The sequence below is a fragment of the Anoplolepis gracilipes genome, chromosome 15 (genome assembly GCF_047496725.1).
Source record: "Anoplolepis gracilipes chromosome 15, ASM4749672v1, whole genome shotgun sequence".
Lineage (NCBI taxonomy): Eukaryota > Metazoa > Arthropoda > Insecta > Hymenoptera > Formicidae > Anoplolepis > Anoplolepis gracilipes.
In genome coordinates, this window is record NC_132984.1 from 1,429,262 (window position 1) to 2,524,629 (window position 1,095,368).

A 1,095,368-nucleotide genomic window follows, 5' to 3' on the forward strand; every position below is an offset into this window, starting at 1 on the left:
GTCTCTTATAAAAAAAAAAAAATGCGTTTTATAAAATATTTATTTACTTATACATGTTTTTATTACGACTTTTGATTCAATAATCGACAAACTTTATCGCGCGGTTTTTTTTTTTTTTACGCAGTTTACATTAAAATGTCTCCTACACGTCCCGAAAGTTTGAACTGTAGAAACATCTCTCGCGTGGATATCTATCTATCGGTCTGGCCGTACTTCGATAAAACTTTTCTTCGAAATTCGTTTTTCCGCACACGTGGAGACGGGACATGCGAAACAATTTCTATGCGATTGGAAACAAGCGAGTGAGATTCGCCTGATCGGGCGATACGAACGAGATGAAATTACACGTGAGGAGAACGGATTTTACAATTGCAAATTGTCAATCCGCATGGCAATTCGCGTCTTAATTAACAATTAGCCCCGCGCCGAACTAGTCTCGTTCCGTACGCGAGTTCGCCTTTTATGGAATACAACTGAATAAAAAACCGCGTATATCTGCCCTTACGTTTCTTTCTTTTTTTTTCTTTTTTTCTTTCTCCTGCAAAAAGTGCGCGATGAGCACGATTCGCGAGCGAATTTCGTTATCTCGGCGCCGAGGGTACACGCAATAAAATCGCAATCGAAGGGACGAAAGTCAAAAATGCGATTACATGCCCTCTCTGCGAACATTTAATCCCTTAGACTGTGCTTGTCTCTTCGGTTTCGGACGAAAATACATATTTCCCCAACGAGCTTCGATTATTTAAGCACACAATTCTTTGGCGAATTTTTTCAACTATTTTTCGCTCTATTTAGTTTAAAAGCTTGAAACTTTTTTCTATACATTTGTATTCGTTATAGTCGTTGATTAAAAAAAATTAAAACCAGCTTTTTTTTTTTTTTTAATACGAGGATACGTATATTTTAAAAATATAAAATATTTAAGTAGTTAAAAATTACATAAATAAATATTTCTTTTTGTTTTATAATAAATGCTGGTATAAGGATAGGAGATAAGAAAGATTGGAACGTAAAGAGATGTATACACAGTCAGTGTCAGCGCAATTTAATTTTTTAATTGTTGTCAGTCGGATTTGAAATACACTAGTCGATTTTTTTATTATAATTATTATTGTATATACGTGAAACTCTTTTGAGAGGTATAAATAATACAACGACAAAAGAATGACAATATATGCTGCCTTTTCTTTTCACACAATCGCGTCTCTTAAAAATTATACATATTACAATCCGTGACAATCCGTTTGAGTTACTGCATACTCAATCGAATCGCGTGTGAAACACATGAATAAAATTATAGCGATAATTTTTATCTCTGGCGAATTTTTCCGGGGGATGAGACGAGGGAGAGGTTTGTTTTCCCTTTCTTTTTTTCTTTAAATCTTTTGCGATTTTCTTTGCTTCCGTTATTAGAAGTATGAAACTGTGTTGATAATAATAATGATCGATCGATGACACGTGAGATTAATTCTGACGTTTAATTAAAACACATCAACAATCAGGACATAATATCCTATAATAACGATTCTTTACGATATCTACTACTATACAAGGGCGTTACTATAAAACACATAACTGTACATTTACGTCAATTAAAATGCTCGAAATCATCGTCGAATCTAATGCATTACAAAAAGTTCATGTTGTACTGTTATCTTACTAAAAATACGTAAATCTTGAAATTTTTTAATTCTTTGGTCTATGATTTTTGGAATCCTTGATTTGTTTTCTAATCTTGTACCTTATATTAAATTTTTTAATCTAAAAGCTTTTAAATTTACACACTTGTCCATTAGATTTTCGAATCTAATGGACTATTTAAAACTTGAGATCGCATTTAGAGAGTTATAAATATTCTAAGAGCTTGGGGTTTTTGTTTTTTTTTTTGGATTTATAAGTTTTTAATCCATATCTTTGTATTTTTGATCCGTTTTTAATCTTAAAAATTAATGAGATCTCGAGCATTTTAATTATTGAATTCTTCATATTTTCCATTCTACTTTTATAACATAATTTATGATGATAATTTGCGTCGCAAGAAGATATTTCGAGATTTTCTTGAACAACGATAATATAAATATAACGTACAATCTATGACTATGGAAGATGAATGATCCTGATCATTGTGTGTGTATCCTACGCCTTTTGAATTCGCGTACAATTAATCCTCTCCCTCCGCATCCCTACGCATCGTCGCCTGTTTTAATAATTAATACTAAACGCGTGGTGGGAAGGGGGAGGGTGAAGGTTTTTCTAATACATCTAAGATGCACACCCATGCTTATTTAATGCTCCGTTAATTTAAATACGTATGCAGCACAGTAGACTATCATTTCTTCTATTCGTTAATGCGCGTGTTACATGTGTGTAATGGTATGTGTGTCGGTACGATTTTTTTTATCTCTTCGCCCCTTTCCTCCTTCCTTCTGTTTTTTTTTCCTTCTCGCTTTCTTTTGAGCTTAAATGACCCCGGATCGGATCGTGTGTCGAGCTATTTAAAAATCATTCCTCTCATGTCGCAATTTTTTTATCTTAAATCGACAATGCATTGATCGAGGCCGGCAGCCTTTTTACGCATCGCGTACAAGAATTCTTACAAGATACGAGACGAGATATATTCGGTCCTTCGTCCTGTCTGTCCACGTTTAGTGTCTAAAATAGTGATCGAAATCGGTATAATCTCCGCAAGATCATATTTTCTCGTAATAGAAAATGATCTCTGCGATTATTCGAAACGGTGGTAAATCTATCCGTTATTTATAACGTTGGAAATTGTGTCAACTCTTCGAGATTACGACGATCGCGATTTCTCTAACGTTTAATTCCGATCCAGGCTACAAGGAAAAATAATAATGATCGCTCAGGATTTTTTCTTTTTTTTTTTTCTTTTCTTTTAATGCTATCAGTCTTTCAAACCGCCAGCGATCGTAATCGGTAGGTGTGTGGAATGAGTCGATCGAAAAAAAAAAAAAAAAAAAAAACGCAATGTTAGACGCGTTATTTTGTAAAAAATATGCAGATAAAAAATGTAGGAAAAAATTGTTTGAATAAAAAAACATAGATAATTTTCCCGTTTGAGAAATTTCTGCGAACGCTTATCAAATGTTTCTTTTTTTTTATTTTTTTTATTTTTACTTTTTAGGCCGATTTTTTGAGCGGAATTGATCAGAGTTCCGCGCGATCTTTGATGCAATTATATTTAAATAAAAAGTAATTCTAATTATTTGCTATAAACGGCTGCGCGTGTTTGGAAACGCGCGCGCGCGCTATCGAAACTCGAAGTGACAGATAATTGCGACAGACGATCGCGGCTTAATTAATTAGGTCGTTATTTCGAGAAATGTCAGAAATCGACATCGCACGGAACTCAACTTTGATCCTCCCCGCGCGACTAAAGTTCGCTGAAATAACAAGAATGTACGAATCAGGCAATCGAATCGATACGTATGGTTGAACAATCTCGAGAAATAGATGGATGAAAGAATAGATACCGATATTCCAAATCGGTCAAAATCGATGGACGAATTTGAAAACAATTTAAACAATATTATGTGAATCATAAAAAAATTTATATCTCATCTTTGTGTTAGAAATAACATTCGATAAACATTATTTTTAACTGACAATTATTATTGAGAATTAATTTGATAATGAAATTTCCAAATTAAATAATTTCTAAACTTTTGAAAATATTTCTTTTAATAACATTATTGCTATAAGTTACATAATCGTTTAAAAAATATTTTCAAAATAATAATAATAAATAAAAAAGTTTTTTTAATTAAGATTGAAAGAAAAATATATGAGATTCTGCATGCATCGACTCTATTTCTTCACTAAAAAATTGATATTAAAATTTAATCGCACCGAGAAACGAGCGTAGAAAAGTGGACTATTTTGCTTATAAAGTCCCATAACAGTTACAGGCTCTGACTCGCAATATTTACAATCAATGGCATTATCGAAGGATAGAGCGATTATGCGTATACAATTTGGATGAATGAAACGTGTATCGTCGTGATAATAATTTTTCCATTCGAAGATGATGACAGATGATGACGAAACAGTTTGTCTGTTAAGCACTATAGGTGTTTGAAACGTATAAAAAAATTGTGTATACCTATGCTAAAAATGTACAACATATATATTTTAACAAGATATATATATATATATATCTTGTTAAAAATTTATACAAGACAAGTTTCTTGAAGATAATTTAAAAATAATACAGCCAAAATGATACGACTTATCCGAGACGTTCTGCATAAGCACAATGGGAAATGCAAGATAATTAAAAAATTCTTACGTTGCATAAAACTCGAACGATTATCGCCCTGTATTGTGAATGAACACCATGTCGTTTTTCGTAAATGGTTTATACAAACGTGAATGACTTTATGTGCTAAATGAGCACTTAGTAGTCGGAAGGCCCAACAATCGGATTCTTTTCGGACGAGACGTAGCAGTGAGATAAATAAGCGATTGTTAAATCCACTTTTGCCCGTGGATATTCAATAGGCGGTCGATACAGCTTCCGGCTGTATCTACTGATAGTTGTGCGACGATGAAACGATATGTTTCGGGTTGTAACAGGAATTTTTATACATGTAAGAGCAATCATTAATTTTATTATTAAATCCCATTTTCTCTCTTCAGTTTTTTATGCCAAGTTTTTAGAAGAGATTCGAAAGTAGGCAATGAAACAATACTCTTCCGGTTGCCCGAATGTTTTCAAACGCCCAATCATCTCTTTCATTAATCTTTTAATGCCCATTGACTATGCTCGCGGTTACTATCCATTTTTTATCCAAAATTTTGGAATTTATTTATTTATTTTTTTTTTTTATATAATTTTGGGCATTAAAATCTGGTCAACAAGTTTTTTTTCTTTTCTTCAACCGTTTTCTATATAAATAATATAATAATGTAATTGTCTATTAATTATTATTGCCACGGGTTCGGCGAAGTACATATTTGATAGCTTGTATATATGTATAACATATGTGTGTATAACATATATATGTATGTGTGCGGTTCTCAACAACTCAATATAATATACATATTAAAGTATATAATACGTACTTAATAACACCCGTTGACTTCTTAAAGATCTCAATATACTATATTTGATAATAATATCAACTTTTTCCCTAGCATTGCGTGTGCAATGTAATGTTAAGTATATATTATTATTTCATAATTACAGCCGACTGTCAGTTTAAAACATCCGATTGTTAGGTCTTTTCGCGATTGAATGCGTATAATATAATAATACGAGGGTGCCAAAACATGCGCTAGTGTTGTTGTCTTCACCCTTTTTTTTTTTTTGAGGCCTGCCTTTCCAAATCGAAAGAATTGCCCCTATTTAAATACTAGAGATTTAATCCGACAGTGGTATCGTATCGTGGAAAATTAGGTCGACTTTTTTTCTCAATTTCTGCGCGATATATGATTAAAAATAGAAAGTATTATTCATGAAATAAGTTTAATTCAATAATAGAATTACGTATAATTAATTAGATATAAATTAAAAATATATACGAGGCATTAATATATACATATAAAAAGAAAACTGAATTAAATATAATAAAAATAGGTAAATATATAAAGATAGCAAACTTTTAAATGATTGTATTTGTTTTTCAAAGCGTGTTTATCTTTATTTTTATTTTTTTTTTTTTTTTTTTTTTTTTTTTGTGAACTGCCTAATTATGATTCACAAAATTTAATTGTAATTTATAAATATATTATGAAAAATCAAATAATTAAGAAAATTGTATACACTATTTGTAGAGAGAAAGATATAAGATAGAAATGAACCCATTGATACCATTGTCGGTTTAAAAGTGATAAATTATCGTGTTATTCATCACATATTCGTATAAATTCTACATTTTTTATGTCGCTTCCTATCCAATCCTGTAGAGCTGTCTTTTTTTATCTCTCTCTTTGTCATTATTTGTTAAACATTTCACTCGGAACACGCGACGTTTATATTCTTATAAAATCGTCCGAACATTGTTTTCTATAACATTATGTCCTCATACGTTGTCTACGTCTCTTCTCTTTTCGTCCTTTTCTTTCTATCTTCATTTCTCTGTATTTCGTAGAAAATTATAAACACCGGAGAGTTACACGGAATACAGTAGTATACACACAAAGAATGAAAAGCGGATATCAAAACCTTGGTGTAGCCATTGATCAATCGATCGGTCGGTAAATCTCGATTGCTGTAATCTTACTGACACTAGCGGTGCTCGAGGGGAAAAACAAAATCTCACAGTGCTTTCGAGTTCGAAAATTGAATTTTAAAAATTCTTGAAGCACATTTAGATCCAAGAGATGTTCAAGAGTCTTTTATATATAATATAAAAATATTTATTAACACGTATTATTTTTGCTAATAAATAAATATAGTAAATAAGTGAAAAATTATTAACATTATTAATATTATAATAATTATTAATATATTAAATATAAAAATAAAGTAATTTGAATAATTGTTAAGAAAATTTAGTTACTGTTTTGAAATTTATGATTTAATCTATGAAAGAAAGTGATGTAAAATGCAATATTTATAACATTGCAATTATTTATCACGAGTGCACAAATATCGCGTTGAATTGAAGCATATATCTATTCGTCGAATATCCCGGCATCAATTAATCTCCTCGATGGCGATGACGGGCGCTATTGAGACGTCTAGAACGCGACTCGCGCACGTGGACTTTGCAGCACGATGTAGTATCAAAATTCATAGAAACGACGAGATCCGTTCGTCGCATGCATCTTTTATCGCAAGTATGCAGTATAAAATTCTACAATTCTATAAAACATGAGGTCCAAAAATTGCGCACGACCGAGGAGACAAATATATGCGAGACACATTAACGCTTAATTTCCTGCCATCATACACACACACATATATATATGTTTTTATTTTATTCTTTTTTTTCGACACTCGAATGCACATGAAATTTCTTACCAGTTGTTAGGATCGTCATAGCTTCAATCATATCTCAACAATATACGCCAATTTATATCTATAATTATAAATTAATATTGACTTTTAATAATATATATGATAATATTCTGCGATATATATTTTGTGTGTAAGAAAATTTCTGTAATAGTAATCTTTTAAGATTAGATTCTTGCGTGTAAATTTTTGTTTAAAAATTCACAACTTTTTAATTAAAAACAATTGCGATTATTATTTAAACGCGAGAATTTATAATTATAAAAAAAAAAAAGTTTTTTTAAAGTAGCATTTATAAATTTGCTTGATTTTTTTCATATTAAAATTCCCGGTGATTTTTAAAATAATCAAATTTAAACACGCGCTCGAAGGCTTTAAAATTTGATTAAAAATCTTAGAAAAATAGAAAAGTTTCGTAAAGAATGTTTGTTTTTTTTTTTTTTTGGATTTAATTATCTCAAAGAGAAAAAGGAGCGATTCGAGTAAAGATACGCGAGCAATGAGCGCCGATGCGATCGATCGACCTCGAGACTGCATCGTGTCTCGCTGCCAAATGGTCCAAAATCTTCTAAGGATCGCCAAGTATTGGTAATACAATACGTGGCACTTGCTAAAAATCACGCTGTGTTATCACGAGCGCAACGGATCTGCTAGCCAGTCCGAGCGAGCGATAAGCTCGAAGGTTCCTTTTCTCTCTCTCATCTAACCGGAGAGAGACGTCAGTCGGCTCGTTCGAGAGTATGATTTCATGATTTTTTTTTTTTTTTTACTTGCGCATAACATGTAACATCCGCTCGTTGTCCGAGATGGAAATGATCGTATGGAGTTGCCTCGTGATGTTACTGGATATTGCTTTCCAGAGTATGTCCAGATTGTTTGTTCGGCAACTAATTTAGTCGAACGAAAAAATCGGAAAAATCAAAGCAAAGAGAGATACGAGATGATGAATCATGTAAAAGGATTGCATAAAAGAAAATAATCGTAGCGTAATAGTTGTTTGGAAGTTGCTAAAATCAATTTTTTAGCTCAAAATAAGGGAAATATATTTCAAGATAATATCTTACAACTAAAATGTACAAGAGTTTTCTAATAAAGAATACGCGGTAAATATAAGAATAATAAATTAAACAGTTTACTCCCTTCGTAAAATTTAATTCGTTTTTTCTAAATTCTAAAAAAATATTATAATTTTTTTCTAGATAATAACGCGTTTAAAAAAATTATATATAAATGCCTATATTATATCAAATAATTATAATAATTATCGAATTATTTTCGCGAATAATACGTGTACATATATATATATATATATATATATATATATATATTTTTTTTTTCTAAAAATTTTTTATATGTACTATAGATGCCATCAGATAAAATTTTCGTAGAAAATTTGTTGTGCGATAATATAAAAAATACTGTACAAAAATTAAATTAGGAAATAAATTTCATTTCTCCACAAGCTCACACCAGCATTTCCATTTCTCTACGTTACGGATGGTCCGGTTGAAATTTCTTTGCGCTCAATTCCCCTCGAGAACATCGCCACGGAATAAAGTGCGTAGTATGTGATAGAATAACGCTTTTTTTATACAGTCGTCCTGACGTCAATCGTCCTTCTTAACAAAATCAATTAATCTTGTCGTGTGACATTTATTAACTTAACATTTACGATTAATGATAATAATCAAAACTGAAATTTGCATCGTATTATCAAGAATTTCCTCTTTCTCTATTTTTATATTACAGTATAAGTCAGAATATATACACATAGATTAATATAATTATTACATCTAAATTAAAGTGTAATGTAAAAATTTTTTGAATTTTCTTTCCTATTTATTATATTATTATATATTATATATATAATAATATAAAATAATAATTTTTTAAAAATAGTAACTTATACTCTGACGTCACGTTTTTTTAATCATTCGATTTTTTTTGCACAGACGAAAACGTGATTTCGTGAAATCAATATTAATAATAGTTTTGAATAATCTACGCGACAAGAAAAGTTGATCACGAGTGGACGATCATCGTCTGGCATGATTTTTACAGAGAGAAGCTATTGTTCCATGTCTGTGTTTCTCTCTCTGATCAACTGTCGTAATATTATTTTAAGAAATAGAGAACAGAGATATATTTTATATCTATAATATGTATATCGACTAATTAATATGCCACCTCTCGTAACCATCGAATAACGTTAACGTAATCTCTCTCTCTCTGTCATTCTCTCTCTCGTTCTCTCTATCTCTCTCCCTCTCTCTCTCTCATTATACTCGCATGCGATATTGTGGCTGCCGCACGTGTTCATGGGCTCGACGTACATTGGTCTCGCGCTTGCTCGCTAATTATACCTACGGTAATTGTGTCATTAGCAATAGTAATGGCTCTCGGGCGCCACTGATCGATCGCGGATTGCGTTCCAGGACAAAATGTCAAGATTCACAATTATCACGTCACATGAGCTCGCGTCCTCTCATATTACATAGTACATTAAAGTAATTATAATAAAATATCCATAAAGCATTAATAGTACTGATAATTATTAATTAATTAGTGTTACTATATTTGTTGAGCTCTATTCCGATTTATATTTTCACATTTTACACTTTGACAATTTCTATATATATATATTTTGTTGATTATTTAGATAATTTATTTATCTAGAGCAATGTTATGTGGAATTTCCGAATTATCAGAAAAAGCAGAAAGTACAATATCTTTTCTACTAATGCCTCTGTGTGATCACAGTACTACATTTTTATAAAATAAAATATATAAAAAATAAAAAAAAAAACGTATAAAAAATAAATATATAAAATGTACAAAAAATATATATTTTTTTCTCTCTAATATAAAATATATCATTTAAATCTCTATGTCAAATAATTTAAATTACATGTTTGCCTATGTATATATATATATATATATATATATATATATATAAAATTCTTCTTTATTTATTTTTTTTTCTTTAATATAAGCGAGATTAAATTAAACACATGTAATCTATTCGACGATATAACATGACTTGATGAGACATGAGCTCGCGTATACGCGATAACAATGTACCTCTTTACCTTGACACGCACTTTCATACGCAACTTTTACGCGCACGAACATAATTCATACGCACTTTAGTTAAAATTGTATTCCCTAAAGTCACACGCGTTGCAAAAGTGCAGCAGCTTGTAATAAATCAGCATCCTTGTGCCACACCCACAGCCTCAAAGTTCACATAATACAGTCATATACTAAACTCTATACCAGTGTGTCGCCAGTATATATATATGTCTCGTATATTTTATAATAGGCGCACGCATACGCACGACGATTGGTGGGCATTCAAGTATTACAAAGAAGCAAGTGCAAATGCAATCTTTCTTACAATGGTAACGGGATTAATTATTTATCGATTTTACGATATTTTTTCATAATTACGCTAACAGAGGTATATACATTTTTTTTTCTTGGAATTAAATGCCATTCTCTTTCGTGGGAATTGTGTAAGAACCTTTTTAGACAAATTCAAATCCACCGAATAATTACAATTGCTATTGAATAATTTATCTTCATCATGATTGTAATGATTATTGAATAATTTATCTAGTGAGACTGTAATAATCACCGAACACGGTGTCCTGTGCGATCGCGTCATTCAATTTAATAGTCCTTCGGGCACGTTATATGTTCTACGAAAAGGAATATATATCCCCATAAACTATCAAGTTGCATAAAAAATCACGAGTGATTCTTCTTTCAAGTCGCGTCTCTCTCTCTCTCTCTCTCTCTCTCTCTCTCTCTCTCTCTCTCTCTCTCTCTCTCTCTCTCTCTCTCTCTCTCTCTCTCTGTCTCTGTCTCTATCTCTTCTTTTATTATTATTTTTTTTTATAATGCTTACATAGACATGCCTATTCTTAGCACCTTAGCCTGTACTTGACGATGATCGGTATACGCCCTTCTTTTTATCGCTTCTAATACCATCTTAAAATATACACTTATACGATTCTGGTGTTTGTGTGCATGTGTATATATACGTGTGCCGTATGTATAATATATTTACGCAGTTATATATATTAATTTAGAATTGTGCAATGAAGGTATTTAGAGCCATTAGTGCGACTACTGCTGCGGATGTGGTTGGACGATGTCGTTCTCTCTCTCTCTCTCTCTCTCTTTTTTTCTCACACACACTCGCTCTCAATCTCTCTCTCTCTTTTTTCTTTTGCTTTCTCTCTCTCTCTCTCTATAGCTCTCGTTAATATCGTATATCGAGATTGCGGATGCATCTACAGATGCATTCTCGCGTTTGCCGAGTCGGTATTCGGTGGGCACGACTCGCTCGTTCTTTGTTCCGTTTCGATTTTCATATATGCTGACGAAAAACTTTCTCGCAGAAAAATGCGTTACCACAGTATGCGCTATTCCAAGGTCAACCGAAGCTTTCAAGCTCTCGCAATTCAAGTATACTTAATCAAAGTGTATTCGAGGTGTGTCAATTTATTTCAGGCACGAGCCTTTTTAATCTCAACCCCCTCCTCCTTTCTCAGCTATTTAAAGTCTGTCCCGTATATAAGACGATGTGAGAGATGTGTAGAGAAAGGGTAGTTTCTGCGTCCTTGAAAACAAGACAGAACGATCGTTTTACGTATTAGCGATTCGAACTTTCAGATCAATCCCTTCCGTTTCTCTATCCGAGTAGACTAGCTTCCAATCTACTCGTATTCCGGATTTTCGAGTCATAAAAAAGATACTAAAGCATAAAAATTTTTTTTACAGCGCGATATACCTTTTCGTTTTTTGCAATATCGATATTCGCTCGTTTGTTCATCATCGATCAATTAAATCTCATCAGCTGCAACTTTGTATATACATCCCTGTTCGTAAATAATCTTGAATTTCGGAAATGAATATACCATGTACACTTCACTTCCAATCTAATTCGAAAGTTGCCTGTCATCCTAGTTTAGCTGCCATTCGTCATCTCTCGTTAACTAAATAAAACCTTGTTAATTCCGCGTCATCCTCGAGATCCTTCCTAATTGTAACATGGACGTTTATTTCCAACGACAAAGCGTAATATCTTCTCGACGTTTTCTTCTCCCTTCCTTCGGAAACGCTTCTTCAACACACTTAAGATTACTTTCGCATTCAATAACACTCGCTCTCATTCCAAACAAACGTACTTTCATTTTATTATTTCCGATCCTGCAAGTTACTCGGTCCTTCTATCTGAACATCTGAACTGGTGCATTGAATATTTTCTCCAATATCTCTCTCGCAACATCTTTCTCGAATAAATATATAATCCCCACGTTGTTCTTCGAGTCTACGCCAGAGAGTCCGTGTCCCTGTTATACATATACATATATATTCCGGAAAAAAACGCGATCGTCCTCCAAGTTTAAAGCTTCCGGATTTCGTTCGGACCTTCGACCGTCCCGTTGATCCGCTACATAGATAGATTCAGAGACGGCGGCGGCGGCGACGGCAGCAGCGGCGGCTCGAGGTTCCTGGCGAGATCCTCCTGGCGGTCCCGCGTAGGACCCGCTCGTAGGGCGCGTTATACCCAGGAATCGCCGGCGGCAGCGGCGGTCGAACTCGGCGGAGGCACTTGATTAGCTACCGTAGCCGCTACCGACGGGGTGCCGGTGCCATCCGGTATCGCCAATCCAACCCCATCCGGCACCCATTGACCGCCGCCGCCTCCGGGTATCGCGACGCCACCACTACCGCCGGCCACTTGACCCACCTGGCCACCCTGGCCCACCCCCAGCTCGTACTGCCGCTTCTTTTTCTTCTCCAAGTTAACTTGCGCGTAGAGCGGCTCACCGGGTTTCGGCTGCTGCAACACACACAAGCCAACGGTTAGCCAACTGCCGGTCGCGAGGGGGTGGGCGAAGGTGGGGGAGAGAACCGCGCGGCGCCTCGAATCTTCGGACGCTGAAAGAAGCTTAGACATTTTGGGGGATATTTTATACACAGTGTACTCTCGATATCGATTAAATATTCTCATATCAATGATTTTATACCAGAGTCATTTTCGAGGGAGTAAATTGTCTGGCAAATTGAAAGAAAAAATTACGAATAAATGATTTTTTTTTTTTTTTTGGTCATAATTTTTCTCTCGATTATATATCTTGCATTTCTTGATCTTCGCATCGAGAGTACACTGTAATGTCTAGGCAAAATTACGTAAAAATGTGATATGTGGCCTTTATTTGGGTATATATAGAAGCTAGCTAATATACATATTTTCAAGTAATTGATTTTTTATTACACTGCGCTCTAGTATTCAGCTAAATACAGAATATAAATGTTCCGACGTGAGTAATGTATAGATGAGATACACATGATATAAAGACACATATGAAGACGTGTTGTGTGTCTACTATGAAAATTATATTATAACAATAGAATATAATGTGCGTGGTTTCTTTCTTTTATATATTATATGTGTGATAAAATATAAATAAAATTTTATATTAATATTATCTTTTGTTGTAAATCTTCAAATTTTATTCAATAATATTCTTATATTATTAATAAATTAAAAAATTTAAAAAAAAACTTGAAATGTTATACTATAATATTATTATTAAAAAAATTTCATAAAATACAGAGTTAAAAAAAAAAGAATAAGTAGTAAGCCTAAAAAAATACTAATCTATCTAATTCTATATGGCATTGCATATATAGCATGTTGTTTAGTGTTCCATATCAATTATAAATCTGCATATTTTAACTTACATACATCAGTAATTTTCTAGACTTATATACAAAATCGAGTATACAATAAAAAATCCATAGATTACATAATAATTTAGTTGTAAATACGTGTTATATTTCGCTAATAAAATAAACAGTAGGACACTAAAAATTGATCTGGATTCGCTTTCTAATTCTCTAGAACGAGACATAATACTTGTATATAGTATTATAAAATTAATTAATATATGAAATCACTTTTGTGTATATTGTTCGCTAAAAATTAAAATAATTCCTATTGATGTGTGAAGGTGTTCGTTTAGGCAGTGATTTCATTAGTACTTTTTTGTCATTAGTATTTATATAATATTGTGCGTTCCTTCGGAGACAGAAGAGTGTACAAAATGATGCGAATACATTGAATACCTTCGCGCTTTAGACCTATAACCGTTAATAGTAACATTGCGCGGTACATTTCTAAGATTATATGCGAGATATCTTCTTCTCTCTTTTGTAACTAACTTAATTAATAGTTGCAAAAACTGCTATTAAAATCGTGCAAAAAGTTTCAGCATTTAGAAAGTGACTACGCGACGTTATTAAAAAGGGAGTTTGGTCCAGTTTTTCATGCGGTGATTTGTGTAAATGTTGCATAAACATTATGTAAATTCTCGTACAACCAGATTCTCATTCTACTAAATATTGAACGCGTTTTATATATGGTGACTATTTTAATTTTTGAATGTATATATTAACGTTTATTATATCGGAAAGTGTTTACACGCACACTTTGGTGTATAATTTGTCGTTTCTTTTTTTTTTTTGCACTTATCCTTCAATAAAAATCTTACAAGATGTAAAATATCAATGAAATATCAAAAGTATCAATAAAAAAAGAAGACGGTTATTGACACAAATTATTCAATTAAATTGCACACACGATGGTATCTTTAACAAAATACAATTACAAATTAATACATATTTAGGTAAAAATTGTATAGTGACATTCATTCGTTTTGGCACAATCAATTGCGCCAAAAATTACAATCTCATTTTACGTCGATCTCTAACTGTTTCTTATCACGTCTGCATAATACTTTACAAATCTAAGCAGAGTTCAATGCGATATTTTATCAATATATGATATATCCTGCATCTTTAAGGAAGTGATAAAAGATGTTGGATTTAAATCGTATTCCGCATGGAAAATGTAAAAAACTTTGATGGCAAAGAATAATCGAGATGAATAGAAGAAAATTTCATCATCTGACGCAATATTTTTCAAAGTAATAATAATCAAATTTACAATTCTTTGAAAGTAATAATAAATAATGTGTAGTACGTAAAACACTTAAAATGCAAATAAATTTCCGTAAGATTCGCGAATATTATATCAACATGAAATTTAATTAGTTTAAAAACTGAATAGCTATAAATCAGCTATAAATTTTTTAAACGAGTGCCTTTTACTATTTATTAAATATCAGTCGATGTAAACTTTTCTTTAAGACCGGCGATTTAACTTGCATATTACGTGCACGTGTATGCTTTTGTCGATAATTCTATACTACATTCTTTCTGTACGTGACGTGTGTTTGTAGTTTAGTGATGCTGTTAGTTATTATTACTTACTGATTGATATATAGTAGGTCGACCGACATTATTCGAATTCATATTTGCTCGCTGGATTGTTCGATCCTCGTATCTTGTGCTTCCCTGGCTCGCCATTGGTCGATTCAGAGTGCTGCAATCGTAGCTGTATTTTAACGTAGAATCGAGATGGTCGAAGAAATTTTAAAGAGACTCCACATAATGAAAAATTACGAAATAAATTTGGCGAAATAGGAAATCATAAACGAAAAATAAGAAAAGAGCGGAGTCTCAGAAATAAAAAAACTACCAACAAATTTACACGAAAAGAAATCAAACGAATTTAAAAATGATTATATAATGAGATTTTTAATTAATATATACGATAGGATATTTAACGTGGTATACTAAATTGTTGACATTGTCAAGGCAACATTAAATGTAATATGTAATATAAATAAAACTCGTAGAAAATAAAGTTTAGAAAAATTACAAAATATAAATAATAAAATATATTTAAAATTAACTAAAAGTTTCATTTTGTCATCTATTTACTCGCGAGTCTAATTTAACTTTTAAAGTCGACAATTTTATTATTTTCAGATCTAATTATTCATAGATAGATTTAATTAGGCTTTGTTTATTTTATATCTAATTTTATTTATTTTTTTTATTTATAGACGATAATTACCTGTTAGCGTTATTGGGTGAATTAGGCCCTGAATTTCTGGCGGCGACGGTTTTCGTGACGAAATCTTGCTCCTTCCAACCATGCTTTTTATACACATCTCGCAGCTCTTGATGTTGCCACATGGTAAAGAGGACTTGTCCTAAAAGTACATATAAATTGAATAATTTTAATTAATATGAATTAATATCAAATTATAATCATAATTAACGAAATCGGAAATTTAGTTTGATATTTCGGTTATATATTTCGGTTACATATTACCATCTAAATTCATGCCCTTACCTGCAAATTTAAGAACACGCGGTGTATATTTCTGGCGTTGTCTAGTGATGTTCATTAATCTGTCGACACCGCCAGCATCGAGCAATGACCGGGAGAACTCGGCGTTCTTCTTGATGACCTCGTTTAGAGTGGCGAGCACCGCGGCGATCGTGTCGTCGCTCGTGCCCTGATCGTGCTGATTATTTCCAGACGGTAGTTTCTGAATAAGATCCCTCATCGCGTACTTGCCTATTAGTTCCTTGTTGCGCTGGTCTATCGCCAAATTTCTGAGCGCTGTCGCGACCGCGCATACTACTCGGTCCACCTGGTCGCAGAAATCATTTATGACACTTATAAGTGACAAGTTTAAATTTATTTTGAGAGACAAGAAAATGTATAGTTATATTTGGAATAATTATTATTTAATAATAATAATATTTTAATTTAAAAAAAATTAATATTTTTATCAATATTCTCATAGTACGAATATAATTAAAATATAAAGAAATAAAGCATAATAAATATTTAGAAATTTTAATAAACATTTGTATGTAAAGTGGTAAATATTAATTTAGTGGCGCTTCTCCCTTACATTTGATGTAATAATAATAATGGAATAATTAAAATAATATTTAATAATTTTATGGAAAGCTTTTTGAGTTGAATTTTAATTATTAATTTAATTTACAATTTAAAATTTGATATGTTTATATATATTGTATTTTTTAATCATTTATTTCCTATATATTTTAATATTAATATTCAGTAATACATTTATACCTCCATTCTTAAGAGTTCCACTAATATAGGGAGACCTTTCTCTTTGCGAACAGCTGCGCGAATTTCGATACTCGGCTGCCAGTAACAGGCGGCGAGATTTTGCAAGGCCCCGGCTGCAGCCTCTAGTGTTTCTGGATTCGAACATGTTTGCAAAAGACTAAGATACGACTGAACCACTTCCGGTTGCCAGAGCAATTCCATTCCTCTGACTGGTTCGGTTCGTGGATTTGTCGTACGTGACGTGGTGGTTTCCTTTTGGACCGGTTGACCGTCTTTCTTTTTCTTGCTACCGCCAAAACAACCCAAATTCTCACCTAAAGCAGAGAATGACAGAAAATTCGTATTAATAAAATTTTATAGAGAAATATATATATATATATATATATATATATTAAAAAAATTATATAAAATCAAAAGTCTCATATATCTTATTGATTTACATTTCTGATTTTGAATCATATTTATTTGTATTTAATTATTGAATTTTGTTTGTTTTTTTGTTTGGCAAGATTTCTTTTATTTATTTTTTATTTTATGATATTGCAACAATGTTAGAGCAATATTGAGAAAAGTTCAACTTATGTATTCCTAATGCCGAAATTATATTTTTATATTTCTATCTAGCTAACCTACTAAATTAAATAAACTATTTATCTACTTAATAAAAGAAATGAGAAACGAAACTGTAAACTATCTGCCATACTTTGCAACAAGCTTGTTTAATTTATTCATTAACTTTCAATTGAATTTTAGCGCAAAATAGACAGTGTATGCAGAAATATATATAAATTATTGCTTGATAATATAATTACTCTTTCAAACTTCAAATTAAAAAAAAGTTACAGGAAAAATATAAATTTAGCTAATGATTTAACGCAAACGATCTAAAGCAAAGCATGCAACAATGATACCTTTCAATGAAAACTAATTATCGATGGAAGAGGGGGCTTACCTTGACATAAACTGTATGCTAAAAAGATTGAAACACAGTTTAATTCATGCTGAACTAGGATTCGTAAAAAAATGATAAGATTCACAAATTAAATTTTAAAAAATAATCTTCTATAGGATTCGTATATAATGAACTACAATGTTATCTAAAAAATTAAAAAGTAAAAAATAAAAAGTGTAAACAAAGATATACAAAAGATGGAATTATCTTTGTGTATATATATTTCTAGATACACTGTTATATATATTTATCCATTTTAAAAACAGTATAAAATACAAATTAATTGATGGAAATCTAAAATAATGTGATAATAAATTAATTGTCAAAGATATCTGTTTGAAATATAAAATTATCTCCACATAAACTATCTACTACTCTTGATTGCAACGTTTTACTATTATCACTTTTCTAAGTACGTTATTTACAGTTTCCAGAGTAAATTTCGTCCTCACGCCACTTGAAAACTTCCGGTAAATCGATCAGGAAGTTTTAATCAAATTTAATACGCTATGTAAACTAACTATATACAACAATTGTACTGTAAAATATTAGACTTAGAGTGTCCGTGAAATATGAAGGTGTGATAAGATTAATTATAATCTCATCAAAAGCAATGCTGATTATCTAAAAGAGTAGTCATAAATGTTTAATGACTTGCATACATAAATATTTTAGATGAAAATTGTGGATATATTTTAGAATTGTAAAGAGAGGAATGTTAAAGAGAGAAAAAATTCTGAAAAACTTCAGAATTATATTATAAAACAATTTTATAAACGTGCGTTAATGAAATTTAAAAAAAAATATTTCGTCTAATATAATTGTATAAAACTTAGTGTAAGATAATTAACTGTGTCTAAAAGCTACATATTTACATGATAGTTTCGCGCAATAGCTAGAAAAGTGTCTGCAGCAGAGAAGCTGCATGTCCCCTGTGATCTAATTTCATGGTTCGTTTAAGGGGTGAATCATTTGCCTCCTCTTGGTCTTTACCCAACACACATACACATACGTATAATCTGCATCTACATGCATACCGAGGGAGACTCGTGCATGTTGCGGAAAATATATTCGTTCCAAAAGCGATATTCTCTTGAGATATATATATATATATTTTTTTTTCTCTCTATCTCCGTAATTTATTTAAAGTAGTATGTTCATAATTGACTATGCAAATTTCACAATTTGCAGTGGATTTGCATGTGTCAGTATTTACACGTGTCACTCTCAATATGAAGCGGTCTAACACGATTCTTCAAAAATTTTAGAGAATAATTTCTAATTTAATTATAATAATTACGCTTTTATATTTGGACTTAATTTAATTGATTTATAAAAATTAAATTATGAGAGATATATTACATTCTCTTTTTGATTTTTTGTAATAAAATTTATAAAATCTCGCGTACATGATAATTTTTGTCCACATTTTTTATATGGTAATATAATTATCAATTATTTTTTTGGAAAGAGAGAAAAAAATAAAATTAATTGAATGAACTTTAAACCGTTGTAAAAATTTTACTGATATACATATTGTCCAATTAGAATAAATTTAAATGAACTTAAATTAAATTCAGATTAATTTTCTCAGATTTTTAAAAAGAAAATTTAGACTACTGTTGTGTATCTTAAATCTTTCATGGAATGTCATGGAAACTGACTACATAGATTAACACAGATTAAAATTTCCCCCGCAATCTCACCTTTCGCGGGTGCAGCGACCCTGTTCTGTATCGTAGACTGTATCGGGTGTTTGTCATAATTTGGGTCCTCCACCTCCTGGCAGCGATAGCTCAGGTTCCTCAAGATACACACGCAGTTTTCAACGATCTTGTTACCGATGTTAGATTTCTCGATCGCCGAACGTACTACGTAGAGCAATGCGTCCACTAGACCGTCGCATTCGCGTAGATTCTTACGCGCGTATTCGCCGGCGCTGGACACGTTCCTTAGTACGCCCGATGCGTTTCTGAAGACGGTAGACCAGCAGGTTTCGCCGCTCGACGAGCTCGACGAGTCCCAGCCGCTATGAGGTATTATTATGTTGTTTACCACCATTGTAACACCATCGTCGATGATTGATCTCTTCAGGTCCTGCAATCGTGGATCCAAATTAACGTTGTTCCTTCATCAATAAAAATATCTTAATTTACTTAGAATTATATAATTAAATAATTAAATAGAACAATCTCAAGTCTAATTAAATTAATAAGATCTTATTCTTGACGTATAGATATGACTAATAATAGAACAAGGGTAGATGATACATTTAAACATCAGAAACGTCAATTTCCGTACTAAACGGTTTCGCGTGCGAAAAAAAGGATCACTCACTTCGCACGAGGAGAGATTCCACAGTACTCCCGTGACCAGTTCCTTGATATCCGCATCGGACGTTCTTCGCAGCAGATTGATAAGAGCCGGTACGCCACCGGCGTTCTTGATGGCGCGCTTGTTCTCGTCGTTCTGACGTCCGTACGATAGGTTTCTAAGGGCGCCGCACGCGTTTCTGTAAACGTCCAGAGTGTCGTGATCCAGCAACTGCACCAGAGGCGGTATGCCACCCAGGCTGCGCGTCTTCTGTTTATTCGGGTCGTCCATATAGCACAGGTGTTGCAGATAGGCTGCCGCGTTTGCCTTGATTATACTGTTGGGATTGCTGAGGAAGCCGATCACCTCGGACAGGTTCGGGTCCCGCCAGCGCATAGATTTCTGATCGTCGTCGAGAGGGCTTGCCATGCCGGGCACCACTGGATGACGTGATTGCAGTCGTTGCAGGTGCACCTCGTCCTCGAAGATTCCGGGTGGCATGCCCGACGTGAGGGGCACCCCCGGATGGCCCTCCTCGTAACCGGGTACGTCGCTCGGTACTGGTCCGACTCCAACGGCGGGTCCGTACCCCACCGGCCCGTATGGCGACGGTGACACGTATCCGTAGGCCACTTTGCTCTCGTCTGAAATGAAACACGCGCACGCAATCGGTTATATGCGTTATATGCGATTTTATCGTTCGATTACGGTCTCAGAAACGCATCACGTTTATTATCAGCGATAACTGTTTATCTTTATACAATATTTCATAATTTGTAAAGATTATAACGCGGTGTAAGGAATATTTTCCCTTTAAAAAATGTAGTACATATTTATATATAATATTATTAATTACTAATTTGTGTAGATTCTCTCTCGCTTTCTCTTTTATTTTGTTTAGTTATATTCTTATTAATTATCTTTTATAATTAACAATTATTTATAATGATTATTATTATGTTTAATTATACGGATATACATATATTATGAATATATTGTCTTTCATTAGATAATTACTTTTCTATTTAAATTTGGAAAGGGACATTAAAACGTTATCACGAGTCAGAATAAAAAAATAATTTTATATCATAATATATGATAGATTAAATGGTGTCTTTTATAATATCTATCAGATTTTACGTAACGACTCTGAAAAATGGGAATGTTAAATTAATCACGCGTTTAATGAAACATGGATAATTTTATAATAAGGCATTAATAATAATATTACAGCTAATGAAGATTCGGGAGGATTTATATATCATTATTAATCCGTATTTCAATATTTAAGGAAATACGTTTAATAAACTTAGTAGAGAGAGAGAGAGAGAGAGAGAGAGAGAGAGGGGGGGAGGGGGAGAGAGAGAGAGAGAGAGAGAGAGAGAGAGAGAGAGAGAGAGAGAGAGAGAGAGAGAGAGAGAGACGAGTTAGATAAATGATGGATGTAATTCCACCATGGGAATATTGAGAGGGTTTGCCTAAGTCTACGTATTGCTAATTCGATCTATATAGAGTGATCATAATAACAAGGAACAGAGAGTCAGATCAGCGAGAGATAATCAAAGTGAATTATGCGATATTATCTTGGGACGAAACAACGCGATAACGAGGCATGTTTTCTCGTACTCTTTTACACATCCTATGAATCTAGTTGCGATCGTAATAGCACCAGCGATGGTTTGCTAAAATTGAATTTGTTGGCCATCATCGTGAAACATTTTGGACCGTATGTATTGCAATCTTTACGTACCATACTGATCCCCGGGACCACCTGGACTCGGAGTAATGCGATAATGATCCTGTAAAGCGGGGTTTAAGCCGGGGTCGATATCATTATAGCTACCCTCCACATAGGGCGCACCCTTGCGCATATATGCATCTGCAGAAAAAAGCCATCATTTATTATATTATGTTACCATTTTAGATACATAAGGCATAAGATACGAGTTTTGTAATTTTATAAGCAAAATCGAGAGAAAGCGAGAAAATTTTCTATTATAAATAAATAAGTAAATAAACATATTGTATATATATATATATATATATATATATATATATATATATATATATATTATTTAATTAGTTCTCTCATAAGAATATTAAAAAAGTCATTTTTACAAAATTTTATTTCTTTTATTTATCTCTTTTTTTTCTTTCTCATTAAGGTTAATTGTTTTTGCATAAGAGGATTATTATATAAGGATATTAAAACATTGTAATATTTTAAATAATTATCACATACATTTAAAATAAAAATGTCTAATATTTCTTTAAAAACTATTGTTTGAATTAATAATTTGAGTCATTGAGCTTTAAATAAATATCTCTTATTCTCCTTGTTATTTTATTCTCACGTGGAAAAAAATAATAAAACAATATGTTATTTTTAAACGAAACACACTATTTAGAAATTTATTTTCGATATTCTGTATTTAAGGTTCACTCGTGTCGAATATTCATCGACCTAACAAATTAAAAAATAAGCTTGATTGCTTATTTCGCTTACAAATTAATTCATTAATGAGCATAAAATTAATATTGCACGATCATACGTGTTATGAGGGAGAAAAATGACAAGAACGGATTTGCAAGGTAAATATGTATATAAATTTTTGCGGTTACATACCGTGTGGCGGGGAAGCACGACTGTGCTCCGATGGGCTATGGGGGCTGTGCGGGGAATGCGAGCGCGGCATGTAGATGCCATGGGGCCCCGGATAACCTGGCTGCGGCGGATAACCCAGGTACGGGTCGTAATGATCGAAACTGACCATGTACGGGTCCGCGGGGTAGCGCGGGTCCGCGTGTTGATAGTCTTGTGACATTAACGGCACCGACATGTAACTGACCGCGCCCGGATCCGGCTCCATGTGGGAAACTTCACGCACGACTTTCGTCACAGTCGTCACCTGAGGAAGCGCACCGTGTATATCATGTAATCTCTCTTTCTGTTCAACGGGAATTTTTCCCGCGGGGAAAAAAAGACACCGTGTACTATACGCTTTCGCGTATCGATGTACATACGCGAAACGTTCCAAAATGCAGCGATATAAATCTCGCCGAATAAAATTAATCCTGTATAAATCCAGCTTTATCAATATGTATTTTTAAAAACGAATATTTTAATGTCATTGAATTAAATATAATTAAAAAATGTACAAGTCTGAATATAATAAAAAAAATTAGCCGCGTAAGGTAGCTGCCCCAGTCATAAGTCATTTAAGGTTGTTGACTACAATTTTTTTATGTTTAAAAAAAAAAAGAGTATAAAAAATTGAATATACATTTTACATAACGATTCTCTGAACTTTTAGCTATCATATTTAATTAAAATAAAATGACTTTTAGTCATGTATGAAATAATTATTTTAATTTTAACGAACATATGTACACTGATGGCCCCCAATTGTAGGTCATTTTTTATGTTATATCATTTAAAAATAAAATTATATATTTTTCTGTTACTTAACATATTACATATAAATGCAATATAAAACAGTATCTTTTGTTTTACAGAGAAATACAAACTTATTCATTTACAAAATTCTTTCTTATTGTTTCATTTACGCTGAAGATTAAAAACAAGAAACATCGCCAGTTATTTTTTTTCCATTTTCTTAAAATATTATAATTGAATAAAAAGATGTGATACTGCACTAATAAATGGCGCAATAGTATATAATGATATTTCTTTTTAAATATGTTTAATAATTAATTGTTCAATTTAATCAAATAAATTGAAAAGCGAAAATAACTTAGTATTGGGACTTACAACATTGGGACAGCTCGACACAGGTAATTCAAATATTTTAATAACGTACGTAAATTTAATTACGATTCGCGGAAAAAATTCATGAGATCTTACTTGCTGAGATGTTTGTTGCTTATGAGTCCGAATGAGCAGCGGATCTTCCTGGACGGACAGATGAGACGAGTGCAACGAATGGGTGTCCGCCTGTCCGTTACTCCCATGGTAATCCGTGTCGCCCTGTCCGCTACGGCAGACAAATCAGAAAAATGAGAGATCGACGGAAGTGCGGACATAACGTTGCATGATATCGAAAATTACTATAGTTAGAGTAGAACGCTTACGTGTATTGTGGCATGTCGGGGGCTTTCTCCTGTAGGACGCGTCTGAAAACGAGTATTTCTCTTTGAGACTCTCTATATGTCTGTTTAGTTTAAAAAAAAAATATATATATATATATACCAAATACACTACACAAATTTTATGAAATTTTAGGAGATATTATTTTTGAGATAATAGTGTCACTCTAACTTGATATAATATATCATTAATATTTGGAATAAAAACTAGTGGTATTAAAATAACACTACATATATACATGGGTGAACAAAACTTTACAATCATATTTCTTTAATCTATTCCAGATTGATTTTTCATTAACGAAAAAAAAAAAACCTTTTTTTTAAAGTTTCTTTTAAATATTAATTTTAATTAAATATATGAAGAATAAGATTCTGCTGCGTCTCTTTTATAATTCTATTGAGATTTTTTTATTTTTCGCTAAAGAAAAATCGATTTTACACCATATATAAATTATATGAAAATAATACAATAATGACAGAAGAATAGAGCAAGCATATAGGAGGAACATTTCGTGATTGATAATGATTGTAAAAAGCAAACTATACAAACGAAAACAAACGACATATACACGACATCAACTAACTAAGCACGATAATAATCTCAAGGAGAATGCCACTAATTGCACTAAAGCATCCTTCTCGCTGTCGCGTCATCGCGGCATGCTAATGACTACGCAAACATGCGTCGATGATGGCGAAGTTACTCACTCTGAAAGCGTCACGTTACGTCTTATGGTTTTAGCGAGTTATTAGAAATTACGCGACAATGTTGGGTCAATTAGTACTAATTAGAATCGCAATTTAGAACGCGTTGTCCGTAACGGTTTATGCACGCGATAAAATCGCATTATTGCACGTCGTGGAGAGTGATCATCAATGATAATACGGTAGCAATTTTATTACAATCAAATTGAATTTATAGAATTGTATTATATGAATATTTATTTTATTTTATTATGTTATCATTTTATTATGTGAAAATTAACATAACAAAATTATACATTTGTGTGTGATACATGTGCGTGTGTGTAAATTATCATTTACATTTATGTGGAATAAATCAATTTGAGAAAATTCGTTTTATCGTAATTAATCCGATGAAATTAATCGTATGTTCAGTTTCAGCGTGAGTAACTACGTGATTAATGCATGTTAGTCACCTCTGCGTGATCTCAGTGCGAGTTATGTTGTGCTCCTGTCTCTGCTCGATCCGGCGATTCACCAGCCTAATGTTGATTATTTGCACAATTAAAAAAATTCAATTCGTTTCTACTCGCTACCTAATGTCATTGTAACTGTCTTTTTCGCCAGACACGTCATCGTAATCGAATTTTACAATTTTTCAACATTAAACATTTCGTTAAGAGAGTCTTTCAAATTAAGATTCTATTATAAAGTTTACCGGAAATCCACGAAGAAATGAGGCTTTGTTGTCTATTTGTAGTCTCGAATCTTATCGCGCCAAAACCTTTTTAATCTCCCATGTTAAGCAACTTCGTAATTATGTCTGAATTATCGCAAAGGAAAGTTGACGTCAAAGTCGTCAGAGAGTAAAACTGGAATTTACTGTAGAAAATGCTCTGCTCTGCGAATTACGCAAAGCTTACAGTGAAATAGGAAACAAATTATCCGAGAGATTTATAGAAAGAAAGCATAAAGTATTGTAAATAAAAAAAAAATATATAACAATTGCGAAGAAAAGATTATTGCGATTGATGAATGATTTTATCGAAAGTCGAGCAACACTATATATGAGATGAGATATGATATATACGATAAAGTTAATTTTTTTTTTTTATCGAGGAAGCATGTGAAAAATTTCACGATCTACCATCGATTTACTTAGCATAGAGAAAGACACTTACAGACAGGAGTCAACCAGCTGATTATTTGACATACCAGCCGATTTGTGTCTCTTGCTCCCGAGCAGTGGATGATGTTTTCTGAAAGCAAAAAATTCATAATTTTAGTTTACGTGGAAAATTTAAATCTCATCTATTATATCTAATATTTTTCTTAGACTAAAGTGATAAAAAAAAAAAAAAAAAAAAAAAAAAAAAAAAAAAAAACATTCTTTGTCTTTTTTATCTGTCTTATATCTATTTATGCATAAGTCGGAATTTCTTATCGGTTTAATGTTTAAGGATGAATCATAAGTTACTACGTTATAAGCTTATCTTAAAGACACATGTCGATATCAGTAAAAAACGCTTCATTGAAAGAGAGAGAGAGAGAGAGAGAGAGAGAGAGAGAGAGAGAGAGAGAGAGAGCGGCGAGGGGTGGGAGGGGGAAATATAATTTTTCTATATAGATTGATTTTCAAAATCAAAACCGAGGCATTTTTTTAAGATTAAATTTTTAACACCATATTAAATAGATATAAAAATATTGGTTGTAATTCTTTCTTTATCCACTTATCGCAATAATATATCCTTCATTTATCCTTAGCTCTTGAAAGCTTTAAATTGATTCAAATGCTATAATCCTTAATTAGTTATTGACGTATCGTATAATAATATATTTCTCTCATCGACAGAGAAATCCTTTTAATTCGCCACTTAACACGTTCGTGCGTCCATTCCGAACTCGATTAATTTCTCGCCCGGGCGCTCCTTTATCACGCTTCTCGATTTACCGCGGATTTTCCAGGCTGGCTAGGAAAATTAGCGTTCATTGAGAGAGAAAGGTCGTTTTGGGAATCTCGTGTCGCTCGAGATAATTCGATTGCTAGATGGAAAAAGGAATCGGGAAAATCATGAAAATGATAGAGGGCGATATCGTTTTCGGGAGGCATTGCTGTTGACTTTGAAAACGAGAATGGAGCGGCTGATTTTCGGAAATAATCGAGCGAGTTGTGGGACGCGGAGAGAATGAGTAAAATCATATTCCGCGGGGAGAGGTAATAGAAACAGGAAAATGGGGGTGAGGCCGCGTGGGGAGCACGCAGAAACGATAATTAATTTATGCCCCAAATGCTTTATTAATGAGAGTACTTGATTGCTAGCAGCGAAAATGAACATCGCTTGCAACCGGTGAAAAAATAACAGATCCCATTCCGGTTATCGTTTGAGCAAATGTACATTAGTAAGTAGACTACTCTGCATGAATTTGCGATTATGATGCGTTAATTTATAAACATACGCGGTGCTTCGAAAGTTCGTTTGCATGATGGTTGCGATTACAAATTTTTCGAGTAATTAAACCGAATTGTATTTATAATTTATGATAAGCGTAATAATTTCTTAATATATGTATATCGTCGCTTATTCTATTTTTTTATCGCGTGTCGTTGATATTTATATTATATCAGATTGCAGATAATAAAAAATACTCTTAAGATAAATTTTGCTTGCATTATGTATATACAGATGTATTTTACAAATATTTATTTCGCGCGATATTTTCTCGTATGAGCCTTTTATTATTTATTTTTAATTGTTATGGATTATTTTTTTCTTATTAATAATTTTACAAATTTCTGTGTAAAATACTATAATTTTCGCGGCTCAATGTGCTCGTACGAGCGCATAATTGCTTAAAGATTCATTTCGTCGTTACTATAAGGGATCACAGGATATGTGAGGATTATAAAAGCGTATACAAACGTAGTCAAAGCGAGCGGCGACAATTCTCGTGAATTGATAAAACGACTCGGTATATTAACAATCGTGCGCGGATATACCGGAAGCGGAAACGGAAAGGGACACGCGAGGAGCAAGAAGAGAATAGACAATCCTCGTTTATCTCTGCATTCCCCCATGGCAAGAGGGAATGGGAGTGGGGGGAGGGGGGGGAGAGGGAAGAAAAATCGTCGCTAATCGACGCGGTTCGGTAACTGCGTAAAGCAAAGCCGTAACGCAGAAATTTTCTATGTACATCCGAAAAGATATTAATTACATGAATGAATGACATACGGATTATCCCATTTACAATGCCCATCTTCTGTAATATTGCCTGGTTTACTTCGTGAAACAGTTTAACTGTTAATTACGTCAAATATCCATTTGGCATTAATAATTTAAAATTACCATTAATGCCCGTATACATCATTACAATGATAGGAAACCAATTATTGTCACATTCGGAAGATAATTGAAAATAACGTGGAGGAGACGAAGAAGAATAGAAATTAATTGTCTAATAACTTAGTCATTTTGTATCAATAAATGCATTCCTTCATGTTGATATGAATAAGAGCGACTGATATTTTAATTTGAATGTATTGAATGTATTTGAATTTATTAAGATTTTGCACGATTTAAAAGTTTCATATAATATTAAAGAAATAATATAAGATGTTACAAAAAACATAAATTAGAAAAAAAAAAAAAAACACTAAAATCTTGCGATAATTTTCATCGCGTTTGATAATCTGTTTTAGACCAATTTTTTTATTGCATTCGATAATTTGTTTCGAATTAATAATATCCACGCTAGTGTGTAATGTTTGGTGCGATTCTTGCTTTTTCAAATTCATAGTTGTAAAATTTAACAATCAATTTTCTTTTATTTTTTTTTTTATTTTATTCAACAGTCCGATCTATTTTATTGCGTTTAAATAATCCATTCTGAAAGTTAATAATATTCGCCGAATATATTTTGACAGCTCGTTTCATATGAATCGAGAGAAATTGTTTAAATCACATTTAGTAATCCACTTTGAACTATCGATTTTTATTCCGTTCAATAGAGTCCACTCCGGATCAAGATGAGTTTTCGTTTCTCCACGATCTGCATGCGATTAACTATTCTGCGCTGCAATCAAAAATAGGAGCAACGAGGTCGTCTTCCGGACAGATTTATACCGTAACGGTATATCTGATACGTAATGGATTTTTTTAGAAACAAATTTTTTTTTTTTTTTTCGAATAGCACATCTTTTCGCGAACGAAAATCATTACTTTGCTGTTGATCTGGTCGTCCGAAACGACGAAGATTTCTTTCCATGGAAAATTTCATGATCAATTGCCTAATCGAGAATTTTTAATTTGACGTACATTGGAATATGTGCATTGCAAATGGGATTAATTAAATTCATATCGACTCGTCTCGGGATGAAAATATCAAGCTCCAAATTAGGTTTTCATTCGTGTTCCAGAAAATTTCTCAACTATCTGCATTAAAAATTAAAAAAAAAATATCCTTAATTTGCAAATAAAAATTAAAAAGAAAGCTAAAATTATATTTATCTTATTGTGAATATTTTTACTTTAATATGTATTTCCAACTATAATTTACGCTTGAAACTTGTTTTAAAATTAAAGATCGATTTTCTATATTTTATATAGAATGCATTGACCGATGGAATAATTTGGTAATTCTAGGTCACACCTTGCATTTTTCCCGGGTCTGTCTCACAGACAGAAAGAAGCGCTTTCGCTTCTTTATTCAATTTTTTTCTTTTTCTCATTGCAGTCGACAATAACAATTAAGTCGCACGCGTTACGATGTACAGATTAAAATTTCGTATTTTTCCGGCCTTTGTGCGATCTCGCATGTGGCCGATTGTGTCCTTAACTAGTGCGCGAAAATGAGAGTGCTCGAATGCAAAATAAAGATCTCTCCGGGGCGATAATGACCGCAGGACGCACGTATGTAAATACAATTGCGTAATTACACATGATGATGAGGGGAGGGGGGCGGCAGGGGGAAGGAAGAAAGGGACGAAGGGATGCAATATTCACGACGGACCGCCATATTCTACCGTGTAATTTATCCCTCGACTTCTTAGATCTTATTTGCGAAATAGTCCGCTGATCTGTGTTCGCATATAAACTCGCGTAATCGCGTCTTTATTTCGCGGCTGTCGACAGCGAAAAAATCTTAAATGGCCGAGGAAGGCCAGATACATACCATTGTAATTACTCTCTCTCTCTCTCTCTCTCTCTCTCAGCGTTTTTCTTCGCATGATTTTTTTTTCTCCGCGTAATCGTTAAATTCTCGTGACAACCTTTGGTTGAGAGCCTTTTTTTTATTCATTTCCATTTTATGCGCGCAACATAAAACCGCGCGAAGAAAAAGAAATAAAATAAAATTGTCTTTTTTTTTTTTTTTTTTTTTTTTTTAAGAAAAAAATTTTTATTTAAATAATAAATTTTATAAATATTATTTTTTAAAAAAAATTTAATCTTAAATATGATTTAAAACTAATGAATGAAGAGGACGTTTCGCATAAACCTTGACGTCTATTGAATTACTCAACACTGCTTTACACATTGAATAGACACCTTTTAGTATTTTTCCTCGGAGCACCCGATCATTAATCGATGACAGTGAATGTCTATCTTCACCGTGCTGGAGGTATATAAAGACTATAGACTGTAGAGAAAATAAGGATGCCGTGGACATTTCTTTTCAAATTTTTTCGTCAACTTTCTCATTTTGCCTCTCCTTTCTTTTCATTCTACTAAAAAAATTGAGACTTCATTTTAATTATAATATTTTTACCGACACATATAATAAATTATATTTATAAATATAATAAAAATTTAATTACTTTCTTTTTTTTCTCGAGAAATTTTAATTTATACATGTCAAAAAATATCTTGTTCTGAACTTTGTGTGCTCTTAAAAGTTAAGTACACTTATAGATGTAAGTATAAATGTAAAGTACACTTGTAGATTTTTTCTTTTATCAACTTTTTGTTAGAACAAAATACATGTCGATTAATTGGCAGTTCGAAAGACATGTAACGGATTTGGATTGCGTGTTTTAGGATTGCTGGGCAAATTGTACAGAAAAATACGGGAAAATCTCAGTTTTCCTCCATCGGAGAGTCAACTCGAAAAAGAAGAAAAAAAAAAAAAAAATATACCGACACGCATTATATCGGTGATCGATGTAGCGCATGAGAGCTTGCTTGATAAGAGCAATCTGTTTCGTTTCGAGCTGTCTGTTACATAGGTAGTGGCCGGGGAGGGGGATGAGGAGGGGAGGGGGCGTAACTCGAAAATCCTCTCGCGGTTCTGTCAAATTCGTGCATGTCTCACGATTTGTATTCGCTCTTTTCCATAAATTTCCCTGCAAATTATGATGCTTACGAAAAATCACAACGAAAAATGATACACATTTTTGCATATATACATTGTTTTATATCGCAATTATTTATCATTACGCGTGAATATATATCAATATATACGTTGAAAATACGCAAACAAGTAAATATTTTTCCGGACGCGATGTTGCTTGCGGCATAAATGTTTCTCTTTAGTTTTCTATTATCATCCCTGACAAAATTAAATTTGCCATAATCGACATAATTAAGAAACCCGAACAAATTAATTAACTTATTGAGAGGAGAAGACTCAGAGCCTAATAAACATTGTTATAAATATACATATATAATATACATTATAAATATACATATTATTGGAAACAAAGTAGATAACGTTTCGGTCCAATAATTCATCAATTTTCAGAATTAATTAATTAATTAATTTTACTGATGGGAGAAACATTTTATTGTACAGAAAAATTTAGAAACGTAATAGACATTTTTGTGCGATTCGTCAGATTCCGAAAATGGATGATCCATCTGCTTATAATTATCGGTAAAATCGCTTTTTTTCCGCTGGAAAAATGTCGGAAAAGGGTTTTTCATCCAGGATTTCTTCCTGTGGCGCGATTGAGTTCGCACGGCGCGGACGAGGGGTACCATCAATCAATCGCACGTTCCAGGAACTATCTCGCGATCGATGCTGGCACTGTCGAAGTCCGGTTCTCTTCTCTTCCCTCTTTCCCCCCCCCCCTCTCTCTCTCTCTCTCATTCCCTCGCGTTCCTCGACAGCAGCGTCGACGTCGACGTCTATCCATGTCGAGGGAGGGGGGGGGGGAGGGGCGTTGTACGGTTTCGATATATCCCCCCTTCACAACGTAAAATTGACACTTCCTACTCGCCGGTATTTAAATCCCAGCATTGATGCGATGTCCAAATATTTATTTGCCTTTGAGAGATCCTTTTATTCGAGGAATTTCGACATGTATAAATTTGAAGAGAAACGAATAAATTGAGAATTTCACGTTACGCGCGTGTTTTACGAGATTTATTTTATTTCCAGTTACTCGTGTTAAAAAAAAAAAAAAAAAAAAAAAAAAAAGTATATCTGAAAATGAAGAAATGTTAATACCAGGATTTTCTTATGATTTTACGGCAAGTCTTAACCTGTCCTTTTGAGCTTTGTATACTATATAAGCTTTTTATACATACACGTTTACTTTAAGCGTGCTGTTCCAACAAACTCTCTCTGACGCGTTTATCTTCGAATGAAAGATTGTTGACTCAAATAACTCTTATCTAAAATTACACGAAAAACAAGATTTTCTTCTTTATAAAAATCTCAACGTTTCCAACTCACGGATTAAAAATTATCGATGCATGAGATTTCATAATCCATTCATCTTGCTGTCAAGCCTGATTCATGAAGATCTATAGTAAATTTAAGCTGTTTTTAATATTTTTAATAAAAATGAAATCGATATTTATTTAATGAAAAATATGTTAAGCATAAGAGGTAGAGAGGTCTTTTTCCTCGTAATATCTTCGCGTGAAGCTTTATTTCGCTGATATGAACGGGCGGTGTTCTCTTGTGAGAGGGAAAAGCTGGGAAAAGGGACCAGAGTGCATCGTAAGCGTACGCGCGCGCAGGAAGTACGAGAGTAAAGGGTGACGAAGAATACCACGGGGAGAAGAGGTCTCGAAGAGAAGGAGAAGGAGGAGGGGAGGAGAGAAGAAAGAGCAAGAGGATATGATATCACGGGGAATGAGAACTCCGTCCGCAACCTCGTTTTCCATTCCGCGACGCATTGTTGAAAAGCTGCTCCCGCCTTTTCTGATCTTTTCTCTCTCTCTCTCTCTCTCTTTTTCGTTCTTGCTTTCTCTTTCGTTGTCAGAAAAATGGGACGATCGTGACATGGTGCACCGATGCTCAAAAAAATTTACACGATCTTTACAATTTTACAGTTAATTGCTCTTAAATTATTTAAATGTAGCTTTTATAACAGAAGGTAATCGTACTTTTTCACCGTTTTTATTTCGCAGTATAATTTTTCAGATTTGTTTAAGAAAATAAAAAAAAAAGTGAAAGAATTTATGTCAACAATATCTCATATATATAATATAAAATAAAAGTTTCACATATAAATTTGATCGGTCTAATAATTTTAGGATATTAGATCTACTGCGTTGCTTCAATTCGAGCTGTTTTTATGATTAAAATGCAATAAAATTTTACGAATATCGTTTTCGTAATATGTTTAAATTTTATGTATCACATTTTACATTTTTAAATGGATATTTAAAAACGTAAAATATATTCAAAAAAAGCGGGCGCATGGATAGATATTAATTGAAAACTCTACGTAATATATATTGTGTGGATGAGAAGGGGGAGCAGATTTGAATAGAAAAGAGGAGCAATAACGTGTATTAATAACCAAATATATTATTGTTAATTCATGTGATTACCTCTTTATTATCTTTATTAATGTGCCATTATAATTAATCAGTACACAAATGATGATAATGGCGACATAATAGAAATAAAAAAAAGGATTAATAACATTATAATATACATATAACGACACCATTGAGCGAGTGTTTTATACGTTGGGTCATCGGTCATCAAATGATCGATACAGCTGCGTGAAATATTTGAGTTACCATATATACGACGAGCCGCTCATCTATAAATTCGCTCGCGAAAAAAAAAAAAAAAAAAAACGACCCTCTGCATCCAGTCGGAGAAAAATGACGGGGGGGAGGAGGGGGAGAGAATCGGTGCAACGCGCGGTCCCCTCTTTCTCTTGTTGATTCCTCTCTTTCTCGAGCGAGAGCCCCCTGTCTCTTTGCTCCCCTTCGCTAATCTTTCCGACTCCCGGCTCCCCTCCCCCATCTTTCAAACAGCGCGTTGTCGCGTCACCCCCTCCTGCTCCCCCTTCCCACGTTCTAGCTATGCCGTACAACGAGGTCGATGTGTGTTTGAATGAATGAACGTAGGGACACGGGAACGTGGGCATGTGCGTGGCCCCGACCAAACGCACGTACTCTCTCCGTATATCGGGTGCTCTGGAAACACCGAGTGTCTTTTTTTTTTTTTGTTATATTTTTTGTGCGAATTACCCGTGGAAATTCTCAGTCGTATATCTTTATACTTAGAGCTAAGAGAACAAATTTTTATTACAACGTAATTTATTTGAGAATATGATTTTGTCATTTATTCTAAAATAAAAAATAAATAAATAAATCCGTCGCGCCAGAAGCCTTCAATGATTTAGCATTTGAAAATTACAAGTATACACAGTTCTCGTTGAAAAGAACAGAAGAATAAAAAGGATAGTCGTTGAATACTCTGTACATGCGTTTTTACACATAAAGTATTCGAGGCAAAGGACCAGATGGTTAAGGAAGAAAATCGCAGAGTCCTGCATTAATGGTGTGTCATGATGACATAGTTGAAATGACGGTGAAATATAAAAGAATTAGAAAAAATAATAAGGATCGGATAACCTCTGAGGTAACAAATGTGATCATACATAAATTTTTTAATAAAACACATAAACCCTTTTATGTTCTTGTAGATAAAAAATTGATCAATGCAATATATATTTTTATACAATATAATTATTTTTTAATTATCTAATCATATTTTACATGTTAAAATTTTAATATTTAAAAATTTTTTTTATATTTCAAATATTTTAAAATGTATGTGTGTAACATGACACTACTATAAGAAATATAATTTGCTACTTTTATTAATCTATAATTTACATAATGACAAATATGCGCAATATCTGCTGTAGAAAGAATCTCATCGGAAATCGCGATTAAAAACGTAAAGTGTTGCAATTTCTGCTATACATTTATTACATTTATATTTTAATTACAATAATTTTTCTCATATATCTTTAATAAAATAATTCTGGCAATGCAGTTTATAGAAGACAGTTATACGACATTCTCGAATTCATTTTCTCCCAGTTTTTTCTCCATTTTCCTATAAATCTCATCGCGTCTACATTCATCAATCTTCATCTTTCATCGTTGGTAAAAAATGTCGAACCACTTATCTTGCCTTCGATTGACGCTCGTAATCGCGAATGAATCCCTCGCTCGAACAACGCATTTAGCACGCATATTAATATCGAAAGCCGCGTGTGAAAGACGCGCATTTTTCTTTCCTTCCTTTGCATTTTATAAAATCCAGCTGTACCTGTGTACGTCTCGAGTGCGTCGCGAATAAAAGTGAAAAGGGGAGGAGCGGTAGAGCTTTCTTTCTTTTTTTCCCTTCTGCAGACAGGAAGCCATCGAAGATGAAAGCCATTTCCTAAGCCTTAGCAGAAGTTCCGGTGACATACAGAATTTTCCGCTCTTTTTTCTGCAGGCAGCTCGCCCGAGGACGCCATCAAGGCGCTGGATGAGACAACCGTCCGGTAAAAATGGACAGACATTTCGTTCGTGAGATATTAAGCGAATTACACGGGGAACAAAAGTGCTGAACGAGCGTGGGAGGGGCGTCGTGCTTAAATTAACGATCGCGCGAATGTCATTCATTTTTCGTGATTTGTTAACTCTTTATCTCCGATTATTAAAGTAATCTTTAAATTTGGAAAAGTTCTCACAAAATAATTGCATAATTTCGATTTTTATTTTTCGCTCGCGGTAAAATATTATTATAATTTCTACATAATTCGATTTATTCTAGATTGTGATCTCTTGTATATAATAATTTTTTGATTACAAGTATTTTCTAATCATCTTTAAATAATAAACTTGCATAATTTTGTTAAAAATAATTTTCCGAATAATCTTTTTTATGTGCGAGTATTTTCTAGATTATAATTTTTTTTTGCTTATGCTTTTCTCCGATATTTAAATTTACAAAGTACGATAATTTCTTACGAAATTAATTTGTTTAATTGTTTGTATGTAAAATACAGTATAACGTGCTTTTCTTTCCGTTGCAATTATACCGCGGCCGCAATTGCAACGGAATGCAAGTATTGCACAATAATGCTTGGCGAAGTAGGGCATTAAAAAGTCGTCCTGATCCAATAATACTCGCCCGAGTGAAAGTGGCGCATCATTTAATCGCACGTCGTGTCGCAATGAATGTGTATATTTTCGGGGAAACACCACTTTATTTGGTGAATGAAAAAACTGGGACTCGCGAGTATTTGTAAAATAAGATAAAATAAAAAGACGCTAAACATACGCGAGTTCTCGCTATTTTATCTACTTCACACAAAATTGTTGATTATTAATTTTTATTACATTAGAAATAACAACAGTCTGGTCAATTCGAGACTTTTATACTGACAAAGAATCTTTTAATACTTAATACAAATATCAACTAAATTTCTTTCCCTGAAATTAACTGAAAATTATTATTTTCAAATTAATGATTCGGACAAAAATTTGATACGCGAGGAGGATAATAAAAAAAAAAAAAAAAAAAAAATGCATTCTCTTGTCCCGCCGTTGCCATTGATAAATTCATTCAGGTCAGTCAGGTACAACTCCGGCAGCTACTATTCGCTATCACGTTGAATCAGCGCTAATGGGGGGGGGGGGGCAGAGGAGGGGCACTGCAATCTTGGACTGAATTTCAGCGACGCAGCTCAGGTATTTTCGATTACTCGCTACTTGAGAATTCCGCTAGATCGTCCTAATCGGCGGCTGCGTGTCGATTTCCTGTTGGCTGTGTACTGATTTACTGGTCTCTTCGTTTTATTGCGGAGTTTTTGCGGCATCCCGAGTACGATAAAAAAGAAAAAAGTCAAAGTCTTCCACGTCTCTTGGGACATGTAATGATATTTCGCCGATTATTTAAAATTTAATTTGAAACGTGTGTACATACATACTTTATATTGAAACAACTGTCTGGCAACATTTTTCTTAAAGGGAGGGAGAAAGACCATTACCGTGTTATCGTTTGCCATTAATTTTACACTCAAGTACGCAAGATATTAGTGTGTTTAGTATTAATATTGAATTACATTATCGACAAAAAGCTGTGTTATACTTAAAAATATTTCACATCTTTTTATCTCAGAAATTAGAAGTGTAAACTTTTAAATGTGCAATTTCAATTTATCTATACGTATAATTATATATATATATGTGTGTGCGTGTGTGTGTGTGTGTGTGTGTAAATAAATTATAAATTAATTTTACACACGACGTGTAATTCATAAATGTGTCTGCAATTTATATAATTATATATCTTTTTTATATAAATTATAATTTATATTATTTTTTCGTGCTATTTTCTTGTACAGGATAAAATGTCGACTTTTTCGTTTGTTCCCTTTGTTTATCCCAGTGGAAGTCTGATTGAATTATAGATTCGGCCATTGCCATCGAAGAAAGAGCAAGACGTTGAAGATTGCGCGATCGAGACCTAATCATGTGAATGATTAAAGACATCGCGAGGGATGTAGAGTGGCACGAACCTTTTGCGCAAAGTGCTCCGACTCTTTATCGAAGTGGCTTTCCTTCATTATTAATCTTAAACACACCATCTAACTGCAACGTAAAAGTATATTAGAAAAAAAAAAAATGAAAAATTTAAGAAAAAATTTGAAAACCTCTCAAGAATCTTGGCATTTATTATTACGCGCAAATTAATTAAGAAAAGTATTATTAAATTTACATAATTACGCCCTCCCATTATTATTTTGGCTGCAACTTGATTTTTAATTATGTATTTTGTATATATTATAGGTACTAAAGAAAAATTTCATCATTTGTAATAATTCAAGACTTCAAGCAAGAATATAATAGAAAATAAACATTCAGCAAACTAATGTAACGTAAGATTGGTGTAATGCAACAACTCTCTTAAGCTTGCATGAGTTAACAGCGTAAGTTAATAATAACATTAAGTTCCGATCTATTATACGGAAACGTGGAAGCTGAGGAGATCTAAACGGGATAATGATAATAAACGACGGCGTATCTCCTTTATATCGCGGTACTGTTTAATCTACCAAATTGCCCGTACAATTTTTGCGATAGACACAAAGACGGATGGACGATAACGTTCGCATAAATGCGAGAATGCGTCACGTCACACAGCTGCACTTTTCTGAGAAATTGGCGCGCGATGTACTTTAACGTCGCCGACAAACCGTTCCTTTACGAGATAAAAATGATAACCGATATTATACACCGTCTCCCTCCCCCTCTCCTCGCCTCCTCCCACGAAGACGGACGTGTGCGATAAAATAGTTTGCTAAAACTGTTGTGCTTTTCTTGTTATATCCTAGGTATGTCTAAAAAAAAATCTCATTATTATTAATAAATTTGTAATGTAAATTCTATCATCATAATTTTTATAACATTTTTTTTATCAGTTTCTATCAGTTTGGATAGAATTGACGCTGATTAATCAATTAATTAGGATTACTATTCTTTTTCATTTATTTTATTCCTATATTTTACTTGCTTACGAAAACTCCATTCTAAAATATTAGTTGAATTTAAATAATATTTTTTGATAAAATAATTTTTTGAGCCCAAGTAATTTAATTTACTTTCTGAGCATCAAAAAACTGCATTAAACAGAGAAACTCTTGTAGAAATATTCAAAGCGACATATACAATACATACACGTATGGGATAAAATAATATACGCACAGGCTCTTTTAATAATCTAATAAATAGTCAAAAAGAAAATGAGATACGGCTCGAAAAAATGATTAAAGAGAGAAATTCGTATAGCCCGAGGAGGTATACGTGTAGCGGCAATTGCCGCGTGGCACGTGACACTGACAGCGCCATTTCCGCGGTTAGCAATCGCTGCGGTCGTCGGCATCCCAGTCATTATGAACGTTAAATATGTCGGTTCAATAAAGTCAGTTGCAATGGAACGTTGAATGTCACTCCAGTTATTAGACAGACTTCATGCAGCTGCATCCCGCGAAAGTCAAAACGCAAAAACGAAAATTATATTTTGTGAGATTAATATAGTAAATATTGCAGAATTAAAATTATTATATGTTTTCTCTTTATAAATTGTGAATTACATATATATATATATATATATATATATATATAAATATTTTTTTCTTTTTTTCTTATATATAAAACCTTTAATATTTTATTAAAAATATAATTTGAAGAGGTACATTTTACACAAGAGAAACTAAAAATTATATGAATTTCATTTACTTGCACGATGTACACATATGAAAGAAACGAAATGCGGGGGAAATTAATTACTTAATGGAACTTGGCTATTAGAGAAAGTTTACGAGTAAAAACGGAAGAAAATTCTTTCCCAGAGCGGTCGTCGCGGACAAGAAAGTTACGTCACGTTAATAAAAAATTTTCCTCAAGATTGATACACAAAATTTGAGCGAACTTTCGGAATATTGTCGAGAAAGTAATAGGAAATAAAAGCGTGTGAGTCTCGAGAGCGACTAATTGCGTCCATTAGCAATCGGGCGAGAGACACACGTACGCTACTTGCAATTTCGAATTACATCCCTCTCGCGGGATGCAATTCGACCCGAAAAAGGTTGGATGCAATGCTACTCGTGTCTGGCATTTACAAACTTTATTCTTCACGCGAAGTATCAAAGTGATAACCTTCGACGAGACTATAAGTCACACCAAGATTCATTCAAAATTACAGCAGTCGCGATATTGAAAGGAATGTTTATTGAAAGAGATATACAATATCATTACCTCGGGACGACAACAGCAAGCAGACACTGGAAATCGAGAAAAGTCGGGGAAATTGAAAACAAGACGAAAGGAAACTGCAACAAACTTCCATCTCGATAGGCAAGAATACGATAAAGAGATGTTTGACCGGTGACACAATTATCAATGTTTGAATATTACTGAGTTCTTGGATCTCGCGTATAAAATATTGTGAAAAGAATAATCAAATAAGTATAATTATAAAATTAAATGTTACCATTTTTTTTTAAAAGAATATGCCTAGAAAAAAATAATACATCTACAAAACAAAATATGTAACAATTATAAAAATATATAAAAGATAAAATATATAATATATTGAAAAGTATGACAAAATAAAAACTGTGCACAAGAGAAACAATATTTATATTCCAGTTGTTATTGTATGTGTAATTTATAGGAAACGCGATATTTCAAATTACACATGTATATAATATATTACAATGTATTACATTGTAACTAGTTTTATATCGTGGAGAATCGTAAGAACTCCTTGAAAAATTTCAGGTATGGTCTTGAAGAATTTTAGATACGGCCTTTATCTTAATTTTTTCTTTATCAAATTCTAAAACTGATATAAAAAATGTATATTACATATTCCCTTTTTTAGTTAAATCAATAATTACATATTTCTGGGATATTAAATTTTACACTGAATTCTACATAGTAAGAGCTAAATCTTTTTGGGCGAATTTTTGTCCTATGGAAAGAGGCAGGGGGAGAAAGGTGTTCGGATTATTATCAATGGAACTCAAATCCCACATGGCGCGGCACCGTCGCGTCGGTGCGCTCTAATTTTCTATTTCCGGCTTGTACTTCTCCCGGCGAGACCGCAACTTAATTAGAGACACGAAAAGTGGAAAGTCGGAGGAAAGGGGAAGTCGAAGGGGTCCCTAGCGCGCGCGCCTCTCCTCTTCCCAGAGATAAAAGATACTAACTTCCGAGCTTTATCGCGGCATGCCGGGCCCCTGGACTTAGTCTCGAGAATAAATACGCCTGGCTTCGTTATCGATCCTCAAGGCGACGCGCCGTGTGATAAGAGCGAAAGACGAACTTTGTTTACTGGATTCCTTCATTTATGCAACACCCTATATTACATAGTCATTCAGCACTAGGGAACGCTGTTTTTTTTAATGCTTGTTTAATTTTATTATAAATATTATATGTGTTTTAATTAAATCAAATATAAAACTTAATCAATCATGTAATAAATAATTGGTAAATTATTTATTATAATTTACCTTATAATTAAATATATAATTTGTAAACTGATTGTCACGGGACGATTTATTATATCGATCACAATTAAAATTGTGTAAAAATGACTAGATTATTATTCAGAATTTTATATAAATTTAATAATACAATAATAATTGCGTATCATGGAATTAAAATATTGAGAGAAATTTATTTACTATTGTTTGTTTTATTTATGTGCATTTTTGGCATGTAAATAAAATAAAATTTATTTTATTTTATTTTGTAATTTACTGTGCCGTCGCAAAAAGTATGGAAAAGCAAGTGTTGAAAAGTGATATTACATTATAACAAATATAAAACATAATCAATCACGGAATAAATAATTTGTAAATTATGTGTTTTATAATTAAATATATAATTTGTAAATTGATTGTCATGGGACGATTTGTTATATCGATCACAATTAAAATTGTGTAAAATTCAGAATTTTATATAAATTTAATAATAAAATAATAATTGCGTATTATGGAATTAAAATATTTGGAGAAATTTATTTATTACTGTTTCTTTTATTTGTGTGTATTTTTTGCATGTAAATACAATAAAATTTATTTTATTTTATTTTGTAATTTACTGTGCCGTCGCAAAAAGTATGGAAAAGCAAGCGTTCAAAATTACACTTCAAAAATGATATAACATTTATATTTTGTTTTGTAAATTATTTTATAAAAATATCTTTAAATTCGAATAGAGACAGATAGATTTATATTTATTGTTTATTCATAATTATTATTATATAATTTTAGAGAGATGCTCTGTATAAATATATATCTTCATGTATTAATCGATATATGATCGTATAATGTGGTATAGCTCGTTTGCTTTTTTTTGTGTGCACAAAGTCGATTATTCGTATAAGAACATGTCGCTCGCGTAGATCTAATTCGAGAATGATAACGCAAGTTCAAAGAACTCCTTCCGTAATCGTTCGTTTTGTCGGTCGGGAACAACGATAAATAAATAATATAACATAATTAACTAGACCAACGATTAGTTAACAACTCAAATAAATTTTAGTACAAATAATATTTTTATATAACGAAGTTTTACTGGCTATCATTTATGGAGTTGTAAGCGATAAAATCCACGTGAATTATTAATCGACGACAAATATAACTATTTTTGAGCACTTACACGCTTCGATTTTCGTTTTATAAGATGGGATCGAAGACGACCGAGTAAAAGATATTATAAAAGCACATGCTACGTATGCCTGCATTTTCGCAAATAAGTGAACTGCAAATAGCAGATTAAGTGTCGGATGATAGATCTTTATTTAATTCGGCAGGATTCAAAGGCCAAAGATCGAACGATCAAAGCGCTTATAGACCTGAATATCTAAAGAAGTAAGGATGAAAAAGAGAGACATAAGAGACGAACGGATTTAAGATTTTAAACATATGCAGGAATTTAAAAATCTTAAAATATAATATAATATTTAAGACTTAAAAATTTTTTTTAAATTAAAAAAGACTGTGTAATAGATTCTTATTAAAAGTATTTTAATTTTAATTATAATTTAAGTTATAATTTTGTACTTAATGTAATTATAAAAATTTCATTTACTGGAATTCAATGACTGAAATTACACTAAATATACACAAGTTCTGGGTTAATTAAAGTTTATAAAAAAAAAATTTTATTATAGATGTAACTTTAATTAGAATTTTACTTATTAAAAATAAATTTCATATTTATCAAATTGTAACAAAATCTTTTATTAAAGTTCAATGAAATTTGAAATTAATCTTTCTTTAAATAGAAAAATCTGATGTAGAATCTAAATCTATATATTAAATATTTATTATAGAAAATTTGTGTTAATTAAAGCTTGTGATTAAAGTCCGTATGTATTAAAATCTTATTAAAATAAAGACACGAATAATGCTCGAGGGAAAGACCGAGCGTGCAATTCAAAGAGAATACGTTAGCAAACGGGACACTCGGATATGTATCCGCGAGTAATCTCAAAGGACCTGGAATTGGAGCGTTCGGCCAATCGGATTCCACTTCGAACACTACTCGTACGATATTCCAGCGTGTACTCGACATCTCGACATTTATATATATATATATATATATATATATATATATATATATATATATATATATATATATATATATATATATATATAATATGTGTAATATCCGTTTGTATAAACTTACCTTTTCTACGACTCACTACTCCACGAGCGACGTCTCCCGTCACATTCCACGAATCGGCCGTGACACCCGTTACAGCCGCAGGAAATACGATCCACCTCGTGACCGCCGTCGTTGTTGTTGTTGAATAGCCCGACGGTATCATCCACGCCTTTGTCCGAACCGAGTATCACACACAGGCCGAGAGGACCGAGGGTCGAAGAAACGCGCGAGGGTAGTAGGAGGAATGAAGGAAAAAGGGATCGAAAGGAATTCCTCGGATCCCTTAAAATCCCTTCGGACCGGCGGCGTCGCGGCGCTCCCTGTCAAACCACGCGCCCTCCTTAGGATCTCGATGCGCACATGGAGGCGTGCCGGCTCGGTTTCCAGTTCCTTTCCGCGGATGTAATAACAGAGAGAATAATAATAATAATAATAATAATAATAATCAATTGGAAATAATACGCACGGGTTAATGCTGCCAATACTACTACTATTATTTAACGTGCGTTATTTTCTCGTCACGGATTCGGAGAACCGTCAGGATCGCACTCTCACTCTCGCGATCAGGGCCAGAGGGGAGGAGGGAGCGGAAGATGCAGCAAAATGCACCGCGACTAGCCGCCCGCTTCGCCGGTCGGATCTCCCTTCAGGACGCCGAACATGTCTCGCTCCGGTTGGCCTTTCTTTCTTTCTTTTTTTTTTTTTCTCCCTTCTTCAGCGTCCTCTCGACCGGAACATCCCGCGGTCTATAATCCCTTCGTCTTGATTCTGCCAAAAATTTCTTTCAAATCCTCTCGCTTTTTACTCTCCCCACAGGGGATTCCGGAGTAAACCTTGGTCGAAGGATGATGAACTCTTGGAACGGAATGATACACTGCCAAGGACAACGCGCGCGGAATGTCCCCAATTCCAGGTGCCGAGGTAAAGAAACGTGAGCGAGCGCCACGAGGACTGGGTGTGCAACACCCCCCCGGGTCCGCTGCTCCTGGCTCGTCACGACGAGGAACGCGGTCAGCACACCTTTCTCGCGATACTCTCCTCTCTCTCCTTTCTCTCCGGAAGTCACGACCTCTACGCCAGCAAATGAGAGAAAGAGAGAGAGAGCGATGTTCTCAACAAGGACGGACCTATCTCCGAAACGTCGTTACAACTGCGAAACGACGTAGCGTAGAACGATGCTGCTGCGGTCGGGGAGGACGGGCGTCGTTCACGCCCCCGTACGTTCGTTCCTTCGTCCGTCCTGTCTTTCTTCTACGACGCGCGACACGGGAACGCCGTCGCGGGACACGGCGACGAAAGGCGTCGGCGGCGATCTTCCCCGATGAAGCACTTACCCGCGAAATAGTAACAATAATAATAACGATCACTCGCGCTTACCAGGACGCGGAGACGTGGCTCCGCCGTCGTGGACAAGGCTTGGACAGCGCTCTAGAGGCACAATGTATGATAAAGAGAGAAAGAGAGAGACGACTGGGGCGGCTGGTGGGGGGGTGGGAAGGGGAAGAGGGGAGAAGAGAGCAGAGAGATACGACGAACGCTTTCGAGTGAGGATTCCTCGCGAAATGAAACGCACATGTGAAACACGCACACCGGCCACCCCCGGCTTCTTCTCGTGCACGCGCTGTCTTTTTTCTTTTTTCTTTTTTCCTCTCTTTTCCCTCTCACGGACGACACATTTTCCGAAAGAGCGAGTGGCGGCGGCGGTCGCGGCTCTCTCGCCTCCTTCCTCTCGCCAACGCCTACACGATACACATTGCACGCAGTAGCAACGACGCCCCTACACGCCGAACGTCAGTGGTGCTCAACGCGACGGTGCGGACCGAGATGCTGAGAGCCCCGTTTCCGAACGACGCCGGGATCCAATTTTATCGGGGTGATTTTTTTTTTTCTCTCTCTCAAAGCGGGGAGAATGTTTCAAGACTTATCGCGATGTGTATTAAGCGTTTTGATTTTTATGACAACGTCTCGTTTTATAAAGTTGCAATTATCACAACCGCTAAATGATACCTAGGGATATTTTGAACGTCGTGCTTGTAAAGATGGTTGGCGTGAAATCTCCAAGTGTTTTAGTAAACTTTGGCGCTGATGTTGCGTCTCTTTAGTTAGGGACGTATGTATGTACATACAGCGACTTCTAGACGAAAGATCATTTCTACTAGTCGAGTTTGATATTCCCTAAGTAATTCCTGTCTAGTTATAAATATTATTGTCTCTAGGGCGTTCTAAAATTCATTTTATAATCACTTTTTTTATCGTTAAAATCGACAAAATTGCTAAAATTGTGAAAGGCAAATTGCACGAACAATTTGTTAAAAATGTATAAAAACTCTCTACTTACACAATATATCTATAAATATAAATATAAATCTTTATATATTATGTAGAAACACATTTTTATAATTTTTTTCATAATTTCCATGCTACTAAGATGGTAGAAAATACGTTTAAAAGCTGTAAATATTCGTCACTTCTTTCCGTTAATTTATAATCGCATTCCTGGAACAGAGAAAAAATTTATCGCATTCATTAATTATTTATTTATTAATTTTTTCATGTGTATGTAAAGAAAATCTCTTACCCCGAGCACATCGCCAATCATCACTTTTTGTTTGTCATTAAGTTCATCAGAGAAAATTACTTTCTCGTTTAATTGTTCAATTACCTAACAAATATAATTACATTAAATCAACCAATTTGATATAGATAACCAACATTTGTATAATAAGAATTAATATTTTATGTATTATTCTTTCAAGATTAAGTAATTTACTCTTAAGTTTTTCAATAACTCAACAGCCACATTCAACAATAATTCAGCAATAATTAAAGCAGTACCTTTGAACCCGGGTATCCTTCCAACAATAAATTTTCGAGCAATTTTTCGACATTATTATAATTTCCCTTTTTACAGGCCTCCCACAGGGTATTAATTTTTTCATCGGGAATCAGCTATTAAGACAAAAACATATCAAATTTTCAAATTACTCGAAATTATTCACAAATTACTCAACTTATTAATAATAAGAAATTTTTATATTTCCAGTTGAAAGCTAAACTTACTCCGATGACATCGAGAGCATCGTCCACTGTGATCTCATAGTCCTTGCCCTTCAACCGTGTGATTGACTGCAGACACATGACAGCCTGTCTTAAATCGCCGCTCGATGCTTCAACGATTTTTTCTAGAACGCTTCTATCGGCCTTTAAATTCTCCTCATTGCATATATATTCGAGTCTTGTGATACTTTTCTCATCACTCAGTGGCTTGAACCGAAATTTGGTGCAGCGTGACGCTATCGGCTTAATAATTCGCGACAGGTAATTGCATACTAGACAAAAGCGCGTGCTATGCGCCTCTTTTTCCATAATTCGACGAAGTGCTGTTTGCGCAGCGCTGGTCATACTGTCTGCCTCGTCCAATATAATGATCTTGAATGGCGGACATTTTTTTCCGCTGAAAAATAAATATTAAAAATTTGAAATAGTTTTGAAAAAAATTGATTTTATTTTATCTGATTTACTTAATATTAAAACAATATTATAAAATGTCTCAGATTATGCCATTTGATCATAAATCGCAATACAATCCACAGGATATCCAAAAAAGATGGTTGATCCTCAAGTACACGCGTTAAGTCAATGTGGATCAAATAATTTTTCTTTCAATTATATCCTTCATATGTAATAATAGTTAGTTAAAGAAAGTTAAAATTATAAAAAATATATCAAAGATTTTAATTACTTAAATATTTAATAATTATTATTGAAATTTAACATCTGTCCAAAAAATTTAAAAAAATAAATAAATAAATAAAACCAATAACATTAATATGCATCTACATGGACTACGTGAGTACTTGAAGATTAACTGTTTGCTTGTGCTTTTCAGAAGTTCACTAATCTTACAGTTCTTCTGCATGTCCAAGCATATTTTCTATCTAGTTGCTAATAAGAGATTTAAAATATTTTATTAGATCTCCTTGATGACAACTATAATGTGCCTTTTGATGAATAATCTTGTGCACTGAGATTCTGCGATCATCAGACCTTTTACTGGATCATCATTGACATTGATTATATATAAATAAAATTTATCATTTTTTTAAAATTAAGAAATAGATAATATTATTTTTCTAAACAACTTTGTGCGTGTTGAAACTCTTATTATTAATGAAAATTCTAATTATCAAAATTATAATCATTAGTAGCAATATTATTAAAAACAGTTGTCGACAAGAAATCAATACACTTACTCTGGTCCGATAGGATTAGCCCTACGTAATGCAAAGGATTTAATCTTTTCCCTCACAACCTGGATACCTCGATCATCAGAGGCATTCAGTTCTAGTATCCTATCCTTATACATGCTACCAAACATCTGTCTCGCAGCTGCATGTATAATGCTGGTTTTGCCAGTACCCGGTGGTCCATAAAACAGCATATTAGGAAAATCTCCATGCTGCATGGCTTGCCTTATCACATTCACCACCTCCGTCTGCTCCACGATATCATCTACATTCTTTGGGCGACTGTAAACCAAAAAAAAAATAAAAACGTATACAATCTTAATCTCATTTTTAAAATAAATAATAATAGTAAAATTATGACTACCGTTACAAAAGTCGAAAAGTGAAGAGTAACGATTAATAGTTGAAAAAAAAAAAGGATATATTTCCAGGTAAAGTTGTTTTAACATTTTGACTTTTTATAATGGTGAAGAAGGTTAATGTCTTGAAATAGTAGTGGAGATACCTACTATTTTTCCACCCATGGTGTCAAGTCCTTCTTGTCGTCCTTAGGGCGAGACGTCGACGGTTTTTTCACATCTGTTGGGACGCCCAGTTTACCAGTTTTCAGGAAAGCGTGCATTTTTTTTCAATTTATGTAATTATCCGCACACCAGAAGCCCTTTACACATTTTCCCGCCTATTTGTCACCATTTGCGTTTCAAGAGGCTTTGCGGACCGCGTTCAGAAATCTATTCATCGGACTGGATAGTATTTGATTGGCCGATCAGGATGAAAGATTTTCGAACGCGTGACGTTTCACATCCAATAGAAAACTCTCGTTTGTAGATTCCAGAATTATTGCTAGTTAAAATGACTAAAGAACGAGCTCTTCTATTGGCTATCGGACGCAGTGTGAATCCTGCATGATTTGCAAAGTAACGTGAGCGGAGAAACGAAGAGAATGCCGTACACTTCTTGTTCTATCTTGCTCTCGCTTCCATTATTCGCAGACGTCACGTGCATCTCTGTTCTTCTAAGGCTTTAGTGACGTCACGCTCCGTCTATTTATTATATGTCGATGGGCGCGTTCGGGGAGACACTATTAGCGCTAACAGCGTCGTTCTATCTTTGTTCAACTTTTAATGAGTAACAAAGATAGAATGACACTGTTAGCGCTAATAGTGTCTCCCCGAACGCGTCCTATGAGCGCAACTCTGGTAATTTCAATGTACCTAAAAATGAACTGTACATGCGCGGACTTGGTAGGTAACCAATCATGATAAAGTGATTTTCTGTCTTAGTTCCTCTCCATTTACGCTCTCTCTCTCTCTCTCTCTCTCTCTCTCAATCTTATGGATATGTCCATATAATTGTATCCAATTTATCTTTAAATAATCTTATAAAATGAATAGAAAATGCGTCATAGAAATAGCCAATCAGAGCTTAAGTAGACACTGCGGCAAAGTTCTGATTGGCTGTTTCTATGGCGCATTTTTTATTCCGTACTTCTATTCCGCACCATGTGATTTCAGCCTAAAGTGAGACAGAGACACTAGCTATGATTGGTTACCTACCAAGTCCGCGCATGCGCAGTTCATTTTTAGATACGCTGACATCAAAGATGCCGACAGAGAGTTATTTGCACTACTGTATATACTGTGGTTACAGGTTACAGGTAGACGTAGAATTGTGTACGGTGTCTGTGTCAGTTTCGCTTGCGATATATATTTGATAGAAACGCGATCATGACTTCGCTTCTCGCACCAGAAATTTCATCGGCAGGCTTTTCGTTTGATCTTTGCCAAAGGTAAAATTTTATTCTGCTTTATAAATTAAATGTGCTTATTTCTCATAGTAGTCAGAAACTAACCTATATGTCGATATTGCTGTGTCACACAAGTCAATTAATTTTCTTTAATAATATATAATAAATTTTTAGATAATATTGAAATATATTTATAAACGATTTTATTTGTATAAAAAAAATGAGTAAAATTTTGATGATAAAATTTTAAAATAAACACAAAAAATTAATTTCTTATTATTGCTGTGTCATATTATCATTACTCGATTACAGTAATATGAATAATGTTAATTTTTATAGTTTCTAATTAACTGTTCATTAATATTTGTTACATAAAGTAATGAATGGTAAATTCAGCAATTTTTTTTATATAAAACAATTTTATATGTGTGTTAAAATATCTTAATAAAACGATACATTTTTAGAAGCTAAAATTTTAATATCATTAATAAAAATATTTATTTTTGTGTATATATAACCAAAAGTAATATATATTTTTTAATTAATAGTAGAGACAATTTCTCCTTTTAATATCTTTTTATTTTGTACAGGAACAATGCCTTGATCAAAAAAGGCTTTGCTGCTCCGAAAGCAGTTAAGACAGGTACTACTATTGCTGGTATAGTATACAAGGATGGCGTTATTCTTGGTGGTGATACGCGAGCTACGGAAGACACCATTGTTGCAGACAAATACAGTTTGAAAATTCACTATCTTGCTCCCAATATGTAGTGAGTGTCGCAGAATCCTCTTTGTAACCAATTAATGTCATTAATTGCTTTTATTTAAACCATTCGTATTTCTTATTAACGGTTGAAATTTTTTATAGTTGCTGCGGAGCCGGCACAGCAGCCGATACCGAGATGACCACTGAAATGATAGCCAGTCAACTGGAGTTGCATCGCCTGAATACCGGCCGTATCGTACCTGTGTGCACTGCAAACACTCTGATTAAACAAATGTTGTTTCGTTATCAGGGCCATATTGGTGCCGCACTCATTTTGGGTGGTTACGATCTGGACGGACCACAGTTGTATTGCATTTATCCACATGGTTCCACAGAAAAACTGAAATATACTACCATGGGATCCGGCTCATTGGCAGCAATGGCAGTCTTCGAAAGCAGATGGAGGCCTGATTTACCGGTAACGAATTAATCATGTAATCTAGAATGATTTAAATCTAGCATGTAAACATTGTTATAAATTTTCAATTGGAAAAAACCAGGATTAATGAATTTAGAGTCTAAAATATTTATTTATAACTTTACATTATAAATGATACATAATTTTATTATTATATTTATTATATTAAATCTATTGTGATTCATATTAAATATTTATATAACTTTTTTATAACTTTTTTTTATATGTTTCCTCTATTTTTATATTAAATAGTGCATTACAATTATTCTTTATTAAAAATGCTATTTTTTATCGAATTAAAAATAATGATTGTCATCATTTTTTAGGAGGAAGAGGCAAAGCAATTGGTGGCGGATGCAATTCGCGCAGGCGTGTTCAACGATCTAGCATCAGGATCCAATGTGGATCTCTGCATCATTCGCAAGACTGGCGTTGAGTATTTGCGACCATATGATACCGCCAGCGTAAAAGGCCAGCGGCAAATCAGTTATCGTTATAAGCCTGGTACTACCGCTGTGCTTACTAAAACAGTGAAGCCGATTATCGTAGAGGAGGAGACGGTGCGCCCGATTCAACATGGCGAGGCGATGGATACGTCTGCGTGAAACTATTAATTAGTTCAGCTTAAACTTAAGTTATAGTAAATTTTTTCCAAACATATGTTGATTAAAATCTAATCTTTAAATATTTCTAATAAAAATATTACTGCGTGTGCGCAAACAAAGCATACAATTTCTAAATGGTGACTAAAAAAAAGAAAAAAATACTTGAATTTTTTCTTAAGTGGGCTCATGTATATCTCGCGACACCAGCAGGTTAATAAAATATATGTCATCTATAAAAAGTTAACGTTGAGGAGTAAAGTAACATAAAATATTTAAGATTGCCTGCAAATTTATCATGTGATCGGAAAAGCAATGGTTAGTAATATAAAATTTAGAATATGTCATGTACATGAAAAGCGAAACCGATTTATAAACGTTAGAAGAGTCCAGCGGCCTGCTTCAGCCGCTGCCTCTTCCAGGCGGGCAATTTTTCGAATTCCGCGGGTTCCATTTTAAAGATCGCGATGAAATTGTCATAAGTCAGATGCATCTCTTTGCGTCTGACATCGACGCCGGCTGGCAGGTTCTCTGGCTCGCTCTTCAGCGTTGCTGGCGGATACTTGATGTAATTATCGAAGTCTGTGGTAGCTTTAGAGACCATCTGCGTTCTCGTCGATTGATCTTTGTCCTCTAGCAGACCGCAGAAGATCTCAAACGGCTTATAGTCCCTTAGCAGATTGTGGTTCCAATTCTCAAACAGTCCGATAAAGATGGCCGGTTCTAAACCTGAAGAGTGACAAAGATAAAATTTAAAATCAAATAATCTAAGAAAAATTTTAAAAAAGAATAATTAAAAGAAGATAACTCTAAAGAGAAAAAGTTTTTTTTTTTATTTTTTTTTATTTTATATTCGAGACTCACCTTGTCTGATTACCGAAATGGTCGTATTGCGATTTCGACCTGCGGGATGTGTGTAAAGATATATAGTAGCGTCTTCGACACATTCTTGCAGTGTCTTTGGAACGGAAAATTTGCCTATCCACACCCAGATCACATTACCAGCGTCCAGTAGCCAGACGGCTTCCGGTATCAAAGAATTCTGCCGGAACCCGAGAACTTGCTCGCCCACGAAGAGACCGTTCTCGGTGCGGCACTGAAAGAGGTGCTTGTCTAGTTCCTCACCGATTTCCTCGGTTTCTGTGCCGTAAGTACCTCTTCCTGAAGAAAACAAAATATCCTGAATAATTTTAGAAACATTGAAGAGCGTTAAACTTCTCTCCTTAAAATCCTCTCTCTCTTTTTATAATTTACCTCCAAGTTCGTTCCAGAAATCATCACCCTCCTTATCCTCAGCGACGAGAGGTGCATTTCTAGGGGCGAGGCGTCGCGACGCCTGTCGAGCGTCACCCGTGCTCTTGCTGCCGCACCAGACGATCGGTGTGTTGGAGAAGAGGATGAACACCGCGCTGGAATCTAAACTGCTAGCTCGCAACGGACGTTCCACCGCCTTCGAAGTGTATGGCGTCGAGCCGAACACTCTGACCAGATATTTCTTTGGCGCTACAAATCAAGAAGCTTTGTTATAAAAAATGAAAAGATGCATCCTACAAACTTTATTTTTCTAAAACAAGTAAACTTCAAGATATGTTTTATATTCATGTATAAATTAAAATTTGTTTTTATTTTTTTTTAATTTTCTGTCAATTCGAATGATAGATATTATCTGTCTTTTATATATTTTTTATAGTTCTTTGTTATTTTTGTAAACTTTTGTTTAAATAATAATTTAAGCAAATAGGAACTTACGCGAATCACGGTGACGTCCAGCAAGTATCTTCAGCTTGCCATTGTAAATCTGCAATAAATGAGGTGGTTCTCTGCCTTGAGATGCCTTCACCAATTGTGCGTTCGTCTCTTCAGATAAATGGCAAGCTGCCGTCAATGCTGCATCACGATCCACCTTGATAGAATGGACACCTTCCCAACAATAAATCTGAAAAAAATATTTCATAATTGCCTTCAGAATTTTTTACAGTTATTATTGTTTCAATTTTTAGACATCTCTGCCTCTCGCATACATAAGACTGGATAAATTAAAATTAAAATGAAGATTCCAATTTCTCTCATCATCTAACTTTTTTACAAGATTATGATATAGTTTAGAAGAAAAATTATAAACGATATACAAAAAAAATTAATAATATTCTAATTCAAAGTATGAAACACACAAGAGATATTTAGGGAAAGCTTTTTTAGAAAAAATTAATACCTCTAAATAATTCGATATAGATATCTACGTACAATACTTCGACATCTTCGTCCCTGTCCGTATTTGTATAGCATCACGTAGCAGGCTTCTGCATAATAGATCCCTCTGTCTTCTACCTGGAGCATGCCCTCCTTCTGCTCGACCCTCCACAAAGTCCGCTCGCCGGATCCGTCGTCCACTAGTTGACACTCAGCCGCCATTCTCGGTCTTTCATTCATGTAATCGGATTCGAAACTCACCGGCAACGTCAGTGGTCTAGTCTTAGAAGGTTCCCAGCCTCTCAATAACGCTTTCATCTCCACCGGTTCATGACCTTGTGTTTCGTTTCATTTTATTTTTATTTATTAATTATTACGCATCATTAGTCTAATCTTTGAAAAAAATAATTTTTGAAACTTAATTTTATATCTAATTTAATATTTTTTTTTATTTAAGGGAGACTGATTTTTTTTTTATTTTCATGTGAAATGCATCCGTCTTGTATACCTTCTGTCGCCCTGGCCACTGGCATGCCGTCGCTGTAATTCTTCTTCTTGACGAATCCACGCGCATTTCTAACAGCTTCCAGTCTCTCCCTGGCGTTGACGTCGCGACCAACCCAGGCCCAGACCCCTGCCTCGCCCCGATCCACCAGGTATACGGAATTGGAAGTTAAATCGCTGCAAAGAATCGGCCCGGACTTCAGTTCGGCAACCTTGTACTTGCCCGATTGCTCGCTGCACTTGTATAATTTAATAGGACTCGGGGGGTTGATGCGGTGCTGACGATCAGGCGCCACCACCCTCATTGAGGGGTCCAGCACGCTGCTGAAGAGTTGCTTGTCGTCCTCGGGCAACGTTTGTTCGTAGCCATCCTCGACCACCACTACACGGCCATTATTATTCTCTTTTCGGGACTCTAGGAGACTAGCAGCGTGACGTTTGTGCAGTGGATCTGATAGGGATCCTAGCCACAGGAAGATGACTCCTCTAACAAAACCAAAAAGAATTTCTTATTTAATTGTAGATTTTTATGATCATTTGAAGAATCATTTTGCAAAATTTTTCTGAATGCATATAAAACTTCGAACGGCGTACTTTGCGCGAATATCCACCAGGATGACATCGCGACAACTAAAATGCTCCCAGTGGACTCTCGCCAGCTCCGTTAGAATCGGCACAGCCACCCCGGAGACTCGATGAAGAGTGCAAACGGGCGGATCGAAGTGCAAGTTCTCGATGACCAACTGCTGCCGGAAGTAAGCGAGGAACCGGGGGCTCTCGCGACCCTGCGCTTCCCGCATCAGGATCATCGCCGAGGTCTGCGAGTCGAGCTCGGCGGCACGAAGTGCTGCGGCACCGGACACTGTTGAATCGCAATTGACGCCAATCCAGAAGTGGATGGCACGCACCACCGAGGTATCCTTCAGGTCCTTGATCTGTCAATCAGTCGTGTTTTAAGAATCTTATATGAATATATATTATCTCAATTGTTATGTAAACATTAATTAATTATTGAGATAAGGAATAAAAAAAAAGTTATTACTTACAATTAGATTTAAATTAATCACTTTTTAATAATTAAATAATTATTAATAATAATAATTTAATAATTTTAATTAATTAAAAGTTAATAATTTAATATTAAAATTTTTTTTTTTTTTTATATTAAAAACTTGGAAATAATATTTTATTTAATTTTGAAAATTTTATATAAAATTCAAATACCGAATTATTATTATTTTTTAATTAAATCACTAGGCATTAATTTTTCTTTTGCTTCTAACAAGTTTAATAGGAGCAATCTAGAAGAGAGTTAAATTTAACGAAGAAAATTGCATCAGAAGAGTCGGAAACAGATTTCGTATGTGAGGCAATGTTCGTGTTTGCGGTTTCTTTTGCGACGATGCAACACAATGGAAGTAAAAGTACCGGCATGGTCGGGTAAGGAAGAGCACCGTCCTTCGCGGATACAGCATAGACGATGTATGCTGATTCGGAGAGGAAGAGGCCCATGTTGCTGTTGGTTACGGCCGTTGCGCGCAGACCCTGTCCGACAGATATATAAATATGAAAGTGTCAAATAAATATTTGAAATAATTGAGAAAAAAATTAATTATAACATGATGGATAAAAGAAGTAATTTTATAGTATTTTAAGTAAGTATATTTTAATATAACAAACTTTCAATAATCATTCTATGAATTCTTTCAAAGTATAATAATCATCATAAATAATTGAATAATTATTATAAAACTGTTAAAGTGACAATTTTACTTATATATATATTTTTTTAGTTTAAATTATATTTTTCATATTTTATTTATATAGATATTTATATAGTTATCATATACACATATTAGAATTTTTTATTTTAGAAAATATTAAGTAAATATTTTTGATAACAGAGAGCTTACTTCGATTTTCCAGACGCGAAAAGTGCTGCTGTTCTTCGGGATGTTCCTGAAGACCTCGCCGCCGGAATCATCACTGCGGTAGCTCCTGTCATCCTGCGAGATGATATTTAAATCTTCAGGATAAAGCACGTTCGTCATGTTTATCGCTAACAATTCTTTCAAAGATTTCTCTCTTTCCAAAACTTTTCTATAATCTTGCAATTTATTTCTCGTGCAAAATTCTATATTACATCATAAACTAGCGATGAATCGATTCGACTTTTAATTAGTAATCCTGTATCAAGAATAAAGCCCGACTACTAGACTACTCGAGACCAGTTCTCGAAACTGCTGTCGGAGAAATGTTAGAAAAGTGGAAACTCGAAACGAGAATTTTTCAGGATCAAACGTCGAACGCACGCAATGAAGTAATTAAAAAAGATAACTAATTCCGGCACGATAACATTGTTTCGCGCGGGTGAGTTCACAGGCAAACGAGGCAAGAGTTTTGCAACAGAGAAACTGCGCTCGCGCGCTTCGCGAGCGGACTGAAAACTGAGTTACCAGAGCTCGCGAGGATCTCTACCTTGCAGGGGCACACCTGAATGCGTGTTCGACGCACTTGTGTGCCGTATGTACTGAAAACTGTTTATCATCTTAAGTACAATTATCTAATCTAATTTAGTTCAGGGAGGAGATCCTCCGTATGATTTTTTTTTTCTTTAATATGTAATCAATTTTAATATTTACATTTATTATAATTAAATTTAAAATTAAAATAATTATTTGTTTATTATTTTAATTAATTATTTAATAATTAAAAAATATGCAGGGAAATAATTTAAATTTACTTTTCAACGTTTTTTTCTTTACATGTCTGTAAAAAATTTTTATCGTATATAGAAACTTTACTCTTGAAAGTAATACAGGAACCTAAGGTAAAAGAGATTTCAAAGTATAATTTTTTTGCGATAGTTATAAATATTTGTATATAAATTAAACACAGAGGATAAATTTTAAATTAAACATACATGAATTAAGGACACATTTTTGAAATATTTTTTTTATATCGTGAATTATAATTTATTCCAAGTGACAGTAATTATAATTGGCGATTTCCAAATCTAATTCTGTTTAAATAAGAAACTTTATGTTGTTTGCTATTGTCTCGAGTTGATTGACCTGTAACCACATCGGATCTCGGTAAGATGGGGCCCATTACGTCGCGGCATTGTGCCGGTTTTGTTCTCTACATTGTGTGTGTGCGCGCCTGTGTGCCTGTGTGTGTATGTACGTGTGTACGCGCGCGTCTCATTTATATACACACTTTTACGCACGTACGCACGTACACATGTGGCTTAAGCATCATCCGCGACGATTACCGTCACTGCGAGACAGGAAGTCGCAACTACCGCCCGCATGCGCATTTTTGTGCGAGAATTGCGTCAAAAGGTGAAAACTCACTGTCGTTTGACCGCAAACAACAGTTGCGAGACCTTTTCATAAGAAGAATGGATTTTTTCGAATAATTTATTTTTATTCAATAATATATAATAGATAAAGAAAATGGTAGCATTGGAATAAAATTTTAGGGGATACTAAAATGTAATTTTTGTTTTTAAAAACAAATGTCTAAATATACTTTTTATTAGATATTTAAATACATGTAAAAGAGTAAATTTAATTTAATTAAATTTAATTCTCCAGAAAAAATATTAAAATTTGTATTTTAATTTATATTTATATTTATCGGAAAATTGCTCTATTTTGTATAAATATATATGTTTTATATATTTTAATCATTTTACTGACCTTAATTTAATACAGTTAAGTAATTATTTTTAATATTTGTAATTTTGTTGTAACATTATCCACATATTTTTGCTTTCTTTATCTAATTATTTCCATCAATTTTCCATCTTTTTTTTTGTCTTCTTTTTGCCTCTTTCACGTAATGATATTTGAGCCTGAATCTAGTTTCCTACTTAGTTAAATCATTATGCGAGCATTAAACAGAGCAGAAATATATGGTAAGAGAAAAAAAAAATGTTTAATTAAGATAAGGCAAAAAAAAAATAAAATGAAGAAAAACATTCCTCAATTAAAAATCTTTTTAAGAAAGGAATAAAAGACAATTTTCTAAAAATGGAAAAGTTTTCAAAAAGTTCAGAATACAAGTAATATATTTTCCACTACAAATATATCCTTCAAAAAAATTCTTCCAACATCTCTTGTAACATCTATTTGCAGCTGATAGAAATTCAACGTAAGCGGAAGAGACTTATCCTTCATCATCGGAAAAACTTTCCGAAAGCTTCGCACTCACGTTTCTCTCATGAATCTTTCACGATCATCAAACTCCGTACTCTCCTTGGATGATCACTCACCCGCCTGGGGAAATCCATTGTTCTCGCTATCGCGGACATCAGCAATCGGGGTCCATTTAAGCGCCGCCTCTACCTCGCGAGGGACACGCGCCAAGGAGCAAGGATACACTCTCAAGTTCTTCGTGTACGATGTGTGTACGGCGGCTAACTGTATATGCGAACAACTGATACCTACTTCTTCCCGGCTGAAAAGGAGACCGTACCGGTGCTGTCCGGAAGTGGGCCCCGGAACTCCGGCCGGCCAGCCGTGACCGGCAACAGCAGCCGCAGCGGGTATACGCGCGCGCTTCGGGGCCCCGCCGGGGCCCCGCCGATCTCACCTGAGCACGCAACACGGACGCACACCTGTTCTCGAGCTCCCCCCGCTGCCTTTCCAACGTTACTTCGCCACGGATAGATAGAGCACAAGCAGTTATTACACGTCCTAGAACATGTAATGAGCCCCTCGCTCGCGCGTTTCGTTCCGCTCGTTCCGTCGTCTGTTAAATGCGTTTTTTTTATGTAAAAAAAAAAAAACGCGAAAAATTAAATAAATTCCAGATGAGCGGAAATCAGATAAGGGGTTACTGTGCAAATTCAAAATTTTGCATTTGCAACATCAAGCTGATTATAAATATGAATCTAGAGCACGAAATTGAAATTGAAATAAAGGTGGAATAATTAAAATATATATACTTATTAACATTGTTTCTCAATCGAGATACAATATTATTGTCTTTATATATGTTTTTTGTTTAATTTATATATTTTAACTAACACACAAAATATTAATAATGAAGCGTTAAATAAAAGAAAATAATTGTTTTTTTTTTTTTTTTTTTTGTAAAAAGAAAGAACAAAAATTATATAGACATTATTATTATTTTTTAATAAAAATATCAGTATCTTTTAAATTTTCTAAGAGAACAAAAACGTATAGTTTTCACACACACACTTAAATATATAAAAATACTTTAAAATAAATAATTATATGAAGGATTTCTTTAATAAAATTAGTATTTTTTTCCATACAATTATATTCGATAGAACTAAAGATTTTTTTTTAATTAAACGTCGAAATTATTAAAGGCATATCAATACGATTCGATTTGATTTTTCGAAACAAAGAGCGCTCGCCACACATTTTTCCATGACAGGAGACGGCGACGAAGGGATGAGGGCTTCGTCGACAAATGTCAGAGAGGTGTCTCCGTCTTACCATCCCTCGACGGCGCGGAGATCCTTCGATGGATTGGCAAAACGAGGAGTCAGATCAGTCGAGCGGTATATCGAGGTAGAAAGATGCTTCTTGCGAGAACTCCCTTTATAACGTACATCGTACACTTTCTTTCTGGGTAGTCGAGAATCTGAAATGGGATGAGAACGATCATCCTGCGGCCAGGACGAAGGATGCTGCGGCCGCCGTTGATCTGGACCGCAACGTTTGCTCTCGAGGAGTTCAGGTAAAATTACGAAAAAAAATTATGATCCAAATAAACTTCCAAATTACACATAATTGGAAGTTAAACAAATACTTCGCATAAATAAATTTTTAATTGATTGATATAAAATGAGCAAGTAAAAAATCGAGATTTTAAAATAATTATGTGTTTTTAATGGATTTATTTCTTTTTTCATAGGTTGAAATTGGAATTTGCAACAACATTAAAAAGTTTACGTCGGCTTTGAAAAATCTGGAGCTTGAGACGAACGACGGAGATTCTCCAGAATTTAGAACGAGCGACGTGCAAACCGATTACTTTAATGATTCTGAACAAGAAGAGAACGTCCCCGTTTTCAAGACAAGGGAAATATCAACCTTTCAATTGGTGATTCAGGGAATGGAAATTTTAAATTTCCAGGTATTTTAAATTTCCTCATTTATCTACGATTAACTGAACCTTTGAAAGAGTGATCAATTAATTTTTTTTTTCAAAAATTAATTTTTTTAAATCCAAAACTTGAAACAGAAATACAAAATTTTAATTAACTATCAAGAATGTTTAATTTCACAGCACACAGATTTGTATGCACTTTATTTATGCAATTTAATCATGCCATATAAAAAGATCGTACAAAAAAGAATTTATGCAGGGTACGAGGCATTCCCCCGCGGAAATTGCGCCCTATTGGAAGAAAGATTCTCGGATGTGGTTATGGAAGTCAGTAAGGCTTGCGAGAAGAATAAGAAAAACCAAAACAAAGGCTATTCCTGCGAGCACTTTGTATCGTGAAGATCTTTCGTAGCGTATTTTTTTTATTCGATGATGTACATATAAATTTTCAGATGTTTTTTGTTTTTTTTTATACGAATATATTCGAATATTTTTATGAAAATAATTTCGTAACACGCCAATCAATAAAATAATACAAAATAAAAAAAATACAGGTATTTAATATAATATTTAAACTATATTAAACTATATGAAAATTCTGTATGAAAATTTAGAAATTGTACTAAACGTTATTTTAATATAAAGCAAGAGGTGAGATACAATAATAATAATAATTTAAATTTACGTACGCTAAGATATTATCAATTTTATTATACATGATACATTGTACATAGCAATAAGATTTGACATTTCAATCTATTCTTCCTTTTTACACTTGTTCTCTACGGCAAAATTATTTCAAAATAATTAAGCGAGTTGCTTTTCATACAATAGTCATTCCTTTTCGATTGTTTTTTTATAACAAAAATATAAACTATTATCATCATGTATCGTAAAAATTATCATTAATGGAAAATGTGACATATAATCGAAACGATGATGATACTTCATAAATATTGAAATTGATTTCAGCCGCACGTTTGAATACTCTCTACTGTTGGCTCTTCGTCGAGATTTTCACCAACTTCGAAGCGTGCAAAATCGATGATCTCAGTTTTTGTATCTTCTAACAATTGTTGTACGAAGACAGAGGGATCAAGTAGGAATTCCTGATAGATCATGCAAGGCTCCTCATCCACATTGTTATGCGGCTCGTCCACTCGGGGATTTCCAATCTTCTGCGGATCCATACCTATCAAGAGAAACAATTATAAGAGTATTATTTCCTTTTCTTTCTTTCTATCCAACTCCTTTGTTGATTATTACTTTGATTTGCGATAGATAAACTTAACTTACCAATGATATGCTGACAAAGTTGCATGCCTAGTATATTGTCTCTATTCTGGCATTTGACAGCGATAAGGGCACCGTACTTGCCAAAGGACACAGGTATGGGATTCATGGGTGTTGGATGTGTACAGCCAAATAACGTCACGTTCGGTGATTGCACACTGATGGCAAGAGCGCGTCTTAACTTGATATTCTCGCCCACGTCGCCAATGGTTAGAGCGGAATGATCGTTCAGATTCTTGCCATCTACGTCTGACAAGGTTTTGAGATTGTCCGCATGAAAGACAGTTCGCTGCACTTCGTTCTGAATTTCCTGAGACTTTGCATAATTCAGTACAGCGGCGGCTACTCTTTCTGCGAGACCATGAAATTTCTTGTTTTGCGCCACAAAATCAGTTTCACAGTTAATCTCTGCCAAGGCAGCGTATTGTCCATCGATGGTCACTGCAATAAGGCCTTGACTGGTATTGCGACCTTGCAATTTGGCTGCCTGAGTCCATCCATGCTGTTGTGCCTGTTCTTTCAGCCATTTCTCAGCCTGGAGCAAGAAAGGACTAAGAGATTCCATCATTTAGTTAATTAGAGCCATAATATGCTTAAATGGATCTAGTATATATACTTTTTACCTTCTCTAGATTATTCTCGTGCAATTGCAGGGCTTTCTTGCAGTTTTCTAAAGTATAACCAGTCTTTTTGCGCAGCTTCTGTAGCGGGGATTTCTTCGTTGCCTGCCACAGCAAGCTATTTGTGTGAATCAAGCGAAATATCTGGGCTGGAATCATCTAGAATATATTATTAACATTAATTATTAGCAATAAGTTATTTCAAGAAATAAAAATTTATTTATGCAACTACACCTTTTGACAATTGTCAAAAATGAAAAAAATTTTAATTTAACTTTTAGTAAGACTGTGAAATTAAATAGTCCATGTAATTTTTAAAAGTTGCAAAATTACATGGGGATTATCTAATTTCAGGACGCAGTGATAATCAGGTTGCAGACGATTTCTTCAGCTAAAACATAACCTAAAAAATCGCACGCAAGATTCAGAATGCTTTTTGTCGCGAAGAAAGAAAGGGCGAAAGCAAAATGATTTTCTCGTTAATCGGGAGATTCATAGGACTCATTAATTATACTACATCGATCAATCACGTTGCCTAGAAACTGCAATCGAAGAGATGCAGTTTGCAATTACCGCAGATTCCAGAGCGCGATTGACAAGCGGAGACACGTGTATAGCAGCGTAAACTAAAGTCGATTCGGAAATTAATTTTGCGAGATGCAAATGGGCTATTAATTGGCGAAAGGTTGCGTTCATTTGTCAATTTTAAATATACATCGCGACCACTTATCGATGCAAACACTCACCATGCATGAAGGTTAGAGCATATACTATCCTATAGAAAATCGAGGCTAGAAAAAGAGACAGGTATATTTCTGGTTGGAGTTCCGTCTCTCTTTTATATTCTATCATCTGAACTAAAAACATTTCTCGTCAGATATTTAGCAATAAATGTGATACAGGAAATGTTTCGGTTTTATTTATACGAGTTTAAATAGTGAAACTAGGAGAGGACAGATAATTGTTAATTATTAATTTTTTTTTAATTCGCGAAGTGCATATGAAGAGTCAATTTTTTTTATTATAATCTAATAAGTAGTGAACCAACCAATCAGTGAATTTCTGACAAGGATAGCGATCCATCCAGTATATATGTATCCTTTTTTATGAATTGCGTCATTTTTCCATCATAGGTTTTTAAAGCTCAATGGAGGATTTAAATGACAATTTATTGTTTCCTCTCTTTCTATCGTTTACTACAAATTTACTATTTATTTTATATAGTAAAATATCAAAATATTCTTAAAACTAATTGTTATAATAATATATTCAAATATATAAAATACTTCAAAAAATAATATTGTTTATTAAAAAATAAAATTGAGAATGATTTAAGCTCAAGATGATTAAAGATTATATATTTTTTAATATAAACAATTATAATATTATTATAATTTTAATATGAAACAATTAATAACAAACTTATTATAAAATTTTATTATATATATTCTCTCTTATTATATTTTATAAATATTGTATATCAAATAAATATATTCTCATATTTTACATCTGTGTAGATTTCTTTGTAATAATATTTGTATAGATGTGATATGATATATTTTATACAAAAATAATTAATATTTATTGTAATTCAAATATCCTAATATCTTGTAAAAATAAGAATGAGCATAAATAAAATTGCCCACGTTTTCATACTATAATATTATTCATATTTTCCAGAAATATTAAAAGACTATTAAGTGTCGTTTCGTGACTTTAATTGTCCTAATTACAATTGAATATGGAAAGTTCTCACACGAAGGGAACAAAAATACGAAAATGCCAATCTGATGAGGATACGATTCGAATACCAAAGATCCTTGACACGAAAGTGGAACCATTATTTTCCTTGCCGTCGGATTTGATGAGTCCTAAAAGATGTAAGAGAAAGAGAGAAGAATTAATCAGAATGAAAGGAAAGGTGCAAAAATTCCACGAGGGTTCTTACACTGCGAAACGTCTTCGTGAAGAGAAATTTCGCAGGTACAAAAAGAGGAAAAAATATTCTTATATAATAAATTTGTATTTTCAAATAACTCTAAAAATTTTTATTTCAATTAAAGTTAATAATTAAAATAAATATATTCAAGTACAATGATTAAAATTTATATTTGACATTATATGTAAATATTTATTTCAAGTACTACTATATTAATTATTCCTATCATAAATTTTTGAACGTTTTATTTATTTGTATTATTTTAGGATAAATATATTAACTTAATGAAATTATAGTTGGACAACACATTTGCAAAAAGCGATTTGAATATATATATATATATATATATATATATATATATATATATATATATATATATATATATATATTTATTTATTTATTTTTATTAATCTATTTATTAAATAATGTGAATTTTTTCTGAAAAAGGATTTGACATTTAAACGAATCCGCTTTATTAGATTTATGGTAGGTTTGATAGTGAAACCAGAGTTGCCGGCAAAGGACATAGATCTGAGCGATGATAGAGACGTCAATAGATATTATTATTACATTTGCAACGGAGTTGATACGATTCATACAACCAGCATCGAACAGGTCTTCATCGAAGCGATACTCGACCTGGTTCCCAGCAACTTGCGTGATCAGTTCCCCGATTCTGCCAATAATTTAATGGTCGAAATAAAAGAAGATTTTATAAAAAACATCAAGAGGGCTATCGTCGAATTTGCACTCATTGATCCTTCCAAAGAATCTTTAGAGGTCATTATAAAAATCGAAAAATCTATTAAAAATAAAGGATTTAGAGTTGTTTATTTCAAATTATATAAAAAATAAATTTAATATTTTATTAATAATAATAATTATATTTTATTAAGAAAAATAAAATAGTAAATATAATTTAAAATATAAATAAAATATTAAGTTAATATAATATAAAATATTAAGCTCTCTTTGTATGCAAAATTTTTGATTTCATTTTACTTTTGACGAAATTCTTTTATATTCCAGAATCTAATTTAAGCAATTTTAACGCACGGCAAAGTATTATATTAATTATTTCATTAGTTTAACAACGTGGAATGCCGATTGAGTATCATCAAAATTTCATTTTGCAAAATTTTTGCAATCAAATTTACAGTTTTATGCGATCGGGGAAGATCAGCGACGTGTTCACCCGGATTTTCGGAGGCACATAGAACATTGTCGCGAAATTTTACGCGATTTGTATTTAATAAATCCGTGCATGCGAATGACTTTGGATTACTGGGTTCGCGATTACAGGTATTGAATTATGTACGCAATTCTCTTTTTGCTATCTGCATCTCTGTTTTAGCGAGAGGTATCAAATTTTTCAGCAAATTCCGACTGATCGATTTAGAGTATATCGCCGCGCACAGAGAAAGCTGGGATTTAATAAATTTTCACACCTTAATTACACATCAGATCATTGCCAATAGACGGATTCTGCGGAAAGACTGGTATAGTGGAATTCAAGAGATATTTCTCGTGGTAAGATCGACGTTAAAAAATAAAAAAAAATTATTCCATACTAAAAAAAGTAATTGAAAGAAATTATCAATTTATTTTCTCCGCGATTCTTATTTTTTATTTTTTTTTATTGTGTATATGTAATGCAAATAAATATTTATTTATTTAAATAATTATTAATCTGTTAACTTGATTCGAAAGTTGAAAGCGCTGAAAATTATTAAAGAAAACAAATTAATAATTTATCTTAATTAACTCTAACATGTGTGTGTGTTGTACATTCTCTATTTATGTATAAATTTTATCTGACCAAATTAATACGACCAATAAATCCATTTAAAGGCGAGATATATTAAGGACGAGATTTTTTTTCATCCGATTTTCTTTTCTTTATCTTAATCCTATTGCTTTGCAGAATAATAGGAAGAAACTGGTGCCTAGCCCGTTACGTCGCAAGCAATTCAAACGGTTCTTCGATTGCGCCGGCAAGTTGATGGAGTCGCATCTTTTAAAAGCTTGCAAGCACTCTCTGCGGGATTTCATTAATTATGTCATAGACGGCAAGGTGAATATACATATCTACCGCGATCGATCGATGCGAAATCAGTGCCTGATGAGAAAAGCGGCACATTCGCATTTCCTTCATCCGTTTATCCTGTCGCACGCTATAACATTCCGCTATTGGACACAACTTCCATCAATTTCTGCTTATCGATGCTTTTCGAGGTTCTCTCGTCCGTTCTTCCTTTGAGTTTCATTCACTTGTCGTGCATGTAACGACCAAATGTTATGGCAAATAATTAAAGATAAAAAAGTATTGATGTTACGTAGGAAAATAATTCGTCCTAAAATTTATAGATATTTTTATGTACTTTTATTTTTATTTTCATTAAGAGGCTAAATATTTTTGAGAAATTTTAATTCTTTTTCTTTTATTTCAAATTTTATGTAAAGTCTTTAAGATTGATGATCCTAAAATTTATAGACATTTTTATATACTTTTATTTTTATTTTTGCAGATAAATAGCAAGTTATTTAACAGGCTAAATATTTTTTTGAGAAATTTTAATTTTTTTTCTTTTATTTCAAATTATATGTAAAGTCTTTAAGATTGATGATCTTAAAATTTATAGACATTTTTAAATATTTTATTTTGATTTTTGCAGAGATACAGAGGCTAAATACTTTTTAAGAAATTAAAAATTCTTTTCTTTTATTTCAAATTTTATGTAAAGTCTTTAAGATTGATGATCCTAAATGTTATAGACATTTTTATATACTTTTATTTTTATTTTTGCAGATAAATAGCAAGTTATTTAACAGGCTAAATATTTTTTGAGAAATTTTAATTCTTTTTCTTTTATTTTAAATTTTATGTAAAGTCTTTAAGATTGGTGATCCTAAAATTCATAGACATTTTTATGTACTTTTACTTTTGCAGATAAACAAGCAAGTTATTTAAGAGGCTAAATATTTTTTGAGAAATTTTAATTTTGTTTTAATTTAAATTTTATTTTATCTGTTTTAAAATCTTTAAGATTGATATTTTTCCACAGCCTACAGCTTGCCGTTTTAAGGTGAGCATTGCCATCGTCTCCAATAACCTCGTCTTCGAGCCGTCCTTCGATAAATTTAAGGAATCGCTTTGCGACATTCTCAGAGCGATATGCAATGCCGTGAGGAATTTCGAAAGATTGGAGACGCAACTCTACCTCGACTGGGCGGGACCTCAAGAATTCCTCAAGGTTTTATATTATTAAATATGTACAAAACTATTCTTCATTTTGAAATGTTTGATTGTAGAAAATAAAAATTATAGAATAAAATATTACGTCTATCTATATATTATAAAATAATTATTGTAAAATGATTGAAAATTTAATTTAAAACACAACGATGCAATCTTCAATATATGATAATTTGTAAAGTCATAAAGTATGATCATCGTTCGTAAAACTTTTATTATAAACAGTTATACGCTTTACACAGCCGCAGATATCGCAGTACATCGTTGAGCAGCTCAAGAGACAAATCAATCAGCTGATTGATCGCGAAAGAATAATCCCGGAGCAGAAGATGGCAGAATTGAAAAAGTGCTTATCGAGATATTTATTGCCGTAAATGATTACAATGCAACATATTTAATAACATAATTATTGCTTTTTTTTACAGATATATGTATCTATACAACAACGAAGAATTTGATCGGGTAGAAGCTTTTCTTCGGGATGAGACCAAAAAACTGAAGGAATACGAGATAAAAATTAAAAATTATCACGATCTCGCCGGAACAATTCCAATCGAAGTCGAAAGAACGGTCTTCGCGGGATTCTTCGAAGTTTCTCGCGCTCCTTTCGTCAAGACTGTCGTGGAGAACGTTGAACGTTACAAAGGACTTTTAATTTCCTATCTTGTCGATAAATATCAAAATACGGTGAAGAAGTAAATATTTCAAAATAAATATTAATAATATTAGCTAATGCTTATCTTTTTTTATTATACATATATTTTATGTTGTAGAAATTTATATATGTATTTTATTAATTTTTAAAAATTATTGAAAGATTGACTAATATATTTTTGTAATAATTATGTCTTTTGCTACCTTCCCGAGATGAAATTGAAACAATTCAGATTGTATTTGTATCTAGTATCATAACGGAATATGAAGCCATCTCCGAACGAGCTCTGACCCCACCCCCCAACACCGCGGCTTTGATGGAACTCATCAAGTACGTCCGAATTACTAGTGATGTTACTATAAAAAGTCTGGAGCTCAAGCTGCTGAACGTGACTGAGCATATCGCGTTTCTGTCGGATTACTGGCTACTCACGGAAAACGAAATAAGAAATAATAATGTTGCCTTTCAGTGGTATCACAAGGTACCCCAGATCTTTGAGGATAACCGGGTAATCGTCGAGAACAAGACGCAGGAGTATCAAAATGCGTTGAAAGGTTGGCAGTCAACGATTATTTTTCATCATTATTATTTTAAATTTTATATAAAACCTTTAAGATTGATGATCCTAAAATTTGTAGACATTTTTATATACTTTTATTTTTATTTTTGCAGATAAATAAGCAAGTTATTTAACAGGCTAAATATTTTTTGAAAAATTTTAATTTTTTTTCTTTTATTTCAAATTTTATGCAAAGTCTTTAAGATATGATCATTATTTTTATTGACATTTAATTTTATTTTAATATCTTAATTAATAAAATCATTTTTATCATTAACATTTTATCTCTTCTTAACGATATTAATCACGAAAAATGTTCAAGAAATTTTTGCAGAATAATAAATTAAATAAATATATATAAATCTCACAAAATTATATTTTCTTTGTTTCCATTTATGTTTGTGCAACTTTGTAAAATTGTATAATGCTATTATATCTGTACTATTACTATATAATAAATATTTGTTTTTTTTTCACAGTTAGGTATCAAAAATTCGAAGAGGAGTTGGATTCCTACGCGAAACAAGTGGAAGAAGTGCAATATTGGGCCGACATCGAGGAGATATATCGATATCAGCGTAAGGCACAACATTTGGAAAACCGGCTGATCATGGCGATGGAAAAGATCGACAAGTTCAACGAGGAAGAGGCTTCCTTTGGCTGGGATATCACGCAGTATCCTCTGCGAAAACGAATCGCCGACCGTCTGCAACCATTCAAGAAGCTTTTCGATACCGTCTGCGAATTTTTAACCAAATACGATAAGTGGATAAACAGCACAATTGGCATCTACAATCCTGAAGATATCGACAACGACGTAGGAACGTATTATAGGTCAATATGTTAAAAAATGTTATAAAGAATAGTATAATGATATATTACAAAAAGAAGTAAATTATATTAATTAAAAATTATAATTAAAGATTTGATTTATATAATAACAAAGAGGATAAAATATGATATGAGAAAAATTATTGCAACACGAAATGTTATTATTATGCTGTACGTCTCTTTGAATTTTCGATAATAAAATCAGACTCATCTTTTAGGACGATTTACAAGCTGGAGAAGGCGTTCCAGGAACCGGACGTGCGCGAATTGGCGGCTACGGTTCGCGAGAGGATCGAGGACTTCAAAGATCGAATGCCGGTGGTGATGACCCTTGGCAATCCGGGAATGAAGGCACGACATTGGGAACAAATCTCGGCGATCGTGGGCATTCCCATCAAGTTTGATCCTGATCTGACCTTGGGCAAAGTTTTGGCAATGGGATTGGACGCTTATATCGAGAAGTTCGAAGGCATCTCCGAGGCCGCCACGAAGGAGAACACTCTGGAGATGAGCATGGATAAGATGCAACACGACTGGACCGATCTGGCTTTCACGGTAAATCCTTACAAGGATACCGGCACTTACGTTATCGCCGGCGTCGACGAGATACAACTTCTGCTTGACGATCACATCACGAAGGCCGTCACCATCAAGAACTCGCCATACATCAAGCCTTTCGAGATACGAATAATGCAAGTTTACAAAAATGTCTTATGTTAAAAATAATGCATTAACTCAAAAATTTTATGTAATTAATTTTATTTTATTTTATTTTGTTACAATTTAATTTTTTATATATTTGTATTATATGTAGTTTTTAATATATAATATTTTATTTATAATATATTTTTAATTAGCATTAATTTACTTCTTATTTATTTATTATTTTTTATTATAAATTATTATAATTTATTATTTATATATAAATTATTTAGTTATTTTGTAAATTATTATTATAAATTACTATAAATTATTATTTAATTATTTTATATTTACATTTATGTAAGCAAAGTATAATATTATATTGTGAGCAATATATAAAAAAAGAAAAGTAATAGAATTCGTAATTTATAATAAGAATTTAATATTTGATTGCAGCAAATGGGAAAAAACGTTGCATCTGCTGGAGGATATTCTGGATCAATGGTTAAAAGTACAAGGTACATGGATGTATCTGGAACCAATTTTTACTTCGCCAGACATTCAACAACAAATGCCGGAAGAAGGAAGAAAATTCGCTCAGGTCGACAAGATATGGCGGGACATCATGAAGAATGTCTATAGCGACTCCCATTGCCTTGTCGTTGTCGAGATCGACAAAATGTTGGAGCGACTGAAGAAAAGTTTCGGATTATTGGAGCTTATTCAGAAAGGACTGAATGAATACTTGGAAAAGAAGAGACTATTTTTCCCCAGATTTTTCTTCCTCTCCAACGACGAGCTGTTGGAAATTCTTTCCGAGACAAAGGATCCCACGCGGTAATTTATTTATAACTATAAATAAATAGAGTAAATATAGTAATTTAGTAGCAATTATAAAATTAATAAACAACTTTTTAATTTCTCTTTTTATATACTTTTATAATTATTTATATATCTTATATACATTTATAATAGATAACGATTTACATTTTGTGTAAAATAAAATAACATCTTATCTTTGTTTTATTTCTTTTTAAATTTCTATTTCAATTTAATTTCAATTTTAAATTTAATAACAATAGAGATGGAAAGATTGCGTTTTCTCTTTACTTTTTTAATGCAATTTTAATTTAAATAAAATATTTATCTAAGTTTGATATTTAATTTCACTGATTTCGACAATATATGTGTATTATATGAAAACATTATATATTATTATGTTATTCTTCAGGGTGCAGCCACATTTGAAGAAGTGCTTCGAGGGTATAGCTCGATTAAAGTTCAACGAGGACCTCGAGATACTTGCGATGCGATCCGCGGAAGACGAGGAGGTCGAGATTCTGATAATAATATCCACCTCCGCTGCCAGAGGACAAGTCGAGAAATGGTTGATCGAGCTAGAGGCGGAGATGCGGAAGAGCGTCTGTCATATGGTGCATCAAGCGATTCTGGCGTATCATATCAAGAAGAGGACGGCCTGGGTTCTCGAATGGCCTGGTCAGACCGTTCTCTGCGTAGGTCAGACATATTGGACGCAACAAGTCGAGGAGGCTATGTTGAAAGGAGTGGACGGCTTGAAAAGATATTTGAACCAGTGCCAGGAAGAACTGAACGACATCATCCTGCTGATCAGAGGCACCCTTTCCAAGCAGAATCGCATTACATTAGGTGTTAGAAATTTGCTAAAAATTTGAGAAAAAAATATGTCGAATAATATTTTTTTAATGAAAAAAGAAGAAAGAATCTTTTAATATTATGAATGCTAATGTTTTCTAGAGGCTCTGGTTACTCTGGATGTTCACAGCAAGGATGTACTCGCGGAACTGTACAAGGAGCAAGTGATAAAAAATACCGACTTCAGGTGGTTGTGTCAACTTAGATATTACTGGCTGGTATAAACACTTAATAATATAAAATAAATAATCATCGCGTCTTTTATAAAATATATTTCACTAATTAATGTCCAATTGTAGGAAGATCACATGTGGGCGTATATGATCAACTCGTACATACGTTATGGCTGCGAGTATCTCGGTAACACGTCTCGTCTGGTGATCACTCCCTTGACGGATCGATGCTATCGCACTCTGTTCGGCGCCCTGAGCCTTCATCTGGGTGGCGCGCCTGAAGGACCGGCCGGTACCGGCAAGACGGAGACCACGAAGGACCTAGCAAAGGCGGTGGCAAAGCAGTGCGTGGTCTTCAACTGCTCCGAGGGTCTTGACTACATCGCACTGGGCAAGTTCTTTAAGGGTCTCGCCTCGTGCGGTGCCTGGTCCTGTTTCGACGAGTTCAATCGCATCGACCTGGAGGTCCTGTCAGTCGTGGCGCAACAGATCCTGACGATCCAGTGTGCCATCAACGCCGGTGCCGAGAAGATGATCTTTGAGGGTACCGAGATCTACCTCGACCCTACCTGCGCCATCTTCATCACCATGAATCCCGGCTATGCTGGCAGAACTGAGCTACCCGACAATCTAAAGGCTCTCTTCCGGCCCGTTGCCATGATGGTGCCCGATTATGCTCTTATCGCGGAAAACACTCTATATTCTTATGGTTTCTATAACGGCCGACCCTTGGCCGTGAAGATCGTTACCGCTTATAAACTTTGCTCGGAGCAGCTCAGCAGTCAGCATCACTACGATTACGGTATGAGAGCTGTCAAGTCTGTGCTGATCGCCGCTGGCAACCTGAAACTTCGTTATCCTGAAGAGTCTGAGGACATTTTAATGCTAAGAAGTATCTTGGATGTTAATCTACCAAAGTTTCTGATCCATGATTTGCCGCTCTTCGAAGGTAAGAAGCTTTCGTTTGCTAGAAATTTTCGATAAAAATATATCATAAAAATTAAATTTAGTTTGAACAGCTATATATATCATGTAAAGTTAAATTCAAGTTTTTATTAAAAATCAGATTATATTATTTTTATGTAGAGACTAATATATAGAATTTTATTTTAGAAATATAGTAATAATTATATTTATTGTGTCTTAATAAAATTCCTTAATGTTATTAATTTATAAATAATAAATACATATTAAAATTTTGATATTAAAAAATTTTTCATGTTCCACTATAACACATATATAATTTTACTTTCAATAAAAAATGTACTTTCAGAAAAAATTATTTCTCAATAATTAAGATAAAAAAGAAATAAAATATTTTATAAATGAATTTGATATCTTTAACATAAAATTAATTTTTTACCGTACCGCAGGAATAGCCTCTGACCTGTTTCCGGGTGTCGTGCTACCAACGCCAGATTACACGCACATAAACGCGTGCACGCGTGACGCTTGTGCCGCGGCCAATCTACAATGCACGGATTATTTCCTCGAGAAGATCCATCAGATTTACGAAATGATGATCGTGCGTCATGGCTTCATGATCGTCGGGTTACCATTCGGAGGCAAGACCTCGGCCTATCGGATGCTGGCCGATTGTCTCGGTCTCCTGGAGGACAGGGGGTTGATGAACGAGCATCGCGTGGAAATTACCGTTATCAATCCCAAAGCCATTACGATGGGCCAGCTGTATGGACAGTTCGATCCTGCCTCGCACGAATGGAGCGACGGGGTCCTGGCGGTGTCCTATCGCGCCTTTGCCACTTCCGTTAATCTCAACAGAAAGTGGCTGGTGTTTGACGGGCCGGTGGACGCTCTCTGGATCGAGAACATGAACACCGTGCTAGACGACAATAAGAAACTCTGCCTCACTTCCGGGGAAATCATCATGCTCGCACCCACGACAAACCTGATTTTCGAACCTATGGATTTGGAGGTTCCATAATAATCATATGTTGTTTATTAAATAAGTCTCTGTGTGAGAAATCATTGTTATTAATATCTGGTTTGCTAAGAGAGTATAATACAAATTCGAAAACTTGATAATAAAACATTTTACTTCTTAGAACTATGAATTGTTTTTTTTTTTTTTTTTTTTTTTCATATAACACTCATATAACACTCTTCTTATCAGGTTGCATCGCCTGCCACGGTTTCCCGATGCGGCATGATTTACATGGAGCCGGTGAGTCTGGGCTGGACGCCGCTTTTGATCTCGTGGCTTAACACCTTACCGCCATGTTTCTCCGAGCATATTGAAAGTTATTTGAAGGATTTGTATCTACGTTTTTGCCCGCCCCTATTGCATTTGATTCGACGTTGCGGCGCAAAAGTAAGTGTCATTCAAATTTTTTTAATAATACTTCAAACAGTCAATTTTTTCCAACTACACTAGTGTCTTTAGAGATTTTACACATGTAACGATGCACCTCTCGTTGATCACTGTAATTATTAATTACCCGATCGCTCTTTGTATACTCTGATGATACATATTCGCATCTGTTTCATACATACTTGTATGTTGACTTGCACTCGAGAGAGGCTTCCGTTACACAAAAGAGAAAAATATATTTATTTTTATTATTAAAAAAATATATAAAATTTGCACAATTAAACTTCTTGAAGAAATTTATCTTGGTTCCGTCGAAAGTTAAGATATTATATAATATTTCTGCCCGTAGGAAATGATAACGATGCCAGATGCTAATTTAACGCGTTCGGTTATGTATATGTACGATTGTTTCCTCGACGATTTTCAAAACGAGAAATACGTAAGCATGCTTTCGGACTTAGACATGAGAGCGCAAATAGAGGTAAATATAAATTATATTATTTCTCCTAAAATTATTGCATGTACTTTTTAATTGTTTAATACAAGATTTTTCTTGATTCTGCTTTAAATCGATGCTTAAAAAATTAAAGAATGCTATATTTATAAAAATATATTTGAAAAAATGCAATTTATGTTAATTTTTATTTGATTAATCACAATTATAGTATATGAAGATTTTATTTATATTAAAAAAGTAACAAAATAATAAATACTATTTAATTACATAATTAATATTAATTTTTTATTCAAGTAATAATCAACATTCATTGATTTTAATTTTATTATTTATATTTATATTAATATATTTTTAACGTGACATTAAATTACCATTTGTAAAAAATATATATTTAGTTTGTTGGAAAAAATATTGTAAGACAAATTATTTGACAGGGTATCTTTTTCTTCTCGTGCATCTGGGCGATAGGGGTGACGTTGATGGTCAACTATCGCGAGTGGTTCGACGTGCTCTTCAGGGCATTAGTGGATGCCGAATTCCCGAAGGAAGTGCGACAACGCTTCGGCATCTCGCCGGAAATTGGCAATCCCAAGGAAGCCTACTTAGTGCCCTTACCGATCAACGGCTCGGTCTTTGATTATAAATACATCAAGGAAGGTAGGGGTAGGTGGGAACCATGGCTGGAGGATCTGCAAGACGTTCCGCCGATTCCCAGAGACATGCCGGTTAATCAGATTATCATTTCAACGGTGGAAACCGTCCGTTACTTTTATCTCTTTTATTATCTCGTTTGCCATCACAAGCCAGTTCTTCTGGTCGGACCGACCGGTACTGGAAAATCTGTCTACATTATGGAGTTCCTGCTAAAGAGAAACAACCCAGAAATTTTCAAGCCGCTCTTTGTGATATTTTCGGCACAAACGACAGCAAATCAGACGCAGGATATTATTATGAGCAAGCTGGATCGGAGAAGAAAAGGTTTGTGTCGATCGATTTGAAATTGATTTATTGAAATTTAGATTTTGAGATACAGAAATATAGTTTTTTTATTATTATTACAAATTATTTAAAAATATTTTTTATTTCATTATTGGAATTGTGTGATTGATATTTTAATATAAATAGTAAATAAGATAACAATTATTATAATATATAATTCTTAGAGAAAGGAATATTAAAAGAATTATTATAATTCTTTTTTTAGCTATTATCTAATAATTATTATTTAATTATAGGTTTGTATGGTGCACCCCCCGGTCAGTACTGGGTGGTTTTCGTGGACGACGTGTCGATGCCGCAAAGGGAGGAATTTGGGGCCCAGCCGCCCATCGAGCTCCTACGTCAATGGCTGGACCACTGGACTTGGTACGACCGGAAGGAGGTAGTGCCCATCAAACTCGTGGATGTCCAGCTGATGTGTGCGATGGGACCGCCAGCGGGCGGGCGTGACGTCACGCCAAGATTTAAGCGGCATTTTGTCACCTTGGCGATTCCCGAGTTCGATGACGATGTCTTGATTACCATTTTCGGCAGAATCACCTCCTGGCATTTCGCCACTCGAGGTTTCCCAGCGTTCTTCGAGCCGTGCGTCGACTACATAGTCCTCGGTACTCTTGACATATACAAGGAGACCAGACAGAACCTTCTGCCGACCCCTGCCAAGTCGCATTATCTGTTTAATTTGCGTGATTTCTCGCGCGTTATCCAAGGCGTGTTGCTCTCCGATCCCGATGTCATCACCGATGTGGTACGAGATAAAAAAATTATTTTGGGGAATAAAAATAATATTTTATATCACGCAAAAATATTTTTTTTTTAATTCGTCTCTTATTTCAAAACAAAAAAAAATTATAATGTAATTTCTATTATTACTTTTTTAAATATTCAACCTATTTTTACACATTATTTGTTTATATTTCAGAATTAAATTATATATAAGATGCTTTTTTTTTAAGGTCTCCATGAAGCGTTTATGGGTGCACGAGGTGCTACGAGTTTATGGAGATCGTTTGGTGGACGAGGCCGACAGTAAATGGCTAGTGGAACAAATTCGGAAGACTATAAATATGTACATGTATGACAATATAGATCAGTTGTTCGAAGATTTAGTGGACGATCCTTACGCCCAGGTGACGGAAGTGCATCTGCGCAATCTCGTTTACTGTGACTTTCACAATCCGGTCGCCGAACGGAAGTTGTACATAGAAATCCAAGATTGGAATTCGCTCGCCGAAGCGGTGGAAGAATATCTCGCCGAGTATAACGATATCTCGAAAACTCCCATGGATTTGGTGCTCTTCAGGTAATGTCCTCAGTCAAGGAATGGAATCTAATAATAATTATCTAATAGAAATCAAGTAGTTTCATAAAAAATATAGGAGGTAGAAATATTTAATTTAAAATTTATAAACATATTTAATTTAATTTCCAGAATTATTAATACGACTGAAAATTATATCGATTATTGGAAATAATTTAAAATATAAGGTGTAGCGATTATATATTAATCTGTGATTTCTATATATAATAATGGTTTCAACAGCGTCGAGAAAGGCCGATTTTAATAAATAATAATGTAATGGATAAATTAATATAATTTTTAGATTCGCGATAGAACATCTCTCGAAAGTCTGTCGGGTGATGATGCAGCCGCGTAGTCACGCACTTTTGGTCGGCATGGGCGGTTCCGGTCGACAATCCCTGACGAAGCTCGCAGCTCATATATCCGATTATGAGCTCTTCCAAGTGCAGATAACTCAGCAGTACGGCATGATGGAATGGCACGAGGACTTGAAGAATATCTTGCGGAAGAGCGCTGCGAGCGACCTGCACACAGTCTTCCTCTTTATGGACACACAGATCAAGGAGGAAACCTTTCTAGAAGATATCAGCAATCTCCTTAATTCCGGTGAGGTGCCCAATCTCTTCGCGGCTGATGAAAAGTCCGAGATCTGCGAGAAAATGCGCATCATTGATCGTCAAAGAGACAGGTATTATTTCTCTCTCGCGAAATATCAAATATTCCGTTGATGAAATAATTTAAACTTCTGATTAAATATATACGTATAGTAATAATAATGTGTCTCTTGGATATTTTAAATGCAATTTGCATATTCATTAAATTTAGGAAAATTACATTATTTGAGTAATTAATGATTACACAGAGTCCTTGCTCTTTGGAAAATAATAAAAAGAATATGAAGAAAAGAATTTTTTATTATCATTATTGAAATATTAAATCAAATGATATTTCTAGTGCTATGATGCATTTGGAGAATTGGATAAATTTTATCGATGAACTTGTAGGGCCGTACAGACAGACGGCAGTCCGGTGGCGCTCTTCAACTTCTTCGTGCAGACGGTGCGCGAGAATTTGCACGTGGTGGTGACGATGTCGCCGATCGGTGACAGCTTTCGCACGCGGATCCGCAAGTTCCCCGCCCTGGTAAATTGTTGCACCATCGATTGGCTGCAACCATGGCCCAAGGATGCTTTGCTGGCGGTCGCGACGCAATTCCTCAGCGAAATCGACATGCCACAGGACGAACGTCACGCTTGTATCGAGATGTGTCAATACTTCCATACGTCTACGCAAGACTTGACAAGGGACTACTTGAGACAAGTGAATCGTCACAATTACGTCACGCCGACGTCCTATCTCGAACTCATCAACACGTTCAAAGACCTGCTGGATCGGAAGAGGAAAGAAGTGTTAGAGGGCAAGAGACGATACGAAGCCGGTCTTGGCAGGCTGGACAGCACACGCAAGGAGGTCAGCAAGATGCAACAGATTCTGGTGGCTCTGCGGCCGAAGCTACTAGTGGCTGCCAAGGACGTGGAAGGTATGTTCCTGGATGTGCAACAGCAGAACAAGGAGGCTAGTGCGATGGAGCAGGTTGTTCAAAAGGATGAGAAAGCTGCTATGGTGAGAGCAGATCTCATATAAGTACAATATAATCTTGGTATTATAATTTGTTTATTTTAATTATTTTTTTTTTATTAATATTTCACGATTATTTCATAATCACTTTATTAATTTTTAATATCTTGAACATACATTTTAGATTCTTTACAGATAATGTAAATAAATAAATAAATAAAATATAAATATGATCAAAATTTTTGTGTTTGAAATTTAGTGTATCTCATTTTCCTGGTGTGATCTGTTGATTTGCACTTTATATGGAAGTAACTATTTAATTACATTTTATTTTATATTTTGAGAAAATGACTAATTATATAATTTGCGTGCAATTTTGTTTATCAGATCGTTGCCGCAGAAGCTAAAGAGATTCGTGCCGAATGCGACGCAAATCTACAGGAAGTGATGCCGATCCTAGATGCGGCAAATGCAGCTTTAAATACTCTGACTCCGCAGGACATCCAGATCGTCAAATCCATGAAGCGACCACCGGCCGGCGTGCGATTGGTCATGGAAGCAGTTTGCATACTGAAGGTAAATTAAATGACTATAAGACAAATAATACGTTTATAAAATAAATAATGTGTTTTTCCCCAAAAAATTAGAAAATTAATTATTAAACAAAATATTGCTTTTGTCTCTTTTGATGTTTAATTTTTATATGCATGTATAACATATATAATACACTGACAGAATAACTATCTTAAAACAAAAAAATTTTACCTAATTCAAGAAAACTATTTCTTTGATGTGTCCTAATGACGTATTTACTCGTACTCAAAACGTCTATTTGCTAAGTATATTATAAAAAGTAAATAATAAATGAAAAAATTATTTCTTTCTTGAGTAAGTACATTTACTTATTATAAAATATATACCATTTTTATTTTAATTTTATAAAATATTTATTAAAATGCATTTTTAGTTAGAAAAAAACTTTAATTTTTTAATTTAAAAAAACAGTACACTTCAATTAATAAATAATATTATATATTTTATAAAAGTGGTATTTAAACGTAGAAAATATATAGATAGAAAATAATATACTCAATATAATATGCGAATTTACTTAAAATTATATATTTATTTAAATAAAATAAATAATTCCTTTCATCAAAAGCAAAGGTTTCAAGAAAATACATTTACTTGATTTAAAAGAACTTTGTCCTCAGTATAGAGAATAATATATTATTATATTTCTAATTAAAAATATAATTAAAATATACAAATATATATTAAAAAATATATAGTAATAATGTTATAACTGTACATGCTTATCTGTCAGAGTTTGATTTATTTGTCCAATTTTTCCTCACAAATCTGCTTCAAACTTGCAGGACGTGAAACCAGAAAAAGTACAAGGCCCGGAGGGTCCGATCGATGACTATTGGAAACCGTCACTTCGCATTCTGGGCGATATACGGTTTCTGGAATCCCTACTAAATTATGATAAGGACAACATCCCGGAGCGGATAATGACAAAGATTCGCACGACAATCTTGACAAATCCCAACTTCGATCCGGAACGAATCAGACAGGTGTCGACCGCTTGCGAGGGTCTTTGTCGCTGGGTATTTGCGCTTTCGGAGTATGACAAGGTCGCCAAGGTAGTAGCGCCGAAGAAACAGGCTCTAGCTAAAGCTGAAGCCGACTATTCCGCGGCGATGGAACAGCTGAAGCTGAAGAGGAGCCAGCTGCAAGAAGTGCGAGATCGACTAGCCAGGCTGGAGACTCTGCTGGCTCAACGAAAAGCCGAATATCAAACGATGACCGATGAAGTGAAAGATTGCGAGGAAAAACTGAGGAGGGCCGAAGAGCTCATCGGGGGCCTTGGTGGCGAGTACACCAGATGGTCCGAGACTGCCAAGTAATAATTTTAAATTATTCGAGCCACTTTCTTTCCATATATCTTACAAATATCTTAAAATGATTTTTTTCTTTATTAAATATAGGCATTAAATATAGATAAGCTTTATTCTTTGTGGTTAATAATATATATATATATATAGCATTTTTTAGCTTATATATATTTCTTTTAATAAAAAAAAATAAAGATTAGAGCAGTTTTTAGTCTAGTTAAATTAAATTATTAAAATCTTGTAAAAATTTTAAGTGGATATAAAATATTTTTTATTTATGTTTCTACCTTGAATAATAATACTTTAATTGGTTTAAAACTTTTCTTCAGATCGCTTGGAGAACGTTATCACAAACTAACGGGCGATATTCTGATCGGTTCCGGGATAGTAGCTTATCTAGGTGTCTTCACGATGCAGTATCGGCAACGACAGATAGAGAACTGGGTAAAGTTCTGCACCGACCTGAAGATTGTCTGCACGCAAGACTTTCAACTCACGCAGGTGTTGGGCGACCCGGTGCTAATCCGCGCCTGGAATATATTCGGTCTACCGAATGATCTGTTCTCCATCGACAACGCCATAATTGTCACGAATTCGCGCCGCTGGCCGCTGATGATCGATCCGCAGGGCCAGGCGAACAAATGGGTGAAGAATATGGAGAAGGCGTCCAATTTGCATGTCGTAAGACTCATACAACCGGATTATATGAGAATCCTGGAGAATGCCGTACAATTCGGACAACCTGTGTTATTGGAGAACATAGAAGAGGAATTGGACCCGGTCCTGGAACCGTTACTGATGAAGCAGACCTTTAGGTCCGGCGGTGCTTTATGCATCAAGATCGGCGACAGCATCATCGAATATTCCGAGAAATTTCGGCAAGTTTACCAATCCGCTTAATTTTACATCTTTTCTTTTTCTCGGAATCACATGTACATATAAATGAGATTCCTAACTTTTGTGTTAATAATTATATATTAATATATTATGTTAATAATTATATTTAATTATATTTTATGTTAACAATTATTTTGTCTTCTTTATTTTTAACAATGTTTAATAATTCATTAAAGTTATAAAAAAATATGAAAAAATACATTATTCATATTCTATATTTTTTAACTTTGTTCTTTGTTCTGTATTAACTTTCTAATTAATTTTTTGAAATTTTCCCTTAAAAGAAATTCATGTAAAAATGTATTTCATCAAAATCTGCGTAGATTTTACATCACTACGAAATTACGGAATCCACATTACTTACCAGAAGTAGTGGTGAAGGTAACTTTGTTGAACTTTATGATCACTCCAGTTGGCTTGGACGATCAACTTCTAGGTATAGTTGTTGCAAAAGAAAGACCCGAGCTAGAATCCGAGAAGAATCAGCTGATAGTTCAAGGAGCAGCTAATAAAAAGTAAATATTCTTTTACACTTTATTTTCTATAAAATAATTAACTTTGCACAATTGTCAAATTATTTTCTTAAACGCGCGTGATTATTAAATATATTTACTATATTAAAAAATATTTATATTGAGTAGGAGAGAGAACACAATTTAATTATGAAAAATTATTTAGTTTAAGCTTTATCATAATTATTATTAATTAATAAAATTAGATTACATAATTGCCTCGTGGTAATAAATAAATATGAATTAACAAAATATATCCTATATACGTATACGAGTAAATATTAATTTTGTAGAAATGTTTTATAGAATTTTGTTGTTCTGCAATTTAGAATTAACGTTGCTCCTCGATCGGTGATATTTCGTAATGTTTTTCCGCAGAATGTTAAAGGAGATAGAGAATAAGATTCTGGAGGTACTATCCGCGTCCAAGGAGAATATCCTCGAGGATGAAACGGCAATCGGTGTGTTGAGTTCATCGAAGAATCTAGCCAACGAGATTCAAACTAAACAAACTGCCGCCGAGATAACCGAGAAGTCCATTGACGCGGCGAGATTGCAGTACACGCCGATTGCAGTCTACAGTACCGTTCTCTTCTTCACGATTGGTGAGCAAAAATACAAACAAAGTAACTAAACGAATTTGCAGCAAGATTACACGCTTGATTTTATTAGATTTATGATTCCCACTTTCTCTATTTATCTCATCTATGTGTGTTTATTAAAATATGCGTTTATTTATTTATTTAAAAGCTAAGCTTTTAATTACTTTAATTTTAATAAATACATATTATATTATATTTAAAATATAAAATATAATATTTTTTCTTTTAACTATATAATTATAATATTCTCTTTATATTTATTGTATATATTTTTTTTAAATATATAATTATAATATTTTTTTCTTTTAAAATAATATATAAATTTTTTCTTATTTTTTTTATCTAGATTAATTTTTTTTTTTTTTTTTTTTTTTAATAATACGAATAAATAAGGCTCCAATATTTAACAAACACGTAACTATCAACTTGGCAATGAGAGCCGCGAAATTTGAATCGTGCACAGGGCACACATATTTTACTTGGTGTATTTTACCGAGAAATAGATTCTCATTTTTGAACCCCCTCTTTCCCCCCCCCCCCCTCCTCTGAAGAGACGTAGACGAGAATAATTTTTTTTTATTTTGGATTTTCCTAAAAAATTTGGTGAGATATTTATTTTTGCAAAATCTCTTCATTAGTTATGTTGGCGAACATCGACCCGATGTATCAGTACTCCCTCGTCTGGTTCGTCAATATCTTCAAGAACACGATCGACAACACACCATCGGTGGAGAACATACAACAACGTCTTAAGGACCTTACCAGATGCTTCACCTATTCTCTGTATGTCAACATATGCCGCTCTCTCTTCGAGAAAGACAAGCTGCTCTTCTCGCTTTTGCTATCCGTGAATTTGCTGAACAAGCAGGGCCAGCTTTCGATAGCCCAATGGATGTTCTTGCTCACCGGTGGCGTCGGCCTCGAGAATCCTTTTGTTAATCCTACCGAGTGGTTACCTGCGAGGTCCTGGGATGAACTCTGTCGACTGAATGATGTGCCCGGATTCGCGGTAATTCTTTTTTAAATTGTATAAAGCTACTCTATAACATTAAAACAAGAAAACTCTTTTTATTAGCTATCTAATAAGAAATTAAATTATTAAAATAAATTAATAAACAAATAAATTAATAATAATTAATATTAGTAAATTAGTAATCATTAATAATAATTAATAAAATAGTAATTTTAATTAATTAATTAAAATAAATATTCTCTATTTAATACAGAAGCATTGGAAATTAATATTTTTATTAATTAGTTTTCAATTATTTATTAGAATTTTGTTTAGAAATTTAATTGGGAGAATTTATTATAAAATATAAGAGAGATTTTAATTATTAAAATCTGACTGCCCTTTTTCTTATGTATTTTATCGTTTAGGGAATAAAAGATTCGTATACACAAAATATCGACGAGTGGAAAAAGGTGTTTGATCACAAGGAACCTCATACGGTGCCCTTTCCTGCTCCTTGGAACAAACTGAGTAGCTTTGAAAAAATGCTGGTGCTTCGTTGCATTCGGCCTGACAAAGTCGTACCGGCGGCGCAATTATTTGTCGAAGGTAAAGTAGTTTAAAGAGAAGAGACAAGAAAGTAGCGGATATTCAAATCCAAAAGAATAAGTTGACTTGGATGAAAAAAAAAAAGGACAAAAAATTTAAGACACTCTGTATATCTCGAGCGAAATTAAATTCTATTATATACATGTAACGCGCTTTCCTTCTTCCCCTTTCTTTTTATATCCCTAATATTTAAGAGAAATTCAATATGTCAATGTAATCTGCGATTTAATAGGAAAAGCGTCAGAGTAAAATCCCTTCATCCACTAATTTATTCGTTTGAATTCTTCCGATAGAGCAATTAGGACATCAGTACATCGTGCCGCCGCCTTTTGACCTGGCAGCCTCTTTCGCCGACTCTCACTCTTGCATCCCATTAATATTTGTTTTGACACCCGGTGCGGATCCTATGGCGATTCTGTTAAAGTTCGCCGACGATCAGGGATTCGGTGCCAGCAGACTGTTCTCATTATCGCTGGGCCAAGGGCAAGAGATTATTGCTGAAAGTCTCATCGACGAAGGCGTGAAAAATGGCACTTGGGTAGTGCTGCAAAATTGCCATGTTACTAAGACCTTCATGCCTATCTTAGAAAAAGTAATTCTTCAATCGTAAATTAAATTTTTTATTATATAATTGAAAAAGATTTAATAGAAAATATAAAAGTTTAATTTAAGTCTGATCATAAAAGATTGATTCCATTTCAAATTTAAAATTATGTGTGTGTAAAAGATTTATCAGCTTTTAATTGAAATTAATTTATGTGTAATTTATGTTAAATAAACATTTTAGGGAAGAAACTATATCAACATATCTTTATTAGATTAAAAAGATTTAAATTTACACAACAAATATTTTCCAAATTATATTTTCAATAAAACAATATTTTTAAGTTTTTAAAAATTTCTGATTTCCTTCTTTTTTATATTATTTTTATTTTATCATATTCAGATATGCGAGAGCTTTACGAGGGAAACCGTGCATCCTGATTTCCGACTGTGGCTGACGAGTTACCCGGTCGGACATTTTCCGATCAGCGTCCTCCAGAACGGCGTGAAAATGACGAACGAACCTCCCAAGGGATTACGCGCGAATATTTTACGATCTCTTCATCAGGTAGGGAGAATTTTCTTCATCTCACGAAGGAAATGACCGATTAATGCTAAGAGATTCGATTAAATGTTGCGGTAGGACCCTATTTGCGATCCCGAGTTTTTTGACAAGTCAAAGCAACGGGAGATCTTCAAACGGCTGCTTTTCTCGCTTTGCTTCTTTCACGCCATCGTACAGGAACGGCGAAAATTCGGACCGATCGGTTGGAACAATCAATACGAATTCAACGAGACAGATTTGCGTATCAGTGTTCTACAGCTCAAGATCTTGCTCGACCAATATGATGACGTTCAATTCACCGCATTGAAGTATCTGACGGGTATTCAAATAATATTTCTTTTTATCTTTTTTTTATATCTTCATTAAATTGCATTTATCGATCAAAATTAAGATTAAAAAAATAATAGCTATTCAGAGTTGAATTATATTTAGAATTGGACGAAAATTAATTATCTACTTTCAAGGCGAATGCAATTACGGTGGTCGTGTAACCGATGAGTGGGACCGACGGACCTTGAAGACGATCCTGGAGCGATTCTACTGCGAGGACGTGATCGTGGTCGACCGGAAATATCTGTTCGATCCCAGCGGCCTTTATTACGTACCTCCAGTCAGTGAGTATAGTCAGTTCCTCGACTACGTGAGAGAATTCCCGATGACTACCGCGCCCAGTGTCTTTGGCATGCACGAGAACGCCGACATCATCAAAGATCAACAAGAGACCTACTTGATGATGTTCTCAATTGTGACCACTCAGGTACGCCGAGCACATATCGCGACTCTTATATTAATTCACTTTATATAAAGACATCTATGTATTTTGGTTTTCTCCATAAAAACTTTAATATTCTGCTTTGAATCTATGAACCGAAAAATTTAGATCTTATTTCTTTTTCCCATATATTATGAGATTCTTATGTATTTATATAATTAATTATCTTAAATATGTATATGTACGATGGAATAATGAAAATTCTTGTTGTTTTTTCATCTTTGCACAGAATGACGAGCAATTCAAAGTAAGTAATGCATTTACTTAAGAAAATTGTACATGTGTTATTTCCGATGAATTAACTGAAATAAAGGTATCGTTTATTTTTTAATGCAATTAACTAAAAAATAAAAAACAAGATATAATTATTTTTATCTATTATTACAAATAAAAAAATCTTTAAAAATGCAACATTAAGATAGAATTAATCGAGAAAAATCCAATCTTAGAAAAAATTTATTTTTAACTCTTTGCGAAGGAATATTATATTATTGTTTGATTCTAAAATGATAATTGAAATCTAATGCACGAAACGAATGCACAAAAGAAAGTCTTTAAAAGTCGCGACATTAAGTACATGAACGTATTAAATTTTCGATTGAATTTATTTTTCAATTTAAGTTCAGCAAAGTTTAATTGATAATGGTTATAAAGCCTTTTTAATAGAATTAAATAAATTAGTGCGGTCCAGAGATCTCTCATCAAAAGTTTGCGAGCAATTTTGTGTTAAGAAAGTCCTCTGATTCTTGTCAGGACACCGGCGAAGCGAAAATAGATGCTGAGAAATCGCCGGACGAGATCGTTCACGGTGTCGCGTCCGACATTCTGTCGAAGTTGCCGCGGGATTTCGACCTGGTGACTGCTCTTGACAGATATCCCACGCTATATGAACAAAGTATGAATACTGTATTGGTTCAAGAGATGGGTAGATTTAATAAACTCCTACAGACCATCAGGAGCAGTCTTATAAATATCCAAAAAGCAATCAAAGGTAAAAATTGATCTCGAAGATAATCTAAGTTAAGTTAAGTTTTTTCCGCAGATATTTTACGGTTTCTTGTCGTGCGTCTTAATAATATCTTGTCTTTTCAGGCCTTATAATTATGGATCCCGATCTTGAAGAAGTTTACTCGTCGATTATTATTGGCAGGATACCCAAAATGTGGATGATGAACTCTTATCCTTCTTTGAAACCGCTTGGCAGTTATGTACACGATTTTCTCAAAAGGCTGAACTTTCTGCAGGTGAATTTAAGAGAAAATAGTGTGGATTATTATATATCTTACAGGTCTTTCATTTTGTTTTTTATTCTGTCGTTGAAAATTTATTTAAAATAATTTTTTTAATCACCTCAGGTTTTTAACTGAAAAAAACAATGGTTTTAAAATTTTATTAATTTATTAAAATTTGCAGAGATGTTTACACACATATGATAATATAAGATAATTATGTTTTTGTTGTTTAGTTACTTAAAAAATTACATATAATAATTATTTAATCGATTATTATCAATAATCACAGGACTTAAGTTAGATATATTTATATTGAAAGGTTCTCTTAATTGTCAAATGTTATATTTTAACTACATTATCAGATTAAATTGATAAATTGTGTGTTATTCCAGACTTGGTATGTGGAAGGTGCTCCAATATCCTTTTGGATTTCTGGTTTCTACTTCACGCAAGCGTTTCTGACCGGAGCCCGTCAGAATTACGCAAGAAAGTATTCCATACCCATTGATCTACTGATTTATGATTTTTTTCCTTTGAAAGAGACCGTATTCGAAACTCCACCAGACGATGGAGTGTACATTTATGGATTATTTCTCGATGGAGCTCGTTTCGATATGACAACGATGAAGCTGGACGAATCCTTTCCGAAAATACTTTACGATATTGTGCCACACGTAAGCAAACCTATGGAAAATTTAATTCTTTTATTATCCTTTTCGAATAATTTACAAACCATACAGCTTTTGACGAAAAACATTCTGAAAAATTTTGAATCATTTTAAAAAATATATATATATATGTATAAATATAATAAATGTAATGAATTAAATATAAATAAATGAGAATGGAATCAATATATAAATATAATTAATAAAATATATAAAAATGAGAAAATTTAAAAAGATATGAAGTAGAAACCAAATATATATATATATATATATATATATATTTTTTTTCTTATACTGCAGGAAATTTAGTATCTATCTATCTAAATTTTTAATTAAACAAAGATTTAAAATCTATTCTCGAAAATGATTTAATCTCGCGTTTTCAGATCTGGCTGATGCCGGTAAAGAAGGACCAGGTTCAGGATACGCACACGTACACGTGTCCTGTTTATAAGACCAGTGAAAGGAAAGGTGTTCTGTCAACCACCGGTCATTCTACCAATTTCGTCATTGCGATTTGGCTGCCGACATCGCATCCGCCGGAACACTGGATTCTGCGAGGTACCGCCATGCTGTGCCAATTGTCGGAATAATTTTAGGATTGATCCTGCTTATTATTTGCAAGAGAAAGTTATTAAAAGATTAAAAAGTTTAATGAACTCTCTTGTCTTAAAAAATTTGCACCATAATTAATCTTTCTCTTTAATAATCTTAACGTCGAATTTAATTATTTTTAGAGACAAATGTTTGCTTCGATAAATTTGAGATATAATTAATTCTCTTTCATCGTTAAATTTCTTATACTCGTGCGCTTGAAAAAAAATGTATAAATTTCTTCTTAAGCTTTTGATAAAACGCTATTCATGTCATAGTATATAAATGATGCACTACATAAAATAAGATGAATAAATAAATAATAAATATATATAAATAAATAACAAATGATAAGTAAATAAAATAATATATGCAGAATAGAAAGAAAGACATTTCCTTTTTTTAATAGATAAAAATAATTATCATACAACATGCAATAAAAATTTTAAATTAGCATTTACACACAAATCAGTATTTTTATTTACTTATAGCATATATATATTTTATATAAAATTTATATAAAGATTACAATTTTTCCTTTAAAATTTCATATGCATGAAAGAAATAAATTTACCCAATAAATCCATAAATACCCAAATAATCCATAAATAGCATAAATTATAATAATTCTTTTAATAAACAATATCAATACGTAGGAATATGTATTTTAAAATATTTACGACAGTGTATATAATTTTTTACGACAGCTCTAAGATTCGAAAATGTCGATCATTTTTCGCGTTAATTAAACCCGCCAGGAATTCTCGTCGAACTCTCATTGATCTCATTTTGCCTTGGCATCGTCGTCGTCGTCGTCGTCGTCGTCGTCGTCGTCGTCGTCATGAACAGCATTTTCGCGGGTGCTTCTCTTCGCGTTACCCCCGCGCGCCGCGTTGCACAGTTGCCGGTATTTATTATGTGGGATGTGGCGCTTTCTCGCGAGGGGGTGGTGGTGTAGAGAGGAGGAGGAGATGGGGGGGTGGCGGCTTGGTTGGCGGCACCCTGTCTACCCGGACCGAGATCGCCGGAGGCTCGTTGCCTAGCGACCCCGTATTGATCTCACCCCGTATCTCGCCACTACCCCTGTCCCGTGCGAGCTCTCACGGAGAAGGGGGTGAAAGTAGGGGTACTTTCCCCTTACCCCTTTGCCATCCTCCTTCATCTATGTTGCTCTTTCTCTTTCTCTCACTCTCTCTCTTTCTCTCACTCTCTCTCTCTCTTTCTCTCTCTCTCTCTCTCTCTCTCCCCCTTTCTGCTTCTCTCTCTTTTTCTCGATTATTATATACGCGAATTTTTCTTCCTCTATTTCGTTGTGTAATTTTACATTTCGCATGTTCCTCGCGCTTGTTCCGGGAACTTAGGGGAGGGTCTTCCTTTGCAAAGAAGCGAATGACTATCTCTCCCTGTCTATCCGTTCTCTCTATCTTCTTCTTGCGTTTTTTTTTTCTTTTTTGCTTTAACCTGGGACATCTCTTTCTTCAGCTTCTACTTTTTGACTAGCTATTTTTACAAATAAATTTATTAATTTGCAGTTGTGTCACGTGTTTATAATTTACAACTGTCACACAGATTTTTTTTAAAATTTCTATCAATCAATATTGTATGAAATTACGTATCTCATGATTATATCACAATTTCCTTTCCATTTATTCTTGATTGTCCTTTTTCTAATTCCTGTTTTTACTTTATTTTGCTTTTATCTTACTATTTTGTTTCTTTATATTTTTTTCCTTACTTTTTCCTTTTTTCTATTTATCTATTTATCTTATTTATCCTTACAGCTTTACATTTTTAACGCAAAATACGATAGCGTTCGAATTAAACTACGATTTGACTCATGAAAAAAATATGTGATTACATTCGTTGCAATTGGATAAAGTGCTTTCCATTCCCCTTCAATCCTCTTACTCCTTATCCGATGTTGAATTTCTTTCACTTCCAAATATCTTGTAAATACGAAGCCCATTTAAGTTAACTGAGATTAAAGACGAACTATTTCCTTTGAAAAAGGTTCAATTATAATTGCGATTATATTCGCATATATTATGGATTTTATGATCTTTATCTACTTATAACTGTCGAATATAAAACGTGAAGATAACACACGTAGTTTAATTTTAAATTTCTGTTTGATATGTATTTGATATAATTTTTATATAATTTTATCCCAGGTATAAAATTAAATAATCAACAAGGTTTGCAAAATATTAAAAAAATGTTATAAAATGATAATTAAAGCAGATATTTACAGTTTTAATGGAAAATATAAAAAATACTAATATTTAATGCAGTTCTTGTAAAGAGAAAGTTTACATGTTTATCTTAAAATGTAAACATATGTATCTTAAATCTCGTTACTTATATAAATATTTTTGTTGAGCATATATTAAATCTTTTTTTATATATACATGCATATTATTTCAAAAAAATAGCGTTTGCAATTTCTCGTCTCTGCCCTCTTGCTGTTGGGACGATCAAAGAGTTGATAATCGCGTTAACATGCAATCAGCGCGATTGAGATCGGTTGCGGTGGCCTAAGAACACATCGCTTGAATGAAACTCAGGCTCCCGATACAGAGAGAGGGTCGCGGAGGGTGAAAACTCACGAGGGCGAACTCTCCCTCCCTGCATTTCGCGTGCGCTGATCCACCTCGCATCGTCCCTGCACTACCAAGCCCTCTTCCTATTGGCAAAGTGACCTTCATCCAAATTTCTTTGTTGCGCCTACACTTCGGAGGGTCGATGGAGCGAGGAGATTCGCGATGGCATGACTATAAGACGGGGAAGGGAAGATGAAATCAGAAATGGCGGTCTTCTTACTTTTACCTTTGATGTGAGAAACGAAAAGTACCAGACAAATGGCGATTTTACCCGAATTACAGTTCTCGAGATAAGATTGTTTGATAATTTTTGAGGCAACAGATAAAACAAATTACAATGAAATAATAAATATTTTTCTATAAAAATTTAATAGAATTCTTGTAAATGCAAAATTTTAATACATTTTTTGACATTTTCACTTATTTGTTAAAATTCACTTGTTTGTTAAAATTTATATGAATCGCTGTTAATTTTCTCGGATGATAAGTGAAATAATAATTGTTGGTACTAAAACTTAATTTAAGTAAAATTGTTTGTTGAAAGATATAAAAGATTTGTGCATTATTTTATATTGTCTGTATTTAATGTGATATTTTTATTGCTACATTTTTAAAATTATGTTTGACTTTAGTCGTCACTGTATGTGTGTGCGTGCCTGCGTGCGTGCGTGCGTGCGTGCGTGCGTGTGTGTGTGTGTGTGTGTGTGTGTGTGTGTGTGTGTGTGTGTGTGCGTGTTAGTGTGTGATTATGAGATTGCAACAGGTGGTAAAATAATTTTCAATATAGAAAATTTGTAAATACATTTCGTGCAAAAAGTTCAGAATATCTCATAACAGAAATTATAATTAATATTTCTTTGTTTATATTTTTGAAACAATTATGAAATCTCTGAAAGTGATAGCAGATGCATGATTTATGTTGATAAACATGCAAGGAAGTTTACACTTTTTTTGGCGCGTTCATATCGTTTGTCTTAAATAATGAGGAAATAATGTGAAAGAATAACGGGTCGTCATATTAATTTTTATGCAACGATTAATCTTTCTGCCGTAGCTACTACATTAAATGCTTTGTCGAAAAAAACTGGAGAAGAATGTAGAAAGAGATGAATATCTGGAGCGGCAACTTTTTATTAAGATAAATGAAATATGTGAACAAATGAAAGAAAATTCGTGATATCTCATAATTAAATTATGATATAATTAGGAATATTTTTGCTAGACTTTTAATAAGAATAATCACGTAAGTTTTTACTTTTGCTTTTAATTATGTGGGTTGTTTCATATACTACTAACAAATTTTTCGTCCGCGTGTAATATTTTTACAATCAATTATGATACATAAAAATGTTGTAAACTAAATTATGCCAAATTAATAGAATGTTAATAAAAGAAAAAATTGTTTTATTTTGTTGATAAATGTTTTTATGCAATTTTGCTCAAAAGAAATCTGTTTAGTTTTAAAATATTATTGGTAAATATTTGATTAGTATAATGCTAAAAAATCAAATATATTTGCAGGAATTATTAGGAAATTAAGACACGCAATAAATTAATCTTTTTATGCACACACTTTATTTTTCAATGTTGCGCTATATAACAATTTATAGGGTATTTATTAATATAAAAAAATTATATATAAATTATATATATGTATAAAACTTGTAGAGCAATCTTTCTTTAGTATTCCATTTTTCGTTGTAATATTTTATATATTATTATATACATATATTATATATACATATTTGCTTTAAAGATATTTTTTAAATATTACATATTGTATATTATCTTTGGAAATATAGAATTTAAAATCGAAATCTGAACTTTTTTTTCCTATTAAATGAATCAAACTATTTCCAAAATTTCTAGATCTAACAATTTTTGTCTTTAAAATCTTTTTAGTTACTTTTTTAAAATCCTTATCTTTGGAATGATTTTTGAAATTTTAAAACCTTTAAAGTCGAAAGAGAGAGATTTGGAAATTAAAAAAAAATTGTTCACTTCTAGAAAAGAAAAAGAGAGCTCATCAAAGTTATCTTTATTTTATATTTACAACTTTCACAATTTTGGCTGCTTTGATCGTACAGATTTCGATTTTGATCTACAGATTATCAGATAACTGTTGAAAAAAACAGAGACTCTTTCTGAAAAAACACACACACACACACACACATTCGCACATGTCGAAGGAAATCACGAATCGAGAGACCGAGACGTCGAGATGAGATATCGATCCTGAATAATGGCGGACGTGCAACAACGACGACAACAATGATCATAGAAGTCGTCGATGGCGGCGGTGGTCCAGGAGGGATGCTGCGGGAAGGTTGCCAGGCAACGTGCGTCCACCCTTAAACCGCGCAGCATCCCCACCGCCACCGGCATCTCTCCCTTCGCCGCCCTTTCGTTTCGGTCGATACAACCAACAGCCGCGTCCTCGTCTTCTACGCCCCGGGAATTCCCCGATTTCCATTTAGGAGCTTTTCAGCTTTAAACCCGACCTCGACTATCCCCATTCGTTCATCGGAGAGACGCTTGCTTTCCACCATTGGCCACTCCACCCACTCCTTTTCTCTTTCTGTTTTGATGCTTGATGGAGAAAGCATCAAGTACCGAGATTAAATTAATTCTTTATGCTTAATAGATTAATACTTTTTAATTAATTAATTAATTAATTAATAACCCAGAATATTATAAAAAATATTTATAGTAAAAGTTACAAATTTGTTTGTGTACGAAAAGAGATAGATTATTATTTTAATTTTATACTACTTTACATTTCAAGAGATAAAACATTATTTTTAATGCATCTCTTTATAGGCTCTTATAAAGTAGTTTCAGTAGATAAAGGCAGTGATGAAAGAGCAAAGCTGGAAAGCGCGTCTATGAAAAGGTAGGATTAATAAATTTAAATAATAATTATTATAGGCAATATCTTTCATCGATTTTTGATCAAAACAAAGACTTATAAATACTATGTTGATATATAATTTAATAATCACAAAATTATGAAACAATTTCCAAACATTTATAATAAATTATGTGTGTTAAGAATATCCTTAATTAATAAATTTAAAGGAGAAGCAGAGACATAATACAATAATTAATAACTAGATTTACATTCTCAAATTCCTAGAGAAATAGAAATGGAAAGGCTATGGCGTCGACCTTTGCTACTAATCTTGCGTAACAAAAAATCGATTTTGAGAGCTACTCGACGAATTTAAATCGATTACTCTCGACGAAGATCGTTGAATTTGGTCCGCTCTTGGCATTCACCGCGTGCCTTATGAATTTTGAAAAGTTGGCACATGGAAGCCCGCAGTGAACGCAAGGAGCACAGACTCACATTTCTTCTTTTCTGGTCAATTTTTCCCTCGGACATTATCCGGCGATACGTCTCGCTGAAATTCGTTACAGGTTCCAGTGACTATAATTCAGTGAGATCCTGGAAGGCACACTTCGTCATTCTTCACAAACGTTTCTATCTCTTTCATCGTTTCCATTCTGTACTAAAATATATTTTCGTTTCGCACATATACGGTAAAACTTTTTAATGTTATCACAGTAAATGATTATATTATCTCATTCACGTCTTTTTTTTTTTTTCACTTGCAATTAACGCACACTTATTTAAGCGAGGAAAAAAAACAATCCCGAGAGTTCTTGTATTTTTTACAAACTTAATGTTAATTCAATTCGACACACAATCACGAAACCAGAATCACGTGACGAGATATGCCGAGATGAACATTTTACATTGAGAGAATCCGCTTCACTAAATTATTATAGTTAACTAAAGAAGCCGATAATTTTTATTTCTTGAAACGTTTTCGCGTGCTCTATTTTTTTTAACGTAAAATTTGGTTTATTACACATTAAAGGAGCGTCCTTTTAATTTTAATGGCGGTTTGAATTACTTCTGAGACATGGAATACATCGCACAGACTCGAAGCGAGTATGATGAACGCCGAAACTGCACTATGGGACGTTCACCCTGCGCGGTGCCCTCGGTCAAGGGGGGGTCGGTGCCGTGAGGGAGATGGTGGAGGGGAGACAGTTCGTCACAGTACTAACGTAACTTATTGCTTATTTCGCGGGGGGTGCACGGCTCCGTGTCGATCGAGGGGTGACGGGATGATAGGAGCAGCTGACGTTGGGGTTCCATTGTGTCCGTAGATATTCGCATAATCGAAAAATCCACCCTCCTTGCCTCTCTCTTTATCCCTGTATGTGCTGCTGACCGATCCTTACGTACTTTTCACGCCGAACATATGGAATACTAACATCGACAGTGATCCTGATTGATAGTTTCACAGGATCACGGTTGCCATTCGAATTTCGTTCAATCACGTTTCTCTCGGTCGTTGAACCCGAGTGAATATAATGATGTCTCTAATATAAAAGTCTTTATCGTCTCGGTTTGTTTATATTTTTAACATAATCCGGTATTTATTTTGTCATTTAAAAATGCATTGTATATATTTATTTTTAAATAAAATATTTACAGTTGTATATTAATTAAGTGTTGAAAAATCAAGATGGGAAGTCGATCGAATCGTGATTAATAATATTTTATAATAATTTAAATATTAATATTACATTTGTATAATAAATTCTTAGTTATGCTGGAATTTATGTAGGAAGATAACAATTAAATTTAAAGGAAACAACTGTATTAAATTAAATATAGATTTAATTTAGCAATTAATATCAAAAAATAGAAGATTGTGGATAATAAAAAATACAAAAACATTCTGCGAGACAGTCATCTCATTAAATATTTTCTAGAATTTATTTAACGAAACTTTAAAAACCCGTGCAGACCCGAAAGCGTAATGTAAGAGTTTTTATTTAAGGATAAAATAAAAAAAGTTAAGGCACAAAAAGTCGTTGCGCTATTTTTTTCCATTTCGAGGGGTTTGCTAGGTTTAAAAGGCGCGTGCGTATCCTCGGAGGGTGAGACTGTGACAGCTACAGTTACTCGAAGCCCTGAAGGCTAATTCATATCTATAGAGAAATAGTGGGACATCGGTAGCAAGGGAAAGAGACAGAGGGGTGTTGCTTGGTCTCCGCGACACAATGGGGCATTCCCTCGAAAGACTGGGACTTGGTCGGCCGGAGCTGTGGGTCAGGGTTACCTTTGCACGCGCGCGCGCACGTGATAGGGAAAAAGAAGGAGAAAAAGGGGGTTTAAATGTAATTCTCTGAGCAAGGGGACGGGAATTTAATAGAAAGATATTTAAATGTCTCCGGTATGTAACATCTGCGCGACGTAGGGCGATGCCCTGTTATCGGCGAAAAAACTTTTCGGATGAGAAGAAGGACAAAGGGTGGCGAATACACGAACTAGAAATAATTCCGAAGTCAGTCGGTTCGAGATAAATCGATGCACGTGCCGAATAAAAATAAAACATTGATTTATTATTTTCTGAAATAACTGAAATAGAATAGAATTGTTGATATATTATTGATATTTTTGTTTCGTATGAATTATTATATATATATATATATATATATATATACAAAAAACGTTATGTACAAATATTATGCAAATATAAGTTTTAAAAAAAAAACATATATATGTATATATATATTTTTTTCTTTTAATATTATTTAGTAAAATAGTATTTTATATTAAACTTTTATATAAGAATAATTTAAAAGTTAGTTATTATTTACTGTGTGTGTGTGTGTTTTGTATACACACATACACACATACACACACACACACACACACGCACACACACAATTAATTGAAATTTTAAATAAATAATTGAATATAAAAAATCAATTTTTTTACGTGAAAGGGTTTTAATGTGACCGTTAATTTGTTGAAAATGATTTAATCATTCATGAAACTGTCGGTGATTGTTTCTGAAGTTCTCGAAGAGTAATAGAAGACGAGGGATGTAAAAGGGCAAGAGGGTGTGTAATCGGGCGTGGCAGTATAAAGCTAATTATAAGTGCTGTAAAGTCACAGGGGTAAGAACGACGCTGACACGATCGAGATATATCGACCTCGCCGAGATGTTCTTTCTTAACTTTTTACACGTAACTTTTCAATAGTTTTATCAAGATTAATAAAAGATAAAACGTAATAATAGCGATTATAAATATAAAACTTGTATTTATGTAAAAATCCGTCAATAATTCTCGTCTCTATTTTATATAAACTAATACATTTAATAATTTAATTTCTACATATTTGCAAATTGTTTTCAGCACCGCGTCATTATTAAAATTATTTTTTATTCTTTTATTTATAAAATATTTTTTGTAATAAATTTGTCACGCTGTAAAAGCGTATTTAATCGATCAAAAATTAGAAAACTAAAATTTCTCAGACTACTATATTAAAGTAGTAAAGAAAAATATCCTTTTTAATTGATAAATTAATCACCAATAGAAATAAATCTTGGAAATACGATTAAATAATTCGTGTCACCTTCAATCTTATAAAAATTTCATTCTTTCTTACCATCAAGTTTATCTCTCGCCCTTCCTCTATCAAGACTCGACAAATCGGCTCTAATTCCTTGATTTTTTCCAGTGATGATACCTGAATGGCTCGCGTCCTGCGACCGTTCGTCCTTGTGACGTAAGCAAGCACGTGCACGTCGCGGCACTTCTGCTCAGGTAGGGTTGGAAACGTCACGGATACACCAATCCTCCCTTGAAGGTAACACGCCTTCACGCCATCGATCCTGGCGAACCTACTTCCATTCATGAGAGGTTCGGTACCGGGCCGACGAACCGCATGGTCCTACCTGGTAACTGGAACAAATCAACGCATTCCTCGCGATGAAAAAGAGAGCAAGGATTAATATGCAAGTCATTTATCACAACTCTGTGTGTGTGATCCTAGGTCAGTATTTATTCTTCTTAATGACGGCTTTTTTGAACGCCTACGTCAACGTCGCACGAACCCGCTAGTACTCATTACCTCTAATTTAAATCCTTGTCCTTCATCATTCGAATCCAAATCTTTAGCTCTCAACTTTGAAAATCTCAACCAAATCAATTCAAAAGTTTCGACCGTCGATTATTAGCTTATTCAGTCTTGAATATTAAATATGAATTATAATATAAATATGTTCACTTTAAGCAATCTGTTAAGCGAATGATAACATTATTTACTACAAAGATTGTCGATAAAAAAAAACAGATTATATCTACTGATTAAATCACTCTTATCTAGGAAGAGTTTGCTTACAAAAATATCAAGAATAGAGTTTCACCGCATACCTCATTTTTTCTGCGCACGTATTTCAGCCTTAAAAGCAATGATAACGAAATTTTTTACAATCTCGTATTAATAATTTTAATTTTTTTCTCTTTAATTCAATATTTCTTTCAAGTGGCATTAGTTTTGACTTTTAAAAAAATGTACGATAACTTTTCATATCACACTTTATATTCAGAAATTTATACTTTTCTTTTTTCTATTGATTATTGACTATTGTTTAGATAATTTTTTTTTTTTTTGAATATACTCGTTCCGATACAACGATATGGCGGATGGAGACATTGCTTCAACCGTTTACGTCGATTATGGCACGACAATGTGTTCGCGGCGCGTGTAAAACGCTATAAATAGGAATCCGCCTGCGAGAACCTCGATCGAGCGCGTCAGCTGATCACATATTGACAGTTCGATAAGTTGGCGCGCGGGAGCATAGCTTCAACCGTCGAAACTGTTCCGTGCGCAATTAGTCGCGCCTCCGCTTTGCGAGGACAACGGAATCCTGCTTTCTTGAGGATCGATTAAACGTTTATCGATAAACGTCATCTCGGCGGAAATAAAGCGGCTGTCAGTTCTAGAAATGTTCGCGCGAGAAAATATTTTTTTTTTTTTTTTTCGCAAGGCAAACTTGTGTTCTGCTTTAGCTCTATGCGTTTGTTATAATTCAGATAATTACATATGTATGTAAATTCATAGATAAAGCGATAGTGAAATTAAAAATAGTGTCGACAAACTCTATTCTTAAAAGTAAAAGGAAAAATATAATTGTGATATAAATAACAAGGAGGAGTTTCCGTGAAAAGAATGTAACTAAACTGATAATTATTTAAAGTATTTCGAATATTTTCTGTTGTAATTGATTGTAATTAAATTGTACCGGACAGATATATAAATTGATAAGGTTACATAAACGAACCTGTTTGTCGAGTATCAATGAGGCTTAAAGCGGAAGTTGGAGAGCCAGGAGAGCGAAGAGTCCGGCGCGCGAGGACCGGCTCGCTGGAGTCAGTTTCGTGACAGAAAATTACGAAAATGGTAATTAGGCACAAGGTAGCGGCAGCGGCGACGTGTGTCGGCTACGGCTTATTCATACTTCGTAGCCATGGCGATCCTGCACTACTGATAAAACAACAGTACACACCATAATGTACTTACGCGGAATAGGGGGAACACCTTGCGTACCGGGTGTCACGAAAATCGCGCGCGTGAAAGAGAAGGAATCGTCCAAACCGACACCGACTTTTACAATTCTGCCAGATTCGAGGATCTGAAAGAGGATCCAAAGCATCTCAAATGTCAACGTACTCATCGTTAATTTGAACAATGCAAAGACACTCTATTTTTTTTTTTTTTTCAATATATAATTTTTATTTTGAATAAATATTTTACATAATTATTTCTCATTATTTTTCTTGATGCGCGCGTGCAAAAATGATTACTATTGGACGTAAAAAAATTTCTTTCATCTAATCTGTCTTTTGGAATGTATCAAGGGATGTTGTTCGAAGCAAAGGATATAATCACGTAAGAGGGCAATTTCTAGATGACTAATTTTCCGATTCGCAATAGTTTCAGCTTTATTACGACATATGGTGAATTGATGCGCGCAGTGCGCTTTTATCGAAATTCACAAGCCATATGTCGTCTCTTCTTGAATGAGCTCTAATTTAGAATTAACGAATTAGAATATCCTTGGATGTGTGTCTGTTTTGAAACAAGCAACAATTTAAATCATAGAAGGTTTGTTCTTCAAAAGCTTGCGACATTTTACTCGAGCTATTATTGTTAAAGTTATTTTGAGAAAAGAATTGGCGAATAATGAAGAAAATGATATTCACGTGCTTGCACTTGATGAGAAGCGATGACAGATCAAACACCCGGTGGATATCGCGGTCGAAAGTTTGGTCAGAAGTGGAAGATTGTTCGATTGATAGAAATCTGGAGTTACGAAATTATATAATTATAAGTTATTAATACACTATTGAAATTTCCGGCAAAAGAGAATACATAGTACATAGTACATAGAAAAGTTATTATAATTGATAAAATCGATAGGATTGAAATAATTCTCCAATTAAAAATAAAGAGACACGTAAAAAAAGACAAGTGAACAGAGATATATGATTATAAAGGAATTCTAATTTTAAGAGAATAAAAATCGATAAAATTATAAAACTTTTAAATGTTTTCTTCAATTTTGCCAAGTATATAAAATTTAATTATAATATATTAAACATAAGATGTTAAAAAAAATATTTAAAAAAGATCCTAAAAGTTCACTTTCTGTTTTCCAAATAATCCATCACAACACCAATTAATTAGCTATCATCGTTGATTAGTGTCTAAGCAATTTGAAAGGTCGAGGGAAAGTAATTCTATTATTGTCCCAACTATTTTAATTATATATAAATATATATAATCAAAATTTACATGCAACGGTATCTTAATTTTAGAAAAAAAAAAATTAAAAAAATGTAATGGACAAAAAATATTAAATACAAATAAAAAACGAGAAATAATTAAAAATTATAAATAATAACTAAAAAATGAATAATTAGTGAATAAAAATAATGACACTTTTAAAAGCACTTGATGGCAAAGAAACGCGAAATAAATTACTCGAGATTAAAGTAAACGATAAAAAAATCTCGCGATCGATAAACCAATTCTAGAAGCAGCGATCGATGTTAATTGAAGCGCTCGATCAAGCAATCGAAAGCGGGCTAATTAATCAAACGAACAGCCGGAGGGGTTGTAGACGCGAACGAGAAGCGCGAGGCTACGGCCGGCGAGGGAACTCGACGACGAAAGGACCTTCGGGATCAGGGTCGGATGTACGACTGGCATTACCTGGCGGCCACTCACTTCCTCTTCTTTGTCTCCCAATTTCTCTCTCTCTCTCTCTCTCTCTCTCTCTTTTTCTCTCTCTCTCTCTCTCTCTCTCTCTCTCTCTCTCTTTTATCTTTCTCTCTCGTTCTTTCTCTTCGGCTCTTGCTTTTCTACGGCTACAGAGCGATTCTGTTTGTAACGACGGCGACAGAATTGCGTGAGGATCCATCCATCGATCCAACTAAAGATCTATTCCGCAGGATAACGATGACAGAATATCGTTGCGTCACGAAATAGGCAGGACGATGACGATGACGATGACGATGGCAATGACAAGGACAACGACGCTTGTCGCCGCGTTGGCTTGAGAAGAAGAGCGACGTTGGCGGTGGCGACGGCGAAGAGAAGAGAAGAAGAAGAAGAGGAGGAAGAGAAGAAGGGGTCGTTTTCGCCGAACAACGATGACGGCGGCGGCGGCAGGACGGTGTTGTTGGTTTGATGGTCGCGGGACCACTGCGCCCTCTCCGTCTTCGCCCGCCTAGCCCTGCCCCTCGGTATCAACCCCTAATACCCGTCCCCTCGCCCCGGGCTGCCCCGGAAATCCCCGATCTCCCCGCCATCGTCCATCGCTGTCCCCACCCCCGTCGAGTTTCCACCCCTGCGCGCAATATTATGTATGTATACCCCCGGTTCCGGTACCGCCGCCAGAGGGTAGAAGGAGGCGACGAGCCTCCTGCCACCCCCGAAAAGCGTTTCTGCCGCCCCTGGTGCGCATTTTCCATCCTACGACGGGATAGACGGAGTACATCGCCGACTTCGAGGATCGTGAAACGGGAGGAAAAGGGTAAAGGAGGGTGGGAGGAATGAGAATGTGGTTCTTCAAGGCGCAAGCGTCACCCAGAAAATCAAGGCATCGTCGCCGTCGTCGTCGTCGTCGTCGTCGTCATCGCCATCGTCGCCGTAGAGGTGCTTTCCGAGAGTGGCGGCCGTCTGGTTTCACCTGGACAGCAGTAAGGGAGGGGAGGGGGCAATGGGAGCAACGGAAGGAACGTACGTCGTAGGGTCAGATTGCCCCATCTTCGTTCAAGGGCGTACGACCTCCCCCTTCTACGAGCAACCTTCAACAGAAAAGAGAGATCCTTCCTTCCTTCCTAATTCCTCCCTCCCCCCCTCTCTCTCTCTCTCTCTCTCTCTCTCTCTCTCTCTTTCCTTTTTTCTCTTCAATTCTGCCACTCATTTCTTCCTTGTTCTCTCGCAGCTCCGTTTCTACCGGTGGGGTAACATGTTTTTCTACGTAATCTACTATCTCGTTTTATCTTACTTCCTCTCTCATCCTTTCCGCTTCCTCTTCTTCCATTTCGCGTAACTAGGAAAACGAGATTCTCTGTGCGCAGTTTTTCTTCCCTTCGCTCATCTTTCGAACTCTACGCGCGCGCAAGTGTCTGCCACTGACAGTCACGAGGTCTCTTCCCTCGGAGAAGAGTTGTAGGAAAAATAGAGGAGTGGAGAAGGGACGAGACGAAAGAGAGAGAGAGAGAGAATAAATTTCGGACTATGGGAGTTTTGATGAATGAACGATTCAGATGACGATGATTTTTTTTTTTTTTTTTTTTTTTTTTTGATTATACGTATAATAATATCCAACTGAAATAACTTTAATTTCAGTGCACTATGATAATCATCTGTATTTATTTTTCTCAAATGCCTTCGAGAGTTTAAGTATTTCTTTCCTCCCTCCTGAAAACAAAGTGAAAAGTTCCACTCGGCGAGATTATAATTCCCGTCGAATGCCATGATGCAAAATATTCACGATTGTCTCGCGGGATTATTTTCCGTAAATTCCTTCAAATAACTCAACCAGTATTTTTGCATCGCGCACAAAAAAAAGAATAAAAAAACGCGCAATCGATAAACGTCGCTGCACAAGTATGAAAATATGAATTATTAAATTTAATCAAACATTTTTTTATTTATTACTCTAAACATTGTAACTAAACTTATAATTTGAAATATTAATACTTACATTAATATATATGCAAAAAAAGATTATTATTATATAAATATATTTTACGATAAAAAAAAGAGAAATAGAGAGACTCTTTTAAGACTTTCATGACGTTTAAAATTTTTATGACAAAACCAAGATCGTACAGAGGGTGTGAAAAATAATTTTAAATCTTTCAAGTACTAATCATAATACACAGGCTAATAAACACATCATCCTCTATGACTGTACTTTAGCCTGTCGATATTAGATGAACCACGATCAACGGGATTATCTTAATCTCATTGTGAGAAGAACGCCCCGACTTGAGAAAATCGAATCCCTGTAGTAAAACGACCTCGGGGACCATAAAAGTCCTCGGACGACGTGGACGAGGTCGCTCTAATAGCCACCTGCTGTTAGACGACCAGAATCCCCGTGGCTTCTGCGGAGAACCGATTTTAAGCCAACCGGATTTAAGAATTCTAAAGATGATGAAGAAAACAACAGCTTTCAATCATCGAAAAAGAATCATGTGTAATGATCGATATAGCAATAAGAAAAAGTTATATTACTTCTTAGGAAAGAAGAAACTAATCAGAAAAAGAGAAGAATAAATTATATGTAACATGTAAATATATTACATAAAATAAAAATCTATAGACAGAGAAAAATGCTAAAATATGCACGCATGAGAAATTGATGACGGCTGGATTTCTAATTGTAAGTATAAAATTCTAGTAAAATACAATGAAATCGTAAAATTAACACGGAATAAATTTAAGATATAGAAATAGATAACGTTATATAAATAAATTTCGTAAATAGCTGATAAAATAAATAATATAAAAGTATTCAAATTGAAAATAAATTAATTTTTAATAAATCTCAGCATCGAAATGTGTCGTCGCGTTTTCCCAATGTGTGGCTAAAAAGTATCCCGTATAATAAACCGGACTGATCTGAAACAGATTGAATCAAGATGATTTTCAAAGCACAAAAAAGTTCCGCGACATAAAGAAGTTTCCATGAATCCGATTGGCGGATTTCCAGAGCTCTCGCTCGCTAGAGAGTGCGAACGTCGTGAATCAAAGGGATTATTTTTTATATCTAAATTAAATTGTCGAAGCCGTTATCGAGCCGGCTCTCTCAGTGAACGACACGATGTGTGTGACGATAGTCCGTCTGGCTAGAAAGAATTGGCCCCCGGGATTTTCAGCCAATCTCATACCTCACCGTTAGCCGGTCCCTCTGCCGATTTTCATCGACAGTCGAATTTTTATACCCCGTCTGTCACGTAGGATTATTTATCTCTGTCTAAAATCGAAACTCGATGAAATCCCGATTGTCGAGTTATCGCTCGGAATACAGTGACTTCCTATTTTAAGCTCGCTGTACCATTGGTACTCATTTGACCCATTTTTGATTTTTAAATCGCGCTAATCCCATAGATAGACACATCTAACATTTCTCAATTTATCTTTTTTTAGTTAATTTTTAAATGGAAAATTTTATAAGATTTTTTTTAGACATAGGAAATGATATTTTTATACATAATAAAATTTTATATATAATAAAAAAATTTTAATGATGTAATGCAATTTGCATAATCTTATTATAAAAGAGATTTGATACATTTTATAATCACAACGTATATAAAATAGCAGAAATAATGAGAGAAGCTGCAGATGAAAAGAATGACTATTCTGTTTATGTTTCATACATTAGTAATTAATAAAATTTTTATTTCCTTTTTCAATGTCTTTATATTATATCATTTTATTTTTATTTCATTATCGTTATTTGATCACATTGGTGTTATTAATATGATTTTTACCGAAACATTTGTAGACAAACTTTTCAAAATGACAGATTAAGAACGACCGACGAAGAAGGCGTACATGAGGTCTGTTAATTTTTCCCATCCTTGTTTCGTTCGATTCGACAATGAAACTCGGCCAAGTTTCGGGGCCCGCAACACGTGCGTAGCAGCAATCTTTCGAGCGCGCGCCAGTCTTCCAAGGGGTGGTTGAATGAAGCTGAGGACTTTGTGTCTCTCTCTCTCTCTCTCTCTCTCTATTGATAGTGGCGTGTGGCGTGGCGTGGCATGCCACGGGTCGATAGAATTCGGGCCACGGCCTCCGAAGCTATACCCTTCCAACGGAGAGGAGGGGAAGCTACCGCGGGGAGGACGAGAGAACGGAGGATCGGAAGACTCGAATGCGAGGACTGAAAAGGTGCGGAAAGTGAGCGACGTTTGCCTCGAGAAGGAAGCGGATATATCCTCGCAAGCTACGTCGTGGCGGGGGATGAAGAAACGGGGAGAGGAGCGGTAGCTCCTAGTGGGATGAAAGCCCGGAGGCTCCTTCGGAGAAGAAGCGAAAGAGACGGCAGTACGAAAGCTAGGGGAAAGAGTAGGAGGGGAGGGGGACGTCGAGGGAAAAAGAGAGCATCGGTATCCCGTGGTATACAGATATACGCGCACGAAGAGCAGGGAAGAAGAGGAAGGAAGAAAAAAAGCGAAGTGGACGGCGAGATGCAGCGAGGAGAACGCTGGCGGTTAAACAGGAAGGGGATTGCGAAGGGATGAAAGCGGGAAGGAGCGAGCGAGAGGGAGAAGGGAAGACAGAGAGACAGAGAGAGGATGGGAAGGGGGGAGGGAACGGGATGCTGGGGTCGCTAGGCAACCCCCGTTAAGCGATAGAGGTGCACTCTCGGTACACCCTTATTGCCTTTCCAATTTCGGTAGTTCCCATGCACTATATACCCTCTCCCTCCCCCTTTGTATCCCCTCTCTCGCCGCTTCCCGATGCCGACTGTCAAGACTGCATTCGGGGCCCAACATTCGGCCGGAATCAATAAAAGAGTATATCGGCCGGTCCGCTCTTTTTCTGATTAACCTTCTCGCAACAAAGGGGTGACGTACGCGCGGGAGCTGTGCGTACACACAAACGAGGGCAGCGGGGGGGGGGGGGAAGAGGGGGATGCTGCCGCGATCAGAGGGAAAGATCGGGATCATCGTCTGGATTTTTATAATACTAAATAACATAATATGAAAATTAGAAAAAAAAAACATTTCTTATGCGCAATAATAAATTTTTTCATAAGAAATCATTTTTGTATATAAAACTATATATACATATAAAATGCAAAACATACGTTATACAAATATATTAAATAGAAATAAAAGCAATAAAATTTGCGATATGTACCATAAAAAAAGAAATTATACATAAAACTGTATTAAAGATATCATACATATATCGTACATGCAGATAAAATAATATTATAATTTATGTAATCTATAAAACTTTACACACACTTTTCGAGATCACCTTTAATGCGATCTCATTTACATCGAGATCGATGCTCGATCGTCAGGGCGCTCACCTTTTCTCTAACTCCCCCACATGGAATGCGAGGAGTCACGCGGGAGTTGACGGTAGCGTGCAACTCTCAAATGTGTTGTTCCGACGGTGAAAATCCACCCCGAGACTGCACGGCGTCACACAGTCTAGCTCCATCGGGACGCCGACCTCCCACCCCGCAATTGGTCCAGGAGGGAGAGATAAAATTCGGGATCAGCTGGAACTTGCCGGAGGCCAGCAACCCCTACGCCCGGATGGCATGAGGGGTGAAATGGTTAAGAAAGGTCTATCGTTGCCTCTATCGCCGCTCTAAAGGGAAAGAGAAACACTCGAGAAAATAACATTCTGTCACACTTCTGAAAAGGGGGTTTTTTTTTGGAATGTCCGTTTCTTACACCCTATCTAGCCTATCAAAATTCTTTCACGCCAAGAACGCAATCGCACTCTTGATAGACTCATTTAGACGTTTTCTTTATTATTAATCTCTATTTACAAAAGTTTCAATTCACACTCCCCTGAAAAGCATACCTCCCCTCCCTACCCCATTTTATTCGCGGTTTCCACGTGCTTCTCATTATCATTCCGTTGTTCTGTCTCGCACGAGCATGGCTGCTTCGGTGACCCGTGAAAAGAAGAGGAAGAAGCGCGCTTCTTGCAGTACCCTCATCCTTTTCATTATAAGAGGATTTAATTAAATAACGAAAACTGAGGAGAAGGAAGAGAAAAGAGAAAGAGAGAAAGGGAATTGAAAGAGGATAACGAGAAGGGGGCGAAAACACAGAAAGAGGAAAAAAGAGAGGGAGAGAGAGAGAGAGAAACAAAAAAAAAAAAAATAGAAACAGGGGAAACGGCGAGAAGGCCGCGAGGCGACGAGGGGGTACGAACGCTGGACGAGCCCTTTTCCCCTTTCCCACCCCACCTCATCCATCCATCGATCGATAATGCGATCCGGCAGCCGAAGGGTGCACCGGACGAAGAGTTGCAGAAATAAGGGCTGCTGCCATTTCTGATCCGGCGTATCTACCTTCTCTCTCTCTCTCTCTCTCTCTCTCTCTCTCTCTCTCTCTCTCTCTCTCTCTCTCTCTCTCTCTTTTCTTCGTTTTTCTTCCCCTCCAACTCTGATAATCCAGGGATGCAACTGATATTTTGAAACTCGAAATATCGAACAACTTAACATTGCTGATTCCGCTGATCCATCAAAATATCAATATAAAAATGTCGGTTTTCTTTCGTTAAATAATATTTTTGTAGATATCATTTGCTTTTATTATTTATATATTGTATTTATATAAAAGAAAATTGTATCTATATATTTTCTATTATATATATATATATATATATATGTGTGTATTTTTTATGCATCATTTATACATTTATTTAGTTATATATCTTCAGATTTTTTAATAATAATTATAGCATATTTCTTTTTTGCTTAATATTATTATTTAATACGCGTTAATAATTAATATTACTTTACAAGTACCATTGACTCTTGAATATCAAATAATATCGATAGCCTCGGGAAAAGAACACGTGTATCTTTAGGTATCGATCGATTCTTCCCTTGTCCTCCCTTTCACCTGGCCGTTGCTCCGGAGAGAAGATAGACCCGAAGGTGCCAGCATCCAGCATCCACCGGCCGGTCGGCCATCAACAAGGTTACTCACTTTCCTCGCGTGCATTTGTGCGTACGTGCGTGCGTACAAACCGCTCGCGTGAGTGCACGCGTGCCTCCGCTTCGAAGGGGGAAGAGTAATGGATTGCCGCGAGCGGAAGAGGAAGTGAGAGCAAGGGAAAGAGGGAGGAAATGCATTTATTTATATTTATGGAATCGCGGATGATACACCCAGAGAGAGAGAGAGAGAGAGAGAGAGAGAGAGAGAGAGAGAGAGAGAGAGAGAGACAGAGAGAGAGAGAGAGAGAGAGAGAGAGAGAGAGAAAGGGTGTGTGTACGTTTGCTTCGAAAAGCAACGGGGTAGATTAATTGAAAGTAAGATAAAAATGTGTTCGTGTAAACATTCGTAGCACCAGGAATATAAAATATAAAATGCAAAGCGAAAAAGGATTAAATGAAAGTGAGAAAAAAATCGTTAAAATGTAACATACATTAATGATAAAAGCAAATCTATTTAGAAACTATTTATACGCTTTTACAAGCTTATTGTTTGGGTAAAAATATAAGAACATATGTCACATATAAAAATATATGAAAGAAAGAAAGAAAGTAAAGAAGATATTATTACATAAGGTTCATTCAAATGAGAAAAGAAAACAATAAAAGTATTGTATAAAAAATAAAATATAACAATATGATATAAATTAAGCATGTGTTTGAAAGAAAGAATCTATAACAAACATACGTTTTATCTTGATACACGTGTACCTCATATATATATATATAAAAAATAAGTAATATTTCATAAAAGCGCAGACTACAATATTTTTAGACACTAATCTTTTTATTAATAATATATATAAATTTATACAAAAAAAAAAAAAAAAAAAAAAAGAAAAAAACAAAAAAAAAAACGAACACACCGAAGCTGCAAAATTAAGGGTTGAAACACCCATGAGGGAAAGAGATAGAGAGAAAGGGAACATTTATAGAAAGCGCTTTTAATCTCCAGCGGGATTTCCCGAGAAATAAGGCAGCATAGAAATAAAATATGTAAAAAGTCTCATAATTAGTTAAAAGTAATGAGCTAAAGAGAAGGGAAAAAAAAAATAGAGAAAGAGGAAAGGGATGTTATAGATACCAAGAAGGCGAGAGGGAGACGCCGGCGATGTGTGCGGCGGTGGCTGCGGGCTATGTCGGTGCTGGTGGCGATAACTATAGAGGGGTGCGCAGATCGATGGAGCAGTGACGTCACGGGATGCTGCGTCGCCATGGTGACCGCCAACGGACCCGGCCACCCTCTCTCTCTCTCCGTGAAAGTATATAACGTACTACTACGTTCGACCAGAGCGCGACCAGCGAGCTTGAAATTTTATTAAATTTCATTTGCGCGTCGCGCGTTCTCTGTCTCTCCCTCTTCCCTCCCTGACCCCCCCCTTCCCCCGCCCTCCCTTTCGCCTTTCCGCTCGTGGACCTCGCGGATGCAGCGAGGGGTGCTCGTTGTTTCTCGCTTGCGGTAAAGGAACGAACAAAATGGAAAGATTCGTGACGAAGAAAACGTACGATACCACGAGGAGAAATGAAAATTCACCGGAATATTCGCGTGTCGGGAAAATAGAAAAAGAGCTGTCAAAAAGTTGACGTTGAATAGATGCATGATGAGGAAGTGTACATATATGGCAAAAAGAGAGAGAGAGACAGAGAGAGGGAAAGGAAAACGCGAAAAGAAGGTGGGCAAAAACAGCAAACGTGAAAAATAACTGGATACGCAATGAGAAAATCTGCGATGAAAAACTTGTCAGGAAAAAGTACGCCGAGAGTAATGTAAAAACATGCGCGACGAGAAAATGCATGACGAAGAAAATTTATGCCCCGCGAGAATGCATAACGAGAAATTTGCGATGAGAAAATTCACGCTGAGGAAATATGTAATGAGGAACTGTACGTCGGAGGACACACGGCGAGGAAAAATACACGTCGTGACTGTGAAAATCAGAATTTCCAGCGAGATAAACACATTCTCTCTACGGGAAAGGAATGCCTGACGGAAAGATGCAGATTCAAAGATTATTAAAATCATTAAATTTGCGAAAATGTCGCGCATGAAAAAAGTTGTATTTCTTGCCTTCTTTGCGAAAAATTTAACACCACATGATTAACAATAATTTACTAATCATACACTCTATTACCGATCTCTTTTTAATTAATATAATGAATATATTTTTACATTATAAATATTTATATTTCTTTATTTTATTTATTATTTATTTTTTATATCTATATTTAGATTTATATAGGTTTTTATCATACACACAAGTAATTATCTATAATAAAATATTTATTTAATACAGACTTAAAGCCTACAATAAATTTGTATGTCACTAAACTTATCTACACCTATATTTATTTACTAATAATATCTATATATATTTAATATGTATCTAATACCTATATTAAATAAAAAATTTAATATAAATTCAGTTAAAAATCTATAAACTCTTCTCTCTCTTTTTTTTTTTTTTTTTTTTGTTATCTTTACGTAGCTATCTAAAAATTATATATTAAACTAGATCTGAGGAAACTAAAATACGCCACGATCAATGGTGTCTTGGCCGATATGTACCGTCCAATAATATCCAGGATCTATTTGGCGAACATGCCTTCGCTATAATATCTCATACGAAAATGTTCGGAACGCGCTCTCCCTATTCTCCCGCGTGTCCTTGAAAGAATAAAAAAAAGCTCACAATAAATTGTCCTTCGCAGAGAAGTGTTCTCATTATTTCTCGGCGTTTTTCAGAGCTGAAAATAACTGGCGATATCCAGGAGGATTCGGCGCGCGTCGTCCGACAGGACGACGAAGAACTCGATTAGCGTAATTCAAGATTCCGATCCTGCGTCCTTATTTTCCTCGGTAGAGCGGAGCGCTAGGAGAAACGTAGTAAGAACGAAGCTCATTCTCCACCCTCTCCTCTTGTCCCTCTTCTTCGTTAATCTCCCGTCAAGAAGCTTTTTTTTTTTACTCCTCCCCGCATGTCGTTGAATTTACGAGAAAAATGACGAAGCGAGTGTCTCCTTGCGTTCCCTCGACGCAGGATATCGCTCTCTAAAAGTTCCTTTCTCCCTGAATTAAATCCTTCATTCTTAAGAGTATAAAACTTTGAACGTTAATGTTACTTAATGAGATTTTTATTCGGAAAAAAATAAAGGCAATAATTTTAGTGTTTAATAATACGTTAAGAAAGATATTTCTTTTTCTTCCTTTTTTTTTTGTGAAAATAAAAAATTACGTCCGTTCGTTTTTCTTAAAACTTTACATCTGTAGTGTCTGCGTAGTTTCCCCGCTATTCTGTAGTATTTCCCCAGCGCAAAATTGATCGTACAATTGTCACGTAGCCGTGGTTTACGCAGTCCAGGATAATCCCGATCCGGGGTGGGAAAATTCTGTGGGAAAGTGAGCCTGCGAATCGATTGGCCACTTTCGAGCGACTCGGCATCATCAATTAACGTTGAAATTGAACGTTGGAAATGATTTTCCTTCGCCCTCGCCCTTTACCCTTTTCAGTTTAACAGCTTCCGCCATCCTGCCTATAGCATCATTTTAATTCGATGTTATTTCGATTCAGCTGTTTTTGATCGAAGATAAATATCGCTGACTCGACGAGAGTCTCATCGCGGTCCTTTCATTTTTCAAACCGGATCTTTCTACGATATTATAGCGTTGAAATACGGACGAGGAAACGCGAGCGGACGCGCTTCGCCTCTCCTTTCTCTGTCGGCCGTAAAATCATAAAGTGCAAGTAGTATTATTGATTTTTATATTTACGACGCGTCGAGAGATAATAAATCCTGATCTTTATTGATCTAATTATTTTGAAATCAGTTAGAGCCCTCGCACTTTTTTATAATCTCCCGTACAAGCTTTTCATCTTAAACACATTATAAATTATCATATTATAATTCATATAGAAAATCTTATTACAGGCGCGCTAATTTAATCCAAATTATTCTAATTTGCTTACTCTAACGTTAAGCTAATTTAATTAATTAATTTATTAAATCGTTAATTGTAAAAGAGAATAATCGCCGGGATGATTTTCGATTCTCAAAAACAAAATTCATCCCATTTTGCATAATGATTTTTGCATCGCGTGCAGCGATACACATTGCATCGCTTCGGTTACGGCGACACCCAATGTCGATGAGGGTTGGAAAGGGGGGAAAGGCTAGAGGGAGAAAGGGAAAGAGCGGGCGAGGGGAAAGGGAGAGGGAGAGGGGGAGGGGAGGGGGGAAATATTCTCCGGAACGGATACGATTGGGAAAACTGTCGATAGCGGACGGCAGGCAGCCTCGGTTTCGCTCGCTCGCGGGATGATCCGTGGACCAAATTCGAGCCGGGCCGGAGGCGACGACGACGACGACGACGACGACGACGACGACGACGACGACGACGACAACGACGAGATCCCGTGCCCGCCTTTGTTCCCCTTCCCCTCTACCGCGCCCCTTGCGACATCGCCCATCATCGTCCCCCCCTCGTCGCAATAAGTGGCCTCGCGGTCGGCTTTAACATGCAAAACGGGCCGCGTACCAAAATGCAATTAAAATGCAAAGCGCTAGAGAGAAGGAAAAAGGAAATGAAAGAGAGAGAGAGAGAGAGAGAGAAGGAAAGGGTGGAGGAAAGAGAGCTAGCAATACAAGCAAGAGGGAAATCCCAAATTTTATTTATTTGTTTCTCTGTCTTTTTATCTCTTCTCCCTTTAAATAAAAGCCGCGACAGTCTAATTAAAATTAATTGCGTCCTAGATCTTTTAGCGAGAATATCGCGAGGACTTGTGTTAATCGAATCGCTGGATTAATTATTTAACGTATGTCTCCTTCTCTCTTTCCCTTTTTCTCTCTCTCTCTCTCTCTCTCTCTCTCTCTTTCTCTCTCTTTCTCTCTCTCTTCCTTGATAAACGACCATTTATCGAGAGTTAATTTTGACAGTAAGGTTGAAAATGAGATAAGATTTTGAAAACGCTTCACTTATAAGCTGAGGTATTCTGCTAAAAATCTTAAAATATCTTACACGACACTGTTAATAATTAATTATCAAATTCTATATGAATAGTGCTATATGAATGGAAAATGTGTTAATCAATTATTTATTGCCATGCGAAATATAAGAAATAATATTTCGATATTTATCTCCTAATTTCTATGTGACTAAATTTTTTTTAGGTATATATAAAGTAATATGTACACATTTGTTCAGATATGTGTGTGATTACATTTATACATTATATTCTACAAACACATATTATGATAATATTATATCAAAAAGTTAAACTTGGAGAATTAAATGTTGCCTTGACTGACTCTTGTTACTAAATCAAAGTTAAAAAGTCGAGGTAAACAATAACAAAGCAATTCGTAAATAAACAAAATCAAAAGCATCATAAACACAAGGCTATAATATAAAATGAGATTTTTCAAGACAAATTCATCGGGAAAGATAAGGATAAGGGTGGAAAAATAAAGCCAGAGAGCAAGAACGAAGAAGAGAGATATCCGAAGATAAACGAAGAGGGAGGCAAGCGCGAGATGACGGAAGGCGAGGAAGAAAGGGAGGAAGGGAGGGATGAGGGGGGGGGAGGAAGACGCGAGAGGGTTGGTTTGTGATGGTCGACGGTAATGCGCACATGGAGAGGCACGTAAGGAGAAGAAGGAGCGGAGAAAGGTTCCGCGAGAAGCGCGGAGGGATGATGCGGCGGGACGGGCGGGCGAGCGGCGGGGGAGGGACGGGGGGGGGGGTGCGTTTGGTCCGGGAGCTCGCCGGGGGATGCTGTATTGATCGCGAGAGCGGGCTAAAGTAAGCCGAGGCTGGTTGGCACGGAGGGTTGCCTTGGCAACCCTCGTCGTCCCTCATCCCTCAGGACTCGGGACCGCCCGTCGGTCCGAAAACCACCCCCGAACGCCGACCACCACCCTCTCTCCTTCTCTCCTTCTCTCTCTCTCTCTCTCTATATCTCTCTCTCTCTCTCTTTCTCGCTCTCCTTCTCTGTCATCGGATTCGCGATCTATACGTGCCGAACGGTACGCTCGGTAGATACGCGTGTGTATGCGTAAGCGTATGCGAGAGAGATCCTTTTTCCCTCTCGGTTTTCCTTCAGCTTTCCTTCCGACCGCTCCTCGACACGCGTTCTTCCGCTCGGAAATAATCGGGACAGAACCTGTTTCCTGATAACGTTATCAAGCACGATAACAGCTGCGTTTAATTCTCTCTCTGCGTAATTTCTTTCGTTCTGCGTGAAATTTATGTGTTGCAAATGCGTAACATCAAGAGAAACAATGTAAATATACAAGAAAATAAGTAAACAATAATAAACGTTTGACTATTTTAAAACTATATCTCTCCGTGTTGCTTCAAGTTCATAAAGAGTAGAATGTAATTAAAATTTTAATAAATACATAATGCAATATTAAAAAGTGAATCAATCGTGAAAATAATTCTATTTTATAATAATGTGGTCAAAGATGATGACAACAGTACTTTATCTTTAAAATCTTTAATATATCTTGGAATATCTTGCGTTTAAAATAAATAAGCAATACGTTGTTATAAGATAAAGCTTCAAACTTATATGTAATTGTTTTATATTTGCTCGTTGAAAAAGATTTCGAAAACTATAAATATTTTTGGGAAAAGACGTATAAAGTTTTATGGAGAGAGAAAGAGAGATAACCCTCTGTGATCAATGAATCATTTGTAGTATTATTCTTTCTTAATTAATGGATTTGGATTGCTGAAGTCATCAATTTTGCACTGTATTTCGAAACAAATGCGCTTGCAATTATTTTCGAGCAACCTCGGGATATATCTCTCGGTGCGAAGGAAACGATAAATCTTCCGGCACTATGGATGCTGCTCGACCCAGAAAGATCTCGCGCGTATCTCGCGAGCGAACAAAGCACATTGACGCGTAATAATTTAACCCTTTCGCTCTCCGTCATGTTACAGGGGAAATTACGATACAAAAATCTAAGTCTATTCGATATATGTAAACACACATTTGTACGTGTTAAATTATTTATATTTTTGCGGTTGGAAAGAGAAAAAAAATGTTTACATTTTATTCTTCTTTCTCGCCCAATACTTATTAAATTAAATTAAATTTTACTAACTACAGTTTCGTTCATATTAGGTAAAACAAAGGAGGAGGAAGGTATAATTTACACGCAAAATAAAATGCAAGAGAATGATTGTCGCCGAATTGTCTCGGGATCCCCGCGATGCTCGTGGTATTTTTCCACGCGCTAACGCGTCTCCGTTAATCATATTCAACGACAACGTATGTACGGTTTGTAAACATGGCATATGATAAATCAAACGAAGCAAAGAGTACTGTGAAAAAAAACGAATATGAAATTTATTAAAATTGTGACAAGAGATTGATGGTAATTTTTTAAAGAAGAATTAGAAATTGAAAATCTCTTGCTTAATACAACAATAAATATGTAATACTTGACAATAAAATATAAAATAAAGAAACAAAAAAATATAGTGTGTGTGTGTGTGTGTGTGTGTGTGTGTGTGTGTGTGTGTTTAATATATATGACAGAATAAATATGTTTAATAAAATAATTATATAATAAGTGTTGTTAAGACTACTCCACTTGCATTATTAAATATTAATTGTATTAATAAATTTGTATTTACATAATTTTTAATTACATTTAGAATTATTATCATGTATGTACAATTAAATAGTTTAATTATTAATAATGATGATAATTGTTCCCTAAGCACGGTACGCATTTTCTTGTTAAAAATCATTTGGCAATTTTGGAGCAAAATTCTCCTCGACAAATTTAAATCGATAATTTATTTTATCTTGTTTATCTTAATTATTAATTTTATAATTATCTATTCTTCAACAGTTTTTTTAATTTAATAAAGCATTTCCTTTATCGTCGAGGAATTTTCATGCAAGATAATAATTTTTATTACAAATTAAGACAAAATACGCAGCATCTCTTTGCGTAAAATATATTTATATCCGGCAACTAGCGACTTCTCTTGCTTCTCTTAGACACGAGTTTCCTTTCCCGATGGTAACAAGATACGCTCGTAGAGGATCTTTAGCTGACCCGCCAGGGTACGCCAGCCGATGGGTCCAGCGCAGCATCCCTCGCTCGCAACGGGCGCACCCTTGTATACGGCGGCCGAACTAATTTAGGGGTTGCGCTCCCTCCTGCGCAGGACCTGCCAAACAACGAAGGAGACGCGTGTGTGCCCCCGATGTGCTTCGGTTCGGACGTGATAATTTTGTCAAGGGCGAATTTATCGACCACTATCGAAAGACGAGAGATCTTTAAGACGATCGGACACCCCGTAGAACAAAGGCTCTGCGGATGGAAAAAAATTTCCGAAGGGTCCGCGAGATTTTTCTCCATATTGGTCATCGAGGCTCGGATTTCTGCCGAATTAAAATGGCTGTGATCGGCTCTGAGTGATTTTGGTAACGGGATAATAAAAGGCTCAGGCAACCCCCTGCGATCGGGATTCCTCAAAATCCGACGGTTGTCCGTGACTGTCGTCGGAAAAGCACGGACGGAGGGATGATCATTTGGCGCTGCGCGCTGATGCGCGGAAAGCGTTGCTGATCGCCGCTATTCTGCACCCCGCGGGGAAACGCGCGGGGGCTGGGAAAAAAAATCGTCGTCGGTAAGTGTTCCACTTGCTATTGATTGCGTTAGACTGTCCGATGACGCCCCGCGAATGGCGTTGGTACTCGTTAATAAAATGCGAAAATGAGAAAATCAAAGTTTATTCGGAGAGATCGAGAACATGAATATGTAGATGAAATTTAGAACAAATTTCCACAAATTAAATTTATCGTGCGAAGCAAGAATTTACCTTGCAAAATGTGCAAAAATTTCGTAAAAAATTGCATTCGTATGAAATAGATTCGTGCGAGATTGAGAATTTATTTGCGAAAATGAAAATATGCGAAAAATTTGGGAATGGAAAAACTGCAATAATAAAATTAATTCCAGCGAGAAAGAGAGAGAAATTATTCTCGCGAGAAATGTGAAAATAAATAACTTCATCAAATAAAGCAACTTACGCGATGCAATCGACATTTTGAATTTATTTATAAAAGTGCGAGGAGTTACAAGATAAAAAAAATTTTGTCGATGAAAATAATTTCGCAATGCAGGATTTTATTTAAAAAAAAAAAAAATGCAAAACTGGAATTTGTAAATATAGGGCTTGAGTAGAAAGGAGGGGAAAAATTTGCCAGTTAAATCGAAAGACTGAAGGATGAGATCCTACGACGGCGAGAGCAGCTCAACAGAGGACGACGATCGCAGGGAAGGTCTGCCGGAGGCGCATCTGCAACAAGGATCCTGGCAACGCACAGCGTCGCACCCAACCTGGGCCTGGGAGCATCGTAACGTTGTAAGTAATAATTGTAAAACACATGAGAAATATATATATATATATATATATATATATATATATATATATATATATATATATTTAAAATTGTAACACAAGAAATGACAGAAAAATATCTGTTTCAGCATCCACTGCCTCCACAATCGGCAGCGGCCCTCGAATCCGTATATTCGACACCAGGGGCCTCACATCCGGGTGTCTCGGGTCCACCGGCGGCCTATTCATCGGAACACACCCAGAGTGCACCTGGACGAAGGACTCCGTTAGGTGCCGTGGGTCTCGGTGGCTTTTACTTTCAACAACAACCGCAACCGCACGCTTCCTCCAGCGCGTTGTCCGATGAAAATCGACCGGACGAGAGGTTTACTTTGAATCTAATTACGTTTTAAAATTTTTCAAGCTAAAGAAAAAAAATAAAGTCACTTGAGAATTTACATAAAGAAAATAACTTAAAAAAAATTCAATTCGAAATTGCATATATAAAACTGAAAAAAGATGTACATACATAATAAAATAATTGAATAAAATATACTTTTGTAAGAAACATCCAATAAAATGCGTATATAATTATTAATTCTGACGCATATAATTTTTTTTTCAGACCAACAGGCTCGCGATTAAACTGCCCACCGAAATCGAAGACGACTCGTCAAGGAAAGAGCGTAAGATTGAATATTAACGCGCGCGAACGTAGAAGGATGCACGATTTGAACGACGCCCTAGACGAACTTCGTTCTGTCATTCCTTACGCGCACAGTCCTTCAGTGAGGAAGCTATCGAAAATAGCCACCCTTCTCCTGGCAAAAAATTATATCCTTATGCAAGGTAATGAGGATGTTTAACGCGCGAGATATTACTATTTACAATTTTAATATATAAAATTTTTTAAATAATCTCTAGAAAGAAACAAAATTAAGTTACAGGTTTCAAGTATCTAATAAAGTATCCAAAATGTATCGTAAAATTTTTATAAAGTTTATCATAAGGTTTTAATTAATTAATGACAAATTAATCGTTTAGGCAACGCGCTGGACGAGCTCCGCAGAGTGATAGCCGTTCTGCAATCACCCCATGCACACACCACCGCCCTACCGCCCACCCCAGTCTCCTACGATCTTCTGCAGGGATTCCCCGGCAAGCTATTCCAGGGGGTACAGGAGATGCAAGGACTTCCTACGAACGATCCTCAAATCGTGACCGGTCCTCCGACCGATGGTACGGTCGCCAGCGGAGAGTCGAATTGAAGAATCAAATATTTCTTCCTACTTTTTTTCGCTCGTGAAAAAAAACGTAAATCGATCGTGGGAGAATACGAGCCACAGAATTAAATATGATAAAATGCGATAGAATAGCGAGAGGAGAAGATTTTAAGTATTTGCAAATCTTTCAGGCCTAAGTCTAAGATTGATAATCTAAGATGTACGAGAATCTCTTAAGGAGCACTTTTGAAAGTGGAAATGCCTTTGGCTATATGAAAGTATTAATTATTAGAGTACTATTGAAACGCAAATTAACTTTTCCAGAGGAAAAGGGATGGATTAACATCCCTTATTTAAATGGTAAATAATTTATATATTTATCTAAAAATCAAAACGCGAAAGAACGAATTACACATCATTTTATTTTTTTCCGTAACAAAATGCGTAATAAAGTCAAGTAAAGTAAACAGAAGAGATAATACTCAAAATAATTAAAGAAACAGTGAAAGATAAGAATTAATTAAAATACATAAAAAAGGAAGTTTTTTCAACGGAAAGAAGTAATATATATGATAATTTCCAGTGACATTTCGATTAAAAAAGTTAATTCAAATTTATCTTAAAGTCCAAATGAAGGACGAAGTTACTGCGAAAGTATTGCGAAAGTATTAGCGATTATAAGAAGCAATTGATACTGTCACGATCGTAAAGTCAATGATACAGCAATAAGACGATGGCGCGTTTTCGTCTCTCTGACAATCTCGCAGAGATAGCATTTCGATCGCGGAAGACCGATTATGTAATCACTTTAGCATTGAAAGATTCGAATAAACAAAGTTGTAAAATTTGCAAAGATAAAAATATACATACACGATTCAATCATCAGAATCCTCGGTTTTCGAAGTAGAAGGCCAGAAGGACGAAAACGTCGCCAGGACTTGGGACACGAAGAGTTCTCAAGTCTCGTCCAGAAACACGATAGTCAATATTAGTATGTGATACGTGTCGAGGAGTTCTAGTCTATATACAACATAAAGATATATTGAATATTCATATACACATATACAGTATATATATATATATACACATATACATATATATATTTAATAATCTAAACGAGGCATCGACTTACGACTTATTTATATACTTAAGAATCTACTATATACAATGTGCCACAGTAAGAATTTAGTTACTTCGAGGAGCGAATGGGCAAGCGAGCGCGATGGAAAAAGAGAAAGAGAAAGAACATGTGAGATTGGAAAAAAAAGAAAACTATTTACTGTGCTATTTGTGAGAAATATCGTGCGATCCTTTTTTTTCGCAACGCAGTCATTTCTCGAGACAAAAGTAAGAATGAGGTAGCGTCTCTCAAAAACGAAAGATATACTTGTTGTAGAGTGTAGATAATAATTGTTTAGTGCTCTCAAAATAAAATCTATTTAAAAGAATTCAATATCCGATGAGCGTGAGATTATCAGGATTATCATATTTTATAGTTTACTTTATTTTAATTGTCTCTGGATTTTATTTAAATTTGGTTTTATATTCTGCTTTATTTTTTTTTTTTTTAATTTTTATTTCCAATTAGGCGTCTATTTTTCATTGATATATTATCTTTCAATGGCAGTTGTTATCATTATCTATTTTTCTCTTTTCAAGACGCTACTTTAATTATCTTTAACTTGCTTTTCAAGCAAGTGCCACGCAAAATTTTTAATTAAGGACAGCGCTATCTCGCAATGTTCTTTATGAAGGATGATACATTCTATACATATGTACTTCATCTTTATGACTTCGATTAAAAGAAATTTTTTTGGTCAATTTATTTCCAAGCAAAATAACAACTTATCTCCAACTTCAAAAATTGCCGCCTCTGAAGTGGCGCTACTTGCCGCTTGTAGACGCAAGCTACTCTTCAAGGTCTCCGACTATCTATCTGCGTCATGATTGCTGTCAAAAATATCACTTGAAATCCCGTAAATGGACTTGGTCGACGTCGGGTGCTAGGCTGTTTCAGAAAGGGGTATGCAAAAAATTTATCAAACTCTTCTCGCAAGTGATAACCGTACGTTAAGTAGCAGTGTGGGGGAACGATCAGCAATCGTCTGGTGGCGCCATCAAGCCATGCTGGTCTACCATCATGCTGGTCTCTCATTCGGTCGCCTCCAGTGCTGGCAAGAGGACCTGATCGTCACGATCAGAAGTAGATCGTGCCGTTTGTGCGTGCGTGCCCCCATCAAGATGGCTTTGTCCATTGCGACGCTGTTGTGATATCATATCCAGACAACAGAGGGGGAATCTGATTAATCGGATTACTCCGAAGTGCGGAAGGGAATCGTCAGCACGACGACAATCACCATTACGACGAGAAGAAGAAAGGCGGCAACTAGCAACATCTTCAGCGACGCGGAGATGTGACGCTCGTCGGCGAACCGGTGAGTGCAAGTGAGTTCCTTAACTTTTCTGACCAGCCAGTGACCTGGTCGACCTTTTTCGAGAAATAGGTGACTCCTTCAAAACCGGAATCTCACGATGGCGTAGCTGCTGATGACGAGAGAGTAAAAGAGAGAAAGAGAGATAGATAGACAGAGAGAAAGAGAAGGAAAGAGAGAGAGAGAGAGAGAGAGAGAGAGTGAGAGAGATAGAGAGGAGCAATTCTTTGAAGAAGTGGGAGAAAGGCAGGGAAAGAGAGAGAGAGAGAGAGAGAGAGAGAGAAAGGTGTTGTTGGAGATATAATATTAATCGTATAGATGCTGTTACTTGCGAAACACAAAGTGGCTAAAGAGGTTTCTGATAGCTGTGCCACTTTGTCATCATCAGGACTCTGCAGGTGCAGTTGTACAAATGCGTGGATAGAGACACTCGGTTGGTAACAGTTTCTTGATTCTTTCTCGAGATAGGAAGCTTGTAGGAAAAAAAAAAATATTGTTTTATATATATTGTCGTAGGATCGGAGTGTGCTTGCGTTAATAACTGTTCTTAAAAAAAAAAAAAATACGTTTGTCTTTTTTTTTTTTTCTTTTCATGATTGCATTAGAAAACATTCTTTTATTATTATTAATTTTGGAGTAAACAAAATATTTCAGAGTGAGAGATTTTTTTTTTTTTTTCATTCATAATTTTGAATTAGGAAACTATTTTGAAGCAGAAAAGAAAATATTTCTTTATTAGCAACTAAAATAGCGAGATATTTTGGAGCAGAGGATAAAGTTTCGATATCAATAATTTTGGAGCGCAAAAATATATTGAAGCAGAGAGAAGAAAGTTTGTCCTTATCAGTAATATTGTAAAAAGTATCTCGAAAGGCTCTTTCACTAATAATTAAGGATTAGAAAAAGTATTATTATTATTATTAATGATTTTGAATCACGAGAAATATTTAATTATCTAGCGCCAGCTTTGTGCGCGTCGAATTTATTATACTCCGACTTTAAGTTTATAATGTCGAGTTTAGCTCGGTGTATAAAGTAAAATAAAGATATTGAAAGTGTCTTAAATATATCTAGCAATCGAGATAAACATGTAGTAAAGTTTGTACCTGGGTAAGTACGTCAAGAAAATTCCTGATAGTGTTTTTGCGTCTGTGTTTGCAATATTTTAAGCGTTACATAAGATGGCAGATTTAAATTAAACTTAAGTCTGCCTGGTTTTACGAGATTTCATCGTAAAAATTTCTGTCATTTAAGTAGAGAAGTACAGTCGATTGAAATATATTGACCAGAGTTCGAAGATATAATCCGATAAAGGATTTCCGTTCTTTAATTTTTCATCACAATTTCGGCAAGGTTTATTTACCTTCCACGTAGCTGTGCGAATAAAGATGTGAATGATGTATTTAGAATTTAGATTCGTATTTATTCAACAACATCGAACACAATAGGATAAACTTTTTGCTGAGTAACTGAATCGGAATACATAGTAAGACAGCATAAACCATACTATTACATGCAATTAGAAAGTAAACTATAAGCTGTCAGGAAAAATGAAAAGACGGGAAGAGAATAATGATTGACATGAGTGCTTTCCTTTTTTTATTAATATTATAATGTATTATAATATACATGTCTATCGTTTCTTTACTTTTTTCATTAGAATTTTTACTATGAAACAACTAAATTATTTATATCAAGCTATTGTGAATTTAAAAGTAACTTCAAAGTGATATTTTTTACGGCAAATGAGAAAGTTACTTTTACCTTTCCGATGAGATAAAAGACATAATTGCCATTAATAATTTCCTGTATACCTCGATCTTAATGATAAGAAACCCAAATTGACTTTCCCTCGTCCTTATTTCAGGGCTGTATCTCTATATCGTTTTGATAAAATAACTCCAAAAGCGAATAAAATTGTTTGTACAATAATTTTCAATTAATATAATAGAATTTGTGTGACTATCTAATTAGATAAGAAAATTGCGGTAATTTTATGAAATTTAGCAGTAAAATAATATCAACTATAATTTTCTTATAAAAGAAATTATTATTTTAAGGAAATCATTTTTTTACAGAAAATGAGATTACATTAAGATTATAATGATACTATTATAAATATTGCTATAACAGAACTGCTTTTAATTAATAGTTTTAAAATTTAAGTCTCTCTTTGTAAATTGATCTCTTTGTAGATTGACGCTTATTGTGTTTATCTTTTTAATTTTACGAATAAATAATAGGAGATGATATATATATATATATATATATATATATATATATATATATATATATATATATATATATCGTAATAAAAACTAAATAATAATAATGAGTATAAAAGATGTTTTAAAATTAATATAAACTGTAATTTCCTCGAATCGATGACATCACTACCCTGTACGTTGCATTCGTCTCTATCTATCTCATCACAATGCACGTGGACGATCATATTTATCGCATATGAAGTGAACACGTGAGTCATGAGAAATTCACATAGTAACGCCTGTGCATCACGATCGTAAATAATGAATGTAATTACGCGAGGCTTGTGGATTAACTGAACGCTTTAGCGCATAAAATTGTTGCATTGATATCAGAAAAGTCGATATCGGCCAGTTGCCATCTTACAAATTAATTAATTAATTCTTGTTTCTTTGTTACACGTTAAATCTGTCATCGCAATATCCGATGAAATTATCCGATAAAATTGGAAATTTAGTGTTCGCGAAAATTCTTAATAATCTTCACAATTTAAAAGTAAGACATTTTTCATTACATATTTGTGATTCATTATTCATATTATAATTTATATATTATTTATGTTGCGTAATAAAGAGAAAATAATATATTTTCCAATGTGCTTATTCGACATCTATAATTTTTATATATAAAAATGCTTGAATTCCATTTATACATTTTGAAAGTAATCCATTTCAATCTTGTGCAGAATAAATATTTGAAAAAATTGTCTGATTTATCGCACGACGTGTGACTTTAAGTATGAAACATAACGGTGTTGACGCACTTCCGGCGTGCTTATCTCGCAGGTAACAGTTGTGACGTATAGGTTGCAAAATCGGCCCGGTCCGTGCATAATTGAAAACACCTACGCAAAGCGCAATCTCTCAAGAATCTCGCATCATTGCGCAAGTAGGTACATAAGTAATTACATAATTTGTACTTGGAAAATTGTTCAGAGAAATATATGAAAATTAATACTTAATAAATTGTATTTTGAATCAAGGAAAAATCAATATTTAAAAAAATTAATTAATTTTATAAACATAATAAATTATCAAAGAAAAAAATACAAATAAAAATAAAAAAAGGAATTGAAATATTAATATAATTTATAAATATTATCTACACAAGAAAATTCGTAATGTCAAGACTAATTGGAAAAATAACAGTTTTGCAATTATCATTAATTGAGTTTTTAAATTCGAAATTAGAAGCGCTGGAAAAGAATAAATAATGCTTATCGCCATATTTTTAAATCGTCTTTATGCGACCTTTTAAAATGTTATTCTTTTGCTTTGCTTTTCATTAATTGAATAATAATTCAATTTTTTTACATTACATTCTTTTAATCGTAAACATACCTACAGTTACAGACCACGTGCAATTGTTCGATATCAATTAAGCTGATAAATTAAAGTTCAAGTGTTTGACTGATAAATTAAGTTCATTTAACGAAAGCTAAATACGAATTTAAGTTTGAACAGCGCTAAATTCCAGTGTATTTTTTTACGGCTAATAAAATCTTTCGGTTAATTTTTAATCGAGAGGGTTATCCCGGCGCGTACATAAGCGAATAAAATTATTGGCGTTACAGGTCAAGGTGCGTCGATTGATGAAATTATCGGTATAGCCGAGGGCGGCGTCGCGGATCACAGGATAATCAAATTGCGTGAATAAAGAATGTATTGTTCATCGTGTAGAGTAAAAGAAAATGATAAATAAAGTTAAATAATTCCGAATTTGATATCATATATTGCAAGCGTGCGCGAATACAGTATGCCATCGTCTTATCAGCAGAATTGGTGCTCGCTAAATGAAGACTTTGTTATCGATATTCTGGAACCATATCGTGTTATGTTTAAACAACGGAATTCAATAATTTTAACATTTATATAATAATTAAATATTTTCTTTTAATAATATAATATGAGTTAAGTATAAAATATTTTAAAGAGAATTAAGATATTTTTTATTAAGATTTTTATTTTAAAATTCTACATAAAATAACTTGGTTCTATTGTATTACTTTGTAAATGGCTGATCTTTTTTGTTATTAACTTCTTTGACATTTTCTTTGAGAGAAAATCAATGTTAGATTTAGACGGGATGAGGTGAGATTAAAAAATAATGTTAGCTTCATGGCATATGAATAATTTTTTGTTCACAATATGTGCGCAAGTTGTGGGATATGTGGGCGTGGAAATGAATGAAAAGAAATGTCAGCCTTTAACGTGGGAGGTAAAACTGGTTCGTCGAAGGAGCTGTTGCTTCTTCTCGACCGTCGTATTATCTCGTTATTGTAGATCGCTTTTCTGATCCAGAGAGGGAGAGGGAAAAAAAAGATTAATGAAAATAAAGAACTCGAGATAATTTCGTATTCAATCTCGAAAGGCCAACAATATAACAATTTTGTTAAAATTAACTATATTCTCTTTGAAAATTGCGCATTTATATATTTGATATTATTAATCTCTTATTTTTAATTCTGATTAGATTCATTGAGAAAATCTGTCACAAATTATTGTTTTGACTCTCTGTTTTTCATCTTTTCAAATTTATTTTACATATTATTTATATACATCTAATTCATTTACTACAATTATTGTGATTTTTTTCTTCGATTTTTCGATCTGTCTCAATCTTCTTTGAAATTGCATTTCATCGGGAATAAAATTACAAAAAATCGTAAAATATTTGACACTTTTATTCCTTTAGTTATTGGATTATTTTGCGGATTATTTACATCGAGATGAGGTGATGTAAAATATATTTCGAACGAACATACTTCTCGAGGAAAGCGTGGGCGCGGAAGTACTGAGCGCAATACATCGACAACAAGCTGTACACGCATGAGGAAGAGTAGGGAGATTGAGAGAGAGAGAGAGAGAGAGAGAGAGAGAGAGAGAGAGAGAGAGAGAGAGAAGGAGACGAAAAGGAAAAAGAGAAAGAGACGAAAACAAAGCAAACGCAGCCGCCGAGGCAACACAATGGCGCATCGACCCGCCAAAACTCGTGCCAGCCGACCGAATGCGCAGGAACACGCGCGCGTCGTGTCTCTTCGAAACATTGAATACTTTTTCCCCATCCTACCCCTCAACTTGTCACCCTCCGCCCCCGCGCCACCTGGTATATTGATCGTTTCCCTCGCGAAAATCGATCGATTTGCAGCAAATTTCCGAGAGAAAATTTCCGGCCCGCCCGGGAACGTCTCTCTCGCTTTCTCTCTTCCCTTTCGTTCGATATTTTTTCAATTTCAATTTTGATTTCAATGCTTGCTAAATTTTGAAAAGAGAAATCATCATCACTCGTGTAATTTTCTAATGAATATTTTTTATCGATTTTCTGACATATACTATATATATATGTTTCACTTGTATTAAATTTTATTTATTTTTCACAAAACTCTTGGTTCAACTTTTCCTCAATTTTGCCTCTAAAAATCTTACTTGATAGCTATCAATTTTGTATCCAATTTTCTAATAAATATTTTTTAATAAATTTTTGCTGATTTTATTAAATATTTTTTAACAAATTTTAATAAATATTTTCTAATGAAATTTTCTAATTCATATTTTTTATCAATTTTCTGACATACATGTGTGTTTTATACTTGCATTAAATTTTATTTATTTTTCACCAAACTCTTGGTTCAACTTTTCCTTACAATTTCGCTTCTAAAAATCTTACTTGATAGATACTATATCAATTTTCTTCTAAACTTCACTCAACTTCTACCTCAATTTTATAGCCTGGTTTTATACCCGGTTCCCTGCTAAATTCTCAATCAGAATCAATCGGTCCAGAATTGATCGGAAAATTTATCGACTGTGTGAATGGCACGCACGTAAATCCAACACTCGTACAATAATATCGACGACCTCTCGTTACGATCCTCGTTTCCAAAATCGCGAGCTGTCACTCGGCTAGTCGCTTTCTCTCCGCTCACGAGGGGGTTCTCTTCTCACGGGCCCCCCGATCCACGGTTCGCTCCCTTCTCTCTTACCTTCGAAGCACGCGCGGGGTCAGATCGAGCGAGAAGTACTCGCTCCAGGATGGATGGAAGGAAGATCAGGTACCGTGGTTGTCCTGGCAACCGGCATTGATCCTTCCCCTCTTGTTCTACCGCCACTGTACCCTCCTCTTCTCGCCTACCCGTTATTGCTGTACCCCCGTGCTTCACCCCCTTCCTCCATTTCTCTCCACTCCTTCGCCCCCCTCATTCACTAATGCACTCGAGCACACGTATAACGCAGTGTACGCACACACACACACACACACACATACATACATATACGAATACCGATCATTCCTCTCGCTCGTCCGCGTGCTCGGCACAACCCCTCGACTTCTTGTTTTGTTCTCTCCTTCTTTCTTGGACACTCGCAGTTTCCTTATTTTTCATCCTCTAATCTTGAATATTCAGATTCAGCGTATTAGCCGTACACCGAGTATAATTTCGTCGTGCTCATCCTTATTTATGTGTTTTTATGTGCCATACCTTTGCGCTACCAACTCCATTTGCATCTTTATTCTTTTTTGGATAGTTTCTGAAGAGAGAGAGAGAGAGAGAGAGAGAGAGCGAGTTGGTTCTTTTATTTATATAAAATTCCCTTTTCGAATCATATTCCTTTTTTTTTTTTAAATGTAACTATTGGCAGATAATGAGATTAGTGCAGAAGAACAAAATCGGCATAATTTAAAATTCAAATGAGGAAAGAATTTACGAGTGGCAAAATTAGATGATAATTAACTAATTCTTAGTTACGACACGCGAAAATGCTTTTCCGGTGATAAGATAAAAATGCATTATAATTATGACAAACAACTTTCTATTATACGCCATATACATATATGGTTGTTAATTATTAATTAGTAAGTAACGATGTCATAAATTAAGAGAGACAAGTCCGTGTCTTTCTCCCATTTATAATTTTATTCACTCTGTTACTATAATCATAATATTAATTCGTCGTTTCTAAATAAAGAATTAAATATGCAAGAGAATTACCTTGTGTATACATATTTCATTTTTCCAACTAAATTTTCGCGTGATTTATAATTCTGTTAAAATAAAATTTATCTAAACAGAAATCCAGAAGACCTATGTTAAAAATTACTCGCTACAAAAATTATTATTGTTAAAAAATTTGCTTTATCAACAAAAGTCTCCTCTTTTTTTGCCAACACATTTTTTTACCTGGAATTAACAGTGTTAATCGTCCCTCGGTCAATGAGATGCGAAAATGGAAGATTGGACCAAACGAGGCAAACAGACAGACAGAGTGAGCGAGTAGAGATGAAAAAAAGGGAAGGGAGAATGAGTTAGTTGTGACGGCAGGAAGGGAGAGAGGGAGGGGGAGGGGGGCGGGGGAGAGTGCTCGCTAAGGGTAGAACTGGTCGTGAACAGAGCGGTTGCCAAGCAACCGATATTGTTCCCATTGTTGCGGGCGTAGCGTAAATATTTGAGGCGAACTCGGGGATCACAAAATTCACCCACCCTCTCGCTTCCCCTCCCACTCTTTCCTCGCTCTTCTTTGGTTCTTCCTTCTTTTTCATTTTCCCGAAAGTTATCAAGGTGTGTCTCGTAAATCCTCGAAAGCTCCTAATGATACTCATCGCAGATTGTGGATCGGAGAATACGCTACTTTTTCATGTAGAATTCCCCTTAATGTCACCTCTGATGCTTTTATGTCAAATTAGTTGTCAAAATCCAACCGCTAGAATGACAAGAGAGAGAGAGAGAGAGAGATAAGAAAGCACAATTATTAGTTTGCATATTTATATGCCCCAAGACATTTATCTATATTAATTAGTATACTTTTTTCCTCATTGTTAGTTTAGAATAAAAACAAATGATAATTTTTTATCATTTTTATTAGATAGAAAAAATCCTTTTAAATTTAGATACATTAATAAGTTGACTGTACGCCTTATATAACAATATAGAATGTGCATTTATTTTAGAAGAATTTAATACTAATTACTTTGCATACAATGTAGTTTTTTTTAAATTAACTATTTTAATATTCTTCCTACTAAAAAAAAAAAAAAAAAAGGAAATAAAAAAATTATATTTTGCAGAAAAATCTTTTTAATTATTTCAAATAATAATGTTAATTTTGTACCAATTTTTTCCAATTACAATTCTCAAGCAAAGAATACAAGAAGAATATTTCTTTTGAATATTTCAATGTATGTCGCGCAATTCATTTTCGTAATCGGAGCGGAAATTCTTGAATGGATGTCCCGCGCGTTGTTTTGAGAACGTCACAGCGACGACCAGGGTAGTAACACATGGAAGAAGTGTTTGTTTACAGGCATTTATTTCGGCAGTCCCTTGCGGGAGCATATGAACGCATTGTACACACGTACCTTGTTGACTAACGCTGCTGACCCCGCGGCCGCAGGTCAACCTCCCTGCGGTTGCGAAAGATTATGGAATTGTCAACTTTCAAATCGAACAACAAGAGCGTTCTCTTGATTAACGGGATAGTTATTTTTTTTCTCTCGCTTTGACATCAAGTACTTGTTTAAAATTTATATAAATTTTGTAAAATTAATAGTAGCCTATACCCTATTTCATTCGAGAGATTTATAAATTGTTAACGCGTAATATTTTCTTTATATAAAGCATTTATTGGATAGTATAATTTAATTATCGCGATAGTTTAAAATTATTAATATAAGCGAGATTTTTCAGAAAGAAATCGAATAACAAATTAGATATAAAAAGCCTTTTCTATATTTGCTAGTTTTTACTAAATAATCTTGGATAATAATTTAAACCCTAGAAAAATTAAAAATTATTACAGAATATACAAGTAAAAATTGTCATTAATTAAAATGCTTATCTCTTTATACTTTAACTACATTATTATGAATAATATAAAACATTATAATTATATCGCATATCTTAATATAAATTAATAGTTTTATCTTTCGCTGCGTCAAGGCCTTTCTCTCCGGTACATCGCGATATCCTCTCGAGAGGACTTGAAATTAGGAATGGTCAGTTACACGGGAAATGGAGTCTGTCGCCTCTCGCCCCGCTTCTCGAGTTACCCCGGCGGCTTTACACGTGGTGACGTCCGCCTCTGGGACACGCTATTGACGCGCAACGTCGGGACGCCTCTTGAACCCTCGATCCATCCTCGCGTTCAACTCTCTATCAACCCCCTTTCCCGTTCCCGCTGTTCTCATCGCACTCAAAGCGCATCTATGCACCATATAATATCGATTTATTATCGAGAATTATCGAGGAAAAAAAAACCGCAAGCTGATAGGAGACTCTTTCCATTTTTTTTTTTTTTTTTATGAGATAATGAGAAATTTTCTCGAAAGATTTGAGATTTAAAGAGACGAATAACGGAAACGCGTAGCATTTCTTGTAATTACAGTATATTAAAAAATAGTGATCTGTTTTAAATTATTAGAATTAGCATGTAAGAATGATAATTACAATAAATGATAAATACTACATGACTTTCAGTAGTTACAGATACCTAATAGTCGGTCGGATTGAAAATGTTCGCAATCTAGGATTTTCAAGATCTAATTTCAATTTTCAGAGTTTTAGCTCGCTTTGATGTTCTAGAATGATTTCATTTTTAAACATTTTCCAATCACTAGTAAATTACATAAAATTTCGTATTATACTAGAATCATGTAATAAAATTTTAGCGTTAAATATGCAAATATCTGCGAAAGGTATTTTTTACTTTGAGTAATATTGGTAGGTAATATTTAATGTTATTTAAAAATAAATTAATCCACGTTTAAATTAATAACTTGCATCAAATAAAAGTTGAAAGTATGTATGCGCACACGCGTATACATACATACATACATACATATATACATTATTTCAATTAAATTAAATAGAATTAAATTTAAAAGCACAGAGAGAGAGAGAGAGAGAGTTTTTCTCTCCTATTGGCGAATAAGCTATATATATTCCTCGTTTTTATTTCTATAGAAAACAATCCATTTGCAGTTTATCGAATTTTCCCAGTTTCAAATTCAATATATTACAGAATTCTCATGTTTTTAGGATGATTGCAATTTCTTTGCAATTTTTTTCGAACATCAACTGACTGTCGCTGACAAATAGTCCTTTTGCGCTCTGGCCTCGTTGCCTCTAAAATTGATGCGGTTTCGACATCATTCTCTCTAACAATGGCCGTGTTGCGAAACTTTCGCAACTCGGCACGGCAAGTCCGAACCGAGCCGAGCCGAACCGAGCCGGCAATCTCAGGATGATTTTGTGCAACTGCCGATGCCGTTCGTTCTACTTGTATTCTACCTTACCGGTCGTCCTGGACTGCGAACTTTCACATTCGAGAAAATGCGCCGACAGCCATAGTCAACAGAGTTGATTCGTGATCGAAAAGCCGATCGAACAATATTTTAAAATCTGATCTCACGATTGTGTAGTTTTATTCTTCTTGCGCCGAAATTTAACTAATTATCGTCCAGAAATGTGACTTGCGGTAGAATTTAAATTTAATTTTTTTTTTTCTTTTAATTTTGTTTGGATCTCTTTCTCTAAAATTTTTTTTATTCGACACAATTATATTTTCCCATTAAAAAATTATTATTACAAAGAAAGACAAGTAGATAAAGTTATAGACGACAGCTTTAGCTCTTTGATTCATTCGATAGTTAGACAGCGAGGGTTGATATTTTTCTTTTAAGCTCGATATTGCACGCGAGACAAAGCAAGGAGATATTTTTCATTCAGAATTTCAAATCCTCGCGCATAAGACGGCCGAAGGATAATGCGGCCGTCGTGTCCGCTTATACCACCACCTACGGAGGTCGCTCGGTCGGCGGGAAATGTGGGTCAGCCCTCGTTCTCCTTGGGAATCTCGTACGTCATGAATAAATAGACATTTCGTGCGTCGACGAGCTCGATCTGCACTTTTGAATGTAACACAATATGAAAACTATCGCGAGAGAAAAAAAAAAAAAAGAGCGCAATGTGTGAAATAAAAAGAAAGTACGTACTTAATAAGAATGAGTCAAATCCGTTCAAGACCCTTTGAATTTCTTACCTTTAAAATATATGATAATTATTATTTTGAAATAATATTTGTTATCATTATTTTTAAAAAAATTTATTTTAATTAATTATTTTATTTATTATCTTGTATGTTATTTTGGTTACTTATTAAAAACTTTTTGGAGAAAAAGCTTAGGAAGATGAAAAAATATTTCAAAATGATAATATTGTTGAAAAGAAAATAAAAAATAAATTCAAAAATACATAAAATAAGTATGTTAATAATATAATTCATTCTCTATCTTTTGGATTTCTTTATCAAAACATGTATATAAATTGGAAAAAATTATACAAATATTTTAATATAAAGATATGTAAATATCCTTTTTATTAATTATTTGGAAATTAATGTTTTTAGTGATTAATTTTGCTTTCATCATAAGTAGCTGTAAAAGTGTTCAGAGTGTTAGATTCTTAAAAGAGTTGCTTCCATCCTTCCATATGACGCGTCGACGTCACGAGGTTCGCGTAACGTGTATAGTGTACGCGCATCGTACTACTCGTGTGCAGCTGCATGTGTGGGGGCGGTGCATGTGACGAAATGCAGCGAAATTTTCAAGCGACGTCATGCCGACGTCAAATACGCCTCCTGAAGCACAGTATATCTAACGAATGGTTGGTCAAGTTGCATTCATAAAGATTCCGCGCGTTGAAATACGAATTTTAAAATAATAATAGCGCCGAGAAAGTCAAGGGGTATTTTAAAAATCGATTTCTTCTTCGAGTATTTAATTTAATGTCTTTCAAACAAAAATGTATTAATAATTAAATTAAAACAGTGAAGTGGTCGATAATAATTTCGAATAAATTATTAAACAGTTTTAATTAAAGCTCGTAATAATGTACGTTCATACAAAAATGAATAAAGTATGCAGAAAATAATAAATATAAAATATTATTTTAAAACTTTAAAATAAAGAATAATTAAGTTTCAACGGAATAGTAATTATTTTAAATTTATTTGACGTTTCGTATTATTAGAAAAAATTATTTTACGTTTTCATTATATTTGGAGAGATTGTCAATTGTAACGACCGTTATCGTGAAGACGAAAGGAAGACAAGGTATATACATGGTGACCGTGGAAGTGAGGAGGCTCGTCTGACCTCGCTATTACAATCCCGTTAAGCAGGAGTTCGTCTCGTGCCCTGCCCGCACCTCGCTAGGATCTTTCGCCGCTTTCCTTTTCTCCTTAACCGTCTGACCACAACTACTTGGACTATTTTGAAGTAGAAGAGCGAGAAATTTTTTCATTCCAAAATTAAAGCTACCAAAAAATTCAACCTGCTTTCTCGTTTTCATTTTATAAATTTCACGTTGCTCGAAAAAGTTGAGAAATTGCGGATACGATAATGTGAAAAGTTTAAATTTCAAAATTCCAATAATTTAGACCATTTTCCTATTTTTTTTCTGAAATTTTGAGATAAAAATTTAAAATTTCGAACAATCTCGCAAATTTGAAAGTCATAAATTAAAAAATTTATAAATGTTTAACATGAAAAAAATTTTTTGATCTAAAAGAGAAAGATTAGTAAATATAAATACATATTAAATTCGAAAATTTATAAATCCTCAAATTGTCCGATTAAAAGCTTTAATTTTATGATATACATATATTAGATATATTAGATGAATTAAATATTTCTAATTAAATTTTCACTAGTCAGAGAGAGAGAGAGAGAGAGAGAGAAGAATCGAGCGAATCCCCGCAAAGGAATACGTTGTACTCTTGCGCGAACAAGCGAGTAGATTGTGGTACCGTGACACACGTAATAATACCTCCTCGCCCGTTATCTTCCCACATTTCTCTCTCCAGCTCCATTACTACACATCTCTTGCCCTGCACACCCCCGTGCAGCAGCATCGACGTCGTCGGTTGCATTCCACGCCTGGACCGCGAATTGAATGAGCGCGTCGGTAGTCCTCGTATTGGACATGCAATCAGTGCACGAGGATACCGTATGTCATTCGAATCCGACAACATCCGGCTGCTTGGTTCGAAAATTCAGCGAAACTCGGAAATCTCAAACTCGAGAAGTCTTCAAGCGTTTCCAAAACCGGAATTCCTCACTGCAAAGAAAATTTAAGGATTCTAAAATTATAAATTCAACCGCTTCAGATACGTTAAAGTCATTTCCTCGAAGAGGGTAAAATTAGAAAAAAAAAAAAAAAAAGAAAACCTAAAAATTCTATAATTCAAAAGCTTTGAATTTATAACAATTCTAGAGTTTTCTAAATTATTCAGTTCAACTATTCTTAAGCTAATAAACAATTTCAAAGCTACTAAATTATTTAAATTATAAAAGAGTTTAAAAAAGATTTTTATTTCAAGAACCTAAAAGTTGAAGAGATCGAAGAGACCCCAGATATCCGAGCTTGCAAATCTTAAGATCGCCGCTATAAATCACGGATTCTTAAAGCATCACTAAACGTCGATTCATGCGAACGGTGCGTTAAACAGCCCTTTAATAGAGTCCAGCTGACGTTACGTAATCATCGTCTTGGCGATTGTTACGGCACTGAAACCCTATAGCATTATGGAGGCAGAAGGCCCATAGTATGTATGCACGTGGGCTGCTATAGCGTTACTGCGGTGGGATCGATTCGGCCGGAGGTAGGTGGAACCACCCTCCCGAGCCGCCCATCCCCATTTACAAGACTCAATATACACCCCCGCGGCGCACCCCGTCCGTTTGTCTGTCTCCTTCGCACCCCACCGCGAAATATCCGCAGTTTGTCTCGAATAGTCCCGCGGTCTCTCCCTTTTCTTTTTTCCTCTCGTCATTTTTCCCCTGTTCTCTCATCTGCTCGCTGGTCGCTGTTACTTTCTTGTTAGCTGGTAGAAGAGCAGATTTCTCGCCACCCTTACCTACGGAATTTCTGATTTATTTTTCTTCCCCAAATGGAATTTTTTATTTGCGATAAATGTATAAGTGGATATCAAGAAAACGATTATTAAGCCTACCTTAAACTGATATATTAATTTTATATTTTTAAACTAATACAAATTATTTTTCATTAGGGTAGAAATAATTAAGAACAAAACAGAGATTAAATGTAAAAACTAAATCATTATTAATACAAATGGGGCAAAATTAATTAAAAAACAAAATAAGTTTATGAAAATAATGAGTATGTCAACCATTTCGCTTTTCTCGCCACGGAATTTTCTTACCTACGGAATTTCTGATTTATTTTTCTTCCCCAAATGGAATTTTTTATTTGCGATAAATGTATAAGTGGATATCAAGAAAACGATTATTAAGCCTATCTTAAACTGGTATATTAATTTTGTATTTTTAAAGTAATATAAATTATTTTCTATTAGGGTGGAAATAATTAAGGGCAAAACAGAGATTAAATGTAAAAATTAAATCATTATTAATAAAAATGGAGCAAAATTAATTAAAAAACAAAATAAGTTTATGAAAAAAATGAATGTGTCAACCATTTCGCTTTCAATGCAGCTACAAGTCTTCTTAAGCCGAGTTAAACTCTGTGAATATGCGAAAGTTAGAAAGGGTGAATATACTTTTTCAAATATATAGAATTCTCTTCCCTTTGTCGGATGCAATTTCGCATCGTCAATGCAACCGATCATACATACATAGTTGGATAAATCCCAATTAATATGTATCAATAATAAGATTAAGTCCCTGGCAACCGGGATTTTGTTACTAATTGCCCCATAACGTTATCTGTCACGAGATATCTCTTCTCAAACTACTTACCGCCAAATTAAAATTTCAATCAAATAAAAATTCACTTTATAAGTTTAACGAAGAAAAATCACTTTCAATTAACCGCAACTATAAAATTGAACGTTAGAAGCTTGAAAAACCTTATAGAATAGTATTAATTAATCTTTGAATTTATATCTTGCAATAAAAATTTTCTTAATTACTTTATGTATGTGTCAAATAAATATAATAATAAAAACAATATATAAAAATAATATAAAGTTTTCGCTCATAATTCGAAAAGTAGCTTGCATATTTTTTTTCAAAAAAAATATATTGACAACAAACTAAATATTCTTAAATAGAAAAACTCAGGAGAAGGCCATATTTGAAAATTCATGTAACTTAACACGCGTGAATCTTTATTTGCGCGCTTATTTTCGTGCGTCTCGTATTCATCGGCAGCTGCTTAGAAAACACCGACCACATGCAGCGACGATATTAAGGGCTGCCTCGTAACGCTCACCCCTTTCACCGGGCGAAACAGAGAGCGGAAAGGAGGTGGCGAAAGATATACGTACGAAGGCGGCGGTTTGATCGGAGCTTGATACGGATTTTCGTAGGAAAGAGAGGAGCTCCGGTTTTCGCAAAGCTGAGAAAAAAAGAGCGAAGATAGAAGCGAGAGGGGGAGGGAAAGAGTGGTTCGTACGTACGGAAAGGAGATAAAAATGCTACGGGTGGGTGAAAGAACGAGAGAGAAAGAGGGCTGACATCAAAGCGGTTTTACGACACTGGCAGACGGCGCGATATTACACACGGCGCTTTCTATGTATTGAGAAAGCTTTCTCCTCCCCCTCCTCCTCATCTCGTCCTTTTTAATTATGTTTCGCTCCTCCTCTTCCGCATGCGTTCTTAATGCATTATCTTTTTATATCCACCGTGGGTATATTTCCGTTTGCAAATTTTTTTCTAAGAGAACGGAATCTCCGTAAGAGACAGAGAGAGAGAGAGAGAGAGAGAGAGAGAGAGAGAGAGAGAGAGTGAGTTTTTAAATTTGCGAGTTTGAAATGTCACTCGAATGCTTTCAAGAGACCCTTCTTTTTAGAGCCTTTAAGAGTTGTCTCTTACAGAAATAGATATGTATATGTGTCATAGTTATAATGCATATTTATTTTCTAAATAACCTGTTAAATATCATTAAATAATTTCCTTTTTCGAAACATTCTTAAAGTTCTATCTTTCTATATTACTTTTTTAATGCTCTCTTATGTATGTCTTTTTTCACACAATTAACAAAAAATTTTTCTCTTTTTTTTTTTTGTTAGAAATTAAATAAGAGTAATACCTTATCAAATTAACATTCACTTGCTCTAATGTATAAAAATGGGAACCATTCTTCTCTGGGTTTCATCCATTAAGAAATTATTGAACTCTGCGTCAATTTATCTTTGAAAAAACATGGCGAATACAAATGGGTTTGTAAGCAAGAGAAAATTTTGCGAATAAAGTTAGGGAAGTGAAAAATAATTGGTACAATCTGTTCATTTCACCACTGGATTTCTTAGAATCCAGCAGATTTCTGGCCGAACACCCTGTAGTGGTGTACAATGTACCATACACGTCTATGAGAGACGTGCGCGCCGCGTGCCAGCCAGTCGGTGTGCACGATGAAGGAGAGTAACGAGCACCGGGCAATATGTGGGCCTTACCAACACACAGAGAGAGAAATACTATTCGCATACACACGCAAAACAGCGTGGATCGCTTTGGCACAATAAGAGCGAGGGAACGGGACATAATACGAAGCCACCTCCGCTCCCGATGGCCTCCCTGGAAGCTACGGAATGTACCACCCTTCTCGTCTTCGGCATCTCGGGACTGACCCTCTTCCCATCCCCGCTCCCTCTTGCTCTTGCGGAAGATTCCGGGAACAGGAGCGACGTAAACATGTTAGTATATATCATTAAATGATCGAACGTGGCTACCATCGAGTTTCTAAGAGTAGCAAAAATTCAAATTCCTCGGAAAAGTAAGGGCTTTCGCATGCTTTATTTACGTTTCGAGAGTGCAAATAAATAACTACATTTTTTTCGAGAGCAATTTTGAGAACAGCCTACCAATACCCTAAATTTGATATTCTAAGATTAAATTGAATCAAGTTCCTTGACCCTCCTTTTAATAAACTGTATTTTTAATTACGAGTTAATTTTTATTTAATAAAATAGTTCTTGTAATATCACATGTGTGTAATATCATTTAAATAAATTATTATATTTTATACATTTAATTAAATTATATATTTTAAATAAATTGTATATATTGAATTATATATTATATTAAATTGTAAAGAGAAAATTTGATCATATCTTGAAAGAATTTTATTTCGATTTTAAAATTAATATAATTATTTCGATTTTAAAATAGATTTATACGTTGCTATTAATAATATAATAATTAATTTTCAAATTAATTAATATAAGTTAATTAATTTACCAGCGCATCAATTCAGAATCGATACAATGTTGTAATATGTACATATGACAAGTGAAAAAAAGAGATGAAAAATCTCGGAAGATGGTATCGGGCAAGCGTGATTCTACGCGAGTGTAAATTGATGCGATACGTCAGAAGAAGGAGAAAGATCGCGATCGCGCACGATTTCAATTCTATGCTCTTGATTGTCTTTAAATAGAAAGCAATTAATATTGGGCAGCCAAGACGGCACTTTAAGATGGTGTGCGGGAGATAAACAGAAGCAGAGCCGAATAGCGTTCTACACCAAGTATACATCGTGACTGCTCGTCCTATTCAATTCAATTAGATGAAGCATCAAGTTACCGACGACTAGCCTCCTCAATGCGAATTATTTCTAAAACGCGGTTGCTCGAAGAATGAGCAAGAGTGAGCGAGAGGTTCCTTCATTCTTCTATAATTTTATAATTGCACAGACGTGTTTATCTTTGTGTTATCACTCTGTTTTTAAAATAACTGAAAATACGAAAATTTAAAAAAAAAAGGAGAAATTTTTCTCCTATTATTTAATTCTTGTCATTCTGTTTTTAAATTGAATACATTTTCATATATTCAGTAACCAAACTCAAAATTAGGTAATCACATTTAGCTTAAAATCTGTTGCAAAGCATTTATGGACGATCAATACTCATGCGAACGCCGATTAATAATAGCACTTCTCTCCACTACTTGTTACATATCATATATTAAAATTTATTATTGTTACAAAAATACATTGGGAATTTTTGCGAGACATTATTTTAAGATATGTTAAACCTGCAAAGAGAAAGGCTGTACTCAGGCCTTTTAATTCCGCAGCTGTTATTCGATTCTTATCCGTTTATACTTAAACGTATGAAATAATTAAATTCAGAATAAGATCGTAAAATAACTTCGTATTAACAAACGACATGTAACATAGTAATAATCTTTAAAAAAATTCTCTGCGTTATATTTGTGAAAATTTTTCGTTATCTTTACGAAGGGACAAGAAAGTACTGGACCAATTTATACCTCGAGATAGCGTATCTTCCAGCTTGGCTTAAAATTCCAAGAGAAAGCTTCGCCTTCTGCGTACTCTCCGATTTTCGTCATTTAAAACAAAGCATGCATATTTAATCAATTTAATATCGAGTGAAATTGAACGTCAGTAATTTCAACGTTTAAACAGTCACACGCATTTAGCATCGGAGTAACTTTGCAGCAACAGAGAACGGATCAATACCCGCGCGAACGCCGATCAATAATCCCGCTAACCTTTGACTAGGTGTTACACGAAAATTCTCTACCTCCGTCCAAGACGAGATATCGGGCTGTCGTATCTTTAGGAAGACCCTCTATCCTCTGTTAAAATTCCAAGAGAAGGAACTCGACTCGCCTTCTGGTATCGCACAGCGTATAGCGACAATTACGGCGCTCGTCGCGCGCAAGCGCTGCGCTCTCTCGTTCGTTGAACCGTTCGTGAGAGAACCGACTCAAACGTGTACATATGTGTGCACGCGGCCGTGCGTTGGACGAGAAGAGAAAAAAAAATATATAGATTAAAGAGAGAGAGAGAGAGAGAGAGAGAGAGAGAGAGAGAGAAGGAAAGAGAAAAAGCAATACAATATACCATGTCAATTCTGGCATTATCCTCGCAGATTTAGAACCGAGAGATACATTTTCAAGATTAACAGGGATAAAATAGTAATAATAATATCTATTTGTTCCCCAAGATGAAATGCTGTTCTTCGATTAATCCCGAATCAATTCTACAATGTCGAATCCTTCAATAAGGAAACATCATTCTGTTCCCCATACATTTATTACACGTTTTCTCTCTATCTTCTACTATTCTGTTTTGAAGAGAAGACTATTGTTATCAATGAAAAGTACACTAATCGATCGCGATCGAGTTGGCCCGGGACCAACCTTCTGCATGTTCTTCTCGAAGCTGAACCACGCAGGATGAACCTCGATGTCCCCGACTGATAGGTAACGAATATCATGTGTTTTGTTGCGGTAAAAAAATAGCATTGTCCCTGTACAACGTTGTATCATATGTCTCGCTTAGGTCAATCAATTTATTATTTGTGCGTCGTTTATTGTACACACTCGGTATAGTTTATATTTGCCTTCCTCTTTCTCGATGATCCCTTGTACAGGAAAAAATGTCATGATATTTTTTTTTAAGTTAATTAATTTATTCGAATTTTTAAGTTAAGTTTTAACAATCAAACTTTTCTGCGGTGTCTTTTGATTAAAACTATATTCATTAATTATTTTATATATATTATTTATATGGGAATTTATATACTATGTTTAATTATGCTAGTATTATTATTATTATTATTATATTAAATATATCAAAAGCAGAAAATTTTAGTCAAATATCTACGATATATTGGCAGAAAAATATATATTGATTTATAATATATATAATTATATTTATTCTATATATTATTATATATTATAATATATATTACAGTACATATAATTATATACATTACTGTAATTATTATATATATAAATATATGTGAGAATTTATATTATTTATTCATCTACAAATTATTTATTCTATAATAAAAATCATCAAACTGTTTATTTTTTGTTGATTATAAATTATTGTACATGATTATTTGCTTTAATTTAAATAATGTATTTCTGTTATCAAGTTTGTACATTGGTTCATTTTGTTAATACCAGATTATTGCAATTAATGGATTATAGATTATACATGCTGCGCACAACTTCTTCGTGAGTAAACTTTACTTCTCCTCCGTCGATGCATCACTGCCACATCATTGACATAATTAGAATGATCATCATCACTTTAGGACTGCCAATCTGCATCGTACATTCGAGATTGTAGTCGGGAAGAATACAGTTGGAATATATTTTATGTTAAAGAATAAAATGTTAATTAACTATAAAATGCAATGCAAAGTATTATTATTTTTTTTTTAAGAAAACACCATTTTATCTACGTTTCAAAAAAAAAAAAAAAAAAAAAAAAAATTATCGTTTGTTTCATCCTTGCTCGCACAATGCAAAAATTAAATTTAATTAAAATTAAAACGAAAAGCACAATTGGACGAAATTAAAATACATATGATAAAAAACATGGAAGAGATGTCTCCGCACCTCGATGACTAATCCGATGATCTACCGGGTGTGCTCTGAGAATCGCAGCATTCTTTTACTTGGCACATTGTGTGTGTGTGTGTGTGTGTGTGTGTGTGTGTGTGTGTGTGTGTGTGTGTGCATCGTTATATTATGGATTCACCAACACACGCGTCGGCGAGACGAGTCGAGCCGAGTCGAGTCGATTCGAGCGGATCCGAGATCGCGGCGTCGGCGTCGCTCGGCGTCATCGACGACGCCGCGCGACGCCGACGCCGCCTCCGTTCACTCTGCTCCGAGCTGTCAAACGCGCCGCACGCAACCTGGTCGACCTCCACTTACACTCACATTTACTATTCGGCTCCTCTGACATATACTCTTCGTCTAGTGTCTCCTCGTCATAGACCTCCTCGTCGTTTCCGGGCGAGAGCGTCAGTCGCTTCCCTAGCTCGTCAGCATAGACCCGAGGTCTCTTCTACTTCCGGATAGAAAGTTTGACTCGTTCACGTTTTCGTTTACCTCAAGTTAATTTCCTCTTCGGGCTCGACACCGAAGTCTCTGTATATTTTTAACTTCTCGTTTCTTTTTTTTTTCTTTTTTTTTTCGACGATCTATCAATCTCAGACTCCAGACTCAGCCGCATGCCGGACGAATCTCAGTTCTGTGCGTTTTCCACGGGAGAGCCGGTGCGCCGGTAGATCCCTCTCTCCTTCTCGGTCGGACGTGTCCTTGGGATCGCTCGCTTGCTTCTCGCGAATGTCGTCGAGCGACTCGTTGTCCTCCTCGCTCAAGGACACACCTGATCCCGCGATGAGAAATGCCTATCGCCGGCGTTTCGCGGCTCATCATCGCGAACAGGAGGATGGTAGCCGGAGTCGCGAGACGACTTAAGATCCCCTGAGACCGCAGCTCGGATCGGGGTCCTCGAAGATTGCGGCTTATCGAAGTCGTGAAGCGAGAACTGGACCAAGCTGAAGGAAAGATCGTCCAACTTCAAGGTAAAAGCTTCCCTCTGACAGGGGTCCATCGTGGGGTTATAGAGTATTGCTGTCCCCCTTCGTCTCCCCCTCTTTCTCCTCCACACCGGCCGGCTTTGAATCAATAATCTCCGACCAAGATTATATGTAGGCTCTCCTACTAGTATCTTGTACCTTTGAGGATGCAAAGAAAAAATGTATCGAGCAAAAAGGTTTTGGAAATTGATTTTTTTCTTTTCGCATCGATGTATCCTGTTCCTTTATCTTTCTGTTTCGCTCTCGTTCTCTTTTGGGTCTAGCAACGGTGCGCGATATCAGTGCGCGGATTATTGATTTCTCTCTCCATTCTCTCTCTCTCTCTCTCTCTCTCTCTCTCTCTCTCTCTCTCTCTCTCTCCGGCTTGCTTATATTATTTTCAAATGGAAATGGTAGAGCGCGATGATCGTTGATTATAATAACGGTGAAAGCACTTATCTTTCCGAAAAAAACATGAGGGCAAGAAGCCGTGGTTTCCGCGGTAAACGTAACGACCCAATTAATCTTTATTTCACGTGTGTTATTTTAGCGTCTCAATTTTATGTTGATGTTATTCATTTTATTTCGATATATATTAGTATTTTTATTTTATTATATTTTTTAACATTTGCAGTACTTTTCTCAAAAGTTTTTACTGTATTTATATAATTTATATTTTTTGTGTGTTTTTCATATTTTAATATTTTTAACATACTTAACATTTTCATATATTTTTGCATTTCGGTAATAGTAGAAATAATAATAATTTTTTTAAATTACATATAATGTATAAATATATATAAAAAGTTAAATTAGATTATTATTATTTTGCTTTTTATCATTTGATATTTACAGATTTTTACATTTTTATTTTATAAACCTTAGTAACCTTTTGATATTTATATGTGATAGGCCACTGCTATTTGTTTGAGGATTTAATTATCTTGGAGAGAAAGAGAGGGAGAGAGAGAGAGAGAGAGAGAGAGAGAGAGAGAAAGGGCTCTTTTTTTAAAGGAGATTATTCGTTACTTTTTCGTCGAAAAATGAACCCTTATAATTCTTGATTTAAACTTTTTATTTGCAGATGGAAGAGATACCCGAGATGGAATCGCCTTCGGCCCATCAGGACTGCCTCGTTGAGGCCCAAGAGGATTCCACCTCAGTGGAGCCTGAAGCGGAAAGCGTATCATCTTCAAGCAAGACGATGACGACAGCTACGACGCCAGCAGCAGAAGCTGAGGACGACGCGCGTGATTCTCGTGAAGATTCGGTGTGCGAGAGATTGAACAAAGGATCGGAAAACCAAGAGAAGCAATTGAGTGATTATCCTTGCCTCCAGAATTTGGAGGGAGAGAGAGACATGGACCTAAAGTTGGAAAAAGAAACTGACGAAAATGGGAAAAATTTAGACATTGATTTTGACGTGGAATCGATGAAAGAGTCTCTACAAGAGCCCGAAGAATCTTCGAAGATACCTGATTCTCAGAATTGGAACGTCGAGGACGAGGAGGATAAAATCGAAAAGAAGAGATCGACCGGGAGCGACTTTCTGCCGATCGGCGCGGAGATCAGGAGGGTTGGGGTCGAGATCTCAGAGGAGGAGGCGACCCAAATGAGAAACGACGTCAGAAGATTGTCGCCAGTATTAGTGAGTTTACGGGAGAGAACCTTGGGCGAGGTTTTCCTGTCTTCCCAGTCCTGTCTCTTCGGTGATGAGGTTGACAGCAAAACAGCGTCGCGGAGTAATAATGACATTTCGCAAGAATCATTTGTGAATAACGATTCCAGAAGTCAGAATGTCGATGAAAGCGGAAAGCGCGATGTCGACGAGGAGGAAACGGTCATCAAGATCGGCGCAGGTCTTCCAGAATGCGCAAACGAAAATCATGAAGAGGAAACGCTCGACGTCGACATAGCTTCTTCGGTTCCCTCTAGGTTCGATAATTCAGATGGAATGAATCAGGACGACATCAAGAACTCAGACGTGAATATTGCGAATACCAAGAGCCCATCCTGCACGCCGACCAAGCAAGAAGCGACGTCGAATCCTGCAGCGTCGAGTCCCATCTGTCGACGTTTATCAGTGGTGTTGAATCGCCTCGAGGAAGAAGACACGAAAAACGACAAAATGACAGATGAAAATGCCGATGAGAACATCTGTAACATCGAGGAAGGTCCTCCGTATTCTAAAAGAAAAAGAAATTCCGTCGAAGAAGAGTGCGATTCTTCCTCGGAGATATCGAAAGTCAAGGAGAGAAGCCCGAAGAAGCAACGGTGGCAAAATAATTCCTCCCCGATGACGAGGTCGAAAAAGCGACCTGACGAACTGGCAGAAGGTAGTCAAAGTCCAGATAGCAATCTGATACTGAAAAAGTGCAAAGTGGTGCTGGAGCGGATGAGGAACGAGATGGAACAATCTCAAGAGGAAGAATCCCACGTCGAGGAACTCGAAACGTTGAAAAGATCCGATAGAGAGGAACTTGCGCCCGTGGCGGTGATTGGCAAGCTGGAGGAAGATGAGGAGGTGGTACTGGCGAGCTCATCGCCCTTGGGCGAGGATAGACGCGCGTTTAACGGATTGGACTCGTTGGAGACGACGCCGAGCTCGTCGGACGAAGGAGAGACGACGCCGGAAGAAACATTGGTCGACGTCGGCGCCGAGGGTGTCGACACCGAAACGGAAACTGAGACCGGCTCCGACAGCTCGGAGGTGTCGCCCATGACAAACATTCGGGACGTCGACATGGCGCCCGATCAGTTGCCCTGCTCCGAGGAAGGGCCGCTATGTTGCGTGGAGGCGATGGCGCCGATCATGACGAGACTGGAGGCCGAACGACCGGAAGCCTATACGGAGGACTCTGCCGAGAGTCTGACATTGGCCACCGGTGCCAGAGACGAAGTCAGATCCGATGGGAGCGATTCTGGTCTAGGGAATGAGATTTCTGGTGATCCTGGGCCGGCACCCGCACCGGAAAGCGACTCGGAGACCTCTTTTCTTGACAGACTGCCGGATGATATCCTCTCTGACAAGGAGAAAGGTAAGAAATGTTTCTTCAAACATCTCTCTTTTGTTCGAATTTTTCATTTAATTTCAATAAATATATTTCAAATTTAATTATAATATAATAAAATTTAAATAACAAATTATTTGTTCTCTTCTGATTTCAATTTAATGAAAATTGCCAAGAATAATTCATGACAAATGTGAACTAATTATTTAGATAACAAATTGGATATTATTATAAAAATACAAATATATAAATTGAAAATTATTATATCGTCATTCTCTCATTAATTTTCAAACACTCTAAAAATTATTCAATTTTTATTATACATATATCCTTTTATTCTTTACTTTTTAAATTCGTTAATTAAGAGATGTTGTATATCAGATTTCGTTCTGCGTTTAATTTTAAAAGTATTATTCATTCTATTTTATTTATTTAGCGTACCTGTTATTCCGTATGTATGAATAATGTTTTATTATTTATTCTTTTTTTCAAAAGACTCTCTACTCTGTTTTACTCTATAATTATATTTAATTTTTAAACTGTTAACCAAAATTTTTCTTTATTCAATGTTTGCATGGTTATTCGCACGAAAAGAATGTTTTATTATTTATCCTTTCTCTTAATAATTATTAATGAAAGTGATACAACATGATTATTCTCATATTGTTAGTACACGATTATTTAATCATCATTTAATTTAAACAAGTTGAAAAGGTCATTATTAGATTGAAAATTTCGGAAAAAATCATTCTAAAAATTAAACCGTTTAAAAAAATCTTTCGAAAGCTTTTACGCTTGCAAAAGTATTAAATGTAACAAGAGAAACTTTTTGCTAGTCTAATCTCACAGTTGCGCCGGTCGAAGATATCCAGCGAGCGAGCGAGGAGCGCAACTCGATAAATCTTGCATCGATTGTCAACACACGACACACCGGGTGTTCCAAAAGCAACGAAATAAAATGTGAATTAATAAAAAAATTGGTGAATTTTCTTCTGTCAAAAATGCCAATTAATCGATTTATCTATAATTTTAAGTCTCAAATTAATATTTTTTTTACAATTTACTATATATAGATTTATTTTTTTGCTAAGGCGGCACCCGCAGTTGCGGGTAAAAAAAGCTATTTTGGGGAATTTTTTCTGTCGAAACGATTGTGTCACTTATTCTGAAATTTCTACGCGGTATCAAACAACATTAAAACTACATTTCAGAATTTTTTTGTGAAAGAATGTCCCATAGTGTCCAAGTAACGAGTAATCTCCGAAAGGCACTTTTAAAAAAATTTTTTACCGCATTCCTTTGCGGTGATCATTCCAGCTCCAAATAGGGTTATCTAAAATGAACAAACCAAAGAAATTTAGTTAGTATATTAGTTTATCTTGTGCTTAATCAAAGCTTTTTTGAATATTCAAAAAACTCTCCATTTTATAGACATTGATAGAACGATTTTTTCGGGATCAAAAAAATAATCGTTCGAATTTTGACTTTGGACCTCCGTCATTTTGTAAAAGATATGAATTTTCAAAAAAGCTTCGATTAAGCACTAGATAAACTAATATACTAATATAAATTAAATTTCTTTGATTTGTTCATATCACTGCAAACAAACTTTTTTTTAGAAGTGCCTCTCGGAGATTGCTCACTACTTGGACACTATGAGCCATTCTTCCACGAAAAAATTCTGAATTATAGTTTTAATGTTGTTTGATACCGCGTAGAAATTTCAGAATAAGTGACACAATAGTTTCGACGGAAAAAATTCCCTAAAAAAAAAGCTTTTCTCTTCCGATTCGCAACTGCCCCCTTAATAAATAAAAATATTATTGACGTCTTGAAGAAAGTTTTGACAAGAGTTTTGTTTTTAAAATTTTATACGGTATTATCGTAGACAGGATAATTACAATATTTTAATTTCTCTTAAGGAATATAGTGCAAAAATCATGTTGGCGACTGTGAGACAGAATTCCCTATACATGCCATTTTTCACGACGATATGTTTCTCTCAGGCGTTAATCAACTAGATGGCTTCGCGCCGTCTTCGGGTACGCCTGAGACTCCGGGCCAGGCGCCCCTGACAAGTTTCCGGACACTTCCGGCCAAGAGCAATTTGAAGCGCAGGCTGACCGACTGCATGGAGGGCGACGAGTCGCGAAGCAACCCCGATGAGCCCGTGAAAAAGAAGCGTAACATCCAGTTCGATGCAGTAACCGTTTATTACTTCCCCAGGACACAGGGCTTCACCTGTGTACCTTCCCAGGTGAGTCCTAAAACTGTTTCTCTTTTTTATTTAACTTTTAAGTAGCAATTTTATGTCCTCTTTTTATATCTCTATTTCAAATGTCTTGTTATATTTTTAATTGATTTACTAAACGTTCTAAATCTTTTGTATTTTTATACTAGTGCTCTGATAGAATAAAAAATCCTTGTTTATGTGTTTATTTTCAGCCTTGTTCTCTTTGTAATCGTATGCTTTGTGTATATATTGCCGGCTGTATTTTTCATGTTCAAGTTTCAGCGGGGATAATCTCCAACACATACTGTAATACATTGCTAGTTATTTATTCATTTCTTTTTATTTATTTATTTTTGACTTATCTTTTCCCTTGGTACATGAATATCTAATTAACAACTAAATAAATATCCCTATTTAATAAAAAAAGAAATTTCTTGATTAATTACACTACCGTACAAATATGAAAGTTTTATTTACATTCGGGAAATAAATAACAAATGCTTAAGTTTTTTAATAAGAAAACACACATAATAGTATTTGGAAATTTTGGGATACGGAAATGTTGGCCGTCAAATTTATATCATGTAAGAAAATTAATATCTCTTTTTTTCTTTAAATCGCTTTCACGCAAACCATCTCTTCTTTGGATTTCTCCCTTCTTTATCTCTAACATCACTTAAATAATACTATTTAATCATAACATGTGATAATGTTCGCCATTGAATTCGTAGCATTCACTCTCTTTTCTGTGCCATAACTTTACAATAAAATTTTACGGCATCGTGATATGATGTCTTTTATTGATTTCCGTCACATAAGAGGTTCCGTTAGCGGTGTACAAAAGTAAACAAACGAATTTTCTCATCGATATGACACAATGTCATGATACTATTCGTTTTATTGCTAATAGTATATTTATTTTTATTTATTATTACTTTTTTAGAAATATTAGTATTTTTTCCATTAAGATCGTGTCCTTTTACAATATGTGCGTTTATTATTATCCAAAGACAAAAAGATAAATCTCTTTAGAAAGACCTTTCCACAAAAAAAAGATAAAACCCACTCGCAAAGTATTATATAATACATAAAAAAAATATTTACCCCGATTCATCGATTTTTTTTCATTTCAGGGCGGCAGCACTCTGGGTATGAGCGCCACGCACACCCACGCCGAGAGGTTTTCGTTGTCGGAACACGCGGCTGAGCAGAGGCGAATCCATCGCGCGCATTTAGCGCAGCTGCGCTCGGAGCGCAACTGCGCGACCAGCTGCGTGACCGAGACGGCGTCGAGCTCGGAGGATCCTAGCGACGACACCGACGAGGAGCCCAGCGACACCGAGGAGCTGGACATCGACAGTTATTACTTCCTGCAACCGGTGCCGACGTGGCAGCGCCGGGTGATGCTGAGGAATGCCGGGGTGCGGAGGATAGATGCCGTCGAAAAGGACGAGTGTCGCGACATAAGGGCCAGCAGAGAGCACTGCGGATGCGGCTGCAAAGGATATTGCGATCCCGAAAGCTGCCCCTGCAGCAGGGCCAGCGTCAAGTGTCAAGTAAGTCGCGGGAAAGCAATTGGATATTCATATTTATTTTTTTATGCGATAATCATTCTCCATCTTCAATCATTTTACAAGGAAATTCCGTCGGATCTTTGTATAAGAAATTGTGATTTTGAGTGGATGTGAAGTGAAAAATTAAAGAGAGTATCTGACCTACTTTCTTCGAAACTCCAGAGGAGTGTAGATTTAATTTTCCTTGCGTTGAGATTAATATTTTATGTGTAATTTGGATTTAATCTTTTCAAGTTCTTATAAGAAACCACTGACTCCTCTAGTGATTTTAATCTTTCATCGCTAATTATTTATTAACACAGTCAGCTCAGATTAGTTTTACTGGCAATAAAAAAGCTGAAGATTAATAGATTAAATTGAAATTTTTTTCTCGGTATAAAAATTAACAGACGACATTATTTAAAAGAGCTTAAAAGTAAATTAAAAATAATCAAAGAATAAAAGATTTATTTATACCTAAAAAAAAGTTTTAAAATTATTATAAAAAGAAAAAAAGCATAGAAACAAAGAATTCATCTTGACGATTGTGCGATTTATTTATTGAGCCTTCTTAAGTAATGCACAATTTTTCACGAAATTTGACTTTTAGGTGGACCGACCGGGTTTCCCTTGCGGCTGTACGCGAGACGGTTGCGCGAACAGCTCTGGCAGAATCGAATTTAATCCGGTGCGTGTGCGAACGCACTTTATTCACACGCTAATGCGACTTGAGCTGGAGAAGAAGCAGCGCGAGGAGGAAGGCAACGGCGAGCACACGGATCAGCTTGCGGACAATCAGAGACAAAGGGGTAATACCGGTTCCCTCAGAGACATCGATTCCCTAGGGATAGAGATCGCCGGCAGGAGCGACGCGTGCGCGATTCCGGGTCCCGGGGGTGGTGGCGGATTCACGACCTTGCACTACGAGACGGGTCACGAGGGCGGCGTGGTGACGGCAGCCTGTCAGCCGGAAGTGCCCGGCACGAGGGAGGATAGCTTAGACCTGTACGCGATTAGAGACGATTGTTACGCCAGCGAGGACACGGTGGACGGCAGCCAATCGGTCGCGGTGCAGCGGAAGCTGCATCCGGAATTCGGCCAGGCCTTCCAGAGTTTCTCGAGCGGCGCGCAAAATGGCGGCGGAGGCGGCGCCGGAAGTGCCGGCATGAGCTTCCAACAGTCCTCGTATCAGGATTACGTGAGCTCGCCGTACGCCAATCTGCCGTCCACGTCGCGAGTCTCGCAATTCCAGCCGCCGCCGCCGCCGCAATTCCAATCCTCGCCCAATCCGGCCACGTTCGCGCATTACGGGCCCTACGCCGGCACCCAGGACGCCGCGAACGCCGCTCTTCAGGGTAATTGCACCGCGCAGCTCCATCAAGTGCCGGCACCACCGCCACCGGGTCAACAGCAGCAGCAGCAACAGCAGCAGCAGCAACAGCAGCAGCAGCAGCAGCAGCAGCAGCAGCAGCAGCAACAGCAACAACAACAACAACAACAACAGCAGCAGCAGCAGCAGCAGCAGCAACACTCGTCTTACGACGCGACGGTATTCGCGCAGGACGAAGCTGCCAATACGGCGCAGTACACGAATCTCACTAATTCGGTACAGCCGATGAACGCGACGACGGTGGTGCAGCAGATGCAGGGCAAGCTCGAGCCGTTCTCGGAGCTGCTAAGTGGCAGGTACTCGTACTACGGCGAGATGCACGAACCGCAGCAGCATCACGGTACTTATAGCGCTCACGGTAACCACGGAGGTGCAGCCGGCAAGATCGCGGAGATGGTCGTCGAACCCTGTCAGGTCGCCGGCGAGCAACAGTCCGAGAGCACGTCCGAGGATTGCGACGAGAACTTTGGCGAGATTATCAAAAAGTCTATGGTCGAGACTGTGTCCGCTTAAGATGGAGAAATGCTCTTTCTCGCGCGGAACCAGATCCATTTGAATTATAATGCGAATTACGCACCGGAAGTACGTAAAGAACTTTTTAGCGCTCGACAGAGTTTTATTTTCTTCGAGCCCTTTGTTCAGAAAGGAATTATCCGAATAACGGAGTTCGATAAGTATACTCCGGTACACCCCGACACACCCCGGGAGGGTCCAATCCGCCCGATTCCTTTGAAAGTTCAAGTCCTTGTCTAAGTTGGCGAAAAAAAAAAAAAAACGAAAACTTGGAGGACGATTTAAGCGGAGGGGGATTTTCGGAATTTATTAACGATTGCCCTCCGTGAGGAATAGAAAGGGGCCATAGAATCAGACTGACGAGGGGTTCCGAAAGGAAATCATTAGAGAATTTTGCGGCTACGACGTGTGCGTCCGCCCGGGATGGAGAGACTCGTAACCTCGTCATCGTCGACATCCTCGTCGATCTACAGATTCCGAGATATCGGCTGAACCGCTTGACTTCGCAAACTAAAGAGACTTTTACGATTTTTATTGCAATCGAGAATTGATCTTTTTTTTTTTTTTTTGCGGTAAAAGTTATAGAAATGTTTACAGATTGTGAAATTAAGTGATTCATATCAGGTATAGGTCGACGACGACGTGATCGAACGAGACGACGAAAATCTGAGCTCGAACAAGATTTCGAGAGATAATTTTTCGAGCTTCGAGTTCTCGTCGAGAATCTTCAAGAGTGATCCGTAAGCAATGATGGGAAAAGATTTCAACGAGGTTGTGACCAAGAAATAACATGGGATCAGCTTATAGGTTGCAGTTTATAATATCTAACTTTAATACTTTAAGCGTAGGACCGGAAGCGGGTCTTTTTAAACTAGCCTCGAATCAAGGACTGCGATTAATATCTGTCTAGAGCGAATCTGCTAGCTCTAATTCGAAAGAACCATTCTGGAATGTAGTTAAATTTTAATATTTAAATCATTTATTCGATCGTATTTTATATAGGAGGTTTAATATTTTTAATATAATATTTTTTAATTATATACAATTAATTCAATATTTTTATATATTAAAATTTATATTATAATATGCTTATATAAATATTTATATGTAGAAAAAAAAATATCTGTATAATTTATTCAATATATTTTATAAAACAAAATTTATCAAATAAAACTTTGATTAGATTAAGAAATTTAGTGTAGATTAATTATTCTCAATTTCTTATATCCAAACTATATATTAGCCTTGACAAATATTGTAAAAACTAAAATTCTGGAGTGTGGTATATCTCTTGTCGAAAACAACATTCCAGAATAAAAACTGCGGATCTTTCAATTCGTTAGAGCAGCAAAACGTATCGTTCTAGAGAGATATTTCGAGACGTAAACGTGACAAACAGCGTTTGGCTGAGATCGCCTCTCAAAAACGGCGAACAACAAAGTAAAAACGAAAAAAAAAAAAAAAAAACAAAAGCACACGTATATACATGATATATTCGTAGACGAGCGTGAATCGTGAGCGATTGTGATACTTGTGCATATGAAGAAAAAAAGAAAATATAAAGGCAAAAAAATGGTACACACACAGTAGTCCGCCATCAAGTTCGTAAATTCCGGTAACATAAATTATGCGAGACTTTTTTTACGCCGGTCAATGCAGAAACCGCGAATGGTGTTTTAATGATTATCTCGATTACAAAGCGCGGATTTTCGATTTTCTTTTCCCGCGAATATTCAACGTGAATGAACGCGCGAGAAAATCTGGAAAATATCAAACGCGTCGAGCGCCTGAAAAATATTTTTTTCGGATAAATGCATTTTTTACGCGCGCATGCGGTTTTCTTTATATTTATAATTAATATTATAATAATATTACACACATATATAATATATACAAAGAGAGACGGGGGATAGTATATATGAAGTATATAAAATAAAAATGTATATAATTGTTAACTCTTTATTTTTGTAAATTTTATTATTTCATCATCATGACTTAATCACCATGATTTAATCAAGAGTCTAAAAATTTGTTTGCTCTATGAATCAGAGCAAGTTAATTTTATATGCGTTGTCAATCTGTATCTAAAGAATTTTTCTATAATTACAATTGTAAAACTATACATACAGATTATGTAGTAATTATATTTGGCGCTCGATATATTTGAAATTTTTCATTTTAAATTGTTAATACACACATCACATGTACAATTGTAATTATTATTACAAGTGTATATGTAATATATATATATTAACATTTGTAATTAATTTTATGGTGCCTATGTGTAATTAAACTTTGATCACGCGATCTTTTCTCTATAAATAAAGAAGGCTTTTTCAAAAGTGTGAGCGAGTAAAATTTAACAAATATAACGATAAAGAAGAAGAAAAAGAAGGAAGAAAATTCGCGCTTGATAGCCTGGCTTCTCGCGAAGAAACCAACGCGTCGAAAGAGAAAAGCTCGCGAAGAGCACAACGCGACGTCACTACCATTATCACTACGCCGACTATTATCTTTTGCACGCCCATCATCCTCAATCAATTCAACCAATCAATCACCCCGTAGAAGATATTTCGAGAGAAACGGACCTCTCTTTAGCGCATCCCGGGACGTTGATCGCTGTGTCAACGATTAATTGAAGTACTATATATAATATATATATATATATATATATATATACATATATATATACATATATATATATATATATATATATATATATATATATATAAATATATATATATGCGATTGTAAACGATACGACGATAGTATTAAATTTATACACATTCACACATATACAAACGTATATACAGAGACGCGCATACAAAATATACGTACCCATATACACACACACAAACACACACACACACACACACACACATATACATATATTCGAAGCCGGACGTGTCAGCTTTCGCGAAACACTCTTTTTCTTCTTTTCTTCTTTGTTTTCTTTTTCCTTTTCGCTCCACAATCGCGCTGTCATACCTTACTGTGTTCATCATCGGTGATCGGTGCCTAATAAAATGAGCGAAAGGTAAAAATTGCTAAAGAATAAAATAGCGAAAAAAGAAGAAAAAGAGCGAGAGAGAGAGAGAGAGAGAGAGAGAGAGAGAGAAATAAGGGCGAAAGGGGCACAAGGGGCAAAGTGCGGGGGGTTTCGTACAAAATGTAAAAGAGATGACACGTCCGCGCGTATGGCATTGAAAAAAAAAAAAAAAGAATAAAACATATAAAAATTATACACGTATGTAAGTAACTTTTAGAGTATTTGAGTAAAAAAGAGGCATACATAGTTAATAGCGTTTTATTAAATGTTGTGAAAAACGTCTCTCATCTGTCTGTCGTCTAAATGTCTGTCGTTTAAGTGTTCTATTTTCATATTTCTTGTCGCGCGTTTAACATTGAAAGCTGCCGTTTCCAGACAAGCTATCTTTTCTCTTAGGAAAATTTGTGGATTAAAAAATTTAATTTAAAGACTAAAAAATTCTCTCTATTTAAAATCTTTAGACTTTAACGACGTAAGTTTTAAATTGAGCAGCCATCTTTAATGCTAAAAGTGTAACAAGAAAGCCTATGTGTCTTGCCGTCTTTTACTGACAGAAACCCCAACTTTTTTTTAAAAAGAAAGTTTCCTTCTTTCATCCATTCATCCCATCCATTCTCTTTTAAAATATTTATTAATAATTTTTCTAATATATGGTTTAGTTTTTATTTATTTTTAATAGTTAAATTATATATTGCATATTATCATATATTTTATAAAAAGAAATATTTGTTAATGCATATATTATTCTTTTAATATTTAATGCATATATTATTTTTTTAAATATTTAATCAATTTGAATTTATTATCATTATAATCAACTCGAAGAAAATTTTAGAAATCATTCATATAGAGAGAACGAATCAAATGCAAATTATAGAATATAAAATTCGTATGAGAAAGAAACAGGAGTAGAAAAAACTTTGATAGAAAAAGAATTTAAAGATCATCATGTAACAATGATACAAAATTTCGTGGTATATGTAAAGATTATATTCTTCTAATGAACGATTCCAAAAATGGAAAGGCTGTCATCAGCTCTATTCTCTTTAGAAATCAGTAACAAAAATGGCAAAACGATATAGCGATTCTAAACATGGCGCGTAAAGTCCCTCTCTCTTCGTGGCATCAACACAAACCTGAAGCCTTGAACAAACCTTCGGATATGACTAAACCGACGAGCTGGTAAGCCATCGCCATTTGCGATACAGTTAACATAAATTACACAAATATAAAAAGCAACTTTTTTATTGTTACTTAGAGTAATAATAAAGAAGAGATATTGTGAGTATTCATATAATTTTTATAAAAAAGCAAATTTTCGAAATTAGAAATTTGATTCATTTTTTCCAAGCATAAAGAATATTCCATTTTTATAAATATTATTAACTTATTCTGTCAAAAATTGTTACCTTCTCGCTGTTCTGTTTCCGACATCAAATAGGATTTTAATTATTCTCACAATCTTAATTATTTTATTAATTTTGCAACTTATAAGTCTATATTTTATTCAAATAAAATATTCGTTTAAATTAAAATCTTGCTCAGCTAAACAAAAATGTTTAGTTAAAAGAAAAGACTCAAAGTTTCTTTTTTTTTTAAACCTAGGCATCATCTTAGCTCTTAAGCGTCGGGCTTGGAGGTGCATCGATCCAGCGCTGAAAACACACTCTCCTCGAGTAAAACGAGGGGACCACCACCGTTACAACAAATGGCGGTACCGTCGTAACTTACCTCCTGCCCTCCCCCACCCTGCGTCTCGTCTGGTGGGAAAAAGTTCGTCACACACCTCCGGCACATCTCCGGCGTAACGACGGTTAATCATACAGTCGCACAGCGAGATCCGACTCGCGAGGGAACCTCGACTCCTTTCGGCTGGCGATTTTCCTGGCGCGTCGCGACTCGCGTGCCCCAGTCCCCCTTTGGTTTTTCTCTTTGCAAACTCAACCGTGGAGAGCCTGTGGGGCTTTCCCCCCCCCCCCTCTTGCCCCGGTCTGCGATCCCCCGTACCGTACCGTTGCGATCGTTCTCGGGGAACGGCACTCGTTGAAGAGGAAGAGAGAGAGAGAGACGTCGCCGCCTGTTCGTCCTCGCTTGCGCTTACGAGCGATCTGCCTCGATACAGCGATCATTCAACCAACGTATTTTCGAGTGAAATTCGGACCTCGAGGATTATTCGGTGTTGTGAAGTGAGTGAAGTTTCGAGGGAAAATTCGATATGTCAAGGAGAGAAGGAATAGGAGAGAGAGAGAAAGAAGAGCGACGACGTGCCCGAAGGTGTCGTTGACGTTTCATGTGTCAGTGTCCTCTCTTCGTCTCTCTCGCATTCGCGCTCGCAACGCTATTCTCCATCTCGTTCTCAAGCTCCAGCTTTCGTAGAGAGCTATCGAAGAAAGCATTTCGAGGAGGAAGACTCAAGTATCACGAAGATTTATTACGGAATGCAGTGCAAATTATATTCCTAAAATTCAACGAAACTATATAATCAATATTACAGTCCTAGTTATCCTTTTCTTCCCTGACATAGGATATCCCTATCCGCCCACTATAATCCTATATCCCTAGATCCCCCTGTATCTTTTTATCCAACTGCACAATCTCCACGTCTTTCTCTTTTCTAACACAATCAAAATCCACATATAAAGAATTACTCCATAATTGTTAATCGATCATCTCTCACCACACATCCTATACTTTTTTTCATTCTTATGTATAATATACCCGTTACATTGTCAATATTATTACCGCAGTTACTCCATTAAAATAATATTTTCATAATTCCTCTTTTCTATTTATTTCCCTCCCTTGAAATATCTCCACATTCCTCTATTCCTCTCGATATCTGTCATTTTTTTCTTCTCTTCATCATTTCTGCTCCGAAAAAATTTTCAAAGCCAACAACAATTTTTACAACAGTTCTTGGTTTGTTGACACTCTTTAAAAGACTTTAAAACAAGAAGAAGAAGAAGAAAAGTTATTCTTTTCAACATCATCCGGGTCGTGGCGCGATGCCGGATGACGGATTAGTAGACCAGGAGCGGCTGTCACTGGCGGAATCCCTCGGGAACCTTCCCGTCCGGGAGGCAGAGCTCGACGCAGAATGACGAGCTCGTGTTGCTGTTGCCGGAAGCGAAGCCGCGAAGAGGAGCGACGAGCAACCCGGCGACGAAGACGACGACGACGAGCGAGTTCGGAGTCCTCTAGTGCCAGCGGAGGGCTATGAGCGCTGACAATGGGGACGAATCCTTGGTAATTATCATACCTTTCTCTTTTCTTGTCACCGCACTCTCGTTCTATTCTCACGTTTAATGTCCTGTTTTCCAGACTTTTTGCATTATTTATCGCAGATATTTATGCTAAATTCTGTACAAGTCGAAAATATATATTGTAATACAAATCTATTTCATTTTATTTCTTCCTCTTCTATTTATTTTTTTCTTTTCGTTTTCACATTTGTTTGCCGTAATTATTATTTATAATGGTTCTTGTGTTTTCTTGATCGTGATCTTTTAAGATATGAAAATATATTCCAAGCCTATTCTGCTCCACTCACTCTCTTTCTCTCTCTTTCTGTTTCTCTTATTCCATCTCTCTTGCTATCGCATGGAAGGATTGCGGCTGGATTTGAAAGCCCGTTGCTGACGTAACGCGGTCACGAACCGTGGATTTTCGTGGCCGGAGGTGCGACGCCTCAAGACGCGATCGATAGAAACTACAGACTTTGAATTAGTTATCATTTCTTTCGGTACATTTGCTTACAATTTTATTAATAAAATTTACATACAGCTTTTTTAAATTTAGTAATTATAAACTTGCATGCACAAAAATTATTTACTTTAATGGAAAAATAATAACAATTATTATTCCTCTTTGCGTCCTTTAAAACAATTTTTTAATTACTTATAATTTTTTTTTTTTTATATTTCAAAAAAGATATAGTTTATTTTTTTTAAATACCACTCTGTTAAAAACCATGTTAGCAAAAAAAACATTCTAGAACTTTTGGTGTTTCAAAAATATTTATAAAACATTTTTAAAAAGCTAAAAATTCTAAAGTAAAACTTTTAAAACACAGAATTGATAAAAATGCTCTCTTGTAATATTTACACACTCTTCTCTGTAAATTTCCTTAAAAAATAATTACATAAGAAACTGCGAGTCAGGTTCAACTAATTAATAAATATAAATATAATAAATGGAAACTTTTTTTTAATATTTTCTAAATTCTTGATACAATTTATACGAATAATTGAAAATAAGGAAAACGGTTAGGTTGGTGAAGAATTTTAATCAATAAAAATTTCATCATTATAGTTTCGTAATTAAGTAGGCAGTTAAGCTAAACGAAGAATTTGACACTTGACTAGCTCCGCTGATCGATATCTACCTTCACTTCCGTCGTCGCTTTTCAACGACACTCGCCGAGCCTTTCTGCATCACACCTCGCACAACATTATCGCACAACTCGTATCTTTATTGCATCCGCCGACGCAGTTGCATAAAATGTCTTCTCATCCGTTTCGCGTTGCAACGTTTTGTAACTTTTCGCGCAATTTGTAGTCGAGATTGCGACAATTCCTAAATCACAATCCCAGTCACGTCGCACGACATTTTCCCTCCGTTTGTTATGGCGTTGCTCTTATCTTTACCTTAAATGTCAAGGTTCGCGAAGCTCAGCCGGATGGCTTCTCTATTGACGAAACACTTCCGCAAAACGATTCCGGTCGATACCCATAATGTCGTACTGAAAATTAAGAGTAATATATTACTCTTCTCGAGACAGCTTGACATTAGACCTTGACATGTCGCGCTTCCATAAATATCGACTTATCACGAATGCTTCGGCGCGCCCGTGAAACTTATCCGTAATGTGTATTCCATTTGCGTTTTACGACAGATGCCGATTCTGGATCAACGACGTCGTTTTGCCTCGTTATCGTCTCGGAAAGCGGAAAGCTGCGTAAATACCAGGTGCATTTCAGAATTTCCATCGATTGAGTGATTTCCTTTCAGCGCAAACGTTCACTTATACGGACTTATGTCAATTTTTAAGCGATTAAACACGAAGCAGTTTTTACGTAAATTGGGCCTTAAAAGTATAACATTATCTTTGAACGGTTTTACGTAAACTTTTTTCGTAAAATGAAAAATCGTGGAAAAATTCGACACCTAGATATTGATTAATACAATATAAAGATTTAAATACGTACATTAAATGTTTATAATTTTTTAACGTGTAATAATTGTTATATTATTATTATTATTATTTTATTATTTATTCTCTTAATCCTTGCCTTTCGGCTTAGGATGACTTTCAGCTTACTATGTTTTACGTATTTACATATAACCATTTCATATCTTGAATTCTATCAAATGTAATCCAAAATATATCCCATAAAATAAAATAAACTAGACTAAAATGGACCAAATAACTCTATAAAAATATAGAAAATATAATAAATATAATATATATATATATATATATATATATATAAACATCTAAATATAAATATATAAATATCTATATATACAAACATATACATACATAAACTATATAATTTATAATTTCTTGAAACAAAACCTGTCAATCTATTTTTATCCAGAATTTTAAGTTAAAATCAAAATCTAAATTAAAATTAGAAATTACAATTAAACTTAGATTAAATTTAAAATCAAAATCAAAATCAAAATTAAAATTAAAATTAAAATTAAAATTAAAATTAATATCACATTTAAAAGTAAAATTAAAATGTAATAATTATTATAATCACTATAATTCTCAAAATTTATTAACGATGTATTGCTAATTCTAAAATAAGAAATTAATTGTAATCAAAATAGATTTTGAATTGCGTTTTTAACGATAACCTAACCCAAGATGTGATTATATGTATAATATAGTCTAATATATCCTTTAAACGCTTCATTTCATTCCTACAAAATAGATAAATTTTTCACTTTTCGAAAATGTTTCGGAAAAGTGGTGTTCCAATTTGAAAATCACACGACAGGCCGGTTCATCCCCTCCGACAAACAGCGTTTTGCGCTCCGCAAGACGTTTACGGGAATGCAAAGTAATACGTGTCAAGTTTAACGAGGCGCGTCGCGGAATGTAACCAGAAGGCAAAGGAAAATGTGCAGGAAAAATTAAGGTCGAATCATATATGGTTCTGGAAAAGAACTTGACATTCCTCCGCGAATTGTCTCGCGTGAATTTTTTCGAGAAACGGATATAATATAACATATTTGTTTGACGACTTGATTAAAAGTGTTTAATTAAACGTGTTTGTATTTATAATTTTTTATATCAGAGATTATGTGCAGTCATATCCAAAAGTATTAGGTATTTTTCATTTTTTTTCTTACTTCTTAGTTAGTATATAAACACCGAAAAATATTTAAAAAAATTTTTTTAATTTATTAAACTATCGATAGCATTTTAAATTTTCTTACAATGACTTTTCGCCGAGTATCGACAACTTTTCTGAAAAATATAGGTTCAGTTTTAAAGTTTAATTCGGCCAAAAGAAATCGTAAGAACGTTTTAAGAAATGCATTTTCAAGCTTTAATTTGCTATCGATGTTTTTTAAAATTTTTTTTCAGTACTTTTTAAATAAGAAAAAAAATTAAGAGTACCTAATACTTGGACATGACTGTAATATATTATATTTTATGATATCTGAAAAAAATTTTATCAAATGTAGCGAAAAAATAGAGCAATATACAATGTTGGAAATATTCTCACGTACACGCCAGAGATACGGAGGTTTTAGAATGCAAGACTCTGAAAATTATGTTATAATTTTGAATAAAAAAAAAAAAATTTAATCCGCTAGTTTGATAAAACTCTATCGTTTATCGCGTGTTACACTTTTGCAGAGAAACCGCGATGACGCATGCCGCGCGATATCGGGGTACTTTCGCGATTCCGACATGCGAAAAGAATCGCGATGTATAGAGATGGAAGGGAGCGTGAGTCGCAGAAAGGAAAAGAGATTCCTCCCGTTTCGTGGCGCGAATTCAGAATGGATATCCGCCTTTCTCACGACGAGACGACGTGAGAAGATCGATTCGAGCGAGTATATAACTGGGACGTACACACATTTCTTTTACACCTTGTATCTTATCTCCAATTGGAGCAATCATTCTATTCGCGCCGAGATATATGTATTTCAAACTCAACGTGTCGGAGAAATGTCTTGTACTTAACTGAGATTGCCGAAGCGAGATCAACCGAATGAAACATAAAGGAGAATCCCCTTTACAGTCGCCTCGATAGAAAACTTAGCCCCGATCGGAGTATTAGGTCCACTTAAAGCGATTAACACGTTTTTCACATCTAAAGAAGGCCAAGTGATCCTCAATGATCGTGACAATTATTAGATGACTCAAGCTTCTCTTTTTGCTCGACTAATTTCATTTTAGACTTTACTTAAATTGGAGCTGGAAACCGGTTAGATAATTGATATTATTTTGCTTTAGATGTATCTATGTTTATTAAAAATGTATATATTATATAATTAGTTATGTAATTATAATTACAAAGAGAGAGAGAGAGAGAGAGAGAGAGAGAGAGAGAGATATTTTTATTTATATAACAGTATTATAAAAACAATATTTAAAAGTATATTTATATTTATATTTATTCTTAATTATAATTATGTATAATTCATATAATTCCTATTATAATTAAATGTATTGCATGTACGATAGAGAGAGAGAGAGAGAGAGAGAGAGAGAGAAATGTTTAAAATATGATTTTATCATATCATATGCTCACGATGTTTTTTATTATTTAAAGAAATACGGAAAATGTCGTGTACTGACTTAAACGGACGTGCTAAACGTATGCAGAACGAACTAATTGAAACTTGGTTCTTTATTCGTGTGAAGTATTGTTGATTCTCTTGGCTGGGACCATTATTATATACACAAGCCGATCGTTTATACAAATGTTTGACCGTCGACAGCTCTCGCCAGCATTCCGCGGAACCCAATTGCTTGTTTGAATGCAACATATGTGGCATACTTGTGCTTGAGGTTGCAACCCACGTAAAGAAACGTAACATACATTTCAAACACAATACGTATGTACGTACACTTGCGTACGTGAAATAAAGAAGCTAGGTAATTAAATTATCATAATAAAAAATATTTTTGAGATACAAGTCGGTCGCGTGAGTCGCGCAAAATTTAATAGAATTCTGATGTAAAATTAAAAATATTAATTATCTTTTCTTTGTATATAGTAATTTATTTTTTATCTTAATTTTATTTATACATATATTTTTTTAAATGTTAATAATTAATTAAGTAATATTTATAATTTCAAAATTTATTATTTATAATTTCAACAACCTCAAACATACATAATACATTTTTTCATAATTTTAGAATGGAACAATGCACAAATATAAGTTTATAAATTAAATCTTGCAGTAATTACATTTGCATTCTCTCTACAAATTACAAGTATATGTTATGCACATCCAGTATTACGAAACAGAATTTTACAGCGTAAAAAGTATGATACTATTTGACGTGACTCCGACCGATTAGCCGTGCGTTCAGCTTCATCCGGATTGAACTTTAACTCTGACTTGGTGTCGAGACCTGACCGACTTGAAACTCTTAACAAGTTCGACCTTGACTTCAATATATCGCTTCCGTCAGCGAGTCTCGAGGAAAAATAGCTTCGTAATCACAACAACAATATCATCCTGTCAAACTACGTGTCGCTTTAACCTCTAGCTGTCGATTTCGATTTCTTATCTCTGCCATTCTCATGCAGACCATATTTCATTCTTTGAAAAACTATACACATAAAGTATATTACAAAAGAATATTTTACAATCGAGTATATATACATATACATATATAAATAAGTTATAATTATATAATTCCGTTATATATATCGCGTACATATTCTTTTTTATTTTAATTTACGTAATACAAATTACGTGATATTAAAATAAAATTTTCAAAAATAAAACGATAAAAATGTTGATTAAAATGCAGATTATTAAGAATATTATTAAAAATTTTAAATAATCTCCTATGTTTTTATTAAAAAAAAAAACAGCTCGAAACGGACGTTCACGCGTGATTCTGAGTCACGTTCTCCCACGAAATGTTGCAATTCTTCAAGGTCTCTCGTTGGAAATAATCGCGATGATGATTTCGCGCATGGACGACGTATTAAAATGGGGCCTACGTGGGTTTCTTATGTAAATTCGCGGCTATTGTGTGTCGTCGAATTGGACCGCTCGACCGCGAGACTTAATTGCATTCGTCGAGCTTAATTATCGCGGCGATCGTGTGTCTTATTGTGAGAGGCGCGGACGAAAGTAAAACGACGAGAGCTCTCAAGTTCTCTCGAGTTTCTATACTTTCGCTAATCAAGCGATTTTCCTGCCGTCTTGAATTGAATGGAACGAGAAATTGAACATTGTGACGCCAGTTTAATAGACTGCATTCAATTAAATCTCTACTATTATTATTACGATCAGATTTATCCACACATCTGTATAAGCATATGATATCTTTGAATCATTTTATTATAATAACCAATAAATTTTACCGACCAAATGTTCCATAATGATTTATGGGCGCATCATATATTTGTTTTCACATGTTTTATACATCAATATTCATCTATCAAATTAAATTAATTTTGATTTTTAAATAACGGAGCTTATCAAAATCAACAGAATAACGCGTAGATAGATTGACTACCACTGATCGAGCACGTGTCTCCTGGCATTCGTTCCCATTTGAAAGCGGAGAGAATTCACTTCTATCTCTTATGGTTCTGTACACATACATGCGGAGTCTGGAATCTTTCTCTTTCTCTTTCTCTGTCTCTGTCTCCTTTTTCTCTCTTTCATAATATACGCTGTACATATATTAACATTATAAAATCTGAAAATGCTTCTATCGAGACATTTTATATACAACATGTTTTTCTTTGTACTCTCTCTCATATTTTTCTAATTAAACAAAATAATTAATTGCTAATATATTTAATATCACTTTTAAGTCGGAAAAAATCATTTTTTCTCCTTTATATATGTATTGAAAACAATTTTAATGCTTTACTCTTCTTTTACATTTTGCGAGTGTAAAATACGAAAAGAATATTCTGACAAAGCGAGTCATTTATAAATATGTTAATCTGTTCATTTCTGAATTTAGAATCTTTTTCGACTTGACGATAAAGGTTCTCGTTTGAGACAGCTTTCTTTCTTTCAAAAAGCGCAGAGTAAAGTAAGCGGTTTACCAATATCTCGAGGTGAACGAACGTCAATTCGCCGAGGGCAAAATTTGTACCAAAATCGCGACTTTCTTTCGGAGTTGTATTCGCAGGTGTAAATATATATAGTAATATATACACACGCGCGCACGAATCCACGGCAATGCGAAAGTAAACAATTTCATCGACCGACTGCTCAGGTGTGACATCTAGCAAGAGGTCAGTCGTTATTTTATAGATATATAAATTATTAAAATTATGAAAATAACAAGAAACAATTTAATCTAATAAAAATATATTTTTTTAAAAATTAAAATTATCTTTTAAAAAATATATATATATTTGTGTGTTACACAAATATTTTATTACAAATATTTAATTAAAATATTAATATTATATATTATATATTATAAATATTAAATTAATATCATTACATTAATATAAAAATCAATTTTTCTTTTTTTATTTCAAAGAAAAATAATGTATTTATTTTGCAATAATATCTTTGTATATTAGCAGTTTCGATCAAATTAAAAATTTACGAGGTTACCGAGTGCGCATATCGATTCGGTCACCTCATCCTACGAGATAACAATGACGTCGTAGTGACGCAACGACGGCGTAACGCCTTCTCTCCGACGTCACAAAAACGCGTCACGAGTAGCGTCACGAGTTTCATCAGATAACGAAAGAAATTAACTGCAATCGTTATTACCTGCTCGAATTCAGACCCGACAGTTTGGCGACTCGCAAAATTTATAACCGCCTTTAAAGACATTCATATTTTATATGACCGAGATATTTTGTCGCCACAATCAAAGGCATATGAATTACTTCCTCAAGAGCAAGTTGATGAGATTTGCAATTACTTACAATTAGTTTTTCCAAGATAGAACTACACTCGTCAAAAATTTTGCAAAAACATTTATCTAATATAATTTAAATATTCGAGAATCCAATAATATCTATTTAAATATTCAAAAATCCAATAATATCTATTTTACAATAAATTAGAATTAAATTATTAGATTATAAATTTTTACAGAAATTTAATTTACATCTATTAAATACAACTACGTATTAAAATTTTTTAATTCAAAATTTTAATTACTAAATACAATTATTACTAAAATTATTAGAATAAAAACTTGTATAATTATTTAAAATAATCTATTTTTTTATATATCCATAATCTTTATCAAAGGATACTGCAAAAAGCAGCTGTATAGATAGATAGCATCTGTGACATGATTATTTTCTACGTTTTAATTTCATGACGAGCGTCTGGGATTCGTTTCACTACCCTTACAATGTCGCTCTTTCTCCCTAAGAGATGAGAGTATAGACATATGGGGAAGATTTGATGACTCAGACCGTTGTTTTATGGGGATATGAGAGTCTGTTGTCACATGAAAGGAGATTCTTGCAGCCCCCATTGGTTTTTAGCAATTGATGAAAAATAACAGCATCTGGCATTATATTTTAACAAAGATTTAAACAAATTTTAATTTGCATAAAAATTTACGACAAAAATAATCATTGATTTTATTTATCAAGAAAAATCGCAATAAAAATATCTCGCACAATAATATAACATCAGTAAGTATTCGTATAATTTTGTTATTAATCCTTGGTATTTATATGACTAAATTGATGTCGACTGCGAGGAAAATTAAATTTCCACGCTCATCTTTAGATGAAGACGCAAAATCACGAAGGACTTCCGCGCCTCCAGAATTGTGTGTAGAAAGCGTAGAAGAGGCTCGTCAAAGACTCGCAAACGGTCATGCATGTGTGCGTCTGTCATGTGCCGCACATCCTGCAGCCGTCCCCGTTGGTCGAACAGAACTTCAGTTCTTGCACTTTATATCCTTCATCCGCATAGAATCCTTTAAACGGTTACTGACTGCGAATAATAAATTCATTCAAGTATGTCGAAATTGCGCCAGTTTATTTCCGACTCTCTAGAAATTATTCTAAAGAAATGCAATAAATAAATTTTATCTTGCAAATGAAAACAATTTATTCGCAATTACATTAAAATAAATAAATTTATAAATTCCATGTACCACGCTTCTGTTTATTCAACAAAATTGGTATCCATAAAAATCAAACTGTTTTGAAAATGTTAAATAAATAATTTAATTAAAATTTCCTCTAAGTGTAAAAAAAAATAAAAATAAATTTAAAATAAATAAAAAAAAAAATAAATTTAAAATAAATATTTAAATATAAATTGAAATTAAAAAAGATTTAGGTTTTGATTCTAGGAGTAATTCTAAGATTCCCTTAAATTCCTTTTCCCCCTCGTCGTTCTCCGTCTCCGGGATCTGGAATATCGATGATACGTTCCTGAGCGTAGCGTGGTCAGTGCATCCTCGATTGCACATTGCAACGCGCCGCGTCGAGCGTCGACGTTAGTTCAGTCGGCGTCGGGACGGCGAACGGGGCGGTCACTTCGCCTCCTCTCTCTTGAATCGCGGTTCGTACAGTTCTGATTCAGGTAATCACATACGCAGGCCTCGCACCTGGTCCGGATCACGAGCCGCAGGTAACGAAATTTGCAGCTGTTCTTTCGGTTCCGTGCGAGTCACTTCATCGTTAACGACGATTAAAAAACGAAGGTGATTAAGAGACGTTGAAGTCATCGGGCGTGTATGTAATTGAAAAGCAAAGAATTACTATTGTAATAATCGAAACAAAGGATATTTTTAATAAAATTTCTCTGCCGGAGAACTTTCTCAATCGGTGTGTTTTTGAATTTTTAGTTAAGTGACGTTTCATCATTTCGCGAATTTACAAAAATTGCTTTTTAAGAATTAATTTAATTTGTTTATTTCTTGAATGTGAAAAATTCTGTAAACTTTTTAAATATATTTTTAAAAAATTTTGTTAATATTATATTACAATTATTGAACAAAAAAGGTCTTCTTTTCTTTCAATTGTGGCTCGAGTCACGCTTTGGAGCACGTACAATGTTCGTGTTTATAATCGATCCAGCTATATAATGATTCATAAAATTCAGAGAAATAGAAAATTTATAATTCTGTTTTTCTGTGTAAAGAGACACAAATCGTTTTTCTTTGCAATCAGATCTGTTCCTGTGGAGCGATCGATACTCTACATGAATCAATGAAACATTGTTGTCGTTATTTATTTTTCACGTCACATAATGCCGTACTAGTATAAAATCTTCATTCATAACTTAAAAAATCTAAATATACGCTTTCCTTGAGGATTCAGAATTTATTAATAAGAAGACAGAGAGAGAGAGAGAGAGAGAGAGAGAAATTGATAGAAAGAAATAATATAATACTATTACAATATGTAATATTAATAATAATTATAGATTCATATCAATGAAATTAATAATAAAACAAAATTACGATAATTAATGATAAATGTAGAAATCATCGAAAACTTGATATATAAGAAAATTATACTTGTCAAAAATGAAAATTTTCTTAATTTTTTTCTCTAAAGATAATACTTTTATATTTTATAAAAATTTAAGAAGATTTTTTTTCGCTTTATTATATTAAATATTTAATAAAGAAACATCTAGAATTTTTTATAAAGTGCAATTGTCCTTGGAGACGCGCTTTAAACGTAAAAATAATTTTACGATTGTGATATATATTCATCTAGTATACAATTCTTTATAATATTAAATTAGAGTGCATTGTTTTACCCAGCCGATGTAATCATTTGGATATCATTTCCGCTGTCGATTTCGCTGCTATTTCGAGATCATGCATCACAGCTTCCTAATTTCAAACAGCAATCGATTCGTCCAACTTTGACTTTAACAATCTATTTTCTCAAATATACGCGCGTGCAGTTCGTATATTTCACGCTTTGATTTCGAAAAATTTTTACGCATCTTTGAAAATGGGATTAAAAAGATTGATAAATAATGTGTTGAAACAGATGAAATACACAGAATAGAAATATTTCTGTCCGAGTAACACATTAGGCTTGGTCGCAAAAACACCTTGAAAGACTCTAACCAGTTATTGTTGAGTCGTGCGAACATACGCATACACATGCACGTGCAAACGTCTCACGCATCAACGAATGACTAACCGAGTAACCGATTAGTTAGGTATTCGTTTTACAATTCACCGACCTTATCTTATTGTAGTGTTAATTGGACATAACTTTTGCATAATGTTTATTCAAAAAAAAGAAAGAAGAAACCATTTCGAATAATCTAAATAATGTAATGTAAATAATATTTATTTATATATACAATTATATATAAATTACGCGAAAGAAAAGAAATTTTTTTTTTATTTGTATTCAAATTTATTTCTGTAGCTGAAAAGGAATATAAATCGTAATTTTTTATTGCCGTGTATTTAATCTCACTGACAACGTTCATGCCTACAAAAGCAAATATGGACAGAAAGGCGTTCGTTGACATTTGTAAAATATTTTCACACCCCAATAAAGTCGATAGCTCGTAGCTAGAGAAAAATTTATAATCTGTGCGCTATGGATACATAGAGAGACGACGGAGACAGCGATTATTATTAATAGCGGATTTAGGGCCCGGTACGGCAACGAGAGCAATTAGGGTGCTACCCATCACGGATGAAGGGTTTTACATCGACGCCATTAAAGCTATTAAACAAGCGAGAGAGAGAGAGAGAGAGACAAGTGCGAAATGCTTAACATGGGATAAGCACTTCCTGCTGCTCGAAACGAGCTGCGCTCCCTTTATGGACAATATCTATGTTGCATAATGCATTTCAATTGCATGTGCTCTCCTCGAGAGATGAGCCCAGATAACAGTATGTCACATGTCGACATATGTCGTAGTGTGAGATCTGTCATAATTAAAATAAAATAAAATCCAACAATACCTCTCTCTTATTAAATATATATACTATGAAAAAGTTTGAAAAAGTTGATTTAAAATTCTTCTTGATCCAGTAATTTTGTTGTCTCATTATTTTTTAAAATGTTTCTTATGAATAAAATAAAGAAAAAAAAGAATTTTAATTATTATATTAAATAATGTCATTGTAATGCGAGAAAAACAAGTCGTAAGAGAGCCGTAATTTTTTTCTCAGAATTATTTACAGGAATGTAAAAGAGATGAATGATAAAAAAATTCTTATAAATATCAAGTTATTTAAAAAAAATTTCTTCCAAAAAAGTTAATGTAAAACTCAATTTTACTTTAAAGTAAACGTGACAAGGTTGACGTTAGAGAGAACGTGGGTGTTTTCGATTCAGAAATAATTACGACAAAATGAATGGGGCTTGAAGGCATTAGTATCACTATTTTTAACCGGAAAAATTGATACGTGATCAAATTGAAATATTTTTACTATTTGCGTCGCATTTTTGAAGAAAGGTAAAGGTCACGACAACCGGCCTGGTGCCTCGTGTCATGTCGCGACGCGACGCGACGGACGGGGCGTTTGTTTTATCGTTTGTCAGAACGAGGCGTCGACACATTTATCGTCGTTTGTATTCTACTTAATCGTATTGCGCCATAGGGCCAATCTATCGCTGTCATAGAACGTCTGTCTCATTCGTACCAGCCGGCGAAATCCAATCGCGAGCGATAATCAAATTTCGATGATCGAGTGAAAGAGGAGCTCAATCAGAGTTCGGCGCATGTTTTCCATCTCTCTCTCTCTCTCTCTCTCTCTCTCTCTCTCTCTCTCTCTCTCTCTCTCTCTCTCTCTTTCAATTTTCCTTTTCATCTCCACAAAGGTCGGCATTTATCTCGTTTGCATAATAAGAGAGAATTTTTCACGAAAGTTTTTTTCCGAAAATGAAGCTACATATATGTCATAAAGCTACAATCACGTGGGGAGGCTAATCAAAGTGTACCCTGAGCGATAATTCCAACTTGGTTTTTTTCTTTTTTGTGAGATAAAATATTTCTAGAGTACTCTGGAATGTCTATTTTCTGAGAGGATATTTCAAGAACAAGATATCTCTGGATACATTTTTCTAAAGATAGTCCAAGCATATTTCTGAAGTCATTTTACGCTCTTCAATGCATAATAATATGCTTTCTTTTAGATTATATTGTAAAAATATATTCCATGAATATAAAATATTTCTTTTACGTATCATACTGCTGTCAGTGTTATTTTGATTTTTCATTTCTGCTTTGAAATATCGATCTGTTACATGAAAATATCGTTCTTGACAGTCAATTCGCGGAATGAAGATTATCGCCTATTAGCGAACGAAACGCGACGGCGACCGACGTAACAAATTGACAATTGAGAAGACCAATGCGTCACATTTCGCATTGTAAGGTCTTAAATATATTTAACCCCTGATATTGAAATCATATCTCATGGGCAGAGCGGCAATTTCCATCTTACGAGAGAAAATAGTTTCATCATTAAACTAATCGATTTAAATGCAATAATTCAACAAGAATTTGTATTACAATTTATCAAAATAATTATACATTACGTATGAAACCTTTCATACAGTATTATATTATACATATAATATATAATATATTTTATTGCTAATACTATTCCATCTCATGATAATTTTAATTATAATCAAATGCTAATAACATATTAAGTGAAAAGCCAAGCATAGTCGCTTTGCGTTTCCGATAATACGATTTTCCTCGATTCCGAACAAAATATCATTTTATGCTCTATGCCCTTTAGCTTTTAACGACGTCTCGTATGTTGCCCTTTAACTGTAAAAAATAACGCACGCTCAAAAGGTCTTGTTAGTTCCTGCATATGATCACCCACGCGATACGCATATCGGAAGTACGTGTATGCATATTACCTTCAACCTTTTAGATTTAATTAATTACCAAGAGCTATTAACGAGCAAAAGTTGTGTCTTTCATTCGCAAATCATATGCTCTTTATAGATTTGTTTTCTTTACCCCTTTCACTCTCTCTCTCTTTCTCTCTCTCTCTCTCTCTCTCTCTCTCTCTCTCTCTCTCTCTCTCTCTCTCTCTCTTTGTAAGTCAACTGTAAGAATGATTAATCTCGATAAACATAAATGTATCACTTTGCTTCTGTTCCTCAGGGTCACAAGTGTTGTGCATATTTTAATCATCATTGATAACTAAATCAATTCATTTTAAAACACAAATGTTTAAACTACCTCCTTTAAATCTAAGAGTTTTCATTCATACACATATTTTCAATTTCTTCGAATATTCCGAATAAAAATTATTAATATATAATAGAACATATAAAATGTTTAAAATCAAAATTATATAAATTTTAAAGAATAAATAATTTAATTTTATTTCTAAATGTTTCAACAAGAATTTAGATACTTAAAATTATATATTTAGAATAAAAATAAAACGCAGATTTTTTTTCAAAGATAAAAATTAGCAAATGAGTATAAGGAGATTTAGAAACTTGTATTCATATCTTTATAAATGGATTAAAAAAATAGTAATATATATATATATATTTACATGCCAAAAGAAGAATCAATTGACCATTATGCTAATAAAATTATAATGACAAAATTATACTTTATTTTATACACGTATATTTTTGCGAAGTAACGATGAAGTGATTCCGCGAATCTCGGTTATCAAAGACGCGCTCGTGCTCAATCAATGGAAACTTTAAACTTCAGCTACAGCTCGGATATCGAAGACTCGCTTCTCCCCCGACACGATGATACGCTCCTGCATCCCGAGCGAGCGATCGCGCGCGAATGTCACCGTCGTCATCATCGACACCGAGGTGTGATGACGCGACGTCGATAGTCGATAGACGATTTAGTTCGCCGGCGACAGGCGTCACGAGAGCTCGCGTTGAATCGTATTATCTTCCGAAGAAAATCGCGTCCGAGGGAAGAGTATCGAGGGACGAAGAAAAAAAAAAAAAAAGAAAAAAGGGACATACACACAGAAAAAAAAAGATACCGAGACATCGAGGGCTAAGCTACTGAGCTAAGAGGGTGGAAGAAGAGAAAGAGCGGTGGCCAGAGGGTAAAACACGTGGATGCTGTGGCCGGTGTTGGGGGGGGATGACGGGCTGAGCCCGACAGCGTCGCCCGCACCGGCGGCTGTTCCCCCCGCCAAGGGGGTAAACAAGCTGGCTCCTCTGCTGCTCTGCGCACCCTGTAAACCCAGCGGTCACCGGAAGTGCCAGAGTTCCACCCAGTGGTACGTGCAACAGGTAAAGAAACGCCCGGACACGGATGGCTGTATCTCCCTTATATGACGTGTGGCTTCGTTCCGCTTCGTTTCATTGATCACTCGTGTTTGTCACGCGCGCTTTCTTGAAGAATCAAGTGGTCTTGTTTGTGGATCCCGATGAGATTACGAGTTACGAGATGATAACGTATCGAATGCGATAATCATTTCGTTCGTGTATGCGTGCTGAAAGAACGTGATTTTATATTCATAATTTATTTGATTTATTAAGCGCTTTTGTCGTTAAGTGTGCTTGATGTTTAATCATCATATGTTGTATTTTCTATAGAGTGTATTGTGTATTATGTTCTCTCGATGTAACGTGACAACTCGACAGACATTCGAGGAAAATAGATAAATAGAATTAATCGTAAAACTCTTTAATAGAAAAAAAAATGTAATCTGCAATATAATACTTCATTTAATACTCATTAATCAAATCTTGTATATTTTTATTATTACGATTAATTATTTATTTGTTAAAATTTACCTCTAAATAAAATTTCAATTTAATAACTTGGAGAGGATTGATGAAGTTAAACTTGAAGGCGGCGTAAAAGTTTGACATCTAGAGAATGTATTTTTTTCGTGATACACTCTGTATATCTCTGCATGTGACTTGCTGGAAATATTGTTTTTACAATAAAAGAATATTAAATAATATTAAGTTGCACGAAGAATAAAGTGAGTTTTTCCGTTGCTTTCATCATCGTCTTTAGATTAATGCATGATAAGCAGGATTACGTATTACGTTTATATATAGATTGCATTGTCGCAATTATATCAATCTCTATTCCCGAACCTTGGAAATAATGATCGTAGTGTTTTTGAATTACATCGCATACATGTATCAGTTCTCATACATACACATATTTGTCAGCTTTCACACACGCATGCCGACCGTTCAATCAGGGTCAGAGTGTCATCGGAACCGTATCGTCTACTGATGAATGGAAAAAAAAGTGACAACGCTTAATCTGCGCTTAATTTACGCTAAACGCAGTCGTCACTCAGTCGAGAAAACTTTTCTTTCGGAAAATAATTAAAAACGAATCTTTTTGTTAATTTTTTATATCGAATTTCTCAATTGTGACTTGTCTTGCATTATTATTATCAAGGCTCTATCATTATCTAAATATTATAATGTACATATATTATTTATTAGAAATGGCGTTTCGAAAAATTTTCAGGGAAAAGGTTTAATTTCGGATTTTATTACCAAAATAAAACAAAAAAATATAACAAAAAAAAAATAAGATAATAATTCTGCGTACATTTTTTACCGTCTCGATAGATAAAAGCTTACAAAGTCGATGCAGCTGGCGTCAAAGACGTTCGACCATCTGCGTTTCTGGTCTCGAATAGCACGTTTCGTGCCGATCTCATGGTGGTGGTGTTTCGCTAGAATTTGACGGGGAATAATGGGGTGTATTTTGGGATCGTGCGAGAGAAAGAGAGAGAGAAAGAGAGAGAGAGAGAGAGAGGGGGAGATGGATCGTTGACCCCGGCGAGACATTTTCGAGATTCCGCGACGCTGTCGGGAAACTAGATTCGCCATTTGCGCGACAAATGTTTCAGAAACGATGACCACAATCTAAGTATACCGCCAATTTACTTATGGACGGTGGTCGCGTGAATTTTGCATTCGTTCCGGACGATCGATTCCCCGCGTGCGCGAACCGCGTCTCTACATCCTTGTATATTTACGACGGCTCGCAATAAAATTCGGATATATTGTTATATGGAAGTCATTGCTCCCGATTGTTCATAGTCGCAAAATCTTTTCCTTATTTGTGAATTTGATTGTATATTTTTAATACACGTATTTTTTTTTTTTTTTTTTTTTAATAAATGTTACTCTATCGTCAATAAAATTTTCTATATCTCCCCCTCAAAATAAAGGATTATATTTTAGTTCAGTAGCCTTTCCTATGTGAGATAACTATTTTTTTCAATATTTACAAATAAAATTTTCTTATCAAGCAATTATTACTTACTTTAATTTGTCCCGTATCTTTTGTACATGTAATTTGTTTAAACACAAATAAAAGTTACATTTTTTTATTATACAATAAAATAATTTAATATATATATATAATTGATATTTAAAATTAAATAAAAATAAAAGAGAAAGAAAATATGTCGAGGAACAAAAACATTATCTTGAAATAAATGATGTAACCGATTAATAATATTACATAATTTTATAGAGTTTATATCACCGGAAATTCTTTTAATTATACAGTTTAGCGATCGGGCAATATTCCGTACATCTTTTTGCGTAAGAAACTGGCCTCGAGATCCGGCTCGTGCTGTTTATAGTGGAACAATGGTGAATCGACATTCGAGGGAAACAATTCCCAAGGACGAGCACAGGTACGAGGACCTCGAGTCACGCTCGGGTTCCTCCTGCAAGCGGATTTAATTGCTTGGCCGTTCCGGGGCGTGAGCGGGTGGACCCCCGGCTTCTCTTAAGTCTCGTTCGCATCGCGACGGAATCGACATTTCTTACTTTTTAAACTTTTGAAACTAGCTTTCCTATAAATAATATTTATATTGCACGAGAAATTCATCTAGATTAATTAGTTTAAGTAATAAATTTTTAAAAGAGAAATTTGTTTTGTTGAAATTTAATTGAAGATTATTAACGCGATAAATTTTTGTCACAATGACTAAATTGAGGGGAGAAGAAGGGATTACAGAGTAGAAATAATTTATAAATTGTAAATTGAAATTAAATTTTAATTTACACTTTATAAATAAAATGAAATTAAAAATTGTAAGACAAATTAATTAATTAATAATTAATAAATATAGAATTGTTTATTGTTTAATATATCAACGTCAAAAAATTTTATCAAGAAAAGATTATTTGATTGTTATAGCAAGAATATATATTTTGTGCATTTCAACTTCCTCATTTTTAACAAGAATTAACTATTAGGTACTTCATTTTATAATTTGACATTTATATTAACTTTACGCCTCTAGCACTAATTCGTTTTTATTTTCGAATTTAATCTACATAAAAAATTAAAATAATCTATAATTCTCTTAACTTTTTTTTAAATATCTGCAAGGAAGTTATATTTTTATAATGAATACGAGGGAAACAGGTAAAATGTAGCTCCATAGTTTGCAGTCGCAAAGTGATTTTCTTATTGTTAGAGATGTAAAGAAAAAAAAAGTGGCAATGACACGCTTTTCTTTCCGTCAGCCACTTCGATCATTACTTGGGATCGTGTGATTTAAGTGTACGGTTTCGTTGTAATCTTTTATGCCGACGCAAATTCACGTTTGTCACGCCCGATGCTGACATTAAGCTTCTTACAGCTTCTAACTGCTGCTTTATTTACGGAATTTCAATGCCAAGTAAATAAAAGCGAGATATAACTGTATCGCATTCCAAATCTATTTCATAATCAATCAAAACAAAGTCTCTTGAACGAAAGATTCCTATATTAAAATGTATTATAGAAATATTAATATAAATTTAATAATTTAATAATTTTCAATATTTTTCGTACACTCTATTGAGAATCAATTTGTTATCAAATGAATTAAATCCTCGATTAACTCTCTTAATAAATATATTGACATTTTAATCTACAATATTTCTGCATTTTTATTATAATCTTTTAATTTAATATTAAACTATTCAGAACCAATAACTATCATTTTTTGGCGATCGTTTCGAAAAACGTTTTATCTCTTTTAGCGAGTCATCTTAGCCAAAGAATAATTATCTTTACGTTTATCATACGTATTATGTCATTGTGTTATGAGTAAGCCCGTCTTTATCAAGTTGAAATTAGTTACGCAGACATAGACTGTCACTGTTAAAAATATTTGCACGTACGTATACATGTTAGTAAACACATATTAAGCATGAACATAATTCATTGATTTTATTTGATTTCTTTCATTAAATCAAAAGTCAAGGATTAATAAATAAATGTTCATGTTTTTAATAATTCTGATTTAATATGAATAGATATTAATCATTGACTTTTAATATTTTTCTCATTCTTCTCTTGTTCTTGCATCTTTATTTTTATTTTTGCATAATGATTCTATTTTAAAATATCTTTCGTGTTTAATAAACGAAAGATATAACTTAATAAGTCGAATGATTATAAAAAAAACTTGCTGGAAATGACAAAGCGCATCTCAAAAAAATTAATATTCAAAACCAGTCTCGCGAAGGGGCAGATGATTTATATTAATTAATATGTATATAAATATTACATTAATTAATATATTGACATAATTATTAATTTCATGAAAAATTTAATTATTACCGAATAACGGTGTAATCAACATTTCACAACAAAGTAAATAAAATAGTCAATTTCCGTTATTTGACACAATAAGTATAAATCAACTACATTATAAGAAAGAGAAACAGCTCTATCTATTCCAGATTATCCTCTTCAATCACTACTCTGTATCTATTATATTAATTCAAAGGAGATGGTTGGTGGCTTTGATCATGAAATTTGGAGCGTAGATCCTCCCTAGACGCGCTTCTTCATTATCGATTCTATTAGTACTAGCAACATCCATTAGTAGTACGGATTGTTCACGACGTAGTTCAATATTCCATCTTTTGCAGCCCACGTGGCGTTTATGGGGCGAGGAGAGGGGCGACGGCGTCATATACACGGTGTACCTGAAAAAGGTCCGATACCATCGGCCTACAAGAAGTCTCTCGGCATCGGTGAGCGTTTTTGGTATATTTTTATCTCAAACCAATTTCTATTTTTTCATTTTAAGAATTTTATTTCTTATTGCAAAAAAAAAAAAAAATACATATTTTTCCGCGATTCTTTAATTTTCTGATTGATTTCTGATAAATAAAAATTCCAAGCGATAGTATTCGCAAATTAAGCTCAATCATGCTTTTATTCAAAGAACTTTCGGAACAAAAACGTAGGTTTTTTTTTTCAACCCTTAAAGAACCTAAGAGTGCTTGCTCCGATATACAGGATTCTGACGACGAGATCTCGCACTTGGAATGGGAGACGGTGAGGGTGCGTTTCCTGAAAGCCGGCACGGTGCAGCGGCTGGTCGAGAGTTTGGCAAACGACGACGGCGAGTTGGAGTCCACCTACATAAACGTCTTCCTGGCGACTTATCGGGCCTTCACGACGCCGCGTGAGGTCCTCGAGCTGCTGCTCGCGCGATACGACGCCCTGGACGAGAACGCCGGCGGCTGCGAGCAGCATCGCAAGACGCTGGTCCAGGCCCTGCACGTTTGGCTGGACGCGTATCCGGGCGACTGGAAGTCGCCCCCGAACCACCCCCTCCTCACCAGGCTCCTCGACTTTACGCATCGGCGTCTGCTCGGCTCTGAACTCGAGCTGAAGGCCAGGCATCGTCTGCACCGCTTTCAGCGCGAGGATCAGATAGGTAACGTCCAACTTTTTTTTTTTTTTTTTTTTTTTCGACAATGAGTCACGAACAACGTCGTGAACTTTAAAGGCGGGAAAGAGTGATAAGGCACGGTGAGAAGTTCAAATACGAAGGGATTGGCGAATCAATAACCGCGGCACGATCTCTGTGATGTTACGGACCTTATCGCTTCAGTACATATATATAAAAGAGATTATATTCGAAAGTAAAATTCCTTCTACAATATCAAAGAATTTAGGATTTTTTTATCTCTCTATTTTCATGTTTAAACAAAAAGTTAAAATTAAATACAGTCATTGACAAAATTATTAGGCACTCTTAAATTTTCCATATTTCTTATTTTGTAAATACTAAAAAGATTAAAAAATTTTTTAAAACTATCGATAGCACTTTAAAGCTGAAATTTCAAGCTTTAAAATGTTTTTTTAATTTTTCGTTTACGATAATTTTTCGCCCAGTATCGACAACGTGAAAAATACAGATTTAGTTTCAAAATTATGTACCTCGGCCAAAAAATATTATAGGAAAGTTTAAAAAAAAAAGCATTTTGTAGGCAAAATGTTGTAGTTTATAGAAATTGATTTAAATTTTTCGAGAGAAATTTTTTTACCAAGTTACAGAGTCTCAAAAATACAATAAAATTTAAAAAGACAAAACAATGTTCTTTTTTAAAGCACAGAACAAGGAAAATACAAAAATTTTTTAAATTATCGATAACAACTTTAATGCGTTATCAGTACATTAAAAAATTTTTGTATTTTCCTTTCTATTCTGTGCTTTAAAAGAGAACATTGTTTCATGTTTTACAGACACGTTGTCGACATTGGGGGAAAAATTAAAAAAACATTTTAAAGCTTGAAATTTCAGCTTTAAAGTGCTATCGATAGTTTTTTAAAATTTGTCAGTCTTTTTAGTATTTACAAAATAAGAAATACGGAAAATTTAAGGGTGCCTAAATATTTTGTCAATGGCTGCAGTTGTACATAACCGATTTTTCATTTATAACAGGAATTTAGAATAATAAATTTTTACTTAAATAACATAGTGTAAAGTGGTATTTAAAGCACGTTACCTTGTATTTAAATGTATCTCAAAGCATGTATATCTCATATGTGACCTCGAATGGAAATTCTAACAACAGAATCGAGAAACCGCTTATGCAATAGAAACGTAATGACTCATATAGCGTTCGTTTTATTTACCGTGAATTCGCTGAATCGCGATAAGCGAGCAAAACATCCGCCAGAGTGTTACGTTACAGGTGTATCGTCGAGGAGAAAGATTGTATATTACGGACCATACAACCCCTTATTATGAAAGACTTTCTCTCCAGAAATTATCCAGGAAAGACGTACAAAAGTTATCGCTAACGATAAACTATGTACATCTACCGGAAATAACTTAACCATTCTTGTAAAGACTCTTACGATAATATATTTTCAGAAAATATTAGAAAATGGTGAATATTTATCGCGTTACGAAGGAATAAATCTATCGAATGCTTGGTAGAAAAAGTGAATGCTAGTGACAGTGAAAGGGCAATCAGGCAGCTGGCGTTCACACAAAGGCGTCTGCTTTCCACAATAAATTGAGGGTCCACCGTTCTGTTTGTACTGTCATAACCAGCAGGATTCACTATTCGTCTTCTATAGAATCCGATCCAGTCTCAAAAATTCTCAAAATAAAAGCGGATACCAAAGCATAAAAGCCAGAGAAAGTGCAGCAAAAAAATCTTCTCGAAAGAAAGTTTTGTTCGATTTACATAAAATTCATTTATAAAAATTTACTTGTGATTCGATAAACAAAGTTTCAATCTGGTTAAAATAATAAATGAAGCTTGTAAATTAATTTAAATTATTTTTTTGAATTAAATAAATATCAATTTTGCAACAGCTAATTTTAAAATAAATTCTGTATTTAAAAAAAAAACAAAAAATTATATTGATCTAAACTTTATCGTGTCTCTTTTATATGAATTTTTATTAAAATTTTGAAATTAATTTTTCCTTTTCTTTTCTCAGATTCCTGCATGGTATACGACAATGGTCGGCTGCCCATGCGCGGTTCTCCAGATCCAATGTCGGATCATTGGGGAAACTACATCTTCCCTGAGGTGCCCCACCGTCACTTTGCCGAGCAGCTGACACGAATGGACGCCGAGGTATTCAAGAAGCTGGTTGCCCATCAATGCCTCGGCGCTGTCTGGTCCAGAAAGGATCGTTCCAGGAGCCACGAGGCTGCCACGGTGGTGGCGACCGTGAATCAATTCAATGCCGTATCTCTACGCGTAATCTCGACCATCCTGACGGACACGTCGCTCAAGTCGCAGGAGCGCGCCAGGATCCTCGAGACGTGGATCGATATCGCGCAGGAATTGCGCATTCTGAAGAACTTTAGCAGCCTGAAGGCGATCGTCTCCGGCCTCCAAAGCAATTCCGTGTACCGGCTGGAAAAGTGCTGGCAATGCATGCCTAGGGAGAAGCATGAACTCTTTCGGGAACTCGAGAGGATATTCTCCGAGGAAAATAATGCTTGGACACAGAGAGAGCTACTCATCAAGGAGGGTACCGCCAAGTTTGCTGACACTGCCGGCAGAAGCGACAGGCATTTGCAAAAGCTCTTTCAGAAACAAAATACTCATGCGGGCGTAAGTGTCGTTCTTTTGTCTTTTTTTTTTTTTTTTTTTTTTTCATACACTTGCGAATTTTTTTTCAATTTTTTAATGACATTTTCGATGGAAATTTAATGTGTAATATTAAAGTTTTCTATTTAAAAAATTTTCAATTTTAGCTTTGCCAAATCGATGATATCTAAATTAATATAAAATTAATTCTAGGATTATTTAATAAAAAGAAAATAATATATTAAATTATGTTTAATATCGATTTAAAAATATTTTTCAAATAAACTAAAGTGTAAAAATTAATATTTAAATAGACTAATAAATTTAATTCTGTATTATATTTTTAATCGTGGAATTTTTCTCTCCTTCAGAATATTAGCTACGGCACGATACCATATCTGGGGACCTTCCTGACTGATCTAACGATGATCGATACGGCGATACCGGACACGATAGCGGACGGTCTCATCAATTTCGATAAGAGACGGAAAGAGTTCGAGGTGCTGGCGAGGATACGGCTTTTACAGGGCGCGGCAAACGCGTACAACTTCAGCACGGATCCCGCGTTCGATCGTTGGTTTCACTCAGTATTGGTCCTGGATGACCGGGAAGCTCACAAACTTAGCTGCCAGATCGAGTCACCACCACCGGGCAATACTCTCAACAATCGTGGCAAAAAGAAACAAGTTAGCATCTTTCGTTATATTTAATCAATTATTTTAATTTATTTGATTTTTAGGATACTAGTCATATGAATTTCTCAACATCATTTAATTTAATCACGTTGACTAAGAAAGTTTCTCTCTAAAATTATATATAAGATAAGATACAAATAAATTAAGCTACGAGCTTTGGATTATTTATATCTTGTTATCGAATTATTTCATTCACCAGCGATCTTATGGTAAACAAAAACTGAATTGTTTCGTTTCGCAGAATCATCAGGGTCATCGGAAAAATGACTCGATCGCGTCGACATCGAGCTCCAGCAGTTCCCAGTTCTACTGCGACCTCGACTCCCTGCCGAGTTCGCCTCACAATTCGTTGGACCGGCGAACCTCGCCCTCGCAAATGTCCAGTTCGTCCTCGAGTTCATCTCTACCTTCTCTCGACGTGTCTTTGAGCTCCGGCGGAGGTGGCAACCATCAAACCCGTCTGGCGCCTCCAGCGGGAGCTATGCCAGCCAACGGAAGCACCCCCAACCTCGCTGGACTGTCCAGTCCTAGCCACTCGCACAAAAGCTCGCCAGACTTTTACATCATCAAGGTCACTATGGAAACGGACAACGTGGAGACGGAAGGCGTGGTGCTTTACAAGTCCATCATGTTGTCCAACAATGAGCGGACGCCGCAGGTGATCCGAAACGCCATGCTGAAGCTCGGCATCGAGGGCAATCCCGATCAGTACACCCTGGCGCAGGTGCTACCTGATCGGGAGATGGTGCTGCCCACCTCGGCCAACGTTTACTACGCTGTAAATACCGCGCACAATCTTAATTTCATACTGAGACCGAGGAGGGAGTCCAACGACGTGGCCTCGGACAGCCCCCGGAGTAAGGGTAGCGGTCACAATCATAAACGATAATCGTGAAAAACGTGGCCTGAACGTCGTAAAGTAAAAAGACAATTTTTCAAAGCGAGAACAATTTTTGAAACTTTGAATGCGAGGCCAGAATAATTGGTAAAAGTAAAGTCGATCGAGGTAATTGTGATAGAAAATAAATGTGATATTCGAAACGCGCAATAACAAATACTAAGCTGTAATGTTATGCAACTGTTAATTATGATATTATTAATATTCAGAATTATCATATATATAGTAGAGAGGGTGTTAGTAGCATTTTAATTAACACTATCGATAATATTAATTAGTAGTTACTATTATTAATCAATATATTATCCTGCGTGGTTGATTAGTAATATTAACAATACTAATTATATGTATCATTAATAAAATACATATCATTATATAAAATAATATTACAACTCATTTGGTTTGCCATCGTGATTTAAAAACGATGGTAATTTAGTTAACAATTTTTAAAAACATAACGATTATTATTGGGCGTCACAATTACCTCGATCACGTCTTTTTTCAACGTCTATCAAAATTAATAAGCAAAAGAAGCGAATCTCACGATGAATTAGACTGTTTATTAAGATTTACCATGACAGCTCGGCTCTTTCGCTTCCAGATGCGATGCAAATGATCGAGCGACGCCGAAGTGTACGATTAAGCACGGTCATTCGTACGACCGGAAGTGCGTAAACGCATGCATGATTCAAACCGTACTCAGACACAACGCGAACACAATTGCGCAATCGAATACTCTAGCATTATTCTAGGCGTGCGCGGCTATTTAGCGTGAGTCACACACACGCGAGGTTCTTATCGCTGCCACGATGATGCAAACAAGCACAAGGGCCCCGTATTCTTGCCACTTTAACATCGCATTTATAATGTTAAGCGCGACTTCGACCTCGTTATTTATTTGAAATTTGTCGAAAAATCAAATGAAAGATAATTAGATATTAATAAGTGTCGCTTCATTTTTATTCTTTACTGTAATCACATTTAGCGCTAAATACTGATGTGATTCCGAGTGATATTTATCTGACATAAACACGATATTTATTTTGATATTATAAAAACATTATTATTATTGTATTTAAATAATCAGGACCTTCGTTATCTCTTTTTGTGTGTTTATTATTATTAAAAAGCCATATTTTACATTAAAATATGGTCTTTTACTCTTGCGACTGTTATTTGTCTGATATAATTAGTTGGACAAGACATTACGAAACGATAATTATGTCAGAATAATGCACAAAGAGTGTTTTCGTCACTGTAAGACAACCGTGTTTAGCATTAAATGTTTAATATATACATAAGAATATCGGGCGCTTAACGAACTTTGCTTATAGAACTTTGCGCGTGTGTGTATGTATATACACTATACGCATAACACGTGTGTTTTTCATGAACGAAAACGAGATTATAGATAATTAAAGCGGGACGAGTGCGAGCGACTCGTCGTTTCCGGCGACGGATCTTTGTGATCCTTGTGAATAATTGTAATTGCATAGAAGTAAACGGTAAACTCGACCAAGCAAGCAGGGGGGGGGGGGGGGAGGCCTCGTGTACTCTCATGTGAAAACTGTCAATTATTATATCGCTACTCTCTCGTGTATTTAAAAAAAGAAAAAAAAAAAAAAAGCCGCGAGATTTTACAACTGCCCTCATCGTATATTCTGTCCTTTTGTCTTTCTCGCAAATTTGTGAATTTCGCGAAGGCAAAAAAATTCTGTGATAAAAGAATCTCTCTTTCTTTCGACTTTCTGCGGCGAAATAGAGATAGAAGGTCGGCCGCCACTGATCAGACAAGTCCACTTTTTCTAATAATACTGGAAAGCTCGGGAAAAGTGTCCAAGAATAAAGAGAAATTTTATTTTATCAGTCGCGAGGCGAAATTGAAATAAATGACTGCTAGACAAGCCTGTATTTTCCCCATCGAAAAATTGTACGAGAAATATTTTTAACTATTTATAAGTATAACAAAATGCTGTCGCAAGAATCAGACAAATTCATTTTTTTCCATTGTCTTGGAAAAATTTGAAATTGAAATTTTAAAGAAATAATTTTGAGGAAATAATTAGTAGAAAGATAAAATTGATATTATCTCCTTATTTATATCTTTATTTTATGTGATTATTAATTTAATTTTTTTTAATTTTTTATACGAATTTATATAGCATAAGACGGCGGAAATATCAATATTTCAGTATTAAAAATTATCAAATTTCGTATTAAAATTGTAATATACATTTTTCTCTGAAAAAAAATTTATATTAAAGAAAAATTGGTTTTGTAAAAAATTGATTTTGTAAATAGTTGTATATAAAACAAAAATTAAATTAATATGCTTCATAAATTTGAAGTACAAACTATTTACAATTTGTGTTTTTTTAAATTCTTTAATCAATCAATAATTAAAAGTTTTAAAGAATATTTGAAATTTACAACTATACTGTGTAACTATAGTGTGTGATGAAGTAATAATAATAATAATAATATTTCATTATTGAATAATTAAATCCGTAGAGCACTGAAAGAAATCACATATAGGTATCTCCAACTAATTTTAGATTTAGAATAATTTCAAGCTAATTAAATTTTGAAACAGTAAATCTACCTTTTTTTACATCTCGTTCGTGGTATCAATCGATACGCCATTACTGAAACGAGCGTTAAATAATGAACGATTCAATTGGTGGAAAAAAGTGAACTTGCCTGGTTTTTGCCGGTAAAGCTCCGTTGAATCAAATGGAAATCCATGTGTTAATCAGTTAATCAAGAATCATTCCATTTCATGATATCGGCCGGTCGGTTTTTCACGTTGATACATTTTTTACGAAGCTGGGTGAAATGCGCAAAAAAAAAAAAAAAAAAAAAAAAAAAAAGAGGAAACGAAGAGAAACAAAACTAAAAAAAAGAAAGAAAAAAAACGAGAAAGAGCGAAAACACAAATGCGGTCGAGTATCCCGATGATACTTAGCTCGAATAAGGTTTCCCCGAGACGTAAAGTCTTACGCAATTTTTTGTACTTATTTTTTCTTCTTGTTCGTATCTGTTTGTCTAATATATTAGCTGTATGTGTTCTCACGTAGACGACTCCTCGAAAAAACAAAGAGAGGAGAGTGAGATAGCGGACGATGCGAAGCTGTATGTAGTAATGCGACCTGACAAAAGTGAGAATAGATGGCCTACACTTTTACACGTGTGTGCGTTTTTATCTCCCCCTTCCTCGACAACCCCTCTCGGTCGTAAAACTATCGTGACTCGACGACGCCCCGTCGATTTCTACTCCTACACTTTTTATCCCCCGTTAATCCGTTTACGATTGAGCGGAATCTCTCCTAGTTTTTCTCCCTTTTTCATTAATTTCACACCCCGCATATACTGGACACCCCTTTAATTTTAAATACGTAAATAAAAGCTGGTATCTTAAAATCACTCGCTCGTGGGAGGATTAAAGGGTCAATATCGTAATGTCGAAGAGATGGAAGAGATAAAGGATTGCTTCTCTTGCTCGGATCCTTCGCGGCTTTTTATCTTATTAAAAGATCGAACCGATCGGTATCGCGCGGAATGATTTCACGTAACCGACGAGTGGACTTCCGGCTTGTCGGCACATCCGACACGCGAACCTGTTGATCTCTCACTTACGGTGAGAATATTCGAAATTACAGGCTGATAAAAGGGCTCTAAGCTGAACGAAATTAATGGTTTCATCTACTGGTTCACGATTATTCAAACGCGTTGAAAGCTGCCGATTTTGCAGCTCCGTCTTGATAAGGAAGCTGTACCGATCGTTCTAATGGCTTTACGATACTTAAAAACGTGATTAAGTGAATTAAATGGAAGGCATACAGGGTGGCTATCATTTCAACCTGATGAGAAAGATTTATCAAGGTTTTTTTCAAGAGCCATAATATTTTTATTGAGTAAAGTAGGATAGCAGAAAAAATTCAAGTAAGTAATTTTAAAAAATTAACAATGTTATAAATACAATTATTAAATAAAAAGTGATGAAAATTAAAATGTATTTCTGTATACTTTTAATTAAAAAAAAATTTTTTGACTTATTAAAATTGTGCTCGTAATTTTATTCTAAACAATTATCATTGTATCTAACGTAAGATATAATTAAATCGTTATCGATCATTTTTTTTATCAAGATGTCTCCGATTGCGACATTTAAATTAGAACAATCTATCTTTATCCAAAGATAACTCGAAGCTGTTTCATTTCCGTCAAACATTATCTCGATACGTGTTGATCTAAACGTGGAAAGAGTCACCCAGATACCGAGATTGTTATCAGCGTGATTGGTTTTGCGCAAAGTGGTTCAAGGCCGAACCGACGACGTCAGAGAAGTAGTGAACCGGAGGAATTTGAATATATGCATTCTGGTAATGGGTTTAATTGATCGAAAATGAATTCCTTCTCGCCATGTGTGGCGAACGTTCTATGTATACATCCGCCAAATACCTGTCTACCTTACCGTAGCTGACACGCCATTACATCTGAAATTACATTCGCGTCTCATTATTTTTGCAAAAGGTCTTAACGTCTCATTTGACAAATTAATAGTATTGATTAATATTATTCATTATTTGTGTGAAATTTTAATATTTTTTTATCTCGTGCGATAAATGATTTTGATTAATAATAAATCACTAATGATTGGTGTAAAGAAAAAAGTTTGAAAAGAATAATTTATGATATAAAAGTGAATATAAAATATATTAAATATATTAAAGCAATTGAAAAAAAATATTAATATTAAAAAAGGAGGAAGACAGAATCTCTAAAAAATAATTTTATTTGAGAAATTACATAATAATATATTAGAATTGAAAAAATATATATGAATAATGGAAAAATTTAATAATAAAAAAATGAATAAAATGCAATAAATATATCGAATAGAGTTAACCAGAAGATTTGAATATATAGCGTTATTAAACATTACCGCTGCCCTTCTTTCCGCAGAGAAAACCACCAATAACCGTGCCGATACCGAAACAACAGTTCCGTCGCCACCCCGTCACCAGGAAGCCACCCTCCAATCGAGCATCGACAGCCCGCGCTTGCTCGGGGGGTGGTTTTCTCAAAACGCCGGCAGACGTCGCGACGTCCATACCTTCACCTCTTACCCTTTCCTATCGGACCTCTCCGGCCCTCTCTTTCCTCCCTGCCCACACACCCCCCCCCCCTTCCTGACAAGCCGGTGAACTCGAAGGCAACCCCCGGCGATGAGCCAGTCGTGAGCTTCGTGCCGTGGTTGTTGCTGGGGCGATGCGCCTGGCACATCGACCGACGTGCGCGTCCGCAGCAGCAGCAGCAAGTAGTGCATCGCGCGTCGCACTATTGCCTTCATTTCCGGTCGCCGTCGTCGTCGCCGTCATCGTCATCGTCGTCGTCATTGGTGCCGAACTCGCTGGAACGACGACGCTCGCACGCGAGCGCGTCGCCACGGCCTCGAGATGAGAGACGTGAGTGCCTTCGATCGGTCCACCTTCTCTCTCTCTCTCTCTCTCTCTCTCTCTCTTTCTTTCTCTCTCGTTCTCTCTCTCTCTCTCTCTCTCTGTCTGGCTTTCTGTCTACCTCTATCTTCGTCTCCACCTTCCCCGAGCTTCCGTATGTCGCGTGAAAGGAATAGACAACGTAGAATTAGCCATCTTTGAAAGCTTCCGTGCTGCTTTCCGTCGACTTGTGACTCTATAAGATGTCGTGCCGATCAAATACCGAAATGGCAATACCGTATATATTGCATGTTACTCTATCTCTCTCTTTCTCTTTCTCTTTTTAAATCGCGAGCGCTGCTCTCGCGGTCGTCTATTCGTTCGCGGGAACGAGATTTCGTGGATTACTTCGGAGTTATCATTTCGATTCCGCAAATATGATAATTCATTATTAACACATAGATGTTGTCGCGATTAGCAGCTCTGTTGTCTTGGAAAATATTGCCACCGATAATCAACTTACGAGGGTAACATCAATCCTGGAAAGATAACACTAGTGTCTAAAGTGTTTACAATATTAAACGACAATATTTTTATTTGAAAAACAGTCAGCCAACATTAATTGCAAATCAAGTTTGATAGTTGGGTTTCGCTAAAATCTTTCTAGCTGAAGCTTTTCTATGCGCTTAGAAGCTTCTATCGTCGAGATGTTCTGATTCTAAAAATATACTAGCAGTCGAGCTAGCTTATGTGGTAATTGGCTTGGAGGTTGTGGGGTAGCATCAAGTGTTGCCTTGAAAAATATTGCCACTGGTAACAATCGCCTCCAGAAGCTAAGCTCGTAACATGCCAGCATTTGCTGTCTCTCGATATCTCTCGACGATTTGAAGAATACCATTGATATATTTCAACGCAGCAAATATAAAATTTATGTAAATTTTTACAACGTAGATATAGATTGTAATATTCTTTCGTAACGAGATCAAAACTCGTATTCTTGAAAAAAAAAAAAAAAAAACTTTCATTATTACGATCGTCACTGAAACACATTGTGACGTCGCGTTCAACCTATTGTCATTACAAGTAATTCCCATTAATCTTAACGTTTAGATTCAGGATTAACGGATTTGTTTCCTTCGCATCACGCTGTTCATAACCTGTTCTAAAAACTGGAATAACATTCTTAGTTCCGAAAGACGTAATACTACTTATGCAAAAGCTCAGAAACAAATGAAAACAAACACAACCTGAGGGAAGTCTCAAGAACGTTCAAAGAGCAATCTACATTCATTAAACACCTGACATTTCGACCTTCTTTCCGACATATTTTAACCGCTTATTGTCTTTTTTATCGTTCTTCTTCACCATCGATCTTGCGACTATTCTTCGGGGAAACCGCTGACGCGGGTTCGCTAAAAATTTGATAGGTTTAAGGGCGGTTCCTCAGCTCGGCCTCGGCCAAGAAGAAGGCAGAGCCTGTGCACAACCTCCTCCCCCCCCTCTCTCTCTCTCTCTCTCTCTCTCCCTCTCGTAACACTTTTCAACCCTCGACCTCGTGGCCGAGGATCGATCCCCGTGACGTGCTGCGTGAGCACACCCTCGTGTAGATGGGAAAAAAGGCGGCCGCTCGCGGTCGCGTTAATAACTAATAACGGCCGTATGCATGTTACACATGTGTGTAGTTGGCAGACGTCGACACGCGACGCCTTCCTTCTCGCCCTTTTTCCAGAACGTCGCGACGCTCGTACTTGCTACTCGTGCGAGCACGTGTCACGTGAACGTAATCGAGTGACTCACCGAGAGAGCGAGCTATCCTCCCGGGGATATAGGGAAGGAGGATCTCTAGCAGGATGGAAAATGTTTGGTGGATTATGTGCCGTGGAGACAATATTCCTTGTGTGTGCTAGAAGCCACAAAAAAGCAACTTTTCCTTCGAGAAATATCAAGGTATGGATTTTCGATTTTTCGCGGCCGATTCAAGAACAAGAGAGGGCTCCCATTCATTAAATTCAAAGCGTTCAAGAATATAAAAAAGAAATCTTGTTTATAGCTGATTACAAATAAATTTTATCTTTGTAAAATTCTTGATTGAAAAGAACAATAACTTGAATTATTTTTAAATATTTAAAAAAAAAAAGACATGACGTGTGTAAAGTCATCTTTGTATAATTTTCCTCAAGGAATATTGTTGTTTTCTTTTGCTAACACACACATATGCTTTTTATGCACCTTATAAAAAAGTTTAAATGAGCTACGAATAGCTTAGAAGCTCTTTAATATCTGCAAACTATATATTGTAGTTGCAAAGCAGTTTATTTGTTACTTGATGGAGCGCACCTCGATCTATCGACGAGAGAATAAACTTAAAAAGCAAGGATCAATGATATTTTTTATATAGTGAAAAACTTAAAGAAAAAAAAAGTTCTACATCAATATTGAAAATACATTAGCTGTATGAATATTCTAATAAAAGAGGACAATCTTTTTTAATTAAACTTCACGGAACAGCTCGCTCTCTCAATGAATCATTCAAGTATCATAAACCATAAAATATATATCGACTAATGTAAATACGCATCTTTGCGTTAAAAGTAATTTAAGACTTTATATTGCCGTACGAAATAAAAATTGTCTGAGAAATTAATATTCGCAAACACATATAAAATTTATAATATTAGCGATATTTGATATGTTATTCGGAAAATTATTCCGAAACTTTGCGCCCGAAGTCGGCGAGAAAGAAACTTTTAATATCTACATATTTCACATTTTTTGTCTATGACAAGTGCAACAAACTCGACAAAGCTGTTTTTTTTTTTTTTTTTTTTTTTTTTTTTTTCTACCACACTTTGTTCACACACAGACAGTTTCGTTTTTCTCGTCTCCGAATATGTACATTAACGGCGCTCGAGTTTTATTTATTGAACTGAATGTCGAGTTTATGTGGCACACGTGGCACGCATAAACGCTACAAATGTAACTTGGACAGTTTCGATCCTATCCCTGTTTGATTGTCCGTGCGCGAACAGTAAATTCCGAATACACGCGCGTGACACAATCACGCTATATGTCACGGGAAATTGGATTCGATCCTCGTGGTATCCTTTCACTTGGGATGAAATATGTTCGGTAATTGCGTTTCCACAAAATTTTTTACAAAACGGTTATCTTTTTAGAAAAGGAATCAGTAATGACAGTATTTAATAAAATTCTTACCTTCCATTCTTTGTAAACATAATAGAAATTAGTGATTTTAAATAATTTTTTAATTTAAAAAATAATAATTGGAAAAGATTTTTGTCAGAGATATAAAAACCTAAACACATATCTAACAAAAATAAAAGTTGGATGTAAAATAAATAAAATATGTGTATGTATGTATAAAATGTCTTGGACACTATATAAACAGCTGATAAAAAATGCAATATCTCCAAAGTGTCTAAAATCTTCAAAAAAGGTAAAATCCAGAATATTGATAAATTTTTCATATCATTTTGAAACTTCAAAATTTATTATTGTAATCTCTACAAAATATAATGTTAAATAATGTAATAGCAAATTAGTATAATTAAACTTATTATCAATTAAATTTCAGTTTAATTCGGCCAGCGAAATTATAGAAAATCATTAAAAATTAATCCGTTCTTTATTCATTAAAACAGCATTTAGCCGCAACAAACGAACAGACTAGTAAGTTTGGTTCAGAATCCTCTAAATTTACGCAAAATTGCAAATTTTTTTTTTTTTTTTTATGTTTTATTGATTGCCAAACTCTCTATTTGTCAGCGCTGACGTTACACTTATCGCGCCATTTTTATCCCGCTTCCTGAAAGAATTCCTTCATCATATCTTTCTTAGATCCGCAAAGGGTCCCGATCACGGCGTGTGACGCAAAAATAAGTCATTGTGGACGACGCCATCATTGATCGAGTTGCTTATAAATGTCTCTCCCTGTATTATAAATAGATGGATTCGCCGGCCGTTTATACTCGCGATTATCGAATGTATCGTTCACTGGATTCCGCCGATAATTATGGATTTCTAATATGATTTTTAATATACCTCCTATACGCACATTCATCGTAATTGATGTTATTAATATATTCTCGAGGAATTGCATTCAAATGAATTATACTGTTGTCAAGCCAGTTGAATAAAATGGCATTAAACGCAGAATACTCGGAGCGCGGACTTTTATAATATATGTATATACGCCGTGTCGCGAATGTCTGAACCAACTGTGATACTCGCAGAGAATACTATGATAAATACGCTCTCGGTCGCGATATCGCGATATCGTGATCGAAATAAATTACACTATATGCTTTTGGGGCTAAGTGCATTTCAGAGGGAATTTACTTAGACCTGCGGACATACGTTTCGTTGAATATTCAACATTGCGACGTGCACTGCCACGCAATGCAGTGCTGGCAATTCGCGTTGGCGTAAGAAATAGCAAAGAAATAAGGAATAAAAAGAAAGATGAGGTAAGCTCGCGTGAAAAGATGCCGACTATTTTCCCTGAGTAACCTGCTCTAAAGCGTCGCTGTTTACGTGACGTTGGAAAAGTTAGCGATTGCCATGCTGATAGAGAAAATTGCATTTAGTTACAATGCCACTGGCAACGTACAGAAAATACTATTATTCGTCCAACAATTGTCGTTTCATAGCCTTGAGATATACCATCTTATTCTCTGAAGTCTTGAAAAAAATTAATAATTATTAGCTCAATAAGCAAGCTTGCATTTAGTTGAAATGTATGTGTGCAAAAAAATTATTCGTTATATATATATATATCATAAATTATAACAAGTTTAATGAGTTTGAGATCGCGTCTTATTATTGTTTTATACATACCTATTTATTATTATTATTATTATTATTTTCTTCTTAAAATTCCATTTATTTCGGTTGCATTTATTTTTTATATATTTATTTCTTTTATTTTCCAACAATTTACTGTATGTAATAATTGATAGAATGTAAACAACGTTATTTACTTGATTTTTAATTAAACAATTTTTCTATACATTTTTGCAAATCTGATTTTCTCCAACCCTAAGAGTTCGGCAAATTAAACTCATAGATCTGTCCGTCGGGATAACAGTGAGGCGAGAAAAAAAATTCAATTAACAAACCGACGAAAAACGGCGAGGCGTATCGAAACGTAGGTATTCATAAGCCGCCACGCGAATGCAATTTGTTTTCGCCGAGCAGAAACTCGCTCTTGCCCGCATCATTCGAGATACCGATCTCGGGTTCGTGACCAATTCACTTTTCACACTTCATCGAGCTCGTTATTTGACCCGCAGAATCTCGCCCGAGAGCCAGCCGAGAGGAAAAACGGACACTGTTTTCATCGAAACTTGTTTAAATTATATTATGCATTTATTGCAAAGACAGAAACAGGAAGAAGAATATTTTTAAATTTATAGTCTTTTTACGAACGATGACAAATTAGTTTTTTTTTTTTTTTTTCTTTTTTCTTTTTTCTACAAAACGTACACAGGTCTCGAGAGAAGATACCGACAACAAATCCCGCAAATCATCCTTCGAGTGGTGCCCTTGAGGGGGTCGCGTTCGTGACTAAATTAGCACGCACATGTGCGCGCGGCTATTGCACGAAACACGGAAGGTTGGGCAGGGGTTTAGGTTCGCCTCCTCGCTCGCTCGCTCGTTCGTGCAATGCACAATCGCGATGTCGGGGTGATTGGGTTTCGATAGGACGACCTAGTGTATTTATAGACGTATATATGCACAATACTGGCCATCGGGCGCCTCGCGCAATTTGCACATATTAAACCGATCACATGTTTCGGTCAAGTAATCCGCTAAATTCTATCCCGATCAAAATCTTCGATGCACTATTCAATTGGTTTCCGCGAACTGTATTTTATAATAGTATCAATTGGATTAGTAGAATTATTGTATTTTATCATCCGACGAAATTTGATATAAATAAAAAAAGAAAGTTAAAAATAAAAGGATATTTATTATTTAGAATACATTTTTATTATAATAATTTTTTGATTAATATGTTAATAAATATAATTTTTGTTAATATTAATATTGATAAATATAATCGTGAAGTCGACTGAAAATTAATCTTTTGCGAAACTGTTGAAAGATCTAAGCAAAGAATAAATTTGCAAATATGCATTTAAATTCCAGATTACACATTATGCACTTGACACTGCTGTGCAAGTAGTTGTAGAACGATTTATGATGCCTGTTAAACAAACAATTTCTCGGCGAATGATCATTAACAATGATATCGGTCAGTGTCGTCTCTCGTTGCAACATCGCGACGTCGCGACCGCAATCGCAATATTTCATACGGTATGTCCGACTTAACGACTGCACTCGTAGTATTATGCACCGACATAGGAGCGCGATGAAGACTCAGGTGTCCCGGAGTGCATCCGCCTGATCGCTCTTTAGCATCGCGTTCCGGTTTCCGCGGAAATTTCCGTGTGGAAAATTCATGTCGTTCCACATAGGACGCTCTCCGCCCCCCCCCCGCCCCCCTCAACCCCTTCCGTCCTCCCGTCGAATGCAATATCCGCCGAATGGCGTCTGAAATTACCCCCTTCGACGTGCATGCCCGAGTGTTACGTTTAATATTAGAGAAAATCGTGAAATACTTGCGGGAAGAATGCACGACTGCAGTTTAGGATGAGTCCAAAGTTCGATGAAATATCTTCGCTTTAATTAAATCCGATTTTTAACTCCTCTTTCACATATGCATCTCCTTGTCTTTATTTTTTCAAAGCACAGAGGCTTCTTTTAATAAAAAAAAAAAGTGTTTATGTATTGTAAACAATAATTAAAAATGTAAATCTTATAAGTAATTTATTACTAATTATTTATTGCATATATATATATATATAAAAATTACAGAAATATCGTATAATTATTATATTTAATTATTTATATAAGCATATCGAGATCTCCCTGCTTGATAAAGTGAAAAGTTCAATGAAAATTTTAATTGTCCAGTGCGACAATCATCTAATGTACTTTTTCGACATTTCGAGAAAATTAATTAAAATTTTATTATCTAAAAATTTAATCTTTCTCAGTTTTTAAGATTAATTACCTCAAGTTTCTAAAAAATTGAATTACATTGTATCGTACTGAGCTTAATAATAATTTCTTTATTGCTCCATGTGCTTTGGAAAATGTCTGGTCTTAAAATGCTTGAAGAGAGCTCTCGTAGCTGTCTTAATCGCGCATTTCTCAGATACAGCAGAATCAGCGTGCATTAATTCTGTGTTTCACGCTGTAATTAAGGCTGCGCAACCTTAATGCGCACAGTAGCTAGCATAGTATGCGATTTGCTCCTTTATCGGAGCGATGCCTATGAACCAGAATTATTTTTAGAATAACCGGTATATACGGTCAATAGAGCCGATGGCGGCAGATATCGGTTCGATATGACGTGATGGAGCGCGGATAAAAAAATCGTTAATTGACTCGAACAAATTCGAGACCCCGGCCGCGAAGTTACCGCAGCAGAATTCATTGCGCTTTATTCTTTGTACCGTTCAATCAATGAATGACGATGGATTTTTTTCAGAGAAAAATGTTTAAAAAATGTTGTGCACTATATACATACTATTTTTATTTTCTATAAATTATTTGAACAGAGTTATATATAGGTATTTCAATAATCGGGGATGAATTCATATTTTTATGGCATGCAAGTGATAATAACGCGGGATTTTATGATTTCTGCATTAGCGCCCAAAGAAAGAAATAATAAAAATCGCAAAAGACTTTTCGGTTAAACAGCTGGGAGGGCTTCAATGAGGATTGGAATTTTACAGATACATAGAATCAGCCTTTGACTTTCTTTTAACAAGAAAGATAGAGGGAGAGAGAGAGAGAGAATTCCGCGATCGCATTGCGGAATATTCCTCTGTCAAGAATCGACGTCCTTGTTTCGCTCCATCGCCTCGACATGCTCTTGAAAAAGCCGAGAGAATCGCGCGAAAGGAGATTAACTGCAATCACAACGCCGGCGATTGTGACGTGACGGGAATGTAATGCAATTACATTCGAGAGCAAGCGCGAGAATTTGAGATTCCGAAACCGCGTCGCAATTCACGTCCCGTTCTCCGCGTGCCTGCCTTTTCGTCGCTACAATGCAGCGTAATAAATAAATCTTTATATACCGTGAACATTTAACGAGATATATGTATATGAAAGTATACAGATATAGCGTGCAAGGCTCGGCGAATAATGGATATACGGAGCTATTCCCTGCAAAATTCAGAGTCCATTTTCGCTGACAAAAAACCGTTAGCCATGTGTTTAAGAGTAAATTTATGACATTTATGTAAATGTTTAAAAATTTAGTTTCTGCCAAATTTATAATTTGAAATAATATTATTTATAATTTAAGTATAAATATATTAAATATATTTTTTCAATAATTTGATATATTGTAAATTTGTAATTTAAAATTATTTAATCAACTAATATTATTCAAAGTTTTTTTCAAGTTCTATATTTCAAGATTAAAAGGAAAGAAAAAAAAAAAAAGTGAAACGATGACATGTATGACATTATTCTCGCGAATCGTGTTAAATGGGTTAATTTTATTCTAGTGTGTCGCAGAGATGTAACTTCATTTTCGTCGAGATTAGCATTTCTTTGGACACGCCCGACGGATACGTCTCGATTTGCATAAAAGCGCGCGACGCGCGCAAAAGTCTCCCCTTTATCAACGTTACAAATGGCACTCGTCAGAAATGTAAATTTTTACGATTTATCGACGAGGTAGGCAATATGGTCCGATGTCTTTTGCGCCGTGCGCGCTGCCGTGTAATCGATATATACACACACATATCGTATATTGGCCGCGGAAAAGGGATAAACACTGAAAAATCACCCTCTCGTGTCTTCCGCACGTGTGCGCATACATGGCCGCGCAGCACCTTTAAAAGGAAACATAGAATGGCAATCAAAATGTATCGCGCCACCTTTCACCTTTATCAGGTTTGTGTTCAACTTTTTATTGTTAGTTATCATTGGCCACCCGAATATTATATATCCCACGGCGACAGTATCTCGATAAATTCATCCCGCACGTTACTCGAATTCTAAACACGCGCGTCTCTCACGTAAGGCAAGTTATATGTATACCAACTGTATGTATAGCATTTTATATTATGATTTATGATGAGAGAATTACCGCTCCAATTTTAACCGCGTACTTCGGCACACGATTTTTAGTTCAGAATGTTTAATTTACTTCGGAAAAACTTGAGCAAAGCATATATTTCCCGTTTACTCAATAAATTGTACACATATGTTACAACGTACAGATTTGTTTTTGTTTTAAATTTCATGTAACTTTATTTTTCTTTATTATTTTTCTCCTTTAAATTTTTCGAGTAAAAATTTTAGCTTCACATTATATGTATATGTATGCTTGTATGTATCTGATATAGTTGTATCTTTTTTAATTGATTTATGTTAAAGATGATAAAAACGTACTATCATTTCGCTCTTCTTTACTATGCAAAATTTGTCTATAATATAAACGTGGTACAGAAAGATTTCAACATTATTTTTGTCTCTCGATGAAACCGAGTTCATTTTGGCATCATTAAACTAACGCGCGATGGACCTCGTTTATTATAACTACTCCATTTTAATGCGAGCTCTCTAATCGTGGCTGTTACGGGAACATGTACGTGCACTATAACCGAGTATAGTGGCAAAGTTATAGCGGTGGTATCGCGGATAGGGGATGGAGTAAGAAGGGGGAGGAGGAGGGTGGTACGTCGACTGAATGAAGTCGGCTTCAGGTGTTCAGCCGCAGTATTGATCGGTCCACCCTCGTACATGACGGGACACAACTGTCACACATCCCCAAAGCCACCCACCGCCACCCGCTTCTCTAGCGCAACCCCCCCAGGAATGTCCACCGGGGGCGACTTCCAACCTCGTCCTCCCCCACGTCGTACAAGTGGCGAACGGAGCCTTTCTCAGTGTCAAGGTTGAATCGAGCCGTCTCGCGATAGGCGAAACGATTGTCGGCGAAGGTGAAAAATTAGGGGATACATTGTGTAACACAAAGTATTAAGTCTGTCGAAGAAGATTGCGACCCTTTTTTTTTTAGAAAATGTCTCAATCTCGAGGTCTCGTTGTACAAATGGCAGTGGAGAGAGAGGACAGAAATTTAATTCCGAAGCAAATGGTTCAACAATGTTAACACCCTTGTTTCCAAATGTAATATTGATTGATAAAATATTTGATAAAATTTTTAGAGAGCTATTATAATATTATAATATTATAAAATTAAAATAAGATGAAATAAGTTTGTAAATAAAGTTTTAATTAAAATATTATAATATAAAAATACTGCTATCTTATTTTATAAAAATAATATAAATTAAAAATAATATAAAAAAGTGGAAAGTTGAATGTTTCGAAATACATACTTTATTGATATAATTAGTCTCATAAATTAATATAATAATTGCATTAGAATAACCAAAATAATTCTAATATTTTATTTATAATTTTATATTTTGCTTAATATTTACAGAAGTCAATATAAAACTAACTTTAACCCATTCAAGTTTTATCTAATCCTTGAAAAAAATTAATTTTATTATTTAGGATAATTGATCTATTCGATATCTATCGATAAGTATTTAATATTAAATTATTTATTATATATGTTGGAAGACTCTCTCAAAATTTTTCCAAAAATTTGTGAATTTGTGAAACATTGAATAAAACACTCAGGTTGTTTGTTTCGATTATCAGTGATGATCTGTGGGACTAACTTCTTCCGGTGATAAAGGAAGACTTCCTGAAGCCATTAAGAATGTTAGAATGGGTTTGTCCTAGAAAATAATGCTATTACTGCGATCACAACGCGACGGCAGGTCTCACGTTAAAGATGCTATCTAGAAGTGCTAGACGGTCACGACAAGGAAGTTTCTCCCCGCCATAGATTTAATTGTCTCGTTATTCCCGTCTCTTGTAGGAATCGATAACATAATCGGTTCGCGTCACGACAGCTCGATGATAATAGTGAAAAAAACACGATCGATCGCGGTGTAAAAATAAATCACGAATATTTGTATACTACTTTGGGGACACACAACGCGACGCCGGAAAACATTCAAGTAAATGTCCTCAAAATGTCTAGAAAAAGATTCTAGATCATATCAATGTCTCTCTTTTAGATTACAAACTTTTATTATAATTTTCTTTTAGATTAGAAATTTTTCATTATATATATATATATTATTATATATATATATATATAAATTATTTTAAATGCAGCGAAATCTTCAATTAACTATATATATATATATATATATATGTATATATATTTAAAAATAATTTCTAGATTGATAGTAATGTAGGCGTTAAGTAGTGTAGGTTGATTCAAGCTTTATTAATGTATTATTTCGCTCTGTTATATCATCATATTTATGGTAATCAATAAAAATCTAACAAGGAAATAATATGAAGATAATTATTGAGCTAGAATATTTAAATGTATATAGAGGAAAAATTGGAATTCAGTTTTACAGAAAATTATACTAAAAATGCAAACAGTATATCGATTTTCTCGAAAATAAATTCTTGCAGAAGCTTCTCTCGCAATTTTTAAGTAAATTGTGCTGGTAAAAGTGCGAATTTTTCTGGCATACCTATATTAACTTTTCTTATGCGAGAAAATTTCTTACTTTTGTAGACAAAACGTTCCTGACATATCAATTCGGCGAAAAACTCGCACGTTTTCGTTGACAAAGAGCGGCTTTCGCGAGGGAAACCTTCGTGATAAAATTTTCAATCGCTAATGTGGCATTTGAATGTCGAAACGGTTTCTTTGCTAACACGAAAATGTCTTCTTGAAGAGACCGCGGTGTCTCTTGACTTATTTACGAGAATTTCAATCGACCTGACTAGCATTTCTGAAATTCAGGCCGCGGCTTTTACATTTAAGCCGCTTCGAGCGTTCGAACCAAGAATTGTCATGCTTAACTTTATGATATATTAATGTAAAAGCATGTAAAGTTACTTGTCTTACAATTAGAGTTTAAAGAATCATCGGGTATTTTAAATTTAAAATAGAAAAGCTATTCTCTTCTAGAATAAACCGATTTAATTGGCAAAAGCTCTCTCTATTCAATGATTTTATATTTGGAAGTTTTTTTTTTTCAGCATCATTAATTTCTATAAAAATTTTTTCATTCTTTCGTACCTTTTATTTTAATACAAACCTTTAATAATTATATATTGAATAATTATATATTGAAGATTTAAACGAATGTAGTCTAAATATACTTTTCCCACTAAATTAATTTAATTAAAGTAGAATATAAAATCTACTCTGGACGTTACATCTAGAAACTATTTCCTCCATCCAATTAAAAGAAATCTCTCATGTAATAATTTTCGCCTAACAACAAAAAGTCGACTGTCATTAATTTCCATATCCCATTCCATTCCCTTCCCTTTAAATTTTCCCCAATTACTAAATACAGGCGTGGAGAGTGTTTTTCGAGCGATCAATTTCTCCGCACGATTAATTAATGATCGGAATCGCGCGTTGGCTGGACAGGTGTGACCGAAGGGGGACCGATCGCCAGCCGAGGAGGCATGGCTAGCAGCACGGAAGACTACGGTTCCGAGCTGCAGGAGTTGCAGTGGGGGGGCGGCGGTTCTCACTACCTGCGGAGCGGCACCGGCGGCTGCTTCGAGGCCGAGGACCTCGGATCGTCCAGCACTGCCAGCCGTCATCGTGGCGGGCAGCATCGCGGCTACTACAGTCCACCCGGCACCAGCTACACCATCGTCGAGAGGCCGCCCAGCGCGCCCCATCATCACTCGTCGCATGCCACCCCCTATAGATCCCGGGGTCACGGAACCGCCGGCGGTGGTGGCGGTGGCGGCGGCGGCGGCGGCGGCGGCGGAGGCGGTACTGGTGCCATCTCCCCGGAACAGGTGCTCAGGTATGATAAGTACTCAAATAAGTAGGCTTCCGTGATCGAGACCGAGTTCGATGGCGTATCGAAATTGAATTACGCCAAAATGACTTTCAAGCGTTTATGTGTATTTAGCACGATATAATGTTTCAAGGTTTATGTGTATTTAGCACGATATAATGTTGCTGCAATTTTAGATGTGCCATCCATTTTCTGCAGTTCTTGCAGCTTAGATATTTTCTTCAATTTTTTTTATGATATATATTTAATATATAATATAATAATATTTTTTTCTTAAAAGTAGGAGAGTTTCATTTCAATAATTTATGCATAATATTGAGGATATTTTAAAATAATATAAATAACATTTATAAAATTATTGTTTTATATATAATAAAAATAAGCTGTATATAAAAATGTAAATAATATCAATTTAATAATTTAATCTTTCATAGTCATTAAATCAACAATTTTAATTTTATGTTTACTTTTTTAACTAACACATTATTAATATAGCAAATAAATTCGTTAACGGGTTTTCATTTATCCAAACTATCAATGTATCAAATAATATAAATTGTTCATCTTTTGCAGATTGTTCGGCAACAGCGTCGCGGAACGACGTCAGGGCGATCGTAGGTCCCCGGCGTCCAGCCCGGCGAGCGTGACAACCGCACGTGGTACGCCAACCATTTCCGGTGGCTCGCAGCAACAGCAGCAGCAATCGCAGCAGTCGCAGCAGCAACAGCAGCAGCAAACGAACGCCGGGAATCCGCCCACGTCGCCCATCTCGCAGCCGCTCAGCCTGCAGGAGCTCACCGTAAGGACAATCACCATGACGAGAGATCCGCCGGACTCTCACCATGGCTTTGGCATCTGCGTGAAGGGTGGCAAGGACGCAGGTGAGATCCGAAGTACCTTCAGGCTACCCCCGTCGCCGTACTTCGTGCCTCGAGAACGAGGTACTTTCTCCCAGGAGCGGTTTAAACTCTCTATTCTCATTAGTTCTCGGCACTTATCAGATTTATATATATAAGTCAAGTCAAAAGCCTCACGTTTCAAGCAGTACCTCGCGTACATCGAATGCTGCTGTTATGCTACATACGAGTCGTCTGGTCGTCCCGCCGCGCGCGGTTCCTCTCCGGTCGTCTAACTGTAAATAAGTCAGACCGGCGTTTCCTCTCGGGATTACTTTTCCTTCCGCTCGGCACAAGTCCGTTTTACGCGGAATCGAAAATTTATCCGAGCGATATAATATTTACTGTCATATATATTCGAATTTACATCCACTTTGCGCGATAATACAGTATCTCTATAATTTTATAAAAATTTACAGTAACATAAAATGTTTAATATCATAAATTTTTATTTAATTTTTTTTAAATTAAAGGTCTTGATAAATACAAAATTTATAAATAAAAATCGCGAATAAAGATCTATAATATTTAAGATTCCCGTGAGAGAAGGAAGATGCGATATTCTAATTTTTAATTATATGTATATTTTTTATTGTGTTTAATTATATGTATATTTTTATGATGTTATAAATCTATCATTTTAATCTTTTGTGGTAGCATCTCCGTTATTATAAAAGTGGTACATCTTTCTAGAGGAAGGTTTTTTTTCGTAAGAAAATGATTAGGATTCCATTCATCGGTGATTGATAAAAAAAAAAAAAAACTCTTGATACCGTATATCCAAGAATAGAATAAAAATCAACGGTTTCTCAAATAATAATCCGGCTGTTAATTTAATCATTAGAATCTATATTTCCTTTTCTCATATTCAATATTTGATATTAAAGTTCCGTGAATCGAGCGGTACGCCAGATGACTCGCTTGTCACTTATCGCTGGCAACTTGTATCTTTGATTACTGTTTCTTTTTCGTGCTGCGTGCCTAAGTCACCGGTTGGCACCCATATCGTGTCTCGACACCTTGTGCTTGTACGTGCTTCAGCATAAATTGGCGAACCGTCCTTGTCCTCGCGACGGAATATAATTAGCATAAAAATATTATCTTACCATTCGTATTCGCGATAGCATCTTATATAGCGATTTATACAAATATAACGAAATAACAAAACGATATAAATATATTTACAGTATTTATATCTAAATTTTTTAAACACGTTTTTCTCTCTCTCTCTCTCTTTCTCTCTCTCAAAGAAACATTCATAAATTATACTGTCATAACTATTTTTATATTTAATTTATATCATATTAAATTTTATAGAAAAATAATTAGTTAATTTATTTCGCGCTGTTTTGTTACTCTAGACATTTAAATTTTTACATCATATATCATTGAATTTATGAAATAATAATTAAATTCAGAAATCGGTTATTTTAATTCGAGATAATTTTAATTATTTTACACAAATAAATTATATTTTTTTAATATTCATTCGTATTGATAATACATGCAAATTCAAATTCAAATTTATATGATTTATTAACGTCCACCGTAGAAAATGGGATTTTTCGTCGCGAGGACGAAACTCGAAAGTGGAGGAAAACATTTTCACGATCGTTAAGCATCGTTTTGTGACGATTGTTTGCACGCAAAACTCGGTAGAGAAGGAACAAACGCGTTTCGCACAGATCTCTTCCATTTCCTTATTTTTTTTTTCTCCCTTTGCAGAGGTGGAATTCCGGTCGGTTTGTCGTTCGATAGTCGATGTGATAACGAGCTATCGAAACGTGATTGTGCCGGAAATCCAATCACCGGAGTTTCGCGTAATCTTTCTGGAAAATTCAATTGCCAAAAAGATAAAAGTTCTGCACAGTAATTAATAACTGTTTTTTCATCACTGTAATTTATCAGTTAATTCTTCTTTATTCCATAACTTTTCATGTCACGTACATAATTTTAACAAATACAATAATATAAAGAAAGATGTATATATATATATATAATTAATTTAAAAAAAAGAACAAAATACTTTAAATTGTTATAACAAAATATAAAAAGCGGTTTTAACGTTAAAATTGTCATTTTTACACTCAGAAAAAAAGTTATTAACTTGACTAAATGCGTTTAGTTATTATCATTTTTTTTTTTTTAATAAAGTTCAATAACGACTTTTTTCTCAGTGTGCAAAAATGGCTCATGTTTTTCCGATTGTGCATTTTAAAAAATATATTCTCTCGAAAATTTTAATATTTTTGAAATATTAAAATGTTCCAAATTTTGTGAGTCATATGTGCTTGAATACGCGTTTTCTAGAAAGATTTCTAAATTGATAAATGAAAAGGGTCTACGTGAGACAAAAATGCACACGAGAGTGCCGCCTTAAAATCATTAAAACAACAAAAACGACAAGATCCGGTTTCACGGTCTAAAATCTTTTAATCCTCGCAGTCTCAAAAATGAATCAAACTGTCATACACACACATGCACACACAAACACAATGTACAATAATCTAAAAATATTAAACTAATTTATATACATATACGTACTTTTTGATCTTCTACAAAAAAAAAAAAAAATATTTCTTGAATATTAGAAATAATTCACATTTATCACTCTATATCGTAAACTTATGTAATACATATATTAAATTAAGATTATAGAGGAATATAATTTTTTATTATTTAAAAATTTTTAATAAATTTAAAGAAATTAGAAAATTATTGAGTTACAAAGATAAAGAAAATAAAATGTAATAAAGTTGTAACTCCGTTATATTAATGTTACTGGCGAGACTGTGAGTGTTAAATCTCATGCTTAATCACGCACGCAATGTTGCACAGATGCGCGCTGCGAAATCACCGCTTCACAAGCTTCATCATCGCCAAGAGATCGAGCGTGAAACCACAAATCCGAAAAGGCGGCTCTCTAGAGAGAGAGCGTTTTTGCCTCTTGCGTGGATCGCGATACTAAAATCCGTTTCAGACGATGCTGAAATTCCCAGAATATCATATCATCATTTCTTTTTTTTTCACATTATCGGATTTTATCGTTTCTAGATCTATCTATCAGTAAAAAATTTAAATATACTTTATGTATATATAATAATATTTCATAACTATTCCCTTCAACAAATTTATCTAGAATTTGTAATAGTTTTACTTGAAATATATAAAGACTGTTAAAATTAATTTTCAAATTAATTCACAACATTGCTTTGTTTTCAATATATATATATATATATGTTATACATAAAATTTAATACTCCCGAATAATTTATAATGAAGTTTATTACCATTTCTGCTACTATTAATAATATTATTAAAATCCTTCGTAAACTAGCGCAAGCTTTATAATTCGCGTCTAATTAAATTAATTCCGTAATAATGCTCTGTGAAAAGCTTATTGAACCCGACGCAAATCTTCTGGGGATTTCGCCATCGTCCGCGACCAAGCGGCTGAGATCGAGAATAAGCCAACTTGCGTTGTGTCATTCTTATTTTCTGTTTCGCTGTACCAGAAGCGCAGTCAGGTAATTCAACGGGAGAAAGGAGGGTTTATAACGCATCGCACTACACGAGTATCTATCAGAAAGCTACTTCCTCTCTCTAGACGTCTCTCTGGCACAATTCGTTGCATGAGTGTACAATGTATATGCGCATTGTGTATAAGTGCGTAGAGAAGAGCTTAATTGTTTGTATTAGTCACAAAGGTCTGCGTAGAGCGCAGCGTTGGAAATAATATAAAAAATATCCATTTTTTTTAATTTAAAGAAAAACATATATAATTAAATTACACAATAAGATTTTTTTCTGCAATTTTTAAACTTGAATATAATCGTACGATTTTTCCAAAAAAATAGTAAAGATATTTATAACCGAAAATATCTCTCGATTCTAAAAAATCCATCACAATTTTCTGTCAATTTTTGAAGATATTCCGTGTGATATGAAAAATAACTACACACACAAACTACTTTCGTCTCGATATTAAATTTGCTCTCTCATCGTTCAAAAAATTATGTCAATTTCGACGATAAGGATGAAGATGATAAATCTGCACATAAACACAATAAACGATGGCGCATGAACTGCATAATAAATGCAGTACGAGCGTGCTATTCAATGTATCATTACGTTTCCTAGTTCTTGCTTCGACACAAATTATATCACCACACACATACATAATATGTTTCACTGTAGTGTTGTAAAACCAGGAGCACATTTTCACAAAGTAACTTTAAATGATCGCAAGAATTCAAGAAAATAAAAATTCAATTGGTAGATTATTAAACTTTGCCGAAAAATGCTTTTTCAAAGGGAGCGTTTGCGATTATATTATTACAGGTTCACTTAAAATCATGTTATAAAGGGAGTTTTCATTTTTTCAAATTCGCTTGACCGGAAAAATGTCAGATTATTTCGAGTAACATTGAAGTTTCGAAAGATAAATCCTCGAGATTCGAATTCCAAATGAAGCTGGTCCGAATCATATTTTGAGAAACGTAGAAAAACGGTAAGATATTTCTCTTTATTTATGATTCAGATCGCAAAAGTAAGGCGGTCGTGAATTATTAGCGAACAGCTGCAAACTCCACCTTTGCACATTTTTCATTCGACTTTACGTGGTTATCGAATAAATATTACGCGCGGTACATTATTAAGAGTTATATTACACTTTAATTATACAGTTGTAAAGCAAAAATAAATTACATGGTTTCTAATATTAAAAATGTTACCGCAGAGTAATTATTCTGTAATTATTTTATGTGCCAAGAAAGCATATCCGAATCTAATACATTCCAGATTTGCAGCTACAAAAATTCAAAATTAGTCGAACTCGACAAAAAAATCTCGCTTTTGTTTTACGTCATAAAAGCATTTTTTATTTAATCGTTTATGAATTTTATTGTCCTAGCGCGCGGATCTTTAAAAATTCATGAAAAATCTACTTCGGCTTCCATCAATCGTTATCGATTATCATTTTTTCTTTTTTTTTTTTTTTTTTTTTTTTAATAAAGTACCAATGCATACATCAAACACACATATACGTGCATACATATTCGTATACATACATATATCGTAAATGCATAACGCAAGCATGATGCACATCATGCAATGCAATTAACGTTTTCTCTTCGAAAGATTTATGTGCATGTCTTTCTTTCTCTGTCAAGCGAATACACGTATACACGCGTGCATCGTGTCACACAGAGACGCACACCGTTTTCTCGTATTCACTTCACTCTGATGCATCCGCGTACTTTTTTCTTCTTCCTCTTATTTTCACAATATTTCTGCCCATGGCGTTTATCGTATCCGCTTCAACAAGTATATCGGGGAAGTTTGCCAGCTTTGTCAGAGAGTCAACTCTCTTACAAAGTAGTCAACAGGTCCTTTGATACCATATATTGCTAGATGCATTATCTTCTATTTTAATAAAAACAATACTCTATTGCTTTGAGAGAAATTATGTTTGTTGTATAAAAGAAAATTTTTATGTCAATATCTTTTTATACACAAATATAAAATATAATCTCTCTCTCTTTCCCTGATACATTTAAAAATATTTTATACTCGCCACAATAATTTAATTATTTATTATAATTTCATTTCTTTCAATACGAGAAACTTCATCTCTTAATAATACATTTTTTTATGAAATAAAATAATAGTTCTCAAAATTAAAGACACTGTCACATTGAAATTTAATTTGCGCATTGTTTGAAATACCCAGCATTTTTTTTTTCATTAAAAATAGGAAATCCCTTTCGTGTTACCTGAATTTATCCGCGAGATTTGCTCGGCCAATTTATTACGTCATGGGTAGAAGATTTTAATTGGCACCGATCGCCGGAACAGCGGCGAGGCAGCTTACCGGCCTGATGGAAAGTCTGCCAACTGTTCTCAGGGGTGGGTGTCTACATTTCGAGGGTGGAGGAGGGTTCGGTGGCCGAACGAGCTGGACTCAGGCCAGGAGACACAATCTTGGAGGTGAACGGCACACCCTTCCGCGCGGTAACCCATGAGGAGGCCCTCAAAGTGAGTCTACAACTTTTATTTCCACCACCATCATTTTCGATCGACATCTTGACCCATCTACCCCCCCCACCCCCCCTCCCTCCTGAAGGTTAAGAGACATCGCCCATTATCTCCTAATTCTAGCAATTTCTTTAACGTTTGCCACTTTTGAAGCCTTTGTTCACTCGAAGAGATTACGTATGAGAAGATAATGAGAATTTGTGATGTATCGTTACCTTTTTAATTTCCTTTTTTGTCTATATTCTATTAATGTTTATCTACTCTAAATTATACGCTCTTTCTATAAAATATATTTAAATATTGAAAATTATAAATTTACTTAAAGTCTGCATTTTAGAATCTCAATTCTCACAACATATAATTCAGGATTAATTTCCGAATTAATAATATTATTCCAAGTATCAGTTTAAAGTATCTTAATTCTTGGAATGTATAATTTAGAGAGTTTAATAAATAATTCCACTCCAAACACAAATTTAAATTAGCTCGAAGGACAGAATAAATTGTAGAAAATTTTTTTCTGAATCATCACATTTATATTCGCGAATGCTTCAACGTTTGCCATCTCAATGCGTGATAATTAAAGGCTTCTTGACGGAATAAAAAAAAAAAAAGAACAAAAAATGAGCGATTAGAGCCGGTCCAATTACGGATTTCTAAACCCGGTTTCCGTAATCGCATAAATGCAGCTTGTATTTATGACCGACCTTAAGAACCGTCTCATCGATCCTCGTTCTCTAAGTCCAGCTCTCAAACGGATTAGAGGAACTAGGGAGAAATGTCAAGCATCCCTAAATCCGCGTGCACAAATAACCGAAGAACGAACCGCTCTCGAAATCAACCCTTTCTTATTGTTACCCCTTTTGCTACCATCAGTGCTTCTCAATTCGTTCATCTTTTCAAGATTTATCTACTTTTGTAACGTCTATCCTTTATAGGCGTCGTTAATTGATTGAAATACGTCGAAAAGCTTTTTAATGAAGTCTTGCTAATAATCAAGTCTGAATTTTGTTCCGAAAGTTTCAATATTAAATTACGCCAATATTATTTTATAATAATTACGTAAAAAATGCTTTTATATGTCAAGTAAACGTGTTAAAAAGAAATAATTTTTTTTAAGTACTCTACGTCTCGTGTAAAGTGTGTGTTTCACACAAGTTTTAATATTTCGATTTTTCAAGTTTCGGCATGAGTTGTTGCGAACCTTTTCATACTGGAGCATCATCGAAGAACACCTTTGATCCGTAGGGTAAACGGCTCAAAGGAATATCATTGTTACCCTCGATTAAAACGCTCGACGTTCATAAGTAGCAAACACTAAGCGCATATAAAATTAAGCATCTCGTGCTAATAGATGATAAAATAGCTAAAGAAGCGAGAAACATTTCACATAAACCTTAATTCAAAATTAAGTAACTTTAAATTTTCTAGAGCTAATATTTGAAATTAAACTTTAAAATCGAGAAAGTTTCCAACTCTATTTAATGAGACGCGCGCAGATAAATTTTGCGTTGAATTTTTAGATCGATAGGAAATTTTGAACTACATCAAATATTGAAGAAACGCGAGAACGAAAGTTTAAACTTTATTAAAATGTTCGTGTAAATTCATGTAAAGACCAAATTCAAAATCTGGAAATTTTTAACGAGACATCACATTCAACATTTTAATATTGCTGGAAAATCTTCGGCGAATCTCACGCTTCTTTTGATTAACTAAATACCGACGACTATTATTCTCGGCAGTCTTTGTTTTAAGCCACAGCGCGAATAGCGGAATCATTTACACCGGAGAAATTACTCGCGGTAATTCCTTCCACTCGAATAACTCGCCTCGTAACGGTTCTCTTCAATCCTTCATGCAACATGCCAATAGATTGTTATACATTTGTACTCGTACCTGTATCATGTACCTGTATCAAACACCGGAAACGAGATAGTTCAGAGATTTTTAATTTTCAAGATTTTATATTTCAATTAATAAAATTTAATTTTATTTAATTTTTGCATTATTCACTTATCAAGTTTATTAATTTTTATTTCTACAGAAATATACTGGATATCAGGATAAATTTTTAAAAAATGGAAGAATTGTTATTTTACACAGGTGTAAAAAAATTAATTTTATAAAATTAATATCAATCTTATAAAAACGTTTGTAACGTCAAAGCTCTAAAAAGAGTTGTAACAAAAATTCTAAATTTTTTTTTATCTGACATAGTCTTATGTATTTTTGTCGAATTTTTATTTATATTTTATTATATATTTTTCTATTTAATTCTGTTTAATTAAATCTCTTTTACATTACTTTTCTTATTTACATAGAGCTTTGGAGTTTATTTGTCTTATTGTATCGCGATATGATTTTTTATATACGCAGCGGAAATCGATCGATACACGCATAAAACGAAAGCCAGAATATAGGTCGAGTTCTGAAGACTTAGGCCGAAGATATTCCGGAAAGATTGCTATTACGAGAGGGTGAGCAAATGGGGGTCGTGGTGATCTATATCCACTCTTGTGATTATTTTCCTGCCTCACATTTTTCTACGATCCATTTCAACAAAGTTCAATCGATCAACTGTATACCCTCGATTGTGATGTTAACTTTATATGTCACTTAAAAATAATTAGCAAGTTTGTTCCTAATTTCTTCCCCTCTTTCCTTTTCTCCTCTGTAACTTATTCCGCGTGACATGTATGCAATTTATCGAATTTTCATTATCCTCACACTGCTATTATCATAATTTCTAAAAAAAAACTTTTATTCAATTTTTTTATTATACCAGATCGTATTTATAATTATTTTGTATTTAGAAATAATAATGATATTATATAAATTTAAAACGCCAATTTTTTTAAAATATAGCACAACTATTAAAACAATAAAACTATATATGAAATATTATCTCAGTTTACAATATTTCGGAAAAAACTTTTCCTTCATTAATTATTATTCGAAATTAATTGGACAAATATTACTTTTTAAGTTAATCTCAATATAACTATTACAAATATATATGTATATGTCTGTGATGCATAAGATTTTATTAATAATTTCCTCGTTTATTTCAAAGATAAAATAGCGATCAAATAAATTATTTTAAGCTGTCAACATCTTTATCGGTTAATTTCACCGTTTTAAATTCAATTATATCAACCGTAAAGTTCAATAAATTTTCCAAAATGTCTACGTCATCTTTCATTCAATGAAATATTTCACACTTTCGCGACAGATGCATAATTAATATCCTCTTGATGCGCGAAAATGATCTCTATATTTCGCAGATTGATTCAGAGTTAAAGTATATTTTCTTGTATTTGCAATCAATAATATTTACTTACAGTTTATATTAGTCAGTTCCAAATTGTCAATTTCAAATATATCACGCTTATTTTCCGTAAACTTTCCTATCATTTCGATTTTCTCCGACGTTATTTTAATACACGCAAATTCGATTTACGGAAGCGAGACGCCGATCCTTTCGAGATATCGATCAACATAAACAGGATCAAATTACTGTGTATTCACCGTCGTGAGAGGCTGTAAAGGATAACGATGGCGGCAAGGCTCTCGTTATCTCGTAATGGCTCGTCGAGATGCTCGCAAGGAAATGCGTGTTAAGCAAACAACACATTCGAGGGAGGCTCTACGTTTTTTTTCTTTCGCCCCTTGCCCTTTCGAGCCACGATGACGACGACGATGACGACGACGAGAACGACGACATGGCGCCAAGCGTTCCGGCGCCCTTCGGCCAACTCCCCCGGCTCATTTATTCTCTTTACATAAAACTTTACATAGCAGCAGTAGCTTCCGCGAATGCTACTGCTGCTATTCTTTTTCAAAAGGGAAAAGAGGTCCGATAATTAAAGGCTTATTTACTTGCCCTGAAATTTTCAATTATGCAGAATCTTATTAAAGTGACAGTTCGCGCGCGCGCGCGCGCGCACGTGATATATGCATGCGCGTGTATTATTATCAATTAATATCAGTGTTTTCTGTTATCTTGTTGAAGTTATTTAATAAATAAATCGTTTAGATAAAGAAATTGCCTCATCTCATATTTATCTGTAATAAAGTGTGTATTATTCACATCTTTATTTTAGATAGAAAAATACGTCAGCTGCCTTAAATTATTTAAAATAATGGCTGCATTCAGCTGTCAGTAAGCACTTTATAATTCTTTAATATGTTTCACTCTTATATTTAGATCTAAAGAACTAAAGGTGAAATACAATCGTATTAAAGAATCAGTAAGCATTTATTAAACGTTGATGTGTTCTCCTGAATTATAATAATTATATGTATATGTATATAACAATCATAATGTTTTCATTTTCCATAATTATTTTTTTAAAGCAATATTATCTTAAAATCATCTAGATACGATGATTAATTTCAACTATTATCTAGATAAATTTAAAATAAATTATCTTTATATTAATAATTTCGTTTCTATGTGAACCACTGATTAATAAATATATTTTTCTTCATCAAATATAAATCAAATATAAGAAGAAACTTTCGCAGACTTTGTCTATAAAAGTTTACTCTAAAACGTCGGAAACTATAACTTTTATCATCATTGACTATGCGAAGAGACACGCAATCGAGGTCGATTCAATTGACCCAGAAAGCGATGTCGGAGAAAAACGATCAGGACGATTTCTGTCAAATAACTTATGGTCATAGATAGCTGCCGCCGGCTGAAAAAATGACTGTACGTGAACATGGGAAATTGCAAATGTGTCAAACTTTGAATACGATACTGATAGTTTCAAGTCTATCTCACCAAACGGCCTGTTTCTACTGCTTTTCTAATAAATTACGTAGTTTATCATTCCGGCCATGGCCAGAGATGGATACCAATTAACTCATCTATGTATGTTCTCTCTCGATAGTTTATCTAATATTAATTTCCCTTGTATATCTATTTAATATGCAATAGCATGCCGTGATAAGGGACTATCGTAAATCAAACTAATATGAAAATATAAAAATCCTTAAACTCGGCGATATTAAATGTTTTTAGTTAATATATTTATAATAAAAGTTAAATTGAAGAGAGATTCATAATAGATTACTTTAAGTTATTGGTAAAAGATAATTAAAAGTTTCTAGCAAATTAATTTGCATTCTTAAAATTAATCGATACATTAATTATTGTAGGTAGAAATTGCGATAATTGAGAATATTCTTTTCATTAAGAAAGAAAACTGTCAAATAAACAATTTTAAGGCATTTGTATATTAAGGACTTAATGTACTCAAGAATGTAATAAAAAATGATACTTATAATCAAGATGTAATAAAGATATAATTAAGATGTAGTAAAAAATGGATATAAAAAGACAAACAAATTCATAAATCAATATTATAAAATTATTAATAAAATAAACTATTTCGAGCTTAAAAATTGACGAAAAAAAGTCTAATTTTAGGAAAATTAATCAAATCTGCTATAAAAGAGACAAACAGAATTTTGGAAATTTCATTTCGGAACGTGTCTTTCGTATGGAAAATAGCATAGCTAATTTACATAATAATACAGATAGCAAAAAGCTAGACGGTGAAACAGAGAGAGAGACAGTTTATGACATTTCCAGAAATGCATCTATGGGATCGGGTTACGAGCGCATTTACGAAATGCGATTCCGCCATCGAGCGCATCGTCGCGGAAATGAAATGACATTTTTATATTTCCCCGGCATCCGGCATTGTATAATACTATGAGCGGAAAACAACGGGTTTTTCCGCGGAAGATACACGTCCGCGCTTCGCAGGAGGACGCCTCGCGAAAAGATGCTGCGAGAGATTCGCGTCTTGCGAATCGCGAGAGATCCTAAAGGACGTGATCCGGGCTGGGTCAAGGATAGGGTAGGATGTGACGTCACAGGCTCTGCCAGAAGGATCGATATCCTCCTGGCTGGCGTCATCGACGCGAAACGTGTCTGTCGTTCTCTTTTCTCGTTAATATTATTTACTTCACTTGTGTAAACGGCTCATTTTAAACATACCATCACGCCTGCCCCCCCCCCCCCCCCGCTCAACTCTTTCGTTGTGTATTTTCGTAAGAAACTGATTGTACAAAATGTCAAGCTTCTTTTTAGAAATATAATAACATAATATTATTGTAAAAAATACTTCACATTAAGTGCTGAATAAAATAAAAAGTACCTTGCACAATTTTAAAAATCACACGGTACATAAAACAATTTTTTAATTTTTTTATTCAAACTTCAAAATTAAAAATTTTAGATATTTTATTATTACATTTTATAATGATTTTATAAATATAATATTATTAAATTAAAAATTAATTCAACTGAAGAAACATATTCGATAAACTTTGACATCTAGCAGTTTGTCATTTGCAAAAAAAATATAAGATTTTGAAAAATATCGTTTCTTCTAAAAAAAATATATTTATTGTATTAGTATAATTAATAAAATTATTCAATATTATTATTATATTAATTCAATATTTTTATTAATTATACCAATATTTATTTAAAAAAACAAACAAGCTGCTGCAAATTCGACCTCTTAATCAAATCACAACCCCTATCTTTTTTTCATATATTTAGTAATGTACAGTTATCGCGATATTGTATATTATTTTTCACGTTTCAACAGATGTTAAAGTCCTGCAGGACTTTGAGCATGACGGTGAGAGGGCCCGCACTGGATCCCCGTTGCCGGGGCGGTCACCCCGTCTGGTCGTCGTCAGGTCGACAGCAGTCCTGCAGCTGGATGGACCGCCAAGGTCGTCCAGCGTCCCCGCCACCCCTTCATCCACCCCGCGATTCCCGCTACGGCCCAAGGACGCGAAAGGTCGAGTTATGCATCGAACCCGGCCAGTCCCTGGGCCTGATGATCCGGGGTGGCCTCGAATACGGCCTTGGAATTTACGTCACGGGCGTCGACAAGGACAGCGTCGCCGATCGCGCCGGTCTCCTCGTGAGAATCACGTTTTTTTCCACTAGATTTTAATCTTTCGTGATCCTGAGAGTCTTAAAAAACTTTAAATGATTTTTAAAAATTAATTTTTTAAAATTAATAATTATTTTTATATAATAATCTTCTCACATGATTTTCTCTCTATATATTAACTAGATTAAATAATAAAATTTTAAATAATATATTCTGTTAATACACAATATATAAATTACAAGTATTTACTTATTACTTTTTACTTAAAATTAAATGAACATTAATTATGAGTTATTTACTTTACTCATTTACACATTATTTTTTTTGTAGATTATATAATAATTATTAATCTTATGAAGATGTTAGCTTGTTTATGTAAGAATTTATTTCAATATTTTCTAGCTCGAGGTGATAATATGAGACGCTTTTGATTACTCAGGTGGGCGATCAAATTATCGAGGTAAACGGACAAAATTTCGAGGAGGCCACGCACGACGAAGCTGTCCAGATATTGAAGACTAACAAGAGGATGAGTCTATTGATACGCGATGTCGGCAAGGTTCCCCATTCCTGTACTACCAGTCAGCCTATAGTAATCCCGACCGCACGATATCCCGAGCACGATTCGTTGCTAGAGAGCCCCGGGAATCATCGACCACCTAGTCCCACGTAAGTCGCAAATGTATTTTTCATCAATTTTTATTCTTATTTTTTGAATAACTTAATTCTGTTATATAATATAAATAATAAAATAACTTTTTCTATATAATATATGTATATGTGTGATTTTTATATTATTTTATTATTTTCACACTTAATATTTAAATATTTTACTTCGAAAAATTTGATAATAATATTAGTAGGTCAAGTAATAAAAGTATAATTTAATCTGTTATAATAATAAAAGATTAACGTTGGCATCTTGTTCATTATATCATGGATCAATAAATCGTGAAATCTGTTTAATTAAAATCAACATATTATGTATTTTCCACAAATATCGCGCAAGTCGTTTTCAGTTTAAATTTTAACACACAATGTCTGACTAGAAAATAAAAAATTAAATAATCTGTAAGAGATAATTTTAAATGAACTAGATATTTTCCTTTTACACATACGCTTTTTTAAGATTATTCATTTTTATACAGCATTATATTCAATTAATTTTTCGATTAAAAACAAGGAGCAGCACAAACGAATGGAGACACCGAAGTGGCGTTCATACAGTTTCGGCGGCCACCGCTGCCATGGTGGAGGAGAAGGCGAGAGTCGTCCTTGCCAGGAGCGAGCGAGCCGCACTCTCTCAACTTCTGGCGGACTACAGAACGAGAAGATTGACGATAGAGGAACTGGTCGTCAGTCTGGCCGATTTGCTCAATACCCATGAGAAGCTGACACTACTGACAGAGCTTAGGGAACTCGTCGACAACAAGGACAGAGCGGCCTTCGACGATCTCGTCTATCGACCCCGAATAGCGATGGCCAGGGTGAGTTTTTAGATAAATTCTAAAATTATTTTTTAAGCCAAAAGTTTTAAGAACATCCAGACTAAACAAATTATTAGAGCTTACAAATTAGAGAGAACATATGTCAGAAATTTTACAGAATTTTGATATATATTAGTATCAAATTTAAGTCCTGTTTATTGTAAAAGTATCTTTTTTCTCTCTTTCTCTTCGATAAAATTTATTAAACCTTATAATACATTTATTTTTAAAATATATACACGCGCGTTTCAGAGATTTATACATTATTTAGGTTAACGCATATGAAAACACAATAATTTAAAATTATAATTATAATTCTGAGGTCCTTTAGCACTCTAAAATTAATAAATTAAACTTCGAATATATAGCGTGAAAAACTATTGAAAAAAAATATATTTCTAATAAATTTTTACCTGAGAGAAGGAGAGAAAAGGAGAGAAAAAGAGAGGGAAAGAGAGAGAAGGAATTTTAACTACTAATACACACATATACATACTTGCTTTCTAAATATAAATACATAAACTGTAGAATCATACAGTTCCTCAGTTTTAAAATATCAACCAACCCGGATTCTTTAACTAATTTGAGAATATTCTTTTAAGAGACTCTAATATTCGCGATGAATTTTCAACATTTTATAATCTAACGTTCATTTAATTGAAACGCGTCGCACGATGAAGGCGAAAAAAAAAAAAAAAAAAAAAAAAACATTTTTCAAAGAAATTCAAAAAGAAGACTCAAGACGATTTTTAAGACGGTGCCTTTTGTCTCTCTTTCTTTTATAGAGAAAAGGCGACCGCGCTCACTCGGATTTGATAGTGACTCCCTCGCTGCACGATCTTCCGGTAAGTTGAACTTATCCTTACGACACTCTATTCATATCCCCCGAGCTTACAGAAGACACTGACACATTTACACCATCTAAACCCTGCGGATCACACGCGCGTTTGCGCGCGTATTGTTATGCATACGAGCACAGAGAGACAACACGTTATATACGTTTTTATTATGTTCATCTCTCTACGATTACGATGACGTATGGAGTACCGACTTTTTCTCTCTCTTTTTCCCTCACTCACTGTTCTATGGATCTCTGTTCACCTTAATTGTTAAGACATTAAGAAAAAGAATCGCTTTGCATTCCCGCTCTTTTTGTCGATGGACTTTCACGGGGAAATATTCCCTGAAAGTTCCTCGTCACGCGCGCACGCGATCTTAATTAACAGACGCAGTTTAGAAAAATTATCGTCTCGCCGAGAACGAGCGAAATTGTGCGAAACAAAGAGAAGGCAATCTCAAGAGAAATATTTAACGTTAATTCATATAATTCATAATAAAAGCGCCGTAATTTATAACAGCCTGTAGAGAATAAATGATAACTCAGAATAATTGTTGCCTTTTTTTTTTTTAAATGAGAAATATGTTTAATTTATCTGAATATTATGAATTCATAATTTTTTTTCATTCTTTTTATTCTAGATGATAAATCTGTTAATAAAGCACAAGAGTTTGAAAAAAGTTTACATAAATTCAGTTCATAATAAAAATTAATAATTATTATAATGTATATATATATATATATATATATATATATATATATATATATATATATAAATTCATATTTTTCTCCGACATAGATTCTTCAAAATAATTTAATATTCTGATAAATTTCGAATAATAATTATTGTAATGTATATATATAATTCATATTTTTCTCCAACATAGATTCTGCAGAATAATTTAATATTTTGATAAATTTTAAATAATAATTATTCTTATGTGCAACAAATTACGGCGAAACAACGAGAAAGACTTTCAACGAAATATAAAGTAAATTAACGTAAAGCAGAAAAATAAATATTCGGCAACGAGTTATCGTTCGTTATCGGTGACCGATAGAAATGCGGCTGGTAGTTGGAGGAAAATGGAAATCCGCGATCGATTGGAGAGGTGCGAGGTAACGGAGAATACGCCACGCAAATACACAGGAAGAAGGCTCTCTCAGAGAGAATGGAAGATCTCTTGGCAGGGAATTCGTGATATAATCTCCTGGAGATTATTCGCAAAATAATCCTTCACATCGCTCTCGAACCAAAGAAAGAGAGAGAGCGCGCGCGCAGGCGTATCGATGGTTATCACGATCGATTCTAATTCCGCGTCTAGTTTGATCGTTCCGGTCTGTCGTTATCTTCTCGCCTGGACAAAGCATGACTCGTCTGTCAGGAAAATGACTTGCAATCCCTTCGTCTCTTTCTCACTATCTATTCTTTCCTTCTCTTTCTCTCCGAGGATAACAGCTGCTTGACGACAATGAATAAAAAACTCGCTCTTCTACAAGGAAATATCAAGTTTGTTCGATAAACGACATGGCGACAATCAACTTTGATTTCTATTATATATTTATGCCACACAATATAATCCTGATAAATCTCAAATATGTCGCATTTTATGAAAAAAAAAAAAGCTTAAATTAGATTTTTAAATGCCAGGTTTTTTTTACATCTTTTTTTTTTTTTTAACTAAACAAAAAACATACGAGCACTCTAATTGTTTAGCAGGCTCTAAATTTGATATAATAACACGAAAAATGCGGAGAAAAATCATACTTAATTAAATTGATATTGCATCCTTTCTTTTTCCATATCCTGTTTTTTTTTTTCTTCTTGTTTTATTTAATTTTTGAAAGGCAAACGCGCTTTGTTCATTTATTATCCATATTTTGTATAATTTCCTGCATTCTTAATAATAAAATAAGTTAGTAGTGAATCGAGATTAATAATTCGTTGCATTTTAATTAATTATACTATTTATTTAATCGGTGCGACATTTGTCCGAACGAATTTTGTTCGTCCAAGCGCAGCTTTTTTTCTCGGCTCATCTTTCTCTTCTTTTCTCTTTCTCTAGAATTATGCGCTTATTCTCTATACTTCTATTTTCTCTATACTTCACCTTTCTTCTTCTTTCACTCTTATTTACCGCTAGCGCTTTTTAATTATTTTTACAATCTGCTTATATACTGCGCTATTTTGCGATTAATCAGTGTTTGTCGGCAATTTGAAAATTATCGATTCTTTCGATGTTAATCTTAATTCACATTATCTATTTTCTTTTTCGTGCAATTGAAAAAAAAAATACATTTAATTAACTATATACCTTACAATCGGAGGAATCGATAGCGAATAATTGAATGAAAAACGTCAGGTTGCATAATTATAATTAGAAATAAAAATATAAGTAATACTATATATTGTACAATATGCTGTTATATTGCATAGCACGCACATTTAAATTATAATTATACTTTAATAATAATTTGACTATATTTTATACACTATTTGTCGTTCTCTCTTTGCTGCAATTAAAATTTTCTAATTAAGGTTTCTAATTAAAATATTTCATCATGACAAGCCGCTCTCTTGCACATGTATTCTTTCCCTTCTCATTGTTAGTCGGATACGATCTGTTAGATGCCTGCTGTTAAAAAAAAAAACCGGATAAGTAGAAAGCTGCTGTGCTCGCCATCTTCCTCCCTCCTTCTCTCACTAAAAGCAATACATCGAGCAAAATTGAGCCGAGCGATCACAAATTGCGAAGATAATGGCCGTTTTTTGGAAAAAAAAAATACGCTTCGCACGACATATTACGTACAACGTGACTGTTCGTTCGAGCGATCGACACTCGATTTACGACGCTACCGACCGGAAAAAAAAATCTGTAGGTCGTTTGTAGATTATTTCCTGGCAAGATTGGTAATGCCTTGGAAAGGCATAAACAGATCTCGATAAGAAAAGTGTCGTAAGTCAAGTGTCAACTGCACACACGGAGACAAATGTTACCGGGCGACGTGCGACACGTCGATCGATGATGGATTATTGTTCGATTGCTAATTTCGTCAGTAATTTCCTTGACTACCACTAAATAAATAATGTAAAACCAGATGGACATGATTTCGACTGATCGATGCCCGAGGTTTATGAACTTCTATACAGTTCTGATGTATTTTTTCTAAACAAATGAAATATTTGAAGTAAATAAACTTCGATTTGTACATCGCAATGCTTTTATTCAGTATATTATTATTAATAATAATTTATTACACGTTATCAGATTTATTCAGAAACTTATTTATTATTTCGATAATTTTAATTAATAATATGTTGCTTATGTTATTTTGTTTATTTCATTATACTATATATATATATATATATATATATATATATATATATTAATATAAAATAAAATAAACCAAATTATATATCATATATATAATTCATAATTTAATTGGTTTTTTGTTGTGTTCTTATTATTATAATAACTTTTAATTATTGTTATATCTATTTTATATGATAGAGATGATATATTTAATAACTTACAAATATTATATTTTATACTGATTTTATTTTGATTATTATATATTCTTATTTTTAATCAAACTCTCGCTTTATTTTCTTTTCTATCGTATTAACTAGTATTACAAAAATATACCAAGAATAAAAATGATATTCACCCACGTGTTGTCAACGAACGAATTCGTCGATAAAGATTGGACCTTGAAAGCCACGAAAACGTGACATCTCCCTATAACATTCATCTAGCGCGCCGATAAAATCATCGATCGGTCGGTCGCCCCTCGTTCGAAAAGAGAAAAAAGGGAAAGAAAAAAAGCATTATTCTCTTTTACGCGTAAGGGAAAGGGCACACGGCATGACAGGACATCTGATTTCTCACAGAGGGGTGTGCCCGGTGGTTGTTGCCGTCCGGGACGACTGGTGGACGTCGAGGGAGACCCCCTAGGAGTGACGGGCCCTCTTCTACCGCGGGATAACCAGGAGTATAGATCGCCCAGCGAGGACAGCGGTCTCGGGGCCGACATGCCCAGGACCAGGTCGACCGCATGATCTCTTTAATGCCGGAAGGACAGCGATCCGCCATTTCATTAATCGGCGTCATGATCTTTAGGTGATGTCAGAAAAGATCGTAATTCCAAACTTTTACAAGTCCGATTTCGGTAAGAACAAGTCTTCGCAACTGTCAAAAAAATTGTGGAAGAAATGACGAGATGCTGGCTGGAAAATGGCGGCAGCGGTCCTTCCAGCGTTAATTTCTATCAACCTTTCCGCTTTTAAATCTCGCGTTAAAATCGAACTGTTCTTTTTTTTTTTTTTTTTTTGGTCGTTTGTCGTGTACGCGAGCAGCTAATTAACAAAAGGCACACTCACTTCACCCAGCATTTTCATCCGAATAAATACGAGTTTACTGAATACAAATGCTTATGCGGGATGTCTGTCAAATCTGTCGCTTTTCAAACAACGATATTTATAAAAATTACTAAAACTTCGATATATGATAAAATAATGATGAAAATTAAATTTCAAACTTGTTTTCTAAATATTTAATAAAAAGTATTATAAACAACAAATTAGTGAACAAATTGCGTATGATTATAAGACATCCTGTATAACGAGCAATAATTCACTTTCGAGAAGGTCACGTGGCGTTTTTGCGTAGCGGCCAAAAGATTGACAAACAGCTGATTGCACTTTGTTTTATTTGGCGAGCAGTTACGCTTGCGAAAAACTTTTAGATTCGCGAAGTTCGAGTGAGAGGATCGCAGGTTGGCTAAAAAAAATCTCAAAGCGGTTTCCACTAGCAGGGAAGGATTAATATAATGGCGTTTCTCTGTAGGGGATTCGCGATACATTGATACTTCATTTCCTGTTCTACATCGTTCCTGTTTTCTCATCCCTCTGCCTCCCCGCATCCCGACCCCTGTCTTCAGCATTCTCGAATAAGTAGCTGAGAAGCCAGGTATGTAAACAGACAGACTGGATACGTACAGGGCACTTCAGCAACAGTTCGATGCACCTCACCTTCACTAGTTACCGATACGCTAAAATAACTGTCACTTTCGCTTTTGACAAAGCAATTTTGTCAGAAGCAATGCTAATCACTTTTCATTATTGCGTTATTAATTAATTTGTAATAATAAATTCGAAAAGAGCTTATTTCTAAAAAAAAAAAAAAAAAACTGTCTTAAATAGATGATATGCGTTACAGAAGAAATAAAAGTCACATAATTTTCACTTCTCAAGAATACGTTTCAAGATGAAGACTTGGAAGGAATTTCCATCGAAAATTAATTTTAATAACATTAGCTCACAACTTTAATTAATAATAATATTATTATGCAGTATTTAATTCTTTTACTTGGCGAGAGAGAAGAAGAAATTTACTGTCTCACTAAGAAAATCTCGTTTATTTTACGTTATTCCAAAGTTTATTTAAGAATTTATTGACGCATAAAATATATAAATATATGATTTCACTTTTAGTCTTGGTTCTAAGCTAACATAAAATAAATATCTATAGATTCAAGAAGGTTTATCAAATTAACATTTTGAGAGTGTCGCTTTGCTCAAATCTGTGAAATGAGCGCGAAGAGCGAGTCACTGTAAAGGTGATCTTTTCCACGTGGCGATGCGTGGGAAGGAAATCGATAATTGAGGTAGATTTAGTCGCGAGTACATACGCGACAGTTTTCACTTGTTCTCATTTCCTCTCGCGATACGCGCCCGACACGTTGCGTCGCAACGATGGTTGTGGGCTTTCGATTTCACGGTAAGAAGTATGGCTGTTGCGCCGACAAATGTGAAAACGTCCTACGATTATTATTAACAAGAAGAGAAGAAGAACATATTTATATCACTTCAGTTAACGCACAATCGCAGAAATGGAATATTAATTAATCTTAATGAAAGATCTATCAACAGAAAGGTGTTTGATATTTATTAGCAAATATTATTAGCAAGCGAAAATAAAATATTCTAATAATTTTTTCTATCCGATCAATTATTAATATAGACAAAGATGAAATAATTGGTCAAAGATAATTTTTTTATCACTATTTTCATGATCGTCAATGATAGAATATTCATCATCAAAATTACTGTTAACTAGATGACGTAAAATAAGAATGAAAAAAATTTGATAAAAGTTTCATTCTATATAAATCTTAGTTCTAAAATTATTGTGCTTAATATAATAAAAATATGGATAATTTTACAGACTCCTTCTCTATTTCTTTGTCGGGGGTAAATGAAAATCGAAACACACAAAAAATTTTTGTTCCTACATTATACTCGCTCTTGAATTTACATCGACTTCCTCCGTGAATTCTGCACGAAATCTACATTGAATTGTATGAAAGGAAATTTTGCGGGATCGATAGCGAACGTTGGCGGTCGGTGAGATATGGTTCCGAATGGCACGCGGAAGATGAAATTCCGTGTGCGAGCTTTCATAGCTTTCACGTTAGTTCACTCGCTCCGATAACGGACAAAACGGAAAGCGAGAACGTACTGCTTTTGATCCTGTGAGTCTCCCTGATTTCAATACATATATATGTCTTTGTGTCTGCCGATATAATCTTTCTTTCCACCTCAATTTCTGTTCCTTTTGTCGCGCGGACCGACGGACACTGAGAACTTTCATTTCGAGATAAAAACCACTTTCCTCGATTCTAAAAGAAACTTTGCATTTTACCACGTTATATTAAAAAACAGTTACATATTTTTACACATTTTGAGAAGATTCTGCGTTAGTTCAAAAAATTAATGAGAAAAAGTTTTATGATCGATGATAAATTTTTCATTAAAATTGTTATAAAATACAGCTTGATTTTTACTCGAATTTTTAAAAATAAATGCAATATTTATTTATCAAAATATATTAATTGGTATGATGTAATCGTATGATAAAAAATTTTTTATTTGCACGTTGTTGAAATTCAACTGGATTGATATCATTATTGTTTATTTATTGTATGTATATATTTGACGGAATAAACTATGACAAACTACTTTATGAGAGGAAATTGCATTGACAAGACACAAAAAGCACGAAAAGACATTTCTCAACTGACGTAATTCTTTTTCATAAATAAATAAATAAATAAATGGATTGTTTCATTGTAACGGATAAGTACCGCGGAAGAGTCGGTGAGTCATGAACGAGGTTTCCGTTTCTGATATTATAAAACATGTCTCGTACAGTACAATAGAATGTCTCAGGCGGAAGTCTAAAGGAAAAAGTCTAGGAAGTATAAAGGAATATAATTCTTTAAAATATTTCATCTCAGAAATCCCATCGTGTCTCTCCACATTTTTTTTATTTTTAAATTAAAATCTCAATTAATTCATGATCGAATGCATATCCATAACTAATTTGAATTAACTGTAACTAATTTGAATTTACAATCACTTATCTTTTATCGTTTATTAAACGAAATATACGTCATTTAATAGACTTATACGTCATGAAAGATATATAAGTGTTTATTAAAATATTAATTAAATAGTTTCTTTCCCATAACTTTTTTATTTAAAATTATGCACTGGAATTTATAAAAAAATTAAATATTGTATAGAAAATTAATTACTCTAATCAACAAATTTTCCATCATGAATATTCAGAATCAAATTGTTCATAAATATGAAGTTATATGAACGTTTGTAGAAAACGAAATAATTTTGCTAGCGCAAACATAAAATACATATTTATGTTTATATTTATTCGTATAAAATCCATATTTCGTAGTTGCTATTGTATTTCACTCACCGACTGAAGCACAACAACAAAGTTGACGCCATTGAAGCTACATTAATCTGTAACACACAAATAATATATCCAAATTATATAACAACGTCCAAATAATTAATATTCTAAAATATTATTATTATATTATTATTATTATTGTACGCATTAAATTATATGTCTAATGCGTATAATAATATAAGTCGATATATACATATGTATAAAAATGGAATGATTTTTATAAATTAAAAAAAAACTTTGTGTGAAAGTTTTACTCTCCAATACAAATATTTAATCGTAAAATTAATTAATCTTACAAGCTGATAACTGTTCGTAAAGAATAATCAAATTTCGAAGGACGGCATAGGGATTTCTCCTACTACTATTACTTGCCGTCCCAAGTTTTGGTACACGAATGACAGCACGAAGGACTTGCGTACGTAACTCGATAACAAACATCAAGGCGTAAACAAACGCCAAGGCCGTGTGCTAGTTGATTTGTTGTCACTCTAAAATAATTTAATTTTCTTCTGCCAAACATTTAAACGCGCACGTTTCGCCAATTTAATCGATAATACATAATTTAGCCCAAAATCGCTCTTCATGCACTTCGTATATGCTACAAAATTATTAATTAATTTTAAAAAATATAGAATAAAACATTTATGTGTATATATAAAGAAATGTAGGAACAATGCGTCAATCTTTTTTCTGTCGAGAAAATTACATGTCATAAAGCAAAAAAAAAAAATTAAATAACATAGTTGCATAGTTTATTGAAAATAAACAGTGCGTAAAAAAGTAATTGAAAAATCTATGCAACCTGCGATCTGAAGTCAATCGTGCTGAACAACTGCAATGAAACGTTTATATCGATTCAGAAACAAACTGTATTAAAAACGCGGCTACAAAAATTGTAGCTTGATGGTCGGTGCCTCGTAACCTTCATATGCTGCTTCCCTATCTTTTCTGGGTGAGAATTCGCCTGTACAATCTCTCATTTTAAGTCATCGTCGAAAGTGAATTAATGTTTGTCGTTGGCCAATCATCGACTGATTTCGACCATTCATCAAAAATTGTCTCGCTTCTCTCAAGTCATCTCGCAACTTAATTTTTCCATGACTTTGGGTATATTGAATAATAATCTCAATATATATCTGAATATATTTAAGTATATATATCTCTAAAAAAAAAAAAAAAATTGATCACTCAGATCGAAGCGGAAGCGCTCTTTAAGTAAATAGTGCGTTATATCTGATGCTCCGAAAATGGAACTAAGCGATCCTATGGAGCTGCGCTCGAAACTTTAGCGATATGTCATCTGCCAAAGTACTTGCTTTCGTTTATAGAATATGTAATACTCGAGACGAAGGGTTGGTTGGCTCGTGATGGAACTATCTAGGAACTATCAAGTTCGCTTTGCGACGACCCATCTCCTTGAATCAAAAATGATTCGAAATGACTTTCGAAATTAGCTGTCGACTTTCGACAAACCGCAAATCAGTTCCAAAATTCGCAAATTTTTCACCACTTCCATTCGCTCACCTCCCCTTTGTTTCCGATCGGGGCGATTAATCTTCGTCTTCCGAGGAATCGTCCCGATGATCGATAATAGATGAGGCGCGCGATTAATATCAGCGGTCGCGGGGCGGGCGGCTCTGAAATGAAAATTTTGCCAATTGCAGAGTGGGCTGCAGGAGGGCACAGCAGCACCAAGTGACGACCTCCGACCTCGCCCTCTCCAACGATGACGAGTGCGACAATCAGGTACTGCGGGCGTATTCTTTACGAACTATTGCGCTGCGGTGATTCTCAGCTAAAGAAAGAAAAACCGAAACCGTGCAAATGTAAAATTTGGAAATGAAATAAAAATGTGGCCCAAAAAAAGGAATGGAAATTACTTTAAATAGTTAAGAACACAGAAAAAAATCTGAAAGTGTTAAATCGAATTCTTTTTTAATTATTAATTAGAATAACATCAATTTTATTTAACTGTGTGTGTAATCTTAATATTTTATTCTCATTTTAATAGCTTAATATTTGGCTATATATTTCTATAGAGATAAAAATGATTTAAAAATAACGTTCCGTTATATAAAATTCTGAAAGGAACACCGTATAGATGAAAGAGTTCGAAGGGATACGCCTAGAAAGTCGGAAATCGCGATTTATTTTTGTCCCCGATGAAAAGTCATGTTACCGATGTGTTCGTAGAAAGAAAAAAAAAATGCTTTTTCAAATAATGTAAGAAAGAGACACGGTTGTCCCTTTTTCCAGGATTACGATGACGAGATCGAGAACGGACGTGGTCGCAGGCATAGCTCTCCAGGCGGATCGCGAGGTAATCCCAGGGATTACACCCATCACCTGCATCCAGACAATTTGGTGAGTCCACCAGCACAAACTCAATCATCGAACGTGACATCTCGAAACACCCCCTGTATTCTCCCCGTTGCCATTAAAAAATTCCGATCGTGCGCTGGAAAGCAAAGGAGTTTGCTAACGTCATAGTTTCATTTTATATTAAAATATTACACATTTTATATTAATTATATTCCCATAACTCTGCATTTTTAATAATTAAATAGTTTTGAGTTTTTTAGTCTCCGAATTATTTAAAATCTATTCGATTGCCATTTTGTTTCTTAAAACGATCGGAATATTTTTAGCGGCTGAAGATTTTCATTTCAAGATACATTTATCGTAGAATAATAGAGCCAAAAAACGAATTAGCTCATTTCCCCTTAAAATGTATAATATTATGCTAGAAGATAGAAGATTCTCTTTTATAGAAATAGATAAACGATCATACAGCGATGATTTCTCAGGGATAAAAACTCGAGAACAATTTAATAATTCAAATTGTGCCCTATTTACGTCCATTTGTATTTAATGCATCTTGTAAATTGATTTGGATTGCGTAAATAATTATATAAATGTAGATTAGTATTTACGGAGCAGTTAAAATATCGCGAGTTACAGGCAACAGGTAAATTTTATTGATGTTCGTATATTTAATACAAAATGCATAAACAAATGTTGATTCGAAAGTTCTGTATAAATATTAGATATAAAATCCTGTATAAAAATTAGATATAAAATACATCCTGCAAATTTTATACACATACAAGTTTCGTAATGAGTATTCAAAGTTTATTCAAAATAAATATATATATAAATAAAAAAAGCTATAATAAATAATATACAACAATAAGAAAAAATAGGCTAATGAGAGTCTAGCGTGGAAAACAAAGTGCGAATAAAAAATCAGAACCTTCATAAAATATCCTAAATTTTTTATTCGCGTTCCGTTTTCTGCGCTAGGCTCTCATTAACCCCATTTTTTTCTTCGTGTTGTATGCCAATTATTATATTTAGTAATTTCTAAAAATACAATATTTTTTATTTTTGAATCAAGAATTTCAAGTTCCGAGAAAGATTTATATATGTATTATTTTTTTATATAATTTTTTTTTTTAGTTTACTCGGCTAATTCAATATGTAGTTTAATTTCTGCCGTATGTGAATAGATAAACGAAATTCCGATGGCACACATACGAAATCGGATTTCCAACGACCTCAATTAAATTCGTATGCAACGCGCTCGCGTAACGTCCTGCAATACAGCGTTAATTTAAGCGTTTAATTTATGCACGTCGACTCGAGTACGATTATTTACGCGCGATGTAGGTATACAGAGTACATTATGATATTTTAGGGATGGATTTCTTAGGGGAGATTAAAGACAATTTTTTTCTCAAAAAGAATGTCGAAATAAATACGAGTTCTCCCAAATTTGAGTTTTAAGGATAATAAATAATGATACTTTATTCCTCTTACTTGATTTTAAATGAATCTTAACAGATTTCTATTTTATTATAAAGTCGTACATTACATGTAATAAAGATGAATTTTAATCAAATTTTTGCTATCGCAAAATTGATTTTAAAATTTATCAAATAATTATAAATTTATTTCTCAGGGTGGCTACTCAAATCTTGTAAAAAAATTCCCTGAAAATTTCCTGTATTCTATGTAATTTTCCAGGTATTTTCGTTCTAAATTCCAAGTAAAAAGAATATTTTCAAGACTTTTTAATCCAACTTTCGCTAAAATGAATTTTTTTATTACACGCAGTTTCTAATGTTTTTCATTCATACGAAGGAAAAACATAGAATCTCTTGTTTCAATATTAGATTTATAAATGTACTGAAAAAAACTGAATAACTTTCATAAGATAATTTTTCATTTATATAAAATTTCCATTTCTTTATTATTAAAAGTTACAAAGAGTATATAGTTCATATTCAATATTATGTTAAGACATTAAATATATAAACAAAAAAAAATATATATATATATATATATTTATACGGGACAAACTGAGTTGTCAAATTCACGTTGTCTCATTTTATCTCCTGATGATTTTTTAAGCATTTTTTGCCAGACTCTAAACGCTCAAGAGTTTCATAATAGTTATACAAAAAGTTCTATATATATGCATAAAAATTATTAGAATATTAATTAAACAAATTAAATTGTCAAATTAAACGCTGGTCATATTTCGATAATTGTATCGATTAATGAGACTTTGTGTTATTCTGCAATTACTTTTAATTTTCAGAGAGAAGGAAAGAGAGAGTTCTATATATCAAAATTATTAGAATATTTATTGAACAATTTACAAAATAGATCCCCTGGAACGCCAAACGTATAAATATCGAGACGAGACGTTAGAAGTATTTCGTAGTTTTATCGACTTTAATGAGATTTCATGTCAGTCGATAATCAATTTTAATTTCCAGAGAGGGTTCTATGCTTAAAAATTATTACAATATATTTATTAAATAAATTGGATTGATCGAAATGTCAAATGTGCAAGTACGGATGGTAAAATGAGACGCTGGTCATATTTCGAATGTTCTGTCGACTTTAAATGAGATTTTGTGTTATTTTTTGTTTAATAGTCAGAATTATTTGTGTGTTTAATCTTAGCAATAACTCTAGAACTATCAAAAATAGAGCCAAAACTCAACAATTAATGAGTTTCTATAAAATGAGTTCTACGCCAGTTTCACATATACGGCTAATTGTTTACAAGATGAAAAGCAAAATTATCAAAAAAAGAATTTTCGAAAAAATTCCCTAATAATATTTCATTAACCTTCTCTGATTTTTCCAAATACAAAAGAAATCCCTGAGTATTCCCGGTTTTCCATGTTTTTTCCAGGAAGTAGACACCCTGTTTGTGTAAAATCTTAAAATATATACATATAAATATATATATATATATATATTTTTTTTATCTTTATGTCTATGCGATAAATTTTTCGCAGTATTTGATCGATGAAAAATAGATCTCTCTGCATTTTACGCTAACGTGTTTGCGTTCCGATTTTCCGTAATCGCCTACAATTTTTATTTATAGATTATTTATTTTAACTTTTTACACAATCTTTGCATTTTGTTCTTATTTAAATGATCTATTTAAATACCATAAGAGTTATAAAGATACTTCGTGTTCGTATTTGTTTTGTGTCAACTGATGCAGCTGCAAATTTTCCACAATAAATCCCTGAGAGACAATCGCATGATCGCGCCAATATCGACGTAACGTCATTATAGGCGTATGTTCAAAGTGGTAGATTATTAACTCGCCTAATCGTGGTATTATAACGATCGTTATAGACACCCATCGTTATAGTAACCCATGTAGAACACAATTTGAGCCCATCGCGCAAAATCTATCTCGCGATTATTTCTTTGCGTCTTATTTCGACGATATAAATATTTAATTCCATGACAATGAGAGTAAAACAATTATATCTTTCATGAAAACAGATCATATTGTTCAAAAAAATTTTATATAAAAGATTAAAAACAAAAAAAAAAAAGACATATCTCATAAAAGCTTTAAAGTGCTCAGAAGCGTCGCACTTCAAAAGCCACCCCCCTCCCCCTGAGATTTAGCAAATCTCATTATTCAATTTTTTTTCCCATTTGACATATTCAATTAATTTTTGGAAGCTTGAAAAAAATTATTGTATTTTAAGACTCCTTAAAAGATGCAAAAGGAATGTCATGAAAGATTCACCGGCGATCTTTTATAAAGATCGATATCCATCAGATATATCCTTAGTGTGATGTTCCGAAGCCAATAACACGCAAGAGGGGGTCGCGGAGAGAATTATAGTGAATTCGCGACGTATGAGAAGGTTCGATCAGGTAGAAGAACGCACGATAATCGGAACAGCATTGATACAAAACAGACCAATGAAAGATCAGCTCGGTCAGCCACAGTATTATCACTGACGTGAGATAGCTTCACGTGAAAAGTACCCACAATCGTTTTATTCTCTCCGCGAGAATAACGTCTTGTACCGACTATTACGTCGTCTTGTGTTGGAAAAAAATACGGATTGCCTTCTCGAAGGCAGGTGCGTAAAACGCGATAATAAAGAAACCGCGACTCTCTTTATGAAGGGTTATAACTACATCTGCTCCGTTGAAATTTTTCAGCAAAACCGCGATTGAAAGGAAATGCCAATTATTGGAATTTCTTTTTCGAGTTTGAAAAAGGTTGCGCAATCAATCATATATTTTGTAGATTTTCTATCACTTGTTTTTAGTATATAATTAATAACACTCTCAGATTTAATTTGTTAATATTAATTTTGGACAATATTAATAGCTCTAATTGTGATTTTGTTGATTAATTTTAATCTCTGTTAATATGTTTATTTAATAATTAATCTTCTTGTTAATCTGTGCTCGTTATATTTTATACAATAAAAATATTATTTTTAAAATATATATTTTTTTTAAAACAATTTTTTCTTTAAATATTATTTTCAAAACAGTAAAAATATCAACATACATACACATTTTTATTTTTATCTTATACTTGTCAAGTTAGTCCATTATAATTAGGAAAAGTTTAATTTAGTTAATTTGAATTATCATTTTTTAAATCAAATATGTATTATATAATTAAAAATCTCTTTAGAGACTCTACTCGCATTATATAAATATATATATATATATATATTTCTCTCTCTCTCTCTCTCTCTCTCTCTCTCTCTCTCTCTCTCTCTCTCTCTCACAGAAAAATTGCAATTATCATTATTCTTCGATTCTCGGTTACAGTATCGTGCAGATAGAAAGAGAAAAAATGCAGACACGTTGCACGCGAGAAGTAAAGGCGATATGCAATTGAGATAATAGAGAGAATAGCTTGCAGTATGAGATGGACGATCGTGCTTGAAAAGAATCAGAACCCGATGCCGAGGTCGGCTCGATATAATTAAGATAATAGTGACGAGTTTCGTAGCCGTAATGCTGTACTCGAGGTCGTTATCCCGATTGGATGCCATCTTCGAGGATTTATATTTGCCGATATCTATATTTATTCGAACGTGGTCCATAATAACTGTCGGTCTATAATAACAAAGATATAATAGAAGATATAAATTTAGGAAATTTTTTTTATATTATTATAAAATCTTATAAATATATTTATTTTAAAAAGATTTCAAAAATAGATTTATTAATATTTTATGCAAAAATTTTTTTACATACTTTGCAATCAATTTTGTGTTAAGCCTTTCTCTATATTAAACAATAAAAATATATAAAAAACTACTAATTTAAAATCAAATTAATTATATACATTTAAAATAAGATTAGTTTTAAATTCAGATTTTAAGATTTATATCAAAATTGCAAAAATGCAAGTAATGTAAATCTATTTACATATTGTGTAATGTATACTTACGTATAGTAGCTTTAATTATTGCGTATCCATATACGTAGATAAAAGAAACTTAATAATTTCAAATACCGTACATCTTAATTATTTTTCAGTCTTAAAGAATTATTTGCAAAAATATTTAATGTAAAAGAATCATTTCAAAATAGTGTATAAGAAGGCCGTGCACGTCATATCAAAATAGCGTTCGATGAAATGCGGCTCTCGAGGAATCTAAAGACTTCAACATAGAACGAGCAACCGACCATCGCAAAAACCATCTCAAAGGGTTAATCAACATACCGCAGAGAAATTATAAATCGTTATCGGAAACTCTGTCAAAAAATCACATCCTAGAGTTAATCACAGTGCAACGCACGATATACAGGGTGTTTCAAAAACCTAACAGCTATTACATTTATCTTGTTTCGGCAGAAAAATAAAATTTTTTTCTCAACACGCAAAATTATTTTATGTATATATAGATATTTTTAAGTTTGTAATTTTAAATACATCGAATAATCAAGTTTCAGATTTTCCAATTTTTAATTTATCAAGTTAATGATACAGAAAATAAAATTACAATTAATTCTTAAATTTATTAACTTACATAAAAAAAAAAAAAAAAAAAAAAAAAAAAAATGTATTTACTAACTTATATAAGAAAGACTAGAAAATGTAAAGATTTTTTTTAATTGATAAAAAGATTCGTGGATAAAGATTAACTCAAGAACACCCTGTATATTTCGCAACCGTTCTCGATGCAGCTTGATTGTTTCCTTCCGTTTTTCTCTCCTTCATAATGCACCTGTACTCTTATAGAGAACAGAGAAGGAGGAAAACTCAATGAAGATTTCTCGAGACTGGAGCACAAATAGCACTAAAAGGAACTAGAAGCCGTGTTTTACGGTCTCACTATTCGTCTCGATGTTCATCCCTCCCGCCGATCGATATCATGATAGTCGTTCTACCTGAAAATCCCCTGCAGATTGTTCTCGTAATAGCAATGGATTAAAAGCGAGCCTATTCAGTCGCGCGCGCAATTTGCCACACAATTTCGATTTAAAAATCTTGCCGTATCAATAGAAAAAAAGTTATACTTTTAGAAAATATGATATGCAAAACTAAATGTAATTTTTTGCAGTGAAAAAAATTAAAACCCACATATTTTCACTTATATCTCGTAAAAAAATGCGAGTATCTCTTTCTATTTTTTTTACATTCAAAGCCTAATTATATTATTATTTCATATGATGTAATAACTAAAATAATCACATTGAAAATGATTACAATGCGAGCGCTAGAATTTTCCAATTATAGGACGTATATGTATTATAAGGCAATTTTCCCTACGTTATATGATATTTTATGACCAAATTAAATTTTACTTCGATAAATTCCGCAATTAATTAATAAATCGCTGTTATTAAATAAATTAACAGGTCTGTTTTCACACATCATAATACAGTCTAAAACTCGATGAATGTGAAAAACCCCTTATTTAAATTTATTCCGCATTGAAAAATCAAGCTTTATTTCATTTATATTTGTACCATTGCGCAAATTTTATTTATAAAACTTTCTGAAAGTTCTCTTCGGCCATTTAATACAATTCGCATTTAATATAACTACATGATTTACGTAGAAATGACGGCCATTCACAAAATGAAACGAGGGAAGGTGGGAGGACAGAAAACGTCGTCTCATTAGAATTGACTAACTAAGGCCGCTCATTTACATTAATTAAGTTCCGCTATTAGTCATTCGGCTTAAGGTGGCCTAAAAACGGCTTACATATCGATTACGTAAATCTATTTCTTTCGACAAAAGATAGAGAAGCTCCCGTTTTGAATAATTGTAATAGATATTGTAAAAAGAGATAGGGGAAAGGGAACATTATTCAATGGGATTTAGCTTGATAAAATCAATTAGAGATCGTAATTTTATGAAGCATATTTTCAGCTCATTTTTATTCATTGTCTTCGCAAAAATTAGATGAGTCTTTCATAGATGTTAATGAATAAGTGATATATATCGTAATTCAAAATGTATGATAATATAAGGTATAATAATTTATTACATAAATAAAAGATGATGTTAAAAGTCTATCCAATTAAAAAAAATGAATAATTAAGAATCTTAGGAACTATCCTTACATCTAGTAGCGATTACTCTTTCTTAATAATAATAATACACTCGCTGGTCCAGGAGGTTAATTAATTATACGCTAATTAAAAGGCTACCTAAAAGTATCCGGCCAAAGTTGACCCCGTCTTTAGCATCCGGATCGCCAAATAACAATCCGCGGTCTCATCATCGCGCTGTGGATAATCGGAAGCTGCGTGATAATTATTTCGTCTTTAAAGCGCTTTTTAAACGGCTCCTTTTTAGCGGTTTCATTCGCAAACAAAGGTTCACGAAAATCACGCCATAAGTCACGACTCTTGGCGAGGATGCTGCGCCAATTCGCCTCTCGACTAATTACACCTAACGACTGCGATCGATCAGAAACGCGGAGGACGTGTTTCTCGAAGTGTGTTGCCGACATACATATATCTTGCTGATCTTCGCAGTCGATGATTGCCGCCGTTCCGACGCCGAACTCACTCTTCCGCATGACCGACCAGCTCGCCAGATGTGCAAAGCGATAATATCTCTTATACATATCTCGAAATTAATATCTTCATACATAGACATCTTCATAGATCTTCGCTCAACGACGGAACGGCGATTGAATGTCGAGTCTATTTCTCCGAGTTATCAATTTCCATTGCGTTTTATTTTCCCTTTTATTTTAATTGTAAATAAAATTTTAATCCTATTACAATTAAATTATATATATATATATATATATATATATATATATATATATATATATATATATATGTATATTTAGTTATAATTATTAAGTTTAATTACAATATATAATTGTTAAATTAACTATTAGAAAATTAAAATATTTCAGCGATTTGAGATTAAAAAAGAATTATTAATCCTCTGTCAATTTGATGCAATTTTCAATAAAATTTAATTTTTAAATTTAGCTCAAAGTAAATTTTATCTCTTTTAGCGGAATTTAAATTAAATCATTATAAAATATATAATTAAAAAGATTTAAATATATTAAATATCTCTATAATAAAAAAATATTCAAATATATATTATTTGACAGAAAATTCCTTTTAAATCCCACGAAACTTTGAAAGATTCGCTCGACAAAGCGACAGAAAGTTCGATGATATTTCGAAGATTATTCGTCCTCGAGAGGGTTCTCTTCGTGGCAGACGAGTACAAAGGTGGCGAAAAAGATATACAGAAGTACTCCGCGCTTTCTCTTTCTCTCTCTCTCTCTCTCTCTCTCTCTCTCTTTTATATTTCTCTCTTTCTTTCTTTCTCGTCGAAACCCCGGAGCGGAATCAGTCAGAGCTTGTCCTGGATCGCCTGGCGCAGCTCCTCAGTGGCCTTGGCCACATCCTGACTCTGTCGATGTGAGTGCATCTCCGATCGCACCGAGTGCTGCACCGACGAGTTGGACCGTCGCACGGAATTGCCGCTGCCAAACTTAGGCCGCGGGATCCGCACGCGTTGAACGTCACTCAGCCACGACTCCATGGCTTCCCTTTCCTGGGAAGAAAACAATCACGGCGATCAGCGCGACTAGATGGTCGCGATTAGAATCGATTCGAGTCGAGAGGAGAATCTGAATTTGTGTTTGAGTTAAGGGGATCCAAAATTATCGACAGAACATGAATTACAGATTTTGAAAATCTCTTCTTTGGCTGACAAGGATTGATAAATCACGGGGGCTAATAATTTCATATAAAAATGATAAAAAATTAAAAGATGACACAATTTATATCATAACAATATTTATTTAATGTAAAAAGTTCTACGGTATGTTCGTGCAAGAAAATATAGCGTCCGCGTTTGGAATAACAGAATATTAGTAAACTTTTGAAAATGACTTTAGAAGCCTAGTAAAAAAGATTTCCAAAATCTATGAAAAAATTACTTTCGTGTATCTGTGAGTGTGCGAGATTGAAACACAAACTCACGTTAGACGTCATTTCTAAAAGTTCACAAATATTTCTTCATGCAATTCCTAGCAGAAACCTATCTAATTTTGTGTGTATAAATTGCAAAACTTTTATATTAAGCTTTTGAATTTTGATCGATAATATAGAACAGCTTTTGGATCCCCTTAAGCTAAGAAATGGAAGTGAGAATACACTAATGGCTTTTGCACATGTAAAGGATTTTTATAAATACATTCCAAGCGCTGCAAGTTGTTCGAAGTTTTAACATTTCCGTGAAGAAAGCAATGATGTTCGTATTGATTAGCAACGATTAGGAAATCGATTAGAACTTGTCGGAAATAGCTAAGGAATTGAAAAGAGGACAGGATTCTTTTGGAAGAAAGTATAATGATGGATTTATGAAATTTGCAGTAATTTAGGGAATCAATTAGAAGAATTGAAATTTGTTAAAACTAAATTGATAAGTGTTTAAAGTGAGATAGAGAACTGAGTTTTCGCTAAAAAGAAAGCAACGATGCGCGTTCGTTACGTTAATGATTGCAGTTTAGACTCTGTAAACTCTAGAGTATGTGTATCTTTTACAATTTATAAACTTTACGTGTGTATATTAAAATATAATATCTGTACATATATAATCAGTAAAATATGTTTGTAATCTCTTAGGATTTTTATACAAATATTAATTTAAATATTTAATATCATTCTAACTCTAATTTAAAATATAAAAAATTTATAAAATACAGAGAGAAAGAGAGAAGCATTTTTTTTCTCTTTATCAACAATCTTTCCCATAACTCTATATCAATCTATCTCCAATCTTGAACGATAAAGTTTTGCGAATACTATCCTATAGATAGATATCTAAAATTGAAGATTTTATAAATGTGTCTATGAAGATTGAAAAGACGTATAGCTTTATAAAGTAAGAAGAATAACTCGAGATCTAAGATTTTACAGTATTATGCATACATTTGATCGCGAAAATGACTTGAGAATAAGAAAAAACACAGTGCGATTCTGCAAAAAAAAATAGTCCGAATAAAATGATTTTTTTTTAGATATGTGATAACAAATATAATAATAATAATAATTTAAATATCCATACTTTGAAAAATAGTTATTATTATTAATTATTGACTTTCATTGATTTACTTCGACAAATAAAGTCTATTGTAATCTCTAAGCATATTTTCAATATTTCATACGTTAGAGAGAGAGAGAGAGAGAGAGAGAGAGAGAGTGCGGAAGTTTTCTACATCAACACGTTCTAAAATAGTAGAATTTATTTTTAAACGATTTCACGCTTCGAGAATTTATATTTCAGGATCACGCAATTAGAATATTTCTCGCAAAAGCAAATGTAGAATCTAACAGGTTTTACGACGAATCTCTATTATCGACTACCGTTCGCTGCGTGTATACACGTGCACCTGCGTATGTGCACACAGGATTATTATCGGCCCGCCTTCGCTCTGCTTAATGATCTCACCGCAGTTAGGTTTCATCAAGCGCGACGCGGTTTCCTAATCGAAACGGCGTAATTACACACGAAATGCGAACCAGAGCTTCTCGCCATTGTGCAACATTTTAGATAATAATTGAACATAATAAATATATAGAAAGAGTCCAATTGTCTGTCCAGTGCATTTTATAAGAAATGTTGAAAAAAATCTTTAAAAATACTCTTTTCTATATTTTCGATAATTTTATCGACATGTTATCGCGAAAATGTAAACAATTTTATAGCATTAATAATCATGTGTGTTTCAAATAATTCATTAAATTAATATTTAAATATTGGAAAATAAATAATTTTGTTTTTTTCTTGAAAAAGACAAAAAATTTAGAAATTAAAAATATTTCCAAGAAAATGAGATTCCGACTCTCTTGTCTCGCCTAGTAATTTTTCTTGCAACTAAAACCGGTAAATCCATGTTATTCCTTTAATAGCAGAAGTTATCTAGATGTGCCAGTTATCTTGTTTCAGTCGACGGGACACATTCACCGAGCACTAAGTGATAAATCAACCGATATGTCGACAAAACTGGATTTGCCCGGTGTTCATGGCTTGGTGAATTATCGCCATTATCATCCCACTTTCGAAATCTGCATTATTTAAACGCAGCGCATTTTTACGCAAGCGAGCCATGTTTTGCTCCGAAAAAATCACCGTGCCACGACAATGCTAGACGATTCGTTTGCATTTTCGAAGGCCGCGTAGAAAAACAAACGCGGAAACGTGATTTACATCACCGCAAATGTAACGTCACCATGAAATATCGATCGTTTAATTCATGCAGAACATTTTTCCGTAGGTGAAAAAAATATTTTTTACATATTTCTATCGGAGTTCTCTCGTTTAATACAAAGGATATTTGTAAAATATAAAATGTGAAAAATAGTGAAAGAAAAACACACACACGTAGAATTACGGACGCGATAAAAAAAAAAAGTATCGATAAATAACAAGTAACATGACAGTAGAGTTTAAGTATTTACAGAGGGAAAGTTGGGAAATGCAAAAAGTTTGAAGTGACTTAGGATTTGTTACAAATAAGAAAGTGTCGATTATAAGAGTGTTTATGAATATTTAGGTGGTTGTGTGTATTTTCTAACGAATCCAATCTTTCCAAAGTTCAATCAAATCCTGATAAATACCTGATAACGAACCGCTTCGGAAGATTAAGATTCAATCGCGATCCACGAGGACCACAGTTTCTAAATTGCGCTCGTGAAACAGGAGAACGAAGTAATCGTGATCGAAATGATCGCGATCGGGAGAAACGTTTGATTCGCTGGTGGTTGCACGACTGATTCAGGAATCGGACATGAAGCGGTCTGGCTAACGCAGGTTTACGTTTACCTGCTCGAGAGAGTGAGTCAGTCCCGGAGCGAGAGAGAGAGAGAGAGCGAGAGAACACGTGGAGGGAGCCAGAGAGAACGAAAGAAAGAGAGGGAGATGATGAGAACGACAAATAAAAGGAACGAAGAAGGAAGAGGAACCATGACGAGGCGAGCAAGAAAAGGAGGATCGAATCGAAGATGCCAGAGAAGGGGGTAGAACAGGTAACAACAGGTGAGAGAGGATCAGGAGCGTAGGTGGCAGGACAGCAACTGAAGGCAAAGCACACTTCCGGGCCCAGAAATAGAAGAGTGCACCGATTATATTAAAGACTTTATAATTTTGTACGTCACAATATTTTGCTGTACAAATGCAAGAAATGAAAAAAAAAAAAAAAAAAAAAAAAAATAGATAATTCCAGAAAAGATGTTATACCTGCAAATCTGTTGCTTTCGGGCTCAAAAATCGCGGTTACATCCCTAAGACCGGCTTCGGCACAACGTTGCCAGATTGGCGGGTCATTTCGCGAATGTTACAGACAAGTTACATGTACAGTTCTCTTGAAAGATGGTATCCTCTCTTCAGGATTGCGCTATTGAGAGTCTGATAACAGGCGCATATCAGAGTGATCCGGCGGCTTCAGCGCGCAATTATTTAATTATTTCATTATTTAATTATTCAATGTCAATTACGCGACTTGAAAAATCGAGAGCCATTGTGCGCGAAAGAAAGGAAAATGTGGTGATAAGAAATGCATATGCATTGACATACACGTAGCTGATGATATAACGAAGGGGATTGCGTGACACGATGTTTTTTAACCTTTCATGCCGGATGTGACGAGATAAGCAGCGGTAATTATAAATAATCGGAAACATTTCCTCTCTTTCTCTCTCTCTCTCTCTCTCTCTCTCTCTCTCTCTCTCTCTCTCTCTTTCTTTTTTCCTTTCTTTTTTTTCATAATATGCTTTAATCTTGAGAAAATTTTGGCATGAATTATTTTTTAGTTATATTAGTTGGAAATAATATAGGATTGCAATGTATTTTAATGTATTAGAAAGATGTAATAATTTTTTTGGCTGTGTGTAATTTTTACCAGAGTAGAATTTAATGTGCAGAGTTAACGTGAGAATTATAATATGTATATGAATGCGTTAGAAGTTCATCGAACCTCCACGCATTACGTCAGTCTTCAAACCAGTTCGTGAGTGACACCTACGCATGGAGATCGACATGATCCATGTGCGTTCGCTACAGTCAACAAGATCGATAGGTGTGACCAATGACTTTTCTTATCTTTGTTTAAATGAGATTACCGATAATCGCTTATCGGTTAGATATTTTTACCGCTGCCTTCGCCATAATTTTCGCTCCCAAGAAAATTGCATTAAAAGTAAAAAAATTCTATACCTTTGTGTGTGTGTGTTTTTTTTCATTACTCAAAAATGATTTTCAAATTTATAGGAGGAAAAACTATCGATGAGAAATCAAAAAATCTAATAGTAGAAATAGAAACAATAATTTATTACATCTCAATTCATTAGCGCATGCTAGTTTGTTAATATCATTAAATTAATATAATTTAAAAAAATACATAACTAGCATGCTAATCAATTAAGAATAAATTCTTTTTGCAACAGTTGAATTTTAAATAACTGGCATTATTTGCTACGATTCCCGCGGATGACGAGAGGAACAGGAACAACCGGTTGTTCGACTACTCCAATTTTTCCAGAAACGAAACTTCTTAACCGCAGAATCTCTTTGAACGACGCGACAATTGACCTACATTCGTAAAATCGTAAAATATCGGTCTTCCTTCTCAGGTTCCAGTTCGGGGCCCTCCCGACGCCCCCCTTCCCCCCTCCGTTTTATTCTACGTGATCCCCGTACATAACGGAACGTCGTCCCGAAACTTTCTCCGACGTCGGCGGCGGACCCATTAATAACCGACAATGATTATTATTTCCTGCTGTTGCCTCGCCGACCGAGGTTACTAGGTGACCACGAATACGCGATTTGAATTTAGAACAACATCGACTAAGGTCGAGCCCGTAAAACTTTTATGATGATTGCTGGTATGATGGCGATATTAATTCTCAAAATATTATCTATTTTTATTTGACCGTTGCTTTTCTGGATATTTAAAATTCACGTTTTCAGATGATTTTAAACTTGATGAAAATCAAACGAGGATACTTAACAATTTTTCCTTTCAATTGCAAATTGTTTAAAAATATTTGACAAGAGACATCAGTCTCTTTTCATGGCAAAGAAGCGACTTTAAAATTATAAAACTGTTAACGTTTAAAGTCTTACATCGAAATATGATTTTACTAATTTAAAAAAAAATTATATTTTTAATATATTTAAAACAATTTCCTTTCTTTGGATTACATCAGGTACAGAAAAATTTTGATTAATCGAAAACTAAAATACTTGACTTTTTAAGCAAAAAAAAAAAAGGTAATATAAATGTAATATAAATATTTGACATCAGTCTCTTTTCATGGCAAAGAAGCGACTTTAAAATTATAAAACTGTTAACGTTTAAAGTCTTACATCGAAATATGATTTTACTAATTTAAAAAAAAATTATATTTTTAATATATTTAAAACAATTTCCTTTCTTTGGATTATATCAGGTACAGAAAAATTTTGATTAATCGCAAACTAAAATACTTGACTTTTTAAGCAAAAAAAAAAGGTAATATAAATGTATACATCTTTCACAATTTTTTTAGACAAGTAGTCACGTTAATAATTATGTATAAAAAACTTTTCATCCTCTCTGTCTTGATTTCGTCTTTTGTTAATGTCAGATCGTCAGATGTAATAATTGTTTGCGGAAATTACAGATTGATGTAACTAACAATAAGACAACACTACGAAAGACGATTTTTGTATCATATAACTGGTTTCATACGATCTTGGGTAGTTAGACTGACGTGCTCCAGTTAAGATGGCAACAATCAGACCTACCTGCGCGCCGTTACGCGTCCTCGCGCAAAACCATCATAAACGCTAATATGTCGATCATGTAAGTCCCATAATCGCTCCCAAGAGCGAGACCGTCCGATATGGAGCTTTCTAAGTATCGTTTTTCTCGCATGGTCATAATTCTTTCGAGAGAACACTGGTAAACCGAGTGTTACAAGCTCGTTTTACTATAATGCGCGACGAAATAAATCTTTGAGAGAAATTTAAAAGCAGATACATTGCTCCAAATATATAGAAATATGACAGAAGTTGAAAAAAAAAAACACAACTTTATTGTGAACAATTACTGTGGCTGCCCGATAAAGACGGAAAGTTTGATCTTAGAACAAGAAATTAGCCCAACAATTAAGTAAAATTAAAGATAATGCAAGTAAGAAAGATTAAACTAGAAGCAGAAGTAATTCCTTTATAGTATTGTTCCTGATTATGTTATTACTTGTAATTTCAAAGAGCAAGAATATAACACAATCAAGCTTATTTAAGAATTAAAGATACAATATAGGGGTGTCGAAAAAGAAAAAAAAAAAACGTATCAACCTCACATTTCGATTAGAATAATAAAATATAATTTTAAAATTTTATTGCAAGCTAAAGGAAGGACAAAATATAATTCTATCACAGATTTAATTAATTAATTAATTAACTTGAACAACAATTCTGAAATTTGTATACAAAATCAATATTATGGCGCAGGAATGTTTCTTATATTTAAGGGGTTGGTACGTCTGATCTATGAAACCTTTTACACATCATTTTCCTGAAATACTCACCCTCATTTATCTCAATTCCGACGTTCGCACCTGCATCGTCCGCAATGTTCGCGTGCGCATGTAAATTAAGCAGCATATAAGGGGTGGTAGCGGGTGCTAACATGAAGCATTTCCGGTTGTGTTACGCGCGAACGTGCGGCGCAGGAAAGCGACGGGTGTTGCGAGGGTAGCGACGCCGAGATGATCGGTAACGGGAGACGGGGCGCCGGCGAGAGGGATCGCGATTTGGAGGAGGATGACGAGCTCGAAAGCAGGGAGGAGAGGAGCTCGGAGAGTGGAGGAGGAGGTGGTGGGGGTTTCGGTGGTTGGAGGTCCCACTTGCTCGGTGGGCTAACGCAACGCGTCAAATCCTGGTACTGGGGCGCCAGGCCCCTCGTAAGTTTTCCTATCCAGAGAACACAATTTCTTTCTTTCTTTCTCTCTCTCTCTCTCTCTCTCTCTCTCTCTCTCTCTCTCTCTCTTTTTCTTTTTCTCTCAGACACGCACGATTTTATTCTCTTGTTTCTTTCTTCTTCTTTTGTCGTTTCTTTTATCTTCATGCTCTCCGTCGCTATTTGACATTTTGCACTGTCTCGCGGAAGGATAAGAGGACAAGGGCATTTTTTTGGGGGAAATATATCAGAAGAGAAATCCAACTAGTCTGAATTCAAAATTAAGTTTGGCAAAGATCTTCTCAACTTCTTATTGTTATATCCTACATGACATACTATTTTAATTTTATTTCTTTTTAAATCTTATTTATTTAATATTCAACAGAATAGTCGGTTAATTTTTTAATTTAGATTGTTATAGTTTTAGTTTGATAATCTGTAATCATTTTGTCGTTATTCTAAATTATTATGAAACTTTACTGTTTTAATCCTTTTAGTCCTAAATTTATTTTTATTTTTACATAATATTTTATATTATATATATATATATATATAATATATATATATATATATATAATATATATATATATATATATATACAATTTTTATTTTATTCTTTCCAATTTAACTTTAACTTCTAATACTGATTATAATTTCCAATTTTACTTCAAGATTTATTTCTTTAGAAATATGTAATCCATTCTCTTTGTAGACATCCTTCAAAGGTCAAAAACATGAATGCGACATCAATTCGATAATCAAACATGCCTCGATCAAAAGAACAGGGTGTAATCAGTGCTACGAGTAGCGATTTTCATGTCGGGGCGAGGAAACGCGGAGAACTCGTTCCATCCGGATCTCGCCGGAAGCGTCGATAACATCTCGACGAAAAATTACAATGCAAGGCGAAATCGTAATCGAGTCCATCGCGCAATTGCTTAACGTATTCAATATGACATCATAATAGAAAGAGAAATTATTATCGTAACTTATTTCCGGATATTTTATTTTATTTAAATAAGAAATATATATATATATATATATATATATATATATATATTATATATATATATATATATATTACATGTTCCCTCTAATATTCTTTTATCATTTACGATCTCTAAAATATCAAAAAGGTTATTTTTTTATCATTTGATTTTTATCGACATTTGTTTGTTTATTTAGTTAAAATGAATTTTTATTTTTGAAAAAACTATCACTAAATTATGATCCGCGCATATATAGTGAAATTTCAAGTTTTCATTTTTATACGAACAATCGCGTCATATATATATATATATATATTTACAATCAAATTGTGAATTATAATGAGATATAATTGACAAAAAAAAAAGAGGAAAGAGAAAATGGAACTGCAGCGCACAGTAATAAAGTTTCACAATAAAACTCGCATTATTGAAGCAACGAGACATCGTAAACTTCCGGCGAGGTCGTGGTTGCATCTGTCGCGCTTGAAATATCCGGGTTGCAAAATGATATGGGAAAAATAATAATTCGCGAGCGACATAAAAACTTAAACGGATAAGAAATACAATTAATTGATAATTGAATATTTTAATCGTACGATAAACGAAAAATAATTAGAAAACCAAGCTTATCGATAGATTTATTCAACATCTTTCGTGGATAATCGTAATAATGACTAAAAAGAGAATTAAATTACGCAAAATAAATGACGTAGATAAACGCGATAAAGTGCGACGCGAAAATTAATGTTCGATTCGAGCGATTAGAAACATTCGCTCACTTAGGCATGAATTCTCTTTCCTAATTAAATTTTTCCTTCTCTTTTTCTCTCTCTTTTTCTTTCTCATATACATAAACACACACACATACACATCATACGATCAAGTGTCCTTGTGCTCCTAGAGCTAGCGAGATTAGTCGACATAGCGTTAGGTGTTGTACGTGTTTTTTATCTTAGATGTCTTGCACATGCTACTTTTTACGATTTGTCCTTAAGCACGATCACCATTTTATAATATTATACGTATATACAGAGCGTCTCACCTGCCTTATGTCTCGAATTATAATCATAGATTCGGACGAATTTCAAGCTAATTTTCCTCTCGTAGAAATTTCAAGAAAACTCCAATTAAAGTGTAAACTCAGCAAATGCAGAAATTAATAAGAGATTAAATGAAAGGAATTATCTCCGTAGCAAACGGTAAGAATAATAATATATAACCTGCTTCTTAAATCTAATAAATTTTACGCCTTTTTTCTTCTGCATAATTTCTGTTCCCTTTTAATAACACAGTTTTATTTAATTACTTAATTGCTACAAAATGGCGAGAATAGAAAATCGCGATGTGGAATAATAATGCCCCCTCTTACCATGAAATCTTTTGCTAAACAAAATAGTTATTCTCAACTTCAGCAGAGTCCGTGGTTGAAATTTGATTGGATGAGACTTTCTATATATACACATATATTATATTATACATACGGGCACGGGGATGTATATGCGCTATATATATTCACATAGATGTCTTGGCATGCACGATCACTTTACTCACATGAAAAACAGAGAAGAAATTTCATGATTTAATTAAACGGAAATCTTGCAAGATAGTTGTTGTTTTTAACGGTCTTAACTGCTTCAATAATTAATCGATAGAGATGCTGGAAAGATTCTTTAGCAGCTTATGGATATAAAAATAAACAATTTCTGCAATTCATGCGAAAGAACTTGATCTTAAATTAAAGAGAAACATTAAAAGAAAAAACAAAAAAACAAAAAAAGAAAAAGATAAAAATTAATTACATCAGACTACATCCGGTGAGAGGAATTCTATTTAACTCGTGATTAATCTATCTTAACGAACTTTTCTAGTTAATACATAATGTGATAAGATAAAAACTTTTGCAAAATAAGTTTCCTTGCGTAAATTCGAAAATCAAGGGTGGAACGCGTTAAAGGGAAAGAGAAACTTTCGGAAAAATCGTGCAAATCATCATGTGGCAAGAACAGGACTTATTTTGTCCCGATGTGTGTGCACGCGTGCGTGCGTACGTATTCGCACTGCGCTTGAGCATACTTTCACCATTTTCGCTTTACGTTTCTCTCGAGGAAACAAGACGATCTAATTAACTCGGTCTTTACATCCTTCGGCCGTGAACTCGACAAATTAGATAACTGATAAGAGATGTAAAGTTAGTTAATTATTTTTTTCCTACAATGTTGCTAATTATTATTACTACTAGTTATTATTATACACTTTGATTTAGCATAGAAATGTAATAATTTTAGTAATTGATTACTAGCATAATCAAAATTTGATTTTAGAGTAATTAAAATTTAATCAATTTTTTCTTTTTCATAGAACACACACATTAATCCAATAGGGAATTGAAGTTTAACTCCAATAGGAAAGGCTACCTTCTTATTATAATTTACTGAGTAACTTAATGAAAGATTAGGCGATTTTACTTATGTAGTGTAATAATTTTTTTAACCAAGAATCGATCATTATCGCTCCAACTGCATGAGTGTCGAGTGGTAGTTATATAAAAAAAAAAAAAAAAGTTCGATAAATGTAGCTTAAAAAAATGATTGAAATCTTTTCTATTACATCTTCTAATATGCTTTTTTATATCAATATGACATTAGCTATAAAATAAATTTATATTACGTACGTATAATATATAATAATATAATTTATTTTATATTTCTTAACAATATATATTTTCTATTATCACATCCATTTTTCTCCTGTCGATTTAAATTCTCCCGTCTGTAGTCGAGTAATCTTGAAGACGTACGATGATGAAATAGAAAAGATACATATATATATATATATATATATATATATATATTGTTCTTACAATTAGCGGAGTGACAGATTAGTCGTACACTGAGTCAGTCTATTAGTTAGCCAGTATCGTTGCTAAAAAGTGTCGCGATTGAAAATACATATCTCTGCTATCGATGTGTCGTTTATGCTGCGCAATCAAACGACGAAAGCCGGTCCGTACAGAATCAATCGGTGCCCCGATGGGCGAGGACAGGTATAGAGCGACAATTAGCCGTGTGATAACGACAACATCACCGCCACCACACCACAACTACCACTCTCTCTATCTCTCCGAGCACCACCAACACCCAACTGCTACCAGCCTGCCATCAGCAAGCATGACTCAATTTTTCGATATATACATATATACATACATACATGTATATATGTGTATATATATATATATATATATATACTTGTGTGATCTATATATACGTATACATATATTATATACATATTGATATGTATAGCAGTACACGCGTATGTGTACATTATATGTTTGCGCGTCAGTACATACATATAATTTCACATACATGCACATAGATGATGTAATATTGCACGCAAGGAAAAGCGAAACGGAACAATGGAGTCGAATAAAATGCAAGAAAAACGGATATAATTATGTCAAAAAGGACTTTTCAAACTATATATTATATTTTCCCATTTCTCTCGATTATTAAATTCCTTCCAATCGAATTCAAAAATTGCGAGAAAATTAAAACCTTCTCGCAATTTCAATCAATTGTTACTATTATAAAATATTATCTTCTTTGTTTTTTTTTTTTTTTTTTTTTTTTTTTAATTGAAATCTTACTATATTTAAATTATAGAATAAAAATAGATACTTTCACTATCACTGATTAAAATATCACTTTCCATTTCTTCACGATTGTTTTTTTTATTTAATGTCCACAGCACGCTAGATAAGGCATGCGAAATGAGAAAGTATCGAGAGGATAGAATTGGAATGCACCACGAATATATGCATCCCGTTTCAAATACACTTCTCTCTATCAGCTTCCGATCAACACTTTCGCATTTTACAATCGGAATTAGTGTTTCGCGGAGGAATGTGCTTTGAAACTACGAGTGTTCGAGAATTACGGCGCGTTTCGGGCGCCTTTACAGATATTTGTATATTTCGTACCGGAAGCTACGTGAGGACTACCAGAACGCTCTTCCATTGCAGCGTGCACGCGAATACGCTAGCATAAGCCTTTTTTTTAGCTCATATGTGCTATCATCGTGCGCGCGTGTGTATGTGTGCATTGAGATAATTTTTTCGGATACGCTGCAGCAGCCATGTGCGATTTATTTTAAATGGTCACATATAAATCTGTCTATTTTTAAGTAAAATTATCTAAATTATATACGATTAGACAATCTATAATCATTAATTATTATTATAATTTAAATCATTATAAAATTTAAAATTTAAAATAATTGTTTATAAATTATTTTATTTTTTCTTAAATATATTTAATATATATATATGATTACTTAAAAAAATTAATAATTTAAAAATTCAAAAAAAAAAAGAATTGAGCTTTTATTATCTTAGACTTACTTATGGAATTATAATTTGATAAAAAAATTTAGAAATTCGAGAGTCTACATAATTTCTATCATTTAGACCTTGAAAATGCAAGTGTCAATCAATCAATTAATTAATTAATTTCCGGTTGCTGACGCGAATCTGACGCGGAACGGTCCGGTGCTCGATTATCGCCGTTCGAATACAAACCATATCCGTTGCAGGAGCTCGCGCACAAGCTCTCGCGGAGCTTTGACATGCAGGAAGCACAGCTGCTGGAGGAGGGCGGTTCCGGCGGCGGGCCCGCCGGAAGTGGAACTGCGGGGGGCCCGCCGCGGCGGCATCATAGTGTGCAACGACTGACCCGCAGCGAGATGTCCGAACGACGGGAGGAGGACGGTGCCCTAGTAGTGCCCGATCATCAGGGCAACCTGCGCATCACCGTGAAAAAGACTAAATCGATTCTGGGCATCGCCATTGAAGGCGGCGCCAATACCAAGCACCCACTGCCCCGGATCATCAACATACACGTGAGTCTCTTTCGAAAAATTACCGGTTAAAAGTAGAAGAATATTAATTTGGAAGAAGATTCGAAGCAAAAGTGGAAAAGTGTTGAAATCTAGAGATGTTATATTAGAGAGGAATTAAGTCATTAGAAGGAGAGAGAGATTATTAGGTCAGAGATCAAGTTGGAGGAAAATTCAAGAAATATCGAGTTAGAAGAAGAAAGTTGGGGAATGTGTTGAGCTGATGGAAATTAAAACAACATTAAGGCTAGATATATTAACATAAAGCTAATAATAATCTGGATATTATCATTATTTCTGTTTCATCTAGATAAATGGATATGTATAAATGGATAGTACGTTTTATCTCTCTTTGAGTTTATTATAAATTTCAATTCTTAATTATTCAATGAGATTTAATAACGGAAATTTCAAATAATATTCTGCACAAAAAAATGTTATATACACTCTTGAGATTAAAAAAGTGCATGCCTTACAAATCGTGCATTCTATATAAATAATTATGCGTAGTACATTAATGATGTTAATAATAATGAATATTTCACAAATCTTTTTAATAAAATCAATTACGTTAAAATATTATCTCATATATTACGTTCATTATATCAGGTACACTCGATTTAAAGTGAAGTTCGGCTCCATCGAAACGCACGATTAATAATCTGCGTCGGGCAAATTTATTGCCGGCGCCATTTACGATGACATAAACAATATTATACCATAAATGTGACTAAGCATCCTGTGATAATTTGTTGCAGGACAATGGAGCAGCTTATGAGGCTGGCGGCCTCGAAGTCGGCCAACTTATCCTTGAAGTCGATGGTCAGAAAGTTGAAGGTAATATCAACAAGATGAATATTTTATATTTTTCATAGTTTGCTAATTTTCTATTATTTTTTATCATTATTTCTAAATATTCCAGGATTAAAGTTTCAAAGAAAAAATAATAAATTCGTTTTCCCCAACAATAATAATTAGCTAAACAATTAATAATTATAAAATTGAAGAACTTGTAGGGTAAACTAGGGTATGATGGCCATACGGAAAAGATGGCCGTACGGCTGTAATTTTTTCAATAATCGCTACATAGTGAGCTTTTTTAATCATTATCAAAGATAATCGATATTTACAGTAGTTTACGTGCGTACATTGTTCGAAGTAACGATATTATGAATCTTATATCATATTTTTACTTTTGACTACCTGCAAAGTTTTTCATTTGTTCACTAAAAACTGTTACAACGTCGAATAAATTACAGTTAAGCTATATCGTAATCGACGTTAGGCATATTATAAAGATATGTAAATTGTTATATAATTTTCGTTTTCACTATTTTTTTTATAAATATTATGGTCATCTTTTCCTTAAAAGTTTAGTAAGATGGCCAATGGCCTTATGTTGCACTATTTTGATAATATAAAATTTCTTAAATTTATTAAATATTTTTTGCTTTCAATTTCGATAATATTACGTAATGTAAGCTTCAGTGAAGATAATATGTCATTCATTATTAAAAAATAAAAATAAAAGTATATTTTTTGCATTTTAAAAAACTATCCAGCCATTCATCCGGCCATCTTGCCCGAGTTTACCCTACTAAATTTAATTTTGAGCAACGATTAATCGCGCATCATTTGCAGGACTCCATCACCAAGAGGTCGCGCGGCTGATCGCCGAATCGTTCGCCCGTCGCGATCGCAACGAGATTGAGTTTCTGGTGGTGGAGGCGAAGAAAAGCAACTTGGAGCCGAAGCCGACGGCGCTCATATTTCTGGAAGCGTAGCAGGAATCTCCCACCTCCGAGCCGGAACCACCGTAGCTCAGTCTGACCAAAGCTCGGCCAGCGGCGATCTAGACTCGAGACTTAAAATCGAATCGAGATCGAAAGACACTAGTCACAAGTGTCCCGAAGAGAGATTTAAGACCTTGAGAGGTCTCTTCAGACTCTCCATTCGGATTGCCGAGCTGTGTCGATTAGCTGCTAATTGATTAACCTGGCCCTGGTGGTGGGAATTCTACTTTAATTCACGAAGCGACATTTCGCGAGGAGAGAAGAGGGCGGAGGAGGTCTGGACCGGCGTTGCCAGATTCTGATGATGTCTCGATAATTCTTTGGAAGGCCGTTTGGAAAACCCGGAAGCAAGACGAGAAATCCTGGAAAGGTTCCTGGCCAGTCGTGTACTCGCTCGGACTTTTCTGCCCTCGCGATTGACGGAAGATCGCGCGAAGAAGAAGTTACCTTACCGTGTAAATACATACCGCTATTGTACATATTCTTACAACAGACAGTTCGATAGAAGAATAGTCATATACATCACGAGGGGAACTGGTGAACTCCGAGGATTCCCGGCAACGCCGGTCCCGATCTCGCGATCGGAAACTAATTCACCAATCAATTGCGCGATCATCGTCGCGATGCAGCTCGAAACGCGAGAGTGCATTGGTGATTTTTCGCAAGACGACCTCGAAGAGACGAAAGAAGAAAGGATGAAAGATCATATATATATATATATATATATATATTATTTTTCATGGTCATTTCGAGGATTAAAAATAGCGGAGGATCGTGCAATGTGCCAAACTAACTAACGCAAGCCGTATATTAATAAAGCTATATAATCGATAAGAGATTGATTTGGAGAAAAAGGAAGTGGGAGAAGAATAACTTTCGAAGAAACGCGTGAAGAGCAAAAATATACAAGAAAAATGCAACGAGGGAGAGTGCGGACCTACATGCTCATAGTGTAGTTGCGTGAACGATTACCTCACAGATACACTCATAGACAACATATACGTATACACATACACACACGCACACACATATACACAACATTCACTTTTAACACGAATATTATAATCGCGCGAGATCCGAGTTCCGACGACGCAAATTTCGTGTCGAACCGAGATCAATAATCGTGACGTTGATTATATATATAATTATGAGAGTTATGGCAGACAGTTGTATCCAAAAGATAGAAGGATGCAAGTCCTGTTTCGAGAAAAGTTTAAAATTATGTATATTATGTATAAACTTGAAATTTTATACTAAATAATACAATTAAGTATATAAGCTGAAAAAATTGAATTACGTTAAATTAAATATCAATAAAATAGATATAAAATTCGTGCTTTCAACTTGAAAAATCTTTTTCTTAAAAAAAAAAAAAAAAAAAAAAAAAAAAAGAAAAAAGAAAAAAAAAAGAAAGAAAGATATTGCATTAAGATTTTTTTAGCTCTCAACTTTGTATATATTATTTCTGATAATTCTGGACTCGCTTCTTTTTGCTTCTTGGATACAATTTAGTTAATCAAGATTCTCGTTAATTCGAGTGATTAGGTGTCATTCGGCTGGTTCTCGAAATCGCGCCTAATAACGCTTATTGTTACTAGTCTGTTAAATGTTACTGTATAGATTAACGTTGATGTAGTTGATAGACGTTGATTCGTCGCTAGGACGTTACGCGTTGTTCGTTTATTGCGTTGTCAGTTGTGTGTTAGAGAATCTCTCCCCTCTCGGGTGCGTGATATATTCGCGATGAACGAATATACAGTTTAATCGAATTATCTCGGCGTAATTTTTCACATTAAAATTGATTGAAATCGAATACAGAGCAAGACATATTCTCATCAAATAAATACAACTATTTGATGGGATTAACCTAGTTTTAATTTTCCTATTAAGATATCTATATTTTCAAATTACTATTCTCTCTAATTTGATTTTTAATATTGGTGACTAAAAAATTGAGTTGCTAATAAAAGTAAAAATTGAATTAATAATTAAGTAAAATGAAAGGAAAAAAGACAAGCCATTTTTGTACATCTTGTATACGCGAGACAGATATATCGCGATCCGAGAAAGGGTTAATAATAATAATAATATTTTTTTTGACTGTCGAGTACAGCCGAAATACGTCGATGATCGTCGATGATCGTCGATGATCGAAACGGAATTAACGACGATCTTGATCGAGATCGAAATGATTGTTACATTGCGGACGTTGTTAAGGCTTAAAAGAAATATATTACTCACGTACACACTATGTACACACATATTTATATACATGTACATATAAGTATTATGGTATGAAAACTACCGTAGTGGAATTGCAAATCGTACCTATCTACTAGGCGTCTCAAGCGTCTCGCGCCGAAAGGAAAATAATTTAAAGATAAAAAGAAAATTTTAAAAAATAATAAAAGCGTACGTACGCGCGGTATTTTCAAAGAGAAACTATAAGAAATTAGAGATGCATACAACATAGTAAAGGCCTGATCGAGTTCGAGTTCAAACCAAGAGAAATCGCGGACAATCCTGCGCAACGAAGAATCTCGGGAAAAGTTCCTCGACAATTTATTATATTTTTACGATCCTAGGAAAACTCTGCATTTAAAATGAAAAAAAAAAAAAATATCTTTTATATTTTATTTTTATATTTAAGCACGCATACTTTAAATACTTTCAACATTGTTATTATGGATTTTTGTGTGAATTTCACTTATTTATAATTGAGAAAACGAAAGAGATAAAATTACTAGAAAGAAATCCATTATATCTTTTTTTTTCTTTTATTACTATGAGTTATTAATAATACATACATGTGACAAATTAAAGTCTGCCTCTTTTTCCTGAAATCAGAAAAATGTATCCGAGCAACAAGATGCTATAAATGCATTTTATTGTCGCGAATGTGCATTAGTCTGAGGAAGTAGATATAAATCACGAAATAATACGAATAACTGAATCTCGAAGATATAAAAAAAACTTACAAGTATTATGTTCATATAGCAAATAGCGTAAATGATAAAGAGAAAATCCGTTGGTAATGAAATATGTATTTTAATACGATAATTGCTCATCTAACAGAAAACAACTCGATCGTCTGCGATTTCTCCGATTAAAACAAAAATAAAAATAAAAAGTTAAAACTGTAGATTATACGCGTGCGAGCAATTGTGCTGTTGTACGAATGCCAAATCGAGCCACGAGCAAAGCAAAGGGAAATACTTAATTACAGTATCTAGGCAATTAATCTCTTGACACATGACATACACACAATTACATGTATATTATACATATAAATTCTATACATTTTTTCGCAATCAAATTTGTTTATAAACTATAATTAGAGTTTTCATTATTTTTGTGTGTTTCATAAATATATATAATAAATATATATATAAATATATATAATCAATTAAAGATTTAAATTAAACTAAATACACAAAATTTGAGATAAAAGATTTGAAATTTTTTTATTATACATAATTAATTCAAGTCATCAATTTCGCATAAAAGCTTTTTTTGTTCTTATATTGTAATAAATTTTTTCTCCCGTAAAGAAAAAAAAACCCCATTTCCGATTTAATCGGTAAACCATCACACACATGTCGTAAGAGATTAATGATCAAAGATTTCAGCAAATGTGCCAAAAAGTTTGCGCTTAATTACACCGATCAACGATAATGGCGGTTTCAGCTGGTATCGTCATGTCGGAAAAGAAGAAGAAGAAAGGCAACAGCAAGTCGAAAAGGATTTCCCAGAGCATATTCAAATCTTTTCTTCGCTATCCTTTTGTAGCACGCACACGGGAGTATGAGTCGCTTTAATCACTATGTCGCAAATGAAAAGATGAGCGGGAAATATTGAGGAAGGAACTAAAAAAAAGGCAAGATGAGCTAGAAAACGAGAAAGCCGAGTTTGCGCTTCTCATTTCCTTTCGGACGAGAGAGAAAAAAATCATAATAACTTGTCTCGTTATAGATTAAGACGAGAATTATACGAAAGGATCCAAGCGCCAGACTCGAAAGACGAGAAAGGACGAGGGGTGGCTCGAGAATTTCGGAAAGCGACGGGGAAAAAAGCACTTTAAGAGGGGACTTGACAGATCAAATAAGATGAGATATTTTTGTAAAGCTTTCGATGTACCGCAATCCCAGAAAAAATGTTTCGAAGATCTCAGCTGACATATCCGATAATGCCTTATCGCTTTTAAAAATCGAAAACTATTAGGGAACGCGCTATGCGAGAAGGAAAACAAGAACCGGAATTATGAGACACACCTGACACACAACCCTAATCCATTTCCTGCCTTCCGAGAGAAAACAAACCGCGAGACACTCGGTAGCGCTTAAAATGATCATAATATATAACAATATAATGTGAAATAGAAAAATCTATCTTTTTTTCCAAGACTTTTTTTAAACCCTTCTTTATAAAGTTAGGAGAAGATTTAAGAAAAAACATGACGGTAGATATAATTAAAACAACGCAACAATGTAAAGAAAGAAAGATTAAATTGCGCAAAAAACACTAACGTTGCATTAAACTGACTATGAGTATTAATTAATTAGCATCGCGGATTTCTATGTAGCTAATATCTACTTATTTTCACATGCATGTAAGCACGAAATTTTCGATCCACGAAAATATACAACTTCGTTTACGCACTAATTAAACTGATGTGCTTTGAAATTTAGTCTCGATGCGCTCTTATATAATACTTTCTATAACCGATCATTTGATCGCATGAAAGTAGAGCGTTCAATTTTTCTGAATTTTCCTCGAAAATATCTTGTTTAGATAAAAAAAATATAGCGGTATATTTAAATTTAAAATTGTAGGAGCTACTTTCGCGATATAATATTTTCTAAAATTTATATATGATTTATATATGAAATTATTTGATTTTTTTAATGCGTTCCTGATGTCTTTTTTAATAAAATAACATACTAAAGTTTTTCGGACAAAATCCCTGATCCTAATGGCTTTAAACTGCGTAGTATAAAAAAGACAAATCCAAGGTATTTCCTAGTTATTATCACTCAAAGATTGGATCATGTGTTATGTGATAGTAACATTATATGTTATTATCATTCAAAGATTGAATTTCAAACCGATATTAAGCAGCAATTAAAAAGTCTCGCGTAATTCCCAGCTCTTATTTATTTTTATTGCAATTCAAAGAAAGAAAGAGAGAAAGAGAGAGAGAGAGGGGTAAAAGTGGAAGAAAAACTAAAAGAAATATACTGTTATCACGTCACACAACAAAGTTGTTCTTTTCTTATTGATTTATTCATACAATATGGAAATTTAAATAATTTTTTTGAATCCGAAAAATAACGATACTTTCTTCTTCAATGTTATCTATAATTCGACGTGATAAAAGTCATAAGAATTCATGTGACAAGGCAATAGCGCGTCCCGTCATTAAAACCGACACGTAAAAAAATCAGTATAATTGTAATCGTAATTTACTATTGTACATACATAAGATCTCATACGCGTTTCATAGATCATCTCTTTTGCAATCAAACTTATACATCTCTGTCATACGTACATGGTACATCCATCTACCCAACGTCTACGACGTACACAAACAGGCGGATACAAGATGTATGGATCAAACCAGCGCGTCGGATTGCGTTAATTAAATAATTCGTCACTTTATTGTACGCCTCGAGGAAAAATGTTGTTGCAAAAAAATAAATACGAGAAAATAAAATAAATCACCTCACATACACACACGACCATATAAAACCACGTGCCAGAAGGCGATTGTCACACGTGAAAGCGTAGCGCGTAGCTCATGACACGGCATGGCACGTGAGAGCGCGCGCTGCCATTATTATTATTGTTCTTATCATTATGATGATTATGGTGATTATTATTACTACGATGATGACGTTTATTATTACTATAATTGAATAAAACGTTCACCACGAAAATCAGACTTGTCTATCCTTCTTTAAAAATTCCCTCTCTCGTAATTTTTGTATTTCTTTCTAATTAAAATGCTAATATTTTTGTTCAAATGTCATCTAAGTAATATTTTATTTTTATTTAATGTTTATTAGAAAATTTATTATAAAATAAATTATGTAAACGTTTAGACATCTTTTACTTGACTCTACTTCCTAAATTAATAATTTTAATTTTTATGTAGTGAGTTTAATGTTAAATAATTTATGTTTTTTATCGAAAATACATTTCGTAAGAAGATGTCAAAATATTTATAATTATCATTTTCTCGCGCTTATTTACACAGTTTTGGGTTCACTTCCTCATTTTCTCTGAGTAAAAGCAAATAAAACGAAGATCTGTTTTATGTTGAAATTTTTTACATATGCGAATTTCGCGAAACCGAGCTGTTTACTTTTGCTTCGCAGACAAAAGCAGCTTTTTCACTTGCGTCATTCGCCCGCCGTGGGATCTAGAGACGTTTGACGTAAGGAAGAAGAAAGCCAAAGCTCCCTGTGTGCTATTAACGCACGCCGTTAAGACGCCGACCAGTAACTATCGATCGTACTAAAATTGTATATCAAGAGCCGAAATTACTCTGCCGATTTTCTCAACAAGTGGCCTCAACAAGTATCCTCTAGGTGCAAGATAAAATTTTTTATTTTCGACTTGTCGTCTTTTTTTATGCATTATTTAAAATTAATAAAGTATGCAAAAAAAAAAAAAAAAAAGAAGTAGTAAACATAAAAACAACAATAATGATTAATACAAAAGAGAATCATATCCAGTCATTTCTTAATAATTTTCGTAATTTTTGAAGTAGATTTATAACTTAATTATTTAATAATAATAATAGTAATCTCAAAGATACAAGAAGAAGATATAAAATTTTAAATAATACAGTTTTAAAAAATATAAAAAAAGAACATTTCTTGTATATGTACTTGCAAAGTATATATAGTGTTTAAAAAATAATATTCGTATGGTAAAAATAGAAATACGTTCTCTCATTGAGAATGATAAAAACGTAACGTGCGCGGAAACGCTAAAATTAGAAAAAGAAGAGAGAGAGAGAGAGAGAGAGGGGGGGGGGAGAGAGAGAGAGAGAGAAAGAGAGGGAGTCTTCACCTACACAAATTCCTCTTTACAGTTTACATGAAGCGCAATACGTAACTCTCAGCTGATCGATAAAGAGGAACAAGTCTCTTACGCAATAAAACGAACGCCCATAATCCTGTTAAGGATTGTACGAGGGTCGCAGATTGCCTCAAATTCATGAATTCATACAAAACTACTTCCGAAAATAAACCTGCTTTAATCGCAAATTAAACTCCATTTTAAGTAAAATTAGATTAAATAAAAAATAAATGAAATCGTAAGCGCGCTGAAGTAAAATTAAATAAAATTTTAATTAAATTAAATCTGCTTTTTTTAATTATCTATGTTACTTTAGAATGTTTTAATCAATTCATTTACGAGTATCATGGTTTATCAATTTATCGTTTAATGCAAAAAATGTAGAATGTGTGATCGTGTTTGATCGATAAAATCCTTTTGGTGAAACGGATAGAAGTATGGAAGCACCTTTCCTGAAGCGTGCAGCAAAAAATGAAACGGGGGGGGGGAATTAGAAATGCAATTTGACTAAGCTTCCATTGAGTTTGTGGATTAAACGAGCCGTGACCGGTCGCACATGTCGATCTAATTTTCAACAACACGTGCAAGCGAAAGTTTCTCAAGGGGTGGAATCCGTTCGCACGTTATTTCGCGGTTTGATGTCTATTGAAATTGCTACAAAAATATAATTCCACACTCAAAAAAATATTTTGCTAATGTAGATAGATTTCTAGCTGTCTCAATTAAAATTTATCGCTACTTTTTCTATCTGTTAGAATATCGTTTGTCCTTAACGATAGGCCTTAAAGATAGACATCACAGAAAAATATTCTGTCTAAATTACGCTAATAGTACAGATATAAATTTTATCTCTGTCATTTAAATTGATTAAGTGCAAAATATATGCAGTATCATAATATTTGCTAACAATTTATCTGTTTCAATGAATTTTTTACACCTAGAAAACTTTTGTTAAACTTGCAAGATCATTTTTTTGAGTGCAATAATTCACCATAGAAACTTGTTATACTTTTGCTGCATTTTACGTAATAATAATTGATTTCACACATACAAAAATATATTACCTAGCGATTTTACAATTTCCCTTAATAAATATTCGATTCAAAATTAGCTTTCCTTCACACTAATAAAGTTCTAGGTTTTTTTTAACATTCAATTTTTTCACTCTCAGGAAGAGAGTAAAAAATTCTCTAAACAAGATTTTAATTTATTTATTTATTAAAGTTTTTTGCTTGGGTTTTTTTAAATAAGCTTCAAATCTAATATATAAAAAAAACTTATTATAGTTGATCATCAATTAATTGTGAAAAGCACATCTTGATTCCTTCTAAAGGATGACACGATAATCACGTATTCGTGGCAGATGTGATTTCTCGCGTGTCACAATCCTCGATTGTTCTCCTTGCTGAGGAGAGATTTCAAGGCGCCTCGGAGCGTCTTTCATGATTTGCTTACAATAGGGTCGATGATAACCGGTGCGTAAACCTGAAACGGCAGACGGAGACCCGACTGTTTCCGTCACGGAGAAGACGCAGATGTGCGTTTGCCGGCACGCGCGTGCCGATCACAATGAATCGATTACGGATCTTCTCAAAGATGGAACAAAGCTTGGCTTACTGGACGGAAGAAGATACTAACCGGACAAAGGAAAAAGAGAGAGAGAGAGAGAGAGAGAGAGAGAGAAAGAGATTAATGCCCCGAAAAATAAACCATTTCTTTCAATAATCACATATATTCCGAGATACGGAAAAGATCTCCCGTAAAATTACCGGCTAACAACATAATGGATTTTTATTCAAGCTTTAATTAATTACATTCAGAGATGTGCGTTATTTGAAATAGATTTAGTATTTAAAATGGTAATAATACGTAAAAATGTAAAGTGTAATGTTTTGTAATTTACATTTAAAATACATGTTTTCAAAGGTCATTTTACATTTCCATATAAATGGCTTTCATTATCCATTTTCTATTTCAAATGCATTTTTTTAAACATTCAAAAGTTAATCGAGATGTAAAGAATAAGTCTAAGTATCAATAAATCAAGATATTTATGCAACACTGTACTTGTTTATTATAAAGTAAATTCTAGAAATGTTTAATAATTAATTATTGTGTAGCTAACCATTCGTAAAATGCAGATTATGCAGTGATATTAGAATGCAAATGCGATTTCACGTAAAAAAAAAATAAGAATAGATAGTAAAATCTAATTTAATAAATAAATAGTAAGAAATATAGTTAACAAGAAAAAATAAGAATTAATTTAAATATATAAATAAATAAACCATTTTAAAAAATACCTATTTTCCATTTTCTATTTTAAATAAATGTCTACAATTATTTTGCATCTTCCATTTTAAGTGAATTTGGACAGCTATTTTGCACATCTCCGATTAAACACATATACTTGCGAGGCCTACATATTTTATTTCTCGATTCCTTTATTCCTCATCGATCCTATATGTCATTCTTTATTCCGCGCGATCCTTGCGAAAACCCGAAAATCCTCAGCTGCCGGCTTCAGCTGTCCGGATCAACGATGAAGAAGAAAAGAGAATCAGCGTGGCGTTAGAAGTGCAGGGACGAGCGGATCGAACGAAGGGGGGCAGAACCGGCACGAACGGGGGGGGGGCACGAATCTACCCGCACGAGGGTACGCGAGACCCCGAGAAGAGGTGTGCCCCTGCACGCGTATAGCAGGGTAGTTTCCCCCCTCAGAAAACTAGCACCGGCCGCGGTGCTTCCGGGTGCGGAATTCACGGCTTTAGACTGCTGCTTGTCAATGCCTGCGGAGCCAGCAGCAGCAGCAGAAGCAGGCGTCATCGGGCGACCTGGTGCCGCACACGCCGGCGAATCGCCGACACGAGCGGTTGTTCCTTCCGTCACGTACGGCCGCGATTTATGGACTCGTTTAATCGCGCCGATGAACGTTAAATATCGAGATGGACTGTTCAAATGCAATATTGGAAAAAATACGGTCACCTGGTGTTAGCATAGTAATATCCCAACAGTGTTAAAAAGACAGTTTCGAGCCAAGTATATATCAATCACTGCGACGACTAGACAGTACTTCGTTAAAATATCTGGACGACATTAATTTATATTTTTTTTTTTTTTCATCTATCAAGTCAAGAAGACAGTGTCGTGTCGTTTACAATAACGTTCTTTATCTGTCGGAATTAATATCGTAAATAGTTGAAAAGTATTGGAAACTTTCTTGTACGTGCAAACTAAGTATAGTGTCAGTGCGATCAGTGTTCAAAATAATGTATTACATAATTTTGCTTTTACTATTCCAATTTGAAAATATTAATGTAGTGTCTTGACAAAAGTAATATTTCAAGATTTTTTAAAAGCATTTTTTTAAGACTCTTTAAGAAAATTGCCTGGAAAAGTACAAATGCAGCCAGTTTAAAACTGTGGTTTTTTTATATAGTGTTAAAATTTTTTTAAATCAAAAGAAAAAATAAAAACATTATTTTTGATACTAAATCATTATTATCGACATTATTATTATGATACTAAATAAATAATTGTGTATATTTTTATAAATTTTCTTTAAATATAACAAATCGACGAATAAATAAAAATATAATCATTAATCAAAAGAGAAATTTAAAAATTATCAATAATAATTAATATCTAATATTTAATTAATTGATCTAAATATAATCCTACTATCAATTAATCAAAAAGATACTTGATTTAAGACACTTACTGATTTATTTTTTAATTAAATTTGATTAAATGGCTGTGAATGTAATTAATACTAAATATAAAAAATTGACTAATATACTTAAAAAATACTCTATTGAACAGAATTAATTTATCATCATTTGATATCAATTAAGCATAATTAAATAATCTATAAAAATAATTAACCGTCCATCGATTAGAAATAATCGAGCAAAACTATGAATAATTAATCGCGCTCTATCAATTAATCCGCTATATTAGATAATATCTCCAATAGTGAATCGGGTACGCGTTTCGTCATCCGCGAGTGCCTAAATGCGAAAACATTTATCCAGACTATTCTAATCCCCGTCCTTGAGACGCCACTGGTTGTTGCTGCTACTGTTGTCTACTTAAAAACTTGGCCGTGGCCGATTGATCGCGACGGGGACTACTTGTTTTTACCAACAAACGCGCTATTACGGAAAAAGAATTAGAGATCTGGTGCGATCAAAAATAAAAGGAAACGCGAAAAGATAGGAAACAATACACGCCGCAGTCTCCAGAAGCGCGGTGGATCGAACATTAATTTTTGGCAATCTTCAACAATCAAAAGTGAGTCTCGATCGATTTACACAGATACATGTTAATTCCTTGACTTCAAACTTGTTGAGTTGTATCAATATTAATAAAAATTATAATTAAATAAAATTGTAATAAAAGATATAATTAGACATCTTATTTAAGAACTTAATTGTATTAATAATCTAATTATATATAAAGACTTATTCTATTAACATTATTATATTATCTAATTCAATTTTATTAATTAGAGGACTTAGTATAATTTTAATAAAATTTATATTACGATCAAATTATTCATCTGAATTTGATTAAAAATTTCAGTCTTCTATCGACTAAAGTTCTAAAATGTCGTGATCTTTGTTCGCGTCTTACATGTGAGACAAATATAATAACGAGCTATTACGTCATAAAGAAACGTGATACTTAATATTTTTGTGTTTCTGGCGCGGTTTCAGTCTCCTCTTTTTTTTTTTGAAATCGTTACGATTTTTTGCTCAATTTTTCTATCTATTCGTCCAATCTTAGTTCTTGACTTCGACCTATTTTAAACAATCAATGTACCTATTTTTCTTCAAATTTTAAGAAATGTCATTTGATAGCAGACAAAATAAAGTTCGATTGAATTCTCGGTAAGACACGCGGTCATCGACCTTTGGGTAGCAGAGATGCGACTCAAGTGGCCGTAAGAGAATTTAAAGAAGAGACCGAAGGCGAAAGTGCGCGGCTACTAAAGAGATTTCGCTTATCGGAGGACACTTGAGGCACTAATTTTAAGCCTTTTTTCCGAAGGCGAAGTTCGTGTGGACGACTTTTAAGTCACTGTAATGATCGGCCATCATGGCGTGGCCGGCAGCGACCGTGACGACCCTGACGAGTCTCCTGATGCTGCTGCTGATCACGCTTACAGCATGTTCCTCGTCCAGGATTATTGCCACCACCCAGGCGCCATTTGGCAGAATTCTAAAGGCCGTAAAATTGCACGGAGGATACATGGAAATGATCCAGGAGCAGAGGTGCTCGCACGGTCTGCTTCGATTGACGTGCAGGTTCGTCAGCAATCTTTATCGCGTGCCGCAGGAATAGTTTCTAAGAAAGTAATTTCTAACTTATACACTGAAAAAAAAAAGATCTTGCAACTTCAACAAAAATTTTCTATGTGTAAAAAATTCATTGAAACAGATAAATTATTAGCAAATACTGTGATACTGCATATATTTTGTACTTAATCAATTTAAATGACAGACACAGAATTTATATCTGTACTATTAGTGTAATTTAGACAGAAAATTTGTCTGTGATGCCTATCTTTAAAACCTATCGTCAAGGACAATTATATTTGTGATTAATATTTGGCAATGGGATCTAAATTTTCTAGAGATATTGCTAGAATATTGCTGCTATAAATTCTATACGTGACAAACAATATTCTAACAGATAGAAAAAGTAGCGATAAATTTTAATTGAGACATCTAGAAATCTATCTACGTTAGCAAAATATTTTTTTCAGTGTGATTACAAATTAATTTATTAATTTAATTATTATTTATTTATTTAGATAGCCTACTCCGCATGTCATTTATTTATCATACTAAAATATGTGTAAATTTCTTTTTTTTTAAATTTATACTTGAAAAATATTGCAGTTTTATTTTTTTATTTTATTCTCTTCATTATTATTTTATATCTTATTTATTAATGTACATTTTTCTCTTCCTACTAAATTATTATCAAATACAAGTAACTCTAAATTAGTAAGATATCAGAGTTTTCAAATTTAATTTCTCAGCTGATATTAAATTATTTAATTTCAAGTTTGACGAAACTTATTTCTGTATCTCACAATATATTATTGTTTGATAAAACAATTAATTATAGCTTGACACGGAAGGAAAGTTTCAAAACGACTATAAGAAATATTTAAAATTGAACATATATGTTATCGTTTAAAATGGTTTCGTTAATTAAATTTTCTTTTAATTTTTTGTTTACGCAATCGCATATAAAATAGCCTTGTATTTGCAGATCATTGAAAGCGTTCATATTCATCTTAGAAGCGGAATATCACGCGAATCACACAGAGCTGTGTTTGAAGGAATCGAAAAGCTTGGAAGAGCTCAGGATGTGGGAACACAAAGGTAGCACACGACGATGGGTAGACATGAGAGAACTTAAAGGAAATTATATCTTTGACGACGAGTACGACACAGTCGACGTCGTCGATATTCGATCATCTTTAAATAAGAGGTAAATCAATGGCATTCATTTCAATATAATATAATATATATATAATAATTTAAACGCGTTCAATGTGCAACAACACTCAAACTTATGTATTTTTTTATAATTTTAGAAAATTATTCTAAAGAGAATAAAAAAAATAATATTAAAAAGATCGGTTAAGTGAATAAAGTTGAAAAAAATTATATTTAAATTATTTTCCTCAAATTCTTAAAAAGATAAGTTGTACCACTATTGTATTAGCTTTTCCAATTGCAATTGCGGATTAAGAAGAATTTTATTGCTGATTTTTATTTACGATACGTTAGCTGAACAGAATTTTCATAGTTCTCGTCGACGATATCGGACTTCTGTTCATGACGAACATTCAACGATACAAGATAGCGTTTGGTTACGATCGTGGTCTACCGTGAGGTAAACCGCAGTTCTAGAAAACGACTCTTATTCCGTTTACTGTCGACTACAAGCATTGTAAGTCTCTTGCAGTAAAATTATAAGGCATCGAGCAATATGACACTAGATCAAACGATTAAATTCTCAACTGTTGAGTGAAAATTTCTTACGTAAGATGTATTATATAATATATTTTACACTATATAATATGAATATATTATATGCTTTCTATCTTTCTTTTTAACAAATAAAATAATACAACAAAAGTTTAGAAGAAATATATAATTTGTTATGTGTGTGTAACAAATTACGTATAAGTAAATTTTTTTATAAAAGACAAAATAGATCAAGAAAATGTTTTAATATAATTGAGATAATAAATGATGTGTTAATTATATTCAATTAAATATAAAATAAAAGTAAAAGATCAAACAACGCAAAAACTGTATTAACGTTTTATAAATATAATCACTAAAAAAAGTCACACGATTACTGCGTAACGTAGTATACAGCCACTTGATCGAGTCACCCCCTTCGCTCTTTCACCCGATACCCGTTTTTATCCGCTACTCGAGAGCCGTCGAGGGTCGAGAGTGAAATCTCGACGTTTGATGTGCGAGGATAAAAGCATTCCTAAAGCAATAATTGCCTCCCTCCCTTCTCTTCTCTCCGAAATGCGCGTCAGATGATCGCCGAAGGAGAAACAATCTCCGTTAAATGGTCCGCCTGCCTCCACCCCTAGGTTTACACAGCATCACGATCCGAGAATTCCACAAATGGGGATCGACAGGGATGCAAATTTTGCATTACTGAAATTGCACTAAATCCTTCGCGGCAAATTGAACATAGCTTTTATATCGAAATCTGGAATTTGCAAAAATGTATAATACATCAAATCATTTAAATTATATTATCAAATTAAAAGTAAAAAACTTATAAAGAAGTAACGAAAAATTTTAATTTAATAATAACAATAATAAAAAACTCTAATTCTTGCTAATTCTTGGATGAGCATATTTTTTTCATAATTAAAGTTATAATAATTTTATGTACACACACATATTTTCTCATTTTCTCTTCCATAATAATTTTCGACATCAGGAGGTACGCTCGTTGCTTGTTTGCCGTGTTTTCATTAAATTTTAATATAAAAAAAAAACTATTTTTTTTTTGTTTTAATTTCCTGTAGAAATAGTAAGTAATTGACAATAAGCTTTGTAAATTTTATCGACAAACAGAATGATTTATTTCTACATGGAAGAGGCAATCGCGTATAAAACCACAAGTTTCAATTTGAGAACGCCTGTGAGACTAAAAAATTCAATGAGATTCCTCGTGAGACGGCGTAGCGAGGGAAAGAGGGGGAGGAAAAGGGAATGAAATGTTATTTCCCTTTTATTTCCGTCCATAGACCGATAAAATCAACGAAAATGAACGTAACAGGCTGAGGCAGCGAGGCCTCTTAAAAGGGGTGAAAATCCACCCTCGTCTATTATTCACTCCTACTTTTAAGCAACAAGGATCGCGGCAACACAATCGCGACTCTTCCCCTAAATTCCATCCCCCTAGAAATGCCCAGGGCTGCTTTTGTCAGCGCATTTCGTAGCCCCTAATGACCGACGTTGCTTATTTAATTGGCGGCCGTCGAACAAAACGATAGTATTCGAAAGCGAAACTTTACATGAGTTTTTCTCTATTCATGTGTCCCAGGAGAATAATTAGAATTTTTAAAAGATAATTTAAAGAGAGAGTATAAAAGATAGAGAAATATATACAAGATATAAAGATATATTTATATTGCAAAATTTAATATTATTAATTATTTTTTTAATATTTTTAAATCTATTTATTCTGTTATGTGTTAATTTAATGCTTTTCAATATAATTTAGGTGTTCTGGCCAGAAACATTGTCGCTATAATGCGACCGTCGATCAACCAGGAGCGCATTCTTGGACTCCAGGTGAAATCTTGTTAAAATACGCCTGCATACCGGGTGAGTACATTCAATGACAATAAAAAACATTATTCACGTATTATAAATATCTAAATAAATGATTAATAATTTCATTAATATTTCCAAACTTTTTAAAATTATTTTGAATATCTTCCGAAATGAGAGATTCCAACTAATTTCTGAATATTTTCTAAATTATTCTTAATCTCCACTCAATTTTGAGCAATAAAAATCAAACAGATTTCCGTGTAAAATCTTCGCCGATATCTTTTAGTACACGCGGTACACGTATCTGGTATTAATAATCTGGCTTTATTTATCAACGGGAAAGCCCAGACTATTTCTCTGCGATCGATTTTCGGGCGTGCGCAATCAATGATCGACGAACTTGATAAAACGAGCGAGCGAGCCTGGATCTCCCTGAATCTCCTCCCACGCACGCGATGACGCGAAAATAAAATGCACGACACGTCACGTGCTGCATGTCCGACGAAATCGACCTCACCATTAGATTTCTATCACGGCCGTTGTCAGCCAGCTGTCGGCGATGCATGCTCGATCTTTATTGACCGTGGGATCGGTAGCATGTGCCTTGACATTTTCCCGAAAGCCGACAAACAAGAAACGATGCATCCAATGCATCTGGCGCGTACAATGCACGCCGCAAAATACACGTGTAATCCCGATGTTCCATGGGATTGCACGTAGCATGGAAGCTTCTTATGAGGGTTATATGACAGAAACGTGGCGTTTTTCTCAGAGTTGACTTATTTACTATTTGGTAGTTTGATTTTTCTAAAAGAGTATGCATCGCAAGTAAAAAATTAGAGGAATACGCGTTACGATTCATTGTTTCTTGCAGAAAAGCACGCTTTAGATATTGTAATTTTTTAAATCTATACGTTCTAAATTGCTTCATTTCACTCAAAAAAATATTTTGCTAATGTAGATAGATTTCTAGATGTCTCAATTAAAATTTATCGCTACTTTTTGTATCTGTTAGAATATTGTTTGCCACGTATAGAATTTATAGCAGCAATGTTCTAGAAAATTTAGATCCCATTGCCAAATATTAATCGCAAATATTATTGTCCTTGACGATAGGCCTTAAAGATAGGCATCACAGAAAAATGTTCTGTTTTAAATTACACTAATAATACAGATATAAATTCTGTCTCTGTCATTTAAATTGATTAAGTGCAAATTTTATGCAGTATCACAGTAGTTGCTAATAATTTATCTGTTTCAGTGAATTTTTTACACCTAAAAAATTTTTGTTCAAGTTGCAAGATCATTTTTTTGAGTGTATTATAATTCTTTCAAAATATAAATAATATTTATTTAACACGTATAATACATATAAATATATACATATATATGTATGTGTGCACGTAAGAGAAAGAAAGTTATTTAATAATTGTAATATAAAAATTTTACATTAATTTTTTAAATATTATTAAATTTTATAAAAAAAAAAAAAAAAAAAAAAAAAAAAACAAAAAACAATTTGATATATCGAGAATAATTCGAGACTTTCAAAGTTTTGAAAACGCAATGTTTTATTAGACGGAGACAGACGTTCATCTGACAATGAGTCAATAGATCCAACGAGAGCAATTCGCGATTCGACGAGACAAAACATTCCCTCGCGAAGGTCGCCATACTTGGATGAATATCGGAAACGGCACAGATACAATTGCACTCTACTCAGGAGTAAGAGAGAAGGATAGGTAGCAAGGGAGGGATGATAGGAGGGAAAGAGAGGGAAATAAGGAAAGAGAGGAAGAAGGAGAGATAGAGGACCAATTTCCCCTGCGCTGCCCTTATTACCACTACCGGCGTGAAATCATCTCCCACCAAAAGTCGCACCCCCTATCCGCGAATCTGGGGCAAGGACACCCTCACCTTTTGGCCTGGCGATATACTATAAAGGGGTCTCTCGCAATCGTAATGGCGACAAATGCATGGCGACAAATGGACCGCAACAGATGCAGTTGTTAATGGCGGCCTTATGGTTGCAGATATGCGTGACCCATTATTCCGCTTCCCCTCCCTGCTCCGAAAATAATTCTTTTCGAAAACGACCGAATTGTATCTGGTAGTGATGATTTATTACTGGGAGAGATTTAATTAGGAGGTGAACATCTGGACGATAGCATTAAATTGATAGGGTTTATAAGTGTATACGTGACATTTTCAAATAATTAAATGTCGTAATTCATCCAATCACGTTATATGTAATTATTTTAGACAATATTATAATGTAAATAATTTATATAGAGTTATTGAACATAAATTACGATAATTCTAATAACTCATCAATGTCCAAAATTATAATCAATAATATCTCATTAATGTATTCAAAATTACGATCAATTATTAATTTATTTCTTCGAGTATATAATTATTTCTTGTTTCAACAAATAATTATATACTCGATATTTTAACTGTATTTATTTCATCTTATATATATATATATAAATAAAATCATATTATAATTATACTACAATCATACTGTATAATAGAGTATTGTAGCGATAAAGTGCATAATTAATTAATCATTGATTGATTACAGAAGCTGCGGTTAAACGATATTGCAACCAAGAGGTGAAGGTGACCAGCGTGGAAGGAGGTTACATCAACACACCTGGCTACCCGTTATACTATCTTGGAGAAAACACGTGCGGGTGGACCTTCAGAACATTTCCGGATCAAAAAATAGTTCTGACCTTTCACGACTTAAACATTCGCGGTAAGCACGTGTTTTAACTCGACAAATAACACGACAAAGTAGATTGTCTTTATCGGCATACTCATTTGCATTGTACGCATACTACGCACTTTTATATGTTGTGATTAAATATTGAAATATCGAGTAGAGAAGAGAAAGAGAGAGAGAGAGAGAGAGAAATAATAAAAAAAATGCACGTAGATTCAAATCGACCTGATAAATAAATTTAAATATAACTGAACTCACAAAACACTAGACATATTTCTCTTTCTTTCTTCTTGAAAATCTATTTTTGTAGTTTATATGTGAGTGCACTTCTAAAGAAAACTCGATTTCTATAATACGAATAAATCCGGACTTCCACATAGATTCTTAAATCGATAAGATTTTTCTTTATTGTTTTGAAAAATGCTACGAGTAACAACGTCAATTTCGCTCAAATAAAAGCGTCTTCAATAAATTGAATTTGAAGAAAAGTTCCTTCTTGGAACTACACCGACGTTACAATCGCGTACGTCAGTAACTAAAATAAATGAAATAAATGTGTGAGTAGATTTGAGACATAAATTACTTGTACGCGATAAAAAAAGTCGATCTATGACAGATCGACATGTAAATAAATATATATTTCACGCCTTCGATGTGACATGCGACACAACATACCTACAACAGCTGGAAAAAAGTGTCGATACATTTTTTCTTAGTTTTTATCTTTTCACACCGAGTTTAGGGAAGCCAGGGGGTCTTTTTCGGAATTAGAGAAAAGATAGCACGAGAAAAATGCAATAAAGAAAGATATGAAAAGGAGAAGAAAATCCAGAACGCCAATAAGACGTCGAGATGTTCGACGAAATCCAAGTTTTCTATTGAATTTCGAAAATAGAACGACTATGATTATTGGCCATGACGGGGACTATTATATTTAGGTCAGGATCTGACCTAAATAATCCTAGGGAATCCATGACGTCATCGGTAAATCATAACAACCGAAAAAAATGTATTCTCGAGTAAAAGTATATTTTATATTCTCTCTTAATGGATATTCTTAATAAATAAGGATTTTTTCTTTCTTACGCAATATTTTTTAATATTTGTAAATTAAGTAAAAACTAAATATTTCACTTGTCAATTTGTTTGAATAAATAGCAAATATTTATTTATAAAATTGTTCTTTATTATCATTGGGATTAATAATTTCAAACATTAAATAAATAAATATTAAATAATATAATAATAAGAAAATATTTCATTCAGTACATTCTTATATGTTAGAATATCTAAACCTATTATACTCTTTAGAGGATTTCTCTCTTAAGCTAAGAGAATCCTTTCAGTGCTTATTTTAGAAAGATGTAAAAATGAGTGAAATATGCTTAAAATAAGGAGATAATTTTTTCAGTGAAAAGATGTGCCAGGCGAATTTTTTTATTAAACTACGATAAAACATCTAGATTATTAGCTATCGCTCGATGAGTCCACGTGAATTATTTAATACACATTAATATATATGTTAAATATTTCTGTTCGCTTTTTCGTAATCTCTATTTTTATTTCAAATAACGATTTTAATATTGGACACATGTGCTGCATGTGGCTGGGTCAAATTAAGAAACTGCATCGAAATAATAAACCGCCTAACGGACTGGCTCGATTTTATACGCGTTCGTGTGCGTAAACAAACTTTAGATAAACTGCAGATAAATTTCCGCAGGTCCGCAGACTGACGGAAGCTGTGTAGACATCGTGCGAGTGCGAGATCGTGGCAGCACTCTCCTCGAGTTCTGCGGCACCGCAGCGGGTATGCGGATCGTCTCGACTTCGAACGTGTTGACACTTGACTTTGTCGCTTCTAAAAGGCTCTATAGTGCCCGAGGCTTTTTGTTGCACTACCAAGGTAAACAAAAGGATTTCAAGAGAATCCCCCTCAATATTCATACCTATATAATATTCAAAAATAATTTCAGAACGTGAAAATTTTAAGTATTGTCTAGATGATATAATTTTAAATGTAATTTAATGAATATATCTAATATTAAAAAAGCTTCTTTAAATATAAATTTTATATTTATTGTTATTTCTAAGACATTGCATGAGAAATGTCAAATTTATATTTATATTAAATATAATAATAATAATATTTATATTATTTATATTGAATACTAAAGAAACTTCTTTAGTATTTAATAGTAAATTACATTTAAAATGAGACCGTCTAGAAAAAAAAGAAAAAAAAAATATATATATATATATATATATAAAATTCAATTATTATTATACATGTCACACACATAAAATTATTAGTCACATAAAATTTCAAAGAAGAGTTTAATCTAGTGATTTACTTTTAAATTTCTTATAAATACAATAGAATTCTATTTCAATAGAATTAAAAAATTCTAATAATTTACTAGAGTGTAAAATATAAAAATCCTATACGCAATGAAAATTCTAAACAGATAGTAACTTGCAAATGTAGCAAATTGTTAATGGTGGAGGCAAGGGCATGATAAAAATGAACTTGTGCTTACAGTGTTAGGTTGTCCAGAAGTCTTAGCACCGAACGGAAGTTACGTATCGAACGGTACATTGACTTCGCGGACATTCCTATGCAAGTCGGGCAGCGTGTTTCCCGACAGTATGGAAAGAAAAAGAACGCTCGAGTGCAAGAATGGCAAATGGAACGAGACTATCACCAAGTTGCCTGGCTGCGTGGGTAAGAATTTGCCTGATAAATCTGTTATATTATATTTTTTTGCTTATTTGCGTCGTATTTTATATATTTATTCATCGGCCATTTCGTTATATCGGATATAACCGGAAATTCACGCATGTATTTTATTACGTATTTTTCATATATTACAATTTTAATACATTCATTTTCGTGATAAAACATATAGTTTATTCTACTTTATTCTGTGCAAATTTACCACGAGCGTCACCAATTTGATTTAAATGTTTTTGTAAAAGCAAATCGCGCACGTAAAACAAAATCAATAACTGCTGATATATTTAAATTTAAATCTCCTTATTCCCTATAAATCTCACACATTACGTAATAAATTTGAATTCATAAATTATTGATACTATATTAATTTTTTTTTTAAACGACTGAAGAGAACGAGAGTCTGACTCACATGCAAGTCGGCGACAAAAGATTAATCGTAGATTCAAAATTTACAGCTTGTTTGCCATTCTTTCGAATTTTTCAATCATTACACTTTGAACCCTCGTCTGGTTCGATATTATCTATATTTTACAACCCTAAATTAACGGACATACAACGCGCGTCCTTTCCTGCGATTAATTCGAAATTCCCACGCGTGGGTTGGTCACGCGCAATCGCCGAATTCACGCAATAATCAGTGCGATTTACGCAGCAAGGCGCGCGAGATAATCGATACGGCCCTTACAGAAAACCTAATAGCTAGTGATGGCACAAAAACCCTATAAAAATTCAAACTTTGCAGTTTTTTGTGTCATAAATAACTATACATTAAAATCTTAACTTTTGCAAATTATTTATTTGTTTATTTAAAATAATCATAATCACTTGATATCTTGAGTAATAAAAATATTATAATTAATTTAATATTATTTAATATTGAAAATCTTAAAATGTCATCAAATTAAATTTAGCAAAAAATATATATAATTCTTTATGTTATTGAATTTAATTTAACTAATATTATTTAAAATTCTTTTTCAAATATAATTTAAAAATGAAGAAACTAAAGTTAAATATAGACGAAGAAAGTAAAAGCTAATCTTTTTTAAAGGCTCTTATCAAAGGCTCTTTCGAGTACTTTTATTTATCTTTAAGAGCTTTACATTCGCTTCTTACCTTTTAGAAAGAAAAATAAAAATTGAAGTTGAATAAAAATAAAATTAAAGCGAGATATAAAGATAGAAAGATAAACTCAAAGAATAAACTATACTGAGTGTTAAAATGTGCCATTATAATACATGAATCATCGCGTACTTCGAACAAAGTTTGGACACTTTTTGCAATAAAGGACATTATTCAGAGTTTTGTTCGTCAGTGGCAGAATCGGTCAGAATGCCATCGCTACCTATGGCTGCCCATCGAGGGGGCTTTCTTCCCTCTCAGGGAAAATGGTGGGGAACCCCACTTCGGAGAAGGGAGCAACGGTGATGTAGTTCTCTCGGTAGGGGAAGGAAAGACAAGGATAAATTCCGAGAGAAAGAGAGAGAATCTTATAGGGCAGAGAGGGTTCCCAAAGGCAACCATACATCGTCTTCATCGTCGTTGCCGCGCGATACCAGTCGTATGAACGTCACGTGTCTCTTTAGACGCGAGAAAAAATACGCGCTTTAAATTAGCTTTGAAATTCGTGAAAGTACATTCCCGTCACGTATATTCGGTACATTCGCGTTTTGGAAAAACATTGTTTGCACTAAAAACTCAAAGAATTCGCCATCCGTAACATCCACCAGGTAATTAATTAATCTATCTATATATAAAATCACATTTAATCGTATAACTTTATTTTTAGATTAAAATTGTTACACAAAAATGTGACAAATGACTAACAATAAAGTTTAAAAATTGAGTTTCTAATATTTATCTAATAAATATGAGGTCGAATAAAATATTGTCATTATCTATTAAATATTAAAGAATTATTTCTTATAATTAATAATTTTAAAGCAAAGTATACGATGATTCGATGAATGTAAATAACGAATGACATACAAAGTATTTTATTTCTTCTAACTAGATTAAAGCACAATCGATATCATGGGCGAAGTCAACGAAATGATCTTCTCGCTGAGCTTTCGCATTCATTACCATCTCTGAATTAATTAATATCGTGTATATGTATATATGTATTGCTTTGACTGCTTCGAGAAGAATTAATTAATTATCAACGAGTCATTAATTATTTATAAATGTGAAGCTAATAAGATTAAATTATTTTGAGCTTAGTTGTTTTATTTATTTATTGAATTTTAACCTAGTTTAATTATCATATTTTTTTCTGAATAGCTTAAAATCTGAAAAATATTATCATCTATATTATTAAAAGAAAAATCTTTATTCTTCATATTCTTTAGAACGTCTAAAACTCGTCACGAAATGTCACGAGAGCAAAGAGGTTAAATCTTTTGAAAGAGCCATTTAATATTATATGATAAATAATAGTGTAGAATAAATTTCCGATAATTATATAATACATAATAAAAACATTGGAAACTCTCTTAGAAAAATACAATTTTTCGTTACAATGCGAAACTAGAGAGGATAAACAATAATTAATTCATGTAAATTAATGAAAAAATATCAAAGCGAAATGCTTTTCAAGCGTGCTGCAGATGCTTTCTCGTTTCAATCATTTTCAGAGTAAAATCCGGATTTCATGGAATTTCGAAGAAATTCAATTCAACGCAAAACGGATTCCCAATTTCCCGATAAATAAAATCGGATTTTTCATTCATCATATCGAGAAAAGAATGTTTCGTGGAATATGCGTGGATGCATTCGAAGTAGATGCATACATAATTCGGAAATTGTATAGCTGCAACATTGTTTCTACTCTGTGTATTTTTGTGTGAAAAGCGCGAACGAGCAGGAAAGAGAGAGAAGAGAAACGGTTCCATTTGGTCTCTTGACTAGAATATAAAGAATGGTGGGGGTATTTCCGACCCCTCTACTGTCTTTCTCTCTTTCTCTTTCTATTTCTCTTTCTTTCTCTCTCTCTCTCTCTAGTCTCTCTCCTCGGGTGATAAATTTAGAGTTAGTAGAATAAAACAACGCGACACACAGCTGCACCGATCGAGCTGGCTTCGCGAAAGTTTAGCCTCGATCTGTTGCTGAAATGAAAACTTTGTTTAAGTGTATTAATGAAGCTACGAAGTGAATAGAATATTATAACATAATTTCTTTCACAATAATTACATTAAAAGATATATGTAATATAATAATTATATAATAGAGAATTAGATTTATATAAGATATCCCTTATCTATATTTACCTACAAATGTTCAATTTATTGACATTACATGATAATGAAAGACAGAATGTATTCAAATTTTATACTCAAGCCATCATTAACTATCAATATTTGAGAATATATTATATAGCTTAAAATAAAAAAAAATATATAAAATAATTCTGTAAATTACACAACGGAAAATATAAACGTAAAGTAAAAAATAAAAGCTCCGTCCTTTGTTAAATTTTTTAGTCCTATTTAATATTCCTCTACTACTCTTAATTATTGAATCTCGTTTTATATGTAGAAATATTAAATTTTAATATCTGCACACTATTTATATTATATGACTTCTTTAATATTAAAATCTAATAAAAAATTCTTAAATTCTGTTAAACAATTACTGAGTTTCAATATGCAGGTTATTAAACTTTGATGCGGAATTATCGTACTTTAATGTTCTATATATATTATCACAGTTTTGTTATTTTCTTATGTTGACTTATCAAGTTTCCTGCAGTTAATTATATTCCGATACAAAGTTAAAAAGAGTCAGATATCACACAGCTGTGCGTAATTATTCAGCTACTCGCCCGCCAAAACCACCGCGAAAACGATTGCTATTCTCTAGATTTTTCGCGAAACCGACACTTTACATCTGCATCGACCTATCGTACACCAAGAGAGTGGCCAACTTGTTTTTCGACAAACACGTCGATGGCGAGAGGAGGAGAGGTAAAGTGGGTTAGAAAGAGAGATACAATGCTTGGCCCTGTTTACTCCCACCCGTAGGTGAATATTTCCCTCTCTCTCTCTCGGTTGCCCTCACCACCAGGCAACCAGGGTTCCCCTCGCCGAGGTGGAGGAACAACGTGAGCCACCGATGCCAGGGGGAACCTCCTCCAGTCGCCATCGGCGTTCCTGGTATATACGGTGTTGCGTCTCTCTCATCACCAACCGCCCTTTGTTCATCAATGGAGAGCTCGTGTCCACGTTCACGCACGCACGCATATTCGCGATCACGCACCACCACCACCACGCACGCGCGGGGGTATCGCGAGGATCACGAAGAGGAGCTCTGCCCGCCATCGCGCCTCAGAACTCCCCGAGAGTGCATCGTCAAGGTCACTGCAGGATCGCGTCGCGGAATCGCTACAGAATAGATTCGCGAAAAATTGATTTACTTCGACCAAGAGGCGTCGAAGAGTCGATAGATCTGGAATAGAACAAAGCTGTCAAGAAACGAAACCGTTCTGACAAGATTGTCGCTTTACCTTCAAGAGGATGCTCTAGGAGTTTCATTCTATGGCAAAAGCGATTTTTTCTCCCACGAGAAATCCTTTCTTGAAAAAGAAAAGGAATTCTTGAAAGATTGAAGGGAGAAAAAAAAATAAAGAACTGCTATGTCGAAGAAATTTTTTCCTAAAACTTTAAATCTTAAAAAAAAAAGAGGGAGAAACGAAGAAAAAGAGTGAAAAGGAGAGAATTAAAAAACATGAGTCTCATTTTGCGAAAAGGCGGGATAAAGAAACACGTGCGCACGGACTGCCTTCGACATAATTTTTGAAAAGAGAGCCTTTTCAAGATTTCTATTTATTCAGAAAGAAGTAATTTTTCTTTGAAAAATCTGTGTTTAAGAAAAGAAACTTTTGAATAAATATTCTATAGATATCGCGAGATTAAAAATGAAAAAATGAACAGATGTTCTTGCAATAAAAATCAAATAAATTCTTAATAAAAAAAAAAAAAAAAAAAAAAAATCAGAACAGACTTTTTAAAAAGATTGTTCAGAAAGAAGATCTTTTGCCAAAAGAAATTCTGTAAAAAAGGACCGTCGAAGAGACAATGACATCTGGTAATTCTTGAAGAAAAGAGGATCTAACGAGAACAAAAATTGCGAAGGCAGGAATCCAGAGATTAAATCTTGTCGAGACTAAAAGAAGATCAGCGTTTCCAGAGAACGCGCTGATTCCAGGCAGGATTACACAAAAGAAAAGGATGCTGAAGCTGAAGCTGAAGCGGGTAGAGGAAGAATCATCAAGGTCGGCGGTAAAATTACAAATTCTGGAGAACACACGCGCTCGCTGCGTCCAGAGCAAAGTTCAGGCGCGGCAGGCGACAAACAATTGAGTTGTTAATTAATGCTTTAACGAGCCCTAACTACACGGTGCAAAGTCGCTCCGACCAAAGAAACCCGACGAGGAGAGAAAGGAGAGGAAAGAAAACGGGAAGTTGGAGATGAAGAGAAATGCAATCGGTGTCGCGAAATACATATCGATTAATGTTTGCGAAGAGGAATCTCTCGAGTCTTATTGTTAGGTAACCGAATTGACAAGTCGCGAGCCGAGACCGAAGAATAGCTCGAGGAGAAGGAAGAAAAAGAGGGGATAGTAGATGGACTTTGTACCCGGCTGCTACACGCTATAACGACTTATCGGTGAAGTTGAGAAAGGAGGAACGCGAAGGGTATGTGTGTGACGTGACAAAGATGAGGAGTGAGGGAATGCATTTTTTTTTTTTTTTTTACGAAAGACACGCAAGCGGCGACCAGGTATCTCCATTTGGCTGATTTTACAGCAAGGAATTTTATAGCAATTTTATAACGAAAATCATAATTAAACAAAATAAGTCAATTAAAATTTATATCACGCTGCTTGGAATATATATATATATATATCGCTTTAATTATCACAGTATCAATAATGTACGATATTTTCCATTTTTTTTTTTAATTTCAATCAAATGTGAATAATCGTTTTTTAATTAGATATATACTGTTTGTATACGAGTTTAATCAAAATTTGATCGATATATTATATTAAAATTGCAAAAATTCCATCGTACGGCTATTGTGTATCATAGTTTAATATACAAACATAATATAAATGTTTATTAAATGTTTATTTTTTATTAGTTTTTTGTGTGTTTTATAAAAACTAATGAATACTATTTAAATGATATATTGCGAAAAATTTTACTATTATTATAATTGCAAAAAGAGATTTTAATTGAGATAGGTCCGTTTGTAGAAAAGTGTTTTTGATGAGCGTTTTGTTCAGATAAAAAAATTTTTTTAATATCTGCACAGAGATAAATAAATTAATTGTTTTAATTCCACAAGACACAATTACGTTAAAAAGTGGAGATACACTAGTTTTCGCTTTATATCCTTCGTTTCTATAAAATGTAAATTTTTATTTGTGTGGATCTACTCTCTCTTTCTCTCTCATTTTCTTATCTTTTATCAAGAGAAATTTTTTATAATTCTCCATTTCTCTCTCTTGCTCTCGTTGCTATATATATATCCACTAAAAGGTTTAAAACTACTATAATCGCTCATAATATGCTTGTCATTCAACATAAAGGTCATGATATGAATACAAGTTGTTTCATCACAATTTCGAGTAGATATTTCGAGTATTCGAGATTTCGAGTAATAGCAAGATGTCCTAATTGAGGAGGGGAAGGGAAGTGAGATTTAGTGACACAAGCTAAAAATACATACAATAAACATATAAAAATACATTAAACACATATTGAAGACAATTATATACTTCTTAATACGGCATCATAATTAATAAAGATGACAACAAAATTATTGCATTAAATATAAAACAGTAACGTAAAATTAAGAGATAAGAGAACAGAAATAGAAATTCCGAAAAACGTATTTATAAAAAATATATCTCCGTTTTTCTCAGATATATTTTTGCATATACATGGAAAAGAAATTAAGAAATATATTGACATAGATTTTTTGCATTTAGCTTAATGAGCAACAAAAAATTCAGTTGAAAAAGGGAGTTGACCAGTTTTATTTTTATTTTCTTTATATATATTATATGTAAAAAATGCAGTGGCATAAGAGAACTGACAGTTTCTGTTTTTATTTTCTTTATATGTTATGTGTAAAGAGAAAATTTAAAATTTTAAAAATTAATAAATTATATAAACATATTTTACAAATATCTTTTAATGCAATGTAATTTATTTGCCATGTCATTTTCTCTCTCTCTCTCTCTCTCTCTCTCTCTCATGAATATGAAAAAATTAACCGATCAACAAAATTGCATAATTCGATTACGTGTGTTATGTCACTGCAGTGATTGCATCGCAATAAGAATATATTGCGATTAATATATGAGTATAATTAGAATCGCATTCAAATTTAATATAATTTATTTCCGTTTACATGATTTCTTTTTGACACAGTTGAGATATATATTTTTACACTTTACACAAATAGGAAAAAAACAATTAAAAAAAAAATCTTGTTATACAAAATTCGGTAGCCAATATAACTTTTAGAAATGTACGACCTTATCATGAGATTTGAGGAATTTTATTTGTAAACAGTGATAATTGAAGGATATATATACAGGGTGTCCGGTAATTGGTGAAAAACCTGTTAATGGCAGATTCTTGAGATTATTTGGAGACGACTTTTCCTCAGCGAAAATATCGAGAAACGTCATCACTTTTTGCAAGTTTCCAATTTTTATCATTACTTATATATCTTTGTAATTAAAATTCTATTAGACTAAACTTTATCTGAAATTAACTGAAGAATGTAGTTTAATAATTTTTTAACTCGGAAATTATTGATGCCTCGGCATTTTCGTTGAGGAAAAATCCTCTCCAAATGATCTCAAAAATCTGCCATTAGCAGGTTTTTTATTACACCAATTACCGGACACCCTGTATATCTCAAAATAAACACATTTATGTATTTATTATAATTTTTTTTCGAGATACAAAGATAAATGTGTGACACACTACAGAAATAAAAACTTTTTTCCTTTAAAAAAAAATTGACCCAGGTCATGCAGTCTAGAATTAATAATCATCCTACTGATAAATCTAGTTATCGGTAAAATGATTAAAATTCTAGACTATATAATCTAGGTCAATTGTTTTTTGGAAGGAGAGAAATCTTTATTTCTAGAGTGTGTTACACATTTATCTTTGTATCTCGAAATAAATATTTAAAATAAATACACATGCAATATGTAAACACTTACAAAAAGAATATCGATTAAAAAAAAAAAAAAAAAGAAGAAAACGTTTCACATGGTGGTACAAAGATACGAGAAGAATGAAGAGGGGAGATTGTGCGATGCATTCGAGGGAACCGATAAGAGATAACGCGGGGCTTCTTCCGTTTGACCCATCCCCTCCTTCCTCCTTCTCCATTTTCATCGGGGTCAAAGGGCACGAGGTGTCGTCATGCCACACGCTGTCGGCGGACAATAAAGCCGAATAGCGTCGGCCCGGCTCAGTCAGTCGGTACCTCGCGACGTCGTCGCGACGTCGGTGTCAGAGTACAGTTCGAAACGAGAAGCGTGGTGGAAACGAGCAGGCGCGCGACGATAATGACGATGACAGCACGAGCCACGGCAGAGTGTTCCCGACAGTGACGGCGTGCACGCGTGCACGTACTTTCCTCGCGAAGTAAATTCATCGGGAATCGAAGCCGAGCGAGGCACCTCCAACGTGATTTTTCGTTATTATCGCGCAAAAGTTCGACAACATTTTCAGAGATTTTATTTAAACTACGAAGGAGTGCCATATGATATATTTTTGACTTCTCTTCGTTGAAAAGAAGAATGACGAAAATTCCGGGCGTCTAACATAATCGAAGCTGTGATAGGAAACCTTTCTTCAAGAATAAACAGACTGTTTTTTTGATTGTTAGAGTGCAAGTTGTTTTTCTTGAAAAGACAGAAGAAAATTGAAATTTATTTAAAGATAAAAGTATTTGGAGTATCCTATATTCTCTGAATCAATGTTCTTCGCGAATACGAGAAATTGTGGAGTTTTCATGCGATGTTGCTAGATTATGAAAGACACTCTAGATTTCACATTATTTTCGTTGTAAAAAGTGTGTTTCAAGAAGACTGAGACATTTTCAACGTTAAAGACGCCAGAAAGAAATGTTAAATCTCCAATTTCCTGCTACGTCAAGAAAATTACACATTGCAGATGTTGAATTTTTTTTATTTTCTATCTCGACAACGCAGTGTATAACAGACTTCGAAATTTATTATTCTAATTACACAGGCGTTGCAGGAAGTCGACACAAAACCTATGTATAATCTTCAATCGGTGAATCGCGCAAATTACAGCTACGTTTTTCATCTCATTGTGAATTTTCCTTAGATAATTTATTTGCAAACTTTCCTCTCGCGAGATGAATCTCAATCGATATTCTTTTTTTTGTGTATTAATTCCTTCAGCAATCTCGTGTGTATAAAAAAAGAGAGAGAGAGAGAGAGAGAGAGAGAAAGACAAGAGAAAGAGAGAAAAAAGAGTGCAAAAAGGATTTCTAAGAATTTTAACACAAGACCCTCGGTCCCTTCAGTAGGATCTAGGGAAAGTAACAGAAGAGAGAAAAAGATAGACAATAGTATTAGCAACGAGCGGCAGAGTTCGTGTCATGTTGGTGGTGTACAACAGCAGCTGACAGACAGCCGGGGACGCTAGATAATAGATATTAGTCGGATCTTCGAGATAGACAGACTTCATGATGATTCGAATATTCACCGACACCTTCAGAAACCTGATCAGTGAGTGTCATACGTTTTTTACGCGATTTTACGTCAGTCGCTAAAATATTTAATATATAACTTGCATACTTATGCCAATGTGATTTTCAATTATCCCAATGTAATTAGGTCTAAAATGATTATTTATATTATACGCATATACAAATCTTATGATTAAATAATTTTGCAAATCAAAGAAAGCGAATTGAATTGCTACTTTTTTTTTTTTTTATAAATTATAAGTAGTGGCAATTTATTCTCTTGATACTATGTAATATTTTTCATTAGATAATTAATTTAGATAATTAACGGATACTGGTCTTAAATTAGAAAAGTAAGTTAATTAAATAGAAATGTTTTAATAACTAGATGAAAAATCGCATATTTCGTATTTAAAATTTATTTAAATATTAAACATATTACTGCAATACATATATATATATATATATATATATATATATATATATATATATATATATATATATTGCGAACGTAGCATTTTGCTATGAAATTTTTGATTTGTTATTTATTGTGATATATTTTGAAATTAATATTCTCGATATCATTTATCTTTATCCTCCCTCCCCGTTGTTTTCTATGCTAATTAATTTAAACTTCTTGCATCACAATGATAATGATAATTGTTTGTGCCTCGATTGCAACCGAGCCTACGACTAAATGCAAAATGCACAAATTGAAAAAATGCACAAAGGAAATTAGTTTTTTCGCGCGACAGCGGTAGAATTAAATTTCGCTATCGTGAGACGATGGCGTTGTTCGCCAATTGTTTGCGTGGCTGATATTAATAATTATATGTTGATTCAGCGAAGTAGAGCATCCAACCGCAAAGAATGGCTCTGCCTCGGGCTCTGCTTTTGCAAAACCACGTTCCTCGATGCACGAGATCATTTACTTTCAAAATTAAACATTGCATTTAATTGCATTCAAATTTAATTCAAATTCGATAAATTTAATGAATTAAATTTTAAGAAATTCATATAAATTATTCGGTATTTCCTGTCATATTACTTGTATATTTATAATAAATGAAAGTCTAATGAATCTAATAAATTAAATCTAAACAAAAAAAAATATATATAGCTCCGTCAGAAGGACGTAATTAATTGAAACTTTAGATGACAAAAGTAAGAGATTTGCAATTTGAAAGTAAGTGTTTATCGCTACAATTCTAGACAATTTTTTTTTTCTTAACAAAGATAACGAAAGCAACCTATTTCTCTCGACTTGACAATTGTTCAATATCTTTGTACATAGCCTGTTTTATGTTACAAATTGGCTCACTTTTTTTTTTCACGTAGCATACGTGACTCTTGTAACGTACGAAACAACTGCGTCTCTGTTCCAGGGATCCCTTCCCTTTTCTTTTATGTCGATACTGTTTTCCTTGTTTAATTTCACGACGTTCAATAAAACAATTTAACATTTATGTTATAATTCGTCGTGTTATATAATTATGTGAAAAGAAACACGTGTCTTCTAACATGTAATTTATTATTTATTCCAAATTGCTATTGTAAGGAAAGATATATTGTTATTCTAGTAATAATATATTCTTTCTTACAGTAACACAATTTGGAATAGATAATATTGTAAAAAAGAATATATTTATTTTTTATACAACACACAATATGTAACAATATATAACAATATATTCTTTTTCATAGTACCTTAAAGGTATGCTAATTATTAGTATATTTTGAAATTATTTTTATTACTGACTATCGTTATTACAATATTAATGATGATAAATATAATGACTACTCTTTATGTGATAAAATAGTTTCCATAATGGAAAATATGTTTTTGTATTTTATTTTTATATCTTTACATATTTTTTATAATTCGTCTTTTAAAAGGCTACTCTCTGGACATTTGTCATAATATTAATCATATTATTTGCGTTTTCAAAAGTTTACCACGTTTATTCTAAAATTAATTCTTCCCAAGGATGACGTAATTTCAGTGCGTGTATTGAAATTGCTCAGCTTATCCAACCATATATATTGAGAATTTGGACTTTGGACTCTCATGGAATAGTAGTAACAAATACGAATACAGTAGCTCACGAATTATGCTAATTTGAATAAGAAATGTAACAGATATTAATTAATATTCTAAACATTTTAAACTTGCATTTAACGTAACAATTTTAAATTTACACAAATTAACGCGTACCATGTATCCGTGTACATATCTGATTCTTCCGAATTGGTTTTCAATTTTAATATAACGTGCACCCAAAATAAATTATGGTTTAAATTTAATTTATAAATGAACATATGGATTAAAATATTCGAGTTTATATTCTCTCTCAATAAATCTTGTTCCAAATTTTAAATTTTAATGTTCCTATTTTATGCTTTGAAATGTACAAGTATATATGTACCTCTATGTATATTATATATCTCTATTATATCTAATGTATAAATATTCTTTTTCTTGACACATTATATAGACATATAAATATTCTTTATTGACACGTTATATATGTATATAGACATATTCGATATATTTATCATATTTATATTTTCTAAAGTTCTTCAATAATATTTTTTTATCGTTTTAGTTGGCTTTTTATGAACAAATATATATAAATTGTACCCACATATTTGGAAACAGTTTTATTACAAATTTTTACTAAACTACTGGATTTATATTTTTATTTTATTTTTTCCGACATTCGTAAAAAGTCAATTAAAATGAATAAAAATTATTACTATCTTCAGAGAAATATGAAAAATATTAAATGTGTCTCTATATAACGTGTCAATAAAGAATATTTACGTTTATCTATTTGTATGTTTACAATAATGTCAATACAATAAAAAGTATACTTTTACGCATACGTTAGACAACCATATTATTAAATATCTATACATACATATAATATATATAAAATATTAAAGAAATAAATGAGGATTATTAGACTCGAAAGAATGTGTTACACAACTTGAGCTGCAATATCGTATCGAAAATTCTTAACGCGTAGATTCTCTTTTTGCGGTCGTTCTACGAAACCACTCTGTATTAGAGACAAGGCTAGCTGGTCCCCTCATTTTGCCGACCGTTTGGGGATTAACTGCATTATGGGGCTGCCGACAATTGGTGATGATTTAGACGATTAGACGGGATAGCTCGCAGCAACAGAAAGTCTTTCAGTATCTTACGGTACGACGCGGTATTTGCACGAATTATTTCATCTTTCCGATATTTTAAGAGGCGGTATGTAATATTTTTAATAAAATAAGAGAAGAAAAAATTATTATTTACCACTTTAGCCAGTCAGCTTAAACTGACTGGCTAAAGTAACAGCTTATTATTCATATTTTTATTTAAAAATTTATGGAATGTGAACCAAGAAGAACGCATGCTTTTTTCTATAAAAATTGAAAACAAAATTTACTTTATTATTTATTTATTTATATTAAGAAATAAAAAAAAAATATTATATTATACGTATTTCCATCTTCATTTAAGAACTTATAAAATTTGGATAGCATATTTCCATGATAACTTAGTTTAAAGATCTAACAAGAGATAAGATTAAAATAAGTTAATATTTTATTAGAGAATTAAAAGTTAGTGTGTCCATAGTTTAATCGCTTGAATTATCTTACCCTATCAGAATTCTTATTAATTCTTATCCACCTCTATTATCTCGTAAGAAACAAATCTTTAAAACATGAGCCATTACGACTAAGTGTTAAGTCTATTTACTAAGTGATTAAATTTCGAGATGATAAGCGAGCACCTGAATGCTTCCGAATGCTTTATCTCGAGTTATCTCTTGGTTTTCTAAAGAAATCATTTGCATTCTCGCATTGTGACTGGTGCGTGCTACACACGTGAAACACGAAAAAACAAGGAGGAAAAAAGCAACGGTGACACAAGTACCACGAGGTCATTGATAATCGGGCTTGACCTGCGTGTAATCAGTAAATTTCATCGAAATCTTCCCATATTGAGCCGCGATAACGCATCGTACGATTCCCTTCCATCGCAAGCTTCTGCTGAGCAAACGCTTCTCAGAGATTATTGACATACATGGGTTGCTCCATATCGTCCCTCTCTGTGTAGCCTTTTTTTTCTCTATGATCGTACGATGGAAATTATTCATAGAAATCATTCAATTGTCGCGTGCACACTTGCATGTTTACGTACTCAGTTTGATGAATGAAAGAATCAATATCCGAGATATATATAATGATACTGATTACTTTCAAAGTGTTTCCAATAGACTGACCTTTAAGCACTTTTTTATCTCGTTGACATAATGTTTCGAACGTGTAAAGAAAAATGTATATATATATATATATATATATATATAAAGTTTACCGCGATATTTCATCTATAAATTCCATATAAAATTATCCGAATACGTATGTAGACATTTAATTTCTTATTTAGTTTGATTTTAATTCAAATATATTAAAAATAAACTATTACTATTTAATTAGATTTTTTTTCAAGTATTAGGACATCTTAAAAGCAACCCAAAGATTTTTAAATATCCATTTTATTGGTATTTTAGATATATTTAAAACGAAAAAGTTTTCTTAATTTTTAATTAAGAGCTCATTCAGCTTTTTTCAGGATATTGACAACTGATTGAATAATTTAGTTTCATTAGAAGCACTTTATAATTTCTTTGTTATTTTTTTAATTGAACAACTTGAATCTATATATAATACCCAAACAAACAAAAAATAATAAGTTATTTAAAAATACGACATTTAAAAGTACTTGTGCTATTTATAGATATTTTAACTTTTCAGAGTTGATATTTGATTAAAAATAATAAAACTATGATCAAATTTCCGCAGTGACTTAATATTAACTTTTGCGAATGTTCACGATTCTTAGAAATTATCTATTCTTATCAATGCACACCAGCTTCACTATAGATACTTCGCAATTCGGTGCAAAAGATTCTATGGAAATGTATAGAGTTTCCTTAAATTCCGAGTTTTTCCTTTTGTAGATTGTTTGCTGGAATTAAATAATATCCAAACACAGTAATTTTTTGATAATTAAGATTGGGAATAAAAATATCATGGCTTTATTAAATAAACTATACCTCACAAAAATAGGTGACGAAATCATTCTTTAATTAACTTGAAATTTTACTTTCATAGAATTTCAATTAAAATTTTAATTTAATTATAATAATATACAGTATTTATAATATGAAAAATGCGATTAATAATGATATTTCTCATTATTTTTGTTACCGAAATATAAAATCTTATAAATTAACTTAAAAATGTAGTCAAGAATACATATCCGATAATTCTGGGACACAGTGTAAATGCAGTATTTATAGTTATCGCGCCAGCATTTGCTCGTGAGTAACATGGTAGCCAAAGAAAGTGTCGGTTCTTCGTCGAGTGAAAATTAGTTCAAAGGAAGAAGCAAGAACAAGATTTCCCGAGAATGTTCTCTAGTAAATTCAATCGCGCCCCGGTAAATATTAGCATCATTCGTGGGAATCGTCAATTCTGTAATTAACAGTTTGTGCCAGCTACGTTGGAAAAGTTAGATTGAAAGCCAATGCTGTGCGATGAAAGCATTGCTTCTGTAAATTTTCTAACGAAGAAATGTTGAATAAAATATGTTAATTGCATTTTTTACGTAAATTGAAAGAAAGAGAAAAAAAAGTAAATCATAACATAAAGTTTGTGATTTAAATTGTAAAAATAATAAATTAGCAACTTTATATTATCCTATGTTTAGTTGAATAAATTTTTTTTTTTTATTACAAAAACTGATATTTGTTAAGCGACAAATTAGAATTATAACTAAAGAAGCTCTTTTTATAACCGCACACTACTTTATTACTCGTGTATTACATGCGTAACGCGTTTAAATTACTCTTATCGAAACGTAGTATTGCGTTTGCGATTCCGCTATGCGCCGAGGGAACGCGAATTTTTTTTTTTTTTCAACGTTAACAAGACTGGAAATTTTGCTTTTGCAATCGAGAAACGGAGAACGAATAAATCGCCGGGTACGTTTCATGGTAACGGTAACGCGACATGTTAAGTGGAAAAAGCGTTCCTACCGGGGAAATTTTGCAGCTCACCGGAATAACGACGAACACGCGTTACCGTAAATGTGTTTTATGACCGGTTGTCACGAATACGGATCTCGGCTTCTCTCGAGAGATCAGTAGAAAAAGTTGCGCTCTCCGGAATCAGAAGAGATATATAACGGTATATAACTCGCGAGTATCAGTTACCAACATGCCAATCTGTGAATTTCATCGAAATCATTCGAACCTACATTACTATTGTAGTCACGCTAGAGAAGCCGATGTTTACGCTTAATATTATTAGATTTAACAAATTGCTTAAGTCTTTTAGCAAACATGTTTCCGAGAAAATACCGAGATATTGCGTATAAACAATTTTAGAACGCACATTAATGTTTAATTTTCTTAACAAGATTTAATGTTTTGATAAAAGAAGTAAAACTATTTTAACTTTGTCTTTTTAGTAATATTTAATATTATTTTTCCAATTGTTATAGAATCGATTTTATTTCACATGAATAAAATAATTATATTATTAGTATGAAAATATGATACTATCTGATATATTTTATCTTATTTTTTTAGCCTGCACTTTTTAAAGTATTTACGTAAGCAAATTTAGACATCTATTTAAAAAAAAGAAACAAAAAAAAAGTTTTAGGATCATTTTTAAACAGATGTTATTTTCTCTCTATACATATGTATTTGTTTTTTTAAATTATATATTTTAGATATATATTTTGGATTAAATAAGATTAAAGTAAAATTTAATGCTTTTGGAGTAAAAAGGCAATATATATAGTAATTGTTGTTAAAGAGCAGAATACACGAGTCCAAAATACTTTAATCCGATGATGTGAGAGTGTGACAACGTGCACTACCCTCGTGGAACCTATTACTTTATCGATCCGAACAAAGTACCCTTACGCAGGCTATTTCCTCCCCTTGACCGCAGACAGGATTGTCAAGATCGATATACATGGAAGGTTACAGCGACGCGGGCGATTGTTCTTGTATCATTTCGAAATATCGATACCGTCGTCACGCGATTTGTTGACCTGTCCGCGCAAATCTGAATTACATTTAGATATATGACATTTATCCCGAACTTATCAGTCCCAAGAGCTATCCTCGATTGTGACTATACGTTACGAAATTTAGCATTGCATTAAAGAATTATTCGATAAAGTGCAATTTATTTACTATACACTGCATTATCTCTATATGCAAATATTAAAATAAAATACTAATAAAAAAAAGAGATAAAAATTGTTTTATATTATTTTATATTAAATTTTTAATCTATATAATTTTAGAGATATTTCAAAAACAACGTAGACTTTTTTTTATATATTGAAAGTACTCTTATATTTTAATTTTTTAAAGTTTGTATTAAGTATCGTATATAAAAATGCTTAATATTTTTAGCTCGTGTTAGTACAGCTTTATACTTTATGACGCAAGAAAAGTTGAAATATAAAAAAGATATTAATTTAAAAATTGCTATCAACGTATGAAACTTTAACAGTTTACATTTTTTTAAGTGAGAAATCAACTTATATAATTTTATTTTATCAACTTCGCGATTGCTAAATCGAAAGGGCCTAACTTTGTTCACAGCCACATCAGCGGTGATCCTAAAGACGGAGAACGAACATCATCATCTGTCAAGCCTGTCTGGGGACAATATTCTCGGGACGGGGGTAAGAATAGGACGTGGCGAGGACGCAGTCGCGAGTGGTAGCAGCAACCCCATTATGGATTCGGCGCAATCGGCCATGATGAAGCAAGCGGACTACGTCGTAGGTCAGTGAACTAAATTTATATTTTTACGTAGCATAACGTGATGACGGTTTCTACGTTCGCAAGATTACTATTTGATTCAATCTTGATTGACAGTTGTGATTGATTAATCTGATAATCGTTCCAAATTATTACTATGTTATCTGAATCTGATGTGTTATCAAAGTGACGCCAGTGTTTCGTGAATTTGTGACATATAAATGCTTGTTGTCACGTAAATTGAGAAACGTTTCACTCCTCTTATAATTTTAAATAATTTCATTAAAGCAAAATTGCAGTAAAATATTTTTTCGAAGCAAAGGCCAACTTCATGAAGTTATATGTTTTAATCTGTGTGAATATGTATAATCCAGCAAAAATATGAGACGATATTAAAATACAAGGAACTTCAAAGAATTTAATAATATGGTGAAATATGTAACTTTTATTACAAGAAATGCTTTAATAAAAATTGTTGAAAACTAAGTACAGATATTTTATAAAAAAAAAACTTAATTTAGGCAGATTCTCTTTTTTGACGATACTTTTATGCAATAATAATTGATCTTTACTTTAATGAAATTTGTTACCATTTTAAAAGGAAAATTAATATTTATAACTTTTAGAAAAAAAATTACAATTAATATATTTTTTATTTATAAAAAAAATTTTCAAAATTTTATGTATTTCTCCTATTAAATTAATATCAAGTTAAAAATCTTGGGGTAAAATTTTTATTTTATCTAATTTCAACTTTAGTCAACTATACAACAAAGTAATAAAGAATTATTGAAAAGAAACATTGCGATTAAATTTCTTACATAATTAATGATAAGATAAAGTAGAAAATTAAAAAGATCATTGATTGCGAGTGATAATATTTTTCAATACGAACTTCAAATAGATTCAATTATTCAAGAAATTTTAGCTTCAAAAAGTCCAAATAACGCGATAAAATACAGTCAAACATAATTATAAAATAGTTCTTGGTTATTTTTATTTATTGTTATTTGTACATTTTATCAATGGAAATTGCCTAGATACATTTATGTAGCGAAATCAAAATACTATTGCAGTCCGCAATTTCAATCCAAAGACCGCTTGCAAAAATAATTAATTTTTTGCATTATTGATTGCATATGCAAAACTTGTATTTACTGCGGTTTTTGCTCGAAGATAATGTCGAACGAATATAAATTTATACCAAGTTCGCTTGGTAATATAAATCGAGCTTCGTCATGTCTATATCGTCAATTTATGTACATAATATATAATACTCAATATTTCAATATGCTTCTGTAGGTACAAAGAGACTTTTTTTAAACATGAAGTATGCTTAGAAATTTGAATATGATAAACGAACGTTAAATTAAGAACGTAATCTGTGACTCAAAATAGCACAAAATATATTGTATAGTCAAAATATAAAAATAAAACAATTCTATTTTTTTATGTCACAAGATTTATTTCATAACTCATGTCAGGCTATTATAAGAAAAGAATTATTAAATATATTATTTATAATTGGCATTAAAATGTATTGTTTATAACTGATTTTAAGTATACCATTTGTAATTAATTCGCAGCTTTTATATCAAACATAGCATAAAAATTTTGATAGAAACAAACGGCGCTGAAAGATGACGACATGACGAAAGTGCACGAATTATAAATCAATAAACAGGCTTGTAAACTAAAAGAAACTTTGGTCAGTTACTCACCGTAGTGTCCAAAGTTCAGCTACAATTGATAATGGTCGGCGAGAGATGACGTGAGATCTAAATGATAAGCCTCTCGCAGAATTACTATCAGTATAATAGTTTTCATGTTTTCTATATATATATATATATATATATATCTTATACGAATTTTTATATCGAAGTAAACATCTCATTATTATATCGATATCTTATCAGATTTATTGTTAATGATACATTATTTTAATCCAATTATTTTTATCTTTAAAGATAAAGTATTTAAAAAAAATTAACATTTACCTAATATAATTAATAACATGTAACTAATTAAAAATTATTTTAAATATATATTGTTATGGCAAAATATATCAGTTTCTCTCATCAAAGGACACTTCTGTTAATGTTATGATTATATGTAAGATATATATAATTAATAATCAACTTAATATAAATAGAAATTTATCATATTTTTAATATAAATATATTCCAATGAAACATGTTTTATGTTATGCACGTGTAAAATGTGTTTGATATAAATATTTCATATTATCAAATTGACGGTTTTATTATCAGTATGAATATATCGCGCGTGAACATTAACTTTTTATATTATTAATCCACACACACATTAATATAAATGTCAAACAATCTCGATGATATTATTAGTATTTACATATAACAATAATACTGATAGTAATTCTTAAGAGGTTTTGAATGGACACGATCAAAGTATACAACTAAATTGAATCAACACGATGACAGCACGTAAACCAATCGATTTTAATCAAATCTTTATTACGTTACAGACGTTGTGCTGCCAACGGTTCTAATTGCTTTGCTGTTCGTCGGCAATGCAATCATTGTTTATATCATCTTCCAATTTAGAAAGAGGTAAGTGAACTCGTTTCATCTCATTGAACTTCTATCTCATTGAAATATTTGCTAAATATAGATTATACGAAATATAAATAGATGAAAAATAGCAATTGACAATGTGAATGTATTTGATACGACTAGACTCGATCGTTTTGTAAGAAAAATTAATCAATGACAATAATAATGAAAATAATTAAAAGAAATGTAATTTTAAATTTTAATTAAATTTTATTATTTAATTTTGAATATATTCCTCGTATAATAATTTTACTAATTTTATATTATAGCTCTTAAATAATTAAATTTCTTAGAAGACAAACGAATCAATTTTACTTTGTAAAATATACATACCTATACGTACTTATATTGGTTCAACTTTTGAAATATAATATATTACCATAAAATGTGACACAATGTCGCAGAAATGAACGAACAATCAATATCTAACAATTAACAAATGATAAATAAAAAAAAGTTATAATATTGTTTACTCACAGTTGCGCAGCCAATATTTGACGTCATCTTAGCCTTTCTCTCCTCTCCTGATCCTCCATTAAATTAAATTACTTCTTCTTTATGAGAGGCACGCGCGCGCACACACATTTATACGATAATTCGCCAACGACTTTAATTAAGAACATACGCGCACTAATTAATACGATACTGACACGCGCGACACTTTGAACGACAGTCCCGCCGCGTTTATTTTTTTTTACTATTCTACACACGCGATACAAAAATACGAATATTATCCTTACCACACTCGCGACGTCACTTGACTATTGCAACGGATAACGTATGAGTGGGCCCAACGCGTGACGTCACGTTACGTCATGTTACGTCACGTTAGTACTTGCTATAAACTTCACCCGTACATAAACTTTAACGCACGATGCTTTTGTTACATTTAAGTTTTAGAATTGGCAATACCGTGCAAAATCGAATCAATGACTAATAATAATAATAATAATAATGTATCGATCAAAATTATATATTTCATAATCGGCAATGCACAACGTATTTCCTACATTTATATAAATCCTGCAAATCACGTATTATTAATAAATCATGTAAATATACCAGCTCGTGTATGGCGGTTTTCCCAGCCAAAATGGCGAGCGAATGTATTTAAATTAATACGGAAGTTCAAATATCTGACGAAATATATCGAAAGAGAAAGAGAGAGAGAGAGAGCGCGTAAAACATTCTCTTTCTTTCTCTCTCTCTCTCTCTCTTCAAAAATGCAATAATTATTCAAATTGTATAATCTTATACTTGATGACACAAGAAAAGTTCAAATATAAAAGATACTAATTATGGATAAATAAGCCGTACGATGAGACGATAAATATTGATTCCCCGTTATAGTTTCAATTCCTACGTGACAAACGAATCAATGTACTTATGACGTATTTGGATATTTCGGACCGTAGCTAGCCGTGTCATTATTATGCTCACTTACAAGATATCGCTCACATTCGTTATGCGGGGATGATCATTCGTGGGAAAGTATCGTTCTCGCAGTTTTCTACGTACTTATCGCGGACGGAGGAGGTGATACATGCGCAGCGTCTCGTGTCTGACGCGTCAATGACACGGGACACAGCCGCTAGTCGAGGCTCGAGGCTCGAGGCTCGAGGCGCCGGCTGTAGGCGCGCGCGTCGCGCGAAAAAAAACGTAGGAATGTAAACACACTCACTCGGTACCGAGCACGATCGGAATGTATACACAATAAATATATATATAAAATAACTTTTGTAACGCTCGCGTGTTTTCAACATGATTTCGTCACGCGGATATATAATTTTACGGAATATGAGTAAGCGAATAAAATAAAATGTAACGAGTAGTTAGTTTCGTTCGAATTTTTGAACGTACATATTTTTTTTTTTTTTTTTTAAAGAGATTGCCTGAATTAATTACTGAATTGATTTACACTAATTAGAAGCATCTGATCTATGTTACAATTTGATTTTCATAATTACGCGAAATTGTACAAAGTATATAATGCGTTTTATATTTTTAAATAGCGACACGCGATGCACGCAGATTCGCAAATTCATGTGAAATAGTTTTCGATAAAAAAGACGAGAAATGTATCACGAGTTTTAATTTTTACTTTGATATACTATGTATATTAAAATGAAATTTTTACAGAAAAATCACATTAATTAAACGAGATATACGAGCGAGAGAAATATAATACTAAATCTTTTTTTTTTTTTTTTTTTCATTTCAGAAGACTTCCAGCCTCGACGCAAAACGAAGAAATGGCCCTTCGAGGTCCGGCGGATGTGCCCCAAGTGTGACTTCCAGGAACCCGGACTAATTGCATACCAGTGGCTACTGGTATCGGCGAGGAATCATCGAAGTCCACATGGAAGTTATTGCAAAAACGTCTCCTACAAAGTCGATTTTTGAAGACTTCAAAGTTATCGCGATGGTTCGACGCAATTAATACAAGTCACGCTCGATAAAGCAGAGAAAAAAAAATGTCTTTTCATAGCATTCAAGGACGATGTCGCACGTGATTTTACTGTGCATTTTAGTGCAAAAAGTGGCTGTCTAAATTCTGAAATTTTCTTTATATATTCGAGAAAAATTAAACAACATTGTGTTCATAATATTAAAAGTGCAGGAAAATTCAGAGAATAAATTAAAAATTCATTTTATAGCATGTTTTGAAGCAAACAACAAAGCATCTGCTACTCATTTTTCTCGCGTATTTAAATATATTCGATTCATGTCATGTGTAAAACAAATGCATCTTTAAACATACTTTTTAAAATTTCATTTAGAGAAATATTCAAGAATATAAACAGCTACTTTTAGAGCTAAAAAACAAGATCCAGTGTTCTCAGGTGCCGTTTTAAATATAAACGGACTATATTGGTTCGATACTGTATAACTTACGAGCCTACTACATCATGACTTTACGTACACACTTACTCTGTACTATAATATAAGGAAATAATATATATTCTATATTTCGTCCAATTTGTGGATAAGTTAAAAATAAATCAATGTTTTCTTAGTAATTGTTTGTGTATTTATGTTATCATTTTTGTCTTGGATTAAAATTTTTAATCAGCTGATTATGTAACCTGGTAATTAAAAGACATCACCTATTAATTTTTCAAAAACTAAAAAAATTTCTTTTGCTTATCAAATAATCATTCGCATACATTTGTTAACTTTTTATTTGTGACATCTTTTAATTATTTATTTTATACTCACGAAATATAATATAAATTTACTTTAATTTTAAATAAATTTCTATTACTTCATTTTAAGTAGATATAACCATTTTACAAATATCATAAACTGAAAAAGAAAATAATTATAAATTATATAATTATACGATTATAAATTTTTATGTTTATTTGAAAATAGAACTAATATATAATTAATATTTACACGTTTATATTTCTTTTTACATTTTTTATGTGAAATTTAAAAATATTTCTGTAAAGGCTCGCCTAGAATATCTTCCAAAGTACGAACAGCATTTTGCGCGCACTTTTCCGTAATCTCATCTTCATCTTCCAACAATTCCGCCAAGAATGGCACAGTTTCTGGCAACAGTGGCATAAAATCTTCCCCAAGCTTTCTCGCGATTTCCACCTATGTATATATATCATGATTTTTTATTATATTAATTATATTAAAATAATTTTTTAGTATTTATAACTAATTCTTTACACATTAAATTATCAAATTTACTTATTGTTAGTATGATACTAACGATCAATTGATATCTCGATAAATGTTAAAATAAACAACTGCCGCTCGCAATATGTAATTATGTTATCCAAATTATTCAAATAATAAAGAATTTAATCGTGATGTCCTGTCTTACCAATGCATTTAACGCAGTACTTCTAACATAAGGCTTTGCATGCCTAGTCTTTAGCAATATCTGATAAACCAGCTGTTTGTGCAACGAGTCGTCAGGGATAGCACTGGCAAAGGAGGCTATGCAAGGTACGATGAGCTGATTGGCTCGACTCTCGTATTCTTCTTTCGTGCCCATCGTGTTTTCTACTTGGTTCACTATTGGCTGCATGAGGATCTCGAATCGATCTTGACTAACGAAATTATGCGCGTCGTAATTGAAAACTCGGTGAAGCGTCAGCAAAATCGCCTCTACCAGTTCGATTCTGCTCGACTCGTCGGGAAGTGTCAGTTCCTGTGGACTGTCTGTGACGAATGTGTTGTTGCTATTCAACAACGACGCCGCGTGCTTCAGAAAGAGTCCGGCGAAGAGGACGAACAGAGATTTCAAGCATTCCGCTATATTCGCCGATAGTCTGAGAAATGAAAAGATCGCATTATCATATCTTATTAAAGTAATCATATATATGCTTGTCTGAAATTGATTTTTTATACCTGTAGAAAGTTATGTTTCGGTGCTTGTGTTGCGTATCATTCGCTGCCCATCCATAGAATTTATTGTATAACGGCTTGAAAGTTACTTCGCTCAATTTCAAAACCAACGCTACCAATGTTTTACTGGCGCTTTCTTCGACTGCAACGATATCTTTCAAAGTAATTTCGACATCCTCGTCCGTCTTCATTTTATCTTCGATGTTTTCGATATGTTCTCGAAATTGAAATACTTCCAGAAAGAAGGTGGCAAGATTGTCAATTTCTACCTTCAAGTCCGCCGGTTGCACGTTTTCAAACGACTCAGCTAGTACGCTCATCAACGATGGTATACACTGATAAGATTTTTTATGTAATAGGATCTGATAAGTCCTATTGACAGCTGGCAGCAACACTCGCAGAGGTATACAATTTGATAACTTTTGCGTCGTCAATTTCAGTCGTGAAACTATAACATCGATCTGCACAAACAATATAATATGTGAAACAATCACATTTCAAAAGGATTCGATTAAAATTTAACAAGACAAAATCTGTGAAACATTAGAAATATATTTTTACAAATAATAATAATTAATTGATTGTGATACAGAAAATGTCATTTTTTATAAAACACGATATTTAAGATTAATTTTGCTACATGAAAGATAAGACTAACTTTCTGTATCTTAAGACTCTTGATAGAAATGGAAATTATAAATACCTTTGGATGCTCTGTATCCGTGTACAGAGAACTTAACGTGGTCAATTCAGACAAGAGTTGATCCAAATAGAGTGACAGGAAATTTCCCAACGACTCCACTATTTTCTGCAAGGCACTTACGATGCTGATGACCATCACGTCTGGCACGTGATGGTCCTGATGACAATGAGTTTCCAGTAACTTTAAAATCGCTGGCACGAATTTATTCAGCGAGTATAGAGCATGCGTTCTCATAGAACTGCATAGTTCTGCGACGCATAACGCCGCGCTGGCTAATACTGGACCATCTTTCGATCGCAGTAATTCTGTCGTCATATCCAGAATCTGCGAATAATTATTAATAATGTTAAACATAATCAATCAGGCACGTAATATTGAAATAATTATTTTTATAAATTTTATAGAATTAGTTATACCGGTTTAAAAACAGCGGGATGATCAATAGCTAGCAGTTTCGCTAAATGTTTCAATGATATCAGCACCGTCTGTTGAACAATCTCTTGTTCTGGGCTCTCGGCCTTCACATCACTGTCCAAGAAGTTCATCAAAGATTTGATTAGGCTCAGAAGATCAATGTGATCTTCATCGTTAAATTTCCTTTGAGATAATCTCGCGTTCAACAGTTCCAGCGCCTTCTTATTAACAGACAATAGTTCATGTTCCAACAAGTTCTTGATACTCTTCAAGAACAGAGCGTTTGGCAGTAAATTATTTACTTTATCCAGCAAGTCATATAAATGATGCAGTAACACTTTCCAATATTTAGCGCTCGGTTTATTCTGATGTTGATCGGCGGTCTTTGAAATAATCTGAATAAACAAAATTATTTCGATCGTTAGACGATCATAGTATCCATTCATCTCGTTCGCCTCCTCCTGACTCAGCACGGCTACGCGATTAATGAAATTCTGAGATGATAAGAGGTTGCTGAGGAATTGCACGGCCGTTATCTTATAATGCCGAAGACTTTTCGGCATTGACTTTGTCACGTCATAAATGTATTTATATGGGAACTTTATCGCCGCCTTTCTCCCCTGTTCATCCTCGATATCAATTGGGAGAACCTTGATGAACTCGATGACCTTCACGCAAATCTAGAAAAGATTTCTATTTTATCTCTCAATACATAAAAATAATGCTCTTTTACTTATATATTATTTCTTAAAAAAAATTTATTCCTGTTATTAAAATTTCAAAAATTCAAAGATGTTTTTTATTCAACAAGATTAATCATTACTAATTAACTAATCATGACTAACCTCAAGCAATTGCTGCGGTAAAAACTCTTGGGACACCTGAAGAGCAAAATCTAATTGTTGCGCTGATTGTTCGGTCCTCTGATTCGCAAGCTTCATCACATGATTTTCGAATGTGAGCAGATAATATAAGTATAAATGGTTCTCGAGAAGTTGCAGCAGTTTGACGAAGAGTGGCGTCCGTCTATGCTCGGGGATATGCGGTAGAGAGACGACGAAGGTTCTTAGCAATTCGCAGGCGTGTATCTCGTTATCGGCTGCGTTCACAATCGGCACCACCGTTTCCAGGGTTTTGGAAATGATCTGAATAGAATAGGCGTCATCCTGGCGCACTACTGTACTGCCCATAAATGTGAAAATTGGCATAATGTTGAGAAGAGCGCGATGCACATGCACGCTTTTCAACAATTCAACTAATACGAGTAGCGCATGATGATGTGTCTGTGGATTACGCGATGTTCTAATGCATTTAGTGATGAGTGCGATTTGCGAATCAGCATCACGCACTGGTAGTCCTTTCGTCATCAGCCGATGGATTGTCGAGAGAATCAGTTGGTTCGTATACTCGACCGGGCTCTGCTCCTCCAAGCTCAAACAGATGTTGAGCAGATCGAACAGCACTTTGTAGAGTAATTCTTCGTGCTCGATGTTATCAGCGCATTGCATAAATTCCAGCAGAGCGACGCCGCGCTTCCATGCTCGACCATGCACCATCGCCGGATTCGCCAATTGAATCTGACTCTGCCGTTTCTTCCGCTTTCTCGCGCTCGCCGTCGCTTCCAGGTCGGTTGATTCCTCCTGGCTCTTCAGTTTCATCGTCTGCAATTCTGACGTTACGAGTGTCGCATCGATGCGAATTCGACGGATCGCTCTGCCAACGGCAGAGATTACGCTACTGATCTCGCAATCGGTCACCACGTCCAACATCTTCGACAAGATCTTTGCTTGAAAATCGCTAGATATTTTACCGGCCCTCTCAAAGAATATTTCGTCAATCTGCTTCAACAATACAATGCTCGGTGATTTTTGCTCACCGGATTCCGTGACCGCTCGAAGTTCGTGCGTCAAAATACTCGCTTCGAATAATGACCATACTTCTTGATTATTCAAAGCGCTGACTGTAATTGAATTGAAACGTTGTAATATATTTCGCAAAGCACTAGCAGCCGATTTATTTTTAGGATCCTCCGTTAATTTCTGTAGAAGTTGAAGACCTAACGGTGCTAGTTGTTGGAGAATTTCAGCACTGTTAACGTGTACTAACACGTCAAGCAATTGCGATCTACGGTACATAGGAATTTTTGATGCTTCGTCTTGCTGCATCACCATATTGAACAGCAATTTTTGAGCCTGCTGCAGCTTTTTACGTTGTTTCACTTGATAAGATACATCGGGATCAGGCGAGAGAAGAACATAGAGGCTCAGAGAGAGCTGGTCAGGGTCTTGAGAAAACTCAGTACTCCTTGTTGCTAGTTCTTGAAGCAATACGAAGAATGGTTCTGTGGTGAAGCTGAAAGTCTGCGTCAATTTCTTTAGAATTTCTAACGCCACCATTCTACAATCATTGTTGCGTCTTGCCAATGAGAGCAACAGATTAGTTACGAAGTCCTGATCTTGAAACGCCCATTGAACAGATTTGCACACGTTCAACAATAGCAAGGAGATTTGCAGACAGTGATAGGACGTCTGCACCTTAATGGGTTCTACATAGAGCTGTGCGAGGAAACAGATAAGATCCTTTACCGTAGAAAAGTGAAGTTGAAAGAAAATCTGCAGGCATCTGGAATAATGTTTCCGCCAATGACGATTGTTCATACCTTCGATGAACATCTCCAGAAGTCGCAAGATTAGATTACTTCTCTCTGCGTTGTTATCAAAATCAAGTTTCGAGTCAGACTTGATATTTAATCGTCTGTGAACCATTTCCAGAACATAAGTACCTACCTGCAACGGCAGGATACCCTCGGATGTAAGTGTTAATGCCATCAGGATGTTGTTACCAGTAATATTGTTGCAATCGCGCAATAATTTAACGCGCGAGTACGTCTTAATCATCTTTGCGGCGATCTCGATAACGTCGCGCGCAGTTTTGGCCGGCATTGAACCTACAGGTACTCTACAGACTGATCCTAATAGAATCATGTTAAAAAATAAAGATGCCGCGTCGCCGTGCGAGATCTGTTGCCGCATAGAATTCAATATGTCCTCCGTAGGTGGTAGTAACTCGTGATTCAAAATATTGTGAAAAGCAGTGGAAGTAATCGCTTCAGCATTCACTAATTTAGATTTGCGAATGTCCTCTAATATATGTTGCATATATGTATTATTTTTGGCAAAGTTCGAACGAAGTACCTCCATGGCGACCTCTACATCCTTATTCGTGGCAGGAAATAGATACGGCAAGGCCGTTATAAAGATACTGGTATCATCACTTTCTTCGCAAAGCTCCAAAAGTATCTTCAGTGCTGGTTTAGCCAGCATTTTCCTTGACGATGTGTGACATGTTGATAACAAGACCAACAATTCATCCACCAGGGTATCCGTGGGCAGTAAACTGATCAGTCTCTTCGTGGTAAAAGACAATAAGGTGTTCACGACATTAATGTCGCTGTCGTAGAATCTAGCTTGAAGCGTACTAGTCATCATTTCGCGAAAGCTCTCAGGTACATTCACGTTGTTCTTAGCAAGAATCTCGAGGGCGACCACTCGTTGCTCAGCGCTGATGTGCGTCAATTTATTTAGAATCTCAACGGAATCCTGTGCCTCTTTGGTACAAAAAGGCCAAGAAGTAAGAAAGTGCAACGTTTTCTTAGAGTCTTTGTCGCCCTGCTTCATCAGCTTTTTCAGATACTTGTCAAACCTTTCTGGATAATTGCTCTCAAGATTTTTATAAAACCTCGCTGAAAAGTCCTTTGCTGTCTTCGAAGTCTCATTCTTGAGAAACGTATGTATACTTGGCAAAATTGCATCCACTGCGTCATTGTCTAAATTGATGCGTAATAGCATGTCGCCGATCATATTCTGAACATCGACAGTATCCTCAGGATTTTCGATGACGACTTGGCAAGCTGCCTGAAGAAAACATACGATGAATTGTGATGTATTAACGCCCGACGAATGAATCTTGACAATTGTTTCCACAAACCAAGATAAATTCGATAGTTGAAGAACTAAACTTTGTGGTAAAACAGTCAATCGATTAATCGGAGATTGATAGAGATGAAGCAGAAGAACTGTAGCTTCCTCTTTTAGATGTGTCTTTTTGAAAATCTTCAGCAGCAATTTTTCTGTGGTATCGGTGTTAAATTTCACCTATAAATTTCATACACACGTAATTAATATTATATATATTTCAACAATATCAAAAAAATAAAATGATATAAAATTTATATTTTAATAATAAAAAAATAAAAGTAATAATGTAATAACGTTATATTTTAATTTTAGTAACGTTAATATTTGCGAAAAACTAATATAATTTTTTAAAGGCAAATATTATTTTTCTCTTTATAAACTTCCAAAAATTTATCATCATTTATAACATCTATAAATAATCTAAATTTGTAGAAATATTATATATTTTTGTAGAAATATTTATACTGTACTATAAAATCGATTTATTAACCAAGCAAATTTTTAAAATAAATATATATATATAAATAAAAAAACAAAAATTAAACCAGCACACACATAAAGAAAATTAAATTACCTTCATTGTCAGTCTTGCGATGATCATGTAGCTGCTAGAAGCAAGATCGGGAATGGGACTTTTCAGGCTGTACAGTAGAGTTGGCAACAAATGATTCACTTGAACCTCTGTAACAAATACTTGTTCAATCATGCCCAATATTACAGTGGTGTAAAAGGCGTACAAAGTGGTTAAACAGGACGCCTGAGTAGAATAAGTCTCCACAGCGGATATCACATGACTGCACAACATCTTCAGAAGTCCGTTGTCAGTGCTCACGCGATTAACAAGAGTACCCGAAGTTAATGGTACACCACGTTTCTGCAGAGGCGCCAGCCAATGCCATTTGTCACCTTCGTCTGACAAATCTATCAACTGCAGAGCTCTTAAAAAAAAAAATTGGCAAATTTAAGAAAAAAAACTTAATTGTTTTATAATTACAAATGTACAGTTATATTAAAAGAAGAATAATGCTTTCATAAAAAGTTAAGATTAAAATATAACATTTTCAACATAATATTTGTACATATATATATATGAAATAATAAATATACAATAAATAATATATATACAATTAATAAGATGAAAAAATTTAATTAAAATTTTGGATTTTTTATGTATAATTATTGCACAATATTATGAAATTAACATTTAAGAAAAAAATGAGAAATTAACAAATGATGCAAATTAAACATTATGTTTTTAAGTTGATTTCATTCTGATATCTTATTTCAATAATACATACCTGACAAATATTCGAGTTTCATGATATGGCAAAATCAAAAGTATAAACTGATCTTGATTGTATTGATGAATATAGTATCTGTATATCAGCCATTCCAGAGCTTTGTGTGATGCACTCAATAAAAAATAAGGAGAGAGTAACAACAGAAACTTTGCAATCTCTGCATCTAGTTTTTTGTTCACTGTAGCATCTTGAACAGCACGTTCAAAGTTTACAGTGCTCTGTGCAAATAATGTTGTGTTAAAGTCTTCAAAGAATACGGAGAGTTTTACTAATTCTTGCAGACCATGCTGACCTAAATAGATAGAAATATGTGATTAAATATATGTAATTAGAAATTTGTTTAGAGATTTATATTTTACAAGCATAAATATTCTCTTTTGCATAAAATTTCATGTTATTCAGAATTATTATTTAAATATAAAATAAATAAAAGTTAGATAAACATATTATATAAAGGTCCAAAAAAAAAATCTCTATAATTTAAAAAAATATCTTTTTAAACTTTTATATTGCTTTCAAATTCTATAATCCTTCAAAATTTGCTTATTAAAACGATTAAATATAAAACAGAATCTGATGTAAAAATTAATCGCCAAACAAAAAATGTATAATATTATTCATAAAAATGTGTATAAAATTTTGTCAGCAAGAAACTAACCTATACTCAATACAGTGTCTCTGTCAAAATTTGCAGCTTCCTTTGGATCAAACAGTAAACTTGGACGTTTCTTATCTTGCAGCAATAAATTCGTCTGCGGAGTTCTTAATTTTTTAAGTTGCGCCGCTAATGATGTAGCCATTTTTAATCTAAATAAATAAAAAGAATAAGTGGGTAACCTCTAACAAAATAATGTACTTTAAAGATTTCATTTATCATAAATTCAGACGCTTATAAAATTCTTTCTTCTATCACATTTAACTCATCGATGATTAATACAAGCGTTTAATACAACAGTAAAGTAGAGAGAACTTACGTATATATTTGTCAAATAAATGATTTGCATTGATGCAAGCACGTGCAAGCATGAGGTCCTAAGATTTTTCGCGCAAGGGTGCGTTTGAAAATCCACCAATGAGGTAAAGTGGCATTTAACTGACCAATCAGGAGAAAAGGAGGAAAAATTTCTAGTTTACCAAACGCTACTTTATTTTGACCTTTAATTATATAAGTTAAAGTCACTATATAAATCTAGTGACTTTAACAACCAACTTATAGTCAAAGACCAATCAAAAATTCACTCCAACGTCCTAAACTAAAACGTGCACTTGAGTTACCACTCTAGCTGTCACTTTGTCAAATGGAGGATTTATATACTCCATAATTCCATAATTCCATCCGTAGCAAAACGCAAAACGAGGAGGAAGGAGGAAGAAGTCTAAAGGATATTACTATTGCGCACCTTTGCAAGTAGCGTGACAATTGGTAAACGAAAATTAATCAAGGGCAAGATAATTTACGCATCGAAAATGACAGCAGTTTTGCGCGTGAAACGCAAAAATTCCGACAGTCCGCTCGACAAACTGGTGATCGCGTGTAAACGTGCGAGAACTGGGTCGCCCGTTTTGGACGAGAGCGAGCCCGCCATCCAAACGGTCGTTCAATTTGCTGGGACGCTCACAGATCCGGTGAGAATGATTTATATAATACAGTTAACGCGTATCGCTATCAGAAATATCCTCTGCGCACCCATAGATCGCGATTTCAACTTATAAATCTAGGTTAATTCCATAATTACAAAACATTAAAAAGGAAGCGTGTATATATATATATATGTGAATGAAAATGTGTATATATACATATAAAATGATATACATATATAATAAAGCATTGTATAAAGATCATTTCTCATCTTTTATATTTTGCAACTGAATTCTTGAAACTTGGACAAGGGGGAGGCCTTTTTAGAAGTATATTTTTAAAACAGTTATTTATCTTAAATTGTGTAAAAAATTTATAAACTAGACTACTCAAACTAATTTTTTAATTTTAATTAATATTTAACGAATGAAACACTACGAGTATTGATTCATTAAAAATATTGCAACATTTTGTGAAATATCTAATTTCAGACCGAAGATGTTGCGCAACATGTAGCCAAAGTTATGCCCCAAATTCATGCAGAATTAGTGAAAATTGGTGTCAAACGGACATGTGATGCCAGTTATTCTGCAAATATTTCAAACAAGAAATGGATAGGAGCAGATCCATTGGTAGAAAGGTACAAAGTTGTTAATTGTCAGCGTTCTCAGGATATGTTAAATGAAGAAAAGACAGAGGATAAATGGCTGACGCTCATAGATGTAGAGGATTCCTGGAGTGTTTCCGGTACAGCAAAGCAGAATGCACAACAAACAGAGGTGAGTCATATAAAAATTGCTGCAAAAATATTTACATTAATATTTGCAATCTGTATATTTTTAAATAAAGATTTAAATTAAAACATTAATTTTTTATTGCAAACAAAACAAGTAGCTCGATATGATAAGAAGTAAACATGAAACTAAATAAAAAAGTATACATATAATTCTTTAAATATAAAAATAAAAGAAAGAAATTATATGTATACATAAACTAATTTCTGGAAGAGAGCAAATATTTGAGTAAAATGTAAAATATATCTGTATGAGACACAAATAAAATGGATATATATGAAATTTTAGGATATTGAAGATTTTGTGTTTGATTTATACTGTGGACCAACTAATGATGAGGATGTATGGTTTGAGAACAATGAAATATTGGTACAGGAACCACCAGACTACCCATATTATGATGCTGACGATGTCAGTGAAGCCTCTTCAGAAGATTCAAATGCAGAATCCAATTGGAGAAATGATTATCCTGATACTGATTTCAGCGATGAAGATTATGATTCCGATTGTTCTAATGATGATGAAGATGAATATTCCTATATTGATCCTAGAGAAGAAGAAGATAAAGAGATATATGGACGCAGTTACGCTGAATATAGAAAAATAATACAGGCTGAATATAACGACGATTCCAATAGTAATTTGTCAGACGATGAAGGAAGGTCGTCAAATTATTCAAGTGATGAATCGATGGGAATATTATAAAAATCTGTTAATCCTTTAGTTGCGAGAGGCATATATATATATATATACACATACACATGTTAAAATAACCTCTTGTTCGATCTTGATTATCAGTTGTGGAAATTATGAATATGGCTATCATCCCACAAGAAATAATTTTCAGGTAAAGTACATCGCAACTAAAGGCTTAATATACTTAATAGATTAATTATAAAAGTATGTAATGATTTATAAAATTTGGTTGGAAGAATTAAATTAATTGTTTATCAGTTGAAAGTCCTATATGTTATGTCTAAGTAAGAAACTTAATATTAAAGTGTAGCTAAATATCTTTGCAAATATCTTTAGATAATTTTATAAATTTTACAAACCTCTTGTTGAAGTTTACAATAAGCATTCCTTTAGCAGGTACTTTAGTCTCAATTCTCCCAACAAAAAAAAGAAATAAATAAATTGTAAATAGCATATTTTATTTGTAATTTATTATAGACTTTTTTTTATTATATATCTTTGATAGATGTATATCTCGCGTGTGAAAAATAAGAACTGTTTATCAAAATAAAAACGGGCAAAAAAAAGCTAAGGCTAGAAATGAAGGAATTGATCACGCAAAATTATGGAAGCATATATTTATTTTTCAAATCGTAAATGAACTTAATCCTGTTTATTAAATCTCATCGTTTTGTGACTCTAAAAAAATTTTTAGACATTAGAAGAAAATTATTAAAGTTTAAAAATAGACTCTTAATTAGATTGTGTAAACATTTGCACTTGTTCAAGAGAGAGAATTAGGTGATCAATTCCAAAAAGGATGTTATAGGATATATGTATGTATCGTTGAAGAAAGAGCTGTTTTGTCATCATGGATATGGCATGTAATGTGATATACACCAGATTTATAGCATATTATAACAAGTTATTGGAAGTACCAGATGGGGATTTACAAATTTTTCCGTACACATGCGCGATTTCGCACCATCTGCGAAATCATTTCGGGCAGTATAAAGATCCGGGCAATTAATAACGTAACATTCGACAAGATATTTCATGGCTCGAAGAGAAAAATTAAATGTCTAATGATATCTGGAATATGGAAGAAAGAGAGTAAATCTCCGGACGATGTGATGGGATTACTTATCTTTGCAAAACATTCGTCGCGATATTTAGATATCTCTCGCCATGAAATTCGCTGTGCAGGCAATCGCTGCTAAAAGACAGATCGACGTCTTTTAATTATTAACGAGTTCGTCATATGATATGAGTAGTACATTGCGTATACACGTAACACTGGCCTTAATTCTAATTTATTTTACATTCACGCGCCCTGCAACGAGGGATACTTTGCGAACACGTACGATGCTTTTGATCGAATCTGAGTGCGTCGTACAAATTCAAATGTTGAACGGAGAAAATGTTATTTTGAGATCGTCATCCTTTCTGTTTACATTCACTGTAATGTATATACAAGGCCTGTCACAATAAGATTTTTCTAAATATTCTTTTTTAAATTAATCTTGTCTTGACAAAGTTATTTACTTGCAACTATTAAAAATACAATAAGTTTTAAGAACATATAATTAACAAAATCTTATACTTGTGATTTTATTTGTTAAACTTATTTTTCGTAATCAAAATATATTTGATGACAAATTTTTAAAAATGATGATGAATAAATGATGGTTATCAAGGGAAAAGGTTTAATGAGGAAACTTTAGATTCGTCAAGAATAGATTCTTACTATGGATTAACGATGCTAAATGAATTTTAAATTTCTTCGCATAATAAATGTTTACCGACGCATTCGCATTATTATTATCCGTAAATGTGGACGCAACAACATTATTATTTATATATTTATATATATAAATTATATGTTGTGCGTTATAGTTGCGCAATGTAACTTAGCAGATTCACAAGCTGAGATTGGTATCATTCGTATCAGAATCGCTTATTACTACAGCTCCACAATATTCTACTTGCCTACTGTACAACATTTTACACTCATTGTATTCGTTCTTAAGAATATAATGTCGATTATTAATGCTAAGGAGATTATTGGAGAGTCATGAGATTGCACACCTTCGCCCGGACCAATCAATCGATTGTGTTGGCGTCTAGCTCGGTCACATTTTCTCGCTCTTTTTTTTTCTGTTCGTCAATTTCTTTATATATATATATATGTATATATACAGGACGCTTCGATGTCTTGTCGATTCTTTTCGGTATGTTCTTTTTCTTCCGGATATTGAATCGACGTGACAATCATTGAGACGATCGTTTGCAAGCAGAGCCGTATACGTGTCATTAACATGATATATTCTTCAATTTTAAATATTATTTTATTTATATTTATGTGGATTTCTCTCCCCCTCTTTCTCTCTTTTGCTCTCTCTCTCTCTCTCTCTCTCTCTCTCTCTCTCTCTCTCTCTCTCTCTCTCTCTCTCTCTCTCTATTTATTTATTTGTACAATAATTTATTTATTCTCTTAAATAAATTCTCGAATAAAAAATAAATGGAAAAAAGACGCAAATGCGAAAAAAAAGGAATAAAAAATGAATAGAGATACAATATGTTAATATATTATTTCATATATTTTGGAACAATTAGAAAATAGTATCAAATATTAGTTTTTTATAGAGACCAAAATTAAAGCTTTTTTTTTATACAATTGCATTAAAGATTATTTCATTATCGCGTATACATATGTAGATTATATATTAATTTATATATAATTATCTAATTACGGCTCTGTTTGCGTTACCCTCTATTCCTGCGAGCTCACCCTCGCGTATACGCATATATTTATGTACATATAGATACCTTCAGCTTATAATAAGTACGAACGATTCCCTGGATCAACAAAAATCACACAACGTAGCAGTCGATTAAAAAGTTCGCGATAGTCCTTCATTATATATAAACTGGCAACAATTAACAGTCCCCGTGTTTAGTCGGTCATCGCATCTTTCTGTTTCACTTCTCTTTCTGAAAATTCTTTCCTCCCCTCAAAACAAAACAAAAAAAAAAAAAAAATGTGATGTTCACACTTAAATAAACTTCCTTAGAATTAGTTTGACCATTAATTTTTGAGAATATAATGTACTTTATCATTTACTTAACAAAATTGATTCTTTCGAGAAAAATTGTTTGTACTTGTCGAGAGAATCAATTTTTTTAAATATTGGCAAATATTTTAAAGCATACAATCTTTTTTTTTTCTCTCGGAGGAAAAACGAATGACGGAGAAATGATCTCGTCGCGTTCGATTACAAAATTTCACAGAAAATTTTACAGCACCGACGCCTCGGTCCTGCCAGTTGGCGGCGGTGTCGGATGACCGCTGGCATTATTGTTATTGTTGTTATTATTGTTATTGTTACTCGCCTCGCCGGCGTGACTCGAACAGTAAAACTTCTTATGAGCGATAAAGGTGCTCAGAAAATTGAAGCTGATGTCACAAGAGCGACAATAGCGAGGCCCGCTTTTGCTGGGATCCAAACTCTCCTCCGGCGGTGGCGTGTCTTCGCGTTCCTGCTTCACCTTGCTAGCGATTGCCGGCACCAGCGGTTGTGGTGGCGGTGGCGGCGGCGGCGGTTGCGGGCTCTTCCGTATCTCCGTTTTACCGTTCACCTGGATCTCTGCGGGAATCTCCTCCGGTGTCGTGACAGTTGCAGGTTCCGGTGTCGAAAGCGTCGCCTCGTCATCCAGTACGCACGTTATGTAATTCTCCTCCTGAAACAAATAGTTGATATTTTATTCAAATTCTGTCAAATATATATTTTTATTTTATTTTATAGAAACAAATTTATTTTGAAAGCGAACAATACGTTTGATCAGCAAGGCTGCGTTCCACTAAACGATCACGACCGAAAGTTAAATAAAGACAGACATAATGCTCGTAAGTGTCGTGATCGTTTAGTGGAACACAGCCTACATTTATTTTGTTAAAAATTTCCATGTATTTGTCCAAAGACTTATTATTATATAAAAATTCAAATATATGTGCTTTTCAGTTTAATAATACTCAAAAAGAAGAAGGGAAAGAGAAAGAGCAGGTACTTGTAGATCGGTGCCGCGCTTCTCAAAGTGCATTCTGATATGAGTCCTCATGCCGCGTAGAGTGTTGCCTTTGTAACGGCAGATCGTACACCGAAAGGCTTTGACTCCTTGGTGGGAATCCATGTGACGCTGGGCAGCACCGGCCGTCGGGCTGACGGCGCCACAGACTGGGCATCGCCAACCACCAGTCGTACCGCTAGCGCAGGTATGATTGCTGCCAGGTTCTATTATCGCCTGCGACAAGCATGCGTCTCGTCTCATTAAATTATTTAATATTTCGAAAGATCGATAAGAGAAAAAGAATTACCGGTCCTCAATAAAGATAAGATGGAAATTTCAGATAAGTTAAAAAAGTTGAGTATTTAAAAGGTACCCTAAATTTTTAGGGTTACACTTAGTGTGTTTAAAGGGTCTCTAAATTTTAATTTTACATTTTTTTATATTATCTAATCTTTTAGACATTTAACAAATCTTTTAGATATTTTTTTATATACCTCTTCAAATATTTGTTCTTTTTTACTGTTTAAATGTTACCTTGCACTTAGAACACCGCGTGTGATGTTCTTGCGGTTCAGGCCTCTTTGGACAATAAAACGCCTGGTGAGCGACTAGGTTGTCCATGGAAGCGAATTTGATGCCGCATGCGGCGCAGATGAGCTGGACACAGATGGGCGGCGGGGGCGTGCCAGGGGGTGGCGGACTGTTACTCACCGTCGTCTCCCTTGCCTGGCAGTAATGTTTTTTATGAGCAACAAAATTCTCGTGTCTACAAAACACGATATTGCATTCCTTGCACCTACAAAGATCAAAAGGAAGGATGTAATCTCATAAAGTTTAAAAATCGAAAGCTTACAATTCTCTTTATATAATTTTAAAGTTAAAAATTTTACAAATTTCGAAGGCCCAATTAAATTTCTAGAGAGACTCAAATTTACCTAGAAACACCCTGCTTCACAAGTACCCCCGGAACAGGAGGTGGCGGCAGCTCGGCGAGTCTTAGAGCGAGTTCCGTGGGCGCGGGTGGCGCGACAGTGACCGTCTGCACCGGGCCGATGGACCTTGTTCTAGGACTACCGCTGCCCCTGGATCTAGGACTGCCTGGAGGTGGTGGCAGGGATGACGACGTTGGCGACATTCTGTTCTCCTTCTCGTCCTGGTGCACCGGCGATCTACGTACGCTGAGATCGAGAGGCGCCGAGGCAGATGGTGACGTGGATGTTGTCACGACCACCGATCCCGGCGTCGAAGGCTTGTTCGCCGCTCTTAGGACAGCCGGTGGCTCCACTACCGCATTCTGAGTCGTGGAAGCGAGGCCCCTCGTCATTGGCTGAAGGGAACCTAAAAACGAAACGTTTAACTGACGTGTTTTATTTTTTATAAAGTATAAATGTATCGCGTTATCAATTATCTAATATGTCATATTGATTTCCAGAATATATATTTGCTCTTGCAATTCTTTTTATACTGTCAAACACATAACTTGAAGCTTCAAAATAAAAAAAAAAAAAAAAAAAATAATAATAACTAAATAAATAAATAAATTTCTAGGAAGCTTGAAAATTATTCTTCACAATTATTTGCAGAAGAGATGTATACGAACCATTTGGCAGAAGGAAGCACGCTGTGTCAGGGGCCGGAAGTGCCGGCGCGGCGAGGACGCTCGCGCCGCGAAACAACGAGTATGGTACGATAAGGATGGGGTTGGTGGGCAACGCCAGGCACGGCTGTGGAGGCGGCGAATCACCAGGACTCGAGCTGGTCGGCGGCGATGCTTTCACCGAGGATGTCGGCGTTGCCGTTGACGTCGGTAATGTGTCCTTCACCACGTGCCTGGTGCTGCAATAATGTGTCTTATGTGCCCTGTAATAGATCAAATTAAATTAAAAAAAAAAAAAAAAACATCTATATACGTTTTTCTAAGTTACATTTTGGATTATATTTTCTTTAATAGATTTCTTTTTATAAATTAAAACAAAGTGGGAACTTCTTAAACTATTATATTTTATAGAGCACCTGTACGTTTTCAAGGAGCTGAATCTAATGTCACAATTCCTGCAGTATTTTTCAGCCTCCTCGTTCAAAGAACCATTAGACGCGGCGGTTTGACTGGCGGGGTTGCTCGTCGAAGAGTTCGCCGACACTGTCGTTGGTATCGTCGGCGGTGCCGGCGAGGCTGCGTGCATCCGCATATGGCGATTCAGGGACACTTTTTTGTCGGCGCTGTACGAGCAGTGCGGGCACGCGTACGCCTTTCGCACCTCGAATTTGCCGGACTTGCCGTCGTCGTCCTCGTCATTCGTCGCGTCTTCGTCCGCACGCGGCCGATGGGCGCAGTAGAAGGTGCGATGAGCCTCGAGGGTGCTCGCCGAGCTGAATCGGATACCGCATGGCGGGCAGATCAGAGCGGTTGGCCTCGCTGGCTCCACCGTGATCGTCTCCTTGCCATCGGTTGGCAGAACGAACAGCCGACCCGATGCGATTGCTGATATGAAATTAATTTCATCGTCTTATTTTTTATTCTCATCGTCTTGTTTTAGATTTTGAGAAACCAGCTCATGTTCCTCATATATATTTAGGAATTTTCTTTTAGACCACATGATAGTTTTAAATTGTTGTCAATATTTAATTAGATAATTATTTTAATATAATATACTTCATTTTCTTATTAAATCAAGGGAAACATCATTGTGATCAATCTTTTAATAAAAATTGTAATAAAAGGTCAAGTTTCCAAAAAAGATAGTGAGAGAAAAAACGAATTTATAAGATATTAATTTTACAACAATGAATTGCATAAATATTGCAATAATGAAAATTAAATAAAAATAAATATTAAAATTTCTTACAAAATTAGAAATATTCTTATAAATATATATTTTCTAATTTTTGAAAAATTGGAAATCTCCAATATCTAACATTCCAATTTTAAATCTGAATTTAAAATTTTCTTCCTGTATTAAAAATGCCGAAAAAAAAGCTAGAAAATATTAATCGATCCGATCGGAACTATAATATCACCATTCTGAAGTCCAGCTGGAAGCGGTGGCGTCTGGTTCGGCGGCGACGTGTTCTCGGGCTTCACGGTAAGCGCGGCGACAGCGGCGGGTCGCAGTGCGGGATCCGTCGCTAGACTAGCATTGAGTCTCAGTCTTGGTGCTGCCTCGTCATCGAGTCTCATCCTCTTGGCCTCAGTGGCCATCGCGGTGACGGAGTCTTCCGAATCCCTGCGGCAGACAGAATCCCGTCTCCTGATGGCAGTGGACGATGACGACGAGGACGATGGCCTCGGCTGGCATTCGTCCTCTTTAACAGCCTGTTGATCCTCCTCGACGTCCTTGGGACTCGACTCTCGTGTTCGCACGTTTCTAGACAGCGGTGCATGGCGGTCTCGTATGCTCCTAGCGACCTGTATATCAAAAATATTCTTTTTTTTTATCAAAAATTAAGTTAAAAATCCAATTGAGACTATTTTTTACAATTTTTGGATCTTATTAAAATTATTCAAGTTTATTTAAAAAATAATTTCTCGATTCTAGCGAAATCAGAGAAACAACTATTAAAATTTTAGCACTTATATGAGAATAAGAAAAGCTTCTTTTAGGAAAAAGAATAATAAATTCATTTATATAAATATAATTTTTTTCAAATTTTTAGATCACATAATTATAAATATTTAATTAGATAATTATTTTAATATAATATATTTTAATATAACATACTTAATTTTAATAGTAATCAATCTTTTATTCAAAATTTTATTTTAGAAGGGTCAAGATTTTAAAAGAGTAAGAGAGAAAAAAATGAATTTATAAGATATTAATTTTACAACAATGAATATATATAATAACATATTATTGCATAAATATTATTTTAACACTTATATAAGAATTAGAAAAACTTCTTTTAAGAAAAAAAAAATAATAATTTCATTTATATAAATATAATTTTTTTTTCAAATTTTTAGACCACATGATTGTAAATATTTAGTTTAGATAATTATTTTAATATAACATACTTAATTTTAATTGTAATCAATCTTTTATTAAAAATTTTATTTTAGAAGGTTTAAGCTTTTAAGAGAGTGAGAGAGAAAAAATGAATTTATAAGATATTAATTTTACAACGATGAATATGTATATAATATAATAACATTGCATAAATATTAGAATAATATAAATGAAAATTAAATTAAAATCAGGCACAAGTGTATACCTCGATGTCCTCAGTAAGGCTGATTAGACGCTTCCTAGTATCCTCCGAAAGCACACTCAGGCGTTGTCTGATATCCTCGCTAGTGGAAGAACTAGTCGAGGATGATGGGGGGTTGAGTCTCGGAGGGGGTGGTAAACTCGAGTCTTCCTCAGCCACCGGCGGTGCGATTGGACTTGACACCGCGGATCCGCCACCGTCCACGCCGCTGCTCACCGACGGGGTTTTCTCTGAATCACTCCATTCCTCATCCTCCCCTGAAATTAAAAATTAGAAATCTTGGATAAAATAACAGAGATATAAGTTTGCAAAAATAATAATAAGATATTTTGATTCTTACGTTCCTTCAAGTGAGATTAGTTTCGACATTAACTTTAAAAGAGAGAGAGAGAGAGAGAGAGAATAATGATAAAAAAATAATAATATAATAAAAAAAATCAGTATAATTTATTATAAAATAAATTTAAAAATTTACCAAGATATTAAAAAAAAATTATCTTTGTAATTAAAATACAGAAGCATCAATTCTATCAACGCAACTGTACGTTTCGTCAAGAATCGCCGATGTCGATTAAAAGTAATCCGCGAGACAACCATAATCATTGTCCGAGCCGGAAGGAAGCTGCGCCGATCGAGATGAGAGAAAAATAGCAAAAAAGGGCGACGCGAACGATGCTATTCTCGGATGCTGTCCGGATCTTTAATGGATTCTTTACTAGCAGCTCTTCGCGTACTCTACGTTCTCTTCACTTCATCCGGTCTATCCTCCCGTTCGACACAACCACCAATTGTATCCTTCGCATGCCGCTTTTCATCCCCTACTTCGGGGGTCGCGCTCGGCTTGCTCACGCGCAAGCTATCTCTGAATAGTTTAGTGTCTGAGGGCTGGTCCCAGCGAATGTGCGTACCCTTAGATTGACGCGTTATCGCGACGAGGTTTAATCTTACAACGCGATTGTTTCGTCGAGAGAGCGAGATTAAACTGACAAACGAAGAAAAAAATTTGCGAGAGAATTGAACTTAACAAAAAGTTAAGTTCATAAGAAGAAATATTTGGAAAAAAATTAAGAAGATTTAGAAAAAAAAATTATAACAAAAATATATCTATTGTGTATTTTAATTATTAAATAATAAAATAATTTAAGAAATAGTAAATTTTTCATGAGAAAACAAGCTCAAGAATAAATTTCAATCAAACGTCTCAGAGATATCTTGCAACTCGAAACTATGCAGTTCTCGAAAACGATCGATTGTCAAGGATCTTTAGAATTTTCCGTGCAATTCTTAAGACATCTTTTCCTCGATAGATCGTCAAGGACCTTTAGAAGAGATCTGACGATCCAGGTGGCTCTCGTCGACACGAGAGATTGAGACTCGAGAATTACCCGGATGCTTTAATTGCCTCCTCGGGCGAGAAAGAGCAACAGAAGAGAGGTGGGGAGGGGGGGGGGCGAGGAGAAGGAGGAAGGAAGGGAGACGCGAGGGAGGACTTGAAGGAAGATGCCTGGGTAGATTGGGCAAAGGGTTGCAACGAGCTCGCTGGGCTATCCAACGCTCGCATCTACACTCCAGGTCGTGTTCCTTCCTCTCTCTGGCTTCTCTGTAAATAAGCGGTCATCGATGGATCTGTGGCGTGGCGTGGCATGGCGTGGCAGCGCACACAGCCTCCCTTTTTCCCTCCGGTTTATTTCCATCTCTGTCTCTCTCTCTCTCCCTCTCTCTCTCTCTCTCTCTCTCTCTCTCTCTGTCTCTCTTTCTCGGGACGGGACTGATCGCGAGCCTTAATTGCGCAGCCATGCATACGTTCGCTAGCGACGACGACGTCTGCAAGTTCATCCGCGACCCTCGTCCACTTCTTCTTCGTGATCTTAGATGTACGATTGGAGAAGAGGTGGAGGCCGTGGATAGATCTCTCTATCTCACGATTGAACAGAGAATAAGAGAGAAAGAGGGAGTTGTATGTATGATAGAGGTTGTAGATAAACTTCCCTTATCTCACGGTTAGTTTCTTTCCTCCAGGGTTCTATTATCGAACGAGAGATTATTTTCGAGATGATCTCCGAGAGCGTGGATTGGCTCGCGATCGGCCCGAAGATCTGAGGATCCGTGCGCTCGATAATCCGAGAACACAATGGCCCGAGGATTCGAAACTCAAAGTAGCCAGAATATTTCAAGGTATAAGGTTTTGTTTCGCATTGAAAGAACAGCAAGCAAGTGCTAAGAGATTTAAATGTTTACAATTTCAAACATGCTAAGTTTCGAAGAAGCATGCACATTTTATAGAGAACGTTTCGAAGAAAAATTCTTTATTTCAAAATTAAAAACGAATTATATACCATATATCTTATAAATTAAAATCCAAAGACAAAAGAACTAAAATTTAAAAATTCTATTTTTTTTTTAATTTAAAAAAGATTTTTAAAGTTTTATAGAAAAAGAAATCTGAGAAATAAAGAAAAAAATTGCCACGAAAATACACTCATATTCTAGATATATTTTAATATTAAAAACAAATTATATACCATATGTATATCTTATAAATTAAAATCCAAAGACAAAAGAACTAAAATTTAAAAATTCTATTTTTTTTAATTTGAAAAAGATTTTTAAAGTTTCATAGAAAAAGAAATCTGAGAAATAAAAGAAAAAAATTGCCACGAAAATACACTCATATTCTAAATATATGTATATTTTAACACTCAAAAAAAATTTTGCTAATGTAGATAGATTTCTAGATGTCTCAATGAAAATTTATCGCTACTTTTTGTGTCTGTTAGAATATTGTTTATCACGTATAGAATTTATAGCAGCAATATTCTATCAATATCTCTAGAGAATTTAGATCCCATTGCCAAATATTAATAGGCATCACAGGCAAATTTTCTGTCTAAATTACACTAATAGTACAGATATAAATTCTGTTTGTATCATTTAAATTGATTAAGTGCAAAATATATGCAGTATTTACTCATAATTTATCTGTTTCACTTAATTTTTTACACCTAGAAAATTTTTATTGAATTTGCAGGATCATTTTTTTGAGTGAACAATCTAAATTAGGAATTCTCGATTAACTTTCGCTCTTTAGATTTTTCCATCGTAAAGTCGAAGCAGTTTTAATCGCACATGCATATACAATACACACGTTGCCGATCGCGAGAGGGCTGTATCTACCAGCTCGCAACCACCAGCTTACGAGCGGCCAACCAACCACCTCCTCGATCGCGCGACGGTTGGGGTGCAATATATCTCGAAAAGGTGACGGTGGAGGAGAGAGAGAGAGAGAGAGCGGGGGAGGCACAACACGGCCTCCATTAACATATCCGCGGCCTGATAAGCCTTTCTTGGAACCGATACCGCCGCGTCCGTGTACCTTCGGCCCCGCTTTATGCAAGAAGCGAGCAATCGCAGCGACTCGGCGTCGCACTGAAGAACGGAGCCGGAAACTCGTACTTTCGATCCCCGTCCTCCTCCTCCTCTTTCACCCTACGATACGACCCCTTCTTCCGATACTCCATTCCGCTAATGAGCCTCAAATTCCGGTCGATTTACTGGCGCGGCGCGGCGCGTCCCGATATAATTGATGCATCACGCAACGCGTGATAAGCTCATAATTAAGTTCCTTCCTTCTTGCATTCTGATATTTTTCTATTTTATATTCAACATTTTGAATTAGAAATTCCTGACATCTTCTCAAGTTTTAAGAGTTTTGAATTCTTGAAACTTTTAATCTTTAAAGTAGATGATGTACACCTGCAGGGTGTTTTGCAAATCTTTCGCCTTTTGTTAATCGCAGTGTTGTGTGGAAAAAGAATTAAAGAAACTTTTCCACTCGCAGAGAAATTATATTTACTTTTCTGGGTTAACATTTTAATTACTCTTAAATAAACTAGCTTTTTAATGTATCAAAGGAATAGGCACGTATACATGTATATTTATTTGAAGATTGAGATAAACGTGTTTTGTGATCGCAAAAGGAGATGGCGAAATTAAATTATATGATAATAAATATATATATATATATATATATATATATATATATAAGGAAATAACCAGAGCGGGGCGAAGGCTCTGTTAATTTAATGACACAAAGATCGATAAACGATCAGAGATGCGTAGGTGAGACATATTTTTGACGAGTCGCGCAAACGCACGTGATGTCTCGGTAAATCATTGCACGTTCCGTGACCGAAAGTACGCGTGATGCAAAAAACGTTCGCTCGTTAAAGCAATAAGTAGGTATGCGAAGCATTTATTATACCGCTTATACCTTTCTTTCTCGCTCCTTCAGTCGACATCGACACTTCTCTCCCTCTTTCGGTTAAATCTTATAAATTTCTAGACTTCCGAAACTCTTAAAAAAACGTCACTGTTATTTCGATTAATCATCAATTGCAACAAAACACTTTGTTATTATTTGCAAAAAAATTTCTCTTTGAATCACTGAATATACAGAGATAACATTTCACCCTAAAAGAATTTATTTTCATTTTATTATCGTCATCACTTTGCGATTACTATAATTTCAGATACGCCCGAAGATAAAATCCTTGCGCTATATATTCTTCAAACTAGACTAACAAGTATGCGAATCCTTCAGGAACAAGAAAGCAGGACTGCGGTAGCAAACAGAAAAAAGTAAATGTCAAATCAACTTATATATTCGCGTTCATTGTATATCATATATACGTAACAATTTATAATCTTCTTAGAAAAATTTCTAAAATCTTCTAAATTTCAACAATATTATAGCCTTATTTCAATACTCTATAATTATCATCTCAAGAATACAATAATTATTTTGACTCTAAGAAAATTATAATCTTCCATTTGAACATGTGTTATTTTCTTTCCAACATTTTTTCCTCTCCGTTCAAGAAAATTATTCTTAAATAAAAAAAATACATTTTTCTTGAACTATATAAAATGTCTTTATTCAGGTAAATTTTCTTTGATTAGATATTGTCAAGATAAGAATGTTTTTTTCTTCTGTGCAGCTTCATCGGCGCTATGCAAATAGGATCCTGATCGTGACGCGGGTAGGCAAACACACGACGGATGTACACAGGTAACAGGCAGCGAGAGTGAGTCTTCTGTCCCCCTTTCCCCGTTTCCGAGCTCACCACCCTCTCCCCTTGACCCTTACCGATTCGCATTACGGATCGTGTGCGCCTTTTCGCGACCCACGAGGAAGAAATCGCGCCTATATCGTTTCGTGTCCATTCGCTTCCTCTCTTTCTTCTTCGCTCGCACCCCCCGTTCGCACCCCTTACACGCTGCATCGTGGAGATATGCTAATGTCGCCGAGGTCCCGATCGTGACAACGCGACCGCTAAGTGAGAGCTCAACTCGCGAAGCTTCTCCCTTGGATGGACTTGCCAGGGACACCGAGGGGAAGCTTGCGATCGACGTGTCGCCCTTCGTGGAATATCGCGGTGCAAGAGTCGCGTTTGATTTCCATTTAATTATGCAGGTGACAGAAATCGATTGCCATCAAATAAAATGCCAAAAAAATTTCGAGAGTTTTATTATATCGGAATTTGATTATTTTTCCGCAACTTATAATACCTACTCATAATAATTTTATTACTATTTTTCAAGAGTTTCCAATATATTATTTCAAAATTTAATTGAAAAATCAATTAACCAGGTTTAACAATTATAAAAAAAATATTTAAAAAATATTTGATATTTTATAAATACTTTATTAATAATAAATAGGATGGGATAATAATTTAATATCATAGAACTCGAATTTTTTTTAAATTTTGACACTTATGAAAAATCAATTAACCAGATTTAACAATTATAAATAAAATATTTAATATTTTATAAATATATTTTATTAATATTATTCAAATCTAATCTAAAATCTGCAACACACGCCCATAATACATCAGAGCCTTCAGTATTCCATAGTTTATCCTTAGATTCCTATCATTTCAGAATTTTCTCATTTATATGCTGTCAAATATGTCGGAACATTGAGAGCCTCTGATTCGCAATCTTTCGCGAGAGTCAGATACGTAACAGCTTTATTGTGTCGTCCAATACTTTGGATCGGTACTCGAGGTATCTCTCAGTCCGGCGACGGTCTTCTGGGAAGTTCGGATCACGTCGTGGAGCGCATTATTCATGCGGAGCGAGCCTCCATCGTCGCCACCTCCGCCTTCGTACTCTTGGCGTTTACGCCTTCTCCACCTCCTCCGTCGTAAGGACAACGATCATAGTAATTATCTTAAAGGACGACGATAAGCCTGATATCCAGCGTTGATAAAACGTCGACGTTCCGACTTTCGACCGTTACCACTTAATCACGATTAGCTCTCGTTGCGAAAAGCTGTAATAAGTGCTGCGATTCACGATGAGCGGCTATAGTGTGCCGGTAATTGTTATTAACCTTTAATAATAAAAGTATTAAAGAGCGATTGCCCTTCTCTCTTTTTTTTTCTCTCCCTCCCCCTCTCTCTCTCTCTCTCTCTCTCTTTTTATGCCTGGTGTGGTCGATTAAAATATTGGGATAATTGCAGTTTTGGAAAATGTCAGTCTCAATTGTGATGCGGATTAGAATTAAAAAAACCTTAAATAATTAAGATACAAACGATTATAATTAAGATAAAGTTGGTTGATTAATTATGATAAAACGATTCAATTAAGATCTAAAGAGATTGTTCACATATTAAAATTTTAAATTTCAAGAGAGAAGTTTTTTCGTCGCTCTCCTTTTTTAATTTATATTAATTATATCAATACAAATATTCTCCCTTTCCTTCTTTCTTAAAACAAACTTTTGTGTCTCTTAATCATTTTAATGTCAAAGATTTACAGTTTCTAAACGTCATCAATATTCTAATCGTACGATCGTAACGAGCCGACAGAGATGTAGCTTTTATCCGAAATTATCCGATACTAAAACATAACCAGTCTATTGATGGAAACATTTTCCCCTCTCCTCGATCTTATCTTTTCTATTTCACTAATTTGTTTGCCCATCATGAACAGCATTCGTCCAAAGATCCTCCCTCTTTCCTTCTCTCTGATCACTTTTTTTTTATTCTCTCTTCCCCTCCGATCGGTCTTTCTTATATCAACTGGTCAACTTAATCTCCTGCGACCTGATCGCAGAGCAGCGATTAGACTCGTCTAGGATTAAAATCCGAGGATTTGCCCTCCCCCTTACTAATTCCAATACCCCCCCCTCCATCTCTCGGACCGCTTCAGGAATGTGATTTCACTTAAGAATCAAAGTTCTATTAATATTACTATCGATAAATTTCTTCCACATCATATATAATCTTTTTTTGAATTCTTCGAATTTTTTAGATCCGTGGAATTAATTCCTCCAATCTTCTCAATGTTAAATTATTGTATTCTTTTTATATAAAAAATCCGAGGATTTAAACTTTCGAGATGCTAAAATCTTTCAGAGTTAAGAATAAAAAATAAAAAAAAAAAAAAAAAAAACTAAAATTCCCGGAATTAAAAAGGACCGAAAACTACCAGGATAAATAAAATTATCTCCAGTCGCGCTATCGAAATAAAAATCATCGAATCAAAGTATTCGAATTCGTGTATCGTTATCATGCACACGTTGCTCATTTATTTCCGCGCGATCGCGCTCGCGAGATGTCGAAAGAACGTCCTGGGCAGGAGAAGAGAGTGAGAGAGAGAGAGAGGAAGCGGGGGAGAAGGGAGAGACGGGTAGTGAGAGAAAGAGAGATCTTTGATCGGCGCCGAGACGCAGCTGTTTCGTTTATCTCGCGACAGGAACAGGATCCGGCGCGGGTCGTTTCGCCCGCGAACAGGACCTTCGAGAGACGTTATCGTCACGCGCCATCTGTCACCGTCCTCGGTTTCCTCCGCTACGCTGCGGGCCGGCGATTTTTTTCTGTTCCGCGTTAAAACCTTCAGTAACGAGAGAGGAAGAGGAGGACGAAGGGGGAGGAGAAGGTCGATTGTCGATAGGGGTGGCGACGAGGTAACGTCGCTGGCGCGATTTCACAAATTGGAAATGCCGGAGCACCAACGGTTTGTATAAGCGCTTTCCTTTTTGTTTCTCGCTTGTAATCCTGAATGGATGAAAGGTACTTCTTTTTTAAGAAATGAAAAAAAGTGTAATTTCGTCATATTATATAATCACGACGAATTAAAAGAAATTGGTATATTTTATATCTCCTAAAGAATTAAACCTTTCTTGTCCTTTTAAATATCGATGTATATAATTAGATTATTTTAGGAAAATTAATTGGAGTAATAATAAAATCAATTAATCTGAATATAAATTATATAAAAAACTAGATCATATTTGGAACAATAATTTTATATTAACTATAAATCAGTGGAATAAGTAAATAGTGATAGACGTTATTAGTCACGCAAAATAACAATCGAATCCACAGTTACCACATCCATAATAAATACAGAAATAGTAATAAACAAGGTAAAGTAATTATGGACGCGTAGACTGACGCGAAAGCCATCTGACTGATCTCTCTCTTTCCGGTTTTCCAGAGAGTTGATCGGGCTGTCGCTTCCCCTATGTCTATCCGGCGCGTCATCCCTCACAAAATTTCGAAAGTGTCGATCCATCGAAAACGAGGAACGGGAACGGGAACGGGAACGGGAACGGGAACGGGAACGAAGGGCCGAAAGGTAACGAGACCAGGAGATCGACCGGATCAGATAAGACCAGGCAGGACCGGCCGGTCCAGATCTCACGAGATAGGAGAATTTAATAACCTGCTACGCGGCAGGGGCGGCGGGGAAGGAGGACGAGGAAGAAGAGGAGGAACGGGAGAGGGAACGTGTGGGAAGGGGGAGGGGAGGGTGGCAATAATATCGGGTAGATATCGATCTTTAATTAGGCACGCAGCGCGCGGGAATGCGAGATTAGATCTAAGCTAGACGAGAGGCGAGTTGTCTGGTCTCCTCCTCCTCCTCCTCCTCCTCCTCCTCCTCCACCCCTTCTCCCAATTTATACTCCCCCTCCCCCTTCTCGGATCCATTCGACGGATGGATCCAGAGAGAGGGGGGCCTTGATCCAGATCCACTTTCGGTCGCCATTCAAATTGCCTACGGAAGAATAAAGGGACACACGATGCTATCGGAGAGGCACACAGTTGCCTCTCGCTCTCTCGAATATTCCGTAAGACTAATTGAAAATTTGAAGGACGCCGATTTCAGGGTCTAGATATCGCCTACGTTTTAATGGTTCACGTGGGTGGGTGGCTGGCTGATAGAATTGTCTCGTCGGGACGCGCGTTTATCCGAGATTGGCGTCGAGATCCGGAGCGAGAGTCTCGAAGAAGTTGCGCGAAGATCGCGACGGTTTCGGAGATGATGAACGATATCGCTCACGAAGATGACAAATTATCGCGGTTTTAATTATTATATTGAAATAAAGTGAACTATTTTTAAGAGAAAAGAAAAAAATACAAATCTATCGACGCGTAGATTTGAAATTATTTTCTCCCACGAAAAGAGCATTCGAAAAACTTGTAAGCGTTAAATGTAAATCAGAAGCAAGAAAGAATCAAAAACATATGGGATTACATTGAGAATATCTTTCAATGTTTCCTTAAATATATTAATTGAAGTTACATGAAATTTTTGATTGTAAAATCTGACTCCTTTACTCTATAAAATCATCTTAAATTATATTTATTTTTAACTTAATTTGTATATATAATAATAAATAATAATTAATTGAACTTAATTTCACTTTACTTTAAAGCCTCGCTATATTTTAAGCATGATTCGCGATACTTATATATCATCTGAAATCGCAGAGGTGTGTAAAAAAAAACTGATGCTTCGCAGCACGAGCACGAGCGCGTGCACGCACGCATGCATGCACTTTGAATATGCAGAAGCGGGATATGGTTTATGCGTGTCGACGATTAAACTCGTGGAGACCGTGCAATCATTAAGAAGTAGCGACGTTTCCTGGAGACAAGTCTACCGATAAACTGCCGTTCCACGCTTTACGTTCCAACTTTATTTCACATTACTTAATTAAACTCTGCATATCGCACATCCTCACCCTCGTCTATTCACATCATATTCGTGTATTTTTTTAAAATATTATTAAATATTACCAGAACCTGGATTTTTGATTGACAAACAACGTCTCGAAAGTCGCAGATATTCAACCATACCGGCATAAGTCTCCCGAGTGGCGAGTCATTAATGCGAAAACAGTCAACGTCGAGTGGTGAACGATCTCAGGCAGGCCGATAGGCCGAGTCCCGAGGAAGGGAGTCGACGGTGTCCAACGGGCGCGGAAAGGGGAGGAGGCAAAGGACGAGGTGGTGCGCATCGTCCATTGATAATTATTCATTCAGGCGAGTCGCGCGGCGCGGCCAGATATCGATCTTAAAACGTCGAGCACGGAGGAGAGGTAGGCGAGAGAAGTGTGTCCCGTCCCGAGAGATACGAAATCTCGGGTGTCGTTTCGCCGTTCGTCGTCGTCCCTCAGCTACTCCGCCGAGGGGGAGAGAGCGAGAGGAAAGGAGGAGGGGGGGGGACGGGAGGGAGGGCTTAATGTATGCACGTCGGGAGCTCCCGCCGAGCGATAATTGCCCGATGTGGGCCCCGTTCCCTCCTCGTGGCAACCAGCATTGGTCACGTCTCAATGTTTAAGCGACGTTCACAGGGCGCGAACCAAGACCGGAAATCCGCCGTTGATCCGCCACGGACCCTCTCGAACATCTTGTATCCCCCCCCCCCCCACCTTGGATCGTAAAGATATGAGAGAGAATTTTTTTGGACGAGACGGTGTTCTTTTAGGTTTTTAATTAAAATCGCTTGTTATTGTTAATCAAAGTTAAAGGGAACGATAGGAGAACCGTTTCATTTCTATCTTATCTGCCCATGTCATTTATGGACGAAGAAATGGAATATTATATATTTTCTGACAGTAGATTGTTATCTTGAGTACACAGAAAAAAAGAATATATTCTTATTTTGACGATACCTTTAGTTTGAAAATGTAAATGTTGAAGTGAGATTATATTGCGTTAAAGAAAGAAAATTTGCTTGGATGATATTTTATATAGTTCAAGCAAGAAAAATGTATTCTTGTTATTTAAGAACAATTTTCTTTGAATGGAGAGGAAAAAATGTTGGAGATAGAAAATAACACATGTTCAAATCAAAGAAGATTATAATTTTCTTCGAGTTAAAATAATATATTTTATTCTTGAAATGACAATTATAGTATTGAAATAAAATTAAAACATTATTGAAATTTAAGATTTTTAAATTCTTCTAAAATGATTATAAATTGTTGCGATGAACGCGTTCGTATGAGTATATAAGTTTTGATTTGACACTTACTTTTTTTTCTATGTATTCAAATTAAAATTTTAGCAGATCCTCGGCAAGAATTAAAGTTAATTGAAGAAGGAGGTTATAAGCGAAAGAATAAAGTTAATTAAAACATCTTGAAAATAATAATAAGTTTAAATTGTGAAAATCAAGGAGTGTTTTTTTCTTTATTGGAGGAGCTTTTTTCTTCGACATCTTCCCATTCGTCGTAACTTGAGACCTATCGATGTTTCGGCAAGTACAGCAGCACCACCTCCTCCTCAGAATCTCTCGAACAGCGTAATGGGGTGTTAAAGGCTGACGGGATTGCTGAGGGAGGAGCGGTTATTTACGAGCGTGTCCAGCAATCTTGCACGTCGCAACGATGCACGTCGTTGTTGCGATGTTGGCCGACGACGTTAGGATCGCGGGTTTAAGCGCTGTTGTATCTCAGTGTAACCAGGCGCCGTAATGTCGTAAGTACATGAAGCACGGATCTGGTCGGGACATAAAGCAACCGACACGTGGAACAAACAAGGAAGGACGGATTCGGAGCAAAGAGAAAAAAAAAAAAAAAATATAGAACGAGAGTCCTCATTTTTATTCCTTCTTGACATTAAATGTGTGTTATGGAAAAAGAAAATAAAATTTATACTTATTATTTATATTTATTATTTGATTAAAATTAATATGTTTAACAAGAGTAAATAAAAAGTCAGAATTACGAATATACTACTCGTCCTGTCATACTATAAAACTTCCGCGATTCCTTTTTACGATTAGAACTTCAGTCAGGAAGCGTGCGAGATCGCGGGTGTTCGTCAAGAGAGTGGTTTACCCTTTAGATTCGCGAAGTCATCACCCTCTCTGCGTAAAAGCCGCCATGCCAACGGCTTCAGCCACCGTTACATAAATCCTGTCTCGGGGTGTTATTCAATTTACAGCCGCTTACAGGGCACATCGCCATCGCGCGAAACCTGAAGTGCGGGAAAACGAGAGTGGGAAAAGGGAGTTGTACTCGTACCGGTGCACGTCGTAAAAATTATATCTTTGGCACACCTTGCAGATGTAGCGGCCGGCACGTACGTTCGTTTGCATTTGAGACCATAACCACGAGAGAACTGGGGAGAGGGAGAGGAGGAAAGAAGGAGTGTGGTGAGCAACTACCCTTAGAATCGCTCGATGTGAACCGAGGGTGCTGGCAAAATCGCTCAATTCCACAGAGTCGAAGAAAGATAAAAGAGATGAGAAAGTTTCATTCTCCATGTTTTTAATAAATTTAAAACGTTAAGAGGAAGCAATAAATTCCATAACCGTCTCTTGGAATAGTCATTCCTTTTTACACTTATTGTTAGTTATTATTTTACTGTCGTAAGTTTTATACACACACACACATACATATTTATATTTTATTTTATTATTTATATTTTGCGAGGAAACTTTAATTTAAAATTTACTACTTGAACAATCAAAATAAAATATTCAATAATAATTTTATATTCGTCATAATTACACTTTCAAAGACTAAATTACATCATGAAATGCTAAAAGTTTCTCTCTGCAAAATCGGACTTAATATTTTCACATTTGTTATTTCTTATTACATTATCCTTCTACACTTTGTAATTGAATTTGTATTAAATCATACGTTTGTCTATATCTCTAATCGTTTTATCAAACTTATTATTCCGTTATTAAACGTGCGTAAGGGCAGTTATAAAAATATATTTACTATATTTATTATAAAAATATATAATATATACTATGAGTATATAATAATAAATTCAAAATTGTATAAAATATATTATATAATTTAAGATGATCGCGATATGATTTTGTACAGCCATATTGCGGGGGCAGCGAGGTTCGGGCTCAAAAAGCCTTATTAAGAAAAATGGCGCACTTCTTAGTGACACGAGAGCGAGCGACGGCAGAGACGAGGGATAAGGTGGGCGACTCACCTTTATCTCGCACAACCCATTCGTGCGGGCTTATCTACCGTAAAAACTTCGACTTTAACCACCGGGGATCATAATCGAGCTTATCTGTTCCTCCCGCAAGCTCGCGCGCTCTCCCTCTCTCTCTCGCTTTCTCTCTTCTTCTTTTCGTTGCTGCACCAAAAGCTATCTCCCCTTTTGCTCATCTATCGCCCCCCTGACGCGCTATCGCGGATTTTATCGCGAAACTTTGAACCGACCCGGAGGAACGGAGATCGCAAGAAAGAAAAGAGTTTCGTGCAGAGGAAGAGAGATGCACTTTGTTTAACAGACTGAGAGATAGAGCAAGAGGATATGTGCGGTTGTGTATAAGAATAGAGAATGCAGGAAAGAGAGAGAAGAAAGGAGGAATTTATCTAATGTGTCGCAATTGAATTTTCCGCGTGGATTACAAATAATACACGCATAACTTTTATATAATCTAGAAATTGATTCATAAATTTCATTTACTTTTTGATTAAATCCTAGATTATATAAGAACACTACTTATGCGTGTTATTTGTAGCTCACGTCCCAGAAATTTCAATTTCGAAACATTAGATAATTCAGATTCCAAGACAATCTGCATTAAATATTATTAATAATATACGGATATTAAAAAAAAAAAAAAAAAAAACGTTACATTTTTTTCTTCCATGTCTCTTTAGTGTAATCCATCTTAAAAATGTAACAGATGGATGATGCTAAAGGTAGATGTTATAGAAAACTTTATATCGCGTCGAAATTATATTTTCTATAGACGATCAGAGATTATAACAAAGTGAGACATAGTTTACAGCTTAATACGACGATGAACGTGCAATTTTGATGGATTTAAGGAGAGACAAGGAGAGAAAATTTGTCGTTGACTATACAAGCACAAAGTATCGTGACGCGGATGAGAGCGCGCGTTGTAAAAATATTTTATAAGCGGCTCTCTCGAAGGCGAAGTTTAGTAGCGACGCCTGAAAAAGCACGATTACGTTTACGACTTCCTCGCTGCGTTCGTCGCCGTTACTCTTCCGGTCGTCTCCGCTATCAGCGGAAAATTCGACAATTTTCAATCGATCATCCCTGCCGCACCGCTGTCTCATACATTTACCCTCCGGATATATTTATTTCTTTTTTTTCTAAATCAAATTTTGTGTTTCTTTTTAATAATTAATATTTAAATTACTAGACACATTATTATATTATTTCAAATCTATTGAGTTAACTGTGTCTCTAAATTATATAAAATTAATTTTTTACAGAACTATAAAGATAGGTAGATAAATTATATATTTTTGCTTTGCAGATTTCTTATGATAAATTATTTAGATAATAATTGCTATATTAAAATATCTATATTGCAAATACACGACAATAAATACAAGTATTTAATAGTTTATATTTAATAGAGAAAATCATCAATTTTATTCAGTATTTTAATCATGTCTCTCCTCTGATATTTCTTTCTTTCTTTTGTTGATCAAATTTCTTGTCTTTAACAATTAATATTTAAATTACTAGACACATTATTATATTATTTCAAATCTATTGAGTTAACTGTGTCTCTAAATTATATAAAATTAATTTTTTATAGAACTATAAAGATAGGTAGGTAAATTATATATTTTTTCTTTGCAAATTTTTTATGATAATGAAATTATTTATAGATAATAATTGATATACATTTTCAAAATATCTATTGTGCAAACATGACAGTAAATACAAGTATTTAATGGATTATATTTAATAGAGAAAAAATCATGGATTTTATTCAGTATTTTAATCATGTCTCTCCTCTGATATTTCTTTCTTTCTTTTGTTGATCAAATTTCTTGTCTTTAACAATTAATATTTAAATTACTAGACACATTATTATATTATTTCAAATCTATTGAGTTAACTGTGTCTCTAAATTATATAAAATTAATTTTTTATAGAACTATAAAGATAGGTAGGTAAATTATATATTTTTTCTTTGCAAATTTTTTATGATAATGAAATTATTTATAGATAATAATTGATATACATTTTCAAAATATCTATTGTGTATTATCAAATATGACAGTGTACACAAGTATTTAATAGATTATATTTAATGCAGGAGATCGTCAATTTTTCATTCATTATTTTAATCACGTCTGACCGCCGATCTCGGAGACTGCGAAAAATCACGGAGCCTTTTAAGAGAGTTTACGATCCCCCGGGAAAGAGGCTGACGCGAGAAGGGGCGGGAAGAGGAGGACAAGTTCGCCAGAGAGATACGGAACTGTCGTCATATTGAAGACCATAATTCGTACGAGTGCGAGAAGCAGGCACCAGGGGCGTACCGTGACCGCTATCTCGATCGCGTCACAATAAATACTGATCCCTGGAAGGTGGCCCTGGGCATTATCTGGGGACCGTGCGGCAAAGTCACTTATACTTACTTATATCCCCTTTTGCCAATCTCCTCTGCCTCCCCTTCCCCCCTCCCCCCCGCCCGCCCGCCTCCCTTTTCGGTTTTTCGTCTTCTTTTCGTTCAAACGATACAGCGAAAGTAATTATTTCTGATACTCCGAATGATACCGGCGCTCGTTACCGTTTATACTTTATAATCTTTCGTCCTCCGTTCAGGAGAAGATATCAATTTCTTTCGTTGAAAGAGAGAGTAAAATAAAAAAAAAAAAAAAAAAAAAAAAATCAAAATGTTTGTTAATATTCTTCTCTCAGAAATTATTAAAATTGAAAAACACCATTATATCGCGTGTGAAATAAATTTGTCGCAATTTTTGATTATGCCAGATACGCGTAAAATTGTTGCGAAGAATATCTGATTTACGATTCGCGGGATTATAATAAACATTTCCTCTCGATGGATCTTTATATCCGCTGCTCTATCATTTCTCCTTTTTCTGCGCTCGGGCTCGGGCTGATGTGGTTTTTTAGCTCTTCGTGGCCGGCGCTCGTTCGTTATCCGTGAAAGCCTAATCGGGGACCATCCGTCAGTCTAATGGAGAACCAAAGGCGGCGGGGACTTGAGGGCTGACCCCTCGGATGGAGGTGTCGTTCAACTTTCCATGCACAAGGAAAGATCCTCGTCCATGTAAGAATCGTACAGACAACGCATGTGGACTACGCTCTTTGTTGTTGACACCAATCAAAAATTATGATTACTATTAATTAAATTTAAAGCCTTGAAAATCAAGGAAATTGGAGCTCGGAAAATTTTGACAAATTTGATAAACAAAATAATTGCAAGGAAATAAAAATAGAGATTATATTATATTAGGAAGACATGTCAGAAGGATATCTATAGAAAGAAATCTTAAAATAGGAACTTAAAAACGTATGGATATTAAATTCTTGATATTTATATGATAATCTTGATACTTATTATATTCAAGAATTTCAGTTTCCAAAAAAAATTGACAAACTCCAAGTTATTTGAAAATCATTTGGAATATTAAGAAATGAAAATATCTCAAAAATTCCACAATTCGGAAATTTAAAATTGTACGCGATTGAGAATCCTGACAAAGCCCGTTCGGAATACAGATATCTCGTGCGTGTTCAATGACACGCAATCGGAATCTGTGGAACGTAGACGTGGCATTAGTCGGATACGGCGTTTTATGCATCTCGGTCGCGCCTTCATCAAGGTTGTCCGGCGCAATTGCTTCTCTTTTTTTTTTTTTTCTCTCCGCTCTTATGATATGTATGTATTCCGCGCGCAATCGCATTTATTTTCGCGCTGAATCGAGGCTGCTCGAGTAGATATGCGACTCCATTATATGATGTATCGGCGCGATGAGCGCAATACGGAAAAACGCGATCGCCCAAGGCTTCTCGAATGCAAAAATAGAGCGATAAATCGGCCGATATGTACCGCCGAAGTGTCGGAGCCAAAAGAAGGATTCTAATCGTTTCTTGATTGAGAGCGAGAGATCTGAAATATATCGCGCACGCGGCTGAGGAATAACCGAGCGATGATTCATCTCGTGGAGCTCTCCTCCATCGGTTCTCAACGATAATCTGAGAATGCTCGAGAAGAAGGACCTTATTTCCACCGTGCACAACTGTCAAAGTACGCATCAAATCGTAAAAAAAAGAGTTGGAATTGTGTTGAGAAAAAGTAATAAATTATTATTAATTATCAAATTATTGTCCGAATTATATTCGACCGTACAAAATTTGATCGAAAAAATGATTTGAGGACAAACTAATAATGTTGCTGGTAAGATTTTTGTGGTTTGTAATCATTTAAATACAGCGAAAATGTTTAAGTTTGTTATTTTAAGAAGGATAAAACATTCAATAATGTTGCTTATCTCAATCTTTTTGCTTCGATAAATGCATCAAAATTTTAGCTTCATTTGAATTATGTGTTTGTTGATAACAATTATCGAATTAATGTGTTCAATGTGTAATTCAATAGTTGTTATCAGAATTGGATTAAATTGCAATACAGCTTATTCGCAAAAATTCTTTTAGAATAATCAAAATATATTTATCGAGCAAAAGATTTTTTTTACTAAATGTATTAGAACTTTATAGATAACAGATTTATTAACAGAGTTATATCTCTGTTGGCAAAGATTAAATCGTGAAAAATTATTTACATGATAAAATATCAGGCAAAGTGTATCCATAATGAGGTTACATTTTCGAGAGCAAAGCGATCGTTCGTCTTCATTAAACGAACAATCAATCTTCCCTTAATGAATGCATCGGTTTTCCAAATTCTTGATAATCCACGTTCTCGGCACAAGTCGAGTTTGCTTCGCCAAGTTTGCACTCCTCGTAACGTAATGTGGATACTTGATCGTTCCGCATTATCCGATCTAAACCGGAAGTCAGTATCTTTAGAAACTTGACGCGTCCCCCGGTGGTTACACGTCAAAAGGTTCTACGTTTGAGAAGACGTCCTCGCTCTGTCTTGGTTCAACTTTCAGCGAGTAACAAAGACGGAACGACGTTTTAGCGTGAACCCAAAGTTTCATGGCAATCATTCTCTGAACCGCCGAAAAAAGGAATGTCGGTCGGAGAACCCCCCTTTCTCAGGAGGCCGTTCGTATTCGCGGAAAGCATCGGCCGGATAATTATCGGCCGCATCTCATGACTCGTTTATATGAAATCTCGCACGAGCTGGACGCACAACGCACGCATTGTAACGGGCGGGCTTCTGATATCGCGCGGCGCGTCTCTTATCGACGGCGACGGCATCGGCGGCGGCGACGACGGTCCAGACACTCGAGAGTGAGATATATCTCTTCTCTCTTCCGAGAGAAACAGAGTTTACTGCCTCCGCCCCCCTCCCCCTCATCTGCGGCGATAAGCTTAACGACTGATTAGGCGGGCGGGAAAAAAAAATTTTTTCGGTCGACCGAATAAAATGCATCTTCGAGGATCGATAAATCATTAACCGAATCAAGTTTCACCTTTAGCAATTGTAATATTAGGTATTTTCTGAGTGTTTATTTTTATTTCATCAGTGTAGTATATAATATTAATTTTCATTGTCGGAGAATTTTATAAAGATCAATCTAGAATAATCGGTAGCCGATTGCAAGTATGCCTTAATTATGCTCGAACTATTTAGAATAAATTAATAAAAATCTTCAAAGGATTAAAATAATTTCTCCAATTTTAATGTTATTATTTGACAATTGATACTTTCGTAGGAAGCAAAGAAACTGGAACGACATGTAAAAAATTACCTTTAAAAGTATAATATTATCTTAAAGTTCACACGTTTAAGGGGAAACGATGATATAAAATAAGAAGAATTAATAATTAATTTTTCAAACTTTCGGATAAGACTTTCCAGAATGACAATCGCAATTATTATCACGAATTCGTCACGCTAATTTCCGCCGGAAGCTCTCGCAGGGGATTCGCGCGACGTTCGAGAAACAGGCAGAGAGCAACGCGCGACGAGGTCGCGGAGGGTACGCGGGAGGGGCGCAGGAACAGGGGCAAAGAGGGTTGGGGTTATACGTAGGACGAGAGCCTGGCCGGCTCGTTATCAGTCCAGGAGGTGTTATCAGCTGGATGCAGCTCCCTTCCAGCGCCCCAACCCCTTCTTCGGGCAACTCGCTGGAACGAGAGAGCGAACGTTGAGGGGGCGTTGTGGGAGGGAGGGGGGACGGGTGGAAGGGGGAGGAGGGGAAGGCGGGTGGTAGAAATGGGGGAAGAGGACAAGGTTCGAAGGTGCGCGCTATCTTCCACCCCTGGAGAGATGGCTATAGAGTGCATCTCGCGATAACGAGGCAAGTTAAACAATATCGAGCTATATGAGCGCCGCCGCCACCGTCGCAGCCGAAGATTAACCGCGTCTCTCCCGCCAAGAAGATACTTCATTATCGCGCAAGCATCGACTCGCTCGAGAGATGGCTCGAGAACCGATGATAATTCCCGTGCGCGATAATTTCCGTGCAACGTTATATCGTCGCAAGTGCAAGCGGCTTTTTTGGCTCCTCGAAACCGTCCCTTAAAGTTTTTACAATTTTTCATATTATTATATTATTATTATTATATATTATATTATACTATTTTAATATTATCTTATTATATTCCTTATAATTTTATAATATATTATTTTATTATTTTTCATTTTTATATACCTACTACTGCGTGTATATTTATTTATTCCTTTATTCTTTTAATTAATGGCTACATATGCAGTCACGTTTAATTATGATTATACAGTAATTTATGATTTTATCAATTATATTATATTATACAATTTATTTATGATGGAATAGGAAGAAGGTCTTTTTTTTCCTTTTTATTATTTTTATCGTCATATATGAATTAAATTTTGCAGCTCTCGAGCTTTACCGAGTACACTTGTGAGACTTACGAAACGGTTTCGTATGCGCGAATCCTTTCACAGGAGAATATATCGATCGATCTTCCGAAAGACTGTTCGGACGAGAATTCGAGCTCGGGGGCCCGGAGCGCGGTCCCCTCCCCCCCCCCCCCGCTCCCCCGTTGTCGATCGAATCTCAGAGTAGAGAGAGGTCCCCGCGATCGACGATCCAAATATTGCGACACCGGAACTCTTTCTCCGCGCTCCTTCTTCGGTGCCTTCTTCGCAGAACAGAAGAAAAAAACGGGAAGATCAAGATGGAGAAAGGAGAGAACTGCAGCTTGTTGCTCAACATCCCATAAAGATTCCTCCTTTCTTTTTCAATCCTTTTATTCTTCTCTCTCTCTGTCTTTTTTTTTTTTTTTTTTTCAATTTCTGCAATATTTTTCTAATTAAAACCTTTAAATTACTTCGAGTGCTTATAGCTCAAATATAAAAAATAAATATGTGTAATAGAAAAATTATTTTACATTATCAATATCAACATCTATTTGAGAGAAGCTAGCCTCAGCATTTTCTATTTTTTTTTTTTTTTCCAATGGCTTTTCTGTCTTCATCGACTTCTCAGATTATAGGATTACTTGAATCCTAGAGCATAAATAAACGCGCTCGTTTTCCCTTCCTTCTCTTTCGCGTCGCTTCGAGATAGCCCTCGAGGGGTACGGCCAGGTTGCGGCTGCGATATGGGAGCCGAAAGGGGGGGGGAGGGAGGGAGAGAGAGAGAGAGAGAGAGAGAGAGAGAGAGAGAGAGAGAGAGAGAGAGAGAGAGAGAGAGAGAAAGAGAGACTTTGCGAGACGGTGGGTCGTGGACGAGTGATTGATGAGCGGCCGAGCTAATGAGGAGCTGAGCTGCAGGACGGGGATCACGATAAAGAGGTCCCACCATCGTACAGTCCCCTTCTCGCGAGAGGCGCACACAGAAAACCCCTCGACACCTCCCCCCCTTTGCTCCTTCGACCCCTCTCCTCGCCTCTTACCAGAGTTCGTACTTCTCTCTGGGAGCGATCCTTTCTATCTGATCACCTTCTTCTCCTCCCGCAGTTTCTTCCTCCTTCTTTTCTGTCATTCTTTTCCCCGCAACGCGATTATTTTTTTTTTTTTTTTTTTTTTTTATCAAATCTGCCACGATCGATTCCGCTACAGGAAGAAGAATAGAATTTCCAAGAGAATCTCCAGCGTAATTTGAATGTCTGTCGATATTAAGTTGTTTCGAAAAATTTTGCAATTCAGAACAATTTCTCGCTCTCGTGTGTGTCGTTTCTCTTTCACCGTTAAAATCCTGACCCACGCAACGGGTCGCTCCACGAGGGCGCAAAATATCCCCCGGAAGCGGCTATAACTCTCGCGGTATATTTCTATCAACGGGATTAACGTTGGTATTTCGTGCCGGCGCGATTCGCTCGCAGGAAGGAGGCAGGACAGAGTTAACGGCAATGAAGAAGGCGGAAAAGGGAGAGAAGTGGGTAGACGACGTGGCCCGGTCGAGGGGTCAGGGGAGAGGGGGGGAGAGGGTCGGGGGTTTATAATAAAGCCTGCAGGCTCCAAGATACGTGGCCGAGCGGCCGTTATCAAACGGGTCCAGCAGCATTCGGAGTCTCGCCGCAAAATCCTCGCTCCGGAAAGCCGCGCTGCTTTGCGGTGTCGACGACGACGACGACGACGACGACGACGACGACGACGACGACGATGACGACGAGGACGACGACGACGACGAGGACTCGGTCAACATTTGTCGTTGAAATGCTCGCGACACTCTAGGCCATTCGTTTCGCGGCAATCCACGACAAATGAAAACCACCTACTTCGGATGCAACGCGAGAGAGGGAGAGGTAATTTGTTGAAAGGAAAATAAAGGATAATTTCGATATTTTTATAACGCTATTGCAAATGTTAATTAAAAAATATTTCTGTAATATATTGTAATTAAAAATATCATTATATTTATATAAAATTATATTTTTAATAAATATAAATATAATTATAAATATGTTATAAAATTAAAAAATTAATTTCGCTGATAATTTAATTGCTGTGAAATTTGTTTAATTTATAAAAATTTCAAATATTTAAAAAAGAGTGAGTCTCTAAAATTATAAAATTCCAATGTTCTCGAATGTCAGATCTTTCGGATTCTTCAAAATGATAGCATTTTGAAGAATCCGAAAGATCTGACATTCGAGAACATTGGAATTTTATAATATATATATATATATATAATTTTATAATATATATATATATTATATTTTATTTTTAATATCTCGATAATAAAAATACCAAGGCCAAGAAAACTTTTATTCACAATATAATCGCGCGTGATCGATTCCGATACTTTTCAATCACCTTATATCTCTCGTCTATTTTTTTCTCTCTCATCACCATCATCGCCATCAGCAACAGCAACAACAGCAACGACGGGTTCGTTCGTTCGAGGCGCTGTGTATTATAATGTAGAGTGTGAGTTATCACGACATCGGGACGTTATCGCGGTCTGGAATCGGCCTGGGTTCGCTGCTAAGCCTCCCCCCCACCGCCACCGCCTACTCCAACTCGCTCTATTCAACCCCTCCGCCCTACAACAGGACCCGATAACGAAAGGGTTATCACGCCACGCTGGCCGACTGCCGTTTTACTCGGGCGAGCCGCCTTTCTAGGAGGAGATTATTATTCTTTTTACTCGCTCGCTCGCGCGGCCGCTTTTTCGCGCCGGCCCCGATTACGATCCCTTTGACTCGGCCACTTTACTGCCCTCCACCCACCCCTGTGAAACGCGGCCCGATGCGCGTTGCATACAAAGACCGCATTGTTTTCTTTTCCACCCTTTTCTTCTCTTTCTCTTTCTATTTCTCTGTCTCAATTTCTTCCTTCCAATCTCTTTCACTTTCTTCGCTTTTCTATGTCATTAAATATTTATTTCTGCATAAAAATATTTATGAGTTAAGCAAAATTTTGGCATTTACGATGGTGCAATATGACCTTTTTCTTTTTACGTTCAATAATATATATATATATATATTCCATAGTAGTGCCATATTTTATATAAATGATTTATTCCTTATTATTTTATTTTATGCCCAATTTGTGAATTTTATATAATTTAATTCCTTTATTATATACATCATCATTGTTCATTTGAAATTGATTGTAACTTGATATCATCGTATTTAAATTCATTATGTACAGTACATAACTTTAGAGTCAATTAAAGAAAAAACGATCTTGATCTTATATTATTAATTATTAACGATCATATGAATGGGAGAAAGAAATGGAATTTTTGTAATCAACAACTCTGCAAAGGATATCAGTCAGCCGATTTCTCGTTGAAGCGAATGCTAAAGGCGAACGGTATGCAAGTAGGACGAAATGCCGAGAATCGTGCGATCGCGAAGGACACGTGACAGGGCCGTGTCAACGCGAACCGGCGCGGACGATCGCGGGATCGGTGTCGAGACCAGCGAACGATTAGCGCGAAAACGGGTTCGCACGTCGTGCGAATCGGACTCGAAGACCGTTCGATTCGCCCTGACTCGATAAATCCAGCGAAGGGAAAACGTCTCGTTAGTCTCGGCGAAGACGCGGGGACGAGAGATCTTTCGGAGATCCGCGCGCGATCCGAGGTTATCCCTCGACGCGTCCCGTCAGCACATCCTCCGACTCGTCAATCATCGATTAGATATCTGGTTAATTTTGAGGGCTTGCTATTTTATGTCTAAAAAAACAAGAAATTATTATAGAAAGGAACTTTCAAAAATTCAGATTCCAGAAGAAGATGCGAAATTTCTTTCAATGCAATTCCGAATAAAATTCAAAAATCAAAATTATTTTTATAAATATCGCTTATTGATAATACAGCTGCTACATTAAAATTAGAGTTCTCTTTTGATTAAATTAATATATATATATATAGAGTAACCAGTAAAAGAAACTGAAAAAACCTTAAGAAAATTTACTATACGAGAAAACAATTGTCGAAGGCAGCCTTGAGAGAGCAAAACGAGAGGAAAGTCGGTGGTGGTTTTTGCCACTAAATTTAATATCTTTCTCGTCCTTTATTTTCGCGCGGCTAATGGCAGCAAATTTACTGATAGCCTCGTTATCGTCCGCCTTCGCCTTCTTCGATCAGAGGAAGAAAAGGAAAGCCTCCACTCACAGCTTCATCAGAAAGAGAAAGAGAGAGAGAGAGAGAGAGAGAGAGAGAGAGAGAGAGAGAAAAAGAGACGGGAAGATGTGCGAGAAGACCCAGGTTAGCGAGAAGACTCTTCTGACCTAAAAAGTGCAGAGAGAAGACATTCGACTACAATATTTGTTTTTATATATAAAATTGAAATGTTACAAAAAAAGTTGCATTTAAATTTGAAACCAATCGATTTTTCCTTGAAATTTTCAAGATGCGATACTATGGAGAATTATTAGGAAAAGATTCAGAATTCTAAAAACACAAGGCTCGAAATTTTAAAATAATTTTAAGTTCTTCGAAATATTTTATTGTGAAATTCCCATCTAATCAACGTCTTTTGATGGCGGCTAAAGAAGTGCGTAAAATTGATGCGAGTGATATCCAGGAGGAACTCTCGCGTTCCAGCTCAAAGGAAACAAATTGCGTACAAGGGAAGGCGCGCGTGCGTGCAAGGCACGCAGAAGAAAAGGAAGAGGATCGGCGAAGACCAGAAAGGCTTGTGGAACGAGCAAAAATGATCAGAACGAGGGAGGAGGAGAAGGAGGAGAGTTGAAGCGTATATCGGCGGCGATCGCGACCGTCGCGGATTTCCAAACAATGCAGCGAGTGAACCAAACGATCGCGTTCCGCGAAGAGGATTCGTCGAGAGGGATCGAGATATCGAGGCAAGAGAAAGAAAAAGAGAAAAGAAAATAAAAGGATTAAACGCGCTAGAATCTGGAATTTTAATCTCGATTTAATTCTAATTTTGATTTAACTTTTTAATATTAATTTTTTTATGTATTTTTATATATTTGATTTAATATTATTGTTTTATGTATTTTTATTAATTTGTAATATTTTAACGTATTATATTACTGTTTAATTTTTTTTTTTTTTTACTTTATTTAATTACTTGTATTATTTTTGTATTTAATTTATATTTAATTTTACTTAATTTACATTTTTTTCTCTTTTAGATTTTATCTTCTTTATTTTTATCTCTTTTGTATTTTTACATTATATTTTTATATACACTTTTTTGTCTTCTTGAATCTTAAACATTTATATAGGATATTAATCTTCCAACTGTTAATAATGCTATTTAATAAAGAAGATGAAGAAGAAGCACTTACAACTAAATCACTCAATTTGTTCGCAACAATCGTCAGCGAATAATTGAAGAGAAGTAAATTTCACGGGGGTATAAACACAGGTAACGAAGGTCGAATGAGATAAAAGAAAGAAGAGGTAGCATAGCATCGAAATAAGAAGCCAAGCGAAGAAAAGAAAGAAGAGAAAAAGAGAGAAAGAAACGAAACGAGAGAGGAGAGACCAACGGACGATTGGTCCATCCGAGTACCAGAGTGGTACCAGGCTCCGCCAATCGGCACCGTTCACCACCTCCGGGATCCCATTCATAGATCAGGCTCCGGTCGTCGGACGAAGCCTTCGCGAGAGGATCGAGAGATCCTTATCGATCCCCTTTCTCTGCTCTCCCCTCTCTCTTCCTCCCTCCCTTCCTTTCCGTCAACGTCGTACGCAACGCCGGTCCATGGCGGATGCGAAACGATCGACCAATTACCTACGTGTGCCACCTGGAACCTGGAACCTGGAACCTGGAACCTGGAACCTGGAAGGACGCGCATTTCACTCAGAAGAGGCCGCGGACTTCTGGTTCCTCGGAAACTTGCCAGAAGCGAGTGCTGACAGATTAAGAGACATTTTTTTTTTTTTACAAATAAAAATTGCAAAGATTTAACAAGACATCTGAAATTTCATCCCGGTTAGGGTTATTTAATAAAGACCCTCGATCTATCTGAAAAGGATGAAATAAATTCAAGAGAACTGCTTTTCTTTCCGGATACATCGTACGTCAAAAAGCGATTCGATTGGCAATTGAATTCGATCGGACTTGGTCATCTCAGCAGTCTGTTCGACGTCGTCGATTGACTATTTATAAAGGCCTCGGTGCGTATCCCACGCACGCAAGCACGCACGCATCGTTTATCAGAATAAGAGGAGCTTCACCATGTTTGGAGGAGGAAGATTGCCCCGTTCAACGTTTCGTTTGCTCTCGATCCCGATCGATCGCGCACTCTCGGCGACGCGTCGCAAGGATGCCCCGCCGGTTTCTCCTTCCCCGGCAGGATTTCGTCCTGCTCCTCGTTCCTTTTGCTTCCCCTATCGGCCATTATTTATCGACGAGTTATTACAGCACGCGCGCTTTCCCGTGGCTCTCCCGGATCTATCCACACGATCGAGATGACCGTGCGAGCGCGGTTCGGGAAATTGAATATCTTCCTCCTGCAGGATGTACAGGGCAGGACATACGACGCGATCCTCATGAATTCTTCCTGTACGATCGCGATTTTTCACTCACTATATATAAATTATTGTTGTTAGAAAATTATTATACCGCTTCCGACTAATTAAAAGCAAGTCGTTTGCGATCGGAACTTGGTGATCTAAATCAGCGAAAAATCAAATTTTGTCGCGTAAATTGTTGATAGCTACTAAATGATATAAAAAATACTATTGACAAATACTAGTGACAAATTAGATAATATACAGTTATTTTGTTTAGCGAATATAATTAATGATGGTTTATTTAAATGGTAATTTTTTAAAAGTTGCAATTAAGGCTAATCTCATCTATGTTATTGCAATGTAAATATAATTGCAATAATTAAAAAAATGCAATTCGAATGAAAAATTATAGCAATGCTAATATATATACACTCTTATATCCCCCCATTATCTACAATCCTTATTTACCTTTTTATAATGTAAATTTTATTATCTCTGCATCCCTTTCTCTTTCCCTCATACACACACACAATATAATTTTTGTTTATCCTTATATTGTTTATTTCTTTCCGAATCTTTTCTCACTTCTTACAGTCTTTCCAATCTAAACACTTCCCCCCCCCCCTCATCGATAAACCCGATCGCGATAACAAGCTAATCATCACCATTTAGAAGTTTCCTATCCGTCGCCCTCGAGCGAATCAGCAAGCGCGGCAGGTGCGGCAAGATCAGTGGGTCGCCTTTCGTCTTTCATAAATCTCAATGAGGCCCACTACCGTATTACCCGGTCGGTCCCGCGGTTATATACCCGACGGTTCTTCTAATAACACACTGCGGCGCTACGCGCCCGGAGGGGTGGTGGCAAGAACCGCCGCCGCGGCCCCTTCGATTACAGGATATGCCACAGATGACGTGATATTAACGTAATGAATACCGATCGCATACCCGGTCATCGAGACACATGTTATATGTGCCGCCAGTAATACAGAATAATCACAATGAGACCAGAGTTACATTGAGATCGCCGCGTACTTTAGTGTCACTCGACGACTAATTCATTTTATTTAATCTATTATTTTTTTTTTAATTATTTGTTACACAAGTATTTATATAACTAGAGATTTAAATTCTTTAGAATATTATTTTAGTAATTTTTACTTGTTACAATCTACTCTAATATTGACATGAAATACCTCTACCAAGGTGAATATTAATAATTGTATTTGCTGATTAAATAAATGCAGAAATATGTAATATAATTTTAATACTTAGAAATATGATTCGAATTTTATGTAGATTTTTTGAGCTCGTTTAAATTCGTTTTGTGTAAATAATTTAATTTTATTTGTATCAACTGCATGCTCGCATTTTGACAAACGTGATGGATAATGTGATCTGTCAACGCCTAGCGTATTGTAATTAATAATAGTAGTGCCGAATTTGTTCTTAATCGCACAAGTCGACATTTACGAAGATAACTTCGGCGGAGAACGCAATTTAATTATCAATTTCGAAAGGCTGACGATGTAAATGCAAACCACGTCATGCATGTATGCATGAGCAAATTGTAGAAGATAGTATTTTAGATTCGATCTCATTCGATAATCACACGTCTCGCCATTATACCGATTTTAACGGCACTTATTGATGTCTTTTAAGATAAAAACGTATCAATTATTTTAATTTTATATTTTATTTATAGAAAAAATACTAACGCATTACTAACATTTTTCACACATAGATAAAAAATTTTCAAACTATACGCGACGGCTATTTATATTTTCTTTATTTAAAAATATTGCGATATTTTTAATGACAACCACTTTAATCGTTAATATGTTTCAAATTTGTTCCGGCAACTTGTTTTCTTTGAAAGAAATTCCTCGTTTATTACAGACGCCTTAATCGTCGTAAATTACAACGTCGCCGAATTTTAACGTACTAAATGTCGCCCGCAGCAACGACGATCAATTCCTGAGAATCTCGAGCATCTGTTTAAGAATGCGCATTAATTGCAGGATCAGTGGAATTCGCGTGATAACGCAAAATATTTCAAACTTTGTGATAGGCCGAAAATCATCGGAACAAAACATTAAAAAAATATTTCATTAATAATAATCATTAGTGAAAAAATAAAATACATAATTGCCATTATTTTTTTTTTATGATATATACTTTTATCTCTTGACTGCATCTAAGAATTTTCTATTTTTACTTCCTCTAAATAATTCATTGAAAAGCGTCTTTAGTTAACATTGGCTAACATCGATGGCATTGAAGTCACCGAGAGACGCTTTCGAGTACTCAAAGTACTCGTTCTCGAGTACTGTCCGGCAATCGACGGCCAATTAAACTTCTTCTCTTACTAGTGGACGAAACGCAAATACAAGCATTAAATCCGGGATTCTGCTGTTGGCTTTTACTATCGTTAAACCTTTACCGTCTCTTTAGAATCCCAAAGGACCAGTTTGAGCCAATTAAGTTGTAACCCCCCTTCCTACGCGCGCGAAAGCCCATTCGAATTTCAAATGGCTCCTTGTTAATTCTCAGTTTCAGCGGATAATAAATATTTCACGCAAATAATTCATAGAAATAAATCAGAAAAGAGAACCTTAGGAGAAATTTAAAGTATTATTTGCTTGTCAAATGAAGTTATGATACTCGAACATAACTATATTAAAAATACGTTCATTTAATATTGAATTTTTTAAAATTATCTTCATAAAAAAGCGTGAAAAGTAATATAATTGCAGTCCTTTCAAAAAAAATTATACCACTATTTTTTTAATCTAAATTAATAATGACATTTCTTCCAATTCTGTGTGGTACATCATTTTATACAATGACAAAAAAATCCGCAGAAATTTCCAATTTTATTCCTTCATTCGCCGATGAACGATCAACGATCGAGTCCTCGCGCGGGAACCCGGGGGACTCGCGAAAGCACAGAAATGCAGGACTTTGCGCGAGACAATAATCAACGTGGTGGCGGCGAGGTAGGAAGACGGCGATAATCCAATGGGTTTTAATCATCGGCCGATTCGTCGTCGGGATCGTCGTGGTGGTTCCCCTTCTCCTCCCCCATGTTCGAAAGAGATCTCGAAGCTACTCTCCTCCACGGGGGGATGCCGCGAGGTCGAATGAAGGAAGGGGAGAGGGAGGGGGAAGGAGAGAACCGTGGAGGGTTGCGAGCGACAGGCGGCGCTATGCGGATCGGGCTTATCTCGAACTCGCAGACGCGTCGCAATCGATATATCTCGCGAAGGTTCCTCTCGATAGGTGCCCTCCCGGCTCGCCGACACCCCCGCGATATCTATACCCCCAGAATGAGAGGAGGGTATGAGAGATCGTATGTAGACGAATGCGCGCGCGCGCGCGCGCTCGCTCGCACGAGGACACCTCTCGTCCTCTCGAACTGCTGCAGAAAAGATCAATTTTAGATTCGTAGCGATTTATAACTTCCTCTAATATGGCACCGATACCATCTCTCTCTTCCTGTCCTCCCGCGCCCTCGAGATCCCTTTCTCTCTGTCCAACCCTCTATTTCCCTCGCACTTTCTCCCCCCCCCCCCATCTCTCTCTCTCTCTCTCTCGCTTCCCGACAATCTCGCAGATATGCGAAGTCCTTAAAAGACTGCTCGATTATTCGTGGATTCGATTTATAAAAGAAATTGCCCGCTAACGACATAAAAAAAGTATTTCACCCCTAATTGCATTTTTAACAAAATAGCAACTGTAAAAGCATAATTTTTTAAAATCAAGATAACACCTGGTGTGAAAAATTTTAAATTTGAATAATTTGTTTTAAGAGTATAGCATTTTGTGAATGATAAAATATGAGGATTCTAAATTAAATTTTACGAAACATCCCCCCGCATGTTACTTCCACCCTTCCCCTTATATATGCAGACACATTTTTGAGATGGCGATGTTAAAGTAAAGATCTTCTTCGATTACCGATGACAGCAAACTTAAACACATGGATCGAGAAGTTTCCCGCGGGTGGATGGCACACCCACACGCGGGGGCCCGAACACGACCAGCGCACGCTTAACGAGGCGCGATCGCGGTAACGTGTCCGGGGCCCCGCAGCAAGATATGTTAATCAGTATACGCGCTCGCGCGATTCTCTTTCCGAGTGGACGGCGATATTTGTGTTGCGTGTCCGGAATCCGACGCGTACCTCTATAATTATAAATCAGCGTCCTCCCGTATGCTAATGTCCTTTCCACCCCTGCCCCTGGCTCAGATACTTTCGGCACGTGCGAGATCCTCAATTAACCTTTAACTGTGCATGCGGATAGCGAAAAGGAGTCACGCATCTGGTAGATCTCCGAGAATTGCACGATGATAAGAACACGCTTATGTAACTTTCGAGATTAATGACACGCAAGATAATTAATTATGCGAGTGTCACGGGAAATGCATCGTATAAATTCAATGATTCCTTGATTAAAAAGAAAAAAAAAAAAAAAAAAAAAAAAAAAATTTGCTTTTTGGAAAAAGATAGTTTTAATATAAATAAAAAATGTTTATAAGATTAATAAATGCAATTAATTTTTCGAATTCAAAAAATATTTTCAATTATCTCTCCATTCCTACAAAATATTACGAAATTAAACAAATTACAATACCCTTTTTATATAATTAAAAAATCACGCCTTATCTTATTCTTTCTTTTTTAATCTATAAAAAATTAATTTCCTTTTTTTCAAATTGTATGAATGCGTTTTCGGGCAAGTTAATAAATTGAGGGATTTAAGTATATAACTTGTGCCTAAGTATATAACAACACTTAACCATTTGAACACTAAACGGACCATTAAAATGGCTATCAGAGTTATTATTACTCGGCGGCCTCTTTTTTCTTTCTCCCTAATCTCTCCTTCCATTTTCCCTTCATTAAACGCGTTAACTTGCAACCTTATTTTTTCCGCACAAATCATTACTTTCTCTTAATTCATTACTCTATATTTTTTTTTCTCTTTCAATAAGATTTTATAGTTGAGCTTTTAGTTAATAATATTTTACAAGAGCTATTAAACCATATCAAAATGTTATCAGTTCAACAAGATAATAATATGTGCGAAAATATAGTAAGCATCAACGTCATAGAAAATATCGTTTTCCGGAACATCGCGTCGCCGGGAATCGTCGCTATCGATGGCCAATAATCGCGCACGGACACACATACCCACACACACAGCGATACGTATATAAGAGGGTGCAACCTTACATTACACCGGGTATACGTAAACAACGAGTGGGAGCGAGTTTCCGTTATCAGCGGCGCGCAGCATCGCGTTCTCGGCGTCGGGGGCGTCGTCGTCTTTATCGCGGCCCGCCGTCGTGTCTTGTTATCAGCGCGGTCATTAAAATATCTAAATACCACCCCCGCGTCCGAATTTCAACCCTCCTTTTGCAGGGCGATACTCGACAAGGTTATCAGAGATATCCAAGTTTTTATCTCATAAAGGCAAGAATTTGTCGATGGAATTTCAACATTATTCATTATTAATGCATCGAATGATAAACAGACATTTCTCGAAGCGGATGATAAAAAATCCCGCTTGCATTTTTTAATTATACATATACATACATACTATAATATAATATATAATGTTATTTGCTTAAAAATACATAAGCTATTGTTGCTTAAAAAAAATTGAAATTCGAACAATTATATTTCGAGGAGAAAAATTATTATGATTAATATTAGATTTATATTATTCAAAAGAATTAACATTACTAACATATTGTCTATTTATATATTACTAGGCTTTACTTAATAGTGAGATGGTATTGTAGATAAGCGATATGAGAGTACGTTTCGAAGGATTAGCATATGTATATGCTGAAATCTGCAGCAAAGATCCGGTAGAGAAATCCATCGAGATGCTGAAGGATGGTAGATGATGGGGAAAGAGGGTAGGGGGATAGCAAAGGTAATCTCTGTACCGAGCGTGCTGCCTTGGAAGGGTTAAGTTGTAGAACGTCGGCTGGCCGCCGAAGATAAGGACCGCTCTCCTCTCGTCGAGCCGCAGAATCCGCAGGACCCTTCAGCCGCGAAGGTTCTCCCGGGGGAGAAGATTTTGGGAAGCGCGCGCACGAGGACACGATTTCGCTCTCTCGTTTCGCGAGGCGGACCGATAAAATTACGACGATAAGAACGAGAGATTACGCGAACGAAGCGTTAATCCTGCAAAGAACATCGCCATTCGGAGATGCCATTTTTCGAAAGTCGATTGCTCGAAACATGGGAAAATTAAATATAGTTATCAAGCGCGATCGTAACTTTCATTCAATCTTAGAGAATCGTTCTTTACTTAACAAAGAGATGTCTGAGAATATTTTCAAAGAGAAATTAAACAAATATAATTAAATATTAACAAAAGTTTAAATTAATTGAAAAACTAATTTAAAAACTTTCGAGATTTGACGAGATGCTTAATATTAAATAAAAAAAAAACTTCAAAAAAATTTTGCAAGTTAATAGTGAAAATAAGAATAAGTGTATGTTGAAAAAAATTAAATGTTAAACATTAAAGGTATTATATTTAGAAAAGAATATTAGAGTTTTAAGTGCGCACAAAATTTATTTATTCATCTATTTAAAATAAAAGATTGCATGTATTTACGATACTCTATACTCAGTTGCCAAATCGCAAGCAACAAATTTTATTTTGCATATCGCAAAATTCACAACAATATGGATTCCATTTCGAGGAGACTGGCAATTTATTTATCGCAATTTATACCCGATATGCCTTAACTGACGATAATCTACGAGCGCGCGAGTCGATATTAGACTTGCCTGAAATTCGCATTCAGATTCTCCCTTCCTCCCTTCTTTTCGTCGCTCTATCGGGCGGCATAAATCAGCCTCGCGATCTTAATAAATGCGAGAGAGGACGACGACGGGAAGGAGGGGGAGAGGGCGCAAAAACGGAGGAAGGGAGGGGGTGGCGCGCGCGAGAGAGGACGGTATGAAACGTCGGGGCGGTTGGTAGGCAGCTAATATCCTCCTGGCCGCTATCCCTAGGCTCATCTCAATAAATTCAATATACTTGTGTAAATCGGAACCCCTTCTCACTCCCTTCCCTTCCCGCGACCGTTCTCCCCCCCCCCCCGCCTCCTCTTTCACCACCCTCTTTCCGCGGCACGGAGATGAGCTGCGGCCCTCTCGCATCCACCGCCGGCGTCGGTGGCGGCATCGCTTTCCAACCTGTCCCCCTTCAGCCTTCTCCCCCTTTCCCCCTCGCGCGTTTCTCCCCCCCGTTCCCCTCCCTCGACGCTCGCCGATAATGTATCGGTTATTGATTACCCGTAATGAGCTGCTCACTTCAATTTTTCCACCCGGTATACTCGACCCGGTGCTGCACAAGGATGTAAGGACGCTTAATGGCGCGGCAGCGGCGACGTTTTCACGCGATTTATATATGCAAACGGGGGTTGTTCGTTGCGAAAGGGTGGCGAGAGTTATCAACAGTTGTCATCGCATAGGAAAATTTCGGCAAGGAACATTGAATTGACTTACGTTTGTATGATTATAGTGAATAATTGAGCATTTTAGATAAAGGGAAAGTATAACATGCCAAAAAATCTCTGAGGCATATTTATTATATTAATTATAATAACTAATTATTCTTTTATATCTCTTCCACTCAATTTAAAAATACATTGTTTTTTTATCATGTTTTATTTTATATTATTTTTATTATCTATACTATTTTATAACACTTAGTTATATTACATTTATAATTATATATTTTACATTTATTTATATTTTATAATGTCCATATTTAATTTCTATTAAAAAAATATATAAATGCAATTTAAATCTTAAACTTTTTTTTTAATTCTACTATTCATACTCTCATAAAATTATGACAAATATAAATATAACATAAAAAAATACACACATATATATATATATATATATATATATATATATATATAACTTCCTTTATTTATAAACATATATAAATATTATATTATGTTAATTAAATGTTTTTATAGCTTCTGCGGCTTTTATTGGGCCAATGAAAATCTTAATAAAATAAACACATTGCACTCGTGTATACCACTCGCGACCGTGCATACGTAACGAGTTAGAGTTATCGATCTAACTAACGGGGAGCGGCATGTCGCCCATAGTTTTCCGGCCCGGCCCGGCTCAAAGTTACCGCCGTCGTTTCAACCCCTTCGACACTCTTTCGCATCCTCGCTAATGGCCGAGCCGGGGATTATTTCCTAACTGCAGGATAACAGGCACCGAGTATATTTTTGTTTTCGCCTTTTCATTACTAAATTTGTTCGTCAAAAATAAAAATACATCTCTACACATTTGTAGAATTTTTTCTTTACGAATTTATTAACCGCAAAAGTGAAAGAAAGATTTTCGAATTCTATATCTGGCAACCCTGATAATAGCAGCCAAGGGGTGATAATGGAGAACATTCGCGACTCGTATATTTCCAGGTAATTTCTTAGCGATCAGGCGGAGAATTTAGCGACGTACCCTACACATTAGGGATGGCTTTCCTCGTCCCTAATATCTGTCCCTATCTCGGGGACGACGAGCTTTTCATCGAGTCGTTAGTTAACGGCCGCGCGAGCACTGCTTTCTCCGAAAGGCCCATTCTCTTTTCTCGTGGAAAGAGTTATCGAAAAGTTATCGCTGCGAGTTGTCCTCTTTCGTCAGCCTAACACCGACGTGCGATTGCTCTTGAGCGTTATCCACAATTTTAATCGTTTCAAGACCTTTCGCGGGTCCGGTATTTCTAGCGTTTTTATGACGATCAGTGTGAATATTTCATTTCATGAAAAATGAAAACAAAAATTTTGCGATTTAAATAGAAATTTAATATTGCATTTAATTTAACGATAAGCAAGAATAAAAATGGAAATTTAATAAAAATTTATATAATTATTAAAAAATAAATCGAGATTCGTGTTATAATTTAATAATAAATATCAAATTTTATAAACCTAACTTAATTGCAATAATTGCAATAAATAAAATTGTGCAAATTTAATTTTATAATAAAATAGCTTGTTTATAATGGTGTCGTATTAAAAAAAAAATTTATCACACTTAAAGGAAATATTTCTTTAGGTATGAAATTCTTCCGCTTATTACAAACGCACCCTTATCTTTGAGAAATAATTGCTCCATTATTTCGTTTAAATCGGCCATCGAACGATAAATACTTCTTACAACCGTTACAAACGCAGGCAGCAGGGCAGTTTTACAATTTTCCTGCAATTTGGTATAAATTGTGCCGGCGAGTCCTTTCTTCCATTCCGACCGCAACGAGCTTTTCATCGAGTCGTAAGTTAACCGGGCGAGACTTCTCTCGCGCAGGCCATTCCTTTCCCCGGTTATCGACAACTTATCGCCTCTACTTCGTGTTCTAATGCGAAGATCGTATTTAACGGCTACCGCTTATTATGGCCAAGGACCTCTGCTTGCAATCGCAAGGACCTTCTTCTCCTTCTCTTCACCGAGAGACCTCGCCGACACATTTTACGTACTCCACATTACGGCACGTTCTCCTTTTTCTCTTTCTCTTTCTCTTTCTCTCTGACACTATAGTTGTATAACTATATCGTTTCTTTATACAAGATGTGATGGAAACCGAGCGATGCAAAATTATTTTAAAGCAACTGTTGTTGTCTTTTTAATTAGAAAAAATTATAAAATGTTTAATTATTTTTTTTTTTCAGTAATTATAATTTCCGCTAGATGTAAATGAAATATGAATTGCAATTTAATTAATTTCTTATTATCTAATTTCTTCGACAGTTCAAATATATTAATTTTGATCAATTTATAATTTACTACTTTTATTTATAAATTTTTGTTTTTTGTTTTTTTTATTTTTTCATTTTCATTTTTATTTCTATTCCATTTTATCAGACAGCAAGTATTTTCCTTTCCTATTTTATTTTGATAACGCTGCTGTATCGATTACGAGGTATCGCCTGTGCGATTCGGAACAGATTGGCGAAGGATCGTTTCATAAACGCACAGATTTTCCGCTGGCGTCGACGACAACGACGACAACCACATCCATACCATCGAGGAAAAGCGCAATCAGGGTGGCAACACGGGAATCTATCTGTTGCCGCTTGATCTATAGCCGAGAGGGATGCTCATTCGCGGGGGAAGATTTTGACTCCGTACCAGATGATAAGCCAGTCCAGTCCCTCCGCCAGGGATGCTGGGACATATCAAGCTGCGCGAGATACGCGACGCGTCGCGTCGCGCTGGAAATGCATTTCCAACAATTTTCGTTACGAAAGTATCCGACAGACGTCAAATTACGAGGGATGATCGACGGCCGAGAGAGATCTCGTCCCCTGATTATTAATAAAAACGAGAGCTGTCTCATCGAGACGTCGCCAATATTGCTCCAGTTTCTTTCAATACGTATGTGTATATTTTTTATCCAAGTTAAATAAGTTCAAAAAATTGCGCTGCCACTGGCCAGGTCGTCAAAAGTTATTTTTTTTTATAATGCTTAATTTAATTAACAAGACTTGTAATGGCATACATTATAAATTAATTATATAAGTTTTTTTATTTAATTAAAAATTTCATTATTAATAAAAGCGAGAGCTGTCTCGCAGGCATAAAAGGAACGTAACAATTTTTTCTCTCTATTAGATTTAAGTAAAAAACAGCGTTATTGTGTGTACGACATCATCGGAAATTATCTACATTAATATACATATATATATATGTATATAGAACTGCTAACTTATATGATAAATTATCAATTAAATTATCAATTAAAAAAAATAAAAGCATCTGATTCTAATTTTCATTCTCTTTCTTTCCCACTTATCGCAATGAGTTAAAGCAAGAAATATTGCTATAAAAAATTATTTTCGTTCTCTTCATCCACCTATCGATATCACTTTCACATATAAAAAAATGACGGCAAAATTATACTTGTAAAAGAAAGAATTCTGTTGAAATGCATCCTCGATTTGCGATTCTTTCACGTGCAATTTCCACGCGAGATTTATCTGCCTCTGTATGCGACGCGATATTAAGGCAGCCTCTGTAGCCAGGTGTCAAAAAATGATGCGAGGAACACAGCGTTTATCTGCAAACTCTCCGGCTCATCGCTTTCTCCGCCTTCATGCATCGATGTCCCTTATCGTCCCGTGTCCCGCATCGTGCAGCATTACGCGCGCCCGCTCTCTCCGTCTCTCTTTCTCTCGTTTGATTGATACGCAAAGTTGACAAAGTGCGCGGCGCGACGCGACGCGTCGCGAACGCTCGTCTTATATAAAGTAAAGGAGTAATGGCCCGGCAACGGTATCTCCACCCGTTGTGTACCTTCGACACGTCTCGCCGCTTCCGTATCTTTTTCCGAAGCGCCGGCGAACAGATGAACAGATAGAGCGATATATTTCATGTTCCCGGAGACCCACGCTTTTTCCTTCAGCCTTTAAATCCACACTATTCTATGTTAAACAATACGGCTTAATTCTCAATTTTTATATAAATACAGTAGGTAGTAAGTCTATTATATCGATATGTAAGAATTATAATAGCATGCAAGGGGTAGTTTTGATAGAAAATAATTCTGACATATCGTGTATAGAATCTGATTTAGAATCTGAATAGGGTAAACTAGGGTATGATAGCCAATGCTTATGTTGTACTATTTTGATAATATAAAAATTTCTATTAAATATTTTCCTTTTAATTTCGATAATATTACGTAATTTAAGCTTCAGTGATAATATATAATATGCCAAGCACTATTAAAAAATAACAAAAATAAAAGTATGTTTTGTGCATTTTAAAAAACTATGGCCATCTTACTCGAGTTTAGCCTATATCAGTGCTTCACGTAGATAACATTGAAGTCTATTTAGATAAAGATAAAACATATATATAATATTTTATCTCAAATAAGATAAAGATTTATTTCAAGTTTATCTATATAACAGATTCTATAAAATTATATAGCATCTTATCTAGACGATTTTAAGGGAACATTGTTTTAAAAAAATATAATTAAGGAAATAATGAAAACATAATCGTATAATACAAAATATTAGCAGCATGCTGCTAACATTTCGAGTCTAATCTCATCAATTAATTACTGTTTACTATATACTGAATGATCCAATGCTTTATGAAGCATTGATTGTGTTCAACAAATTTAGCATTTAGTAAATGTTTTGTGAATCTTTAATATATGATTGAATCTTAAGGGCTGAGTTTTGTTGATCGCAGAATTATTATATTTTAAATATTTTAAAAGACAGATAATTAAAGGTCTTTAAAGGTCTAGATAATATATATCTCATTCTTATCTAGATAAGATAAGGCATTGATTCATCCAAATAATCATTTAGATAACAGAAAACAATCTGCACATGTTATAGACTAACTACATATGTATAATATTGTAAATATTCAATCACTCCTACCGTGGAGGGAACAAAAGGAGCTTGTATGTCCGTACTTGATACACTACTCTTCTCCCTCCCCCCCCCTCCGCCTTTCTTTCCCTCGTACCTCCGAAAGTTTCTGGGCCTCGACGATGGCGACGATGTATTCGTAAGGGGTTGGTTGCGCTGTGATGGTGGTGGTGGTAGGGGTCGGCTTATCGCGAAGCGCACGCGGTCGCCACCGCCAGTCACCAGCCGCGGAATTCCGAGGAATTCGCGAGGGGGATGGCACGGGCGAAAGGGATGTATATCGTCGTTCGGCGGTGCCAGTTTTCTGATCGCGATGGATTTCTTTCCCGGTGGGAACCGAGCATCGCACCGGCCTCGATAGCGCCAGGGGGAAGGGGAGGGGTAGGGAGGGAAACGAAATGAATTTTCCTCCCCCCTGACGTAACCGCCCTCCGCTTTCTCCTCCTGATAGCGCGCTGGTAATTCGAGCTTCCGACGAATGTTGATCGTTTTGTGTTAGAATTTTCACGAGTATCTCCTTATTATTTCTCTGTTTTAATTAATTAATATAAAATTTCTTGCTTAGATATATATTATTCAGATTAAGAACTTTCTAAGATTATTTCTATTTTTTATAATTAATGTAAATATAGTACTAAATATTAAAACTTTGTTTCTTAATTACATACTTTACGAGTGATTAGAAAATTGACAAGAATTTAGAAATGCCTCAAAAATCAGGATGCTATCAACGCGATGCATCCTAAGATGCAATCATCGAAGAATCTTTCTTAATGAATGAAAATTCAACAATCCTTTTGAAAGACAGAACGGCGTTTACGAGAATATATACGGTTGTAAACGCAGTTACTACCGTCGGCCGACATTCGTTGGACAATCAGTACACATCCCGCAAGTTACGAGAGCGGCTCTGCGATGCATCCGGTGAAGCTTCGAGAGATTCGTGCACAGGGTGTCCGCAATTATTACATTCCTTTTTCGTCGAAGAGAGCTCACAGAGAAATTTTCTCTTTCGGTAAAAATAATTTCTTTGAAATAATCAAAGATAAAAAAAAAATCGATCTTTTACAAACATGTTCTAATGAGAAATTTAATCTTAATTATTATCAAAAGATATATTTAATTCATATTTAAATTAAATATATTATATTCATTTAACAATTTTGCAGCAGTAATTTTTAGTATAATCAATATAATTTTGTCAAATTGATTATAATAGGAAAAATTTTTCACTCTTCGGATCGGATATCGTGTAAAGGACTCAAAAAACGAATCGAAGGTGAATGACGATGATTCTGGCACACCCCGTACACATCCGAGTCCGGATCGCGCGTCCCGGATCGATTCCAAGCGATTCACAGTGGATTTTCAGGGCGTTTCAGCTCGTCCCGCCCGATGAGAAGGAGACGAGATGCGAGGCAGCGAGGGGAGACGAGAGGAGGCTGAGAGAGGATCAGCCCGGGGCTGCATCGAGATCGGGACGCGATGTACACCAGGTGCATTGAGAGAGACCGGACCACGAAGAGAGCTCGTTGCGATGCAACGCAGATACGAACTGCATCCACGGTTCACCTCCCCTCACCCTGCAACCTTTTCTCTTCCTCTCCCTCCCGCGTGTTAAGACGTATTGTCTTAATAAATATAAGGTGTCCCAATGCAAAAAATCTTCAAGATAACGCTTCCTTGTAAAAAGAGAAAACTGATCTGACATCGATTTTAAAAATAAAATAATTGTGTAAAATATATTATGGATTATTTTTATATTGTTAACAAATGACATTTAGTCTAGTTAAAAATAAAATTATTATTATTGAATGTATTATTGAAGGCTTTTTGAAAATGAAGGAAGAATATTAAGAATTGATTCAACAGATGATGACTTGATTCTTGAAAAATGTATTATCCTTCGCGAACAAAGATTTAGTCTGAAATTCGCCAAAAATCAATTGGTGATTTCAGAAAAGGACACATTATGAAATTGCATCAATTATCATTTTTACGGATGATTACCTTCTGTATATTTTACATTTAATCCTTTTTCTCTAAATAATGACATCTTTTTCATTCCGCATTCGCACACATTAGGTTACTTTATCAGCTCGAGTAAACCCTCTTCCTCTGCTGGCCCCCTCCCTCCTTTCAGGTCCTCTCGCGCGTTCCTTCATTGCTTACCCTCGTTTATCTCCCTCGATTCCTTCATCTTTCCTATACGACCCTCTCCGTCTCGCCCCGGTCGTTCTCGCTCGCCACAGTCGTATCTACCTCCCGCGAGGCCCCCTTCGTGTCGGTACTTCGCGGCGGATGGGAACCCGAGATGCCCTCCTACAGATACAAATGGATACCTATGCCAACGGCGTAACCTGTTATTATACATTCCCCTATACAAACAACGTGTTAATCGGGCCCACACCCTACGTGCACCGCGTACGGGGGGCCGGGCCTCCCTTGTTTCTCTCTCGCTCATTCTCCCCCGGCCCTTCGATACCGCAGAACAAGTGCACAGAGGATATGGATTTATCGATCGTTCTCCCGTAAGCTTTCCTGCCGATCATACTAAATTGGAATGCACCCTGAACGGACCCATTTTCACCACGAGGGAGAGAAAAAGCCATTTTTGAAAACGAATCGGACGAGAGATATCGTGAGAGACATCCCTTTATAAATCGATGAGTAGATTTGCATATTATTCTCTTTTATATTATTTAATTTTTATTTTAACGTGTCTTTTTTATTATTCTATTTCTGATTCTTATTAATTTTGTTTTTCAACTTAACTTTATATAAAATTATAAACAAAAGTACATTTACATTCTTTACGGTTTTTAAATAAAAAATAAAAGACAAAAAAAAAATAGAATCTTATATTTTCTAATAAATATTTATTTTTAATTATTCGTGTCTCTCTGTCAACGCAAAATTTAACATTTACGTGCAACAAGAAGAATGCAAACTTTAACAATATATAAGATATATAAAAAATACATTAAATAGCATAATTTAATAATTAATATATTTACGAAAAAAAAAAACATAAATGGAATTAATTTTTAATACTATTAATCCTAAAGAGACTCGACAAAAGATCCTTTCTCGCTCCTTATCGATATGATGTCGGACGATGACGCGGTCCGATCGGGAGGATCGTAACGAGCGGATTCGCGAGAAGAGGAGATCGCACGCTCGTTCCCGAGGAGGCCCGCCGATGATTTGTTTACTCCTCGGATCGCCCTCGATGCGAACCCGCCCATACGATGCGGCAACGAAGAACCCGGGTCAGCAACGAACCATGACCCTCGGCTAATTATTGTTGGCTCTAGATCGTCGATATGGGCGCGCGAGAGATTCTCTCTTTCTCTCGTGGCTATCGGTAGGACAGGATCATTGTAGCCTCTCGCAGGAATTTAATGTGAAATTTCAATTACGTCATAGACGACGCGAAGTATCGCAAATCTTTGCGCGAGCCTTCGGTTCGTCGTTTCTCCTTTTTTTAAATCTTATGATTTAGTTATTATTAAATATTATTATATTTACTTTATATATATATATATATATTAAAAATAATTTAATAATAATAATAATAATAAAATAATTGATTATAACGATAGAAAAATTACTTGGACTGGGCAAAGTCGCAAAATTTTTTCGACATTTTGAAAAGCTCACTTTTTCCATTGATTTTTTACTTTTTAATCTATCATAATAAAAAAGCAACCATTATTGCGATATCAATACATTTATATCTTAATTTTTAGTCTTCTATTATTTGTTTTTTTGGTTGACCGATTTCAACTTTTTGTTAAGATTCTGAGTGGAACATTTTTTTTCCTTTAATTATTGAGTCAAATTTACCAACATTAATTCTAAAAACATCATAGACTATTTTAAATCATAATATTGATAATATTCAACTATGAAATTTCTCGATTATTATTTATAAATTAATTTTTTATTTATTATGTCATTTTTTATAACAAAAATATAAATTCAACAAGAGTTGAATTCCCAATCTTATTTCATTTTATGAATAGAAATAATTTAATGAAATATATACCTATATAAAATAAAAAATATATTCAGTTAACGATTACATTAATTATTAAACTAATCATTCAACATTAAATTTATTTAAAATATATAAACATCTAAACATATATTAATGTTTTATCTTAAAAATCTCCAGCTGCTAATTTCAAAGTTTAAATCTCAAAAATGACATTTCAGTACTCAAATGTTATTTACATATTTATTTTATTTTGCTGAGTAAATTATATTAAATTTCGCTCTCGAGATACTTTTTCTCCTCCCTGCCGATTCCTCGATTCCTATTATTCCATTTCTCGATCTTTCTCGTCGTCAATGACACGTTCTCCACGCGAATCCACGGACCGCGAATAGATCACGATCGCGTTATCCAACAGAGAGTCCCGCGAAAGGGGACACAAGGAGAGGGAGAGGGGGACGAGAACGTGCAGGTGGATAAAAATACGGATGGAAAGGAGATAGACAGCCATGGCCGCAGCCATGGATCCGCTAGGGTATCTCGCGCGACTGAGGAGAAGGACTTATCTGCTGGGGCCCCCTCCGTCGGGCCCCCTCGGGTCCGCTCTGCGCGCGGTCGTTCCCGATATTAAAAATACGCTGCCGGTAGATAGTCGCGCTCTCGGCTATCGGATAGCTGCGCGCATAAGCTCTCGAAGGAACGCTCATTAAAAATAGCTATCTCTATCTACAAAGGGGAGGGGAGCGGGGGAAAGGGGGACAGCCGGTGCTTACAACGGGCGGCGCGGAATCCGCTCCGTTCTCGTCGAGTCTGCGCGAGTAGAACATAAGTTCGTCTCGCTCGACGAGGAACGAGAACAGGAAAGAAGAGAGAGAGAGAGAGAGAGAGAGAGAGAGAAGGAGTCGCGGTGGAGAGCATAAAAAGTATGCTTTCTCAGGCAGATACGGGATCTTATCGGCGGGGCCTTACGCGGCAAATGTTTGGCCCTGTTGGTTCTATCGGCCGACCTTATCGGTCTCCCGTTGTTTTTATTTCCGTTCTTTTTACTCCGACATGCTTTTTTCCCTTCTCTCGATCCCCTCCCCACCCTTCTGCTCGTCTCGCGAGTATTCGCTCAACACCCGAGTCACTTCTTGTCAAATTAACGCGTGTGCGTATGGAATGCACGCAATTCTTCTATCTAGCGTACAAAAGATAATTGGCATGCTATATTATAGTGATCGCCGATGATCAGCGACGGTCGAATTTATATTGGAGCGATCGGTGATGCGATTTAGAAAGAGGGATAGAGGCGAAAAGGGAGGCATACCTTCGAAAAAAGGAGGAAGCATACCGGGCGGGGGGGAGGGGGTTCCACGAAAGTCGAGAGAGCGAAATAAACGATAAGGTAAGGAGGAACGGCGGGTTAACCAACAAGCAAATTAACACGTGGGAGGGTCCGATCGGCAAATGAGATAATTGTGCAACGAGGGGCCCCCTCGGGCACTCTTTCTCTCCCTCCTTTCGTCCTTCGAACCCTTACGAGAGAGACTCACGAGCCACGAGGCGGGATCGGCAGAGGCGTGTTACCGATGGACGTATGTAACCATCATCGATGGATCGATCGGACAATCTCCATCGTGTTACATGCGTGTGTGCGTGTGTCGGTTGCATCGTGTACACACATCGCACGACCGTTCCTTCCCCGTCTTCCGTACCTCTCTCGTCGTTGCCATCGAGATTACACGGGGAGGGGGGGGGGGGACGAAGGGAGGGGGAGGGAGGGGGGCACCGAGAAACCGCCACGGGCTCCCTCACTGCTTGCAGTGGGTTTATATTCGCGTAATCCCGTTTGTATCTTTATTTATGAAATCGTGGGGCGAACGGGAGGAAGGGATCGGGATGGACGGAGATTGAGAGCCTTCGCGATTCTGTCGGACCGGGGAATTAATTAAGATGTTCAGGATCATGCGAGTAAATTCCTCGCCGGCAAAGAAAAGTCTCGCGATACCTGTTTCTCGATAAGCGAAGAATTATCGAGTAACGATGTGATAATTGAAAAAAAAAAAATATTGAAAATGAAAACAAAGAGCCTGGGAGATAATTTTTTTTGTCAATTGTTTAAAATTTTATGATTTGGTAATAATTTCTAACGTTGTAATCAATTATTATTTCATTATTATTAAAGCCTTATTATTAATTAATTATTAAAGGTATTTTTTTCTCTAAATGTAATAAATAATTTTCAAGAACAATTGTTTTAGATTAAAAAGTATAATTTTTATGAGATTTATAAATAGTATAAAATATAAAATATATTTTACGTATATATATATATAATAATAATAAATATATTTACGTAAATATATTTTATATTTTATAATATATATACGTAATTAAACGTTTCTACAAAACGCTATCTTTCACAGAAACAATATTCCATTTCTTCAGATTGTTCGAAAAATATTTTAAAAGATTAACAAGGGCGTAAAAAAAAGTACAAAGATATATAAGAGGTCATTGTTCTCGTTAAGAATGTTGCAGAGACATCATTGTTATCGTCAGGAATGTCTTCATTGTTAGGGATTCTAGACATCTTTGTTTGCATCAAACTGCCTTTACAGACGATCGATAATCCCAAGCGAGCGAAAGCAAGTTCATCCGGAGAAAGAGAGACAAAGATAGAAAGTAATGACTCCGAAGATATCGATCATCACAATCCACGATCTACCGATCGATTTGACGATCGATCGATGATCACGCGATATGGTCTACGATCAGTTTGCCCTTCTCGCTAATCATCGTCTGGTTGATTATCACGTTCTATCGCTCGATTTATTGATAACGGAAATGTCCTCGAGATGCTATCACTCTGATAAAGCTGTTACTTGTATAACGCTCTCTCGATCGTAATCTAATATAGAAATCTAGTAACTATAATGGAGATATAAATCTATATTATTACAAATTGTTTGCCATAACTGTCTCCCGAACGAGATTACATTTCGAGGGCAAAGCGTTATTTATTTTCATATGCGGTCTCTTAATCGATTACATAATTGAAAGAGCGAGATTTTTAAAAAATATCGAAACAAATACTTGTAATATATTTAATCCGAAATTTTAATCCACGATTTCTTACGAGATTTTCGCTGAGAAAAAAACAAAAAGTCATTTCAAAATTTCACGCGTTAATCACGAAACACGTTATACAAGTGACATCCTATTTAAAAATTTCTCAATATATATTCTGTGACACGATAAATCTCTCGTCGCGACCGATTCATCGAAAGAAGAAAGAATGAAATCCACGACACGGAAATTCAAAGAATAAAGCACGCACCCGGTAAAAAATCAAAAAAAAGAACGATCCGGAGGAACGAAAGAGAGAGGAAAAGAGAAGGAGGGGGAGAGGAAGTGACGTCACGCAAAAGTAACGAGCCTCGGTTAGCCGCGATAAGGCGCTCTAATCGTGCGATCTTAATGAACTCCTCCCATTAGCGCTCTACGAGGCCGCGACTCGCGTTCATCGAAACCCTTTCTTTCTTGCTTCTCTTCTAAAGAGAGAGAGAGAGAGAGAGAGAGAGAGAGAGAGAGAGAGAGAGAGAGAGAGAGAGAGAGAGAGAGAGAGAGGGAGGGAGGGAGGGACAGAGAGAGAAAGACAAGTTTTCGATCTCTCCGTAGAGAGAATCGCGAGAAAAAAAATTATCTCCATATAAAAATGTTATAAAATTTATAATGTATCGCGTATAATTTATTTCGACAAGCAAAGTGTAATTTTTTTTTCAATTTTTCTCACGTGACATGTCTTCCATTTATTTAATGGAATCAAAACTGATATTTTTGGAATCGTCATATCAAGATTTATTTAATATCCCGTTGATATATAATTAGTCTCTGTGTCATTATAATATTATTAATTATATAATGAATATATGCAGCTTATTGTTAAGTTGATAAAAATCCAAACATAATTTTTATTTGAAAACTAAATAATTTAAATGCTAAAAATAAAATTATATAATAAAATTATTACTTATATATTAAACCTATTATTACATGTATATTAAAGTTCAATTGTATATCAATAACTTTATCTAGAATAGTGAGATTTGAGGAAGCTGAATTACTTACTAGATAAAGAGAGAGAGGTAGTTTTAGCCCGCATCTGACTTGCTCTGCGTTGACGCCCCAAAAGTATGCTCATGTTGCGTGAAAAAAATAAATCCTCAAAGTAAAAAACCATCCGAGCTTTTCACACTTATTGTATTTCCTGGTATGCATATCCTAGTTTACATATCGCTCCCCATCAAAAACGATGAATCTTCAGAACAAGTTCACGCACATTTTGAAACATACATACATACATACATACATATAACAGAGTTTCGGACAATCAAATGTAATTTTCACTATATTTTAAATATTTCTTCCTTGAGTTTTAAAAATTTTTATTCTCTCTTTGTCTTTCTGAGTTTCTTGCATATAATAAGATATAAATCTTCCAACAAATATGGATTATTAAAAAAAAATAAGTTCTTCAATTATTCATAGGCTATATTGAAAGATCAAGCAAGTTAAAAGAACAATTTTTTATATCGAATTAATCATTGCATTAAATAACCTTGGCACGAACAATGTAGGAAACTTCCTTTCTTAACTTGTGTTTAATTCGTAGATATAAATTGGTTTGCTCGCCATCTGCCAAATCTTACGCGTTACATTACATGTGTGCGATATCTGCTCTTCGCACGTTGAAATTGAATCGACAATATCGAATACGTGCGAGCGACTAAATTGTCGACTTGTCGCGAATAGCCGAGCCGATAGTCGCGCTTGTCGGGGGACACGCTCGTCACGAATTTCACGATCCGGATCCGATATATCGTTAACGCGATGGGCCGTATCGCGACGTGAACAATCAGCTCGAAGAAGAGAAATCCTCCGCCATCTCGATTCTCCGCTCACGTTTGATTAAAATATATATTCCAGTATACATATATCGCGAGTCGCGCGAGAGCGGAGTTCAGGCGAGAATTCGAGACGGATTATCTGTTATACTGTTCTATCTATCTATTTATCGATCTCTCTCTCTCTCTATCTCTCTTTACACAAGAGCGCAGAGATCTTATCACGCGCACGTTGCCCGATAAGCCGCGCCAGCATAACCTTATCAATCAACATCTTATCGATCGTATTCGTGCACATCTATGCGTCGCATCTACGAGGCCTGGAAAACGCATCGATTCTACGCAGCGTAAATAAATAATTTATCCTCAAATTGTAAAACTCTTCCTTCGAATCTTGTATTCTTCTAAAAAAATTAAATACGTTCCGAAAAATTATATATATATATATATATATACAGTATTTTATTCAAAGTGCATGGATATTTATATTATCATAATATATGTTTTGATAGTAAATACAATACATACTTACCGAATAAAATATTTTTCATAAAATAATATAAAAACATAATTTTAATAATATAAAAAATTAATTTTATAAGTAAATTAAATTAAATTTATGCTCAAAAATCCTAAAGGTGATATATTTTTGGCCGGTACTGTATATATATATATGTATAAAACGTAGAAAAAAATCTGACATCTCTGAGAACGTATAAAGATAATATTTAAAAAAACTTGCCTTGTCGAAACGAGATGAAAAAGTTGAAAATTGACCAACCGTAATTAATATTTTTTACATTATAGCAGTAAACGCGCTATAGTTCCTTCTGCTTTTACCGTGCGTGCGTTTTTGTTGGGAGCGTCCTGGATTAATTATAACTTGTTTCTCCGCAAGTGCTAGAGGACCTCCACGTGCAAGTTTTAATTGACGCGTGCAGGGCTCGAGCGGTTTCGCCGCTCTTAATTATGCGATTTTACGTACACGCCCGCGTGAGTTGTTAATACTTTATATCGTTTCGGAATTCCCTACTCCATCTCACGAGCCTCTCGTTACACGTCGCGCTCTTCACAAGCGAGAGTTATTATATAGTCTGTACAATGATATAAATATTAAATATTATTGCATCGCTTGAAATAAAATTTTTAACGTTATTTAATAATGCACTCTGAAAATCCTCGGGCCGATAATATTACTATAACATTGGATTACAAATCCGTAAATGATTATAATCAAGTTTGACATTGTTTAAGGTTACAGAAAATGTTATGTAATAGTATCACCAATTATATAAAAAAAAAAAAAAAAAAAAAAAAAAATGAAATATATCCACCCCCAATTGTTAGATTATTGTTGGAGTTTAAAAATTTACACGCACTTCACGTATAATTTCTCCGATTTTGATCTTACAGTGTCGCGTTTTTTTTAATCACACTTTTTTTGATATTGATTCTTCTATATTTTCACATCAATTCTTTTACGTTTTCTTCTTTACTTTTCGAAATGTTTAAGAGACCTCGACGAGATGCTCGCTCTTGCGATGCAAGCACTATCACTGGTTTTCCAACGGCCCAGGAACCGACGGCTACCTGTTATCACTCACCTCTCTCTCTCTCTCTCTCTCTCTCTCTCTCTCTCTCTCTCTCTCTCTCTCTCTCTCTCTCTCTCTCTCTCTCTCTCTCACTCACATACACACATACATTCTCTCTTTCTATATCTCTTTTCACCTTTCCCTCTGCCCTCTTCGTCGATTTTCTCACTTTATGTCATCGCCGACCCCTCTCTTTCCGTCCTTGCATTCAGTTGCCACACGATAAGTCCCGAGCAAACATTCGACAGTCGTTCTTGTCTCTTTTTCTCTCTCTTCTCTCTGTGTCTCTCTTCTTTTTCTTGTTGCTTCTCCTTCTTCATTGTTGACCCACTAAGCAGACACACGGAAGATGGCAATTCCGAAATCCGTCAAACTGTTTCGAGAGAGCTGAATCACCAATTATTCCCAGAAATAATCGCTGACATCAGTTTAATTAAACACTTTTTTGTTTCGCGTGGATTATTCGATCGCTTTAATCAAGATACTCAAGTAAGAAAGAATGAGAGATTCGTGAAAAAGCCTGCCTTCTTTGCGATACAATTAATCAAATCTAACGAAAAACCACATACTATTTTATGTAATAATGTAATCAATAATTAAATGCATTTTTATTAGTTTTATTTTAATCATCGCACTGCGATTTGATCCACAATCAGCGACAATTTTTTTTCTCTTCGTCAGATGTTACGAAAAATTTCTCGAATCGCTTAGCTGAATTCGACTGCATGGCGGACCTTGGCAAAACCAACCGACGATATAACGCGTTAGTTTTCCGGCGATGGAAGCGGCACCCCTCCCCCGTCGCACACCCCGGTGCCAAGCTCCAACTTTACTGATAACGCGCGGCGATAACGGATAACGATAACCGCTGCGCCGCTCGCGAGATACTCCCGCGGCGGCGGCGGCAACGCGCGCTTCGTGAGTAACGGAACGATAACGATAAGGCCGGAGCGTAAGACACGTAGGGAACCATTTATATCTAATAAGCGTGCTCTTTGTCTCCGACACGTCGATGCGGTATCGCGGAGCTGCGCTTTTCTACGTTTCTTTTTTTTTTTTTTTTTTCCTACCTCTGACGAAGAATTTCTGATATTTATTCAGACATCTCTGATAATTGAATGTAAAAATTTCGTTAAATTGCCTTTTTAAATTCATTACATATTATTAAAAACTTATGTATTCAAAGATACAAAAAGCATTCATATATAATATCAAAATGTTAATTAAGACAATATTGGATGGCTTAATACATTTTTTTATTATGTAATATTATTATCAGAGATTACCAATACTATGAGTTATTAAATAAAATTTATTTCTGATAAAGTACGCTATACAGTTTGAAATAAAATTGGTTAACATTTTATAATAATACATTTTTTATTATGTAATATTATTAAAGATTGCCAATACTATGAATTATTAAATAAAATTTATTTTTGATAAAGTACGCTATACAGTTTGAAATAAAATTGGTTAACATTTTATAATAATACATTTTTTATTATGTAATATTATTAAAGATTGCCAATACTATGAGTTATTAAATAAAATTTATTTCCGAAAAAAATATGCTATACAATTTGAAAGAAAATCGATTAACATTTTATAATAATATTTACCTTATTCCTTGAGTTTTATAAGTTTATTCAATTTCAAATACAAAAAAAAATCATTACTTTCTATAATATACAATTTTTTAATTTCGTAATACAATATTTATGTAATATAATTATTATTCTATACAATAGTATCCTTCATTGTTGTTAATTATAGCGAACAGGTTGTACATTTACCGCTTCGTTATTTTAAGTCCGTCTATTATACGGTGAAGCGTTATTGTTTATATCGGTGCGAAAAATACGCGGAGGTGCAACGGCCGATGAGACGCGACGCATTCGACTTTATTCGCGCACCGAGTAGAATCGGTAAGAGAAAGAGAGAGAGAGAGAGAGAGAGAGAGAGAGAAAAAGAGAAAGAGAGTTTCATTCGTTCGATAAAAGCAGCGCGCCGCGAATCGAGGAACGGTGCTGACGGAAACGAGTGCTGACAGTGCCATAAATATTCACACGTCGTTAACTACTGAACTCCGACGTTGCGTGCGTTACGAATGCAAAGGTACACGTGCATTTGTATAATCCACTCGAACATTAATGCATCTATTCTTGCAGACAGCCTTTTTTTCAACGGAAGAGAAAGAAAGACCGCAGCCATTTGCAAGCTACAAGTATAGGCCTAAGAAATGTACGCTGTATAGAAATAATTGTTTGCCATTATGCTAAAACTTGACGAAAAAAAAAAATGCATAATTCTGACACAAGTGTATCAAAGATTTGAAAAAGTAATGATAATAAATTGTATGAGAGAAGCAGTAATAAAGATCTCTTAAATTATGAAAATGTTTAATATAATATTATTATATATTAATTATATGTAACAATTCACAGAAGAAAAGATAAATTATATTACATTCATTATAATAATAACGTTGGTAATAATTATTAACATCTATTCCTTTTCTGGAGCATTTCAATTGAATTAGGTTTCAAATAATTACGCATTTTATTTTGCATATTAACTAAATATGCATTCAGAAGTATAACATGATTTTAATAATAATTGATGATAATAATTTGCGCGATGATAATAAATGTTACTTCTAAATTAAATACTAAATTAAATAGTCAGCAAATTTAATTAAATCAAGACATATAATTATATGCTCCTCTAGTCTTATATATTCTGCATCAATTAAACACGTATGTAAAAGTATGCAACATTATAACCTTTCTCTGTTGTTGGAAATCCGCTTCCTCCCCCACGGTAGATTCGGCGGTTTCTTTGTAAAAAATTTGTCTAAAAAAAAAAAAAAAAAAAATCTACTTTCTCAAGTACTTTTCTGATCTCGCGGCGCGTTACGCTGCAGCGACGTCATCCGCAGTTTTCGCCGGTGTCCTCGACGCGCAAAACGCGGACATTAGTCACGGCATATTGCTCGCGCGCATTTATCACTCGGCGTGGATTTTTCGCAAGGTTTCGCAAGAGAAGCCGACTTGACTACCGCCGCCGATTCGCGCGTACAAATAACAACTTATTCGGCTGTCGGTTGCGTCACCGAGGAACCGTTGTGAAACGCGCTGCGGCCGCCGTTATCAGAGCCGCGATCGATAATTACTGGCTAATAAATTATTCGCATCGATCTTACGTGATATTTGACGAGGAAAAAGAGATGGAGGGGAAGAAAGAGGAAGAAAGAAAGAGAACCAGTTGAACTTGTATTTCTTCAACTGCTTATCAAAGATCCATCTAACCGTTATTCGATATCGACGTGCGTTTATTAATATGCGTAAATGAACGACGAGAATCATGTAAATGAGTTTTTACACGGTCGCAAAATCACCAGAAACCGTCCAGTCCATCGTTGTCTCTTGAAGACGGATAATTTTTTTTTTTTTTTTTTTTTTTTCGAAACAACAGTTGAAATAAAAAATTAAATTAATTATATACAAAATAATTATTAATAAATAATTTATTTAACGTGTATTATATTTATTAATTTCCGCCTGAGAATCTACCTGAAAAAAAAAAAAATATTGAAGTTTAAAAGTTACTAATTAAATAAGAAATGAGAGAGCTTAAATTGAAAATTGAATAAAAGTTTGGAAGGAAAGGTGAAGAGAGTTACTCCTTGCATCTCTTTAGTCTCTCACTCGCGCAAACTGACACTGGTTGTTCTCGCTTGTCGAAGAGCGACCGATTACGTGGAATCCTCCGAAGACGAGGAGAACGATCCCGTTGATACGGGGGATCAATAACCCTAAGCGCGAACGGTTTCAATTAGGATGTGTACACACAAAACAATTACGAGAGAAACGAGCGACTCTAACTTTCCTTTGTAATTCAATTTTCGATCAAATTATTCTTGAAAAATATTTTCTTATTATAGAATATAACAATTATAGAATAATCAGGCACTTTCTCTCCCATTTTTCAATTCTTTCCTTCGATTTAACGTTTCGAGTTGTAAATTAATCACGAGTGAATATGTCTTTAGATATAATTTAACCCTCGTCGAGAAAATGATTTCTTTTGTGAAATTTTAAATCATTCCATCATTTTGATAACAAGATGGACGTGATTTATTTTGCGAAGCGCCAAGTTCTTTCCTAGAAGGAGGTCGAACTAGTCGATCGTTCGTGAGATCCTCTGGCGAGAGGAGGCATGAAAAAGAAGGAGGAAAAACGTGAAGGAGAAGGGGAAGAGACGACGAGATTCCGCGTAATCGCGAGAAGAGATGTCGAGAGGACGGCCAGGATGGATCATCGCTGTAGTGTCGGTGACCGTTGGCCTCTTCGAGTACCTAATAGAGGGAAAGAAGAAGAAGAAGAGAGAAGAGAGGAACTCCCTGGCGCCGTGTTATCTTATTCGTTAAGATCCTCCGGCAATGCTGAGAAGGGGGAGAGAGAAGGGAAACAGATTCGACACAGTGGTTTCACTGTTTCGTCCAACTCTCTCTTTCTCTTTCTCTCTCTCTCTCTCTCTCTTTCTCTCTCTCCCTTCTTACGAACGCCGGGGTCCCGGGGGAGAGAATCCAGGAACGGCTTCTCGAGTCTAGACGACGCGAAAGATAGCCTTCTCTCCTCCTGCTCCCTCCTGCTCGCCATCCTTTATCGTCCCCCCCCCCTCCTCCCCCTCCTCTCTCTCTCTCTCATCTGTCCGAGAAGATGAACGGATAGCGAGGTTTGATGCTCGAAAGCCCTCCGCAGTGACCGATGCTGAATTTTGTAAGGCTCAATGCACAATAGAGAAAATATTAAGAATGGGAATCAATATTTTTTCAATCCCAATATATTCTGAATTATTAAAAATATGTAAAGGTCAAGAGATCGGAAACAATTATAATATTAAATGTGGTATGAATATTCAGATAAAAAAAAAAAAAAAAAAAAAAAAAATATTAACAGACTCTCCGTTAAAAACCTTACATATTTTCTGTTCCCTTTTTCTTACACGATGAGATAGGTGTGATGAGTTTTTAATTGAAGTAAATTACAAAACACAGGAGCTGTATATAAAGACGCTAAGAGCGCAGAGAGGGGGCCGGCATCTCAATTCCCAAGGTTCGAGAACAACGTTTCGTCGCGCGAAAAAAAATCCGAGGCGGAATCGTATGGTGGTTCCTGATGTTCGACGCGAACCTTACAACGACGTGATACGACGTTCGCCATGACTGTTGTGCGCGTTATCGAGAAAATAAATTATACGCACCGCGGCGGCGGTGAACGAGATACCAGCGTTATCGGCGGCGTATCTAAAAAGCTCGTGCCGCCGGAAGCTCCGCTCTTTTTCTTCTCTCTCCCTCTCCCTCCCTCCCTCTCTCTCTCTCTCTCTCTCTCTCTCTCTCTCTTTCTCTGTCTCTGTCTCTCGACGTCCGGCGTCGGTATGTATGTACATCCACGTCGCGCGCAGATGCCGCAAAACCCCGAGCAGGAGCAGCAACGGCACCAAAGTCCTCCACCGATAGCCTGATGGTCATTTCTCATTTGTGTAATCTGCGCCACCCCTCGAGAGCCGAGCTCTTTCTCTATCTCTCTTCCTCCCCCCTCCCTCCCCCCCCTGCTCCCGCTCCCTATTGCTCTCATGCTTTCAAGCTCCTCTCGCCGCGAGAGAACCGCTCCTGGGGGGATGATGCACCAGCAGCCACCGGAGGAGAAGGGTGGGAGAATAAGCGACCATTTGTTCCACGGGGCGGTTTTTGACGAGGCGCCCTAATCGCGCTGTTCCCTCATCCTGCCCCCCCTCCCCCTCTCAACGTCGACCTCCAGCGGGCTAATCGTAATTGCGAGCGACGATAAAAAGTGTCCGCCGCTTTTTCACCGTCCGGCAAAGGGGAGGAGAACGGGAGAGGGCGAGTTGGCCCTCTGAGAAAGAGAGGACAGCGATGAAGTGCAGCGCGAATGCATTCGCGCGTGCACGAGTCGCCATCCGGAAGCGGTCGCGTAATTGCGCGAGGGGTGAGGCCGGGTGTATGCGGAATATCGCCGCGAGACCTCCGAGGGTGGCTCTTCAATGTGGGGAGGGGGGAGGTGGCCTGTTTTCGGATGGTCTGTTTCCCGTGAACAAATCTCGCGCGCATTTATTAATGAGAATTTATGAGCGTTGGATCTTTTTATTAAAAGCTAATCTCTAATATAATTTTTGTATATAATAAAACTTGATCGTTTATTGTAATTTAAAGGTTGATTGTTTTAAAAGTAATTTTTTTCTTCTTCCAGAGAAGAGAGTTATTCATTATTGTATAATCCTTTAAGAAAAGCCCCATTAAATTTAATGAAAAAATTGTTAATTTTTTTAAAAAAGATTCAGAATTGTTTCATCGAAACTTATAATTTTCATATTTCTTTTTTAATTTTTATAACAGTTATTTATCAAACATTTCTTTAAGAAAATACTGAAATCATAGTATTAATAATGCAGTTATATTTATATTAATATTTAATGATTTAAATTTATAACTATTAAGTTTCTTCGACAAAAATTATATTAGAGATTTAGTTTTAATAAAAAAACTTTAAAACAAACATAATAAACAATACAATAATTAAAATTAAAGTGTGTCGAAATAAAAGTGACATACTTTTCTACATCCGGTAAAAATTGTGACATTTTAAGTTAATCATAGACAATTATATGCATTATCGTCATCGTTATTTCCTTTGACGTTATTTTTTTTATTATCGCGCGCAGTTTATGCAACATTAAAAAACCTGCTCGAGAAATACGCAGTAGAAATCGCGCAAGAAGTGATACGTTAGATAATTCGTAAGAACACACCTTTCCGGAAGTATTTATTACTCGCGGCGAGAGAGAAGGACGTGTCCTTTTTTGCGGGTCTGAGGATCCTTGGACACGAAAGCGATGCGGCGTCGCTCGGAGGAGAGGAAAGACTTTGACAAATCGTCGATCACCCCTCAAGAGCCGCCGCGTCCTATCTCCGGGGCTTTTCATCCCTGACAAGCCGGACAATGGTCTCCGACAAAACTTTGCCATCTCCTCCCTTCCGCCCCCTCCTCCCGAGCGTACATTTTTTTATCGCTCGATCTAACGATTTCGCCATTACGTCATCGTTAAACCGACAAGCATGCAGCCGCGAAAATCTTAGAATTCATCTTACTTTTTGTCTGAAATTTTATTTCAATATATTGAATCTAATCTAGAGCGTCCGTCTCGTAATCATCACGAAGATGGCGACGAGTGTAAAATATCGAGTTAACGTGATTTTTGTCAGTCTTGCTTTTGTCCTTGGCATTCGCGAATAAATGAGCGCTCTGTCCCTCCGAATCGTGTAAAGATGAGAACGAAGAAGGAGAAGAAGAAGACAATGAAAAAAGGAGGAGAGGGCGAGGGGAAACATTTCCGCGTGATAAGATAAGCGCTCTCTTATCGGCACCGTTCCACGATACTGGTCTGGGGGCTAGTCGAGGGAGCCTGTAATCGGCGCGTATTTGCGACACGACCAGCATTTGACCCGAACATCGATTCGCCATTAAGCCATTAACGCGGACAAGCTCGGCCGCTTCAGAGAATCCTCGTTTCACAGAGTTCGATCTACCTCCAAAAGTCATCAAACGATCAAAAAGTCCCACGAAAATGAAACAAATTATTTAATTTTTTTTATCGAACATTATTATTAATATTTTTCCGAGAAAAAATTATATGCAAAAATAGTTTTTCAAAAAATTTGTAAGAAATCATTAAATGCAAATATAAACTGTTATTTATTCTTTTTTAATCAATATTACTAAATTGTTTTATTCATGCAAATATGAATTAAAATAATATTTTTATTATTATATATAATAATAACTATGTAGACTACTTTTATTGTACGAGTCTGGAATAAAATTTTATTATCTGCCCGATATTTCCTTTTCGGAAAATTTTACAAGTAAAACTATTTCTTTTTTTCAGATAGTTTCAGCTAAAAAAAAAAAAAAGTTAAGCTGGGTGCGTAAGTCGATGAGCGCGACAGCCGGAAGTGCAACGGAACTCCGGTCGATCGATTGTGCATCCCGCCGCACACGTGTTAATGCGGGTTGCAACCCTCGCAGCACGTGTCTAGCGATCGTGACGACAGGTGCGAAGCCTGCATCGAAGCTACGCGCAAACGCATCCCTGCGTTTACGTATCACACGTGTGCGCCTTCCGGTCGCCTCTATCCCAAAGAGGATGTATAGCGCGTCAGGAGGGCTCCTCGAACACGTGGCAGGACGTCTTGAGGTCGTCCGAGACGGACCTTGAAAAGAATCCGACGGTGTCGTCTTGTGACATCGTGGATGATATATATCAATATCATCTCTCGCTCGAGATGACACGAACACGCTCGTGGATTCAATTACCACGTGGCGACGATACGCGCAGGGTCCCCTCCAATATATTACGTGTGCGCGTTGCTCTGTCATTATAATCAATTTTTAGAAAGCAAAGAGAATGCTTTTCGCATCGTAAATAAATATTACTATAGCAGTAATTATTTTATATTTTATTTAATTATTATAATTATATTTCTTATTATTATTATTTTTGTCATATCATTACTAAAACACATATATTATCACATAATATATAAATATAAATCATATTATATTATTTTTCAATCTGTATGTATATACGTGTGTAATTATTATAATAAGTATTGCGTAGCGTTAATTATGTTTACCCTTTGCAAATAAATCAACGTGCCAAAGTATCATCAAACTGCACAAATTTAATTTACTGGATTGTATTCTCCAATCGATAACATAGTCGTCATTTTATAAAATATTATTATACAAAGTCACTTTCTCTCGCCTTTATTATTATATCAACCATCGTAAATCAAGCAGAGAATTTTTATTTTCATCTCGAGAGCGCCACGTGTGGCACTTGTGCGTCAAAATCGAACGATTGACTTTCGAATGAACAGAGATAATGTATACGACGTATCAGAGAGAGAAAAAGAGAAAGAGAGACAGAGAGAGACAGAGAGAGAGAGAGAGAGAGAGAGAAAGACGCCTCTCTTTCGAGTTAGACGCCGATAAATTCGTGATCAATTACCGGGGCCGGCAAGCTCGATCTCGCAGCGAACCTCGCCTCGTCGCGTCGACTCAATCCGCGAGATATCGATCGGCCAATTGGCGGAAGGAGCCGCCGGTGCGTGGAAATAAAATCCCATTTCCATTCCTGACTGACAGTCGACTAATTTTTTTCAGTCTTATTGAAGGACCGTCCCGTGCGAAGTAGACATCGAGCATCGACAGACGCCGTCGAGATTCTCTGCCGTTTGGACATTTCGCGTTAAAGCCAATTCAAACCGTCGGCGATTGCGAACGAGTTGATCGAAAGAATATATAGCGGGACAATCGAGTTTTAACGATGAAAAATTAAACGAGAATAAAATTGTCATTATAATTACCTTCGTCGCTCAAGTAATTATTGATTGAAATAATAAATCTTGTGTGTTTTTAATCATATATTTTAATTTAAATCCGAAGATAACATAAAATCATGTTTTCTCAACATGATATATTTTTGTTTTTATATAAAGGGTTAAGTGTATCATATAAACTAAATCAAACGAAAAATTCATCCTGAATTTTTTTCACATCGACACGTTTGAGAAAAAGTATTTCATACAAATTGAATGTTTGCACAGAGAGTGAGTAATCGAAACCGATCGCGTAAATTCGTTTAGTCCGATTTGAGATTTTCCACGTAAGAAAACTTTGTCGACGAATCGAAAGTGCGAAAGGGATGAGCTTGACGGCTTGAGAATCGCTTTTAAATGAACTGTCGAACTGCAAGCAAGCAATCGGAGGTGGCGCGGGGCTGCGATCACAAATTGACTCGTCGCCGCCAATAAAAATTCAATAACCCTCCGGTTATTGTCGAAAAGTTCGGACGGACCTTTTAGTAGTGGCTTGCCCGCCCCCGATTCTATTTTTTTTTTTTTTTTTTTCTATTTGTTCGTTGACACTCGCTCTCTGGAAAAAAATACTCGACGATGCTATCGCCGCGAATTGGCTGCTGACGTTGGTTACCCAATCTTTCTCTCTTTTCCATCCACCTCGCTCTCTCGCTCTCCGGGGGTAACTGGTCCACCAAACCTTCCCCTTCCCCCTCCCCACCCATCCACGTTTGCGGTCGAACGCTGCGTGCTGCACATTTATATTCCCGCCCGACCGTTCAACACAGCTGTGTTTTTGTGTACAAATTAATCTCCGCCGCGTGAAAAATGGGAAGAGACAGTCGTTCAGACTTGATAGCAATTGTTTTGCCGCGTTTCAACCGGATACGTCATCGAATCTCGATAAGAGATCTGATTGACTCTTGATCTCTCTTGCACGATGCGGATCAATCAAGAGTTAATTACGTCAATTAATGCATTCGCTATAAAAATGAAGAAAAATAATCTCGCTTCGTTTATTAAGTAGGTATGCAAAAATTTTAACTTACTTAAAAAAAAAAAAAAAAAAAAAAAATATATAGTAACTATATTATTTTGTCTTATTTATAAATTTATTTTATTTTAATATCTTCATTATACTACTCTATCTGTATATATGTAGCAATAATATTTCTGCGAAAAATAAATAAAACAATTATTTTAATTAACATCTAATATATATCTATAAAAAAATAATCTCCCTCAAACGATATCACCGCATTAGAAATATAACGGACAAACTAGATCCGTTTGTTTTCATTTCTCTTTGAATCGAAATAAAAGCATCTGGTTGCCGAGAGTCCTGGTCGACCAGATAAGAATTAATCCGTCTTAGACCGGCGGGCTTCACGATCCCTAATGAGATACTGGGTGTCAAAACTCCGACACGGGCACAAAAACACGCTGGCCACGTATACATACATACAGTGGCCACCGAAATAACGGATCGACAAGATTAGATCGCGTCGATAAAGCCCTCCGAGGAGCCCAGGTATACATATACTTTCGTTCCTCCTTTGGTTTCCCCTGCCCTTCTCCTCCTCGCCGTCTTACGTATCCTCCGAAATGAGGATCAGAAGAGAGAACAGCGGATCTTTCGAGACGAGAAAGACAAGAGGTAGGAGGAGGAGGATAAGAAGAAGAGGGACGGGACGACGAGAGGAGACGCGGGCAGAAAAGATAAAGGGAGGACTAAAGAGCGGAGATTAGCGCTAATGCACCATCGGGGAACGAGATGACGGTGAGAAGGAGGCCGGGGGGGGGAGGGAAGAGAGCGAGAGAGAAAGAGAGAGAGACAAACTTCATCGTATCTCTCATATTTCAGAGCCCCGTGACGTCGCGGAGATACCGAATCATTCCCGACTAGAGTCGACTTTATTTTTAGTCTACCCTGTCTTGTCCCCATCCCCCCCTGCCAATGCCCCCGCCCCTCGTTCTCCTGCCCCCTGAGGCGCTCAATTCCTCGGACGCGATCTTCACGGAAAAATGCTGAGAAAATGTCAAACTTTCTTTTTTTCTGAGAGAAATTATGATTAATATACATTATATTAATAGTACACTAATAGTATATATACGTATACCACTTATTGTATTATGCGATAATCTCGCTATATATTATTGATTTTAACTTGAAATTAGAGATAAGCGCTTGTCGATAATATATACAATGACACAAAAGATAAAAGAAAAGAAAATAAAATCCGAGCGCCCACTGCTCAATCGTCGATCGAGAAGGATAATATTGCTTAATCAGCAATTATATATCTTTGCGTTAAAGCTAAATATCTTTCTTCCGGATATTTAAAAAAGAAATTTGTCTTTCAATCAAAGAAAAATAGGAGGAATCTTTCGCATTTTAATATTAAACAGCTCGACGAATTAAATTAAATACAGCATCCTTCTTTAAAATCTTTCAACAATATCTTGTATTAAAAATCTCTTTTAATTAAATAGAGAATAGAAAAAAATTCAACTCTTCAATGCCAGATAGCAATTAAGCTGGATGTATATTTTCTTCTTCAAATTTTTCTAAACAAAAGAGAATTGTCATTTTAGATCGGAGAAAAATACTAAAGTTTCTGCCACCGAGAGGTGGCTTCTTCTCTCAAATGTATCCGAGAAATGCCGCAAAAAAGAGAGAGAGAGAGAGAGAGAAAGAGAGAGAGAACGAGAAGGCAGATCATGGAAGAAAAGAGAGAGAAGGAGGAAATACAGCAGGAGTAGCGTACCAAGCCAGGAACCACCGACACCGCCCGCCCACTCGTGTGGAAAAATGATAGCAGCGTACTGACTGAGTGCCCGGACTCTCTCCATCCTCCCCCGCTCCCTCGCGGCAGGAAGAGCGACGCGGGGGGGGGAGGTTGAGGGTGGACGACGACGGGGTGTACTACGAGCGGGCTGCGGAAAAGAGGGAGAAACGGAGCGGGGGATGGCGAGATGCCTGCTCCCGATTCCCTTATCGCTGCGGCACAGTTGTGTGTGCCTTTATGAAGATCTGTCAAACTCACCCTCGACCCATCCTCCACCCACCCACCCCCCCTCAGCTCTTCCCCCCGTCCCACGACGAAGCCTTCGCCATCCTCCTGCTTCGTCTGTTCTACCCCTCCCTCCTTCCTTCGTTTCGTTCTCGCGCGGATACCGCGGACCTGTGTATAATGATCGTATTCGCGAATGATTCCTTCGTGGGAGAAGGAATCATCAAGTCTCACGATTGTCAAGTCTTCCTTCGATTTCCGATACATTATTATAGAACGCAATCCATCGCGAGGCAAAGAGAGGTCGAAGAGAGACCTTGGCGTTTAATTTTATATAAACTTTAATTCGATATCGCGTGATAATTTAAAATTCAAGAAAAAAATTTTTTTAAAGAGAGATAAATTTAAAAAGAACCCCCTGTTTTTTTTTTTGTTTTTTTGACGAAAATCAACAAAAGAAAGCTCGCAATTTGTAATTACATTTCCGAATTTAATATTTTAAATAAGATTAATAATCATTGATAATTATCTGCAGATTCTTCTTAATAAATTTCCCGTAAACCTCGATAAATGTCAGAAATAATTATCATTATGAAAATCCCTATTATCTTTACAATAATTTCAGACTCCCCCGAAAGACAAAAAGACAGACACAATCCATCCCCAAATCGAGGCAAGAATCAACGGATGAGAGGAAACATCCTGGGAAAACCGCACCCTGTATATCCACCCTTCCACCATCTCGAGAAGCCGATTAGTTGTCGACGACCCCGGCTGCTCTCGCCGGCAGAAGTTCGCATTATCATGTTCGAATTCATTGATTCCGGAGCACCTCAGAGGGGGGCGGGAAGAGGTGAAGATGAAGGAGATGGGCAGCAGGGGGAAGCAAGGAAACGCCGAAGGCGTAGAACTTGGCGTTATCGAGGCGTTTGTATGAAAGTGTCTACGAGGTGTGATATCGGCGAGTGCCGTTTGCCTTTTCGTCCGCCGGAAGTCATCGCGCGACGCGAGCACCATCCCCCCTCCCCTCGGAACCGCACCATGGCGCGAGAAATAAAAATCGAAAGGGGAGGAATTTTCTTAAATGGCCCGCTCGAAGATTTTTCACGAAAAATGTATTCGAGATTTCCTCGCAATTCTATTACGATTGATCCCCGGCTGCAATTCCTGGCGTCTATTTCTGCGTTCGAGAACATCAAACGAGATCGCGGCAATGAGAAATGTAACACGGATACGGGAGATGGATTCGTCGAGATATACCGGCGCTTTATGCAGATAATGGCGCTCTCGCGAGAGAACGATCCGGATCGACGGCGAAACTCGGCCGCGTCTCGCATCGACGCGACGCGACGCGAGTTCTGCCTTTCCGCTTGAAAAGCCGCGATACGGACGTATGCTTGCGTTAACCCATTTATTAAAATAGATCAGTCTGGAATCCAAAGTCCGATTCGACCTCCTCGCGAGAACGATCGCGTTGATATAATTAACAGACTGCCGGCAAAAAGCGACAAAAACAATCGATTAAAAAAAGTATTTTCAAATTAAAAAAATCCTTTTTTTCCTCTCAAATTTAAATTTGTAATATTAATAACAAGTTTTTTTCTTTCGATAGAGGCATAATAAAAAAGCGATACCTACGTCAGTGGAAAAATCATCAGAAATCAAACTGACAACAACATTCTTGAATAACTCGGACATTTTCTCAAGTCAAACGTTATTCATTTTTCATGAACATAAATTTAATAATAAAACTATAATAGAAGGTATATTGAAGCTGGTATTATTTTCGGGAAATCAAGTATCGGATTTCAATCTCTGCAGCACGCGTGCCTGATTCTGCGGTATCGCCGCGCGAAAGAGGTTGGAGGGCGACGGGAGAATCCGTCTTAAGAAATCGCCCGGTTCTTATCAACGTGGAGCAGGGAATCTCGCCGTTGCAGACGCGCTCGATCATCGGCGGGCGAGAACAGGCGGCGGACAGCTCGGGCGATCTGTTACGACGGCGAGGAAGGAAGAAGCGCGAAACCGCGTGAATGGCGGCGAACCGACGCCATAAATTCATCCGTCAGTCTCTATCACGCGGCCGTCTTGATAAAAAAAAAAAATAAAAAAAAAAAAAAAAAAAGATGAAAGAGAGAAGAGGGTATCGACGAAACGGGAGACGTTACGAGAGACAGAACGACGGAATCTCGAGATCGACATATTTACAATTTAATATAATATAATATACTATAGTAAATATATTGTACTATAATATAATATACTTTTCAGTTATTGTTTATTTATATGTGATAAATTAAAAATATTTTTATATTAATAATTATTAATTTATTACTGCGTATTATATATTTAACGTAAGTTTTTAATATATTATAAAGCAACGTGTTTATATAAATATATAATTATATATTCTATTGTAACATTTTCTAAATAATTTTATGCTTTCAGTAAAACAAGAATAAACAGAATATCGTGGGTGAATATTAATATAATTAATAAGAGAAAATAGAATATAATAATATTTATAAAAATATTTGTTATTTGTATAAAAAGTATAATTATTTGATTTAAAAAATGTATACTTACAGAAAGATGTAATGGGCGGAAGTTTAATTAGTAATGATGCAAAGCACGAAGGTTTAATAAATAATGACAGAATCTTCCACACTTACCTGTAACAAAAGAATACAAATTTGGTCAGTACAAATGACAATAAATTAAGTACAATTGTATTACATTTGCATTAAATACAACTAAATTATTCTTTACATAAAAATACGACATTCATAATGAATAATAGATAAGAATTCTTTATCTTTTGCATAAAAAATGTATTAAAGTTGACATTATCTTTACAATTAAAATATGAAATAGACATTACAAAATGTACTATTGTGTAATGTTTTATAATGTATTATTACTAAATTAATATTTGTAAAGTCAATATGTATATCGTTTTCGAGGAGGCAACGAACTGAATCGCATAGCCGATATAAAGGAAAGAAGCCATCCTTGACGAGAAGGATCGGGGAACACTCATTCGCCACCCCGTAACTTTAGAACCGCGCGCAAGGGGTGTAAGGGTTCTAATTTCCGATAGAGCGCGTGACTTGAATTCGCGAGATGGGACACGCATCGCTTTCAGAACATCGCTTTTCCCCTCTTCCTCATCCCCTCTGATTTTGATGGACCCTTAATAAAGCCTAACTTGGATGACATCAAGAATTCGGATTCTTTGAGAAATGCTCTTTCGTACTTGAAAGATTCGTATTGTCAACGCGCAAATTTAGCATCGCATAAATTTATATTTTATTATACATATATTTAAAATATAAAAATATATAATTTATAGAAAATATAAATAAAATAAATAGGTACGCGTAATTGAACTTCTTGATTGGGATTATCATTTTTTATTAAACATTTATTTTTCGAACGTTAATTAAAAATTGTTCAAATGCATTACTTTCGGGTGATGATTAATTTAATTTAATATATCGCTCTTTTTTTTTTTTTTTTTTTACCTTATTCTACGATCTTACTCTTATCTTTCGATTCCTTTCCTTTATATTTTTCGTTCATTATTTCGACAGTCTAAAATATCAAACTTTTAAATAAATGCAATGGCACAGGGTCATTTATATACTTTATATAAAAAGCTGCTCTTATCCACCACCCCTCTTGTTTCTTTGATACAGAGAGCAGCGGCACGATCGAGTCCACCAGTGCTATCGAGCTCTCCGACTCTAAAAATGGCGGGACAAGAGAAGGTAGACCCGACGACGATAGGCGGTGCGAGAAAGGCACGATGCTCGAGGGTGGAGAACGAGGAGGGGCAGGGTGAAAAGAGAGAAATCGAGCTCTCAGTTCGCACTACACCAGCCTCAACAGAAAAAGCTGCTGCCGTCGGCTGGATGGATTTCCAGCCGCGAATCGACAATAATTGTCTGAATCAGGCGCGCTTGTCGAGGCCGCCCCGCCGCCGTCGCACTCCGAGGGGGGAGGGGGGGAGGGGGGCGGCTTGAAAACGAAGCGAAAGACAAAGGAGCATCCCGTTCGTCGAATCGCGCCGAGCATGGCGTATCTACATCCCCTCGGTTGCGCGACCACCTCTATTCAGGGACGACTTCCCTTAATACGGCGCGTTGCGGCGTCGCGTTCACCCCCTCTCCCACTTATTCTCTCTCTCTCTCTCTCTCTCTCTCTTCGAACTCAACACGCGGCTCGATTATTACCGATACATCCACTCGGCATGCCTCCTTTTCATCCCGTTACTTCAGAAACGGCGCCCGAGATTAGCACCGCACCGGCCTCACGTACGCTACGTGTGTATAACGTGCGATTGTACGCGATTGTATGTGTAATGTAAGCGTGTGTGAAGACGAGCACGCTCCGAAACGGATCGCCACTCTCCCCGATGCGATTTCTCACGCTTTGTCTCGAAAGCGACGAAGGCGGTGCTTCGAACAAATACGAACGACGGAAAATGCAATGCCGCCGAATGCACGCGGTTTTCCGCGGTTTATATACGGATATGCCTGCCGATAATCGCTCGTCTCTTCGCCGAAGGAAATAGAAGCAAAATAAAAAGGTCTATACATTTTTTTAATTAAATAATGTATTTTTTAGAGTTCCTTATTTTTTTTTAATTCATCTAGTTTAATGACATAATCTTTCTCTTTTCAATTTCTCGTCGCCTAAATAATTGTAAAAACTTCTGTTCTGTCAAACTTTTTTCTTTCATTTCTTTATATTTTTTCTACCTCTAATGCCAGAAAGAATATGAAGGAAATAGAAGCAAAATAAAAAGGTCTATAAATTCTTAAAATTAAATAATGCATTTTTTAGAGTTCCTATATATATATATATATATATATATTTTTTTTTTTTTAATTCATCGGTAATCTCTTTTTAATTTCTCATCGCCTAAATAATTGTAAAAACTCCTGTTTTGTCAAACTTTTTCTTCATTTCTTTATATTTTTTTTACCCGCACTTTCTCTCAATTAATTTTCTCTATTTTCATTCATACATAATTTAAGTCAATGCAAATAAAATCGTGGATTTCGCAAGGATATTCGCGCCTAATAGAGCACAATGCGTAAAAGAATACGAAGAGGAACTCTATATAGAGGGATCGCGAGAAGACTCTCTTTTGATTTTCTACTTTTAGCGGCTAGCGTGTGCAAAAAAAAAAAAAAAAAAAAAAAAAGATAAAATGCGCGCACGCATATCCACCGTGAAAATCTCGTTTATGCCCGGTGCGCGCGTAAAAAATGCGAGAAACGCGGGAAAACGTGTGTGCGTGCGTTGTATCGTGCGTAAGTATCCACAATGGTCCTATCCTGAGTCGTAATAATGACCGCGATGTAACGCTGGATAAGCGCACGTGGTATACACGCGAGCGCGCTTTTTCCGCGTCGGTCGCGACGTTTATGGAAACAGATGGGGATTCAACGTTGTTCTTATGTGAGAGTTGGACTGAACGCAAGCGTCGGCGAAGGCTACCTCGATCCTGAACGAGATAGTATTATAGCTTGATTTTCAAATCGGCGGATTTATCACAAATATCAATAACGTGCGACTCACGCATCAGAAAAACTCACTGTAATTTTTCAGACATTTAGATAAAAACATGTATAATCAATTAAAAATTAACTTTTAATACAATATTGTTAAATGAGACATTTAATAAAATATTGTTAGAGACCAGTGATTAATTAAACCTCGATAAAAATCCAAAAATAAAATCCATATTTATTGTAATAATATATTTCAAATACATTATTTGATTAAGAAATAGAAGAAGGAAACAAATATATAAAATATGTTTCAAAACCATTCAAACAGAGAGTTTCATCGGTCAACCGTAGCCATTTTGACGATTCTCACCGTGCGATTTGGTCGTTCGATCTGAGGATATCCGCATTCGCGAGAAATCGTGATCGTTCGCTTCGCGAGATCAGCTGGTCCATCTTTCGATCACCCGATTCCTTCGACGATTGCCAACTTTCTCCTCTCGCCAACTTCTTCCTCTATTTTATCGTACCGTAGCAAAACAATAGAAACGAATTATAAATCCAGCGCACATCTCTTTTTGTTTCAATCCTTTTTTTCTCCTTTTTTTATATTTGGTTTTCTTTTATTATTAATTAAATAATTAATCCAATTAAAACGTGTAGACTTGTCAATCGCCTTTTTGATAATTCAATACTGCATGACACTTTATTTATTTGATATTATTAGTTATTTACTATTAATTTAATTTCTAATTAAAAAATCATTTTCAACTATTCATCATATTTTATTTTCAAACTTAAAACTTTATCCCAACTATTATCGACTATCTCATATTATATGACAACTCTTGTCAACAAAGACTAGAGACGTAAAATCGATCGCAGGAATTAAGAATACGCCTCGTCTCATGTTTAATGGCGAATCGGGGGTGAAAAAAGGAGGTCGATGGTAGAGCTAATGCGGACAAGAGGGCGACGCAAATTAATCGGTGTAAAAGAGAAGAGCCGGGAATGAGAAGGGGAGGCGGTAGATACCTCGCCCAAGTTTCGTCCAATTTGTCATCCCTCCGAGGGACTTTGAAAGTATTTAAAAAGTTCGCCGGCCCCCGGGCCACGCTTGCCGTTTAATCGTGTCCCCTCTTTTCTCGTCACTGTAACGCTTCTTAACGCCAGCAACATTGTCTTCGTCAAAGAGAAAGGAAAAAAAGAAGAGGAGGAGAGAAAAAGACAGGAAGAGATATCTCTCGTCCCACAGACGAACGGCACAATTTATAATTGGGAGGGATTAAGCTTACGGCGATAGGATCGTACAAATGTCTCGGCCGACGTGATTCATACGGGGTGGTATTTCATTCCGCGTCGGGGTCCACGTCAGTCGTGGGAATAATTCACGAAAAATCGCACGAATTTGTTCATCGCGATGACAAGCCTGATCGACGCTCAAAGCTTTCGCTTGCTTCGGGAGAGTAACATACTCGTGCTTTATTCAAAATGATTATTGTAAAAGATATTTCCACAGACTGTCATTATCTATATCAAAAATCATATATCAGTCTTAAACTTTCAAGCTTCCCATATTATAGTAAATATTTTCTACATCTAAGAATGTGATTAGATAAAAAAAAAAAAAAAAAAATTTCTATATCTAAAAAGAATCATCAGAATCATTATCTTTGTAAATATATCTACACTTAAGAATTATTATCAGCTGTGACAAGGAATTTTGTTTCAATCTGTTTCCGATATACATTTCTATTTCAATTTCTCAAAAATTTCTTAAATTATTCTGCAATTAAATACACAAACTAACTCTACAAGTATCTTATTATTATTATTTCATATACAGAATTATTATCCTTATTTTTTTCTGCACATTACACACACATTTTCAATATTATATTACATGAGATTAATAGATAAAAATTAATTGGTAAAACTATTAATTCTTATTTACGAGACGCCTCGCAAATTGCCACTGTCCTCCTCTCCCTTTCCTCTTCCCTCCTTCACTTCCGTTGAGCCGGTTGAGCTTTCTATCCTAGGTACAGATGTCCCGCGATATCAGATGCAAGAGTAACCGCCGAAGGGACGATATTCCATTTCCACGAGAAGCGACACAATGTGCTCGCAAAAGGCGGCTGAAGTCGCGAAGAAGGGAAGAGGGATGGAGGATGTTCGGAACTTGGCACAGAAATCCATTACGCGCGACGCGAGAGCGAGAGGCGGGAAAGAGAGATTCATTAGGCGCGATAATAACGAAATGAACGTCGGCGCCGCCGCTTTGCCGAGCTCTCGATTAAGGGGTTTCGGCGGATTCTGGCCGGAAGTCGCGACAACAAAAGCCACCGTTCTTCTTTCGCCATTGGTCGCGCGAACGCGCCGGAAGCCGCCGCGTCGTTCGCGGAAATTGAGTCGAGTGCCGGTCCTCAAATAGAGATGGATCATTTACATTTTTGCATTCCACGGAATGATTACGTCACGCTTCGCGCTTTGTTCACAGCAGTGACGTACGTGTGGCGCGTGTGTGATGGAATATAGAATTTTCGTGAAATAAATGATCGAATCTCTGCGGCGCATCTCGAAGAAGCTGTGAGCGAGTGGATGAGATTCTCGCGTATGAAAAAACAAATTTTCTACGTATGATAAAAAGCAAATAAATCTTCATTTTATTTTTTTTTTTTTTTCACATTTTTCTAATCTATATTACCATAAATAAAATACCGTATTCTAAAATATAAAATGATACGTCTGGAGATTTTTTCGTTTCTTCCTGTAAACGTAATATAACGTTCCATAATGCAGAAAGATAAATATGGCTAAATAAATTAATTCTTTACGTCGTTGATTTTTCCAGTCGACTCATTAAAAACAGTATATAGCATATTATCTTTTGCGCATAAAACGTTACATAAAATTATGCATTTTTTTTTTGCATCCTTCTCGCAAAAACATAACGCTCTTTGTACTTTATATTACGTCTCATAATGCAGACACCGCGATAAATATAGCCGATTGAAAACAAAGCAGCCGTTCGTCTCATTTCTCCGCATTTTCATGATCCTTGCGGCTTTGTAACAATCTAATCTCGCGTTTACGCGTCAATCTTTTACGCGTCTCGCGATCAGAGCAGCGAGTTTGCCCGCGAAGAAGGGAAACGGGCCGGCGCTCGTCTCTCTTTCTCTCTTCTCTCTCTCTCTCTCTCTCTTTTCCGCCCTCAGACGAGCAGCAGACAATATAAATGTCGGCCGGGAGGGTGTTGGAGCGCGAGCGCTGGAAACGAAGGCCGAGGGTGGATATCTGTGCTAGCGAGTTAATTCCATTCTCGTGTGTGTGTATGTGTGTGTATGTTTGTATACGCGCACGAGAGACCAAGGAAAGGGAAGGAGAGATGAGGGGGAGTGGAACGGAGTTCCACTCGAGCCGCGTGGGTGAGATAACACATTTTGACGGTATAAAAATGAGTGTTTTTCCCTCCCCTATCTGCAGAGAGATAGCGCGAAGCCGCGCGTGACGAGGACAAGAGAGAGAGAGAAAGAGAGAGAGAGAGAGAGAGAGAGAGAGAGAGAGAGAGAGAGAAGGGAGGACTTCTGTCTCCTCTCCTTTCTCGCAGGGGTGGCTTTTCTGCTTTCGATCGACGGTGGGCGTTTTTTTTTCGATGTCGTCCAGGGTGCGATTTCTTTGTCGTATTTCTAGATAGGAACGAGAGAGTCCTGCGAGTACTACCTCATTTGAGTCTTCGTAAACTGCAGCGATGAAATTCGCGGAAACCCAACGACGGCGGCGTGGCATTTTTCTTTTTATTTTCACCACTGGTTACATATTATATATATACGTTTTATTAATTATTTAATAAGATGCATTATTTAATTGATTGACGATTGGAATAATTATATATATAATTTCAGATAATTATATAAATCTCCGTTGCGCTACGCTTGGTTATTGAGTAATTGAAGAGCAGCGTTATTAATTAATTATACAGCATTATTAATTTATAAAGGAATATTAATTAATATACATTTATCTACGTCGAGAAACAGTTGTTAATTATTTTATGCAAGTTGCAAATTTGTTATTATGTGTGCGTTGTAATAACATCTCTAATAATTAATACAATTAAATATATTAAATATTCAAAAGCCCATAGGTAGAAATAATTTTCAAAGAATTTTCAAACAATTATGTATGTATAGAGAAATAAAATTTTGGTTAATAAATCATTCTGTAAGATGGAAAATTCATATAATTTTTTGTATATTAATTTAGAATAATAATAATTTTTTGTCAAAGAGAGTGTGCTCTTTCTTAAAAAAGAAAAAAAAAAAAAAAAAAAGAGAAAAGAAAAAACTAGTATGCTTATACATTCGCGCTGACAAATGCATCAATCAGGTGGAGAAATTCGCAGGTACGAAGGAAATCGAAGGAAGGAAGGATAGCAGCAACTTGTGCGATCGATCCTTTCGCTCGATGTAGATGTCCGGATATCGATTGCCACCGCGTATATACGCGTGCAAGATATCTCGATCCTCGCTTGCTCCTCCTTTCGCCGAGAGTGCCCGCGCACTCTCGGACAAACGAGTGCTCTTCGTATTCACACGTGTGCATTACTCGAACATTCGTATTTACGATGCGCTTTCTCCCTCGTTGCCTCCTCTCTCTCTTTCTCTCTTACTCTGTTGCTCTTGGATACACGTGTAACCCTCCTCCACGTGCATTGGTGTACAGCGGGAGCTGCTACGGCGAGTATTATTATTGCGATAGCAGAAACAATGCACCGCAGTCGCCCGAAGAGGGCGGGGAAGAAAGGGAGAGGGGAGGGGGGGAAGGTGAGACGGAGGACGCAGCATCCGTTATCTCGAGCCGCATCTCGATATCTCTCGGCCGGCTCGCCTTCGCGACGCACGCTCTTATCTCGCGAGCCAATTTCGGCCGGCATCCGCGCGCCCGCGATCCGAAATCCGATCTCTCTCCCTCTCTTTTTCTCCCCTCCTTCTGTCTACCACTGCGATTCAAACTCTCATTCCTTCGGCAAGAAGGAAATTATCGGTCGGAGGAATCGATGGATCGACACGCATCCAGCAAACGCGCGATAAGGACACGCTCGATGATTCACTGGCGTATATAAATAAAAACAGGCGTGTGTGTCTGTATAATAAAACATATTTTGCAGATATATAATTCTACTTGTATATATATATATATATATATATATATATATATATATATATACATACAAAATCTTACAATTCTTTCCATGCAAATATAATTTTAGAACCGCATAGAGATATAATTACACTTATATATATATTTAATTTATTTTTTAAATATATTTATAGATATATTGCGACAATTGTATTTATATCAGCAATGACTAAACTTGGATATTCGCGAAATTGAATGCACACAACAAGTACCGTCAAATTGAGAGCTCAGATCGGACAATATTTTGAATCTAACAGCTAAAGAATAAAAAAACATGACACGCATTATAAGTAATAATTATGATTAATAATATTATATATAAAAAGCAGTTGGCGAAATAATTATAAGAGTGCTGTGCATATAGAGCAAAAAGTCGTAATGGAATCGGACATAGGTAGATAAAAGTGTTTTCACGCATAATGCTAATGCAAAAATATGCCGAAGAAATGAGACAAAAAATAATGCGCATCCTTCGACGAGCTTGACATTCACGCAATTGTCGCAATTGTCGCAAATGTGAACGCATTAATGGCGCGACACATTAATTGACCAAGAAGTAGATTTGCAATTTATGCGTCACTTTCTCTCTGTTTCGAGACAAGTCACGAACTACTATATATATAGTATATTTCTTAAACGTATTTTAAATTCTACAGGCTCTTTAAAATCGAGGAAAATTTTCTTAACAAAATGATTGTATCGTTTTGAATTATAAGAAAATTCAACGATATCTGTCAAAAAAAAAAAAAAAATAAGTATACATATGTAAAATTTTAATAAAGCATTAAATGCAAAGATATTCAAAATTAAATTTTAAAAAGGAAATTTTCAATCATTTTTAGTCGAAAAATATTCAATTCCATTTATGCAAAAATCCACACGCGAATAAAAGTTTAATTAATCAAGGACATTTTTTTAAATTCTGCGCCAGTAAAATTGGCTTCCGCGACGAAAAGTAAAAAAAAATGTATCAAATTCTCAACACACACATAAAATATCCTAAAAATGCCCACATGCGTTTCGCACGGGATAATCATCAATTTACTCCGTAAAGTCGCCAAATGAAGCGATAAACGTACGAAACGCTTCGGGCTTTCTCGGGTTTCGCGATCGCGTTTCCGTTCGATGATGAATGAAGACGTCCCGGCCGGGGCACCGGAGTTTCCCGCGACGATCCTGGGGCCCCGACTGGCTGACTGGCGCGGCCCCGCTGGGTGGGTACGCGAGAGATAGAATCAGTAGCTGGAGCTAGTTAGACGATAACATCGGCGAGCCGCGAAGCGAGGATATACGAACGACGGGCGAGGAAGCGCGAGGGGATGCAAAGAGAGAGCGAGAGAGATAGAGATGATAGGGAGAGAGGGGAAGACGCGCGATCGTTGATAAGAGCCGCCGCGGCGCGCGGCTGATAACGCTCCCTTATCTCAATCCAGTGGCGCCGCAACTCTCAAGGTTCTTCGCGCGAAACTCGCATATATACGATCTCGTCTCGCTCAAAATCTTTCGGCCATTTTTCGTCCCCTCCCTTTCTTTAGCTCTTGCCCGCGACATTGTGTGCTTTTTTTTTCCATCTGATATCGTTTTTGTTAATTTTGTTTCCTTTGATAGTTCCACCCCCCATTTTGAAGGAATCTTGAAAAAAAATACAAGTAGGCCAGACTTTATAAAATTCAATTTAATATTATGATATTAATAAATTTTTAATAAAAAAAAAGTAATCAAGATTTTATAATAAAATTTAGAATAACTTTTTATATGCTTTATATAACTTTCAAAAAATTTTATGAACTGTATATATTAGCCAAATTTTATTGCTATTAAATTATGTTCGATTATGTTGTTGGTAATATTAATTATATATATATATATATATATATATTATCGAAACTATTAGTGTCTCCATTGAATTAAACATAATCAGTGTGGGTAATAATAAAAAAATAAATTCCAATTGAAGGGTCAATCTTTCGCGCTTCCAAGTGATAAATACCCCGTTTTAGTCAGACGGGCGAATTTATGTGAGATTAATATTTTCATATACACTCTTATTAAAAAAAAATTTGACACACACTAAATACCTAACGATAAATTATTTAAAGAAAAGAAGCAAGCTCTTTCGGCGAAACCGAAATGTAAACGGGGTGACACCCTCACGCGATCGCATCGAGATAAATTCCTTATCAGGCCGACCGATACTTTCGATCGATACACTTTCACGTCATTTTTATCTCCTCCTTCGCGATGGGACCACCATTCTTGAAATTGCCATCGAGCCATCTGCAAAGTCCGTCTATGTTAACATCAACCATAGCGACCATGAAGAAGAAGAAAATAAAGAAGGTGAAGGAGAGCCCGGAAGAGGGGGGAAAGGGAGGGGAAGGACAGCGCTGCTGACTCGACGTGTTATCGCGAGGATATCGAAGTGTGTATAAACTAGGACACCGTCGCGTCGGTTCGCTGATATAACGCAAAGAGGGGAAGGGAGAAGAAGCGGAGGCGGGGGGGGGGGGCAGAGAGGGTCGGGGGAGAGGGAGCCGAGATTCGCCGACTGATAAGGGAATACGATGCCAGATCTCCCGTGAGAGATTAGATCGCAGCCGCTAGATTAGAGGCTACCTCGACTGCGTACAACTCATCCGGTTCTCTTTTTCCTTCTCCCTCTTCGCCTCCCTGTTCCCTCCCCCTCTCAGAGGATTCCACTATTTCTCCTTCCAATCTTTTTTCTGCTTCGCCGTTTCTCTTTCTCCTGCGTCGGCAAACAAATTGCCGAACGTCTCGCGGGCGGGAATGCTATTGTTCTCTCTTTCTCTCTCTTTCTTTTTCTCTATGGGTTCTCAAAAAGAAAGGGGAAAAAATGAGACGGCACAGATAGATGAGAAGATAAAATTATCGCGCGCAGAACGGAAGAGAGACGGAAATGGAGAACGGGCGAGATAAGATCTAGAGTGAGATAAATCTGTTATCAGTATTGCCTGATTAGGAGATGGTGATCCTGCAGGCCCGGTTAATCTTGGACGATTGCCCAAGAATGAGGAATGATTTCCGGGGTTATCGTCGCTCCGGCATGTTCAGTTTCCCAGCCAAGTATTCCTGGATTGCACGTATTTAGCTACCTTGCTTATGTTTGCTTGTGCTTCAATATATGTAGACAAAAGGAAATCGGTATCTGAATATCTAATCAGGGCCTGGCTGAAGACGTCACAAAATACATCCTTGAATTCCAATCTTCTTTTTTTTTTTAATGCTATATATATAAACTTAAACTAAACGTTCACGGCTAAAAATGTTTATCTCTCTTATTATTAATAATATATCTTCTCGCGCGCAATTTCTCTTGTAAAATTAAATCCAATATTAATTATGTGTTTTCATAAATTTACAAACAAAGCGTACGATAGTTGTATAAATAATCTAATGTAGATCTAACATCCGCGTTAATTTCTATCAAGATTCATAAGAATCCAACATTAACTACTTCATCTCTCTAAATTTTCATTGTTACTATAATTAGACCACAACCGATCCTATGCTAATATTTGTTACAAATTTTATTAATATTACACACACGTGTACGTATAAAATCTCTAAAACTGTATCAATTTAGTGCCGTGTAAATTTCATTTATATTTATTTAGATATATGGAAAACTAGAGTATTATATTATATATACAATTATATGAATTTTATAAATTAAGTTGTCAGTAATTTGTTACAAATTTACAACTATATAAAGTTTAATTGATCTAAACTTGGATCAATGATCCTATGATTCTCTTTTTATATCTTAAAAAAAGAAAAAAGAAAATATTTCCATGCACTCCAATTCATTTCCAAAACTGCAGCCATATAACGCGCAACTTCTAATCGGCCTAAAATTGGTCCGACCTGGTTCCTGGCGCGAATTTCCGACACAGGGGCGGGTAGGATGCTTTCGATTTTCGAGAGCGGGGACAACAGAGGAGAGAAAGAGAGAGAGAGAGAGAAAGAGAGCAACGGAAGTGGGACACGGCGCTCTGGTGTCACCGGCGAGCGCGGGCTAGTGACACAATGAGGATGACAAGGATACGAGAGATGTAGAGAGAGAGAGAGAGAGAGAGAGAGAGAGAGAACACGAGGTGACTTTATCTGGCGCACTGACGCATCATGACGAGCCATGACGTTCAGTGACGGCGGCAGTACCAGATAGTGTGTGACTCACATATACACATGGAGAGAGAGAGAGAGAGAGAGAGAGAGAGAGAGAGAGAGAGAGAGAGAGAGAGAGAGAGAGAGAGAGAGAGAGAGAGAGCGAGAGAGAAAGCACGAGAGATGACGATAAAGTGAGGGAGAGATAGAGAAGGATTGGCGGAGTGCGGGGGTGGAGAACGGATGAGGAGAAGGAGGAGACGAGGAGATCGTTATCGACACTTTCCTGTGTCCTGCCACGTTCTGAGAAGAGCCACGTTCGAGCTGTATGAGGAAACGCCGGCCATGAATTATTCAGGCCGTCGCCGAACCTCGAACGCCGAAGCCGTGTCCCGTCCCATCCCGTCTCGTCGGCCATCTTGCGTTCTCCAGCGGCGCGCTAAGTTCCGGACGCGGACTTTCCGGACGTGCTAAAAAAAAAAAAGGCGAGAAATGTAATCACGGACAGACAATCATATCGGGTCCGTCGGCGACGAGGAGGGAAGGTCAAGTACAGATTATCGGCGCGTTCTCTCAGCTAGATAATCGCAACCGTGAACTTCGAAAGTGAACTTTTAGTCGCTGCAGAAGTTATTTTGGTATCGTCGAGCTTACTTCGTGACTATAAAAGATGTACCACGTGTAAAATTATAAATATATGCCATGTATGTAAAGAGGAATAGCTGTGATAAATATTTATAAATATAATCAATCACACAAGAGTTTGTTCAAAAATGACGACATGGAGTTTCCAAAATTCTGTTTCTATTAAAATTGTCAAAATAATGACTACGTTTTATCCAATATTTAATTTCATAGCAATTTTCTTTTTTTTTTTTAATGAAAAAAAAAAAGAAACTTTTTTAATTTATTAAATATTAATGAATTATATAATAATTAAATATTAATTTTCTCAAAAATATATTACACTTTTTATTCAATATTTAATATGGTACAAATTTTTCTTTTTTTTCAAAATTATTTATTATTATTAATTTTATTGTTAATTATTATTGTTATTTAATAAAAGCTACTTATATCTCTGTTAAATTTCTAAATAATATATTCTTAATATAATTACTAACTGTGTGAGATTATACATGAGAGATATTAAAGACATACCAATATAATAATTACTTAAAACATTACTTTTGGCGTTAGATTTTTTGAGATTCCTCGATTAAGATCTTTTCTCGAAATTTCCCTCACGGTACAAGTACGCCACACTGTCGTTTTGCACCCTGCAATTGCATTTTGGTCCGTGTCACGAGAAAGAAGGGAGGGAGAGAAGCGAGAGTGAGAGATAGGGAAAGACGAGTACGTTAGTTATCTTCCGGCCGTCAAAACGGCGCAAAGTTGTGCTGGCCGACAGAAAGACGGAGAGAGAAAGAGCGAGAGACGGGAGAGGGAACAGAGAGAGAGAGAGAGAAAGAGATGAGGCGGGGTGGACAGAGACGTATCTCGGTCGCAGCAGCAGGTTGCTGAGGAGCAGAGACTCGGTGGCACAGATACCGCGACTCTTCAATGTCACAAGATAGCAGATACTCGCGGCTCTGGCGTCCTCGAGAACCGTCGGCGACGTCAGAAGAACGCACCTTGCACCGCGTGACAGCGCACGCCGGGTCATCACCCGCGTCACGTGACGTCCTTCGGGGCCGTCGTCCTGCCGTTAAGACTCCCAACTTAGCTTTAAAGAGCACTCCTCTCTAAGTATTTTTTTTTTTTTTTTTTTTTCGAAGATTAAAAATACTATATATTCGCGTCGCTTAGCTTGGAAATTTTTTTAATGCGATTAATTTATAAATTATATATAAATTAAAATGTAAATGAAAGAATTTTCGCAGATTTTAAAATTACACTTACAATATGTTTTTCATTTCTGTTATTGTTTTAAAAGTTATTTTAATTTTCAGGAAATGTTAATCCTTTTGTCAAGTTAAATTTTATTTATATATGTATTTATATTTATTTATATATTTTGATATTCATAAATTTTATTTATATATTCCCGCTAGGAATAAATTCCGAATTTTCGGCATACACTAGTAACTTTCTGAACGCGAAAATTGAATGATGCATCAAAGAATCAATGATAGATCCATCTCGATGGCCGGACAATCGGAGAAGCGAGCTCGTTTCAACGAATTTCGTTTCAGCGAATGCAAGATTACGTGCGTGACGCATGTCGGCACACACGTCGAGTACGAAGGTCGATTCGGAAATAATTTTATCTCGCGATATAATCTACGGAAGAGAAAGAGAGAGAGAGAGAGAGAGAGAGAGAGAGAGAGAGAAAGAGAGAGGTCGAGATCGACACGCAAAACCGACCGGAATTGTGTCGGACCGATTAAAAATGACAGACCGACATTTATTGTGTAAACAGATTTTTCACAATATTTCTCGGTATTTATAAACTCGCGCGTAACGGCTGACGTCCGAAAATGATAAGCGAAGATTATTGAAGGACCCGATGAGACACTCGTGAATCCTCCCGCAAAAAAGTAAAATAAATATAAAACATCTCGCTAAAAATTAATATACAAATAAATATAATTATTAAACGATAGTTATTAATCGTTATATAATAATGTAATCTCATTTATTAGTCTTCTATAAAATTGCCATAGGTATAAAATAAAAATTAAAAAATGTATTTCATTATAAAATCCATAATTATTTAATTTAATAAAATCTAATCTAATAAATAAAATCCAATTTATTCATTGATATTAAACGAATAATTTCTTATTTAGTCCAAAAAAAAAAAAAAAAATGAAAAAGAGGGCGAGACGATTAATTCGCTCGTTTCGATCAATCGGTGTGGCATCTGATAAGATCTGATTGCGAATTCGATTCGTTTAAGGACTCGATCGATATAGTATACTCGCTCCTCTCTCGCAGTCGTCGCCAGAGATTTCGAACCTCGTCGCCTCCTCCCCAGTTCTCGTCCTCCTCTCACCGACGGGAGGAGGCATAAATATTGACGATCGATAAGCGATTAGCATAATGTCTGGCGATGCGCCGGCGATAAGCGCGCGAATGCGCTTAACCAGAAACAGCGGTGACGTTTCGATCGCGCCGCCGATATCGAAAACCGTCGCCATGCTGCTGTCGAAGCTAAAAACCTTCAACCCTTTCGTACCTCTCTACCTCCCTCTTCTCTCTCTCTCTTTCGTGAATCTGATGTAAATTTGTTTCTTTTTCTCTCTACTGAATTAACCCTTTGCCAAATATAAAAGATGGCTGAGAAATAAAGGATAAAATAAAAACGTCGGTCAAAAATTTTTTTTTATAAATATCACAATTAATAATCCACTGTATAATAAAAATTATTAATTCATTAATAATATAAAAGAAATCGACTTGCAAAAATCGATATCTTGTCATCATAAAATTATTAAAATTATGAGTAAAAAGATCAAAAAAATTCGGCATAGTAAAGAACAAAGAATAAATAGGTTCGTTAATAGTCATCAAATAATTGAGCGGTCAAAATTTAACGTACGTAACTCGCGAGACACCCGGTACAATCCGAAGAGGGCGGGTTTAATGTAACATTAAAAACGGGCGGCGTGGCGCGCCGCGTTTTATCAGTCATTTCCATTTCTTGATAACTGTTTCTGCTTATCGGAGCCCGTTCTTGCCCGCCGTTCCTCTCCGCTTCCTCTCCCTCTCACTCTCTCTTCCCCTTCCGCCCCCCCCTCTCTCTCTCCGTTCTTTCCTCCCGATGAGCTCTTCAGAGCTTGTTCTCTCTTCGTATCGCGCCCTCGTTCCTTCTCTCTCTCTCTCTCTCTCTCCCTCTATCCGGTAATAACTTCACCTATCGCCTTCATTGATCTCCCTATCACTGTTTTATCTCGCTACAATGGCGTCGCGGCGAGTGGGCTGAACCGCCACGTCCGTCTCCGTCCGGCGACTTACATGAGCGAGCAGGAAAGATCGTCGCCGGCGCTGCTGCTGCTGTCCTGTCGATCGAAAGGACGACTTTCCGTGCAACAACGATCCCGTCCCTCACGGCTTTGTCAGCTTCTATCTAGATTTTATTATCAAACGGGGCGGCAGAAGTATATGATAGAGAGTAGAAATTTGAAACACCGCGTATACGTCGAAACATGTATACACATATATATATATATATATAATATATATATATATATATATATATATATATATATATATAGTGATTTATATTGTTCGTGCTTGCGTTAAAATAAAATGTCAAACGTAATCTGTTTCGTCTTGGAAGCATCTATCGTCTACATTAGTCGACTATCTGAATTGTTTGATTATCACTATTATTTATTATTAAAAAATTTCGAGATAAAATATACAAGGTTTCTTTTGCATATATATATATATATAAGAAGTATTATAACACATTATAAAAATATTGTAATAGAATAAATATTATACAAATAGTAATAATAATATTTATAATTTTCTTTTATTATAATATAAATTTAATGCGCGTATCTCATGCCTTTTGTCCTTTCAAAAGAATCTGGGCTCTGGTCGAATTCGACGATTGTACCTGATCGCCAGAAAATAGATGAGCACACATCTACAAAGCCGGACGAGCGAACGACGAAAATTGAGCAGACGAGAGAATCTACGACAAGTGGGGCGGTGGAGAAGGAGGAAGGGGGAGGGGGCGAGGGGGACAAACGGCGGCGATCCGATAAACTCGAACGAGGACGAGGATATCCCTAATCTTTCAGCGATCTATCGCGAATGAGCCAAGTATCTGCAAGCGAGCACGGTCCAGTCTGCTCTCGACGAGGTTATGCTGATAGAGGCCTGGCTACATTATTCAACGCATACACACACACACACACGCATGCACATACGCATACGCATACGCATGCACACGGATGCACACGCGTTCATAAATGCGAGGGAAGACGCGAAATTCCTACGTTGAGATTTCACATTCGAGAGAAACACCCCTTCTTGCGTTTCAGTCTCTGTGTTGGTCTCTTAGCCTCTGTGTCTAGATCTTGAAACGTTGACACGTTGTCTATCGCGACGTTATTAAAAATTTAATTTTAATTTTAATTTTTTAACGTCAAAAGCTTTTGTTAAAACAATTTTACTTTCATTTATCTTAATTTTCACTAAACGCGAAACATAGCCGCATACAACTGGAATTGTCAATTAGGACGTAATATTTTCCGTGCCTGGCGATCGAGTTGTTACGTTCTATGTTCCTCGAATTTACGAGCGCGATATCGACAACGCGCGATCGATACCGACGACGAGAGCGAGCTGCACTGGTATCGCGTATCTATCGTATCGTATCGTATCGTATCGTATCGTATCAGCACGAATCGCTCCCGAGAACCTCTCGAATTTACATAACGATATTATTAGCGAGCGATCGAGGCGTAAACAAGCGCGCGAGATAGTGCGGCGCAACCATTAAAATGAATTTGCCCGGCTCGCTCTTAACAATCGTCGCACTCGTTTAAACTCAAGTCAAAACTGCGTTTCTCGATGCACTTAAATGCAGTTCTACATTTGACATTTTTCAACGACAAAAGGTTATTAAGAGACAACGTTAAAATCATATTTATTACAATTTTAAGATTTCTAAGAATTCTTGGTTAAATTAAAAAAGATTAAAGTACATTTAATTTGGAAGAATCAAGGAAAGATAGGATAATAATTAGTGGAAAATTTGTTAAGATTGCGAAAGAAAAAAATAGCGACGTTCTATTAACAACTAATATATAATAAAGACAAATTTCAAAATTAAACAAATCATTAATAATCTTCAATTAATAAAATAATGCAATATATAATCAATATTACAATTATAAATAATCATTACAAAGAAGAGGAGGAAAAACATTAATCGACAAAAAATTGCAAAGTCGTATTAATAAAAATGTAATGCAAACAATTTATAAGAATTTTTAATTATTAAAACAACATTGAAGGGTAATAATAAAAATAACGGCAATCATCGCGATAATATTGTAATTTTTCAATGATGGAGGAGAAGAGAAAAAATTTATTTCAATTCTAAAATAAATTTGTAAGAAAAATTGTAAGACTGACACTAACAAGATTACAATAGATACACATCTCAGTCTCAGACAGATCATCAATAATTTCCAATTAATAAGATAGCTTGACAATGATACAGCAACAACAATAACAACAATAGACACGATACTTCACAATCAATGAGAAACGAGCGGAAAAAGAAGAAGCAGATAAGGTAGAATAAAGAAGCGAGGGAGAGATAAATAGAGTAGGACGTGAGGATAGGAAAAGGGTTCAGAGGGAGATCCTCGTTAACGATATAGCGTTATCGGCCGAGAAATCGGTCGATCGTTACAGCAGATTCAGCGCGGTTGGAGCCTCTAAAGACGTAGAAATTAGAATGTATTCATCAAGCGGTGGAATTTTAACGGGCCCATAATATTAATTAGCGATCGTGGAGAAAACCAAGTAGGGGATTTCCCCTCTACCGCGAGGCCTTATTAACCACATCGCGCGGAATAGCCTCGTCGGATCCGTCGAGTCGCGAGTGGCTAATTAGTAATTAGCGTAAGCGAGCGATAACCGATCGACCGACCGACCGACGCGGAAGCGACGACGATCGATCGATCACTCCGCCCGATTTTCTCATTCTCGATACGAAATTTGGTAATCAAATGTTAAATTATGTATTCATTCATCTCGTTACGCATATAAAATATTACCTTTTTAATTATATTTGTTAAAAATATTATATATAAAAAGTTATATATTATAAAAAGTTATATATTGAAAAATATATTCTAAAACTATGTTTTTTATGTAAAATTCCAAACTCCGAAAGAGATGGAAAAAGACTGAAAAATATTAACACATAAAACATAAATATATATATTTTCTTGCCTCCCTCCCGATATTGACGTCGATCGAGAGAGAAATCAGTTGACGGGCGCAAGAATGGCGGCGATGCGAGCTTCTCCTCTCTTCAACGAGCAGGTAGAGCACCGTGTTTGGCATCGATAGGTGGGATACATCGAGGACGACGTCGCGGCCACGTCAATCGATAGCGGCCGTTCGATAGCCGAGGGCGAGGGCCCATCTCCTCCTCCTCCTCCTCCTCCTCCTCCTCCTCCTCCTCTCTCTCCTGCAGCGCGTACTTCCATCCGCGCATAATCATCGGCAATAAATCTCAGGTTGCATAAGTGTAACGAGAGATACCGGATCGCAACGCACACAGCCCGAAGCGCATCCTCGAAACGGCCGGCGATGCAACCCGACGCGCGATGCAACTCGTGCAGCAGGAATCGTGAGAGAACGCGGGGAAAGTCGACCAATGCAGGGAAGAGGAGGAGACAAAAATCTTTTATCTGATCCTCTTTTGTGTTTTAAGATTGTTTACTTTGAGAACATCGACCTGAACTTTAATTTAAAGCGCGGAAAAAAATATATTGTATGTACGTGTATATAAATATTTATAAGAAGCCTTGAATATAAAATGTATACGCAAAAGTAATCATTACTTTTAAAAATAGAAAAACGTGAGCTTTCTTTAAAAAAAAAATCTATATATTAATGTTAATTAATAATAGAGAATCCTACTTTTATGAAGAAATTTTTAATCTCTCCATTAAAAGATGATATGGTCGTCGGTCGTTGGTCAGAAAATTTCGGAAATATTTGTCAAATTTTCCTATTTCTCGCAAAATATTTATATCGCCAACGGTAGAATGCATTCTCGCCACTTTTCAGTGTTTCGCGCGATTATGCACGCGCGGGGTGCAATTAGGAGCGCGCCAGGATACGCGCCGTTAACGGGTGTCTGAATAGAAACAATCGGGTAGACGCACAATGGAGGGAGCCACAACGGACCCGCCACTTAACCGAGCCAACTATACCGCGCTTGAGAACGCTCACTATCTATGATGCTATAAAGTGCGCGTGATAACGAACCGTGCGCTTCTACTAATTCCGCGTCTAATCGCCAACTTCAATTTTTTCACAAACGATTGAATATTAAAAGCCATCAAAAGACGTGTGAAATATTACAATAATTACGTAAAAATATTAATAGTTAATTATTGTCTCTTGCGAGATCTCATAATTAAAATTGCAAGCAAATATAAATTATTGATTGACAATTTATCAGTTCTAATATACGTAAATTAATTTACGATAATAATTATTTTTAAAATGTATAAAAAAAATACTTCAATCGCGAAACTTTACAAATATGAAAAATTAAGAAATTAAATAATAAAAAAAAATATATTTCTTTTTATTATAACTATGAAAACATATACATATATTTACTGAAAATTAATTCTCTTATTATATTTATTTATTAATAATTACTTACTCGCAGATGACTTTGATAAAATTCGTATAGCAACGCGCCGCAAAAAAAAATATCCAGCCATCTTTCCGAACAATCTATGTTAAGGCAATCAACCGAGCTGTTATCCGGCCGTGCTAAAGTAAGCGAGAGCATTAACGTAACTATCGGTGACACGCGTGTTATCGCATGAAAATCGCATGAAACTCTGGAAAAGTCGCGGCGAGCTATCGGCTGTGAGCCCGCGCGCGGATGTTTTAATGCGTTGCAAATCGACAGATATCACCATCGCCGACATAAAGTTTATCGCAAGGCTAACGACAAATCGTAATCTGCACCGCATACCAACTTGGTATATCGTCGATAGAGAGACGAGCCAAGAAAGAGGGAGGGGGAGGAGGAATCGGTTTATTGTTCTGGGGCAAGCCCCGTCGGAACGCGTTATGAAGATAAAGGCAAAATGCAGGCGATATATAAGACGTTGCAAGATAAACAAACGTGAAAAAGGAGAACTAAAAAGTGGAAAAAATCCAGAGATACGGAAATACCAAGAATTGTATTGTATAACTAATTATCCTTATCTGTGAAAAATTATCGAAATATCAAGTTATTCAGAATAATTATATATGGTATGTGTGACTTTAAAAGTAAATTATATTATATTATACTTTAAATAATATCTAACTTTAAAAGAAAAGAAAATTTTATATAAAATTTAAAAATTATCTGAAAATTATGAATTTCTCAAATGATTAAAAATCGAATATTATGATGTGTATATAGTAATAAAATATATATATATATATATATATATATATATATATATATTTATACAGTACTTAAATTAAATTTCTTTGGGAAATTAATATTGCTTACAATTAGTATCTGAAATTATTGAAATGTTTTAAGTTTCAGATTGTTGAAAATAATTATCTCACTATATTGAAATAATAAAATAATGTATAATCTCCATTAAATTAATCACTTCCACACTTTAGCTGAAACCAGTTGAAATTATTTGTTATCTAATTTAAACATTTATCTACTTACTACAATGTATTTTCCTATCTCCCAGCATTGCTAAAAAATGTATCATAAGAATCGCGAGTCTCGTGTAGAGTTCGTCTTTAGTGATAATTTTAATTCTTTTCGACGCACTTACGGATAGTTTGTTAAAGCTGCCGTCACCGGGTATTGTTTAACGCTCTAATCTATGCGATTCGCATAATGAATAACAATCATTTTCCGGTGAACATCGAAAGCGGACGTCCATTAACCGCGAAATAATGAAGTTTAGCTGTTAACAGTCAGCGACATTTTAAAAAAAGTATATAATTACTCACTGATTTCGATGTCTTAAGGACATCCTTAGTGATAGAATCTAAATTCCCGACTGTCGTACTTGATTTTCGACTTACCTGCAACATAAAAATTGCAAATTTTAATTAGAATAAATTATTAACACAAAAGACAATATACTTAACTATTATATTTCAAATACATACATATATATATATATATATACACAAAAGTATATAAATTTCTTTTTCCTCTTTCTTAAATTCGAAATGTCTTACAATCCGTTACATTTTCCTAGTTGTATGAGTCACAAGATTCTTCGTAGAATTAGAAGCGATAGGAATCAAATGTGATTTGACATTATGCCAGGATAATAGACGCTGTGTCATCTAAACTTCATGACTCTTTACATTTCTATCGTTATTTTCAAATATTCTGCTTATCAAGTGTTCCACGAAACAAGGCAAAGTTTGAAGCGATAAATATTGTGGTTGATATGCATGCTGACCCAGAGGATCGTTAATTATCACTCGGCAAGCATCGATAAGCATCGACGGCGCGACGACGCATTTGCGGTATCATGGACATATTTTTAACGACATATTTGTTGCGCCTGTTTATTCCGACGATCGGAAGTCGCGGCGGCGAACAACATGCGGGTGCCTGCGCTTTCGTTATCATTATCGATTCCGTTGGTCGACATCAAGAAAGGTTCTCTCCTCCCGAAGAATCGGGAAACTGTTTCCAAAATTTTCGATATTCATCGATATTCGATGCATCGATCAATTAAAAAAAAATCGCAATCAAAATTGTAATAATCCACATTAATAATCATATTTAAATTATGATGGAGGAAAAAAAAATATTATTCTACTATTTATTTATAAATCTAGAATAATACGAGGAAATTCTTAGATCCAAGAAGTTAGCTACTTCCATTCATTCTATGATATTCAACATAATATTTCCTTTTTATAAATAATTTTGCTCCATTAGATGAATTAATTTTCATTGTACCGAGTGTCGCGAGATTCTCGATTCCGGTTAAACGCGCAAACATGCGTCTTTAGCGGCGAAAGGGTTAATAAATCCCACGAGCGAGCGACTCGTAACTCTCTCACCGGGCTATAACTCGAAATAGTTGGCGTGGCTTATCCGACGCAGATCGGCCACTATCACACGATGCGCCCTGGCGCATGTTACAGAATGCACTTTGATCGTCTTACCATTATATGCGAGTGTGTGTGTGTGTGTGAATTAAAATTTATTTTAGCAAGCGTAACACTCGAGTCACCGAGGGCCATCGTATTTTATATAATTGGGAGAAAAGAAATTTTATCAATATGCAATTTCAAATAAAGAAAAACCTACATGTATATATATATATATAATGATTCATTAAAATTGTGACAAAGAAGAAATTTTTAATAGCGATAAAGCAGAATGATAAAATATAATATATTCATTAATAATAAAATATGAAATAAATAGATGTTAATTAGAAACTTGAAGGTATAAAAAAACTTTTTTCTGTAGTTTTTAAAATAATAAAAAGAAAATATTCCACTTTTCTTTTTTTACACACTTAAAATAATACGATGTAGAAATATGCATGCAAAGTAAGGGGACGTAGAGAGATTTCGCAACGTGTAACCGCGACTCGACGAGTCGCACCTGTTGCAGAGAGTGAGACGGCCGGGGACTTCGGCGATCGATTATTTAGCAACAAGCCGCAGAAATTGGAAGGTTAATTTCGCCCGCTTGTTTACGCTCGTTCGCGATAATTTTGTCTCCACATCCTTGTCTCTATCTCCCCCTCCCCCCACCTCCCCCTTTCTTTCTTTCTCTTTCTCTCTCTCTCTCTCTTTCATTCTTTGCGAATTCTATTAAATAAGACAATAAGCTCTATTTTTCTTCTTCGGGATTACGCGCGCGATTAGGTAATTATCGCCATCTTTAATCAACTTTCGAGTCACTTTTCAACGTCGATGGATCTGCCTCCGTAAAAAGAAGCGCGACACTGTTACGAACCTGAACCTCTCGCGCTGGGTAGGAGGGGGACCGGAGGGCGGGGGGAGCCTCCGCGTGTATCGGAAACCCATGAGAAAGAAAGAATCCGTAGGAAAGTCATCCGACGGTGTCCGATGGGACCGTCTGATATCGCGGAGAAGCTCTCGGCATATATAAAACTACACACAGCTATCTTCGCAATCTGACGCCGCACGAACCAGTTTTCGGTGCGCGGGACCGGATCTTCCCGCCAAAGAGGATCCGGCCAAGAAAACCGTCTCTCTTTACCTCCTCTCTCGCCCCCTCCCCCGCCCTCTCACCTCTCAGCCCCTTCTTTCGCTTTCCTATCCTCGTCTTATATTACTTTTCACATAAAATAAACTTGATTTGATCTCCTCTTCCGAGAGATTTCGTCATTTTTTTTTTTTTTTTTTATATTCTATATACATATGTTTGTATACGTTGCTGTTATTCTAAACATTCTAAAGATTGATTTATAAATATTCAAGGATTTTTGTTTTCGCGTAAATCCTCTCAGAATAAAGAGAAATTAACTGTTCTCCATCTATATATTCTTATATATTTTTCTCTGCATCTCTCTCTCTCTCTCTCTCTCTCTCTTTCTCTCTCTTCCGTGCTGACTCCAAGAGCGCAGAAATGTCTACGAATCGGCGCCGACGATCGCGACCGATCACCAGGAGAAAGCGAATCGTGCGCGTTCCTCGATCGAAAGTCGAGGAATTACGGGATATCTTTAATTGAGAAAAATCGCACAGATAGATACAAGCTGCCGCTGCATTTTTGCTCGGTTCAAATTTTAACAATGGAAGTAAGTAGATAAAACATCTCTTATTGTTAGATATAAAACACTCTTACACGGATATATTTAATCGTAATTACATGATGCTGTTTATTATTTGAATTTTATTTTATCCCACACTTTTCTGCGTTATTTTAACGGATTTAGCTTCTACGAGCAATTTTCAATTATTATTTGTATTTTATATAATTTTTATTATAATTTTCTTGTCAATTTTAATCAAACTTTATCAGAGCTCGGAGAAATTTTGAGAGGATCCGGTCTTTTTTCATCAGGCTACAAGGTTGCGATGACCGATGGACGAAGCCGATGTCGATAACGTGATTATCGAGTGATCTGGGGGCGTTCAAGTGTTATCGCGACGATGATAAGCCGCGGCCACCGAGTGATACGCCAGTAATCTCATCTGACCCACAAGGCCCTCTTCCACATCTCGGGTGTTTATCTGCTCTGGCATTCTCTCCCGAGAACGTGTTATTCATTATTTATTCTCCGCGGCGACAGCCGCGGTTGACTCTACTGCCTTGACTACTAAAAATCTAATCGTGGACGAAAAACAATCATCTCGAATCATTCTAACATCAACGAAAAGTCCGAGTAGAAATTTCCGCTTGATAAAAGGAATTTTTTTTTTGTCTTACATCTTTTTCTTTCGGATCCCGCAATTTGTCTTTCATATATAAAGTTTGGTTTATTAATTCCAATTAGATATAATCCTATTTAACCTAATTTATATTAAACTTTTTTCGTGTTTTTATTTGCACTCCTTTTATCTTATCTTTTTAATTGTTTTTCTTTCTCCTTTATCCAACTGCAAATTCACATAATTTTTGTTTTCTGAATTATTTATTATTATGACGAAGTCTTCGCAATTAGCAATTGATAATTTCTATTGATTAGCTGCATCTGCGTCGACGCGACTGCACCTCGGTGCAACGTTTATCGTCTCGTTTCCGCATTTAATCGCGCCAATGTGTTTTCGAGACTCTGGCCCGTAGTTGCATTCGCCGAGATAAGGAACCGAGTAAGAGGAAAAAAAATCATTCGATATCCCGCGCTATCGATCGAGGCATCGCGCTCTATGTGAACTTCGAGTTTTCGAAGCGATAAACCTCGTATCGCAACAAAAAAAAAAAAAAAAAAAAAAAAACAGAAAGGATACAGATGGAAAATAAGAGAGAGATTGTATTTGAATCCTTCAAATTTTTCCTAATACAATCTATAACACCTAAAATTTATAAATTTATATCTATATCTTTAAAACGCGACTAATCTCTTTCGAATAAAGCGATCTATATATGTTAATAAAAAAATATTTAAATATGAATGTGTATTATCTGTGCACAAAACTTCCCATAAGTTGACGACTTTCATTTAAATTTGTCAATTTTTCCTCAAAAAAAAAAAAAAAAAAAAAAAAAAAAAAAAAAGCCATGAAAGATATTTTTATATCAAATTGCGGAATTAAAGTCACGTCTCATCAAGACCGATATAAGTACATCGACATGATCGTACGAAAATTTTCGCCGAAGCGAGACCGGGATGAAATCTGATCGCGAGCGGCGCCAAGGACAGGGATCGAGTTTCCGGTCGAGCGGAGGCGCTCTCTTCATCGTCGACCACCCTTGATACCCCCCTCCCCCTCCCCCTCCCGGTTTCTCGCGGCTTGTGTGTCTCGATCATCGTCCTTGTCGTTGTCAACGACCAATCTCGCGCGATCGTTATCACGCGTGATCTCGCGAGTGCGAACACGCCCGCATGCCTTGTAATTTACACCCAGGACGACGGTGGATGACGGGGAGACACACATCTCCTTCCAGCGTACAAAACAGAGAATTTCAATAAAAAAAAAAAAAAAAAAAAGAGGAAAATTAAATTTACGTTAAACGCGATTCTATTTTATTATTAATTTTATCTTATTATTATTATTATTAATTTATTTATTTTTATATTTTATTATTAATTATTTTATTTATTTATTTTTATTTTATTATTAGTTATTTTATTTATTTATTTTATATCTCTTGCAGCTTAAATTGCACATATATAATATATGTATATATCGGCCATGTAAAAGAAGCGATATCGATAAGCAACAAAATACAATAAAGATGTCGAAAATTTGCAACAGCATCGGTACCGCACCCCGTTTATGAGCGTTATTTTGCGGTAAACACGCTCCGACTGCTTTTTAGACATCGAAGCGTGACGTGATCACGCTCATTCCTATTTAATTGATCTGCTTCGATGGCCAGCGCGCTACCGAGATCGTATCACTGCGTAGAACGAACTTCCTATACATCGATTGAAAGAGATAGATAGACAGATAAATAGATAGATAGAGAGAAATTTATTGCATTCTGAGAAAAAATGTCCAATATGACAAGGGAATTAAGCAATTATAAAATAAGACAATGCACTAATGGCAGAGCAAAAATGTTCAGAATTTTATAAAATTTAATTTAATTTAAAACTAAAAACGAATAAAACAAGAAATATGATAAAACAATGAGAAACAATAGTAAACAAAACAGGAAATATAAAAACAGGAAGAAAATTATGAAAAAGAAGAGATAAGGAAAGACAAGAAACATGATAAGATAATTAGATGTAGAGTAAAAAAAAGCAGCAAGAAATGAAGTAAAAGCAAAACATGAGGGAATAACAACAAAGGTAAAGATTAAAAAAAAGATAAAAGAACAAAGAGAATAGCAGAGAGGCAGAAAGAAAAATGATAGAGGGGTAACGGTAACGCGATGTTCGCGTTTATTATCGCGACATTCCGCGTGATTATCCCGCGTGCAAAGCGTTATCGCGCACAATCGATCGCAGATCGATATCTTGACCGGCCAGGCTGGTTATCGCGCCGTCGTTGTTATCGCGATCGATAAACGGAAGTGCATGCAATGCGACGTGCAGCGGCTCTCCCTTTCTCTCTCTCTCTCTCTCTCTCTTTTTTCTCTCTCGTTATCGATCTCGAATTTACCTCGCGTGCATCTCAATCGAGAAATTGCACGATGGCGCTAAATTAAAATAATTCCACTGCAAAATAAAATTGATAATGACATTTTAGATTCAATATTATTATTATTATTATTATGCTATGTGAATTTTATAACATTGGAAAATATTACACAAAAAATTTTTTAAATACGCATATATTTAAAAATTATACCAGTAAAATTTCATGCTAACCAGATTAATAGTGACATTTGTTTTGGATAATTGTTTACTCATCAAAATAATAATTTTTCTTTCAAGCTCTAAAAGATCAAAAGATAAAACAAGGGCTCGCGCGTGTCAGAGTCTGACACTTTGTAATACAGTCACAATTCATCCTGCCGAGGGTGCAAAGGGTTAATTCCGGGCGAATAAAGTTGCCAGCCGCCCCCTGTGGCGGGGTGTCAGGTGGAGAGTGGCGTGTTACGTGCCAAGACACACAAGGGAGAGGGGAAGGGAAACGTATAAAAGCGATCCCGGTGGCTCCTCGTACCCGGTGGCGACCGGCCAACCGAGAGGAGGGGACCAAGCAGGGAAGTCGGAGGGTTAAGCCGAAACGAGTGGCGGAAGTAGGGGTTGGAAAACTAACGCGGGTCAATGGAGCGGCAGTCGCGTGCCCCGCATCCCCCATCGGACACGGTTTACGGCGCTTGAAACCTACTATTGCGTACCCTCACTCGAACTGCACCTATTGAGAAAAGCGATGCAATTTTCTGCTCTTTCGAAAGAAAATGTAAACTATTCGAGTCAACTGTATATTTATATCGGAACACACACATTTATATTGCACAGTTTATTTAATTATTTATTTATCGTCGGTAGTAGTTATTTTTATATGATTGCAATTTAATTATGTAAACTATATTATTTACTTATTTGTTTATTTATAATAAATAAATACATAAAAACTTTTTATAATAAACTTTATTTTATAATAAATAAATAATAAATAAATTAAACTCTATTATAAAGTTGTTAAATTATTTAGTTTTAATTAGAGATATATTTGTTTTATTATATTTATTATTAATGGATATTATATATATATATATATATATATATATATACCTAATTTTTATAAAATACGTAAATATTATTCGATTACCTTCAAAAAGAGTCAAACTTTAGAGTTTGATGTATCGATAATGGAATTTCATCTTTCGAGATTAACTTTTTTATTTAAATAGATTTCAATATTTGAAGGATTAATTAGAAACACATATTCAATATAAAAAATCTCGCGACGATTTCTCTCCTTTAATTAAGAAAACAGTATACATATTATTATTATTATTGTACAACACTATGGATATATTATATTATTGCGATCCTTCTCTTTTATATCATTATCTATATCCCTTTGCATGCAGCTTTTCGAAGAGCTGTGTCGCCAAGTGGCGCGAAAATATGAGTCGGTTAGGCGAAATGGCGTCGGCGGTGTCGACGAATACGAACGTAGGTAGGTAGGTACGTAGGTACGGGTAGCCGAAGCAAGCAAACCGGCGCGCCGATAAGAGCGGCGGCGAGGCGTTATCGCGATCGCCGCGCGGCCACGTCGCGCGATAACGATAACAAACTCCCCCGCACCTTTCCCGCCGCGGCTCACCCATTCCGCCCCCCCCCTCCTCCCGAAGTGTGTCTGCGTGTTTGTGTAGTTGTGTGCGAAGAGGACGAGAGGTGACTCGTTGTTTGCCGCCTTCGCCGACCTGAAGCATCGAAGCTGAGGTCGCCCAAATTCGCGTGTTTTTCACGACAAATCGAAGATATTAAAAAGTGACAGCCACGCACGTGTTACTCGTTTAGGGTTTATCCAACTGTATTTAACGCTCTCTGTTAGATATAAAAAAAGATTAATTCTCTTTATTTCTTTTTTTTTTTTTTTAATGTAATCCTCACCGATATTTAAGATACTGTAATAATGTATTAAAAAAATGTAGCCTGCTATTAACTTTATAATTGAGGTAAATCTCTGAGAGAAGGAAATCATGATTGCACGTGTAGGAGGAATAATTCATGCGACAAATGATTCATTCGGATGAATCATCTGAAGAAATTATGCGAGCAATCGTGAGAGAGATAAATAGAATTCTGTTCTCGCTTCACGTTTTATTTTCCACCTGATCTCTTAGACAGAAAAAAAAAAAAAAAAAAAAAAAAAAATACTAAACATCCTAAAATATATTTCCATCGTCTTGTCGATATTTCAGTTTCGATAATTCCAACGCGATTAGCACCAACTTTACGACGCTACCAATAAACATCCGGGTGAAAGCCGAAAGCTGTTGCGATTTACCGAGTCCAACCGACTTTTCCCTCACCCTTCCTCTTCGCCATCTTGATAATCCCCTCTCGCCAACAGCATCCATCGAAAGAGCGGCCGCGCAATCTTCAAAATGACGACGCACCATACTTTGCAGCACACACACACACACACACATATATATGTACTTGGCCCGATACATATACATATATGCAGGAGTTAGTCGAGGGTTGACTGGCGAGGGAGGGGGGGAGGGGAGGGTTGTCCGCCGCCGCGGTCGGCCGACGGTGTTATCGCGTCGGCCCAGATTGAATATATTTCATATGTTTTCATAACTACCGCGCGCGCTACGTCGTCCCGCTATCTGCTACCCACCCTTGGCCTCTCTCCACCTCCCGCTCCCTCGGGAGGGTGACGGCGGTCGCCGAGGGGCGGAAGGTTGGAAGAAGGAAAGCGGAGGACACGGAGCCTCGGAGAGAGGAGCGAGAGAAGAGAGAAAGAGAGAGAGACGGCAGAGGGAATGGATGTCTACGTCGTATGTGGGGGTTGCGGCTTCGAGGGGATGAAGGGGGGTGGGCGAGTCGGGGGCGGCCACGGGAAATCAAGCGTGAGGAGATACCGGTTGACTGATGTGCGCCTTTCTGTTGTAAAACGATAAAGGCGCCATGGCATTGGTCGTGGTGGGGTCAAGGGTTTCCGATAGCCACCTTCCCCCTTCTCACCCCTCGCTTCTCACCGCGGGCGTTTGCTTCACCTCTTTCTTCGTCGTCTCGACGCGCGAGAGGCGCGGAAAAATAGACGGCGGAATATTCAGTTTGCCAGTTCGCGGATGTTGCGATCTCTCTTTCTCTCTCTCTCTCTCTCTCTCTCTCTCTCTCTCTCTGTCTCTTTCTGTCTGGACCACGTGTAACTGGCTCGCACGCAATCTTATCTACTGGATATCGCAGATCAATATATAGGATAAACGTTAAGAATGGGACCTTTGTTCAAAATGAATTGCAAGATAAAATATTTTTTCTCAGCTTTTAAATTTTTTAAATAGTTCCTTGAATATAATAATCGTTTTAATAATTGATTCCAGGAATTCGGATATAAAGTTTATAAAATTAATTGAAGAACAGACTTTCATTGTCCATCATTTGCATATCTACAAGTTTGATTCGCGACTATAAATCTTCGTTTTGAATCGCGGATATTAATTTCGCGTCGCGTCGGGGGCTGCGCGCTGACATGGACCAGCTCCTTATCTAATATCTATCGACTTCTAGAACGTCGCGCGTTATCCTAACTGACGCGGAAGAGATACACGGATGATTTTCGAGGAAAGCGGTGCCGAGCAAAGCCGAAAGCAGAGTTGTGCAGAATCGAGCCGAGAGCAGATAAATGGAAAGAAATTGTTGAAGAGTAAAGATACTACTTCAATCAAAGTTATCTGCTTTTAACCAAATCTACGTGAGAAATCTCAATTCATGATAGAATTAAAACTCAAGTTGTCTCACCTGCCTAAATTGATAATCAATATTAAATTGTGTAAAATTTAATTTTAAAAAAATTAAATGTGTTAATTTTTAAATTGAAATATTTTTTAATTAATTAAAAAAATTAAATTAAAATTAAATTTTTTAATTTTTTATATATATATAAATTTTATAAAATTTATATAAATTAAATAAAAAAAAAAAAAAAAAAAAAAAAAAAAATCATTAACGCAGCTTAAGCGCCTTACCAACGTCGAGGAACAATCTATAACGCTAATTAATTAAATTAATACTCGAAACAATAAATTATCCTCGCGCGAGACACTCATTATCGCGCGAATGTCCCAGGGAAGATTTCAGACTTGAAAATCGCGATATAATTTCCCGGATCTGATAAGAGAGCGTACGTCATCATGATGCATGTGAGAAGTTAAAAATAGCGGAAGCGAAGCATGCGCTCGTAATTCGCAATCAACCGGCGAGTTATTAAGGCGCGAGTCACTTCGTTACCAGGGGCGAGGATAATTTTATCAAAGACAAAGTCACGCATGTCTTTGGTGCGGGCGTCCTTCGCGATAATTCGTCGATATAGGCCGTGCTGGACCTTGAGCTGTCCCCGGGTCCTTCGATCTTCTTCCGTTTCATGTTCTTCTGTATCACACGCGACAAAATTACGCGACAAAATTACGCGACGAAATTACGTTCTCTCGCATTTTAATTTATTCATTTTTAAAGATAAATAGAACGAATAAACTAACTAAACTCTTCCGTCTGTAACACTCTTCTTCTCTACGAGTTTCTAATCCTCATTTTATCTTTAATCATTATGTTAATTATAAAACTAAAGTTTCAATTTTAGTCAAAAGGATTTTTAGCTCGCTTCAAGAAACTAAATGAGATTCCGATTACCTGACAGTCTGACAAACATGGCAGCGACACTTTTAGATGCGCATGCAACGCGAGTGCATAATCAACGGGTGTGCATACGTGGCCCGCTATCGAACGCACGATCGGGCCATAAAGCCGGGCATTCATTCGATATCAGAGCAATACCAGCCGCGAGGTGATAAGCAGAATAGGTGAGAGAGAGAGAGAGAGAGAGAGAGAGAGAGAGAGAGAGAAGAGAGAGAGAGAGAAGAGGATATAAGCGGGCTATTCTTGACAGCGTTGCTTTTTGTCTAGCAACGTCGTCCCCTCTCCCCCCACCCCAAAAATTTTCTATAAAGTCACCTATAAGGGGGTTTTCCGTAGACCGAGATAAAAGTTAGACTTTGCATACATTGATAGTTTATATACAGGACAGCAAATTCCATCGCGGAAATTGTTATCTTCTCGATTATCATTATCTGACAAAGAGAGCTGGGAGATTTTATTTTACGGAAAAGATTTCTTCTCGAAAGGATGCAGAAGGAAAGATTATTCGAATATGACGACACTCGCCGGTTTTGTGCATCGCGTAAGCTTGCGAATATGTGTAAGGCATTTAAAAATCGAGCCGAAGGCGACCCGGAATCCTTCCTTGAACGCCGGTAGATTTCACTCGAAGGCCGGCAGGGCCTTCTCTTTCTATTGAAATCTAAAATACTTTTGCAGCCTACCGTGTAACATAAAATATTTATTAACATTTTTCCACTCTCTTCTTTTCTTGTTATATTATTTTTCTTTTTTTATTACCTAAATTATTTTAATTTTAAATTTTTGTATTTTTCTTGTTTTCTTTTTTCATTTTTTATTTCACTTTATCGTCGTAATTTGCCAATATTATACGTCGCGTAATTTGACCGAGTTAATACATTAATTGCATGTCGCATAAATAATCGGCGAGCTTTCCTTTAGGTTTCGCGTGTAAGACGAACGTAATGGAGAGTCGACGTTTTTTGTGCAATTAATTAGCGTCATTAGTGCCATTGACTGAACGTCCCGTCGTTAAATTTCCTCTATTCTCACCTCAGTTTCTTCTTTCTTAGCATTTTTTTTTTCGTGAATAAACAGCTGCTTTTGCCAAAAATATAAAATTATCGATAAATAAATTAACAAAAATAGAAGAGAAAGAAAATTAGTTTCAAAAATTATATAATATTTCTAGAAATATTGTCGCATATGAAATTATCAAAAATTATTTATTTAAATGTGTGTACATGCACGTATAGTGGTCATATTTAAATATAAAGAGAGAGAAAGAGTATATAACAATAATAATAATAAATTTCTCTACAATCAATAGATATATATATATAAAGATAAATCGCAAAAATATATATTAAAAATAGTATTATTATGATAATCTCGTTCTTTCATATATCTGAGAAAAAAAAGAACGTTTGAATCTTTTTTTTTTTCACCAATCTCTTCGGAAGTGATTTAGAATTCTCGGCGAAATACGTAGGCGTTTCTAGGGACAAAGATCCGATGGGACCGATAATTATTCAGACCAAAGTGGCCGAGGAACGTTATAAAATTCGTTCGATCTGCTTATCAGTGTTAAATACGACCGAAACGAATCTCGACACGAGTTTATTTGGAGTAATCTACCTTCCCCCACCCATAATCCTTTCCTCGGGCCCACCAGCGGTCCGCGGTATCGTCCCCGGGTCTTTTTCTCTCCGCGCGGGGCCCGCAGTAGATAAAACACCTGCATTCTCAACCAGAAGACGGCACTTCGAAACCCACGCTTCGTCGATAAAGCAACGGTTGCATTCCTCCCCTATCGCCCTCCCCTTCCTCCTTTTCCCAAAGCGCCTCCACGACGCAAAGATAACTAATGCAACTCTTACACAGGGTGTCTCTTTCAGTCGGAAATCAAGAAAAGTTGTCTCAATGTGACTGGAAATGTCAATAATTATTAAGAGAAAAAAATTTATTATTATTTTTTGTTATTGAAAATACTGATAATTAAATTTAATATAATTTTATTAAATTTGTTTGATAACAATTTGCTCTTTTATTAATTATTATGTACTATTATTGATTTAGATTTTACATTACGTAAAGCAGCCTAAAAATAAAAAAAAAAACCTTGTGTAAAATTGTAATTTAGTTAATTTCCTGTAAAGAGAGAATCTACGACAAAGAAAAATTAGTCCAAGACACCCTGTATGCAAGAGATTCTAATCAGTCTATAATGGTAAGGATTTTCGTAAATTAAGATCCAGAAAGACCCTATCGCAACATCGGTGACAGCCTACAGATAGAAGTCCATCGCAACGAAAGCATTACTTTTTGATGCGCCGCGATATCGGTATTAGAGCCATTACGAATCATTCAGAATGTCCAGTTTTCTAAAATCTCTGATGCCCACATTAATCTCTAAATAGATTTCAATCTTTTAATCTTCCATCATTCATAGTGAAGAAAGATTCCTAAAACTTTGGATCTTGATTATTGTAATTGATATTAATATCAATCTAAAAATTTTCCTTTTCATCTCTAAATATCTAAAAATCGATTTGAAAATTTTTTAATTTGTTTATTAATACAAAACCTATCAATTTAAACAAATTAATTTATTTGATTATATTCAAATCTCAATCAAAAAGAAACAGAAAACGTTACGACGGCGAATTGAGACATCGTTGCGTTATCTGTTTCTTTCTTCTCCCAGTTGTCCATTTAATTGATTAAATGATCAATAATTAAAACTTTCAGGATGGGGCGGGGTGAAGTGCGAACGGCGAAAACGTTTTACAACTGTGTTCGACCTTATTTTAATTAGATGTAGTACCGCGTATGATGATGATGATGTGTGTGTGTGTGTGTGTGTGTGTGTGTGTGTGTGTGTGTGTGTGTGTGTGTGTGTGTGTGTGTTACGTGTGCTGCGTACAATATAATGTTCCGATAGCTAGAGGGAATCGTGAAACAGGGTGCACTACCGTCGATGGGGGTTTCAGCGCACTTATCTTTACGAGAAGCGTACTACACCTGGATTACTATAAAGTTTTAACCTTCACGTTTCTGATTCGCCAAATCGAGAGAGAAAAAGACAAAGAGAAAAAATCGAAACAAACAGAGATAATAGGAATAATATCCAGAAGAAAAGAGGAAAAGAAAGATTAATGTAATAAAAAAATAATATATAAAAAAATCAAAATTGTGTCAGAATAATAGTATAATAATAAAGAAACTGAGAAATAATAACTAATGTAATAAAAGATAAAAATGTGATTAATTTATATACAATTATATAATTATTGTTTTCGAGATTTAAATTTAAAAGAATAATAAAAAAATTAAAAATTATTAAATATTAAAACCAGATTTTAAAAACTTAATTTTATCCTTTTCTCTCTTAATTTTCAATATATTATGTATATGTACACAGAATATTAATCTCCCTTTTTATAATTTATACAGACTAAATTGTAGTCAATGTGTCGTTTTCAACAATATCAAAGAAAAAAAAATAATAGTTGAAAAACATGTCAAACTTACATTATGTTTTCCATAATTTTTCAATTCTTTAGAATTATATTGATAATAATAAATAGTTATGATGACAATAAGTTTATCGCAATAAATTATTAATAAAATTGATAATAAAATAATGTCGGCGTAATAAATATTGACGCACAACTAATCAAAATCAAAATCAGAAAAGTCGTGGCAAATGTCATATGATGCGTTACAATTCATAAAAAAATCTTGCGTATTGTGTCGCGTAATTGCGGAAGCGATCGCCGCAATTATTACGGATTTCTAACCGGAGCTGGAAGCCATCGCATCGCATCGCGTCGATCGTCGGCAGCAACGCCGTGGTCGAATCTAATTAAATATAATTAGCCGCGATTTGCATAGATGTCCGATAGAGACCGGACGCGGTGATAAGCGCGATAACGGCCGTGCACGGCCGATACGAGGTACGATTATGGCTGCCTGGGTCTCTTTCGCTTTGCTCGACCAGACATCGGCACGATCATCGCGAATTCTCTTTCTCCCCTTTCTCTCTCTCTCTCTCTCTCTCTCCCCCTCTCTCTTCTTATCTCTGTCTCTGCCATTTTTTCTCGTTATCCTGATTCCCCTCCGGTCCTCCAATCCTCGACCTCTCTCTCTGTCTCTTATCGCTCTCGCGCCCGGCTTTGTCTTCGCTGGACCCCGAGAACTGGGCCCTTCTCGCAGGTCGTTCAAGAGTAATTCTTAATTAATGGGAGGAAAGAGTTTAACCTGCGATAGCAAATGTTTTTTAAGATATCAAAAATTAAATAGAAAGAATGGACTCCTAATTAATGGCGAGAACCGCATATTTTATGTGCAATAATAAATAGCGAAAAATTAATCCGGATAAATATTTTTTAATCCTCAATATTACAATGTACATATTATTTGAATTTAACCTGAATCCTTGAAATTCTTAAATTAAAGTCTTCAACTTTGAAGCGTAAATATAAAATTGAGACATCTGACTTTGATTAGCATATCTAAATTCAATGAAATTAATTTATGCTAATTTAATTGACTTGTACTTTGTAATTCAAATATTTCAATAGATTTAATACTTTGCATAGCTTGCAAAAAGAAAAAAAAAAAAAAAAAAAGACTTTTTTGCAGGAGAGGAAGACACGAAAGTTCACCCTATACATACTTCCGCGGCGAACCTTTTCTCGCGATCTCGTCGCGATCGTCGCGTGTGCGTGAAACCATGCGTGCGAAACGCGTTAAGCAGGAGGTAGATGTGGGGAAGCAGAGACGTCCCTCCCCCTCTCCCGAGGACACGATAGCGCGAGAAGAGGGAGGGGGGGGGGGTGGCAGGGGAGAGGCGAGGGATCCGATATCTGTGTTCGCACGTCATTACCCCAGACACTGCAGCAGCAGCAGGATCCGGCCAGAATCTCGTTCCGGTCGCGGGAGCTTCGTCTCGCCATCTCCTCCCTTCCTCCTCGTCCGCCAGAGATCCCTCTATCCCTATCCGTGATCTATGGATCATAGTCCGTTTAATTCCGCCCGCCCCCCCTCCCCCCCAAAACGAGAATCTATCGCGGAAGGCGAAGATTCGATTCGATTCGATGATGTATCGGCGACGGCGTCGTCGTCGTCGTCGTCGTCGTCGTCATCGTCGTCATCATCGTCGTCGTCTCGAACTGATTTGCCGATTTCTCGCCGGCAATATATCCTCTGCTCCCGGATGCAGAATCGAAACGGAATCAGAGATAATCGGTCCAAGAAATAATTTATCGAAGATTTATATCGCTAATTTTCAGAGTAAGAAAATGCTGAAGCCACAACAATTTAAAAAAAAATACACGAAATATTAAAATCGATTTAATAATTATAATATAATATAATATCCCTTTAATAATCTATATTTATTCACACATAAATATGACTGTGTATATATAATAGTAAAGTAACATTAATATGTAACTAAATAATATTAATATTTGTTTGGTAATTTAATATTTTCACAAAAGTCATTAATTTTGCGTACAACAATTATGTTATAATAACTTTTTTTATTTTATTTATATTATTACAATTTCCATGTGTATTTTGCTTGGTTGTAATATATTTAACAAAAAAAATCTCTCTTTTCCTATTTATTAAAAAAAGTAAATAAAGATTGCTTGGACTTTTCTCTCCCGGTCCGGAAAGGTCTAGACAAGTCCAGAGGAGGGACACATCCAGGGTGTCGAAAAGCGACGATAAAAAAAAAAGGTGATTAATCACGGTTACGAAGGAAGGAGAAAAGAGGAGGGTATTTCGTGTGAATCCACTCGCATTCCTCCCCATCGCGTACGAATGTTGGCGGACACGTACGAAAAAAAGGGTTGCAGATACGGTTGGGACGGGGCGATCTGATTAGAGCAATCTAATTAACGCTGCTTTTAATGGCGTTCATTAGCACACACATCGTCGCCTCGTGGCCCTCTAAGCCTCGCTCTCCTCCCCACATTGACACTCCGTTAACCCTTCCGTTTCGCATGTTGACGAGATGAATACATAAGAATAAAAATTCGTTTCTTTCTTTTCTTATAAAAACAAACTAAATTGATAAATTAGCGATAAGGAATTTAATCTTGTAAAGCAACTGGAGTTTTTATATCAAAACTATAGTTTTCTTCAAAAGAGCAAACTTATATTTAAATAATGTGTACATTTTGTATGTTTATCTATAATTTAAAGTTTATGGGAGAAAGCGGCAAATTAAATCTAGAAAATATTATATTTTTACCTATAATATTATATTAATGCCTATTATTAATTATTTATTGTTAGTTATTTTCAATATTTATTTTTACGATTCGACACATGTAATAAATTCTTCTTGCAATCTATGTCAGATATCTACTCTTTTTTTCGCGCGAATAAAATGCTTTGCGATGAATTTATTAACATAATGATCGTCATTTTAGAGATTAGTTGGAGAGACACGCGTTTGTAAAATTTTTTCCAGCGGCGACGCAATATCGAGATTCATAAACATATGTCGGAATGTAGGATCTAAGATCACGTGCGGTTTCAACGGAATCGACGGTACTTTGGCGTCGAGCGAAACGACGCTAACGGCGTGTCGTGTGTGCGAGAAGTGCGTGACATTGTATGGATATTAAGCTGATTTCCCGGCAGATAATCTTCAACCAGGCATACCGGGTACACATTACCCGGTTTCCCCCCGCGAGCAAAAATCTTAATTCAGGTCGACGCCATTTTACACTCCGATCGCTTGAGATATTATCAAATAAGATTTATTTTCATTTATGTATTCCGAATTTTAATATGCAAGAGACTTTACATTCTCTTGAATATTCTCAATCAAAATATTTTTCTTGCGCGGTTTTTTTTTTTTTTTTTTTTTTTTTTTTTACTTACGTCGTGTCATATCACAATTAATGTTTCTTATCTCGTTATCATACTAATGAAGTTTTGGACTTTAGATGCGACAGATTAATTTTAATAGAAACGGCGTATCTGCTCGATTATTAATTAATCAGAAAGAGCAGCAAACATAAGGATCGAAATAATTATCATTTCCCGATTAAAAAAAACAGCCGAAAAAATATCTTCTATAAAATAACAGAAATAATACTGTCTCTAAGCTATTGTCATCCATCGAACAACCAATTAAAAGACATGAAATGTTTTTATAAATAAAATTAAAATGTACAATAAATAAAATATATCTCTTCGAAAGATTTATGCAAATCTCGATATTATTATCAAAATCTATATAGAGAACAATGAAAATCCGCTTTATATAACTCCGTTAAAAAACACGTATAAGTCGATTATACCTTATAAAGGCAAACCTCGCATATTATCGCATCGTTATCGGATCTATTGGACAGCGACGCGGAATTCCGCGGGTCGCTTTGCTCCCGTGGACCACGCGACGTCGTCTCGTAGCCGTACACGTGTAGCAGCAGCTCCGCCGGTAGATACGTAGGGTAGGTAGGTAGGTAGGTAGGTAGGTAGGTAGGTAGGTAGGTAGGTAGGTGGTTAGGTGGTTAGGCAGGTAGTACAGACTTTATACTTGTACGTTGCTCGTGCACACTCGGTATAGCGTCGCTTGATATCTGCTACATATCTAGCAACGTGTGCCATGCCTTATCTCCGCTGCCGCGCTCGGCCCGTGCGTCGTACGCGCCCGTGTCTGAGTGAACGTGCATGTACGTACGTACATGTGCGCACACGCGAGGTCTTATCATCGTGAATCTGCTTCGCGGGAGCGTTAGTGTGTTCGGCGCGTTTAGCATTGTATGGATATCAAACGATTCTGCGCCGCTCGTAGGACGTTATGTGTACATATTTATATTTTCATATATATATATTTGGGTGTGTGTGTGTGTGTGCGTAAATGTAAGGTGCAATCGGGTGTGCGTACACACATTGGTAAGAGATACTAAAGAAATTGCGAAATTTTCAAACATTTCACTTTTGCAATGCAAGAGAAATATTTATATATATATTTTGCGAAAATCTTTTATCTTTATCTGAAAAATTTAGACTAAAATATCCAATCATCTACGAAACTTTGAGACTAAAGTATCCTTCCCTCCCTCTCTCTCTCTCTCTCTCTCTCTCTCTCTCTCTCTCTCCTTCTCTCTTCTGTGCGTAGAGCAGAGTCTTTCCACGAGTCTTGGGTAAACGACTGGACGAATCGAATCACCCGCATAAATTGACGACGAGCCGACCAAGTGCAACGGCAACGAATCCATATTCATCGGGCTCGAAGTGCATAAAATTACGATATAGCGCGAGCGTTCGCACTCGCGTGTCGACATGCAGGCACCGCATAGCCACCGGATAGATCCGATAAGCGTTAATACCTACGAAAAGTAACCTGACAGCTACTAAAAGGTGCCCCCTTCCCCTCCCTCCCCCTTGTTGCCGAATGCGCGATTCGCTTACATCTCTGCTTACATTTCTATTCCACTTTAGCATTTAAACCATTTTGTCGAAAATAATAAGTTTAGAGGAAAAACCGTTGGAAATAATTAATAATTACATTAAATTCTAAATTTAATTAAAATTAAGACAGTAATCTCTATATAAAATTAATATCGTAAAAAAACGTATTATTTATTATTATAAATATGTAAAATATATTATATAATAAAATATGTTATTATAAATTAATAATAAATATAATATTTTAATATAATAAAAGAAATGTAGAAAAAGGGAGAGAAATTAAATCTAAATCAGATTTTCGTTTTAATAAAGGCAAAGGCAAAGTTAAGAAACAAGATAGTCTAATTATATTTCGTCTCTAGCGAATCCGAGTGAAATCATAGAATCTTTCATCCCGTCGAAGACGATAGTCCGAGTTTCGGCGCAATCGACGGAATGCCAGCAGACGATAAGCGGGCCCGTGGCGATTGCAACATTATCGTCGCGCAATATTACGAAATTATTTACGATCAATAATCCTTTATCTCGCGCCGCGCGGCCCATTAACGGCCCCGGCTCACTTACGACTTCGCCACGTATTTACGCGTAACGCGTATATATATATATATATATATATATCGTGAACACATATGCGTCGATGAAAACTTTTGATCGAAAAATCCAAAGGTTGGAAATTTCCTCGGGACAAAGTCATTCAAAGTATCAGTCATTAAAGTTATTATTATATACATTTATTATTATATTATTATATATTTTATATTTTATATATATTATATTATTATTATTATTATATATTATATTTTATATATTATTATACATCAAATATTATAATATTTAAACAAAGCAGGAAAAAAAAGATTGATTTTCAACGAAATAAAAATCTAGAGGGGGGACAAAAAAATCTTGTTTCTCGGCTGCAAATTAATAAGTGAATATTCATATCTCTTACGTATATTTTCAATCATAAACCCACTATATATGCACGCAAGTCCCTGCAGTAATACCGTTCGGCTTCGACACGATTCGTTATAATTAGATACGGTAGCAACAAGTCAATCTGTTTTTTTTTCTTTTTTTTTCATGCTCTTTCTACCGAAACGTCGCCGCCTCGATCGCGAGTATCCTCACGTGGCGATTGTTTGTTCGCGACGACCTCGCAAGAATAGCGCAAGGGGATGCTCGAGACGAGAGCGTTGTTTGATAGAAACCGCCTTGAGAAAAAACGACGACTTGAGAAGAGCCGCGTCCGCGCTGCCAATCAAGAGGCGCCAGGAATTCCGCGATCGGCTCGCGGTCGGCATGACAAGTGTGTGCTAATTGCCCCCCCCCTTCCTCTCTCTATCTCTCTCTCTCTCTCTCTCTCTCTTCTCTACCTTAATCCTTTGTCTCTCTTTCCTTCTCCTTCCTCTCACACGCCGGTAATTCATTATATACTTTGCCGATATCTGCGCGCGTAATCTTAATTTCGCGCCGAGTGCAAGAAGATTTCTCTCTTTTACTGTCCGTTTCACCGATATTCATGCTATTAAATCGCGAATCAAGTTAAATTCGCACTTCCTCTCGCATCTGTTTTTATGAGGATAAATAAGAGATATAAAAATTTGCCTACGCGAGAAATCATGACGGAAAATGAGAATGCCCAAGCGCATTCCTTTCATTGCGTTCACATCTTGGAGGATTATTGTAAAAGGATAATTATAAATATATTAAATTACTTGCAGTCAATGCTAACCAGAAATTGTTTCATAAAATCTGTAGAATTTATATACTTTTTAATCAGGTTCTCTCTTCCGTTCGCCTTTTTTCGATTTATTTTTATAAAATGCAAATTATTACAGATATTCCTGCAAGAATTTTAATTCTATAATTCAAATTTTAATTTTTCGTTATGTTAAAAGAGAATGTAAAGATATTTTGTCAAAATCTTTGCAAACAACCTAAGGGATTATTACTAACAATTAATATATCTTCAATTATTAAAATAAAAAACAAAATTCTTGTGATTTTTTTTTTTTCGAAAATTTTCCATTGATCTCAACAAAATTTTTTTCTTTCTGAGAAAAAATTCATTATATATATATGTTTACGGATTATATAATTACTCCATAAAAGCACGTCATAATACCATTACTTTTTTTTTTTTAAATTGTCTCTTCAGGTAACAATGCTTACACTTTGAAACGCTATCAAAAGTATAGATAAATGCTCTCTCAAAGAGTCCCTTCTATCTCTTAACCCCTTGGCCGAAAGTTAGAGAGAGAGAGAGAGAGAGAGAAAGAGGAGAAGGAGAAGAGAGGGTAAATTGTTACACGGGGGCGGCAAAAAGGGGTGGCTGGTGTTGTCGGGCCGAGGGATCTGCGCGTCGGTATCCGGCTGCATCTGGGAGACGGCTATGCATTTATGCATGTTTCGCGACTATCGCATGCTTCTTGCCAATAACGGGCATGCCGTCCAGGGAGCAGCATACCCGGGGGCCACCATTTTTGCGGCGACTTGCTCTCTTACGCCACGGTTTTTTTCCTCCTCCGCGAAAGCATTCTCTGCGGCACGCGCTTCGGCACAGATCGAGATATTTTTAACGTAATTAAAAATGTAGCAAATATATATATATATATATATGTACAGATAAAGAGTATAAAATTACATAAAGTTCTTGTAATACTAATCGCATAACATGCATTGAAAATGTTTACATAAATTTTTTGAAGTTCTCGAGTCTAAGATTTATTTGTGTAAATCTTTTGTATCTGGTGTCTTAAATAAATTACTTAATTTTAAACAAATATAAAATCCTTTGATTTCCCTTATGATTGAATTTTTATTTTTACTCGTTAATATACATATAATATCTCTGAAATTCCTACAGTACCATTTGGCATGACACTGTATTCGCGAGGACGCGATTGTCGTCGATTTCGCGGTCGGCACGCCATGATTGAAGACGCGAAGGCGTGCAAAGAAGAGGATAATCGACAGCCACGATCGACGGCAATTGACGGAGGACAGAGAAAAAGGGCAGACATGGCTCGTCCATTACCGAGATTGAGAAAGTCGCCGCGTGAACGATTTGCACGACACGATCGCACACACTCACGTACGCACGCACGCCTTTCTTCGTGACAAGACTCTCGATACAGCGCGTAATACACGCGTCCCTGAAAATTGAAATAGCGAGTATATATGTGTATATAATTTACGTGCATTATGTGTTAATCACATATTCTATGTTATAATACACACACATACATATTTTTTATCATCATAACATGTAATATTTTAATTTAAAATTTCAAAATAAAAATAACTTTGCATAGTTTGCATATTTAACCTAGTACAAAAAATAATATCTCTAAAAAAATTATCTTCTTAAAAAACAGTAATAAAAAGGTGCTAAGTCCCGCGTAAAAAAACTATGCGTTATAAAAATATATTTTACAAAAATTAATGATATCAAAAAATTATGCTAAGTGAAAATAAAGATTTATTAAAATATTTTAACCAAAAAGGTTGTTTTAATTTTCTACATTATATTCTACAAAGATTACAATATCAAAATATTATACAAAAATTAAAAATTATATTCTACAAAGATTACAATATCAAAAAGTTATATAAAAATTAAAAATTAATACAAATAAAAAAAATATAATTTAAAAAAAACTTTTAGCGCTGCTAATTTCATTAGCATTTAGCTTAGCATTAATTTTTGTAAGATATATTTTTATGGTAAAATAACACGATTTTGGAGATAGGTTTTTCTACAGTTACCGCATAGTTTTTTACGCGGACTTAGCACCTTTTTTTATCTTTTTTTAAATATATAATTTGTATGCATTATATGTTAATCCTTTCGAGCTACAATATATTACAAGAAATTAAAAAAAAGAGCCTTATATTATATATTTAAGTGTAAGTTCATAGATATAAGTTCATATATAATCTTATAATAATATATAAAAAACATTGTTTCTTTTTAATGTGCAAGGATATATTTTCTCTTTTTAAAAAAATCAACTATATTGTAAAAAAGTCACAAGTCACATGTTTTAAAAATATTTTGTACATGTCACGTGTCTGACATTTCAAATAGTGAATGGATCAATTGCAGAAATTGAGTTATGAAGTAATAATTAAAATTTAAAACCACAATATAAAACAATAGAAAGAAAACAGATTCTATAAAAACGTGTCAATAGCCAAAGGTCTCTCTTTATTGACGCGTTACGTATGTAAAGTCAAAGAAGCTTGTTTCTATTCTCTATAGGTCACAATATGTCACGTTTCTGTTCCACTTTTAAGAGACATGTGGAGTGAGAATTCTCAGGATCGAATCCTCGATTATCGGTGGCCACTCCTACTCAGGGTCGCGTGTAACCTCAACAGCTACATACTTTCAAGATATTGCGTAAAGTATCATCAAATTCTATTACCACACCAAGAACGCCTTACAGGAGTTAGCGTGACTAAACAAAACTCGCTACGTCCTATGTAAATGTGTATAAAAGAAAAATCTTTCTATCGTAGATAATAAAATAATGATTTGATAGAATAATCGAAAATAATCGAAAATAAAAATAATATAAATCGCGTTTATATCGAAGCGAAGGATCAAGGATCTTCCAATTCAAAAGCTACGTCTGAACGGTAATGAGTCCCGAAAGGGGCTGCGGAAAAAAAACTGGGTGCGATCGGGGTACGTGCTTCGCACAGCGGGGTGTCCGCGCGATCGGCCGCGATTCAATTATCGAGATCGATATCTGACGCAGTGCGGCCTTTCTTGGTCTTCCTTCACGTATATACGCGCACATGACGAGACATACACGCACGGCGCACACCTGTCCACGAGATGACGATGAGAGCGGTGATTAATGACGTCACTCACGGGCGAGCCTAACCGCGCAATCAGGTACAAATGACGTTACAAACGCGTCGGGCACGCGAAGAGCAAAAACTGACCGAGACAATACAAAGAATATACAGGGTGTCCTTGACAGAGTCTTAGATATTGAGACAAAAGAGATAATAAAAAAAATAAAATGGACTTTTTTAAGAAAAAAATTTTTTACGTAACAGAAAGTGTCCATGAAAATATTTTATAAAAAAGTTTCTATAGATTAAAATTTCGGTAATATTTAAGAAACTTATTCAGCAATGATGCTCATCGCGAAAATATTCAATATCGAATGTCATTAAAATCTGTCATTTTTAAATTAATAAATCTTAATTCTTTTTTATAAAAGTTGCCGTTTAATACAATGATGAGAGATATTAAATATTGGGGAATAAGATTAATTACTCTTACCGCAGCTCCCTCTTTTCGTTTCTCATTGCTCGCTATCAGAGGTATTGGTCGGATAAATAAACAAGAGAAAAAGAGAAAAAAGATATGGTTGACAAGAGAGAAAGAGAAGGAATGAAAGAGAGACAGAGAGAGAGAAAGAGAGAGAGAGAGAGAGAGAGAGCGTGCGAATGTGGGCATCGGCGATCCGATAAATTCGCCCTTTCTCCGCCCTCGCGGCAGTCGTTATCGCCGCCGGCAATGCTTTTCCAGACACCGGAGAAATAGTTCTCCAGATAGCGGCGGGAAAGTGTGCGCTTTTCCGACTGCCACCCCTTATTGCCGCCCCTCCCTCTCGCTCGATATCGCGAGCGATTTCGTATCGCCGGATGATTTCAGCCGCGAAGCAAAGTTAGAATCAGTTAATTATCGAAATCACCTATTATTCCGAATTATTCCTAACACAAATGTTATGTCACAGTCCATACGATTGCATAAACAATAATTATAAAATTGTACAAATAATTAATAGTATGAGAGAGAGAGAGAGAGAGAGAGAGAGAGAACACACATCTGAAATTATATAAGTACCTTGTAAATGTAAATCGTAGATTATAATATTTAAGCAATTATTTCATTATTTAATTCATTTAATTATGTATAAGTAATATACAAGATATTGCAGACTTTTACATACAGTTTCTCGAGAGTGATTTTTCTTCGGAAAACATTCGATATTAAATAATATACAATTATATGTTGAAACATGCACTAAGATTCTTTTAATTTTCAAGAAAAATACGAAACACATAAAAGTCTTCAAACAAGTCATTTCTTTTATATGCGATACTCATTGTCAGAAAGAGTAAAAGTACCGATATCCTAAATTTTCCCCCGCCTTTTTCCAGTTGAAAAGGGGTGCATTCGGGGTGCAGGCATTCCACGCGCTGTGCCCGCACCTATTCTAACAGCAGCCCCGATAAGGGTTGCTGCAGCCCGTAAATATCGGCAAGCAAGGGCACCTCCTCCCCTTTCACCTTCACCGTCTACTAGGGTGCTTTATCGTCGTCGGTATCGGAAGTATCGCGAGAACCAGAGAGTCGCGCCAATTGTTTTACGGTCCGGCGAGAAACATATCCTCTTCTCAATGCGCGACAGGATAACCCCGCCTTATTTCTCGATAAACAGGATAACAGGGGACCGCGACTAATTCCTATGTTTCGGCCCTTTCGATTTTTCATCTCAAAAATTATTTCTCCTCTCGTTAATCTTCCCTTCTTCTCATACTCAACGTGATAAAAAATATTATAATTTAATACACATAAATAAAATATAATAACAAGTATATTATCGTTACTAATAATAAGTTAATAAAATATGCATATAAATTAATTACGCGAATTTAATATATTAATTAATATAGAAACAATATAAATTACGATATATATATATATATATATATATATATATATATATATATATATAGAGAGAGAGAGAGAGAGAGAGAGAGAGAAAATCAAACTTATATGTACAACATTCAAACGGAAATTCAGGAAATTGAAATTCTCTCGAGACTAAACGTTAACCTGGAGTTAACGGAATCGTCCCGATAGACGTCGGTGACCGCGTGAAAAGTGCAGATAAAGGGCCGTCGGCACCGGGACGTCCTTTGCCGCCTGTAGGAGTTTTCGTGCCAAAAGGGACAATAGAGCATCGCGGACGCAACGCGTCGCGTCGCGTCGCGTCGCGTCGCGTCGCGACGCGGGCTTGTACTTTCGCTGCTGGGATAAAAGCGACAAAGCCGCTGATTGAAAAACACGGTTTCCGTCAACGGACCGACGGAAGCCGCGTCTCTCCCTCTGTTTGTGATATTCAGTACGGATCTCGTGCGCGCGCAAATTTTTCTCTTTCGCGGCACTTTGTTAAACCTCGCGTTGCAATTCGCATTGCAAAATTTTTCGGGGAAAAAACCAAAAAATATTTTATTTCTATTTTAATTTCAAATATGTATAAAGTATGTATAAAGTTTAATTATCACATTTAGTTCTATATAGAATTTATTATATATTGTTATTATATTTTATTATTATGTTATTATATAATTTGGAATTTTTGGAAGAAAAAAACACAACATTTGAGAAATATATTTGTTTATATATGTATATATAAATAAATGTGTAAAATGTGTAAATGTATAAAATATATAAATATGAAAAATAAAAATTTTTAGAAAGATTTATGAAATTTTTACAATTATCTTTTTATACATTTTTCCTTCAAGCTGTCATTAAATTAAAACCTTATTTTATAAAAAAAAAAGATCTTTCTTTAAGTTTTTTTTTAAATGTTAGAACGCACCACGTTAAACGTGAATATATTTTTTTAATGTTTTCAAATTTATGTTTTAATTTATCAATCTTTTTCCATTTTAACGTCCTGTATCTCCTTTTGCTTGTTCTAATCGAAAAGTGTCGTGTTCAGAGAAAAATCAGGTGTCGACAAACAAACCAGAAAAAAAAAAAAAATAGATGAAACTAACGGAGCATTCAGAACGCGAGATTCAATAGCGGGTGTAAAATAATAGCGTAATAGCTGCGTCCCTGGCTCGGTTGGCGCATAATCACGTGTCTCCTCTTTTTTCCTCACCCCCTCTGAAACGGTGCTACTTTTGAGACTTTTATCTGATCGACTCTTTTCCCTCTCTACCCTCCGTCTCTTTCTCCAACGACTATCGTACAAATAACAGGAAGGCACCCTCTCCGATAAACGTTCCGCAACTCACCCCCCCTCCCCCCCCTCCACCCTGGCCTCCCCGACCCTTCCTCGTTCGACATCCCGTCTTGGCATCGAACCAGTTAGCGCTCGCAATTAGATGCCGCAATTACGAGGTAAAAGTGCCGCCGCGTCGATTGCCGGCGCGTGATTTACCCGTCGATTTTACGACGTCCGAAAGTAAACGATGGAAAACTATTTCGCGCGATATCTCGCTCGCTCGCCCGCGCGAAACGTTTCTCGCTAGTTGAAACAATCGATAGAAACGCCGCGCCAATTTTTTTCCTAAAATAACACGCAGACATTTAGATAGATAAACCTTTGATAGATATCAGATGATTTTTGTTTACGAATAAATATGGTTTCAGAAGAAATTATTCTCATACATAATAAGTATTCGACAATGATTAATAAAATCTAAAAAAAATGCCTTTTATCTTATCTCATTTAAAATGTAAGAATAATAATATCATTAATAAAACCTTATCTCATCGATATATATGATGATAAAAAAAGCTGTATATTCATAATTAATATTTTATATAATAAATGCCTGGTTGTATTTATATTTCAAAATATCGATAAATATTGATATAAATTAATTTCATGGAGGAAATATTTGTAAACACTAAAAAAGTGTGACAAGAAACGATAGTCATAGAAAACCATTGACTTCTCTAACCTTCGAGACTATTTTTCAAGTCGTTTCAACAAACAACTTCGTAATCATGCTTCGGACGTCTTCCGGAAATCGATATTGTCGCGAGATAATTTCGAAGGCGGCCTATTTATCAGCATTAAAAATGACGGGGGACGATCGAGAGAGGAAGTTTAGAAGAGAGAGAGAGAGAGAGAGAGAGAGAGAAACGCCATTATCGTCGCGGCGCGATACATCATCCGGACTTTTGCCAATCTCCTCGCTCGAGGACACCCGGGCGACCAGGACGAAGAAGGTGATCCTGCATGCCGGGGAACCAGGAGTACGTGCCCTGTGTCTCTGATTTCATAATTTCCGTGCGGCGGAACGTGCGCCGTCCCCGACGAAAGCGCCGTCCCGGATTTAATGCGGGACATTCGACAAGGATCCCGCCGCCTGCCCGGCATCCTGGGCAACCGGGATAAACGAGAGCGGGAACAACGTTCTCTCGCGTCCCTCCTCCCCCCCTCCCGCCCCGCGCGCGAGAGAAGATGGACGAAGTTCGCGAGGAGCCTGCAAGATCGGCGAAGGAAACGCGCGATCGTCCCTCTTCGTGACTTCGCTTCCTATGTGATTCCGCACTTCTCCCAGATAAAATGCAAAATAGGATTTTCAGAGGGTACATACTGGAAATCATTCTCTGGAAGTTATCCCTAGGCTTTAGGGTAAAGCTAATGAATTAAACGACCTCATATCCGTCGTACAGAGATTTTAACGAAACGGAGAGACGTTTTACAATTAGGAGTTAATTAGAAAATTTAAATTGTCGCTCAAATGATAAATAAAATATCGTTAATTTAATTCTAAAATTTACTTATAATTTTGCCCCTCCCTCCCCCCCCCCAAAAAAAAAAAATATACATAATATTAAATAAAAATATTAAATAATATAAATTCCACAAAAATATTAATCTCGCCCGCTAATTTCTATGATATTCAAAATTTTTTTTCCCGATTATCGTTAAAAGAAAAAAAACCACCACCTAGAGCTCCATTGTCTCTTGACGCATTCCTCTAGTAGCGGAAGAAATGCGACTTCTTTATATGCACCCGGTGACACGCGGGAGAGGGGTGGGGGGGGGGGGGAGAGCCACAGGGCGTCGCGACGTCCCGGGACAAGGGGAACTGCTGCTCGCCCGAGTCGGTATAGTCCGGACGGGGGAGCAGAAGGAGAAAGAGGGAGTACGACGCCTCGCTCGAGCGCTTTTAGAGGCGCTTAAGTAATACAAATGCGAGTTAAGAGACGCGACGAGCATACGGTAACGGATGACCGCTGTATCTCATTGTTTTCATTTCCTTCGCCGCGCCGGCCGGCTGTAAGACGCGGAAATGAAGTGCGCCCGCCGGCTTGCCATCTGGGTAGCTGGAACGAGGGGGAGGCGCGAGAGAGGACGAGAGGGGGGGGAGGATGAGGTGGCGGACGAGCTGGATGGCTCCGACGAGAAGGGAGCGAAGGGGACGAGAGCGCACCGCCGCCTTCATCCCCTTTCGCGCATCCTGCATGACAACGAGAAGACTGCCATCCTCTCCCCCCCCCTCTCTCTCTCTCTCTCTCTCTCTCTCTCTCTCTCTCTCTCTCTCTCTACCTCTCCCTTGTTCTGGCTCTTCTCGTCTACTTCGTGTACGTATCAACGTGTGGATGTGGCTCTACGCACGCGTGCCCACCACGAGAGGGATAAATGGCTTCTACGCTCTTTCGCGACGTTCCCTTTGCGGAAAAGAATACCGCCACCCTCCGTCAGGAGATGGAAATTTTTCCTCTTTCTCTCCCGATGGGCGATTTTTTAAAGTAAGGAGAATTAGCTCGCTGCAGCGTAAACATGTGCACGGTTGTTATTGCGACGTGTTTGTGCGATTTATTTCTCGAGGAAGAATAATAAGTATCCTTGTCTCCCTTTTTCTAATAAAAGAAAGATCTCTGAAAATTTTTTGCAAATTATTTTCTGGTAACTAAATATCTCTCTCTCACACACACAACTACACATTATTACATAAATTAGGGAAATTAAAGGAAATATTTTTCTTACAAAAAAAATATATAATATTATTAATATAAATATATATAGTATCTCTCTCTCTCTCTCTCTTATAATATATAGAGGATGATGTGTTAAACGACACATGACGACAGGTAACAAACATATTTTCTAAATTTCACCCTTATTGCCGCAGCGCACGGTTCTCGCCATCATTGCGTGCCACGTGCGTATGCGTGGGAGGAAGAAGGGTAACGTAGAGTAGGAACAAGGATGGAAGGAGAGATATAGATTCCAGGTATACGGAAGGATGAAATGTAAGGGGAAAGTGAGACGGAAAAGGCGAAGAGGGGAATTGAGCGTGAATTAACACCTCCACGGTAAAATCAGATAATGGACTCCTTCCCTCCATCCTCACCTCCCCTTTGGAAGAAAGCAGGAAAGCGTTGCTTCTCATCACCCTATGCTATGTTTGATTTCTCGGAAAGAAATGAGATAAAAAAAAAAAAAAAAAAAAAAAAAACAAGGATAAAACTCGAAGATGAGGGAAAAGAAACATTAAATGATTTGGTAGTACGTCTGTATAAATTGTAATGATTAATTTTTGAGAGATGTAAAATATTTTAAGGAACTGTAGAAAATTTTAATTAAGGATTGCGGAATCGAATATAAATAAGAAAGAAGTAAAAAGTACCTGAATCGCGAAAATTGATTAAACATAAATGAATATAATTAGATAAAAAGAAATTAAAAATAAAAGGCAAATACTTTGAAAATAAATAATATAATGAATCGAATGACTCGCATCGTCTTTTTCCTAAACACGAATAAATCTAATAATTATATTCACTTATGATCACAATATATGCTTCGAAGAATTCAATCTTGAAAAATAAAGAAGAGACTGTAAAAGTGCCGTGTGATATATTGAATTCAAATGATTTCAAGATAACCTTCCTTACTGAACACGCACGTGCACGGAGCTACTACCGTAAAATTAAATTGCATCACTCGGGTCGTGACTCGATTAATTTATATGTGCGCTCATTTGGCGTCGATGCGCTACGCGATAATGATGCAATTATCATGGCGATGCATATTCGACATCGATTTATTTTCGTGGCACAAATATAGCACACGGGCTATCAGCGATATCGCGCTACCGATAAGAACTCTCGGCTCTCGCGTTCGTTCGGAGATCGCACGACAATCACAAATCGGCCAATCGCAGCTCGCTTGTACGAAATAGGCGTACGTTACGTTGATTAAACATGTTATCAGCGAGCACTTCGGCGCGGCCTGCTCTGATTTGCCGTTGCGCGATGATAAGACTCGATAACGACTCGATAAGGAGACCCCTTATCGGCTATCGTAACGATAGAAATTTACGCCATCGTGAGCGAATCGTGAATGCCGGATGATCTCTCGAAAGCAGTGTAGATTAAAGAGCTCCTTCGTTTTTTTCGTATTTGCGTTTTTTTTTTTTATCTATCAATCAAAAATTATTATTTTTAATAACGTTTTTTATGTTATACATAAAGCAATTCAATTATTCGTAATTGAAAATCTAAAATATTCATATAACTCGTAACTTTGGACAAATTGTTCTTTAGAATCATATACAAGACGCAATAAGAATCTGTTATTGCAATCTATTACGAAATTTGCGAGATTATTATTATCTACATAAGCTAAATAAATCTCTCTCTCTCTCTCTCTCTCTCCCTCTCTGATAGATTATTATTTAAACTAGTAATCTAACTTTGTACCGAGACGTGCTTCGAGATGGGAACCGGTTAATCGCTACACAACGCTCCGCGCGACGGAAGCGGTATCACCGGTTGATAACGCAACGACAGCAAAGAAAGAGCAGGCAGGTGCTGGTGCCGTCGCTTTTAACTATCGCTTTGCGGGCCGCTATCAGGAAACGCGCGGAAACAGAAACGGAGAATCGCAAAGTCGTTCCACGACGACGACGACGACGACGACGACGACGACGACGACGACGACGACGATGATATCGTTGGGGTCCGCGTGACACGTAGTCTCGCGTAGAGTTAGGTCAGGTCACAGGTGGGTTGGTATAGGTGAAAAGGGAAGAAAGAGGAGAGGGAGGGAGAAAGGGAGGTGACGGTTGGCGGAGCTGTGTGTGCTGGTAGCAGTCTCTGGAAATCCGACCCGCTCGTGTGGGCAGAGAAAGAACGGCGGAATATAGGTAGGTAGATAGGTTGGATAGGTACACCACCTCTCTCTCCGATAAGGAGACATTAGCGCGACCCGTATGCGATAGCGCGCGCCGCTGATAAGCGTCACCGCTCGTCGTTTTTGACGTCGCGCGGCGTCGGGAGAAAGTCACCGCGACGCAACGCGACGTCCTCTCCACCTCTTCCCACACACGCGTGCGCGCGCGCAAATCGAGCTACACGTCGGAGAATTACGGGCGCGATTAACCGGTTATCCCGGTCTCCGAAACGCGCCACGAAAAGTATTTATGTACCTCTCTCTCTCTCTTCTCCGGATGCGAAAAAAAAAAAAAAAAAAAAAAAAGAGGGAAGACTGGCAAATTTGTTCAGATTCCCCCTCGGAATTATAATTGAAAGTTAAAATTCTCAAAGTTATAAAATCTCAGAGTTACGTCAAGAAAAAAATGTGACAAAAGTGCACAAATTTGTTATATTTTTAATAATTCGTGTAAATCGAAATTCTTTAGATTTAAGAAAAAATTTACGATTAGTTCGTGACGTCCGAGTTATGAATATATTTAACGTTAAACATACAATGCGGTGAAAACGGTCGGAAGAGGGAGGAGAAGAAAGATTCCCTCGGAAGCTGCGACGAGGCGCGCGCGCGCACGCAAGTTATCAGCTCGATAACGCTCATCCTTTGAATAGCCGTCGAGACGAACGCGTGAGATTGCCGATTCCGAACGACGTTTCATCATCTGTTTCCTTCTCCTCCTCCATCTCCTTCGCTATTGGCGTACCATTGACGTGTCATCGAAAAAGAGAGAGAGAAAGAGAGAGAAAGAGAGAAAAAGCGAGATGCCGACGATATAAACGATGTATAAATGGAACGAGCTTGCAAGGCAGACAAGAAACATTTTCGAAAAGAAGAAATTTATTATCTAATCATTATTCGTAATAAATATTTCGTGCAATTTATAATTTATAATTGTAATAACGAAAGAATGTATGACATTTGTTATAGTAACAATCGAGTACATGTATAAAGAATATAATGTATACATTCTCTTCGAGATAAATTAGAAATATTACGAAAGAGACTTCTTCTGCAATGATAAAGATTCTGACGAAAAATGCAGAACGAAGCGATTATTAATCGTCAACAAATTTATTCCGCAAGGGACACTAACCGCGCGTGTATTCCGCAATTTAAGCACGTCCGTGTCAAATGATGATGATAATTACGCCACGATTAAATTCGTGCATATTTAGACTGCAGCCGCGTCACGATAAGACGTGCCAATTCGACAGAAGTGACGCATATCGTGCGGCTAATTACATTTGGTGATTAATCGCATATATATTTATATATTTGAAACAGATAACAGAAAAAGCCCAATACGCCACATATTTATAAACGTACAATCGAGAAACGTGTACATACAAGTAGAGACAATTGAGTTCGGAAAATTGTGAAATTGCATACAGTTTTTAAAATTCCAACATTCTTATTAAAAAAATCTATTTATTAATTCGAATCTTATCGAGAAGAGAATTCATAAATGAAATTTTCGCGAAACTCTGAGACATCTTGTATATTTTTATACTCGTTTAGAAATCAATTATTTCTGATAAAACTGACAAACCAGCATAAATTATTTTACAACGTTATATTGCAACTTTCATTGTGATGATAATTAAATATTATATAATTCTTTTATATATTATAATTATCGTTTCATATTATATATATATATATATATATATTTTTTTTTTTATTATGAACATATTTTGTTATTATTGTATAATACAAGGAAAGAGTTATTGTTAATTGTGAAATTGCATACAGTTTTCAAAATTCCTACATTCTTATTAAAAAATCTATCATTAATTCGAATCTTATCGAGAAGAGAATTCACAAATTAAATTTTCGCGAAATCTGAGACATCCTGTATATTTTTAATACTAATTTAGAAATCAATTATTTCTAATAAAACTGACAAAGCAGCATAAATTATTTTGCAATTTTTATTGTGATAATAATTAAATACTATATAATTCTTTTATATATTATAATTATCGTTTCATATTATATATATATATATATATATATATATATATATTTTTTTTTTTATTATTAACATATTTTGGTATTATTGTACATTTTATACTGTATAATACAAGGAAAGAGTTATTGTTAAGCTTCAAGATAAATGCGCCAAGCTCGTGCGACGCGATATATCGATATCGATATAGTTATTCGCGATGGAGCTCTTAACGTCGCCGTTATCAGCGGCCAATGCGAGACCCAGGCGATATCTCGCCGTTGGGTTTCTTCGAGGATACGGTAACGTAAGCGTCCGTCGTGAAAACGCGCCTCGGTCACGTTCGCGGCCGCTATCGCGATTTCGGATCTTTACAGCGAGCTGTCAATAGAGCGACGCTATTATGCGGCCGCGTCCATAACGCGCGAAAGCCGCAAAACCTCGCCAATACGCGACGCGACGCGACGTGTCGTGACACCGATAAGCCGGCTCGAATTCAAGAAACTAGATTTACGTGCAGATGTGTGATGAGTAAATTATTAAAATGTAAAATATACATAAGAAATAATAAATACGAATAAATCAATTTAAGTGAAAAGATGTGTTAACATGAGATGTGAACAGAACAATAAACATTAAATTGTCGATTTCTTTTTGAAAATGTAGAATGAATAAAAAGCTATATTTTTTTTCAGAAATATATTAATCTATGATACAATATATAATTTAAAATATAAGATAAATATATGTATATGTAATACATATTTGTAAATATATATTGTATATAATGTATATTTATAAAATATATCTATTAAATAAAATATACATATATATATATATATATATATATATGTTTTTCTTAATTTAATTTAATTTATTTTTAATTTCTGCATAATATTTATATTTTTCCTTACATATAATATGTAATGAATTATAATTTAATTTTACAAAATATATAATTTATATAATTATATATACAATTTAAAAAAATTAAATTATTTGTGCAAGCAATATATATATATATATGTATATATAATTTATAAATAATTAATTTTCAAACAACAATTGCAAATTAGATATTTTTTGGGAGGGCTAAAATTCAGGGATTTGAAAAGCAAACAAACACACGAGGAGATAAAATAATTAATCGAAAAATGGAGTTTATAGAAATGAGATAATAATTTTCTAATTCTCTCTACCGGCCGTGCTAATTATGCGCAAAAGAAAAGCGCGCAAAAACGACGCTGCTTTTTCGGCGGCGCGTGGCGGAATATGGCGGTTCGGGCTTTTCAGCCGTTGGCTTTCAGAGCGGCAGATAATGAACGAGTACCCTCGGCGTGCCCGGGTAGCACCACCACAACCGTAACACTTCCTACTCTCGCCCGTCCGCCCGCGCCGCGCGTTCCCACGACCCGCCGTCAACCCCGAGCCCACCCCCTCCGATGTCAACAGGTGGGCGCTCGCGGATGCCACCGTCGACACAACCTGGTACGTCCTGGGACACGTCGATCGTCCTCGTCATCCTCATGATCCTTCCCCGTTATGTTTCTACCCACCCTGTCGAAACGTGAATATCGTTACGACAGGTTAATCGCGCAGTAAGAATAAGAGTTCGAAAATCTTTAATTCTTTATTGAAAACTATTCAAATATTATTTAATTTCATATAATAAATTAATGTAAATAACATATATAATTCTTTTATTAGTACTTGTGGTGAAAATTTGAAAACTAAAGAGAAATAAAATATTATTTTAAATTATATTTATCAATTTTAGATATATGTATATAATATATTAATATTATCTGCAAAAATAAATTATGTGAAAATTTTTAGAAAATTTCACGGAATTCACTTTCACAGGAATTAAAAAGTAAAAATAAAATTTTTCAAAAACGATATTGGACGTTTAAAAATAAATTTTAAGTGTAATTTCAAAATACAAAGATGTTTATTTTAAAAAATCTGTTTTTTTTTCCGGGTACTATTTTTTGCAAATCTTTATCAACTTCGCGAACAAAGGTGAACGACGAGACGTTGCATCGACAATCACGAAATATGGCGATAATGTATTTTTCAGAATAAATCAGCGTTAACCGATGTGTTTTCACGTGACTCGTCGCTGCATCGTTGCAGATAAGTCCCTATGCATCGTATACTGGTTGATTCGATATCCCCCAAAATATCACTATAATTGTGACGGATGCGATCATCCCTCGTTTCGTTAAAACCTCGTGTATATAGTATTAAACATTGTACGATTTTTCCAAACGATTTTGAATAAAATAATCTTAGATAAATAAACAGAGAGGTATGAAAGACGTTATTAAAAACGTCATCGTTAAAACGTCAACCGAACATCAAGGTATTGCCGGCGCACATGTTATCTCGCTTATTATTCGCCGCCATTTTTTCTGCCGTCGCAATTTTCGTCCGCTCTCTTAAATATCGTTGCGAGGCGACGATAAACGCCTGCTGTTTTCCAACGATTGCATTCCCGCTATATGCATTCGCATTGCAGATTGCATTGTTGTCTTGTCCAAGAGATCACTGCGAGGGTATCGGCCTTAGCCCGCCGCGATATCAGACCCAGAACCGATAAAGAGTCCGCGAAGAGAGATGACTTTCCCGCGGATAAAAAACGACCGAGATCTCGGGGCAACACAATAAGTATTGTGCCCCGGAACCAAATTTCGCAATTGTACTACAATACATATACGATTCAATTGTTTTTATTCTCGTTTAACAGTCACTCCAAAAATTTCTCTCTCCTTCTCTCTTTTTTTCTTTCGATTATCTACATTTTTATGCAAATATGTAATATACGTTAAATATCTTATCGCGTAAAATTATTGCATATATTATTTATTTATTGTACGTCGTTCTCTCAATTTCATAATGCAAACCTGATGTATCGCAGGAACACGTGTTTAATCTGTATACATTGCATGCAACGTTGTGGAGATGCCTTTGTTACAGTATTCCAGTCCAGTGTGTAAGCCCAGTTTTGTGACATTATGAATTTCAATGAGGTATGCGTACGTAAACAGTGTGTATCGATTTTATCCCAGCGGTAAACTGACCCGAAATTTTGGCTTACAAGGCGGACATATTAACGGGGATTAACAGGTTTCGCATGGACGGATTATCATCTAATTAGCATATTATTATTATCACATTATTAAATATAATACTACATTAATATATTATTGTATTTTCACGAGCATCTCCTGATACTTGTTAGTAAACAAATGACAATACAATTTTAAAATATCCTGCATTAATAATAATTTTAAAAAGATATATAGCGATTCTCTCAAGAGAGAAAAATCACGATAAACATTTTTTTTCTCAAAGAACATAATTTGCGGGCAAACAAGACTTACGGAAAGTCCTCCCCATGTTTATCTAAATAAATGCAAATTAACGCGAAACGCAAATTATAACGCGGTTTTATTCGTCGCGCATTCGATAAGAAAAGATCATGCGCGATCGAAACCCGATAAGGTCCCCCTTTTAACGGTGCATCTTGTAAGACGCATAAAGCGATGTGACGACGCTTGTAATAGGTAATTTCCATGATTCATATACCTTATCTCCGAGATAATGCGTCTTTTTTTTTCGAGCGACTCGCGTGCTTATCCATACTGATATACACTTGCAGTAATAAACTTCCGTCACACAATGGCAGAATCGTGAAATATTCACAACGTCGTCTTTCCTCGGCAGTTTCGACCCTTCGGAAAGAACGAAAGAATCATCTTCATTTATCCTTAAAATCTTATATAAGATGTCTCATATAATTAACAAACGTCATTTATGCCATCTAGAATCGGGAAAAATTATGAAAAGTATAGATATATAATTCTCTCGAAATAGGTATAAGCAATTGAAAAATAAAGAATTTCTTTTTTTTACAAAGCATACGATTATTATCACAATTGTAGAGTGTTGTAGATTTGACTAATTTGTTATATTTAAACGTTCAATTCATTTTTTCACACAAAGTATGCAGTAAGGATTTTCCCTAATTAAGGTTATACATAACGCGATACGACAAACTATCACGAGCGATCTATTTCTATTCGATTTTAAATCAAATTTTAAAGCTAAAATTAAACTGAGTTTGAAAAAAAGGTTGAGAAAGTAAAAAAAAAAAAAAAAAAATTGTTTAAATTAAATCAAGTACCGTTCATTTATCATTATAATACGTGCAAAATTTCCATCATTATTCCTGCGATTGTCTCAACGAGTTCAATGATTATTCACGATTGCGGTCGCGCACAATTAAGACTCGAAGAAGAGCGGGAAACCGAGACGAATGACGTCGTCGCTTTTTAAGGAGGAAAAAGAAAGGAACGGCCGTCGAAGACCGCCGTCGATAGGGTATCAGCTGATGATGATGGTCAGCCGGACGGAGATAGCGGTAATGAGTGCGACGGGAGAGGAAAGTTTCCATCGGGCGAATAACCAGTAAAAGGGGCTGCCTGCGGGGAGCGGGAGGCGGACAGGAAGGGGGGACGAGAGGGCGACCGGATGATGAAATGATTACGCTCTCCGGTACCGAGATACGCGTCTGATTAACCGTCGGACTTCTAGGAATTCCAAATGCCCATCGTCCTCTTGTACAACTCGCGACTTTTCTTTTCTCCGTCTCTCTCTCTCTCTCTCTCTCTCTCTCTCTCTCCACCCCCCCCCCCTCGTATCTCTTCTCTACGTCGTTACGTTGCATTACGGCGTCGTTAATGCCTGTCGCTTCCGGTTTGCGCGTTTCTGGGTCGAACGCATCGTAATCTAGATATCCATGTGTCACGACTCGGAGAATGTGTCTATAATAGTTTCACGCGAGTAGAAGATTAAGCATGAGGTTTAAAAATAAAATAACGAGGATTATGCGATATTAAGTTGACAATAAAAAAAATGCAGTCAGTTAAATTTTCCAAGCAAACGTATGTACCTATATCGAGATTTCTGGCGAAGACCAAGTTATTCAAAATCGAAAAAATTCTTTATCACGGATGATTCGGTATCTTTTAGATAGAAAAAAAATATTTTATAATTTTTTAAAAAATATCGGTGAAAATCATAATATATATTTTTTCAATGCGTAATCGCGCGCTTAATCGCCAATTTCTCGACGTCGCAGCAAAATGCGTAAGGACACGGAAGGCGAGAGAAAAGACGAGAGCAAAGAGAAAGAGAGAGAGAGAGAGAGAGAATCAACCAAGAGAACCTTGCCGAAAGTTAAAAGAGAATCCATCCATAAATAAGCGCAGCTCGCGAGCTTCGCCTCGGCTCGAATCGGCGCGCGATCTTCCAACGGAATAATAATGCGGGTGAAATAAAACCGGCCTCCCCTCACCCGCATACATACATCCCACATACACAGCAAAAGAAAGAGAGAGAGAGAGAGAGAGAGAAAGAAAGAGAAGGAATACCCACATAATATCCCCATAGAAAGATGGGAAGATCAAACACTAAAATTACAGCATTGTGAGCATTCCTCTCGCCGGACCACTCTCCTCCTCCTCCTCCTCCTCCTCCTCCTCCTCCTCCTCCTCCTCCTCCTCTTCTTCTTTCTCAACGTTGCGCATACCGATAATGTTCTTTCCCCCTATATGTGCCGCTATCCCTCTCTCTCTCTCTCTCTCTCGCATGCGCGCGCGCCCCGTATAAACACACACTCGCCTGCATAAGGCTCTCTTTATTATCGAGCCCACGGATCGCGTGCATATTGCATCGCGGCCGGTACTGGCATAAGGACGACGTACCGCACCGTCGGATCTGTCCACGCCGGACGCATCGTAACATAGGATATGGACCTCTCAGGGATGGCCCATTCGATCGATTTCAAGTAAATTTTCTTATATCGCGAAAACGTCGATGTCACCAATCTTGTGTCAACAATCTTATAGTATGACCGAAATTAAACTTTGCTACAGATAAATATCCGAATTTAATTTTTTATTCAATTTCAAACAAATGTAAAGTTTGATAAAAATTTAATAAATTAAAATTTAAAATTCGTCGTTGATTATCATATCAAATTTAATTGCCAAAGTATTTAAAAATGGAAAAATTGTTGAAAATAGTATCCAATCCAGATTTTTCAACAAAGAAATTGAAATTGATCCTTTGAATCACAGCACGCATTATTTATATAATAATCTCCGAGATTTTTTTTTCTTGCATTAAAAAATTGATTAACACATTAAATTTGTCCAGTCTCTTCCTTTCTCCTCAGATCTATCAATCCTTTCAATTCAGAAAAATCGACGCGAAATTTCGCCGCCTCTAACAGCAGGCTTATCACGTGGCACACCTGCGCGCTTTGTACCCCACGCTCGATGATAAGGATCGGGTCGAACCGTGTGAGAATCGACGAGGACAGACGGCAACATTCGTCAGATGGATCGATCGTCCTCGTCGTCGTCGTCGTCGTCGTCGTCGTCGTCGTCGTCGTCGTCGTCGTCGTCGTCGTCGTCGTCGTCGTCGTCGTCGTCGTCGCGCGTCGTCGTCGTCGTCGTCGTCGTCGTCGTCGTCGTCGTCGTCGTCGTCGTCGTCGTCGTCGTCGTCGTCGTCGTCGTCGTCGTCGTCGTCGTCGTCGTCGTCGTCGTCGTCGTCGTCGTCGTCGTCGTCGTCGTCGTCGTCGTCGTCGTCGTCGTCGTCGTCGTCGCGCGCGCGCGCGCGCGCGCGCGCGCGCGCGCGCGCGCGTCGTCGTCGTCGCGCGCGCGCGCGCGCGTCGCGCGCGCGTCGTCGTCGTCGTCGTCGTCGTCGTCGCGCGCGCGTCGTCGTCGCGCGCGCGCGCGCGCGCGCGCGTCGTCGTCGCGCGCCGCGCGTCGTCGTCGTCGTCGTCGTCGTCGTCGTCGTCGTCGTCGTCGTCGTCGTCGTCGTCGTCGTCGTCGTCGTCGTCGTCGTCGTCGTCGTCGTCGTCGTCGTCGTCGTCGTCGTCGTCGCGTCGTCGTCGTCGTCGTCGTCGTCGTCGTCGTCGTCGTCGTCGTCGTCGTCGTCGTCGTCGTCGTCGTCGTCGTCGTCGTCGTCGTCGTCGTCGTCGTCGTCGTCGTCGTCGTCGTCGTCGTCGTCGTCGTCGTCGTCGTCGTCGTCGTCGTCGTCGTTTCCATCTCGCGCGGAATGCATTAAGCCGGACGTCGCGTCGTCATCCTCCTCTACTCGCGAATGGAACCAAGTGCGCGGCACGCAGACGATTTTTAACTAGATAGGAGGGATTTCACCACGCTCTTTCAAGACACTCCTACACACACGCAGGCACACATGTTCGCAGCCGTTCGCGAGCCGCATAAAGTGCGAACTGCGGAGAAGAAGGCGAACAGGAGTGGATCAGATACGTGGATTAATCTTTTTTTCCTTTCTTTCTTCTTTTTTTTCGAATCACCCGTTAAGTGATTTCGAGACTTGGGCTTTAAACTAAATTTCTTGACAGGAATATTTCTGCATAATAAATAGAAAATTCTTATTTTATTTATACTAAAATATAAGCGTTTGCGCAAATAAGAATAAAAAAGCTAAAAGATAAAATAATAAAAGAAAGAAAAAAATAGTTTTCCTTTTTATTTAATATTTTCAAGTACTAAATTTAAAGCAAAATCATTAAAATATAGAATATAAAAATAATATCGTATTATAATTATATTTCTAATAAACTGTATTTCGTTAATTTTTAATTGATTTATCATAAATACCTGCTTTTATTTAAGATACCAAAGTTTAATGACACAAAACACAAAACTTGAAGGATAGAGAGATTACTAATATAAAAAATATACTTTCGTTTTTCAATAAAAACAAAATTATAAGACTGAAAAAACAGAAGATTATAAACAAAATGTCAGACTGAAGATTATTCCTATATAAAGATAAAGGAAGAAATTTTTTTCCGACATCTAACTCTTCTTTTTAATGCGAGCGGCATAAATTTTCCCAACGCTATGACGAGGTCAAAGATCACGTCCGCCCCTGGCAAAACGCATGCACATATACACATATATTCTCGCGCCATGTGAAGAGAGCCCCCGGGTTGCCCCCCGAGGGGGTTGCGGCAGTCAGTCTGCGAGGGGATGCGGCCTCCTCCCGCCCTCCCGAGGGAGGTATAGAGAAAGAGAGAGAGAAAGAGAAGGAGAGAGTGCAACGGGAGAGGTAGTGGTGGAAGGAGAAACTAACCCCAGACGATGCAGGGGCTGATAAAACTACGAATGATAACGTCTGCAGAGCGCTCGCCCGACTGTTTCTGACTTTTCGCGATAATCTCGTGCCTCGCCTACTGCCCCCCTGCCTCGTCTCCCCGCGATTTTATCCATCGTATTTCCTCGCGCTGTGCGCAGAAAGAGAGAGAGAGAGAACCGTCTCAAGGTCTTATCCGCGAAACCGGTCCTCCCACGCTTATCAGCGTGTCCTCAGAAAAGTGCTCCGCGATGTCGCCGCGGTGATTATGGCGAGATAAACTGGCGATCGATCGTACGTTGGCCGACACACATTTTGCAAAAGTTGTAACAACAATGGACCCTTGTCTGCCTCCGTAAAACAAATATCACTTAGACATTTTTATTTTTAGCATAAAATATAAAACTCTAGATTTAAAGATACATAATTATATATATAATTTGAAACGTAATTTTTTTATATTTAATTAAAGAAATTTAATTTTTATTTTAATTATTGCGTGATATCTTAGAAATTTATTAAAATTTAATAGAGAAAAAAAAAGATGGGCCTTCAAGTTATGTATTTTTACACTAAACACATTACCTAAATAATTGTGAGAGGATGTAGGACAATCTGATTCTCCCTTTTTACGAGATAATTATCGGCGTTGCTACATTAATTATATAAGAATAATATTGCGAATTTTTATTTTTAACTAAAAATGCAATGTCACCCGCAGATTTGTTTTGCAAATAATCATTATCGACGGCTAGCTTTCGCAGATGATATTAAGAGACAAACTTGTATCGCTTCTATCCTACTTATCTTCTCGCGCGAGATATATAGAGTGTCTGCCAATGATTGGATCTTAAAAGGCTTTTAAAAGCCTTTTAAAAGAATATCCTATATACTGTAGTTTTTTGACGTGCCTTATAAAAAAATGACGAGAATCAGTCTTTCTCATTCTCTGTCCATTTCTTTCTGACGACGTCTTGAGAAAGAGAGAGAAAAAGCGAAGATACTTGTTCGTAATGATATCTTGTTTAACCGGACAAACAATGGCACGTGCGCCGAAGAGACCTAATTGCTCGCTCGTATTTGCTCGATAAACACCTTCAACAACGTGTAAACCTTTTCCTTCTCCTCTCCTCACTCGCGGTAGCCAGTCCGATAGCGAAAACCGGCGTCTCCAAGTCTCGGGCGTAATTTATCTTATGCCTCGCGTATTAGAATATTCAGTTGTTGCAAAAATAAAGATTTATGTAAAACATAAAAACTTCTGAAGCATGTCAATTTTTTCGAGATGTTATGCTGATAAATAGAGAGTTATTACATAAGTTATAATAATGACCAAATAATTAGCATAATAAGTAATGTTTTATTATACTTTAAGATATGTATATACATATACATGTATATAATAAAAAAAATTCTTTCCTATATGAAAATCTTGCAAAAAAAAAGGATAAATAAATTTTGTCAATAAACGTGACTGATAAATTTGAAATAATTAAATCAGATTGTAATTTTATTTTTTCCAGCTTTCTAAAAAAAAAAAAAAAAAAAAAACCTGCTACACTTTGCTTTATTATTGTTATATTTACACTATGTAAAACTTAAAATTACACACACAATTTAAAGATTATGATTAGAGAGAGATCTGTTTTCTCTCGCTTTACGTAATAATTAATCTAAACAGCAATTATGGAATTGTGACGGATGATTGAAAATCCGGCGGAGCGAGTAACGCAACTTTTTTTTTGAGACGCTTTAATTTCAGTGAAAGGTCATGCTTAATTTTTCAACGCTATCCCAAGCATTGGTGGTGCCTCTTCCTCTCCTTCATCCGAGTACCGGTTCAAAATGACCAAGGCGCCACTCTTATCTGAAGAGGCTCAGATAAGCCCGATGATTGAGGAGAAAAGGGGCACTCGAGATATAATACCGACGCGCTACTCGTGGTAGACGAGAGGGTGAAGGAAAAGGGGAGGGAGGAGGGGCGCGAGATCACAGCATCCCGATCGGAATGCATGCACGACGATTCTTACGCATCGATACCGCGAAATCAGGCAGGAACCTGAAAATCCGTCCGATGATCCTACGACGTGAGGAATTTCAAGGCGAATTGATACGCCTCGCTCTCGGCAATTTGTTTTAATCGTCGTCCACAAATTAAAAGATAAGTGAATTGTTTGGACAACGATCTCAGAAAATGTAAATAAGATTTTCAATCTTAAATATGATCCATAATTTTACCACGATAAAATGACATTATTATTTTTTTCCCCCTTATTTCTTTCTATCTTTTTTTTATTTTTGTAAAACAATGTTGACTCTTAAATAAATTTTCCAAAATATTAATTAGAAATTGGCTTTTTTAGAGACGTTGCATATATACGTACATTATACACACACACACACACATAAACACATACACATATATATATGTGTATAACATATACTGCAAATGAAAAGCGAATAATTCATGTTTTCGTCGACATTTCCATTGCAAGCAGTTGCAATTGCTTAAATCCGTTCATTTATCGGCGTGCGACAATCTAGCGTGAATAACTTTGCATAACGGCTGTGTAACAAAGGTGTAACAAAGGTTACATTAACATTAACACCCACGCTTTGTAAAACTGATGCGCTTATAATAAATATCTATCGGTTGTCTGCTCGCTATTTTCTGAATCCTTTGTTAAATAATTTACATTAAAATTCATTAAAAAATGTGTGAATTATAAAATTAATAATGTACTTAGTAAAATGTAGAAATAATTATTTTTCATAATATATGATTTATAATATATTTAACTTCAGGAATTTATATAACAGGATAATTTATAATAGTATTTTTAAATACCTTTGTCGCTCTTATCATGAAAATTGTTTGCTATTTATGCCACAAATAAGTACTATAAATACATAGGGTGTAAATAATTGCGATTTTCAAGATTCTAGAATTATCCATGTCTTTTATTTCATTTTTTTATTCATATTTTTAAAAGATTTCATATATTTCTAGAATTATATTAAACATATTTCGATTATGCATCGCTACAACTTAGATCATTGACCGCATAAAAAATAGAATTTTGTTCATTACGTTACATACGCTTCACTCTCTTTTCGTAGAAAATAAATGATGAAATAAACCAAGAAATTATTACACATATGTACATAAGAAATAAAAAATAAGACGTAATAAAAGAGAAATAGATAGGCATTTTTTGTTGAAGTTCTTTCTTATCAACCTCATATCAACACATTATTTTAATTTTAGTTCAATTTATGAGCTTGATAAGATTAAACAGAGACTAATCTGCCCAATGCATTTAATATGATTCATTCAAAGTGACTCATCTCCGCTGGAGGAAAAAATACATATTACACTTAATAATTTGACTTTATTGTGAGAATTTAAATAATCAATATAAAAAAAAGATTTTTAAATCCTAAGAAATGCAAGAAGAGAAATAAAACACGTTTCTATTCCAAGTTGATCGTTAATTATAATCATTATTTGTAGATGCATTATTAATCTCGAATCTTTTTGGTGCGGGCCAAAAAAATCGGAACACGTGGAAGTGCATATCGACATAGTCGAAATCGAAAGAGAAAGAAAAAGAAATCTGGCAATTATCCCATCTCTCTCAATGTCTTATCTCCAGGCATGAGAAAACGCAGACGCTTCTGGTAATCTGCATGGTATCGGATCTCTAAAACGGATGGAGAACAGAAGAGAAAGAGAGAGAGAGAGAGAGAGAGAGAGAGAGAGAGAAAAAAAACTCGTGTGTGGAGTAAGAAACACAAACTTGTTCTATTCTCGAAAATTCCTTTACATATACAAGTAAATAAAGTAGATAATAAAGGATATCTAATGATAAAACTTTATAATGATTAAACTAAATGACAAACTCATTTAAACGAAAATTAAAATAATGTGTTTTGATACGAAACTGATAAAATAAAAAAGAATTTCAACAAAATATACTTATCTATTTCTCTCTTATCTGTTCTGTTAAATTTTTATTTTTTATGTCTACGTAATAAATTCCTGATTTATTTCATCATTTATTTTCTATAAAAAAAAGTGAAGCATATGTAACGTAATGAACAAAATTCTATTTTATATGCGGTCAAAAAATAAATAGTAAAAGAAAAAAAATAAAAACTAATAATTATTAGTTTTTTTAGTATTTTATTCTCGCTGGTGCAACATTTGCAAAATATAATTATACTGTTTTATAATCAGAATCTTTTTTCAAAAATGACAAGCCTATACATTATGGCTATTTTATTATCTAATAATAATTATTTAAAACAATACTATCTTTCAGAGTCGTCAATAAAGGCTGTAGCTGGATAGGCATACCAAAAAGTGCCCCTGCTGAGTTTTCAAATAATACTTGGCCTGTCATTTCCTCATTATAAAAATTATTTTTCTTTTCTGTAAATATTTGAGATGATCCTATATCAATTTTTTTCTGAATACTTATCAACGAAAGAATATTTTGTTTATTAATCTTGAGTAAAAACTCGATTTTTTAAAAAAGACTAAAATTAAGAAATGGCCTTTTTAACATGTCCCCTTCGAGGTTCAATTATCAAACTTTTAAAGAATATTCTTTTTATATGTCTCAATACTATTAAATTTTTTCAATTTTTTCGAGTTGGTGTAACATGGCGAAAAAAATAACATTTTTTAATTATTTTTTGATAAGAGGACGGAAAATTAATTTTCTTGTGATCTTTTCTATAATTATAATAGTAATGATAATAGTAAGAATAATTGTAATAGTTATAATTACATTGTAAAATAAAAACATTTTTTATGCAAAAACAATTGTCACAAATACAACTTTTAAATAAACTTTTAAATTATTTTTGCATAAAAAATATTTCTATCCTGCAGTCTAATTATAACTATTACAATTATTATAATTACTATTGTCGTAATTATTACAAGAAAATAAATAATTTTCCGTTCTATTACCAAAAAATAACAAAAAAATAGATTTTCCATTTTTTTCATCATGTTGTACCAACTCAAAAAAAATTGAAAAAATTTGAGAATATTGAGACATATAAAAAGAGTATTTTATAAAAGTTTGGTGATTGAACCTCGAAACGAACATGTTAAAAAAGACGTTTCTTGATTTCATATTTTTTTAAAAAATCAAGCTTTTATTCAAGATTAATAAAAAAATATTTTTTTATGTCTTTTGTTGATAAATGTTCAGAAAAAAATCGATATGGGATCATCTCAAATATTTACAGAAAAGAAAAATAAAAATTGAAAATGACGTTTTTCTCGATAACTTAGAAAATAATAGAGCTAAAATTTCGAAGAAAATTTTTCTTTACAGTGAGGACATGACAGGCCAAATGTTATTTGAAAACTCGGGACACTCTTAGTATGCTTATTCGGCTATAGCCTTTATCTATAAATAAGCGATAAAAAAAACTGAAAAATTTCATCAAAAACTATACTTTTGCGGCAAATACATGGCAAAGTTCCAATCTTGCTTGCGAAAAATTTCAGATTTTATTCTCGAGCGGGATTCCTCTCTTGTAGGACTCCCCACAAAGATCCGCGATCGAACGACCGGTATACGAAGAGAGGAGACGACCAAAAACGGGAATGTTGCGCGACCTCCGGCACACGTGTGCGAGGACACGGACTGCCTGTGTAAAAAAAAGCACGATCGCGATATACCGCGGACATGCCGCGAGCTGAATATTAGCGTAATGAGCTGATAGCCGACCGATACCGGTAGATTTTAACCCGCCATGAGCGTCACGTTCCGATCACGATCGGCCGATCTGTGACACACTCGAATAACCGCGGCGCGTGGATAATCTCGCTCTCGAGAACGATAGATGCTCTACAATCAGAATTAGGGATAAACAATAATGGACCGATTAGCGGAAATCACGAGCAAACGTTTCGCACGTTATCGGTATCGGTCAGAGTATATGCGTATCGAGAAAGTTCTATCGCTCAAGCCTCTGACAAGGACAGGTTTACAACAGGATTTAAAGTAATCTAAAGTAAGTGAAAGAGAAAAAAAAGCAAGAAACCTGTTAATCTGCTTTCATAAAAAATTAATAGAATAAAATTATTAAACGAGATATCGATTCGAACGCGATTAGAGAGAAAATTATAATGATTGAAAAGAAATACGAAAATTATAATGAAAGAAAAGAAAGACGCGTATAATTTAATTATATTTAAATAAACGTAGATTTTAAGAAATCGACTGATACTTTACAAAAATATAAAAAAGAATAAATAACTTCGCAAAAAAAAAGTTTTCTTAAAGCGTAATAATATTTCGTGTAAAAGGCAATGTGTACAATGAAGGTAAGCAATATAGGTTTTGAAGTTATTTCACTCTTGTTTGCAATGGCAAAACAATGCGAGTGATGATCAATTAATCAGCAAACAAACATTTGGAGAATTATAACAGAAAATAACACGGGTCTCTTTCATTGTCTGACAGTAAACGGTAAAGTATGAAATGGAAATTGCCCATTAACCTCAGTTTTTATCATCAAAAACAGTTTACTCTCTTACAATTTTGCCAGAATGTTCACTCAAATCTTGTAAAAAAAAATTCCCTGATCTTCCAAATATTTTTGTACAAAATATAGAGAATAATTTAATATTTTTGTATATATATATATATAAGGTAGAGAGATAGGGTATCTACTTAAATCTTGTTAAAAAATTCTCTGAAAACTTCCTGATTTTTCAGATAATTTTGTTTAAAATTCCAAATAAACAAAATATTTCCAAAATTTTAATACAACTTTTTCTAAAATAATTTTTTTTATTACGTATATTTTCTAATATTTTTCATTCATACAAAGAAAAAATACAGAGTCTTTCAAGTGCTAGATTTACAAATACACCCAAAAACTGAATAATTGTTTTTAAGATAAAAATTTTTATTTTTTATCACTAAAAAATTAAAATAAAAAAATATATATATATTGCAAGTTCAATATTTTATTAAGACATGGAATATATGTAACAAAGAAAGATATATATTTATAATTTAGTATAAGAATAAAATTATCAAAGAGAAAATTTAAAAAAAATTCCCTGAAAATTCCTTTTTCAAGGCACAAAAAATTCCCTGAGAATTCCAGATTTTTCTAAAAAGTATATATATATATATATATATATACTGATATATATTTACATATATTATCCGACAAAATTCTGCTATAAAATTGATCGTCGATTAAAATCCACGCTTTAAAATCGCATAATATAATTATAAGTAGTACAATTTGTAATTACAGCCTGAACTTTTTACCTTTGCCATCGTCTGATGTCATCTCCTCTTCTCTCGTTCTGTTCTAAGATCATGGGCACTCAAAACGCGATTAATTACGATCGCGTGTGCATTAATTATCAAAATACGATGTTTGCGCGACACTTTACGTAACATTTCCAGCATTAATCACATATTTAAACCTACTTTCTTTTGTATCAGGACAAGTTGCGAAAATCATGATTACACAAAATTTTAAAATATAGATAACGAGTGCTTGATATTTTCTCATACTTATCTAATACTTGAACGATCATGTTTCTAAAAATAATACGACGTGCGTAGAACTAACTTTCGTTGCGACTTTCTTGCTCGAGCTTCGGCGCAAGAATGACAAGGCCGCCAGGCGTAAACAATACGCGCGAATAACAAGGTCGCCGTAACAATATCACACGCACATGTATGTATATTCATAGGAAAATTTTTCCTGCGTCCAATATACCATTACAGTCGAACCTCTTATCCTACGACATTTTCGGTCCGGAATCTTCCCCTTAAACCTCTGATCCTACGACAAAAATTTGAGAGTGGGGGTATAATTTCCCTTTCGCGGTCGTAGCATGAGAGGATTTTTTGTCATAGGATAAGAGGTTTCGTAGCATAAGAGAGTCGTATTTCTTACGTCAAATTATTATTTCTTACGATTGTTACTATTAGATATTATCCACATGATTAATTAATTCTCTCATCTCAACTAGTTATTAATTCGTGTAACGTCATATAATGTCGCGTGATATCAGGGTAAAATTGTCGATGTTATCTTCAAACTTTTTGATCATAAACACAATATTGCGATTACCAAATTAATTGACTGGAGCATTATTACGATAAGTTTAATTAAGTATAATCGTTATTAATAGCCTGTGTTTTAATTTTTATTAATATAAATTCGACGCTTGTATACACATCCGTCGAAACGCGTATTCTATATGATTCAGTTTCTATCAAGCGAATCGTAGCTTTGTGTAATCGTGATTTTTGTTTTTTCGTCATAATATAAAATAAAATGCGTGTTCAACACACGATTAATATCGGGAGTGCTACGCAATCGTAATTAACCGAGTAAAGAAGCAATATAGAATGAAAAAAAAAGAAGAAAGTATTAAACAATGGCGAAGTGATGAAGTACAGTACAACGAAGGAAAAGATATGGGATATCAATGTCTTCATATAAAAGAGAAGTAAAAAGAACAGCTACCGATGAGAAGAGAGAAAGAATAACGAAAAAAAAAAGAAAAAGAAAAAAGAAAGAAGGTCCATCTGTAACTTTTATCTTCTTCGACCGGACCCCTTGTTCCGCGCAAACGCATGAATCCCGCCGCCGCAGATGTCTTTCCCCGCCAAGATGTTCCTCTCCTCCCCCTCTTTTTCTCGAGACCCTTCCTGCCCTCGCAAAGAAACGCGCCCGAGACAACTATCGCGCCGCTGATCTCGCCTAGTTAGCCTTTCTTCCCTCTCGGTGCCCTCTTATTCCTTCGTTCTACCCTTCGTGCCCTCCACCTGTAAGTCGATCTCCCTCTCGTTGGTGCATCTCGTCCTTCCTTCGCAAAGCGCGGAACCGATACCAAGACTCGTCTCATAAATACAGTCGAGGAGTCGAAGCCGAGGGGAACGACGTGAAAGGAGGGCGAGGGGGTGAGTAGGAGAGAGGGAGAGAAGGGCGAGCCTACAAATTGCTACACCGCATTGTGGTGTCACTCCGGCCTGTTACGACACGGTCCCGGCATCTCGCCGGAATGGTGTATGCGCGAGTCGGTTCTCTTCCACTTCGTCGTGTCTCCCCCTTCGCGCCCCCCCCCCCTTCCCGCCCCGTCACTGCGCCACCCCGCAGCGTTAACCGACTAAGGGCGGGAGGGGCCTTTACACGGGTGTAAACGCGCCTTTACACCGATAACCTGCCTATTCGGTTGCAAATAAATTAGACAGGATTTTTTTTTCAGCATTTCTCTTGTATAGAGTAACGGGAGGAGAGAGAGAGGGAGAGAGAGAGAGAGAGAGAGAGAGAGAGAGAGAGAGAGAGAGAGAGAGAGAGAGAGAGAGAGAGAGAGAGAGAACACTGATATTTTTTTTTTATCTAGCAAAGCTTGGGTACCAAAAGTTTATCTTTTTTGAAGAAACAACTTGAAAACAATTCCTCAAATTTTTAGAAATTACAAAACGTTTCCTGGAATTTTTAGGAAATTATAAAATTTCGTAAAGCTGTTGCAATTTTATAATATATTGTTATAAATTCTCAAAATTGCAACTTCTTACAAATTTAAATTTCTTTAAATCGCTTGTGTTTGACTTTTCAAAATTTGAATATGCACAGAGTTCTTCTTTACAAAAATCACCTCATCATTTACAATAATTAAAAATTTTTGTCGGGACTTATTGCTTAAATAATTAAAAATGTAAAATTCCTCAAATATTAAATAAATTTTTAATTATTATTGTTGTCAAAATATGTCATAACATTAAATATCAGGATTTTGAAGCAGACATATTGACAGAATTAAATTAAAAAAAAAAAAAAAAAAAAAAAATAGCTTGCCACATCAGAGTTCTAAATAGACATAAAACACCTCACATGTATGTAAGATCGTCATAATGCGGTCAGCTGATCATCAAGCCTGACATGTAGGTGGATACATCAGCTCTATTCGACATCATATCTATCAGCGACACGAGGCTCGCGTTACGCATCTCGTTCTTAGAGGGAGAGGAAGAAAAAAAGAGAGAGGAAGAGAGAGGAGGAGAGAATGATTATTTTTGATCGAAGAGTGTTCGATTAAACGAACGAAAAGACTCCGAAGGTGTCGCTATCGAATAATCTCTTTCCGCACGATGATACGCAAGAATTTACTAGAGGAATCACATTTCGAGGGGAAGGGAGGCGCGGTCGGAGGTCTCGTCATATTAGCAGCGATACGCCAGCAATAACAACAGCAACAACAACGGCGTAAAAGAAAGCAGAGACGCGTCTCTCTCGTCAGTGTCTCTCAATCCTTCTCGGACCCCCCAGGATGTCATTTATCTAACAATAAAATCTTTTTTCTTCGAAATCCCTAATTAATTAGAATTTAAATTAAAATATATAATTATATATTCAAAGTTCATAATAAAAAAAAAAAAAAAAAAAAAATAGAAATATGCAAATTCACATACATGATCGTCTTAATTTCTCTTCGTATTTCGCGAGGTTTTTACGCGAGAAGGGAGGGAGAATAGAAGGGGGGGGGGGCAGGAAGGAAAAAATCCACGGTGAGAACCGTGGCTTTGCGCGATCGATGGCGAGCGAGACGATGGAAGATATTCTTTACGGCGAACAACACGATTCAATAAAGCATTCTATAAAATCATCGCTTATTAATTTGACGCTCGCGCTCGGCGGGGGTCGCCGTTGAGACCCCCGCGGGGTGCCTCCTCCTTTATCCTACTCCGCATCGTCGATCACCGGCGTGATATTCGATCGGCCCCGAAGAAGAGAGAAAGAGAGAGAAACGAGCCGTATGTAACATTGGGCATCCTCAGGTGGCGCGATGAGTTTGAAGCACCTTGTCTCGAAATCGCGATTATGTTTTACTTTAAAAGAATGAGGAAATTTTCACTGTCATTTATGGCTCGATATAAGAAGGGGTGTGGTGAGAGAAGACTGATGATCTTTGTGATACAATAGGAACACACGAGCCTTTGTGATGTAATAGAGAATAGATATTAATAGATTTCTCTATCATATCATCTAATTTTATACAGAATATTATCTTCTACATTTAATGAGTATTTAAAGATTACATTGTGGTTGAAAATTGAATTGCATTTACGTAATTTATTTTCTAGTAATTTCTGTGAAAAGATATATTGCGATAACATTATAATTTTCATTACGCGCTAATTTTTTTTTAGATAAAATTACTTAAAATGAATTAAATTAATATTTAGAGATTTTACATAAAATAATTAGATACATAAAAAAATTGTATTGTAAAAACTTTAACAAAGATTTTAAAATTAAAAATATTTTATTACCAATTACATTATTTTATGTAATTAATTTTGTGTAATAACTATTAAATTAATAAATACAATCAATTAGCACAATTTAATTTACAATTAGTATAATCATCAAGCAAACGTGGTCGCGCATATCACAATTGTAATCACACGAGAAAAATTATTGCAAAATTATATTTCGCGAATAATTTTCCTCATTTATAATATCATGTTTTTGTATCGACAATAAACAAAAATATCAAAATTATCTATAAATAACTCTAAAGCGCTTTTCTAAAACAAAACAAAAAAAAGAGAGAGAGAGAGAGAGAGAGAGAAAAATTCGGTTGCAAAATAAAGACTTTGAAAGATTGATTAATCTCTGTCATCTTAATCTTGCGCGATTATAATGCGCATAAATTTTTAATCGAACGAGGATGACCAAGTTTACGATTAATCGCCGCCGCTGCATGACCGTATTTATAAGCTGAACGGAGATAGAAAAGAGAAGGCACGGTTGTCGCAACCGTGGCCGTCGAGCGATACGATGAGATAAGGGAGCACCGGGTGACTACAAAATATTGACGACGTCAGAGGGACTTTATCTGTCTGCACGCTTTTCGCCCGAAATCCGCGTTTTTTTTCGTCGCTTCGCTTCGCCATCGACTTCCGAGTCGCGTACGAATGTGCGCCATCGGAATTTACCGTGAAAGACTGAAACATCGAAAGAGAAAAAGAGAGAGAGAAAGAAGCCACGGCGGTCGTGCCACTCCGAGAGTCACGGATAGCGATCGTTATCATATCGTCACATGTGCAACGCACGGCGAAAAGTATCGACGCGTTATAAAAGTACCGCCGATTCTCTTGCAGAATCGTTTCTGTATAGCAAAAGTTAAATCAGCAAAACAATTGTCGAATTGCAAAAGAATGACTAACAAAAAAGAATAACGGTTTTTAATGTCATGTGGATTTAAGATAAAATTTAATTAACGAAGAATTAATGTGTAGCTTTTTAGCGCGGAGTAAATTAAGAAATTAAATAACAATTTAATAATAATGAATATTAAATAATTTTAATTAACTTTTAAGTATGATAAAATTTTACTTTGAAAGAATTTTGAAATCAAGATAGTCAATTTTCAAAGTTACATAAACTGAGTTTTATTCAAATTTTTGTTTAAAAATATCAAAAAGAAATTTGTGCAAAAGATAATTCGAAAATTTGATTTATCTGTTCGTATCAAGTTAAAAATAAAAATTAAGAAATTAAATAACAATTTAATAATAATAAATATTAAATAATTTTAATTAACTTTTAAGTATGATAAAATTTTACTTTAAAAGAATTTTGAAATCAAGATAGTAAATTTTCAAAGTTACATAAACTGAGTTTTATTCAAATTTTTGTTTAAAAATATCATAAAGAAATTTGTACAAAAGATAATTGGAAAATTTGATTTATCTATTTGTATCAAGTTAAAAATAACGTTATATACTAAAAACAATAATTTATTTCAAATTTTGTTCCATTTATTAGAGTTAATATTTTTATATAATAATATTTTAATTTAATTTTACGAATTAATAAACATTATTTCTTCGTTCTTATTTAAGTGCAAATATAATACATGAAAGACACATATAAAAAATAAAAATAAAAATCTTAGAGTGATGCACACCAATTTTTTACCTCTAAACAAAAAGTATCAAAAAAAAAAAAAAAAATATCACGAACGTGATAACATTATATCACCAGTACTAATACTAATGCAACAAAGAAAAGTAAAGAAGAGCAAAGTCCAATGATTTAGATTAAAGATCGATTTAATGGAATCGTTCGAGAATTGTTTTTGAATTTATTTTATTAAAATCGCAAGTAAAAGTAACGCAAAGATACGCAGAAAACAAAGATTAATGCGACGACGAGAACGCGAAAGGGAGGAAGACACGTCGGTAGGTGGAAAGGGGGGCGGGCCCGCTATTTTAACACAGCGTTATTAACTCAATTACGGTCGCTCCCAATTAGCAGTCACGCGCACGAGCCGGCATCACAATAATTACGCGGCCATTAACGTCGGTGTCCCACGGGAGGGCCTTACAATGCACGTCGCAGACATACGATTTTCCTGCCCCAATCTAGGGGACCTTTAGTAAAAATCCGCTCCAGCTTTTTCATTAATCTTATATTAATACGGCGTAACTTTCAATATTAAATAATATAAATTTATCTAAATCGTTCATTAATAATTTTTTTCTATTGTAATATCGTAATGTTAAATTTGTCTCTATCTTTAAAAATTACTTTAATTATTTCCTAAAAGTGAAACATTGTAAACAGATTCTTATATTATATTCGATATTATGTGCAGCTGATTTCTTCAAAATCAATCCAAGTCTCAATGTCGAATATTTGTCTAAAGACAATTTTAGAGCAAGCAAATAATTGTGTGTGGAAAAATGTTTTTTCGCGACAGTAACTGAACGCGGCCGATTTCTTCGAATCAAAGCGATAGTTTTGCCAGACGCAAATGTCATGAAACAGAGAACTAAAGACAGATAGAAAGAGAAAAAGAGAGAAGAAGAAGGAAAAGAAGACAGAAGGAAAAAAAAGAAGGACGACCCGGTCCGACGAGTCGCCACGTGAAAGTGTTCCAACTTTCGTGATCGAGCCACGTGATCGCGAGATCGCATGCTCGTCGCAACGAAAAGAAAAGGGGGGAGAGGATTCAGATACTGGATCTTGTCTCGCGCTTTTGTTTCGCGAAACGAGAAAAAGAAGCTGCAAACGAAAATTCACGGAAAACCGATAAGAAATAATATCACGAGCTAAGCTTTTTTTGAAAAATACTTAAAAACAAACTACGTAACTCAATTACAAAGATATATGTATCGATTACATATCGATTTTAAATCTATATACATTCTGAAAACTTTCTTAAAGGTATCGTATCACATAGGAAATTACATGGGAAATTTATATCGTGCTATTAGAATAATATTCAATGTAAAGTAAAATCGCACACAAAATCTTCTTAAAACATATTCTTCTAATTTCCACACTAAATAATTTTCAAAATATTCGGTAAAATTATTCGGAAACGATGATTAAACATAATTGTCAAAAAACTGATCGTGAGAAGCAATTACAATCGTGCGAAATTCACGTAATCGAGACAATCACATTTGTCGATTAAGTGCGTGTGTACGTTCTCATATTAGAATTGAAAGGTCAGCTGATGGACAATGACAATTGTAAACACGTTACGTTATCGCTAACAATGAGTAAAAAAAAATTCATATCGCTTTTAGCAGCAAAATATATAAATGCAGTTGAATAACTCGAACTATAATATTTCTCATATGTGTATATAATTTATGTATTTGCTTTACATTATAATTTTTGTATTATAATTATATCCTAAATTTTGCCCTACATTCTCATACATATATAAATTATTTAATTATGAAATATAGTTTTAACTAATAATAAATATTTCTTAAGAAAGTAAGTTAATAATTTCTAATGGGAGAATTAATCAATAAAAATTTACTGAAAATTCCTTAAAAACTAATATTTAATCAGATAAAAGCTTTTAAATGTAGTAAAGATAATCATTATCATCAATACTGTTTCAAAAATGCTATCAAATTGTTTCTAAAGAACTATCAAATTATTTCAAAAATACTGTTATTCCATTGCATATTTAGATATATTATTAGCGATATTTGTGTAATTACTGATTATTTCTATGTATATTACTAATTATGTTTTGTTTATTATTTTTTTTATTTATATATTTGTTATTTTGATCTAGTAGATTTTGTAGGAATATAAAATTCCCAAAATAATTTTCTCTTTTAATATAATATTCGTAACAATATAATAAATTCTATGAGTTTAAAGTGAATAAATTGTTTTTCGCTATAAAATAGCAAAAAAATATATAAGCTCCAAAATTCAAAATATTAAAAATTGATATATATTAGTTATAAAAAATTAATTAGTTCAATTTTTTGACAAATTTATAGTCTATTTCCGAAACAATTATTCGCTAATTTAATTTTCTAACGAATTTTTTATCTGTTCGATACTTTGAAAGATAAATGGAGGCACCGTTTTGTCGAGAACTCGTTCTCCTTCACCGATGTCGCGAATTAATTTATTCGGGGTCATTGATTTATTCTTGAAATTTATCGCTTATATCGACAGAAAAATATATATATATTTTTTTTAGGTTGATCACAAAGCTTCAAGCGCGTTTCTCGCTATATGCATAATAGTTCAAAATATTTTCGTACATTTTACATCAAACTTTATAGACAAATTTTTTTAAAGTTAATTAAATTTTTTTCATTACATGGTCAAACAAATAATTGACATCAAATCAATAATTCGTGAAATGCTCTAAAATTTTAATAACCATATATAAATTTTTCACTAAAAAATGTCGTCAAAATTTATTCGAAACTAATTGTACATAAGAAATAACAAAAGGTAATAAGATTCTATTTATCATTTCCGATATTGCGTGCAAATAGTACGGTCGAATAAATTGACTTGATAATTTAAATGGGCTCTTTTCGCTTTATATAATTATTCGAACAATCGCACTGATTCTCAATAATGTTCTCGGGTTTAACATACATACCTTTCAAAACGATGCAGTCATGAAAGTACTTGATACCCGATATATTCCTCTTTAACTGCCAATATTGTCGATATCAGTTCTCTCAATCGTGATTTTTCCTCTCTTTCCGGGATTAAAATCGTAGAGGAGATGAAATCCGAATCGATTTACAACTAAATCTCAAAACTTGTCAATGAAACAACCGACTCGCGCTAACCTGACGTAATCCCGTATAACAGCCGAATTGAAATATGCAATAACAAACATAGCAGTGACATAATACTTTGGTAAGCTATCGCGAAACGCGAAAAAAAACCGCGGGATCAAAGCGCACGCGATGCCCCCCTCGCAGAACGCGCGCGCACCACACGCACAGATACACATATACGCACCCAAGAGACACGTGTCACCGGAACAAGCACGCAAGAAAAAGCCGGGAAAAAGAAAGCACAAACTCACGTTTCAGCGGCTTGGGGTTGCTCTGCTTGCGACGTGACATCCTCTACGCTCTGCGACATCACCCATCCATCGTGAACATGTCGCGTAGCAGCGTGGATGCAGCGTGACGTTGGCGACGATGATGGTGGTGACGATGGCACAGAGACGAACGACGAGCAACAATCGCACAATACACACGATACAGACGGAGGACAAGAAGCGGCTTGATTTTTAGACGACAAAAAAAAAATGAGAAATAGCGAACGATTATACGGAACAGATAGGGATCGGGAAAGGACAGCAAGATGGAGATATCTACGCACACTCTTTCCCGGCGAGACGCGAGGGAAAAAAAGGCTCCGTTCGTAACGCAGTATATAACGTATAACGCGAAAACACAACGTTGCGATCAACGACGCCGGTAACGCGGCGCTTCCGTGAAACGCGGACACGCACGCCAACACTCTCGACCGCGGCCGCTGTCAGCGTGCAACTAAACAAACCGCGCCGCCAAACAGTCTCCCCACTCCGCCGCGCACGCGCCGCAGCGTGACTACGTGACCGCTGGTGGGGATGACGCGGGTAGGTAGGTAGGTAGGTAGGAAAGAAGGAGAACGCTCACAGTCCCGTAGCGAAGTGATGCGTGGTCGAATAGGAGTATCTGCGCCATCTCGCGAAGGGGCAAGAAATAATAACGCAAATGACAAATGGTAAATGGTATCTTTAAATTTCAGAGATTTTATAACAGCGGGAGTAATATATATTATCTTGATGAAATTTCCCCTCCGATTCTGTCAATATTTTTGAGACTACCGCTTTATTATAATTAATAATATTTAATAATAAATATTTATAATAAATATACTCTATTAATAATAATTCATAATAAATGCACACTCTATCAGCACACATGTTATAAGAGATCCACAGGATATTAAAATGTTTTTTAATATTTTATGGATTTCTTAAAAACATCTTTTGAACATGTGTGCTGATACAGATGAGTGTTTGCTCATAAGTGTCCGAGTAAATATCTCGCAACTGGTTAAAGTTATAAGATAGTTTAATAAGAGAAATTTGCATTTGATTAGTATGTTATTTTAAAATAAGTTTTTTATTCGTGACTTTTTTGAGTTATAAAAGTCACCTTCATTCTTTTTAATGGAGCTATTCTAATTTTTATTATTCTTTTTTTTTGAGTAACAAATTATAGAAGTGTGATGGTTAAATTGAATAATTTACGAGATATTTTAACATAATTTTACGTAAACCTAATGAAATATCTCATAAAATATTCATTTTTTGATTATTTTGTCTCAATATTTTTATGCACAAAATAATGAAAGGAACCAATTGATGTAATGAAAAGACATAATCATCTTAAAGAAAAAATACAATATAAATTTGCAACGAGTAGTTAGATATTTTTTCTTTAAGACAACTATGTGTGTTTTCTTCATTAATGTTGATGAAGAAAAAATATTACATATATAACTATTCATTGCAAATTTATATATTTTCTTTTTAAGACATAATTTTAAGACTTTTATGTGTTTTTTTTTTTTTTACATTAATTGACTCCTCTCATTATTCTGCATCAAAGTATTAAGACAAGATATAAAGAAAATGAATATTTTATGAGATATTTCATAGTATGCATAAAATTATGTCACATTAAAATATGAAATATCTCGTAAACTATTAAATTTTTAGCTATTATACTCCTATAACTTTTTACACAGAATATTACGAGGAATTGATTTATATAAAAAAAATTAAAATAGTCCCATTTAAAAAAATTATGATAATGACCTTCATAACTAAAAAAAATCAGGAGTACAAAAATTATTTTACATGCACTTTGTAGCAGATTCAAAACTGTACAAACTCTTATTAAATTTTCTTATAACTTTAACTAATTGCGAGATATTTACTCGAACACTCATGGATAAACTGTATATATATATATATATATATATATATATGAAAAGAGAGAAAGAGAGAGAGAATTATTTGAAAAGAAATGTATTGTAGGTAAATATATTTTAAATAGACAAATAAGGTTCCTTTTGGTAAAAATATTTTTATTTTATGGCTTTTATGTAGTTATATAATAAAAGAAAGACAATACAAACCTTATATATTTTTATAACAACATTTTTAACATCAACATTCGCGTTGTAGAAATTATCACGTTGAATAAAAAATTACAAAACAATATTTTTTGTTTATATTTTAAACTTATTACCTAGATTTTTGCAATAGTTCTCCATTGCACGAGTCAATTAAAATTGCAAAAATCTTGAAAAAATGAAAGCAATATCTTTGATAAAATTTTTCTATTTTAAAGCTTGTTACAATCTATTATTTGCAAGATTATTGCATGTGAAGATCTGAAATCTTTTATGGCAGATTTATTTAATATTTACATAAAAATTACATAAACTAGATTCTCGTTCTTATTGACATTGCTCTTAATTTCCAATTTTCTCTTAAAACATTACATTTTAAAAATATAGAGTTTTGTGTTCATTGCTCGATATTCTCTATTTTTCGTAATTTTTTTCGGCTTCACCATAGATTTCCTTTCGCTTCTGAGTGCCAACGTGTACGCACACATCTACAGGCGCACACGTTGGCACTCACCGACGAAAGAAAGTCTCATTAAATGTAAACGCAGATTTTCCTTAGCAGTGTGTTAGTTAGTTTACGTCTTCAAGCATTCGATATCGCTCTTTACATTTTTGAAAAAGCAATGAGCTTTAATATTAACTTCATTCAATTATTAGCAGAGATTAGCAAGAATAGAGAGATTCGGCGACTATTTCCATCTAAACACATATATTAAAGAACAAATGAATTATAAATTCTAAACAACAAATTTTTATTTTGTTATCTACATGTGCGTAACTGTTTCCGTCTAAAGACATTGAACTGTCTTTTCTTATTCAGTGACGATATGTTACAGCACACGTTGGAATTTACCTTTCTTAGCTGAAGCAATTATTGGCTTCTCGCGTGACGTCAAAATAAAATTGGAACTTGATAAATATAAAATATACTGAAAGTTTTGCGAGCGATAGATTACGCAGGAAAATCTCTTTACGAAGTGGCGGCATCGATCAAAAAGAATTCCTTCGTAGAGATTCGACGGCTATTTTCATCCAGACGTACCCTTAAAGCAAACATATGAATTACATTTTAAAACAAGCGTTTTTCAATTACGTATTCAATATCAGCAATTCAATCTCGTTTTTTTAATTACATAAAATATAAACAAAATTAATAATAAAAAAAACAATCTTGTTATAAATAAAAATTTGCATATATTAAAATCAAATAGAAAATAAGAGGAAGACTAATAAAATTGATTTACCCCTCAATTTAATTACGATAAAATTAAAACAAAGAAAGAGAAAATATAAAAAAAGGAATTAAATATCTTACTAACAAATTAAAACATTTAACAGTAATAAAAGAGAGAATAAGGCGAAATTTTTTAGAGCGATAAAAGACACGGATAAGAAACGGATAGCTGAAAGAGATAAGAAAAGATCAGAAAATGTCGAAATTAAAATAAAACAGCTTGCAAAAATAAAATAAAATATCGGAGGGCGAGTGAAAGACATTGTGTGGTGTAAACGATACAAATGTAATAAAAAAAGAAAACCGATACAACATGACTCTGTAAAAACTTACTTGGCTTCAACGGTCGTTCGTTTTCTCAGCTGACAGTTATCATCATTGTTATGTAATATGACGATTATTGATAATGGCGAGATATATAGCTTAACAGTTGGCCATTATCTGTTGATAACTGTTGTATGACAAGCCACAAATGCAGCAGAAGCGATTTCCATTTTAATTAATTTCGGAGTCCACTCATTCTTGCTCTATCTTATGTCGTTCATGATGCCTTTCATCGCTCAAGTTTGTCACTATTAAGTTACACCATTATCGGAAGTAAGCACGTGATTCGTATTGTAATTAATATATTTCGTAATCATCGCCATTAGAAACACGGAGATGGAATCAACACAAACGCTTTCAAAGAGAGATAACCGGTTTGTGACAGCCATCGATTCATGGTGGAACATATGCAAACCCCTGTTTTGTACGCCATCTCTTTCATTTTACAGCTGGAAGTACTTTGTAGCTACAGCTTATTCCATTTTCTGATACTGTCAATGATATCACCATTTGTGCTCATCGACGAGGTACTGTTACCTATCATCGGTGCTGTGTTTCATTCACGATTTATAGATTAGAATTTTTATTGTAATTTTTTGATCGCATTTCTTTCTACATGTACGTATTATGTAATCATTTTATTTCACAAATACTACAAAAATTAATATTTAAGATAATTTAAAAGTTTGGTAGTGTTTATATTTTAACGTTGGAGAAATGATAGAAAACAAATAAATGATGGAAATTAATAATGTTTAACGTTTTCTAATATTATTTTTTTCCTCTAGAAAAACTGCAACATGCATCTTTTTTAAAATACAACATTATATGTTTCTTTGTGCATAAATTGATTTTTCTTCTTATATCTTTATCCTCTGTACTGTAAACAAAATTTTAAAAATTGATAAAATTGTTGCTTGATATTATGAAAAAAATAACTCATAAATAGGCTTCAAATATAATTTATAAAAGTAATTATTAAACACACACAATGTTTTTTAAATTTAAAAATATCTTATGTCGATCGAATAGATACATACATGATACCCAATTATAATACTATTAAGATATTATTTTAAACTGATTACGCACTATACATATATTTTTAATTTATTTCTATAACAGCTTATCAATATATGTAAACGATATATATTGTATAAAACATCCTCGAACGACTAGTTTTTTTCATTCATGTTAAATGAAGAAATAAGATTCGAAAAGCTCGAGATTCGAGGTTGTGTAAGTACTCAGAAAAAAATAAATTTCTTCTAATAATGATTTTATATTATGACTTGATATATAACCATGATAAGGTAACATATAACGATTAATGTGTAATCATTCTAAAATGACATATATTATAAAAAGCATTTTTGCATATTCAAGTAGCATTATCAACTATGCATATTTTAAGAACTCGATAACAATTATTATGTCATAATCTAATTCTGTATCATAGACGGTTTAATATTTATATAAGGAACTGATTTCTGTTAAATGACTTTGATATGTCGGAAAAAATTACAATCGCTTAACAATTTATTGAACAATTGTAACAGGCTAATAAATAGATCAATAGGAGCTGACAACATTTGCAAAGTTATGTTTTCACCGAACGCAAAATACTATTATGTGTATTATTAGTATGAACAGATCTACAGTTTGGTTTGGTCTGTGATTATGTTGCCGGAACTTGACAAGTCCACATTTTGATTATTCTCATTTTCTTGATGAGCCTTTCTCGCTTGTTCGAAAAGATTTTGCGCCATTTGATTGCCCGTCTTCTCTACCATTTGTTTAAAGTAGCCATCTGGTTTGCCACGCAATAGCTCGTATGGACTGCCAAATTCCTATTTGTATATTATTTTTGAAAAATAAATATTTTAAAGATATCTTTATCTTACGTATGTATGAGCTAAAAATATGATTTTAAAGAAATTGTCGAAAAATGTAAAAATAAATATTTATGAAAATATCAAAATTTGATATTACATTTTTAATCATTTAATTTTATTTCAGCACTTTTCTGAGATTTCAATTATGAAATAAATTGAAATATTGACTGTTTATTTTATGATGCACATTTAAAAAAATTTTTTTTAAATGTGTAAATCTTTTTTCTGAGATAGTTATATAAAAAAAAGGAATATTTTTTAATAATCTTTTTTAAAATTAATCTTTCTTTTATTATATTTCCATGCTTTGATACGAAATACGTACCACGATGTAACCATTATCCATCACAATGATGCGATTACTGTCTATAATAGTATTTAAACGATGAGCTATCGTGATGACAGTGCAAGCTTGAAAGTTTTTCCTTATCGTCTCTTGAATTAAAGCATCAGTGCTGAAAAGTAAAATACAAAGGCTATAGCCGGATAAGTATACTAAAAATTCCTCTGCCGAATTTCCAAATAACATTTGGCCTGTCATGTCCTCTCATATCAATTTTTTTTCTGAACATTTATCAACAAAAGACACAAAAAAAAATATGTTTTCATTAACCTCGAATAAAAGCTCGATTTAAAAAAAATTGAAATTAAGAAATGGCTTTTTTAACATGTTTCTTTCGAGGTTCAATCACCAAACTTTTATAGAATACTCTTTTTATATGTCTCAATATTCTCCAATTTTTTCAATTTTTTCGAGTTGGTGCAACATGATGAAAAAAATGGAAAATCTATTTTTTTGTTATTTTTTGCTAATAGGACGGAAAATTCTTGTAATTATAACTATTAAAATTATTATCATTACTATTATAATTATTACAAGAAAAGTAAAGAATTTTCTGTCTTATTATCAAAAAATAATAAAAAAAAGGATTCTTATTTCTTTTACTATGTTGCACCAATTCGAAAAAATTTTAAAGTATTGAGACACATATAAAAAGAATATTCTCTAAAAGTTTGATGATTGAACCTTGAAAAAAACATGTTAAAAAGGCCATTTCTTAATTTTAGTCTTTTTTAAAAAATCAAGTTTTTCTTTGAAATTAATAAAAAAATTTTTTTTCGTGTCTTTCGTTGATAAGTATTCAGAAAAAAATCGATGTAGGATCATTTCAAATATTTGCAGAAAAGAAAAATAAAAACCGAAAATAACATTTTTCTCCATAACTCAGGAAATAATAAAGTTAAGGAGCTGAAATTTTGAGGAAAATTTTTTTTTTACTTATTAAACTTTCACAGACTTATAATATTTAAGAGTACAAGCATATTTATACGAACTCGCTAAAAATCGCTAAAATCGTCGAGACTTACTGCGAATCGATGTTGGCCGTGGCCTCGTCAAGGACGAGCAGGCGATTATTCCTCAAAATCGCTCTAGCCAGACATATGAGCTGTCTTTGACCGACGCTGAAGTTGTGGCCACCGTGGAGAACGTTGTGGTCCAGGCCGACTTCGCTTAGCTCGACTAATCGAAGTACCTCCCACAACCTCGCGTCGTCGTACTGATTGAATGGGTCCAGGTTGTAGCGTAAACTCTCGGAGAAGAGCACCGGCTCCTGTGGTATGATGGAGATCTTGGAGCGCAACTCCTGCAGACCTACCTTACTCGTCTCCCAACCATCAATTTTGATTTCGCCCTTTAGCTCTTCGTCGAACAAGCGGAAGAGCGCGGAGATTAACGAAGATTTGCCGGCACCAGTTCGTCCCACTACACCGATTTTCCAACCAGGCTCGATAGACACGTTCAGATTCTGCGAAATTATGTGGATGAAATATATGACGAGCATTGAATTGCAATAAAATGATTGCTTCGCTCACCTTCAAGACAAACGGACCGTTCTTGTCGTATTTCATGTTGACGCCCTTGAACGTTAATTGTCCTTGGGATGGCCACGTGGGCGGTGGAGTAGAGTCGTTAGAAGTAACAGCTGATTCCGTCGGAAGATTTGTGTACTGGAGAATTCTTTCTACAGCTGTCATTAGCGAGAAAGTCTCGGCTACCTGTTTTATGCCATGTTGCAGACCACTGGTCAAGATCAATGATTGTGAAATTGCCAGACCTACATCTCCACCGGATGTACCACCTAAAAATTCACAAAAAATTTCTTTTTAACTCGAAGATTATCAATTAATAAAAGATACTATTCTGTACAATGTTATATAATGTAAAATATGTATTGTTCCCTTTTTACAAATTCATAGATATTTTTTTCTCCTTATTCATATATTCTCGTTCATTTTGGCATCTGTCAAAAAATTTATAACATTAACATATGCATTAATTTAATCTAATATTTTCTAAAACAACAAATTGCGTAGAAACGACTAATGATGAATATTTCGAAATTGAAGTATCGAAGAGAAATTATACACCATTTTCGTCTATCAATATGAAGGAATAGCAGACACAGGCGAGAAACAAGCTTGTGATCGTATCCAAAACGATAGCAAAGATAGTCCCACATGCCAAAACTTGGTACCATGCACCGCTGTGAGTATTCTGCAACGTATCGAACTTATTTTGCATCATCTTCTCGATGTTGGCGCCGCTGCTCCTAATCGTTGGCAATCCATTCAGTGTAGCATTTATATGTGAAAACAACGGACTCTTGGCTGAAACGAAGAATAAAACAAAGTTATATCGAACATAAATATTTCATAGTTCGTACATCTGCTTCAAAAACGTTAAAACTTAGGTATATTAATGTTGAATGATCTAAAGATTTTAAATCATAAAAGTTATGCGAGAACTTCAAATCTAATTGTAAGAGTTTGATTTTGATGATTTAAGGGCGCACCCGCAGTTGCGAGTCGGAAGAAAAGCTTTTTTGGGGAATTTTTTCTGTCGAAACTATTGTGTCACTTATTCTAAAACTTCTACACGGTATCAAACAACATTAAAACTATATTTCAGAATTTTTTTGTGGAAAAACGTCCCATAGTGTCCAAGTAACGAGCAATCTCCGAAAGGCACTTCTAAAAAAAAAGTTTGTTTGCGGTAATCACTCCAGCTTCGAATAGGATTATCTGAAGTGAACAAACCAAAGAAATTTAGTTAGTATATTAGTTTATCTAGTGCTTATTCGAAGTTTTTTTAAATATTCAAAAAACTCTCCATTTTATAGATATTGATAGAACGATTTTTTTTGGGTCAAAAAAATAATCGTTCGAATTTTGACTTTGAATCTCCGGCATTTTGTAAAAAATATGAATTTTCAAAACAGCTTTGATTAAACACTAAATAAACTAATATACTAACTAAATTTCTTTGATTTGTTTATATCAGATGACCCTACTCGGAGCTGGAGTGGTCTCTGCTAACAATCTTTCTTTTAGAAGTGCCTCTCGGAGATTGCTCGTTACTTGGGCACTAATAGGACATTCTTCCGTAAAAAAATTCTGAAATATAGTTTTAATATTGTTTGATACCGTGAAGAAGTTTTAGAATAAGTAACACAATAGTTTCGACAGAAAAGATTCCCCCCAAAAAAGCTTTTTTCCGACCCGCAACTGCGGGTGCCTCCTTAAGAAAATCTAGAAAAATTAAGAAAAATATCGCTGTATATGGTCCATGCTTTACTTTAATGAGTAGTTACTTCTCTGAATACTTACTTATTCCTTCGAGACGTTTGACGCTTTGAGCGGTCTTGAGGTAGAATTTTGTTATTAGATAAAATAAAATAGACAGTATTATTATCGGTATTATCATCCAGTAATTAAGTATCGCCACTATGATTAGTATAGCCAGTAATACACTGATCATTTGAAGTGCCTCTAACATTATTTTAGGTAGCAGTTCGTCTATCGTGCCAATGTCCTTTGAAAATCTGTTTAAGATTTGTCCTGAAAAAAATTATATCTAAATAATATCTAAAAAAATTATGGAAAACATTAAAGTTATTAAGTATATATATTTTATTTTATGTTCCAAGAAGTAAAATTTTATCATATATAATAACTATCTCAGTTATTTAATTTCTATTGTAAAATTATATGCGAATCAAAAATCATTTTTGTCAATCATATTTCATTCTATCACAGGTGAATAGATATTTGTAGAAATTAAAAAAAAAATTTCACTATTTTTGTTATCAAATTCAAAATAATCCAAATATAATCCAAATGTTAAAATTATCATATATAATTCCTCTTATCTGATATATTTTTTTTTTATATCATTCTCCTTTATTCATTTCATTGTTGCGCTTACCGGAAGGATTGGTATGGAAGAAGGACATGCGCGCCTGCAACAAATTGGAGAACATGGTGTTGTGCAGATTGATGCTGGAATTCATGCAGACCTTCATGAAGAGGAAGCTGCGGAACAATATAGTAACGGTGCAAGTGATGATGCAAAATGTGTAAATATATATAGCATCTATGCTGTTGAGTAGACCGTCCGAATTCAACGTGAAGATGGATTTCAGAAAGCTGTCGTTATACATTTTCATATATTTTTTATTGACTTGATTAGCATCTGTGATGTTTTCACTGTGCCTGAAATCTTCTAGATTGGTCCAGTATGAAACCCAGTAATCATTACCAGTGGTAGCGATCTGGCTGATGATGAAAAATAGCAGCAGCACAAACAGAATGAAGTAGTTGCCACCGTGGTGTAAATATTCTGCGTACACTTTGCCGGATAACATACCGTGTATCATCGTTTCACCAGCCGGTTCGTTTTTCGTGTAGTCCGAATCGTCGATCTCTGAAGGCTACGCAGAAAAATATTCACTTGGATAATTTTTGCAAGGACAAATTGATTCAATCAAAGCGGCCGCACAAAATAATCTATTAATTAGAGCCCAAGATTGTTTATATTTTCTTTATTGTAATTTTATGCTGTGCAAAGCTACAGCCACATCCAAAAAGTATTAGGCACCCTTATTTCTTATTACGTAAATATTATAATGAAAAATTATTTAAAAAATTTTATAAATCTTGATAATTAATATCTTTGATAATTAACATGGCTGTGCGAACAGAGTATATAATACTTGTAATTATTTGATTTATACTGAGTTAATCTTTGTCTAACGAGAACAATATGAAAGTATGATGAGTCAACAAATGATTGTCTTACAAGAATAGTACTTGCGAGCGACATTTGCGAGGGACGCTTGAATATCGATATCCTCGAAGATATTTCCGAGAGTCTTCTCGCGTTTTCTTCTTTCTTTTGCGTTTCATGACTTGTCGCCAAGTCATCCATCATCTCGTTGAAATCTTTGTTTGATTTTACCAATTCGTTATAGTTTCCTTGCATCTTTATAAAGCCCTTTTTTAAAAGCAAAAATTAAACAGATTATATAAAGAATATATTCAATTCTTAACGTAATCTTATAATAAATAATAATTATATATTTTTTTATAAAAACTCTTTGCTACTATAATAATGTTAGCTAATTTTATTAATATTTGTGTCAGTTACCTTTGATGCTTTTTTATTTATTTTTCATATATGAATTACGCGTGGATTAAATGTGTTTATAAAAATATCAATTGGAAAGAAACAGAAACAATTAATTTGATAATATCGTATATAATTAATATTCTTGTCATTTGGCAATCTTAAGTTCTACTTTCTTGATAGAATGCAATTTTTTTAATTAGAAATTTAATGGAAATAACAATTATTAAAGGATTGAAATGCTGATTCAGAAATATTTAACTTGACACTCACTCGGTCCAGCACGATAATCTGATCCGCAAGTTTTAGAAACTGCAACTGATGAGTGACAAGAATCCTTGTCTTTCCGTGGAGATACTCGGTGATGCATTTCGTGTAGAGATGCTTGGCGACATGGGTGTCTACCGCACTCAAGGGATCGTCGAGCAAATAAAGATCCGCTTGCCTGTAGACCGCCCTCGCGAGATTGATTCGCGCCCTTTGACCTCCGGAAAGAGACACTCCTCTTTCGCCGACTATTGTCATATCGCCCTGCGGTAACTGTTTGAAGTCCTTCATCAATGCGCACACCTTTGTCACCTGAAACCGCCAATTGTTCGGATTACGAAATATCAAAGTATCGTTTAGAGAGTCTAGAAATAAACAAATTTAATTTCCTTCCTTTTATCTAACGGTATTTTTAGCGATTGAAAAATTGTTAAATAATCTAAAATTATAGTTTTCATTCATTGAATCTTGTGACAACTACCTCAGCGTATCTGACCCTGTCGAAGGATTGGCCAAACAATATATTGTCTTTCACGGTGCCACCAAAGAGCCAGGGTTCCTGGCTGGCGTAGGAGATGCGCAGATTTGAATTGTCTCTGTGATAATCGTTCACTATTTTACCGTAAGAAACTTTCTTCGAGGAGGTATGCGTGAAAATCACGGAGCCTGCACCGGGATTCAGCTCCTTCAGTAACAAATACAGCATGGAAGACTTGCCAGAGCCCACGGGTCCGACCAGAGCGGACAGCTTGCCCGGATTAATGATTGTCGAAACATTGCACAATGTCGGTGGCAGTTGACCACTGATCCAGTTTGCGGAGACGCGATAAAGCTCCACGCAAATTGGACGGTTACTATGTGATTCCTGATCAGAAGTTCTATTGTTGTAGACATCTACTTGATCGCTCGTAGCAGTCGCTTTGTTTAATTTGTCATTTTTAGATTGCAAATGCGACGTTCCTTTGAAACAGTCCATATTTACTTCGTCCATTAGTAGTACGTCCTGCGTGTTAAACGTTTCGTTGGCCATTAAATAAATATGAAAGGGCAAATAGTGGAAGAATCGATTGATTAGCGTAATCCAAACGTAAGAATACATGATGACACACCTCCAGTCGACTCATAGACACCATCGTTTCGCCCAATATTATGAGCGCTTGTGGAAAGAACAAGGCCGCGGTGAGTTGAAGAAGGTTGTAAAACGTTGCGAGGGTATAAGTCACATCAGCGGTCAGATAATTTCCCGATAATACAAACATTATTAATGTAAAATAGAGGAGGAGCCTCTCAGTAAACACTATGATAGCCAAATACGCGGCACGCACGTATGACGAAAATTTAATCTTCTTAATTTCCAGCGCTCTCGTTACCGATACAATCTTGCTGAATGGTTTTTCCCAAGCATACATTTTTATTACCTAAAAAGAAAAAATTAAGGTTTGTGGATTTTTTTTCTTCTTAATTTTATAAAATTTAAAATTATCAGGAGAATTAACCCTCAAACTGAACACGTCCGAGTTAATTTTTATACTCTAAAATTACTTAAAAAATTCTAAAAAAATTTACACGTCTTCTTTTAAGTTTTAACTAAAAGTTTATAGTAGTAGAGTTAAAGAAAAAATATTTTTAAATACTATATTTTTGTTATTTGTTAGATCAAAATTTGAAAACATAGGTATTTTATATAAAAATTAATAAAAATTTGAAAAAATAATTTTGAACAAAAGGCTTCCAGGAATTTTTAGTTCAAAGTTCATAGTTTACAAAAAAAAAAAAATACTATATGTCCACGGTTTTAAAAGAATATAATTATTTGAATGATCAAAAATAGGTAATTTTCAGGTATAAAAAAATGTGTTTTTTCTTTTAAGAAAATTTTTTAATCTTTAGGTAATTTATTTGAAAGAAAAATGAAAACAAAATGTAATTTACATTACAATCTACAGTATAAAAATTGATTATTATATACAACCCCTGTTTGTTGCTCGTTATTGTTAACAAAAGATACTTTTAGCATAAAAATAAATGAACAATAGAAATTAAAGCAATTTGTTTCTTTTTTAGGGAGATTATCATTGTAAATTTATAACTTATTTTTATAAAAAACGATTAACAGCAAAAAAACAATATTTTTAAAAAAATTTACTCATTCACCCTTTCTTATTTAATATATATAAAGCGAATACGTGGGTCATTTGTATCCACTTCAGATTTAGATTTGCCAGCACTTTGCACTTAATAAACTATTTAAATTGTCCTTTCAGTTATAAATCCCTTTTGACACAAACTTTTTTTGGATAAGTTTTTTCAACTTCGAGATTTTATTAATTTTTTTAAAAACAATGGATTAAAAATGGCACGGACACAAAAGACCCACGTGTTCAGTTTTTTATCCATAGATCCAAACAGACGTTTAAAAATAAAATAACAAATAAGATATCCAGAATTACCTGTATCCCGGCTATGAGCTCGTTCATCAGCTGTACTCGTCGGTCAGTCAGTGGCGCGATTTTGGCCCTAATGTTATGGCTTAGCAAACTGAAGGTTCCCTGAATCGGTAAGCTGATGATTAGCAGCAATCCGATGCCAACGAAAATTGAGATACCGACTTTCTGCCACATTATATATCCCACGATTATGATCTAGTGAATAGAGAAAAATCACAGTAACTTTAACAGACAATTTTTTGTTATATAAAGTAATGTTTAGGAAGACAATAAATGCATGGGGAAAAAATATATTGCGTTCTTAAAATATAAATCGACATTTCGTTCTCGTTTATATCTCAGCGAAATTAATTGACATATGTGCGTATAAATAAAAGTGAATATTTTTTATTAAAATATAGCAAGTGAAATTTTATTTTATTATTACTTATTAATACTTTACGTAAAGTATTAACTAGTATAACAAATTTTAATTTGAGGAAAAATAATCACATACATAAATTCTTTTTTTTAAACAAAAATGTTACCTGAATAGGCATAATCCATATATAATTCAGAAACACTGTTAATAAATCAAAGCGATTGACATCGTTACTGAGAAGATTCACAATCTGTCCAGCACCGGTTTGGGTTAAAGATATTTGGCTTAAGCGCAATATCTGCAACAGTTGTTTTCAGAAATATTGTAGGATTTATTACTGGAAAATAACTATATATCTTGAATACACAAATCATCCTATTTTCATGCTACCGAACTCTTCTTTTGCTGAAATAGATAGCATTATGTAAAAATAAGTAGCATTATAAAGTCACCATTTATGAATTAATCATTTATTTTGCAAATTTAGCTATCATTTAGCTCAAAATTTTACTTTAATTTAATAATAGATTAACGATTAGAAAATAAAAAAGAAATAATATACAAGGCATTTTTATTGTGTCATCAATATTTTTAATTAGTATTTTTTTCTATTCACGTAGTGTATGCATTTGAAAAGATAGATACATTTAAAAAGGAATGCGTCATTCCTTTATGCATATTCGCAAGATTTCAGTATTTAATGTACGTCAAGCGTTATCGACCAAAGTCGAAGGCTATACTTAATGAAGAAGATAAGTATTTTTCGTTAACGATGCTATTGTTATAGCTTTTTAATGACTTTACGGTTGTATGTTACAAAAATTGGCGAAATAGAAGTCGAAGAAATTCAAACAAGTAGATGTTCAAAAATTAATGAAGATATTATTGATCAATAATTGATAAATGTTTAATTTACACATACATTAATAATTACATGTTACGACCACGAATCGTACATTATTTTATTATTTTATTTTATACAAAATATAATATATGAATTTGTAGATCATTACTAGTATAATATATAATATAATATATACATATGTATATATTATATATGCATCTTTTTTCAAGAATCATGAATATTATATAAATTTAATATATATAACAACTCGTTTTTTTAGAAACTGAAGAAAACTTATTTAAATTAATTTTATCAAGTAAAATCAGTTTCTTTTACAATTTTACATAAATGTTATTACATTAAAATAATTCTTCCATGAATCTTTTGTATGATTGTAAGTGTGCATTAAACTTTTTTAATATTCAGTAGCTCGTTACGCAAATTTTAATCAAAATCGCAAAATAGTCGAAATTGAGCCCGTTATTCTTATTTAGAAAGGGCAGATTTTATATTTTTATAAAAATTCTTAGATTGTTATATTGTGACTTAAAAATTATTTGTAACTTTACCTTTCTGTAAATGAGAGAGCTGCAGGCAACGCGTAATCTCATGCCAATTTGTTGCGACATTATTAGAGTGTGGTTCAGTAACAGAGCGGAGCCAAAAGTGCAAATGACTAAACAAGCGATATAAATCATTGTCTCGTTCTTCCCTAGCTTGTTCGTTGAATTCGGTTCCTTGACGAAGTAACTGATGATCCAACCTTGCAGAATCGGTATTAAAATGCGCAATACGCACGCCTAGAAACAGAGACGCATTGATATTCCATCGCGTATTTGTATATAGATCTTGAACGTAATTTTTATTGATCAAAAAAGAAAAAATCTAATTCGACAAATATTTTCTTGTCAAATGCTGGATATGCATTTTTCCCTCTCCTTTTCAACGTGAAAGCTATTACAAATAAAAAAAAATTAACATAACGCAGACGATATATAATGATTGATTTTTCAATTGATATTAATTGATATTATATTGTATAAATATTGCTATCATTCAACGATGATCTTCTTTCGAAAAGTTATGAATGCTCACCTGAATAAATATATAAATTCCGATAATGACATATGGCAGCCAAAAGGCGTGGAAGAGCGCCTTGTATAATTTCGGACGAGCATTCTCCTTTAGTGGCACTTTCTGCCCATCTTTGCCCACAGTATATTCCAATTTCTGTAGCCTTTCCAGTTCGCGATTCCAGTATCTAAACAAACGTATTAGAATGTATTCATGTTTTGAAATAATTTTGGAAAAGAAATTACGCAACACATATACAAGTTAGACAGTTTAAAAATATTTTTATAATTATTTCGCGCCTTAAACTTATGGATAAAAAATGAATATATTACATCTTAACAAGAGTTTTATAAATTTTATCAATTTTTTAATATTTTTAATTTGGAATGATTAACAAACAAAAAAATGGTATTTTCTCTTAAAAAAAAATATGATACAATCATCTAATTCGGAAGATTGTTATACTGTTTACGAAACATTATTGTATCTCTTAATAAATTAGAGTTGATTAATTACTTGACTTACTACATAGTAGATAAAAATGTGTATTTATTATAATTTATAGTAGCTATATATTCAATTTTTATTCATTTATCTTAATCAAGAATATTGTACCACGAGATATATTTTTAATAAAAGTAGGAAATACTTACTGTTCGAGATGATCTGTCACTTTTTTAGAGTCATCTTCTTTTAAGGGTTCATATATATCAGCTTCCTTCAGATCAGTTTTTGCACCTTTTAAAAATAAGTCTAGCATCCACCTGTGCGCGTATCGCAAAGCGATAACATAATTGCAATGAATTTTACTTTAAGTTAAAATTTGTGACAAAGATAATTACAAAATTGTCGAAAAAATTTTCGATACAAGTGTCGCAAGAAAAGTTAGTTACGTAAATTTAGTAAATAATTTTATGTTAAATACATGTACGTACATTATTTTATGAAAAAAAATTATGTTAAAATATATATTTATATAATTTGTTTTTATTTATTTATTTTAGAATAAAATATAATTAAAAGACATTTATATATTAAATGTAATATATTTTAATGTAAATGTATATTTGGAACAAAATAAAGAAATAATAATTCAAAATTTCTTCTACCAGTAATGAAAGAATTATATACCGGAAGTCAAAATGTTTTGCATATATATATATATATATATATATATATATATATGTTTCGTGGATACGATAAATTTTGTACATAAATTGCAAATTTATTTTAAGTGCACATTATACGATGTATGCATAATATATTCACAAGATATACAAGCTACAGTCTAAACAATGACTTTTTCTTTTCAAAATAAAAAAGTTTAGCTAAATAATCTATGGATATCTTATAGGTACATTATTTTCGTACATGTAATATTTAAAAAAATATCATATATAAAAATAATTAATTATAATAATAAATAATAGTGGAGAGATTACTATCTAGAACACTGATACGTGTAAAAAACAAAGATAAGGACACGATTAAAATAAAATCAATAAGTTTGTTAATTTATTAATGTAATGTAAATAATAGTTTGTTTTTTATTAACGTGTTATACATAAATATTATAATATAAAATATTATAATATAAAATAACTTTATACTAAAGTGTAAACTTTATTTTAAATGATTTATATAGTTTGACAAAAATTCAAAATAAAATGTTATTTAGAATTTTATGTGCCACATAATTCTAAATGTATACATATATTGTATATCATGGTATATTGTATTACGTGTGTATTTTACTTCTTCAAATCAAAATCTATATCAAGATATATGTATAAGTGAAATCATAAATAAAATTGTGTTTTGATATTTATTGTAAATTCTGTAATAGATTATTTAAAATGAACTATTTAAAATGATATCAATATGTATATAAAATAAATAATATTATGTAATTGAAAATCTATTTTTCACTAAAAAAATTTTCTTTGAAAAAAACAAAACTTTTATTTTAAAATGCTAAACGTATGTTGTTTCAATAGAATAATAATTTTTGTTCAAAACATTCAAATATTCTTTTTTTTAAAAGCTTTAAAAATATTTAAAAGATATCTTTTTTGAAACGAAAGAAAAACAAAAAAGTTTTTTTTTTATTTAACATTTTTTCTATTATAAACTTTATTTATTTATTTTTTTTCAAGAAAGAAGAATTTATGTCTTCTTTAAGCTTTTTTTTTAGTAAAAACTAAAATTTTCTGAAGAATAGAAATTTTCGTATTTCTTTTACTATAATAAAAATATATTTAAAATTTTATATTAGATGTAAACGAACCAGAGAAATATCTGACTAAAAATATTTGCAGTCTCCTTAGGATTCTGTTTCAAGCTAGTTGCGTTCTTATTCATGTTAGTGCACTGTCGAAAACTTCAGTATTTCGAAGATCTTACAAGATTCAACAACAATTTAGACCGTCGAAAAAAATTAGAGCAATTAACAATTCTTAACGTATCTCTTCTCTTTTTCTTTTTTTTTTCTTTCTCTTTCTTCCTGCCTTCGACACACACTTTCGGAAAGTCAATTCTTTACTGAGACCATTAGTAGTTGTGTCATTTTTTTTCATATTGCCTTTAGGCATCACTGATAACGAACGCACATGTATGTACATATATATAAGAGCATAAATTGTCATTTACTTAGTACGTAACTATGTAAAATGCATGTATATTTTTTACTTTTTCTGGATCTAATTTCTATAAAAAATGTTTTCTTGAGCTAAATTCTTTTGCATTAAATTGTTTATAATTTTTATATTTTTTTACAAGAAAGAGATATGTAAATTTAAATAATTTTTTATTCCCAGTTTTGATACATTTTCTTTTATAACATAATTTTTTTGTATAGGACTTGAAACAATGAATAGTAAAATAAATTTTTTTTTTTTTTGTATAATACCTTTTTATCTAATGTTTTATCTAAACTAAATTAACACCTTTTTGTACAATAATTTTTTTTAAACGAACGCACGTGAACTTAAAGTCTTGTTTCATTTTTTTAAATAATTTTTTAAAGGTTTCTATATGAGATACTGATCGATTTTGGATAGTATTATACGTTTGTCTAATAAGACCGGGCAAACTTCTGTTTGAGAATCGTTGTAACGAAAACCTTCGAATCAGCAGGCAGAGGGAGGATTCTTCCCTCACGATAAGTGATTTGCGCTATAAGATTCGAAGCCTTTGTGCGCATCCAAAAGGACCAAAAATGTAGCGAGAGGCGACTTAATCAAATATATAAGAAGGTCAAAAGCGTTTGTAAACAAGTGGATAAAACAATATGAAACAACAAATGCCATTGATGATTTGCCAGATCGCAGGAAAACATTAAAGAGAAAGGGGATGAACAGATTATACAGTTATTTTCTACTAATTCTACATTATCGCTGCATCAGGGACAAGCCTAATTAAAAAAAGGGTATTAAATTATTAGTTGAAAGTGTTCGTCCTCGAAAAGAATTTGTCTACAAGCTTCTAATCTTAAATACCGAAGCACAATGAAGAAATTTCTTCTTTCAGAAAAACAAGTCAAAAAAAAGAATAACTTAGGCGCATAAAAAGATTACTCACGATTGGAAAAATGTCATTTTTTTGGATAAATCCTTTTTTGGGGCACAAAGTACTCTCAATCGAAATTGGTCTACCCCTCCAAGCCAATTGTTTCAATGCAATATCCTGATAAAGGCGTGCTGAGCTTGCTTTTCAAACAAAGGACCTTTATTTACAAAGAATTTGAAGATCAAAAGGATAGTTAAAATTTTATTTATCAAAGAGCATTAATATCATCTGAAAAGTAGTTTCAAAGAAAAAATCAAGACTGGATTCTTCAAGAGAACAATGATCCAAAATATCGAAGCCGCTTTGCTGTCAATAGAAAAAAGAAAATAACATTAAACTGGCCATCACAATCACCAGATGCAAATTCTATTAAAAATGACTGAGGATTAATAAAGATATTTCTACGTAAAAAAAAGTGTGAAACAATATCTACAGATTAGTTCGATACGGCAATCTTTATCTCGAGAATATGCTGTAAAATTGATAAAAGGCATGCCTCAAAGATGTCAGGTAATAATTGACAGCGATGATGATCGAATGACATATTAATATAAAAGCGTCATACTGAAGAGTAGTGTGTATATATATATAATTTTCTTGATTTATTTATAACAAATAACTTAAAAGTTATGTCACGATCACGCTTTTACTAAACAGACTGTATTATTCAAAGTGAATAGGATTTGATAAAAAAAATTACTGCAATATTTTTTCTGCCTTTTTTTGCATATTTTGTTGTACTTTGGTTTATTTATTTGGTTTATTTATATACAACATATGTATTTTACATGCATAATTCGCTTTTCGTAACTTATTATACATACGTAGCATTTAACAATCTACTGTACAATTATATTTATTTAACATACTTAATAATACAGGGCAGGAGAATTTGTATAACTAATAGTGCAACAAGATGGAAAAATTTCGACTCTAAGAGATTAACAATGAAGTAATTTGTAAAAATTACTTTAAACCTGAGCTTATCGAACGTAAAAGTATTATTTAATATTAATATCGAAATATTCGCAAATACTTACATCTACACATTTACGAATTTTTGTAATAGTTTTTGTATAGTAGTCGTAAAATATATATAAATATAAAAAATATATATATTATATTTATATATAAAAACCTGCTTGGCGGCCGCAGTCTCTGGTATTCTATAAAATAAGATTCATGTAACAGCAAGCCATACTTGTAACATATTATTACAATATTACTACGATATTAGTTACAATATAACTATTGTATATAATATAACAATATACATCATATCTCTCACTTACTCGCGCATACTTTCTTCAATACTTATTAATATTATATTATATTATACTTTCATTATAACTTTATTATAATATTAAGTAGTTGCATTAGTAAATGCAGTTTACAAAAATATTGAGCTCTTCTTTTTATTTTTATAAATGTAATAAGAAAAATTATGTATAATTACAACAAGAAAAAATTAAGTATATTGTTTCATTAAGTATCTGAGTTTAGTTTGGATTATTTATTCGTTTTGTCGATTTTTAATAATTATATTATACTCGCGACATTGCGAACTATAAATCTTTCATTAGAGCCGGCATTAAACCTTTGCTGAGGCAAGATCACAAGTTGAGAGAGAAATCGATATAATTTTGGAATTATATATAATTATATATAATTATATATAATATTATAATATTATATAATATTGTATACATACAATATAATATATTATATATTATTTAATATAAATTATATAATATATAACATAATTACACACACACGCACACACACATATATATATATATATATATATATATATATATATATATATTATAATTATATATTATTATATTAATTATATAATTATATATAACTGTCATTATTAGTTACCATTTTTGATAAATATAATTTATTTATCAACTTTGACATAAAATAAATTTTTTTAAATTGTTATGTGTAAACTCATATCGATGATGCTTCAAATATTTAAATACATTTTTGTATACGATTTAAAATATATATGTTTTGAATATTAAGATAACGATCAAATATTTATAGTATGTAAATAGCTTAACTATATATACCCTATGTTTTTAAAATAAACTTTGCATCTCGTTAATTTATGCTAAGTTGATATAAGCTCATTTGTTAGAAGAAATTTAGAGATATTTATGATTTCTAAAAGCTTAGAATAGAAAAGTATAACAGTACTGTAACTCATTATGTGGAAGAACTTGACATTACGGTGAGACTAATTTAAATAATCATTAATATATGACATATAAAAATATAATTCGTTGTAAACGCTTTGGAAACTACAGATACGCATTAACATCACGCATTATAATACTTATTGTTAGAAGAAGTATCATGTCCATTCAAGAATGTTCCGAAGAAAGACATACAACAATGTATTTTTTTCTTATAGAAATATAAGTAAACTCGTCTATTGACGTGCAATAATAAATATAATAATGTAAATATATATATAATGTACGTCTTTATATATATGTATATATATATATATATATATATATATATATATATACATATAACAATATATATATGCATATATATATAAATATATATTCTTTCTTATATCTATTCTTTCTCTTTCTATTACAGATATATTATACACATTAAACAGCACGTACTTTTACTTCGATTGAGTATAAGAAATAGATACTTAGAAGGATACTTAAAAAATTCAATTAACAAAGATTTGTTTAAAAAAAAATCCACCCTTCTATGCTTCGTCATGTTTCGCCATATTTGTTTACATACGATTGCTTAGCTACTTTGACGAGTTGGTCGTACATGCCTGGACCAGTTTCTTTTACCAACGAAGTGAATTGACTATAGCTGTTTTGCAGTAATATATGAGGATGATCGTATTCCTGTAAAGAAAAATTGGTATTAAATTATAATTTTATATATTTTATATTACAATTTCATGCATTTATAATTTTTACAATTATATATCCATTTTTAATTCTCATCATTAAAAAATAAATTACGTTAGTATTGTGTTATTGATATTTCTAATTAAATATTACGACTGATTGTAGATGAGAATAAATGGATACATTTATTTATTTAGCACTGTAGAATAAAATAAAATATAATAAGAAATTTGAAGTGGGGAGGTTTTTTTCGTAGCCTGAGATTTCGGGGAAAAAAAATTGGACAAATACATTATTTTTCAGAGGATAAACCATATACTTACAGCCATACGACCCTTATCCATCACCAGAACCTTATCACTATCCATTATGGTGTTTAATCGATGCGCCACCGTGAGCATTGTACAGGTCGCAAACTTTTTCCTGATGGTGCGTTGGATCAGCGCATCGGTGTGCGGATCGACGTTCGCGGTCGCCTCATCCAGCATCAATATGCGATTGTTTCTCAGAATGGCTCGTGCCAAGCATACTAATTGTCTCTGACCGACACTGTAATTGCTGCCTCTGTCAAACACACGACTATCTAAACCATTCCCATTAATGCCAACCGCATCTTTCAACTCAACCTGAAATATGTATATGTACATGTTGCGAAATAGACGTATTATGAGGCAGTATAATATATTTGTTAATTATTCAGTGTGAAGTGTCGAATTTTTTCTCAGAATCTTGAAGCTTGAATGTATTCCGGAAAAAATTTTCAAAAATTGAATTAATGAAATTTTAAGATTTCGAGGCTTTAAGATCTTGAGACACGGAAACATTGAGATCTTAATATCTGTATATGTTACATTACTATCTGAATGAATAATCACAGATTTGCTTTGAAATGAAAAAATTGTTTCGGTCGACAAACCTCTTCGAGTGCTTCCCACAAATTGCTATCGGGGAATTCATCAAAAGGATCCAGATTACGCCTCAGAGTGCCAGAGAATAATACAGGATCTTGAGGAATGATGGATATTTTGCGTCGCAAATCTTCCAAGGCGATCAAACCCGTGTTTGTGCTATCGATCTCAATGATTCCCTCTACTTTCGCCAATCGAAACAGAGCTGATATCAACGATGATTTTCCGGCACCCGTTCTTCCCACGATACCAACCTACGTAATAATTATTCTTGAAGCATCTTATCCCTTCTATTTATTTTGTTTTAATAATTAAAAATTTTTAAGTATTAAAAGAATTTTTTTTTAATATATTCCATGTTGAAGACTAAAATTACAGCCTTTTAAAAATAATTGCTTTCTTTCTATTTAATTATTATTTTTTTTGTCGAATTTTTTCTCAGAAGAAAAATTGCTTGAATTCTTCAAGAATTAAAATGATGACTTTTCAAAGTAAATTTCTTTCAATGAATTTCTATTTTTTTTTTAAATTAAATCTGTTGTTATTACGACATTTTTCCATAAAATTCTCGTACCTTCTCCCCGGGATAGATCACTATGTTCAAGCCTTTAAGAACAGGTGGATCCTCGTCCGTGTAACGCATATAGACATTCCTGAATACAATGCTACCCTCTTTGGGCCAGTTTTTGGGTGCATTGTCTGGCAATATTAGATTCTCCCTCTCTTTCTTCTTTAGGTATGGTCCTCTATCTTTTAAATTCGGTTCTGCCGCAAGTTGAATGTATTCGAGCACACGTTCCACCGCCATCATCTGATTCGTCACCTCGGCGCTCTGCCGCATTCCCCACTGAATTATCCCGGTCATTGCCATTATCTGAGTGATAGCCAGTCCAACCTCGCCACCGGAAAATGCTGAAATATATATATATATATGTGTGTGTGTGTATACAATATCTCCTTTAACTCTATTGATACATTCTGTTTAAATACGGATGGATACTTTGACTTATCAACGATCAATGTTTTACTTTACGAGATAAAAATGTTGTTATAGATAAGATGAATAGAAAGATTTTCGAATAACTTAAGTAATTCTTTTAAGATAATAAGATAATTATGAAAGTTTGAAAATAAACATAGTTTTGTAACAGAATTAAATCAAAGTTTTATAAAAGAAGCAAATTTACTTTGAAAAGTCATCATTTTAATTCTTGAAGAATTCAAGCAATTTTTCTTCTGAGAAAAAATTCGACAAAAAAAATAATAATTAAATAGAAAGAAAGCAATTATTTTTAAAAAGCTGTAATTTTAGTCTTCAACATGGAATATATTAAAAAAAAACAATTTGTGTAGAAGAGTTTTGGAGATTAATTAAAGAAAATTGATGCTTACATTGATTGATTAGTAAAAAGCTGAAGGTGATGAGCGAAATGAAAAAGAAACAGAATACATCCAGAACGAATCCAAACGCCGTGCTAGTCACGATATACATATAAACGGTAGACGTATGTACATCCTGCAACTTGTCGAATTCCTGTTTGAGTATATCTTGAGCGCAATACGCTCTGATAGTTGTCAAACCGTTCAACGTGGCATTTAGATGAGTAAATACTGGTGAACGTGCTGAAACGCAAAAGAATAGCCGATAAGTCATAAAAAGCATCGGAAAGTAAATTTTTAAATTAAAAATGAATAAATTCAATAATAAAATAAAAGATTGAAATTTAAAAGAAAAATCTTTTGAAATTTTGTTTATTTTATCCTAAAGCCGCAACGAATAAGAATCAAAATAATTTTGATTCTTATATAATTGAAGGCTTTTTAGTAATTAAATATTAAAAATTAAAGATTAAATATTAAAAGATAATAAGTAATAAAATTATTTAGATAAATTTTGAAGAGAGAGAGAGAGAGCAAATTAATTGAAGAAAGACATACATATTCCTTCCAGCCGCTTGACGTTTTTACTAGTCTTTAGATAAACTTTGCGAAACCAGTAAAATATTATGCTGAGGAACACGATGGGTATCAAGAAAATGGGATTGACTACGCAGGCAACTGTTAATGAGCCAACCATCATCATGATCATCTGCCCGGCATCCAAGCACGCCTTTGGTAATAATTCATCGATAGTGCCCATGTCCTTGGAAAACCGGTTTAAGATTCTACCGCTAGGATTGGTGTCAAAGAAACGCATTCCTGTGCGAATTAATGCACTGAACATCATGTCGTGCAGACGCTGGCTGCAAGTCATGCACGTCTTGTAAAAGACCAGCGATCTGGTGATACCAATAACGAAAATGCCCACTACAATGCCTGTGTAGACATAAATGTAATCCATCATCATCGGTGATATATCTTGCTCATCCGACAGGATAGTAGCTAAATGATTTGTTGTCATATTCTCATTGTAAATATTATTTGTTTGATTCAAGCTGTGTAGTTTGGCTAGATATTTTTGCGTTTCCACAGTATTGATTCTGAAAGAAATAAATTTAAAAAATTATTTACAATTAGACACAGAAATATGTTTGCTTTAACGTTAATAAAAATTTATATTAAATAACGATATAAAATATAAAATATAATGTTGGAATAATTATTTCTTTTTTTAACTAAATACTTACAAGTAAGGCACATAGTAATCGTTGAGACTGACAATAAATTGCGTGATGATAAACAGTAATAAAACAATGAAGGCCAGGTATAAATTGGCACCAATTTGGAAGAACTTGATAAATATAGGACCTTTAACTGTACCACGTGACGTTCCCTCAAGACCGTTGTTTAGTTGCTCTTCATCTTCGTTTTCTTCTTCGTCATCTGTGCCACCGCTGGTATCCGGAGTACGACTCTGTCAAATAAATTTCGTTATCAACAATTTATTTCCCTTTTCTCTTTAAATATTATTAGATAATATTAAATAAGTTGTAAAACGCTATTTTTTTTTAAATCGTCCTAACTTCAAATTTACAAAGAAATGAAAATTATATATTTTATAAAACTCTCTTTATCTCTCTCTCTTCATAATGTTACGTATATTTATATATATATATATATATATATATGTTTTTTTTTTTTTTTACTTACTCTATTACTCGCGGAGGAAAACTTTCGTCTTATATTCATACTCTTTTCTAAAGACGAATCATCGATTTCATTCTCATCTGCCAAGAGTACTCCGTACTCGGGTCGATACTCCAATAAATCTTGATAATGAGAAAAGTATTTTATTCTCCCTTGTTCGAGCAGTATAATGCCGTCTACTCCCTTTATATATTGCAACTGATGTGTCGCCAAGATCCTCGTCTTCCCGGCTAGATATCTTTGAATACACTCTTGAAACAAATGTTTGCTGACGTGTGCATCAACCTAGAATTTTACCAAGTAAAATTCCTTATATTATCGAAATTCAAAATTCAACAAATTTTGTTCGTGAAATTTATTCCTTCAATTTATTGAATAAATCATTTTTAAAAAGGAAAATTGAAATTCCAGAAATTAATTGGAAAATTATATGTATTGTTAATATTGTTAGCTCTGCAGCGGTAATATAAATATTCTATTAATTAATTTGGAATAATTTGAATTATTTAATTTAAATTGATCGCCTTTAAAGTTTCGTGTTTATAAACATTAAGAGTCTTATTTCTCAAGTAATTTAAATTGACTGGTCGAGTCGGTTAGCGCGAATTCTTTTCCATTATTTTTATATAATGTTTTTGAATAATAAATAAGAAATAATAAAGTAAAAAAATAAAGACAACATACGAAAAGTCATCGGTCAGGAAAAGAATATACAGAGATACAAAGGGAAAACGGGAGACAATAACAGGAAAGAAAAAGGAAAGGATTTTGCACCGACGATGACTGTTTTTGATAAAGAAAAAAGAGTTATACCGGCCGGCGAAATCAATCAAAATCGAAATCATTTGTGAATAATTATTCTTTATCCACATAATCCAAGCCTCACTAATCCGCGAAAGCTCATTATATGGATTTTAAGACACACAGAATTGAAAAAAAAAAGTAATAAAGAGCCCGCACTTGAAGGCTATATAACTCTATATTTTGTAGATAAATATTAAATATTTATTTCCATAAAAATATGAAAATTATTGAGTGTTTTGAAAGTTGCTTACCGCGCTCAAAGGATCATCCAACAGGTAGATGTCCGACTGTCTATACAGGGTCCTGGCCAGATTGATTCTGGCCTTTTGTCCACCAGACAGTGAGCTGCCACGTTCGCCCACGATGGTCTGGTCACCCTGCGGAAACTGCTTGAAATCACGCAGCAGGGCGCAAGCTTTAACCACCTTTTGATATCGGTGGCGATCATAAGGCTGTCCAAAGAGTATGTTCCGTCGAACCGTGGCACCAAACACCCAGGCTTCCTGACTGGCATAGCTGACATTACCGTTGACTTTGATCTGACCTTCCATTAGGGCGATCTCACCCAGAATCGCGGACAGAAAAGAGCTCTTACCGCTGCCTACCATGCCGATCACAGCGTACAGTTTGCCCTTCTTCAGCTTCAGATTCAAATCTTCCAAAGTATTTTGCGACTGTTTATCCTCCCACTTGGCAGTTACGTTGAGCATTTCAATGGCACACCTGTCATCGTTGCACGTGGATCGTCTCTTTTCTGCAAATTATATAATATTTTGTTCGCCAATCTGACAAATACATCAGCGATATGCCTGATTTCGCAAACTCACCCTCAATAAGATTGGCAGTATTCTTTAGCAAGTCACTAGCGACGATCATTAATCCGTTCTGTTTTTTATAATCATTATTTTTGTCTAAGTTTTCATAATCATCCGCAACATCATCGTCGATGAAAGGCAGATCCTGTTTCTCTTCCTGCTTGTAGGCGGTTTGTTTGTAATCCGAACAGAGATTATCGGAGGATGCTTTAGAGATGTTGTTGCTCTGGAACTCGTCGAACAGAAGGAAACTCTGGAGCCTGCGTATAGCCACCATACATTCGGCCAGCTCGGCAAAACCGCGCACAAACATCCCGGTCATGGTCTGTGCAAGAATGTTGAAGTAGGACAAAACGACGAAGATCTTGTCGGCGGTGATCTCGTTGTGGAACATGAGCATGGTGATGAGGGTGCAGTAAAGTGCCATTCGAGTCGTGAAGAGGTTGAAGGTCATGTAGATACCGCGGATATACGAGCTTTTGGTCACCACTTGTAGCTCGAGCTTGCGAGCCAGTTCGATCATCGCGCAGAACGGTTTCTCCCATGCGTACATTTTGATCACCTGCACCCCGGAAATGATCTCGTCCATCAGCCGAACTCGCTCGTCCGTCTTGATAGCTGTCTGGAGACGGAATTTGGACGACAGTTTGCCGGTGTAAGCTAAAACCGCGAGAACAAATAGAGAACTTGTAAAAGATTTTTAGTCCCACAGAAATTATTTTTAACGCAATTTGATTAATTATGACCAAATGAGCGACTCACATTGAATCGGCACAACCAGGAAGATAGCGGCGATACCGATGAGACCGGCATAACCGACTTCCTGATACAAGATGTAAGCGACTATCAGGGCGGACAGAGGCGCCGACCACATGTGATGGATAAAAATGGAGACGAGATCAAATCTATTGACATCGTTAGCCACTAGATTAACCACTTTTCCCGGTGCTGTCTCGCCCAGCGCAGTCTTGCTCAGACGCAGAGCCTACAAGACAATTGTAAAATATATTGTTACGCAATTTGCAAGAGTTAATACGCTGATGATCATGTTGCGGAATAAAATGCGGTTCATAAATATATTTTACGCTACTTTATATGTCATAAAAATAAATAAATGTTAAAGTTCTGGTATGTGACGTTATTCTTTCTTTTTTTTTTTTTTTATAGAAGGTGAAGTGGAAAAAGCTTCGATTTTCTAAACATTTTCAGACAAACCTTCTAAATAAATTGCTCTTAAACCAACCTTTCTGTATACCACAGAACAGACAGCCACGCGAACTTTGGCACCGATGTGAAAAGCACCGAAAATGGTTTGATTGCCCACTATCACACTCATACCGCTCGCTAAACATATTCCAGCTGCGTACCAAAGAGCATTCTCGTACGGTTCAACCGAATCTTTCCGGAAGTATCGCAAGAGACCACCCAGCAGCAACGGCGTGCCTAATCTGTGAATTTTGCACAAACGTTAATTTTGTAGAATCTGCTAGATGAGTATCAGAATAATAAATATGTATAATATTTAATTTTATTTTCATATATTATATATATAATATCAATAGACAATATTGGACGCACTGTTTGGTCCTAGATTGTATGGTTTAATTAATTGTAATAATTATGAATGTATGCGATTATTTTATTATACTCTATTTCGATATATTATTATTATGTGAAACACGTGCGTTAAAATATTTGATGAATCTTTTAGACGTCTCTTAAGTGCTTTTTATCTGGGGAAACTTTATCAATTGTCACTCTATCTATAAATCTCTCCCGAATCTGTCTTAATTTTCTCTATAAGGAGTTAAGCTTAAAGCTATCAAGCTTATCGTTAACTTTATCTCTAAAAAATTATTTGACTCAACAATAAATTGACAATCAAATGCGTGTTATTTCTCACTAAAATCGATTGTCTAATCTCTAATCCATAATACCTTATCACAAATTCGTTGAGTATCTGAATCACTCCGAGCAAGAAATACTCCCACAAGAATGTACGGAAAATGGTCTTTAGCAAACTTGGCCTGCGTTTTCCTTTCTTCGAATTATCCAGCTCGATTTTCCATCGTCTGAAAACACATCGATATCCTACACGTTATTGTCACTATGTCTTAATAAAAAAAAAAAAAAAAATGAAAGAAGACAGAGAGGGAAAAAAAGTCCTCAAAATAGCTTCTCCTCTTTTCTGACATATGATCTCGATACTCACTTTTCTAACCGATCTCCGAGTACATTCGATCGGTCTTTTTTCAAAGGTTCAAACAAGTCCTCCACTTCTAGAACTTTCTTGTATCCCGTTTTGAATAAACTGATGGTCCACCTGATGATTCGATAAGAGAAACAATTTAATTAAATTCCATTACAGCAAAAATCGTGTAATAAATTAGAAACGATCTAATAATCAGAATAAATGACAAGGTGAAGAATAAAAATTGAAAGATTAGAAGTTTAAAGGCAATATAACTTGAAAACGAACATATATGTGACCGGCGTGATATTCTAACTTTGTCAACTTGTCTCGACAAACACATTGTCATTCTCAAACATAAATTTAAATCGCACGAGAAGATAAGGTGCAATTTGACGCACATAAAAACAATCTTGCGTGGCACAAAGTTGTGTATAACACATTGCGCATTATTTTGAAATGTCATTCTAAATGATTGTTCTTAATATTAATGCAATTAATGACGTACCTTAACGAGAATATTTTACCTTAATTTAATTAATGCATGAATATTATCATATGTTGAATATAGAAATACTTAAATGCGCAAATGTACAGATATTCAACCACATCAAAAATATGTATTCAATCTCTAAATCTTTAAACGTATTCAACTATCACACTTGGATAGCTAATCTAAATTCCATGGATTCTCATGAAAGTCTGATAAATATCGATTTATTCGAGAAACTGTACGACTTACCACCATAGCAATACAGACACAACATTTGCCTTTTCTCGTGGATTCGGTTTCGATTTGATTTTCGTTGAATCCATTCTTAGTCCTTATTCGTGGCATTAACTCGCCGCTAATCACCACTTGAATCAGCAAGATGAAATGATTGATTAGCTTATCGAGTTAGATACACAGCAATTATTAACACGTGTCACTTTTGTATTTGACGTTTGAAACGATTCTTTTTGAGCGATGAAAAACACTTCCTTTCTTTTCAACAATTTGGAAGTATTAATATATTCTCTTCAATTAACATAAGTAATCGATAAGTGCGATAATGAACTAAAGTTACAAGGAAAATTGACTTCACTTTTTGATATCAAAATTATCAGCTGTGATCTTTTCGCGCAATCACATTGAAATTAACACTTGACGTATCTTGTTATATATAAAGTTTTCTTGCAGATATCACCAGTTCCCACGATTAATCGTGCAGATATGTATTTAGTTTGCGAATCTTCAATTATCTTGCTAAAGTAAGATATCAGCTACTAAATCGTCTGTCACTCGATATTTATCTTCAAGTGTCTTTTTTGTAATTCTTGGGATGTCTCAGTGATTGTATCTAGCAATTTTTAAATAAAAATAATTAAATATATATACAGAGATATACATATAATAATTGTGATTGACATTATTATTTTTATGTATATAATAATTATTTAAAACGTACATAGATGATAACATTTATATTTAGATAATAATTCATTTTTACTAATAATTTTTAGCTGATAAAATTTTAAAAATATTTCTAATACTTACTAATGTTCTTATGTTATTTTTTGCTTTTTTAATTCCACCAATCGGCGTCGTAGTAGAAAAAAAGCGGACGCACCAGACGATTGTAGTAAATCCAGCTAAGGAAAGGACGATCGGTTTGTTAGTCCAGTAGTCGAATGTAGACTCTTCGAGTATGTCTGTCTGTTTAAAGAGAAGAAACTTGTATCATTCGTTTGCACTCTCTCCGCCTTATCTAGCTACACGCGATTTGTTTGCCTGCTGTGTCATTTCTCAAATAGCATGGAAGGTCATGCAATCGCAATTATAGCTCACACTTATCATATAAGTAATAAAGTACAATTAAGATGCAGACTCGTCATGAGTTTGCGATCGACGACTTGCTACAGAACCTTGTTTTTATTTAGACATATATATACAAACCTGAGAAAGTTAAAATCAAAATTAAATTTAAACAATTGAAAGATTTATAAGCAGAATTCAAATTAAAAATATATAAGAAAATATTGCGCAACTATGTATAAATTATAAAATAATATAATTACAGATGGCAACATTTGAATTAAAAGATTATAGATTATTCAAAAAGTTAAAGTTAACAAATGTAATAATTTGTGTCGTTAAAATTGGTATTTATTAATTATTTAGTATTTATTTAATTATCTCTTCAATCAAGCATCTTGTTCAAAAATTATATAAAAGCATTGCACACATACTATGAGTTATTAAGAGTTAAAACTCTTCGAGATTTATGTAGTTAACTTTTTCTTATGCAAAAGTAAAAATATATTTTTAATTAATATTATACTAGACATTAATATTTAATTAGGGAAAATCCATCTAAACTTTGATAAATGTGGAAAATACTAAGTTTATTGGTCATTGATTAGATATATATGCTATAATGATGCAAGAAAAAAGGCGGCATCAATAAAATCCTTATAGCAGATAAACATTTTTAATTAACCCTTTGAGTCACAGCGGGTCACCCAGAGACTTACCTTTCTTTTCGTACTTTTTTATTGTTTTAACTATTTTCTTATCAACAAATACCGGATTTTTTGTTTCTACAGAGTCTCTAGAACATCAATAAGTGTAAAAAAAATATGAACAGTCATTAATTGTTAATTCCAAAAATACCATATATAAACAAACAGTCAAAATTAGTACTTTTTTTACGAAAAAATGCATTTTCTACTAATCTATTATGACAATAAATACGGCAATTTTTTTATAATCTTAGTACACTCTAAAGTATTTTTCAGAATTTTTTTAGAATTTTCCACCGTGTTGTTTTTGTTAAATCCTCCTGTTTTTGATAAAAAATATATAAAAAAACAATATTTTCTGTTCTAAATTAAAAATAACAGTCGTATTCTTTTTTTAAATTTTTTCTCTGAAGGTTTTTTTAGATCGCAGAATCTGAATCTAAAGCAAAAAAATTTAATTTTCAAAATTTAATATAGAGATCCAATATGGCGGAAGTAAAATTTCGTCTGCCATATTAGATCCGTCATCTTGAATTTTGAAAATCTGACAAGGGATTCGTAATCAGCAACCCCAAAAATCCTTATATACCAAAATTTATAAAATACTGACAATTAGAAAAATTCGTGACTCAAAGGGTTAATATTGTGCTAGACATTAACATTTAACGAGGAAAATCCACTTAGCCTTTGACATGTGGAAAATACCAAGTTTATCAGTCATTGACCAGATATACGCTATAATAGTGTAAGAAAAAAAGGCATTAATAAAATACTTATAGCAGATAAATTATCGTCTTCGCGTGTTATCTTCACTAACTAATATACTGTCAACTATTTCTCATAGTTAAAATAATTTTTCAGAAGTCGCTTTTTTATTACTTGAAAAGTAATAAAAATTTAATCCATTATTTTAAGGAGCTCGTTTTTTTTTATTTATTGTTCAAATAAAACTTCTTAAAGTGTTTTCTATACACAATAGAAAAAGATTAAAAAATAACTAATTTTAATTATTGCAATATTAAATCATTTATAAAAAAATAATATGAATTTTTATGGTTTTCTTATAATATAGAGAAATGATCAAGGTTCTAAATGAAAGGAAACCAAGTCTGCTTTTTATTTGGTCTTTTTGGGTTCTGTTAATATCGGGTTTTACGATAGAAAGAGAGAGAGAGAGAGAGAAAGAGAACGGTCTTAAATTCAGGGCCGAGTTTACCTTGCTTAGGAAGGTCTTTGTAGATCTATATATTTTTTATATCTATACAGCTTAAATCGAGTTACTAAAATTTGCTGTGTAAATTTACAGATCAAATTAAGCCAAAAAAAAGGGAAAATATAACGATCATTTTATGAAAATTTATTAAAACATTTATTATAACGGAAAGAATATATTCGAAATATAATACACATGTATTTAATGTACACAAATTTTCTATAAAATGCACATGATATAATAAAATATATAAAGTAGAGGTATAGTATATTAATTATATGACTGTTATAATTATATTAGTATGATGCTAAGATATTTATCGATTTAATTTGTGGAATAAAATTTACTCTCTAGAACTTTCCATATTGTTATCTAAATTTATTCTTTGAATTCTCTATAGAAAATAATTGACAAGGCATCCTAATCATTACCGACAATATTTTTCAGAATATGAGTACGCGTGATAGCAAAAGCGATAAAGTCTTCCACATAGCTTTGCTCCATTCATATCGTAAAAGAATTACATCCGCAATAGTTAAATGCAAGAAAGTGTTTATAAATCCCAAAATATTTGATTTTGTCTTGTAAAAGAATCACACATCGCATTTATTTTATTTATTTATTTACACGTGTATTTATCATATTTAATATCATATTTTATTATCAATTATTCTTTCATGTAATATCAATATAATATTAATTATTATTAAATTAACAGATTTTTGCACTTGTATATATTAAATTAATTTTTATTTATTAATTAAATTTGAATAAATATTTTGTTATTTGCAATTGTTATGATAAATTTTTTCATTCGATAATGGAACGATTAATTATTATGATTAAGTACTTGGCTAATGTATTTAAGGAATGCTTTGTAAAAATACGATCTTAAAAACAAAATCGTGAAACAAGTGCAAAGTCGTAACAAAAATTATTTTAGATTATCTGGTTTATATTTATACATTCTTATAATATTATGAAATCATGATATATCATGATGACAAATAAATATTTTCTTTCGATAAGAATCTATTGCAATATAATTGCATAATAAATAGCACAAAATAAAGTAATGGTTATTTTATACGAGATACTGAAAAAAAAATTATAATAAATATATTTCAAATACTCGCACAATTATACAAAGAATCCGCAGTTTGCTGTTTTCTTTACCACAAAAATGTTACGACACATTGCCGCAAATTACGTGATACGCAAATTTGATTAACACATGTGGCAAGGTTCCAAAGATTTCTTCGTAGAAGATATTTAATAGTATCTCAGACTGATAAGCATCGTCATCTATGTCGATCATGAATAATGCAGAGCAGTATAGTTAGTTGCCTTCCAACTATGTATCTCAATGTTAAAACAAATAACTAATCTTTATGGATAATTATTATAAAAAATTTATTCGTTGCTTTTATCATTCTATTGCAATATTATTATATAGTGATTTATTTTTATGTATATAATAATTATTTAAAACGTACATCGATGATAATATTAATAAAACACCTCGAAAAATTTATTGGAGAGAAATTCATGATAGGGAGAAGTAATCAAAGCTATATAAGTACAATATAATGTGTAATATTTGTACACATATGTAATAATAATTCAAAATATTGTATAATGACTTAATATATATGTATATATTTTTTATTATTTATGTATTTCATAAATAATGATAATTTTATGAAAATAAAAAAATTGAATATGTAAATTCCAATTTTTAGAGATATTAGATATGTATATAGATATGAATATAGATATGTATATAGATATATAGAACAATATATTATAACAATGTATTAAAATTAACATTAATATAACTATTTTTTCTTCAGTCATTTCATGTATCATATGTATACATACGAGTGACACTTTGCACATCGGAATTAATTTAGAAACAAAAGCATTAATGCAGTTTGACCCTGCTAGAATAAATAAGAGTCACAAGAGAATAAATAACAACGTCATAGTAACATGTGCGTTGGCGTTGGCGATCAATGGTCAAAAAGAATAATTGCAACTGTGCAAAGCGCTGAGTAGTAACAAAGTTATATAATACGGCAGTTCTTTTCTTAACAGAATCACGTAATACCTATACAGAATCAGGCAGAGAAATGGATAATAAAGAAATAAATAAATTTGTGGGCCAGCTGAATCTGTTTGTGCTAATTACGGCATATACAGGTTTAGCTGGCCCAAAAACTTATTTATTTATTTATTATTCATTTATTTATGTATTTATTTATTTACAACTGAGAAATAACGTATCAAGATAAGAATAATAATAATTATTATAAATTTAAATTATATATTAAGCTCTCCCAACGTTTCTCTACTAATAGGAAAAAAAAATATATATTTTAATACTCGAATAAGTCTAACTAATCCGCTGGGATATTATAACAAATCTATAAATGTAGTGTTATCACATTATACATTAAACATTATAGATAAAAGACGAATGAAATTCTTGTTGATACCACATAACTTCGAATACCAAGATAATCTTTAAATATATTTAGAGTATTTAAAGATATCGTAAACTTAAATTTAATTTCTCTCGTGGAAAATGATGTAGTTTTTAAAAAATGATTAAATTAATTTGACACTTCAAAACAAATAATTGAATAAAAATATTGTATTAAAATATTATAATTAAAATTTATTATACAACATATTATTAATGCTACAATTAAATTACGATATTATAATAATAAATAAAATATATTAATATAATTAATTATATTAATATATAATTATATTAAGATTAATCTTGTTATTATCAAAGATTTAAATAATTTCATCATAATTCTCATTTTGTACAAATTGCCAAAATCTTTCTATCTTATTATTTAAAGATTCTGGAGATGATAATTATTTAAAAATATTTCTATGATAGTGGGGAGCTAAAACTCGAAACATATGATTTCTCCGATCAAATGTCAATTTAGCTTTCCACCTCTCCAGTGATGGTTCCTGTTATCATAGTAGAGGCTGACAATGAATAGTCTTTGGGTACTGAGTAGATGGTCGACGGAAAAATTGGCTGGGAAAAACACAAAGAAATATGAGGAAATGCTCGTTCCTCTCAAAGTGCTACAGAACAATACTTATGTACTAATGCATAAATATGTAAAAACCAGCATCAAGGTCTCAAGTAACATTCCCAGTATGATGCTTGGGATCTGAGGGATAAAAACTCACCATCCTTAAATTACATGAAACAAAGCTGAAGCAAAATAAAAAGCCATGATGATGAATTCTAAAAGATATAATCTTAATAAGATTTGATACATCAATCAAATAAAATATTTCTTATATATGTATGAGACTGAAATACATCAGATAGATATAATGGCCTCGTTCGCTATAAAATCTATTGAAAACCGATTAAATATTAGACGTTATAACAATAATTGTTTGCAATTTGTTCGTAAGACACTAGGTCAATTATTCAGCGACGCGTGATACGTAATCTTTATTGAAATATAGGCTGATCATGACTCACATTTGACGCAACGACTTTGTAAATAAGCATCATCTAAAATACATATGTATCACGCGGCTTTTTTAATATTTTAAAACATATATTTGTCAACTTATCAGGACATGGAATTCTTCAGAAACTTAATTTTGCAGCTTACTGACAAACATTTAATAAGAAAATTTTGTTTAAGTGCAAATATTTACTCTAAATAAAATAATTGTTTGATTAAATAATTGTTATTAAAATTTTTTAAGAACTGTAACTAAAAATGTAACATGATAAGAGGAATAGAAGGATTGCAAAAGATTTTTGTTAAGGAAAAAAAAACATAAAAAATATATACGTACAAAATAAAATATATGTATAAAATTTTTAAAATTCCAAGATTTGTCATTTAAATTGGGAGTTTTTTTTTATAAAATTCACAACTCAAAATATTTCAAAACTCATATGCAAATTCAAAAATGACTTTCCTTATTTAAGAATCACAGGTAAATCTAAATACCAAGAATTAAAGCATGTGTTGAATAACAAATGAGAAGGTAGTTTAAGCACGTACGATGCGATACACACGTTACACATGATAAGCAGATTTGTATCCGATCAAAAGTCAATATTTGAAAGTGACCAAGAGCAAGAGCGTATTTTTCAAAGTTAAATTAGATACACCAGCTCTGACATTTGCGGATATTTTTTTATATTCAAATATAATAAAGAATATTTTAAATATTTTTTATATTCAATTTAATTTAAATATTTTCTATATTCAATTCAATTTAAATATTTTTTATATAGAAATAAAAAACATTAGAAATAAGAGTGGAAAGAAAAAATTAAAAGATTCTTCTAAATTTTCCCTAAGTACTTAATTCTTTTTTTTTTATTTATGAAAAACAAGAGTTTTATGCAAAGAAAACAAACGTTTGTCACGTTCACTTCTTTGCGTCATGTGTGTATTGACGGAAAATTTACGCGTAAATAAATTCTTATCTGCAAGCACTAATCTGATTGTGAGTTACTTTCGACGTTATTATCATATAGTGATGTCAGCCTTTACTCTTTCCAGATACTCTCAAATAACTTGTCTGAAGGAGCTATGTCAAATACGTATGTTTAAAAATGTTATTTTCAATTATAAAATAAAAATATAATTTATCTTTCATTTTTCAAAATTTATACATGTGTAATTATTTTTACAAACACATAATATACTTTTTCAAAATTCCTTAATTTTCAAATGCTTCGTTGGCTAATACGAATTACATTATCAAAAATCTTTTGCACGAATTTATCATAGAAGCTGAGAATCAATAATTTAAATTAAATTATCGAAATCAAGAATCTCTCTAAAGCAAAGTATGCTTTTAAAAATATTCAACACAATACATCCTTTATTCTGACGATAAACGTTATACCGGATGTTTTGAGATACTGGGTGAACAATGGCATATCATAAAAGTATTCTTCGCAAAGTGACTTGTCTCATGATGTAATCCTTCCGTAACGTATATTACACGAGAACGAAACGCGTCCAGCAGAAACCAGTTACGCTTAAATAGTGAGTGCAATTAATGTAACGGGTGTTTCAATCATATGTAATAGTTGTTTTATTCTAACAATAATATTAATAATAGCAGTAATAACTATAATGTAATAACTATAGTAATTTTATAACTATTTTTTCTCTTGATATAAAAAGACCACAAAAAGAATTTTTTAATTAAATGTTATTATATGTAAATATATTATTTATGATTACAAGCAAGAATATAATTTCATAACTCATATATGACATATCAAGGATCGCGCGTTTTCTCTCACATGTAGTTTCCAGAGATGTTTGAAATCGATTTCTCCCCAGAATAACGAAAAGTAGGGAAAGGTCAAGCGTTCTAGAGAATTGCCGATAGCATTTAGTAAAATATCGATCCAGAAAACACGGTGAATAAACACATTTATATTTCTTATCAAAAACACGCCTGTAAAATATAAGATAGCAATACATTCCTCTGAGTATTTTTTTTACGAGTATTTGAAATTGAAAATATCGTAACGTCACGATCACGATAGTTCAAAATATAGTGTGTTACAGTACTCCGAAATTTAGTGTGTTACAGTACTCAAAACATTGTAACACATCATTGCTATTTTTGAATTAAATTTATAATTGTATATACCATTAAAAACTATATTACAAGCTACAAGCTTCGAAATAACTCTCTCTTTCTCACAGTGTACAACTAGAAATGACATGACTATTTTTGGCAAGCTCCGCGAGAGAATTGGGAACTGATAAATGACTCGCCGCGTCACTCTCAAGCATAAATAAACAGATGTTGTACGACCGGTCGAGCTTTCTTCTCATTAAAATTAAAGCTCGTCTCTCACCTAATCGAAAATTTTGTTGCCGTCGATGTATCGTACTTTAGGAATAGTTCACTGCACACGTGGCCGGATGCTTCACTCTGCTTTTGCTACACAAATACACTACAAACACACTATTCACACACGTATGAATACAAAATTACACAACGACGGACAAAAACAACTGGCCATGACGACGTCTGCGCGGGCACTGAGCCACTGAGCCTGCATTGAGCGTCACGCTCCCGCTGCATGCAATCCTTCGTCAGCCGCTCAGCCAAGAGCCAAAGGGATGCCAAACGATTACAGATGGGAACTTAAAAGGGGGAGAATCCCGTAGGAAGATTCCCATTTTAGATATGAGATCATAAAGCGTCATACTTTTCGGATAAAAATAATTGTGATGCAAATAAAATTAAAAAATTAATTAAAGAAATTGCTTCTCGAATGATAAATATTTTTTAATTTAATATAAAGATTTCACATTCTACTATTTCAATGGGATTTTAATCATTTGAAAGGATCATAACTTGTAAATAGATCGTAATAATTGCAGGTGTTATTATATATCAAAAATAAATACGTGATATAAACAATTTACGAATTTCAATTTAAATTTTGTGCATAATTAATTTGTTTATGTATAAGCAAGAATTTAAATCACATAATTCAATTTTCAAGTAAGTACATTTCGTAGAGCTTTCGATCCTGCTCATTATGAAAATTTGGGATAAAATTGATTTCTACTATTTCCTTGAAGCCTTCTTCCAAAGTTGGCGGCACATAATTTTTCCTACGTATGAGACATGGAACAATTTTTGACATTATTAAATATTGAATTTTATACATTACCTAATAATAAAATAAAACGAACTTTCGTATGTTTTTTTCATTCACGTTAAATTAAATTATGTGTATCTGTGTGTTTATGCTATTCTTTTCCACAAAATTTGACAATCAAGTTATTAGAATGAAAGATTGAAAGAAAAGAGTTAAAATTATAAATATAATTCGGTTCTGATAAAAAAAATACAAAAGCTTGATTATAATTTTGTTTTTATACATGTGATTTTAAGAAATAATATATGCATATATAAGAAAAAGAGAAAATATTTATGTATAAATTTTACTTACATGTAAGAGTTTATAATGATCTCGTTGATCGGAATATGGCTTGGATCAGTTAACTCGCGAAACTGAATAACAGATGAGCATTCCTCGATCAGATACAGAGATACAATAATGTACAGAGCATAATTTACAAAGGAATTTATAAAAAATAAATCTATTTTACATAATTACCTTATTATTATGCTTTGCATGCTCTATACTTGTTGTCATAATAAAACATCTAATGGGAACGTTTCGTCTCTTAGATATTTCCGTATATCTTTGTCTTGAGGTAGGATCAGGATTAGTATTGTCTATAACTACGCTCTTTCCTTGATTTAAATATTGCTCGACTGTAGCGATGCACTTCTGCCAGCTGCGTAAAGTATCTCTGTTAACATGTCCATAATCCTTCAAGTAATTCTTTGCAAAATGTGATTTCCCGGAGCCTGGACTACCGACCATAAGTATTATCTATTACAAACAAAAAAATTAATAATGATACATGTAGGGATATAATAGAAAACTTTATTACAAAAAAAAATCAAACATCTTTAATGATACAATTTTTTTTATTATCTGCTCACCTCTTGCTGTTGCAGCATTAATTTTGCGTTCGCGGGTTTGCACACGTCATCAGTTTGCGAAAAATTTTGCGGGTTGAATTTGGGTAATTCGTACCGCGGCGCTTTGTGCTTTAAAAAGTGTTCCTCTGGTGTTTCGAATTTCAGACCCACATTCAATGCCATTAATCGATCCGCGCTTGAATGATCTTTCTTCTTTCCCGGAGCCCAATTCTTTGGCCGACCAGCGGCATCGCCGACGTAGAATGAATTAGCTTTGTCAATTGTAATATTTCCATTCTTCAACAGTAATAAACGTTATGAAGTAGTAGCACATAAAAAAACAGCAAGAATTTAAAAAATTTGATAAAATAATTATTTATTAATCATTGAGAAATTAAAATTAGTTCCTTATTGCTTAATAAAGCGAAGATAAAGTAACAGTAGAGATGTACAATTATAAAAATTTTAGTTTTCCAGAAGGAGTAAACTCTTTTTGTCTGTACAAAAACATTTCTAAAATTTTTTAGTTTTTAATCCATTATAAACGCTCGAGATATCTTTTTTTAATTATAAACCAGTTATTTATTTAATTACAAACCTCTTTTGCCAATGATTCCCACATACCAATTGTTGGTTTTCTATAAATACTTCTTCCCACAGCGATAAAAACCTAGAAAAGATAAAAAATTGATATATTTATATCAATATATTTATTGATTTAATAATAAATATTTATTTATTAATTTAAAATGAAAATTATATATCATACCTGAATGGGGACGTTAATTTTTCGTACAATATTTTCAATCTTGAGCTTGAAATCGCTGATCTTAACTTTACCAGAGCTAAGCCCAGCTTGGTTCGTGAAAATTACTATTTTGAATCCATTCGTATGAAGCTGCTTCAATTTACCAGGTACATCGGGATATAATAATTGCCAATCGTTACAGTCCTTTGGAAATACCAAGCCAGATTTGGTCTTTATTAAAGTACCATCCATATCATACGCAGCTATCTGAAATTAAAATGTATTAAGTTTTACTATCGCAGTTTAAAATATAAAATAGATATAATGTTAAAATAGTAAAATATTTTTAAAATCTTACGTATATATTATATTTATAAATAATCAAATTATATTAATACTCTCTATATTTATAACACAAGGACAATAATTAAAATTATATTATTATGACAGCAATTAAAATTACTTTTGATCGATGTTGAACAAACGGTGGTGTATAAATTAATAACTTTCCATTATCAATACTGTCCCACTTTGCAGATGCACTTGAATCATTATTGTCTTTTTCATAGAAAGTACTAGATCCAACGGTGAATGCTTTTTTATTTAAACTAACATCATTTAAAGTTGATTCTTCTTCTTCTTCCTTTCTATCATTTTCCAATTCTTCAGAGTAATTATTCAGTTTTAACATTTTTGCTCTGCTTTCAGTTTCATCTGCTTCTAGTCCATAAGATCTTTTTCCCAATACAAAATTCTTCTTATGTTGCGGTGGATTGAATTCAATCTCATAGGCATACTTGCCATACAACAGCTCCAAACGATCGTTGTGTTTTGCTACAAATCTTACATCCTTCTGAGTTTTAAAACCGTTAAAACCACAGGCATGTTCACCAACTTGTTGGACTGTGACAATGGCCTCCGCATAGTTTGCGCATAAACGAACTATTAAAAATACATTAATATACTTATTGACTTACAAATTAAAGCGTAAATGTACTTGACAGAAAACATGAGACATGACATCTTATTACAATAAGTTAGACTGTATTAAATAATTTAAAAAATTCTTTTCTCCTATTCACTCTTTTTAATTAAAAATTTTATCATTCAAGTTTATATTTTTAGTATTTTTTTCTTATTGGATATAATTATTTAATTTTATAATGGATTAAAATTTTCTTCTTTGTAAATTAAATTAAGTAGAGAATATTTCAAACTACTTTAACTGTCAATTCAATAAAAAAATTCTATTATTCTATTATTATTACTTGATCATTATTTTAGTCTATTTGACTAAAAATATTGCTGTTATATAATTTTGTTATATAATAAGTATATTCAAATTTAAATTCCTTGAAATTTTCTGCCAAACGTATTCTAACTTTTAATTTATATACATATTTATTAGTTAATTATATGCACCGGGTATATCGAGTTTAACCGGTGAAAAAGTGATGGAGCACAATTTAATCTCTATATATAATAATGAATTTATATCACTCATGAATTTTTTCATCAAGGATCAAGCCCCACGAGCGAATCATTTAACATCCTTATTCACATTTCGTCAACACGCTGCTCTTTTTCATAAAACATACAAAGATAAGAATTTTTATCACGTGCAGCTAACTCCCGTTTACGGATTATGAATAAAGTAACACGAGGGGAGGGAAATTTTCAGAGATACGCGACCTTGTCGCCGCGAACATTTCGCGTCCGTGATGCCGGTTTCCGGCGAACGTCCTACGAAAATCGGCGTGTTGTCCGGCAAATAAACATTCGACGGAGATTCCTCCAGTTTACGTATATAACAACTCTTGACAGTCGCGCTCATCGCGCAATAATGGGTGGCACGTGGCGCAACTCTGGCAACTTCAGCGTACCTAAAAATGAACTGCACATGCGCGGACTTGGTAGGTAACCAATCATGGTAGAGTGATCTTCTGTCTTAGTTCCTCTCTCTCAATCTTATGGATATGTCCATATAATTATATCCAATTTATCTTTAAATAATGAGAAGTTATTCTTTTATATATAGGGTGACAAATCTACGAATCTGAAAATTCCTGCTGCTTTTGGAAATGCAAAAAAATTTCTAAAAAGAAAAATATTTGTTTTAAATAAATAAATAATATAACAATAACTTTTTTGTTAAGATAAAAATGTTTGATTTTGTATTATATTTATTCGTTCGTTTAAAACAAATATTTTTCTCTTTAGATTTTTTTCTCAAAAGTAACGGAGATTCCTAGATTCGTCACCCTATATAGTGTATGTCCTGATCACTTATGTTATAGAGCTCGTGGTTCTGATGATTAATTGCCTCACCCTGTTTAATGTGCATTAGTAAGTTAGAAAGAGAACGAAAAGTGAGGAAGGTAGAGTAAGTGAGACAGAGACACTACAGCCATGATTGGTTACCTACCAAGTCCGCGCATGTGCAGTTCATTTTTAGGTACGCTGACAGCTGACATCTGTATATATATGTTGTTTTTTCTTGTTGTTACTTCGATGGTAAGTAAGTTTACGTCAACTGAAATCTGTTATTTCAGCCATCGGTAAATTAGCTCGATTTATGGTTTGAATCTTTGCTAATATTTTTGTTTTCATCTCGTCATTTTTCATCGGTGTTTGATATTTGAAATAAATAATTATTTCTAGTAAATAAGAAACAAGAAAGCAACGAAGCAGCTGCAGAGCAAAGGTTAAATATGATATACAGGATAAATCATCAGGATAAATAAAAATAAAACATTTTATGGATATACTCTGATATTTTTCATATTGATATGAGTAAGTTTTTGGCATAAATAAATGATTAAGAAGATAACAGTGTAATATAATTTCTTTGTTACATTTTTCAATTTCTAAGAACAACTATAAATTTTGTATAAGAGTTTTTATAGCCAGTTATGGATATAAAAGAATTTATCTGTTTTAATTTTTTATTTCATATTTGTTGCAGATATGTCATTTAACAGAAAGAAATGTACAGTGCTAGGCTGTGAATCAGAGAATGTGAAACTTCGCTCATTTCCACGTGGGAAAATAAATAAAGAGAGATTTCTGAAATGGTTAAGGGCTTGTGGAAATGTCAAGCTGCTAAAGCTATCTGAAAGACAACTACAGCTTGGAGGTATTTGCGATAGGCATTTTGAGGCAAAAGTAATAATGGTAACTACATTGTCCAAAGTAGCAGTTCCAATTTTATATCTACCCAGTATGTATACTTAAACTAATCCTAGTCATTCATCTATTTAATAAATCATAAATGATCAGTGATTTATTTTGTTATCAAGAGCCTATTGATTCATCATACTACAAATTTAATGACATACGAATAATGGATACACAAACAATTGATGCACAAAAGATTGATATGCAAATGTAAGTACCATATCTGAGATATTTTTTAATTGTATAAACTTTTATTATAATGAAAATGTATAATTGTATATAAATGTTTGTTCTATTTATATAAGTGCTTTTGTAATCCTAATCATTAATTAGATGTTAATAAATATCCTGTGTATATGATCTTATTTAATCTGTTATAGTCAGATAAATATATGCTGTCTAATCATTATAAGAGATATATACATATGTGATTAATTTAAAAGAATTATTTAATTTCTTGAGGACTTAAAACACTGACTGTGTTCCTATAGTTTGATGATTGAATCACTAATATTTAATTTTTAAAATATATAAATAATATTTTAAGTCTTTCAAGTTTATTATTTAGTAAAATTAATTATATTTTATTTATATACGTAAGTAGATATTATAATAAAGAACACACAGTTTCCATCTATATTTGTAAATTTAAAACATTAACAATTTTAAATCTTATAGTAAAATCTAATTTTAACATTTAAAATTTTTATTTCAGAGTTTATTGGTAATCTTTAATCTCTAATTAATCTTTAGTACTGATGAAAATTCTACTGCCAACTGATCGTGATTTTCCTGGCAAGAAGCACAAGGGAACTTGATGAAAAATGATGTCTTAACGTCCACTAAACTTATTATTTTCAATCCATACTTTGCCAGTTTGTTGGGAACATGTTGGATGAAGCTGCATTTGTCTCTAAAGTTCTTCAGTCTGTCCCTAATGGCCAGGGACTCGCTGGGCAAATAGGATTTTTACAGTTTTGCCAGCTTATCCACCTTCAGCCGCATGGCTCTGGTATTCCTGTCATCGAGTTGCAAACACTCCAAGAGAAACAAAAACCTCCTGTGTAAATGAAGAGAGAATTGGATTTTTATATTTTATATTGTTATATTTACTAATTAATACGAATTAACTCTCTATTTATTACAAATAATTCTCGCCTGTAAGTCATAGTGAAACGACACATCTCCAGCCCGGTTCCATCATCGGTCCACAATTCCAATAGACTGGTGTAGCTGGATCTCCTCATACCGACGAGATACAATAGACCGATCATTGCCAGTATCTCAGCCCTCGTCGTCTTCCTGTTCCTATAGTTGGAACATTTGGGATGCTTATGCTCGATCGACAAATTGGTACAAGCGACAATCTCTTCCAGTATTTCGTCGTCAAAGATCTCTCGGAAAGCGGACAATTCATCTGTGATTTCGTCTTCTTTGTCCGTGACAGAATGACGAAGGCTTGATCTCGTGGTCTTCCTCTTTGGAAAAAACTGTGGTAGATTGATTCCTACAAAAAAATCTTACTCCAGATGGTGACATTATTTCTGCCGACATAGACTGCTTCCGTTGAATCGTTGACTGCTTTTCTGTCATTCGAATCAGAATTATCTGAGAGGAATGCAGCATCCTGTTCAACGTCACTGTCTTTTGCACAATCTTGACTTGCAACTGTATGTTCTGCATCAAGAATGTGCTCCTCGTCAGAAACCTCATCCTCGTTGCCTCCGACATCAGATTCTGATAACTCTGCTAATATTTTGACTGTTTCGTTATTGGTAGAATTTTCATCAGTACTAAAGATTAATTAGAGATTAAAGATTACCAATAAACTCTGAAATAAAAATTTTAAATGTTAAAATTAGATTTTACTATAAGATTTAAAATTGTTAATGTTTTAAATTTACAAATATAGATGGAAACTGTGTGTTCTTTATTATAATATCGTATGGGCTTCAGGAACGATGGCACCTTAGTGTCCCTTGTATCTGAGAAAGGCAAGGCTGTCATCGTGCTCTCGACTGCGCATCACGATGTAAACTTCAATCCACGAATCAAGAAACTGATGAGCATAGAACACTATAATGCAGCAAAAGACGCGATGGACGCCATGGAACGAACGTACGCGATATATTCTGTTTCCAAAAAAACCAAAAGGTGGCCATTGGCAATGTTTTTCGAGTTGTTGGACGTGGCTAGCGTGAACGCTCAGATTCTTTACACTTGTCGAAGCAAGTTTGTGCAGAAGTACAGGAAAGGCTTCTTGAAGACTCTCGCGTTAACGCTATTAAAACCGCATTTGCAGACAAGTATCAAAAGTAAAAATTAATTTATGCTTACTTTATAATTTTAATAATTATTTTATTTATGAAGAAATTAAATTTTGATTTAACTAAAATAAATTTGAATTAAATCTAAAACATTTAATGTGTAAAAATTAATAATTAAGACATGTTTCCTATTGCAGCAAAGAGCAAAGATAAAACCTTTGTCTATTGATATTCGGACTAGAATCTTTCATCAAGTAAACTGTGACGGAGATTATCAGCTATTGGACGAACAGGTGTTCTCAAATAAACGATCCCGCGAGATAGATGAGGAGGAAAACTTAGTCAGGAAGAAGGATCGATGTTTTATGTGCAGTTCAAGTAAGAATATGATTAAGACACAGGAATGCGATTCTGTTGAAAGATAAAATAGAGAAAGATAATCGACAATTCATGAATGTTCAATAGAATACTCATATATGCTAAAAATTTTGTTAGCGATTAAAATTTTAATAAAAAAATTTTATTTAATATAAATAAAATGGACAAAAAGGCGAGAAAAAAACAGGGATACAAAAGGATATTCATAGTGAAAAAATGATATGAAGATTTACGAGAATTTACTAAAAGTTCAATTTAGTCGGAAACAGTACAGAACAATAGTTTTAATCTTTAAAAATAGTATGTTGAAATTTTTATGTATTCGTTTTTTTACATTTATATACGTCGGTTAAATACTTAATACTTAACTTATTATATAAGTTTAATAGAGAGAGAACAAAGTGCAAATAAAGTCATACAAATTTTTATCGCAAAAACTAAATCGTCATTATTTCTTATGCTTTGATAGTGATTGCATAATTAATAATTTTAAAAAATTTAAAGAAAAAGGAGGTTTATTGGTTTCATAAATAATAGTAACATAATTGTATAAATTCCAGAAACAGTTCTTTATTAATCGCTATACTGCAACAATCATATTTTAATATATACTATCATCATATAATTTCATCTGAAATGATATACAAGATGTCGCAGAAATAATGCGCTTATTTTCATATATTTTTTAAATGTTTAATTTGAAAATAGACTCGGTTTTTCAATCGAAGAAATTGCTCGTTTCACACATTTATACACTCATTACACAATTATGTTTAATTAAGAATCCACGATTAAAAAGCGCGTTAATTCTATGACTACTATATACCCAATTTTCGACATTAATATCTTTTCTGATATACTTACCACGATAGCAGACACCTCATTTTTTCAGCCCTCAAAGTTACGACACGCCAGTCATGTGGCAGTCATCGATGATCTCACGTAGATGATAGTCTCACATTCGGCGATTAGTAATAGTTGTGATCAACCTAGAGAAAACAACAGCAAATCAGAGAGTCAGAGGATTGATTTGCATTAAAATTAATTTGCATTAGTCTCATCGATTTACACACTAATCCTTATCTATCAGCTTTACGAAATGTCGTTTGCAGTATTACTTGCTTATTCAACTCGTGTCTATTTAATATTATCGAGTGAATCAATTATTGTACCGTATTCATTTTGTGTTTCTACACCTCCCTATCATTTATTTAGTTATTATGTACTCGAAAGTCATTGAACGATTTTACCGTTCTTGGTTCTTTCTTTCGGATTAATATGACGCCTATCGTGCATGTAAATTATTCATCTATAAGAAACTTATTACAGCAATAATGTTTTGTTACAAATCTTTGTGAAAAGTATATAAATCTATGAATCTTCTCCATTTTTATTCTGCACTTTTTTATATTCGATTGTTGTAAATATCTTATGCCATGTATATTTTATATACAAGAGACATAAAGATAAAGAAACGCACAACTGTGTCTATTTATAATTGAATAGATCTATTTTGCGATTCGCCTATAAATACACTGGACTATATTTTTCAATAATTACATAATTCAATTATTATATAATTTATATGCAACTTATATTTTCGATTTTGTTAAATCCACTGTACACTCGATAAATGCAGTCGAAGTATCGTCTATTAATCGAATCTTTGTTAATTATAACTTTCATATAGATATATATATATATAGACACATATGTTCTCTCTCTCTCTCTCTCTCTCTTTCTCTTTCTCTGGAAATTGATTTTTTTCTCACAAAGAACGGATAGATATTTATTTGTATTTACTCACCTGAGTTTTCGGGTTGAGGTCTACTCAGCATTTGATTTTCATTTAACATTTACAATGCTTTGCACTATTTATGTGACGTGATTCTTATTAAATTATTACTTTTCTTGTTCGTTCTGTCTTTTCCACATTTTTTAATATATGTATAAGTAGTACACTTCTTGTTAATATTTATCAATGATCAAAAATCATCTTTGATTTATCTTTACTTGATTCAAAAAATATGCGATTAAAAAAATGTATACACACATAGAAGACTATTTTATAATATAAAAGATTATTTCATAGTATAAATTACTATTTCGAGTAAATTTTCATATTTTTACATTACGTATATATGTATAACAGGGGCTAACAATAAGCCTGTGAAGCAATCATTTATAAATTTAAAAATGCGTTTGCATTTTTTATTTAAGTTTATATTTATATCACTGCTAATATATTTCAACGAAAATAGCTTTGCTGACATTATTCGCTGATCTATTCGTTTCTTTTTTTGAGCGGAGGAACTTTAACAAATTTGAGACATGTTCTTCGCTGTAGAAACGATACTTTCTCTCTCGCCTTCTGTCTTTCATTCATTGTTTCCTAAGTATCTCAGCTTGTCGCTACGCCTGTGAAATAAACTTAATTTTCGTCAAATTTTATCATTTTGTTGATACTTCAAGTATTTTTGAATTGTATTGTACTAAATCGTGTGAGCGACTTTTTAAAAAGTTAGGAGAAATATTATTCTGGATATTTTTTTAATATTTCTGTCAAATTGCTTATTATGTTTAATTGAGTTGAGAATAGAAGAATCCTGCAATATAACGTTATCGTGAAATTAATATGTAAAATTTCTTAATATTTTGTAGAAAATTGAATCTCGAATTTAATCTTATACTTTCTTAGAGAGATATCTGTATATAATATTCTTTTCATTATTTATTTTTTTTTACTTTCTACCTTTTCTTTAGAATTAAATAACAGATTAATTAATGGATAAATTATAATATCCTGGTCTTCATCTTTCGTCTATGTATTTTTTGATCATTGAAGTCGAAATTTGTTCTTATTGCAAACGACGAAAGTAAATGTCTATAATATGTTTTGCAATTTTTAACATCAAATATCCTTAATTAATTAATTTTTAAATTATATTTTATTATTTATATCTCCGAAACTTGCTTAACAAAAAAATGTTTCCTTTTCCATCGCTTATATAATAACTTTGGAATCTTTATTAAAAAAGATCGACTCCAAATGATCGAAGAATTCGAAGACGGATGGTAGCTTGATGAATCTGAGATTGCGCATCTAATCTACTAGGATTTTATAAAAGGGCTCATACCTACTTTCTTTATTACTATACTATCGAGACGAATATTTGCCTCATTTATCGCTTATTCGCCCATTCATTTTTTCTGATTAGCCTGTCTTCCTAGGGCAGTTGCTGGTTTTCGTGTTTCGTCCATTTTTTCTGTTTCTCGTTGCCGGAGGTGAGGTGACAATAACAACAAATATTCGATATATATATCGATGTCTACGATTCTTTTTTTCAATGTTTCTTTCATTTCAAAATCGAGTGATTGCTTACAATAGGTCAGGACATGACAACATGATACGCTATATATATAGAGTAGTTATTTGTAAAAGATTTATCGTATACAATAAACGCTACAAATTATTCACAAGCAAGTTTCATTAACTAATATAAAATAATGCACGATAGAGAAAATTGGAAAGTATTTAACTAAATTATTAAATTCATTATCCTACTCGTTTCCCTTTTCGGCTGGCACGATATTTTCTATCATGGAAAAAATCTCTATTAATTGCATTTTTTTGTGCAATTTCTGCCAATTATCAAGAAAGAGAAACACTAAATGTTTCCTTTCTTTAACACCATAAGAATTCTTTAATTGACGATTGTCTCAGCTAGTGCGACATGATTAACTGTTGTTATTTATTATTATAATTATGGACACTCATAATAAACTACCAAATTAGATTATGAAATTATACAATAAATTATATAATTTATAATTCAATAAACGAAAATTAAATAAATAATAAAATAGAGTATTTCCTAGCAAAAACGAAAGAATTACAATATAAATTATAAAGTATATAATTTTAATAACTTTTTAGTGAAAATTATTTATATATATATATATATATATATACATATATATTTTCAATTGATTTGAATTAAAATAAACAAATTTTGTTGTCTGATGTGAATTGTACAAATGACGCGGAGTGAAATAATGCAGTGCGTAATGCTAATTGTCAATTATAAAATGTGTGTACTTTACTTCCTGTATCGTCGAGTGATATATCGATCAAGTTCGTTCCATACGCGCGAGACAAAGGTAGCGAATGGGAATGAAGTTTTGAGTACAAAATAATATGCAAAATATCTTGGAAAAATTACGAATTAAAAAATACGCAAGGCTCTTAGAAAAATTATTGGTTAAAATACTTTTTGTGTGCAAACGCAATAAATATTGTCCAATAAAAATTTCGCTTAAGAAAAAAAAAAAGTATTAATAATAATTTCGCACAAAACGTAGTATCGATTTTTCAACTTTTCCAAGACATATGTATAATTAGTTTTTCCAAAAAGCTAATGTTAATTGTTTGATTGTGTAACAATTGTTTCACAACGAAATTTTCGTTTTAGGGAGACTCTTAATTTAAAAATACGCATTATTTTTCTTTTTTAACTTTCATTGTCACGAAAAAAGAGGGAAGAAGTAACTTCCTTTTCAAAACTCTCACTTTTTCGTGCGCCGGGAAACGATCGATCTTTTATATCCTTTCTTTCTTTCTTCTTTTTTTTTTATATAGGAAAAATGTTATCTACTTAGATACAGAATTAATGAGCACGGATTCATTAATTAATGTCGGATAACTTTAATAACGTCGCTGAGACTGGGTGTTTTGGTAACCAGCACTGCCACCTGCAAACAACCATAGCTCCTCCGTTCCATTACTTGAGAAATAGAATTTGTGCTTCTGCACTTCTACATATATAAAATTGAACGCCCTATATATATATATGTATGCACAAATTTATATGATTTATGTATATGCATATATATATATATAAATTATATTTATATATATATATATATGCATATATATATATAAATTATATTTATATATATATATATATATAATGTATAAATATATATATATATATATATGCATATATATATATATATAAATTATATTTATATATATATATATATATATATATATGCATATATATATATAAATTATATTTATATATATATATAATGTATAATATATATATATATATGCATATATATATATATAAATTATATTTATATATATATATATATATATATATAATGTATAATATATATATATATATATATATATGCATATATATATATAAATTATATTTATATATATATATATATATATATATATATGCATATATATATATAAATTATATTTATATATATATATATAATGTATAATATATATATATATATATATATATGCATATATATATATAAATTATATTTATATATATATATATATATATATATATATAATGTATAATATATATATATATATGCATATATATATATAAATTATATTTATATATATATATATATATAATGTATAATATATATATATATATATTATATTATTATATATATAATTATACATAATAATACATGTGTATACATATACATAAATCCTTGTACGATATCGCTACCTATTCATCTTTACCTGCCTATTATGTTTACTTCGACTTTCTTTTATATTATTTTTATACAAGTATATATCTATAATAACATACGGCATGATTAATTTGTATGATAATTTGGTCTGATTTGTTCATACATAAATATCGTAAAAAAATGGATATCTCGCAAATTACAGACATATTTTTATAATATGCAAATATTTTTTCTTTGTGAATAATATTGTAATGTTGCTAATGTATGCGCATTATTATAAATATGTATGTATTGCAAAAATATTGTATTGAACATCTTTTAATATTGTAGAGATACACATAGACTTGTAATGTCTTGTAAAAATCTTTTTGATATTGTATTCTTGTAATATTATATGAATACTCTTGTAGTATTGCAAACATATGTATAAGATTGTAAATACTTTTCTAGTACTGCGAGTATTCTTGTGATATATCGCAAACGTTTCGATCTCTAATGCAACTACTTATCATAACGTAACGCCATAAATATTTCATGTAATGTCATTTATACATAATGTATTATATCATTAAATTATATTATTATATTCCTTATATGCTTACATACACTTTTCTTATGTCACAAATTTTATTATACTGCACACAATACTAACTAACTATAATTCTTATTTGATTACTTAACAATATGAATTTATTTAAATTTTTCTGATTTTAAATTCTGGGATTTGAATCTATAGATTTCTTGACATATTTGATTATTATGTACGTATTTAAATACTTATATATTGTAAAATTTCATTAATTATCCTAAAATTTTTCCTAAATAGCATAGAAAATGCTTTCATTCTGTTCTTGTCAAAGTATATGAAAGTATAAAAATCTTATTTATACAAATTAAAACTGGATACAGGACATTGCTGATATTTTCTTGTACTTTCTTGATTATTTTTCTTTTATATTTTATTTCATGTTATATTATATCATATATTTTATAACTTCCCTCTGTCTACAAATCTCTTTCTCCATATTCCAATCGACACTTAGCTAACTCCTTTTTGTTTGCTCAATGAAATTTTCTGTACTGCGAGTGGTACTTACCATAATCCTGTTTCCCATAAACACCATCCTGACTTGAATAATCTGTAATCACAAAAAAAGCAATTTTAGATGGTGAAGCAGAGATGCTAGATTGCAGACACAACAGCACATTTACAGCGCAAATATGGGAATATGCTGGGACTGGAAGGGATGTATCAAAGCATAAGTTCCATGTGCGCTCAATGTTTGGCCAGCTTCGATGTTCGCATTCACTCCAGTCTCAGCATATCCTCTCCATACACTATAAGCATGCTGTTGCGTTTGCAATCTGACATCTCTGCAGCAAAGAATGTTGTAAACACTGAGACAAGTGACTCAGACGAGAAATATCTGAAAGAATTTAAAGGAGTCGCACGAAAGTACTAAAAAATAATTTTATCCTTAAACAATTAATTAATCGGCAGTCATGATAAAATACAAGATCTCAATGGAGAAGTATTCGTTAATTAATTAAAATTAATTATTATTGCTTGACTGCTTAAGAAGTTAATAATTTAAGAAAGTATTTTCGAGAATGTGTAATGGACCAAAAGTCAATCTATTAAAAATGCAACAGATAAAGTAATAATAAAAAACATAAAATAAAATATTGAAAGGTGTAGTAAAAATAAATAATATACTGATAAGTAATAGTGATAATTGGTTGTACATATTTTGTGATTTTCTTTAGGTGAAAAAAAAAGAAAAAAAAAAAGTTTCGCATTTCACGAACATCTTGTAATATTCTGCAGTGAGAGGCAGGAGGCAGTGCTGCAGTGTTGGTGCCCCGATGAAAGGATCCGATTTATCTTGCCACATTGGGAATGGAAGTTTATAAACCCTACGCAACTCTTTTATCGATCGCGTGTGAAGCGCAGTGCGTCCGAAATTACTCGCAAAAAAATTTTAAAAGTTCCAAAGATCCAAAAATCCGAGAAGACTCAAGAATGTTAAGAATTCTAAGAGTAAAATCCGAAAACAAAATATGATAAATTTTTAACTTGAAAATATGGAAGTTCGCCATATCTGAATTTTTAGAACATATATTTTCAATCGAATGACTTATCCGCGAATAAAGTGTGCTCACCTTTTTGTTGTCGCAATCTTCTGAATCAGATCGTTTCTCGTCTGTGAATTATGCTTAACACTTTTTACTGTAGGAACGTGTCAACTCGGATATCGTCCGGAAAATAAGAGCACAAGAAAAACGATCTTTAAGAATTTATCTACCACTGAAGCAAGACATTAATTATCCGTTGTAAAAGAATATCAATACAATAGTAATAAATTTAAAAAGTTAGTCCATTTGTTAATGTGTCATAAACCACTCCAATATTTATTTTATTAATTTTACCAACAAATAATTAATAATTAGTAACATTTAATAATTGTTAATCACGTTGTTTAAAATGGAATTTTTGATATAATTTACAATGATAAATATCATATAGATAAATCTGCAATATTATATATTTCTTTGCTCCAACTAGACAATTCAACATTCCACTTTGATGGTAAACAAGTTCTTAAAGATCGCTTCAAATTGTCGTAGCGAAAAAATTAATGAACTATACAATGTGAGCGATATGATGACAGCGGACGAAATAACTAACCGTAAGGTTGCGTCGAATAACCACCCCGGTTGATTATGTTGGCATTAGACCGGTCGTCATATGGGTTAGCAGGGGCATAACCACCCCCTGGCCCTGCTGCTGGCACTGCCTCCTGCTGGTAATTGGCTGGACATGCATCACGTAATATTAATAAGCTAATTACAGGATGGTCCGTTATAACTGACCTATTCAAATTCATTAAATTTGACACATTTATACTATAGTATTGATAATACTTTTTACAAAAATCTTATATAAGATTAACACATTTGGATACACTCGATTATAATTTGATGTTGTATGTTCTATTAGAATAAGTACTATAAATACTACAAATATGTCAAACTTGATCAATTTAAAACTCGATTACAATCCGAATTAGCGGCAAACGAATACACAAGAAGTGTAAAAAATGAAGCAATGACGCATGTCGCGCTCACACAAATGTTCTTCTAGTAGATTTTCTAGGCTTACCTGAACTAGGCGGAGCTTTGCCATAACTATAGGGATCGTTAGTGCTGAATCCTCCTCCAACAGGAACTGAGGATGATCCGCCATATCTGTTATCTGGCGGTGCGGACGGTGGATAGCCCTGATATCAAAAGGAAAAAAATAATTGCAGATCATCTTGATTGAATATACAATTAATTTTAAATTAATAATTATAAGAAATCCTATTCACTTTGATGGAATTAGAAATTTAAAATTTGAAGATTAAATTTATAAAAATATACAATATTTAATTTTACTAAGAAAATATTGAGTGACTTGAATAATTGAAAGCTCTCATAAGTATCGTCAATATAATATTGTATATATTGCCTTAAGTTTACTTACACTCGTTTGAGCGTAATCTGGTTGCTGATAGCTTTCATAACCCTGATAGGATTGTGTATATCCTTGTGATCCGTAACCGCCGCCGCCGCCGCCATATCCTACCGACTGTTGTTGCTGTGGTTGTTGTTGACCACCATAAGCATTATTTGAACCTCCATAACCACCTTGGCTGAATTATTCAGCAAAAAAAAAATATATATATATTGTTAATACTTTCTATAGCATTTTTATAGACATAAAATATAAATATATTTTGAATAAGTCCACTATATAAGAGAAATTCTATTTTCCTTATATATAATAGTACTCTTTATTCTCTTACCTGGATGGTTGAGTAGCATAGCCATTGGAAGACTGTGAAGACGGTTGATCAAAACGTGGTCTCTTAGACGGTCCGTTAGAACTAGGCGGGCCTCCTCGTTTCGTTGGACCACCGCGTCCACCACCGAGTCCTCTTCCACGATCAGAAAAACCTCCTCCACGACTTGGTCCACCTCTACCTGATCCTCCTCTGAAATAGTACATTTGTAGTGAAATTAATAATATAATTTTAATATGTAAATAAAATCATCCGTCACATCTTAAAAAAGATCTAATTTGTATATTTCACATTAAAGTTTCTTATTTAATAAAATTAAATGTCTACAACTGTGTGCCCTAAAAATATTTTTTTTTTCGTGTAAAGTTGTATAATTAAATATCTTTACAGATTATTTAATTATTAATTATAATTTAATTATTGAAATAATGACAAATGAATTTAATTCAAACTTTAATTTGAAGCAATTCTCCATACCTGGATCCTCCTCTACCTCTGTCCATGCCACCGCGTCCACGGAAATTGTTATTATTGCGATTATCTCCTCTACCAAAGTCTCCCCTGCCCCTGTTACGGAAACTGTTATTTCCACCACCTCTTCCACCGCCAGGTCGTGGAGGACCACCCATTCCTAAGGGTAACGGTCCTCCTCCACTGGACATTCCTGGTTCAGGAGGTCTACAAATGACAAACAATTTGTTTTAGCTTGTAATAATTATTGAAAAAATGAATTATTTATAAATCATTCGCCAAGAAAGAGTGTTAACAAAACATATAATAATATATTGTTGATATATGATATAAAATTTATAAATTTATTGAAATAATGTTTAGTAATTTTCCTTATAAATATGGAATATTTTATTTATATCTAAATTAATGTAGAGATTTTATAAATTGATAAAATTGAGCAAAATTAAAATAATTAAAATAGTATAATGGCTGAAAAGTCCTATGCTATGAGTTTTAGTGCTAATATTTTTTGTAATATTGCAAAAATGCAAATATTTTGAAAACTCTTAGTGATGTATATAATGTATATAAATAATTCATAATGTAATACATATAACCTTATATTTAAAATGTACCATCATAGATATTGTATGCATTAAAACATAGATTATATTGATTTAAGTATTATTATTAAAGATGGCCAATGTCCTAAAACCAATGTGCTAAAATGTTTGCATTAAATTTGTATTATACAAAATATTAATACTGAGACCAATGTATGACTTTTTACCTCATTATACTATTTTATTATGTATTATTTTTTAAAATTATTAATTATATACATGTCAGTACATATATATATATATATATATATATATAATATAAAATTAAAATAAAAGTATTTACCCTGGAGGAAAGTGTCCACCACGTCCACCTCTAGGAGGACCACCTCTGCTTCTCATAGGTGGACCTCCTCTCATGCCTCCACCAGGTCCGCTGCCTCGACCACCGCGCATCATATTACCGCCTCGTGGAGGACCACCTCTGTTAAAAGAAATACAGAAAATTTTGTTTTCCACTGTAATAATTAATGACATTTATACATGTGTATAAATATATTAAATACATTCTTGTACATAAACAAAATTAAATTAAATTAAAAACTATATATACTTATACTTTTTCTTCCAAGTAATTAACAAAAAAATAAGATAATTTTAAAATATTTTCTCTATATAAATATTTATAAAAACATTAATTCACACTTTATTTTTCTTACGGTATAATCATTCTATTAAAATCTTTACCTTCCTCTGTCTCCAAAACCACCACGTCCTCTCATTAATCCTCCAGGACCTCCACGACCTCGAAATCCACCTCTACCACCTGGTGCTCCGTCCATTGTTTAAGTTACCTGTAATACTTTACAAATTGTATAAGTATAAATCTAAAAATTTTAAAGTCTAATATGAATATCTAAAAATTAAATTTGACAGTTGATAATGAAATTTCAGAATTTATAAATAAAATTAAAAAATAAAAATCTAAGATTCCTAAAATCTTTAGATTTTTAAATAGATTATTGCGTTTTTATTAAATTCATAAAGAAAACCAGTAAAATTTTTCTCTTACTACTTTACAACCAAAAATACTCCATGCAATATTCTCAATTCTTTTTCCATAGTGGTACAAGATATTTTAATACAGTGAAAGATACCCTGATATTAGTGCTATGCTAAATCACAATGTGTATCTAAATTTATATTTAAACGCAATGAAAATTTTGGAAATAACGGTAATCCACAATCGCCGCACCGACGCTATCCTCGTAATTCTATGAAAAATATTCTCCCGAAGATATATCTTAAAAGTATTTAAAAGAATGAAATGAGATAAATTGCCGCGCAATCTCGAAATACGGATAATTTATTCAGATTGACATTACTCACGTTGATTCAATCAGTAAACAAGTAGTACATCTATGAAAAAACGCTCGTATAGGCAAAATGGATGACTGCCGCGGCAGAAAGAGCAGGAAAGAGAAACATCGACCACGACTACTCGAGTCAAGTTCGCGTCAATCGTCCACCGATTGCAGCGAAGTGTGCAACAGTGTCGCCACCCACGCAACTAAAATCACTAGCAAAATGGTCTAGAAAAAATTTTACCTAGATAGTAAATTCTTTTTACCAAACAAGCCTTGTTCCGAGAAAAGCCGTCATTTTTCCATGGATGTATAAATATATGGCCCTCAAATTTCGAATGACAGCTTGAAAGATCTCTTTCTGCGTTGACTACTTACGCAGTAATAAAGGCCTGTGTTCATGAAAATTCTCTCCGAATTCTAGTTTCAAAAAATGTGTAGCCAATCAGCTTTCACGGAAAAGCGGAAATTTTATTGGATACACATTTCTTGACCCGAGATCTCAGACCGAATTCTATCATCTTGAATACAAGACTTGAGAGACGTATGACATGTGCGATGATGACAACTGACAAGAGAACCACGTGTTCTCTCTGTAATGACAGAGAACGCAAACTTTCCTGATAATAATAATTATAATTACAACCATACTCAATTATAGAAAACGATTTGTTTTTAGACGATTTGCTTTAGACGAAATATTTTTTTTAATAAGTATATATATGTACATATATTATACATATATTTATATAATAAGGATTTATTTTTTTTTATTTTTAATGCAAATTTTTTTCCGGCAAATTGAAACAAAAATAATTACAAATTCGTGAATAATTACAAGTTCTAATTACAAATTCTTAAATAGTATTAATTTTTATTGTATTTATTTCTTAGTCGTAAAATCGAATATTGCCTAAATTAATGCTCCTTTGTAATGCAATCTTATTATTATATTTTATGTGTCCATATGCTTCTGATATTTATCTATCAGAAACAAAAATATCCCAAGTAACACATATTCGTTTCAAAAGCTTTTCACAAATGTTTCTGCGAAACGTTTTAGAACCGGTTTTTGAAAACGTTTCTGATTGGTTAAAATGTCCACTTAAAAAACGTTAAGGGAAACGTCATTTTCTAACAAAAAAAAAACGTTTAAGAAACTGTCAAAATACGGTTTTTTTCCTTTATTTGTGAAAAATTTATTTATTCACAGATTCAATAAAATAATGCATATTTGGATATAATCCATCTATTTTCATCATGTTCTGAATCTCTTGTCGAGATTACGTCAGAAGTCAAACTGACAAAAAAGATATAATTTAAATTATACTTTTAGTACCTGTTCTTTTAGGCTTTATATGCATGTTATAAAAACTTGAATACGAGTTATTTAAGTCTGAACACGCAACGTAGCGGCAAACAAAGGAACACGTATATTATAAAATAGATCTTTTTTGTCTTGTCGAAAAGATGATGAAAAAGACATCTTTTCGTCGATTAAATTTAATTATGACTTTTAGAAGACATCTTTTAAAAAATTACTTTTTTTTGTAGGTAGAAAGATATTCTTTTAGACATCTTTTAGCCTTGTCAGAAAGATAATTTAAAAAAGACATTTTTCGTCACCTTTTAATTTTCTGTGTTATCTGGAGATCGTCTTAATAAGTACAGTTTTAATAATGTGTATATATATATATATAATTTTGAATTAAAAAATTAATTTTTGTTCTATTTATAGAAACGTAAAAAATACGTTTCTTAAACCATGATTTTAAAAATGTTTCTGTTGAAACGCTTCTTATTGGTGCTTGACGGTTAAAAAATATTGGATACGTTTAGAAAACGTTTATAAAACGAACATGTGCTACCTGGGATTCTTATATGCAACATTAGTCAATGATTGCAGTAACAAAATGCATTATTGGAAGTTCATAACATTGCAATATTGCTATAATATTTCGCAACCTTCCTAAAGACATTTTAAATTTTAACGTTGCTGCAATCCCACAGCAATGATGCAGTAACATTTTGCAGTAAATTTGCAATATTGCGGTGAAAGATTGTTACAATCTTTCTGTGCTGTATGGGTAAATTAAAATATTTTTTTAACATCAGTTTTAATAGTTATATTCTATAATTGAAATATATATATATGTATGTGTGTGTTGAAAATTGTTGAAATATGTACTGATTTCAATCGTTTTAGTAAAGGTTTTAATAATCGAATAACACCTGCTTTTGATATGTGTAACCTTATTAAGAAAATATTTACATGACATTTGTTGTACTTGATATATTATTTCATGCTGAAAATCGTTGTCAATTTTCAACGGTCCTTTGAAGACATCACTTTTAATTAAACGATAGCTGATTCAACAAATAAAGTCAATACAAGACATTTAGCTATTTCTGTTTAAATATAAAAAAAATTAAAACATAGAAAACACGCGATTGCAGTATTCTTATTTTTAAAAGCGAATAACATCATTTTTTTATTATTTTAGTATATAAAAAATCAAAAAAGTCAGAAACACAAATTACTTTGCTCGATATTTTTTCTTTAATGGATATCTAAGTTCGATGTTTATCCTAACGTTATGTTAAATATGTAATAAACATAAAAAATGGCAAATAAATGTTAATTTTCTTCTTGCAATTGGAAAAATGTGTATCTAATGATAAATGTTAGAGCGAAATGTTTTCTTCTGTTTTTTGATCACATTTAGTTTAATTTGCTCATATAACGTATAGTTACGATAAGATGAAATATGAAATAAGTTCAATTTCATAACAGTTACCCGGTAAAATATTTCATATATAATTATATATAATTATACATATATAACAATATATAACATTATATATAACATTATATATAATATTATATATAATTATATATAACAATATAAAAGTATATAGAAATATATAAAATTCTGTATAAGTTATGTATAGTTATGTATATAGTATGCATAATTTTGTATTTACATTGCACGTACGTTGCACGCAATAGTGCACTTTAATAAATCTATCAAATTTATTTTTGCTGCAATAGGATAATTTAACGTCGATATTTTTGAAAATACCTCTGAATTGTTCTGCTAAATTCGGTAAATGCGGGACCGTAAAGTAGGATGGAGAATTCCCAATTGTCGTTTTTTTGTTGGAGGAAGCAGGATTGTTAATCAAATATGTAATTCGTTGGTTGATGACCTCAAAAATCAATTTTAAGAGGTAGCAATTTTCTAAAAGTATTCTAATAATAATGTCGAAATTTTTTGCATGAAATTTAGGGTGTGATAGCGTGAACGCTCTGTCAACAAGACCGATTATTGTGCCCTTTTTTTGGCATAAAGTGTTGAGAATAAAAATTGAGATATCTACTTGAAAATGTAGATTTATAGAACCAATCGAACACCGCGTAGTTGTTTTCCACTGCAAGAGTCACATCCAAGAAGTTGATTTTGCGGTCGCGTTCAATTTCTATGATAAACTGTAACCTATCGTGGAATGAGTTAAAAACAGATAAGGTCGTATCAATAAAATCCGACGAAATAGCCATTAGTATATCGTCTACATATCTATATATAATATAAACTGGGGGTGAACCGTAAAGTGTTCAACGCTCTATCCTCCAGATTCTGCAGAACGATATCCGCTATAATAGGGGATAGCGGAGAGCCCATGGGGGTACCAAACGTTTGTCGATATGTGATGTCATTGAAAGTAAAATAAGTAGAATTAAGAACTAAGATTCCATTCAAGAATTCGTCTTCGGATAAATCGCAACTATCTCGCAGATAGGCCCATCTAGAGACGCTATCAATTGCTAAATTTATGAGAACGTTAGTGAATAAAGACACAACGTCTAACGATAAGTTTTGTGTCATCGTTTAAAAAAATTTTTGAAATATTGTTAACAAGGTCAAAACTATTCTTAATGTGACCCTTGCCGTGGGGAAATTTTTATTCATGATCTTGTGTAAGAATAAAGCGAGAGCGTGGAGAGGGGTGTTGATAGTGGAGACAATGAGCCTATAAGGAATGTTAATTTTATGGACTTTTGGTAATCCATAAGCTCTTGGTAAGATGCCATCCGTATATAGGAGTGTCTTATATGTGGCATTGGAAATATAACCGTGATTCTTCCATCTAGAAAGTAAATCTTTTAAATCTGAAATTAATTTTTTCGTCCGATCTTTTTTGACTATAGAGTAAGTGGATTCATCTCTCAACATATCTTCTACTTTTTGTATATATTCTACCTTATCAAGAGTCACGGTTACATTCCCCTTGTCAGCTCGTGTGAGGATCAGATCCTTGTTGTTCTGTAAGAATTTTTTGGTAGTGGCAAATGAATGCAGTAACCACTTATATTGTGACGTTTTAGGGTAGGAGTATCTGGAAACTCTCTCAATAAAATGCTCTTAGATCGATCCCTAAAATGCATTCTTTTTTCGACTGGAAGTTTTTTCAAATTGCTTTCGATGTCTTTAATAAATACGGCCGTTAAGTTAGAATTATTAATAATAGGGAGACTAAAGTTATTCCCTAGTTGTAAAAGACAGCGTATATTTTGTGAAATATTTTTGTTCGATAAATTAATGAACCATTGTTCTCTAATCTTGTCAAGATTGGTGCTTAAATTCGAGTAAGACAAAGGATCTATGTGTACATTGACACCTCCATTAGAAAAAGGAAGATCATTAGCAAAGAATTTTGTTGTAAAACTAAAATGTTGTTTTCGTAAAACATTGTTATTGGTGGAAGAAGGATGTGGCAAACAATAATAATTAATCGGTTCAACGCCTCAATATTTCTTTGTTTGAGCCATAAGAAATCGAACTTCTTGTCTAGTCTGTTTTTTTCTTTTTTAAAAAAACAAAACAGAGGACGATTTTGTCTGTTGAAAAAGTCGTTACAAACATTCAAAGGTAAAGATTCGTATATATTTGTCGATAAAATAAAAACACTTTGATAGCTTATAATGAATGAAATTTTTTTTGTTAATAACTTTTTAATAAAAAACGAGCGACGGCTAAAACCTTCTGAAGGTCACTCAGGAGGGTAACCTTGACAACATATGTCAAGGTCAAGGTGACTCGGGGCTGGGTCTGCTAATGTCAACATTTACCAAAATAACAAAACTTTCTGCATAAATTTTTGACAAACATGATTTAAATCGCGTTTGAAAAAATTAAAATTAGAACTAAAAAGTTATAGCTACATCATAAACAATTGTAGTTTTTGTATAAATTTCACGTGAAAAGTAAAATTATTTCCACCCCCTCCCCTCCACATGCACACGCACACACAATGTTAGTATATACAACGATGTGAATTTTTCTACTTACTTTATCACGTATTTGTTGTAGATGTTCTAAACATTGATCATCTTTAGCTATTGAAAAACTTAGTCAAATTATCACTGTCCCATAATGTTATCGAAAGAATCGAGAATCTAGATGAACTTGCCCATCTTAAGGAATTGGACCTTTCCTTTAATCGTATTAAAGTTATGGAAAACTTGGATAATTTAGATCAACTGGAGATTTTGCTTTTATACAGTAATGAAATTTCTATTGTACAAGGCATAAATAATTTAAAGAAATTGACAATTTTGAATATTGGTAAAAATAAGATCAAGGACTGGGAGCATGTATATAACTAGCTGTTTCTCTCTCTCTCTCTCTCTCTCTCTCTCTCTCTCTCTCTCTCTCTCCTTTATACATTACTTCTTTATTATTCATAAAATTCTATTGATACAGGTCATATATTTGCGTGATTTTAAATCACTGAGAAGTTTAAACACATACGATAATCCTTGCACTGAAATAGATGGATACTTGGATTATCTGTTTGCATTTGTGCCGCAATTAATTTACTATTAATATAGAATGATACTTGAAAGTGTTCGTCAAACTGCCATCGATAAGCATTAGTGATTATTTTAAGATAACAATATTAAAAAGTTTTTATATTTTGCATGATATATGAATAACTGTGTTATTTTATTTTTATAGTCGTATAATTAGTAATCTCGAAGAAAACGAGGCAAAAGTACAAACAGAATTAGAATTACAACGAGAATTTAAAGACAGAGTTGCATTATTATCTGTATCATACGTGGAGTATCTCGATAAAGATTATCTTTTTCAACAAATGTTTTCTCGCGATGAAGGTAGATTTATTTCATTTCTCTTATCACATACGTATATCATTTATTAAATGTTTATATGCATAGCGGATAGGATGTTATTCACAATAAATGAAGATACACAGAAAGCATTTGAAGAATACAAAAAGACTTTCTCTGCAACATGCTACGAATTATATGAATTAGGCTTACAGGAATTTATTTGTTTAAGAATTGTGGATGAAGTATTCGAAAAAAAAACAGAGATATTTGCAAATATAAAAAATGTAATAAAAGCTTTGAGCGAGAAGAAGAAGCTGATGCAACTGATGCCGTTGATGCAAAAGTTACAAAAGAATTATTTAATGAATTCAATTATTTGTTGTCTAAGATACAAAATCAATTAATGTCTAAAGAAGTTGTATTACACGATCAGATGGAAGTATGTGTATGACATTAATTTACAAAAAGTATCATGAATAAGATTAATTTGATAATTATGAATTAAGAAGAATTTTTTTTTATAAAAAAGGATATAAATGAAGTCTTTAGGATTAACATAGTGGACATGGTCAATTTATTCTTAGAAACCGCACGAGGATACTTCTCTCTATTACGAAATTCAGAAACTGATTATAACAATACTATGAATGAATTAATTTCATATTATTTAAGCGGTTTTGCGGATGAGGCACATATACCAGCTGATCTTAAAGATGTGTGTGACAAATATATTTTGACTACTACTCTTTCCGCGTCACACGATATACATTTGCAAGTAAGCATAGAAAATTTCATAAATATTAAGATAAGTAATAATTAATTAATAAATAAAATAATAAATATCGAAATATTTACAGGTAATAGATGATCGAGAGAAGCTCATGATAAATCGACTCGATAATTGGCTCAAAGATTATATCAATCAGTTAATTGTGTAAGAAATTATTATTTTAATAATATTAATCATCTGCGAATTTACTCTCGGATACTTAGAAAATAGAAAAGTTTTCTAATTAAATAATTTTTTTTAATGAACATGGTTTTTGAAGCAAGATGGATTTGGACTTTGATATTAAGTGTATTTATTATTTTCTAATAGATTATCTAATAGAGTCGTACTGCTCTTCTCGTCTTTTATGATAACAAATTGTTATCGCGCTCTCAGTTGTTATCACGACTCCGCGAGAGTCATTGAGACAGTATGCCCTAGGAGTGCTCTCTCCAGTAATTATTGTATCATTAAAAAGCCTTATATTCGAAATATTAACATATATTATATATATATATATATATATATATATATATAAAATAACATTATAAATAAGGCATAATAGGAGCTTGAAAATAAAGGAATCTTAATTAAAGACAAGTTCTTGTTAAAAACATAAATATAATTAAATCGGAACGAAATTAATTGAGTAACATTGTCACAATAATATAGTCTAAATAAGTAACACTGTCACGTTGATGTAAATGAATAAACAAAAATATAAATAGAAATAATAATAGTGACGGACGTTTCGACCCAATAATTCAGGTTATTTTCAGCGCAAAAATTAACAAAGTTATTACATGGTTATATAAAAAAACGGATGTTATAAAAAGACCAAAAGTTAAGTACAATTTCCGCAAAAAAGACACGAAGGACGTATAATGTCGATGATTGGTAACTGCTCATAATATGTCAAGTTAGAGACGCAACGAACATATGTTGACGAGAATGTAAACGTGGACAACATATCTTCTTTTTGATAATTGTCTTTTTGTAATTGGTCTTCTCTAGTTCGATAGTTAGAGAGATCAATTATTCAAAAGAATTGTCAAAATTCTGGAAATAAAGATTTTAAGAGTCAGTAGTTAAAAATGAATTAGGTTAATATTATTGACAGATTAGGCACGATCTTTGAGAATTTTTTGACATTCTAATGATTAATTAAGTCAATCGGTTAGCGTATAAGTATTAGACGATAAAAAATCTTTTTAATCTTACAAGACGCTGCAGTTGAGATGGCATCATCGTTTTTAATGTGTGTAAAACGAACTCCTTGACATCTTTACAAAAAATTACATGGTGTCGTGTCAAAAACAAAAACAATAATGTTCCCCCGATGCTTCAACTTTCTTATATATAACTCGATCGTTAGTTTGGTATTTTCTTAATAATATTATTGTAAATGTCAGGCAGGTTATCTGTGTCGGTTTGTAAATTCAAACTATTCTCTTGTTTTTTAATGTGTATCATCTCTGAAATCAAGCGCTTATTATAGTATGATTCTTTATCTAGAATAATGGCGTCATCCCATTTAAAATCGTGGTTATAATTAAGTTTATGATCAGTGATAACCGATTTTACGGATGTATTTTTATTAATATGTTTACGGTGTTTAGTAATTCTAATTTTTAATTTCCTCCTCGTTTGCCCTACGTAAGATGCAAAATTTCTCCACAAAAAAACATTATCAAAAATAAATCCAAATAAAAAAGAAAAATTAAACACTTCATACTTTCCCGTCCCTTATCTACCTGGTTTAACAGATAACTTCAATAATTATATTAGAGGATATAATACTGTTGCTTCATTCTATAGCATTAATAAACTCAACAGATTCATTAAAGTTTACAAAGATACCATTCCCAAGTCCGAATACATTAATATTGTATTAATCACGGATGACAAATTGATGAATATAAATTGTCATCAAGTTGCTGTCAAGTTTCTTTGTTTGTTGACGGCAATCGATGTTACCATATTACTATCAGTTTGCTGTTCTGAGAATTATAAATCACGTGAGCTCAACCCGACAAGCATAATGCTGTCGCACCTTGTCTCTAGTTTTTTAAAATTAGTTGCTGCAACGGTTATCAGCAACATGATTGCAAAATCGGAACATTTGGCTATCTGAGTATTAACGTATATCTTGTTTGATATCAGAAAAATAAAACCAGATTCATTTTTTTTTATTTCAAATAATTATTTATATTAAATTAAATACATTCAGATAAGCTTGTAATTTTACAATCTTTATGTAGATACATCAAATAACATGGTAGTATCTCATGTCAAGAGTCACCCGCAGTAAATTTTTTTATATTTAATAAAAAACCTATGACAATATAGTGTAATAAAAAAGCTATAACTATAGTGTAATTTTGTTATTAAGTTCAATGAAAATATGTATCTCGTTTAAAATCAGGAAAATAAAACCAGAGACTTGTCTTTTTTCATTTCAATTTAATTATTTATACAACTGATAATTCATACTAATTTAAACACATAAAAACATTTAGATAATCTTACATTAAGCTTTATGTGGCTACACCAAGAGGCACAGTAGTAGGCTGTAGTGTCTACGTACGTCAAGTCACACGCGATTATGCCAAATTTTACAGAACCAGAGAGAACATCTTTTTTAATGATACGGAGATGGGGTAGGATCATAGAAGATTTTACAATAAAGTTTTGCAACTGTTCAATCAGACATTTCACGATGAAAAGAATGCTACCTTTAAATCTACCATTGGAAAAATAACCGCAGCCACTTTGAGAACACCGACAGCATGAAAAATTGCCTAATATGTGGACGCCCAACATCAGTAACTAGCAAAAGAAAAGCAAATAGCTATTGCGCATTTATTCATTAAAGATCCTCACCTCAGCGTTTGCAAAGTAGCTCAGTAACACGACCTTAGTATAAGATCAATATATAACATTTTAAAGAAAAAAATCACGTTTTATTTCAGTTGGCGCAATTTATTGATATTATTATCTTTGTAAAAATAATTTTTTATACTAATAAAAAACAATTTTTTGTATTTACTTTATGTTATATAATATTATTTTTTTTTAATGAAATTTTAGACAATTGCATGAATCATGCAGCTTTCACAGCACACTTTGATACATGTTCCAAAACGTTGACTTTACTCCCATTTAGTCCAATTTTTTCTAATTCGTCCATTAATATTAAAAATTGTTTGACAAATATCTAAAAATATTTTCGTAACATGCTTTCATTAAAGCTTGGCGTGATTATTTTTTGATTTTTACTCCATAAAGATACTAAAATAAATATAATAAGATATTAAAAAAAAAAATATATAAACTCATAAAAGCATGATATTAAAGAAACATGTTAATTGAAATTTAAATAGTAATAATTTTAAATATGCCAAATTTTGTGTGTGTGTATGTGTGTGTTTTTGCGTGTGTGAGTGTGTGTGTGTGTGCTGTCAGAGTACAAAAACAAATATATAACTGCAAGTAAATTATGTTATAATAGCTGCTCTTTTATAATTATGGAAATTAAATATAGAGGTAACTTTAAATTATATTATATTTATATTGTTGCGTCCGTGCCACCGATTCGATAATAATCGAAACACACACACACACACAACACACCAACACTCGCGAGCCGCAAAATAATTAAAACACTTATTTAAAGGAACAAATAAGAACGTTTTAATAAACAACAATAAATTATGTACACCAAATGAGAAATTCGCGAAGCCGTTCGAAAGTACATACATCCGACACGGTCGACAGCTATTCAAAAATCTGGCAATCGTTATTTATTTAAATAATAAAGTCAGTACTCTCTTAAATATGAATTATTATTAGATAAGTTAAAAACGGCAATAGAGGGCAAAAATTAAGTCGTGTTAAACGAGTTAGGTATTAATTAAACAATCATATAATAATTAAAACAAATTAAGGCGTATTATAAATAATATCAGAAAATACTTATTACAAATGTCACATAATCTTCAATAATAAAATTACTAATAGCGGTGTTCTATATCGCATTATTATAACGCAAATCAATCCTCATATCAAAAATGACAAATGTTAAGAGAATCTTTATATCGCATTTACGTAACTCTACTCATACGAAGATATTAAATAGACAAATGTTATCAAAAAATTACAATTCAATTATATAATTATTTGGATGCGTACGTTTCGAGCTCAATCTTTGAGTCTTCATCAGCGCAAAAATTAAATCACAAATATAAAAATTTTTAAATTAAAACGAGAATATTTAATAATGTGTTATGAGTATAAATGTAAAACGCTACTGTCTTAGTTGTGTGAACCTACTCCGATAGATGTTTATTGCAGACGAACATAGTTAACAATAAAAGAAACCACTAACCTGATAATATTGTGTGTGAATATCAATGTTCGTTGATATCTGTAAGAATGGGTGATGTTTTTAATATAATTAATTAAATTATGTATTGATGATCACTGTTCAAAAACTGTTATGAAGCTCACTCACTCTTTAACAATATTAGTGACGGTTGATTAACGACGAAACAAATTGTTGACTCGTGTACTGTGGAGTTCGATCGTACTAGTTATTTATTTATTAATCTCTTGACAACGGAGACTTTTTCGAGACAACCGTCTGCGGATGTTATTAACGCTTTTATTGTATTTTCCCCACGCAAACTTCAAGCATGTATAAATATTCTAACAAGTTAACATATTGACATATTACATATTACATATTTACATGTCTACATATTAATGTATTTATATATTTTTTAAGATGTACATATGCTTAATGAGTAAGAACCAGTTTATGCGCAATAATATTTACATCTTATCAGATTAAAAAACACTTATTACGTGATATTTGTGAAGTACATATGAAAGATTTTAAGAATTTCTAAGCGTAAAACAAATATAAGTTAAATAAGTTCTAATTTAAAATCAGTGTTTTTTATGTCCAAAATAATAAATAAATTTTAATAAAAAAATAAACAAATTTAAAAAAAAATAAATTTTAATTTTATGTTTTATAAAAATCGTTACTTTTCTTGCTATTTAAAAACTTTTTTTTAATTTAATGTGTTTGCTACTTTATCTTTATAGAAGAAAAAAAATTTAAGTAGAAAATTTAAATTTTTTTTGAAAGAAAATACATATGCAATAAATATACAATAAAAATAATAATCGATAAAAATCTTACTTTCATGGTTTTCTCTCTCTTTCTCTTTCTTTTTTCTCATTCTCTTTATCTTTTTAGGATTATATACAATACTGCATAAAGATTAGATATATAGATGTTTTTTATACATAATTATTTTATATAATTGCACACTAAAGCACTTTTTATATATAAATAAACTGCGACATGTACTCTTTTTCATATGGACCAATATATTTTTTATTCATGCTATACGAACTTGGAGTTTTTTCCTGTTTCCAAGCATAATTAGTTAGAATTTATAGATGTTTTTTTTTGATATTATAATTTAATAAGTTTGGATCTAGTTCATAGTTAATTGTAAAGTTAATTGTTTGTTTCTTTATAATAAAACAAGAAATATATAAGGACGACTTGATAATAAAAAACATACAATATTGGAGCCGAATATATTTTCAAATTATTAAAATTCACGCGGGGCTGAAAAATCGCGTTCTTCAGTTTATCTATCAAGAGGTTTATAAACAAATAGACGAGAGAAGTATCGGTGTGGGACTGAATAGCTCAGTGATAAGAGCAGTCGCCCGGCAAGCGAAAGACTCGGGTTCAATTTCCGATTCAGCGACTTCACCCTGATATTTTTTCTCGTCTACATCTCTTTAGGGGAGTATAGAGGGGTTTTTAGAACTCTCAAAAATGAAAATCTAAATATGTGCTCTGTGCACTAATTAAAATTCTTTCGTGAAAAGAATTAATTTCTTTACGCAGTTTCTTTACGCATCAACATCCGCGCATGGGCTCACATTGCCGAGTATATCTTATCATGTTTTTAAAAAACATACAATACAATCGTTGATTATATATAATCTGTGTATGTACGGGTACAGGCAGAAATGGTGTCCGTCGACAACTTCAGCGTTACACACATACAACAGAAATCATACGTATACATATGTACTAATTTCATGTGTATGCATGTGATTCTGAAGTTGCCGACGGACACCATTTCTGCCGTTGCGGCAATCAATTATTGCATTTTATCTTTCTTATAATGGATTACTCAATTAATTGACAAATATGTAAATTATGAAAATATATAGCCTTAATATATAGCCTATAGGCTACAAAAATAGTCAAAACTAAAAAGTACAAAACATTTGCAGACTGTATTACACAAATGCGTATTAAATTGGTTTTCGTAGCCAAAATAAAACAAATTTGCAACTGCAAAAATCATTTGCAATGCAAAGTAAGATATTAACACAATGCACCAAAAGAAAAATATAAATGTAATTAACATACCGACGAGAAATTAAATATAAACCAAGGCGGATAACCGTTAAATCGCGCATGAAAAAAAGAGAAAATAAGTACGTAGGAAACCACATTTAAATTTTTGTTAACTTTTCAATAATTGATCCAGAAATGTGCTGAAAACATTAGGTATTTGTTTCTAGATTGAAACCATTTTTCTTACGATTAATAAATATCATTTTTTACATAATCGCCATTGGAATTGAGGCGTAGTGCTTGTTATAGTGCGGCATAAGTTGTCATTAAAATACGATGCCGCGATATTGGAATTTCAACCAACTTCTAGTACTGCAACATGAATTTGCTCTCTATCGCTGCGTTTCTAATCACACATTAATGTGTGTGAACAGAAGAAAGTTATTCGATGCAAAATTCTGTTAGATGAATGGTCACACTACTTTTGCTCCATAATTTTCAATAGAGATTTCTCGATTACTTTACAACCCGGAGCTTACACCAGTGATTTTTATTTGTTCACGTGCAAATAGTGTTGCTAGAAACGTAGTATTTTTAATGAGAGAATACAAAAAATTAATTATCTAGATTCTAGATAAGTTCATTTAAATAAATAAAGAAAAACACTTTGCAAGGTTATCGGAGATTGATCTTTGAATTGCTCTCGTAGTATGTTAAAAAACTAAAGCAAACAACTTTGTTTGCAATCGGTTCTTTATTATAACAAATAGTGTTATTTATGTGTTAGCAGTATATTCTTCATCTTTATTATTCGTATATTGAAGATAATCCAAAAAAAGAACAAAACATTTATTAATATTAAAGAGAGTTTTTACACAAATACACAATGTAAGTGCATTTATTTACTGCGCTTGATTTTTATTAGCATTATTTCTTCTTGATTTTTTATATTTAATATAATAAATTATGTTTTATTTATATACAAATATAAATACGTAGAAGTTATGTAGAAATATTTTACATACCGCTAGTATCATCGTAATTATAGATTACCATGTAATTTTTCTTGCGAAGATTTGTCTTTCTGAAATACTTCTATTAGAATATGAAGAAGTAGTGCCCTACCTATATGATTTAAAAAACAAAATTTCAAATTTTATGTATACGTGCGTTCATATGTGTGTTTGTATATATGTTAATTACTTTCTCATGATAGCAAAATTCGATATGCTACTTTGATAATTATTATTAAAATTAAATTTAAAAGAAAACAATATTTTTAAAATTTATTTTGCTGACACTCTACAAACTTTACATCATAATACAATAATGAGAAGATAGAAATAAACAATGGACAAAAACTTACGAGTTTCAGATTTACTTTAGGTATTCTTTTCATTTGATGCATATATTTGTTCTTGTATTAACTGTAATAATAATAGATTACATAGTAAGTAAAATATTGTACAAGTTAAAAATAAATATTTATTATTAATATATGCAGTACTTACCTTATTTGTAAAAGAATGAAAGAAATTTTCATATTGTTGCTGTTCTTGTCCGACAGCCGTGAAATTGAATATAAAATTAGGATGTAAGAATATATTTCGCATTCTTAATCTAATAGGTCTTTTGAAGCTAAAACATTTTTCTTTTAAAGTAATATTTTATAAAATATATAAAAGCAAATTTAATTAATCATGATTGTTAAGTTTCACGAATAGAATTAAGAAAACAAGGTTATTTTATCTTCTTACTATTTCAACATATTGATTGATTTGATTTGATAGAGATTCTATTTTGATGTCAGTCATTGTGCCTTTATAACACCACACGAAAAACAAACTTATTATTTAGGATCAATGTAATTAATGATAAAGTATTTTATCTAATTTTATCAAATATCAAATATATTACGTAAGAATTGCTGCAAATTATGCTGTATCATTTTGTATAGTCATTAAATATGTTTTTATTATAGAAAATTTTTATTAATGACAAAATTAAATAAAATAAAGTACGTACTAAATATAATATGAATAAATCATTACAAAGCAGCATACAGTTTTTTGCATTAAATTTTTATGATTTTTACCTTCCTTCTTATATTTCTGATATTGTAACTTTTGTAAGAAAGATATAAATATAAATAAGTGTAAATATGTTTTTTAATGTATGTATGTCATTTAAAGACGTCTAAAAAACAAATCAATCACGCTTGGCTATCTGGGATATTGCAGGAATGTTATATTACAAGATTGTAATATTACCAATACATTGCGAAATATTACTGCAATATTACAGAAAGACTACGATAGTAAAATGTCCGCCTTGAGAAATATTGCAATGTAATATCATGGTAACATTACAATACAATGTATTTATAAATATATTTATAAATATATGTAAATGTATACTTTTCATTTTAATAGATTATGCTTTTATTAATATTATGTTTACATATTTATAGTAATTTAATTTAATAATAATATCTGTATTTCGCACTGCTAATTTTAAATGTCTAACAAATGCAATTATGCCGATTTATGTTTATAACATCAATTATTATAATCATAGGCGTAAAATTCACATTTTTTTTAACATTGGATATTTTAAATCAGTATAGTTAGAACTATGTATGTATATAGGTATTATTGGATATTACTGTAAATAAATATATAAACATAATCATAAACTTAAAATCAAAGTATAAGTATAGATATGAAATATTCCAAATAAAAATTTATTGACAAAATTTGATAATTATTTATTCTAAATCTTTATGTATGTGCTTTACATATGTTTATGTGTTTAATATTGTTTTATTGCACATATATAAAATATAGACATATATAAAAAAAATTATAGTAGATTAAGATAGGCACTAAGTTATTCATTGGAATATATGATCCAGATCAAATAAAGGTAAAAAAACAGAGCGTTTATATTTCATAGTTATGTGAAAAATTATCTATACTTATTTAGAATTATCAATTCAAAATATTGTATAAAAATGATAACTTTTTATATTTTTTAAACGATTATATAATAACATATCAGTAATATAACCAAAAGATACTTTTAAAGAACATGTTAATTGTCTAAATGACAAAAATAGATATACATTCAAAATAATTAAAAATATTCTTATATAACATTGCAAACAATCTTACAATGCAGTGTCGATAAAGGAGCATCATATAAAATGTTGGAACCAATGTTTGGCAAAGGATTAATCACAATCCCTTGTAAGATATTTGTAAAATATAATATATATATATATATATATATATATATATATATATATATATATATATATATTTAAGTTAAAGTTGCTACTATATTTAATTACATAATAACATAATTATAAAAAAGCAGCTTTTATAACGTAATTTCCTTGCAGTCATATATTTGTATTTGCATTTTGACAGCACACACACATTTACACATACAACATACGCATACAATGTTGTAAATTTAAAATTATCACTAATTAAACTTCAACAAATATGTTTTAATATCATGATTTCATACGTTTATATATTTTATTTTTTAATATTTTTTTTGTTATATATTAATAATTTATTTTAGTATCTTTTTGGAGTAAACATCGAAAAATAATAATGCCAAGCTTAAATAAAATTATATTACGAAAATATTTGGATATATTTGTCGAATAATCTTTAATATTGATGGACGAAATAGAAAAACTTGAACTAAATGGGAATAAAGTCATCCTTTTAGACCATATATCAAAGTATAATTTGAGAACTGCATATAGTAAGAGATTACGTATTTTTATTTGTAAAACATCTACATATATTTGTTTTCGTAAAAATTAAAAAAGATAAAAAATTTTGCAAGAGATAAAAAAAAGAAGCGGACAAACAATAATAATTTGTATTAATCTTTAAAAGAGGTGAAGAAAAGAAAGATGCCAAGTTTATGCGCCAATTTTCGAAAATTTTATTACAAAAAATGATATTATTATACAAATAATGTTATTATATAAATAATAGTTTTTTATTATTGAAAAAACTATTCGTACAAAAATAATAATATCAATAAATTGCGTCATCGAAAGAAAACACTAAAGCAACGTACTAAAACTATAAAAAAGTATAAAAATTTGGCGCAACAGAGCACTATAAGATGTGTATTTTTTATAAATATATAAATTATTTTGATATTTTTTTTCTTAAAATAATTTTATGTCGAATACCTTTATCGTACTGCATTAGCATAATTATGGTTGATGATAACATAGACGGTTCTTAAACATAAATTTTTATATTGGAACCTTGCATCGTCTATTCTCTTTATAGGATATACGTAAAGCAAGAGTAAACATATTTTCGTAATATTAAACAAATTCAAGCTTTCTATTAACTTATTAAAAGTTTCATTAATTCAGCCGTTATTCAGGAACAATACTCTAATACTCTCAACTAATCGACTCGCGTATAATAACAGGAGCATATGAACTTGGCACTAGACACCATCATGTGTCTTGATAAATTCAATAATATTAAACGTTATTGACTTAAAGATAAAATTTCAAACAGTATAAAATTGTGTAATAAGAATAATTTAACAACAGAATTAGATTCCTTTCATTTGAATTTGTTGTAATCATAATATTAATATTTCTTCAAATATTATAGTATGAGAATGTCAATACATATAAATAGAACTTTTCCTTTTCAAGAAAACATGAAAGAAAGCACCGAATTCAAGCACGCTTATTCAAAAGATTAGTATATTAAAAATATCAGTTTAATATATCAAGAGAGATATTATATAAAGAAACGTATTTTATTCTTTATTTTTTAAATATGTTTTTCTTACAAAAAATTATGATGTAAAAGAAGCGTGCCACTTATTGTAAAAATAAAAAACTTATTTACACTTATTTATATTTATATCTTTCTTACAAAAGTTACAATATCAGAAATATAAGAAGGAAGGTAAAAATCATAAAAATTTAATGCAAAAAACTGTATGCTGCTTTGTAATGATTTATTCATATTATATTTAGTACGTACTTTATTTTATTTAATTTTGTCATTAATAAAAATTTTCTATAATAAAAACATATTTAATGACTATACAAAATGATACAGCATAATTTGCAGCAATTCTTACGTAATATATTTGATATTTGATAAAATTAGATAAAATACTTTATCATTAATTACATTGATCCTAAATAATAAGTTTGTTTTTCGTGTGGTGTTATAAAGGCACAATGACTGACATCAAAATAGAATCTCTATCAAATCAAATCAATCAATATGTTGAAATAGTAAGAAGATAAAATAACCTTGTTTTCTTAATTCTATTCGTGAAACTTAACAATCATGATTAATTAAATTTGCTTTTATATATTTTATAAAATATTACTTTAAAAGAAAAATGTTTTAGCTTCAAAAGACCTATTAGATTAAGAATGCGAAATATATTCTTACATCCTAATTTTATATTCAATTTCACGGCTGTCGGACAAGAACAGCAACAATATGAAAATTTCTTTCATTCTTTTACAAATAAGGTAAGTACTGCATATATTAATAATAAATATTTATTTTTAACTTGTACAATATTTTACTTACTATGTAATCTATTATTATTACAGTTAATACAAGAACAAATATATGCATCAAATGAAAAGAATACCTAAAGTAAATCTGAAACTCGTAAGTTTTTGTCCATTGTTTATTTCTATCTTCTCATTATTGTATTATGATGTAAAGTTTGTAGAGTGTCAGCAAAATAAATTTTAAAAATATTGTTTTCTTTTAAATTTAATTTTAATAATAATTATCAAAGTAGCATATCGAATTTTGCTATCATGAGAAAGTAATTAACATATATACAAACACACATATGAACGCACGTATACATAAAATTTGAAATTTTGTTTTTTAAATCATATAGGTAGGGCACTACTTCTTCATATTCTAATAGAAGTATTTCAGAAAGACAAATCTTCGCAAGAAAAATTACATGGTAATCTATAATTACGATGATACTAGCGGTATGTAAAATATTTCTACATAACTTCTACGTATTTATATTTGTATATAAATAAAACATAATTTATTATATTAAATATAAAAAATCAAGAAGAAATAATGCTAATAAAAATCAAGCGCAGTAAATAAATGCACTTACATTGTGTATTTGTGTAAAAACTCTCTTTAATATTAATAAATGTTTTGTTCTTTTTTTGGATTATCTTCAATATACGAATAATAAAGATGAAGAATATACTGCTAACACATAAATAACACTATTTGTTATAATAAAGAACCGATTGCAAACAAAGTTGTTTGCTTTAGTTTTTTAACATACTACGAGAGCAATTCAAAGATCAATCTCCGATAACCTTGCAAAGTGTTTTTCTTTATTTATTTAAATGAACTTATCTAGAATCTAGATAATTAATTTTTTGTATTCTCTCATTAAAAATACTACGTTTCTAGCAACACTATTTGCACGTGAACAAATAAAAATCACTGGTGTAAGCTCCGGGTTGTAAAGTAATCGAGAAATCTCTATTGAAAATTATGGAGCAAAAGTAGTGTGACCATTCATCTAACAGAATTTTGCATTGAATAACTTTCTTCTGTTCACACACGTGTGTGTGTGTGTGTTTCGATTATTATCGAATCGGTGGCACGGACGCAACAATATAAATATAATATAATTTAAAGTTACCTCTATATTTAATTTCCATAATTATAAAAAAGCAGCTATTATAACATAATTTACTTGCAGTTACATATTTGTTTTTGTACTCTGACAGCACAACACACACACTCACACACACAAAATTTGGCATATTTAAAATTATTACTATTTAAATTTCAATTAACATGTTTCTTTAATATCATGCTTTTATGAGTTTATATATTTTTTTTTTCTTATATCTTATTATATTTATTTTAGTATCTTTATGGAGTAAACATCGAAAAATAATCACGCCAAGCTTTAATGAAAGCATGTTACGAAAATATTTTTAGATATTTGTCAAACAATTTTTAATATTAATGGACGAATTAGAAAAAATTGGACTAAATGGGAGTAAAGTCAACGTTTTGGAACATGTATCAAAGTGTGCTGTGAAAACTGCATGATTCATGCAATTGTCTAAAATTTCATTAAAAAAAAATAATATTATATAACATAAAGTAAATACAAAAAATTGTTTTTTATTAGTATAAAAAATTATTTTTACAAAGATAATAATATCAATAAATTGCGCCAACTGAAATAAAACATGATTTTTTTCTTTAAAATGTTATATATTGATCCTATACTAAGGTCGTGTTACTGAGCTACTTTGCAAACGCTGAGATGAGGATCTTTAATGAATAAATGCGCAATAGCTATTTGCTTTTCTTTGCTAGTTACTGATGTTGGGCGTCTACATATTAGGCAATTTTTCATGCTGTCGGTGTTCTCAAAGTGGCTGCGATTATTTTTCCAACGGTAGATTTAAAAATAGCATTCTTTTCATCGTGAAATGTCTGATTGAACAGTTGCAAAACTTTATTGTAAAATCTTCTATAATCCTACCCCATCTCCGTATCATTAAAAAAGATGTTCTCTCTGGTTCTGTAAAATTTGGCATAATAACTATGAAATTATTGTAAGAAATATTTGTAAGTACCGAAAAAAAAGTAATCAAAAAATTTAAAAAGCCAAGAGAATGTAACTTGGATTACAATATTTAAAATAAAAATAAAAGCAAATGTTAGATAATAATTTCAATCGATCTTTGGTCTTGCCTTCACTGGCCGAATCGATCTTTAGTCTTGCCTTTACTAGCCGAAATACCTTGGATAATGCTAATGTTGACGGTACTGTAACTTTCAAGTCTTATAACTCAAAAAGTACTGAATAAAAAAATACTTTATAGTGTTTCCAGAAATTTTCGAGGTAAACTACAAGAATGTGCAATAAATAATTGAGATTTCCCTTTAAAAATTTCAATGTAATCTACATGTGATCTTGAGAAAGCTCTTCAAGGTCATATTGGTATTACTACGTAATGCGTCATTTAAAATCCTGCAATTTTTCTGGAATATTTTTTTCTATCTTGCATATTTTCAGAATTATTCAAAATTCTCCATCTTTTTTTAATGCTTTGTCGTTTGAAAAAGTAGGTATAGTATATCCATAATTCGCAATTAATTTAATATTTTCGTTAAAACCCTTCGCTGCATTTTCACACTTCTACGCCATACATACATAGTAATAAACAACAGATTAATTAAAACGATTTGACTAGCCAAAATCATTCAATTTATTCACACGACGTTTTGACCATATGGTTGTGGACCTTTTCAAGTGTAAAACGTTAAATTAAAAAAGAGAAGAAAGAATCCAATGGGACATGTTTAAAAGTAGAACTTAATTATGGAACAATTAAATATGTCACTTAGTCGTTTTAATTAACCCGTTGTTTATAATTAAATACTAGCGACTTTAATCTCTAACTTATAATACATAGTAATGTACTATTGCACGCAGTTATGAATAAAAATATTCTACTGCGTCAATGTTATTCGCGGTTATGCATTTATTTATGCACCATCTCTACTTATGCGGCATCGGTCGGAACATACGGTCGACTAGTGGGCGATGATGTGCACTGCATGGAAAATCTACGGAAATGAAGCATCACGCTTCCCGCTCACCCTCACTTCGTCGGCTCGGGGTGTGTACGCTGCTGTATCCTTACCGAAAGGTAAGGGAGAAATACCTTGTCGGAAGATGAAGGGACAAAAGAAGTGAGAATAGTCCCTTAGAATACTTAATACGACGATTTAAGCAGAGGAAAATAGAAATATGCTTAAAAGATGCTGGGGGGGGGGGGGGAGAAACTGGAAAAAGCGCATTGTGGAACGGGATGTCGGGAACGCAATGCTAAAGGAAGCTAGCTCTGGTTCCTTTCGATATGAACTGTAGTGCCATCAAAGAAAAAGAAAAAGATCTATTTATGCATATTATTAAATAATAATCTATTGACTTTAGACATTTTTGTCAAAGAGATTTTACTTTGGCTAGCTCTATTTATTTTAGTTGATAAAAACATGATTTTTCTTTAATTTCTTTAAATTATTTATTGTCATAATATATAATAGTATAATTATTATAATATAAAAATATATTGTATATAAAAATATCCCTATATGAATTATTTATTTTGATAATTCATGATTGTCTCTGTTACGTCCAGACTCGGGAAGGATGAGTTACTTACTTGTTATTTCGGACATTCGTCGAAAGGTCCTTTTTGGTAAAGGAAATTAATCCTTATTACGCGGGGATAGAACCAAGTGCGATCTTTCAACCGATAGAGAAGTTAGAAGTCACTGAGAGAATTGAGTTTTAGTATTACATAAATTTATTCATAGTTTTGAATATATATTACATCTAATTGTCGCTAAGTTTGGTTACAAATATGTGTATACGTAGACATGAAATTAAATTCTAATTGGTGTTTATGTGTGTGTATGTGTGTATGTGTGTGTGTGCGTGTTTTAATCGCGGGTGTTAGATTAGATAGATGCGGAGGATGTCAATCAGAATAGAGAAAGAAGAGAGACTCTACTATTAAATTTTAAATTCTGATTGGAAGCTTACAATAATCTTATTAAAATAAAAAAAAAGGAGGGAGTGCAAAATAAATTCATTGGAAATGTTATTCATGTGTTATTTTCTATCCAACATTTTTTCCTCTCCATTCAAGAAAATTATTCTTAAATAACAAGAATATATTTTTCTTGATTAAACTATATAAAATGTAATATATAATCGATTACTCCATAAATTTATAAAAATTATACAATAAAAAGGCTTGAAGGAGCTTAATAAAACAGGTTGTTACTAATGACGTCAATTTTCTAATGATAAGTTGAAATTTAATCAAATATAATACTTTCAATGCTATCAAACACCGCGGCGAGCATTGCGAAAGAGTACAAGCAATAAAGTCCGACCCTTGGACCCGCTGCGCTTGCGCTCAGCGCGAGTTGAACAACCCGACCGAATTTTAAGACAGTCGCTCAACGGTATAAAAAACACCGCTCAGACGCGCGAGGTTTTATTTTCTTATAAATAAACCAAGTGTACTCGAGCAGTGATAAGACCGAATTACTATCTAAGTGCCGAGATCGCTAACGTACGCAGACACGTGCCTACCGACCACGTCTGAAGCAGTCACGCTCATCAAATTACCCCCAGGCCGAACGAGCTCGGCCTACCTCTCAACCGCTAACTGAAGGAACCTCCTGTAAAACGACCACTGTATATGGATAAAATATATTAGATTTTCTAAACTATTACACCGTTCCAAATTAATCAAACAAAAAGACGCCTTCCTGCGCCCTGGCTCTGCCGTCCCTCACGGATCTCGAACCCAGTGTCGTACCGACGGCACAATAGTTTCGACCCGATTATTCAGGTCTTCCTCAGCGCAGTAATTACTTTAAATTGTACATAGCTATGTTAAGAAAGCGGACATTAAAATTAGATTAAAAGTTTAGTGTAATCCGTTAAAATAAAATATATAAAGTATATAAAATGTCTTGATCCAAGCAAATTTTCTTTGTTTAACGCAATATAATCTCATTTCAAGATTTACATTTTGAAACTGAAGATATTGTCATAATAAGAATAGTCTTTCTTTCTGTGTATGGAAAAAGATGATTCATGATCTTGTGAGAGGACTTGGACTTTGGTAAATTGCCCAACTAGTTGGAATCGTACTGTCCTTTTCCGTTTTTTATCATAACAAGTTGTTATCGCGCGCTCGGTTGTTACTACGACTCCGTGAAAGTCGTTTCAACAGTATACCCTAGTGAGTGGCGTGGTATAGATGATTAGTGGAAGAAATTACGTGGAAGAAAGGACTCGTGCAGTCCAGACGATTTAACACTCCGGTATTACGAAGAAAGCACTGTTGTCAACGAGAGTAGAAAATAGACAGTTATTACTCTTCTTTTTCGTGTAACAATACACGCCCGCAACTTTAAGGTTGCGTGCACAGATCACATATAATCAACACTTGCATTATATTTTTATTATCAAGTCATCCTATATTTCTCGCCTTAAACAGAATTTCTCGTCTTATAAAGAAGTGAATTTCATAAACTACGAACTAGATAAAATTTTTTCAACTCAAATATAAAAAAGAAAACATTTATAACTATAAATGCTTGGAAACAGAACAAAAACTGAATGCTCGTATAGTATGAATATAAATTTATTGACGCACCTGGAAAATTATACGTCATTGCGTATTTATATGTAAAAAATGTTAGAGTGTGTAATTATATGAAATTATGTAAAAAACAATTATGTGTAAAAAAACATCTTTAGTTATCTAATCTTTATATAATATTGTATATAATCTTAAAAAAAATAAGGGATAGAGAAAAAAAGAAAGAGAAAGAGACAGAAAACCATAAACGATAGGATTTTTATTGATTACTTTTTATTGTATATTTATTTCCTTTTTAAAAAAATTTGGATTTTCCATTTGAATTTTATTTCTTTTATAAAGATAACGAAGCAGACACATTAAATTAAAAAAAATTTTTTAAATAACATAAGTGAAGATTTTTATAAAATATAAAATTAAAATTATCATTTTGAATATAACAAAACATTGATTTTAAATTAAATCTTATTTAATTTTTATTTAATTTAGAAATATTCGAAGTATGTTAAAATATATCTTACATATGTGACACATTAATAAAGTTAAGATTATCATTTTGAATATAAAGAAACATTGATTTTAAATTAAAACTTATTTAATTTTTTATAATTTAGAAATTTTCGAAATATGTTGAAATATATGTTACATATATAACACATGAAAAATATTATTTAGGTTCTAATCTGAACCGGTTTTTACTATTTTTTAAAACATATTTGCATTTTGAAACATATGAATATGTTAATACATGTAGATATGAAAATCTATGTAAATATGTAATATGTTATCTAATATTTTATGTGCAGCGTGGGGAGGATATAATAAAAGCGTTAATGACATCTGTAAACGCAGTCTGCTACGAATATAAAATATTATTACATCGCTGTTACTGTCTTGCTTCATTATAATGGCATTTTTGAGTATACAGTTTGCTGTATTAATTATACTAGTATGTATTGCCATAAGTTACTTCATCTTAAATTATCGCCAACAATCTTCTGTTAAAACGATAAACAACATACCTGGTCCAAAAACATTTCCACTTATTGGAAGTGCCTATTATTTTCTTCAATATAAATCTGACGGTAATAATAAAGAGATTAAAATATTTACTCAAAAATTAACTGTCACTAACATTGCATTAATTTAAAATAATAAGATATTGTGATAAATTATCTTATATGATATACTAAAAAATATTTTAGATTTTTTGGATATGGCGTTTAAATTAGCAGAAGATTATTCGTCCCCATTCAAGTTTGAGATAGGCACAAAATTATTCATTGTAATATATGAACCAGATCAAATAAAGGTAAGGAAACAGCGCGCTTATGTTTCTCTTTTATGTGAATAACTAGCTATATTTATTTATTTACAGAAATTAGTATCTATTTAAAATATCGTGTAAAATTAATAACTTTTTATATCTTTTTAACGATTATAATATAATCAAAAAGATAAATGTACATGTCAATTGTCTAAATGACAAAAACAGATATACATTTGAAATAATAAAAAATATTTTATATATAACATTGCAGACGATTTTACAAAGCAGTGTCGATAAGAGTATGATATATAATATGTTTGAACCAATATTAGGCAAAGGATTAGTCACAGCTCCTTGTAAGATATTTTTAGATATATATATATATATTTTATATTTTATATTATACAGGGTGTTCTGGTAAAGGTAGGCAATCTCTCGTGGGCATTATCATTCAAACCATTATTCAGTTATTATGCAAATAAAAGTTTACTTTCTATCGATTAAATGCATTTTTCTTGGAAACAGTTTTAACGAAATAAAACAAGAACACCTTTTTCTTAGAGAAAAATGCGAAGAATCTAAAAACATAATTTAAATATAAAAAAGCACACCGACTTTAAAGTTTTGTAAGTTAAAAGACTTATAGGTGATCTGATACTAGCACTCCGAGATGTCAAAAAATCTATCACACTATTTTCAAGATTTTCGCTTAATAATAAAAAAAGTTCTTGTACATTATTAAGATTTATTGTACAAAATAATATAAAAGTTATTTAAGAAAAATGATACTTAAATTTAAATTTTAGAGACAAATATCTCGGTAGAAATGCATTACAAAAAAAAAATTTTATAGGAACTTGGGGTTATTTTTACTTGCTCTACCTGTCCACGAGAGATTGCCCATCTTTACCGGGACACCCTGTATATATAAGTTTATAATAGAAAATATAACAAATATATTTATAATAATAATATAATATAAAATACAATATAATTTAGAGTACTTCTATATTTAATTTACATAATAACATAATTATAAAAAAGCAGCTTTTAACAAAATTTACTTGCAGTCTTGTAGTCGAATATTTTTATTTGCACATATTCACACACACACGTACACAAAATTTGGCAAATTTATAATTATCACTAATTAAATTTCAATTAATATGTTTTTTTTAATATCACGATTTTATACGTTTATATATTCTTTTTCTTTAATATCTTATTATAATATTTATTTTAGTATCTATATGGAGTAAACATCGAAAAATAATAATGCGAAGCTTTAATAAAAGCACATTACAAAAGTATTTTGATATATTTGTCAAACAATCTTTAATATTGACAAACGAATTAGAAAAAATTGGACTAAATGGGAATAATGTTAGTCTTTTGAAACATATATCAAAGTATACTGTGAGAGCTGCATGCGGTAAGAGAGCAAGTATTTTTATTTATTTGTAAAATATCTACATATCGTTTGTTATCGTAAAAATTTTTTAAAATCTGAAAAATTTTTTAAGAGATAAAGATAAAAAGCGCACAAAAGAAAGATGTTCATGCGTTAGTAGCCGACAATTTTATTACAAAAATTAATGTTATTATACAAAAAGCAATTTTTTTATTACTATAAAAAACTATTCTACAAAAATAATAACAATAATAAATTGCGTCAACTGAAATAAAACTAATACCAAAGCAAAATACTAAAACTACAAAAAGAAATATAAAAGCTTGGCATGTTTGAGTTGCATTATAAGACACGTTTACATTTTATAAATATACATATAAATATTTATAAATATATAAATTATTTTGAAGTCTTTTTAAGAACATTTCACAAATCTTAATTTTGTATATTATCTTAAATTATATATATATATATATATATATATATATATATATATATATATATTATTTTGTATATTATTTGATATTCTGTATGTCATTTGTTTGATATAATGTACATTTTTGAATGATAATAAATATGTGTAGATAATGTGTATAGGATAATAATTATAATATGTATAATAAATAAATAATGAGTAAACGTACATATACTCACATAAATTAAAATTTTAATAGGCTCGTAAATTATTATATACATTTCTTAATACATGTCTTTTTGGCATAAAACTTTATAAAATTTTATATAAAATAGAAATATATAATATAATAATACTTTTATTATATGTAAATAGTGCAAATAATTTTTATAATAATATGAACTATTGAATAATATAAATGTAGGACAATATGTTGTAATGCAACCCGAGCATGCCAAGTTTTCATACTTTGCTTTGCTATAACTTGTTTTATTTCAGTTGGTGCAATTTTTTGAGCACATTATTTTTATAGGAATATCTTTTACAGTAATAAAAAAATTTCTTTTTGTATAATAATATTATTTTCTGTAATGATAGTTTTCAACAATTAGCGCATGAACTTTACTTCTTTTTTCACCACTTTTAAAAAATATACATTTTTAGAGATATTATTTTTTTTATAGAGTATAACATTTTTATGAAAATTATTTTAAATATAAATCTATAAGTTATATTGTTTCAAATATCAAATATATAAAGAAATATTTAATATAAATATATATTGCAATAATTAGATGTGCAGAATTAAAATTATTTTAATAAATACATATAGAGTTTAAACTTATTAAGTTAATTTAAATATTGCAGAAAGATTGTGAAAAAGTATATATATATATATAAAACATGTATACATAATATGTATGTTTAATATAAATATGCGTGATTTGACACTACCGTGTTTTTTTAGTTTTGAGTTCTCGTGTTTTTTTATTTACTAAAATATTTTAATAAGAGGATGTGTAAAATATTCAATATTTCACAGTAAATTTTTATCAAAAACATTCAATCAGACAATAAAAATAATGAGTACAATCCCAGTAAACGCAAAATATTCTTGAAATTCCATTCATATTCCAAATGTTCTGTGTATCATGGAATAGTATAGAAATGTTCATAGGAGGTTCGAAAAATTGTGAAATATTCAGAATATTCTATGAACATTACCTGTATGTGTAATAAGGAACATTCAGTGTAAATTTTGATATACGTATGGAACGAAAAAAATGAAATAAAAAATAGAATAAAACAGTACAAAATGATAAAAAATCAGAACATTTTGTGCTTATTTGAATATTCTCTGTAGGGGAACGTGGGGTAGAACGGCACCGCGGGGTACAATGGTGCAGAGTCGATATCTTTTTACAGAGATGCTACCATATCATGATATATGTTACAATTATTGCTATTAGGTGTCTCTTTCTGCGTGCTGTTATCAGTGGTCGCAATATTTTTAGTTGAAAGTTGTTATAAATTATTTAATGCACTTGCTGTGCTCTCCGCGACTGATTGTGAGTTGTAATTCTTCGATATACATATTTACATAAGGTAAACAATGATAAAATTCTATTTTTTATTACCGTAAATACGTTTACTTTTTAAAATGATCTTTTCTTATTAATTTCATACTGTGTTTATGTAAATATTGATTAATTATAATTTTTTATATGATCAAAAGTAAATAAATACGTTTTGAGGCTTAATGAAATATTAGCCCACGAAATGTTGTACTTTTTATTTTTATACTAGAGAAAAAAAGAGAGTATACATAGATGCTGTCTTTCAAAATTAATACCAAATATTATTACATTAAAGGATATTTTTCCATGTTTTAAAGAGAAAAATATTTATTATAACAAGAGAATTATTTTTATTTATTAATTTATAGTTATCATTTAAAATTACAAATCTATATTTTTATGTTCTATATATCATATTATAATATACAACTTTTAAGAAGTTTTAGACATTAATGTTAATAAAATAAACAAGTTTTGGAGGTAGTCCATTATACCCCGCATGAAAAGCATATCACGAAAATCTAGGCTTTTACTAAATCAATAACCTCGTCTATTTAAACTATTATTTTATAATAAACTTGTGTTTTTTCTTATAATGGATATTCCAAAGAATATTTTTAGTAAAAAAAAGATCGATTTATTTTTTTTTTAATATGTTGAAAACTTGCTTAATGCTTACGTTGGCCGTTCTACCCCACGTTCTCTTACATTCTTTAAATATTCCGGAATATTTGGGCATATTCTTGGGATGTTAATTTTGGATTTTAGGAACATTTCATAAATATTTCAGGAATATAGCGTTTACTGGGATCTTACATTGGAAATTGTTATTTTTAAGTATTTGGTAACGCAGAACATTTAATTTCTATGTTTAAATTTCATATTACATTTGTTTGTAAATGTATTTGATAAAATATGTACAACTCAATATTAGTAATCAATTAAGTACTAATTGCTATTTAAATAATAAATTTGTTTTTCATGTGATATTATAAAGGTACAATGACTGACATCAAAATAGAATCTCTATCAAATCAAATCAATCAATTTATTGAAGCAACGACAAGGTAAAATAATTTTTTTCCTTAATGCTATTCGTAAAACTTATTAACACAATTAGTTAAAGTTGCTTTCTTATAAATCTTTTAAGCTTCTTATATATCTTATAAAATATTATTTTAAAAGAAAGATGTTTCTTTATAAGCTCCAAGAAAATTGTTAAATTAAGAATGCGAAATATATTCTTACATCCTAATTTTATATTCAATCTCACGTCTCTGGGCCGAGGACAGAGACAGAACCAAAATTTCTTCCATTCTTTTACAAATAAGGTAAATACTGCAAATATTAATAATAAATATTAATTTTTAACTTGCACAGTACTTTATTTACTATATAATCTATTATTACACAGGTAGTACAAGAGCAAATATATGCATCGAGTGAACAGAATATCAAGAATAATGAAAGTAAATATGAAGAGTGTAAGGTTTTGTTCATGATTTATTTTTATACTTCCATTGTTGTATTGTGATGTAAATTCATAGATTATTTTCGTTGTCAACAAAATAATTTTTTTCCAAAAGTTTAATTAAAACACTATTAAAGTAATTGTTCTAATTGTTAAAACATTATTAAAATGCCTAATTTTGATCATAGTTAAAGATATTTTTCTTTTTTTTCTATATATTTTCTTTTAATGATAATTTTCAAAATAACATATCAAAATTTGTTATTATAAAACTAAGAAAGTTAAACATATAAAATTAACACATATACAAACGCACATATGTACGCACGCATACATAAAATTTGAAATTTTGTTTTTTAAATCATATAGATAGGACACTTCTTGATATTCTAATAGAAGCATTTCAAAAAGACAAGTCTTCGAAAGAAAAAATACATGATAATCTAATTACGATGATACTAGCGGTATGTAAAATATTTTTATATAATTTCTACATATATTTCTATTTGTATATAAATAAAATATAATTTATTATACTAAATATAAAAAATGAGGAAGAAATAATGCTAATAAAAGTCAAACGCGATAAATAAATGCACTTACATTATGTATTTGTGTAAAAACTCTCTTTAATATTAATAAATGCTCAGAAGGCACATAATACTAAAAGATGACGTAAAAAAAACATTAGAAATGACTAAAAAATATCCTTAGAAAATTTTTTAGAAACTAAAAAGATGTCTTAAAGACTACCGAAAGTGTCTAAATTTAATCATTTGTAGTCATATTCTAATATAGATAAGCTTATCAGTGACACAAAGAGAGCCAACTTTTAGTCATCTTTTCATCGTCTATATCCTCTTATTAAAAGATGTCTTTGACAAAAATATGTCACGTTTTAGCCATCTTTTAGACGACTTTTTGCCCTCTGGGTTGCAAAATGTTTTCTTTTTATTTAAATGAACTTATCTGGAATCTAGATAATTAATTTTTTTTATTCTCTCATTAAAATTACTGCGTTTCTAGCAACACTATTTGCATGCGAACAAATAAAAACTACTTGATATAAACTACGGGTTGTAGATGAGTAATCGAGAAACCTCCATTGAAAATTTTAGCGCAAAAGAAATGACCATTTATCTTACAGAATTTTGCATTAAATAACTTTCTTCTGTTTACACGCATTAATGTGTGATTAGAAACGCAACGATGGAGAGCAACGAAAAATTGATGAGCAGTGCTCATATATGTATATATATATATATAAGCACTGCTCATCAATTTCTACATTTATATATATATATATATATATATATATATATATATATATATATATATAGTCTCATAGTTTCTTTAATGATACACTATAAGTAATTCATATGTATATATATATATATATATATATATATATATATATATATATATATTATATAATATATATATATATATATATATATATATATATTATAAATATAAACCAAGGCGGATATATGTATATATATGTATATATATATATATATATATATATATATATATATATATCCGCCTTGGTTTATATTTATAATTTCTCGTCGGTATGTTAATTATATTTACGTGAAAGATGGTTTAAAGAAAGGAAATATTTATTATTATTAAAGAGAATTTTTACACAACGTAAGTACATTTATTTACTGCTCTCGACTCTTTTTTAGATATATTTATTCTCAATTTTTTATTTTCAAGACATTAGAACCTTTTCTGTATTTTATTTATTTATTATGTTAATCTTAATCTATTATGTTAATCTAAAAGAAGATTTTCCTTTATTAGGGTTATGACACTACCTCCGTTACAATTAATCTTGCGATCTTTATGTTAGCGAATTTCCCAGAGATACAAGTACGTACATATTTAATTTATTAAAAAGTATTTTTTTCGTAATAAGCTAATCGTTGCGAATGATACAAATCTCTATAATAAATATAAAAAATATTTTTTGACCAATAAAATATTTTTCTCCATTAAATTCTACAATTCACAGAAATAATAATAATTTATTTAGAGTTATCCTTTGATATATTGTTATATAAATTATATTTTAATAATATTAACAGAATTGTTCAATTGCTATAGCTTGTTTTGTTTAAATAATAATTTAAATTTGATTCGTATAAACTTTTTTCTTATTTAAAGAAAATACATTTATAATAAGCAAGCAAAAACTTATTACAAATTCGCTTAAATAATTTTATTTAATTTTATTTAATCTCATAATAGGAAAAAGTGTATAAAGAATTATGGGAAATTTATAGGACAGAAACTCCAGAATCTGTCCTAATTAAATACGAAGATTTATCACATATGAATTACTTAGAGTGTGTCATTAAAGAAACTATGAGACTATTTCCTACTATCCCTGTAGTTTCGCGATGTCTAACCGAGGATGTAAAAATAGGTATGTTTTCAAATGTAATTAACTTGTCATTTTATATGTATGTTTGCATTATATGCATAATTAATATTACAAAGAGCTTAAAAATATCAAAAAAATAATTTTTGAAAAATAACTAAATATTTTATTATTTAAGAATTATCTGCTTATTTTACGCTTATATATAAACTAACTAACAATAAATATAAAACAGTACATAATAATATGTACATTTTGTGAGATCGATATTTTTCTTTTTTTGCAATTATTTTTGAAATTTATTTCAATTTATAAAGATAAAATTTTAAAACAGGTTTAGTCCTAATGACCTTAACTTTAACATATGTTATCAAGGTTACTGTTCTGATGAGTATCTTTCAAAAGGTTTTAAGCGTCGCTCACTGTTTATTAAAAAATTATTAACATAAAAATTTCCATAAATTATATGTAATTTTCAAATTGTCTACATCTTATAAAATGCTATACGCTTAAAACTTTTGGAGGGTACTCAGAACAGTGATCTCGAAAACATATGTCAAAATCAATATAAATCATTGGGCTTAGGTCCGTTTTTCTAATTTTTACCGATATCTGTTTTAGAAGAGTATATTCTACCAAAAGGCACTAATATTTTAATGCCAATAATTATTGCACATCGAAATGAAAAGTATTGGCCCAATCCGTTGATATTTGACCCGGATAGATTTCTCTATCTCAAAAAAAGGAAAATACCTTATTCCTCTTATTACATGCCATTTAGTATGGGATCTAGAAATTGTATAGGTAAGCATAATTTAAAACATATACTATCATAAAATTGATTTGCATATAAGTAACTGACAAGCTTTTGCAGGTATGAATTATGCAATGATTTTAATGAAAGTTGTCTTAGCAACTTTGATACAAACATTTGTATTCAAAGTAGATCAAATCATTCCGATACATAAAATTAAATTAAATACAGATTTAGCTTTGTCTTCTGTTCTACCTCTAAAAGTCAAAATTGAAAAGCGAAGTATATTAAAAGGGTAAGAATGTATTTATTAAAATTTATGTTTTATTTTTAAATTATCTTTTCTCCTTTTCGTTCGTGTACTATATAATGTAAACGAAAACATCATAGAAAAAATTATAGAATAATGTAATAATTTTTTGTATAATGTTTTCCCATACATTATATAGTATAAAACTTAATTGCTCTGTTTTCATATTAGTTGTTAAATAATTTTATTAATTAAAAAGATTAATTTCTGAGCTTTTAATATACATATATATAAAAACATTTCAACAGATAACGTACATAATTATCATTATGCAACAGAAATATAAACACTTTGCTCGCTTCTGTTTATATATTGTTTTCTTTATGTTTAACTGTTATATATATTTCCTTTAGAAACTCATACACACATACAATTTTGGTTTATATTTTATTTACTCTTTCGTAATCAATATACATAATATAAATATGTACAGAATATTCCAAAAGTAATAGCAGAAACGAAAAGGCATATTCGCCATAAATCAAAATAAATTATTTTATAAACATGTGTACCAAAACCTCCTTTAAACTACAGCACTTAAAGTTTTTCGAAAACATTCGAATTTGAAAATTTTTTCGAAATTGAAAATTTTAATATGGTTTTGAAAAGGATGAAATAGAAATTGTATTTTTATTAGTTACTGGAAAGTATATATTAGAAAATTATGATCATTTTCCAGTAGGTATACTTGTCCAATGAAAAGAATAATAAAAATAATAATTTAAAAAAAATGCAAATAATTTTTCTTATGTGTTACTTTAAAATTACATATATAAGAATAAAAATTATCCTTATTTTTTGAGTTTATATATTAAACTTCAAACAATTCTGCTAAGATCATTTTTGTTTGTTTTCCTTAGAAACAATAATTATAAATCGAGGCTGAAAATTTTCTACTTTAAATATTTCACATTTATATATTTTGTTTAATTCTCTCTCTCTCTTTCTCTCCCCCCTCTCCCTTTACTTCTTTCTCTTCCCCTTCTCTCTATTCAAATTCCATTCGCAATTCATAATTCTATTTACTAACAAAGTCAAATAACATCAATCTTCTTTTAAAATAATTATAAATCTCCTTTTCTTTATTTTACTTACATCTGTTTTCTTTATTTTCTTGATATGATTGTTAAATTTTTTATTAAAATTTTTCTAATAATTGCTACATGATGCGTTTTTTTAGTCATTAATCGATATTTGCAATATCGATTATCTTTGATAATGACTAAAAAAGTCCACTATATGTAACGATTATTAGAAAATATACATCCTATGGCCATCAGTGATCTTAGTTTATCCTATTTACTAATTTAATAATTAACAATCAAGTAATTATATTCTACAATGCTTCTAATTCCGACATTTATTCAAGTATATTTTCTATCATCTAGCCTGACTTTTATTGTGTGAAAGTTATACAATAAATTTTATAAAGGGGAGGATGTAAAAGGGTTAAAGAGCTAATAAATTCATAATTTAAATATATGATTAATGTATTAAAATAACATTCAAAATAATAATCTGTTACAATAAACGCAATGGTTTATATAATAACCTTAAATTAATTTAAATTTTATTGGAATTTCAGACAGCACATGTTCCTCAAAGATGACTAAAAAACACTTAAAGTCGTCATCCTCTGTTATCTATTAAATAACAAAGCCTCATTATCTATTAAATATCTTTAAGATGTCTTTTGACCTTTCTGTATTGTAAGAAATGCAATTGGAATGCAGATGTTTTTTCGATTTTTCGAGCCTTCTTCAGCATGTTAATAAACATATATTAGAGCTTAAAAAGAAATCAATGTCGCAAGTTATAATAAGTATTAGATTAACATACATTTAAGTTCATCGAGTCAATAAAAAGTAGAAATCATAATGAATATGTAACATTAAAATTCTCGCAGTAAAATGACATTATTCTAATAAAAGTCTTATAAAATATTTTAAATTCGAATAAATTTGTCAATCTTATATAATTGAAATTAAAAAAAAATATACAATTAAATTATGACGGTCGTCAAATAAGTTTCGTAATCTATTGAATTTAAATATACTTTAAAATTAAGTTATATCGAATATGTTATGTGTAAATTTATATAAAAACAGTACATAAAACATGCTAATAAAAGATATTTACGCCGTATATTTTAATGATTTTATTTGATATGTCGACATCGCACAATAATTTTATCAGAAATCTTTCAACTTATAAGTGTATTTTTTTTCTTCATCTATTCTCCTACTCTTTTCCGCATTTCTTGTACGCATAGTAAATGAAAGATTTATAGCAAACACACGGAGCGCACAAATTCCCTTTCATATTTATCTCGATATTTATCGCGATAAATATCAACAAGACTCATATATAAAAGGAATTTTTATGTTTGCGTTCTCACCAAATTTATATGCGAGAAATTTATTCAATTATGTAATAAATATTTCTTCCTTATGTTTTCGTGTGGTTTGAAATTTCTCTGTACTATTTTTATATCTATATTTTAATAGTTTTTAGTTTTATATACAGTAGAATCTTTATTGCGACAATTAGATCCAAACACAAGTTTTCATTATTAAATATAAATATAAAATAATAATATATAAAATAATAACTGTTTCTATAATTGGCCGAGAAAATATATTTTTAATACACACGTTTGTTCGCTTTGCCAAAGTACAACAATAAAAAAAAGATGGCAAAAAGGTATCTTTTAGTCAACTTTTCGCTTTGCCAAAAAGACGACTTTTAATTCTCTAAAAATAGTCGACTTACAATCGACAGTTAAAAAAAATCAGCTATTAGCCGACAAGCAGCCATTTGTGCTGTGTGGGAAATTTAGTCAAGATGAAAGTTTATTCAAGATAGAAATTTATTTCTTCAGTTAATTGTCGAAAGCTATTTATTATATTGCATGCGTATAAGTCCATATAAACGGCAAATATTCCTAAGCTGCAATTTGTGATTGTAGCATGGACACGAACCAACCGATTCGTATTCACGCTACAGCCGTAACTGTTTTATCATCACCGAAAGTGAATGTGGACATATAGTTCCAGGCGGTCACAGAATGAATGTATGTGACGCTAGTGTACAACATGAAAGAAGCGTTGTATGAAAAATGACACCCTAGCCTCTCTTAAGGTCATTTTACATTAGTCGCATTGCAGCGTCGCACGTCATGTAATCCAATCAGCATCCAGCTAGCTTGATGCTGATTGGATAGTATGGCGGTTACGACGTTTGCGACGTTACGATGTGACTAATGTAGAATAACCTTTATATCCGAATCATACTAGCGATTAGCGATTGCGTCTGAGTTTGCGTCTATAATTATTGATTAACCAGAAAACAGCCGTTGGCGATTACGATTCGCGATTTTCATTTAGCTCTACTTTTCAAATGCGAACGCAGACGCAATCGCCAATCGCCATTGAACTATATGGTACACTAATCGCTGGTATGATTTGGTATGATTCGAAACGCAGCCCATGTAAGGTCTGGTCTACAATGGAGTCGTAAGTCGTAAAAAATTAACCAATTACAGTTGACTTTAGAGAAGAATAATCGAATATGATTGGTCAACTCTGGTCAACGACATACGACTTACGATAGCTATTGTAGAACCGGCCTAAAGCCTCGTCTACAATAGCCAATAGCAAATTGACCAATGACAGTCAAGCATTTTCGAAAATTGGTCAATTTGCTTGCGACCTTACGTTCTACGGCTATTGTAGACGAGGCTTAAGGCCCGTATCAGACTACGCATTAAAAATTGAGATTAAAGATTGAAGATTGAAATTTGACCAATCAAGGAAGAGCAATTTTAGTTCCTTTTATTCTGATTAGTCAAATTCTAATCTTTAATCTTCAATCCTCAATTTTCAATTCGTAGTCTGATACGGGCTTAAAGAACAAACTTACTATTACAATTCAGTGCTGTCAACGACCGCATGGTGGCGTCGAATCGCGCGCGAAACACGTGACCACGTGATTTGCCGGTAAGCCGGCGATTGGTCGACCGTGCGACATTTAAACCGACGAGCCGTTGCGTGTCTTCCGCGACAAGAAGAAAAATAGCAGTTCGAACAGAAGTTCGGCGAACGGCGAATTCTTTGCGGTACCTAGTGGCGGGGGTGCGCATACACGACTGTCTCGGGCCTTCCTGTCGTAATCCCGCTCGCGATCGTGCGATAGAGAAGCTGTAGGATATAGGTGGCCGCAGTGTTGGCTTTATTTAAAACTGCTGTTGTGCATATTATTTTCGTCGATTTTTGTCGAATCGCCGCGATCACGCCGGTCGCGCGAACGAACGTGACGACAACGGGTGCAATTACCTAACATAGTCCGAGACTCATTGTCAGTTTGTTTATCGGCTCGCGATGTCGAAGGACGAAGAGTGCACGATACCGAATGTAATATACGATGCCAACAACGGCACGAGTTACACGAAAGGCCGGTTCTTTGGCAAGGTAAGAGAAAACGACCATCGAGCCTTCGTCTTTTTTGCGATCTTTACTCGTGCATGATTTTCGCGAGCCTCCCTCTATGGATTCCTACTACGTCACGGTCTCGTGGCGTGCGACACTTGCATCCGCGTGCCCCGAAGAGGATGTTAATTCGCGGATTGAAAAGATTCGTGACACACATCGAAGAAATTATTCGAATATGCGAGAAAGTTGTCGAAGCTGAAAATACTATTTTTTTTTTTTTTTCCGCAATCACGATAAAATTTGTCACCTACTCAAAAGTTCGTTATCCTGTAAAGTCATGTTCTTTTTAGTTGTCACATTTTTGTTGGATTGCGAATCTGACACACCTGTTGCATTTTTATATATGTACATATATTGGTGATATGTGTTGTAACTAACAGACTTTAGGATCCCTTTGACTCATTGGTTTAACTTTGTTATTTTTATGTCGATGCTTTACTACTTTACTTTCATGTTTTGTTTATATGCATGTGTATATATAATTTGTAATTACAATATACGAAATAAAAATCTAACATTTAATTCAATTTTCTATGTTACAGGTATTAGTTTTTTTTTTTTTTGTCATAAGTTATGTATATAAAATTTGTTTATTGTTATAAGTTGTGTATATATTAATTTAATATATAAAATTGAGTTTTACATCAGGTATATTCAACTGAAACAAGGACTAAGGATATTGTTCGATAAAAGTCTTAGTCTCTGTTTCAGTATTGAATGCACCTAGTAATTAAAATTTTTTTTCCAAAATTTTATTATATTTTTTGTTTAACATTAAAGTTTTGCTTTTATTATAATTAAAATTTTTGTTTTGTTACTTTTAATTTCATTAGGGTGGCTTTGCAAAATGTTACGAGATCACGGAATCAAAGACACATCAAGTGTTTGCTGGGAAAATTGTGCCAAAGTCATTGATGATCAAAAGCAACCAGAGAGAGAAAATGACGCAAGAGATAGCAATTCACCAAACCTTGAAACACAAACATATCGTTGGTTTTCATGGTTTCTTTGACGATTCTCATAATGTTTATATTATCTTGGAACTCTGTCGTAAGAGAGTAAGTATTCTTTACAACATTTATGAATTTTTTTATGAGTATCGATTATAATCAATTATCAATTATAATCATTTTTATGAATATTTAATATTTTAGTCAATGATGGAGTTACACAAACGCAGGAAAGCATTGTCAGAATGTGAAACTCGATACTTTATGAAACAAATCTTGGACGGAGTCTTTTACTTACATCAGCACAGAATAATTCACAGAGACTTAAAATTAGGCAATTTATTCTTAAACGACGAGTTGCAAGTTAAGATTGGTGATTTTGGATTAGCAACCAGATTGGAACATGATGGTGAACGGAAAAAGTAATTGTTACTCAAATATACAACATATTTATATAGAAATTTACATATATATTTTATATACATTCTCTAAATGATAGTATTAAATTATCTCTTATAAAATTTAATTTTTTTAGAGTTAAGTAAACATTCATAAATTAAATTTTAATAAAATTTTTAATCTTTATCAAAAATAAGGATTTAGTTTCTTAATTATCTAATGACTTGACTGAATTTTTTGACAGAACTGTCTGTGGTACTCCGAATTACATAGCGCCGGAAGTGTTGATGAAGGTCGGACATTCGTATGAGGCCGACATATGGAGCATCGGCTGCATAATGTACACTCTACTTGCAGGCAAACCACCCTTCGAGACGTCCAGTTTGAAGGAGACATATTCTAGGATTAAGCAAGTGCAGTATAAAACGCCACAACACATCAGCAAGCCTGCCATGAACATGGTAGCAAATATGCTGCAATTGAATCCATCGAAACGTCCATCTGTCTCAAAATTGATGAAGGATATTTTCTTCACTTCTGGTACGTTTTTATTTTATAAAATGTGAAGTTGTTGAATACTTACTTTTGTGATAAAGTAATTATACAAATTCCCTGAAAATTTTTAAATATAATAAGTAATTAGTAAATTTAATTTATTTATTAATTTGCTCTAATTTTTCACATGCCTATAATTTAAGGTTTTTTTCTACTTTGAATACTTATTAATTTATCTTATCTTAACAATCATTACAGACATAAATGTTTATGCACTAATTAATATTTTTTTTCTATTAATAAGCCAAAAGAATAATAAATTACATTTTTTTCCTCTTCATTTTCTAATTGTTTTTTTAATAATTGCAGGATATATGCCGACAAGTTTGCCACTTTCTTGCTTGACAATGGCACCGCGTTTAGACATGCTTGAGTCACATTGCAATCGCAAACCACTTGGAGAGATGAATCTTAACGGCTACTCAGAACAAGACATTCTGGCCTCTCGGGTGCCAAACAGCCCGTTGCGAAAAGCCAAGCTCAATGCCGAGATAATGGAACCACAGAGAGTCAATCATGATATCAAGAAGATGCTTTACACATTGAAAGAACAACTGGCTGCAGTGCTAAAATTCAAGCCTGCTAAAGATATAACTTCTTCAGGAGGTACATTATAATAAAAAAACTGTCTTTCTGCAAAATTATATCTTTGGTAGAATATATAATATATAATAGACTTAATATAAAAGAATTTCTATTATCTTCAGAAAATATTTTTAGATATATATTTTTTAATATAACATTAAGAAATACTTCTTAATATAATTTTAAATTAAACGTAATCGATTATATAAATATAATAACTAAAATGCTATTGTCATATTTGATATTATTAACGATGTTAAAAAGATATGTTTTTTGGAAAATTTGCAGATGAGATGACTGACCCAGCGGCGCAACCTGTAATCTGGATTAGTAAATGGGTGGATTACTCGGATAAATATGGTTTTGGATATCAATTGTCCGACGATGGCGTCGGCGTGATGTACAATGATGGCACACGGTTGATTATGTTAGCGAATGGTTTTAATATTCATTACATTAATCGTGAGGGCGATGAGTTGTACTACACGGTCAAGGAATATCCCGAAAATCTCGAAAAGAAAATGAAACTGATGAACTTCTTTTTAAAATACATGAATGAGCATTTGATGAAAGCCGGCGGCTCTATCGCGGTGAAGCAGAGTGACTCTCTATCCAGAATACCCTATATACACCAGTGGTTCAGAACACAAACGGCTGTCGTGATGCAATTAACCAATGGCACAGTGCAAGTGAGTATTAAATTAATCGAACATCTCTATAAACTTATTATTATTTTGTAAATCTTGCATATTTGATAAATTAGATTTTTTGATCTCATATTTCTCATACTTTAACTTTTTCTAAACTATTTTCTTATCTGTTCCTATTTTTTATTTAACAATATCTTTATATATTAATTTGTTTGTTTTTTTCTTTTTTTTTGCATTTTATTATATATTTCTTTATAATTTATTTTAATACATACAAACTTTTAATAATGAGAAAGCATAACATATTATATTTACTTAGTGATATAGTTATTATTATGTTAGAACTATTATAATATTACTCCTTGTTCTTCTCACGTTTCAGGTCAACTTTTTGGATCATGCAAAGATCATTATGTGCCCTCTGATGGCAGCAGTCACCTATATTGATCATGACAAGAATTTCAGAACTTATAGATTCCAGACTATTCAGGAACACGGTTGCTCTAAGGGATTAGCGAAGAATTTGATGTATGCGTACGAGAAAATCGGATTGATGCTGGCAAATTCTCAGGTCCGATAAAAATTGTCTATATTAAGAGAAAATGAGAGAGATGGAAGAGAGAAAAGAAATATCGAATGCTGCGCCTCTCCTGGTATCGTAAACTATCTTTAGAAACGCAACATTTATATTTATTTTCTGATAGTGCTATCTTTGTAGTTAAAAAGAAAAACTGGCAAGTCGGGGGTTACAGTTATACATGATTCTCCCTCTATCTTCAATCGATTTTTGTACAGACATATAGATTTTTGCTAGGCGAATTTTTTTCCTTTTCTTTTTTACTACTTAGTACAAAAAGAGAGAAAGAGGGAGAAGAGCCGATCACGTTCAACGAAGGTGAGATACTTCACGACAAGATCTTCAGTCCATTTCCATCCCATTCTTCAGTATACCGTTTCTCATAAACATTACTTAGAATAAATTGATCAGTTGTTATCGAACCTTCTGTTCATGTTTCTAAATATAATACTGAAATCGAAACTGCTAACATTATAGTTAACTTTAACATTTAAAATCCTAAAGAAACATTTTCTCACTCTTATATTCCTATTACTCTCCTGTTTAATTTTTTTCCCTCTAAATTATTGTTCCTTGCGCTAGTTGCTGAGGATTCTGCGAGAGACTTCTTGTCTTCGTTGATCCGCAACAATTGCCCAAAAGGTATTTTGCTCTGGCTTTGCAAGTAAATCATCTTTCATCAAAAAATCTCGTGTTGTGTCCATTGCAAAAAAAAAACGAAAAAAAAAAAACGCGGAAGGGTGAGGATTATCTTGATTCGACGGAGTAGTGCAATCTGATTTCGTTCTCACAACTAAGATGAGACGAAAATTTGCAGAAGCTAGTCTTCTGACTAATGATTCACTAGCTCAAAGTTTCTCACTCGAACTTGTTCAAAGCAATGCGAATACTACAAATGTTAATCTCTGAATAATAACTCTTAAACTATAACTAAACTAACTAATAACAAAAGCTTATTTAAGAAGAGACTTATATTATAGAACTTTATAATGACATATGTTTAAGAGGAGTTTTAACAAAAAAATAAGAGAAATATTTTTTGTCTCAAATAAATGAATATAAGAAAAATTAATAAATTTCAAAACAATTCTTTTTTTGGTAGAATGTTAAATTTTTTAAACGGTATTATTTTCAAAACAAACGTGTATAATGTTCTAGAATAAAGGGGACTTATGTTTTGTATATAAGAACGAAAATTTTATAAGATCATGAAAAATAAGTACCTTATTAAAATCTACTTCTGAGATACTTTTTTTGGAAAAATTATATTTTTCATTTTTGTTATTTGAAACGAAACACAAATCTCCTTTATTTTGAAAAATTACATTTAGTTTTGGAGGTAATAGTTAAATTAAAAATTAGACATTTTGCAAGGAAGAGAATACTTTTGAAATTTGTATGTAAAAATGCAAGGATTAAAAAAATATATATAAAAATTAAATTGTGACGTAATACGATGTTAACTTATAAAAAATTCGGTTTAAATGAATAAGTATATAAATAAGTAAAATTGAATATTGAATGCAGATTATAGACAAAACTTGTGAAAACTTTTTTAAACGTTTTCCTATAAAATCGAAAAATAAATATGGAAAATGAATAGTGATTGATTTTGTTAAATTATAATGTATACTTTTTCTTGCATTGCTTTGATTGGTTAGAAAGATTTAAAAGTACAGAGTTGGTTATATCGAACTATTTTGTGTGAAGACTATGCTGTGTCTAGTAAAGAGACGACCTATACGAAGACTATATTTTTTTACAAAGCGAAATGACCAATGTGTGTTAACTAAATGCGAACTAAACTCGATGCACGATATGTTATACTGACAGAACTATAATTTTTTTTGTATGATTTTTTGTAATATTAGATTGTTACACAGAGCTTACATTAATTTTTATAGAATTATATTGTAGTATTGGATACTTACAAAAGTTTTTGTTTTTTTTCTCTCTTTTTTTTTTATCTATAGTGTGTGATTACATCTATATATATTCAGAGGATCGATAGATTTAATGAAGAAGCTAGAACGACTAGAGGATCCAAAAAAACCGAATAGAACCATATAGTATTTGAGAAATCCGGAAATCTGAATTTTCGCAGATCTTACACCTCGAAGAGTTTTTGGTCGAATATTTAAATAATCTAAAAAAAATAATCTTTTATCAAATCTACCGACTCTTTGATTTCCATAGATCTGAAAGATTCTAGAGAATCCAATAATTATAATAATTGGTTTAAATATTTATAAACATAATATTTCTAATAATTTTTTTTCTTAAGTCATTATGATAATAAGTGAATTGTGTTGTAATAAACTTTAATTTGCATTAACGATTGGTATTTAAAAATTTCAACTCTGTTAAATGTTCCCATTTTTAATAATTTGGAAATTTTTTAGAATCCACAGACTTTAGCAAGTTTGAATATAAGAAATTGAAATATTTAACTAAATTGAAATTTCAAGTACCAATTGTTAACAAGTTGGTAACGCAAATTAAGATATAATATAACATACATTTCACTTATATAACGATTTAAGGAGAAGAATTATTAAAAACTGAGATTGAATAGCAATTTCATAAAAATAATGAAAATTTTTGTAAGGATCCGTAAAAATCTGTTTAAATCACGAAGAGACTGAACGAGAGGGGGAGGAGAGTTCATTTTCTTTGAGTATATAACGAAACATTAATAGGTAAATAATAATAGGTTAATAATTAGAAACTAATATAGAAAAAGCGATATTAGCTTAGCGAATGACGTTATGTTAAGTTAGATATATGTCTAGAGCAGGAAGGAGAAAAAATTGTAATATGCTAAAAAATTCAGATAGAAAATTAAGATGTACATAAAACAATAAATATGCTAAAAAATTAAAGTGTACATAGAGAGTTGTTGGTAACGGATAGAATTATAAATAAGTGTGATATATACGAGGTGAATGATGTGCTTACGACCAAGAAGAAATGCGAGTTTATCTTTAAATAAAAAATATTAGAAAAAAAGCTAGATAAAAATTATTAGGATAATATTTCTGCAAGATATCAATGTATAACATGGTTTTAAAAACTTATTAATAGAAAAATAAATTGTTTCCTTTTTTTATAAGCATAAAGATCACTGTGTCGCAAAATTTACTTCGACAAGTGCAACATCTGATTGGAATCTCTTTATTGACACGAAATTATTCGCTCATTGATTGAGACTATTGACATGTCTATTCATTAGAGATTCGAATCAGAAACTTTACGCTCTTTAGGAAATTGCCTTCAGTGCGTTAAATTACAAGGCTTTATACAATTAATATGTTTTTCTTTATTATTATATTTAATAGCTTTGTACTTACATCAAATTGATAAAAAAGGATATTCTAAAAGTTTTAGTGCATATAATTATCTTTTCTATATATTGATATAAAGTATTTTTAAATATTATAATTTATTTGAATATTATTTATAATTATATAGTATTATAGCGTTATAAAGTATTTTTCGCATTACTTATAAGTGAATATAATATCGATATCAACAATTTATTTATAAAATTTATGTATAATGCGAAATTTTAATAAATTTTTTAATCATCTCAAAAATTAAAAAATTTAAAGGATTCAAGGATTTTGAGATGACGAAAGAATTTATTATTATATATTATAGTTTAATACGATATAATTTATTATAATTTACAATCTAAGAAAAACTAAAGAGAAATTCTTGTGAAATTTGAAATGAAGTTATAGCAATTTTTTTTGTAGAAGTATATATATATATAGAACACAAAATTTTTTTGTGTATCACTAATATTTTCTACGTATACTATATTCTTAGACAGGAAGATTGTGTCTTGGAGTTTGTTTTCTGATTTTAACTACAATCGCAAGCATCTAAAATCATCAAAATTATATTCATCCTAATTAACATAGTTGTAAAAATTATTTTTTTTTTTTTTATATATATTTTTTATAATAAGCCATCTATGCGTGCGTTTCGAACAAACAATTGTCGTAAAATACTGTGAGTGCAATACTTTTCATTAATTACGTTATATCGTTCTAATAGCATACGATTAGCATATGATAATTTCAAATATATCCCGCCTCTTTGCTTACGATTTATCGACCATCGATTATGCAAGAGTGTCTAAAGAGATTTTCATGAAATTACGTCGTGTGGCGCTCGTGAACTAAAGATGGAGAAAATTGCCGAGAAATCTTTGTCTCACGCCGTTTACGCGGAATCGACGGTGGATCAACGTCACGTGCAGTCGCGTTTGGGATTAGCCAATGGATACGTGCACGCGACCGAGCAATCTAGTAAAAGTCTTTCGTTGGAGTGGACGTCATTTGGTTCTCCCGTCATCATTCTCGCCGGGATCTCGTCGCACGCGTTATCGGACGGGAACGTTATGGGATCCTGATAAAGTATACCAACCCCTTTTGCCCGAAGCAAGCAGATTGATCCTGAGGTAAGTGCCCCAGGAAATTCGGGCGAAATTATAACCACTGACAAGCGTGATTCGGGAAATCCGAATCAAAGTAGTTACATAAAAGCACGTTTTTTCCGGTGACACTTCCTTTTCGCGCGTCTTCTCTCTTAATTTTCAATGGTTTTCATCGATATTAAATTCTTCGATTTTTCCTGCTACTTTCATGTTATATAGATATATTAACGCAATCTATAGTGATTCAATATGCATTATTGATTTATATTAGTAAAGTTTTTCTTCTAAATGTTTTACGAATATGAGAGAAAATATTTCCAGCAAAACTTTATGTCTTGATCTTGACGTAAACTATATAATTTGTATTTTAAGAGTCTTAAATATATTTAATTTTTGTGCCTTTGAAGTTTATTAAATTTATTCTCGTCTCAGAGAGCATGGATACCAGATTGGAAGAAAAACTTTCGAAAATTTACAGGAAAATACGTGTTTGAAAAAGGGAAGATCCTTGAAAGGCAAATTTAATCACTCCAATTCATCTTTTATCCGTAATTTTTTATTGTCGTCTGTTATGTAAGCCCCATACTTTTACACTCTCATCGATAACTATATCCAATGTGTATGTATATCTCATGTTGTCGGTACATGATTCGGATTCCCAATACTTTGATGAGTCACTTTGCTTTAACGTTATATCAAATTATAAAATAATACTTGCATTAGCGACGGATGTTTACGCTTGTTTGAGTGGAATAAAATGTCACATATGTATGTACATGTCCAAAGAGTATATGTGGAATCTTGGATTCGCCTTTCGTAATTATGTATTCTGTAAGCAATTTTTTTTTTTTTTTATTTTGATATGGATAATTCAAGATTTCAGAGATGTTGAGATTTTACTGATGTTTGACTAAACATATGTGATTGACATAACATTTAATGATATCGCGAGAATTCAGAACGCAGTTTATCATTAGATAAGGCAGACTCCAATAAATCTTATTGTAGAGAATATATATCCATACTCACACACACACACACACATACATACACACACACATATATATATATATATATATATAACACATTAAATATTTTTAATTAAATGTTAAAATAAATTAATTAAAAAAGAAATTTGCCATCCCTATTTATATACACAGTTTTCGGGAAATGTCTCTTGCTTTTAATTTTGTATATTATTACAGTAGAAATTTCCTTGATTTAATAAAATATATTTTGTATTTAATAAACAGATTAAAAGATATTTATAATCATGATTAGCTTATAAATAATCCAAAATAAAAGAGGCCTCTTGAAAAACGTAAGAATCTTGATAAACCAGATTTGATGAAGACTTAAATAGATAAGAAAATTTTGATATTGATGACGATAAAACTGAAATTAAAAGGCATTTTACTCCTACTTATTCCTTTCGATTAATTCTTATAGATTATTAAGTATAAGAGCTATACATTTTACTTATCACTCGCGTAAAAATTCAATTCTGAAATAATAGATAAATTCACATACAAATAATTACTCACACACACATCGCGTTTTAATTATTCTATATATGTAACAATGTATTACGTAGAATAGAGAGAGAGAGAGAGAGAGAGAGAGAGAGAGAGAGAGAGAGAGAGAGAGAGAGAGAGAGAGAGAGAGAGAGAGAGAGAGAGAGAGAGAGAGTGAGAGACATAAATGCGATCAATGTTGAGCAAGCGATAAATAATTTGAGAAAAGTAGAAATTGATGAGAGACAATGAATATTTCAGCCTATTTGATCGCTCTTGTCCTTGAAAGTTAAAGCTAATACCATTGAATAAAAAGGTGAAACTCCGAAAAAGGACAGCGCGAAAAGAAATTACTATTCGTATGGATCATTTTCTTTTATATGTTATATACCTTATTATATTATTTTACTTTATATATTATATATACATATATATGTATTATATATGTTATTAATATGTAAAAGTGTTTTAAAAAATCTTAAAAAACTTATATACCGTCTTTGAGCATTCTAAACGAAGATAATAAATTTGAAAAATAATTTATTTAAATGTACTTCTTTATGATTATTCATTTTCGAGAAATTGATATTATTATTAGAAAAATCAGGGATAAAAATAACTCACCAGTACGGAATAAGTGTTAAAAATTTTACAAAATTTTTGAGAATTGTCATTTCTTAAAATACGCTTCTTTCAGAATATATAATTGATTAAATCAAGATCAAACTTTTTTTCTGACGCGACACAAAATGTATAAATAAACACATTCAGGAGATGATATAAACTTCAATATCTTATATGTATACATCGAGTTACATTAAAATAGAACATATTACGTATAATTATATGAAATATTTGCATTGTGTTTGTTTGAGCTTATATTTAGCTAATAGCCTAACAAATTTTCTTAGTCGAAACACACAGAATTTTATCTTTTGTCTTTTCTTAATTTAAAAATTTTCTTTTAAAATAAAATTAACGGAAAAGCAACTATATTAAAGAGCTGTCTTAATTTTAATTTTCTTTCTCTTTCTATCTCTCTATTTTTTCCGCAAATCTTTCTCTCAAAATACATATTGCCGTTTGTCCCTTTCCTGGACCAACTTATAAAAATAAAATTGACATAAAATTGATCGAGCCTTTCATTAAATGAAAAGTAGTGAAAGGCGTGCCGAATAAATCAATAATGCTATCTTTATCAATGTGATAGAAAATGAAACGTTACGCATTTGAACATGATGTTCAAATAACGTTATAATTTATATCGACAGTTGTGCGTCAGCAATGAATTAATCTTAATTGACTATTATGTAATAATTTGGGAGGGTATAAATAAGACTAAGGCAGCGAAAAAAAATATAGCAAAGAATTTCCACCCCATTGGATTAATAATCTCCAATATTTTATTAACGTGTTCTATTCATTTATAATCAAAAATAATATATATAAACGATAAAAAAAATAATATAATAAGATACAAAAATATATAGCTAGGTATATAATATAATATTACTTCAAAAAATATCTCTCATGTAGAGAGGAACATCGAGCTACTCTATTGCGAAAAAAATATAAATTGAATCAATAAAATAGATATTACAAATAAAAAATATACGTTGATAGATTAAAAATTCCAGTAATTGGAAAAAATTTCGCCAGGGAATAAATGGAAATTACGCAAAATCGATTAAGAAACGGTCATTTTTTTAGCGCGCAGAAAAAAAGAGAATACAATATACAAATACAACTATCGTGCAACTTTATTTTCTTATCGCCGGGCGAGTGTCTGGCTAATTGCCGTGTGTTGTATGTTACGACTACGGTTAATTGCTCTGACAATATTCTGATAATGCTGTCGGTGCAATGCCGACAGACGGATGCGCCAATGGCGACAATATAGAATATTACAGTGACGCGACAAATAGATAAATAAATTACGGGATTAGCATTTTGAAAAAAAGTTAAAATATTATACAGAGATAGCTTAATTCAATTAAAAAGAGAATCTGCTTGTTACTATATACTTGTTCTGTTATTGTAAGTTATTTAATTCTATTTGTTCTGTGTAAATAATGTCTTGTGTTTGTGTTATGGTATAGATAAAAATATCTTTTACAAGAAATATATCATGTATCGAGGAACGTGGAAAATATTTGTTTCATCTCGTGTAACAGTTTTGTAAAATGACACTTTTTCGTTATACTTGTTGATGGTGTTCACGTTAATTTGGTCAGGTCAGGAAAATTATTTTTCATATTACTATATATTTTATAATCATCTCGGATATATAATAAATAATAAAATTATCTAGGAAATCGTGTATTGTGATTCTATTAATTTCTCAACGTGTTGCTTCAATATGTGAAAATTCTAGGCAAGCATTTCGATTTTGTACGATATTTCTTTAACATCATCTCCGGTTATCGGAATATATTTTCACAGGTGCGTGAACGTGTTCAAAAAATTACAATGTTTTTACATTGTCTTTAACGCAAGTCACTGTCTATATCGTTGCGCCCTTGTTTATCGCAATTTCGTTATCAAAGTATTAGGCATTATTTAAGTCTGTTTTGGTAACTCCTTTACAATGTAACTCGATGTATATACAGTCGGACCTCTTATCCTACATTTTCGATCCGGAATCTTCCCCTTAAACCTCTGATCCTACGACAAAAATTTGAGAGTGGAGATATAATTCCCCTTTCGCGGTCGTAGAATGAGAGGATTTTTTTTCGTAGGATAAGAGGTTTCGTAGCACAAGAAGGTCATAGGATAAGAGGTCCGACTGTATAAGACATTGAAGTTTATATTATCTCCTGAATGTATCTGTTTATATATTTTGTGTCGCGTCAGAAAGAAAGTTTGATCAATTATACATATATTCTGAAAGAAGCGTAATTGAAGAAATAACTTCTCAGAAATTTTGTAAAATATTTAACACCTATTCCGTACTGGTGTGTTGTTTTTGTCCATGATTTTTCTAATAATGACGTTAATTTCTCGAAAATGAATAATCATAAAGAAATATATTTAAATAAATTATTTTTCAAATTTATTATCTTTATTTAGAGTGCTCAAAGAAGATATATAAGTTTTTTTTTTTTCAGATTTTTTAAAACACTTTTACATATTAATAAACTTATCAAAAATATGCTGATCTATCTGTACGGTTAGAAAGAAAGAAACAACAGTACGGAATAAGAGTTAAGAAAATAATATGTACAAAGCATACTTTACGGTACAAAATTTTTTTTAAATATGATTGATTAACGGGAATTAGAGATATCGTAGAACTTGTTTTCCTCACATTTTCTATTTATTAAAACATCAAATCTTATTTATTATATCATATTTATAACAATGTAATTTTATCTATGATAAACACATTTGTGGAAGCCGTTAAAGATATATAACATCATTCCACTAATTACTTAATATTTGGTAACAAAGTGTAATGGACTTGTTATCCGTTGAGAGCAGATTAAATTTGCGCTGCGATCTGTTAAATTTCCCTATGGATCTCCATCGTGTGAATTAAATTTTCCATGAATACGTATACCTCATATATAGTATCTCAGGTAGCAAATTCGTGTGTATCCAGATAAAGACATAAATAAAGGTGATAAAAATATTTTTCAAATAATACAAGTATCTAAATATATTTTATTGTATATTAACTTAATGGTATTTTAATTTCACAATTAGTTTAGTTAAAATTTGATAAATTAATAATCACGATTTTTTAAGTTGTCAAGAATGTTTTGAACGCTAATGCTTTGGAAAAATTGATTACGTGAGAATTTCCACAATAAAATCAAGCGTCATCGAAATTGAAGACTGTAAGAGTAAGTGAAGGAAAATAAAATATGCTAAAAATAATATATGTAAATTTTCGCGTGACATAATCTCTTTAAGCTTGAAATTAAAATATCGTTAAGTTAATATAAAATATATTTAGATACGTGTATTATTTGAAAAATATTTTTATCACCTTTTATCATTAAATATAATACATCGATTTTTTTATGTAAACTATTCTATCTTGATGGCTGTCTTAATTTTATCTTTGAAGATAACTGGTTTATTTGTAAAGAAAACAAGATAAATTCTTTCAGCTCACTTATCGCTTTCTATTAGGAGCATTAAGGCACTAATTACAATTATAGCATAAATCTAGCAGTTTTAAAATACTACTCAATTAAAAACAAAACAACTACTCACAGATAATGTATAATTAGCATTAAAGATAATTAACACGCTGTTATATGCTGTAACTATATATAATATACAATAATATAAAATTTTTTTCAATAAGTAAAAATCAGCAGTGCATAAGGACATATTGAATTACGATAAATTTAATTAGGAATTTAATTATTATACATTACAATTACGATTTGCGAGAGTTAGTTATGAAACATCTCGAAATAAAGTATTAATATAAAGAAAAAAATTGACATAGTAAGAGGAAAATATTGACATAGTAAGAGGAAAATATTAACATGATAAAAATCGAAACAAAAAATATATATATATATATATATAAAAGGCAAATTATCAGAGGCAAAGGAGCTACAATGTTATCAGCGTTATCAAAAACAGCTGCTTTAGCTTTCATAATGAGATGTAACAGTGCGCAATAATGTGAAATATGTCCAGTATTATGAAAATTATATCGAATATGTGGAAAAATATACGTGTCACGTAACTGATAACGAGGTCCGCTGATTACTTGATTGGTTTTACGTGTTATGTCGATAAGATATCAAGATCTCTCTATAAAATTTGATCTGTCTCCTGTTTAATGAAAAAAGACAGCACGGAGAGCCCACGTCAAAGATACAATGTGAATATTGTTCTCTCGCTGCTTGTCTTCTTTGGTCTTTTTTTTCTTTTTGCGTTCAGCTAAACATCGGATTTTTCTCAACGTGACGTATAAATATACGTTTCTGTGTCTACATGAGAATCTATTATATCTTGCAGAAGAACCTCAAGAGTGAGACGGTGTCATCATCATCATCATCATCATCATCATGGACGGGAGAGCACACATCAAGAAGGTGAAGAATCCCAGAGCGGGCGCCAATATTCTCAGCGCCTTGACGTTTACGTAAGTACGAAAAGTGAGACACGTATCACTCAATAAAATTCCTGATAAAAATAAGAGAGAGAGAGAGAGAGAGAGAGAGAGAGAGAGAGAGAGAGACAGAGAGAGAGAGAGAGAGAGAGAGAGAGAGAGAGAGAGAGAGAGAGAGAGAGAGAGAGAGAGAGAGAAGTAGTAGTTTAGCAAGAAATCGACAGTGTAACATTTTGTTGGTTTCGCGTAGACGTGAGTCTTCTTTATAAAGCGACAGAATTATATGCGGTTGTAGGTAAATGAAAACGAGAGAATCAATCACAAGATAAGTTTAATTACCTTAGAAAGCCCACATGCAAGTTTGGAATTAGATTACGATAGATTTAATTAGAATAAATTAGCATATATACTTTCTTTCAACTTTACATTTCAATGTAATTTTATATACGTTTCCATTGAATGAAAACGCGAGACTCAAACAAGACGATGACTTTAATCGTTTTAGAGAGAGCCAGAAAGGAAAATTATATTAAATTGCAGTTCTTAGAAATATTAATTTGGCATTTCTTGTCAGATTTTTTTACAGTTTAATAATATAATTTCACTTTTTTTTCAATATATGATATATATTATTTATATATTATTTAATAATATAATTTCATATTTTTTTTCAATATATAATATACATTATTTATATATTATTTGTGATAATATTGTATCTCTCACTGTCGATTTACGGAAATGTTTAAAAGAGTATTATTATGCGTTTAAATTATAGTTTATGCATTTTCATAGAGTGACTAGTTATTTTTAGAATACATAATCGACATTCAACAGAAAAACAGGTAATTAAGACTGAAGGAAGTACTTTGTTTTCTATTTGTGCGTGATCATATATTACAGATGCAGCAGCGTATATAGTAGAGATATCAAATCGGATCATAATGTGATAAACGGGTTATGAAATGAAAATTATTTCTTTAAATCGAAAGTCGCCGATAAGATGCGAATGTCAGGGCCATCTTGCACTATTTTATTCAGTAAATAATTTTCTTTTTAAACTTCATTCTCAATGTTTCTACTCCGCAATATTTGTGTTATCTTTTTGTCGATTTTCTTTTATTCGAATAATCAGAGCAGAATCAGAAGCATTTAAGAATGTTTATAATTTTTTTTCTTGAAAAGAAAAAATTATACACTTCAGAGTTAATTTAGATAATTATTGAGGATTACTTTGACAAAAACCAATGACCAAAAGATGTTTTCACATTTGAATACGAATTTAATAACGAATTTAATGAACGGATTAAGAAATAATTTTTTTCTTTAATCATTAACCATTATCATTTAATGTTTTATTTTATAATAATGTATCATAAATAATTTAGCATAATAATTCTATCACAGTAATAATTTTTAAGCAGATTATAATATTTTAAATTATTTTTTTTTCTTATTGATGCATAATTGATAAAATAATATATTTTTCAATAATTTTTTATTTTATAGAATCGATACATCGAATGTTGCAAAAACTGCCCACAATTGTTAGTTTCGGATGCGTTGTTTGCGTCACGATTGTATTAAATATTAACATTATCTTCGCGATTATTGTTGATTTGAAATTAAAGAAAGACATAGAACTTACCTTACGAAACACACAACGAAAATAATAATATATTGAATAAAAGACCAGAACCGTGGAACATAGTATTTTAGAGGAGAAAGCGTAATTCGCACGAATCGGATGAATTGCGGACGGTTTGTAAAACGAATAAAACGTGTATTCTTTGCTTTTTTTCTTCGCAGTTGGGTCCTACGCACTTTTTGGGTTGGTTACCGCAGAGATCTTGAAGTAACTGATTTGTACACGCCGCTTAAAGAGCATACAAGTGGTATTCTTGGTCTTAAATTAGCGAAGGCCTGGGATAAAGAATGCGAGGCGTACAATCGTCGGTTGGAGAAAAGTGCGAGGACTGGATCCCAAAAAAAGGTGAGCGAGCCCAGTCTAATGAGAGTCATCATCAAGTGTTTCGGCTTCAAGGTCCTGCTATATGGATTAGTTCTGGCCGTCATGGAAGTCGTGCTCAGGTACACGAGTATTAGACGTAAATCATTAAATAAAGTAATAATAATATCGGCAATAAAGAGCCCGGATTCCCTTCCGTCATTAATTTTTTATTTTTTCTATTTTTCTTACGTAATTACTGAAGAAGACTGGAAATAAGTCTGAAACGTTTATATGAATAAAAAAGAAGTCTTTCCAATATTTAACTTGGAAATTAATTTACACTCTACACCTGTATTAGCTCTTCATTGCCGATATTATTATCACTTTATTTCGTAATATTAAGAGCTTAAGTATATTAGTAAATCATTAATTTCATACCAATCCTTACTTAATTTTATACCAATTTTCTTTCTTTTTTTCATTTTTTTTTTTAAATAAAAATAAATTTTTTAAATTTATTAAATATTAATTATATATTAATTTTCTCAAAAATAATACATTTTACCTACTATTTAATATATATAATAATATGTAATATGTATAATAATATAATACGTAGTATAATGTAATATAATTTAAATAATATAATTTTCTCTAATCAACTTTTTCGCTGAATATTGACGCAGGCTGCTGCAACCGATCTTTCTGGGCCAGATGTTACGGTACTACAATACTCAGGAGGTTGACAAGTTCCACGCTTATTTGTACGCGGTCGGTATCATCATCTGTTCCGCTGTCAATGTGTTCATCATTCATCCCTATATGATGGGAATCCTGCATATGGGCATGAAGATACGTGTGGCTTGCTGCTCGCTTATCTATCGTAAGACGTTGAAACTGACTAGAACCGCGCTAGGCGAAACGACAATTGGCCAGGCAGTCAATTTGTTATCCAACGACGTCAACAGGTTCGACATTAGCATCATATTCCTTCATTACTTGTGGATGGGACCTTTACAAACCATCATCATTACGTTCTTCATGTATTATTTCCTCGACATTGGAATATCCGCCATCATCGGAGTCGCCTCTCTGCTGATGTTTATTCCGTTGCAAGGTGAGACGCATTCTCATCCAATTGTTTTCTAATTAGTAGTAGTAGTAATTTGGCGAAAAAGTTGCAAATCCGCAAAGTCTCTTATCATATTTCAATGAGTGAAAAAATAATGCGTACTTGTATCGGGTATTTATAAAGAATATTTGAGATGTAAAGAAGTAGGTAAAAAATTTGTTTAGCAACGAAAATCGTCTTCCAGATTTTTGATTAAATTTCTAAATTATTCCTAAATTCTTGAACTTTGGAATTTCTAAATTATTTATTCGCCAAATTCCAAAATGTTTAATTTCTTGTTTTAATTTTGTATTTTGTTCAATTTTCTAATATTTTTATAATAATAAAATTATAACAAAATTCTATGTATTCTTCTAATTATTAATAAAAATTAATACGTATTGTTTAATATACTCGACGGTTTTATATATGTATAAAATATCAAATATCATTTTTATTTTGTTATCTGATTTCCTTGACTTTGAAATTTTTAAGGTTGGCTGGGCAAAAAATCATCAGAACTGAGATTAAGAACCGCAATGAGGACTGATGAAAGAGTGCGATTGACAAACGAGATTATCAGCGGAATACAAGCCATTAAGATGTACACTTGGGAAAAACCGTTTAGTGCGCTCATAGAAAAAGCGAGAAAGTGAGTACTGCCACTTACATTGTTTACGCAAGTAATGCACTTTAATTGTTTTAATAACAATGTTAAATAAAAATCTAAAATGTAATCTTATACTTTCGAAAAAAAAGGAAAATGGAAAGTATTTAAGAATTTAAATGGTGATTCGCTATCTCTAAAAAGGTAATAAAACAAGTCTTTGTTCCGGGTTGCGTCATCATAAAATAGCACGAGTTGAGAACGAATCAGCACTTGCTTTGTTTCCATTTCGATTGAAATCTATTGATACGATCGGATAAAGTAACTAATGGAAAGCGACACCGATCTTTTATTTCTTTATTTTGTGTCTGGCTTATCAAAAGATGTAATTTTTCAATAGAAAAACTTACGAAAAGAGTTTTGCTCTTTAATGATATCTTTTTTGTTTTTTTTTTTTTAAATTACGTGTTTTAATAAATATTAATTTAGAATGTTATAATCTCTATCTTTCTACAATCTTTCTTTGAATTTAAGTTATTGAAATAAAGTTAAGTTTTGAACTGTCTAAAAAAACCAAAATGTTGCTTCTGCGTTATATTAAAATTTTACGTAGTCAGAAACCTTTAATTCTCAATGTCAAATTAATTCTAAGTTCACTGAACTGCGTTATCGGAAATAAATTATGAATGTTGTCATACATAATTTTCTTGCATGCGACGGTATATTGCCATTTAAAAAAACAAATTAATTAATTTACTCACATATTTAACCAAGATGTCTTCACGTGGAGTAGCAATTTTATTTTGCTCCCGTATTTTCGTTTGGTTGTACGCTTCATTGAATCAGGTGGCCATATTTTTCGCGGACTGAAAAAAAATAAAAAATTTTGAAGAGAAAAAGTAAAAAAAAAAACCAGGCAAAATTTGTTCACAGGAAGGAAGTCGACGTTATCCGAGGCACATCGTACATCAGAGGTGTCACCATGTCATTCATCATTTTTACCACGAGAATGTCGCTGTTTATCACGGTGCTGGCTTACGTGTTGTTCGGCTTTAAGATAACGGCCGAAAAGGTGTTTATGATAACCGCTTATTATAACATTCTGCGTACGACTATGACTGTTTTCTTCCCGCAAGGTGTGTATATGTCACAACGTAATTAATTAATATTATAATTAATAACTCTCGAACATTGACGGCGCGTTCTTTTTCATTTCTTTATTTTTTCGTTTAATTCTTATTTCCTCTCTTGTTTTTTTTTCTTTTTCTGTGGTTTTTTTTTTCTATTATTTTTTTTTCTTTCCAGGAATAACGCAAGTGGCGGAGGCGCTAGTATCCATAAGACGCTTGCAGAAGTATATGATGTATGATGAAGTGTCATTTCTCGAAACCAAGGAAAACACAAAAGAGAAATATGAAGAGAATGCGAATAAGAATTATAAGGAGAATGCAAATGAAAACTACAAAGAGACCGCGAATAAAAACTACAAAAAAAATGGAAATGAGAATTACAAGAATGCAAATGAGAACTATAAGGAGAACGTGAATGAGAATTACAAGCAAAATGCGAAGGAAGATCTAATCAATCTGAAGAAGAGCGATCAAGTGACCGCGGATCAACCGGATTACATCGAGCATCATATCTCCATCGAGAATGGTAGCACCAAGTGGCTAGACTGCGAGTCGGAGGATACCTTGCAAAATATCAACATTAAGGTACGCCCGGGTGAACTGATCGCTGTTGTCGGCCAGGTTGGTGCAGGCAAGACCAGCCTGTTGAACGTCATCCTGAAGGAGTTGCGTTTGCAGCAAGGTTCCATTCAGGTATGTGTACAAGCCTTTTTTATGATAATATTATAAACCTGAATAAATGTCAACAAATTTTGCTCGAAGAGGAATAAAATATTTAACTATTTATCACGTTTTTAAACACAGGTTAATGGCAAAATTGCCTATGCCAGTCAAGAGCCGTGGCTATTTGCCGGATCGGTAAGACAAAATATATTGTTCGGACGAAAGATGGACCAGACCCGATACGATCGCGTGACCAAAGTTTGTCAGTTGAAGAGAGACTTTAGCATGCTACCTTATGGTGATAAGACGATAGTAGGCGAGAGAGGTATCAGTCTTTCCGGAGGCCAGCGTGCAAGGTTGATTTCCTAGATTATTCTGATAAAACAAAATTTCCTTAAAGTAGAATTAAATGTTAGTTTCGTACAGAATCAGTTTACAAATCGCGTGTGATTTTCTATTCGTGTTATATAAATAACATTAAAATATGTTATGTATATTAATAAGGTATTAATGATTGATAGAATAAACTTGGCGAGAGCCGTTTACGCCGAAGCCGATGTGTATCTCTTGGATGATCCTTTGAGCGCCGTGGACGCTCACGTGGGCAAGCACATGTTCGAAGAGTGCATCGACAAGTATCTACGCGGAAAGACCCGAATTCTTGTGACTCATCAATTGCAATATCTGCATAACGTCGGCAGAATTATCGTTCTAAAGGACGGAGCCATCCAAGCAGAAGGGTACGACCCTAGAACTTTCTTTTTCTAGCTATTTTATCCTTTTTATGCCGTTCAATAAAATCTTTGAATGAGAATATATTAGAATATTATAATATATAATTATTTTATAAAAGATATTTTCTGTTTATTAGTACTTATGACGAGTTGGGCTCCATGGGAGTGGATTTCGGTCGGCTATTGGAGAATCAAGCAGAATTGGATGAGAAATCTTCTCGACCTTCCTCGGCTTCTCCTAGCCGAAGTAATTCGCGTACCGGAAGTATTACATCCCTGAGTTCTTTTATGACAAATGATACTACAAAACAGGAACCTGACGAGGTAATTCTAATTATTGCATAATATTAAATTTTGATTTTTTATATTGTAATGTTAGATAAATTAATATAATGTTAATTTTATAACTTTTTTAGGTAGCTGAGATACGGTCAACTGGCAATGTTGCCGGCAAAGTATATGCGGATTACTTTCACGCCGGGGGCAATTGGTGCATGATACTAAGTGTCACTCTGCTTTGCATATTATCGCAGTTAGCAGCCAGCGGCGGTGATTTCTTTATCGCGAGATGGGTCGACATTGAAGAAAACTATGTAAGTATAATTGTGTACAAATTGAAATAATCGACAAATTTCTCTTTAAAAAAATTCAAGAAATTTAAATTTCGAAAAATCGTGCAATAACGTCGAACTTCAAGGTCTTAATTTACTTTCACAGGTGAACCAAACTGAGAATGGCATCGTGGAAGATGCGAGGAGTCCTCTCTCGCGCATACAATGTATATATATCTTCACAGGGTTAACAGTGTTAACAATCGGCGTGACTCTGATGCGTTCATTCGCCTTCTTTGGGGCCTGCATGCGCGCTTCCATACGGCTACACGATTACATGTTTCGCAGCATCAGCCGCGCCACAATGCGCTTCTTCAATACCAACACTTCGGGACGTGTACTCAATCGTTTTTCCAAAGACATGGGTGCGGTGGACGAGGTGCTGCCTACCGCACTCATCGACTGTCTACAGATCGGCCTATCGCTGCTCGGCATCATCATCGTGGTTGCCATCGCGAATGTGTGGCTGCTGATTCCCACTGTGATTGTCGGCATTATTTTCTACTACCTGAGAGTCTTCTATCTGGCTACTAGTCGTAGCGTCAAGCGTCTTGAAGGCGTCAGTGAGTAACTTATTGTTAGTCTTGTTTTACGAATGAATATACATTCTTCCAATAATTTAAATGAAATTTTCAACCTTGCTCTCTTCAGCCCGCTCGCCGGTCTTCGCTCACTTAAGCGCAACTCTTCAAGGGCTACCAACGATCCGCGCATTCGAAGCGAGTGAGATCCTCACGAAAGAGTTCGATCGTCATCAGGACCTTCATTCATCTGCGTGGTATATCTTCATTGCGTCCTCACGTGCCTTCGGTTTCTGGTTGGACGTTTTCTGCGTGGTGTATATCGTGCTAGTAACATTAAGTTTCCTTGTGATGGACAACTATGGTCGTGGCTCGATGGAAGGTGGATACGTAGGCCTGGCAATCACTCAGAGTATCGGTCTTACCGGCATGTTCCAGTGGGGTATGCGCCAGAGCGCCGAGTTGGAAAACCAGATGACCTCGGTAGAACGCATTCTCGAGTACAGGTACGGGTGTCTATCTTCGTTTCAAATTTCTTGATAGAATTTTCACATTCTTGGGCTCTTAAGCTCCTAATTTTTTTGAATCTTGCATGTTTGACATTTAGATCTTTGAAAGTTATTTTTAGAATCTTAGATCTTTTCCTTTAAATCTTGTATTTTTTCCAAGATTTTGATTTTTTCAATATTCACACTTTTATTTTTCGATATAAGATTCATTTAAATATATATGTTTCAATCTTCAAACCAAACATTTTAACTCTCTTACAGCAAAGTGGATAGCGAGCCTCCTCTTGAGAGCACTCCTGATAAAAAACCCAAGCCTGAGTGGCCACAGGAAGGCAAGATCGAGTTCAAAAACGTGTACTTGCGTTATGCGCCGTTGGAACCGCCGGTATTGAAGAATCTCAGCTTTGTCATCTACCCACGCGAGAAGATTGGTATTGTTGGCAGAACCGGTGCCGGCAAGTCGTCTCTGATTCAAGCTCTTTTCCGCCTAGCTGATATAGAAGGCCCGATCGAGATCGACGGCATTAATACCAGTGAGATCGGTCTACACGATCTGCGCTCCAAGATCAGCATCATTCCGCAGGAACCATTCTTATTTTCCGGTTCCCTGAGACGGAATCTCGATCCGTTTGATTCGTACACGGACGATCTGCTCTGGCGAGCACTCGAGGAGGTCGAGTTGAAGGAGATTGGTCTGCAAGCGCACGTCAATGAGGGCGGCTCCAATCTCAGTGTCGGCCAACGACAACTGGTTTGCCTGGCGCGTGCCATCGTCCGAAACAACCCAATACTCGTACTAGACGAAGCGACCGCTAACGTGGACCCGCGAACAGACGAACTGATCCAGACGACGATCAGAAAAAAGTTTGAGAAGTGCACAGTATTGACGATCGCTCACAGATTGAACACCGTTATGGATAGTGACCGTATCTTAGTTATGGACGCCGGCAGTGCTGTGGTGAGTCAATTTTTTATACTTCTTTTTTATTTGGATAAAATAGAAGTCGTTCAATCAAACACTGGCTTTTGTCATTTAAATATTTTATATATGAGTTTCTTGATTTTTTCATCTTTTTTTAGTCACTTTTTTTAAAATAAAATATATAACATAATTATGTGTTGAAGATGTTTAAATATTTTACGATTTCATAGAAATACTTGTTGATCATTTTTATGATATTTTTTTCTACATAGTTCTTTTTGAACAAAGAAGCCCGATTATTTTTTTAGGCGTTTATTATATCATTAACTGTCAAACTTTTATCTTCCTAACTTCGAAATTATCTCCGACACAAAAATATTACTTGTATTTGCTACTTTTTCTTGTTCTACAATATAAATAGCCGTCAGCAAGAATGAACATTTCCATCACCCCCAGTGTATATATCTCGTAAATATTTTATCGAGCCCGCAGTATGTATTGAGCTATCTCGCCGTGAAAGATACGGCTTTCATAACAAGAGTGGATCGTAAATCTCGTCTAGTTCTTTCCTCAAAAGCGAAACTTTTTATCGTACGTAGGAATTCGATCATCCCCACGTGCTGCTACAGAAGGAATCGAGTTATCTGAAGAGTATGGTACAGGAAACTGGCAAAGCGATGGCGGAAGCCCTGGCCGGTGTCGCCCGCGACAGCTACTTGAATCGCACGACCATGCTGTGAAACATCTTCAGTCTGATGAATCTTTCTGAGAAAGATTTCGTCTGTTCTTGTAAGAATTATCTTTGAAGAACTCTAGGGATTTGAATAATTATCTTAAAAAAAAAAGATAAAACTCTAAGAAAAATAGTTAAATAGCTCAGTCCAAAAATTCTTGGAATTTAGAAAGGTATCAGAAATCTTGGCACATCGAAAGTTGACAGAAATGTCATAAATGTCAAGATTTTGGTCCCCGCAAGAGTATGAAAGGTTCCAGAGATTGAAAACTTCGAGAATTATAAAAGTGAGGGAAAAGAGAAATATAAATATACCAAACAATTTAGGTCGATATTTAGAAATAAAAAAAAACTTCCGTATGTTAGGCAAAGATTTAGGCATCAAATGGATGTGGACGAAACATAGAATGTAAGAGAAAATAACAGAGAAAGAGAGAGAGAGAGAGAGAGAAAAGAGTGTCAGTAGATATAAACAAAGGTAAAAGAATGCACACCATAATCTAGAATTCAAGAGGGAGCACTAGAAAAATATTTAAGGAGGGATTCAGATATATAAAGATCCTTGTGGACTCGGGAATGCGCGAAGGATACAGAAAACCGGCGAGAAACTTTTCATAGGGGATTAATAAATCAGTAACAATAAACAATTGTTTTTTACTGTAAGAGACATAGTCTCGTTTAGCTCATCTTTTTTCGATAATTCTCTCTATCTTTTTCAATGCAACGCGATATATGTGCAGCGAGGAATCAGAAAAACGCTAACATCGACCGCGGAACAACCGCAGTTACAGTATTATTAAGTCACTTTTGTATCAGTCTGACCCAGGGTCTCCCATCAGGAACGATGAAGCTTTCGACACGTTGGATTCATTGATCTTTTATCGCTGAAAATAAACGTTTAGAAAGAAAAAAATATCATTTATTTATATTTTTTAATAAAACTTTCATCTCAGTAAAGTTAGATTAGAAAGATAATAATTTTAAATATGTATGAAGAAAATAAGCTAGGAATATAAATCCAAGAAATTCGAAAAAGTTGTGAGATGTAACCATTTCTGATTAATCGATTTAATGACCACAGATTTGGAGCTATTGCTTTAGAATTTTGTATAAACAATAATTTAGACAATTTAAATTAAAGATTAAGATATTTTCAAGGATACAATTACTCTAAGAGGAATTATTCTCAAATAATTAATCCTTCCCTTAACTTACCTTCAAAAACTCCTTAAGCACTTGAACGATTATTGCAGGATCGGTCAGTGAACCAACGAATTAAGACAGATCTGTACTTAATGTTAGGAAAAAAAAGATTCTACTAGTTTTTATACTCATATACTTCGATATACACGGTGTCCGGCAGGAAAGAAAAACGAGTGATGATTCGTGATTTATTTCCCGCGCGCGGTTAGTCCTCGTTTTTTCCAAATCATCCTGTGTATATCCGCAATCATGCAAGAATTGCGCAATGTTTTTCCTGTTACACTGGTGCTACAAGTATATTAAGGCAGATCGACAAAAGTAGAGTCACTGCTCTATGATTAAAAACGAAGTACTTAAACACGAGCAGTCATTAAAAAAAGCACGCACCCCACGTTGTTTTTTTTTTTTTTTTTTTTTGTACTCTGTTATTTTATATAGTAAATTATGTATTGTTATTATTATTAAAATAATAAAGCGCATATTGTACTCGAGCTTTATGTAAATAATACAAAGTCAAAAAGCAACGAGAATCAAAGAACTTAATGCCTTTTTCGACGATCGTGTTTTTATACTAATCAATTTTCCACCGTGATTAGAAAGCGAGATATTAACACACAATCGCGACTGCGTTACGAAAGTAATTATGGAACCCTTTTTTTTTAATCCTCCTATTATTGATACTTTTAAACGTCAATAAGTATCTATTTTAAATATGATCTATCTTTTTTAAATATAGTTATATACTGTATTTCAATATCTTGAATTATGTATAATACTTATTACATAAATATTTAAATGATTATGAAAATGTTCAAATTAGCGTTACTTGAAGCTACTATTTTGTTAGAGGTATTGATAGTAGATTGAAGGATTAAAGGGGGGGGGGGAGGGATTACGCATGTTTTTCACGAGTTTACTTCTTGTAAAAAACTACATCATGCATTAAGGTGCGTATTGTAATCGACGTGATCAATATTTATTATATATGTAGATAGATGCATTGTACTATTTTTTCAAGATGAAAACGCGAATTATGATATCTTACATACAAGTGCCTACTATGTAATCATTGTAAATGAAATATAAATACAAATGTTATATTTATATAATTAATGCTATTATTTATATTATATATATATATATATATATATATATATATATATATATATATGTATGTATAAATATATGATTTTATAATTATATAATTTCCTTTTCTTTAAAATACAATGTTATCTTTTAACTGGACTGAATAGATTTAAAAATTCTTTACTGGATCTTACGAGAAAATGCGTTTATTAAAAAGATAATTAAATAAAAGTAAATAATAAATTAGAATCAACATCTCAAAAATCCAAATCAAAGAATTAATTTAAAAAAAAAGGAAAAAATATTCAAGAATATTTTTGATTAGAGAGGTTGGTAAGTACAGGTAACTCTGAAGATGTTTGAGATGTTTTATTATTTATCAAAATACATGAATCCATTTATTTAAAAAGATGGTCGAATGACTGAACGAGAATAAAACGAAAGGATCAATAAATAAGATTACATGAGAATTAATTACTTATTGAAAAACGCTATAATTATTTTCGATAATTAGAATTAATCAACGAAATTGCGAGAGGCTACGCATTGACACTAAATCTAAGTGAAAAATAAAATAAGTATAATAAAATGTAAATTACAATTATATTTAAAAAAAATTGCGTTTATAGGATCTGATCATTTCCTACATAGGACCTAGATATACACGGCATATACAAAGAATTATCCTCGTGTCACAAAACATATGCTATAAACAGTTAGAACATCTTACACGTGTAAACGGCTTTTATTACTCGCGCCGTCAAACAATCGGCCAGTCGTAATCAGACGCACGCTAGATAAACATTTATCTAGAATTATACACGTACGATCCCAACTTGTCTGTCTCTTATTGATTAAACTATCTATAGTTAAAAAAAAAAGGAGAGAGAGAACGCGAATCGCGCTACTTCTAAGAAATTCTAGAGAGACTTTATTGTCAAAATACAAAGATTAGTTAATTAAATAAGTAAATCATTCGCTAATCCGTCTTATCGATAGCGACGAACAATGCAACGATAAGAGCAATAAGAAAAATTAAAAAAAAAAAAAAAGACAAACGGTTCATTTGTGAAAGGGACATGTCTGCTTTTGTTTCAGTTTTTTGAACTATATAAAACTCTTATTAAAAATTAATAAATTTTATATATATTTTATTAATCTCATTTCATTCTTCATGCTTATACATATTAGATGACACATTTAATGTAAAAAAACTAAGGTAAGAAAATATTTAGGCTACTTTTTTTTAAATGTTGATAAAGTTTTATGATAAACGTGAATCTTTAATTATATGTATGTATATCAGCAATTTTTGCAAAAATGAGGCTCTGTCCTTTTTGATGATTTAACTTTTGAAAACGACGTTTTCAAAAATTGCTGTTCTTTCTGGAATAATGAATTTCTCTCGCTTGGCATTCTCTAAATACGCGAGAAATACACCTCTAGTTTCGGAAAAACAATTCGGAGTCCCTCTACGAAACGCACCGTTCAAATAGTAAGTTCTACATCTATATACTCTGCTTACTCGGCTCGCGATTATCCTTTGCAAGGGGGTCCTTGCTGGCATCCTCGACGAGGCGAGTACACTAGTGTGTCGTAATACTGACAGTAAAGAGAATAATTGCTATCAACGTTAAAAATTAACCCTTGCCCCTACTGTCTCCCCCTCTCCTCCTCACTGCCTCCTCTGCTTCTCGCCTAAGTTATAATTATGAATCACGGTTACGATTATAATTAACACTTATCTTCTATTTTATTTTTATTGTTTTTGCGATGGTTTTGTCATTCTTCCTAGTATACAACCTACGCAAACATTCCGGATTTCCGGATTTCGTGCGCTGGGCCTCGATTCAATTCCCTGGAATAGGATTGACAATCGCTGATAAAAATCGGCTCTCATAAAAAATGCGATAAATAATAGAATCGTTCCCCGATATAAAGTAACGATTTTTACGTATCATTCGTAAATAAATTCAGTAACAAAGTATTTGCAATAAATATAATTATATAATTGCTATTTTTAGATAAAACAAAAACTATTCTAAATTTAATTTATTGAATTCTATATATATATATATATATACTCAGATGAAAGGTTCAGGAAAACGCGAAGGAAAAATGTGAGAAAAATAAATCCTTTCTAGAAAATTCAGAAAACCGTGAATGTTACTCCCCGTCTTATTTCGGGGAGATGAATGTGATAACGATTAGCAAGCAACGATTACTGACACCGATTGTGCGCTCAGGGATGTCCAGGAATATCCGGTATGGAATACACCTTGTACGTCTACATATGTATATATGTATACACATATATGTATATATATATATATAAAACAGTATAAAACGCTTATTTATTAACGTCCCGAGGCAGTTGACGTATATTATATTAAACGATAAAGCGAAATTATGCCGTTATCGTTCGCGATAAACTAGCTTTTAGAGAAAATATCGCGCAAATGTGACGCATCGGAATGCAATTCCGCGCGATTGTATAAACCCTTTAACCAGTATTCGAATACAATTTTAAAACTAAATTTGCGCGATAAAATATATAAATAAATATAACATATAAATTTACATCTCTCTTATATATTTAGATAAATTAATTCTCAGATTTTTTGCCGCGCGTATCACCAGCGCGCACATATTTTAAGTACCTAAAAACAAATATTTTTTTTTTCCCCCTTAAATCTCCCTTGAAACAGGAATTTAAAACCTTATTCACTAGTTAAAGGGTCGATTGATTAAAATGTACACACATTTGTACATATAAATAAAATGCTAGCTAAATAAATATAGATTTCCAATATATACAAAGAAAAGTGACGATAAGCACAATGGAAAAAAGAAATGATAAAATACCAGTAATAACGGAACGCTGGTAATAAAATTCTCATCACGCGCGCGAGAAGGAAGACTGCGCACTTCCATCTTTTCGTCCATCATACATTTGGAATGTTAAAAGAATCGAATCGAATCGATTCGTCGATTGTATAAAGCAAATTCGCTTTTTCGGAAATAAAAAGAATGACCGAATTTTTAAATCATTTATATATAAATCTTTGATAAAGAGAACATAGCAATGTTATCCAAAAAACAATGTAAAATTAAAGGAACAAAGAAATTAAAATTGCAAAAATCTACTTATTTTAATGGTTCCATTGCTTTATCCGATTATTCTTTATATTCGTTGTCATAATTGTAATCAATAAATGAGTCTGCCATAAAACAGTTAAACGAAAACAAGGAAACAAAGACAATTTGACGATTTGATGATATTTCTTTTAACATTATTTCACATTTAATGCTATCTAATATAGATCGTATTTTTGAGATATTGATTTCTAATGTAAATTTTTTATTACCGTAAAACAATTTTATGCGGTTATCATAGTTATTTTGTTTCTTTTTTGGTACCTTTAAAATTTGTTCCCAATACAGAGCTTCAATAAATTGGCAGAAGTAATATTCTTATCTTAAAATACAAATGACATTAATTAAATTCACTTTTAATGATCAGCAGGACATTCGCTAAAGAATCCTTTATCTCATTTGCTTCTATTGCTATCGGAATGTTTTTACAATTTTCACACTACATTAAGAATTCAGTAGTCGTCTGAGAATAAAAAATATGCAGGAGTCACTCTACGTTTTTAATGTTTCCGTCGTAATTTGTAAACTTATCGCGAATGCAAATTCACGCTTCGCGCCGTTGATTTACACTGTGCGTCGATGTAAGTAGTCGAGAACAGTTGCAGCACCTCGTCAAGATACATAAATACCTATTTAAGCATTTTTCTTTATTACATAACTGCATTTCGTGCCTACCAACAACAAGGTATTTTAAAAGGAATCGGACAAATTTCTCACGTGGAACATGAAACAAACTAATGGGATAAAGAATTGCGTAACAAAATATCCAGAGATTCTAACGAGATTTTTCCATCTTAAAATTGATTTTCTCCTTAACAAAAGATTATAAAATCTAAGTGTTGAAGAGACGTAAAATTTTTACCTATAAAACTCAGAAGGATCAAAGTTCTAAAAATTTATGTAAGAAAATTTCTGCTTGATTCGTTTTTTATGATGCGTGCAGCTGCTTACTTTTATGCGGCAACGTAGTGACATAAGATCGAATTTGCTTTCCAATCACACGATACGGTTACGACAAGAAACGCAGTTGTAACATGATAATATAAAGCTACAAATATGACTTTTTTGTCATGTTTCTCGTGCGGTCCGAGTCGCGAAAATAAAAAAAAATAAAAGATTATAATTTTATTCTCACTCAATTTAATCATTTTAATCTCACAGATTCGAGTTTCGTTAAACACCGAATGACGCTTTGGGCCATTCTCGCATACTTGCCGCATGTAATTTATTAATAAATATAAATCAAAGGAATCGCGCGATTTTTCCGAAAATCGATATCACGGACAAAAATCGTCCTTTCACGAGATTTCAAGTAATACCAAAGGAGTAAAAGTTCTAAAAGAGAGGAGAAGCTCAAGACTCTCGCGCGAAATTTGCATCATCGAAATCGAGATCGTCGCACAATTTTTCCATCAACTTAATATCAAAGACAAAAGAGCTCTTCCCGCGAGATCATCCTCGAATCACGACGAGTGGATACCTTTCGAATAACAAGGATCTTTAGAGATCTGCTCGCGCGAGATCCGAATCGAGATCAAGATCTTCTCGACGCCACGAGCTTCGCGAAAATCAGTACCGAGTGATTCCGCTCATAAGGATTGCTCAAAGAATGAACAAATAGAGAGAGATGAGAGCCATGGATCCTAAACAAGGACCTCCAGGCTCTCCCGCGAGCGGGCCTTTTGCTGTCCGCACTTGCCATTAGCCTGAACTATCATGGCGACCGATTGGCAACCGGTCTCGGACGCCATCGGTCGCACCGCCGGCATCGCCAACCTGAGCTTATACCAGAACTTGCGACCACCGCTGCCAAAGGAAGCGGTCCCGTTGCCGCCGTCGCCATCCTGCCAGCACAGGATCGTCAATCGATCAAACGAGATCGCGTCGACGTCGCGACGGTCGCGTCGCGATCGCTTCGCGATTGTCATCGTCGTGCTCGGCAAGCTCTTCAGCGAGATGACAATTGTCTTCATGGGCAACGATGACAGCTGCTTCAACACCGCGCCGACGCTCGCGTCCGTCCAGATGTTGCCTAGGGATGCTGGGCTGAGCACGACGATGATTCGCCGGGCCGTGTTGGCGTGCGGGCCGATCTCCAAGCTCCCTGCAACACGTCACAAATCATATGTTTTTATTATAGCTCGCGAGTATAGTCGCCGAGAAATAAGAACCAAATCATTATTGCTCTCTCTTTTTATCTTGCATTATCTGTTTCTTTTTTTTCCTATCAACATCGCGGCAATATTGGATCGTGACGTCATAAGCGAGAAATAACAGCCAAATTATTCTTGCGTGCCATTTTTGAATAAAAAGATATTTCTATGAAACAATATAGATAGATCGCTTTATTAGCACACTTGTAAGTGTTCGAAAAAACTAAGCTTTTCCTTGGACAATTAATAAATAGCCGTAAAATGAGTGTCAAAAAATAAGCCTACTTACACGTCACGATCCAATATAGCCGCGGTGACTACTCGGGGGCCTTAAATAAAAGTCATAATCTATAAATTAGAATTTTACTTAATTTTTAAAAGGAAAAATTTTAAATTGAAAATATTTCCTTTTAATTCGGGAAACTATTGCGCGAACGCGCGCGTTGATTTACCAAATTAAAGAATGTTGTCAATTATTTTCACGATAACGAGATAAACTTTCTCGGAAAATTCAGAATAAAACATTCGTTGTTACAAAATCATCATATCGGAATCCACGAAATGTGGAAAAGAGAGGAAAATCTGCGCACAAACCTCAAATTTTCATCAGAAATGTCAGTTATGTATATTGTCAGTATTTTTCTTTTTTTTTTTTTTTTTTTTTTTTTTTTGTGTGAAACGTATATTCGTGGTCCGATTACAGAGTCAACTCTCTGGCAGAGTGCTGAATTTTGCACGTACGCTCCCTTTTTCGAGGCACTCTGGAAATATTGTCCGCCAGCAAAGCGGACGGCTGTGGATTTCACGGACGATAAAGTGAAAGCAAACCGACGTTATGGTGCGAGCAATAAAAAGCTGCCCCCTTCCCCCTCCGCCGACCCTCCATCCCCGCCCACTCTGGTAATGTATGAGTTTTACCTCGCGCCACCGTGTATATTCCAGCCTTGATGCAGGCGAACTCAGCAAAAACTGATCGACCGAATAGATGCTGGCGTTACGCTCCGTTGTTTTCAGAGAAAACTTCGTTAACTTAGAATGGAACGCTGATCCGGAATGTGCTGAATGTATATGTACATGTGCATGCATGTGTATGGAAATGTGACGGAGTTTGATTAAAATCACTGTTAAATGAGAGACTGTTGAGAAAATAGTGTCTCTTCTAGTGTTCCGATAGATGGTTCTTATCGAAGATGGCTTAATTCAGAAAATATATCTCCTGTAAGATTCAGGAAGAAATGTTTTATCAAAAAAAAAAAAAAAAAAAAAAAAAAAAAGATAATGTTTTAATTTGTGTCAATATATACTAGTAACTTGTAACTAATAATAAGGTACAATAATTTTCCTTCTCGCGGAAAAAACATTTTCAATTTCTGTTATTATTAAAGATCAGCTGAGTTTTAGAAGGTGAGAAATTGAAGATGTTTACTATTCGATAACTTTTTTCTAAAATTATTAAAACATATAATTCTAACTTTACAAAATTATTTGCGATTTTGATCGATGCGGGAGTAATGTAATTTACAAATTATGATTTTAATTAGACTGGGAAGTTGATTAATCATCTTACAAATGTTGTAGATCTTGATAGAAATTTTATTCAACTAACGTCAAAAAGTTATTCAAGACTTCAGCGATATGAAATATTCATACATATTATTGACATATTCATTCTGAATTTCATGAAAATTCAAATTTCCGGAGATATGCCGTAAGTGTCGGGATTAATGAATTGCGCGTTAAAATCGATTGACTCATCATCGTCATTCGCGAGTAAATTTGGTCGGGAGAAAATTTATGGCTCTCCTGTGAATACGCGAGATTCCCAACATCGGTTCGACAATGAACTTTGTTATTGACTATCAAACGACCGCGAAATTTACACTTCCGTTAAATCCCGAGTTCCTTTCGCTCACGCTAGCCTTCCTCAAAGCAATTCTACGACCATCAGCAGACCGGACGCCAAGTCTCATAAGCTGTGTAATCATTGGGATACGTAGTAATTAGCCGACTAATTGTGAGTACACAGCGTGCCAAAGGTGTACGCGGGATCAAAAGTACGAGTTGGTTCAAATACACGCTACATAATATCTGATAGTATCTACTCATGTACTTTAGTGGAAGGAAAGCAGATAAAATACGCTCCATTTCGCTCTGCAATCGACTTAGGGTAGTAAGATACCGTGCCGGAGCTGGTCGGCTAATTAACTCACTAATGTCGTTGTGTCCGGGAGCAAAGCGCGAAATCTGCTAAATGTACACAGCACATAATGTATCTTATACATTTGAAATGATTAGTTTGCGAGGAGATAATAAGCCGAGTAATTAGAGAGAACGCCTTGTATATATAATTGTTTTGAAAATAATAAGGCAAGATTTATTGGATATATAAATATATAATATTCTTCTACACTTCAACTTTCCTTTCTCTCTTTTAATAGCTGGTTATTATTTTAATTTCCATTATTCGTGCTATCATCGGTTTTCTTCAAAATTAATAAAAGCCATTTCAACGTTCTTCAGCTTCTAAATATTTAATGTCCAGGATCATTTCTGTCCTTTCATATCTTATTATCAATATTAATTGTGTCAAATACCATTGCATCAATTATATAGTATTTTTTATTATAGCTAATTTTGTTATTAACAGAAATGAAATACAAAGAAGGTTTGAAAATGTTCGTCATTTCTTCATTTTTTCTTGCTATGATTATTTATAAAATTATACTGATCAAATTGATTATCAAATAATTTCTTCTAAATACTGAACAAAACTCATGTATTACAAATAATAATCATTGTTTAAATTATTAGTCATTTTTTTTTTTTTTTTTTTTTTTGCTAATGTAGCACACTTTACATTAATCTTCTTCTACGCAATTAAACACACTTTATTACATTTCCCACCCTTACTAACAGAGCTCACACATACGTACACACAAAATGATTGCAGTTTATTTTATTATTCAGCAATGATATGCATGTGGGTATATAAAATTTTCCTAATAGTCATTCTTATCTCTCCTCTCTGTTTACGTCCACTGTCACTTATCTTTCAGTAACTTCTTGGCCCGAAAATGGCGCGGTAGTACATATTGGGGTCTCCGTGCACCTAATTCGATACCGCGAGTGTCGCGGAGACAAACGAGACACTCCACGGCCGAGAGAGCGGCGAACTTTCTAATTCAATTTGCCAAGTTGCCAAGTCGCCGTGATTCCCACGATTCCCGCTGAAGGATCCCCATTACTTCCGGTTATATCGCGGCAGGCAAAGACCACCCCCGCGTGTTTCTATCGTGGATAACGATCCCACGACCGGCGACGGTCGACGACGGACCGGTCGGCGATTCCTTCCGTGACACCCGCCCGGTTGCAAATCTACTTTCTGATGAAATAAATTGCCCCGACAAATATACCTATATCTCCGGGACGTGAAATGGACGCCCGACCCTCGCGTGAGTAAGCGAAAAAGGAAAAAAAATAAATAATTGCCCTACATTGTTAGCCACATCGTGGCGGTTTCGGTGCTTCAATTGGATTGGTAGAGAACGAGGGAACAAAAGGAAGAGACTAGTCCGATATATTTTGTCCGCCGACTATATATATATATATATATATGATAGTTTCCTGTGGTTTCTGTGCGAAATTCGATCCAATTGAAAGAGCTTTGTAGTTCTTAGGATATCTAGTAATTACGTATCTTATTTATGTTTCTATTAATTTTAGAAATTTGAGAAAAATAAACTCGAAGTTTTTCCACTCTTTTTCTCGCATTTACACAGTAAAAAATTGTGCGTTTATATGTTAAAATTTTCTTGTGTTACCACGTTTTCATTACCATTTCAATGTAATATTACCATACAGTCGATATGTTATTATTTTTATAACACTTTTATGTGTTACATTTATGTCAACTTTAAAACTTAATACTTTGTTAGGAATGGAATATTATTTTGAGTGCTTTTAACACATCATTAACAATCATTTCAAACAATCGATATGTTTCAAAATCAATTTAACTTTTCTAAGAAAAGTTAAAATAAATCTTTGAGTAATCATAAACTTGAAAATGTTCTATCAACATTTCTTACAAGTTATTGTGTAACTACTTTTACATATAGTTAAGTAATTTGTATGTTATTTTTACATCACACTTAAAGTTACAATAATCAAAATAAAAGTAAAGTTTTGTATCAATTACTTAACATTTCTAATTTGTCAATAAGCAACACACAATAAATAAGTTATTTTAATTTAAAATTTATAATAGAGTGGACTTTCTGGAGCATGCAAAAAATATTAAAATTAACATTTTATTTTTTACTGTGTACTTTTAATAATATACACATGTATTGATTAGTGTTAAATTTTTTGTGATATATTCTCGCGAAAATTTTAAAAAATCTAATTCCTTTAGATTTAATTTTTAATTTAATTTGACTTGTATTAAAGTAACAAGATTTTTTTGCATTATATTTTTATTTAAATTGTTTGCACATTTTGATTCGACACGCTCTTAATTCGCTTCATTTCGATTCCATAAATAACTGATTCAATTCTCATCTCTCGCACTTCGCCTCGCACATCACGTTCGATCTTCAACCTAATTTGCATGCGCGCTCTCAATTAAACCGTCCGGGAGGCGCGGGCATCCTTATTACGCGCCTCTAATTCCTAGTTTATCTCGAAACCGCGATCGATCTCCGTGTATTCTCCACAAAGCTAATCCAATTTCGCGCTACCGCACCACAATCTGAGAGAGGAAAGGGAGAGAGAAGGGGAGAGAGAGAGAGAGAGAGAGAGAGAGAGAGAAATGACTTTTATTTAGCCCTAATTCATATAAGCTACACCCCGTAAAATTGTTTATCGACCCGTGTCGACGTCGTCGTCGTCGAACGGGCCGTAACAATTCGTGGCCCATATTCTCCGTGCTACTGAATATTTACCTTCCCTCTCTCGCCCCTCGCCCTCTGCGGTGCTTATATTTGCCGCATCGCCGCGGGACGCGCCGCAAAATAAACTCCATAGGGAGTCTATCGAGCGCAAGTCGTTTCTCTTTTTTCTCTTCATTCTCTGTACCTTTTCTTTATTTTTTGAAAGAGGAGAGGTCTCGTTCCTTATGTAACGCGATAAGGTTCTCCTGCTGAATCGCACGTAACGGGTGTCACACATGGAATATATCCGACGCTTCGCTACCTTTTCAAATCTGAATTTCAAAAATCCAATTCCGAAAAACGAGCAAACAAACAAATGGATAAAATAATTTTTTTAATTTTTTCCCGAAAAGTTAATGGTATATTGAAGATGGAAAATAATTACAATGGAATAGATTAATTACTGCAATATAGTTTTTAAATTTTCGCGAGGGTATCACAAAAAATTTAACATTAATCAATACATGTGTATATTAAAAGTACACAGTAAAAAATAAAATATTAATTTTAATATTTTTTGCATGTCCCAGAAAGTCCACTCTAAATTTTAAGTTAAAATAACTATTTATTGTGTGTTGCTTATTGACAAATTAGGAACGTTAAGTAATTAATACAAAACTTTACATTTATTTTTGTTATTGTAACTTTAAGTGTGATGTAAAAATAACATACAAATTAATTAAAAACTATATGAAAGAATAAATACAATAGCTCGTAAGAAACGTTGATAAAACATTTTCAAGTTCATGATTACTCGAAGATTTAATTTAATTTTTCTTACAACGTTAAATTGATTTTGAAACATGTCGATTGTTCGAAATGATTGTTAATGATGTTGTTAAAAGCACTCAAAATAATATTTCATTTCAAACAAAGTATTAAGTTTTAAAGTTGACATAAATGTAACACATAAAAGTGTTATAAAAATAATTGTTCGAAATGATTGTTCGAAATGATTGTTAATGATGTTGTTAAAAGCACTCAAAATAATATTTCATTTCAAACAAAGTATTAAGTTTTAAAGTTGACATAAATGTAACACATAAAAGTGTTATAAAAATAATTGTTCGAAATGATTGTTCGAAATGATTGTTAATGATGTTGTTAAAAGCACTCAAAATAATATTTCATTTCAAACAAAGTATTAAGTTTTAAAGTTGACATAAATGTAACACATAAAAGTGTTATAAAAATAATAACATCGACTGTGTGGTAATATTACATCGAAGTAGTAATGAAAACGTGATAATACAAGAAAATTTTGACATATAGATGCACAATTTTTTACTGTGTAAATGCCAGAGTGTAAAAATTTCGAGTTTATTTTTCTCAAATTTTTAAAGAAAGCCGATAGGCCTCCTTCGAAATGAGCTCTGATATTCCGTCTGTTATCGCGACTACGGTAATTATTGGAGAAGAAGCCGTCGTTAATTAGCGAGTAGGCTTACTTACAATTCTGATTCTGTTGAGACAGCTCTAGCGGTGTACATTTGTACCGATGCCTAGACTCCAGGGTAGGTATCACGATACCGATCACCAGACTTGAGTCCTTTTCATGGTAGCACACCAGCGCGTCGCATTCCTTCCCATCTGCAACAAACAATCATACGTGTTCGTGATTACGTGCGTCTCCTTTTTTAAACGCAACTTTAGAAGACATTTAATCTTTAGATGTGTCAGGTGAACCATTTTCGGGGGCTTTTTAAGAGATCTTGCAATATTTATTTATTTTTAATGACCTAAAAAAATGGAATACTGTGCGACCTTTATATAATCATATATTCTAAATCTAAATTACATGCATTTCTAAAAAGAAATCAGTCGAATATGATTTTAAAAATAAAAACATATAAAAATTAAAAAATGTATAAATGTATAAAAATAAAATCATATCGCTCCAAATTTCGGATATTATTATATATGATCATTATATAAACTTACATACATTTTTTATCAGATCTTCTTCAGATGATTTTTATAGAAAAAAATTTTTTATCGCCTTTTAATTCTAATAACTTAAATTACATCGAAAGCATTCATCTGTTCAAGTTTTACTTTTCTTCTAAGAAGATTTATATATTCAATGATTTAAAACAATTTTTGAGAAAGAGAAATTTTTATGAACCCCTTTAAAAATTATATATATATATATATATATATATATATATATATATATATATTCAAATCCTCAGATTAGAATCTTCAATCTTTTATTAATTAAAATCAATAGAATAATTTATTAAAAAGACAAATCATTTTTAAATCACCTAATTTTTTAGCACGATGAAGGAATGTAATCGCGCATTCGGTGCACAATATTCCGAGGATATTTGCGTCCCTTTATGAATATAAAGCAGAAATTTGGCGTCTCTTCGCGAGCCATTCGATCGTGAGAGCGAGTTTAAATGGAACGGGGGAAGGGGGGGGGGACGAATGGGGGAGAGCGTAATAATTCGCGCATTATCGCTTCCGTTTACTCGAAATTTATACCCGCGTAGTCAGAGCCGCGCGTAACCGTTCACTCGAGAAATAGATTAAATCGTTATCGCCTGCGCACTATTATATGCGTAAAACGTCCGATAGAGGTAAATAATGTGTTCCATAATGGCGTTTATATAACGCAACCGGCGGTTAAGGAAATCGGTTACGATGCGCTTTTACCTTTTATCATAATCCCGATGATATTTACCGGATCGTTTACGGGAAATTTAAAAATTTAAGTAGAAGAAATTGGAAAGATATGCAATCTTCGCGAAGATTAAAGTCCTAATTGATCCTGAGATTGCTTAAATAATCGAAAAATGCTGCTTGAAAAGTTGCTTTGTCATATTAAAATAGAATATAGAGCGCATATTAAAAACTTCCAATATATGCATATTCTAAAATTAATACATTCAGATTTTATCGCTAAAATAAATACATAGTTGTATCTTTTTTAAAAAACACAATTTAAAAATGTAATTTAAAAATTACAATCTATAAAATAGAAATACGTGTTGTTTTGCTGATGTAATATTTCATTATTAATTAACAAGATTTATATTAACTGCACTTTTCACAAATAAATTTTCAAAAGATTTTTGAAAATTTGTGAAAAATAATATAAAAACGACCAAACTAGCCAAAATTTCCTTTATTTAATAACACGACGTTTCGACCATCTGATTGTGGTCCTTTTCAAATGTCACTAAAAGACAAAAGTTACAAAGGAATACAAAATTAATAATAAATTCAGTAAAGACAAAAAAATGTAATAAAATCGATCAAAGACAAATTAATTAATACGTACATTCAAATAAAATGAAGGATGTAAAAAAACAACGTGTTATAAACGTGAAAACAATTTTGAAAGGGAAATTTTGGCTAGTTTGGTCGTTTTTAATTATACTGTTGGCTTTTAATCAATTACTAGCGATTTTAATTTAATAACTTAAATTAAAAAATAATATAACATGAAACAAGTTAATTCAAGCAACATTTTGATATCAAAGATATTTTCAATTTCTCTTATGGATTTCAAATGATTTAAGATGATAAAAAAATTCGCATAGTTTTATTGGCGAAAAAATTTCAAAGTTGTGTATAAATTTTTCGTATTTGATCTTTTAAAATAAAATAATTGTGCGTCGTTTCCGATCATTATAAACTGGTCGGCGAACCCTCAAAGTTCGGAAGGCTTAAAGTCGCTCGGAAAAATTCCTACCGGAAATGTTGCGTTGTTGCGCTCGATTTCTCACGAGCGAACAAATAACTTCTACGACATCGCCGCCTTATACGGGGATGACGAGTGAAAAGGGAGAAAATTACGGCAATTACCGATAAATTCCCGGAACCCGCGGCACGGGACGCTACTTCGTCATTAGCGGCCGCTGCGGTGAAGTCAGTTTTCTCCATCGTCGGCGAGATCCACAGCGACATAAGCGACGTATCATTTCTGTGTCGACCGACTACGGTTCAGCCGGCCGGATAATGATATCTCGTTGCATGGCTAATGCCGCAAATTGCAGCTTCGCATAATTGGGACTCGACGCCACAATTCGACGGGACACGGGAATCAAAAAGAGACATCGAGAAGATGACTTGAAGATTTAGGGTGCCATTTAGAGACGTTCATGTTCTTTGAAATTTAATTAGTTCTAGAAAGCGGGATTCTACGAAATATATGTGAGGCTTGTATGAGAGAAAAATTCAATCGTTTCAAAATTACAGAATGGTAAATTGCCTTTAACAAAAAAGGAGACGTTATTCTTCGCATGATTTTAATTCTCTAAAAATAGTTTGAAAAATTCGAAGAATTAAATTAGATATTTTCACAAATTTTTGAAAAAAGTAAAATCTTGAATATATTACGTATACGTAATATGCAAACAAACACCTTTGCTGTACTAATTACGTCGTTTAATCCTTCATATTAGCACGTCTGAAATATTGAAGTACCAGAAAATGGCATGGAAAAAGAAAAAGAACGAAGAAGAGTGAGAAGCCCGTATATAAAGTCCTTTGAAAGTTCCTGCCCTTGGCGGAATTAGCGTTACTTAAGTAAATTGCGAGAGAGTAGAAAGAATTAAAGTACGATCGGTGGCGAGCAAAAAAAAAAAAAAAAAAAAAATAAATAAATAAAAAAGAAAGGAAAAAAAGACGCAGCTCATTAAGCTTCAACTAAATCGAGGCTTCTATTTATACGAGCTCTTTCTGTAAGAGAAAGACGGCGCAATGTCTTTTTTTCTCCTGTCTCGTAGGAGAAAAAAAGACATTGCGCCGTCTTTTATCTTGCAAAAATGTTTCTTCTCTCTTCTATTCTGTTCCTTGCTTTTAAAAAGATTAAAATTCGATAGAACTCTATGAATTTTCAAAACTTTAGATTTATGACTTTTTTCTAATTACCTTCTTAATCCGTGAGATTTAAAAGTCTAAAATCATAAAATTATCGTGAGAAGTTAAAAACTAAAATTTAATTTTCCAGGATTTTTAATCCTCTCTCATCGGTTTTTTTCTTCCAGATAATTTGTACATTTTTATTACGAATTAATTGTTATTCTCTTACAATTTTATGCAACTGTACAACAAAAACCGAGTTGTTTTCTACAAAATTAACCTTCTGGATCTCGCGTTTAAGATAAGTAATCTTATAAAAAATCACTCCTTTCAATTTGCAATATATAAGACTCCGCAGACAATGTAGTTGGAAGAGGGAGAAAAAGAACTTCGAGAAGGATATTAAAACGCAATGTCCGTGAAAGAATTCTTACGAGACTCAGCCCGCTATCAGCATTATTTAAACAAATCGAGAGAACAACGAAGCGGGTGGAAACGGAGGCGGAAACGACGTCGGGGAAAGAAAGCCGGAAGGATTAAGGCGGCGATTGGCGGCGTAAGGGAAAAAGGGAAAAAAAAAAAAGGATCAAGGAACAGCCACTTTAATTTCCATACCGGAGTCTCGTGGTACTTCTCACGGTAATTAAGAGTCGCAATTAAGTGGGCGAAAAAGCGTCGCTGATAATTATCCGGTAGCGCCCTAAATTTGTTACCGCGAAAAAAAGACAGGCCGGCAAACGAGAGGCAAACGAAGTCGAAGCGAGGATCTTTAGAATCTTCTTAGAATCTCCTCGGGATTAGGGAGAATCCTCGCAAGCCAGGCGCGACTTCGGATTTTATGTCCAGCCGTATTCCCGTCTTTAGACAATGAGATTCCCGCTGTTTAAGGATCTTTGAATTAGAGGGAAGTTTGAGGAGAGAGAGGGGCAAAGATAGTAGTAAAGTTACATTTAGAAAATTAAATTTCAATCCATCGAGAGCTTCCCGGCAAATTTTTGCAGTCCCAAGATTTTAAATTTGTATGAATCTCTATCTATTTTGCGAAAGCGTATTCTTATTTTTAAATTAAGAGATTCTCACGTCTTATAATAGATTCTTTTTTAATTTTAAAGAAAAAAAAATTCAGGACAGAGATTAAGTTTTGATTATACAAAATTGAACGCTAATCCTTGACTTTCTCTAAAACTTTAAAAATTCTTAAAAATCCCAAAATTTAAAGATTTTATTTAGATTAAATTTGTTTAGATAAATTTAAAGAATTTATTAGAAATTTTCACAGTTCGCAGTTCTTTTTATGCAATTTTTCTATGTCCGAGTAATGGAGAGCGTGCGAAAAAATTATTTGCGATTTACTTACCGTTTTCCTCGAGGCGACCGAATTTGTCTCTGTAGAGTAACGCAAGCGGCAGCCAGCAACGTGCGTAAAATGCACCGGCTGATAGCAATAGAACGACGACGAGGACTGCCAACAGAAGAGACTTCCGCCAGGATCCGTTTGGAAGGCTTAATGCGAATTGCGGTTCTGCAAATTGAAAACAAGAAATTCGAAGTTTAATGTAACAGAAAGTCAAAGTGTATAATATAAATAGTAGGATATAAAGACAAGTATTTAATTGCAAAATTTGATAAGCGATTGTCATCTTACGCAGTGATTACGTGATAGAAACAACGAATTTTGCGAATTAAAATTTTCAAATATGATTAATTTGAATGGGATAAATATATAAAAATACAAATTAATTAGAATTTATTGATTGATTAAAATAAATTAAATTAAAATTTTTTCAAAATGTTTATCTCTACATAAAATAGTATATTCTAATAAAAATAAGGTATTTTAATATAAAAATATTTTGTTTTAATTAGAAATTTTCATAAAGAAATTGCGCACAAAATTAAAAAACACATTGTATTTTTTTAAATGCATTAATATTGAGCAGCAACAATGAGATGTTACAATGTAAACATCCACGATGTTTATTAAATTTGACAATAAATGAAATTTGAGTTTAATTTAAAAACGAGATCGTTATATTGCTGGGTGATGTGTTGTATGAATCGTATCAATTTAGCGACCGATACTAATTTGTCACAACAATTAAAATTGGTAAAACAAGTACATACGTGTTGACACGCGGTTGGAATACTCAGATATATTTTTCGACCAATAAATATATATATATATATATATTTCCAATAGTTATTAAAATGAATTCTGTGTTAAACTGTTTTTACGCGAGTAACGTATTGAAATTAAGCGAATGCGTTTTGCATTAAGCTGTAATAAACAGTAATGGCCTGGTTGTAATACTAAACAACATTATTTTATGTCATCATATTTCAGATTTACATTAAATAAAAATTTTACGAGGCGCACTCATGAAATTAAATATTAAATTTAAAAAATTGTATTACGAATGTCAAACGTTTTAAACTTCAGGTAATAAATTTACGTAATATCGTTTAATCGATCTAATTTAAGAAATTCGATTTTCAAATTTGATTTTCTTCACTCAAAATGATAGTACTTATCGCAATGAAAATATTTTTAATAATGGAAAAAAAGTTATTCGAAACATTTTTACTAACCTTGTCGGTATAAATGAGCAGGTAACGTAATCTCCTCGTCGACACCATTGCTGACTTCGCATTTGTACTCGCCATAATCTTCGAGAGTAACGTCCTCGATCTCCAAATAAGAGCCGACTATCTGATCGTTCTCCCTGTAGAAGACAGAAGTATGCATAAAAATTATTTAAGATATCTCTAAAAGGAACAATTCAAATTAAAAAAGATTTAAGCATAAAAAAATTTTTAATTTTTGATGTAAGATATATCAGGAAAATTTTGGTTTATTTAATTTAGCTTAATATAAGCAGGTATATGATTTAAATAATAGAGTGAATAATTTTTTTCAAATTTGATCGCACAAATTTGTCAAAATATTCTGTAAGAATTTTAATTCTGCAGTCGTTAAGTGGAATGTTTCCCTACTCGAATTTATAAATAAATTTAAGTAATTCGTACTAATTGTCAGATAGCATACAATATTTATAAAATATATATTTGTAGTAATATTTATAATAATTATTTTATTATTTTATAAGTATAAATAATTATATATAAGGAATTAGAGATTAAAAAATGTTTGCAACGTTATAGATTTACGTAAAAAAATTATTATATCAAAATTTTAATTTTTAATTAGTTTTTAATAATAGTAGTGCAGCTTATAAAAATTTCTTTCCGCATTTAATTGTCAAAATATTTAATAGTCGTCGACAAATTTCCAAGGATAAAAGTGGTTTTAAGAATTCTTTCAAACATCCTGTAAATCTCACTTCATCAATCTATATTTAGAAAAAACCGTGTTCATGCTATTCCTTGACATAAAATTTAATGAAAAATTTATCACGGACATTTGCTACAATTGAATGCTATTCCCTCAGTTATATCTGGAATTTTTTTAAATCTCGAATTACACTTCGCGTATGGACATTACAACGCAGAAAAAAAACGCAGCATTACTGCACTTTTTTCGGCCACGTTTTACAATCTAGAACGCATTGAGGAGCACGTGCGTGTTTTCTGCACCATGTTCGTTTTTGTCTCTTTTTTTTCGGTAGTTGTCGACCGAGTGGTTGTCTCTCTTTCACCTAAATCTCTCTTTCTCTTAAAAAAAAAAAAAAAAAAAAAAAAAGCGTTTTATTTCGCGGTGCGGCAAACCGCGCGCGCGAGAGAGAGAGAGAGAGAGAGAGAGTGGAGCGAGTCCGCGCATTCTGTTACACAATCATTTAACGCATGGAACGTTTCGCCATGCTAATTTAATTACGAGCGGCCGGGAGACTTACCCGCGCAATTAATTCCCACCGCATAATTTCATTCATTCGGCCCTTTCGCTCGTCCGTTCCCTTCGCCTTCGGTTGCAGCGCAACAAAAGCGCGCACGTGGAAATGCGGAGGCAAACAAATAAATTCGGCATTTCACAGCGAACAAATAGATAGAGAGAGAAGGAGAGAAAGATGCAGGTATCGTGTCCGATTAAAGTGCGATGGAATACTAAATGGATGGCTAAAACCGACGAGGAATTAATATAAGAATCATTAATTGAATAATTATCAGATAATTTTGATATAAGCGGATTGGATTGCATTACGATAAAAGTACATTCGAAACTCGGAAAAACAATCAAATTCAATATATAACACTCGTAAAATATAAAAAAATTTCTTCCGACAATTAAATTAAATTTTGCAAAATTATCTTATCTCTTGCAATATTTCAAGTTACGGTAAATTTATGGAAATGTAGAAAGTTGGGAAATTCGTATAACATTACTCTACGGTTTTAAAGTCAAATATAATATCACCGAGAAACACTATTCATAGTATAAATTATACATCTGGAAAAACTTAACATACATTAATGCGAACAAAATGGAGTGATGTATAAATCTTTCGCGATTTTAAACAATTATTATAGTTTGGAGAAGATAATATATATATATATATATATATATATATATATATATATATATATATATATATATACATTCCTTTAGTATATCAAAATTGTTTAATCAACTGTTATCACTTTCGTCACATTGCGAAAAAATGCAGGGACGAGAAATGTAAATTCTGGTATATTCGTCCGTTGTATCGTTCTCTGATTAAAATTCGATTTGTCACGATTTATCTAAGCCAAAGGACGAATCGAGTGAGAATTTAGCGAGCTTTCAACTACGCGTCCGTCGCTCGATTTTGGACTCTGTTTGTTGTTCGCGCCGCGTTGCCCACTATTTAGCGGATCGAAGCACGCCCGAGCGTGACGTTTATGTGCTCGCGATGACATTTATGAGAATCGTGCAGTTTGTACATCGCCGTACCAGTCCCGTTTTCTCCGCAATTTACCAGCTATGCTGGCCAAATAAATCGTACGTCCGCGATACCGCGGCACATGACACAATCGATAGAATCGTATCGAGCAGAAGAGAGAGACTCTCCATCTCTTTCGCGAATCGACTGACAAGGATGCTGGGGTCCCATATACACTGCCAACATTTCGTTGCAAGAGGTTTTTCGTCGAATTTGCTTTGAAAAGCCCTTTGAAATTTTAAGTCAGTGTAAAAAAAAAAAAAATCGATCGATATATAAAATATATATGTATACATATGCTTCGAAGATCGTTGTGATTTTAAAATAATTATGTGTCCCGGGGACTTTATATTGATTATCCGTTCTAGGTATTACGGCGGCTCTTTATTCGATTAAAGTGACGCGAGCATCATCGACTCGTTTCTACGAACGCTCTATAAATTCCTGTCCGTTAAGTTGATTAAAACTATTCCAATTGATGATAGCATATATATACGTTAAATTTTCATGGTCAATACCGCAAGCTCTCAATAATTGATTGATCGAAAAAATACATAATGATGAACATAGAGATATTATTATATGTATAGATTACAATAGATATAAAATTTATTTTTCTTATATTTAAATAAAATTATTTTTATAAGTATTATTATTTAAGATTGTGAAATAAAAATTGAATATATATCTTACTTATCGATATTTATTTCATTTTCAAAGATCAGCGGAGAAATATTACGAACCGGTAATTAAAAATATACGAAAAGCTTGAAACAATGTTTCCAACAATCTATTTCTCGTTATTGAGAAATTAAAAAATGACGCTTTCATGTATCTATATAATGTAATTATATTAATTATATAATATAATATATTATATTATATATATTTATTATTATGTAATTATATATTTTATCAAATTAATAATAGAAATTAATTGTGATTTATATGATTAGAAATCATGTAATTATGATATTAGATATCATAATGTACAATTGTGACATATATAATATATTATATATAATATTATACATATATAATTATATAATAAATTGTATTATATATAAATGCAAAAAATGTGAAATAAATAATAGTAATTAATTAATACATTGTCTATCACAATGATAATTTTTGCACTGGTCCATGCAATCACTTGCACTGCGACACATGTGTAGTTTCTCTTTTAAAAATTAGTTTGCCGCAATTAACGGACAATTGTCGGCACAATTGTCACAATTATTGCTCGATACGAAGCGTTAGAGCGGTATTTTTACTTAGAAAATTGCGCATCGTGCTCGCTGAAAAACGCGATCGTGTGACACGATATCGAGTTCCAATTGAGTTCGATTCGTATCCAATTTTAGTGCCAGTGTTTCATCACCGATATCTAATTTTTTCACAGTCACATTTATAGACTCGTATTTTAATGCTCGATTCGCAGAATAAGCGATCGATCGATCGTTTGGAAATAAACAATTTTCTCTCTTCACGCGCGATATTTTTACATACATCACTCTATAAATGTACATATATATATAAATATCTCGCACGTGGTTATAATCACGACAGAGATTAAAATCAATATTATAAATTCTCCAAGTTTACAATAATTTAGACTATATTTTTGCAAACAAGTAAATAAAAAAATATTAAGAAAATAAATATTGGATACTATAAGAATATTTTAAAAGTATATTTCAGAAACAAATCACTTTCAGCTCAAGAGTTTATTCCGATCAGAATCTGTTTCCTCGAATCATAAATAATTCACGTACCTAAAAGAATAACTTTTTTAATAACGAGAAAAAAAATTGTAAAATATAATTAAACAGTTAAATATAATTAAACAACTTAGATGAATTTATTTATTCATAAACATGATCGTAACTTACATTAATGACATAATAAATCGTTCAAAAAAAAATAAAGAACCCAAGAGTCGCATGTAATATAAATAAAAAATAAGCAGCCTTTATCTTCACATCAAGGAAAGCGTCACGTGAGAAGCACGTGCGACGTAAGTGCGAAAGCAAATTGGTTGTAGGTTGAGGTGCGTCGCGTGACAAATTAGCGCGAAAAGGGAGGAATGGAGGGGAGAAGGGGGGGGGGGGATAATTATTCACGCGCTGTGTTTTCTCTCCTTTCCCTCCGTTGCTCGCGATAATATTCCGCGATTAACGGATGCGTTTAAATCCCATAAACTTGACAGCTAAAACCGAAGCATGCGCGCCGATAATGCTCCGCCGCTAATTTAATCGAGCAAATCGCGCGTAAATCGATTGAATTAGCGAACGAGCTCGATCTGCCTGAATTGGCGAAATGTCCGCTGTTAAGCCTCGTCGATAGATTAACGGCAACATGTTTTATTAAGAGCGACGAGATTCGCGCAGATTTGACCGGAATCCGAAATGTCTCAAAGAATATAACGATTTATTTTTCAAAGAAGCCAATATCGACGTCTAAAGTGAGCGAAAATTTATAGCTATTGTATAAAAATGATTAAAGCGTTGGATATTAAAAAAGATTGATAAATAAACAAGATTCATGACACATATATCGGATAATATATATATATATATATATATATATATATATATATATATATACATAAATCAGATTAATGATGTATTTTTTTATATTTTATATTTTATTTATTTATTTAAAATAATTTTTCTGTGATTTCATTATTTTTTAATTAATTTTACATGGATTTTGCAGAAATCTGTTCAAGATTTTAATTATTCAGATATAAGATTTCAATGTATTCAGAAATGGCTACTTCAATTATGTTATTCTTTTCCAAAATATTGGAAAAATTTTGTTGATTCTTCCCTCGTTTTAACTCGCTCGCGCATTTTGTTCCATTCGCCATTCGCCTTTTTTGACCCTATTCTCCAACCATTAATGTGTCGAATCTCGCGCTGCTCGCGAGCTTTTTTTTTCCTCCCCTTTTCCCGCCCCGAAGGGCGGATTACATGGCATTTTCGCTACGAGCAATCGATAATCTCGTCCTATTGAAGAGAAAAATAGTTTCGTTCGACGAGCGTAATCTACGAACTGAGGGAGGACGGGGGAGAGAATTGGGGTGGAGAGGAAAATGGGGATAGCGATGATAGGAAATGAGTAACGAATTTCAAATATAAAAAAAAAATTGAGATGTAAAAAAAAAAATAGTGTCGAGATTTACGTCAAAAAGTAATCAAATAAGTAATTTTCGAATATTTATAAAAAAAAAAAAAAAAAAATAGAATCTATAAACTTTTATTAATGAACTATTTTCATTTAAAAGTGTATGTGTGTAATTCCCTCAATCTTTTTATAATAATTGTGTCAAACTAAAATATACATTGTGTTTTTTATGATGACAAAGATAGATTATGTATATTAAATGATGTTTGTGTGTGTGTTTAATCTTTGATTTGTCTAATCTATGTCGATTTTATTGTTATTTGAATTGACAAGCGTGCGCACTCGCGCTTTATTTCGCTTGTCCTATTTTCCCCTTTTTTATTTCAAGAAGAATCGGCATTAAACCTATTGCTCGGTATACATTGGCAGAGTTTTAATTAAACCCCAATGACCGCGCGCGCGTTCTCTTTCACTCGCGAAACTGATCTTCGACATCTTGATTAATTAAACTCTCCGGAGATTACATGAATGCGCAATCCAATATTTTATCGTGAAAAGATATCAATAGCACAATGTTGACATAAAAGTGGGTCGGATGAAAATCTGAAAAGATACGAAACAGTTGGGAGAATAGAATCGTAAAAATATATCTTTATTACTCGAATGTCGTCAAAAATATCGCGAGGCATACGCGATTTTTATTGACAATTTTATCAGTAATTACGCCTATAATTTTATTGTCATTTTTATTATCGCGCTTAATTATTTATCGTGTTCTAACAAGTTTTCTTAACCCAAAAAGCTTATCTACAAACCGTATCTTAAATTCTGCATTATATAAAAAAAAAAAAAAAATGGAGATTACGCGTTCCGAAGCGTATCCGTGGCGCTTTATAACGTATAATCTCCATTTTCATAGTGGAAAAATAAGCTCGCTCGGAAAAATAAGCTCTCCTCATTTTTTCGCAATAATCTCCACCCTGGTTTTATATACCGTCCACTCTTTTTTTATACGCTTCCGAACGATGGTTCCATCCCGCTAACGCGCTATCGTGCGCGATTCCCGAGAATAAATAAACTTATTCCATCAATCTCCACCCTAAAAGGACTGTACGTCGAGAGTTGCATCCTTCCCCTCCCTTCCCTCCCCTTTCTCCCACCGCCCCATTACTTTCTCAAAGCTCAAGAGGGACGACGGTCTGGCGATAGACCGAATTACCGGCTGCTGCGAGTAGATACGGAATATCGACGGTCGCATTCGCTCCCCCATAAATCTTGTCTTGCCTAGAGACTACAGATAGAGATGAATTACTCGGTCCTCGGTGGCGCGCAACTATACGCGGCTCTATTAACGCAGATTGCATTCGAATGCAAAATCGGAATGTGGATTATAATACTTCCCCTTCCCCCTTCCCATTAAGCGTATACCGTTCGCAATTACGATTAACGCGAATCAACATTCTTGTAAACGCAACAAAATGTCAAGTGTCAATCAGTATAATTTGTGTAATTGTGTATCGTACATCGTGTATACAATGTAATATAAATATTGAAATAATATATATATATATATATATATATATATATATATATATATATATATATATATATGATTTCAATATTTATATTCAATATTTCTATATTTTATTCTAGTATTTCAGTAGATATATATATATCTATTGAAATACTAGAATAAAATATAGAAATGTTAAGAGACCGGGAGAGAGAATGTATGATGTAATAGTAAAGAATGTAATCAAAAATATAATCTACATCACGCGATATATTATTTATTTGATGTTGCAATTAATTAATGTTTATACAAGTTTGATAGAAAAATTAACACATTACATTTCAATATATAAATCAAAACTCCACCGTTTCCTAAATAAATTATCCGTTCAATATCTTGGTATTAAAATTCATTTAATACTTTGTAATGTCGCTGGAAATTTATCTATTTCACGTTATCGTGCAATTAATTAATGTTTACACTAGTTTGATAAAAAGATTGGCACATTACGTTTTTACTTTAATCAAAATTTCATCGTCTCCTAAATAAATTATCTGTTCAATATCTTGTTATTAAAATTCATCAAGTACTTTATAATGTCGCTTCAAATTAGGTTAATTCAGTCTTTTCAAAGTAACAATATCCAATCTTGAAGGGATTAATATAAGCTGCGCGCGCGCGTGCACTGATAATTGTTTCTGGAAATTATGCCGCTCTCGTTATCAAATGACGGCGACCAATCAACTGATGATTACGGACGTCATCGCGTGTCACGTTTTGCTGGCAATAATTCCGCTGTTGCATTATTATTCATGTCTTTGCTGCAGGATTACGGCCCGTTTAGCGTATCAATCTCGTGCTGCATGAAATGCATATATAACTTATGACCATCAATCAACAGGATTGAGTTCAATTAATGCTATTTATGTCATTGAAAAAAAAAAAAAAAAAAAAAAAACCAAAAACGTTAGTCTTATTTCATATTACAAAATTTATTTTTTTTTAAAGAAAAAAAAAACAGAGATTGTGTCAAGCATAAATATTAAAGAAGATGTAATAAAAACGAAATTTTTAGGAACAATAATTAAAAATATACCAAATGTAACGATATTAATCGTAATAATTTCTTCTGTCATTTCAATAATTTGAGATATTGCCTGTGAGATAAAAATTGTTTTTAATAATTTATCGTTTTAATTATTTGTAAAATTTATCCAGAGATTCCATTTAAGTTCAAAACTGTAAATACTTATTTTTCATTTAATCTGAATGTATTTGTATCATCTCTGCTCGCATATTTAATTCAAAATTTAATGAAAAATTCATTTCAATCAACTTCCGATCGAATCGTGCTTTTCATCAAGCAATCCGATCGAGGGCTTGCTCTTGATAAATAAGGATCATCACGGTGGTTGCGCGCATGATGAAGTAGACAGGACAAGTTTGGCAGAGGAGCTACAAATTTCTAGGGGCTGCGTAGCTCATAGCGATATCCCGGGTGCGAGGGCCCATAAACTCGCGCCATTAATCATTTCTCCGGGTGGAGTGCATATTACCACGAGGGGTTCTCAACCGATCGGTCGGTGATGAGTTATCGATATTACGTGCGACTCCTACCAATAACCGATACCGAGTTAGTGAACGACGAGCGGGCTTTATGATCGAAATTTGTACAGGGCTACGTCTTAACAAGACGTATGGCGCTTCGAAGGAATCTCGCGAGGACTTTGATGAAAGTAACAACGCGAAGATGTATGATTGTTGACGCTTAACCGTGTGCGCGAGATAAAAACCAAATAATTATCTTCCCTTATGAAGCTTAAAGTTGTACTACGCAGAAAGAAAAAGATGTAAGAGAAAAATGAGGAGAACTATCTAGAGGAAATATAATTTAAAAAAGAGTAGGACATTAAACTTGAAAAGCTTTGAAATTTTAATTACATTTCATCGCTTAACTCGTACAATTAAAAATGTATTTTATTTCGTTCTTCCTTCTGGTTTTATATATAATTTATTTCCTTAATATTTCTCGATTCTCCGCAACGGCTTACCTTCTTAAACTTTAAAGTAATGTAAGAATTAGAAAAAATTCACCTTAATTAAATTAATTACAATACTTTTCTCTATTTTAGAATCATATTATCATCCTAGTTGTATAGAAACTTAAATTAGCACTATTATTAATTACAAAAGGTATGTACAATTAAAAAAAAATAATAATAAACAATTCAACATTTTATCATGAGAAATTTAAAATAATTGATTCGGATTGCCACATTTTTTCTTTCGATCACTCTCGATTTATTCTATGGAAATAACGCAGAGTTGGGTTCTGCAATTTTTCTAGGACAAGTTTCCAGGAGAGGTTTATCGTTATCGACGAGAAAACAGCATTGCAGAGCTGTTGCTTGCCGAGCCGCGAAAAGGCCGGCCGTCCAGCCATGAAACGCGATTTCGTCGCTCCAACGCACAGTGGCATCCCCCCTTCTCCCTCCCTCCCTCCCTCTCACTCTTTCTCGATGAAAATCTGACAAAAAAAAATACTTATCGGTTTTCTATTGAGTCCTAGTCTACATCATTCACAGAGAATCGTGATAAAAATAAACTAAAGAAAATATCTAAATATCCAGCTTTAAACTTAATACGTTGTAATTTAGACACGGTAAGTATGTAATACATATTTTAAAATATGTATATATATATATATATATATGTAAGTAAACGTTTTTGTTCTCTCTACTTATTCCTTTCTATAAATTTACTTAGCATCATCAAGACTTATAACGAGGTAATTTCGTAGCATCAGAGAAGAGCGGCGAAAAATTCCCTTGGAAAATGCAAGGTTTCTTAAGAGAAGGCGCATAAATTTCTGTGGTGACAGTAGTTGAATCAATAAATTAAACAATAGAGATAAATTAATGACGTCGACGAGTGAAATGCCCGACGGTGCCGCATCTTGTTATCGAAATACCATCGATATTCCGATGGTGGCTCATTGTCCACTAACCCGCGATGCGATTAATATCAATTTATACGAGATTATCGTATTCGCCGATGCGACGCAACGCGAAAGGGGAAAAGGGGCCACGTTTTCCCATGACTGTTCCTATTTACTTGAAAATGTGAAATCGAAGATAATACATTTACTCCCTCTTGAAAATATCATCTTGCTACCGTGATGTTATTCATATTTCGCTGATTTATCGATCCACAAATTTTAAATACGATTAATCAATTTACGTTAATCGAGCTTACCGTATTTGCCAGCGATGAAAGAGAAAATTTTCCAATAAGTATCAATTGATTCGAAACTATGGAATTGGAGAGAATGTAAAGTTGTAATCAACAAAAGGATTTAATTTGATATATATATATATATATATATATATATATATATACACATGTGTGTGTGTATGTAATACCATAATACACGATAAATCAATATGACAATATTTCAAATTTTGCACAATGTTATAGATAAATTCTCTTTCACAAAATATAAGGTTCTCTCAATTTGAAATTTAACATTATTTTATTAATGTTAATTATTTTATTATTTTATTAATAGTACCCTTGAAATATTAAATATAATAAAAGTAAAGATAAATGACAAAAACTCTCAAACAATAATTAAAAATTAAATTTCTTAATTAGGAAAAAATTTTAATAGATTATTTTATTAATTAAAGCTTTAAAGCAAAAAATCTATCTAACAGATATAAAAAAATTGAAGATATTGTAATCATAAAAACAAATTTGCTTTTAATAGAAATTTGAAGTATCAAATTATTCTATTAACTAAAAGTTAAATAAATGGCGCTTGTATCTAATTTTTATATTCTTTATCTGAATGCAAAACCAAAATTAAGAAAGAGAAAAAAAATACAGATTAGATGCAAGAAATATGAAACATTTCGAAATTCATTTTCATTTATAATATGTAATTTTCTTCAATTGTACATTAACTGTATTAATACGATATTTATAAAAAGCACAGACAGTATTTTCGTTCAATTTACCAATAACATTTTGCTGAACGCAATATGCGTTCCGCACAGCTACCGCAGAATCGCGCATAACTCCGAAACACGTCACACCATTTGCCACGTGTAAAAACAAAAAGCTGTTTCGAACAAAAGCAAACTGCCTGTTCAATGGGAACGTCCAGATTTTCCGTCGTGTTTTCCGCCGAAATTTCCCCGTGCACTAGATTCGTCGAATTTTTCAACCCCTTCCAGCGAGCTTGAAATGGCGAATAACTCGACCTATATATAAGGTGTCTCCAAAATCACTCTTTTTCTCCAAAAATGTAAATTTTAAAACCCGACTTATGAAGAATGACAGTTTTATTAATAATCGCCTATGAAAATATAACAAAAATATATACTATTAATAAAATATATATCGTTGAATATCTCTCTTTTTAGTACAAGAAGAAAATTAACTTCTTTATTATATTTTAAATTTTATTTTATTTTAGCACTGTAATTCTTCTTGCTTTTCAATCGTTAATATTTATTTATCATATCGTTACTTTAAATTCCACTTTAATTGAACACATGCGCTATTATTTTATTAAATTGTATATCTCAACAGAACAATAAATTCTAAGTCAAGATACAATCGACCAGGTATTTAAAAGTGTGTGTAAAGAGAATATATTCTTAGGTTTGTTTTAAAAAAAAATTCAACTCCAAATTTTTGATGTGCGAAACTTTGCCGTTGGTTAGGTCATCCGAGGTCACTCCGTATATCTACCCGGTTGTCCCTCCGCGACGATTCGGAATATTTTTCAAACGCCACATCGCACGACGGTCGACGGCATTTACGCTCATAAGGTTTCATTATGTCGCACTTTCGCCAGCGCCAACACATACCTTCTGGTCCTTTCGAAAGATCGATGTCGCGCCAGACAAAATTTCTCGGACTTTTCACGCCTCTCTCTCTTCTCTCTCTCTCTCTCTCTCGTTTTTCTCCTTTTCTCGCTCTTTGCAACTGCGAAGAACAAGGTCGGAAATGCGTCAGCAGTTTTCTTCCCGCCGTTGAAGGATTGCGTAATAGAAGCGAAATGACTTGGAAAACCATTTGGATTCGTTCGCTATGATTTCACGAAAAAGTGTCAAAAAGTCGTAAGATTATCTCGTAAAGATAACGTACCAGATATCTATCTTGAGAGATTCTGAGTTTCTTTTGAAATGAAAAGGAAAAAAGATTTCTCTCCTTCTCTTTTCAAATGCAAAAAAAATTGACTGTATTAAAAATCATACCTATTGTTTCCATTTATTCTATTCTATATTCTTTAAAAGAATAATCTCCAAAAATTATGTTATTCCATTAATCTTTATGCCATTTTGTGATTCATCTAAAAATCTATTATTACGCGCCACTAGAAATTCACTCCCTTACTAAGTTTAATTTAAATTTATATTTCCTTTATTAATGTTGTACATTCGAAATGACTCTTTAATCCTTATCTTTTCTACAAATAGACGAACGATCGTAATTTTACGCGTTGTATGGATGAAATCTTATTTGATTATGGAAGAGATCGCCGATTGTACCGAAGGAATCACACAGCATTATCTTAACGAATTTATTCGGCGCTTAATGAGCTGACTACATTATCCCTTTGCTCCCATCCCGGAGAATCCTTCCCCCTCCGCTCTTTCTCTATTTCTCTCTCTCTCTCTCTCTCTCTCTCTCTCTCTCTCTCTCTCTCTCTCTCTCTCTCTCTTTCTCTCTATCTCTCTCTCTCTCTCCGCGAAAACCGCAAACATCCCGATTGCCATTATCCAGTAACCCTTGATGCCAGTGAGAGAACCTAACTCAGTTTCACCCTCATCTCACCGCGGACGAGGCGGCCACTTAAAAATGGCGGCGCGCCATCCGGCGACCCACGAAAAAGGAAGGATCAAAGGGAGAAAGCGTGAGGGAGAAGACGCGAGGGTATCATTAGAGTAATGACGGAGCTCGAGGAGAGACCGCAGAAACAGAGGAGAAAGATACCCGCGCGAGTTTCTTGCCTCGCACGAGCTTCGTCCCCCTTTATCGTCATCGTCGTCTTCGTCATCGTCGTCGTCATTTTGCAAGAATGGATCGCTCGTAGGGAATGTTAGAAACGGATTGAAGGAAACGTCTGATGCTTGTTATTACGTATGTATATGCATGCATTTTTTCAAAAGAGACGTACCGTGATGAATAAGACGATGATATATCATTAATTGCAACCTGGAATTAATTGATCGATAAGTTTATGGATCCTTGGAGCGAGAAGGGGTCTTCCGACGAACAGGAATTTTTGGGATTCATGAAAAACCTAAAATTTTCAATATCCAACGTTTTGCAAATCTGTGCGAAAGAATCTAGAAAGTCGATAGAGTTTAACGTCTTGAAAATCCGATGCAAGTAGAGAGAATCACGAGCGGCACGAAGACGATCTCACGACCGCAATCCCAGGGCCTGATACCTCTCCCTCCCCCTCCCCCTTGATGGAGAGAATCGCGAGAGTTCGTGCCCGTCCCCGCCCCGCCCCCCCGCCGCGACGCGAAATAATCCGTTTCTCTTTCCCCCTTCCCTATCTCCTCGATCGAAACTTCACCTGGTTGCGACTTTGTCCCGCAGTTATTACGCGTATAATGCACCGCGTGGTGGGATTCCGCAAAAAAAAAAAAAAAAAAAAAAAAAGAAAAAGGCTAATCGACGGGCCCCGGGAAGGCGTGGCGCGACCAAGGGGCATCCGCGTCGTCGACGGGGCCCGGCGGGCCCCTCGGTGGGGCTCCAGCGAAAACGCTTTCGCGGAACGGCGCGACTGGTCGGCGGGATGTCAATTGAAACGACGGGAACTCGGCGATTTACTTTCCTTCGTTCCTTTTGCAACCCGGCTTCGCCCGTTGCGCGTTCGACTCCAAGGAAGCCGGAGCTCTTTCAACACGCGCGTCATTCGCCCGTCAGATTCCTCTTTCCGACGTGCTCGCGCAAAAAAAAGAAAAAAAAAAAAAAAAAGAAAAAAAAACCTTGTCAGAATGCTGCGGGAATCGTTCGCCGGACGAATCCTTAAATAATTGAGTCACGTGAATATTTTATTTATTAGTTTTGCGAAATTTTTGAAGCTAAATTAGCGTTTCCAAATCTGTCATAAAGTATTACTCTTAATGATTAATCAATTTCTCAGCCATTTTAAATGTATTAATACATACATATATCTGAATCATATAAGATTTTGCAAAATTTAAACTTTTAGCCTCAATTTGTACTTATAATACAATTAGATCTTGAAATATCAAGTTATATGTATTAAAATTCATCGATAATTAATTTCTTTCTTTTAAAATAAATCTGGGTGTTCCAATTTTAGAATATACACGTATATTCATATCTCTTACCATTTTTACATCTTGCAATTTCTAAAGTTTTCAAACCTCACAATTAATTTCACTTTAACAGTGTACAAGAAAAAAAATATAATAAATAATATTACATTCTCTCTTTCTCTCTCGGAAAAAATTGATGTTGTAAAAATATGGCGAGAATTATATGTCCTCTTTGTAGATATTTATAATTCACAGAAGCTCCCAAGTATTTAATCTATCGTTTTATCCGAGACAAGCTGATATTTCAAACCGCTTTTAATCCGAAGGAGATTTTAATCTTTGAAACGATTTCATCAGCCGAAGAAATGCGATTCATTATCTCACGCGGATAATCCTTTTTGCGCGCGGTGAATCGAACTGCGACGTTATATCCGGCCGTAATCGCAGGAAGAAAATGTAAATACGTCTTTCTTCGTCAACCGGCGGAGAGACGATTAAAATCGAGATGGCGGCAAATTAGCAATCAGCTTGGTTCTCGCGCGACAATTTTCCTTGATTTCAAATAATTTAAGAAGATGGATGACTTAATAAGGTAGCTAAATCCACCTCGGATTATCTGTAATCGCGTAAAATTAATTTCTAAATATTAATTTCCGATCCGAAAGAGAGTTGAATAAAATCGTTTGCATATTGTATAAACAATGGTATTTAAAAATTCTCTGTTTCCCTTACACTTTTAATATTTCATTATTATTCTCTTTTTCTTTTTCTGAATGCTCTTTATTTTATTTAAATTTCTGTTTTACCTGCATTGCACATATATAAAGCGCGAGCTCGCAGAGAGAAGGCTGGCTCGTTGTCACATTTAAAGACGTATGGTTGCTTGCGTTTCGCAAACAGGCCGGAGAGCCGACTCGTTTCGGTTACTGCGTCCCGTCGAATGCACGAGGTTGCAGTTTGCGTCGCGTGACTGTTTAATCATGCTACATTGTCTCCATATGGCGCGGTCATGCAACATGCATGCAACACGCGCGTCGCTCCATTCGGCTGTCATAAACGTCACAATGTTGCCTTCGGCCGTTCGCCGTCTCTCGTATGTTATATCTACCTGCGCTATGCGCCTCGGTGCAACACGACGGCACGCATGGGGTTGTAAAGGCGGGAGTGGGGGAAGGGAGATGGACTAGAACACCGGACGTGGCCACTAATTGGAGAGACTGGTTTGTGCGGGACAATTTCGCGAAATTTCCCCGCGAGACGTATTCCCCGTTTGCTTTCGTGAGAAACGCAATAGAGAGAGAGCGCATCTGCGACAAGCGTGATTACGCAGCCAGAATTTGGAATTATTATCGGCTTAACGACCCCTTCGATGAAACCCTTACGGTGAAACCGCGTGACTCTGACAATAGAACATCGATAGCGAATTACGTGAATTTTCTACTAATATTAGTATTATTATGGCTATTATTATTATGTCACAAATATTGCAATCTACTAATTCAGGGTGTCTACTCAAATATTGTAAAAAAATTCCCTGATCTTTCAGGTATTTTTAGTCAAAATTTCAAGTAAAGAGAATATTTTAAAGATTTTTTGGTGCAATTTTCTAAAATAAATTTTTTTATCCGTATGCGTATTTTAATGCTTTTTATTCATACGAAGAAAAAAAATACAACGCCACTTAAGTTTCAAGTGCTAGATTTATAAATGTACTGCAAAAAAACTGAACAACTTCCGTTAAGAACTTTTCACGTTGATAACATTTTCATTTTTTTATAACTAAAAATTAAAATAAAAAATATATACTAAATATTCAACATTTTATTAGACGTTGAATATAAACAGAGATAAATATATATTTATAATTTACAGTATAAGAGCAAAATTATCAAAGAGAAAATATTTTTAAAATTCCCTGAGAATTCATGTTTTCATGTTTTTCCAGGGAGTATACACTCTATAATTTGCACTCTCCCGATTAAAAAATCTTTTTTTAATAAAAAGGAAAACCTCAAAAGTATACAAAAAGATAAAATAAAATAAAATAGAAATGTGTACTTTCGCATCAAAAATTTTATCCGTTCGAGAATAATGAACTTTTTTCACTTTCGATGGTCTTTGTTTATGGTATCAAGTACAAGTACGAGAAAACAGCCTCCAACCGCGTCAGGAAACCACCGGGAAGAGCTAATACTCCAGCCGTCATTCTTATTGCATTCCTGGTCGCAGCTTTGTTTTAATAACTGCGTCGCCCGACACGACACTGCTGCTTCTCGACACGCGGGTGTTAATTAAATTTAATAATCCGACCTCTTGTGCGCGTGAATCCTCGGAATTCGCGAGCTCTTGTCGTTCTCCCCGCCAAGTCCGTTTTCTCTCTCAACCCCCACTCCTCTCTTTCTCTCTCACTCTCTCTCTCTCTTGTTTCCGCTTTTCGAACGTGTGCACCCTCTCTCCGCGTTTGTAAGCTAATACGAACCCTTATCTCAACACAATGGGCGTCATCAATTCTGTCAAGAACGTAATATTTCGCAACTCGCTCTTAAGTGACACTAAAATTAATCCCAGAATGTGTGGCTCGATTCCACTGAATCAACATTTTGTAAATTTTATAAATATACGATAACGTTTTCAATTTATTCCATTTAAAATATCGTGTAAAAAATTGAATAAAAAAATAAAACTGAATAAAAATAAGTAATGAAAAATAAAGCAAATGGAAGAAATATTTCAAAATTTTTAATCTTTTATTTTATTTATAATTTTCTATATGTTTTTAATATTTATCTTTAATTTCTTTTATGGATCAAGTTAAAAGCGTTACATTTTCCCTGATAATTATATTCCCCCTTTATTCATATCGATTATTATATTTCTCTAAAAGAAAAATTAATTTCGATTTTAAACGAATCTTTTTGTTTGCATTTACATATGTCAACGTTACAATTCATTATAAGAACAGTACTACTAATATCTCATTTCATTTACTGTGTTATTATTATTATTATTATTATTATTATTATTATTATTATTATTTTATTTGTCTTCCATTTCGCCATTTTTTATACGTCATTTATTATGCTTTATTTCCGAGATAGCTGGAGATAGCGGAATTTCAGTACCTTTTTATAAATTTTATATATGTTTCTTTATTCTTCTTGCTTTCGGAAGATTTCTATAAACGACACTGTGTACGTCGGAGGGAGAGGAGCGGGAGGAGGGGCAGGGTTATTGTTAAAATAAATCTTACTCCGTATCTCGCCCACCCTCGTCCCATCCCGGCTCTCCCTTCAGTCCTTGCGGGTTAACTCAATTTCCCCGTTGCCGGTGTAAACCACCGGCGCTCGCCGTTGATGTAAAGTCTACTTTACGCGAAACAACGACGTTCGGCCCGCACGAGCGAGATGTACAGGCGGCGAATCCCGACCACTAATTAAGAGACGCTCCGCGCGGCTCGTTCGCGCTCGGGGAATTCGGGCTAGTCTAACTCGCCCGCCTTGAGAGACGAATGCGCTCGTTTCGCGAACGCGTACCCTTCGGGGAGTCCATTACGCCACCCCCGGCACACACATTCCTGCGCAACGTTAACAACGGACAGAGGATTCCCGTTGTCTTCCCGGGGATTGTAGAAGCTGTCAGATCTGTATGACTCAATTCTTCCATTTTTCCTCATTTAAAGGGACTGAATGCACTTGTTCGTCTGGAGACTAATTAGTCGTACTCTTGTTTGCAGACATGTTACTTGTAAAAATTTCAAATTTAAAAAGTGCTTATTTAATTTCATTTTTAATCTTTAAAAAAAAAATTCTATCGATATTAAATTTAAGTCCACCTGCTATTCTCTCCGCAAAATATCATGTATATAAATATAATGTAAAATAAAAATCGAAATTGATAAAGCGTAAAATCCTGAAGATTCAGACACGAGGATCGAATTAATGACGATAATGACGCCTCGGAGAATCTCGGTGAGCCCCTCAAGATTCAATTATTCGAAGTAAAATAAAATTGCAACGATACGTATCCATACGCATTGCATATCTCCGGCCCGGGGAGTAATTTCCCCCCCCCCTCCCTCCCTTCCTCCCTTAATGCCCCGATGTATGTTGTCGGGTTGTGCCATGTGGTTTCGCCGTGTTTACCGTGGCGATGTGCCATGACGGCGCATCGTCGAGAAAATTGAGTTAGGAGAGATAAAGCGAGAGAGAGAGAGAGAGAGAGAGAAAGAGTACGCTGCATCCGACGGGATGCTGAAGAGCTCTGGAAGAGCCCCGAATATTCGCGTTCGCGCACTATCTTATTCAGGATATATTCGGTAGCTTTCGATATTGAATCCGCATATCCTACTCAGCTGATTCGAGCGCGTTGACATTTTCAAGCCTTAAATCCGCTCTCGATTCGAAATCCCCAAAGTTTCGGGCGATTACTTTTATAATGGTTTTTTTTTTTTTTTTTTAATAATTATTTTTCTCTCCAATTTTAGCGTACTTTAAATGTCTTTTTTTTCTTTTTTAATTTTAATACTTTTGAAATTATTTTAAAACATTGCGCTGTGTTGCGCTTGATTATTTTCGACTTACCGAGACACTCTGTTCTGCGCTATCCTACCATGGCTGGGTAGTGTCATGTTGCTGTCGCTCTTCGACCAAGTGACGGAGTTCTTGGCGTCGGGTAGATCGACCTTGCCCAGGTAAGCCTCGCAGAAGAGCCTCGCTGTACCTCCCAGAGGTACCAACTGCGAAGCTGGTCTGTAGGTGGGTAGAGGTTTCCCTGTGTAGACACCGGATTCTTCATCTGCAATTCAAATTACATATCTATGTTGAATATAAATTACGATACTTGTAGATTATAAATATGTATCATAAATAATTACAATATATAACTAATTTATATATAAATTGGTGCGTGCGTTATAACTCCCTCTCAGCATAGATAAGTAAAAAGTTTTAGAGGACAGCCTGTCTTCAGCGATATTTACTGGCATTCGATGATTAATGCCCTTAATGTAGAGAATATAATGAATCGTACGAAAAATGTGAAAATCATTTTAATATCGCATCGCATTACCGTGGGTCTCGGCACATCGCCATGAATTACGACTGGCCCGCATTACCATGAAATACTACCTCGCCGTTTATTGTACCACGTTTCATCCCCCGTGTTCATATTTAATGCGAAAACACTTTTCGGCACAGTGTTTTCCCATCTCGCTCCGAACAGGTGATAAAAACCATCTATTTGTCACGCGAGTATTTTCAAAATTCTCTCTAGAATCATTATAAAGTCATTCTTTCAAGACCTCTCTACAATATTAAAATCGTCAATCTTCATAATTATCAAATATAATTTATTCAAATGTATATTTATTTCTTAAATATTTTGTTAAAATAATTTATTAAAACGTTAAATTTTATTATATGAATAATGAAGACATCGAATACTAAAATTTCGATTATTCTTTCAGAGCTGAAAAATACAAAATTGTTATTACTCACATATTTTTATATTGAAAAAATTCCCTTATTAAATATAATAATTGATGTATAAAATAAATGATATATTAAAATATGATATTTGTTTGTAATTAAATTTCGATATATTAATTTATATTTTAATAAACTGAAAACCCTTCTGTGATATATATATATATATATATATTGTATATATAGGCTTCACAAACATTATTATTATTTTTATTATTTTCATCAAAGGATGATATTCGTTAAATTAATTAATTAGTTAAATTTACCAGGCGAGTTTTCAAGTACGCTGTAGAGTGCGGTATCGAAGTGCACGGAAGTGTGTAGACATCGAGGGTATCGAATGAAAGAAGCCGGCGCATAGTGGATGGTGGATGGCGAAAGGTCACAGGTCGTTGGGCCGGAACGGCGAGAGAGGAAATGGAGACGGTGCGCCGGGACGGGTAATTCAATCAGCATTGATGCACGAAAAACTCAAAATCAAACAGCCATCCTGCTAATCGAAAATGTCTGCGTGCATGTAATAAAAGTACACGTAATGCATTTGTTATTTCGAGATTGATGGATGCGAAAAAAAAGTCAAGCAATCAACACGATATTTAAACTATCGAGTCTTTTTTTATCCGACGTTATTATTATCCAATCAATCGATACAGTTAACATGCAATCGTAAGAACAAAACGCGTAGACATATTCGCGATAAAATCTTTCGAAGCGTGTCTTATAATATATTTGTTGAATATAGATTTTAGCTACACGAAAATGATCTCCATGATCTCTATTTTCAACGATCTATTTTCCGTCACTGCAAGTTGGACTCTGCAAAATTCAAATTTCAATTTTGAATCTCTCAGTTTTGTTAAGGGGATAAATTCGGTCTAGAGACTAGATTTTTAGGCTTTTTTTGCAAATTTTTTATATATAAGGAACGGATAAGATCAATTAAAATAAAAGTTTTTCCTATTTGTTAAGCAACTTTTTAAATATCTTTTAAAATTTTTTTTATTAAAAAATTCCAAGAATTAAGCTGCATATAGCAGTTCTTCTAAAAAAAAAGTAGTTGCACGGTGCACACGATTGGGGCCGTTCTGCTTATCAGAAACAAAAAATTCAAAGATTCTTAGAATATATGAGTTTGGGTATCGCCCGAAGTAGGATTTTAAAAAAATATGCAAAAATAACAAAACGGCGTCACTTTGAAAATAAATCTTAATTTTTCGGCTATTTTTTTCGTCTTTAAAGGGCTGTAGAATTTCAAAAAATTAATATTTTTTGATAATTGCACCGTGCAACTACTTTTTTTTTTTAAAAGAACTACTATACGCAGCTTAATTCTTGGAATTTTTCAATAAAAAGAATTTTAAAAGATACTTAGAAAGTTGCTTAACAAATAGGAAAAACTTATTTTAATTGATCTTATCCGTTCTTTATAAAAAATTTACAAAAAAAAGCCTAAAAATCAGGCCTCTAGACCGAATTCCCCCCTTAATTCATTTACACGTCTTTCATTTTATCTCAATATCCTCAAGAATGTACTTTATTTTTCGCGATCATTGCAGATCATCGAAACACGTCCGAGGAAGTTTCTCATCCTCGAAACTTTGGGAAAAAAAACCTGCAGCGCATCCACCAACTATTCGGCACAACGTTAGCATCCGGCGCGTTTCACCGCATCCGGTAATACGGCATCCGGCCGGCCGGATATTTGGGTGCAAACAAACTGCTAACTAACCCCGGGACCGTTGGAATTATGATACATAGGTTGCGCATCTACCGTCCGCCGCCATTTAAGCCCAAAGTATCAGGGGGTTTAGGGTTGGATTAGCTTGAGGTTGATATGACGATCCTGACGCGCGACCTGGAATGTATCCGGTCGTTTCTTCTGATTTAACCGACAGGGTGAGTTCTCATAAATGGGGATCTTTTTATGGCGAGATTAAAATAGGAAAATTATTTTGTTCCATTACTTATTTTAAAAATTATTTTAAAATTATCAAAGAACAAATCCTTTTCAAAATGAATTCCAAACTCATCGAACTCAGTAAATAGGAGAAGAAGATGAAGATAAGTTGGGGATCGCCCCGTGTTTTACGATGTCGTTAAACTTCATCTAGACGCGGAAAGTGAGCGAGTTAACATTTTCGTCAAAGAGCGCAAGACGAGCCTCATTAATTGGCAAGTAAAGGACGCTCGAATATGCTCGTTGAAGGCTCGCAATTAATATCGTGTAATCGTATCACGACGATGGCTTGGCTAGAACTTGAGCGTCGCTAAATTCGGGGAATTGCCGTCAAAGCGACTTCAAAGCGGCCGTCATTTTAAGCATTCGAGGACCGAAAGCTCGCGGCGAGTTAGCTGCCGTAACGATTTAATTATAACCTCGCGTTAGATAAGTAAGGTAGAGAGCAGGTAGATAATTTCGCAAGAGGCCAGAGAGTAAGATTGCAGCCAGTTAGATCGCGGCACACGACATATTTGCAACGACGAAGATCGGGCAAGACGATTAATCTCGCTTAAGCTCTTGTAGCTTTACGAGCGCGCGTCGATATTTATTGGAAACCGGCCAATTTGTGCTCGTCTAACAGACCCCGTCGTCATTCACCTAAGCCTCTACGGTTCCATTTAGGTCATTCAGATAAAATATTGACGGAACCTAATCTATAACCGATACACGATGTCTCGAGAGAAACGCAACGATAAATTGCCGATCGTTCAACGATGAAGCAGACGAAATTATTCGCAAATTGATTGAGTTCCAGACTTTCCACAAATTATTAAACGTTGACGATGTAAATGGATAACAAAAGCTCTTCTCTCTTAGATAAATCTTCGAAAGGATAATTCGACTTCAGAGGATTTAAAGAGGATGTAAGGTAACTGTCTCAGTTGTAAGTCACTCTTGCTTTTTTATTTATTTTATTAAACAATTTATTTGATTAAACATATTTATTATAATTAATTATTTAAAAAGAAACATTATCACGCCATCTACTGATAAAATATCACATTTTTAACTTAACTATAATATTGCAACAAAATTAAAAAAAAAAAAAAATTTTAATTGGCGATGCTTTTATTTAATCTGCAGCGTATGTCAACATTAAGAAAGACTATATATTTCGTAAATGGAATAAGTTTATATTTCTCTGCAAAAAGAAGAGGTAAGTGTTGTTTCGTATTGCAATTGGAACAAGAAGATTTACAAGTGACTTACAACTGGGTCGTCAATAGACGGTTATTAAAATTTAAATAATTATTTTACGTCCAAATAAAAATCTTTTTATTTTAATTAAATATAATAAGCTAAAAGTTGAGAGAATTATTGTGTAAAATATATATTCGACTTATTATACTCTTTTTTTAAACAAAAAAAAAAAAAAATCGTAATCAATAACTTTAAATGACTTATAACTGGGATAGCTACCTTATACATCTCGAGAAAGAAAGAATGCGTCTTTTTTTGTTTATCTCGAGATGTGTACATCCCCTTTAAAAATTAAACAGCCGCGAGGAAGGAAAATCTCAAAGACCACAGACGTGTTCTTCGGCCAATCGGGAATCGATTTTTCCCTTAACGAATATTTGATTGAAGACTGGCGTAGACTGTTGCTAACACACTGCATCAAATTTTCATACAATTTCGACGGCATTATTACGAACGCTGTTACAAGATATCGGAAATTAATGCACGATTTCAAGCAAATGAAATCACAGGCAAGCCCTTTGATATTCAATATACAAACCGGGTCTTATTGCATCATCCTTCATCGCCGTAATATATTTAGCTTAACGAAAATGCGCGTCGATATTTAAAGATCAAATAACATTTACCGATTTTTTTCTACCCCTCCCCCTCCCCCCCCAGCTGAGAGCGCTTCGGATCTTTAAAAGCTCGCTTTGAAACGTTTTGCCTTTCGATTTATGACATTCCTGCCTCGCAAGACGTTAGGATATCGTCGCCGTTACGTGATCCTGTTAAAATCCCGGATCCTTTAAAGTAACTTCGACTCGACGACGAACGAGAGGGAGCGCGAAATTAACGCAGGGCGAATCGCGTTCTGCACGAAGAAACGACGTAACGATGCACGTAACTGCGGACCGATAATCGAATGCAGCTGGCTTGATTAAATCACTCTCTTCGCGTCTCCCTACACGTCATACCAAGTGAAATCTCTCTCTCCCTCCTTCCTTCTCCCATTAGTTATGTCACGTTCGCTGTTTCTTCTCTACGCTTACGTAAGCAACATGCATGTTCCGGAAGTACTCTATCCCGCTATTCTTTCATCTCCGAATGGATATCGAATGGGAAATGATATTGAAAAGAATGAATCAAAATTATGAAAAACTTGAGAAGATTAATAACGCAATGAAAAGCAAAAATTTTAATCGTATTGCCATCCACTCTTAATGATGAAAAATAAAATACCGAGAGATTAAAAATAGACTACGTATATAAAATTAAAAAATAATTTGAATACAAAATAAAAGCTGCGATTTGACGAGAAGGTGTATTGCAGCTTACATTAGTAACATATTACAAAATTGGATATATATTAATATAAAATTTAGAAGAAAAAAAACTAGAAATAATTTCACTTTGATTTTTCATAAAATTTAAGAAAAATTTTCACAAAATTGTCAACAACCCAGTTTGCTGCAAATAATAAAAAAAAAAAATTAATGTTTTTCCGACATTTAAGCTATAGAAATGATGCAAAAAAAAGTATACAACTAAAGAGAAAAAAATCGAGGAACAAGTTACACGGCTAACAGATTTTTTTTTATTTTTTTTTTTTTTTTTTCCCCACGACTCTAAATATCAGTCCAATTTGTCAACTGTCACAGAGACAGTTAAATGCTGTTTGAAGTGGCATGGCAGAAATCACGTTACAGTTCTCTGGCCCAGTTCTGACACCAGAGAGTATAGTTACCAATAGTAGTAGTGGATTACGGGAAAAGTGTTACCGCAGAAAGAGTTGTGGCGAGTCAAAAAGCACTCTCTCCCGAGGACCCTGTCCTATCTATCTCCGGATATGTCTATTGCATACAATGTCCGGTTGGGATCTCGCGGTTGGCCGGGACAGGGCTCGTAATTTAGCGTGAAATACGTTTTCCAGAGAGCTGCCGGCTGCACCGCGGTCGCGTCATCCCCCGCGCGCAGCATCCCGGACCAAGTCCCGGAGAGATCCCGCCGTTCTTGGGCGTTCTCTCAACTCGGCGATATGCGTGGCACGTTCCATAATCTGCGGCGAGATAATACGGAGAGACTGGCTATCAAAGACGGACGGCTTCTCTCTCCTCTCGACGTCGCTGGATTATGGCATCCGGTGGATCCAAGCGGAAAATTTAGAGAGTACACCGGGACGGCACTAAAGTAGAAGTGACCCAATTCCCCGCGTTGATTAAAATAGACCTTCACTTTGCCGTGGTTAAGACTAAATTTGTAATAAAGACAAAGGCAAAAGTGTGTATGTTAACAGAGAGGAAACGTGTCGAAGAAATTATATAAAGCTCTTGAAATTTTCGCAAAAATATTCTGATTGTAAAAAAAAGTATAATCAATTCAATTGTATAACATATTAGAAAAAAAAAAAAACACATACAAAGACGTTTCAGGGTGTCTGTTCAAATTTTGTGAAAACATTCTCTGATAATTTCCTGATCTTCCAGATATTTTCAAGAGTTTTTATGCAATTTCATAAAATAAATTGTTTTATTGTACACGCATTATTTCTAATGCTTTTTAATCATACGAAGAAAAAACATAAAGCCACTTACGTTTCAAGTGCTATAAATTTATAAAAATGTGCTGAAAAAAAATGGAACAGTCAAGATAAAAATTTTTAACTTTCGTAACATTTTTATTTTTTATCACTAAAAATTAGAATAAGTAATATTTACTGCATATTCAATATTTTGTTAAACACTAAATCTATAAACAAAGACAGATGTATATTTATAATTATGACATGAGAGCAAAATTGTCAGGGATAATTTTTTTTTTTTTTTAATTTCCCCAGTCCCAATACAATTTCATGAGAATTCCCTGATTTTTCCAGGTACAAAAAAAAAATTCCCTGAGAATTCAGGTTTTCCATGTTTCTTCAGGGAGTATACATCCTGCATTTACATTGTTTTTGATACCAGATTTCTTTGTAAAAAATTAAGGATAAAAATAAAATTGGGCAAAAAAAATTCTCATCAAATTTAATAGCGGAAACAAAAATCAAGTTTGAATAAAAGTATCATCCCCTCGGATATTTTATGGAACAAAATTTTCTGAAAACTCGTTAAAAACTCGTAGAATACATATAGAGTCGCAATTACTTTCGTGTCATCAATGTATCCAGTCTGTCGCTCACAGAATTTCGTCTACGTACCAAACTACCGATCGCGAAGTCATATCGTATATACTTGCGAGCTTAATATCGAAGCGATGCGATCGATGTGGACAGTTTCGTTCGTCGAGCGCGGCGCAACTTATTGATCAGAACAACATTGTATCCGCCTGGCAACATGAACGGACAAAGCCCCTCTCATACGTCATGATGCATGTGAGAGAGTGTCACGTGCCGACGAATTCGCCGATACACTTATTGCAAAGCACATGGTACTCCCCCCCCCCTCGACTCGCGAGAGCGAGAGTGTGTAACCGCGAACGAAAAAGAAAAAAAAAAAAAAAAAAAGAAAAAGAAAAAAAAATAGAACCGCCTGCACACGAAACGTCCGTCGTCTTTGCTATACTTCGTTGCAATTTCTACGTTAAAATACTGGAAAATACGATACGTATTTTCCTCGACGGACGTCGAGTCGACTTTTCCTCCGCGGGAATTTAACAGGTGCTTCAGTTTCCTTACTCTAAGAAAATGTAATTTTATTTTCTTAGTATTCCCCAGAATCCCTCTCCCTCTCTCTCTCTCTCTCTCTCTCTCTCTCTCTCTCTCTCTCTCTCTCTCTCTCTCTCTCTCTTCCTCTCACTCTTACTTTTTCAGACTCAAATATCAAGTACATTAAAGAAAATGTACTATACCTAATGTAGAAAAATATATCTTTTCACTATTAATTAACTAAAAGATAACATTTATTCTCATTGTAAAATAATAATAATAATAAATATATATTTTGTATATAAAATTTCAAAATTCTGTAAAAATATATAATAGAAAATATAAAAATCTACAACATTTATTTTAAATAATAATAATAAAAAATATATATTTTGTTTATCATAATTTTTTAAAATCATATATTTTTTTTATATAAAATTTCATAATACCGTAAAAATATATAATAGAAATGTGAGCTCGCGAGAGATTACGCCGACCTCGCGATGGCCAATTTTCAAATGAATGGCGCATCTTGAACAGCATTGATGGAACCTTAATGTCGCTCGAGAAGTTGCTAACCCACTTGAGTTACGCGTAAAGGAAAGAAGAGAAGGGACAGACATGGAATTTCGATCGTGCTTTTCCAACCCTTCGAGAGTCATCCCTCTCGGAAGCCCTCCGGCTCGGGGACACCGGTAGACAATGCAAACCGAAGTGACTCTAAAACCGTCGACCAGGAAAGTCTCTTCGCGCACAGTTGATCCGAAAGTTTCTCGAGACCACGGCCGCCGCGTCGCGCCGCAAACTATCGACGGGGAAAAACAGACGGTCGAACAAGCCAAGTTTCCGCCAATAAAACTGTCGTCGCCCGAGAAATCCGGGCGAGCTTCCGTTTCGTATCGCTTGTGTTTCTCACGAAATACGCGAGCAGCAGAGCTGCTGTGGTGGATAGGGGTGCCTTTGCCAACGAAACACGAAAGGGGAGTTTAAACAGAGTTTTAACCCCATCTAAGTTACTGAAAAGTGTACTTATTTTTAGCTGTTACAGCCCTCCGATGTATAAATATTTATTTTCTCCTTATTTACAAATCGTTCTTCTCATACATAACTCTTTAGGTTAAAGTGTATAAAAGAAGATAATAATAATAATAATAATAATAATAATAATAATAATTTTTATCATTCTTATTTTGCAACTATAAATTTAGATTTATGTTTCACAGATTGTACTATTTTAGTTTCAGCACAAATCGTGAATCAATAAGTTTTAGAAACAATTTATCGAGTAATATATGTATAATGTGCTTTAATGTCCTTATATTTCTCATATTTCTCCAAATATAAGTAGCATTTTCTCTTAAATTGACCCTTTTAAGCATCGCATAATATATACCTGAGAAAGAAAATAGGAAACCACATTAATGGTGTTTCTTGTGCAAGGAAGAAAAACAAAAGCTATTTACGTAGGATGCCATAAGGAGGAAATTTCGATGAAAGCAACGGTTGCAAGGATATGGAGAAGTGCACAGGATACGCCAGGATATCTCCCGTGGCTCCCCGAGGGGCTTATGGCTTGTGGACACAAGATACGTGAATCGTGCGTGTTATTCATAAGAATGTCAACCTACAGGCTGTCTCAAAAAATGCACTTTCTAGAGCGTCTTTTTCACTGCAAATTCTTTCACCACCCAAGTGAAATTCTTTTAACATCGATCGAAGAATATTTTACGCGTTTTATACAAACCTTATCGTAAAAGTGTTTAAGTTAGAATTTTTTATCGAAACTGATATTCTTACTTTTGAAATCTCTTCGAGAAAATAGTAAGTTTTGATATATATTATACCATATTTCATAAAAATTGGAAAATTTTCTCCTCAAGTTTTTCATGTCGCATTTTCTTTCTCGCGAGATTAATATAATCAAATCATTACCGCCCCGTATTAGCAATCACGCAAGACATCTTTGTTTAGGCAATTTGACCCCCTCTGTGAAATTGCCGCAATGGAATCTGCTCCCGAAAGGGCGATCGGGAAAGCCAATTCGTACTACAATCTGATCACGTTCTCGTACGCCGGGATCAAGGGAAGAGGCAACACGGTACGACGCGGTTTCTCGAGGATTACAGCTCGACCTGGACATACGACACCTGAGCGCGCGAATGATAGGTGGACAGGTTTACATTGTGCAAGGTGTGCACGCAAGGTTGACAGCCAATATAACCGCGAGTATTCCTCGAGAATTCACATCCGGCTTTCGCCGGATTTTTCGCAAAAATCCATTTCAGCACGCCATTTATATTCGACACATTCTCGATTTATGATTTCGTGCTGAAAGAATACGAGAATTGTATTTAAAAAATGATAATTCAATATTCCGTTTTTTATTTGCACGATGATCGTTTAGAGAGAATACAAAATTTTTAAATAACTCAAATTATTTTATTTAAATCTCAATTCAATTTTGTTTCTCCAGAAATTATTTCAAACAAGTTTTAAAATTAAATTTTTTTTAATTAAATTTTTTAAATTAAACTCGAAATACTATTTACAAATATATTTGTTTCCAAGTGACAAGAGATATTACGAGATATTTGACCACACGCAAATTCGTTAAATGTCGAGATTAATTTTTCAAATAAAGTTTCACGAGCTTGATGCAAGAGAGATTAAAAGAAAAAAAAAAAAAAAAAAAAATCCCCCGCCGAATGAAATTGTATTTAAAGTGGGGGTGTCCTTACAAATTATGGACACTTTATTCGCGGCGACTCGAGTCACGCTATCATAACCATCACGCTTCATTTGGCGAAAAGTCGTTTTGTTAGATGTATCGAAGCATTTACGAGAGGATCCTCGACCGAGCGGGGTTAACGACCAATGGCGCCTCACAGGGACGTTAATCAATTAACTGTAGCGGTAGATATAACAAGGAAAGACGGGCGCATCTGCCGGTATTTTCCGATATACAGTATCCTTCGGTAATTCGACGCAGGGGCCTTTGCTCGGCATTTCCAGCGCGTTTTCTCGATGCAAAATGCATCGCGACCCATCGACTAACCGAATGCGTCATTCGTGCAATATTGCTTTGGATTAAATGAAATTTCGCATCAATGTAACGATGCCGCGATCACAATTGTAACGACAGTTGCGATAACAATTAGAGAGGCACGGCGCTCGACGGGCGTTACAATGACAATTATAATCAATTCCGATACGATATGTTATATTTAATTAAATATTAAGCGAAATATATTCTCCCGTATAGGTAATTAAATTCCGAATTTCCAGAGATAGAATAAAACGTGTTGAAAATTGATCGTGGACTAAACTTGCTTGTTAATTTACTCGTCTGGAATGTAATTTACGAAATATTTCTGAACACCGATAAATTGTCAAGCTATTAAATTTTAAAACATTTCATCTGTCATTGTTATTCCAGCATATCTTTCAAGCATACTTTTCTCATGAAAATTTTCTGAAATATATATATTATACATATATTTTGAGATTTTCATATACAATAGTTTGAAATTCACATTTTCTGTACATAATCTATTTGTGAATAACATTACTCAATGCATTATTGATTTTAAGATTTTTTGCTACAACTTGTAAAATTTCTATAACTTTTTATATATATATATATTGTAGCAAAAAATCTTAAAATCAATAATGCATTGAGTAATGTTATTCACAAATAGATTATGTATATATATATACATATAAAGTAAAGAAACTTGTAAAATTCTTATTTAAGACTAATTTTTTTTATATTTTTCTGTGTAATTTGTAAAATTTCCCGTGCTTTGTCGGAGTGATACAAGATTCGTTCACGGAATTTTCGAATAATTCCCTCGCTCGAATCGACGGCGCCGACGCTTATCGGCGCTTCCTGCGAGAAGCGGGCCGATTAGCCGGCCCGGGCCTTTATCGTCGCACGGTGCCGTCAAAGTTTATCTCGCGACAATAGCGCGCTATCGCGGAACCATTCCGCGCAGCTGAGAGCGGTCCAAACTGCAGTAGCGAACGGTGCATGTGCATGCACATATGACCCCTGTTCTGGGTATAGCAAAGGCCTGTCCGATAAGAAATGTCCCGGCATTTCCGTGTAAAGATTGCGGCGCTGATGCACTCTCTGAATCTTTTAGTTTCTCTCATCTTGCGGAAGCTTGAACGTTCATAACAACGTTTATAACAAATTGCAAAAAGTGCACAAGGATATAATTCAAACGAATGAATTAATAGATAAGAGGGAAAATATATACTCTGTAAACGTTCTTGTAATATATATAAAAAATAAAAATATATTTTTGAAAAATATATGTATATTTATTTTGTATATCATGTAAAAAGAGGTTAAATTTTAGATAAATTTTAATTAAATATTTTTAATTTTATTTTAATTTTTAAAAAGTTATATAATCTTAATAAACTGAGAAAATATTATCTATACGTAAAAAATAATTATAAACGTATAAAAAGCACATATATTTCCATAATAAAAAAAGTAATGAAAACCGGTGAAGCGTGTTCAAGTTGAATTCCGAGATTTATATTGTTGCACTTTTTCCATGCGCCTGATTGACGATCAATGACGTTGAAAAGTGAATATTAATTCAATTAGTTGGTAATTCAGTGAAGCATGCGCTACTTCCAAATAATATAAATGATAAAAATGCATATATTTATAAGCAAATATAAACTACTATTACTATTTTATTATAATAACTATTATAATTCCATAAATAATATTTTTTATAATCTCGTAAAATATTTATTTATTACAAATAATTTTTATCATACTGTCATCTTTGCATCATCGCATGCAAAACTTAATAAAGTTTGAAATAACAAGTCAAACTTAATATTTACTGTAGGTACCCATCTTCAAGAGATCATCTCTTGCACGCTGTCAAATTATTTATTAACAATGACAACTTATACAAAGAGCTAATATATTGTAAAGTCTTCTGATTGTCGAAATGCTTTGTGAACTCATCTTTCAAACGACTATGATTATTCTATTAATTTTGTTGTTCCTTGTGTTCTGTATTTTTAGTTCAATATTAAAAATAATATATTACCTTTTAAAAGAGTGTCATATTTTTTTAAAAAAAGCAAATGCTTGTAAATAAGTGACAGTACGAAGATGAATATCAAAATTAATTAAAATCAATCAGAAAGCGCAACAATAATACATCTCGAGAACTATTAATTTCTTTCTTTTTTAATATACAATACATTTTTATATTAGAGTAAAAATAAAATGTAAAAATAACTTATTTTTTTATACTATATAAAAAAAAGAATATAAAATTATATGTAGAAATTACAATATCGTGTATATTGTAGGAATGATACTGTTGTCGAAAGAACTCTCCAGCGACGTATAAATGACTAAACGGTTAAACTGTTAGGAGAGCCGGAAGAGAATGAAACGAAAAATGTCTCCGACAAATTTTTCCTTTATGAGAAAGTAAAAGGGACGAGAAAGAACCAATGGCTATATACGTGAATATCCATGAAATAATTCCTAGTCTTAAAAAAGAAATGTATATACAATCTCTACTTTTTTTTTACCTTTGATTTTCGTTTTTCTTTTCGTCTCAAAGCTTAGATATAAATTTAACTCATGATTCTCAATTTCTCGACATTCTCGGCTCTTTTTATATAGATTTGCTGCTAAAGGAGGATTAAAGGGACTCTCAGCAGTCAATGGATCCTTACGATCATTGTAGCTCGCGTCGACGATGGCAGAATAAATTCGCAGTGGGAAAAAAAAAGAAAGAAAGGACATACGGAAAAATATCGTGCGTATAAAAATTGCAGATATATGTATATATACAAAGATACACGAAGGGTGAAAGAATACGTGGTCGTCAGCCGGTGGTAATTCCCCCGCCGAAGAAATATATCGTCCCACGCGTCACGCGGCGAGAGATAGAAATTGCAACAGAGAAACGAAAGAAACGAAGAGGGCTTCGCGTTCTCCCGCGTGCTTGATCCCCTTGTATTTGCAACCGTTATTCGCAAATTAAAACCGCGAACCACGGTACCCGGTGTACCAATGAAAATAGTATCCAATGTACTTTTAAAATAATCATTCTAAATAGGGTTTTTTTTTCAATAAAAAGAATGAAAAAAGCTTGCGTTTTCTTGAAACCATGATTTTTTTTTTTTTTTTTTTTTTTTTACAAAGAGAGAATTTGCAGCCGATTTTTCACTGTAATAAAATTTTGATTCAACGTCAAAAATTTATTACGTTTGCCGTACGTTTTTAATTTTATATATAATTTTTATATATAACAATGTGATTAAATCCAAATAAAAAAGTGTGTTTTTAATTAAATTTTTGCTATGCCGAAAATCAGCTTTCAACCAAACTACCAATTAAAATAGTAGATCTTATACGAATTTTATAATACATTTTATTCCCTAATTAAAGATATATTCCAACCAATAAAAATAATGCAATTAATAAAGCAAACCTCTAATTATATCTCTCTGAATTTTTATTTCTACAATTTGAATCTACAATTAATTATATTTGAAAAACTTAATATCTCCCTGTATAGTCTATATCTAAAATGCAGCACAATGCACGTTTGCTCGAAACCATAGAATTTTTCGCAGATTCCGGATCGATCTCGAGTGCGCACGCAATTAGAGTCTTTAGCTCTTCTTGCATAGAGAACTGCTTTGCAAAGCGAGGGTATTTCGTTGTGCAGAGAAATAGCCCGAGATGGTTCGATGCACACGGCGATGCGCTACTAATTGCATCGCTCGCAGCATCATCATCATCGTCGTCGTCCTCCGCGGCGGATCGCACGCGCTTGATGCAATTAGGCTTGAGATATTGCCTCTAGTGCGACGTACGCTTCCCTCGGCTTCCTCGTCGACTCCCCCTCCCCCTCGGTCCCTCTAAATTGACGTATGGGTATTAATGTGGGTTATTAGAGCGATAAGCCTCGGGATTACTTCCACGGCTCCTCGCTTCGTCGCATCCTTTGCAACGAGATCGCGTGATTTCCAACTTTCCTACGTATTTTTAGAACAATGTGAATAATATACGATCGAGATATTTTTATCACGAAATCTGGTCCTGAAAGAAAAAGTTCGTCACAAAATTGAATCTTTTATTCTTTAAAGAATTTAAAAGGCATAATTTTAGACTACGAATTCACATTCTTTGTTTTTAATACAGTATTTAAAATTATTTCTAATTTTGTGATATAGATTCTTTTTTATTGTTGTTGTTTCTTTTCACATATATTTTTTACGTCTCGCTCTCTCTCTCTCTCTCTCTCTCTTCCGTTCTTATTCACTCGTATTTACACGTTTATATACAGTTACTTATTAACAAATAGTGAGCCTTTCGAGAGAAGACGTTTCGATATATCTAGTCGAATTTTACGACAATCCCGAACTTTATGACAAGATGACGAGAAATCGTAATAGTAAGCAGGATTACCACCTCTTAAAGTTCACGAGTATCGTAAATCGAGTATCCAAAAAGCTAGGCGGCGATAAAAACGTACGACATTGATGAGTGTGGAGCTGTAAACCTCTGAAACAGAGGGTGAAGATAATGGTTGCGAATGGAGTGAGAACGAAGAAAAAAATCGGCGCGACGTGACACCGGGGAAAGGGGAAAAGAGAAGAAAAAGGGAAGTTGATGCTCGTCGGAACAAGAACGAAATTAGGAGAAGTGCTGGGAGTGACTCCAAGCGATCGCATAAAAATTTATCAGGGATAGTATGTCGTCGGTGTGTCAACAGGAGTGCTTAACTCTCTCAGGAGAGTTGCTCTTGCACTTTCACAGAAATCTTTTCCTTCCCTCGAAATCCTTTAATATCGTCAAACCTGCGACGATTTTCTCCTCTCTTACCTTTTTAGTATATTAAATCTGATTTTTTTTTATCACCAAAATATTTTTCCAAATTTGAACATTTCAGTGTTAATTATCTTTTTTTTTTTTTTTTTTTTTTTTTTTTTTAATTGATTGTAGAGGGTGGGAAGTTGCTAAAATTAATCAGCTACCATTTTTAAATGCACATAAAGAGCAGGAAAAGTAAATATCTTTTAATGAAGACCATCAGTTTAATAGTTTTATATATTAAAAACAAGCAGAGATATTTTTATCGTTTAATACATTTATGAAAGTGCTAAAACAACAATTTTAATAATACATAATTTAAGTGCACGTTATCAAAATTAAGTTTCTTTCGCGAACTAAAAGATATCTCTTGTGGGACGCTTTTACCGCTTTTCCTCACAGCTCTGGTCAATTCTATTATTTAATTCTATTATTGTTTTGAGCTGTTCAAAAATATATTATTAAAATTGTCAATTTTAACACCTTCCTATATAGAAATATTCTGTATTTATACAATACATTCAAACTTTTCTCATGTTTTTATATACTGAGTGATTCTAAATAAGTATTTATATAAAATTTTTAGGAGATGATTTTTGTCTAAAATTAAGGGAGAAAGGTCTTTTACATAAACATATACTCTTTTTTATATCCTTCCTTTTTGAGGAATTATATTCCTCCAAAGGAGAGATGAAGATTAAGTTTTTATTTTTTTTCTCAAATTTTAGACACACATAAAAAAAAGGATAAAGTTATAAGAGAATGAAAAAGCAATTTCTTCAATTTTTTATTAGAACTTTTTGACGAACCGAAATGTCATGTAAAAATATACTTTAGAAGGCTTAACTTCTTTATTTTAAAAACTCTTTTATTTCTTTTTTTCGCAAAATCAATAACTGCCAATTAAAAAAAAAAAAAAAAATACATTATCATGCACAGTTTTTATAACAGGGATTTAAAAAATGTTAATAAGTAGTTAAAAATGTTCATCAAATTCCATTTTTAAAAATTTGTCCAAATTTGAAAAAAAAAAATGAAAACCTAATTTTCATGTTCCCCTTTAGAGAAAAGCAATTGTTCAGAGAAATACGTTTCTATGAAAGACTCCCCTAAATTTTTAACGGAGCATCATCTCTTAAAATTTTTCGCGCTTATTTAGAATCACCCTATGAGTATATATTATATTATTTTGATAAACAAAAAACACTGCATATTTATTAAAAATACTCTCCTCAGTATTTCCAAGATTTATTTTACACGAGTCGTATGCGTGTTGATATTTCGATTACAAAAATTGTTCTCTCCCCTTCTGTCGCTCGAACGCATCCGGATAATAAGCGCGTCGACCTCGGCATTATGATCAGCGATGCACTTCCACGAAGGGAATTGATCGCGGATTCGCGGAACATCATCTATCCACCTACCTACGCGCACCTCGCGCGCAAAACGCAGGATTAAATCGACCCAATTCCCCGACGCTGTAATTTACTGCCTGTAATTCATGAATCCGTCCCTCGAACCCCGCAATATCGTGCGCGCCGCCCATCAGATTGTTACGTATGTATATATTCGCGCTTCGTTTCATCCTGATCAATTCTTTTCTCCTTATACTTTCGAGCGAAAAAATTAAAGGCAATTCTAGGAAGTAGTCTCTGTCAAGATTGCGAATTTTGCGCTGCAAGAAATCCTCGAATGGCGAGAGAGCAGCAAAATTATCCGAAACAATGATCCGATCGGCGTATTCTTTATTACGAATCATTTTCGAGATTATTTTCTCTTAATTAATAATTAATATAATAAAAAAATATTGATATAATTTAAAGCATTATTCGTTTTAGACACTCGTTTGAAACAAAATTGCATTGGTTATATAAATATTTATATTTTTTTATTTTATCAAGAATACTATAATTTTCCAATATACGATTTTATAGGAGAAATAATCTCGCGGAGCAGCTTTTGGATTCTGTGCGCGTCTAGACCGCCTTTGTAACGACGACAAAGAGAGCCTGGCGGCGATTGCAACAACGCTCCACCAGTCCGGCCGGCTCGGAGCGAATCGCAATTTGGCGAAAATGGTAAATCGAATTCATGGTCAAAGCAATTCGAGTTTCGAGATGCGTTTCGCCGAATAATAACTTTGAGCCCGCGCGCCTATGGCATGTACAGGCGTGGATTTATGTGGGAATCGGAATGAACTGTAAATTCTTGGGGGATAGGAGGGCGAAAAATTGCTACGTCGACACTGTTTTGCATTTCATTGAATGAGCGAAAAAGCTCGTCTCTGATAAAATTGCAACAATTTGATTTGTCGGTAGGATACACGGTTGATGAATGAAATGGCAGCTAAAATTAGTTGCATACGCGATAATTAAAGAGTGATAAAAAAGAAATCGGGAAGCTATTTACAATTATTACTGTTATTCGTTGCAAAATATATATTTCGAGTCTAGACATAATTGCAGTTTAATTAAATACATGGCAGGACTTTTGAAGAGAGAAAATTTCGCGTTGGCTGTACTTGAATAATTATTTTTACTCGAAATACGTCGACATAAAATTGAGCCAACGCAATAATAGTGACTAATAAAAATTAAAAGAGAGAGAATATTGCAGTAGAAAATAAATTTAAAAATTCATGAAATATTTAAGATTATTTCTAGCAAATCAGAAAAAATTAAAGGATGCATCGAGTGTTTTAAGAAATTCATATAAATTTATATATATTTTCAAAAATCTATTAAACTCTTGGAATTCATTAATAAAATTTTATGAAATTTAATACTTTAGAATTTATATGAAAATTTCTTTGCGGAAGATTAAAAGAAAATTTATGGATTTAAAGAAATTTATGGATGTGCAGACTTCCTGGTAAAAAACGTACCAAAAATATAATACTTTGAGCTGCAATCATAATTCGCAATGAAAGACAATGCAGCAGGACGATGATAATCCGTAACATTTATGATTGCTGATACGGCTGAGCACGAACGTCAAACGCGCGCGATGCCTGCTTTTGTTTCAAAGAACGTCGATTAAAGTTTCCCCGAACGCGTTCTTGTAATTTAACGACGCCTTTAAACGACACCCACCTCGAAAAATAGGCCAGATAAAATGGTCGCTGTAATAATATATGTATAGTGATATAATCCGTCCCAAGAAATTACTGATAAGCAAAATGAGGCGTAATTAGAACGAAATTGCTAACGATGTTATCAATTGTCGGCATTTCATCAACAAACTTATTCAGCAACCATGATTTGTAAATCTGTGCAAGATGATTGAATCTATTCTAAATCAAAGATGCACATTTTGAAAAATGCAAAAATATTACAAATACTTTATTCCTCTGTAGACAAGCTTTTTAATTTACAATCAAACTTTATTTTATTTTTAAAAACTAAAAAACTATATAAAAATACATTAAATAACAATAAAAATAATACATGTATATATAATATATTCTTTATTATATAATCTTTTTTTCAAAAATATTTATAAATATTTTTGCAAAGATATAAAAAAAAAAAAAAAGCTACCGTTCATATTTTAAAGATGAAAAGATGACGGATTGCAGAGATTATACACGACCTTTCTTTTTGCGGCTCTGTAAGCTACTGTGAGAATAATTCGCGGCGTTCTTTTGAAAGTCAAAGTGCAACGCACATGTGGCGCATCACCAGCGACCGGAGTGATGCATCCCACGGCGAGTGCACTTTCTACGAAGGAGATTCGATTGGCAGTTCGCGGAACCTTCTACCTACGCACCTCGCATAATGTAGGAAGGAGAGCAAGATAGAAAGAGATGCGATCGTATCAATTTTCCCGTTTGCCAATTTTCCGCGAAACAGACGAGCGGCGATTACTTTCTCGGCTCATCTGACCGTGTAAGGAATTTATTCATTAATTTGCCTTCTGGGGATACGCGAAGGGAAATGTCCACATACTCTCGATTATCTCCGTTCGCTATAAACGTGTATAATTTTAGCCTTCCATTTTTCATCAGTAAGTATTGTATAATCTACGCAAGCATATAATTATTATATAGAAAATATATAAAACAGAATGTTAAATTTTCGGATAAATTTAGAATCGATTTAATCAAACACATATGCAGGTATTTTTTCTCGAATTTAAAATCAGTATAAATATAACTTATTAAATTACGCAAACAAAAATAATAAAAATGAATATTGAATAAAATTTAACTCTCTATTAAACTCTCAAAAATATTTTAATATTTTAATATGCAATTTTTTGACAAATATAGAATCGACTTTCCATGATCCACAGTACATATATTTAATAAATGTACAAGTTACCGTAATGGAAAAATATTTTAAATACCAAGTTCTTTAATTTTCATGAAATTCTTTTCAATTTAAACGTTAAACGATTGATAACCAAAAAGCATTTTGGCGGCAGATAGAGCTGGAAGATAAAGGATTCAGCAGCGAAGGAACGTTTAACGTGTGCGGAAAGGAGTTAACCGTCGTCGGCTTGGAATTCCCTCGAACGACTTCCGGCAAATTGCGGGGCGAACTGGGAGTCGGTTATATCGACAGACAGAACGAGGAAGAGAGCGCAGCACGAATGCGCGCTAAATCGAGGGGTTTAGGAACCGTAGACGGCCGGAAGCGCGGTCGCTCCCTCGATGAATATTAAACTCACTCTCATCGTCCGAAAAGACATTTCGGTGAATTTTCCAAAAACGGCGCGATCCGACTGAATCCTAACGGGCCACCATGACGATTCTCTCCGCGATTATGTCGTTCGAGAAAATTTAATCTTCTTATTTTTTACAGAAAAAAAAAATAAGTAATTTTAGAGTTGTTATTTTCATTATTACATTATATGTATAATATATTATTTATTTTTTATTTAATTACATTATATTATTTTTTAAAATAATAGTGCAAAATTTAAATTTTATATTTATAATAAAAACATAAATATATAATATTACATTTATTTTTATATTTAATAATTTAATTTATATTTACATTTAATAATTTAATAAAAGTGTATTATTATTCATATATATTTTATATAAAATAAAAATGTATGATGTTTATTTTATTATGAACATCAATGGCAAAAGCTAAATAAATCGATTAAAAAATGTATCAAACAATTAATATTACGAAATTAATTAAATTGTTTCTTCAATAAATATGAAATAATAAATAATAATAATAATAATAATGTATTTCTTTTTATTTTTTTTTATTAAAGTCGAAAAATTTGACAACGTCGAAATATGATTCATGTTTCCAGCTGGAAAACAATGGCTACGGCATCATAAAAATCGAGGTGGATCGCGCACAACACTTTTATTCAGTTTTCCACCGAGACCAAAAGCTCGTGCCGGAAAAGCGACTGCCTGTCCGGAACCGATCAGATCCGACAGCGGCAGACTTTAATTGAAATTCCGGGTCGATAACGTTTGCGGACGCTCGATACATCCCAGCTCTGTTATCTCGAGTTATCTCGTGTCGGGGATGTCCGCAACGATGACTTTCGCAAGAAGAAGTTATTCGATTCATCTAATAAGCGAAAGATGCTTTTCGCTCAAAACGCAAATAAGATAGATGTGCGCATGTTTTGAGAATAAAATTTGAAAATATTATATTGCACTTCTAAGTATCTTGTTCCTAAGTCTTTTGTAATTATTCTTATTATATCTAATTATTATGCTCGCTATATTTTCAGAATAATTAATGTATTACAGTTATTATTATAATTTTTATATTTATTTTTAGTCACATAGTTTATATTTATAAAAAAAATATCTTTGCTTTAAATAATAAAAAATATGATATAAAACGTGTGATAAAAACGGTTAAATAAATAAATACCACTCGCATTCACAAAGTACGATTAAATAAATATATATACCTATATATACATACATATATATAATATCTATATTTTTTCAAAGATTTTTATCCAAATTTTTATATTCTGTAATAAAAATAAATTTCATAAAATATTATTCAGAATAAAAAAACATTCTATATGATAAAAAAAATTCGATATGTTAAAAAATCTAGAAAGAGAAAATCGCCACAGGATCTTGCATCCTGTTCTACAGGATCTCGGTACATGACAGTATCATGACGAGATTCTTTGACGTCGATATCGAAAGCGAATACCGTTTTGTCAGCGTCAGCGATTGACGTTTTGCAACTTTTTTTTTTTTTTTTTTTTTTTGTGACAACTCTCGTTCCCTGATCGAGCATTTGTCCCCTTCCATATCCTCGCTTTTATTTTGAATGAAAGCTTGAATAGCTTCAAAGGCGAGTCTCTTTCGTAAAATCAAATTTTTTATTTTTCTCGCTGCGACAACAAACAGATCGAATGGAACGAGCACGACTTTTCGATTGATGCATTCTTTTTGTTATTGCGAATGTTTAGAAAAATTTAATTGCTTCCTCGTCTTTATTCTATTAAATTTTTAAAGCGAATAAAATGTCTCGATATAATAGATAATAGATAATATAAAAGGTTTAAAGAAATAAATTTGACATAAAGATATTTATATTATAAATTGTATAAATTAAATTAATATAATGTTTTTGTTATATCAAGTAAATAATCTTAACATCATCGCATATTAATTGTTTAATTAATACAGTTATAATCACAAACGTGTACAAACGTATAAATTAATAATAGAGTTATAAAAAATATTTTTTATGTATTATAAGTGTGTATATAATATTTAATAATATAGAATATTTATACATTATATATAATATATAATATTCTATTAAAAAAGTTCCAATCTCAATCTTAATATCATTCGCCTTTTACCTTGTTATCATTACATGCAGCATCTTGTTATTAAACGTCGAATAGAGACACGATGAAGATGTCTTTTGAGCTTTTAATATAAAGCTGATGCATGAATCCCATCAGCTTTATTCCAGAATATCCTACTTACCGAGTACGGCGAGAGTGATGTCGCCTTCCAAAGTAGTTGTGTCGTTACGTGCCTGACAGGAGTATCGTCCCGCATCCGAGGCTCTCATCTCCTGCGTGTAGATCGTTTGATTCGCGCTCTCGGGATACAGAATAAAGTGGCTTTCTCCGCCCGGCCAAGGATACGCCCTGTTATCCTTGTACCTATGACAAAAAAGTAATTTAAATGTATTACGAATAAGCGAGCTTTATTTTCGAGAAATATATATATATATATATATATATATATGTATATTAAAAATAACATTTATTCGACATCGGATATGCAAAAGAAAGGATACATTTATTATGAAATTTTATTTAAAATATAGTATTTTTAAATATTTTATCTTCTTTTTCAGTCTTGTTTTTTTTTCGTTCAAAAATATATGGTATTAAAAATATATTTCTTCTCTTACGAGAGAGTTATAAGCTTTTAATAGCTTACAACTAATTGTAAGTTTAATAGGTTTTTTTATTATGAGAAATCTTATCTCTATTTTCTTGTAGTTTTTGGGGGAAACGAGAGAGAGAGAGAGAAAGCTCATTTATAGGGATTTTTAAAAACAATAAAAAAGGGAAATTGGAATATTTTTCATGAAAAACGATAAATTATCGCGACCAATCGTCGTGAAACACGTCGCACTTAAGAACAAGTCCGATATTTCCGGGACGAGAATATCGATGGTTGTTCTTGAGAGCATTCGTTCCGCCGTAAAGATAAAAGCCGAGGGAACGAGCGCTCCTCGACAAACACTCGAAGTAAGGGAAGAATCAGGAGCATTGAACCGTTCGCGAAAATAAATCGTCCGTTCTATACTGCCGCCACAATGACTTCGTTAATTTATCGTTGTTGCTGCACTGTGTCTCTCTATTATGATACTGCACTATTATATCATTAATATAAATAAAATATTTATTACAACAGAGTCAGAATAGTTTAATCATCATATAATTATACAGTCTAGCACAATGATATATAATAATAATATACGTTCACGTATAAATAAGTATGTACATAATAAAATATTAATATAATAGTATAACATAATAATGCAGTTGTTAAGATAATTACATTATTACATTAATTATTATTTATTGTTATGCCCTTTTTTTCTCACAATAAATATTTTATTTTACGATTATTTTACTTTGTAACAAACGCGCGAGATCTTTTCTCGTAATAAACATTATTTTTCTCTATTTTTGTCCCTATTTTTTTTGCGAGAATTGTATTTTTAATTCCTACTCCGTGAACGATCCTCTTACGAGAGAGCAAGCCTTCTTTTGTACCTCGCACAAGGATCAAGAAATCGACGGCGCTCTCGCGAAAGGGGAAAGAAAACCTCTCCACGTAATTCAGTTTCTAGTGCACTAGGCAAATTCACTTTCGTTTTACTGACGGATCAAAGAGATACCCGCGCGTGGATCTTGGCAAACTTAGGCTGCTCGCAATCTTAGAAACCTTTATTCCTGCCTTTTCCGAATGTAGCAGCGCAAAAAGAATCTCATTTCCTAATTTTCCGAGGACAAACAAGATAATTTTATTCTGTATTCTATAATCTTCATATCCGCGATCTATGTCAAATTAATTAACACACGAGTGTCAGATAATAAATCTTAGACACTGAATTCGTCAACTTTTAGAATTAAAATTACTCCAATACTTATATACTTTTCCGCTAAATTTTTCAAATTCTCATATGTTTTAGCTGTCAGAATTGCTTGGACAATAAGCTTTTAATAAAGTTATTTTGTTGCCACGTGACAATTTTTTGGTCTCCGTCTTTGCGTAAGAAAATCTTTAATCCATGGTGTTTCATAAAACTTTTAGGTGACAATTTTCGCTACTTTTCCATCGTTGTAACGTTGTAAACAAAAAATTTTTAATAAGTCGAACAATTCGTCTTTTTCGTTTCTAAAGCAACTACAGAAGAGACGATCAGCAATCTCACCGCTGCCATTAAGAATTCCTTTATTAAAGCTCTTCTTGCATCGGCAGGACTTCTTTTACGAGCTTCTGTTACGAGCGTACTTTGAATAAGAATTTTTAATAAAGAGAGCTATCTTCCCCATCCCCCTTTCTATCCGCTCATTCGCGACCGCTCGTCTCTTTTTGCCAGGATAATTCCGAACTGGTTCGGATTCTAACGAAGATTCCGCTACGTGGCGAACTTTCGAAGACTAATAAAGACACCGAAACATTCGAGTATCTGAGGACATGAACAAAGTTTAGGACTTGCGGGACGCAAAGATCGAAAGATGCTCAGTATATGAAAACAGGATGAGATTCTTGAATTTTGAGGAAGATAAATTAAAGTACAAATATTTTATCAGAAATGTGTACAGAAGAGCTTAAAATTGAAGACGTAAATGAGAGAAAGTTGCAAAGGGGTATCATGACGGAAAAATATTGAAATGACTTGAAATTCTCAAATTTGTAACTTCTAATTTAAATGTAAAAATTACATCAACTGTAGATTCTTATCATAAATTCAAAATTTTATACATTAAATTTTTTATTTCAAATTTTAAGGTAATTTTTCCAAAATTGTGTGTTCATCTTAAAATAACAGAATAAAAATGGTTGTGAATGAATTTTATTAATCGAAAAATATATATATACTTATAGAAGGAAAAAAGGATTTAATCGAGAGTTTTCAAAATGAGAATCGCTGAAGCGTTCGGTTATAATCGCAGGGCGATTTACAAAAATAACCGTTTAATTATTATTGTGCTCGTATGCGCGTGCTGTTATCGGATCGCGAATTATACTCGGTTTAAATTAAACCCCAGTTCCAATATGGAGCGCATTCTGAAAATGTTCAGGGATCACTGACTGTCCTTAATAGCCTGAAACATGGTTGGGGTTCGCGTAATTAACGTCAATTTTATTTCGATGAATATTTGTCTGCTGTATTTGTTGAATAATTGCTGACTTCTCTTCTCGTGTTATAAAACCATTTGAGGAATTAATTAACAATTCATTATCAATAATAAGTAAACAAACAATTTTACTAAAATTTTAATAAAAACATTAATAGAATTTACAATCTAAACAAATCGTAATAGAAGAGGAAATTAATACAATCAAACAGCGATTGAAAGTTAATTAAACAGTAATTACATTAAAAGAGATAATAGATTCAAGTTTAAATGAAAATTTTGGTGTCACTAACTTTTCTCAATCAAAAGAATAATTAAAGACGGAGGTATAGCTACAAAGAGAATAAAAAAACAATAAAAAAATAACAAAACTACTAAATAAATTAACTCGATTTAGTCTTGATTTATTTAAAGTTTTAATAGTATTTATGCATCTACGTAGTATTACGTATTTCCTGTTTTTTATGTTTTTAAAATATCATGTTTAATATAAAATTTAATTGAACATTCCATTTATTTTTAATCTCCAAAAATATAATATAGCTTCATTTAAATCTCTGTCATTTTATAGTATTTGCATAATACTTATGACATAGATATATCTTACATTTGTATTTTAACATAAAAAAAATGCCGCATACAAAATCGCGTACGACGGACGTTTGTTTGTTGAATAATTGCTCGTTATCCTCGTCGCATGAAAATCACAAACAGCTCTATTCGTTTGATCGTAACTCTCGAAACGGTACCCAATTTTTTCGCCAGCTAACTCATTGTTACAATATAATTGCCTGTTATCCTTTGTTCTACCGCGGATAATAAAAATAAAAAAAAAAAAAAAAAGAAACAATCAACCAAAGTCTGCGTGTTTAATTATTTATTTACACCAAACCGAGACAAAAGTTCAATCTTTTAGCGAAACAAACCGAGACTTTACGATAATTTAGATTCATGATTCACAGAGTTACGAGTTAATTCACCGATAAATTCGCCATAAATAAATCAACCGTTCATAACGACCGTACCTCATATAGTCAGGTACGAAAACGTTTTAACAAAGATTCGCTTATAATTTTCACTAACTCTCTGATAATCTGAGTTTCGCGACGGACACTCGATTTGCGCAAAAGCATTTTAATGAGGCATGGAAATTTTACGCGCCGAAAATACACTCGCCGTATAATTCATAAACCTCCCGGCCGTCGAGATAAATCGCATAAACGCGGCTCGTTAATTTGGCCTGATGTATTTAGTCGGGCGAGCGAAACGCACCAAATCGCAAATTATGGATTACATAAATTAACCATCGAGCAAAACGGACGGCGTGCTAACAATTCAAACAGCATCTTGAAACGAGTCGATTGGCGATTCGCAAAAGCGAACGCGCGAGACGCGAGTCGAGTCGAGTTCTTAAGAGCACGAGCGTGAATTATTTTCGGAATCTCCCCTCTCTCTCTCTCTCTCTCTCTCTCTCTCTCTCTCTCTCTCTCTCTCCTCGCCGTACGGATGAGAGATAATTGACGAGTTAATCGACTCGGTCACGGGTCAAATAACCGAAAGGAAGTATGGAGAGGATTAATTCTTTTTCTAAGAATAAAGGGAGAAAAATGTAGTTCGTTGAAATGCTGTAGGTAATTGGCGAATTAATTAAATCTGTCACGGTTACTGCTTAAAGGAAATATCTTTGTTATCAATTAACTTGTCTATTATATTAATTATAGGAAGTATCAGTAAACGTAAAAATTACACACAAAGCACAATTAAAAGATTTATGGAATCGCTCGTAAATAAATAAGTTGTAAAAGGAAATGTCTTCATTATTACCATTGATTATTAGTTAGAGAAATAAATATAACATACAACGTATGTATATTTGACGAAGCAGCCAGGTCTCAAATATAGCAAAGAATAATTGTAGATAATCGAATTAATAGCAAATAGAAAGAGAAAATACTTCTAGAAGATATTTTCCAATTTAATTGCAAATAGAACGAATTGAGTTTCTTCGAGTGCAATCGTAAATAATTTTCAGAATCGACGAGGGAGTAATCTTTTTCTTTCTTCCTTGTTTTTTAAGTGAAAAAGGGACCATTAACGATATAGTGTAAGAGTAAAAAAATAGGGAAACAGAGAGTTGGAAAAGATTAATTACAATGAATCAAAGTTAAATTCTGAGTGGAAAGTATTTCTAGAGAATTAAATGTCGCACGATATCGTGACGTTGTATCGCCGATCAGTTAAACCCACGAATAGATCGTTTGCATTAAGCTTCGTGGCGTCAGATTTACTTTCATTAGGGAAACGAGAACAGTGCCGGGCAGGTAGGATGCGCCGACGAGGCATGAATTTCGCATCTACCTCTCGGATTTCGGCGGATTTGCACGCTAATTAAAGCACGCCCGCTTCTATATTTAACGCTCACGCATTGACTAAATGTCACCGAATTTCAATCTAATATTACAAGTTTATAAAGGTGAAACATAAATCCTTCGGATGCAAATTGCGAGAAATATCAATCTTTTGTCAGTCGGATCTCAAACAAAGGAGATAATAAATAAAAATGGTCTAATTCTAAATTGTTGAAATGTAAAAGATTTTAAAGTTATATATCTCTCATCTAAAATGTTGTATATAATTAAAAAGACTAAATAAAAATCAAAATAAAATACAGAGAAAAATATATAAAACTTGGAAATAACAATTTGATGAAACATTGATTAGGTAAAAAAAAAAAACTTTAAATATAATTAATAAAGAAAAATATTAAAACTTTAATAATTAACAATTTTATATCTCTCATCTAAAATGTTGTATATAATTTAAAAAATTGAATAAAAATAAAAATCAAATACAGAGAAAAATACATAAAACTTGAAAATAACAATTTGATATGAAACATTGATTACATTTTTAAAAAAAACTTTAAATATAATTAAAGAAAAATATTAAAACTTTAATAATTAACAGAGAAAAAATTAAAATAAAAATAAAATCGATAAAATAAGGAATGAAAAGTGGTGTAATAAAATTTTTAAACAAATAATAATTATTACGATAATTAAATAAATAGCTTCCAATGAGAAAAAAATTACAGACTCGACAGCGTAATATTTTCTTTTTCGTTCTAGTTTTATCGGCAATTTATCGGGTAAAATTCCCTAATGAACAAAAGTACGAGATCGTAGAATCTATAAAAGGACTTATCCTCCCGGTTGCTAACACCTGCAGACACCACGAATTAATCTCGTTTAATCGCGGAAATAAAAGAAGCGCTATTTCCGGCGGAAGATCGAACGTCCGGATTGTGAAACGGATCTTTTGGACCAACGATCCGCGGTGAACGGTGATTCGCCCCGGGGTTCGGACGAATCCTTCGTCCTTGCCAAAGTAGGCAACCGCCATTTGTCCGTTTCGTGGCTGCGGGATAGAGAATGAGAAACTGGCGCAGGGCTTGCGAAAAGGAAGGGGTAACAGAGGGAAAGGACGGCTGCGGAACTGTAGAGTCGACAGAAGGACGATTTCCTAATTTCGGATTCTCCTGCTGTGTCAGGATGACCACTAGAAAGGACTCTCTCATCCTTCTACGACCTATTCCACAAACCGCCGATGGCTTCCAATTGGATTTCTGAAATTTCGAGAATTTAGAGAATGTTGTACTTTGAAATTAAACTTACACAATAAATTCTTGCATGTGAAAATGTGTACAAATTTATCGGTCTAATTAATATACATTTATACAAAGATTTCAAACGCTTAAATCTTAATTGAAATAAGATTAATAATTTTCATAGTTAACAAATATTTACAACTAGAAGAAATATTTAAATATTTAAAAAATTTAAATTTTCATAATTTAAACAATTATTTAATGTTTAAATAAATATTTTCAATTTATACGAAATAATTTCATAAAAAAAAAAAATATTATTATTTTCTTTTTATATTTCATACACATTATTACAAAATATTTTCAATAATGAAGAAAAGCATCGTAAATCCTTCGTTTTGCGTAGGAAGCAGAAACTGTGGAAGGGAAGGGAGGAGAGACCGATACTGCAGGCCCGGTGTATATCTCGAGACGACATTTGCGTATTAAGAATCCCGGGCGTATATCGATTTCCCATAAGGACTTCCCTGAACTCGTCGACGGTCGGCGGGCTGGCTTACCTGGAAACACTCGAGCCACGTGGCCTCGAGGAATCGATTGCTTTATTACCGAGTATAGCTAGTAGTGGGTGCCACACACGCCGACCGGGGACACGAATTTATCGCGCTGCGGGGTGGCCGCAGTCTCTGATTCCGCGAACGCGATTATAAACGAGAATATACCATGGGAAAACCACTTCGCAAACGATGCATATGATTGAACCAAATTCGACAAAGCTTCGATAAATGAACGTTAAGCTTTTGGAGAACCGATTTGTCGTATCTTGTTGAAAAGCTCTCCGAACCAGGAAGCTTCCAAACGAAAGTTTTCAGAAAAAAAATATTTGAAATTTTACGATATTTTTTTTTTTATTTTTTTATGTGAACGCGATGAAAAAAAAAAAAAACGGGAGAACATACGGGAATACCAACTTTGACTATTGGCGTTCACGTTCGATTTTAAAAAGGGATTGCGTTGCGTTAAAAGCCATGTTTTGAAAATCTCAGACACTTTCTTGTGGACCGAGCACTCGTATTTCGCGATAACGAGCAAAGTAGGAAATCGATAGTTGAGGAAAGAAGGATTTCTTCTGGAGAGAAACAGCTTGTTTGATGAACTCTTCTATATCGAGAAAAAAAAAAAAAAAAAAAAAAGTCGCTGCATTTGTTGTCAATTTATCGCGGATACGGATTTACAAATTAATTAAATTACTTGATTTCGCGCTTAAATGAAGCACGATGACAAGGAAACTTTGATTTACATCCACGTGCTAAGTTACTATCTATAAATACTAATGTCGATATCGAAATGTCAAGCTTACTTTACTTTATTTTCGCGCAATTCTAAATCGGAATTAAAAGGACACACAATGGATCTATTTCTCAATTTGTTCTCGAGTTTTTTCTTATCAAAACTTTTTATTAAATCATTCTATTTAAATTTGCCTCTACTTTTTAAATTCTTCTATTTTAATTTGCCTCTACTTTTTAAATTATTCTATTTTAATTTGTCTCTACTTTGTTCTTCACTTGTTCTGCGACAGTTTATACACCTCGTTCTCGCTTTTACTGTTCTTACTTCGTTCTTACTCTCGTTCTACATCGCACATTTCTCGCTTGCAGTGCGAGAAAGCAACGAGTAAAGTTGTCAGAAAATGTCGCGACACGATGTAATGTGCGTTATGTGTGTAAAGTTCCGGGAAAAGGCAAGGTTCTCTTCCGGAAAAATTTCCCGGGGACAGACACGAACTGTGATGTCCCGCCGGGCAGTTATCCGGCAAAACTACATCCGGAAGGGATGAGGTCAGTCGAGGGCTCGCGTGAGTTCGATGGCCGCTCAATTCCGGAAATTGAAAAAGACGTCATAGATATATATGAGTAAGTGCCAAGAAGCTTATACTTTTCACTCGATACCGAAAAGTCAGTTTATAGTATCAAGATTCTTATTTTTCGATTCAAACAGAAAAATATTTAAATTTGTGACATTTTCATAGTTTTAAGAGAAAATAAGCACACATAATTACTTGTCAAAAAAAAAAAAAAAAAAAAAAACAAAAAAGAAAGTTCAACAAATTATAGTGTACTTTGTAACGGCATTTTTCCTAAAAAGCAATCTCGATAAAATTTCGATTTCAAATGAGTTCAAAAGGAAACGAACACTTTGAACACACCCTGTGGATGTGTACGTATATATGCGTGTGTATATATGTGTGTGTGTGTGTGTGTGTGTGTGAATGTGCATGAAACTAAGCGACTTGAATACCACAGCGTGAGAGTACGTGCATTTCTATTTGGATAACTGCAGCTTCCTTGCAGCAAAAGCGAGTCTGCTACAAAGTCTTTCCGTGGAAACTTTGCATTTCGCCTTGACATCTATCCGTCGGCTTCGAGGAAATTTCGAGGGGAAAATCGATTCCGTACGACGTTTATTCCTTGACCGCGCACGAACCGCATTTGGCTTCATGAAATAAATACGGAGAGAAAAAAAATGGAGGGTTGAATAAATAAAAAAATAAATGGAAGACAAATGAAAAACAAATGAAGAATAAATGAGGAAGATATGAAGAATGAGTGCAAAATAAATGATGACAAATCGAAAATAAACGTAGGAAAGTGAATGAACGGATGAAAAGAGAACAAATTGAAAACAAACGGAGAACAAGTGTACATACACATGAAACGATGTATAAATGGAGAACAAGTGGAGAACAACGAATGTGAGAAACAAAGCAACAGCAAATGATAAACAAGCGAAAAATAAATAAATGAAGAACGCAAGAGGCAATTATCAATAACCAAATCATATCAATGGAAAAATAAAAATGAATATTTAATCCTCGAACCTCGCACTGGAGTCTATTAAATTTCAATTAGTATTTTTACGTGTATATTTTAAATATAAAATTTAAATTTTAAATTTAAAAAAAAAAAAAAATAAAACTTTTGTATTTCTATTTGACACGATAAGCCATCATTTTCCTACTTACTAAAATTGTTACATAAGTGTATAAAGATAATTTTCGGAATTTGAGAATCAATGCAAAGAAAAACAACAGAGGGTTAATATTAAAGAATGAAAAAAAGAAAGATAATAACCTTTAATTTCAGATTATTACAAAAAAAAAAAAAACAAAAAAAAAAGAGTTCAACATCCCGTGATTCCGTCTATAACAGTCGACAGAGACATGTATGATAAAAATTCGAGACGATGTTTCGGAAGTTCGACATGAATTCAATTTCCATGACAAGGCCAATTTATTTAACCATCGGCTTTCCCCTTATATCCCATAAAATTGCTCCCTCTTCTTCATATCCACCCTTCATCTTCACGTAACCTTTCCCGCGCCACGATATACTAATTCGACCCTTCGACTTGCCTTCCATGCAATTACTTTTGCCCGGATATGCCCTTTAAATTTGGGGAAGATTAAGGAGGTGAAAAAAGATTCTCATCGCGCGTCATTATCTCAATCTTGGATATTTATCTTCCTTTCTCTCTCTCTCTCTCTCTCTCTCTCGTTATCGTTACCGTTACCGTCTGGCAGAGATATGAGCCTGTAAAAATTATCATCGTCAAAATATATTGTTTTATTCGAATAGCGTTTCATTCCATGCTTATATATGTATATATATGTATATGTCTCGAACAAAAATATTTTATTATAAAAGTTAAAAATCCTTGAATTTTACAATTCTTCTTTCTTAAGTTAATTGCTTTGCAGCAGCTTGGATTTTCGTTGAATTAAATATGTAAATAATAATTATAATAATAATAAAATATCTAATTGATATACGTATACTGTTGTTTCAATAATTTATGAAACATTTTATCATCGTCATTATTCCTATCATTTGGAAATATCGCACAACAATATTATTATTATGCTTAATACTCGGTCAACAATTACTGGATATTGTATTAATATTACAGTCATATTCAACGATGTCACTTCAATACGTAATAAAATATTAATATTAATAACATTAAAACCTTTTCGATATGGATACTGTAATAATAATGCAAAGTTACAAGAGTTATTCCATTTCGGAGATAAATATTTTATGCGATATTGCTATTTTCAAAGAAGCGCATCTCGCATTCACGAAGGATAAAAATCGACTTTTATTATAATAGATATTATCATAGAATCGCAAAACAAAACAAAAAAAAAACAAAAAAAATAAAAGGAGTACTATTACAATGAAAAAGACGAGTGTCAGTTTTTATCGCTCGATGTAGTAACAAAGAACAAAGTGCACTGGTACTATCGGTTAAAACAGCGGTTCTCAAACTTTCCCCTTGAAACTCGATACCAATTCTCGTAGTACCTTCTCTTGGTTAACCTTGCAAATTTTAGCCCATGATTAACAACGGATACTGAAAGATAGATAAACCAGATTAAACAGCTAAAAATGTAACAATTATTTTAATGAAGGATTTAAATCAAACTGAACATGACGTTAAAATATTTGATGAGAAAAAAGTCATTAAAGTTGTATTAAAAATCGCACTTCTCTTCTTCAAGGATTCTCGAATAGAAAACTCGTGGATTAAAGGATTAATTTAGACCGCGAACTCTAAAAGACCACCGACCGATCGCCGTCGCTTTCCGTTATTTATTGAGATATCAGTTGGCGATGGAGAGGACGATTAAAATAATATTTCCTTTTTGCGGCGAGAGAAAAAGAATCGATCGAGCCTCCCCCTCCCCTCCCTTCCAAGTCCGCGGTTCACCGCGTTTGATAAGACCTTTCTTTTATTGTCGCAGAAAGCGCCTATTATTGCGAATCGCACGCAGCCGGTAATCGCTTATCAATCGCGAGAGAAAATTGCCAATGCTTCAATTTACTTTGATCGATCTATCCTTTTGTTATATACTTTATTGCACGAGAAAGACGCTAAAATTTTATGTTTAATATTTAGAGGAAAATTAGATTAAAATTTTTTTTTAATCTTTAATTAATTATTCAATTTTAAATTATAATATTCAAAAATTTTAAGATGTCAAATTTAAAATAAATATTTTTACGGCAATGCAATCTAAATTCAAAAGATTAAATAATGATTTATGATAATAACTTAATACGCAAAAATTACGTAAGAGAGAATTAAAAATGATTAAATTAAATTTATCGAAGCTCAGATTCGATACAGAATATAATAATCGCAATTCGACGAGGTGGGACCTTCTCCTTCTTCTTTCGCCTGTTTCTTCAAAATCGTTTTTAATTCTACTTTTATTCTACTTTTAACTTGCTTTCTATTTTCATCCTGTCTCACATTGAGTCGTTCTCGTCCTCGAAAGGGTTAAGGTCGCGATCGACGTCTCGTGGCTCGACCGGACAACAAATAACATGCAAGTCGCCCGAGAACTTTATTTCACGGACAGTATTTCAACGGAGTTGCGATCGATCGCGTTCGACATCGACGTCGACGGATTTCCCGGAAACCTATCGTTGCAGTCGCAGCAAATTGCGTCCATCCAGTTCTACAATTCGAAAACAATTTGTACCTGGATCTGCCAGAAGTCTAAAGTGTCAAATAGAAACTTTTATATGACACGTGTCATGTGGCTGGTAGCATTTTAAAAAGATAACTATGATTAGTAAACTGACAGTTTTAATATTTTACCAATATTATACACTGTAGATTATAAATAAAATATTTAATTGTCAAATATTAAATACATCGTTAAAGCAAAATTATGCGTCTATTACGCGATCACAAAGTTCATACATATTTAAAAAAAAGTGCTTTAAACATGTTTTATTATATTAAAAATTGTTCATAATAAGAATTATATTTTCACAAATATAATTCTTTATTTTTTTTTTATAGCAAAACAATATTTAATACTCGTAAATCCGAATATATCGACAAAAATGGAGACAAAATTTTATTTATTATTTTTTTTTAAATAAAAATAATAATATATACGAACAAAGGAAGAAAGATGTTAAGAGTGTAAAAATAGTTTAAAAAAGAGATGTTATGACGAAACTTGAAGGAAGTTTCGCTGCGTCTTTAGAAACATCGCAGACATTGTTCGTGCGAGCTGGTCGCTCAAGAAAAGAAAGGTTATACACAGTTACAGATCGTCTCTCGCGCCACGTGACTCTTTCGCTTCCATCGTTGCTTCTTTTTTTAATCGATTCCGCGAAGAGAAAAGTGGAAGGTTGTCCGGTAGGTCACCGCTTCGAAATCGACCCGCAATATGTAACTAGAAGCGCTTGTCTTCCCTTCCTTCTGATATAACTATGGCCGCTCTCTTCTCTCTATTTCTTCGTAAAAGAGAAGATGCATTTCTCTTTCGCTTTCTCTCACTCTTTCTTCTTCGAGAGAAGAAAAAAAATGAGAAAGAGAGAGAGAGAGAGAGAGAGAGAGAGAGAGTTATAATTTCAGCGAACAATTATTTCCGATGATGGAAATGGATATTACGTCCATCATCGTGTACAAAATGTAGGGAACATTTTTAACATGTCACAAAAATTGGACTCGGCAGATTGCACCGGATCCCCTCAATCCATCTCGCTTCCGCGAATAAATATGTATATCGGCAAACGGATAGATCGCGCGTGGCATTTTTCTCATCTCGCGGAACATCGCATCGATTCGATTTGAAAAAAATGCCGATATTCACCCGCAAACTATATAATATGCCGGCTCGCTTTATTTAGCCTAGTGCTTTGCGAAAGTAAGATGAGAAATGTGAGTGCGCATATTCCGAGAAAAATGAGAGGGAACAAAGGCTTTTCCTTTTTTTTTCCTCGTTACATTATGAAATAAAAAAAAGAAAAAAAACAGGGGAAAACGAGAGGTTGAAGCACAACGGCGCAATTTAACTCAATAATGATAATCAAGTCACATACAAATTAATTTCCCATAAAATCAAACGAGAAATTATGCATTGTCTCCAAAATTAAATTGAAACTCTCAATAGTGTTTAAATTAATTAATTATCACGAGGTACTTTTTTTTTCTAAGAGATTTTATGAAAGTGAAGGCGAGATCGATGACCCATGTTTCGTGTCGCCGTTGAATTCATTAGTCGAGCGGAAAAGCGAACAAAAGGAAATGGTCGAGGATTCCAGGAAGGGAAAGGAGAGCGCTATTAAAGAGTATTGCCACGGACTCTAATGACATCTACCTCGTAATTGCGCGAGCCCTCATTAGCGATGTCAAAAAGGGTAAAAAGGGAATCGATTGTGTGTCCGAGTTCGCGATTCCGACGAATCACGATTGTGCCGTTCAAATTGCCAAAATTTAACTGTCGAAAAATCAATCTCTCGACGCTTCGCTTTCTGAAATATATGTAGCAGGTGCCAGAAATTCTATCAAAGAAAATAACTCAAAGTAAAATCTCAAAAACGATAATCGATTTATCCACACAATGGATGTGATAATTTTCCAAATATCAGGCGCTTTTTACAACAGTGAAATGGAAATATAATTAGCAAATTTTGCAAGACACCGTGTTTTTCGATTAATCTCTGAAGCGTTATTAAAATATTTTTCTGCACTTTGTAAATTACATTCCATTTACATTCCATTCTATTTTGTCCTTTGTGAACAAAATTCTATGTGTCGTTCCATTTTCTCCCCCTTTTCCTCCATTCTTTTTCTCCCTTCATCTCTTTTTCCAATCTCCTCTCTTTTCTCTATAGGATCATCAAACAGAAACATGCAATTTTTTCGATTTCACGCCCATTTCACGGAAACCGCGGTGAAACGGAATTTCCGGTTGCGCAAGAAGCTGCGCGCAAACATTGCCATTAAACTCGCGAAAAAATCCGCGGTTTCCTCTGTTTCCTGCTACTTTTCCCCTCCTTTTTTTTTTTTCATTGTCAGTTTCAGAAGTGCATTTGCACGCTCGACCGAACATTTGCGAGATCACACACACACAGAGAGAGAGAAAGAGAGAGAGAGAGAGAGAGAGAAAGGGAGAGAAAAAAAGAAAGAGAAACCGAACAGGTGCAATCCTCTCTCGCGATGGGAAAACGAGATCAAGAGAAATCACGCGGCACCACGATGGTCACGACACGAAAAGGGATGCGAGGAGGGGACGGGAATGTGGAGGAGGGGGAAAGGAGTAAATTGCGCGGCGTGGACGGGAAAGTGGCGTCGCTAATTGGAGCGCGATGCCGGTCCCCGTAATTGCGTACGCGCTTCGCTTTGTTTTCTCGCGTGAGAAACACGAACATCTTGATGGCTGCGAGAGAGAGAGAGAGAGAGAGAGAGAGAGAGAGAGAGAGAGAGAGAGAGAGAAAGAGAGAGGGGGGAAGTCACGATTGCAAAAAAAAAAGAAAGAATATTTATATTGAGATATCGATAGAACAGCAGATTTATGAACAGGATGTCTACTCTAATTTTGTAAAAAAAAAAAAAAAAGAAAATTCCCTGAAAATTTCATGATCTAGATATTTTGTTCAAAATTCCAGCTAAAGAGAATTTTTTAAAGATTTTTTTACTGCAATTTGTAAAATCAATTTTTTTTCCCCCTTTTTTTGATATTTTTCACACGCATATATGAAGAAAAGACACAAAGCCATTTAAATTTCTAAAAAAAATGAAATAACTTTTGTTAAGATGAAAATTTTTACTTTTGATAACAGTATCATTTTTTATAATTACAAATTAAAATAAAGAATATGTACTGCAATCAATATTTAGTTAGAACATTGTATATATAATATAAAATAGAGATAGATATAGATATTTCTAATTAAAGAGATAGATATACTAATTACAGAGATAAATATTTCTAATTTACAGTAAGAGCAAAATTATTAAAAAGGAAATTTTTAAAAAATTCCTTGAGTCCCACTAAATTCCATGAGAATTCCCTGAGAATTTTAGGTTCCCATGTTTTTCTCAGAGGATATACACTCTGTTAAAAAACCTCTGGAAAAAGCTGAAGTGATGTTTAAAATAGAATTTAAATGTGCAATAGCTAAATTAATTGTAAGAGAATATTCACACATCCGATTATTTAAATACTAGGATCCTGAAAAAATTGAAGAATATATAGAAATACGAATTTATTTCAAAAATTTAGAAGAAACTTTAATTTTAAAAATGACTATATAAGACTATAAGAGAATAAAACAATTACGAATTAATAATAAATATTTATTATACCTTATATATGAATTTGTCTAAAAATCATCTCGACAATCTTGGTTTTTCTCACGATTTTACAGGAAAAGACAATTTCCCAAAAGTTTTATTTGTATGGTAAAAAAATATTTTATATTTATTTAGAACGTAATTTTCGCTAAACATGATATGATGATGAAAAAAAAAACATTGATACCCTAAAATATAAAAATTAAATGTGGCAGAAATATTATATAAGAGTACACTTCTATAATTTTATAATAATATTGCAATTATTGCCGATAATACACCGTTTTATGATACGTGTATTCTTAGATACTTATAAAACGGGTTCTCTCTCATATTTTCAATATTTCAATAAACTCTTGAAATAAAAATGTCCTGCATTTTTCCACATTCTCGTATAAAACGGAGATCGGACGTTTCTCGCGCTTTATCCGTTTAATTCGACTGCGGCAGAAAAGACGAACAAAATCTATTTCAGTTTATCCAGAAGCTGTCAGAAGCGGCCAGTTTGAGTGTTTTAATGAAAATCTCTCATTGTGTCCCGAAGCAGAGAACGGCACGGACACGGACGTCGGCTTGTTCCCCGTTCCCCTCTCTCAATTTTCCTTCTATTATATTTCGCGCCGAGTAAGAACTGTCGCCGCGGAGGGAGAAACGATTATCCCGAACGAAAAAGAAAAAGAAAAAGAAAAAAAAAAAAAAAAAAAACAGAAAAAAGAAAAAGAGATGACTCTGCCTCTCCGCTTCACGAAGCGGAGAGAGATTCCGCGGCACAAGAGTAAACGATCGCACTTCGGTCAGAAAAAACTGAGATGGAAAAATGGCGTTAAAAGTTCGGTGAAAACTCGAGAACGTGTGTTCTTCGCTAATGAGAAATAATGCGAAAGCCGCGACTTATTGGATGTCAAGATGTTCTTTTTTTTTTTTTTTTTTTTTTTTTTTTTAATGTAAAAATATTGAAACAATATAAAATGGATAAAAGTTCGAGACATTAAGGGTCAATGAGATGTGTGAGAAATATAAAAATTTCGATATTAAAGGAGGAGACTTCTACAATTTTCGGAACCCATGAGATCTCGGAGTGTTTGTCGTAACTCGAGGAGCGCATCTTTAGGAAAAGTCGCACGGGATTCCTTGGATGCGTTTGGAAATAAGCGCAGCGACTATGGCTTTCGATTGAAATCGCCTCGAGATATCCTTCTGTCAACGAACGATCTCTTCGACAGGAGTGGAGAAGAGAGAGAGAGAGAGAGAGAGAGAGAGAGAGAGAGAGAGAGAGAGAGAGAGAGAGAGAGAGAGAGAGAGAGAGAGAGAGGAGAGATTCCCTCTCGAGAGTTACGAAGATTTCACCGTCTGATTTTCAGAGCACCGTTCGTTTTTCCGACTGGAAGAAACGGGGCCAGGGGAAGAAAAGCGGAAATCCTTCTTTTAGCTGGCTATGGTGAAGGTGAAAAATGGCGAGTTGGGCGAAGGAAGCTTTTGAGCTTAAAGCTACGTTCCTCGGCGGACACGATGGATCCACGCGTGGATGATCTAGGGATTTAGGATTTTTTTCAAAGGCACGAGGATTTAAGAATCCGGAAAGAAATTTAAACGTCCAATAACTAAAGTAACAAGAGTATTCGCAAATCGAATTATTTATAATAAAAGAATCTTGAAAAAATTGTACTAAATGTCTAAAGATATGAGTCTATTTCTTGTAAAAGAAATTTATAGCTTTAAAAATGTGAAACACTCTAAAAGAATAAAAAATTACGATACAATAGATACTTAATATATAAAAATCATATCTTGAAACTCTTAGTTTTCTTACGATTTAGACAAGTTATATAAAAAGTTTTATTTGTATCGTGAAAAATTAAAAAAATTTATGAAAACTAATTTTTTAATTAAAGCTTGATTATCGTATATATTCATGTAAAAACTGAAAACTGCTTTAAATACTTTTGCCAAAGGACATTAAATTTTATCGATATGCTCTATTAATCGGCACTTTGTGGGAAGGCAAGACGCAGCAAAAGCTGGCCCCTTCGCATCACGCAAACTCCGCCACCTGATTTTTCTGCGGCGTCCATTTTTCCAACAGATGGATTGGTAGATAGGTAAGAAGGCAAAGGAGGGAGCAGGAAGGGGAGGGAAAACGGAAATCCTTCTTTTAGCTCGGTGTACCAGCGGTGAAGAATGACGGTGAGCTTTAGAGCTTAAAGCCGCGTTCCTATCCGGCGGCGCTTCTGCCGCCGCATCTGACGGAATGAAAAGAGGGGAGGGGGAGAAAAAGGAAGGATTGGAATATCCTTTTGCAGATCCATTTAAGGCACCTCCGACATATACGCGCCTACCCGAATTCCGGGAGACGACACGTGAGGTCGCGAGATATTCCGAGCTTCCGGGAGTATCCCGAGAGCTTATTCTCATCCGTCGAAAATTATAGAATCTTGTCACACGTCGACTTAATGAATTGATACCTTAATGGAGGATTCATTAATAGACGCGCAATTGATTCGTAATGAGAATATCGAAGTAGCGATTGCTCTCGAGAAATTAACGATAAAAAAAAAAATGAGCTTCTCGCAAATCGTAAATATAATAAATATCAAAATCAATGAGAAATTTTTTTAACAGTGATGATTCAAGAAAATTCGCGCGCTACAAATTATGTGATATTATTATATTGATCAAATATCTTTGGAGAAAGATGTTTCATTTAAAATAAGCTCTTGGAGTCGAACTAGTTTCTCTGTAGAATTTACATCTCCATTTTAAGCAACAGATTTCTAGACTCTCTCTCGCTCATCTCTTCGATGTTATTGTTATCAGATATAATTTGATAAAGTAACATGATCCGTCCCCTTTTAGCGTCTTCCACGTTCGCGTTACCCTTTGGCCAAAATAACATCAAATTACATTTACATCTGTAATTTAACATCGGGTTTGCATTTTCAAATTTCGGTTTAAATTTAGCCTTCGGTTTTATGAGAGCGCGTATAAAAAATATTGAAGAGAATATCAAATCCTAAGCTTCACAAAAGTTAAAAAGGGACATCCAATTTTCTCGACAACAAACTCTCTGAAAAATTCTAGAAAAATTTAAATCCGCGGAAAGAAACATTCCCAAAGTTCGAAAAGTCTTACATTCTCCTCTATCCCTGAATCCTCGGAGAACATACGTTATATTAGCGCCCCGAGATATCCCGCCAAACTTCACGTCTGATCTACAAAGGGATCACAACACGGCAGAAACTCGTCGCTAAACAGAGAACAATATCCCCGCTTGCGCATACAAGTTCCTGATCGCGCTCGGCTGGAACTTCGTTGCGGAACTCTAATTCGCAAATTTAGCAGCTACCTAAACAAGAGGTACAGAGACAGAGAGAAGGAGAGAGAGAGAGAGAGAGAGAGAAGGATTCATAACTCGAGCTCCATAGTAAAAGCCGCTTAAATACGTTTCTCTGATTTCGTCACATTATCTCGCAAAGTAAGACCGATTAAATCACTGCGGGCGCGATGCCCGATTAAAATGCACCAATTCTCTTTTCGTCTCATTTTCCTCCCCTCCTCGCCTCCGCTGATGATATAGAGAACGCGCAAATTGAAAAAAAAGAAAAGGTTTTTCCTCAATTCTGCACGCGTAAGTCGGTATGTCAGGAAGATTAAATTCATTTTTAAAACCACGGAAAAGAACTCGCGGCAAACGCGAATCACCATTTCTGTCACGCGATAAACTCCATCGCAACAATTTGGTTTTTATCTTCCAGTGGGGCAAAGTTATTTGATTTTTTTTATCAAACGTCAAATAGGACAATTTTGAGAGTAACGCGAATAGCATGGCACATTTGCTGCATTTATTTTAAAAAGAAGAAAGAAAATAAAATTTTTCTCTCGACAAAGTAAATAATGAAAGAATGGAATAAAATATCACCCTTTTTCTTTCAGTGAAAAAATTCTCCACATATGGAGTATCCAAAGACAGATGTAATGCTGACAGTCGGAAAAATCTATGTGTGGTACACAAACAACATTCGCTTTCAACGATCATTTTTTCGGTCGTTAAAAGAATCGCATTCCTCGAGGAAGCGAGTGGGCAAACGAGTTTAATGATTCGAGATTCATTCAAGTGGCTGTACCGACGTTATCGCACAAGCTTTTGCTAATTGCGTGACCAGGATACAAGCAGCGGGACATGCAAAAGGACCACGAGGTGAAAGTCGGACGACAGAAGGATAAATCGATGGGAGGATGAATAAATCGCGTTTGTTTGTGATAATGGATCCAGTTCTCTCCGAAGAACCTTTTTCTCGTCCTCTTCAAACCTTTACGATTGCAAATTGTTTCTTATTCAAATTTGTTACGCGTAATTTATTTTTTAACTTTGCAAAGTTATCCAACTGCTAAATTTCGAGACAAAGAAACATACAGGTTAATAAACATCATTTTTATCATTTTTATCACATTTTTATCGATTTTATAATTAAAAGAAAAAACAATTTTTCTAAAAAATAATTATATTTATATATAATATATAATAGGGATTGAATATGTATATAAAAAGAAATATAAAAAAATTAAATATAATAATGACAGTTAAATATATAAAAAAAAAAAAAAAAATATATATATATTTCTGTTGCCGGAAATTTCAAATATATTTTATCTAATTATTTTCACGAATTTTCAAGATGCGAAAATATAAAATTGCAGCATTTTCATGTTTCTTCATTTTTTGCACCCTTTCTCAAACATGTCATGTTTCTGCAGTAATATCTTATTTAATTCAGAAATTAATTTATCCTTAAATGTTCCTCAAATAAAATGAAATGAGATTAAATTCCTTGAGGGACTAAGGTCCAACTAAAATAATTTCCCAATTAAATTAAAATTGTGAATAATTCTGTAATTTACATTCAAGCCACTTATCACGCGTCAATAATAATAAGTCAGTTGTTCGCCGGACACCCATTATATAAAATTTCCCGCCATTAATCCGACTGTTCCCTCTCTCAAGAATAATGGCTATTCTGTTTTAATATCGCTGAAATGAAACGCGTCATAACAATCGCGTAAATATTGAATCATGGACGCGCCATTTGTCACCAATCCGCCATATTATTTTCACGTGTGCACATACACACGAACGCTCACGTCATAAATCACAAGCAATGTTGCTAAATGATATTCGCTCGCCATTGTTTATCCGCGCGAGCGACGAACTCGTTGAAATGTAATGCTGGGCTCGCATAAATATGGAAATACTATAATATCGAATATACCTACCTTCATACGTCGTTCTTTATAATGTATTCCGCATCACGTTACAGCCAACCATCTACCACATATATACATTACTGCATTAATAATTTATCAGTAATTTGTTATCAGCGAGATGATAGGTATTGCCGGTTATTTTTCTCGTCTCTCTTTTCCCCAATTCATTTCCTATAGCTGACTATATTACGCAGTCTCTTTTATGAGATATATATGTTTTTGTAAAATGCATCTGAAAAAATTATCACGTCCATACAAGTGACAAAAAAAAAATATTTAACATTTTCAAACAATGAAACTGAATTTGAATTGACACTGGACCATATATACATATACATGTGTGAACTTAAAAAATTAAAAAATATGAAAAAATTACTTTGTAACTTAATAAACTTTGAAATTTCGTACCTTTGATTCACCTTTAAATCCTGGAATTTAGGACATTGGAAATATTATATTTTATATATATTATAAAATAATAATAGTTGAATTATACATTTGTGACATTTTAGAACCTTAAAAAAACTTTAGACCTTCTTTGTCTGGAACTTTGAGAGTTGGAATATTCAGATATTTAAAGCTTAAAAACTTTAGATCTCTTTGAAGAACTGTAATCTTAAAAGTCTTAATTTTCCTAGACTTTCGAAATTTCTGATATTTTCAGTAAATGTTTCGCTTTAATCTAATGATAAATATTATAATAAAATGTAATAATAATCAATAATATGTCAGGACAAATCGCCGTATGATAGAAAGCTAATTTATATGAAATTAATATCCGTGTATCATATTTATTCATGTTTTCATTGTTAGATTGCATAAAAGAACGAAAAGGATAGACGTAAAATGAGAGGAAAGATTGATTATCGTGTATCAAGGTGCACCTCTCTAAAAGGAAAGCGTCGAAAGCAGAAAATCCCTTTCTTGCTAAGTCCGACGAGTCGTCTCCTCTTTTTACGTTCGTCCTTTTGCGTCTGTTCTGATCCCGAAGAACCGAGAGGATATTAAAAGGAAGGGGGAAAGGATAACGCGTGTCTTCTTCCCTCGCTGCTTTCTTACTCCTATCGATTTTATAGTGCCTGTTGAAGAAACGATCGAACTTGCGCGCGAACAGTCGAGTTCATTTCGAGTTCAGTTTCTGACAAGCTTCTTAAAGTTTATAATAAATTGGTGCACAAAACAATCTCACAACATCAATAAACTCAACGCAAGAAGAGAGAGAGATATTCAATTCCACAACCGTTTCGCTAATATATAAAGTGATACATTTAATTATACTTGCAAATGATTTGAGTTATATGTTTTTCAATGAGAAAAACATGATATTTTATTTAAAAAGAGCGAGTGGGAATCGAAAACCTTTTTACATTGCGATATTTTTGACATCGAGTTTCATGTACTGTGATATGCGTTTTCGTGACACTTTTGGAATATCAAATTTATATCACACGAAAAGAATATTTAATCGAATCTGTTTCAGATTGCTTTATACTCTGTTCAGTCACCGTTATTACTCTTTGTTTATTTATTTATTCAAACATTCTATTATATTTTTTTTCGCAACTTATATATATATATATATATATCTTGGCTTATTTATATTTCCTTCGTATATTACAAGTTAGTAACTACGACGTAAAGTGTGTAACTAATTATCTTGTTTGCTCGAAACTCTTTGCAACTTTATATACGACATCAAAATAGAGTTCCATCGCATCATACGCGATACACAGTCTTTACCGGATATAATTCAGGAAAGATGTTACGTAGCAAAATATTTCCAGGTCAGTTATGTTGTAAAGCTGACGAATCAGCTTGGGCGCGATCATAGAGACGAATTGCATTCGCCGCTGAAAAGCGACGCCGAGAGAGAGAGAGAGAGAGGGGGAGGGGAAGGAAGTTTCGGCCCGATTTCTCACTCAATTATCGACCGTTGACGGTGACAGAAGTGACGCGACATAATCGCATTCCACAATTTCGAGCTGCCTCTCGAGAACTCCCAATATAACTCGCCTACGCTCCAAGAGACGTCCAACTTTCCGACCCGGATAAAGCGAGTTTCCGGAAGCGCGCAACGTGAGGTTCGCTCTTTCGACGCGCGACGCCCGGCTCCGGCGTCTCTCTCTTCGAAAGAAAAATATACTTCGCTCTTCGACACGCTCGGCCGGTCGATTATCGATATCGAAGAGAACGCGAAGAAGTCAGAGAAGAAGTTTCAGATCACTCTTTCGCAGATTATTATTACACTTACCATCTTTCTCTCTCTTTCTCTCTCTCTCTCTCTCTATTTTGTTCTTTCTGTTAAAAGTTTTTACCGTTGTCGTTACTGCTACCGTTGCTGCTATTATTATTATTATTATTATTATTATTCTTGTTATTACCGCCACTTCTCTTTTCTTTCTTGCACAAGACGTTAAATATTTCTTTTACATTATTACTTTTTTACAGGATCATTCTAGAGGTGAAATAGCCGTATCTTTCTCGAGATACCGCGGATAATTTCGTGTACACGCGGATAGTTTTGTCTTCTCAAGGGGATCTTCGCGTAAGCATTTGACGGCCATTTTGACGGTGGCTGACTAGTTTCGCTCGTTTCGGAAGTTCTTCGCTCGAGATATTGCGACTTCTCGAAGCGTTCGCGTTCCGCGGGCCTCGGAATGCAATTATGTTGCATCACCGACCTCGTGCCCGCTCGTTAGTCGATAATTGCATGGGGAAATCCTGGAAAAGCTCCTTAGAAGAATCTCGCGCGCGCGCGAAACCGAGTCTATTTTCAACGGCGCGACAGCATTCTAGGTAATAATTAGCTACGCTCGACGTAACGAGCCTCGATCCTCGATTTTCCACGGAAAACGAAAATTCAGCCGTTCGGAAAAAAGGAAATAATAAATTCTGAAGATCTCTTGCTGCAGTAATTAATCTGCGCCTAATTGGAATAGTTTTCCCGAAAATTCAATAATTCTAGAAAGAAAATTATGCCTTCGTAATTCTTCGCTTAATTAGTTTACTTATCCGCGTTTATGCTCCGAATAAAATAACGATCTCTCGATATTCTTTCTTTTCCCTCTTTCTCCGCAAAAAATTTTCTTCGATATTAAATTTTTCCCAGGGGAAAAAAAAAAAAAAGCGAATTTTATATTCGTCAAAGAATACGTCCTCCGCGTGAATTCAAAAGCGGAACACCGGTGCCGAAATTATGTCGCTCGCGCGCCCGGTTGCATTTTAATCGAATAAGGTACATATATCTGCCGTGACATACGACCTCCTTAAATCCGAGATCGTCGACGACTCGAAATTTCGCGAAAATTACGCGAGAGCCCCGGTAATTAAGCTCTCTTACGCAATTGTGTACCCTTCTCTCTTTCTACATTTTCTTTCCGTCTCTTTTCCAAACCCGAATAATCCGATTTCATCCTAAAATTCAGCCGACAATAAATTCTTGCTGCATTCGCGTCAAGTAAATGTAAGGTCGGTTTCCTTGTCACACGATGTAATTTAACTTTTTTATTATAGTCGCACATTTCATGCTCTACTTTCTTCCTCAGCATTTATCTTGATCTATATATAACGTGTAAAAATGAGCAATTAAAAAATTATTACTTTTACGTTTAACAAGTCAACTACACAATTACAGAACATTATTTACTTTGTCTTGCAGTAACACACAGAGAGATAAATAGAATATTCTTACTTTGATAATATCTTTAGTTTCAAAATGTAAATCTTGAAATGAGATTATATTGCGTTAAATAAAGAAAATTTGCTTGAATCAAGACATTTTATATAGTTTAACCAGAAAAAAAATATTCTTATTATTTAAGAATAATTTTCTTGAATGGAGAGGAAAAAATGTTGGATAGAAAATAACACATGTTCAAACCGAAGATTATGATTTTTTTTAGAGTTAAAATAATTATTTTATTCTTGAAATGACAATTGTAGTATTAAAATATAATTATAAATTGTTGCGTATATATGAAACAATAAGCTTTTCCTGCTTTTTCTTTTCCCCTATGAAAGTTATAAAATACATCTATCTCTCATCTTAATTGCGGAAAATAAAGAAAAGTGTCATAAAGGTTGATCTTATTTACGTTAGGTAACGTTACCCTCTCGTGTATCATAATATCTTTATATTTTCATCTCTCAAAGTTTCATTCTTTCATATATCCTGCGCTCCTTTATATCTTTATATGGTTATACTTTTGTATTTTTACTTCATTGTATATCTTTATATTCTCATATTGTCATATTTTAATATTTCACATTCTTATATTCCCACTTGTTGACATCCTCATCATCATTTCTTCCATACAACTAATTCTCGGTTGACAAAAAAAAAAAAAAAAAAGATTTAATATAGATATATTTCGATACCTATTAAAATGACAAAATACGGCCAATAAATCTTCCCGTCCACAATTGCGAGATTAACGCGAATTATTCGCTATATAACATATCGAGCGATACGACCATTCATCGAAATAAATCGAATACGATGGTGTAACGGGAACGACGCAGCGGACGTGAAATTCGCGCTCGTAACTTCCGTCACAATCTTTGGCGCGTAAATATTCGTCCAGCTTACCGGATGTTTCAGGGCTCGGTGCGTATTCATCGCGAACGAGTCGACGAGAAATTGTGTGGCTTGTATTTTGTGAGCCATACACGAATCAACTGCGGAAATTTCGCAGACCTCATGCGGAAAGTCCTCGTCACACCTGGCCCGTTTGTTTTGTCTATCCCTTCCGTTTAAATAACATAGGTTTAATAAAAAATTGGCCCTCTTATTTATTAAAATTGTTAAAAGTACAAAAGATAATTTATTTTAGTTTACTTTCATGTTTCACGAGATTGTGAAAATATAAGGAATACAAGGACAAGAAACTATAAAGATAAGAGAATAACAGGATGTGAATATTTGAGAGAAATAATTAAGAAAGATATATGTAAAGAGTATATAATTTTTATATAGATTTAAAATAAAAAGTGTCAAAAAGGAATCTGAAAATCATAAAAAATAACAAATTTCTAAAATAAATAAAATAATATAGATAAAATAAAATTAAAAATTTCTAAAAAGAAAATCTAAAAAAAAAAAAAAAAAACATTGCGGTTTCGAACAACTTAAAAATTTTGGAATATCTCTGAAGATTCGAAAAAATGTAAAGAATTCGAGAATATTTCTACGATTTTCACCGCCTTATCTTTATTCCAATTTCACGCGTACCTCCGTCTTAAAAGTTATCACATCGACGAACCTTTCCCTCCCCATGTTCCACAAATCTACGCCAATATCAATCGTGAAACGGAACGGGGGCTGTCCCTTTTCACAGTGTGCGACACGTGCTCCTATCGTCGAAATATTTTTCCCGCCGAATAGAAGCGAATGTATATTTCTCGAAAATTTAAACGAATCTACGAATCTCCGTTTGGCCGGCGTCCCTTTTATCGACATCCTAAATTGTCGCCGCAGCGAGAAAGAGAGAAAGAGAAAGGGGCAGAACGGCCGAAAATCCCGGAAAATTCGCCCGGAGAAATCCGAGGCCCAACCACTTCGCGTTCATACATCACTCCCCCCTCCACACGTGACGATTGCCCGTTTATTTTCAACGAGGGTTGTTTAATTCGAACCGTCGCTCGTCACGCCCGGCTAAATCCATTTTTGGCGCAGAAAAAAAAAAAGAGAAAGAACGATAACAATCTTTCGTCTGGCTTCCTCCTCCCCACCGATCAGATCGAATGTTCTCGTCATTCAGTATAACAAGTGCACGATCGAAAAGCATCGATCACGCGGAAAACGAACGATATCCCTGTGATATATAGGATTTTCAGGTATTTTTGAAAACCGACGAACTGCAAAAATTCCAATAGGAAACTTGCCAACTCAACGTTAATTATTTTCGGCGTAATAATTTATTTTTCTCTGTTGTTACTTTAATTTTTTATTGCGACAAAATTTTATAGTGTTATATAATATTATATACTCGAAAAAATATTTTGCTAATATATAGATAGATTTCTAGATGTCTCAATTGAAATTTATCGCTACTTTTTGTATCGGTTAAAATATTCTTTGTCACGTATAGAATTTATAGCTTCAAATTCTAGCAATACCTCTAGAAAATTTAGATCCCATTGTCAAATATTAATCATAAATATAATTGTCCTGGACAATTATAAGCCTTAAAGATAGGCATCGCAGAAAAATTTTCTGTCTAAATTATACTAATAGCACAGAAATAAATTCTGTACCTATCATTTAAATGGATTAAGTGCAAAATATATGCATCAGTATCACAGTATTTCTTAATAATTTATCTGCTTCAGTTAATTTTTTACAACTAGAACATTTTTGTCGAAGTTGTAAGATCATTTTTTTTTTTTTTTTTTTTTTTTTTTTTTTGAGTGTAGTGTTTCTAAAAACTGGAAATACTGTTACATTCTACGAAATGTATTAGGTATCACATCATTGGAAAACTACGTTTCTCTGTAACAAGAAGCGATCTCTAATCTTCGACAGAGCTAAATCTATTCTCGTAAATAAGATTTCCCGACGAGGAAACATTCCGATAAAATAAGCGGAATAATTTATGTTGCGGGAAATCTTTTTCGAGGGAAAATTGGGCGTATCCGGGAAGCGGAACGATACAATAGATTGCACTTTTTGGCGCATTATAAAAATATTTCGAGAGGGTCGAGGCGAACATATCCAAGCGTCGTTGTTCGATCGCGGTCCAGAAACAGAGTTTTTATCATTCCGCGTGCGCGCCCAGCGGAATGCAGTTTGCCGCGGTCGATGCAGTAATACTTATTGCACACACAATATATATATATATATATATATATATATATATATATATATATATACGTGTGTACGTATGTATGTGTACGCGGTTGTGTACGCTCGCTTGCGATTCCCTTGCGGCGACTACTTTTTTCTATCTCTTTTCTTATCATTGGTCGAATATACAGGATGTGCCCTTTCTCTCTCTGATTCCCGTAAATAAGTTACCCGCACGTACGTTTCTCCGTTTTCCGCTATTGTTTACACGGTATGCGGCACGTACTATGCAATGAATGCTTTTTTTTGGATGGACCGCCGAAATTTTCACATATCTCCGCAAACAATACCGAATAATCGCGGGAAAAAATTACAGTTAAAGACATTATAATTCATTAACTTTTACAGACTTAATTTAAAAAGTTGTAAAATGTACTGTATATAAAAATGTTTACGGATTTCTTTTTTCTTTTTTTTTTTTTTTTTTTTTATATTTTGCTTATTCATATAAAACATTTTTACACCCTCTAATGTATATGATTTTTTAAATAAATGTAAATTGAAGTTTTTATATATAGAGAAAAATTTTACAAATTCAAGAATATAAATGTACGTCTGGCTATTTTTATTTTCAAAGCTAAAGCATGGAAGTATTTCTTCCTTTTGAATTGTGAATGAAATTCCCGGTGAACGAACCGCGATCCATATCGGATACATAACTCGCGATTTTTATTTAGACTCGCGTTTGTCGAAGCAAATGGGCTGCGCGGTTCGCTTTAGCAAATTGGCGGGGCCGTATAATTAAAACTTACACGGGTGTTTACAAGAAGCTATCGCGAACTGTTCTCGCGCTCACGCACGCACACACGCACACATATTACAACACACACACGCACTCTCTTCTCTCCTCCTGTATGCTCGGCTCGCGCCATGCAAACGCGCCGCGCCGGTCGACATTAATTAAAGTCGATAACCAATTAATGCGTAACAAGAACTCGGCCCGCCGGCATTTATTCGCTCGTAACACGCGATTCGCGTGTTCGCGCCCTCTTCCTCCCGATACACGCGAGTCACGCGCGCGCTTAACACGTGCGCCCCGAAATGACTGAGACCGGGAGAAAACCGGTTCAGAGAAATGAATATTAAAACACGTAAAACTGCTGCTGATCGCTCCTTTTCGCGGAACGTTTATCGACGTCATCAAAGTCTACACAGAAACGGGAGCTTGAAATTTATCAAATTGCTTAGAAGCCTTTTCGACGCCAGCCGAATTCGGAGAACTAATTACTTCAAAATTTGTAGACTAATTTCGATAAACTAATTCAAATTGGCTCCTCAAATAGTGTTCGAAAAGGCAGAAAATTAAAGGAAAATCTTTCGACGGTCTTATTTCTATCTCTGCAAACTGGTTCGATTATTATAATCAGATTCAAGGATTAATAAATCTGCACCTTCGGCAAAAGTATTGATGCACGAATCCATTCCGATATAACGTGGAACAACCGCTGATCGTAAAATCGCCGTATGCGAATCTGCCTCTTTCTCGACTGGAAGGTAGTTGGATTTTTTTTTTACAGACCGACATGAGACTTTACGATCCACAAAACTTTCGGCGTTACAAGACTTTCGCGCGCGGCATCAAACAGAACGAACTTCTCCCGCGGCATCCATTTCCGCATTCCCGAGGATTTTTTCTCGTTTCGTTGGGAGGAAAAACAGAGATCGGGGGTGAGTAACATAATAAAGTTCTCGGTGCACACCTGCAAACATCGCGTCACCGTGTTCGCAAACTGTTTATTCGGTATTTACGGATACAGCAAACGAATAATCGATGTGCTTCATTTTTTTTATCGGACGCACCCCGACTTGTTTTAATTCCACGTTTTAACTGATTAAAAACAAAATGCTAGACATATTTTTCTGTGCTTTTTATCCACATCATTTTTATGTTTTAATACGACTTTAAATTTCAAGGAATTATCTCGACAGAGCTGTTGCATTTAAATTTAAAAAAAAAAAATATATTCTAGATTGATAATTTAATTTTCAGAAATCTTCTTGCACCTTAAGTGCTATAAAATCTTCGATACGAAAAGAATAATATTAACAGAAGAGAGGTAAAATCGGAAAAAATAATTAAATCATTTCTGCACATCTAAGGAATAATTTTTATATCATAAAGGAAAAATTATAGTATATCTGACAAGATTAATTGATTCGGAAAATGATGGTCGTGTTGTAAGTTCGATGAAATTTTTTTAAATCGAAAAGGAAAAAGGAGCCCGAGTCTCGATAATTAAGTTTCTAAAGAAATTAGCAGTGAGTCACTCCTGAACAAGGTGACCTCCTAATGAAAATTACATAAAAGTTTTAACGCGAGAAAGATGGAGACATGCGTCCGGAGATCCGATTACGGCGTTTCTATCGGGTGTAATCATTCACAAACTGTGCGACGTAAATTGAAGCAAAACTGAAGCGAGTTCGCGAGTAACTTGCCCGGAGAAACTATGGAGCGGGGAAAATATAACGCGCATACGCGTTATCAAATGTCTATGAAAATTTAATTAAAAATGTATTATCAAAAATGTCCGAAAGGTCAACAAAGATACTTATTATTATCTATTGTAATCAATTATTTGCAAATATAAAAGTGTAGTAAAATTCTAATAAAATTCACAAAATATTGCAAATTAAAAAATTAAATATTAGTTAATTATTATATTAGTTAAGTTAATTAATATTTTCTAGACTTGCTATTTTGCGTAAAATAAAAAATAAAATTTAAGATGATTCTTTTTTAAAAGAGTACTTTTAATTCGTTTATAAGTAATTTTAATATAGTAATTTTATATATAATATTAACTTTTGTTATATCAATATTAATTATAGAGAAGAGGGAAATAATTGTATTTAACGTATATATATTATAATCTATTTATGAAATGCGTTTTTGCCAGAGAGACACCTTGTATACGGATGATATAACTCGTGACATAACTCGCGATATGGTGGAGAAAAGTAACACATTCATTATGCGTTAACAAAAATTAAAAATATAATCCTCTGCGGGATGAGATGAAAATAACTTACCGTATACGAAGCTTATGTACGCGAGAGGATCATGCGAGTTTCTTAAAAGCGTAAAACTATATAGTCGCAGAAGGCAAAACTCTCACCTGTAACATAACGAAAGAGGAATTTTAGTTTCTGTGAAATATTATTGCGATATGAAAAAAAGAAAATATGATAAAAATAAAGAGATAATTATTCATTAAATTAAAAAGCTACTAAACTAATAAAATTTATAAGAAATCAAGGACCGTTCTAATTGCGAAAAAAAATGTAAATATTACAATCTTTATAACGTAATGTAACAGTGTTAATAATTTAAAGCTTCACATTAAACTTTCAAATTTAAAACTTAGAATCTAGAATCGATAAAATGCTACGATAGCTATAACACCCAAGATAATCTTAATACTTAAATACCTACGATAACATCTATGATAATCCCGACTAACACTTTCTACTTGTAAGATAATACCTAAAATAAGCTTAAGAAAAAATCTAATTTGAACTCAAGAATTTCGAGATCTTTTAACACATATTAGTGAAGAGAAAATTCAAACTACAAAAAAGTTTAACTTAAAAATTCAATGATGATATTAAGATTTGAAAAAGTACTCAAAATTTAGAAATTTTAAATTTGAAAATTTCAAATTTAAAATCCGACAAGTCTAAAATTTTTAAATTCTAAGTCCTAGATTGTCTCTCTCTCTCTCTCTCTTTCTCTCTCTTTCATTCTAGGATCTTCTAGCCTATATATCTCGTTCCGAGAAAAATCCAGACATAGGAATTCAAGGACTTCGAGGAAACATTAATAAGCGAAATCGCAACGCTCGCATTCTTGCTGTTTTGCGAACCGATCAATTATAGAAACTGCGCACTTTAAGCGACCTTATCTTATTCAATTTCAATTTTTCATTATCATCGCCGTGAAGGTTTTGCCACTCGAAATGATCGCCGATAAATAAATGTATATATATATATATATATATATATATATATATGCATATATATTTCTTCGCGCAATTGACGCTGACAGAGATACGCCAAGTTTTTCGCAAAGAGATCGAGTAATTTCCGTCTTTCAGATGCGGAATGTCAGACATGGTTGGCAGAGCAGCGAGTTTGCGAAAACGATATTCTCGTTCTATGTGTATTCGAGTATCGAGAGCTGTCAAGAGCCGCGTTCATTGGCTGCTACGGAGGCAAGCAACCTTTGCGTGACCGATCGGTGGGCGCTGGATGCTGGGACTGTCGATAAACGAGATGGAAGCGTTCTTGATATTTCTGGAAGAGTAAGTATAATACCCCAAGTAGGAGAGATACGGAGTAGTTTGAAGGCGCACACGATATTGAGAGAGAATTGTCTTGAAAAAGGAAATACAAAAAAAAAAAAAAAAAAAATTGAAACCAAACTGTGAGTCCTCGCTCGCTTAACTCGAATGATTCAATATGACCGGGAAACACAAATGTTACGCAACGTGTCTTAAAATATCTATTACACAACGGTGGCATAAAATTACTATGTAACATAAATCTAGCAAAAGCAATAGAATAATTGGCTGAAGGAAAGAAATATTGTAATTCAGTCTTGAGGCGCAATAAATCGAGATGTCAAAGATGAAAGAAAACATTTGCAAGCTCGCTTAACGACTCCACTTCTCTGCTAATCTATTTAAGTCACAATTGATTAAACTATTATGTAAAATGAAGTTAAGTTAAATTAATTAGGTTGCACCATATCGGTAATATATATACGCACAAAGAAAAACCTTCAACTTCATACTTTTTTTTTTTTTCGCAGATTCTAATTAAAAATACGATCTATGAGCCGCATGATCTCTTTTCACAAGTGAAAATGATCCGATTTTTCTCACGCGATGTTAATTTGCTCTATTTTCTCGCGCGTTGAAATAACAGCCGCCGCCCAGGTTTACGACGATTTCGCGTATTGCAGTTTCCGTTCTGTTTGACGTAAAAGGCCGGCCTCGTCGTTGTCGTCGTCGTCGTCGTCGTCGTCGTCAGGAAATTTGATCACGTGTGCCGGCTGTCGGAACGACACCGTCGCGCGTACCGTTGTCTGCATACAAAACCATTGCGGCGGGTACCATCCCGAACCGGGGGCGAGCCTCTCTCTCCCGCCAAAGGGCCATTATTACCTGTCCTTTGAAAACAAACTGCCGGCACTCTTTTTCTTCCTTCTCTTGGCCCATCTGTCTAGGCTGATCCCCTCTTATCCCTCTCTCTCCTCTCCCGCCCCTCTCAACCAGTCCTCATCAATTCCGTCTGGCGAAAAATATTCACTGATAATTACGGTGATCTACGAGGCTATGATCGATCGAAATCTCTCAGACTCTAAGTTATCCCCTCCCCCCCTCCCCCAATAATATTGTATCCCGCGGACCCTCCCTCGTATTTTTTGCTTTAATAATATGAACCTATTATTTAAAATTAAAGTAAATACTCTGTCTAAAACGCATTAAGAAACGCGCGTATCCGATTTCGGATAAACATCGGATGAATCAATATTGTGATATTTCATAAAAGCAAAGTATAACTCGACGATATTTTTAGATCCTCGATTATTTATTCTGTTGTAGCTGCAACATTAATTCTAAATAAATTATAAAGAAATTAAGATTCGCGCACAACTCAAATAGCAATCCGAACGTTACAAATATTTTAATAACTCCAAATATAACAAGAAATTATCGTATGTTAAAATTTAACTATCTCGTCTCTATTACTATTTTACAAACAATGATAATAAATAAATTGCGATAGAAAACACACACAATCATACTTTAATACTTTTAAACTCAATGAAATATCTTTTATTTTTAATTTCTTAAATTAGTATAATATTAATAAAAATAATATTAGAAAATTGTGATAAACGCAGAAAGCAATTTTGCTTTAATGCTTCCATTTCGTCGACGAGGAAATTTTATAATTTCTGGGAAATGCGCGATATCGGAAGGAAAACAGAGAAATGACGCGTCGTCGGCGAAATAGGTCGTGGCAAAATATCGCTACCTCTCGAAAAACAAACTATCGACTAGCGACGGAGGAGGCTTCCTCGGTTGCTGATTCATTTAGTCTGTAAATAAAGGGCGAGAGAGCGACGAGAGACTAGAGGCTGGAGAGAAAGGATGACGACGTCGGGAGCTCGCGGTCGTTCTTCCGTACGACGATGATAATTTGCAACACAAAATAATTCCGTCTCTTTCTATTGAAAAGAATCACAATAAAGGGGGAAAATCGGGATCATAATCTCCTCGCCATCGACGGCAGTCGGAGAAATAAACACGATAAATTTTATTACCGGTGAGAGATATATCGATAGGAAGCTCGACCGAGGATGCGGCGCGTACGGGATTCCGTTTATCGGAATAAACTGAAGCTGAGTTTACTTGAGGGATTTATAGTGGATTTATGAGGAATCCAGAGCGGATTCACCATGTTTTCTTTCATCAAAGATCCGCTTGCTCGGTAATAATGGAATAATTATCCAGCGGGAAAGATTATTTTTATTGATTATTTGAAACATCCGCGATGCAATGCTGATTTTCTCTCTGATAGAAAATATATGTATAAAAATATAAAAGAGAGAGAGAGAGAGAGAGAGAGAGAGAGAGAGAGAGAGAAATATAATGGATATAAGCAAGCAATGTAATATATAAAAAGTTTGAAGAAAACTTTGAAATAAGAAGAGCGAGTAATAAAATTATTATTATTTTAAATTAATTGATAATTTAATCATTTTTCTTAAATCTTTATCCTTAAAATTCCATTAAAATATAGGATTATTAATCCCTTTTCTGACTATATAATGTCTAATATATAATGTAAACACATATACATACATATAAATAAAAAATAAATCTATCTTCTATGCGCGTCTGTTCATTTGCATCCTGTTGCATCATTTCTACTTGTAAGCAGTATTAAACTCTCGATGAAAAAGATAATGATTATTCTGCTCGACATAAGTATATGCAATTTCCGACGAGGATAATAATCGGATGCGGTAAAAAATTGACAGAGTGGCTTTTATCAAATTCCTAGAAATACCAACGTCTGAGTCACATCGACATAAATACCTGAAGAAAATACATACATACATGAGAATATAACGACTCTTATCTACTGTATTCTCTAAATAGACTTTCTGGTTAGAGAATAGAATAGATAAGAATTAAGAATAAAGATTGCGAAATAGAACAAAGAATTATATAAACTAAAATTAATAGTTGAAGAATTTAAAATATCATATAATTAGATGATTAGACATTGTCAAAAGAAAATTTTTAAATTATCAAGATAATAATATAAAGATAAGAATATAAAGATAGACAAATAAAAATTTTTATTTTATAAATTACTAAAAATTTCTTGTTACTTCGAGAAAAAAATTTATAATAAAACTTTAGTTAAAGAATTTTTTGAGAACAAATATTTTACGAAAATAAAATTAAACTCAATCAAATCAAATATAATTTTTGTCTTAAAAATTGTGATTAATTGACGGACAGTATAATAGAAACTAGTAACTATATGAGACTATAATCCTGTCTGGGAATTTCTTAAGTATCACGTCTTCATTTCGAGACAAAGATCGACGGCTCGTAACTTTCGCCATCGAACGAGATGTAAAAAGGAGGAGGTCAAAGGGAAAAAAAAGAAGCAAACGAGATGTCTGTCGTACAAATCTACGGAATCTGTCGGAACATTGGCTACCTGAAGACGAAGAAGAAGGAGAGGAAGAAGAGGTGATTCTCTAGGAGAGTCCCGGGGAAGAGAAATAAAAGGAAGCAGTAGACGGCGGGTGGGCGGATCCTGATCTCGAGCCGCTGAAATTCCACCATGTACCGGGTGCTCGGAACCAGCCATTACATCGCCCGTGCAAATTAGAACACGTCCCGCATAACCCCTTCTTCTTCCACCGAGGAGCGCGATGGTATTTCACGACGGCTCCTTCCAAGTGACGACCAAGGAGACGTCCGGGAAGAAATTCAAGACCTGACGTGGTTCGCGGGATCAAGAAAACCGAGCAGATTGAGCATGGATAAAGACCTACTGTCGATCTTGGTAACTTGACGAAATTAAAACTTTGCGGATTTCGAATTTTTCCAGCCAAAATATTCGAAGAAAATTTATTATTATATTTAAAAAATCCACCCTGAAAATATCTAAAATATTAAGATATTTAATATCTAAATTATCATCGAATAAAATATTTTTAAAAAATTAAAAAGGATTCTTCCTCTTTAAAAAAATGTTAAAATTCAATCATTTAAGAATTTAGAGTCAAGAATTTAATATTTAATAACAAATTAAGATCGCAAAAGTTACGAAGCTTACGTAAAATAATTAATAATTAATATCTAAATAATTTTTAAATCTCAAAACACTTCAACAAAATTTGAAATGCCAAGAATGCAAATCCTAGAATAGCGGATCACGCGCCACGCTAAGTAATAAACACGTCCGTCGTAATTAATTAACAAAAGCACATACACAGACTACATCCTGTTATGAGGGATAATCTCATTCGGTTCTGCGCGTTACTCAGGACAACACAGAACTCCAACCGATGGAGTCGGGTGAAATCTAGGTTGAATCTCTATAAAGAGAAGTCTCGAATAATTATTAAATTAAATTACAAGTTATAATTTTTAATATTTAATTTAAAAATTGTCAATCTTTAATATCTTATTTAATATGTAGCTTATGGCAATAATATAATAACTTATAATTAATATTTAATTTAATATTAAGTATTAAGATTATATTAATATTGGGAATAATATATAATATTTTGATAATTTTTAATTATCGTAATAAATAAATAAATGAATGTATCAGAAATAAAAAAATTAAAATATATGCAAATAAGAAAATTCTTAAACTATACCAACTCTATATTATTGTTATTTTAGATATCTATTACACCTTCGATCGGCAAGAAATTTTCCAAGAACGACGAGAGAAAATCGTGACACGAAGTCACGAAATATTAAGAGAACTTTGGTATTATTTCGCCGACCGCATTCTCACACCTTTCCGCGGAACAGTAAGAGGTGCGAGCCTCATAATAACAAACGGTATTTTCTACGAAGCAAACGTGACGGTTGCCAACAATTTTCCAGGATATACGTGCTTTTTTAAAATCGAGCTCGATGTCCGAAAATGGGAACAGTGAAAATTTGCCACCGCCGCGAGAAATTCGTTTCACTATAAAACAACAAAGAAAAAAGCAAATGGACATATAGATATATAAAAAAAAAAAAAATATAATAAATAAATAAATGGATATATCAAAGATAAAAAGATTAAAATGTGTACGCAAATAAAAAAATTCTTAAAAATACAAAAATTATTTTGTTAGTATTTTAAATAGGTATGAACAGAATCATTTCTTCTAAACCTGCTTTTTATTAATGAATTTTAAATCCGTTAGCTCCATTAACGTTCCAAGAACGCTCCAAATTTCAGCTACATTAAGCAAAATTAAATAAATATAAGATGCTATGTAACTAAAAAAATAGAAATAGAATATAAATAAGAGAGAAATACCAATAGATATGTATATTATATATATATATATATATATTCCAAAAAGATTAACCTTGATTAAGATTTTGTTTTTTCGTAGAAGAATTGACACAATTTAATTTTAAATTAAAAACACTTTTATTTTTTTTCTGGTATATCTATTAAATTTTAATATTTATTAAAATAATAAGCACAAGCTTACAAGAAATTGCTCGATTCATATACATATATCTTTTTTGGATAATCAACTTTACATTTTGCGCTTTGCATTTAGTTTCTTAATAGAGAGAAAACAACAAATCTTTGAATTGTTAAAAGAACGATCAAAGTTTACAGAAAAGAGAATGAATCAAACAAATGTCGGCTCCACAATCGCGAATGCTGAAAATTCGCCGGTGATATCACAGGAAGAATATCCGCGATTGCGACGACTATAATCCAAAGTCGTGCAATGCGAGAGAGCACGGCCGTAGATATAGTTATCGCGACTGTGCGCGATAGTTATGGCTAATGTGTGCGCAATTATGCAAATTCATCGAGCAAACGTCGTCCCGCGTATGTATATATCAGCGTGTGTGTGGCGGTCAAAAGAATGTTATGTGCTTACATATATGTATGTGTGCATGTGGCTGACGTCACACGTGTTATAGTTATCCTCGTGGGAAAAAGTGGGAAAAAGTGTCGCTATCTACGAATAAAAGGAAATCTATGTGTCTTGAGACATTCTTTTAGCGAAGAATGTGACATTTTAGTATGGCAAAATTTTTCAAAAACAAAAATAAATAAAATAATAATTAAGTAATATTACGCCTCAATTAATTTGCGAATAAATAAACTCTCAAGATTAAAGCAATAGTGTCTCAACAAAAAAAAAAAAAAAAAAGATCAAGGAATATAAAAACGATAGTAATAATGTCAATTGAAAATCTGTTTAATTATAATTTAAAAATTTTAAAAACGTGACAATATGTAACATAAATATTTTAATGTTTATGAAAAATATATGAGGAGAAAATGTTAAAATTTTGAGATATAATAATAAAAAGATTAAACAAAAGATAGTTTCAAGTTTAAAAAAGACAAATACCGTGCGATGTGCAAGAATTATTTAAAAAATGTGGAAACAAAAATGCGATAAAATACACGTGAGCGGATGTGAAAACTTAGCGTTATAAATGCCATCACCCGCTAAAAGCTAGTTATTTTCGAAACAGACGCGTTGCTTCTAGATATTCGTGCTGATGAAACTGTTAGTTCGAACAAGAGAGGCAAATAAACCACGAAAGCTTTTTTCGACAAATGTGGTCAAGTTCATCGCTCACAGAATGTGACACAGAATACTCCTCGATGCCGCGCTTATTTCGCGTTCTATGAATAGCAAGAGGCAATCGGTGAATGTTGAACGATTTGCGGCAACGTCCTGTCACGCTCAATATGCAAATGCGATGTACGTGTGAACGTGTCATCGTATCGCGAATCACTGATTCGAGAGAAAACTGACTTATCTCGATAATTCGAGCGAAAAAGGTTGCGCGAGCAGTAAAAAAGCCAATTAACTAGAAGAGAATATAATTAAAGTAGCGTGGATGATAACAAGTTTATGAAAAAGATTTTCTAGTCTCTTTCTCTCTCTCTCTCTCGCTCGCTCTTTCTCTCTTCCTCTTTTGCTATCATCATTCAATATAAATCTCTGATTGGCGATAATTAATTATACGAGACGTTATCAAAGGAAAAATTTCTAAAGAAATTGCACCTTCAAAGTATCTTGGGATATAGAAACTTTATTATACCTTCATAATTGCTTTTTTTCTACTTTTATATACATTTTCATCAATATTGCAACTCGCTTAAAAAAAATCTTGATTTCGTGCAATGAGTTTTATTTAAAAAATAATCTAGCTTTAAGCATAAAAACAGAATGCCAACTTTCACGTCCACATGTATTTTGTCATACATATATTTGTGTTACTGCATTTTTAAACCATTCTTGCACATCGTACAGTGCTTATTATTATTATTTTTTTTTTAATTTAAATTTATCTTTTGTTTAAATCCTTTTGTACGCTAAAATTTTAACATTTTTTTCTTATATATTTTTTTTCATAAACATTGAAATATTTACGTTATCATCACCATGTTCTTTAAACTTCTACTAAAATGTAATTAAAAATATTTTGAATACATATTGCTTTTTATATGTATCATCCTTTTTTTATTTTTGCTGGCACTATTTCTTTGATCTTCAAAGTTTGTTTATTCGTAAATTAACTTAATTAAGACAATATTATTTATTTTGCAGTGCTAAAAGTTATAAATTAATATTTAATGTTATTAAGTTGAAAGTTCCGTTCATCCAGGCAAAGAGAAACGTCGCAACAAAAATGCCTTTGATTTATGATAATTAATAGGTAAATATAACTATTTAGATAGAATGCGCGCAAAAGAGCTTAATCAAGCAATAAAGCTTAATCACGATTAGGGGATGAGCAATAAATCACCGGGGTGACGGAAGAGTGCAGCCGTAAATACGGCGCCGCCGGCTTTAAATAACAACCGGGTGTGCAACTTTTTTAACAGTGTCGTCATGCGAAGACCAGCTCGCGCACATTCGCGTAAACGAAGCGAGTCCCCCGTGTACATAGGTGTGAATCATAAATCGTTTATGACCGAGTCGACACGATGGGACCATAAACAGTCGGGATTCGCCGGGACTTTCTAATTTGTAAGATAATGAATTCATCTTCGTCTCGTTTAATGTAATCCGCGCGAAAAGTTTCCCCAAGTTTTATTACCGCAAATCGCTTGTCTTGTCACAATTTTTATTTTTTTTTTTTTTTTCAATTTTATTAATTTTCATTACAATAAAATTCCTAAAAAATATATAAAATATATGATTCAATAAAATTTCATTTTTCATAAGAAATTAGTTCGTTTTTTTCATCGAGAGAGTAAAATTGTAAAAAAGTTAAAAATATAAAGTTGCTTTTAAAAAATTCCTTCAGAGAATTTCAATCAGTTGACGTCTCTTTCTCTCTCTCTCTCTCTCTCTCTCTCTCTCTTTTTCTGTCTTTCTCAAAAATATCCGCCGGCGCAAACGAATTCGTTCTGCAAACGAGAAGCAGAGAAGGATACCGCGGAAGTCCTGCCGCGGCTGTTTATCAAGAGCTTATCCGGGGTCGAGACGGATGCTTCTTTCTGCACGCGCTCCTTTTTTGCCTCACTCAGCAAGCCGTGACCCGCAAATGCAAATTTCAGATCACATTTATTCGGTCTGCCGGAAACGCCACCGAGGCTCACGACGGAAGGATGCAAGTCTTAGTGATGGAAATCGCGAACACTCGAGTTTTAGGAGCCTTTGCAGGATTTTTGCCTCCGCAAGTCACGAATAAATAAATAAGATTTGCGAGTGTTATATATATATATATATAAGAATTTTGTAAAAACTTTTCTATACAAGTCCTACATCGAAATTAAGTGTAAATTACTTCTTCATTTATTTGAATATATTTTTATTACATTTATTTCTATTATTATATTTCTTTATTTTCATTATATTTTTTTAAACGTTACAGAGTATGCATTTGGTAAAAAAAAAAAAAAAAAAAAAAAAAAATTGCGACAATGAGCAACGTAAAAGCAACGAGCAATGATGCTCGATAAAAACACGTGACTTGGGTGCGAGGATAATTTTTTCCTCCACAATCTCATAAAGCCGACTCGCGAACGAAAAGTTGCGCAATCCCAATCAATCACTGGCTCGAGATTTTCTTTCGAGACTGGAAGATGCAAACATTGTTCCTGTCTATGCTCAGACGAGATCATGACTCGTCGATCTAGAGCTCGGTTGAATCCCGGAAAGTAGCTTTGTCTTCCAGACGGAGGAGTTGCACAGTTCTCGGCACGAGATATTTTGAATTAAGATAAGAGAAGAATCTCCCTTCTGCCTCCTCTGAACTGGTATTATCTCGCCCTCGGACGCCCCACCTGCAGCTCGTTGAACGTGCAAATAGTTTCTTAACCCTTTGACAACAGCCGCTCTACAGAATGTTTCGAAATTAACGCGCTTTCCGTCAGTCACGATATTCTTTCATTTATATCTTTTCCTCTTTTAACAAAAGGTAAACTTTTTTAATGGCTGTTTAATATTTAATTACCAAGATATTTAACTTGGAAATAGATGTATTCAATATATATATATATATACTGAATACATCTATATATGTATATATAAAAGCTCACTTTACAAAAGAGTGAAAACATCATTACGGAGATATTCAAATTGAAAACTGATAGATTTCATGAAAAAATTTTAGTGAATCTGTATGGATTGTTTTTCCACTCAATTATATCGTGAATGTACTTCCATTAAAAAAGAGCGCACAGAAAAAAAAAAAAAAGAAAAAAAAATTTATTAAAGACTTCTAACGCGATTTGTTCTTTACAATTGACATAGTCCGAGTAAAATAATTCGTTTTTCTCTTTTACTCTTGTTTTCATGGCAAATAGAAAGAAGAAGTAATCTTCAGTAAGCTTCAAGCGCAGAGAAACTCGTTCTTTGGTTACTTTACGTTAATAGAACTTACGTTCACAAGTCGCGATTACCGAGATATTTGAACATAGAAGTTACAATTCTCAGTTTGATTACCGAGAACTTAAAGAGATAATGACTTCTAAAAAGCTACGGCATAAAATCTACGTGTTTTAAAAGGTCATCAAAACAGATATTAACAGAGCCAAATACAGAGCAAGCTTTTTCTTTTATTTTCACCGAGAATATCCTCGGTCAAACTGCGAGAGAGACGAATCTCCAGACCAATATAACTTTCCACGACATCCAGCAGTCTTCGATATTGATGCGAACACGCGAGCAAAAAAATAAAAAAATAAATAAAAAAAGAAAAAAAAAATCGCTCGGCGCCGATCTCGATCCGAGACCGCGGGAATCATTTTCGCACGTCAACCACAATCTCCGTGGGATCGCGTGTTCCAGGAGGGGACGAGAGTCACGTCGGTTTCGATCCTTTTAAACGAAACGGAATGTTATCTCTTACGCGGAATAACCTTGTTCTCACGCGCGCAGAAAGCGAAGAATCGCGCGGAGAATTCAATTATACTCGGGACACGAAACGCGAATTGAAACGCGCTCGGCAATTTCGCGAAGTACGTGCGATAGTTAAGAAGGAAGACGGGCGAGAGAAAGAGGTGGGAAAGGGGTGGGAAAAGGGGGGGGGCGCAAGGGGGAGAGGGGGCGGAAAGAGGGAATGATAGATGCGAACTATGCGAAAGGGCGGGCGAGGGAGAGGCGAGACTCTTCGGCAAACTTCATTTCCCCGACTTTATGCTATTGAGAGACCGAAACAATGCGTCGAGAAGATTTAAAGCCATTGTGCGGAGCGCGTTGTAATTAGTATTTCGCGTCGGCTTCGCGCCATCTCCCCCTTCCCCCTCTCCCTCCTTTCCCCTCCTTTCCCCCTTTTGCGAGCCCCGAATGGCGAACCTCCTTGCCTTGGTGAAAGCGGAAGTATTTTCACCCGCCGACATTTTCCTTTCCATCGGCAAATAACGTTTCTATAGCGTTTTCTTTCGCAAACGTTTCCAGCGAAAAAGCCAGCGGCGCGGCCATAAGAATGACGGCAGTGTCGATACAACACGTGAGATGCGGTTCAAGAAGTAAAGTGAGCGAGCAAATCGAATCACAATGTTGGCTGATGGTGGTAGCCGGTGGCGAGCGGGGTCGAGAGAAAATGGGAAAAATATGGAATGATGTATCATAAAAGAAAAATTTATCGAGCTTCTTCTCATGTATATTGGATGGGTTTTTTTTTTTTATTTTTCTTTTTTCTTTCTTTTTTTTTATCGAACTTTCCTTACACATATCAATGGCTTCGTTACGTAATCTTAATTTTTCAAATAATAAGCGTGGATGAGTGTCGTGCGTTTAATTTTTAAATTCGTTCTCACAGTGCGTTTCTCGACTTGAATTATCCGACCGTTTTTTTTTTTCGCGTTATAAAAAGCGTGGGGAAATCGAGATAAATGAAAAAAGTTGAATTTCGTTAGCCAAATCTCGGAGAAGATGCGTACACGTTTTTCAGCGGGTACGGGACGCTTGGGAAAATATTTGCCTGTCCAACTTTTCGCCGGCGCTGCTGTTCGTCCTCATCCTTAAGCGCTATTAATTGGCCCACCAGGAAACATAAGCCGCGCCCGGCTTTCGGCTACTTGCCCGAAAATATGGATAAACCGTGGTCTGGGAACCGCCCGATGGGCACAACTTACTAACGAGGCTGGAGATCGATAAATGTCAAGTAACTCTTAACAGGTTGTTATGTATATTATTTAACTGAGTTTATATTTATCCGTATTAACCCGACATGTATTCTATTGAATTATATAACTCATGGATTAATAATACTTCAGCAAGATCTTAATGAACGTCCTCGTAAGTGTCTTATAACATCCGTTAGATTTTAATATGAAACTTTATTATTTTAAGCTTTAAAATTTATGAATATCCTTAACATATAGCACATGTGCTAACATTCGTGTTTTAATATACATATATTATATATTTTATAGTTTAGCTTATTAAAAAATTAAAATATAAAAAAATCTACTCGTATTATTATTACTAATAGTATAATACAGATCAAACTTTTCAATCAAAACTTTTCGTTCCCACTTTCGCGAAATCGAACTTCGACTTCGCGTATCATCCCGCCTTGCAGAAAATACCGTGGAATCGGCTATCGCTCTCGAAATCGCGCAACTCTTCCTATTGATCATGAAACGAACGAGTACTTTTCACTTCATATCTATCCGTATTATCGACAGCCAAGTTTCCCGGACGAGCTTCTCGCGTCATTCAACCACCAGCGAGCCTTTGTTTGCGACTTTTCTCGCCACCGCAGGAACACCGCCGACTTTGGCGATCTTTTTCCATCGATGTCAAGTAAAAATAAAAAAAGAAAAAAAAAGAAAAAAAAACACGTCGCAATAACACACGACTAGATCTCCCGTCACGAAAGCAACCAGACTTTTCACTCCTCGTGTCCTTCGGGACGACGACGGGGAGGATCCCCGAGACATGACGCGCAAAAAAGCACGAGAAAGGAGAACGTCGGCGAAGAGAACCCGCGAGATACCGGCCCCTGCGATTCATAGATCTACGGATGACAAGTCAAGTACCGAGGCTATTGTGTACCGGGTGTTCCCGACAGAAGACGGTCCTCTCGCACGGCAAAGAGATATCTGTGTCGGGATCTCGTAATATCTTCCGAAAGGAAATCCGCGGATTTCCCTCGTCAAGATGTCTTTCGCGGGAATCTTAATATCCCTATATAAACACGAAACATACATACATACATACACGTGCAGAAAATATCTTTCGTCTTTATTTTACATGTATTTTATCACTTTTATTTTAAATATTTTAAAATATTTCTAGAAACACATTTTGAACTCTCTTTGAAGTTTCAACAGCCGAAACAGTTCTTTAAAAGACATCATTGGTTTCCGTTTCAACTTATTCAGAAATATTCGGTCGTCGAGCACGAGTTCCACTTACATAGTTACGCGATTCTATGAATATCGCCAGACGATTTATACATTTGATTCGCAAACGCGACGAATCGCGTTACGCCAAGTCAAGCACGAATTCGTCGTCAGTGGATCGATTAAAATACCTCCGTCAGATAGACCATATAGGATGTTTTGCGAAACGCACGTAAGTGTGATTGTAAGTTCAAATAAGTAAAAAGTAGACACACAATTGAGTAAAGAGACTAGACAACATATAAAGTACGTAATAAAAGTAACAAGTCTCTCTATCAAATTTATATAATTACATGAGTATGTCAAGCGTATCGTCTGTTATGATTACCATTGATTATTTATATATATCATAACAGTTATTATAATAATAATGGAAATTTGACACAAAACTGTAGCCTTTTACACATATACTATTCGATGAAAAATAAAAAAAAAAAACCTATGACACGTTCATGTGATCCGTTTTCGTTAAATCTTTTATGGACATGAAAATCCTCTTAACGTCGAAACGATTGACTGATTGACGATCGAATGTATATAGTATTTTACACTCGAAATTATGTGCCTTTCGTGAAGCACTCTGTATGCGTTCCCGTATTACGCCCGTCATGAATATCGATGCAAAATACGACCACCTCGTTGCATTGTCGCTCCAGCGAACCCCCTATGCACCCGTCGATCTCCCCTATCGATAGGTCGATCTCACGAGAACTCTGCTATTCGTGGCCCCGCGGCCAAATTTGCGGACAAAGCTGACGATTTAGGGATATATGTATGTATATATATGTATGTATGTATGTATGTATGTATGTATGTATATATATATATATATATATATATATATATATATCTTGCATATCTGCACAAAATATGTGTGAGAGAAAATTTTCGATATATTTATGATATATATAGAGTCAAAAAAATATTATATATGAAAATAAGTAAAGAAATTTGTAATTTCTATCTCGAACAAATTTCGTAGCTAGATTTTTCTTGGTAAAAATTTTGCGAAAATTCATAAACTATTTTTTACATCTTAAATTCAAAAAAATTTTTAATCACAAATAAAATTATTAAATAATTACAAATTAAAGAAAAAAGATTAACAGAAATCCATTAATTATTGCAAAAACAGAAACAGAATATCAAAAATGAAATAAATATTTTCCAAAAGTGACTACAGAATTTCTTAATTAACGCAATCTTTTTATACATAAAATTTTCTATTCTATAAATATAATATATATAAAATTTCATAATATTACATAAAGTTTTAAAATAATCTTTTTTGACTCTTGATTGAATATAATGTTTTCTATGATTAGTTACAATTATTCAGCCGATTGCTCGCCCGATGCAAAAAATACGTTAAAACTTTACGATGTATCTTTAACCAAATGACCATAAAATTATGAAAAAAATTATTAATTAAATAAATTAATTAATAAACTTAATAAAAAAAATTAAAATAACGCGGCATGTTTTAAAATAAATCCTCTTTGTAGTTAGATGTGATTCTAGGAAAGAAAGAGACACATCAATGGCAAAAATAATACCTCACATCTACCGTTCGCTGTGGCTTACGACTGGCATGGATTTGTTCAAAGTAATTATATAAGACGAATAAAAAGAATATCTATTGAATTTAATAAACATATTAATTTAAATATATAAAACATATAAATATATTAATCTTAGCATATTAAAATGACGATTGTTTGAAAACGTTAATTTTCAATAATAAGTTTAAATTGATCTTTAATAATATAATAAATAATGCGCAGATTCTAAAATATTATTTATTATATAACTTTAATTATAAAATGATAAATATTTATACAATTTTTGATAATAATTTTCACAATAAAAGTGTCTTCATTAAAATATATTTGTATAAGCTTTTTAGTGAAAAACCATGAAAAAATTTGAGATTCGAGACGTCAGATTGAACTGTTATCAATTTCCATCAAATATCGCTCACGTAAGTCGTTACATCCCCTTCAGTCTCTGTTAGCGCAAGTCATTGTACTCCTCTTCCTTAATGGAAGAAGTGCGGGATCGATTGACAAATTATTAACAATCCTCCATCATCGAGTTTATGCGCTGCTATGTGATGTATAAGAAAACGATTAGTCTCATCAGCAAAGTACGCATTAGCATTAACGTAAATGCATCATGATCTCTTCAACTTCCCAACTTCTTTTTTGCTACTTGTCGACCCGCGCTCACCTACATCGTTTGTCCCCTTTTTTCCGACATCTCTGTGTCTCCCTCGCGGGAAATACGAGTGGCGCAACACTTCTCACCCCCTTCCCCCTCCGTGTCTCCCATTCTTACCACCCCGTCTCGCGGGATTAGATCTCGCGATGAAGTTACAAAAGAGAACCAGCTGTGGCTACGCGAGATAGCGATGGGTACGACATACTCGCGATTAGATTAAATAAACGGTAATTCGCGGAGTACATTCGACTCTACGGTGAGCTAACTTATTTCGAAACTTTTCGCGTGGGAAAATTTAATACAGTCCGACCTTCTTTAATTTAAAGTAAATTTATGGAAATCAACTTCTCGCTCATTCAACGCAATGTAAAATAAAGTAACTTAATCAGAAGAAACAAATTACAGTTATATCAAAATGTAAAATAGATGAATTTTTCTCGAATAAATTAAAGAGTGATCTTTTTTTTTTTTTTTCGTTAATTGCCAATAAGTATGTGTAATATTCTTTTATATATATAAATATATATAATTTAAAATACAATTGAAATACAATCTCAAACAGAGAAAGTTGGACTCGAAGTGACTCGTCCAGTGCGCTCTAAGAACTCGTGTTGAAACACGCTTATTCTTTCGACAGTTGCTGCCGCTATCAATTAAGCCACTTTTGATAGCTTCGCTCGTTGCTCGTTAACACGCGTCGCGATGTTCTCGACAACTCAAATTCGCAAACTTCGCCTTCTAATTATACTTGTATTCTCTTACTCTTACTCGAGAAGAAACTTGAGAGAGCCACGAAGATCTGATGTTTGCCGGATAATTTTAACGGATAATAATTAATTTCAACGAATCTGATTCTCAGTGCTAATTAATAAATTTAAATTAAGGAATTTTAAAATGTTATAAACAAACTTTTCATTAAAGAATAATCAATTTCAGATTAATACGAAAAGTCAAAATTATATAAATGATAATTGCATATGTTTAAATCTCACAAATAAAAAATATATAGTAAAAAATTATATTACTACATTATAATAAATCATTATGTTAAATAAATGATATTAATATATTAAATAAAAACAGTTACCACTTTTATTATAAGATTACTTAATTAAAGTAAGATGATTGCGATATGCAATTCAAACCAGTATTAATATATTTTCTAGTAGTTTGCGTATGTATGAGCGTGTAAATGTGTATATATATATATATATATATATATATATATATATATATATATATATATATATATATATATATATATATATATATATATACATATATAATATCTCGATTAATTCAGTTTAAAGTTAATATTCTTCAAAATATTCCGCTAGAAAAATTCAAATTCCATTTAAAATTTATTGATATTTTTATATCGATATTCATCGATTTTTCAGAATATTTTGCTTCAAATTCCCAATAAACTTCATTCTTCCACGAATATAAATTTCCCGCCCTCTTAATTTCGCGCTCGCGATTTCATCATCATGTCGTATCCTCGCAAATATTTATTTGCGAAGCAGCTGCATCCTCTCGCCGGATATTTACATATTTCAATTACCTCGTAGCGCGATTTATCAGCGACTGGAATTTTCTTTGCCGGAAGTTCGACTACATCGCCGCCGGGACGGGACGAACTTCCGAACTTCCGATCGGTCGTTAGTTTGCAAGCTTTACGCACGACGCGAAACGATACGTAAACTTGGCAAGTAAATCGATCGTCGGCTGAATTCCGAAGAAAGAAAGCTTGTATTCGCAAATTTGTACTCTCTGCTCGCGATAAGTTTGCTCGTAACTCTTTGCTCCGCGAGATCATTACGATTTTGAATAAGCTTACCTTCTGCTTGAAAAAACAAACTGAGAATTTCTATTATTTTTATTATTCGTTTACCTCTCTGTTTTTCTTTTTCTTTTTCTTTTTTTTTTTTTTTAAATTATATATAATAAACTGGATGACACATATAATGCAGATTTAAAATTTTCATATCGTAAAATAATGTTAAAAATATGGTGCAATTTTTTTATCAACTTTCAATATTAAAAAAATATATCTTTCAATCTTACAAACTCAATCATTGCAAACTTTGTGTGTCGTAAATTACAAGTATATTTCAAACTTTTTTATTCTATAATTGAATTTTCAATCACATTACAAGAGAAAAAACTGAAATTGCGAAAATACATTTTTCCATTAATTCGTTTGTCTTAAAACGAATAAACCATCTTTCCCGAATATTCGCGCTCTGAAATATTCTTCTTCCTAAAATCATTTTTATTCAAAGAAGAAGAAAAAAATAAAGTACATTAATCCCCCTTGCGAGAACCGCAAATTGACTGAAACTTTGCGAGAAGTTATTAATGTTGCGCGAAAATTTGCACAGGGAATAGTTAGGCTGCCGCCTCAAACCGACACACTTGCAACGAAAACAAGGGGTAGGAGACAGGGGGGTAGGGGAGGCAAAGATGACGAGGGGGGTCCGGCAAAGGTGTTTAACGCACTTAATTAGTTGGCGGGCACCGGTCCGGGATTAAGAAGTTTGCGAGATTATTAAGGATTAACGAGTTTGTAGTCGGAGCCGGCCGGGCTCAATTATACGCGAAATTAACGAGCACGCTGGAAAAGGAGGGAGGGAGGGAGGGAGGGGGTGAAATTTTGCGGGCGCTCGATTTTAACACGACCACCGCGCGAATTAATTTTAATAGCGCGAGCCCGAACAGTTATTGCGACTTGATATAGAACGTTGCCAGTCAACCGTTTTAACATTTCCTGTGTTAATCCTTTCGCGAATACTTCGAGGAATTTTGCGAATCAAGCTTTAATAATCGAGAACGATAAGAGAGAATAAAATCCCTCTTTTCCATTACGCAGTTTCAACGTAAGATTTTCTTATGTTGTGTTATGCTATTTTACATTATCTGACGCATAATATTAAATATTATAATTTTTCATTATTAATTTAAATTTTAATTATATGTATATCATTAAACGCATACATTTTTTCGAGAATATTTAATGAAATGAATTTAAAATTGAAAGAGCGGCATTTGTATGACTAAAATACCGACATCTCGCGACCTCGTATAAAAAAAAAATCTGGTTAGTATTAAAAAAAAAAAAAAAAAACTCAATGGAAAAATAAAGATAGGACGGTCTAGATAATGACTTTCTTATTTTCCGTCGTCGTTTTTCTCCATCCGTCTCGAGATAAATCTGAAAAATTGAATAAGTTTGACGCGCGCGTGGAAACTATCGACTCCGCGATGCACGACGTGTAACACGCAGCACGTTTTCGGTGTAAACTTGTAATAGGATTTGCTGTTTAATCCATTCCGGACGGACGTGCGGCGGGCGGCGGGCGTAATGCCGTGTTACACGCTAATATCCGATTATACACGAGTTCCGTGACGACGCCATTTATGAAAGTGAATCGCGAATGTCGCCCTCCAATGTCGCTACTCTTTCAATTAACATTATTAACTATCGGCGGTTACTGTAAATTTTCTGTTTAAGCTTTTCATACTATGCTGCAATTAACAATAAAATCTGAGGGCTTCAACATGATACAATTAAAAAATAATTTTGTTACAAATCCTTTAATATTAACGAATTTTCTCAGAAGCTCACAGCTTTTGACTCTAACTTTTTGCATTATTTTTTATATAAAATATATAAATATTTATATTAAAAAAATTCAAACTTAAATATAAGTATACATTCTATTAATATTTTTTTCAATATATTTCTAATATAAATATTTATATTCAAGAAATTGAAGTTTAAATATAAATTTACATTCTACATTCATTTTTTTTTTTCAATATATTTCTATATATGTTACAACTATTACAATTGATTTTTATTTACACGTTGTTAGTAATTGCAGCAGAGAATCATACGCAAGGAATGACGTAAAATATTTTGTGAATTAAAGAGAAGGGGAGAAAACACTCTATCGATTACATCGGAATTTTGAAAATAGCGTGGCAACTTCGCAGAAGCGAGAATCGTGTCGTCGTGAATCGAGATCGGTCACGTTTCGTCAGGAACAGTCGTCGTTTATATCGATAGCCTTCCGCAAACAACAGCAACACGCGTCCCCATAGCCGCCATAAATTTCTCGTACGTTACAACACGACGCGACGCACACGCTCGCTCGCTCGCTCTCGCTCGCGTGCAGAACGGGACGAGCAGGAAAGTGCAAACAGGAATTGACGTAACCCGAGTTCGATCCGTATCCGTTCCCGTTAAATTACACCTTCTCCCAGGCTGGTTACACAAGTACCTACATATGTAGCTGCATTCAGGGCCGACCTAAGATTGCCGCTTCCTGCGGCAAATGACTATACTCTTGTTTTGGAATAAAATAAATGAAATGAATAAAGTATAGAAAGTATAACAGATTTTAGAGATATACATACAGAGATTTTAAACCTCGACTTTTTTTTGCATAAAAGGCGCGATAACGTTTTATTATCAAAGTTATTAGAAACGATAAAATTATCATTAGTGCTAAAAATATACATTGATATTCTGTGTAATATTTAGAAGACAATTAAATAAAAATATTTTAAAGAGATACATAAATTATGTAATAAATTTATCTAGCTCAAACTAACAATAAATATATACACCATAAAAAAAAAAAAAACTTGCGCGTTACAAAAAAAATATAATATTAATTTAATTTAAATATAAATATAATTTAATAATTAAATAAATAAAATATAATAAATTTTTTTTTCTATTTCTACCGCAAAAATGTGACAAAATTTTTTTTATCCGTTCCTGATAAAATTGTACACGTGCCACAGGGTTTTCCGAGATCATAAGTCCTATCCTGCCCGCAGCAGGATCGCCCTATACGTAATGTTGTTCTATGTCGGTCGTGCCCAGATGCATCTAAATATGTACATATCTCAAATACCGTAAGATAAATCGGGATTGACGTAGCCGGTTAGAGAGATACTAAGGTTTGCTCACTGCAAAGGGAGAAGAAACTCTCGAGAAGATACGACGCCTTGACCAATGGTATCTTTAGTCCAAGAGGAATCTCCAAAGAGATCCGTTTACAGTCCTCCTTTATTACAAAAATGGACTCTGCCCCGATATAAACGGTACCTTATCGAGGCTCTTATCAATAGTCGACCACGGTCAACTCCGTGCAGAGCAATCCTTCGCAGCATCCTTCATGAGATCTCCCACGTTTCTCTCTTCTGGGCGAGAGACAATCACACGTGAGAGAGCGTCAGGTCGCGGGAGAAAGGAGAGGGTGCAGGGGGAGGGGGAAGGGGAAAGAGTGGTTCGGCGAGTTGGAACAAAGGAAGCTCATAACTTGCCCCGTTGCTTTCTCGTGGTTTGATTATCTTGCTCGAGAGAGAAAGAGAGAGACCGAGAGGAGAATGCCCGACGATTGGTCCAGCCGTAAGAGATCATTCGCCGAGGCGATATTCGATTTCGCACGACTCAACGGCCACGAGAGAAACCCAATCTAACACCGGATATATTTAGTAAATTGAAAAGAGAGACAGAAATATATTATTTATATTTCGCAAAATATATATTTTATTACTGTGGAATACATTTTCTTAATCATTTAATTGTATAATTGTGATTACAACTTTAAAAATGTGATCTGTGTATTTGTAATTTATAATTCCTTTATAATAAATTCTAAATTTATATAACGTTTAAAATTTAATTTGTATTAATCGTTATATTAAATTGAAGAGAGACAGAAATGTATTATTTATATTATATTTTATAAATATATATTTTATTACTCATCTATAATTATATAATTTGTGATTAGAACTTTAATAATGTGTACTTGTAATTTAAATTATTCCTTAATAATTTATTTCATATAATTATTTTTTAATATGATTTAAACATATTTTCCTAAATTTATGTAATGTTTAAAAGTTAATTTAAATCAATCGCTAATAAAACACTCGCTTTTAAATTCTCTTACATATTTTTTATGCATATCTGTATCGATGTGTTATTGCAAACCTAAAATCCATCGATTCGTGGATCGTTTTCGCATTAACGTTGGGTCACCGCGTGGTAATCACCGCCCACCTTCTCCTCTCCGAAATTTACGGTCTCGTTTCTGCATTATGCGCGCTATTATGCAACGCTTATACCGGGCGGGCGCAAAACGCAGTAACGTGTTTACCGTTTACGCGTCGCGTTCTAATTACCGTTCGAGTCACGGCTGCATGACTAATACTTTCGCAAATTCGATTAGCTCGAAAAGGCATCGCACGATCTAATTAGCGCGAGCTACAGCGCGAACCGTTCGTGATACATTACGGTGTATTATACGGCGTCATTTTTGGATGCAGTTCGCGAACAGGATGCGACACGCGCTGCGCGAGATTCGTGACGAATTGCGAGACAATAAATGAATGCTTCCGAAACGAGAAGACAAAGCCGAAATTTCGGGACGTAACGCAACCAAAGACAATTCAACAAATCTGTGGAGAAAAAATTTTCGAAAATTCTGGACTTTTGAGAATTCGAGAAAAATTCGAAGATATTAAAAAAGAGGGTGCGCCATTATAGAAAATAAATCGTTCTATGCAAATTCTTTATCTAAATGCTCGAAACACTCGATACAATCACGCAGTAGAGACCGAAAAGGTGAATACCTGCCTATAAAAAGAGTCACCGGATGCCCATGGTGGAATCGCTTCCGGTGGGCGGCGGCCGTAGATGGTCACCGATATCTATCTGTTCGCGTGTTACACGTGTTACTTGCATGTGTGTATCTTCACGTCTCTCGACTGTTCTCTCTCTCTCTCTCTCTCTCTCTCTCTCTCTCTCTCTCTCTCTCTCTCTCTCTCTCTCTCTCTCTATCGTTTTCCCGATTAAATCGAGAAACACGTGTCTAATGGAAATTACCGCAGGAACCGATATTGCAAAATTATAGTATACATACTTGACAAATATGTATGATAGAAATATACATATATACACAAATGCAGATAGTAAATTATATATTCCAATTATAATTAATTTCACGTCATAATCAATTATATACTCAATATTTAAAATTTATTCAAACATCAATATTCAGTCGCCGATGTAATGTATTTGATACTAAATATTGAATATCAATTGAATTATTTGAATCACTCAGAGATCTTAAATATGAATTAATAATAAAATCATTGATATATTTATTCATTGTAATTACAATATATGACATCTAAATTATATATTATTTATGATTACTAATATTATAATGTTATTTTAGATATAATTCTTGGACTTTTATTCGTCATGTTTGAAAATCTTTTATAAAGTTGATTAAGAATATAAATTATATATTAAGTTATAATTATAAATTATACATAAATAACATTGGATAAAAATTACACTCTTTCAATATTTTAATTTTTCTAGGTTATACTTTCTTGACTTTTAAAAAAAACTTTTACATTTATTCATTAATTTCCCTATAAAAATTTAGATAACTTTTATCTACAGAAAATTTTATTATACTCAAAAATCAAGATCTGAAATTAATGCGCATTTTATAGAGAGAATAATAGATTTGCAATAAAATTAATTTCACAAGTCACAAGTGTAACATTATTTAAGGATCCAATGCTTTATACTTTTGACATTTCGTTTAATCGAAAGTGAAATAAAATTTCAGTGAAAGAGAGAGCAAAAATATGGTTTTCATCATGGAGCTTTCTATGAAAGTTGTTGGGAAATTTAATTCTCTGTAATGATATTTATAAATTCTCTGTACCACGCATCTCTCGTTTCTACGCGCACATCGCTTCGTTACACATTATTAATTATGCGGTCGCGTTTTATCGGTAATTTAAACATTTCCCAGCGGCTCTTTTTTAATTCTGCGCGTCAAAAGTAAAATGTTGGGCAGAAGCAGCTAATTAATTAGTTCGCGGTTACACGGGGATTCGAATTTGTAAAACTCTGAACGTTATTAAAAGTCTCAGGCAAGTTTCATATCCCGCTACTCTCCAGCTGGAGATTCCCAATATTCCGATATATGTATACATACATATATGTATATACATACATATTTATCGAGATAGAAAATGCTCCTCGCATGTTCAGTATTAATTTTATCGACGTTATTGTGTTCCTTGTTAATTTTCTTTCTTTGTATACAACTAATAATGTAATTAAATTCATTTTATCAATCACACTATCTGTTCCGAGTTTCATTTCCTGTATATAACAAATAATATAATTAAATTCATTTTATCGATCGCGCTATCTGTTTCGATTATATTGCTATTTTCATCATTTTTCTTTTGTATATACAAAGTGTTTAATTATGAATTTTCAAAAATGATTTAATATACCCCAAGAATTAAACAAATCACAAATTACGCCATAAAACCTTGTAAACGTTAAAAAAAAAATATATATATATATATATGTATATAAATAATTAATATATGCATATAATTGTTTTAATAATTAATTAATTAATTAATATGTACATACAATTGTTATAATTTTCGCAAGAGACTTTATCTTTGATTTATTAACAACTTGTCCAAATAACATAGCGTTAAATTATAATTAAAGCTCACAAGGAGCAGATAAAATTTTTTGCGACGGTAAAGTCACCGCGGGAACATAAATCCTATTAGCGACGCGCGCCACTTCGAGAGAAGTGTAGATTCACCGTGTAGAAAAGACAGTGTGATACAATGTCGACAGAAATTAAAACTATAATCCTCGTTGAGAATGAAATGTAAAAACTCACCGTATGCGGAGCGAATCATGTGCACGCGTTTCCTTAAAAGTACCCCGCAAAAAACTTTACCGCAGTATGCAAAACACTCACCTGCAACATAATAAAAGAGATTCTTTAATCTTGATGAAGAGCACATCGCGTTCTACTCGGTAAAAGGGAAAAAAGGAAAAATAGTAAAAAGTGTACAACTATATGAAATAATTATATGAAAGTTATATGATAAGCTGAAAGTAATGTAAATATAATTTCCATACGTTATAAATTAAAAAAAAAAAAAAAATAGCATTATTAATATAAATTTAAATCCTGACAAATTTGTTTGTCAAAAGAAATGCTTTTTCTCAACGTTTGAATTATTCTACGTGACGATCAGAGTGACAAACTCTACTTTTCTTAAATTTTTTTACACCTCAAGTAAAATAAAAATAAACTCGAGCATTTCGAGATAGAAAATGCAGTTAAAAAAAAAAAAAAAAAAAAGGCAGAATTGCTACGAGAAGTCAGAGTTGAAGGACGACTCCGACAGCACTCGTCCTGACAAGAACGTCCCCGTGCCATCGGATCCTGAAATTGCAGCGTCGCCACTTTCGAGACCTCGTTTTACGTTGCTTGATGCTACTTTTATTCCACCTCCTCCGCAGAAAAGAGGTTAAAGGACTCGGGGTGATTAAGTTCCCTGGAGTAGGACGCCCCAGAGAACTTGCGAAAAAAAAGGAAGGAAGACTGACTCTTTCGGGTTAATTGCCGCGTTACTCGATTTTTATATTTTGCTCGTTATCAATTCGCAACAAATAAATAAAAAAAAAAACGCATTTATTCAAGAAAAAAAAGTCAACTTTATTTTAAATTAAGATATCAACGTCTTTTTTTTCTCTTGAATCAAATTGAAAATCAAAGAAAATATCTTTAGGGAAAATTAAATTTTTTTTTTATTACTTTTACTTAATAATTTATGCAATCAATTTATATTTTGTAAAATATATTTGAAACAAAATATAAATTAATTGCATAAATTATGAAGTAAAAATAATGAAAAAAAAATTTAATTTTGATAATAAGCGATAGTAGTAAATTTGTTTAACTTTTTCGAATTCTTGTTACTCATCTACGAACCGTGCAGCTGCATCCAAATAACTGATTATCCTTTCCGTAGGTTGAGCAATAGATCGTTTCCGCGGATAAGAAACAATTTTTATTCAAATTTCTTTCACTAGAATCCTAAAATTTTTTAATCTCTCTTTAACGACGCGCGCATCATTTCCTTTTCTCTCCTTTTTGTTTTTTGCGCACTCTTTGCTTATCTGCGAAGCATGCAGCTGCATCTGCGCGATTATACTTTTAGCGAATAGCCGTGTGCGAGGCGGACTTTTTAACAAACCGTAACAGCAATTTAGATAATAGTTCGCCCTCGTATCTTAATGGCTGCTCCTCGTCGGACCGCGTCAGAGGATCGCATTTTATAAGGCATCCTCCGTGAAATGAGAATTTCTCATATCTATCTGCCGAGCGAGCGAGCGAACCAAGCGCGCAGGTTGCTTTTAAATTAGAAATAAATTATTATCTCCATCCCCTGCGGGTGGTGACCCCGGGCAAACTCGGGGTTTCGTCCTGTAACGATTCGAATTTGCGGTGCATAATACGTATAATTATAGGACATTCAATGTTCATCGAGAGCGCGATATGCAAGTGTCTCGTCGTGTCTAGAAGCTGATGCAGAAGTAATTTAATTCTTCATTAATCTTTCCGTAAATAACACGTAGATGGTTTGAGACAAAAGAAAATTAAACGTATTCTTTCCTAAAAGAGAGAAACAATATTTTTGAGGATTTGTTAAAGAATTATTGAAAAATGTCGCGTACAACACCATTGATTATATCATTATTACAATTATCAAAATTTCAATAGCTGCCGTTCAACAATATACAAGAAAAATATAAAGAATGTTAATAAAAAAAATATTTGATCTGTAATATATTCTATGATATTTTTTTGATCATTTTTATATTAAAAAAATGTTTCAGTAATATAGATATAAATTGTTCAATAATTTAATTTTTAGAATTGAAACAGAAAAATTCATATAAATTTTTTCTATCTTTTTGACTATTTCAATATCAATTGTCTACGGAATTTCACACATTTCAATATCGATTATCTATAGAAAGCAGTTGTGGGATGTTGCGTTGTACATGTGCGTGTGTATGTGTATCGATAACTAATCAAATTTTCACAACATTTACACCCTTGGCATAGAGTTACCGATACCGTCTCGCGAGCAAATATACTTGCGCGAAAAGGAAGTAAAATAGTTGTTTCTTTCGCAGAGGGCTAGCGTGCAGAGCCTAGCAAGCTCGGAATACAAAGACGAACACGAAGACGAGAGAGAGGAAATAAGCACCTACGGGCTGTGCAGACCCGAATTATCTTATGGGATTTCTCGAAGATGAGACGACGACGTGGCTAGGAGGGAAGAAGGGCAATAGCCTGCAGGACACGAGAGAGAAAGAAAGAGAGAATCGTCCTGCATCTTGCCTCTAGCCTGCATTTTCTCTCGTCTGCCTTCTCTGCTTATTTTTCGTATTGGCCAATTTCGATGACTTTCCGAGGCAATCGAGCATGGTCGTTATATTACGACGCGCACACAAAGACTATCGAGTTAGTTCGTGTCTTTGATCGATCTAAAGATCGAGCGGCCAAGGGTATTCGTGCCTACATAATTATCGAAATAATAATCTATGTTGAAGAATGGATCTTTTGATTCCCTACTTTTTAATTTATTTATAATGGAATTTAGAGTCAATTTTTATATTCATATATATGAAGCATATTTTTTTATATACATTGACTTATTAATGTATATATTTAATTTAATATAAAAAATAAAATTATTTCATTTAAACTGTTATTAAATAAATTATTATTTAATTTAAATGAACATTTTAATATTTTTTAACGTGCTCTTTTTTCCTGATTCAATTATGTGTGTCTGGAGCGGGAGAGGGAAGGGGAATTTAAAATATTTTAAAAACTGACTTGTTTAAAAAAATGTGTATGTTATTATACTGTATAGTTTTTTTATAATTATATTTAAATGAAAAATTAAATATAATTTTAAATTAATTAAATATAATTTTTGTTAGTTAAAGAAAAATGTTTGTTTATTAAACAAATCATATTTTTTCGTGAAAAAAAAACTTTCAATAGAAACTTTCAATATAATAGAGACATATTATATGTATATAAGAAACAGATGGCCAAAATTTTCTATTTGAATGCTAATTTTGAAGATGACTGGTCGAAAACACCGAATAAATTATTGCACGTATTTAAGGATTTAGAAGAATTATTTCATTCGAAAGAATCCCCCCTTGACCTCAACTCGCCTTCAGATACGACCTTGAATACATCGAATTTTGATGGTGTACGAGCGCAGCATCTGTCGCTGGACCTTGTGTGTCGTCGCGTTAACCTCTGGCCAAAAACCGACGACGAGAATATGTCGGTTACATGCAAACAACCTCTCGAAGCTAAACATGACGTTGAGAGATTTTGCGGAACAAAGGATGCTCACAAAGATTGCAAATATAGTACCGTTAAACCAGATTATTTCGTAGAAATTTCATGTTATTACGAAAAAGAAAAAAAAACTTGGACCAATAAATGTCTAAGAAGGCAAATTATTATTAATTCCGAAATATAATACAAATTAATTATATAGTTATGTAACAATAATTATATAATTTAGAATATTTGTAACAATAATTAAAATTTTAACATCTATCTTTTTATCTTTAATTTTATTTAATTTTTATTTCCCGTTATGTCTTTTAATTTTAATATATTTATTAATTAATGTTTTTTTAATTGTAATACTTCAATGTCTATTTTAATTTTAATATCTAATTTCAATGTCAAGCGTTTGTTACTCATTATTTATTCTTTCCCAAAAATTGAATAATATATTTGCTTTCTTGACAGTAAAGTCGAATCTGTCGAACTCCAGTTTCAAGTCTTTTTGTCTCGAGTCCGAGAAATTCCGAAAGATAATTCTGGTTTGAGAAGCCAAGGTACTTATTTCCCCTCATCGTTTCGCTGGCTCGCCGCGAATGAATCTCTCTTCGTCGAAGTGTATATAGGGTGCGCAAATTTAAAGATCTTTGAAACTGGATTGTAAAATAAAACAATCTCCTGAAGCTTTACTTTATCTTAAAACCCAATCTTAAAGTAAGTAGATGTAAAATGTAATAGCAAACTGTAATATTTTCAGATTCAAAGATTTCTATAAGATTTAAAGTTTCTAGATTCAAGATTATTCGACCGAGAAAATGCTATAATCTAAAGAATTTAAAATCTAACAATAATATTTAAGAATATGATATTAAAATATATATATCACTAAATCCTAAAATCAAAAAATACAACTGCAATATAAATCCAGCAAAATATACCAATTTAATATCCTAAGTGTAAATGTGACGAATGGAAAAATTTCGATATAGGTAAAAGTATAATAAAACGATACAAGAATACGGATTACAAACTAAAGACGAATTTAAACACCAAGAACGAATAAACCTTTTGGGTTTCGTCATTTTATCTGGTCACCCCGTATGTTCGTGGTTCGCTGTGAGAACGGAGTCGCGGCGAGACCGGCGATGCATTGAAAAATTATGAACGTGGCTCTCTCGTAGCTTAGTTTATTGTTCTACGAAGTGTATCCCATTTTTTTTTTGTGGTCCGCACTGTGTTAAAAGAGCCGTACAAAGGAAACGTCGCGCTTGCGTTAACACCGTCGGATAAGAATCGCCGTAGAAAGGATTGTCCGATCCCCACCCATGTATACGTTCAACATTTCACTGAATTTCACGCTTACGGAAATGAATACAAAAGAATAAAAATAAAGAGTTATTCTTCGCGACCTTAATAAAAAAATAAATTTCAGTTACAAATACTTTAATTTCTCGTGAAAAATAAGAGGAAATTTTCAAACGTCAACATTTATTCGTTGTATCATTATTTCATTAGCAAAATGTAGCCACTGATTATAATGTTTATATTACAATTAATTATAATTAATAATTAAAACATTATAATGAATATACCATATTGTTTTTACTGTTACATTATTCTAAAATAATTTCATACTTATTGTAGCGCATAATACAATTAATTAAATATTTATATTCTTCAATTAGTCATTGCTTATATCGCAAATGTGTATTATATGAATTGTAAAAATATATATCGATTTTTACACAGACCAGCTCAAATACTCGCTGCTCCAGTAAGTGAAACCACAATCTCGAAAGAAAGAAAGGGTGATTAAAGAGAACAAGCAAAAGAAAAGAGGGGGACCTCGACAGGCCCAAAGGGCCTCGCCCGCCGCGCCGGTTCGCTTCGATTTCTTTTGCCGGACCTCTCGTGACTGCCAAGCGCCAGGATCGTGAGAACCGCCATCGAGTCAAGTTTCGTCGAATATTCTGTCTGGGCCATCTTTGTTCAGCTTCCTTCTCATGTTACTTATAGATCCTCTAATTTACTTTTGTCCTGAAGATTCAAAATCTCTCGATACAAGAGACATATTTTATCGTAAAACTTCGAAATTTAGACAGAATCCTTAAATCTGTGTTCACCATTATTTACCTTTACATTCCAGCATCTTTATATGAACTTTTAAGTTTATTTTTCTTTAACAAACAAAAATTATATTTAATTTTTAAAAATTTTACTTATTAATTTAAACACAATTATAAAAAACTATAAAGATAATAACATACGATCTTTTTAAACAAATCAGTTTTTAGATATGAATATTTTAAATTCCCCTTCCCTCTACCCCTCCAGACGCATATGATTGAATCAGGAAAAGAAGAGCACATTAAAAAATATTAAAAGGTTTATTTAAATTAAATAATATTTTATTTAATAACAGTTTAAATTAAATAATTTTATATTAAGTTTTAAGTTTAATTAAATTTATTTGTCATTTAATTATTTACTTAATTTTCTGCAATTTCTAAATTTCAACAATTTTTTAAATGTGATATACAATATTTGACTTTCTTTAGATTCTAGGACTCGCTTGTCTTTTCAAATTCCACGACGTTGAAACCTTTGAATTTTAAGACTTTAGAAATTGTTCAATTTTATTTTACTGTTTTAAATCTTATATTAAATAGAATGTTGTCTTTCTTTTACCGTTACATTATTCTAAAATATAATTCGATATCTCGAAGAAGATATCGAATTATATTTTAGGAGAAGGAGAAAATGTTCGTAAACGAAGATCATTGATCCTCGCGATGATTTTCATGCGATAGGAAGCTTTCGAAATGGCATGCGTAGGGGAGGATTATGCGCGATTATGCACCTGTCACGTGCTTAGCCGCACGCCGTTCGCGGAATCGTAATTTGCGCGCGGAGACATTGCCTCCTTGTACGCAAAACGCGTTCTTCATACAGCAAAATCGTCGAAGCGCGTGCGATACACCGCTTCTTCGATTACTGAGCGAAAGGGAAGGGAGACAATGTTTACGTATGTACGTGACATCGTCATGAATACCTGCGAGTTGCGTCGAAGCAGCAGTATAAGCGTAATGGAAAACGTTGACGACGGATTCGCGTCCCAAAACGAATTTCGCGAGCGAAACTTTCGTAAACATCGCGTTGTTTAGGCGACGTTAATCGCGACGGAATTCCGAGGATTAATGCATCGCGAGCACAATTTTGCATAGTAATATTTTACAGAGTGATTGCAATTATTCAAATTAACTCGTTTCGAATTTCGTTTGGTACGATTTTAACGTAATATATAGAAATGTATCATAATTAAATGTCAAATATAATTTGCATTTTGTGACGTTAATTATACGACGTATCGCGCTGTTTATTAAAATATTAATAAATTACATATATATAAATTTTCTGCCGTGAAATTTCTACAATTTATATGCTGACCAGCATTTTAATTTCGAGGATCAAAAGCTCCTGCGAGGAGCTTCGTGACTGGTCTATCAATCTGATGGACGATATTTACGCAATGCCGTGAAGAAGCTTTTATTAGAGGCACCCACAGACGCACACGCGACCGAGTCACGAAACGCGATTTTCGCGCGTGCCACGCGTCACGTGTGCGTCGTCCCCCCCCGCCCCCCCCCCCCGGATTTGCGGATGGCAATATAATACGACGATGATAACGCGATATCGAATGTAGCGCTAATATTAAATGACGTCGGGGAAGAAATGACGGGCGACTCGTCGAGAGAAAAGTTTTCTTCGTGATAAACATGAATGAAAGTCACCGCCATGTAATCAAACTTTGGACGTTACGGATAATACGATGGCGGCGTGAAGTGTACGTCAGAAAAATGAAATCGCGATGCCTCTTTCAAATCCAAGAAGAGTTCCTGGTTCCTGCCATAAGAGAGAGACTTATACAATATTGCGTGTGTTGCACTTATCTTTCCCCCCCCCCCCCCCCCCGCCCTCCATAAATTCCTGGAGCGATTTGGAACGTTACGTAAAAGGATATATACGTGTTAGATGTAATAACATAGCGATTATATACTCGCATCGATGCGCAATATAATATTGCGAAAAGAAAAAAAAAAATATTGCATTCCGAAAACCCATTATAAACTTCCGTTTTGGATGTTATTGCGGTCGATCTTCTCTACGTACGCATATATACGTATAATAATTCTGAGAGAATCATTTGTAATAAATACGCTTGCGTAAGCAACCTTCGCGACGGGCGCGCAATTTTTCTTCGTGACTTCATTACGTAGGAATTCCAGGCCGCTCTCGAAGAGAGAACGATGAAGTCTGGATTCTCTCAGTCGGCTACGTAATGTGACTAGGCATTTTTTTATCAACTACCTCAGAGACTACAAACCCGGGTAGGACCCGCGCATTCTGATAAGTTTCTTAATTATATTCCGTCTCGCATCTCGCGACAAAATAACTCAACTTACAATTAGTTTTTTCGCGAACAAAATGTATTTACGTGTAAATATTATGCTGGATGAGTCACATGGTGCCCGAATGGATCATCATCTCTCTTTCACAGTGGGCAATGGGAGGGGGAAAAAAATTGCGCGATTTAATGATGCGTAACTTCCTACGACATCATTTCCTCTGCAGGTGCGTCGTCGCACCTGCAGATTGCAATTGCACGTTTTCTTCTTTTCTTTAAAATGTGAAACGTACTCTTTTATATAAATCGTCCTCCTTTATGTAAATCGGTTCTACGTATTCTATACATTTCACTCTACGTTTCATTTGGTATGAAAAAAATATTAAAGCGTTTAAAAGTATTTTAATTAAAATCCTTTATATTGCAACATTTAACGATTCATCCCTTAAGCTGAAATATTTTTCTTCGATAATTAACGATGAAATAAAAATCTTAATTATACAATAAATACATGTTGATTTTTTTATAAATTAAAAAAAATAATTTTTAAATTATTTTTATATATACTGTTTCATAAAAACAAAAGTACCCCGAAAAATTATATTTCTAATTAAACAGTCCATTAATCTCTTTCTTTATGGAGAGCTTTTCAAATTCAAGTTAATGTATGATATATATTTGAAATATCTCGGTCGAGAAAGAAACGCAAAGTGTTCGCTCACACAAGTGGCCGAAAGATTTTTCTGTTTTTCTTTTTTTTATTTTCTGATAAATTTTTCAATGTATAACAAAGTGTTCGAATGCATGCGAGATGCCTCCTCTCGCAGTCGGAAATCTTGCGAGTCCTTGGATGTCCGGGTCCATTCACCTCAGCCGTGTCACGCGAGATTAAAGCGAGACCACCGCCGTTCGGTTCGGCTCGTCTCGGTTCGGTTCGAGAAGGGTCGGAGCGAGAGTCGAGCCGCACGGATCGTTTTAAACCGCGGGAGGATCGTTTCGCCTTTATTGTTGCGCTCGGTCGCACTTTTATCTCGTTGGAAAGAACCTTCTCCGCCTGCACTCGAGAATCTCGACTGCCGACAATGTCGAACGCGGCTCGCAGCAACCCTTTTTTTCGACCGCAGCCGCTTGAACAATGGCGGAAGCAGCCAAAGTGCTCGAGAACGAGCGGAGAAGTTTGTAAAAGTAATACCACTTGTACAGCTATTAAGCTATATTTAAGATCTCTCCTTTTTTTTTCTCTCGAAGTAATAAAATATATATAAAATATATAATAAAAAATTACATCATTTTTTTCTAAGAATTTCCCTTTTAGGATCTCGCGATTTTTCAAAAGGTACGAAGAACGGGCATTATAATTTTAATTAAAATAATCACATTTTATTAATTATATGTAAACTTTTCGTCATTAATTTGCGTTCAATAATTTCAAAAAAGCTTTTCACTTTGTATGTAAAAATTTTATATCAAAGTTTAAAACAAATTTTTTATCGAATTTTTATCTTTCCGTTATTTCAATTAATGTCAAAGTAAATAAATCACAGAAGTTGTAGTGAAATTAATTAACAACCATCAATTAATTTTTATAATAAAATAATACATTAAATAAAAATTAAAAATGAAATTAATTATAATAAAATTGATTAATTAAAAAACATTGATTTATTGAAAATGAAGTAAAATTAATAAACATTAATTTTCGAAAAAGAAAAAAAAATTGTACACCTATATCATTAATGTCTACATTTCTGCATTATTTAAATCCCAAATTTCATCATCGATATCATTTCGTTCTTAATAATAATGTCACGAATACACGAAACCAGAATTGCGCAAATAAAGTAGCACAATACACACCGTACACACACACACACACACACACACTTATATATATATATAATATGTATATATATATATATATATATATATATAATGTATGTGTATATTTCAGCGCACTCTCCCCGACGCGGTATCCTAACTTCCGTTATTTATTTCTGCGAATCTGCGGAATGATTAATCGCGCGCGCGGCAACAAACGTACCGATGTAACGAACTAACTCGCTCGCCGGCGATTTACAACTCTCGATATTACCATTCCGGACGAGTTTCTCGCAGCGAGTCGTTATTGCGTTTTTACCCCCTTTCCTTCCGTCCCGCGGCACTTTCTCACTCGCTGCCACCCTATTCTCTTTTCCTCATCCCTCTCTCTCTCTCTCTCTCTTTCTGTACACCTCCCGCTGTACCAAACTTCGTCCCGAAACTTCAATAAGTATGGCGCATAAACACGAACATCTGTACTTCTTCGGGCCCCGAGTTGCGGCTGAAAATTTACGAACGACCCTCGTATACGCGGGCATACTTTCTCAAAGTAGGAAGCATATACTTTCTTATGCTCAGGATGTACCGCGCGAAACTACAATACAAATACATAAGTGAAACTTTTGAGAAATATAATATATTTTTTTTTTTTTTATAATTTGTCGTATGTATATTTTTTTCTCTACAATTTATTTATTTTATTTCAGCTCTTCAATGGCTCGCTCGCTTATCTTTTCATTTACTTCCCTACGTGTTCTTCATTAGACTGTATTCTGCATTTCCGGGTTATCACGATAGTTTCTAGCCGATCGACCTTTACACAGCAAATTAATAGCTTGCAGAATGATACGCCAACATGTTTAAACTATAAGCACAGTCTTTCGTGGCATCAACTGGCATTAAGTGGCTTTAAGGTAACGCTTCGATAACTTTTCCAGACCGTAATGCAAGGATAGATACGTCGTAAGCGCGTAAAAGCATGTCGTATGCTCGCTGTGTAAACGTGATTCTCCTTTATAATTAATTATATATATTTTAATTTTATTATACCTAAAAAATTTTATTATACCTAAAATTTTCAACTATTATTATAAAAAAATACTACCCTGGAAATTACGTGGAAATATAATATTACAATTAGATAATCAATTATGTATCATTAAATATAATGCAAGTTTTATTATGATTTGATTATAATTTTTCACGCACTATGATTTTATTACGTGATTTTATATTTTCAGCATAATGAACAATGTAATTGGAAAATTAAAATATTATATAAAATATCAAACTCTCTCTCTTTCTTTCTCTCTCTCTCTGTCTCTCTCGTGTAATTAGAGAGTCGAGCAAGATTGCTCCATTCGAGGTATATAATAACAGATTACTGATAACGAGCTCGCATGATGGACGGACTTTCTCCGCCCGGATCTCCGACCCAAATGAGGAATTGCGCTGGTATTCCGGGATTCATGTGTTTACCGCTTTCCCGTTGCAAGCTGTGGAATTATGCATTCCCGCTTGACAACTTCGAGAAAGCGTGGGTTTCCGCGCTGCGTAAACGCGAGCTTTCGTCCTAATCTACGGGCGAAATGCGCGCGGCCACTCATATACAGGGTGTCCCGGGAAAAATTCACAGGGACATCGCGAGATTGACATTTGCTCGACTTGACATAAACACGTAAAATTGCGATATAAAATACATGCCGATAATTACGTAATGCAACACACGAGTTAATATATACGAGAGAGACGATATAACAAGGGATAAAAATAAAATGAAAAAAGCTAATCGACATGCGAGACGAAATTGAAACTATTAATAGAAATATTTCGGCTTTCAGACTTTTTATCTGTTCTTTTTTTTTTTTTTTATCGAAACCCCGAGTAGATTGTCACATTAGTTTTCATCGGCGCACTCTGTATTAGGTAAACGCGCGAGTGCGCTAATGTCCAACCGACTCATGTGTATGTGTATGTGCGTGTGCGTGAGTGTGTGTTGGACGACGCGATTGTGGCACGGGTGTTCATAAAGCCGTGAGCTATTAACCGTAATACAATGGGGTGTGCGAGGCAAGCAAGCACACCGAAATCTCTCCGTTCTGCGCCGCGAACTCAAATAACGCGAGAAAATCTGCGCGAGCGCAATTGAAAGGCCATTATTAGACCGGTTGCCATTTAGGACGCGAGCAGTTCACTATAAAATGCCCCGAAATGCCGTTCATACAATCCCGATCGCGTAGATCGCCCGCCATCTCGATGCGAGTATAAATTATGCACCCCAATGTTTACCCTTGAAACACGAATATTCTATACATTATACCTGTATCTCATTATTTTCGCTCTTATATATCATTTTTTTTTTAATTTTAGATTATTCTCTTTGTAGAAAGATAATTATCTTGCATTTTTCTTTCTCGTTTGACAGATATTTCATAGTTTTATATATATTTGTAATTCGTACGCATAAAATATCTTGCTACGTATTTTTTATTTGCATTAATTTATATTCCGCAATGAATTATTCTTTACTTTCACATTCAGTGAAAAAAAAAGGAGTGGATAATAGATAATTTGGTAAAGTTTCGCTTGTGAAAATGAATCGGATTTAATCTTCTTTTTACTTGTGCCCTTCGCGAAAAACACGAATGTGACCGCGGTAAACTCCCTCTTCGCGTCTCTTTCTCACTCTCTCTCTCTCTCTCTTATGAAGCCTCACCGCAGTTTCTTACTCGCGCCGACGATTGGCCGACAATGGGAAAAGTTAAGGCCGGTAACAGCATAGTCGAAACTCCGAACGACGACGATTTCCGAACTTTCCAAACGTAATTCGAACTACGCTCCCACAATAGCGACGTTCTTATGGAACTGCTGTTACGCCACCGCCGTTAAGGGCACGAACAGCAATTCTCCAAGTGAATTAACCCCTTCGATACTCTCGTATATTTGGTATCAAGCTTCGATACGACTTTTAAGAACGATGCTTGTCAGATGATTCATCCAAAATGCATCAATTTTCTAGATATTGGAAAATTCCTCGATGATTAACACGATTAGGGAAGTTTGAAAAAAATGTAAAAAGAGATAAATTTTTTTATTGTTTTACATTTTTTTAATAATAGATTTTTGAGATAAAAAGTACAAGATTAAACATTATTATTAAGCAAAATTTTGTAATTAAAATTGTTGCTTAGTGTGATATCCTTTATATGTATATATGTGTATATATGTCTTCCGTCAAATATTCTCGGAGCATGGATAGTGGGCTTAAAGTGACGTTACTTTCGCATAATTCAGCAGCCCGGGAACGGGACACCAATTTTCCGCGGAACATATTGGCGAGTACAAGGAGAGACACGGGGGGCCATTACGCGTCCACGTCTACATTAAAAGTTCACGGAGACAGCTTTACGAGGCGACACCCTGTAATTACCTGTGGGCCAGTAATGACCGCGCCCCCGGTAAAAGTCAACCCATTTTTCAGAGCTGTTTTACACGCTAAAGGCGAGCTTTCTCGTCACTCATTAAATCCCCGAAGACATCGACCCGACATTTCTGTGCTAGTTTCTACAGGGATCTTTCTTCACCTAGTCCGATCATTAATTAACTTAATAAAAGCCTTTTGTTTTGACTTTTATGCATAGCCCATCATCTCAGAATTAATATCATTTCATCTAAAAAAAATCCATTATATTATTATTAATTTCATATTTTATTAATTTTAATATTTTATCCACGATTCTGATCTATTTTAATCAAAAGTAAAATTGAAAAAGTGTGTTAAATATCTTTCGCACACACGTTTCCATATCATACTTCTCAGTAAAAAAAGAACATAAAAGTCAGAAGATTAATAATGTTTCCATTCGAAATTTTATTTCAGCTCATGGATAATAAAGTCTTGGGAAATGTATATACCTAACGTTTAAAATAATGAACTTTACCCGCGGAAAAAAAAGATCAATATGTTCCCAGAAGAAAAGTGCGAAAAAGCATAGATAAAAAAATTTTATTGTTCGAAGGAATAAAAGAGATAAAAAAAATCGCGCGCTCAGTCATTCAATATACTTTTCTTAGATATAAGATACGCACAAATATTTTGTATACGAATGCTAATCGTGGTAAATTATGAATTATACGTAGAAATTCAAGAATGATATTACGTGAAAAAAGATAATTTTATACCGTATCTTTTCTAAATTTTAATCCTTAAAATTAATTTCTAAGGCAATAAGAGGTAATTATGGAATTACGTTAAGCAGCTTTACGTTTATATATAAAATTCCAAATATGTACTATACAATATTATATTATAATACATATAATTTCACAAAGAGAGAAAACATGTTTTCCGCGTATTCCCGACGATTCTCTGCGCGTGTATAACAGATTATACGAACAGACTTACAGAGTCAAACTCGAGAATCCGGATATTAACCCAACATGTGCCAACGCTTGTTGAGGGATCGAGGGGATAGAAAAGGGTACAGCCGAGCTCATTATGAAGTTCTCCAAGTTATACAGTAAAGCGATCCGAGAGGATTATGTTCGCGAAATACATAGTTTCGACCAAGCAACGAAGGAAATTAATATTCGATCAAGCGTGATAAAAGACTCCTCGTCTCGAATATTTTAACAGTGAGTGGTAGAAAGAGAGAGAGAGAGAGAGAGAGAGAGAGAGAGAGAGAGAGGAGAAAGAGATAGATAGAGAGAGAAGAAAAATATACCTTATTATGGAATATATATCTCTAATTGTAAGTAAAGGATATAATGAAAATAAATGTATCACATGTATCTAATTAGAAAGAAAAATTTATAAAAGTATAAAGAGAATAAAATAATAAATAATATAGTGTATTAGAGTTTAGTAATTAAAATTAATATAAATAATAAAAAAATAAACCAATAAATAATATGGTTATATAATAAGTAATTTTAAATTATTAAGTATATTTAAATTCGAGATTTGATTTATTTCTTTCTATATTATTTTTTGTTTCTCATTTTACTGTATTCTATCTTAAAATTACATAAGCATTCAATTTTTATATTTTAGTAATTTTTTTCTTTTTTAAGTGTTTCTCAATCTAGTTTAGATAATTCAAATTATTGAGCATATAAAAGGGATAAAAAATAAAATGGGTGGAAAAATTGTTGTTTATTGACTACGACAAATCACTATATATATGCATTATTTGTGAGATTGGTTTTGATGGGATTTTTGCGCCTGATATATCTCGCGCGCTTAACGAATGAAATTAATCTTTGATAATCCTGGTTGACATTTTTCAACGGCAAACATGACGGCTTTTAGCGGCAGAATATTGAAACCCCCCCGTTTATATTCGCTTCATCTTCATTCGCCGGTTTATCATCCGCGGATTTATAACTCGCATCAGTTATTCGTTCGCGACTTTTAAATCGTGCAATTTTTATTCAGTGTAAGCTATGTAATCTAAAAATCCTTAAGTCCTCGAAATTTTAATCAATAAGAAATGAAGTAGTAATATGTGTGTTATGTGCCTTGATTATTGAAAAATGGCCATCAAATTTTTCTAATAAAATAAAAAGCATAATTATTCTTGAATCGAGCCATAAAAATAAAATCATATCAGGTTTCCCATTTTTCTTAGTGATTATTGCGAGAAGATGTATTCGTTTCGATAAATATTGTAACAAAACGTAACTTTATAATAATCGCTTTATTGAGTGTCACTTGTATATCTCACCGATATACATTCACAGATTAACCAGCCGGATGGACAATAAAACGGTCGTAAACTATTTCGCCGAACACATTTAAAACTATTCAAATAAAAAACAGATTTTTTACTTTATATAAATGTGATTATCGATAAAACTTTATATAAATGTAAATTATATATATAAATTTATGAGAGAATTTGAAAGTTTTATATAAATGTGATTATTGATTGAAAAAAAGTGATCTAAAAAAGGATTAAAGAGAAAGAATCTTTACTTAATCGAATTAATACTTTGTTCCACTTCAAGAATTCTTCATCTGTAATGTCAAGAATATCCTAACATTTTTTTTCTTACGTTTCAAAATTCTAACAAAAAAGATTCTTTTTAAAATCAAGTACGTAAGAAAGACATGAAACGATAAACACGACTATTACAGGGCGACTATAAATTTATCTCATATACATATATATGTATGTACGTATGTATGTATGAGAGAATAACTTCGACCGGGGACTCGCACATCCTCTTTCTATCCCCTCATCTTACTCCCTTTCCCCTCTCCCCCCCCCCCCCCGTTCACCTCGTCGTGTGCACCTGCGTTTCTGCATACACGCGTATTTCCCTGTAAACGGTAACGTTCTCGGAACGAGCGACATTTCGTGCACACACGCCCCCTCATCTCTCCCTCGTTCCCCCTATCTCCTATTAAACGATCCGTCTGATCGTAAAATCACTCTCCGGAATTTCTCGCTTAATAAAACGAGTCAATTCACTTGAACTCATCAATATTTAACTCGAGCATTATGCTAATTTTACATTATTTTTGTCAATGTATTATACCGGGTGTCATTGAAGTCCGCCAAATGTAGAGACATGCAATATATAATATTACGTCACAGATATATGTATATATATTAATATATTTAATAAAATATACATTTCCTATATCTCAAAAATTTTTAATTCGATAAAGTTATAATAATTTCACTATGATTACGTTAGCTTGTTTATCGGTAGACCTGGTATATACACGCGGAGAAACTGATGTTGGTCGCGGGAGGAAGTAGGAAGGTATTATCAGTTTCTCGGAAGGCAGTCTCACCTGAATGCTACGTTGTGCAATTTTACATACTGGTCACGGTTGCCAGAATTTACACAATAGAGTGAGTATATATAAGCGGTCGTTAAAATATTTGGGACAAGAAATAAAAAAAAAATATCCATATTGTCAAACAAGTTGAAGAAAAATGAAAAAAATGAATATTAAAGGTCAAAACAGAACTGAGCAATCAAGTCTCGGAAAGTTAAGTTAAATCTTGAAAATAAACTAACTCAGTTAAAATTAAAGCTCTGGTAACAAAAACAATTCCATAAAATAAATTTCTGTAAAGATTATTGTTATTTTCTCTCTATCAACAAAGGTGAGGGAGAAAAAACATTTATTTTGTTATGTAAAATAATTTAATTCCTAATAAATAATTTAAACTTTATTGAATAATTAGAATATGTAATTATAACTGATTTATATTTTTCATGATGATGATAATTCGACTTTTTTTTCTTTATTGGAAAACAAATTTTTCTATAAAAAAAAAAAAAAGAAAAAAAAAAGCCTTTCTTAGTTGAAAAATAATTCTTTTCAACTTTCTAATTTTAAATTATGCACTATATTTAATAAAATACTTAATAAAATTAAAATCAAGGTAATAACGTTTTTAAATTATTCAGAAAATCTTTATAATCTTAAATTCAAAAAACTTTAGCCTCCAAGGATTACAATTTCAGGAGTAAATATAGAAGTGAAAGGTCGCTTAGCATCATAAATCCTCATGCGAAAATTAAATTACGTTCTTTCAAACGATAAAAGCACATTGTGCTAACCGAGGATGCGCCATTAATTTTCCGATCAATAATACAGAGCGTATATGCTCATATGTATATACATATAAATATATATACATATATATGTGTGTATGCGTGAGCTTTCATAGCCGCATCTTTGCAGAACACGCTCCAACCGCGATTCGCATATGCGATGCAGCCGCGAGTAAAGAAACAGTTGTATTGTGCGATTCCTAGAATGCGATTTCACCCGCGAGACGACTGAAAGTTTCCCGGCAACTCAATAAAGTTACGACGCAAAGTTGAGCGGAACTCGCGCGACGTGAAAAGGGATAATTTCCCTTCGCCTTTTCGACGTTGAAGATACGTTTAAAAGGGAAGACACCCGAATATCTTTCCCTTTTCTTTTTTTTTTTTTTTTGTACGAGCTAAACGTGTGGAATGCTGATAAAAGTGAAAATGCGCAAATCGATTTTACATATATATCGAGAAATTTTACGCCTCCCTCGTAAAATTGACTTTAAATTAATATTTGTTTTATATTACGTGTATATTCCAGATTGTTATTCAGTCTCTTGAAAATAATGTTTAAATTCCATTTTGAACACAGTTATTCTTTAAATAAAAAAAGATTGCATTAAAAAAAAACATATTTTCAAAATTTTCAATTTTGACAAAGAAAGGGAATCGTCTCGAAATAATCATTATATTATTCACACAAATTTCTCGGAAATCAGTTTATAATCAGAAAGTTTGCAGTCAAACTGTTAGGTCATCGTCCGCATTAATTATTAACAAAGTCAGTTAGCTCTATAAGATACTTTTATAAACGATACTTGGAAAATATCCATGTATATATATATATATATATATATATATATGTATACACACATACACACGAACGGGAGCAACGTGGAGTTACACGATTCTGGAAAACGTTTTTACGCCATTCCTATCGTCGTTTAACGAATCGCATCTATATACCTGCAACTTTCGCGACGCGTATAATGAACGTAATGCTCGATTACGCACATTGAAACGAAGAACCAAACGGGATTCGCACACAGGCGAAAGTTTGCGATTAAACGAAGCCCTCGCTGCGGAACGGGAATAAAGTTTCTCCTCCTAATTCTGAGAAGTGGCATAATAAAAACGAGCGCAAAGTTTTATTTTATGCAACGCGAAAGTAGTGATTTGCTTCTGCGATTTGCGAGATTTAATGATGAAAGATGCGGGTTGCTTACACGCGTAAAAAAAATTGCCGCTTAATAGCTCAGTTCTTTTCGCTACAGAATCGCACAAGAGAAAATTAATCACGTCGTAAAACATATTATATTATTATTATACTATACCTATTATAAAACTATACACACACATAAAAAAAAGAGAGAGAGAGAGAGAGAGAGAGAGAGAGAGAGAGAGAGAGATAGAGAAATCATTTAATTTTCAATGAGAGAAAATTGATTGCGTACAAAATTATTATTATTATTATTATTATTTATTGTTGTAGAATTTAGATTATTATTTTTGATTATTAATTTCATTATGTAAAAAGTTTGGCGAAAAAAAATAATGAATTCATAAAAAAATAAGTAGATGCACATGTTATAGAATTAAATATCCAATACAAAAGAACCATAATTAATGGTCGTGATTTATAGAGGTTGTAAAAAATATTTCTTCGTTTAAATCCTCATCGTGTTTGACTCCGCGATTAAAACTCGAAATGATTACTATCATCCCCAACAGAAATAGACATGAGTGAACTAACAGCCTCCGGCGTACATGCCGTCGCTTCTTTTGTACGTTTTCTGCCGCTAATTAGTAAGCCATGACGCATCTTGTCAGGTTCTTCATTTCTTTGACTAACGGTAAAGCCAAGACGACATTATCGATCGCGAACATGGAAATATCGATGGAAATATCGATTATTCTCTTGTAATCTTTTCTTTCCTACATATGTCCAAGGTTTCTCTTTTTGAATAGATTCTTCTTTTTTTTATATACATATATAATTACGATTTTCTTAATAATTTCTTTTTATTAAAAAAAAATATTTAAAGAATTAATTCTTCTAAAGTTATATGTATACATATATATATATATGTCTTGCGCGCATTTCGTTTTTTTTAAATCCTAAAAATCTTAGCTGGTATCATCTCGTATTTTTTATTTTCTTTTCCAATTCTTTCCAGCTTTTCTTCGAGCAGCCGGTATTTCGTTGCATTTCCGGAAGGCAGTAACTTTGCTGCGCGAAACATTTCGCGGTCAGGATTTACAAGAATAGCGCGGCTCTCGATCGAGGCAATACGTATATCTCGGTTGAAAACGCAATTTCCAACTTACAGGACATACTTTACAAGCCGTGTTTTACCGCGGGCCCCCTTTCTCCAAATCTCTGACCTACAAAGATTTCCGCGAGATAGCTTCCGTTCATTTTCGCGAACATGTCCCGCGAGCGATTATGATATCGCGATATGATAACGAGCTGTATATTACGCGAGATTCGAAACGTCCGCCGGAAACTTTGAGATCGATGGGATCCGGTTTGAGCGACAGGGATATACACGCGCTTGAATCCTGATGAATATATATATATATATATATATATATATATATATATATATATATATATATATATATATATGTGTTTGCGGACCATGTTATTTTCCACCGATACTCGATACTGAATAATCACGACGGTGTCTCGCGAATCTCTCCCACCGGGCCATTAATTCTCGACGCCGATTTAACTTGCTAATCTAATCAAATTATCATTCTCTATTATATTCTAGAAATTATTCAATTATATATGGTTTTGCATATATCTTCTTTTTTTTCGTATTTGTATTTTTTAAGGAAATTTTAATAAAATTTGACACGCGATAAATATTGTAAAAAAAAACCAATTTGGCAATTCTGTCAAAAATTTCAAGACTTGAAACTTTCGAAGAATTAATCCTTTAAATATATCGTTAGATTTGACTTCGTAAAAGTCACGTTCTTGCCCACTTTTTTTGTATGAAATAGCTAAAAGTCCGCGACTTGCATTGACGCAAAGTTGATTTTCTCGTTCAATACGTTCGCGGATTTCTCTCACTCTCTCTCTCTCTCTCTCTCTCTCTCTCTCTGGATAGCGAGTAAGAAATGAGAGAAGAGCGAAGCGCACGTTGACAGACGTCGTCGGTCGCGAGCTCAACGCGCACATCTCTCGTCGGGATTCTCGTCGAAATGTCAAAAGATCCTCTTGCGGCTTTTGCCACTCTCCCTTATCCCTCTTTCATCTCCGTCCTCTATATGTCGCTTCCTTGTCACCTCACCCTTCATTTCCTCCTTGTTCTCCGTATTTCCCAATTTTGAACATTTACCCCTTCTACTTTGTCACGTACCGAGTATCCTATTTGCTTCAACGGGCCAAATTCTGTCGTCAAAATTCGAAACGAAAGACTATTGTCAGCTCTCTTAGACATTAAATTGTATTAAATTATTAATCATTGATTCCGGATTAAAATTTTTCGGTAAATAAGGTGAAAGCCTCCAAAGCCTAGAGTGATCATATTTAACTACCGTGCATTTTCTCAAGTCAGGATATCCCTCCCTCTTCTTCGTGAAAAAGTTAAATATATTACTCGTTTAACTCTGAATGCAAAAGATACAGCTCTTCCGCACTATCGACAACATTCCACGGAAGTTTCGACCGTTGATCGACACGAAGTTACGCCTCAGATTCCGCTGACCGAGAACGAAATTCGAAACTACCGAGCTGCTTGCGCTTCCCTATCCATTCGGCGAATAAGACTTTGACGCACTTTTCTCCGTAACGAAATCGCGATTACGCTCTCGCTCAACCTCGAAGATAAAACAGCCTTCCGCGAAAACCGCGAGTTCTCTGTAAGTAATGCAAACCGTATTTTTCGTAAACCATTTATTGTGTACTCCTCTCTTTAGAGAGATTCAGAGCCTTAGATACGAAAACAATCTTGAGATATAAATTAAATAATTAATTAATTAGTATTTAGAATAATCGAACTTTTTTAACAAGCTTTTGTATACTCTACGAATTTGTAATTCAATATTTGTGTAAAATTAAATTTTTAAATCTTAATTTTTGATAATATTAATACAAAATATTAAATCTCTTTTTTTTTGTAATCTCTCTCTCTCTTTCTCTTTCTGTCTTATACATATTTTTATCCTGATTAATATTCTCAAAAAAAAGTAGATTGAATCAAACGCACACACTGAATATGAAAGCCGCTTCAATATTGTAAAAGTTTATATAAAATACAATTTTTGTAATTTATGCGACTCCTTCCTTCCTGCAAAAGTAACTGTGCTGTTTAAATTGAATTTTAGTTTTCCCTTTTATCTCGACAAACTTTTTACACAGCGGTCACCGGCCAACTCGTATAACGTTGGTTTGAGAGCTGCTGTTCTCATAAAAGACGCGTCGCATATAGTACACGTATACATATATATATATATATATATATATATATATATATACATACACGCGTGTAGGTATACATCGGAAAAGAGGTGTCTCTCTCTCTCTCTGAAAACTGGGAAACGACTTTCCGCGAAGCTATTACCGGCTTCCGTTATTTCGAAATAGCGTCCTCGGTTGCTGATCCTTGCGCGCGACACGCCAGGATCATTATCCCTAATAACGCGAACGAGTGTGCCATTCTCATACGTTCGCATTTCGCGATTGCGCAAGGTCACCGCGGAAACTGACACTTTAACCCTTTCGACCATGACGCAAATTACGATCGGTGAAAACATGGCGTGCTTACTTTGCAAGCGTAATGCAATTTGCGTTCTTCAGCTAGGAAATCGCGCAAACTTTCCCCAATTTAATTTTACTGCTATTCATGTGAAACTTGTATTAAATTGTCGATGATTACTTTATAAATTGTTCGGCAATAATCAATTATTGATAGTTGTATTAGTATATCATAATAATCAAATTCGATTCAATCGTGATTTAAATAATTATTTAAAATTATTGTCGCATTGTATTCGAATGAATATGCACGTCACGCAACTTGCGCTTTGTAAAAATGTTATGTGTTTAGTTTGCAAATTACGAAGCAATTTCTATCTTTGAAATATAAAAGGTATTTTTTTAGAAACCGATAATGTGAAAAAAGTACGAAAATTTGACATTGCCGACATTTTGTATTTTAATAATTAAACCGGATCTTAACGATATATTTATACGTGTATTTTTTATTAAGAATATCGAAACCTGAATAAAAATTCTTTGAATATATTAAAACTGAAATTTTTCCCTACAAAAGAATTAATTTTCAAACTTTTATTAAAGAAAATATCATATATCTGGCAAATTTTTCAGAGAAACATCCAGATCGACTTCTATCTCTCGATTTTCGAGGAAAAATCAAACATATTCTAAAAATATTGATAGACCTACAAACCGCATAGGAAATTATTCTAGAATGTAGAGATAAAACTCCAATGATCCATATGCTAAAATTCAATATCCAAAGATTAATAATCTACGATCGTGAAACTCCTATAACGCATCTCGTGTTAAATTCGTGAGAAAAAGATAGCAAAATCGTCGCGCAAAAAAAAATTGGAGAAATAAAGGAGCAGGAGAGATGAGGGAAAAATAGAGCTGTTACTTCTGGCGAGCGATTGTTTGGAGCGGAATTTTATACGCGCGCACGGCTTGCCGGGAACGGGCGGCGAAATTCGCATACGTACACATATACATCGCATAAAAGCATCTATTTGTACCTTTTGTTCCTCGGCGGCGTTCGCGCGCAATTAACGAGCTTACGCGAAAGCCGCCTCACGTGTTTCGCAACCATAATTCAACCCTTTCAAATCCAGTGCTCTTTCCCCTCCCCTCCCCTCCCCCCCGCCGCCGCCCCTTGATCCTCCCCCATTGCTATCCATGAAAAGGATATACTAGAATTAAAAGATATTTATGAACTTCTAATCCGCGTGAGAAAAAAGAATTTGGAATCTTGTCGCGTCCGATGGAAACTGCGTTTTTTTTTTTTTTTATTGTGACATTTCATGTATTTAGGCAAAACTAATTTTTATAAAGCAATAATTTTTTTATCAGTATATTGGTTATAATAATTAAAATTATTCATTATATCGTTATAATTTTATTTATAAAATTATTTTTATTATTAAAATAATATATAATCATTGTCAGATAAAATATATGTGTCTATACATATTTCTATACATAATTAATCGAGAAAAAAGAACTAATGTGTTTCTAAAAAAAAAGTAACGTTTTTATTCAATTTTCTTTTTTATTTCTATTTTATTTCTCAAAGTAACAATTTAAAAGAGCCTCGCGTAACAATAAATGACGTGTTCCTATTCATCTTTAATCATATTTCGGATATTCTGAAATCAATAATTCACATGCCGATCTACTTTCAATTTACGTCTATCATCCTAGTTTTCCATCGGTCCACGAGAGCTCATCCGCCCTTAGATTGGAAAGAAGGCAAGAAAGAAAAAAAGTCAGCGACCAACGAAAGTAGTTCGGCGAATCGTGGCTGCGTTTTTTTCCGTGAAATTTAATCAAGGCTATCCGTCCACTATCCGATCGAGGCGATCAAGCCGATCCGAAGCATAATTTCGTGCGTGTTCATCGCCGATTCGCAGATGGACACGGCCGATATAGAGACGTATCAAATAGGATGAAAAAACAGAAAAGAAGAAAATCCTTCCATCAAACGAGACTTGGACTGCATTTCGAAAAGTCGAAGAAAAATCACAGATTCGGAAAACTCCGAAGACTAAAAAATTAATTTATCTTAAAATAATTATGTTTTTGATAAATTTTAAAAACTTTCTGACAGAGGCAGAATTTTATTCGACTTCTTCTAAAGAATGTGCTTGTATTAATCTCAAAATATAATCGACCTCTTTAATAAACCGATTTTAAAAAGCTGATAATTTAATTAATTTAATTAAACAAAATTTAACAATATAAGAATGGAATAAGATTAAACAAGTGTCTAGAGAAAAAAGAATAAAAAGAAGAATCTAATAATTAAAATAATAGGCAAGTAAAAATTATTTAATAAATAATCTAATTGATTAAAGAGAATTCAACTATCCTTTAATAATGTTGAATAATTGAATAAGCTAATAATTATAAGTCAAACTCGATTTTCCATTACTACAACTAATAATACAAATCCAATAATTTTACTAAATTAATGAAATTAAATTACAAAATTATTCGCATGAAGTTAATTAATCTAATAAACAGATCAATAAATATTTAACCACTGGTTGTTTAGAATTAAATCTAACAATAAAGGAAAATTGACTAATCTAATAAGAGATATAATAAAGAAATAAGAGCTAGAAGTTTAAAAAATGCAATTTTAATTATTTAAAAAAAAAATTAACAAACAACTAACATAAAAGATTTTACAAAAAAATATCAAACGTTTAGGTATTTTAAAAAATGTCTCAAATTACAGTTGAAAATGTAATTCGTGCTAAAATAAAATTTCTAGAGGAAAAAAAAAAGGAAAAAAGGAATAGAGAATTTTTCGATCACTCATTCTCATACAACTACCTATTTAGACTCTATTTTCTATCATGGAGAGTCTTTTCGCCTCGCCTTTAACCTGATAACGATCTAATATTTCCCCGAGTCTAATATTTTCCCCTCACATAGAGAGCAGTGTCTCGAGAGTACTCTCTCGCGCCTTCACCATGTGAATACGCAGAACAAATATACCATTTGACACCTGGAAGACCATGCCCCGCTTCGCACAATGGCCTCGTAAAGTCCCACTTTGTCCCCGAGGATAATAAAGTTCCCGCGAGCGCGCGCGAAGGATCCTCCAGAAAGTCCTGGGGTGGTATTCCTTTGTTCAGTGCTTTGTGGTTACTCGACAGAAACGGGGCGGCAGCTTGTCAAGCGTTAGCGCCAACCCCCGACGACCCCCCCATCCTCTCTGCCATCTTGAACCCCCCCTCCCCACCCCTCTATCACTGGTCCTTTCGTCGCTTCCACCCTTCGCGGCTTCTCGTTATTCCACTTTGCGAAACGCTCCTCGATTTATCGCGGAATAAATAAGCGTCCCGACCCCGACACGATTTACACCCTGTAATTCGCGTTAAAACCGGAGGAACTGTCGCAAACCACGAAATAGTGTGTTGTAATTCGTAAGAAAATAGAGCCGAGACGAGATTAAGGAGAATCTTAAACCCGAGTTTAAAAGACAGGTTCTATTTCCCGAATTTCGGATTTCTTCTCCGTTTGTATCTAAATTTTTCTATTTAGAAATCTCAATATAAAAAAAAAGTAAATAAATTTTAGGCAAACAAGCGTTGATTTATTTCTAAAATAAAATTTTAAAAACCACAAATTAAAATAACGCTCAAAATGAGAATATATTCAATAATTAAAAAAGCAAATGTGTCAAATATCGAACGTTTTATTTTTTGAAATCCTTTATGAACAAAAAGAAGATCATAAAAATTGCTCAACAATCACCGGCATTGCAACAGCTTTAGCAATGAAACTTTAAATTTCGCAAATATTCTTGGAAACTCATGGATTATCTAACAAGTCGCCATTTATCTAGTAGTTTCTGCAGTTTCAACTGCTGATATTTTATAAAGTCTGTTTCCATAATTCAATTCTTTCCTGACAAAAGATACATCTCTATCAATAAAAGATCGGGTTTTAAAGACTTTTCAGCAAAAAAGATTGTTAAATTTTGTTCAATTAAATTATCAGCTTCTTATATTTTTTTCGATTTAATAAAAAGTTTAATTATTTTAGGACCAATGTAAAACTTTTCTAATTTTTTTTCACTACACAGAAAAAAAGAATATTCTTACTTTGACAATATCTTTATAGTTTCAAAATGTAAATCTTGAAATGAGATTATATTGCGTTAAACAAAGAAAATTTGCTTGGATCAAGACATTTTATACAGTTCAACCAAGAAAAATATATTCCTGTTATTTAAGAATAATTTTCTTGAATGGAGAGGAAAAAATGTTGGATAGAAAATAATACATGTTCAAATCGAAGATTATAATTTTTTTTAGAGTTAAAATAATTATTTTATTCTTGAAATGACGATTATAGTATCGAAATAAGATTATAATATTGTTGAAATTTATTATTTTTAAATTCTTCTAAGATTATAAATTGTTGCGTATATATGAAACAATAAACGGGTTCATATAAAAGTATATAAGTTTTGATTTGACACTTAAGTACTTTTTTTTCTGTGTAGATTTTAAAAATAATTATAAAAATCTGCTATGTGTGTATTATTTTAAAAATCTTTTTTTAATTATAAAAAAAAATTATAAATTATATTTCGATCATTATTATAAATTTTTAATTTTATTTTATATACTCGCATACTCGTAAATCTCGATAAATCTTATTTGATTGATATTATTGCTCCAAAACTTCTTGCACCCTTACAACTTTTCATTTCCTTTTTTTTCATCCGTTCCTGCTACAAAATAACGAGAAAAAATATTTTCCCGTCGTAGAAAAATGTCCAGAAGATAAATTACGAATTTTCCGAGGAAAAACTTGGCGTGAGTTTGATTTCGTTCTTCCCTTGGCGTGTTATTTCGCGATATATATCTTTCTTGTAATGTAATGCGCGTCTTATTTCCGCGTTAGACGAGCTCTTAATGTAAAGATGCGCCGCGAAAAAGGATTCCGGAATCGCGAGCGCGAAATAAAGATTTCGCGCGAATAAACGAACGAACGAAACGGTGGAATGCGGATTCGCGAATCATTTCGCGACAGAGAGAAAGAACTTTCCGCGTTTTTTCATCCGTCTACGCGCGAGATTTACAAGTCACGTCGTAAGCTTTATAAATATTTAATGCGCCGTCTTTCAGCACGCGCCGCCGGAAAATATTGCTCGAGCGATGAGAAAAGTGTGGGTCAGACGCAAAGAATAGTGTTATAAGATAGCTCGAGATATAAGCAATCATATATAGGAACGAGGATCTCAATTTTAGTTGTGAAAGGAACAACGCGGGGAGCTAAGAGGCAAAAAATTCGAAGCTATTAGAAACGAGTTTAGAATCTTGAAGCGAACACTTTTCAAAGGAATCCAGGAATCGATATCCTTCAAATGTGAAGAGAATTAATGACTGCTAAAAAAATCAACAAAAAAAAAAAAAAAAAAAATAAAGATTTTTAACGCTAAAGGTGCCAGTACACCATTAATATAATATATTTGACATTTGCTAAAATTATTAATTTATGACAAGTCGATAACTTTTATACTTAAGCGGCTTGATTTGTTTTCGAATAATAAGATTTTATTCTCCATTGAATTTTAAGCAAGACCTACTTTAATATTTGAGACTTATCAAGACATTTAATATAAAAATATGTTGCATAAGAAAAGGAAAAAATGCTAGTCGCACCTATATCGGTAACTTATTTTAGAATCGACCTGCAAGGTTTCAGCTGTGTGAACGGGTTATCGATACGTGTCGTATACAACGATAACAGAAGATGTAAGCAGGTGCTCTTCGGCCATAAAGCGAATACTTTGCGCTAAAAGCAAAATGTCATTCGCATAATGCGGAATGCTTTCCGTTGGCAGCCTTTGTGCCGAAAGCAGCACTCGATTCGTTTTTCACATTCACATTTATCACCTATCGGATCGTATACGAATAAAGGGGGAACAAAATGCTTTCGGTAAGGTAGAGAATGAGCAAAAGCATTTGCTCTCCAAGAGAGAAACCCCAAGGAAAAGAATATTACATATCCTATATATTAGTATGGCAGGGATTTTCTGAGACCGCAAGAAAAGTGATGTCTTTTCCATTATACATATTTCGAAATTATTGGAGACATTTGTATAAATATTAGATTAAATTAAGAAAAATAACATTTTAGAATGAAATTAGAACTGTCAAAACAAATTTGAACAAAAAGTATCGTAATAGTAAGTAATTATACTGCAATCTTTTGATCTGATTATTTCAAGTTTTTATTTTGTTTGCTCAATATATTATTTATAATTCAATAGAAATAATTTTTTAATGTCATAAAAAATTTTTGAGGTTTATTTCTAAGCAAGTAATTACCAAGTTAATGTTTTTTAAATGTCTTATCAATAATTCACATGTCACAAATGCAATGTACAATATTTGGAATAAAAATTCAAATGCATTCAATAGATGCAAGCAACAGTTCTTTTGGAATAATAAATCTAAATCGATAAAAATTAAAAAAAAAATATTTTATTATAAAATATATCTTTTATTATAAAAAAAAAAAGTCGAAAAATACAACAATAATAATAAAGTTGAAAAATATATTTCAACGAATTATAAATTCAGACCGTATATTCTAATTAATTTAATAAAATTCTAATTATTTTAATTTCATTAAACTCCAAATTTTTTTTTTATTGAAACTGCGCCACGTCTTCTTATTACACAATGTTTTATAACAATTGCTATCTCAGTCTATTCATTCCATCATTTTTTATAATTACTTAAGATATTTGAATGATTACCATTTATCACATAATGTTATTTTACGCGTTGAACTTTTATTCCACAGTGTACGAGAGAAAAGTATGCATCAAGACTCACCATTCGATGCTCCTATATCCCCTGAGGCAGCAGTGGAGGGCCTTGAACGCACCCACGTTGGCGTACTCTGTGGTGACGACCTCCTTAGTAAACCTCAGGCCACCCGGTAGATTGTCGAACTTGTGTATCGAGCAATAATTCTTGAGCTCGTTGCCGCGGCAGATCACCGCCAGTATCGAGATGAAAAAGGTCGTTGATATTTCCATTTTTGTCTTCATTATTTCCGCACAGCACTCGATTCCGTTTAATTGATCAACACACTCCGGCACTCGCGGTCGAGACTCGATTAATTCGCGGCCACTCGGCGATTACTCAAGATTACCACGTGATCTTTATCAACGAAAAAAAAATTTCGCGTTCGTTTAAAATTTACCCCTCGTGTATATATATATATGATAAAATTCACGTTGTGCCGGATTCACGATCGACACCGTCGCGTCAGATTCACCACTCGCACTGTCTTCTCATTCTGACAATTCACGCGTCGCCGCACCATTTGAAACGTTTCACAGAATACGCACCGCTCACGCAAAGTTTAATCGACGAAATTCGAGTCGTCGAAAAATCACAGTCCGCATCATATACGGCTTACACATACATACATACACGCAACACGCACGAAGATACGTTTAATCGCGGTGTGAAGTTAACGGTGCGTCCTGACAATCAGTCCACAACGAACGAAAGAAATTCGCGCGTTGTTGGCAAAGTTGGCAGCAATTCCCGCGGAACTAAAACTTCTCAAGCGATTCAAATCCCGCGCGATAATCGAGATTCAAGATTCGCGGAAGCGCCATATCGCTGGCGGCAAACAATGCCCCGTCATCGAATCTCTCTCGGAACTCTCTCTCTCTCTCTCTCTCTCTTTTGCAAACCAAGATGAGCGTATGCCCACAAGCTACGCTTGTGTTTATCGTCAAACACGGAGCGCTTTGCCGAACGCGTTTACCTGGGAATGTCAAACACTCGAAACATCAGCAAGCTTAGCTTCCTCCCGAGTTTTATATGCTCTCTCTCTCTCTCTCTCTCTCTCGCTCTCTCCTTCGTCTTTCTCGCCGGTCGACTCACAACTCACAACCGTCTCGAGGTTAATATTTGCGCGGAACGACTTACAACCGCTTTACTCCAGCATATATTAGCGGATACGTGATCGACGCGCAAGTTTCGAATAAAGGAGCGACAAAGTTACACGAGAGAACACCGCGCGACCGACCGACCGACACGCGCACTACGAACTCCGACGACTGACTGATATGAACGATGCAACGCGACGCGACGCGACACGACGCAAGTCTTTCCCCCACTACCTTACTCTCCCCCACCACGGGCGCTTGGAACGAGCCGCCTGTTGCCTCGCACTTCGACCGACTTCGTTGCTGTTCGGTCGCGCGCTGCCGGCCGGTCGGTCGGGCATGTGTTTATACACAAAAGCGGAGACAAACACGAGAGCGAGAGTTTGTGTATTATAAATACGCAAATGCGAACGATTGCACTCGAAAAGTACGGAGATTAAATTCCAATGTTACGATACGAGATAAATAACTTGAGTTTTCTAACAATCAGACGACGTAATAGAAGATCGTATATCAAATATCTACATCGTGTGTTAATTTTTTATATTCTTATCTTTCTCTTCATCTTCAAATCGTGCTCCGAATTGTTTCATATCCTGTGTTTTTATATTTCCAACTTCTTCAAATTATAATTCTGAAAACAAATCATATTTATAAAATATTATAATTATATATTATTATATGACATAGATAAAATTTATTACTTATAATTATCACAGTACTTCGGAATAAAATCGGAATTGAATATAAAAAGAATTATATAGAAAGTTTCACATTGACATTCTTACGACAGATATAAATAAACGTGAAACAAATATTGAACGGGAATATTTTTAAATATTTTACCAAAATAGATAATGACAATATTCTAAAATATGGTACATATACAATCATTCACAAATATTTAAATAAGCTACACACAAGAAGATAAAACTATTCATGCATTGAATATAAAAAAAATTATATAGCAAGTTTCACGTTGACATTTCTTCGATATCTTTATGAACAAAAATTATCTGTTAAATTCTGTCACAATTTTGCAAATTTTAAAATATATAATAATAAATATATCTTAATTATAACACACATTTAAACTTAATTGAAAATACATTCTTTTTGCATTCTTATCTAGATATTTGCATAGAATTGACTGTATATATATCGTAATCGTATATAATTTTTTCTGAAAATCTGTATTATAGGATTTGTTTTTTTATATTTTACTCCCATCATCGAGAGAGAAGAATCGCGATGATATTTAAATGTTAACAAATTATAATTACAAATAAATTATCTACTAATAACATTATTTAATAAGCAATATTGTAAAATAATACAAATAAATATAAGTACACACAAATATATAAAATAAAAATGTAATACTTAAAAAATGATAATTAATATTTTAATATCGAAATATATATATATGTATAATTACTATAGAAAATTACATTTTTTTAAGACTTAGATCATTGTAATAAATTTTTTCGCAAAACAAATATAAAAAAAAGAGTCGCATTAAAAATAGCATGTATATAATATAAATGTAAATAAATTGATATGTATGCTACTATGAAAAATATATATTTAAACATAATTTAAGGAAAATCTAACAACATTATATAATTTCGGTATAACTTTTTCTTTTTAGATAATCCGTAATATTTCTTTAGAGAAAACATGTTATCTCGTATATATATAACATTACGTAAGTCCACGTAATGTTACGATAAAGTTGCGTAGACTTTCCGAGAGTACTCAATATAAAAAGATGTAATATACCGTGCGGAGATGCCATGTCGGGATAGACTAACAAGGAAATGCGCGTCATCGGGGCTTGAAGGGGCACGGATCTCTCGACCCCCCCCCCCCCTGTTCGCCGAAATCTCCTTTGCGCTCACTCGACGCGATTAGACAGTCTGGTGCAAAGTGTGCGCACCGTCGTCATCGTCGAGCTTGCATTCCAGGAAGCCTCATCGTCGCTTTCTACGCCTCTAGTGTTACACGACGCAGCGAAGAGCGTACACTGCAACTGTCGCTTCTTAAAAATCTCTTCTATATGTGTTTTGCTTTCAACTATTCCGGCTTAAATTACAATGTCATCGAGACTAAAAATAATAAAAGCAAATTGCAGAATAAAAATAAAGTTGCGGTAGAAACTTTTTTTAAATACACTTTCGCGTTCTCTATTTCTAAAAAAAAAATTGTTCCTACTGATGGGTAATTTCAATTCATTTTATTTACACGTGTATATGTTAATTTATATTTATATCTTTTTAATTTTTAAATACATCTTGTTTTCGCAGATTAAACTTTCTTTTATATCAAGTAAAATATAAATCTTACAACGCTAAATTTAAATCCTCGTTGTAACTGATCCTCACGAGTAAATTCAATTATTTGTTTTATAAAAAGTTACTGATATCATAAATAAATTTAAACGCTATAAATAATCATGATTAACGAGCCCATAAATAAATGTTGCACGTGCGATGCCTGATAATGACGCAGTGAGGCATTTAGTATTCATATGGAGAAGGTGACTCATAATCCTGCCTACCTACCACGTTATAATATAACGGGTGAAAATAAGATTGTACATCAAACGACAATGATTAAAAAACACGACCGAAAAAGATTTGTCTGGTTTGTCTTCGTGGTTGTTAATTAAGTGATTAATCTCAAAACGAAAGCCGAATCCTATCAAACTATCATAGAGTGTTATATCAATCATAAATTCTCCGATAAGCTCTTCTATAAAATAATTACGACAATTAACTCGTGTAATAGATCATGTAAAAAATGTTTTTTTTTCAAAGTAAATATATGTAAAGTAAATGTATAACGAGTCTGAATAATTCAAGAGGTTGTAATCTTGTGTTTTGAAAAGAAACAGAGATAGTCTTCCCGGAAATATATATTTGCTTGTTTATATCAAGTGATATACATATGTATTCTGTTTGCGTTTTTCCTTATGACAATTCTGCCTGACTTTCCTCATGTTTTTTCTCACTCACTCTTTGATGAGTTTATTGTTATATTTACATTGATTTAGTAAACTATTACAACTAAATAAAATTAATTAATTAATTAATTAATAATTAATTAAACGTCTGTGTATGCGCTTGAAACAATTTGCCATATCAATTATATACACTGTTTCGCCATCTATTATCGTACAAGTTAATTAAATTTTAAAGAACGTTCGGTAAAACAGTGTTTTACCTATCAATGTTAGTAGAAGATTATGACCAACAAATTGATACAATATATATGTATATATATGTGTGTGTAATAAAATCAAGAAATTTTAATAAAATGTAATGGAATTTAATTAATTAATAAGGCATTTCAAATTATTTAACTTTAACTTATTTGTTGAAATTAAAGTTAATGAATTTTGTTCAAATTATTTATCTTTTATGTATTTTTCTAATCTAAAAAAAAAAAAAAACATTTTTATGTATATCTTATAGATAATAATTTATTGCATAATTCAACGATTCCTTACATCAATCAATCCTTCTATTTCCGAGGTTACTATACAAAATTCTTTCATTCTCTTACACTCTTCTAAAAAGAACCAATCTATTCAATTACCTAATCGTATCACTTGGCTTCTTTAATTGCTCTTGAAGTTAATCCGAGATTATCGAGCAATGCTTGCGGGCTCGGATCCCTACCTCTGAACTTTCTGAACACCTCGGCAGCAGGATAACTGCCGCCCAAGGACAAAAATGTGTCGCGGAACCTCGCGCCCATCTCTTTCTGTCGCAGCTTGTCATCGAATTTGATTTCTTGGAACGCCGTATATAAATCAGCAGCTATCATTTCGGACCAGATTTTGCTACAATTGACATTGTTACATACATATAAATATATGTAAATCAATCGCGATTATAGACAGTTATAGTGTCTAGACAGGCTCTTTTCGTTATTTTAATAATACAAAAATTCTGTGAGATAATTGTATTAACATTGTATTAACAGTATAAAATTAGAAATATATGAAATTAAAATTTATATGTTTCTCATAGTTTATATATAAATTTGCGATACCTGAAATATGCGGCCGCCCAGCTTCCGCTCCATATAGCTTCGAAAGAACAAACGTGAACGTCCCTTTTTTCGAGAGGCAACGTAAAATACTTGGGCCACAGTTGTTTCATCATTGGCACCCAAAATTTATTACTGCATATTTTTTCACAAGTTATATTTCTCTTAAATAACTTGGGATTCACTCAAGGATTTGAAATCTAATTAAGATTCTTTACAAGTCAAATTAATGCTTACCTGGAATGCAGCTCTAGATCCAAGTGTGACAAATAAAGTTCCTTACATAGTTTGTAGCCAGCAAAGTGTGATCTCAGCTTTCTAATTCCTTCGATAATTTCAGTAGGCAGTGGCTGTTTTGTTTCGTAATGTCCAGAGATGCTTTGTAACATGAATGGTTCATATAACCTGTCGATCAACATACAAAAGGACAAAACATTTGAATTATTAACTTCATTATATATATTTAATATAAATATGAATTTAATATAATTACAAGTTATTAATAGTTAATTATAATGCAAATACATAAAAATGTTAAAAGCTATTAAAACAAATGAAATAAATAGAAAAATAATAATTTTATCTCGTACCAGTTTTCCATAAAAAAGTCACAAATAAACACTGCATCCCACTCCACGAATGACAGTCCAGCAATGTCCGAATAGTCGACTGTGGTTAGAAGATGTTGCATGGCATGCCCAAACTGTAACGTGCAAAGAAATTTAAAAAAATATGTATGATTATTTTACAATTTATTAACAAATTAAATATATATAAAATATAATTTCATAAAAAAACAAGAATTTGCTACCTTTTGGAAGAGAACCTGCACATCCTTGAAGGAAAGCAGAGAGGGTTTGTCGCCTACTGGTGGTGGAAAATTAAAGATCAAAGCGATCAATGGAGTGCTATCGTTAATTTTACTCTTGCTTTTAATCGTCGACATCCATCCCGAATGCTGCTCCTTGCGATATTTGTCGGTACCCCTCGCATAAGGATCCAGGTAGAAGTTCGCGATGGGCGCCGCGTTGGATTCGTTCAAATCAAACATGTCGAAGAATCGAACATCTTTGTGCCAAATGTCGGCTTTCTTACTCTCCACAATTTTCACGTTGAACAATGTCTCAATGTGCTGGAAGAGACCTGACAGAACGGTCGGCAGTGGAAAGTACGACCTCCATTCGTCCTCATCACAGCTAAACAAGCACAGAATTAAGGGTAAGTGTCCATTAATCAAAAATATATTTTTTAACGATATTTTATTCAATATTATGGAATTGTTATAAATATAAATATCTTTAACAATATTTAAATTAATGCAGAAACCTTCAGATTTTTACAAGTAATTATATTCTCAAATGTAAATATTATTATTGTGGTATTGCAAGACTTTTTTAATATACAAATGCAACTTTTAGTATACTGTACATAGAATGTTATTTGTATTGAAATTAATTTATTTACTTGTACATGCTACGACGTTGTTTTCTACTCCAATATGCAACATCCCATACCCTTAAAGTATCATCAAAACCTCTTTCATTTGCAAATTCTGTCAAACTGGCAATTTCTTGCTCCTGGACAGGCAGTGCTTCACAAAAATATTATGTTATTAATTATTACATAAATCTATTATATATAGACAATAATAGATGTATTATTAATGATATAGCTATAATCTATAGATATTGAATTAATAAAAGTATATATTAATAAATCTAAATGTTAATATTCTTTGATAATAATTAATTACAATTACAATAAATATAATAAAATAAAAGCTTAAACTATAATAAATTATTATTGATTATTTTTGTATTAATATATTTATTTATGATAAACTGATGATTATACCAGTATTTCGAAGCGTTTCCAGTGTGTTGTACACATTTTCCAGATTTCCGGCCATTTTTGTTTCCATACTCATTTCTGCAAAGTGTTTATACCCTAAGCGTTGTGCCTGCTCGTTTCTCCTGCCTCGGAGCTCTTCCAATGTCACGCTCGCTTGAACGGACTTATCCTGATAAAGGGAACACCGAGTGTTATCGGCATCCCAGATCGCTGCTCTTAATTCACGATCAGGACAGTGCTCTAAGGAGATATAAATCAGATAATTAAAATTTCAGAACACTAATATTTAATTAAGTATTAAAAATAGGATGGACGTATACCCATAAACGGTTTCATGATATATGGCTTTAAAGTGATTTTCCAAGGTCCTAAGAAAGGGCGCGAGGGATCAGCTGCGATAGATTTAATAAAGTCTTCTGGAAAGTCTACCACAATGTCTTTGTTTTGTATTATCATACCATAAGCATTTGTAGAACTCTAAAACAAATTCAATTTAATTTCAGTTTGCTGTTATTTTTGATATCAAAGATATAAAAAAATGTTTACTAACCACAATGCATTGCAATGCTAAAAATAACAAAAAACATAAATAACATATTTCTTTAACATAAAATAAAAAAACTTTGATAATGTTATTTTTTGTAAATTTTTTACTAGCTGCTCTTTGTATTATATAATTGCTGTATCTATTTTAAATTATATGACAAACCTCATATTTGGCCTTATAATCTCTTATTTTCGATAGGATATAGTTTAAATCATCCGAGTATTTCTCAAACTCTTTATCTTGCAGATGTAAACCATTCAATGTTCCCTCCAATACATATTTAGTCAATACTCTTTTCTGTAAGTGTGTCAATTTGAGGTTCTTATTATCAAGAGCTTCCTTGCATGATTTAAAGAGTGGTCTACTGCCATATTTGCTAGCTATAGCTCTTGTAGCACGCTCGTGAATACCCATGTAGCATTTTGTAGGCATCAGACTTTGATTGCCAAAATACAATGTTTTTGCTATACCCCAGGTAGTTTCCAGAGGAAGATAAATCTCCTCGATTGGATGTAAAAAATCCTTAAATATATCTAAGTCTTTTTTTGCTGCAATAAATTATGAAAATTGATAATTAAAATCACAATTATATGCAATATCATATTTCTTTTGACTCAAAATGTCACATTATTGTTGTTAATAGATAATTAATAAGAAATAATATTTTTTATTCTCTTGATGATAACATATATTAAAAAATATGTATATATATATATATATATATATATATATATATATTTACTTTTAATAAACTTTTTATATTAATTATTAATTTTTATTTTCTATCAACTTTATAATTAAGTTTTCTTTTTCAAATTTGTAATAGATTGTACATTTTCTTTTTTATTTGACATTTTGGACCTACTTGCAACACTTTCCAGGCTCTTCATCTTTTCTTCGAACTCGACAGTTTGTTTTCCAATTGCTGCAGTGCATTTTTCAATTGTAATTGTGTTAAATTCTGGTAAATTATCATCCTTCAGTAATGGATTTTTCTCTGACGATTCTTCGCCTATCTCTGGAAGTCTTGACATAAAAGATACAAGATAAATAATATAAAAAAGTAACACAAATTTATAATATATATAAATAAAAATATAATAACAAAAATACAGAAATAATTTAAAGAAAAAATGCGAACTTTACTTCAAATTTAATTATTGCGTAAAATAACGAGGACGAACTTACAGGACTATGTATCCATGCCGTTTCGGAATTTTCAAAAGATTCCGTCGCGTTGAAATAATCCTCCCGCAAAAGGACACTGCCATTTTTTTATATGTAAAAATATCTCTTTTTTTTCTAATAACATCAAAAATTCATCGTAATTTGATTGAAAAAAAGATTCAAAGTTAGGTTATATCCAATCTAAAAGCCGCTATCTGCTAATTCTGGTTACATACATAAATCGATTATGATTTTGATCGATCTAACCTTAAACAATCACAGAATCGATAGACTCAAATATTGCAATATGACATTTTCTAAATATTTTACGCACAACTTTATAAATTACATATATATGTATGTATATAGAAATGTCTGCGGTATTTAAACTTTTTTAGGAATGCAAAAATTCCCTATTAGTTCGAGCCAATCAAATCGAGCGACGATGAAATTCGCAGTCAGTGTTACCAACTTGGGCGATTAATCGCAATTTAGGATATGAAAAATAACTTTGCGCTCTAAATTTTGATTTTTTGCGATTTAGGCGATACATATTTCAATATTCATATAAAAATAAACAATTACAAAAAAAGTAATTTAATTTAACTTTTTTCTGACTGCAGGTCAAATTAACTAACCTAACATTATTGTTTAAAATGAGAAAACACACAAAATATTTACATATATTTTTTCTCGCCTACGTCTCTTTAGGGGGGGGGGGGGGGGGGTAAGAAGGGATTTATTAAATTCTCAAAAATAAGAATAAAAATCTTGGTAAATACATCAAAAAAAATATGTGCCCTGTGCACTTATTAATTTCGCAGAAAAAATTATTTTCTTTTTATTTTGAGTGAAATTACATTGTTAAAAGCACTCTAACAATAAATTAATATAGCGTTCAAGTTGTGTGGTATAATTTTGAGTTTACCGCGTAATGCGGACCGTAAACGTCAAAGTTTCCGGGAAACACTAAAAGCGTCGTTTTATCTTTGTTACTCATTAAAAATCAAACAGAGCACGCAAATAATACTAAAAAAATTAATCTACTACTAAATTAATAATTAATAATAATAATAATAAATAATAATGAGGAAATAATAATAAATAATAATAATAATAATGAATTAATAATGAGTAGTTGGTAACACTGTGCGCAGTCATGAAATATCGCCACAAGCTTGCCTGGACAGCTTTGAGAACCAACAACCAACGTCAACGTTATTGCGCGATGTTGGGCTTTGAGGTTAGGTATCGATCAGTGCGCCGCTCGGCTGCAACAAGGATGTGAAAGAGCGAGGAGGTTGTTATGTTTTCATCCTGGACGATTGTCCCTTCGCTGACTCGCGAGAGTTAGGCATCGTTCCTTCGTTTCTCTGTGCTAAAATGACGTGCTGATTCCGAAACATGGCGCATTCTATCCTCGACGCGTTGACAGGTAAAGGCACGACGGAATAACATAGGCGGCCTTAACCAATCCCGGAAACGTCAACAACCTTCCTTTCTCTCAAATTCCAATCTTTCTCCCGTGCTTCTGATATCCTGCTTCTTCGCCACTGTCAAGTACATTCGGAAATTCGTACGTTTAGACTCTCTTTTTTTACGATTTTAGACAGATTTGATAAATTTTTTTTTTTATAGAAATTGTTTATCACACTAACTTAACGCATTTTGTGTCGCATTCAGAATAACATTCTTGAAATATCTTGTTGCAAAACAGTGTTCAAGAATGTTCATTGTTAGTATTCAGTCTTGCTAAATTGTTGAATGTTTTTATAGACGTCTCATTAGACGGCTCCTCTGTGCAATCCTTGTTGGAGTCACAGACCTTGATAGCTGAAGTGGAGCAGTCAGGTATATATTATATATATGTGCAAAATAGATATCTGAAAACATTTTCCATTATCGTACATAATATCTCAATATTGTTTAATGATGTGTATTGTATAATACTTAATATTTTCTGAACAGCAATTGATCAGGATGAAGAAGATATATTCCAATGTGGCAAATGCAAGAGCCAGTTTACATCACTACAGATGTTTGTGCTTCACAAGAGAACGCATCAAAAGACGCAGAAGCAGGGAGTAGACTTGACTCAATTCCTGACAAACGATGAAAGTCAGGTGATGCATGTGGAAGATGCCACTCCAGATGAATCACAGTATAATTCGCAGGAAACTTTTCAGCTTGGAGAACCTATTATTCTCGAAGAAGCAGATATGCTATTTAGGTACATTGCTATAATTAATAAATAAAAATATATGTAATAAATATGCAATTATATATAAACTGTTTTAATTAAATATTTATATATTGTTTTCAATAGATTGTTTTTGTACAGTTTGTGCTTTTTAATATACATCTAAAGTTAATTGATTCAATTGTTATAGTGTGGATCAAGAGGCTGCCAATTACTTCACAACGGATTCCACATTCAGTGTGCCAATCATCCTGAGCACAGAAAATCTAAACTCTTTTGTCGAGGCAACAGGAGATGATTCGAACGAGGTGCCGACAATACAACTGCAAAATGATATCAGCTCGCAGGAAGACGCCTCGAGTCAGTCCGAACATCCTAGTACCTTGTTGATGGATAACGAGCCATCAGTGGCGGACGAACCGCCCTTGGACAGCAATGAACCTTCCTTTGAGGACAACGAAATATCCTTCCAAGATCATTTGCCTGGTGAATTAGAAAATGATATCAGTCAAACGCAGAACTTAAAGGTATGTGTACTGTTGTCTAAGTGAAATAAATAAAACTTATAAGAAATTCAATTTTTTGTAATATTAAAATAGATAACAAATATGTACTTTTATCAAATATTTATTTTAGTCTTCTTTGTAAATCGATGAATAGCTTAACAGATTAAATCACAGTACATTTTTATAGTAAAATATATATTTGAACATATTGTTGCAGTATAAGTGTGGCTATTGCAACAAGCAATTTGCGAAGAAATTTTATTGGCAGCAGCACGAACGTTCTCACACTGGAGAGAAGCCTTACCAATGTGTAGTGTGTGGACGTGCATTTGCACAAAAATCAAATGTGAAGAAACATATGTCTTCGCACAAAGTCTGGCCTGGCACAGCCATTCACTCGTTACCACCAGAGGTAAAATACCTTCAATTAATTAAAACTTATATTTTTATTTGAATTTTTATATAAAAGAAAAAAGAAAAGTTTTTTTTATAAAAATACATTGTATATAAAAATAGAAACGTATTTCGCTATTCCTTAGATTATATTAAGTTTTCTTATGGTTGACACATTAAAATTAAAACAATATAATTTTACATCTTAAAAACGTAAGACATCAAATCCACTTAATTTTACTTTTAATTTAATTTTAATAGCATATAATAATTTTCATATATGTTTCTAATTATATTTTTTTCTAAAACACCAGGCACCTCCAGATGGAAGTATCGATCGCACATATCACTGCCAATTCTGCAAGGAAACATTCGATTCATACAAGGCTCTGAAAGGCCATCTCATCGTTTCGCATCTCGCATTAAAAGTGTACAAATGTGTGCAGAGCAGCTGTAGCATGATGTTCTCGGAACTGGAGGAGTTTCTGGAGCACACACGTAGTCACAAGTGCTCGGAGTACCGGTGTCACGTATGCGGCGAGGTGTTCAGTACTCTCTCGGATCTCGGTCGCCATCAATACGTTCACTCCGTCCAGAAACAAAAGACTACGGAGAAGTATTACTGCTGCTCGGTCTGCAAATCGTCATTTTCGAATCTCGAGGCGCTGCAACACCATCAAGAAACTACTACGCACGACTACGCGTGCTTGCATTGCGGCAAGAGCTTCCTCATCGAGAGATTTTTACGTCGTCACCTCAAGACCCATTCGGCGTCGGCGAGATTCGCCTGCGAGGATTGCGGCAAGGCTTTCAAAACCGAGCAGTACCTGGCCAATCATAAACTGATACACAGTGAGGAGACACCCTTTACCTGTCCGGTAAGCAAAAAAATAATTGTGCAAAGTAATTAATAGAATCAGACTGTACATTGTTTATTATATCTTTAAAAGTGATATATATTATAGTTTATATTTTAATTCGCAGCATTGCCCGGCCAGATTCAAACGGAAAGATCGATTGGGACGACACATGTTGATCCATGACCTGACGAAGAGGCTCAAGTGCCCATTCCGCGGTTACCTTGGTTGCATGAGTGAATTCTCGCGGCCGGATAAGCTCAAACGGCACCTTTTGACGCACAGTAACGTCAAACGATTCAGCTGCAGCCATTGTAACCGCAATTTCCATCGGGCGCAGGCCCTCAAGCATCATGAAATGAACAAGCACAGTCTCAAGTGCGACATTTGCTCTCATGTGAGTCTCATTCTTGATTCTAAATGCTAATCGATTCCTCGATAATTGATTATGATGTTGTTACACAGGCTTTTAAGACTAAAGAGCAGCTGATTACCCACAATTGCGAGCAATTAAGCGAGACTAAGAAACACACAAGTTCGCAGCTACCAAAAAAAGCGTCAGGATCGTTTAAGCCAAGGAAACCAACTCCAAAGAGACAAACATTATCAAAGACTGCAATTTCGCTTGTCGATAAAGAGAAATTGGAAAAATTGAAGGCCGACGAAATAGAAAAAAAAGTAATTTGTATTTAAAATCATTTTTCATCTTTTTCAATATAATTCTTCTTTCAATTTTTATTTCTTCCAATTTCGTTTCGATTTTACTATTTATCATTTTTTATTGACAAGATATTATTTCACATTTATTTTTGCTTTTTGAAATTGTATATAAATCTTTTTCCCTTTTTTTTTTTTTTTTTTTTTTTTTTTTATCTTTTGCACTTAATTTTTTAAACTCTCTAATCTTGTTACAGATCGTCTTTGAAACATTCAAGTCTGACGATTTCAATGAAGAATTTTGCAAGAAAACAGGAAACATTCTTTCTGTTTTAAAGGTTGTATCAACTGGCAGCGAATTGAACGAGCGATCCGACTCGCCGGTTATAAACCTCGAGAATGATTTTAAACGCAACATAGAGTTTTGCTCGTCGAATGCGAGCGAGTAGAAAGTTTTTTGCAATACATATACATATATATACATACGTACACATATATGTATATATATATTTTTGATTCGTATTTATAAATTGTACATCAAATTAGGACGTAGACAAGTCATAGCACGTGCAATGGGATCATCGGCGAAGACGTAAGTTGCATTTTATATTCGCGTACGATATTTGTAGTTTACATATCTGTGATAATTATATTATAAATGCTCTATTGATATATAAGTAACTTATATATATATATATATAAATATATATATATATATATATATATATATATATATATATATATATATATATATATGTATACACGCGTACACATCGAAGATGTTCGGTGTCGTCACAATTTTGATTCTTCTATGAGAAAAACTCGTCGTATAGTCACAGTTGTAGTTATAACGATACTTTGAGTATCCTTTTGAACGCTTTTGTTCGTTAAATTTTTTTAACAATAGATATAAGTATGTGCATGATATTTCAGAATTGTAACGAAATGTTCAGCGCAGTGCGATATCTTTTTAATTTTAATTTATTTGTTATAAAGTAAAAAATTTACCAGAATTTTCACACAAATGTGTGAAAAATATAAGATAACTTTTAAGAAAGAATATCAATTTTATGAAATACAACTAAAGTTTTCATCATTGCCTTTTCTAAAATTTCTCTCCTTTAGGTTCGATTCCCAATTAATGCGCTCTCTTTCTAGTATTAATCAATTAATTACTTCTCAAAACCACAAACTAATTGACTTTTAAAATTCACATTTATACACAGTGTCTTAACTTCAGATCAAATGCGTTATGTGATTGAATGAAAAGCATTTGTTCATTAATTTACAATTACTATCGCACTAGAGTTTCCTTATGCGATAATATTCGGAAGGAAGCGGTCAGAGCAAAACCGCAATCGGCATCTTTGAAAGATTACGCAACGTAAGGTATGCAACGCTAGTTTGTTGCATACATTTTACAGTGTACGATCAAAAATATTCTAGTTTCTCTAGCGAGCAAATTTATACATAATTCATTGAAAGGGAGATCATGCCTTTTCGCAAAACATATCAGGTCAACAATCGGGAGGAAGGCAAGGCCGCTCAACGAGACCAATCGTACAGAAGCTGTCTCGTCACCTTGCTCATCTTCTTTTTTATGTGCCTCATTCTTATCCTCGCTTGTATACCCTGGAAAACACGAAATCATAGAGAATACGAGAATCGATTCATTGAACATGAGCCACAGGTAATATTATTGATTAACAATAAGATAAGATATTCTTAGGGAATTGTATGAAAAATAAGAAATAATAGACAAAGTAGGCTTCGTTGAATGAAAATTTTCAAAGTCCATCTCCACAAACTTTGACTTAATAATCATTTCTTAATTATGTTGGCTTAGTATCTTGAGAGATAAATCTCAGAAAGATATTTTAATAATTTTATTAAATATTTTAAACAGCATCAAGGAGAACGCACGAAGGAAACAATAACGACTTCAATAATCATGACAGTTTTGTCAACGATTTTGTCAACGACTCCAAGAACAACTACATCCACTGCAAACGCAGAGATAACAGAATCAACAAAAGATGTCGATGTCATCACTGAAAACTATTTAAAGAAAAACATTAAGGGTTCACATCATTTTGAGCGTTATTCTGAAAATAGAACAACCGAGGATGAAATGATTATGTCTCCTGTGTCTGAAAAAGTAATTGTATCTGAAAATAAAAGTGAGGACTTTCTCACGACGGAAATCGTTAATTATACAGAAACTACGAAAAAAGACATCGATTTGACTATGTTACCACTTGATATTATAACTGATAATATCGATAATGATGCAGGTTCAACATTGTCAAATGGATCAATTGTCAGCAACACTACGTTAACATATAATTTTACAATTGTCGACATTATAGAGAATATTGCGTCTTCAAAATCCATTGAATTTACGACTGATAGATATTCTCCTGATATGTATTACAGCACAGAAAAATCAAAAACTCATACTGAAATTGATAATATTACAACTTCAACATTATCATCTCAATCAAATGATTTTGAAGGATATCCTGCCGAAAATTTTACTAATAAATATGAGAGATTAAAAGCTGATATCGTAACTGATATCACAACGTCGAGTCTTCCAGCCGAGTCTGAAAAAAGTACGAGTGCTAAATATTTGTCCGATCTGTATAATTATTCTGAGAACTCAGAATTCGATATAACAACAAACAATAATATAATCACTTCAACGTCGCCGACTCAATCAGATCCTGAAAAAGATAAAAATACTAAATATTCAACAATATATTTAAATTATAAGGAATCTACAACCAGTTTAGAATATAATACGACATTAAGTAATGAGAATGTAACGAGAAAGAATTCTTCTACCACAATGAATTATACTTCAACTATAGATGAGAGGTTTCCAACAACTACAAAAATCACAAACGTAATGTAACGCGATAAAAATTTAAAAATAAATAAAAATTTAATACGTTATAAAATTTAGAATTTAAAGTTTTGCTATTTTGATATTTAAGATAATCGATTGATATTTAAGATAATCATCATAGAGATAGTCTCTGTAAAATATTCAGAAATTTTACACCAACATTATAATAATATTTGATTCTTTATAGGAAAATGAAAACATGACGAATGCGACCTCGAAGAAATACAGCAAAAGAACTACAATGTACAATGAGAATGTGACTTCTAATGCCATTGAGGAATACAATACAGCTTTTATAAATAATTATACGAACACAGCGAGTAATTTTGCTTTTGACAACTATGCGACAAGTACAATAAGTTACGATGAAACGAGGCTTACAACTACAGTGAAGACTACACTTCCTGACGAGGATATGAATACTTGCAAAACAGGACATTGCAAACAGATTGCCAGCAAGGTGCTGTCCTACATGAATCACACGGCCGATCCTTGTGAAGATTTCTACGAATATGCTTGCGGTGGTTTCGAAGCTGATCCACAATTGATGGATGGAAATCTAATTCAAAAATCTCAAAATTACCAGCGAATTGTCAGTACGTTGATTTTTTAACATTATAAATAATTTATATTATTTTATTATTTATATTAATTACTAACATTATTATTTTAAATGTTTTAGGACAGATGTTAAAAGAGAAACGTGAAAACGTGCACTCGACTTTTGCGACGTACTATGACAGCTGCGTACAATACGAAAGAAATATAAACTTTAACGAAAGAATAAAAATGGGTAAAATCAGATTTTCATATCTAATAAACAACTAATAATATGTTGAATCAAAATTTACGTGAACATAAAAATAATAAAATTATAATAACAGTCCCTTTTGATTAATTTTGTTGCAGCAAATGATGCGTTAAAGAGAATAGGAGAGTTTTATGTAGATGATACATGGCCTGATAATTATGTAGGTTTCACTAACTTATTTGCGCAATTAATTTTACATCACAGGTAAGTTCTTGGAGACATATTTTGTTTATAATTTTATAAAATATTATAAATTAGGATTATTTTGCAGTGCTCTTTTATTCGACGTCGTGCCAGCATTAGATGAATATCATTTGAATAGTTTCACACTTAAGATAGGTCCTACAACATACGAGAGTCCTTTCAAATACATGGAGGAAGATCCATGCTTCGAAAACCAGATTGAAACGGAAGGATATGTGGACCTCGAAATTTTATATAATAATTATAAAAAATGCAAGGTACAGACATAACTCGCTCAGATTATTAAAAATATACAATATAATATATATTTTTTAATATAAAAAATGTTATTTATTTTTTTTTCCTATAAAAAACTCAACTTTTTATCTTTTTAGAGTTTAGTCAACATATTTTTTGCTGATATAAAATTTTCTGCTGCTTTTATTTAAATAAACAGAAGCGCGAATGTATGAATAAGAGAATAATTATTTCCATTTTTTTCAGAGTGATACAAGAGAATTTATGAGATCTATTAAAGAAACTCTAACAGTGCTTAATGTTTTTAAAAATTTAAATGATAGTGTCCTAGAATTGGAAAAGATAGAAAAAACCATTCATGTGATCAATACTGTTCTAATGCAAGGATACTTTTCGGTAATTAAAATCTAACGAAGTTAGTTTACAGTTAACAGTTTCTATTTAATGCTAAAATAATATTCATTTTGCAGTATTTTCCGTCCAAAAGTGAAATGCGGGAAGCATACGTGATGAATAACTACAGCAAAGTTAGTTTAGACGAATTGCAGAGCAGCAGTACTTTTGTAAGTAAAATATAGATAATTTCAGTGAAAGAGAGATTTCTCCCAGTGAAAGTAAAAGAAAAATTTTATAATTTCTGTGAAACAAAATCTAAAAAAAATAAAATATTTAATCTTCTAAATTATATTTTTTATAATTTTTCTTATGTATTTTTTTAATTTTCTGTGACAGGTGAACTGGACGCAATTAATTCGTTCGTTAACAGGAATGTACATGATAACCAGCGAGGCTAATATCCAAGTTTATTTCCACACCTCTCTGATTAAAGGTTTACGCAGATTAGAGAAATTCAGTAAAGAGGATCCTGTAGGACTTAATAATGCGATATTAGGATTATATGCACACCAACTTTATCACGAGGTAATTAACAATATTTTACATAAGATCTTCAATTATAATAAAAGATATAAAAGTAAATTAATAAGTAAAAATTATTTTTTTACATTTGAATTATTAATTAAAATTTTCTGATGATAATAAATAATAAAATAAACTTTATAGTTGGTATTGCCAAGACGTAATAATGTGAAAGATCATTGTCTGCAAGTTACTACTTATCTTCTACAGCTGGAAGCATCTAGTTTATATATATCTTCCTTTACCGATCAAGAAATAGCACAGATGAATAAAATGGTAAGTAAACTTTAATATAAATAAAATATATTAAGTATAGAGATGCAATTTTTTTTTAATTTCAATTACTTTTTTTTTACTCTTTAACAATTTTTATTATATCTCTTAATAGACGAAAAGAATATTCAATGATTTAAAACAAACGCTAAAGTTAAAAACTGAAGAAGCACAATGGGCGAGAGAGGCAGGACAACAAGGATTGTTGAAGAAAATCGACAGTCTCGAGCTTGCACTGCCTGTTATTTCCTATTTTAAGAACAGAGACTTGCTATACAGTGAATATAATGTGTCACAGGTAATATATTTTTTATTGTTACTATATTTTAATAAAATTATTAAAAAATCTCATTGAAGATTTATTAATATGAATCATCTCATTTAATTTCTTTAATTACACTATACATATATATTGAAGTCGATTTTCAGATAACTTTGTACGACAATTATTTCAATAATTCGATGATCCTGCTGAAAAGATACAGAACTCTAATATATGCTGAATTAAGAAGAGAAGTCGGCGATCCAAAGCAAGTGTAAGTAAGATATAAGTAATTCATGATCATAATTAATTCAACATTAGTTTTTACATTTGTAATTTCTTAAATTCTTAATTCTTAGAATTTCTCTTGAGAAATTTGCAGAAATTCTTAAAATCTTAGATTGAATTTTGCAGATAGTACTAGATTTTGTTCTGTAGAATTTTAAAATCTAGAAGCTCGAAAGAAGAACTTTGGATCTCTTGCCCTGTGATTTTTAAATTTCTTGTGGAAGAATGCTTATTTCTAATTTTTTATATTTCTGTAAATTACATATAGTTGGACGTATTATGCAACGCCATTCCAGTCAAAAGCGCAAGCAATCTACGGTCTGAATCTCGTCGTGATTCCCTACGGCATCGTCGATTGGTCCTTGATAAACGACGAACTCTCCTTCGATTATCTTCTACTGGCGACGCTTGGGAATTTAATAGCACATCAGATCGCCCATCATTTCGACGCGAATGGTAAATGAAATGTATTAAGCATGTATTAATTATACAAATGTGAATATTCGTCGTTTTATAATCGAGATTTTCAACTATTCGTTCCTTCCTCACAGGTATACACTATTGGGACCAAATCAGAAATACTCAAGATTCCTTAATGTATGAGAATGAATTCACCGATACGAACTTTGACGATTACATCAACTGCCAAAAGGAAAACTTATATCAAGAACCTATGAACATGACATTACCTTTTACCGATCAGACAGTATCATTTATGGTAAACGAATACTTAATTCTTTAGAATATTTAAGTCTATATTGCATAATGTATACATTGTCGCATTACGCAATAAATATATATTATTTAATGAAACAATATGATTAAAAAAGACTCTGCACGTTTCCTGCGAATCGCTTAATTTATTGAGTCGTTTGTATATGTAAATTATCAATACTTGTCGAAATATCTTAGATTCCGCGATTGACCTTGAACGAGCGGTTGTCTGAAATTATGGGACTCAGACTAGCCTACGATACTTTGGCTCTTACAAGATCGAATGCAGAGAGGAGACTTCCATGGATAAATCTCCGCATCGACCAATTATTCTATCTCGCTTACGCTCAGGTACTGTTCTCACAGTTTGGTTTACATTAACAATAGTTATATTTAATGAGGGGGAAGGGAGAGGATTCTCTCATCGGATTATTTCCGTGGAAAGTTCTGCAGTTCTTCCAAATTTTCAAATATTTTGAATAATAATAAAATCTAAATAATTTCAGTAGCCTTGAAACTGATCGCCGTTGAATCAGGATTAACGCTTATCAAGTTTTTATTTATCTCTACCGGTTGCAGACATATTGCACGAAGACGCCACTCACGTCATCGTACATCTCTTTGCACGAGAGCGAGGACCTGCCGAACCGGATTCGCGTGTTCGTCTCTGCATCGAACAATAAACTCCTCGCCGAGGCGTGGAACTGCCGGATAGGTTCGCAGATCGCGCCCAACGACGTTTGCAGTGTCTTTCCGTATATAGATTTCAAGGAGACCGCACTGATATCAGAGTGAAAATCGTTCGCGGAAAATATGACTGATCAGGCACCCGCGGACGTTGCGAGCTTATCTGATGTAGACTCAGTCTATAAATATTCACAAATTATTAAAAGACTATCGATGCATAAGAAACGAAATTTATATCCATCTGTCCATCTTACGAGATTCAGAAATAAACTTTTCTAATGTACAGATTCGGACAAAGGACTGGATTTATCTTTTATTTCAAATTAAAAATATCAAGTATTTACTTCTCGTTTCATTCACGAACGATGTAAGATTACATCTCTAATTCAATCTTATATAAAAAAAAAGTTTAAAAAATGTGTATTTTTTACTTCTGTATTCCTAAATTTTTATATATAGAGATTCTTATTCGTGTGCAAGGAAGATATGTAATGTGTCCTAAATTTAAAAGCAGTATTTTGACGAACATGTCATTGCAAGCGCATTCTTTGCGAGATATAGTTACAACTATGTTAAATGAAAACGAGTAGAAATACAGTTGCAAATGAATACGAATCAATAAATGGTTTTTACGCAAAACTTACATCGAACTTGATCGAACGCTAATCAGAGCGTCCACGGACCACTCAAGTGGTAACAACGTTCTCCATTTATTCTGAGGAACAAAGTAACAATGACTTGAGAGACATTTACACCATGTCACATCATTTATCATAATAATTAATTCCCACGCACGCATTATCATTCATCCTATGAATTTCTACGCACGATTGTTTTATTCGACTAGAAAATTACCGTTCACAGCTCACTGTTGAGCGATTCTCTTTAGTTCTCCCCTCACAGTTCTTTCTTGTCCAATTCTTCCACAGATTTCGTACGGCGAACCATGTTCCCTGAAATATACATACATTTTCATAAATATACTTTCATAAATAATAATTTTACATTAATGGAATATCGATCATCGATTGACATGTAACATTTAATTAAGAAAAATTCGAGAAATATCAAGAGATTATAAAAAATAATGAAAAAGATAAAAAAGTTGAAATAGAATTGTAAAGTAAAAAATATATTTAATTAAGATTAATTTCTCAAATCTTAGATTATTTTCTAATTGTTTATTAATACAAATGTTATAATTTAAAAGATGCAAAGATTTGAAAAACTCTTAGGAATAAGATAAAATTTAAATTTCTAGAATGAATTTATTTCAAGATCCAAACATTTTAAAATCCAAGAAATGTAAAAACTGCAAGAATTTAATATTGAAAGGACTCAAAATACACAAATTTTCCATGATGCAGAAAGAGACTATCACATATAATTATAACTCTTTTTTTATTTTTAAGTCAAATAAGCCAATAGCGAAACAAATAGACAGACGAGTCACACGAACAAGTAATAGATAAATGACATATTTCAGAACAATGTGGTGATAAGCAGTTAATCAAGTGCCGCGAATTTAGTAAATTACGCCGAATATCTAATGATCAATCAACACATACCGCTTACGTTTGTGTTAAAGTTGCCTAGATGGGAGACGGACCGCCTTATAATGGCTTTCTTTCCCGTCTGCAGCAATCAGCAACCATGCATTTGAAAGGAACAAGAAAAGTTAATTATAAAAATTGATAACTAATCAGCTATTGACAATCAAGAAGCTTTTGACAACACATGGGATCACTATGAGTAAGTTTGTAAGAAAGAAAGGAAGATTTCTAATTTCTAATTCATATTATTATACAATGTTTTTTAATTTTTCGTTTGATACTAAAAATATAGCAGTATTTTTTTGGATCTTAATTTTAAGAAAAGGATCAAATTTATAAATTTAAAGTCTTACCTCAAAGTACTGATGCCACAAGACGCATCCATAAACACAGAGAACAGAGACTAGAGATTGGCAAAGCAGCCAGAGGAGAATATTGAGAGCCTGAGTGCGTTCAAATAGGGCTGCACCATGGCGTATACACAGTAGGGCTTCAGTTACCATAATTGCCCCATAGACCCAACACTGAGTTCCAACTCGACTACATGTCGGATCAGTCACATACATATAATACTGTCTGTAATTATAATAATTTTATTTTATTAATTTAAATATTATTTATGCATATTATATATATATATATTTAAATATTATATTTATTATATAACCAGATTTAAAAAACTAAGATCATGTTTTCAAAAACATGACAAATGGAATATTAATATAAAATTTTAATTAATGTAATTAAAAAAATATAACACACATATACATTTAATGCAATATCTCCCTTGAAATGAAACTCCAATGTTTAAAAATTTAAAATTTTAATATATTCACATATTTCTCATAAATATAAAATTATAAGACTTAAAATTCTTGAAAAATCTATACTTTCAAGATCTAATTTACATTGAATATAAAAAATGGCACATTTTCTACTCACCTGACTGACGGTGCAACTATGACACCAATCAGAACTAATCTGGCCACAACAAAGGGGTGAGATGGTGGAAATTCATAAACATGCTTTAAGAAGAAGGTATTGAGCTCGGAGACTTGCCAAAATATCACTAACTGACACAATGCAACCAATCGCATATGTGTACAAGTAGGATCTAGCCATCTGACAGATGTCCAGCTACCAGGAGTGAATTGCAACATTGCTCTCTTCAATTTCCCAGTAGTACTCTCGATATCACGAATGCTGACCCATCTATTTACAATAAATAAAATAAATTCAGGATTCAATATTGGTTTATATAGTCTTTGTTAAGAAAAGGAAAAAGTCCCTTTCTAATGAAATAAAGTACAAAATAGATTTCTTATAAAAAGAAAAATTGTCAAATCTGTCGAGACTTTTATCAAAGAAGGCTATCAAAGCTTAAGTTGTGTGGACTCACTTATATTCTCGCATCTCTAATATAGAGCAAATCTTCAGGCCGACCCAGATACCCAATCCATTGCATACAAGAACATCCAGAATCAGTGCATCCCACCAGCACTCAACAAAGTTTGGCAACAAATGTGCAAAGGCAATCTCTGTCACTTCCCACATGACACTGATGGCCCAGAGGATGCCAAGATGACGAATCAGAATAGCTTTGAAGGCCCAGCCGAGAAAATGAGCCAGTGCAAACACATCCAAGTGATTCCAAATCTTTTCTACTGTTACATCTGAACAATTAACACCATATTCTTTGTCCATGTCAATGTGGAAGGATGCTAAACCTGGATCCACCCATACCAGAATCCTTCTGACTGTCTTGTAGTTTTGGAACAACAAGAATAACAGGCCCATCAAATAGAGAACACTGCAGCCAAATACTATCCGCCATACCACCGGATGAGGTCTGGTGAATGGACCATTGGGGAACGTTAAAACTGATATGATGAGGAAGAAGAAAATAACACATAACATGCCTGCCCACATGTTGTCTTCGACATTGGTAGTATTTCTGAAATCAAGGTATTTAGAAAAATACAAACATATAATATTTAGTAATTTTGATAATACAATAAAGTAGTGCATGATTTGCAAATTACATTTACATAAATTTTCTCACTCTAGCTGCATTATTAATAATAATTAAATTTTTTTAGAACGATAATTGCTATATTATATCAGCCATAATGGAAATGTTATTAATATATATTTTTGTAGATATACCTTGTCAGAAATTGAACTTACAAATTAAAATAGGTTTAAATTTTTGATAACTAAAATTATAAATTAAAAAAAAAGACATAAAAATGTTAATAAAAGTAGGATTGATGCAAGAGAATTATATAACACACAGAATATAGTATGCAAAACAAAAGCTTAATCATGACTAAAAGTTATAAGCCATTGTCTATTATAATAGACAATTCAAGGCCAAATTGTAATCATTCTTTAATATTTATGTAAAATTACTTATGCAAAATTACTTGTAGGTTTATTAATATCTTGAATAGAGAAGGGAAAGAGAATTGCAACACATGAAATATATATTAAAATCTTATATATAATGTATGAATGTTGCATCATTATTCAAAGTCTAATACTATGACATTGTTAAGAAACCTTTGTATAGTATTTTTCCACAGAGTCATTATCTTATCAGATTTCGATTCTGATCTATTTTCCATATATAGAAATTCAATTAGGCTCTCAAAAAAATATATAAAATACATAAACGAGAGGGTTTTCAAGAATAAGACATTTATAGCTACCTGGTGAACGCCGAGTAAATGACAGCTCCAATGGAGATTAGCAGTAGGGTGATCGTGTGCGGTTTGTAAAAGAACTCGAGGGAGATGTCGTCGACCGGCCTCTCGTTGATGCTCGGGAAGCTGTCAGTCCCGGCGCGAAGCCTACGATCGTCGACATGGTCGACGACGTTGGTGTCAGTTCCCCGGAATGCTATCGACATCCTCGATGGTTCTCGTGCTTCAGCCTTATTTGATCACCATCGATGCACCACGTTTGCCTTCTCGCGCCAAATCGTACCTCTCCTCTCCCATAAACGTGACGAACGTGGTGTAGTCGTGTGGCCTGTGGCACGATATTGCTAGACTCGTGCAACTTGAACTTAGTGAATTTACGACGCGTGACGCGTGACGCGTGGTGAGACGAGCCACCCAACCAGCGCGCAAGGGGCCAGTGGGCGAGCGATCGGTCATAAACTAAGGGATATAGAAAGAAAAGCGCAGAGCTGTCATATTGTTTTGCCAAGAATTAAGCCATTCTATTGGTCGGATATTTATATATATATATATATATATATATATATAGTTATGTCATCTATATAGATTTTAGACCTTCATGGTGCCAAGTTGGCAATGCGAATTGCTTTCTATCTGAATAGGTTTTATTCAATGATGTAAAAATTTCAAATTTAATTATAAGCACGCATCGACGAGACACTATTAATATAACCCGTCGGTGTTGTAAGTTACAACAAATAAGTCCAAATCTTAAAAAATAATATTGTTTATCGTAAGTACATACATACATATACGTTCTGATTACGCATTTAGCGTTGCAAAAAACGCGGTCGTTTGAAACTTTTTTGAACCCTTCTTATTTTTTTTACTTGTAAAAAATGCATCTTATCACGCAAGCGGAGAGATAAACATCAGTCAATTTTAATACGATAATGAACACTATTTTTTGTAACATAAATAATAACGTACAACTCATTTTCTATAAAAAAGCATATAAAATTTATAAAAATTAGAAACTATGAACTGTGTGAGAGAGAAAGAGAGAGAGAGAGAGAGAGAGAGAGAGAGAGAGAGAGAGAGAAGTTTGTGGCATTTTGTATCGCTCGAGAGAATAAGAAACGACAGTATCGAAGTATTGATAATAAAACCAGTCGTGAACGTCGCAACCATATTTGGAACCCATTTTTATTATGCATGTATATATATATATATATATATATATATATACGACAAGACAGCAACGGTCACCACGTCCCACACGTTTATTCGAACGTTGCAGTCACATGATTCATGAGAAACGAATCTCTTTTTTTCCGAGTCTGTTCTAACGGTTTCGTGTCCGAATACAATATATGCGTCATTTGCGATTCATCAACGCGCGTACATCAATTATTCTTTTCAACATCACAAAAAGGATCAAACACAATGGAGGCTTTTAAGAAAAATTATCAAAGGATTACAAGAAATTACAAGAAATAATTTCAAACAATAATTAGAATAAAATATTACAGAACGCGTTTTCTTTGATTTGATAACAATTTAATTAATTTTAATATAAAAGCAAAATAATAAATGAGACACATATATTAAGAGAAAAGAATATATAATCATTTGTAATATGGCAGGATAATTCTTTTTCATTGAAATATTGCGGTAAGATATGAGAAAAGTACTATAATGACAATAAGTATATGATAAAAATATAAATTTATAAATTGCAGATTTTAAATGAGAAAAATTAAATATCGTAGAATATTATTGAATATAAATTTTAAGAGAAATTTATTTTAGAATTTTATTACTATACTTTAATTGTGTATTTTATATTATATATTTCCATATATGAAATAATGATTATAATCATTTGTATATCTTTAAATAATTATATAGTGTCTAACAACTAGGAATAGATCTGTTGGAGCAATGTTTTCAGAATAAAATATGTCTTGGAAGATAAAATAAAGCATAAGAGGAAATGTTTGATGAAAAAAATTAAAACGAATATATCAAGTAATATATATATGTAGATATTTGGATATAATTGGAAGCATGGTGATCCGACGTCGGTAACGTTCGGCGGTTCAAACGGACCAATAGGCGCGACGTGACGTCGACGGCAGACCAATCGAGTGGCCGTACCAGCGACAACTTGAACAGCGTCGCGAGCGTTCGGCCGTCCTCAGCGGTCGTTCGTGCGCTCTCGCGGGCATTCGGCCGTCTTCGGCGACTCGAACGCCGCATAAAGACGCGCGATAAAAGCGTCGTACGAAGCGGCCGGTTGTTCAGGAACTCGCTCGTTCTCGTCGCGTTGTGTATTGCCGGTTTGGCTCATCGTCGCGGGTGCTAACGGGTTTTGCATCTTGAATTCCATTGTGAGATCGATAGATCCGTCGTTTCGTCGCTGGTGCGACCGAGTATCGAGAATTACCCCGTGACCGAAAAACAGGTAAAGGAATTACTTTCTTCCCTCCCCCTCTCCCCCCCCTCCCGGCCGCACTTTATTCAACGCAAACAAAGAGATGTGCGATTTATGCGAACGACGCGTTGTTGATCCACTCGTTTGCGAGTTTAATTGAACGGTATGATTATCGTGGCTTATCGATTGTTTTGTATGTTTGAGGTGGCAAAAATTGGGGCGAGATATATTGTTTCCGAGTTGTGTAAATAATAATGGAGCGACGGTTGTGCGCCTCAATGGCTTTGTGTAATGGTAGTGACAGATGATGGCGGAACGTTTGTAAATAAAAAAGTTGAGCCTTTATTTAATAGGGTTAATTCAGTCACATTGTGCTGGTATAATATTAAGTTATTAATTTGCCTCAATTACTTCTTTATAGGTAATACAACTGTATGAATTACTTTGTGCTGTATGATGAATTTTTATCTTTCATTCAATTTATTAAATTCATTATGAACAAAGCATATACAAGACGTTTCAAATCTGAAGGCTTCTTTTCAATTAAACGGTGATTGTTACGATTATTTAGAGCGTTTGAAGAATAATTATCATAAAGTTATTAGCGATAAAATAATACTATAAATGATTTAAAAAATTTATTATTTACATATTGTAAGAAAAAACAGTGACTGAATAATTGTAAATTATAAATTACACTCGTAAAATTATTTCCGTTTTTTAGAATAAGAAATTTGGCGATATTTTGTTTAATTTTATAAAAATCTCTTAGCGAAAAATAGGTTTAAACAAAGTCAATAGATGTCACTATATAGGCCATTTTGATTAACTGAATACACTAACAATAAGATCACATTTTGATTCTGCCATTTTATTCATTCGAGTAAAACTTATAAACTACTCTATTTTTACAATTTGCAAAAGGAATGAAATACGAGACTGTAATAATCGATTATGTATAATTGCATACTTTATTTATTTAATTCATTTTATCGTAAATTTTAAAACACTTTTTTTATACTGTAGAGTCGCGAGTTTAATATAAGTATAATACAAGAGTTTAAGAGATTTTTCTATCGAATTTTACATGATATATAATTTCGAGAATATCCGTTTTTATCTCTGCCATGATTTCTATTATTTCCTACACAATATAATTCTAAATAATAAATCTTTTTAATAATTTTGTGAAATAGAATTTAAAAACAGCTGTTCTCAATCTGTTCTATTCTAACACAGTAAATGGAAAAATATTTTATGTAATATATTGTATGTTTCATGCTGAATAATAAGAATATCAATATTTGTTATTCATTATGAAATGAAGATAATATGTTACAAGAGGTGATACAAATAGGTCAAATTTCTAAATAAATAAATGTGAATAAACCTATTTTAATATAGCATACTTACTCGCTTTATAATTGCAAGTCTGCTCTCTTTATACTCAAAAAATTCGTAAAAATATTGATTACAGATATTTGTCTTTTTTTATTTTTCTTTAAATTTTGAATCAATGTTATATTTTGCTGAAAAAAAATGTAACACATAGTTATAAAGAATAGATGTGACAATGTCAAGAGTCGAGTTTGAAAACAATAAATGTTATGACAACACATTTAAGACTCTCGGAGACTTGTTCTATTTGTACTGTTCCTCGAACATCCAGTATATCCAGTTTGCTTATAGGTACGGAACGGTTTTGTTGCAGAAATATCGCTATGGCTACCGCAGCAAAGTCGTCTGTTAGCGAACGTGAGTAACATTCTTAAAAATACGTACAGTAATATTAAGATATTGATTTTCATGCGATAATAATATCTTATGTATTCGACAAGAGAAAGAGAGAGAGAGAGAGAGAGAGAGAGAGTAGTGAAAATAGTAAACGTAAAAGAAACTATTTTTGGAACAGCAGTTTATTTTGGCAGATCAATTTACGTTATTATCAGTTATAATTTTATAATCAAATTAATATTAAATATTACAATAAAATACATATCACAGTTGTATATTAGTTACACATGGAATATATCGTCTGTTTCTAATTCCGTGCCATTACGAGTCTCATGTTTTTTTTATGGAACGAGATTTTCGCTTAATATAGAGCGAATTTCGCGTGTCCATCCGGTGATATCGAGACAAAAGTTCCGCAATTAGAGAGGAGGGGCATGGACAATTCGGCGCCGTGCGGTGGAAACACACCCTTAAACGCCAGAGACCGGCGAGACCGGCAGGCGGCATGTACGACACAAGAGGAGAGGTCAGAGCCCCCGGACTCGTCTGGATTTGTCCTTGGCCTGGCGAGAGCTGCGGAGGAGATTGCTGCAGGCAGACTTGTACGGGACGGCGATGCCGCAGCCTGACCGACCTGACTGCGACGTGGTGCGACCCCTCGCCTCCGTGGCTCTCAACTTGGTATCGCGAGTCATCATGAGCAGAATGACAGTCTGAAAGAAAATCGATTTGAGCTCCGATTTTTCTAACATCACAAGTGCGAATTAAAGGAGTCTATTATATATAAATTAAACAGTTAAAGTATTTATTGAGAATCTTAAATTATATATTTGCTATTAATAATAAGAGGAGTCGGAGAGTATTTCTAGGTTTGATATGGCTTTCAAAATGACGACAGCAAATATGAGACACGTAATGATTGCACTTTGTGCAAACTTTAGAAATACATTTATATTGGAAATTGTTTATATTAAACTTATACTAAGCAGAGAGTGGGAGTTTGAAATAAAATCTAATCTCCGATTTGGACTCGGATTTTTTGGCATCAAAAGCGCAAAATAAAGAATGTTATTTTATAAATGAAACAAAATAGTTCTTTAATAAGTTATTGATAATCTTTGATTAAATATATTTGTTACTAAATAATGAACTCTGAGGCTTTTGAAAATGTTTTATATAACCAAGAAAACTGAAAAGAAAAACCAGAGAAGGATAAATTCGATCTTTGTTTATTTTTTCTTATTATTTAGAGTCAATTAAGCTATAACTAATCAGGTTCATTAGATCAAGATTTTTCATCAACCGTCCGGGACGAATCTTTTTTTTTTTTTCTTCAAATAAGTTGCATACAATTTCTCGAAAGTTGTCATGCATCATGAAAATTAATTTTTCATTGATTTTTACAACAACCTGACTCGTCGGTATCTCTCCGGCTGCGTCATAACGCGCGAGTTCTGACAAACAGCGTCTGTCTTCGATCGTCCGCTCATTGGAAAACTTTACACAAAGGAATCATTACGTGTCCTATATTTCTCATTTGCCATTGTGAAATCCGCATCAAGTCAAGTCAGAGTGTCTACTCCCTGGAAAAACATAGAAAACCGGAAATAATCAGATTTCTTTTGTATCTGGAAAAATTAGGGAAATCTCATGAAATTTTATTGGGATTCAGGGAATTTAAAAAAAAAATTTTTTTTTTTTATAATTTTATTTTTCCTCTTGTAAACAGTCAGCCGTATGTGAAACTGGCGTCTCATTTTGTAGAAACTCATTAATAATAATTGTTGAGTTTTGGCTTTATTTTTGATAGTTCTAGAGTTCTTGATAAGATTAAACAAATAATTTTGACTATTAAAAAAAAAATGGTTCGAAACAAACTGATTGCGAGATGTCAAGTTTACTGCATCTTGCTTTGTTCGTTGACGATTTTTGTAGCATTTTTTATAATATTTTAAGCGGTTGAAAATTCTATGATAGTTTTACAAAAAGTTCTATGTGTAAAAATTATTAAAATATTAATTAAACAATTAAATTGTTCGAAATATCGGATATATAAGTATTGAGACGCTTGTATCTTCGCTCGTCAATTAATTGTGCATACGTACAGAAGGTGTCATTAATGCGTTTACAAATAAATTTATGCACATATCAATACATTTGTATATTTTGTATATACATATATGGAAAATATATGTGTTGCAATATGTGCATACATTCTATTTCCAGAAAATAATCGGGACAAACTGAGACACCAAATTCACGCATTGTTTGCTTTGTATGAATGAAAAACATTAGAAATGCATGTAATAAAAAATTTATATTAGATAAAGTTGTATTAAAAAAGGTTTTGAAAATATTCTTTTTATTTGGAATTTTGAACAAATATATCTGGAAAATCAGGGAATTTTTTTTACAAGATTTAAGTAGACATCCTGTAAGTGCTCTTTACAAATCTTCTCAGTAGAAATAAAGGATTATTAGAATTTTATTCTCACAATTAAGCTTTAATTTTTAAGAATAAAAATTAAGATTTTCAAAAGAGTTAAAAATTTTAACATCTCTCAGAATCTGAAAATGTATGAATTTTATGATTTTAAATATTCGAAGAATGTACTTTAGAATGTACAGATAGATTTAGCACTTCCGTTATTTGAAGATTTAGAGAGAAAGAGTCGGAGAAGTGTGAAAACGTTAGAATTTCTATTTTAATAATTTATAAATTTTTGTATAGATTTTTTTCAGACAAACTTAAGTTATTTCGATTATTTTGAAAATTGAAGCTGATTTTATAGGTAGGAGGTTGAAGGATTCTGAAGGATGGTACATCTCTGACGGAGGAAAGGGAGATGAGATGGGCAGTATGTTACGCCTGCACGTAGACTTCCATACACGTGCCTACCGGTCGACTATACTGAGTGTTCGAAAAAAAAGATTTTTTTTTCTTTAATATTTTGATTTCTCAAAGATTTTCTGGAGGAAATAAAATCTTTGGAAAAATTAGGAAAATTATTAATTAAACAGAAAAATTATAGAATTTTGAAAACTTAAAGTTTTAAGAACGTGAAATTTCTGAAAAATATATATCCTCAGGATTTTTTGAAACTCTTTTTCTCTTACAATCCAGCGATAGAACAATCAGCGTAATACAGCGTATAAAAGTTGAAGAAATCCAACATTCAAACTTGTAAGATTCAATTACGCTAAAATTCCATTCAATTTTCAACTTTGATTATCCCTTCGTTCTTCTACGCATTCAACAAACACATATTTTCAGGTCTCACATAGTCTTTTTCTCGGGACACCCCTTACAATTCATAACACCCCTCTGAGGGCTGTTCTAGTAGTAGTGACGATCGCAGGTTGGAGTTGCTAGTTGGAAGGGTGGCTTGTCGCCGGGTAGGCTGTTGGTTGCATGACGCGGGTGGAGAAAGGAGAAGAGGAGGAAGAGAAGGGTAGTCGGGATATTGAGCGACGCCGAGCGTCGCGGCGCAGTGTGCGGGCCAGTCGTCCTCCAGCCACCGCCCCAGTTACGACTTGAGCGACACTTCCGGTGTGCCTCACTTATTCTTTTCTATCTCGGTCTCGTCTTCTTCGTCCTTCGTCCTTCGTCCTTCCTCCTTCCAGCCTCTCTCACAATCAGTGTCTTGGTCTCGGTGTACTCGATCTGTCATTCACATCATCCTCCGAGATCCGTCTCGCGAAGCTCGCCGCGAAACAACCCCTTTCGAACGAAACGAAACTAACGCAACATGCTGATCGGTCTCGTGCGCGACTCGGTGCTCCAGTGCTTCTGTCACAGCTGCAAGGCCCCGATAGGTATCGTAGGTGAGTGAGTCCCTGTCTCGCGGTGGTCCACTTTCCTTATCTACTGTATCCTCTTCCGGTTCTCTGAAGCAAGGTAACTGGCTACCATAAATGATTATTTTTAATATTCGATCTAAAATCGATCTATAATTGGAAGAATGATTTCCGTATTTAATTCTTTATAAAACTGAGTAATTATTTCTCAGTAATTCCTCGTAATTATTGAAAAACGAGAAATATATAGAAAAATTTATTTTTTAATCTTCAAGACTTAAAGAATTAAAATATCAGAATTTGTGACAATAAAATTGATACATTTTTTTATAGAACTTTACAGAATAAAGCTTTATAAAAATAGTTATCTTTATACAGAACATCACCAGAAATATCCGCCATTTTTTAATTAAATCTTTACAGAAAATCTTGATTAATTTATAAATAACTTTATGTGAATATCTGATTTTTTATTACTGAATAGTTTTATAAAAAAGAATTTTATGGCATGACCTTTTATTCAGCATTTATTGCTAATTAACTTTTTTTCTGAAATTGGCTATTCTCAATATATCTTCATAAAATAATTCATCAGCTTTCAACTGTAATTATCCATTCATCCACTTTTGGGTGGAGCTAAACTCTTTATGAAGCTATCATGATATAATTTAGTATTTATTGAACCAAACTTGCTCAGGTGCTTTTACGCTATTTATAGAACAAGGTATTGAATTAGCTTATTGCTTCTCTAGCGCTTTTATTAAAATTCTTTATAAATTTTAAAGCTGGATTTAATAAACTATTTATAAAGCTTTACGTAAAGTGCATTTGTGATAAAATTAAATAATGATAAATTTTTCTAGCAATTATCTTTTTAAAAAATCTTTTTTAATATAATTTTGAAAGAATTGTTAATATTTTTTCTTTACGTTTATCATAAATTCTGGCGATAAAAAATTAAAATTTTATTGGAAAGGGAGGTAATTTAAAGGAAAGATAATGTGATCTTTGTGGATGCTAGTTACCGAAAAAAAATCGTCGCTACCAAAAAAGCCATCGGCGAAACCTTCCGACAAAAAATACCCCACCATCCTATCTCATCCTATGATATCCCTCGAGAAAGAAATGTCGGGAAATGTCAGGTATCGGGAAACAGATGCGATTTGTCTTCTATTAGCAGGAAATATTTTTTGAGAACCTATCCAAATTTCAGATTACTTGCCGACACGTGTAGACTCAAAATGAAAGCTTGCAAATGTTAATTTGATATATCTTATAAATATTTAGCTTCAAAATACATAAAATTTTTATCATACTTATTTCTCTGAATGTATTGAATTTGATCATATATTTTTTAACTGCAGATAAATTTTTTATATCTTGATTATATTTACTACATTTTATTAATTTTTTATTATTTACTCGATTATTTAAAAAAATTTTTAAATAATTGTTAGAGACTAATATATAATTTATATTTTTGAGAAAAGATTTTTTTTTGGCCTTTGAACTGCAAGAAAGACTTTCTTTACCACGGTGCAAGGTGGTCGATATCACGGTAGTATCGTGATATTATCCTAGGGTACCTGCAATTCGATCAATTTCTCGGACGGTCCGCGAATCGATACTCACGGTCCACCATTTCTCTACGGGGTGTCGCAAAATTTTGCTAGTAAATTAACAAAAATCGCAATATATCCAATTTTTAATCTGTAAATATAAAATAATTTTTTTTCTTTTTCTTATCGGCAAAAACTATTGATTCCAATTTAAAAAAAAAAAATTGAAAATTAATACGAATATTAAATATGCAAAACATTTATTATATTTATTACATTTATTTTATATATATAATAATTATCATACAATACATATACATTGATAATTAAATAATAGTTTTATTTTATTTTTGAGCGACAACAATAAATCTAATTATCTTCAATATCGTGATTTGTACGCAATATAACAGCTATTTGTTAATTGATTTTTCGTTTTCTAATATTTAATATAGAATTTACAACGCCGGTATACACGTGTTCGGTTCACCTAAACGACCAGGGTGCGGTCCAACATGGCTACGCAAAATAGTTGCATCGATTTCCCAATAATTAACTCATTGAGACACTGATCTCTCAGCTAAACATCTAGATAACACCTAATTTTGATTTTTACGACTTATTTTGTTTCTAGAATAAACCGTGTATTAACTGAAGCTTCAATAAAGTATATTCATTTTTTACAATAATTTTTAATTAAATATCTTGGATTTTTATAATTGTTATAATAAATTTTAAAATTGTATGGAACCGGTATTTTTTATTATAAAAATAAATTTTAATTATTCGCCCAAACTGGTTATCTTTTTAAAACTGTTACATTTGATTAATTATTACAATATTAATTGCATAAACAAGAGATGGTAATTCAATGAGTTAAGACAATCTCGATTTTTCTTCTTCTTTTCCTTTTTAATTTCCTTCGAAAATGTTTCGAGTGTTTTGACTGAATTTGAATTTTCGAAGCGGGACAAAGGAGGAATAACGCGCCGTTTAAGAAGCCGAGCGGCAAGGGTAAACCGCGGACCAAGCAGCCGAAGAAGGTGAAGTTTATCAGTGAGTACTCGGATAAATTAGCGAACATTGGGAGACCTTTAGCGAGCTTTGAAAGACGTCAATAAGCGTATTGAGATGTACCTACCTGCATATGTTCGATCGACTCGAATCGACTTGTTTAAAATTCTAGCGACGATACACGATAGGAACTGTCTGGTGGTTAAAGCAATAGTTGCTAAAAATATCAGTTTCAGATTCATAAAAGAAGAGAAGATCTCCAACAATAAGCTACCTTGACCTTTTAAAGAATTATTTATATAATAGCTCTCTGTCTCTCTTTCTCTCTTCCTGTGTAATTTATTCAATTACATGGTTCAATTGTGTAATTAGAATTAAAACTATTTTATATTGTTACTTATATTAAATAGTTATCTATGAAAACTAATGTTAAAATCGAAATATTGGAAACTTATTAATTTTTTTTCTCGTGAATTTTGCGCTTAAACAATTCTATTTACAATTAATTATTATTTGTACTGTGTAATTTTATTTTAAGAAAATTCAGTAAAGTGAAAATTTCTATCTAAAGGCTAATAGTAAAAGAGAGCACTTTGCTGTTAAAGATCGGTGCAATGCCCTCGGTAAGAATGGCCGTGCCAATGTGTCGCCGCTGAATTATACATTGCAAGCGGGGAACATTTGCCAGCAAGTTGGTTGTATTACGTGGAAATGTATAGCAAAGCATCGATGTTTTTTATAGTAATATTCCGTTACGTTACGTTTCTTATTTCGTTAAGTGAAATGAGAGTAAGAAAAATGTAACAAACGCGAAAACTTCCATATTTCCATTAATTATTCTCCAATTGTTTACCTCTCAATTATATGTATGTATGGAGAAGTTATTTATTTATTATTGTTTATTATTATTATTTACTAAATTACTTGTGAAACCGACGATCAATAATTTAAATTTAATTGATATCCGAGATAAGACAAAGAGAAAAGGAAGAAAATAGTGTAAATTACAATTCACTTTCTGCAATTAAATAATGATTAGAATTTCTAAAAACTGCCACGGTGAAATTATACGGTACAGTTTATACGATAATTACGATATGGTTGGCAACAGCGAATAGACGAAGAGGAGGGAGGAAGAGAAGAGGTGCGTGTGTCGACGGTGTAGACGTCGCGGCGCCTACGTCCGATCGTTCTCTGATCGATCCCTCCTTGTTGCTCTTGAGTTGTGAGTCATACTTCCGTAACTAGCTGGCGCCGGAAGTCTTGGAATTGCGAATTATATCCATGGGGATTGCTATTCCTAGATGAGACATCGAGAGACATTCGATAGAGATTAGAATTGCTATTGAGATTAAAGTGATTCCAGGAAAATAATATGATGATGTCAAGAGATCGAGTACGAAACACCGATATCTTCAGTTTTAAAATCTGAAATTGAACAGTATCAGTCTTAAACATAAAAGTCAGGAAATAATCTTAATAATATCTTGCATAAAAGTATTGATAATTATATTTGAGATTAGAATATTAATTATTCAAAGTATCTTTAAAAAAAGAACTGCTACAGTCATGATTTTTCAGTGCACTAATTAGCAATTTAATATATAATCTAATATATTTATTATGATTATTATTATTGCACCGATGAACCAAACACTCGTTCATGTTATGCCGATGAAAATTTGCAGCGACCGAAATCCGATGCCAGGAGAAAACCAAGGGCGGACTGTGCTATGAAGTGATCCTGGCGGAACCAACGGGGCCTAAGAGAGCGCCATCGCCGCCGCAGCCGAGTAGCCCAACGCAGCAGATCGCGATCGAAGAGAAGCTGAAGGCCGCTGAGGAGCGAAGATTGTCCATCGAGGCGCACAAACTCGCCGCCCTTGCTGCCAAGCTCAGCAAGATTGAGGAAGCGGCTCGCAAGAAGGATGAGCTTAGCGCAGCTTTCATCGCCGCAACTCGCGAGTCCTTGGATGCTAAGATGAACAACACGGAGGAGAAGCGAGAGGCTCATATTGCCGATCTAAAGAACAAGCTAAAGGAGCATGTAAGAGAGATTGGAGATATACAGTTGATATACAATGAACAGTTTTGCTTGGTTACGAATAGTTTAAGTTTTTGTCATACGTTTATAAGTAGTTAAATAACTATTCGACAAACATTTACCTATTAATTGTTTAGTAATATTAATTATCTTGTTGCTCTAACAATAAGTAAAATTAGTGTAGTATGTAATTTTACTTTGTATTGTATAGTTGGAGAGTGTTGAAAAGACTCGTTTGAGTCTCGAGCAACAAACCGAGGAAGTACGATGCGCCGTCGAAGAGAAATTGAAGACTGCTGCAGCTCAGCGTGATGAGAACATCAAGAAAATGCTAGATCGTCTCAAGGAACATGTTAGTATCTTTTTATATTTATCTCGATATCTGATTTATTTATTAACAGTCTTCATCGAATTAAACATTATCATACGATTATAATATATGTGTATATTATGTAATTTATTATATTTAATAATTTTTAAGGTTGTGAAAAAAATGAAACGTTCTCATTTTTATCATTTTCTTTCTTTTCTATCTTCTTATACTACTTTGTTTTGCATATTTTAACAAGCAAACTGTATAGGCAGATAATAGAGCCAACAAGAATAGACATATTATTGATTCGTGGTTTGCTTGCAGGAGGAGCAAGTAGCTCGTGTACGTCAAGGAATGTCGGAACGCGTACAGCAGTTGGAGTCTCAAATTCAGGGAAAATTGGAGCAGGCACGTGAACGTCGCGAGACCATCGAACGCGAGCAGAAAGAGAAACTACGCAATCATGTAAGTTTTTGATCAAGTATAGCTCTTGTAGTTGATGTGTTCGTAGTTTTGAAGAGTACGTTGATCTTTAACTATTAAGTTATTGCGAAACTTTGTTGGTTTTGGATAAATAAAAAATATATGAATTTAATATACAGTATTAATTGCAAAACTTTGGATACTTAGACTTTTATTTTGTCGGTATTTATGAAAAATTTAAAGAAAGTTTGAGTATTCAAAGTATAAAAAATTGAAAATTTTATATATTTTTGTCAATTTAATAAAAAAATCTTAAACTACTGAAATTTTAGCATTAACAGAATTAAAAATAAAACAATCCAAATAATTTATTATGAAGCCAGAAAGAAGATATTTTTATGTAAAGAATGCTTCAAATTTTATTAAGCATAACAAAAATTTTCAGAAAAAAAATTCCAAAAAGACAGAGATTCGTGCATAACTTGATCAAAGCATTATATTCGTGAGCTTTTAAGAGAAAGAACGAGAGAGAAATGGAAAGAAAGAAAGAGAAATGTGAAACAAACCGGGTAACCTTGGGTTGCCGAGGTTTTTCTGTGAAAAAAAGCACTGATCGAATGTGGGCATTTGTGCAATGGTGGTTTAGAACACGGTGAAGATAGCTCAAGTACGTCAGATGGCAGCGCAAGAACTCCTGGTGAAAAAGTTCGAGTCCGACAAGAGGGTATCGACCGCGGAGCTAAATCGACAGCGAGAGATCCAGCGCCGCGTGCAAGCGATTCGACGCCACCATGTAATTCTATCCCCGCTTTCTTAATCGCAATCCAGATCCTCTGCAAACGTGACAGTTTATTGTCTTAATACATTGCAAAGCAATACTCTTGATTAATAAGATAGGATCATCTATTAATAAATTAAATCTAATCTCAAACAACAATAACATTGGTCATAAGATAATAGTATTAAAAGAAAGTTTCATGTTAAAAAGAGAGTTAAAATTCTTATCATAATAAATTTTTAATCATGATTATTATCATAGAAAATGTCAACAAACATTTGCTTTGAGGAATAAAATATTTCATTTTCTTTTCAAAAAATTAAATGTCGGTTTATATTTCGAAGATGTAAAGACAAACATATTTATTTTATAGACTTTATATCAGATTATTTAGTATATTTATATTAACCTTGATATGATACTTTTTAATCAATAAATATCAATAGACGAATAAACATGCGATTATGTTATTATATTTAATTACTGTAATATATGACATTTAATATTTTAATTTATATAAGATCACAATTAATACAACAAATTGTAACGTTTGCAGTTCTTATAAATTATTTATCAATTATTTCCTTAGGTTCAGTTTCTATCTCCCTTCCATCATCATAAATAGCTTGTTATATTTTTTTTAGGACCATGAAGACGTCGATAGTTGAGTTTGTATAAGGAATGCCGTTGCTATGCTTTTGCAAATTATGGTTTGCAACTTTTGTTTTATAGTTATTCTTTTCCTCGCATGGGTGTTCTTATTTATAGCTCATATGTGATTCTTTTATATATTTTATACAGGATGTGTTGGAAAAGACGTAGAATCGAGCTTCATTATTTACTAACAATTATACTTTTTCGCTTGTAATGAAAATAAGTATCTATGTATTAATTCAAATTGATGATCTAAGGATCTTAAAATCTGAGAATATATACTGACATCTTTAGGAAGTCAAGAAAAAGACCAAGAACTCTAACGCACCCTGTCTAAATTTAGCCATCCATCACATCAGTTTGCAGATTAGAGAGCATGGTGTACTTATCAACCTTCGTCTTCGACAGGATCGCACCGAAGAATATCGTTGTAATCTCTTGTTTTTTTTTCTCTCTGTTCCTACAGGAAAGGCGTGCCGAGATTGTGAGACAGAATAAAGCGGCAATCCGGGATAATAATCTCGTTAATTCATCGCAGCCGATTCTACCGGTGGAGAACGAGACTGCCAGCTCCGGTTAAGTATCCAATATTCTCTTCAAGGCCGCTCGAACGCCCCCGCAAGACTCCGTTTCGCTTTGTGCCATTATTTTCTGACTCGAAGTAAAACGGGAGGTCGATCGCGCGCATCGAACATGTTTGTATTTCGAGCTGGAAAAGCAAGGAAACACATCGTTTCTCATTGCTATTTCTCAATATCGGATAATACTGCCTTTATCCACATTTTTATTCACATGTCGAAAAAAAGATGTAAAACTAAAGTTTTTGGTTAAATTATTATAACATCGCACAGAAAGTGTTTAATGAGGGACTGCAAGAATATTTTTATATATAGCAGTCTTCTTTTCTTTTTCTTCAATTATTTATTTAGCAATTGACTAAAAGGAGGGTACAAAATTTTTTAATATATATTAATTTTGTAATACATGTTAACAAGGCGAAAATTAAACATCTCTTGTGAAATATGAAACTGATTTAAATCACTTGATTTAAGTTATCATTAATTTAAATCTTTCAATGTGCTTTAAAATCTCGTTTTATTTTAGCAATTTTTAAGTACATTATTCTTTATGTAAAAAGTGCCATATTTTTTGGAATAAATATCCAAGTTACTGTGAAAATTTGAATTTTGCATCGATCGTTTATGCTTATATTATCGAAAAGAAGCAAGAAATAATATTTAGATTCTAAAAGTTTTTGATATTTATTTTAATAATCTATATATATATTTTTGTAATTTTTTTACATAATTAAATACTGAATTCAAAAATAGAAAAGTTTTTTAATTTTTGAAAATTTTGACTCTAAATCTCAGAGTATCTCAATCTTATAAAGATTTTATTATTCTTTTTTCCCTTTCATTTTTTGACCATAGGGTTACATTTTCAAATCTTTTTGTGTGTATTCTATATATCTTAATACCTATGCCTTTCTTAAATGCAAAACCTTTTTTCAAAATCAAACATTCCGAGACTTCCTTCATATTTTTCCTTTAAAATTCAAAAAACCGTGCGTTCTTTTCTTTTCTCTCTCTCTCTCTCTCTCTCTCTCTCTCTCTCTCTCTCTCTCTCTCTCTCTCTCTCTCTCTCTCTCTCTCTCTCTCTCTCTCCCCTCTCTCTCCCCCCCTCTCTCTCTCTCTCTCTCTCCCCTCTCCCCCCCCCCTCTCTCTCTCTCTCTCTCTCTCTCTCTCTCTCTCTCTCTCTCTCTCTCTCTCTCTCTCTCTCTCTACATGGAACGTTACCGAAATAAGAATGAATGATGAAGGCAGTATTCTCTTTCACATCTTTTTTATTTACATTTATCATCATCTCGAACGAGCGCAGAAAGAAAACGACAAAAAGTAGCGATCGATTTACCGTGATTACCAGGTGGTCGTTTTGAATCGCAACATAGTGGATCGTTTCCAACAAGAGAGGGAGAAGGAGATTTGATAAAAATTAACAGATTACTACAGATAATTGCTACAACTTAAATCTTAAGTGATGCAACTGCTGCTCTATGCTCGTGTGCACACCGAAGAAGATGTATGTGTGCATACGTGCGATGTGTTAAGCACACTTATGATTATATATATAAATATAATATACATATAATTATATAATGATATATTAATAATAATAATAATAATAATAAAAATAATAATAATAATAATAATAATAATAGTGCTTTATACTAGGCTTGAGAAACCATTTTGTACTCATTGTAATATTACTGCGCTAACTGAAACAAAATAATTCATATAAAATATGTAGTCTAACGGAATATGATAATGTGACGCTTCTGTGATGACTTTTTAATTATTTGTCAAAATGTGCAGCGATTTTAAGTGTGGGCGAGAAAGTGACAAACATATAGAAAGAAAGAGCGATTGAGAGAGTGTATGCGCGTGTGGAAAAGACAAGATGAAAAAAAGGAAAATATTTTGTTTCTTTAAGTTAACAGGAGGGTTGTCATGATAAAGAAGAACGTTTATTTGCATCCAAAATTGAAGTATATATGGCAATATAAGATTGATGATTGGACTCAATTTCAATTCACGAAGTAGCGCCTGTTATTAATCGTTTATACGCTTGCGTAAAAAAATAAAGCAAATTCTAAAAAGGCAAGAAAAGAGTACGATACAGTATTTTCTGATATCGATAGGTGAGCTTTAAAGCTTAAACAATTTTTAATAATCCAGAAATATTTGGAAATTAATAGGAATGTACAATTCAATTTAGTGTACAAGAAAGATTGCTCTGTTTGTACAAAGAGCTCAGCATTAATAGTAGCCAGAAAAGAAGAAACGTAAAAAGAAACATAAGTTTTTAAGAATTGCAAAGATTCAAAAGATCGTAAAGAACTGAAATTTTTTTTTTAATCTATTGTAATCTCGGGACGTTTAAAAAAAAAGAGAAAAAAGTATAACAAAGAAACTTGGAAAATTTGAGCCTTCATGGTCATAGTACTACTGCACCTGCAAAACTTAGAATCCGTAATAATTATATTCATAATACAATATTTTCAATATCAGCTTGTATTTCATAATCCAGATCAGTAGTTCCCAAGCTTGAATAATGTCAGTAAAGTTTTAAAACAACCTTCTTTCTTGCGCCAAATATAACGTTATTAGAAATGATGAAAGAAACATTTCCATAATCTTTTGATGTTTTTTTTTAAGACAATCTCAATTTTTTACAAATTATTCAGAATCTGAAAAATCTAAGATTTTTGGGACTCAGGATTCTAAGATGAAAAATTAATTATCACAATTTAAAATAATTAATTAATTTAATATTTTTTTCTTTATGTTATTTTCTATGTTATATTTTCATTATTGTTTTTAATACATATGCGACTTGCAAATTTTGTTATTTCGTTACAATAATGGAATGAAAAATCTTGTTATCTTGCATTTTGAACTTGGGAACATATGATCGGTGCATTATCACTGCATACTTGGTCCTGATTTCTTTGTGAATTTCAAATTTTGAAATTTTACATAAGCTCCCAAATCTCTAACGCTGAAACAAAATTTAGAGATTTGTGATCCTTAAAGAAAATGATTTGGAAAGATTTCTTAAATTTCAGAGTCATGTATCACTTTTTATGCCTGATAAATGAAATAAGAAAAAAAGTATCTTTTTTATTGCATAAATCAATTCTTTCCATCTTTCATTTTCTTTCAACAAATTTTTATTAATTTAATAATTAGAATATGTCTAGTAAAAATGTAATTCAATTGAGTGACTATTTCTTGTTCTACACGATGAAATGAATGAACTTCACTATGGCGTATTTTATGTAGTTAATATGATATTTAAATAATTTACATTATATATAATTCGTCTAACATTTCATTAGGTTTAACTCTGAGACTACGTAAGAAAGCTTCACAAAACGCCTAATTGCACGAATACTAATTAATCGTAGAAGATGATGAGCGAAAGAATGAGGGATACGATGAGAAAAGGGCAGAACGAGCGAAAAATTTCTGAAGTTTTCAAGAGAATTGAAGTGATTGAAGTTTGTCTTGCTGTGTCGCAACAAGTGATGGGTAACGTCTATTTTTGCATCATTGTTATAATATTTTAAAAATTGTATTCTCGTGTAATGGTTATAGGCGCTACGTAACGTATGTACATCAGTGTCTTTCTCTCAATTTAAATTATTAATATATACCGGGTGACTTTCATAAAGCAGGTAACGGTGCTAGGAATTCATTCTCAATTGAACTTGAATGTCCTATTAGGAATGGAATCTCGTATCTTTTCCAAAAAAAAAAAAAAAAAACACCCTGTATAAATATGTATAAATATGTTTCTGCGCATTGATACATCGGTGGACCGATAGTCACTATTCCGGAAATAAATTTAATTAAAAAAAAGCTTTAAACTATTTTCATGTAAAAAGAAAATAAATCAGAAAATTATATATTTAGTTAAACTTTTAAATTCTGATTATTGTTGTGATATAAATTCCTTACAGATATAAATTATAAAGATACCATATGTAATTTATTATTAATGATTAATGATATCTTTTATACATAAATTATATATTAGATATCGAAAAATTATATACTCGTACATATATTATATCGTTATAAATTAATATTTTTCGGAGTAATGACTTTCGGTTCATTTTTGGTATAGCGTACGCGTTTCTGTGGGCTTTGATATCGTCTCTCATGATAAGGAACGCGCGAAAAAGTTAATTAAACGAGATAAATAAATATATATAATATAAATATAAATGCGAGCAGAGATAAGATATAATGGTGTCGCGATATATTAATCGCGTCTTGCATTGGCTGCCTTCGATATACTTTTTTCAGTTTTTGTTGAGGTAATGTGTGTCAAACGAGAACCTGATTGTGTGTGAAGTAAAAGGCCATACCTACACGCACCAGGAACGTCTTTGTTATTCTACATTTGTCATTCTCCTCTTCCTCAGAAATTAACTAATTAATATTTCCACAGCTATGGTTTATTTTTAATAATATAATAATTACTAAACATATACACTTTTTATTAATAAAAGTATTACAATTTTTTTTTCTCTTTAAACAGTATTAAACATGCATTAAAGAAAATTGTTACTATTAATTTTTTTGTAAATTTTTTCAAATAACCGACTCAACAATGACCGCTGTTCATGACGTAAAACAGCGGAAGAACCGATCGGTCAATTACGGAAAACAGGTAGCTATGATACTCGAGAATCAAATTTTAAATTTGTCTTTTTCAAGAAAATAGATTCTAATCATATCACTATTCGTTTAAAAACTTTTTTTTCTGACTGAAGAAATATAAAATTTAATTGGTTAAATAAAATAAATTAAGTTTCTTTTTATATAGAATTTGATGTCGCAGCAATCGCTAAGATATCGAAGCGAGATATGTATTCAACATTGTTTTCAGACGGTATCCGCATCAGCCGCGCGTTTGACAGCTACGGGCGCGAGGGCCGAGATTACGGTCCTGAGCACGCGATTGACCACGTGAGTCACGTGACGTCAGTGCGCGCAACGATGGCAAGAGCGGGACGAAGACGAACCACCGCGAAGCGACCTCCGAGTCTCACATCTCACAGTCGAACAGCGGAAAGCAAATATGGCTGCCGCGCGGGCAGATAATAGTGCGTAGTGGACGCGTCGCCGGTGTAGAGTATTGCGTGCGGGTGCGTGTACGATGTTGCTGAAGGACCGGGCTATAACGGCGAAGAAGTACCGCAGGCATCATGGGAAAAACGGTGCCAGATCCGCGGCCGGTAAGTGCAATCTCGCAATCGTCGCTCGTGTATGTATGTACATACGTAATACAAGAAAGAGAGAGGGAGAGAGAGAGAGAGAGAGAGAGAGAGGGAGAGAGAGAGAGAGAGTATTCCGCGAGATCGCCGCGCATTCTTCTCTGCTTCCCACTTCGCCCTTCGTCGTTCCTTCCTCCCCTTCCCCCCCGCGACTCCGCACGATATCGACCACGTATATGTATAAGCATACCATTCGGAGCCCGGAGCAACACGACCGCGATAAATTAGGAATCTGTTGCGAGCCGCGAGATTCAAACCTCGAAGAGCATACGTAACAGGTCTACGATCCTTGAACATGGCAACTTTTGCAAGCTGCTCAAATTTCAGCCTGTTAATTGCACTCGTTATAATCAACGAAAATGCACGACAAACGCGACCAAGGAATCGGTTAGATTCCCGCAGCAATCGTACGATATATTACGACGCAACGCGATCGCGTTTATTATTCCGAAGCATGATTAAGGGAAATGCAATGGTCGAGGGCAACGCACACTAATGGCAATATGCGGATATGTTACACACATTCGCGGAAACTACGTTCGAAATATCGATTATTCCGTTGTAAATCTCGTGAAATTTGTTGTATATAGTTTTAATTATATAATAAAAAAAATGGCACAAAGAGCGCGATATTATTTTTTTTTTTTTTATTGTAATAACGTAGCTTCCTCAACTATGATGCAATCGCCGATGCGTTAACATAAAAGAGTGCGTTAAAAATAATCTTTAGAGAGACACAACGTTATTTGAAGCGGTGAAAATGCATTCTTGGCATACCGCGATAAGAATAGATGGTGGGGCAGAAAGGACGATTCACGATGTGATAACGAAACGGGAGAGAATACGTAGGATATCACATGTGTTTATGTGTTTGTGTGTGTGTGTGTGTGTGTGTGTGTGTAACTAAATCGCGCGTTGCAGATTATAATATATGGTATATAGTTACATCGTTACATGTACTCTTAAAAGACTCGAAGGAACTGAACATAAATAAGAATATTAGATACCCACAATATTAATATAAATAAAATATATCGAGAATATATATATATATATATATAAAATATACATTAATTGTTGTTTAAGAAACAACACACATATCTTCGTCGAAATGTAAAAAATTAGCTTACTTGCGCCATCAGCGTGACCATGTGGTTTTCTTCGCGACCACATGACCATGTGTAGTAACTCGGATTATACGTATCGAATAAATTTGCGTGTCACTATCGATGGCTATTTAAACATCGGATAATAATTTTAAGTGTCTGAATTAAAAAAGCACTCGCGTTATCTTTAAGCTGTGACATCGACATCATTGTAAATGTGAACAAGTACCACTTAATGAGCGATCGTAAATCGCATTAAGTTATTTAAACTCGGTATTATAAAGTCAATGAATTTACAATTTTAATTTTCTTTAACTTGTTTATTTTCTCACAGAATTACACATATTGCTTATAAAATGAAGGAAAACTATTGTTATTATCTACTAAATCCGCCATTTAAAATTTATCAATCCTGTGTTATATATATATATTTATATATATTTATTTATTTATTTTGTGCGTGTGTGTGTTGAATATTTCAATGATCCGACTATAAAATTGTATTCAGTACTATATATAAAAAAAAATGAACATTTAAGACTTCTTTAAGAACGTCGACTTTTTTGCACGATTAGATTAGAGATAAAGGGTTTTAAAACTTTAAGGGACTGCTATATTAACACGCGCAAAGAAGCTAATCGAATGGCGAGAGAAACTTTTTGTAGAACAACCATCGCGAACACCGGCGCGTTAAACGCCCTCAAGGTCTTTGCAATGGAGACTCAATCACTACCAATCTACAGTCTTAACAATTTGCTTCTTTGAACGATCTCGAGCGGCATCTGCGAGTCGCAGAAGCTGAATAAGGATTTAGCAATTTGCGAGCACTTTCGCTACTCGAAAGACACTCAACTATTCGATATTCAATATTTTTTATCAAAAATATCTCATATTTGGATATATTTGAATTTTATATCAACAATTCTTTTATTTATTCGAGCTTTGGAATTAATAATCATAAATTATAAGTCTTGATTCTGATAAATAAATATTGATGTTCGACGATGTTAGAGATCATATCGGTTCATTTTTGATAAAAATCGAAAGTATCTAAAGCTACAAAAAAGCACGTAAAATGATAATTATAAGCAGTAAAGCAAACATAAGCAATTTATCATAAAAATATATGAGTAGAATAGATTATTTTCTTCTGATAAAATACATATAGAATAATTTCCTTCGACGTGTCAATGCTTTTGTTTCGAACGTCGTTATCGTTAATAACATAATCAAATATCGATTATCAAGATTTATCGATACCAATATTCTCCTTCTACCGAATTCAAGAAGCTAGGCATAAAGATAGCTCGTCCTTTAAAGATGCATTGAACTGCAGCTGCAGAAGTTTATGATGATTCCAGAGATTGTTGGTTTCCTCTTCTTTCGTATTAGACTCATGGCACAAGCTTACGCTGGACAAATCGCTTACCATTTCGGTTAATAGGTGAATGGCATTAGGCAGAGCCTGTTTATCCTAGAAATGTATGTTCTTAAAGCGTGGATCCAGTATAGTGGCGACAGTGATCGAAATGATGAACTCTATATGGTTGAATCTCTGAAATTCTGTCAAAATAACTTCCTTCAATTTTACCGACAGCTCCGTCGTTTGTGTAGTGGTTTTACAATGGGTTAGAGCACAATTAATAAGTGGTATTATCTTCGATATTGCGACATAGTTTGCAACCAAACATTCTTGTGCCATCAATTCCAAGGGTTTCAATAAATCTAGTATTTCCTTCAACGTGATTAGTTCATCGGCCGTCGGCATCTCGGGAGCTTTGTGTTTTGTAAGTAAGACATCATTGATTACTGTCCATCATTCGACAAATCGTTCTATCATGTAGAACATACTGTTCCATTTACTCTTGTCATCGAGAATGAGTTTCCTTGTTTCAGTTTCAGATGTACCAGAATTAATTTGACGCTGATACAATTCATTATTAATGTCAGTGTTATTTTTTATAAACTTTACAACCAGCCTTACTTTGTTAATAATATTCTCGAGGTCTTTACAGTTTCTCACAGAATTTTCTGCTACTAGATTGATGATGTGAGCGAAACAAGTTATATGCTTCTCCTCACCAAAAATCTCCTTAACAGCGCTAATTATATTAGGCTCATTATTAGTCACAACTGCTGCAACCTTAATGATATCGATGTTCCATGTCATCAGAGCTTTTAAAAGAGCATGCGCAAGGTGATCTATAGTACATTTCGACAATGCAATGGTTTCAATGTTTCCTGATTCTAATTTTCTGGATCCACTTATGAAATGTACTGTGACTGCCAAGAAACTTTTACTTGATGCTGTTTTGGACCACGTATCTATACTGATAGTCACATATAAAGTTTTGTTCAACTTTTGCTTGAAGACTTGAGCTACCACATCATATTTCTCGTTTAGTCTTTTTTTTATTGCATTTTTACTAGGAATTTTATAACGAGGTACCAGTTCTTTCAATAGATGTTTGAATCCCTTACATTGAATAATATTAAGTGGTCTATAATCAATGCAGATGAACTAAAGGATAGCATTCAATATCTTGGCATAACAATTTTTATAATCTGAAAAATAATTTATGTAAAAATCACAAGATATTAAGCACGTGTAGTTATTCTTAAGTATTTCGATATTATTATTAAATAAGAAGAATATAACTTACTAGAATAACTAGGTTTGAGAGCTACAGTTGATGGGTCCATTTGTGTAGAAAGTGATTGTTCCTAATACAACATAAACAAAAAGAACAAACTTATTTGCAATTCAAATTTATTTGCAAAGTAATAAAGCTATTTGATAAAAAAAGTATATATATATACTTTTATATGTGAAAATGCACTATTATTACCTGTAAAAGTAAAGAGAGAGAGAGAGAGAGAGAGAAAGAGAAAGAGAAATTAACAAACCTTTTTTTCTCTTCTCGAGCAGTTTCAATTTCTTAAGTCTTTCATTCGTCTTGTTTTTATTATCGATTTTATTATGCTTTCTAAAATAGTGACGTGTCATGTTGGACGTACTGAATGTACCATATGTCTTGATCTGCTCATTGTACAAATTGCACGATACTATATTTTCGTTTACCTTTTTGAAGTAGAGCCACATCTTGCTTTTTTTCGCATTTTTGTCAAAGCAATTGACTTGACAAAAAGAAAAATGACTTCGATGAAAATATAAGTTTCTCCTTTTTTGTTTCTTCTTCATGGAATTTTTATTCTTTACAGATACAATATTTCATACATAACCTGATATTTCTTTTCTACATTGAGAAGTTATAAGTTACGTAAATGCTACGAACAATACTCATTTTCAGGAGCAGCACGTGCGCGAGTATCGATATTTCTTAACCACTTAATTGCGAGTTTATTATCGATATGTTTCGTTTAATAACACAAAAGGTTTCATAATTTCAGTAAACTCTTCTATTGGAATGGCTAGTATCATGTTAAGCAAATAAGTCATAAGTATAGAGATAAAGGTATAGAGATAAAGGCCAGAGGACAAATACTATATTTCTACATCCTTTTCTTTCTTTGACCTTTTCTTTTAATAATAAAAAAAGATACGAATACATATCTTCTTTTTCAATCAGCACTTTTTTTCTCATTTGATTAACCCAGTATAGAATAGAGTTCACTGCCTAATTTAGAGATAATACTATAGATCGTAGCTATCAATACAAAACTGGAGATAGGAATAAGGAAAGAAAAAGACGAGTAAAAGTGATTTAAAAATATGAAATATTAACAAATGTAAATAAAAATTAAATATTAAATATATTTACATGTTACACACAATATTTAATTAATATAAAATAATTCGTATCTGATAATGGTAGATAATAATTAATATCTAATAATAATAATTTTCTAGATAATTAGTATCTAATAATATTTTTGATTAATAGTATTATAAATTATAATAATTGTGTCCTACATCTCAACATTTAATTAATATGGAAACTACTATATTTACCGTAGTAAATTTTTAATGTCGAAAGAAGCTAATAATCCGGCTCTATATATACATATCTATAGCGAGAATTTTTAGTAGATCTTTCTATTGGATATTATATATAGATATGCTAATATGATATAAGTTACGAATATTACCGTATCAAAAAAAGATATAGAAAAATACGGATCCCTTACTTTCTCTTTGATATTTGCCTCTTACATCAATGTGTAAAATGCTCGCAGTCATGAATGTCTGAAAGCTTAAAGTATCCAAGTTTTAAGTATCGATATTTGCATCGAAATAATTTATAAATTAATAATACTTTGTAAATAGATTGAAATTTTTTATGACAGCTTTGTAGATAATAATTTTTAAAAAGAAAAATGTTTAAATTCTTATGATATATATTTATATTATTTTGACAAAATAATTAAGGAGAAATATTTGGATACCCGTGTAAGTTTTTACAAACCGTATATAATTTTGTAAGACATTAACATACTGACACGTATGTCGAAATTAATAATAAGGGAGGAGGAGAGAAAGAGAGAGAGAGAGAGAGAGAGAGAGAGAGAGAGAGAGAGAGAGAGAGAGAGTGAGAGAGAGAAAGAGAGAGAAGAGTATATATATTTTGACGGCTTTACGTCTCTAGTTTCATGTTTTGCTGAGTCTACATATTTTTGTAGATCCGGCCAAGATAACAGTCATCACGATTCGGCGTCACGTATGCGTGAAGCCGAACTTTTGTATTTACATAACATCATTTTTTATTCAACAGGCATACATTCGACCGGCGGGTGCTTAATTGGTTGAGAGATCGAGGCTAAGAAATGTTTGAGCTTGACTGTTTTTGAGGCCAGCAAGGTAACAGACCTGATTTACAATTCAGCGGTGCTCAGCTGACCGAGCAGCTGGATGAACGGATTCATCAGCGAGTGATTTGAGGAATGTACGGCGCAGCGAACGATACCAAGGTACGCTATACGTACCACACGTGTTCGCGAAATATGATAGCTTCGAGCGCGACACTTACCAGCAGTGACGCTCAAATGAATATTTTTAGACAGATTTTTCAAGATTCCCAAAAATCTTCAAAGAGGGGTTCTTAAAGCACTGTTCAAAGTATCAAAGATTTTGAGAACACTCGGGATTCAATGGTCTTCATAGATTGTTTTTAAACTGTTGCTTGGGTGGACCTTGATTTTCAAGCATCTTCAAAGTTTTTTTTAAAACTTTTTAATTTAATTCCTCTACAGACTTTCTTTCTTAATAATTCTGAAGTTTCTTTTCGGTGATAACTCAAATATTCTGATAATGTGTAGAGAGCATCGGAAAAGGTTCTTACTGTCCGTTCACGTTGTTTGCATCACGTGCGTTATCAGTCTTTCTATGAAAACCACAATATGATAGCAGGCCGTCCACCTAAAGATAAGGCCCCAGAGTCCACAAAAAACGCATCTCAATTCAGTATTCATCTCATGGTCGTAGCGAAATAAAACCTCGCCGTCCTCTCCCCTTTCGATTCGAATGTTTTCTTCGCCTAATCGAATCACACGCAGATGCGTAGTTTCGACGTAATCATGATGGACTTTTATACATTACAGTGGGTATACATTGGCGTCGCTTGCAATTAAATTCAGCGTTAAATATACGATATTTACATGTTGATCTTTTAAATTAAAAGTAATTATATAATAAATTTTATATAATGAAAAAATAACACAATTTTTAAATGCTAGTTGTAGGATCTTTGCTATTCTTTAAAAAATTAATTTGGTATCAAATTAAATTTAGACGAATAAATTAATTAAATTTTAATATATATATGTATTTTTTTTATTTTTAAATTTTACTATATAAAACAAATACTTGAATTTAGAAATCGATTTTTCATTTCAATAAAATTTCATCATTTTTTATCGTTTCCTGATGACTGAGAATCTACAATTTAATTATTTGTATGTGTCATCATTGATTATATAATTATTCCAAATTATAAAAAATTGCAAATTCGAAGCAGCGAAGCAACCATATATATAATCAAAAATAAAATAATAAATATATATAATAATAATTATATAATCAATGATGACACATACAAATAATAAAATTGTAGCGTCTCAGTCATCACGAAACGATAAAAAACGATGAAATTTTATTGAAATGAAAAATCAATTTCTAAATTCAAGTATTTGTTTTACATAATAAAATTTAAAAAAAATAAAACAAATAAATATACCTAGAAGTAATAATTTAAATAATATAAATTGTTTTCACCAAGATCATATCGACCGATCGATAAGACGGACGGCACCAACGCGTATGTATGTGTATGTCGAATGTTTCATAGTATAAGCACCAAATAACAGTTAAGCCGTAAAAACGCGGCGATAAATAAGCAAGAGACGGGTCATCGTCCAGTGGTAGACGAGATTCACGTTCAACGAGCCGTATTAGAATCGCTGTCATTTATGCGCGTGCGCGCGGACATTGCGCTAACAACGATACTATAGTATCAATTGTATCGGAATATTTAAATATAATTTCTAGAAATATTTATTGGATTTACAACGTACGTTGAATAAGCCGTTAAATTAAATTTTTCTTCTTCACGATACCTTAATGATGTCGAAGGTACTGGTTATTGAAACCAAGATACCGTTATCATAGGAGATTTCATGTTTAAGCATCTTTCATTACGATACAATTTTATATAAATCATAGGTATCCAGGTATATGACGCGACAAATATATCCGGGAAATACATATTTGCGATCCATTTTTCGCAAAAACTCGATCGTCATCGTCATAGGATTTTCATATGACCCATCATTATGAGACGACCGGTAATCGTTTAGCATGACTAATAGGACGAATGAGTTTATAGACGTTTACCGCGCTATCAACGAACACGTAGGAGTCTCTTTTTTATGTGGGTGCGCTATACGTTTATAGCTATGTGCTGTGCGTGTGTAATGCTATGCGAATGTGTATGTAATGAGTAATTGAACGGCGTATATAAAGAGAGAGAAAGAGAGAGATAGAAAAAAAAGAAGGAGGAGAAAAGCAAGCAACAAACATATCGAGTTGTGTGCGATCGTCTCGTGTACATTGGACTTTATTGCATTCGTTGACTTACTACTGTGCGAAAACGATGGAATAAGAAACAATCATAAGGGAGGGATAAGTCGAAATTATTTATAGTTTATAACATAAATTTCTCGAAAAAGAGATTGCGAAAGATACGATTGTATAATTATATAATATCTGTTATCAGAATTCATATTTGTGTGGATTTAAATATATAATATAGAGATAGAAAACACACAAACAGACTTTGCGAGTGAAGAGATTTAGCAAACATACAGCAGATATATAATAATAAAAATTTAGTATCGATATAACTAAAGATTACGATGTAGCGTTATCATTTACAACATAGCATTATCAGCAATTTTTAATCTAACCCTGACTGTAGTTACACTAACAATAAATCGTGGTAACAGTTTGATTAATCCTGACCTAACATAATTCTGCATTAAGATCTCTGCTGTTTTAATGGAGTTGACAATTTAATCTAATTTTAATTCAATCGCAACAAACTATTTAACGAATATCAATGTATGCGATACGTGTCACCAACATTAACCGAATATAAATTATAAGATGTTACAATACGCAATAATGGTAGAGAATACAAAACAGATTTATAAAGATTTATTAGCAGCAGTGAACTTTATATTCAAGTAATGTTCCGAACACTTGGTATTATTTGATTTTTGCAATCGAGTAATCAGAGACAAATGATTGATGAAACTAAAGTCATCAATAAAAAAAACATTCACAAACGCATTTCAAATTCTTTCGAATCGAAAGAAAAGTAAGATTTTTCTGAACATTCTGTAGATGCTAATGAAACAGACAGACGCTAATGTAGTGCTCGCGATAAATATTTCTCAATCGTCATCGCATTCCCGCTTCGGTGATTTTTCGCGCTCTCTAGATCGACGCTTTTTAGATCGGTGTCTCGGGTTTCCGCGGCGACTGAGATAACAATAATGATAAATAATAATAAATACGTATATACACGTATACAACTCTTTGCAGTGCTTGCGAGTTTTCGCGCTGCGCAGAATATTCGCGATGTTTTCTTGATGGAAAATCCGCGCAGGCGATTGAATTTCATTGAAGAAAAAGCGGGAAAAAACCAGAGTTTAAATAGCGTAGCTAAATAGGTATACGGACAGACGCATAATAAATAGCAAATCAATGTATGATCGATAAATTAAATCGACTGATGTATAAAACACATGAATTTGTGAATCTCAAAATTGTGGATCGCACGGAAAATCCCGATGACTGAGCATTTCGCATTCAATGACACCTTGATATGGCTCTTGTGAATCAAAATAATTAAAATAAAATTAAAATAAATTAAAATAATTTATAGTCTTTTCATATAAATATCGATTTACTGTAATTGTTTTATTATATAATTATACATTCTGTTAAATTATATCAATGGTATATATATATATATATATATATAGATATGTATTTGTTTTTTAAAGAAATATTACCCGTATTATGTGTATTTGTAAAATCGTCTGAGAGGTTTCTTTTGTATTTTTCTAGATGCCAGGAATGCATCAACATATAAAGCTGCAATTTTTGGCAGACACACGTGCAGTTTTATTTATCATGAAACATTTTCAATCGGTTATATAATTCAAGGAGGAAATTTTTCCAGCCTTATTTACAGCTAATATTTACGGAAACTTCCTTTTTTTCTATCGACTCTTCTTTGACATTATCTCATAATACTATTTTTCAGCACTTTGCGTACATCTGACGTACCTGTAGTTACGCTGATTCGCGTGGGGGATTCACGGATCGCTGAAACTGCGGAATTACGAATCCGCGTATAAATAACAATTAGAATGGATTACCCAACTGGATTGATAACTACGCTATCGTGATGCACCTCTCGCATTAAATCGCTACACGGGTCGTAAATGGTTCGCGAATTGTAAACTTATAATCGACCTTTGACGTCACGATCGACGCCAAGAATCGTGACGCGTTGCGCGCCCGCGCATTTAATCGATCACGCTCGTGTCGATTATCTAATCGTCGTTCACCGTGACGGAACAGAATTCTCTCACGCGTCTCTCACGAAGATTCGCGTATACAGCTGATGCAGGTGAAAATTGGTTATGCATTATAAGTGACTCAAAATACGAAAGGCTTTGACCTTGAAAGAATTGAACGTTACCAAATTGCATGATTAAATTTTGCGAATTAGGAATCACTTTTATGAAGGTTTTTTGTCCCCGAAAAAAAAAAAAAAAAAAGAAGAAAAAAAATAGGTTCTCTTAAGAAATCTTGTTTACACAATTTTAATAGCGCTGAAATTATCTTTATAATCTCTCTCGTTCGAGTTATATTGTTACATAAAATACAATGTTCAGTTTTTTAAACATTTGTACGAGTTTCAGGGAACGATTGAGAGGCGTCGTATTTGAAAATTTGTATTCGCGTCTCTTCGAGATTGAATGAAAAAAAAAAATGCGTTGTATCGATACTCAATCAAGCTTAAGCGCCTCCACCGATAACTCGAGGCTAATTAGCGCCTGTTGATTGGTCACCTTCGTCGGCGCGCCATCGCCGACGCCGCGTCGGCCAACATACGTGATGATGCGACGCGGGTGGGGGGCTTATTTACTTGCGTTGTCGGGTCACGCTGATCTCGGACGAGACGTTAGTCTTGCGTGCGACGCGCATCGTGTCTTTTCGCTATCGTTCCGCTCACGCGTTTCCTCTCCTCTCGTTCCTCAAATATACGTATCTGCGTCGCTGATTTGGATGGCATACCGCCCATTTGCATCTTTACGGAAACTTGAACACGCTCGCAATGATGTAGAACGTGCCAATTGATATGGAGTTGATATTTCGCGCTAGTGCACGGACTGCGAGGCCTTAAGGCCTGAGGATTTAAAAAAAAACAAAAACAAAAAAAAAACACTTGTCGATACAAACATTTCGGAACTCAGTGGAATCGAATTGTTACGTGACACTTGATCGGACAATTTATTTAAAATCAAGCTAAAACTGTTGTGGATTTTAAAACAATTTTGCGGTATCTAGGAACGAAAAGTGATCTTAGGACATAAATTTTGGAAGCTGATGAATAAAGAGTTGAAACTGAGCTGAAATTGTTTAGTGATTCGTGTGTGGAACAATTTTTTGCTTTGTCAAGGACGACGGGCCGCGAAAAAAGTCATAGATTCTCGGGGAGCCTAAATGGCACCCGATCTCGAGAAAAGGCGCCAGGAATTAAGGAGGAGTAGCAGCGCGACCTTGGACCATGTCAACGATCATCTGGGCATGCTCCTACAATCGAGTTGTGTAAACGGCACGTTAACAGATCTTTATCGTCATGGTAATTAATATGAGTTTAAGAAATTATAGTTGAATATTTCACGAGTATATGTTTATGATTTTTTTGTCTCGTCTCCAGAGACTTCTTTTAAAATTTAATTTTCTTTATATTTTATATAATATTATATTATTTTATTTTCTTTTATTTAATTAAATAAATACTTTAAAAATTCTTTTGAGAATATATTGATGCTGCTGCTGAATTTCTCTATTCAGACTTTATAATATTTGTAGGATCACATTTATTCGGAGCAAACTGTAAAAAAGGGTTTTTTTTTCAGTCGATTTTATTCAACTTCGTTTTATCGGACAAAACCAGTTTTGTTTGTTTCCTTGTATTCTCCCCGCTTTTAATGTTTTATTTTAGATTATCTGACGTCTCTATCGGTCTATATCTATAAAAGAGGATTTTTTAATCTTACCTATCTTATCTAATTTGTTTAAGAATGATTTAAATTCTAAGCTTGGAGACTGATATTTTGAAGATTTAGAGTCTTTAAAGTATGTTAGACTTGAAGATTTATTTAATCATTTTTACTTATCATTATAGGGATTGGAACTTGTTTTACTTTAACGGTTAAAAAGATATTTTGCACACATCATTAGAACAGAATTTAAGAAAGAGTTCAGTCTTGACGATTTCACAATAGGAGGGGATTCGACTGCAGACATCTTTTTTTTCCGAATGCAAACTGTCCATTGCAATAAAAAAAAATCTTGCTCTCTCTGTTTCTCATTAACAGTACTAATTTTGAGAGTACTTTGTCGGTAAATTTGAGAGAAAGAGAGCTTACGTGCACTAGTAAAAAACATATGGCAGACTATAAATTCATCTCTTTTTATTCTATGGCTTTTAGAATGAAACTATGTGTGCGCGTGCGCTTTTACGAGGTCAATAAACTTGTGACAAATGTTTTTCCGCGCTATCTTCCGCCGGCATTATTATTGTTGAAAATACTCAGCTTTAATATCTCGTGGCTGCCCAGCGGGAAAACGTATGCAAACGGTTGCAGATAACCTTCGCGATTCCTGATATGTGTCTAAGGGGTTCGAGACACTATGAAATATGAGAACAAGATATAAATAAGGAATATAATAACATATACGGGAATGTAATTTTGCAATAAACATTGTACCAACATGAGAAAGATGCGGATATTGGAGTATTAAAAATAATTTGGACGGTACTGGGTGATAATGTTGACTTAAATGAATCCAATAACGAATAAAAGAAAGTAATATAAGCATATACTTACTTCATTGTCTTTAATTAATTGTTATTTTAACAAGATAATTTTTGAAATTTCAAAGTTTGATAATAAATCTGACGATTATGTTGTTCGAAAATTTTGAAAATTATAAGAATCGAGTTCTGAAATTCAATAGATGAAAATTGAGAAATTTGACAATTAAAAACATGAAACTTAACTTCCATGTAGGCGGGACACATTTTTTTGCAAGACGAATATTTAATGTGCTCGTATCAATATTCTCTTGTCACTGTTTACTTGTCTGAATGTACTTTTGAACGCCATCACTGATTACGCGGCAATCTTATTCAGTCGGAATTAAATCAAATAAGACAATCGAACAGTGAGCTAAAAGAAAATAATTTTTAAAAGTTATAAATTATATATGTGAATTCTACAAATTTTAATTAACCGAAGATTTAAACATTTTTTTTAATTTTAAACAATTGTGTGTGTATGTGTATGTGTGCGTGCGTGCATGTGTATATATTAGCTGTTAATGATATATACTTACGAATTTTTACTAACCGAATTCATTTATCAAAACACGATTATTTAATCGTTGTGTTTCTTGAATGTAAAAGTTTAGAGAACCATTATCTCTACAAGAACTGGAAGATTCTAGATAATTCTAATAATTCGAAGATTTGAAGCTCTTCGGTTTTTAGGATTAAAAAAATCTAAGATTCCAAGGACTCGAGTCTCTCTCTCTCTCTCTCTCTCTCTCTCTCTCTCTCTCTCTCTCTCTCTCTCTCAAATAATATTAATCAGTTTGGATAAAAAATCCAATACCTTTAATTACGTCATCATTACATCCGTGTTTCGAAATGTACACTCCGTATGTGAACGCGATCTATGTAATCATCTCCTTGAATTGATATACAAAAAAAAAGTCTTTGGCCTATACTCGTATTTCAATGATCGCTAAAATCGCATGTAAACACGAATGCGCGCATACGTGGCTCGTTAACGGCGCGCTGTATACATAGTTGAATAACGCCTATAATTCGTTGAATAACGGAGCTAACACGCACACGAATGCATATGAGAGTTGACTCAATTGGCGGCGGATTGATAAATTTGATTAGGCCAAACAAACTGGTTTTTCGAGTCAATCGGCAACAAAAATTTAATACGCAATTACCAGCGACGTCTCTAAATATACTTATTCGAATCTTATAAGACTGCAATAATTAAGTTAATTAGAGATATACAACTTTTAAGAATTATAATACATAAACAAGTATTATATAAAGTTTGTTGAAAAAGTAAAGTTTTTGTTACTTATAATTTTAATAATAATTAAAAAAAAATTTTTAGAAATATAAAGCTATATGATTATTAAAGAAAAAGTAAATTAAATTATATATACATAAGAAAAGTGTTAAACTTTCTTAAAATTCTTTTTAAAACAATTTTTTGCATCGATGATTTTACTTCATTGGAGTCGCTTTTTTCTTTAAGTCAATAAAATGCGATAATTTTATATTTACATTGATACAGATGATTAATGTGGTCAAATAGTTGATTAGGACAAAGATATAGATATTCTCCTCTATCTTCGAGAAAAAAAATACTGTTTGATTCATTTATTTTCGCTTTTTAAATAATTATTTTGATGAATTTAAAATGTAAAGTTTATTATTATTATTTTTTTTGTTATTAACGTATTATATAGTTAAATAAAAAAATAATTAGGTAGATAATTATGTTAATGTTATTTAGTGATAAAGATGAAAAAGAATAATATTTAATGATCTGATTAGTTGGAAAAATATTGGGAAATTTTTTTAACTTATAAATTACACGTATATTCTTATATAAATTTTTATTATTTTATCATTATTAATTTTCTTGTTAATACAATTTTCATTTATGATAGAACGAAAATACAGACAGGTATAATAATTACCATTACACTCATTGGAATTCACGTGGCAATTTGAATATTAATCGAGACAGAAATTCCAATGCTCATCAATCGGATTTCATCAACAAGCTGTAACGTTTCTGTTATCGTCGAAGGATCTTGTCTGTCCTCGTTTTCGCTATGAGGGAGTCCGGACTGTATGTCGTGTCTGCCTATCATTGAAATCAGTGTCTCGTTATCGGGACTCGTTCGAAAAGATATACGATGTTTTTAGCGATAAACTACCGCCGCATTTCTGATCAGAACATCAATAATCAATAAAATTTGCTTCTCGTCTTTACTTCTTTCGTGCCACAAACTATGCGATGTCTTTTCGTTAACACAATAATATTCTGCGGTATTTTAATTTGGACTTTTTTTAACCGTCTTATTTCTATTTCATTCATTTAACTCATTAAAAATGTTTACGCAAGTATATTTAGTTTAATCTTTTCGTTATTTTCTTATTTCAAGTTTTAAAGATTTGTCAATTTTAAGACATTGACGTTTCACTGTCATTAAGTTTGTGTATTTTTCATTGATTTCTTAAAATTTTCTATATATAAGGCAGTAATAAATGTACAGTCTATATATATATATCTGTATTCTATTTCTTTCGGTATCGGTGTAGCCGAGCTTCTGGAGACTCTTCGGCTCCTTATCTGACTACTTAAGTAGGCTATCAGAGATGCCATTAAGTGTACACAGACTGTCATGTGAGCGCAACGAAACATTTTGTCGGAACCCAAGGAGACCGTAAAACATCTGAAATATATCCTAAAATGAATCTATAGTAAATCGCAGAGGTATCTCTGTCGCGTTAGGTAGTGTTCAACAAAAAAACAAACTTAATTATGGATTGCAAGGTAATTTTACTATGGAATTCTAATGTACTCTTTATATACAATGTGTACATCTATTGAAAAGCCAGCATTTATCCAATTATTTATCTTCATGAAACTCTATTATTTATTGTAGAATATATCATCACTATTTCCAGACGTACGTTGTACAACTATGTAATCTCTCTACAACTGTAATCTCCAATTACCTATGATTCATAAAACTCTATTATCTATGAAATAAAATTAAAGTTATCTGTTATAGAGTTAGAAATGCCTCTCTTGAAGGCGTTTTTTTCGTCCTTCACACGTCTGCGTTTTTCACGACGATTTCGAGCGAGGACGTAAGAAATAGAATCTACTGATAACATCGGTAATCGACGAATTTACGTCTGTGTCTCGTGGAACGATACCCCATCCGACCGCGATGGGGATTGACCGACCATCGATCCGTCTGTTCGTCCTTCCATCCATTCGTCCTGGTAACGATATATCCTTGAGACTCGAGAGGAGAGGCGTCGTAGTTAGCGCGCTCGCGCTCTGTTTGCCGTATAATAGTAACGATGTTTATCGATCCTGTTATCGAGGGTACATTCTCTCTCTCTCTCTCTCTCTCTCTCTCTCTCTCTCTCTCTCTCTCTTTCTTTTTTTCTTTTTTTTTCTGTCCAACTCGAGGACGTGGTGGGGCCAGAAGACGCAAATATCAGAGAGAGCCCTAATTCGTCTTGGCGGTACCCTTCCACGTGGACGCGCGCGAACACACAGGCGAGACGATAAAGAGATACATTCACCTCTACCCCAGGTGTACAGAGCGTTCTGTCGTGTTTATTTATCGACTGGCGAGATTGCCAGGGTATAATTAAAACCATCGGACGTCACTATTTACGAGACCTTCGCGATTATTATCTTTATGGCATGGCTTGATTATGCAGCTATTGTAGTGAATGGCGCCACCCGTTATTTGCAAAATATCCAATGGCTGTGATCAGTGTGTATGATTTTTAAAGGAAATGCGGGAAGATGATGAGTCGAAGAGTGAACTATACTCGGAACTTGTAATACTTTTATCTTCCATAAATCGTAAAGTAAATATTACATATTATAAACCTGTTGAACGCTATCGTGGCAAACACTGTTTCAGATATTTGGTCTATTTGAACAACGATTTGTTACATTACTTTTTCTAAGATTGTATAAAACTAAAACTTGGAAGTATTTTACATTTAAATGTGGACTTCACGAATAATAAATTATTTTTGCGCTAACTATAATAAATGAAAAATAAGAGAAACTATAATAAAAGAAAAAAAGGAGTCTATTTCTGACATAGATTGTGAAAAGAAAAAATAATAATTGTTACAACTTGATATAATGTAATGATTGGCAATAATAGCAGCGACGCTAGAAAAGAGGAAGAAAACGAAAGAAAGTGAGAGAGAGAGAGAGAGAGAGAGAGAGAGAGAGAGAGAGAGAGAGAGAGAGAGAGAGAAAGAGAAAGAGAAATGAGATTGGAAACCGACAGCCGGGTCGTTGACATCGTCCCGTGATTTTCCTCGACGTTCACACAGATGCACAGCTAATGCACGTGTGTGCATGCGTCGATTACGTGCCCACCCCCTATGGGTCGCCGGGGTGGAAGGAGAGAGGGATGTAGAATCGAACCCCGTCGTCACCAGTTGCGTCCGCGATTGCAACTTCACCCCCACGCAATTATCCCATCCAGTAGTCGAGGTGGTCTATAGATAGATCGTTCGACATTGCTCTGCCTCCTTCCCTTACGCTCTCTCTTACTCCTTCTCATCATCTGTATCTTTTTGTCCCTCTTTCGCTGGGGCTCGTGTGTTTCGTATTTTTCCCCCTTTATCGCATCCCGACGATGCACACGCCGGCTCTTCATGCACGACATGTAAATCGAGAGTTGGTCTATCAATGTTGCATCGAATGGTGATTCGTGCTCGGAGATTCAATTTTATTGGTAATGAAAGCTTGAAAATAGATTCAAAGATATACATAATTTTATTGATCAATATAATAGTATGATATTCGGTAGTATATGATTTTATAGTGTTTTGGATTGTTAGAAGGAAAGAGGAGAATTTGCTGAAATCTTGAAATCTAAACAAATACGGCTCTAGAAAAGAAGTAGAAGAGAGAATTTATTCTGATGATTCTGAGAATCTTAAAATAATTATATATATTATCAGATTTTCATTTGATAGAAAGATGATAGAGCATTGATATATGTCATGTCAGGAAAGTTTGATATAAAAATGGTATATTCGTGCTTTATCTAATTGATAGACTTGATCGTCTGCCTTGTATTTATTCTAGTTAAGCTAAAGTTTAGTTAGCGTATTTATTTTTCAGTTAGCAATGCAGGTGGCACATCGTCGACGGTGACAGCATCGTCTATCTTGAGAAGCACCACAACTACAAATAATCGCGCTCATTCCACGACGAGGAGGGTGGTCAGCCACCAGCAACGACAACAACAGCAGCAGCAGCAGCAGCAACGACAACAACAGCAAAAACAATCTAGAATCCCGTCTTTCGGTGGCATCACTGTGAGGAGCTCGGATGACCACGGATCTAGAACGGGTACAACGCAAGACGACAACTCAAACGATTCCGGTCTCGGCTCCGAGGAACGTCAACAGCATTTCAACAACGTCAACGTTAGTACCTAACGACAAATAAGATGATATTGTCAAACATTGACCAAACGATTCAGATCTTATTAATTGCTGTGTATATAACTTTACTAACACTAAGCTATAAACTATATGCTAGAGTTCTAGTTTTATGACATCTGCTGTATACAATTTTTAATATAATACAATTTAGTATCTAGAAATATTAGAGGCCCGTAAACTTATTGTCAAATTTCCTACTTAGATTTTCGCTACACGTGAAACATTACGAATAAAAAAAGTACTTGTTATAAAATGTTAAAAAAATTATATTATTTCGAAATCAACAAAAAAAAATTTATCCGCAAACAAGAATTTGTTCACAAGTTATTAATCGAATCTAATAATTGGTTCAAACATATTTTTTTGTCTTTTTCCTTTTTCTGAAAGATCAGAAGAAGAAAAGGAAGAGTTTACGGGTCCCTATATGAGCTTCGCACTTTGCTTATTCTTGCTACGGTTACGGCCTTGAATCTCCTTGTTGTTAGAAGCCAGATGAAGTTATTTAATGTGTTCACGAGGGTACGCGTGATCGTCATCAATATCATCATTGGAGATCGCCGACCGCTCGAACGGTAGTTGAACCCAGCCGAGTTCTGATTCGTTAAATTAAGTACACAGACGTTGGCGCACGTATGGGTTGTCTCCCTACTAATCACTCGAAATAACTTTTTTTACAGCATCGAGCGAAAAATGATACTGAATTGCATTATTAAGATATTTAATATTAACAGAATTTTAATAAAATTTTAATTTAATTTAATAAAGATAAATTAGTTTGTAATTTAAATTTAGTTTAATTATATTCCTATAATATTATTACATAAAGATTCACTAAAATAAAACATTGGAATTTTAAATTAAGATATTAATCATTCAGATATTAAAATATTTAATTAAGATAATAATATCTTAATAAGATTATTAAATTATATGTTTAAGATATTGCTAAATTTTGTATACTTTATACATACATACAGACATATGTGTGTGTGTGTGTGTGTGTAGATTGTAGCATTTTTTCTTTTACATGTACATCTGATTATTTAATATAAAGTACAATTTGAATATTTAACAAAACATTTTTTTATATATACATCTATGTCACGAGTCGATCAATAATGTACTTGTTTCATCAGCTTTGGAACGGTGTTGGCGAGGAGGACACAAAAAGGAGGAAGATGGATATTAAGCTGGAATCCGAAGATGCAAACTTCCCATTTCCGGATGTGGCTGCCGGAACTAGTCCTGACAATAAGTCTTTGACGACCAGAACCACCGGCAACGAAATCGGTTTGGGAAGTGTATCCAGTAGGACCGTTAATTCTGTAAACAGAATCGTAGGGGTGACCAGACCTCGACCTGCCATGGGCGTGCTGACTAAAAGAACATCGACCGCTCATCAGGGGCCTATCACCCTCACTTCGCAATTGTGTATGTGTCTTTAGATAGTTGTGTAGAATATGTTTTAGTTTTTAATACTTCTATATATATGATAGAAATTAATAGGAATATAGGATGAAAAATGAAATCGGCATACAAATTCCAAGTAAATAAAATAAACAGATATTGAATTTTTTTTTTTTTTTTTTAGAAGGAAGAAATTTTGATTTTTTTAAATCTTTAAATTACTTGGTTACTTATTTTAGGTATGACTTCAATACAAATAATGTAACATTCTCTTACAAACGACATTATTATTGTATAGTTGATGCAATCGCGTATGAAAATTTCGCACTTCGAGTTCTCTTGCAGACTCTACTTATCAATACTAAGTATACATATATTCGACTGAGTTAACACCAATGAAAGACTTGTGCACTTTATTGCATCTCATAAAGTTAGTCGTTTCTGAAGAGAGAAAACGTTTGTCTTGCCAGAGAGCAAGAGAAGGGATGAACAACTCGTTACTTCGCATTACAGAAGTAACACATTGCATTGTCGTCTTCGATGTTTTGCAACAAGAGCAAACTCATCGGTAAATTTATTATTTCCGACGAAATTGCTTATTTTCCGATAAGTTATCTCTTTCGGTTCGGGAGCCAGCGCTCTCTCTTTTTCGCTCTCGCGTAGCGATAGGCAAGACAAAATATAAATACATCATGAAATTTGATATTTCGCTTTTTGATACCAAATATAGGTCAAACAAGCATGGCTGCGATTAAAATATTAAGTATAATTACGGATAATAGAACAATGTGCTTTATCGTATTAACGGTTTAATAAAAATGATTCGTAACACATTGATTAATAATGAATCAAATTATGATTTTATGATGATGGATTTACTGATGATAATGTAAATTTTGTAAATTAATTCAAAATCTTTAATCTTTCTACGTTTATAAAAATAAGAATTTCGAATTTTTAAAATTTTGTCTTGAATATTTCAAACATGGGCCTTAATTTTTTGGCCTTTAAAAGATTTTATTTTCCAATTTTCTTTGAACTCTTTGAAATATAAGTGTTTATAATTTTGTATTTTAAAAGGATCAAAATTTCTTCACTTTTCAAATGTATCTAATCGTTGTTTTATAAATCCTGAAATATGATAAACTTTTATTAATTTGTCATATGTCTAATATATGATTGGACTAGTTCCAACATAATATGCCTCTCTTTCTTTGGCGTTTCTCCAACAAACCAATAGTAAACATTCCACTAGAGATCTCAACAATCTTTAGCATTCTCTATTTACTCACACCTGCCATCTTCCATAAATTACTTCTCAATCTACTGTACACTTCCCAAACAGATTCAATCCTGATCTAATATTGTTTATGATCTTTTTTTCCCATTGCCAGCCAACATCTCCGTCAACGGTAAGACTCAACTGCAGATTGCCTGCCAACCTGAGCAACAACATCGAGCTCGCTATCAGACGGAGGGTTCGCGAGGAGCGGTAAAGGATCGTAGCGGAAATGGTTTTCCCATCGTGCGACTGATCGGCTATGACAAACCGACGACTCTACAAGTATTCATTGGTACTGATCTGGGCAGAGTGGCGCCGCACATGTTTTATCAGGCTTGCCGAGTAAGCGGCAAGAACTCTACGCCCTGCGTCGAACGGAAAATCGATGGCACGATTGTTATTGAGATTGACATGGATCCTGCAAAAGATATTACCTGTGATTGCGTCGGCATCTTGAAGGAGCGTAATGTTGACGTAGAACATAGGTTTCCTCAGGAGGCTGGGCTTCAAGGAAGAAGTAAGAAAAAGTCGACACGGTGCCGCATGATCTTCCGCACGATTATCACGCACACTGATGGAACCACAGAGACGCTACAAGTCTGTTCACAACCAATAGTTTGCAGTAAGTCGAATAAAAGGATGGATTTTTTATTTAAATGTTTAAAAAAATAGCTACATCATAATTAAGAAGAAGAAGAAAGATCATAAAATTGTGTCTATATATATAATTCATATTATAAGATATAAATAAGATTCTTAGATACGATAAAAAACTAACGATTTATTCATTTTTCTTATATCATCGAACGTGTATGTTCACAGCTCAACCACCTGGAATTCCAGAGATCTGCAAAAAGTCTCTGACCTCCTGTCCATGCACCGGTGGACTAGAACTCATTATACTAGGCAAAAATTTCCTAAAAGATACCCGAGTAGTCTTTCAGCTGGATAATGATGATGTGACGAGTCTGGAGCCGCATTGGGAATGCACCGTATTGCCGGATAAAGAGTACTTACACCCGGCGCATTTGGTGTGCGTGGTACCGGCTTACCGCAGGCAAGATTTAGCACCTACGGAAACGGTCAGCGTAAGATTGTATGCAGTGTCGTCTGGAAAGACTAGTGAACCACACACTTTCCTTTATACGGCCGCTTCTACTCCTCCGCAGCCATCAATTGGCAAACTCGAATCCATTTCACCTCCACTGACAAACGGTGACCTGGTTACATCTTCATCCGTGGTACCGTCAGCCGCGGATGTAACATCTAACAGTGAGTGTTTAGTTACCAAATAAATCTTAATAATTTATTGATTTATTGATTAGACATTTTTTGAAAAATAAGTAAAAATAAAATAAATATCTTTCTTTATTTAACCAGATTTATTAACGCAAGCAGCTGTAGGGCCGGCAAGCTTTTTAACCAATCCTACGACTCAGTCACAACAAACCACTTCTTCAGCAGAGACATTAAAGAGTGATCCCAGTCCGCCGCCAGCAGAAGCATCCCGAGTGATTCCCGTAATGATGTGGGCTTCGCAATCTTCGAATTCACCTCCTGACGTCATGATGCCACCCCCCGTACTTGTGGCCAATTCTCTAATGTCTCGACGATCTTCATCGAATCTACAGCTGATTCTGCCAGATAACTTAAAGACGGAAGTACTAGATGAAAACAGTGAGAATAGTATGCTAAGTGAAAATAGCATGCAGAGCATTCCAACGCCAACGACGGTTTCGAATGGACCAGCATCTGTCGCTTCTCCCCTCCAACAGTTGGTTAACGAGAACTCAAGAGAGGCTGCGCCTTCGCAAGCTGATATCATCAGGACTGTCGCTGTCGCAACCGCTAGCAACAGTCCAGTACGAGAGGCAGTGAATGGTCTTCTCGGAGTAGTGGATTTAATACGTAATCAACATCCCTTGTCATTGGTGAATGCACATCATTCGACTTCGTTTGGAGGTGAATATAATAAGAATTTGAGTAATTATTTGTTGAATACAGTATATATTATAAAACTTTCAATAAACTCAGTTAAATCTTAGTATTTCAATTCTCAAGTAATAAATTGAAATTTTAGCAGTTTTAATTTTCTTAAATTAAATCAAACATTTTTCAATTACTGATTTATAGGTATACATGAGCCAACTCAGGTCCCAGTTCTCAGCCCTCATCGTCTCAAAGACACCAATGGTGTTTTGCCAACAGAAAATAGTTCTAATGGAGCAACTCTTCAAGGTGCTGGCGTGGTGGATCTCCGCATGAAACACCATCATCAGCCAGACTTTGACACATTGTCGAGCTTCACCGGCGCTTCTGGAACACAGCCGTTATCAACGCCGAGTAGTCACGACAAGTATCTGAATCAGATTGAATCCTCAGTAGTCACTAGCGAAGAATCTGATAACCCAGAAAATGAGTTCGCTATTCAGCAACAGCGGACTTCCATTATTTCAGGAAGCGCCCAGCAGTCGGCGGCGCCTCCAGGAATACTGACTACCACAGGTATATGTGTGATGTGTATCAAAAAGCAGTAGACTTTATATATTGTTTGTGTTCTTTGTATTATAATTCTAAAACATGAAATAATTTTAAGCAATAAAGTAAAATTAATTCTTTTGTTGTGAGAAATTTGGTATTAATTTAAAAATTAATTTAAAATATTAATATACAGTAATACTTTTTTTCAGGGCAAACTTCAGTAAACGCTTTAGTAAACTCTGCAGCTGAACAGATAGTATCTCCATTGCGTGCCGTAAATTCCACCGCAATATTGAGTCATGTGACAGCTGAGCATGAGGCAATCGGTAGCAGTCAGCAGACTAGGACTAGTCCGCCGATTCCAGTGAAGACAATGTTGTTGGAGGCGTTAATACCGCCGCAGACGGTACAACCGTTGGCAGCAGCTACAGGTGCGACATCAGTATCGCCTGCAACAACAATGGAACAAACAGGAGAAAGTCTATTAACTACTATTAATGCGGCATTGTTACCGCAGTTGCCAGAAACGCAAGTCAATGCGGGAACTGCCACATCGAATGCCACGGTAAATATTAATAATATTTATTTAAGAGTATTGGAAAAAATATAAAGAATAAAATAAAATTAGACTTTTAAAAATCTCGAAGTATCCGAGACTAAAGTTTATAACTTTGAAATAAAAAAATCTAAGATCTTGAGAAGTTTTTCAATTTAGTATAAAATTCTTTAAATCAATAAGCATAAATATAAATGTGGATTTGATTTTATTTTTTACAGGTCGCTGGCAGTACGATACCGGCAGAACATATGCAACAGCAGATTCAAGCGCTTACACAGCAAGAAGCAGCTGTGATGCAGCAGGTACAGCAAGTGGAACAAGTAGTAGCACAAGCCCAACAGCAAGTCGAGCAAGTTGTTGCGCAAGCGCAACAACAGGCGGTTCAAGCTGTGCAACAGGCTCAGCAACAGGTGGTTCAACAAGTGGTACAGCATGCCCAAGTAGTGCAACAAGCGGTGCAACAAGTACAGGCAGTGCAGCAAGTTCAAGCAGCTCAAGTGGTGCAGCAAGCGGTGCAACAGGCGACTGAAGAAGTAGTCCAACAAGCGGTGCAACAAGCGACACAAGAAGTGGTGCAGCAGGTTAATAGCAATTGTTATTAACCTTTAATTTATTAAATATATTGTATATAATATATATATATAGCATATATTGTATATAAATGTATGTAGAGAAATATGCGTGTAGAGAAATGTGTAAAAAATTCACATTTCTTCAGAATAATCTCTAAATATATTAATTATTAAAATTTACGGTTTTAAATTAAACTGATTGACCAACATCAAACAAAAAATATTCCAGGTTCAAGCAGTACAACAAGCTGTTCAACAAGCTCAAGCAGCCCAAGCTATGCAGCAGGCGGTTCAACAAGACATCGGCTCCATGTTGAATCAGCCCGCAGGTTTTGTAGCGGAAGCTAGTTCCGCATTAGCCAGCGGAGCCGCTAACGAACCCTGTCAGCAGCGTCTGACTACCGCGGCTGAACAAGCCATCAACAACGTTATCACTAATGCCACAAAGGACATTATCAACAATCGGCCCATCACGACGACTACCGCTCATGCGATTATCGCCACAAAAAATATTCTGAACAGCGTGGCGACGCAAAGCGCGCAATTGATGAATAACACGATGGAAGTGATTTTGCCGAAATCTCCGTCGGCACAAAACAACATCGTCGAACAGGTTACCAGCAAATCACCGCCGGTCGCGCTTCCGGTCACTCCAAATCGCCAGGCTGTGAATGCCCCGATTCCCAATCCCGCCACGAGTACCGCGGTCAACAGGAAGCCAGAGGATGGGATGTTGCCTCAAGAGCTCACCTCAATGTCGGAGCACGATCTTCTGAGTTATATTAATCCCAGTTGCTTTGAGCAGCTTCCGCAAAGTGGATTCCTCTTGTAGTACTGCCGCATTGTTCGCCAGAGGCAGAGGTGATTTTCTTTAATTAATTTCTTTTTGAACAATGTAAAAGTTTAAAATCTGTCTTTGTATCCTGCATTTAGCTCTACAGATAGATAGAACCGCCTAACTTTGAAAATCTTTATTTGCTTCATATGAAGAATGTTAATATAGAGGCTTAGTCTACACTAGTATTTTTATGTAAAAATAGTACGTACTAAAATATCAAATCTTGCTTGCTGTTTGAATACGTACATATTCTAGATCGAGGCAAATTATTTGTAACACGATCTCGTGCTCGAAACGTAAACTTTGTACATTTTACTCCGTTAGCGAGAAAAATCAAGTTCTGTTATTATTTTTTTCTCTTTTTTTTAATTTTTTTTTATTTATTTAAACTTTGTAAATTATACACTTTTATAGGAAATGACAAATCAAAATAGTATGCACCAAAAGTTTAATTCAGCTGTTTTTACATCAGTATTGTTTATTTGAAAACTCAACAAAATTTTTGAAAAAAAATTAAAGCAATTTTGTCTTCTAAAATGTTTTAATAAATGATCTAATATGTTAATAGCGCTACACATATGCTTGATACTATTAGATACTTTCATGTCTTTTTGATGCCTATCATCACAGCTTTTTAGTACGCATATTAAAGGATCTGTGTAAACTGAGTCAGAGTTTAGATTCATAGTTAAATGTAAGGATACAAAGATTCAAGAATGTTGAAACAATTAAAACCCCTTTCATAAATATACAATAGACATTTTTAAGACATTTATGTTTTTAAATTTCAGACTCTTCAGAATTAATCTCACTTTTCAGGATCATCACATTAATTTGACAAGTCTATGCTATATTTATAACACGTGATCATTTTTATAGAAGAAAAGAAGTATTTTGTCAACTTTGGGATTCAAATTATAATTTAAACAGTTTTCGAGATTTTTAATATTTGAAAAAGTTACAAATTGTTCGATTCTTGAATTGTCATCTTCAATGAATCCTAGGACCTCTCTTGATCTCTGAGTTATTGAATCTTCAATTTCAATTTTAATTAATTTCATTCGATTTAACAACTTATGAGATTAGTAGACTTTATTCAAAGCACATTATATAAACAAATTTATCACCCAAAGTTTTCGGAGATACTTCCGGATCTTCCTGCGATTCACAGGAAAGAAATGCTACAAGTCCACAGCAGAAGTTCATTAGAGATCGAGAACTATTAACTTTTAAGTATAGACGGGCCCCCAAAAAAGGGTGACAAATCGGATGTTTTTCTCTTTCGTCTTTGTTATGTTTTATCTTTTATATAATTAATGCTAATTAACTTGACAATTTATTATTTATCTCTGGCAATTATTCATCTGCGTCTTCATCTTTTTGCAAACCATCTTGAGTTCTTCTTTTTGATTTTGATGTTTTATATTGTACATTTTCTTTATTGGTAGGATTTACAAAAAAAATGTTCAAAGGATGCTAATTTGCTTCCCTTTAAATATTCAGTTAATTTATTACTCTTCTTTAAATATTATATTCTTTACAAGTATATCCCAAACATTACATTCTCATGATCGTACAATCTAATGGTGGCACATTAAATTTAATTCAATATCTTGGTCTTAACAAACTGAATTGAGAAGTTAATGGAAAGACTTAATGGAAAAGAATCTTGCCAAGACAGAAAAAAATAATAGAATTGACAGAAAAGTACATGTATGTACTAAATTGTTTAATTATACAAATTATCGATGACATTAAAATTTAAAATTACTATTAATTTTATTGCGAAAGAATGGATCATCTCATCGCTGTGGTCTTTATACGTGTCTCAAATACATATTTCATAATGTAGAATATGTATATTGTTCAATAATCTAAGTTTATTTTTTTTCTTCTCCTTTTTTGTTATTTAGTATATTGATTATGATAATAGAGTTACGTGATTGCGTTAATGTTATCATTAGTTGATAGATGAATATAAATGACAGAGTGAAAGAGTATTGTATGTGCGCTCGTGCGTGTACGTGTAAAAAAAAAAGAGAGATTATGTTATGTGTGTATGTTGAAATAATATATATAAAAATATATTATATAAATATATATTTTTTACGTTTATCCCCAAAGAAAGAGTAGAGGGTGAATTAAGTAACAAAGTGAGCTTATTAAGGATATATGTTATATAGATATATCCATATAGTTATATACCGGATGTAACTAAAGTGCGTCACACAAAACCCTTACTATACTTTCTCTTATCAATTGTTAGACTCTTTTATAAATTTTCAGACTCTCAGCTCTCAGGATCAATACATCAAAAAATGTTCAGATTCCCAAATCTGTAGATAAAATGTGTTTCAAATCCTGGATGAGATTTCAAATTTCTTTTGGATTTAAATATTTTAAATTATTAAATTTTCAACTTTCAGGATTTAAATACAGATTGAAATTTTAGATTCTCAAAATTCTATATTATTGAAATATCCTGAATATCTTATTCCTAGATGCTGGAAAGTTCTTGAACCACCGATTTCCCAAGCTCTCATACTATTTACTCTCAACATTTTGCACTTTAGTGATATCCTCGTGTACGTATATCGCGACATCGAATTTTTCGGGGCAATTCCCCACATGTTCAAGACGAGAGGTGCTAATATTCGCCAAGATTTATGTAGCTAGTAAATAAAAAGAGAGAGATTTTATAACGAAAAATATAACGAAACATTTATTGTGTCGCGACAGCAACATTATAGCCAATTATATACACGTATATATACATACACATATATATATATATATATATATATATACATTATATATATATATATCAAACATATATATATATTTTATATTGACCGTTGTAATGTATCCGTAGTCGCACGCGATGACTAATGATTCGCCTAAACAGGGAAGGAGGTAACTTACCGCTTGCGATATATACTTCGTGAAATTGTCGTAAACGTGTACTCTTTTCGCTGTGCGCACATTAATGATAATTAGCTATCAGCCTAACTTGGACAGAGAGAAATTCATAACAATGTATCATTATATACTTCTGTGAGTTGAATAAATGTTTCACAATTATGTGCCTGGTGTTTCAACAATTTTCCTATTTCTTTTTATCTTTTCAATGATTCAAATTAAAATCTGTCATTATTAGAGCTCCTTATGAAACCTTTATATTTTAATAAAAATTTATATACATTTATAAAATATATAATTGAGATTTCTGAGTTTCCAAATTCTAGAGTCTGTACTCCATAAATTTTTTGTCCTCAAAACTTGTTTTACATTTTTTAAAATTCAATTTTAATTTCCTAAATTATATGATACATTCATATTTTGCCTTTAATTCTCCACCAACCACCTTCTTGTTGTTGTAATACTTTTCCCTCTTTCTGTAGCTTGTGAAGGTGATGGTCTACAGTATATGCTGCAGCTAGCCATAAATTTTCCGGAGCATCCTATGCAAAAAAAAAAAAAAAAATGTCATTCTATATTATTTCAAATTAAAAATTAACAATTTGGAAAGAAGTATATATGTTCTCACTGTTTTTATTAATTGATGTTTACCTTGTATATTAACTTAACAATATCCATTCCTGTCATTGGCTTATTCTTTCCTTGTTCTTCTAGTATTCGCAGAATTTCCTCTTCTCTCTGTTTTCTGTGATTGATGTAATATTGTATACGCGGCAATGGATCTTCTAGAACCGGTCCATGGCCTGGATAAATTGTCTTGGGACGCATCTCCAAGATCTTATTCAGCGATAGCAAATAATCATGGAGGTCCTCGAAGACTGACGTGCCTTCTCCGAGGATGCAGTCACCGCTGAATAAGATATTCTCATCTTGCAACAGTAGACAGATATGATCGCTAGTATGTCCTGGTGTGTATTTCACCTGGAGTTTTGCCCCTTCAACTTCCATCACTTGATCATCCTTCAGAGGTTCCCATTGGATGGATTTCTCATAGGTTGATCTTTCCTCGTTTGACGATCGCGATAATTTCCACACAGTAGGCTGCTTGTCTGAGGGAAACAAGCTCTTCAGCAAGTTTCGCACAGGTTCCACTCCCCCAATGTGATCATGATGCCAATGAGTGATTACCAAGTGCTCGATAGTTGCATTTTCCTCGCTTAAAACATTATTTAAAAGCTTTATATAGGCCTCAGCTGTTTTAGTTTCTCCAGAATCGACCAGTATACGTCTGTAACAAAGAATAGCTCAAAGAAGATTAATTTGCTTTTATCGTGAGAAACAAGAACAATAAGTTTTTGTTTTTACATGGAATATTTTCACTTATTCTTTTTCTATGATTTTTCTATTATTCTCTATTATATTATTATTTTATATTATATGTATAATAGATTAAAGAGATATTTCTTGGATATGATTTCACAATTTTTTACAATAATTATTCAAAATAATTATAAAAATTATAAAAATATTATTATTTAAATAATATCATTATTATTAAAATTATTAATATTATTATTATTAAAAATATAATATTATTATTATTATATAATAGATTAAAGAGACATTTCTTGGATATGATATTGCAGCAATTTTTTACAATAATTATTCAAAGTGTATAAAAATATTATTATTCGAAAGATACACATTAATTTAATAGTATTGATTTTATTTGTAATTTAATATTATTTACAGTTTAAAAAAAATATGATTTGCATATTATCATATTCTCATATTATCAAAATTTTGTTTAATTGAAATGTAATGAATAAAAAATATTTTTTCTTGCATTCTTAAAGAATAAAAAAATATAAAAAAAACAGGAAGAATTATAATACTTTCAAATTATAATAAATAATAATACAGTAAATTATTCATTATATATATATATATATATATATATATATATATATATATATTTTATATTTTTTTTTATATTTTTTTATTCTTTAAGAATGCAAGAAAAAATATTTTTTATTCATTACATTTCAATTAAACAAAATTTTGATAATATGAGAATCTAACCTTAAAGGAATAAGTTGTTCATATTTTGATTTTTAATTTCGAACATAAAACAATGACATGATGTTTTTCCACAAAACAAAATCTCTTAAGTTTACAAATTCCAGGTAGCGATGTCAACAAGTTTCAAATTTATTTATTCAATGAGTACAATTGTTGACATGTTTTTTAAAATATTAATATTTAAATGTCGTTATTTTCAAGCATACTAATTAATAAGAACATTCATTTTTTTTTTTTTTTTTTTTTTTTTTGTATAAAATAACTTTCGAAGGAAAGGTCACGAACATGACACTTATCTATTGTATGTACGTAATTGACAAGTGACACATGACTTTTATTACCTACGTCCTGTACCCACGAGATAAGTATTGGTGCCTTGTAGTGTCATCGGTCCAGGATTGCAGCCCAGGATCCGGATCACTTTGCTGGACAGCTTCGCTATCGGCGGCAGGTTCGTCAAGGGTGGCATAATTCCTTTGCTTGTCTCGTTCACTCGAGAATCTGTCAAGAATAATAGCAAAAGTAGCAGAGACAGTACTTTAGAATTTGATCTATACATTCACACATCATGTGTAGCTATCATTAACGTCATAAGTATTTATCTTTATTAGGTAATACATGACGGTGCAGATTACAAAAAATACTTCTTCGAATCGTGACAAAGATTATTTAATTATTTATATTCAAGAAACATTAGTAATAGCAGAGAGAAGGCTTCTCTCTGGTAATAGTTCTTCGTTATTTTTATGTGTTATCCATTCTTTTAAGAGATGACAAATAAAAGAGCGCAATATGAAAAAAATATGAAAAAAAATGTTTATAACTTTGAATTAATTTTAAATAACTTTTTTTAAGTCAGCTTTTTTTGTTTTTTTTTTTAATTATCGATGATCATATCAATAACTAATTTACCTACAGTTGCTCGTTTCGACGTAACGTTCGATTCTATCACGTGAGCTTGAGATGGCGCTTCGTGGTATTTGTTTTGCCGCACGAGACTGAAAAGCGGTTTACACACAAAGGCAAATTACCCTGCGATTAGATTGGGTGTACTGATAGATAGAACTATATTTAATTACGTACAGAGACTGCATACGCTTCGCGAGAAATTGGAAAAGGTAAATGATAACTCGACGATCTCTTTATAAATTTTTCTCGCAGTTTCTTACTAGATTCTTCGTGTTTCTTTCTTCCTTCATCGCGTATAACATGTATTTATTCTATTTTAAACGTAGCAAAAAGATGGTGACAAAGATGACAAAAATAAACGAGCTTTTGATCATTTCACACAGGACGTCGCACTCGATATGCTTACAAAACGATGAATGACGTAACGAGCTCCCACGTGTATCTTGTCACTATACATATATATATTATCAATAGTGAGTATTCCATCGGTGCTTATTACAATAATAGAAAAACAAACGAGCAAAATAAAACTACAGAGTAGTAACCGTAGCATAGTAGTTTTATAATACAATTTTGGAATCTAATATACAGAAAAATTTTGCGTATATATATATATATATTTATATATTGTCGCACGAATTTTTGACAAATGCAAACCGAACCTAATCGACTGCGTCAAACTTTAAAAATAATTTTGGTTATTTTTCATTCTATTATTTTAACAATAGAATAGCCTTTTAATCAATAAAAGTTATTTAAAATTTATTTTTATTGTACTTGATCATCTTCAGATGTCAAGGAAATATATATATCAATTTTTGTAGATTTATAAACACACTTTGAGACAGCTGAAACTACGTCAAATGACCTGTGACCTATACGTGACCAGAGACAGAGAAAAAAAAGTGTGACGCTTATAATAATAAAGATTAATAACAAGTTTTTTTCTTGATCAGGAAAAAGTAACGCTGTCAACGTTGACATCGTGTTTGGGTTTTTATTTTTGTTGCGTTATTGCAACGCTGGTTCGATTTTATCGCGTGTCACATATAAGTTTCGTCATGATGTGACCTATGGACAACACGCTACACACTTATCTCTACGGACCATTCATCGATTATATATTCTTATCGAAGGCGACCTTAAAAAAAATTTCCCTGACGCACGCGACCTACCTCCGTCCTGTCTTTTGCGACTCATCAAGAACCCCGCAGGTCATAAGCAGACAGACGGCGCGCCTAAAGACCAATAATCGTCCCAATGTGAATTATTTATTGCGACGCATGTCAACAGAAACGTCGCGCCTACTCGATGAGATGCGCGTGATTTTAAAGCCCCGCGTTCAAAGTCGACATTTCCGTCCCTCTATTGTGACGTTAAACCAAATATATATAAACACCGCGGTTGAGAAATGTCATCTATATATATATATATATATATATATATATATATATATATGTGATGACAATAATGTATTATATTTTATTACAGAGGCAGAAGATTTATCTACAATGTTTTACATATCTACAAAAAATTTATTTGATACATGATCTTGAGGACCCCTGCGTGATAAACGCTAATCGCACTTTCTCAGAGTCGGACTAGCGGAAATTTGAGATCGTAAGGATTTGCACATCGCCCGATATCAAAACGCTTCTAAAACGATGAGATCAACGACACTATTGCGCATCGGCATTTATTTGTAGATAACGACGCGGAGGAGGCCACGCGATCGGCGATCACGAGCATGACGGCTGATTCGCGCGGATGCCGCGCGCGCGAATCGTCTTCGCACAATAATAACACGAGATATTGCGAGAAACCAGAAATACGAAGAATTTATTTTGGTTATAAGCATGGGTCGCCGACTCGCGACCTTTCCCGTGGAATTAAGTGCAATTGCTCCCGAAAAAGACGATGTCCTTGACCGAAAAAGGCTGCGACAAAAACAGAGGATGCGAGCGAGAAAGGAAGAAAGGAAGAAAGTAGGAGCTTGTATGCCAATGTTCTGCAATTACATCTGCCAAAAAAAAAAAAATACGAGGTAACAATAAGAGAGAGAAAGAGAAATACTAAGAAAAATATTGATAAAACTAATTGTGCTCTTATACTTTTTCTCAATATCAAATTTTTCTACAAGAGCACAATTAGTTTTATTAATATTTTTATTAATATATTATATAGAATTTTATTAATATTTTATTTATAAGTTTTGTTAATATTTTTATTAGTATATTATATATATATTTTTTTTCAATATCAAATTTTTCTACAAGAGCACAATTAGTTTTATTAATATTTTTATTAATATTTCTCTTATATATTATATATATATATATATATATATATATATATATATATATTTATACATAAAAATGAAATATGATATAATAATGCGAAGAAAATAAAAATGCGGTTTTTACAAAACAATATAGTTTAGAATACAAACACAGGTCATTGGATCTGCATAAAAGGAGAAACAAAGAGAGGAATAGAACACACATACGTCGGTGCGAAGATGCAGAAAGGAGTAAAACGAGAAACGCAGTAAAGGAAAGAGAAAGAAAAGAGTTTCTAGCAAAGGACAAGTGGAGCCGTGAGAGAAAAGATGGGGGCCGTTGACGGTCGATGCGAACGAAGAAAGAGATGGACCTGGGCGAGAAGGCCCGACGACGGATGCGAACACGTTGTGTACAACGGAGGTGGAGGAGAAAGAGGCCGGAGATTGTGCGTGACGCTCGGGGCGCGCCGTGACGCCATGACGTATCGACCGCGTTCGCCACGCGCGCTGACGTCACGATCACGGCCCGAGTCAGACTGGGAGCACGTGAACAGCACGCCCGCGATCACGCGGCCGCGGCCTGACCGGGCCGCCCCGATTGGCCGGCCGCTGGCGAGCCCCTCGCCGAGATTGGTCGCGCCCGCGCGCCCTGCGTGATCACGCACCGCGGTGCGGGCGCGGGTCCGCGCGTTCCCGAGCTACCGCCGACCTGAGAGAGCTTCATTGCGCCGCGAGACGCCCGTCCGTTACGTCCTGTGGGCCCCATCGCTCCACTTTTGCCAAAGAGGGCTCGGCGCTCGTATATAGGTCTCTTTTTTTCTTGCGATTTTTCGAGCGGTGTGTCTCGATTTTTGTTGGTTTTTTTTTCTTCTCTTTCTCCCCGGGTATTTCGTCCTGTTTTTGCGCGGACATGGACTCGAACCAGGCACCTCTCTCGCCACCGGCCTCGCCCCAGCTGAAGCACGTAAGTGACAGCGAATTAAATATACCGCCACAACACTATCCACTGTTGCCCGCGAAACTCAAACATTTTCCACGCGAATGAGCTTGTACAAAATATTTGCTAGTACGTCATCTTTGTGTTGTATAGTTGGTTACGTGCAGTAAAATTATTTTTTTTTTATCAAGAGTAGTGAGTTATATAAAGTTGACAAATATTTCATTACTCAATATATATTTCTTAGAATATCAATCAGTTATTTTATGTAAACTTGAATATATTTTCACTAATTTTTTGACATTGTTTCTCTATAATCGACCCATAAATTTAAATTTTATTGGAGTAAAGTCTATTTTCAATTAGTTGAAGAATACAATATAAATCGAAATAAAAGAAAATTAAAAAATTCATAAAACGGAAAAAATATATATAAAAAACTAATTTAAGATTCATAAATTATGTAAACGGATGTCGAGAATTATATACGGAATCTGCACGGAGTTTTTTCTAATTCAAACGTCCCTCGAGGATGGACAAAGAATTGCTTATCTGTTTTATTGTTTAGTCATGTTTTTTTTATTATGCACTGAAAGCAGTATATTCTTTTAAGGCTTGATTTCATTTATTTAATTTTAGTATCTTATTTTAGATTAAATAACTTTATCCAATAGACAATTATACGTGCATAATAAATTCTTTCTTGCCAACGTTAGACTAACACACTGCCTCCCTTTGTTTTACAGATGGAACCAATGCAGTTATCGTTTAGCGTCGCGGCTTTGCTGGGGGAGAAACTTTCAGATCAGAAATCCGAGCGGAAGAACGAGGATGCGGGTTCCCACCCCGCTTTGCCGCCCACCCCTCAACCCTCCGACTCGGAAGAAGACGAGCCGCCCCGAAAGCGGCGATGTGTCGAGCAATGCGAGTTGGCGAAGGTAAATATGAAATAAAATAGTTGATGCATATTGTGGACAGAAAGCCGCTTTGCTTTCCAATGTCTCCCTTCCCCATTTCCTTTCGATTTCTCTTCTCGACTTAATCGACTGGAACGGAGCGAGCTCGGAGTCGTGTTACGATACGATTCCGTTTGAGCGCGCACCACATTTAGTTCTCCGCTTATTTATCCTTTGAGTAGGCGTATCTTCCAATGATACTTTCCACAAAAATGGATGTCTGTCTCTCCCACGGTTTGCTGCAATCTGTTGTTATGCATCGATAAATCGATAACGTCTTTTTTTTTTTTTAATAGATAGCTTCCAATTATCTTTTTGCCGCTGTTTGTTACTTAATGAATTATAAAATGTTTTGCTTACATCTTCCGAGAACGGACTATAATTTAAAAAATTTTTGGGCATTAAAATATCTTCTACGAACTTGTTGAATTAAAATTGCTAAATTTGTCGTTTTTGTTTCAGTTACTGTTAGACGGTACACCACCGCCAAGCCCAGAACCGGCCCGGGTTTCGGTAATAATGCGCGCCAATCGGGACGGTACCTGTAGTCCGGCGAATCTTACGGGGAGTCCGGCGACCAGTAGCCAACCAGTATCACGTGATTCGGTCGCGCGACAGTTGCCCAGTCCGCGAGCGAACGTGCGACCGAGCACGACGGAACCGGTGCAGGACGTGCTTCGCAACATAAAATTCAAGATGAGCTTGCGTAAGGAGGAGATCATCGTGAACAGCAAGAACACTGACCGCGAGAGCACTCAGCAGCAACAGCAGTTGCCAAGATTGCAACCTCTGGCACCCAAACCTGCGCCTATCGTGGTAGCGGGTCTGCTGGGCTCTCCTCTAGTTTTACCACGAACACCTCTTCTGTTGGTTGCCAGCGCAGCACCAACTACAGCCACGACGACGAACACGACGATGAGCACAAGTACGGTGGAGACACGCCGTCGCGTTTACGAATGCGAGCATCCGGGCTGCGGCAAGAACTACTTCAAGTCGTCGCACCTAAAAGCTCATACGCGCACTCATACGGGCGAACGACCGTTCCCGTGTCCCTACGAGGATTGCAGCCGTCGCTTCTCTCGCAGCGACGAGCTGTCGCGGCACAAGCGTACACATACCGGCGAGAAGAAATTTGCTTGCGTCGTTTGCCAGAGGCGATTCATGAGAAGCGACCACTTGGCAAAGCATGTGAAGCGCCACGCCAGAGATAAGACCTCGTCATCACCTTCTAACAGTCAGATCTCCGCTTCTCAGGTGGCTTCGACGCCTCTGAGAGTGAGTCTACTACCGGTGCTGGCGCCACGATTAACATCACGGCCAGTTCAGCAGTTTGTATCACCTCAGCTGGCAGCGTAAAGGATGCATTTAAGACTTTTTCAAGTCACCTGAAAATTATATTTTATATTTTTTTCACAGTCTCTGTGCGTCTTAATCAGAATTCTGGATGGCTTTTAGCATATAGATAAGGAAGACAAAGCGTTGGTCCTTGATGTTTAAGCGCTATAATAAAGACTGGAATGGTCGACTGATGAATGAATCCACTTGTAAATGACTGTTGAAGACAATAATTAAAGTGTCCAATGTGGATGTTTTAATTAAAGTACAAAATTTGTACCCAAAATATGAAAGATAAAGACTTCGTTTTTTTGCTGATGGAGCGGTATCAATTGGAAGCACGAACATAATCTCAGGGATTGATCTATTGGTACAATCTAATTATTTGGAAAGGAAATATCTTTTCTTATGAAGATATAATGAAAAGAGATTTCGACGTTTCAAGATTACCGAATACAGACGGAATAAATGTCTGTTGAGCAGGAATGAAGAGCGAGGTGAGCCGTGTCTCTAATTTGCGCAGAGACACGAGACGACGATAGGTCATTATGCAGAGGACTTTGTTGTCGTTCACAAACTGAGTACCTAAGTGTATCTGTGATCTGTGATGCGTGAAGGCTAGTATCGTTTAGTTGAGAGATTCACTATCTCGAGAATCACTCGTAGAGAGTCAGGCTCATATTCGCAATGCATATTCAGCATTAAATGTGGCTGTATGTATGTTTTTGGAAGTTGGAATGATATAAAATGTGATTGTCGTATTATTATAAATAATTATAAATTGAATTTGAATATTAAGTAGTCACATTTAACGTTAAATATAGGAGATATAAAAAACAGATTAAAATTTCTAAGGCTACCATTTAAAATTACTCGATTCTTCGCTGGTCGGAGATTCTTTCTAAACAATATAAAAGTCTAAGAAACACATAGTAAATATATCGAGAAGATGTTTTAGACAGATGTGTATTTTTTTTCTTTCTGCTTGAATTATTTTTAGACTTTTGTATTGTTTAATTTACTATCGAGTTATTCTCACGGTAAATAGAGCTCTGTAGCATCAAGTGCGTTAATCGAGAGATAGAAAAACATATTTATTTACGAAGAAACAGGACACTTATGTATAATATATATGACGATTACATATAGACTTTTAAAATGATCATTGACAACTCTATTATTATATGTACATATTTTAAATATAAATAACAAAAGCAGTAAAGATACAACAGCAAAACCATAGAAGGCTTGTTCGTTGAATTTGATTAATTTTTAAAAATTAAGAAAAAAAAAAATTGTTTTCTACCTTTTTGAACTACTTGAAATGTTCTTTTCTTTTTCCAGAGTTTATTTAATGTTTTATACCGCTTCCAACAAAAGAATATGATTATGTTGTAACTTGTAAAATATCTAGATCTTAGAATTGTAAATGTATATATGTATATGTATCATATAACCAGGTAAATTTTACTTGGCGACATAAGACTTTCAGTGGAATTATCGTTACAAATCGTAAAGATTTTTCTACGCTCAAATAAATTGTATACTTTCGTAAAATCACTACGAATATATTCTCGTTCCTTTCACGTTTCTTTCCCTTTATTATTTTCGTTTTGCAATTTGCGTTGATATCTAAATTATTTTAATATATCTTGCAAGTAATTAATTGATAAAATATTAATTCAGCAAAAGTTTGTGACAAAATATTCACTCTAACATTTTTTTTTTTTTTCAAAATATAATTTTCTCAGAGCTTAGATTGCTATTCAAATTATTCATAAAAAATTTGAAATGTAAAAAGTAAAAATAAACTTAAGAGATAAATGATTATGAAAATGTTTAAAAGAGCTTCTAAATTTTGCGATGACAAGCAGACAGAGGAAGCGCGAACTTGACTTCTGTGGGGAAGGTCGCGATTCAAGATTACTGATGATAACGAGCAAAGGAATAAATGATGCTGAAGAATCCGCAGCATAAGCGACTATTATGTCTTGCACGGATACCAAGAATCGATGACGTCGCTTTCGAAAGAAACGCGTACAATTTCATGGACATATGGGAGTCGTGTGAATATCAAATGCCTTGCCCTACATCCATCATACGAAAAATTTTTCTATGGCTACGTATTTGTGTTGCGGAAATTTAAGAAAAATTAACGATTTGTTAAAAATATAGATATTAGACACGTGATTTTATTTAAGAAATAATCATTTAATTTAAAAAAAATTATAGCTGAAAGATCAGCTGATTTACGTCAAAATTTTCCCTCATTATTATTAATCTTTCTTAACTGTTTGAACCCGCAAGAGTCTTTTGATGTGCCCAAAAGTTGGAGTTTAACGGGATCCTCTGGTCTCGAATTCCGTACACTGTACTCATCCACAACCATATACACCGACACACATGCAATTATAACACTGCGTAGAAGAATTATATTTTCGAAAAGTAAAGTGTAAATATGTGCGAAATAACTCTACGAGTTGGAAGCACTTTCTAAAAAAACTTATCTGTTTGAATTTTTAATAAATGTTTTTTATATGTATATATTTCTATATTTAATCATCTAGACTACTAATAATATAAATTACAAATTATATTTTTAACACAAACACGGATAAGATAATATTCAAACTAGCAACATCTGTTGAAGATGACGAAACGATGAATATTGGTCGTTTTAATTGATCTTGTAATCTTTATCCAAATATATGTGTACACAATATAAAGTATACATACATGACATTCGAGAAAGAATAAATTATACCTATATACATATTATTATATCTAACAATTACATATTTTCCAATCTATTACGCAATACCTATATCTCTTATACATATGTTATATCATTTTTCCTCAACGTTATGTTTCCTCGACATTGTCAGGTAAAAATATTATTAACGATAACCGAGGCTATGCAAATATTTATTCTTGACGTTCTGATGCAAACTTGAAGGATTTTAAAAATAGAGTATAATTAAGTCACGAAGGATATAACATATGTATATATTTTTATATTGAAATTATTCTGTTCTACCGTTTATAACTTTAAGATGTTTTCAAGAACAGAAATGGGAAATATCGGAGAAATGCAAAAAAATAAACTAGCCAACAACATCTCGTGCATGAGATTAGCGTATATCTCTCCACCAAATATCCGCCAGACGTTTGTTATCGAATGGCGAGACTTTTATCGCGTGTGTCATCTAGACTACACACTTCGCGAGACGATTTCTTATCACAGATGATTACGAAACAGAGAGATGTGTGTTTGATAATTTCGATGTTGTTAGGAAAATACAAAATAAATCGTGGAAAATATAATAATATGTCGTTTTTTTTAATCGCCTTCGCTCCAGAATTTTTCCGGTCCAGAAATAGAACAAACAAAAGCAACTTCGTCGCATACCGGTCTCTCTCGCGAAATCGCCAATTTTCTTGCATCAGCCAAGGACTCGGTCTCATTAGGTGATACGTTAATGTCAAACAGGTGTGCTAGACTGGTAGATGATGCAAAATATCCTCGCGATTACACTTCCTTCGCGTTCGCCTTTATTGAAATTCATTTTTCTGCGAAGAATCTGGCGCGATTAATTTATTTAATTACCCCTTAAAAAAATAAAACGCAAATCTATACTCGCGAAATTGTGAATCTGCATGAAAATTTTTGGAGTCATATTTATCCATCGTGATCTTCTTTCTTTTTTAACATTTAATATTTAAAGAAATGCAACATTTCTCGACTATTGCATCAAGCTAAAAATTTCCATTTCAAGATTGCGATTTACATGCAATTTTAAAGAATAATATTAATTATTCTGAACTGACTTATTAGTTTTTTTACGATTCAAATAAAAAAAATTACTGCTTATAATTGTAGTTTAATCGTGAAGAAACGTTAAATTATAATCATAGTTATGAACTTTATAATAGTTGGAATATTGAAAATAGTGGTCTTTACTTAATAATAGGAAATATTGGATTAATAAGTAAATGACGAAAAATCACTCACAGTGAGAAAGCTGAAAAAAACAAAAGATGGAATAAAATGGAATATAAACTCTTTATTTCTGATAAATTTTGCAAAAATAAAAATGTACAATTATTGTGTATAAGTGGTTTTTCTTACAATTTACAATACGTGTTATAAAAACACCAAACGGCATTTGCGTATATAAACTCTCGATAATGATAAATGCGCGGACTCTATCTACAATGTATTGGCGGATAGTCGTTGAACGGATTGTGTAAATTTCAAGTCCAAAAATATACTTTAAAGTCGCAATAGTCTCTCTACGCATTATGCGTAATACGCATTAACTCCTCTCTTATTTGCACACGGAATCGCATCGTGTTATAACTCGCGTGAATGAAATCGTGTTATTACCTGTCAAAATGTTAGTAGTTTTAATATAAAAATTTTATTTATAAAAATTATTTCTTTCATTGAGATTCTATTATTTACAAATATTTAAATTTCTATAAATTCTTTAAGTTTATTTTACGATAATAGTTGAAAGGAAATGTATTAAAAATATCCAAAGTCTCTTTTTAAAGATTACCAAACAAAAATATTGTTGTATTCTAATCAAAAATATTTTGTTTGTATTCTAACACAAGTGTAAACAATTCATATAAACGAAATATAACAGATGCAAATCCTGAATAGAATCGCATGTGGTAACAAAAAGTTAACTCTCACATCTGACTTCAAGATACTTATCTCGTTCTAAAGCCAACTATAAGCTAGTCAGCTCTCGGAAGAACGTTAATCGACATCATTACAAATTCCTATAAAATCTTTATTGTGTGTGGAATTTTCGCGTAGAATCAGCCGCCATGTCAAGTAATAGTTGGCACGGCTTGAAACTCTCGCCGTAATGACTTTGGAATTCCTCCATTTTTTTGACAAGTCGATGAGCACCATATGCGTCCACCCAACGGAATGGACCACCCGTGAAAGGCGGGAAACCTAAGCCGAACACAGCTCCCACATTGCCTTCCAACTGAGAAATACAAATATTGTTAATAAATGAGTAGAATTAAGTATAATAAAAATGTTATAACATTATTATATTATTCATTTGTGTTAGTAGCATAACAATGATAAATATATTGTGACTTACGGGATTAGCTAGAATATTTTCTTGCAAGCAAAGCACCGCCTCGTTGACGAATCGCGAGACCATCCTCAGCTGACGGTCTTCGTCGGATGTGCTACCCTTGGGCTCGAGTTTGTATTTCTTCAAAATATCTAACGCTCCGACATTTACTTCCCTATTTTTGGAGCCGGTTTCATATACGAATATACCTTTGCCGGACTTGCGTCCTAAAATTCACAATCGAATTTAAAGAATTCTAGAATTATTTGATCTTTTATAATCTGATATTTTTTATGTATATTTAATAATTTATGTTTATTTAATAATTTAATAATTTAGCACAATGATATGCAATAAATTTTCTCCAAAATTAAAAATTTCCTTTCTTTATACAGAATTAAACAATGCAATTATACTGTAGTAAAAAGTTTACCGAGAAAACCAGCTTTGACCAAGTCGCCAAGAATGTTCACATCCCCTCCTCTAAAACGCTCGCCAAAAGTTTTGTCGAGGTCGACGCTGATGTGAGCACCCACATCGATGCCGACTTCGTCGGATAAAGTAGCTGCACCGACGGGGAAACCGAATTTTTTCGTCAGCTTATCCAAGTGCATTGGATCTACGCCTTCCTGTTTATTACAAATTACATATGTTACTATTATATACATACAATATATATATATATATATATATATATATATATATATATATTAAATATATAAAATATATATTCATACTTTAAGATTAAAACAATCAATGTTTCGACACGAGATATAATTATAGAATAATATCGGTAACGCTAATAATTAACGAAAGATACTCGAAAGATATCGTTTTCACTTCTTATGATTTCTGTAAGAAATAATTAAACCGGCAAATATCACTTACTTGCATCAGTCTAACCGCTTCTGACAACATGGCGGAAAGTATTCTTGTGGTGTAAAATCCGGGACCGTCCCCGACCGTGATAACGGTTTTGCCTTGCTTCAGACCGACGTCCACAGCAGTTCTGATAGTTTCCTCGGACGTTCCCTTATGTGTTATAATTTCTAACAATTGCATTTTGTCAACAGGAGAGAAATAGTGCATTCCAATCACCTGTGAACAACCGCGTCTTGAAGCTCATACATGTATTTATATATTTAATATAATTACATTTTAAAAAATTCACTTTCTATTATAATTAAACAAATAATTCTTTTACTCATATATATATTTGATTATAATTTAATTTTTCAAATTAAATATATATATATATATATATATATATATATAGGTGCATTTACCTTATCAGGACGGCTGCTACCGGCAGCTATTTTTGTAATAGGAATCGCGGACGTGTTAGTCGCGATAACGCAGTGATTCGGCACTACAGCTTCAATCTCCTTTAAGACCTTGTGCTTGATGCCGATATCCTCGAACACGGCTTCAATCACTATATCTACATTTTTGAAGGAGTCGTAACTTAATGTCGCGTCGAGATGCGAGAGATATTTGTCCCTTTCCAAACTGCATAAAAAAACTTTTATCAAAAAAATTGCACTTTATATGTAACTTTTTTTTTTATAAGAGAGACATCAAACCTGGAAATTCGTTTACGCTTCACAGCTCCGTCTAGGCCTTTCTGAATTTGACTTATGCCACGATAGAGTCCAGACTGGTTGGTATCTTTCATAATAATATTGTAACCTTTGTCAATGCTGACCTGGACAATACCTGCGCCCATCAAGCCGGCACCAACTACAGCAATTTTTCTGTACAAGATAAATCGAAATGATAGTAATTATGTTAAAAAGCACATGTTAATTAAATCAGGCAGTAAAATTCTTCTATCATTCTTTTAGCAATCAATTAATAAAACAATTATAATCACTTTATTTAGATTAATCGTTAAACATAAATTACATTTTTAATCACTAATTTGTAATTTATGGTTAATTATTTATAATTATTAATTTGATTTCATTCGTAATCATTTCATTTGCAAATTTATTGGAAGACGTACTTGGCTGCACTCTTGGCCGAGCCGAAACGATTTTTCTTACAAGCTGTCTGACCAAAGAACAAGCTGGTAAGCCCCTTACACTCTGGTGTAACTGCTAGCTGACCAAATCCTCTAGCTTCAGTGTCGAATCCGATAACTGGACCCTTATCTAAACCAGTCCTCACCACTTCCAAGATTTTAAGAGGAGCAGGATACAAACCCCCCGTCGCTTTCATCACCTGAGCCTTTGCTCTTTTGAATATCTGATCCTTAACAAAGTTAAAAGATAGAACCTGTTGGGTTATCTTGTCAACGAGAGACTTTGGACCACGCTCGATTTTCAGCTTCCCGTTCGCTAAATCCTGTGCAGTCTTCACCGCGGTTTCTTCCAAGTATCTTATTGTACTAAAAAAAAAAAAACATTTAATTTTTAATTCAATTTTAAGATATAATTTTGAAGATTGTAACAATATTAGCTTTTTTCACTCTATAGAAAAAAAAGACTAATTTATAAATAATATAAGCAACAAGTATTTTCTAAAGCAGGTTAGATATAAGAGAGATCACAAGTGATTACACAAAAAAGCCAATTATTAATATTTAAATAATTATGGTATAATAAGATCTAAAAATCATTAATTTATTTTTTTAAGAACATAAGAAAGTTTAAAGTGTTTCATTTGTATTAAAGTGTGCTATTTGTATATTTTTACTTTTCTTCAGGCGTTCCGACTCCCGGACCGAGACGATTCACCACGATATCTACTAATCCAGATTTTTTCGCTTTATCAGCTGTAAGCGTTTTGCCAGTGAGTATCATATCTAGAGCGGTGGGAAGGGAAATTAATTGGGGCAAACGTTGAGTACCACCGCCACCAGGGAGGAGCCCGAGCAGTACTTCTGGTAATCCTAATCTGGTCTGTTTATCTTTAACGGCGAGTCTGTAATGACACGCTAACGCGACCTAAAACAGAAAATAATCCATCTAATAAATGATTCTTTCTTTTGTGTCTCTATGAAATTTACTTCATTTTCTACTTTATATTCTTTTTATCTTAATTTAATTAAAAATGTGTTACCTCCAATCCTCCTCCGAGGCACGAACCATGAATAGCAGCAACAATCGGTTTTTTACTATTTGCTATTAAATCCAGGATTCTGTGACCCTCTTTCGTTAGTCGGTATCCGCTCTCCGCATCAGTGATAGCTTGTAACATAGGAATGTCTGCGCCAACTATAAAATTGTTTTCTTTCCCGCTAATCAGAACTGCTGCATTGACAAGTGAATTTGATTGAACTTCAGCCAGCAGACCTTCTACTTCTGCCATTACTTCCTTATTCAAAGTGTTTACCTATGTCAATAATAAATAAAAATCTATGTTAATATAATTTGATTTTTTTTTTTATGACTAAGTAATCTCATTGTCACATTTCATGAGTTTGCAACCAATATAAATCTGCACATACATATTGTACTATATATTACCTTGACATCTGGTGAATCAAGGGTAATGACTGCTACATCATTCACAATTTTACATTTAAAATGTTTCCTATTTGTCTCAGTTGCCATTGTTCTTAAGGGTTGGTGTAAACCTGAAAAAATATAATAAAAATGTAAAATATAAGAAAATCTAAATGTATTCTCTGTGTAAAGAAATATAAATAATAGTAATTAAATAGCATAATAATAATTGTATAATAAATAGAAAATACATATTGTAATAAAAAAATTTAAATTTATTTCATTAATTCAATATTCTCTAAAACTCTTTAGCTTTAGTGATATATTCATTATTTAATATTTCCTCAGTGTTTCTCTATAATATGCAAAAAATCTGTAATGCTTGCATTGATAAACAATTATGCATATTCTATTTCTATTATACTTTTCATCACCTTATAACAATAAAAGCATATAAATGCTATTCAATGCTAATGATGCAAAAATATAAGCATGTCATTCTATCGATAAATCAAATACTCAGTATAAATTTTGTCAAATGATATAATTGTTGAAAGTCTCACATATTCAAAGATGCTTCTGTGATGTTTATTTTGATGATATGTCATCTGCATTTGCACGTTGATTTTCTTTGATAAATTTGATTTACAGTGTCTTTTGATCAAAGTGAATTTAATGCTCATATTTCTGCTTCGCATAAAACAAAAAAAAAAAACAAAAACACAGACACAAAAAAATTAATAAGAATAAATAATAAAGTACAAAAATTAATAAATCTAAATTTAAAAAGTCTGTTTTTTTTTAATTCCATTTTGTTTTACTTTTAAATGACATTGTCTTTCATACTTTTCTAACTCTACATTTATGTTGTCAAGTATTTTTAAAGAACAAAAGAATAAAAATTTAAACTTCCAGCTGTATTATCTACATTCACTTTTATACATTCTTTTTTATCTGTATTTATTTCATTTGACGTACATAAAGCACTGTAGAATTTTTGGCAAACTGTATGTGAACTTAAAGTGTTCGTATTTTTTTTTCCATGATTACATACGCGTGATTACAGAATCCGTGAACCCTGACACAAGTTTAGTGAATTCCTGAGAATGATATATAATTTTAAGTATCGCGTCGCGCGCGGGTCAATTTTCAGTGACCTTGAGTTATAGCGTTAATCGTCATACTTTCTCTCTCCAACGTGAGATCAAAGGTCGGTAAATGTTTGACCGGCGGATCTCCACCGATCGATGTCCACCGGTGGCGTAAAAACACCAACACATTCCCAAAATGTCAAAAGAGTGAAAAATCGTCGGTGAAGTCCTCATGGTGCCGCGTCTAGCGATTAATTCGAGCCTCGAACCCGTGTAAATCACACGCCATTGACCTTTACTCGGTACACGATGTCTCTCTCTCAACTTTCCGGAGTTGTTGCCAACTAGAACTTGTTCAGCCGAGATCGGGATTTTTATACGCATTTTACATATTTCCTCCCTCGAGATAAACTTTCAACAGCCGGGTACACGAGTATCCCTCGCGAGATAATATAAATATAAAGTGATCTTTATCTGTACGCGGGACATATACATATTTTTGTCTTCCAAGGAACACACGCACCGAACACGTTACACGTAATCAATTATCACCTGTGTATTTCGAAGCGAAATTCACGTTGGCGCGGGAAGAGCGCACGAGGGCGCCGAAGAGCCTGCAGCTCGCCATATCCTTAGGTCGATTTGAATTTAGAAGAGTTTAACACTCACTCTCATAGAGAGAGAGAGAGAGAGAGAGAGAGGCAAAATCACAAGTCACGAAAACGCAACGCGACACTCACTGCACGAGTGTGTCGTGTGTCGTGTATCGTCGCCCTGCCCCCTGCCTGCTGGCGAGGGGCGAGCCTGCCTTTCGCGGGGAGAGAGAATCGAGAATATCGAAATAGATGTCCCTCGAGACTCGCGCGATAAGTATATGTATGTAATTTATTTATTTTTTCGTAAAACGCGCGTGAAAAAAAGCGATTTCTAGATCTTAAGTTGTGTAAAATTCAGCGTCTTTAAAATAAAACAAGGGGGAGGAAATGCTTTGTTTTTTTTTCTATTTTTTTCTTTAAAAAGGAAAACTTCGATCTCCAATTGCTTCCCGGCCGGATCGAGATATCGATACTCTCGAAAGTTCTCCAAGGCGCGTTCGGGGAGACACTATTAGCGCTAACAGCGTCATTCTATCAGCGTTACTCATTAAAAGTTGAACGAAGATAGAACGACGCTGTTAGCGCTAATAGTGTCTCCCCGAATGCGCCCAAAGCGCATATATATAAGTATGCGCGCGTAAAGAAAATAACTTCTTGGACTTTGATCTTGACTTATACATATATTATATATTTGTGTTGACATATTACACATTTATATAAATCAATGTGATGAACTAACGAGATTTATTTATCTGACACTGTCGAACCAGAATAGTATTAATAAACGTAGAATGTTAATAATAATAATTATTCGCAATCGCATAGACATATGTTATTGTTTATATTAACATTCTACGTTTATTAATAATATTCTAGTTTGACAGTGTCAGATATAAGTAAATCTCGTTGATTCATCAATAATTATTATTACGAATGACACGTTCGTTATGTTTATATATCGAGTAGAATTCGAAAAAATAAATGTTTTAGTATGAAATTATTATTTTTACATGAAATTTAATGTGAAAATAAATATGGGCAAGAAATTAATAATTAATATATTTTATTCCTATCATCTTTGTATAATTATTTTAGCGTAACCTTAATTTTATCGATATATTAATTTCCTTAAGCCCCGATTGCACCAACATTATTTTGGATTTAAGTGAGACTTGAACACGTGTCTATCTTTATCTTTCTTTCTAAATGAATAAAGACAGATATATATATATATTTAAGTCTCGTTTAAAACCAAAATAATATTAATGCAATCGGGCCTTATTATTTATTGTTACTCAATATGATCGATGAACTCGTTACCTTGTGATTCGATTTTTTCTTCGATTTGATTGTCACACTTTTTTTTTTTTGCTATTTTCTATTATAATTCTATTATTATATAATATAAGATTATTATTTGAATCACAGTTTTCTGAATATATATATATATAAAACATTCATTTTATTATATTACATAAGGCAATGTTTCTTGTTACATCGATATATTGTTGGCAACTTATTATTGATAAGGTGTAGTGACAATTTTTAATCAAGATTTTTCATCGAGTCGCTTATCTAGAATACTCGATTCTTTATGATTCAATGCAGTATTTTACTAAAGGCTACCGCACAGGCTTTTCCATGACGCATTACGGAACAGCCTGTGCAGTGTGCAGTGGCTTTAACGTAAACATTGATATGCTAATTCCAAACCATATGATCGCTCTCATCACGATTGTTCGGGATCGGGAGTTGCCCGAATCAGTTATTAATAGGAGCAATAATTAAGAATGTAACGTGCGTAATTCATGTGTCATCTAAGCAAAACCGAATTCCGATGTCAACATAGTCTTTTGATAATAATCATAATTTCCACGTTTCATTCAGGTATAATTAAATGCCTAATAGTTGCGATAATTTCGCTTTATATTAATCTGTTCTCTCAAAATGTATTAATTTACTCATAAAAAGCGTTATCGCGCTTCACTGAGGAGGCGTGAAAAAGAGGAAGGATATCTGACATCTCTAGTATAATCTGACATTTCTAGCATTCTTATGGGAGAAACTTCTTTTTGTCATCAGTTATCGTGATCGATCAGGTAAGATTGAAAAACTTATATATTTGAATGAGATTTCATGATGTTTTGGCAATAATAACAGGATGTCCGAAAACACCCACGCCAAGGAACAGCGGCAACTCCTACAGAGTCTACGATCTACTGTAGAGGGTCTATTCATCGATGGAGTGTCCAATGTATGGAACATTTACGGTGGTCTAAATCGGCTGTACAATGCGATGGAGAGGATATTTAAACATGGCTGTCGCATATTTGATCCCAATGTTAGTTGCATTTGTTTACTTTCAAAGTTTCTCCAGATAAATGTTATCTAAATTATACCTTGATGCACATATTAGATTATTATATAAATAATTATCTTACTATAATGCATAATTCTTTTTCATAATAACTTTTATAAAATTTATTGTTAAACTTTGTATGCATGTTGTGTAAATTGATACAATATGAATTATATTAATATAATTAATTTTTTTTTTACTGTTACATGAATGAGTTTTGACATGAAAAATTATTCTATGATAAAGAGAAGTTTATGATAATCATAAATGTAATTGTAAATACATACAACTTTCTTTGATAGTCTATATTATCTGAAAAAATTTCATCACAAATTTTATAAAAATATTTTTATAAGGGTGAGCCAGACTGTTGGATATTCATTCAAGGACTGAATTGGCTTCAACCCTCTTTAGCAACATCACCAGTGTTATCGGAAAATGAGGATTATTTATGCAACTTAGAAGCTAGAATAACATCTAAAAAGGACATGTTGTGGCTATACAAGAGGTTAAAAAAATCTTTTTTTTACAAATATCTAATATTTCTAAATATCTAACATATTTCTTAAACCATTTCTTTTAAGATAAAAACTGATAAAGTTTTATTGTATTTACAGTTTAGAAAGTCACTCTTTATCTCATAAATTGTCATGGCTTCTATCAGATAAGGAACATTTGCTCTCTTGCCTGGAACCATGGGCCTTTCTCTGTCAAGAAAATTTAGCAGAAGCGACTCTTCTGTATTTACGAGCAGTCGAGAGAAACCAGCCTGAGCTACTCGCAGAAATCGATCCCTGCTTAGTGAGTAAACGTTTTGGTATTATTTATATTGTTTCATTATTCCTACAATTTTAAATTTTGAGAAATTAAAAAGCTTCTAAATTATATTCAGAAAAAATTGTTTCATTTAAGCAATATTGTAAGATATATTATATGATGGATTTTAATGAAATTTTAATTAAATTATTTTAATGAATTAGTACTTTTTTATTCATGAATTTACAGTTTCTGCCAACGCGGACATCGCCTAAAACGAGTCCCAGACGACATCGTCGCTCATTTTCATATCCGGTCAATCTTTCTGGTGTTAATCATATTCTTGCACGAGACAAGAGTGAAAGGGATCTCGACAGATATTTTGAGGTTTCAATGCAGCCTCATTTGAAGACTTCAATGCAGTCTGTGTCTACTGAAACGGACAGCGTCGAAAGTCAGATAACAAAGCCTGCACAAATTACTACTGAAAATAACACGCAAAACACTGATTCCAAGATTATTAATGACATACCTCTGAAAACGTGGAATAGTTTGCCTGCTTTGGTCAAGAGCCACAGTAGTGTTGCCGTGGGCAGTTCAACCGCAATTTCACCGATTATTCAAGAAAACACCGACAACAGCAATAAAAGTAATAATCGCCCTCGTACGAAGGAATTAGCTGAGATTATCAACATCAATTATTCCGAGTCGAAGCAACATGTCGAGTCCAACATGGATAGACTCATGACAAAGCCCAAAACACCTATTAGGAAGACAAGAAGCAGGACGAAGGCCAAGCATAGCCAGAGTAAAAGAATATCTGAAAATCCTGAAGCTTATTCGACTACTCATGGAGAAAAGATAAAAAACACCATCGAGGAGACGCGGCCGATTGAAACGGAATCGGCGGAAAAGAAGTTCTTAAAACAGTTAGCGATGCGCAGAAAGACATCCTTCTTGGTAGGTTCGGCGCCTGAGTTTACAGGCTCGTGGACTCTCGAAGGTCAAAAGGACATCCGTATGCCACGGAAGAGCTTCATGGAGGACGGCGGTAGTAGCGTACAGCCAATGGCAACCGGTTATTTTCCACGTCCGATAGAAGGTCAGAGCCTGACTAGTTTCCTGACCTCAGCACGGTTTTCGCGTGCCCATGATGCCGAGTTGGATCGCGAGAACGCGCACTTCAGTATCTGCGAGGCGATGATCGCCGCTATTGAGCAGGTCAAGTGCAACCGATTACAACGGCGGTTGCTGGATGTCGACGCAGTCGACGACGAGAGCGATGAAGAAATCAACCGGCTTAAGCAACGGATCCGGCTACGACGTCGGCAGCGTCAGGAAGAGAGATGTCGAGGTAAAGGTTGGAATCGTGGTGACCTTCTGAGCGATGGTAGGACCGACACAACCACGACCACTGATCAGAGCGTCAGTCCATTGTCCACATCTCCTGAAAATCCCTCTGACAGTGTGTCCACGGATGACTCCGAATTAGACGACGAACGGAAATTCAGAAACAACGACCTGATCGCGTCGACCACATCGTTTTCGGACGCAGAACCGCGCCAGGCAAGATTCGCTACAGAGTCGACCATGAGCGAGAGCAGTGTGTCTGCTGAAGGAGTGGCTTTATCTCTCATCAGTCGCTTTAACGAGAAGCAGCTGCCTCGGGCTAGCGAGCTGCAGTGGCTGGTTTCCGAAAAGGATGCGCCTCAGCGATTGTTGCCAATGCCGAAGAGTTGGCCGGTCAGCCCCGACGAGATCGAGATCGAGATCGAAGGCACGCGGACGATACCTCTACGGGGGACAGTCGAATGGGCTCCACCACGACCGCAGATTATTTTCACACCTCATCCACCGCCGGTGTAAGTGTATGCAACGAAAAAAAGATAATTTGAAAAGCCTTTTCTTTTCGCCTCGTCATTTTCTTTCTAACTGTCTCGTCTGGATTATACATCAAGTGATGCGAAAAATATCATTGTCGCAATTATATGAATATTATATTTTACATAAAATCTCTTATGAGATATGTAGATAAATAGATTCTGAAAATAACACGTAATCTACTGATAGACGTGCACTTAGAATGTGAATATTAACAATGTTTTTTTTTTTTTTTTCCAGAAGACGAACGTTGATAGCGAAGCAGAATTACAGATGCGCAGGTTGCGGCATGAAAGTTGCCGTTAAATACGCCAATCGATTTCGATACTGCGAATATCTGGGCCGATACTTTTGTACGGGATGCCACACGAATCAAGTGGCGTTTATTCCAGGGAAAATTCTATCAAAATGGGATTTCAACAGGTCCGTCTTCTTAAAAACTATCGATAAAGTGTCTTGATTTTTAATTATCTTTTTATTCTTTGCAGATATCCCGTATCAAACTTCTCATACAGATTATTGGACCAGATGATGTCGGATCCGCTGTTCCAAGTGAATGATTTGAATCCACTGTTATATAGGCGAATAAAACAATTGGACAAAATGCGAGTTTTGCGCACAAAATTATTTTTCTTGAAAGACTTTTTGCTCACATGTCGATTCGCGAGCAGGTAAAATTTAAAATCTTTTTACAATGCGAGTACAGCATAATAAATTTCTGCGATGTTACAGTCTTCAAAATATGCTGAAGAAGGAGCCGGATTACATCATAAGCGATCCGCACGTATACTCAATTCAAGATCTAATAAATATCAAATTCGGCGTGCTGTACGTCAGGTTACAGGAACTCGTTCAAGTTTGTTGTGCGCATACTGTGGAATGCGAGGTATCAATATTATAATTATAATGTCGGTATATATTATATTTTTATAATTATCGTAATATCGATATATTCTCCTTAGTTATGTCAAGCTAGAGGATTCGTATGCGAGTTATGCTGTTCCAAAGATGTTATATTCCCGTGGGATTTGTCAAAGGTGATTCGATGTGAAAAGTGCGGTGCATGCTTCCACGTGTATTGCAAGCAGAATTCTGACAAGCTCGAATGTCCCCGGTGTGTAAGACTGCACGCCAGACGAATTACGAGGGACGAAAAGCCCTGACGAATGACGAGGGCGTTCTTTGCCACGCCAGTCAGAGTGGGATATGTATATTAAATCCATTTGCTCAGAAAGTCATCTTCAAGCGATTTTAGAGATTTATTTTCTTATCTATCTCCCTCTGTTCTAATAAGACTTCTCAGACAATACAAAATTCTAAGGAATTTAGGGCATTTTATAAATATCTTTTAGAATTCAATGTTGTCTGAGATATTATTATTAATTAAATTATTATATAAAATACACATGCAAAAAGTATTCAAGAAATGAAAACTTTTGGATGCACAACTTGTTATAATATCATAGAGTATTTATAATGATTAGTCAAATTTAAGTCTAATTCTAACATGTTTGACGTGGAAATGTTAGAGAAATTGTATATATATTTATATAGAGACGGACATTTAGATTGCATAACTTAATAGTGATAGAAATTTATAAAAAAAGGCTAATACTTTTGTTTCCTGCTATATTGCAGGGACACAACTGAAAATACTATTTGTGCCTCAGTCTCGGAAAAAAGAATGTTGAATGAGACATACATTATAGTGAAGACTGAAGCATTGTGATATATTGCATGTCGATTTTTTTTTAAACTTGGAAGAATAACTTTTAAATACAAACATCCACAGGACGTTTTATTTAAGCATTCTTTGAAAATCAACATCTTAGAAGATCAATTTATATCTTATAATTATAAATATCTTACAAGATCAATTTATATCTTATAATTAGGAGATATAAAAATCAGATAATATTAAACATCCTAAAAACAATGACATAACTTAGCACATTTTTCAGTATTCAAAAAGATACACATTACTTTCATATTTAAAAATTAACTATTACAGAAAGTTGCAAAAATTATTCTAAAGTATAGAATTCATTTTTTGTGTATATTTAAATAGCTTGTTACCACATATTTGTGACAGTTTTATAGATTTAGAGGGAGAAATATTTTAAAGAGATTTTTGTACATATTTATTTACGGGCATAGAAGACATTTGAGATGAGCAGAAAGTATTATTTTCTCTTAATTATTTTGTATTAACAATAAGAATCTCAAGTTGCGATAGTAATTTTAAGCCTGCAAATACTGTCTAGCAGAACAAACATAACATAAAATTATCTTACGTAAAAATCATAATTCCAAGTATGTACCTGAGTTTTCTTGACATTTAAAACGTGTATTTATTATTTAATTTATTTATAAACGTTATATAATAATGCTTGTATTTATAAAAATTACATGTATTTATTATTTATTTATAAAAATTGTTAACATTTGCATGTTTAAACTAGTAAGATTTTCAGAATTTTGTTACCTTCTTTTGCATGACATACAAACTTTATATGATTCATGATATAATAATTGTAAACAAGAAATTTAAAAAATTTTAAAAATTATGTAAAGTATATTAATAAAATTATTAGATTCAAATGAGACTACAATTGATGTAGAAAAAATCGTAATCATATCTGATTGAATTAGAAATGTATTTGCGAAAAAATCTGTGTATGGTAGCTTCAAAAAGTTATCATTTTATTTCTGGGAAATATGACGAATAGAGTTGGAAACATTCTTAAAAGTTGTTTTGTAAAAGCCTTTTCTAAAATCTATTCAATATAATTATAAAAATGATTTATGAATTATAATGATTACCTTACTTAATTAGGTATAAATTATGAAAGATTGCTTTTACTTGAAATATTTCGTAATAAAATAATACAATTAATAAGTTTTTATGATTTTATTCAGTTTGTGTTTATAGCACACATTTACCTGAGGACAACAGATATAGAGAATAGTAGAGGTTCACATTGTGACAATAGAAAAAATATATTATTAATTATATATGTACACTAGCCTAATTTAGATTTACTTCTTTAGTGTATGTGATGCATATTTATTACATAAATTTAATTAATGGGTATATACATGTATAGATGTAAATCTGTGATCGAATGTATGTACAGTAGGTAATATGCATCTACTTATTAACTCACGTTTTTGGGATAAGAATCTAATGAGGTTTAATTATTTAGAAAATATATATTATATATTCTAATCTTTGCTAAAAGCGGAGTCATATATAGGTAAATATTGTATACAATTATTGAGTGTATACAGGGCAGCCATAAAATTCCTTATTTCTTTTATATAAATTAGTCGCTATTAAATAAGCTATATGCATGTTCACCATATATTTCATTTTTTTAAATTTCATCATTTTTATTTAATGAAAAATACAAAAAATGTCACACATTTGGCAATAGACCATCTTCTGCAATGGATAATATATTTCAACCAAGTCATATATTATAATTACATTAAATATATTTTTTTTAATTTTATTTTTTTTATATATTAAAAGTTAGTTTTATATTAATGTTCATATTATTTAAAATATCCTGTTTCACACATTTTGTTTATTTAAATAAATTATATTAATTAAACAGATTATATTGTAACATTGCTAATTATACATTTCACCCTTATGTCAAACTCTTTAATTTCACAGGAGTAACAGAATTTCGTGGCCACCCTGTATTGGAGAAAAAAAAAACAAAGGATTTGATTCTTATCATTTTGATTTTGTGACATTATAAGTGAATGTTAATATCACAGTGGCTTTCTTATTTTTTGTTGACAATTGTTTTGAAAGTCTTTGTCTCAAGAAAAAGTACTATGTTGTCATAGCACGAGTTGCATCTTGAAATGTTTTATCCGTCTACGTAGGTGTTGCATCTTTTGGTAATTATTAATCGCACTTAGTTTTGGCACGCGAGTGTTCGCAGAGTATCTTACACACATTTTCAAGGGAAAAGGGAAATCTTACTTTGCTAAATGTACGAGAAAGGTGCTTAAACCATACCTAGCTATTACTAGCATTTACAGCTAACTTAGATCATTGAATAAACCTATACCTCAGTAAGATATCAGGCCTAGAATTTCTTAGATTGAGAGGATCTTACATACGCGATACAAATTTTAGTTCGCAATTATAACAATCAGAAATCTGAATTTCTCACCTTGGCAACACAAGCTTCATCATCAGTTTATATACAGTCAAATTGGCATACTTTTCCTCTATAGGACTGAAAATTTAGCTTTTTTATTTTTGAACTTTTTTTTTAACGTCCATTTATATTCTAATTTTGATCGTCGAATAGGATAATGTTAAAATGACATGGAGATTGAAGAAAAAATCAAAAATAGAAAAGTTAATGGGTTTGAAAAAATATGGAAAGCCTACTGTAAAATGCAACAATGCATAACAATGCGCCACACTATTTATATGATAGCACTTTGAGTAAAACATTACGATTATTTGCTCTAAACGTAATCTCGCGTTTATATTGTTGATCAGCAGTCGATGATATTATCAATTTTACGAAAATATAAATATTTGCAAAGGAAAAGAGGAATAATTTAGATTAATTATGAAAAGAGAAGAGGAAAGAGAGAAATAGAGAGAGAGAGAGAGAGAGAGAGAAAAAGATTGAAAAGTAATACACATGGTCGTGTCCCGAGAGTAACGAAATACAGATGCAGCTATTTTATTCGAAATAAGATGTAGTTATTCATATTACTTTTCACAGACATGCTAAATATAATTTTACTTCTTATTCAGCGATTTTATGACAGTATTACCAATAGTTAAATAAATTAGAGATTACAAAACCAGTACGTAGTTGATATAAAAATTTGTTTTCTTTTGGGAATAACATATTAAATATTATAAGGAATAGGGGCTATTACAAAAAAGAATAAATTTTATTTATTTTTCTTTTCGATTTTTTAAAAACACATCATCTCGTTTTCGAGAGATGTGACCGTGCATATTACTTTTCATCCTCCCTTTGTACTGAAAACTCGGTGTCACAAATTGGTTGGATATTTACCTTGCAAGATGTAAAAGCATGGCGCTAAAATAAATTTTTTAATATAAAAAAAAGGAAAATAATAGTAAAATAACTTACAAATATTGAGATTATAAAGTAATATAGATTATACACGTCATATATATATAAATAATAAAAAAAATAGTAATAATAAAAAAATATAAAACTTTTGATACAAGTTTTATATTTTATCTTAACATTTTTAAAATTTGTTCGCATTCGATGTTTTATACATTAATTTAGAGAATATTAAGTCTTTTGCGAACATGAAAATCATCAATAGTTTTATATTTTTATGATTATTATACTATTTTATTATTCAAGAAAATGTCCCTATTCACATACTAATGACCATTCCAATCGTCTATTGTTAGATCGACTCAACAACATTAGTCTTAACGACTAGTCTTTATCTTTTGCCTCCATTTTATCAAATGTCATTTGTCTGTATGTATATCAAATTTTAGACAATTATTTTTATTTATATAAGTTAATTTTAATCGCTTTATTTTTAATTTTGTTTTACCTATATATCTAAAGTTTCTTTTAATGGCAGCTTTGCTACTTCGAAGAAAATCCTAAAATGCAGAGAAGTTAAAATAAATGATATCAATTCGCGAATGTTTTTATTAAAATTAATACTTACTTATGGCTGTATTTGTTGCGAACGGTCATTAGTGTTTCTTTATGTTTCTTATGCAGGCACTGATTCAAAAGATTACAGATATCTTTTATGTCGTCAAGGTTGTAACCGCTATAATATTCTAACGTTGAAGTCCATCCTCCCAGGTCTTTCATTAACAATGCTAGTAGTAATGCTGCCGCCGCAACTTTACTATCGCTGAACGTGACCATCGAGTAATCCATTAACGAATACTCCAATATGTATCGAGCCAGAGTTAACGTCGGCATAGACACCTTGGCACACTATTTTCGAATAATAGTGATTGAATTAGTATAAATTTTTTAATAAAATCAAATATAAATATTTCATATAACATTATAATTGAAAATAAAAAATCTAAATAAGAAAATATAATTAATCTTTCATGATCTAATATTTCAAAATAATACATTTTTCTTCATTGATCTTATTTATAATTGGATTCGTATAAAGATATTTATATGCTATTATATTTATATACAAGTATGTTAAAGCAAAAAAAATTTAGACAATTGGATCAATAATTGAAAGCTGGATTATCTCATTGTCAAGTGTCTGCTTTTATATTAAGTTTAATTCTATCTGGATTTTAATGACATTAATACTTTTCTTATATACAGTTTCATATAAAATATAAATAATAGACGATTTGATTGGAAATTAAATCTGAATCTTTCACTGCAAGATTATAAAATTATTATACAGTAAATTTTATACATTATTACTTTCACATCTTTTATCAAAAGAAAATTATTTCATTATATATTATACACAAAATAGAAATATATAATACATATATTTATTTTTAATATATTTGAGATAGAATTTTAATGAATTTGGAGATAGAATAATCTTTACAAGAGACAATCTCTATAAAATAAATTGATAATATTAGATGTGCATTACTTACTCTAGCGTATCGTCGAAGAAACCTGTAAGAAAGAGGTATTCCTAGGTCAAAATTGACTACTCTTAAGACATTTGCTTCCATCCTGATGAGTTCCCTCTGTGTGTAAGCGCCATCACATATGTACAAAAAATCTTCCACCATGGGTGGTATCCTTTCCTATAATTAAAATTAACAACATGTACTGTTAGTGAGTATAATTTTATTGGATAAAAATTTGTATGATTTTAAAAGAGATGTATTCATAAAACTTACATCAAATTTACTCGCTATAAAAAGGCTCGCAGCGCCAAGCAACTGTAGAGTCTCCTTGCCGACCGTCACCTTCGTCAGATAGAGGTCGACCAATTTCACGGCCAGATAGAGAGTCTCGTGATTAAGCTCGAAGGATTCCTGTACCTCGACCATCCAGTCGATCAGCAGCGCTCTCATCCACCGCGACAGGCATACTTGTCGCTCCATGTAATCGGCGATGCGAAATAATCGCTCTCGTTCTTTTAGATATTCAAAGATATCCATCGCATATTGCGATACTTGGAATGGATCTAGCCAATTCTCGATGTCAAAGTCCCATTGCACGTCTTTGGGTAGTTCCCTTACGGGCACGGTGATCAATTGGGTGGCGGTCAATTTCTTCTTACTCATAGAAGACGTAGATTCACTTTTTTCGTCCTCGATTTTTTTCTCATTCTCATCAACCTATTTCAAGTCTGTTTTGTACTTTATAATTTTGATAATTATACAAAGAATGTAAAGTGTGAATATCTTACACACATAATTGAAATTACAACATACAATTGATAAAAAGATAGAATTTTAAAGAAAGAATTTAAGTTTGTTTACATTTAATTTCTTAACTTTTGAAACTTTTTTTTAATCAAATTAAAAAAAGAAAAAAAAAAAAAAAAAATTGTAGAAGCATTGGCCTTTAAGTTTCTGCTACGAATCAAATTAAAAATGTCATAACTCTAAAATATTGAGTACATCATGAAAAATACTGATCACCTTATTGCTGCTCCTACGAGTCTTCTTCAGACTCTCTGTAACATCTTCTAAAGCACTAACATACAGTGAATTGTCTTCTGACTTCTCTAAATCCGTGCTGTGTCTAATATTTACAATCTTGTTGGAAATTTCCATTTTATCGTCCTTTTTAATAATGGGTTTAATACGAGGTAATGGTTTCGATTTTACTGGTATAACTTTTGCGACATTAATATCTGTAGGCTTGTCTACTACAACTGGTTTTACATGAGTAATCATTTTTTTTGTTATATGACTCTGTCCTCCCAATGATGTAATGGCCTAAAGGATAATACAATGATAAAAATATAATATACAATGCATATAGAAAATAATAATAAAAAAATGTTACAATGCTATGATACAATAATAATGTAACATATAATATATATATATATATAATATTATACATATATATATATATATATACATATTTATATCTAGTAATATAAAAATGATAGTACATACATTAGTAATGTTTGTAAAAGCAGATCTTTTGACTGTCTTTTCCTTAGGTGGTGAAGCTTCTGCCTTCCGCTTAGTACGAGTATCTCTGCTGATAGATTGTTTTACTACATTGGTTAGTAAAGCATTTTGACTCCTGGTTGTCATTCCTTTTCTTAGGCTTGTAGTGCTGATTTGTCTATTTTGTCCAAGTAATACTTTTGGAGGTGCCATTTTTGTAAAACTTTGGTACTTTTGTTCCTTTTTTCTCTTACTTAATTCCTATTATTCAAATTTATATGATTTATTGATATACAGTATTGGAATATATAGTTCCTCTGTGTCTATAATTATTTTTACTGAATTAATATATAAGATGTAATATTTCTACAAAAAATGACTATTAAGTTTTATATTCGCCTAGTTCTTTTGAAATTATTTGAATGGATTAAATTAAAATATTATGTGTATATAATAATCGTTTATCAATCAAAATAATTCAATTCCTCATATATTAAACACTAAAAAAATAAAAGACATGGTTAACAGATAATTTAAAAGTGATTCTTTGTATGCATTTTTTGCTCGAGCAAAATCAACTATAAATTAGGACATCATTATTAAAAAATAATATAATAGAGTGAGAATAGAAATATTTTTAAAGCATGTGGCAAATTTCAATATGCATTAAAAAAAAAAAAAAAAAAAAAAAAGAAAAAATATTGCATCAACTCTTTTATATGCACAGAAATCGCTCGTATCTCCAACACATTCTTGACAAATTGTATTGAAAATAAAAAAAAAAAAAAAAAAAAAAAAAAGTGATTCGTTGCTAAGATGAAGCAGAATTATCACGCTATCCGATGTAAGACATATAAATCCGCGTTATTTGTCTGTAACTTTCTCAATTTATCTCAAACATGCAACAGTAACAGATTGAATTTGTGAAAGCGATTTTAGGAAGCGAGGAAAAACGCGGGAAGACTTACGATTCTTCGATCGGTCATGAAAAACGTTCGTAGAATCTCTTCACTTTCGACACAGTCTCAAGGACGATATTAAAACGTATTTAGCTTCAGCGAACGATTGTACAAAGAATTCCCGGCGATGTTGATGTACGCGAAGGTCGTTAGCAAAATATTTATCCGAGCAATATGGTGGAGTAGGTCGCGTCCGACGTAGCGTTGTCCGTCGAACAAAGATACCGCGATACGTTGACGTTCTTGTACCTGCGTGAGCCTCGTGCTGTGATACGGATGATCGGAATCGTTGTCTTTAACGTCCTAGCATCACCGTGCACGCAACCCTCGCACTCGTCGCTCGCCGTACATGCGTTTCTTCAGCGACCCTCAGAGTTTCTCAGTCGGCCTCATCCGCCTTGTCGTTGACATTCAAAAACTCACGGTTATGGCAGATTGGCCAATCGTGTACCGTCATGTCGCCAGCGACATCTCGTGGCGGTCTGTAGAATTGCGTGTCGTCGACGACATCTCGTGGCGATCTGTAGAATTGCGTCTCATTGCAACGAGATCGAAAGGCCTAAAATGTAGAATAAAAATAATTAAATAATAATTTTCTTTTCTTTCTTTCTTATGCTTAATATTTAATATTTATTCATTATTATTGATTTAATATTTAATTTCTATCCCTAATATTCTCCTATTGTGTCATTAGGCCGAATTTTCATTGGTATACATACTTTAAAGTTTTTTTATCTACGACTGATATGTAATATCTTTTCCAATACCAAACATCTGTATACTTTCCCTTATATTTTTTCAAAAATATGAAACATTTTATACTAATTTTATTTAATTATATGCTACTCTTATGTATGTTTGAATTTACATACAAGATTGCTTTGACTATATAATAATAATTATTAATATTTTATTAATATATTATACTATAAAATATTATAATGTAAAATAATATTATACAAATATAAAATAATATAATATTACATAATTAAAGTAATATAATAATAATAAAAAATTATAATATTATATAAATATAAAATAATTTAATATTTGATTACTATTATATATATTATACTTATAAATTTATTAATATATATAGTCAAAGCAAGATTATTTATATTATTTTCATGTCAAATCAGATTCCACTTTTCAATTAATCTTCATATCAATAAAACAGCTAAATATATACCTATAAATATTTTATACTTTCTACTATGCTGTGGTAATTTATTTATCCATTATATTTATTCTTCAGAAATATATAAATTATCGGCTCAATCGAAAATGGAGCGCATTCTCAGTCGCTCGTATGAATTACAGCAACTACATAGTACAAAGTTCGTCGGATTTCCCTCTCGGCAAAGCGCATCGTCGTTGAACGCTGCGTGTTTGATTAATTCATGTCGTGTCATTTGCACCGCCAAAATGCAACGCGAACGTTTGGTCGTGAAATATATTACGGTAAATAGTTGCTTCGCACATCTGTCAGCTACTTGGCTGCGCCGTTTAGAAGCTGAGGTTAGTTCTCCTGTTTCTTACGTAACACAGAGATCTTTCTTGACGTGAGAACATGCGTCACGTGTCACGTGACGTACAAGCTACTGTAGCGCTCTCTGCGGGCGAGTGTGATGTTTGTCGCGGGCCATACGATTAATAGAGATGGTAATATGACAGTTTATGAATATGAATTTCAATGACGCTTCGAAAAAGTATAGTTTTCTCTTCGAAAGCACGTAGATGTATTATAAGATGTATTATGCTATCTCTCTTTTTTTCTTGTACAGTATAAAACAAATAATAACTTTTAAAATACACATTTCTATTCTATTTATAATAATTATCAAATAAAATTATAAAGCTTTATTTTCTACAAAATCTTAAATTGATATCAACTGCTTATATGTATACATATAAATATTAGTATAATAAAAAATAGATAAGATAATTATATATATATAAATTTTTAGGCAGCTATTCTTTATTTTATTATTTTATTCTTTATTATTTCTTAAAAGCAATTATCATAAATTATGATTTATTAATATTTTTAATTATAATAATTGTACGACTCGATAAATAATTACAGGAGAATGCGATCGAAATATCACACAAAGGGAAGCTGTACTATCTCTCTTGCGTTTCTCGCGTTAATAACGACGAGACATTATGTATTGGAGCAACATTTGCGAGGAGTTTGAACATTCAAGAGGGAGACGAAGTACTTGTATCTTCTGTGAAAAATGTACCTTCGTTAAGTAGTATTAAAATCGCTCCTCGCACAACGAGCGATCGCGAGCTTCTGGTATGAAAATACTTATCACGTCAATTTGTCTAATCAACGAGTTAATTAATCAATCATTTTTACATTTTATGAAAAAGGAACTGCAAATGGAAAAAGTACAATCGAATCTCTTGAGTCAAGTGAGAATCGTCGCAAAGGGACAGCCGATTGTAGCGTGGATCTCAAAGTTCTCTGCTGTAACTTTTATTGCAGGCAAGTTTGTTTCTTTGTACAATTATTTGAAGATCATACAGAATGTTTAAAAATCATATTATACTCTGTTAGATTATTTTATTTGCATCGGTATTTTTTATCTAATTTTTTTAAAATTAATTGAAAACATGTACACATATCTTTTACATGAATTTTGTAATTTATTAATTTTATCAACTTTTTAATATTATTAATTCTTGATATTAGTTCTTATTAATTCTCAATATTGGTATCAATTTCTTGATATTATTAATAATACAAGTCGATGAATTATTATAAAATTAATGAGGAATCTGTAAATATTTTTATTATATTAACAAGAATTCTACAATCCTTTTATAGAAGATTCAGAGCCGAAATTTGCATATGGATTGCTCCAACAATTCACGGAAGTGCATGTTCTTGATGCGATTCCGAATGCAACGATAAAGGACGCAGATATAAAAAAAGAGCTCACCAAACTAGACAATAATTTTTTGGCCAAAATCTTGCCTTACTTTTCTAAAAGGAAGGAACATTGCGACTCAAGAGACAACGCTGCAAATTATGCACTATTGGAAAGTTTTCACGAAAAAAGCGCACCTCGCGTATTTCGCGTTTATCCTCTACCAGAGTTCCAGTTTTTCGATCACTCGAACGCTTACGACATGATCCTGCGATGTCCCTGTAATATTCTGATTCCAAGGAGTCATTTGCCAAAAAACGCGAAATCGACGAATGGAATAATTATGTGTAAATAATTTTAGTTATTTTAGCTATAATTTAATTATATAATCAAATTAATTTACTAATATATATTAATCAAAATAAAATTAATTTTATTAATTACATAACATGAAATATTATATAATTTATTTCAATAGAATTCAGACTGAAATAATACATTTATTCGCAGGTAAAATCAGAAAAGTATTAGAAGATTGGCACCAAGTTAACGTCACTAGCACAAATTTTCTGAGGGACGACGGTCCTTCTCTAGTCCCAAGATCTCCGCAAGAACTTGTCGCAAGAATTTATGTTCTCGAAGATATTTTAGAAAAGTGTTCCGCATCGTTAGACAGGAAGTATTTTGATCTGAATTCGATTCACTCTTGCGCGTATATATCGGAGAGTTTGAGGATCACTTTGAATTTGAAAGTGAGAAGTAGAGTGACGATACAGATGATCGAGGAAGCTGAACAGTTGCAGCCGTCATCCGTGGACGTTTTTCCTTCCAATCAGTCGGTAACGCCGGAAGTCTTCGAAGATTATGTGAAATTCCATTCGAGACACGAGGTATTGTTACTCAATTCCTGCTCGACAATTTTGCTCGATGCTGGCAGACGATGTATCGTACGAATGTCACCTGCAAATTGCAATTACGTAACGTTAGATGAGACAAATATGAAAAACTTGGTGGTTCATGTTCGCTCTGTGTTGAGTTCGAACGATGTGGAAGTCTCGGAAAATTGTACCGAGGACAAATTTAAGCTGGAGAAAATTTCCACGAGGTATGCAATTATGTACAAGAGAATTTAATTATTATTGATAGCTTAACATTAATTTAGCTTAATTTAATTTTTATATTAAATTATTAATATATTAATTTTTATATTAAATCATTATTTGTGTTAAATCGAATTTTCATGCCAAACTTCTATGCCACACGAAATTCTGACCAAAAATAAATTGCAGATTTACAAAGAGTGTCCTTGAAGATTGCGAAATCGCACTGGACCTCAGTTTAGGTCTACGAAAATCAGACTTCCGGTACGATCGGGAGAATATTTTGATTTGCGGCGATTTAGGCTCCGGCAAAACGACTATCTGTAAAATGCTAATCGATCGTTATCGCGAAGCTTCGTGTTTCGCGCACATGCACATGATTGATTGCAGGTCGCTGAAAGGTAATACTACGACAGCATTTTCGCGCAATTAAAGCAATTAACTGTGATATAGCGACGTATTTTGATTGCTGTCATAAATATTCATGAAAAACTTTGAAAATAAATATAGTTCTCTTTTTTATTGCGACAATATATATTTACGAGAATTTAATAAGCTGTAATATAAGTTAAAACTCTCAACTGAGCATTCGCATATTATGATATAATCAATATATTTACATTATTATTAAAATTTAGTAACCTTTACTGCATTATATATATTTAATTAAAAAATGATTTATATATTCATAATCTACATTGGAATAATTTAAATAAAAGAGAAATTTAGTATTAGCTTGAAAAATGCAATTTTATAAGTTTAATTTTGTCATATTAATTATTGGAATTTTATATTATTTACTAGTAATTATGTTAATTAGGTAAGAAGGTGGAGACACTGCAAAAAATGATTATGTCTGCCATGAATGAATGCGTGTATTATCAACCGTCCATACTGTTTTTGGACGATTTGGAGAGTATTACCAATGCATCATTAAACGACGAGGAAAATACAATCGACGCGACAAATGCTTCCAGGTAAATGGAGCCATATTTATCAGTCGTTAATTTAAGCCGCATAATTATTAGTCTGGACAAAAGGGAGAGAAAGGGATTGAATGCAAGGATTAATCACGTTGATTGCATATCGCTGTGTGAATTGTATGTTATTTCGATAAAATATTCTTCAATTTTTTTAAAATTACTTCCCGTGACTTATTCTACACCAGACAATCCGTCAATTAATTCCGCGATTTTAAATTAATTTCAGAATTACCGACATGCTGTTTAATATTGTCACGCAATATCAGGAGTCTCATTATATTTCAATCGTCGCTACCTGCATCAGCGTGAACAAGATCGGCTCGAAATTACGACCGGCAAGAGGAGCGCAGTTCTTTACGACGGTCTTGCAGATCCCTAATCTCGAGAAGGTATAATCAATTAAAATTATTTTGAAATGTTAACATGAAAATAAAATTTTCATCCACACATGGAATGGTAGAAAATTTAATAATTTGATGTATATATATGAAGAAACATTTATTGTTCAAATAATATAAAGTTTGATTCTCGAATCATGTTATCGTTACGAAATAATCGATTTAATTGAAGAGTTTATTCGAAAAAAAGAGAGGTGAAAGATGTGAAATATATTAATTATATAATGCGATTTATCTTTGAGCTTTCTTTTTGTTAATTCGAATGTTTGTGACATTCTCATTAATTTCATACTTTCACACCTCCTTAATCAAGCTCCTCTGTTTGCCGTGTTGTAAATTAAGATATTTACTCGTTGATTCCTATCACTAACTCGTGTCGTGGCTAACCAGGTGGATAGAATCGATATTTTGCGATTAACACTCGAGGACAAGTTGTGCGTGCCCGGAGACATGAATTGGAATTACTATGGAAACAAGACTGAGGGCTGGATGCCTCAGGATCTTGTCGATTTAGCAGAGAAGGCGAGATTCGTCGCATGGAAGCGTCACGGTAACGAGAAACGCAAACAATCATAAAAATATCATTAAAAATTGCAAATTTCTCGATGAAAACAAAAAATCGATCAGAATATAAAAAATATTAGTATCAGTAAAGATGAGAGGTGACAATGTGATATTTAATAATAATGATAATTGTGGCCATCTTTGTCTTTTGTTTCAAATTATAAGGAATGATCGTGAAATTAGATAAATGAAAAAATTAAATTAAATTAATAAATTAAAAAATATAAATTATCAAGGAATTATTGCATATCACATCTAGTTTCTCTTAGCCTTATCAATTCTTTTAATCACAACTTCCACACAAATTATCACATTTTCTTTGCATGATTATTATCTCGTATTATTTTAAATGTATACGAAGACGTTTACATGTTTCGGTTTATTCCAAGTGACAAGCGAATCGAAACTACCGATTGTCGTGACGGAAGAAGACGTAAATAGCGCACTGGAAAATTGCACACCGATGTCCCTGCACGGTGTGCAGTTGTACAAGAATAGCAGTCATTCTTGGACCGACATTGGCGGCCTGACAGACACAAAGGGTTCACTTACGGAAATTCTACAATGGCCGCTTACGTATCCGGAGATCTTCAAGAACGCTCCGATAAAGCTCCAGAGCGGTGTTTTGCTGTACGGAATGCCTGGTACAGGAAAGACGATGTTGGCTAAAGCAATCGCCAGCGAATGCGGTGTGAATCTGATCAGCATCAAGGTAAAAAAATAGTTTGTAAATTTTTCATCAGAAATGTGTTTCTATAATTTGATGCTTTATTCGCAGTTTTTATTTCACATGTAGTTTTATCTCTTTTAATTAAAATAAATAATGATATATAATATATGTACGACGGATTTTTCTTTATTCTTTCACATAGTGATGAGTATTGTTTCAGGGCCCAGAATTGCTGTCAAAGTATATAGGTGTCAGCGAGGAATCTGTAAGAAACGTGTTTGAAAGGTATAATAAATTTCTAATACTTTGAAACTACTGTATTTTCAATTTTACCATTCTTGCATTTTCTCATCTCTATGGAGATTTTTGAAGATTTAATATATTCTGTTGTTACATTTTTCAGAGCTCGTCGTGCGAAGCCATGTGTTGTATTCTTTGACGAATTCGACAGTCTCGCACCTAGGTGAGCGATAGGATTGTTGCTGTAAAGTTAAATTATTTATCTTTTATAATTATTTCATAATTATTTTCTTAACTCAATAAATAATTTTTATATAAATGTTGTGAGAAAATAGAATATATTTTATAATATATTTTATTTTCTTAACTTGTGTTAAGGAAATAGAATAAATAAAATAGCTTTTTTATGTTAATATAAGTATTTTTTATATTAGACATTGCATTATCTTGTATTTTCGTAATTATAAGTAAGCCAACAGCAAGCTAAATAAAGTTGTTTATATAGAAAGGGATACATAAATAGAGACTAAATAAATATATACAGTGATAATTAGCTTATATTTTTATAGCTTATTTGTAATTTATTTCCTTAACTTAAGGAAATAGAAAAATAATTTTAATAATTGTATTTATAATTTTAATAAATTTATAAGACAACAGAATAAATAATTTTTATATGAATGTTGTGAGAAAATAGAATATATAATATATTCTATTTTCTTAACTTGAGGAAATAGAATAAATAAAATAGTTCTTTTATTTCTGTTGCGTTTCAATTAGACGAGGACACGATAGTACCGGAGTTACTGATCGGGTGGTGAACCAGTTGTTAACTCAACTTGACGGGGTTGAAGATCGCGAGGGAGTAGCTGTCGTGGCAGCGTCCTCAAGGCCCGACTTGCTTGACCCAGCCCTTTTGAGACCAGGACGTCTTGACAAGTGTTTGCATTGTCCTTTGCCAGACGCGGTAAATGTCTTTTCAATAATAATCTCTACAACTTGTCAGGCTGACTTTATATCAATTAATTAATATTCCCTTCATACTTTCACCTGTTCTTTCACAGTCGGAAAGAGAATCGATCTTCGAGGTTCTGTGCGACTCTCAAAATATAGACAAGGCGAAGCTGGACCTGAAGGAACTATCCCAGCTGTCCGACGGATTTACCGGGGCTGACATCAACGCTACGATTACTCTGGCGAGACTGTCAGCGTTCGAGGATGCCTTGGCAGTCGCAACCGTGAGTATATTAATTTCCTATTTTACTTATATATTAAATTTGATTAACGGAAATAAGAAAGCTGTAAAGAGAATTATTGATGTTTGTTCCGTAAACTCGATTGTTTTTAATATATTTCTCGTTTTTTTGGTTCAAAGTGCGAAATTCCAATTGCTAGCATGACTGATCTTTTAAACCGCCACCGTTGGCTCTTTCGCATGGAACAGAAGATCGCATCATTAATGGCCGAGTCGCTTTGTTGCTGCTACTGTTGTTGTTGCTGCAGTATCTCTGAGCGGTGTCGTAATGAAAAGCGCTTCTCGCGCGATTCTCTCGAGAATCATTTGTAGGGTAGCTTCCGAAGTAAGATAGTGCGTAATGACGATAATATCGTTAGGTGTGCACCCTACGGTGTATACACACAGGGGCGCGTCTGGAAGAAGGAGCGAGAGGGAGGGAGGGGGGGGCGGGAAGGGGAGAGCTGGGGCTGTAGGTGCTGCGATATAACCGAGGAAACGTAGAGACCAGGTTTATTAGCACACGGTGCCGAGAGCACCGGGCGACCAACCAAGCCACCTCCTTCGGCGCCTCTCCCCCTTCATCCCTTCTGCCATCCCTACGCCTCGCTGAACGTCGAGGGGGTTATTATCTTATGCGTTATAATGATACACGGTTTAGGGCCCCGCAGCGGTCCTGCAAGATCGAAAGCCAGACAGCCATTCCGCTAGTTACGGTGCTCGTTAGCTTCTCTTCCCTCTCAAACGTCTTCGACATTCCTATTATTAATTCTTAATCGCGTGCAAACATTCATTTATTTATTACCCGTATCACTTATTATTTATTTTTCATTTATCTTGATAATTTTTCTCAAATTATTTTCTCCAAAGGGCTTGGTGTGACATTTGATTGACGGAAATATATTTTTGATTAAATAAAAATAAATATATTTTAATTATTATTTTCATTATATTGATTGTGCATATCAAAATTTTCTTGCAAGAGTTATTATCGTTTAACAATTACCAAAAATTAAAGAGCATTAGATTGAGTGAATTAATTCCTTAATGTTCATCAATCTCTTTTCATATTTTTTAATTTCTATCTAAGGAAATAAAATATTTGAGTCTGAAAAAATAAAGAGAGAACAACTATAATTTTACATGACTATAAAGATAAATTTAAATTCAATTATTGGTCACTCATTGTGTACATGTATGTATGTGTGTGTATATGTATATGCAGTTAGTTTAATTAATAGGAATGAATCGGATTGAAAGGGTTGTAGAAATACGTCTTCGAGGTATACGAGGGACGAGTGGCGCGTCTTAGGGGAAGCTATTAATTAATTTGCATCGGAGAAAACGAAGTTATACGGCGGCACTTACCTCCCGGAAGAACGCGAGTATCCAAACTGTGCGTCTAATTAGCGAGCGAGTTTCCGAGGAACGCAACGCATCTCAAGAGAGAGAGAGAGAGAGAGAGAGAGAGAGAGAGAGAGAGAGAGAGAGAGAGAGAGAGAGAGAGAGAGAGAGAGAGAGAGGGAAGTGATAAGTGATTATGTGGATAGGAACATCGGGACTGTCTTCCGAAGCGATGCAGATTGTACCCTAACTTCAATAATTAATTCAAATCGGCGCTGTTAACACGCAATATTAAGCTTTTGATGCCGATTAGAAATGGATTTGATATATTTTTGTACTCGATTTAAATAATGCGAATGATTATAGATTATAGTGAATTATATATATATATATATATATGCGTGTGTGTTTGTGCAAGAGAATTATAGAGATTGTTATATTCTAATTTTATATATTTTTTTATATATTGACTTTTTGCTTATTGATTACAGGATGGTAAAGTCGATGCAACCGACATCAAAGTCACGCAAACGCATCTCGTCGAGTCTGTCAGGTCAACCAGGCCATCCTTGTCTATCGCAGAAAAGTTTAAATACGCTAAAATGTAAGTATGGATATATGCAAAGAAATTAATATTATAAGAAGCTTGATTGTTACATTTACGATTATATGTTTTATGTGTTGCTTCATTATTTTAGTTATACCAGATTTTCCAAGGGAGATAACTTTGCGGAAGATGTGTTAAAGAATCAGAAAACGACACTGGCTTAATCGAACAAATCAATTAGAATTTTTTTCAAATAAAACTAAAATTTTCCAAACGAGTTATATTTTTGTATAAGTTAATAAAAAAATGTAACATAAATCGACAAAAAAATCAAAGATTTCTCTCTCTCTTTTTCTGTATATATTTTATTTTATTATTATTTATTCTTAATCCTTGTCTTTCGGCTTAGGATGGCTTCCAGCTTACATCTCTTACATATTTACATATAACCATTTCATATCTTGAATTTTATAAACCACATATATATGAGTACGTTTACTAATTCTACCAAATATAATCCAAAATATATCCCATAAAATGAAATAAACTAAACTAAAATGAACTAAATAACTTTATAAAAATATAGAAAACATAATAAATATAATATAAACATCTAAATATATAAATATAAATATCTATATATACAAACATATATACACATAACTATATAATCTATAATTCCTTGAAACAAAACCTGTCAATCTATTTTTATTCAGAATTTTAAGTTAAAATCAAAATTCCAATTAACTTAAATTAAACTTAAAATTAAAATTAAGATTAATATCACATTTTGAAATTAAAATTAAGATTAATATCACATTTTGAAGTTAAAATTAAAATTAAGATTCGAACTCTCAATTCAAAATCAAAATTCTAAATTCAACAAAGAACAAGGAAAATGCAAAAATTTTTTAATGTACTGATAATGCTTAATTAAAGTTGCTACCGGTAATTAAAAAAATTTTTGTATTTTCCTTGTTCTATGCTTTAAAAAAGAACATTATTTTGTTTCTTAAAATTTTATTCTATTTTTGACACTCTGCAACTTGGTAAAAAAATTTCTGCCGAAAAATTTAAGTCAAGTTCCATAAACTACAACATTTTGCCTACAAAATGCTTTTTTTTAAACTTTCCTACAATTTTTTTTGGCCGAGATACATAATTTTGAAACTAAAACTGTATTTTTCAGACATGTTGTCGATACTGGGCGAAAAATTATCGCAAACGAAAAATTAAAAAAACATTTTATAGCTTGAAATTTCAGCTTTAAAGCGCTATCGATAGTTTAAAAAATTTTTTAATCTTTTTATATACTATTAACAAAATAAGAAATAAGGAAAATTTAAGGGTGCCTAATACTTCTGATCAAGGCTGTATATGTATGTATGTACCCATTGGCAAATATTTGAAATTACATCGAATCTGACCGACGTGATAAACATATACGTACAATGACATACGCAGTCGTATTTTCTTATTGCCAAGTATTTCTCGAGTTCGGAGGAATCGATCTCTCCTCGATGAGAATCCGCGCGAATTCGTACAACTCGAGCGTGTAACACACGGTAAAGATTTTAGCGGGTGAACCTGGGTGCCGCGCGAATCGGGCGCGAGGCCGGATGTCGCGCCGGGGCAAAGTTAAATTAAATCACGGGCGAAGGCAGCTAATATTGTAGTTTATCTGGCGGGACATTAGCGCGGTGAAATATGCGCCTCCTTCGCCCGAGCGAACTTAAAATCAAGATCTCAGCCGGCGAACTTCCCAGCCCGCCCGACCCACGCCGACGACGTCGACGCCGGCGCGTCCTTCCTGCTAAGTCGCGCGTGAAAATACTAATTATTATACCGATTATTAATACGAAAAGTTGCCGACGCGCTAAGTCGGAGAGCTTCGAGGAGAGTCTCGCGGCGGAGTTTCGCGGCCCGCAGCATCCGGATTACGCTCGCGTTCGCTTATGCCAGTTAAGGGAAGGAGGAGGAAAAGCATCCTTCTCGTTCTCCTCGTCCCCGACAGTGGCTAAGAGCATGCTGATAATGAGTTTACTAGCGTGAAGCGTAAGCGAGATGATATCATCTCGCGTACAGCCTAAGTCGTCATATTGTCTGACAGACAGAATTCGCATTTGGATGTTTCATTTCTTCAGACACGTGGTACATATTTGTGACAATTTGAAGTCGCGTCGATTTGTTTACCATGTGTTCTTCCATGTGGTGAGCATAATCGAAAAGAACCTACTTGGCGCTACTTGGCGCTACTTGGAGGGTTAAGCCGCAAAATGGCGAAAGAAAGACGGTAGAATGCGAGGGGGTAGGAAGGGGGAGACGATGAAGACGAGGACGACGACGGTAGTTCTCTGCTTAGCATAAAAATGGCCAATTACCTGGCTAACAAGCGACGGTCGAGCGACGTGAAGAGAGAGCTGTTGGAACCGACGAAGCCGGCTAACTCTGTTAGCACCTCCCCCGTCCGCGCCGAAGAAGATTAGTTAGCGTAAATGCCGCCGGTTGACGCATTTTTATTCCTGATTACCGTTTCTCGCCACGCTAATCCCATTTGTGCTGGCGACATTCGGTAAACTCGACTTCGCGCCGGCAACAAATTGCCATCCTCGGAAAAAGGAGATGGATGGAAGGAAGGAAGGAAGGAACTGTAGGGGGATGGAAAAATAAGGTATAGACGTAGAATATAAAGGCAATAATAGGCTGCTATTTAGGGCAGGGATGTGAGAGGCGAAAGTCCGTGTTGGACACGAATGGTAATCTTACAGGTCGCAGTTTTCTTCTAATAATAAGTATTTATTGTCTCTGAGCTTGATTAAGAAATGATAGTGACATACGGACGGATACAAGTGTGATTTTGATCGAGATTTAAATTTTAGATAAAAAAATACGGTGGGAGGATTCTTGATTATTTTTGAAAATTTTAAATAAACTAAAGAAATTATATAATAGTTATTTTTTAATGTAAAGGCGTTCAAAAGTGTGATTAGCAAAATCAAAAAAATATTTCAACAGCGGCTTTAATTAATTTTGAACGAAGAGAATTCTTTTTATCAATCTATGCAATTTGTTCGAAAAAAGATTAATACTTTAAAACATAATCGAGCGAGTGAATTTTCCCGTGTCTTTTTTTTTTTATGCGAAGAAATTCTACGTAAAGTTTCGCATGTAAAAAAAAATGCGACAACTTCTTCAGAAATTCTGTTACGATTGCCGCATCTTCGCAATATTATAACTCGCTCGAGAAATTACGAAAACTTGAGAAAAAACATCACTATAATTTTGTTATTCTGTTATTCTGTAATTCCGATATAATCTTACGATCCAAGTATGTATGTTAATATTAAGAAATATAAAGACTTATTATTTCAAATTTCGATAAGTTTGATTGTTAATTATTCAAAATATGTAGAATAAAAAATTTAAAACTTAATGCTTTAAACTTTTGAATGCAAAGCCTTCTAAATTTTTGTTAGGCTTGCTTAAGATTTTATTTTAAGATTTTTATTCTTTACGATCTTAGTTTGTTCTTATTATTTGAATTTATTTTAATTTTCTTAATTTAATTATATTAATATATGTTAGATATAATATTTACATAGTTTAAAGAGAAAATATTAATTTATAAAATTTAAAAATACATATAGTACAATGTAATGCTGCACATGCGATCCGCCGGAAGCTGCCACCAGCCGGGTGAAGGGCAGAGATGCCGAGTGGCCATTTTTTAATTCTGTTAAAAATACAGTTGTTATACGATCACCGCTATCGCGACTAATCCGCGCCTGACCGTTTCCGAACTTGGCACGTGCTAAACGCGTAAACAGCCGAAATTATTGCGCGTTTAAATAATTAATCTCTATTACGGCGAAGAAAAATTAACGGTATAAAAACACTCGATTTCTTCGAATTTTTACCAGATCCGAGATCAATCTGGAGTGAGTTTGCTCCGACTACTCTGGGAAAAAAAGCACGATTGCAACTCACTTTTGGGGCCCACGATTAGTAATCAAATTATACAGACAATTATACGTACAATTATACAGACCGGATTTCGGGGACAGCGTGTTCGCTATCTCCAGAGTTCTCACCACTGGTCTCACGAATAGCATTGCGTGATATCTCGATTCAACACGCCATGAAGGACCGTCCTATGGTTCGTGACTCAGGATCCACCCGCCTAAATCAATGCCGCGATCGACTGTCACCGCTCGCGCCTGTCAAATCGACACGTGCTCAGCTTCGCCCATCGAGCCATAAGTCGCTTGCGCGGATCGCCGTCGGATCGCGATCCGACGCTTCGAACTTTTAGGCTTAACGCAATTAATTAATTGTAATTAGTAAATACTTGACCATTATCTGTAGCAGCCTCCGCACCGTCCGCTTTATACATTCTTTTATCTTGACTTGTGTACAACGCATCCAGTACTCATACCGTTATTTGCTTTTACTGTGTATAGTCATTCGCTTGTCTATTTGTATACGTGCCATCCATTGCATTCGCGTTATCACACACCACCACATTCTACACACACCTACAGATGCGATTACACGTATCTTTGTACATGCACACATCCTCACACACACACATACACACACCACACTTACATATACACATGTACACCGCTGCTGACCACGGCACCCACGCTTAAATAAAGTTTTATTTTTACATCTAAATCCCACGTTTAGTGTCTCACTCTTCTCGAATTTTGACTGTAGTTTGTCTAAACTGTTCTCAAAAGAGGTTTTCGTTACAACAATATACATAATTATATCTTAATTATTAACAATATATTTATTTTTTATATACGCTTTTTATCCAACTCTTTATGAATTACATATATATTAATACTTCAAACTTATAAAATGTTTTAATTATAAAATTGTATTAATATTTTGTAGATTATGGTGTATTATAAAATATTAAAATAATTAAATATTAAGAATATATGTAATAAAATATATAATCAAAATATTAACTCTATAACATAGAATTGCTCATTTTTTATGTGATTACACACATTTTAAGTTTTTATTAAATTTATATATTAGATATATTAATAATATATCTTATTTGGCAAAGAGTTAGAGAATTAAATTTAGTTCTCTCTCTCGATGTTTAAAATTCTACCTTCAGTTTAAATGCACGTTCTCCAATTCGCTGCTCGGGACTTTTGGCCTTCGAGCTTCTATATCGAATTTTCACCCTCAGACGCGGCTTTCACCAAACTATCGTGATCGGTAGACAGAGGTCCCGGGCCTCGGTCGGAATGGGATAGGACTTGAAGCGTGAAGAGGCCGTTATTGTGGGCGCTGGCGCGCGTCATTTAATCTGGCACAGTGGGAGGAAGAGCCGCGGTTGTACGTGCACCGCGTTTCTCGAGCTATGGCGATGGTGTAGACGACCGGGTCTCTCTCCCTGACCCACCTCTAGGGTGCCCCGACGCCACGCGCAAGGGCAAGAGAGAGAGAGAGAGAGAGAGAGAGAGAGAGAGAGAGAACGTCCAAGTTGCGCAGACCCTCTTCACCGGGGGAGAGAGAGACAGGGTGGAATTTACCCCGCAGGCCGGCCAACCTAATGGAAACAAGAAATTGCGGCAAACTGCGTTACCCACGCCTCGACGCCCTGTAAATATCGCGCCAACCACGTTCGGCTGGCTGTGGGGATAAAGTCGTCGCCGACGGCCCTCGCGGGGCGCCCTGCCTCTCGTCGCAAGGTTCTCAAAGAGAGACGCCTCGGTGGGTACCGACGAGTCATCATCACGCCGTAGGGTCGCTCTTGTAACGCTCTTGTAAATTGTTTGTGACGCAATTGCTTAGAAGAATCTCTGAGTCAACAAACTGCACTATTTCAAAAACATTCAATAGAAATGAAACAATCGAAGATAAATATTTTATAGAAGCATATATAACTTGTGATATAAAAATTGAATAACCGAGATAAGCATAAGATAAGCAGAATAAATTCATGCTAGAACGTAGATATGAATATAGATTGTATAGATATGTATATAGAGATATGAATATAAAATCAAGAATATCGCTGCTATTGTGTAAAGAAATAGAAAAGAGGAACGTGTTGTTACACAGATGCACTTGGAAGGTCTGATGGTGGCTCGAAGAGACGAGATTATTCCGGAAAAGGAAGAGCTCGCGTGTATTTATCTAACATTTCTGATAATCGAGTTATCGTACGGACGATACTGCTTTCTTTCCATTCGATTCGATTGTCGGGGGACGTGCGACGATACTTTCGAGAGATGGAACACTCTCCGGTGCAATTTGTCGTAGGAATTCCGCATGTTTGCGAACGTCGTCTCACCCGCTAACGAGTTCGATTCGCGTCGATACCTCGACGTATCTCCGAGAATGTAATCACGAGAGAGCGTAATTGATATATTATTTTCTCTGAATACAATAAAGAGAACAGAAGAAGCTGTCGTTCCAACATGATCAATTTTATTTGTCGGGTTTAATCGAATAATTTTGACGAATTAAAGCTTCAAATAAAAATACTTTTAACTACTTTTCTATTTATTTTAACAGACTTTTATTCCCGTGAATATTTAACATAGTCAGATCGAATTTGCAGCTTTTATCACAAATTCATTTCGCGAAGATCTATCGATCTTATCCGCCAGATATCGACAAGGATGCCAAGCATCAATCATCGCTGGCTTATCCGAATGATAGTCACTACCTTAGTCGCGCCGAAACAATCCGTTTAGGCCGACAATCTCGTCCACAATTACAAAGTTTGTTGCGCCGACGAAGACCTCGGCGCCGGCGGGGGCAGAGCAGAACAAGGAGGCAAAATCCATCTGGTGATTTCACAGGCAATTATGCCGCGTCGCCGTGGACAGGCGCGGGTGGCTTACTCTTATTTAACGCCAATGTGAGCGCGCGACTCACGCCTCGACGATCACCGGCGCCAATCGCCCGCCATCATCCCATTTGCACGAAATTGTCAATGATAGAATGGCACGAGATCGAAAACCCCGCATTCAGCGCGTTCCTCTCCCCGCGGCGGCATTCTTTTTCTTCTTCTTTTTCTTTTCCTCCTCTCGTCCTCCTCCAAGCCGAAAAGCGATAGAGATTTTCCCCTTTATCGGTTTAACCGTCGAGGAATATTTGAGAATCGCCCGATTTTTTAACAGGACACTTCTGGTATTTGGAATGGAGAGCTAAGTAATTTCCACACGTTTCTCTATACGTTCCGGTCGTACGTGATGTCTGAAATTGTTTAAACTATTGTTAGATATTTTACATTCAAACCTTATCAGGAGATGACTATTCTACTCTCGATTATATTTTACAGTTTGACAACTTAATATTTCTCATATTATGCTGACTTTTCTACGTTGTAACATTTAATACTGAAAAATGAATGAAATCATAGATATACCATTAGTTATAAAGATAAATTTTAATTTTTTTGTAAAGATGGGACAAAAAATCTATTGACATTTAAAGAAATATCTAAAACTTGAGACTTTTTTGAAATTTTCAAAGTTAGATATTTTTTTAAGACCACGATGTTGTTACTCACCTTGATCAGAGTTGATAAAATTTTTTTTTATTGTGTATTTTTTTTGTATTTTAAATATATTTTAAAGATCATCAAGACAAATCTTGTTTATAGCAAAGAAAAATATATTTAAAACATATTTAAAGTTTAGAATGGCATAAAAGTTTTATAATTTGTAGTGAAAAAATTCAAATTTTCTTGTATTAAAATTATATAAATTTGATTATAACATATAAATATGACAACTACCTAAAATAACACAAATATTAAATAATAATCTTTTTTATAATGTTGCAGAGCACAAGTGACATATGAGGAATAGAGGAAACAAGATATGTGTCAAACAGTTTTGTTATATCTATAAGTAGATCCTATAAATATATACATATAACAAAACTATTCGACAATCTTTTTTCTTCTAAATCTTTTTTTCTATTTCTAATATATTACTTATCCTGCAACAATGTAAAAAAGGTTTTGTTTCTTCAATATTTATTTAAGAAATAAAAGGTTTTTAGCATGTCTCGCAAAAGTAGAAAGAAAAATAGTTAAAACGCTCTTCATTAATATCCTTTCAAAATTGATAGATTTACAAGAATTTATAATTATTTCAAACGTTGATAAAGCAAACCACAATCTAACCAAATAATTAAATATAAGTAATTTGTGGATCATCAGAGCTAGTAAGATATTTCCACATTTCAGATCAGATTTATCTACGTATATATTAAACGCATTGATTCGTGCGTACTACTGTGCGTACTATACAGTATAGCTTATTAATATTTATTCTTTAAATCATTACAATATCAAGTTTTTCTACCTAGGCAAAAGTCTATCATCCAAAAAAAAAGTTTTGTCAATCTTTTAGAAAGCTTTTATTAATATTTCGTATATAATATACAGCCTTAATTTTAAAGTATATATTAAACCAACAAATATTAAATTAAATTTAAAACTAAATTTAATTTAGAAAGAAATTTAGTTATATTAATTTAGTTTAATTACTGTAAAATCAATAACTGTAAAATAAAATGTAAAGAATACGTTGAAATTTCATTAGCATATTTTTCAGTTTAGCAGCGTCAAGTTTTTTGACTTTTTTTTTTAATTTTCTGTTATTTTGTATAAATTTTCAATTTTTAATTTTTGGATAAGTTTTTAATTTTTAATATTATTATTATTTTTAAGAAATTTGAACAAATCAAATTGTGCAACCGTTTTCTCAATTAAAATGTTTCTATTCTTAATTGGCGCTCGACACACAATTCTTGATATCATTACTCTTGTAAGAAATTTGCACATAATGATTTTTTTTTTTAAATAATTAGTAAATGGTTCAATAATTAAATAAATAATGATATAATACTAGAGGCGTAAAAGAGCCGAATATAACAATGTAATTTAAATTAAATAAATAATAAAATAATTTATTGTTACTTCAACGAACTACAAATTATACTGGCTCTTTTACGCCTCTAGTATTATACCATTATTTTTTTTTTTAAATTCTCTATACGCAGCTTATGTTACCGTCCCGTCGCGGGAACGGCCGTGAGCGACGCGTAATTATGCATTACGTGGGGGATCGTCAAGTCTGGCCGAAGTTAGCGAACTTGGTTAATTAGGAACGGTAGTCAGACGCTGCCTGCTATTGTCCGGCGCTGTTGACTTCCGGCCTTCACGCCCGCCTGTCTCACTTCCCTCCTCTCCGGCACCTCCCCGTGCTCTTCATCCCCTCTTCCCTGCCTTACTGGAGAGAGGGGTCGCGAGGACTGATTGTTTCATTGTTTCCGACCCCACTGTCAAATGCCACCGGCCTGAATGGGGTTATTGTTGTTTCAGGCCGCGCCGCAGACAATTCTCGAGATTTTCAGGGTTCGCGCCGAGACCGACATCCGAAGCGCGACTTCCATCGCATTGCCCTTTCTCCTCCCTGCGCGTGATATTTTTATTAGGGACACGATACATATAGTTATTACTTTTCGCACTTTTCTTAGGGTGAAACTGAGTGCCAGGCTTGCTAAAAATATTCTGTAGTATTTGAGATTGATGCGAGCTTTTCGTCGATGATTTCTATCATTTCTCCAGAAATTGTGAAGGACAATTGAGCAAGATATCGAACTTAACTAGTGAATAATTTTCAAAAGTATCGAATTTAATTGAAAAATCAAAAGTCAAGAGTCTAAAGATTCTAGACTTGAATTTCTTCAGAAACCTCGGTGGTCTTACAATCCGATTATTTAATGGATTTTGCGACACATGAAATAGGAACAATTTTAAGATATTCTGTGCAACGAGAATGAATAAACATGCATAAATGCACGGACACAACCCGGGCGCTGTTTGTCTTCCTGGCCTGGCATAACCGAGCCGTCTCGCGATGTCGGTCCCCGGGTACCGTTCACATCTCGAAAGGCAAGCGAGACCAGTAAAATACTGGCCGGGGCAACATTTCACGGATGGATCGCGCGATACGATCGTCGCATTTCCCGTGGACGCTCATATATAAGGCGAACTTATGCCGAGCGTAAATTCAGCCCGGGTTTCGGGCGCTATCTTATCGCGTCCGCGGTTTGCAAGGCGCCGATAGAGAGACCATGCTCTAGACATTATGGGAGATTGAAAAACCTGAGGAGCTTCTTTTCGCCGATCTGAGAAGCGCCGGACTTCCGGTCAACCGGGCGGCGGCCGGCAACGACGGCTCTCGATCTCTCGAGGAGGGACGAGAGAGATCGAATTCGCGGATAAGTCATCTCACAGGGGAACGTCTTAGGGGTTGATCGGTACAATCGTCGCACATTTTGCGTAGAAATATTTTTTTCATATTTTTTTACGCGGCTCTTTGTACGTCTTCTATTGAGAGACACAGATTCATAGCACTTGAGATTTACAATAAAAAACAATTATTTACAATATAAAACAAAATTTTTGAGCGAGCTAATATTTGAAAAATAAAATAATATATATATATATATATATATAGAAACTGTATGCATATAAAAAGACAATCTTGATAGAGATCTCTTTTTTTCAAAGGGTAAAAAAGTATAAAATATACCAATAGTTGCGAGTACCAGCTGTGATGGAATTCTCGCTTTTGGCCTTTGAGTCAAATACTTGGCAAGGCAGAATTGTACGAAATAAAAAAGAAAAAGAGAGAGGAAGAAGAGAATTGGGAAAGGAGCGGCGAGGTTGGTCCATTCGCGAGACACTTCATCACGACTTAACGCCATAAAAGTCGAATAAGGTCCGAGATGCCACGTGATGCCCCGGCGAGTTCCCGCTGCGGATTGGAAACAAAATGTCGTAAAATATGAAGAGAGTCGCACCGTCGCGACACCCCTTTTCTATCACGTACCGCCGGGTGACCCGGGGACATCGGAATGCGACGAAAGAAGGGATGGACGCCCCGGTAAATACAAATAAAAATGGAAAGCCGGCCGTAATGGCCGGTGGAAAGCATGACGCATACCTATAGTCGTGGCTGTTTCAAATTGATATTTCGAAAGTGCCTTCACATACATTTTCTTCGCTCACATACACACACACACACACACACGCGCGCGCGCGCGCGCGTTAGACGTTTATCACGATTGTCCGCCTTCTCGCACTTCCGTACTGTCAAACGATCCTATATCTGTTCCTCTGTAATGTTTCTCGACTTACTTCCTTTTCTCTTTTCTTTGTATTAATTTTTTCTTTTATTTCCAGCTTGGTTTTTTTGAATTATCTTATCTACGTAAGTATCTTCTTTTCGATATTATTTTCATTATCCTTTCTTTTCTTACTTTTTTTCCTCTTTTAATATTTTTTTAGCTTATTCCAATTTTATCCCTCTTCTCAGTTTTATCTTTTTCCTTTTTGCTTTCTCATTCTTCATCTTCTTCGCCTTCCTTCCGTCTCTGTGAACTGACGGTCTATTCGCATCAAATCTGTGGCCTGGTCGAGCCGGAAAATTGATTTTATTTCCTTTTGCCGATCCTCACCACTCTTCGGGGCTTATCGCGTTGCCTTGGGACCGGATGGCCAATTTTTTTGCTCCTCGTGAAAATTAGAGGGCACTGTTCCTCAAAATTTTGCATAAACATATATATTACAGTAACAATTCACGAATGACAATTAAAAAATTCGAAAATTACACGTCTTAAGATACGTGTCGTTTCGCAAGCCACACCCTTTCGTCGCACGTATTGTCCGACTCTCTTCTATAATGCGTAGCACACTAGAAATATGCATTTGTGTATTATATATGGTGTGTATACGTAGGAAGGGAGAGAGGGCGCATTGATATCCGCGCGCGTGTAAATTATTTTTCACGTAACAGCGAACCCCGATACAGGTTTAGGAATCCATGCACCACCGGATATGCATCCACAAGGTAAATATAATGCACTTCTTCCTCCCTCTCCTCTCTCTCTCTCTCTCTCTCTCTCTTTCTTTCTTTCTTTTTCTCCCTTTCTCACTTTTTCCCTGCTCTCGCCATTTTCAAGCGCGACAAAGGGAGGATTTGTCGCGAGGCAAAGCTCGACAAAACCTTACACCCTCTCCACTACCATCCTCTCTGCATCACCATCACCACTACCACCACCGTCGACGCCTCGCCGAGCTTTCCGAGAATGTTATAAACGCGTGCGTGAACGTGCGATTCGTCAACGATGTAACACCGTTCTGCGAACGCCATTGTCGTCGCGACGGATCTCGTATTTCGTCGATTTTGTGTCATCGATCCACTCGAAAAGCGAAAAGAAAATTCAAGGGGAACCTATCTGTTTAATGCCTTTACGCGCAATCTTTCCAGTTATAAATCTATGTATATATACCATGTTTTTTTTTTTTTTTTTTTTTTTTTTTTTTTTATTTCCTCATATAATTTTTAGAAGCAATTTAATGTAAGCTCTAATTTATCGATACAATAAATAACAGTCTCCTACTTTCTCTCTCAATTCAGAAATTTTAGCATAAAAATTTTGAAAGGAAAAATACATGTATAAATACATTCTTTATATTGCATTTATGCAACCGCATCAATATAGGATTTGTCACATGTTACACGGTCTCATCTAAATTTAAAATAGGTTGGACACAATGTAACGATTAGTTGCGCTCTTTAAAGCACTTATATAATCCTTTATTACGGCCGGTCGAGAGAGTCAAGCCTCTCAACGCCGTCGACGTCGACGAGAAGCGTCGTCAACTAAGCTGATTCGCGGCAATTAATCTGCCTGCAAACGAGAGCATTTTCATTTTCGCTGATACCCGCCCCCGCAGACCAGCAGAATAATAATCCATCTTAAATAACCCGCGGGCTGAAGAAGAGACGCTCCTGAGCACCGCCTCGCCTAAACGCCAGACGAAGCCTGAAGTAATCTCGACGAAGGATTCAATTACCGAGTGCGAGAGCGAGCGAGATTTAAAAACAGAAATTATGCTCGCCGTGATTCGCGTATTAGCGCGATCTCGCATCTCTACGCGAAAAAGCGCGAAAAGCGTGTTCTCTATTCGAGCCTTCTTCAAGTTCGTTCCCGAGGAAACGTCATGTTGACTTATTTCATTGGATCATCGAGTAAACCGTATCGGATTTTAATAACGCCTATATTTGATATTTTTTTATAGCCTCTGCAAATTTATCTTCAACATTTTTAATTTGTATTATCTGATGATTGTCCGAGTAAATTAGCTTTTTTAATTGTCCAAGTCTTTCATTAATTCATCACGTCTTATCCAAGATCGCACGCAATTAACGGCTCTCCAACTATGTCAGATAGTTTTAAAAGTTAAAGCGATTCGCACGCGCGCACATGTATATGTGCGCGCGCGCGCGCGCGCGTGCATGTGCATTCGTATGCGCGCACTCGCGTGATTAATAATGCATGTGCTCTCATAGAGAATCTCTCGGGTTCGTTTATTAAATTCCTTAAGTTTTGCATGTTTCAATCTTACCTTCTTAACAACACGTGGTTAATTATAATTTCGTTCAATTTTAACTTTGTCAAAAAATCAGAAATTTCTTAGAGAATTCACTCTATATTTAACTTGATGTCTATCTATTTAGTCCAATTAATTACTAGTAACAACTACACACACACACACACACACACACATACATACATATATATATATATTTATATATATATATATTTTTTTTTTCTTTTTGCTATTTTATTTTTATTCGCAAAGGAAAACCAGGAAATTGAGAACGATGGACAGCTGTTTTCTAGCGGGACGGTCGTGTCCAATCATTTTCAGAACATACATTGACAATTGGCCGCGCGTTACGCAATTATTTCTTCCATTCCCAGCGTGGAAATATAAAAGGGGCGCTTATCAGCGTGGAGAGAGCTCGCGCAATCGGGACGTGCAAAATGCAGGAGGACGTGTCCGGAGTGGTTTGAATACAAATAGAGTAGCGGGGGAGATGGAAGTGTTCTCCGATATGGGTAGCTGCGGTGGTACGCGAAGTATAACCAGGGAGAAGTTGATATACCTTTGAAGAAGGGGGACACGGGAGACCTTTGAAGGGCTTATCCGCACGTCTGCATCCGAATAGCACTCGCGGATCCGAATCACATCGTCGGTCCTCGTGTCCTCTTAGACCGACCGCGGGCAAATCATTTCCCGTGCGGGAAAAAAGGGACGCGCTTAATCCGGATGCCCTGGATGAAAATCCCCGCGCGTGTACGTCATCCCTTTTCGAACTATAATAATTCTATCGTTTTCGTATCGCTTTCGTTTCTGTTTTCCCGTCGTTTTCGTACCTCTGTCCCCCCCTGACCCCCTGACCCCTCTCCCTTCTCGGAAGCGAGAAATTTCAAGTTTACTTGCCTTTTAAGAAGGGAATGGGGAAAAAAAAAAAAAAAAAAAAAAAAAAAATGTGCTTCGCTCGTATCTCGCGACGCAATGTGTGCGCGCGCGAAAAGTATACGAGGTACACGATAAAGCCGCCGGTGTTTGTTGCAAGACGATAAAAAGGAGGCCGTCAGCCACGCGGCATCGCTATTATTAACCTTTAGTGTGCCCTATCTCTCGTTCTCCGCACCCTTTCTCTCTTTCTCTCTCTCTCTCTCTCTCTCTCTCTGTCATCACGCTTTTTATTATTCGCATAATCGGATCTGGAGCGGCGATAGCGCCGGTGATTTCGGGTTTGTCTAGGGTAACGCAGTTGTCGGTCGGCACAATGCTGCCCCTGAATGCCTCATTGTCTACTAGGACCGACGCCCACTCAAAACTTCCACTCGCGCCCACCGCCGCCCGTCATTTTCCGCAATCAAACGATCGCGTCCTCCTCTCACCGTCGCGCATAAAAGCGCGGCTGATATCACTGAGCAGACGTGCGCGCGCGCAATTAAAACGTTCCCCATCCTTTCTCCCCCCCCTCCCCCCTCCTCCCCCGCGGCGAGAGAGAGAGAGAGAGAGAGAGACATATGCGAGAATTCAAAGAAAATTCCGTGTTTCGGGCTAATTTTGGGAAATTATGTATATTATTATTATTATTACACACATGTCAGATTTGATTTTTGCACAACAATTTTAAATATTTCAATATTATCGTGGAAAATTATTATTTAAATTTATCGCAATAAATTGATTAATTATTTTTGAATTTAAAGAATAGAAAAAAAAAATAAAAATGCAATATATCGTTAGTTATGTCAGTCGCCTTCTCCGCGTCGGATGAACTGTACTTTGGAATCTCTCACGGTTCGCGCTCTCTCCCTTTCTCTCTCTCTCTCTCTCTCTCTCTCTCTCTCTCTCTCTCTCTCTCTTTCGCGGAGTGATTACATTTCACTCGAATTCGCTTTACGTCTCCTTACGGGAGCCGTCCGGAGCTGCGGAGCTACGCGCAACGAGGACATTCTTCGACGACAATACCCGCCACAATCGAGCACGGCATACTTCCGCGCATACTAATGGAGAGAGGCACGTAGACTTCTCTCTGGTCAGAGGGTAGTCGCTGCTCCGCTCCCCCCGCCCCCGCGCCTCGCCCCCGTCCCCGCCGCTCGTCCTCTTTCCCACGTCTTTGTGTATGTCACCCCGTAAAACTTACCAGCTCCCTCGTCGTCTCCTCGAGCAACCTAACAGAAGTTACTTCGAATGATACTCCACGATTCTGGACAGAATTGAATGGATTTCGAATAGAACCGAATGGATTTTGGACAGGGATGGATTCCAGAAATTTATCCTGCATGCAGTGTATATTTTTTCAACAACTTTTTTGATCAAAAAAAAAAAAATAAAAGAATGAACTTTATGTATATTCTTCATTAGAAAGAGATCTAAATATGCAACGTAGGCATATATATACGATAATTTTAATTTTCTACATATATTTTTTTTAAGAATCTCTATGAATTTATCAATTTCTTCGCGAGATCGATCGCAAGCAGCGGCAAAATTCTACTGATTGTCAAGGGGAAAGGAGGAAACGTGCCCCGCCACGGCTGGAAACGTCTCCCGGCCGCCATTCTCGCCGTTATCTCGCCGCGGAGAAAGCATGATTGCCTTTATGGGGGAAGAAAGGGTCCTTTGCGGTGGCGATAATGTCCTCGTGGCGACGACGGAGGCGTCGCTATCAGAAATAAAACACGACGAGCCGTGGGTTCCGCGGAGAGGCGAGGGGGAAGAGGAAGGGGAAGGGAGGAGGGGGGGGGGAGAGAGAGAGAAGTACGGAGGAAACTTTACCTTGCCCTCGAGATTTTCCTCGCCCTCTCCGATTAATTTCGCGGCTTTCCTCGCAACTTGGAGGATAGCGAGAGACACACGTATTTGCTCGCATGAGATATTAGCCTTGCGATAAACCAAAGTTTATTAGATATAGATATTGCAGTTTTATCTCGTTAATATCTCGTCTTTCCGATTTGATTTGAAATCTGGAAATATATACGCAAAAATCATTCGACTACAACTCTACAAAACAGCAAAAAAATTACCAATAAACAAAAATCCCCCTCCCCCTCCCCTTAATGTATATATTAATAAATAATTATATATATGTATACTCTCGTGAAAGGTGCGAGGAAATGAGGGCACAATATTTTTCTCACAATTCGAATCAAGATTTATTTACAAACGTTGCATTATATATTACAGCAATAATTAACAATAGTATCGTAATCGTCGAGACGATGATTAATGTAACGCATCCGTGTCATTAATTCGAATTAATCGAAGCGTCGCTATTGTGTTGTCGTCAAATGTCGCACAAGAGAGAAAGAAAATGAGAAGAAGAAAGACAGAAGATATGTTTCTATATGTTTCTATAGATATAATTTACGTTCACTTGTATCTTACTCCCCGTTTTTAGGGTACACGCTAATGCAAAACTTGTGCTCGCTACGGTCGTTAGAGAGGATAGATACTTATTGTTAGCGGGAATTTCTACAAGGAGTTAATCGAAGGATTTCTCTCGACGAATGAGCGATAATATATTACAACTTGCCTTAACAGTCAACAATAATCTTCACAAAATAACAAAACGAGATTATGCGGGTCTACAATATTTTATATTATAATTTCCATGTAAATTAAACCATCAAATAAATCGAAATATTAACAAATAACTCGTATAAACAATACTAAATAACGCTCTGCAAAGTAGTTATAGCAAATTCGGTTGGATGAATTAGTACGCACACGGGTACGCACTTATCGTATATAAATTTACAATATAAACATAAATAATTTTAATAAACATAAAATATAAAAAACTCTCTCTTAAATAAAAATTAAACTGTCATAAAGCTGTAGAGAGCAAGGACATAGGTCAAATCGAACCATAATATATTAAAAAGTTAAAGAGTTTATAATTCAATAAGCCAAAGTATAAAATATATAAACCGATAAATCACTTATATGTTAGAAATGATAAATTAACAATATTAAAAATTGAGTAACGAACGTTTCGGGCTCCCACTTTTTGAGCCTTCTTCAGCGCAATATGTATATTATGTTGACTTAAATATAGAGAAAAAAATAAATAAATAAACATAAATATAAATCTAAATTTACATAATTTTTTAAAATATATAAAGATCGTAATCGAAACTCAAGCGGACGCAATTTAAAACTTCGCATACAGAGTAAATTCGCAGATATTAATCAAATAAACCTCCACAGTTGACGAGAGCCAAGGAGAATCATTTGTTGAATTTAATAAAAATAAAAGCTTAGTGACTTGATCTCAATACTCAGTAAATAATTAAAACATTAAGATAATTGGAATAGTACAAATTATTATTATTGCTATTAAACAATAATAATTAATAATTCTTAGTATTAATTATTTTAATTACATATTAATTTTTTTAATTACAATGTAAATTTATGAACGATAATCTTTATACAGTCCAACTGAATTCGTCGTTTAGAGAAATAAAGCTAAGTTCTATTCACGCTTTTTATTCAGGATAATTTAATTAATATTAACAAAATCAATTTTTAAATCTAAAATAGAGCGAGATATATTCGACAACCTTCGGGGAAATGTCTTTCTGTTTTTTTTTTCCTGTATATAATATATTAGAAAAGAATTCAGCTACTGCTTTGCAGCCAAGCAGTCAGCCACGCGCGTCAGTCTCCCATTTCGCCGTATCGATGCTTTCGTCGCGAAAATCGTTTCGAATACAACGAAACCGGGGCGTCGTCGGGGGTACGTCGCGTCTCGTACGTTAGCATTCAGAACGTTTGGCTTATTTCGCAAGGCCGCGTTCCAAAGAAGAGATTTGCCTCCGCCAGAAGAGCTTTTTTTCTTCTTTCCTTTCCCGCCGTGTCCATCCCCCATGACGTCTCTCTCTCTCTCTCTCTCTCTCTCTCTCTCTCTCTCTTTCTCTTCTCTCACCGCCCCCTCCGTCTCGTAATATGTGGCACGCAAGAGAGGGTTGGTTATCTCATCAAAATTGTACTCCTCTGGTATCCAGCTTCGCGTGTACGATCTGGTCGAAAGGACCCTTTGCGGCCGCCCTTTGTGGGATTTCGGGGCCGTAGCGAGTTATCGATTCCTATCTCTCGTTCGTCAAAATGCAGTTCTGGCGATCGCGCAAGTTATTTCCCGTTTCGTAGCTTATTTATACACGATCGATATATATATATATATATATATTTTTTTTTTTTGGGGGGGGGAGAGCACTTCAATTATATACAATGATTTTTTACTAGTTGTAGATTACGTTTAAGAAATGTCCAAGCTATAAAACGACTGGTTTAATAGTTCTCTGATTTTGAAGAAGAGAATGTCCCGTAACAGCATGTTCGAGACAGAAGGTTTATCTTCGAGATTGCAAGATCTGGAAGAAATATTCATGAGGAATTTCAAGCATCCTACGTCGATTATTGCAATCGAATCATTGCACGTTGGCGACGTGGACGCCGCTCCTCGGTGATCTCGACACGATTGTCGCGTTCATCTGCTGTTCGTCCTGAAAGTGGCCAACGTCTTCTTTGACGACGCCAGTGGTGAGATTCGCGACAGCCGTTTGGGGAATCGGCGAGAGCATCGGGGCCACTCTCCACCAATCAGCGGTCGGCCACGTGGCCGGCACCAGGTTCCCCCGGAAGTTGAGATCCGGGAGAACCGGAAGCGGTCTTCATATGATGTGTCCGCGCTGCGAGCCCGAATTCGAACTCCCGGTGCTCGACGTCAGACTCTGAACGGAAAACGGAGCGTTGTCGACCCTGCTGCTCGATGTCGAGGACGTTGTCGTCGTCGAAGATTTTTCCGGTTGCTCCGTGGGCGGCGAAGAGGAAGAGGACGAAGAGAAACGATCCTGGGAGCGATCTTCTTGATGAAGATGATGATGATGATGATGATTATGATGCCTCTCCAAGGCGGTGGAGAAGTCTTCCTCGAGCGATACCTTCCGGTACCGGGATTCCTCCCGTTCCGCGACGACGGCGTTGTCGTCGGCCCTAGCTGGGCTCGGAAAGGGTGGATCGTCCATCTTGGACGGTGGAAATGGCCTTTTCGACTCTTTTGGCGGACTCGGGCAACTGCAGTTGGGTTGCAAGCAAGTGGCTGCTGACAAGCCCGTCGGCCAGGACGCTAGTGTCTGATGACTCGGGTAGAAAGTGCCGCCGCTGTAGAGAGCCTGAAGAGCCAAATCGGTGGCCAGCTTGCCGCCGTTAAAATCATCACCGAGCTTGTGTTGTAGCGGATAGAGCGGATACGGGAACGGTGGGAAGAAGCGCGGGATCTTCAAGTCCTCGTGCGACATCAATGGATGATGTGCGGGCGGTGCCAATGGCGGCAGGAGACCACGTGGTAAATTTGACAGACCATCGCCGGGCGATATTAACGGCGTTATCGTGAAGCCGAACTTGTTCTCTTTCTTCACCAAAGACTTTGGCTTCCGGCGTGGCCGATATTTGTAGTCGGGATGCTCTTTCATGTGAAGAGCTCTGAAAGATGGACGATATTCTTGAATATTGCGCTATATAAATCAATTTGTATTTCTTTTATATGTTTTATTGTTATTGTGTTATCGTTGATGTCATTAATCACTCTAATTAATATAATAATAATAATTTTTATAGATATTTTTATATATATATATATATATATATATATATATATATTAAAATTAAAAATAATAAAGTATAAAATATTTAAGAATTAAAATAAAAAATGTACAGAAGATCTTTACATCATTCTCATAAAAAAAGTTTGTTTCTTTACTGCTAATTTCTCCTTTTAATTTTATTTCGCCCAATTTTTTCGACGCAAATTCGCGGAGGCTCGTTGTTACGATAGATAATGCCGCTGAATCGTTATATACGTTAGTAAGGGGTAAGGGATAGTCCAGAAGGGTTGCAGAAGCACTTTTCGAAAGACGGCTTAATTGAATAGTTTCGCAACTGGAAACGCGGTGGTAGTTTAGCCTGCATTGGGTCTACAACATAATGCCACGACCATCCTGCGATGGCAAGAGTCGTTAAATCTCGAAGCAACAACTTTGTCATTAACGGGCCTTAATTTTAATGACACGACTTTAACAATTTCCAGAAGAATTACAGTTAAAATTGCGTGTATTTTTATATCAATATATCATTTAATCGACCTTTTTAGAGACGTTAAATTTTTTCATCTTTCAAAATTGTTAACATTAATATGTGATACTACAAGAATCAATTAATTTTTCAGAAATATTGTAAAATTACAAATATCTTGAGAAGTGAAACTAATCGTGAAGTAAGTTGAGACTTTATGTTATATTCATTCACAAAGTACGATATGATTCTTGTGACTTTTTTTTATCGTGTTTACGCTGCAACGCGATTATTGATTATCGTAGAAATAATAACTACCTTCTTACAATTTTACTAAACTGTGGTCTCGCCGACTTGCATACAATGGGACGTATTATCGCAGTCCCTGAGATACAACACGGGGCACCATAGATATTTGTACTAAAGTATCTTGTATACACATACCTCGTCCTCGTCTTCGTGCGACAGAGAAAGAGAGGAAGGAGCAGCGGTATCTCCGACACATAATACTCCATTATATACCCAAGAGGCACACAAACGCAGTGCTTATTTATGCCTCGTGGAGATAAAAAAAAGAGAGAGAAGGGACGAGAGGAGAATTGTGGAGATACGTGGGCACCACACTTTTTTATAACAACGTCGCGAAAGAATTTCCCGCGAACTATCGAGGACAATAACGTCATAGAATTTTGCGCCGTTAAAATAATATATTTCGCAAAAGCAAAGTCGATAAATGTTTACTTTAACTTACACAGCTCGGATTATTTTTATATTTATACGTATGTTACAGATTCCTATATAATATACAGCTTTTGAATTTTGTTGCGCTCTCGTTTGATTCCTGAAGACATATGTGATCTGTCATAATTTTTGTAAAATTGCATAAAAAGTTATATCCAATCAATTTTATCGTCACTTAAATATGTTGTAGGAAATGTTGTTCTGAATAATTCCCCGCAAAAATCAAGTGAGGGACGACATTCGTTTAGAAAAGATATAACAAATTAAAGTTTTATACTTTTAATGCTTTTCCTTAGATATTTTGTATTAATATTATATATTGATAATTGATAAACAGTGAATGAGTTTTATCAATATTGTTAAATATTTTTAGTAAAGTAAAAAGCCCTTTCCCCGCCAACGCGCTTACTTTGTGATAAAAATTTCGAAAACGTATGTCAAGGTTAAGGTCATGACTGAATTTCTAAAAATATGTAATGATAAAATTTAATAATATTAATATTTAAAAATTTTTACAATATTTCAAAATCTCATATCTCAGGAATCAAAAGGGAGCACCACGTTTTTTATATATAATTTCGAAATAATAATCTTCATATTTTGTTTTGTAAAAAAAAAAAAAAAAAAAAAAAAATATTATTATAAAAATTGACTAAATATTATTAAGAAGATTAATCTTTTTTTCCCATCTTGTGTGAGAGATTTAAAATCCTTTCGTTAAATCTGTCTGTCGCAATAAAATTAGAACGATAAATAAATTAATCGCGAAATTCTTTCGGAATTCCGCGCGCTGATTATTCGATTGACGGAGAAAGTGTGGGCGGAGAAACTTTTTCGCGCACAAAATTCGAAATTTCAAGGGGATGTCGCGGTGGAAAGTGGTAGTGAGGGGGGGAGGGAAGGGGAAGCGCGAACGCCGTCGCGACCGCGGAATAATAATTCCGGGGACAATGTGTCCCGGCAGATAGCACAAAGCGTAAATCAGCATAAACATCGGTAAAGCCGCGCCGACAATAACTCAGCATAAATGCATAAACATCGGCCGTAATCTTTACAATTCCGACCACCGCCCACCTGGCGGCCGATAAACAACGCGCTATATCATCCCCCATAGCGACATAAGCTCACCGCGTCGCGACAAGGAACAATAACAATTAGTTACGATTGTCACTGGAATGCCATGCAACCGAAAGCGCTATTCGCGGAGACGAACACTTAATCGTGTTTCATATTGCAAGAGTTTATTTCGGGGAAATATCAGTGTAGAGTCAATGATACACACATGTATCTTCTCTTTTTTCTACATTTATTATTTTTTTTTTTCTTTTTATTACAGAACTGATAATTTGTTATTTTGTGCTCGATTGGGTTTTTAACTTTCAAATTTGAAGTAAATAAATTTTTATAGATTTAAAAAAATTCAGCCTGCCGCTTTTCAGCTAAACAAGTAATTTTTATCTCGTCGTTGTTGTATCTATCGCATAATTATAGTCAACATAAAATTTTCGCGATTAATGAAATCAGAATGGACCATAATCACATATCAATTGATTTTTCAACGCGATATCAAAAGAACGTTCATATGCTACATCAAAGCGCGTGAAAAAGCCCGTTTCGCCACGACGAGAGAAGCGAGAAATCGGAAAGAGGCTGCGGAACACACATAGGGGGTTGAAACTTGAAAGCGGGGAACGGGGTCGAGAAAGAGAGATAGAGAGTTGGAGAGAGGGAGAGAAAGAGAGAGAGAGAGAGAGGAATCGTTGAACGCGACCGGCGGTGGCGGCGGCGGGGGCGGGGGCGGGGGCGGGGCGGTGGTGCGGAGAAGCCGGGCAAATCCTTTTAAATCCACACAATTGCGACAATGGGGCTTTATTTGTTATCTCGGGGGCCACATTGTGAGTCGCCGTGAACGAACGGACAGATTACGTCGGGCCAGTGACGGCGCGGGTCCAAGGGAACCCGCGCTCCTACCGACGACCGACGACGCCCGCTCCAAGGGAACGACTTTATCCCGTCCCCCCCGTCCTCTCCTCACCCCCTTCCGCCGCACCCCTTTCGCGTTTTCCCCCCTTTTATTTTACGACCGCCGCCCTTCTCATCGCCGACGTCGCTGCCATCCGCCAGAAAAGCGGATTCGCCGTTACACGTCCGCGTCGAAATTTCCCTCGGATTGCCCATACCCCCTCTCTCGTCCGTTCACACCTACTGGTCCTTCTCATTTTCTTTCTTTTCCAGAAATTTTGCGATAGAAAAATATGGCCTTTTGTTTGCATTTTTGTACGCTAGCGAGTGAAACGTGAGAGAGATGAATATCGCTGAAAAATTGATTTTCATATCTTGAATGTGCCGTGACAATTCTAATACATGTATGTAAAAAAGAGAAGATTGATATTAAAAATTTGTAATACGCTAATTAATATAAATCGTTGCCGAGAACATCGAAACTGACAATGAGCCTTTCTTCGGATATATCAATTAAGTTAACTAAAGGATTAATCGAGATGTAACAAATTGCGTCGCATACGAAGGGAGGTGCGTTAGTGCGTTTAATTATCGTTTATCGACGCGATCGCCGCCCATCTTTTGCATGCAAATGCAACGGCAATTTATTTACGGATGAGTTAAGACGATGTTGCAACGTATTCGCGGTGTCGCTAAAAAATTTCAACGGCATCGCAAAACATCCCGCCCGTGACTCCCTCGCTCTCTTCCGTTTCCTCCTTTTTTTCTCCCGACGGGGAGGAATGTAAATCGAGGTCGGGATATTTTGCAACGCGGGCACGGGGTTAGAGCGTGGAATCAGTTTAAATCTTGTTCCCCGGGACGAGATCGAGAAGCGAGAGAGCGGGAGAGATCGTTCTCAAATTTAATCTGCACGTACCTTGCGCAAACCTATTCCTTTCCCGCTCCTTTAACCTCGAGATTTTTATTTCAATTATTGAATACTATATATATGTATTATGAAGACTCGTCGCCATAATTCTCTCCAGAGACAATGATATGTACGCACAAATATTTAGCATTATCGCTTATTTCAAGAAATCTATTCAGTAAAAAGGAAATAAGTAAAAATTATATTAATTAATTATATAATGTAAAGTGATATATAAAATTAATTTTATAATATAAAAAGAATAAAAAATAATTAATAATGAACATGTACTAAAATATTACGTGTGAAATAAAAATATCAAATATATAGTGCATCTCATAAATATTATTCATGCAATATTTAAATTATTTATTAAAAAGTGAATGTCATAAATTGATTAATTAGAATAAGTCATTTTATTTTAATAACACACAATCATCAAATATCTGACAATAGTTTCGACTCTGGAAAAGTTAATCAATCGCGAAGGCGGGACAATATCAAAATGCTTTTCAAAGTTTCTGTGAAATATAATTATTACACATACTAATGTTTTCATAAAATTAATATCTCTCTTTTGACGAGATTGCAAAATGTTATTCAATAAGGCTTACAAAATTACAAGACGTTACGAGGACTCTTAGAGGAACGTTCTCGCGAGATTGCGGGATCTCTTTTAAAAGGGAGAAAGGGGGGAAGGGCTGTTTTAAGAGCGCGTCGGGCTCGAAAAATCGGCAACGCACGGCTCCAGCGAGCTAAATAAACTCATAACAGTGATTAAATATTCAGGGTCGGTAATAAAGAGAGCTCGTCTCCCCCGCTCTATAAATACCGGCCCCGTCTCACCCTATTTCAATGTAGCACGCCCCTAAGATCCTCGGCAACAATGTATTGTATTATGAAGTACGGGACGATCGCGTGGCGCGTTTTCCCGCCGTTTTCGATCCCTACAACTTTGCTGATATGGACCCCCCTCCGATCAACGCAATCATCTCGCTCAAGTATTTGCGACTAAAAAGCAATTAGTGTCGCTAGAAAAAAAAACCGTCCGTCGATCGAAAAAGACCGCAAAATATTACCCAATCTTCTAAACTTTATATTTATAACTTAATATGTTACAGAATAGAAAAAAAAAATAGAGTTCTTAACATATATTATAATAATAAGAATTTATATCACGATTTATTAAAATAATGCATATCTATTAGACAAATATAATTCTCGTAATTATTTTGTAATATAAGATGAAAGAATTTTTAGTAAGATGTCAACAGTTTTTTTATGATAACGAAATGATACATATTAAAAAAAATAAAATGTATTTTGATTGAAAATTGTTAAATAATTAGATTAAAAAATATGTGTGCTGTAAAGACTTGTTTTAAGTGTTAACAATTTTCGTTTAGAAGCAGTTTGTGTCACAAAAATAATTTTCTGACCTTATATATGTATATAATTTATTATATATGTGTAACTTTATATAAAAATCTATCAAAAACGTATAATTTTTAAAATATTGACATTTTATCCTCTATGAAGGATATTATTTATCATTTTTTACACTTTTTAAGTGACAAAATTATAGTGATTAAATGGACATCATTAAAAAATATCTGACTCAGAAATGAAAGGTATTATTGACGTGTGAAACAAACAGTTTCTATTCGATACATTCTGACGTATTTCGTAAGCTCACCTCAATCTTTTTGCCTCGTCGATGAAAGGGCGCTTTTCGCTCTCGGTCAGCAGCTTCCATTCGGCGCCGAGTCTCTTCGAGATTTCCGAATTGTGCATTTTTGGATTCTCCTGTGCCATCTTGCGACGTTGACCACGCGACCACACCATAAAGGCGTTCATCGGCCGCTTAATATGCTCGTTATGCAGAGTCTTGGTCGACATATCCATGAGTCGTTTTCTTCGCGTTGAGCCTCGGTCTTTAATTACCTTCTTCGAGCATACACAACATTTTCTGACAGATTGATTGATTGACAGATCGTGCCTATCTTGCGTGGGTAAAGTAACTTTCTATGAATAGCATTCTGTTAAACTAAATCCTAAACACAAATACGTTTTAAGATGTTTCCAGGTATTTCGGGTATAAAAATTCCAGGTATTTCAGGTATAATATAGTTTTTGTTGTCACTAAAGGCTGGGAAGCTCTTCTTAATTTATGTTTTCCCGTAATTTTAATTTATCGTTTCTCTAGAACTCTAGAAATTTCTACAGAAATTCCTTTCAAAACTTTAACAGAGTGTTAAATATTTTTTTGTCATCGCTCTAATGGCAATTAACTCTGAGTGTGTGATCGTGCGATCAATTAAATGATTTTTCTCTCCAAGTTTTTAAATTAATTCACATTCACTGTATGAATATAACGTTGACATTAAGATATATCTTGAAGGTTTATAATTTTAAGATATTTCTAAGTCTCAGAGATTCGATGCACCTGGGAGAAACCTATTTCCCAAAAATAATTCTATTTATGCGGAGATTTAATAGTATCCTGCAAAGATAAACTTATATGTCACAGTCGCAATCGATGGCAACGTTCTTAAAATCTTTTCAACTGACGATCCAATAAACGTTTCTAAAAAAAAGTAGACTGATCGATGAACGCATCAGCAACATTATTTTGTTCTCGACTCCTTATTTTTCTCTCGGTCTTTTTAGGATACTCAGTTTTATTATATCAATACATGAAATTTCATATGAAATATATGAAAAAAATCGTACATTTTTCAAAAGCCCAAGATGTTTTTAAAAAAGTATTGTGCACTTCTTAGACGATCAGCTGTTTTGGCAAGCACATTTACATCTTCCAATTATCGGACTCGTTTTCGAAAAAATTATACTGCCAACAATGCATCGAATACCATTGACTTGATCAGGTGGAAGACACTGGCTGTCTACTGATTAGCACTAGGTTGTCGTGAATCATCTTCTTGATTTGGAGAATCTCACAGCCTCAATTAAGTAGAAATTCAATTCATTCAATTATAAAGAAAATCGCTCTTCAGTATTTTAATTGTCACAAATCTTCAATCCGGGAGGAGAGCTCCGACTTGATGTCTGATGAACACGAGTCCTGTTGGTATACTGATTAGAACTCTCACAGAAACTTTTCGTAGCATGGATCGCACATCTGGGGTGAACCCGTGGGACGACGAAGGGGCTTCTGTCAGTGTTGTACGGCTCCTGTAGGATGCGGGGGAGGAAAGATTGGCTGCAGCCAATCAGACGCAGTATAACAGCTCCCACTATTTCCCAGGGCCAATGGACGATTGTCGATTGGCGGGTGAGTCCGCCATGTCGGCGGTCTTCGGTTACGAGGGCTCGTGCAACAGGTGGAGAGAGATCTGTCTCTCTCTCTACCTTATTTTTCTTTCTCTTTCCGTCCCCTCCTGGCTCGAATACACGCTCAAGAGAAGACAACGAGGTCGAGGGCGTAGGTGCGTTTGACGCGCGGATTATCGTGCCGCCGTTACCTTTCTGATCTTTCCACTTTCCGTTGCCGGTCAATCGGATGCATGCAGTCCATTCATGTATCTCCAAAGACAATAGTAGCTAGGGGAAGCGGAAAAACATTCGAGTGCATGTAATTACAAGACTCATAAATGTTTGTGGAAACTTTGAACTCTTCATACTGATAACAACAACACAAAATATTTTCAAAATAAACTTTTTTGATAAAACACGTTATCATTTATATGTATATATACACAAACTGTTTTTTCTCCTTAACAAAGAAAAAGAGATTTCTTTATCAATGTCAACAAGTATATATAAACACAATGATTATAAAGAATTTTTTAATATTTTTTAATAAAAATGTCTAATTAAAAAGTAAAGTAACACAATGAAAAAATAATAATATCAATACGAGTTTTATAGAATTTTATATATTGATATAATAAAACTGAGAAAAATAAAGAGTTGGAAACAAAATGACGCGATATGTCATTTTGCTGATGTGTTCATCGATCAGTCGCTATTTTTTCATCAAGCGAGAAATTTCTTTTCTCGCTTTGTCCACTGCGAAAATACACAAGCGTAGAGAGCGAACGTAAGAGACAAATCTTATAATAAATCTTATCAGCTGCGGTAGTGTTTTTTCGCGGTACGAATGAGAGGGAAAAAAAATCCTGGCCGGGATGCAACAAGGAAGGAAAATTGGATGACATCTCGAATGATAAAAGTAATAAGTATTTTACCTTTGTTATATATTTTTTTGTTTCTTTTTTTTTATCTTAATTATATCTTTTATGATGAATATTTCATAATGAACATTCTATATATTTTTTTATTATGTAGAGCTAGTTTAACGTCAAGCCAGCTCTCTTCACTTTGAAAATTCTTGCTAAACGAGTTGTGCAACGAAATCCACACTATAATCAAATTAGTACATAATTAACTAAAGTATGTACTCGTTAACTAAATTAATTGAAAGATATAAATTTATTTGGCAAATATAAGGAAATCTACTTAATATTGGAGGAACTTTTCAGCAGACACAATATAATCCACTAGTATGACAGAGAACATATCAGTATATCTCATTCACACTAGTGGACACTATGGTTACACTGTGTCTTGTTGGAAAGCTCCCTTGGTCAGAAAAAAATTGAAATTAAACACAATTATTATTATTGTTGTAAAAAAAAATATTTATAATGAATTCAAATCAAGAAAAATCGTTAGCTCAGTAAAAGAATTAAAAAAAAAAAACGGTGTCTCCAAAAAAAAAATTACGTGTCACTGAAAGAATATTAAAATACGGTAAAAAAAAACCAAGATTGCCAAAACGCGTGCCGAAAGGGTAGAGGAATCTACCTTACGAGGCTGCATAAAAACGAAAGAGAAGATAGAACACCGGGTAGCAATGACAGATTCCGAAACTTTCAAGCAACTACTGTCATTACTCTCGGAAAGTGATAGGATTCAGAATGAGAAATCGTACTGGACACAGCCTCTCCGTAAAGTCATATATCACGCACAAGAAGAATTATTAATGATAAGTTATGTCGACAGATTAGATGTTTTCCCTGATCAAATTAATAGTACTTGATTAAATTAATTACCGACAAACTTTCTTTTGATCGTCGACTACTTTTTAAGCAGATAAAGAAAGATAAAGAGAAAAGACATAAAACGAGACAAAAGGGGCTGATGTACAAGCGACAACATCTCTCGATTGCCATAAAGAGAAAAGTGCGCCATCGCCATTGAATTTCCGGAATAGAGGCAAAAATATTCATCTGCCGCAGAAAAGTGAATTTATGTTATACTGAAGAAATAAAAGAAATGAATAATCAAGAGATTAATATTTTCTCGTCTACGTCTCTTTAGGCGGGTAAAGAGAGGTTTATTAGAATCTCAATTATATAGATTATATATATGTATACTTATATACATTTATTATATATATATATATATATATATATCTATATATTTATTATATGTATCTTTTTATTTTATTATCTTTTTTTATTTATGATATATATAAATATATCTTATGAGATATAAGACCAAGAAATACTCTTAAAAATTTATGAAACTGACGCTATCATCTGTTTGCGTTTATTCAACAGTTTCGCGAAATTTTAAAGAAATGAATAAATTTTTCAAACATATAAAAAACGTACATTTTTGTTGAATGAAATAAAAACTTTCTTTTTGCTCGTAAAAAGAGAACTTTATGGAAGTGACATTTTCATATTTAAATTATCACATATGTTATAATTTTGTTGTGATTTTTGCAGTATTTAATACAAGGCTATAACAACATAATAATAATGTAATATTTTTTCATGTGGGTAGCAATATTGTATGATTATGCTGGGTCGGAAAAAAACCCCCGCATAATTATGTAATTTTACACAAATATTTTTTTTCAGTGAATATATAATTTAAAAATTTTTATAATTATTCTTCAATATTGTATTTATAATTTATTAATTCTTTAATAAAATTTCAAAGTTTTAATAAAAGTTAAAATTATGGAAAAATAATATCGGATTTTTATGAAAAAGTATGTATAAATTGTTTGTGATACGTTTTATGCTTTTCATATTTTTTATTTCTTTAAGTTTTTGTATGCAACATATAATTTAAAAATTTTAGAAGAAAGAAAAGAAAAATTTTGTATAATTATTCTTTAATATTGTATTTATAATTTATTAATTCTTTAATATTTGTATTTTAATTCATTAAAACTTTGAAATTTTAATAAATTAAAATACAAATATTAAAGAATTAATAAATTATAAATACAATATTAAAGAATAATTATAAAAAATTTTTCTTTCTTCTAAAATTTTTAAATTATATGTTGCATACAAAAACTTAAAGAAATAAAAAATATGAAAAGCATAAAACAAACAATTTATATACATATCACAAACAATTTATACATACTTTTTCCATAATTTCAGCTTCCCCAGAGGGGAGAGTAGTATGCTCTCCGTGGCATATATTGACTTTCATTCTTGTTTCTCTTGTTCGCTTTGCCATTATATCTATAACTTAAGCAACAATGTCAACGATATTCTTTGTGAAATAATAAAATATTGATTTTCTTCTTAGTAATTATATATTTGTTCTTTGTAACTTTATTATTGGAGATGTTTTTGCATACATGTTTTTCTTTAATTACATGTAAATGTTATTGAAAAGTTAATTAATATTCTTTCTGCTTTAATATTTTATAGAAAGAACATATAAAATAAATGCTACTAAAATGATTTTTTATAGCAGTAATACTAATTTTAATATTATAGAAATTATAATATATATAGCTGATTATTGTTAGACTATAGTTGACATTGTTATAAATTAAGCTTATATTATTTGTTAATTGTTAAAAACCCGGGAAAAAAAGTCCATATAAAATTGGTCACATGATCAGATATTGACAAAATCCATATGGCCAACTTTTTTTCCCGGAAATGTTAAAGATATTCTTTATCTTTTGTAATAACAATAAAAAAGTTATATTAAATTTATTAATAAAATAAATATATTAATAAATATATATTAAATTTATTATATTAATTATATTAATAAAAATTATATTAAATTATATTAAATAAGTAAAAATTAAAGTGTCTTACCTTAAATAAAGCTGTTTTTTTTCTCTTGTTATGTTGGCCGTTATGGATGCCTCACTGCGGATTCACGGGCCAATCGTTAAAGAGATTTATGACAATGCAAATATAATATAACATACACTTAAAAAAAATTATGTTCACAAACAATAGTTTTGCTTTCCTAAACGGAAGTTACTAATTAACGAGAGACGGAAGGGGAGGGGGTCTTAAGGAGCCGACGATGGGATAGTTGAGAACAGAATTGTTTCATTGATGAGCGAGCATTCAGGATCGAAGAACGGGCGGGGGAAATACGAAAGGGAGGAGAAGCGAGTATATTAGATGTTACGGCGTTTACGCGCTCGCAACCCTCTTTCGGACCGTGCCAGTCGATGAATGGTATAATCAGCGGTCGCGTGGCACCCCCATGCTCGTCGAAAGAGGCAGAGGCCGTGAAACCCGTCCGCCCACTATTATTCCCCTCATCTGTGCGTGACGTCGGCATCGCGAAAAATCACTTAGCCCACCTCGTCGTGTTTTTCCCTTTCCCCGACTCTTCTTGCAGATTTTATGTCACAGAATTATTTATTCTTTCGAAATGACTGAATCAGCACAGTTCTCAAGTTAAAAACAAACTAAGCAGTTGATAAACAGAAAGTTTGCAGAATTTATCAATTAAAATCTACGATAAAAATCGTAACATGTAATTGAAAGTAATTTAAATCCTTGTGGAACAATCAGTATCTTTTATCTGCAACTGATCATCTTGTTACAGCTCCAGTTTTTGCCCGAGAAGCGTCGGAGATTTACTAAATGACATAAAATGATCATCTAATTATTTTGGGCAGCATATATACAAGGAATTTCGTGTCGATTTGGCGTTGAATTGGCCGAAAAGAGACACGCGTCGCCCCTCGCGTCGATTACTTGTCGTCGACGTGCGATAAAAGGCGTTCACGCCCCGTGAATGGCAGAATGTATGACGAAGAGACGAGGGCCGATAAAGGCACCCCGGAACGACAGCAGATCGCTGTATCTCGTTCATTGACGGACACCGTTGGAGAGCGAATTATTTGTGCGGTTAATAATGGGACGGCGTGACAGCTGATCGCGCCCGCTTATCTACTCCGGAGAGTAGATGATCCTTCATTATACTACCCCGAGATAACGGTATTTGTTCTCCTTGTCACGCGAAGAGGGATAGACGATAGAAATAAAAGATAGAAATCAACCACAAATTGGCGAGTGATACTTTAAAAGGACTCTGAGGGGATACACGATTTCAAAATTCTAATCTAAATAAATTTTTGTATAAAATTTAGGAAAGTAATTATTTTATGTTTTTTTTTTTTTTTATACAGTGCAATTAATGTTTATTTTTGTTCGTAATATTTTTATATATTTTGAGCTTACGCTGGAGAAGGTCTAAAAAATTGTATTGAAACGTTCGCTTCTATCTTTTCTTAACATTTAATATAATTCTATTCTTTTGTATACTAATACAATTAAAAACAAAATTAGGCAACGAAGAGCCGACGCGGATGTAGAGTATGAAATAATTTCGAAACAATAACACAATTAATTATTTATTTCATAATCCAAACGTTTTGGATTTCTTTCGAGCCTTTTTCAAAGATTAAAAAATATAAAAATAATTATATGAGATAAAATTAAAAATAAAAATAAATAATAAAAAACTGACAATAAAATTAAAATACACACATATTCCTCAAATTACAAATAAAGTGACCTATTTCAACTAATCCCCACAAATGTAAGAAGCCTTCTAAACGGTGCATAACGTAAGAAGAGATGCATTAATAAACACCAAAGTACATGTTCAAACTGTCAAAAACTAAAATATAAAAAATAAATTCAGAGAATAATAAAGCAGAGGCAACTCGCTCAGATCGAGAACGACTTTTGTATATTATTACCAATAGTGTAGATTCTTGATATATGAAAATATTTTGTTTTATACTCGAATAAGTTTATTAAAAATTGCTTTTATATGCCTTATTATTTCATTTATAATATTTTTATCTTAAATTTGAAAATATTTTACATTTTTCAACAAAAGCAAAACTTGTGTTATCTAAATATATTTTTTATTTTTTAAAATAATATACAATAGTACATTTACATAATTTTGATAAATATTTTATCATACGATACCGTTTTTATTTCGCTCAATCAAAAGTACGTTTCGTTATTTAATGACTTAAGTTTCATCCATTTACAAAACGCAAAAATCAGTGTGTAATGGCGAAAACAATACAATATGACAGAGCAGGACATGATCGTAGTGATTGCTGAAGCGACAACAAACGCGCCCCGCGAGGAAGGGATTGCCAGAAGCCGAGAGGGGTTGGAACGGCAAGAGGGTGGTCGAGAGGAGGCGACAGTAGCGTCGAAAAGCTCACTGATTACTCCATTGTCGAGTCGGTTGTTTCAGTTAATCGCAACGCGCCGTGGACTTTTGTCATCCCTTTTACGCGCCTGCAGCTTGTATTCAGGCTGATGCATCCATCTTTATACTTAATGCCGTTAATGTATTTGAATTATATTTTCTGAGACAGAAAGAGTGATTCTTGTGACAGTAAATTGATTAACGAAAAATGCGGAGTCGCTCTTGATATACTTTTAATTATCAAAAATAATATTTTTCATGTATAAACAGTAATGAAAACAATTTAATTTATAATTTTTTTTATTTATTGTATTTAATTTTAAAAAATTTCAATTTTTTGTGTGTATCGAGATTGCAAAATAATGTCGAGGAATCAACCCTTGTTTTTTTCTTATTACGATACATTTTATATATATTATTTTACAAAAACTATGTCTGCAAACTTAAAAAGCATCTCTCGAAAGTACTGATTACATTTTAAACAGCATCCTTATCTCTCTTTCTCTCTCTCTCTCTCTCTGTAGCTTTGTCAAAAAGAATATGAAGAAAAAAAAAACAATGATTCCACAACGGGTTGTGGGACACTCTGTACACGGCGTCAAGAAGTTCCGCGATGGGATCGCGTCATAAATCTCGTCATAAACGAGACTCGATTGTCTCTGTCTCTCTTTCTCTTTCTCTCTCTCTCTCTCTCTCTCTCTCTCTCTCTCTCTCTCTCTTTCTGTGTATCGTTTCTCCAGCGGCCGGGTGAAAATCGAATTCCGTTTTGTTTGGAACGAATCTATACCGGCATTCGGTATTCAGTGCGCGGCCTTCGACATATCAAAATAGAGCGCGCACAATAAGTTATTCGGCCGAACAAAATCGTGGGGATAGCGCGAGAGAGGAGGAAGGGAGGGCACGGAGGGGGAGTGCGAGGGCGATGGGTGGGTAGTATTTTATAGAGTCCCGTTCCCGGTTACATACCGTGAATACATCGCGCGGAAAAAGGACGACGCGGGACGGAGTGGGACGCGCGTGTGACTGGAATACGTCATCGAGGGCTTGCGGGGGTGAACTACCCCCGGCGACGCACGTATACTAATCTTTATTCGCTGTTTGACCGAGTGCACTTTTAAGTGTCCCTTGACATTAAGTCGGGATTTCGGGATCTGTTTGTGGTTGCGATTTTACTTGGAAATTTCACTAGAGAATAATAACGTAAAAAAAAAAAAAAAAAAAAAAAAAAAGGAAGAAAAAAAGAAAAGAAGCGAGATGTTTGAAAATATTAAAGAAATTTTATAATAGATTTTATACAAGACAGATTTTTTTCATTCATCTTAATTAGAAAAAGTTAAGAAAGGATACACAAGCGTAAAATGTAGGCAGAAAGGCCGACATATTCACTTTAGAAACATTGTGCGAACATGACGCGGCGGTACATCGTACGGGAATCATTCAGAACGTCCATTATATATATATATATATATATATATATTATATACATGGTGTCTCGCACGCACGAATGCCCGATCGACATAAAAAGAGTCGAGGCATCCGGAGGCCGCGACCTCGCGGCTCGAGTCCTGTCAGAAGGGCCATCTCCGTTCCCCTTTCCCCTGCCGCGCTAGATATCCCCGGGATTATGGCTGCACGTCGTCTCTCTCTCGTACTATTAATAATAATCGGAAAATAATTATCCGCGCGGGCCGTGCGGACGGTGTGTGGGTGGCAAACCGTGTGCGGCTGTGAATCGCCGCTAATTGTGAGGAATGGACTCGCGTGTCGGCCGATCGCTGATTCGACGTACGAATGTTCTCCTGACGGACAAGGCCGTGTACTAACGATCCCGGGGATCTATTCTTACGATATCGAGACGACGGATCCTCCGATCGGCGAAGCCGAATCGAAATCAGGATGGATCCTCTACACCTTTTAGAAGACCACCTAAGACGAGTTTTCCGAGCGTCTCGCTCTTGGAAAATGTTCTTACTCGAATTGTACAAATTATATATCTAACGCTTCTGATTTTTATTAAATGTACACCAGATAAAAAAATCGGACCGACCCGAGCGAGTTAAAATCGAATGAGATGCTCGGGGAAAAAAAATGGCCACGCGATTCCGTCCTTTAAAGAACACTGTCGCATAATTGCCGCACTCCGTGCACGCGACCCGGCGGCAAAGATACTCTCTCCAGGCAATAGAGGACAATGGCGGACTGTCGACATTAGGGGGGACATTGTCGTGGCTCGATATGAGCCCGGTTGCCTCGGGTATACAAGCAGCAATATCGAGATCCTGCCAACCGCCCCTCGAACCAACCCTCCCCGGCTACCACCTTTCACCCACTTCCTAGTCCGGAAAGTAGCGACGCCTCGAAAAAGCGAGCATTCGTTTGCCTCAGTCTGTATTCTTCGTATACCAACAATGAAAAACCTGCTCGTCGCTTTGGGATCGTATATGGGATAATATATGTGATTGGAAATATTTGAAAATTTTTATCCAAGCTACTTATTTCGTCGTTACTTTATATTCAATTTTGTTAATTTAGAACAATTTGATCGCCTGCAATTTTTTATATATGTTCCTATCGTTTTCTAAACTTTTTTTTTTTTTTTTTTTTTTTTTTTTAAATTAACGCGCTATTTTAGTCTTCAATTTGCGACGAATTTTTCGCGCTCGTTCGATCGAACGTACGCGTTCATAAACGCGTCTATTGTTATGGCCGAGTTTTTCGCAAAGGGCCCAAATAAGCCCTTTATCAATCTAATCCTGTATATACGCGCGAATGGCTGTCTGTGACAACGGCCCTTTTTCCAATTATCGACTCGATCGACCCTTTCTAGTTGACTCTCGTGCCAAACTCGATACAAGGCGAACCGACTCGATAAATACTTTCTCTATCTTCTAAATAAAAGTAATAATGATTTGTGATATTGTAACGAATTATTTCTCATTCTTCTACTCTCTTTTGCTATTTTATTTTTCATTCTTGCAATATTATATTTTTATATTTTTATTACTTTGGATAAAAAAAAATAATATGTTATAAAAGAGAAAGAAAAAGAAAAAACATATAATAAATCATACATAATATTATTGATAGAACTTCCGAAAATCATCGATTCTCCACCAACCAAACTTCCATGGAATCGATTTGCGGAAGTATCGATAAGTGAAAACGTTATCGCAGGTTTATCTGTGGGAAAGATAAACGGGGAAACAGTTTGTCCCCTCTTTTTATAAAGAAAGAGAAACGATTATTTGACTTCGAGAGCGAACGTTTCTAACATGATCGATAACGTAATGCTAGCAATCTTTTCAAAAGTTGTGCCATGTTTTTTCAAACTTATTACATAAACAAACGCGTGAAGATTTCACTTACAAAATGTAATTACTAATTACGATAAAATTCTTTATAAGTCAATTATTAAAGAAAAAAATTATAAAAAGAAATAGACAAATATATACATGTATATAATTTAGCAATTAAGATTACCTCAATTCTAATTAAAAGTTTAAAAACACTTTGTTGTCGATTAATCGCAATTAATAATAATTACGCCAAATTTCTTTTTATTTATTCTTCAGCAATGATCGCGTTGCTGTACACCGCTCGTAAGTAGCCACGTGTTTGCACAACGCGAATTATCTTCTGGCGAATCTTCTTCGGTTATTCTCATCCTTCGAATCCGCGCCTTTCAGTCCTTCACGAGAATAACGCGTCTCTTTACGCGCTAAGCCACTGGCGAACGTTATCGAAAGAACTTTCCTTTTCCTCGGTCGAGAGGAAAGAAAGGACAATTTTATATTATTGTATTATATCCGGGAAGAGAGTTCGGTGCCCCTCTATGCGAAAATTGCCTCTTCCGCGGATTACCGAATTATCCCGCATGCGATTGAAGGACAAAGCTCTTTCTTTCTCTCTCTTGGAATTATAAAAAAAAAAAAAAAAAAAAAATATCGCTTCCATCTATTTAATTTGTCGAAAAATTTTCGAAGTTTTAACAAACGTAATTTCTTAAAAGATCGTTAAAAGAAAAATATTCAACGTTTTACTGTAAAATGTGTTGACGTTTATTTAAAATATAGATTGCAAAAATGTGCAAGCTACACGCTTTGAAAATTCAAGTGCTTGAGATTTCTCATCACTGAGACTTTTAATCGACGCAACGCGTTCGAATTATTGAACAAGGTATGCGCAAATGAACTCGGCGACTCCATTTCCGTTATCCTCGGGCGAGAGAGCCCGAGTTACGATAATGGTGTGCGTTTAATATAAGAATCAGTCGCGTTACTATTGCAATCTACGGCAGACATAGGTAATTGCTTGCCGAGTTCTCGTTATTGCGATCGCTATCAGCTCGCCTTCCGAAATACTATAACTGCTCCTTACTCTCTCGCGCGAGAATACAATATTACGGTGGAATGCAATCACATAGGATAATGGCGGTAATAGACGCAATTGATGATCTTTCGAAAATTGAACGACTTTTATTTTTACGAAAATAACTATCAAAATGCAATCAATTATAGATATATGTAAAGTATTTTCAAAATAAATCAGCTAGGAAAAAAATTGTCTAAAAAGGCAAATAAAGTCTCCTTTCCAAGCATTTTTTACACCTTCCTTTACATCTCAAGTACTGAATTTCAAGGAGAGAGAAAGACTATAATATATTATTTAATAAAGCAACGTTATGAGATAAGACGGCTCGTGATAAGTGATAAATAGTAGATGTAATGTGGTCATAATGACTAATATAAGATAAATCGGATAAAAGGGAGGGGCTTTATTCTGTCTCTTTCACCGCAGATAAAGTTGCTGTATAGTGAAATCGAGAAACTGACGACGCGCATAAATGCCTCATACACGTTTCGTCGCGGAAATGAAGCGAATCGGCAGATACCGCATAGGAACATTAGAGGCGCTATCTGATACGGGCTAGGCGTTTAGGAATTACCAGGCAGTCGTTTGCTCCTACTATGAATTTCTACGTTCGCGTGTCACGATTCTTCGCCGCCCTTTATACAGTCACGATCGCGATCGTTGTCAAACGCCTTGGCGACAAAATTTACCTGTTGCGATTCGATTAGGATTTATACAGATTTATTATACAAAAGCTTATTCAATAATGCTGGATTCGTATAAAATTGTATCACGTTAACACTGACTTTACATTATATCAATTTTTGCTCATTTTCTCTTTTTCATTTATTATATTTAAATGTATAATAGAAAATTACACAAATATATGTATCTTAAAAAGAGAGTAAAAATATAACTTTTATAATATGTTCCAATGTTAAAATTTATGATATTTATATATATTTTTTTATTTTATTTCTTCTCAATCCTTGCCTTTCGGCTCACGATGACTTCCAGCTTACATGTTTACGTATAATATTTACATATAACCATTTCATATCTTGAATTCTATAAAGCATACGAGTACGCTTACTAATTCTACCAAATATAATCCAAAAATATATCCCATGAAATAAAATACATTAAAATGAGATGGACGAAATAACTCCTTAAAAATATAGAAAATATAATAAATATAATATATATATATATATATATATATATATATATATATATATATATATATATATATATATATATTCATATATAATATAACATCTAATATAAATATAAATATCTATGTATATTTATATTTTAATAGATTAATAATAATATATAAATAGAATAATGATATATACAAAACTATGATTAATTATCGATTGTTTCGGTATTCCTAAGCAACAGCAACTGATGTACTACTGCATCTTAACTCGGTCCTGCTCGATAGCCGAGGATACGATCGGATCTGCTCTACCTTTTGTGCCTTTGTAACTAATACGGATCCAATTCGGATCTGCCATACAGGGCTATCGGAATCCTTAAATCCTGTTTCTATCCATTGTCCAGCTACTGACCGGTCTTTCGTCCTTTCAAAACACCAACTATATATTCGCTTCTATATAGCAGGACGTGATTCAATTCACCTTTACGTTAGTTTGCCAATTTATGTCTTTTCTTTCATATACTTTCATATTCGATTTCTTATTTTGTCGATTTTAATTATATACTTTTATTTTGTCTACAGTACTTAATATTTTGTTCATTTCATGAAGGGAAAATAAAATTTGAAAGAAGAATATATAAATAAGAATATTTAAAAAAAATTTATTACATTTTTCCAAAATTATTTTACTTTATGACATTTGAGCGTTATATATTTGTTGACTCGAATTGAAAATTAGATTTTATTCTCAACAGAAATTTATCAAAAAGTATCTCTTTTATCGACAGTCGTGTTTGTATTGTACATCGACATATGGCAACAAGTTTACTCGACGGTGGATACAGCAATATCTGCAGTCAGTCGCAGTGAATTTAAATTGATTTCAAGCAACGTTAATTTAATATATTAATATTGCAAATTATTGTGGTCTGATGTTCGAATTGTATCGAAATGAGAGAAAATGTTTAATATAAGAATATACTGTATTTTCAGAAATTATTTCATTGACGTCGAAGTTATCGATCTCAACCGAAACGTCGAGCCAGCTTTGAAAGTTTCTTTCAAGATGGCAATTGATCAACTTAAAGCTTAAATTACAAATATAAATGTACACGTTATCACAATTTTCATTAATATCATGAATATATTAATTTTGACTCATTAATACATTACTGTTAATTAATAAATCATAAAGATTTCGTTAAAGTTTTAATTTAATAAATTGTTTAATTAAATAAATTGTCTGTAAATAGAGATACGTTATCAGCAAGAGTTAACAGGAAGAGAATAATAATAATAAATATATTTTGTCAATAACTAAGTTGCAAAATTGCGAGAAGAGAACTCAATTACCATTGTTGTATTTACTTCATTAATACCGGCTTTTCCCTTCGTTATCATTACCATTGCCGTCGTTATTCGCGCAACTATTATCACGCAGCGAGCAAAAGTTTTCGAAAACAGAGGGAAATTTGTCGGCGGATTAATTATTCGATTTGAGGCGCGGCGAATTTTCTACATTTGTGAATCGCGCCGAATTAAAGAGACACATGCATGCCGTCGTGTGTCAACACGCGCGGCAAGGGAATTTCCTCTCTTTTTTTTCTTCTCACGCGCCAGACCACCGTGTCAGTGTGTCGACGCGCTTAATTGGCTCGTTATATTAATTGAATTTCATTATTCGTCGGCGCGACAATGAACAGCGTCGTTCAACGAGCGAGAATAAACCGAGAGGGGAAAGAAGCGGGGGATCGGCCGAGCAGCCGCATTTTCCGCGCTTGATTACCGAAAAACGCTTCACGCGCGTTTGCAGAACCGGCAATTCAAAAAACGCAGACAATCCAAGCGGCACAAATCGCACAAGCGCTCCCGCCCGTTGCGAAAATGTTTTCCGGTGTGTGTAAACGAGTAAAATATCCCGCGTACCGCTGATTAAACTTGGCTAATTTTTTTCTACCGACCATCAAACGCGCTCGAAATAAATGAATTTACAGTTTTACGCCAAAAGTGGTATAAACAACATTTTTAAAAGCTTTGATAAAAATATAAATTAAAAAAAAAAAAAAAAATAAGAAATTAAGAAAATTTCCAGAGTTTAGTTTACATCTTTTTTTTTTTCGTAAGTATATGAGTGACTTAATTATAATAAATATTCTATGCCAGAGACAATAAGATGAATTAACGAAATTATCTCAATCCTAAAGATCCGCAATATAATAATAAAAGTTCTCGAGACGATAATAAAAATTATCTTTCTTTTATAATTTTCGAGAGAAAAAAAACTATACGTAAGTCGAAAAAATTCAGAAATTCTTATGTTAATTGATCATTTCGTGCGATTCCGAGTTCGCGTCGCATTTTCCAAGATTGGTACGATATATACCGTTGGCTTCGGCATCTCTCGCAGCAGCCGATTTATGCGGCTGACAGCAACGCCATTGTGCGCGCCTGGGACTGTCATTGTCCATTCAAACAAATTGACCACCGGCCGGCCGGTCGGTCCATTGAGCAATCTGCACAGGGAAAAGGGAGGAGAAAAATGCGCCGGCAGATGCGGTGGAAAAACTCTCGCGTCAGAAATCCCTCCCTGCCCCTCAATGTCTTATTATGGGACCTTGGCCGCGGATCGTAAATCTCTCTACGTGATCGGCGAATCTCATGCACGCACGAATAAACAGTGACGAACAAAACGTGTTTCCGATAGATTTACAAAATATCGCCCTTTGTACCGCGCGACCGGAGAGGGAAAATTTCATTGTACGAAATCAAGCTGCGATTTTTGACGTTTGATCGCTGTTAGTGTGTCAATGGCTGAGTTTTCTACACTGTTTTTTTTTTTTTTTTTTTTTTTATGTGATAAACAAGGATAAGGGAGATAGAAGCTAGTGTTTAAGTTCTTTAATATATCTTTAATATCCTTATATAAATTATATTTTATCAAGATGCGATCTAGATAAGATGACGCTAGTGAGATAACGCGCAAGAGATAAATATTGTATTCATTACGTTGTATAATTGAACCTATGTATGTAGTTATTTTGAGATTAAACTTTTAATGTTTTGTATGAAATAATAGTATTCTCGGCATATAAAATTAATATAATATCACGATTATTGCAAGAAAACGAGACGGCCCCAGTTAATTCTGAAACCTAACATCGTACATATCGAGCATCAGTTTTGCAATCGACGACCTTAGAATTTTTTTTCTTTCCCAAAGACTTTTAAAGTCTTCTCGCAACGACTTTAATCTTAACCAAGTAATAGCAGTCGACGGGAGGTATCGATAAATTTTTTTTTACTCTGATCTGTCATTCGTTTTCGTTCGAAGAAATCCGCGAGAAACAGAGTTTTTGTCTTCCAGAGAGATGATTCGAATGAAAGATTAGCTGCGGACGCGATGGGATCGGCAGTGTGTAAAAAAAGAGAGATTGTACCGACCGCCCAGAGTGTACAAGGAATCATTAACAAGTGATTCTTTGCACGTGATAACGTCATGTCGGTCATGCGTTCTTCTCGAAGAGAAAATCAAGTCATGATATACTATTGAGTGTAAAAAAAAAAAGAAATATACCGATAAAATTAAGTGCTTATACATATAATACAAACATAATTTTCACAAAATTCTTATCTCGGGCTTTTTATCGCGAATAAACGAATAATCGATTATCTAATATTCGTTCTGGTGTACGTCAATCACGAAGAAAATGAACTTAAACTTATTCGACAATTTGTTTCGGTCTAAATTCATTTCTAAAGTAATTTTGTAAAATAATTCACATTCTTTCATTTTTACAGCGATAATATTACACATCAATGAATATTTTTTTTTTCGACATCTTTCCGCAGATTAAAACAAAAAGCTATATTGATGAGGGAGAAATTTAGATGGAGAAAAATGACGAATGTTTTCAACAATTGAAAATTTTTACTATTTCGTCGACATTATTTTATATCTTTCTTCCTATTCGGAAAATTAATCAATATATATTAGAGAAAAGAGAGAGGGAGGGAGAAAGAGAGAGAGAGAGAGGAGGAGACACAAAGAACGGAGAAAGGAGATGTGTAGTTAATAACCCGTTGCTTGTGACTCTAATATTATGGATATCGTTGTTTGCTCAGCCGCCGAGAAGGGACGAGTGCGAACCGAGAGGAAACGCGAGAGCGCGATCGATGCATTTATGCATGACGCGCGAATCGAGCAATAATATTTTCCTTCTCCTTTCGTCCTGCTCGTGACGAGGAAATACACTGCACGCACATCCCGCCGAGGAATGTACCTGGTCCTTGCCAAGGATCAAGATTGTGGCAAAGTGCGACTCGCGCAAAGTGATACACAAATACATATGTAGATATACAAATAGATAAACGGATAAATTTACGGGGTGTTTTAAGCATAAGGTCCTCTTGTAAGATTAACATTAATATATATATATATATCATCGATTAGTATGAAATTAATTTAAACAAAATTCTTTTCACTAGTCTCTTACCTCTGTTGATCAACTTGCAGTTTCTTCAATTCTCGCTATCTGGGCATTTGTTCGGAGATTAAGTAACACCCGGCGTTTAATTCAATCCAACCCTTATTAGCCGTGATCGCCTTTAGCCCTTTCAATGTGCAAGACGGACAATAAATACCGGTGCGCTCTTCTGAGCGCGACTTTTTCGCGTTTTCCGCGACGAGAGGCAAAGTTAGTAAGGAGGGACACGAGACAGATGCGGAAAGGAAAGATGCGGGAGGGATTTGCGGGAAAAAGACGGCGGGAAAAGGAGATAGCGGCAGTCTCCTGCGAGGAAGACAAAGGGCCAGCGGAGAATTAAAAGTATCGCGGACAAAGCCGCGGGACAAGATGCGGGAGCTCATTTGGTGTCTCCTGGTGAATGGGCGTTCATTATGATGCCGCCCGGCACTAACAATCGGGTTCATTTTGTCTCTCCTGCTCGCGGCAACAATGGCGCGGATGGGAGTTGGAGGAGAAGGGAGGAGGAAAAGAAGGAGGAAGAGGGTGGGTTACGAGAGACCGCGTTGGAACCCCACCGCCATCTTGACTCTGCCGCGATGTTCTTTTGTCGTCTTATAAAGCAGCCCCGGGGAAGAAAAAGACGTCGGCTTCCTCGAGAAAGGGAGGAAGTACGGAGAAGGAGAAGGAGAAGAAGGAAGAGAAGGAAAACCTCGGTGAGAGAAGAGAGAGAAGGGGGAGGGGGAGGATGAGGAGAAGGAGAACTCGCGCTTGGAGGTGGAGTGACTACAAGGAGAGAAAGGGAACAGCGGGAGGAACGACTGGGAAAAAGAGGAGGTGGATGAGGAAAGCCGCGCTTCTTGGCGAACGAAGAGGTCGAGTCAAAATGGCGAAGAGGGAAAGGGTCAAACTCGATAGTCGGAGAAGCGTGATGAATAATCCCGCCCTTCTCCTGCAAGAATGATTAGCCGATATTCGCGATTTTGCATATAAAAATTTTCGATTATGTCTAATTCGTGTAATTTTTTTATTTTCCGAAAATTCGATTAAATGCGCGTGAATTTGATTGAACTTTAATATATACTTTATTATGACAAAATTAAAAAATCCTATCTCTCCCATCGCTATATAAATCCTGTAGTATTCTATAAAATATTCATACGAGAAAAGTTCAACTTGATTAAATCTAACTTAAGGTATCACAATGTCGGGATTCGTAGCGAGAATTAATTCGGTGCTCTTCTATGTTTCACAGCAAAGGTATGTGTGATCAATTCTTAATCAATCATCGGCCGAATCCATCGCAATTCACGGCGGTTGTACGCGCGGCGATCCTATCCCCTTCTCACCACGTTTTTCCACCGATTTCCTTTTGTTGAGGCTCGAGATTGAAGGATGCGCGTCGTCGAAAAAAAAAAAAAAAAACGTCATGAATCCAAGAGTTTCGTCGCGCGCAGCGAAAGCTACCACCTTTTCCTAGACACGCCGTAGCTAATCGCACGAAAATCGAATCGAAAGTGATCGATACGGTCCCCTATATAAAGCCGCAAATGACCATGAATTATCTGCGTCAATGTTACCTGAGGATGACATTCGCGCGGAAAGGGAGGGCACCCCGAGAGACCCCAACAAATTGATATCGTCCCCGCAATCATTAATAAATAGTTTTTTTTATTTTTCCGCGACGTGGCATAAAAGACATTTTGTTCTATTCAGTCACAGTTTCCGTTCTTCATGGGCGCGAGGGTGAAATCTGGCTCAATACAAATTCTAACGTGCACTTTCTTCCGATATATTCTTCCTTCCTGTTGCCGCTCAGGATATGTCTCCTTCATATTGTAAAAGCGTATTTGCTGCATACATATATATATATATAGTACTTAAAAAAGATTGAATTAAATTAATCTATAACAAGCCGATGATTTTCTTTGAAAGTACTATCTACAGACCCGTACAATCATTTCATTACGTAAACAACATTTCACTTGAGATTTCCTAGTTTAACCCTTCCCGCGAACGTCGGCGATATTCTTTTTATTCACACCTGTCGGCAGAATCCTATATGCAATTTCCATTAATTTCACCGATATCACAGAGGCGGCAGGCCGCGGGCAACAAGGTAACTTCATTAGAGAAGCCGAACGACCAATGAGGAGGAGAATGCCAACGCCGCGCGCTGTCAACGCCGTTCATCCTCTAAAATCGAGGCGGAAGAGGCAGCGGGGGAGGATCTGAGGGAAAAGAATGACGGGCCATGAAAACCGTACAGTCACGTTGTTATATTGGCCGGTAGTCTCTCTTGCGAGCTCACAGCCGCCTTCGATGCCGATGCCGATACAAGGCAGGAGAGATAGATAGAGAGAGAGAGAGAGAGAAGGGGAGAGAGAGGGAGAGGGGAAGGGCGGCTGCCGCTAGTACCGGTTGCTCGATGTGTACCCTCTATAGTGTGATTAATTCTATTTACCTGCGGCCGGTGCAGCGGCGGGTACACCCGTGCCGTAATTTATCAGTTTGTCGGGCCTCATTGTCGCCAGCATGGCTCGTTGCTAATAGTCGGCCATTCAAGAATCGAGAGGAGCCATCTATTCTTATTACGGGGGCCGTTGTCCGACGATTCAAGACACCGCTACACACAAGGATTGATGTTAGGAACTTAATAGCAAAACTTTACCTTTCATTTGCCAAAGAAAAAGAACAACGGTTCAAAATAGAAAATAAAATATTAAAGAAATATCTGGACTTTAATTACCAAAATCTTTGAAAGAGAAAATGCTAGACTTGATCAAGCCTAGGTTTTCAGATATTAAGATGGAGAGGATATCACTAATAAGCTTATGGATATAGATTTAAACTTTTTTTTTAGACCTTGGTAAGTTTCACTAAACGTCACAAAGATTAATTATTGTAAAAAAAAAAATTGCAAACATGTTACTTATTGTTTTATTTAGTGAAAATCTTAGCACTTTTAGGCGCTGTTAGCATGTGCGTATTGCTTGGAAGATTATATTTTTCCTCTATCGTAGCAGTTAAGCGGTCAAAAAATATTTTATATAAAAGATCTAGACTGAAGAAAAATAAACCGACTAGCATTAGCTTTGGTTTTATACAGAAGAATACAATTTACAAGTCTGCATTTAAGTTTGCAGCGATAAGTCATAAGTTAGAAAATAAAATGTACTTGAGAGAAATTTTATATATATATATATATATATATATATATATATGAAAATAATTTCGTCCATAATAATAATGAAATTAGACTTTGAATCATATTAAATAGCATAATACTACATATTACATAAATTTTCATAACATAAATAAATGATACAATCTATTTAAATGACGGCTAAACGAATAGCAATTGACGCCGATATACGGAATGCAATACAATTTCATAGACACAGTTATGCCCGCATGTAATCAATGATTTATGTAGAAAGAGATTCGAGATACCACAGCATTCAAATGATTACAATCCGCGCCCACGCGCGTTGCAACCCATATTACACGTGCGCGCGCTCTAATCAGAATATATATATATATATATATATATATATATATATATATATATTATATATAAATCGGAATAAGGATATATATATATATATATATATATATATATATATAGATATTATGTATATAGTAGAGACACGTGCGCATGATTGTACGGATTGAATGCATTATAATTTACATGTCAGGAACTGTAAAGAATGCGGATATAATGTCTTTATAATGTAAGTACAAAGCGCTGAATGATATGATAGAATTAAGTCATGTAGCAAAACTATAATAAACTAATATAGTCAATTTTATTAGGAAATGTTTTCTAACTTTAGAAAAATCTAATTAATTTTTTTATTGTTTTTGTTATTGTTGGGTAAATTAATATGCAATGTATTAATAAAGATGTGGAAAGAAACTAAAATAATTTTGTTTATCAAAATCAAATGGTTAATATAAATAAATTTACGTATATTTAATTTAAAACACCATAATGTCCATTACACGTCACAAGTTGGAAAATAAAGTGTACTCGAGAGAAATTTTATTCATATCCCTTTCTAAAAACCTTGAACTCGAATTAATTAAAGTATTGAGGTCTCTTTGACTGCAATGCTAATTGGATATCTTGTTCATGTGCGCTGCGACTTGCTTTATCGTGTTGCTTGCAACTGTCAAATTGTTATGCGAATTTTGACAGTTTGTCTGATTATATATAATAGGTTATATAATATAAAGGAGATGAAGAATAGAAAAGAAAGAAAAGGAGAAAGAAAATGAAGAGACAAATACAGAAAGGTACATGTATCATAAAAGTATATATCATATATGACGTACGTATATAACGCGAATGAAGCAAATCACAGTGCATAAAAAAAACAATTAACATTGCGGAAAAGAAGCTTTAACGCTTCAATATATTCGCGTTCGAAGCTTTTGCATTTTTTATAAATCGAAAAATTAGATTAGAAATTATTATCAAGATATATAATATTCTCTTTAGCAATTTAAAGAGAGCTTTATTTTAATTGAATATATATATAAACATTTTCATTATTATTTATTAAAATATAACACGTAAAATAATAATGATTATTTATATAATAATTTCTAGTCTATGATTATATAATATGTATATATATATATATATATATATATATATATATATATATATATTTTGTGTTGTATGTATGTGTACAACACAATATAAATATACACACAAATAAACACGCAAAAGAAAGGGCGCGCGCGTAGTGCGCGCTTATAATATTTTGGTATATAATATATATATATATGAAAAATTATCAATAATTCTTCCTTTTGTTCTGAATAACTCAGGACTATTAACAGAACTATGATTTTGTAGCATAGGGGTGCTAACTTTACACACCCATCGATACCGGTCGGTCTCTCACGGCAGGCCTCGTCAGGTATACACAATGGCCAGGGCTAATGACTACCGGAGACAAGGGGTGACATCGTCCGTCCGAAACTCCCCATCTGTTTCAGTTACTAAATCTTCCCATGCCCGTGCGCGCGCGACCTAATCGATTACGGACAAGAGTATTGAGGACAGTAGCCGAGTCACCCTCCCGGGATATCTCGTCTAGCTTAGCGGCTCTTCCTGCTTCCGGTGAAAATATTTCACCGTAGGGAGGGAGAAAGAGGGGGCGCCAAACTCATTCGAAGAATCGCATCCCATAATTGTTATCCAACGAGAATCTTGATATTTTTTGATTGTTTATATATTCATACATAGAGAGAAAAATTTCTTTAGATTTAATAAAATTTATACTTGAAATAGTCGAAAAAAGCTTTAGTTCAAGAAACTAATAAGATTATTGGATTTTTAAAATAACATGTATTATATAATATTGTTAAATTCAACGAAATAATACTTTTTTCAATCAATAAAAATAATGTTTCATATAACATAATGTTGTTTGAATGAAATAAATAAATCCAAACAAATCGCTCTCTCTGTGTACAAAGCACTTTAATATAAATTGGAAATTTAATTAATTATTAATTTATAACAAAAAATATATATGTATCATAGGATCTAAAAAGGCCAAAATATGAAAAATACGCATACATATGTAATTAAAATAAGAATCATGTAGATGCGATTAAAGAATAATTATAATAACAATTTTTTAAAATCCTCTTTTGTTTTTTTATATTCCTGTTTCTATTTAAAACATCGCACAACATTCTTATTTTTTAATACATGTGTTACCTGCGTTGGCAGACTACTGATAGCAGCTATTTTTCCATTACCAATCCCAAAATTATTTCTTCCCCAAAGAATACATTTAAATTACAAACAATTGTAAGAAATTGTGGTAAATTTAAAGGAGAGGGATCCTCCATACGATCACACCAGAGTTTGCAAAATATCAATTAAATTTTTTAAAATGGAATAATTGATATGAACAAATTTAATTAAAGTCTTTTGGATTGACGATTAATTTTAAAAAGATTAATTAGAGATCGTATATTAACGCGCACGCGCGCGCGTGTGTGTGTGTGTGTGTGTGTGTGTGTGTGTGTAAAAAAGTACCGATAGAAATTATACCCATTTGTGTAAATCAATCATTAATTGAAAAGAGTCGCATTAAATTTGTTACATTTAATCGTCAATTATATAATTTTTAATTATCTCTGTTCAAATCAATTGTCAATTGAATTGTCTTCGATTGAATCTGTTTGTTTTAATCGTTCATCGAAATACTTTTAATTAAAATTTACTCATATCAATCGTCAATTGAAAAACTTTCAATTAAATTAACTTGTATTAATCGTTAATTGATGCCCTTCGATTAATTTCGTTTATATCAATTGTCAATTAAATAATTTAACTTTCAATTGACTTCGATCATATTAATTGACTTCGTTAATTAAGCGATCTTCGATTAATCTAGTTTATATTAATCGTTAATGTACGATCTCTATAATAATAATTATAATATTTTAATTATATAGATATGTCTCAAAGAACATGGACACCAAAAACGAACGAAAATATCGATTCCAAAGTGATGTGATAGAAGTTCTGAATTAGCTAAGCCATCTCATCGGAGGGTCATGCTTTTCATCCACCTTTCCTCCTCAGTCCCCTCTCAGTACAATTTCTTTCAGAGATGATTCACTCTATTGCGATTAAGAATTTTTTGCTTCTCTCTAGAACGATTCTCTAGAACGATTCTCTCGATATCCGATAGTGTAAACAAACAAAGAACCATTCGTCGAAACTTTTCATCATGATTTTTTCCATTTTCGAGAAAGTGCAATTAAAAGAAGTTTCGATATAAAAAAAAAAGTTTATATTAATTGATAAAATTATTACTTGGTGCGTGATAATCTCGGAAAAATTCGTAAAAACATTGCATGTGAAAAAATCTATAATTTTCTTAATCAATTATTTAGTCAATTCGTACAAATGCGGTGGATTCATCATGTATTAATTTTTAATATTTCATTCTCGTAAAATAAGTAAAACCAAAAAAAAAAGAAAAAAAAAAAAAAAAAAGAAAATTGACGGAATTTAAGACAAATATTAGTTCGACGTCGCTAAGTCAACATTGACAGATGACTTTTCGTTACAATAGTGAAACCTCTCCTTAGATCGTATACTGCTGCAGAGAATTAAGATATGGGGAACGCGATCGGAGAAAGCAGAAGAGAGCGGAGGGGCAAGAAGGAGGATAGAGTCGAAGAAACATCGTGGCATCGTGGAATGCAGCTGCACAATACAGCAGGTCCTCTACCAACACCGATCCTATATTATTACAGCACGCGTATGTGGATCCGACCGAGTCGGACCCAGCGACGCGTATGTGGACGTCGACTATTCGACCAGGTCGACTTTTCTAGCTCGATCACCCTCGAGCGTGAACTTGATTTAATGCCGGATTAAATGGATGTTTTATGGACGGCTTAATACACGGATCTGCGGATTTATGAATCACGGATGATCATGATGCTATTACTGTACCATTTTTAATTCAATGAACGCTATTGTGCTACTGTTCAGTGACAGTCAGGAGATACTGTGCTAGGAGAAACTCTTCGTATACAATTTAATATCTGATTTACAAGAGTTTATTAAATTGATGTAACTTGATTCTTATTGTTAGTATGATTAAATAAATTCAAAAACCGTTATATGTTTGTTTGCGTGGCCAAGTTTAAGAAATATAACGTTTTTATTTAATTTTAATATATACTCTATATATCACATAATAAAAAATGATATTTTTTTAGCGCAATTATTTAAGCCAAAAATTATCATTTTCTATACAAAATTGAATCTATTACATCATATGATAGCTAAATTTATATGTTTACTAATAATGTTTTATGTGCTGAAAACATATATTCATGTTTGCAAACAAATATATATAAATATACAACTAGAAAGTATTTTATAGTATAAAACTATATACTAAAATTTTTATAAATTTATACTGCCTTATTAAATATATTTTTTTTAAATATTTAAAATACTTTCTTAACAATTTTAAGGTTATTAGATAAAAATCGCTAGTATTTGATTAAAAGACAGCAGAATAAGTAAAAACGACCAAACTAGCCAAAAAATTCCTTTATTTAATAACACGACGTTTCGACCATCTGATTGTGTGGTCCTTTTCAAGTGTCACTAAAAGCCAAAAGTTACAAATGAATACAAAATTAATAACAAATTCAGTGCAGACAATAAAATATAATAAAATCGATCAAAGACAAAATTAATTAATACGTATATTCAAATAAAATAAAGGATGTAATAAAACGTGTTATAAACGTGAAAACAATTAAACATTTCGCTCGTTGATATGAGATAGTAGTAAGATAAAACCAACACAGTAGAAAAACACGTCTAGAGAAATCTTATAACTAAATCTTATAACTAAACTGACAGTTTTTAAAAAACATTTCAAACGACCTTTATTATCTTGTCGTAAATATTATTTAGATTTTCAGAGTGTCTCTTTGCAGATTAATTGTGGTGTTAAATTTCTTGATAAAAAACAATATTGTTTCTTAACAATATTTAATAGGTATAATTGTATACTAGCCACGATATAAATTCTTGATTGTTTTGTATAAATAAGTTTATTAAACGTACTTTTATATATCTATTATTTCATTTATTATTTTATACGTGAATATATTTAATTTGACAAATTAAACTTTCGACCAAATAAATGGGAAAATATAGAATGGAATATACAATTAAAATATAAATATAAGATCATGTAAATTCTATAGATTATAATATATTATAAAAATATGCCATTCTTTTTATCATTTAATATAATTTCAGATTCATAAAATAGTTGAAGCTTTGCTCTTGAATATTTTTATCTCCTGACTTTAAGATTTTTAAATATTGAATTTCTCTAATCGTTTTTTATATAAAATAGAATTATAAATCACAATTGTGTGGGCTTAGCGTAGGGTACCTGACAAACTAGTTACATGCAAAGCGTACATTCTCTGTCCTTTTCCCTCACCCTAATGCAAGAGTGTGCTATTCCACTTCACGATGACATTTATCATTCGACGTAGCCGACATAGCTGTTGGCATCGTTGTCGTTCGATATTATGGCTGTTAACGGGGACGTAATGGCATTATCTGGCCATTGTCCGACATATGATATACCGTGCAAGCTACGAAGGGGTATGGGGAATACTAATTCGCGAACACACCAGACAGCCGTGTCTCATCAATAGGATTTTGGTATCCTAATTTGGTGAACGACGCTTTGCCCGATTTGCATAATATTCCTCTAATCTTCTCATTTCCGAAATAGTCGTACATTGTTGCGCGCAAAAACTATTTGCTTTTTTGTCGATTAATATAATTCGTGATATAATTTCAGTTTATATTGCTAAATCGAGACGATCTTGATTAATTTGATACGTTATAAAAAAATCCTTTCATCTCGAAATCTAAAGCTGCTTAATCTTTTAGCATCGCATTTTTCGACCTTTCTTGTTACTCCAATTCGTACAATTGTACCGCGCCTTTAAAATCCACGAAGGAGGAATCACGTCGCGACGACGATCGTATTTCGCCTTCAAGAACGCCCTTAATAACGTCGCACCCCCATAGCATTGGACAACCCTCGCGTTTTTGTCGCGTCGCGAAAAGAAGAACGCGGCGGTTTCATCTCACAGAGCCGGGCGATTCTTGTTATAAAATAAACAGAACAGTAGCGAGCAGCGGCACAATTATGTTGAAAAATAAGTCTCAACAGAATTTATTTGTCTTTATTTAATAATTCATGAAGATAGACAAATGTCAATGTAACAAGTTTTTTCATTCTTACGTGAAAGTACAGTCGCGAGTTATCCTTAAAGAACAAATAATTATTTATCCGGTATGTTATGTATAGAATATTTATTATGCATTTTTTAAACATTTTTGAATCTTATTATTTTTAATTAATACTGTCTGTATTTATTATATTTCATAACATTCAGCGTCGTATGCTAAATATTATTATAATTAAAAGTATTATTATTGTTGTAGTAATACTCTTTAGTATCATTGTAGTATACAAAAAAGTCTGCGAGTTTAGAAATGAAGATTCTTTGCTGTAATATAAAGATTTAAGAATCTAGTAGTTGCGCTTTTCTCGATGCGCGGCAGAAAGAATGACGAAAAGTCACGAGGGTGAGAGCTCGCGTTGATAGGGGAAGAGGAAAAATAAATGATAGCCAGTGGAGCGAACTAAATGCCACTAAACGGGGGAAACTGGGATAAAAACATACGTTTCCGCTTTTCTCCCATAATATATCATAAGCATGCGCGAAAACCGGTTCCCATTGTGCGGGCTATTGTGCAAGGATAACGAATGTTTATTCGTGATCCTTGGCAGCTTCTGACGATTATCGTACTACAGTGTTTTGACTCTGCGATTTTTCATGGTCCATATCTCCCTCAACCTCGGCCCGGATTGTCCCCTACTCGCGGGGGATAGGGAGCGGGGGGAGGGAGGGGAGAGAGAGCGGGGTGGACAAGGTCCTGAATGGACCACTGACGAATCACCGTTGTCGTTCACATTTATGCTAAACGTAGGAAAAACTTATCGATCCTGATCCTGATTTATACGTCAATCTAAGTTCGCATAAATCAAGAAGAACATTTCGAAGAATCTCGCAATATTATTAATTCGAGAAATATGTTTAATATTGTCGCATTTGTTTGTAAAATTTAAAAATTTAAAAATTAAATATATATATATATATATATATCTTAAAAATCTTTAACTGCTAAATGACTTTATTTGTTATGAATTCACTCAGAGACAATAGTCGTTGACTTTTGGGGTCATCGAGAGCGAAGGGTTCGTTTAACGCAATTCGTCGCTCGTAAGGAGGTCGAAAGTGGTTCCGCAGGAGGGAAGAGGGGACAAACACGCGAAAAATCGTCCACCGTATCTAAAAGCCACCCTCTCCGAAGTTTCCTCTCTGCCCCCTTCATCGTGTTGAAGACAGGATGGCGCGTGCTACCGTCGAGCCACCGCCCCATAATGTGTATATTATGTTAACAAATAAGTGGTCGCGGTAATAAAAGCCTGCCATGCTACGACGACCACCCCTTTCCTCCCCTCCTCTTTTTCGCTTGCGCACGTAATGTATGCGCGGGATGTCTTGAACAATATTCCCGCGACTCCCGGCTGACATATAATGGCGCGTATAAATAATAACGTCTCTACTCGGCATCCCTCCCTTCCTCCCTGCAACCCTCCATTCGCTCTCCACCCTTTTCGCCGGGGACGGTGTCTGCTGCACGATGGATGCCCTATTTTGCCAGGCGCATTGTTAAACTTTTTAAAGCTATTAGTTTATTAGTTTTTATTACTTTTTTTCTAATTTTTACATTTAATCATTTCCTCTGTAATAGTTTTATAAAATTTGATTAATTATCACAAATATAATAATTAAGAAAATATGTTTTATAATTAATTTTTACTTTTATTTAATAACACACAAATAATTCTTTGCGTGCGCTTGAATGCAGTCAAATGTAACCCTTTTTTTCTGTTTTATTTGCTATCTGAAAATTGAGTGGAAAGACGGTAAGACGTCGAGAGGAGAGAGAGGATAGCTAAAGGAAGGCAGAAGAGGAAGAGGAAGGGAGAATAACGGGGTGCAGAACGAGAGCAGTGGGGTGGGTGGCCGCGGGACTGAAATATGTACAAACTTGCGGCTCCTTGTTATGAGCGGTGATAAATTACATCAGCAGAAAGAGAGCGGTCGGAGGACGGGAGCGGGGACAGAGAGATGGAAGGAGGTGGGCGAGGGCGGTACGGGGGGAGAGAAGAAACGCTATTATAAGTATCGCGGATATAGCGATTTCGGCGTGCGTGAAGGGGACCCGCTATGTCGCGTGTCTCGGTGATTTTTCACGGACACCGTGTATCTTCTCGGGAAAATGTGTCGCCCCCATTTTCCCCCGAGAAAACGCCGGAATACGTGAATGTAAATATCGAGAAGCGCGGGTTATGCTGACATTTTGTCAAAGTGTTTGTTTGCACGATTGTCTTCAATTCTTGATTATATCTCGGTAGTTAGGTTTGGCAAGTTTCTGGTAGATATATTTTAATCTGAATTTTAAATTAGCGCAATCTCATAAACCAAACGAGATGAGGAGCAACGGGATTAGATTATAAAAATTAATAAAAAGACACAAACATTCTTTAATTCTGTAGACATTCTTTAAGAGTCTTTTTTTAGAGAAGAAAAGAATTAATTTAATCCAAGTTTTTGTCGCAAAATTGTAGGTAGGCTCTAAAGCTTTAGCACTTATACGAAGCATTATCATCAATTTTTAACAAACTCCAAATTTAGTTAACGGAAGTTTAACGGAAGTACATTCATCTGTTCTTTTGTTAATAATAAATCTACCAGATGAGATTAATAGTTGTCAAAATGTGTAGATAAAAATAAAATCAGCTGAATGGATCCAACAACTGTTGCAACAAATATTTCAAAATTCTGAGCTTATTGTTAAGCACAAAAAATTGCGCAGTCGTTTAGCATAGATAGGATGCGCAGATTATTTAGTTGCGTGCTAGCTAAAGATTTTCGAATGTGATTTAAGAATACAAAATTTTAATATTTTATCAATAGTTTAAAAAAAGTGTTTACCTTCTCATTTTTATTACACTCGAAGTGATAATATCGATGCATAACATCGATTGACTGACCAACATGAACATAAACATTACAAGTGTTTAAATATCAACAAATAATTCTTCTTGGTTGACTTTTACATTACCGTTCGACCGACCAACACCAAGCGTAAAAATTAGAAGTGTTCGAATGCAAAATGTCATTGTTGGAACTCCCAGACGAAGTTTGTGTGAGAATTTATATCTTTTATACTTTGATTAAACGCACGCGAAATTCATTCTTTGCTGCCGTTGTCATTTTGATGCGTTAGTTAAAATAAAATGTTAAGTAAGCGAAATCTGATCGTTTCTTATTTTCTCTCTATATATATATATATATATATTGGATGATTGCATAAGTTCATGCCCGATTTTCATAGATTGCGTTAATTTATTACATAGAGGAGCTCTGGTGTTTTATTTAGTTACGTTACAGTGTCTTGTATCATTTTAGTGTCAGACATCGTTCAAATAAGTCGATTTGTACGTAAGAGAAATTTGTAAAAATGGAGAACGAAAAGGTGCATTTGCGGCATGTAATGCTGTACGAATTTCGGAAAGGCGTGGGTGTTGGGACTGCACAAAAAAAACATTCAAAGCGTTTATTGGACCGTGCTCCTGCTCTCTGCACAGTTTAAAAATGGTTCGGCAGATTTTAAAATGGTGATTTCAACTTGGAAGATCAACCCCGCTCTGGACGGCCTTCTAACATTGATGACGGCATTGTGTGTGCCTTTGTGGAAAAAAACCCAAGGATTTCAACTGAGGAGATTGCTGAGAGGCTGAACGTTGATAATTCGACCGGGTTTTTTTCGAGAAAAACGTCCGGTTTTGGCCAATCAAAGAGGCATCATTTTCCACCACGACAATGCTAGACCGCCCAACAGACGCTGCGAAAACTACAGGAGCTACGATGGGAAATTCTCCAGCACCCACCATATTCTCCAGATATTGCGCCATCAGATTTTCATCTATTCCGGTCTTTGCAGAATAGTTTAAATGGCAAAAATCTTACGTCCGAGGAAAGTGTCAAAAACCACCTCACGAACTTTTTTCAAGGAAAACCAAGCTCTTTTTTCAAAAATGGAATCGATAAGCTTGTTGATCGCTGGAAAACAATTGTAGAAACGAATGGAGATTACATAATTAATTAATAAAACTGTATTCTTTAAAATTTAACTTATTGAAGTTTATCTTTAAATCGGGCACGAACTTATGCAATCTAATATATATATATGTATATATTCTCTTGAATATTTATTTTATATGTGTATTTAATTTATTCATAAGTTATATTAAACGTACTCCTATTCTGTTATAGAGATAAATAAAACTCATGATGCAAAGATAAATGTTTTTTGTGACATTCAAGTAACTTTAAGAATAGGTGAATGTTTTTGACGCCTTAAGCTTCATTAGCCACATGGTGTATCCGTTCGAGAATGTGATTTAAGATGCGACTCGGTCAAGCGAACAGAAATTCAGTCTCGGGAATCCAGCCGTGTGGATGCGGCATGATCGTGCGGATCGCCGCTACGATCGTGAAGAGAGAGGATGATGACTAGAAGGAAAATCGACGCGTCTGATCTCCCTTGATGAAGAATTCGGCGCAACCGAAGGCAGATGCGGATCGAAAGACTCGGTGAATCGATTTAGGTCTGAATCGATGTAATCAACAGCGCGTAAGAGGAGGGAATCGCTCGCGCGTCATTTATTAGATTGATGCGCGTTCAAACGTCAGATTAGAACAATTCGAATTTGATTTCGACGCGATACGTCACTGAAATTACCAAGTTATTTTGTATTAAACTATATGAATCGATATATCGTATTTATTATTGTATACATCATATATGTATGTCTTTCCTTTATTAATTTTCAATTTTCTTGCGAATATTTTCTAAAACAATATTGTTTAATTGCTGGAGTATCATTGGTACATTTTATATTATTTTTTTATATACTTTTTATAACGTTAACCAAACTGTATGTTGAGAAAGGAATCATGCATTAATAATAAAAAATTTTGCATATTATCGTGAGAGATAATTGTCTTAATTCTAGATCGGACAGATTAATCGGACATCAAGATGATCGATGGCAGCATGACAACAGCTATTGCATTTCATATTTTATTTATAACAAAGACAACGTTTGCATAAAATGACTGAAATAAACCAGTCAGAATCTAAAACAATATATAAAATCATTGTATTTGATAATGTGGCGGATCGTTTGTTAACATTTTATAAAAAGATGGATTGTAATCTCGCTACGACAGATATAAACTTTCTTCAAATTTCAAAAGTCTATTTTTTCACGAATTTACATGTACAAGATGTTTCAAAAGTTTTAAAATATGTAGAAACTTTCAAGGTATTATCCGCATCTCGCGTTTCAGCTTGGTTTCTCTATCAGTGTGTTTTAAAAAGAGAATATTGTTTTTCTTTGCTTTATAAGTTTCGCAAAAGTCGAGATGGGAAGGATTACAATTATTTCCTAGTCGATCCTCGTCTGGACCCTTTGGGTAAAATCGGTGCTACTCGGACACGTGGCGCCGACTGACTTTCGGGTCCCATTAGTGCGATCGCGTCGCGACGACGAGGCACAGCGCGTGCACGCCGTCATCCGTGAAACGTCAGCACCGTCGTTGAACCTCCTCGCGGTGAGTGGGCGAGGGTAAGGCCGAGTGCTTCGTAATGGATGACGGGCGGCGCGGAAGGGTGGATGAGCGATATATCGTCGGGCTTGTCATCGTGCGGCTCGTAACCTTGCCAACAATTACGCACGTCGGACGGCGAACACTCATAAGTTAACTGAAAACATTGGCAGGATAGCAACGAGATTAATGGCATTAGAGAACAACTCGACGAGCGTCAAGTTTTTTAATAGGAGGAAACGCAAATTGAAACGATCAAGTATGCAAAAGGATGCGATGAAATGAAGTAGAATGAAATAAAATTCAAGAGGACAACAAAACTCCCATCTCTAATGACATATTAATTACAAATAAAATAGACAAAATTTTATTTACGTAATAGCCTTGTTGCTAATTATTATATAACAAATTATTTATTGTTCTCTCTCTCTCTCTCTCTCTTTCTCTCTTTCTTTCTTCTTTCCGAGACAACCAATCAGCATCGCGGAAAAGCGATGACGATATCAATAACATGCCTTTTTTAGAGAGGGATTTCTTCTCATTTTTATAAAGTTGTGGTTTCGGGCTTACGCCCCTATGTTATGAAACTTTCGATATATAATAATTATATCCTATAGCCTTACATATGTATATAGTTTTTTCAAAAGTTTATTAAAATATTGTTATTATAATTTTAGGTGGTCTTCTACAAAGAAACTTTTTGACAAGATGTCTAAGGAAAATGAGAAAAACGAACACGAGAAAAAAGGTGAAAAGAACGAACAGAAGGATAAAAAATACTCAAACTTTATGGAAACGGGCATGAAATGTGCGAGACAATTACGAAGTTACGTTTCTCAAATAATTGATAAACATTATGACGAAGCTTCCTATAAATTAATAGATACTTTTGTAAGTTTTAATCAAATATTTCATTTAGATGAACGTTTAAATAAAATAATTTGTAATCCTGAGAATTTTAATAAATAATTCTTTTTTTATGGATGAACTTAAAATGTTTTGATTGCGCAATCTCCACGGTAAGGTTCAATATAAATTAAAATCTACTAATAACATTATATATAGATTTATGTACTTATTGCACGATAAGTGTAATGTAAATTTTTCAGAAGAGCTGGGTCTATTCTGTAACTTTATAACGTATGCGTTAAATAATTCGTAACGCATATTTTGCATGTTTGTATTCTATAAATATATCTTAACGTTATGCAATTTATTACTAGAAATTTGTATTCTCTAAGATACCATAACGCATTTTTAACGCGTTTGCTTCCGTTATGTAAAATAATGCTAACGCGAGACATTGAGCTACGTTATACATTTAAAACTATCATGTTACATTAAGCGATCACAAAGGCAAGTACTTTTTCTAATTAAAAACATGTCATTTTATATAATTTAATTATTTATTATTTATAATAAAAGTATTATATTTTTATTTACTAATTTAATTATTTTTTTCTAAAACATTTATTTTTATCACAGATATTTATAAAAGATCTAAAAAATAAGAATATACGAAATAGATAAGATTATTTAGATAGATAAAATACAAATATAAATACAAAGACATGATTTGCTGTCATCCTAAAAGCTGTTTTCTCTTATGATGCTTTAACATAAGTTTTAACAAATTCCCAGATTGCCTTGTCAAGCAACAGTGTCCTGAAGAACTTGTAATACCAGCTAAAGAGGTTGGCAATTACTCATAATATGTTTTCTCTATAATTTTAACGCTAATAAATTTGTTGAACGTGTAACCTCATAAAAAATAATAGTGACTCATATATGTTTTATAGGCAAACAAAATTATATAATTTTTCATTTCTTCCTTTGCAATTAGTGCCCTGTTTACATGTTATATACTTTTTTCAGATATTGCAAGAGATGCTCGATATACTTATAAATTCAAAATTTTGGTTTAATAACTCTTTGATGATTATTCCGCAAGAAGTGGATTTTAGATACATCTAGAACTCTTAGTATTTTTTTGATATTTGTAGAATGTCGTGCCAGGTTCGCAGACGCGATGCATAATTTAAGCAAATTTTTACAACGCGTTACAACTTTTGATGCAATTATAATTTGCAGGAGACTGTAAAATCGAAAGAGACATTAGATCCTGAAAGCGGGAGCTGCGAAGGAGAGATTCTCAGGACGAAGACACTCTGTGGACTCCTTAAAGCCGGAGGACACTTTAATTCGTGCGATAATAAATGTTTGCGTTTTGCATGTAACCGGGGTGTATTGGATGCGTGGCATGTGGCAGGATCAGTATTTGTTCAGGCACGAATGGCAAATAGAACTCACCGCCCGAGACGCGTATCGTCCCTTGGTTTTGTCATACGTATATACGCCTGCATTGTACCCGGTGCACTCATCTGACTCGCGCCAATGACATAAGAATGTTTTCTACTCGAGAAGATTTAGCGAGATGGATATAGGGGTGATTTTTTTCCCACATTTAAGACATGTACGCTGAAAAGAGTCTAGATATCAAAATACAAAATACAAATTTTTTAATGTGCAATTATATTATAATAATAAAAAAAGTGAAAGGACGAGAGAGATTAACATAAGATTTGAAGCATAAAAGTTTGTTCCTAGAAATCTTATCCGACCGAAAGTATCTAATCATCGTCGAAATCCACGAGAGGCAAACACTTTGAATTTAAAAAAAAAAAAAGAAAAACAAGCGTTGTAAAGAGGAAGTAAGGGAGAAAGGTTCTTCACGAGCTGTGAACTCGTGTAAACTCGGCGGAATGTCCCCGTTCATTTCCATACATGCCAGCGACACACATCACCCTTCCACCTCACGTTCCCAACACCCTCCTACGTCGCCTGCATTCCCCAGCTCCGTGCACGTCGGAGACGTAACACAGTAGCTGCAGGTGCTTCAGATCGGAGGCGTCTGGATACAACTGGAAGTGAAATCGTCTCTTTGCTGGTTTCAAGAACGATTTTGCTAACCCAGAGGAGCTATGGATTCAACATTTCTATATATCGCGATATTTTGCTGAATCAATCGCGGTTTATACAATTATGACTTATATTAATACATAAATCTATTAATATAAAGATTTTAAATTTCAAAACTTGAATTAAAAAAAAATCAATCAACAATTTAACAAATTGATTAATTGGTAAAGTGACCAGACGTCCCGGATTGGACCGAATTGTCCCGGAGAGAGAGAGAGAGAGAGAGAGAGAGAGAGAGAGAGAGAGAGAGAGATATTTAACTTTTCCAACTTTTTAACATATTTTTACTATTGCTTTTCTCTGTCTCTCTCTCTCTCTCTCTCTCTCTCTCTCTCTCTTCTGAAGTTAAATATGTTAATAAATGTATAAAAATCTGAATACGTGTTTTATTAAGTTTTTTTTTTTTTTTTTTTTGCTTTCTTGGACACGTCCCGCATTGCACTGTTAGTGCAATATTTCTCTCTTTATATGTGCAATAATTCTATATATTCCCACCATTTAAAGCGAGGAGCATTTTTACCATCTTACTCGGCTATAGCCTTTTTGCTCTTATTTTTAATCTTTATTTTCAATTCAACTTTGATACAAGCAATCAGATTAATCTTTTCGATATTTAATCTGCAACTCCTATGCTTTAGAAATTTTATTAAATTAGAATTTTACTACTTTGATCCATTTATAAATTTTTCCTAAAAAAATCTCGTTTTAATTATTATTAAATTTTCAATTTCTATTCGTTCGATTATTGAAACCAATTTTTTATTACATTAATTGTTCTTTTTTATATTTTAATAATTGTTCATTTTTTATACTTTAATATGTATATATATATATATATATATATATATATATATATATACATTTTTTTTATTTAAACACTCTTTTTGATGTATATGAAGAAGATACGAACTTCCGACTAAGATAGAAGCTGAAAACAGGTTGTGACACTAGACCTTGTTTGATCATGTTGTAGAAAACAGGCCTCACTTCCTTAACTGATATATTTTCATGACCTAAGTGTAAAACACCGTCAAATTTTGTATAAATAAATGTGTTTGACTCTTCAGTCACTTCTCCGAATGTTTGATTTTGAACATTAAGGGCAGCAACCTATAAAAAAATTAGTATTAGCAATGAAATCATTATATCCAAAGTAAGTTCATCAAATTCTATATTTGTACAATATATAATGTATAAGAATATTTTTTGTCGTTTATAGTTATGAGACAGATATAAGAGAATTTTTATCTATTTTCGAGGAACTCGCCCCGCTTCTCTTTTGGAGTGCCGTAATTAGGCGTCATTAGGGGAGGAAACAACCGGGAGGACGGAAGATTAGCGCTGCACCATCCGAGTCGCGGTAGTAATGCGACCGTGTCTCCGCGGTTCGGGCACAAGGTGACAGACAGGCAATTGCCTGGCGGAGGGAAGGACCTGAAAATTCTCCCCCCCCCCCTAGGAGAGGGTGGTTTTAGTGCGCAAGAACGGGGACGGTTTGTCTGACCGGCAGTTTCTGTCGGCGGCTCTCCGTCCTCATTGCACTCAGTCCCACATAACCCCTAGGCCGGCCTAGGGGTATGCATAAAGCATTTCCACCTTCCGGCCAGCGAAACAAAAAAAAAAAAATCTTCGGAAATATAACGGATGATAGGATGTCTTTGATTGTAAGCTACTGCAGCGTGGTGAAGCCGCCCGCCAACCCGGAGAAGGCCCTTCGAGTCTCTAAAGGGGCTCAGTCTGATAATGGTGCTGCTGGGTATTCCGATCCATCAAATTCCATTTGGTTAACATATATACAAGGCAATTTCTATTTTATCTATCTAAATAATTATCTAATAATCTTATCTATTTCTTATATTCTAATTTTTTAGATCTTTTATTAAAAAACGAATGATATATTATTTATAATTATAAATTATAAATTTTTTTAAGGAAAATTTTAACTAATAACAGCTCTCTCTCTCTCTCTCTCTCTCTCTCGTCGCATTTTAATGACGAGAAACAAACGACCTTTCATACGCAAGATTAGCAAGAGACGGACGATAGAATTAGAAGTGCGGCCGTGTGTCCCTATTCGTGAGCAAATAGCACTCGACCCGCGTTCCTTTTCACGAACAATGGAAATGTTAAGCTAACAGCGCGCCCGGCAATTGACACAAGTGCCGGCCGCGGACTCGTTCTTTTTACTCGTCGGAAAACTTCCCCTGGCATCTGTTTTTCCGCCGTGCCGTCTCTCGTCTCTCATGCTCATCTGCCATATCTCGCACTCTTCCTGATAACTTTGTTTTTTTTTTTATTCGTTTTCTTTCTCTCTCTTATTCTTCCTTCTTTTCACATTATGCATTGAGATGCACTTGGAGTTCGATGCACCTTCATCATCGCTTTATTGTCGCAGGTGTGCGTATTATTTTCAGACAAGAAAAACAAGCGAAGAAAACGGCCACGCCACGAATAAAGGGAGAAAAAAATGTTAGTGAGTTTTAAAGTTTCAAAGATTTTTGCAGGTAAATAAAAAATTTGTAATAATAAGTATATTAATCTTTCTCAAGTAATATTTATTTATTTGGATGAAATTATTTTTAAAAAGAATGAAAAACTCTTCTTTTTGTTCTAAGTAACTCAAAACTCTTAGCAAAACTATGACATCATAAAATAGGGGTAATAGGGATGAGTGCCTTTACATACTCTCAAATATCGTCCAAAAATAGATTTACGAATCATTGTAAGAAATTTCAAAGTTCACGGTCAATGAAAACGAAAAACGATCTACGATTGAAAAATATATGAAAGCTAAAGAACGAGATAGCCGAGGAGAAACGCGAAAAATGAATAAAATGTCACATTCGATTTTTAACAACGTTTTCGCTTACCGAGTTTTCAAGCTGAAGAAAAGCCAGAGTAGTCTGAAAGCGGAAGCAATCGCAAGCGAAAGTTTTCCGAAGAAACGGCGTGAAAAATGCGTTACGAGATTACAACGGATATTCGAACTTTGATCTTCCAGAGATTGTGCGCGAGATAAAATCGTCTTATATGTAATTTATAAAACGTTAAAGGGTCTTTCGATGTCGGGAAGGAGGAGGAAATAGATGCATATAATATTGTTTCCGTACTCTTCAACGCTCCCTGTAATTCCGATTTATTACATCTTCAGGACGAGAAGTTTACGAAAGGACGCGAGAAAGGTTGAGACAAGTTTAGTCCGCCGTTATGAGTTTCGCAGAATAAAATCCACTCCATTTTACTTTCGCGTTATCGATCAGATCCGGTAATACGAATGTTAATCAGTCGGTGGAAAAAAGGAATCTCGCGGAAGTTTTGTACAGTGATATTTGAAGCTCCTCAGATTTGTCAGAGATCAAACGGAGTTATCGTCAGGTCCGAATTGCGCAAATCCACCTCTCTTCAGCAATGTATCGCACGGAGTGACCGCGTTCGATACAGATATCCCCGGAATGTAGAGGCGCTCTCGAGATTCCCAAGCTGAAAAGCGAAGCCGCGGTAAGTAAGCCGCTTTGTGGCCTCAACCGCGCCCGCGGTCCGCTTAAGAGGGTGGAAGTATATTACAGGCCAATATTACGGATGAATGCCAACCGGTGCGAGAAACAGCCACTTTGGCCGATAATCTCATTACGCACTTCGCCAGTGATGGCGATGATTCTCTCGCGCGAGCTATCAATATACTCAGAACATTCTTATAATATCTTATATGGTATATTATTTGTCGTATAGTCTCGGGATATACTTGTAATATCTTATACAGTATCTTATTTCTCGTATATTCCCCCGTACATTCTCAGGATATACTTTTGATATCTCTTACAGATTACTCTTACTCAACATTTGTTTTCAGGTGAATACTTTTTATCTAAGGTTCTAAGGGGATCATTTCTAAAAGTAAATTTCTTAAATATTCTTTCATACAATTCTGGGAGGAAAAACCCTATTTTATTTTATGTTTATAAATTTTTGTTAGATTAGAACTTGATCGGTAAGTTCGGTATCGCCTTAAAATTGGAATAAAACTTGTGGTTTATATATTTTATCGTAAATTTATATTTACTTTTTCTTTTTAATCTATTTTAGATTCAGAACTCTTAACAAAAACTGCGATTTTCGAAAAAATTTTCAACCCTCTAAAAATCGATAATAGGGGTAGAACTTTTTTTTCTTAAATCGGCAGTTCTATCGAGAATTCTGATAGCCCTCCAAAGAATTCTAAAAATTATCCTTAATAACTAAAGCGCTAAAATTGATAACAAAAAAGTTCTTAAAAATTCAAATGTGTTGCTTTATTATAGAATAGATAATAAGTTTATAATAAAAAAAAAAATTATTTCTTTTTAGTTTTCCAAAAGATGTTGAGAAAAAAATAAATGGCTTGAGGCACTGAATTTAAAAAATTATAGTCTACCGAAAACAGCAGCTATTTGCTCCAAACATTTTAAGGGACAAAATTATGATTTGATACATTCTCTTTGAAAGTTGAAAAAAGATGCTCTTCCATGTATATGTATAAAAATAATAAACTTACTGCATTTATTACATGTATGATATTGTAGTAGTTTATTTTATTCTGATAGAAATATTTGTCACAATATATTTTTTACAGTACAGTGGGTAAGGATTGAGATTTTTAATCGATACATATTAATATCAGAATTATTATATGATTATCCTTTTCTACCTTTAGCTTAAGACTAAACCTCTTGAATTATTATTAGCTTCTTATATTAGTATTATTTTGATAATGTATCGAAGAAATATATTATGCCTTTGGTACATTATCGAACTAATGTAAGAAGCTAATAATGAGTCAAAAATTACACACATTACTAATGAATCAGACACATGTGTATAAGTTACGGGCAATATAGAAATCATAAAATAAACTAGAATTGATGTTATTGATTAGTGAATTATGTAAGTATATGTATATATATATATATAGAATTATATAATATATAATGTACGTTATACAATAATATATGAATTTTTTATAGATATATATGCAAAACTTTTTATTCCAAGTTACTGCTATATATGGAGAGTGTGTGTGTGTGTGTGTGTGTGTGTGTGTGTGTGTGTGTGTGTGTGTTACACATTTACTCACACATATATGATGTGACTGTTTCAAAAATTCGCGAATCAAAATAGCAAGAATGAAAAAATATTAAAGTAATAAAAAAGTATTTATAATTTTTTATTACTTTTTCGAGAATATTCTTGCTATTTTGATTCGCAAGTTTTGACAAACTGCGTGTATGCGTGTGCACGTGTGTATATGTGCATGCGTATATATATATATGTAGGTGTCTAATATTTTAATGATATACTCAAGATATTCTATGACTACACTATTAGATATTCTCAGAATATACAAGAAATATTCTCAAAAATAGGAACATTCTTAATACATATTTACAAAGTATATCGCAGTACGTATTTTGAATATTCTTAGAATATGCGCAATAAACTTTCAAAATATTCTTAAAACATGCTCAGAATCTACATGTGCTGTGTGGGTAGTTTGATCACCAAATTCGAAGGGAATAAATGCCAAATAAATTATTAGCTTATTCAATTAGTAATGTCAAAAGAAACAGATACGACATAATTATAATACAAATTTATTTTTCGCCGCTAATAATTTATATACTAATATAGAAGTTCTTTAAATATATTTATAGAAGGTATATATTATATACGTTTTTAAAAATACATATGTGTTGTCGAAACAATCGAGAAGAAGAAAAAGGAAGGAGAGATAGAAGCTAAATATAATTGAATATCTTTGAAATAGGTTCATTCCGTGAGAGATAGAAGAGAAAAACAAGAAAAAGACGGCGGGAAGATGGGGAGTAAACCGGAAGACAAAGACAGCTTGTTACGCGAAAGAGGACCTTTGTAGATGGGCTTTGTCTTCGCGCTTTATCGTGCGACAATGTCGCCACAATAGCGAGACAATACCGGCATTACGACGGCTAGCAGGCGGCGAACAGAATAGCGGCTCCGTCTCTTTCTCTCTCTCTCTCTCTCGTTTCTTGTGCCTTCTAGGAGCGAGTAGAAGTGACGTCGGGCGAAAAAATAAGCGTAACAATGGATTTATAATTAGTGGTCTGCAGCGCCGTGTTCGCGGCGCCGCTATTGTTCCCTGCCTTTTCCGGCCGCGACGCGGAACGCTTACCAAAGTCGATTCGAACGAGACGAATCCCGTTTGCTTTGAACGGCGCAAGTAATTTATGTGGAATTATGTGTCGTCTATAATTCCTTTTGTTCTATTTATATTTTTAGACTGCATGCCATTAGCTGTCAGTAGAAGTCAATTGAGACTATTGAAGCAAAAATAGTTCCTTAGCTTAGAAAAAAATTAAACACTAGTCTTAGTATTTATAACACTTTTTAAGAATTAGATAATTTAAATTTTCTTTAAAACAAAAGTTATATTTTATTTGGAATAAAAATATTGTATGTAAAACCGAAGCCCTATAATAAGGCATAATTACTTTATTATAACAAATGAATTATTTATAAAAGGCTAATTTCGGAAATGATTTACATAAAAAAAAAAAAAAACAAAAAAATAGTTTAAATAAAATAGAGGACTTGTCATCATTAGATAGCATGTATTTCCCACTGTTGAAATTTTTGTGATGTTTTGTTTATTTTTTGTGTATGTCTTCCTCATCTTATAAATCGAGCAGACAATAACAAATTTTGCCATTATACTGAAAACTCGACCAGCGTTAACAAGTAATAAACTGATTGTATCATCGAGTCATTGCGATGGGTTCTTCTCTTAGAAGACTTTGTGAGCGATTAATTTTTTTATGTAACTATTAAACACTTAATTCCTGCGTTCGCCAACACTGTTTTAGTCTTTTTTTTGTAAACAAAAAAATTTTTTTTCTGTTAATAATTACAACTTTTTTGCGTGACATTTTGTCATGAAGCGCTACGAGCGCATACGAGCGCATACGAGCGCATATCCCTCAATTTTTATATAAAAATTTAGTCTTTTCAATTTCTTAAGTGTTTAGAATTAAAAATATTTAATATTTTTTTATTTGCAAAATTTTAATTTTCGCTTGTGAATAAATATTAAGATTCGAGGATGTTATAATTATTTAATTTTTCAAACTTTGACATTTGATATTTGAATATTTCGATAAATACGCGCCATTTACAAATCTTAATACTTGTTATACAAGAATTAACGTTTGTCGCTGACGAAACATACGTAACAGTGCGATGTGGAGCAATATGGTAATAGGAAACTTATGCAATTCTCATTGGGCCGACGCAACAACGCATCCCTTTGCTTACCCCGAGAGCACGAACTGCCAATAAATCGCTGCTCGGGACGGTTACATAATAAGCGCGCACGAGATCGCGACGGGTGCGAGAGGGGAGCAAAGCACATAAATCGGTTATAAATTCCGATCCTAAAAATGTCCGTAGTCTTGTCAGAAACGGGGTGAAAATGGGACCGTATTTGCGGGACCTCGGTATATATAACAGTCGGTGCAACGACACGACCCGCCTATTATCTATGCCAATTTACGACTTTTTTTAAATCATGCCTCCCTTTCCGACAGTGAGATCTATATTCTGCCAGGCCCCCGAATCCTCAAATTGCAATAAATATAGACGGTAAAAGTAACGTTACTCTCTAGGATTCAGAACCGTAAAATCCCAAGGATAAATAAAAGCTCACTTTATTAACCAAATATTAATATTTACTCTTTATTTAAGTATTATATTAAATCTTTTTCAAAAATGTGAGTTATATAGAATATCAACAACTTTTAAATTAAATTTAAGAAATGAAATCTTTTTAAATCCATTTAATAACAAATGTCATATATATATATATATATATATATATATATATATATATATACATACACACACACACAAATCGTCGAGCGGCGAAAGAAATCGATGTTACGGCAACCGATTTGTCCGACGGTACTCGACGAAGGTGGAGGATGGCGAAGGCGGGAACGCAGGAAACAGGTACACGATTCCGACGTAAAAAGGAATGGAACTGACAGAGTAACACATTGTGCTCGGTACAATAGTTGTTTACTGTCTCCATTCCGCGTTCGACAATGCACCGTCAGTTTTTGTCGACTATCGTCGCGCACCACATATATTTATGTACAAATATATTACGAGACAGCGTAGCACATGGGGTTGGAATCGTCTGAAAAGCTCCCGCATAATTTATCACGTTTGTTCAATCGACTGACCAAAAGAAACGCATTATGGATCGCTGCTGTAGAAATTTTCTTTTAATCCCGATCTTTATAGTTGTCCATTTGTGGAACGAAGTGTCATGCGGCTTCCAGTTTCGGATAAGTCAAAGTTTCTAATCTTTAAAGTTTCCCTGCGACGTTTTACATCGGGACGATTTAACGGCAGTCGCTTATGTCACTCATGCGCACCCGAACGTAACCCCCGCTCGATTTCGAATTACGTTATCGACATTAAACAGCTTTCAACGGATCCGCGACATGCCGTTTCAGTTTGCGTAAATCTCGCGCGTCGTGCAACCATCGCCCCCCCTCCCCCCCTTGTCCCCTTTCCTTCTTTCCGCGGAGAAGAAGAGCGAAAAACGGCGAGAGGGGAGAGGGTTTGGTAAAAGGGTGTGCGCTTCGAAATCGAGCCAATATTTATGTAACAGAATCGCATCGCCCTACGAAAAAAAGTCTTCTGGGTAAGCAAGAAAAAATCCAACGCGAAGAGAGAGAGAGAGAGAGAGAGAGAGAGAGGGAGAAAATACGCGGTTCCAAAAGAAGGATAGAGGGGGAAAGGGTACCAAGGGAACGAGAGGGCGAGCGTAGACGCATTATGAAAACTACAATGGGGAGGGAGGGAGAGAGAGAGAGAGAGAGAGAGAGAGAGAGAGCCCCATTGAAACTAGTGCAGTTCTGCTCACGCAGAAGGGCGACGACAACGACCATGGCGGTGGTGGCGGCACAATACCGCGTTTAAATTAAATTTAAAGTGTCATCCCTCGGTGTCATATAAGACGGCCATTGTATCGCCAAAGGCTCGCCGTACCCTTAGAATGCTGGGAGGAATAGGAGGGGAGGGAGAGACACAAACCTTGATAGTCGAAGATTTTCGATCGAGGAAAACGCAAACAATTCCGAGCGCGTATAAAAACATCGTAAATGTTTTACGAGGGTTTGTAGAAAGAGAATTGACGCGTTAAAAGACACAATCGTCAGTGATTGATATTGAGTCGATCAAACTATACGTATAAAACTGTAATTAGTAATTAATAAATAAATTATATCTCTTGTTTTCAACCTAAAATTACATACAATTTTAACGGATGAAGGTACATATTAAATATCGCGAATTATTATTATTAGTGATCACGATAATTTCTTTACGCAATTTTAATTACAAACTTTACTTCTGATTTTGTATAAAATTTGATATATGTAAACATCCGAAATTCTGAAAATTTGCGAGACTTTAATATGTGAAATTTAAAGCTCTTGAAATACCGAATGCTTTTTGGAATTTGTCGCGCTGGCAGCCCCGGGTAGACGATGCCGTTGCTAGGTAGGACGGGTAGGGTACCTCACGTTCTCCCTATCAGGCCGATAACGAGTTAGCGTTCGCAGTGTTGTACGGTTGGCTTGAATGTGCCGCTACAATGTACCCAACGTTCAGGCATTCAGCGGTAGACAATGCTGCGAACATAATGTCATAATGGAGCGGGGTGCTCGCCAGGACCCACCAAGAACACAGCGGATAGGGAGAAAGAGAGAGAGACGATGGGAGATGAAGCGAGAGCGAAAGAGGATAGAAAAGAGAGGAAGCCAGAGATAGAGAACGATGGATTGACGTATAACTCGAAACGCGGAAACAAGGGCGATAGTTAACGCATTTTCCTTTTTTCCGCAAGATAATAAAATTCTGAATAGATAGAAGAGTCATTACGTGCGCGCGTACAAAAAAAAAAGAATTGAAATACTTATAAACTTTATTTCTCTATGTGTACGTGCAATAACAAGATTTAAATAAATTTCAAGAAATTTAATTTTTCTTAATACGAGTCACGCTCTTCTCTCGATTAATGAGAAAAAAATATCAATTATATTCAGTACTTTTAGTACTTGTTTGTCTATAGATCATCGACGCTCAGCAAGATGGCTACGACGTCATCGTCACCGTTCTTACCGGGATTCCTGCGGGAATTTCATCCCTGATCTACGGAGGGGATAGATGTAGCTGGGTGAAAGGGTGGCTCGGGGAGGCGGGCGCGTCAATTGATGTCGTACCGTAGGTACCAGGGGCGTCGGCCGCCACATTGTTTCAGCACAATGTTCACCCCCGACTCTCGGCGTCGCTCGGCGACTCCTCGTGTTCCCCTCCCGGTTACCGGGGGATTTCTGAAGGACACCCTCCGCGCGCCTCTAGTCTCGTTATTTTAATCATCTCCCATTTTATACCCGCAACATTCTGATATCGCGGTCCCTTCGCGGTGTCTTCCTGCAATCGTAAAATAGCGCTCGCTGGCTCGCGATCTCAATCGTTAATAGCATTCAGTTAGAGGCTTTCTGTTGAATATACAATTCTCGACAAATAATTAAAAAAAAAAAAAAATAAAATAAAATTCGAAAAACATTGGAAATAAATTTACATATCATAAAGTGTCAACAATGTTTCATCTTCCATCATGCTTTGATTTTTTAAATTAACTCTATTGAACTTGTAAGCCCAGTTTTGCTCAATCTTACATATAGAGTTAATGGTATTTTAATAATCAAAGCTTGTTTAATGTCTATAAAACAAAAGTATGTATAAGAAAATGTATGACAGTTCTCAATGACATTGTCATCCATCGATTCAAAGAATGACTTCTTCAAGAGCGGGATAAACACGATGTTCTCTCTTTCTCTCTTTCTCGTTCGTCTACCATTTCTTTTCCGGAACGTCTCATTACACTCGCGGAAACGAATGGATCTCGTTACGATTATGAGGGGAGGGGAAAGATTGTCCCCGTCGACGCGGAGTGCACGACGAGCGACGTAACCAACGTTATTTTTTTTTTCCGTCCTCCAAAGCCGGCCCCACGGTCGGAAAGGGAGAAGGGGAGGGGGGAGGGGGAGAATAATTTAAAAGCTGAATTGAATTTTTCGTCCTCGGAGTCCTTCGTTCGGGCATTGGGAGGCGGACAATGGCTCAATGGCGATGTATCAAGGAAAGTCGACTCGCGGGAGAGGCCGGTATTGTATCGGCCTTCTATCCACCCCCTTCTCGCTCTTCACCCCCTCACGAGAGCGCGCGGTTCTATATCGTCGCGAAAAAATATATACTAGAAGAGAGAAAGCTAAAGAGAGAGGGAAAAACTGAGAGAAGCTTCACCGAACTCTGCAAATACTACGAGAAACTATGAGCGGTTACGAGCTAGTTTTATAACAGAGCTCCACACATTTGTTATGCACTGATTATAAAAAGTCCCTGCTCTTTTGTGCCGATGTGTCTCTTTATATAAATAGTATTGTTTCTGACTCGTACAATTTAAAAATAATTCAATTTTACTTTTATTTTTAAATTCAATATGCACTTAATGAAAAAGAAAAAAATATATATACATATATTAAATAAAATATACATTTATTGTATGACATTTCTTTCTTGTAACAAAAAAATTTTTTTTTCCGATAAAGAAACTTGCATTTTTTGCTTCTGCGAACAATTTGAATGCAGTTGATAACATTTAGAGAATTTATGATAGCGTTAGGTTGTCCCGATCTCATCGGGACGGCAACTCTCTCTGCCTCCCTCCGACCTTCTTTCGCGAAAAGTGAAACCCTCGATCCTTCCGTGCACCGGACACAGGAAAGAGAGAAAGCCTCCGCCATCCATCTTCGTAGAACAAAGTGCGGCGATCCACTTTCGTGGCCGAATGCGAATCCAATGCAAATCCTACACCGGATCTCGACAATGGACGACCTAGCGATATGGTAATGTCCTCTCACGTCGATCCTGACAAACATACACACTGCTCCCCCTTTTACGTATATACTGGTGTGTGTCGAGTACACACGTGTTCGAAATACGTGGTACACTGTTACCTACACCGGTAAGTGTTGATGCCACGAAGGAGAAACTCCAGCTATACATATGTACTATCAGTGCCGTAGGAAGGGTACGTATCACCCTGATGCTCGAAATGACGCTTTTCATTAATGAAAACGTTAATTGAAGAGATGTCGGGAGAACTGTGTAGCGAGAACGGGTCGCTAGTTTCTTCAAACTTTTTAATCTACTTTTAGTTTCTACTGCCTTTATCAGCCTTGCCACACTTGTACCTCCGAATTTAATTAACGAAGCAGCGCGCGTTCCGATTTTAGGATCGCGCATTCCCGCGGGACAATGGAAGGGAAAAAATTACAGAAGCGTGACGTTCCGTCCGATTTGAGACCAGCCGTCTCTTACCCTTTCCGGAATCCTTTTTACCCGCGTTTGTACTCCACCCTTTTCCACCCCAACCCCCGTCTGTCTTTCTCTCTCTCTCTTTCTCTCTTTCTCCCTCGATCTCTCGCCCGGCATCATCGTCCTCTCGCGCTGGCGCGAGAGGAGGCGAGAGATCCGGCCACGGAAAGGTACAAAGGGTGGAGACAAAGGGAAGCGCCGCCCTCGAGATACTAGAACAATGGAGACCGAACAATGGGCAGCTGCTGGAAATTCAACTGACGATGAAAAGCCGCCCTCTTCGAACGAACTACTTTCCAACGTGCGCGTTTCATCGAATTCTCTTCCGTTCCTCTCGTTAAACTAATTACCTTGGAATTAACAAACGCCTCCAGATGGTGTAACTAACGAAAGATATTGCTTGAAGGGAAAAAGGCAAAGGTGGTTATTCCGTTTATTGTTTTTTTTTTTTTTTTAGGCCAAAGGAATATGTCGTTATTTAATTCCTTTTAGTAAAGAAAAGTTTAACATATAAGCTTAATTGACACACTTATATAATAAATTCAATGTGTATTTATATTTTCTTATTATATATAATATCTTTATTAATTCCCTTAAAGTTTAATAATTAATATCACAATTTATATATTCTTATTAATTATATAAGATAATTAGGACTCACAGAAACAAAATATAAGAGTAATGAGAGATACATTATTTAGCATACCAGAGATTCAAGAATATGACATTGTTTTAAAAAATTAGAAAATATAATTACTTAATAATTTTGAACAGATTAAATATTTTAACCATTTAAAAATAGAAATAAAGAAAAAAACCGAGAATCCATAAGTTGAAAAGCTTGAAATATGATAATCTGTAAAGGTGAAAAAGTTATGTCCTGTACATTGAAGAAGATTTAACAATGGGAGGATGCTATTTAAAGGTTCATGAAGAATTATAAATCTGATTGATCTCGCAAGGTATAAAGTCAAACAATCGGGAGAAAGAAAAGAGAGATTTTTCTCCTCATCATACGGAAGTCCGAAGCAGAAATTCGATGCCGATCGTCACAAATCGACGGCGTCGACGGAAGGTGAGCAACAATGAATCCGAGGATGAAGACGAGGATAAGGACGAGGACAAGCCCGAAGGGCGAAACGCCCATGACGTCGAGGGCACAATGGCCGATGTTCGTCGTACGGGCGCGCTTGTACAAATGCAAAAGCGGGCCGAACACGTGAAATCGATTTCGAGCAAATAATCGGATACTTGGTTCAGGGGCGAACGAGACGGTGTCGCCGTCGCAGAAGGGAGAAGGGGAACGGCGGAGGTAAGGGGATGAAGGAAGAGGAACGCAATGTGCGGGAAGGGAGTTGAGGAGGAAAGGAGGCGGGGGTGGGGAGGAGCGTAGTCGCATAATTCAGAATCGACAAAGCGGCAGATTATGGAAATAGAGTCCCTGAGTCGGAGGCTTCTCTCTCTCTCTCTCTCTCTCTCTTTCTCTCTCTAGCTCCCTTTCTCCCTCAGATCTCTCTCTTCTCTCTCTCTCTCTCTTTCTCTCTCTCTCTCTGAGCGTTAGCGCGACGTTACCATAGCGACCATTGTGGCACTCTCTCTTCCACCTCCATCGTCATTCCACCTCCTCCTCTTCCTCTCCTGCGCTGCACTCCCTCCCCTTTCCACATCGCTCCGGGTTCCACCACCCTCCGCGTAGGCGAACAGCTTCGACATCGCCTCCTGTGCGACTCGCAACCCCCTGCTTTCTCCTCCTTCCCTTCCTTCTCCTCCTACGTGTTATCCGTTGCTCGCGTCTCCACAGCCACCACCTACATATTCCCCCTTTCCCGCTCTACCTTTCCTACACTCAACAGCAAACCCCGGTGCGTACCTCATCTATCTAACGACTTGTTGTTAATGTTGTATCAACTCAACCCTGCAAACAGGCTCTGCGTCTGTAACTTGGTGGAATGGTTGCTGGCTTTTTGCGAGTGTATATATACATGTGTATGCGTGTGTGCGTGTATATGCACGTACGTCCGACGACTTCATCCGCGGGGATGTGTGAGTGTCGGAGTGAATATACATACCTGCCGCACGAACGTCGGATGTCGGATTGCGGGTGAGGGGATATAACGCGCGGAGAGAGCACGCGTGCACGCGCGCGTGACGCGTTCTCTGCCAGATTATGTGTTGTACGCGTTGTTACTATTGTCATGAAACTGCCGGTACTTTAACGGCTTCGTCGAATCATATTTGACATTTTTCATTTCCAAGAATCGAGTGAAAAGTCGTTTGTCGGATTTATTAGTCCTAAATTTATCGCGCCATTCATTTTCATTTACGCACACCTTTGACTTTAAGAGAACTTAGTACTATACTTGGGGGTGTCGAGTTAGCATTTCGATATAAAAAAATATCATAGTTTTGATTACGAGTCGTTTTTCCAACATCGGTTAACTTTAGTCTCCGTTAAAACTATATCTTCGTCTCTTTCAGATAAGTTCAAGAAAAAGAGATCTTAGAGTTTCATTTTTTCCTTTTGAAGAGTTTTAGAGTTCTTTAATAAGAAATATAAGCATTGAAGAAACAGGTAGAGTAAGAGCTGAGCATGGATGCAAACAATAAACTAATTGTAATTATACACTATTAAATTATATTGAACATTTCTATGCCATGTTTGATCCATTTTCAGTAATCCATAAACTGTAGAATGTAAAAATACAAATATCGTGTGTCCCGTTTACAGAATCAAAAAAATTTCGGCGATTAACATCTTTATAATTAGCATTTAAAAAATAGAATGCTAACTTTACATTTGATTTTAAAATCAAATATTTCTGAACAGTTCATTTTCTTTGTTTTTAAGTGTACTAAAGTTCCTGATAAAAAACATTTTTGATATTACGTAAAAAAAATTATATACGAATTCATTCTGATAACTAATTACAATCTCTCTGCCGTTTCATGACATTTAGATTTTGGCTCCTATTGTCACAATTTCAGAATATATTGTTAATATTTTTATTAAAAAATTTTCAACATAATCAAATTATTATTTAATGCTTAACGCGATTCAAATAATAATTAAAGTTATTCGACTTTAAACCTCACTGCGGAAATTATTTTGAGGAATTTCAATAGTTTCCGCACAAAATTTGGTTAGTTAGTAGTAAGAGTTACGAAGATAATCCTAAGAATGTATGATAACCCAAACTATTAGAATTACCGAGATATCAAATTTTTAAAATTAATATACTTTTACAAAATAATTATATATTATAAGATTTAAAAAACTAATAGAAATTCTAATTTTCACGGGCTATCAGAGACAGATGCGAATGATATTATGCCAGTTTCATAGAAAAATAAGTTATCTATGAAACTGATTATTGTGCACTGATATTTCTTGATCTTTGTATCAATATTAAATAAATCTTAATTCGAGATTTTTCTTAAAAATCTCTCCTTACCCTACCTTTTCTTAATTTGTTCTGAAAGTAATCAAGTCCTAATCGATTAATGTTCAAGTTCTGAATTACATTTGATAAGACCAGTATAGAGTCGTGAGAACTGCACGACCTTAATTAATTTCTGAAACATCAAATTTGTTAAATTAATATACTTTTATTAAATATATACATATATAAATATGTACGCATACATATGCATAAATTAAAGCCATGTGATTTTCGCGGCTATCGAGTAAAATTCAGAACTAGAATTTGCGATTAGAACTTGTAATTTTTAAAATTTCTCGCAAAAATATATACTGATTTTAGATATTTGATATATCGGAAATTACAATAGCTAGAGCCATAAATAGAAAAAAATGTAATCTATTTTATTTGTACAAAATATTTATCGAATATCTAATATCTTTTTAATAAATTTAAGATTAAAAAAAATTTTTAGCATTATATTTAAATCGCATCCCTAATTTTTCAACGCTCAGCGTTCGCTTTTATTACAAAATTAATATACGTATATAATTATTAGAATATATATATATATATATATATATATATATTCGAGTTGTATCTAATATTTAAAATATTTTCTTACACTAATTGCAGTATGCCTCTATACGAGGATCAAGTTCTCTTTCCTCGAGATAAAAACGCGCTTATAAAAACTTTTTTTAATGCTACATTATAGGCTTGATAATGATAATTGCGACGATTATAAAGATTGCGCGAGCCAAAAAACTCGAAGAAAGAACTCGAAGGAAAAAAGTATTGCTTTGGTCATACACTTGCTATATGTAAAAAACTTATATCTGTCTGTAGACTTATTTATTAAAATATTTATATAATTTTCAATAAGAAAAATTTTCATACAATAATACTAAGAACTCACTTTCATATCAACGAATCAGATTTAAAAAAAAAAGTTGTTTTACATATACAAGTCGTATAAATGCAATATTAAAATTGCGTCTCGTCAAATGTGTAAATCTCGAAATATCGCAAATATCTTACAATCTCGTGAATTATAAAAAATATTTACTATATAATTGCCATTCTTGGTGGCATCTTTTTTCGTTCTTAGACGATAAATTTTATTTAACTGTAGCTGTCTTGGTTTCTTTATATTAAAAAAGCAATTTATGCAATGGCCTCTCTACACGGCAGAAAATCATTTTGATCGTTTGTGATATATACATGTATACGTATTTCTACAACGTATATAAATGGTGTGAACAGTTTTTATGTAGCTATCCTAAGCCTGTCATCTACTAATTGTTAACTATGACGGCAAGTAACACTACATTAACAATGTTTATCTAGTTTCAAGAATTTTTATAAAAGTCTTTTTCTTTCTCTTCTTTCATTATAAAATTTTAGCTATGTATATATTCAAAATTATATCATATTAATAGTGTCTTAGCACAACTTTAATTTGTTAACATGTAAATATTCTTTTTAAAGTAATTCCTAAATTTTCTTCTAAATCATTTATTGTGCCTGCGAAGATAGCTTGTGTTGTAATGACTATTGGCGATAAAATACACTACATCCAGCGTAAAGACGCTCAAACAGATCAATGTGATGAGAGAGAATATGATGAGAGAGAATAATATTTGTTGTATTCATTATCATTGCGCGCCTGAAAATTGCGTGCTCCAAGTTTCACTCAATGGACTTTGGTATCCGTTTTCCACGACCAAACGTGATGTATATCGTAACCGTTTCCTTGTAATGATAAGGCGATGGACCCTTCGTCGGTCGTCAAGAAGACGGTCTTGTCGACTAATTTATCTTTGTCGATCCGTCAGCGATAAAAATCTCGATGTACCGATTATCCGGTTTGCCACTATATTTTTCTTTCCTTTTCCTCTTGTCAGAAGCTGGTGACCTTTCTATATATATCTGCAGTCCGCAGTTTACTATTGTCTTCCGAGAGGTGATGATCAAATGAGTTTGAAGTTTTTTATCAGATTTGAATCTGGGTTCTTCGACACAGAAGAAGATACACTGTGCCACAATCACTAATATTTATTAATTAATATTATTAACCAATATTAGGCAGTCTTTATTGTCGTACAGGACGATAACTTGACTTGAATGCCACATAAATAAACAGTTGGACGAGTATGGCATTTTCGACATCATGCCCTACCGTAATATTATACTTTCCGCCGTATTTGATTTTCAATGGAAAGTATGTTTCATAATAGATTTGTTGGTTGGCGACAATGCCACAATCATCTGCTTGTTGAAAATTGTTTCCGTAATAGAAATTGTGTGGCTGATCGTCAATCACAGGACGACTCACACTCCACGAGACGATTATATTGTCATTTTTATCTGGTGATGAGGTTACTCCCAGCTTCTTCAAAGGTGTGCGTTTATTAAATATGTTACAACCGTGATTGGTTGATGTAAAATCTCGTGATTGCCGCTAATGCCAACGGCAAAGAAGGATGACTCACACTTCCAAGGAACTTTGAGATTAGTGATTTTTAATAACTTGCGAGCTTTAAAAGAAATTAAATGTATTGATAATGAATAGTATACTGCAACTTGATCTAGGTACTCTCAAACTGTACTTGGTATACGGCTACAGGAGATTGAACTGATACTCGGTGTCTTCGATCTACTCACTAGCGTTGGTGCACTTGACGCCTGGAATTACTCGAGCGATCGAGGGCAGGAACTCGAACATAATGTTCAATGGTATCGGCAACGATCAGAACAGGAAGAGGAGAGCTGTCGTTAATGATACAAGCAATTGTTCCTTGTATCAAATTCGATGACAATTACATTCTTCGGATCGTGGATAGCATCTCCATTTTGTTTTCCACCACGTTGATTCGCGTTATATATTCTCTGGGCGACTCACAGAAAGTTTGGTCTTTTGTCCATTAAACATGATTTTGCCGGACTCGATGTTTTTCCACAGGACCGGAATCGTCATCAAATATCTTCATGGAGTCTTTTTAGTGATTGTAAAACTCGCCAGATTTACATGTGTTTAGCGTAAGAATCATAATCAATTATTATAGTAATTAATTTGCAACGGATACAGTAATACGAATTTTTGACATGTATGAAACGCATTGATAAATCGTTTGCATCGCGCTGACAAATTAGTGTAGTTTCAGTTAAACAAATTAAATTATAATAGTTTTTGTAAAAATGGCACACTTTGAAACAAAAAGTTTTAAAATTTATATAAAAAAATGAGTATAATTTAGGGTGAAAAAGGAATAGATATTATTTTTTTTAAATTTCCATATATTTAAGTGAAACTATACGATATAAATTATAAAAACTATTTATTCTACAGGCTGCTATAATGTAATTAAATATGTATATTTAGTAATAAAAACAAAAATTCAAGTGTTCTAAAAATTTTATTGTTATCCAAAAATATATACACATTTAAATCCTCATTTATTTGATAATAATATTAATAATATTTAATGCAATTAATAATATTTAAATAAATGTATGTCTCAAAAATAACTCATAAAAAACATGCATTTTTCAGATTTCAAAATGTTGTTCTTCATTAAAAACAAAGCAAATGAGCTGTTCAGAATATTCAATCTTGATATCAAGTGTAAAGTTAGCAAGCTATTTTTTAAATCTCGCTTTTGATGTTAAACGCTACTATACACAGTTGAAAAATTTGTTTTTGTTAAACATTTTGTTTGTTAAAATTTTTATGTTAAAATTTAACACATTTTGTTAATTTAACATGTTGCTGTTTTATTAATTCAAGTCTACTGTTAAATTATTAAAATAACTGAAAAAGAGTGTGAAAATAACACACAATGTGCACATATTTTTAATTTTACATTATAAATATGTTTCGAATTATAATTGACAGAATTTATCTGTTAAAATTTACAGAAAATATATTGAGTTTATTCTATAATATAAGAGTGACTGTGTGTGTTAATATCGTCACTTCTCAACGTGATCTTAACGCGTGTAACATTATAATAATGTTAAAGTAACATACGTAACATGTTATTTTAACATTATTTTCTTGTTAAATTTTCACACTTTTTTTTATTAATTATGTCAAACTATGAAATTTACATTTATTTTTCTGTTAAAATATATCATAATATTAATGCGAGTTGTGTTAAATTTAACATAAATTTTCCAACTGTGTAATGGATATTAATTGCCAGAGCTCTTTTGTTATTAAAGAACATTAAAACTTTTTAAAAAGAGCCTGGGACTCTAATCACTGCGGAAGAATTTTTATGTCCGGGTGCTAACTTTCTCCTCCCCATCGCATTTAGTATGTGTTTCATAAAAAAAAAAAAAAACTATAAAAAAATTCTAAAAGTTTGAAAATATTTCACATTTATATGGAAAAATAAAAATTTATTCATGTTATAAATTTCAGTATCCATATTCATGAATATCTATTTTAAGCGTAACTCGCTCGCACACGTACGTATGCGATAATAATCTGCACGCGTGCTCGAACGGAATCACTTCGCTTAAATAACGCGAAGAGAAAAGGGAAGACGCGCGCATCGCGTAAATCGTTCGTACATTTCCCGTAGTTGTTATGCGTTCGCGCGCGAGGCGAGACAACCCTGGAGAGCACGATTTATGCCCTACGTAGGTATCGGCGATAAGCATAAAAGTCTCGGCAAAACGGCCGATACACAAGACGCGTAACGCCGTCGAGTCGGGGGATTAGGACGCGCGTGAATGGGAGAAAATGCGAATTGATACGGTCGTTAAGAAGACCCTCCCAGGACTGGAGAAAAGAAGAGTTCGAACAGAGATCTTTTCGATTGCGGCCACCTCGATTCTATTGCCTCTTGTGAACTCGCAGCGCGACCTTACGCGATTTATCTCGGAGAGATCCCACCACATGAGACTTTGCTGCGAATTTATTAGTTCGACTTCTTTTTTTTTTTTTTTAACGAATTGCAAATGTCATAAATAAGATCGAGTAAAAACCATTTTATTCTCTCGTATAGTTTGTATGTCGAAAATATGGATTCAAAGAGAATACAGTATCCTTCATGGAATAATCATAAAAATTATTCGTCAATACGATCTCACGATGTCCTGATAAAAATCCTTCTCATTTTATGCACTTTTTCCACCACTTCTTCTTTTAACAGAGAAAAATGTACGGTATCAAATGTTTGTGATACAATAATACGCGGTGGCCGGAGTTTCCTTAAAGAGCAGCGCCTTTTACAGCCGGCATTGTAAGCGGGGCACCCTCGGATCTTCATGAACCTCTGTCTCCGATCGCGCGCCACGCTTCTGCATCCGGTAGGGAAAAAGTTTGAAAAGCCACCGATGTGTGTATCTCATGAGATGGAGAAAAAGGATAAGAGAGAGAGAGAGAGAGAGAGAGAGAGAGAAAACCGTATTCGCCCGACTTTATTCTCGACGAGGCTGCATAATGCTCGCGGTGTTCCGCGTTTTCTTGCGAGACGCGGCCATTACGAGCACGGGAAACAAAGAAAAAGCATATCTATTATCCCGGACCGAGTTGCCACCGCATCGCGTAGGATTAATCCATTCCGTGTCATTATATAATGCAGGCACACCGACATTTGCATTCCCCCCCCCCTCCCTCCCTCCCTCCCCCCACGTTGTTCATCGGACGTTGTACACTAACTGTGTCGCATTGTCGCGAGCGCATCTCGCGACGGGCTTGTTGCTCGCGAGAACTGAATTCGTGTTTATCCGTTCATCGCCCGTGTTTGCGAGAACATCGCGGGATAAATTGCATTCATTACTCGCGCGATATATCTATTAAAAAGATAAGGTAGATAAATAGTCTTATTATTTGCCCGGACTTGGTTGAAAAAAATTAAATTCTACATTCCAGCTAGGTCTTTCAGAAGCAGCAAGGGTTTTCATGAAGAATTGCACCGAACATCATATGGGAAATTTAAACTCTTAAATCGACTAGTTATATGTGGTAATGAGCTGTCTAATAGTATTGATTCTTATTGATATCTTATTTCATGTCTTAATTCTTTTAAACGTATCATAAGAAATGTTGTAAATTTATGAATGCAGCCATCTCTTTTTATGTCTTGTTGTCTATATTTCTATCAAAAGGAAATTCTTCCCGTTTACATAAATAAATAAATATATAAAGAGAGATTGGAAAGAGTAAATTGCGTCATTAATAAAATGTCATAAAGATCTTTCATTTATGAGATTGTATTTATGGAACCGGATATGAAAAGACTACTAAATGCGAGAAGTAATAGAAATCCAAAAATTTTCTCAAAAGAGCTTCAGACGTTTAGATTTTCAGAAATTCGTAGTGTCTTGATTCGAATGTATTTATCCCTCACACAGGCCAATTAATTGTTATAGATTATTAGAAATCTTTAAGAATATTGCATAACTTTGTAAAACATATATGGAAGAAAAATTAATCAATTATAAATCTAAAATGAAACATATACTTGTGCAGTTTTTCATATTGAACGATATAGAAGTGACTGATCGATGTTTTTGTGTACACGCATTATTAAGCGAGACCGGATAGGATGATCTCGATCCACGTGTCGCCGATGTCGATTCACGCTGGTAAACGATGTTTTTCCGCGAAACACGCAAACGCAAGCAAGAAGCGACCCTGAAGAGCCATCTTCCCTCGGTTGGGGACTGAAACAACCGGTCGGATCATTAATTACGCTGACGTACCGTGACCTTTTTTTTGACGCCGATTTTCTGGAACTAATCTGCGCGGAGCGCAGAATCATGCAGATTCGGTCTTCACCATCGGCGGACGTACCACGTGACGGATCGTCGTCGCTTGAAGCGACCTAATCGATATAACGCGAGTCACGTATCTGCAACTCTGCCTTTAAATTTTTAAAAATTTGTTAAAATTTTTATATAAAACAGTGCCAATTATTATTTGATAAAATAAGGGAATAATGATATTATCTATTTTATACATTCCATTCCATTAAGAAAAAAATTTATCAAACTTAAATAAAATTTTATTACAAACAAAAAATTGTTAACTTTGCGAATAAGAGCCATACGCGGATGTTAATGCCTAAATTTCTTTAGAAATTAATTCTTTCCGCGAAAATTGAACACAGGGCATATATTTTACTTGGTGTATTTTACCAAGAAATAGATTCTTATTTTTTTAAATTCTATAACCCCTCTTTATCCCCTTCAAGAGATGTAGGCGAGAAAAAATATCGGGGCTAAATATGACTTTTATTCGTTAAGTTGATAGGTACTCGTTTGTAAATATTAGGAGCCTTATACATTCGAAATATTAAAAATTTATTAATTTTAAGAAAATTAAATCAAATTAAATGTAAAAAATATTATTTAATTAACAAAATATTGTAAATTTAAAAATAGATTAGAAAATTGGCGAGTAAGAGTTTTCTTTTTTCTTTTTCTCTGTAGCATATACTTATTACTATTGTTTTATTTTTGTTTCACCTATGCTGTATTTACATATCTCTAATTGTATCAAAGGGATTCATATCCCGTTTAAATAAATAAATTAATTAATTAATTAATGATGATTTTTGAAAAATTTTACTCTAAAAAAGTGCATCATTTTAATCAGTAATATTTGGCAAAATATTCAATCATTCACTTTAAATAAGTTATGGAAACCCATGTTAGGGGATTTGCTTTCAATTCATACAAAAGTTTTGCAAAAATTGAAAAAAAAAACAAATCTATTGAAAAATCTGTAGATCTTTGTAACGGTTCTTCTCAACCATTAAAACAGAACAATATTGACCAAATAAAATATTTCTAAAATAAAAATAATGGATCAGACAACCACGATGAAAATTGGAAATATTTAATGGATAGATAATTGAAGATATCATAAAATGTTATCAAAAATTTATTTAAAATTTATAATTAAAATCTAATATTTGTTGAAAACGTAAATAAAAGTTTTTTTTTTTTTTATATAAGCCATTGAAAGAAATATTTCATATACAAACTTATCAATGTTTTCAAATTATTAAAGATTTGGCGAATAACAAAATGAGTGCAAAATTACTGATATTCTTATCATGTAAAAATTGTTAGGAATTGCAACGGAGAAGACTATGCTTGAAAAAGTTTACGAATAAATATAATATTGTATATTATAAAAATACGTGTTGATTTTTGAATGTATTATCGAAATTTTATATAAAATTGATGATATATTTATTTTATAAATAAATTTCTCTACATTTTTTACATTCAATACTTTAAATCTCATTCTTGATAAAAGATTGCAATGTTACATAAGTTCATATATTTTATTACTTGTGCAAATGAGATTTTAAAAATCTCTGATACATTCTAATTTTTATACAAACTTGAGGTTAAAATTGTTTTTTTTTCAAGGTATTTTTTACAATATTTAAAAAAAATTTATATAAATGTAAATCAAATAATAAGTGACAAAACAATACTCTCTTACGACTTTGAATTTAAGAGGAAAGATTGTAACTTTGTTCGAGTGTCAGAGCCCCATACGATGCACACGTTCGAGGTTCCAGTGTATTTGGAAACTACTAAAGTACTGAGAGGGAGATAAATAAATATTATTAATCGACTCCAATAAAAGTGATTTTGATGGGGTTACTTTTTACTATTTTTTGCGATAATTGCGAGATTCGCGTCGACAGGGTGAATAGTAACCGGTTGTATGCCAAGTCAGAGAGATGGCAAGCTTCGAGAGATTCGCTCTGCGGTTAACTCGCGGAAATGATCCGGAAGAACGCGTTCTCTCTCTTTTTCTCTCTCTCTCTCTCTCTCTCTCTCTCTCTCTCTCTCAGCGAGAGCTCGTTTGCGATCGGGAGTTCTCTCGGTCGTTATGTCGAAGAAGCACCGAAGTTTCCGCTTTCGACAAGCGTTCTCGAGGAGCAAAGTGGAGAATCGAGACGTCACCGTCATTGAGGATACAGCGGGCAAATGGAACGTTTTGTCGCAAAAATCGCGTCGTAAAGCCGACCAAGAGAGCACCGCCGCTAGCTCGTTCCTCACTTTTTATAACTTTCACGAGATCTGATAAGTGCGTTTACTACAGAATGATAGAGCGATAATCGAGAAACTGTATCGAATAGTCGGAGGAGATCTTGGCCGAGAATCACAATTTTAAAATTAAATACTGTTCACTAAAAATTATTACTTTTACCGTATTGCATAACATTGCTTTTCAGATAAATTATTAAATTAATTAAGCAAGTGTTATACTAACAAGTATATTGAGTTTGTAAATGAAATTAATACAAGCTGTTTAATGCGAAGGAAATGATTAATAATTACGATTCTCCCTGGTTGCTTTCGTTGCTCGACAAGGGGGATTAGGCTGTACACGTGCCAGTTTTCGACGGTCGCGTTTAAACGCGGAAAATATGTAAATCCGCCATTTATAAAGCCATACATCAAGCTCAACGCTACTCCACTCGTGGAAAAGGAAGGAAGGAAGGAAGGACGATAATGCGACCTGCCTCGCGTCTACGAGAACACTGAGCGAATGCACCTGCACAGTGTTTAATCTTCTAAATATTTATTTAGTTAGGACTTGGAAAGATTCAGATGCTGTATTACAATTATGTGACGAAGATTTGACATTTCTTTCATAAAATTTTCTACATCTTTATTCTCTCGCTTATCTATAATTTTCGAAACTCTCGATAGCTCGACATTATTGTTAGGATATTGTAATCTATTTCAAATGAAATAAAGAGAATCCATAAATAAGGAAAAAAGAAATGGATGAAATTTGGAACATATACTTATTATGTAAAATTTTATTTCTAAATTGAGACTTAAATGTTTGCTGGCGATTTATTTAACGTAAACGCGTTATTTACGAATACGAGAATCTCGGTCTATTATATAGGATTTCGCTGCAAAATCCTTTCATCGGAAAACGCGAGCGAGCAACCGACTCCGCGATCCTTTCACAGCGAAACGTCCGCGAAAATTCGGAATTTTGTCCTCCCCTTCTTTCTCTTTTTTCGTCCCTCCTTCTCCTCTTAAAACGGAAAAAATAGGGATAGGACAAGGGGAATGGCAAGGGGAAAAGAAGGGGAGGGAAAAGGGAGTAGTTGCCCTCGTGCGTGCACACAATGCACATTTTTCCGGGACGCCGAGAATTTCTTCTCTCCGTTTTCCTCGACTCGCGCAATTCCCCTTTCCTTTCTCCTTTCCCCCCCCCCCTCCTCCTTCCCCCCCATTTCTTTTCTTTCCCTGGCTTTTTCGCCGCGTCGAACGAAGGTTGCTCGACTTTTCGCGTGCTTTAAAGAAAATTCACAGATTCCCGAGTCGGCGAAAGACCTCCTTTGAAAATGCGAGCGCGCGCCGCCTCAGCCAAGAAAGAAGAATTAATTTCTCGCTGCTTAAAGGCCCACTTTTACGTGACGTTAAATGTCCTGACTTTTGTGATCATGACTGAAGCATTCATTTTTCAACAAGAATAAAATTTCATCAATTTTTGAAACGGCTAGTTTCCATTTGTTAAGTAAATTAGATGCGCAATCGGAGAGACAGAAAGAGAGAGAGAGAGAGAGAGAGAGAGAGAGAGAGAGAGAGAGAGAGAGAGAGAGAGGGGGACGATGTAAAATGTAGAAGAATGTTAGAAATCAAACTTCGATTTAAATTTTCCTTGTCCATCTTTTCAATATCCGCGTTCATGAGCTGATTGCTGACTGCGTTGCGTATCGAACGGCGACAAAATCGCCGTGGAAACCCACGCGATCGAACCAGAATAAAAAAAGGAAAAAAAAAAAAAAAGAACCGACGTCACGATATATTCCGACGAATTCAAATGCCGCTATATTACTCGAGCCAGTACTTGCACGCGTGTTACGTTACACGCCCACGGCCGTGCTACAAGCGAGACACGTCGCGGATTTCCGTGCGGGCGAGCTCGCATGCGAGTACAAAACACCTTGCATAGGGTCGCAAAAAGGGATGGGCGGGGGTGGCGACGAGGAGGGGAGGGGGTGGGTGAAAAGGGAAGCAGGGAGACAGACTGGCTTCGAATCTGCATGCCAAAACCATTTCTCTTGATCGGCGGCAGCGGCGGCGGCGGTGGCGGCCGCAGTGGCGTCGGCCTCTCCGCCTTTAGTTAGACGCATTCAGGCGAGTATCGTGCGCAGGGACGCAGCTTATCGCGCGCTCGCTCCAGAATAATTCGATTAAGAGTGAATTTTCCGGGCGACCGACCGGCCGCAAGAATAGAATCCGACGAGAAAATAAAACTCTCTCTGCCATATCGGTGCGAATCGCGATACGCGGCAAACAAATGTCTATTATTGCAGGAAATCTTGGGGGGATGCAAAATGGCTTTGCAAAAATCAAGATATATGACACTGGGATCAAATCAATCGAGATCATGCATAAAGAGAGCAATTAGTACATTCTATATTGAAATAGTAATTAAGAAAAAGCGCTTTTACGAAATAAAAGCATTCTAAAAGTTCTTCATATTTATCTCTTTGAAAAAAAAAAAAAAAAAAAATAATTCTAATGCGCAAAAAACAAACCTAATAAAATTATTACATTGATATTATAAAAAAAAAAAAAAAAAAAAAAAAAAAAAAGAGAGATATTTATTTCGGATTAGATTTTTTATTCCTTCTATCGAAGTTCTACGCAAATGGAAGAAATTCTTGATTCGGAGCTCCTCGGGGACCTTTCCCTCCTCCCCTCGCAAACCTAAAGGCGACACCTTAGATCGGAAAAAAGCTGCGCTCTTTCGTAGCATTCAGGCAGCATTCGAAGCCAACCGCCGCGTTCCCGGTTCCGCCTTATCGCTGCCTGGCTTTCAATTTATTACCACTTGGCGAATAATTACCGACAAGAGGCAAGCCAAGGGCTCCTCTCTCCCCTTCGAATAACGGTAAGCGTGCGCCTTATTGAGTACAGGGCACAGGCATTCAGGAACGACGAATCGAATCGTCGCGTAATGTGGGAGAAAGCAAAGAGAGAAAGAGGAAGGGCCGGGATGGAGGAAGGGGGGGAGGGAGAGAAGAAAGAGGAAAAGAGGAAAAGTAATTAGACGCGCTAATAAAAATATCGACGAAAACGCCATATGGCAGAGAAACTATTATCTTATTGTTAGTCTTACGGTCCTATCTTTGATCAGGTATTGTGACTGTAATCGAAAACAAAATGAATGACAAAATACCCAACCTTCGTGATTAAAAATCTCAGATTAACTGCGAGTCGAAGAGACACTCTTATCAGAGGAATAAATGATTAATAAAACTCAGTTAATATTGATAAAAAGTTCTTTTTGAATTTAAATTCAAACTTTTTATTAATTAGAAAATAGAGATGAGCTATAATTTTATTATGCATTATTTTTTTCATTAACCCATTATCTTGAAATTAGACAAAAAATGATGTTATTCAACATAATCATATTGGTACACAATTCAGCAGAGTTTTCTACCCAGAGCACAATTTTCAACGCATCGTGTACTATTTTGTACCACCGAAAATAAATTTGTACCTTGTATCAAATAAAAAAAAAAATTGTGGTCTTGCTAACTTACAAGTAAAGTAATTAATAATTTTATTATTACAAAGTTATTATTATATTAATTTAATTACCCTAGAATAATTAGTAGCGGAACGAATATCAGAAACGCATTTACTGTTATACATTTCATCGTCGGAAATATAAATTGTAACCATTAGAAAATGAAAATTGAAAACCACATTAGAAAATTAGAAACCAATTAGAAACAAAGTTGAAAAGATGTTTTGACTATTAAAAAATTTTTTGAAAGCCTTTCATGTTACATAATTAGTTGTATATATATATACATATGTATACATATATATATATATATATATATTATATTTATATATATGTATATATATGTATGTATGTAATTTATTTTTTCCAGCGATAGTTTCTACAAAGAAAAGATAGTTTCCATAAACAGAATGGAAAACAAAGAGCTGTGGAGGCCATGGAGCTGTGTCGAAGAAACTGGGTAAGCAACTTTTTAATTTATTAATTTGTTCATTCCTTGCCTCCTCCCTTATCTCTATCTATCTCTCTCCTTCTCTCTTCGAGGAAAAAGTACGCTCTCCGTACGCACCAACCCCCATCCTTAAAGATCATGGTCACAGGTTCACTCTGCGTCTCTCTTGAATCTCCCCTTCTACGTTTCACACACATATAGTGATTTAAGAATTTAAATATAAATATATACATGTAAAAATACCACACATAAATATTACCTATTGACATTAAATTTAAATATATGTAATATATATATATATATATATATATATATATATATATTGCAAACGGAACTGTCATTAGAACGCTGAAATTGCGAAAAAAATTTCTCTACCCCATTAACGAAACAAGAAACTTAAAGAGAAGCAAAATTGCTTAGGTAACAAGATTCGCAATTTACAAAGAGATGCCATTAATTTAATGAAAAATTAATTTTGAATTAATATAATTAAAAAAAAAATAATTTGTATTGATATTAATAATAACAATGCAGAGAGAACGGGCGCATCGCGACAGATAAATTCTTGCTGAATGTAATACCCGTTTTGAATGCAACGCCCGCGAGCTTAACCCGATCATCATCCCCGTGAAACGCGTAATGCACCCGCGTGCGCGCGTGTATTAGGCGTGCACAATGCGGATGCATGTGTAAACGCGACAAATAAATTTCCGACGAGCGCAGACGAGCGAGATTCACGAGCGAATTTAACGCGACGCGTCACCGTCGCATAATGTTGCGATACGGTTGTGCCTCGACACGTGTTATATCAGTTGACCATATATGCGTGTGCGTGTGCGTGTGCGTGCGCGTGCGAGCGCGCGAATTTATACCGTGTCGCATCCATGCGTGCACATGCATTCATGTATATGTGCACAATTGTCGACAATCGCACGTGCGCGCCGGTAATTTACAAGCTATACGCACGCTGTAATCGCTCGTATAAACAATTTAATTACGTATATGCGTCCGAGATAACATGCCTCTCAATAAACGGCATTACAACATGGCGGACTCGATCGGTCGTCCGCGTCGTGTAATCACGTGTGCAAACAATAAAATTATATATCTCCTCGTGTATATATAACTCGTTGCAAGTTTTAAATAGACGTATCTTTAAACGCGTACGACCCATGTAAACTTGCTCAATTTTATAAAAAAAAATTAAAAATTAATAATACAGTCTATATCGCACTTTAGTTTGTACCTCAAAGAGGTAAAAAAAAAATACAAAGTGATTAAAAAATGGTTAGTGCCTAATTTTATATTTCAATTTCATTAACGCGATTCGATAGAGAATTGTTGTTTGTACTGATTTGTACTTTTCTTTAAGGTACAAATAAAATGAAAAGAGGTATAAATAATTCTCTATCGAATGGCGTTAATGAAATTAAGATATCTTAAAGTTGGATGCTATTTTTTAATCACTTTGTATTTTTTTTTTTCCTTTTTGAGGTATAAATAAAATAAAGTGCGATACAAACAAACTATATATTATTAATTTTTATCTTTTATAAAACCGAGCGCGTCAAGTTTACATCGCACAGTGCAGATTAACATAAGCGCGTGCCGCGTCTATATTTCTTACCGTAATAAATCAAGACGCTTCGTTACCGAAAATATACAAGTCTTTGATTCTAATCCTGACAATATATTCCACGGTTTTGTTCGTAATTGGTTTCCGTTCCTGACGCACGCATATGCCGATTGCTTATTGGCAAAAGTCGTGTCTCTTCTCGATTAAAGAAAGAAGAACAAAGATTGTAAGGGCAGCGAGATAAAGAAAGACACGAGGGGGAGAGGGGGACGGGTTTCCACCGAGCATCCTAATCCGCGTTTTTATCGGATGATTCGCTCGCCACCGGCGACACCGTGCACAATGTGCCTCCTTAATTCTCCGCTTTCGTGGCCGCGCCGGGCCGCACCGCGCCGGAATCCCATAAATCGCCCAAAAATTCCCACCGGAGAGCACCCGCCCCGTCCGTGAACGTAAATTACCGGCTTATTTCCGCGGCCCGGCGCGTCATTTGGATAAATAAAAATATTTATACCGAGGCCGCATGCACTCGGATACTAAATTAAACTCCAGTGTCCAGTGTCCCTCGATCTTTCTTCTCCGCTCCCTCTCCCCGTCGTTCTCTCTCTTTTTCTCTTTCTCCCCTGGGGCGATGAGCAGGGCAAAAGATGATTATGCACGCCCTCGTCGAATACGAGCTCGATTAACTCTTTATTTGTTGGTGTATTTTAAAGTGTGTACTCGTGTGTTATATGAATTAATGAGTTTAGTTTTAATATGTGTTACACATTATATTCACGGTTCTATCTGTATTTTATGTAAATTTGAGAGAGAATGCGTTCTTTAAATATATATTATAATGCTGCTAAGGAAAAAATATTTTTTACATTTCATTATACTTGTTAAAAATAAACAAAATAAAAAATAGGCCTGAGGAGCAAATAGTGGCAAATAGTAAATAAGAAAATTGTTAAACTTATATGAATATATTTATTAATAATATTATTAAATTTTATAAAAAGTAACATAAATAAAATAAAAACATAAATAAAAAGATTTGCATTACGTTTAATTTACTGCGCTGAAGAAGGCTCAAATTTGAGCTCGTATAAACGTTCGCCTAGTTATTCTATATAGTTCATCTTTTAATTCATATGTTTTACTGTACTAATTTATTTATAGTTGTGAATTATATTATTAGTTAGATTTTATTTTACTACTTTTTAATTTATTATTCCTCCTTGCTCCCTACAGCATTTAATGTTTGTTATATTAATTATAAAACAACTATTTTTAACGGTTATAAATAAAATCTTTAATAAACACTCTTATTAATAATATTATTAAATTTTATAAAAAATAAAATGTTTACTTATTTGAACAAGGATCGGTAGCATGACGAACGGCTGTTGCATATCATTTTTTATTTATAACAAAGACAATGTTTGCATAAAACGACTGAAATGAACCAGTCAGAATCTAAAACGATAGGTATATAAAATCATTGTATTTGATAATTTGGCGGATAATCGCTTGTTAGCATTTTATAAAAAGACTAAAATTCTTAGCCAGATTGTAAAATATTTCAAATCTAACCACGATTTAAGAATATGGCCGCACTTTATAAAACTTTATAAAGGCATTTTATAAAAAGAGGGATTTTGTAATCTGGCTACGACAGATATACGTGTAATATAAATATATTACTGTTCATAAATTTAACGAAACATTTCGCGAAACTTTTAATGAATTAAAATTCATATATCATATTTATGATTAAAGAGTACAAACGTATCGCGAATCGTTTATAATAATGACAAATGGCAAATAAGAAGAATTAAATAATTCCCTGTCTACAAGTTAAGGCTAGATCAATTTATATGGCAATGCGAATTTTTTTTCCTTATAATTTAAATGAATGATATCAATGGAAGATGTTTCTTTTTACGTGAGTAGGCAGAATATAATCCGACACTCTCGATTTGAAATTATTCTGGCAGAATAAAATCGCCGATTAACGGTAGTTTCACTGATAGCGATTCGCGGGGATATTAGCCGCGCCGGTAGCCACTTTTGGCAACCATATGTCATGCGCTCTTTTCGGTAGCCCGGACGTTCATTATCGAGAAGAAAGGCGGGAATAAAAAGGAGGACGAGAAGAGAGAAGGGAAGAGACGCGCCTTCGCTTCCTTCTGTCTCGATACCCGGTATACCGGGTGCGTACGCGCGTATCGTTTGTAGTCGTATAGGCCACCTGGGAACGCGGACGATCGAAAGAGATCGAACAATCATAGCGCACAGTCACGATTGCCTCGGAAGAGAATCGTGACGGAGAACGAAGAAAATGAGAAAATTGAAGAGGAGAAGAGGGAAGAGAAGAGAATGGCGTTGTTGTGTTATTATTATCGCGAGTAAGGCCCACAAAACGGGCCGCTTCCATTCGCGTCGAAGAAACGGAACCTCTGCTGGCCGATCGATCGACTGTTGTTTAAACGATACTCTCGATTCTCGATTATGAGGCCGCCGCCTGTCCCGCCGAAATTGGCGGCGCGAGACCACCTATTACGATCGCGGAACTAATCACGCCACCGGGTAGAATTTTTGACGAAACACGTTTTACAGTTGCACATCCATTGATTGACTTTACAATAGATTTCGCTATGTAGCAGATTAAAGTTTTATATTAATTTTGTATTTTCTTCTTCATGTTTTTCTCAATGTCATGAATTTTCATGCATCACGGGATCCATGGAAATAGGAAAGCAAAATGCAATGCATGTTTCACGACGTGATTTTGTAAGAGATTAAAAGAATTAATTACTAATTAATGGTTGTGAATAGAATGTCAGTCACCCTGGCGAAAATTTTTATCGTAAGATTGTGTTTATAAAGAGTTTTATTGATGGTTACATTGTTTATGAAGAGTTTTGTTAATATTTACTGTTGGGAAAACTGTTTGGTAGCACGTTGCAAACACCTGGTTAATCTTTTGCCAACAATAACATTTTACAAACATTTTAGAAAAGTGTAATAGAAACGTTGAAGACTATGTCATTAAACGATACTGAAACATTTGATTAAAAACGTCTTGAAAACAGTTATGTAACATCGATTTCAGTATGCATCAAAACAATCTTACAACATCTTCCAAACATTCTGTTCACAAGAAATTATTAAACATCTGTACAACATAAAAATATAATCTTTTAAATATAAATCAGACGTAAGTAAAACATTTCTCAAATAGCTGCAAAAAAAAATCGCTTATCTATATATATAGAGGTGAGACGCTGATCGATTTTCAAGAGTTCGGCTTCATGTAAAAAATAGTTCTCGTATAATTCCGGGCATGTACAATGCTTTTCCAAAGAGTTCCGACGATTTAAACAATTGGATAATTTTTTAAATAATTATTTTAGCCGAAAACGCCTATTTTCGCTTTGGATGATTAGATTAGCAAGTATTTAATAATAAAAATAAATAAATCTGTGCGCTCACTAATAACGGAACTTGGGCCCTCATTTCAGCCAATTTGTAAATTGTTGTTATTTAGTTCAAAAAATTTAGAATATTTTTAATCCGTGTTAATTCGTTTTTAATAGAATACGGACAATTTTTGTAAGGCTAACTTTAAATATAAATCGCGGGCTTAATATATTATCGTTCTAAGATTTTTGACTCTCGTAATTAGTGACAATTATGTTTATTAATGCTTGCAGCAAATTGCAATTTATTTAAATAAGAAATCGCGGTTATAGCGGTAACCGTGGTTGGCCCTAAAATCGTTTGTCAATCACTTCCGATGATGGAAACACGAAAAGGAAACAACGACAGGCATTACCTGCGCTTTTTGAGCCCTTCTGAACGATCAGCGCGTTGGCATTGTTGTCGCCGAAGAAAACGTATGCCGATGATTCCATTTCGATCAATGACACATCGGGAGTTCCTTCGACCCGTCGCGATCGATTGAGTTTCTTTTTTCTCATTCATTGCTCCGGATCTCTCCTCCCTTCCTCCACCCTTAGTCCTTTATGCTCTGAATGCAAAAAAAGGGAGATAAAGAGAGAGACGACCCGGAAGGGGCGCTAGGCGAAATATTATTTCCTTTTTTCTGAGTCAACCCTTTTCCCGAAAGGAACACCGATCGACAAATCCTGCGATAAACAATTGAGTGATCGATAAACTGAAACCTTTTCTGAGCGAATACAATGAAAATTGTTGTGTATAATAATTTGTTTTTATATAGACGAAACATATTTGAAAATAAAATTGTATGTAGATTAAGTTTTATAAATGCGAAAACATAGCTTTACAATAAAAATTGTCAATATATCTAAAGTTGTTTGATTTTAATTAACTTAAAGTAGAAAATATTCTTTTTTCAAATGTTAAATCTTAAGATTACTTGTAAATATATTGCCAAAAAGGCAGTTTGTATTAAACCACTTTTTGACCGTATTTTTTACGCTTACATATCATTTACAAGACAATCTAATTTAGGACAGAAACCTTTACGTTATACTCGCATTTCTTGTCTCTTGTATTATTTTTATGCAATTTGCAATTTATTATTTAGTTTTTAATTTTATTATTTATGTCAACTGTATTAAAAATTTTCACACTAGATTCTATGTTAAAATTTTTGATTTGATATATTATAAAAAGTATATAATTTAACGCGCACAGTAATATCGTACATCAATCAAATAAACAAAATAATAAACGGGTTCAAGGAGCAAATAGCAGATGTAAAAGTTAAAGTTATTGGAAGACGATTGATTCAAATCTTGTTAAGCCTATCAATAATCGGCTTTCGGAACATTTTGAAACGCAATAATTTCGAGAGAGGCCACGAATAAGATGCTTTTCAAAAATATCCGATAATAACCGACATTGGCAATAAAGGCAGAATTAACAGATACGGCATTAGTAACGTCGATATCGCGCGATGTTCGCAAAAGGATATTATCCCACGTGTGCATCACAAACACATACACACTTTCTCTTTGTTCATCGTCCACGTTAATCCATAATGCGCGCGCACAATACATCCTTTTCTCCATTTTACGGCTGTCGCAGTCGAATTCGAGAATAGAACGTGTGTCCCCGCACCTTTCTTTCTTTCTTTCTTCTTTCCCTGTCTCTCACCCTCCCCCGGTATCGAATTAAATTCTACCTGGAAATCGTCGTCGTCGTCATCGTCGTCGTCCTTCGGCGTCGCGATCCTTTCGTTCGAAATCGCACGGCCGAATTAGCTGGTAATTGTTGTCCTCGAAAAGAGAGAAAACGAATTACTCCCCTCCTTCCCGACTACCTGGCGTGGAGAATTTATTCAGGTATACACGGGACGCACACACAAGTCGAAAGTCCACGGTGTATCATCTAACTGTCATTATTAATACGACGTTAATTCGATATTACGTCGCGCGTCGAATGAAATGAGAAATCTTGACTAAAAGTAGCGCAATCTTTGCGTCCTTGCAATTTTGAAAGTATTATTCTCAATAAGTTTTGGATGGCAAAATTTTTAAACTTTTTGCATCCGCCAATTTTTTTTTCAAAACCTTGAAATTTATAAATAGGTACGCTTTTATAAATTTTGAACTAAAGTTAAAAATTAATAATATTTAAGCTGAACATTGTTTTATTTGATTATTAATAAATATAATTACTAAATCGAGAGAACACACAAAAAAAAAAAAAAAAAAAAAAAAAAAAAAAATGATTTTTATAACAAGTCGATGTTAAATAATGAATTGTATCATTTATTATTATTATTTATGAGAGAGCGATTCTTAACAGTTTTTAAAATAATGAACCGTATTAAAAACCCAAAATAATTGACAGATTTTCGCACGCTCAAAGCGACATAAATTTCTATAATTACGTACCACGTCGGTCAGTAATTTTTAAGTAAAGTTATAAACAGAGAAAGAAAAAAAGAGAGGGAGAGAGAGAGAGAGAGAGAGAGAGAGAGAGAGTGAGACTCGTCAATTGCTTTGTTGATTGGTCCGTAGCGCGTATGATCGGCAGGTCTTATGAACCTGCGACGTGCGGAGAACGAACACAAAGTGCAGAGTCGGCATTCAGCGAGAGAAAAGCCGGCGGAGATCTCGTGGCTCTCTCTATCATTGCAGCAAAGAATCCTTCGAGTCGAATTATCGCCCCACGAATTTGATTACGGCTTCTGAAGATGCCGGGGGCGCGCACGGATGCCGGGTAGAGATGGGTGACGCGGCAACAAGCATTGTAGGTCGTTTAATAACTCTCAGTGGGTGTCTACCGCAGGCCACTGGTGTTATTCGGCCACCTTTTATTCCCGCTGAGGCCTCTCCTCGACCTGCCCGTCCAGCCCCGCTTCCTCCACCGGAATCCGAAAACGGACCGGGCCGACTTCAAAGAGGCCACAATGCGACGGATCACCAGATACTTTCACGTAAGGTGGCTTAATTGGAACGCGACTGGAGCCCCGTAAAGAGAGGTGAAGCGAGGTGCTTCGAGCTCAAACGGAGGAAGCGGACTACTTCGAGTCGATTAATTTGATTTATACGTCCGATAATTTGCGCCGGAGGCGTCCAATTGCGATAGCCGTTATATCTCGTGAGATGATAACCGATAGATAAAATATGATAATATTTTTTATAGTTCTAATCCTGAAATCAATATTAATCAAGACGGCTCCGATGAAAAATAAAAAATAATAACCGGACTTAAATAGCAAATGTGCAATAAACTAAATAAAAAACTAAACATACAATCGGTTCGCGGATTGATAAATTTAAAGTCAGTAACACATAAATAATAAACTTAAAATGAAAAATAAAATTGTCGAAAATTGCATAAAAATAATGACAAAAAATCTAATGTGCAAACGTTCCTGTCTTAGACTGGACCTCTCTTAAACAACACAGAATCACATGTGAATCCAGAGAAAGTTGTATCGTGACAACTAAAAGAAATGTGTATTAAACTATACAATTCTATTACAAATTGCCGACTTGTGTGAATATTGCCCGTGTGAATAAGTCCGCTACTATAGCTTTTATTCGATCCTTTTCTCCATCCTCTTCATTTTAATGCTACCGTATAAGGCACCCCGCTTGACCGCCGGGCACTTAGCGTAGGGCGAAAAGGCGAGAAAAAGAGAGGAAACGGATCGACTAGGACGAGGTCAAAGCGATCCTCGACCAAGTTCGACCGGTGCATATTATATCGAGTCGATGGGGTATGCCGTCGTTTGTCATCCGCCCAGCTCTTACGGAGCCGTTCGTATTTTCGTGACGCAAAAAAAAGAACGCGACAGAGAAGAAGATGAAGAAGAAGCGGCTAGACGGAGGAAGAGAACTCCGGTCGCGCATTGTCGCGGTTCACAAAGGCCACAAAGGAGGACGTGTGAATCAGCAGTAATGGGGATAATGCAAAACTACGGACGCGAGAGTCGCGAGGGAGACACGCGGGGATACCTGAGGGCTATCGAATCGTAGGGTCCGACTAGATGAAGGAGGGAAGAAGAGAAAACATCGCCGAGCGGAACTTCCAACAGAATCAAGGACTTTGGTTAACGTTCCGTGTCGAGAAGTCGAGTGTTTTCCTGGATCGTCGAGAATGTTCGCGAAGATCCAATGACAAACGGGGACGACAAATCTGAGATAAATCTCGCGTGTATATTTTCATAAAGTAAAGAAACATTGGCGATTGCGGGCGAATGTAATGTTTTAAAATTAACCGTTGCAAGATTTTCAATATTAGCCAGGTGCTACGATGTAGTTGAATATTTAACAATGTAATCTGATAAAATAATGATTTCGTACTGGTAAATTTTCGTAGGAATTAAGTAGAAGTAGATATTGTAATGGGAAATATATATATAATTGTAATTTAAATAAAGAACACCGACAACCCTTAGGGGAGTCCGGAAAATAAATTTTAGTAATCAAATACAAATTAATAATACAAATTTAACCAAGGAGTTAATGGTATAATTAAATTTTTTAATACATCTATTATCTGCATATCTATTCTCTAGAGTAATTAAATTAATATAATAATAACTTTGTAATAACAAAATTATTAATTACTCACTTTTTAAATATTTTCGTGCAATATGATAAAATTAATATTTAAAAAATTTTTTAATATTTTATATAAACAGTTTTTTTTTTCATTATGTTAAAATTAGTTATTTACTTAATTTATTCATTTATTCAAAGTCTAATTTTTTTAATTTAGTCTTGATTCAAAACACGCAATATTACGTAAAGTCACATTTACCATGGAAAATTTCTTTATATTGATGACATCAACATGATGTGTATTCTTTAGCTTGCTTTCCAAATAAATATTATCAGAATTTATCGAAAGGTTAGGTCTAAAATCCTCACAAAACGCAAAACACAAGGTAAAGTACATACAGTTTCGAAGTAAATTTCGTCCAGAAATTCCACTCAATTATTAAATCGTCAAAATTATAGAAATCATAATACATTATTAAACACGATATTATTTACATAATTTTTAATTATGCGTAAAACAATATTTACTCATATTCAATTTTTCCACAATTTGCAAATTAGCTTTAAAAAAATTTACAAAAAATTGTTACGAAATATATCATATAATAAATAATAAAATAAAATATAAAATATGTTTTATAATTTATAATATATTATATAACATAACGTGAATATAATTGAAATAAGCAAATAACATTTTATATTAAATATACAATTATTATAATTATAATTATAATTATAATTATAAGATATATATTCAACCCATGACGTAGAAAAATGTTGAGTTTATAATACACGTAGAGCTCGGCGAAAGTATCCAGTTGTCTCGACAGTTTATCGTACGTCGTCAGCGCAAGTCGGCTAAAAATAATAATACATAATAATTCATACATGTAATTATATATAAAATTATTTTATTAAAATTATTGTATTTATTATTTATTCAAAGTTATAAGCCCACAATTAAACTAAAAAATATTCGAAAGAATTTGTTCATCAAAGATATATAAGATAATGGCATCCAGTTTGCTCGTTATTTGTTATGCAATGGTTATGCAAAAAGAAAACTTATATAGTAATATATTGCGACATCAAAATATTCAATAAAACTTTTTCAAATATATTTGAAGTTTATAATGAGTTTCTTAGTTGTGCACTAAAATTTTTAAGAAGGACGGATAAAATAGGCTGACTTTTGCTTAAGAAATATAATGTAATTTATAAATGTTTTCTTATAGTTTTCAAGCTGCCGAATATGATGGTACATATTTTATTTATTTAAAACCGTGGAAAAATGATCAAAATTCGTTTTAAATGGACCAAAATAACTATTTTTCACTTTTTTACGAATTTTGATCATTTTTCCATGGATTTACACAAATAAAACTGATACTATTATATTCAACATTCTAAAAAACTATAAAAAATTACGTCTATAAATTGGATTACACTTCTTAAGTAAAAGTCGGCATATATTCCTATCGTTTTATTATTATCTTCTTGAATAAAAGGCATTTTTTTATTTGAAATGAGTATATCATTCGCTTGCATATCTATTTGATAAATTCAGTACTTATCCGTCTTGAAAATAGTTTGAAAGATTTGAATTTTTTCGCTTAAATATATACGACTAGTATAACATAAAAAAAGCTCTTGTGTGTATAATAAAAATGCTTTCAATCATTTTTTTCGTTATCCCTGTCAAAAACATTCTATCGTGAAAGAGTTCATGTCATATTGAGAGTATCTTCCCCTTTTCCCCGCCAAAAGACGTAATGAATAGTTACACGTCACGGAGGCAGCATTGTTAATTTGACCGGTGACTGGATAAAAAAGGCTGTAATTTATACAGTAGCTCGCGGTGAGTGATAACAAGATATCAGACGCGCGAACAGTGATTAGGGACCTTCTCGTGCACGCCCCTCAGAACGACAAACTGACAATTTTCACCTCGTCGTTATCCTCTCGAGAGGCACGTCCATTGTTTCTGATCCCAGAAGGATCATCTCAAGTGCCCTTTCGTCGAACATGCGTGCTTGTGCGTGAGCAGGAAGCGTGAACAAGGATACAGGATTCTCTCTGTCCCGACCCGGGTAACTCCTGACACATCTCGGGATGCGCGCGGAGGTGGCTACCTTCTCATTAAATCCATTATACAAGTGAACGGCGATGAACTTGACCTGCGCTGGGCCGTCAGACCGGCTTAGACAGATCGTTTAGGTGGAATCTAAATCATCTACCTTCCCTTCCCCTTTTCTGATTCCCGCTGCCTGAAAATGCGCTCGACCGCGTCACCATTCCTGACCAACCTCTCACGACTTCATTAGTACCGACCTGCTTTGGAATGCGTGGGATTTCGGATATCAGGAATTGGGAAAGTATGCGTAGAATTACCCAATAATAATAGCATAATTGCTGTATGAAATATTGTTATTTGATATCAAGAAATAGATCAGATAAAATAGAAATAAAATAATTATTATTTCGCATAATAAAATTATTAGATATTATAATGGAAAGAAAAGCTTGCAAAAAATGGTAAATAAAAATATAATGAATACAATTATACCAAATATGTCAGAAAATAAAGAAAACATCAATGAATACATCAGTGACCGTGGAATTATAAACATCTTTTTATTTCCATAAAAAACTGAGAGAAATAACTTAATAAAAATACTTTAAGAAAAACAAATATTTCAAAGATAAATAAAAATAGAAAATTTTGGCAGACCTTTGACACGAAAGAACACTGTGAAATTCGGAAGAAATTCATAAAGGAGCTATAATGATAGTAATCGCACAGTAAAAACAAACACAATCTAAATTGAAATATCCACAACATCTATACTTGAATCAGAACTGCTCCACTTATTGAAAAATCTATCATTGTACTTTGCCCCCTATATAATAGATCAGCCCGGATGGTGATCCAAGCAAACCCCAATCTGTGGCATCCAGATAACGCGGATCCGCGGTCGCCCGTTGCGGATCGTTACTTTATTCAATTCACGCACCCCTTTCTCTGACCCCCCTTTGCCCTCGTTCGGACTGCGCGATTTTAAAAGCGCGGCTTGCTCGCGTGCGCGACACGTAACAATGACACCCTCCTTTTCGATTGGCCGCAACCCCTACACCTACAGTGTATTCCTGTGTATCCGGGATAATGGCGGGCTTCTGTCGAGACCCTTTTTTAAAGATGCGCTGTTCTTTTGTAAGCACGATCTAAATTAACCGACGGTCGCGCGTTCGTATCTGTTGATATATTCACGTCCGATTGTTTAGCAACAAATTTAATAATTTATTAACATAAAGAAAACAAAGAGTAAATATTCAAAAAAGTTATATTTTATATATATACTTTTATATTAATTCTGAAATTGTTTTTTACAATAATATATAAATTATATCGTAAGGTGATAGGAATGGAGACAAAAATGACCAAATATTTGAGGAAGGAAATTTAAGGACGTTAAAACGTCTAACAATAAATTTAAACACATTTATAATTTGAGATTTACACATGATTTTTTGAAAGATATTTCGCATCAAGATATTGGCTGGATGCATATAATGCACCACTAACGAAATGTTACACGACACAACTATAAATGTGTTAATAGAAAAAACGATCAACAAATCATTAAGAAAACATATTGTGGTAGATAACATTGACTTATTTTCAATGTTAGCCTTTGCAAAAGAAAATAGGACGCCATCATACAAAATAAAAAAAAATTTGAAAAAGAAAAATTATTTATTTTCGTGTGGTGTGGTAAAATAAATAATTATATATGTCACATAAATTATATGTATATGCTTTAGATATATATATAGAATATATGTAATTTAATAATACATTTTTTTTTACATGTTCAATAATCATTTTCTAGTGGCCGTTTTCGAAAAGGACATAATTACTGGGTAAGTAAAGAAAAATTGAACTATTATTAAACCGTTGAAACTCGACAAAAAACCATCACAAACAGAAAATTATAAAAGCATCAAAAGCTATATCAAGCTGGTAACGAATAGTAATGAACTCACAATCAGATACGTGTGAAGCCAAAACCAATTTATGCGTCTATTCTGTAAAAATGCTCTGTAACGCTGTATCTCTAAACTATGTAGCTTACATTGCACTATAATTACGGAAGATACGGATATATATATTATATATATAATATTATATATATATATATATATATATATATATATATATATATAATATTATAATATTAATATTAATATTGATATTGAATAATATTAATATTGATTTTAAAATATTCCAAAATTTGGATCATTCATTGCGTTTTGAAAACTATTAAAGTTGAAGGAGAACAAATATAATCTCTAAATGTAGCGCTTATGGCGAGAAAAATGTCACTGTAAACTTACAGAGCTATACAACATCTTATAGAGATTTATTATAGTTATAGAATTATAATTATTATTATTATTTAATAATTTATTGTATAATAATTTATTATTATTATAGTTTATAGAGATACAGCGTTACAGAGCATTTTTACAGAATAGACCCATTAATATATAACGTACATATATATAATTTACAATTTATTTAATCTTATATTTGTACTCCGTCAATGTGTAATTAATGCAATGTGAGATTAATACAATTTTATTATTATTTTTTTCAGGATTTGTTAAAAAAATGTTTTTCTTCCAATGAGGATGTTGTATCCTTCTCGGATGAGGAGGTCCAACTGAGACGAGGAGAATACATTAAATATCTTGAAGAAGGTATGTAAGTGTGTATATGATTTTTATATAAAATATAAAAAAGAACAATAAAATAATATATAACAATAAATAAAATATATGAAATTATTTATTCAGTAATGCAGAAAAATTCAGATAACAAGAAAACGAAAGACTAAGAGAAAGGACAATCTTCAGATAATGACGCAGCAACAGGTGATGAAATGGTAAGGAAGGAAAATATTTTAGTAATAATATTGTGAATATTTCAAACCTATCATAATTTATATGTATTTTAGATTATGTTCCAGAAAATAAAACAAGAGAAGAAAAGTGATGTATCGTCAGACTCTAGTGACGCATTCACATCAGGAATGGTAAATGAGAAAAATATTTTAATAATAATAATATGATAAAAATATAATAAAGACTTACAAATATAAGTGGTAAGAGCAGTCGCCCGACAAGTAAAAGACGCGGGTGGAAAAAATCCCCCCTCTCTACCCCCTTAAAGAAAACGAGAAAAAATTGGTTATAGAATTCTCAAAAATGAGAAACTATTACTGGGTAAATACATCAAGTAAAATATGCACAGTTCAATGTTCGCGAGAATTAATTTCTAAATTTACACATTAACATCCGCCTATGGCTCTTACTGCCAAGTCGATAGTTATATGTTTGTAAATATTGAGCTTTATTCGAAATATTACAAATATAAGTTTAAATAAATAAATAATTTAAAAACTATGTTTTAAATATTTATTATTTTTTTTGTTACAGATAAAATGTCCACATTATCCTAAAAAGCTTACTAGACAAAATAATGTGAAGAGACATATTGAAAGCGTACACGAAAAAAATCATACATAAATGTGAATTTTGCATGAAGAAATACATAAGATTACATACCTTAAAAAAGCACATAAAAACTGTACATAAAAAAAAAAAAAAAAAAAAAAAAAAAAAAACATGAAACATATTTAAAAAAGTATGCGTGATGTATGGGCACACACACACATATATGTACTAGTTATTATATGTATATATAATTTATATCAATTGATAATTATGACATGCTTATCGCTAAAATGTATAATACTTTCAATAGATATAAAATTATACTTTTGACAATAAATACATTTATGTAAACTGCAATGGAAATCATTTGATAAGTTATCGAGGTTTCCAAAGAGTGCAAAATAGGAATAAAATCGTCAAATTACAAGATAATGTTAAAAAGAAATTTTACATTTTAGATGGATCCCTATGTTTGACCTCCTTTAAGAAACGCTTTGTGATAAAAAAAACTATATAAGCTAAATATTTTATTAAAATGATGTCGATCAATACGAATTGATAGGAAAGGAACTTCTGAATTAATTAGTAGTAGTAGCTATCAATAGCAGCATTATCGGAATACCGACGTTGCGAATGATTTCTGTCTGTGCATACATGCAATCGATACGCAAACACGAATCTTGCGGGACAGGGAGCAGTACCGATTATAGTTGGTAGCTTGCAATCATTATGTGCAAGCCTTCGCGAATGTTTGTGCAACACAACCGTTAGTGGTTTGCTACCACCGGCGACGATTGACTTCTCTAAATAACGGCACCTGTGTCGCTCTATCGAATATAATTACTCGACAAACAGTACGGACTGAGTTATTTCTTGTCTCGAAATTAGGTGATAATTTATTAATTACATGAAACAATTTATTTCTAAAATTATATTTAATCTACATATATATTTTTCTGACTATTATTAGGTATATTAAGCTATCTTATAGCCAAATTATCAGAACATAATAAATTATGTATAAAAATAATTTGCCAATTTTTGCTTTTAAAAATAATTTTTCGCTGAAACCTTATTAAAAAGTTTCCAAAGACCGGATAGCTTAAGACTAACAAGCTACGAAGCCATTATAAAAATAACGTGTACATAAGTCGAACAAAAAAAATTAATAATACTCCAATTATTTGTTATTTTTTTTCTACTTTTTATTTCCAAAAATATTTTTTGATCCAATATTTAAGAAGATACCAAGAACAAAATGTGGCATTTAAGAACAAAATGCATTAAAAAAATTGCTTGCATTATAGCATCAGAATGTTTTCCATATTATTTGCTCGAGATATCTAGGCTCTGAATTTTTTGCTCACCAAATAAATTAAAAAAGTAATTAAAAATTGACAGTACAAACTAACAATTAAGAGCTAACTACTTTATATTAAGCTAATAATCATTACTTTGAGGCGATCGGCTTCTATGGGAGAAGAAGAAAACCGACGCAGCCTCACTTACTCCAGGTGGGTAGAGACATCATAACAATAGGTGAATCAATAAAGTACTTTGGCATCATCATCGACAGCAAGATAAGTTTTATCAAACACTTTGCGTACGTGGAAGACAAGACCTCTAGGGTGATGCAGACATTAGCCAGGTTAATGCCTAACTTGCGCGGACTTGGCGAGCGTAAGAAGTATCTGTACGCAATGATATTAATATGCAAAGTACAAGATATGATGAAGTGAACGGATATTTTCGATCAAAAATCGGCGCAGAACCAGAATGAGATTGATGGACTTCTTGTTGAACTTGAAACGCATTACAACAGATACAACCCATACTTGTATTTTAATTATTAAATGTATTATCTTACAAGGAATAAACTTATAATCGCATAAATCTGTATTTAATTCCGTATTTAACTCTGGAAAACATAAATTTTTCTTAACAATTTAATTTAATATTTGTGTGATCAACATAAATTTATTTATTGAAAACGTACTTTCAAGAGAGCCATCAGTATTTATCATATTCAATATCAGAAAAGCTTAGGCCTCAATGGTTTGAAGTAAAATTTGTTTATTGGAAAAGCGTCAGCCAGATGAAATTAATTTTATATATATATATATATATATTGAAATAGCACGATCACTTTATTGAAGATAATTTTATTTATTCGACAAGCGTGTTTCTCACACAAGTAACCAATGAATTTATTTATTGAAAATGCACGTTTATGCATGCAGTATCAGTTTTATCAATTATATAAATGTGTTCAGGGAAACTAAATTATATTTGTTTATTGGTAACGTCATCAAATAACTGAAGCTAATTTTATTGGAAAAATATATAATCGGATTATTGAAAATATTATATATTATTTTATTTATTTGGAGGGGCTGCTGTGTCATTGGTTATTGACAAATTAATTAATACTTATTTGATGACACAAGTTTATTTATTAATAATACATGCTCGGATTATCAGGATTAATTTTGTTCGGTATTAATACTGAGAAAAGTTTCCAAATCACTGAAACGCATTTTATGCATTTAAAGCATCGCATTTACAAGTTATCCAATAAATAAACTTATTTATTGTTGAAAGCGTATTTATAAATAGTTTTCATTTTGAAACTTTTTATCTAGTCTGTTTTTTTTTAATTATTAATTCATAATATGTTAATCAACGTTATCACATTTCTATTGCCGTCACGAAAATAATCAATCTCTGCTAATAAAACGGCAATGTGAGAGAAAAACACACATTTCGTTAATTATTGACTGTAATTTGTTAATCAGCATTTTGACATTATCTGATTATCTTTTACTGTCATTCAATAATTACAGGAATCATTGGGGAATGTATTAATAAAATAATTATTAATTTGATTACATTTACAATTAGTCAAATTTTCTTGACAAACAGATTCAATGACCGGATGCGTTTGCACGTTTAATAAAATTAATATATGCCAGGATAAATTTTCGACAAGATATGCGAATGTTTATCGATTATTATTATAATTCTGTTAATCAACATAATATTACTCGATTACTTTTGAATGCTGTGCAAAAGTATTAGAATAACTTCCTTTATACATATACATATAGTAATCTGGTTATTAAATTAAATACAAATTATACACATTTTATCAGCATCAGTGTCGGTATATTTTCCTTTATAATTATTGATTAAAAGAAAATATTAAAACCGACTTCTCATTAAATTGATTATATAAGGAAGAATAACTCACGTCACGAATAGTAAAAGCATCAAGATCGTGCTAGTGTGAACGATTGTGCGAATTATTTCGAATTCTCATTTTCTTAACGGCACAACTTCATTAAAATATCAACTTCAAATTTGCAAACTTAATTTTCAATTATTTTTTACATCTATATAAAATATATTTATATAAAATTGTTATTAATAGATTATAATGTAATATGCTATTATATGTCAATATTCCAATTGACACTTTAAAGCAATTATTTCTTTTTACTTGCTAAATTATTAAAATATTAATCAAACTTTTTAAAAAGCTTTGTAAAATTCTTGCCATCTATCTGACAAAACCAGTAGAATTATATACAAGTAGATGGATCGCTAGATCAATGTATCTATAGGTTCTCCCTCTGTTAGCTTTGTTCCCATTGGATGCTTTACGCGTCTCCACAAACAGAGTTGTGTCCGATTTTTAAACTACACAATGACATTCCGATTAAGGGGCCGGATGTCAGAACTAAAACCCATACAAATTTATTTTTGAAGACGTTATTTACCACCTTGTGTATTCTGAATAATAGCCCATCTCAAATGATGCAAGAGCACCCAGGCATTTCCAAATAACATAACAATAAAAGTAAAGAAAAGTAAAATGGATTTCTATTTTTCAGGTTTTATGTGAACAAGGCTTACCTTTGCAATGATCCAAATACATCGCAAACAATAAAACTGCAGTCGAAATTTGAATGAATTTCTTGATATATTATCTTCTACAATACAAATGTAAGGAAAGAATCGAAGAAACATTTCTTCATCCTAATCTATAATTTGATTTTTCTTTAAAGTAAATTTATGTTCTTAATTCAAAGAGACATCTTTCTTTTAAAATACCAAATTCTAGATAATAACCAAATTTAACCGAAATGTTTAAAAAAAATTAAAAAACCAAAATAAATTGGAGACCAATTAGAAAATTGAACTTAATTAGAAAGTTGAAATTAATTAGAAAATTAATAACTAATTAGAATAATTAGTAACGGAGCAAAATATTAGAAACTCATTGCGGATACTGTTGTACATTTCATTGTCGGAAATACAAATTGAAACTATTAGAAGAATGATAATTGAAAACCAAATTGGAAAATTAAAAACCAATTAGAAACAAAGTTGAAAAAATGTTTTGACTACTGAAAAATTTTTTTAAAGCCTTTCATGTACATAACTGCGTTGAGGACCGTAATTTAAAAATTTCATATTTTTTTAAATACATATACATAGTATTATAAACCTAGAGATAGATATCTCAGTATAACCAATTCGCAGTATTATGTACAACATATCAGATGTCTGTACATAAAGTACTACATATATTTTTAAAGTCTTCGATTGCACAACTGTTGAAAGTCATAACTTTAAACAAGATATTTAACCAAAATGTAAAAAAAATGCAAAAGAAATGTTCAAAATAAGAATCGAAAGCTACTGACAATGAGGTAGAAAAATTTTATTGATATAAACGACATATGTACAGTCGGACCTCTTATCCTACGACATTTTCGGTCCGGAATCTTCCCCTTAAACCTCTGATCCTACGACAAAAATTTGAGAGTGGAGTTATAATTTCCCTTTAGCATGAGAGGATTTTTTGTCGTAGGATAAGAGGTCCGACTGTATGTCGAATACGTATTTGTTAACTCTCCAGCGTTGGCTGAACAATAATCATTTTTTCGTCTCTCTGCTTTCTGCGCGACGCGGCGCGGCGGTCCTTCCCCCCACTTGCCTTCCCCCACTATGTCCTATACCGTGTCTTCCTACGTCACGCATACCAAGGATACAAACAAGGACGCGTCACTATTTTTTACAAAGGATATTCGGCATATCTACGTATATTATTTTATAGGCATAAGGAATTTGTTATCTTACATCGTCACACAGTGTTCGGCGCTCGACCTTTACAGACGTAGCGCGCTGTTGCTCTTGTCATATGTACGGCGATATTCGAAGGAATAGGTATGCGTACTTCGTATATACCGTATTATTCTTTAAAATACGATTAGCTAATTATAATCTTTATAATTAGCAATTGTGTTAACATAATTGATTAACTACACTCTTATGATAAACTACATGTAAGAATATCAGCTCTCTTAAGCTGGCAGGACCAAATCAGCAAAATCAAATGGAACCTAATGAATTATTTAGTAACCAGTTAAAAACCATTAGAACTAAAAAAATTAAATTTAAAAAATTAAAATCAATTAGAAAATGAATAACTAATCTATATTCGATAATTTTTTATCATGCGAGATTACTCGTAGATTACAGATATACAGGCACAAATATACGTAGTTTTTTATCTAGCTAGCTATAACTACATATATTACATTGAGCGATGAATAAAAAAATTTTATAATTATTCACGTATAGCATGTGAAAGCTATTGCTATAAAAAGCTGTGTAAAAATCTACACGCTAAATATTTAAAAAAATATTTTAATAAAATAAATTATATTTTTGTATTTTGAAACTTTCTTAATAACGATGCTGTAAGATTGTCATGATAATTGTTGCGCCGATTTTGCCAGATTCCTTCCTGAAGACTTGCTTGTACACAACAGGCAGTCGGAGCATCACATTAATTAGCATGGACAGCTGTAATTAACGAAATCCCGTAACCCGTACGTATCGCATAAACGACGGAATGTCCGTCGATATATTCTATATATTAAGACGGCCTTGCTTGTTCGTTTGAATCGCGATCCATACATATCGAAAGCGTGGCATAATCTATCGTATTGTGTGATCAGAGTATTAGATTCATATCACTTAATGTCACCGTATGCATAGCTTTGCTCACTCATTGTCAATTATGATATTTTATCACATCAAAATAATCGATGCACAAAGCTAAGTGCACATTGTGTTATTTTTGCGTTCTTTTTTAATTGTTTTATAATAATAATTTACCACTTGACTTGAATTAAAAGAACAGTAATATGTTAAATTAACAAGTAAATGTGTTAAATTTTAACATAAAAAGTTTAACCAGCAAAATTTTTAACAAGAAATACAAATTTTCCAACTGTATATTATAGTGCTATTTTTATTGCTAATATGTTTATCGTCTATTTTTTTTCAACGCGACGAGGCTCGTGACGTTATAGTACCGCGGAAAACTTTCCGCGTTTTTGATGTGTTAATAGTATTTTCGTAAGTCGAGTGAGAACCGTCGCACAGTGGTCCAAAAATCATATTTTCAAGCTTTTAGTAGATTCTTTAAATCATATAGAATATTATCTGAAATGTTCCGCGAATCAATCAACGAATATCTATAATTACTATTTTATAAAAATGCATTGGTAATGTAGATATATTTCTTTAAAGTCAGGTAATTTTATGCACGTGTTCTATACTATTTTACAACTATGACATCGCGCGTTGTCTTTTACAACAATATTTTACTTTATAAACTTCATTCCTTTGAATGACAACTTAATAAGATCTTATTCCAACATATATTGTAAAGGAAAATGCAATATATGTTATTTATATTTATATATTTAGTTTACAATATTTTAATATATTGTTTAAATAATGAAAATTTTATAAACGCATATAAATAAAATTATTAATATAAAAAATGTGACGCGGAGTGACGCATTCTTCCTCATCTCATAACAATGCTTACGATACATAGAAAAAAATAAAAAAAGAACCAGATGCTCATAGGTGCTCGTTATAAAATACCAGACCATAATATGATGTTACATAATGATAAAAAATTTCGTACAATTGAGACTAAATATAAAAATATTAAAAGATACAGAGAACATTATACAAGAAAAACATATAGAATTAATACAAACAACGATTTATGTAAAAGATTATTACTTACTTCTGATCCATTAATATCTTCTCTTCAAAAATGTTCTATAAAACAAAAAGAAATTAATCCTGATGTAAAAAATCTTCTTCATATAAAAGATGAATAAAGAAAATATTAAAAATATTAGTTTATATCGGTATTGGATTAATTTTTTAATTTTAATTATATATTACACATTATTTTTAATATATTATTATACATATATATTTGGTATATTTTGTTGTAGAAATTAATTTTTTTTAATTAATTAAAATAATAACTTTCTTAATATAAAAAGATCTCTTAAAAATCCATATATACATAGTTTTATTATATTATAAATTAGATAAATACTTTTTGGCCAGTTTTTTTAAATTTTGGACCACTGTGCGTCGCAAGCATCATGAGATGTGCTAGGAACGATTTAACAGTGTCACGCGTTATTGTAATTGTTTAAAGTGTGCGTGACATATAAGCTCATCGGAAATAACGAGTAGAAAGGATTAGTTTTCTGTTTTAATTCGATCGTCCTGCATTCTTATCAAAGTTGCAAAGTTGATGCGCCGCGTATTTCGAAAAAGTCGTGTACATATTACATATCACGGAAATCGGGAGTGATACGCGATCTCCTTCCACGTTATTTATCGGAGCATATAAAGTCGCGATCGATCGATTGTAATTAACCGCGTTTTTCCGAATAAGTAATCTGTATCAGAATGCGAATGAATGTTCGGAGGAGAGAGACGACGGTGATTGAGCGAGAAGGAAATTGTGGTGAGTAAATCCATTTATTTACTCTTGTGACTAATTATTCACCTTTGTTCGAGATGATTTAGCGTCGTCGAATCATGTATTCATCGCGTCTTGACAGGTAGTTAACATTGTTGATCGAATACATTATGTTTAATAAAAAGTGGGATATGTACCTCCATTAATATTCTCAACCCATCGAGGAGATAATAAATTTAGTTCTTGCATGTATAGATTAATCTAATTTAATTTTGTTGCTTTTTATTAATTAATTTAAAAGTAAATTAATAAAATTAATTTGTTTTCATTGTTTTATAGATCAACTTCTGGTAGTGAAGCCGAGTTCCACGTCAAGTAAGTACACGCTGTGAATTGTATCAATATTAATATGACGTGTTGCATAATTTTTTTATACATGTACATATATATATAAAAAGACAGAGATTTATGGCTCCCTATTAATTTATGGCTCCCTAACCTTACATATAACTTTGTTGTTACGTGGAAAAACCTGACTTTATAACTGTGCAAATAATTAATTTCTTTAAATATCAATTCTAAAATTAATATTTTTTATATTTCATGTAATGGATAAAATTGATATTAAATATTAACGCATGATCGTGCATTTTTTAATATCAGAGACATTAAGAAATGAAATGATAATACAACAATAATAATAATAATAATAATATTTAAAATATTTGTTATGAAACATGTGGAAAGTGATTGTTTCATTTTCGATGAATATTTCGAAATATGTAGACCATATTTTTCTGATATTCTTTCAATTTTTTTATCATATTCATAGGCTTATTAATTTCCAACATTGTAGAATGAATTTTATATTTTGTTCGTATTTTGATAATCTTTCGGTTTCTTGTCACGAACGTTTTTATTCGTACAGTCTTTTTCCTCGAACTTTTGTTTTGTGAACACTAATCTTGCAACATTCTCAGTTGCATTAAAGAGGAATTCGTATTAAAGTAAGATTTTAATGCACTTGTTTGTTTGCTTATAACCATATTATTATCTTACATAATCAGAAACGTATAGTGATTTACACAGAAATCGCGAAAATTAATTTTTGTAAGTCCTTGCAATTTTCAAACTCTACAGATTTAACATTTTCTACAGTTTTTGCTTGATCGGTCGTAGATGTAAATAGTATCGTAAATATGTTCTATTGAATCTACAAATATGGATGATACTGTATCATCATGTTTTGTTTCAAGTTTATTTTTTTTAAGATTTAATAAATAAATGGATTCAATAAATAAAATATATAAGCGCAGGTTGTAATTTATTAAAGCAGGTTAAAATTTATAAATCTTTTATTTTTTGATTAATTGAAAATACAATAAACATTGCAACAATAAATAATATAGACAAATTCTTTGTTATTCTGTTATATTGTTTAAAATTTAAGGAATACTTTTAATATTATATGTTTTTATATATATATATTCTTGTATGTGTGATCAAAAAGGATGAATTGTAAGAAATTTATTATTATTATTGGAAATTAAAATTATTCGCCCCGTTATTTGAAATAAGTCGCAACCGCGCGTTGTGCATCTTGATGCACAATGCGTATCGAAACTCGACGCTTGGGTGAAGCTTGGAAAAGACTAAGAAAAAGAATAGGTTTCTCGACCATACCTTTGTGTTGCCCATTGTCGGTTTAGAAAGAACGGCAGCTGTAATCGTGCGCGTGAGCTGCCGTTTGGAAACTTGAGCCATTTATACTTTGGCACCTTCACGATTGCTCCCTACAAAACTGTGAAAACACCTTACGTTTTTCAGTCAGGTAAATTCTTCTTTGAAATATAACGAATAGGTCCGCATGGAAACGAGGCTACACTAGCCAGTTCTCAATCGGACTCGCGCCAAGATAAACTTTTTTTTAGCGAGGAATAATATATCTTTTCAAAATCTAGCTTTTTTAACTCATTCATCCTCGCCATTCACGCATAGTCTCTTAATCTTTTATTGATCTGCGTATAAATATAAAGCATAAAAATTATTTTTTTTAGAGATCATCTTGTGTAAAAAATTTCTTATATAAATATCCTTAGAGATTTTTATCAATATAAATAATTGATTCTATTTTTACCAAGAAAATTACTTAAAAAATGACTATTTAGATAAATTAAATGCTATTAAGAAGATTAATGTTAAAATTGGAAGGGAAATATGTCAACACATGTAGTGGTTCGAAGGATAATATTTAACGTTTATTTCTCATTTACGGTACAATATTTATAGCTTACTTTTGTGTCGCTTGTAATATTATATCGCGGATAATCGATACAGCCTAAGGTTCATCGTAACGATACGAATACAAAGGTTACACGTCGTATAGCAGGAAGGTCTCGCTCTTTGAGAACGAGATATTTTCTGCAGCTTATTTTTCCCCTCGCAAAATCGATTTGATCGACACCGTAAAGCGAAAACATATCAAAAATAACCAACAGTCCCCAAGACATATTTCTGTTTTGGGAATATGTCAATAAATTAACAAGAATTATAATTAATTGCTTCGATCAATTTTTTCAGATTCTTACTGGTTACTTATTTTTAAAATATTCCGCATTAAAATACGCTCCTGCGTATTTTGTTATCAAGACAAACGTTTTTGTAAAAAAAAAAAAACGCTAAGAAACAATATCAGCTATCCTAAAAAATTAATAATAAATATCTATTTTAAGTAAGGTAGCTGTCCCAGTTATAAGTCATTTAAAGTTATTGATTACGATTTTTTTTATGTTTAAAAAAGAGTATAATAAGTCGAATATATATTTTACACAATAATTCTCTGAACTTTTAGCTATTATATTTAATTAAAATAAAAAGATTTTTATTTGTACATAAAATAATGATTTAAATTTTAATTATGATCTATTGATGACCCAGTTGTAAGTCACTTATAAATTTTTTTGTTCCAATTGCAATACGAAACAATATACCTCTTCTTCTTTAGAGAAATATAAACTTATTTCATTTACACGAAATATCTAGTCTTTCTTGACTGTTGACATTTACGCTGCACATTAAGTAAAAGCCTCGTCAGTTAAAAATTCTTTTAAAAATTTTTTTGCAATATTATAGTTAAGTTAAAAATGTGATATTTTACTAATAGATGGCGTGATAATGTTTCTTTTTAAATAATTAATTATAATAAATATGTTAAATCATTAATTGTTCAATAAAATAAATTAAAAAGCAAAAGTGACCGACTATTGGGACATGACTTACAACTGGGACAGTTACCTTAATTTTATCTCATCATGATTGCTTTTGTTATTTGTTTTTTATAATACATTCTTAATAAAAAGAAAATATTTTTGCCATTATTATCATTCGTAAAAATAAATCTCATATTTATCTCAAACTTATTATTATTTTAAATAAGAGCTACATTATCGCAACAATTTTATGCCGAGAATAAAATAAAACGCACTTATAAGAAAAAGTTGAATGCACCCGGGAAAAAAAGTTGGCCATATATGGATTTAGTCAATCTGATCATGTCTTACCAAGTATAGTCATATATGATATTATATGATAATTAAATAAAATCATATGATATCATATATCATATGATGCCAATTTTATATAAACTTTTTTTTCCCGGGCAATTTCTTATAAAAAGTTTTATTTAAGCAATTTTTAAGTAATTATTTAAGAGTTTTATATAAAAGATTTTTCAACTCACAGGACTGGTGACATTATCTTGATTTTAATAATAATATTAATTTAATAATTAATTAAAAAATCACGATAAAATTTTACTATCTCTCAACTAAAATATTATTTTGTGAAAGTAATTTCTAAAATTCTAAAATATATAAACATTTTTTTATTATTAATCAAGCCCGTGCGACTCTCTCAGCTTGGTTATGCTACACGGAGAAAATTTTATATTAAAAATTACTATGGTATATAATAACTGTGTGACGTAATTACGTAAATTACGTGAATTTTTACAGTTTTACATAGCATTTTTTAACTTGGAATGTTTCTAATGGTCCACAGTTACTACATACCATAGTAATTTTTAATATAAAATTTTCTCCGTGTATAGATTGAATAATATATCTTTGTAATCAGTTGGAGAGTTGAAAAGGAAAGAAGAAACAAAGAGGATGCTTACGTCTTCCCAACGAAATCCACTCGCGACAGATTTCGGACACCATGCATGCACACGATTCCATTTGTACTCCTTTCTTAGTCGAGGGCTATGCTCATACGTGAGGATGGAGACCGTAAGAAAGCGGATTCTCGCAATCTACGGATAAGCCGCAAAAGCCAAGTTTTTGCTACACTATTTACACAAGGACTATGTACAATGTGTTTATAACATGTCTCGGTTAAGACTAGTCAGTGAACTCAGATATCAAAACAGCGGAAACCCTCTCGGTCTTCGTTGTCAATCGTAACGACGTTATCATCGTTAATCCGTCCTTTGCTTCTTGGAATAGTCCGTTGGTCAATTTTAATCTCGCTGCTAAAGTGAGATGCGATGATTATATGGCCAACCGGGAAATGATCTAATTCCTTTTTTTGGTCGCTCAATGAAATTTTGTCGGATTTTAAACCTCGACGGATGTGTCAAATTGTTGCATTAGTAATTTTCTGAAGATTTTCTGAAGATTAATATCTCTTCGTTTTATTAATGATCCTATATTTTTCCACTTCTTCAACTTTTATTTAATTGATTCGTTTATCAAGATCTTCATTTATCAATAGCACTGAACTCGTTTTAATATTGCTAGACTTTTTAAAGATAATTCGAGAATTCTTCTACTAATTGAGAGTACTCTTGAGAAAAAGATTTCATCGTTGCAAGTCTATTAAAATCTGTGATAACTATTATGATGAGGAAACGGTGACACATTGTCGTAAAAGTTCGGCGAAAATCCATCCAGTAAAACAGAGAAAAGCTTATTTCAAGAAGAGAATAAGTTTTTCTATATCTCTCACAAAACGTTTCACTTTCTGTTAAATTCCACATTAGACGATACAGGGACACCAGATGTTTTCCCAGATATGTCTTCTTGAAAATACATTAAAATCTCGATTTCGTTAGAAGATGACGTTTCTTCCGGTCGGCGCGATTGATGACATTTCTTCATCTCGCCTCGTCAAATTCGCGAAATCTGCGTTAGCCGTCGCGATCCAGCCGTCGTGAGTCAGGCGTCATAGCAGCTGCTCGTCGAGGATAGATCAGAACTACGCTCTGTCGGGTCAGAAGATGACTGTCAATGGCCGGCGAAAAGACTCGTTTCCCGGTGCCGGTGCCGTCTGGTATCCGCCGTACTGGCTCATCTGCGGGCCCAGCAGGCCGCCGGCCTGGACCGGTCCGGGATAGTAAGCGGGCAGGGTCGCCCCGGGGCTCGCGGCCGACGACGTCGATGTCGAGCTTGCACTAGACGAGCCCTGCTCAGTCCTCTCGTGCTGCTTGCTCGTGTCCGGCGACTCGGCGGCCGGCGATCTCGCGGGCCCGTTCCCGCCGACCACGCTACCCGGGCTGGATTCCTCGTAGAGCTTGTTGGGCTCGTAACTCGATCGATTGTAATCGGCGATGGCCGGTTTCTGATCCATGTACAGCTTCGACTGTTCAAAGTACGCTTTCGCCGAATCCAAGTAGCTTCGATCCAAATAGGTCTTCGCATTGGACGAGTCCAGGTACTTGGGATCCGCTGGGTACATGCTCATCGCCAGGGTGCTGGGTGGCATATAAGCGGCGCGATACTTGTCAGCTTCCATGGAATACTTCATGGCGTCCATCGAGCTCACCACCTGAAACACGAAACGGGGAACCGTCTAGCCTTTGCAAATATAGATATTTAATTATATCATCCTGTGTTAATCAAGTTTAAATATAAATATAAATGTAAAGGGAGGACATTTAATTTATTCATAAAATTTATTAATTCTCAGACAGTATTGACAATTCTAATAAAATCGAAAGAAATCGGTGCCTCGTTATTAGTCTTTGGAAACTTTTGCATTTCGAGTGCAGATCCAACGTTAGAAAAATGTATACTACGATGGGTAAAAGCAGACGACAAATTCGAGAGTCGACGCATTCGATTCGGTCGGGCGTGCCACGAATCGCGAAATCGGTCGATCCGGACCACTCGACTCGGTCCGGAAATTTGTTCTATGTCGAAGACAACGCTGCCAAACGGTCATAAATTTCGTCGCGTTGGACCAAGCGCGTTCGGATGACCGGGCTGCCGCGAGTTGAGAAGGGGACGACGGGCTCCGAGAGATGACCGGTGTTATAAAAAGAAGGAGAAGAACTGGGAAGAGAAGGGGGAAGAGGGAATAGCGCGTATTGCCGATTCTATAATTCGTGGCCGAAGGAAGGACCGTGCGGGATCCTTTGTCGGATCGTTAAGCGGCTTTGTCCGGATGATTTACATGCAGTCTTAGCGATGCTAAGTCTCTCCCGCCCGCTACGACCAATTGATTACAAGCGCTCGGTTTCTCTCGCCCCCTTTTCCCTTCTCTGCGATTCGCGAGAATCGCGTCACTCTGTCCGGAAATTAAAAAATTTCTTCTGCCCGCGCGACGTTGAGATATTTGCATGAAAATTCACCCGATCGCCACAACTTGGACGATTATCACATTAATCGTTAAATTATCGTATCACGTATATATGCTTGTATTACATATATGAGAAATTATATTAAATTGCATATCAAATTATCTATCTATATAAATTTAGTAAGTAAAATAAATTGTTGGATTTAATTATTCATCAATTCTTTATCGATATTATGTTTAAAATGCAGTAAATTTTTTACAATATATAATATAAAGTCAAGAACGTTATAGTGTGCATAACTATATATGCAATTTACATCGATATTGTGTTAAATGGGACTTTCAAATGTGTCTACGCTCGTCATTATCGTGATAGTTTATTCCGTCTTCATCTAAGCCGTCGTTTTAGGAGACTTAATTATCCAACGCGATGTCGCTGCTAAAGAGGACAATGACACCATATACCGTTCGCCTCTGTTTTCGCTCACAAAAGACTGGCATTCTCCTTTCGCGCCATGTGTCGTCGAAGTCGAGAACGAAAGAGAATGAGCGCACTTTATTTTCCAAATGGCCTCGAAGCGGTGGGAGAGAGCATAGAGAACGAGAAAGTCAACTCCCTTACATTGCCGCATATTATGCCGTGGCCCTCGATATTTCAGACGTTTCAACATTTTGTAAAAACTCTCGGAACTCGTTGCTTCCGAGAGAGATCCGTTTATGAGGGTATACCCCCCCCCCCCGCCAACAATTCCTATCGCTAATCATCGATCCTAAGATTAATTTTTTACGAAATTTACGATAAGAATCAGTCGCGGCCAGCAAATCTTATCATTCAATTAACTCTCTCCTTCACTAAAAAAAAAATGATTTTGCAACTTTAACAAAGATTTTCTAGGTGCAAAAAATTAACTGAAACAAATAAATTATTAGCAGATACTGTGATACTGCATATATTTTGCACTTGATCAATTTAAATGACAGACACAGAATTTATATCTGTACTATTAGTGTAATTTAGACAGAAAATTTTTCTTCGATGTCTATTGTCAAAGATTATTTTATTTGTGATTAATATTTGACAATTGGATCTAAATTTTCTAAATGTATTGCTAGAATATTGCTGCTATAAATTCTATACGTGACAAACAATATTCTAATAAATACAAAAATTAGCGATAAATTTTAATCCAGACATCGAGAAATCTACTATCTACATTAGCAAAATACTTTTTTGAGCGTTTTTTTTTTATTACATTGTCAATTGTAACTGAAAGAAAATTTATCCGTCAAATCAAAGTTAAAAAATTAAATTTAGCAACTTGGAAAATTGCATCTTTACAGAAACTCTATTAATTCTCTTCTTTAAATTTCTCTCTCTCTCTCTCATTAAAAAAAAATATTTTGCTAATGTAGATAGATTTCTAGATATCTCAATTAAAAATTATCGCTACTTTTTGTATCTGTTAGAATATCGTTTGTCACGTATAGAATTTATAACAGCAATATTCCAGCAATACCTCTAGAAAATTTCGATCCCATTGGCAAAAATTAATCACAAATATAATTGTCCTTGACAATAGGCCTTAAAGATAGGGATCGCAGACAAATTTTCTGTCTAAATTACACTAATAGTAGAGATATAAATTCCGTCTCTGTCATTTAAATTGATCAAGTGCAAAATATATGTAGTATCACAGTGTATTTGCTAATAATTGATCTGTTTGAGTGAATTTTTTTACACCTAGAAAATTTTGGTCGAAGTTGCAGGATTATTTGTTTTTGAGTGGCTGTTTCTCTCTCTGAGAAACTTTGAGAACCTAGGTGAGATATTGCGTAAGAGTGGAGTGTCCGCGATCGGATTCGTTGGCGACGCTGATTGCGCTTCCGGTGCTGATGAGCCGAGGCGGCGAGAGGAAGAGCTGAAACTCGGCCGGGCGTGAAGATAACGTTGGAATTCTTCGAGCGTGCCGCTCGCCGTCGGTGTTCGCCAATAATGGTCGCTTGTATCGCGCCGGTGCGTCGTTCCAGACGCGTCGGCCATTCAGCCGCTGAATGCAGAAATAACTAGCTATCTGTTTGTCTCCCCGCAGCCAGCTGCGGAAATTCATATACAGACCACGGTCTCCGGTTTCTGTTTGCGAAGCCACCCGGGGGCCCCTTTGTTGCGACAACGAATGAAACGTACCTACACTCATCCTCTCTCCTGCTCTACCTTCCGTTCTTCCACCCTCATCCTTCCTCCTCTCCCTCCCCCTTGCCACCATCGACTCTTCCTCTCTCGCCCGCAATTCATCTTTCTCTTTTTCTTCTACTTTTCGCTTTATTTACGCGCCCGACGATCTGTCTCGCGGACTCGATACGTCCAGTCGCCAATTGTCTCCAAGATAAATGGATTTGTGATTGTGATTGTGACTTTGTGGCGTTGCGAAATGTCAACGGGTTAACACTGTTGAATTAAAGAGAAATATCTCGAGAAGAATTAGCGAGATCGCTCAGAGGGTTGAATATCTACATACATGTATGTAATTTGATATTTACGATAATAATCACTTTTCTCAAATAATCTTTCACTATTTTCTCTCAAAAGATAAAAAGGAATATTTTGTCGAGAAAATGATTGGTATCACTAATCTCACGATTAAAGTAGGAAACATTAGTAAACGCGTTTGCCGAAAAATCTATGCGAGTACGTATGGTAGAAAGAGTATTACTGTATAGCTGTATATATTTTTGTAAGAAAATCCGTAAAATAATTGCATTTAATTAAAGAAGCGCGGATGCGATCAATTAGTAATTGGCGCGAGCGTTGAAGCGAGAATTAACCGGTCATTCACTGGTGCATTTATCCTACGTCCGTAACATGACACGAAAAGCGTTGTATCGGAGCGCTTCGCACCTACACACACATATTGATCATCACATGAAAGAATTATCGACTTACCTGAGCAGGTGCCGCGAGACCAGACATGGCCGCCGATTGTTGTGCTGCCGCTGCCGCGGCCGCAGCCATGCTGGCCGCGGAGAGGGAACCGTAAGCAGCCGCAGGGCCGTAATAGGTACCCATCCCGGCTTGTCCCATGCTACCAGCCATCCCTATAATGTTAACAACGCGGATATCGATAAGATAGCGGTGATTTACGGAGCGTCGTTTCCGAGCGATACATTAATTGCGTGCAAGTTGCATTTATGTAAACATCGACGGTACAACAAGAATAATTATACATATTTCGTGCCGCGAGTGTTTGTGTTGTGATCCTGTGGGAGATTGTTAATTAAAGCGTCAGGAATGTACGAGGTTGTATGCCATGAGAGAATGTCAAGCGGAAGTATTTTTACAGTTAGCCCTAAGTTGGCCGCTCGAGCTCGAATATGTATCTGACGTTTTTTTTTTCTCCCTCTATGATGACTATGGAATTATTGAAGAAGATGTGTCTCGGAAATTAACGTATCCACGTTCTTGACACATGGGTATTATTACCATGTTTTTATTCTTTGTATTAGTATAGGGAATGTTTTAAACTGTAGTTTCTTCAGCCGGAAATACCGAAAATAACGAAATAAGAAATAGAGATGTTGATTTAGGAAATAGTGAGCGGTCGCTTTTGCTTTAGAATAAGAAACGCGTTTTCTTTTGGGTATCGACAATGACCGCTAATGATCATCGACTATTTTCGATGAAGATTGATATCTGGTTCTCTGTCTAACACGTGTCTGGCTCTTTTTTCTACCGTTTTGCATGTTTTGCCGTGCGTTTAGAAAGAGAAAAAGAAGGAGGGACAAGAATGTGTACTGGGTGGCTTATCGATCATCGACTAAACCTTCGACCAAGTCCTATTGTCGAGTGAGGACCATAGCGACCGGGAGATGTTGCTCATTCGCCTCGTTTCAGCGAAGCTAACCCGAAGGAGGATGATTGGCGTTGAGTTCTCCGAGATTTATGATCATCAATGACGCCCGAAGAGATCTCGCCAAAGGCGAGATGGGCGCTTCGGCGATCGAAATGCTATTCGTTTCTGGACGTGAAAAAATCCCGCAACACCTTTACCGGCATTCCCGATTCATCGTACTTTATGAAACAAACGAGTACACTTTATATATTAATTACTTTGCGAATAGATTAATTTTATGTGAATTGAAGAGACGAGATTTGATATATTTTTATAATTTTGAAATTTATATTTATATATTTTTATAAGAGGATATTTATTGATTTCAAAGCTGTATTTTATATTAACATTTTATATTTGCCGATAATATATTTTAATTCTCTTTACATTGATTTGAAATCAAATCGGTTGATTAAAAATATTAAATATCTGTTTTCATGTAACTTCGTTAAAACGTATTTATCGGATTTTTTTGTATCAATCTTTTGCCTTTTCGATTTAATTAGAGTTAATCGAACGTGGTAGAGTTTATTTACGACGTCTGTCGATTTTGATTTATCTTTTTCGCCTGTAGAAATTCGAGAACAGATGTTCGATGAATCGGGTTCTTGGTACGCGCGAGTCCCCTCGGTTTGCAGAGATTTGTTTGCCGTTCCTGGGTTGCTATTGTCTTCATTGTTTCGCACTTCGTACCGGATTACGTAATTTTGAATTTCCATGCCGGACGAAGGCGCGAGGGAGTCGCAACCTGATTACTAAGTCTAAATATTTTACGCGCGTCGTGACCGTCTGTCGCAATTCTCTCCCGTCGCATAATAATTCAAACGCAAACACAAAAGATTCTACCGTACGACGTCGTTTTCTCCATTCGGCGCATCTCGTTCTTCATGTTTTGAAACTTGCGAATAATTTATGTTAGTCTCTCACGTACTCATAAAAAATACATAAGGGATTACGTATTATATCACTGTGTGGATTCAACGATCTCTTATTGTTAGATGTTTACGTTTATCGAAGAAATATAATTATCTTGTTGTCTCGTCATTATTTTCATCATATTACAAATAAATTTAAAGTTGTGACGTCTTTCTGTAAAAAAAAAAAAAACAAAAAAAAAAAAACAAAAGTATATTATTTAATTTAATTTTAAATTATTAAAGAAAAACTTTGGAAATAAGAAGAATTAAAAAACATAATATTATTAGATGCAACTTGCAGCATTGTGAAAAAACTTTGTGTAATTAAAATTATCTACATATTTAAAAATTGTTTTCTTAATTTGAGCACGCGCGCCCTTTATCATTGTAGATTGACTTGATATCGCGAAGACACGGGAGTAAAACGGAAAAGGGAAATGGGGGGAATGCGCTGGAATAAACCGTCGAATAATTTCCTTCGGTGCTGTAGGACCGTACATTGCGGATCGTGTTCGTTCTTGGATTCATTGCACTCAGGCACGCGAGCGCATAAATATGTCGTAGGTTCATTATTTATCGAATTGTCTTAAGCTTCTGCAGTATTATGTGAAAGTCCACGCGACTCAGCAGTCACGCCCGGGGGTTACAAGCACATGACTTCATAGAGATACTCGCGATCGTAAATCTGTCTCACTAGTTGAAAAAAGGACAGTCACCCCGGTGTATGTAGTCTGATGACAATTTAAAAAACTTTAGAGGACAGCGTGTTTTGCATTTTCTTCTTTTCTTTTTTAATTATCAATATATTGTTTCACAAAAAAAAACCTAATACTCCTTCTTTTAATAAAAGTCTTGTAATATTTTAATAACTCAATTTTTTCTTTGGAAGCGTCTAAATTTATATTTATATATAATTAATCAACTTTTTGTTTTTAAAAGTTATGGGATTATGACGAATATAAGTTTATCCAGTCAACTGGTATGTCGCACCAGTTGACGTTAATAATACAAGTATTGTAAGTCGCGATCAGGATTTCGAATTAACATGAGAATTTGCGATTTCGCGCGTTGTCCTGAAATTTTGCGCTTGAAGCTTGTCCTCAAATTGAATCCTTAGGCATAGGCCTCGTGCCGAAACGGAAACTCGAGTAATTTATTCCAAACCCACGCGCTCGTTTTATGCGTCTACCACTGGTCAAGAAGTTGCAGAAATATCCAGAATAGGAACTATTGAGAAAAAGAAAAAGGACTGAAGATGCCCTTTTTTAAAGAAAAGAAAAGAAAATGACAAATACGATTTTTCAAACGAATAATAGAACAAAAAAGGTGTTTTTACCTGAAGGAAAGACTATAGTGGCAAATGTCGATTCAACAAAGTTAATAGCTGTGTAGATATTACATTAATGGGTGTGTTAAGTACACAAACATAAACCGGATAATGATTTCCACAATAATAGTAGTAAGAAGTACTTTAAATTTAAAAGGATTTGACCGTTTCATTTTTTTTTTTTTTTTTTTGATTCTTTAATACAGCAAAATTTTCTCTTCTCCAAATTCGTATGCTAAAAGTGCGAATCGTTTTGTATGTTTCCCGTTTCTGATTATCTAAACGCTGCAGGAGTTTCAACTCGAGAGCTTGAATAGAAATGTGCAGAGAGAAGGTCACGAAGGAGATATAAATGGGAAGTAGGAGAGTCTCCACGTCCGATAAATCGGAGATTACCGATCGCTTTTCGCGGCGAGATCGCGTGGGCGTCGAGGGATAAATTCCAGCCTTAATCGCGACATCACCATTGCCGGAATTAATAATTTCTCGAAAGATATCCTTAAACTTTCGCCTACACTCGCGGCCACGAATTACACGACGACGATAAATTACAAGGTGAATACGGCCGCGCAATATACAATGTGACATGAATATTCGAATGCTATCGTTTTCACGTTAAAAATATAATAGCAGTAAAGAATAATTGTGATAATAGAAACGCGTTATGAAAGCGGTTCAAATCTGCGAAAGAGAGAAAATACACTTTTGAATTTAAATCTTCTAAAACGCTGTATGTGTATATGGTGTGTGTGTGTGTGTGTGTGTGTGTGTGTGTGTGTGTATGTATGTATATATTATTTAAAAGCAATAATAATCTCAAGTCGGAATAGTAATCATAAATGGAAATAATTGTAATTGCAAGAGTATGATTTAATTCATAATTAAACGTAATAATTGAAGGGATAATGTAATACAGTTATATAATTTGAGAGATAAATCAACGATGACGGTAACGATTAATTAATATCAGCACCACGGTGAACTATTTTAAATAATTACAATATAGTAATACGATCCAACTACCAATTGATCGAACAATCTATGCTTCGAAAAACGAATTGCGATATTCGTAAAATATCTTGTTTATACTCGTTACTTTTAACAATGCAATTATCCATACACTTTCGGTAACAAATAAATAAGTGGATGAGATGTGTTTTGTTTATATATACGAAAAATATGCACGTATTACTGCACAGTAATGCAGACAACGCGTCCGTGTGTTGTCACCTTTGTTGCAGCGCACGTCAAAAGAAAGATTGCAATAATTAAATTACAAATCGCACCGCGTTCAGCGCGCATAATGCATTCGCGTTTCCGTCGGGCGTTAATTAAACAAATTGGTAGCGTACCGCGCATTTTCCGTGTTCTTCTACACGCTTTTGCACGCGAACTCGATTCCATTACGATCGCTCAATTGTCACAATAAACTAACCAGACGTGACGTGACGTCAGCGCGTAGTCGCAAGTGTTCGGCACGAGTGTTTACGCAACTGCGAGATGCAATATTTGCAACAACATTTCCACGCGCCACTTCGCTGCATTGCGGTGCAACGAGGTGATTCCCGTCGGAAAGGTCAATTTTTTTTTTATACGTTTAAAAGCGGCAAATATTTTCGATAAGATATATATGATATGAAATTGATAATATTATTAATGGAAATGGTTAGTAATATTATTAATAGAAAAAGAGAGAGAGAGAGAGAGAGAAATATATTGTCGCAATGTAATATTAAAAAAAGAGATTTAATTTTGATATTTAGAATTACATATGATAATGTTATATCATGGTTGCTCAACTCGTCATGATTGACCGATCATGACGCGATTCTCACAGTCTATCGATTCTTAGCTAAAGAACATACAGTAAATTGTGAATTTAAGTCTTCTTTTGATTCTATTTTTATGTAAAGCGGCCTATTCTAAACATAACTAATTGTAAAATTTTTCAACGCTGCAAGACTTGACAGATAAACACGTGGAAAATTACATGAAACAAATTCTTATTCATTTTTTTATTTAAAAAAAATAAAATGCAACCATCATCAACAAAAAAGAACTGGTAACGTCTCTTTAAACGTACCTTTTATATTATTACATTTTTATAATTAAAATAAATAAAATCACATAAATTGTGCAAGCGAGATCCGAGATATTTATGCTACGAGCAAGAATTATAGGCATATATATGAGGCATATTTGTAATATTGTTGTTATAAACAACATAAGAGTGGTAAGGTGTGTAACGTGTATTTGTACTCGGTGTAATGATCATGTTGCCCTCTAAAGAACCTAGAAAAAAAAAAAAAAAAAATAAAAATAGAAAAAGAAAGTGGAGTAGTTGCTCCTTATCGGCCATAAAAGTCAATCATGCTTTAATAAAAAAGTTGTGCAGCTCTGTGTTATATAACATATAAAATTAATAATTAAAATACTTACCGGCTCGGAGAGCGTCCATGGGAACACTTGGATACGGAATGCTGTAAGGATAGCCTTCTTTTCGCAGGGTCTTGGGTTTTCTTCGCGGTCTATACTTGTAATCTGGATGTTCTTTCATGTGTTGGGCGCGTAACCTCTTGGCCTGGTCGATGAACGGACGTTTTTCATCTTCCGTAAGAAGCTTCCATTCCGCGCCTGTCACAATTTTCATCTTACGATTAACAATAAGAGCGCAAATGTGTACATCAGTTGCATTTATCGTCGCATAAATATGATTCTCATATTCAATCATTAATCGACTGGATAATTCGTTCCATTTTATGTTACAATGTCTTTTTTTGCAATTGTATCTAGTTATTAAATAGTGATTAATAACGGTTGTTTGAAAGTATAAATATTTGAGAACCGTCCATTCCGTCAATTTGACTCGTAAATATTTACAACAATGCAAAAACCATTCGTGACGATCGCGGCATCGATTGTCAAATATTAATATTTCGTATTTGTCTTTACATTTACTTTTGGTTATTCATCAACTAAATAAAAGATTAAGCCGCATTTAACGAAAAGAGGAAAATATAAAAATTATTATTATTATGTCTATCATATATATATATATATACATGATAAGTAATATATAATGTAAATTTCTAAATTTAAAATTATACGATTAATTGTCATACGCGTTGTGGCTTTTCGCGTCGCATTTAAACGCTCTCGGAGGGACTCATTGGACACGTTTTTAACCCCTTCGTCGCTTCTCTACCCCCACTCATCGAGCTAGCTGATTGTTTTGCGCAGAATTAATTACCACTTGTTGTCGGCGAGACCGCCGAGGCGCGCACAAAGCGCGAAGCCCCGGTATTCTGGAAACGGAACCTACCAGTAGCGAGGTGCGCGACGCACCGACCCCCCGACGCCGAGGGGCACAATGCGCCCCCGGGATTTGCACCGCGACGCCGCCAACAATGGCCGCCGCAGCGAGATGTCGACGTCGCGATGCCGGAAAGCTCGTGTTTACTGAAGATTGATTTCACTGAGATTTCGCTATACCGACGATGTCGAAAAAAGCTCTTGAAAGAAATAAAATAATGTATATATATATATATATATATATATATATATATATATATATATACATTATTTTATTTCTTTTATTTTCTATGAATATATTTTTTTTCAAACTACAATTGTTCCACGAGTAGTCTCATCGACATAATAATAATAAAATAATGAAAAAAAATATATTCATAAAAAATAAACAAAATATTTGATTCACAAGTATAGCAAGTTGCAAATGTATTCCATTGATATGTTACACATGTAGTCCTACATGAACGTTCTTTAACATATCATGATTAATATTCCGGAGGAATAATCCCATCAACATAATAATAAAACATCTCTTTAAGAGTATACATGGAATATTCAGCGAACAGATTGTGGATATACATCCCGAAAGAAATATTCTATAAAATATTCCATTAATGTACACTTTGTATATTCCCACTGTCATATTTATAGCATCTTTGTAGGACGTTCTGTGACTGTCCCATGCCAATAGGGTTTCTTCTTTCTTGATTGAAAATTCAGTCAGAAATTTATTACATATATATAATCTGAATTTCTGATTGAATTTTCAATCAAGAAAGAAGAAATCCAACTTTATATATATGTATATGTATATAAAGGAAACTTTAAAAAAGTTCTTTATGTATTATATTACTTATATTTATAATATGCATTTATGATAAATATAAAATGTTTAAAAAAAAATTGTTAAAATGTTTTTCTAATTGTAAAATATTGGCTATTATAAATTTTCTAAACATAAAAATTAATAAATCTATCTAGACTTCTTTTTATTATTTCGTACATAAAAATACTAGGATAAAACTATCGTAAAATAAATATTTTAAGAGATTGTTAATTTCGTTGTGTTTATACACTTAAACATATGACATACTCATATTTTGTTTATTTCAGATATAAGTATTTGATACTTTTATGTGTCTAAATACAACAGTGATAACATAAAATTAACGATATCTTATAATATTTACTTTTATCAATTTTTATGTTCACAGAATGTCTGTAAGATTTTTGAAACACAAGACAATAAATATTCTCAGCATATATTCTGATAAAATATTCTAGAAATATTTCACATTGTGTCAACCAGAGATTTCAGGAATATTTTTTGGAACATTAATGGAACATCCGAACATTTCATTTGAGATATTTCTGGAATATATCTGACATATTCTGATGCGAATTGGGAAATAAATTACATAACACACCTGCAGTTTAATTATTTCAAAACTAGGGATTTGCTCGATATAAGCCGGTTGTAAAGTCACCAAAAGTAATTATTTTCACACTCTTTACTTTAATAGGACTTTAATAGCTCTCGAGCATGTCTTCTCCTTTTATATGTGTTGACCAGGATTACACACGTAGTCAGAAGCAAAAAAATCGTCGGCAGACTGAAAAAGAGAGAAAAAAAAGAAGAAATATTTTGAATAGTCGATACAAAGTTCCATTTGAACGCGGGAAAAAAATTGTCAAAGAAAAAAACAATAAAGATAAATACAGTTGGACTAAATTTTTTAAATGATTTAAATAAAAATTCAAAAATATAGTTTTTAAAGTTATTAGATAATCGACATTACTTTTAGTTAGAGATCCTGCAGTTAAAAAAAAAAAAAAAGAAAAAGAAAAGAATAGAGGGAAGAGAAGAGAATTCGGAGTCCACGATAAAAGCTGATAAGAATGTCGGAAGCCGGGAATTCGCAGTGAACCCTACAGATCCCTTGTTTTTCTCATTGTTGCTGCCTACTACGAACAGTAACAACAGCACTATTGGACAATACGGATACGTGGTGGCGAACAATGAACCCCAAAGAAAAGGTATCGGCAAGCATTGAATGAGTTCGAGAATCATGTCTATCGAGACAATGGCAGGCTGATAACGCGAAACTGTTCTCGACAAATAAAATCTCTCGACTTAATTAATCCTAGAAATGTATACTGCAGCTTGCATCAGACTCAGCATTTTTTTATTTTAATTATTAAATTCCGTAAGAGAGCTCTTTGTATGTAAATACAAGGGTGTAAATTATTCTATAATTTTTTCTTCTCATTCTTAAGAAATATTATTATCTATTCATTTATTCTAAAGATTAAAAACCTTTGACGGTGAAATAAGAAGGTAAAGTTGTCCTTTTTGCTTTATGTAAAAACATTCTCAAGAGTTTCCGTCGTTTGAGAAATAGTGGTCTAAATTGACGACTCACGAACCGCGTGAATTTGCCTTCGGAATCAAAAAGCCGAGGCGACTTCCGGTCGCGCAAAAGGGGTAGCCCTGTGTACTCTCCATTTATATTACGGCTTATCCAATCGATACACGTTTTCCCGTCTGAAAGGCAGGTGGCACGATCGAACAAGAGAGGGAAATGGCGAGAAGAGAGCGACGGGGGTGGCGGCGGGTTTCGACGTATTTGTTTAGAACAAAGGCTTCCAGGTACTGATGGTATTAGTAAGTTGGCGTTCGCGGGCAATACTCCTTCGTTTTCTCTTTCCTTCTTTCTGGGGTTGACGATGACGACAGCGACGACGACGGCGACAACGACGGGGACGACGAGGACGATGAGGAGCGAGCTTAAAGCACAATGGCACCCGCTTTTCAGTCCTTTCGTCGGCGGACAATGCCGTTTATTTAACATCGTTTAAAAGTACAAAGCCTGTTAATTAATGGACGAGGATGGCGAAGAGGAGACAGAGGGGAGGACCGGGAAAGAAGGAAGACGAAAGAGGGCAGAGGACGGCGTGGCCGTGACGTCGTCCTCGTTTCTGTGACGCGACCAATAGCGGCTAAAGGACCGATAAAGAATACGTCAATTGCCTCGTCGATTATCTCGAGCAGTTTGTTATTCTTTCCTAGATTCGCGCAAAGAAACAAATGGTTTTTTTTTTTTTTTTTGTAATTTCATCTATTATAACTTTTCGCGTGAACATTGAATTTTTTTTTTTTTTTTTGCAAAAGAAAGAGTTTATCGTTCGAAGCGTGACAGTTGAAGATGGTGAGAGACGAAGGGGTGGTGGTGCAGCTACTGCACCGTCGATCGATCGGCCACCTCCTCTCCAACCCTTCCCGGACTTGTCCCCGACGATGAAACGTGGAAATTGGAAAACGTTTCCTGCATTTCCTGTTGGCGCGGGGGGGGGGGGGGACTTTGCGACTTGGGGCTCCGAAATCGAACTTGCGTCGTCAGGATTACGTGAGAAAATATGTTGAGTGTTAAAAATACACCGCTCAACAAACGGAGCTCATTAAAATAGGCGAATGAAGTTTCAGTCTGCTAATTAGTAACATTATCTGTTAAAAAGAGTTTGAAAGAAGGCATACGTAACAAAAAATTGTACATTATAATGACATTCATATATTTTAAAATATTAACGTAAAAAAAAAAAAAAAAAAAAAAAAAAAAAAAAATAGAACTTAATTAGTCTTCTTTTTAAAAGCAAGATTTGCAATGGTTACATATCGATTCTTGTGAACGGAAATGGTATTATTATATAGTAGATAAGTATTACCGAGACTGCAAAAAACAATATAAATGCTACTCTACAATAACGAACGTTTTTCGAGGCATTTCATTACATGTCCCTTTTTCTTGGCCTACAATTATTATACGTTATATGTTTATTGAAATATCCTTAAATAAGCGACAAGCGTTTCGTATACTGTGTATACGTAATTCTTGTTCATGTCACAGACAGACATCGGATAAATCATCGGGTAAGCGTTCTCGATAATAGCGCGAAATTTCATTAAATACATTCATTTGCTAACGTACGGTATAATTACGTCGTTAAATAAAGCGACACGGCTAAAAAGGAAATCCTATCTTGAGTCCTCTTCGCGTGCCACGTTGCTAATAGCCTTTACCTTTTCTTATGGCGCGAAACAATGACGCCGTTATTCTCGTTACCGACGTCGTATCGTGCCCATTAAGAAAATGCCTCCGAGGCATACGTATTACACGCTACAGATGATTCAAGGCCTTTTTCGCGACGTATTGCAGCATTGTTTTATCTTCAGCGTAAACCCGACCTCATACAGTATATCCCTTTTATGATTTTGTTAACAATTATCTTGCAAAATATTTGCGTAATATTATTTCATATGAAGCTTTCATGTCCCGCGTGGTATTTTGTCTCTTCATTACATTGAATATGAGAAAGGTAAAGCATCTTCTGTTATTTTAATATATTTCGTATCTTAGAAATCTTAACGAGAGACAGATAGATTTAACATCTACGTTTTTAAAAAGGAAAAAATCTCATTGAGAAAAATTAAAATTCTAAAGAGAAAGCATCTGAAAGAATATCTGAAATTTTCTAATTTTGCAATGATTTATGATGTTTGATTATGTCTTTCGATCACGAAAAGCTTCTTCATATTTAATTGCCTGTAATTCAAAGCTTATTAGTATCTCGAAATTTCAAGTAAACAAAACTCCGCGAGGACTTCACTCCTGTGTCTTTTTAATCTTTCCCAATCCTTTACGCGCTAAGCTTGGCGCGAAATTCATTTGGGGAAACAGATTTTACTCATAAGTCTCGAAATGGAGCAGAGAATCCGAGCCTTTGTGACATAAAGAGCGACCGGTGGGCGACTCGAAGTAGTGACAGAAGCTTTTAAGAGAGCGGGAAGCTTCAAACCCGGGGACGATCATTTTTAATCATGACTGTGAGAAGGGTGAAAGAAGACGGGAGAAAACGCGGAGACGCACGTACGTGTACCTGTACGTGTTTCATATATACAGAGTGTTTCAACTTATTAATATCCTCAGGCAGATATCTCAAAAAAATATAAATATAAAAGAAAAACATTTTAGACCAAAAAAATTGGCTTAAAGGAGGATATAAAATAGTGCTATTAGTTTGTTGTAAGCCAGTCAAATATGAAAATTATTTATTACGTAACTTTGAACTTATTACTTTTGTGGCTTACAACCACCAATATTTCATCATGAAAAATTCAATAACATTGACGAAACGGCTGACTCGAAGTAAATAACATTATAATGTTTTGAAAACGAGAAAAGTTATAAAAATATGGAATAAAAGATAGGAGGTTCCATGTGAGAAATTCAAAGTGATCTTGCCCTGAACTTGACGACACTATCTAAAGTGAAATTAATACAGCACCATTTTATGTCCGCCACCAAATAGTTTTGACTAAAATGTTTTTTATAGCTTTTACATTCTTTGAGATATTTGCCCGGGGAAATAAAAATGAAACATCCTATATATGTATCACCATTGTCGCAACGAACGTCATTGTCCTCGCGATTCTATAGGTAAGCGTGCAGCGTCGGAAGATTCACAGCGAATTATTTCCACTCATAGATTTCGCGGATCAACGATTTAGATCTACTTTCGTGAAAGATTTGTGAAAGTTGGCACGGTAATATCTTTTCTCTCAATATTAGATTTGATCTTTGCACTTATGCTGTTTCTCAAAAAGCCGTCGGCAAGTCGCGTTTGAACGTCATTATCGTTCCAAAGTTCTTTATCAATTTTTCGAAAATATAAAATGCACAGCCGACATGTGTCACGTTTATATTTTTTAATTATACGTTGATGTTAAATAAAATTACAATGTTCCGTAAAAAATGATAAGTTGTATAGAATATATAATATAATAACCAGGTCTGTCCGAGTCTTATTGTTAGTCAATAATCATAAAAGTGTCTGTGTAAATTGTAAGAAAGTAAATGGAAAAAATACAAAAGTGTATTTGTAAAGTTCAAAAAAATAAATTATATTTCTTCTAAACTTTCTTCGAAATATTATCGTTTACTACATCGAAAATGCAAATTTCTACGCGTATTATATCAACACATTTCTTATTATATGTTATCACGACGACACTATTCCGAATTTGTCACGTATGATGTTTTTATTGCTTAAAGTAGCTATTTTACTAGATGTGTGTCTTAGAGTGTAATTCTAGTTTCATTATATTATCTTTATTAGAACCCCAGATATATACTTTCAAGAAACAATGTTATTATATAAATTTTTGTATCTTATGTCGATTATCTTATCGAATACACATCGGTGCAATATTTATTTATTTTTTCGAGCTTTTTGAAAAAAAAAAGACCGTAGTCAATCGCTGCATGTCTGTCTGTCATGATAGTCGATCACATAATAGGGCAAAAGGTAGCTCTAGAATATATGAATAAATATTAATTTAGGTCTTTTTTAAATATTCAAGTTTTGTTATTAAAGCGAAAAAATAAAAAACCGCGTCTCGTTATTTTTTTTTTTATTGTAAAACATAGAAACTAATTTCGAGCAATGCTATTTTGATTGTTCGGTACAGAATCGCGAGCTGTTACTATTTAAAATTAGTGACACAAACAATTTCACGAACTAATGTTGGTTGTTTAAAGAGTTAAACCAGATTGTCTTTTAGAATCGTCAGATGGGCATCCTGTTTCCAAGGGGATTGCAAGACCGAGACAAGTCGTTCTTTTAACGCGCTCGAAAGAAGTTGATGCCTTTCCTCTTCAAGGCTTCGGCAAGCGGCAGAAATACTTCATTACGATGAAAGCTTCCCCCGAGTCTCTTCGCTTCTCTAAATCCCGCGCTCTCCCTACCTCTCTCATGTGTTTATATACCCTCTCTCGGTCCTCTTTGTTAACTTCTCTCTCGAGGGTGTTTGCATCGCGTATGTGTGTTTTTACGACACAATATTGTGTTGGAGATGGCTTTAAGAGAGAGAGAGAGAGAGAGAGAGAGAGAGAGAGAGAGAGAGAGAGAAACTATGAAGTGAAATCTCATTGCAACTCTTGTGGCAAGACTATCAAAATTATGATAGAAAAGTCAATAAAATTAATAAGATCAAATAAGATTATCCCTCTTCTAAAAAAGGCATGTTATTGACATTGTTGCCCCTTTTCTATGTATATGTATATGTATATTATGTTATATAATAATATTTCTATGAAATTCTGTTATATTCTTATTGTTAGAGAAAGAGAAAAAGAAAAAGTGGACAAATAAACGAAGAAAGAAATAGAAGCAGAAGGACAGAGAGAAAAGGAAGAGAGAGAAAAAGACGAGCAAAAAAGGAGAAGATATATAATATTAACTAATAAAAGTTATATATATATATATATATATATATATATATATATATATATATATATACATAAAATAAATATAGACATATATTAGAATATATTATATAAATATATACATATAGTATTATAAGTATGTATTATATATCATTATAATACATTATTATGTCTGTCTATATTTTCTATATATATATATAGAAACTCTCTCTCTCTCTCTCCCCCTTTCTCTCCCTCTCCCTCACCCCACCCCTCCCTTTCTCTCTCTCTCTCTCTCTCTCTCTTTCTCTTCCTTCCTCTCTAATTATATATATAATTATATATAATTCAAAGAGAAAGAGGGACAGAGGGGGGAGAGAAAGGGGGGGAGAGAAAGAGAAAGAGATACATATAAATTCAAATTTATAGCGTATGTGACTATATAAAGGAATAGCGCTCCTGTGATGTCTAGTCTAATTAGAATCACTCTTTCAGAGAACTTCTTAGTGTATTTTAATCGAAGCTTTTTAGTTTTTGATATACTTCTTCTTTTCTTAAGTATTCAAGTTAGTAAGTAAAGCTGGGACTTTTTTTTGTAAACATGCGCTGAGAGTGTATATTTAACACTCTTATGTATGTAGGAACCACCAATTTGCTGTCGGGTTATGTCATTAAGCTTTGTCAACAAAACACAAGCTTAATGCGGAGGCTAATAGTATTTGATACCAAAAATTTTAAGTCTTTTTGATTAATCTGCTGATAAGTTGCACTAACTGGGTAGTTATATGATTGTTAATCTTTCTAATTGAGTTCAATTTTCTAATTGCTTGTCAATTTCTTTTCATTTTTGGTTTTTGCATTTTTTTAAAACATTTTGGTTAAATTTGGTTAAATATTTTGTTTAAAATTACGGCTTTCAACACAGTTGAGCAATATCGTGAAGCTTTAAAAAAATATGTAGTACTTTAAATAGATTGAATAACCTGGTGTTATACACTATACTACAAATTGATTATACTAATATCTTTCTCTACTGAATTGTGTACCAATATGATTAGTTGAATAGCATCATTTTTTATTGTCTAATTTTAAGATAATGGATTAACGAAAAAAATAATGCATAATAAAATTATGGTACATCTTCTTTTTCTAATTAATAAAAAGTTTGAATTTAAATTCAAAAATTACTTTTTATCATTATTAACTCATTTTTATTAATCATTGATGCCTCTCGATAAAAGTGTCTCTTCGGCTCGCAGTCGATCTGAGATTTTTAATTACGAAATTTGGATGTTTTTTGCGCCTGTGATGTCTAGTTTCTATAAAGACTTCAAAATTAATTTTTTTTGCAATAATTCCTTTATAATCGTCAGCGTCATTAATAGTTTCAACTTTACAGTTCCTGTTGATTACTTTGATAATCTATCAGAAAATAATGTAATATACATTATTAATAGTATATTAGTTACAATATATTATTCAAATCTCCCGTAAAAAAATGGCATGAATCTTTTATTTAATCTCTTATTTCTCTACTTCATTTTTCTTGACCTTTTTATCTCGATCAAAATTGCCATCATTCTCAAAACGCTTAAGCCATTCGTTGGAGTGGAATCTCGAAGACGAAAGGGAAAGGGGCAAGGTTCGGACGAGCAACTTGCACAACAAGAACGTTACAGCGAGGTCCAATAACTAGATTAGCTCTAAGCGTCTCCCGACAGAGCACTCACTTTAAAGAACCCCTTTCTCGTCGTCTCTTGCACCGCGATTATTCCCTTCAGGATCCACACCCTTAAACGTTCTCCGAACGTCGTGAAACGTGGCAAATTGTCGGCTGCGAAGATAAACGAGTGAATCGCCATCTACTAATTGATGCAATAAAACTAGAGGCTGCTTTATCACACTTTTAGACCGGAATTATTTTTGCCGTTTTTGCATCCCGACGACACAAAGTGTCTATTCCGAAAAGAAAAGCTTTTCTCACTTGTTTTAGAATCCACTGTTGAATGGATTAATGTTAAATTTTAAGTGTTCCGATTTTAATTCCAATTTTAAATATTTCAATTCCAATTTATAACTAGTGAAAAAAATTCAAGAACCAAAATTTGAAGAATCACAGAATTAAAATACCAAAGCTTCAAAAATTTACAGTCTCAATATAATCTAGAAATAAAAGAATTATTTATTTATTTATTTATAAACGGGGAAGGAATCCCTTTGATACAATTGGGATATTGAAACTACAATGACAGAACTGAAAAAAAGAGAAAAATAATAAACTATATTAAGTTAATCATTTTCGTAAGGTTTGCTTAACACATCGGTCAAAAAGTCCCGAGGTTAACTAAGAAAAACACATTTTTTTGGCAAAATTCGATTTTATTCGTCAACATAGTCTCCTTTTAGAGTGATACAATTATTTCAGCGCCGCTCTAACATTTCAATCCCTTTTTTATAAAACGATTTGTCTTTACCCTCAAAATAAGCATTTGTTTCGGCTATGACTTCAGCATTTGACGCAAATCTTTTTCCCTGGAGCATCTTTTTGAGGTCTGCGAACAGATAATAGTCGTTGGGGACCAGATCTGGAGAATACGGTGGTTGTGGAAGCAATTCGAACTTCAATTCGTGCAATTTGGCCATTGTAATCATTGACTTGTGACACGGTGCATTATCTTGATGAAAGATCACTTTTTTCTTTTGCATTTGAGGCCAATTTTTTTTTATTTCGTCGTTCAATCGCTGCAACAACGCTATGTAATATTCGCTGTTGATGGTTTTTCCCTTCTCAGCGTAGTCGATGAACAATATTCCTTGCGCATCCCAAAACACTGAGGCCAAAACCTTACCGGCCGACATTTGCGTTTTTGATCGCTTCGGACGGTTTTCACCGGTTGCTGTCCACTCAGCTGATTGCCGATTTGATTCCGGAGTGTAGTGATGGATCCATGTTTCATCCATTGTCACATATCGACGCAAAAATCCTTTTTATTCTGCTTAAACAACTTCAAACTTCGCTCTGAATCATCGACGCGTTGCTGTTTTTGATCCACTGTGAGCAAGCGCGGCACCCACTTTGAGCATAGCTTTTTCATAGACAAGTGTTCATGCACGATGGTGAATACACTGCCTTTTGATATCTTTAGGATGTCAGCTATCTCCTGCAACTTCACTTTACGGTTTTCCAAAACGATTTTGTGCACTTTTTTTATGTTTTCTGGAATAACAGCCTCATTTGGACGTCCAGAGCGTTCAGCATCTTCGGTGTCTGTACGACCGTGTTTAAAATCAGCAAACCAACGTTCGACCATTGCTTTCGATGGGGCAGAATCCCCATAACACTTATCAAGCCAAACTTTTGCTTGAACGGTATTTTTTCCCATCAAAAAGCAATGTTTAATCAACACACAAAATTCTTTTTTTTCCATTGTTTTCGGAATATCAAAAGTAGCGTCACTAAAACAACTGTAACTTGTAAACTAATGGTCGAAATATGATGAAATTTTGACATGTATTATGTAAAGGTAGGCACTCTTTGAAAATCATAAGGATTTGTCCCTAAGAGCGCCAAGAAGTAGGATTTTTAAAAAATATGCAAAAATAACAAAACGGCGTCACTTTGAAAATAAGTCTTACTTTTTTGGCTATTTTTTTCGTCTTTAAAGGGCTGTAGAATTTTAAAAAATTAATATTTTTTGATAATTCTACTTCGAGCGATACCCAAACTCGTATAATCTAAGAATCTTTTTGAATTTTTTGTTTCTGATAAGCAGAACGGCCCCAATCGTGCGCACCGTGCAACTACTTTTCTTTTAGAAGAACTGCTATATGCAGCTTAATTCTTGGAATTTTTTAATAAAAAAAATTTTAAAAGATACTTAAAAAGTTGCTTAACAAATAGGAAAAACTTTTATTTTAATTGATCTTATCCGTTTTTTATAAAAAATTTGCAAAAAAAAGTCTAAAAATCAGGTTTCTAGACCGAATCCCCGCCCCCCTTAAAGAACAAAAGAAATTAAGGTTTCGTTAGTTGAGAGTTCGTTACCTATTATAACAATACGATTCAAGGGCATGAATCTACCATATGAAGTACGGAGTAACTCCACATGAAAGATTATTATAGAAAATTATGAAGATTTAACATTTAAAGAAATTTCAACAGAACTTACACTTATTGTTTTCCAAAAACATCTGAATGTTAATACTTATATTGATAATGTGTATAGTCATAGATAGTCACTTTAATTTATTATTACGGATTTTTTTGCACACATCCATGATCGTAGATTTTCATTAGTCTCTATCTCCTGCGATCCTAAATGCTTCCATGTTTGTTCCAAGTAAATTTTCGATTCATTGGTGAATCTTCCTCGTTTATGTTCATCGACTGATTTATCTTGTACAAATGAATTTTTCTATATATTATTTGCTCTAGTGATAGGCCAAAGAATTTTAATATCCTTGCTTTCGAAATAGAGTCCAATATCCGACTTAAGATTTTAAAGTCTTTGAAAATGCTTCCAAACATCCTTACATTATGTCGAAATATTTTTTTCGCTAGCTTCTTAGAATTCCTGTGTGGCTAGGCTAGGGATTCATATAATCAATGGGGAAATAAAACGACATTCTTCCAAATATCTTTGTGGGGAAAAAAGCGAAACGTGACATTCCACGCGTCCGCCCGTTAAAATTCCGATCATCATTGAGAAAGTACGGAATTTTGTGTCCCCTTATATACGTATAATGTATACTACGTTTACAGAATATTTGATAATAACCGTATAGCCTCTACCTACACACGCACGAGAAGACGATATGATTATTATGGGACACTCTGTAGAAGTTCCGCGGCAGGGAGGAAAGGGACAAAATCCGTAAGTGTTGCAATGTAGTGTATCATCCAAAAATATGCTCGGCGGCGAAAGAGCGACGGAAAAGTGTCGCGCCGACAAAAGAGAGAACGCGGAGGAAGAAGCATAGGAGAATAAAGATGGGCCGGGGAGAGTAGGAAGATGGAAAATAGAAAGGGGGTGTACACATCGAAGGTTCGAGCGTGCGCATCATTTTTACCGAGAAAGAGGTGGCGGAGGAAGAGGAGAAAGAGGAGGAGACGCTTCCCTTATTCGTCGTCGCCGGGGAAACGAAAAATAGGGGATAGAGGGTGCGAGGCGAAGAGAAAATGACAGATAAAGAAGCTCGAGGGAGTTGCGGAAGATCCTTTGTTGATCTCGACTGTGAGGTATTTAACAGAAATACTAGACGGAATATCTCTCTCCGTTGACGCTGAATCACGGGAACATGTGCGCGAAGTTGTTTGTAAAAAGAAATTGATGAAAAAGATCGCGAAAAAATGATACTCCCGATTGTTCGACGAATTATTCAGCGCGAGTGGCGACTTGCAAAATCGTGAATAAAACGTATTTTGGTAGGCATTTTCGCACAATATTGTCAATTTTAAATTTTAATGTACTTATCATATTCATCTTAATATAAATTCTAATGGTAAAATTAAACAATTTTTTAAAATAATTTTTTTTAATAATAACAATATTTTAGGATATAACTATCATCAGCAATTATAACTATGCGATTATCATTATATTCTAAAATATTGTTATTATTAAAAAAAATTATTTTAAAAAATTTTGTTTAATCTTACCATTAGAATTTATATTAGGATGAATATGATAAGAACATTAAAATTTAAAATTCCGGAAAATAAAAAATTTCACTCTTAGTTTCTGAAGATCTTAAAATGTTGCAATATAATATCTCTGTTGGATTTTAAATTTATGACGTTTGAAATAGCATTTTAAAACCTGCAAAAATTTTTGTAAAATTACAATTTTTGCAGGTTTTAGTAATCTTCAAAATTTGATGATGATTTTATGATTTTTCAAAATCTGAAAATGTAAAAAAATATAAAAAAAATTTACAAATAAACATATTCGAAGTATTTAAAAATTATTTAAAACAATTTAATTTATGTTACTGTACTAATTATTAGTATTTACCAATAAGATAAATTAAATTATTTTAATTAATTTCTAAAAATGCAGCAACAACTTCAAAAGCTAACATCTGCTTACCGAGACGTTTGGAGATTTCACTGTTATGCATTTTAGGATTTTCTTGAGCAATCTTTCGTCTCTGTAGACGTGACCAGACCATGAAGGCATTCATAGGTCGCTTGATGTGTTCCACTTGCACTTTCTTGCCACCCGGACCGAGCGGACTGTTGAGGCCGACCCCCATGGGACCGACACCGACACTGGCACCCGGTGGTGATGCCCCCGTCATGCCCTGCATACTACGCAGGGTTTCTGTGAAGGAGCCATCGCACATGTTGCCGCCAGCTCTGTAATTAAAGACAGCTACCAATGAGTAGCCCTTGTTAGTCCGGTCAATCCAAGGATCACACATTAATCCCGTGGGACGTAAGAATGCTCGATTAATGTCAGAGCGAAAGAATAATCGAGTACTGGGTAGATTTTATTAAAACATTGTTAAGAGAATGAGCATGTTTTTGTGCGTACGTAACTTTTACCATTTTTTTCAGAGGGTTATAACATAAAATCAGTTGTGGTATAAAAATTAGCTGTGTGTGTGTGTGTGTGTGTATTAGTTGTACATATCAAGTGTTAATTTGATTTCAATCTGTATATTATTTCTTTTAATGTTTATGATTAAATTCTTTTAAATTCTAATATTTTAAGTAGGAAAATATATCTTTTACGATAATTATCATCAGCAAGTAACACACATATACACAAAACCACTTTCTCATTTTCTTGCTTTCTTTTACGTGCAATTATGAGAACTAACAATTCTTGATCGGTGAACCGCAACTGTATCGTCGTAAAGGCTTCGTAGGGGGTCGAGTGAGATGAGTGTGGGTCCTTTCCTCGTAGCATCGACGGTACATAATTGCTTATTCGTTTGCTCCACAATTCATAAGCAAATTAATCTTATCCTTTTCTTCGTATCAAAGCCATTAACCAATCTCGGCACGTTCCGTGCGTTTCTCTCGTTCTTCATCCTTTACTCTAAACGTCATCCCTGCGGCAAAGGGTGCGGCAAACGACTCACTTCCCTCCCTCTCGTTTCCTTTTCTCTTTCAATCTCTCTCTCTCTTTCTCTGTCCCTCTTCTTCTTACTCCGATAATTCTAGCTTCTCGAACTAATACAATTATCGTGTTGAATCCTCCTTGAGCGTTCGTTAAAAAAAACTTGTAGTGGTCGGGGGAGGGTTTAAAAAGAGAGGGGGAGCGGTAGTTACGATTTTGTAAGGTTCACCCCTGTGCGGAGGAGGAGGGGAACAACGAGAGAGCGAATGCCACCCTCGAGTGTCATTCAGGACGGATTAATAGATACGTCGGTTAGGCGAAGTTGCATAGGGTGGAACAACCACCCCGTCATCATCGTGGTGTTTGGGGTGCTCTCTGAGAGAATACACCTCTCCCTTTCTTTCTTTCTCTATCCTTCTCTTGGGGGTAGAACTCACTGAGACCGAGAAGATGCTGGAAGTAATGGCTGTTGACAACCCAAGCGACGGGGGATTAGAAAGTGCTAATTGAATGTTTAGGTACGGGTCACTGATAGGAGCCGGGGATGCACAGCAAACCGCAATTTATGTCTGTTTTGACAATAAAGCGTTTATTTGTGGAGAAACTTTGCATATAATACAACAAACGATCGAAAGTTTGTTGCTTCGTCACGTTTATTTGTGAAAAAGGTCTCCTATGTAATGTATAAACGATCGAAAGTTGGTCCGCGCGCGATAAATCGATAATGTATTAAATTTAACGTATTGGATAGACCTGCTCCTGTTTACGTTTAAAAATATTAGAACAAATTTAGCACGATCGTGACTTACTAGGTTTGAATATATTTTATATTTCGAGAATTACACGTCGAAAGACAATTTTGCCTTGAGAAATTTGACAGTGCATAGGAAGATATTATTCGTCATTTAATCAAACTTTTTCTTCAAGTCGTTAATTACGTGATATAATCAAAGCAAATAATGTTAAATTTGAATTAATTAATTTTTTAATTTAATCAAATAATGTTTATTTTGCAGCAAAGTTTCTTGAATGTTACATTACACGCGTGGTTGTTTTCTTTTTAAATCTGTTTTTATTTATAGATAAATGGAAGATTTAATTAAAGTCAATTGATTAATAAAAATTGATGAAAACTTTATCTTGTTAATACGAAACAGCTAACGATATATTATAGTAATTCTAAAAGATAAACTAGAAATCTAAGAAAATTAGATTTGATTATTTACGTAATTTTTAATGTTAATGTTGAAAATATTACAATTTGAAGAGAATCATTCTACATAACATTTTTAATATTTTTTACGATATTAATTTTTATGATATTAATGTTGAAATATAGAACTGATATAGCTTTAAAAATATTAAAAGTTAATCAATTACTAGAGATTATTCTTTGATTTTTATTTTTTTATGAATCAAGTTTAAGATGTCAAACATTTAAAACGATGTATAATTTCTATTAAAAGGTATTTTTGTGTGTTAGATTTCCATGATTCAGATCTTTATTGTTACAACAGTGTTTTCTTTTAAGAATTTTATTAAGCTCTTTTTTGTTAAACAATAGTTTTATTAAGGATCAGAATTTTATTTTTAAAGTTTTATATATTAATTTTTACTGCGTTAAAATCATTTAATGATGCAAATTAAACAAATATCTTTTTGATGATTAAAAATATACGACGCACGATACTTTCCACTATTTAATTCACAAGTTTAAACTTTCACCACTTTGTGCGTGTATGTATATGTGTAATTACATAACATAAGTTATATGTTATATTTTTTAAAAATATATCAAGATTTTGTATTCAAGAAATAATGACAAATTCTGAGAAAATGTTTTATTCAATATGTTCAAAATGATTGGTAACAAAAAAATTTAGGAATATTATCTTGTGAGAAAAATTTTCTGTATTATAATCGGACACATAAATCTTCCTTGAATGAGAAGTTTTGTGACAACAGTTTTGATTCTATGAAATATTCAGTTTCATAGAATCAAAAGGTGAAAAGTTATGAAAAGGGATTTTAAGATGTTGGAGATAAATTTTTAGGCTCTTTTGTGAAAGATCTGAGAAAATTTTCACCTTTAAACCTCTCTCTTCGATTCGAATCATTTATTTTTACTTGTTCATTTTTCTAATAAACTCACCTCATAAAGCTGGCGGCGTTATGCAATTCCAGATTAATTTTGTTGCCGTGATTGAGACTTTCGTCTCACAAAACTTAACAACTTAATCACAAGGAGAACGTGACAATATCTGAGGGAAAGGGGTCACTGCACTATTTTAATTACTTTAATAATTATGCACTTGATCAGCTCAAAGTTCTTAATTCACTATTATGTCTAAATTCTTAATTCACTATTATATCACACATATGGGTCCCGTGTGTGATATAATATCACGATTTTCAAGTTCTTTTGTGGTCGCCACGTGACACGATACTGATGAGTTAGTTCATCATTGATACTTATATTGGCATTTTTGTTGTCAATTTTAAATCTCAGGTAATCGCGACGGTAAGAGGCAGAGACCGGCTCTGCGGTCTTATCTCGCGGATGTCAGTTTCGGAATGCTTCGGGTACGAGGTACGGATCTGAGTCAGCAGCGCTCTGGTGATCCCCTCTTGTACGCACGTTCTGGTGACCATGGTAACTCACTGGTATGAGCCAATGGTAGTCTGGGAGGCGTGGTGGAACCTTTCGGTATTCTGATTGGCCTGAGTGGCAAAATTGTCAATAAAGGCCAGTAAGGTCAGTTACATACAGCTAGTCTGTTTCTCCGCTTGTCTCACTTTGGCACTACGTGTACTTTCTCGATAGGCCTGCATCGTGATCATGAGAAGCACGAGGCTTCTTTGCGACGCGAACCCTTCAAGTGATCATCATTTTCTCGTTTTATCGATTACCGTTTCGGGATTTGTCTCGAATCGAGAAGAGTCAAGAAGTTGAAGATGATAAAACAAACGAAGAAAATTTGATATCATGTTTCATTGACATTAATGTTAATATCATCATAAGAATTAATATTATTGTTAATATTGTAATATTGTTAATACAATTGATAATTTTTCATTTTTGGAGGATGTTTAATTTGCGGAACTCATCTTGCTCATACTCTTCATTAATTTAGAAGGATGATTTCTTGGCGTTCAAATTACATTCTGAATTTGAATCTAGATCAAATCGAAAATAGGAGTCGATAAGATGAAAAGAGAAATGGAAGATGAAAGAGAGAAAGAGAGAAGAACTCTGTAACTGTTCTGCTGCCACCACCTCCACTTTCACGAACCCAGCCCATGAAGAGTGGGAGACAGGGAGGATCATGAAGGTGGGACGAAAGCGGAATGGTGGGTGCTAGTATCAGGACTTGAATTCGAGAGAATGCTGGCTAAGAATGAAAATAAGAAAGCGACTTCCCCCGTCGATACGAACCGCTCTACCATTGCTTCCTTCTCCGTATATTTCCCCTACCATTATTCTATATTCTCCCGCTCTCTCCTTCGTCAATTCTGCATTCGCATTTATTCTGGTAGGATATTGTGTTCGTTTCACAACGCAACAAAATGGTAGCTCTCGCCGTTTTGCTCTTTTTTTTTTTTTTTTTTTTTTTGCGGGACTCCACGGAGGGAATTTTTTCGCGCGATGGGGGTACATTAAGGTAGGGGTACTTTCTTCGTAGCGAGTTAACCCTTTTGCGAGTACTTCGCTCGGCAATAGCGTTGTGCTTCGGCTATGACAATAATTGAAGTGGAAAAGGTTGAAAGCTAAACCGGAATAGGTCATGGGTGTTTCCTTTTGGTAACTCAACTGCAATGGTTCCGCACAGTGAAGATAACCAAGTATCGATGAAAGACATCGAGAAATTGGACAAATAATTATATATTTAAGTTACTGTTTCAAATATGATAAACTTAATTATCATTGGGATATAATTTTTAATGACCTTGTGTTGAAAAGAAACAGTCAATTTATAAAATGATTTAATTTAATGAAAAAAATGAGAAAAATAATATTTTAAAATTATCTACATTTAAGATTTAAAGTTATAAGAATTAATCAAGTTTTAAATATCCAAGATTTGCATTTTTCTAAAAGTTTTAAAAAGAGAGATTATAAAGATAAATTTAACTTTTAGCAAGAAATACATTACCTAAATTTGATTCTTTTAAATTATATCTATTAAATTTTAAGTATTACATTAAATTCGAGCGTTAACTTTATGTTATAATTGAGTCAACGTACAACTCTTGCGATTTGTTATTTTCTAGGATATAAAGAGCGCAATTCCGAATTGATCGTTCTACGAAATGGCAGGAAAGGATAATAACGGCATTGCAAAGTGACGTCAATTGCGAGCATATTTATGGAGCTATATTTTCTATATGGACACTCGATTCCATCCTTTATGGCCCATTGATCGTCTCTTGTTTATTCCCAAGTGCCAATAAGGGTACTTGGTCGAAGGGGATGATCGAGTTTGGATATCGCCTCGTCACTAATGTAGTCGATTTGCTAACCCTACACAGAAAAAAAGAATATTCTTATCTTTAATTTCAAAATGTAAATCTTAAAATAAGATTATGTTCCGTTAAAGAAAGAAAATTTGCTTGAATAAAGACATTTTATATAGTTCAACCAAGAAAAATATATTCTTGTTATTTAAGAATAATTTTTTTGTGAATGGAGAGGAAAAAATGTTGGATAGAAAATAACACATATTCAAATCGAAGATTACAATTTTCTTAGGGTAAAATAATTATTGAAATAATTATTTTATTCTTGAAATGACAATTATAACATTAAAATAAGATTATAATATTGTCGAAATTTAAGATTTTTAAATTCTTCTAAAAGGATTATAAATTGTTGCGTATTATATATGAACGCGTTTATATGAGTATATAAGTTTTGATTTGACACTTACTTTTATCTGTGTACGATTTTCTTCCATCTACGTCATTCGTAGAGTAACTACAGTTACTAAAGTGAACCAGACGAATTGTCCCGGAGAGAAAGAGAGAAAGAGAGAGAGAGAAAGATTTAACCTTTCCAACTTTTTAACATATTTTTTCTATTGTTGGCTCTCTCTCTCTCTTTCTCTTCTGAAGTTATATATACATTAATAAATGTATAAAAATGTAAACACGTGTTTTATTAAGATTTTTTTTTTCTCCTTTCTTGGACCGTCCCGCATCGAGGCACTAAACATCTGGTCACTTTATTGATAATACAATTTGTTTCTACAATCCGCGCGTGCTATCTGTAAAGATTGAGTTAATATTCATAAATTAATCACCGATTAATGACATAACATCTTGATTTATTAGATTATTTATAATTAAGAAATAATTGTTGAAATTACCTGAATAGTTTCGAGATTCTTGTGGCTTTATATTACTTTCAGAATTATTCATTAAATTTGCGAGAAATCATTAGCTTTTTAATATCGGATTGACTCACTTCGAATGTCTCTTTCGTCGCTTTCAAAATGATTAAGAAAATGACACCCGGAGTCCGGGAAGACACGAAGGGCGCGAGGTGTTTATCCCGAAAAAGATTTATTCCCTCGACGAGACGAGACCAGGACGCGACACGCACGTGCTAGAATCGTCGCACGCGTCGCCGAACACGCAGCGTATGAATATCTAATGCACCCTGTCCACAATTAAATTCGGACAATATGTTTTGTTTCGGGAGGGGCCGAGAGACACGCCACCCTCGAGGTCGCTCGAGGGGTTCCTGATCGCTCAGACCGGGGGCAGAGGGTCCTTCACCCCTCGGGTTCTTCGCTGAATAACGCCCCGAGTGTAAATCTCGGCTGCGCGAGAGAAAGATATGCCGCGCTGTGTGACAGGCGATAATTTCTCCCGATTAGAATGATGCCTGCGGTTCTCCAACAGCAAGTCCCTATTCAATATTACTTATTCGATTAAAGATGTTAACGCCTAATGAAATATATTTGCCGAAGAGCTATGAGAAAGAGATGGTTAGGTTCTTGAAGAAGTAATTCTATCTTCATAAGTTTTTCTCTTTGCATGTAACTTTTCATTTAAATTTTATTCTAGTAGCACAATTTTATTGCAACAAAATTGGCTAACAATATCGGCATCAACATCCAAGCGCGCCTTAAGAGATAAACAAGACTTTCATCCTCATCTCTTGGAAGTGTTTGTGAAGTCAACAAGTTAACAACAGGTATAAATGCAACGTTTATATTCTCTTTACAATAAAAAGGATCATTAACACTTACAGTACACAGGGTAGATAGATTTCGACCCCGTTCTTTTTTTAATGCTGCACGTTAAAAAAAAATTGAGTTTAGACTTTGCGCTATCTAGCAAAAGTATACTTCAGAGATAGTTCTACACTCGCACCATGTCATGGCAACACTAAAGCAGAGTCAGTGTAAGCGATCGCTATTTAGTCTTTAGTCCGCCGCTAGCTACCCCGGTATATACCCAATGTGTACTAACTGTTTCGAAATAAGTAGTTTATGGAATTTTTTTTAAGTTTTTTCTAAATGTTTATAGATTTTTTAAAAGTTTTAAAAGTTCTTTAAAGTTTTTTTTTTATAAAATTTATGAGTTTTTGAAGTTTTTCCTAAAAGTTTACGAATTTTTTTTTTAGGTTTATTAAAAATTTCTCCAAAAATATATCGTTTTTTTTTTATAAAAATGTGTACATTTTATAATAAAGAGAAAAATTTTAATTATCTGAAATTATTGTTTATCTATTTCCTTCAAAACATACGCAAAATCAAGTAATTTGTAAGAAAAAAGGTAACAAAAATATGTCACTTTGATTCTTCTGAATAATTCAACTTTTTGCGATGCAAAAAGTTATAATAATTTTTTTCATGTAATATGAAACTTCTACTTTAAGATTATATCCGATTTTGTTATTACAATACCTGATGTAGAATATAAAACTCTTAATATAAAAAATGCCATTTTTTTGACGTTATTTCAAATGTTTCTATATACTAAAAGATATATATATATATATATATATATATATTCTTTTTCATATTTATTCCATAATATTTTATTTTTTTATCTGCACAGAGAGACAAATTTCTTTAAATTTAATAAAATTTATGCTTGACATAGTCGGAAAAAGCTATTTATTTCAAGAAACTAATAAGATTATTGGATTTTTAAAATAACATGTATCTCATATAATATTATTTAATTCAATGAAATAATACTTTTTCCAGTCAATAAAGATAATGTTTCATATGACGTAATGTTGTTTGAATAAAATAAATAAATCCAAACAAATCGTGCTCTCTGTGTACAATCGAAATTTTATTTATATGTCTGATTTTTTTTTTAAATAACAACTAATAATGACAGATTTTTCCTCAAAACTGCCGAGTAACACATGATTAGAAAATTTGTATTAAATTTAACACAAATCGCATATTCCAAACAGTCTACAGAAATTTTTCTGTTAATTTAACATATTAAACAAATGTTAAATAGTAACATTAATATTATGTTATATTTTAACATAAAAATAAACGCAAGTTTCATAGTTTTGCAAGAATCTGTGATTTATTCGTGATAGTATGTATAATATACAAACTGATATCATTATTGCTGCAGTGTTAGGAACGATCTATCGTTCTTAAGGGAGCCAAACACCCGGGCTTGTGTTCTGGCCGAGCTAGCCGCAAATAATTAATAACAGTGAAGCGCGACAAATCCCAGAACATTGGCGGCATGTAGGTACTAGACGATGGAACAAAACTGAACAGGGGTCAGAAAATGATAGAGAGAGAGAGAGAGAGAGAGAGAGAGAGCTAATGCCCGGCTAATGCTAGTGGTAAGCCCTTTAAAAGCGTTTCAGGGACGGGACAGGATTCTTCTCGCCACCTACTTACATGCGAATTTGTACCTACAAAAGGGCCCCACTCAATATGATTGTTCGTTAAATTGTGCCGAGATCATCCTGCGGCTAAATAAGAGCCTCTATAGGCAAACTAATGCACCGGAAGAGAGTGACGGCATTGTTGGTGTGTTTTGTGTAGCCGGTCATTTAATTGGTCATTACTCGGAAAAAATATTGAGATACAAAATTAACAATATAATAAATGTATATTATAACGAGGACAAATATTTATAAAAAATTGAATTGATAATAAAACATATAAAACATATGCATCCTGCATGTCTATCTAAAATGACCGAATTGAAAGGCCGACGAAAAATCGCAGAAATGAATAAGCATCGAACGGACGAAAGAGATGGGCTATTCTGTAAAGAAGGCTTCCGGCGGAAATAGGCTTAATTTCGCGGAGGAATTGAGCTGGACCCTTGCCGTTCAGATCGCGGGTATGAATGTACTTGTATGCCTTGTGTCGGCGGTGATCGGTAGCCGTTCTGTTGTAAGGAGGGATTCTGGCGCGCGAATCCCGAATTCGGAGATTATCCGGGATTTCTTTCTTACGGCCTACTATATATGTTCGCGCGTGTCCGCTTCTCGAGAATACACTACAACGGAGGATACACCTGCGAGGATAATGCCTCCTTTAACGCGCAACGATGCGCAAAAGATCCCGCGGCACTTTCAACCGAATGATCTTCTTCCAAGGTGCTTTTGTTTGTCGCCGCGCGGTCATCACATCATCAAAGAACCTTCAAGGATTCTTTTCTTCTTCTCCATGAAATTTTCGAAAATTTTGCAAGAATTTTCAAAGTCAGGTTTGTGTTTCTGGTGACGAACTGTCTCTCGAGTATCCTCGCGACAAAATCGTAGAGAATCGTTTCTCCGGCGGCGAAACGTGCAAATCACCGCGGATCGGCGACACTCACGCGTTGTCGAATTGATAGATGAGAATACGAGAGGACACAAATACATAGAATACACCGGTTGGTATTCCCAGCAGCGTGCAATAGGCAGCGGGAGTCTCTAAGCTTTTAGCCCGGGCAAATAAATCGCGGCTTGCGAGAAACCGGCATTCGCGGATAAATCCTCGCGCTTTCCACAGTGCGCCATCCAATGTCCCTCCTCCTCCCTCCCGTTTCCCTCCTGCTTCGGTGTCACAACATTTCGTTCTGACGTCTACCTCGAAAGAAAAACTTATCACGCAGACATATTCGATTCAACAATAGTGTACGATACAATGCACGAAACAAAGTTATTATAGATAAAAATTTACATGATTTTTGCATTAATCACGTTAGACAGAAGAGAAAGAGAGATTTGATCGTGTTATTTTTTTGGAAGAACTTTGATCATTTTTTATTTGATGGAAAGAAAATAATTGTTCAAGAGTATAAATAGAATTGATCGGAAGTAATATTTCTTTTTTTTTGGGATCCTTTACAACATTTTTTGTGTTTTGTCCCTGAAGGAGTCTGCTATCATTTAGCACAGTACAAAAGACGGGTCGTGGTAGACAATTGCCTGCTACATTTTCCCACAATAGTATACTGAAGAAAAAAAGGGAGTTGGTCCTCCGGAGTCAGTCAATCGCCAATTGACTGACATTATCTGAACATCTTCCAGATTAGGAGGATTGAAAAAGCCCTGGCGTGGATATAGTTGTCTTGGCTTTATTCGTACACAGGGCTATCGCCCGGCTATCGTAATTCGATGCCGTCGATGCCGAGGGGTGCGCAGATTCCTTTCGAGTATTTACTCGAGAAATCGATTATGACAGCAGACGTCCGTTGCAGAACTGTCGATGCTATCGCTCATTAATTTTTCCAAGGAGTATTTATTTTGCAAATAGTAAAGAGTCTTGCACTCAAAAAAATATTTCACTAATGTAAATAGATTTCTAGATGTTTCAATTAAAATTTATCGCTACCTTTTGTATCTGTTAGAATATTGTTTGTCACGTATAGAATATATAGCAGCGATATTCTAGCAATACCTCTAGAAAATTTAGATTCCATTGCCAAATATTAATCATAAATATAATTGTTCTTGACAATAGGCCTTAAAGATAGGCATCACAGAAATTTGCTGTCTAAATTATACACTAATAGTACAGATATAAATTCTGTGTCTGTCATTTAAATTGATATAATTTATCTGTTTCAGTTAACTTTTTGCATCTAGAAAATTTTTGTTGAAGTTGCAAGATCATTTTTTTGAGGGTGTGAAAATTTTCTACAATTGTGTGTGCTTTCTATTTTTTTTTTTTTTTTTTTTTTTTTTTTTTTTTTATTTTTTTATGTACCTTCAATCAGTTTAGTTCAATTATGATTATTTAGGCACTCTCTAGTTTATGAGAAAAGAAATAAAAAAAAATCTTTTGTTAGATAATCTGTTTTCAAATTATTTTTAAAAACATTGTTGAAACGTTAAAAAGTTACTGTAAGATTACTGATCGAATCCACAGTTAGATTTAACGAAAGAGTTTAAAGTTTACACGTGGCTGCCTTGATCCTGATGCAACACTATCCCATCTAGCATGTACCGATGAACACACGATTTACTATGAAGAACCAGGAGTCCAGGAACTCGCGGACAGGAGTGGGGTCAACGAATTTGAACACTCGTTATTAACACTCACCGATTTATTTCTCCCAAAGACTAATATACAATAATTATATGGTATAGTGTTGAAACAATTGATGTGTTTGAAATTCTCTTTCCATCGAGATGAAACGCATAGGTATCTCAAATTAGTTGAAAGATGTATTTTTCCAAGATGCTTTCATTTTCAATTATGTGCTACCAATATAAAGAATTAGATATGAAATTCATAAGATTTTTTTATATTTTGTAGAAAAACTTGGAGCGACAGGGCATTTACAGATTTGAAAAAGTTCTCGAATTGTCGGCGCAATGAAATTAACGTTCCCATGGAGTAGGATACGTCGGGATCTCCGTGAATCTCCTGGTAAATAAGATTACGACGAGTACATAGGGCCAAATCCGAGCGGCGGCAAAGTACTACAAAGAACCACAAAGAGAGAACTTTACCGGATCGTTGCACGCTTTTCCGCGAGGATCGAGACAGATACGAGATCTACGAGAGAATAACTTCCCCTTTGTAGGGTAGGTTTACCCTCGTGGACGATTTAAAGTTTCGCGCACTCGCTCATACACGGTGTGCCGGAAGTAGAAATGAATTTAGAACAATAAGTGCACCAGAGTGAATGATCAGTAAAAAATAATTTTTCGCGTGAAAATCTTTCTCCTCGTGGCATTTTTGCATAAAAATTTTCCAACGAACCCATATACATTTATTTTCTTTTTTTTTTCTATCTTACACATTTTACCATCTACTTCATAGATTCGTCACATCTCGCATTTTTCTTATTATTCTTCCTACCGTGTGATACCGGATTGTAATACCGGAAAAATGGAACATGCTCCGCTTTTAATGCGACTTACAAACGCATAGTTACACATCACCCTATATATATATCGTATAAGCGATCCATATAGAGGATGTTGGATAATCCGATCGCATTGTTGCAAGTATGCGAGAACCGCCCACCGTCGCGGTCGTATAAATGCAACTGGACGAAGCATTTCCCGTGAGCGTTTCACTCTCTCTCTCTCTCTCTCTCTTCTCTCTTTCTCTCCGGTGTTTTTACCTTTTTTTTATTACCTCGACAGATGCGACTCGATCGGAGTAATCCGTTTATTTCCGGGGGATTTAAGTCGGACTAGATCGTTTGGTAGATTTGCGCCGATACTGTGTCCTTACTGGAGATTGTCAAATATGTGTATGTACGCAAAGGTAATATAAAAGAGCGAGATAATCTATAAATCAATAAACTCTAGTAGTTTGAGGAATGTCGAATATCTATCCGTTTCTATAGATTTTTTTTTTAACGTTCATGGATGCAGAAATTCTTTCAAAAATCGAATTTGTATGGAATACAATTAAAATTAAAAAAAAGAAAAACTATCACATATTTATAAAAATATTTTTAAAAAAAGTTTTTATAATATAAATAATAGATATATTTTCCTCCTTTCCGTCCCTCTCTTGGTCTTTATCTCTTTTTCTCTCCATTTCTTTTGTTTTCTTTTCTGTTCTAATTATTCTAAGCTCATAGACGTATAATACATAAATTATAATATATAAAGCGGTTTTTTTAACAGTGTTTTTGACTTACGTATAGTACATCCATAGTTCATGTTTAAACTTTCCATGCTTTTATCTTAAAATAAAATTTGGACAGATAAGATAAGAAATTGAGCAATTAGAGTTGAAAGGGAGGGAGAATCAAATGTGATTGGTCGTGTTGACTTCAATCCCTTTCAATAAATTTGAAAAATGGGGAGTCGATTGAAATGGTGTTAACCTTTGTAAATTATTCAAATATTCTATTGAATATATTCAGATAAAAAAAGAGAAGCGTAGAAAAAATATTTTTCTGAGAATGAATATTTCAGCTTTTAAGATGAGAAGAGACGATAAAAACAGAGATAGATGAACAGAAGATGATTTAAATCAATGAGTTTGATTGGAACATGTTAATTCCTTTAAAGAAAGAAGATTAAAACAAAAGAATTATCACGCATATCTAAAAAAAAAATTTCTAACAGAATTTCTTAAATACATATATGTAATAATATTCTTTTCCCTTCCTTTTTTTCTCTTTATCTTTCTTTCTTTTTTTCTCCACTTTTTTCCTCTTCTACATAAAGCTACAAAACTATCTATCTAGTAGAGATGAAAAATATCTACATATTAAGTCATCATTTATCAAGATAAATAAAATAGTTGGAAAATTTAGTTACCGAAAATAAGACTATTTAATCATTGTTATCTTTGTTAATTGAATAACTCATTACTCTAAATAATAGAAATTTATATTCTTGGAATCTTGGACGAGAAGTCCAAGACTTTCCCACGACTTTTAGCTGTTGTAATATTAATCTTAAGGGTCTACCGGACTGACGAAAAAATTCCAGCGTCACTGTCATCAACATTGAGAAATGAATTCTTATTCAATGTATTGGTGTATGTCTGTATACGTACAAACATCATTACATTTCAAGAGAGACAAAGACGACGTTATTGTCTATCGTTGTCTCTCCTTAGCAAGCGGTGCTACCAACATCGATTCGTTAGTTGTATTTTAGGTACAGATAGTCATATTCGAATTTTTCGTATTTAGCCTCGAAAAAGTTATATTTCTTTATGAATTTTTTTTTAATATATTCTTTATACTTAATAATATATAATATACTTATAATAATATTATAAAAATTGGAAGGTTCCTAATGAGTTGGATTTTGCAATTTGACTCTTAAAAATTTATAATAAATTGAATTCGAATTCAAGGAGCAGCTACACCTGATCCGCGGTTAGCAGCACATTTTTGGAAATTTTATTTCGATCTTTTTTCCAAAAAATCGCTCTTTAGGAACTTGCGGACAATGTTGCTGATTAAAAATATCATAATTTTATTGCGATTTTTTTCGAAATTTTAGCTGTAATGCGACAAAAACGAATCCGTAGTTCGCAGCCGGCCGATAGGAGTCTTCACAGTGCCTCCGGTAGACCCTTAAGCTGTTATAATATTAACGACAAAGCTATTTATATATTTTTCGATACTTTTTCTATGTTTAAGAGTTAAAGAGTACAGAAAATATCTAATATATCGTTGAGAATATTAAATAAATCATTCATTTTTGTGTTAAATATCAAATAATTTATTTCAAATATTTATTTCTTATGTTAAGCGTATTTTTAATTAAAATATCTCCAGAACTAAAGCCGCATAACTTTTGTAATTAACGATTTATAAGTATATCAAATTGATAATTATTTATCCAAGAAAATACATGTACATTACGCGACTATTGTTCGTTTGAAGAAAAAATTGATAGGGAAATTCTTCTTTTATTTATCGAGATGGGAGATAATATAATTATTTCTTTAATAATATTATTAAAATTTATTAAAATATATCAAATATATCTTACATCTTACATTATATTTTAAATATTTCATACCAATATGTAATTTATTATTATTATTTCTAATTTGAGAAAACAAAATAAAGTATAAATCGACGGATCAAATTAAAATTCAAGAAATGGAAATTCATTGGTATATAAAATCTAAAATAAATACATGAATTGAATAATTTAGATAATAAAAAGCCATGTTGGACCAACTCGTTCATTAATAACTAAAAATTACAATAAATTATAATAATCAAATAAAAAATCAATTAGGAACGGAGAACATAAAATTATTTTATAAAACTTTACATATATTTGGTACAGAAAAATATGTTTCGAAGTGATAACAAATCGATTAGCATACCTATGGTCTTGGTATTTATATATTTATGAGTCTTGATGTTTTGTTATTCAATTATGCGATGCTATCATTTGTATGACAAAACTTAGGATAGTAAGTAGTGGAATCTTTCGATCGACAAAACATTGTCCGTCGAATTTTAATTTTTATTTCGGGAATGTGCAAAGTTTTGCGTGTCTTTTTTTATGTACTATGTAATAAACTTTTATGTAAACTTTTCGCGAGTTAATTGAACTTTTAGACATCAATGATCCCGATGACGACTATGATGACCTGAGAAGAGGAACTGAGAGGCGCTGCAGACTCAGGAGGCGCCAGCGGAACCCTAGAGAAAGTATTTAATAATTTTATATTAATTGGGTAAATGGATTAACTTACACCTCATGGATCATTTTTATTTTTATTTTATATCATATGATTCTTAATAATTGAATGATTGAAGAACTCCACCATTTTCCTTGTATCTCCTCCTTGAAAAAAACTTAATTTAAAATAATTTATTTTTAATTAAATTTTATTAAAAATTAAATTAAAATCAGAAACAGATTAGATGAGATTATTTTTTTTGAGGTGAGTGCAAGAACTCCGTTCCTTCCCCACCCACACGTTTGTCAACTAACTATAAGGAGAAGCTTTATTTTTCTTTTGTTTACGCTTTTAATTTATGATAAAAATACAAAATAGATAAAAATAAATATTTTTAAAATAATAAATATTTTAGTAAACACGTGGGCAGGGGAGGGATCCTCATTCCAAAAGGAATAATCTAAATTATTTCTGATCTAATTTAAAAATAGAAATAGAAAATAGTCTATCCCGCACTTTTTGAATTTTACATTATTCTCAATAGTGTTGCATTTGGCTTTGTGGCGCAAAGCAGCACAAATATAGCACAATGCACAATTATGAAAATTATAAAATTTAAAAAGTAAGGGCTTAACTTTACGTTAAAATTTATTTATAATTATAATTTTTATTCTGCCGCTTTAAAAGTTTACCAGAAAAAAAAAGAAATTTCGACGAAAAAAGAGGTGAGATACTTTAATTAAAGTTGGAAAATTTAAGCTTGATGCAGGATACATAATTTTTTGTACCTTAAATTTTCCACTTTTTTCTTGTTTTTTCTTGGAAATTGTAGCGCGAGCTCTCGAATCTTACGTATTATAACAAAATGCCTTTTCGGCCAGAGTGCGCGTCGCCAGTGTAACCGACTTGGCACACGATCGACCTGCGAGCGAGCGCGTATCGAATTACTTAAGCAACGGGGGAACGTTAACGGCCGATTAGAAATTATTCATACGATCCTTTATCGTAGCCTCGTAAGCGTGCGTCTTGCATTACCTGCCTTGCTCTGCCCTTATGTATATCCAAAATATCCCTAGACGTTAAAGGGTCGCCTGCACATTCTGGGGTCGCTGCAACGACCTGGCACGACAAGTGCGTGATACACATTTGCAAAGGAGACAAATTGGAAATTCAAATTCAAACATTCCAATATAACAAGAATTAAAACATTTTTTATTTAATACTACTTTATAAAAAGTATATATATATATATATATATATGAACAGGATTAACTGTCATAATTCATATGTAATATGAATAATTAGATTCAATTAATGAAAGATCAAATTTATCCCCCGGGCTATAATAAAACCATTATAAAAAATTTCAAGAATCGATTTCGTTGGACATGTAAAAGTGAATTAAAATAAAAATAAAATTACAGCGATTTATATATATTCGTAATAATCTGAAAGATTAAACGTTGCTTGAATATTTTATAAATATATCGTCATTCAGCGATTGCTCTAAAGAAAAATAACATATCCGTGATTTTTCTGAAACTTAAGCTGATTAATTATTTTCCGCTGTTGCCGATTCAATTTTGAAAAAGAGATGAAAATTCAACGGACCGCTTAAACATCGCAGCTGCTGCCGTGTGTGTGGGAGAGTGAAAGAAAAAATAGAGAGAATGCTGTCGTCACATCGAGCGAAATTGTTACATTGCGCCGGACGGAAACATCGATTCGACTCGATACGATTTCTCGAATCCCCGTTTCCCGCGGTGTGATGTCTCCTCGTGCTTTCTCCCCTCAGGAGCGCCGCCGATGCGCGAATGGCAATCGTATCACGATTCGAGATTCGTGTCGCGGTTTTGCATGACAGTGGACCCTCGGTTCTCTCTGTACGAGAACGCGACGTCGAAATGGTATACGCTGCACCAATCGAAAACTGAATAGACGGTGTCAAATCGCTCGTACGCCAATTTCCCACTGATTTTGTTGAAGCAGGTTCTTGTGCGTTTCATCGTACAAATCGTCATCATAGTTACATATTATAAATGCCAATAATTTATTCTTATCACCATTATCTTTTATTTGTGTATTATCATTGAATAGAATGGTTCTACTTATAAATAACACTGCAAATCAGAGTAAAATTTCACTGAAAGAATTAGTGTTTTAATTAGTAACATTTATATCATTATATAAATGTTACTAATTAATATAGCAATATATTTTGTTTCAAAAAATGTCTGAGTTTGATCAAGAGTCGTGTTTATTTTTTATAGGTTTTTCTTAAGAAAAGTATAATATTCTAAATTCAGATACTAGTTGTACATACTTTTCATTTTAAATATTGTATACAAGGATTTCTCTTGAATAATAGTAATCTAAAATAAATAGGGAAAGCTTACTGTTCTTAAATATACAGGGTGTCCGATAAAGATTGAATCAACGCTCGTGAGCAAGTAGAGCGCATTAAACTGAACATAAAAGTCCTTTACCGTTTTGCGATTTTCGCAAATAATTATTGAGAAATCAATCAAAAAAGATCAATCAATTCGTGTAAATACTCGTATTAGCACGTGGCGAGAAACGTCAACCGCCAACTCGCTGTGCTCCTAGCGACCGCCTAAAAGGCTGGTTCTACATAGAGTCGGAAGTAGTAAGTCTTAAGCTGTAAGAAATTAACCAATTACAATTGACTTTAGAAGAATAATGAATATGATTGGTCCATTTCTTACAACTTAAGGCTTACTACAGCTATTGTAGACCCGGGCTAAGGCCGGTTTCCGGTCAGCGGGCTGACCAGAGATGTTCAAAATGGGTATCTAAACTCATTTGAAATACAAAATAGTTGGAATCTTTCCATTTGAAAATATAAAATGTAAAATGATTTTCAGACACCCATTTGAAATAGAAAATGGAAAATAGGCATTTATAAAATGGTTTTCTAAAATAAAGATGGTTTTTTAAAATCTCTATATTTTTTTATTTATTTATACATGCATATATTTTTTATATTAATTTTTTTAATAAACTTTTAATAAACTTAAAAACATCGATTGGTTGTAGAATAGAGAATTTCTAGAGACTCAAGAATTTTCTTCCCTACAGCCAATCGACACGCTAGAAATATTTATCCTGCAATATACAGTTTTAGGCCTCTTGCCCATAGGAAATGTACGCGGCAAAAAACGCGACGCATGCAGTAGCCAATGAACGCTAAGAAAACGCCACGTTGATTAAATTTTTAGTAATTTAGTAGTATTGTTTATAAAAAATGCATTTGAAATAGAAAATAGATAATAAAACCTATTTAAATAGAAATGTAAAATAGGTTTTAAAACAATATATTTTAAATACAAAATACAAAATAGGCATTTTACATTTTGTATTTCTATTTTAAATGCATCTATTTGAAAAATGCATATCTCTGGAGCTGACGTTTCTCGCCACGTGCTAATACGAGTATTTTGACGAATTAATTGATCTTTTTTAATTAATTTCTCAATAATTATTGCGAAAATCGCAAAACGGTAAAGGACTTTTATGTTCAGTTTAATGCGATCTACTTGCTCACGAGCGTTGATTCAATCTTTATCGGACGCCTTGTATATTACTATATATGATATTACTATTGTATCATAGTATATTACGATTACTACTGATATAAATATATATAATTACTAGTAATTTTTAGTGAAATTTTATTATCATAATCAATGTAACCAAAGACGGAGGAGCAAAATGTGTTTTTAGTGAGTGAAGTGAAAGAAAGTACTTCAGTTAAATACTTGTAACTTTGGTGAAATTTTCTCTCTACTGCTTTAATCAACGATAAAGAAGAATTAAAAAGAACAGAGAATTGTTGTTAAGAAGAGAGACTCAAGTAGATCGATAACTTTTGAAAAATTTTTAGAAAAAAATTGTTTTAATATATTTTTTATGCATGTTTTTAAATATAAAAAAATTGTTTTGATTGAAATACGTCCAGACCAAGTTTTATGACTCCGCAAATAGACATATTCCAATAAAAAAAAAAATTTTATATTTAAAAACCTGTACAAAAAATACATTAAAAGTTCCAGAAAATATAATCAATCCTTTCCATTCTAAAAAAATTCCCGAAAATTACCTTATTTTCAGCGATTTACTCGAGTCTCTTCCCGTAAGTGCCGCAATGTTGGATGCATTAACAATTTAAATAAATGATTTTTGAAAGCGAGTAGCATATTCAGATGTCATCAGCGTCCGTTAATGTGTGTAACAGTCAGTTGGTTATGAAATTCAAAGCGAGCCCGCTGACAATCGAATGCGTCGTTCGCGAGAAAAATCGGTGCCATTGACATCAAAACCCACGTTGGAGACGCTTATTATTGCCATCCACTATATATTAGGTCGCACCCTTCGCATTACCATCCGAATCAGCCACAGTCTGGGCGTGATACTGAGTCGATTTATTAGCTGACTGAGATCGCGATCCTTGCATTGAGTTCTGAATTATACAATGCGTTTCTTTATAAGATACTTTTCCAATGCGGTTCTTATTTTATTGTTACACAATTTTATTCTTCGATATAAAAAAATCTAAGACTCAAAATTTAGGAATTAAACTTTTTATAATAAATTAAAAATAAATTAAGAATGTTTAATACATCAATTAAGTTTTTAACGATTCACTTTAATTATATAATTATGCATAATAAATTAACGCAAAAATTATTCTTTTGCTAGGAAAATAAATAATGAATAGAGTATAGCGTCGTGTGTGAACTAACTTTTAATAAACGATATCGCTGGCGAACGAGGCGTGACAACCGGCTTTCGATTTCGATATCGCCGATTTAATTTAATATGCCCGCAGAAGCACGAGCGATTGGCAGAACGAACTAAGTAATAAAGTATTATTTATTAGTAGGCGTGTTTCGAAGCGATGTCGAAATGCGATTGACTCGTTAACTCTTGTCGTTCCGACAGCTTTCGGGATCAATAATATTATTGGGATCTCGATAAAAGAACCTCTTTTTATTACAGTAACCAATCCCGGATCGTACTCACTGCTATTTAAACATCAGTATGTCTCTTTAGCGACATAACTGTTGCTAAATGGTATCGTAAATTATGTTTCAATAATGAAGATTACGAGCGGCTTGCGTGAATAAAAATGCGTCTTGTGCCAGCCTCTTTTAAACGAACCCTCTCTTTCTCAAAAACCCCATTGAATTTATTTATGATATTAATACCGTGTCGAAATGAATATTTTATTTTTTTTATTAATTGTTAATATAAGTCTGTTAAAAATTGCGAGCAAGAGAATTATATTTGTATGTGTAATATGTATGCACACTGCAGGAATATCTTCAGCGTCACACATATACATGAATTTTGAACGTACACTTTTATATAATATTATATAATATTATAAGGGTCGACAGCCACTGTGAAGACTCTTATCGGCCGACTGCAAACTACAGTTTCGCAATAACATTATTACAGTCAAAATATAAAGAGAATCTTAATAAAATTGTGATATTTGTAATCAGTACGATCGTCCGCAGGTCGCTACAGAGCGATTTTTTGAGAGAAAGGTCGAAATAAAATTTCCAAAAATGTGCTGCTGATCGCGAGTTACGTAGCTCTTTGAATTCGAATTCAATTTATTATAAATTTTTCAGAGTAAAAAATGCAAAATCTGACTCTGTATTGATCTGCGTTATTATATAAAGAATATATAAAAAAGTTTTTCCGAAGAAATATAACTTTTTTACGAACTAAATATTGTCGATGCGGATATCGGATATTTTTTAAACAAAAAAATGTGTCAAAAAATCATAATTTATATATAATATTAAAATGATCTTTTTCTTCACTAAAACATAGAATCTTATACTTTTGTGATAAAATATATAATAGGGATATAAGAGAGAAAAGTGCAAATGTAAAGATTACTTATTTTAAGAATATTTATATACAAAAATTAATATTCAGAAATAGGTTTTCTTTTGTTTTTAAAATACATTATCTATTCTCCATATTATTCTATATCTAGATAAATTCAATTGTCAGAAAAATTATTTTGCGCATTTGCAAGGTTGCTATTAGGTCATGTCACTTTATTGACACAAAGAGGTTTTCACAAGAGAGAGAATCAATCAATGGATTTACAGATAATGGTTCATGCATAACATGCTACTCACGAGCATCAATGAAAATTGAAAAAGGGAGATCGGGATGTGAATGGCAGATAGCTTATTAAAGAATATATCCCCTCAGAAAAAAAGCAGCTTTTCCTTCTTTGGGATACGAAATCTGGCAATGTACATAGGTCTTTCTATAACGTCTTTCTTCTCTCCTAACACTTACGACAGCGTAATATTTGCAGTTTACCTAACATAATTTTACTTGTAAAGAGAGAAAGAGAGAGAGATAAGAATAATGATAATTTACTAGTAAAAATAATATATAAATATAAAATCTTTATTAAAGTTTAATAGATAACTGTCATTTATAAAAAAATATTACTTCTCTCTCTCTCTCTCTCTCTCTCTCTCTCTCTCTCTCTCTCTCTCTCTCTTTTTTCCCCCTTTCTCTTTCTTTTTTATTTGATAATATAAAGTTGAGACATCATGAACGATTGGTGCGGAATTAAATAGCATTCATTCCTCAGATTCGCAATATTTACTTTAAAATATTCGCATTGTGCACTGCGGTTTTTCAGCGCGTAGTGCATTTTGTGCGATCGTTGTACCGCGTCCGAAAACATTGTGTATTATATATATATATATATATATATATATATATATATATCTGTCAACGCGATATATACATGCTGCTGTTTTCGTTACACGCCATTACGCTGTTACGGCCTGCTGAATATCCGGTTTGGTGAACCGAGTAAACAAGCCCTCCAATTTGCTTTCACGTGCTCGATTCTTTTGCTAATCGATTTACGATTCGCAATGCCCGCGAATCCGTCCGATCGGTTTTTGATTTCGCAGCGAATGCCATTTCACACGCGCACACGCGTGCACGATGAACTGCCAATTTGCGACTCACCGCCCAATTGTAATGACCGTCATGATAAAGATTTGCGCGAGGAAAAGTTTTAAAGTGCGAACTGTGTATTTTGTGTTGAAACAATAATGACGGGACAACACAGTTAAGAGTTATTAAAAACTTGCGCGCTATATTGTAATATTTATAATAAAACGAATAGTATTAAAAATGATAACAGTAATCATCAAAATTTCAGTAATTTTCAAATTTAATTAATTATTACATTGCAAAATTGTAAAAAGAGATATACGATGTATATAGGTTTTGCATTATATTTGCAGTCATAAATGAAAGTACAATTATGATTTATCATTTTTAGTTTCTTAAATAAAATCAATATATTATTATTGCATTAATGAAAAATTAATAATTAATAATCAATATTATATTATTGTATACATATACAATTGCATATACAAGAATATTATATTATTATATACGTATATATATATAAAATATAATTTATAAAATATAAAATTATAATAATATATTTTGCAGAAATATCTACATTTAACTACATTTAACTCTTCTTTTGCAGATTTATCACATCGTATCGTCAATTTTAAAATAGTATAATTTTTATTTATATATACTATTTATACTACTATATCATTTCAGATATGTTGTATAGTTTCTTTCAAAAAGTAACAATTAATAAATAAGTAGAAAAAATTTTAAAAACTATATCTTGCAAATATGTACGATTATTACAATGGATTATTAATTATTAATTTTTCAATAAAATCTTACTGTTACAAACAATAAAACATACATGTACAATATATATATATATATATATAAAGGAGCGCACAAAGGATTAAGTGTTTTCATTGAAATACACATTTTTATGTGTTATTGCATTAATTAGTAACATTTTCACTAATTCAATTTTAAAAAGTATGCTACAGAGGTGGATAAAATATGAAGCGTTTTATTACAGTTAAATGTAAAAAGTGTATGATATTTTGACAATAAACATTATTAGGATGAAAAGCAATTTATTCAAGCAATCTTCTATGAAGTTACCGAGTCAAATCTGGTAAACACGATTACACGAAAGTTGAATGGTATTTACCGGAGCATTCTTTTTCGAACGTCTCTCACGCAATGATGTCTCGGTGTTTTCTTCGATTACGTCGAGTAAGTACCATGATTGCGAACGAAATCGCTCCTATTCGGTGGCGAGAAATTCGCCCATTGTTCGCTACGAATTCCTCCTCGTTGCTTGCCCTCTCCCTCTTTTAAGATGGATTCTCAATCCGCGCAATAATCGTCGTCGATATACTCCCGTCGAGAGTAAATTAAACGTCGAGTTTAGCCGATTTACGTCAGCATCGTTTTCGAGAGCGGCGGGTCGTCATCGTTTTCTTCCTTTTCTTCTTCTTCCTGGCTTCGCATCAATCTCGAATGCAAATTTGCGCCGAAGTCGCGAAGAGAGGACGCCGAACAATTGTGAGGGGCGTCGCGAAGGGAAAATAAATCAAGATATCAAAGAAGAACCGGCGTCGACGACGATGTCGTCGGTGTCGATGTCGTTGGATATCTTAATCAATGCTATCGTGGAATCCCGCTGAACCAACTCGGAATAAAAGTGATCACCGCTCCGATAAAGTGGAATAGAGAGGAGAGATTGGGGAAAATGCGATGGGAGAGAACCGGGGTTGCACAAGTGCCCGACAAACAGATCTCGCCCGGAAAAACGGATAATTATCCGGCGCGGTGGTCGAGATGATCTATTTACGTATCCGTGCGCCCCGATTTTCACAATGACGGCTCGCCCAGGGATTTAAATTAAAATGTTGTTTGCGCCGATACTTAAATTATCCGCCGATCCTGTCGCTCTTTGTCTTCCGCGTCTCGATCGAGGGAAAGAAAATCGCGGAGAAACGTTAGAAGTTCGTGTGTTTGTCGGCGAATGATTTTTTTTTTTTTTTTTTTTTTTTTTCATATACTTACGAATCGGACGGAGAGTTAACGAGATAATAAGCGAATTCGCGTTAACGTAAATTATTCCGCATAACAAAAGAGCTTACTTCTTTTTAGTAAGGAGTATGTATTAAAGTGACAAGACAGAATTAAGTTTGTAACAGAGTAGATGAAAAATTTTCTTATCGCGATACGTTTAATTCGTCTGCAAATTTAAAGGATGAATGAGGGGGATTGACATTTGACTCACAGATTATCGTAATGATTAGTAGATCTCGCTATCTGCGTGAGTTTGTAAAGCGAGGAGCAATTTCGATGACATTTTTAAAGTGCTCGAGCATCCTGGTGACACGTGTTCTTGACACTTGTATACTCGTATTCGCGCGAGAGACGAAGAGGGGACGACCTTGCCCCGCGACTTTCGACACCCTTATTTCTCGCGGCTTTTTCCTCCCTCGTCTTCTTCGCGACGAAAGCCGATGCCTTCGACAGATGATCCTCCCTTTCGCTCATTCGTTCGCACACAATCACTCAAATAGCGTGTTAAACCGCAAGTGGCGTCTTCTCAGAAAATCTAGAGAGGCTGGTCCGTCACGAGCGGTGTTTGCACTCTTTGTGAATCTTCTGTTAAAAATATTGGACAAACTGGGGAAATATCGAAAAAATAAAAAAAATATGCACATTGACCAAAAAATTTAGAAACAATTTTTTTATAGATACTAAAAAACTTCAAATTTCTTTGAGAGTTTTTAATCACGATTAAAAAATTGCAATTTTCTATTATTCTTTTCGTTATATATGTTACGTCCTGTCGGTCTCACGTTATACCTTCCTTCCGTGGAGTCGCGATAATAATCGTCCAATTATGATAGTGATATAGAAAAACTATTCGACGAATAAGTCTCTCTTATTATCTCTTTCGTCACATAATTCTTCAAACATTTTATTATCTTTCAATGACTATACCATGAGGAAAAATACAGGAAAGATTAATGAAATAGCACCGATCTTTTTTTATAAATAAAACTAAAGGATCAAATATCAACATAATGATAAATATGATACTGATATTCGAGCTTCGAGCGATTTAATTTCATTTAATTTTAATTATGTGAAAATAATGTAATCACCAATCAGAACCTAGAATTTAACGTCAGAGTCACTCTCATGTCATTCTGACTAACGAACCTTCGTATTAATATAACTCCCGCTTTCGGAAAAGTAGAACAACAGCGACAGAACCATGGTTTACCTTCTTTTCCATCCTCGTGATTCGTTCGATCCGAATTATTCTATAAGTCGTCTGATTTTGGTAACGGTATAATCATTACATCCTTCTTCCGACCTATATCCCTTCTCCGGACCTGGACGTAACATATATACTAAAAAAAAAAATATGTAACAGTTGCAATTGCTCTTTCATTTTATGCAGGTACAACGATGTCTTTGAACATAATCGCGTTGATAAAATCGATCTCTCTTTTCTCACGCTGATGCGAGCAGAGATTCCGATCTTGCCAGTCGTTTTCGCGGATCGTAATTCGACACCTCAAGATCCGCCTTTGCCAATGACAACTCCGAATCTATTGTCTCGGAATTTATTCGCCAGGTGTCACGGTCCCCGATCGATTATGCAGAAATAATATTTTCTGATAATCGTCGCGGAAATCGGTCGCGGAGAGAGCCGTCTCTCGTCAGGATCCGTTACGCTTCTCCACGCCAATAAAAAGCGAAATTGTATTGTCCTGAAGAAACAGGATAACTCTGCGGCGAGACGAGGAACGGGGGAACTGAGGGAAAAGGGAGCGAGGAGGGCCTTCCTGCGGGACGCACAAGATATTGTGTCCCATAAACGCTCTTATTGTGATCCACGTGTGTTACAAATTCCCTTTCGTGCCCTTTGGCTGGGAATAAACCCTTTCCTTAATTAGCATTGTATGGAATTCCTATTGGCGAATCCATTCTACGGAATCTCTCTCTCTCTCTCTCTCCCTTTTCATCATATTTTTTTTCTTTTTTTCACTCACTCGTGAAAGTTAAGCTGTACGAGACGATACCCGGTGTATCGATATGTTTATTGAATGTTATTTCAATTGCGGCCTTCGGCAAAGTAGATTCTGTCGCTCGGATCCTGATCCAGGTGAATGAGGGATCGAGGGGAGAATACTAGAAACGACTTTTCGCATCTCGAGGCGGGAGCCCCGCGTGATTGGCAGCTTCGGGTGTTTTGTTACGGTAAATGCGATATAAGCGTTTGAGAATTAAAATTGTAATGAATATTTTTAATTAACAATATAACGCTAAAAAAACATACATTCTGACGTTTAACGTTTAACACGTTAAGTGCCGAGCATTTTTTGTTGATTTTTCTGTTTACAGCAGTCAATTTTTTTAATTAAAAAAAATAATAATAGTAGATACATTTTTCTTTGTTCATAATTTTAAATCTTTTTATTTTTAATGTTAGAATACTACTTATTAAGTTTTGTCGATCACCGACTGACGCGGCGCTTAATAACGTGTTAATTATTTTTTCAACTACGTTGTATAACAATAATTTTTTAATTCTCAATTTATCGATCGCAATCTCATGGTCATACAATCATATTTACATATATCGATGCTTACACATCTTATTGCCTATAAAGAACAGTGCTTTTATATCGATTAAAAATAGTCAATTGATTACAGTTAGAAGTTGAAATTCCGAGAGACAAGCCGTTGCTTGCCTACACAGCGATAATCACCGTCATTATGCGTCTTGATTCGCGGGATCGTTTATATTACGCGTGTCCCGATGGACCCGACAGCCACGACGGATGTTCTCGTGTCGTGCTTTGAGCGGCCAAGCGGTGGATGGTGGAGCCGCCGCTTGCTTGAGATGCGCGTGTGTCATTTGACGAGAAAACGGAGCCCGCGAAGTCTCTCTCTCTTCCTGCTATCGCGGCGCCCTGGGTGGCACCTCTTGTTCGCCTGCGACGTTACATTAGCGGCTATCGTTCCCTCGCGCCGAGATCCGATCGAGTGCCCGGTTAGACACTATCGCGACGTATCTGACAGCCGTCGGAGCCCGTCAAACACCGTCCGACTGGCCGACACGGACCGGCGGGAGATGCAACGAGAAGTATCGCCTCGAGAACATGTCGCGGTCATGGCGCAACAACACTGTGTGTTGCGCGCGTTTCTATTAATTCGCAAAAATAAATTTACCACACAAATTTATATATATATATATATGCTCTTGTTTTAATTTAAATATATTCTCTTCTTTTTCTTCGATAAATGCGGCTCTAGAAAATTGCAAAATTTTTAAATACAGAGCAGGAATGCTCGGAATCTCGGCGCCCAAGGAACGTAGGATACCCAATCAAATGTCAGACAACGATTATTTCTTGGCGCGTGAAAAATGCCGCGGGAGAAGAGGAAGGGGGATGCGCGATCGATGATTCCGGATGACAGGGGAACACGTTGACTTGACAGCCCCGTGGCCGGCATGTTCCTCGCGAACGCGCAACACCTGCGAGCACCAATCAGGTTCGGCATACACGCCGGCGAATGCTCGCGGCAATAAATCAACCGGCATCTCTCCTGGTGGGTACGCAGCAACGCCGTGTGTATGGAACGGTATTATTTATGGTCGTTCGTTAGCGCGGCAACAGCTCGAAAACGCGTGGAACCGACGCGTTTAGGACCCTGTGTGGCCCTTACGACTCGCGTCATCGACGCCGCAGATGATCCTCGTGCCCGACGTGTTTGTCGTGATGGCTCGACGTTACGAAACCGTCCACGAGTAATACTCCAATAGTGTCATGATTGGAAAAAATCTAGACAGCATCAAGTCTAAAAGGACTATTAAAACTGGACATATTTTTGTCAAACACATCTTTCAAACAGATCGTATAATTGATGAAAGGATGACTAAAAACTAGCCATGACACGAATTGAATGATTTTTAAGTCAGGTCTATATGACGATTAAAAGATGACTAATTTTAGACATCCTTCGTAGTAGTTTTTAAGGCTACTTTTAGACATTTTTTTAATTACTTAAAAGACTTTTTTAAAACTTTTAATCTCTTTTAATCATTTCTTATAACATTTTCTTTAAGACATTTGTTCGTTTTAATTACATATACGTTACGTTAGCAAATTTTACATGTCTTACAGATATCTTTTTCGCTTTATCGAAAAGATAACTTAAAAAAGACACTCTCTCGTCATTTTTTAGTATTATATGCTCTCTGGAAAAGAGAGTCATATAGAATGAGTCCGAAACCGAACGATGAACGATGTCAAATGATACTGTCTAAAATTATTAAACGATAATGAGCAAAATTGAAGGTATCATAATAAAATTTAGCTAGTGATCTTTAAATGTTTACATATCTTCAAGTTATTTATTATTTTTGCTTTTTATTTAAATATGTTTTCATAGAAATCGGATCGAGCTTTATTTCATGATCAAAGCGTGATTTTTTTCGCACTGCCAAATTTTAAAGTTTGTTAAATTTGGAAATATAGTTGCATCTAAAGTTAATTTACATTTTACTTTATTTAAAATTTTCATATTTAAATAATCAATACGTAAATTAGTCAAATTAATCGTATATATTTGTATTAAACGTTCGATGGTTATTATAATTTTATATACACTTGAGAAAGGTTTAATTAATCCACCATTTTTACTAAAGTTTAAGAATTTTGAAAATTTATTGCTATGTGCATAATTATGATCTACTGGCTGCAATCAAATTGACCGCACATGTATAACATTTAATATTATTTTGTAATTTTTTAACGATATATCCACTTATATAATATATGATATTATCTTACAAAATTTTCTGGTATGTTATTATAAGGTTACATTTATTCGCAAAATTTTATTTACAAGAAATTATAAAACCTATTAAAAAGAGACATATCGTTTAACAAAATTAATATTATTATCAAGTGAATAGTCTATAGTACAGTGATGTACAGAGTATAACATGTACATGTATTGCTTAATGTATATGATAATAGTATGATAATAATATGTTTAATTATTTATGTACAGTAAATATTCGAATTAAACTAAACATATATTTTAATATAAACAATAACTTGTTTATTTCAACTTGCTTGTTATTATTTTCATCGCTGTCATCATCAGGTTCTATATCAATGATGAATGAATTCTGTCTTTTTTCCATTTAAACGGAAATATTGATGATGACAACTTTTTTAAGTTGAACATAAACTTTTTTTACTTGACCCTGCGTCTATCCCTTCCATCAAGATTTTGGTACCACGTGACTGTTAATGACTGGCTTGGCGCCAGCGTCAAGCGTCAGCATGAAAATGCACCTTGGAAGAGACGAGACGCCGACGAACGTGAAGAGGGAGGGGGCGAGATTTTGAAACTTTTGCGAGAAACAGGAAAGATATTCGGGCAGCGCGGTGTCTAATTACGAGTTTATGGGACGTAAAGTTATGCGCGTTATGGTGATGCGCTCGTGCACGCTTTCTTGTCGCCGCAATATAGAAATCGGCAGACTCGGAATTTCCGCGGCGCGGCGACGTCCTTTCTATGAACGCGGACAAATGGATGGATGAATGGATGGATGCGCTGGGATACGGTTAGGAAGAAACTCCCTGGTGTATAATATGCGTACAGGTACGGTTAGGCGTTTCCAGCCGAGAGAAGGAAACGAGTGACGAGAACTGTGACGGAGTAGAGAGGGATGGGAAATGCGCAAAATCCAAATGTTATTTGTAATATTCATCAGCGTCGCCGTTTTCGCGGAGATACATCTCATTATACATAATACATACGAGCAGAACGTAATGTATACGACGTCATTAATGTAGTAATGTCGGTAATGCGCGTATCATACATATCGTGTAATTATGCGCCTCGCGCCGTAGAAAGTCGTCATTTTCTATTCGCCAATTGCGAGACACGCGAGATCTGACAACTTTTCCGTCTCTCTCTCTTTCTCTTTTTCTGTCCCCGCAGTTTTCTCTCGTTCCCGCATCCGGCATCTCGTGTCATTCTCGCCCTTGTTGTTGGAGCTTTTTCTTTTATCGCGCGTCTCATTCCCATTTTTCGCACCGCGAGATAAAAAACTGACGCTTTGTGTTTCGGCTAACGAGTCGCGAAGAATGAAAATCTTTGATGATGTGAAAGATTTGGAATGATATTTGGCAAAACTAAGAATGAGACTTTAAAAAGATTTTAAAAAATAAAATATGTTGTGTTAAAGATTTGAGGATTTCAAAATTTGTGCGAAATCATGTGGTGTCGATCAGATGATTTATTATGGGATACATATTTCTGCTTTTACATTTTTTTTAGAAATTAATTTACTCGCAAGGTAGAGGTATTTTCCATTTTTCCTTTTCACATCTTTGCTTCCATGGAGTGGTCACTTAAAATGATGACCTACGATTTCGTGGGAAACTTGAATAAAATTCCACAAAAGTACACTTAGAGGATGACTATTAATTTTTAGCGCGATCAATACATGTAGGATACCTGGAACGAATTTGCCATTATGGTGTGAAAACCATTGAAATCTTAATCATGATTAGTAATTTTTTACTCGTTTATAATATTTTTTAGAACGTTACAAATAAATTGAATGAAACTTGAATTAAAGATATAAATTAAATAACAGAGACAAAAATAAATAATTGAAATTAAATCTAATTCTCAGACATATGTTACATGTAAAATATCAAGAAAAATATTTTTTTTTTCTAAGGAATAAATCGTGAAATAAACTATTGTTATAATTATTAAGATAAAATTCATCGATTTAGTTTCCTAAATTTTATTGCGACGTATTGTTTGTAATTATATGTAATTGATTACTCGAGTTCGAAATTGTGTTTCGCGAAACGGATAAACACACTCTCGCCACAAACTAGACAGCAATCCCAATTGATACGGTCTCGCCAGCTCATCCTGGAATTTATTTTTCCAACCGACGAGGGGGTAGGGGCTGGCCGGACGGTGTGAAAAACGCGTGAGAAAGGCAGCGAACGCGGATGACTATTAATTTCTCTTCGGCACTTGGCATGCATTAACGCTTGATTCGTGCTCTCGGACATCCCGGCCGATGGATAGATAGCCGGGTAGAGATAGCGTACGCTCTATAAAAAGGCAGGAGAGAAGGAAACGAGTAGAGAGATTGATAGGACAGAATTTTCTACCGGCGGATTCGTAATGGATAGCCCGTGTCCGAATTCGCCAATACCCCTTCTCCGTCGCCGTCCTCTCTATCCAGCTCGCTCGCCCCTCGTATTCTCTGACCTGATACTTTCTAATGGAATCTCCGATTGTGTGCCTTATCAATGACGCGGGGCGCAGCGATCCATTATTGCGACCAGAGCTCTCGAGATAACTTATTTTTTTTTTCGCTCCGAGGACTTCTCGAGGCCGCGGTTCATCTCTCACAAGTATTATCCTAATCCTCTCGAGTTTCGTTTTCTGAATCGTAATTTTTACAATTACTCATATCATTTTACACCAGCAACCTGGATCGAAAGCTTTTTTTTAGTTTGGTTCCGGCTACGGTTTAATAAAACATCGAATAAATGTTTCTATTTCAGTTTCGGTTTCTTCACCAGTAAACAAAACCGGAGCCGAAAAAATTACGGTTTTTTAAACTTTTTTTTTCAGTTATAGTTACTTGTACGGAAAGAGTTTAAAGAGTTTAATGATAAATTTAATAAAATAAAACTTTTTTTATATTTATTTTATTAAATTGTACATTTGCAGATGACGAGAAATAAAAATAAAAAATTATATTATTTAATAATGTTTTATTTTATGCATATACATGTGTAAAAGATAAACTAAAATGTGATTAATTTGGTGGATTCAGATAGGAGAATTAAGGTATAAGAGACGTAGAGATAATAATTAACAATAATTAAATAATAATAAAAAATTTAGAACAGTTAAAAAATCTAAAAAAGCATAATGTTATTTCACTCCAAACTAATATTTCTAAAAACTTATCATTAAAAAATTAAGCGTTTTCAATCGAGCATTAAGTCATATTGATTCAACTATAAAGAACAGATCTAAACAGATATATAGATCAAGAACCGAAAAAAATCTGTTAACCGTAAATAATATTATTAGTTCGGTTACAATTTCGGTGTTATAAATTTTGTCAAATTTGGTTTCGGATCTCTCTGTTTTACACGAAAGAAAATTTCACAATCGACGCAAAGCGCGATAGCATATAAGTAAGTGACAAAACGACTGAATAGATTCGAGATAATCGACATGCGTTTGTGGTTTTTTTAACTTTTCTGGACACGAACGCGTGTAATATCTTTAGAAATCTTTCATTCTTTCTTTCGGGAAGTGTCTGTTCCACTATTAAAGTTCTCCGCGCACACGGCGCGAAAGTCGAAAGAGAGAGAAAGAGAGATAGTTGTGGACGTACAGAGGTGGGCCCGACAAAGGTTTCCTCTATCGGGTGTCCCTTGGAAAAGGAGACCGCGCGCCCGTAGACACGGTGCTCGTAAACTATATGTGAGGCCCATTGAGCTCAGGCCAAGCGTGATATTTCAGGCCGCGGCGTGGCCTGAACGGCGTTTTGTGCCCTTATAAGATCCGTATTATGCAAAGGAGCGTGGAATATATCGCGTGTTGCGAATCGCGCGCTTCGTCCTCGGCCGCGACGCGCGACGCGTTTATCCTTCTGGCCGGCCGTTAAATGCCATGGGACTTACGGTGCGTTTTCTTCGAAAGCACGTGGTTTCCAGTAAATCATTGGAACAAAGCAAAACGCGGAGGAAATAGGGTATAAAAATAATTGCTCTTTCTCTAAACGCGTGCATTCTTAGGATTTATGAATCGAGACAAATCTGACGAAATCTTTTCATTATTCCTATGTACATAGACGATTGTGAAATTCGCATTCTTGGATAATTTTCTTTTTTTTCTTATAATTTGTTTACACAATCGTTCGTTTTGGGAACAAATTTGTACCTTAAATTGGAGAGGGGACGAAACGCTTTTCCGTTTCGCGCTATCGACCGAACGGATTCGATACGAGCCGATCGTTACGAATCACCTTTGAACATGAAAAATTTTTCCCAAGGAGGGAAAAGGGTTCGGCTTCGTCCCCAACGCAAAATCAAAAAATTATTTCTCGGACCCCTACGGAATCTTAACGTGCGAAGTTTACGGTAGGTTAACGGTCATCTTGCCTGCGGCAGGTGAGATTCGAGTAGTTTGCCAACCCCTTTCACCTTTTTCCGGGTCCGTGTGAAATCCGCGTAACCCCTTCGCAATACGAATCCGTACCTTTCTCAAAATTTCAACGGTCCTCTTGGCTGCCGCCGCCGCCGCCGTCATCGTGAGATTTCACCTCGTTGTTCGTTTCCTTTCTCTTTCATCTACGCGATTGAATTCTCTCTTGCCTTCAGTCCCGAAAAAAAAAAAAAATCCCCCGAAAAGAAAGCTATGCCAGACAACGAGAGCGCGTAATATATTCTTTTGGTGTTTTGTGTGTCACGAATGCCGCGAGAACGAACGAAAGCGAGTCGTTTGACTTGTAAGCTCGTAAGGAAATAGATGGTCGAGAGAGAAAGAGAGAGAGAGAGAGAGAGAGAGAGAAAAAAAAAGAGGAGTGCATAAATATTCAGGTGGGATCGAGGAGGTGAATTTTTATTCGCGGGAGGCTCGCGCTCGAATGGACGTTTTGACGCGATTAATTTCGGTTTTATGGGCCGGCCCGTAAGAGTTACGACGGAGAAATTGCGTGAGTCCCTCTTTCTTACATTAGAAATATCATTGAACGCATAAAATATCCTTTCCATAGGGTAAACTCGGGTAAGGTGGCCATAGTTTTTTAAAATGCAAAAAAACATACTTTTATTTTGATTATTTTTTAATAGTGTTTGGCATATTATCTTCACTGAAGCTTAAATTACGTAATATTATCGAAATTCAAAGGAAAATATTTCATAGAAATTTTATATTATCAAAATGGTACAACGTAAGTAACTTATTCAACTTTTAAGGAAAAGATGACCATAGTGACGGAAAGATGGCCGTAATATTTATAAAAAAAATAGTGAAAACGAAAATAAAAATTATAGGTCATATAACAATTTACATATCTTTATAATATGTCTATAGCGTCGATTACGATAGCTTAACTGTAATTTATTCGACGTTATAACAGTTTTTAATAGACAAATGAAAAACTTTGTAGGTTGTCAAAAGTAAAAATATGATATAAGATTCGCAATATCGTTTCGAACAATATCGATTATCTTTGATAATGAGTAAAAAAGCGCACTATGTAGCGATTATTGAAAAAATTACAGCCTACGGCCATCTTTTCCTAGGGTATGGCCATCGTACCCTAGTTTAGCCTAACATTAAAAGATCTGGAAAATTATACTTGTTTGTTTTGAAAATTTGTCTTTAAATATTCTTTAAATATCTTATGTACATATTTTGTAAATCTTTAAATTTTAAACTAGTTTTTACATGATATATGCAACTTTGTTTTCCCTCATGTTTTTTGGTCCTTTCATAGGTCATCCGCTCTGTCCCGCAGTGTAGTTGTAGAATCTGTCTCCGAAGGTATATCTCATAAATCCTTCTTTTCTTACTCCACCTCCGGGATATACCTATGTATTTGCGTGCATGCGTGCATAACGCGTATATCTGTTAAGCATAGGTACACGCGTGCGCTCGTGTATAATGCTCGGTAATGCGACTGTCGAGATTGCAATAAATTCCACTTAGCCGCTCTCGCTAAACGCGTCTCGCTACTCCGTTTTCTTTTTCTTCTTTATTTGCGTTAGATGTACGTAACATATCAAGACTCGTATTTCTATAAATTGCGACGACTAATCTTGTAGTCATTTAAATATTAGACGCTCGATTTTACGATTAAGTGGATCATTGCAACATCGATAGAAGAAATCATAATCGCGTCTATTAATTTTCACTTTATCTTATCGAAATATATCGCAACATAAAAGCTTATCTTCTTTTTAGCGAATTCTAAATATAAATCCAATATTATACGAATATTATAATAGAGCGAGGTATTGAATTTAATTTGAAATAACTCACGTAATATCTCACGTTATCGTAAAAATGTCTCGAATACAATAGGCATTAAAATTACGCACTGCGACACTCTCGAGCTTCATTCGATCGCGCGCGCGGCGCATTATTGGACTCGACTGGAGGTGACCGGGCGTAATTTATTCGTCGGCGGGTCGCCACGCATACAAGTGACAATGAGGCCCGCTAAGGAGGGTCGATCCATTGAGAAAATGCCAAAGACTTTGCTGCAGCTACCTACGGGAGAGACGAATTATCGAACGTGCCAACCGCTCGGTGCCGCAGTAGATTAATGTTATTTCAATGGCGGTACTAGTCATGGTCGTGGGGGTAAGGAGAGGGCACGCATCGCCGTAACTGACCCCGATTTGCATCAGAATCGGGGTGAAATCGCGTAGGGGAGGCAGGGGGTCGCCGTCGATGCCTTTGGGAACGCGCCAAACCGTGTGCGTGTTGTCCGAAACACGTCCGAAAAGTGACGGCGATGTGCGATCCCCGTGTCCGGTTTTCCCTCCTTCCCTATGCGAGCCTCGCGTTCTCCTTTCAGGAGACTTGGGCATCGTTCTCGTTTAAGAGAAAGAGAGAGAGGAAGAGAAAAAACGAGAAAATATTCCGGTCGGAAAAGAATCGACGTCGCCCCTCGGGGCGTCATCGCGAGGTCTTTTTCTCTTGTCTCGTTAGGTCCTCGTTGTAAAAAGATTTCGTCTTGCGTAACAATATGTTGTCCCCGCGCCCGTAAAACGTCTGACGTCGCTCGCATTGAATCATTAAACGCGCGCAGTCTTCTGTAATTAACACAATTACGTAACTGTTGCAAGAGAGCCCTCTTTTACACTGGCAAACTTTAATTGTTATCACTTAATCACAAAAAAATTATTCTTTATTTTAACATTTATATTTAAATTAATGATTTATATTTAAATTAATATATTTTTTTTTAAATGATTATTCATCCACCCGTGACTCTATAGAATTGTCAAACTAATTTTCATCTCTTGTACACGTTTTCGGCGTGTAAATTGACCAGTTATCTCTTGCTTGGAATTTTAGAGGGTTTTATGACATTGCATATGGACAAATGAACATTTTTAAGATTACCTACTTCCGCCGCGAGCCAGGAGCCAGGTTGTACGATCTCTGAGATATCGTTTCGAGACAGTCGGTCAAAAACACAAAACACAAAACGGATTTAACGGTTGGTTTACAGCCACTTTTAATGTGCCGCTAGATACTAACATTACGCATTTTCTTTTCTATACGTGGCAATAAAAAGTGAGAGAGAAATATCGAAAGAGAGACGAAAGTGGCGCGCGGTTCCTCTTGTCAAACAAATTTACGATGCGAGAACAAACTTCTCCTCGTCATCTCATATCTATGGATGCGATAGAATAGTATCCTAAGGCTAAATTAACCCTAGGATGTATCGTACACAATTTTCACCTTATCTAAAATTAATGCGCGGTAAGAGGATGTAAATTACCTGTAATTATCGTATGGTATTTGTAGATAAAATAATTTTCAAGATACTTGTAATAATTTTTTTATCAAGTACTTCGATATTTGTTGAATTATGTTATATACAAAATTCTTTCTCTGTATAAATCGTTTTCCAGCTACCTTTCACTAAATATATATTTGATTTATTTATTAATAAAAATATATTTTATTTAAAAAAAATTAATGTTTAAGAATATCAATTTTAAGAATATTTTATTCTTTTCCTTCGCAAAAAAGCACAGAATAATGTTCGAAGAGCGCCGTACGCGTGTCGTCGCGCGTGCGTGCCGTTAATGGACCGGAATTAAAGTCGTTAATTTCCGGAAGCTCGGACGGTGGGGCTAGGCGAGTTTCGGAAATTCGGCCGCGTTCATTTTTCATCGTCGGCAAAAGAAGTAGCGGCGCGACGGACGCCTCGTTTAATTCACGTTGCAAGGAAGGAATAATGCATGCTGAGCGCGGGCGGGATCTCATTACCGATAAAAAGCCGCCGTGTTACGCCGCGATACGCGTGCCAGTCAGACGGATGGGTTTTAATTCGCGACGGCGAATCGAATTTGTGAGATCGGTTAGGTTACGGGGGACTGCGAGAATGAGAAGAAGAAAACGAGTGTAACGGGATTAGAGAGAAACGAGTAGTGAGATGAGTGACAGCTCGGCCTCTGAAATTAAATGAAAAGAAGGAAGCGAGGAATATTGTGGAATTATTATTCAAGGATGAGTAATGACTTTTCTCTAAGGAGTTCAAGTAAAATTAATCAAAAAATTTACAATTTTTTTTATATCAATTCTACGATTCTAAAGTTCTCGGGCGTTTCTAAAAATTCAAGTGTATCGCAATTAACAAGCAATTATATTGCAATTATATCTCACATATATATACAAGCATATGAAATAATATAAAATATATAAAATAATAGAAATATATAAAATAATATTTAAAAGAAGAGAAATAAGTCGATCTGACAATAAGATCAGCGATTTGATTTTACTAAACGCATCCCTCGTAATCTCTATCGTGTTTGTTCCGAGATAATTGTGAAGTTTATATCTTACCTGTAGTGAATTATTGCACGCATTATGAGCTCACGCACACCGATACGGACACGCGTGTGTGCGGCTCGACGTGCGTGCGTGCGTGCGTGCGTATAACGGAGAGTTTAACGCTCGGCGCGCACGGGTCACACAATGCCGTGTGTATGGACACTATGGGCATTGTGCGACGCGAGAGCGAATGAATATGTGCACGATGCATCAAAGAGTTAAGACTCAATGGCGGACCACACAGACCCCGGAATTGAGAAGACAGTCAGCTTAACGGTTAACGTATTGTACATTGTGCGGTGGCCGTACGTTAGGCCGGCCATCGTTGTCTAAATAGCCAGGCAGATTCGCGGTCCCAAGTCTGGCAAAAAGAACAGGAAGTTTCAATCAACTGATTCCATCGAAATTCCACCGATTTGTTTCCACGCGCGATGTTCGACGCTACATGGATGTAGCAAATCTTGAGACACTCTCGCGATTAAAGTAGTTGAATCATTTCACCTTTTTGAAAATAAATTCAATCTTTTTTTTTATAAAAGATAATATTAATTTAAACATTTTGGTGCAATTTTAAAAATGTATCGATTGTAATAAAAATGTAATTCTTAATGCAATTTAACACGGGCGTTTATCGACTAATCGACACCTTTTCATAATTAGGGTTGTAGAAAAAAATAAAATTCTAAAAAAGTTTGGAATAAATGCAGGAAAAAAGAAAATAAGAAAGATCTAAAAATTATCTACCGTCTATTCTGAATACCACATTTCTTCCAAGGTTGCTACACTCACTATATGCGATCCTTCGCTATGATTCATCAAGCTTCGAGGTGATTTTTTTTTGGTTTTTTAAAAGTTACACTTACATTTTTCTGACAATTTATTTTTCTTTTAATTTCAAATCTACCTTTATAGCTTCATGTCAAGCGACATAGAATATAAAACAAAGTTGTGAAATCCCAGTGTTTATAATTATTAAAATTGAAACAAAATTTTTTGAATTATAAATAGTAATATTTTTCTTAATTATATTAATTATTTTTTTTTTACATATTCAATGACTAGAGTAGCGAAACCCAACTTTAATTGAATTAGTAATGCTACAACTATGCGTTAATTAAGATTCTTATGATGAGACAATTTGTAAACCATCGTGAACCGCGAGCCACATAAAGAGTGTTTATTTAGGATTAGGATTAAACTTTATATACATTGCATCGTCGTTAAATAATTTCTTCATTTATATCCTCTCGTGTATTTTCTCATACATTTTTTTATGTGTTTGTAATTCTCTTAGTTTAACGCAAAAAAAAGATTAGCTGTCTTATTTGCTATCGATATTTTCCTAACATGAGATGAGATATATTTGAAGATGTCTATAGAGGTTTTGTAGAATACCTCTGGAGCGTTTCCTCTATAGACAGTGAAGTGTGTGCAATCTGCATATTAGAACACGAATTCCCGAGCCATTGGTCACTTCGATGCTCATCCTTCTTGACACTATCATAATAACAATGTTCCATCTTTGACATGAGTGGAGGAAGGAGAGCTGCCGCACTCCAGCATTCTTATACAATTTTTTATCTTAAATAAATAAATGTAATTTAGCGAAGCAATCTTTTATCGAGATTCTTTTTTCTGTGATTAAAAAAAAGCAACCGCGTAATCATTTTTACAGCGTGTAAAAGCACTAATAAGTGTTGTGTCTAGCGAGTTTATTTTGGTCGCAAGTTGGTGGCCTTTTGGACGACACATTACACATAGAGACCTGCGGAGACTTGCGGAGGGTCCGAAGGCTGGCTCGGTGGTAAAGGCAATCCTGCGGTCTTTGCCCAGCAGGAGGGACGCTGCTCGGCATCGGCACCAAGCTGTCTGCCTCGAACCAGCCGTGCCCTTCTCGGCACTTTCTCGTGTGTATAACGTGTACGATCTGTGAAGAGGCCTCTAGGGCCCGCGAGATGAGAAGGGAGGAGAAGGAAGGGCGGCGTGAGGGAGAAGAAGGACCGATGATGGTTTGTGCGCGCGCTGCTGCGTATAAAAATAGAAAAGGTAACCCGGGAACCCGTCCAACTGCATATTACTACGACATCGGAATGCACGGTCCTGCGACCGGACCGATGATGTTGGAACGCACGTGTGTGTTTCAAGCCTCTCCTTTTCATTGTGTCTCTCTTTCTGTCTATCTTCCTTTCTCTTTTTCTCTCATCCTACGGCCTCCTCGAACCGCGGTATAAACGCAGATTGGAATGCCGAATATATAAATCGGGATCGGGAGATAATAAGATTAATCGCGTCGGCGCGATACGAACCTGTAACCAATTCTGAACATATGTGGAAGATATTTTAATTCTAGAACTCGAAGCAGAGAAAAGGGAAATTGAGTTAAATTCAAGGTGTTTCTAGTATTCGAATTAAAATTAATTGTGATTTTTAAATAAGAAATAAGAAATAATTTTTTTTCTTCAGTACAATATAGTATATAAGTTATAATAATAGAAGACATAACATTTATTTGAATATATATATATATATATATATATATATATATATATATAAATAATATCTAAAATAAAATTAATAATTTATATATATAATAGGGTAAGCTAGGGTATGATGCCCATATGGAAAAGATGGCCGTAGGCTGGTTAGTTTATGTGCATATATTATTCGAAATAACGATATTACGAATCTTATATCATATTTTTACTTTTGACTACCCGCAAAGTTTTTCATTTGTCCACTAAAAACTGTTATAACGTCGAATAAATTACAGTTAAGTTATCGTAATCGACGTTAGACATATTATAAAGATATGTAAATTGTTATATGATCTATAATTTTTATTTTCGTTTTCACTATTTTTTTTATAAATATTACGGCCATCTTTCCGTCACTATGGTCATCTTTTTCTTAAAAGTTGAATAAGTTACTTACGTTGTACCATTTTGATAATATAAAATTTCTATGAAATATTTTCCTTTGAATTTCGATAATATTACGTAATTTAAGCTTCAGTGAAGATAATATGCCAAACACTATTAAAAAATAACAAAAATAAAAGTATATTTTTTGCATTTTAAAAAACTATGGCCATCTTACCCGAGTTTACCCTAAATAAAAAGAATTTGTAATTCTACAACACGATTTTAAAAATTAACAAAATTAAAAGGATTTTTGCTTCAAGCTTTTGAGAAATAAGTATTTAAAATTCTTATTTTCGAAGAAGTGCACACGTATTTCGATAGGCGGATATGGATTACAGGAGGCAAACGTTTGCATCACCACAAGCGTGCGTAATTTTCCGGAAAATCCTTCGACGGGACGCGCACGATTCATTCAGGATATCTCGGCCATTACGTTCGATCGATGGTATTTTTCGAGGCATCCCCGTGCATTGTGCGGCGATTCTTCACGCCTGCCAATCGGGCTGTCTAGTCTTGCGAGGGATACCGTGCACACGGAGTTCCTCGGTTGTTCGTTGATCCGCAACAGAAACTTACGGTTGCCGCAGGGATGCATCGATATTATGCGACGACAGGGTGGCGGATGAAGAGCGAGAAGAGGCGGATGGACCTTTCAGGATGTTCGACGGGGTGGCAGATATTAGATGTTTTGGAAACATAACGCGGAAGGGTGCGCCGGAAAAAGTTACTCCTCGTCTTTAGCGCGCTCTCTTTCGCGATGATTGTACGCGCGAGCGGAGCCTAAGCGAGGACCATCTGGCTTTCTCTCCGTCGAGGAGGTACCATGCTCTCTTGAGCATCTCATCATGATCTCTCTCATTGTTCTGTTTTTTAAAGAAGTAGCGATACATTGAAAGCAAATTAAAAATATATTAAAATGGGAGAAGAAGAATATATAAAGAGAATCATCTTTTTTTCATATTTCAAGATAATTTTAAAATAATTCTTAAATGTAAAACATTACTACTTTTTTATTTAATTTTTCAATTTTTATCTGTAATCCATAAACGCAGATTATTTTATGATATTTATTTATTAATATATTTATATTATTAAAATGTTATTTTACATCAAGATACAAACAAAATTTATTAGTTTCTATTATATGTACAAAAAGTTAGAATAAATACAACAACAAAAAATTATAAGTACAATACATGAATTTTATCGATTAAAAATTGAAATTTTTTTAAAAATAATATATTTCCTAAAAAAAACAGTAGTTAACCGTTTGTCTTCGCGAGGGACGAGGGGCGAAAAGCTACCGACATAGAAGTGTCATGAAGAGCCGGTACAACGTATCAAGTCGCGCAGACGTTATCTCGATTCGATCGGGGCAAAAGGGTTTGGATATCCAACCCCTTCTTCAGAGCCGGTAACGAGTCGACCGCCCTTCTCTTTTTCTCTCTCTCTCTCTCTCTCTCTCTCTCTCTCTCTCTCTCTTTTCCTGTCTTCCTCTTCTTCTTCTTTTCCATTCCAATCAGCTTGAAAAGCGAAGAACCCTTAGCCTCTCTTCTCTTCGTGGGATCCATGGTCCACTGGCCTCGATCTCTCGCGGACCCCCGGTTGCCCCGCTAAAGTATCATGTATCGTATGGCCGCAAAAAAAGTTGGCACATTCATATACAGATCGCTATACTCGTAAGATATCCTCTCTCTTTCTCTTTCTATCTCTCTTTTTCTTATTCCTTCGTTCGTTCGTCGTGCGAGCTGCGAGAGTGGCTCACTTTGGGTCTGGTCGGTACGAGATGCTTACGAGCACGATCCTCTCGAGCCAAGCATAAATCGTCGACCGCTTAGGATAGTTTTAAATGGATTAACAGAGATCTTTTTACTCGGAGAACGTTTAAGAGATGTCACTCGCGCGCAAACAGATCAAGGCGGTAAACTAGTCTGACAATCAGCTGACGAAGAAAAAAGCAACGTCGTGGTGTGAAATTAAAGCATTTCCGGGGTTTCTTTAAAGAATCTATAAAATACTGTAGATCGAAATAGCATAATATCGGTATAAAATGAAATAGAATCGAACATTTCAGCTTGACGGTCTCAGGAAAAAGTATAATTTTTTTTTCCGAACTTCGTCGATCAATATCTGTGTCGTTATGAAAAGAAAAGACATCGGGGGATCGCGCAAACAATGCTTTGTACGCACAAATCGATCGGCTCGATATCGTGGCCTCTGTCGATTCTTTGAGCTTGACGTTCGTTGACCGAAGATAAAGGACAGTCGCGCGATGAATCCTATGAATAGAGGGAAAAAAAGAAAAATAGACACGCCGTCTCTTTTGTATACTATACTTATATTACGTCCGCTGGATACCTGTGGCATTGTGCGCGACTACGACGCTCCTGACACCTTGGTGTCCCTTTGTTTCGTGGATGATTTCACTCGTGTGGGACACCTTCGTCGCGATAAGCCGGACAATGGTCGGTCTTCTTGTCTACGGAAGACAGTATCGCAATCTCATCTCGCCCTGTCGCAGATTAATAAAAAAAACACGGCCCACAGCATCCCGCTCGCCGTTTGTCCGATCTCACGCGAGATTTTCTCGGCTATTTGTCCACTCGAACTTTGTGTATAATATGTAATCTCACGTCGTCACGCATCTCTCGATTTGTAATATCAGATCTCGAATGTCGTTCGTTCGCATATTAGAAATTTTACGAATATTTAGAGTCTGAGAAAAAGATTTGTTTCTTCATGTTTCAACAATAGATGCTTTCCATTTAGTTAATTAGACAAGCGTCAATCTATCTTTGTTGTCACTGAATGTTGAAAAAAGACAAGATGATGTTTGTGTCGACTTGTGTCACTTAATGGAAAGCACCTAATACAGTTATCATCATGACGAAGCTCATTCTAAATAGATATAAAAGCAGATTTTGACAGAAGGAAGAAATATTAAAGAATTAAAAATAAAGAGTGAAGTGACTTGAGACTATATTAAAATATTAATAATTATTAATAAATATTAATAATTTTTTTAAATATCTCAAAAAATAATAATTATATATTTCAAGTATGGTCGAAAAGAGAGTGATTATATTTAGTAAGACTTAATATTATTGTACATTAAAAAGAGATTGATATTTCTACTGGATAACAATAAATTTCTAGATTCGTCTTATTGTTAAATGTATCCACATATATATGTAATTTATTTACCTTTCAAGAAATTCGGATAACATTTTTTATTATTTGAAAGACTTTATAAACTGTAAATTAATATAGAACGACCATTTGATAATGGGGATAAATTAGGAACAGAATAATTTTGTTAAATTGTATGTCGCAACAATATATCACAGATTAATCGACAAATTTACACAGGTCCATGATTTCATGAAATAAAAGAAAAATAAAAAAAAATTTCTATGATTCTCATGTTGTCAAGTATTTTCAACTATTTTCTAGACTTTGTAGGTTTTCTGACAATAAATAGAGAAGACGTTTCGAGTCTGGTGGGGCTGTTTAAGCTAGACAGGTTGCCTCTCATAGGCGTAGTGTTACATTTTTCGTGTCAATATACAATCTACTACTAAAATTCCTAAATATTCTACATGATGAACTTTATACTATGATCCACATATTATTTCCAAACAATAATGCCATTTTTCAAGATGATGTGCCCATACACACAGCTCGAAAAGTTTAGTCTTGGTTTGAGGAACATCAAAATGAACTTCAACATTTTCTCTGGCCAGCACAGTGTCTCATACGAGAGGCACAACAACATTTTAATTTTTGCACATTGCAGAAATCATCGAAAGAAAAAGCATTGCAAATTTCAGATTAACTTACGTATATTGTAATTAAATAATTAAAAATAATTTTCTTACGCCGTGCTAGTTTGTTTCAATGACAGGAATGTGTTTTTTTCAACAATTATTTATCTTGAAAAATTTTTCTGGCAATAAACATCAACCATCAAGGTAGCTCGAAAAAGCTACAGCAAGAATCAATATCATTAGTATAATACCGCAATACTTGCTTCAAGATTTTTAAGATGATTGTACATTATCAAGAAAAAATATAGAATAATATTGTAATACTAAATTAATACTTCTAAAAGAAAAATCTGCGTCATTGAAAGGGATTATTATCGGTAATAAAATAAAACTGGGCGATCGGCTAAAATCGATCGTTCTTTCGGCGTGGACGATAGTTGATGGGTGCGTTCGCGGACAGCCATAGACACGTTCGCGGGCAACAATGGGTTAACGCGGATCCGGTGCGGCGTGATGCGAAACGCGGGTAGGTAATGTAATTACGGCCGAGCCGCGCGACGGAAGGCAGTCACCGCCATAATGGGCGATTGTCCACGGCGAATGGGCGCCACAATGGCCGGTCTCATTGCCGTTAACAACTGACTGTCCAAATACATCGCGGCCGGACAATGAGCGGTCCGCTGTCGGGATCAGGTTCTCTTTATAACGCGAACGTCGTATATCAATATCGCCCTTACAGCTCTTCTTCCTTCCAGTTTTTCGTTATTCTTTTCCCCTCCGCGCTCTCTTCCCCTACCGCCTCCCTTTTCCCGGTATTACCGGGTTGATCTTCCTTTTAAGGGGTACAACCCCTTAACAAACCTACTGATTTGTATAAAGATTACGTTGATCTTCTGTAGGATTCTGTTTCTCGTCCACGCGCGACAAGTTCTGCCTAACTGCATCGGGAGGCCGAATTATTTATACTATGGCTTTGATGAATGAGACTGTACCGAGAGAAGGATAACTTCTCTATTCTTTTCTTCTCCATTTCCGCTCGTAGGAATTTTGAGTGAACTCGGCTTTCAATGCGTAACAAAAAATATTAATCGGCATATCTTTTATGGTCGAGTGATTTTATTGAATGATCGTCTATTTTTTTTTTTTTTTTTTTTTTTTTTTGTTATCACCTTTTTCTCTTTAATTCTTCCTTTATTCTCTTTTATTTTCTTCTTTAATATTGAATAGAAAAAAATTTATAAGTCTATTAATTTCGTAAAAATTTCATTTCTTTAAATAATCTCCTTCGAATGCATATATTAACTTTTTGAATTGGTTAACAAAAATGTATGCATAAATTTACATTGATATATTATTGATTGCTTTATTATATGTATAATTATACATACGATGAATAGAAAGTTTGACGTGACTTTGTTACTCGATGCTTCCGACCTTTTTAAAATTCAGTGAAATTCTGAAAATTTCTCAACATCTTCCGCGAGATATTGTATCGACATATAATAATAATCTGACGCGCTCGTGGTTCGCGAAAATCCGCGGATAGATTTGTCGGGAGAGCAACGCTATTATGAGATCAAATTCGCGTAGAGACGCAAGTCGGTCTTCTCGGAGTGGGTTGCCGAAAAGTATTTATTCAATGGGCTTTCGCGGCGAGACGAGCACCTGCCATTCGACAACGTTCAGCGGAGCGTTCAAAGTGGCATTCGGTTCATAGAATGCGTGTTTCCACTGTGCGAAACCGCGGAATCGTTTCCCGAGGGTTCATTGTCGGCGAATTTCCTCGGCGACCATTGTACTCCAAAATGTTACGGAAATGCAGGTATACCGAAATCCCATTGGCGAACCCTAGTGAATCTTCTCTCATCCTCTGGTTTTTAGAGAAAAAAAAAAAAAAATCACATGCTTACTTACGCAACACTTTGTAATTTTTTTTCCGGAAAAATTCGCTGATTGATAATATCTGTCGGCGAATTTCCATCGCTCATCTTATCATTTAATTTCGTTAAATACAATTACAGGTACAGGCATACATGTATAATGTATATCATTTTTATTCATACGCATTTTTGGAATTTAAATCGCGACACATTTGATGGCGAATACTTCTCTTTACCTTAAATGAGACATTTTAAACGAGACTTATTTCTACATTTGGTTGATGCGTATCTCGTGGTACAACTGGCATTGTTTCGACGGACAGTGAAAGTCATTATTATACGGGGCGAGAACCGCACGTGAACTCACTCGGGGGCTGACGTTTACGAGCGATCTCTACGGATTTAATGTCCGGACTGTGGTTCGAGAGGATACACGACCGACACGACCGGACTCGATCGGACTAGTTCGAGCGATATGAATAATTGCGACCGCCCCGTTCTCGTGTCTAGTTGCGCCATAGCTCACAACGCTTTACAATACAGAAATGATTTGTGAACCCGGACAGATGTGTCGCGCTTGTTGGTGAAAACTCTCCTTTTGCGTGCGCGCGCGCGCGCGCGCGCGCCGCGTGCCGCGTATCATTAATTAAAATGGGACTGGAATGAAGGAACTCGATTTTCCCGTTTCACGCGCTTCACCTCTCACTTCGAATTTTTCTCTTTATTTTTTAATATATATAATTTTCCGAGTGTTTGCAATTTTCAAAATTTTTGCTCGAAAAGCATAGATTTTGATATTGGAAAATTTAATAGTTACAAGTATTGAATTGCAGATCTTCTTTTAAATTCTAATATCGACAATATTTTTTACTCATAATAAGCATTCTGAGAACAGATCGATTGCAAGCTGCTCTCTCTTTCTCTCTTTGTCTTTTCCTGTTATCTCCGCAGGAAGTCAAGGGAGATCTTTCTTTTTCTTCCTGTAATATCAGAAATCTGAAAGGAGGGTATCGCGACTTGAAAGCGTTGCGTTACAAGCGTGTCAGAAAACTAGTTCCCTGTCCGAGACTCCGCTTTTAATCAACTTCCACCCTGAACGTCAATGAACAACGGTATACAAGCGAGGAGGTGGAGGAGGGGGAGGGAGAAACGGGACGAGAAAGGGAGAGTCTGGATAAAAAGCGAGTCTTATCGAGAATTGACGCGATCGAACCGAGGATAATTCACGCGAGCGGACAAAACCCGGCGATATTCGAGCGTGGCATAGGTGAGCGTAATTATACCTTTTGAAATCGGGTACAATGGGGGCAGGGGCGGTCATTGAAAGTCGAGTACCTGCGCTTCTTGTGTACCTCTTGCGCACCGGCGAGACCGTTAAACCCGAGGTGCGTATTGTGCAAAGAGGATAGAGGAAGAGGCAGGAAGAGTACGAAAAGTGCGGAGTGTTTTCTATTTAACACGTAATTAATAAACGTGTGATTTGACTTTTTCTCTTTTTTTTTTTTTTTTTTTTTTTTTTTTTTGGAGAAAGAGAAAGAGAGAGACTTGGTGGAGAGAGACGAAAAATATTTTTCTTTAATTCTACATTAAAAAAAATATTTTTTTAATTGCTTCTATGTTGATTTTTATTTTTTTAGAGAAAATCTTAGAAATCTTAGAATTCACAGCAGATTTAAGCAAAGATTATCTTTGTTATTTAAAAAGAAAGATTTTTTTTCTGTAAAGATTAAAGCGATTATGTTGACGGACTTTACATTTCTAAAACAGCTGAGCTCCAAAGAGTTTGAAAAAAAAAAACAGATCAACACACAATTACAGTAGAATTTCGCACGAATCAAACGTACAAAACCACGTACTTTTAAAATATCGCTTGAAATTTCCTTTGGATGCAAAGAAGAAAAATGCCAAATGGACAGATCAGTATCGATGCTGGTATTGTGTTTCTTTGTTCTCCCTATCTCTTTCTCTCTCCTTCTCTCTTCTCTCTCACCCTGTCGAGTCGTCAAGTCAAAAGTGAACCAACGACGCCATTGCGTCGCGAACGAGTATATGCTCGCCATTGTGACGCGCGAATAGCACTATTGTGGCATCATTTAAATGCGCGAGGCCGCCGAATACGTTAATGACTTTTATACACAACGCGACTGGTCGGTCCTGTGAAGTCGAGCGTGTTGTATGTTATTTTATTAACGCTCCGCAAGAGAGAAAAAGAGCTATACATAGGGGAGGGAAATCGAGAGAGAGAGTGCCCGTCCAACAACGGGAACAGAAATCGAGAATCGGTTTGCGAGCTCTCGAGCATTGCGAGAGTAGAGAAGTCCTTCTACTTGCTCCGAGAACACTTTGTATTGTTTCGATCTTAATAACATTTTTAACAATACGCTTTTCATTCCGTCCTCTAAGCAGCAGGATAATGGAAATTTTCAAACATACCAAACTTAAGAGGATGCATAGTTAGTTATGGAAAAAATTCAAAGTTTGACAGATAAGTGTCAAACATGCTAGATATTATATATTATATATTTAAAATTAAACATGAATTTAAAATTTTCAAGATTAGAAGCTATATATATCGATATCATATATGCATATCACGTGCTTAAAATAGAATATTTCGAATTTTGAAGAGCACACGTTTCTTAATTTACAATCAAGTTAAAACAAACCGGTATCCTGTAGTGTAGTTCAACACGTTTGTTTTTTTTTTCTTACAGATATGAATTTTACAAATATTTTACATTTCATATATTTCAGTGTCGAAATTAATTTACGCATCTGGCCGTTGAAATTCGCGACGTTTCATAACAAGCTGACAATTCGCGACACACAACTCTTTGGAACCTTTGGCCAGGCGAATATATGAAGAGTATAAGAGGATTGCTCGTAAATAACGAGGTGTTTATATGAAATTGCGTTTCTTGGAACTCTCTCTCACCCCTACCCTCTTTCTCTTTCGAGTTTCACCCGAAATTTACGAGCACCCCGTACACCATGTAAGACCGTTTCGCGGTTTCGAGGGCCCAGTCCTCGGCGAGGTGGACGAGGACGACTGTCCGTCATATTAGCATTCCTCGAAGAGAGCAACAACGACTATTCCCCGTTCGGTCTTACATTATGTATCCACCATTAACCGGACGACCGGCACAAAGCTATTGTCGGCGTCCGACGAATGAACTTGAGTCAACTGGGAACGACACGTGATTCATGGTACTACTACACACACGTGCGACTGCATTAGAGAGACTTTTTAGAGAGAAGCTCTTGCGCGAGTCTCCAAGTGCACCGCGGCTGCACGTGTGTGCACCACAAAATGCGTGTAGACTGCCTCTTGTTTCGGTGGTTTTAAAAATTTTAAGTTTCAAAGAGAAGAATTATGTAGATTTAGATTTAAATATGCAAAAAAAGAGAGAAGGAAAGATACAATTTATTTAATTTTATTTTAATTTATTTTATTTATTTTAAATTTTCTAGAATGTTAAAGTCGCAAAAATTCCAAACATAGAAAGAAACACAGGGTAAACACGCCCTTGCGGGGTATGTTAAAAGAATTATTTATAAGAATTTTGCGGGTATCGAAAATCCAAAGGAATTAAAGATTTCGAGTATTTTGTGAATCACCGACAGTATATAATTATGTCTTTGTTAGTCCTCGAATTCTTCGTATCCCACGTGTCTCATAGATCGATTATCGTGATATGTTTGATTGCCGCTACGTGATCATGGATTATAAAATTATCGGAATTCGTTGCATGGTACGCGCACGATAAAATGTAAATATCGAGCCATCTGCGTCCTGGCCGCGCCTAAGTCGCGGGAACCAACAATGAGATTATCTACAAACCATGTATGGTTAGGTTGAGAGAAAGAGAGAGAGGGAAAGAGAGAAAAAGAGACTGCCAGACTGCTTGCCGTCACGAACAATGGAAGGCAATCTTATTGTAGGCTTTCAGAAAGTGGCTGAATTCTTTGCACTTTTTCGGATAGAATGGAATGTGAATTAGAATCTTGTATTTATTTTGGATAAAATGTAAATTCTTTAAATTTGTTAAATACTTTTCGATCCGTTCATTCCGTTACAGTTTGGACGTTTAAAATAAATAGTAAATAAACATAAAACAACCAATAGCAGCAGAATTTTCGAGGATATTTGAAAAACACATTGCTTTTGTATTGTAATAAAATAAGTTGATTGTGAGAGAAGCTAATTAAACGTACTCTGCATAAAAGAATTATAAAATTATTATTTCGAAAAAATTGTAAAATGTAATTCTAATCTAGCAGATTAGATCTGTAAGTTTCAGATTTATTATTGATTGAATTATAATTTGAAGATCTGATTAATTACTTTTTACAATTATTTGCTTTCTCGGATTGCTCGGGCACAAATAATTTGATAATATATATAATATAAATAATATTTTATTTCGCAAATTCTTTGAAAATTAAATTAAATTATCCGGATATTTGTAGGTTTAATGTAGAACCACAAATGGCTCGTGCTCGTAGAACTCCACGCCTAGTAAAATTGCGGATAGGGTGAGTCGAGGTCATCGTCACACAATGTCCAGATTGACATAGTTTACTTTCGATTATAATTCTTTGTAACAGCATTAAAACTATTGCTTTTGCGTTGCATGCTAATAGCAGTTTATTACGGCATTACAGATTTTATTCAGAATTTACAGAAATTTAAAATAATGTGTACGTCAAAATTGACAACTTAAAAAATTAAACAATTTACATAAATTACACGACACAAAATCTAGTTGATAATTATTAAATTAACATTCAAGTCTTACAATTAGCGTTAGATGGTTAAAATAAATTTGCGCTCTTAAAAAGTGGAAGCTAAAATTCAAATTGCGGATAGGGTGAGTCGAGGTCATTGTCACACAATGTCCAGATTGACATAGTTTACTTTCGATTATAATTCTTTATAACAGCATTAAAACTATTGCTTTTGCGTTGCATGCTAATAGCAGTTTATTACGGCATTACAGGTTTTATTCAGAATTTACAGAAATTTAAAATAATGTGTACATCGAAATTGACAACTTAAAAAATTAATCAATTTAACGGTTAGATGATTAAAATAAATTTGCGCTCTTAAAAAGTGGAAGCTAAAATTCAAATTCCGATAAAATTTCTTCGAAAGATTTTCTTCTTCAAGTTTGATGAGCGAGTTTTCATAGGATTTCAACGGTGAGCAACGTCATAGGCTACGCAATTTCGACGACGTCGGCAGGAAGTGACGGGGCGAATTATTTCAGGAAACAAAATATAGCAAGTACGGGGCGTTCCGAAGAAAAACAGGCGCGGCTCGTCGATTTTTAATTTACGCATTGTGGGCCACGTTTGTCCGTCACAAAGGCTTTCTCACGAACGGCCAGTGAGTTGGCAGATATAATAAAAACATTGAATCGCGCCGCGCGCGCGCGTTTCTTTCTTCCCTTTCTTTCTTCCCGCTCGTCGTTTTTCTCTTCTCGAAAGTCAAAAGTATTCCCGCGGCCCGCACCATCGGGATCCACGACGGCGACGACGAGGACGAGGACGAGGACGAGAACGATGATGGTAGCATCGCCTTTTGTACCACATTTGCACAATTTATTTAACGGTACTCGATCTTCGTAAGTTTCGGTATTTAGAATCTCGAGTTTTCGGAGCATCGAGTATTTGCTCTCTCTTGAATTCTAACATCTTCGGTTCTAATATTTATAGTCTCGATTCTCTGGAATTCCCTCCGACCATTGAAAAGCGCGGTCTTCCTGTGGGCCTTGCTTAGAAATGCAACGAAATCGTCGAGCGTATGAGCACGGTGATCGACTCGCCACGGGTGGGCCCAATGGGTCGAATGAGAAAAAAGCACTACGCGAGAATGAACCAAGTAAGAAATGAGATGGTGAGACGAGGGAGGAAAGAGGCGGCAAAAAGAGCAGTAACGATCAGCAGCGAGCATTACTCGCTTCGACGCCCACGGATTGTTCCAGCATTATGCATCTTGGCAGGTGATCCACGCGTTATTTCGGTTGTAGTGATCCTCCATTTCAATGCATATCATTCAATTCTCCTTCTTCGGATCGACGTTGCTTTCCGCGCTGCACGAGAAATCGCGCGTTCCTGCTTAAAGTAAACGACAAAAGGTCTTATTAATATAATTGACGATTATTACAATGAAAGTAATTATTTTCTTTATTTTTATTTAATTTTTTTATATTTTATATATTTTTTATTTATTGTTTGTAGTAACACGATGAAAATAAATATTATCAGTTGAAGATAGAATAATTTACATAAATATATCTATAAATAAAATTCTACATAATATATTGTAAGAAGATTAAATTATAGAGATTTTTGTGTAGGAAAAGATTTATATACATATACGTCCATAGTTATGCATACACCAAAAAAATCATATTCTTATTTTAAGAATATACCACTTATTTTTAGAATATCTTCCTCTAAAATAGGCGCCAAGAGGATTTTCTTAACTAAAGACAGAAATCCTCTGAAAAGTAGAAAAAAAATTAGATATTCTTAATATGTAAGAATATATACACTTCTAGTCTTGAAGCTTTCATGACCATTAGAATTGTCTAAACTGGGGACTTCCGAATGGATGCCGCGTGATTAAACAGCGTAATGCACGCAATGACATTTCGCAAACGTTGCAGTTTGCATCTTCAGGGCTAAGAGCCTCGATACTGAGCTCTCTTGAGTTGGGGTTCTTATATCTTGCGAGAGGTTTTTCTATCTACGGGAAAAATATACCGTAATGTCCTCTAGTGGTGTGAGCGCAAATAGGGTTTGTATGATACAATTTAAGAATATTTTCTTTATTTCATATACTATTCTTAAAAGATTATTAGAGGGAAATATTCTAAATTTTTTCGAATATTTTATTGGAGGAAAGCTTTAGAAGGAATTCTTCTAAAATAGAGAATACAATTTTTTCGGTGTATTAAAGATTCAAAATATCGAAACTCGAAATTAAAATCTTTCAAGTGGTATGCCATATTTATTGCTCGTCTTTTTGGACAACCCTCCCTCGTACGTCTCCGTATTAATTACGCGATTTCGTCGAACGCGCTTGCGAATGATACTTATAATTATTACGTCAATCACGTTACGACGGAACGGCTATTTTCGCGGTCCAATCTGAATTCACTTCTTTGGTGCGGCGAACGACGAGAAGACTGTTCGTCGTCGTTCTTTATTTTTCCATGGCTTATTAGCCGGGTCACAGGGTTATATCCATCAAACGCCATCAGCTCCTATTGTTTCGCTTCACCTGCGAAGCTCCAGCGACTTACAAGACCCCTTTCGACCGTTTATGCATATGTTAAGTACAGACCGTTGAGAAAGTTCTTCACGCATCTTTGCACGCAGCCTCTTTTATCTCTCACGCATAGTGCTGCAAATGCAGTAATATTCTGACGTGAATAAGTGAGATTCTGAAATGAACAAGTGTCTGGATATTTAAATAGCTATTCTTGGAACTTTTCTTTTTAAATTTTTCTAAATTTATTCTTTAATTTTTTTTAATTTATATGAGATAAACTCGTGAAGCCTTTTTAAAATTATAGATTTTAAAACGTAAGAGGGTAATAATTCTTGAAATTCGATTATTATCCTCATCCGCCGCAGCTAAATTTATAAATTTATTAAATTTTAACTTCTTAACTTTTTGAGTTTGGAATGTTAAAAAATTCGTAAACTCTTAAAATCCCAATAAACATATAACCCTTCTTTACGTTTTCCTTCATTTAATTTCTTTCTACAAAAGCTTCCGCCACGCAATTTTGTTGTATTTTCTCCGAAATACTTCGCGATGAATTTCCATCGACGCGAATCACAGCCCGCGCATAATAATGTCACGCCAAAGTCTCACCAAACTCTGCGACGGATGGACACCGCGCACACACATACACACACACACACACGCGCCACACCACGCATCCCTCGGATCCGCGCGGTCTCCCGCGCGTCCGATTTTATCGACCTCGTTCGAGATGCGGGTGCCGTGACTGTCGGCCGTATTTTACAATGCGTCGCACACCGGAGAGCGGTGCGGATCGATCCGCTCTCTCTCCGGAGAAAGAGAGAGAGAGAGAGAGAGAGAGCGGAGTCGCGGCGACGGACGGCGGCTTCGGATGCGCGCGCGAGAGCATTCAATCTCCGAATCACAATAACGCCGTCGTTGATGTATGGCGGAGCGCGCACAGCATTAACATAGGATCCAAATATGTAATCCCGGCAGACATCGCCGGCGGCCATCTGATATGTTCATTATATATTATACCCCGTTACGGAACAAGTGGGTGCATCGCGCGTTCCCTTACCCACCCACCCCCTCCCCGCGCCTGTTCTCTCTCCCTCCACCCCATCGACCACCGAGCGGGTTCGTAACCGTCTGCTCGATGCGTCTAGTTAGATGCATTTCCGGTATCCGCACGAACCTCATTTACAGCCGGCGACACTTCGGACAAAGATGGGAATTAATTATCGTCACGGCTTTACTGTATGTCGGTCTATCTCTTTCCCTCTCGCGAAATCTCGGGAAAGAGTCGAGTGGAATCGCGAAAATACATACTTGCTTCAGTATGAATATATTTATATAATATTGAGACAACAACAAAGATTTCAAATAATTAAAAAATAACATATTTAATGTTTTCCTCTGACAATTCTATATTTTTCCAATACTAAAGTTTTGTCGAAAATATTGTAATTATTAGAGAATTAGGGAGATATGTTTAAATATTAGGAGGACATTTCGCAGCGGAAGGAGATGATCTTAATTCGTATGCATCGCGTGGGCGCGAAATCGATTGTGACACGCAGATTCAGCCCGTTATCGGGCTACTTTAATCAGGATAGTACCCTTCTGATTGCGGCGGGACCGATCGACTCGATGACGATCGCGACATGGCAAAAATCGAGGAGCTCAGGAATGCTTTTAAAATGCTAAAATGACTGGCGATATAACGCATCTTCGTCTCCTGCAGAATTGTTGGTTTGCGGTCAGACTGACCGCACGACTGGAACAAGACGTAACAATGACCGACCGTCTGGCATATAATTTAGTAAAAGATAAATATGATGCTAACTTTAGTAGTCAAAACAAGTATCACTTTTTTCAAGTATCCCTTTAAAAGGATAGAAAGGTGGCAAGTTTTGTCTTTTCGTCTAATTACAAGAACAATAGTGTGATTGTTAGTTACTTAGCATATGTAATGTGAATTAAGTTGCACTTTAAATTTTTTATTTTGAAAGGAAATTCAAAATCGAGATCTCTCGATATTTTAAAGTTTAAGAATTTATATAAAAGAGAATATTAATATAATTTTTTGAAAAATTCTATATATCTAATCGAAATTATTTTTTTATTATATAATAATTTAAAAATAAATGTAAGAGCTCAGAATCCATGAATTTTAATTATATGTATAATTTAAATCTGCATTTCTGTATAGTTTTAAGCTCGAAAAATATGACATGTAGAAAATTACGTCGGCTAATTAGCCAATATAGATATAATTAATTTCGTAAAATATGTTTAATATTTAAAAATCATTGTTGAAAGTCGAAAAAGGATAAATAATTCAGGTAGCGCATGTATATCTACATTGAATAAGTGGTTTATGTTTTTTTTTTTTCTCACACTTTGAAAAAGAAGTATCGGTCATCTACCTTTAGTTCAGATCGCATCTATTCAAAAGAAAAAAAACGGAGGCAAGCCACCCAGGGTGCAGGGTGACCGTCACTCAACAGAACAAAAGTTCTACATTGTCAATGTACCTTTCAGAAAAGTGTCGGAGTATAATATAACAAAGTGTGACTTGACAATTGTACTCGAGTTTTTGTAAACTTTACTTTACTTTAACAAACTTTCAAACCAAAATATCAATGGAAGTGATAATAGCAAATTTAGTTGAGCCTTATTATACACTAATGCATGTTTACAAAACACGTTTATACAGCATTTATCTTGATTTTTTCCAGTTTTCAGCAAATATAATATAATGAGCCATTAAAAAACAAAAATGAGATAAATATTATAAAATATTTTGTAAATTGTTATCCTATAGTATCACTAGCCTAATGGCTCGTCTTATACATAATCCCTTGTAAATTTTAAAAACCTTTTGTAGTTACTTTGTAGTAACTTTGGCCAGGTAACACTAAGTCTTTTCCATGAACTTTAGTGTACAAAGTAGGTTTTCAATTTTTACAATGGACACATTAAAGGGACATATAGACGGCAGACAGACGGCAGACGTAGGTCACGTCTCCGATTTTAGACGCTTTAAGGTCTGTCCTTCTCTCTTTCATACTAACCATTTGCTTTTGAAAAACTGAAACTGTCCACTGGTCAGAAAAATCAGGTAAAAATTGGCCTACTAGTAACACTAAGTCTTTTATTTTTACTAGTAGACTAAATTTTATTTGATTTTTCTGAACAGTGAACAGTTTTAGTTTTTCAAAAATTGTATTTTACTTGGGCGTTTTTCAGCAAGTAACACAGGCGACACAGTGTTCATTAGTGTGAACATTTGTTGTGTCTCGCTTACACTAATGGACACTGTGTTACACTGTATCGTCTGCGTCGCTTACTGGAAAACGCCTCTTATTTTTTATAAATTTAAATCGGAGTAAAAAAAAATGGAAATAACGTAATTTGGACTTACTATGAGTCTTAAAAGGCTTACCATTCCGACGGAAGATTAAAGTTAAAAGATTAAAATAATTATCATATATTTTTTTTTTTTACAAATTTTAGTATCGTGTTACTGAAAATCTTACAACTTTATATTATATTTAATTAATTATGAGAGAGAGAGAGAGAGAGAGAGAGAGAGAAAACTTAGAAGCAGAACGTTCTCGTGTCTTTTAAGTCAACGAAATATTTCGTTTTCTCTCGACCCGCGGGAACGCGCGATAGAGATCTCACACAAATTTCCTCGAGGTCGTGTTCGTCAAGTTGCGAAAATACGGTGCGATTACTATATCGATGGGGTACCAGAGAAACGCGGGAGAACCCCTCCCACCTTTTCTCAGAGCGCCTTCTTCGTGTAATGTGTACATGAGTTCTAAGGGTAATTATAACCTCGGCATGGCGAGAAAACACATGTCGTACCTCCTCCTTTCCCTCCTCACGTTCCTGTCCGTCATGGACCCGTCGCCGTCGATATAATAAATCCGGACCCTCGTTGTAACGCAATTTCGGCACATTGTGCCCGCGCAACCTCTGGTTATGAAACTCAATTCTCATTGTTCACCCCGTTTCCGATGCGCACCCCCTTCTCCCCTGTATCCCGTTTCCTTTACCCTCAGGGGACAGAAGGAGAGGAAGAGGGGAGGGTACGACGGAAACCAGTTCGCGAATGTTTCTGGGAGGAGTTGCGTGTTTTTGGTCGAGGCGTTTTTCCTCTCTCTTTCTCGCTCCCTTTTTCTCAGGGAGCCTCGGACAGTGCGAGAGGTGTACCGGCAGAGTCGGATCCCCGGCACGACGAATATTCCGGGCAGGGAGAAGAAGGGGAGGAAGAAAGGGCTATGAATGTCATCCGCAAGCGTTAATCGATGCGATACAAAGGCCATTAGACGCTACCATGGACGGAGGTTGCACGCCCATGTCGTTTCCCGTCGCCATTGTGGAGGGCGCACAATTAGAGGAGACTTGACACTCTGTGTGGTGCGCGCGCGCGCGCGCGCGCCCGCTGTGATTGCCGTCTATTGTGGCGGGGCCGCGGAGATCCTGATGGTGACAATTGCGAGACGGTGCGACCCTTCGATTCCATCGATACGGGGAGAGAGAGACGCGCTCTCTTATACGCGGTATAAACAATCGCGAGAAACGACGAATCTTGAATAATTTATGCACGCATCAGACTCATCTCGAAGAGATTGCCTGTAGGTAATCTTGAAAAATTGTGATCACTAAGTGATTCACTAAGTGATCATGACTAATTGTAAGTGACTTAACTTTAGTAAAGACAGATCATTTGTTAGCCAATATTTAATAATTAATCGCGCATCTATTTCTTTGACAAGTCTCTCAATTTTTTTTCCACGGGGGTGATTAAACTGTTTTTTTTTTTTTTTTTTTTTTAATTAGCACACGTCGCGATTAATTTTGGTATTAATTCTGTGCGCAGAATTGTACGACGCGAATTTGTCGCACGGTCGAGCAACGGACTCAAGGTCAGACCCACCTACTTCCCAAGCGGAACTATCGTGCACTCGAGACACAATGGACAACCATTCGCGGACACTATTACGAATGACGGTGTACCGTTACGTGTAAACGTCACACGTTTGCGTGGGAAAATTACGAGTTTCACGCAACTGTAACCATTAGATTGAAATCTCTGTGTGTGTATGATTTACGGCTTGAAAAATTCAAAGCTTATTCAAAAATGAGAACATTACTTTATAAGTGTATTATGTTTTGTTTGTTCGATAATAATTTAAAAACAATGCCAGATTCTTAAAAGACGAACCTTCTGTATAAAATCATCAAAGTTGCACGTAATGCGGAAGTATTTTTTTTCTCACATTCCACGTGGCACAAAAGTTCGTTGGATACATGTTTCCCTTAAAAAGATGCAGAAATATCACGGGGAGAGGAGCCGCGAATGACCGGGCAGTTGACTTCGCAGTCAACAGTTAACGATTTTCAATGGCGATTGGATGTCAGCATCACTCTCCGCCAATCGGAGAGTGATGCTGACATCCGGACAAACGGACAATGGGAGAGCGCTAAATGCTCACGGCGCGCGTTCAATCCCGTGAATACGCGGCGGCGTCTATTGAGGGTTCCACCCCGCTATTACAGTCAATGACGGAACATACGAAACACTATTCAGCCGCTGCGTTTGTTCCTTGCACACATCGTGTAAGTGTAGTGTAACCCCGGCTGGATGGTTAATGGCGTGGATGTGCGAGTGACGCCTGTTTGCAAACCTTCCGCCAAAACCGATTCGGATGCGACGCGATCATCCGAAATCAACGAAGCACCTTCGAAAATTCGACGATCGGTTCATCTCTTTTCAAAAATTATCTCAAATATTGCCCCCCTCCCCCCCCCCCGCCCCCCAATCGCAAACTATATCATACACTTTGAAGTTACGATGTGCTAGTCTCTCGGTTTGTAGATCGAGGGCGATCGGAGCGACCGGAATCGGCGCGGCGTGAAATTCAATTATGTCATTCATGGCTCCCGGCGGCTTTTTCTCGGTCTCTTGGCTTCGACCTTCCCCCTCTCTGCAGAAAAAAAAAAAACTCTCCACGATACCCATTCGCTGTGTGCACGATCCGCAGATGCGCCGCACACGAGCTCGCCGGATTGCGTATCGCTTTCCGGGATGTCACCGCGATCACTGTCTCTTCGAATTAGGTCGAGACATCCCTGGTCCCCTCGTCTCTCCCTTTCCCGTCATCCGCTCGATCGTTTTGGCCTCCACTCTCGCGGTTTTTCCGCAACGGGGTCGACGACGCTGATCCTCGCACGCGTCGCTGCGCCTCGCATCAAAGGGCTCGTAGAGTCGGTTGCTTTTCTAAGCTCTTCGTCTGATCTTTTACCTCTCTCGAGAGCTCCTCGACAATCGCGTCGTTTAATTGGCCGATTTCACGGATTATTTAATCATGCGCGCGCTGCGACGCGGTTTCTCGACGATAGATCGGTTAAAGAAGCATCAGGTAGACTAAGAGTTACACGAGATTAGTTTAACTCTCTGGTTGCAAAAAGTTTATGTTTAAAAACTAGGACCCGTATTCTGAGCTCACACATTTATAACACCTTTATGCCATATCGATAGATGCGCCGCTAAATGTGGTCGGAAGTGCATTTTAACAAGATAATGGCGCTCTGTGTGTAATAACTATACCATACGATTGACAAATTTAATTGATTTGATCAACGTTATATGATTGATTTCGTTAGTAAAATTGATGTATATCGAGTTTCTCACAATTAATAGAGATTTTACACAGCAATAATTATGATATTTGGGCACTTTAAAAATTCTCTTTATCTTAACAGTGCATCAGTGTGTAAAGTGAAGTCTATATAAATTGCGAAAAGTTACTTAGTACAAAAATAAAAAAGTACAAAATAAATAAAAGTATGAAAGTACATAATCATGCATGTGAATTGGAAAATATTGATCAAAGTTTGGGAAATAAATGCAGTACGTGAACGTGAGTCGCGAGTGTTTCGAAATAGAATAGATGCTTTTGAAATTTATCATGCGGTTGTAAATTTATCTTATGGCGTGTAATTGACCGCGCGGCAACCAATCACAGTGCCGTTATAAACGAGTAATTCGCATGCTGTGTGACATGATAGTCAAAAATGTACTTTAAGCTAAAGGCGCTATAAATGTGCGGTGAAATGTTTTAAAACGCTGTGACTTAAAAATTTTGCAGCTAGAAATATTTTCTCATTTTTAATATCTGAGAAATTTTTTTTGCAATATATATATATATATATAATGATTTTAAATTTTTTCAACATCGTGATTACTGAAATTACGTCAATTTTTTTATATAATTTGATATTTGACACATTAAAGTGCAGAGCAAGCCTACAATTTTTGAGACGCTTGAGCTGCAGAATCTTATTGTGCCGCGTCTCGATGGATCAGGTAGATGATCGATTTTCTGCGCACAGAGAGCGCAAGGGCGGATTATACGCGCGCAATCGGTTCACCTGAAAAGAGGAGAAAGAGGGTCGTTCTTTCTGTTAAAAACTTGGGTCGTTCGTAAAGCGTTCTGTTTCGCCTATACATGTCAGCTCGTCCGCCTTCCCTCGTGTATACGCACACATACACACACAACTATTCTGCATCCACACCCCTTCCTTTTTAATCTAGCTATTGTCATGCTAATGCGCAGTGTTAGTTTCAGGGGAGGTGGAGAGAAAGGACACATTATATCGCGCGAAGAGGGTCATGTATATGAATGTAATGCGTGAGGAGCGTACGCTGGTATGCGTCCGCGTACATGTTTTGTACGTGTTCCAAACGTGCGCGCTAGAGAGCCGCAAGAATCGTTCTAATTTCAAGAAGGGTCGGAGAGAGGAGAGAAGGGAGCATTTGTTTTTACGAGCACTTCAATCCCACGGAAAGCAATATGCTCTGTGTAGGACCTGCCACGAAAACTATGTATATATAACTTGTTTCTCGCGAGAGGAGACTTATGAGTTCAGAGAAACGCTATTCGCGCTAAAAATGCCGTTCTATCTTGTTATATCTATGAAAATTAAACAAGAACACTCTAATAGCGGTTTCTCAAAGTTTTCGTAGCTTTGATCCCAGGTAGCAAGCACACGACATTTTTGATATCAAAATATGACCAGTTCGAACCAAATATGACGCGATGTAATGACGTAAAAATGACGGACTAATGTCAGAGATGACGACATTTCAAGACGTTAAAAAGACGTGACCTTCATAACCATTTTAGACCTATTAGTGACGAAAAAATGAAAAATTCATTCACAAATATTGAATTCGATAATGAAACTTTTCACTTTTCACGAGTTCACGCTAGAGGAAAAGATTTATGATCAAATGTCACGATCAAGTCCCAGGTTATAGAGGAAATTCATGGTTAGGGCCCTGAGGTATAGAGAATTGTGAATATCAAAATTATACACAAAATTGTTGGAATAATTTAAGATATTATAAAAAATTAAATGAGTTTTAGTTAAAAAATATAATTCTTAGGCGATTTATAATAATGACTTAAGAATCACGATATTATGACGTTTTTTTTATAACATTATTAAGACATCGCAAAAAAGACGTTTCAAATTAGACATTATTTGGTCACGTGACGTCATTGAACCAGAAATGATCAGTTTTCCACGTCAAAATGTCATGTGCTTGCTACCTTTTTTTTCTTTTTTGCGACAGAGGGAAAATGCATTTACGCATACCCCGCCTGGCCGGTCCGACGCACAATGGATCGAAGACTAACACATAGCCGTCATTCACCCTAAAATTTTAAATTTTAATATTTACATTTATGTTTATAAATAATATATATAAATTGTTATATATAAATTCCGATAGTAAATTGGTTGTAGATTATCGAAATAATTTTCTTCTCTTCTTCTTCTTTACGAAAGCCTAAAGGCTTGTTTCACCCATTTTGATTCTCCTTCTGAGATATAGATCCAGCTATCTATCCATCGCTTGTGTGGGCGCCTTGGTGGTCAATTGTTCGGCTTCCCGTTCCTCACGACTTTAGCTAGTCTCTCATCCACCATTCTGGACATGTGTTCGTTTCATTCTCTCCTTCGTGCTGTGACCCACAGGTGACCAGTCAGCTGACTATATCCTCTAGCACTCCTCGTGGATGTCAGTGCTTCTCCTGTGGTCCATCAGTGTGTTTCCTGTGATGATTCTGAAATAATTTTATTTATCTAAAATAATTTCGTGTATTATATGTAAATATATCGTAAATGTATATCGTTTAGTGTGTTGTACAAAATGTGATTTTTAAGATTCTTTTTCTGATTTTTCTGATTGTTATTTTAGTTTTTTTATATTTTTCTAATAATTCAATAATTATATTTTCTATATGTCGATACATATTTTGAGATCAATAAAAGTGACTTAATAACAATTTTATCAATAATCGTTGAAAATATATTTTGAAACAACTTTCAATTGTATAGACGATACATACGGGTTGCTCAGCATACTATTAACTTCCAAAAAAATGTTTAAAAGTATTACAGTTTTTTACGATTTAAATGTGTTCAAGGATAGTTCCACTTCATTTCTAAACAAAATTTAAATACCGCTAGATGCCGTTTTGCAAAATACATGGAATTTTCTGAGTGGCTGTTAATTTAATTTGTGTGGCTGTTTAATTTAAATTAAAGAAAAATATAAATATAAATATAAATATAAATATAAATATAAATATAAATATAAATATAAATATAATATAAATATAAATTATCTTTTCTTTAATTTAAATTAAAGCCTGGCCTGGGATCTGATTTCTCATGATTATCGGACCAATGTGCTTGGTACCTAGGATCTTGACAAAAAAATGCAGAAACCACAGAATTCCAAAAAGAACCCAAAAGATCGTTCTGGAAATTCTTCGTTACCCAATTCTTCTTTTCCTAACTCTTTGTTTCTCGATTCTTGATTTTCCAAATCATTAACTAATTCTTCTGTCCTGATTAAACTGAAAGAAAATGTAAAAGCTGTAAAAAAATTTCTATTTTATTTTACAATGCGAATAGATTTTTACGTCATGTATAAATCTTGTTTTCAGGTAGTAAACTTTTTGCTTCCGAGATAAATTTTATAGATAAAATCGAGAAGGAACAGGCACTAAAGTGCATTTCCGACACTAAAGCGCATTTCCGACACTATTTCATATATTGACACTCACGATTGGTCGGCTTTGTTAGCCCCAAAATTTGAGTCGTACCCAAAGAAGCGACTATTAAAATATTTTTCCTTTCATTCCTTTTCGAATATGCACCGCTCACTACATGTATAAAGTACATAGTTTTCTTTAATACTTTCAAGGTTGTTTAAAGAACCCGAATCTTTTGCAGTTTTTTCTATTCTTTGCGCAGTTTATTTTTCTAGGATTATATTCAAGGATCCTAAGAATTCTCATTTAAAAATTTTTTTTGTATAGCCGAAATTCAATTGTTCTGTCAGTTCTATTGTGTGAATGATATATGTATTGTCCTTGATTTTTCTGTTTTGTCTGAAAATGTGACAGTAAGAATAAAACCTTACAAAGGATAAATCATCGCACTTTTCTTTCTACGTTCTAAGCAAAAATGATTTAGTTGTATTTAATTTTTTGCGTTAAAAATTTTGAATATTTTACTCTATGTAATTAATTAAAAAATAAGTGTATAATATCATATTTTTTTCACAAAGATCTCCGATAGTCTTCGCATTAATATACACTACTCAAAAGAAAATAGGGAACACTTTTCATACGTCAAAAAATAGGCTATTTTCAAACTATTGTAACTCAGTGAAAAATCATCGTACGCAAATTTAAAAAAAAGCATTTTGAAGCTTGAAGTTTCAACTTTAACATGCAATCGATAATTTAAAAAAAAATTTTATCTTCTCAGTGCTATCCCTTAAAAAAGCGCGCACAGTTTTTTTTTTTCTTAAAATTACGTATTTTTGACGCTCTGTAGATAGATAAAAAAAATTCTCTCGACAATCTCAAGTCAATTTCCATAAAATACAATGTTTTACCTACAAAATGCAACAAGCTTCAAAATGCTTTTTTAAAAATTTTCTTACGATTTTTTTTGGCCGAGTTACATGACTTTGAAGCTAAACTTGCGTTTTTCAGAAAAATTGACGATACTCGGCGAAAAATCATCATACAAAAATTAAAAAAAAAGCATTTTGAAGCTTGAAATTTCAGCTTTAACATGCTATCGATAGTTTTAGAAAATTTTTTTATCTTTTCAGTCTACCCTAAGAAAAAGGAACACTGTTTTTTTCATTATATATTACTTATTTTTGACATTCTGCAGTTTTATAAAAAAATTTTTCTTGAAAAATTCAAATCAATTTCCATAAAATATAACACTTTACCTACAAAATGCTTTTTTAAAAATATTTCGACGATTTTTTTTTGGCCGAGTTACATGACTTTAAAGTCAACCTTAAATTTTATTGAAAAATGACATTTTCCGCCGGCATTAGCATTACCCAATATGCACCACGTGAAGGTTGCCGGTCGGATTTTGCACATCACGTGTGCGTGCGTGCGTGTATCACAGCAGAGATAAGGACTCCGCAGTATTTAACGACTGCAAACCCTCTCTGCTGTGTGTATATGTGTGTTTGTGTGTGCGTTTAATATTGTGTATTTCCTTCTTTTTGCTCAATTACCGCATGCAGACGCTCTCGCATATTTATACACCTCTCGGTTTTATCATTACCTTTACGATAATGACGCTCGTCCTGCGACCTCACGTTTTGCCTATCCGTTGTTTACATCGCAATTTCATATTTATGCAAGACAACGCTCGTCCTCATACGGCGAACATAACTCGCCGTTTTCTTGAAGAACACAATATTATCTTGCTGGACCATCCTGCTAATAGCCCGGACTTAAATCCAATCGAGCACATATGGGACGAAATGGAACGACGATTAAGACGTCGCGATCAACAGCCGCAAAATTTAAATGATTTAGCGGACATGTTAACACAAATTTGGAACGAAATTCCGCAGAATTTGATAGAGAGATGTATAAATATGAGAGAGCGTCTACAAGGGGTAATTGAGCAAAGAGAAGGAAATACACAATATTAAACGCACACACAAACACACATATACACACAGCAGAGAGGGTTTGCAGTCGTTAAATACTGCGGAGTCCTTATCTCTGCTGTGATACACGCACGCACGCTCACGTGATGTGCAAAATCCGACCGGCAACCTCCACGTGGTGCATATTGGGTAATGCTAATGCCGGCGGAAAATGTCATTTTTCAATAAAATTTAAGGTTGACTTTAAAGTCATGTAACTCGGCCAAAAAAAATCGTCGAAATATTTTTAAAAAAGCATTTTGTAGGTAAAGTGTTATATTTTATGGAAATTGATTTGAATTTTTCAAGAAAAATTTTTTTATAAAACTGCAGAATGTCAAAAATAAGTAATATATAATGAAAAAAACAGTGTTTCTTTTTCTTAGGGTAGACTGAAAAGATAAAAAAATTTTCTAAAACTATCGATAGCATGTTAAAGCTGAAACTTCAAGCTTCAAAATGCTTTTTTTTTAATTTTTGTATGATGATTTTTCGCCGAGTATCGTCAATTTTTCTGAAAAACGCAAGTTTAGCTTCAAAGTCATGTAACTCGGCCAAAAAAAATCGTAAGAAAATTTTTAAAAAAGCATTTTGAAGCTTGTTGCATTTTGTAGGTAAAACATTGTATTTTATGGAAATTGACTTGAGATTGTCGAGAGAATTTTTTTTATCTAGCTACAGAGCGTCAAAAATACCTAATTTTAAGAAAAAAAACTATGCGCGCTTTTTTAAGGGATAGCACTGAGAAGATAAAATTTTTTTTTAAATTATCGATTGCATGTTAAAGTTGAAACTTCAAGCTTCAAAATGCTTTTTTTTTAAATTTGCGTACGATGATTTTTCACTGAGTTACAATAGTTTGAAAATAGCCTATTTTTTGACGTATAAAAAGTGTTCCCTATTTTCTTTTGAGTAGTGTATATTAATGCGAAGACTATCGGAGATCTTTGTGAAAAAAATATGATATACACTTATTTTTTACCTGTCTACTTAATTTTGTCCACAACTGTAAGTAATAAGATACTCTGTGCTAAGTCTTCTCCACTTTCGCCTGCAAAGTGCGACTCACTGTCACGCGCGCTTTTAAAAGAACTTTGACAATTACTTTTTTCTACTCGTCGAGCCATGAACTGAATCCAACGGGGCGAGTCAACGCGTTGCCACGATGTTGCAACGACACCCGCCTCGCTGATTTTGCGCACAGTCTGTGTCGCTCTAATTAAGTAAACGCCTGATAGTTGCGTGCATCGCGGCGAGATACAATGTCCCGCAGTTCTATCTTTTGTTTACGGTTGCAGCAATGCTTGGCTCGTTATTCACGAACCTAACGCTAGAAGTCCAGTTTGTCGCCGGTGCTTACTAGAAGCGGCTCCAGAAATTCATGCATCCTGTATGGACCGCAATTGTTGTGCGGTAACAACGAGAGAGGATCTAGTATCCGTATTTTGTTTGTCGTAAAAGGCTACCACGGTAGAACCCTAAATTATGAAAATATAAATCTCTTGTATAAAAAGCTTATAGTTTTAAGTATTATTCGAAATATTAAATATTATTTTTTGTCATTATATCTGTATTATAATATTTTCATGAGAAAAATGCTGCAGTATTTTTTTACTGAAAGTACTTAATAGACAAACGTATTCATTGTTTTTTCTAAATTTTCTGAAATTTTATGTATAGTCTCTTATCTATAGAAATAATGGCGATTTTTCCGAAAACAGTCACGCTTCGATTCTGTTCAAATTTCATTTTAAATAGGGTCTTTTTACATAGAAAACAAGTATCCTAGAAGGATTTTTACCGACTCAAAGGTACCGATGTGAACTTGGCGCCCGACTTTATAAAAAAAAATTAATAATATAGTTCGATTGTACCTCGTTTGTACCTGTTGGTACCACACTTTATTTCGTTTGTACCTCAAAGGATTCGGAAATAAAAAATAATCAAAAAATGGCCAGCGTTCGACTTAAAGATATTTTAATTTTATTAATGCCATTCGATAGAGAATCGTTTGTACCTGTTTGTACCTCTTTTCAATTCGTTTGTAACCTCAATAGGTTCGGAAATACAATGTTTTTCAAGTTTTGAAGTTAACGCTAAACCGGTATTTCCACTATTTTTTTAGATATCGCGAAACGGCCAACGGGGTTCGATAGAGAATCGTTTGTATCTGTTTGTACCTCTTTTCATTTTGTTTGTACTTCAACCGGTTCGCTATTACAGCATTTTTAAAGTTTTAAAGTTAACGCTAAACCGGTATTTCCGCTATTTTTTTAGATATCGCGAAACGCGCCAACAAGGTTCGATAGAGAATTGTTTGTACCTGTTTGTATCTCTTTTCAATTCGTTATATATATATATATATATATATATATATATATATATATATAATTAAATTTATAAATCATTATATATTATATATCTTTATTATAAAAAAATGATCCCCGTTGGCCGTTTCGCGATATCTAAAAAAATAGCGGAAATACCGGTTTAGCGTTACTCTAAAACTAAAAATGGCCTTATTTCCGAACCGGTTGAGGGACAAACAAAATAAAAAGAAGTACAAACAGGTACAAACGATTCTCTATCGAATGGCATTAATGAAATTAAAATATCTTAAAGTCGAGCGCTGGCCATTTTTTGATTATTTTATATTTCCGAATCTTTTGAGGTACAAACGAAATAAGTGTGGTACAAACAGGTACAAACGAGGTACAATCGAACTATATTATTAATTTTTTCTTTTTATAAAATCGGGCGCCAAGTTCACATCGATCTCAAAAGTTAACCAATTTTACAAAGCATTTCTCATTTTTCTTAAATATAAACGTATCACTCAAAAAAATATTTTACTAATGTAGATAGATTTCTAAATGTCTCAATTACAATTTATCGCTACTTTTTGTATCTGTTAGAATATTGTTTGTGACGTATAGAATTTATATCAGCAATATTCTAGCAATACCTGTAGAAAATTTAAATGCCATTGCCAAATATTAATCACAAATGTAATTGTCCTTGACGATAAGCCTTAAAGATAGGCATCACAGAAAAATTTTCTGTCTAAATTACACTAATAGTACAGATATAAATTCTGTCTCTGTCATTTAAATTAATTAAGTGCAAAATATATGCAGTATCACATTATTTGCTAAAAATTTATCTGTTCCAGTTAATTTTTTACACTTAAAAAATTTTTGTTGAATTTGCAAGATCATTTTTTTGAGTAATCTTACTTACAATAACTTAAATTCTTCTATATATTATCAAATACGCCATTCAAAGTAATTACTAAAAAATTTTATTGCCCGTTGTTTATGATAAAAACATAAACAAAATTATTAAAAAAGAAATTAATTTATTTATACAGAAAATAAATAATATACATGTAGGTACCTTCTCCACTATATTCCTGAATACACATATTTCATCTCGCTTATTATCTGAACATATTTCCAGACGATACTTATCCAGTTCTACGATTCCTATCAAATAGTTTTTAGATAACCAATAAAAATTCAATATTAACATAATTGAAATTTATATAACATTAATTAGAATAGATAGATATTGACGTTAACAAAAAGTACATGTTAAAAAAGAGCGTTTAGGTAAGAGTGCATAGAGTCTTCGCCGACGGCCGTTTCTTCTCACATAAAAAAATTACAAAATTTAAGAGTGCAGAAACTACCAAAGTTGACAGTATTGCATAGAAGTTGCAATATAAAATCTTGCTTAAAGAATAGACAGAAACGTATACACATTTCGTAAAATATATATGTAATATATTGTATGTGTATATATATATATATATATATATATATATATATATATATATATATATATATATGTGTATATATACATGATGTGCGAAAATTACATGTAATAAATAAACAAACTTTTTTGTTTTAATGTCATTTTTCTTAGAATCTAATGAAGAAACATTTTAGTCGATTCTGAGATATCTCTTTTCTATCTAAAAAGAAAACCTATTTCCAAAATTTGAACGGAATCGGAGCATGGCGGTTTTTTCGGAAGAACAGCCGAAATAATTTATTACTTTATTAATAATATAGAAATTATACTGTATTATTAATCAAATACTTTATGTAGACATAATTTATTATTATTTTATTTTATTAATAATTTACCTTTTAATTTTTATTGTAAGATTTGAGGCCAATATAAAGTGGCCAGAGACACAACGAGTTTCTTCCCCTCTCATTGTTAGAAGAATAAGTCACCTTTCCCGACGTGATCCCGACGCGGTGTCGAACGTTGTCAAGTATTATATCCATTAGTAAATGGAGAATTGTGGCCATAATACCGTATAATTTACCATGCGTCTCTTCCCACCGTCATAATTAATTACTCAATCCTTTTACCTCCGCGCGCTTTGAACGCGCTCCGTGCTCGAAAAGTCGTCGCGCACGTTCACGTATGTTTTGCTGCGTGAATGGAGGAGGGGTGAGTCTAGTTAAACACCCCCGCGTGTTCTCGCGCGTATTTAACTATCGTCACCACCTTTCTTCAATGGCAATTAGCGTTTGAAGTCTGGCGGCGAAATGCGCGCCGTTTGCCACGTTTTTCTTTCCTTCTCCGTACAACTTTTTAACCCTTTTCCCTCTTTTTTCCCTCTTCCCTCCCCTCTCTCTCTCTCTCTCTCTCTCTCTCTCTGTGTCTCTCTTTCTTTCGTTTTTCTGCTCTTTGTAGCAGCGTGGTGTGGCGTGGTATGCAAAGAGAGAGTTCTGAATTTTAAATTCGCATCCGATCCTTGATAATGCGCGACTGGCCGGAGGTTGGCGATCAAATTAGAGAAATTAGCAACCCTTTCGTCGTGCGCGAGGGTTGCAGCTTGCGCGTTAATTTATGGAGGGAGAGGAAAGGATGATTCTTAATCGCGTCGTTCCTTTTTTCCTCTTTTAAGTACTTTGCCAAAGTGAGAGTTACTGGTCTTAACAAACCGATTACGAATAAATATAGAAAAAAATTGGATTAGAGTAAAAATAGACTGTATGTTCTGAATTTAACCAAGTATGATAGAAAGTAAATATATTTTTATTAATGTGACACATCTTTTTATTTAGTTATCACATATACAATAACTTTTTTGTTTTAAAATATAAATGTATATTTTTTTTTGCTTTATTAATATATCTATTAAAATGCAAACTAGATACATTTTTACATTCAGTTGTAGCGTAACATTTTCGAATTCCCTGTAACATTGCGCGTAAGATAATTAAATTCAAACAAATATATCTGGTTGGCAAATAGATGCCAGCGATTGTGATTCGTTATTTTTGAATAGAACAATTATTATAAATTATGGTTGTATGTTGTAACATAGTTAGTTTAAAGTTATATCTATATAGTTTATCCCTTTTCTTAACTCTTCGTTAGTTGCGATATTTTTTAATCCACGAGTAGTCACGATTATCTCATACCCTAATTTTCCTATTATTTCCTTCTGCTTCTTAAAACAAAAAAAAAAAAAAAAAGAAAAACAAACAGACAAGTATTAGATAGATAAAAAACTAAATGTTAATAATGTGGCTTAAAATAAATGGGGGTGACAAAAATAATGTTTATTTTTAAACAATTTTTACAAAGGTGTAAAATAATTTTTTTCAGCGTTCTAACATAAAAATAAACAAATTTAAATAAGAGTATTACTATAAAAATATATATATAAAACAAACAAATAAATAAGAAAACGAAAGAAGCAATAATTCCATTCAAAACCAAGAAAATACAAAAAAATCGGTATTTTAGCCGGACCTTGATAACACTGATTGTAAGATATGAGGGACAATCGAAATAAGAGAATACTTAGGCTATGTTTGAAAAGATGCTATTAAGAAAGGGCTGTGTTCTGTTGTTCAACTTTCAGTTAGGTCAAAGATAAAACGACGATTTTAACACGATAATAAGTGTTTCTGCAAATGTAACTCTACAAGGACAGTGACCTGACAGAAGTGTTGCGCATAGATACATTGTAGCCTAAACGTATCTATTGAATATTGTGACTAATAGAAAGTTAAGAGTTCATCAACTTTAAGTAGTGTCTATACAAATTAAGATTTACAATTTTCTTTAAAGAGAAAAAAATCTTTATCCTTTCAAATGTGAAGTGCAGTGAATTTCTAGAGCTTATAAGTATAAAACGTCATGTAAGCACCAGCTAATGTCAGACACACATTTGCGGTTTCAAAATATATAATTTTTTTTACTTTTTTTAGTTTTTATATTCTATTTTTCAATTTTTTTCAATTTATTAGAGAAAAAAGAAGAGGAAAATGTCAATTAATATTTATTATGAAACGGTCAAAAGTCGTATAAATTTCAACTTGCCGCTTACAATGAAACCTTGGATTTCATAGTAAGACAAAACCTCGATGTTTTCAAGGAGATAGTTATAAATAATAAAGGCTTTAGTAAAGTTATGGTTTAATATGACTGGCTATACAAATAAATGATATTATAAAATTGGATAATACAAAGCGTTATTTATACAGTGTCATAAATTAATACTATTTGATCTTTATGATTTTGAAATACTTTTTTTTAAAGAAGTAGTTTTTTTTTTTTAAGTAAAACTTCTTTCTTTAAAATTTTTTATAGAAAATATTCTCTAGAGAATCATCGGTTGATGATTCAAATATTCCTTTTTTCTAAATCGAAAAATACTATACTTGTTAAAAGAATTATGCGGAAAATATTTATGCACTAATTCATAAGAGTTTTATGTTGTGTATGTGTAGATACGAAGATATGGTTCAACCTAAGGTTAGAGGTAACCGAGAATGGTGAAAGTGGCACTTAGTAAGTCTCGTTTGAGATACTACAAAAGGAAACCATTGATTCATTTTTCAATGACACCTTTTTTTAGCCTTTTAGTATCTATAAAAATATAATCATATTTTTCACGTATATATTCTTTGATGATTTCAATTTATTATTAGTTTTGACACGTTTATGATTTTTTAAAAATAATTTTCTTTAAAATAATGATTTTTTAAAAATAATTATTTCATTTTAAGGATTGAAATCAAAGAATATAGATGTGAAAAATATGATTATATTTTTATAGATACTAAAAAGCTAAAAAAGGTGTCACTAAAAAAAATGGATCAATGGTTTCCTTTTGTATCTCGAAAGTCACGAAATAATGTGTTCTACATCCTTTTACCGGAACAACACAGATATGACTTTATTTTGCTTAAAAAAAAAGACCAAGCACGTTTATACGAGTATCATAAAAAGTTTTGCGACAGTATTGCCTTTGACTGAAAAAAATGCATTCATATACATATACATATACACATACACATACACAACATAAAAAACTCTTATGAATTAGTGCATAAGTATTTTCCGCATAATTCTTTTAACAAGTATAGTATTTTTCGATTTAGAAAAAAGGAATATTTGAATCATCAACCGATGATTCCGGTGAACTAAAATGCCATTTCATTTCGTGAGAACTGACCGAATGATAATACAAAGGTGAGATGATTTAATAACGGTATTTATCGCGTTCAAATCGTGACCGCACAATTGAAACGAGTCCTGCAAGTCCGTTTTTCGATGGAGATTCTCTCTACCATTCGCCGGAATTCCGGTGAATCCCAGACGTGACCGTTTCATGACGCGTTCCGCGCAGCGGAATTTAAAGACCAAAGAAGGACCGCAAGGTAGAGATTCAAAGTCTCGAGCCTCCAGCGAAGTGTCCGCGTACAATAAACCGCGTCCCTAAACGAGTCCTAGAACCCGCGGAGGGATAAAAGGACATTATCCCTGGCAATAAAGAAAGAGGAGAAAAGAAGAGTGAGCGCGAGTTTGTGCAAAGGCATGTTTTTCATCCATTGTCGCCGGATATAATGGCATAGTCTTCGATACTTAGAATCTAGATGCCAGGTGCAACTTTTCCTTTCTTATTCGTCATCATCGCCCTTCTTTCGCGTTTCTTATTCACTTACACGCCATGCTGTCTTGATGGAAAGAAACCGACCGCTGGACATTGATAGATATTTTGTGTCGGCACCCGATATATCAGGGTTGCCTATATCAAACAAAAAATGGAGAAAAGGCTTTTTTTAAATTTGAGACTCGGCTAACACCTGAAGAAAGTAAAATTTAATTCTTTCGAGAACATATCACTATTAAAACTATGTTTTATGCGATTACGTTCAGTTTATTTAATTATGTATTGAATCTCCTGATCGATCACAAAATATGTATATTATGTATTTGAAGATTTGTATGCTTCAGGTAAACAATTATCGAATATTGTATTATGAAAAAATCAATATTTCGATTAGATTGCGACAATTGTGCTTTAAATGTGGCACTATAAATAATTCCCGATAGAATTTGTAATTCAATAAGAGGACATTGATACGCGAGCATTGAGAATAATTTTTCACGAGAAATGTTGCGGAAATGAAAAAAGGCAAATATGAAATACACATAAAATATAATATTTATAACGAATTAATCAAAAAATTTTATTTGGTAGAAATTTCAAATCCGTCTCTTGTTATTTTTATCTTTTATTACTCCTGAAAATAGAAATTTCTCTCTTATCGAAGCAATTAAAAGCGATAAGATACAAAAGTGTTGATAATTATAATATTTTCATAAAAATATTAAATTATTCTTTTTATTATTTTTCACTTGCAATGCACTCCTAACAGTCTTACGCTTACAGTTAGTTGCATAGAATAGTTGTTAGAATACGATATTTTAAGTAATAATAACGTGGAAAATTAGAAACTAATATCTGCTATTTATGTATGGACCTCGTCGCCTCGATGGACCATTAAGTGTCTAAAGTCTAACAGTACCCAACATTCCGACTTTGAAAAATGTCGAGATTCTACAGGGGCCTGAAACTTCCGCGAAGATAAATTTGTATAAATCAAAGCGTGCTGTCGCTCATCCTCGCTCGCTGGCTGATAAAACGTCGTCGTCCGTCGCCTTTCGTCATTCACTACTGACGAGTTTGCGTCGGAATTTTTATTGTGCCGCTTGTACTGACTGGGTGCGCGCTTTGGCGCGCATGAATATAAATCCCGCCACGGATGGAAAAGGCGAGCTACGTCAACGCTGATGAAACAAACGAGCTTCCTCCGCCATACTCTCGTTTCCCGCGGAGGGTGGCCGATGATACCCCAACAATGGCCTGCCACCTCCTCTCCGTCCGTGGCGTTTATAAACGGAAAAAAAAAAGTCGGCGCGCCGCGCGTCAATGGTTCTCTCTCGCCGGTGGTTGAAAAGGCCCGCGTATCTTATCACCGCCAATCCGCGCTCGGCATTCCATCCGAACGGGAGCGTCGTGTCGGGGAAAAAAGAAAAAAAAAAAAAAAAAGGCAAGAGACAGGTCCGACGAAGGCCGTGATACGACAAAGCGGCGTAATTAAATAAATGGTCGCGTTTAGCGAGCCAAACAGTAGCGCGCCGTCGTCCCTGTTATTGTCGGCCGGGGATGTTAATTAAATTAATCGAGACCGCGCGTCGGCAGCAGATTATTTCTCCGCTCGTCACGCGGCATTAACGTTTTCTCTCTCTCTCTCTCTCTCTCTCACCGCTCGACAATCGCAGATTAATTGTAATGACATTATAGTAACGTTGTAACATGTGTGAGTGTGTAACGCGTTAAACACCGTGCAGTGAAATTGATTTAAAAACATATATCGAAAGAGTTTAAATATATTTAAGATTTAAATTCGTATTTTAAGAATTGCGTGAAACTGATTTTTTGTTGTTCGAACGTAATCTCGAATTTACACAACTTTCTCGACAGCTTCCGCAGTTAATCGAAAATATATTAACTCTTAATATATAATTCCTGCGTCCGGCAAGATTGTTTTCGTCACTTTATTGTGAACAAAAAAATTTTTCCATTAATAATTAGAACGATGATTTTTTGCGTGACACGGTCGGCTGACCAAAATGGTTTGACTTTATCCACAACGTTTCTACTTTCATTTGGTTTAAATTAGTGACTGACGCGAAGAGACGCAAGTAAGCGTCGAAACGTATTGCATCAATTTTAGAAAATACGACCTACACACTTTATTATCTTTCAATTTTGTAATTGCATTAATTTATAATTAAGACCTACATACTTTATTATCTTTCAAATTTGTAATTGCATTAATTTATAATTAAGATCTACATATTTTGTTATCTTTTAAATTTGTAATTAACTGTTTATCCATCTTAAATCAGCTCGTGACAGGCTATGATATCTCTCGTTATTTATATTAAATCTTACGGTACATCCAATATATGCGCAACGTCATTTTGTTTTAACGCTGTTAATTAAAGAATCTCTAGGAGAGAGAAGCGCCAACTGATCATGTGGCCTATACTTTCTTCTATACTTTTAATTCACGTATAATTAATGTAAAAATTAATTCAAAGCAAAGTTATAGCAAAAAAACCGGTCAAGCTCACGAATGACCGCTTGTGTACCGTATGTCAGAATACATAGATGTGTATCGTAAAGATTAAGCATAATTAAAGAGGACGTCCGATTAAATTCTTGTTTTGGATTTTTTCCAAAATAGCGAGCGCAACTCGATTCACGAGACAGGAGGGAGAGGGGGGAGGGGAAGATAGGGTTGGCTTTCGTGCAAAAGCACAGGGGCCTTCGATCGACCAGTCATCTACGCAACAATGGCGCTGACAATGGGCAGCGGGCCAGCAGTGTTTCATTAAAACATGCATTGAATTCGGGAGAGAGCCGACGAATTGGCTGAAACCGAGAGAGCAGAAACCGACTCTGCCTCTTCTCTCCTTCCACTCTCCCTCGATGGAGGACGGTCGTGTCTGATTGAAACGACGAAAAGTCTGTCCGACCCTTTCCAGTGTTGTTGTTGTCATCGTTGTCCCGTTTGCGCAAGAGAGAAGAGCGACAGGGTACAGGCGAAAGAACGGCGAGAAAGAGCGGCGGGGCTGATCGAAAGCGGGAAGACAGGTTGCCTGGGTTAAATTGGAATTGTCATGTGAGGGCGAGCGAGGCGAATCAAAGGAAAAACAACTTGTATAGGATTGAGTTTAATTGTCAGCCTCTCCGAGACCGCTCCCGGTTCACCGAGTTTCTCCTCTTCCCCGCCTCACTTCCGTCCATGGAATTCGCCAATGTCATCGCCGCGAACTCCATGGTCGGCCTTCGCGGACAGAACCGCGTCGACTCTTTCGCAAAAGAATGAGGGAGAATGCGAAGAATTGGAGATCGGACGGGATGGTCGGATCAAATATATAGAGCGTGGAAGGCTATCGAGAATTTTCGATAAACTACCGATTAGAGGATCGTTGTTTATCTTGATAATAAAAGGCGATTTGATCGAAAGAGGATGCAATCCTCTTCCGGGCAATTACATTTCTCTCTTTCATAAAACAAAGACTTTTTCAAATCACGACTAATTAAGAGATCTAAAGTCACATGCGGATGAAGAAATGTAAGAAGGGTGATGACGCGAAAAGGGGGAAAGACTATCGAATTGAAAGTTTATTTCAAAATGATAAGAAGAAAGAATGTTTTTGCAAAATTTCAAGAATCTAAAATTTGATGATAAAGCTTAAACAGAAAATTGAAAAAAATTTCTTTATTCGCCGAACCAAAATTCCTAAAATGTAAATTGTCACTTTCAATCGGCGCATTCGCGAATGTCATGTAAATGCCACTTTCGAGCTGAACGGCTCGAATGAATGCGTGCCCATGTTAACGTAATGGCGCGGATTCGACCCACTGTCACGGCGATGATGAGAACGATCGCGAGAACGTCAAGATGGAAGAGCCGTTCGTTCCGCACAATTTCCCTCGCGCGTCGCATCAAACGCGATTGAAAAAAGATGAGAGGGGAGGGAGCGAGAGAGTCAGAAAGAGAGAAAGTAAAGACCGGGGGGGGGGGGGAGGGGGAGGAGGGAGGGGAAAAAAAAGAAAGAGAGAGAAAGAAAAAAAATAAACTAGATAGAATCGGTATCGCGCACGCGGTGCTCTCGCATTGGAACAGTGAGAGCCGTTCGCGGAACAGTGAGATACGATCGCTTCCGTAAAAATCCCCAGACGCGGCGGTGACACGTAGGAAATTAAGAGATAGGATTTTAAATTGGAAAAATACACAGTGCCTCCCGCACCTCCTCCTCCTCCTCCTCCCCCTCCCCCTCCTCCTTCTCCCCCCCTGCCCTCCCTCCCATTCCCCGCTCGCGCTCGGATGGTAGCCGAGATAGGGGCGGACCGGATAGACGCGGTCGCGGAGAGGGTGGCTGGAGGAAGTGATATGATGATAGAGAGGAACGGACCGACGGGAGGGTGGGGGAGGCAATGAACCGAGAGCTCTGTAGTAATTAACGGTTTAAATTGGATCTCAGTTGAGCGGCTTATTGGCGATTGTCGGCCGCCCGAAGACGACGGGCGTAGAACAAAATTACGAACAGAATTGCCTCGGGGATCGAGAAAGAGAGAGAGGTGATTTCGCCGCGCGGGATGTGCAGAGCGGCAAGGGGCGGGGAGGAAGGGAGTAGAAGTAGCGGTATTGTCGAACTGTCTTTTGAGGATTGTTCTCGCGTTGACAATGGCGGCCTCGTTTAGCCATCGTCGTCGTCAAGAGATTGCGAGCCATTCGGAGGAGATACATGGAGAAATATTCGATTCGGCGCATGACGGCGAAACCTTGCCTCGCACTGAGATTCGCGTTTTCCGCTATTACTGTCATTCGCTATTGTCATTAAATTTTTGTCGTTGCGGAGTTAACGAAGAATCAGGGAGATTTTTCGGCTTTCGCCGAGAGAGGAGAGGAGAGGAGCGACTCCGGCCTCCGGCCTCCGGCCGCTACAGGGAGAGCCGCGCATCTGCCTGTAATCCGCAGTGAGACCCGTTCGTTGTTTCGCTGATCCTTGCATTGTGACGTCGCTTGTATACCGCATTGTTCCGCGCACCGGCGCTCATTGTCCATAGATTGCGTACACCTATGGGGCACCGCGTACCCCTCGCGCGTCCCTCGTTTCTTACTGCACGTTACTTTTCTCTTTTTTTCATTCTCCTCCGTGCTTTTTCCCAAGCTAATTTCGTACAACATCGCTTTTCGAAACAATAAGCTTTTCTCGAATAGATAAAAAGTAAAATGCGTCGACAAATTCATTAAGATAATAAATAATGTTTTTCGTCAACTATTTTCAGCGCCTTGCTTTCTTTTCACGACTAAGCAATAAGATCGTACCACTGTATCGCAAAATACTTAAATTTTCTTTCCGCCGCACGAGAATGGAAGGACGATAATGACGACGACGACGACGACGATTGTATTCACCTATCAAGCTCAATGACAACGCCCGGGGACAATGGCCGACTTGAAATCGGATATAAACGCGGGGTAAGAAGAGATCCGCGCGACGGCAAACACAGCGGGCGGACGGACACCGTCGAGCACCGAATACTGCAAATACAGAGCAGGGGTGGGTGCGTTATTCCCACTGTATCGAGCGGCGACAATGGGGGACAAACTGCATGCTTGTTCGCCCGGTAATACCTCGTTGGGTCGCCGAGCAGAGCCCACTCGCCATTGTTGATGCATCACCGGCGCATTTATATGCTTGTGTATATGTATGTGTATATACAGCCATAGAGACCTGCGCGCGTTCATACATTTCGAGTAGATACGCGCGGACAATGCCATTAATCCGTGATTGTTGCTGGTGTGGATATTAGCGGAGGCTCCGAGGTTCCATGATGCTGGAACCGGCGGTCTGACTATGATCTTGAATTCTTCAGGCACCGTATCACCTTCTTTCCCTTGACGACAATAATTTCAATCAATTTGACGTCCTTAATTTTATGACGAATGGATTTACATATGTAAATAATAGAAATAAAGAAAAAAAGAGAGAAACGCAAGGAGATGAAGAACAGATGATTTCGTTATCTGTCTCTCGGAAAATATTTATTCTTGGACGGCCTATAAAATTGACCGGTAGGTATGATATTTTTATCAATTTATTTTTAGCAATTAAAAAAACGAATCAACAAGTTGAAGAGAGAGAGAGAGAGAGAGAGAGAGAGAGAGAGAGAGAGAACTACCTGATTCAGAATTTAATGTTTTAACATCGACGGAAAGAAAGAGAGGGAGTTATATTTTTATCTCTCTCGTCGCATCATCTTTCTCCACGGCCGATCTCCGTCCCCCCTCGTTTTCGTGCTTATTTATCCGATGCGTTCGCTTTTGTGGGATTAAGTGAGGTGTTCCGAGGCGAAGCGACTCGTCTCGGCCTGAGTGGATCAGTCCGGACTATTTAGTGGCTCCTAATCGTTCCGAATCGGGCACAATAGTCGGTTGCATTATGCGACACATGCCCCCCGTTTGTCGAGACGCACGATAGCAGGCACCCCTCCCCCTCCTCGTCCCTTCTCGGGCTCCCAGCTCCCGACTGGATAAGACAGTGTGATTCAATCGACTGGAAGTTTAGGACACGGGGACCGGCGATCATTGTATCTCCTGACGGGATACCGGAATGCGCGGCAGGCCGGCTGCCTATGAATTTTTTACGATCAGCGGCTGCTGCATCGAAGGGTCAGTTTGATACGCATGTGTGAATAAAACTAGCAGTTTAGCTTATTTCGTAACGAAACGCGTATATCGACAATCATCTCCTAATTTTGACATTATTTACCATGTGTTTGAAATTTAATTATCGTAGCTATATGATAGGTATTTACAATTGTGTGTCAAAAGTTAGAAAGAGAATTCATTTATGACAGATTATTTTTTACTTATGTGTCAATTTAGAGAATTAAATTCGTTTCTAATTGAGTTATTTTTTAAATAAAATACAATTAAAGATAAAAAATTCTTTGCGAATATAAACGACTTTTATTTCATCAAAATTTAAGATTTAATAGTCGAAATAATTAATTCGAATGATTAAGAAACTTAATCAAGATGATCGGCAACTCTTCGATAGATTTTTAATAGGAAATTTTTCTTCAGTGCTAATGTACCCGAAGTCGAAGCTTTCTTTCCCCTCCTCCCCCCTCCCCCGTCCTCCCTTGCCGACACGGCCTGCGAGGCCTGAAATATTCGCGAATGCATAAAGACGTGAAATATGGCCGTATGAATCAGCTGGTCCTGCTGCGGAGCGACCGGGTCCGCAGGAGGGTTTGACAATATCCTCGCGGCGGCATTCTGCGCGGATTAGCGCCTCGAGGTTTTATGGGCCATTTTGTTTATGCACGGACGGGGCAAGGTTGCCTTCCCCTCCCCCTCACATATACACGCGTGCACAAGCTGGCAGCGCGTCCGCACGGACAGTGGTCGTCGTCATCTTCGTCCTCGAAAAGCCTCCGCGAAGCCATCACGGCAGATTTAATGACGCGTTTGTTTGCGAGACTCGATCGCATTAACACCTCCGGTTTGCCATTAGGGAATCCTATTCCCCTAACTCGATTAGGAAACGACGGTTCTTGGAAGAGACAAAGACAAATTCAGACACAAAGCTGAATTAATTATTAGCATTGCTATGAATGCAATTTGAATTACAATATATCCTTATAATAATTATAATTATAATAATAAATCATTCAAATGCATTATCTAATATTCATTTAAATATCCGAATATATACTAGCGTGAATTTATTCAATAGTGAAAGCTTTATAATTTAAAACTTGACAAAATCTCAAACGACACTGAAAAATATTTCATTTTACACGGGAAGAGAGAAGCGTAGATTTTCAATTGGCAATCGCACGTAGATACACACGTTACATTATTGCCAAGGCTATCTCAATTATATATTCCTCGACTCGGTAGAAAATCTGTGGAAACGCGGATGACGTGAAGCCAGTTTGTAAATAGCGTCGCGCGTCGCACCAAGAGCGTTTAATCTCCAAGACTGGTTTTGACAACGGGCAGGTGCGTAATTTTCCACTTAACGCCGATGGTTAACCGACGACATGCGTTAACAACGAATAATCGTCCGGATTATATCGCGGATTAGAAATCGCGCGGCGATCTCTGTGTTGCGAGGATAAATGAGAGTAAATAGAGGCAAAAGGGACAACGTCTTCTCTCTCTCTCTTTTCTCTTCCCGACCGTCCGAGAGAACGGAATTAATTTCGTCGACTTTTATAAACGCGTCCGGGAAGTGAGCGCCCTTTGATGAGCGCAGGAAGAAGAAGGGCCTTCGCGAGTCATTCTCTCTAATGTAATTCTCACCAACGTGTAAAATTCGTCACGTACTAATGGCGACAAGGGAGGACCCCGTGGGATCTCGTGTATCCACAACAAATTCCATAAGCGACCGAAGCGACGCTTCTTGACTCGAAATTTATTTCGACGATGAAAGTGACAAAAGTTTTACGAGAAATACCTCACTAATTAGAAATCTTTTAAAGTTTGTTTTTAATATCGGATATATTAATACGTTCATTAACAGTTTTGGAAATATCAAAAATCCAATCGGACAAAAGTTTATCGAGAAGACAATAAAAATACGTATTTATTCAAAAAAATTAACGTTTTCGAATTTTTTACATTTAAATTTAAAATCCACTTAAAAATTAAATATAACCATTATTATATTTTCTAAATTTCAAATAATTTTTATACTTTAATTGAAGAAGAACAAAACGCGATAAATTGAAATAAACTCCTTGTATTTTCTTGTATTTTATAATCGCACTTATATACCTCAGTCGTATCATCTTTTGATTAATGATACGATTTATCACACAATAATATTCGTGTAAAAAGTCTCTTTAAGAATCGTGAGAAAGTCGCGAAGCAGAGAAAGTGTCAATCGCGCCAAAACGGACGAATCCTCGATGAGAAAGATTCAAATGACAGGTGTGAGCTTGAAATAAACAGACGGACTCGGACTCGGACTCGTAGTTAATGAAAATATTTGTCTAGAAAGAGAAACGTATCGATCGCTACAATTCCTGTTCCTTCGGAAGCAGCAGCAGCAGTCGAGGGAGAAGGCAATCGAGAGAGAAGAAAAAAAAAGGGACAAAGTGTCCTTTTTGTTATCATCGAACAAACATAAGACGGGAGCTTTCGACGGACGCACCGAGATGCGCTAAGTGAAAGAATCATCATCGCGAGGGGATCCAGCCCGCGGTCCAGACCAACGTTCTAATGGTCATTATCATTAACAAACATTCCCGACGTGCCACTTGTTTGCTCAGTCACGCGAGTACCGTGCTTCGGTAGCGGCGGCCCAGCCATCGCTTTTGTAGACCCATCTCAACTGAGATCGCTTCTCGCTCCAACTGTTTACTTTAACTAATCTCATGCGATCTGTCCTTGTCCACGTTAATTTCGTCACAAAAGATTCTCGCGAGAAGATACGAGTGTACAAATTATTTACAATGTACATAGTCTCGTGGTAATTAACTTGGAATTGATCTTTCAACTCGACTTAAATTAACGAAAATAAATATTACAGATATTATTCTTAGTATTTTTCTTAAATATTTACATTTTTGTTTCATATATTTTATACAAGATGTTACAAGTTACTTTCTCCACTCTGTTCTTTTATTGTGTTAAAAAATAGCATAAAATAAATAACATTTTTAATGCTAGAAATTATAGGAAAATTATTTTTAAAAAAAGAGCCCTGTATAACTCTATTTTAAATAATCTATGTTATCCTTTTTTTATATGTACTGAAAATTTTATATAAATACGCACGCATATTCAAATGTGAAAAAACACATTGCGTTCGTTAAAGCGTGACAAAAAGTTATTTTTACTTTAAATTTCTTTATCTTTTTTAAAAATAGAATATGTGATTATAATAATATTTTGTAAAATATAAAATCTAATATTATAAAGATAAATCAAAAAGTTTAATTATTATAATATTGAGATTATATATTAATAATTCGAGTAAAATGTATCATAGATTCAAAGATTTTTTTTTTAGAAAAAAAAATTTTTTTCGAAATACCGAAAGATTGAAAGCAACACGTTTTCAACCATAAAAGATGCATATTTTTTAAATCAATAGCTACCTTTTTAAAAACATGTATCCGCATAATCGGAAAGAATTAACGCATTCAGTGCTAAATAAGATAAGAGGGACGATATATATGTATTACACGAGCCTTTGAAATTAAAATTAGGGACGCTTGCGCCAATTGCGAACAATAAGAACACGGTTGCGTTAGCTGCGTCGGACATGCGGATAATTAACGATCGCTAATTAAAATCTACCCGTCGCAATCGCTGCGTAATTAAGCGATCGGAAGCAATGGATCGCGATAGCGTCACGCATCCGAAGAGCACGGGAATCGTTCGTAAAGAAAATCATTCTGCGGAAAAGCGTTCGTTTGATATCCGATAACGTGATACGGCTCTCTTTTTTTCTCGTCGGGGAGGGGGAGGGCGAGGGATGGGAGAAAGAGGAAGGGATTGGTAGGGCGGTGCGAAAAATGATATGTGCGATATTTCAGGCGAGCCCACTAATTAAAAAGAAATCGGTAATTAATGCTAATTGGATGACGCCTATCTCGGCTATCGCGGCTTCGTCTCGCGGAATGCGATCGCGTTGTTTCGCATCAAGATATATTTTTCGACGTTATTAATCGACGAAACTCAAAGCAATCAGAAACGAAGGACAGGCTTTTAGATGATAGATAGTATTTATTAGATAGGAATAATATAAGACGGGTATTTCTTTTATATTTATATATTGGACAGTTTTTGGAAAATTTTATTGACAGTGACTGCTCTGTCACAAGAGTTTCATTTTCATATATTCTTACTTTCCATCTTATTTATTAAAAAATAATTCAATGTACAAAAATAATTATAATAAAATGTTCTGTTAATAACATCAAGTTTACATTTCAAGAAATATAATAATAATTTTTATTGTTTGTGAAGATGCACTCGATAAACTAGCCAGCTAGTAAATTAGCCGAGTGTTAATAAGCCAAATAATCGTAAATGTGATATTAAGAAAGACTATCACCGCTCTATTGTAATCCCGATTGTATGGCGATCTCTTGCTTTTTCCCCACAAATCCATATTTATAGCTCGTTACCGACTATACGAGAAGATGAGTTTTCTGGCTGATAAGATAATCCGGAAAATACGGCTTTTGTCACGTATTATCGAGAGGGACCTTTTGTTTCTTAGAACAAATTCAATTATATTAACAATTGATATATATTGATAATTAATTCACCACTTCAGAATAATTGTGTTAAATTTTATTTTCTCACTAAATTATTAATATTAAAATTTATTTATATTTTTTTAATTTAAATTTAAATAAGAAGAAAGATAGATACGCGGGCGAAAAATAAAATAGATGTCATCATTGAAGAATCAAGCTTGACATCGAGATAACATCACCGAGTAATTGTAATAAGCGTCGCCGCGATGCAGTTATTATTCATCCACTCGCGTTGTCTATTGACCCTCTAAAGTGTCTATCTAATAAAATATCATTAACCGCGTCATCAATCATCGCCCCACCGTCGCAGACAAAACATACGCTCGGCCTCGCTTCGCCAACCCTCCGCAATCGTTCTCTTCTTCGTTTTCCCCCACGTTGATGTATCTCTGTCTTTCAACGCTATCCACTGACATCGGCAAATATCACCGTCATATATTCGGCGTTTAACGAGCGCGAATATTTTTTTTTTTTTTTTGTGCCGGTGGCCCGCATAGTAAATCAGCACCGATTCGATTAATGGTGTTTTGATGCTGATACACGATTTATTATTATCAGAGTCTCCATAATCACAATTACAATTTTAGAACTATGTCCAGTTTAGGCTCCGAGTGAACAGTCATGAATTATATATTAATCAATGGGAAAGTATTCACGAAGTACGAAACGAAAGATTTTAATTGCTTAATTGAAGTTTAGACGCAGATAAATCAGAGAAGATCAGTGGTAAATGATCATAGTAGACAGCTCTAGCACTCAGGAGATTTATTTTACATGTGTGTTCATTATATTTTTTAATCCTTTTTAAATGTTATGCAATTCTAGCAATGTCTCAATACTAGACTCGATGCTGATTTCCATAAGAAACTAAGCATAGCTCTTGGTCAACGCAAGTAATGTAACCTTCAACATTGTTTTAAATAAATATTGGCCAAAAATTTTCGAAAAACTCGACACTTGTGCACGGAGACAGTTGCAAGAGAGCACGCAGTTACGCTTCAGCGTAGGATGCAAAATTTGGAAGGGCGCAAAATTTTGATAGGTATCAAACGTCAATATATTTTAAGTTTCTAAAAATGTGAAAGTTGACTTCTAGGTCTGTACAATAATAAATTTTTTTTTTTTTTTTTTTTCCTTTACTTTGGGACACAAAAACGAACTTCTTCCCTTTAAGGGTACCTAAGACTGCATGCGTCGAAAAAATTGGCTAAAAAAAATTACGTGTGACTAGAATATACAAAACTTCCTAAATATACAAAAGCATTTTTACAAAGGCAAAGATCAGTACTTTTGTCTACTAGTGCTTTTGTCGTTACAAGACAAAAATGTAACAAATAATAGCAGTCGAACAAAGGGAAGAAAGGAAGTGACGCGCCATTCAAAACCTTGAGTCATGTTATATCAAAGCTGATGTAGAATTTAACTATGAATGATAATGACGAGATTTATCGAGTGTCGGCGAATAGATTGATTGATTGATCGATTGACTGATCTTTATTATTAGCTTTCTCAGCTATTTGTAATACAAAATTCCTTTTCATCATTTACAGATTTAACTATATTATTAATAATATACAAAAATATTAATAACTTTAGGAGAAATAATTGGAGGCGAACCAATACAAGAAAAATAGAAAATATAGATTTTACAATATTTATTAGCTATATTGCACCCATTCATGTCACTTAATATTATAAAATCCATATTTTCTATTTTTCTTGTATTGGTTTGCCTTTCATTATCTCTTTTAAAGTTTTCCATATTTTTGTGGGGTCACTCTTATTGCAATCTATAATATTTTAATAATTCTTTCTTGTTATTCCTAATTAATTTGACTACTACATTCCTTTCACTTTTAAACTGAGAGAGAGAGAGAGAGAGAGAGAGAGAGAGAGAGAGAGATAATGATGTCGGTCGATAATTCTGGAACATTTTTATGTAATACGTATCCTTTGAATATTTTTTTTAATTTTTACACGATCGAGTATACTTAACCCAGGTAGCAAGCACACGACATTTTGACGTCAAAATATGGTCAGTTCGAACCAAATATGACGTGATGTAATGACATAAAAATGACTGAAAAATGACGGACTAATGTCACAGACCGATGACGACATTTCAAGATGTTAAAAAGACGTGACTTCATAATCATTTTAGACCTATTAGTGACGTTTTAATGACATATTTGATCATGAATCTTTTTTTCTAGCGTGAACTCGTGAAAAGTGAAAAATTCATTCACAAATATTGAATTCGTTAATGAAACTTTACACTTTTCACGAGTTCACGCTAGAGGAAAAGATTCATGATCAAATGTCATGATCAAGTTCCAGGTTATAGAGGAAATTCATGTTAAGGCCCTAAGATATAGAAAATTGTGAATATCAAAATTATACACAAAATTGTTGGAATAATTTAAAATATTATAAAAAATTAAATGAGTTTTTAGTTAAAAAATAGTAATACTTAGGCGATTTATAATAATGACTTAAGAATTTACGATATTATGACGTTCTTTTACAACATCATTAAGACGTCACAAAAAAGACGTTTTAAATTAAACATTATTTGGTCACGTAACGTCATTGAACCAGAAATGACCAGTTTTCGACGTCAAAATGACATGTGCTTGCTACCTGGGTAACCTGTCAATTGTCACACATATGTATGACAATATGTCGTATAACGTGAAAGTGCTAAAAATATAATGAAAAACATAGATATAGCATGAACAATAAATGATATATATGATCATATTAGTCAGTTAAAAGAAATACATAAAGAAAAAAATATTTTATTTTCATCAAACACATTTAAGAAAAAAAGCAAACGATGCATCGCTCTTAGATATATTATTTTAGAAATTTCGTTATAATAAGAAGAGATGAAATCAAAAGTTGTGAATTTTTAAAAGTGTCAATTTTTCCATTGTCATTTAAAAGATCGATAAATTTGATAATTTCTAGATTATGAGATTTCGAAATAATTCGAAATTTTCGTAGAACATAAGACGGGGCTCGTGTTACTAGAATTTAATGAAGCCGATTAAATTAATCGTACAAATAAAATTCTTTTTTTAACGAGACACAAGACATAGTCTCAAGTTTTTTAAACATCCAATGTCACTGATGATCGCGTCGCGCATTCAGGGCGAGCATATTCCTGAAGAGGCAAAGGCAAAAAGCTTCCGAGACCATTAAAGGGTTTACATTCACGAGCTTCTTCCTGTCGAGGGGTCAAGAGGCAGTGGGATGTTTTCTAAAAGGGAACTTGCGTAGTGTCCGCGAAGTACCATTCCGTCGACTATCCCCTTTTCCTCTTCTTCGCCGCTAACCACCCCCTCGAGAACTTCCCTTTGAATCTTCTTTAGCTTGCAGAATGTTTCGAAATACACGACAGAAAGTTATATTCTCGTTGTCGACCAGAATATAAAGACTGTATTCGTCCTCGTGTCTTTGCACATCCGCAGATTTTTTTGACTTTAGATTCATTGATCAGAAATGGATTAAATACATGTTTACACCGACAAATGCATCATATACATAAATCGGTGAGTCTAAGCGAAATTTATCGAATTTCTAATCGCGCAACTGGAAATTCTCGTTGGAATCAAATCATGATGAATGGAGGTCTTAGTATAATCGCGCAGAAACGGAAACTTCTCTCGGAGACGTTCGAGCGCGGACAAGCCGATGCTTGAGACTTTTGTCGGAAATGGGAAAGGCTTGTTTTTCTCGAAGTGGCACCGCGAAAGGCTTCTAAGAATGGGGTCTCTCTTCGATAACTATTGTCCGTTTCCGACGACTTAATTCTGCCGGCGGAGAATAGTCGATTCCGGCGCGGCTTATCGGCCTGATGAATGTGGAACCTAAGTGGATTTCTTAATTATTTAGCGCGCCTTATAAAGGGACCTTCCTGCGGAGTTTTGGCAGGCGCAGAAAAGCCAAGAAGTTCGCTTGTACGGCAATCGCCATCACGATTCGATGTCGCGCAAAGTTTATTGCGCGTCGAAACCGTACATCTCGAACATTCTAAAAGTTTCATGAGGAATATTGTGTTAGAGAAATGTAAATAATTACAAGGGTGACGGCTGTAAAATAAATTGATCATGTTAAATTATTTAGTAAAAGATATTAAGAAACATTAAAGTGAAAGGCGGATACAAAAGAAAATAAAAAAAAGCATATATATATATATATATATATACTTTTTTTATTTATAAATATATATATTTATGTAAACGTTAAGAAGAGGACAACAATATAATTCAATAAACTTAGATATAAATATAAAGACTATTTGGTACAAAAATCTATGTAAAATTTAACGTTAAGATTAACGAACGTTTTACCGAAAAAATTGTATTCTCTATTTTAGAAGAATTCCTTTTAAATAATAATATATTATATTTATATATATGTATATATGTATGTATGTATCTGTCCATTTCAGTGTCTCTTTTAACTTTGATATAAGAATACAAGTCTATAAACAGAAGTACACAGAGCAATATACGCACCTGCGTATAGTAGAGGAGCATTATTATGCTCCTCTTCCATTCTTTTGGTAACTTTCCTTCACCGAAAAAATCATATTCTCATTTTAAGAATATACCACTTATTTTTAGACTATCTTCCTCTAAAATAAGCGCCAAGAGGATTTTCTTAACTAAAGACAGAAATCCTCTAAAAAATAGAAAAGTATTAGATATTCTTAATATGTAAGAATATATACACTTCTAGTCTTGAGGCTTTCGTGGCCATTAGAATTGTCTAAACTGGGGACTTCCGGATGGATGCCGCGTGATTAAACAGCGTAATGCACGCAATGACGTTTCGCAAACGTTGCAGTTTGCATCTTCAGGGCTAAGAGTCCCGATACTGAGCTGTCTTGAGTTGGGGTTCTTATATCTTGCGAGAGGCTTTTCTATCTAAGGGAAAAATATACCGTTATGCCCTCTAGTGGTGTGAGCGCAAATAGGGTTTGTATGATATAATTTAAGAATATTTTCTTTATTTCATATACTATTCTTAACAAAAGATCATTAGAGGGGAATATTCTGAATTTTTTAGAATATTTTATTGGAGGAAAGCTTTAGAAGGAATTCTTCTAAAATAGAGAATACAATTTTCAGAATCAATGAAACCAAGAACCAATGAAACTTTTTACAATAAAGTTCAATAATTTCAATTCTTATATAGTAAAAATGAAAAAAAGAAATAGTACATAATTTAACTATTCGTATATAGTCATCGCAACTTTAATAATGGAAAGTGTTACTATATTATTATTAGTACTTTGCAATCTCATACTTAGTTTAACAATATATTTAGAGTAATAACAACCATAACTATACAGTTACACGAAATAAATATTATGATTTTACAAACTGTATTTTAACGTTACATCAACTAGTTTCTTTTAGTAAAGAGCACTATTTTATATGCTTGGTGCCTCAGGATACTATAAATTATAGTAAAATTATAATAATTTCACTTATATTTTTTTATCAGTACAAGATTACTATTTTGAATATCTAATATATAATAGGTATACATATTTAATTAAACGTTAATTTATATTTCTTTTGCGAATTAAACAATACATCGTTTTGTGAAAACTTCGAATTTTATCAGAAAAGTGCCGAAAATGTAAAAGGACGCAATTTATATTTTATTAAAGACTTTACATGACAACATTAAAGTTAATTAAATTAATTATATTAATAATTATAAAAAGAATAAAACTGTACCTTATATAAAAATATGTTTATTATACTATCTGCAACTAACACTTGATTATTTGAATCATAAATATTTAAGCATGAATATAACGTGGATTTGATCCTCTCTCAAAACCCAATTGCAACATCGAAAAAATCATATTCTCATTTTAAGAATATACCACTTATTTTTAGAACATCTTCCTCTAAAATAAGCGCCAAGAGGATTTTCTTAACTAAAGACAGAAATCCTCTAAAAAATAGAAAAGTATTAGATATTCTTAATATGTAAGAATATATACACTTCTAGTCTTGAGGCTTTCGTGGCCATTAGAATTGTCTAAACTGGGGACTTCCGGATGGATGCCGCGTGATTAAACAGCGTAATGCACGCAATGACGTTTCGCAAACGTTGCAGTTTGCATCTTCAGGGCTAAGAGCCCCGATACTGAGCTGTCTTGAGTTGGGGTTCTTATATCTTGCGAGAGGCTTTTCTATCTAAGGGAAAAATATACCGTTATGCCCTCTAGTGGTGTGAGCGCAAATAGGGTTTGTTAAATTATGTACTATTTCTTTTTTTCATTTTTACTATATAAGAATTGAAATTATTGAACTTTATTGTAAAAAGTTTCATTGGTTCTTGGTACTATGCGTACATGATTCATAATTCTCATTTCGATTCATAATTCAGAATTCACATAAATTCGACGATGTACAAAACAAATGCTGTTGAGTTATTTTCATATTATATCATTTACAGCTGTTTCGCCTCTCGTTTTTAATACTGATTTTATTGCACAAGTAACATCAACACTGGTCGAAGAGAGTTTGTCTCGGTTTTTAGATTTTAAATCAGTTAAAATCGAAAATGTTCTCTCTGTATCTGCATTTGAATTAGGAAGTGATCAAACAGCACTTAAAAGATCTTTTAAATTAGAATATTTGTAAGTATTGTTTGACAACTACCACTGCAAGATTCCTTTCCACATGTCATCGAAATTTAATTTTGATATATTTTGTTTTCATTCCAGAGTTAAATCCTCTGGTAATGCAAGCCATTCTTTTCTTAAAGATTCTTCATTCAGGCCACAAAAAGTTTTTGCAATGAAAAAAACATGTTGGAACGAAGTATGTCTACTATTACCGAATAGAGATATAGATAATTCAAAAATTCGTAATTTTGTCAAAAATTCATTTGTTATGGACAATTTTTTATGTATTTCTTCTGCAGCAGTTAGATAAAATTGCAAACAATTCTGTCGAACGGTTACATCAACATGACCTTGCATCAACAAGTTATTAAGATATTTTTCACATTCTGATCCAACAAAAATTTCATTTAAATCTTTCTGAATTTCTCTTTGCGAAAAATTGATGTTTGTACTAGCTACGCATTTTAGATATTCTAGTTTAATAAAGTTTTGGCAGATTTGAGAGAAAAAATTAACTGATTTTAACTGCAATAAATGAATTCTCGTTTCTGTTGATTGAAAAAATGCATTGAATACATTAAAGAAATGTAAAATATATTTAAGAAAAAGAAAATATACTTTTATCTCTAAATTATGTATCATAGACAAAAGGAAAATATTTACATAAGGTCACCCCTTTTTCAGAAGTCAATGATCTTGACATATGTTGTCAAGGTCACTGTCCTGAGTAACGCTTAAAAGGTTTTAGCCGTCGCTCGTTGTTTACTAAAAAATTATAAAAATTTTTTTAAATTGTTTTTTGCAATTATTTTATCAAATACTGAAAATTTAAAAAAATGTTTCAAATAAAAGTTGTAGGTCTCTTCAAAATACACATATTTTATATCCTATCCATTTTTATTATACGAGTGATAGTTTTTGAGAAAAACAACGATAAAGACTCTAAACCTTATACAATATTAATTATAACATAATATATAATATAGTCCCATTGCATCCGCGCATACACTTTCTACACATATACTTTCTTATCTACACAACAAATGGGTTCGGTTAGGTTATTTTTTTTGAAAGTGGAGCCCCCCGCAGTGGGGCGGAACTCACTATGCCCGCGCATAGACTTTCTATGCGTGAAAAGTGTATGCGTGGATACACTTTTTAAAGTTTCCTTTATATATATATATATTAGATGATTGCATAAGTTCGTGCCCGATTTAAAGATAAACTTCAATAAGTTAAATTTTAAAGAATACAGTTTTATTAATTAATTATATAATCTCCATTCGTTTCTACAATTGTTTTCCAGCGATCAACAAGCTTATCGATTCCATTTTTGAAAAAAGTTTGTGAGGTGGTTTTTGACACTTTCCTCGGACGTAAGATTTTTGCCATTTAAACTATTCTGCAAAGACCGGAATAGATGAAAATCTGATGGCGCAATATCTGGAGAATATGGTGGGTGCTGGAGAATTTCCCATCGTAGCTCCTGTAGTTTTCGCAGCGTCTGTTGGGCGGTCTAGTATTGTCGCGGTGGAAAATGATGCCTCTTTGATTGGCCAAAACGGGACGTTTTTCTCAAAAAAAACGCGGTCGAATTATCAATGTTCAGCCTCTCAGCAATCTCCTCAGTTGAAATCCTTGGGTTTTTTTCCACAAAGGCACACACAATGCCGTCATCAATGTTAGAAGGCCGTCCAGAGCGGGGTTGATCTTCCAAGTTGAAATCACCATTTTGAAATCTGCTGAACCATTTTTTAACTGTGCAGAGAGTAGGAGCACGGTCCAAATAAACGCTTTGAATGTTTTTTGTGCAGGCCCAACACCCACGCCTTTTCGAAATTCGTACAGCATTACATGCCGCAAATGCACCTTTTCGTTCTCCATTTTTTTTAATTTTTCTTACGTACAAATCGACTTATTTGAACGATGTCTGGCACTAAAATGATACTGTAACTAAACAAAACACCAGAGTTCCTCTATGCAGTAAATTAACGCAATCTATGAAAATTGGGCATGAACTTATGCAATCATCAATATATACATATATATTATTTTATTATTATTATGTCAATGAGACTACTCATGGAACTGTAGCTTGAAAAAAAATATATTCATAGAAAATAAACAAAATATATAATATTATAGAAAATTATTCACCTACCTCCATATATTCACATATCTCTTTATGTATAAAATGATATCAAAATTGCAAATCAAGGCTCTTAGATATAATAAAATAATTGGAGATTAGATGGGCATAAAGAGCTAATATATATATAATATCAATACTAATGTAATATGCAACTATGAATTATATTTATATTAAAAAAACACAAGTTAATACAAGATGAATAATCTCTAATTATTTTATAAAACAGTATATTTTTTAAAACAAAAACGGCAATTATCATTCTCAGATTATTAATTGAGATTAGATTTAGATTTAATGTACCGTTTTATCTTTCAAGTATATTTGTATTATCTTTAATCACGTTACGTTTCTCCGACTTGAGAGCATTTGAAATGAAGCTAGATTAGGTTTCTCTCCGCGTACGCGTAATACCTGAACCACCGGTGATTAGTTAATTAAATTAGTTTCAGTAATTGAGACGACGTTGGCGGACAAATGTTCCCCTCGACAACGTTTGAACGCGATACCGCGAGGTCTAAAAGGAAAACTGGAAGCCTTTCTGCAGCCTAATAGAAGCCAGCCGAAAAAAGGAGTTTGAAACGATTGCGTTTTCCGCTTTTGCGAAACAAGTAACGTCGCAGCCGATCGCTTGGAAAAGCGTTAATCAAGGCAATTTACAAAGAGGCGATATAATTAGTACACAACGTAATTAAAACGTGCGCGCGGCAAACGAGGTCGTTTAAAAAAAAATTGCATTCCCTACGCGAAACAGTAACAGCGAATAGCGACGCAAAATGCAAGAATTTTGAAATATAGGAAATGGAACACAGATTTATATTCCGAGAATTAATAATTAATGGAATTTTTTAATAATCAATGCAGATGAAAAGTGCTAAAAATGTTGGAATTTAAATTCTCGAATTTTTCCAACGATATTAATCCAGACAGCACAGAATATTCAGAGAATATTCGAACAGATGATTCCCATACATTTTGAGAATATTCGGAAACAATTATTCTTATATGGTTCTAAGACTGTTTTGAATGTTATTATTGGAATATCTATTATTAATTATTAAGTTCTCAGAATATTCTAATAATATTTCAATAAATATTCTGATAATATTTTATTTTGTTTGTGATTGGAATGTTTATGTATCAAAATATTCTTATAACGTCCATCTTTTCTTTGTAAATCATAGTTTGTTTGCCGCAATATCTGTTATTTGTATTCAAGTTTTTGTCATGAGAAAATATAAAACCTGCAAAATACGAAAAATTAATAATAAGATTGTAACAACTACTTCTATCGGTTTCCCAATAAACGCTAGGAACCTGAAATATTTATAAAAGTTCCTAAAATCCAAAATTAATATCCCAAGAAAATTCCAAAACATTCCAGAATATTTAAAAAATGTGCAGAGAATATTCAAATAAGCACAAAATGTTCTGATTTTGTAACATTTTGTATACTGTTTTATTATATTTTTTATTTTATTTTTATCCCACGCATATATTAAAAATTTTGATTTCATTCCTTTTATCACGTTTTTATATTTACGCTGAACGAGGCTCAAAACAAGAGTCCTAACAGCGAAAAAATCATATTCTCATTTTAAGAATATACCACTTATTTTTAGAATATCTTCCTCTAAAATAAGCGCCAAGAGGATTTTCTTAACTAAAGACAGAAATCCTCTAAAAAATAGAAAAGTATTAGATATTCTTAATATGTAAGAATATATACACTTCTAGTCTTGAGGCTTTCGTGGCCATTAGAATTGTCTAAACTGGGGACTTCCGGATGGATACCGCGTGATTAAACAGCGTAATGCACGCAATGACGTTTCGCAAACATTGCAGTTTGCATCTTCAGGGCTAAGAGCCCCGATACTGAGCTGTCTTGAGTTGGGGTTCTTATATCTTGCGAGAGGCTTTTCTATCTAAGGGAAAAATATACCGTTATGCCCTCTAGTGGTGTGAGCGCAAATAGGGTTTGTATGATACAATTTAAGAATATTTTCTTTATTTCATATACTATTCTTAAAAGATTATTAGAGAGGAATATTCTGAATTTTTTAAAATATTTTATTGGAGGAAAGCTTTAAAAGGAATTCTTCTAAAATAGAGAATACAATTTTCCACGTTCGGATTGGACAAGTGTAGTGTCCAACCCGAACGTGGTTATTTCGGACGCCCCCGCTTGAATAGAATGCTTTTGAAGATAAAATAACAAAAGACAAATACCAACAAATACCACTTTCAGGTATAAAAGAATATTATAATCTTTTTTTCTTTGGTACTCTCTTTGGTTAGCCGATTTATTTTGGTCTTAACAATCGACATATACAATGGATTGATTCGTCCTATTCACAAAATAAAAGATATATTGTATAGCGAACTTTAAACGAAGGTTTATTCTTTGTCTATTGTAATCGATTTTTGCTAATATTTTAAGAACTAAGGCTTGTTTTACAATAGATGTCGAATGTCTTATAAGTTGACAATCGTATTATTCTCTAAAGTTAACTGTAATATTAACTCTTCCAACTTACAACAGCTGTTGTAGAACCGGCTAAAACTAAAACACTTTTAAACATATTGTTCTTTGAAAAATGAAGTTTGGAAAAAACCTCCGGCCATTATTCATTTATTGTCAATACAATGCCACCAGTGTTCCATCTAAATATTGACTATTTATCGCATCAAATAGTTAGCATTGGATGCATTTAAAAGCACAATCGCTCATTGAGCGCTTACTAACCTTGTGTTCGCTTTTATGCTGAAAGCATCATTCTATCTTTTTTTGATAAAATAAATATAATTACTCCGCTAACTCCGTTTACTTGCGCATTTATTCCTGATCTCGGTGCATATATTTAATAGATAAAAAGCACTCACTGAGCGGCTACCTGTAAGCGCTCAGTGAGCGGTTGTGCTTCTGAATGCATCTATATTATATTTAAATATTTTGTAGTGGCTATACTAGTTTAGGAATCAGGAAATAAGTTAATCCTTTTGGAAAGTTTTATATATTACAATAAAAAATATTGATCGTTATTTTAATATCAGATTTTTGCTACTAATTTAGATATCAATTGAACTTAACAACTGTAGCTATAAAGCTCGAGACATAAAATTCATTAATCTTGGAATACTTTTTCCTTGACAAATTATTTTTTCGAAAAACACATAAAAGATAATTTAAACAAAAAGAAGAAGAACTATTGAGAAAACTATTTTATTTTTCTACTGATTTTTAGTTTTTTTTGTATTTTTTTTTTGTTAAAATTAAAAATATTCCGCTGTGAAAGTCTTCAAAAATATATTATTAATTATTTTCATGAAAAGAAAATATTATTCTTTCATTTTCCGGTTATTGTTATTGCAATGACGCAATTTTTTAGCCTAAGAAAAAATTAAAAAATGCATAATTTATTCTTTACGTATAATTTTTTTAAAATATTGAGCGAATAAGTTGTGGATATACATCCCGAAAGAAATATCTATGAAATATTTCATTAATGTACATTTTGTCACATTTATAGCATCTTTATAGGATGTTCTGTCCCATGCCAATTGGGAAAGCGCTTAATGAATACATAAAGAAATCTACACCGAAAAAATGGTATTCTCTATTTTAGAAGAATTCCTTCTAAAGCTTTCCTCCAATAAAATATTCTAAAAAATTCAGAATATTCCCCTCTAATGATCTTTTGTTAAGAAATAGTATATGAAATAAAGAAAATATTCTTAAATTGTATCATACAAACCCTATTTGCGCTTACACCACTAGAGGGCATAACGGTATATTTTTCCCGTAGATAGAAAAACCTCTCGCAAGATATAAGAACCCCAACCCAAGAGAGCTCAGTATCGGGGCTCTTAGCCCTGAAGATGCAAACTCTAACGTTTACGAAACGTCATTGCGTGCATTACGCTGTTTAATCACGCAGCATCCATCCGGAAGTCCCCAGTTTAGACAATTCTAATGGCCACGAAAGCCTCAAGACTAGAAGTGTATATATATTCTTACATATTAAGAATATCTAATACTATAAGTTAGATATTAAAATCGCTAGTATTTAATTATAAACAAAGGGTTAATTAAAACGACCTGACTAGCCAAAGTTATTCAATTTATTCACACGACGTTTCGACCATATAGTTGTGGTCCTTTTCAAGTGTAACTATAAACTAAGTGACATATTTAATTATTCCATCATTAAGTTCTACTTTTAAACATGTCCCATTGGATTCTTTCTTCTCTTTCTCAATTTACGTGTGAGTAGACTAGTTTTTTAACGACATTATATTGTATTGTTTGTGTTTAATCCGGTAAAAATTGTATCCATATAATTTGTGATCCGTTATATATTTTCTTTATAGTTACACTTGAAAAGGACCACAACCATATGGTCGAAACGTCGTGTGAATAAATTGAATAATTTTGGCTAGTCAGGTCGTTTTAATTAACCCTTTGTTTATAATTAAATACTAGCGATTTTAATATCTAACTTATAGTATTAGATATTCTTAATATGTAAGAATATATATACACTTCTAGTCTTGAGGCTTTCGTGGCCATTAGAATTGTCTAAACTGGGGACTTCCGGATGGATGCTGCGTGATTAAACAGCGTAATGCACGCAATGACGTTTCGTAAACGTTAGAGTTTGCATCTTCAGGGCTAAGAGCCCCGATACTGAGCTCTCTTGGATTGGGGTTCTTATATCTTGCGAGAGGTTTTTCTATCTACGGGAAAAATATACCGTTATGCCCTCTAGTGGTGTAAGCGCAAATAGGGTTTGTATGGTACAATTTAAGAATATTTTCTTTATTTCGTATATTATTCTTAACAAAAGATCATTAGAGGGGAATATTCTGAATTTTTTAGAATATTTTATTGGAGGAAAGCTTTAGAAGGAATTCTTCTAAAATAGAGAATACCATTTTTTCGGTGTAGATTTCTTTATGTATTCATTAAGCGCTTTCCCAATTGGCATGGGACAGAACATCCTATAAAGATGCTATAAATGTGACAAAATGTACATTAATGAAATATTTCATAGATATTTCTTTCGGGATGTATATCCACAACTTATTCGCTCAATATTTTAAAAAAATTATACGTAAAGAATAAATTATGCATTTTCTTATTTTTTCTTAGGCTAAAAAATTGCGTCATTGCAATAACAATAACCGGAAAATGAAAGAATAATATTTTCTTTTCATGAAAATAATTAATAATATATTTTTGAAGACTTTCACAGCGGAATATTTTTAATTTTAACAAAAAAAAAATACAAAAAAAACTAAAAATCAGTAGAAAAATAAAATAGTTTTCTCAATAGTTCTTCTTCTTTTTGTTTAAATTATCTTTTATGTGTTTTTCGAAAAAATAATTTGTCAAGGAAAAAGTATTCCAAGATTAATGAATTTTATGTCTCGAGCTTTATAGCTACAGTTGTTAAGTTCAATTGATATCTAAATTAGTAGCAAAAATCTGATATTAAAATAACGATCAATATTTTTTATTGTAATATATAAAACTTTCCAAAAGGATTAACTTATTTCCTGATTCCTAAACTAGTATAGCCACTACAAAATATTTAAATATAATATAGATGCATTCAGAAGCACAACCGCTCACTGAGCGCTTACAGGTAGCCGCTCAGTGAGTGCTTTTTATCTATTAAATATATGCACCGAGATCAGGAATAAATGCGCAAGTAAACGGAGTTAGCGGAGTAATTATATTTATTTTATCAAAAAAAGATAGAATGATGCTTTCAGCATAAAAGCGAACACAAGGTTAGTAAGCGCTCAATGAGCGATTGTGCTTTTAAATGCATCCAATGCTAACTATTTAATGCGATAATAGTCAATATTTAGATGGAACACTGGTGGCATTGTATTGACAATAATTGAATAATGGCCGGAGGTTTTTTCCAAACTTCATTTTTCAAAGAACAATATTTAAAAGTGTTTTAGTTTTAGCCGGTTCTACAACAGCTGTTGTAAGTTGGAAGAGTTAATATTACAGTTAACTTTAGAGAATAATACGATTGTCAACTTATAAGACATTCGACATCTATTGTAAAACAAGCCTTAGTTCTTAAAATATTAGCACAAAAATCGATTACAATAGACAAAGAATAAACTTTCGTTTGAAGTTCGCTATACAATATATGGGGGACAAAAATATGTTATTAACTAAGAAAAGGATTTATTGAGAATATAGAGTATAATATAATGGTGTACACACAGAATGACAACTGGATACAGACTGCCCTGAGAGACTGCACTGATTCATCGTGCTTTCTCAATATTTTAATCTGTTATAAACAATGCTAGATATTCGCACCGTATGATCTAGCCGCTAATGACACAACGGTGAACCGATACTTTTTTGTTAATAACAATGCTAGATACTTGTGTCGTATGATCTAGCCGCTATCGCCTGCAACGTCGCACGCGCGCACATAAAACTGATCTTCTAATAACAGTGCTCTGAGGAATGCAGTATGTTAAATAATGCGTTTTTAATCTTACATATATATAGTAAACGTAACGTTTATTGTAGAAAAATAAGCATATATGAGCTTTAAGAATCCAACTAATGTTTATCTCAGCTGAAATGAATAACAGATGCCAAAGCATTATAAATGGCATTATATTAGAATATAAATATATTTATATATAAAATGCATTATTGATTTAATAGGATGGTAAACGGATTATTATATTAGGATGATAAAGGGATAAATACATTTTAATATATACAATTTAATATATAAGACAATTTTTATTGATGATTAAAATGGATTAATTTTGTAAACTTACGTCTAGTATATTTTTTGTGTATGAAATCCGTAGCACACTTGGCCTCATGGAACAAACTTAAGTTTATATAAATTGTAATAATGCTTTTAATTAGTTCCGTTCTATGGTTATCAAATATATCTTGCTGCAATATATGTTCTATCATTGTGCCGTTATTAAATACTGAATGGCAAACCTCGTTAAATACTTTCGTAATTAAAATTGCCTTTAAATTTTTTGTAGTACGAATTATACAATATTATAATTTGAGCAAATAACAATATCTATCTCAATAATTTAACACAACATACAATTCGTACATTAAGTACAGAAGTGTCAAAACTGTAGTGCAGGGTGCAAGTTACGATGTTGATGTATGCGCAAAGAGGACGGATATCACTCTATATCTACCTTTCTCTCTCGCACAGACTTTGGACACACTTTCGGTCTATAGGAAACAAAGCAATTCCGCCTCCATATCTATATACTCAAAACTGTGCCACGCTTCGCCTCCATATACATATATATATATTTAAATTTAATGTCAATAGGTAATATTTATGTGTGGTATTTTTACATGTATATATTTATATTTAAATTCTTAAATCATTATATGTGTATATATATGTAGTAAGTATTTATTTACTTCAGCTTTTACAATTCAGCCAAGAAGGGGGATGTGTGAAGTTAGCATCTCAAATGTTAGAATCTCAAAAATAAACTTTATATTTACTTGCATCCAGCATAGTTCTACAGTTCCTGATAAGTTTTAACAATAGTTCCGTCCAATTAATTATTAAAATCGAATTTTTAAAAATGAGATGTTAACTTCCGACAATACTTCACAGCATCTCACCATATTTCAAATACCTGATTACGGGGAAGTAAGAATAAAAAGAGTTCTATCGCCTAAACACGTCCTGTCAATAGTTCTGACGATTAAACAATTATTTTACCCAAAAAATTCATATTTTCCAACATAAATGTGAGATGCCGGTCGATTTTCGACAGTTCTGTATATTTTAAAACAGTTCTACTATAGTTTTGGTCATGTACATTAATTTCATAAAGAGTTCTGATGTTAAAAACAATTAAAAATATTTTTAAACAATTATTTTGCCCTAAAATCGCGTATTTTTTAATATAAAACTGAGATGCTGGTACAATTCAGCCAAGAATTATAAATATTTATATAATATCCATCTCCTCCTAAAGTCATTCTTACTGTATGTATATATATATATATATATATATGTATATATATTATAATAATAATTTGAAAATATATACGGCTCCAATATTTAATATCAGCGACTTCGCCCCGATATTTTTTCTCGTCTACATCTCTTTAGGGGGGTTTAGTAGGGTTTTTAGAGTTCTCAAAAATGGGAATCTAAAATATGTGCTCTGTGCACTAATTAAAAATTCTTTCAGGAAAAGAATTAATTTCTTACGCATCAACATCCGCGCATGGGCTCTCATTGCCGAGTATATCTTATCATCATGTTTGTATATATATTATATTTATATATATATGTATATATGTATGTATGTATGTGTCCATTTCAGTGTCTCTTTTAACTTTGATATAAGAATACAAGTCTATAAACAGAAGTACACAGAGCAATATACGCACCTGCGTATAGTAGAGGAGCATTATTATGCTCCTCTTCCATTCTTTTGGTAACTTTCCTTCACCGAAAAAATCATATTCTCATTTTAAGAATATACCACTTATTTTTAGAATATCTTCCTCTAAAATAAGCGCCAAGAGGATTTTCTTAACTAAAGACAGAAATCCTCTAAAAAATAGAAAAGTATTAGATATTCTTAATATGTAAGAATATATATACACTTCTAGTCTTAAGGCTTTCGTGGCCATTAGAATTGTCTAAACTGGGGACTTCCGGATGAATGCCGCGTGATTAATCAGCGTAATGCACGCAATGACGTTTCGCAAACGTTGCAGTTTGCATCTTCAGGGCTAAGAGCCCCGATACTGAGCTCTCTTGGGTTGGGGTTCTTATATCTTGCGAGAGGTTTTTCTATCTACGGGAAAAATATACCGTTATGCCCTCTAGTGGTGTAAGCGCAAATAGGGTTTGTATGATATAATTTAAGAATATTTTCTTTATTTCATATACTATTCTTAACAAAAGATCATTAGAGGGGAATATTCTGAATTTTTTAGAATATTTTATTGGAGGAAAGCTTTAGAAGGAATTCTTCTAAAATAGAGAATACAATTTTTTCGGTGTTCTTTCCAAACTCTCCTAATTAGATCAGCAAGACCTCTTTTAACCGCCTCTCCACCAAAGCGCCATGCTTCTATTGGTATTCCATCCGTTCCACATGCCTTTTTCAATTTTATTTTCCTCACAGCTTTCCCTATTTCCTCATCTTCTAGCTCTTCATCTTCTGCTTCTATTTCTTCTTTCTTCTTACTATCTCTATTACTACCACAATTATTAATCCTTTCCTCTTCTAAACTTATTTCTGATCCATCCAATAGTTTCATAAAATGTTTTCTTCACTCTTCTTTGCCTATGTTATTTTCCTTTAATTCTCTTTTTCTCTTCTTCATATTTATGTATTTCCATACATCTGCTTCTTTCCTCAGGCTTCTTAATTCATCTTCCTCTTCCTCTCTTTTTTCTCTTCTTGCCTTCTCTAAGAATTCTTTTCGGTTTCTTTTGTCTTCCAGATATTCCTCTCTTGTAATTTTACTTTTCCTCCATTTGCAGTATCTTCGCTTGACCTCTCTTTTCCTTTTCGTGCAACTCCTGTCCCACCAGCCTCTGTATCCCAATTCTTTTTTCTTTAGCTTCCTTTTTTTATATATCATAGAGTTCTCAACTAATTCCTTCAACTTTTCCCATAAATTGTCTATCGTCGTCTCTTCAGTTTCTGCTTCCCAACCTATTGTTCTTATACATCTCCTTTGCTTCTTTGTTGAAGGATATTATCTTCTTTATCTACTATTTTACTTCTCGTTTTTCCTTTTCTCTTTCCTTTTCCCTCGTTCCATCCTCTTCTTCTCTTTTCGCCTGCTATATCTTCCTTTCTCCTTTCATTTTCCTCTTCTTTCAAGCTTACAATAATGGGCATGTAATCTGAGTCCACCTTGCTTTCTACTTTAAACTTGAAATTCTATCTTGTATCTTATCATTTACAAAAACGTAATCAATTACTGTATTACCTCTCCCTCCTACATATGTAAATTCCTCTTCTCAATCACCCTCTGTGTTAAGTGGTCACAAAGGTAAGTATTTTTCTAATTAAAAACATGTCATTCTATATATAATTTAATTATTTATTATTTATAATAAAAGTATTATATTTTTATTTATTTATTAATTTAATTATTTTATTTATATTTATTTTTTCCTAAAACATTTATTTTTATTACAGATATTTATAAATTTATAAATATCTGTAATAAAAATAAAAGATCTAAAAAATAAGAAGATCAGAGATAGATAAGATTATTTATATAGATAAAATATAAAGATATTATTATCCTAAATGTTGTTTCGATTTCCCCTTTCGGTATGTGTATTATCCAAAAAAAGTTAAAAAGTTACTGGATCGGAATACCCAGCTGCCTGCGAGCAGCACCATTATCAAACTGAGCCCCTTCAGAGACTCGAAGGGCCTTCTCCGAGTTGACGGGCGACTTCGCCACGCAGTAGCTATCTTTATTAAATGTCGATAATCTTTTCAATTCCTCAGGATATTTATTATAATTAATTCTTCGTTCTAGATTAGGACTCTCCTTCGAGAAGGGCGAATTCGTACAGAGTAGCCTAAGAGTTTTTCGAGTTCAGTTAGTTTCAATAAAGATATTTCTTTTATTTTAAATTCGAGTGCAATATTCTTCCATCATCCTAATTATCCGATTCGTACCCCAAAGTTAATCCTGGCAGCAGCGATATCTCGAGAATAGCGATCTTTCAACATCCTGTCATCCGTTATATTTCCGAAGATTTTTTTTTTGTTTCACTGGCCGGGAGGTGGAAATGCTTTATGCATACTCCTAGGCCAGTTAATTGTCTTCATATGAATTTAATGAAAACATTACTCTTTTTAAATTAAAAAAACAATTTTTTTGAACCTGAAGCGTATACTGCGTACTATATTGCAATGCCTACGTATATATCATTACGTCTCATTTATCGCACAACGTTTTTTGCTATAAAAAGATAGCCGAATAATTGGAATATTGTTTTTTTCTTCGAGTCATTATTACTTACTCTCGTATTAATATCTTCCGACTTGCCAACTGATATAACGGATGATGTGACACAGCATTTTTTAAAATCTTGCTTAAAAAGGGATACTTACTTGAATCTGAAATATCAAGATCATCAGGCGATTACCTTATCGTTAATTTCGAAGTTGACTTATATTATTTAATACATTATTTTATACAATCGAATAATGCTAACTCGAAAATCTCTATAATTCGACGAAAAATAGGAGATTAACTCGAAGTGTTTTTTGAATGTACCAACTAGCTTAATTTACCTCTACAATTCGAACTACTTCGAGATTTAGAGCTCATTATTATTTGACTTTTATATTTCGAAGTTTGTTTAATAAAACCTTTATAACGCGAAATAAAAAAATTTTGCAAATAAAAAGATTCAGCTTCTTTCTCCTTCGTCTCCTTTTTTTCTCTATCCGTTCGTTAAAACAACTAAATGTATGACAATAACCAGTCTCATTGTCAGTAACACTGCTAGTAAAGCTTCTTGAATCGGCGAATTTAAAATGACACAGCGATAAAATAAATTCGTTAAAACAGAGGTTTTATAGAGATAAGCTAAATTTTTTTCCACATCTCTACACTGAGAAAAAAAAGTCGTTAATTTAACTAAATGCGTTTAGTTGGTAATAATTATAAATATAATTATAAATATAAAATATTCGACTTAAATATCTACATATTTGTATTAAAAAAATTATAACCAAGTGTGTAATTCGAAAACTTGGTAATTCAAAACACTCAATAATTCCCATTATTTTCTCTTCCCTTAAGATTCGAGTTAGCAAAGTTCGGCTGTATATGGGTAATACCTGTTCGGCCCGTATTACAGATGTTTTCCAAGTTGAATGATGTTGAAGAGTCTCTGAATATCCCCAAAATCTGTTAGTTTGGTTCGATCCGAGTGGTACAGCAGTCTCTAACCTACTGATTGTTAGACTGCTCTCTCTGTTCCTTCCTCTCTCTCTCCTCTCTCATACTTCTCTCTCTCTCTATTTCTCCTTCCCTTTCTGTTGCACCCGTTGCAAATCCTCATTGCGAACCATGGGCGTGTAGTCGAAGGTCGACCGGACGATCCAACAACCCCCACTCAAGCAGGTTCAACCCCTCGTGCTCGATTGGTCGTCGTCGCTCCGTCGCACTATGTCGCTCTGGTTCACTTGATTCAGATATCGCTTGCGCAGATTGTAATTATTATTATCGATTACCTCGATATGATGAAGTACAAATAGCGTGTGTATAGAGCGGGGTCGTTATTATATATTGTTTGGGGAGCGGGGAATTCCGTTTGCCACCGCGAAGCGATAATTGTCGCGTGCGATTACTGTCGCGTATTTATTCTTATCGAAAAGGGGAAGTGGATTCTTGGCTTTTCCTCCCTTTTCATTTCCTCTTTCTCACCTTATCGGATAGTTGTTTCGGATTGAGACAATCTTATTTTTCATTTAATTTTTGTAATCCACTCAATTTCTACTATTTTTATAATAATAATTCTTTTTTTAGAGACTTGTTATTTATTTTTTTTTTTTTTTTTTGTTGAAAGTTTGATTTACGCAGTGAAATGTTTACGAGTAAGGTAAAGGATAACAATAACAGACAACTGAAAAATGAATGATGAAAAACCTTATATCCTTCATATCTTCATTGTATCTTTATTTTCAAGTTTATGATAAAATTTCTTTTTTTCACAAAATAGAGTCAGAACAATCTCTCGACTAATTTATTTTTAAAACTTTTACTCGGATATTATTTAATATTAATGAATATATACAAATATACGATTCTTTTTTTGGAACGATGTAAATATTTGTAAATAATGAGTTTTTGTTTTATTAGTTATATGTTAAGTAAATAATATATTATATAATAATATAATGTTTTTATTTTATAATTTTAAGTGACAAGAAAAAAAATAAATTAAAATATAAATGCGTCTGATATAAAAGAATATATATATTTTAAGGATCACGGTCAGCTATAAACTACAGAACCGTTATTGTCATATTTCGGCCAAATATGAAAAAAATGATAAGAAAATTATGATATTATGATTGATCAGCATTTTTTTATTAACATACAGAGAAGTTTCTTTGAAAAAAAAGGTCGAAATAAAATTTTCAAAAATGTGCTGTTAACTGGCAACTATCACGAATCAGGTAATTACCCCTTCCTCCTCCCC

General features: G+C 34.1%; 39 protein-coding genes, 3 long non-coding RNA genes and 3 pseudogenes across 115 annotated transcripts; 23 read left to right on the forward strand and 22 right to left on the reverse strand.

Moving 5' to 3' along the window:
• Nucleotides 1–1,029: 1,029 nt before the first annotated feature.
• P120ctn (adherens junction protein p120) lies at nucleotides 1,030–45,253 on the reverse strand. 15 transcript variants are annotated; one of them, XM_072907648.1, is made up of 16 exons: nucleotides 43,975–45,022; nucleotides 43,530–43,898; nucleotides 30,571–30,799; nucleotides 26,293–26,336; nucleotides 25,554–25,619; nucleotides 24,376–24,417; nucleotides 24,149–24,278; nucleotides 22,910–23,192; nucleotides 22,034–22,162; nucleotides 20,308–20,927; nucleotides 19,677–20,067; nucleotides 17,019–17,332; nucleotides 16,260–16,563; nucleotides 15,978–16,116; nucleotides 15,329–15,452; nucleotides 1,030–12,833 (listed from the first exon to the last, which is right to left on the reverse strand). In XM_072907648.1, the coding sequence occupies exons 3-16, from the start codon at nucleotides 30,739–30,741 to the stop codon at nucleotides 12,552–12,554; spliced, it is 3,039 nt and encodes a 1,012-aa protein (XP_072763749.1). In that variant the 5' UTR covers nucleotides 30,742–30,799; nucleotides 43,530–43,898; nucleotides 43,975–45,022; the 3' UTR covers nucleotides 1,030–12,551. The 15 variants fall into 15 exon arrangements, with proteins under 15 accessions (XP_072763749.1, XP_072763752.1, XP_072763751.1 ...); XM_072907651.1 differs by having other exon boundaries at nucleotides 1,030–12,830; nucleotides 15,329–15,440; nucleotides 43,530–45,253; XM_072907650.1 differs by having other exon boundaries at nucleotides 15,329–15,440; nucleotides 43,530–45,253.
• Nucleotides 45,254–45,852: 599 nt separating this feature from the next.
• LOC140674256 (replication factor C subunit 4) lies at nucleotides 45,853–48,460 on the reverse strand. Its single transcript, XM_072907662.1, has 6 exons — nucleotides 48,265–48,460; nucleotides 47,762–48,037; nucleotides 46,569–46,962; nucleotides 46,344–46,457; nucleotides 46,087–46,170; nucleotides 45,853–46,004 (listed from the first exon to the last, which is right to left on the reverse strand). Exons 1-6 carry the CDS (start codon nucleotides 48,375–48,377, stop codon nucleotides 45,915–45,917), a joined length of 1,071 nt encoding a protein of 356 aa, XP_072763763.1. The 5' UTR covers nucleotides 48,378–48,460; the 3' UTR covers nucleotides 45,853–45,914.
• Nucleotides 48,461–49,385: 925 nt separating this feature from the next.
• On the forward strand, nucleotides 49,386–51,530 carry Prosbeta2 (Proteasome beta2 subunit). Its single transcript, XM_072907373.1, has 4 exons — nucleotides 49,386–49,544; nucleotides 50,093–50,272; nucleotides 50,371–50,686; nucleotides 51,013–51,530. Exons 1-4 carry the CDS (start codon nucleotides 49,483–49,485, stop codon nucleotides 51,289–51,291), a joined length of 837 nt encoding a protein of 278 aa, XP_072763474.1. The 5' UTR covers nucleotides 49,386–49,482; the 3' UTR covers nucleotides 51,292–51,530.
• An 89-nt stretch (nucleotides 51,531–51,619) lies between these two features.
• Qua (villin like protein quail) lies at nucleotides 51,620–58,649 on the reverse strand. Of its 2 annotated transcripts, XM_072907365.1 has the most exons (10): nucleotides 58,262–58,649; nucleotides 55,896–55,988; nucleotides 55,411–55,527; nucleotides 54,577–54,917; nucleotides 53,987–54,468; nucleotides 53,533–53,813; nucleotides 53,038–53,224; nucleotides 52,543–52,791; nucleotides 52,153–52,449; nucleotides 51,620–52,017 (listed from the first exon to the last, which is right to left on the reverse strand). In XM_072907365.1, exons 1-10 carry the CDS (start codon nucleotides 58,298–58,300, stop codon nucleotides 51,668–51,670), a joined length of 2,436 nt encoding a protein of 811 aa, XP_072763466.1. In that variant the 5' UTR covers nucleotides 58,301–58,649; the 3' UTR covers nucleotides 51,620–51,667. The 2 variants fall into 2 exon arrangements, with proteins under 2 accessions (XP_072763466.1, XP_072763465.1); XM_072907364.1 differs by lacking the exon at nucleotides 58,262–58,649 and having other exon boundaries at nucleotides 55,896–56,470.
• Nucleotides 58,650–59,411: 762 nt separating this feature from the next.
• Nucleotides 59,412–60,590, forward strand: LOC140674058 (uncharacterized). The gene is made up of 4 exons (XM_072907392.1): nucleotides 59,412–59,524; nucleotides 59,600–59,703; nucleotides 59,881–60,102; nucleotides 60,335–60,590. The coding sequence occupies exons 1-4, from the start codon at nucleotides 59,434–59,436 to the stop codon at nucleotides 60,485–60,487; spliced, it is 570 nt and encodes a 189-aa protein (XP_072763493.1). The 5' UTR covers nucleotides 59,412–59,433; the 3' UTR covers nucleotides 60,488–60,590.
• Nucleotides 60,591–60,748: 158 nt separating this feature from the next.
• On the reverse strand, nucleotides 60,749–62,818 carry Mefts (elongation factor Ts, mitochondrial). 3 transcript variants are annotated; one of them, XM_072906962.1, is made up of 4 exons: nucleotides 62,735–62,818; nucleotides 61,992–62,147; nucleotides 61,372–61,903; nucleotides 60,749–61,267 (listed from the first exon to the last, which is right to left on the reverse strand). In XM_072906962.1, the coding sequence occupies exons 1-4, from the start codon at nucleotides 62,735–62,737 to the stop codon at nucleotides 61,044–61,046; spliced, it is 915 nt and encodes a 304-aa protein (XP_072763063.1). In that variant the 5' UTR covers nucleotides 62,738–62,818; the 3' UTR covers nucleotides 60,749–61,043. The 3 variants fall into 3 exon arrangements, with proteins under 3 accessions (XP_072763063.1, XP_072763062.1, XP_072763064.1); XM_072906961.1 differs by lacking the exon at nucleotides 62,735–62,818 and adding an exon at nucleotides 62,562–62,728; XM_072906963.1 differs by lacking the exon at nucleotides 62,735–62,818 and adding an exon at nucleotides 62,223–62,247.
• Nucleotides 62,819–63,729: 911 nt separating this feature from the next.
• LOC140674158 (dynein axonemal heavy chain 7) lies at nucleotides 63,730–67,882 on the forward strand. The gene is made up of 8 exons (XM_072907539.1): nucleotides 63,730–63,971; nucleotides 64,407–64,707; nucleotides 65,087–65,229; nucleotides 65,304–65,457; nucleotides 65,852–66,061; nucleotides 66,993–67,181; nucleotides 67,426–67,529; nucleotides 67,609–67,882. Exons 1-8 carry the CDS (start codon nucleotides 63,730–63,732, stop codon nucleotides 67,880–67,882), a joined length of 1,617 nt encoding a protein of 538 aa, XP_072763640.1.
• Nucleotides 67,732–88,489, forward strand: Dhc36c (Dynein heavy chain at 36C). Its single transcript, XM_072906952.1, is given in 31 exon segments — nucleotides 67,732–67,878; nucleotides 68,088–68,392; nucleotides 68,877–69,231; nucleotides 69,447–69,920; nucleotides 70,327–70,707; nucleotides 71,102–71,538; nucleotides 71,647–71,762; nucleotides 71,844–72,666; nucleotides 73,091–73,653; nucleotides 73,852–74,049; nucleotides 74,399–74,530; nucleotides 74,941–75,484; nucleotides 75,742–76,253; nucleotides 76,462–76,820; nucleotides 77,056–77,496; nucleotides 77,813–78,431; nucleotides 78,774–78,962; nucleotides 79,766–80,295; nucleotides 80,617–81,165; nucleotides 81,508–81,699; nucleotides 82,075–82,301; nucleotides 82,937–83,307; nucleotides 83,679–83,859; nucleotides 84,153–84,451; nucleotides 84,806–84,970; nucleotides 85,046–85,286; nucleotides 85,432–85,724; nucleotides 86,448–86,730; nucleotides 86,832–86,983; nucleotides 87,364–87,645; nucleotides 88,026–88,489. Coding segments are annotated over 30 exon segments (10,353 nt in total). The 5' UTR covers nucleotides 67,732–67,878; nucleotides 68,088–68,154; the 3' UTR covers nucleotides 88,233–88,489.
• A 27,616-nt stretch (nucleotides 88,490–116,105) lies between these two features.
• On the forward strand, nucleotides 116,106–119,986 carry Oli (basic helix-loop-helix family member olig). Of its 2 annotated transcripts, XM_072907374.1 has the most exons (5): nucleotides 116,106–116,585; nucleotides 117,132–117,323; nucleotides 117,449–117,684; nucleotides 117,925–118,148; nucleotides 118,344–119,986. In XM_072907374.1, the coding sequence occupies exons 2-5, from the start codon at nucleotides 117,186–117,188 to the stop codon at nucleotides 118,565–118,567; spliced, it is 822 nt and encodes a 273-aa protein (XP_072763475.1). In that variant the 5' UTR covers nucleotides 116,106–116,585; nucleotides 117,132–117,185; the 3' UTR covers nucleotides 118,568–119,986. The 2 variants fall into 2 exon arrangements, with proteins under 2 accessions (XP_072763475.1, XP_072763476.1); XM_072907375.1 differs by lacking the exon at nucleotides 116,106–116,585 and having other exon boundaries at nucleotides 116,687–117,323.
• A 689-nt stretch (nucleotides 119,987–120,675) lies between these two features.
• Axud1 (AXIN1 up-regulated 1) lies at nucleotides 120,676–154,529 on the forward strand. Of its 3 annotated transcripts, none has more exons than XM_072907345.1 (5): nucleotides 120,676–120,967; nucleotides 143,629–145,582; nucleotides 147,562–147,812; nucleotides 148,922–149,344; nucleotides 149,952–154,529. In XM_072907345.1, exons 2-5 carry the CDS (start codon nucleotides 143,629–143,631, stop codon nucleotides 151,242–151,244), a joined length of 3,921 nt encoding a protein of 1,306 aa, XP_072763446.1. In that variant the 5' UTR covers nucleotides 120,676–120,967; the 3' UTR covers nucleotides 151,245–154,529. The 3 variants fall into 3 exon arrangements, with proteins under 3 accessions (XP_072763446.1, XP_072763445.1, XP_072763447.1); XM_072907344.1 differs by having other exon boundaries at nucleotides 120,676–120,957; XM_072907346.1 differs by lacking the exon at nucleotides 120,676–120,967 and adding an exon at nucleotides 141,827–142,550.
• Nucleotides 154,530–155,119: 590 nt separating this feature from the next.
• Nucleotides 155,120–185,529, forward strand: Rgl (Ral guanine nucleotide dissociation stimulator-like). 4 transcript variants are annotated; one of them, XM_072907367.1, is made up of 8 exons: nucleotides 155,120–155,475; nucleotides 155,899–157,539; nucleotides 172,150–172,697; nucleotides 177,330–177,434; nucleotides 177,703–178,126; nucleotides 180,151–180,776; nucleotides 181,124–181,438; nucleotides 181,689–185,529. In XM_072907367.1, the coding sequence occupies exons 3-8, from the start codon at nucleotides 172,521–172,523 to the stop codon at nucleotides 182,334–182,336; spliced, it is 2,295 nt and encodes a 764-aa protein (XP_072763468.1). In that variant the 5' UTR covers nucleotides 155,120–155,475; nucleotides 155,899–157,539; nucleotides 172,150–172,520; the 3' UTR covers nucleotides 182,337–185,529. The 4 variants fall into 4 exon arrangements, with proteins under 4 accessions (XP_072763468.1, XP_072763470.1, XP_072763469.1 ...); XM_072907369.1 differs by lacking the exon at nucleotides 172,150–172,697; XM_072907368.1 differs by lacking the exon at nucleotides 155,120–155,475 and having other exon boundaries at nucleotides 155,742–157,539.
• A 2,044-nt stretch (nucleotides 185,530–187,573) lies between these two features.
• On the forward strand, nucleotides 187,574–254,464 carry Dysc (whirlin protein dyschronic). Of its 12 annotated transcripts, none has more exons than XM_072907348.1 (16): nucleotides 187,574–187,813; nucleotides 189,513–189,730; nucleotides 200,382–200,772; nucleotides 201,340–201,707; nucleotides 207,568–207,698; nucleotides 214,334–214,657; nucleotides 215,070–215,299; nucleotides 215,814–216,117; nucleotides 216,903–216,962; nucleotides 220,806–221,002; nucleotides 226,395–226,476; nucleotides 226,987–227,094; nucleotides 243,250–243,480; nucleotides 249,053–249,358; nucleotides 250,114–250,192; nucleotides 250,997–254,464. In XM_072907348.1, the coding sequence occupies exons 3-16, from the start codon at nucleotides 200,420–200,422 to the stop codon at nucleotides 251,137–251,139; spliced, it is 2,916 nt and encodes a 971-aa protein (XP_072763449.1). In that variant the 5' UTR covers nucleotides 187,574–187,813; nucleotides 189,513–189,730; nucleotides 200,382–200,419; the 3' UTR covers nucleotides 251,140–254,464. The 12 variants fall into 12 exon arrangements, with proteins under 12 accessions (XP_072763449.1, XP_072763451.1, XP_072763459.1 ...); XM_072907350.1 differs by lacking the exon at nucleotides 189,513–189,730 and adding an exon at nucleotides 205,178–205,189 and having other exon boundaries at nucleotides 201,340–201,647; XM_072907358.1 differs by lacking the exon at nucleotides 189,513–189,730 and adding an exon at nucleotides 205,178–205,189 and having other exon boundaries at nucleotides 201,340–201,647; nucleotides 220,848–221,002.
• Nucleotides 254,465–262,060: 7,596 nt separating this feature from the next.
• On the forward strand, nucleotides 262,061–295,759 carry LOC140674037 (uncharacterized). 2 transcript variants are annotated; one of them, XM_072907370.1, is made up of 10 exons: nucleotides 262,061–262,527; nucleotides 263,287–263,543; nucleotides 264,520–264,741; nucleotides 267,019–267,122; nucleotides 269,659–269,835; nucleotides 271,526–271,708; nucleotides 272,345–272,527; nucleotides 289,987–290,172; nucleotides 292,652–292,736; nucleotides 294,961–295,759. In XM_072907370.1, exons 2-10 carry the CDS (start codon nucleotides 263,335–263,337, stop codon nucleotides 295,028–295,030), a joined length of 1,419 nt encoding a protein of 472 aa, XP_072763471.1. In that variant the 5' UTR covers nucleotides 262,061–262,527; nucleotides 263,287–263,334; the 3' UTR covers nucleotides 295,031–295,759. The 2 variants fall into 2 exon arrangements, with proteins under 2 accessions (XP_072763471.1, XP_072763472.1); XM_072907371.1 differs by having other exon boundaries at nucleotides 269,662–269,835.
• Nucleotides 295,760–295,860: 101 nt separating this feature from the next.
• On the reverse strand, nucleotides 295,861–304,625 carry L(2)k09022 (HEAT repeat containing 1 homolog l(2)k09022). 2 transcript variants are annotated; one of them, XM_072907343.1, is made up of 11 exons: nucleotides 304,477–304,625; nucleotides 304,161–304,309; nucleotides 303,500–303,794; nucleotides 302,776–303,139; nucleotides 299,070–302,378; nucleotides 298,227–298,904; nucleotides 297,811–298,134; nucleotides 297,111–297,568; nucleotides 296,581–297,031; nucleotides 296,139–296,345; nucleotides 295,861–296,045 (listed from the first exon to the last, which is right to left on the reverse strand). In XM_072907343.1, the coding sequence occupies exons 2-10, from the start codon at nucleotides 304,300–304,302 to the stop codon at nucleotides 296,175–296,177; spliced, it is 6,192 nt and encodes a 2,063-aa protein (XP_072763444.1). In that variant the 5' UTR covers nucleotides 304,303–304,309; nucleotides 304,477–304,625; the 3' UTR covers nucleotides 295,861–296,045; nucleotides 296,139–296,174. The 2 variants fall into 2 exon arrangements, with proteins under 2 accessions (XP_072763444.1, XP_072763443.1); XM_072907342.1 differs by lacking the exon at nucleotides 295,861–296,045 and having other exon boundaries at nucleotides 296,077–296,345.
• Nucleotides 304,626–304,791: 166 nt separating this feature from the next.
• Nucleotides 304,792–307,024, forward strand: Fs(2)ltopp43 (female sterile (2) ltoPP43). Its single transcript, XM_072907372.1, has 3 exons — nucleotides 304,792–305,128; nucleotides 305,573–305,860; nucleotides 306,164–307,024. The coding sequence occupies exons 1-3, from the start codon at nucleotides 304,970–304,972 to the stop codon at nucleotides 306,578–306,580; spliced, it is 864 nt and encodes a 287-aa protein (XP_072763473.1). The 5' UTR covers nucleotides 304,792–304,969; the 3' UTR covers nucleotides 306,581–307,024.
• Nucleotides 307,025–307,411: 387 nt separating this feature from the next.
• Nucleotides 307,412–460,198, reverse strand: Ush (Zinc finger protein ush). Of its 5 annotated transcripts, XM_072907360.1 has the most exons (10): nucleotides 364,136–365,581; nucleotides 361,981–362,401; nucleotides 314,831–315,084; nucleotides 313,637–314,024; nucleotides 312,632–313,100; nucleotides 312,219–312,478; nucleotides 311,554–311,956; nucleotides 311,153–311,414; nucleotides 310,619–310,852; nucleotides 307,412–310,291 (listed from the first exon to the last, which is right to left on the reverse strand). In XM_072907360.1, exons 2-10 carry the CDS (start codon nucleotides 362,090–362,092, stop codon nucleotides 309,848–309,850), a joined length of 2,826 nt encoding a protein of 941 aa, XP_072763461.1. In that variant the 5' UTR covers nucleotides 362,093–362,401; nucleotides 364,136–365,581; the 3' UTR covers nucleotides 307,412–309,847. The 5 variants fall into 5 exon arrangements, with proteins under 5 accessions (XP_072763461.1, XP_072763463.1, XP_072763464.1 ...); XM_072907362.1 differs by lacking the exons at nucleotides 361,981–362,401; nucleotides 364,136–365,581 and adding an exon at nucleotides 459,738–460,198; XM_072907363.1 differs by lacking the exons at nucleotides 361,981–362,401; nucleotides 364,136–365,581 and adding an exon at nucleotides 450,661–452,667.
• A 1,619-nt stretch (nucleotides 460,199–461,817) lies between these two features.
• Nucleotides 461,818–463,910, reverse strand: LOC140673906 (uncharacterized). Its single transcript, XR_012048123.1, has 3 exons — nucleotides 463,416–463,910; nucleotides 462,702–462,891; nucleotides 461,818–462,547 (listed from the first exon to the last, which is right to left on the reverse strand). It is a non-coding gene; the product is annotated as an uncharacterized lncRNA (long non-coding RNA).
• A 966-nt stretch (nucleotides 463,911–464,876) lies between these two features.
• LOC140673681 (ATP-binding cassette sub-family C member 4) lies at nucleotides 464,877–478,295 on the reverse strand. Its single transcript, XM_072906768.1, has 17 exons — nucleotides 478,049–478,295; nucleotides 476,415–476,525; nucleotides 475,783–475,948; nucleotides 475,257–475,487; nucleotides 474,010–474,141; nucleotides 473,486–473,677; nucleotides 472,145–472,453; nucleotides 471,517–472,038; nucleotides 471,042–471,347; nucleotides 470,442–470,636; nucleotides 469,569–470,073; nucleotides 468,971–469,201; nucleotides 467,732–467,971; nucleotides 467,177–467,442; nucleotides 466,670–467,109; nucleotides 465,627–465,756; nucleotides 464,877–465,256 (listed from the first exon to the last, which is right to left on the reverse strand). Exons 1-17 carry the CDS (start codon nucleotides 478,120–478,122, stop codon nucleotides 465,062–465,064), a joined length of 4,245 nt encoding a protein of 1,414 aa, XP_072762869.1. The 5' UTR covers nucleotides 478,123–478,295; the 3' UTR covers nucleotides 464,877–465,061.
• Nucleotides 478,296–481,894: 3,599 nt separating this feature from the next.
• On the reverse strand, nucleotides 481,895–499,977 carry LOC140673682 (ATP-binding cassette sub-family C member 4). Its single transcript, XM_072906769.1, has 17 exons — nucleotides 499,639–499,977; nucleotides 491,568–491,726; nucleotides 490,773–491,370; nucleotides 490,052–490,162; nucleotides 489,777–489,911; nucleotides 489,083–489,287; nucleotides 488,602–488,824; nucleotides 487,852–488,499; nucleotides 487,276–487,778; nucleotides 486,224–486,505; nucleotides 485,761–485,987; nucleotides 485,072–485,613; nucleotides 484,526–484,756; nucleotides 483,708–484,045; nucleotides 483,142–483,387; nucleotides 482,549–482,851; nucleotides 481,895–482,219 (listed from the first exon to the last, which is right to left on the reverse strand). The coding sequence occupies exons 3-17, from the start codon at nucleotides 490,844–490,846 to the stop codon at nucleotides 482,079–482,081; spliced, it is 4,209 nt and encodes a 1,402-aa protein (XP_072762870.1). The 5' UTR covers nucleotides 490,847–491,370; nucleotides 491,568–491,726; nucleotides 499,639–499,977; the 3' UTR covers nucleotides 481,895–482,078.
• A 163-nt stretch (nucleotides 499,978–500,140) lies between these two features.
• Pnkp (Polynucleotide kinase 3'-phosphatase) lies at nucleotides 500,141–503,889 on the reverse strand. 2 transcript variants are annotated; one of them, XM_072906770.1, is made up of 8 exons: nucleotides 503,731–503,889; nucleotides 502,502–502,980; nucleotides 502,060–502,305; nucleotides 501,889–501,960; nucleotides 501,312–501,587; nucleotides 500,917–501,198; nucleotides 500,749–500,810; nucleotides 500,141–500,407 (listed from the first exon to the last, which is right to left on the reverse strand). In XM_072906770.1, the coding sequence occupies exons 1-8, from the start codon at nucleotides 503,870–503,872 to the stop codon at nucleotides 500,284–500,286; spliced, it is 1,683 nt and encodes a 560-aa protein (XP_072762871.1). In that variant the 5' UTR covers nucleotides 503,873–503,889; the 3' UTR covers nucleotides 500,141–500,283. The 2 variants fall into 2 exon arrangements, with proteins under 2 accessions (XP_072762871.1, XP_072762872.1); XM_072906771.1 differs by lacking the exon at nucleotides 503,731–503,889 and adding an exon at nucleotides 503,461–503,657.
• Nucleotides 503,890–504,622: 733 nt separating this feature from the next.
• Nucleotides 504,623–507,749, forward strand: LOC140673786 (uncharacterized). 2 transcript variants are annotated; one of them, XM_072906950.1, is made up of 5 exons: nucleotides 504,623–504,831; nucleotides 505,004–505,258; nucleotides 505,338–505,425; nucleotides 507,172–507,530; nucleotides 507,680–507,749. In XM_072906950.1, the coding sequence occupies exons 1-5, from the start codon at nucleotides 504,828–504,830 to the stop codon at nucleotides 507,709–507,711; spliced, it is 738 nt and encodes a 245-aa protein (XP_072763051.1). In that variant the 5' UTR covers nucleotides 504,623–504,827; the 3' UTR covers nucleotides 507,712–507,749. The 2 variants fall into 2 exon arrangements, with proteins under 2 accessions (XP_072763051.1, XP_072763052.1); XM_072906951.1 differs by having other exon boundaries at nucleotides 505,004–505,174.
• Nucleotides 505,855–507,013, reverse strand: LOC140673882 (uncharacterized; annotated as a pseudogene).
• Nucleotides 507,750–508,436: 687 nt separating the features above from the next.
• Nucleotides 508,437–519,773, reverse strand: LOC140673785 (uncharacterized). 6 transcript variants are annotated; one of them, XM_072906946.1, is made up of 10 exons: nucleotides 519,616–519,773; nucleotides 518,974–519,088; nucleotides 518,573–518,710; nucleotides 517,691–517,891; nucleotides 517,217–517,405; nucleotides 516,895–517,063; nucleotides 516,532–516,649; nucleotides 516,058–516,183; nucleotides 514,466–514,507; nucleotides 508,437–508,849 (listed from the first exon to the last, which is right to left on the reverse strand). In XM_072906946.1, the coding sequence occupies exons 2-10, from the start codon at nucleotides 519,066–519,068 to the stop codon at nucleotides 508,845–508,847; spliced, it is 1,083 nt and encodes a 360-aa protein (XP_072763047.1). In that variant the 5' UTR covers nucleotides 519,069–519,088; nucleotides 519,616–519,773; the 3' UTR covers nucleotides 508,437–508,844. The 6 variants fall into 6 exon arrangements, with proteins under 6 accessions (XP_072763047.1, XP_072763050.1, XP_072763045.1 ...); XM_072906944.1 differs by lacking the exon at nucleotides 508,437–508,849 and adding an exon at nucleotides 511,196–512,612; XM_072906945.1 differs by lacking the exon at nucleotides 508,437–508,849 and adding an exon at nucleotides 511,196–512,612 and having other exon boundaries at nucleotides 518,974–519,080; nucleotides 519,616–519,734.
• Nucleotides 519,673–526,664, forward strand: LOC140674159 (dynein regulatory complex subunit 3-like; annotated as a pseudogene).
• A 17,082-nt stretch (nucleotides 526,665–543,746) lies between these two features.
• On the forward strand, nucleotides 543,747–555,619 carry LOC140674071 (cytochrome P450 4C1-like). 5 transcript variants are annotated; one of them, XM_072907414.1, is made up of 14 exons: nucleotides 543,747–543,938; nucleotides 544,932–545,210; nucleotides 545,331–545,437; nucleotides 545,667–545,751; nucleotides 546,639–546,827; nucleotides 549,796–549,865; nucleotides 550,003–550,129; nucleotides 550,213–550,282; nucleotides 550,639–550,733; nucleotides 552,079–552,147; nucleotides 552,526–552,703; nucleotides 553,280–553,462; nucleotides 553,533–553,707; nucleotides 555,308–555,619. In XM_072907414.1, exons 2-14 carry the CDS (start codon nucleotides 545,033–545,035, stop codon nucleotides 555,333–555,335), a joined length of 1,554 nt encoding a protein of 517 aa, XP_072763515.1. In that variant the 5' UTR covers nucleotides 543,747–543,938; nucleotides 544,932–545,032; the 3' UTR covers nucleotides 555,336–555,619. The 5 variants fall into 5 exon arrangements, with proteins under 5 accessions (XP_072763515.1, XP_072763518.1, XP_072763517.1 ...); XM_072907417.1 differs by having other exon boundaries at nucleotides 550,213–550,267; XM_072907416.1 differs by having other exon boundaries at nucleotides 543,747–543,876.
• Nucleotides 555,620–557,784: 2,165 nt separating this feature from the next.
• Nucleotides 557,785–563,863, forward strand: Polo (Serine/threonine-protein kinase polo). The gene is made up of 7 exons (XM_072907387.1): nucleotides 557,785–558,191; nucleotides 559,046–559,270; nucleotides 559,367–559,584; nucleotides 559,806–560,101; nucleotides 560,426–560,722; nucleotides 560,990–561,390; nucleotides 561,734–563,863. Exons 1-7 carry the CDS (start codon nucleotides 558,102–558,104, stop codon nucleotides 561,929–561,931), a joined length of 1,725 nt encoding a protein of 574 aa, XP_072763488.1. The 5' UTR covers nucleotides 557,785–558,101; the 3' UTR covers nucleotides 561,932–563,863.
• Nucleotides 563,864–566,155: 2,292 nt separating this feature from the next.
• On the forward strand, nucleotides 566,156–584,742 carry LOC140674051 (probable multidrug resistance-associated protein lethal(2)03659). Of its 2 annotated transcripts, none has more exons than XM_072907384.1 (15): nucleotides 566,156–566,396; nucleotides 572,870–572,996; nucleotides 574,773–575,054; nucleotides 575,601–576,031; nucleotides 576,521–576,677; nucleotides 577,566–577,768; nucleotides 577,938–578,455; nucleotides 578,567–578,781; nucleotides 578,947–579,165; nucleotides 579,297–579,483; nucleotides 579,576–579,752; nucleotides 579,877–580,333; nucleotides 580,422–580,797; nucleotides 581,062–581,758; nucleotides 582,322–584,742. In XM_072907384.1, the coding sequence occupies exons 2-15, from the start codon at nucleotides 572,920–572,922 to the stop codon at nucleotides 582,460–582,462; spliced, it is 4,137 nt and encodes a 1,378-aa protein (XP_072763485.1). In that variant the 5' UTR covers nucleotides 566,156–566,396; nucleotides 572,870–572,919; the 3' UTR covers nucleotides 582,463–584,742. The 2 variants fall into 2 exon arrangements, with proteins under 2 accessions (XP_072763485.1, XP_072763486.1); XM_072907385.1 differs by lacking the exon at nucleotides 566,156–566,396 and adding an exon at nucleotides 570,017–570,120.
• A 356-nt stretch (nucleotides 584,743–585,098) lies between these two features.
• LOC140674055 (single Ig IL-1-related receptor) lies at nucleotides 585,099–730,093 on the reverse strand. The gene is made up of 7 exons (XM_072907388.1): nucleotides 728,515–730,093; nucleotides 643,752–643,933; nucleotides 621,206–621,419; nucleotides 602,389–602,522; nucleotides 601,157–601,321; nucleotides 596,437–596,574; nucleotides 585,099–590,004 (listed from the first exon to the last, which is right to left on the reverse strand). Exons 1-7 carry the CDS (start codon nucleotides 728,730–728,732, stop codon nucleotides 589,544–589,546), a joined length of 1,512 nt encoding a protein of 503 aa, XP_072763489.1. The 5' UTR covers nucleotides 728,733–730,093; the 3' UTR covers nucleotides 585,099–589,543.
• A 2,969-nt stretch (nucleotides 730,094–733,062) lies between these two features.
• LOC140674052 (uncharacterized) lies at nucleotides 733,063–737,576 on the reverse strand. The gene is made up of 11 exons (XM_072907386.1): nucleotides 737,230–737,576; nucleotides 736,907–737,067; nucleotides 736,204–736,589; nucleotides 735,815–735,971; nucleotides 735,498–735,734; nucleotides 735,108–735,234; nucleotides 734,455–734,839; nucleotides 734,234–734,346; nucleotides 733,881–734,048; nucleotides 733,647–733,778; nucleotides 733,063–733,434 (listed from the first exon to the last, which is right to left on the reverse strand). The coding sequence occupies exons 1-11, from the start codon at nucleotides 737,310–737,312 to the stop codon at nucleotides 733,197–733,199; spliced, it is 2,187 nt and encodes a 728-aa protein (XP_072763487.1). The 5' UTR covers nucleotides 737,313–737,576; the 3' UTR covers nucleotides 733,063–733,196.
• An 819-nt stretch (nucleotides 737,577–738,395) lies between these two features.
• LOC140673994 (uncharacterized) lies at nucleotides 738,396–742,907 on the forward strand. The gene is made up of 9 exons (XM_072907278.1): nucleotides 738,396–738,643; nucleotides 738,985–739,059; nucleotides 739,177–739,438; nucleotides 739,599–739,935; nucleotides 740,132–740,326; nucleotides 740,622–741,185; nucleotides 741,292–741,561; nucleotides 741,630–741,842; nucleotides 742,079–742,907. Exons 1-9 carry the CDS (start codon nucleotides 738,613–738,615, stop codon nucleotides 742,268–742,270), a joined length of 2,139 nt encoding a protein of 712 aa, XP_072763379.1. The 5' UTR covers nucleotides 738,396–738,612; the 3' UTR covers nucleotides 742,271–742,907.
• Nucleotides 742,908–743,313: 406 nt separating this feature from the next.
• LOC140673993 (endothelin-converting enzyme 2) lies at nucleotides 743,314–749,234 on the forward strand. The gene is made up of 16 exons (XM_072907277.1): nucleotides 743,314–743,511; nucleotides 743,728–744,729; nucleotides 744,920–745,328; nucleotides 745,415–745,525; nucleotides 745,642–745,747; nucleotides 745,815–746,004; nucleotides 746,231–746,380; nucleotides 746,455–746,547; nucleotides 746,717–746,905; nucleotides 747,047–747,178; nucleotides 747,291–747,473; nucleotides 747,605–747,711; nucleotides 747,994–748,181; nucleotides 748,277–748,443; nucleotides 748,638–748,790; nucleotides 749,019–749,234. Exons 1-16 carry the CDS (start codon nucleotides 743,314–743,316, stop codon nucleotides 749,232–749,234), a joined length of 3,594 nt encoding a protein of 1,197 aa, XP_072763378.1.
• L(3)77cdf (phosphatidylserine synthase 1 homolog l(3)77CDf) lies at nucleotides 743,337–753,816 on the reverse strand. Of its 5 annotated transcripts, none has more exons than XM_072907280.1 (7): nucleotides 753,391–753,816; nucleotides 752,079–752,633; nucleotides 751,622–751,891; nucleotides 751,033–751,255; nucleotides 750,702–750,761; nucleotides 749,982–750,079; nucleotides 743,337–743,453 (listed from the first exon to the last, which is right to left on the reverse strand). In XM_072907280.1, the coding sequence occupies exons 1-7, from the start codon at nucleotides 753,588–753,590 to the stop codon at nucleotides 743,435–743,437; spliced, it is 1,425 nt and encodes a 474-aa protein (XP_072763381.1). In that variant the 5' UTR covers nucleotides 753,591–753,816; the 3' UTR covers nucleotides 743,337–743,434. The 5 variants fall into 5 exon arrangements, with proteins under 5 accessions (XP_072763381.1, XP_072763384.1, XP_072763380.1 ...); XM_072907279.1 differs by lacking the exon at nucleotides 743,337–743,453 and adding an exon at nucleotides 746,717–749,841; XM_072907283.1 differs by lacking the exon at nucleotides 750,702–750,761.
• A 1,825-nt stretch (nucleotides 753,817–755,641) lies between these two features.
• Stai (stathmin) lies at nucleotides 755,642–769,339 on the forward strand. 8 transcript variants are annotated; one of them, XM_072907290.1, is made up of 7 exons: nucleotides 755,642–755,830; nucleotides 757,490–757,555; nucleotides 765,591–765,949; nucleotides 766,158–766,298; nucleotides 766,584–766,724; nucleotides 767,329–767,475; nucleotides 768,581–769,336. In XM_072907290.1, the coding sequence occupies exons 2-7, from the start codon at nucleotides 757,522–757,524 to the stop codon at nucleotides 768,692–768,694; spliced, it is 936 nt and encodes a 311-aa protein (XP_072763391.1). In that variant the 5' UTR covers nucleotides 755,642–755,830; nucleotides 757,490–757,521; the 3' UTR covers nucleotides 768,695–769,336. The 8 variants fall into 8 exon arrangements, with proteins under 8 accessions (XP_072763391.1, XP_072763390.1, XP_072763393.1 ...); XM_072907289.1 differs by having other exon boundaries at nucleotides 757,512–757,555; XM_072907292.1 differs by lacking the exon at nucleotides 755,642–755,830 and adding an exon at nucleotides 755,911–755,963 and having other exon boundaries at nucleotides 757,512–757,555; nucleotides 768,581–769,337.
• A 4,316-nt stretch (nucleotides 769,340–773,655) lies between these two features.
• On the forward strand, nucleotides 773,656–802,398 carry Nfat (nuclear factor of activated T cells 3). 3 transcript variants are annotated; one of them, XM_072907275.1, is made up of 11 exons: nucleotides 783,618–785,465; nucleotides 791,833–792,140; nucleotides 793,295–793,589; nucleotides 794,960–795,469; nucleotides 795,670–796,119; nucleotides 796,228–796,809; nucleotides 796,981–797,352; nucleotides 797,538–797,893; nucleotides 798,106–798,468; nucleotides 798,689–799,320; nucleotides 800,089–802,398. In XM_072907275.1, exons 1-10 carry the CDS (start codon nucleotides 785,327–785,329, stop codon nucleotides 799,289–799,291), a joined length of 3,978 nt encoding a protein of 1,325 aa, XP_072763376.1. In that variant the 5' UTR covers nucleotides 783,618–785,326; the 3' UTR covers nucleotides 799,292–799,320; nucleotides 800,089–802,398. The 3 variants fall into 3 exon arrangements, with proteins under 3 accessions (XP_072763377.1, XP_072763376.1, XP_072763374.1); XM_072907276.1 differs by lacking the exon at nucleotides 783,618–785,465 and adding an exon at nucleotides 773,656–773,923 and having other exon boundaries at nucleotides 798,689–802,398; XM_072907273.1 differs by having other exon boundaries at nucleotides 798,689–802,398.
• LOC140673999 (zinc finger BED domain-containing protein 4-like) lies at nucleotides 776,073–777,339 on the reverse strand (annotated as a pseudogene).
• On the reverse strand, nucleotides 777,464–778,343 carry LOC140674000 (uncharacterized). Its single transcript, XR_012048146.1, has 3 exons — nucleotides 777,976–778,343; nucleotides 777,732–777,792; nucleotides 777,464–777,633 (listed from the first exon to the last, which is right to left on the reverse strand). It is a non-coding gene; the product is annotated as an uncharacterized lncRNA (long non-coding RNA).
• An 86-nt stretch (nucleotides 802,399–802,484) lies between the features above and the next one.
• On the reverse strand, nucleotides 802,485–806,422 carry LOC140673998 (endoribonuclease LACTB2). Its single transcript, XM_072907296.1, has 4 exons — nucleotides 806,383–806,422; nucleotides 804,640–804,799; nucleotides 802,868–803,504; nucleotides 802,485–802,758 (listed from the first exon to the last, which is right to left on the reverse strand). The coding sequence occupies exons 1-4, from the start codon at nucleotides 806,405–806,407 to the stop codon at nucleotides 802,630–802,632; spliced, it is 951 nt and encodes a 316-aa protein (XP_072763397.1). The 5' UTR covers nucleotides 806,408–806,422; the 3' UTR covers nucleotides 802,485–802,629.
• LOC140673996 (uncharacterized) lies at nucleotides 804,619–812,273 on the forward strand. 2 transcript variants are annotated; one of them, XM_072907286.1, is made up of 8 exons: nucleotides 804,619–804,749; nucleotides 805,217–805,416; nucleotides 805,534–805,680; nucleotides 806,699–806,827; nucleotides 806,914–807,251; nucleotides 807,661–808,452; nucleotides 809,172–809,363; nucleotides 809,844–812,273. In XM_072907286.1, exons 6-8 carry the CDS (start codon nucleotides 808,399–808,401, stop codon nucleotides 810,735–810,737), a joined length of 1,140 nt encoding a protein of 379 aa, XP_072763387.1. In that variant the 5' UTR covers nucleotides 804,619–804,749; nucleotides 805,217–805,416; nucleotides 805,534–805,680; nucleotides 806,699–806,827; nucleotides 806,914–807,251; nucleotides 807,661–808,398; the 3' UTR covers nucleotides 810,738–812,273. The 2 variants fall into 2 exon arrangements, with proteins under 2 accessions (XP_072763387.1, XP_072763386.1); XM_072907285.1 differs by having other exon boundaries at nucleotides 806,699–807,251.
• A 2,487-nt stretch (nucleotides 812,274–814,760) lies between these two features.
• Mtpalpha (monolysocardiolipin acyltransferase Mtpalpha) lies at nucleotides 814,761–821,138 on the reverse strand. The gene is made up of 11 exons (XM_072907109.1): nucleotides 820,911–821,138; nucleotides 819,289–819,398; nucleotides 818,882–819,154; nucleotides 818,516–818,766; nucleotides 817,824–818,207; nucleotides 817,402–817,572; nucleotides 817,105–817,327; nucleotides 816,707–816,916; nucleotides 816,252–816,447; nucleotides 815,843–816,045; nucleotides 814,761–815,722 (listed from the first exon to the last, which is right to left on the reverse strand). Exons 1-11 carry the CDS (start codon nucleotides 820,984–820,986, stop codon nucleotides 815,519–815,521), a joined length of 2,301 nt encoding a protein of 766 aa, XP_072763210.1. The 5' UTR covers nucleotides 820,987–821,138; the 3' UTR covers nucleotides 814,761–815,518.
• A 1,431-nt stretch (nucleotides 821,139–822,569) lies between these two features.
• On the forward strand, nucleotides 822,570–830,593 carry Rubicon (run domain Beclin-1-interacting and cysteine-rich domain-containing protein rubicon). 4 transcript variants are annotated; one of them, XM_072906860.1, is made up of 10 exons: nucleotides 822,570–822,841; nucleotides 822,926–823,053; nucleotides 823,115–823,295; nucleotides 823,670–823,821; nucleotides 823,931–824,114; nucleotides 824,319–825,931; nucleotides 826,191–826,373; nucleotides 826,439–826,621; nucleotides 826,683–826,836; nucleotides 826,913–830,593. In XM_072906860.1, exons 3-10 carry the CDS (start codon nucleotides 823,116–823,118, stop codon nucleotides 827,111–827,113), a joined length of 2,850 nt encoding a protein of 949 aa, XP_072762961.1. In that variant the 5' UTR covers nucleotides 822,570–822,841; nucleotides 822,926–823,053; nucleotide 823,115; the 3' UTR covers nucleotides 827,114–830,593. The 4 variants fall into 4 exon arrangements, with proteins under 4 accessions (XP_072762961.1, XP_072762962.1, XP_072762959.1 ...); XM_072906861.1 differs by having other exon boundaries at nucleotides 823,003–823,053; XM_072906858.1 differs by having other exon boundaries at nucleotides 822,570–822,751; nucleotides 822,842–823,053.
• Nucleotides 828,847–835,447, reverse strand: Cycb3 (cyclin B3). 2 transcript variants are annotated; one of them, XM_072906862.1, is made up of 8 exons: nucleotides 835,044–835,447; nucleotides 834,079–834,336; nucleotides 833,593–833,892; nucleotides 832,843–833,286; nucleotides 832,591–832,746; nucleotides 831,663–831,943; nucleotides 831,543–831,594; nucleotides 828,847–831,040 (listed from the first exon to the last, which is right to left on the reverse strand). In XM_072906862.1, the coding sequence occupies exons 1-7, from the start codon at nucleotides 835,059–835,061 to the stop codon at nucleotides 831,543–831,545; spliced, it is 1,509 nt and encodes a 502-aa protein (XP_072762963.1). In that variant the 5' UTR covers nucleotides 835,062–835,447; the 3' UTR covers nucleotides 828,847–831,040. The 2 variants fall into 2 exon arrangements, with proteins under 2 accessions (XP_072762963.1, XP_072762964.1); XM_072906863.1 differs by having other exon boundaries at nucleotides 831,028–831,594; nucleotides 835,284–835,445.
• An 878-nt stretch (nucleotides 835,448–836,325) lies between these two features.
• On the forward strand, nucleotides 836,326–845,325 carry Pex1 (peroxisomal biogenesis factor 1). 2 transcript variants are annotated; one of them, XM_072906855.1, is made up of 16 exons: nucleotides 836,326–836,552; nucleotides 837,121–837,336; nucleotides 837,414–837,528; nucleotides 837,871–838,260; nucleotides 838,424–839,018; nucleotides 839,203–839,414; nucleotides 839,834–839,990; nucleotides 840,223–840,385; nucleotides 840,785–840,944; nucleotides 841,348–841,670; nucleotides 841,849–841,913; nucleotides 842,032–842,091; nucleotides 842,649–842,835; nucleotides 842,933–843,106; nucleotides 844,938–845,050; nucleotides 845,145–845,325. In XM_072906855.1, exons 1-16 carry the CDS (start codon nucleotides 836,460–836,462, stop codon nucleotides 845,215–845,217), a joined length of 3,096 nt encoding a protein of 1,031 aa, XP_072762956.1. In that variant the 5' UTR covers nucleotides 836,326–836,459; the 3' UTR covers nucleotides 845,218–845,325. The 2 variants fall into 2 exon arrangements, with proteins under 2 accessions (XP_072762956.1, XP_072762957.1); XM_072906856.1 differs by lacking the exon at nucleotides 836,326–836,552 and adding an exon at nucleotides 836,559–836,696.
• Nucleotides 845,326–863,634: 18,309 nt separating this feature from the next.
• On the reverse strand, nucleotides 863,635–872,744 carry LOC140673902 (uncharacterized). Its single transcript, XM_072907151.1, has 2 exons — nucleotides 870,812–872,744; nucleotides 863,635–864,914 (listed from the first exon to the last, which is right to left on the reverse strand). The coding sequence occupies exons 1-2, from the start codon at nucleotides 871,018–871,020 to the stop codon at nucleotides 864,104–864,106; spliced, it is 1,020 nt and encodes a 339-aa protein (XP_072763252.1). The 5' UTR covers nucleotides 871,021–872,744; the 3' UTR covers nucleotides 863,635–864,103.
• An 83,265-nt stretch (nucleotides 872,745–956,009) lies between these two features.
• Nucleotides 956,010–959,078, forward strand: LOC140673781 (uncharacterized). Its single transcript, XR_012048102.1, has 3 exons — nucleotides 956,010–956,116; nucleotides 956,692–956,784; nucleotides 959,040–959,078. It is a non-coding gene; the product is annotated as an uncharacterized lncRNA (long non-coding RNA).
• A 2,288-nt stretch (nucleotides 959,079–961,366) lies between these two features.
• Nucleotides 961,367–991,643, reverse strand: LOC140673804 (uncharacterized). Of its 3 annotated transcripts, XM_072906985.1 has the most exons (6): nucleotides 991,204–991,643; nucleotides 988,810–989,517; nucleotides 988,074–988,342; nucleotides 973,850–974,044; nucleotides 968,221–968,372; nucleotides 961,367–964,526 (listed from the first exon to the last, which is right to left on the reverse strand). In XM_072906985.1, the coding sequence occupies exons 2-6, from the start codon at nucleotides 988,896–988,898 to the stop codon at nucleotides 963,972–963,974; spliced, it is 1,260 nt and encodes a 419-aa protein (XP_072763086.1). In that variant the 5' UTR covers nucleotides 988,899–989,517; nucleotides 991,204–991,643; the 3' UTR covers nucleotides 961,367–963,971. The 3 variants fall into 3 exon arrangements, with proteins under 3 accessions (XP_072763086.1, XP_072763088.1, XP_072763087.1); XM_072906987.1 differs by lacking the exon at nucleotides 988,810–989,517 and having other exon boundaries at nucleotides 988,074–988,358; nucleotides 991,204–991,641; XM_072906986.1 differs by lacking the exon at nucleotides 988,810–989,517 and having other exon boundaries at nucleotides 991,204–991,640.
• Nucleotides 991,644–1,095,368: the final 103,725 nt, after the last annotated feature.

Excerpts from the sequence above, each read along its gene's own strand:
- P120ctn (XM_072907648.1), bottom strand. The coding sequence starts at position 30,741 with ATGTCCACGGCATCCTTATTTTCTCTACAGTCTATAGTCTTTATATAC. Across the intron at positions 22,163-22,909 it reads TCGTGCTTCCCCGCCACACG|ATGCATATATGCGCAAGGGT; the intron begins GTATGTAACCGC and ends TTTTTTCTGCAG. Across the intron at positions 17,333-19,676 it reads GGTCGCTGCACCCGCGAAAG|GTGAGAATTTGGGTTGTTTT; the intron begins GTGAGATTGCGG and ends TCTCTGCTTTAG.
- LOC140674256 (XM_072907662.1), bottom strand. The coding sequence starts at position 48,377 with ATGCACGCTTTCCTGAAAACTGGTAAACTGGGCGTCCCAACAGATGTG. Across the intron at positions 48,038-48,264 it reads ACACCATGGGTGGAAAAATA|TCGCCCAAAGAATGTAGATG; the intron begins GTAGGTATCTCC and ends TTTGGTTTACAG. Across the intron at positions 46,963-47,761 it reads GCTAATCCTATCGGACCAGA|CGGAAAAAAATGTCCGCCAT; the intron begins GTAAGTGTATTG and ends TTTATTTTTCAG.
- Prosbeta2 (XM_072907373.1), top strand. The coding sequence starts at position 49,483 with ATGACTTCGCTTCTCGCACCAGAAATTTCATCGGCAGGCTTTTCGTTT. Across the intron at positions 50,273-50,370 it reads TATCTTGCTCCCAATATGTA|TTGCTGCGGAGCCGGCACAG; the intron begins GTGAGTGTCGCA and ends AATTTTTTATAG. Across the intron at positions 50,687-51,012 it reads GATGGAGGCCTGATTTACCG|GAGGAAGAGGCAAAGCAATT; the intron begins GTAACGAATTAA and ends ATCATTTTTTAG.
- Qua (XM_072907364.1), bottom strand. The coding sequence starts at position 56,033 with ATGACGAACGTGCTTTATCCTGAAGATTTAAATATCATCTCGCAGGAT. Across the intron at positions 54,469-54,576 it reads CTGGTGGATATTCGCGCAAA|AGGAGTCATCTTCCTGTGGC; the intron begins GTACGCCGTTCG and ends TGGTTTTGTTAG. Across the intron at positions 53,814-53,986 it reads AGTGGCCAGGGCGACAGAAG|GTCATGAACCGGTGGAGATG; the intron begins GTATACAAGACG and ends ACGAAACACAAG.
- LOC140674058 (XM_072907392.1), top strand. The coding sequence starts at position 59,434 with ATGTCAGAGAGGTGTCTCCGTCTTACCATCCCTCGACGGCGCGGAGAT. Across the intron at positions 59,525-59,599 it reads GGAGTCAGATCAGTCGAGCG|TCGAGAATCTGAAATGGGAT; the intron begins GTATATCGAGGT and ends CTTTCTGGGTAG. Across the intron at positions 60,103-60,334 it reads TGGAAATTTTAAATTTCCAG|GGTACGAGGCATTCCCCCGC; the intron begins GTATTTTAAATT and ends GAATTTATGCAG.
- Mefts (XM_072906961.1), bottom strand. The coding sequence starts at position 62,684 with ATGAACGCAACCTTTCGCCAATTAATAGCCCATTTGCATCTCGCAAAA. Across the intron at positions 62,148-62,561 it reads ATCGCGCTCTGGAATCTGCG|ATGATTCCAGCCCAGATATT; the intron begins GTAATTGCAAAC and ends AATATATTCTAG. Across the intron at positions 61,268-61,371 it reads ACTTTGTCAGCATATCATTG|GTATGGATCCGCAGAAGATT; the intron begins GTAAGTTAAGTT and ends TTCTCTTGATAG.
- LOC140674158 (XM_072907539.1), top strand. The coding sequence starts at position 63,730 with ATGGAAAGTTCTCACACGAAGGGAACAAAAATACGAAAATGCCAATCT. Across the intron at positions 64,708-65,086 it reads CTTCCAAAGAATCTTTAGAG|TTTTATGCGATCGGGGAAGA; the intron begins GTCATTATAAAA and ends TCAAATTTACAG. Across the intron at positions 65,230-65,303 it reads TACTGGGTTCGCGATTACAG|CAAATTCCGACTGATCGATT; the intron begins GTATTGAATTAT and ends CAAATTTTTCAG.
- Oli (XM_072907374.1), top strand. The coding sequence starts at position 117,186 with ATGAGATCCTACGACGGCGAGAGCAGCTCAACAGAGGACGACGATCGC. Across the intron at positions 117,685-117,924 it reads GAAAATCGACCGGACGAGAG|ACCAACAGGCTCGCGATTAA; the intron begins GTTTACTTTGAA and ends TTTTTTTTTCAG. Across the intron at positions 118,149-118,343 it reads AAATTATATCCTTATGCAAG|GCAACGCGCTGGACGAGCTC; the intron begins GTAATGAGGATG and ends TTAATCGTTTAG.
- Axud1 (XM_072907345.1), top strand. The coding sequence starts at position 143,629 with ATGGAAGAGATACCCGAGATGGAATCGCCTTCGGCCCATCAGGACTGC. Across the intron at positions 145,583-147,561 it reads CCTCTCTGACAAGGAGAAAG|GCGTTAATCAACTAGATGGC; the intron begins GTAAGAAATGTT and ends TGTTTCTCTCAG. Across the intron at positions 147,813-148,921 it reads TCACCTGTGTACCTTCCCAG|GGCGGCAGCACTCTGGGTAT; the intron begins GTGAGTCCTAAA and ends TTTTCATTTCAG.
- Rgl (XM_072907367.1), top strand. The coding sequence starts at position 172,521 with ATGCTGTGGCCGGTGTTGGGGGGGGATGACGGGCTGAGCCCGACAGCG. Across the intron at positions 177,435-177,702 it reads CAAGAAGTCTCTCGGCATCG|GATTCTGACGACGAGATCTC; the intron begins GTGAGCGTTTTT and ends TCCGATATACAG. Across the intron at positions 178,127-180,150 it reads TCAGCGCGAGGATCAGATAG|ATTCCTGCATGGTATACGAC; the intron begins GTAACGTCCAAC and ends TTCTTTTCTCAG.
- Dysc (XM_072907348.1), top strand. The coding sequence starts at position 200,420 with ATGGCTAGCAGCACGGAAGACTACGGTTCCGAGCTGCAGGAGTTGCAG. Across the intron at positions 221,003-226,394 it reads GCCGACATGCCCAGGACCAG|AGTGGGCTGCAGGAGGGCAC; the intron begins GTCGACCGCATG and ends TGCCAATTGCAG. Across the intron at positions 227,095-243,249 it reads ACCTGCATCCAGACAATTTG|GAAAGCGACGGGTGTTGCGA; the intron begins GTGAGTCCACCA and ends CGTGCGGCGCAG.
- LOC140674037 (XM_072907370.1), top strand. The coding sequence starts at position 263,335 with ATGGCGTGGCCGGCAGCGACCGTGACGACCCTGACGAGTCTCCTGATG. Across the intron at positions 263,544-264,519 it reads CTGCTTCGATTGACGTGCAG|ATCATTGAAAGCGTTCATAT; the intron begins GTTCGTCAGCAA and ends TTGTATTTGCAG. Across the intron at positions 269,836-271,525 it reads TCACGACTTAAACATTCGCG|GTCCGCAGACTGACGGAAGC; the intron begins GTAAGCACGTGT and ends AAATTTCCGCAG.
- Ush (XM_072907360.1), bottom strand. The coding sequence starts at position 362,092 with ATGGTTTTTTACTTTGAGGATTTATTTTTTTCACGCAACATGAGCATA. Across the intron at positions 314,025-314,830 it reads GCCTTACTGAGGACATCGAG|GTCGCTAGGAGCATACGAGA; the intron begins GTATACACTTGT and ends TTTGATATACAG. Across the intron at positions 312,479-312,631 it reads AGCTCCTTGAAAACGTACAG|GGCACATAAGACACATTATT; the intron begins GTGCTCTATAAA and ends GATCTATTACAG.
- LOC140673681 (XM_072906768.1), bottom strand. The coding sequence starts at position 478,122 with ATGAATAAGAACGCAACTAGCTTGAAACAGAATCCTAAGGAGACTGCA. Across the intron at positions 473,678-474,009 it reads TATGGATTATGCCTATTCAG|ATCATAATCGTGGGATATAT; the intron begins GTAACATTTTTG and ends TCTATTCACTAG. Across the intron at positions 470,074-470,441 it reads CGCTCGCAAGTACTATTCTT|CCTTCAGAGATCGACGATTC; the intron begins GTAAGACAATCA and ends TTTTCTGCGTAG.
- LOC140673682 (XM_072906769.1), bottom strand. The coding sequence starts at position 490,846 with ATGGATTCAACGAAAATCAAATCGAAACCGAATCCACGAGAAAAGGCA. Across the intron at positions 486,506-487,275 it reads TGGATGATCCTTTGAGCGCG|GTTGATGCACACGTCAGCAA; the intron begins GTAAGCAACTTT and ends GTAAAATTCTAG. Across the intron at positions 482,852-483,141 it reads TGTGGGAAGCACTCGAAGAG|GTTGAGTTGAAAGATGCGGT; the intron begins GTTTGTCGACCG and ends TACATATTTCAG.
- Pnkp (XM_072906770.1), bottom strand. The coding sequence starts at position 503,872 with ATGAGCGCGACTGTCAAGAGTTGTTATATACGTAAACTGGAGGAATCT. Across the intron at positions 501,199-501,311 it reads TAATGCTGCAACAGCAAGAG|ATAATACTTATGGTCGGTAG; the intron begins GTGAGCAGATAA and ends TGTTTGTAATAG. Across the intron at positions 500,408-500,748 it reads ATCATTATAAACTCTTACAT|GAAAAATTATGTGCCGCCAA; the intron begins GTAAGTAAAATT and ends TCTCATACGTAG.
- LOC140673786 (XM_072906950.1), top strand. Across the intron at positions 505,426-507,171 it reads CAAAAGATTGATATGCAAAT|GAACGATGGCACCTTAGTGT; the intron begins GTAAGTACCATA and ends TATGGGCTTCAG. Across the intron at positions 507,531-507,679 it reads TTTGCAGACAAGTATCAAAA|CAAAGAGCAAAGATAAAACC; the intron begins GTAAAAATTAAT and ends TTCCTATTGCAG.
- LOC140673785 (XM_072906944.1), bottom strand. The coding sequence starts at position 519,068 with ATGGACGGAGCACCAGGTGGTAGAGGTGGATTTCGAGGTCGTGGAGGT. Across the intron at positions 516,184-516,531 it reads CAAAGCTCCGCCTAGTTCAG|CCAATTACCAGCAGGAGGCA; the intron begins GTAAGCCTAGAA and ends ATGCATGTCCAG. Across the intron at positions 512,613-514,465 it reads TTATGGGAAACAGGATTATG|GTGGCAGTGCTGGTTACCAA; the intron begins GTAAGTACCACT and ends GGTTGTTTGCAG.
- LOC140674071 (XM_072907414.1), top strand. The coding sequence starts at position 545,033 with ATGGCATTTTTGAGTATACAGTTTGCTGTATTAATTATACTAGTATGT. Across the intron at positions 545,438-545,666 it reads ATGAACCAGATCAAATAAAG|ACGATTTTACAAAGCAGTGT; the intron begins GTAAGGAAACAG and ends ATAACATTGCAG. Across the intron at positions 550,734-552,078 it reads TAATTACGATGATACTAGCG|GGTTATGACACTACCTCCGT; the intron begins GTATGTAAAATA and ends TTCCTTTATTAG.
- Polo (XM_072907387.1), top strand. The coding sequence starts at position 558,102 with ATGTCGAAGGACGAAGAGTGCACGATACCGAATGTAATATACGATGCC. Across the intron at positions 560,102-560,425 it reads GGATATTTTCTTCACTTCTG|GATATATGCCGACAAGTTTG; the intron begins GTACGTTTTTAT and ends TAATAATTGCAG. Across the intron at positions 560,723-560,989 it reads AGATATAACTTCTTCAGGAG|ATGAGATGACTGACCCAGCG; the intron begins GTACATTATAAT and ends GAAAATTTGCAG.
- LOC140674051 (XM_072907384.1), top strand. The coding sequence starts at position 572,920 with ATGGACGGGAGAGCACACATCAAGAAGGTGAAGAATCCCAGAGCGGGC. Across the intron at positions 576,678-577,565 it reads CTCATAGAAAAAGCGAGAAA|GAAGGAAGTCGACGTTATCC; the intron begins GTGAGTACTGCC and ends ATTTGTTCACAG. Across the intron at positions 577,769-577,937 it reads GACTGTTTTCTTCCCGCAAG|GAATAACGCAAGTGGCGGAG; the intron begins GTGTGTATATGT and ends TTTTCTTTCCAG.
- LOC140674055 (XM_072907388.1), bottom strand. The coding sequence starts at position 728,732 with ATGAAGACAAAAATGGAAATATCAACGACCTTTTTCATCTCGATACTG. Across the intron at positions 596,575-601,156 it reads CGGTCGCCTCGAGGAAAACG|ATGGGAAGGAATGCGACGCG; the intron begins GTAAGTAAATCG and ends TGTTTGTTGCAG. Across the intron at positions 590,005-596,436 it reads GTCTCAACAGAATCAGAATT|GGAGCTTGGAGATCGGCCCG; the intron begins GTAAGTAAGCCT and ends GACGTGTTGCAG.
- LOC140674052 (XM_072907386.1), bottom strand. The coding sequence starts at position 737,312 with ATGGCAGTGTCCTTTTGCGGGAGGATTATTTCAACGCGACGGAATCTT. Across the intron at positions 735,235-735,497 it reads GGAAACGCTTCGAAATACTG|CACTGCCTGTCCAGGAGCAA; the intron begins GTATAATCATCA and ends ATTTTTGTGAAG. Across the intron at positions 734,049-734,233 it reads GACTTTTTTATGGAAAACTG|GTTATATGAACCATTCATGT; the intron begins GTACGAGATAAA and ends GTTGATCGACAG.
- LOC140673994 (XM_072907278.1), top strand. The coding sequence starts at position 738,613 with ATGGCGCATTCTATCCTCGACGCGTTGACAG. Across the intron at positions 739,936-740,131 it reads GTCAAACGCAGAACTTAAAG|TATAAGTGTGGCTATTGCAA; the intron begins GTATGTGTACTG and ends ATATTGTTGCAG. Across the intron at positions 740,327-740,621 it reads TTCACTCGTTACCACCAGAG|GCACCTCCAGATGGAAGTAT; the intron begins GTAAAATACCTT and ends CTAAAACACCAG.
- LOC140673993 (XM_072907277.1), top strand. The coding sequence starts at position 743,314 with ATGCCTTTTCGCAAAACATATCAGGTCAACAATCGGGAGGAAGGCAAG. Across the intron at positions 743,512-743,727 it reads TCATTGAACATGAGCCACAG|CATCAAGGAGAACGCACGAA; the intron begins GTAATATTATTG and ends TATTTTAAACAG. Across the intron at positions 744,730-744,919 it reads CAACTACAAAAATCACAAAC|GAAAATGAAAACATGACGAA; the intron begins GTAATGTAACGC and ends GATTCTTTATAG.
- Stai (XM_072907287.1), top strand. The coding sequence starts at position 761,284 with ATGCTGATCGGTCTCGTGCGCGACTCGGTGCTCCAGTGCTTCTGTCAC. Across the intron at positions 763,945-765,590 it reads GAAGAAGGTGAAGTTTATCA|CGACCGAAATCCGATGCCAG; the intron begins GTGAGTACTCGG and ends GAAAATTTGCAG. Across the intron at positions 766,725-767,328 it reads AAGAGAAACTACGCAATCAT|AACACGGTGAAGATAGCTCA; the intron begins GTAAGTTTTTGA and ends ATGGTGGTTTAG.
- Nfat (XM_072907273.1), top strand. The coding sequence starts at position 785,327 with ATGGCACCCGATCTCGAGAAAAGGCGCCAGGAATTAAGGAGGAGTAGC. Across the intron at positions 785,466-791,832 it reads AACAGATCTTTATCGTCATG|TTAGCAATGCAGGTGGCACA; the intron begins GTAATTAATATG and ends TTTATTTTTCAG. Across the intron at positions 795,470-795,669 it reads TTCACAACCAATAGTTTGCA|CTCAACCACCTGGAATTCCA; the intron begins GTAAGTCGAATA and ends GTATGTTCACAG.
- LOC140673998 (XM_072907296.1), bottom strand. The coding sequence starts at position 806,407 with ATGAGTCGCAAAAGACAGGACGGAG. Across the intron at positions 804,800-806,382 it reads TCGCAAAAGACAGGACGGAG|ATTCTCGAGTGAACGAGACA; the intron begins GTAGGTCGCGTG and ends TATTCTTGACAG. Across the intron at positions 802,759-802,867 it reads TTGTTAAGTTAATATACAAG|GATGCTCCGGAAAATTTATG; the intron begins GTAAACATCAAT and ends TTTTTTGCATAG.
- LOC140673996 (XM_072907285.1), top strand. The coding sequence starts at position 808,399 with ATGGACTCGAACCAGGCACCTCTCTCGCCACCGGCCTCGCCCCAGCTG. Across the intron at positions 808,453-809,171 it reads CCTCGCCCCAGCTGAAGCAC|ATGGAACCAATGCAGTTATC; the intron begins GTAAGTGACAGC and ends TTTGTTTTACAG. Across the intron at positions 809,364-809,843 it reads AGCAATGCGAGTTGGCGAAG|TTACTGTTAGACGGTACACC; the intron begins GTAAATATGAAA and ends TTTTTGTTTCAG.
- Mtpalpha (XM_072907109.1), bottom strand. The coding sequence starts at position 820,986 with ATGGCGAGCTGCAGGCTCTTCGGCGCCCTCGTGCGCTCTTCCCGCGCC. Across the intron at positions 817,573-817,823 it reads TCGGCCAAGAGTGCAGCCAA|AAAAATTGCTGTAGTTGGTG; the intron begins GTACGTCTTCCA and ends TATCTTGTACAG. Across the intron at positions 816,046-816,251 it reads GGTCAAAGCTGGTTTTCTCG|GACGCAAGTCCGGCAAAGGT; the intron begins GTAAACTTTTTA and ends TGTGAATTTTAG.
- Rubicon (XM_072906857.1), top strand. The coding sequence starts at position 823,116 with ATGTCCGAAAACACCCACGCCAAGGAACAGCGGCAACTCCTACAGAGT. Across the intron at positions 823,822-823,930 it reads ATGTTGTGGCTATACAAGAG|TTTAGAAAGTCACTCTTTAT; the intron begins GTTAAAAAAATC and ends TTGTATTTACAG. Across the intron at positions 825,932-826,190 it reads ACACCTCATCCACCGCCGGT|AAGACGAACGTTGATAGCGA; the intron begins GTAAGTGTATGC and ends TTTTTTTTCCAG.
- Cycb3 (XM_072906862.1), bottom strand. Across the intron at positions 833,287-833,592 it reads CTCGTAGGAGCAGCAATAAG|GTTGATGAGAATGAGAAAAA; the intron begins GTGATCAGTATT and ends GACTTGAAATAG. Across the intron at positions 831,595-831,662 it reads CGCAACAAATACAGCCATAA|GATTTTCTTCGAAGTAGCAA; the intron begins GTAAGTATTAAT and ends TCTGCATTTTAG.
- Pex1 (XM_072906855.1), top strand. The coding sequence starts at position 836,460 with ATGCAACGCGAACGTTTGGTCGTGAAATATATTACGGTAAATAGTTGC. Across the intron at positions 843,107-844,937 it reads ATGCCTTGGCAGTCGCAACC|GATGGTAAAGTCGATGCAAC; the intron begins GTGAGTATATTA and ends TATTGATTACAG. Across the intron at positions 845,051-845,144 it reads AAGTTTAAATACGCTAAAAT|TTATACCAGATTTTCCAAGG; the intron begins GTAAGTATGGAT and ends TCATTATTTTAG.
- LOC140673902 (XM_072907151.1), bottom strand. The coding sequence starts at position 871,020 with ATGGATATGTCGACCAAGACTCTGCATAACGAGCATATTAAGCGGCCG. Across the intron at positions 864,915-870,811 it reads GACGAGGCAAAAAGATTGAG|AGCTCTTCACATGAAAGAGC; the intron begins GTGAGCTTACGA and ends TCCATCTTTCAG.
- LOC140673804 (XM_072906985.1), bottom strand. The coding sequence starts at position 988,898 with ATGCTACGAGGAAAGGACCCACACTCATCTCACTCGACCCCCTACGAA. Across the intron at positions 974,045-988,073 it reads TGAAATCTCCAAACGTCTCG|GCGCGGAATGGAAGCTTCTT; the intron begins GTAAGCAGATGT and ends AAATTGTGACAG. Across the intron at positions 964,527-968,220 it reads GTCTCGCGGCACCTGCTCAG|GTGGTGAGCTCGATGGACGC; the intron begins GTAAGTCGATAA and ends TTCGTGTTTCAG.